The sequence below is a fragment of the Acomys russatus genome, chromosome 13 (genome assembly GCF_903995435.1).
Source record: "Acomys russatus chromosome 13, mAcoRus1.1, whole genome shotgun sequence".
NCBI classification, from domain to species: domain Eukaryota; kingdom Metazoa; phylum Chordata; class Mammalia; order Rodentia; family Muridae; genus Acomys; species Acomys russatus.
The window spans coordinates 40,996,030-42,061,029 of NC_067149.1; the positions used below are offsets into that span (position 1 = coordinate 40,996,030).

A 1,065,000-nucleotide genomic window follows, 5' to 3' on the forward strand; every position below is an offset into this window, starting at 1 on the left:
AGTTCAGGGTTAGCCTGGTCAACATGGTGAGTTCTAGGACTGCCAGGGATATGTAGAGAGACCCTGTATCTCTATAAAAAAGAAAGAAAGAAAGAAAGAAAGAAAGAAAGAAAGAAAGAAAGAAAGAAAAGAAAAAGAAAGGAAAGGAAAGAAGGAAGGAAGGAAGAACAAAAGAAAAGAAAAGAAAAGAAAAGAAAAGAAAAAAAGAGACTTGACAGGGGCTGGAGAGATGGCTCACAGTTAGAGCCCTGTTGCTTTGCAGAAGACCAGCACCCACACGGCAGTTCACAGCCATCTGTAATGCCAGTTCCAGTGGATCTGGTTCTGTCTTCTGGCCTCTTTGGCCACCAAGCACCCACATGGTGCACATACATATGTGCATGCAAAACACTTATAAAATAAACAAGTTATTTTAAAAAACCTTTTATTGATTCTGCGAATTTCACATCATGCACCCCAGTCCCCCTCATCTCCCCTTCACCCTTGCAACCTTCCCCCAAAATAGAACACACACACACACACAAACAAACAACAACAAAAACAAAAACAAAGCATAGAAAACATCACATCATGGAAGCTGTAGTGTGTCACAGTGTGTCCCACAGTGTATCCCTCTGTCCGCATATCTTCATTTGCAAATGCTCTTTGCAATGAGTCATTGGTCTGGTTCAAGGTCTCTGGCTTTTGTGACACCATCAATATTGGGTCCACATTGGGAGCCCTCCTGGTCATCCCATTGTTTCCCTGTGTCATGGAGATGCTGCAGCTTCGGAACAGCAGAACCAGCCCATTCACGGTCCATCCCAACTGTTCACATACTCATAGATTTTGGGCTGGGCCAATTCAGAGCCCTGGATCTGGGCCTGGGTGGTAGGCAAGCTGATTAGCCCACAGGCTCTCCCTTATCCACACCACCAGGGTGAGTTATCCAGCACTGCTCTGCCTAGGCCACCCGGTGCCACCATTGACAGGAGGCAGAGTCAGCTCTCCTGCTCTCATATCCTCAGGGCCGCCTCACCTGCACCCACACCTCCAAAGCCAGCTCCACTGTGCTGCCCAGTCAAGGTTCGAGGCCCACTCTCCCAAGACCTGCACTGCAGCCTATATGAGGGGCTGGAACGGCTCTTTAGTTCTCACACTCTGGGGCTGGCTCTCCTCATGAGGGCCATAGCTCTACTGTATTTCTCAGGTGAGGCGCAGGGTCAGCTCTTCTGAGTTCTGCAGCTGGAAAACGACAAAGCCATCTCACCAGCTCTCCCCACTGCCTCAGGTGGCAAATGGTGAGGGGGATTAGGCCTCCCCCCCCCCCCCCCCGCAAGGCCACCTCAAGGCAGAGGAGTGGTGCCATCAGCTTTTCAATGCTCTTCTCCCCTGCCGGCTCACCCGCACCCCCTTCACCACCGCCAGCTCTACTTTCTGTGCTGCCCAGGTGAGGTACAGGGCTTGTTAGCCTGAGGGCTGCAGCCAGTGAGGGCTAGGGATAGCTCATCCGATCTCATGACCCCAGGGCCAGTTCTGCCAACTGTCTGCCAGGGGTGGTGAGGGTCTGGGGATTTGGGAGTCACCCCTGCACTCATGCCACCTCACAGCAGATGAGTGGCGGCAGCCAACTCTCCCTCACTCTGTCCTTGGGGCTGGCTCACTCACTTCCCCTCGACCCCGGCCAGCACTACTCAGCTGCCCAGGCAAGGTGCAGCATCTGTAGCTCATGAGCCTGTGGCAGCTCTCCTGACTCCTGACTTCAGGGCTGGCTCGCCCACACCCCTGCTACCAGGACCAGTTGCACTGTGCTGTCTAGGAGAGGAGCCAGCTCTCCAGAGCTCATCCAGTGAGGGGTGGGGCCAGTTATGCACAGCTCTGGTACATCCCCATTTTCTCTAGTGGTAATATGAGCCATGGACATGTACACCAACCCTGGCGCTTCACAGATATGGCCCTCAGTGGCAGCTCAGGCTGGAACCGCCCCATGGTCCCAGGTGGCAGGGCTGGCCAGTCACAACAGCCTACACCTCTCCACCCTCACGTCTCCAGTTCCTTCTCTCTTCTTAATACTCAAGCGCCCCACTCCTCTTTCTCTCCCATTTGACCACGTTGCGATAGCTCCTGCTGCAGGCTGGCCACTTGGTTGGCAGGCCCCTGGGTTGCATCCTCCATCCATGCTGCGTAGCATGGTGCCAACTCACTGTGTTGCCTAGGCATCGGCTTCCCAGGTGCTGTGAATGCAGGCATGCCCTACCATGCACAACCATTTGTGTGTCTTTTGAGACAGGGGTTTCGAGACAGGGTTTCTCTGTGTAGCTTTGGCTGTCCTGGACTCACTCTGTAGACCAGGCTGGCCTCGAACTCACATCAGCCCGTCTGCCTCCCGAGTGCTGGGATTAAAGGCGTGAGCCACCACCACCTGGCTGCCTTTAAAATTTTTAATTAAAAAAAAATTCTGTGGGCTGGAGAGCTGGCTCAGAGGTTAAGAACACTGGCTGTTCTTCCAAAGTCCTGAGTTCAATTTCCAGCAACCACATGGTGTGGCTCGTAACCATCTGTAATGGGATCTGATGCCCTCTTCTGGTATGCATGAAGACAGAGCACTCATGTACATAAAATACATGTCACAAGAATAAACACTTAGGGTTTGGAGAGATGGCTCTGATAGCTTAGCAGTTAAGAGCCCAGTAACATCCTATTTCCTCTTTCAGTCTCTTCGGGCACAAGAAACACTTGGTAAAAACATACATACATACATACATACGTACATACATACATACATACATACATACATACATACATACATACATACATGCACACACACACAGACAGTCGAACAGACATGAAAAGCATCCATACACTAAGAAGTACCCTTTAAAATGTTTTATAGTCAAATAAAATAAAAGTGCTAATTCTAGAATCGCTGTGAGTTTGAGGCTAGTTTGGGCCTGCAAAGCGTGACCAGGACAGCCAAGACTACACCGAGAAATCCTGTCTCGAAAAAACAAACAGACAAAGAAAAAGTGCTAATTCTAGGGACAGAGATAATTCTGCAATAGTCCGCTGGGAGTAGCAAGGCGGACCAGAAAGACCAAGAACGCATGCGCAGAGAAACCACCGAGTCGGTCCTTCTGGGATAGAGAGGCCGGAAGTTCTCCTAGAGCTGCACGCCAGGTGGTTGAATCCCTTTAGAGTCTGCAGGAAAGGGTTTCCGTGAGGGCTTGGCTGGGTGGGCGAGCCAGAGGGTCGGCGTTAGCGGCTTGGGGTTCGGTTCTGCACGATGGCATCTCGGGCAGGCCCCGCGAGCGGCTGGCACCGACGGTAGCGACTTTCAGCACCGGGAGCGCGTCGCCATGCACTACCAGATGAGGTACGAGATGAGCCAGGAGGCCTTCCCCAGGAGGAGCCTGCGGGTCCTGGGAAGCGATGCCAGCGGTCCTCGCGGTGTCGACCCCCAGACAGCTGTCGTGCGCTCCCCAGGCCCCCTCCTCCGGCGACTCGCCTTGTGCTTTGAGGGGATCCAGCCTACACAGGCACATGGATCGATGCTGGCCCCTCTGGGTGGCCTTGGGAAAGTCATTTTTCTTTTTCAAATCGAGGTCCCATAGTATAGAGTTCAGGTGGGCCTCCTCATGCACTTGGCCTGAAAACTACTACTTAACATTTTAAAAATTCAAGTGTGTGTGGGGGGGGGCGCGCGCGCGCGTATGCAGGTACGCGAGCAAGTACACACAGAATCTAGTAGAGGCTGTGTGTGTGCGCGCGCGCGCGCGTGTGTGTGTGTCAGCGTGCAGAAGCAGCAAGTGCTCTTAACCACTGAGCCACCTCTCCAGCCCCCAGGCAGGATGTTTCTAATTGGAGTATCAGTTCTCCCATCCTCAGTGGAAGAAAAAAAATCTCATACTTTTAGGGTTTGGTGAGGAATTAGCAAATCATTTATGTAAAGACTTAGCATAAGAACTACCACATGGCAGCTGCTAAATTTTGGGGCTGATTGGGTGAGGTGTTCCTGCCCTGAGTTTTAGGAATATATCCGTATAAGGAGATCTTTCTTTCTTTTTTTAAGATTTATTTATGGTATTTATCATGTATACCTGCAGGCCAGAAGAGGGCACCAGATCTCATTATAGATGCTTATTAGCCACCATGTGGTTGCTGGGAATTGAACTCAGGACCTCTTGTAAAGCAGACAATGCTCTTAACCATTGAGCCATCTCTCCAGCCCTCTTTCTTTTTTTTTTTTTTTAAGATTTATTTTTATTTATTACATACAGTATTCTGCCTGTATGTGTGCCTGCACACCAGACGAGGACACCAGATTTCATTATAGATGGTTGTGAGCCACTATGTGGTTGCTGGGAATTGAACTCATGACCTCTGGAAGAGCAGACGGTGCTCTTAACCACTGAGCCATCCTCCATCTTTCTACATTGCTTTATTTGTTTGATCAATCCTTACCGGCCATCTATCCATCCTGTGTTGTGTTAGGCACTGGGGATATAACAGCACAGACCTGGTATTTGTTCTAGAGTTTAAATCTTAAGCACTAGGGGAAACAGGAACGTCAAGCACACAGCGTTGTCTCTTCAGAGGGAGAGATGTATACAACCTGTTTCCTGGTAACCATTGCCATGTGTGGCTGAGACCATCTCATACCCTCCCCTAGATCCTTATCCTCAGTTTGTCATTCTGTAGACCCTTCTTCCTTCCTTTATTGGTTCTTCGGGGGGGGGGGGTATTCCGTGTAGCTCCTGGCTTTCCTGGAATTCACTCTGCAGGCCAGGCTGACCTAATACTCAGATTCACCTGCCTTTTCTTCTCACGTGCTGGGATTAAGGCGTGCGCCACCACCGCCTGTAGACCCTACCTTTGTGGAGGATGCCACCTGTACTTTACAGAGAGTTTCAGTGCAGTCATGTGCTAAGCTTGATTGTGCACCCCAGATTGAGAAAAGCATCACCAAACCGTGCTGTGCTTAAATGTGCCTCAAATAAACTACTTGGGGTCAGTCTCTTGAAGTTTGAGCCAGCACCAGGTACTGAGTTGTGTTGAACCAAACTACCTTCTTGACTCCTGCAGACACCCCCCACGCTCCCCAGACCCCCGCAGTGGCTCAGCTGGAGGGGTACTTGCTATTCTGGCAGATGGCCTAAACTCAGTTGCCAGCACCCACATCAGGAGGCTCACCATTAACGCCAGTTCCAGGCCTTCCGATGCCCTCCGATGGCACAGGCGTGCACGTGCGGCACACACAAATACATAAGATAAAATTTTAAAAGGAAAAAAGGAAAGACCAAACAGGGTCCTGCCTTCAAGGAGCTTGAATGCCAGAGTGATTTTTTTTTTTTTCTTACCTCCCACATCCCCTAAGATGAATTTATTGTTTCCTTAAATCCATTGAATTCTTCAGCTGGTTCTTTGCCTCTTTCTGTACAGAAGGAGGACAAACTGTTTGGACCCTTCTTTCTCAACTTCAGTGCCCTTCCTACTGGGGACCTCATACCCCAAGCTGTCCTTTTCACGTATACCTAGAGCAGGTACCTTGCTATGAAAAGGATACACTAGAGACCCGAGAGAATTCAGACTAAGAGAGACATGTTTCCTTCACATGAAAACTAGCTGGGGAAATATGGGGAGCCTTGGTGCTATGCCTTCCCCTCCTGGCCTTTGTTTCTGTGATGCTCAGAATTCTTGTCATGGCTTGGTGAGATGGTGTCTTGGTGTGTTGTCCGGGCCAACCTCCAATTTGGAATACTCCTGCCTCAGCCTCCCAGGTGCCGCTACGGTTCTTCAGTCTTGAAGTCTGCTCATCATAGTCTTCGCAGCCATCTGTTACTGCCTCTCCTGTGTGTCTTTGCCACTTGATTTCTTGAGACACAAATACATAAATTCTTATGCCTTTGTGCTTGCATGTTTTTGCCTCTGCATAGAATGCCCACTTCCACGCATCTTAGAACCCCAGCTGAAATAGCTCTCTCTTCTAGAGAGCCTTCTCGCGTTCCATCTCATACTCCTCCCTAGGATGTCTTGGATGTATATATATTGATTTAAGCTTTACACTTCATTTTCTTTCTTTCTTTCTTTTTTTTTTTAAGGTTTATTTATTTATTTATTTATTATGCACACAATGTTGTGTCTGCATGTAACACCTGCAGGCCAGTATAGGGCATCCGATCTCATTATAGATGGCTGTGAGGCACCGTGTGGTTGCTTGGGAATTGAACTCAGGACCTCTGGAAGAGCAACCAGTGCTCTAAACCTCTGAGCCATCTCTCCAGCCTCCTACGCTTTGCTTTCTAACGACCTTTTTTCTCCTCCATCCCTTGTACCCAAGCATCTGTCAGAGGCTGTGTCGTTTCACATTTGTATCCGTGTGTCCAGTGCACATGCCTGGAATATTAGTTGGTGGTCAGAGCAATTTGAATGCAAATCGGTTCTCCCTTTGCTCTGCCTTACAGCGTGACGCTCAAGTATGAAATCAAGAAGCTGATCTACGTGCATCTGGTCATATGGCTGTTGTTGGTTGCCAAGATGAGCGTGGGACACCTAAGGCTCTTGTCCCATGACCAGGTGGCCATGCCCTATCAGTGGGAATACCCGTATTTGTTGAGCATTGTGCCTTCCCTCTTGGGCCTTCTGTCCTTCCCTCGGAACAACATTAGCTACCTGGTGCTCTCCATGATCAGCATGGGGCTCTTCTCCATTGCTCCCCTCATTTATGGCAGCATGGAGATGTTCCCTGCAGCGCAGCAGCTCTACCGCCATGGCAAGGCCTACCGCTTCCTGTTTGGCTTTTCTGCCGTCTCCGTCATGTACCTGGTATTGGTTCTGGCAGTCCAAGTTCATGCCTGGCAGCTCTACTACAGCAAGAAACTCTTGGACTCCTGGTTCACCAGCACACAGGAGAAGAAACGGAAATGAAGCCTGCCCAGTGGGCTCTCTAAGAGGGTAAAACCTGAGTCCATAGACTGTGGCATCTGTGATGTTGAGTTCTCTGTTACCATCTGCGGAGGAGACAAACTAGTATTTAATTTATTCTGGACTAGCTACAACCGGGTGGCCAGTGGCTGTGGAACACTATAACTGGTTGAAATTGAGGCCCTGCCAGGCTTTGGCTTTTCCAGGCTGAGCTTTACCCTTGCCTTCTCTTGTTCATACTCCCTGTTTCTATTCATCACCTCTTCACCACCAATACTAAAAGAGATCTGGAACCAATCAGCACGTGAAATTCTACTCCGATCCATCCGTCCTGGAGCAGGCACATTTGGGAAGTGGCTCCCCCTACAGGCTGTTCTGGTTACTTCAAACCATTTTAATTAAACAACAACAAAGACTGTCTTGTGTCTTGTGTTTGAGATTTGATTGAATTTGAAAGAGGTACTATACATGAAAAGAATAGATGTTTCAGCTGGGCGGTGGTGGCAGGTGGATGTCTGTGAGTTCGAGGCCAGCCTGGTCTACAATGCGAGTCCAGGACAGCCAAGGCTACACAGAGAAACCCTGCCTCGAAAAACAAACAAACAAAAGAATAGATGTTTCCTGAGAGAATAGCACTGCCAGTGGAGAAGAGCGACAGTATGAGGCGTCTAAGTCAGCTGCAGCCCTCTAGTTCTTTAGGAAGAACTATCCTGGGGTGAGGAGTGCTAGAGGAGTAGATCAGGGCTTAGAGAGGAGCCAGGTTCAGCTCTCAACACAAACAGGGTAGCTCACAGCCATTTGTGACTGCTGCCCCAGCATTTGATGCCCTCTTGCCTCTGCAGGCCCTGGGTAGGCCGCTCACACACAGAAAGTAAGATTTTGTTTTAAGTCATAGTCTCTCATTGTAGGCTTGGCTGTCCTGGAATCACTCTGTAGACCAGGCTGGCTTTGAACTCAGAGATCCATCCACTTGCCTCTGCTTCCTCAGTGCTGGGATTAAAGGCATGCACCACTACTGCCTCTCTGCACCCCCCCCCCATAATACATATATGTATATATATACACACACACACAAAATGGGACAGACATGTAATCTCCATTCATAAAGCGGTTCATTTGTCTTGGGTTATTTGGTCATTTCTGTGTCTAAAACTATAAATTGTATCCAAAATAATTTTTAAGAATCTGCTTGTGCTGGGTGCGGTGGCACACACCTTTAATCTCAGCACTTGAGTTGCAGAGGCAAGTGGCTCTCTGTGAGTTCAGGGCTAGCCTAGTCTACAAGATGATTCCAGGGCAGCTAGCACGTTACACAGAGAAAACCTGTCTTGAAAAACCAAGGGGAAAAAAAATCTGCTTGTAGGACTATATCAGTTTCCCACTAACAGAGGACCCAAGGCAAAGCAAGAAGAAAGGAATTTCAGTCCTTTTTCTTGTAGCTTTCTGTTCATGGTTCCTTGGCCTCCTTTTTAGGGGCATGTGTAAAAGAAGCTGCTAACCCCATGGAAGCCAGAAAAGGAACGAGATGAGATCACAGTATCGACACTAGGGCCATACCACCAGCCACACAGCTGCCACACAGCCCCACCTAAAGCTTCCTCCACATCAGAAACGACACGGGCGGGCAGCCAGTACCCGGGCCTTTGGGAAAACAGCAAGGAGCGTCCAGTCTTGGGGGAATATGCAGTGAGCATAACACCTAATCGTGTGAGAGATCCACAACCATGATAAAATTAGCAGTCACACCTCGAAGGATAACAATAGTCAGGGCAGGAAAAGTGTGTGTCCCTGTGCACTGGACACTATTGTGCTCAGGTGTTGCTCACATCTGTAACTGCAGAGATCTGGCCTCTCCAGCTATAATTCTTCTGGAAATGTGTTGCTGTATGGTCTGCAGAACCTCTTCTTCCAGAAGTCCCGCTGATCTTGTTTGTTTTGTTTTTCCAGACACGGTTTCTCTGTGTCACCCCGGCTGCCCTGGGACTCTTATCGTCCTGCCTCTGGGACTAAAAGGCGTGTGCCACCATGGTCAGCTCCTGCTGACTGTTTTGAATGTACCTTAATGCTCTGCCTCAGGGCTATCACTGTTCCTAGGCCCTGGGTTGGCGTGAGCACAGCTAGAGATTATTACCTACTCCTCGAGCTTTCATGTCTTTCCGAGGTTTCCAGAGGGTTCAGATCCTTACTCCTCAGTGCTCTGTATACACACTGACCAACCAGTGACCCTTCTATGGACCCCCGGTAAGTGCCCTGTCTTCTCAGTTTGTTTTACTTAAAAATTTCTCTTTTTTGGGGTGGGGGTTGGGGTGAGGTGGGGTTCTCGGTGGTAGAGTATGGTAATAATATAACAGTAGAGTCCTGTCTAGCATGCACTAAGGTCCTAGGTTTGATTCCCAAGCACCAGAAAATAAAAGCAAACCTTTTCTACTCTTAAATTCCTTTGTTAATCTTTAGGGTACCACTTATATGACAGTTCTGGAGTCTAACCATTCCTCAATTCAAACAACAATTTATTGTGCCTTTTTTTTTTTTTTTTTTTTTTTGAGACAGGGTTTCTCTGTGTATAGCTCTGGCTGTCCTGGAACTTGCTTTGTAGACCAGGCTGGCCTCGAACTCATAGCGATCCACCTGCCTCTACCTCCTGAGTGCTGGGATTAAAGGCGAGCGCCACCACCACACCCTCAAACAACAATTTAATTTGGTTGTTTTTACTTTACTCCTTTATTATTTTTTAATGAGACAATGTCTAACATAGCCCAGAATGACCTTAAACTGTATAGCTGAGGATGACTTTGATCTCCTGATCCCCTGTCTCCACATCCTAAGTGCTGGGATTACAGGCATGTACCACCATGCCTGGCTTATATTGCTTTATTGACTAGTGACTAGTTTGCATGTCTTCCTTTCCCTTGCTCAGTAGTGTTCACTCTTGAGTTTATTGAGTGAGTTAACATGTCCTTTTACAGACTAGAGTCTGTTTCACAGAGCGCAGACTGCACTGAAGCACATTGGAGGCTGTGAGCTCAGCCGAGGCACACACTGCTAATTTTCAAACAACCGAGAGGTAAACACTTGTTAAAACTGGCATGCAAATTATTAGTCAAAGAGCTAAAAGCTATATTTGGTCATTAGAATGGTGTTTTACATACAGTCTTTGAATACCTTGAAAACTCATTATGAAACTTGCCAACAATTTAAAACTAGTTGTCATGGAAACATCAGTGTATGTTAGTTTTGTACTTGGTTTCCTGCTTTTCTAGCCTTTTTTCTGTCACCTTTTTTCCAGCCTTGTCATTTTGTTTGCTAATGAGACCTCTAGATTCTTGGCGTCTTGGCGCCGTGCTTAGCCTGGCTAGACCCCCTGTTTTTTCTGCTCTAGCTCTCACCGACTCACGTGCAGAGGTTGGCTCTGCACAGGACCACTGTCAGCAGACCCCATTGGATTAAAGAGGGAGATGAGACCAAGCAATTGCAGTCTGACAGCCTGTTGGGAGGGCCCAGTCCAAGTGCAGCTCCCTGGGCTGCAGACTTTGACCTTGACCAATTCATTTTTCCTTCTGCTTCCTTATTTCTCTCCTTATGAAATTAAACAAATCATTCTCACATACCTGCCTCACAAGGTGTTTAAAGGGATCAAATATTGGTGTTGCTTTGTGAACTGGAGGCAGATAAGCTACTTAGATGAAGGGTATTACATCTGCGTGAAGCACCTGCTTCCCAACACTCCCTGCTAGGCACTGGGGAAGAACAAGTGACTCTCTCATTCTCTTGTTAAGCTCTAGGATTGAGCCCAGTGCCTCGCAAACACTACCCAAGTGTTTTGCCACTGAGTTATCCCAGGCCTCCTCTTCCTTTTCAAAATGTTATTTTATAGCTGGCCACGTAGAGGCTGAGGCAGATGGGTCTCTGTGAGTTTGACACCAGCCTGGTCTGTGTTCCAGAGTCAGTTTCCAGAACAGCCAGAGATACATAGAGAGACCCTGTCTTGAAAAAATGTTTTATAATGATTTATATTTTGAAATTATGATTATAGCATCCTCCCCCTTTTCCTCTTTCCAACTCCTCCAATGCATCCCCGCCCTGCCCCCCCCCCCCATAGGATTTGTTTTTGTAGCCCTGGCTGTCCTGGGACTCACTCTGTAGACCAGGCTGGCCTTAAATTCACAGAGATTTGCCTGTCTGCTTCTGCCTCTCAAGAGCTGGGATTAAAGGTGTGTGCCAGCAGTGGGATCTTTTTATATAATTGTTACACACACATACACACGCGCACACACATACACACGCATGCACGCATGCACACATGCTCACACACACTTTGAGATAGGGTCTCATTAAGTTGCCTAAGCTGGTCTTGAACTTATTCTGGATCAGGCAAGCATTCAATATGTGATCCTGTTGCCTTAGCTTCTCAAGGGCCTGAGATCATAGGCCAGAGCCACCCCCTGGAGAGTTGGGTCTGTGGATAAGAGCATTTGCTCTTGCAGACAACTCTGGTTCTGATATAGCATCTACATGGTAGTTCACAAGAATCTATAACTCCAATTCCAGGGGATCTGACATGCTCTTCTGACCTCTGCAGGTACCAGGCACACACATAGTCCCTATGTACATGCAGGCGAAATGCTCATATACATAAACAAAATTGTTTTTATAAAAACTCCCAGGACAGCCAAGGCTACACAGAGAAACCCTGTCTCGAAAAATAAATAAATAAATAAATAAATAAATAAATAAATAAAACTCTGCTAGACATTAGAGTTTTTCTTCCTTTTTAAAATTTTTATTTATTTATTTATTTTATTTATTTATTTATTTATTTTTGAGGTAGGGTTTCGTGTATCCAAGGCTGGTCCAGAACACTTTGTGTAGTTGAGAATGACCTTGAACTTTACTTCCCTGGAGAACAAATTAAGGACTCCAGTACATGCCAGTCAAGCATTCTACAAACTGAACTACATTGTAAAATTATATTTGTCTATTTGCATGCATGACATGCATATTGAGGCCAGAGAATAACTCACTGGAGTTGGTTCTCTTCAACCACGTGGATCCTGGGGATCAAGCTCACTTACTTTCTCATTTTGCTTCTCTCCCACAGTCTTTAAATTTTGATGAGTGCAAAACCAAGAGGATACCTCTAGGGCCATCGGTAAATTGGACACTGCAGATACGGGCCATTTAGGAATGGCCACAGGGAAGGCCATGGTCCTGCCACTGAAGGGTGGTCCACACTGAGTCTCAGAGGCCTGAAATGTTGGGGCTGGGATGACGCGTCACTGGTAGAGTGCTCGCCTGGCATGACACCCTGGATTCAGTCTGCAGCACTGAAGACACTGGACATGGTGGGTCATGCAGTAACCTCAGCACTTGGGAAGTGGCGATCGGAGGATCGGGAGTTTAAGGACATCTTTGGGCTACATAGAGAGTTTGAGGCCAGTCGAGGATACACGAGAATGTTAATACTGGGACTGGATATGTGGCTCAGTCTGTAAAGTACTTGCTGTGTAAGCATGAGGACCTGAGCCCTGATCCCCAGCACCCACAGAATACCACCACAGCAGAATATACCTGCAGCTTGAGCATTGACAGAGGTGGATCCTAGGGGCTTGCTGGCCCACCAGTCTAGCTAAAACAGCAAGCTCCAGGTTCAGTGGGAGGTAGAAGACACCCTGTTGTCAGCCTCTGGCCACCACATGAGCCTTTGTGGACAACAGCACCTGCCCACTCATGCATACACCACACACACACACACACACCTATATTTTTAAAAAATTAATTTTAAAAACAGAGGCAAGCAGGCCAGTGATGGCACACACCTTTAACAGCACTCAGGAGGCAGGAGTGGGTCTCTTAGTTCAAAGCCAGCCTGGTCTACAGAGTGAGTTCCAGAACAGCCAGGGACCCTGTCTTGAAGAGAGAGAGAGACAGACAGAGAGACAGAGACAGAGACACTCAGAGAGAGACAGACACACAGAGAGACACACAGAGCAGAGACAGACAGAGACAAAGACAGAGATCAAGGTGCACTGACCCAGTGGACATGCCCCAAACTTTCCTTCCATCATGGGTGATGGTTGAAGCAGCTCACATGCTCCCCGGGTGAGAGGAAGCTGAGAGATGATGGGCAGGGTCCCCACAAAGCCTGGAGCCTTGTCAGCCTTTTTCCTGCACCGGAAACCACAGGAAACCAGGTCAGTGCGTGGGGCTGCTCCCTCTGCCCCAGAACTCAGCCGGCAGCTCTGGAGCTTCTGAACAAGCTGTGTTATTTATTTAGTTGGTCCTTGAAGCAGGAGACCACTTTGACTTGGAGTCAAGAGTTGGAAAGGGCTGGTGGGCACAGGAAGAAAGCTGGGCTTTAGTGAAAGTCAGCAAAGGTGGGGAGCCAGAGTGCATATGGGGGGCACAGGGCCTTATTTGAGTTCTATAATGTTTATTTCCTTTTGGCCCAACTTTAAACAATGCACCCATCACTTCTTTGTCTTCAGCATTCATGTAGACAAATGTAGTATAGCTGTTAGAAGCGTGTGTAACTGTCTATGGCAGATGCGAGTTTAGATCATACTGATAGCCATGCCAGATCTGCAGTATTTGAGGAGTAGGAAGGGTTAAAAGATGGGTGCACCTCGACAACAAGGTGCTGGTCCCTCTCCTGGTAACTCTGTGCCATACTAAGAGTACGTCCTCCCATCCCCCCATCCCTCCCACCCCCCTCTTCCCGTGACAAGAGGGCAGTAAAACCTTCTACCAGAACCAGCAAGCAAGCGTTCCTCAGTGCCTTGGCTCAGGAGAAGGAATGTGACCTAGCCTGCTGGTTAAGACTGAGGAGGAGCTTTGGGGCAGGGTGGATCTAGGGCAAGGTTTGGTGCAAGCTCTTGCTGGTACCAGCGTGCTTCTCACAGCTCCAGGCCCTGCTGCCCTCCTGCAGACAGCAAAGCCATGGTCTCTGTGCCCTGATCCTGTAGAAGCTCATGGGGAGCCCCAGCCTGGCAGCCTTGTTCCTGCCTCTCCTTCTACCGCTCACCAGCCCTGCTGTGTCTGCTCAGGTTGGCTGCCTCTACCTGCTACGCTGGACCAGCCACTGTCTACCGGCCTCACTTGTGGTAAGGTCCCGCTGCTAGGTGGAGGGACACTTGCTTGGCACAGACTAGAACTCCCCGTTCTCCTGCCTGCCCTTTCCTACCTCTGAAAGTCCTGTCTCTAGCCTAGTGGCAGCCTTGGGGTGTCTTCTATGTGGTCTTGAAGGAAATGTGATAAGGTTTTGGTGTGCTGAGGTCCCTGGTGGGGTGGAACTGAGGAAAAAAAAAAAAGGTAGCATGGATGGACAGTGAGCTGCGAGTCTCAGAACTGGATGATTTGACACAAAAAGCTCAGGAGGGAGAATGCACTTATGTGAGTCACCTCTAATGATGCTCCTCTCCTTTCTTTTCCCTGCTGGCCCAGTACCTTCAGGATAAGAGTTTCGCTGGTGAGTCTTATTTCCTGTGCTGCTTCTCCTCCCGGTGTTCCTCTGTGATCCAGGTCCCAGTGACGTATCCATGGCAACCTTGGTTCCCAACCTAGGGAGTAGTCTAGTATCAATGAGAAAGGCCAGGACTAGTCTGGCTTTGCATTGTAACTCTTCAACAGACTCTGTAAATGCTTAGGCAGAGTTTTTCACTCTTCCATCTGACCCTTGGCTTCTGAGCACAGGAGTGGAGGAGAAGAGCGTGTGACGAGGACGGGGTGAGGCTTCCAATCAATGGGAAGGATAAGATGCGCAGGGTGCCTAATCTCCAGCCACTCTGTACAAGTGGCTCCTCCTATCCCTGGCCCTTCACTCTATCAGGAACAGTAATCTTTTATAATGTGTCGTATAGTCTACTCTTCCAAGCTTTCCCCAATGCATTGTGTTACTGGGTCCAACAACTTACCCAATATTGTACTCACAAGATATGTAAAGCTCAACCTTAAATATAGTTGGGAGGAGGAAGAAGGGGCCTCCTTAGACCCTACCATTTTCCTTGTCTATCTTTTTGTTTTTAGACAAGGTCTCATTATATAATACCAAAGCCTCCATTAAAAAACAAAAACAAAAACAAAAACAAAAACCTCTATCTTTTAACCCTCCTGTCTCAGCCTCCCAAGCAATGAACTTATCGCCACGTGTCACGGTGCCAACTTTACTTTCTCTTACACAGGAAGTTCTGCTCAAACTCCCTGCCCTAACCTTCTAGCCACAAAGCCTTGGCACTGGCCCTGCTGTTTGTGCCTGCGTCTGCTGTCCCATCCTACAGGTAGGAAAAGCAGCCTTTGAGCCATTCTCAATGGAGGTGTGAATTAGACACAGCTGAAGAGTCACTCCCTAGGTTAATGCAGTGCCATTTGTCATACTGCAACAGATTTTTGTCTTGTTAACCTCAAAGAGGACTTAGAGCATCCTAAAACAGCACATCATGACAAACATCATGGGACAACTGTTTCTTTGCAGAGGTGTCTTCTTTTCATCTGGTACCGATCCCTAAAAGTGTGTGTTCGATGGACTTGCTATTGTTACTTTAAAGTGGGATCATCTTACTCTGCTGGTTTCATTGTTTCACTTGGTGCACACTGAACACACACTTTAAAACTAGCACTTATAATGGGATGGAGAGATGGCTCAGCAGTTAAGAGCACTCAGTGCTCTTGCAGAAAACCCAACTGCAATTCCCAGCACCCACATCAGGTAGCTTATAACTAGCTGTCACTCCAACTCCAGGAATCTGATGTTTCTGACCTCGTCAAGCACCTGCACTCATTTTCATGTAGATACACATACATACGCATGCAATTAAATATAAAATAAAATCACAAAAAGTTATTTTAAAGTTTTCATCGTAAGCCAGGTGTGGTGGCACACACCTGTAATCCTAGCACTCAGGGAGGCAGAGGCAGGAGGATGTGTGTGTATGTGACTTTTTTTCTCTACTTGAGAAATTCTTATTTATTTATTTTAGAATATCTTTTACTGGGGCTGGAGAGATGGTTCAATTGTGAACATTTGCCGCTCTTCCAGAGGGCCTGGATTCGATTCCCAGCACCCACATGGTGGCTGACAATTATTTGCAGTTCTATTTCTAGGGGATCCAGTGCCTTCTTCTGACCTCGGCAGGTACCAGCATGCACATGGTGCGCATACATATGTGCAGGCAGAACATTCAGACACGTAAAATAAAACAAATGAACCTAAAAATTTTAAAAGAAACAAAATAGCTTTTGTTTATTATTTGAAAATCTCCTATGTGCATACAATCCAAATCTATCTTGATCAAACCCGCCTACAATTCCTCCCTCCCACTCCCAATAACTCCCAATACATCTCTGTCCCTCATTCATGTCTTTTAAAAAAATATTTATTTTACATGTCTGTTTTCCTGAATGTATATATGTGTATCACTTCCATGTGGTGCCCATGGAAATGTCAGATATTCCAGCAGTGGAGGCAGGGATGGTTTCAAGTCACTATGTGGCTGCTACGAACCAATCCTGGGTTCTCTAGGAAACAGCAAGGGCTCTGAACTGCTCATTCATCTTTCTACATATACCCTTCCACTTTTTGTTTGTTTGTTTTTCAAAACAGGATTTCTCTGTGTAGCCTTGGCTGTCCTGGACTTGCTTTGTAGACCAGGCTGGCCTCAAACCCACAGAGATCTATCTGCCTGCCTCTGCCCCATTGTGTGCTGGAATTAAAGGTGTGTGCCACCACGCCCTGCTTACCCCCTCTGCTTTTTGAGACAGAGGCTCACTGGGTAGTCCTGGCTTACCTGGAACTTGCAAAGGAGACCAGACTGGCCTCAAAAATCAAGAGATCTGCCTTCAATACAAGTATAAAACCATGCCTTGCTCTATTTGTTTTGTAACTCACAGAGTCCACCTAGTAAGTCAGCCTGGTGGAATATCATTGACTGATCTTGCTGGCTTGATCTTATGCAGAGCTTGTGCAGGTGACCATAGCTGCAGTGAATTCATGAACACAACAGCCATGGGGTATCAAGAAGACTTCACAGTGCACTTCCTCATCTGGCTCTTACATTCTTTCTGCCCTCTATTCAGTGTTCTCTGAGCCTTAATTCTCTCTCTCTCTCTCTCTCTTTTTAAAAATATTTTTATTTAATTTTTTAAATTTATGTGCATTGGTGTGAGGGTGTCAGACCTTGGAGTTACAGACAGTTGTGAGCTGCCATGGGTCCTGGGAATTGAACTCGGGACCTTTGGAAGAGCAGATGGTGCTCTTAACCACTGAGCCAACTCTCCAGCCCCGCCTTAATTCTCTTTTAATGAGTCACAATTTTTGCCACCAAAGAGGCTTGATATCATTGCTGTCCTTGGTTTATAATGACTTTCTACCCAATGTTGGGTCGCATCTCCAGGTAGGACAGGGGCCATGGGTGCCCAGGTGAGAAGTGTGTCTCCTCCCTACAGGTCTTCAGTGGGGCTGGCTGCCTCTCTTGGCGAAGAAACCTAAAAGTCCTCGGAAGTTTAAATTCTACTGGATGCACAGGACACCAGCATCCTCCCAGGTACCCTGTCACTTACAGCTCTACCCTAGGCCCCACCCCAGCCCTTTTCTTTCTTGCCCCTTACTTTGTTCTCCAACTACAAGAAGGAGTTTGAAAAAGTGAAGTTTAAACAGCAAGGGAAACTAAAGCCAAAAGAACTTGAGCACTTTGCCTGTGGTCTCTCACATTCCAAGGCAGAAGTAGGCATAAGGCAGGCTTCCTGGCTCCTGGCTTAACACCGCTTTGTTCTCTGCTTGTAGAGGAAGCTTCTGGGCAGCCCTTCCCTGCCTCAGGAAAGCCATCAAACTTCCAACCTGTTTCCGGCCATCTCCCACAGAGGCCCACGCTCCAGAAGGACCCAGCCTCCAACCACAGAAGTAGACCCTCTCCCTGGAACAGGTTCACAAAAGCGTGGAGGTAGGGCATGGTGAGTGACCGCACATGGCTTCAGCCTCACCTGAGCCTGGGTCACCAAGTCGTCCTTCTCCCTAGGACCTGAGTTCTCCTTTGACTTGCTACCTGAAGCGCGGGCTATTCGGGTGGCCATTCCTCCAGGCCCAGAGGCTACTGTGCGTCTCTGTTACCAGTGGGCACTGGAATGCGAAGACATGACGAGTCCCTTAGATACCCAGGTACGGAGTGACATGACCTGTAAAGAGAGAGTTCACACAGTTTCTGAGCAAATGGGGGAAACTGAGGCCCAGACAGGGAAAGTAATTGTTCAAGACTTATAAAATAAGGTATGTAGGTAGCATTAAGACTTTCTTTTGGACTAGACGGAAAAGGGTGTGGGCTATGTTGCTTGAGAGGAGAGAGCAGAAAGAAATGAGTATGGTCTGTACTCCAAGGGAGAGGACCCTTGGAGGCCTTTGCTAGAGTTGGGCGTACAGCCCAGTTGGTAGATTGCTTGCCCAGCATGCCTGATCTCTGGCATTGCACAAACGGGGTGGAAGGCAGAAGCAGGAGGATCAGAAGTTCACGGTTATCCTTGGAGATATAATGAGTCTGAGGACATCTTGGAGTGCGTGAGCCCCTGCCTTAAGAAAAGCCACAGCAAAGCTTTGTTTTCACCCCAAGAGGTCATTCCCCTTGTAATTTAACAAAGTGGTCACGTGTGTCTACTCTTCCCTTTCACACCTTTTGTCTGGCCACTTCAACCTCCACTCATTGCAGATGCCACTGTCCATAGCTGGACACGTGCAGACACTGAGGCCATCTTCTGGAGTCCTTCAGCTCTCTCCATGTCTACAATGGCTACACCTCCTAACTTCATGGTGTTGCTAGCCTTTAGGAGAGTTGATGCTTCTAACACCCCATGCAGCATACAACTGGAGCTCAGGAACTTTGTATTCCCTTCCTGACCCCTACTTCTTATAAAGAACGTCAAGCAAGTAGCCAGCAAGGTCCCAGGAGAGGGAGCAATTAGTTTCAGAAAGTGAGAAAATAAGGTATATTGTCCAAGGTCTCAGCTTCCTTCTACCTTGTTCACAGTGTCCATGTTTTCTTAGGTGTCTCTTCTTCTCTCCCTTTGTGGTTTTATCAATAGAGAGTTGTGTCTGGAGGCCACACTGTCGACCTGCCTTATGAGTCGCTTTTGCCCTGCATGTGCATAGAGGTAAGCCCAGCGAAATGTGTGCTAGCCATGGCTCCTTGCCCCACCACAGCTCCAGTAAGTCAACATACAAAGGACTAAGGAGCCAGGCAGTGGTGTTGGGAGGCAGAGGCAGGTAGATCTCTGTAAGTTTGAGGCCAGCCTGGTCTACAAAGTGAGTCCAGAGCAGCCAAGGCTATACAGAGAAAACCTGTCTCCAAAAACCAAAACCCAAAAAAACCAAAACCAAAAACAAACAAACAAAAAAACCCCACACAAAACAACAACAACAACAAAAAACACCTAAAAAACAAAAAACCAAAGGGCTAAGGAAGGATGGAGAGACCATTTGGTGATAGGGCAAGCCCTGCAGTACTAACAGAGACTCCAAAAGGACCAGGAGCTCAGGAAACTGGTTCTGCCTTGGCTGTAAGCCATACACGTTCAGAGGTACAAGGGTCCCAGGCAAGTTCACCTGCCTCGATGTTCTTGTGAGCCAAGGTTGCATATTCCTTCAGAAGCCATGTCCTCTCTAGCCCTCCATCATCGTCCTCTATCTCTTCCTGCAAGTCTGAAGATAAAGATGATTTGGATATCTTTAGGTGGAACAGGGTACTGAGAGAAGGGTGTGGGCAGAGACCTGGGGAAACAAGAAACTGCCAGGGAAGACAACAGATGGATGCCAGGGAGTTCAGAGTGAGCAATCAAGCCAGGACACTGGGTACCTTGACAAAGCCCAGAATGGAGGTCAGGAAAGCCTGACATTGAGGGACGTGTCCCTCAGGATTCCTCTGTTGCTAGGAATAGTTCTCTTTGGAGACCAGAGGAGTTAGACCGTTTGCTGCCCTTGCCTATGCTCTGGAGCCCTGACCCTTGCCCTTACTCTACAGGGCTCCCTGACTAATGCCCTAAAGTCCAAGGTGCTTCATCATAGTAAGCCGGAGCCAGAATGAACCCTGGTGGAAAAGCCATTTCCTTGACTGGATGCTTCCCTGTCTCCCCAGGCCTTCTACCTGCAAGAGGATACTGTGAGGCGCAAAAAGTGTCCCTTTCAGAGCTGGCCTGAAGCCTGTGAGTGTTGAGTGTTGTTTATATTAATTGTGAAGAACTTTCTCGATGTCTCTGTCTTTGTTTCCCTCCCTCCCTCCCTCCCACCCTCCCTCTCTCCCTCCCCGTTGCTAGATGACATGAGTACATTTCTTTCAGGGCGGGAGTGGGGAGGGCCACAGTACCTACGTGTCAACTTGTAGATGAGCTTCCTGAGGACTGAGCATTATGTATGAAAGGGGGCGGGGTGGGGTCACCCACGGAGTCGGAGTCCCGTGACTAACTAGAGACTCAGGCTCACTTCCCAGCTGTGCTATGGATTATCCCCAGAGCTGTCTTTTCCTTCCTGTGCAAAATCACAAACTATGGAGCTTGAGTGAAATATTTCATGGGAAAGTGGCTGGTGCTGTCTGGAGTGCTGTATGCACAGCGCTGACCCTGAGGAGAGAAAGGGCACTCAGATACAAGTGACACAAAGCCTACATACACATGCAGGGGTACCGTCAAGGGCTGTCTGCAGGGCATCCACTCAGGAAAGGAGAAGCCCATGGACACTGTTGTGAGCAGAGAGGGCCTGGGGGAGCTGGCCTCTGAGCTGAGTGCATGAAATGGACAGGATTTAGAAAGAAAAGGCAGGGGAGGAGGCATTCAGATGTTAAGAGGACCCTGCACAGAATTTGAGTACGGAGTGCAGTAAGGGGTGTTCAGTGTGGTGGCCTGACATGGAAAGGTACAGGCGAGAAGGCTGAGTGGAAAGGTAGATAGGTAGAGTGGAGGAGTGCTCGCCAGCTGAGCACCTGTGAAAGCAAGAACTGTGCTGGAACTTTGGTATTTCCTCCTGGTGTCCTGGGGTGGGAAGATAGAGCTACAGCTGGGCTATGGCCTCATCCTTGGACCTGCCACCTGTCCAGATGGCTCGGACTTCTGGAAGTCAGTACGCTTCTCCGACTACAGCCAGCACAACCAGATGGTCATGGCTCTGACACTCCGCTGCCCATTGAAACTGGAGGCTTCCCTCTGCTGGAGGCAGGACCCACTCACGCCCTGTGAAACCCTCCCCAATGCCACTGCACAGGAGTCAGAAGGAGTAAGGACAGCCACCTGCCTCCAGGACTGTGGGGTGGGCAGGGTTGGGGCCCAGGGACCTTCTCCCTGACTAACGTCTGTCTCCCCAACAGTGGTATGTCCTGGAGAATGTTGACTTGCATCCCCAGCTCTGCTTTAAGGTACAGCCATGGACAGGAGGTTGGCAGTGGGAGGAAGGATGGGACTGAATCTTGCTGACCTGCCATTCTTGTGTCTCTCAGTTTACTTTAGAAAACAGCAGCCATATTGAATGTCCCCGCCAGAGTGGTGAGTCAATAAAGGAACCCTTTCTTCCACATCACTCCCTCACTCACCTGTGACCTCCAGGCCCAGCACAACCCAGCTCTGATCACCTCCCACAAACAGGCTCTCTCCCATCCTGGACTGTGAGCATGGATACCCAGGCCCAACAACTGACTCTTCACTTTTCCTCGAAGACACATGCTACCTTCAGTGCTGCCTGGAGTAACCCAGACTTGGGGATGGGTAGTTTGATGCCTCCTGTATATAGCATCAGCCAGGTATATGGTCTAACTAGGGTTTGGTTCCTACTGGGTTCTCTTGGCCAATGCGTACCCCCTACCTCCCCCACTGACTCAGTGAGGCAGTCCCTGGGTGGGTAAAGGCAAAAAAAGCCCTGGTTCTGTCATCTGTCATAAATTATTTACTTGATCAGCCTTGGATTACTATTGGTCCTCTGTCAATCTGTTCTTTATTGGGGGAATTCCTAAACCTTTTAGTGCCTCAGTTTATAGAGAGAATAGAGCCCAGAGGCTGGCACTCCCACCTTCACCTATTTTCTGGCCCATGAAAGCTGCTCCCGCATTTGTGTGTGTGATATGCATATGTATGTGGAGGTATGCGAGCCTGTGGGTGGGAGGGAAGAGACCAGAGGTCCTCCACTGCTTTCTACCTTATTCTTTTGTGACAAGGTCTCTCGCTGAGCCTGTTTTCTGATAGGTTGGCAGACCAGTGAGGTCTTGAGATTCACCTGTCTCTGACTCCCAATGCTGGGGTTGCACAAATATACAGCCATGCCTAGCTTCTCCCCCCCCCACACCCCAGACAAGATTTGTTTTGTTTTGTTTTTTTGAGACAGGGTTTCTCTGTGTAGCCTTGGCTGTCCTGGACTCATTTTGTAGACCAGGTTGGCCTCGAACTCACAGTGATCAGTTGCCTCTGAATCCCGAGTGTTGAGATTAAAGGTGTCTGCCACCACTGCCCCACTGTTTTTTGTTTTTGTTTTTGTTTTTGTTTTTTAAGTATGGATGCTTAGGATTTGAACTCAAGTGCTTATGCTTGCACAGAAAATGCACCTACTGAGTCATTTCCTCAACCCTACAATGGAAATTGATGCCACCTCTCACTTCAGCTGTCCTCTTCCAGGTCCCATGCCTCCACAAGGCACGAATGTAGACATTCACCAACCTCTCTCTCTCTCTCTCTCTCTCTCTCTCTCTCTCTCTCTTGAGTTTTCCAAGACAAGGTTTTTCTATGTTATCTTGGCTGTCCCGGACTCAATTTGTAGACCAGGCTGGCCTTGAACTCATAGAGATCCGCTTGCCTCTGCCCCCTAAATGCTGGGATTACAGGCATGTTCCACCATGCCTGACTTCATCAACTTTCAAAACGCCCCTAGAAGCCAAAGGGCTCCCAGTACAGTACTGCACTGGTGTAACGCCATCATGTGGACTAAGGATGGTTTGACTAGCTAAGTTTGTTCTGTGTATCTGATTTAAAAACCACAATCAGATATCCTTGCAAAACCACAGCACTAATCTTACCAAACATGCCGTGCTCTTAGAGTTCTTCCTCAAAGGCTCCTTTGCAGCTAATTATTGCTTTGAGCTCAAACAAACAGAAGGTAGCAAACACTTATGATATGAGGGGGTATCTACCTGCTTGACAGTTACCTTGAGAGTGGAATCAAGCAGGTGAGGGTACAGAGTCAAGGTAGGTAGTGATCCTAAAGGGTAGAGATGACTGGTCAACTCAGTAACTAACATATAGAGCAGAGTGGTGCCACATTTCATCTGTAGACAGACAGCCATCAGCTCTCTCAGGTTCAGTACAAATTTCCTGGGTGCCTGATCTGCCCACCTTGGATTATGTCCCAGGAGGTATAAGAAGAGCATACAGTACAAGCTTTGTTCTCTTTTCTTAGCCCAATAACACACACACACACACACACACACACACACACACACACACACACACGCACGCATGCACGCATGCACGCACATGCACATTAGTTTATTAAAGGCATCTATATGGATTTCCCCATTTAATGCTCCCAGTAACCCGCTAAAGATTATTGTCCCTCATATACAAATAAATAATCTGAGGGAGGAGATGTCATCCAAGCTCATGGAAACATCACAAATCTAGAAATAGAAAAGCAGTAGTCAGAAGCCGGGTCACTGAGGACTTAGGGGGGAAAAAAGAAAAATGTGCTGGTCAGGCGTAGTGGCACTGGCAGATTGCTGTGAGTTTGAGGCCAGCCTGGTCTACAAAGCGAGTCCAGGACAGCCAAGGCTACACAGAGAAGCCCTATCTCGAAAAACCAAAAACCAAAAACCAACCCCCCCTCCAAAAGCAGTAGTCAGGCCCCAACCTCGGCCTCCAGCCTCCACAGCTCACTCTTCTCAATGGACAAGACGCCTCCTTGGTTGTATAGTGTGTGTGTGGGGGGGGTGCTGCAGAACAAAGACAATGGCTGTGCCCACCTTATTCCTCATGGCAACACTTTGTGTGTGTGTGTGTGTGTGTATGTGTGTGTGTGTGTGTGTGTGTATGTGTGAGTGAGTGTATGTGTGATGTGTTAGCTCAGGCACAGCAGCTAATATCTGGGGATGATCAGTGGTGGCAGGGGTGGCTGGGGAAGTCCTCTGAAGGTGGCACTGGGCCCTTTACCTAGGGGGTTGGAGGTGGCTGAGACACTGTCAGATTTGCAGGTATGGGAAAGTTATTCTACTCTTTTGTCCCCATAGACCCAGGGCTCAGTCCCAGTGACTCTAGACCTCATGCTTCCCTTCCTGAGGCCGGGGAGCTGCATCCTGGTGAGAAACCCTACCTTCCTCCTCACAGATGCCCTAGCACAGAGTCCACAGAAGTGTTTGCTTTGGCCAAGTGTTTTAAACTGGAATTAGTAGTCACTATTTATATGTTATCTTAAAAGCAAAGCAAGCAACAAAACACTTGTGTTTTGCCTTCCCATAAAAAATGAGAAAACCTGGTTCTCCCTGCCCACAGTGAGGTGTGGTGACAAGGCCCAGCATTCATTGGTGGCTGCCTATGTCAGCTGGTCTGTGCACTCCAGCCCAGGTCAGCTGTGGGAGCTGCTGTGTTCTCACTGGCATTAACCATGTTGGCCTGTTCTGCGTCAGTCCACGGATTGTAATGAGAGCTGGGGGAATTCCTAAGCCAGTGGGGACTCCTTCCCTGGGAGGCAGGGGTGCTCTAGTTCATATGAGTGGGGGGTCTTGTGTTCTCAGGTATGGAGGTCAGATGTCCAGTTTGCCTGGAAGCACCTCTTGTGTCCTGATGGTGAGTCCTTGGGGGAGATGGGAGAGGGAACTTGGGTACTCAGAAGATGGCTTGTCTTTTTCATCTGCGTGATTCAGTCTCCCACAGACACCTGGGCCTCTTGATCCTGGCACTGCTGGGCCTCACCACTCTGCTGGGTGTAGTTCTGGTTCTTCTCTGCCGGTGCCTACTGCCAGGTAAGCTCACCTGTGGGCGCCAGAGATTCAGATGGTCCCATACCCCTTGACCAAGCTGGGGTGGGTGGTCAAAGCACAGACTGTTAGTCTTAGGCCCCCTACTGGTCAGAATTGGTTAAGGCAGGGTAAAGGGCTGTGGATGCAAGTTGTATCTTACCACCCAGCTGTAAAGTGGCTGTGTGTGTGTGTGCGTGTGTGTGTGCGTGTGTGCGTGTGTAGTATGTGTGTAGATATGGGCATGTGGGAGGGGTGTGGGAGTGTGGGGGAGTTGTTCACAATCAAGCCTGCTGTGCATTAGAAGCCTTAGTTTTCCTCATTAGCCTATAAGCAACGAATAGGCTCAGTAGTTTGGGAGACTGGATAAAGGATACAGGGTGCATGCTGAGTGCCCTAGAGGCCCCAAGGGCAGGGCTGGGATGTCTGTCTCCCTGCCCTGCCTCTCACCCTACTCAGCCTTTGCTCGGGTCTCCAGGCCCGAACCAAGCGCGGCCAGTTTTACTCCTGCACGCAGCGGATTCAGAAGCACAGCGGCGCCTGGTGGGAGCGTTGGCCGAACTATTGCGGACCGCGCTGGGCGGCAGGCGCGACGTGATCGTGGATCTCTGGGAGGGGACGCACATGGCACGCATTGGACCACTGCCATGGTTCTTGGCGGCCCGGGAGCGTGTGGCACGGGAGCAGGGCACGGTGCTGCTTCTGTGGAACTGTACCAGCCCCAGCCCGGCCTGCAGCGGCGACCCCCAAGCTGTGTCCCTTCGCACTTTGCTCTGCGCTGCTCCACGCCCGCTGCTGCTGGCTTACTTCAGTCGCCTCTGTGCCAAGGGCGACATCCCCAGGCCGCTGCGCGCTCTGCCGAGCTACCGCCTCTTTCATGACCTGCCGCGCCTGCTGAGGGCGTTGGATGCTGGGCCTGCCAGCCTAGCCACCAGCTGGAATCAACTTGGGGCTAAACAGTGCTTGCAAAGCCGCCTGGAACTGTGTCACCAGCTGGAACTCGATGCTGCCCAAGTTGACCACCAACGTTCAACCGATAGTCCCTGCGCTTCCAGTTGTCTCTAGCCGCCACTTGAGTAGCAAGGGCAGGAACTCCAGGACAAGGCCTCCAGCTTGTACTATTTGTGGGTGCTTCTTGCCTCCCAAACCTTAAGACTCACCCCAGGTCCCACACTTGTCCAACCTCCCTCTCACATTTGTTCCCTCCTCTGAGAGAAACTTGAGCTTTCCTGATAGGTCCACAGCCGTTTCTGAGAAGGAGGGGCGATTTTTCCATTTCTTTTCAAAACCTCAAAAAGGACAGTCTTTGGCATCGTGCACTCTAGTCCAGGCTGGAGAGTTGGGGCAGCAGGATTATCAGTCAAGGCTCAAGAGTTGAGAGAAACCCTCCTTGTAAGCCAGGGGTCCCCCACCCTTTCCCGAGGGGACCCTATCCAGAGGTAGTTTGGTTTATTTGTTTGTTTGAGACAGAGTCTCACTGTGTCAGCCTGAAATAAAGAGAGATCTACCTGTCTCTGCCTCCTGAGTGCTGGGATTTAGACTTGAGCCACCACAACTGGTGAGAGAGAGGGTTTTCTTTCCTGCAGAAAGATGAATAAAAGTGAACATAGATACATTAAGGAGCACAGCATGCTGCTCTTGTGTGCCTGGGCCTGTCGGAAGGCTGCCCTAGGCTTGTTCTAAGACACCTCACCAGCCCGAGTCCTCTCACTCACACTGTCATCCATGGCCTCATTCCCACAGCATTGCGTGTGAAAGGCAAGGGGGACCCAGGGCCTCCGGGGTCCTCTCCTCGGTATTCTTCCAACAGCAAAGGAAAAACCAAAGCTCATTAGGCAGCACACCCATCCCAGCTCCTCCTGTCCCAGCAACAGCACAACAGAACATCCGGGTCTCTCCCAGACCTGCCTGCCCCTCCATCCCCCTTGAACCTAGGCAAGGCAGTGGGGCACAGTTCAGTTTCTGGTGTCTTCTGGCGCCAGTCCACTGTCTTCAGAGCTCCTGTTTCACCAGTGTCACTGTCACTTGAGGCCCAGGGAAGTATATGAAGATCCTAGGCATCTAGTAAGAAGGGGTGCAGGGGATCAGAGTATCCCAGGGTTATACAGGAAATGGAAACACCCTGGGATGCCACAAGTCTGGGGTCTTCTCAACCATAGTCTTTATTTCCGGTGAGATACAGGGTTAAGAGTTCCCTTACCAGCGGCGCTGCCTTCCTGGGCTCCTCCCAGCCAGGTGTCAGCCATGGAGGAGGAGGAGAAGCCACCACCCTAGTCCAAAGCTGCTGGCTCCTAAGCCTGGAGTTGGTGGGAGGGACGGGACAGGGCGGGGCGGGAACAGCCACTGCCTGCTGGGAGCCAAACCGAAAGCACTCCAGCTGAAACTGGGCCGGGAGTCCCTGCTTACTAGAGTAGGAAAGCATGGCTGGAGAGGAATTCTAGCCCTTGCTCTCTCTGAGAGACGTGGGGGGGGGGGGGGCGCTGATTGGCAGTAGGGGTGGGCTGTCTGCCCCCCTTTGGGGGGGCAGGACAGGGCCTCAAGCCTGGGTGCTGTCTGGCACCTGGAAGATGCCTGTGTCCTGGTTCCTGCTGTCCTTGGCATTGGGCCGAAGCCCTGTGGTCGTTTCTCTGGAGAGACTTCTGGAACCTCACGACACTGCACGCTGCTCTCTAGTGAGTCTGGGCCACCTGGGAGGTTGGGAAGGCTCAGAGTTCAGTCTGTGCCACACCACAAGCCCTAATCTGCCTCTATCAGAACCGCCCTGTCTGGTCTGTCCGGTGCTGATGGGGGAAAGAAATGATGGAAAGGGGACAAGAATTCGCCTTGTCTTCAGGAAGGGCTTAGGATAGGGAGCCTCAGAAGGAAGTAGGCAGGGAAAGGGGTTGTCAAGCAAGGAAAGGTGCTTAGATTTGGGGGTGCGGACTGACTCTTCCTTCCTTCCCAGGGCCTCTCCTGCCACCTCTGGGGTAAGTATTGCTACTTTAAAAGAGAGAACTTCCAGGGCAGCTAAGCTGAAGGGAGAGCAACTGTTCACCCTCAGCCTGGAAAGGTCGGGCTCCTCTGCCCTCCGGAGGTATCAGAAAGCAAACCAGGTTCTGAACAGCTTCAGCTTCCACCCCACCCTTCACACCCAGACGGTGACGTGCTCTGCCTGCCTGGAAGCATCGAGTCCACCCTAGGCCCTGTGCTAGTGCCCACGCATCTGCAGACGGAGCTGGTACTGAGGTGCCCACAGGAGACCGACTGTGCCCTCTGTGTCCGTGTAGTTGTGGACTTGGCCGTGCATGGTGAGTGGAATCCCATGCCTGCGTACGCACACATGAGAGCGCCTGGGGAAGGCATGAGGATTGCAGACTCTGCGCATCTGTAATGGTTAAGATGCTGGCCCAGGCACCCCCTAGACCAGCCTGCTCTCCCTCGGCCTCTGCTTACTGGGCATGGCATTTCTGGAAGGGAATCTGAGCCTGAACCAGCCCAGAGCAGGTGCCTGACTTTTTTGGGCTTTGCTTTCTTCTCTGTTCCTTACAGGGCACTGGGAAGAGCCAGAGGAAGATAGGAAGTCTGAGTCAGAACTCCAGGAGCCTAGAAACGGTGAAGAGCCAGCTGGCCCAATTGATGCTTCTTGACAGGGTCTTTCCCCATGGCATAGCCTGGCTGACCCCTGCTTGTTGCCCACAGCCTCTCTCCAGGCCCACGTGATACTCTCCTTCCAGGCCTACCCCACTGCCCGCTGTGCCCTGCTGGAGGTTCAGGTGCCTGCTGTCCTGGTGAAGCCTGGCCAGTCTGTGGTAGGTGAAGGGCACCTCTTGGTGAGAGTGGCTACTTTCGGAAAACAAGGTTCCCAAGACAATCTCGTGCACTGTTTCTTTAAGTCTTGGGTCTGATCTGAGCAGTGAACCCTCTCAGCTTTTTGTGATGGTTTTTCTGTCTATAAAATTAAGGTAAGTGCTGGGCGGTGGTGGCAACACACCTTTAATCCCAGCACTTTGGAGGCAGAGGCAGGCGGATCTCTGAGTTCGAGGCTAGCCTGATCTACAAAGCGAGTCCAGCCAAGGCTATCATAGAGAAACCCTGTCTCAAAAAGCAAGCAAACAAACAAAAATTAAAATTTAGCCATTATGCTATATATGTCATGGTGGATTTTGTGTGTGCATATGTATGGTGGTAGTGTTAAAAATTACATTTGTTCATTTATTGTGTGTGTGTATGTATGTATGTTTGTATGTATGTATGTATGTATCCTAGGGAGTTCATATGTTCAAAGTACAGCTTTACTTTGTATATTCCTGGTGACTGACAAAGTCAGACACTTTCTATATGCTTATTGGCTATTTATAATTTCCTTTGTGAAATGTCCTTTAAAACTTTTGTTGGCTTTATAAAATAAGAATAAAGAGCCAGGAAGGTAGCTCAGTGGTAGAGTCCTTGTCTAACATGCTCAAGGCCCTGGGTTTGATTCCCAGCAACACACACACACACTCACACACACACTCACACACACACACACACTCACACACACACTCTCTCACACACACACTCACTCACACACACTCTCACACACACACTCTCTCACACACACACTCACACACACACACATACTCACACACACACACACACTCTCTCACACACATACTCACACACACACTCTCTCACACACACTCACACACACTCACACACACACACTCACACACACACACTCACATACACATACTCACACACACACACATTCTTTTTAAAAACTCTGCTTAGTTTACTTCACAAAGCAGCTATGAGCTCCACTGAGGCATGCGTGTAGGGGAGCTCTGTGCTCACACTGGAGTCTAATCAGCATCTTTCTGGCCAAGTGGTCTACGACAGCAAGTGTAAGCAGCAACTCAGCCTGGTTAGTCCCTGGCCCGCCAATAAAACAACAGAAGAACCGTTCAAAAGGAGGAAACTATAGCGATAGATTTCAAGCTAGATAGTATAAATGTGACCACTGGCTGGAAATGGGGCCAGTGGGTGAGCAGGGTGGTCCACCATCATGAGCCCAAGATCTTGGCATGCATTCTGAGCACGTCGTCTCCAGCCCTCCACTACCCTCTCCTCATAGGGCTCGGCAGTATTTGACTGTTTCGAGGCTGGTCTTGGGGCTGAGGTGCGAATCTGGTCCTACACGCAGCCCAGGTACCAGAAAGAACTTATCCTCACGCGGCAGCTGCCTGGTAAGTCTTCCCAAAGCCCTGGTCCCCTAGTCTGTGGTCCCTTGGGCCACTCGCTCTCTTCTTAGTCCGGTTACTTTCAGGCAGGGGTCTGAGCTGGCACCCTCCTTAGTTGGTTTCTCAAGCTTCTAGCCCGTGGGTTGGTGCTCTGAGTCCCATGTAAGCGTGGGTGGCCTTCAGGAGACAGGCAGCCCCTCTCAGTACCTCCCCACAGGTTGGACTGCCTCCCTTCTTTCCTTGGTCCCCAGCCCCACTGGAGGTTTTTCTGTGATCTCTCCCCAGACTGCAGGGGTCTCGAAGTCCGGGACAGCATCCAGAGCTGCTGGGGTAGGGGCTAGGGACAGTGGGCTGGGTGGAGGGAGGCGCAGGGTCTGGAGTTCACACAGTTGGATGTTTGTGGTTGACTTCAGCTCAGGGATGCGAGGTTCTAAAAGTCACAGGACATGTTCCACCATCATTCATTCATTCACTCCTTCCACGTGAACTGCAGTAGTTACTCCATCTGTGCCAGACATTGGAAATATAAAGACGAACCATTTCCTTAAAACAAGTGTTCACTAGTACTAGGAACATCTAATGTCCCAAAGCACTTTCAAGACTCTGGTGCCTTTCTTCACAAATCCAAGTGGCAATGTTATTAAATCTGAAATAGGAACCTAGAAAGTAAAGATTTTGATGTTACTTTTTTTGTTTGTTTTTCTTTTTTTGTTTTTGTTTTTGTTTTTTTTGTTTTTGTTTTTCAAGACAGGGTTTCTCTGTATAGTCTTGGATGTCTTGAACTCGCTTTGTAGACCAGGCGGGCCTCGAACTCACAGAGATCTGCCTGCCTCTGTCTCCCTGAGCTTTGTATTTTCTTTTTCTCTTTTTTTTAAACTATCATACACATATAGCAAATACAAAAAAGGCTGGAAGCCCAATGACTTGTTGTTGTTGTTGTTGTTGTTTTTTGTTTTGTTTTTGAGACAGGGTCTCACGGCTCTTGCTGCCCTGGAACTCACTATAAGGACCAGGTTGGTCTCATACTCACACAGACCCACCTGTCTCTGCCTTCCAAGTGCTGGGATTGAGCATGTGCCATCCTATCCAGCAAAACGCACTGGTTTTAATGTCCAGTTCAGTGAAGGGGTTGTGCAGTTAGGTTGTCTTTGCTTTGTTTTGTTGTTTTGGTTTTGACAGGATCTTGCTATGTTGTCTATACCGAGCATGAACTCGCTATCTTTCTGTTTCAGCTCCCCAAGTAGCCGGGGTCGCAGGTGTGCCTCCCCACATCTGGCCCAGTTGTGGCAGTGCTAACATAACTTCTACAGCTAGCACAAGGTGGAGGCGTAAATTTGGTGGCAGTTTTTAAACATCCCCGTTTCTTCTTTTCAACTCCATTGTCTTGTTGGCCTACCTCTTTGGCTCTCCATAATGTTCATGAGACACCAGAGCTTTGAAAACAGACATACACTGGGTATCTCATCCCGTCACTCAGTGGTGACTGCTTTCCTTATTCAGCAAAGATGGACCAGGCATAGTTATCAGCTGGAAATAAATAAGCAAACCTGATACAACTTCCTGTTCGAAGGAAGGAGATGGGAGTTGGGATCAGGGATGGAGAGATCAAATATACAGTCACTTGGATGGTGCCTGGAGTTATGGATCCTCCTTAGAGAAGGGGTTGGGAAGGATGGGAGTTACAGTAGTGAGGCGGCCTCACTGTAGTGAGGGATGTGAAGTGGGGAGAGACAGAGTTCTGCAGGAAGAGAACAGCCTATGCAAGGCTCTGGGGCAGGAGCAAGGTCAAGTGCACTTACAGAACATGAAGGAGCCTTGTGTGTTTGCAGCAAAGTATTCAAGACACAGGTACTAACAGACAAGCTTAAAGAGGCCTTGGAAACTGGACTGGTCAAAGCGGCTGTAAAGACTAGCTTTTACTGGGAATACCCAGTGGGGGCATAAGCGGAAGTGGTATTAAGGAGGGAGCAGGATTCTACTGGCTGCAGAGGAAGAAGAACTGTCCCAAGATGTAAGCTGAAGCCTCTATGGCCTTTAGCTCTGGGCTTGTGGCTGGGGACAAAGCCTGGTCTGAGATGGGGATATGTAGTCTGTCCTCCAAGGGTCTCCTAGGCTGAGGGTTTGATGGGATCTTCAGTGGGACGGTTGGTGAGTGTGACCCAGGCTTGGCTGTACAGAAGGGGTGAAGGGAGCCTGAACTTCCCTCCCTCTCTCTCTCTGCTTCTCCCATCCAGCCCTGCCCTGGCTCAGTGTGTCTGCAGATGGTGACAAGGTTCTCCTGGTGCTCGACGTCTCTGAGAAGCAGGACTTTGGCCTCTTATTGTACTGGGATAAGGTCAAGGGTAGTGGTACCTGGTGGTACAAAAACCTGGTGAGGCTTCTCCTTTGGGTCCACGTTCACCCTGTGCTGAGGTCCATACCCTGATGTGTGCACACTGTCAAAGGGGACCCACCCAAAACAGAGGGCCTTGGCAGGGAAGGGTCTGTGTGTCTGGTTCCCTGGACTTTGGACCTCCCTACTTCCCCTTCCTTATCTTCTCTCAAGTCACTTTCATCTGCTCATCCCACAGACTGGACCGCAGACCATTACTCTAAACCACACAGACCTGGTTCCCTGCCTCTGCATTCAGGTGAGAGCTGAGTCCAACTGCACATGGGAGACAGGGGCTATGGAGGTACAGAAGGGGTGGGCTCCAATCTTCTGAGGCCACCATTCTCCACACTCTGAAGTAGAGAACATGGCCCCTTTGGGTGGCTGTCTGTCTCTTTATTCTTGTTGTCCTGTGCCTTCTGCTTGTTATGTGTCCAGAACACTCTTCCTGGTACTTTATCCACAGGGACTTCTTATGGCTCATGGCCCACTCAGATGTCACCTTTTCCCTGCTCTCCTACTTCCCTCTTTGTGTTCCTGTGAAGGGTAGGACACTTGCTATATACTTCAGTGAGCTTTAATCCTTCTTGCCATTCCCTGCCTGTACGACCTTGGGTGAGCCACTACCCCTTGGAGCCTGGCTTGCTTCCTATCTACAGTCTGGATAAACTGTGCCATCATAGGGCTGTTGTAAAGAAGGGTGTCACAGCTAAGTTTAAATATGTTGACTGCAGCTGCTCTCTCTGATAGCACATTAAATTAGTCACCAAGTCCAATTCACTTGACCTTGGCATTCGTGTCCCTCATTCTTGTGTCTTCCTCACCATCTTCAGTTTCTTTTGGGCCTCTATAATCCCTCTTTTAGGCTGTCAATAACATCCACCTCCTGCCTCCCTTTCTGGTGCCTTTCTGTCTTCCTGCAGCTAGCCCTTCCCCAGTAGACTTTCCCCCAAATTCTCCTTTATGAGAAGTTTGTTGAATCTAGCAGAGCTGCTGACCATGACCCACCCATCTGCCTCGCTCAGGCCGTTTCCACCACATCTTCCATGGAACCAAATCTTCCCGGCTCATGTCACCTCTTGTCCAGTGTTCTGGCCTTTCCTCCTTCTAAATCCCTCTTGTCCTTCTGGCTTTTCCTGTCCACGGGTCACTTCCTTTAACGTTTGGGCTTCTGTCTAATTTCTTTTTGTATACCTAAGATGCTTGGTGAATATTTGGAAGTGGGTAAGTGACTAACATTCATGTCCTTCATCCTTACCATGAGTCTGTGACTTCCTTGAAGGCAAGCAAAGCATATTTCATTCAACTACAGTAACTTTGCCAGGGCCCTAGACAGAGCCTGGCATACAGTGGGTGCCAATTGTTGACTGGATAAATGGATAAACAAATCCTCATTGCCATACACAATGGTAAGACACATGGCAGATATTCAGGAAGTGTGCACTGTGATTTAACTTTCTGCATCACCATGTCCAATGCCCACTACTCTAAAACATTTGATAAATATATTACTATATTTTCTCACAGCATAGTTCTAAACACTTAGTAGGCCCTCTAAAAAACATATCGCAGTATTTAATACATAGCAGAGATTCACAAAGTGGCTGTGAAGTGAATCAAAATTAATAATCTAAGGCTCCTTGTGCATATCATAGTGCGAAGATACATAGTAGACACTCATTAAAAATTGAATGAAAAGCCAGGTATGACGGTGCATGCTTTCAATGCCAGCAGTGAGGAGGCAGAGGCAGGTGAATCCCTGTGAATTCTAGCCAAAGAGGGCTACATAGTGAGACCCTGTCTCCAAAAAAACCAAACCAAACCAAAAACCAAAACCCAACCAAAACCAATGCCGCAAAAGTTGAGAGAAGGAGCACACTGCGGTGTTTGCGGAGAGAATTCATATTCCTGTCTCTAGAGTTCTGGGAGTCATGAGAAACCTGGTGAGTGCTTGTGAAACTTGCCTCAGTGAATGTGTCCTAGTATCCAGAGTGTCTGGCACGTGCTCATGGATGCTTGGCTGGGCTAAGTTGACCTAGTAGAGCTCCTTTTCTTCTTCCCAGGTGTGGTCCCTGGAGCCAGACTCTGTTAGGACCAGATACTGCCCCTTTGAGGAAGGTGAGTAAATCTCCTAAGGCAGGGGGCAGTATGGGAAGGTGGGCGGTTTGTGTTTAGTCGCCCTGGCCCTCTGCTACAGATCCCCGTGCACACCAGAACTTTTGGCACACAGCCAAGCTGCAGCTACTGTCCCAGGAGACGTGGAAGCTAAATGCAGCATGCTCTCTGCCGGCCAAGGTAGCACTGTGCTGGCAGGTGGCAGACCGGGGTCCTTGCCAGCCACTCGTGCCACCCATGCTCCCAGAGAATGTCACTGTAAATGTAAGTAAGGTCAAAGGGTGGAGAGAGGAAGTGGGGCCCCAGGGTCTCCCCTTATGACCGCACTTGTTCCCTGCCTTCTACAGAAGTCACATGAGTTCCCGTCGGTGAGAGACCACCCCAACCTCTGTGTCCAGGTCAGAATGGTGACCAGAGCATTGAGCTGAGGGTGGGACCCTGCATTGGCTCTCCTCCCCTAGCTACAAAGTCTACATGCACTCCTTGGAATTCATGCACCCAAACAAGCACACATTAATAATAATAAAACATAGACATATTAATAATAAAAATTAAAATATTTTTAAATGTAAAAAAAAAGCATTTGTTTACATTTAGCTGGGCATAGTGGCTCCTATCTATACACCTAGCACTTGGGAGGTTGAGGCAGGAGGATGTGTGTGCTGCCCTGAGTTTGAGGCCACCCAGGTCTGAGCTATGTAGTGAATACCAGATCAACCTGGGACAGAATGAGAGTTTCCAAACAAAAACAAAATGAAGCGGATTTTTGACTATTTACTATGTGCCAGCCACTTTGAGATGGATCTGTCAGCAAACAAAAGCAACAAATATCCCTATTATCACAGAGCCTATTTCTCGTGAAGGAAGGCGAACAATATAACTGAAGGACATGTCAAAGTGAGACCAAATGCTGTGGTAAAAGGTGAAGAGATGAAGACTATGGTTTCCAGATGAAGGGTTTACAGGTGTTTTCAGTGCTTAAGACAGAAGGCGTTTGCCGGGCATGGTGGCGCATGCCTTTAATCCCAGCACTCGGGAGGCAGAGGCAGGCAATTGCTGTGAGTTTGAGGCCAGCCTGGTCTACAAAGCGAGTCTAGGACAACCGAGGCTAACACAGAGAAACCCTGTCTTGAAAAACCAAAAAAAGAAAACAAAACAAAAACAACGAACACAAAAACAAAAACACAGAAGGAGCTGTAAGGTGACAGGCTCCGCCAGCACAGGTGTTCTGTCCTGTCCTGGTCTGACAGAGATGGGTGACTCCTAACCTTGCAGCATGAACTCAGATCTGCCTAACCTCAGGTCCAGAGTTCAGAGCCGGCCTGGCGGGCTTCCTCTTGCCTGGACCTCCTTTTTGGACTTTCCGGCTCTTGCTTTTGCTAGTACTCCTAACTCTGGCTCCTTCCAAGCAGGTGAGCAGCTGGGAGAAGGTTCAGCTCCAAGAGTGCTTGTGGGCTGGTGAGTGGAGCTTGAGGGTAGCTGGGACAGGGCCACTGCGATGGATGGGGTAAACCATGGAGGAGCTAGCTCCTGGGGGTGAAGGTCAGAGCAAGGGAGGAAGGCTGGGAAGGTGCGTGGCAACCCCCAAGTGGATCTTAGGGAGCTCTCCCTCCTCCCAGACTCCTTGGGGCCCTTCAGGGATGATATGCTGTTAGTAGAGATGAGAACCAGCCTAAACAACACATCAGTCTGTGCCCTGGAACCTAGTGGCTGTACACCACTGCCCAGCATCATCTCCACGGTGAGGACCAGGGAACCTTCCTCTAGACACTTCCAACCCCATCTCAAGGGGATGGTGGCGTCATAGTCTTACTTCCACTCTCACTAACTCCATCCTACCTTGCCCTACACCAGCAATGCTCTGCCAGGTCCAGTTCTGTTCTTGGGGTGGGTAGGGATGCAGGGGGATGGGGGGTGCATACACACATGCTCTCACCCTTTCTCAGTGGCTTCTCAAGTCTCCCAGCTCCTTTGGACAACAACTCTGCTCCACTGTAGTACCTTGCATGCTGCCCCCAGGTGACAGCCTGCCCCCCCCCCCTTTTTTGACTTGGCAGAGAGCAGCTCGCCTTGGAGAGCAGTTGCTGGAAGACTTCCGGTCAGGCCAGTGTATGCAGGTGAGTCGGGTGACAGAACTTTCCCTAGTGCCCACATGTGACTGTTCGCTTTATGTCTAGCCCTGGGTAGGTTAAAGGTAGGAGCACCTTGTTCCTGTCCCTCAGGGGCTCACTTCTGGCTAGTGACCAGTTAAATGACACCCCCTCCCATCCCCACCCCACCCCCGTGTTAGGTTCTAGGAAGAGCATTGAGGAAGAATCTCTTCTAAGCCCTCTTTTGGCATAGAGGTCAGCTTGGGCACAGCTTGAGCAAAAGCCCAGGTGCTTGCAGGAGCCAGCTCTGGGCAGGGAAGTAGGCAGAGCTGAGGCTAGGAATTTCAACAAGCTGGCCAGCACACCAAGCAGGGGACTGTGTTGTGTCTTACAGCTGTGGACCGATGACGACCTGGGAGCACTATGGGCCTGCCCCATGGACAAGTGTGAGTATGACAGGCACCACAGTGAGGGGGCAACATATGTGATGCTTTGCTTGGCTCAAATAGATCACAGCAGCATCCCTTTAGTCATTCAAAAACCACAGAGAGAGGCAGAAAGATGATTCATCTATCTGCTAAAGGCACTTGCCACCAAATCTGACCACCTGAGTTCCCTGGGGACCCACATGAACTGACTCCCTTGAGTCACCTCCACACAACCTCTATGGCATTGGGGGCAGGGTGGGGGATGGTGCATGAGATGAAAACACACTTGCAGGGATCCTAGCCATCACTAAAAAGACAGTGCCCGCCCCCACCAACAGAAGTCTAAAAGGACATAGACAGTATGAGCTGTTGTGTGATCTTACAACAGCGCCAGCTACGGAAGCACTGAGCAGCTTAAGGGTTCAGTGCAATGAGTGAGCCTAGTGGGGGCTTGGCCTAGGTGGGATGAAGGGTTCAAGGAACAGGTCCCAGACACCGTGAAGTCTGAGCTGGTTGAGAGGAGTCAAGCTGCATTTTTTTTTTTTTTTTTTTTTTTTTTTTTTTTTTGAGACCGTCATAGTACATTTCTGACAGTTTCCAAGGCTGTCAGTGTGGTTGGAGGGGTCTTGGGAAGAAGATGGGAGGCCCAGTAGGGATGTAGGATTTTATGTCCCAGCAACACCAGCTTCCTCAAGGGCTTCTAAAACGATTTTAAACAGATCTTGGTGATACCCCATAGAGTGAGTGGACTGAAGGCAGAGGGATGGGGACCTCGTTAGGAGGTTACTGCAGTCATGCAAGACAAGGGTCTGTAACCCTAGGCTTAAGGGGCGCTGTCAGCTGACATCTGAACACTTACAATGCCTGGCATCGTTAAGTGCTTTACGTGCAACCCTATGCACTTGGTATCGCTATCCCAAATTTACAGGCATGAGAACTGAGGCAGCTCATACAGATATGAAGCTCTTTCAGTACATGGGCACTGCCACTGTGACTTTGGGGAGGACCCTTCATGCCCATAGGCCTCAGTTTTCTTCCTCTGTGAGGCGGAGTGAAAGATGTTAAGTTTTCTAACTAACCCATTATTCTTCCTTGTCTATCCCAGATATCCACAAGCGCTGGGTCTTAGTGTGGCTGACCTGCCTACTCTTGGCTGCGGGACTTTTCTTCCTCCTCCTCTTAAAAAAGAACCGCATGAAAGGTGAGTGCTTCCCTGTCCTGGTCCCAGGGACGCCCCAAAGGGTGACGCTGGGCTCCAGTGGATGGAGGGAAGGCAGGTGCGGGTTCGATCTCAATGGGCTCTGCTATTCCTACAGAGGCCCCTCGGGCTCGCACCGCCTTGCTTCTCCACTCCGCCGACGGAGCGGGCAATGAGCGCCTGGTGGGCGCGCTGGCATCAGCGTTGAGCCAGATGCCGCTGCGCGTGGTCGTGGACCTGTGGAGCCGCCGCGAGCTGAGCGCGCACGGGGCCCTGGCCTGGTTCCACGGGCAGCGGCGCCGGACCCTGCAGGAAGATGGAGTCGTGATCCTGCTTTTCTCGCCCGCGACCGTGGCGCAGTGCCAGCAGTGGCTCCAGCACCAGACGGTGGAGCCCGAGCCGCATGACGCCCGAGACGCCTGGCTCAGCTGCGTGCTGCCCGATTTCCTGCAAGGCCGGGCAGCAGGCCGCTACGTCGGGGTCTACTTCGACGGACTGCTGCACCCCGACGCCGTGCCCACCCTGTTCCGTGCCGTGCCGCTCTTCTCCCTGCCCTCGCAGATGCCGGGCTTCTTGGACGCGCTGCAGAGAGGTTGTACCCGGTGCCCCGGGCGGCCCGCGGACAAGGCGGAGAGAGTGAGCCAGGCCCTGCGATCTGTCCTGGACAGCTGCACTTCGCGCTCGGGAGCCCCGGGCTGCGACGAGGAATGGGACCAGGGACCCTGCCCTGTACTTGAATAAAGGCCGATGCAGTATTCGTAACCGAGTTGCCTTAGTACGTCTGTCCTGTGGAACCGCTAGCAGAGCCTCTAACCTCGCGGCCCTTTAAAGCAGGGACAGGTGCAGCCTGGAGTCGCTTCTGGTTGGTTGGAGTGGAGTGACGCAATGGCACATGGCCACCTCTGATTGGCTGGGAGGAGGCCCTGCCCTCTGGACTGCGGCGTTGGAGGCCTTTACGGAGGAAGTGGCCTTGAGAAGACTCGGCCCACAACGCCCGGGGCGGGGGCGGGCTTTTTCCCCCCCCTCCTACAGTCTAGCTCGATCTGGATCCTCCCGGGCCTGTTCCAGGCCTTGCCTCCATCTCCCAAAAAAGGCTCTGAACTTGACCCCTTCTCTTCATATCCGGATCCGGGCTCCTCCCCTAGGACCGCCCATCCGCCTTTCTCTCGGAATATCTTGGGGTCTAGCCCTCTCTCTCTAATTCTGTCCCCTAATAACTAAATGAGACCCTAAAACAATGGGCTGACGCTTATCATTTTGCCAGCGATCCCGGCCACCTCTCTCTACGGTAACGGAGAAACAATTTCTCTCCTGGAATTGCAGATTAGGCTCCTTTCCCCTCCCAGCGCCTTTGCCTCCAGTAACCCAATTCATCCTCGTTTGTAATTACGTAGATCTAGGGCTTTCAGCTCCAAGGCACTTCAGAACCGAACCCTCCCTTTCCTCCTTACAGCCCGGCTTCTCAAGTGAACCCGTCCCCTGCCCTCTATCTGCACGTCCCCAGCCTGGGAAAAGGATGGCCTCGCAGCCCCTGAGGGGCCTGGTCCTATCTCTGCTTTGGGGCCTGAGCCTGTTTCTGAGCTTCCCAGGACCTGTCTGGCTCCAGCCCTCTCCTCCCCATTCTTCCCGAGCTGAGCCCCATCCATGTCATACCTGCCGGGCACTGGTGGACAGCTTCAACAAGGTGGGTGCACTAATAGTCCCGAGGGAGGGGCCCATTAGCGGAGTGGGGAGCTCTCTGTGCCAATGGGGATGGTCTTTAGTCCCAATGTGGGTTGCTTGCTTTAACTGTGTGGCCTTTGGGCAAGGTGCTTCGCAGTGCCTCTGTTTCCTGATCAATAACATAAAATAGTGAAATGTTAGAATCCACGCCTTTAGTGCCAGCACTCAGAAGGCAGAAGCAGGTGGCTCTCTGAGTTTTGAGGCCAGCCTGCTCTACAGAGCAAATTCCAGAACAGCCAGGGCTACACAGAGAAACCTTGTCTCGAAGAACAAAAACAAACAAAAAGAATGTGTCAAGCTCTGTACTTAGGTATTCCTAATTTCTTCCATATCCAGGGCCTGGAGAGAACCATCCGGGACAACTTTGGTGGTGGAAACACTGCCTGGGAGGAAGAGAAGTTGTCCAAATACAAAGACAGGTAAGAGAGGGAGTGGGGTGAGAGGGGGCTGGTGTATACCCCAACTCTTGGTCTCTGTTGATTGATTGGAATAGACTCTTTGGGGAAGCATTTATTTCCCAGATACCGAACATTTGCAGAACAGCAGTAAATAAGGAAACCAAGCCCCATTGCTGTGAAACTCGCTTTTTAGTAGAATAGACAACGTACTACCGGTCAGGGGAAAAACAACAAGACTGTGGGTGGGTAGACCGCAGATGGGTGGGAGGTGTTCAGGATGGCCGGTTAACAGACACCTTAGGTGAAGTAGCAGGGCTGACCTTACATTTCTCTCAGAAGTGGCTGGAGTAAGGTGGGCAAAAGGCTACAGGAAGGAGTTTAGATTTTGTGCTAAATGTGAGTCCAGGAGAGGGCATCAGGATTCCGGGAACTGGAAGTTCCCGGTAGTTGAGAGCCCCGGTATTTACACTGGTAGTAGAACCCAGATGCTCAGCAAGAGCAGCCAATGCCCGTAACTGCTGAGCCACCTCTCTAGCCTCTGGTCTTAAGTAAAGAGAGCGCTCACACCCACAAAGTACGGGAAGCTCTGCGCTTGGAGGGAGTGGGCAGCCCAGTGAGGGGGCGCCTATCTTGGAGATCATCAGTTAACATCATGGGATCGGTATGGGGCATGAGAGAAAGTAATAGACACCTGGCAGTCGGGTGAACAGTGCAAGTGTTTTCTGAGGAAGACTGCAGAGAGGCTGTGGGCAGGAGGGGTGGGGTCAGGCCAGGCCTCTGAACATGTTGGAATGAGATGTCCCCTGGACACCCAGGTATCCTCCATCTCATTCCGGAGCTCCAGGGAGAGGTAGGACCAGAGACGGGGACTTGAGAGGCCCTCCAGCTTTTCAAAGTGACACTGAAGGAGGGGCCAGCAAAGAGTTTAGGCTGCTTGTCGGTGCTACTGTTTTCTCTTCTCACTGTTTCTCAGTGCTCCAGCTCCCGTGCCTGTTCCTTGGTACCATGGTAAAGGGTTAAATCATGGCTCCCTATTATGAATAAGGCTGCTATGAACATGGTTGAGCATATGTCCTTGTGTGGTAGAGCATTTTCTGGGTATATTCCAAGGAATGGAATAGCTGGGTCTTGAGGAAGCCCTATTCCCAGTTTTCTGAGAAAGTGCCAGATAGATTTCCGAAGTGGCTGTACTAGTTTGCATTCCCACCAGCAATGAAGGTGTGTTCCTCTTTCTCCACATCCTCGCCAGCATGTGGTGTCACTTGAGTTTTTGATCTTAGCCATTCTGATGGGTGAAAGATGGAATCTCAGAGTCGTTTTGATTTGCATTTCTCTGATGACTAAAGATATTGAGCATTTCTTTAAGTGTTTCTCAGCCATTCAATATTCCTCTGTTGAGAATTCTCTGTTTAGTTCTGAGCCCCATTTCTCAGTTGGGTTATTTGGTTTGGTGGTGGTTAATTTCTTGAGTTCTTTATATACTTTGGATATTAGACCTTTGTCAGATGTAGGCTTGGTGAAAATCTTTTCCCAGTCTGTATGTAGGCTGTTGCTTTGTTCTGTTGACAGTGTCCCCTGCCTTACAGAAGCTTCTCGGCCTCATGAGGTCCCATTTATTAATTGTTGACCTTAAGGCCTGGGCTGTTGGTGTTCTGTTCAGGAAGTTGTCTCCTGTGCCAATGTGTTCCAGGTTCTTCCCCACTTTTTCTTCTACTGGAAACAGTCTAAATGTCCCTCAGTTGAAGAATGGATAAAGAAACTGTGGTACATTTACACTGTGGAATACTACTCAGCTATTAAAAACAAGGAAATCCAGAAATTTGTGGACAAATGGATAGGACTCGAAATGATCATGAGTGAGTTAACCCAGAAGCAGAAAGACTTACATGGCATATACTCACTTATAAGTGGGCACTAGCCCAAAAGGCATGTCCCACAAAAGTCTTCACTTACCAGGAGATTGGGATAGATGTGAGGACATCCTACTGGGACTCTAGGTAAGAGAAATATCGGAGATGGGGAAGTAAAAGGACACAGAGGGTCCTAGAAACCTACAAGAAGAACATCATGATGGGTGGGTGGATCAGGGCCCGGGGGGTTCTGCTCAAACTATTGCACTAACCAAGGACAATACAAGTAGTAAACATCGAACCCCTACTCTGGTCTACCCAATGGACAGGACATTCTCCACAGTTATGTGGAGAGTGGGGACTGACTCTGACATGAACTCTGGTGCTCCATATTTGACCACCTCCCCTTGGTGAGGAGGCCTGGTGGCACTCAAAGAAAGAATAAGCAGGCTACCAAGATGAGACTTGATAGCCTATGACCATATAGTGGAGGAGGAGGTCCCCCTCGGTCTTAGACCTAGGAGAGGAGAATAGGGTGAAAGTGAGCGGGAGGGAGGAACGGGAGGATACAAGTGATGGGATAACAATTGAGTTGTAATCTGAATAAATTAATAAAATTAAAATTTTAAAAAAATCCTGGCTCCCACTAGGCAGGGAAGCTTGTTTTCTGTAATTCTGGCCGCTCCTTTCCCTAAGTTTCCTCACTTAGGAAAGCAGTATTACCAAGAGTACCTTTTGATGCATAATGGCTTCTGGGTTCTTTTTTTTTTTCTTTCTTAAAATTGTTTTATTCTGCCCGGCGGTGGTGGCACACGCCTTTAATCCCAGCACTCAGGAGGCAGAGGCAGGCAGGTCTCTGTGAGTTCGAGACCAGCCTGGTCTACAAAGTTAGTCCAGGACAGCCTGTCTCAAAAAAAAAAAAAAAAATAATAAAATAAATAAAAAAATTGTTTTATTCTATTTTTTTTTTTCATTTTTGATACAAGGTCTCATAATTTTGTCATGGCTGGTCTTGAACTCACAGAGGTCTGCCTTCTACACCTGGCTTAAAAAAATATTTTTTTATCATTTATTTATTGTGTGAGTGTGTGTGTGTGTGTGTGTGTGTGTGTGTGTGTGTGTGTGTGTGTACACATGTGCACAGCTTTCAGGAGTCAGTTCTTTCCTTCCACTACTTGGATCCTAGGGATGGAACGCAGGTTCTCAGTCTTGGTGGCAAGTACCTTTACCTCTTTAGCCATGTTAGTGATCCCCAATGTCTTCTTTCTTGTTTTGTGTTGCTAAATTACTTCCTCTAGTATTCCACTGTTTCAGGCTCTAAATACATGATATGATACATCATGCTTATTTATTTTTCATTCTTTTCTTTTTTGAGATGGCATTATAATTAAATTTATTTTTTTTAAGATTTATTTTATGTCTATGAGTACACTGTCTTCGTGTACACCAGAAGAGAGCATCAGATCCTATTACAGATGGTTGTGAGCCACCATGAGGTTGCTGGGAATTGAACTCAGGACCTTTGGAAGAGCAGTCAGTGCTCTTAACTGCTGAGCCATTTCTCCAGCCCAATTAAATTTATTTTTATATTATGTATTTATGTGTGCATGCGTGTTTATGTGTGTGCAGGGTCACATGCATCTAGGTGCTCACAGTATGTTGACTTCAAGTCCTCTTTCATCTTTTTTATTTTAATGAATTAATTTGTGAGGTAGAGTTTCTCTGTGTAGCCCTGACTGTCTTGGAACTCGCTTTGCAGACCAGGCTGGCCTCAAACTCAGAGATCCACCTGCCTCTGCCTCCCAAGTGCTGGAATTAAAGATATGAACCACCATCAAAAAATTTTAATTATCTTACTTTATGTATCTGACTATTTTGTTTTGCTGTACACTGCATGCATACAGTGTCCAAGGAAGCCAGAAGGTATCAGATCTCCTGGAACTGGAGTTATAAGTAGTTGTAGGTCACCATGAAGGTGCTAGGAAGTAAGCCCGGTCCTGTGGAAGACCTCAGTGCCCTTAACTGCTGATCTCTCTCTGTCACCTATCATCATCATCATTATTAATATTATTTCAAGACAGGGTTTCGCTGTGTAGGTCTGGAGGTCCTGGCGCTCCCTCTGTAGACCTGGCAGGCCTCTAATTCAAGAGATCAACTGCCCTTGCCTCCCAAGTGCTGGAACTACAGGTGTGCCCCACTATGCCCGGCTGTCCCACCTTATTTTTTGAAACAGGTTCTCTCTCTGAACCTGGAGCTCACTAACTAGACTGTTGGACTGGAGACAGGGATCTGCCTGAGTCTGACCCCGCCACATGACTCCTAGTGCTGGAGTTACAGACACCGTGGGACACTTGGCTTTTACATGGGTGCTGGGGTCTTCATGCTTTTACTCAGGAGTCACTTTACAGAGTGAGTCATCTCCCCAGCCCCCACCCCCATCATATTTCATGTAATAATAAAGATTCTGGGGGCTGGAGAGGTTAAGAGCACTGACTACTCCTCGAGAGGTCCTGAGTTCAGTTCCCACTGACCACATGGTGGCTCGCAACCATTTATAATGTGGTCTGATGCCCTCTTCTGGCCTGCAGGAGTACATGCAGACAGACCACTGTATACATAATAGTACATAAATAAATCTTAAAATTAAAAAAAAAAAAAATCTGGTTTTGAGATATGATCTCATGTAGACCAGGCAGCCGTCCGGCTTGCTGTAAAGTTGAGGATGACCTTGAACTCCTGATCGTCCTGTCTCCACTTCCAAAGTGATGGGATTACAGGTGTGAGCCACCACACCTTGTGTGTGGGGGTGTATTTTTTTTTTTTTTAAATTCTAAAATACACATAAAGGAATTTAACAGGCTGGAATGTAGCCAAGTTGTCAGAGTGCTTCTCTCACATGTACAGTACCCTGGGCTCCTTTCCTAGCACCTAATGAAACAGGGCATGGTGGTGCATGCCTGTAGTTCTAGCACTTTTGGAGGTGGAAGCAGGAGGGTAAAGTCCTACCCAGCTACATAGCATGTTCAAAGCCAGTCTAGGCTACATGGCCAAAAAAGAAAAAAAAGAAAAAAAGAAAAGAAAAGGAAAAATGTCACCAATAGGGACACTTAGTACATTTTCACAGCTATATAACTACCACTGTCTTCTTCCAGAACTTTCTCGCTTCTGTTTTTGTTTTGACACAGTTTCCCTATTATAATACAGCCTGGCTTTCAACTCACTGACTCTCCTGCAGTAGCCTCCAGAGTACTGGGATTATAGATGTATACCCCCACATTTGGCCAGAAAGAAATCTTACCCCCATTAAGCAGCTCTTCCTCATCTTTCCTTCCCTCAAGCTCCTGGCAATGGCTGATATGCTCTCATTAAGCAAAAACCCGTGTGGATCTTCTGATTCCTTTGACCCTCTATTTCATGTGGCCTTTTATGTCTGGCTTCTTTCACTTAGCATAATGTCTCCTCGCCTCATCTCTGTTGTATGATATGTGCGGCACATTACTTTAATTTCCCAGTGAATAGACATACTGCGTTTTTGTTCATTGGTTAATGGACAGTTGAGTTGTTGTCTACCTTTTATTCATCATGAATACTGCGGCTGTGAGCATTTGTGTACAAGTTTGTATTTGAACAGGTGTTTTCCATTCTTTTGGGAAAGTGCCCAGGAGAGGAATTGCTGAGTCACAGTGGTGGCTCCATTTAGCTGATTGCACCATCTTGCATTTCCACTTGCAGTGCAGAAGGGATTCGGGTTTTTTCTACATCCTTGCCAGTGCTTGGTAGACCATATATTTTCAGGAGGTGTGGGGGTCCTCTCTGTATTTCTGAGCAACCCATCCCGCCTCATCTGATTTCAGTCGTATCTCCCCAGCATGGCTATCCCACCCAGGTCAGATGCAGGAACTGAAGACTCAGGATTCACCTGCAGAGGTGTGACTGTTTGATAAAAAAACACAAGTGTGCCCAACATGGTGGTGCACAGTGGGATGTAGAGGCAGGGGAATTAAAACTGAGGGGACGGGCCAGAGGTGAGAAGTGAAAACAAGAATGGCTCAGTGACTTGCCCAAATAACATCTAGCTTCTGACAGAGGTCTGTCTGATGTTAGAGCCAGTAGCCCTTCTGTTATAGTGGTCCTTGGCCCCTGCCTTGATAATGTCACAGTATGAGGGAAGGTGGAGAGAGACCTGAGGAGCTGGGGTAGGGGTGGGGGCGGGGGTGGAGTATGCTTCTACCACCTATGTCCTATCTGGTCAGTGAAACCCGCCTGGTGGAGGTGCTGGAGGGCGTGTGCAGCAAGTCCGACTTTGAGTGCCATCGCCTGCTGGAGCTGAGTGAGGAGCTGGTAGAAGCCTGGTGGTTCCACAAGTGAGAGGCATGGGGGTCTTCCCTTGGGTGGGCCTGGGGGTTCCACAGGTGAGAGGCATGGGGGTCTTCCCTTGGGTGGGCCTGGGGGTTCCACAGGTGAGAGGCATGAGGGTCTTCCCTTGCGTGGGCCTGGGGGTTCCACAGGTGAGAGGCATGGGGGTCTTCCCTTGCGTGGGCCTGGGTGTTCCACAGGTGAGAGGCATGGGGGTCTTCCCTTGCGTGGGCCTGGGGGTTCCACAGGTGAGAGGCATGGGGGTCTTCCCTTGTGTGGGCCTGGGGTTCCACAGGTGAGAGGCATGGGAGTCTTCCTGTGGGTAGGCCTGGGGGTTTCACAGGTGAGAGGTTGGGGAGGAGGGCTTCCCTGTGAGCAGGATACAGACAGGCCCTGGTGATGTGGCCTTTATTTGTCCAAGAGACGGTTGCATGTCACCGTAGTTCGGAGCCTTCCAAACCTAGATCTGAGGACTTGATGTGGGTACCAGGCCCCCTCTGGGCCTATTTACCCCTCTGCCAAAAGAGCCTTGGTCAAGTGGTTTCTGGGACACATGCCCAAGTTGGGCTGAATTACAGATTCAGTAAGAGGTAGGAGTAGGCAGCCACTCCAACACTCTTCCAGCAACCTTTCCCTTTCACTGCATTCTGCCCCTGCCTCAGGCAGCGAGAAGCCCCAGACCTCTTCCAGTGGCTCTGTTCGGACTCCCTGAAGCTCTGCTGCCCCTCTGGCACTTTCGGGCCGTCCTGCCTTCGTGAGTCTTTCCTGGTCCTCTTTTGGGAGTGAGAAGGGACTACTGAGGCTGGGGAGCCAGGCTTGCCTGTATGAACGCATCTCCAGACCGCTGCTCTGGCCTGTCTCCCAGGCCTGAAGTGAGCAAATCAGTGGGCCACACTGGGGTGGGGGGGGAGCAGAGGGCTAGCCTGAGCCAGGTGCAGTGTGGCTGCTATCAGGTACTAAATAAACGTTGTCCCCAACCGCTGCCTCCTTAATTTGCATGTCTGGTCACACTAGACTGTACCTGGGAGAGGCGCAAGCACATGCTGAGAAGCCCCCATTGTAGTCTGTCCACCTCTACAGTCCCAAGGCCAGAGCAGAACTTGATACAGTCTTGTCTTAGTTAACCTATTTATTTAATAGCTTACTATTATTTATTTATTTATTTTTAGGTGGCAGGGTTTGACCTGTGAGCCCAGGCTTTGAACTTGTAATAATCCTCCTGGTTTAGCCTTCTGGGTGCTGGAATTTCAGGCACATGCCACCATGCCAGGTTTCCTAGTCCTCTTTAGAGCTATTTTTCAACCAGATACAGTGGCATATGCCTTTAATCTCAGTGTTCTGGGAGAGCAGGCAGAGGCAGGTGGATCTCTGCGAGTTCAAGGCCAGCCTGCCTGGTTTCCAAAGTGAGTCCAGGACAGCCAAGGCTACACAGAGAAAGCCTGTCTTAAAAAAGCAAAAAAACAATAAATAAATAAATAAATCCCTAGGTAGACAGACAGACAGACAGATAGATAAGTAAACAGAGCTATTTCACCTGTAAAGAAGGATTAGTTGCTGGAATGATCAACTCAGTATTTAGAAAAGCCTGCAGTGCTAGTACATAAGAGGCTGAGGCAGAGAAATGTGCAAAGTCTATTCAGAAAAATTCTCTGGCCTTCCTGAATATTCCATCTCAAATATAAACAATCAAAGAAATACTCAGTGTTTATGGTATGTGAAGACTTTGAGGCCAGTGTGGTCTGTATAGTGGTTCCAGACCAGCTAGAGCTACATAAGTGAGACCCTCTCTCAAAAAAGAAAAAAGAAAAATATAGGTAAGCAAAAATAAATGAAAAGTTTACCTAGTTGTTTTACAATGGGCTATTTCATATAGCTTATGGCAAAATATTAAAACTAATTTTCCTTTTCAAAAACATTGAGGGCCATGTAGAAAATAATCTATTGGATAAAGTTTTGTATAGGATCTCAACCAACTGATGTCTGCCCACAGCATGTCCTGGGGGCACAGAGAGGCCCTGCGGTGGCTACGGTCAGTGTGAAGGGGAAGGGACCCGAGGGGGCAGCGGGCACTGTGACTGCCAAGCCGGCTATGGGGGTGAGGCCTGCGGCCAGTGTGGCCTTGGCTACTTTGAGGCGGAGCGCAACAGCAGCCATCTGGTATGTTCGGGTAGGTAGCCAAAGGGGTGTGGCGTGGGGCAGGGTTAGCTGGGATACCCGCCTGCTCATCCTCACAGCTATTTGCTTTTTACCCAGCTTGTTTTGGTTCCTGTGCCCGCTGCACAGGACCTGAGGAGTCCCACTGTCTGCAGTGCAAGAAAGGCTGGGCCCTGCATCATCTTAAGTGTGTAGGTAAGTGGGGAAGGAGCTAGGGCCTGAGCTTTGCTCCCTGTGTCACATATGCCTGCCTACACCAACAAGTTCCCAGTCCCATGGAAGCCTCAGCCTGGCTGGGAAGGCAGTGAGCCAGGCATGTATGGTACAGAATGACCTGCATGCAGTGGAAGGCACGTGTCCTGACCCAGGGCAGTGACCGATGACACATGGCTTCTTAGAAGAGGTGCTACTTTGGCCAAGTTTTTGTTTTGTTTCATTTTGGGTTTCTTTGTTTGTTTGTTTTCTCAAGACAGGGTTTCCCTGTGTAGCCCTGGGTGTGCTGAAACTTGCTCTGTACCAGGCTGGCCTCAAACTCAAGAGATCTGCCTGCCCCTGCCTCCTAAGTGCTGAGATTAAAGGCATGCATCACCATGCCTAGCAAACCAAACCTTACAAAAACAAAACTCTGGAGTGGGATTTCAAATCTGGCAGTGAGATGACTCAGCAGTTAACAGGTGCTTGCTGTCAAGGCTGAACCCTGGAGCTTAGTCCCCAGGACACACATGCTGAAAAGAGAAAGCCAACCAACAAGTGGTGCTCTGATTTCAAAGCATGTGCCATGGCATGCGGGCACCCACACATATCCATACATGCATGTGCCATGGCATGCGTGCACCCACACATATCCATACATGCATGCAAATGATAAGTTTTCTTGTTTTTGTTTTTTTGAGACAGGGTTTCTCTTGTAGTCTTGGGCTGTCTTGAACTTGCTTTGTAGACGAGGCTGGCCTTGAACTCACAGAGCTCCTCCTACCTCTGCCTCTGCTGGGATTAGAGGCATGTGCCTTTTTTTTTTTTTTTTCTTAAGGAATGACAAGAATTTAAAGCCAGATATGGTAATTTATGTTTAGGATTTAGCACTGAGGTAGTGGAGGTCGGAAGATTAGGAGTTCAAGGTCATCCTTGGGGACATAGTTGCAGTCCAGCCTAGGCTGCAGGAGACCCTGTCTTACAAATTAAAAAAAATTTTTTCACACACACACACACACTTTTCCCACCTCATATAACAGTTCTGATGTGAGTGGTCCAGGCTGGCTGTGAAGCTGTGTCTTGTCGGTCACTCAGGGTCCCCTCTGCCTATGGTCATCTGTGGGATATAAGTTGTATGGACGATGCTGAGTCATAGCCACCACCCACTTCATGTCTCCGCACTCAGGAAGTAAGAGGGGCTAAATAAAGGTGGGGCCTGTCCCTCCCGTCTCCATCTGTATCCGAGGGCTGCAGGGCAGGCAGAGGCTTGAGTGTCTGGCTGGGCAGTGCCACTCCAGGTGCAGTTACTTCAGGGCTGGTCATTAGCTTGCAGTTCCCACCACACTCATGGCAGTCCTGCAAAGTGACACTTTCAACCTTTGCCCTGTCTCCAGATATCGATGAGTGCGGTACAGAGCAAGCCACCTGTGGAGCTGACCAGTTCTGTGTGAACACAGAAGGATCCTACGAGTGTCGAGGTCAGCGTCCATTGCTGGAGGGAGAGGCTGGGATGACGAAGCATTTCCTGTCCCTTCAAAGTCTACCTTCTCACTGGGTGTGGTGGTGCACACCTTTAATCCTGGCACTCTGGGAGGCAGAGACAGGTGGATCGCTCTGAGTTCGAGGCCAGCCGGGTCTACAAATCGAGTCCAGGACAGCTAGGGCTAGTACTCAGAGAAACTCTGTCTTCAAAAACCAAAAACCAAAAAAACCCAAAGTCTACCTTCTCAGGCTCCCGAGCCCTCAGCTCCCTGAGATTGCGGGACCCCTCACCCCTGCCCTCTCTTCTTCAGATTGTGCCAAGGCCTGCCTGGGCTGTATGGGAGCAGGGCCAGGCCGCTGCAAAAAATGCAGCCGTGGCTACCAGCAGGTGGGCTCCAAGTGCCTAGGTGAGTCTTCTGCCGATGGGGGAGACAAGGGAAGGAAGGGTGCCACACTGAGTCAGGGTGGGAGTGAAATGCAGGCTGGGGTGCTGTGTGGGGACCATGGCAGTCAGCACTCTCACCCCCTCCCCTTTCCTCCCAGATGTGGATGAGTGTGAGACAGTGGTGTGTCCGGGAGAGAATGAGCAGTGTGAGAACACGGAGGGTAGCTACCGCTGTGTCTGTGCTGAGGGCTACAGACAGGAGGAGGGCATCTGCATGAAGGAGCAGATCCCAGGTAAGCAGGGAGGGTGGGAGGCCCCACTCCACTGCCACCCCGCCCCCAAAGAGGCTGGCTACACTGAGACCTAGTCCTCACGTGTCTGTTATCGAGGTTGGCTTTTGGTGATCTCACCTCCCACATAGAATTGTATTTGGTACCAACCACCACCACCACCACCACCCCGCTGCCCCTCTAAGGCTGCTTTCTCTTGTCCAGTGGGACCAGAGTTCTGTGAAGCCTTGGGCAGCCCCGTCACCTCCCAGCTTCCTTCCAACTTAGGGTGGCAGGGTCTCAGCTGCCCCTGCAGAGATTTCCCAATAGTGAGTGATGCTGTGTGCTCGGCGAGCTAGGTGGGCTTGGCAGCTGTGATCAGGCGTGTGGGAGCTGCCGGCAGCTCCGGGAACTGCCACGAATGAGGCAGTGACACATCACACCTCTGCAGAGTCGGCGGGCTTCTTTGCGGAGATGACGGAGGATGAGCTGGTGGTCCTGCAGCAGATGTTCTTTGGTGTCATCATCTGTGCACTGGCCACACTTGCTGCTAAGGGTGACTTGGTATTCACTGCCATCTTCATAGGAGCCGTGGCAGCCATGACTGGGTACTGGTTGTCAGAGCGAAGTGACCGTGTGCTAGAGGGCTTCATCAAGGGTAGATAATCCCTGCCACCACTTACGGGATTTCCTCCCACCCAGAGGTCATTTCTCTTGCCTGCTGGACACCTGGGGCAGCATGGTTTCTCTTTGAGAATGGGGTAAACACCCTTTACCTGCCTTACTGATCAGCCCAGGACTCCGGTGGCCCCAGGGGTGAAAAAGAAGCCCAGACGCTGATGCCATGAGATGCTTGCCTAGGGGACTGGCAGACATTACAGTGTGTGACTTCCAAGACAGTTTCTCCCTAGGGAGGTTGCAGGTGGGCTGTGGCCCCTGCCCAGGATGAGAGGCGTTCTCCTCAGGTGGAGTGGGGTCACCATAGCCCTCCTGCCAGGTGCATGCTGCCAGCTCCTGCTGTGTATTCCCCTCCCCCACCCCAGCCATCAACTTATTTATTCATCTCAGGAAATAAAGGAAGGTCTTGGAAACTGAGAAAGCTTCAGTTGTCACAACCCGTCACTGCCACTTCAGTAAAGCTTTCCTCAACCCTGGGAAGTTGAGGGCTGACACGATAGAGAAGTGGTGGGAAGGGGCTGGGGCGATGGGTCAGTTGTTAGCAGTTTGCTGCCCTGGCAGAGGATCCAGGTTCAATTCCCCGTACCCACTCAGTGGGCTCACAATTGTCCATCCTCCGGTTCCGGGGAGCCAGCCTCGTTCTTCTGACCCCCGGGTACCAGGCACACATGGTGCATATATACACGGAAGCAAAACATTCATACGCAGAAAATGAATCTACAGGAAATGTTTTTAAATTAAACCAAAACAAAACAAAACCAGAAAGAAGTGGAAGGAGGAAGGAGAATGATGACGAGGAGCCAGGTTAGGAATTGGTCTTTCTGGTTTGAATACCAGCTGCTGTTGCAGAACCCAAATTAGCGTTCACCTCGGAATATCACTCTCATTTCTCAAGTGGGCAGGATGCTTTCCGATTAGGCCTAAAGTGGGGATTACAGGAAGTGGGCAGCCCACAGCAGACAAGTTTTTAATGAGATAGTGGCTTCCTACCAAAGGCTGAGGCAACATTCCTCTAGAAGGCTCTTGATTCCTGTGGGAAGGGCCTCCTGTCTCCTGTCAGGGTGTAGGATCCTGGCTCCACCAGAGGGAGGCATGAGCCTAATTGCAAGGGTTTATTTCTTTGGCACAAAGAGGACAGTCAATCTCCACTCTGGAGAGTCAGGGCTACTTGTTCCCTGTTCCTCATGATCAAATCCATGCACGTCCACCCTGTATTCCGTGCAACTCACGGCCTCTGTGCAAAATATCTGCTGAAAAAAATATAGATATTAAAAAAAAATCAGAACGAGTCAGGTGAATTGAAGCTCAACTGTCTGTACCCAGGAGCTGCAATCAGGTGGAGGCCCTAGAAGGCCAATTTTTTTTTTTTTTTCAAATGCTCAACTGTCTTGGCTCATCCACTTTATGCGGACTCTGAGGAGTGGGTCCAGGTCCTCCTAGTAGCTGCTCAAAGCTCTATAGTGTCACTGGAGGCGCTGCGGGACTCGCTGGGCTTGCTGCACGGTTGGCTCTCGCCTTGAGGCTCTCCAGCCCGCGCAGGAGTCGGGGCTGGGGTAGGTGGTGGCAGCAGCTGCACTGTGCTGGGCAGTTCATCTAGGGGTAGGCTATCCACGGACGACAGCCCGTGACGCCACGGGTTCCAGCTGATCTTGAGCGAGCCCTTGGAGAAACTGTCCAGGGAGCTGCCCGAAGTCCCCGCGGCCGCTGCGCCGACGGGCGGGTCTACCACGTGCTGCGGGAGCGGCGCGCGCAAGCACACCTCGCTGAGCGAGCGGCAGCGGCCTCGGAGCAGCGAGGCACCCGCGCCATCGAGCTCTGCGTCGGGCTGGCTGCCGCGGCGTGGCCGCAGGGCACCCCCTGGCGGCGAGGAGGCTAGGCCGCGGAGGCCGCAGCGGTGGAACACACTGTCTCGGACCAGGTGCTCCCTGAAGAGCGCGGCATCGATGCTGCGGCTCAAATTGATGGGCGATGGCGGCCGCAGATCCAGCTCGCTCAATGACGGTGCGGGCCCCACACTGCCCCGGGACATACCCGGGCCACTCGGGCGACCACGACCCAGAGATGCAGCTGAACCCCAGGGTCCAGAACCAGGTGTGGAGGGAAGCCCACCTTCTGCAGCGTTGCGGATGAGACTTTTGCTGATGTCCAGGCCGCCTGTGCCCAGGCTACTGGGCCCCGCATAGCAGTTATTCGGTCTCTCGGGCACTTCGCTCTTGCCAGTGGGCGCGGGGCATGCTAGGCGCAGCAGCTTAGCCCAGCAAGCGTGCTCCGTTGGGGGCCTGGGACGTGTGGCGGCCAGAGCAGCCAGAGCCAGTGCCAGTGCCCAGGTCAGCTCCAGCAGGCGCAGCCAGAAGTGCACGCCCCACCAAGCCCAAGAGAAGCGACCTTCTCGCCCAGGCCCTGGGTACAGCCAAAGCGAAGCCGCCAACTGCAGACCACTGGCCAGGAGCCCCAATGAGCCCGCCACAGCCAACAGCCGGGGCCCTGGACTGGCATCCCAGCCCCGAGGGCCTTCCAGCAGGCGGCGACGGCACAGGCAGAGTGTGCCCAGAGCCACAGACGCGCCCCAGGCACAAGATAAGCCTTGTGTCAGAAGGTTGAGCACAGGCCTGGTGGAGAACAGGTCTGTGGCCAGCAAACCTGCGCCATGTACAGGTGCTACAACTCCCAGCAGGAGCGGCTTCTGCAGAGGCTGTGGCAGACCTGCACCCAGGCCTAGCAGGGTGAGTGCTGCCAGTGCAGTGAGTAGCAAGGGGAAAGGCAAGTTGTATAGCACCAGGCCAGCTCGTACTCCCAGCCGTGCCTGAGAGCCGTAAGGATCAGTGAGCATGTAGACAGATCGCAGCCCTGAAGCCACCAACACCAGCAGGGCAGCCACTAGTGCCAGTCGGGGTCCTGCTAGGGCGGCTGCCAGTGTGACCAATGCCAATAATGCTGGAAGCAGGAAAAGCACGCCCACCCCATACACATGAAGCTCCCAGGAAAAACTGAGCACCCTCCTCAGGGGTCCCCAACGCAGAGGAGGTGCGGTGGCATTGGCTGGGGGGCTAGAAGCTAGGGCTGGAGCCATTGAGCTGGCTGAGGGCTCCGGAGGGAGTGGTTGGCCCAGGGCTTTCTGTGTGGTGACTCTAATGAGGCCACGACGAGATGTCGAGGGGGCCTGTACAGGGGGTGCTGGAGGGTGGCTTTGTGGGCGACCCGGCCATTCTTCGGCTTCATCTGCAACAATAACAATATTAAAAGGGTTCCTTGGGAAGCGTTGTTGACAGCGGGAAGTGGAGGTGCATGCATGTAACCGGAGGCAGGTGCAGGAGCATCAGCACTTTAAAGCCATCCTCAGCTACATAGTGAGTGCAAGGGCAGTCAGTCTAGGCCACTTGAGACCCCCATCTCAAGCAAGCAAACAAACAAGCAAGAAACAACACAACAACAGAACCCCAAACAAACACAAAGTGCTTTTGAGTTTTTCCATATTCAAAAATGTAGTGGGTAAATTAATATTCCAAGCATGTCTGTCAAATGGAGAAAATAACACTTGCCATAGTAGCTGGGTCATGTCAAGGGCACATGTCTAGCTTGGTTCCCACTAACCAGCATAGACAAAGACAAGACAGATATAAACTTCCTTCCTTCCTTCCTTCCTTTCTTTCCTTCCTTCCCTTTTAAAAAATTTATTTATTTATTTGGTGGTGCTGGGAATGGAACCCAGGGTTTTTCATGTGCCAGGCAATAGCTCTAACACTGTGTTGCATCGCCAGCCCTTTGTATTTTTGGGAACAGGGTCTCACTGAGCTACTGGGACCAGCCTTGAACTCAGTATGTAGTTCAGACAGATTTCAAACTTGTAATCCTCTTGTCCCAGCACCCAGAGTGCCGGGGTCCAGGAAGGAAGGAGAATAACTGCATAAGACATGTCTATGTTGCACAGAAGAACAATTCTAGCTCAAAAGAGCCAGTGTCTTGTCCTGGTGTCCCCGGTGAGCACTGGGTTATTTCTCAGCTACTCAGAGGAGGTTCTAGCTAATTCCTTTTAGCAGGTGCTTTTCTCCATTCAGCCCTGGCCCCTCGGACCCATCACCCCCTAGCCATGGCCTCACCTGGCTGCCGGGCCCTCACAGGGCTCTCTGTTCCATTTGCAGCTTGAGCAGAGTTTGGGAGTTCAGGGATGAAGGACTTGGGGGTTCCTGGAGCCTCCATCGCTCCTCTCACTCTCTGGGGAGAGATGGGGTCTACTCCATTCATCGAGGCTATTCCTGAAATGGCAAGAGTAGTCACCACTTTGTCTGACCCTCTAGTCCTCCCCAAAATCCAATCCCTCAGAAGGGTACCACCATCACCCAAATTTGTCAGAAGGAAGGAAATGACACCCCGAGTTATATCTAGCTGCCTTAGATCACTGATCCTTGAAGCTAGATCACTGATCCTCGAAGCCCCACTCAGGCCCCTTATGGTGGTACCTACCTGGCCTTAGTTGTCCATCAGAAGTGTCTGAGGCTGAGGGTGGTAAGGACTGGGGTGTTGCAGAATCTTGTCCACCAAGGAGGTCAGTCTGTTCAGGTGGGGGTCCCAGAGAGCTGACTTCCCAGCTATCCCCAGTTCCAGCTTTTTGAGGTGGTTCAGCTGGCAGCCCCTCAGGAAGAGGAAGGCTTCTGGCCAATGCTAGGTCTAGCTGGTCTCCAGGATCCTGAGTGGATGCCACCTCAGCTGGGGGTGTTGGGCTCACCTCAGGGACTACTGGATCCTGTAGGGTGAGTAAGGGGCCCTGGACAGCCTCCAGGAAGCCCCCCTCATGTCCATCCTGCCTCCCCAGCATCGGCGTCCTCACAGCACCTGTCTCGGGTACCAGAGTGTGGGGAGAACCCTGGTGGTCCCAGGGGGAAGCCTGTGTTATGTGGGTCTTACCTTTGGCCATTAGACCCTCATCCCTAGCTGGCTGCTGTCCTACTGGGCCTCCAGGCTTCTGTGGGGCAGTGGGAAGTATGGATACCCTGAGTTGAGGGCTGGGAGTTGTTGGGACGAAAGTGAGGTGAGGTGCTCCCATTGGATGGGGGTCTGGTGCTTCTGGCTCTAGAAGCTCCTGCGAATCTGGAGGTCCTGTCCAGCCTTGGGAGGTGAGTGTTTGGGCCAGCTGAAGGTCATCAGCCATTAGGAGTCTTTCACCCTGGACTCCAGGGGCTGCTTTGGGTCCAGGCAGGGCTGGTCCTAGGGGAGAGTCTGCAGGCCTCTCAGGGCCTTCAACAGGAGCCTGGGAGATGCCACTGGGCTGGAAACTCTCATTTCTCTGCTTCTCCCAGAAGAGGTCAAAGGTCTGTGGCTCTGGTGGGATCACATGAGGTTCTGAGTTCTCAAGTGGCCTGGGAAGGCCTCTGCCCAAGGCAGGGCCAGCCCCCAGGCATGGCAGCAGCAACAGCAGAAGGAGGCAAGATACACAGCCCTGTGGGCTGGAGGCCATGGTCTAATTCAATGCCTGAGTGTAGAGCCCTTGACTTCTAGGCTTCACTGGGTCACTCTACAAAAGCAGAGAGAGAAAGTAGAAATCAGAGAGAGATGATGTGTGAGGGTTGAGGGGTCCCATGACTTCCCTGAGGAGCTGGTGTGAGCAACAGCATCAAACCCTGCTTTAAGGTCCTTAAAAACTGGGTCTCAGCTCATGCCCCTTGCTTTGTGCTCGAAACTTCCTGTCTCAGGCAGTGGTGGTGCACGGCTTTAATGCCAGTACTCGTGGGTTCCAGGCCAGCCTGGTTTACAGAGTGAGTTCCAGGGCAGCCATGGCTACACAGAGAAACCTTGTCTCAAAAAACAAAAACAAAAGCAAAAGCAAACCAAACAACAACAACAACAAAAACCTTTCTGACTTCCCTTTGCTCTTGGGAGAGAATACAAGCTCTGCTCTGTTCTTGGCCTTCCAAAGTTATGGCCAAGCCAGGCAACTGAGCCACTGTCCAATACTCAGTGGCTATTCCGTGTGTGTGTGTGTGTGTGTGTGTGTGTGTGTGTGTGTGTGTGTGTGTGTTGGAGATAGTTGCCCATATTAAGTGCAGTGCCTGTGAAAACCAGAGGAGAGTGTCGGATGGCCTGGAGCTGACTTGGAAGCATCTGTAGCCCACCCCCCATCCTCAGTGCTGTGTCCTCTACTAGACCAGTACTACTCGTCTGACTGGCTAATCTCTCCAGTCCCTGAAAGCAGATTTTTAAGTTTTTAAAATTACATCTATGCATTTAATTAAGGGGAGGCTATCTGCCGCAGCGAGAGTGTGGCATGCAGGACAACTTGTGGGAGTCCGTTCTCTCCTTCCACGTGGGTCCCAGGGATCAAACTCAAGTCAGGCTTGGCAGCAAGCCTCTTTATCTGCTAAGCCTTCTTGCCTGCCCTCAAAATAGATTTATCAAGGCCCAACTCTCAGAAAAGAGAAAGAGTTACATGTCCCTGCTTGAGGAGGGACCTGAGCTGGCATCCAGCATCGTGTCTCCTGGGTGAGTTACTTTGCTTCTTGGCATCGTGGTGGCTTTCTCTCTTTCAAGAGCATCTACTTCAAGGGGATTCATATGAAGCATAAACAATGAGGGTCAGACCCACAGTAGGAACTTACAGTTGGACCCTATTTCTTTAGCATTCGTCTGGAAAACTTTCCTTCCCCAAGCCCCCTTCACTAGTTCAATGAATAAACTGAACAGACCATGGGGATAAAGTCTTGAACGAGTTTGAAGAAACTACCCTCTCCCCAATGTGGAGAGACCATTCTAGATATGATGGACAATAAGTGATTTTAAAGTTAAGGGCCAGTGAGATGGCTCAGTGGATAGAGGTGCTTGCTGCCAAGCCTGATGATCTGAGTTCAATCCTTGATCAGGACTCACATGGTGAAAAGAGAAAACTGATCCCTTTGGGTTGATCTCCACATATGCATGCATACACACACACACACACACACACACACACACACACACACACACACACACACGAGTACATACACTTTTTAAAAATGTTAAATTAAAGTTTAAATCCTGAGGCAAAGACAGGAGGATCTCTGTGAGTTCAAAGTCAGTCTGGTCTACATAGAAAGTTGCAGGTCAGTCAGAGCTGTATAGTGAGACTCTCTGAAATAATAAAGTTTAGCTTTGAAGAAAATAAGATGGGGCTAGATGATGGAGGCTAAGAGTCTCCACAGGGGCTCCATGAGAGCCTCTCTGAGGTGACACTGAGGTCAAGGTGAAACGGTAAGAGTGCAAGCATGACCATCTAAGGGGGAAGCATTTGGCAGAGGGAAGAGCAGAGTGAGATTAGGACATATCCTTCTGGGTGGGTTGGTGGTCAGCTGGCTGCAGCTGGACCATCACAAGACTGGGAAGCTTGGCAGTAATAAGGTCTGTGTAGCCATGTTTTTTTTTTTTTAAGGGAAAGAGGTCAGCGCTCTTGTCCAGGGAAGATTGGAAGGTAGGATGCATTGGCCCAGACACTCCCCACCAGGGGCGCTTTCTGTTCCTGGCTCTCCCTACCCCGAGGGCAATGCCCCCTTGTATACCATCTCCCGTCTGCCACAGGTCTGGGCTCCTGTCTCTTTTGTTTCACATCTTCAGCCCCTGTATATTCCTGGCCCAGGTAGATATCCTATGAGGTCTCTATTCTTAAATTCATCCTTAAATAGGCCAGGGAGGTAGGAGGGGCCAGCTGTGTTAGGGGCAGGTGTTATGCTCTTTTCTCTTGGCTACAGCCAGCCACCTTTGGTGGCTCAGACACCTGGAGAAGTAACTCCAAGTACCCTTCCTAGGAGCACTCTAGGCTCATCAGAGGTTGTGGGCAGTTTCAGGGGACCTCTTGGGTCCAGCTGCAGCTTTATTTCAGACTGCCTTTAAGCCTTGGTAAGGCCTTTCTCAAACATCTACCAAGCCCCAGGTTCTGCTCATAGCCCAGGATGGGGTCTGGGGACCCATAAGTCCTCAGTTCTGAGGCTGGGACTGAGGTGTGCTAAAAAAGGACCTGGGGCCCCTAAGATGGATACAGGTTGATAATAATACTGTCTTGAGCTGTTTGCTCAGTTAGGCAAACAGCTGTCCTAAGTCTTCCCATACAAGCAGGTGCAAGTACCCATCATACAGAAAAGAAAAGTGGGCAACCAAGAGTCAGAGAGGTTGAGCAACTTGCCCAAGGTCGCACTGCCAGATGAACACATGTACTAGAAATACTGAAGCCGATAGGGCTTATCGTGCACAGCTCTGTAAGCTTTGCAGAGGAAGAGATGGCTGAGCTGGGCCTTCAGTGAATAACATGCCATCTGCCTTCCACCCCCGTTGCGAGAGATGTGGGCACTTACAGTCCAGGCAGGAGCTCGCCGTGTTGGGGTCCCAAGGCTGGACAGGTCTGAGGGGAGGTGAGATCAATCAGTCTCAGAGACTAGGTGAGAAAGAAGAGGGGGAGGGGAAGCAGGGTGAGGGCCTCTGCAGGACAGCCTGCAGAAGCGGGTCCATCTCGGGTTACCTTTCTTCCTCCTCCTCGGGCTCCTCTCTCCCTGGCTCCACGCCTTCCCGCAGTGTCCCTGATGGGAGTAGGCACTATGCGGGCCTGGCCGCCTATGCCCACGAAGGGGGCTGTAAGCCTTGCTCCTTGCTTTCATGGGTCCCGCCATCGCCCCCTCCCTCGGCCAGCTCCTCACCTGCGCGCTGCACCCGCAGCCCTGCGTTCACCTTGCGCGCGTCCCTGCAGCCTCTCCCGGCACTGCATCCTCGAAGATGCTCAGGCTCGGCCAGCAGAGCCCAGCGCTGCCGATCTCATAGCCGAGCCCGCCCACAGGAGCGCGGGAGACTTAACCCTTTCCCTTGGCGAATGGACTCTGCCTGCTGCTCCTCACCAGCCCTCTCTCACACACAATGCAGCCAAGGTAGTGTTAGAGCCCCCATGGGAAACCCTGCAGCGTCCCTCCCTGCTGGGACCAACCTTTTTTGCTATCTCTCCAGACAGGGAGCTCACATCCTCTGGATTCAGAAAGGCATAGGTAGGTGGTACTTATAGCCTGGCAGATCTTCTAGGCCTTTTCCAGAGCACATAAATAAAAATGAGACTCTTCTTCTTCTTCTTCTTCTTCTTCTTCTTCTTCTTCTTCTTCTTCTTCTTCTTCTTCTTCTTCTTCTTCTTCTTCTTCTTCCTCTCTTCCTCCTCCTCATCATCATCAGGTTTTTTTTTTTTTTTTTTGAGACAGGGTTTCTCTGTGGAGCCTTGACTGTCCTGGACTCTATAAAGAGCAGGCTGGCCGAAAACTCACAATGATCCGCCTGCCTCTGCCTCCCGAGTTCTGGGATTAAAGGTGTGTGCCACCATGTCCGGCTGAGCCAACACTTTATTAATTGCTCTTATAACTTCCCTTCTCACTCATCTTTTTTGTTGTTGTTGTTGTTGTTGTTTTGGTTTTTTGTTTTTCAAGGCAGGTTTCTCTGCGTAACAGAGCCATGACCTGACTGTTGTGGACTCAATGTGTTGACTAGGCTGGCCTTGAATTCACAGAGAACTGCCTGCCTCTCCCTCCTGAGTGCTGGGATTAAAGGCATGTGTTGCCACACCCAGCTTCCCTTCTCAATTTTACAGTATATACTGACCCATTTACCAAGTAATTGTCCATGGATATTTCTTTTTAAAAAAATGTATATGTTTGTATGTGTGGAAGCTACTGCATACCACCTCACATCTGTGGAGTCAGTTTTCTCCTGCTATATGTATGCTGGGGATCAAACTCAGATCTTCAGGATTAGGGGCAAGCTTCTTTACCTGCTGAGCTAGCTTGTTGGCCCTAGATCTATGTCATTTTTGTCTTTGCTGTGGTGATTTTCAGCATGTGGTCAGCAGATCATGTAAATTTCTTCTGGCCATTGTGGTTGGATACTATACTGTCTTAGTCACTATTCTATTGCTGTGAAAAGACACCATGACCAAAGCAACTATTATAAAAGAAAGCATTTAATTGGGTGCTTGCTTTAGAGGGTTAGTCCATCATCATCATGGTGGGGAGCATCATAGCACATTGGCAGGCACTGGAGTGGTGGCTGAGAGCTGCATCCTGATTGGGTGGGGGAGTGGGGGGGACTGGGACTGGGTCTGGCATGGGCTTTTGAAACCTCAAAGCCCACCCCAGGTGACACACTTCCTCTGACAAGCCCACACCTCCTAATCCTTCTAATCCTTTAAAACAGGGCCACTCCCTGGTGACTAAGCATTCAAATATATGAGCCTAGAGGAGCCATTCTTATTCAAAACACACAAGTACTTTGTTTCTCTTCAGCCACCTTCACTAGTAGGAGAAATGGAGACGTCCCAGTCTTCCATCCCACATGGAGCAGATGGGTAATCTACAGAGGCATGGTTAGAACTGGGGCTCTGCATTTCCAGCTCTCAGAGACACTGTCGAGTGCTCCAAGTCCCTCTGAGCACAATTCCTAACACTCAGGAATGTTTTCTCTTTTTCTTCCCTCAATGCCGGGAATTGAACTCAGGGCCTCATGAATGTGAGTCAAGCAGTGCATCATTGACCTCCACCCTAGCCCTTCAGATGGCTGCCATTGCACTCAATTCACTCAGGGATAGCCACACAATGAATGCCTGTGGTCATCAGAAATGGTGAAGAGACATTTCCTGTGGATTGTTACTCACTAAGATGTTATATGAACTGTAAAAAAGTGTACTCATGGACTGATTGTCTACATTCAAGCAACAAAGAAACATTCCAAGAAGGGTTGTGTTGCACAGTGGCACAGGCCTGTAATCCTAGCACTCAGGGAGGCAGAGGCAGGCAGAGGTCTGAGTGAGTTCAAGGCCAGCTTGGTCTACAAAGCGAGTCCAGTACGGCCAAGGCTATACAGGGAAACCCTGTCTCAAAAAACTATACCCCCCTCAAAACAAACAAACAACCCCCCTCAAAAAAAAAAAAAAAAACAAAAAACAAAAAACAAAAACAAGAATGTTTGTCTTACCTGTGAGCTCTCTCCCCTGATTCATTCACCGTCTTTTGTGCCCAGCACTTGGGAGATCCAGGCAGAAGGATCAGGAGTTCAATCTCATCCTTGCTACATTGCCAGTTCAGGGCCGGCACACACACACACACACACACACACACACACACACACACACACACACAGCGCTCATATATGGTGAGGAGTGGTGGTGTACATTTGTAATCTCAGCATATAGGAAAAGGAAGCAGGAAGATAAGGTTAAGGTAGCCTGGGCAACATAGCAAGTTCAAGGCCAGCCTGGGATACAAAGAGACCCTTTCTCCAGTTTTTAAAGGAAATTTGTGGTGACCACCTTTAATCCCAGCACTTGGGAGGCAGAGTCAGATGGATCTCTGTGAGTTCCAGGCCAGCCTGGTCTATATAGTTCCAGGACAACCCAGGCTACATAGTAAGACCCTGTCTCAAACGAACAAAAATTATCATCTATCTACTATATGTGTGTGTATGTATGTATGTATGTATGTATGTATGTATCTATCTATCTATCTATCTATCTATCTATCTATCTACCTATCTATCTATATCTATCATCTGTCGATCATCTAAGGATGCACTTTAAAAGAATGGAATCACACTCTATATTCTATAGTGCTGTTTGTCCTGCAGTAGCTGTGCCGTTTTTTTCAATACACTCCCTGTGCACTTTATCCTCTTCTTCCTCCTAGTTGTCCAGCATTGCATGCTCTGGGCACACTGGTATTTATTCATTCGTTTATTTATTTATTCAGTCATTCTCCATTCCTCTGCTGACTGATAGGTAATGATGTGGCTTTGGAAACAGTACTGCAATGAACATGCAAACTCACGGAGGCTCTGAGTCCTCAAAAGTAGATCCTGGATGATCTAATTTGGGCCAGTATTCATCCATCCATCCTGTAGATACTGAATGGTGGTAAAGCGTATGACTCTTCATTTAATTTTGCTTTTCTATTTACCAATATTCCATACACTATGTACTTTTTTTGCAGTAATAAAAATAATGGATGTCACTTTTTAAAAGAAAAGCAAGTCCAGCCAGATGGCTGAGCACATAAAGGTGCTTGCCACCAAGACCGATGACCTTAGTTTGATCCTGAGGACCCACATGGTAGAAGAACCAAACCAGTTCCCATATCAGCATGCCCCCAATAAATTAAAAAAGTAATAAACATTTTTTTTTTAAGTTGTGAAAAAAATTAAGTAAAAGAGCTAGGGAGGCAGAGGTAGGTAGATCTCTATGAGTTCGAGGCCAGCCTGGTCTACATATCAAGTGTCGTGCCAGCCAGAGTTATATAGATCTTGTTTCAAAACACCAAAACAAAACAAAACAAAAACCCCAAACAACAACAACAAAATGCTTGGGGTAGGATGGGGGTTGGGGGTGTAGTTTAGTGGTAGAGTAGTTGCTTCAAGAAGCCACAGCTCTAGGATCCCAAGCTCAGAGGCCTCTCCAATCTTAGTGCCTGAGGGATCCATACTTGGTGACCAAAAAAACAAAAAATCAAAAAACAAAACAACAACAACCCACAACAAAACAAAAAACGAACAAACAAAACCAGCAAACAGTTCTTCCATGTGGTAAACTAAGGTCCCTCCTTGTGCTCTCCGACCTACAGCCATCACAGAAAAGGTCAGACCCTGCCGTGCCTGTAGCTTTTAAGGTGTTCAGTGCCGGTAGCTGGCTCCTGCCCTTGCACACAGTGTGTCTGGTTGAGAGGACCCCTTCTTTCCCCCAGGGCTGCTCGGAGCACCTGGGCTGTCGGCTGAGGCTTCTGCACACCTGGCCACACAGCTCTCCAGGATCTGCAGGACAGTGTCCTACTTTATCTCAGGCTGTCAGCTGCTCTCTCACCCTTGTTGTGTGAGCTCTGCAGAGCTGGATGGACAGGTAGCTCGCTTTCCTCTGCAGTCCTCTCTCTCTCTCCATTTCTTTCCATCATTTCCTAGAAAAGAGGATTCTGGGCTTTCGTTACAGTGACAACTCTCTTCTGTTAGTATCTTTATGGCTGATGATGTGCCCCTTACAGGGCGACTCTTGGAAAGGAGCCCGGTTGAGAAGAAAGCTGAAATTTCACCTGCCATATTCTAGACTCTACTTCTCCATGAATATATGAGTTAGAGCTGAAGGGTTTCTAAAGGCCTGTGCTAGAGGTTTGTTCATCAGCCTGGGGCACTGTGGGGAGATCGCCAAACCTTTCAGAAGTGGGGCCTAATAGAAGGAAGGCGTGTCATTGAGGCAGGCTATTAAGGGCCCAGATACTTCTCTTTCTCTTTGCTTCCTGGCCACTCTGAGGTGCTCAGCCATCCTCTGCCATGGGCTGCTGGATGACACACTGCACCACCACAGGCCCAAAGCATTGGGCTAAGTGATCGTGGCGTGTAACCCTGGCACACGAGCCCAACTAAAGCCTTCCTCTTTACAGTGTGATCCAAATCTTGGGGTGCTTTGTCTCAATAGCTGAAAGCTGACTCTGGGTTCACGCTGCACTGAAGTCCCTGGCTGCCACCTCTCCCTGACACGCAGTGTGGATCTCTTAGGTTTTCACAGGACTGCTGTATGTACTTATACAGATACACACGTGTGCACACACACATATGCAAACCATGTAGCGTCCTGCCTGCTTGTTGTCAGATGGAGACACAGCTGCCCTACTCTAGTCTCACAGGATACTATCTAGACCCTGAATCTTTATTTGGCCCATGATTGGCATTTAGGGGACCCTCCTTTCTTTGCCTCCTCCTAGTTTCCTTTAGGGGAACCCTGTGAGCAGTCTATGTAGGCAGGCAGCACTAAGGGTGTTGGGTAGCTGAGGGCTCCTGGTTTTTCTCTCACTGCTCAGTGAATCTCTGATGGGCAGTGTTGTGTGTGCATGTGCATGCATGCATGCATACGTGTACACGTGTACATATAAATGCCAGAGGTCAACCTCAGGTATTCACCTGGGTTTTATTTTTACTTATTTATTTAGTTTTACAAGACAGGATTTCTTTTTGTAGGCCTGGCTATCCTGGAACTCACTCTGTAGACCAGGCTGGCCTTGAACTCACAGATCTGCCTGCCTCTGCCACCTGAGTGCTGGGATTAAAGGGGTGCGCCACCACTGCCCCACTCTCCTTGTTTTTATTTTATTTTAAGTAGCTGTAGGAGTGTTTTGCCTGTGTGGACGTCTGTGTACCATATGCATGCCTGGTGCCCTCTGAGGCCAGAAGAGGGCATCAGATTCCCTGGAACTGGAATTACAGAGGATTGAGAGCTGCCCTATGAATACTGGGGTTTGAACCCAGGTTCTCTGCAGAGGCAGCCAATGCTTTAACTGCTGAGCCATCTCTCTAGTCCCAATGCCACCCTTTTTTTGAGACAGAATCTCTAACTGGCCTGAAACTTGCGGGTGTAGCAAGGCTGGGTAGGCAGTGAACCCCAGGAATCCACCTGCCTCTGCCTCCCCAGGGCTGGGATTGCAGGCAGACTGCTACCATGCCTGAATTTATTCATGGCTTCTACAGATCAAACTCAGTCCTTGCCCTTGTGTGGAATGCACTTTACAGAGTGAACTATCTTCCCAACTCTCTGGTGGGCCTGTTAAAATGTTACCAACCTTTGCGCAGACACAGCTTTCAGCGCTAGCCTGGCTCCCCTCCTCAGCGCATGCTCACTCTGCCCCCTCCACAGCACTGCTTACTGGCTGCCCTTTTTGGAGCGGGGCGTTTGGTCCCATGAGGCTTCTAAGCTTGAGACTCCAGACAAAGACAGGATGTTCTGATCCCTTTGGCCCAAGGCCAAGATGAAAGCTGACCGCTGGAGGGAAAGAGGAGACCCGAGGCACAGAAGTGGTGTCAGTGGGGGAACACTGGCTGTGCCAGGTGCACATTGGGAGGGTCTCAGTCCAGAAACTGTTCTTATCATCCTGGAGATCTTGGGGTGGGGGACACTGCCATTGCCAGGCATTTAGTCTGTGACAAGCGTGTCAAACACCTGCCTGTGCCATTCTTTCAGTCTCACAGCGGCTCGTTGTATTGCTGTGCTCTCCATCTGGAAGCTCATAAGCAGACGCTCAGAGAGGTAAAGGAACTTGTTAAAGGTCACACAGCAACTACCAAGTCACAAGGCTGACTTCAGAGCCAGGCTCTGAGTGGCAGCAACAGCGCCCTGCCCTCCGGAGGGGAAAAGAACCCAAAGAAGGTGGGTTCTTCCTGAGCCCTGCCTGGGGAAGGGCAGGGGCGGGGGCACATTAGTCCTTCCAACTGGGATATCTGTCGGGAGGGCTGCAGGCTGTCACCTATGGGAGCTGTGAGGAGCTGTGCATTGGAAGTTTCCAAAGTAAGCAAGTCGGAGAAGGCAGAGGAGGTGTGGCTGGCAGGCATGAAGCCTCCCAGAGCAGACAAGGCTGGGAACCATGGGCTGACATCTTCACTCTGCCTGGCCTTCTCCAGCAGGGCAACACAAACCACAGGCAGAACAGGTGGAAGCTGGGGCAGGCTGGGGCGCCTGCTCGGGGCCCTGCCAGCTGTCCTCAGCTCGAAGGGCAAGCTGCTCTCCATCAACCTGTCTGCAGCCTGGACTCCTTCTCAGGTTTCAGTTTTCCCTGCGGCACCAATTGAACAACCCTGATTCTTTAAGGAAGTCAGCTGTGAAGCCCGGCATTTCAAAACTCCCAGCTCTGTTCCTTCTCACTCCCAAGCCCCAGTCCCTAGACCCGGCCATTTTCAACTGTCTGCATTCCTGTTCTTCTTCTTGTTCTCTTTTTCTTTTTGGTTTTTCGAGACAAGGTTTTTCTGAGTAGCCTTGGCTGTCCTAGACTCACTTTGTAGACCAGGCTGGCCTCGAACTCACAGCGATCCTCCTGCCTCTGCCTCCCAAGTGCTGGGTTTAAAGGCGTGTGCCACCACACCCGGTGTTCTTTTTCTTTTTAAAAGATTTATTTATTATTTATACAGTATTCTGCTGGTATGTAGGTCTGCAGGCGGGATGTGGGAACCGGATCTCATTATAGATGGTTGTGAGCCACCATGTGGTTGCTGGGAATTGAACTCAGGACCTTTGGAAGAGCAGTCACTGCTCTTGACCACTGAGCCATCTCTCTAGCCCTTTTTTTTTTCCTTTGATATATTTCATATCTATTTTGTAAGTATAGCTGTTAGTTGCTTATGTAAGCTGTTTCAGTTTACTTTTGTTGTTGGTTGGTTGGCATTTTTGCGACAGTTTCTCTGTGAACTGTCCTGGAACTCACTCTGTAGACCAGGCAGGCTTCAAACTCAGAGATTCACCTGCCTCAGCCTCCTGAGAGCTGGGATTAAAGGCATGCATCACCCCTGCCTGACAATATCGCTCATTCTATTGTTTTTTGTTTCTTCAAGACGGTTTCTCTGTGTAGCCTTGGCTGTTCTGTACTTGCTTTATAGATCAGGCTGGCCTCGAACTCACAGAGATCTGCCTGCCTCTGCCTCCCTGAGTGCTGGGATTAAAGGCATGGGCCGCTGCGCCTAGTTATTACTTATTAAAATTTTGATTTTTCTTTTGTTGAAATGGTTTCTCTTATGTAGCCCAGGCTGGCTTCGACTATGTGCCTCTACTTCCCAAGTGCTGTGATTACAGGTATGTTCCGCCAATACTTAGCTATTATTCTTTGTATATTTATATTACTCTTTGAGGCAGAGTCTCATACAGCTTAGGCTGGCCTTGAGCCCCTCGTCTCCTGCCTGTGCCTCCTGGGTGCCGGAATTACAGACATTCGCTAGACATTACCCACTGATTATGTTGCAAACCATGTAGTATTTTGTTTTTCTTCTTGTTGCCATGATTTCCTGTCCTGATACTGTGGTGGTGACAGGTCTCGAAACTGATTCAGAAGTGACCAGTGATTACAATCTCTTCCCTGGACATTTGAGTTTTCCTGGAGAATCACGGTTTTCCCCTTTGCTTAATTGTCTGTGCAACTCTCACCACTTCATTCCAGTAAAAAAAAAAAAAAAAAAAAAAACCCACAAACAAACCCTAGTGGCTTACATCTACAACCGTAGCACTCAGGAGGCTAAGGCAGGATAATTGTGAGGGCCAGCCTGAGCTAGGGAGTAAGACTTTTGTCCCCCACCAACCAAAACACTATCCCAAAACTTGAAAGGAAGAAAGATGAGGGGGAGTTATGTGTAGTTTTGAAAGGGTCACAGAATTCTACAGAGAGTACAAATAACATGGTTAATTTATCTGCAGGCACCAGATACACACATTGTACACACACATATGTCCAGGCAAACACACACATGAAATAAAAAAAAAATGGTAAAACGAAGATAAGGGAACATCTGAACATATTCATGAATAGGCACACAGAGCCAGGTGTGGTGGCCCTCCCCTGTAATCCCAGCATTTAGAAGTAGAGGGAGAAATATCAAAGGCTTCGGGGAAGTCTTGGCTATGCAAGCCTGTCTCAAAACCCCAAAATAAACAAATATTCTTTACCTGTTAGAGATGTTTACAAGGATGTGTGTGAAACAACCCACCCAGGACCTATTTACTGTGCTATCACAGACTCAATCTAGAGCTTTGCACACACTAGGGAAATGCCCCACAACTGAGCTGTTGGGGGCTGTACAGGAGGGACAGCAAGATAGCCTTAGAACTCATGGCATGTGGCCCACTGGTCAGTACAAGCGCTATGGGTGTCCCTTGAAGAGGCAGATCCAGGGAGACTACGTGTTCTGAGGACCTCATGCTGTGCAGAGTTTTGCTCTGCTTGTTGCCTTCATGGTCATTATATCCCTCATGATCTATGAGTGGTGCTAGCCCTCACTGGGCAGTGCCATTGGCACTTACACTAACAGTGCTTCATCTTTTTCAAGCATTGCTGCTGAAGCAGATTAATGATTCATCCACCACCCTCAGAAAGGACTTAGACATGCAGATCGTTAGTAACGTTCACCACCCTTAGAAAGAATTTAGAGATGTAAATTGTTAGCAAAGTTAGGTCAAGATGTTTCTGCTAGTGGCTTTGATGCAGAAAAACCTTAGGGACCAATTCTACATTCAGAAAAGCACACTTTTTTTCTTTCTTTCTATTTTTTTTTTTTGTTTTTGTTTTTGGAGACAGGGTTTCTCTGTGTAGCCTTGGTTGTCCTGAAACTCACTCTGTAGTGTGTATGTATATATGTGTACACGCACACACACATATATAATACATAAATGGGGGATATGTTATATATACATATAAAGCATATACACATAATATATATTATACACATGCAACAGAAGGTGCAAGAATTCAGTAGTCCAGGAGGCTAGCTGTCTATGCTGGTCTTCCGTGTATGCCAGAATCCTCAAGAAGTAGGCTTTAATGTCAGTGAAGGAATGGACTTGCCAGCCAAAGTGAAAGCAGGTAGGCACAGGGAGCTTCTTTCTTCCACATCCTTTATTTAGGCTGTCAGCAGATGTGGCCCAGATGGCTCGTCCCTCCTCAAAAGAGCCAGATTGGAAGTGTCTTCCTACCTCAAAGATTCTGCTTAGAGTGGGTCTTCCCACTTCAGATGATTTAATTAAGAAAAATATCTCTCACAGATGAACCCAGACACTTGGGTTTTAGTTAACTCCAGATGTAGTCAGCTGGATGTGGTGGCACACACCTTTAATCCCAGCACTCGGGAGGCAGAGGCAGATGGATCTCTGTGAGTTCAAGGCCAGCCTGGTTTGTTTACAGAGAGACCCCAGGACAGCTAAGGCTACACAGAGAAACCCTGTCTTGAAAAACAAAAACAAAAAACAAAACAAAACAAACAAAAAACAGATGTAGTCACGTTGACAAGCAAGACTAGTCATCACGGGGCTGGAGAGATGGCTCAGTGGTTAAGAGCACTGACTGCTCTTCCAGAGGTCCTGAGTTCAATTCCCAGCAACCACATGGTAGCTCACAACTATCTATGATGTGATCTGATGTCCTCCTCTGGCCTGCAGGGGTATAAGCAGGCAGAACACTGTATACATAATAAACAAATAAATCTTTAAAAAAAAAAAAAGAATAGTCATCACAAGCCCCAAGTTGCTTTTGGGTCAGTGTATTAATCCAGCAACAGAAACCAAAGGACAACACCCAACCTTGGAGGAGAGCACGGTTTCCAGGCTTGCAGACTCTGGGAAGCAGAAGAGCTGAGAGGGAGCAGGAGGCAGCACTAGGTGGAACACGGCTAAAGCACAGGAGCTCAGGGACATTCTGCCTAAGCCCTGAGGCCTCTCTGCATGTAGGGTCACTTGTGTTTCCCTGATATTCTTTGTCTGAAATACCTAAAATGTCCTTCCATGGTCACAAGACCTTGATGCTAACTGCTGGGGGCTTGTGGTCCTTTCTCCATTTTTGTCGTTGCTTTGTTTTGTTTTTTGGAGACATGGTTTCTCTGTGTAGCCTTGGCTGTCCTGGATTCGATTTATAGACCACGCTCTGCCCCTTCTGCGTTTTTGACAGGTGTCTTAGTTAGAGCTATTATTGATGCGAAACACTATGACCAAAACCAACATGGGCAGGAAAGGGTTTATTTGGCTTAAATACCCTGAATCACAGTCCCCTGAAGGAAGCTAAGGCAAGAACTCAAGAGTGGGCAGAAACCTGGAGGCAGGAGCTGCTGCAGAAGCCATGGAGGAGTGCTGCTTACTGGCTTGCTTCCCCATGGCATGCTCTGTCTACTTTCTTACAGACCCTTAGGACCACCAGCTCAGGAGTGGACCAATCTGCAATAGGCCCTGCCTTCCCACATCAATCATTAATTAAGAAAATGCTCTACAGCTTGCCTACAGCTTGCCCTTATGCAGGCATTTTCTCTGAGGTTCCCTTCTCTCAGAGGATTACAGCTGTGTCAGAGTGACATAAAACGAGCCAGCACAGCAGGGTTGAGATCTCATCTATACACATCATTTACTCAGCTTGAGAGGGTCTCATGTAGCCCAGGTTGGCTTTGAACACAGTATGTAGCTAAGAATGACCTTGAACTTCTGATGACCCTTCCTTCCCTTGAATGCTAATACTGTAGGGTACACCATCATGCCCGTTTTAGGTAGTGCTAGGATTGAACTGGGGCCCTCCTGCATGTTAGGCAAGCACTTTATACAAACTGAGCTACACTGTAGCCCTAAGTTACCTAAGTGTGTCATGGGCAACTCTAGAAGTGTGCTGTGCATAGCCTGTTTTCAGGACCATCCCTGCGGCGGGGAACCATTATTCTTCCTGAATGGGATAAAGCCCCACACATCCTAGACAAGTCCACGCGGTGTGCCCCCAGCTCCTGTCACATCAAGCTTTGAACATTTTATCACCCGTTAGTTTGGATCTGGAGTTTTCCATAGGTCCATGTGTGGAAGGCTTAGTCCCCAGTTTGTGTCACTACTGTGAACCTTAGAACCTACAGAGCCCTGTGTAGCCTGTGAGGTGATGTAAGTTTTTGGATGAAGGGCCTTATTGGAGAAAACTAGGTCATCGGGGCATGCCCTTCAAAATGTTAAGACCCCATCCTGTACCCTGTGCTTCCTGGCTGCTGTTCTCTGAGCAGCTCTTCTGCAGCCCTTCCTGCCTCCTCACAGGTCCAGAAACCAGAGCCAGCCAACCAGAGCGAAACATCTGACACTGTGAGCCCAAATAAACCCTTTCTGTTTAAGTTGACTGTTTAAGAAATTTTTATCACAGTCATCTACACATTATCCTATGAGCAAAACTAGAACCCTTCAGTAATTTCCCATTCTCCTCCTCCCAAGCCCTGGAAACCACTAAATCTCCATTTATCTCTATGGATTTGCTAATTCTGGAGGTTGCATTAAATAATAGGAAGGGCTGGAAGTTGAGTGTGGTGGTGCATATATCTTTAATCCTAGCACTCAGGAGGCAGAGGCAGGTGGATCTCTGAATTCAAGGCCAGCCTGGTCTACAGAGTGAATTCTAAGCCAGATAGGGCTACACAATAAGGCTGGGTACACAGCTCAGTGGCAGAGCACTTGATCAGTGTACATGAGGTCCTGGGTTCTATCCTTAGCATACAAAAAAGTAGAGAGGACGATGATTTAGATTGGTTCTTTGTTTCAGAGGTCAGCTGTGCTGTAGTGCCGGTACTCTGTTCCTTTTTATTGCTTAGTATCCTATTATATGAACATACCACACTTCAGTTATTCAGTTAGGAGACAGCTGTGTGGCCTCCCACTTTGTGACTAAATGCTGCTGCTGTGACTATGTGGACATGCTGCACACAGGTCATTTTCTGTTCCCAATTCTCTACTGATATGTAGTCACCTCTTTCTCTGCCTTTCTGCAAAAGCATTTAACCTGCTGAGGACTTTAGACTTTTCCAGAGTGGCTGAACTAGCTCATCCCCTTTTGACCAAAGGAGACAGAGGCCCAGGAGAGGGAAGCGTCTTCTACAGAGGCAAGCAGAGGGCGCAGGACAGGAATTGACCGTGAACAGGAACTTCACGCCGCCCTTCCCACCCTCACCCAGCATTCGCCACAGCTGTTGCTCACTTCACTCCTACCCCAGCAGCAGCTCCTGTCCGTCAGCATCAAGTTTGCTTCTGAGGCAGCTTATAAGTCACCCTGTCTTTTGGCCCTCACATTCACTGAGGTTCTATGACCTCAAAATAGATCTTTTTGGGGATGCAGAGGCGTTGCAGTGGTTAAGAGCACTGGCTGTTGTTGTGGAGGCCCTGGGTTAGATTCCCAGCGCCCACACGATGGCTTACAACCAGCCATAACTCCAGTTCCAGGGAATTCACTGCTCTCTCTGGCCTCTGCAGGGCCCAGGCAGGAGCACATGTGGTGCACAGACCTAGATACAAGCCAAACACTCTTACAGATAAAAGAAAACAAACAGTTTTCTCTCTTCTGAGGTCTTTTGTGTGTGCTGGGGACAATGTATACTAACTGGCATACTACCTCTGAGCTCCCTCATGAGTTCTTTGAGGGCAAAGGCTCACATCTCTTTCACCTTAAGCCGCTCTAGCCCTGTTCTAAGACAGGCTCTTCTGTTGGTAGAAAGCTCTCAGAACCACAGAGGCAACACTTTCACAGGCAAAGAGAAAACAGGGCTGTTTAATTAGAGTCAAGAGTCGCTTGTTCTTGGCTACAGTGCTTTAACATGCAATCACACCCACCTCTTGGTACAGAAATGGCACCCTGTCACTTCCTGAGACAGAGGACTCCTGGGCACCTTGATCTACACATCTGCCAGAAGCTGCCCTCTCACCCCGACAGTGGTAAGTTCTCTCCTGCCCAGAGGAGCTGGGAAATGAGGTCACTCCCTCACAGGAGTAGCCATTTACAGTACAGCACCATTGACTGGCCAATGGAGTTGATATTTTCTCAAGTTCCAATCAAGAACTTGTATTATGTAACCTGTCTCTGATGAGCCCAAAGGCACTTGAGAGTCTGGCTGTGCCTCAGGGTCACCTGTTTTCACTGGACTAAATATGAAGAGATATGAAAAGTTTGCCGAGTCTGCCCTGGCCCTGGTTGGGCCCCACCAGCTCTCTGCATCATTCTGTAGGTTCAAGTGAACAGTGCAGGGAGCTCTATGCTGCTCAGCCAAGGTTTCTACATTTTGGTAGAGAAAATGCATATTACTTGTGTAAAGAAAGTTAAAAAATACAAACAAGAAACTAAAGGTAAAATGCAGGGTGTTTGGATCCTAAGAAAACAGGAGTTTACTGTGGCTGGAAGTCAGGCTGACCGAACATAGTAACTGGCCATAAATGATAATGCTCTTCCCAAACATGGAGTTTCTGCTAAGTTTTGAGATATTCTCAGTAGCTTGGAGTCTCCCCTTTCTCTGACATCCTTACTAGAGTCACCTGAAGGAACAATCACAAACTTTAAGACAGCAGTCACCCAGAACTCCTTTTCCTCTAGTTTCCAACAGAAAGGGGAACCCAGCTCAGACAAGAACGAGCCTCGCTGTGCACCCGCCAGCCCCTGCACCCTCCTTTTTATTCTCAGAGGCTCCAGCTCCACGGAAGTTACAAGGTTAAGCGCTACTGCAAGTTCCCGACACAGCTGACCCCACTCGTGGTTAGAATATGGACGTCTGCAGCTCCTTCTTGAACATGCCTTCAAAGTGGAGGTCTCTGGCCATGAGTTCTTCTTCCACGTCGTCGAGTGCCCACTGGTGATCTGTCAGCTCCAAAGCTTCCCACTCTGTCTGCACAGGAAGAGAACACAGGGCTGAGAGGAGGCTGGCCACTGAACTGACAGCTGCGGACAGCATGGAATGACCACTGAGCTGACAGCTGGGGATAGCATGGAGTGACCGAGTCTCTGACCAGGAGTTGAGCAAAGCTAAGGCAGATGCCCAGGCACCTCCCAGTTGTATGAACATTCATAAAGAAATCTTTAAAAGCTCACTAAGGCCAGGCATGGTGGAACATGCCTGCAATCCCAGCACTTAGGAGGCAGAGGCAGGAGACTCTCTCAAAAAGCCAAAACCATGGCGAGAGGACTCAACAGTTGAGACATACATACAGACATATACAAAATACCTATATACATACATTAAAAAAAAAAACCCTAAGACAAAACACTGTCCAATACAGGGTCACAAAGACATATGCCCATGCTTGAACTTTCTGTCCATGTGTTAGAATTTTGTTGTTGTTGTTTGAGGTGAGGTCTCCTGTAGTACAGACTGGCCTCAAACTCATAGTCCTCAAGCCTCAGCCTCTTAAGAGCAGGGGTTACAGGCGTGCATCACAGGCTTGCACCACCACACCTGGCCTTACAGGTGTGCACTATAGGCATGCACACCTAGCCCATCAATTTTCTTCTTCTTTTTTTTTTGACAAGGTCTCACTATGTAGCTCTGGCTGGTCTGGAAGCTGCTATGCACACCAGGCTGGCTTTGAATGCACAGTGAGCTGCCTGCCTCTGCCTCCTGAGTGCTGGGATTAAAGGTGTGCATTGCTAAGCCTGGGTGATTTCTAAGAGCTCTTTCTATATTCCTGTGAACTTGAGTGAGGAAATTCCCTTTTATTTTTTATCATGAAGATAATTGAGATTTGCTGTATAAAAATTATACAAAGGTGGCTGGAGTTGGCTGGAGCTAAGAGCACTTATGCTCTTGCAGAGCACCTGGGCTCAGTTCCTAGCACCCACACGGCAGCTTGTAACTGCCTATAACTCAAATTCCAGGGTATGCAATGTCTCTTCTGATCTTTGCAGGCTCCTGCATGCATGTGATGCACATACGTAATACATAAACTCAGACACACAAACATGCTCATAAAGTTAACATTTTTTTTTTTCAAAACTAGAACAAAAGTATACTGTATGGACAATAATGGGAATATGGTTTCACTCTCAACTGTCATGAGGCGGATAGCATATACAGTGTGGATACACTGAACAAATGATCGTTTATGTCCTGGACAGGATAGGGTGGGACAACATATTTCATCATACTGCTGCGCCTTTCGGATTGCACTTGAACAGAAGCAACACAGCAGAGAGCCCCACTGTGGTTAGGAGAGGACTGGGCAGGTGTGTGATATCCCTGCAGTTCGGAAAGTGAGTGGCGCTTACCTTGAAAGCTTTGTTGGTGTCTGCAGGCATGGCCATCGCTGCTCCTGTCATCTGCTCCTGCATCATTCGTGACTGGTCAGCAGCTGCAGCATAAGACAGCTCCAGTGAGTACCAGGGCCCCACACCCACCTAGCACCCTTGTGGAAGAAGAGTGTGACTTAGAGCTGCTTGGTGGTGGGTTTGAGAACTGGACAACTGACTGGCCCGGTCACCCCTGTAAGTAATTCTGGGAAAGTCCAGGAAAATGGGAGTGATTACAGCTGGAACAAAGACAAAAGTAAAGGCTGCTCTAAACTTCACTCTAGATGTCATCATGACCCTAGACACCAATTACTGAGCAACACTATGTGTCCGGGCATTTCACTGTTTTATCCTTTATCTGCTTTTAACCCCACAAGGTAAATTAAGACCCTACTCTATAGAAAAGCAAATGGTGGGTAGAGTATCTGACGTCCTCACTGCTGAACTAGAGTCCAGTTTAGCACTGGTGAGGAATCTGCTCAATAAATGAACTGATCTAGCCAGGCCCTTCTGGTTCACGGGCTTAAAAAGAGTGTGGGGTTCCTACAAAAAGGCATCAGACTCTGAGTAACCACTCACTGCTCAGTGATTGCTGGGACAAACACCCACGTTTAGCCTGAGCTTTGCAACTGCTAAGACTGTCCTCAGAAACCCAGGGACCAAAGCACTATGTGGGGCCATGCTAACCAACCGCGGAACCACGTGACTACCCCACCTTACAGGAAGCAGCTGCTCTAATGCTTCTTACCATTATCTTGACCCAGGATCAGAGAGTAAATGCTCCGGAGCCCAAACACATTGAGGAAGTACCAGGACGCAGAGCTCACCCTAGCAAAGCAACGGGGAGGGTGGGGTGGTTATTAGGGAGATGAACAGTTATCCCTGCACCACCCACAGAGGCTCATCGCATGTGAGAATCTAGACAGGCTCTAGACAGCCACAGAGGAAATGAACGCAGCAACACACACAGTACAGTGGTGACACTGAAAGAGGCTGTCCACTCTGAACACCCGCCCCCATGCAGATGATCTGTCTGCAACAGGTACCTGCAGCTCTACTGTACAAACTGCCTTGTCTCCCTTGTCCTTCCACGTATGTGACATACATACCTGTCCATATGCTGAGAAAAGATAAGCTTTTCTCCACCTATGGCATTTATGCTTAGCCCACTGAGTCTGGCAGGGAAAAGTTTTACGGAGTCACAAAGCTCATGTGTAGCATCTTCTCACACAGAGCAAGGCAAGCCAAGGCTCTCCTGCATCTGTTCTGCCCTGGGATCACACAGCCAGAGATGGTTCTGCTCAAGCCAGAGGAATCAAAATCGTTACCAGACCCTCCTCCCCTTCTTGTCTGAGTTTGTTTCAGGCCATTCCTTGAGAAGTCACAGAAAGAACAGTCTGGAAGGCTCAGATGAGTCTGTTACTGTACTTTGGGTACCAGACCAGTGTTTCCCAAGAGGGTTAGGTCCTGGCTTGATATTTTGCTATAAATCAGCGAAGTGGAAACAGATGCTAAGTCCTGAGTATGGAGCGATTGTGTGTGTGGTCTAACAGTAATTTGTGCACAGACCTCACAGGGTTGCTGTGAGGATAAAGTAAGATATGGAAAATACCTAGCATGGTGACCGGAACCAAGGAAAACGATAGTACAAACATTTCTATAATTTGGATCTGGAATGTCTTTTTTAAAAGCCCATGTGGGGCTGGAGAGATGGCCCAGCAGTTAAGAGCATTGGCTGCTCATCCAAAGGTCCTAAATTCAATTCCCAGAAACCACATGGTAGCTCACAACCATCTATCATGAGATCTGGTGCTATCTTCTGGCATGCAGGCAGAACACTATACATAAAAAATAAATAAATCTTTTAAAAAGAAAAAAGAAAAGCCCATATGGCCAGGCATGGGGCATGCCTTTAATCTCAGCACTTGGGAGGCAGAGGCAGGTAGATCTCTGTGAGTTCAAGCCTGGTCTACAGAGCTAACCCAGGACAGCCAGGACTATAAGAGAAACACTGTCTGAAAAAACAAAAACAAACAAAAAAGAAAAAAAAAAGCAAGTAAATAAACGTCCAAGTGTTAGCCAGATATATGGCACATGCCTTTAATTCCAGCACTTGGAAGGCAGAGGAGAGAAAGTTTACTGTGAGTTCGAGGCCAGCCTGGTCCACATAATGAGTTCCAAGACAGTCAGGACTATGTAGAGAGACCCAGTCTCACAAAAAGCAAAACAAACACACAAGCTCATATATTAAAGGCTTGGGGGAGCCTTTAGGAGATGGGAGGCCTAGTATGCAATTTGCGGTCACCGGGGGGCATGCTCTTGGAAAGAGATTGTGGGAGTCTGGATTTTTCATCCTTCTCTTTTGTGTTCTGATCCTAAGGTGAGCACTTCCCTTCACTACATGCCGCTGCCATGCTCTACTACATCACAGACCCACAGTAATGAGGCTAGAGGGTCATGAACTGAGCCTCCAAGACTGTGAGCCAAACACACTCTCCTCTCTACAAGATGATCCTCCCCGTATTTGTTACAGTAACAGAGAGCTGGCAAACACAACTCCATTCCCATAAGCTTCAGGGCACTGCTAAGAAGCTCTGCTTGGCCAGACTACTTTCAGTTTTTGGGGGGTGGGGGTGGGGAAATCAATGCCTTCACGCCTGCATTCCTAAGATCTAAGAAGAGAGGCTGACAAGCCTTTTTTGGTAAGACTCTTATAAAACTGTTTTAGTCTAGCAGTGGGATTTCAAATAGAGCTTTCATTTAAGAAGGAAGGAAGGAAGGAAAGAAGGAAAAGTCTCTCAAACTGAAACTACCTCATTCTAGTGAAAGGAACGCTGGAGTCTGTGAGGCCTGGGCTGTGGCCTCTTTAGAATACACACTTACCAGGAGGCGTCGAGTGTGAGCAGCTCTATTCCTTGCTGGAGCATAGGCTTGAAGCGAAGTGTCAGTGGAAACGGGACCTTGGCTGCAAGAAAAGAGAAAAATACTAGGTTTTGCTTCAAGAAAGTTCCTAGGCACCCGAGCCAGCCAAAGTGTGAACACACATATTCTTTCCCACAGGAGGTGGGAACTCTGTACCATCAGCTTCTGGAAAATGATTTCCACAAGGAAACCAGTGGCAGCCTCCAGAGAATAGAACAGAATAGCCAAAGTGTCACTCTGCTCTGATTTTCCTGACGGATTCCAGTTTCTAGACTGGGGAGGAAGCAGGTGCTCAGGATGAGCCATGGCCTGACATTTGGGAGAAGCGTGCCCTGTGCCTCAGTGGAAGATGCACATGACTAAGGCGAGTGTGAACAGACGCAGCTCCTCCCGTGCTGCCTGTAGTTATAAAAGCATCCACACTGGGAACTCGAGTCAGCTTGGACCTCAAAAATTTTGTTCAAAGAATATTGTTATTTTCACAAGAAGACACAAAACCCATGATGTGACATTAGGCTCTCAGTACCCCTGGGAAAGGGACACAGGCAAAGGAAGCAGGAGGTCTCCTAGACCTGAAACTTACTTGTCACAAAGCCTGAAAATGTCATGTTGATCCATCCGCCGATAAGAATCATTGGAAGGACGTTCGTGACGTTCCCTTTCATCATGTCTGTGAGCATGGTGGGGTCTGAGGGCAGAAGAAAACACCACGTTTCCCTTTGTTGGCAGAGACTCTTCCCAAATTCAAGTCACACACTGTTTGCTTTAAGATAGGCTCTTACTCTTAGCCCAGGTTGCTTTCTGATGCCTGGGAGGAAAGGCACAAAACCAGCCCAGCAGGCCAGCTGTCAGGTTTACTGTAGCAGTTCAAGTGCCTCTCCACCCAGTCCTTAGATCCTTTCACCTCTATGTGCATATATCCTCCTACCTTTCAATCGTCTTTGAAAATTATTAATTTTATGAAGAAAGGCTGAAGATGTAGCTTAGGAGCAGAACACTGCCTACCGTGCAGGAGGTTGCAGAGCAGTCCTCAATATAAGAAATAATGATAAAATTTTCTGATGACATTTCCACACTGTCATGGTACTAAAATCTCTCAATATATATGTGTGTGTGTTTTGTATATGTGTGCATGCTTGTGTGTGTGTGTGTGTGTGGGGGGGGGGTATCATATAAAGACTTTTTAAAAAATGCATATGGTTGTTTTGCCTGTATATATATATCCGTGTATTCATGACCTCTCATAAAGGCTAGAAGAAGGCATCAGATTCCCTGGAATTGGAGTTATAGACAGTTGTGACCTGCCACATTGGAGCTGGGAATTGAACCTGGGTCCTCTGCAAGAGCAGCCAGTGCTCTTAAGTGCTGAGTCACCTCTTCAGCCCTCAATATCTCTCAATATTTTCATTTTCAACCCTATCTGCCAGGAAATGCTGCTTCTACCTTCCTTGTAACAGGTAACAGATTCATCTGCTTGTTTATGTGTTTCTAAGGAGTTATTCTTTTTTTGAGACAGGGTTTCTCTGTGTAATCCTGGCTGACCTGGAACTAGCTCTGTAGACCAGGCTGGCCTGGAACTCAGATCCACCTGCCTCTGCCTTCCAAGTGCTGGGATTAAAGGTGTGCACCACCACAGCCCAGCTGGCTTTGGACACTCTTAATCTTTGGTTTAACACACTAAAAGAAGGGACTGGAGAAATGGCTCAGAGGTTAAGAGCACTGCCTGCTCTTCCAAAGGTCCTGAGTTCAATTCCCAGCAACCACATGATGGCTCACAACTATTTATAAGATCTGGTACCCTCTTCTGGTGTACATGCAGGTAAAACACTGTGTATATATGATAAATAAATCTTAAACAAAACAAAACTACACTAAAAGGACATCTTGCTTTGATTTGCATTTCCTGGACTAATTATCTTTTCATATGTATGCTGGCATGTTGTTGCTCCTAAGTGTTAGTGCTAATGTCTTCTGTATGGATCAAAAGAATTGGTTATCTCACCTACAATGAGACTGAAAAGAGAAGGACAGCACAGAACAACAGAACTGCTTTGATTCACTTTACACATCCACTTTTCACAAAATAAGGATGGTAGAGTCATAGATAGTTAGGTTATAAACTATATAGGTTGGTGTGGGCAATCAAGGAGCAACTGTTCTTTGGAGCTCATCATCCAGGCACAAGATGTGGGGTACCATCTTCCAGCAATGATCTAGACACTAGACGAGGAAGCACGGAACAGAGATCAGAGACATTGGCCCTGGCCTCCCCCAACATCAGCTGAGAACTTTGAAAATCCATTTGACAGACTAGGATTTGTGGATTTATTGGAAAAAGAGGGCCCCACTTTCAAGGACCCCTATATTGGGAGCTGGGGATGCAGCTGAGTGGGAGAGTATTTGTCCAGCATGTATGAGGCCTTGGATTCCATCCTAGACAATGCAAAAAACCTCAGAAAAGCAACTCTCCCCACCCCACAGCCCAGAGATACTTAGATGGTTTCTAAATCCTTTACATCATGCTGGCCTGTGACTCAATGTCTAAGTAAAGCCACCTATGCTGAATAAACATACCTGTCATAGGAGAAGGTGGTACAACCTTCCTTTTCGTTTTTTTGAAAAATCCATCCTCTGGGTTGTTGAAGTAATATTTTCGTGTTAGAAAAGACTAGTAGAAAAAAGAAAATCTTTTTAAATATGAGACTTGTGACATAGTAAATTGTCAAATTATCCCCCAGGGGACTGACTAAAGGCCCTTGGAATGAGCACACTTTTACACTCTGAGCTGTTAGCCTCCTTGGCAGCCACTCTTGACACTGTAGCTGAGTCACATTTAAAAACAATTTCCTAAGAAGGGTGAGGACACAGTGACAGCGAGCACCGCCAGGCTGCCACTTCATTATTGGGTGGCCACTTCTCTTTTCTTCCAGAGTCCTCTTCTAAAACATTTTAGGCTTCTTACTGCCCTTAGGGGTGAATGGTGGAGCTTTTAAATTAAAGATAAGTGAGTACCTGTTTCGGAATGTATTTCCCATTTTCCCTGAGGACTCTGCTTCGAATTAGGACTTGACTGAAAAACAAAAGACAAAGAAATGTTAAGACGTGAAACACTAGAAGAAAATGAGAGTAAAGTAGAAGACCCACTTCACCATAAGAATGGACCTGTTTGGCAAGAGCTGGGTGTGGAAACTTTCCAAAAACCCTAAAAATCAATGTAACATATTCAAGTTGCCACTCAGGTGTTCACAAAAGGAGTCTTCCAGGATGGCTGTGTTCTGAACAAATAAAGGCTCCGAGGAAGGCGATCTGGGACAGTGCACTTGGCCTTTCTGGATTTGACATGAGCCACAAAGGAACTTTCCTCGCAAGGAAAGAGGAGCTGGACAGTGCTTACTGCAGAGACTAGAAGGCAGGAGGCGGGAGGAAGGGGAGGGAATGAGGACAGGCCTCGAGAAGGCTGTTACCTGACAGACAATAAAGAGAAATTCCACCCAGAGCTCAGACCAACTTCTTTCTAACTCCTCAACAGTAAATGAATAAATACTGGTAATTTTTAGAGCTAATAATATGTGACAGAAGTAAAAATATAATCTTTTTTTCCTAGGTTTTCAAATGCTGTTTAATGGAGCAGTGAAAAAACTAAAGCTATAGGCAGAAATGCACACAAGAAAACAATGCTCAGTGTTCTTACTCCTGCTCAGCAGAAGCCACATGCTCCAAGCAGTCAGAGCCGGTGGGGTCGGCGTGCCACCTTCCACAACCCCAGCCACTTCGTGGATGCTCTGCTGCCAGCCTCCTTTGCCAGTTCTACCCCACCCACCTCAGCTCCTCCCCTGAGCTCATCTTCCACAAAAACAAAAACAAGAACAAAAACAAAAAAACTCTTCTCCAAGGTGGCACCTGGGGGAACTCCATCTGCTTTCCCTCCTCCTGGCCTTGTGACAGTCCACAGGCCTACAGAAGAGATGTGTGGTATGTTCTGTTCCCTAGGAGCTGGCTACAGATGCTCCAAGTATGGACTATGGACCAGTACTATTCTGTGAAAAGCTAAGTTCAGACAGAGAATAAGAATTTGGAGACTTGGGGCTGGAGAGACTGCTCGGTGGTTAAGAACTCTGACTGCTCTTCCAGACGGCCTGAGTTGAAGTCCTAGCACCCATATGGAAGCTCACAACTATGTCTAATTCTAGTTCCAGGGAATCCAATGCTCTTTTATGGACTCCTCGGGCACTGCATGCACACGGCCCACATATATGCAGGCAAAGCACCTGTACATATAAACCAATAATAAAAATGTTTAAAAACTTGCAGGCTTATAATAACTTGTCCTTATTCGAAGCCTGTCCCTGCTATTTTATACAGTCTCACTATGGACCCCTGGCTGGTCTCGAACTACAGAATCTGCCTGCTTCTGCCTCCCGAATGCTGGTAGTGAAGGTGTGTGCCACATGCCTGGCCTTCTGTGACTTATAAACTGTGATCTTGGGCAAGTCATGTCAACTTCCTGAACTGTAGCTTACCTTCCACACAAACACAGATGCAGACTTTTACTGCACACATATTTCTTAAACCTCTAACTGCCAGATACCATGTTAGTGCCATAAGCAATGATGAAAATGTAAATTTCCCATGATGTTTAAAGTCTATTAGGAGAGAAAGAGATTTCACAAACACAGTGTGATAGCACACCACTATAATCCCAGCCCTGTGGAGGGGGCAGAATCCTTTACTATATATCATGTTTGAGGACAGCTTGAGCTACATGAGATGTTACCTAAAAAAAAGAAAATATGAAATTGAACCATCATATGCTAGAGAGATAGGTGGCAATATGGGATATATGATAGAAGGAGCAGTGCAAGAGGAACCTCTACTAAGAATATAAGGTTAGGTAGGAATCTCTCTCTCTCTCCCTCTCTCTCTCTCCCTCCGTCCCTCCCTCTCCTTCCCTCCCTCCCCCTCCCCCTCCCACTCCTTCTCTCTCTCTCTCTCCCTTCAAGACAGGGTTTCTCTGTGTAGTCCTGGCTATCCTGGAACTCTCTTTGTAGAGCAGGCTGGCCTCCAACTCACAGCAATCCACCTACCTCTGCCTCCCAAGTGCTGGGATTAAAGGCGTACGCCCTCACACCCAGCCCAAGGTAGGAATCTTATTATTTTATTTTATGCATGTTTTGCCTAAATGTATGTCTGTGTACCACCTGGGTGCCTGGTGCCCTTGGAAGCCAGAAGAGGGTGTTGGGTCCCCTTGACTGGACATACATATGGTTGGGGTACTTGTTGTGTGACCATGTGGGTGCTGGGCATCGATCCTATGCAAGAACAGTAAGTGCTCTTAACCACTGAGCCATCTTGCCAGCCCCGTAAGTAGGAATCTTAAGGATGAGTGGGGATTACCTGTTGAAAGCACTGAGGACTGCCTGACTGAGGACCTCAGGACAGGCCATACACAAGAACTGAGCAAGAAGAGGGCTAGAGAGATGGCTCAGTGGTCAAGAGAACTTACTGCTCTTGTAGAGGACTCAGGTTTGGTTGTCAGAACCCACATGTTGGCTGACAACCATCTGTAACTCCAGTTCCAGTTCCAACCTCCTCTTCTGAACTCTGAGGGTATTAGGCACACAGGTGGTACACATTACATGCATGCAGGCAAAACACTCGAATTAGAAACCAGCCAACCAAAAAAAAAAAAAAAAAAGTTAAAAAAAAGAAACCAACCAACCAACCAATCAGACTATTCAAGGCAATGTGGGACCCACTATATAAGGCCATGATCTTAACAGAAGATGAAGGGATTTGAGCTAAGTCGGTCATACATCATCTGACTGGATTTACTTTTAACATTTGTGTATATGTGTGTGTGTGTATGTGCGTGTGCGCGCACCCTGCCTCACACATGCTGAGGTCAGAAGACAACTAGGAGGCATCAGGTCTCTCTTTCTACCAGGTAAGTACTAGGAATCAGGCTCAGGCCATCGGCCAGGCTTGGCAAGAAGAGCCTTTACCAGCTGAGCCATCTCACTGGTCCTGTCATCTCATTTGAAGTGGTTACTGTTGGACCAGGCACATCTTAGGTGCTGGGTTGGTGACATCTTTTATTTTTTCTTTTCCTGTTTTATCACTTGGACTGAAATTCTATGAGAGCAGAGGCTTGTTTTATACCTCCACAAAGTGTAGGGCACAGTGCTGGCCACCTGTGCAGGCTTCTTCACCGTATGGTAAGTCAGGGCCCTCCCAGTCACTCTGATGACAGAACCCCAGCTAAGCTCTTGTACTGAAACTACTGAGGAAGTCTGTAGAGTTAGGGCTGAGGGTGGTGGTCGAGGCAAGGCTGACTTAGCCTGTATATTTTCTCAATGCTCAAGTTCTGAAGCTGAGATCACTGTATTCTCCAGTGTAAAATTAACCCAAGAAAACAGTAGGTTTGCATTTTCATTTTTATTATTATCTAAAAATAAGTCCTTGTACTGGGAAGGCTTGATACTTAAAGAAAAGATATTTTCTTAGGATTAAAAAAAAAACCCAAAACACTATGTAGTGCTGGCTATTTTTTTTTTTTTTTTTATAAGCTGCTTGTTTTATTTAGGATTTTATCACTGTGAAGAGACACCAGGACCAATGCAACTCTTATAAAGGAAAACATTTAACTGGGGCTGGCTTACAATTTTAGAAGTTTAGTCCATTATCATCATGACGGGAAACATAGCAACATACAAGCAGACGTGGTACTGGAGAAGGAGTTGAGAGTTCTAGATCTTTTTAAAGAAATATTTTTTTTCCTGAGACAATGTTTCTTTGTGTAGACATGGATGCCTTGGACTTGCTTTATTAACTAGGCTGGCCTTGAACTCACAGAGATCTTCTTGCCTCTGCCTCCTCAAGTGCTGGGATTACAGGTGTGCCCACCCACCATGCCTGGGTCCCATCTAAGTTCTTAAGGAAACATTTTAATATAACCAATATCCTCTAAGAATATCCTCTAAGATACTTTATTTTGAATATAAATGCTGCAATATAAAGGCATCAATAATCTTCCTTCTGAAATATTAAAGAATGATTGTTAAGAAAAATTAAAATAATCAGATACTAAAAATACTATTAAATATGATAACTGTCAGTCCATAAAATGTAAACTTGAAAAGATTATATTTTCAAATGGAGCACTTTGATATAACTAAGTTATAATCAATATTTTCAAGGAAAAATAAGAGATTAGCCAGGTGTGGTGGCTCACACCTATAATCCTAGCACTTGGGGAGGCAGGTAGATCTCTGTGAGTCCAAGGCCAGCCTGATCTACAAATAGAGTCTAGGTAGCATCAGGAGACTGTGTGCCACATTGAGCTTGAGCATAGAAGACCTCCAAGCCTGCCCACACACAGACATACTTCCTCTAATAAGGCCACACCTGTGAACAGTGCCACTCTCTATGGACCAAGCATTCACACGCGAGTCCATGGGGACCCTTCCTATTCAAACCACCACACTGCTCTTGAATTTATGATCTTTATGCTTCAGTTTTCTGAATACTGGGGTTAAAGGCATATACCACTACATGTGGCAAAACTTTAGTTAAAAAAAAAAAAACACATACATATATTTGGGAGGGGGTGTTGCATACATCCTAGGCACTTTCGGGGGGTCAGAGGGCAGCCTGCAGTTGGTTCTCTAGGGATTGAACTCAGTGTGTCAGGCTTGGTGGCAAGCACTTACTGGCCAAGCCATCTCACTGCCCGCAGCTTTAGTTTTCAGTCAGTGTATTCGAAACTGAAACATCCAGTCCTCAAAAACCTGTTTTTTGTTTTCTTTTCTCTCTAAAGAATCAATATATTCTCTGAGTTTGAGAATCACTTTTTTTACACACACTATGTCTCCAGATATAGGCTAACACATTCTATTCACGTATATTTCTTTTTTGGTTTAATACATTTTACTAAAAAAAAAGGTCATAGTTAATATTTTGTTTCTAGGCAAGGCCCTGGCTGGCTTGGAACTCACTATTTAGATCTGGCTAGCTTCAAACTTAAGAGATGCACCTGTCTCTGTGCCCCAAGTGCTGGGATTAAAGACATGTGCCACCACATCTGATCCACAACTAAGTTTTGACACAGTAAAAGTTTAATAATATAAGACACCAAATGTACTGTTTTGTGACTATTCAGGCTAATGTCAATTCGTGCTGTTTTAAAAGAAATATTTTACAGCTGGGCACAGTGGCACACAAACATAATCCCAGCACTCATGAGGCAGAAGCAGGCAGATCTCTGTGAGTTTGAGACTAGCCTGGTTTACAAAGCAAGTCCAGGATATTCAAGGCTACACAGAGAAACCTTGTCTTTAAAAAAATTTTTTTTAATTATTTTATTTTTTATATGTCTGTGAATGCATGGTGTGTGTGTGTGTGTGTTTGTGTGTGTTTACTTGTGCTCTCAAAATTAGGAGTCAGAGTCTCTGGAGCTCAGGTTATTGGCAGTTATGAGCTGTCTAATACAGGTGCTAGGAACTGAACTCAGGTTCTCCAGCCCCCAAAACAGTTTTTGGTGGAGTACAGTTACACCGTGTCAGAGCAGGCATGATTCAAACCCCTCACTTAACAGAAGGGCCATTTATGGCTAGAGATGCTCCCTATAGCAATGATTCTCCACAGGGACAGACCACCCTCTAGAGGCCTTATGGAAATTTGTGCAACTTTTTTGTTTTGTTTTGTTTTGTTTTTGAGATTGTGTTTCACATAGCCCAGGCTGGCCTTGAAATCTCAATTCCCCTGCCTCATTCTCTCAAGTGCTGGGAGAGGGTAGGTGAGACACGGTCTTACTCTATTGTCCAGGCTGACCTCAAACTCACAGTGAGCCTACCTCAGCTTCCCACTCTCTAGGATTCTAGGCGTGAGCCACCCTGTCTGGCATATGTGGAACTTTTCTGATTGTCACTGATGACAGTGTGGAGAACTGGCATATACTGTCATTTGTCATAGATTCAGAGGTGTTATGATACCCTCAATGCTGGGTACAGTTATGTAACAGGAAGACTATGGCCTACACTGCCTCTGTATAGCTCAACAACTAGAACCGTTGTTCTAGCTACCTAAGGCACAAACCTAACTTCAGTGTGGAAGGAGCACAGACTTTACATTTACTAAGCTGGCAGACAGGCAAGCATCCAGTCAACAGGGAAAATTGAACTTGGTTCTGTGCAGACTTCTATGCCAAGTAGCATACAATTCAGACGGTGCTGCCTCTGTGACATGCATCTGCTCTAGCCCACAAGTGACCTGTCCCAGTTGTCATGTTTGCCTGTGACATCTTATAATACAGCTGTGCACAACTATGCACGTATGAAATGCAAATCATCTTACTAAAAATCTCTTTTCTTTATTTCTACTGATTATGACAACTAGGTCATTGTGTTTCTTTTTTAAAGTTCTTGAAAAAGAAATAAACCTTTTTATATATACATTGCACTAAGTATAAATTTTATCTGGAGAACAGAAAAAGAGCTGTGGGTTGGATGTCATTTAGAACCATCACTGTAAAAGTGTAAGTGTAAGGTGAACCGCAGCAGAAGATCTTCGCATCCAACTATGATCAATCTGGGGCAGTGTACATAGACAAGTTTTATTACCCTGATTACACTGGGAAGGCTGTTTAAGTTCTCTGGTTTTCTGTAAAAGTGGGTTTAGGATAACATGTTTCATTGTGAGGATAAAAGGAAAATTAGTTTATAGGCACCAGAAGATACTGAGTAAGAGATGGCTGGGTAGGGGTAACCCACTTGCTGGTCCTGCAGAAGAGCTTGGCTAAGTTCCTAGCTCCCACAGGGCCACTCACGATGAATTATCTGTAACTCCAGCTGCGGCGGATCCATCACCGGCTTCTGGCCTCCACAGGCGTTACACACAGTGCATAATAAACTACATGCAGGCAAACGCTCAAAATCACATACAACAAAACAAATAGAGAGTTTTGTTTTTTGTTTTTGGTTGTGGTAGGTTTTTTTTGTTTGTTTGTTTTTTGTTCTTGTTTTTTCAGACAAGGTCTCTCTAATATGTAGCTCTGGATGTCCTGGTGCTTGCTACATAGACCAGGTTGTCCTGTAACTCCCAAGTATCCACCTGCCTCTGCTTCCTGAGTGCTGGGATTACAGGCATGCACCATCGTGCCTGGCAAAAACAAACATTTTAGAAAACTAAATAAAATTTAAATGACCAAGTTTTCTCCATTTCCCATCTTTTTACAGCTTTCAAGTCTGTACTAAGCTAACTTGCTAAGGTTAGTTTCGGGGGGCTGTCTCCAGTCAGCGCTGAAACTAATACCATACAAAAATCAGCATAATGGCCGCTGCTGGGAATGAACTGAAAGAGCCTGGGCTTGGGAACCACAAGATTCGGCTTAAAGTCCCGACTGTCATCATATGTCACGATTACTGAACTTCATTAAAGTCTCAGTTTCTACAAAATGAGATGACAGTATCGACCACATTGTTGCTTTGGGTTTTAAATAAATTAATGAATGTAAGTGCTTAGCACTGTACCTGCTGTAGAATGTTTCATAATGCTGGCTTATTAGTATTATCCTCAGCAAAATAAGTAAAAAGGCAACTGGAAATGACAAAGCGGTATACTTTGGGGGACAAGCGCTCATGTACTGACCACGGGTAGCTTGCTCTTCTGATCTTCCTGTCTCCAGCTTTGAGTCCTGGAATTACAGGCTTGCACTGCTACGTCTGGCTTATGCCAGGGTGGGGAGTCAAACCCTGGGCTTCAAATACATCATGCAGGCACTGCTTGCATCACCATCTCACTGCTTAAGAAGTGTTTTTAACTTAAGGCAATCGTTAAATCACCAGCAAGCTGAAATCCAGTATTACTTGCTACAGAAGAAAGTAACTTTTAGGATTGGAGAGATGGCGTAGAGGTCAAGAAGCACCCGCTGATCTTCTTAAGGTCCCAAGTTCAATTCTCAGCACCCACCTGACAGCTCACAGTGGTCTGATGCCATCTTCTGGTGTGTAGATGTACATGCAGACAAAGTACCCATATACATTAAATATTAAATATTAAAAAAGAAAATAAGTTTAAAATACAATAGAGTAAGAGATTGTTTTCACTGTTCTCTCCCTAAACATCTAGCCTGACGCTCTCTTTTAAAGTAAGTGATTCCTAAGTGATCTGGACATGTCACAAAAAATAGCAGTACTTTCTTTGGATAGTCTCTGAAGATGATTAGAATAAGTGACTGAAATCTGCTACTTATTTTAATGCGGAGGGACATGTTTATACTTCCTGAAGTTATATTAAGTTCTGTCTCCATAGGAAAACACCAAGAAAGCATGCACGTGAAGAGAGAAGGCCTCCACCTTAGGAGGTAAGACGGTCATTACAACTTTTCACATCTCTTTGTAGCAGTCTTACAGCTTGCGAGGCACTTTATACCTTAGGATTTCCGCAGACCACTACAGTTGTTTGGTAGAATGTAGATTATGAAATCCGCTTGACTGGATGCTGGCAGGGCGAAAGGTAATAATAATACATCTGGCTTAAAGTCGGTACTCTTAACAAAGGGCAGGGTAGCTCATAGATAACCTTACAGACAGTTGGCCACTAGCCTAACAATATTAACAATGTCTACTTGAACACTTAGTACGTCCCAGGCCCTGTGCTAAAGCTTTTCAGATATCATCTAATATGATCCACATGCCTGTTCTACTAGTCAGTTAGGTACTGTTATTTTTCCCATTTTATAGACAAAAGTGAACCAGAGATAACCGCCAAGGTCAACCGACCAGTACGGGCGGGATGGAAACTCGGTTAAAGTGATAGAATCCCTGCACTTTCTTGACCAAGGTCACCCGGGAGTGAGGTCGGCAGAATAGGGGGAGGGTACTGACCTGTCAGACACTTGTTCCTGGGTAAGCTTCTTGTCGCTCTGCAGCAGGATTGACACGTAGTGGCGGATCATGCCCACGAAGAAAGTGATGATAACGATGGGCAGGACCACCCAGAGGCGGATGTTCGAGTCGAGCAGCAGCTCAGGGCCCGCCATCTTCGCTGAGAGTTGGCTGCGAGTTCCTCCCGGATTTCAGCTTTGGGCCTTCACCTGCCCCTCAGTCTGGCTGGTGTGGAATCTGGGGCAGCTTAGCTTTTTCCTCGCACGGTTTCCAGCTGGGCCGCTAGGCCTTCAACTTCCGGCGCGGTAGAATGACGTAACGCCGCGACGCGGCTTCGATGGCGTCTGAACGGCGTTCCGTCAAGCGGGAAAATCTAAAGTGAAGGGAGGCGAAAGGCGGCCTGCAGGTGAGTGGCGTATTAGGGTTTCAGGGAAACGAGATGGTGTCTCCTAAGCGAGCCGACCCTGACTTGCTCTAGTGTTTCCATATGAATGATGGCTGTCAATGCTTACATGTAGTAGGGAACGCATAATTAGAAACTTTTGAAATGTTTTTGGTAAGACATATAATGTTTATAATGTTTTGCCCTCCTGCGTACAGGAACCCGAGTGGCCACAGGATCTCCCGGAACTGGAGTAACAGGCAATTTTGAGCCGCTTGTATGGGTGGGAAATGAACCTTGGTCTTCTGCAAGAGTAGTAACTTCTGTTGTTTTTCCGAGACAGGGTTTCTCTGTAGCCTTGGCTGTCCTGGCTTTGTAGACCAGGCTGGCCTGGAACTCACAGAGATCCTCCTGCCTCTGCCTCCCAAGTGCTGGCATTAAAGGTGTGCGCCACCACGAAACTCTCTTACTTCCAGAGCTATCTCTCCAAACCTAGAACTCTTAATAGAAACCATTGTTATAATTAAGATAATTAATAATAATTTGGGTAGCAGGTGGTGGTAGTACATGCCTTTAGTCCCAGCACTTGGGAGGCAAAGGCAGAGGCAGAGGCAGGTGGATCTCTGAGTTTGAGGTCAGCCAGGTCCTCAGTGAGTTGCAGGACAGCCAGAGCTACATAGAGAAACCCTGTCTTGAAACAACAACAACAATAATAATGAGTTAAGAACTGATGACAGAAGCACAGGTGCTGGTTGAGTATTGTCAGTAATAGTAGTAATAGTAATAGTAATAATAGTAATAATAATAATAATAATAATAATAATAATAATAATAATAATAATGAGTTTAGAACTAATGACTGAAGCACAGGTGCTGGTTGGGTATTGTCCCCCATACCTATCGTCATAGCTTTCAGGAGGTGGAGGCAGGAGGATCAGTTGGTAGTCGCCATTAGCTATATATGAGTTTCAGACCAGCTACACTAGCAGTCGAAAAGAAATAAAGCAAAGAGCACAGATTCTGGCCTACATGAGGCTCTAAGAACTGTAAATAAATGAATAAATGAGTAAAACCAGAAATCAGATTCTGGAGCCAGACTTCCAGAGTTAGGCCCTAAGCCCTTCCCTGATTAGGAGACCAATAATGACCTCTGTCTCACGTTAGCATGTGAGATATGAGTGGATTATAATTAAAGCACTTAAGACGGGGATTGTTGTTTGTTTTTGAGACAGGGTCTCACTGTGTATCTGTAGCTGGCCTGGAATGTAGCTGGTCATTGTAGACCAGCCAGTCTGATGTACATGGTGAAGCCTTGTCTTAAAAATCAACAGGTGCTGGAGAAATAACTCAGTGGTTGAGAGCATTGGTGGCTCTGCAGAAGACCTGGATTTTTTTCCCCAGCACCCACAAGGTGGCTCACAGCCATCTGTAACTACACGTCAGGGGTCTACTGCTCTCTTCTGGCCTGGGTGGGCATCAAGTGTGCACATGGCCCACATACGTATGTACAGATAGTCATACATGTAAAATGTAAATATCTTAAGAATGAAATTTCTTCTGTCTGGCAGGACACTCTTACCTCAAGGCGATGGCATTGAGAAGGAAAACGTGTCCAAGGGAATTGTCCCTGTTTTTCTTCTCCACTCCACCTCTGGGTAGACTGCCTGTCCTCACAAGCCTTCAGAATGTCCCTGAGCGTTTCCTAGGCAGCAGCTACACAAATGTCGGCTCATACATTAAGACCTTGTTATATTGTACACTTGCCAAGAGTACGGATGAGGTCTGTCTTGTTCTCAGGGTTTGAGCTTAGCACTGTCCTTGACACAGTACTGAAGTGGCCAGTTAGAGAGCAGGCGGATGAGGCCGGGCGGTGCTCTTGAGTCTCAGGTGAAGAGGTATAGGTTTCCCCCTTGAGCAACAGAGAAGTAGCCTTGTGGAAGAAGCGACTAGGTCAATAAGCCTTGAAGAGATACTGGCCAGCTGTAGAGTTGAGCTGGGCTCAGCAATTTGGTTTAGACAGCATTAACGTGAAGACTCAAGCACTTTGCTTGAAGATAGAACAGTTTGCGGATGACTTCCTGTCTCTGATTTTGTTAATTCTTTTGATATTTGAGTGTACCACTCAGTGCACCACTGGGATAAATTTCCAACTCCTGGGTTGTTTTGTTTTTTTTTTTAAGGAAGTAATAGAAGTACAGAAGACATTGGTCAAAATGGTTTCCAAAAGAAGACGGTTAGACTCTAAGGATAACGAAACTCTGGCAGAAGATGCCTCCAGTAAGTATCTAGCCTTTCGTTGTTATACGTGTACCACAGATGCGTGAGACAGAAAAGATGCAACATTCCTACTTTTCAAGTGCTGACATCTCTCAAGGATTGGTGGAGAGAACCCGGAGATGTCGGTCTTTGTCCTCCTTTGCTTTATTTGCTGCTTTCTGTGGGTTCTTCTCTTAACTGCCTCCTAACAATATCTTCTCTGGCTCAGCTCAGCTTCTCCTGGCTCAGCTGTCACCAGTTGTTTTCGCTTCTCAGTCTACTAGCCTAATTCACGTTCAACTGTCTCCTGTTTTCACTATGCTCAGTCTCTTCTCTAGCTCTGCTCAGTCTTCCTGCAACAACTGTCTTCTCTAACCCTACTCCCTAACTCTACTCCAGGCCTACTCAATCTCTCTCAGCCTCTGCTGGCTTTGTTTATATCCTCTTTTTGTTCCCAGAAGTCCAAGAGCCAGCCACACTGAAGGGTATAAGGTCAACCAGGAATCCTTTAAAGGGCCAGGCACACAAAGTAAACTGCACTATACAGAGACTCTAGGAGATGAAGGATTGAGTTTCTACCGCAAATGCCACTGAGGACTTTTGGACAACTTCTGAGCCTCACTCTCCACCTTCATAAAAATAATTATTATAGAAGCTGGGTGGATGGCTCAGAAATCAAGGTGAGGATGTTGAGGTTGCTCAGCAGGTAGAGGCACTTGCTGTGCAGACTTGGCCGCCAAAGTTCAGGTAGGAAAGAACCTATCCAAAGTTGTCCTCTGACCTCACCCTCATACCATAGAATATGTGTATCTACACATGTTTTTAGAAACATGCATATATCTAAGTAATTAATGCAGATTTTTAAAAAATCAAGTTGGATGTCTCCTGAGGAACACTTGATTTTTTTTGGTTTTTTGAGACTGGGTTTCTCTGTGTGTAATGTATCCCTGGCTGTCCTGGACTCATTTTGTAGACCAGGCTGGCCTCAAACTCACAGGGATCCACCTACTTCTGCATCCTAAGTACTGGGATTAAAGGTGTGTGCCACCACGCCCGGCGGAACACTTGATGTTGTCCTCTGGTCTGCGTGCGTTTGTACATGTGCGTGTACACACACACTCACACACACACACACTCAAAGCAGTTCTGAGTTGCATTTTGCCTTTGTTTGGGAGCTTTCTTGGCTGGTTATTTTTTAGGTAGAGTCTCTCTTAGCCCATGGCCTCAAACTGGCTTCCTGAGTACTGGGATTACAGGCATGCCCCACTACACCTGTCTGCAACCTTCCAACTCAAGAGCCTGTGGAACAACATTCAGAATTATTCAAACTCAATGCTAAAACCCCTTTTCCTTCTTCAGCACTAGGGCTTGAACCTAGGGCCTCAGACCTGCTAGATAAGTGCTCTACCACTGACCTACTATCCTACTCCCCTTTTTGCTTTATACTTTTGCCACTAAATTGCCTACTCTGACCTTGAACTGAATCTTGTAGCCCAAACACCCTGAATTTTCTGATCTTTTTTCATAGCCTCTAGGATAGCTGTGATTACAGGCTTATATCAGAGACCAAGCAGGAAAAGCTTGATTTAGAAAAGGAAATTCTAAGTTTCTAGAAGTCTCTTAGTAAAAGGATCAGAGAATACCAAATTTTCATAGAAAAAATTTTATTTATTTATTTATTTATTTATTTTTTTGAGACAGGGTTTCTTTGTGTAGCCTTGGCTCTCCTGGACTCACTTCATAGACCAGGCTGGCCTCGAAACTCAGTGATCCACCTGCCTCTGCCTCCCTAATGCTGGTATTAAAGGCGTATGCCACCACGCCTGGCTCTGGTAGAAATTTTAAAACTGAAAAAAAGTAATTTAGAAAATGGGTAAACAAGCGTGATGGCGCACGCCTTTAATCCCAGCACTCAGGGAGGCAGAGGCAGGCAGATTGCTGTGAGTTCGAGGCCAGCGTGGTCTAAAAAGTGAGTCCAGGACAGCCAGGACTACACAAAGAAACCTTGTCTCCAAAAACAAAACAAAACAAACAAACAAAGGTAAACAAGCCAGGCATGGTTGCGCACGATTTTAATCTCAGCGTGCACTAAGCTGAGACTGGCCTATCTATTTGAGCTCCATCCAGGCCAGTGTGGTCTGTGTTGTAGTGAATTCTAGGGTTGCAGGCTACATAATGAAACCTTACCCTAAAAAGCACAAACACCAGAAAATAGGCACATAAAAAGCTCATCCTTTGGAAATACATTTCCAAAAGAGAGACAGCTCCTGATGTATTACAAGAAGCCGGAGATGTGGCTCAGTTGGTGGAGTGCTTGCCTGGTATACATGGCATATTATTTTTCAGATTCAGGTCCCTGTTTTGTTTGTTTTGTTGCTGTTTATTATGTGTTGAAACCCTTAGGATGAAAACAACCTGCGCTTTGTACTGAAAGATGTGGTGCAGAGGAGCCTGTTCTGTTCTGTCTGCTTTGGAGACAGATCATCAGTTCTCAAATTTGTCAGGAGTCAGTATTGTTTCCCTAAGAGTTTGTCAAAGCTTCAAACCCCAGGGACTATTGTCAGGGTGTCCTGTAGCTCTGGAGTGTGGTCCAGATTTAGCATGATAATAAGCTTTTCAGCCACTGCAGTGAACATCTAAGAGGCAGGCACTGCATTAGATTTTAGGTAGAAAGTGTTTCCATAGTTATTTTTGTTCAAGTGACACATTTTATATTCTTTATTGAAAACTCACTTGCTGAGTGATACTTTATTCGGTGGCTGCTTTGTTTGTCTGTGGTCGACGCTACTGTTGCTGATCACCACTGGAGATACTCCACTTCACTCAGAATCAGGTAGTGTGATCCTTCAGGAGCACATCAGATTTCCTCTCAGAACATTTAGTCCTGGGTTTTGATTTTGATCTTTGCTTTCTTCTTATTTTTATGGTCATATTCTTGAAGGTCTTGCATTTGTTTGATTTTACAGAAATTATGAAACAACCTCTTTCCAAGCTGGCAAAGAAGTCTCATGACTCTCATGAAGTTGAAGAAAATGGCAGTGTCTTTGTAAGGCTTCTTAAGATGTCAGGACTCACTCTTAGAACCGGAGAGAACCAAAATCAGCTAGGTAATATTCAGAATCTGTTTTTGAGTTCACTGACAGTGCTCGGGACTAGACCATGGATTTCCAGACTGGAGAGGCTGACGGAGGGTAGGAAAGGAAGGCTTCTGTCGTGAGGGAGGGGTGAGACTGCTTTTGGAGAATGTGCTTATGGTCACAAGCTTAATGTTCTAAGGCTTGGTAAATAACATGTTATGTTACTGCTAATTCTCTTTTAGAAAAATAACTTATATACTACTAATAGTCCTTTATGATACACATACATATGTGTGTGTGTGTGTGTGTGTGTAGGTGTAGATACTGAGGAAGCAAGTAGATCCATGTCAGAGGAAAATATGGCAAGCCATATAAGGTTAGAAACATGTTTCTAGGGCATAGATAGCTCTGTTTTACTAACTCTATGCTAGGTTACTTGTAGGACAGTTGGTGTCTAACATCTACCAGTTTAAGTCTTTTACTTTAGATTTAAAAGTTTTGGCTGAAAATATTGTTAGCAGGGATGGAGAGATGGCTCAGTGGTTAAGAGTATATATACACTGTTCCTCAAGAGGATCAAAGTTTGATTCCCAGCAGCTACATCAAGTGTCTATAACTCTCGCTCCTGGCCAGAGCCTCTGTCCATACTTTCACATAAGTAAAAATAAATAATTTAAATTTAAATTAAAAAAAAGAAGAAGAAAGAGAGAAGATATTTGTAGCGCATCGTCAGATGTAAAGCCTGTCTTAAGGAAGGAGTGGTAGACATTAAACAGCTGTCCTTCCTTCCTTCCTTCCTCCCTTGTAGGTGTGGACCAGATAATCTTCCAAAGGAAGCTCTTTCAGGCTTTGAGAAAGCATCCTTCTTATCCCAAAGTACGTACTTTCTGTGGTGCTTCTGCTTCTGCCAGAAGTGCATGGAATGAGCACTGTGAGACCGTGGCACACAGCTGAGTGGCTCATAACAAGTGTTCAGCCCCAGAGCTTACCTTCTCTTGTCTTGGTTGTACAATCTCCTTGTCTAGGTAATAGAAGAATTTGTCAATGGCCTGGAGTCCTACACCGAGGACTGCGACAATCTCAGAAACTGCCTGCTGTCTTGTGAGCGCCTGCAGGATGAGGAAGCCAGGTGTGGAGAAGAGGCTGCCTTCTAGAAGTTTAGTCTGGTAGCAATTGGGTTGGCACAAAAAATGCAGTTTTCTTTGTTTTACAATTTTATTTTTGATTTATAACTTTTTTTTTTAAAGATTTATTTATTTATTATTCTATATACAGTGCCCTGCCTGCATGTACACATGCAGGCCAGAAGAGGGCACCAGATCTTATTATAGATGGTGCGAGCCACCCTGTGGTTGCTGGGAATTGAACTTGGGACCTCTGGAAGAGCAGTCAGTGTGCTTAACCTCTGAGCCATTTCTCTAGCCACTATAACTTTTTTTTTACTCAGAGTTTAAGTGTAACCTTAAAATTATTTAATCCGAGGCTACATGGCAAAGAACTGGAATGCTTTATGAAACACATATGGATAAGATTTCACATATCTGTCTCCCTTACTAAGAGCTGTCTTATGTTCATATTTTATTTCTAATAAGACTATACAGTGGTGCATGCCTTTGATCCCAGCACTTGGGAGGCAGAGGCAGGTGGATCTCTGAGTTTGAGGCCAGCCTGGTCTACAAAGAGAGTTCCAGGATAGCCAGGGCTCTGTTACGCAGAGAAACCCTGCCTCAAAAGAAAAAAACAACTATATTTTTGTCTATTTATTTATGTATTTATTCCTGTATGTATATATGTATTTTGAAGCAGGGTCTCAATATACAGCCCTACCTGTACTGGAATTTCCTATGTAGACCAGGATACCCTCAAACTCATAGAAGTCTGCCTACTTTTTCCTCCTCTGAATGCAGGGACTAAAGGCTTCTGCTTTCAAGCCTGGCTTTGAGTATTATCTTGAAGGATTGCGTATTTAACTACTTTAGTGTGGAAAAGATAGTTAAAACAAAGTGAACAAAATTGGAGCCAAGTGCTTCTCTTTTCCAGCGTGGGCGCATCTTACTCCAAGAGCCTCATGAAGCTCCTTCTGGGGATTGACATTCTGCAGGTGAGAGTGCAGCACCGCCTGAGGCGCTGCTGCGTGTGACGTGGGGACTAGAGTAGGGTTAGCTGGTTGCCACCAGCTCTACACAGCACTGACTGAGCTTAGTCTGCAAGCCATGTCTGTGTCTGAATTGGTATTAGGCTGCTTGCTGTGGCAGTGCTTTTCGTTTCCTAAGTGTACGATTCTTGTTTATTTCACAAAATAGTTTAAATTGCTAGTGCACAAGTGTGCTGGTGTCAGTTTTCAACCACCAGATATGAGTCCTGGAACCCAAACTTGGGTCCTCTGCAAGAATAGTACACATTCTTACCAGCTGAGCCCTCGTGCCTGCCCCGCTTCCTCTTTCTTACAGCCACGTGCTGTGTGCTCTGAGGATTGTAATTATCGCTGTATTTTCTCTTCTGTACCATCACTTATGTAACTTCACTTTGCCCTTTATTTCCTCCTCTTCTACTTATTTATTTATTTATTTATTTATTTATTTATTTTTTAATTGGTGTATGCATGGCAGGAATGTGGGTACATGCTGTGAGTGCAGGTGGTGAAGGCGCCTGACTAGGCCAGAGGTGCTGGGTCTGAAGTACAAGGCAGCTGTGGACGGCAGGACACGGGTTCCTGGGATCCAGCTTGAGAACTCTGCAAGAGGAGGAAGGACACTTAGCCAAGGAGCCTTAGCTCTCCATAGTTTATAGAGTATCTAGTACACTGACATGCTTTAATGTTTCAAATTGAACAAAACTATGTGGTGAGCAATATCTTCCCACCCATCCTCCCTTTTCCTCTTCTTTAGTTTAATCTCTTCTTTTTCTTTTTTCTTTCTTTCTTTCTTTTTTTTTTTTTTTTTTTTGGTGTGGGTGGGTGGTGTTTGGTTCTTTGAGACAGGGTTTCTCTTTGTAGCTTTGGCTGTCCTGGACTCGCTTTGTAGATCAGACTGGCCTTGAACTCACAGAGATCCGCCTGCCTCTGCCTCCGGAGTGCTGAGATTAAAGGCATGTGCCACCATGCCTGGCCTATTTTAAGTTTTTAAACAATCATTCTTTAATATTTCATGTCTTTATATTGTAAATATATATTTTTAATATTGATGCCTTAATATTCAAAATACAGTATCTGTGTGGATCTCCTTGGAGGATATCTGTTATATTAAAATGTTTCCTCAAGAGCTCTGGTGGAAGAAACTTATGAATATACATCTTCTTTTAATGATTATTATTACAGATGTTAAAATAAGCCATCTACTGATCAACTAGTTCTCAGGGTTAACTAGTTTCATAAGAATGCATTGAGAACAGGTATATCCACAAAACTCAACTACATGGTTACCTCTTTGCTCACTTTACTTTTTCTTTTTCCCCAAATATGACAAACAGTTTGTCCACTTTGTATTTTGTCCAGTCCTCTCAGGCACAATCTAATGCTTCATGGTGAGGTGCAGTACTGTCTTAATTAGAAGCAGCTGTTGTCTCCATTAAACCCAGCTTACTGAACTCTTCAGTATAATGGTAGCATTTTAGAGTACCGTGTAGCCACTGGCCTGATGCTGCCCCAGCAGGCCTGCATGCCATTTTGACTTGATAACTAATGTATTTCTGTTGTATATTTTGAGACCATCTCCTGACTGCATGTCTTCTCTTTTAGCCTGCCATTATCAAAATGTTATTTGAAAAAGTGCCACAGTTTCTTTTTGAAAAGTAAGTGGAATTGTTCTGAAACACTGAGTGTACACTGATGCTTTTTGGACTCTGTAGAAAGTTTCTTCTGAAACATCCTATGGTCATGTTTAACATTCCAGGTTCCTAAGTGAGTGCTAACATTTCTTCTGTTACTTCATGAATACTACGATCATTAAAATAAGTAGCATGTGTGCTTGTAAATATGATGGTTCTTCTTAGAAGGGTACATAATACCCTGGCAGTAGTGGCCATTTCCTAGGAGGGAGCAAGTCGTCAGTCTTTGCCTGTGTGTATACTGCTTATATTTTAAAATTACTGTGGCAGGGCTGGAGAGATGGCTCAGTGGTTAAGAACACTGACTGCTTTTCCAGAAGACCTGGGTTCAGTTCCCAGCATGGTAACTCACACCTGTCTGTAACTCCAGGATCCAACACTCTCACACAGACATGCATGCAGATGGAACACCAAAAAACATAAAAATAAATTTAAAAATAAAATAAAATTACTATGTCAGAGGCTGGAGAGATGGCTTAGTGGTTAAGACCATAGGTTGCTATTGCAGAATGCTGGACTTGGATTCCCAGGACCCACACAGCCACTCACAGCCATTTCTGACTCCAGCTTTAGGGTATCTGACAGCCTCTTCTGGCCTCCAAGAGCATTCATGCATGTGGTGCTCAGACACCATGAAGGTGAAACACTCGTACACATAAAATAATAAATAAATATTTTTTAAAATAAATTTTTTTTTAAAGTGTCAGGAAGGAAAAAGACCAGCCTAACTTTAAAGAGACATAAATATAAAATCTCAAGTATAGGAACATCAAATATTTAAATGTCCAATTTAATTAACAAAGACAGAAATTTAAAATTAAAAAAATAGGGCCAGGTTTGGTAGCACTTGCCTTTAATCCCAGCACTTGGAAGGCAGAAGCATGTGGATCTCTGAGTTTGAGGCCAACCTGGTCTATAGCGCGAGTTTCATTTATTTTAAATTTTAAAATGCAGTGCAAGCTGGGAGTGTATAGCTCAGTTGGTAGACTCCTTGCCTAGCCTGAAGACCTGAGTTTGGTTTCCATGACCACATGAATTTCAGTATTCCAGCGATGAAGGCAGAAGGATCAGAAACTTAGACAGTCATCCTCAATTACACAGTGAGTTTGAGTCCAGCACAAGACACATAAGACCCTGCCTCCAAAAAGGAAGAAAGAAAGACAAAAAGATAAAATACTAGTGCATTTCCCCCACACTCATAGAGCCTTTGTTAACTATAACAGTTACTGGCATATGTTCTATGTGAACACAGATCATTCATCGTGAAAAGCAGGTAGGTTCTATGTCTCAAAACCTTAGATTTACATATGGTTGCTAGACATGATGGCTTGTGTTTATAATCCCAGCACTTGGGAAGAGGAGGCAGGAAGATGAAAACTCAGCATCACTCTCAGGTACATAGTGAGTTCCAGGCCAGTCTAGAACTCTGTTATGAGACCCTATCTCAAAGTCACAACAACAACAACTGCCCCCAAGTTCTGGGACTAAAGGTGTGTGCCACCACTGCCTGGCTAAGTTGTTTTTGTTTTATGTTATGTGTATGGTTGTTTTCCTTCATATATACTGTGCACTGTCTAAATGCCTGGTGGTCAAGGAAGCCAGGAGATGGCATTCCTTCCCCAGAAACTGGACGTGTAGTTGCTTGTGCGCCTCCATATAGGTGCTGGTAATAGACCCCAGGCCCTCTGGAAGATCAACAAGTGTTCTTAACCTGAGCCATACGCTCCAGCCTGTCACTCACTTTCAAGGGATAAGTATTATCCCTCTTTTCCATTCTTAGCCATAGCCAATACTGTATAGTCTTTTCCCCCATGACAAAGCACTATGACCAGGGCAACTTAAAGAAGAGTTTGTTTGTGGCTTACAGTTTCAGAGATAGTGATGAGTCCATAACCCTCATGGCAGGAGGATTGGCAGCTGGCAGGCAGGCAAGGTGTCAGAGCACAGACTTTTGAAATTTCAAAGCCCACCTGGGATACATCCTCCAACAACCCAAACCTTCCACCAACTGGGGACCAAGCATTCAAATCTATGAGCCTGTAGGGGCCGTTGTCATTCAAGCCTCTGTGCACACTGTTAACAGTATTCTAGTCATCTTCTTCATCATGTATAAGCATGTCTGGGTTCTTTATTCATTTATTTTATGTGTTTGGTTATTTTGCCGGCATGCATGTCTGAACCACATGCATGCTTGGTACCTGCAGAGGCCAGAAGAGGGTGCCGGTTCCCCTGGGACTGGAGTTACAGGTGGTATGAGCCACCATGTGGATTGCTAGGAATTGAACCTGGATCATGTGGAAGAGCAGCCAGTGCTCTTAACTGCCGAGCTGTCTTTCCGGCCCCTCTGTTGTTTTTAATAGTCACATTTGTGTTTTCTCTCGGTGCCCCATAACTAGTGGCTGTGTAGTAGTGTTAACTGACTGGCTGAAGTACTGTAGGTGACAGAGTTCAGTAGTGAAGTACCTGTTCAGTGAGGCCCTAGAACCAAGAAAGAAAGAAAAGAATATTGACATGTAGAGAGGGACAGAGGGTGGGGGAGAGACAGACAACTAAATCTCTTCTTATTCTGACATTTCAGCGAGAAAAGTGATGGAATCAACATGTCCCGACTCATTGTCAATCAGCTAAAATGGCTGGATAGAATTGTGGATAGCAAGGTAGGTTTGGGGGCTTTATTGTTTTAAGCAGTTTTTTTCAGCTGGGCAGAGTAGCGCAGGCCTATAATCCCAGTTCTCAGGAGGCAGAGACAGGCTGATCTCTGTGAGGTCAGGATAGCCTGTTCTACATAGTTCCAGGATAACCAGGGCTACATACTGAGAACTTGTCTGAAAACAAATAAAAGTTTTAGTCAGGGATGGTGGTAAATGCCAGTAATCTGAAATTTGGAGGGCAGAGGCAGGAAGGTCTAAGTGAACCAGCCTAGGCTACATAGTCAGACTCTGGCACAAAGAAAATGAACAAGTTTTTGTATGATTGGCCAAACCTTTCCAATTTTTAAGATTTTTTTTTCTTTTTAAGTGAAAATTTCATTTTCTTGTTAATGCATTATCTTTATCCAGCTTTTGTAATTTGAAAATCCTGAGTATTTGACTCTTTAAAAATTCCTTTCAGGCTAGAGAGATGACACAGAGGTTAAGAGTACTGGTTGCTCTTTCAAAGGTCCTGAGTTCATTCCCAGCAATCACATGATAGAATACATGCAGGCAGACCACTGTATGCATAATAAATCAATACATCTTTAAAGAAATTATTTCAAAAGAAGCTTAGGGTGCATGGGGTGGCGTGCGTCTGTAATCCCAGCAGTTAGGGGTGATGTGGGAAGACATAAAGTCTGAAGGAGAAGAGGGGCCATATAGAGAGACCCTCTTGTGATCTCTATGAGGACTAGTGAGGCTGCTCAGTGGGAAAAGTGCTTGCTGTGACAGTCTGAAGACCTGACTTCATCCCTGGAGCCCACATAAAAGTCAAAGCAAAGAACTGGCTCCACACAGCTGTCCTCTAGTGGGCACATGCCCCACAGACACAGAGCTCATGCATTGCTAAATAATTTTTAAAAGGCAGAAACTTCCTTAATTATAAAAGTTAAATATAGTTTGTTATATGTTAAATATTTGGAAAGGAACTAGAGCAGCAATTCTCAACCTGTGGGCTGTGACCCCTTTGGGAACTGAGTGACCCTTTCACAGGCCTTGCCTAGGACCATTGGAAATATCAGATGTTTACATTATGATTCATAACAGTGGCGAAATGGCAGTTATGAAGTAGCAATGAAGATAATTTATGGCTGGGGTCACCACAACATGAGGAGCTGTATTAAAGGGTCACAGCATTAGAAGGGTTGAGAGCCACTGGGCCGGAAAGATGGCTCAGAAGTTAAGAGCACTTGCTCTTGTAGAAGACCTCACTTAAGTTTCCAGCACCTACATGCTGGTTCACAACTATCTGTGACTTCAGTTCCAGGGGATCCAGCAAGCACACATGTGAAGCATTTATGTGTGTGTGTGTGTGTGTGTGTGTGTGTGTGTGTGTGTGTGTGTGTTGGAGGTCAGAGAACAACCTTGGTGTTATTCCTCGGGCAACATCCCTCCCTGCAAACGCAAACTTTTTTTTTTTTTTTTTTGGAAGCAGTCTTTCAGTGGCTTGGAACTTGCCAAAATAGCCTGATATGGGCTGGCTGGACAATGCACCCCAGGGGTATCCCTGCCTCTGCTTCCTCAGAACTGGGATTACAAATCCATGCCACTGTGGCCTGGCATCTTTTACCTACACTCTGGTACCCAGGTTCTGAACTCCTCATGCTTGTAAGGAGAGCACTTTATCATTGAGTACACTCTTTCCCCAGCGCCTATTTGCCTTTGATTTAAATTTTGAGCTTGAGTATATCATGCTCATGTTGTATACATGATAATTTCAGGTCTGAATTTCGTGAGTAAGTAGTGCTTATTTTGAGTAATGTGCTACAATTCTAATACTGTTCTCCCTGCAGGACCTCACAACCCAGATGATGCAGTTGATCAGTGTTGCTCCAGCCAACTTACAGCATGACTTCATCACTAGCCTTCCTGAGATCCTCGGGGATTCCCAGCATGCTAATGTGGGGAAAGAGCTCAGGTGGGTAAACGCTGGGACTGTCTCATGGAGCCTCCACCAGGGCACTTGTTCATTACAGTATGAACAGAGCTACATTTAGGGCTAATGTGGTAACTTGGGCGAAGGGTACTTGTCTATCATCTCTGATGACAAAAGCTTGATCCTGGAACCCACATAGTAGAAGAGAACTGACTCAAACACATTTTCTTCTGACTTCCATATAAGCTCTGTGGTACGCATTAGTATGCGTGCACATACACGTGCACGCACACACACACACACGTGCATTTGGGACATAAAGACTGGAACACAGATGTTTCAGTTCATCTTCAGTTGTGTAGCACATTCAAAGGCAGTCCAGGGTACATGAGACTCAAAACCACACATGGAAAGTGGTTGGGTATATAATACAGTTGATAGACTGCTTGCCTGACATGTACAAAATGTGTTAATTCCCTAATACTACATAACCCAGGTGTGGTGGCATAGGTAGAGGCAGGAAGGCCAGAAGTTCAAGGTCATCCTTGGCTACATTGCCTTTCAGGCCAGCCTGGGATACACTAAATCCTACCTCAAACTATAAAAATGATCTGGGCGTGGTGGCCCATGCCTTTAATCCCAGTACTTGGGAGGCATAGGCAGGCAGATCTCAAGCAGTTTCAGGCCAGCCTGGTCTCGGAAGTGAGTTCCAGGACAACAGGTGTGGGATGTGACCTGGTTTCTAGGAGGAGCATGTATTTGTGTAGTCCCATCGACTCTCTCCCTCCCCTTTTTAAGATGGAGTTTTATATAGTCCAGGTTGGCCTCAAGTTCACTCTGGAGCCAAGTATGACCCTGAGCTTCTGATCCTCTTTTTTTTTTCCTCAAGTCCTAGATCTGGAATTAAAGGTGTGTGCCACTATGTTTGCCTTCCACATATTTTCTTTCTTTATGTTTATCTTGTGTGTATGTGGCTGAGGTTGATGTATACATGTGCCTCTGTATGTGGAGGTCAGAGGACATTTTTCTTGAGTTGGTTTTTTTCTTCCACATTTTACATTCCCAGAATCAACCTTAGAGCTTTAGGCTTGACAGCAAATGCCCCTATCTGCTGAGCCACTTAGCTGGCCCTTATATGTTCATGTAATGGTGCACCTGTTAATAAGAAGTGCTGGCTCAGGGCTGGGCTGTAGAGAATATGACTGCAGTCTCTCCTTCATTTCCTCTAAGGGGTTCTTAAGCTTGGCTGCACATCAAAATCCCTTGTGGAGCCTAAATTACTACTACATGTTTGGATGCCTAGATGATCTATTCAGTGCACACTCATGCTGAGGAGGACCTATTGCTGAGATCCATTGCTGACTGCACTCATGCCTCTGCCTCCTGATGCTGGGATTAAAGGTGTGCGCCAGAATGCAACCATTTAATAGGAACTGGTGGGTTTCATTTTCAAGTTCAAGCACCTACAGATTAAAAATCTTCCAAAAAAGAAAAGTTGTACATCGTAGTTTTAAATGAAAATCCCAGATCATTCTGTTTTACCAATAAAGACTCAGGAGACAGATGCTGGGGTGAAAACATGCTAGCTCACAGATGCAGAAAGAAAAGCACTTAGCTGACCTTCCTACGCAGCTCATGGCCAAAGGCTCACTTACTCAGAACAGTCAGAAGGAAAAGACCAAAAAACCCAAGGCCAAAAGCTTCCTAGCTCAAAGCTTAAAAAGCCCCAAAAGCCAAAGACCAATGAGCTAACGAGCTCGAGAGCTAAAGAGCTCCTTGTACTCCCACAAGCCATCTTAAATACCCATCAGCTCTTTAATCCCTGCCAGCTGATTGCTTGCTCTGCCACTTGACCTAGGGCTAACTTTATTAAATCCTGTGTACTGAAAGCTCTTGGATTAAAGGTGTGTGCTAGGGCTGGCTAAATGACATCTGTTAATAAAAAACCCAAAAGTTCTTAAAGGTGTGTGTAGGTCTCAATAAACAAAAGACAGGCTTTTATAGTTCACAGTCTCAGGGATCGCAGCAGGGCCAGAGCTCCTCCAGCAGCACATGTACTTACATACAGACCTTTTCTGGTCATTATTCCGTAAGCAATAGAGTATGACAACTATTTGCCTAGCTTTTACGTTGCTTCAGGTATTGCAGGTATCCTAGCAGTGATTGACGTATGTGGGAAGATGAGCAGGCCAAGTGCTAATAATGCACTGTTTCATAGAAGGGACATAAGCAGCCAAGGATTTTGGTGCCATGGGGAACCTAGGAACCAACCACTGCAGGTACCCAGGGGTAACTGCGTATCTTGTCCTACCCACACTAGTGAGGTGGTATTCTGCCCGCTTCTGTTCAAACTGTTACCCAGCTTCTCCTTTATTATTAACAGTGAGCTGCTGATGCAGAATACTTCGCTGACTGTTCCAATTTTGGATGTCTTTTCCAGTCTTCGGCTTGACCCAAATTTCCTGTCTAAGGTAGGGAAGATCCTGCTTCACAGAAATAGGGAAAAAAATCATGTACAGTGAAAGAAAATCGTGCGTTGAAACCATACTCACAAACATGAACGCATCATGCTGCACACACACATCATCGTCAGCATCAGGGGGGTCAGAAACCAGCCCCACACCAACTCTTTTATAGTTCACATGGTCTGACCATGTAACCCTGACTGGCCTCAAACTTAAGCTCTTTCTGCCGAGCCTCCCAGTGCTGGGGTAGCTTCTGTGTATCCCCAGGTCTGGCCTGAGCCATGCAGTTTAGTTGGGTTTTGTTTTGCTTTCTACTGTACTGGTGATCAAACCCAGGGCTCCACAAATGCTAGGCAGACATTTCGTCATTGAATCACACTCTCATCTCTTAAGTGGTAAGTGTGTACGTGTGTGTGTGTGTACGTGTGTGTGTGTGTGTACGTGTGTGTGTGTGTGTGTGTGTGTGTGTCCCCATGTTGAACCCAGAGGACAGCCGCAGGTGTTCTGGCCACTTACCAGCAGCCTCAGTAGATCTGCTTGTCTCCAAAGCACCCATGCTGGGTTCTAAGCACTTACAGCCAGGCCAGGATTTTTGTTTGTTTGTTTGTTTGTTTTTGTTTTTTGAGACAGGGTCTCTCTGTGTAGCCTTGGCTGTCTGGGCTCTCTTTGTAGCCTTGAACTCACAGCGATCCAGCTGCCTCTGCTTCCCAAGTGCTGGGATTAAAGGTGTGTGCCACCACGCCCGGCAGGCCAGGATATTTTTATGTGAGTTTTGGGGACCAAACTCAGGACTGGTGCGATGGCTGGGCATATTGCTTACTTGATGCAGTGCTTGCCTAGGATGTGCAAAGCTGTGGTGCCAGCACCACGTAAACTTGGTGTCTTGGCATACACATAAAGAAAGGAGAGGCTGGAAGAGAGGTTAAAGGCTATCCTCGGCTACATAGCTCAAGGCTAGCCTGGGATGCTAAAACCCTCAAGGAAAACAACGTTTTTACTTCTTTTGTGACTTTTTAGATATAAGCATTCTGGAATTTAGCCGGGTTTTATATGGCAGTCTCTTAATCCAGCCTTAGTTATCTTCTAAGTAACAGAGAAGAATTATTCCAAAGGAGTTAGCTTCTCATCATTCTTTCTCTCTGAGTAACATCCAAAGACAGACCCTCTAGGGACAGGTCCATGAACTCTCTGGCAAGGGCAGCAGGGAGGGAGCTCTCCAGTTTTCAGTCGTGAACGCAGGCTCTGAAGTATTAAAAGCAATGCTGTTAGATATTTATCACTTGTCTGTGTTGGAATAGTCTTCAACGTTTATAATTGTGAAAGTTCGTTATTTGGGGAAAAAGAAGGTCTTTCTTCCTAAACTACAAGTAGTTTAGGAAAATCAAATGAGAGTTCTCCTGATACATCTACATTGGGCGAGGGAGTTCTACTGATAGGTCTACGTTGGGCGAGAGGTAAAGTGGTTTGTGCTTTTGGTCTTTAGATCCGCCAGCTGGTGATGGGCAAGCTGTCGTCTGTCCGTCTAGAGGATTTACCTGTGATAGTAAAGTTCATTCTTCATTCTGTAACAGACACTACTTCTCTTGAGGTACGAATCCTTCTCTACCAAGCCTGCATTAAGATGAATGGGTAAATTATTTAAGTAAGTAGTGCAAGATGCTGTTTCTGGCCCTAGACTAATTGATGATGTTGATTACTCCAGATAGCTGTTGGGAGAGAACACAGCCCAGTCTGGTTGACTCCTCAGCATAAGCTGCAGCAGGCTGACATTTGCTCTTTCTGTGTAGACATGCCTACATACTGTCCTCAGCTGTCCTCAGCCAGTCTACTCACATGCCTTTGTTACAGGTCAAGGGTTTTCCTCAGTATTTTGGGGTTGTTATGGTTCCAGTAGGAGATTGGACTGTGCCTGTCCATCAAGAGTGAACAGAATACATGGCTAATGCTGACTTTCCATAGGTGATTTCTGAGCTTCGGGAGAAGTTGAATGTGCAGCATTTTATTTTGCCAGCACAAGTTCAGGCTTCCCAAAGCAAGTTGAAAAGTAAAGGACAAGCAAGGTATGGAGTCATTTGCAATTGCCATTCTTTTCCTTGCATAATCATAGTTTCTTACTTTTATCTTGAAGACAGGATATTTATTGTCATATAAAGCACAAATACTGGTAATAAGGCTACATTTACATACAGCATAATGAGGTTTTCAGATGGTTAGTGTGTGTGCTGCCCTAGCCATCCAAATCCACATAGTCTATGGTGCAAGTTCTTCAGAATTTTACAGCTGAGGTTGGGACTTGCTCCAGAACCTATATGGTTAATAATCAGAAACTCAGATCCTCTAAGATCTTCGCTGGTAAGTGGAAGAAATAATGTTTCCTGCTTTGCTGTTTGTAGCTCTTCAGGAAATCAAGAAAACAGTGATAAGGACTGTGTTGTTCTCGTCTTTGATGTAATAAAGTCAGCCATTAGATACGAGAAAGCTATTTCTGAAGCCTGGATTAAGGTGAGTAAGATCCTTGCAACCTTGAGCATCAAGGTGGTCCATGAGTGTCAGTCAGTGACAGATGTGTAAGGCAGGATGAAATAAAAGTCTTAAAATTGTCATTCATGGGCTGGAGAGATGGCTCAGAGGTTAAGAGCACAATCTGCTCTTCGGAAGGTCCAGAGTTCAATTCCCAGCAACCACATGGTAGCTTACAACCACCTGTAATGAGATCTGGTGCCTTCTTGTGGTGGGCAGGCACACGTGTGGGCAGAATACTGTATAAATAATAAATAAATCTTTAAAGAAAAATATTTTTAAAAAAATTGTCATTCAGGTATAAACGATGATGGGCAGATGAGCAGGACATGTAGAATGAAGCATGTGTAACCTGCTCCACTGATATCTTTAATATTGTGGTCCTTGTTTTTCTAGGCAATTGAACGCATTGAGTCAGAGGCTGAACATAAGGTAATAGACATGTGCTTGAGGTTAAAGTAATTGCATGCCTATTGTGCTGTCCGACTTTCTTCCTGTCCTCCCTGCAGTTATGCTTCTGTAGCTACTCCTATAGTGTTGGATATGTGGAGAAGACAACCCGAGAGTGGTGACCTGCCTGTGCTCTTACTACTGATTCTGGAAATGAACTTGCCCTACAGTGCTCAGTAGGCAGTAGGAGGTTGTTCCACTCACATGAAGTTACAGCCAAGAAGCAGTTCCCCATGGGGCCGTGGGTCCCGGTCCTCAGCCTATGGCTGGCCTTCTTCCCACACGGGAGTTGTCAAGACAAGGGCATTCTCTGATTTTACCTTGCCATGAAGTTCTGGCCTGGATAGGTTAGTCTCTCCACTTTAAGGCAGGCAGTGGCACTGGACCTATCCCTCCTTCTCTCTCTCTCTGTCTCTCTCTCTTTCTCTTTCTCTCTGTCTCTGTCTCTGTCTCTGTCTCTCTCTGTCTCTCTGTCTCTCTCTCTCTCTCTCTCTCTCTCTCTCTCTCTCTCTCTCGTGTGTGTGTGTGTGTGTGTGTGTGTGTGTGTGTGTGTGTGTGTGTGTGTAAAGCACTCTACAATCCAGGGTGGATGTGTTAAACTCAGGATGATTCTCCTGCCTTAGCTTTTATGTGCTGGGATCACAAACAGGCGCCTCCATGTCCAGCTTGTTTGTCTTTCAGTCCTAGGACGTCTCTGAAGCAGCTGGATGTCAGTGCTTCTGTGCACTGATTGTTTCTTCTGAAGGTTTTGCTTTGGTTAGAATCGTTTGTCTTGTGGGATGTTTTTTAGTTGAGGGTCTTATCCAACCGCCTTCAACTCTCTAGCTGAAGTTGACCTTGAACTCCTGACCCTCCTCCCTCTACTGCCACTGCCACGCTCTGGAAAGATAGGCAATTGCCACCATGATTATCTTGAAAATGATCTTGGTGGGTCAGCTGATAATCCAATTGTTTGTTTTGTTGTTGTTGTTTTAAGATTTATTTCTTTATTATGTGTACAGTGTTCTTCCTGCATGCCAGAGCCAGAAGAGGACACCAGATCTCATTATAGATGGTTGTGAGCCACCATGTGGTTGCTGGGAATTGTACTCAGGACCTTTGGAAGAGCAGCCAGTGCTCTTAACCTCTGAACCATCTCTCCAGTCCCTATTTTGTTGTTTTTGTTTTTATACAAAAAGTAAATTCACATCCTTTACTGCCTTAATACCTATTTGTTTACAGATTTGCAAGCATGAGCATGCTATAAACACACATTTGAATTCTTTTGACGGTGTTTTGTTTGTTTGTCTGAAACTGTTTCTCTGTGTAACAACCCTGGCTGTCCTGGCCTCGCTCTGTAGACCAGGCTGGCCTCAAACTCATAGAGATCCTCGTGCCTCTGCCTCCTGAGTGCTAGAATTAAAGGCGTGCACCACCATGCCCTGCAAAAGCATATATTTAATTGTCAAGTTATTTCATTTATTTTTTTAAGCAAATGTAAACATGTTCAAAATTCTCTTAATATCCCGTTTCTCAATTCTTAATTCAGATACATTTTTAGGAAATACCAAAGGATAATAGTTGTTGCACCTGATTCTCTGAAAAGTATTTCTGTGTGGCTTTCTAATAATGTGTGAGCCCCATGGGTGTGTTTTAGTAGAAGACAGTCAAGCTCTGGTGTTGCTCCCTGACAGGCTTTAGATGTGGCGATGCTGCTCATCATCTACAGCACCAGCACACAGACAAAGAAGGGTGTAGAAAAATTACTGAGAAACAAAATTCAGTCGGGCTGCATTCAAGAACAGCTGCTTGACAGTACCTTCTCTACTCATTACTTGGTGAGTGGGCGAAGCAGGTGGTGGGTGATGCAGGCGGAAAGATGCTGGGAAGATAGTATTTCACCATCACCTTCCCCTAGGATTGCTCTTTGACAGGAGCTCAGCCTGTTGCAGAGCAGTAGAGTAAGTGCTCTGTTGGGTTGAGACAATGATATCACTGAGCCAGCGCAATATGGACTTTCACCCCTCAGGAAGACATTAAGAAAGTTAATTCATCTTGAATTTCTATGACTCAAATTCCAAGTTCTTTTGTCTTTTGGATTTTTTAAAAATTTATTTTTATATTTGCGTATGTGTTCATGTCCCTGTGTTTATTTGCCACATGTGTGCATGTGCTCTTGGAGGCCAGAAGAGGACACTGTATCCTCTGGACCTAGAGTTACAGGTGGCTGTGAGTTACCTGGAATAGTTGCTGGGAACCCAACCTGAGCTGTTGGAACAACAGCAAGCACTCTTAATTGCTGAGCTATCTCTCTAGCCTCAATATAATTTTTAAATGTTTTCATTTTTGTTTTTGTTTTGAGAGTCTCACTGTGTGGTTGGCCTAAAACTTGGTGTGTAGACCAGGCTGGTCTTGAACTCATAGAGATCCACCTGCTTCTGCCTCTGCAGTTCACTACTACCCCTGGGTTTTGGTTTTTTGACAATATCAGTAAAGAAGATGGAATTACTAACGTTGTTTGCTTTGGTCCCTCAATGTCTGTCTGTATTGCTTTTTGTGGTGCGGAGGGTTTAGGCAGGATTTTTCTATGTAACAGCTCTGCCTGTCCTGGACTTGCTCTGGAGACCAGGCTGGCCTCGAACCTGGGGAGGTAGCTCAGCTTGCCACACAATCTTGAAGAGCTGAATTCTGTTCCCAGCACCCACAAAAAAGCTGAGCTTGGTGACAGACATTCATGATCACAGTACTGGGGAGGTGGAAATACGCAGGTCCCTAGGGTTCACTGGTCCGCCAGTCTAGCATTTGTTGAGCCCCAGATCCAGTGAAAGCGCCTGTGTCAGAAAAAAAAAAATGGATAAACAACTCCTGAGGTTTACGTCTGTCCTCCACATGCACTGGCATGAATGGTCACCAGCACACATTTGGACCTGTACTCACATGAACACACACACACACACACACACACTTCAATTTGGGTAACATTAAATGTTGTAGACTGAGCGGGACAGAGCAGCCCACCCAGGGAGGCATATGACTGAGTGAAAAAACTGGAATCTATTCAGTCTAGTTTGTATTTGTAGACTAAAAAACAGTAATTGTATATTTAAGCTTATTATTTAATTTTTTTGAACTTCAAGCTTAGTTCTTATCTATTTATGGACTCCGACCCTGAGAGCAGAATCAGAATACTGAAGGTCTGTTTTGGGTCTAGTTAAGATGACGTCTTCTTGAAGTAGCTATATTTGGATAGTCACACTGTCATTCAGGATATGGAGCCAGAAGGGTCAGAGTGCAGGCTCATTTTGTGACGACAAAGTCTGAGTCCATCTAGAGTACAAAAAAAGTTTTGTTGTTTGAAGTGAAAGTGAGAGTTGGAGTTGGAGACCTAACTCAGTGGCAGAGTGTTTGTCTACCTTGTACCAGGCTCTGAGCTCAGTGCTTAGCACTGAAGAGGAAGAGCAGAGTGTGAGAGCAGGATGCTGTGTGTCAGGAGGAGGAGGCAGCAGCTCGGGCAGGTGCTTTTCCTTGGTGATAGTGGTGGATAATAGCACACTGGGCCCTATGACACTATTTTCCTTGTCTTTTCTTCTTCCAGGTTCTCAAGGATATTTGCCCATCCATTCTTTTACTAGCTCAGACTTTGTTTCACGCTCAGGACCAGAGGATAATTTTGTTTGGCAGTCTCCTGTACAAACACACTTTTAAGTTTTTTGATACTTACTGCCAGCAGGTATGTTGAAACATTTACTTGGGTAAGGAAGAAACAAGGATACAGAAAGGTATAATTTTAAACTGGATGTGCTCTAAGGTCTATTCTGGGTGAGTAGATGATGTGGAAGGGGAGATAACTTTGACCAACAACCTAGAAACTCAATTCTAAGCCAGCTGTAGTAACACACATCTGTAATCGGTTCTCAGGAAATAGAAACAGGACAGTAAACAAAAGTTTGAGGCCAGACTGGGCTACAGTGCAGAACCTTGTTTTATAAGCAAAGAAAATAATCATTTCTAGTCTCTGTCCTGAAGTGATAAGATTGGCTTGGAGGATCCAACTGTGAGAACTGAAATTTAGTTTAGAATCATGTGGTCCCTCAAACAACTGCTCTTAGATTTTATTTTATCTGTTTTTTATTTTTATTTTTTTCCGAGATAGTGTCTCTCTGTGTTAGGCTTGGCTGTCTCTGTGTTAGGCTTGGCTGTCTCTGTGTTAGGCTTGGCTGTCCTGGACTCGCTTTGTAGACCAGGCTGGCCTTGAACTCACAGCGATTAGCCTGCCTCTGCCTTTCTGAGTGCTGGGATTAAAGGCATGAGCCATCACACCAGTTTTTGTTTTTGTTTTTGTTTTTTTTATGCCTGTGTATGTGTGTGCTTGTACCTGAGTGCAGTTCCCTAGGAGGCCTTATTTTGAAGTCATGCCAGCCTGACCTCTGCTCTTATTCACAAAACCTGTAAGGCCTTTAGCTCCTTAGTACAGTCTTTTCAAGAAATTTCAACAACTAAGACAACCACAACTTTTGTTTTGTTTTGTTTTTTTGGTTTTTCTAGACAGGGTTTCTCTATATAACAGCCCTGGCTGTCCTAGACTCACTTTGTAGACCAGGCTGACCTAGAACTCACAAAGATCTACCTGCCTCTGCCTCCACCACGCCTAGCGATAATACAACTTAAGTATAGTTTAATTCATGGATAAAGATTCTGAGGACTACACCAAGGAGCCAAATCAGGAGGTTTTGATAGTGCTCACTGATACATTACTGAAAGCAGGTCAAGCCTGAGTGGTAATCTCTGTGACCCTACTACTTGAGACATAGGAGATTCACAAGTTTGAGGCCAGCATATAGGATAGTGAGTGAGGTCCAAAAAACCAGGATAACTGTGTGGTAGTGTAGTTGTCCTGGGGTGATTACAGGCCTCGTGAGGCCAGTGCTCATGGCAGTTAGGTAATAAAGAATAAGACAGAGGTTAGAAAGGCTGTGGGCAGCCAGGAGTGGTGGAGTACGCCTGTAGTCCCAGCACTCGGGAGGCAGAGGCAGACACATCTATGAGTTTGAGGCCAGCCTGGTCTACAAAGCGAGTCCAGCACAGCTAGGACTATAAGAGAAACCCTGTCTCAAAGAACAAACAAAACAAAAAGGCCGTGGCAATGAACCTTTTACAATGGGCATGTCATATTTCTGTCTCACACTGTCCTGCTGCTCTCCCTGTATAGGAAGTGGTTGGTGCCCTGGTGACCCATGTTTGCAGTGGGAACGAGGCTGAAGTTGACACTGCATTGGATGTCCTCCTTGAGCTGACTGTGCTAAGCCCCTCCGCTATGAGGCTGAATGCTGTGTTTGTTAAGGTATCGTCTGTACTGTCAAATGCTGACCCATTTTCTATTGCATGTATCTCAGTGTCACTGCTCCCCATAAGTTAGTGAAAACTTACTTCTTACTCTTTAGATACTGAGAGCTATAAATGTGGGAGGGATGTATAGACATGTACATATAGATGTAAAGGTGCATCATGATCCGAGTATTAGCTCATTCAGAAACACTTCTCTATACTTACGTGCCAAGCAGTGGTAAACTGCTGTGCTTAGGAAGGCTGGTCTTTTCCTTGGATTTTAAGAGTAAGAAGCATAAGCAAGTCATCTGTACATACATGGTTTTATGTAGCTACGTAACATCTAGGAATCACAATTGAGAGAAAACTTGCAGTATTTGTCAGATACCGACTTAACCCACTTAATATGATCATTTCCATGTATATTTATCTTCCTGCAAACAACTTTCTTCTTCCTTATGGCTGGAAATGTTCCATTATATGGGCACCACATTTCCCACTGTTGATGAGCACCTAGGTTGTTTACAAAACTTAGCTATTGTGTATGTGCTGCAATAAACATTGATGTGCAAATATCTCAGTGATGTGTCGGCTTGGCATCCTGGAGAAATACCAGTAGTGGAATAACTGAGTAATTGTTCTGTTTTAAATTGGGGTGGAGGCCTGGAGATAGCTCAGCGTTTAAAAACATGTTATGTTTGCAGTGGATCTGGGTTCGGTTCCCAGCATCAACATACTGGTTCACAACACCCCATAACTCTAGTTCTAGGGAATCTGATGCCCTTCTCTAACCTTCCTGGGCACCAGCCTTGCATGTATATACATGCAGGCAAAACACTCACATATAAGATGAATAAATCTAATTTAAAGAAGGCGGTGGGCAGTGGTAGCGCACAACTTAATTCCAGCACTCAGGAGGCAGAGACAAGGGGATTGGTAGGTTTGAGGCCAGCCTGGTCTACAGAGCGAGTTCTAGGACAGCCAGAGCTGTAAGGAGAAACCCTGTCTTGAAAAACCGAGGCAAGTAGGGAGAGAGGGGATAGCCGATGACCTCATTTTGGGCATTTTGTTTTCTTCATAGGGCATTTTAGATTATTTGGAGAATATGTCCCCTCAGCAAATACGAAAAATCTTCTGTATTCTCAGCACACTAGCATTTAGCCAGCAGTCTGGAACCAGCAACCATATTCAGGTAAGAGTCCATGTGTTGAGAAAGAATGTTTTAAACCTCTTTATTTGAAAATTGCCAGACTAAGCCTATGGAGTAGTAGAAACTACCTGGGCTACATAGCAAGTTCCAGAACAGCCACAGCTACAAAATAGAGAGACCCTGCTGTCTCAACATTAAAAAATAAATAAAACTAAAATGACTGTGCATGCCAAACCAGCCTGGGCTATATTACAAGTTCCAGGTCAGTTCCTAATGAGACCCTATCTAAATAATAAGAACCAACAACCAGGCACAGCCATTCATGTGTAATTCCAGCACTCAGGAAGGAGACAGGGTAGGTGGATCTCTGTGAGTTTCAGCCAGTCTGGTCTGCACAGCAAATCCCAGCCTGCCAGAGCCACATAGTGGATCTCAAAATAAAAACAGCAAAGAAATCTTAGACTATAGGAACAGAGATGGGTCTGAGCCTGTAGTGAGCCAACCATGAGACTAAAAGCCTTGCTTCCCACGTTCTGTATGGAGCACAGTGGAGTCGCCGAATGTTTAAGCTGAACTTCACCTAGGCTTGCTGTCCTCTGTAGTCACTAGTTGCCAAAGAAAACTAAGCAAAGGGAGTAAAAATATGCACAAAGCTTATTGGCTTGGGATCATAACTCACAGCTCTTGTAGTTGTGATGCCACCTTGTGGCACTAATTCTGGGCCGTGGCTTTGAACAACCAGTACCTTGTTTAAAACTTGTCTTAGCTAGGTGACACGCACACACACACACATGTACAGAATTCAGTGTACGGAGAGCTGCACAGCATCTGGCTTGCCTTCTTTGAGGCCATCGGTGTGGCTTCTGTAGAGGTCTGCGAGGGGCCCCTGAATATGTACAGCTCACCATTGCCTCTGTTCTGCTTTCCCTCTCTGCTGCTGTACCCGGTTTTCTCATTTAGCTGAGTATTTGGGAATTGTTACTTTATTATTTTGTTTTTGAATTGTGGCAAAATATATTCAAAATTTACCATTTTCATTATTTTTAAATATATCAGTAACATCGAATATTCACAATATGCAAGTATAATCACTTCATTTTCATAATTCTTTCATTATTCTGAACAGAAAGGTTCCAATGTGGCAATAATTCCTTGCCCTACATTCTCCTGGGGCCTGGTAGTCTCCATTCTGTTTTCCTTTTCTAGGTAAAGACATTTGTAGACTCATATAGTGTTTGTGTCTGTCTGCCTTTTTTCTCTCAGTGTTCTCAGTGTTACAGAACATGTCAGACCTCCATTTTTATTGTAGCTGAATAGTCTATTTTATGTATATTTGACTTTTGTTCTTTCATTTGTCCGAGGATGGACATAGGTTGCTTTTACCCTCAAGCTGCTGGAACAGTGCTGTGATAAGCAGTTGTGTGCAGGCCCTTATTTGAACCTCAGTTCCAGCTTATAGAGTATGTACCTAAAGATAGCATTGCTGAGTTACTTGGTGGCTCTATGTTCAACAATTTGAGAAGCCACCAAAATTTTTCAGACCAGCTGCACCATTTTACATTATGACTCTGAAAGTAAGACATTTCAGAGCTGGAGAGATGGCTCAGAAGTTAAGAGCACTGAGTACTCTCCCAGAGGTCCTGAGTTCAATTCCCAGTAATCACATGATGGCTCACAGCCATCTATAATGTGATATAATGCTGTCTGCATGGCCTGCAAGTGTACGTTCAGGCAGAGCTCTGTATACATAATAAATAAATCTTTTTTTTTTTTTTTTACCTTTTTTTTTTTTTTTTTTTTTTTTTTTTTTTTAAGGAAAGTAAGATATTTCCATTTCTGGAAAAAAAAAATGCTGGAACTTTGATGAGGATTCCATTAAATCCCTGAACAATGTTGTCATCTTTCAATATTTAATTATCCACCCTAAGAACATAGGACATCTTCTCATTGTTTAGTTCCTTTATTTCTTTCAGCAGTATTTTTCTGTATGTAACTGAGACGGGCCTCAAATTGTTTGTAGAATTATGCTCCATATCCAGCTAGCAATATTTTATAGATTTTTAACATGTAAATCTTTTGCTTCTTTGGTTAAATTTATTTCTAAATGATGTATTATGGTCTGCCAAGACTGTGTAGTGGGTAACTTGCTGTCAGGTGTGGAAACCTGAGTTTGATAGCACACCCTTCCTCGTGTTCAAATGAGAGAGCACCTGCTCCTAAAAATTGTCCTTGGACCTCTGTGCCTCTGCCCTGCACACGAGGCGACCCCCCCCCCCCCCCCCCCCCCCCGCACACACATAATCAGTATTTAAAAATAGCTTATTGTATGCCATTAGTTTAGCTGCACAACAATGCCACAATAATTCTCGTGTCCCAGAGTAGCTGCCATGGCAGTATCAACAGCTGATATTAAATGTGTGCCTCCTTCTAGAGCTTTGTATAGTTGGCCTCGATTTTTAAAACAACTCAGAGAATGGGATTTAGCTCCAGCAGTCATTTGTTCTTTGCTATGTCACTGTAGCATCTTCTTTCTCTGTCCTTATCACATTGCAGGATGACATGCACCTAGTGGTACGAAAGCAGCTCTCTAGTACTGTGTTCAAGTACAAGCTCATCGGGATCATCGGTGCAGTCACCATGGCCGGCGTCATGGCAGAAGACAGGTACTGGTTCAGAGCCTGGTTTCTGTGTCTTGATATCAGCTAGTCAAGGTGCTGCCTTATACACTTGATTTTTGCAACCATTGTTTTAATAGAGACATCAAAACTGTGAGAGGAAGTAAACATGTCTTGCTTCTTTTCCATGTTGTCCTCTAATATTTTTTAAGACTTGTTATTTTTAATTAGGTTTTTGTAGGCTGTTATATGCACATGAGTGCAGGTGTCTGTGGAGGCCAGAGGTGTCAGATCCTCTGGAGCTGTAGTTCCTGGTGGCTGTGAGCCGCCTGGTGAAGGTGCTGGGAAGTGAACTCAGGTCCTCTGCAGGAGCAACACACACTCTTCCTGCTGGGCCATTTCTCCAGCCCATTCTTTTCTAATCTTGACTGTATATCCCCTGTATAATTTTTCTAGAGTTACACCATAGTTATTAATCATAGTGTTGCCTAGAGGTATAGTACTGGAAATCTTTCTACAGATTTCCACAGAAATCTTGTTACTTTGGTCCTCCTGAAATTAAAGTTTTTGCAATCTGTTTCTGACCTAGGCTCTCTGTTACTGCATTAATCCTGTCTTGAGCTTTGTGTTTGGTAGAAATACAACTACTTTGTGGATTCTTCTCTTGCTCTTAGATGCCTCAATTATAGCATCTGAAAAAGTATCAGAGCTGGGGCTCCACGAGCAATCATTGTAAACTGAGGACAATTCAGTTGAAAAGGATTTGTTTGGAAGTTCTAAGAGCTCAGGAGACTTCCTTAGATTCAGCATAATAGCTAGAAGAAGGGGAGGGGAAGGGGAAAAAATATGAAGAGGCTGCTGTTTGCTGGTAATCCTAGAACTCAGGGAGGCAGAGACAGGTGGATCTCTATGAGTTCAAGGCCATCCTGGTCTAGAAAGCAATTCCAGGATAGCCCAGGCTATACAGAGAAACCCTATCTCAAAAAACAAAACAAAAACAAAAACAACCAAAGCAAAACAAAGAAACAAAAACAAAAACAAAAGAGGGTTTCTTCGCTGATCCATACTGCTTGTCTGGAGTCCAGTTCTGTCTTCATTATTAGCTAAGGGCCTTGGGTGAGTTACTCCATCTTTGTAGTTTAGTTTCACTACTGTGAAATGCTAATAGTATTTACTTTATAAAATTATTGTGAGTATTCAGAGGCCAGGACAATGCCCACAATATTCTACATACTGAAGAAATGTTTTCTTTAGCTAAGCACATGGAAGGAGGCTGGCTTGGGCAACACGGTCAGACCACTGTCTCCCCCAAAAAAGACATCATTACTAATTTAGTGCCCTTAAAAATACACATCAGCCAGGTGTGATGGTACACGCCTTTAATCCCAGCACTCGGGAGGCAGAGGCAGGCCGATCACTGTGAGTTTGAGGCCAGGCTGGTCCACAAAGTGAGTCCAGGACAGCCGAGGCTACACAGGGAAGCCCTGTCTCAAAAAATCAAAACAAAACAAAAAACTCATCAGTTGGTCTTACTAGTTTGCAGAATCCTCAGTCTTCCGAGGTGCTGGAGCAGAATGGTCACCGCACACAGGAGTTTGACATAAGCATGGCAATAGTGTGATCATATCTCAACAAAGGGGGTAGTCATGCTTCACTGTAATGTATACTTTATATGAACAAAGTAGGTATTCCTCCATACCCTCATGAAAGTTTATCTCTATTCCTGTCTGAAAAAAGGCAGGACTCTTAAACTTGCTGCCAATTACTATAAAATATTACAAAAGTGAAACTATAATTCCTTGTCCCTAGAAGTGTACCGTCTAATGCATCCCAGAGGAGAGCTGAGGTGAGCAGTGAGCTGTGTACACAGGTAAGTGTCTAAGACATAGTTAGCTTGCGTTTGCCAGTGCTCAGGGTTTGCTGGATTGTCGTTCAGCGTCTGGCAGGGGTTGCAGGTGGGTGGGAGATGTCCTTGGTCTCACGTCCTGCGGGCTGGTCCAGGCCCTGTTTGTAGATGACAAGACAGACCCTGGGATCAAAGGTCCCATGGGCCTGTTTTTCACTCAGGGGCAGCTAGGACACTTTGGGGTGAGGCCTGGGTGCTAGACCAGGTTCCCAGTCTCTCTGGGGGTCAGCACTCACTCAGCTATCAGTGGTGGAGTAGCCAGTTGCCAAGGCAGCTCTGCCTTAACTGCCTTAATTGGCAGTCAAGCCCCAGGCATTCAGTGGCAGTCCACCCCATACCCCCATAAATGGAGTCTCAGATGATAGTGATGGAGGAATGGCAAGCAAGAGCCCCTGCAGCAAGCCAGCCAGCCTTTATTTATATACCTTGGGCAGTGGGAGAGGTTTTGAAGGTGACCGTGTCTGATTCACTGGGGCTATGGCTGCTAGGATACTTAATCTACATGTGGTGGTACACTACCTCATTTACAGGCAGTAACATGGGGCCTATCACAAGAAGGAGAAAACAGTACTTAATTATCCTATGTGTGAGGGGATGACTTGTAGGTACAATTAAAGGACATTTGCTGGAGGCTAGGATCTCCTCAGCATAGGGTACAAACTTCCAGGAATTCCTTGTGCTTGTTGAAGAAGTTTCTTATCAGTCTAGAGAGATGGCTCAGAGGTTAAGAGCACTGACTGCTCTTCCAGAGGTCCTGAGTTCAATTCCCAGCAACCACATGGTGGCTCATAACCATCTATAATGTGATCTGATGCCCTCTTCTGGCCTGCAGGTATACATGCAGACAGGGCACTGTATACATAATAAATAAATACATACATACATAAATACATAAAATTTTTATCAGGAAAAAGTTAGGCCTGTAATCTTCCTTGAGGACCTTACAAAGTCTGGGGTTACCAGATCAGGTGGAGTAGGAACCCTGCTGAGAAAAGGGAGTCTGCCTTCATAGGCCTAGCATGAAATAGCTGTCTGGAGAAGTCAGACTTCAACCTTATCCCGCACAGTCCCACAGTATATGTTAAGCAAACACTACCACTGAGCTACATATGTGACTGGAATATTTTGTGTATCTTGTTTTAAAAATTCTTCAAGTAACTATTTATATATATTTAAAGATAAAGTCATGCTATATAGTCCCATGTCTGGCACTAACTATGTAGGCCAGGCTGGCCTGGAACCTGTTGGGATCTTCCTGTCTCTGCCTCCTCAGTGCTAGGATTACAGGCATGAGACACAATGCCCACACTGTCTTGGTAACTCTGCAGAAGCTTATCCTAGGACACAGGCCTGTTCTTCATTTTACCTGTGTCTCTTCTCCGTGCCCATGCTGACGTCTGCCATTCCAGCTCTGGGTTTGTTTTGGATGTGAGATGTACTGGAAAGAGACAGACTAGAGAAGAGGCGCAGGGATGCCTCGCTGAGTGCAAAGACAAATCTAGTTAGGGTTGGCAGCCCAAGTGTCACAGCTCTTTCTCTCCATTCGCTCCAGGTGACTTCTTTGCTGCAACTGGTTCATTCTTGCACTGAGCACTCTCCGTGGGCCTCTTCTCTTTATTATGATGAATTTGCCAACCTGATCCAAGGAAGAAAGTTGGCTCCAAAAACCTTGGTAAGAACAATGTCTTCTTTTTGGGGTGGCGGGTGAGAGCCAGTTCTTGAGACAGAGCCTCACTGTGTAGCCGTAGCTGACTAGAATGTTTATAAAGGTAAGGCTGTCTGTCCTTGAACTAGCTGCAGTCCTCCTGCCTCTTTGTCCCCAGTTTTGAGACGACTGGTGTGAGCTGCTAATTCCCCATTCCAAGTGTCTTTTATTTTCTTTTTTCTTTTTTTTCTGAGACATGGTTTCTCTGTGTAGCCTTGGCTGTCCTAGACTCACTTGTAGACCAGAATGGCTTCAAACTCACAGAGATCTGCCTGCCTCTGCTTTCCCAAGTACTGGGATTACAGGCATGCTTCTCCACACCCGGCTCCAAGTGTCTTTTCTTAAAGCAGTAAAGCATCAGAGCTTCTTTGGACACGTTAAGTGTTTCTCTCTGTTGCAATGTAAAAATAGACCATCCTGTGAGCCCTTGCATTCACTGGGAAGGCTGCTCCACCTCACCCAGTCTCTGTGCTGTGCTACGGCTCCTCTGCAGAATAGCGATGGCAAGAGTAAAGGAGCAAGAAGGTTGTCGGTGAGGGCACCATTGTGTGGCAGCCCTATTCTCTACCAGGCCCCGAGTGAGACGCTTTTTGTGCTTTATTGTTTTTCTTCACAGTACTGGAGGTCTCTGTTATGACTGCTTTTTTCAAAATGAGGAGCCTGAGCTTTAGAAAGTTAATGGCAGTTTACTTAGGGATATATACATACATATATATATCAAATATACCTCTCACTACACCGTTCTTGTTTGCACCCGGAAGGATTGGGTTGGGCAGACCATCTTTAATGATTTCCAAGATGCCTTTGTGGTGGACTTCTGTGCTGTTCCAGAAGGGTGAGTGCTGCTTACATTCTGGGTTGGCTGCTGGTGAGGAACTTGTGTCCGTCCAGTAGCTGACAGAAACTTCACCACTGCTTTTGTCCTCAGGTCATCTCTGCCCGCTATAGCTCACCCCCAGCCCTAACACCCTGTACCCTGCTGTTGAATTGCTTAAAATGTCCCCAACATCACTTGTTCTCTCTGTTTACGGCTTCTTCCTCTAATTGTTTTTGTTTGAAGTTGGTTTGTTGTAGTGATTTCCCACATAGCCTTGTTTTCCTCCCAGTTGGAACATCAGATTTTGGGTTTTCTTCACAGTGACTTTCCATTTCCTGTGAAAGCACTCTATGGACTGGAAGAATACAGCACTCAAGATGGCATTGTCATCAACCTCCTGCCACTGTACTTTCAGGAATTTGCAAAAGATGTCAGTCAGGTGACTTCCCAAGAATCAAGCCAAAAGTTAGTTGCTTTCCATCCATTGGTATTTTGAATGTTCATGGGGGATTCTATTGTTTAACAAAATACTCTGAATAGTAATGAATGAAATTTGTTTATTTATTTAATGTGTGTGTGTACCTAGAAGAATGTGTTGGTTCCTCTGGAACTAGAGTTATAGGTGGTTATGAGCTACCATGTAAGTTGTGGAAACTGGACCTGGGTTCTCTGCAGGAGCAGTAAGCACTCAGCTTCTGAGCCATCTCTCCAGCCCCATTTCATAGTTCTTTTAATGTGTGGGGTCCTTGCATCAAAGTGGTTTTTCCCAGGAAAGGTTGTATCTAGAGATACTATCGGGGATGCAGTCTGAGTCCTCTTCTTGGTCCCTGGGATTGCCACGAGAGTCGGCGCACACTACACTAGCCTACTTGCTGTCCTTGCCCTTTGCTTTCTTTTATGAACATTTTGGCTGCCTCTGCCTCTCTTACTCCCTGCTTCCTCCTTCTGCATACACTCTTGGCCTTCTTGTGCTTTAGGTCGTTGTTTGCTGAGCAGTCCTTGAGTTACTTTCATTACTAAAGTAAGCTCCTGTAGATTTGGGTTAATATGACTGTGGTACCATGTGTGGTTCCTAAGGTGGGCTTTTTTTCCCAGATCAATGTCTTCCGTGTGCCTGGCTTCCCATTTCCGTCTGCTGAGACTTTGTGTGGCAAGACAACACGATGGAAACTTGGATGAGATTGATGGTCTCTTAGGTACGGATTGCAGCTCTCAGATCCTTCCTTTGTGGTCTTTTGGTAAAAGTAGGCAAGGGCCAGGCCTGTACCTGACATATGTGAGGTGGAATTTTCTAATCTAAGATGAGAGTTGCAGCAGTAATGGAATTTTAGTCAAATGCGCGTCTGTGGAGTGAGGCATTCCCTTTGAAATTGTTCCTGTATGCTGCATGATGAATATAGCCTTTTCCCCTCTTTTCCTATTTGCATGTATTTACTTTTTATTGTTTAAATCTGGGGGGGTCACAGCATCATGGCACAAATTTTGTGACCAATGGCCTTTGCAGGAAGACTGAATAGGAATTTGGCATGAACCATGCCACTGTTGCCTGGGCCCAAGTTTCCTTTCCCAAAATTATTGTGGTTTTGTTTGGTTTGCCTCCAGGAGTCAGTGTATTGTTTTTTTGCTTTATATACTCACAAACATAGTAGGAATCAGTTTATCTTGGGCATAAACACCTTCAGTCTTATGAAGAGCCGTGTGCTCTCTTTGGTTCCAGAGACCCGTTACAGCCAGCAAAAATGGCCTTGCACCATAGCCTTTCAGACATATTTGCCTCTTAGAAGTCCTGTTTCCAGCAGGCTTCTATAGGTGCCAAGATAGGGTAAAGAGTGTGGATGTTGCTGGGCGCGGTACATGCCTGTTAACCTAGCACTCAGGGAGGCAAACACAGGTGGAACTCTGAGTTCGAGGCCAGCCTGGTCTACAAATGGAGTCTAGGACAGCCAAGGCTACACAGAGAAACCCTGTCTTGAAAAACTGAAAGAAAGAGTGTGGATGTATTCTTTTCTGTGTGTGTGTGTGTGGTTTTTTGTTGTTGTTTGGTTGGTTGGTTTTGGTTTTTTGAGACAGAGTTTCTCTGTGTAACAGCTCTAGCTGTCTTAGAACTTGCTCCGTAGACCAGGATAGCCTTGAACTCACAGAGATCAGCCTGCCTCTGCCTCCCAAGTGTTGGGATTAAAGGTGTGCACCACCAGCACCCGACCTTTAAATTTTACTTTTGTTTTCTTAGGTTTGTGTTTGTTTTTTTTTCGAGACAGGGTTTCTCTATGTATCCTTGGTTGTCCTGGAGTTGCTATGTAGACTAGGCTGGCCTTGAACTCACAGCGATCCCCCTGCCTCTGCCTCCCGAGTGCTAGGATTAAAGGCGTGCATAACTACGCCTGGCTCTAAAACCCAAAGACTTGCCTTGTGTTTGTTTGTTTGTTTGGTCGGTTTTTGGTTTTTCAAGACAGGGTTTCTCTGTGTAGCCTTGGCTGTCCTGTGCTTGCTTTGTAGACCAGGCCGGCCTTGAACTTACAGAGATCCGCCTGCCTCTGCCGCCAGAGTGCTAGGATTAAAGGCGTGTGCCACCACCCCTGTGGATATATTCTTTTGACACTAAAATGGAAGGATTTTTGTGACAAAACAAAGCTTGACCCTCAAATAGGAGCTTAAGGGGCAAGTAGGTAGCTGTGGGGGCCAGGCCCCATGTTGTTCTGCCTTGAGCTAAGGGAGGTGTGGCGTTTGTTCATTCTCAGATTGCCCTCTGTTCCTCCCTGACTTGGAACCTGGAGAGAAGCTGGAGTCCATGTCTGCTAAGGAGCGCTCCCTCATGTGCTCCCTCACACTGCTGACTTTCAACTGGTTCAGAGAGGTGAGCAGGGTTGCCGCAGCGTCCTACTCACTATCTAGTCTCTCTCAAAAGAAACTATTTTCCTGGCTCCCACAAAAGCCCTAACAATCCCCTGAGCCGCCAATGCCTAGGCTTCTCTGGGAGATGTCCCCTGCCACTGCTGATCATCTGTATCTCATAATGTCCCCAGTCAGAGGACCTGGGACTCTCAGTGCGTAGCTGCCTTTTCAGGCCACTGCACTGCCACTTCTCCACACAGTGGCCTCTTCTGTGCGGGACAGCCTGCTCTCTTGCTGCAGGCCTCTGCTCACTTTTTTGGCCTCAGGGGGGAATAGATATCGTTTCCTTCCTTCCGAATGTGTTCGAGGACATTGGTAATGACAGGGTTTCATTGCTGCCTCTCTACCTTTTGGTTGCATTCTGCTTTACATTTATAGAACAACTCCCACTTTACAGATAAAGAAATAAAAGCTTAGAAAGGTTACAGCCCCACCAAAGCACCATGGGAAATAAATAGCAGAATCAGACTTGGTTTGCTGTAGTGCATGTCTGATATTCCACTTAATTTGCATAACAAGTAAGTACAAGTAGGATTAAAAATCAAATTTCTTGCATTTTGTCAGAGGGAGAGCACTGCTACATTACAGACTGTATTAACTCCATCAGTGAGTCATAATTTCCAAACGGGATTGTAGAAAGGAGGGTTTTGCTGTCACTTTATCCTTGAAAATGTATGGGCCTGGAGAGGTAGCTCTTGAGCCAAGGTGGCTTTGCTGCTCTTCTGGACCATTGTTTGGTTCTTGCCATGGGGAGACTCTGCACACGCACAAGTGCACACACAAATAGGAATTTGAAAATCTTTTTTTTTTTTTTTTTTTGGTTTTTCGAGACAGGGTTTCTCTGTGTAGCTTTGGCCATCCTGGACTCACTTTGTAGACCAGGCTGGCCTCGAACTCACAGCGATCCGCCTGCCTCTGCCTCCTGAGTGCTGGGATTAAAGGCGTGCGCCACCACGCCCAGCTCGAAAATCTTTTTAAGAATAAGTTTTTCTTCATTAATTCAGATTTTTCTCCTAAACCTTGTCTTTCTGAATTTAGATCAACGTTTAAATATTTTCTAAACAAGTGCTCGAGGCTGGGTGGTGATGGCACATGCCTTAAATCCCAACAGAGGCAGGTGGGTCTCTGTGAGTTTGATGCCAGCCTGGTCTACAGAGCAAGTTCCAGGACAGCCAGTGCTACACAGAGAAACCCTGTCTCAAAAGACCAAAACTAAACAAACAAAATGACAAACAAAAACAAAAAAAAACCTCAAGTGTTCCAGGAAGAAATAATCTCCTTTCTACTAACAGAGGCACATCTCAGACCTCTTGCAGACTTCCTTGTTATTGCTTCTTGCCATTTCATTTACATATATTTATTATAATTTTTATTCATCTGTAACTTTTATTTTACAGAGAATGCTAGCACAGACAGCTGTGAACTGTCCGTTATATACTAAAGCATGAAGTTCTGGCTTCCATCCCTAGCACCACGTAACTGGGTGCAGTGACTCCTGCCTGTCTCCAGCTCCAGTGCTGGGAAGTTAAAACAGGAAGATCGCGGGGTTTGAAGTCATCCTCAACTACATACTGAGTTCAGAACCAGTCTGGTCTATGAGACTAGCACATTTATGATATACAATTTTATATATAGATAAATCTTCTTCACTGGATGTTTGCTGGTTTGAGACAGTCTCACTGACTGGCCAGCATATTTCTATGGAGACCAGACTGGCCTCAAATTCATGATGATGCTCCTGTCTCAGTGTCCCAGCTACTGAGATTATAGACATAAACACCATACCAAGCTTAATACTAAAAAATATATTTAGTATAGTCAAAGAATCTTTCATCCCTGAGGAAGTAAAATGAATGAGGTTAGTGTCCATGTGTGAATAGAATTTGTGCTTTGTAGGTTGTGAATGCCTTCTGCCAACAAGCATCTCCTGAGATGAAGGGCAAGCTGCTTAATCGGCTAAAGGACCTTGTGGAGCTTCAGGAAATCCTAGAGAAGTACTTGGCAGGTCAGAAGTGCCATGCCCCAACCCTCTGTTGTCAGTGCTGAGGAGATGAGCAGCGTACCTTTATTTATTTATTTATTTTTAAGATTTATTCATTTATTTGGTTTTTTTGAGACAGAATGTCTCTACGTAGCACTGACTGGCCTCTAACTCACAGAGATCTATGAGTCTCTTCCTCCAAGGTCAGGTGACTTTTGCTTCTTAAATGTAGTCATGAACCAGCAGCAACTAGCTATTAAGGTGACTGGTTGTTGTAAAATGCTAGCTTATAGGGCTCAAGAGGCTCACAACTGTCTGACTCCATTTCCACAGCATTCAGCATCATTTTCTGTTCTCTGAGGGTACCAGGCCTGCATGTGGAGCACAGATACACATGCAGGCAAAATGGTCATACACATTAATAAAAGAGATTGTAGTACTAGCTTAGAGCTGAGTGGAGTTTTACACAGTTTTCATCTCAACTCCCTGGAGGCAGAGCAGGTGGGTCTCTATGAGCTCATACTAGCCAGGGCTACACAGTGAGATCCTGTCCTAGGGAGGCAGACAGACAGTCACAAAAACAAAGACAAAATGCCAGATTAGTTTTATAGGGAGAATAAAATCCCTTCCTCAGGCCCTCATCTTAAATGATGTAATGTAAAATAAAACAATATGTGACCAAATGCTAAAATCTTTGGATTTTCAAGTGATTTATTTTTAGTATCTTTTTGTTTGGTTGGATATTTTATGTTGCAATTGAAAATGATTTTTTTGCTGTTGTTGTTCTGTTTTTAATTAATCACACTCCTCTAAGCTCTCCATTTTGCTGTGCCCAAACCACATGAACGACTGGGGTAGTTGCATGTTACAGGCATTCGTTGCTGCGGTGGTGATTTTGGAAGCCTGTTTCTAGGTCTTTGGGTACTTGGATCGCTGTGGTTGGTGTTCATTGCTCCTGTTCTGTTTCAGTCATCCCAGACTATGCTCCACCTTTTGCAAATGTTGACTTGGATACTTTAGATGTGATACCTTGGAGCAGTTCTGCTCCTTCAGCAAAAAACAGAAACAAAGCAAAGATGCGTGAGTATATTCCTTTCTTGTGCGTATCTGAGCCACACTGAACTAACCTCACATGTTATGTGTATTGTGGCATTCATATTTGAGAAGATCAGAGTGCCAGTGCCACAATTGGTTAGTGAGTGGTGCTTATAAGGAATTGGTAAGATCCTGCCATCAAACTTTTCCTTAGAAGGTGTGTAATGTTGTGTAGCTTGATTCATAAAATTTCCTCCTCCTTTCTTGAGTGGTTCTATTTGGCAAGATGTGCTTGTGGATTACTGAGTCATTTCTCTTTCTAACCTAGGAGGAAAGAAACAAAAAGCTGATAGCAGCAAAGCATCGTCCACTGACACACTTGTAACAGAGGACACTTCAGAGTGTGACCCAGTGCCATCTGGTAGAAGCCAGGTAGACAAGGTATTAGAATATGTGGCAAAAGTCTGTGATTGCTCAGTGAGAATACGGCCGGCCTTGTTCTTTGTGTGCTCTGAAGAGAAGAAAAGGGAAGAGAGGCAAAGGAAGTCCCCTGGGCCTCAGAGTGACCTGTTCTCTAAGTTTTTCCTTGTTGCTTCTGACTAGAAGCCATGCACAGTCCCTTGAGCAGAGGCAGCCTCAATTGACAGATTGCTCAGGTCAGACTGGCCTGTGGTTCTGTCTGTGAGGGATTGTCTTGATTGATGATTGACTGCCTGGGGGTAGGGAGGAGGCAGGGGATAAGTCCACTATGGGTGGCACCATCCCTAGGCAGGTGGGCTTGGCGTGTTTAAGGAAGCAAGCTAGAGAACAAGCAACCAGTGTTCCTCTGTGGCTTTCTGCTTTCGTTTCTGCCCTGACCTTTCTCAGTGATGGAGTATGACCTGGAAGAGTAAGCCCTTTCCTCCCCGAGTTACTTTGTTGGTCAGAGTGTTTTATCATAGCCACAGAAACTGAAGTAGAGCAGTCTTTTCTGCTGCTGCCCAGGTGGCTACTTTTTCTAATTATCCTCTGCATTAGAAAACACCACCCTGGCCGTAGGTTTTTCAGACAGAGTCTCACTAGGTAGCAGAAGCTGACCTCAAACTCATGATCCTTCTGCCTTAGTGTCTTTTGTGTTTTGCAGTCATGTGCTTCCATGTCCAGTGCAATATTCTTTTATGTATACTTCTTTTAACCTTTCTCCTTTATACCCCAGATCATAAACTTAGTGACCTGCATAAAGTGGTACATGCCTATAACCTCAGCATTTGGGAGGCTATGGCAGGAAGGTGATCATACATTTGAGGCTGGCTGAGCTACATGCAAAACCTTGTCTCAAAAAACTAAAAACAAAGGCCCAGCATGGTGGCACATGCCTTTAATCCCAGCACTTGGTAGGCAGAGGCAGATGGATCAATGTGAATTCGAGGCCAGTGAGGCCTACAAAGTGAGTCCAGGACAGCTGGGAATATAGGAGAAATCGTGTCTCAAAACAAACAAACAAAACCCCACAAAACAAAAAACAAAATATAGTTGACAAGATGTCTCAACCAGTAAAGACACCTACTGTCATACCTAATGACCTAAATTCAATTCCCAGAACTCACATGGTGGAAGAAGAAAACCAATTCCCATAAATTGTTCTTTGACTTCCACACATGTTCTGTGGGCATGCACACAAACCTAGAGAATAAATGTAGTAAAAATGTAAAGCCTCAAAAGGCATAATAAATGACTAAATAGACTGTGAATGGTTTTGAAATGCTTAAACTTGAAATGCTGAATATGGTTTGTGGTAGTTGATGAGCAGTAGTCTCCTGTCACATTTACAGGGTAAGTGTTATGTATTTGAGAAGTTTCCTGGACACATGGATGCCAATTTGTTTTATAGCTACCATGCATTTGCTTAATTTATTATGTATAACTTCTCTAATCTCCTAAAAGTCCAAGGCTATTGTTAATGTTAATATCTATATCTAATTCATCAGGCTATTGAAGAGGGGAAGTGAAAGGCTACTCAAAGACAGACAGTGTGCACTTGAGCTAAGACTGGAGACCAGATCATCCTGGTTTCCTGAACTCACAGCTCTTATTTACCTGATAGTTCATCCTTAAGTAGAAAACCAAAGATGCTGTGGCTTGGGGAATATTTAAAGAGCTTGGTGAAAAGAATGTGATGATGCAAGGAAATTAGAAATTTTCACCAAACATGAATGTGTATTGGGCTTTAGTATGTTAATTAAAGTTAGGTTTGAGGTGTAGGGGAAATGACCACTCAAAGGTTAAGAGTACTTACTGCTCTTCCAGAGCATAGGATTTCAGTTCCTAGCACCCACATTTGGGAACACATTACCACCCTGTAACCCATCATCACCTGTAACCCCAGCTTACATGGAATACAGTGCCTCTGCACTCAGAAGTGTGTACACACACACACACAATTTTAAAATAAAATTAGATTAAAAAATTTTTTTTAATTAGGCTAATATCTAAGACTTTAGCTCTTTTGAGTTGCTCTTTTGTCTGCCCCTCCTTTCCCCAGGAGTCCACAGGGAAGGAAGGGAAGTCACCTGCGTCACTGCAGAATTACCGCGGTTTTCTCCGAGAGCTGGACATTGAGGTCTTCTCTATCCTACATTCTGGACTTGTGACCAAGTTCATCTTAGACACTGAAATGCACACAGAAGTAAGTGGCAGTCTGGGGTCCCAGAACTTAACCTTTTAGAACATTCCTCGAGTCTGTTCATATTTCAAGAAGAACGCAGATATTTAAAGTGGTTGGGCTTGGTGCTGTGGCACACAACTTTAACCCTAGCACTTGGGGGACAGAAGCAGACAGATACTACAAGAGCAGCCTGGACTGCATAGTGAATTTCAGGAATGCCAGAGCTAACATTGAGACACTCTGTCTCAAACAGATAGCAAAAATGAAGTTGAAAGCTGGGAATAGTGTTCAGTGGCAGAGCACTTGCCTAGCGGTGTGAGCCCTCTGTCAGCGGGATGGCAGATGAGACGAAAGGGAAAGACAGGGAAGGGAAGGCTGGGTTCTGGCTTTAGAGGCTTCAGCATGAATGCAATAGTGAGCAATCATCCTTGTCACCCTGACTATTCACAGGTCCCAGGTTTTCTCAGTGTGTCAGAGGTTGTAAAACACGGTACTGGTGCATGATCCTTAGCTGCAGCTTACTAATTAGAAGCACTGAGTGCACTATAAAAGTGGAATACTATTGGGATTAAAGAAGTCAGTGCTGTTTTTCCATTTTCATAACATTTGTTCAGCGTCTAGAGGTCTTTTTGTTTGTTTGTTTGTTTGTTTGAGACAGGGTTTCTCGAAACCCTGTGTAGCCTTGACTATCCTAGACTTGCTTTGTAGACCAGGCTAGCCACAAACTCACATCGATCCGCCTGCCTCTGCCTCCCAAGTGCTGGGATTAAAGGCATGCGCCACCACACCTGGCTTAGAGGTTATTTTTTTTTTTTTTCTCTTTCTTTTTTTCAAGACAAGGTTTCTCTGTATAACCTTGACTGTCCTGGACTCACTTTGTAGACCAGGCTGGCCTTGAACTCACAGTGATCTGCCTGCCTCTGCCTCCCAAATGCTGGGATTAAAAGCACAGGCCACCACGCCCAGCTAGAGGTCATTTTTTTTTTTTTTTAAGTCTGTTTATTATTTATACAATACTCCATCTGCATGTGTGCCTGCAGGCCAGAAGAGGACAGCAAATCGCATTACAGATGGTTGTGAGCCACCGTGTGGTTGCTGGGAATTGAACTCAAGACCTTTGGAAGAACAGGCAGTGCTCTTAACCACTGAGCCATCTCTCCAGCCCTAGAGGTCATTTTTTATGTTGATGACTAACTAACCTAGACATACCAGTGGTATGTTAGCACAGTTTGCTGCTTGCCTTCAGTTGGTCACGTGTAATAGAGGAGGTAGAGACGATTGCTCCGCATCTATTAATATCTGAACGTCAATAAGAGTGTTCTTCCTAGTAAACTTGAGAGCAGAGACTATTTTCACAGAGAAGGTAACTTTTGATAAGGATTTTCACTGAAGAATAGAATTTCTTCAGACTAAAATATTTAAAATGGCATGGATTTTTACCTAATAGTTGTAAAATTGTAGGCACTTTCAGAATAGAACTGGTTGTGTATGCTTTTTTAAATTTTTAAGTTTTTCTTCGTTAATCTACTCATAGAAGATTCTCCAAAAATGTGTATTGAATAAACAGTCTAGGTGGGGCATTTAACCCATTCCATCTCTTGTCGTGTACTTATATGTAGAATGATTCACCACAGTGAATAGTTGTGAAAAAGTGGAAGGAAATATGGCTACTGAGGAACCTGGGGGGGATGACTCTTTGGGTAAAGAATTTGCCACCTTTTGCATAGGCACTGGGGATCTAAACTCCAGTCCTCCTGCTTGTGTGGCAAGTGGTGTGTGCACCAAGCCTTCCTTCTAGCCCTCTATTTCCTTTTTTTGTTTTGTTTTGTTTTTCAAGACAGGGTTTCTCTGTGTAGCCTTGGCTGTCTTGGACTTTGTAGACCAGGCTGGCCTCAAACTCACAAGTGATCCACGCGCCTCTGCCTCCTAAGTGCTGGGATTAAAGGCGTGCACTACCACTCTTAGTTGCTTTTTTTTTTTTTTTTTTAAAGTCAAATTCAGTCCTTCACACAATGGGGGCTGGGGGTGGTGGTAGTGGTGGTGGGGATGTCCGTGAAATCCACCTGAAGTGTCCTGCTTAGGGCATGACTGAGGTTATTTGTCATCTTCATCTTACAGGCTACAGAAGTTGTACAGCTAGGGCCTGCTGAGCTGCTTTTCTTGCTGGAAGATCTTTCCCAGAAGTTAGAGAATATACTGACTCCTGCCAAGAGAATCTGCTTTCTCAAGGTTAGTAGAGACTGGGCTTAGGAGACTTGGGAACAGGCAGGTTTTAGTGGTAAGGAACCTGCAGTTGTGTTTAGTTTACTAGATAACATGGTGGCATCCCTGATACCAGAGCATAACTGTCTTGCCCCACCCAGGCTAGGCTGTAGTGCAGCCTGACAGTGAAAGGCCCAGGCTGGGTCCCTCACACCGAGTGTGTATGTGTGGGGTGTTATTTGCTCATAACTAATTGTTATTTGCCCAAACTCATTAGTTATGATGGTCTGTATTTTTGACATTTTGGGACAGTTTCCCATATAGCCCAGGCTGGACTTGAGCTCACTGTGTAGCTGAAAATTGTCTTGAGATCCTGATCCTCTTGCCTCCATCTCACCATGCCTGATCAGAAGAGGGTGTCAGATAGATCCCTCTGGAACTAGAGGTACAGACAGTTGTGAGCCACTCTATGGTACTAGGGAAGAAACTAGGGTCCTTTTCAAGAGCAGTGAGTACTATTAACTGCTGATCCATCTCTCCGGCCATGCGTCTACACGTTTTCATGAAACCTTGTTCTAACTATACAAGATACAGTCTGTCAGATATTTAAAACTAAAGAGGGTTTTTTTTTTTCTGGTTCTATCATTCTATCCCTTTGTTATAATATTATCTTAGGCAGGTAAATTACCTCTTCTATCTACTCCTACCTGGAATTACAACTTTGGACTCTGAAATAGTTATTAATTGTAAGGAATGTATCTAGTTTTCCCCCTCATAACTCTGAGGTTTATTGTAGAATAAAGGAAGCCGGAATATTGGATTCTCACATCTTCATCAGAGACCTGTCCAGGACATTGTTCATTGTGTTGTTCAGCTGCTAACTCCCATGTGTAACCATCTGGAGAACATTCACAACTACTTCCAGGTCAGAAGACTGTCCTACTTGTAAGACGAGAAACCATAGACACACAGGCAGGCAAGGATGGTGTGGAGGTGGCTCTGGGAGGAGGGAGGAGGGAAGAGGAAGAGCGGGAGGGAGAGCTACAGGGCAGGAGAGCAGGCTGACTCCACAGCTGCACAGCTTGAGCATGGCCTCCAGAGATGGTGCGAGACTGTCCAGAAGACAGAGGCAGAAAAATTACGTTACAGGTAGGCTTAGCTTTGTGGGTCTGTAAGTAATTGCCAAGAGTTCCTTCTTAACTGGGAAAAACTGAAAAAGAAAGAAAGAAAAAAGAAAAGGAAAAAAAAAGAGGAATGAGAAAAATTGCTGGAGAAACTAGACTAAAATCTTTTCTTTTTAGTGCCTAGGTACTGAAAATCTCAGTGTAGATGACAAGCCAAGAGTGAAAGCTCAGGAGCACCACACCATGTCTTCCTGCTACCAGAAGCTGCTGCAAGTCTTTCATGCACTCTTTGCTTGGTGCGTGCGTGTAGGAAGTGTGGTAGGAGGGAATGAGTGTACTTGCTTTCACTTATGATTCCCTGAAAGAAGAGGGAAGGGAAGGGATACGGCCCTTACTGTGGTGTTTTCTTCTTTTTCATTCAATCTTGTAAAACCACTGAATCTTAAGGAGTCATTGTTATTAGTTTGACAAATTAGGTGACTTACAGATTATGTGATAAAAAGTGAGCACAGCGTGAGCTGGGATATTTGGGGGTCCCATGGACGCAGTGGCATTTGATGAGGCTTTTAAAAACAGGGTTCCACAGTTCTTGAACTTGCTCTGCAGCTGAAGCTTGTCTTTAACTTCTGATCATCCTTCCCCCACCTCCTGAATACCAGGCTTACAGACCTATGCCGCCATGCCTGGCTTTCATGTGGGCCTGGGGATGAAACCTAGGACTTCATGCATGGTAGGCAAGCACGCTGCCAACTGAGCTACAACCTCACCCTTGAAAGGCCTTTAAAGAATCAATGGTCTTTTTATTTTACTTTTTACATCTTGAAAATTATGTATACACGTGTCTATACCCTCCAAGGCCAGACGTGGGTTTTGGCTCTCCTGGAGTTGCAGTTCCAGGCGGTTGTGAACAGCCCGATGTGGGTGCTGGGAACCAAACTCAGGTTGTCTGCATGAACAGTTTATGCTCCTAGCCTCTGAGCCCTCTCCCCAGCCCCAGCTTTAAAAAAGAAGGATAGAAATATAGTATAACAATGTTTTTACATTTTAGTGTGTGTGTGTGTATATGTGTGTGTGCACTAATGTATACTCCTTTCACGTGGATCCAGGAGTCAAAGTCAGGCTTGGCAGCAAGGGCCTTTACCTGCTGAGCGTCCCACTGGTCCCAGGAGTTGGTTTTTAGGGAGGTAAAGAGTTGGAGAATAGCATGGATGAAAGTAGAAATAAAGGCATGCCTCTAAGTATTTCTGTTCCTTAGTCATGTCTTATCCCATCTGTCCTCTTTGAACAGGTTTTTCTGGAGAATTTACCCAAGCTTAAATGTTATGCTAAATGTTCTCTTCTGAGCCAAGGCAGGATTGTATCAACTGCCTACTCAACACCCCCTTGCATGTGTCATTGGCATCTCAGACTCATCACATCCACTTCGGTGCACATCATCACTGTTCCTCCAGTTTTGCCTCACTTGAAAATGCCATCATCAATCTTGTGTGCCAAAACCCAGGAGTTACACTTTTGCCTCCTCCTTCGTACTCTCTCCCACAATGTGACCCTAAATTCTATTGATTTTATCATCTAAATAGACATCTCCTGCTTCCAGCCTTCCATCATATAACCTAGTTTCACACTCAGCCTGCCTCAGTCTGTGCTTCACATCAGTCTTCCCAGACATGATATCTGATGGCCTTAGGCTCCCCCCTGCCCCCCCAACCCACCCCCACCCCCATTGTCTGGCTTCTGCTCTTACCCAGTGTCTCCCATTCAGCCTGCAGTAGACTGAATTCATTCAGCACCCTACTTAACTTTCACCTGAAGCCCTTCAAACACATTCACTCTTCTGTAGGACCCTTAGCCACTGCATCTGTACCCTCTTTATTTTTCCCCCCAGACAGGGTTTCTCTGTGCAGCCTTGTCTGTCCTTGATTTGCTTTGTAGACCAGGATGGCCTCGAACTCACAGGGATCCACCTGCCTCTGCCTCCCCGAGTGCTGGGATTTCAGGTATGCACCACCATGCCTGGCTCTGTACCCTCTTCTTACTGAATCTCTTCAGTTTCTGGAGAGAAATCAGTTATGTTTCTCCACCCTTATTAGGTAATCCTTCTCTAGCCCTCAGCTCCCTTCTTTCTAACATTCTGGCGTTCTCTTCTGGTAAAACTTGACACATTGTGTTAAAATTGTTTGCTTATTTTTCTTCCCTTTTAGACTGTAAGACTCTCCACAAGGGCAGATATCAGTCATTTTTATATTCTCAGTAATTAAACAGCAATGTCTAATGAAAGATTTGCATTGACAGTTCATCAAGGAAGTTTTTTTTTATAGTAAACACAAAAAAAGGGTATTCATTATTAAGGAAATACATGCAAATGCACCTGTGTGTACCTGCGAGACACACACACACACACACACACACACACACACACACACACACACACACACACGTATGAAAGGAAAAGGAAGATGTTGCTGGAGACGACATAGGGGTCAGATTATGTAGACTTCTGAAAGTCAGGCTGAAGATCTTAACTTTTAAAACTACTTTTTTTTTTTTTTACTATTTATTTTGTCCTCAGATAGCACCCTATTAATCCTCCTGAAACAAAACTGAACCACTTTTGTTGACTTTGCTTTAGGAAAGGATTTACTCACCATTCAAACCATCGCCTCCTGCGCTCAGCCCTAGAGGTCCTTTCGAGCCGGCTGAAGCAGACAGACAAGGAACAGCCCTTGGAGGAGCTGGTCAGGTGGGTCAGAATGTTCCAGTATGTTCTCAAGAAATCCTAGAACTAGACCGGCAGAATTTTTTTGGAAACATTCATTCTTTCAGTGTTGGACAAAATATATCTAGCTGTCACTCTCTCTTAACATATGTTTTTTTTTTTTTCCTTTTTCTTTTTTTCATGTTTTAAAGAGTTTTAAATTATTTATCTATTAGTTTTTGAGACTGGTTCTCATTATGTAACTCTGTTGGTGTGGAACTCATGATGTAGACCAGTCTGTCCTCAGACTCACAGCGATACACCTGCCTCTGCCTCCTGAATGCTGGAATTAATGGCACGCACTACCACCCAGCCCTATTTTTTTATACTTTATTTGTGTGTGTGTCTCTGTGTGTGTGTGTGTGTCCGTGTCCGTGTCCTCTGGAAGAACAGCAGGTGGTCTTAACTGCTCAGCTATCTCTCCAGGCCTTCATTTTGTTTTGTTTTGTTTGTTTGTTTAAGAAGGTCATGCTATACATCCTAGTCTGGCCTCAAACTCACTATTCTCCTGCCTCAGCCTCCTCTGTGTTGTGGTTACAGGCATGTGCCACCATGTTCTACTCTTAGCCAGCTCTGGATTATCTAAGGACCTACTCTGTCTTCTAACAGTGTTGAGGATGTAGGGAGCAACTAGTTGTACTAATTGCATTCCCACACTGTCCAGTCCCATTATTCCACATCTTCGTCGTGGTGAGTTCAAGGCCAGCCTGATCTTTGTGAGATCTTCCTCACTCCCACATAACATCCCAAAAGAGCAAATAAATTATCCAAGGTTTCATGTGGTATCTTAATGCTTGGGCTTCTTGGTGTACGTGACCCTCCCCACTTAAGGCAAGATTTGTTCCATGTAGCTTTTTTTTCTACCCAGCTTGCTTTGTAAAAGATACTTACCTGTTAAGATTCTTTAATGAAGGTGGGTGGTGGCAGTACATGCCTTTAATCCCAGCACTTAGGAAGCAGAGGCAGGTGGATCTCTGTGAGTTCGAGGCCAGCCTGGTCTACAAAGCGAGTCCAGACCAGCCAAGGCTACACAGAGAAACCCTGTCTCAAAAAACAAAACAAAAAACAAGGATTCTTGAATGAAACTTATTACTGTGCTAGCTATGATGGCACACATCTTTAATCACTGCCCTCAGCAGACAGAGACAGGTTGATCTCTAGTTTGAGGCCAGCTTAGTCTATAAAGTGAGTTCTAGACCTGTCAGAGCTACATGTGAAACCTTGTCTTAAAAAGAAAGAAAGAAAAAAAAGGAGAGGTATTAAAAGCACCTGAAAATGAGGTGAATTGTTTGTGCTATTAAATACTTATGTTTTGTGTGTACTTACATATTTCTGTGAGGCAGAGGACAGGTTATAGGAGCTAATCTTCTCCTTCTACCATTTAGTTTCCTGGGGCTGAACTCAGGTTTAGCAGGCTTGTCAGCAGGGCTCTACCTGCTGAGCCATATTGCTGCGCCCCAGCCTGGGCCCCCCCCCCCCCATTCCTCCCATCCCCTCCTGTACCGCATATAAACGGCTTGGAGATGACTTGGGCAACTTGTGTACATGTAAAGACATCTTAACTGCTTGTGATGCTATGTCTGTTCCTTTGTCTCTTGCTTTTTTACAGCCAGAGCTTCAATTACTTGCAAAATTTCCACCAGAGCATACCCAGTTTTCAGTGCGGTCTGTATCTTCTCAGACTTTTGATGGTCCTTCTGGAGAAATCTGCAAGGCCTGCCCAGAAGAAAGGAAAACTTGGTGAGAAGCCCAGATCCCGTTTTTGGGGGATGGGGAGATATGAATGGGATTGATATCTTACATTTGTAAATATGGTGTTTCCTAGAATTTTGAGTGTTTTTATATGTAAATCAACAAAATCATTGACATGCCCTCTTCCTTCACCTAAGAGACCATTTTCTCAGAAAGGGCTATGACACTGCTTAGTATAATTTTGGTTAGATTAACTGATTGTACTGTTTTTTTTTTATATATAAGATGTATTTTTAAATTTCATTTCATTTTATTTTTTGTATATCAGTGTTTTGCCTGCATGTATATTATATGTGTTTGAGACCAGAAGCAGGCATTGGATTCTCTGTGACTGGAGTTACACCTGTGATCTGCACAGTGGATGCTGGCTTTCTCTTTTTTTTTAAAAAAGATCTTATTTATTTAATGTATATAAGTGCTCTATCTGCATGTACCCCTGCATGCCAGAAGAGGGTATCAGGTCATAGTATAGATGGTTGTGAGCCACAGTGTAGTTGCTAGGAATTGAACTCAGGACCTCTGGAAGAGCAGACAGTGGTCTTAACCTCTGAGCCATCTCTCCAGCCCACACACAACCTTTCTCTTTAAGTCTCCTTCATCATGACTCTTGGAATACAAATCACTAATTATCTTTCCAACTTTTGGCACAATAGAAAGCATTATTAATATGTGAAAGAAATATTTTTTCCTATATTAATAGAATAGAGTAGGTTTTGTCTAAAATAGGAGGCTATGTTTTTAAGACAGGGTCAGTAAGTAGGGTATAGTCTTTTTTTTTTAAGACTTATTTATTTATTTAATGTATATGGGCACTTCATCTATGTTTACATGTGCACACCAGAAGGGTATAGCCTTAATAAATGGTTTCATTTATGGCAGTTGAGTTAATGGGATAGGAGCAAATGAGCTTTTTAAACAATTGCTTGCTAGGCCAGGGCTGGTGCTATCTGCTTATAATCGCAGTACCCAGGAGGCTGAAGGAGAACTGTGAGTTTGAGGTTGGCCTATGCAGACTTGCTGTGTCTGTGCTAAAGATGCCCCTAAAGTTCTGATCCGCCCAGCTCTATTCCCTAAGTTGCTGGTATTACAGGCATGTGCCACCATGCCTGGTTTACATGGTGCTGGGATAGAACTTAGAGCTTTCTGCATACTAGACAAGCACCCACACAACACGCTTGACCTAAAAACAAAGCTGCTTGTTATGCCAAAAACTTAAATTAAAAATAATATCTGGGGGCTGGAGAGATGGCTCAGTGGTTAAGAGCATTGCCTGCTCTTCCAAAGGACCAGGGTTCAATTCCTAGCACCCACATGGCAGCTCACAACTGTCTGTAACGTCAAGGTCTGACACTCTCACACCAATGCACATAAATTTTAAAAATTAAATAAAATATATTAAAAAAAAAGAAAAAAAATAATATCTGGGGCTGAGATGGCTCAGCAGTTAAAAAGGTTTACTGCTCTTACTGGAGACCTGAATTTAGTTCCCAGCATAGCTTCAGACAGCTCACAGCTGCATGCAGCTCCAGCTTCAGGGGTTCAAGGCCCTCTTCTGGCCTCTGTAGGCACCTGACTCAGATGCACAGACCCATACACAAATACTTGCATCTACACATAATTCTTAAAAACTGTTTAAAAATATACCTTAAAACTTTTGAAATTTTTATTTAAATCTTTTTTGTTTTGTTTTGTTTTTTGTTTTTTGTTTTTTGAGACAGGGTTTCTCTGTGTAGCCTTGGTTGTCCTGGACTTGCTCTGTAGACCAGGCTGACCTCGAACTCACAGTGATCCGCCTGCCTCTGCCTCCCAAATGCTGAGATTAAAGGCATGCACCACTATGCCCAGCTCTATTTTTTAATTTATGTTATTTAAAATTTTATTTTAAAAAGTAAAATAATTCTTTTGGTCAATAATCTTCCTCCAACATTGAAAAGGTAAGAATGTGCTTATCTGATCATTAAGCACTATACATAGGTGGACAGGTCCACTATACTCTATTAATACATGTAATTAGTCAGTGAGTTTGGAAGAGAGTGGTTAGCAATGTCTCCTGAAGCCCCAGCTGAATTGGAGCTCACTGTACTGGTCTCCAGTCAGTCTCCCAAGTGTTAGGAATGTAGGTGTGAACAACTACACTCAGCTAACAGTTGTGTTTTTAAATGGCTTCTAAAAGAATGAGGTCAGATTATCATGGATGAAATGGTTTTTGTTTTGTTTTCCAACAGCCTCCCTAGCCAAACAACTACTTTGTCGAGCATGGCCTCATGGGGAAAAAGAGAAGCCCAGCACTTTTAACGACCACCTGCATGATTTGCTCTGGTGAGGTGATTACTTTCTTCCAGGGAGCCAGATTGCATTTTCCCATTTTGCTATTGTTGAGATCTCTCATGTAGTTAGGGACTGAATCGTGACCTTTGTTAGGGGTCTTGAGAGCAAATGACAGTTTAAAATGAGCATATTTTAGAGTTTGGTTCCTAAGATGCTTTCCTTCTGCTGGCTGCTAATTCCTTACTGAAATCCCATCAGAGTAGTCTGCAGTAGTGTCCTCCCTGTTAACATCCATTACTTCCAGGGTATCTAAGCATGTTCCTTTTTTGTTTGTTTGCTTGTATTAGTATTTATTTTGGCTTATTGAGGTGTTCTCAGTGTGTAGCTAAGGATAGCCTTAAACTCGTTCTGTCTATACCTCCTGAGTGCTGGAGCTGCAGGTGTGCACCATCCGTCTGGCTCTTGTGTTTCCATTTTATTTTATGTGTATATGGGTGTTTTGCCTGCATGTGTGTGCACCATGTATATGCACTGCCCTCAGAGGTCAGAAGAGTCATCGTAACCTCTGGAACTGGAGCGTCAGACGGTTGTGAGCCATCAAGCTCTGAGAATTGAACACAAGTCTTATGGAAAAGCAGCCAGTGCTCTAACTGCTGAACCATCTCTCCAGCCCTTTTAACTGTGTTTCTAATTGAAACTTTACTCTTAGTTCTCGACAAACGTTTGGAATCTTTGTGATTTAAAGTGAATGTCATGGGCTGGAGAGATGGCTCAGAGGTTAAGAGCATTGTCTGCTCTTCCAGAGGTCCTGAGTTCAATTCCCAGCAACCACATGGTGGCTTACAACCATCTATAATGAAATCTGATGCCCTCTTCTGGTGTGAAGACATACATGCAGATAGAACATTGTATGCATAATAAATAAATAAATCTTTAAAAAGTGAATATCATGCCTGGCGGTGGTGGTGCAGGCCTTTAATCCCAGCATGCAGGAGGCAGAGGCAGGTGAATCTCTTGAGTTCGAGGCCAGCCTGGTCTACAGAGTGAGTTCCAGGACAGTCAAGACTACACAGATATTCACAAAGTGAATGTCAGCAGTACAACCAGAGCTGTATGGAGAGACCCTTTCTGAATTAAAAAAAAAAAAAAAAAAAAAAGAAAGGTCAACTTAACACATGGTAGCATCACATGAAAGAAATTTTTTTACTTTAGAAAAGTTTATTGTTGGGGCTGGAGAGATGGCTTAGCAGTTAAGAGCACTGGCTGTTCTTCCAGAGGACTTGGGTTCAATTCTCAGCAACCACATGGAGTTCACAACAGTCTGCGACTCCGGTTCCAGGGTGATCTGGAACCTTCACATATACATAAACATAGGCAAATCACCAATGCACACAAAATAAAAATAAACCTTTACAAAAAGGAAAAAGTTATTATTGTTGGCAATGTTATGGTGCTTACTAGTGCTTGTGACATTGCTGTGTCTGAGTTCCTGGAGCATATCTTAAATTTCCTTTTCCCTCCCTTCCTTGCTTCGTTTTCTCCTTCCTCCCTTCCTTCCTTCCTATCTTCCTTCCTTCCTTCCTTGTGTGAGAGAATGCATGCGTGCACGTGCGTGCGTGTTTGTGTGTGTGTGTGTGTGTAAGAGAGAAGGAGAGAAACTGGGGGTTTAGCCCTGCTGAAAATTATGTTACCACTAAGCTACAACCTCATCTTCTTTTTACCTTTTACTTTGAAATGGGCTTATAGCTGGGCAGTGGTGGTGCACGCCTTTAATCCCAGCACTTGGTGGATCCCTGTGAGTTTGAAGCCAGCCTGGTCTACAATGCGAGTCCAGGACAGCCAAGGCTACACAGAGAAACCCTGTCTCGAAACCCCCCCCCCCAAAAAAAAAGAAAGAAAGAAAAGAAAAGAAAAAAGAAATGGGCTTATTACTAAGTTGCCAAGGCTTACCTTGAACTCATTCTGTACCCCAAGCTGGCCTTGCATTTGTGATCCTCTTGTCTCCAAGTAATTAAGAGTACTTGCCTGTGCCGCCAGACTTGCTGCCAGGTCTTGAACTTTTGAAACTTTTTCGGGTATTTGCTGCAAATTGACCACTCACCATCTGGTCTGGTTCTCTCGCTGGATGCTTTTTTGCTCTTTCCTTCCCAAGTTTCCACAGGGTTCTTATAAGCACTGAATGTAGTTGCAGGTGGCCACTGTGTTAGTATGTTTCCACCACTCACAGGATTCCTGAGAAAATGAGCTGTAAAGAGGCGGGGGTTGTTCGGGCCCCTGGTCATTTGCCTCCATTGTCTGTGTGTCGTGGTGAGGAGAGGCAGGACCCAGGGATGGGGCTTGTGGCGAAGCAAACTTGCTCACATGGTAGCCAGGAAGCAGGGCAGATTTAGGCACTCCGTAATGTTTGTCCCTGTTCTTCTGACACTTTGTAAAGCATCTACTTGGAGCACACAGACAATGTTCTAAAGGCCATAGAGGAAATTGCTGGTGTTGGTGTCCCTGAAATGGTCAATGCTCCAAAAGATGCATCTTCCTCTACGTTCCCTACGTTGACCAGGTAAGGGAGTTCTTGCTCCATCTCATTTTGATTTGGAGGGTAAACTCACCCACTCCTTTGGCAGTATAAGTCTTACTGTGTATACCTTCTAAAATGCTCTCAATTTAGGTCTATTAGTTACTTAACTCATCACTCTGATAAAATATCTGACAGAAGCAGTCCGAGGGGAGAGGGACTTATTTTAAGTCACAGTTTCAGTCCACTGTGACAGCTAAGTATGGTGTCAGGAGCTGCTCCATGATCACTGGCAAGTTTGAGGCTGCAGCTTGTTCATAGGCTCAGAGCAGGAACTACATAAAACAGGCCGGAACCAGGGACAGGCGTTACCTTCAACAGCCTACCTACCCCACTAGCCGGGCCTACCTCCCAAAGCTTCACCCTTCACAATAGCGCTGTAAGCTAGCTAGGGGCATGCTCAGATCATGAGCCTGTGGGGGTATTTCAGACTCGAACGTGTCAGTAGATATGTAGAAGATTCTCACTGAGGAAGGTAGTGTCACTACTTACAGTTTTCACAGATAAGGAACTACTGTTTTCATACTTAGCATGTGTGAGGCCGGGATTCCACACCCAACACACCAAAATTAATAAAAATAAGGCTAACTTAAAGCTGTCTTTCTAATACTTTAACCACCTTGAAAAACAGTTAATTATTGTACCTAATGATTGTCTTGATGTTTTTGAGTCTTATAGTTATCCTTTGCTTGTATAGTCAGTCCAGTTTATAACACTTCAACGTCTTCATCTTGTTTGATTTTAATTCCCGTGAGGTAGAGGTATCATTACCAGTTTTACTGTTGAGGAAAATGAAGATTGAAAGAATCTCTCTGCTTGCAGTCAGTGAAGGGAACTCGGAACCACAGCTTAGCTTGGCTTCTCGTGCTACATCACTGCTGCTTCCATCATCGTGGTACTGCTCTTCCAAGCTAGCTCCACTGTCTCACATGGCATTTACCTTGCCTTGGGCTTGGCTTTCCATATTTGAGCTCTCTCAATAGGCTCTCATCTAGTCTGGGCTAGCCTCACTCCTTTTGCAGCTTAGGGTGACTTTAAACTTTCAATTCTCTTACCCCCACTTCCTCCTTCCTACTAGGATTGCAGGCATGCACCACAATGCCCACCTCATGTATGCTGCACACAGTGAGTGCTAGGCATACATTTTTAAATTCTTTCCATTCCCCTCTTTCAGTGGACCCTAGTTCAGAAAACACTCAGAGACAGAGGTGTAAGTGACTGTTGGTCTCCTGGCTTCTTCCTGCAGGGACCTTCCCAGAATAGTAAACAGTATATCATGTGGGCATTCATCTCCCCCTATAGGCACACCTTTGTCATTTTCTTCCGTGCGATGATGGCTGAACTGGAGAAGACAGTGAAAGGGCTTCAGGCTGGCACAGCAGCAGACTCACAGCAGGTGCTTCAGGCATTCCCCTCAAAAGCAGGTGGACTCTGATTAGTGGGCATGGGTCTTTTATCCTAAGTTTCTTTCAGTTGCCAAGACCTAAGAGTTCTTTTTAAAAGCTTCTGGCTTCATTTCTTTTTCCTCTAGCTGGAGGGGAGAATTGAGCAGTTTCCCCTTGTTTCCGCCCAGCTTGCCACTTCCCACCTGGCTTGAAGACCAAGCCTGTTTGAGATGCCCTAGGTCTTGGCAGCCTCCAGACAGGGCTGAGGTAGACCTAAGGTAGACAGGGGCTACCCAGAGAACCGGAAGCCACAGAGGAGTGATGCCAGTACAGGCTTCTACCTACTCGGAAGTAGCTGGTTTTCTGTAAGGTGCTCTCTGGTGGTATCCCAGTGTGTGTGACCCTGATGAGCATTCTGGCTGCCACGTCTTCTCGAAAGGGGTAATGACAAGCTGCGCTAGGGGAGGGCACTAGAAGCACTGGGCTGTGACTCAGAGGCCTGTGTTTGCCTGTCCCCAGGTTCATGAAGAGAAGCTTCTCTATTGGAACATGGCTGTTCGAGACTTCAGCATCCTTATCAATCTGATGAAAGTATGGGGGCCCCTCACCCGCTTCGCTGGCCAGTCTTGACCCTCTTTGCTCCTTCCTGCTCTTCCTGGACTTAATTTACCAGAGTTTCTTTATTCTGTAACTGACTTCCTGTTATACTACCAACATGTCTTCTTCATATTAGAATTTCCTGTCACTCAGAGCTCTGCTGTGTGCAGTGGGAAAGAGGCTGCGATGCTCAAAGGAACTGACCTCAGGTTTGCTTTCTTGTCTTTCTCCTGTCCAGGTATTCGACAGTTATCCTGTTCTGCATGTGTGTTTAAAGGTAAGAGATTCCCTTGGGCTGGAGAGATGGCCCAGAGGTTAAGAACACTGTCTGTTCTTCCAGAGGTCCTGAGTTTAATTCCCAGCAACCACATGGTGGCTCACAACCATCTATTATAATGTGATATGATGCCCTCTTCTGGCATGCAGGTGTACATGCAAGCAAAGCACTGTATACATAATAATAAATATTTTAAAAAAAGGTAAGAGATTCCCTAGGCTTTGGTCAATGTATTTTCTTCCTGTGTGTAATTTCAGAGGGTCCTCAGCTAAACAGAATTGCTTTATTCCTCATTTACATGCCAGAGTCTGTGCTAATAGGTTGTAGTTCAAGGAAGACAATGGCTAGCATTCGATACAGTAGTTTGAGGCAATTTTCTCATGAGATAAGAAATAGGTTGAAGCTGAGCGGGGTGGTGCACACCTTTAATCCCAGCACTTGGGAGGCAGAGGCAGGTGGATCACTGTGAGTTCAAAGCCAGCCTGATCTACAAAATGAGTCCAGGACAGCCAGGGCTACACAGAGAAACCCTGTCTCAAAAAACAAAACCACAAAAAAACCCAAACTAGGGAGAATACCTGTAGAGAACAGTGTTTATGGTAGGCATGATGATGCACACCTTTAAGTCTATAATTTAAGTGGATCTCTGTGAATTTAAGGCCAGCCTGGTCTACATAGAGTTCTAGGTCAGCCAGAGCTGCAAAATGAGACCCTGCCACAAACAAAGAGCAAGCCGGGCTTATCCTTGCCCTCCCCTTGCAGTATTTCCAAGCAGTGGAGGAGGAGTTATGGGTGGTTTCCCTTTTAAAAGTCTTACAAGGGCCAAGGCTTGGGATATTGCTCAGTGGTAGAGGACCTGCTTAGTGTGTGCAAGGCCCCAGCTTCGGTCTTTTGTTCCAAAAGAGAAATGAAAAGGTCCTTGGGGGTGCTTTGTGAATGTCAAATTGGTATTCTGACAGTTGCATAATCCTTCCCTTCTCCTCTGAAGATCTCCCTGTCTGGCCCTAGATTTGATGGTAACCCCGAACAGAACGTTATGGGGAGAATGCTTTTTCTCTCCTCTTGGTGTCTTCTCCCAAGTACCCCGTTCTTGGTATCTTGTGGCCTTCTCTCTTCACTCTACCCTGGTACAGTGTAGGAGATGAGCAGACTGGAGGAATAATTTAGCTAGAAATGGACTATGTGTTCCCTTGGTCCTGTTAACATTTCTTCTCTTGAGAATGAGTCATCTTTCGGGGGCTGGAGTGCAGCTGCCACTGTGTTCTCCAAGCTGAACAAGGGCTCTGGCTATTGCCTGTGTCTAGGTTTGTGAGTTTGCCTAGTTCTGGAGCTTATTTATATAGCAGGCCTGTTTACTTTTCAACTTAAGTTACATCCTCCAAATTAACATTTTGGACCACTCCTAATTTATTTGAATGTACACAGCGATGATATAAAACTCTTGGGGTAGGTGGCCTGTGCTACCTCCCCTGAGGATTTTTCAAGTGAAGGTCCTCAGCCAGGGCTCAGCACTGCGTCTCTCCCTTCAGTATGGACGTCGCTTTGTGGAAGCATTTCTGAAGCAGTGCATGCCGCTCCTCGACTTCAGCTTTAGAAAGCATCGGGTAAGAGCTGAGAACAGAGCCAGCTGCCAGGGGTGTCTGCAGGATTTCTGAGCTTGGGCTGGGGGTTCAGCAGCAGTCTGTTGCCTACATTCTGTGCAGCAGTTCTAAGTGACACCAGGCCAGCTGTAGCCAGAAGTGGCCAGGTAAGCTGAGCCTCTCAGATCACTCTGTTCAGACCCACCTCTACACTTTTCCCCAGTCTTTGGGCTTATTCCCTTTAACTTGTCCTTCATCGTGCACACCAGGCTGTCCTGCAGCACTGTCTCTACAAACACTTTAGAAGCCACTTGAGCTATAAAACAGGCCTATATACTTTTAGAGCCAAGTGGTACTTGGAGCTGGCATAGTGAGTATAAAAAAGGTTTTTGTGTGAACATCATATATGTTTGTCTGTAAAATGTAATTTCATCACACACATACCCCTTTGCCTTCTCATCTCTTTTCCTTTCCCACTGAACCACCTCTGAAACATAATTTCTTACACATATTTAGAAAGATGAACTTTATAAACTACTGGCAGTATTTAGTTATCCTTAGAGGTGGTATCTTATCCTAATTTACAGATGGGAAAATTGAGACATGGTTCACTACTTAAAACTACACCTAGGCACCAGGATAGTAGAAGATCAGAAAGAAGTTCAAGGTCATCTTCAACTAGAAAGTTTGAGGCTATTCTGGGCTACAGTAGACCCGCTCTCAATTGGGTGGGGGGGGGGGGGGCAACAAGCTAGTGGCTGAAAAGATAGCCCAGTGGTTAAAGGTTTGTATTACTCTTCCAGAAGACCCAAGTTTGAACATGTCCAGCAACATACATGCATGTGCTTAAAATAAATCTTAAACTAACTGCCTCCAGGCACGATGATGTATACCTGTAATTCTAGCACTCTGCTAGGGAGAGGCAGGCAAATATCTGAGTTTGATGCCAGCCTGGTCTACAGAGTGAGTTTCAGGACAGCCAGATCTACACAGATAAAACCTGTGTTGAAAAACCAAAACACAAAACCAATCTAGCTCTTAGTAGCAAGCAGATTGATAGATATTAGGGACAGAATTGAGGCTAAGAATCAATTGCTAGCTGGTCCAGTACTGTTATCTGAGGGTAGACTTGGGATCATTAGCACAGGCTGGAAACTGTAGAGTTTACCCTCCCCAAAGCCCTTGATGCAAAATCATCTTGCTTCTGAAATAACAGAATGTTAGACCAGGACATTTATGAATTCTGTTGTTTTAGGAAGATGTTCTGAGCTTGCTGGAAACCCTTCAATTGAACACAAGACTACTTCATCACCTTTGTGGGCATTCTAAGGTAAGAGGGGAGCAGGTCTCATGTTGAAGGACAACCAGCCATGGCCTGAAGCTCTGATGCTCAGTGTCCCTGTAAGATGATAGGCATGGGCCACCAGACATAGCTTCAACCCTGTGTCCAAAGGCAGTTTACAGTAAGCAAATCCTTTGTTTCTGCATGTGACTGGTAGTTACTGAAAGGGAAAGTTTTGTATTTGAATTCAAATTTTATAGCTGTGTTTCCTTGTTTCTGAGGACCCAAGTGTAGTTGTTCACATGTGTAACCCCAGCACTGAGAGGCTGGCTGGCCTAGCTACAGAGCAGGATACTGTCGCAGAACAAGCCAGAGTCCAGTTCTCAGAGGAAGAGAAATAGAGCACTCCTAGATGAGTTACTGTCACAAAGTGTCCTAGAGTTAGGGTTTCTGTTTCTGTGACGAAACGCCATGAGCAAAAGCAACTCAGGGACAAAAGAGCTTATTTAGCTTACATATCCTTTCAGAGAAGCCAAGGCAGGAACTCAAAGTGGGCAGGAACCTGGAAGCAGGAGCTGATGCAGAAGCCTTGGGGAGTGCTGTTCACTGGCTTGCTCATGCCTTGCTCAGCCTTCTTTCTTGGAGAACCCAATACTACCAGCCCTACAGGCTTACCTCCCACCCAGTCTTGCAGAGGCATTTTCTCAATTGAGGCTCCCTCCTTTCGCACGGCCCTACCTGTACCAAGTTGACATAAAGCTGTCCAGCACACAGAACTGTAATGGGATGACTGTTTGCAGGTGGTAACTGTTCAAACCTGGAAGTATTCCTAGCCAACCGTCTTAGAGCTTTTCAGCTACAGGACTTGGTTGTCTCTTGTGAGAATATTTATTAAAAGATGTCTCTTAGCCAAGCATTGTAGCCCATGCTTTTATTCCCAGTACTTGAGAGGCAGAAGCAGGTGGATCTCCGTGAGCTCAAGGCCAGCCTGGTCTATAGAGTGAGTTCCAGGACAGCCAAGGCTACATAATGAGGCCCTGTCTGGAGCAAGTGGGAGAGGGCACATCAAACAAACAAAACAACAACAACAACAACAACAAAAGTAACCCTCCAATTGGAGCTCTTGAACATTTATCTGAAGGAACATAGAAACAGTGGCTTCTGTGGTCCCTGGCAAACCAAGTGATATTTTGAACCATTTTTTGCCATTCATTTCTTCCCCAGTTCTGTTTAGAAAAAGCTGAGCTGGAATTTCTGGGGCTTAAAGCTGACAAGAGCTAATTTTTAGTTTCATATCATTAAGTATGACTTGGGGCATTCCATGATTAGTCAACAGAGCTTATAAGGGGCACCTAGAGGTGTTGGTGGTCTGTCTTCTAGTCTTTTTTTTTAAATTCACTTTACATCCTGATCATAGCCCCCTCCCCTCCTCTCCTCTTGATCCCTCCCTTCCTTCCTCTTCCCTCTATTCCCCACATCTTCTAGTCTTAAGTTTTTATCTGATATTCTTTCGGGATACTCATCAAACTGTTATTTTTTGATGGAGCACGTCTCTGGGCCATAGTCAAACATTTCTGTTTAAGAAATAGGAAACGACAATAAACCTGGATGATTTTTTTTCAGATTCACCAGGACACAAGACTCACCAAACATGTGCCTTTGCTCAAAAAGTCCCTGGAGCTGTTAGTTTGCAGAGTCAAAGCCATGCTTGTCCTCAACAACTGTAGAGAGGCTTTCTGGTTGGGCACTCTCAAAAACCGTGACTTACAGGTAAGCCTGAAGTTTATACCATCGGTTATGAGCTCCCAATCCTGCTCTTTGTAAGAGCTTCAGAAGAAATACGAGAGAGATTACCCAAGCCCTGATCTCCTACAGGACTCTTTTTAGCTAGCCTGGTGACACAGGCTTATAATCCCAACTGCTTGGGAGGATGACACAGGAGTATCACAAGTTCAAGGTTTGCCCTGCCTGGGCAGTTTAGCAAAGCTGTCACAAAACTGAAAGTAAATAGAGGGAGCTAGAGATACAGCTCAGGGGTAGAGTTCTTATCTGGGTAGAATGTGTAAGGAACTAGGTACAGTCCCCATTAGTGGGGAAAAGACTGTTGCTACCATGTGTGCAGTTGTTTAGGATTATAAGACTGGAGAGACAGCTCAGCAGTTAAGAGCACTAGCCACTCTTTCAGAGGGCTCAGGCTTGATTGCCAGGACTTACATGGTGGCTTGCAAAAGTAATCCCAGTTGATGGGATCCAACCCCCCTACAGGCCTCCATGGCTCCATGCATGAAGTACACAGACACACATGCAGGCAGAGCACTAATAGACGTAAAATAAAAATAAAAGTAAAAACTTTTTAAAATACTATTTAGCTGGGCAGTGGTAGCACAGGCCTTTAAGCCCAGCACTTAGGAGACAGAGCCAGCCTGGCCTACAGAGCAAGTTCTGGGACAGCCAGGGCTACACAGAGAGACTCTGCCTCAAAAAAGAAAAAGAAAAAAAAGATAAAGTTGGGGCACATTGCTCATTGTCCTGGCAACACCCCTCTCCCGGGCAGCAAAGGTACAAAACATTGTTGTCAACAGGGAACCAGCTTAGATAGCACATGCCTATAGTCCCAGCCCTAGGGAGGCAGAGATAGATCTTTGTGAGTTCGAGACCTGGTTTACAGAGCAAGTTCCAGGACAGCCAGGGCTACATAATGAAGCCCTGTCTCAAAAACAAACAAGCAGGATGAAGAGATTGCTCAGTAGTTAAGACCACTGGCTATTCTGTTGAGGACCTAGGCTCAACTCCCAGCACCCACACGGCAGCTCACAACTATCTGTAACTGCAGTTCCGGGGGATTCATGGCACCAGGCACGCACAAGGTGCACATATATGCATGCAGACAAAAATATCCATATACATAAAATAAATCTAATTTTAAAACAACAAGGAGCCAGCTCAGCACAGCCCTTTCCCTGTGCCAGGGGGACTCATAAACCCCACAGAGCAATTTATAACACTCTCATGTATGGACAAACTTTGAATTTTTTTCTTAGTCTTTCTAATACTGAAAATGCTCTCCAGTTTTAACAAATGGGCATGATTATCTGGAACCATTTGAATGTGACACTGCTGTGGAATTTCAGCATTACTCATTTTCAGGGGCCAAGACCTCCTCACGCGTACTTATACTAGCTGAGGGTTGTTTTAACTTTCTAAAACATGCTTGTATGTGTACTCCATGAGGTTCTGTGCAGCACGTGTACGCAAGATCTAGAGGAAGCCAGGAGAAAGTGTTAGGTTCCCTGGAACTGGAGTTACAGGCAGTTGTGAGGTACTGTAGGTACTGAGAGCTAAATCTGGCTCCCATGTAGGGGCAGCAAACATTCTTACCTACCGAGCTGTCTCTCCAGCGCCACCAGTTGAGTTTTATAATGGTATATATGAAAAGAATAGAACAGTGATGGTCTTTCCTCACATCAAACTTATGAAGTCAATTCTGTTGTTTTCTTGGAGAAAGCTGAAGCTCAGCTTTCACAGACCATTTAACAGTGAGTTAGTGGAGCCTGGGTTTGAGTTTAGACAATTCCTCAGACTGCTTGGCTATTTGTGGTTGGTGTATGGTACTTAGAAGCCTTAAGGTATTGAGAAATAATATTCTTGGCAACAGACTCTCACTATGTAGCCCACACTAGCCACAAACTTTGATTCTTTTTTAAGTTCCTATTACAACTTCAGCCCTTGGGACAATTTTATATCTATATTTAGTATTAACTGAGTCACCAATACAACATCTATTGTAAAATCTAATGTAACACATAAATGCAAAAATGGACCTTGTATAGAGTTATCACTTCCATGGGCATCTCAGATGCCTAGAATTGAAACGCATCTCTTTGAATGATAGAGCAGAGGTTGATATGTTTTGAATGGCTAGAATATTTCTTCTGTAATACCTAGAAACTCACCCTTCTCCAAAACCATAAATGTGCTTATTTCAGTACACCATTTGTTTTGCTTCTTCTATATTTAGGGTGAAGAAATTGTTTCCCAGCAGCCCTCTTCCTCAGAGAGCACCGCAGAGGACAGTGAGGATGGCGCAACATCCCACGTCTCCAAGAGCAGAGCAACAGAGGTATCTGCACAGGCTGGTCTGGCATTGGTGAAACATTTTACTTAGTATTCTTTGTTAGCAAAAAGTATAGGGTTTTCTCTGTATATATTTATTAAATACTTCTGTGCCCATCTCCATTCCCTACAAAAAAGCTTTTATAAATGCTGTGGGATTCATTCAATTACATTGTCTCAAGATATGTTGGAAATTTGTTTGCAACATGAGAGGAGTTATAGCTTCCTGGTAGAGCATGTACTTAGCATGTACATGTTTGTGCATTCAATACTCTGTACCAGAAACAGGCGGGTTTTTTTTCTTCCATTATATAGTATCGTGTTTTCCATGATCTTGTATGTAAAGGTATTCTAGAAGGGGGAAAAGACTAGCATATTCTGTGGTAAAATGAGTTGTCATTTCAACTTGTGTTTGTTTGGCAGTCCTCGCTGGCCTGGAACTTACTCTGTAGATCAGGCTAGCTTTGAATTCACTGAGGTCTGCCTGCCTATGCCTCCCAAGTACTGAGATGAAAAGCATTAACCACCAGGCCTGGCCATTTCAACTTTTTTTTTTTTTTAAATGTGTATGAGTATTTCTTTGTGCATGTTTTTCTGTGCACAGGTGCATGCAGTACCTGTGGCTGCCAGAAGAGAGTGTTGTACCCCCTAGGACTGGAGTTAAGAGTTGTAAGCCAACATGTGGATGCTGGGTGTTGAATTTGGGTCCTCTGGAAGAGCAGATAGTTCTTTTAATCACCTTGATCCATCTCTCCAGCCATGGCAGCTAACATGTTCTTTTTTACTTTTTTTGATAGTCATTTCTCCAGGAGGGTAGCAATATGAGACACACTTTTAGGACCCTGGTAGGACTGCTCAAACATCAGCTGAGTCTTACCTAACCCTTGAATAATGAGACTCATCTAAAGTGAGGGCCAAGGCAGCTGAGGCAAAACTCAAAAAAGAGCTTATTTACAAAGCTGTCGTCAAGTTAAAAATAAAGCCGTTTCAAAACTAGCCCAGGGCCAAATACAGCATTGTTGTATGTTACCATACAACATAGAAATGTGAAAACAGAAGCCTAGAGTCAAGCTGCCAGAACAGAGAAATAAAGTAATATAGGTCTTCATTCTTTTCTGTGGACAGTTGCTTTTGTGGATTTAAAGTAAGCTAAATAAAAATGTGTGCATCGAATGTTGCTCAGTTCATTTGAGTTCTGGATGGCAGGCTGTTCAGCTAGAAGCTGTGCACAGAAAGACTGCCCATTATGGAGTCTGTTCGCATGGCTCTATTTTAGTCCTATAATAAAACTCTCCTGCTTACTCTCATAAGGAATCTGAGGTAGTCAGTATGCTATGCTTCCACTACATAGATGAGTCCTAGTAGAGGAACAAGCCAGTTTCACACTGGACTCTTGTTGGCATATGCCAGTACTTGTAATAACCTTTGCTTCATACACTCATTCACTTATTTGCTACTTTGTTTATTCCTTTTGTTTGTGTATGAAGAATCTTGCTACATGGTCTTGGACTCAGAATCTCTGTCTTACATCCTGAATCTTGGGATTACAGAGTTGCACCATACTAGGCCTTGCTCTATATTGAATTAATGTGACTTTGTTTCTGTGTCTTATGCCTGAGGAACAACTGGAGAGCTTTGGCTTATTTAAAGATCATGCCGATTTGGTTCAGCTGTAAATAACTCGGCATAAAAAATGACCTCTTGGACTGAATGTGGTGGCTCACACCTTTAATTACAGTATGAGGGAGGCAGAGGCAGATAGATTTCTATGGGTTCAGGACCAGCCTGGTCTATGTAGTAGCAAGTTCTGAATCAGATAGAGTTACACAGTGAGACTTTGCCTCAACAAAACCAAACAGAACCTTTCTCTATAGTCTTGGCTTATATTCCATGGCAAGAATTATGGGGAAGCCAAGAGTAGTAGCACATGCCTTTAGTCCCAGCACTTGGAGGCAGAGGCAAGTTGATCTCCTGAGTTTGAGGCCAACCAAAGGCTCACCTCAAAGGAAATAAACAACTGGATTAAGCATGGTAGAACATGCCTGTAAGCCAGTACTTGGGAGGTGGAGGAAGCTCACAAAGTCCTGGTCATTCTTGGTGGCATATCTAGTTTGAGAGTTCTTGAGCCACCTGATAGCTTGTCTCAGAACAAAAAGAAAACAGGAGGGAGGCTTCTGCCTTAACTTACAAATGCTCTTATGTCTTCATTGCTTTTAAGAATAAAAATGGTATAGTGTTCACCTGTGAGAACTATGTTGCAAGAATTGGCCTAAAGTACTTTTTTTCTTCTTTGTCCCCTAGGATGGGGAAGATGAAGCAAGTGATGGACAAAAGGATCAAGACAGTGATGAAAGTGATGACAGCTCCGATTAGACGCAGGGACACCCCTGCCCCTTTCCATCTCTGGCGGCCTTTTACATTTTCTCTTTAGAGTTTGAAGTCTAGTCTCTGCCTTCTAACCAGAAGCATCCTGCTTGTCCTTCAAGAAGGGGTTTTAATTTAATTAACCAGTGGATTTCAGAGATTGTCTATCAACATCCAGGTCCCTGGCTCAGGAGTCAGTGGTTTGGATAAACACAGCTGTGCAGCACTGCAGAGTAAATGCTATAGCTGGGCCTTGGGGGCTAGTTTTGAAACGGCTTTATTTTTAACTTGACGACAGCTTTGTAAATAAGCTCTTTTCTGAGTTTTGCCTCAGCTGCCTTGGCCCTCCCTTTAGATGCGTCTCATTATTCAAGGGTTAGGTAAGACTGAGCTGATGTTTAAGCAGTCCTACCAGGGTCCTAAAAGTGTGTCTCATATTGCTACCCTCCTGGAGGGGAAAAAGGTAAAAAGAGAGTAAAAAGAACATGTTAGCCACCTTCTAATTGGATTTTTGCTTGTGTTGTTTGTAGCAGGGTCTCTCTTCATAGTCCTGGCTATGGTAGTATTAATATGCTGACCAGAAGGATCTTGAACACTACTTTTGAAAAATTTTTTTTCTGAGACATTGTTTGTCTGTGTAGCCTTGGCCGTCTTGGACTTGCTTTGTAGACCAGGCTGGCCTCAAATTCACAGATATCCACCTGCCTCTGCCTCCCGAGTGCTGGGGTTACAGGTGTGTGCCACTGAGCCCAGCTTACTTCTGAATTTTTGAACATTTATTTTTGTAAAAGTGTGTGTGGGCACATACATGCTGTGATGCATGTGTCAGGGTCAGAGGACAACTTATGAGATCAAACTCTTGTTATTAGTGTAGAACAAAGGAAGAAAAGACATCATTAAGGGCTGGAGAGATGGCTCAGAGGTTAAGAACACTGACTGCTCTTCCAGAGGTCCTGAGTTCAATTCCCAGCAACCACATGTTATCATCTATAAAGTGATCTGATGCCCTCTTCTGGCCCACAGGTGTACATGCAGGCAGAGCACTGTATACATAATAATAAATAAATAAATAAGTCTTTTTAAAAAAAGACATCATCAAATATCTGCTGGCTTTGTATGTATATATAGCATTTATTTCCACATCATTCTGAATTATGCCTAGAATCTATTTGTCAGAAGCATACAAAATAATTGCAGTTTATTAGAAATATCACATCAGAAGCTAAGGTAGGGGGATCCTCCTGTCTTCTGTGAGAAAGCTACTGTCAGGCTCTTCCTTGCCTTGTCACTAAGATTTAATATTTGTTATTATGTTTACCCATACAGGTATCAAAGTTGTATCTTGTTGGCGGTTTTTTTTGGGGGGGGGTTGTCCACATTTGTTTGAGGAGGGAATACTGTTTTTAAATTAGTCCTTAACCCACATACATTTTTGACCCCTTGACCCTCTGGTACCCAGAAATCCACCTATGTCTTTTCTTGGCGTCTCTTTCCTTTGGCATTTGAGTGTGCTCACATTAGGCTGGCTTATATAAGTTGATCATTATCTCATGTGCATGTCACTGTTCAGTTGACTTTTAAATGGCCATTCAGCTTTAGAGTGGAAATGCTCTTCCTTGCTCGGTGTCATAGGTCCTGTTTCTGAAAAAAAAGGGAGAAGGGGAACTCCTAAATTGTCACAGCATGACCAAAAGGCAAGATATCTGGCATGATATCACAATTTGATTTATGTGAATAGGTCTGTGTAAACTTTGGGTACATACCAGAGAGCATGGTGTGGAGCACAGGGGTCAGATGGGGACCCTTTACTTGGAGTGCTGCAAGGCAAAGGTGCACTTCTTGTAGGTCGCATACAGCAGGAGGATTGAGCGTAGCATCTGTTTGCACATAGTCACTGTCATCTGAATCTGAGGCTCCTTGAGTCCAGTGGGCCACTGGTGCTCCCTGCTGATAATTTTGCAGAAAGCTGACTTGTCTGAAACTCTGAAAGTGCCAGTCCATTTGGGTGGCTGGGCGGTGATGACCCTACCAAAAACAGAATCCACTCCATTGAGGCGGACTGGCTGGGGCTTCCTCACCAGTCCTTTCTTGTTATTCGAGGCTCGGAGCTCTGATGTGTGACAGGGTAGCTTGGGGCTCTCTCCAGGTTCCACAAGTGGGCTGTCTAGGACAACTGTAACTTCTTTAAAGCATAACTGTACTTCAAGGTCAGAAGGGGTTTGGGGAAGACAAGGAGAGGCCCTAAAAGGGTGTTTGGAGGAAGGGGTAGGTGTTGTGTGCCGCAGCCATTGGAAGCTCTCATCCAGTGGGGTCCATGGTGACCAGAGCTGGTAGCCTGCCATTGACAGTCCTAAAGGAAAGAAGTCAGACATGAAAATTCCCTGCTGTGCTTTGGGGGAGGGGAGAGGCATGGTTGTGTGCCTTTACAACTGTCTCATACTGACTTACAACTCACTGGATAGATGCCAGTACATGACACCGGTCAGTAAGTCTATAAAGGCCAACAAACAATGAATATGGCAACTGCTGTGCATGCTAAGACTGCATTAAACCTTTTCCAAGCCTTGTATCTACAGGTGATACAGATTGTGTGAAATGGAGTATCTCAATGAATGCCTTGGGGTAGGGGCAAAAATGGCTGGACTTCATGATGAGACCTTATTTGACGAGAAGAAACAGCCCCAAGTCTTACAAGCATTTGTAATTTGTAATTGATTCTTCATCAGTGCTGTCTCCTGAACTAGCAATTTTAACACCATTAGGGATTTGATGGGAATGCAAGCTCTTGGGGGCCCATCTCAGACCTACTGAGTGAAATGTGGCATAGGACCCAAATGTTTGCATGTAGACGAATCCTCCAATGATTCTCTTGCACCTTACAGTTTGTAGACTACTTACAGTGTGACTTTAAAGCAACCTCCAGTTTTCACTAGTCCTTATGGAGACATCCAAGAAAAAACAGTACACGGCTTGGTGGTATACACACACACACACATATATATATACAGTGTATGTGTGTGTATGTGTATATATACACACACACAGTGTTTCTCTGTGTAGCCTTGGCTATCCTGGATTCATTCTGTAGACCAGGCTGGCCTGAACTCACAGTCATCCACCTGCCTTTGTGTATGGGCATCACTGTGCGTCACGGTGCCCCACTGCCTACTATATTAACACTTGGGAGGCAGAAGCAGGTGATCTCTATGAGCTCAAGGCCAGGCTGGTATACAGAGTGAGTTCCAGGGCTACACAGAGAAGCCCTGTCTTGAAAAAACAAAACAAATAAACAAAAAACCCAAGGTGCTGGGAGGATATTTTAACTCCATTTATCCAAGTAGAATTTTGATTTTCTATCATTCTATTTCCAAATTGACTGTCTTCTGAATTCAGGAAGAGCTAGCTTCTCCCCCTGCCCCCTTCACTTTCTTATGTGAAGGGCCATTACAGCTCCACCTGCCTCTGCCTCCCAAGTGCTGGGATTGAAGGCGTACACCATCACTGCCCAGCCAGGTCCCATTTCTATATAAGTCCATGCATTATTAACCCATTGCACCATTGGGGCCGTTGCAGGTAGGTCCTTTTTGTTTTCAGCTGTGCCTAAGTCTTTGTCCCCTCCTCTTTCTGCCACAAAATACAGCGGCAATATCCTGCCCATCAAAAGGCTGACACCTTCACTGTAAGGTTCACTTAAAAAAAAAAAAAAAAAAAGCCGGGCTTGGTGATGCATGCCTTTAGTTCCAGGAAGGCAGAGAAAAGCAGATCTCTGTGAGTTCGAGGCCAGCCTGGTCTACAGAGTGAGTCCAGGACAACCAAAGCTACACAAGAGAAACCCTGATTTTAAAAAGAAGAAAGAAGAAGAAAGAAAGAATGCTGGTAACATTTCAAAATGAAAGTGCCCTTTGACGATGATTAGGATGAAGTTAATTGGCTGATTTCCTCCGATAGCATTTCTTGGTCTATGCAGTCGCCAAGTTTCCTATATCTGGGCTGCCTTAGGAAAAGAAACTGACACAGAAAGACAGCTACCTATTCCTAACTGCTTATGAAAAGCATCCAGTCCTGGATATCTTGAATTTAAGAGCACATTGCCAATGCTTATCATCTCAGCACTTGATAGGCTGAAGCAGGAGGATTGCTATGAGTTCAATAACAGCCTAAGCTGCATATGGTAAGATCTTGTCTGAAAATATAGAAAACATCCGAGAGGGAGCCTCTGGTACACTACCATGGCAAGGAGGATGGAGAGTATTAATGCCTCTAAACACTGGGTGGGACGGGGGAGGGGAGGGCATTGGGCTTAAGGTCTTTCCACTCCTTCAAACAAGGCTTAAATTCAAATGGTTCTACCCCAGTCCCTAGCATCTGAAGGAGTAACTATAGTCCATTCCAGGGGTGAGGGATGAACCTAGGGATTCTGCACAAGCTGCTGTACTAGCTCCACATAGGGAACACCTGGTTCCCCTGTCCAAAGAGGGTTTCTTTTTATTGGCTCCTACCTTCTATTTTAAATAAATAAATGCAAGCCCAGACCCTCTATTTCCCCACCTGGGAAAGGGGAAGGCAGTGCCAACGTGCAGGGGAAGTCCTCGTGAACTGTGAAAAGATCCTGAGCGGCTGCAGTGCTTGGAGAACAAGGCTGACTCCCTGGAAGTCCCTCCCAAGGAGCGGGAGCCACTCGGCCCTGGCCAAGGCCCGGGCAGCGGTGGGGGCCCGGCCCAGGCCCAACCATCACCTTCGGAGCCAGGAGCTCACCTACTGAACTCGCGGATTGCACGATCCAGGGTAGCTGCCTATTCTTTCTGACCTGGCGCCTGGCAACCGCCTTTGTGACTCAGTACAGCGGGGGCGGGGCGGGGCGGGGTGGGGCGGGGGCTGGAGGCGCCCTTCTTGGAGGCCTTAGGGGCAGGATAGCTCTAGAACCACTGTGTGTGTTTGATGGAGGCACAGAGAATAAACCCCTCATGGCAAAGGCTGTGGTCAAGTGTAGAAGTTCCAAGACCCAAAGTTAGTGTTAAAAGTTAACCTTGCGGGGCTGGAGAGATGGCTCAGCGGTTAAGAGCACTGACTGCTCTTCCAAAGGACCAGAGTTCAATTCCCAGCACCCACATGGATGCTCACAACTGTCTGTAACTCCAAGATCTGATACCCTCACACAGACAGACATGCGGGCAAAACATCAATGGACATAAAATGAAAATAAATAAAATTTTTTTAAAAAGTTAACCTTTTGCCCGGCGGTAGTGACGCACGCCTTTAATCCCAAGCACTCGGGAGGCAGAGGCAGGTGGATCCCTGTGAGTTTGAGGCCAGCCTGGTCTACAGTGCAAGTCCAGGACAGCCAAGGCTACACAGAGAAACCTTGTCTCGAAAAACCAAAAATAAATAAATAAATAAAAGTTAACCTTTCTTCATTATAGCCTAGCTCAGTGTGTTCCAGTGTTCAGAAAGGTTTTATTTACTGTAATGGGCTCCAGTGCAAGAAAACAATTATAAATGCTCACTTGGTAAGAAAAAAAATACAACTTTCTGACTGAAAATTTGTTGTCTTTACCTTCACAATATTAAGTTTATAAACGTAAACATAAAGCCTGTGTGGATGTATGTGTGTGTAGTATGCCTGTACAGGAGACCTTGGAGCCAGAAAAGGGCCATCAGAAACCGGGACCTATACAAGAGCATCAAGTACTCTCAACAGCTAAGCCATCTCTCCAGCCCCATACTTCCTTCTGTCTTCTGCTAAACCTCAAGATGCTTCTGTCTCATGTCGAACGCCAAGAAACCTCTTACCATAGAAAAGTCAATGCTCTGAGCACTTCTATTGTCATGCGTGACTGTGGGAAGCAGGAGTCTCCCCAACCCGCAATTATTTCAGTCTCATAGTCTGCAAGTGTCTGGAGGAAGGATTGAACAGATGAACTGACAACTTACCTGCTCTTAGACACAGAATTAGCCCTGCATCTCCTCTGCTCTAGAACTCATTTCATTATAAAAATTGAGGGACAGCTGGGCATTTTGATACAGGTTTGTAATCCCAGCCCTCAGGAGGTCTGGCCTGAGGCTAAGGCCAGCTGGAATACACAGCAAAGCACAATGGGAAAACACTTTAACCATAAAGACGGACTTGAGGTAATGTCTGCTGAGACAGAGGAGTAAAGAATTGGGGTCAGGCAGAGATCTGGGTTTGTCCAGTGCCCACTGTGTATACATATATGCCCCATTACAGAATGTGTAAACAAAAAAATTTTTGAATGGAACTCAGAAACCAGAGCAAGCAGGAAATGGTGAAGAGAGATGAGTGTTTTTGAATTGTGTTTTCTCAGTCTGCTTTTATCTTCCTCCTGGTTAAGAGACACCTGCTATTTAAAAGACAACTGAAACTGTGGTTACTGCACATTATTATTATTTTTTTTTAATATGAAAGTCCCCAAAGCCAAGATCAGATGATTAGAATTGTTGGATAAAGAGGTATTTGTACGGTTACAATGATCTGTACAAAGTCTTCTGTGCAGCATGCCCAGATAGATCTAAGGGACATATTCTGGGAGGTACCATTTGCTTTTACCACCACCGCTATCCAGCAAAGCCAGAGTCTCCTCACACTAATGAACTGCAGTGAAATAGCTGAGCCAGCTTTCTTAGAAAGAAGGATACACACACACACACACACACACACACACAGAGCAAAACAAAGCTCTGCCATTGGCCCTGGAAAATGGCAAGAATCTGTAGGGAGAAAGAAATCACATAGGGAGCAAGAAGCAGAAAGAAGGGCTGGGTGTGGTGGCACACACCATTAATCCAAGCACCTGGGAGGCAGAGGCAGGTGGATCGCTATGAGTTCAAGGCCAGCCTGGTCTACAAAGTGAGTCCAGGACAGCCAAGGCTAACACAGAGAAACCCTGTCTCAAAAAACAAAAACAAAACAAAACAAAAAATGTATTTTGCTCATTTTGTAAATGTAAGGTAGCCTATCATACCATGGTATTCAAAGTAATTTTAAGTATGAAGATTCAGAGTCGGTGGGATGTCTCGACAAATAAAGACACTTACCACCAAGCCTGATGACCCACAGGGTGGGTCTATCCCACAAGGTGAAAGGTGAGGAGCTCACTCCTGCAAGCTGTCCTCTGACTTTCACGCGCATGTTGTGCTACGGGAGGGGTGGGCGGGGGGGGGGGGAGTGACTCACACACACAAATAATATGAATAAAATAACTTTAGCCTAGCAGTGGTGGCACATGCCTTTAATCTCATCACTTCGGAGGCAGAGGCAGGTGGATCTCTGAATTCGAGTCCAGCCTGGTCTACAGAGTGAGTTCTAGGACAGCCAGGGCTACCCGGAGAGACCATGTCTCAAAAAACAAAACAAAACAAAACAAAACAAACATTTTAAAAAGAAAACAAAAATGAGCAGGGTTGTAACCCAACATGAAAAGCATTTTAAATTTACGGGATTCATGGACTCTGCCCATCTTTGCTGTCAAGGTGCCAAGAGAGCTCGGAGCTAGCCTGGGCGGAGACAGGGGCGTGTGAGCGCCCCATAACGACAAGAACCCCTAGTGATCAGCGTGGTCGTGAGGCTGGGGGCTGGGGAGCTCTCGGTCTGAACCTTGAGAGTGGAGGATTCTTGTTTTTCCCCAGCTTGGGAGCCAAGCTAGAGCAGGGCAAAGGGAGTTACTGTACGCATGCGCACCGCTAAGCCAGGCCATTATGGGGCTCGAACTCTCGGGTGCCGGCTGGCGGCGCAGGCGCTCTGGCGGCCTGTGGAGGTCGCAGCGCCTGCGCAGTCACTCTTCCTCCAGGCGGCCGCCATGGCGGGACAAGAGGATCCGGTGCAGCGAGAGATTCACCAGGACTGGGCGAACCGGGAGTATATTGAAATCATCACCAGCAGCATCAAGAAAATCTCGGACTTTCTCAACTCTTTCGGTCAGCGGGCGAACAGGGGAGGCTGGGAGGAGGGAGGCATTGGAGGCGGCGGGCCGCGCCGAGGAGAGGCGCGGCGTCCCGGCTGCTCGCTTCCTCTTCGCGCCCGGCCTGCCCCAGTCCCCTCACCCCGAGCCTCACTAGGCGGTCTCCGGGGGTCTACCCTGCCCATTGCCATGCCCCGCTTGCGCACTTCAGAACGCCCACTGCCCAGCCTCCTAGGCCCATCCATCACCCGTCCTGGTTTGCGCTGCGCTTCCATGCCAGTCTCCACTTAGCACGCAGTGCGCAGCCGGGTGACGGTCGCGCTTACTGTCAGGGACTCCTATAGTTCTCCCTCTCCTTCAGGGTCAAGCCCCTTAGTGCTGTGCCTTCTATTGCCCCCATTCCCCAGCCGTTCATTCCTCTCCGTCTCCCTTTGGTGACAGTGCTGAGGGTGGTAAGGGACGGTGTCAGAGGCAGGGCTGGGGTCCCCTCGGGCCTTGAAAATAACCTTTTGTAGCCCTGTATCGATTTCATGGTAGGTGTACTGGATGCTTCTGTCTGGTTCGTCGGATTTAACAGGGCAGATGCTTTCAGCAGAGTCCACTTTTCCAAAACTATTCCTAGATGTGGCCAGCTGGTGACAGTCCTCGTTTCTTTCTGCCGTTTGTGCCTAGCCTTCTGGGCAGAAAGCCTGTCACAGACTCCTTATGGTCTCTGGAAGGTTTCCCTCAGGGACTTTCCTCCACAACACAAGAAGTGCAGATGGCACCTGGTGATCTTTTTCAACTAGGGTACTTGGGCTTTACTAATTAGCAACTTTTGGCATCTTAGAGTAAATGGGAGAGAGTGCTGTATTCTGGAAAATTTTTAAATGAATCGATTGATTTCTGTCTAGAGAACGGATGAGTCTTAAGTACTATAATGGAAGGTGACAGAGCAACAGCTTCAATTATGGGGTACATCCCAGGGTTGGGCACCTGGGTAGCATGCACAAGACCCTGGCATCCCTCACTCCTTAAAAAGTTTTCTTCCTTCTGTTTGGGTCCTCAGGACCCACCAGGTGAAAGGGGAGAACCACCCCCACAGGTTGTCCTCTGACTAGACATTGGTGCCATGGCACATGCCTACACCCACCTTTGCATACAACATACATACACAGATAAACAAGAAATCTTAATCTATCCCTTCATCCCATGATCACTACCCATTTTGTCTTGTGTCTTGGTAAATTGCTGGTGCTCTTGATTTTCCTGCCTCAACTTCTTTTTTTTTTTCCCCCCGAGATAATTCATGTCTATCACTCTGTGCTGTCCTGAACTCTGCAGATCAGTATGGCCTCTAATTTGTGATGACCCTCTTGGCTCTGCCTCCCAAGTACTGGGATTAGAGGTGTGAACCACCACACCTGGCCAGAACCTTCATTGTTGTTGTTGTTAAAAATGCACTTACAGAGTGTATAGGGCTATATATAATCTTACATGGATATGTGCACTCAACAGGGAATGGAGGTTAATGTGTGTGTGAGTGGCACAGCGTCACACCTATAAGTTGCTGTGGAGTTGTACTAGTCAATAAAAGAGCGTCCATGTATCCCCCAAAAGAAGTCGATTTAGGGGATAGAAGGGAAGGGACTACGGTTCAGAGGGGAAGGCAGGTGGGTCTGCAGTTAGACCTGATGACATTAGATCCTTGTTTGTGGAGCAATCGTTTGCCCTGCTGCCGTAGTCTAGTTTGCCTGCAGAGGTTTTAGTTTCGGCTCCTTGTGACTGTTAGATGCCCTCTACCACTGCCGCTCTTTGAGTTGTTTGCTTCTCATCTGTGTAAACTGTTTCAGTGTCGGTTCACGTAGTTGATTTCTCCGAATTTGCTAGAGAACTGGAATATTGAACTTTTTTTTTTTTTTAATCAGCATTCCTCTCTGATTAATATTCCCTCACATAAGCATCAAATGAAAATATGTGGTAGCTTATGCCTGTAATCCTACCTGGCTGAGGCAAGAGAATTGCTGTAGGTTTAAGGCCAATCTAGCTAAAGAATGAGACCGTGTCTCAGAAAAACAAAGCAAAACAAACCCCCAAAGCCCAAAGTGTTCTGTGCTGGGGGCAGATTGGATTGTGTTAGGGTCACAGCTTTGAATCTTTGGCTTAGTCTGGAGAAGCAGTGGGAAGCAGTCTGAAAAGTCACTCAAGGGGAAAGTTTGTTGTTTTTCCAGACAGGCTTTCTCTGTCTAGCCTTGGCTGTTTTGGACTTGCTTTGTAGACCAGGCTGGCCTCAAACTCACAGAGATCTGCCTGCCTTGTCTCCTAGAGTGCTGGGATTACAGGCGTGCGCCAAAGGGGAATGTTTTAACAAACAAAATCATAAAATTATTTCTTTATTTATCTGGCAGAGTTAATATCAGAGGTGTGCATACAGTGTCTAACCAAAGTATTAATGTCTGTTCAAATTATTTCTTCATTTATCTGGCAGAGTTAATATCAGAGGTGTGCATACAGTGTCTAACCAAAGTATTAATGTCTGTTCAATCAGCAAAGCACCAAAATTCCCAAGTTAAATTGGAGCTGCTTTTCACAGTTTAAGAGTTACATAATAAGGTGGGCATGGGTTCATACCTTTAATCCCAGCACTCGGGAGGCAGAGGGTGGTGGATCCCTGTGACTTCGAGGCCAACCTGGTCTACAAAGTGAGTCCAGGACAGTCAAGGCTACACAGAGAAACCCTATCTCGAAAAACAAACAAAAGAGTGACATAATATCTCTGTTCCAAATCTGAGTCTTGGTAATGGCAACTCCATTCTAAATGAATTGCACCATTAAGCTGGTCCCTTCCTTAGATGGCTGCTTATCTGTCATGAAACAATCAAAATCTGAAGGCTTCTGGTTTTGTTTCTGTTTTTTGAGACAAGGACTTGCTGTGTTGCCTTGGCTGGCCTGGAATTCATACTGTGTAGACCAGGCTGACCTCAAACCCACAGAGATCTACCTCCCGAGTACTGGCAGTAAAGGTATGCAGCACCACACCCGCCTTTGTGTTGGTGCTAGGGATCCAGTTCATAAATGCTACTCCATCTGTGTTACCAGCCTGCACTAATAAACATTATTTTGGTTTTGACTTGGGATTTCAGCTTGCAACAAGTTGGTCTCTAACCCCTGGCCAGGCTTAAATCCTGCTTCATCTCTGTAACTGAGACTATAGGCTTGTGCCTCCATGCCTGGCTGCATTAAGCCTTAGTCTACATACATTTAACTTAACATGTACACCCCAAGAAAGTATGTCTTATTTCTGACACAGATTGTCAGACAGTGTCTCACTAAGTTTCCAGGATGGTCTAGAACTTTGAATCTTCCTCTGAGGGCTGGCATAATAGACGTCCACTACCACTGCTGGCCACAGTTGTAAATCTCTTTGGAATACTGTTCACTTTCTTTCTCCTCCTGCTCGTCTCTTTCCTTCTCCACTCTGTTCTCCTCTCCCTCCTTCATCTTCTCTGCTTGTTTGAAGTAGGGTGGCATGTATACCCATGCTGGCCAAGAGTGTCCCACATGGCCTCCAGCTTGTGGTCCCCTGCCTCAGCTTCCCTAAGTGACCCTGCTCTTTGTTCTTCTTTCCTTGGTTTGATATCTTCTTGTTAGGAGCTTGGGAGACAAGGCCTCCCTGTCTTTCCCTTCCTGTGGATGGTTACATAACTGCTGTGGAACACCCAGTCTGAAGGCTTCTGTTATTTTGTTGTTGCTGTTTATTTGAGACAAGGTTTTCTGCAAGATCTTTTGTTACAAGGTCTTGTATGGATTGCCTGGAGCTTGCTCTGTAGACTGGACTGGCCCTCTGCCGCCTGAGTTCTGGCATTGCGGCCCTACACCATCATGCCCTGTTCTTTTTTACTTTTTTTTTTTTTTCCTTTTTTGAGAAAAGGTCTAACCACGTTGCTTAAGGTTAAGTCTCCACCTTGTAGGCTCAAATGCTTCTTCCTTCGCAAGATTATTTACATATTTTTCACACAGTCTGACACAGCTGGGTTACAACATGCATGCTGTATTTGTTAACTAAGTATAAAAACAGATTATAAAATTAAGATTCACTGTTTTCCCCTTTGTACACATTAGCCTTAGAATCAGGGCAGATTCTAAAAATAAAGAACTATAGTCTGTGGTGATGTTTTTTAGAAACTTCACACAATCCAAAATACAGAGCAGTGTTAGGTGTGCCTGCGTCATCATCTCTGTGGCCTCAGATTCAGGTGGCTGTTTGACATCTGAAATGTAGCCATAGATTGTGACTTTCCTCACACAAGCTGGATTCCAAGAGTAAAGGTAGTTCAGACAGTCATTAGCCATCTAGAAAGAATAATTCATTCCCCTTTAGAGCTGATGGTTACTTACCCTATAAGGGTAAGGGTAGGGACTTGGGTTTGCTGTAATTTTCAAAGAACTCCAAATACCTCCTCAAACTAAACTATAGCATCTTTGTACCACCGAATTAGGTAATCATAAGTGGTACACGCCTCATCAATACATGAGGCATGAAGAGGGCGTACAATGGGACATGATATCCCATACAGTTCTTCTAAGTCATCTATGTCCCACCACCAGACTGGTTTATCTTTAGGACTCAGAGCTTCTCAGCCTAGTGACATCTCTGTAAACTCATGAGATTGTCAACCAGGAACTTGCCTAAAGGCTCAGCTAGTAGTTAAATTAACTTTTAAATGTGTATCATAATGAGTTTGTGCCTTCTAATTAGTTACTCCTTTCTTTAAAGTATTAACTTCAATAAATTTAAAAACCACCTACTAATGACTCTAGACATTGGGTCTTTAATATTTTCAGGGAAGATAACAGCCACATAGGCCATTTCTTGTTGCTCCTAAGAATAATGGAATCTTGCTCATTTCCCCAATCTAGGATGCAGCAGAAAGCCCCAAATCAATTTTCTTCTCTGCAAAACGAGACTCATATTCATTTGATAGAGATAGCTCACCAGAGATTTCCTCATTTTATGAAGCAGGAAAAGGGACATTTCTCTTTTGTAGATCTCAAATGCTTCACTTCCAAAACTCATCCAAGAACTAAAACTTAACTTCAAAAACAAGTCAAGAGCCAGGTATATTGGCACTCATCTGCAGTCCCAGAACTCAGACAGATGAGATAGGATTTCTAGTTCAAAGCTACCCTGGGCTACATAGTGAGTTCCAGGCTAGCCTATAGACTGCCCTGTTATTTTTATTTAAGGTAGTGGGTGTTGGATGGTCTTAAACATGTGAGGTGGACAGCACCCAGCCTATAAACCACACTCGTACTTAACTCCAGGCATATTCCACAGAGCCTGTGTCTGGAGCTGGGCATTGTCTTCCTCAACAGTGTTGATCCATATAGATCAGAGCAGTATTTGGGCTTCTGACTGACAGGTGGAGCAGCACAGCTCTCTAGGAAAGAGCCCTTCCTGGATCTCTCCTCCTATAATTTTTGTGTTTCTCTTTTTATGGAAAGTACAATTGTTAGAAACATTGTTTATTTGCTTTTGAGCTTCCAAACATCCTATTAGATGGAACTCTGGGCCTATTGGTTAGTCCTGACAGAAATGTCAGTGTTGAGTCAGTGAGATGGTTCAGTGGGTTAGGTACTTGCTGTTAAGCCTGACCACCTGAGCTCAGTCTCTGGGATCTATATGGTGGAAGAAAAGAACCACTCCCAAAATTTGTCCTTTGACTTCCACGTATGTGGAAGCGATGTGGCATGATAGAGCACACCTTTAATCCCAGTGCTCAGGGAGGCAGAGGCAAGCAGATCGCTGTGAGTTCAAGGCCTGCCTAGACAACCAAGGCTATACGGAGAGCCCTTGTCTTGAAAAACAAACAAAACAAAACCAACAACAACAAATTTAAAAAGAAGGGCCTAGCATTGTATTGCCCACCTGTAATCTTAGTAACACCTAGTAACCATCTTCAGCTACATAGTGAGGTGTAGGCCAATCTGAGCTACCTGAGACAAAATACAAAAGAAAGAGGGGCAGGGAGCCAAACATGGTGCCACGCTCTTCTAACCACAGACTTGGGAGGCAGAAGCCAGAGTATTGCTGTAAGTTTCAGGTAGTGAGCTTCAGGCCAGTGAGGGTTACCACACAGAAACACCTGTCTTGGCAGAAAAAAATAACAGAAAAGTTTGGAGACAGAGCTGAGTTGTAATTGTTTACAGTGGAGACGGGAGACTCATCTTGTACCACCAAAGGGAAGAAAGAAAGCAAAGTGCCCAGAATACACTGGTGTGTTGGCCTGGTAGTGGTTTCCACGGGCCATGGGGAAGCAGAGTGGGGAATAAAGCAAGTGCAAAGTTCCCCTTGGGGACAATGGGATTCCTGCAACTAGGTGATGGTAATGGTTGCCCAGCTCTGCCAGGGAGCTGCGAACCATGACACCTGTGCTTTGTGCAGGTAAATGTATGGCATGTGAACTACATGTCAGTGAAACTAAGTTTGAAAAGGATTGTGAAGAGTGGTAATGACACAGGTGAATGTGAGAAAGAGTGAGGAGGAAACCAAAGGGGGAAAATGCAAAGAATGTGAGAGATTGGGTGGTGAGCAAATACTGAGGAGTGAGGACATCTTTGATCCTATAGTCTCTGGGAGACCTGTACTCTTTCAAACCATTCCTCTTCATGTGGGGCATTTGTTTATGGTTTTAATACAGAAGTAAAGGAAATATACATCCTTATTTTTACACGTGCCCCATTTTTAATGTAGGTATGTGGTATAGGAATGTGTATGCTTTTGTGTGTGTGTGTGTGTGTGTGTGTGTGTACACCTTATGTACAAGGTACTGCCCTTCCACCTCTTCACCGAAGCAGGGTCTCTCTGTTGTAGTAAATGTAAAAATATCTAAGTTAGCCAATAATTATGGTGGTATTATCTAACCCGCTATCATAATCAAGAAAGACACAGGCACCTGTTATATTTTAAAATAGCCTCATTTTCCCTGGGACTGAGCAGATATGAAACACTCCTTATTACTTCCCAGCCCCCGTCCCAGGCCATCTGCTTTAATCATTCCCATCTGGGCCTCTTTCCAGCCATGTGCTTCTCTCCCTGCCAATATATGGAGACCTCTTCCTCCTTTCTCTTCCTCCTGTACCTGTCTCCTCTCTCCCTCCCTCCCTGACACCAGGCCTGCAAACCCCAAACTCTGCCTCTCTTTCTCCTGCCAAATCCCAAGTTTCAGCATTTTGTATTAACCTACCAACTTTAAATAGGTAGAGCAAGATTTACACAACAGACAGGGGTAAGGGAGAATGTGTGAGAAGGCCTGGCTTCTGCTGCTCTGGGCAGGAATTAGCATCAGAATACTCAGGACCAGACCAACCCCCACCATCTCTTAGTCAAACCCAGAGCTCACTGACAGGAAGGCTAGTCTTGCTAGCTCTTGCTCTGGGATCCCAGCTCAGCCTTCTGAGGCTGGAATTACAGGCAGGCTGCCATGCCCAGCTGGCATCTACATGGGTTATTTGGTATCTGAACTCCTACCCTCGTGCAGGTGGTTTAACCATTGAGGCATCTACTCAGCCCCCTCCCCTCCCAAGTAACTCAAGAATGAAAAGTTCGTCCTTAAGAATTTAGATACATTCTGAGTGGGGAAAAGGCTGTTTTTCTGGTAAGACCTCTCAGGCAAATTTCTAGCCAAGCCTTGGTGAAGACAATGATGAGATGAGATGAAAGTCGAGGCTGGATCAGTGTAGGAAGATTTGTCAGAGTGAATGCTAAAGTGCTTTTGCAGAACCAGCCGGAGGAGAGATGAAAAGGAAAATTGTTAGTTCCCTGTTGAAACTGTGTGGGAGTCTCATGTGGGAAACTGTTCAGAGCAATCTCAGTTATTTTAGACCTAAAAAAATAAAGGCAATTGAGATAGAGCTGTGCGTTGGAGGAGGTGGTAGCAAGTAGCCATCACGTTTGCCTTTCTCTCGTGTTGAGGACAGTTGAGAAGAAAGGGGACTTTTACCTACCCAGCACTCTGGGAGGCAAATGCAAGTCTGTTGTTTTGAGTTCGAGGCCAGCCTGGCCTACAACGTGAGTCCAGGATAGCCAAAGCGACACAGACAGATCCTGTCTGGAAAAACTGGGGGGGGGGGGGGGGGGGAGACAGAGAGAATGGGAGGGATGGGGGGGTGATTTTAGGGGAGTTTAGGTTACATTTTGGGATAGGTAGTGAAAGAAGATTGGAGGAAAAATGAGTCAAGGCTGCTTTTCACAGATGGAATCTTGGTTCCATCTAGTATTTGATACTGATTGAATAAGACCTAGCTAAACCACTCCTAGGCATATACCATAAAGATGCTCCACCATACAGCAAGGACATTTGCTCAACTATGTTCATAGCAGCTGTATTTGTAATAGCCACAATCTGGAAACAACCTAGATGTCCCTCAACCAAAGAATGGATAAAGAAACTGTGGTGCATTTACACAATGGAATATTTTTAAATATATTTTATTAATTTATTCATATTACATCCCATTCCTCCCTCCCTCCCTTTTTCCCCTTACTCCCCTCCACTATGACTGTGACTGAGGGGGATTTCCTCCCCCTGTATATGCTCATAGGGTATCAAGTCTCTTCTTGGTAGACACATGGAATATTACTCAGCTCTTAAAAACAAGGAAATCAGCCAGGCGTCGTGGCACACACCTTTAATACCACCACTCAGGAGGCAGAGGCAGGAGGATCACTGTAAGTTTGAGGCCAGCCTGGTTTACAGAGTGAGTCTAGGACAGCCCAGGCTACACAGAGAGACCCTGTCTTGAAAACAAAACAAAACCCAAGGAAATCTTGAAATTTGCAGACAAATCAATGGAACTAGAAACAATCATCCTAAGTGATGTATCCCAGACCCAGAAAAACATGCATGCTCATAAGTGGATATTAGCCCAACATAGATGTCCTCTGAGGGACTCCACCCAGTGGGGGGTTGGGACAGATACTGGGACTTGAAGCTGGACTCTAGGCAGAGCACTGAGAGTTTTAGGGAAGAGTTGGGGCATGGAAAGTCCAAGAGGGAGCCGGAGCTCCACAGGAAACCATCAAGGGCTGTGGATCTGGGTATAGGGGACCTGCATAAACTGATGCACCAGCCAAGGCATGCAGAGAACCAAGACCTCTGTTCAGATGTAGCCAATGGACTGCCAGTTCTCCACGTGGTGGGTAGGGGGAGCTGCTGCTGAACCTCTGACATGCACTTGGGTGCCGACGATTTGGTCACTACCCCTTAGCAAGGTGGCCTAGTGGGCACACAGTGGAAGGGTGCCGACTCATCAGGCTATCCTGATGGACCTAATAGGTTGTCACCAGATAGTTGGGATAGGAGGGCTCCCCCTATCAGAGGTCTAGGGGAAGGGAAAAGGCAGAAGAGGGAAGGAGGGTGGGAAAGGGAAGATAAGAGGGAGAGGATAACAATTGGGATGTAATGTGAATAAATTATAATAAATAAAATACACATTTTAAGAAAGATTAGAAAAGTAAAGCAAGTTAAAAAGACTTCTGTAGTTTAGAAGGGCCTATGTTGGTATTGTTCAAGCAGTTTCTTCCAGTGGTAGTAACTGCATAGCTTCAATTATTGTGACAAAATGCCATGGCCAAAGGAATTTATAAAAGCAGGCATGCCAGGGCTGGAGAAATGCCTAGTGGTTAAAAGCACTGTTTGCTTTTCCAGAGCTCCTGAGTTCAATTCCCAGCAATCATATGGTAGCTCACAACCATCTATAATGAGATCTGATGCCCTCTTCTGGCATGCAGGGGTACCTGCAGATAGAACACTCACAAATGTAAAATAAATAAATCTTTAAAAAGAAAAGAAAGCATTTCATTTGGAGCTCGTTTGGGGTTCATGGTCCCAGAGGATTAGAGTCCATGACTTATGGGGTGGGGTGGGGGGGCGGGCAGACAGGCATGGCATTGAGGCAGTATTTCTTTTTTTCTTTTGGTGTTTTGGGACAGGGCTTTTCTTTGTCGCTTTGGCTGTCCTAGACTCACTTTGTAGACCAGTCTGGCCTTGAACTCACAGCGATCTGCCTGCCTCTGCCTCCCGAGTTCTGGGATTAAAGGTGTGCGCCATCATGCCTGGCAAGGCCACACCTCTTAATCCTTCCCAAACAGTCCCATCAGCCAGGGACCAAGCATTCAAATATATGAGCCTATGGAGACCATGCCCATTCAAACCACCTTATCCCACTCCCTGACTCCTGGAGGCTTGTGGCCATATAATAATGCAAAAATGCATTTAGTTTAAAAGTCTTCATAGTCAGATGTGAGGGCTGTGACATCTGTCTCCCCAGATTGATTGCTGGAGTTGGTTTGGCTGATCTGGCTCATTAGGCAAGTGACCCCTTCCTCACCACTCCGTGTGCATCCCTCCCAAAGCTACAGGCTCAGTCAGAGAAGACAAGCTTCCCCAATAGAGGAGGGAAGGTCTTCAGCCAAGGGTATATGAGTAACTGCCCTCCACTGTTAGAACCTCCAAGAAAAGTCTCCATAGTCAGGTGTAATGGGACACGCCTTTAATCCCAACACTCAAGAGGCAGATCTCTGTGAGTTCAGGTTGAGCCTAGTCTACATAGAGTTCCAGGACAGCCATGCCTACCTACATAGATAGAAGCTGTTTCAGGAAGGAAGGAAGATAGGTAGGTGGGTCTCCATGGTCTCCATATACTTTAAATGTCTGGTCTCCTAATTGTAACCCCATAAAAAGCAAATTACATCCTTTGAGCATATGCATTCCAACAGGGAGGAATAGTGGCATAGTAAGGAAATGCTGTACTAGGCAGGGCAAACTCCCAATCTTGTATCTCTTTGACATCAGAAGGCCTCATATGTTCTTCCCTTACAGCTCTGCTGATTGTAACATAACAATTTCTACTTCCTCCCTAGCAGATATCCCACAGCTCTAGCACATCCTGGGATCACCAGTGCAATCTAGGCTTCCCTTTTGCCATGCACACAGTGGCAGCTCTCGGCTACCATGCAGGGACTCCTACCACACACCTGGCCTCAGCAGCTCTCAGTCATGGAGGAAGATTCCACAACCCATGTTCTCATGTATCCTTCATGATTCTATAGCCAGAACCACATGACCAGTGCAGCCAGGTTCTGCTGCCTGTTGGGAATGGAGCCTGGCCCCAAACTTTTATAAACTCTTGATTTGTTGTTGCCTTTTAGGAGCAGAAATTTCCTTACACCTTTTTCTTCCATAATTTACAGGATTAGCTTGGTAGGGTCTCGCCTTGAGGGTACCCATTCTCCTTATTCCATTTATCTCTTTCAGCACAAGCCATGGCTCCAACATTAAATTTCCTGATGATCGTTTCCTCAAACAGTATTTTGTTACTTTTGTTGGTTTTTTTTCTTGCCCTGCTTGTTCTTTTTCATTGTAGACCTGCAAAAGAGTAATGACTGATAACCACATGCAGAGTTGCTATAGGCTCTTTAAATCTTCTCTGCAAAAGAAGTTAGCTAAACCTTTTCAATTTAAACTCAAGCAGGTTGTTTGCTCCTGTCAAGATGGCCTGTTCAGACCTGCTCGCAGTGTTCAACCTCTTTTTTATCCTAAAGTCTTCTGTGTTCCTCTGAAAAGCAGTATGGTCAGGCCTGACACAGCAATAGACCACTCCCTGATACCAACTTGTATTTCTTCAGTTGCTATGACAAACACCGTGACCAGGGCAATTTGTAAAAGAATTTATTTTGGGGCTCACAGTTTCAGAGGTTGAGTTCATGACCATTGTGGCAGTAGGCAGGCAGGCATGGCTGGAGCAGTAGCCAAGAGCTTACAACTCGATCCATGAGCATGAAGCGTAGAGACAGACAGACAGACAGACACACGGAGAATGGGATGGGCTTTTGACACCCTCTCTGTTCCTCATCTCCTTCCTTACTCCCCTCTCTGGACCTCGTTTCCCTCCCTCTTTTACCTTAATTTCTGTTGTATCCCTCTGGCCTTGAACTCACTGCTGCAGTGCTGGGCATTGAACTTGGAGTGATCTAGGGCAAGCCAGCCTCTGTAACCCCAGCCTAAAACCATACTCAGGTTTTGAGTTTTGATCTCTTCCCATGCTTACAACATGTGTGGTGCTTGTGATGCCATGGAACAGGAACACAGCTCCACTCAGGCCTCTGGGCTCAAGAAACAGCTGGTGCTCTCCAGTGTGGGGCGTTTAGACCTTATCCCTAACTTAACTTTCAGGGGACTTAAGAGGGTAGACACTGCCTTAGATTGAAGAGCTTCTGGATTTCCTTTCTCATTAGGTCCCTTCTCTTGTTAGCTGCTTGACAAAGCCATCTGTACATCCATTGCATATTTCATAAATTTCATACTTTTCATAAATTTAGCAACCTTTTAAAGTGGTATAAATTTAGGTTGAGACAGATAACTAAGTTCAAGACCAGTGTTGGCTACAAGACAGAGATGGGTCTCCCTTGGTGGCTCTTCTTTGCCTACCGCCCTGAGCGTTCCACAGCATCTGAGTTGATCTGAAAATGTTTCTTGCCATATGCCCCGTCCCCATGTATACTTGGAATGATAAATTTCGTCTCCACCCCAGAGGGTTTGTGTGGGCGTGGGTGTTGAAGTGACATTAACCCTGAACATTAGTCTCCTTTTACCAGATATGTCTTGTCGTTCAAGACTCGCGACACTAAATGAGAAATTGACAGCCCTTGAGCGGAGAATAGAGTACATTGAAGCAAGGGTGAGTATGGTGACAGGCTACCCCAGAGGGGATATACATTTCTGCTTAGAAACAGAACAGGCTTCCAGAAGTTAAATGCTCTGCCTGGATTTAGGTGTCTGGGACTCTGAAGCTGCCTTTGCTACCATTTCTCACTGCAAAGGATCCAAAATAGGATTTTTCTAAAAATGGCTTTAGTCCCTTTGCATTTGATCTAAATGTCAGTTTTCCCTTCACAGGTGACAAAGGGTGAGACTCTCACCTAGAGCTGTGCCTGCTGCTGCTGGGAAGTTGCTGTACAGAACACTGGCTATGTGGGAAAGGCCCAGCAGCCTTCCGCTCCTCCTCTCCTCACAGAGCAACAGGGCTTTTCTTGTTTTTCTTTTTTCAAAAGTGGCCTTTGGGCTCTGCCGTGTGCACCTGGGTTGTGATGTGGCATGGGGAAGAAGTCCAGGGACCTCTTGGAAACAGCATTAGGCATTTTCCCTTTTCAGTAACATTGTTTGGAACTGCTTGTCAATGTTTTTGAGGTGTTGAGAGGCAAAGGCTGGGGCTCGTTAAGGTCCTCCGCACCTCTCAATCTTTCTCTCAGACCTTCCCTACAGCTCCAGTGGCCTCTGCACTGATTCTGTCAGCAGTTGGTCCTTCTCTCCGCCTGTGTGGAGGTGGGGCTGTCCTGGCTGAGACTCGTGCTCTGCAGTGTGCTTGCCAGAAAATGTTGTTGCTAACCCACCAGTTTCTTCTGGGAGATCGAAGCCAGGCTCCTGGTTGGCTGGAAGGGACATTTTCAATTTTCTCTCTGTCACTTGGGGTGTGGTGGCTCTCATGCTTTCCTAATAAACTCAACTTCATCTGACTGCTGTGGCTGTGGTGGGAGGAGCCGGAGGGATGGACTATTCACAGTATGTGATGTGTGGGAGTGCTCGCCAACAGAAACCTGCAGGCGCAGATGTAGCTGTTTGGTGCACAGCCTAGGCAGCTCTCCAGTCTGTGCTTGTGTCTGGACACTTGAACTAATTCATCCGGGAATTATCTGGTCATTCAGCAGATACTACCAAATGTTTTTACTAAATAGGTGTGTTAGACTCCAATAAAAGATACAGTACTGAATCAGACCTGATGATTATGATCTGGTAAAATCCTGGCATCTTCCCAGCCTAACTGAATTCAGGGTAGACTGCTAGTTTTCTAAGATCCAAGCTAAAGACAATTCCTGTGGAAACAAATACTGAGGTTTTGTGAGAAGGCTCACCACGTAGGGCGCTTACCTCCAAACCTGGGTTCTGTCTCTAGGACCAACATGGTGGAAGGAGAGAATCTACTCTTGGAGTTTGTCCTCTGATTTCCACATGCATGCTGTGGCATTCGTGTGCATGTGTGCACATGTACAAAATGTAAAAGCCAATTTTCTCAAGCAAGAACTGTAATTTAAACAGAAGAATCAAAGACTTCCTATGCTTATTTCTGAAGCTTCCTCTAAACTTATGCCAACCCCAGAGGGCCTCCCTGAGGAGGGTGGGCTTGTCATGCTCTGCACACTGATCCCTCCCTAGTCAAGCCCTATTTAACATTCACAGTCTGGCTTAGGTCAAAACTCCCATAGTTCTTTTAGACAAGCACATTCTGTACCGCCGTTTCTCAGGCTGCCTGGCTCACTGCCCTCACGCCAGAGCTCACCCTGGATTAACTGGGTCATTTTCAGAGTGCGTGCAGCCTAAGAGGTACCTGCTCTCCGTCCCTGGACTAACTCAGCTGGTTACCTTGAGAAAGGTGTATTGCTGTGGACACTGATGAACCAGATGAGGAGGGGCCAAGCTGTGTTGTATTCATGTGTTTTCAGAAAAGCTGCTTAGACCTTAGACATTTTAAAGATTTAGTGCTCTTAACCACTGAGCCACCTCTCCAGCCCCCGACCTTAGACATTTTAAATTGTACTGGCGGAGAAGCCTTCATTCAAAGTTCTCCAAAATCCAGCACTTTCTACATAGTGACAGTACAGGTGAGCCTTTCACACCTGACTTCTGTGGGTGCTACCTGAGCTACTGTGGTCAGAGCCTGGGCCTTGGCAGCCCCCACAAGTTAGGTGTTATCCTCAATAGGCCACCTGCATGCCTAGTGCCCATAACAGTGTCAGATTCCCCTGAGACTAAGTTCCACATGGTTGTGTGATGTCGTGCAGAGTCCTCTGCAAGAATGGCCAATGTTCTTAACTAAGGCGCCAACTCTCTGGCCCTGTTTTTATTTTTAAATCATGTACGTGTGTTTGTGTCTCAGGGAGGGGGCCATGCACATGTTTCTGGATTGGATCCTCCAGACCTGGAGTAGCAGGCAGTTGTGAGCCACTTGGTTTGGGTGCTGGGAACTGAATTCGAGTCCTCGGAACAGTACACACTGTTAACCACTAAGCCATTTCTCTGGCCAATAATAACGCATTTTCAACTGCCCAAGCCTCCAGAAGTGTGAGCAATACATTTCTATTGCTCCTGGTGATTTCTCAGTCAGTGGAGCCTCAATGGACTCCAGATACCCTGCTTGATCTCCCCCCCACCCCCCCCCCCCGTCCTGGCCCATTTAGTCATCTTTCCCGTTCTCTTACTGCCATCACACTGCTCCGTGTTATCTCATTTGCTCCCACACTAGGGCTTCTCTGTGTAGCCTTGGCTGTCCTGGAACTCAGATCGCTTGCCTCGGCTTCCCAAGAGCTGGGATTAAAGGGGTGTACCATCACCACCTGCACCTTTCAACATTCTTAATGCAGAAACTAGGTTTATAATAATAACATGGTATTTGTAAAATGCTCATTTTGTTCTGTCCAGTGCAGCTCAGACATACATAAAGCTCTGGGTTGATTTCTCAACGCTGAAAATAAAGAACCTAACTGAAAAACGGGGAATTAAAAACTCAGAGAAGCTCTGGTGATTATTACTGAAATAAGTAACCTGTTATGGAAATAAGTTATAATCAGTATTTATCTCTTCTCTGTTTTGTCACTGTTCTCCATGATTGTATAATTTGTATTGTTTGAAAGTATGTGTTCTATACAATTAAACTAACCTGCCTTAAGGGGAAAACAAAACAAAACTCAGAAGGGTGAGAAAACAAAACTGGAGAGATGGCTCAGTGGTTAAGTGCACTGTCTGCTCTTCCAAAGGACCTGGGTTCAATTCCCAGCACCCACATGGCAGTTTGGAGATCTGATACCCTCACACCAATGCACATGAAATTAAGTTATAATAATTAAAAACAAAAAGCCGGGCATGGTGGTCCATACCTTTAATCCCAGGTACTCAGGGAGGCAGAAGCAGGCAGATTGCTGTGAGTTCGAGGCCAGCCTGGTCTACAAGGTGAGTCTAGGACAGCCATGGCTACACAGAGAAACCTTGTCTCGAAAAAAAAAAAAAAAAAAAAAAAGCCTAATAAATGAGTGTTTATGTTAAGTGGTCGTGAACTTCCATTGCTAGTAGCTGTGTGCTAGTTCCTAGACCCCAGAATGGTGACACATCCCTAAAATGCCAGCACTTGGAAAGTGGAGGCAGAAGTGTCCCTAAATGAGCTCCAGGCAGTGGGAGATAATGCAATTAGTCTCTGTCTAAAAAGAGAAAGAAAATATTTTAAAATTCTATTCACATGCATAAGAACTTTTGAAAGGAACAAAAACTATAATACCGTTTTTTGGGAATTCAGATGTGAAAATGAGGGAAAGTTCTACTTTTTTTTCTTTTTTGGTTTTTTGAGACAGGGTTTCTCTGTGTACATTGGCTGTCCTGGACTTGCTTTGTAGACCAAACTGGTCTTGAACTCAGCGATCCACCTGCTTCTTGCCTCTTGAGTACTGGGATTAAAGGCATCCACCACCACGCCTGGCTAAAATTCTACTTTTTAACTCTGCTAGACATTTTTAGTTTTGTAGTCAAAAATAGAGAAAAACTTCTCAGTGAGAAAAACTTTAATAGCATAGTTGGACCGGGCAGTGGTCGTGTTTGCCTTTTATCCCAGCACTTGGAAGGCAGAGGCAGGCGAATCTCTGAATTCGAGGCCAGACTGGTCTACTGAGCGAATTCCAGGAATGCCAGGGCTACACAAGGAAACGCTATCTCGACCCCTCCTTCCTCCCCCCCAAAAAAGCATAGACGGAAGGGGAAATATGGCAAACCCGTGGTGACCTTAAGAGAAGAAATGAAATTTAAGTAAATTAAAACAAAAAACATGGAGAGGCCATGCGTCGTGGCTCATGCCTGTAATCCCAACACTGGAGACAGAGGCAGGAGGATTACTCTAAATTTGAAGTGGGCTTGGTCTGTACAGCAAATTTCAGACCAGCCAAGGCTAGGGAAATGCTGTCTAAAAACAAAGGAAACTTTTAAGCCGCTGTACCCAGGAGTCAGAGGCAGGGAGATCTTTGAGTTCAAGACACGCCGGGTATACATAGTGTGTCCCAGGCCTGCACTGTGAGACTCTGCTTTAAGAAAAAGCAAACTGAAGGAACAGACCCCTCCCCCCGGCCCCCCCCAAACCCAAGTCTGGGAAGTGGGATATTTGGAGACAACGCCAGCCGCCTCCATGGCCCCGCCCCGCTTCGTGCAGCCCCGCCCCCCCCCCCCCCCCCCCCCCCCCCCCAAGCTTGAAAGCTCTAGGCGGCCATTTCCGCGTTTCAGACTGAACAAAGTGCGTAGAGCCCACAGACCAGCCCCCGAAGCGCGTAAGCACGCACGCACGCACACACGCGTCGCCCACGTCCAGCTTGCGAATCCGGAGGCGAAGAGTTCCATTAATGCCCCGGAAGGCAGGTAGTCTAGAGGAGGTGGCCGGGGAGCCGAGCCCTGCGGAGATGGAGGCCGAGCGGCCGCGGCCGGTGCTGCGCTCGGTGAACTCGCGTGAGCCCTCTCAGGTCATCTTCTGCAACCGCAGCCCGCGCGTCGTGCTGCCCTTGTGGCTCAACTTCGACGGCGAGCCCCAGCCCTACCCGACGCTGCCACCGGGCACCGGCCGCCGCATCCACAGCTACCGAGGTAGGAGCCGCGCGCTAGGCCGCAGGTGCCGTAACAGGCCCGGCGGCGCGTTCCCTCCAACCCAGAGAGAGCACTTTGTCCCTACCCACTCCATCAACTCCGAGAAATGCTTTCGGACGCCATATACCCAGCTCCCTGTCTGGTTCTGCATCCGAAGCCTGGCTGGCTTCGTGGTGACATCCCCTGAGGGGCACAGACAAATGCATGAACAGACAAGAACCAGGTGGTGTCATAATCGCTGCGCCAGGAGCCAGGCTCAGAGGGGTGGTGAAACCATGGGCAGAGTCGGGGTGCGTTCAGGTAAGGAGCATGCTCCCCAGAAGAAAGGGTGTAGAATAAGAGTCAGCTGAGGGAGTTAACAGTTGCAGTTGGGGACTCCCTACACCGACTGGAGTCTTGGCCGAAAACAAGTGAGTATGCAATATTGGGGTGAATTCGCGCTCCTCCTGTCTCCACCGCTGAGTGCGAGGATTTCAGGTTTGTGTCAAGCCTGACCATGTAGTTTATAAACTGTACCACGGTCAGCGGAGGAAAGTTCTCTCAAGGTCCTGTCCAGATGGTTATGAAAGGCAAGGGAAGCAGCTCTCATGTGTAAAATCCCAGGACTCAGAAAACTGAGGCAAGAGGACTGGCCCAGGCTGTTGGTTTGTTTGTTGCCAAATAGTGGAAGAAAAAGTACAAAAGGGGTTTTAGCCCTAGAGAATTGGGGCTGTTTGACAGTGCCGTGTTTATATAATTGAAAAACATACCCAGATCTAGCCAGATGTGGTGGCGCACGCCTTTAATCCCAGCAATCGGGAGGCAGAGGCAGAGGCTGACGGATCGCTGTGAGTTGGAGGCCAGGCTGGTTTACAAAGTGAGTCCTGGATAGCCAAGGCTACACTCGGAAAAAAACCAGACCTGGATGTGGTGGCCCAGGACCTAGGAGGCCGAAACAGGAGGATTTCGGTGAGTTGGAGGCCAGCCTGGGATGTGTCTGAAACAAAAAGACAGCTGACTGGTGTGTGGAATTTGTAGATCAGGCTGGCCTCTCAGAGATCCTACTCCCTCTGCCTCCTGAGTACTGGAATTAAAGTAAAGGCCTTTGTCACCGAGCCGGGCTCATACGGCTCTTGCAGAGTTTGGTTCCCAGGACCTGTGTCAGGCAGATCACAAATTCCTTGTAACTCCAGCTCCTGGGATCCGATGTCCTGAAAGCCTGCACTCACTTGGAAACGCAAACTGTGCTGGCTTGAATAGGAATGGCTTCCATAGGCTCATCTATTTGAATGCTTACGGAAGGAGTGGCACTCTTTGAAAGGATTGGTAGGCGTGGCCTTGTTGGAGGAAGGATGTTACTGGGGGTGGGCTTCTAGGTTTCAGAAGCCCCTGTCAGGTCCAGCATCTCTCTTGCCTGCTGCGTGGGAGCTGCCATGCCGATAATGGGCTGAACCTCTGAAACTGTAAGCCAGCCCCAGTTAAATGCCTTCTTTTATAAGAGTTGTCATGGCCTTGATGTCTCGTCACGGCACTAGAACATTGACTAAGACACAAACAAACAAACAAACAAACAAACAAACTGGGGTAGTCCTCTTGCCTCAGCCTCCGGTGTCCCAGGATTATACATGTGAACAGACTCACTTTCCATAACCATTCAGGGAGGATCTTGATAGAACTTTTCTCCTGGTGGTACATTTGATGAGCTCGTTCTGCAGGTCAGGCATGGTGTTACACACTTGTTACACACTTGTACTAACTTGGAGAAAAGGATGGAGATATGATGCTCAGGAGTTCAGACCAGGCTGGGCCACATCATACTCTGACTTAATAAAAACAATAAGATGAAATAAACTAACGCTTCACAGATTATTATTTTTTTGATATAGAGAGGAGAACTGAACTGTCTTATGTTTTTGTGGCATTTCTTTCAGTGCTAGTGATGGAAGCCCAGGCTTTTTACATGCCAGGCAAGCAAATGCTCTGTCCCTGTCTTTTTTTCCCCCTGTGTGTAAGGGCGTTTTGCTTGAGGGTATATCTGTACCATATGTATGAAGTACCTATGGAGGCCAGATGAGGGGCTCTGATTGCTAGAAACTGCAATTACAAAGGGTTGTTAGAAACAAACTTGGGTTAGGCGGTGGTGGCACACGCCTTTAATCCCAGCACTCAGGAGGCAGAGGCAGGTGGATCCCTGTGAGTTCCAGGCTAGCCTGGTCTACAAAGTGAGTCCAGGACAGCCACTGCTATACAAAGAAACCCTGTGGGGGGGGGGGGGCGGGAGAAACAAACTTGGGCCCTCTTGAGAGCAAATGTTCTTAAGTGATGAGCCACTGTCTCTCTAGTTAATTTGTTTGCTTGCTTGCATGAAAGAAGGCCTCAGCATGCAGCAGTCTGGTTTTTGTTGTTGCTGTTGTTTTGTTTTTGTTTTTCTGCCGGCCTCTGTCTCCCCTAAACGCTGGGATTAAAGCCACTACTGCCTGGTTGCAGTCTGTCTTTTATACCAAACTTTTAATGTTTGATGAGGAAGAACACAGCAGAAGTCAAAATTTCTGTCGTTTACTAGAAACTTGTATCAATTTTGTATTCTCTAAGATTTATCTGTGCCTGATTTTTTACTTTTTAAAAATTTATTTGGGATTGGTGACTACTGGGAATTGAACCTAGGCCCTCACTCATGCGGGGCAAGCATTCCACTATTGTGCAGTATTTCTAGTCCTGTGCCTAGTTTTATATGTTAAAAGCATTAAGACAAGCATGGTGACACATGCCTATAATGCCAGTGTTTATTTATTTTGTTTGTTTGTTTGTTTTTGTTTTTTGTTTTTTTCAAGACAGAGTTTCTCTGTGTAGCCTTGGCTGTCCTAGACTCACTTTGTAGACCAGGCTGGCCTTGAACTCACAGTGATCTGCCTGCCTCTGCCTCCCGAGTGCTGGGATTAAAGGCATGAGACACCATGCCAGGCTAATGCCAGTATTTATGAGGCTGAGGTAGTCTCAAACCATGAGTTTGAGTCCAGCCTGAGCCTACATAGTAAGACCCTGTCCTAAAAGGTCTTTATCAGTTTTGAGCTGGGCTTCTAGTTAGAACTGTGGCACCTGCTAGTAGGTGGGAGGCCTGGGGTTCAGTCCCCAATATCACAAGACACCCACTAAGTCTTCAAGTAAGTTCATGTCCCATGAAAGGTTGCAGTATTCTGAGGTACTTTTCCCCAAAACTGTCTTATCTCTGGGGTTTGCCTCCTTTCCTTGACTGTCCTAGACTGACTTTGTAGACCAGGCTGGCCTTGAACTCACAGTGATTCGCCTGCCTCTGCCTGTGTTGGGATTAAAGGCGTACGCCACCATGCCCGGCTCTGTCCCCTCTTTTTTAAAATAAAGGTATAATCTTTAAGGCGCAGAGACCTCTGGGCTTTGAGGGTTTGGGGCAGTTGCAGCAATACCTGGGTGAAATTAAAGAGGAGAACTTTTCTGTTACCCCCACAAGGATCTTTCCTGCTCTTCTTACTCAGCCCCTTCCCACTTCCTGCCCTGCTTTCTCTGTCTAAGGGATCCTTTGTGAGGAGTGCTGTTGTCTGTTCCCCTTGTGGAAGGGCTTTCTTATGACAGCAAGCGGAGTGAGAGGCAAGTGTCTCCTGTGGCTTGAGGTAACAACAGGTGCCTTACCCAGACCTGTGTGGCTTCTTGACATCCTCTGTTTGCATTGACAGGTCATCTTTGGCTCTTCCGGGATGCGGGGACCCACGATGGACTTCTGGTTAACCAAACGGAACTGTTTGTGCCATCCCTCAACGTTGATGGACAGCCTATTTTTGCCAACATCACATTGCCAGGTTGATAACCAATCTTACATTTTTCCTTTTCCTTTGAAGTAGGATCTAGCTTTCTAACCCAGGTTGCCCTGGAACTGAGTAGCCCGCACTGACCTTGATGATTAGAGACGTCTTCCTGCCTCAGCTTCTCAAGCACTGAGACTATAGGCCGGAGGCACACACTGGCCCAGTCTTTGAACAAGATAATGAGTGTTAGCCTCTACCATAAATGAAATGGAAGTATCCATTTCTCTGTCCTGTGTTGAACAAACATGTGTCTCAAAAGCACTTCAGGCTTCTAAGAAGTTGGCTAAGCCAAGGCATCTCTTGCAGGACTTTGGTCTTGTAGCAGACTGGTGCCCAGGAATCCAAGAACAAAGGAGAGTAGGACAGCATGAAGCTGAGCCTGGTAGCTCAGCCCTGTGAGCCCAGTTACTCAGGAGGCTGGGGCAGGAGAATCACAAGGTCAAAACTAGACTACAGAGCAAATTTAAGGCCAGTCTGAGCAACTTTCTGAGACCCTGTCTCTAAATGGAAAGTAAAAAGAATGCTTCTGTTGGCCACGCCCTTAATCCCAGCACTTGGGAGGCAGAGGCAGGTGGACCTACAGGACAGCTACACAGTCTCTTCCCACCCCCATCGCTTTATCTTTTTTCCTGAGACACTATCTCACTGTGTAGCTGCAGCGGTCCTGGTACTTACTTCAAGAGATCTGCCTGTGTCTGCCCTCTGAGTGCTAAGATTAAAGGTTTGTGCTTGGTCTGTTTTGTTTTATTGAGAAAGATTTTGTTCTGCAGCTCTGGCAGAGCTAGAACTCGTGTGTAGACCAAACTCCAGCATTTTTTCCTGTCTCTGTCTCCTAAGTGCTAGGACTATACACTTACACCATTGTGCCTGATGTATTTTTTGTTGTTTATTTTAGTTTATTTGAGATAAAGTCTTACTTTGTTGCCCTGGTTCACCTGGAACTTGCTTATGTAGGGCCAGGCTATCCTTCACTTTAGAGGCCTTGCCTCAGCCTTCATAATGCTGTGGTTACATGGATAACCCACCATGCCCAGCTCTCAGGGAGTTCAAATAGCAGTGCTTACCCTCTGTCCAGGTGCACAGTGTTTTGGTTATCTGTTGCCTTGTGATACTCTCTCCCAAACAGACATTGCTGGGCTTCCTTAAGTTACCATCTGAAGGTGTGTTCACATTTGAAGTTGAAAAAATAGCCCAGGCCACTTTCATGAACCAGATATGAGCACAGTGAGACCTGCTGAAGTGACACTATCACATGTGCTCCACAGTGAGACCTGCTGAAGTGACACTATCACATGTGCCCCACAGTGAGACCTGCTGAAGTGACATTATCGCATGTGCCCCACAGTAAGACCTGCTGAAGTGCACTATCACATGTGCCCCACAGTGAGACCTGCTGAAGTGACATTATCGCATGTGCCCCACAGTGAGACCTGCTGAAGTGCACTATCACGTGTGCTCCACAGTGAGACCTGCTGAAGTGCACTATCACGTGTGCTCCACAGTGAGACCTGCTGAAGTGCACTATTGCGTGTGCCCCACAGTGAGACCTGCTGAAGTGCATTATCACGTGTGCTCCACAGTGAGACCTGCTGAAGTGCACTATTGCAGGCTCCACTTTTATCTTACCCTAAAGTGAGAATCCGCAGGTACTGTGATTATTGTTGGTGGTGGTGTCTGGCTCCGCATGTGACCGAGTCTGCCTCTGAGGGCTTCCTTTCCTTCTCCTGCAGTGTACACGCTGAAAGAGCGGTGCCTTCAGGTTGTGCGAAGCCTGGTCAAGCCTGAGAACTACAGGAGGCTGGACATTGTCAGGTCGCTCTATGAAGATTTGGAAGACCACCCAAATGTGCAGAAGGACATACGGCGGCTGACCCGAGAGCACCTTGAAAATCAGCCCCTGGGAGAGGAGCCTGAAGGAGTCCATTGAGATTAGCGGTCCTGAATTTCAGCCTTGATGGTTCTCAGTCTTGATTGACACATAGGACAGGTCACTTGCTTTCAGTTTTAAAATGTCTCACTCTTGGAGTAAAACATACTCCATTACATAAAAAGAAGGTTTAACTAATGTCACCGGGCTTTGTGGTGCTTAAGGATAAACATGCAAAGTGCCACCGAAGTTGCCCTTTCTAGAAGCGCTCATCCGAGGAAGGGTTTCAGTTTGCTTCCTGCTAAGTCTGGAAGTTCAGTGTAGGGTGTTTGTGTAAGCTCTTCAGTGGGGGTTGCAGTGTGTCCTTTAATTTGGAGAGTGCAGCAGCATTTGAACAGAGGGCGCCCGCCTCCCGCCTGGGAAGGCCCAAGGCTGGGCCAGCCGGCCTGCAGAGCCCAGTGCCTGATGCGTCAGGAGTCTTCAGTCTCCAGTGTGCTGGGTGGGAGAGCCTGAGGGTCTGCCTCTCTGTCTGAGGAAGCCTTAAGCGTGTGAGTAAAGAGACAGCCTAGTGCTCTGTGTTTAGAGAGAACTTTTTCTGATTTTCCATGTCTCAGCACTTTTTAATTTTTGTTTGTTTATTTTATACTATTTTTTATTTTTGAGACTGTTTCATGTAGCCCAGACTATCCTTAGTCACTTGAATTCCTGATCCTCCTGTGTCCCCTGCCCCAGTGTTGGGAGCACATGTGTGCCCCACAGCCTGCTCTGCTCTCGCTTTTCTTATTGTGACACAAGGTCACATACTGTATCCCTGCCTTGCCTGGAACTGGAGTTAGTGCAGCTTCCTGATCCACTCTGGCAGGACTCTTTTTGACATTTACAGACAGTAAAAAAGAGCAGTCCTCGTGTTTAATTTTGGGTTTGCAGAGCTCTTACCTTTGAGGAAGCTGTGGACAGGAGTGAGAATGTCTGTTCCTGTCAGCCTCTGGCATTCCACTTGGGCTCCGCCTTTTTTTCTTTTTCTTCTCTTTTCTTTTTTTTTGGTCAGGCCTGAGTACCCTTTGACTCGGGGTGGGGTGTTGAAGCTCCACTCAGCCACACACTACAAACAGTGGGTCACAGAACATTCCAGACATGTAGTAGTAGTTTTATGGATGGTCACAGCCTGTCTTACATAGTCAAATGTTCATATTCATTACTTCTGTCAGACATTTTGTAAACTGTTTGTTTGTTTGTTTGTTTGTTTTTAATTCCCCTAATAGAGAAAAATTAGAGGATCCTGGTATGGTAGCACACACCAGAAAAGACAGTCAACTGAAAGGCAGAAGAGAGGCTCTCGTGCACTCGACTTCGTGTAACCACTGTACCTGCTTGTTCTTTGTGGGGCATGCTTTGGTTGAAGCAGTTTGTGGTAGCTGAGATCTTGGGAACGTACAGTTTTGTATCAGGATTTTCATTGAACTTAATTGGCTTCCCCCCCCCTCTTTCTTGTTTTGGGGGAGAGCATGGTTTGAGACAGGGTTTGTCTGTGTAACCCTGGCTGTCCTGGAACTTGTTGTCTAGACCAGTTGGCCTCAGACTCAGAGACACTCCGGCCTCTGCCTCTAGAGTTTTGGAATTAAAGGCGTGCACCAGCATTGCCTGGTCTTCATCTAACTTTGTAACTTAACTTTCCTGTGTTACTATGAGCACTGCATAAATCCCAGTATGCTGTGCTCTGCTTTTGAGGGTGACTGCTGGGAGTGTTTGTCCACATCCTGGGCTCCTGGAGTGCAGCCTGGTGCTTCAAGATCAGCCAAACGACTGAACTAAATACTGACATTTCCCACCACCCTTTCAGGGCATTCCTTAGTCTGCAGCATTCCATGAGTGAAGTGACCACATGCCAGGGTAGAGGGTACCTGTGTGAGTGAGGGGAGTCCGCAGGTGCCCAAGTATTGCAACATTGGTTTTATTTCTTAAACTTATTTCTGTTTCAAAAAGATCTTATATTTGTCTAATTAAACTGGACATTTTAATACTGCTCTCTGTGCTGTCCAGAAAATGGAGACCTATGACATGAGTCCCGTGTGCACTCCCTTGGTTATCCTGTAAGTGTGTTCTTCAGACTTTGTTTTCTACTTTGAGTTTTCTGAAAAACCTTACCTTTAGTACAATAAATGGTGCTAAGTGAAAGAAACAGGTGTTTTGTGTTCCTTTTAACAGGGCTCTTCCTGTGGGAGTTTCAGTGTTTGCTCAGTGGTGTGGGATGGTGGGGCAGGAAACAAGGCCTCAGTTTCATTTTGCGGCCTTAGTTTTTTGGTCTTGTTGTCATTGTCGTTGTCGTTTTTGTTTTGTTTTGTTTTTTCTTTAATTTAAAATTGTTTCTTCAGCCAGACACAGTAGCACATACATCTGTAATCCCAGCACTTTGCGGGGTGAGAGGCAGGTGGATCTCTGAGTTTGGGGCCAGCCTGGTCTACAAAGCAAGTGCAGGATAGCCAAGGGTGCACAGAGAAACCCTGTATCGAAAAACAAAACAAAGCTTAAAATTATCTCTTCCAGCTTTGTTTTCCTTATAAAAATTGTGTCTGTAAAAGCATTTAAACACTAAGGAAAGTGGCGTTGAAATATTGAGGTAGGTGTGACCAGAACTCTGAAGTGGAGATATTTGGATCAGGAGGGACAGATCATCCTCCATGACATATTAAGTTCCAGGCCAACCTGAGCTATTAAAGACCTTGTCTCAGAGAACAACTGGGCTGCAGTGAAGACTCCGCAGATAAGAGCACTTGCTCTTTCAGGAGCCCCAAGTTTGGTTCTCAACACCCAAGTCAGTGGCTCACAGCCATCTGTAACTTTAGCTCCAGGTGATTTCATACGTCTCTGGCCTCCAAGGTCACCTGCAGTCTTAATGCACATACCACCCCCCCCCCCCACACACACACACATAATCTCATTTTTTATGGATTCTTTGTGCATTTCACATCACGCACCCTTCGTGTCTGCCCTCTGCCTTTTCAACCTTACCCCCCAAAAGAAAACAACAAAACTGTCTCGTGGCGTATGTAGTGTGTCACAGTGTGTGCCACTGTACACCCTTTCGTCCATACAGCTTTACTTGAAATGTTCATTGCAACGAGTCATTGGTCTGGCTCAAGACCTCTGGTCTCTGCCACACTATCAAAACTGGACCTCACCAGGACTCTTCAGATATCCTGTTGTTGCCCTGGGTTCTGTAAAGGACATCCTGCAGCTTTGGATCTGCAGGACTGGCCCCTTCATGTCCTTCAACAGTTCGTAGATGGAGCAGGTGTTGGGGTGGGCCAACTTAAAGCCCTGGATCTGGGCCTGGGTGGTACCTGAATTGATTAGCTCACCAGCTCTCCCACACCACCAGGGCTAGCCCTCCAGCACTGCCTGGGCCAGCTGACCCAGTACCACAGCCTGCAAGGGGCAAGATCAACTCTCTGGCTCTCATCCCCTCAGGGTCAGCTCACCTACACCCACTACACCAGAGCCAGCTCTTCTGTGCTGTCCAAGCAAGGTGTAGGGCCTGCTCTCCTAAGTGCTGCAGCTGCCCGGGGGCTGGACTAGCTCTCCTGTCCCCCGCAGGAAGGTGGGATGGATCTCCCTCACCCATACCATCTTGAGGCAGATGAGTGGTGGGTCCAGCTGTCCTGTGCTCACACTCTTGGAGCCAGCTCTACTTCTTGCCCAGGTGTGGTGCAGGGCCCACTCTGAGTGCCACAGCCAGTGAGGTGCAGGGACAGCTCTGTACAGCTGTGGGACGTCAACATAGTCCAGGTAGCAACCTAGACCAGGGGTGTCTGCGTGACCTTTGATGGTAATATGAGCCACAGACACTGACACAGACCATTGCTGCTGCTTGGCCACAGAGCCAGACATTGGCCCTCAGCAGCAGCACAGACAGGGATCTCACCATGGCCTCAGGTGGCAGGACAGGCTACTCCCACCAGGCTGTTCCTCTCACTCTCCTTTCATAGTGCTCAAACCAGTCCGCCTGGTCCACAGAGCAAGTTCTAGGACAGCCAGGGTGACACAGAGAAACCCTGTTTCGACAAAACAAAGAGAACAGATTTTTAACCCATGAAACAACCAAAAGGGAAAAAAAAGTAAGATAACACTGACAAAACGGCACTGTGTGTGCACGAGAGAGACATGAAAAAGGTGTGTGTCTCAGTGGGGGAGCACTTGTCTGTCATGTCAGAGGCCCTGGCTTTGATCCCCAGCAACACACACACACACACACACACACACACACACACACACACACACACACACACACACACACACACACACACACAGCTCCTCGGTCTATTTTAGTGCTGGTCCCTGGCCTGGCTAAAACTCTAGTGTTATCCCTGAACTGGCCTCCACTACTTGCCTGCCTCTGCCCTCACCACACACACCTGATAGTTTGTCAGGAGATAACGCTGGCTAGTGTTTTGGGTTTGTTTTGTTTTTGTTTTTGTCAACTTGACACAAAGGTAAGGTCATCTGGGAAAAAGGAGTCTTAGTTGAGAAAATGTCTGCAGGGCCTTTTTTTTTTTCCCCCTGAGACAGGGTTTCTCTGTGTAGCCTTGGCCATCCTGGACTCACTTTGTAGACCAGGCAGGCCTCGAACTCACAGCGATCCGCCCACCTCTGCCTCCCGAGTGCTGGGATTAAAGGCATGTGCCACCACGCCCGGCAATTTTTTTTTTTTTTTTTTTTTTTTGCTTGATGATTGATTTGAGAGGGCCATGCCCATCGTGGACAGTGCCAGCCAGCCCAGGGCCGCTGGTCCTCAGCACTGTAATGAAGCAGGCTGAGCACACTGGTAGCATCACTGCGCTGTGACCTGTGCTTCAGCCCCTGCCCTGTTTGAATCCCAGCACCCACACAGCAACTCACAACCACCCATAGCTGCCTTAGCTTCGGCTCCAAGGACTCTAATGCTCTCTTTAGATCTCCACGAGTAACAGGCATGCCAGGAAGTGCATAGACATATATGCAGGTGAAACATTTGTATGTATAACATAAATAAAACCTCTAAAAATTACATGCATTTAGTTGAGCATGGTGGCACACGCTTTTAATCTCTGTGACTTCAAGACCAGCTTGGTCTACTTAATTCCAGCAGCACAGTGAGACTGAGTCTCAATAAATAAATAACAAATGTTTATTATTTGTTCGTGTTTGTATGTGTGTGTGTGTGTGTGTGTGCACGTGCATCTGTGGGGGTGGAGGCATGCATGCCTGTGCCACAGTGTGCATGAGGTCAGAGGACAACATTTGGGAGTTGGGTTTCCTCCACCATGTGGGTCCTGGGCATGGAACTCCAGTCATCAGCTATGGCAGCAGTCCCCTTCACCTGCTGGGCCATGCCCCTTGTTCTTCTTTTTTTTTTTAATGCTTTTTCGAGACAGGGTTTCTCTGTGTAGCCTTGACTATCCTGGACTCGCTTTGTAGACCAGACTGGCCTCGAACTCAGAGGGATCCGCCTGCCTCTGCCTTCCAAGTGCTGGGATTAAAGGCATGCGCCACCACTGCCCAGCATGTCTCTGGTTCTTGAAGGTGGTTTTTAAAATGGTTTTTGTTACATTTACTTATTTGCAAGTCTGTGTGTGTGTGTGTGTGTGTGTGTGTGTGTGTGTGTGTGTGTGTGTGTGTGTGTCAGAGGGCGTGTAGAATCAGACGACTTTTAGGAGTTAACTCTGTCCTTCCACTATGTGAGTTCCAAGGATTGAGCTCAGGTGGTCAGGCTCTGAGGCAGGCATTTTTCTCTGCTAAACTACTGATAATGGGTGTTAAAAGAGAAGTCACACAGTGCGTGCGTGCGTGCGTATGTGTGTGTGCGTGTTGGTCTCGGTCATGTTAGGCAAGTGTTAACTTGACACATGCACTACAGTCTTAGCCCTATTTTACTTCATTTTGAGACATTGCCAAGTTTCCCAGACGGCCCCAAATTTTCAATCCTCCTGTCTCAGGATATGCACCTGGGGACTACTGGTGTGTTCCATCATGCATGCTGCTGATTCCAATTTTTATTCTTTTCAACTTTAAACATTGCCCAGTTTTTTTGAGTTTTGGGTTAACCTTTAAGTATCAGGGTTTGTTTTGTTTTTTGTTTCTGTTTTTCAAGACATGGTTTCTCAGTGTAGCCCTGGCTGTTCTGGAACTCCCTCTGTAGACCAGGCTCACCTATCTCTGCCTCAGGAGTGCTGGGATTAAAGGCATACACCACCAATGCCTGGCTTGTTTATTATTGTATTATTATTATTATTATTATTTTATTAACATTGGCATTCTGCCTCCATGTATGTCTGCGTGAAGATATCAGATTCCCTGGAACTGGGATTACAGACAGTTATGAGCTGCCACGTGGGTGCTAGGATTTGAACCTGGGTCCTTTGGAAGAGCAGCCAGTGCTCTTAGCTGCTGAGCCATCGCTCTAGCCCCGTGTTTTGCTTGTATAAACACTGGTGAGCTTGGGCTGGAGAGATGGCTCAGAGGTTAAGAACACTAGCTGTTCTTCCTAAAGGTCCTGAGTTCAGTTCCCAGCAACCACATGGTGGCCTATAGCCATCTGATGCCCTCTGCTCACATACAGGCTGAATACTGTATAAATAAATAAATATTTAAAACAAATAAATACTGGTGAGCTGTGAGCCCTGTGATCACAAGCCACATGTATACTGGTCCATAAACTTTTACCTGACTCAGGAAAGTAAAAACGTGCTGTGCTGAGCAGGCTGTGAAGAGGATCCAAGGTCATCGTGCCTGACAGACTGGAGAGCATGCAGACACGATCTTCCTGGAGGGTAGCAGGTTAGACCATCACACTGTTAGATAGGCTCACTTCTGCTCCACAAACTCCAGTCTTAGGAACCTAGGAAGATAAGCAGAGCAATAGAATGCTTGCCTAGCGTGCCGAGAGCGTGGCCTTGATTCCGGTCAAGGTAGAGCAATAAAGTTCAGAACAATGAGCTAAAGACTGAAATGGCGGCACGTGGCTTTCATCCCAGCACTGGGGAGGCAGAGGCAGATGGAGCTCTGAGAGTTCGAGGCCAGCCTGGTCTACAGAATGAGTTCCAGGATAGCCAGGGCTACACAGGGTAACTCTGTCTTGAAAAACAAAAACAAAACAAAAAAACAAAAAACAAATTAAAAGTTTAGTTTTTAAATTTTAAGTTTGTTTGTTTCAAGACAGCCACCACCACCCAGCTAACATTAACTTCTTTAAGTTTTATATTTATTTTATTTTGCGTGTAAAAGTGTTTTGACTACACATATGTCTATGTACCATGTGCAAGTCTGGTCGCCAAGGATGTCAGAAGAGGGCATCAGCCCCCTTGGAATTGGAAATAGGGATGATTGTGAGCTGCCATGTAGGTGCTAGGAACTGCTTTTCAAAAGCAGTAAGGGCTCTTAACCACTGAGCGACTTCTTCAGAGCCACCTTTTTGGGGGTGGGGGTGTTTCAAGATAGGGTTTCTCTGTGTAGCCCTGGCTGTCCTGGAACTCATTCTGTAGACCAGGCTGGCCTCCAATTCAGATCCTGGAGTGCTGAGATTAATAGTGTTCGCCACCACTGCCCACTTTACATCTTTCTTTCTTTCTTTTTATTTATTTATTTATTTATTTATTTTTTGAGACAGGATTTCTCGGTAGCCTTGGCTTTCCTGGAATCACTTTGTAGACCAGGCTGGCCTCCAACTGGAGATCCACTTGGAGAGAGAGAGAGAGAGAGAGAGAGAGAGAGAGAGAGAGAGAGAGAGAGAGAGAGAGAGAGAGAGAGAGAGAGACAGACAGAGAGACAGACAGAGAGAGACACAGAGAGACACAGAGAGAGAAAGAGAGACAGAGAGAGACACACACACACAGAGAGAGAGAGAGAGAGAGAGAGAGAGAGAGAGAGAGAGAGAGAGAGAGAGAGAGAGAGACTCACTTTGTAGTCCAATTGGCCTGCCCTGTGGCAGGTGCCCAGTGCGTGTAACCAGACTGGCTTCAAACTTTTGACAATCCTCCAGCCTCAGCCACCCGAGATGACCAGTGTGTGACAGCATGCCTAGCACACTTCTAAATTGTTTCCCATATTGTCTAATTCATTCCTTTTCCCCACACTGAAGGCAAAACCCCTAGGTTTTCTCCCCTTATGTCTCACCAACACCTGTTAGATGAATGCATTCCACGTGGCCGTGGAGTTCAAGTTAGCCAGCCTCAAGGACTGCCTTGGAACTCTGGGTAATAATGTGCCTCTTGCATGGCCTTGGAGTCCATTCCTGGCATTGGTCCAGGGGTTGGGTGGCATGTGCTACCGAATTCAACCACGAGGAGGCGGTGGCTTGCCCTCTCTCAGGCATGAGCTGGGTGAAGCGTGCTGCCGCGCTTGGCCGCTCGGGGGCGCTCGCTCGCTTGCCCAGTGTGGCCAAGCGCAGCACCGCCCCTCGCTAAGGAAGCCGCGGCCCTTTGCCTTCAGTTCACTCACCGAGCCGTCCCGCCATGGCTTGCTACATCTACCAGCTGCCGTCCTGGGTGCTGGACGACCTGTGCCGCAACATCGACACTCTCAGCGAGTGGGACTGGATGCAGTTCGGTGAGTGTGACACTGCCTACTCTCGGCCGGGTCCCGCGATCAGACGCGCCCACCCGTGTTACCTGAGGCCCGGGGTGAGGGTGGGTGGGTGGGGATGCCTTTGCTGCTTTGCTTTATTTTCTAGACTGACCTCGTTGCCTGTGAACTAACTTGTCCATAGCCTAGGCAAGCTAAGTGGAAGGGTGGGTGTTTGAACCCAGGCTCCTGGTCCACTCCCACTGGGGCCATTTGGGCTGTCTTGCTTGTGGAGCTGTGGCGTCTAAGGACAGGCTGCCTGCGCAGTTGCTCTCTTGCCCAAGCTGTGTTCCTGTCTCATCGCTCTCCTAACTTCCCTGAAACTTGGCTTAACTTGTAAACTGCAGGTGACAATTGTAGACTCTTTATACGGTTATAAAGATAAAAGTAGTGTCAGGAATGTCCCTTCCCTACCTTGTTGCCATTTTGTGGCTTATTTTCTATTCTTTCTTATTTTGAGGCAGGGTCACACTAGGTAGCTTTGGCTGCCCTGGAACTTGCTATGTAGGCCAGGCTGGCCTGGAACTCACAGAGATCCACCTGCTTCTGCCTTCCAAGTGCTGGGATTAAAGGTGTGCGCCACCGTTCGTGGCTGTTTCTCTTTTGCAGTGAGGGAACTGATCTTAGGTCCTTGCGCTTGCTAGGCAATCAATCACACTGAACCATATCCCAGGTGATTTTTTGGTCTTTTGGGACATGGTTTCCTCATGTAGCCTAGGTTGTATTGGAGTTTGTCATGTTCCTATCAGCCTGCTGCATGTGGGAGTGTAGATTTGAACCATAGTGCCTTAGTATCTTTTTTTTTCTTTTCTTTTCTTTCTTTTCTTTAGGGGGTGGTGGTAGTGGCAAGGACACCTGTAGCCCAGGCTAGCCTGGCGCTTGCTATGTAGCCAAGATGCCCTCACTTCCACTTTGGAATACTGGGATTACAGGCTTGGTGTATATAGTTCTGGGGAAGGAACCCAGTGAGCTGCAGCCGCACCCCCATCCTGTTGGTGATGTGCTCTGTTTCTGTTTTAACTGTTGTCGCTTCATATCTCTCTCTCTCTCTCTCTCTCTCTCTCTCTCTCTCTCTCTCTTCTTTCATCTTTTAAAACAGAGTTTCTCTGTGTAGCCCTGGCTGTCCTGGAACTCACTCTGTAGACCAGGCTGGCCTCAAACTCAGAGATCCACCTGCCTCCGCCTTCTAAGTGCTGGGATTAAAGGCCACCACTGCATGGCAATAATTTGTGTGTGCTTGTTATAGACTTTATTTTATTTTCGTGGTGCTGGAAATTGAACCGAAGGCCTTGTGCGTGGCAGGCAGTCATTCTGCCACTGAGTTATATCATTTCTTTCTTTGTCTTTTTTAGTTTTTTGAGACAGGGTTTCTCTGTGTTATCTTGGCTGTCCTGGATTTGCTTTGTAGACCAGGCTGGCCTCGAACTCACAGTGATCCACCTGCCTCAGCGCCCTACCCCCACTCCGAGTGCTGGGATTACAACTATATAATTTCTTAAATTAATACATGTGTATGTATGTTCCATTGTTGTTAATATTTTCTTTTCTTTTTTAGACAGGGGTCTCATGTAGTCCATGCTGGCCTCGAACTCATTACCTAGCTAAAAAAAAAAAATGATCTTGACTTTCTGGTCTTCCTATCGATGCCTCTTGAGTGCTGGTATTACAGGTGTATGCTACCATGCCTGACTTCAATAATGTATACATATTTAATTAAACTGTTTACATTCCTGGAGGCTGGCAAGATTGCTCAATGGGTAAAGGCACCCGAGTTCAATCCCTGGAGCCCATGTAAGGAAGAGAACCAACTGGACAAAGAGCCTGTTATGGTAGCACAGATGTGTAGTCCCAGAACTTAGGAAGTAGAGGTAGGAAGATCAGCACTGAGTTCCAGTCCAGCCTGGGCTACGTGAGGGTTGGTCTCAAGAAGCCAAGAACCAAGCAAGCAACTGATAAAACAAGCAAACAAACCCAGCATCAAGCATTGTATAATTCACACATTTAAAGAGCACCTCGGTGATCTAGAACATTCACAGCATTGTGAGTTTACTTTTATTACTCCAAAACGGACCCCGCAGTCTCCTCAGCACTCCGCCTTTGCCCCCTCACTCAGCGTTTTGTGGTGTAGCATTTTATGTGAGTGGGACTGTCCAGTGTGTGTGTCGCCCTGTACGATTGGCTTCATCCTTCAGCAAGTCTTAAAGAGTTCCTAGTCACCTTCCTTCTGTCCCCTCCCTCATGCCTCTCTTCCACCCCTCCCATTTCTCTCATTTACTCTCCTATCCTCTCCCACAACCCGCCTTCCCCCCAGTGCTGAAAATCCTCACATGCTGAGAATTTACACTAATAATGAGCCATACCCCTTGCCCCAGTTTTTTTCTTTTCTTCTTAGTGTTTTTGAGTCAGGGTTTCTCTGAGTAGTCTTCGATGTCCTGGAACTCACTCTGTAGACCAGGCTGGCCTCGAACTCAGAGATCCACCTGCCTCTGCCTCCCAAGTGCTGGGATTAAAGGTGTGCGCCACCACGGCCCAGCTGTCCCAGTTTCTTTTTATGCTCAAGTCATATACCCCATGGTATGGATTGCCCCATGTTTTGCTTTTCTGTTTTCCCATTGATGGGCATTTGGGGTCTTCTCATTCTTGGGCAGTCATGACAACACAGCAGGACATTCGTGTCCGAGCGTCAGTGTGGACGCATGCTTTCACTTGCCTTGAGTGTACACCTAAGCGTGGCAGAGAGTCCGGAACGCTCTCTGTACTGCACCGTTATAGGGTTACACTGCCAGTTGTTTTCCAGAGGGGCTGCCATGGCTCACAGCCCCAGCATCCGTACAGAAGGGCTGCTCTTTCTCCACCTTGTCTGTCTGCCTTGTCCCTCTTTTTTGGCTCTTGCTTATTGGCCATTTATCCACCCTTTTCTGAGAACTGTGAGTTTGCAAGTCCTGGAGATGGCAGAATTACCCACAGCCCTCTGTGGCTTCACTGTGACTGAGGATATCAGCTTTCTCAGCAGGCTGCCAGCTCTAGCCCTCTCACCTTGCTCTCCTTGCCTCGGCCTCACCAGCCTCCTCTGGACTCCCAGCCTTTGCATCTGCTGTTCCCCCTGCCTGAGGTGCTCTTCCCCCTGCCTGGCTTTGTAACCTGTGCCAGGCATATGTTACTATGCCTGTAGCTATACCATGTAGCTGAACCAAATAACCACAAACTGAGTGTCTGTTTCAAATAGCACAGACTTCTGACCCACATAGAGGGACCCTTGGCCTTTGGCCCCTCCCTCCATCTTCAAAGCTAGCAGCATAGAATCTTCAGACTTCTCTGACCTGTTTTTCTCTGCCTCCATGTTTTTTTTTTACTCTCTTCCTCCCGCTACAGGGTCTCAAAAGCCATTATACCCAGCTCTTTGCCCTCCTTTTAGAAGGACTCCAGTAATGACAGGGTTGATTTAGGCAGTTTGGGAAGGTCCCATTCCCTCTACATTTTTTTTCTCTCCCGAGACAGGGTTTCTCTGTGTAGCCTTAGCTGTCCTGGACTCACTTTGTAGACCAGGCTGGCCCCCAAATTACAGAGATCTGCCTGCCTCTGCCTCCTCAGTCCTGGGATTTCCCTGTACATTTTTAACTAGTCCCCTCGGGACAGTCTTTTTGGTCTCGTAGGACACCTTATTCAAGAGTCTTTGGATTTAGGGCACAGATACCTTTGGTACTGGTATATCTGCCCTAATTCTGCTTCTTGGAGGGACCAGTTCTTGCCTCCAACTTCTCGGTGCATCCCCTTAACACTCCCACCACGCCCTTGTTCTTGCACTAGTCCATCTTTCCCTGAGGCACCTATGTCCTGTGGGTGGGGACTGATCTGCCTCTTCCACTGTGTCTCTGGAGTCAAGGACGTTGTAGGCAGGTGCTCAGTGTCCACTCCAGAGAACGATGCATAGGGGTGGGAGGCTGCTCTGAGGCCAAGGCTGGCCCTCCTTTGAGGGTCAGAGCCCCTGGGCAGCTATGCAGTTGCCAGCTAGTCTTAGGACTCTGGTTTTTCAGGCCCCAAAGGAGGAAGAACTTGGATGATTGTCCCTCTACTCCTACATTTCTGCTGCTCAGTTATTCTAGAAACAGGTGATCTTGTGCTGTGGTCCTGGGAGAGAGGCTATGAGGGCTGTGGGAAGATCTAAAGCGATTTTAGAGAACCCACAGCTGCAAACATGCACACTTTTGCATCAGTTGGCAGACTTTCCACCTCTGTAGTCATAGCAGCACTCATTTGCTCCTGGGGGAAGAACTGTAGTATCAGCCAGGCTTGGTGGCCCATGCCTGTAATCTCAGCACTCTGGGCAGCAGAGGCAGGTGGATCTCTGTGAGTTCGAGGCCAGCCTGGTCTACAAAGTGAGTCCAGGACAGCCAAGGCTATGCTGAGAAACCCTGCCTCGAAAAACAAAAACAAGCAACAGTGACAACATCAAATTGTAGTATCTGTCTGAGTCTGTGTAAAAAGGGGGGAGCGGGGCGTTCCTTCAAGTTTCATCTACCTGGAAGTGTGCGGAGGGACCACTCTGCTTGCTCACTGGTGCACTCCAGCCTTTGTTCACTACCTAGCTGTGTGACTTCAGCCAAGTGACTGTGTGTCCCTGAGCCATTCATCTGTTAAGAGGCTGAGGGAACACAGTGGTTTCTCTTTCTCTCATGGAAGGAGTTTGTCAAGTCAGGAGAGGGGCCTATGACCATGAGGAGGGTCATTTCAAGAGGCTGGGCTGCTCCTGTTCTGGACGACTTGTAAGGATGGGTAGGTAGACTTTCCCTAGGATTCTGGAATCAGCGTAAACCAGTGGTTTCCCTGTGGATATAATTGCCAAGTGCTACCCCAAGTGCCCCAGTGTACAGAGTTCATCTAGTCCACGTAACCACCTCTGGGGTTGATGAGGAAAGTGAGGCTGTGAGAGAGGTGACAGACCTTCCCCAAATGCGCAGCAAGGAAGTGCGTGGGCCGATTTGAACCAGGACTGCTCATATGCTTGTCTGTCAGCTCTCAGGCACTGTGACAAATACCTATGAGAATCAGTCGCCTTAGAAAGAGGAAAGGTGGGCTCACAATGTTGAGAAATTTCAGTCTCTTGATTCTGCTCTGCGCTTGCGGCAATGTCTCATGGCACGGAGCTATGTCACCAGGCAAAGCCACGTCATGGAAGGTGCTGGACTCCCATAGCCCCCTCTGAGAGCAGCAGGTCTCTGAGTGCTTGGAAGACTCGCCCTGGATCTCATCTCTTAAAGTTCTCACCTCTCCAGGTAGCAAGCTGGGACCAAGCTTTTAGCATAAGGCCCTTTGATCTGAAGGGTAGCATTCACACATGTGTGAAAGTCTGGAGGGATGAGCTGCCTGGATGCAGCCAATGATTTCCTTGGGTCTCCCAGGTAGGACTTTGATTTTTCTCTCTTCCAAAATGACCAGATTAATAAGAGCCATGGCGAGGGTGGGGGTGGGGGTGGGGTGGGGTAGGGGAGGGCTTGACAATGATTGAGTTACTTCATCTCCCATCGCTGCCCCTGGGTGCTGCGCTGATGGATCAATAGTACCTTAGGAGACATCAGTTTCATGGAACTAAACTGTCCCTTTTCGGAGGCACCCTGGAGTTTACTTCCTGTTTCTCCTGGGAGGACACTGAAATTCATAGAGGGTCAATGCTGTGGCTGGCGGAGGTCCCTACCACCGGTGTCCTTGCTGGGCTAGCTTTGGCATGACATCACACCTTCCTCTTTGGTCCTTGTGAACAGTTGGAAGGGGACTCTGGGCCTGCTGAAATCACTTCCTCCTGGCAAGGAACCTGGTTTGGAGTTTCCAGTGACTAAAACTGCAACTCTGGAACTTTCCATTCCCACAGGGCACTTCTCCTGGAGGCTTTCTCTGTGGGAGAATGTTATGGCCCTTCCTTATTTTTCCAGAGAGGACTGACAGTGTAAAGTCCATTGTGCCTATTCTGGCTCTGATGTCTTCCATAGTCCTACAGATTTCTGAGCTTTGTCTCTGGCCTCCCTACCCCCCCTCCCCAAATCATGTTCCTGATAGAAAAGCTCCATGGAGTTTTGGGGTCACTGGCTCTCTCTAGGGCTTATCCTGGTCTTGTGTTCGACACTTAACGGCATTTTCCTTGGTGGTGCTGGGGTTGAAACCCAGAGCATGGGGGACAAGCACTCTATCGATTGAGTATACTCATAGGTTTGATTTTTAAATTCCTCATTTTTGTTTGGTTCTCTTTGCAGTGCTGGCAATGGGGCCTAGGGTCCCCTGCATGGTGCTCTTTCATCATGCCACACACCCCAGTTCATAGCACTCTCAGTTTTTTCTTAAGTGCTTCCTTTATGTCAATAAATTCAATGGCAGGGCTGGGCGTGGTGGTGCATACCTTTAATCCTAGCACATGGGAGGCAGAGGAAGACAGATCACTGTGAGTTCAAGGACATCCTGGTCTATATAATGAGACCCTGTCTCAAAAAAGAAAAATCAGTGGGATACTATATCATACTTAAAAATGACATTTAAGGGCTGGGAGTGCAGCTTAGCATGCATGAGGTCCTGGTTTTGAGCCCTAGTTCTGCAAAACACAAAAATCCATTCAACCAAACTAACAAACTCTTTATGGGCTGATGAGAAAAGCTCGGAGTGCAGTCATGTGCAACCAGCCTCAGGGTTCAATACCCAGCCAGCACCGTGCCAATAAAAACAACAATAATAAAATTATTGTCAATACAGTTCCTTCCAGTCCTTCCCAGCACTTCAGAGTTAGCAAAGGGCTGTGACAGTTCCACACGGATGGTGGCCATAAGTTCATTTGTTCATTCATCAACCATAGACATACTAATTTTTCCCACTGGGGTTGAGACTTAGTGAGTCAGATGCTTGGGGAACAACGTCAGAGGACACTTGCTGGGGTCCTGCAAGAACTGGACATCCCTAAGGCTGAGGGTCTTCCTACCTGGCTGCCTTCCACTTATCTGCATCCTTACCTGCTGCGCACGCAGAGCCAGACAGTTTCTCCATTTGGGGATGTGGTGGTAATGAAGGCAGACGAGACTCCCTGCCTGCAGGGGGCTTCTGTTCTGGGTGGAATGGGCACGTCTCTGCTCCTCACTGAGCCTTGTGCTGGGGAAGAGACTATCCCAAGCAAAGAAACCGGTGGTGCTTAAGGGCTCCCAAGCTCCCAAGCTCCTGTCCTGTGATCTTCAACCTGCTGGGGGGAGCAGGGGCCAGGCAGAGACTCTCCCTCGGAGCCAGTATCTCCAGCTCTAAGCAGACCCTCTTTGTTGCCTTCTAGCCTCCTATGTGATCACAGACCTGACCCAGCTGAGGAAGATCAAGTCCATGGAGAGGGTCCAGGGAGTGAGCATCACCCGGGAGCTGCTGTGGTGGTGGGCCATGCGGCAGGCCACCGTCCAGCAGCTGGTGGACCTCCTGTGTCACTTGGAACTCTACCGAGCTGCCCAGATTGTCCTGAGCTGTGAGTAACCATCTGTCCCCAAGGGAGTCTCAGCAAGGGCTGTGTGTCTGTCTGTCTGAAGATCCAGTCGATCTTTTTTTTTTTTTTCAATCAATGCAGGCAGTGGAAATGACTTAGGCCCGGTGAACTCGCTGCCATTAAGATGCATGACAGCCCTAGGACCCTTTTTTCCCCCCAGGTTAAAATTCACACACTGAGTCATTGATTTATCAGACATTATCTGCAGGCCTTCTGTGTGCTCTACTTGGCACTGGGTTTATCAGGAGAAACACCAAACTAGCAAGATATCTAAAACTTTTATTGCTGTAAACAAACAAAAAACAAAAGGGTTAGAGGCCAGGGAGGTGGATCAATAGGTAAGGGCACTTACCTATAATAAAAATAAATCAATAAAAGTTAGGAGCCAGTTAGGAGGCAGCAGGAGAGACGGGAGAATAAACAGACTAAGAGATGAGAGCGATGGGGTAGGAAAGCCTCCTAGGACTGTGGTCAAGGACGGCCAGTCCAAAGAGAGAACACTGGAAGAGTGGAAAGAAAATCGCCATGGGTCAGAAAGCCCAGGGAGGAGCCCGCAGGGGAAAGGGTGGTCTTAGGGCTGGGGATATAGCGCAGGGGTAACATGCTCACCTAGCAGGAGCAAGGCCCTGCAACTCTCTCCAGCCTGGCAAAAAAAGATGGGGCCTGGGAAGACCCCCATGTGGGCTTCGAAGTTGACCTATGTGGGGATGGAAAATGTCTGCTTGCTGTGCCACCAGACCCAGGGCATAGCCCTTGCCTGGAAGACCCTAAAGCCACCCTTTAAAAAAATATTTTATTTTATTTTTGGTTTTTCGAAATAGAGTTTCTCTGTGTAGCCTTGGCTGTCCTGGACTTGCTTTGTAGACCAGGCTGGCCTCAAACTCACAGCGATCCGCCTGCCTCTGCCTCCTGAGTGCTGGGATTAAAGGCGTGTACCTCCACACCCAGCTTCCTAAAGCCTTCTTTTAGAGCAGGGATAGGGGTTAGAGGGCTCCAGCCTCAGAGCTGCAGCATGTGTGGGCTTTCAGGGCCACCCTGGGACTGTCTTCATTCTTCAGGTACCAGGTAACCCTCTAGAGTTTAGTGTGTGTGGGAACCCAGGGTTTTCACACATCATGGCTTTTCCTTTGAGACCTAAATAGGAGATACCTGTTCCAGTAGGAGAGACCGCAGCCTGGCTTGCTTCTGCATTCTCAGAAATCGTCCCATAAACCAAGCCCCCGCCTGTTGAGCATGGCTTCTGCCTCTGTTCTGTTTGTACTTGCATACCCAGTCTCCTTCCAGGTCCACCTTCCTTAAGACTGCACAGGGTAGTCTGCTTGGCTCACAGCTCTTTAGAACCAGCTGGAACCCATCCTGTCCTGTTCTGAGGATGTGCCAGACCACCATTCCCCAGGGGCCAGCCAGAGGGGCTTTGGGCAAGATATGGTTGAGTGAGTCCAGGTTTGGCCCAGGGTACACAGCTCTGAGAGACTCTCCTTTCAAGGGCTTAGATCCCACCATTGTCCTGCGAATGGACCAGCCTTGATGCCAAGCAGAGGCCTCTCTGGGTTTCTTTGAGCCTGGATCCCCATGGTCATTTGATCATTGTTGACCAACCCTGGAGGATTATGACCTCAATTTTGGTTTCCCTGTCTTCTTAGAAACCTGAACTGTAGCCGATGCTGAGAAATGATAAATGCTAAACTGGTGCGGTGGCAAATAGCTGCCATCTGGGAGGTAGAGGCAGGAGGATCAGGAGTTCGGGGCTAGCTTGGGCTACATGAGCCCCTGCCTCAAAAGAAAAACTGTTTTTTGCATTTTGAAAGAATTAACCATAAACTCTTAATGACTCCAGAGGAGATGGGGGGCGGGGAAGCCCACAGAGGGTAGGGAAGAGCTGCCAGCTCATCTGTGGTCACAGTGTGGTTACAGTTGGTCCACTTTGGGGAGTCAGATAGGCAGGCCAGGCAAGGCAGTGGTGTCCCATCAGGATGTGTGATAGCAGAGGAAGAGCCCCAGAGCCTCCTGGCCACACTCCCTTTGACAGCTAGGCTCATTGACTAATCTGGGAAAAATCTTTACCATCAGAAGTCAACAAAGACTACTGTAGCTCCAGATTTAAAGAAACACACTGATGGCAGGCACAGTGGCACACACACTTTTAATTCCAGAACTTGGGAGACAGAGGCAGGCTGATCTCTATGAGTTCTGGGTTAGCCAGGCAGGGCTACCTAGAGAGAGACTCTGTCTCAAAAACAAACAGCCAAAGAATGGCTACATGGCTTGAAGTCCCAAGGTCCAAGGTCTGTCTGCCAGGTCTCATGTGGCTCCAGGGTCCAAAGTTGAGCTGGGCGGGTTGCCAGGAACAGTGGGCTCTCTGGCTTGGCAGGAAGCAGCACTCCTGGCTTTTTGTTGCTTAGACCCCCGTCTCAGCCCAGACCTCCTGTTCTGCCTTTTAGGCCCCTCCCCCTCCACCCCCCTCCTGACTCCAGTTCCCCAAACATATTCAGTTCTGCTCGCTGAACCACTACCCTATCCTCTGGCCGTCCTTGTGGAATTCTGGCTGTGTACTTGCCTCTGCATCAAGTCTTCAGGCATCACACTTCCCTTTTCTGACTCTTGCTGTTTTTTCAAGAGAGAGAGAAAAAAAAAAAAAAAAAAAGCCTGCCCATACTAGAGGTAAACACCCAGGGCGTGTGTGCAGGTACTCAAGCTCCTGTATTAGGAATGCTCAGAGCCCCCCTTTCTAACCAAGCTTTGTTTTGTTTTGTTTGCTTGTCTGTTTTTCCAGACAGGGTTTCTCTGTGTAATAGCCCTAGCTGTCCTGGAACTCTCTTTGTAGACCAGGCTGGCCTCAAACTCACAGAGATCCACCTGCCTCTGCTTCCTGAGAGCTGGGATTAAAGGCGTGTGCCACCTGGCTCCAAGCTATTTAATTTTATTTTGCATTTACCTGGTTACTATTAACTTGCCCAGCTGCAGTTAACTTAGAATTTTAACTTCTGCCCACCACTTCTTGTTGTTGTTCTAGAAATGGAACCTAGGACCTCATACATGCCAGACAATTGTTCTACCACTAAACTACACACTTAGCCACCCCCCCAATCGTGTATGTATGTGTACATTTGTATGTATGTGTGTATGCACACTCTGTGTGTAGTTACTCAGAAAGGCCAGGACCGGGCACTTAAACAAGACACTGCAAAAAGCCAAGGCAAGCCAGCCCAAGATTAGCAGGCCCCCTAAACAGGCCCCACAGTCTGGATGCTCATGTCTCCACTCAGAGCCTGGTAGCAAAAGCTGGTGTGGGATAAGGTGGTTCCAGAAGCTACCAGTAACCCTGCCCAGAGGGGCTGTCTGCAATGGGGTACCGCTAGCAGGGCCAGGCTGTAGTAACAGGACCAGGTGGTGCTTGTTGGCCTTGTCAAAGCTCCTTCCCATAGGCATCCAGAAATTGGGCGTCGTGTGCCCCATAGGAGGCCATACCCAAGGACCCCAGCTCTGGACAAGGCACCTAGTTGGTGGAAAGCAGCCCCTACCCGGACCATGGCTGTGGGTGGTCAAGGCAGTGGTTCTCAACCTTAAGGTTCCACCCCCTTCAAAGGGGTCACCTAAGACCATCAGAAAGCACAGATATTTACAATTTTTCACAGTAGCAGAATTACAGTTATGATGTGCATCATCAAAAATAATTTTATGGGGCTAGAGAGATGGTTGAGTGGTTAAGAACACTAACTGCTCTTCCAGAGTACCCAAGTTCAATTCCCAGCACCCACATGACAGCTCACAACTGTCTGTAACTCCTGTTCTAGGGGATCTGACACCCTCACACAGACATACATGCAGGCAAAACACCAATGTACATAACATAATAATAATAAATTATTAAAAGTAATACTTTTATGGTTGAGGGGTCACCACAACAGGAGGAACTGTATTAAAGGGGCACAGCATTAGGGTCACTGGTTTAAGAGAATAAGATAGAAAGTCTCTCTCTCTCTCTCTCTCTCTCTCTCTCTCTCTCTCTCTCACACACACACACACACACACACACACACACACACACACACACGTCTTTCCACGTGGCCACCCGGATATCTATATACAGCTGTCTTCCCACATGTGCCCTGCTGACAAGGGAAATAGGCCTGGCATCTACAGTCCCTTTCTTTAGATCAGTTCACCATCTGATGCAATCTGTCGCTCTTTCCTATCAGCTTCTGTTAACCCATAGGGCTTCAACCAGAGATTGTCTGCACCGCCTTCCTGCCAGTGCGCCCACAATTCATTGCTGGGATGGAACAGGAAGCCGCGATCCATGTACAAGCTGCTTGCCTCTAGCAGTCAATGATTCCACCGCCTGCTGGGATCGCGGTCCTGGCCAGTCTATAGGGCAGTCTCTGGTTCTTAGGGTGTCTTTGAATCTCAAGCTTCCTGGGCATCTGTTTCTCCTTGACAGAATAGCTTGGATGTGGCTTAGTGATAGAGGGTTTAAGTGCATGCGTAAGCCTAGGTCCCACAGTGCTTTTGTCTAGCGGGGTGCAGAGAGGGTAATGATATGAACACACATACACATAGCTCGGAGGAGCATGAATGGGTGGGAGGGGGGCTTCTAGAGACAGATGGGAAGGGCTGGTGGGTGGCTGGAAGGAGGGCCTGCGCAGTTATTTCTAGGCTGGAGGCACAACATGTTCACAGAACCTGTGGTGGGCAGGAGGCACTTTTGAAGACTATAAGAGGCCTTTGAATTGCCAATTCTCCTACCTCAACCTTTCAAATTCTGGGATTACAAGTGTGTACCACCACACACAGATAATAGAATGCTGCGGATCAACCCTAGGGCCCATTGCATGCTGGGCAAGCATCCTCCCCACTTGTGATTTGAAAAGAGGAACCTGCTGTTTGTTCTTGCATGTGTTCCTGGCTTCTTTAAGACTTCCTTGGCCCTGTGTGATGGCGCACACCTTTAATCCCAGCACTCGCACTCGGGAGGCAGAGGCAGGTGGATCGTTGTGAATTCAAGGCCAGCCTGGTCTACAAAAGTGAGTCCAGGACAGCCAAGGCTACACAGAGAAACCAAAGCAAACCAAACCAAAACAAAAAGACTTTCTCTGTTGCCAGGCATGGTGGTACATGCCTTTAACCTCAGCAGGCAGATCTCTATGAGTTCAAGGCCAACCTGGTCTACAAAAAGAGTTCCAGGACAACCAGAACTATTACATAGAGAAAACTTGTCTCAAAAAAACCAAAAAAAAAAAAAAAAAAAAAAGACTTTCTCTGTTAATAGAACAAACCTACTTTCCTAAGGCTTTGGAACACATCCTTCTGTTTATTTTTATTTTATAGCTATTTCATTGTTTATTACTATTACTATTATTGTTCTTGTTGTTACTATTATTTTTATTTTATTGGTTTTTCAAGAAAGGGTTTCTCTGTGTAATAGAGCTCTGGCTGGCCTGAAACTCCCTATATAGACCAGGTTGGCCTTGAAATCACAGAGATCCTGCCCCTACCTAGTGCTGGAATCAAAGGTGTGTGTGTGTGTGTGTGTGTGTGTGTGTGTGTGTGTGTGTGTGTGTGTTTTTACTGTTTTATTAGTAGTTTTTCTCAGTACGGTAACAAAACCCCAACAAAAGCAGTTGTAAGAAAGAAGGGCTGATTTGGTGGAGTTTGAGGGCATCCCTGTGAGAAGGTGTGCCACTGGGACCTAGGATGATGGTCACACTGCAGCCCCGTCAGGAGAACTGGTGCTCAGTTCCTTTGTATTCTGCCCAGGACCCCAGCCCACAGGACGGTTCTGCCCTCATGCTGGGTGAGTCTTTGCATCTCAGTTAACCTAAACCAGAAAACCCCTCACAGATGTGCTCAGAGAAAGGTTTCCTTCCATGGCGACCCTAACTCCCGTCAGGTTGACGAGGTCAACTTATCAAACATATCTTATGAAACTGTGCTGCTGCCATGTAGCTGTGTGGTTCTGCCTGTCAACTGAGTAGGGGGAGACCCTTGGGGGTCTGAAGGGATGTGGGAGGTTACTAAGCCTTTCCCATCGGCCACTGCTATCTTCCTGTGAGTTTCTCTTTTCCTTTTTCTGTGGGTGCTGGCCATGGGACCCTCACACATTAGGGAGGAGCTAGGCGGCCAAGTTTCTAACCCCAGCTGGGATCTTCTTGCTGCGTTATGTTGTTTCCTGGAAGCTGTGCTTGTGCAACTCCAGCCGTTCAGACTTTGGCTTTGGCACGTGGCCCCGAGTCACTTCCTTTCTGGCTTGGGGCTCTGTGGACAGGGGACTTTGGGCGGCTGTTGAGCAAAGTAGAGAAGTGTGTCCCTTCCTTTTCCACAGAGGCCAGGCTGCACAGAGGCGGCAGACAGGGCTTTCACATATCCTCTGAGACTCGCTGCGCTCGCCCTGTCTAAGGTTGTCACCGCCTGAGGGCACAACAAAATGTGGGTCAGGTTCATTCCTGGGACACCAGGGACATGGCCTTGGAGCTGGCACGATGTTGGGCTGAGACTTCAGTCCCAGCGTCAGGTGAATAACCGGACTTAGTACCTAGGCGTGTCCCAGCAAGCACCTCTCCTCATGACTTTAGTTACTCCCATTTTATAGATATGGAAATGGAGGCCCAGAAACTTGCCCTAAGTCATTTAATTTGTAAGTGGCCAAGATCCAACGGGAGATCAGCATGACCTTAATCTGTATTTGGGTAGCTTGTTCGGTCAAGTCTCAGTTTCCCCTTCAGAGAAATGGGCATCTTCAGGTGTGGTGGCACTTGAGAGGCAGAGGCAGGAGGAGCTGAAGGTCAAGGCCAGGCTTGGGCTTCATTGAAGCCATCCTGGGCTACAAGAGACCCTGTCGCAAACAATCAAATGGATACATGTATAAGCATGCCCCTGTTTGCTTTGCTTTTACAGCATAAAGCGTGAAGAGATGGCCACTCTATTTTTTTTTTTTTAATTAAGGTGCTGATGCCTAGTGTAGGGCAGGTTACCTGATTTCCTTCCCTGAAATGATTCTTCTTCAGCTGCTGTGGGTTTTGAAAGTGGTGAGAGAATGAATAGAGGGCCACGTGCAGCGCAAGTAAACTGGGGCACAATGAGGCTCATCTGTCAGTTTCTGACTGTGAACCATGCTGTGGTCACCAGGCTCCTGTGAGTGTGAGGTTCAGCTGGCCTCAGAGGATTTGTGAGTCAGTGTCAGCTGCGTCACACGGCATAACAGAAACCCTGAGATGAGCTCCAACCCCGGGAAAGGACGGCCTCTGTGTTCTTGAAGCTGGGTCCAAGGTCACTGTGACAGGGGAGGCAGTGGATGACACTCAGTAGCTTTTTGTTCCTGATTTGCCAGGACATGGCTTCAATCTAATAGCAAGGGAGTCTGGGATAGGAGAGGGGGCAAGTGGGTCACAGCTCTAGGTGACATCGGTTCAAGGGGATTTTGACAAGGTTCTGCCTAACCCTCCACAGCCCCACACAGTCTCACTCCTGTCCAGTTTTCTTTTCTTTCTTTCTTTCTTTTTTTTAGGTTTTTTGAGACAAGGTTTCTCTGTGTAGCCTTGGCTGTTCTGGACTCGCTTTGTAGACCAGATTGTCTCAAACTCACAGCCATCTTCCTGCCTCTGCCTCCTGAGTTCTGGGATTAAAGGCGTATGCCACCACGCCCAGCTTGTTCAGTTTTCTGACCTTACCTGTACTACCTGCCTCATCTTTCAGCTAGCCACTGGGTCTTCATTCATTTGATGAAACTTACCATAATGTTTTCTGCCTCAGGACCTTTGCACATGCTGTTCTCTGGAGCTCTGGTCTCTCTCACGCCTTCCTGTCATCTTCCAGAGTCCAGGCCTCATCGTCGGTTATCTTTTGGGCCTCTGCTTCAAGGGATTCTCCTCAGAAGCTTATGGGGTCCTTCGAGTTCTTGTGTGCATGAGACTTTCCACTTTGTAAACTGCTTGATCCCCCCACGACCCTGTGCTGGGAACTGACTCAGCCATTGCACTGAGTTTTGTCTCAGCAGAGACCCTGTCTCTGACATTTAAACGAGTGAGTCACAGTGAGTCTTTGAAACCATGGGTAGGTATGGACTCTCTGGGCATCCAGGGATGAAGCAGCTAGGAGGAGGAGCTTTACATTTTTTTTGTTTAGAGTCAGTCATGGTGGTACATGCCTTTAATCCTAGCACTTGAGAGGGCAGAATTTCCAGAATGTTTATAGACTGAGAACCTCGCTACCTCAGGAGTCCCCCTGCCACAGTGAGCAGTGCTGTGATTTTCACTGTGTTGTATAGGCAGGTTGATCTCTGAGTGTGAGGCCAGCCTGGTGTACAAAGATAGCTCCAGGACAGTCAGGGCTACATAGAGAAATCCTGTCTCAAAAAATATTTATTTAAAAAAAATATATTTATTTCATGTATGAGTGTTTTACCTGCACGTATGTGTACCATGTGTGTGCAGTGCCCACAGTGGCCAGAAGAGGGAGCAAGATTCACTGGAACTGTAGTTATAGATGATTGTGAGCCACTATGTGGTTGCTGAGAATTAAACCCAGATCCTCTGGAAGAGCAGTGAGTGCTCTTAACAGCTTGCTCATCTCTCCAGCCCCTGCCTATGTCTCTTTTGAATCTGGAGTTTTGTGCATGCTGTGAGTGAGTGTATGTGTGTGTGTGTGTGTGTGTGTGTGTGTGTGTGTGTGTGTGTGAGAGAGAGAGAGAGAGAGAGAGAGAGAGAGAGAGAGAGAGAGAGAGAGAACACATGTGGTGTTAAAACCACAGAGGCACAGAATAGGCCTGGGGATTAGTTGGGAAAGTAAAATCAAGGGCCTAGTGAACTGTTTGTCCCCAGGTGGGCGCCTGGCTCCAGGGTTCTTTAGTTTGTGGTTAATCACTTTAGATTGTTTAGAAAGGATCCATTCCAGCTAGAGGCCAACTTAAGAATTAAAATAAATACCTAATTATGGCATTATTGTTTGCTTTGGGTGGGTAAAGGGCAGGATTTCCAGAATGTGTTTGTTCATAGTGTGAGGACCTTGCTGGCACCCCCGGAGTCTCCTCTGCCCCAGGGAGCAGTGCTGGGATTTGCCACTGTGTTATTTGTCCCCAGACAACCAGGGGAGGAGGCCTAGACTTCCCTGGGGTCAGCCAAGGCTTCAGCACAGTGAACTGCCCTTTATCCTTTCCACTGAAGGAAGTGGAGCAGAAATAAATGACTCCAGAGAAAATGAGCATTTCAGGTTTCACTTTTTTCAAGTGGATGGTAGGGTTGCTGTTGGACCTGTGTGAGAGTATGAGGGGGCTATATTTGCTAGTGTGAGTGTGTGCATACCCCCGTGGGTGTCCATATGTGTGGGGTCCCCCCACCCCCCAGGTCAATGTCAGGTGACTTCCTGTCACTCTCCACTTGTATGCTTTGAGTCAGTGACTCTCACTTAACCTGGAGCTCAACATTTTGGCTCTTCTGGCTGAGTTTCAGGGATCCGCTTTCCCAGCCCCTCCAGTGCTTTTTGGGTTTTTGTTGTTGTTTGTTTGTTTTTGTTTTTGTGGGTTTTGTTTTTTTGGTTTTTCAAGACAGGGTTTCTCTGTGTAGCCTTGACTGTCCTGGAATCACTTTGTAGACCAGGCTGGCCTCAAACTCACAGTGATCTGTCTGCCTCTACCTCCCAAGTGCTGGGATTAAAGGTGTGTGCCACCATGTCCGACCCCTCCAGTGCTTTTATTACAGGAACATGCCCTGACCCCTGGCTTTTCACATGGGCTCTGGGGAATCTGAACTCAGGTCCAAATGCTTGCCCAGCAGACACTTTACCCACAGAGCCATCTCCTTAGCATCTTTGCTTTTTGAGGAAAGGTCTCACTGTGTAATCCATGCTGGCTTAGAGCTCATTGTATATTCCTGGCTGGTCTTAAACTCAAGATAACCTTCATTTACCATCCTGAGTGGTTAGGGTTGCAGGTGAGATACCTCTAACCATACAAGGCTGCTGTTGGACCTGTGTCCCAGAGCGTGAGTTAGATGCTCACATAGTGGGAGCCATCTGGTGACAGTGGGAAAGTGGGTAGTACCAACAGCTTACATCTCAAAACAAAACAAAGCAAAACCAAAAAAATAAGATTTATTTTAATGTGTGCTCATGTGCGCACACCCTGGAGAATGGAGATGTGGGGGTGGGGGTGAGGTATGATTCCTTGGAGTTATAGGCATTTGTGAGCCACCTGGTGCTGGTGCTGAGATCCAAATTCTCTGATGTTGGTACTGGATCTAAACTTGGGTCCTCCGGTTGAACAGTAAGCTCTTGACCACTAAGACATCTCTTCAGTCCCAGTGGCTTACATCTCTCAGTCCCCTTTTCCCTGGACCTGGCTTGTCAGTAAGCCCACTGCGAGCACTTAGCTGGTGGGATATTGGCCAGAGATTCTTGTCGCGGCTGGCTTCCAGTAAACGATTCTTGCTCCATTGAGACACCTACGCACTGTGACAGGATACAACAAAGTGAGAGAGAGAGAAAAAAAAGAACTACATTCTCTTTGTACACAAGCCTGGCAACCGCAATGGGGTTGGACAGAGTGCTGTGCCATTTTGTTGTCCAAGATGCTAACCTGGTCCTTTTGGGTTGGGCCCAGCTTGAGGAAAGTCCCAGGCTCTGAGAACCCACGCGTTACCAGAGCTGTAGATAAACGACACTAGTGCCCCTTTTGTTTCTGGGGTGGGGAGATTGCCAGGCCAGTGAACTCCATTTCTCCCACCATCCATCTCCTGTGCTCAAGGGGTTGTTCCTACCCACATTTACTTCCTGTGAGGGTTTAAAATATGCATATAGAAGCTGTCCGATGTAGTTCTGCCTCTCTAATGCTGGGATTAAAGGGTGTACCACTATGCCCGACCCATGATCAGGAGTTTTATGGTTACCCTTGGCTGCATAATGAGTCTCAGTCCAGTCCAGACTATATGAGACCCTGTCTCAAAAACAAAAAACAAAGTTGGGAATAGCTTTGTATTCCAAAGCCTCCATATAGACCCTCACTGGAGGTCAGAGGTTCTTTTGACTTTGTTTAGTCAGGTAATTTATTGTTTTGAACTTCTGGGTCTAATGAGCATCCTGCCTTGGCCTTTGAAGTTGCTTGGTGCAGGTGAGCTATACCTGGCCCAGAGGTCCTTTTTAAAAATAATGGGTTTCAGCCAGGCATGGTAGTGCATGCCTTTAATCCCAGCACTCGGGAGGACAGAGGCAGGCGGACTGCTGTGAGTTCGAGGCCAGCCTGGTCTACAAAGTGAGTTCAGGACAGCCAAGGCCACACAGAGAAACCCTGTCTCAAAAAACAAAATGAAAAAATAATGGGTTTCATTTTGACATTCATACATCTGTACCAGTATACTTAGCAGATATTTATGTATCACCCTGTCCCACTCTGCTGGTCCCTTTACTGTGCCCAAATCCCCCCCCCCTTTTTTTGCTTTCTCATATATACATGTATGTGTGTAATGTGTATATGTATGTATATGTACATATACACATATATGTATATATGAATATATATAAATATGGATTCTGCATATAGGAGAAAATAGCTATTTTGTCTCCCCCAATTTCCTGTCTTCCTCCCATCCCCATAGACGCCTTCCTTCCCCTTCATTGTCCCCTTTCTATCTTTCTGTCTAAATTTAGCTCTAGATTCTGCTTATGAGAGAAAGCACATGATGTTTGTCTTCCTGTGTGGCTCCTAGAGGTTTGTTGAGACTAGGTCTGTTAGTTACTCTTCTGTTGCTGTGATCAAACACTGTGACCAAGACAACTTAAAGAAGAAAGAGTCAGCCAGCTGTGGTGGCGCATGCCTTTTGTCCCAGCCCTCGCGAGGCAGAGGCAGGTGGATCTCTCTGTGAGTTCGAAGGCAGCACGGTCTGCAAAGAGAGTTCCAGAACAGCCAGGACTACTGCATAGTGAAACAATGTCTTGGAAAAACAACAACAGAAGGAGGAGAGTTTCTGCAGAGGAATGAAAATTGGGCATGGGGGTGGGGCACGGCGTCAGGCAGACATGATGCAGGAAGCCGAGAGCTTCCGTACTGAACCACTAACATGAAGCAGAGAGAACCAACTGCCAGGGGCATGAGTCTTTAAACTGTCAGAGCCAACCTTCAGTGATATACTTCCTTTAACAAGGCCCGGCCTCCTAAGCCTCTCCAAAAGTACCACCAACTGGGTACCACGTCTTTAATTGCTGGAGATTATTGGGGGTAGTTCTCATTCAGTCTGCCACGTGTGGTCTCACATGGTCCAGCCTGAGTTCTCAAGCGCACCGTGTAGCAGACGCAGCTTAGAACGCCAGAGCCTCCTGAGCTCAGGTCCAGGTTGTTGGGCCTGGGGCTGTGTGTTGTGTGGTGCATGGTTCCTGGCCAGCTGGGTCTCATTTCTGTCTCATCTTGCTAGGTCCTGCCGTGCTTTTGGAGCTCTGCAGTTAGGATTACTGTTACCTTCCTTGGAGGGTGCAGGAAGCCTCAAGGATTGAGACCCCATGCTGGCCTCCAGCTGACTGAGAAAGCTATGTCTGTTCATCCCAGATCTACACTTCTGGCCATACTCTGCCTTTGGATTTTTAAAAAGAGATTTATTTTATTTATTACATATACAGTGTTCTGCTGCATGCATCCTGCACCAGATCTCATTATAGATGGTTGTAAGAGCCACCATGTGGTTGCTGGGAACTGAACTCAGGACCTCTGGAAGAGCAGACAGTGCTCTTAACTGCTGAGCCATCTCTCCAGCACCCACTGCCTTTGGATTTTATGACTTTGAATCAGTACATGTGCCGGATGCCCTTGATAATGTAATCTCTAAGGGGAAAAAGAATAGTGGCCCCAGCAGTGGGAGGCTGTCCAGGGGAATTCTGTTACCAGCTTGCTCTGGGTGAGGTAAAGCTCTCACCCACCTGCTCTTAACCTCTGGGCTTGTGGTGTTCTATTTTCATCTCTCCAGTATCTTCCATCTTCCTGGTGGCTGAACGAGTGGGTGGGGTGGTTTGTAGACTGATCTGAGTTCCTGGGAACAGAAACAGAGAGGCCATGTTTTCTCCCGTTTGGTTTTCACAGTGGAAAAGAAAAAGACTGCTTGGCACAATCTAGTACCTTCTGAGTCATGTGGTGCAGGGGCCACCGGGCAGGACAAATTGGGGTGTTTAATGTTTTCCTCCCTCTCTCCCTTCCTTTCTGTCTTTCTTTAAATGTTTTATTTATTTACTTATTTTGATGTTGGGGTTGTGTGGCCTCTGAGATGTATCCTCAGCCCAGACGTCTGAACCTTACGAGCGCTATTTATCATTTGCATGTGTACAGCTTGATCTAACCCAAAGCTCACCCTGCTGGGGATTTCTCAGGAAGCTGATGGGGCCTGACGTAGTGGAGCCTGACCTTGGCCTGTCAGCTGACATCTGTGGCTGGGTGTGACCCTCCGAGTGTCACTAGGCATCTCTATATGGTTGCGGGAGTGTTAACCTCAAATGTACTGACAGGTTCCTTCCAGGTCTTTTCATGCTGCTCTTCCCAGTGTGTGTCCCCCCTTTCCACCCCAACCCTGAGCACTTCCATGTGACACATGGCCAGGTGCAGGCTATGGCGTGTCACTGTGGAAAGAACAGGAAAGAGAGAGAAAAGATGGACTCTCTGTGGAATGAAAACATAATGAAACTTTTGTGTACCTTATGGGTGGAGCTTGCAAAGGGCAGCCATGAGTGCTGGGACCCTTGATGTCCATACCAAATATACCTGCACAGGGAGACACAGATTTGTATTAAACAAACCAAAAATCCATAGGGACTGGGCTATGTGGCTCAGTGCCAAGCACTGTTTCCATTCCCAACAGCAGGGGAAAGAACAGCATCACCAGGAATAGGATGTGGAAGTTAAGTAAGGATGGGCTGACCCTTGGCCTCCATGTTACTGATGAAGAAACTGAAGCTGAGCCAGGCTGCAGTCAAGAAAATGCCTCAGCCAGGCTTGGTGACGCCCGCCTGTAATCCCAGCACTCTGAGAGGCAGAGGCAAATGGATCTCTGTGAGTCCAGGACAGCCAGGGTCTACAAAGAGAGTCCAGGACAGCCGGGGCTCTGTGTAACAGAGAAATCCTGTCTCAAAAGAAGAAGAAGAAGAAGAAGAAGAAGAAGAAGAAGAAGAAGAAGAAGAAGAAGAAGAAGAAGAAGAAGAAGAAGAAGAGGAGAAAATGCCTCTAGCTGAAGAGATGGTTCAGTGTACAGAAGCACTTCTTCAAAAGCCTGAGGACTTGAGCCTATGTAAAAGCCAGATACGGGCACCACTGTCTGGAGAAAGGAAAATTCTTGGAAGCCCTCAGGCTAGTTAGCCTGGTATACACAGTAGAAAAAAAACAGACGACCTCAAACTCTATACAAGCTTTATGATACATACTCATGTCCTTATTCTCTTTCTCTCCCCCCCCCCTTTCTCAAATGCTGGTGTGTGCACATTATGTACATACACATTAATAAATAAAAAATGTAAAAAAAAAAAATGGTTCTTGTGGGTGTTGGGCCCACAAGCAATGTGGGGGCAGGTGGGGTGTCATTTCCCCTGTTGTGGGCGTGGCTTCAACCTGAAGCCACGGTTGAGGGTTATTTACTGGCGACACACCATGGTCCTTCTGCTTCACACGCCTGTCTTGAGGTGCTGCTGGTATGCCCTCTGAGGACCACGGGACCTCCCCTCCAGCTGTCTGGGGAGAGAGGAACAACACAAGAGAGACAGCGTCCCTGGCAGGGAGTGAAGGCTGGGTAAGAGGTGTGTAAGAGGGCCTGCCTTCTGGGGACAGCTTAGTATCGGCTTCTGGTTACTCCCTGTTTGGGCAGTTTGGTGGCAGATGTGCTCATAAAAATCGGCAAATGGTTTTTATCGACATTTTCTTACAAACACTGTCTGTTCCCTTCCTGGCCTTCAAAGCCAGCTTAATCTACAAGGCACAGACTATGTGGTTTGGCTGCTGTGGGGAAGTGGCTGGTTTATAGACTGCATTCCAGGTGTCATGACCCAACAAGCGCCATTCCCTAAGCCCAGTACTTGTGAGTGGAGGCATAAGGATTGGGACTTTGCTCTCAGTCCACGGTTGGTTTGAGGCTAACCTAGGCTACAAGAGACCCTTTCTCAACAAACAAACAAAACAAAAACCAAAAACTCTAACCCAGATAACAACATAATAACCAAAACAAAACAAAACATGGGGACGAGAGATGGCTCAGTGGTTAAGAGCACTGACTGCGCTTCCAGAGGACTTGGGTTCAATTCCCAGCACCCACATGGTGGCTCACAGCTGTCTATCTGTAACTCCTGTTCCAGGGAATCTGACACCCTCACACAGACATACATGCAGGCAAAACACCAATGCACATAAGATAAAAATTAATTATTTTAAAACAAAAACAAAGCACATTTCCTAAATGACCAGAACAGGAAGGAACAGTGCTGGAGACATGGCCCAGGGGTTAAGAGTGCTTCCTGGAGGCCCTAAGTTCAGTTCCCAGCACCCACATTGGGTGTCTCACGGCTGACTGTAATTCCAGCTCCAGGGGCTCTGGCTCCCTCTTATGGTCCCTTTGGGTACTGTACATATGTGGCAGACATGCATACACATAAATAAAAATGAATCTAGGAAAAAGAAAGGCATGCAGAATCATGAGAAATTGAACAGCAATAGAAACTCCTCAGAGGGGGTGGCTTTCCAAGAGAGGAAAATGCTTTCAAACTTGCTTCTCTAGGGCCGGGCATGGTGGCGCACACCTTTAATCTCAGCAGAGGCAGAGGCTGGCAGATCACTGTGAGTTCGAGGCCAGCCTGATCTACAGAGCAAGTCCAGGACAGCCAAGGCTACACAGAGAGACCCTGTCTCCAAAAACTAAAAACCAAAACCAACCAACCAAATAAACAAAAAACTTGCTTCTCTAGAGGTTTTTATAGGGCCTTGGTGGGAACCAGACAAAGGCTGAGGTAATTGCTATGAGACTGGTTAGTTTTCTGGGCTATCATGGGTGGAGCCAGCAGATGGCCCCTCGCTGTGCTTGCTCCCTGGATGGATGGATGGATTGATGTTCTTGTTCCTCAGCCCACCCACCTTGGGTGTTTGAAAATCCTTTCTGCCCATCTCTGTCTCTGACTTTGTTAACTTTTTTTGTTTTTGTTTTTTGAGACAGGGTTTCTCTGTATAGCCTTGGCTGTCCTGGACTCACTTTGTAGACTAGGCTCTAACTCAGAGAGATCCGCTTGAGTGCTGGGATTAAAGGCGGCCACTACCGTGTCCAGCTTTGAGACAAGTTCTTGATATATAGCCCTGGCTGTCCTGGAACTTGCTCTGTAGACCAGGCTAGCCTTGAGCCCACAGAGATCCACCTGCCTCTGCGTCCCGAGTGCTGGGGTTAAAGGCATGCACCACTATGTCTAGTTAAGTCATGTGTGTGTGTGTGTGTGTGTGTGTGTGTGTATGTGTGTGTGTGTGTATTTAAAGATGTATTTATTATGTATACCACGTTCTGCCTGCATGTATGCCTGCATGCTAGAAGAGGACACCAGATCTTATTATAGATGGTTGTGAGCCACCATGTGGTTGGTGGGAATTGAACTCAGGACGTTTGGAAGAGCAGCCAGTGCTCTTAACCTCTGAGCCATTTCTCCAACCCCAAGTCATATATTTTAAAAATATTTTACATGCATTTATTTATCTAGTTAGAGAGAGAGAGAGAGAGAGAGAGAGAGAGAGAGAGAGAGAGAGAGAGAGAGAGAGAGTGTGTGTGTATGTGTGTACATGTGCACACATGCATGCATGTTTCATGGGATGCATGGGAAGGACAGAGAACAGCTTGCAGGAGTCTGTGTCACCTTTTATCATGTGGGCCCAGGGATCAAACTCAGGTTTGTTTTAGCTGCAGGTGTCTTTATCCACTGAGCCATCTTGCTGCCTGCAAGTCATCTATCTATTGGCTACCACAAAAATGTTAAAATGTTAAAAAGTTTTAAAGATGATTCAGAACAGAGTTCAGTAAACAATTAGGGCTTCTATCTTCCACTCCCTAGCTGGGAGCTGAGCAACCCATAGGATTTTGTTGTTGTTCAAGTCGGGGTCTCACTATGTAGCCCTTGCTGTCTTGGAACTCCTATGTAGACCAGGCTAGCTTTGAACTCACAGCGGTCCACCTGCCCTTGCCTCCTGAGTGCTGGCATTAAAGGTGTATGTCACCATGCCTGCAATTTCTCTTATTTGAGTGAAGCAGTTTGTTTACATTGTCTCTTTTCTCCTCGTATTCTTATTCTCATGTTCTCTCTCTCATCAATCCACCCCCACCCCGTGTTTGTGATTAAACCCAGGGCATCACACATGCTAGGCAGATACTACCCTGTTGCACTCTATCCCCCAACCTCTCAAGTCTCTTTTTCTCTCCCTCTCCCTCTCCATCCCTCTCCCTCTCCATTCCGCCCCCCCCCCATCTCCAGGGTCTAACTGTATAGCTCAGGCTAGCTTCAAACTTATTTTTATCCCCCTGCCCCTTGATGCTAGGACCATAGACCTGCCACACCACTATGGCAAGCTTTCTTCTTCCTCTGGGAAGTGGTCCAGAGTGATATCAGCTGGGAAGGGATGGAGCTGGTGCTTGCGTCTGCTTTCATAAGGCAGGCCTTTCATTTATTTTATTTTTTGCTTTTTGAGACTCTCTATGTAATCCTGGAACTTTCTGTTTAGACCAGACTGGCCTCACAGAAATCCTCCTGCCTCTGCCTCTTGAGTGCTGGGATTAAAGACGTGCACCACCATGCCAGGCCTAAGACAGGCTTATTTTAAAGAGGAATGTGGGCCCGTGAACTGACTCAGTGGGCTAGCGTGCTTGCCCCTAACCTAACAACCTAAATTTGGCCTCTGGAGCCGGCCCCTTTATTTTGAAACAAGCTTACTAAATTGCTCAGGCAGAGTTTAAACTCCGAATCTCTGAATTCAGCCTCCTGAGTGCTGGGAGTATAAATACGAGCCAACATGCTTGGCTTTTAGAGATGATTAAAGTGCAGTGGGAGAGTGCTGGGGTACACCTCAGTGACAGAGTGCTTGCCCAGCATATTTGAGGGCTTGATTGTCATCCTCAGCCCCATTGACAGATATTTTAAAAAGTAAATGCATGCATGCAAGCAATTCTATTAAATGCCAGGGAACTTGCTGTGGAAGTTAAGTATATCTACCAGATTTCATGGAAGCATAGTGCCAGGTGAATGTTCTCTGTTGCAGAAAAGCTTTGGCAGAGCTTGGGTTCGCAAAATGACTACCACAACGATGCTTTGTTCTGAGAGACTCCATTTATCACGTGGAACAAGTGCTGCTCGGATTCTTTCACTCCAGCTCAGCCTGGTGCTGCTGAGAAATGAAATAACTGAACATAGTGTGTGTGTGTGTGTGTGTGTGTGTGTATGTGTGTGTGTGTGTGTGTGTGTGTGTGTGTGTGTACGTACGGGTGCAGGTGCCTTCAGAAGCCAGAGATATTATATCCCCTGTATCTAGTTACACACAAATGCTGGTAACCTAATTTGGGTCCTCTGCAAGAGCAGTACACACCCCTACAGTGAACCATCTTTCCAGTGCACAGGATTTGTTCTGTGTGTGTGTGTGTTGTTTTGTTTTTGGGACAAGGTATCATTGTGTAATTCTGGCTGGCCTAGAACTTGTCCAGATCCTCTGCTTCCTCAGTGTTGGCGTTAAAGGCGAGTGCAGCCATTGCTGGTTCATTTTGGTGTTTTGCCCATGGCTGCATGTATGCACCAGCTGCACACAGTGCTGGAGAGAGATAGAAGAGCGTGTCAGATTCCCTATGGGCTTTCAGTCTTGTTGTTTCACACATGGGTCCACTCCAAACCAATGGAGAGCCAAGGACCTTGAGCTCAGGACTGTGGCCTTGGTTCTTTGCCCTCGCGCACACACTGGTTACTGCTCTAACACCTTTGAGTTACACCCACATCTCTTACAAGTTGGGTTTTTATCAGAAGCAGGAATATTGGAGAATCCAGACCAAGGAGTTTAGACCTTATCCAGGCACTGAGGAGCCATAGTGTTCCCCTTTGAGCAATAGGATGAGATGTGGCCAGGATGGAGCTATATAGTTCAGTCCCTTGCTGCCTGGTGACAAAGGAAGGGCAGGTGGGCTGGAGGTGGGAAGGGTAAGTCTGGGTGTTAGTGGAAGAGAGGAGAAAGATGTTTGACAGTACTGCTTTGGGATCTGAATGTGACCTGGCATGCAGGAGACCTCCCAACATCTTTGGGGTTCCCCAAACTCATGCTAAGCAGAAGTGAGGTCTCTTAGGGTAGGTGACTTCTGCTGCCAGCCCAATAACCCTGGCCTCTGTGATCCTCAGCGAATCCCCAAAGCTGTGTAGAGATGAGCTGTACAGTTGTGTGCATGCTGGGTGGGGCCTGTGTGAAGTGGAAAAGTGACTCTGCAGGACAGCCAGGACTTTGGTACCTGTGGCTCCTGGAGCCCAGGGTCTTTCTTATACATGCTGGGTAGGTGCTTTCACCCTGATCCACACTGAACTTCCAGATGGATGTCTTCAACTTGCCTATACATTGGGAAACTGTACTGCCTTTCCCAAAGCCCTTGCATACCTGGGTTCTCACTTCTCAGCTCCCAGCAGCCCTGGGAAGGAGACAAGCAGGCATTATCTTCATGGTCTCCATTTGCTTTTGAGTTATTTACTTTTAAAGATGTATTTATGTGTATTTTATGCATATGAGTGTTTTTTCTACATATATGTATGTGTGCCACCTGCATGCATGGTGCCTGCAGAGGCCAGAAGAGGGTGTTGGATCCCCTAGAACCACAGTTACAATTTGTGAACCACCATATGGATTGCCGGGAATCAAACCTGGGTCTTCTGGGAGATCACCAGTGGCTCTTAACCACTGAGCCATCTCTCTAGCCCTAATGGTCTCCATCTTGTAGGAGGTTCACAGATGGAAAGTGACTTTTCTGAAGCTACACAACTAGCCTAGTCAGAAACTGTGCGTGTGTGCATGCGTGTGTGTGTGTGTGTGTGTGTGTGTGTGTGTGTTTCAGAATGTTAGAACCATACCATGTGGCATTATCACAGCCCGTCACCCCAGTAGACAGATGGGCAGGCCATGACCCCGAGGAAAAAACTCATGAAGTGCAGTGAGAGTTTTTGTTGGGGCCAGGGTTGAACCCCAAGTCTCTGACTCCCAGACCTGCCTCTCCATGGCTTCCCTGGTCATGGAAGTAACAATGTCTTTTATGCCTTGTTCCAGGGAAGCTGGTTCCTGACAGTGCATCTCCCCTCCCATCCTTACCAGAGGCTGTGAGACCAGGGCCTGTGGCTACTTCTAGAAGAAACCTCAAGATTGAGCAGGAAAAGAAGCAGCCTGTGGAGCCGGCCTCCTTCCTGGATACAGGTGTTCTCCCTTCCCTTCCTCTTCCTCTTCTGAGTTTTCGATTTATTTATTTTTATTTTATGTGTATGGCTGTTTTGCTTGAATGCATGCATATAGACTGCGTGGAGGCAGAAGAGGGCATCAGGTCCCCTAAACTCACCTAGGGATGGTGGTGTACCACTATGTGGGTTCTGAGAACCAAATCCAGGTCCTCTGCAAGAATGGCCAGTGCTCTTAATTGTTGAGCCATCTTTTCAGCCCCATAGATTATTTTAAGTTATTTTTTTTCTTTTGAGGGTATGTGTGTGCATCAAAGCACACTGTACAGTGAATTAAAAAAAGGGAAAATATCTAGATGTGGTGGTGTATCCCTGGAATCCCAGATATCTGAGAATCTGAGGCAGGAGGATTGGGATTTCAACCCTATTCTGGGTTATATAACTGGGTGGCTGTAATTGGGCTTTGCTCAGAGGCTGAGGGCAGGTATCCCTGTGACCCATGGCAGAGCGTTAGCTTGGCAGGCACAGGGACTAGCTTCAGCGCTCAGCACCAAAATCCCCCAGTCCTTAAATATGTTAAGTTTATTAATACCGTTTTTGGAGGGGGAGGGGAGAACTGAAGATGAAACCTTGGGCTTTAGGCAGGCATGGTAAGTGCTCTACCACTGAACCATCCTGTCCCACCCCAATAATTTTCATCAAAAGAAAACAATAAGGATTTGCTCAAGGTGACTTAAATCATGGGACTTGAGCACTCCTACCACTCATAAAGCATATGCTGGTGTCCCAGGGCCTTTCAGGGTACATTCTATGTGTGCCCAGCCTCTGGTGCCCAGGCTACAGCTGTAGGACAGTCTGCCAGATTATTTATTTTAAGTGTTTCTTTTGTTTTTGTTTTTGTTTTTGTTTTGTTTTTTGAGACAGAATTTCTCTGTGTGGCCTTGGCTGTCCTAGACTCCCTTTGTATACCAGGCTGGCCTCGAACTCACAGCAATCCACCTGCCTCTGCCTCCCCAGTGCTGAGATTATAAGTGTTTCTTTTTTTTTAAAAATTATTTATTTATTTTTATTTTATGTGCAATGGTGTTTTGCCTGCATGCATGTCTGTGTGAGTTATAGACAGTTGTGAGCTGCCATGTGGGTGTTGGGAATTGAACCCAGGTCCTCTGGCAGAGCAGTCGTGCTCTTAACCTCTGAGCTATCTCTCCAGTTCCCCCCACCTTTTTGTTTTGTTTTGTTTTGTTTTTCGAGACAGGGTCTCTGTGTTATATTGGCTGTCCCAGACTCATTTTGTAGACCAGGCTGGCCTTGAATTCACAGTGATCTGCCTGCCTCTGCCTTCCCAGTCCTGGGATTAAAAGCATGCACCACCACCGCCTGGCTCAGTCTGCCAGATGACCTGAGGACAGCCAGCAAAGACTCCCTCCCCCAGGACTCTATTCTCCTCTCCTGTAGCCTGTGGCCTGCAAGCTCAAGATCCTAGACCCATGAAATGCAGCTCACTGAGGGGTCTGAAGCTAGCCAGCCCTGCATGGAGAAGCCATCCTTAGGGGCTTGGGTCTGAGGCTGACCCACCTGTGACTCACTCAGCTTCCTCATTGCTCAGTTCCTCCATCTGTAAATAGGGTAAGGCCAGAGCCCATTGCTTCCTGTTGCAGAGAATCAGGCACCTCAGCTGGGTGGAGCCAGAGGCAGGAGAGTGAATGCAATTTCCAGGCCAACCTGCTTTCTATGGGGGTCTCTGCCAAGTCCAGAGGTGGCAAGTAACAGTCTATGTGAGGCAAGAAAGAAGTCCAGTTCAAAACAACTCAGCAGCCAGTCTTACTCAAACTTCTAGAGTCTGAGCCTGGGCAGTTTTATTTTAGACATACTTTAAACACAGTGCAACTTTGGAAATTTCCTGGTGATAATTGTCACAATAAAGTTTAAGGTGGGAATATATTGAAACTCTTTTGCAAAGTACATGTGACCTGTTTGACAAGGCATCTGAATCCGCTGGGAGGAAACCAGAGAGTTAGGGCTCAATTAAAATTTAGATGAAATGAATCTATTCTTACTGCTAGCAGAAGGATACAGCCTTAGAGCCAAACAGCGTGCTGTGCGGAAGTGAGGTTCAGGTGAGGTTTTAACATCAGAAAGATGTGCATTACAGCTGTCCATGGAATCCAGCGCAAGGCCAGAAAATTGTTTTGTTTCCTCAGTTGTTTCTTATTTTTTTCCCATTTGCACGTCAATAGGCAGGCTGCACAGAAGCAGAGGCAGCTGTCTCTGCCTCATAGCCCATTGTCCTCTTATCTCACCTGCAGCCCATTACAATCTCCCAGGCATCCCAGGCCCTTAAGGGATGCCCTAGTTCATGGTGTCTTCAGTCATCCCAGGGGGCCTGTGTAAATTATCACTCAGGTCTGAGCATGACTGGGCTGGTGCAGACCACTCTGGGCAGAGATAAACACAGTGCCATCAGGTTAGGGCTGGCTGTCCTGTCCTGACAGATTCTTGCTGGGTGGTGGTGGCACACATGCGCCTTTCATCCCAGCACTTGGGAGGCAGAGGCTACTACTTCAAGGCCAGCCTGGTCTATGCAGTGAGTTCCAGGACAGCCAGAACTAAACAGAGAAACCAAGTCTCAAAACAAACAAACAAACAAACATAAACATAAAAAAAAAGAAGAAAAGAAAAGGATAAAATAATTAATATTATAGCTTAAGGGGTTAGGGAAGGATCTAGTGTGTTTTAGCTCACACTTGGAGTTAGACTGTGAGCCCAAGGTCCTTGTGCCTTCTGGAGTTTTTATATCCAGTTCCAGGCCAGGTTGTGTAGTAAGACCCTGTCTCAGAAAGGGAGAGACAGAGATAGAGAGACAGAGACAGGGAGAGAGACAGGGGGTGCTGGGGAGGCAGTTAGAGCTAGGCCAAGGACTATTTCCTGTTACTAAAGACACTGAAGAAAGGAGAAAAAACATGCTAAGCTGGGAATTCTAATTACTAACAGGTAACCGTGTCCTTAGAGCCATGTCACACTGCTGTTTCTTTGCTAAAGGGGGAAGACTGAGAGGGTGGGTGGTGGTGGTGGGAGAATGGGGAGTTCAGGGTGCCCCTCTCTGTACTTTCACCTCTGTCAGCTTTTGTATGGCTCACTTTCCTGGGTGGCCCTGGGAAGCAGGTGTGCCTAGTCACTGGGCTGTCCCTGCAGTCCCTCCCACAGAAGCGGAAGTTGCTCTTTTGTTTTCGTAGTTGAAACAAGAAGAGCCATTCTTTCCGACTCTTACTGAGGCCCTGTGAACCCCGGGAAAGCCCCGGATTCCAGGCCCGTGTGCTGTCCAGGGAAGCTGGGGTTTGTCTGAGGGATTTGTTTTGGAGACTTTTGTGTAGAGATGAACGGGCCCTATAGGGTGTCCCTGTCCTTTCATGAGCCTGTGTAACACTCAGCAGGCTGAAAGCCATACACTAGGCTCCTGTGAGCCAGCTGTGGTGACAGTGCATGCAGTGTGTGTAGTGTTTGTGGTGCACTGTGTGTGGGAGGTGTGGTGTGTGTGTGCATGTGGTATAGTGTGGATTGTGTATTTGCATGATGTGTGGAGTTTGGTGTGCTTTATAGGTGTGGTGTGTGTGTGATATGCCTTGGTGTGGTGTAGGTTGTGTGTGTGTGTGTGTGTGTGTGTGTGTGTATGGTATGGTGTGGGGGTGTGTGTGATGTATGGAGTTTGGTGTGGCTTATGGTATGTATGTGTGTGTTATGGTGTGTGGTATGTGTGTGCATGTGATGTTTCTTTTCACGAATCTGCGGTGTCTATACAATGAAAGCAGTGCATTGAAGGCTCTGTACTGTTGTCCAGGTGGCATATATAGCCCATGGCTACTTCATCTCCTGCGTTACTCTTCTTTGCCCCACCATCTGGGAAAGGCTTAGACAATTTTTTATTTATGTTTATATTTTGGTTTTTCTGAGACAGAGTATCTCTGTGTAACAGAGCCCTGGCTGTCCTGGACTCTCTTTGTAGACCAGGCAGGCTTCAAACTCACAGAGATCCGCCTGCCTCTGCCTTCCAAGTGCTGGGATTAAAGGCATGTGCCAAATAATTAAAAAAAAAAACAAGAACAAAAACAAAACAAAACAAAAAACCATTTAAAAATGGGAAACCCTGGTCGGGTGTTGGTGGCACAAACTTTAATCCCAGCTCTTGGGATACAGATCCAGCCTGATCTATAGAGTGAGTTACAGGACAGCCAGGGCTACACAGAGAAACCCAGTCTTGAAACACCAAATAAATAAAAAACAAAACAAAGCAAAGCAAAACAAAACAAAAAACAACCAATCAGCCAAAAACAAACAAGCAAACAACCCTGGACCCAAGCATAGAGTATTCGTGCTGCCATCTGCCAGCTTCAGTGATGATCAGACGTCTGATGACCCAATGGCCACCAAGGAGCTGTTTCCAGGACTCCTGAGGGTACCAGAGTCTGTGCATACTCAAGTCCCTGCTGCAAAGTGGCATGATATATGCATGTCCCCCTTGGTTACTGGTGCCCACAGGATGGAGGTGTTTGCTGAGTAACTGCGCCTAGGTTATATCCTGAGTGAGTGCTGGGCCTTTCCCTGCCCTTCCTCAGTACCCTTAACTTTCCCAGTCCTGCAGGACATCTCAGGTGGACGCTCCTTGTCGCCCAGCCTATGTGGCCCCTTATGCTCCTAGCCTTACTCTATTCCCCCATACCCCCCTTCCGCCCCCTACCTCCAGCTTCCCTGGGGAGTGGGTGGTGAATGGCACCTACTGTGCTGGCACCTACTGTGCTGCCACCGTGGAGGTTTCTCTGTGTCCTCAGCTGTTCTCTGCCAGGCAGCGGGACAGCACAGGGGCATCCCCTGGGTGCTCGCTGCATCTCCCACTTCCTGGTCCCCTCCTGTCCTTAGAGATGATGAGCTGCTTAAAGGAACTGACACCCAAGGAGCTTGTCGGCTGGCCCATGGTGTCAGGAGGTGACAGCACTGGTTGAGAGAGAAGTTTACTTTGGGGTGAGTCCCAGGCAGAGTGCTGACCCTGTCATCCTTTCCAGAGACCGCCATGGCTGGGGCCCAGCAGCAGGCCTCGAACCAGCTTCCACACAAGGAGGATGCCCCTTGTTCCTTGAAAACGGACCTACCTGACTCTTCCCAATCTAAGGTAAACCCACCCTTCACTTCTATCTCAGTTGTGTCCTGGCTTGTGGTCCTCTCAGAAACACAGATTCTTTATTCCCTGAGACTAGTGTCGGGGTAGGGAGGACAAGGAGGAGACTCCATGCTTCTGAGACTTGGGTTTTCAGAATGTGCTGTGACTTTACTCCTGTAGGTACTTTCAACCCTCATTCATTAATGCTCCCAGGCAGTGTGAGCTATCTTGGTGTAACTCTGTTGGTGGTGAGGTGATTATGATTCACACTGGGTTTGGAATGAAAGCATTGGGCTGGAGTGCAGCTCTGTGGTACAGCCCTGGCTTCTACCCCAGTCAAGGTGGCGGGGGTGGGGTGGGGTGGGGTCGGGGGGCGGGGGAGTTTTCTGCTCTTTTTGAGACAGGGTTCCATGTAGCCCAGGCAGGCTTCGAACTTGCTGTATAGCTGAGGATAATCTTGAGCTTTGGATTCTACTGCCTCCACCTCCCAAGTTATTGGATAGCAGGCATAGCACACACAGAGTTTATGTGTGTTACGGGTGGAACTCAAGGCTGTGCATGTCAGGCAAGCGCTCCACCAAATGAGCTGCATCTTTATTATTGAGACAAGTTCTCACTATGTCGCTCAGTCTGGATTTGTGAATCCGTCCACCTTTGTGTCCCAAACGCTGTGATCATGGGCATGTAGTACCATGCCCAGTTTTCCCTCTGATTTGAAAAGATAATTAAAGCCTGGAGCGGTGGCATAGGCCTTTAATGCCAGCACTTGGGAGACAGAGGTAGGCAGTTCTCTGTGACTTAGAGGCTAGTGTGGTGCACATAGTGAGTTCTAGGCCAACCAGATCAAAATAGTGAAACCCTGCTTGATTGTTTGATTTTGTTTTTGTTTTTGTTTTTTTTTAAGATAGGGCTTCTCTGTGTAGCCGTGGATGGCCTGGAACTTGCTCTGTAGACCAGACTGCCCTTGAATTCAGAGATCTGCCTGCCTCTCCCTCCCTGAGTGTTGGGATTAAAGGCTTGATCCATCATGCCTGGCTCAGTGAAACCCTGGTGTTTTGTTTGTTTTGTTTTTAAAATATTAAAAGTTTCTGTATTCTTGAAGAGTTTAGGGTTTGGGCTTGGTACCTGGGTGAGAAATCAGCAGTTCCTGGGACTGGTTAATACGTGTCTTTTGCAATGTTGTTAATCATTTCAGGGATGGTTGAGTCATTGAGAACCTTTAGTCCCAGCCCTTGGAGGAAAGGCAGGCGGGTCTCTAAACAAGGCAGCCTAGTCTACATAGTGTGTTTCAGGCTAGCCAGTGCTACATAGGGAAACTCTGCCTCAAAAAAAAAAAAAAAAAAAAAAAAAGTTTCCCTTAACATTTATTTTCTTTTCTTCTTTTTATTTTTTTGTGCATTATCTTTAAATTTTTATTCTACTTTTATTTAGTATGTATGTATGTATGTAGGTATGTATGTGAATGTGTGAGGGCATGTGCCTAGCATGCCTACATGTGGAGTTAGAGGACAACTTTCAGGAGTGAATCATTTGTGTCCTGGGGATTGAACTGAGGTCGCCAGGCTTCTCAAGTGCCTTTACCTGGTGAGCCATCTTGCTGGCCTATTCTCATTTTTTTGTTATTGTTTTTTGCTTTTTGTTTTCTGAGACAGGGTTTCTCTGTGTAGCCTTAATTGTCCTGGGCTTGCTTTGTAGACCAGGCTGACCTCGAACTCACAGTGATCCCCCTGCCTCTGCCTCCCCACCATTCTCATTTTTGATAAACAAATCCTACTGTATCTACCTGGCAGGACACACATTTGTCTCGAACTGCCCAGTTTTTCCTAGAACTGCTAATAAGGGTATATGTAACTTTGAAAATATACATTTCTGTGCACCTGTGTTTGAAAAGCGGCGTGCTAGGAGCCAGACTTCTGATTATGGTCTTCCCTATGTGCCAATCTCCAAAGCCCTGCTTAGAAACCTGTGTGGTTATTTGACTATACATGTTGCTTGCCAGAACTCTGGAGGCCTGGAGGGTGCAGGTGTAAGGGCAGGCCTGTGGTGTCTTTGTTACCACTTATAGCAAGATGAGAACACTCCTTAGTGTTCCAGGTCCCCCTGGGGAGCAGGGAAGGCCAACTCCCCTGGTTATGACCCACTCTTCTCTCTCAACCCCCAGTGTCTCAGCACCTCTACGTCAGTCCCCAAGCAGGAAAAGCTTTTGAGTTTGCCTGGAGACAGGCTTTTCTGGAGTGAGGCAGATGTCATCCAAGCAACTGAGGACTTTGACCAAAGCCACCGAGTCAGTGAGGGGACCTTCGCTGATGTCTACCGGGGGCAAAGGCATGGTGTGACCTTCGCCTTCAAGAAGCTCAGAGAGGTGAGCTGGGGGTGTCTGCAGGGAGGGCAGGGCCTGGGGCCTGAGGCTGGATGGATCTTCAGGGGTTGTGTATTTTCCCACAGATGGCTGGCTCCAGTCCAGGGTCCATGGATAGATTCCTGCAGGCAGAGATGCAGCTGTGCCTCAGGTAAGTTTCCTGAGTAGAGCTCCTGGCCTGATGATGACAGGGGACAGCACAGTACTTCCTGTGTGCCAGGCAGGTGGTTATCACTGCCATGATTACTTGGGGTCATCTTCTGTTGCACAAGTTTGCTAATTTCCTGGTTCTAGGGGTGGGAAGTCAGAGGGCATCCCGTGAGGCCTCCCTCAGAGTGGTACCACAGCAGTCAGCCCTAGCCCATGCCCTTACCTAACCCCAATTACTCCTAAGCATCTTGTCTCCAAATACCTCTGACTATAAGTTGAGGATTAAGTTTCCAACATGCTTCAGAACATGCTTAGGCCATAGCATAGACAAGCTCATTCCATCTTCATCAGAATGCTACAGCACAGATACCAAGGCCACACTTGTATAGGTGTATGAGTTGGGACCCAGAGAGGTTCAGTGTTTGGCCCAAGACCACATAGTAAGTGGCAGGGCCAGAATGAGTCTTTGTGGACTGTCTCCAGAGTCCCTGCTCTTCTTATTCTTGGGTTAGAATTCTCAAGAAGCCTTGGCTTGTTCTAGCTTCTTCCATGTATGAAGATAGGGACCCTTTCTATGCCATTTTGAAAGAGGCAAACTGGCTGGTGGTCTGATGGCAAATCTATCTTAACACTAGCTCTCTAGATATGTGGGGACCCACAGAACTAAATATACCTCTCTGTGTGTTCTATAGCCTGAGAGGTTTTTTGTTTTTTGTTTTCTTTTTGTGTTTCCCAAGACAAGGTTTCTCTGTGTAGCCTTGGCTGTCCTGGATTTGTTTTTGTAGACCAGATTATCCTTGAACTCACAGAAATCCGCCTGCCTCTGCTTCCTGAGTGCTGGGATTAAAGGCATGTGCCACTACAGTTGGCCCGGTTTTTATATTTTAAGAGGGTTGAAACAAATCAAAAGAATATCTCAGAGTCCACAAACATGAGATGTCGTAAAATAAAGTTTTATTGGTACATGGCTGTGTTTATCAGTGTCTGTGGCTCCTTCTGGGCAGAACACACAGTAGGGCAGTTGCTAGAGTCTACAGTCTGTGGAGAAAACGTGTTTACTAACTCACTCTTTACAAGTTGCCTGCGGGGCTGGAGAGGTAGCCAAGTATGCACAGGGCCCTGGCTTCCAGTCCCACCAGCCCCCTTCCAGCTCCCTACCTTACTGCCCCCCCCCCCAAAGATTACAGGTGTAAAGTAATAAAGCCTCCAAAAGTTACCTTCCAATTGGTTCACTTTGCTGGTGGCACCCTCTTGTCATCCCAGCACTTGAGGGGATGAGGCAGGAAGGCTGCATCCTCAAGGCTTCCCACCCCAGAGCTAGGAGGGGCTTGGAGAGAGGACAGTTGGGGGCTGAGATGTGCCCTGGCTTTGGTCATAGTTGACTGGTGACTTGAGAGATGTGCACTGACCACCTGTCATCGTGAGCTGCCACCGAGCATAGGAAGTTCCACAGACAAATAAAACTGTACTGTAGAGCATTTTGAGAAACACAAAAGGGTATGAGGGGTGATCCTCAAAGTGCCTACCTAGCCTAGCAGGTGTGCAGCCTCCCATTTGATCCCCAGCACTGCCCCACCCTGAAAAAAAAAAAAAGCTCAACAAAGTTATAAGAAAACTTGCACGAGATGTAGTGGCAGTTCGGACCTTTAATTCCAGCAGAGGCAGGCGGATCTCTGTGAGCTGTCACATTTACTGGTTTTTGTTTTTGTTTTTTTAAAGATTTATTTTTTATGTAAATGAGCGCTCTATCTACATGTACACCTGCAGGCCAGAAGAGGGCATCAGATCACAGTACAGATGGTTGTGAGCCACCACGTGGTTGCTGGGAATTGAACTCAGGACCTCTGGAAGAGCAGACAGTGCTCTTAACCACTGAGCCATGTCTCCAGCCCACATTTACTGGTTTTGTAATTTTTATTTTCTGTTGTTGTTTTGGGGTTTGGTGGCATGTGTTTCTCGTGGTCCTGAAGACTGAGCCTAGCTAGGGCTTTCCATATGCTCAGCAGCTTGAGCCCTGAGCTATATCCGCAGCCCTCCTTTATATTGGGTTAGGCTTTTACTAGTTGCTTAGTCTGGTTTAGAACTCGTAGTCCTTTGCTCAGCTTCCTGGGTCCTCCAGATTTGGTTTGTTCTTTCTTCCTTCTTTTTTAATTTTCTTTTTCTTTCTTTTCTTTTCTTTTTTGTTTAAGATTTATTTATTTATTATTATGTATACAGTGCTCTGCCTGCATGTATACCTGCAGGCCAGAAGAGGCCATCAGATCTCATTATAGATGGTTGTGAGCCACCATGTAGTTGCTGGGAATTGAACTTAGGACCTCAGGAGGAGCAGTCAGTGCTCTTAACCTCTGAGCTATCTCTCCAGTGCCCCCCGCCCTTTTTTTTAAAGACAGGATCTTGTTATATAGCTCTGGTTGTCCTGGAACTCACTCTATTTTTTTATTTTTATTTTTTGGTTTTTCAAGACAGGGTTTCTCTGTGTAGCCTTGGGTGTCTTGGACTCACTTTATAGACCAGGCTGGCCTTGAACTCACAGAGATCCTTTTGCCTCTGCCTCCTGAGTGCTAGGATTAAAGGTGTGCATGGCTTTAGTTTTGTTATTTCTTCTTTACCTGTGTGTGTGTGTGTGTGTGTGTGTGTGTTTGAGACAGGGTTTCTCTAGGTAGCTCTGGCTGTCCTGGAACTCACTTTGTAGACCAGGCTGTCCTCAAACTCTGAGATCTGCCTGCTTCTGCCTCCTGAGAGCTGGGATTAAAGACATGCATCATTATGTTTGGCTTAGTTTATTTCTTAATACTTTTTCTAGTCATGCATGTGAAAGAGCACACATGTGTGTAACCACGTATATACTCACTTAATGCAAACTAGACATGTAGTTATGCCCTTGCTTCAACTCTGTGCTCTCACCAGCTCGGTGGTCACTCCTTCATTCATTAGTAGCCCAGGCTACAGGGAGTGCTCTCTTGAAGCCAGCTAGCCTGCCCCCTATATCATGGTGCAGTACAGACAGGCATGCAGAATGAGACAGGCATGAAGAAGAGCACAGGAAGGCAGCAAGATCTGGCACAAAGCCATTTGTATATACCTAGGGAGGTTGGCTGGGCTGTGACCATGAGAAGGGCATGGGAAGCTGTGTGTGACCGTGCTCAGTGATTCCGGAGGCATGGGGTTTCTGGGAGGCAGGACAGAAGTGTCCTTTGCCCAGAGAGACATGTGGATGGTTCACATGTGGAGCATGAGATGTGGCCGGAGCCATGAGGAAAGCCAAGAGGAGGAAGGTGACTCAGACAGTGGGAGTCCCCAAGTTAAACCAACCTGAGGCGGGTGTGGTGGCCTCTAGCAGGTTCTTCATCCTTCAGCCTGTTCCCAGAAGTGGGGTGGGGGTGGTACCAGACTGCACAGCAGGGAAGTAGGGTGAGGCTATCAGGGTCCACAGCCTGTGGTGCTGGGAGGTGGCTGGTGGCCTGGACTGGGAAGGGAGGGTCTGCCTTTGGCGCTTGCTCTTTGATGCCTGACTGTACACTCCTGCTGGGTTCAGATGCTGCCACCCCAACATCCTACCGCTGCTGGGCTTCTGTACCGGACGGCAGTTCCACAGCCTCATCTACCCCTACATGGCCAATGGTTCTCTGCACGACAGACTTCAGGCTCAGGTAAGCCCCTGGGGTGTGAACTGTGGTCAGAGAACGGAGCAAATAGCTGCCTATGGGTCAAGTGAAGGCCTTAGAAGAACGCGAACTTTCTCGAAAGCTCAGGAAACCCTCAGTACAGATACCAGTGTATCCTTTCTTTCTCTTTTCTCCTCTTCTTCCTCCTCTTCCTCCTCCTCCTCCTCCTTCTTTTGAGACAGGAGTACCAATAGTCAGGCTAGCCCCAAACTTTCTATATGGTAGACAATGACCTTGAACTTTTAATCCTCCTGCCTTTACTTCCTGAGTGCTAGGAGTCCAAGTGTGTGCTAGCATGCCTGGTTTATGCAGTGTCTGGGAATAAAACCCAGGACCTCGTTGATGGCAGCAGACGGCTTATAACTGGATGACATCCCCTCGTCTCCCTCCTCTCTCCTTTTGCTGCTAAGATCAAAGCTAAGACTTTATACAGGGGATGCCCCCAGCCTTACATTGCCATTTCACACCCAAGGAAATGGAGGCTCCGAGGGCTTCAAGTCTCTTTCCCAAAGTCACACAGCCCATGTCTCTGAGGTTGGGTTTGCAAGTTGATATGTCTGCTATGAATACTATCGTTTCAAGCCAGTACGTCACACTGGCTGAGCCCCGTGACCAAGGACGGATTCAATGGAGTCCAAGAACAGGCCATGAAGACTTTAGAATGGTGCAGGAGTGATTCTTTCTGTTCCTTCCTTTTCTCTTAGGGTGACTCAGACCTGCTGCCCTGGCCCCAGCGTGCCAGCATCTGCTCAGGGCTCCTTTTAGCCGTGGAACACCTGCATAGCCTGGACATCATCCACAGCAATGTCAAGAGGTGAGAGGGCCGGATGAGCCGGGCCTGCTCTCCAGGCCTGGCTCTGAGAATGAGGCCAGCCTCTGTTCTTGCTCCCCGTCCCCAATCTCCTCTACCGCCCCTGCCTTGGGGACCTTAACTCTCTCCTTAGACTTTCAAAAACCCAGTATTTCTGAGATGTGCCCTCTGCTCACGGGCGGAATTCAGAGCTGTGTGTCACCATGTGTGTGGCCATTCTGAGTTAGTTTCCCCACAGGCCACAGGCCACAGGAGCCAGGGAGTCTGGGAACTGTGCCCAGCCTCAGGATTTGAGCTTCCCCTGTTTAAACATTTCTCAGTACCCACCTTGCCTGTGTCTGCTGAGGATAGGTCTTGTCAGGGAGGCTTCCTGTTCCCAGCATCTTAGCATCAGATGTCCAAGAGCAAGAGAACTGGTAGCATGGGAGTGATTCTAGAAGAGTCCAAAGCAGAAGCAGCTCCTCGGCTGGAGGTCTCGTGGTTCCTCAAAGTTCCCTCCCATGTGGCACATGTCAACTCAAAAGCTCTTTCCTCTCCTGAATTACACCTGATGGCACTTGTACCCATGCTGAGAAAGGAACAGAGGGAGAGAGCCAGCTGCTGACCCGCTGCCTAGCATAGTGGGTCTGCTGATTTCTGGGCTTTGTTTTGTTTTGTTTTTTAATTTTGTTTTTTCTTTTCCTTTTCTTTTTATGTATATAGGTCAGGGGATTGAACTCAGTATTGAGTGTGTCGGGTGAGCTCTGCCACCAAGCTGCACCCTCACACATTTTCAGTTTCTTGCTTTCCTCTCACATTAGCCCTTACCCCTAAGATGGTTTTCTGGCTTCCAGTTCCTCCTCTGCCTTTCCACCTTATTTGAGCATGGGAGCCATCTCCCCACGTTGCAAGGCATCGTGGTTTGCTGTGACTTCTTTGTCTTGCGGTGAAGTGGGTCGCCCACGTTTCTCTATATCCGTCTAATAGTAGATATTGGAGTTGCTGGCTATTATGAAAAGGATTTTTAAACTTTTTTTTTTTTCTGGTTTATTGAGATAAGGGTATGGCCCGTAACTTACAATGTAGCCCAGGCTGACCTAAGCTCACTATGTAGCCTAAGCTGGCCTTGAACTTCCAACAGTCCTCCTATCTCCATTTCCTGAGTGTTGGGATTCGATATGAGCTACTACTGGGTCTGGCCTGGCCTCTTCTTTTTCAAATACTGTTGGATGGGCCAGTGAGATGGCTCAGTGGGTAAAGATGCTTGCTGCCAAGCCCAATTACCTCAATTTGATCCTTTGAACCTAAATGATAGAAGAAGAGAGCCAGCCCCTGCAAATTGTCCTGAGCTCCCCTGGAGCACGCGTACTCCCCACAAATCAATTTCATAAAATACTGCTAAGGTTAGTCCTAAACACGAAGCTTAACTTTTTGTCCCTCAGGAATTTCTTTCTCTGCGCTAACTCCCTCCAATCAGGACCGGATCAAAGGCTATTTTAACCTCTCTTTTTGAAATTTAGAAAGTGTTCCCTTCCTGTGCAGCCTGAGCACATTGACCTAGAAAGGATGCCAGTGTTGGAATTTGCACCGGGAGGCCAGAGCTTGTAGTAGGAAGAGTCCAGGCCAGCACGAGCTCTGGGCTTGGCCTGCTGTGCTGGCCAGGGCTGACATCTGTGGGCAGTGGGAGTCTGCATCTCTGGCCACGTTCCTGGGGCAACTAGGCTAATGTTCAACTCCATTTCCATTTAGTCGAATGAATGGGCTTCCAAGGCCCTGCCCATTTAGGGGTGGCTATTTTATGTTGAGGGTCTTCTGTGACCACTCCCCCTAACACACACACAAACACACACACACACACACTCACAGGGCTGACATTGCCCATGGCTAAACTGTTTGGCCAAAGTGTCTCCATGGCAACCTTTTCTTCCCAGAGTTCAAAGGTTCTTGTCACTTGCTTTCCCACAGTGCCAACATTTTGCTGGACCAGCATCTCAATCCCAAGCTGGCCCATCCAGTCGCTCATCTGTGTCCTGCCAATAAAAAGACCAAATACACTGTAATGAAGACCCACCTGTTCCAAGTCTCAGTTGCATATCTGCCTGAAAACTTCATCAGAGTGGGGCAGCTGACCAAGCAAGTGGACACCTTCAGCTGTGGAATTGTAAGAAGTTCCTTCTCTGCCCCGAGGCTGTCTGTATGCATGGGGCTTGCGTGGAGGCACAACAGAAGCTGCCAGACTCTGGCCTACAGGCCAGATCTGAGACAAAGCCTATTGGGGAATTTTTTTACAATATTTTTATTTTATTTGTTTTTAGTTTGTGGGTGTGTGATGTGTGTTGGGTGGGGGATGGCGTGGCGGGGGTGTAAGTCAGGGGTCTTTTTATTTTGGCTTTTTTGAGACAGGGTTTCTCTGTGCAGCCTTGGTTGTCCTGGACTTGCTTTGTAGACCAAGCTGGCCTCGAACTCACAGTGATCTGCCTGCCTCTGCCTCTGGAGTGCTGGGATTAAAGGCGTGCACCACAACGCCCAGGCTTCAGTCCATCTTTTCAACACCCATTTATCATTCCCATCATAGTCACTCATCCAGTTAGTGTTCATCCACCTCTCCTACATACTCCCCGCCCATGAGCAGGTACCAGGTATGTAAAGTGTGGTATAGTCTGAGCCTGATGATCTGCGCAGTTTATCTTTGGGATACACTGACTCCTTTCAATGCCTACAGGACTGGTGTGTTAAAATGATCTGGGTGTGGTGGCACACACCTGTAATCTCAGCACTCAGGAGGCAGAGGCAGGAAGATCTCTTTGAGTTTGGGGCCAGCCTGGTCTACGAAGCAAGTCCAGGACAGCCAGGGCTACACAGAGAAACCCTGTCTCAAAAAAACACTTAAAAAAAAAGTGTGTGTGTGTGTGTGTGTGTGTGTGTGTGTGTGTGTGTGTGTGTGTGTACATGTGTATGCATGCGCTTGCTTAGAGGACAGATCGCTTTGGAAGACACTGTTGAACAAAGCCAAACAGATTTTCTATTATAGAGTTAATAGGATCCTGACTCTATGACCTAAACTCACCAGAGAATGCTATGCAGGCTTTCCCAACTTCACTTAATGGTGGAACCTTGTTTTCCTGATGTGTTTCTTGCCTGGCGTTCTACAGAACCTGCTTGGGAAACAGTCTGTTGCCTGCAGCCAAACTCAGAGGGCCGTACTCAGCCGTCTGCTCCTGTGCTCCTCCCAGTGTTGAGCTCTGAACTTCCTTCTCTCTGTGATCACAGTCTCCTGTCTGCTTATATCTGCCTCTGAAACCCTCACTGTCCTCAACTGAACCTCTGTGTTTCCTTCTGTTCAGTTTCCTTCTGCCCATTGGCTGGCCACTCTGCAGGTTCCCATGTCTCCCCTTCCCCTGCCCCACCCCGGTAAGTTCCCTGTGTGTGCTTCAGTGAGGCCAAGCACCCCTTCTCGGGGAACCAGTGGGGAGGCAGTGGGAGTTCCCCCAAGAACCTAGGCAATTTAGGAAGACGAACAAACAAAATAGAATAAAACAAAGGAAAACAAATAAACAAAAAACTAAAAAAAAAGTGAAAACAAACTAATAAAGCAGACCCTCTAGCCACATGGCAATATGGCCTAGTCCAGTACAGTCACTTCAGCCATGTAGTTAGAGACTCCATGTCTCTTGGCCTTAGTTTTGCCTTCTGTAAAATGGGGTTAGTGGTGCTTATAGACAGTAATGGGGCTGAGTGTGGTGGCACACACCTTTTTGTTTTGTTTCTTGAGACAGGGTTTCTCTCTGTAACCTTGGCTGTCCTGGACTCACTTTGTAGACCAGGCTGGCCTCCAACTCACAGAGATCCACTTGCGTCTGCCTCTCAGGGTGCTGGCATTGCAGGCTTGTGACAGCTGGTAGCACACATCTTTAATCGCAGCACTCAGCAGGCAGAGGCAGCTGATATTTGTGAGTTCACTTATGGACCAGCCTGGTCTACAAAGTGAGTTCCAGGACAGCCAGGGCTATGTAAAAAGACTTTTTCTCAAACAAACAAATATTTTACAAGAGACTAATGGGTGGCTGGGTGGTGGTTGTGCACACCTTTAATCCTAGCACTCAGGAGGCAGAGGTAAGTAGATCACTGAGTTCAAGTCCAGCCTGGTCTACAGAGCGAATTCAGGACAGCCAAGGCTACACAGAGAAACCCTGTCTTAAACCCCGCCCCCCAAATAAATAAAAAATAAACAAGAGAGTAATGAGATACTATATATGAATGGATATTGTGGGTATTAATATGTGTGTGTGTGTGTGTGTGTGTGTGTGAGCCCACGCACATGTGCTTGCCCGCTTGCATGCAGGTGCGCACATGTCATACTGCCTGGCGTGGAGGCCACAGAACAACTATCTGGAGTTGCTGTTTTTCTCCTGTCACCTAGTGGGATTGAACTCAAGTACTCTGGCCTGCATGCCAGTGCCTCATTTTGTCCCCTCTGTCTCTGTGTTTTTATGCCCGCTAAGTGGCCCCTGCCAGGGACCTGTTCATTCCAGAACCACATGGCTGAGACAGAGGAGACTTCTGTCTGAGGGTTTCTCTCTTCCTGCAAGGACCTGGTTGGCAGTCCCTTTTCAACTGGCTGCAATCCCTTTCTAGTGTGGTGCCCTATGCTGCCCCCTCCTGGCCCCTGCCAAGTGTGCTCCTTGTTCCCCTAAGAGCAGGGTCACCTCAGTGCCTGACCTGCTGTGAACTGCTCTAACCAGTTGCAGGAGGGTGTGGGGCAGACTTGACAGGAAAGATAGTTGTTTATCCGGCAGTACAGCTGCTCTACCACACGTGACTGATGCAGAGTCTGGGCCCAGGTTTCAGTTCCCAGCCCTGGGCTCACTTCTTGTGCAGGGTACCCACTTGCGCCTGCGTGTGTGTGTGTGTGTGTGTGTGTGTGTGTGTGTGTGTTTCCAAGGCAGGGTTTCTTTGTGTAGCTTTGGCTGTCTTAAAACCTGCTCTGTATAGCAGATTGGCCTCAAACTCAGAGGTGCACCTGTCCCTGCTTCCCAAGTGCTGGGATTAAAGGTGTGCGTCACCATCACCTGGCTCAGTCCTGTGTCTTTACACTGATGAGAATTCCATGAAAGGCAGGCTTGCCCTTCATACAGACACATACCATAGTTTTGGGTGTTGGCTTTCAGCTGCTCAGGCCTGCGCTTCTTTGTGAGTGAATGAAGTAGGCAAAACTGGTGGTGTGGCAGGAGAACCAGGAACTCACGGCCACTCTCAGCTACTGAGTAAATTCATGGCCAGCCTGGACTTCACTTAATGTCTCAAAAACAAAACGTAGGGCTATCAAGATGGCTCAGTGGATAAAGGCACTTGCTGCCAAGCCTGACAACCTGATTCCAGCCCTGGGACCCACCTAGTAGAAGGAGATCCACCTCCTATGGGTCACACTCTCACCTCTACACAGGTGGGGTGACACATGAATACCAACACACACACATACACAAATATACATACAAACACACACATATACAAACATACATACATACACATAAAACACATACACACACTCACACACATACAAAAACACATACACACAAACACACACACATACAAACACATATACACATTCACACACAAACACACACACACACAAACACATATACACATTCACACACATACAAACACACATACACATACAAACACATATGCTCATTCACACACATACAAACACACACACACACACACATACAAACACATATACACATTCACACACATACACACACACATACAGGCACAAACATACACACTCACTCAATAAATACATTAATAAGTAAATGTAATAATAATGATAATAACAAAACAGAAAAGACAACGCCTCTGCCATTGCCTACATCTTCACCTCACTGTGGGTATGTGTGGATCACGCTGACTCTGTGTTCTGTCTTATGCAGGTGTTAGCTGAGGCCCTCACTGGAATCCCTGCGATGGACAAGGACCGCAGTCCAGTTTACCTGGTAAGAGATCTAGTCACTTCTGGTCAGTTGGCTGGTATCCTTGGGCACATGTCCAAGGCAGGGAGAGTCTTTGAATTCTTGGTGATCCTCCTGCCTCAGCCTTCTCTTGAGTTCTGGGGTTATAGGTGTGTGCCACACATTCAGCGGTAGCCCACCGAGGGAGCCCCTTACTGCGTCTCAGTCTGCCTTCCTTTCCTTTGCTGAGTCCCCACATGCTCCAATAAAGTGCGTCATTCATCCCATGCAGACTGTCCTTTTGACATTTACTTATTATGTATACAATGTCTGCCTGCATGGGTGCCTGCCTGCCAGAAGAGGCGCCAGATCACATTACAGATGGTTGTGAGCCACCATGTGGTTGCTGGGAATTGAACTTAGGACCTCTGGAAGAGCAGCCAGTGCTGTTAACCTCTGAGCCATCTCTCCAGCTCAGGTTTGACTGATTTCATCCTGTGGTTTCACTCACTGGTTTTATTGGGTTTCCTTTGAACTTCCTGGGTCCTGGGAGTTGGCTCGAGACTTACCTAGGTTCATGATTGACGCTTCTGTCAAGAACGCTTTGTCCTAGCCTGTGTGCAGCCCTGGCAATGGAGTCACTGCTAGTCCCAGCTTCTCTCAGCACTGGCTACAGATAAGATCTCTCTTCCCTGTAGGGCCAAGAGGTGGGGCTCAGTGAACTGCTTCTGGATCCCTTCTCTCTGGTGGTAACTTGCCTCTCTTAAACCACTCATGTGCTTGACTGTTGCATGCTGATTTCCCCTTTCTTGAATGCTGTTGAGTTTACCCAAAGATGCATAGTTAAAAGGTCATGCTCACACAGGAACTGCCGGCATTAGTGGGTTTTTTTGCGGGTGTTGAATCCTTGATGGTGTCAGGCATGCTGTGTCCTCAGATCCTGAAACCACCTACTTTCTGGCTGGACAAACGGAGGCACAGTGGGGCTTACTTTTTTACTTTCTTTTCTTTCTTTCTTTCCTTTTTTTTTTTTTTTTTAAATTTATTTTTTTTATTTTTTATGACAGGGTTTCTCTACGTAGCCTTGGCAGTCCTGGACTTGCTTTGTATATCAGGGTGGCCTCCAACTCACGGCAATCCACCTGCCTCTGCCTCCCTGAATGCTGGGATTAAAGGAATGTCCCCCCATGCCCAGCTTGGGCTTATGTTTTTATTTTATTTTTTTTTCTCCTTCTGAGACAAAATATTGTTATATTGCCCAGCTAGCTTTGAACTGCTGGATTCAAGCAATGCTTTTTTGTTTGTTGTTTGCTTGGTTTGTTTGTTTTTTGAGACAAGGTTTCTCTGAATAACAGCCCTAGCTGTCCTAGACTCACATTGTAGACAAGGCTGCCCTTGAACTCACAGAGATCCACCTGCTTCTGCCTCCCAAGTGCTGGCAATAAAGGCATGCGCAAAGGCGTGCGCCACCATGCCTGGCCTAACTTTTTTTATTATTTATTTATTTTTGTTTTTTTGAGATGGGGTTTCTCTGTGTTAGCCTTGGCCATCCTGGACTCACTTTGTAGACTAGGCTGGCCTCGAACTCACAGCAATCCGCCTGCCTCTGTCTCCGGAGTGCTGGGATTAAAGGCGTGCGCCACCACGCCCGGCTATTATTTTTATTCTTCTCTCATACATTACACCCCAACCACAGTTCTTCCCCTCAATTCCTCCCAGCACCCCCCTTCCCTTTCTCCCAGATTCACTTCTCCTCAATTTCCCTTCAAAACAAAACAAACACACAACAACAAACCGCAACAGGCCTCCCAGGGATATTAACTGAACATGACATAACAAATTACAATAAGACTGGGCATGGGCTGGAGAGATGGCTCAGAGGTTAAGAGCACCACCTGCTCTTCCAGAGGTCCTGAGTTCAATTCCAAGCAACCACGTGGTGCCTCACAACCATCTATGATGAGATTTGGTGCCCTCTTCTGGCCTCCAGGTATAAAGCGGTCATATACATTAAATAAATAAATAAATAAATCTTAAAAAAAAAAAAAAAAAAAAAAAAAAAAAGACCGGGCGCAAACCCTCATATCAAGGCTGGATGAAGCAACCTAGTAGCAGGGAATGGGTCCCCAGAGCAGGTAACAGAATCAGAGACAGCTGCTGCGCCCACTGTTAGACCCACAGGGTCATAAGGTGTATCTGGAGGACCTAGCTCAAGCCCATACATGGTCCATGATTGTTGCTTCTTTCTTTGTGAGCCCCTATGAGCCCTATGAGTTTAGTTGATTCTGTGGGCTGTGTTCTCATGGGGTCCTCTCTGGCTCCCCTGGCTCTGCCTAGAGTTTGTCTGTGGTGTCTGCATCCGCTCTCATCAGTTGCTGGATGATGCCTCTCTGATGATAGCTGGGCTGGGCACTGGTCTATTAGAGCAGAGTGTCATTAGGAATCATCATTTCATTGGCTTTTTTTTTTTTTTTTTGCCAGTCATGTCTGGAGGCTGGAGAAGGCCTTGCAGAGGAAGGGATGGCTGAGTAAGTGACAAGAATGGACCGAGGGACAGAGTAGGAGTATGTTTTAGGCAGAGAAGACAAGCCTTACTATATAGCTCAGGCTCGCTTCGAATTTACAGACTTCACCTTCAGTCTCTATAGAGTGCTAGGGTTACAGGTGTATGTCACACATCTAGCTTTAAAATGCCACATGTCTTATAATATGTAGTTATAAATATGCACATGTGTAGCCGTGATTATAATATACACACACACTAACAATAAATAAGTATACAGTAATTTGATACAAAAAATGGAGGGGTTGGCTTTGAACCCATGATTCTCCTGCCTTCAAGAGAGGCACATATCGCCATTCCTCCTTATCTGGCTTTGTTCAAGCCACGTATGCATACAGCCTTTGCTCCGCATGGGCTTGCGTTCTTCCTCCTGCTTCATTTGCAGGGGATGTAATTCCTGGCATTCTCTGTTGTTAGTCCTCAGCAACAATCTCATGGAGGCTGTCTCTTTGCTTTTTATTTGTGTTTTTTTTTTTCCCCACATATTTCTTAGTAAGATGTTTCAAATAACCTTTTGAAAAAGGCACCTCTGAAGCTGGGCGTGGTGGCGCATGCCTGTAATCTCAGCACTTGGAGGTAGAGGCAGGCGGATTGCTGTGAGTTCGAGGGTATCCTAATCTACAGAGTGAGTCCAGTACAGCCAGGGCTACACAGAGAAACCCTGTCTCAAAAAACAAAAAACAAAAAAAACAAAAAAACAAAAAAAACCCCAACCCAACCAAACCAAAAAATAACAACAAAAAACCAAAACAACCACCCCCCCCCAAAAAAAAAGAGAAAAGAAAAAGGTACCTCTGAGTTTCTTATGGTCCTGCTTGTTCCTGTTGATGCTTACAACCCCTTCTCCTGGGTCCCCAGCCTCCTCCCCTCCCCTCACCCCATTTTAATTTTCTTGGGGAAGCTGCTTGCAATTGCAGTGCCCATGTGACTCCAATCTCCGTAGGGCGGGTGCAGTCAAGGGTGACCTTCAGGGCCTGCTGCTTCTTGTCCACTTTCACCCTGAGATTTATCCCAGGCACTACAGTACCAGGGGAAACAAAAAGGGCTGTGTATGTGTTAGTAAGATTAATCCAGGAGGCCGCAGTTAAGGCGCCTGCTGTTCTTTCAGAAGACCCGAGTTCAGATCCCAGCACCCATGTCAGGTAGCTCCCAACCTTCTGTAACTCTAGCTGCAGGAACCCTCACACATGGACAGACACACAGACACACACACAGACACACACACACACACACACACACACACACACACACACACAGATAAAAATAAATCTTAAAAGCCAGGCGTGGTGGTGCAGGCCTTTAATCCCAGCACTCAGGAGGCAGAGGCAGGTAGATCTCTGAGTTTGAAGCCAGCCTGATCTACAAAGGGAGTTCCAGGACAGCCAAGGCTATTACACAGAGAAACTCTATTTCAAAAAAACCAAAAATAAATAAATAAATCTTTAAGAAAATAAGACATGATTGGGGCTGGAGAGATGGCTTGGTGGCTAATAATGCACGTGCTGTTCTCGTAGAGAAGCTGAGTTTGGTTCCCAGAACGCGCACATCCGGTAGCTTACAACCTGTACTCTGTAACTCCAGCTCCAGAGGATCTGACACCCTCTTCTGGCCTCTGAGGGTGTCTGTACTCACACATGCATACCCACTCACAGACACACATGCCTACAAATAAATACATATTTTAAAACTATTTAATTGTTAGTGCCGGGCATATGGTAAGTGCTATACAAATGATGGTTATTATTATGCACTGGGCATAAATCTTGCAAATGGAAGACATATCGGAAATGGACTTTGGATATTTATTTCTGTCTGGTGTCATGCTTTATACTTTAGGTCTGTTATTGGATTTCTATTTGTGTTACACCCAGGAATAGGCATTTCATGTTCCCACTTTCTGATGGAGCCACTGAAGCCGGACAGGTTAGGCCGCTGCAGATGAGCTGTGCCTGTCCTAGGGAATGCCCTGTGCACAGAGCAAGTCCCATGATTCTCCAGTGCTTGGGTGCTGAACTTGTTTCTAGGACACCTGCCTTTCTTTTTAAGACATTTCGCCACATCCAGCACCTCACCTGGACTTCCTCATTCTTTTCCAATAGAAGGATTTGCTTCTTGGTGAGAGTCCTAGCAGTTCTTCTGCTCTCTGCTCCCAGAAGACAGGCATGGGAAAGGTGCTGGCCAAAGAGATCTGCCGGAAGCACGTGGAGAGGAGGGCAGGGCTGCTGCCCGAGGCCTGTGTGGAAGCGTGGGCCACCGCTGTATGTGTCTGCCTGCAGAGGCGCAATGCCAGCCTGGAGAAGGTGAGCTCTCTGCTGCCTGCTGCCTTATCTAGGGCGGCTCATATGCTGGTGATGTAATAAGGCATGTTTAGCCTGCTGGAGCCATGTCGACAGTCAGGGTTGCTATGTGGGTCATGGGGGCCCCTGAGGGTGGGTGTCTGGCTGGGGCCTCTCACGGGAGCCAAACTCTTCCTCTCTTCCCGAGGCTTGCTTTCTTTCCTGATCTGTTCCTGTGGCTTTTCTTCCAACTTCCTGGAGAAGATGGTTTTTTGTTTTTTGTTTTTGTTTTTGTTTTTGTTTTTGTTTTTGAGACAAGGTTTCTCTGTGTAACAGCCCTGGCTGTCTTGAAACTCTCTTTGTAGCCCAGGCTGGCCTCAAAAATCACAACAACCTGTCTGCCTCTGCATCCTGAGTGCTGGGATTAAAGGCGTGTGCCACCATGCCTTCTCATGTTTGAACTAGGAGCTCCTTAAATTGCCTCCAGGCCTTGAACTCACTTTGTAGCCCAAGCTGGCCTTAAACTTGTGGTTCAGTTGACCTGCACTACACTCACCATACATACCCTTAATAAGAAGTTTTCATCTGGGTGGTGGTGGTGGTGGCACATACCTTTAATCCTAGCACTCAGGAGGCAGAGACAGGTGGATCTCTGAGTTCAAGGCCAGCCTGGTCTGCAGAGCAAGTTCCAGGACAGCCGGAGCCACACTGAGAAATCCTGTTTGGGAAAAAAAAAATCATTTCCTCAGTGCCTTGCAAAAATTTCAGGGTGTAGACTGGTGAGATAGCTCAGTAGGTAAATGTACTTGCTGCCAAGACTAACAATCTGAGTTCAAACCCCAGGATCCATATGGTAGGAGGAGAGAAATAACTCCTGGAAGTTGTTCTTTGACCTTGATATCTGTGTCAAAGCATATGCACATGTACACACACACACACACACACACACACACACACACACACACACACACCTAATTTTAATTTGAAAATCCCATGTGAGGATCCAAGGACAGCCAAGGCTACACAGAGAAACCTTATCTCAAGAAGACAAGAGCTGGACGGTGGTGGGGCACACCTTTAATCCCAGCACTCAGGGGGCAGAGGCAGGGGCAGGGGCAGGGGAAGGAGCAGGAGCAGGAGTAGGGGCAGAGGCAGGGGCAGAGGCAGAAGCAGAGGTAGGCGTATCACTGTGAGTTTGAGGCCAGCCTCGTCTACAAAGTGAGTCCAGAACAGCCAAGGATACACAGAGAAACTCAACCTCAAGAAACAAACAAACAAACAAAAAAGATAAAAGAGCAGTTTGCCTAGCATGCATACCCAAGCCTCTGCATTCAACTCAGGGTCTTAGAGGCACACACAGACAGACACCTGGCCACAGCTGACCTGGTCATTTCTATCAGAAGAATGGGGTACTTTCATTGGACCCCGTGGGCTCACACAATCATCTGGGGCTCTGGGTGCTGGGGTCTATCTAGTTCAGATCTCTTTAAGGTAGAGTGCTCGTCATCTGACTGCAGCTGGCATTTGACTGTAACTCCCAGAAGACCAGGTGCAGGCCTTTGGCTTTTGTAAAGACCTGTATCAGCACAAGACATCCCAAGACCAAGTTCTTAGCACAAAGGCGATTTATTTCTCCAGAGGGACAATCAGGGGACGTGGAGGAGGCTGCAAAGGCAGCGGTTGGCAGCGGCAAGCAAGACTATCAAGAGAGCAAGGGAAGTAGGAGAGGGTGTTTGTGCAGGAGTAGGGTTTTAAGGGGAGAAGGAGGAGTCTGTGCTATGATGAGTTGGTAAGTCCTGATTGGACAGGTTAGCCAAAAGATGAATTTTGATGGTTGCACCTTGGTGTTTTGTCTCAGGGATGAGTCAGTGGCCAAATAAGGGACTAGACATTGGGGGCAGGCTTTAGGAATGTAAGTTTTTAGTGAGGGAGAGGAAAAGGGGTAAAAAGGGCAAAACCTGTCTGCAGTGTTTGCTGTACTTGGCCTAGAGGGCCCCTTCAGCCTTAAACGAAGTGCCTGACCAGCGTCTTGTCTGTCTCCTTCCCCAAGGCACGAGTCTCCATGGCTGAGGTGGAGAACCAACTCCGTGGTCAGCTGTCCTTCCCTTGGAGCAGGGTTTCAGAAGGCACAGGCTCATCATCCAATACTCCAGAGGAGACAGACGATGTTGACAATTCCAGCCTCAGTGTCCCTTCTTCTGTTATGGTGGCGTCGTGTGCAAGGGTTGCTTCCTCTCCACTCTCCATGGGAAATGGAACAGCACAATCATCTACCAGTGAGAGACAGGAGGCTGACTCCTCCTCAGAGGCCTGCCCATGTGCACAGCCACCCCAGGACGGTAAGCTTGGAGAGGTGTGGTACTCATGCACGCTCATCTCCTGTGACCCTTAGGCCATCCCTCCCTTCTGCTCCTAATTCATGGCTTTGTTCAGTTATTCAGGTGTTCACTGTTAAGTGTGTGCACAAAGAGGAAGCCCAGTTCACCATTTATTTCTGTCTGTTCCCTGTCTCTTAAGCCCTGCACACCTCTGTCTCTGTACTGAGCCCTGGTCACAATTACTGCCCATTTGCCAGGACAACTGTGTGACCTCCCTCAGCCTTGATCCACTCTTGCTCTGGCTCATTAGTTCTTCCTCCAGGATCCAGAGAATGATACTTATTTTTCTTTTCTTTTCTTTTCTTTTTCTTTCTTTCTTTCTTCTTTTTTTTTTTTTTGTTGTTGTTGTTTTTTTTTTGTTTGTTTGTTTGTTTTTTTCTGAGACAGGGTTTCTCTGTGTAGCCTTGGCTGTCCTGGACTTGCTTTGAAGACCAGGCTGGCCTCGAACTCACAGTGATCTGCCTGCCTCTGCCTCCTGAGTACTGGGATTAAAGGTGTGCACCACCACGCCTGGCCAAGAGTGCTTTATAACAGCACATTGTATGGCATGTAGCTGTTGTACTTAAAAACACTTCCCTGGGCTCAGCAACACCTTGTGTATGTGGTCCCCTCTTGACTGCCTCCTCTTCCATGTCAATCACTTCTAAAGACACCTTCCATCACTGGCACTTGAGTCCAAATATGCCAGGCTTCCTAGTGAAATGAAAGTTGAGGCCTTTTTGGTGAAGTGTCACCATGTCTCGTAAACGTGACCTGCTAGTAGTCTAGGCTCTCTGACCACTTCTTTAGGGAGGGAGAAGTTAAAACCGGTATCAGTATTGTTGATGCCACACTTCTCCCCTCTTTGTGGAGGAACACGAGAGCCTCTTCTTTGTGGAAAGAGTATATGTGTGTGGTGGGGAGTTGGGGGGTGGGGTTTGTCGGGCAGAGTGCAGACTTTCCTGCAAAGGCAGAAGCCATGATGTGCTGCTTGGGTTTGGGGCCAGATTCACAAACTTGGTGGGAAACTCTGATCGAGTCTGACGTAAAGGATTTTAATAGTAACACTTATTGAAGCTACTCTTTTTCTACTTTCCGTTGAACATCAGCTACAGAGAATTCATGGAAAATTGAGATCAATGAGGCCAAAAGGAAACTGATGGAGGATATCCTACTCTACAAAGAGGAGAAACTGGACAGCATTGAGCTTTTTGGACCCTGATGACCAGAGCACATCTGAGGACCCTTATCCTCAACTGGATAGACAGTGTCCAGTCAAGGAAGAGGTCTTTGGCAGCCTGAGGTCTGTTGAGACCCATACAAGCCAAATACTAGCCCGAACAGAAGGAAACTTGGTTTCATCAGAGTTGAGTTGCAGGGACAGGGGGCAGGGGGATCTCGACTTACACAGACACCAAACTCTAGGAAGAACTCTTCCTCTTTGAGGCAAGGGGCTTATGAAGCACAATGCCTGGTATGTGACCCAACGTGGTTTTGTGATTCCAAAGAGCTCATGTTGATTACCACCCTAAGGGACGCTGTTGCTCTTGCCCCAGAAGCTCCCACTCCTCCACAACTGACAGAGCCATCCTGCAGCACCCATGGTGTTTTCTAGAGTTCTCATCTGTCAGTCATATTTGAAGACAGCTTTCTGCAAAGGCCCACTTCTTAAAAGACCTTCAGCTGGTGTCTCAGTGCAATTCTTGACTTACCTCTTAAGGTCAAGATTCTAAAAGCAAAACACTTGGCAAAGGACTCAGTAGGCTTTCTCTTTCTTCAGCTGGTGATCTTGCAAGCCACTGGTATGTATGAACTGCCTGCTTCTCACATTCATCCTCCCATCACATCAATGTTCATTCTTTTATGGAGACTCTGAGATTGTGTGGTATTTATAGTCATGAGAACTAGTCTCATGTTTGATTCTGCTGCTAGTTAAGTTAATCACTCAATGTGTGGTAACTCAGTATTCTTGTAAGGTAACAACTCCTGCTCTAGTCTCCCTTCCTCAGCTCTTGGGAGGAAAGGTGCCGCGGCCATAGAAGCACTTTGAAAATGCATCTGTCCTGTTTTTATAAAATAAATAAAAGGTATTTAGCTCATGTTTCTGCCATGTAGAAAATGTTTATGCAGTGTGTGTGTGTGTGTGTGTGTGTATTTGAAAACTCATGTTGCAAACCTTTGTTGTGAAACAGAGCTATTTCTAATTCACTATTTAACATAATTCCACTCTAGTGACTTTCTTGTAAAATAAAAATGTTTGTAATCGAGCAGTTACAATTACTTTTGTGTCTGGGTGAATGTGTACAGAATATGTTTGACTCAAGGACTCTGCTTTTATTTCTGTATTTTCATTTACAATGTTTGTGCACATTTATGTGTGAATGTGGTGTGCATACCGCCATGTGCTTGTGGAGCTCAGGGGAATGACATCAGTTTTCAATCCTTCTTCCACAAGGTCTGTTATTTTTTTGCTTCTTACACAAGGCTAGCTGGCCCATCTCTGTCTATGTAGGAGCTCTGAGATTATATATAGCTTTATTACACACCCAGCTCTTTTGTGGGTTCTGGTATTTGAACTCAAGACCTCAAGGCCTCATGGTTGTGGCAAGTGACTTAGGACAATGTCTCTTTAGGGAGGGTTTCATCAGCAGTGCCACCACTGTAATGGGGGTGGGGGTGGGGCTTTTGTAGAACCCTTCATGGATATTAAAGTTGCTTACATTTTTATTGTTACAAATAGTGATAGTTACCAGGTGTAGTGGCGCATGCCTTTAATCCCAGCATTCAGGAGGCAGAGGCAGGTGGATCTCTATGAGTCTAAGGCCAGCCTGCTCTACAGAGCAAGTTCCAGAAAAGCCAAGGCTACACAGAGAAACTCAATATGGAGAAACCAAAAAACAAACCAACCAAGGAACCAAACCAACCAAAAACCCCAACAACAGAAACAATCAAAAAACTAATAGTGATGGCTTAGGAAGGTCAACCTTCACTGTCAACTTGGGTTAACCTAGGAGTAGAGATGCTCTGGTTGTGACTATGACGGTGTTTACAGAGAGAATTAACTGAGAACAGAAGACTCAGAATTCTGAGTATGGGAGGCACCATTTCATAAGATAGCATCTTGTATTGAATAAAAGAAACAAAACAACAAAAAAACAAGTGGAAGCCAGCTGAGTGCACTTTCTGCCTCAACAGCTGTGAGCTGGCCCTGGAATGATGGTCTGTACCTTAGTGAGTATGACAGCGTCTTCCTTGTCTTTCTTGTTTTGGTGCCTGCCTCTGCTTCCCAAGTGCTGGGAGTAAAGGCGAGCGCCACCACTGCCCAGCGTGGGGTGTCTTATGTATCCCAGGCTGGCCTGGAATTTCTGATCGTCCCCTCCAAAACTTCCTAGTGCTGGGATTTACAGGCTAGCATGACGCCTAGTTTATTCGGTGATGGGATCAAAATCTTGACTCCCCTTTAAGTATTCTGCTATTCAGCTAAACTATTAACCTTTTCTCAGTGGTGTGCGGAGGCTTGCGACAGGGTCTCAAGTAGTTGGAGGTGGCCTTGAACTCTGGATGCTCTGGCGCCCACCTTTCTAGGACAGCACTAGTATTTATTTCTAGAGGTAGTCTCAGTTGGCTAGGTTGACCCAGAACTCATTAGATATCCCAAAATGGCTTCCACTCAGTGGTTCTGCAGCCCCAGCGACCCAAATTGGAATTACAGATGTGAGCCACCGTGGCTGCTTCTGCTCCTCCCTTCCCTTTCCCGCGCCCCCTTCCGCCATTAAATTTTTTTAAATTTGTAGGCAGGGTCTAAATTGTCTAGGCTGACCTTGAATTTGGCAACCCTCCTGTCTGTTGTTCTTCCTGAGCAGCTGGGGTTACAGGCCTATCCACAGGCCTAGTTCTATTTTGTGTGTGGCTTTGTGCCTTCTAACCCCAATTCCGTCATTTGGTTTCACTGAACTACAGTTCCCCGCATTGTTAAAAAAAAAAAAAAAAAAAGGAGACAACGCCTGATAGTCATCCCCTGCTGGCTCGCGCGCGGCTCTGGGGCCACGTGAGAAGCTCCGCCCCACGTCACTGCCAACCAACCAACCAGAAAGCTTCATGAGGCGCAGGGGCACGCCCCAGGAGCCTGACCAATAGGCGCGCTCCGTCTTGCACGGAGTCACGCCCCTCTCCCGTTGGAGCAATGGGCGCTGTCCCTGGCACAGGCTCCGCCCCTGCCGCACGCCGGCCGCCAGCCGTAGGGCAGGTTCAGCCGGGCTGACGCCGAGGCTGCGGAGTAGGCAGCGGGGCGGAGGCCTTGGGTGAGGGCGCGGCGCGGCGCTGGGCCGGGTCTGTTGAGCGAGCTGAGGTGGCTTCCGGCGCGCGGCTCCGGAGGCTAGAGGTTCCCTTAGGCCCAGGGCGGGACGGGGCGGCGGGAGCCGAGGGGCCACCCCGCCCGCGGCCCGCCCTTGGCGTTCCGGGCCTGAGGGCGCGTGCAGCCCATAGGGCGGCTTCGCACGCGCTGGGACCCCCCCCCGCGAGGGGCCTCGGAAGGTTGACCGCCGCGCCGCGCCGCGCCGGAAGTCCCTCGACGTCTTGGGAGTGGCGCGGTGTTGACAGTAGCGCTTGGGGACCTCGGCAGCGCGTCGTGGGGGGCTCGGCCCGGAGGCTCGTCTCGGAGCGCTGTGGCGTCCCTGAAGCCCGCAGCACTGGGATGGGCAGACGACAGGAACGGGAAAGGTCAGTGGGGCCGCTCCCCGCGGTTGCCCCGGGTGGCTTCCCGGTGGCGTGGGGTGAGCAGCCGCGAAGGCCGGTGCTGCAATCCTTGTCTCTCTGTCCCTGGCAGGTGCCCATGGCGTCGGAGAGGCGCAAGGTCAAGTACCACTGGGGCAGCACGTCGGAAGGGTGTCCCAGCAAGCGCAGCCGCCCCCGGGAGCCCGGCAATGTGGCCCCCTCCAGCCGGCCAGGTCGCAGGTGTACGACGTCGCGTTCTCTAGGGGCCAGCAGCCCCCAGCGTCCAAAAGCCCGGCGGGGGGACGATGTGGCCCGCACCTCTTGGAGCTCAGGCCGCCGCCGTACCTCCTCTTCCTCTTCGTCGTCTTCTCTCTCTTCTGGCTCAGGTGCGGGCGGGGCCGGCTCCCCTGGCTTCCTGATTCCGAACCCTCGCAAGTTTTTTACGTCCAAGGGGTCCCCCCTGCGCCCCGCCCATTCCTCCCTAGAAGAAATGGCTTCTCTCCGGAAGGAGGCTTGCAGCATTAAGGTAGGTGGCGCCCACAATCTAGCAAATGGTGAGATTCCTTTCACGTGGCTTGAGAGGTGGGAGGTGAATAAAAAAGATCTTTTTGTGTATGTAAGGCCCTGTGTGTGTGTCTTGGGGGGGTGGATTGTCGGGGATGGAGCTCAGTGTAGAGGGAGTTTTCAAACTTGAGGACATCTGGAACTACTAGGAAAGCTTGACAACGCTTGTGGCCTGCTATCCCATTGAGAGTGATTAGAGAGGGCGGGGCGGGATCTCTGCAAACTTCAGGTGATTATAAGTGAACACTGGGGCTGGAGGATCACCACAGTGGAAGGTGGGATAGTGCCTAGGAAAGAGGATGTAGAGTTTGATCAGTTTAAAGAATTTGCCCTTGGTACTGGAGAGATGGCAGAGCTTGCTTTTGCAGGAGGACCAAAGTTCTGAGCCCAGGTCACGTGGCTCACAATCACCTGTAATTCCAGCTTCCAGGATCCCTTTCCTCTGGCCTCCATGGGCACCTACATGTGCATTTACCTGCATACATATACTATTAATTAAAAATAAAATTAAAAAAAATTTCTTTGTACTTAGAACTACTCTGTTTCTCAGCTCAGGAACTGGACTCATTGAGGCTTTTCACTAAAGCTGTGCATTCTGGCATGTCGACATTCTCTTTGGGTGGTTTGGTTACAGGGTTTTGGATTTTTGAGACAGGGTCTCTTTATGTAGACCAAGGTGTAGATACCTGCTTGTCTCTGCCTGGTTTAAAAGCATATGCCACTATAGCTCGTGCGTGGCTTCTTAGTTTCTTAGTAGTTATTGTTGGAGATCAACTCAAGTTTAGTTCCCCATGGTAAGCTTTTGAAGCAGACTGAAGAGTGCTTCTAAGAGCAGATCCATTTCAGGTTTTGAGTGGATTTATGGAGGGCTGCTTTGTGCCAGGCAGGGTGGGGTTCATCCGAAACTGTAACAAAGATCTAGTGGACATTTATTGTGCATGTAGAAGAGAGTGTAGAGAAAGTATCATTTTGGGGGAATGATGAGTTGCCCTTAGGGAGAACAATAAAGACAGTCTGTAAAGAAAAGGAGTTTAAAAATCTTTTCCTGATGGTTTCTTTTTGAGATAGGCTCACTTAGTCTAGGTTGAACTCCGTATATAGCCAAGGATGACCTTGAACTCCTAGTCCTCTGGTCTCCTGAGTGTTGGAGGTACAGGCATGTATCACTACATTTCACTTTTCATAAGTGAAGCTGAGTCTTGGCTTTTTAACTTAGCTCTTTGGATAAGTGTTTTCTTTTTTTAAAAAAAAATTTAGGGTCAGGCATGGTGGTGTACGCCTTTAATCCCAGCACTGGGGAGGCAGATCCCTTTGAGTTCGAGACCAGCCTGGTCTACAAAGTGAGTCTAGGACAGCCAAGGCTACACAGAGAAACACTGTCTAGAAAAACCAAAAAAATTTAAAATTAAAAATAAAAATTTAGCTGGGTGTGGTGGTGCATGCCTGTAATCCCAGCACTCTGGGAGGCAGAGACAAGGAGATCTTTGTGAGTTCTAGATCAGCCTGGTCTACAAAGTGAGTCTAAGACAGCCAAGGCTACACAGAGAAACCCTGTCTTGAATAACCAAAAACAGACAAACATAAAGTTTATTTATTTTTTATTTCATGTCCATCAGTCTTTTGCCTGCATGTGTGAGGGTGTCAGATCCCATGGAACCAGACTTACACACAGTTATGAGCTGCCATGTGGGTACTGGGAATTGAACCTGAGTCCTCTGAAAGAGCCACCAGTGCTGGTAACTGCTGAGCCATCTCTCCAGCCCCAACTGTTTGCTTTCTTTCCCTCCCTCCCTCCCTCCCTCCCTTCCTTCCTCCCTTCCTTTCTTCCTTTCTTCCTTTCTTTGGTTTTTCGGGACAAGGTTTCTCTGAGTAATAGCCCTGGCTGTCTTGGACCAGTTTGTAGACCAGGCTAGCCTTGAACTCACAGAGACCCTCCTGCGTCTGTCGTCTGTCTCCTGATGCGCCACCACACCTGGCAACTGTTTGTTTTCTAATCACATGCTCTACAGCTGAGTTAATCTTCAACCCATGTACCATGTTTTCTCAATATAGACTTTATAGCCTGAGCTCTGGAGAGCAAGTGGAGGTTTTCTAAGTTGGAATGTTGTCTTTGGCAGAGCAGTACTGACTATGGCTCAGATGTAAGTCAGGTAAACAGAGCCTTTGCTCATACAACTTAGTTCTGTTACTAGGCCATCCAGGTAGAGATGATTACATTAAGCATCACTAACACAGAGAACCCCAGTGTTAGGGGCAGGAATTTTCATTCTCAGGTTATGCTGCTGATTGCCGATTAATTGAAGGTATGACCTCTAATCTGAGTTGAATACTAGCCTGGCCCTATCTTTCATGAAGGCCACTGGGGTCTCCTTTGATACTTAACAATCAGTACTGGTATTGTATGCCTAGCATTCTTTTGGGTCACAGAGCCAGTTTCTAAGGCACTGTGTGATCAGAGGACTGGAGAGATGGTCCCATGACCTCAGGAAGTGTAGGCCTTTCTTCCTTGCTTACCAGATATGTGCGACTTTGTTTGAGTCTCAGGTGTTGTGAGCTGGCATAGCTGAGGAGCATTGTTGAAAACATTTTCCCAAGGCCGTCTCAGAACTTACTCTCTGTCCTTCCCAGCTCTGCCTGCTTTGACTTCCACAGGTGCACACTTGGCTTTGTGCACCCAACTTTCAGCTCAGAGCTCTCAGGATTGGGGCACAGAATGTTCAAAGGAAGATGTTCAAAAGGAACATTTTATTCTACTTACTCCTTGCTGGGATTGGCTCAGGACATCGATATGCTAGGCAAGTGCTCAGTCACTGAGTTACATTCCCAGCTCCTGGTTAATAGACAGTCTTGATGCCTACCTCACTTAGTCCTTTTGTTATTAAGTCTGAAGTTGACTCTTACTTTATTTATTTATTTATTGAGGGTCTTACAGCTGAATTTGGCCTTGAACTCCTGATTCTCCAATCTAATGTGCCCACCATACTTGGTGTCATCTTCTTCTTCCTCCTTCTTCAAGTGTTCCTTATAACATTTATTGGGCTTGAAGAGATGGTTCAGTGGTTAAGAACACTCACTGACTGCTCTTCCAGAGGTTCAATTCTCAGCACCCACATGGCAGTTAACATCTGTCTGTAACTTCAGTTTCAGGGAATCTGATTCCTTCTTCTGGCCTCCATGGAAGTGGTGTACAGACATGCATGGAGGCAAAACATTCATGTACATTAAGTAAATCTAAAAGAAAGTTGTTTAAAATGTTTATTTGTGTGTATGGGAAGCATTCATGTGGTGATAAGAGGACAACTTTTGTAAGTTGGTTCTCTGCCTGCCATGTCTGTCCTGGGCAATCAAACTTGTTTGCTTGGCAGTACTTAATCCAACTTGCTGGTTTCACGCTAGGCTAGGTAGCCAACAAACTAGGACTCCACTTGTCTCCACCTCCTTCTAAAATTAAATCATCTCCCAACCAGAAAGTTTATTTTAAATATTTATAAAGTTTTTCTTTTTACCTTGTTTGGAATGGAACATGGGATTTCACACAAGCCCTCTACCACTAAACTAACACCCGCTCTGCCCCTTAGATTCTCAGAACTGTAGAAAAATACTCTTGTTACTGTCCAGCTTGTTGTCCCTAAGAGTTTGCTTAGTACATCTATATTTATTTATTTATTTATTTATTTAATTTATTCTTGTTACATCTCAATGTTTATCCCATCCCTTGTATCCTCCCATTCTTCCCTCCCTCCCATTTTCCCATTATTCCCATTATTCCCCTCCCCATGACTGTTCCTGAGGGGGGATTTCCTCCCCCTGTATATGCTCATAGGGTATCAAGTCTCTTCTTGGTAACCCGCTATCCTTCCTCTGAGTACCACCAGGTCTTCCCCTCCAGGGGACATGGTCAAATATGAGGCCCCAGAGTTTGTGTGAAAGTCATATCCCACTCTCCACTCAACTGTGGAGAATGTTCGGACCATTGGCTAGATCTGCGTAGGGGTTTTATTTTTGTTTTTTGAGACAGGGTTTTTCTGTGTAGCCTTGGCTGTCCTAGACTCACTTTGTAGACTTGGCCTCGAACTCACAGGGATCCACCTGCCTCTGCTGGGATTAAAGGTTTGTGCCACCATGCCCGGTTCCATTTTTATTTTTTTAATTGTGTGTGTGTCCACCCCACAGTGTTTGGGTGGGAGTCAGAAGACAACTTTTAGGCTTTTAGGAGTTGGTTCTTGTAGAGAAATGTTAATTCAGAACATGGCTGTTCTTGTAAGAGATCACATCCAAAGACCTTCTAGGTCTATGTGATGGAGCTGGCAAGAGTTCACATCCAAAGACCTTCTAAGTCTGTGTGATCCAGCTAGAATGTAAACACACCTTTAATCCAGGAGACAGAGGCAAAGGGATCCGAGTTCAAGGCTATCCTGGTATAGAGCAAGTATCAGGTAAAGAAAAGGTTAGGTCCTGGTGTGGTGGTACATGCCTTTAATCCCAAACAAAGGTAAAGATAGTTAGTAGAAGGAAGCACTCATGTTTGAAAGTGATGTCTAATTGAGTGGCAGAAAGAGTAACAAATCAGAGAAGATTTGACAAAATAGGATACTTAAGGAGCAGTTTTACTGGGACAGTAATGGAGAGATCGGTTGCAGAGAGAGAACTCAGGAATGAGGAACAAACCAGAAAATGAGAAGAAGCCAGAAGATTAGAGCAGATTGCCGAGTTAGTTTGAGGCCAGGCAAGACAATTGTAGGCCGAAGGAGAAGCCAGATTAAATGAGTCAGCTGGGAGAAGCGGTTAAGCCAGAACAGCTGGGTTGAACCAGCCAGCCCAGAGCTCAGAAAGAACAAGTAAGGGTGAGTTCGTTAAGCAGTAAGTCTCAGGCTGAAAACATTCTAGGCCTAGGTTAGATTGTATGGAGGCTAGAAGCTTCCAGGACTAGGCCTAGGTTAGCAGGAGGCGGCAGAAAGCCTCCCAGACAACAATTGAGCCAGGAGAATAAAAGAAAGTAACCAGAAATTGATTAATAGTAGTACCTCTCTGTTAACACTAGTGGGCGTACCTTGCTTAACAGATCAAGGGTGTGTAGTGTTCTGGGTCCACAGCATGCTAAGGCCACTGACAGCAGGACTAGCCCCGTTGGCATTCTGTAAGCTAGCCAGCAGAGAGGAGAGTTACAGCTTCATTTCTTGATGTTCTGCAACCAGAGCATGTGGTGTATCCAGGAATATGTACATTTTTTTCTGAGCTTGCTTATTTGTTTATTTACTTATTTAAATTGCAGTTATTTTGTGTGTGTGCATGTGTATAGCACATTTGTGGAAGTCAAAGAACAACTTCTAGGAATTGGGCTCTCCTTCCACCATGTGGGTACTGGAAATTGAATTAATATCATTAGGCTTAGTGGGAAGTAACTTTAGGTTGGTGACTCATCTCACTGGTTCTGATTTTTATTTTGAGATTTTTTTTTTTTTTTTAAGTTTTTTGAGACAGGTTTCTTTGTGTAGCCTTGGCTGTCCTGGACTTGATTTATAGACCAGGATGGCCTCAAACTCACAGTGATTTGCCTGCCTCTGCCCTGCAGAGTGCTGGGACTATAGGTGTGTGCCACGAAGTCCAGCTTTTTAGATCAATTTTTAATATATAATCTAGACTTACATGGAAGTCAATATGTTATCCAGGATGTTTCAAGATTCACAGAGATCCTCCGGCCTTAGCCTAGTTCTGTGATTGTAGGTGTGTGACACTATGTCCTCAATGAGTATATTTACTTTGAGAGGGACTTAATATAAATATTCAAGTTGTAGTGAGCATAGAATGCCCTGGGTTCACGGATATTGTAGTTTACAGCTAGGGAAGTTTGTCCCATTGCCTACCATGCTAGGCTAAGGGTGGACCTGCGTGTTAACACAAACAAATCATAGTCTAGTTTATCCCCTGTGGACTCTTGGAGTGAGTGGATACAGAAATGAGAATGGGGTTGTCTTACCTATGTTTCTGGAACTGGGGAGTGGGAATGACTTGGTGCACCCTTATGTCATCTTTGGGAGAGTATCCTCTTAACAGCAGGGTTATACTTTGGGTAAAGAGTTAAAAGATTTGAAGGAAGATTAGGCTATAGGGGCAGAACTCACTTAGGACTGGGAGACTTGGGCTCCTTGGACCATTCCTTCCCCTTGTCAGGGTCTAAGGTTTCCTGATTTTTATAATGGGACCGGGCTAGTTCTAGTGAGAAAACATTAAACTGTTATTTTGTCTATTTTGAAGTGTGTCAGTGCTTCCCACCTCGCAGTGTAGTGCAACTGTACTGTTGTTTATCGTCCTCATGCTTCCTACCCAATATGGTAAGAGGATGGCCATGATGCACTTTGAAGTGAATTTGTTTGTTTGTTTTGAGACAGGATTTCTTTGTGTAATAGCCCTGGCTCTCCTGGAATCGCTTTGTAGGCTAGGCTGGCGTAGAACTCACAGCCATCTGCCTGCGTCTGCCTCCCAAGTGCTGGTATTAAAGATGTGCGCCACCACGCCCAGCCCTTTGGAGTGAATTTTAAGTCAGCCTTATTCTGTTAGCTTTCTCCAGTGGAGTGGAGAGAAACTCCTGATTGGGAGAGTCTTACCTTCCCTACATTCACTTTCCCTTGTGCTGACGGAACCATTCATGACTTGTAGTTGACTAAGTGCTGCAGATAGGAAATTGCTATTAGAACAAACCTTTGAAAGTTTCTTTTTAAATTCCAGGTTGATTCTAAGGATAATTCTTGTCACTCTACGAACTCTGAATTTGCAACTGAAGCTGAGGGTAAGAATGATGCTATGGAGGAACCCAACACGTTTCAGAAAAGGAAGAGGGACAGGCTTCGAGACCAGGGCTCAACAGTGATCTACCTGAAGGCCATCCAGAGTATCCTGGGGAAGTCGATGCCCAAGAGGAAGGGAGAGGCTACCACCACTCAGGGGAAGGCAAATCTGGGAGAATATCCCATCCAGGAAGGACCAATCAGGAAGGTGGAAGGACCAGCTAGGAGCAGGGAAGGACCCTTGGTCAAGAGTGGGGAAGGGTTGGCGAGGAGCATTGAAGGACCAGCCAGGAGCGAGGAAGGGCCGGCCAGAAGTGTGGACCGACCAGCCAGGAGCCGGGAAGAACTGGTGAAAAGTGTTGAAGGACCAGCTGGAAAGGTTACAGTCACTGTACCTCAAAAAGAGGAGTCACATATAAAGGTCAGAGTGGAGAAAGAGCAGTCTATACTGGACAGGAGCAGCTTCTGTGACAGAAGAGTGATTATAGATTCTGTGAAGAAAACTAATGAGGAGCTGCTTGGTGACCGAAGGACAGTCATTGACAAACCCTCTCCAGCCCTAGAATTTTTTGATAACTCTGACTCTCATGAAGATATTCAAAAGGTAATTGAGCACACACCAAATTTTTCATTTGGGTTTTGAGTTTTGAATTCTCATAGTTGCATATGTTTGGCATTTATTCTTTCTAGTTTCATCCTAAGGGATATAGATGGTACTATTCTTGGTATCATTCCCCGCTCCTGGCCTGTTTTACCACCATGATGAGATCAAACTCAGGGCTCTAGCAATACAGGCATGAACATTACCTGTTACCTCTAACACTAACTCCTAGCTCCTCAGAGGATAGTATTAAGAGCAATACTTTATTTAATATGGACTCCAGGGAATTAGTGCCTCTCTTCTGCCATTCCTTTCAGTTATTAATAAACTTCAGATTAGCTTTTTAACAAATACTTTGAAAATTCTATTAAATGTGGTAGGGGTGTAGGTTTGTTTGTATTGAAAAAGACTAACATAGCCAGATGTGGTGGTGCACACCTTTAGTCCTAGCACTCAGAGAGGCAGAGGCAGGTGGATCTCTTGAGTTTGAGGCCAGCCTGCTCTACAGTGACCAGGACAGCCAAGGCCACACAGAGAAATCCTGTCTTGGGGGAAAAGGGAAAAAGAAAGCAAATGAGAGAAAAGGAAATGTACATGCACATCTTTTCTCTTGAGAACTTGGTTCAAAAACTGTATGTGTTACGGGGCAGTGGTGGCGCGCGCCTTTAATCCCAGCACTCGGGAGGTGGAGGCAGGCGGATCACTGTGAGTTCGAGGCCAGCCTGGTCTACAGAGCGAGTCCAGGACAGCCAAGGCTGTTACACAGAGAAACCCTGTCTCGAAAAAACAAAACAAAAAGCCAAAAACCAAAACTGTATGTGTTGAATCCTCTCACACCTATTGAGAAGCATCTGGAAACCCAGTTAACATCTAGTTTTAAGAGAGTCCGGAGAAATTCTGCATTGAACCCCGAGTATCATCAGGTTCCGCATTGATGCTTTTTTCTGAATCTGATTGCGTTGCAAAGGCCTTGCCTCTAAATCACATGGTTAGGTTAAACTCACATTCTCTGGTGTAACTTCAGAATGGGAGTAAGGCCAGCGTGACTTCTGGAGGGGAGAGACCATTCTGGAGCCACAGCATAGGATGACGGAGGGCTTTCCATAGGAGGCTAACTTGTTTTTCTTCTCTGCAGCACACAGACAGAGAGGTGGTTATTGAGCATTCCTCTTCAGGGAGTGACTGGTCGGATGTGGATGAGCTGGCCACTGTGAAGTTCTCCCAAGAGGAACCTGTCTCACTGAAATACTCAACAGTTCCAGAATCTTCTTCCTTCCCCACTGACTATGTTATGTACCCTCCTCATTTGTATAGTAGCCCATGGTGTGACTATGCCAGCTACTGGACTAGCAGCCATAAGCCCCCTGGTTATCCATTGGTGGAATCCAGCAGCCATGACTCAGCACAGGCTGGGAAGAGCAGCCAGGATCTTCTGAGTGTTCACTCCTCTAAGTCCACAGTGAGCACCCAGAGCATCTCCAAAGGCCTGGACATTGCCCAGGAAGGTAGGTCCCAGAATTCCCACTCTCTCCAGTTCTCCAGAAGCACAGAGGAGAAGGAAGAGGTGAAGGGGAAAAGGACATTCCGAGAGGAGACACCACCTCGCCACACCAGAGAACACAAATCCGGCTCTTTGCCAAGGAGCCACCGGGAGCTGAGCCTGGAGGAGGGCTTCATTGATACTCACTGTCACCTGGACATGCTCTACTCCAAGCTTTCTTTCAAGGGAACCTTTACAAAGTTCAGAAAGATTTATAGTAGCTCCTTCCCTAAGGAATTTCAGGGCTGCATCTCTGACTTCTGTGATCCAAGGACACTGACGGATGGCCTTTGGGAGGAACTCCTGAAAGAAGATCTGGTTTGGGGAGCCTTTGGCTGTCACCCTCATTTTGCACGCTACTATAATGAGAGTCAAGAAAGGAAGCTTTTGCATGCCTTACGGCACCCCAAGGCTGTAGCATTTGGGGAGATGGGCCTGGACTACTCTCACAAGTGCACCACACCAGTTCCCGAGCAGCACCAGGTACTGCCTCTAGTCTGCTTTCCTTCAGCGTTCTCTTAGTGATTGAACTTCCCAGTAAGGCTGTTCTGGATGCCATTCTTCAACTGTTTTTCAAAACTTTGGTTTTTTTTTTTTTTTTCTCCCAGATAGGGTTTCTTGGTGTAGCCCTGCTCTGTAGACTAGGCTGGCCTTGAATTTAGAGGTCCAACTCCCTCTGCCTCCCAGGTGCTGGCGTTCAAGGCCTGTACCACCAGAGCCCTGTTTTTTTGTTTTTTGTTTTTTTAATGTGGGCCTTGAAATTGTCATTCTTTTGCCTCAGCCTCTACAGTGCTAGGATTATAAAACCCTTGCCACCATGCCTAATTTACAGACTATTATCTTTTAGTGTAGGGTTTGGTTTGCAAATTTACATTGTTAAAGATTAAATCCAGTATTTTTGCAAATGTTAGGAATGTGCTCTGCCACAGAGACACATACCATAGCATTTCCCTTTGTAATCCTAGCTAGCCTAGAACTCAGAGATCTCTTGCCTCTGCTCTAGTGATATGTTTAAAGGCATGTGCCACCACATCTGACTCCATTAGCAGTTTTACAAAAGTAAGATGGAGAAGAGACAGTTTGTTTATTCGGCTTTTTTGTTTTTGTTTTTAGAGTGCTTTGTTTTTTTGAGACAGAGTTTCTCTGTGTAGCCTTCGCTGTCTTGGAGTCACTTTGTAGACCAGGTTGGCCTCAAACTCACAGGGATCCGCCTGCCTCTGCCTCCCCAGTGCTGGGATTAAAGGCGTGTGCTACCACGCCTAGCTGGTTTTTGGTTTTTTTGACACAGGGTTGGTTTCTTTGTGTAGCCCTGGCAGTCCTGGAACTAGCTCTGTAGACCAGGCTGTCTTTGAATTCGGAGATTCACCTGCCTCTGCATCCCATGTGCTGGGATTAAAGATGTGTGCACCACTGCCTGTCCCATTTTGAGACTTTAAAAAAAATCACATTTATCTACATAGTTATATATGTGTGTTCATGTGCATGCACATGTGCCTTGGTGAGTGAAGGCTAGAGGAGTTGGTTTTCTCTTTCCACAGTGTGGGTCCTGGGGATTGAACTCAGTTGTCAGGTTTGGTGGCAAGTGCTTTTATTCACTGGTCCATCTTCCTGGCCCTTCTTGGAACAACTGTTTTTAAAGATCCATTTTAATTTTAGTGATGTGCATGTGTCCATATGTGGGTGGGTATGTGAAGGCCTGAAGAGGGTGTTAGAGCCCCTGGTGGAGTCCCAGGTATCTGTGAGCTGCTTGATACGGTTTCTGGGAGATGAACTCAGGTCCTTAGGAAGAATAGGACATTGACCTACCTGCTGAGCCACCTCTCCAGCTGCATGTTTTGAAACTACTACTTTTTGTTTTGTTTTCTGACACAGATGACCGTAACTTATGTCAAACTGACAAAACCCTAAGTGAGATAATCCCTGTGGCGCAGGTTAGGTGTTCCAAGGGAAGAGGTGTTCAGGGAGCTTCTCACTGGAATGTCACAGAGTTGTACAGTGGATGTTTACTGATACCTATTTGTTGCCAGGAATCCTGCTAAAAGGACTTGACAGTACCTAAATCCTTTGATTATGAGGGGGCTCAGATCACATCTAGAGTCTCAGGGTCGTTCTGCTTGAGCTGAGCTTGGCCACTGGTCTCCCGGCTGTTACTTGATTTACTGAGATGGGACTCAAGATGAAAGATGAGTCAGGAAGTAGATTGCTGGCTGGAGAAGGGCAGAACACACGCCTGCATGCACTTAGAGGCTTAGATTATTTCTTTCAACATGGAGGGTGCTAAGCTGGCAAGACGAAGTGACTGCTGTGTTTCTGACGTGAATCTTAAATTAGACACCTTGTAAAGTGAATAGTGACCAGTAAGCAACCTGCTTGCACTGGCTGAAAGTCTTACTTTGAGGGAAGGATTGTGTCTAGCAGTATTGGGAGGAGTCAGACCTTCCAGAGTGAGTGCTTAAGAACTTAGCATGGGCCATGCTTGGCTTCTGGATCTGATGCATAGTACACAGGAGGGGTGAGTAGCTGTTGGGAGCTGAAATGAGGCTTAGTTTTATCTGATATTTTTTGAAGGATTGAAACAATAGAGGAAAAAAATGAGTAGAGTAGTTCTCTTGTTTTTAATCTGTGTGGTCATAGATGTAACTATTTAACTTTAGCCAGGCATGGTGGCCCACGCCTTCAATCCCAGCAGTCTGGTGGCAGAGGCAGGCATATCTCTGAGTTTGAGGCCAGCCTGGTCTCAAGAGAGTTCCAAAGTAGCCAGGGCTATTATACAGAGAAACCCTGTCTCGAAAAACCAAAAACCAAAACAAAAAACTAACTTTTAGGATTAGGTCCTAGCTATTCATGAGTGCGTTGCACAGATGAACCATTAAGAGGATCAGGATCTTTCTTCATTCTTAGAAGAATGCAGTCTGTCCCCAACCAGCTCATTGAACCCTGGGCATCTGTGCCTCTTTTTGTGTTCACCTGGAATGAATTACTGAGTTAATAAGGATGCAAGAAAGGCCTGGCTCCCTTAGGAGAGTCAGGTTAAGTCTGCAATCCCTGAAATGACACCAGCTGATGATCAGAGCATTGGGAATTTTTACTCTTAGTGTTTTTAAAATTTGGATGTTTGCGTCCAGCTATTGTATATTTAATGTTAGATCTCTTGGTAAGTTTCAAGGCACAATTGGTGGCTTGTCTTAAAATTACCTGTCAAAGACTCAAGAAAATGTGTATACCTCCTCCCTCCTCCTGCAGTGGGCTAGAATCCAGGTCCTTGGGCAGATGTTCTGCAACAATTTTTTTTTTCCCTCTGCAACAATCTTAAGAAAAGAAAATAGGGCCGGTCGTGGTGGCACATGCCTTTAATCCCAGCACTCGGCAAGTAGAGGCAGGCGGATCACTGAGTTCGAGGCTAGCTTGGTCTACAAAGGGAGTTCAGGACAGCCAAGGCTACACAGAGAAACCTTGTCTCAAAAAAAACAAAACAAAAGAAAAAAAAACACCCAAAAAAACAAAAAAAGAAAATAGGCACCTGGCGTAGTGGCGCACACCTTTAATCCCAGCACTGGGAAGGTAGAGCCAGGCAGATCGCTTTGAGTTCGAGGCCAGCCTGGTCTACAGCCTGGTCTACAAAGTAAGTGTAGGACAGACATTCATGACTATACAGAGAAACCCTGGCCTCGAACTCACAGTCATCCACCTATCTCTGCCTCCCCAGTTCTCAGATTAAAGGCATGCTCTACCACACTCAACTAAGATGCAATAATTTTTTAAAATGTTAAAAGTGGGCTGGAGGAGATGGTTTAGCAGTGAACTGCACTGGATGCTCTTTCAGAGGACCTTGGTTCAATTCCCAGCACCCATATAGCAGCTTACAACTGTCTGTTGTTCTAGTTACAGGATCTGACACCCTTATACAGATGTGCTTGCAGGCAATACACCAATGCATATGAAATAAAAATAAATCGCTAAAAAAAAAGCTAAAAGCTACATCAGAATTGATTTTGGCCTGTCCCCTCATTTTGAGATGATTTGACATATGCTTTAGAATTGCAAATGTCATTCCTAAGTGGATATTATCAAAAGTGTGTTGTATTGATGTTGAAGATGCAAACATGAGCTGTGTTCCATGTTAAAAAACTGCTTATGGAAGTATTATGTGTTAGGCGAGGCAACTTGCTGGAAAAATTCTGGTGCTATTTATTCTAACTCTGGCCATGGTAGAGCAGAGGTGAGGTTTAGCTTTACTTGTTTGCTTGCATTATTAACTGCACATTTTACCAGTTTTACAGAATGAAGTAGATCCACAGGTACTTACTTAGAAGGACATTCAGGAACTGTGAACCCTCAGACTTAGACACTTTGTTGGAGAGTTGTGTGAGTGTACAACTCTTGCATAGAGAAACATCTAGAAGTTTACCTCCTGAAAGTATAGGTGAGGTGTTGAGCTGAAGGACAGCAACTTGGTATTATACATTTTAGATCTCTGCCTCTGCACCCTTGCACAATGTTCATTGCCAGATGTTCAGGGAAGCAAACTTGGGCACTGGTGTTCTCTAGCTCTGGGTTACTGCTGCCCATAGTATCTCAGGGAACCAGTGAGGATTGCAGGCTTTGAGGACTCTGCAGTGTAGGAAGGATTGGAAGGTGGTAGCTGAGTTCACACTTCTGTTGCATAGTTTAGAAGCAAAGAATTAGAGACAGCAGAAGTACCTAGAGGTGACAGAGGCCCACTAATCAGATGCTATCACTTTGTTTTCTCTCAGGTGTTTGAGAGGCAGCTGCAGCTGGCTGTGTCTCTGAAGAAGCCCTTGGTCATTCACTGCCGTGAAGCTGATGAAGATCTGTTGGACATCATGAAAAAATTTGTGCCCTCTGACTACAAGATCCATAGGTTAGGAGCTGCAGTTTCAGTGGGCACATGGCACTCCTGTACTAGCTGCAGATGAAACTCAAGGAAAGCAATTATTCTATTTGGGTGGTTTATGAGACCTTTTGTGATTTTAGCCCTTATTACATTTTTTAAAGTAACTTGAAGTTTTTTTTTTGTTTTGTTTTTAGATTTTCATCCTTTATTTACATTGTTTCTACCTCTTCCCACATAATACATTTAAGAAAAATTTGGAAGAAAAAAAAAAAGAAAAAAATTGGGAGCTATGAGACAGGGTCTTGAAACCCTATGTTAGCCTGGAAGTCAATAGATACCATCTCTTGCCTCAACCTCTAGAATTCTGGGCTTATAAGGTGTGCCACCACACCTGGCTTCCTAGTATATTTTTAAAGGGATCAAACACTAAGTAGAACCACTTGAAACTTGTGGTACTTGACTTTGTTCATACAGCAGTGACTTTTTTTGCAGGGGAGGGGGTTGAGACAAGGTTTCTCTGTGTAGCCTTGGCTGTACTGTCCTGGAGCTTGCTTTGTAGACCAAGCTGGCCTTAAACTCAGAGAGATCCACTTGCCTATGCCTCCCAAGTGCTGGGATTAAAGGCGTGTGCCACTACACCTGGCTTAGCAATGACCTTCTAACAGTTTAATGCCTTTTAATCACAAGTGAGCTGGAAAGGGCTTCTTGGTCTCAGATGTGGGAGAGGCTGCTGTAGGGTTCAGTAGCTCAGGATACAGAGAATCTTACATTTCTTTCCTTACTTGTTTTTGAAAGCTCTTTGTTTTGTGATAGGGTCTCATGTTAGCCCAGGCCAGACTTCAGATATATAGCCAAAGATTACCTTGAATTCTCGATCCTCTTGCTTCTGACCCCCATCTGCTGGGATTATAGGTAGGCACCACCACACCTGATTGAAAACTCCCATTTGTCCAGTTAAAGGTCCTGGTTGTGTTTTACCTCAGTGGCAACCACAATCTTAGTCTAGGAAGCTCCCATTTTTCCTACACTGTGTGTACCAAGCATGGCTCCTCCTCTGGATATGCCATTGAGGTGTCGTGAAAGATGGACAACGGCCACTATTGGCTTCAGTATGCAGAGTGCAGTGCAGAGGTGGACATACATATAGAGAGAACCCAGGTAGCTGCCCTGTAGCCTGACTAGAAATGGTCCGGAGATGTGCTTTAGCTGGCCAGAGGGATGAACAGAATTCAGGGTGGCTGGAACCAAATCTAGGTCTTGTCAGATAGCAGGAGGGCTGGGCTTTCAGCCATTATGCTGCCACCCACTGAAGCATTGGCTGAGATGCTGTTGGAGAAATGGTTAGTTGGGTTTTCAGGGCTTTAACAAGGGCTGTCTTTAAAGAGACAGCTGGATGAAAGCTAAGACAGCTTGATGGGGAGTTGTGGCTGCAGGAAGCCCTGAGTTGCAGATGAATTGACAGTATTTGTTGCCTAAGAACATGAACTATCACATTTAAGTAGAAAATTCTTAATCCTAGCATTTGAGAAGCAGAAACAGGTGGATCTCTGTGAGTTCAAGGCTGGTCTAGCCTGGTCTACATAGTGAGTTCCAGGACAGCCAGGGCTGTGTAGAGACCCTGTCTTTTAAAAAAAGAAAGAAAAAAGAAAAAAATTTTCTTTTTCCACCTGTGATACACTCCCCGTTATTTTCATTTGGCCATTTGTTTTTTAGTACATCTGACAACACAGGTAATAGGTTTTCTCCATTGATGAAATACACCAATTCAAGCTGAATTAAAAATATAAAAGCATTGAGATGTAATCTGAAAAATTAATTTAAAAAATATAAAAGCAGGTTTATTGGGGCCAGCTCTTAGGCATGTTTACTGGTCTCAGAGAACAAGACCAGGGAAATTGCCATGCAGACAGGAAGATAGAGGGGGAAAGAGAAAGACAGAGAGACAGAGAGAGGGAGGGAGGGAAGAGATGAAGGCGTGCAAGAGGAGAGGAATACAGGGAGAATGAGAGATCTGGGGTTGCTGGTGAGCCCTTTAATCTGCAGCACACATCTGGTGCACCTGGCAGTGGCAGGTAATAACAAACAGTTGCTAGGTCCCTGAGAGCAGGCCAGTGGAATTGCCTTTACACTAACAGGGCTAGGATAAGGGGTCCAGGGTTTGAAACCCAACATCCAGTCTTTTGTTGCTAATAAATGAATAAGGAGTGATGAATTGTCTATGACTACTTCCTGCTGATATTGAGACATCATTATTGGGAACCCAAAAAGCTGGATTGTTGTCCTGGTCCAGGAAGAACAGGCTGTGTCCAAGTTCTTCAGGACCATCTTGGGCTAGGGATGTGAAGACAGCAGTTGGAGCAGTTTGCAGTCTTTAACTGGTTGGAAATCTGCTAGGACAGATATATATTAGGAGCAGAAGGTTAAGTTAAGGAATTTGGGGGACATTTTTTTTCTGTGTACATTTGAGACTTTTAGGAACATGTTCTTTGTAATTGGGGTTGGGGGGAGTCCCATCCTCTGAAGTCGGCAGTAGTGAGGAGCCTTAGGATGCTTGACGGGTACTTACCTAGAGTCCATTTGACCCATGAGAGCCCATTCTCTTAAGCTTACAAGAATAATTTTAAGTTTACAAGAGATAAGTTTCAGACATGTTAGCATCACCATTGTCTGTAATCTGTATTGAAACCTACGTATAGAATGCAATAGACTTATACCTTTGTGTTTTAGTAGAAGCTTGGGAAACAGTTTTGCGTTAAAAGCATGCACACGTGAGCTCAGGGACAGCAAGCCTTTTGTGGAGCAGAAGGGGCAAAAGTTCACTTGATCTTGATTTTTAGTATGACTTCAAACCATGAAAGAGAGGCTTCTCTCTATTCAGAAGAATAGATGTGTATAAATTTAGCACAATGAGAAGCACTTTTTAAAGTCTATACTTATAAGACAACCAAAGGAAATATAAAATCCTAAGCTATGACTATGGTATTAGAACGCCCTTATTCAGTGTCAAAACTGTGAATTTTTTTTTTTTAAACTGTGAATTTTTGAATTCTTAATAAAATAGTAGCATAGCAAGGGAAAAGACTCTGAAGCATTTATCATTTCTTATATATCCTAAATCACTTTCTTATCATTTTTTAAGTTTTTATGTCTCCCAACCTTGCATTTATCCAAACCTTAAACCATCTTAGATCATAAAACACTTTCTTAGATCCTTACAACTTAAGCTTCTGAATTCTCAGACCTTACATAAACTTTACATCTTTTTGGTCCTAGTCATCATGAGACACAGGTGGTTGATTACTGGGAGCAGTCATTGTAAAACCAGTTTCTTTAAATGAGGGAATAGTAAAAAGTTACTTTGAAACCTGTTTCATGAGGTTGGAAACAAGGTAAACTGTCTGGACCTAGTAGTAGCAGCTCTAGGAGAGTGAGGCTTGTGGATGGAGTTTTACACATGAAGATGACCAAAAAGGCAGTTGAAATCTGGTTGCTGCTATTAAATTGATAAATCTTGTACTAGTCTAGTCTTTAAACCCATCAGAGACCGAGAAGGATAAATTTTACCTTAGTAAACAGGAAGGGCAGAGCAAGAAGTTTCTAAATCTATTAAAAATGACAGACTTATCTGCTAACTGGACAGAGTCACCCAAGGTTTCTCTGGTCAGTGGGGCATACATCTTCGGCTGCCAGGCCCAAAGACTTTCCTGTGATGCAGGAATTTTGGAGGGACTCTTCCACCTAGTCCAGGCAAAGTTAGGCAATCAGCTTCTCAGTATGCTGTCAGTTTGGACAGTGTGTTGTCAGTAGTTGAGGCAAAGGGCAATCTATATAGCCTAATAGCCAACTTTGCCACATTTAAAGCAAGCTCCAGGTGGAGATTCTTCTGTGCCCATCATCTTTGGAGGAGATAGGGGTGCTGCCAGGAGCTGATGTCTCTATCATGAAAAACTTAAAAAAAAAAAAAAAAAAAAAAAAAACCAAACCATTTTAAATGCCTTATTTTGCAGATCTCTGAAGTGTTTATGAGGACTGACTCTCTATCTAAAGTATATCTAAATAGACAAGCCTTACTTGTTTCTACTTTGAAAATGTAAAAGGCTTATTTCTGTAATTAGCGTCAGTTCTTAGCATGGCTACAAATATAATTCTGAACCTATTAAAGGGTTTGATCATTTATAATTATTTTGCATCTCTTAATTTAAGAATTAAATGAGAAGCCCAGCATGGTGGCCTACGCTTTTAATCTTAGACTCTGGAGGCAGAAGCAGGTGGATCTCTATGAGTTAGAGGCCAGCCTGCACTACTTAAGTGAGTCCAGGACAGTGAAAGATATACAGAGAAACCCTGTCTGCGGAGCGGGGGAAGGGTTTTTTTTTTTAAAAATTAAGAATTTTTAACTAAATTAAGAATTTACTTGGTATTTCTTAATTATCCTTAATGGCTAGTTAATAGCCTATATAAAAGATTAGGATTTTGCAGCTTTATCCCTGTTTAGTTTGAGCGGTAAAAATAGCAATCTTTACTTTTATTCTTTTACTCTCCCCTTCCTTCTTTCCCACAATAAACATTAAACATCGTTTATACCCTCCCCCAATCTTTGAATTGTAGCTCTTTTAGTATAGCATCAATTTTTTTTTTTTTTTTTTTTTTTTTTTTTTTTTGGGAGACAGAGTTTCTCTGTGTAGCCTTGGCTGTCCTGGAATTGCTTTGTAGACCAGGCTGGCCTCGAACTCACAGTGATCTGCCTGCAGATTAAAGGTGTGCACCACCACACCTAGCTCAAAATAAAACTTAGTCATAGATACAGTCCATAGAGACTGGCAACCTTACTGCTCCAGAAAATGGGCACAGTCAAAAAATACAAAATAGTCATTCATTGGGTGAAAATGGAGAAAGTTTATTCTAAATTGCCAAGGCTGTCTGAGAAAAGGGGGCTTGTGAGCTGGGGTAAGGCTTGTGAACAGGGACTGAGAGAGCCTAGTGGCCAGCATTGACCTTAACCTAGCATTTCTAGAACCAGGGAGCTTTCCCTTGGAGATAGGCTAATGGATTGTTATATTATGTTAATGGAAGGGTCACAAGTTCCTCCTGCCAGAGATAAAGAGAATGACTCCCATTTTAGCAAGTAGGAACATCAAACTCCTGAGGAAATTAGGGCTTTTGTCTAACAGTCCAACTTTGGGTAAAGGACTTTCCTTGGGGACCAGACACACTATTGTAGAGTATTGCAGTTTTGTTTTGTTTATGTGGTTTAGTTTATCCAAACAGCTAAGGGTTAAGAGACAAATAAGCAAAATAAACTGTGAAACTCACCAGACCTTAGGAGTTTATAGATCTTGACTATTAAACATACCTTGTACTTCAAACATACGTTGTTACCTAGATTTCTAGCAGCTTGGTGTTGAGCAGAGACACAGTAGTTAGACATACATCTTTAATTAGCTTTTGTTAATTTGAATAGATCTTTATAACCTTAAAATTTCATCATATATATTGTAAGTTAGACTTGAATCACATATATATTATGTTGTAGCAAATATAGCTGAATTTTTTATCATCATCACACAAAAGCCCATACTAATGTAAAATATTTGAGACTTGTTTTCTTAGTCTAAAAAGAGATACAGTAATGAACAGAGAGTTCATTAGGACTAAGAAGTTTTATAATTGTTGCTTTATACCATGTGTTCATCTTAAGATGGTAAAGTCATATGGCATGTTGCAAGCCATGTGGCCGATATGGTTGCTGTTTAAAAACATTCATTTTCCTAGTAAATCTATCTACTTTTAAAGAGTTGCATCCAAGTTACATGTACATAATACACATAGGGTTAACTCCAAGTTACATATACACACAGGAAGTTGAATCTGAGTTGTATACACACATATATGCCCTAAACAAGAGTTGAATTACACACACACACACATATATATGTATATATATACACACACACTCATATAGATTTATTATAAGTATTTTGTTTAAAGCCAAATATTGTTGCAGTTTATATAGATTTTTAAACCATACCTACCTAATGAGCAACTTATAAATCCTTAGATGAGTTTCTAGTGTAATCCTAAATTTTCTTCCTTCCTTCCTTTCTAGAGAGCCGAGTGCAAACAAATCAGAGATAAAAGATTTTTAAGAGTGGGAAAGTAGAATTTTAAGTGTAGCACAGAGCAAGTTTAAGATATAAGATATTTGGAAATCATTTGTCCGTAGCAGTGAATATTTAGAAGTCAGTGTGCCAATTTCTGGCTTTTGAATGGGGTCAAAGTGTTGTAATAAAATTTGAGTCCATGCCAGGTGTGGTGGTGCATGCCTTTAATCCCAGCACTCGGGAAGCAGAGGCTGGCTGATCGCTGTGAGTTTGAGGCCAGCCTGATCTACGAAGTGAGTCCAAAACAGCAAGGCTATACAGAGAGACCCCATCTCAAAAAAATCAAAAACAAAATTAAAAAATTGAATACATAAAGGAAGAGAGAGGGCACATTTAGCTTAGCACAGGACAGCTGTAGAAGGCCAATGACTTGGTCCATGTAGGTCGCTTGTGAGTGCCAGTGCAATGTAGGACACGGGCTAAAGAATTGGACTCTGTAATTTGGAATTGAATTTGTAGACAAGTGATCCATACATACCTCAGATGTAGTTGGATCATTTGAGCAGCTGCTGGGGTGGGAACAGATAAGTTTGTGTTTCAGTGCACCAGATAAAGGGTTTGGGATCCAAGTCCTTTGGAGGCAAGGGGTCTGCTGGTATGACTGTCCCTGCCAGTAGGACTTGAGCCTGAGCCTTAGAATGCTGGCTACAGAGTGGAGGGATGAGAGCACAGGTCCCCAAAAACTTAGACTCAGTGAGTTCAGACCAATTGCCTGCATACTTGCAGGAATTTTCAGGATCACCGAGGATGCCAAGTCCTAGAGTGCCCACTGGTGGCCATTTAAACTAGTTACTGAGGCTAGGACACAGAACAAAGGAAAATCAGGTGTTTTGGAGCACAAGGCCTGAGACAGTCCCAATTTGGAAAATTTCACAGCAGGCCACCCCCAGGGTGTCTGGCGACAGGGGTTCAGAACTTGTGGTGCCCATTTTCCCAACCTGTGCTGGAGACCAAAGACTTAGCACACAGCATCCTGTGAGGTATCCTGGGGTCATACATTGGGAGTGTTGGGGTAGCCTTGGGTCAGATGTCTCTGTGTTCAAAGTCTCCCCAGAACAAAGATCATCTTTATCAGAACAGGTTTGGCAAGGATCCTGTGGGATCTATACCCAGAAAAAAGTATGGCTGTGAAAGGATAAAGGATTACTCAACTAGTCCAAAGTTGATTGACTCAGGTGGAAAGAAAGATTGGGGGGAAAGGAATTTTTAGGCTCAACTCCTCCAAGATAATGGGTTTTCTTCGCCAATGAAATAAACCAATTCAGGCTCAGTTAAAAATAAAAAAGCAGGCTTATTGGTGGTGGGTTCACTGGTCTCGAAGTTGCCATACAGATGGTGAGAGGAGGGGATGGGTAAGCAGAGAGCGAAAATGCATGTGCAAAGGAGAGGAACTGCAGGGAGAGAAATCTGGGGTGGCTGGCAGGCTCTTTTTATCCTCTGCACACGCCTGGTGTAGCAGGTGATTATGTAAGCTGTTGCAGGGTCCCTGAGAAAGGCCAATGAAATTGCCTGTATACTAACAGGGTTAGAGTTAGAGGCCCCAGGTTTGAAACCCAACCAGCACAGGCATGATGGTTCCATATTGTAGTTGTAACTTGAGGGCTAGTCTTTATTTCTGCTAATCTCCTCTCCCACATGTTTCCAGCCTGTGCCATGGTTGTAGTCATGTTAGAGGCTGCCCAGATTTTGGGGTGAAGGTGGGATGGGTGGTGTTCAGTATTTGAATCTTATGCCAGCTGTGTTTCGACTGGCTTTTTCCTCAGCTTGCTCTGTAGTCTGCTTGGGTGCAACCTTTTCTTTTCTAGGTTCCACTAATGAGGGCTGCAGGCCTGGAGGCAGCTAGGGGTTGGTGCTGAGGCCTGGGAGCAAACCCTGAACCATGTTCTCCCACAGGCACTGCTTCACTGGCAGCTACTCAGTCATTGAGCCGTTGTTGAAGTACTTCCCTAACATGTCGGTGGGCTTCACAGCAGTGCTGACCTACTCCTCTGCCTGGGAGGCCCGGGATGCCCTTAGACAGATCCCATTGGAGAGGATCATTGTGGAAACAGATGCACCCTACTTCCTTCCTCGCCAGGTAGGACTGTCTTCAGACCAACCTGAGGCACTGAGTCATGTGGGTGGGAGGATGGCTGGGCCCGAGTCCCAGTGACCTCCTGGTCCACCCTGTTGTGCAATATAGGTGTCTCCCTGTTGTTACTCTGTAGAACCAAAAGTCCTGGGGGCTGAGAAGCTGAAGGGTAACCACTCTCTTCCAGGCAGTGCAAAGCCCTACCCTGTAGAGGGTAGTCCATGGAAGCGTGGGACCCTGCTCACCCAGAGCCCCCCATGACTAGGACTCTCCCTGCACCTGCAGGTAAAGGGGTCTCTACAGGGCAGCCCCAAAGAGGTCCTTGCTGGGGATGGGATGGGGGACATTCTATGTGACAGATAATGTTTAGAAGGCACAGCAATGATGTGAATGCTTGCTGTTTTCCAGGTGCCGAGAAGTCTTTGTCAGTACGCCCATCCAGGCCTGGCCTTGCACACAGTTCGAGAGATTGCCAGGGTCAAAGAAGAGTCACTTTCCCGAACTCTGTCGGTCCTCAGAGAGAACACCAGTCGCCTCTACAGTCTTTGAGCAGGGAGCATGAGCAGGCATCTTCTCACAAAGGTCATAAGAGCCCCATGTTTCTTAGCAGTCAGCCATGGGAGTCTTTGGCTGTTTTATGGTGTAAACTACTAATTGTCATGTCTAGTCCACAGCCTGTGGGCTGCATGTGGCCAAGGAAAGTTATCAGTACAGTTGAATAGAAGATCTTAAACTTAATTAAATGTTGAGATTTATATATTTTGTAAGGAGATTGCCTGCTTCTTACATGTGATCGTTTAGATTCACCTGATAGGGAAAGTAAATCATAGGCCAGTGAGATGGCTCAGTGGGTAAAAAGCACTTACTGTGCAAGCCTGCTGAACTGAGTTGATCCCTAGCATGTGAATAAAGGTGGAAAGAGAACCAATTCCACAGAATTTCTGTATGCCTTCTGCAGCATGCACATCTTCTCAAATATGCACAGTCCATAAGTTTAGGGTTGGTATTAAACCTGGTTTGTTGAGCTTCAACTTGGAACTTTCTTTTCTCTTTTAAACCCTCTAGGATGACCAGTGGCCTGATAGTATAGGACAGGTTCCATCTGCCTGTGTCCAGGGTGAAGGATGTGTTGGAGATCCTGTAAAACTCAGCAAACCAGGATGGGATGTTGCCTTGGAACCTCATCACAAGACTCACCTGCTAGTTGCTGGGTGGGTGGGTGCTGTGGAATGGATTTGGGGTGAGGGGTAGTTTTGCTTGCTGGCTACAAGGACCCAGGGTAGTGAGTGAACAAAACCATTTGTGACACAGAGTGCAGTGAGATGGCCAGTTCTGGATCCCTGGTCCTTGACCTGGGCTTCCCTGCAGTCTAAATAAAGTCACCTCTTTATCTGAGCACATGTGGATATGTAATCTGGTCCCTGCTTCTCTATCATGAAAGGAGTTTCCTGAGGGAGGTCTGGGCATTCTCTGCAGCCTTCGCTCAGGTGACACCTTACATTTCTTTTCTGTGGTTGCCACTGGTTCTGTGTCTCCAAGGTGCCTATCTTTGTTATCCCACGGATATGTTGTGGTGTGCCCTATGAGGACTAAAGAAAGAGGCCTTCTTAGAGTAGATGAACCCAACAGTAGGAAGTCTGCCCCTATGACAGCTGAGTATCTGGGGCCCTTTTGTGTCTTATTTCATAAAACACCAGACTAGGGATATTTTCGTCCTTTTACACTTCTCAGACTCCCTGTATCCCCACTCATGCTGCCATTCCCCAAAGCTCACTGGGGATTTTGGTCCTGTTGGATTGCAAATGCTGAGCAAGTACTCTAGAGTCTAGGTGAGATGACCTCTCTCTCCCTTGGCTGCTTTTTGTGTCCTGCTTGTATTTTAGGAGCCTCCATTTGTTTGAGTAGTGTATGATCTAAATTGGTAGCTTTGTTCTGGTCTCTGTGGTATACCTTGTAAAGGTGGAGTCACTTTCAGACCCTGGAGGTGGTGCTGGCCCAGGCTTTACTGTGAGGAGAACCCTATTCGTGGTCCAGAAGGATTAGGATGTGTAGTCCAGCACTTACCAGTGGGTTCTTTTAGGTGGCTTTCTCTTTGGAAGGTGTGCTTGAACCTTGTGTGATAAAATAGATGAACTGATTATTGCCTGTCTGGACTGTTCCATCTAACTCTGGGACTCTGTCAGGCCAGGGAAATAGCTTTCATCCTGTCCACCTCCCTTGGGTTAGCTACTTTTTGTCTATGCCTCACATTTTGTCACTGTGGGAAGAACAGGGGACTTGCCTCCTTTTTGAGAGACTTGGAGTCTGCTCAGTCTACCATAGTACTTCATTGTCACTCAAGCTGCACGAACGATCTTGACAGCAGGCCCTTGATACTTTGAGGCACTGCTAGTCTTACCATAGGGCATTACTGTTGACCAAATTGGAAGCCACTGCCTTGCTCAGATGCCCCATCACCTCTCCCAGACTTTGGCCTTCTTTCTAAAAATAAAGGGATGGGTTCTTAATCCACCTCCCCATTCCATGCTCATCTTGTGTATCTAGATAGTCTAAGTGATGCAGGGGCTAGTCTAGTCAGCTTGGTAACATGGTGGTCTATGCTGCTTTCTATTGCTATGATGAAACACCGACTTGGGAAGGAACAGATTTTTTTATCTGGCAGATTATATAATCCATCATCAATTGAGTCAGAGCAGGAACTCTGGTAGGAACTGAAGCAGAGTTCATGAAAGAACACTGCTTAATTGCTTCCCATGGCTTTTTAAGGATGTCTCCTTATACAACTTGGGACCCCTGCTCAGGTGTGGCACCGCCCTGTATGTGCTAGACCTTCCCACATCAGTTTTGAATCAAGAAAATACTGTAGGCTTGCCTACATGCTGATCTCATGGGAACGTTTTTTTCCGTTGAGATTCCCTCTTCCCAGGTGACTTTAGCTTGTGTCAAGTTGCCAAACTAACCAACATACTTGGGAATGTCTGAAAATACTGTCAAGCTACTGTAAGATTTAAGTGTCTATGAGAACACAGTCCTGGCTGCTGTCTTGGAATGAGATGTCCATGCTACTTTCCTAGATTTGGGTGTGCTATAGCTGCTTATCCTTTGGGCAGTACATAGTTCAGCAGAAGAAAGAGCAGTGTTGCACATGGTGTTGTTGATGAGCCAGATAATTACGGGGAATTGTTTCACTGTTTGCAGATAGGCATCTCTTTATACTGTAGTATTTAAACTTTTTTGTTTTGACTGCATGTATTCCTATGTACCACGTGTTTGCCTGGTGCCCATGAAGGCCAGAAGAGGGCATTGGATCCCCTGGAACTGGAGTTAAAGAGGGTTTGTCAGTCACCATGTTGGTGTTGGGAATTGAACCATGTCTTCTAGAAGCGCAGCTAGTACACTTAAACACTGTATTATATCTTCAACCTCTGTTAAGGTATTTTTTTAATAGGGCTTTTCGGTGTTTGTGGGGCTGGGGATTAATGCAGGGCCTTCTGTGCTTATGCTAATAATAATAAGCAAGTTCTCTACCACAGAGCAGCATTGTAGCCTTGGGCTAAGCTGTCCTTGACCTTAAGGTAGAAATGAAGATGTTATGTGAGATAAGCAGGCTCCCTTCCCACTGTGTCTGCACACATGGTCAGGTGGTTGTCATGGAGCATAGATCACGTTCCTTGGCTTTTCTTTCTGTTTGGTTCTGATGATTGTTCCCCTCCTCGGTTTGCAGTTCTTCTGGTGTTTCCCTCATTTTGCACTGGTTTAGGGACTTGATACTCAACCATTTACTTTCAGCATTTTCATGTGTTTTGTAAGGGCAATTGGCCACTAGCGTGGATCAGACAAATTGTTAGGGATGATAATCAGCATTGGCTGGCTCCACTTGGATTTAGAGAGGGAGAACATTGTGTGTGTTTGGCCTCTTTTTGTGCTTGTTAGAATCTTTAAGCATGCAGCTTTAAGTGTATAGTAAGTGATATACATGTGCTATTATGCTAATTATAAAACAGTTTTCACTTACAGAAGAATTTTCTTCCTCTTTAAAATACTTCGTTTCCTCTAGAGATATAGACTCCCTACTCCAGGGATTGTTAAGTTAGTAGAATTGTTAATTAGTGCATGATGGAATAGGCTTTAGGGACTTGGGTGCCATGATACATGCCTGCAGTCCCAGCATTTGGGAGTCAGAGGCAGGAAGGTTGGCAGTTTAAAGCCACCAGTCATGGATGACTTAACAAGGAAACAAAACAGCCATTAACAAGGAAAAGGAAGAAAATTGATGGGGGAACATGTTCAGAATGATGTATTTTCTTGGTACTGTGTCTCCTAAGCATGTGTTTGGATACATTTTATTTCTGCCAATTGTTACTTGAAAATTCCCCCTCATCATGTTCACTTGATAAGTTGTCAAGGAAAATGAGAAATAAAAGTAAGGGCATAACTAGAGTGCTTGTCTAGCATACCTAGGCCCTGGGTTCCATGCCCAGCACTAAAAGCCCCCCATGGAGTCCTGGGTCCTTGGCAGTTGGGCCAGGGAAGCACTGTTAAGATGGAAAAGCCACATGCCTCAAGTCTGAGGCTTTGGTTGTGAGTCTTCAGGTGTTTGTTGTATGACTTTGGGAGAGTTACTTCATTTTTCTGAATTCTCCCATAAGTAGAATTGCTGTAAAAATGAATAGAAACTAATTAAACTCATTTGCTTGAATGTACACAGTAGGATCACTGAGTGGTGGCTTTTAGGATAGATGTGTGCCTGTGCTCCAGGCACTCTGTGCCAGATCCTGAGTTCAGTTTTGGCAGTGATCTTGGCAGTGAGGAGCCAGGGAAGTGCAGAGTCTTGTTGTGGATTGTATAGCTGGTATTCACATTTATCCCATGCCCACATTAAACACCTGGTAGGTAGAGTCTGGCCACAGTGTACTTAGCATCAGCTTCTTGAAGGAATGACTACAGCGCACAGGCAAGAGAAAGAAATAAGTAATAATTTTTGGTGAGGGAAGCACCATGTGACCAACTTTTCCATTCAAGTTCTTCCCCTCCATTTGCTAAATCTCTTTTCCTTCACTTCTACTCTCTAGTGTGTTATAGTGGTTACATGTGTTGTTACCTGTGCTATTCTGTGGTCCAGAGACGGTAGAGCAGCAGGGCATTGGTGCTTTTGCATATCTTAGGGATGACTTAGTTGATACCAGCGAGTGTTGAAGCATAGGGGAGGGAAAAAGAGAAGCTGGATGTATTAGCTTTTCTATTGCTATGATAAAACACCTTGACCAAAAACAACCTGAGGAAAGAGAATGGTTTATCTCTGCTCACAAGTTAGTCAACCAGTGAGAGAAGCCAGGGTAGGAACTCAAGCAACAACCTAGAGGCAGGAACCCAAACAGAGACCCTGGAGGAATACTGCTTCTTGGCTTGCTTCCACCTTGGCTCAGCTTGCTTTTTTTTTTTTTTTTTTTTTTTTTTTACATTTTAATTCTATTAATTTATTCAGATTACAACTCAGTTGTTATCCAATCACTTGTATCCTCCCATTCCTCCCTCCCACTTTCACCCTATTCCCCTTCCCTAGGTGTAAGACCCAGGGGGACCTCCTCCCCCACCATATGGTCATGGGCTATCAAGTCTTATCTTGGTAGCCTGCTTATTCTTTCTTTGAGTGCCATCAGGACTCTCCACCAAGGGGAGGTGGTCAAATATGGAGCACCAGAGTTCATGTCAGAGTCAGTCCCTGCTCTAAATACCCTAACCACCTGTATAGGATTGGCCCTGCTCATAGTGGGCTGGGCCTGACCCCCCACCCCCCCAAATGCCCCCACAGACTTGCTTAAGAAATCTGAGACCGGGTAATGATGGCCTTTAATCCTAGCAAAGCAGGCCGATTTCTGTGAGTTTGAGGCCAGCCTGGTCTATAAAGTGAGTCCAGGACAGCTAAGTCTACAGTGAAATGCTGTCTCAAACCAAAAATCCAGAAAACCCTCCCAAGAAATTTGATGGAAGCATCTTTTCAGTTGAGGTCTTCCTTCCTAGATGATTATAGCTTATGTCAAGTTGATGAAAACTAAGCACAGTGGACTTTATGTCTCCTTGTTTCCAGGTTCGCCAAGACCCTACAGCCACCTGGTTCCATGTGCTGTGTTGTTTGAACAGGATCCTGTGACTTCTGAGCAAGTCATGGCTGAGGCTTTGTTACAGGGCTCTGTGGAGGAGGGCTGGGGTAGGGCCAAGCCTTCATTTGTAAGGAGTTCCCAGATGGTAATGGAGAGCAGCATTTCAATTCCTAGGCAGAGATGTGTTTAGATTTCAGAGTGCCTGCCAAGTGTGCCTTGCTTATCTCATGCCTTGGGTTCTGGGTGGCCAAGGCTTCGCTTGAGGAGGCATGTGGTTTCTACTGAGGTAGTGTTGCCTTAGGTGGGCAACACTGGGTGTCCTCTCTGTTTAGCTCACTGGGCTGCACAAGGAATTTGGAGAGCTTATCTCTGTGATCTTCTATCAGTTTTGGGTCCTATCTGGACTTTGGACATTGTCTAAAGATTTGCACTAAGGTGTGAGTAGTTAGTGTTGCAACTGGAATACAGCTATAAGACTTGGGAATCAAGGCTCATTAGCTGTGAGCTGGAGTTTGGGAAATATTTTAGGGCATTTACCTGGTGTCAGGCAGTGGCCAGCCATGAGCACATGGAACATCTGCTTTGCCAGACTTTTCCAGGAGTTGATGAGTGGAGAACATGGTTACCTAGCCCTGTGGGTATTGTCAAAAGCCATTGCCAGGCATCCATTCTGATCACCCAGACAGGTCTGGCTCTTTGGAAGTTCCTAGTGTAGCTTTAGTTCCTCATGTGGTGAACTTTGTGGCCTCCAACCCCCATTTTTAGAACCTTGTTATACAGTCCTGTCATTCTGCTAGAATGAGCAAGGTTTCCTTTCGTTTTCAAGCATGCTGACCTGCCTTGCTGTGGATTTTTTTTTCCTTTCTTTTCTCATGGGTCATAAACTTAAAGCATTGTTTCATTTCATTGTTCCAATAATTTTTAAGTAAAATGTGAATTTTACCATGTAGATGAAATAAATTGTTATATTGAACATTTGGTACACAGATTGAACATTTATTAAGGCAGTAGGAGAATCTGGGAGTTGCAGAGGAGGCTAAGACCGGATATGAGTTCTTAGGGGGAAAGCACAGTGGGCCAGTCCTGTCACTGGTCACTTGTCAGCTGGTACCTCTGAAAAGCAAGAGATAAGTCAGTTTTCAGTAGAGCCATCTTGCATGTGCCAGCAAAAGTGGCTTTTCTTACTATGGTATGCTGGAACCAAGCATGTGGTGATGGAGGTGGGGATGACTGGCCTTGCACTTGGAAGATGGCATTTGAGTGTGGACTATTCGCTCTTGGATAAGTGTCCTCATAATCTCCAAGTCTTGCTTTCCTCATCTGTGTGGTGTGGTATGTGTGACTGCCATGTGAGGAAGTGCTTAGGGAAAGGATGTAGCTTGTTCTCAAGATGTTTGCTTTTTCAGTCATGGAAAAGCTGGGTATCTTTTTCACAAAGTAACAGTATACTGAAAAGCTGGAGTACAACTCAGTGCTTGTGAAGTGTGCATGAGGCCTTGGTTTTTATCCTAGCACAAAAAAGTAAGATCTTTCTCTGTCTGCTGTGGCATTTTCAATGCCACTGTGACACGGATTCACTTTATGATGCTTCAAAGCCAGATAATTTGAAACAATGGAAATAGGCATCAGCACCATCTCACAGTTAAAAGAACAAGGCTCGGGTGGGGCCAAACAGCTAGCCAACACACTAGTCCCTGGAACACAAGGCTGGTGCTGAGCTGCTTACACGCACCAGCTCAGCACCGTTTCCCACAGGTAGTGAGGAAGATTAGAAACTGAGAAGTTGGGTTGGGGCGGGAAATTTGTGTCACTTTTAAATAGATTAAGTTCCATTTCGGATTGACTCACCTTTGACCTCTTCCCAGAGGATGTCCTGAAGAAACTTCCCCAGGGCCTGGCCATGTTGCTGGTACTGAGCTCCTGACAGCTTGATGCCAACGTCGAAGGGAGCATTGAACTAGAAGGTAGGGTTGGGAGGGCCTGAGGCCTCATCCTGCCTACCCTGCTCCAACCTGTCTTCCCATCAGGGAGGCCTGCCCATGTTTCCCCTCTAGATATCTGAGTGGTCTGTGAATGTAATCTTAAAGCCAGAAGAGATTGCTAACTGGTCTAGTACTCTCCCTGTCCTCATGGCAGAAGCCCAGAGAGGCTGGATAGCCTCCCTCTGTCACAAACAGAGGTGATAGCCAAGGATTTAGAAAGCAAGACTTTGAAATCTGCCCAGCCCCAAGTCCCTGCTCAGCATGGGCACAGGCTCTACCAGGCTGCTTGGCACCAGGTAGATTAGGCTTCTATAGCAGATGGTAGCCTGCTTGTTCCTTTGCAGTTTGTTTTGGCCTGCTGGAGATAAAATAGTGGCATGGATGTGGGGAGTGCTATGGTGTTTTTTAGGTACCTGGGGCTCTTCTAGCCTTTTCTTTAGCAAATGCTAACTTTTCTTCTCACACTCCATTGTCAGTGCAAGCTGGTCAGATCACCTAATCATGGAAGAAAACCACACACACATTAGGAGAGTTGCCTAGGACTGAACAGTGGGGGCATGTGAGAAGTGGCAGCATTCCAGGTTCTTACACAACCTGGTAAAGTCCCTTTCTTGGTTCAGGATCCATCTGTTTAGTGGGGTGCAGGTTGTTGGCTGTCTCTAGACCTGATTTTGGAGAAAAAAACCTTTGAAGAGGGATGGAGCCCCAGATGGGAGGGTAGGCAGTGGTCATATTCTTTGCCCATTGTGCTGCGGGCCTTCCCATCTGCTTGTGCCCAGGACTTGTTATGCAGGCCACATGTCTGGCTCCTGTTAAGAATCATAGGAACTAGGAAATGTTACTCCCAGGCCTGTGTATTTCCCTATGGGAACTAAGTACAGGGCTCTTGGGTCTGGGTGGCCACCTGCCCAGGGTGGACCTGGTTGTATTGTAAGACTGTGTCCATGCCATGTTAGTGAAGGAACCTTAACCAGAGAGGAAGATGGGGGAAGGAGTATAGCAAACCTTGACCTGATGGCCTTGGTCAAGCGAGTTCACCTTCCAACTTGTGTTTCTTATCTGCAAAGTTTAGTAAGTAATGCTAGTCTTGCTTAGTTCATAGGGTTTTGTAGAGAGTAAATGATTTATGATAAGAGTAGAACAGGGCCTGGGGTTGTGGTCCCTGGTAGAGTACATGCCTAGCAATTGTGAAGCCCTAGGTTTGTACCCCCTGCTGCCCAGTTAGTCATGGTTGCTGTGTTGAAGTTTGAAGTTGCTGCATGCAGACACACAGTACTGGGACTGGCGTTGTCAGGTGCTACTTCCAGTTCCCAGGGAAATCCTAGGTGAGCTGCTAAGCGACACCAATAGTCTCTTCCCTCAATCCTCCCAGCCAAAGCTGTTTGTGGTTTTTCTTTACTCCATGCAAGATTTTTCAGAGCAAAACTGAGTCCATTATGCCACAGGTGTAGGCTAGTCAGCCTGCACTAGCAGCCCTCTCACTTTTCCATCACATGGCAGGCCTGAAAGGCCATGGGACAAACAGAAGGGTTCCTTCTGTCTCTGTTTCTCTATCTGTGCTTCCTGACTCTTTGTGACCCCCTGGAATCTGCTGATGTCTTGTCTTTGCTCATGGCTGCTCCCTTGTCACCCTTGTAGCATAGTTACCTGTGGATATTTTACTCTTGGGGAAAAAACCCTAAGCCCCTTAAGGAGCTGTTGGTGCTGGGCTCCAGTCGTTGAGTAGCTTGAAAAGTGTATAGTTTAGCCTCTACCCCCAAACCTTTTCCTGCTACAAGAACATACTGATGCCTGGGTACCAACCCTGATTTCCAGCTCATCCTCTGCCCCTTCTGCCTGTCCTCTGCCCTCTGGGTGGAGCCAGCCTTCCAGAGCTCGTGGCTGTAGTTTAGCTGGTGGCTTCTTGGATTCCTTTTTCTGCTGGAAAGGAAAAGAGGGTCTCTTTATTTTTCTTAAAATTTAAAATTAGTTTTAGCCTTTTTGAGATGAGTCTCACTATGTGGCCCAGACTAGCCTTGAACTTGAGGCCCACTGGTCCTTATCTCCCCTTACTGGTGTGCACTACCAGGCTTGGCTAAGATTTTCTTTTTAAGCTCTTAAATCTGCATATCCGTCTAAAAGCAGAATTGGCTCATATCCAGAGGCCTCCTTTATGTTATGAAAAGGCGTGAAGCCCAGAGAGATGGAGCCACTGTTGCTGGTTATAGGCAAGAACAGACCCCAGGTCAGGATGATGTGAGGCTTGGGGAGATAGGCTTACCTGGGCTTTCTGGTGTTCTGGGCTCAGGAAGCTGGAGCCTGCCATGGCCACATCCACCCAGAAGATGCTGAGGAGTAGCAGACTGCAGATGGTCCCTGAAGACAGCATGGCCTTGGTGGTGGGGACAGATGGCCCTGGGGAGAGAGAGGGTCTTCTGGTATCATACCTCATCTGGATGATATGCCTCAGAATTTGCTCAGGTTGGATCCCAGCAAGTTTCTAGAAGTAAGGGTAGGACTGCTGGGTGGAAGCAAGGCTCTCTTGTCCCCATCTTACAAGGGTGGGAGAGCTGAAGGCTTGAATGCTGCCTTTTCTAAACTGTAGAGGCAGAACATGATGTGCTGGAGGGCTGTCCATTCAAGTGTGGCTTGTCCTTAGTCCTCAGGAGCCTGATAATGGAGCTAATTAGGCTGACCTAGGTTGTCCACTGTTCGTTTTGTTCAGTGAGCTCACTGACACTCAATGAAAATAAATGAGTGGCTAGTAGTAAGTAATTTAGAAGCACGTGAAAGCACGCATATTCATGCATACACACACACAGACACAGACAGACAAACACAGCAGAGAGAGAGCCTACCGGGAGTGCCTGGGGATGTGGTGCCTGCTGGCTGGCTGCTCCTTATATAGGAAGCCTTGTGTTTGTTCGGATCCGGTAGCCTTGGCTCTGAGGCTATGTAGTTTGCGTGGGCAATATTGCATTCCTTAGGAACTAAATACTCTTCTCCCCTGCATGTTAAAGAACAACAGTAGAGGTCAGGGCCCTGAGACGCATGCAGCTGGCTTCTAGTGGGGCATCATCTCCTAATGTCTCTGTGGAGCCCCTGTGGGTTTGGCCCTGGTGGAGGGGTGGCTTAGTTGTGGTATGACCTTGGCTTGCCCCCTTCCATGTGAGATGGTGTTGCCACCAGGAGAGCTCCAAGATTTTGACCAGCTTTTCCCTGCCACTGAGGCTATTGTGGCTTCCACACACTGACCACATTGAGACTTGCTTCTGGGGCATTCCCCAAGATAGGCTGACTGCCCTCCCTAAGAAGCAAATACTGGGGATCACTCACCTGGTGGCCATGCTGTATTGGTCTTTTGTGTCATGCTTGGTCTTACTGGTGATTTTATTTTTGTTTTTGTTTGCACTGTTGGGCATAGTTCCCCAGGGCCTTGTATTTGGTAGGCATTTTCCACTGAGCCATACCCCAACCCATTCTGGTGTTTGCTAGCCTGGCAGCTTGCCTCTCTTGTCTAGTAGTTATCAAGGCTCTAACACAAGGGTCCTCATTGTGGAGGAGCAGACGAAATGGACTTGGTGTAGGAGTCCTGCAGTATAGCTCTGATGGGACAATCATTGGAAACGTTTCCCACAAAGATCCCCTCCCCTTGCCTGCTAGCTCTTTGAGTACTGAGTGACAGTATAGGTGTGGGAGCACTTTATTTCTGATAATGTGGCCTGCAGGAGGCAGCTGTGTTAAATAGTGCCCATGGCTTGACACACATAAGCCAAGGTCTGTTGGCTCTAGGACTTGCTACTTCTGGAGGGCTTCATGTAGTTGGATACCTTTCTATGATGCACCTCAGAAAAATAGGGTGGGGCAGTGGTTTTTGCACACCTAAGGTAGAGGCAGGTGGATCTCTGTGTTTGAGGCAAGTCTGGTCTACAGAGTGAGTTTTAAGATATCCAGGGCTATAGAGAGAAACCCTGTCTCAAAAATAGAAATAAAAATAGGATGGCCTGAGGGCTGGGTCCTATCAGTGTCTACCTGGCGCAGTGCAGGCTCCTAACTCCTGGTGCACTGCTTTCTGTCGTGTCCTTGCTGCCACAGTGATTGTGCCAGTACAGCTACAGGGTCAGTCTGGATGGTTGTCCAGTTAGGGGGCCATTGATAGCAAACATATGATTCAGGACCCCATGATATCCTGACCAACTAGATAGTCTCGGGAGGAAATTGGGCCCTTATGTGGGAACTCTAGGTACAGGTAAGGCATGAGCTGGGTTGCAACTCCTCTGAGAAAAAAACCATCTGGCAAGGGTAGCTGAAATCCTATGTTTAGTCCTAGTCCTACATAATTATATTACCAGGCACCTTTATAGACCGGTCACCATGTGAATGAACTTAGAAACCTTTTGGCCCTGGGGCCCAGAGGGGCTGACGATGGAGGTGGTGTGGAAATACCTGCAGCCCTCCAGTCTGTGAGGACAGCACCCATGGTGACCAGGCATTGGCTGAGATATGAGGCTTGTCCACTCAGCCCCTGGAAGCCTCTGGAGGCAGGAGGTGCTGTGTTGATCTTAGATAAGGCCACAGGCGAGTAAACACACAAGTTGCTAGCTATCTAAGGATACCCTCTAGTCACATACCTTGCCATCCAGAGTGTAGGTTAGTGGGGAGGAAGGTCTGGTGATGGAAGAAGAATGGAGGGAGAAGGTATAAGAAAATAACCACCACAGAGGGCAGGGGGTGGGAAATGCACCTTTATCCTAGCAGTAGGGGCTTGGGGAAGACTGTATGACTCTAGGAAAGGATAAGTCAAGGATTTACTGATGTATATGGGTATTTTGTTCTGCATCTATGTCTGCGTACCAGAAGAGGGCATCAAATCACATGGGACTACAGTTTTGAGCTGAGAATTGAACTCAAGACCTTTAAGAACAGCCAGCACTCTTAACCACTGAGCCATCATTCTAGTCCTTTCTCTACTTTTTGATTGTGACCAAAACCAATGTTACACCTCCAAGAATGGGAGCCAGGCTGTTCTCTCCTGGCATCAGGTGCCCCAGTGGTCCCTGAATGCCCACTGTATTGATGGCCTCAATATGAGGACCAGAGGCTGTGGGATAGGGGGTTGGGGAACAAACATTTATTAGCTTGTCACTGACATCATTGATTAGTTGGCTCAACAACTATTTTGTATTTTTAAAAATTATTTATTTATTGTATATGGGAACTTTTTCTGCAGAAAAGGGCATCAGATCCCATTATAGATGGTTGTAAGCCACCATGTGGTGGCTGGGAATTGAACTCGGACTCTGGAAGAGCAGGCAGCGCTCTTAACCACTGAACTATCTCTTCAGCTCCTGTTTGTGTTTTTTAATGGCTTATTTATTTATTTATTATTATACAGTATTCTGTCTGCATGTGAGCCAGCACTCTAGAAGAAGGCACTAGATTTCTTTATAGATGGTTATGAGCCACCATGTGGTTGTTAGAGATTAAGGATTGAACTCAGGACCTTTGGAAGAGCAGCCAGTACTCTTAACCTCTCTCCAGCCCATGTTTTGTATTCTTAATCAATTTGGCTAAATCTTAGTCTCAGGCTGAATGGGGGCAGGGGGAGAAAAGTCAGACATGATGGCTCATGTCATATCTGTAATCTAGAGCTTGAGACAGGAAGGTTGACACATTTGATGGTAGCCTGGGTTACAATGTGAGTCAATGTGAGATCTAGTTTCAGTAAACAAAGGCAAGACCAAAATAGGTAGACTAAATTTTAAAGTATGTACTATTAGTCAGGAGGGTTCTTTAGAGAAACAAAATTGACAGAATGAACTTAGGTAAAGGAGATTTATTAGAGTGGTTTATAGGCTGTTGTCTGGCTAGTCTAACAATGGATCTACTGACAGGCCAAGAATCTGTTAGTTGTTTAGATATGATGTGGGATGTGTCAGCTGGTCTTTAATTTACTTTTGAATGGAGAAGTAGGCTCTAATGCCACGGAAGAATGTCACAGCAGCAGGATAGGTGAACTTGCCTCAGGGTGAGGGCCAACAGGCAAAAAGCAAAAGCTTCCTTTTTCTGTGTCCTTTTATAGGGGCTGCCACCAGACAGTGTGGCCCAGATTTAGAGTGAGTCTTCCCACCTCAAATTATCCAATCAAGAATAATCCCTTAGCTGGGCATGGTGGTGCAGGCTGTTAATCCCAGCATTTGGGAGGCAGAGGCAGGCGGATCGTTGTGAGTTTGAGGCCAGCCTGGTCTACAAAGTGAGTCTAGGACAGCCAAGGCTACACAGAGGAACCCTGTCTTGAAAAATGGAAGAAAGAAAGAAACAAACAAAAAACAATCCCTTCTAGGTGTAGCTGCTTGGGTTTTAGTTGACTCCAGATGTAATCAAGTTGATGACCAAATTATTTATTACACATACATGACTGTATTTAACTGTTATGTCCAAAATATTTTGTTTTATTGTGTGATTAATGACGAGTTGTTACTGAACTCTGACTTTTATCACCTTTGAATCCAGTGGATATTTTGTTTTTGATCCTGCTGCAGGTGCTTTGTAGTGTCCAGGCTTCTGGGCCTGCAGTGATGGCACTCTCTGGTGTCCTCTCAAAGCCCAGCATCTCCCACTGACTTTCTTGCCCTTCCACCAGCTTAGAACTGCAGCCCCAGCCAGTTGCAGTTTTTCTATCTTCAGATTCTATCCAACAGTGTTTGTCCTCAGCCTAATGCTGCCTCTCCAGCCCCCTTTTTGTGGTGTTTTAAGAACAAGATTTTCCTGTAGGCTTCAGAGGTATCACTGAACGTTATTCAAGATTCCCCAAGATCTTGTACTGAATGCTAGTAACTGCCACCATACATGCCTGCCTAGTCTGGACTCAGAAGCAGTTACTACCTTCTGAGAGCATTTGCAGTTACTGTATTACTTGGGTATGCTGTTTGCACAGAAAAGGTAAGATCACTACTTAGGTTTCTATTTCTTTACTCATTTTCAAAGTTAGGGTTGATTCTTGCTTTTCTTAACACAAAATCACAAATTACATGGTGGCTTTTCAGCTAATTTATTCATTCTGTCCAATGATTTTTCAACTGACTAGCTGATCCTGTGTGCTTTTGAAATGACCCCAATTTTAAATAACTTGCTGTTCCACTGAGATCCCTCAAGTACATAGTGTGCATTTCCTCTTCAGACCTGAAATCAAACATGTGCCTAAGAAGCATTGGTTTCCATTAGTGGGAACTGCATGTGTGCCTCTGTACATACACTTTTATATGCACTATGTACACATGATGGTGGTGATTAGACATTAGATGTCTTCCTCAATTGCTCTCTAGTTTATTTACTGAGGCAACCAGTCTGTCACTGAATTTAGAACTTGCAAATTGAGTTTGTCTAGGTGGCCAGCTTGTCAGTAATCCTCTGGCCGCACATCCTGACTATTAGGATTTCAGGTGAGCTGCCACCGTGCTCAGCTTCCTCCCCCCCCCCCCCAGCTTTTATGGAACTGTTAGGGATGCACACTAAGGTTCTCAGGCTTTTGTGGCAAGAGCCTTACCCACTAAACAATCTGCAGCCTGGGAACCAGTTTTGAGACTGTATTAAGTATATTGTAGTGGGGTTTCCATTCCTCAGCACTAAGATTAGAAATGAAAAATTTTTAAGTACATTTGGGTGTGTTTATTATGTATATGGGTATACATATGCCATAAGCAAGTGCCTTAACCTGCTGATCCACCTTGCTGCCCCCCCCCCTCCCACCCCAATGCCTACTTTTAAAAGGAAAAATATTAGGCTAGAGAGATGGCTCATGGTTAAGAGTATGTAATGCTCTTGCAGAGGACCTGAATTCAGTTCCCAGCATCTTTGTTGCATAGTTTGCAGCCACCTGTAACTCCAGCTCTAGGAAATCCAGTGACCTTTTCTGGCCTCTGCCAATACTTGTCATTCATGGACACACATTCAAACAGAGACACATACATGGCAGATCCAACACCAACCCTCTGAATTTAATTTTTATATGTTGATGTTTAAGGTCACAAGTTGTTTTGTTTGATGAGTATTGTAGGAGCAAATGAATGCATTGAAGTATTGCTGGATAGAATGTTTTATATGTGAGGTCAAGTACAAGGATGGTTTGTATGTTCTGTAAATGTTCTGAGTTCTGAGATCTCTTTCTTCTGTTGTTGGGTGAAGATTGAGATTTCAGGCTAAAATTGTAGATAGTTTCTGTGCAGTGTTCTGCTCCAAGTGTCTGGAAGCGCCTGTTCAGTGCAGACACATTTTAGATTATTATGTGTTCCCAAATTGACCATTTTATAATGTTCTGGTATCTCTGGCATTTCTCCTTCTAAAACCTTGTTTATTTGATAGAAACAGATACTTGATTCTTTCCTTTTGATGGCTGTCTAATACCTATTTCAGCATTATTATTATTTCTTCCCTTTGTGTTTAAGGTGGAGCTAATAAAGTCTGGCCTTATGAATTTAGAGTGTCATTACATAGCCTGGCAATCTTCCTGCCTTAAGTTGGGATTCTGGCATGTGCCACTGTTGGGCTGTTTCCGCCTCTTTTTCCTTCCTTCTTCTTTTCCTTTCTCTTTTCTTCTTGTATTGGGTGGGGAGACAGGAACAACTTGTTGCTGTGTTTTTAAGGCTAGTTTGAACTCCTGAACTCATTTGGCCCTCCTTAGGCCTCAGTCTTCTGAGTAGCTATGATTATTGATATACCCAGCTACTGTGGTTTAATATTGTGGGTATGTGCTGGTATGTATACAGGCCAGAGACTGGCATCAAATGTTTCCCTCATTTGCTTTCTACCTTTCCCCCTAATTTTATCTTTTATATGTATCTATGTATGTCTATATGTAACTTTGTTTACGTGTATGTGAGTACCTGTAGAGGCCAGAAGAGGGTATTGACTCCCCTGGTGCTGGAGTTACAGGAGTTATGAGCTGTTGGATGTGGGTACTTGGGAAGAGAACTCTGGTCCTCTGCAAGAGCACTGTGCACTCATAACCACTGAGCTATCTCTCTAGCCCCCTACCTCATTTTTTGACACTTAACCTGTAGCTTGCTAGTTTGGCTGGAGTGGCTGCCTAGCATGTCCTCAGAATACTCCTGTCTCCATCTTGCTAGTTTTTTATATAGAGTCTGTCTAGCATCTGCCTATTATTAAGATTATTATTATTATCTCACCAGCCTTGAACTTGCAATGTAGCTGAAACTGGCATTGACCCTTGATTCTCCTGCCTGTCTCCTGAGAGTGTTGGGTAAGTGCCACCATACCAAGCAGGTAAATGCTACTTGCCAGCCTGTACTCCTAGTGAGAGAATAATTGGAAGACCTGCTCTTTCTCTTTTTGCTTATCCCCGCCATGAGGTGAACAGGTTTCTTCCTTGGCCACAAGTACCCACCATTGTACATACAATAACTAATCCATAGGCCAAAGGAACAGACCCAACGAAACACGCATCAAAAACTGAAACTGTGAGCTAAGTTAATTATTTTTACTTAAGGCACTTTGTTACAGTAACAGAAAGCTAACAACTTTATTTTAAAGATATCTTTATTTTAGCAGATATTGAATTTTTTTTTTTTTTCATTAGAGATATTTTTTGCTTTGGGTGATTTCTGATGAGAAGTTAGCTGCCGTTCTTTTATGTATTCTCATGAATATAGTATGTCTCTAACTGCTGCTGTAACACTCTGAATGTGCCCAGTTGTTGTGGAGCATTAGGGTTTTAATTTTAAGTGTGGAAATATATTTAGCTGTCTCTTCAAATGTCATCCTTCTGTTCCTTTCCTTTCCCTCTTCCCCCATGGGACTTAAGCTATTCACAGGCTAGACCATGGTATTTCCCCACAAGCCATATCATTGGTTTAGTCTCTCAATCTCCTTTTCCTGTACTTGTTTGGTTCCTTCTGATAAGTGTTAAAATTCATATATCTTTCTAAAAAGTGTATTGTCCAATCTGCGTACTCCCATCCAGGGTATATTCTAGAAATTCCACTGCTGAGTTTTTAGATATTTTTCTGATTATGTTAATTTTCCTTTCCAGTCTTGAAAATACAGCTATTTTTAAAGTCTTTAGTTGCTAATTGCATGGTCTATTAAAAAAAATATTGCTGTGTATTCTAGGCTAGCCTGAAATTCCTGTCCTGCCTTAGACACACTCCCCACCCCATCTTTTTTTCCTGTATCTGAGTATGGAACCCAAGTACTCACAAATGCTGGGCAAGCGTTTACCATTGAGCCAAAAGCCTGGGCATGTATACTTTCCTCTCTTGGTTGAACCATATTGTTCTGTTTGCATACCTGCTAGATTTGACCTTGAAGCAGGAAATTGACCCCTTGGGGCAGTCACATACCAGATATTCCTGCATATCAGATATTTATATTATGATTCATAACAAAATTACAGTTGTAGCAATGAAAATAATTTTATGTTTGGGGGATCACCACAACATGAGGAAATGTATTAAAGGTCACAGCATTAGAAAGGTCACAAACCAGGCTGGAGAGATGGCTCGGAGGTTAAGAGCACTGTCTGTTCTTCCAAAGGTCCTGAGTTCAATTCCTAGCAACCACAAGGTGGCTCACAACCAACTATAATGAAATCTGGTGCTCTCTTCTGGCCTGCAGACACACCGAATACTGTATAAAAGGTCACAAAGCACTGATCTAAAGAGTGTTAGGCTTTCTCATAGTGAAACTAGTACAGATTACTTTGGCCTTGGTCATGACTGAAGCTGGTTATGGTGGCACATGCCTGTAATCCCAGTACTCACCAAGCCAGGTTCAAGGCCATCCTAGTCTACCTACCTATGCAGCTCCAGGACAGCCAGAACTGTACAGGGAGACCCTGTCTCAAAAGTAAGAAAAAAAAAAAAAAAAAAGCTAACCCTAAAGTTAATTGAGGGTGTCTTGGTAAGGTGTTTGATATAGGACTACAATATGTAGCTTTGCTTGCCCTGGAATTCACTATTGCAGACAAGGCTGGCCTTGAATTTGTGGCAATCCTCCTGCCTCTGACTGGCATTACAAATATGCCCACCATGTCTGACTATCATCTTTCTTGGAACTTTCCCCTGTGTAGTACTATGAAGTTGTTCCATTGACTACCCTCCTGGGTGGATTCCAGAGATTGTTTCAACTACTGCTTTCTGGCCACATACCTTCCTAACCCTTTCAGGGTTTTAGGGTCATAATTTCACTTACTGCAGCCCTGTATCATCTTAACTAATCCTGAGGGGTTTAAGTTATAAGGAACCCCTGGTATTGACAGCAGCAAGGAGCATAGGAAGCCAGGATTGTCCTTAGGCTGATAGACTTCCCTGCATTCTCTTTGAGCTGAGCAGCACAAGAAAGTTCTTTCCCAAACTTTTTTCCTCATGCACATTGTGGAAGAAATGAATCTGTGGGTTTCATGCAATTTCTGGAGGGTGTGGGTTCTGTGAAGTGACTTGGGAGACTGTGTGGGCAGGTCCTGTCATTTCATTTCAGTTCCATTCAACATGTTATGGCAAGACAAGTTTGGCTCATGAAAAGTAAATGGATAGATTGGGGGGGGGGGGTCTTCTGCAGTTCTCCTGAGGTAACTGGCTAGTATCTACGTGAAGGTTTGGTATGAGTAAGACCAGGTTTGGAGGTGGACTAACTTTAATCTTGGCTTTTTCCTTAGCAAGTTGGTAAGTCATCTCTCCTTATATACTTATCTGAAATATAATGTGAAGGTCTACTAAGTAAAATAGGCTTCAGTAGGTGGTAGCTGCTGTTGTGACTGCTGTCAGGTGAGGGTTCCAAAACCTCTGCTGGGGGCTAGTACCTGGCTCAAGGTCAGTTAGGACCAGAACTTTGGTTTCCCATCATAACAGTATGTTAGAATGCCCAGGGCAGGGTTAACAGTCCTTGCCTGACATTTGGTTGGTCACCTGTAGTATGTGTTTGCATCTCAGACTCATTATTTTAATATTTTTAGTTTTTTGAGACGGTTTCTGTGTGTAGCCTTGGCTGTTCTGGACTCACTTTGTAGACCAGCCTGGCCTCGAACTCACAGTGATCTGTCTGCCTCTGCCTCCCGAGTGCTGAGATTAAAGGTGTGCCCCACCATGCCTGGCTTTCAGAACCATTTTTTAGGGAGAAGTCATCAATCCCATCCTATGGAGTAAATATACAGAGGGGGCTACTACCTATTTGCAGAAGCTCCTGTTATATAGTGCTGGGTGGGGCCTGGAACATGGCTTACACAGGTGTGTACAGCAGCCCATTTTGGGCAGATGCAGTGTGTGGGATGACACAATAAAGTTACTATGCAATGTGATTTTTATTAGCTTGGAAACAGCCTGAACCAAAAAAGATAGTTAAAAATGGCCAAAAATATTTAAAAATAATAGTCATTTGTTTCTAACATGAATACTTTCAGCTGGACATTAAATTACTAAACACATGGATCCCAGTAAGGCAGGTAAGCACCCATGTTGCATCTGTGGGCACTCTTGGATGTGGAATCTTGGGAGCATTTGAACCCTCCTTCCCAGTTGTTTGGATGTTGTTCTAGAGCAGGCAGTCCTGGAAACAGGAAGACCAGGCTGCCTATGTTGTCACTGCTCATTCTGTTGACCCTCTGTGATGGAGGCTGACACGGAACCCTGGCCCTTGTTGACGTCACTGATGCACACCCACTGTCCGTCCACCGACTCTTTCCACAGGGTCACCTGCAAGTTAGTACACAAAGTTACAGGTCTACCCTGTTTGTGCTGCTCTTCAGCTTCATCCTCAGTGCAAACACAGAAGCCATGGGAAAATGCATTTACCTTTCACTATATTTACTCAAAACACATGTTACTGAGCACAGTAGAATAGCATACATGGAATGCTGCTTTAACTAGACTGACAGTGAGAGAAGATGCATGTGGCTCAGAGCAGGCCAGGAGTGGGCTATGTCACCACTATGTCAGCACAAGTTAGGATACAACTACTATATGTGGGATCACTGCAGAACAAATAGTTGAAAAGGTATGTTCCTGGAGAGAAATTGAGTGGTTGCTCTCTAACAACATTGTCCTGTGGCTCCTCAGAAGTGCATCGCCTTGTGCACTCACCTGCACCTGTCACACACAGGGTGAGGAGTGGCCTGAGAAGGCAGGCTGTAAAATGCCTCAGGAATTCTAATTTAAATACCAGGTCCTGACTCTGTTACAAACAAATGAAGGGATGACTTTGCTTTGAGATGGAGCCTGCAAGTCTGTGCTGGAACTACTGCAGAGCAAAAAGGCTACCTACAGAGGGTGTGAAGAGATGTTTGTTCATTCATCTCTTAGCAATGAACAAAGGTGTCTTATGTATTAGCTGTAAAAAGGGAAGCCATTTTGCTAAATGAAAAAGACAAAGTATAGTGGGTAGTGAAATGAGCTAGCTAGTGGATATTGAGTTTGTTTTACAAGCTTAAGAGTTCTGGAGGTCAGTTTTGTAGGTCAACACATAGCACTTAATCATTACAAAAGTTTTTTTAAAAAAAAGTACCTATTTTGCTAGTTCCAGAAAATAATGGAGGTGTTCCCTACTTTCCTTATTCCGTCCTGTGTTGGTCTTCCCAATGGGCACTTGGCTCATAGCAGAAGCAGGTGGTGGAGACATAGGAGATGGTAAAAGTCCCTTAGGAAAGAGCCTCATGATCTCCTTTCAGAGCCCAGGCTACATTTCAGCTATATAACCCTTCTTTTTTCTATGTAACAGGGGACACAGGACCTCAGAGGGTTGAGAGACTGAGATACAATCACAGATCCACCTCTGTGATTAGGTGGGACCCTTTACTGTACATGTAATCAAGTGAAAAAACATTAGGGACTTTATGCTTATCCCCCTGGTAATGGGACGTACCTTGTTGTCTCCACCCGACACGGCCAGGATGTTTGCTGTGATGGACCAGCTCACGTGCCACACAACATCATTGAACTTATGTAGGAGTTTGGGTGACCACATATTGCCTGAGGCATCATCGCAGGTCCAAATAAACACTCGACCATCCTAGGGAAAGACACACATGAGGAGATGGGGTACAAGCATTCTCCCCACGGAGTCATCTGTACCTGCAGAGAAAGGGCAGCCACACTAAAGAGTCTATTCCAGAGTACTGTTTCTGATGCTTTTATCCTGAACACATTCAGAGCCAGGGGCTCTGGATTCTGTGGTTTCAGGGACGAACAGGGAATTGCTATGGGTAGTCTTTTTCTTCCTGCTTGGCTAGTCTTTCTCATATGAATAGGGACTGCCATCTTTTAAACCAAGCTCAGAGACCAAACAGACAAATGAACAAACAAGATCAACTTCCAATAAAACACTAACAGACCCTCTGGAAGCCCTTTCCTCTTATCTCTCATCCCAGTGATGACAGGAAGTAAGAGATGGTAGTCTGGGAAGAGTGACTAATTTCTGGGTACCTCCATCCACCTACATGAGGGTCAAGAGGGACCTGCTTGGTGATAGTTTTAAAGCTACATTTCACTATACACTGGCCCTATAGGTTCCTCTTGTTCTCTGCCCAGGTCTATAAACATGTCTGCTGCCTGCCTTCCCCTTTCTGAAGACCTTTCCCTTTGGGCAGATTGGCAGGAACTCAGGGATGGGATGCTCTCACAGGGTGGGCTGACCTGAGAGCAGCTGGCAATGGTGCTGGTGGGCAGGCCAATGGAGGGGGCCCAGGCAACATCTCGAACCCAGTCACTGTGTGCCTCTAGCTTCTGCTCCTCCTTCCACTGGCCATCTTCCTCCTCCCTGCAGAAGAAACCAGAGCAGGGAATGCAGTGGCAAGCAGGCAGGCATTCCCATCCTGGCTGAAGAGTCCACCTTTCATGTTCTCTCCAATAAGAACAATGAGTGGAATTCTGCTTAGCTCACTAAGCTGTCCATAAAGACCCCAGGAAATGACCTTTCCTCCAAAGTTTGGGGAATACTGAAAGAGCTTAGAACAAGGTGTTTGAAGAAGGAAGTCCTAACAGATTGAAAACATACACTTACAGATAGAGGGAATGGTAACCTTGCTGCTTGTATACTCTGGCTGAACAATGACAGGCAGACTAGAAATGCCCTTTAGAAGAGATGCCCACACAGTTCACTGACCTCCACAGCTTGATAAGGTTATCACAGCCACCTGATGCAAACTTCTTGATGTAATTGGGTTTCTGCCCTGATGGTTGGTCTATAAGGCTTCCAGGAACAACAGCAGGGGCCCAACTGACAGCATTACAGCCAATCTGCAGAGGGACCATGTGGTGAGGCTGTGTTCTCACACAGCATGGAAAATTATCCCATGGATTCCTGGTGATTTCCCTCTAGTCAGGACTTTGGTTACAGCACACAGATAATGTGATGAACAAGAATTAGACACTGACATGTTCTTGTAATACCAGCATGGGAGGCAGGATTAGGGGACATGGGATAAGCAGATTGCTTAAGGCCACTGGCCAACCAGCCTAGCCAAATCCAGTAGGAGACCCTGTCTCAAAAAATGTGAAGGGCAACAAGGAAAGACACAGCTGCACACACCCATACTGCTAACGTGTGTGTGCGCGCGCGCGCACGCACGCACGCGCACACACACACACGAGAGAGAGAGAGAGAGAGAGAGAGAGAGAGAGAGAGAGAGAAGGGATTAGCCTTAAAGGCACACCAACAGATTTATAAAAACAAAACAAAAAAAAAAAAAAAACACACAAACAAAACCCAAAAACAAACAAACAAAAAAAAACCAAAAAACCCTAAAGGCCAGGAGGGCATAAAGTACTATGTTTCAAGTCCTGAAAGAAAATAGATTACAGTGCAGAATCAAAGAAATGAGTTTGTGGTAAGTGCATTAAGACTCAGCCATAAGACTAGCCTTGTCAGTGGTGGAGAGTCCTATGCCAGAGGGGAAGAAAGATTACTCTCAGAGCACATGGACAATAAACATGACTAGAAAAGTAGACATGTAAATAAGAAACAATACAGTGAGTCATCAAAACAGATGAGCTAGAGAAGGTGCTATCAAAGGGGACTCAAACTAGATAACTTTTCATAGTAACTCTGATCATGGTTTACTTAAGTTTTCTTTTTGGTGTTAGTATCTAGCTATGTAGTCTAGGCTGGGCTTTCTACCTTGGTTTCCCAGTGTAAATTATCTTAATTAAAAGACAGGCCAGAGTGGGGAAGATGGCTGAGTAAGTACTTAAAAAGAATGAAAACCTGAATGTGACTGTACTCTTACACTTTTATCCCCAACCTGGGAGCTTACTAGAGAACCCAGTGCCACCTCTGCCTTGGGCTGAGATGGCTGGTGCAGCTGCTGTCCTTCAGTGCAGAGGGTCCAGCATGTCTAACCTATGACTCCTCCCAGCCACCACTCAGCAGGAACAACCAGTCTCCTCCTGAGAGCACAGAGGACTTTAGCACAACAACTATGCTCTTCTCCATGCAAAAGTGAGGGGCTGGACTCACCGTGTGAGCATTGTTGATTTTCTTCACTTCCCACTGGCCTTCCCCTGTATAGGTCAGCAGGGAGATGGCCCCATCTGAGCTCCCACAGGCCAGGATCAGGCCGTAGTCATGAGGGGCCCAGCACACAGAGTTCACTGTGGAAAGGAGGCACAGTAAGCAGCTTTTATCCTACAGCTACTATTTTGCTAAATTCTTAGAAAAACCACAGAGATTGCCAGCAGCCAGTTGACATTTGGCCAAATAAGGACAAATTAACACTTAGCATTTCCTAACTCTGTCTTCACAAAATGAGAAAGAAGGGCACCCTGAGATTCAAGGCTGGGTCTTGGGAAGCCTCACTATTCTTATTAAACCTCTTCCTCTGGATTGGATTTGGGTCTTAGGGACTGACCTCAGCTGTGGCCACACTAGTGGAAAGCCAACAAATGTCCAAAAGGGGAGGGAGCCTGGGATGTGACCAGAGCAGGGGCCCTTCCTACTCACAGGACCCTCCAACGCACCTGCCAATTTTACATACCTGAGGAGTCATGTCCTGAATGCTCATGGGTCTTCTCCCAAGTGCCATTTTCTTCTTTCCAGATAATGACTTTCCGGTCATAGGAACAGGAAGCCAGGATATTGCCATACATAGGGTGAGCCCAGGCCACTTGCCATACTGGCCCCTCATGTCTGCAAGGGAGGAGATCAGAGGCTGCTCAGAGGGTCAGGAGACCCACAGTGCTACTTCCCTTTGGAGAGACAACAGAATATTCCCACTGTCTTAGTTTTTTGAGGCAGAGTCTCACACTATGTAGCTCAAGTTAGCCTTGAGTTTATCATCTTCCCAAATGCTAGGACAAAAGGTATGTGTCACCATACCTATTGGCCTATGTTCTACCAGGTTTAGAATGAGAACTCTGTATCTTGAAATGAGTTACTAAACATCAAATTGCCTCTTCACCAAAGCCCAGTAGTAAGTGGCAGGGTTAACCATCATAATGAGCACAATGATATTCTCAGACAGCTACATGTAAGACGGAAACATCTGACTTTTGGTGACAAAGTCAGGTCTATAGTCATTACTGGAGTTTCCAGCCTACATCCACAAAACAAACAAAAAACAAAGGAAATGGTAAAGTCAGAATCATACAAATAAATGTGATTGTTTTCCCATCCCAGTTCATCTGACCTTGGAGTCTCTTCACAGAATGCTTGTAGGCCCAGACAACCAGGTTAGGAACCCACACTATGTGAAAAGTGCTGCTGGAAAGCAGAACCATGACCATGAAAATGAGCCAAGACCTCAAGGGTCAGTGGAGGAGGGAAAAGTAAACATCTGCCATGGCAAAGAGGCAAACAACAGGATGTATGAAGTTTGTCTTATGGGTCCAGAGAAATGACCCAGTGGGTAAAGAAAGCACTTGGGTAAGTCTGAAGACCTGAGTTCAATCCCTAGAATCCATGGAAAGGGGGAAGGAGAGAACTCTGCAAAGTTGTCTTCTTACTGCCACATATGAGGCTGCTTGCGTGCCCCTCTCATGATCATATTTCCTAAATGACACTTCAGGTCAAAGGTCAAACATGTGCAGGATGGTAGTATATAACGTTCATTGCTTCTAACATGGCACTGGTTACTGAGGATGGGCCCTGAATAGAGTCAGGATTATCCTATCTGGGGTTAAGCAGAGGAGGGCTCCAAAGGGCAAAGTGCCTCACTTGCCCTGGTCTCCTGGTAGTAGAGCTAAGAATCATACCTGGATGCACCCTTACTTGCACCCCTGCTAAGGCCAGAGGCTCTAAGCATCCTCATTGCTGAATGCAGTCTGTGATTACTCTGGATTTGTACTTTGACCCTTCCTCCCATGCCTGAGAATCCAGCTATCTGAGACTATTTTTTTTTTCCTGCAGAGTTCTCATCAGTGATAGACTTTTATTTTATATAGTTACAACTGTAACCCACTGGCCTGGAAGAGACCTCAGCCATCAGCAGGTTAAGCTTTCCAGTACAGACCACAGGAGAGCCAAGGTCATCCAGCTGGTGTGGGGTAGGGACAGAAGCACCCTTTGTTGACCAGGGTCCTACCAAATGTTCTCTAACCCTGTCCCCCACAAAACAGAAAAACAAAACAGCGCATTAAAAAAACGCATCTCCTCGCCAGTCCACAGCTTAATATTTCTAAGGAACCAAAACCGGCCACCCCAACGTGCCGCGGAGAGGGGGCGAGGAAGGCCACCATCTTATTTCCTCCGGCAGGACTCTACCCATTTTCACACAACACGCCTACCCATATGGACGCACAAGGAAGGACCGTGAGCCACTGGTGACCCTGCCGGCCCAGAAGGTTCCAGCAATGAATTAAAAACCCAGAATCGAGATGCATAGAAAGAGGGCTACCCGGGCTGGACCTGCCACGCTGGGCGGGTCCTCCTTACCCCTAGGCGCGCCCACACCTGCGTCGATATAAGCGGCCAGGGGCCGCGACCCTCCACCCGCGTCCCGTCTCAAGCGCGTCCAGCCTCAGAAGAGCCGCTGGGCACGAGCTGTGAGTCCACAAAGACCACTGCCTGGGTTCCCGGTGTCCGCTATACCGACCGGGGGCTGCGCCACACGTGCCTTGGCAGGCAGGTGCCGCTGCTTGGCTTTGCAGCTTCTGGGGCCTATGCTTCGCCGCCTCCGTGCGCATGCTAGGGAGGGAGCGCTGGCTAGCTGCCAGCCCGGGGCCTGAGCCCAAGCCCGCCCCCGGCGCCGCCGCCACGATGGAGCCCATTCTGCCCCCAGATGGCCAGTTCCCCTGCGCGGCTGCTGAGGCTCTGAGACCATTTCTAAGCTTACCCTCTGAGGTCTGCGATGAGGATCTGCCCTCCATTTCGCACATCAAAGATTTTGACGGACCTGTCCGAGGAGCAGGTTGCTAGGCGGGTGCCATAATAGTCCATCTGTGCATCATGCTGTAAGAGGAGCACAACCGGGGAAGCCTGGAGGATGGTGGGTAGACACCTAGCCAGAGGCTAGGACACACCACACCCTACCCAAACTCAGTCTATCTGCATCGTGTTGCAAGGGGAAGGCAACTGAGGAAGCGGGTGAAGTAGTCAGGGCCTAGAATAGACCAGAATCTACCCAAACTGCTCTCAAAGACTCATCGCCCCTAGACAAGAAGCTAGAATGTTGATATTCTCACTTCAGTGCCAGGCAATGTCCTTCTGGAAGAGACTAAACAAGCCATACTGAGCTGGTTGTCCAGGCCCTTCATGCACCCCTTCCAATCCTGTTCTGTGAGAGGGCACAGGAGGAAAAACTGACTTCTGCCCTCTGTCGCCTTTCAGGCCCTGTCCTGATTGCAGGCTCCATGGGCTATTGGGCAAGATACCCTAAGGTTCAGCTTAGCCCCAGGCCCCAAGGCTAATAATGGAAAATAGGCCTTAGATTACTTCAGACTCCTCTCTGAGGCACTGTGGACCTGGACATAGGGTTCCACACAGATATGTGATCCTTTTATTGCACCAAAGTCCTGGATAGTCTGGGGACCTTCTTCCTAGCAATGTGCCCACTACCCCAGACTCCACACCCATGGGAAGCAATGCTTAAGTATCACTGCTCCCATGGAACCAACTTTGATACCTACTGGATACACAAGCTAAGGCTAGCTGCTGCCTCAGTTCTGGGCCTATTTCTGCAGTACATTGTATGGTCTCTTTCAACACTAATCCTATGCTGGCTGGCTCACCTATCCAAGTGCTTGCTGCTTTCCTATCTGTCCCATCCTGCAGGTTTCAGGAAATGTCAGCTATCAACTGGAACAGTTATAACTTTTCAAAGAAGGTGCTGTATGGAATGAAATTAACATGACAGTCCTTTGTCACCTCTGTACTCAAGTATAAGGATTCTTCTGGAAGGTTATCTTTCTACTGCGTCAGGCTTTGCTCTCCTGGTAACCCTTTTTAGCAGAGTACTATCATACTGGGGAAAAAGGTATAGTATCTAGGTTGGAGATTCTATCTCCTTAGCTTATATGTTGTACAACCTTTGAAAAATTAGCTTAGTTCTTTACCCTTCAGTTTTCTTACCGTTAGAAGGGGCTAACAAGCACACTGGCTGCAATGGTCCTTAAAGGCTTAAGGTACTGAATGGAAAGTACTTAGGTGTAATGGCAGATTTAGTAAGTGTGTAAATGTTTCTAACTGCATCATCTGGTCCCCAGGAGGAAACTAAGTTGGGGCACTGGCAAGGTGTTTAGATTGGGTCTTATTGCCCTTGAGCCCACACCAGCTCCATCCAGGTTGTTTCACAGCTAAACCAGCAACATGTACAGGTTTGCATTAGAAGCCCAGAGCAAGTGCCCGTAGTCAGGCTGGGAGGTCAGGGATCTCATTGGAAAGACTGAGGTCACCGGGCCTGGGCCCTGCTCAAAGGCTGCCGGCACTATTGGCTCCAGGAAGCGAGCTGAGTTTTCCAGTTGGAGACTTCAACCTCTGTACCTTCCCCAGTAGCTCTACACTGTGTCCTCTACTGGCCTCTCAAGAAACGCCCTGAGTAATGACTTGAGGCTCAAGGGCATGAGTGGCCTACTCTCTGGGGCAGAAGTCTATCAGCCTCCGCTGTAGGCTTTTTTCACTGTGGCTGCCAGACTTCCTACTCTCCTTCATTAGCTTCCTTTCAATGGAGCTAAGAAGACAGTGGGAAGATGACTGCCAAACCTCTACAGCCTTACTCTCAGAGCCGGGTACTGTGCTGGCCAAAGATTGATGGGCCTGAGATGCACAGCAGAACCAGGTTCTCATGGCAGAGACAAGCCACTGTCAAAACCCTGCCAACTCAGAAGTCATGTAGAAGAAAGAGTAAACCCTGGAGGCTATGGCCTGCTGGGAACTAATTCACAGTCCAAATTCCCACTGAAGGAAATGTTCATGTCCAGGCTTAGGAGAAGGGCTGAATGGATACTTACAATCATGTCCTCATGAGAGGTGTCCACGGTGTTAATTACTGACACCTAGAACAAAGACATCCTGTGAATTCACTGATAGCAGCCACAATAGTCAACTATCCCTAAGTTCTTAGGGGCATTCCTTCACTCATTCACTCATTTACTGATATGCTCATTTTATGACCTCTTCAATCATGAAACTCGCTCTCATTATGTAGTTCAGGCTGGCCTTGAACTCAGTATCCTCCTGCCTCAGCCTCCCAAATGCCAGGATATATGTGCATTTTTACTTGCAGCTAAGGACCTTCTTTGAGCACTGCATGAAGGACTGCACAGTTTGAAGTGGAATGGCAGTTCCTGCCTCAGAGAAGTTCAAGTGTAAACAACCTGCCAGTAGCCATACTGTGGTTTGTGTGGGCAGGAGGAGCCCAAGATGAGGAGTATACACAGCTGCCTTAAGTGATGAGAACTTTGTTGCTGAGGGAGAAGATAGAATCCAAGCATTAAAGGATTCCACAGGCACTGACAGTCTGAGAACGTGAGGCCAGTGAGCCTGGCAGCAGGCCAGGCAGCTCTCAGCGGTGAGGTGGAATCCGCAGGAGCAGAGTTCACATTCCTTTTCCACATGGCTCAGACAATTATGACCAACAGGTTATCACTCAAGATCAGGACTCGATTTCAATTGCTTCCCACACTACTCTCTGGCCTACTATGAACTGTGAAAGGGCTGCTTAGACTTTCACCTATCAAGACCCAGGTTTGATAGTTTGTTGAGGCAGAAAACAGCTGCGATGGCCAGCGATCTCACCACTCATTTTAAATCAATCTCCCTTGACCCAGCTAGCTAGAGTGTGATGCACACAAAAGCCCTGGACTGCTATGTTACTTCTATGCAGGAGAAGGTAGGCTCCCTTGAAGTATCTGTAGCTTTGACATAGTCTCGGTCTGTCTTATTACATAGTTCTGGCTGGCCAACAACTCACTGTGTAGAACAGGCTGGCCTCAAACTCCGAGATTCACCTGTCTCTGCTGGGATTAAGCTATCATATCCCTCAGCTTTGAACCTCTTTATTTAGCACAATGTTTTACAGATAGAAAGAACTCAGTAACTACCCACTGAATTAATAAGTAACATTTGGCTCAGAGAGAAAACTGGACTGAAAAGGTGGCTTCGATTTGAGATTGACATTTCTCACCATTTCACGTATGTCACCTTTTCCAGTGCAAACCTTATAGTTACGAAGCCTGCCTCTTCAAGACAGATGTGGTGATGCAGGTCCTTAACACTTTGGAATCTCAGGAGGGTGGGTCAAGAACTCTAGGCTAGCCTCGGCTACTTTCCAGAAAGGTAGGCCCTCCCTGGGAAAGTATGGCAGCAAGGCATTCAGAAGGCACACACTTCAGCAGTACAGGTTTTCTTGAGAATTCTAAATGCTCTAAAATGTGGGCTTGAAGGTCTTGCAAAGACTGGAAGAACAGCAATTGAACCTGCCTGCAGACAGTGACATTTTCCCTTGAACACTGAGAGGCAACAGAAAGACCAAGCAACCCAAGAAACCAGTGAAGAGAAAACTGAAGCTACACTGCCGCAAACAAATCTAGCTACCAACCCTCTAAAATCTAGCCCACAGTACAAGCTGCCATATTACTGCCCCCCGCCCCCAACCCCAAACACACACACAGCAATATAAGGCTGGGAGTGTGCTCAAGAATTCCCACCAGCCAGACTAGCTGAAGGAAAAGTAATTTGACATTGGTGACCCGAAGGATCTTTGAGAGCTGACATTTCTTTCTGACTACTCTCACCCAGCAGCCACGAGTTGTGATCCACACTTTGCGATGCTATGTGTTTTAAAGCTCTGACACTTATGTGGTTACTGAAACACGGTAAGAAACAGCACTCAAAACAATTTCAGCTCGTCAGAATCGCACCAGTTACAAATTTAGAAGAAACCAGCATAAGAGCCTCCCAATTAGCCGGAGGTAGCGGGGCACGCTTCTAATCCCAGCACTTGGGAGGCAGAGGTAGGCAGATCTTTGTGAGTTCAAGGCCAGCCTGGTCTACAAAATGAGTTCCAGGACAGCCAGGGCTGTTACACAGAGAAACCCTGTCTCGAAAACAAACAACAGCAACAGCAACAAAAAGTCCCCAACTCAGCAACATAACAGCCAAAAGTCAACAGAAGAGGGACCCAGCTCCCTGAACCGCTGTGCCGACCAGGGTCTAAACTAAGACTTGCAGCGGCTGGTTCTCAGTCAATTACTCAGCGACTCGGGGCAGTTAAGATACACCACAGATACCAAAGAAGTTCAAAAAGAAAAATAAAAAGCCGAGACGATGCCACTCAGCTAGGTCTCTCCTCAGTTTCCGGAAGGGTCCATCACACCTGGGAGCCTTGTGCCCAAGCAACTGATCCCCCGCACCACTTTTGCTGGGGTAGTAGGTGGCAGGAACGAATGATTAGGGTTTGGATCCTAGCTTGCCACTGCCAGAGCAAGTGTTGATGATAGCAGCGCCTGCTCCTCAGGCTACGCACAGGCAGGGGTTGTAAGAGATAGTGGGAACGTGCTAAGTCTAGTTAGACAGCAGCTCCTACGATAGCGTAGGATTTTTTCTTCTCCCAATTACACAGGACAAGACACGAGATGAGCAGGAGGTGGCACAACACTCCAGGCCTCTGAGTTCCGGAAGGCCTAGCAACCTTGCCATAAGCTCCCGCTCAGAGACCCACAGTTGGCAGGACATGCAAACCTTGAGGAGCTGAGGGTGGATGGCCCGAAGGCCGCGGCTATCGCCCGGACCGCAACACTCACCATCGCGGCGGCAGCGGCGACTCACGGCCCAGGACGTGGCAGCTCAGAACGCTTCACTTCCTGCGCCGGCCCGCAGCCCGCAGACCGTCACCCAGGAGCTTCCGGTCAGCAACACACTCGACTCACACAAAGGTTCCGCGTCTTCTAGAATCCGCGTCCGGCCCTCCCGCGGTTCCGCCATTACCTTGACCAAGTGTGGGGCTCTAGGTGCTATGGCAACACATATCGCGGGATTTTATAACTTGAAGCTGTCACTAGCACATTTTCTATCTAGATCAAGCTTTTCTGCTTCCCGAGATGCATACATAAAATGACTAGTGATTACAGCTTCGCCCTTTTCTGCTGATTCTGTGTCCCGCTGGTATATCACGAACGTTGTAGAGGTTAATTTCGTTAGTGGACTAGGCTAATGCTTTATTGGGTCTTTGGCAGGACAGCTCTGCTATAGGGCCGATGTCCTCAGAGATCCCAGACTTCCAGAGGGATCCTCTGGGATTCTGGAAGTCCTGTATAGAGATCAGAACCCAACCTTCCCCCCCTCCCCCCACCAGTGTCTCCGATCTGCAGCTTTTTAAAAGGCAAGGCAGTCTCTAATCCCAGGGACTCTTGACTGTTCCAAGGGAGGGCAACTGGAGACCCCGACTCCTTGCCCCTAGCTTTTGGTTTTCCACACAAGGAATGTAAGGGCGTGTGTGTGGTGGTGGTGGAGGAGGAGAAGCTGCACAGCAGCTAGCTCCTCAGATGCACAGCAGCTCCTCAGATGCACATGGCCCCATCCTCCACCCACTTCAGACACTTAGAAGCCAAGTGGTCCAGAGTGGAACCTGCACTCTGCCACCAGTTAAGTAAAAATCGTTTCTGGTCCTATGTTGAAACTGGGATTAAAAACCTTGACTGGAGATATCTACCAACAAGATGTCTAAACTTGAGCAATATAAAGGGTTTTGAGGAAGGGCCAGGAGAGTGGCGGCTTTATATCCACCCCTCACCTCACTGCAGCACCTTTGAGATTTTTTTTTTTTTCTCCAGTGGGGAAGTATTGCAGGGATGTGAAGAGGTGGTACTTAGGGTAAAACAGAAAATAAACTTGAGGGAGCTCCTTAGCCTTTTATTCTGCAAGGCCCAGGCCCCTCTGTAGATGTACCACCAATCCTTCAACTGATTGGGCCAAGTTTCTTTTCTCAGAGCTTTACTCTTCAGTGAAAAGTGGTGACAGTGGGCATCTTACATGTAAATATAATACATTAGGTGTCATTGCTATTGAGGAAATTTCCTGCTATAAATCCTGAAGCAGAAGACTTTGAGGATCTGGGATAATCTTCAGCAATTTAGGATATTTGTAGGTAGATTGAAAGGCATGGTTATAAAGCTTTAGAGTGCTGACTCTGGCTGAAGATGTAAGTTATCAGAACCTCATCTTCTATTTCTGAGGGCTTATTCTTTTTGCCTCTTTGAGTGGCTGTCTCCTTCTGTGTTATGTGAGAAGCATAGCACAGGTAAAGTATCTTTTATCTGAAGTACTTGAGACCAGCAGTGTTTTATTTTGGTTTTGTGAATATTTGTATATTCATGAGATATTCTGGGATGGGATCCAAGTCTGATTACAAAGTTCATATGTTTTATATACTCTTACACACATAATTGGAATTCACATATATTTAATAATTGTGTGTCCAAAGCAGAGTTTGGTGGTGTGGGGTTTCCTGCGTGTGGTATCATGTTGGCACTCAGAAAGTTCCAGATTTTCAAATTCAGGATGCTCACCTGTAATACCCACTCTCAAAATTGATGTTGGTTTAAATAAACCTGGGTCCTAAAACTGTGTTTGGGAATCAGATGGAGCCACTGATCTGGGGACCAGTTCAACTTGTGAAGAGCTGGGATTTTGTGTATATAACTTAAGTTTGTTACTCAGTCTGGCACATTTCCTTTTGTGTGAGAGGTTTGCCACATTCAAATTACTTGGTGTGTTGGTTAGTTTTATTTTTTTGTTTGGTTAGGTTTGGTTTTGCCAACTTGACACAAGCCAGGGTCATCTGAGAAAAAGGAATTTCACTGAGTATTTTCATCAATCCAATTGGCTCATAGGCTAATCTGTTGGGGTATTTTCTTTTTTTAAAATTAGTGACTGATGTGGGAGAGCCCAGCCCACTGTGGTTGGTGACACCCCTAGGTAGGTGGTTCTTGGCAGTAATAAAATACCAGGCCACGAAGACCAGGCCAGTAAGCACCAGTCCTCCACAATCTGTGCTTTGGTTCTTGTGTCCAGTTCCTGCCCTGCTTGAGCTCTTGCCTTGACTTCAGTGATAACCGTGATTAGGATACGCAAGCCAGACACGCCCTTTCAACCTCAAGTTTCTTTTGGCCATTGTGTTTTATCACAGCAATAGAATGCAAGCTAAAACACTAGGGTACCAGGTTCCTCTTTGTTTTCTTCCTCCTCCGTAAGCAGTGCCACCTTTAATTTGTATCCACATTTTCTGCCCTTTACCTCTGGTTTATGTCCGACCACAGTCAGGCTACTCACAGTTTCCTCCAGGTGCCTCCTTCCTCCTCTCTGCCACTTTGCCTCTCAGTAACTCTTTTCTTCCTGAGACCTTTCCTCCAAAGTCTCTCTGAGGTGACTCCTGGGAGGTCCCTCAAAGGTCTGATCTAGAGCAAAATGTCTTTCCCAACCAGAGACTCAACTTTCCCAAGTTCAAATCAATAGAGAGTGGGGACCCAGCTGTCCTTCGGAAAAAGGCTTTGGGATGGTTACCATGCCTGCATTTTCACGTGTGCATTTATTGTTATTGCTTAGTATAGTGTTGAAAAGGCAGACAAATCCTGTTAGTTACAAAGAGCACAAGCCAGAGATACAGAGAAATAAAGAGTGTACAATAAGAGCACAGTCACTTCCCAGCCCCGATTGTCCCAGAGCCCCCCAGAGCCCAGGCAGCTTATGGAAGCTGGAGGCGGCACCATTCCCTCGCTACTCTGTTAGAAAAGATGTGCACACAAGAGTTAGCAAAGTGTGGTGACCCCCGAGAGGAAGGGCCCTGGAGGGAGAGCACCACAGACATTACAAAGCAGACCAAGGGCCTGGAAGGGCCCAAGCAGCCTCAGACTTTTTGTTTTGGGGGGAGTGGATGATAGCAGCTACCCAAGGCCTGGGGTCCAAAGCCTTGGGTGGGTCAGATCTCTATATTAAACCAGAGGGCTCCATTTGGATCTTGGAAAAATACCTGGGGACTCTTAGGGACTGTTTGGGGCCTTGGTACTTCAAGAAGTACCCTCACTGCTAGGGTTCTTCAAGAGTGGGACTTCAGATACTAGAAAGGGAGAGAGTTGGGTAGAAGCTTGTCAGTGTGTGGTTCAGTTGGCAGCTTCCTGTAGGTACAGCAAAGGTGCTAAGACATCCAGGCAAGACATTTTTGTATCCCAGAGGTGCTAAAACTCTGAATTAATAAAAGGTGACCCCCCCGCCAACCCCCCCAAAATAACCAAAACCCAGTTTAGAAAAGGTAGCCTGGAAGTGTCCCCTGCCAGGTAGTTCTGATGAGGCGGAGTGCTCTCCCTCAGTACTGGGTCTGGGAGAGGTCCTTCTATCCATCCAGACAAGGGCCACATGGGAACCTGCTCTGGAACAACTATAGGAAATGAGTTCGTTGTTGGGTGGGGCTTGGTGGCCTCTCCTGAAAATTCCAGGGCTTAGGGGACAAGTAAGTTGATGGTTTCCCAGAATTCAGGATGTCTGTCTTGACAGGACATTCTGCACGTGGAGACTCTGAATGGACAGTGATTACAGTGGGGGGTGGAGGTGGCACATGCAGTGACAGGGCCCAGAGTATGGGGTAAGATGAGGGCAGAGGATCTGGTAAAAAAATTTTTTTTAAACATTTCTTCAGACGAACAGATGTCAGGGGAAATCTTGTGAACAGGGAGGGGGAACTGACTCTCCCTCCACTACATATTAACACATTTGAGAGGGACAATACTTAAAACATGTGACTGTTGCCAGGTAAAGGGATAAAAGAGGAATCCTAAAATTGGGCTTAAGTCCATGTAAGAAATCAGGAGGTGGCAAAGGCAGCTATTCAACAGGCATGGGGGATACCGTGGCTCTTAATAAAGCAGGACCCCTCCCTCCAGTCAGCGCTGCGCTGCCGTGCTGTGGTTGGGGTGAGCAGAGGATTGGGGGGGGGTGGAGACAGGGGAGGAAGCTCCTGAATCCTGGAAACACTGTGAGCAGCCAGGTGAGCCTTCCTCCCCTCCTGCACAGGTAGGTGACTGAAGTACCCAGAGCCAAAGGGCAGCTTCCCTGTTGGGTGCTCTCCTGTTGTCCCTCACTTATCTGAGGGCTTGGGGAGTTGATGCACTTACAGAGCACAGAGGACAGGAAAGAAGGGGACGGGTCCATCCACGATAGAAAAGAGGAGAGATTACCTATGTTCTACTTGACTTTTTTTTTTTTTTTTTTTTTAAATACCATAGACACACCAGAAACACCTGCGTGAGTCAGAAGAGCCAGCCATGGAAAGCATAACCATTGCATAGTATTAAATGAGCAGAGACGGTGAATTCTTTATTTACAATTATTGTCTAGATAAAAAAATTCATAAAAACAGATGAATGGTCATAAATTATTGACCCCCTAATGGGGTAAACTGCCAAACGTACCCCATGCTGCTAGATATAGAACGCGGAAGTGCAAGCTTTGTGTACTACAGTGAGTTCTGACAAACCAACCATCTCCTGTGTAGGTTTGTGCATGTATAGAAGGGTGCGGATATAAGAGAGTGAGGGCTTGGGGCATAGGCTATCCCTCATTCCTGACGCTGGGAAGCCAACACTAGTGTCAGGCCTCCACACTAGTTTCCTCTGCTCCCTTGCCTGAGAAGCTGGCTCTGCTTGGAAACCCCTTCCGGTTTGCCCTTGAGGCCTGGCTCCAAAGCCCAAGGACCCTGGCTTATAAGCACAACGACCCTGGTGGCATGGAATGAGGCCATAAGATGCATGATTGAATGAAGAAGGGCAGGATGAAAAAATGTGACAAAGGACCCCCTCCCTCAAAAAAAGCAAAAACAAAAACCCAAACCAACCAACAGCAATGAAAAACCCCAAACCAAAAACCTATCCTGTTCCAAGGCTGCCCCAGGTTTTCTTTCCTTTCTTGGAGGGGTGCTGTGGGCTGGCTTTGGTGGCATTTGTACCTGCATCCAGTGAGTACATTTAGGCTGGTCCACCACTGCTGGAGTGGCAGCTCTCTCTCCTGGATTCAGAATCCTTCAAGATATTCTTCCTTACAGAAAGATTGTGGCCAGGTGGGATGGGCAGACTTTGAACCCCAAACCAAAACTCAAGTTTGTTTTTTTTTTTCACAGCCATCCAGACGTGGGCCCTCCCAGCTGACTATGGCTCTTTTCCCAAGTGGCTGTCATCTTATTTAGTGAAAAGGTCTCTGGGCCTGGAGGAGGGCTGGGGGCCAGGCTGAAGAGCGAGGACCGGTTGTGGAAAGGGTGGGTGGGGGTGAAGGATGGAGTTCACAAGTGAGGTGGGAAGTGTTTGGTTTTCCTCGAAGCACGGGACGTCATCGATCATGGTATTCAAAATGTCTTTTGCACTGTACAAGTTTATGGAAAAAGATTGTATGCTGAAAAGTCTCAAAGCAAACTTTGTATTAAATACAAAAGTTCTTTTATGAAAAAAAGCTGAGACCCACAAAGTGCTTAGCAGTTAAGAGGCCAACAGACAAGCTCTTATTGAGTGGGGTTACTAGTGCTGTTATCGTCGGGGGAAGGGATAGCCACCTTTTCTCACTTGTGACATGGGAAGATATCAGAATGGCTTTCTGTCTGGGAAAGCAGGACTTGCTGTTAAAAGGCTACAGTATATATTGTGACTACAGGAAGACAATTTGGTTTAAAAATCACACTGAATACATCTCAATGTACACATCATAAGGTTCATTCGGATCTAAATAGTGCAGAGAAAAAAGGCTATTCTTCTTGAAAAAGAAAAACAAAAGCAGCAAGCCGTACCAACCCTCATCCAATATGCCGGCAGTGCCTATGCTGCCGTATATAAGGAAAGGAACGTCTAAATTACTAATTAAAAAAAAATCAACACAATAGCATTTGTAATATCTGAACACTACCTCGACTCACAGACAGTGCCAAAGACAACTCAGTTCTGAAATGCTCTCTGTAAACTCAAGCGAGTTTCATTGAGAGAAAAGCCTTCTACGGGTGCACTACAGATGTCATGGGACTTGGACAGTCACTCTTGTTGCAAACCCGGGAAACCCTCTCTCCTCTTCTCCCTTGTCTACGGTGGAGCGCGTTGCTAAGCTCCTCTGGGTGGATCCTTGGGAGCCACTGGCTTCCTGCCTGAGCTTCCCACAGTAGTGCCATTATTGAACGGAAAATAGCAGGCAAAAATCAGAGCATGGCTATCGTAAAACTTCAAGGATGCAATCCAGGGGATGTGTCTGTTGGGCCGAGCTGCTCATAAGCATCTTGGCCACCAGTGTCCTTAAACCACACAAATAGCCAAAGACATTATCTGCAGGTTTGTAAACAAATTACATTCTTCTTTTTAGGACATAAGTTAAAATAGAGCAATTTAAGCAGAAACAAGGCAACATGCCGGCAAAGGAACTTTATATATCCATGTATATATATGTATATATATAATATCTACTTATCTATATACACGTATACAATCTCCAAGTATACGTTGATATAGATACAAAGAAACGGATATAACCTCATGAGTGTCTGTGGAGTTCTTGGGTTCCATTGGTGCAAACCTATTCTGTGATTTCAAAAAGTTATTAAATTAATCTAGACATCTGAGACCATGCTGGGCAAGCATTTGAAACCTCATAGACCAGTGGACTGAATGAACAGCAGTCTGTTCCGCAGTTCCTGTTTGCAGTTCCCGCCCTAAGAAAACGAAAAACTCCCCTCCCCAGCCCTCCGAGAACCAAACGAGGGAGGGGGTTAAAAGTGTCCAGGTACATTCATGCTGGGGACGCAGTGGCCGGCGGGTGCATTGCTGGTCCGTGTCTGGGCTGGAGCCTGAAAAGGCTCTTTTTTTAAAATTAATTTATTATTATTATTTTTTATTTTTTTGGAAAAAAAAATCCACGCCACTCTCTTGCTCCAGATGACCCCAGGGCAACCGCGCCCGTGGCGGCCTAGGAGTGAAAAAGAGTTCCAACAGCTTGGCAGCCAGAGAAAGGGTCTGTGTGTGGAAACGGGTTCTCTCTCTGCTGTGTAGATTCTGCCCAGTGCTCCTTGCTGCGTCGGGGAGTCGGTGCCTGGAAGGGTGTGCGCCCGGAGGCGGGTGGCAGCGGGTCCATGAGGGTGGCCAGGCGACAGGGGCCTCAGCTAAAGCGACGTCTCCAGGCTGTGGATGGGGCTCCCTGGACTTGAAGAGGTAGCTGATTTGCTCGTGTCGGTCGTCAGGTTGATCCCGCTGTCGATGGCGCTATTGTTCTTGTTGAGCGAGGACGGCGGGCTCGAGTTCTGCTTGAGCGCGGCATCTTCTTCCAAGTCGGTGTCATCGATGAGGGGGATGTGGGGCTGGGAATCTTCGATCCGGAATTCAGGATGAGCCATGAAGTTATGGATGGAGGTTCGAGACTCGGGTTTTTCTAACCCTTCATAGAGAGAGCTACGGAACGCCTTCACGACGCGGATCTGCAAGGAAAACACATTGGTCAGGAGTGGGCTGGCTTCTTGGCGGTACTTGGAGGAGGGTTGGGGGAGGGGAGGGCACGCAGGCGGCTGGGATCCACAGTCGCTGGTGTTATGAGCATCGATGGGGACAGATGGCAGAGGGCTTGGGGGGGGGCATCCATGAGTTGGTTTTTAAGTGGCTTTGGTTTAGGTCAGAACTTTGGTATTAGTGGGGACTGTAAAGCACCGCCACAGAGATGCTTTGGGCAGTTGTAATCAGGAGCATGGTCCACTCTGGAGGGCACCCGACCTAGTGAGAGACAGAGCCTTGTTAACGTCACAGCAGAGTTTGACCATGCGGGGGGGTGGGGTGGGGGGACGGGTTGGGGCTTGGGGGGTGGGTAAGTAGGAAAGAGTCTATTTGTTAAAAAAGGAGAATCTTCAAAAACCACACACAGTTAAGAAACCAAACCACATGGAACAGGTTACAGGTCACACAGAGAAGGAACAGGAAGGAGAGACAGTTGGATGAGGTGGGATGAGAGGACACACGAGGGCCAAACATCGAAGGGGACATCAAGCCGAGGCAGCAGAGCAGAGCAAAGCCAGGGAAGGCTTTCTGAGGTGCAGGGCTGCAGCAGCCGGGAAGCACAGAGGAGCCGCACACAGGACACGAGGGGCAGGGAGCATGCCACAGGGGTCAGGGGCCACACACACACACACACACACCGACACACAGCTACACTTGGAAGCCTGCACAATGTGAACGAAGTTGTTTGTGCCCAGCGCCTCTTTCCTTCATGCATTTGGGAGGTAAACACTCGAGTATGGGTTCAAAGCCCTGGCCAGCCATTGCAGCTTGCTAAGGGGCTCCCTTGTTTCCTGGAGTTTGGGGTTTATTGTTCTGTTTGTGTTCTGAAAACACAAAACCAAAACCAAAACCAAAACAAAACAAAACAAAAAAGACAGAGGCCGGAAGTGGACAGCCAACCCCCAGATCCCTTCTAGGCTTTGGGAAGAGGGGTAGGGTAGCGAGGGTTTGGCACTGCGCCACAGTGAATAAGCCAGGAACTTTGGGTCCTCAGGCCTTTATTCTCTCCCCTGAAGAATAGGAGGAGGCTGGCCTCTGATCTCCCAGGCTGGTGCACAGAGCCCTGGATTTGGAAAAGGAAGGGCCGGGTTGAAGTCCTGGCTTGGCCATCCCTAATGCCTTGGCTGTAGAGAGGTATACCACGGATGTGGTTGTGTTCTAAACTGCCTACAGGGTGCAGAGGAACAGGAACATGGCTTATGTCTTAAGGGACCCCATGGGACTTGGAATAAAGGTGTCTCTTGCTCTCTTCCCAATGCTGGCTCAGAGTAGGGAAAAAAAGAAAACACCAGATGGCCCAATGCCACCAACAGCTGAGGGTCACATGGTCTTAGCCACGGGGGTGGGGGGCAGGAAGCCTGCCAGAGACAGTTGTGGGGAGGTCCTTGGAGTCCCAGATTAGAGCTTTGCTAAACCAGGGAGGTCCTCTGTGGGCCATGGTTAGGGAGATCCCTGTTCCCAGGAGAAGCTTCTAGATGGCTCTGACTGCTGAGCCTGTGTCACAGCTGAGAGATGGCTTTCTGTTCCTAAGCTAAGTCAGACTGCAGAGCTGAGAATTCGACTTGGCATTGGTTAGCTGCCCTGCTTGGGCTGTGCTGCCTGGCTCTCTTTTCCCAGTCAAGTCCTCCTTGGCCACCAGCGTGCTCTCAGCTACGATGTCTGTTTACCTCCTGAAGAACACCCTGTCCCTTTTCCTCCCTATCACTAGTGATCCCAGAGAACTCTGCTCACCGGAATCCAGGCAGGCTATCAAGCCGGGGCCAGTGGAGCCAGACAGACTAAATGCTGCTACTTTGTGAGGCTTTTGAATTATCTTTGTCTCTGGATTCCCTATGCAGCTTCAGTGGATGGTTTATTTTCTGATCTGATAAATGCGCTATCAAACCCTTGGAAATAAAAAATAAGTTTTTTAAAGGTATAGCCTTAGTTTGCTGATCTTTGTTTTCTTTGTTGTTTGCTTGCTTTAAGGGAAGGTCTCATATAACCCAGGCTGGGACTGGGGATCTACTCCCAGGCCTTCTGCATCGTAGGCAAGCACTCAGCAAACACTAGGCAAAGCCCAGCTGCTGGTCTCCTCATCTGCAAAGTGGGCGTGCGAATGCCCCATCCCTACATCTGTAGCCGGTGCTTGGCCTTCTGAGGCTGAGTTGCCATAAGATGGACGACATTAGCTGGCTGGCTGGAATGCCTAGCATATGAAGGAAGTTAAGGGACAGTGGCAGGCCCTTGTCATATGACTGACAACGCAGAGGGGACAACACACAATGAGATGAAGCCCCTCCCCCCTCCCCTTGGCATGGAGACGACAGAAAGAATGAACTGCCCTGGACAAGACTGTGGGGACAAGACTTTTCGGGACACCCGCCATGGCCATCTCAAGACTCCACTTCGGTTCTCTCTGCAGCTGAAATGGAAAAATTAAAAAAAATAGGGGAAGAAAAAAAAAAAAAAACAACAACAACAAAAACCCAAAAGCAAAAATCTCTTCCATCTCCCCTGCCTGCCTGCTCTAAAGTTGGGTTTCAGGGAGTATGGGGACAGGGAACAAGGAGGGATCAGTGGATGGAATTGTAGATATTTGCTTTCAACAGCCTGAGGGACCTGGAGCTCTTGGCCACTGGGGTCTCTGGAGAGGCAGAAGCCTTGCTCTGAGGTGGGCTCCGCATACTCGAATGTTTACCCGGCTTCAAGGAAGCCAAGAGTCTGGGATTGATTCACATTCATTTCAGGCTCAAGGGTAAAGACTCACAACCTCTTTTAATTTCACTCTCTCTTGCTGAACTCTGTGTCCAGGGTTCTCTAGCCCTCTAGGAAACAAAGACATGGAATATTCAGACAGTCGGAGAGCTCAAGGGTCCCCCCAACAGCAAGCCACTTCCTTCCAACCCAAGCTTGCACCAAACCAGGTACCAGAATGCTAAGGAGAAACCCAGCTTGCCTCTTTGCCACTGTCTGCATTGCTCCGCACACACTGGCAGTTCTTGAAACCCAAGTCTAAAGGTGACATGGGGGTCCTTGGGGCTGTATATGTGTGTGTGTGTCTCTCTCTCTCTGTGTGTGTGTGTGTGTGTACCCATGTGCGTGCACGCACGCATGTAGAGTCTTGCTCTGGCATAGTGGGGCTGAAGCAACATTCAGTGTGGAGTCTCTTCAGACTTGCAAAGGACAGAGATGGCTTGAGACAAGTGAGGAAGCTGAGGAGGATGGGAGGAGGAGGCTGGCCTGGTTGATCAGTGGAGGTACTTCCATGCCTCTGCGGGCTAAAAGAACACCAGTGGTTACACCCTCCCTACTCTCCACCCCTTGAGCGAAAGAATGGGTGCTCCTCCTCCTCTGGAAGGCTGTGGCTCCCAGATCTAATGCCACCCTTTGTGCTATCAAGTCAAGCCTGGTTGGAAAGTGGTGTAGAGTGGACTGTGAAGGGCCTCAGGACCCATTTCCTATCATTCCCCTTGTTGCGCCATCTTGGCCAAGTGCTGTCTCTGGCTACCCCGAGGAAGTCTCTTGTCCACATGGTGAGATGCATGTGAAGTCAAAGAAGTGGACGTGTTGAATATGGCATTAGTGGTGTGCCCTTGGCCCTCTGGGTGGAAAACCAAATTCAGTTTTGAGTCGAAATGAGAAAAGCTTGCAACCTCCCTGAGTCCTCTCCCTAATGCTCTGGTTCCATCCCAAATGGACCATGTCTCTCCCCCCAACCCCCATAAACTGTCTGCCTGGAGCTGCCATCTAACAATTGTGCTGTGGAGGGGTGCACATTGGCTTTCCCAATAGATCTTTCCTATTCTTCCCCTTTGTGATCAACTCCTAATGACACAAAGAAAAACGATTCCTTCTGTGGTACACAGACTCCAGGCATTTGCCTCAGCAGGTGTGCAGCCAGTCCTCTGCTGGAGAGATCTGGCGCAGAGAACCTGGTGGCCCAGCCCACCCACCCCTCTGCTTCCATTTGCCTATCAGATCTTCCTATGGGAATAAAGTGTTTTAATTTTAATGTTTTAGTTTTAGTTTTTCAAGACAGGGTCTCTCTGTATGGTCCTAGTTGACCTGGAACTTGAGGCTGGCCTCAAACTCACAGAGATTTGCCTGCTTCTACCTCCCTAATGCTGAGATTAAAGGCATGTGCCACTACCCCTGGTGGAAGAAAGCATTTTGACCTCTAAAGGGACCTTGCCTGATATCTAGAGGGTCCGAAGAGTCCCAAGAAAGTAGAAGACAGAAATTATACATGCAGAGGACGAGGTGATACCTATTTGACATCTGAATTGTGACTTGATGATCAAAATGCCTCTTTAAACCACACAGGTGCCAGTCCTCCTAGGAGGCAGTGTACTTGGCAGAGGGGTGGTCCAGTTATTTTTTGAAACCTCACACCCAGCAAAGGGCCCAAAGACACTAGGAATTACAAACTGGAGTTTAGAGCAGATGGTTCAAGTGGGAGACTGTTAAGGAGGCTGAGGAGGTGACACAGTGGAGGATGATGGGTAAGGGAGATGAGCTTGCCCACTCTCTCTCTCAGCCCAGAGAGGGAATGAAGGATCATGGGCCAAGATGGTAGATAAGTTTTGGTACAACCCCAGCTAGGCTTTCTTCCTACGACTGCTCCAAAGTTAGAGTTACATGGAATGAAGGAGGGATTAGTCTGTGTGGGGACTGGAGAGTGGGGCACACAGGCATGTCTATGGAAATGTGTCAGGGACAGCCTCCTTGATGGCTCCATGGTAATGCAGACAGAAGGGTGAGAAAGAAGCTGCTGAGACAAGAGGGCAGGTTTTTAATTCTAGAATGTGAGTGCTAAGCTGAGGGCCTGGCTCCAGGGTGACCTTAGAGGAGTGTGGGTGCTCGGGAATGCCACATAAAAGAGGTGAACCAGGATGAATAAAGAATTGAGCTTGTGTCCTGGAGCCAGCTCCCTAGCGGTCAGAACTCAGGGCAACACAAGGCATCACCAACAAGGGTAGTTCCATGGAAACACCTGGTGACTGCGCTTCAAGATGGGAGGTGCCAAGCAAGGCCAGGGTTGGGCTGATGGAACAAAGAAGAAGGAAAAGCCAGCTGACCATGGGTCACTCATAAAGGAGGGCCATCTGCTCTGAAGGGAAATCCTGGCCATGACTTCCCAGTGACTCAGACACCATCAGCTTAGGTGTGCCTCTGCCTCATGTGGGCTCACTCTGTGCCAGTGGGAGAACATTATTGGGCCTCCTGGTTACCCCGTATGGCAGGGGTGTGTGTGTGGTGTGTCTGTGTTAAGAGGCCAGAACTGAGGCTCTGTGTACTTTGATAAGGTTTGCATGGAGGCAGATAGAAAATATAGATGGACTCTTTTGGTTCCTGAGGCCATGGAGAGGTCCATCAAAGACCTAGACAGAGCCAGAGACCAGATGCTTTAGGTCAGAGGCAATGGTATGGGCAGACGTGCTTGGCAGAAGGAAGATAAGGGGATTTAGCTTAGTGGTCTTTGGTCTTCAGTTCTGGTGTTGAGGGTGGGGTGGGGATGAGAAAAGAAAAAGAAAACCAACCCAACCAAGCAACCCAAACACCCAAGGCAACTGGCAGAAGGATGATGAAGAGGAGGTCAGAGTCCCAGGCTACCTCTCAGATAAGACAAGGACACTAAGGTTAGACCAGCTCTTTTGGGACTAGCTGGCACCCAGGCAAGATGTGTGTGTCCTGCTATTTTCTACTTGAGATCAGCTGGACAGAACAGGAACCTTGTCTCTTCCAGGAAGGAGTCAGGACTTTGCATGCTCCCCCCTCTGTGGGGGAAGGGCTTGTGAGGCAGCTGATATGCTCAATGCACAAGGGAGGGACACAGGTGACCATGAAGTGCTGTGGTTTCCTCGGTACTCTGCCATTCCGGCCTGTGACATCTGACTTGCAGTGACTGCCTGGCTCACATGACCCCTCTTGTGTTCAGCCCCCACTGTGATTGACTCCTGAGAGGCTTCTATACTTTGACCCACAAAATAACCCTTTGACTGACCACAAGACCTTAGTCATTGAACTTTGACCCTTTCCCACATGGGCCAAGCTTTTCCTGAAAAGGTAAGAGACTAGAGTGAGGGCTACTACTGTACCTCTCTTGGTGATGGCCTCTCTCTGGCCTCAGGTGCTGAGGGGGACTGGGACCCTTTGGATTCTAGAACCTTTTTGACTATGGTGTGACCCTTTGATGGACTCAGACCTATTGAATGCTTATAATCCTAATGACCCCCTGACCCCCAACTAACCCCAAGACTGCCTGAGAACTCTTGACCAATGGCACTGCCTCCAGTGTCTGTGGTCCTTCAGCCCCTGGGCCTCACAGTGACCCCTGTCCCCCCATGTTCTCTGGAACCCCGGCCCCTGCCCGCCTGCCCGCCCAGGAGCTGGCGTTGGCAGTGCCAGAGGAGGCGGTAAGGAGTCACACTCACGCCCAGCTGCAGCAGGAGGAAGGCTGGTCGGAGAGGAAAGAGCATTGGATAACGACACGCGACTAGGGCTAGAGAGACTGGCTACGTCCTGGCTCTGGCTGGTGACGGAGGACTGTCTCCGCAGGGCCCCCTGGAAGGAGGCCCCGCTCTTGAAAGTATTGACTACTTCAATCTGCAACGGAGGAGAGAACGAGACAAGTTGCGAGAAGAAACGAACACCACAGCTACACAACTGACGAGTGCAACATCACACAACAGCCGCAGCCATGGCGACAAGGACAACACCACTTAAAACAAAAATACCAGACACACTTCAAGGTTCGGAAAGATGTCTGCTCAGCTCTGGGCCCATCTGTAGGCCCCCTGGGATCCCAAACAGGGGTGGGAGGTAGGGGGAGTGGGGTGTGACCTCTTCCCTCAGTAGCGGCTCAGGGGCTGGGGTGAAGGTGGCATCAGAATGTTAGAGTGGCTTCAGGCATAGAGCCAGAGTGATGTGGTGAGACCTTGGAATGGATAGATCTTGGGCCAAGGTCTAGTTTTTCTTATTTATTAGCTAGGTGATCTTCCTTGGGAAAGTCTTGTTTCTTTGCCTTAAGGAAGGGCTATGCTGTCCATGCAGCGGAGGTGTAAGTGGCATAGTACTGGGCCCACAACAGTGTTCAGAGAAGGCAGGCTTAGAGTCACCCACACCTGCCCAGGATTATTTATAATCATCAGGGGACCACAGCCCCCTCTTCCTCCTTAGATGCGAGACCAGTGTGGGCAATGCCACCTATCCCAGTCCTCATAGGAAACAGGGGTTGCCAAGGTCCTGGTCACAGCAAGAGAGGCCAGGCCTATGTGAGGCAGCTGTGAGTCTCAAACCCATTCCCCTAAACGCCACTGGGGAGAACAGGGGCGTCATACCTTCTCTCAGGGGCCGTACAAGTCAATGAGTCCCCGTGAGATGTAAGGAACTCCAAAGGAGCTGTTTGCTGCAGACCATGGGGATGAAGTGGTTGGGTTGTGCATCACTTGCCCGGAGGAATCTGAGGGCGATGCTCCGTAGGTGTCTTTCTGGGCAAGAGATCTCTTTCTCTGTTTCCTACAGCACCTTCATAAACTATACCTGCCCCAGGCATGTGGGTTTTGGGACAGCATGGAATCTGCATGTGTGTGGCCTTCTTGCACCGTCATGTACTACACACGGTGGCCACATAATGTCTGTTCTAGGGAAGAAGCCTGCTTCTGGCTGGGTAGGCACTGTGCACTGTGGTATCCTTATGTGTAAGCTTGACCTGCACGCATACCTCTGTATATGGGGATTTTTTTTTTTTTTTGGGTATATGGGGATTTTAACCTTTGTTCCGCATCTAGGCAGAGTCAAGGACAGTGCCTGGAGACCCTCACAGAGGCAGAGAGAGTGTGTGCTGTCTATAAAGGTGGCTGCTGCTTCTCGGCTGACTGTTTTCCTCCACTATTGTCTGCCCCTCTTAGTATTTACTCCAGCTGCAATAGAACCCTCACTCACCTAAGCCCTCATAGCCATCCCCGTCCTTTCAGGGGATCCCTCTGGAAAACCATGGTGGGTGAGACTCATGCCATGCCCCTGGCTGGGCTGAGAAGGTAACGATCTTCCTGAGGCCACACTCTGTTTCTGTAGCAGAAGTGTGTGTGTGTGTGTGTGTGTGTGTGTGTGTGTGTGTGTGTGTACATGTGCGCGCACACACACATGGCTGGAGGGACAGTGAGGGCCCTTTTGAGACCATACGATGGGCATGGGGTTCATTAACTCCAGGCTCCTATGGCCACACATCAGAGTGTGAGGGTGCACTGGAACACACTGGCCCCACCTCCAAGTCTGGCCTAGCCCTAGGAGCTTCCCATACCTGTGTTTGGATCCGATTCAGGCCCCGGAACCACAGGATCTGGCCACGTCGAAGCTCCCGTTCCGCGTGATCGATCTCCTCCACGTCCTCATTTAGCTCCTCCTCAGGGATCTCCTCCTTCTGCGTGAGCCGGCCTGCCTCCTTCAGGAACTTGAGCCTGCTCGTAGGGATGGTGGCGATGACCTGCAAGGGATGGACCCAGCCAAGGTCAGGACCAAGGACTCTCCTCCCAGTCCCTGAGTCCCTCCTTTTCTGCCTGTTTCCCTAGTCACACGAAAAGCTCCATTTTTAACCTTCTACCAGTTCCAACTCAACTGTTGTGCTTTTGTGTGTGTGTGTGTGGGGGGGGTTTGGTCTTAGTTTTTTGAGACAGGGTTTCCCTGTGTAGCCTTGGCTGTCTTAGACTTGCTTTGTAGACCAGGCTGGCCTCGAACACAGTGATCTGCCTGCCTCTGCCTCCTGAGTGCTGGGATTAAAGGTGTGCACCACCATGCCCGGCTCAACTGTTATTTCTTATTAATGGCCTTTTTACTCCACCCACTTATTGGACACAAAGGACAGAGTGGACCAACTTGGCCTTGAGGAACTGGTCACTGTGACTTGGAATACCCCAGGCTGTGTTGGTCATGTGATCCAGGACAAGTCATGTGGTCCTGCTGAGCACTGGGCTCCTGTGGATAAGGCTGAGGTAGCTTAGGAGTTGTGAGGACATGGGCAGGTACTGTGTACATGATGTACAGAGCCTCCTGTGGGCGGCCATCAGTCTTGGACCTGGAGGCCATATGTGTGTGGGATGCACTCATTCTTCTTCTTCCCTGGAGGGCTGTTCCCAAGACTAAAGCCTGAGAGTCAGGCACCAGGGGCCCCTTACATGTGGGAGGACAGGCAAGGGCTGGGCTGTATGCTCGGGCCCCCTGGGAGTTCACAGTCAGTACTGGCTACTCATGAGTTTGTTCCCCTGGATGCTGAGGGACCCCTCAGGATGCAGGACCTAAGGTGCCCAAGAAATAGGGAAAGGGTCCTAATCTGACTTAGTTCTTAATGCTCCAAAGAAGTGCCAAAGGCCATTTGGATGGATCTGAACTTTATCTTTGAGCTAACAGTTGCCTCTGCAATCTCTAAACATAATCTTAGCCAAAGGTTGGGAAGTGATTCCATTTTAATCTCCGTCTCTGGATTTTTGAGACAGGGTCTTAGTATATAGTTCAGGCTGGCCTCAAACTAGTGGGGAGCCTCCTGCCTTGGCCTCCCAGGTGCTGGGGTTACAGGCGATAATCACGAGACCTAGCTGCCATTGTAACAGCACCTTCTCTGCCATCTCCTCTTCCTCTTCATTTTAGTTTTTATTCCTTGTGACAGGGTCTGGATATGTGCCCTACGCTGCCTTCAAATATGCTATTCTCCTGTCTCAACCGTCCGAGTGCTGGGATTGAAAATACGTGACACCATACCTGGCTTACCGGTGTGGTTCCTTATACTAGCCTGGGGACAACCCGAAGAAGAGAATCATCTTAGGCTTTTGATGAGTCCACTCACTGCCTAGATGCCTGGCCACCTTGGGACTAGTCCTTTAGCTCAGTTGAATGACAAAGACACATCTCCTGTGTAGTTTCCTGAGTCAGAAGACGGAAATTTTAAGCTATCAGCAGTGCGGTGGCGGGCACGTGTGTGAGTGTTTGAGTGTGTGTGTGTGTGTGTGTGTGTGTGTGTGTGTGTGTGTGTGCTTGTGTGTATGTGCATGCACATGTGCATGTATGCCTAGAACTTGGGTAGATGTAGAGAACGAAGCAGGTGGGAGAATGCTGTAGGGTCAGAGATGGAGTTGGCTAGCAGAGAGCACCTTCAAGTTAGGAGATCCCTAGGTAGTCACAGGCCCGCCTCAAGTCACGCTGTAATATGGCAGGATGTGTGTCCCTGCTTGGTGCCATCAGGTCACTACCCTCAGGAAGCCACTAGATGATGCACTTTTAGCATGTTGGCATCAGGTTCTGGGCTGTAGCAGGCTTGAGCACCTGGGTACCCTTTGATAGCATCATGATCCTTACAGTAAGTTTTTTTTTTTTTTTCCATAAGCTTCTACTTTTGGCAAGTTGTGCCAGTGATTAACAGCATTGCCTTTGGGCATAAATTTAAGTTAAAACAAACTGCCGCAATTTAAAAAAGAAAACACCACCAGCAGAGAAATACAGATAAAAGAGTGTTGGTTGGTACTCATGTGGCCTGCGTTTGGAGCCTTGGACCAACTCCAGCACTCTGGTGCCCAGTGTTGGCGATGGCCTCTCCTGACATGCACAGTAGGAATGTTACATCCAGGGCCAATCCTGTTGTTCTTCTCTTCCCTGACTTCAACAGTCCCCCTTCCCTGCCACACACCTGGCCCCAGACGAGCTCTCCCAGGCCGATGAAGATGCACCACATCCACTGGTCCAGCTGGAGTGGGGAGCAGCTGAAAGGCTTCCCGCCAAACTGCACGATCACTATCTGCAGGTCAGAGATTGGAGGGACAGACACGGAGATGGCACAAGGGCTGGGGAGCCACCGCCTTGCCCAGCCCAGATTACGTGGGGGCTGGGTACCTGGATGGCAAAAGTGCCAAGAACGATGGTGCAGAAGATGGGGTTCCGGAAGATTCCGTCAAAGACGTTGCGCTCGCCGTGGATCTTACGGGCGTTGATCTCGTTGAAAAGCTGCATCATGACGAAGGTGTTGAAGATGATGGTGTAGTGCTCTGAGGGCGGTGAGTGCAGCGGTGCGTTCCTCCCACTGTCGATCTGGAACATCTTCTCACCTGCCAAGCCAGAGGGCGGGACCAGGCTGAGGTGGGGGAATGGGGCAGAGTCTGGCCCGTGGTTCCTGTTCAGTGACCAATCCTTTCTCTAGAGCAGCGGTTCTCAGCCTGTGGGTTGTGACCCTTGGGGTGATTATTGAGCGACCTTTTTTTTTTTAACAGGGGTTGCAAATCAGATAATTTGCATATTAGTTATCTCCATGACGATTCATAACACTAGCAAAACTACAGTTATGAAGTAGCAACAAAAATAACTTCCTGGTTGGTGGGTCACCACAACATGAGGAACTGCATTAAGGGGGTCACAGTGTTAGAGAGTTTGAGAAGCACTGGGCTAGAGGATAAATGGCTTGGTACCTGTCACCTTTTCTGTGGCTATCTGAGAAAGGTGGCATGCCAGCGACATTACAGACTGACATTCCTTATAAAGGGAAAACACAAATCCTTGAGGCAAGCCACTATAGCTTAAGCAAACGTGGCCTGGAGACCCATGAATTTGAGGCCTGGTGCCCAGACCATGGTGCTGTGGGAAGGTAGTGGAGCATGCGTCTCATGTACCCCAAGCTGCCCTTGAACTCACTATGTAACCAAGGATGACCTTGAACTCCTGCTCCTCCTGCCTTTGCTTCCTGAGTGCTAGGATTACAGGCAGGTACCACCATACCCTGTTTATATGGTGCTTAGAATAGAACCAAGGACTTGAGGCACACTGAACAATGGTGCTACCACATTCCTAGCCCTAAGGGAGGTGGCGGAGCCAGTAAGGAGTGGGAGCCTGGTGGGAGGTTTCAGGCCATTAAGGGTATTCCCTTAAAGGGAGCTGTGGTGCCTATGTGCACACCTTTCTCTGCATCCTGGCCTTGAGGTGAGCAGTTTTTCTTTACCGTGTGCCCCTGCCTTGTCACTGGCCCCAGCTTAGTCATCTGAATATGACCTCCCAGGTGAAGAGTCCAAATGAACCCTTCTTCTAAGTTAATTATCTCAGGGACTTTATGTTAATGAAGGAACACTGACTAAGGCCCAGGCAGAGGCACTTAGCTCTGAGTGGCTGGGGAGCTAGCCCTCAGTGGAGGAGCTGGGAAAAGAGCTCAACAGTCCAACAAGGAAGTCTAAATTCCTCATAAAGACATCTTCTTGGGGCAAGGAGAAGTTGCCAGAAGGCATCAGGGAAGGGGCACGTTGCTCGGCCCGGAGCCTTGGCTCTCAGAGCTCATCAGTTCTGGAGGCTGTTGCCTTGAGTGGTGTATGTTAACACTACAGCTGGCTTTAAGGCCAGGCAGCCTGGGACAGGGCATGCCTGCTTCTGGCTCCCTGTGTGCGGTAATCTACATTTTCCTCCTGTGCCTCAGTTTCCTCAGGAGCAAAACAGGATGGCATGTGTAAAGCCAGATTTTGGATGTGGGCCATGGTGTGCCCAAAAGTTGGTGACCTGGCCACAGAGGGGTGAGTACTGGGGTGCTCACCCACGAAGAGTAGGGTGAAGATGAGGGTGAGCTGGTAGACGGCATGGCCCAGGATGTTCTTCATCATGGTCCGTGAGATGAGAGGCTTGTTGCGGCCGTAAGGTTTCCTCAGGAGCAGAGTCTCGGTGGGTGGCTCTGTGGCCAGTGCCAGGGAGGCAAACGTGTCCATGATGAGGTTCACCCAAAGCATCTGCACAGCCTTGAGAGGGGAGTCCTACGACAGTGGCAGGGAGAGGACTGTCACAGAGTATGGGATGGATGGGCACATTGCAGGTTCCCACTACAGGATGCAGGTTGCCCAGGTTTTGGTGCCTTGAGCATGTATGTGCCAGGTTCTTGAAGCTTCTATGGAGAACAGTATAAACTGTTCACCTCAGTCCTGGACCCACAGGCTCAGTGGCCACAAATCCCTGATTTCTGGTAGACTCAGCCATATCCTTGCCTACACCCACCCTCTTAACTCCCTGCTGCCTCTGCCCCTCAGTCTCAGCGGTTCAAGGCTCTCCTGTCTTGGAGACAACGTCCCTGACCTCTGTTCTCAATTCCACTCGACTTCTCATCATCTTATAGCTCAAAGGATTTTATAACTACGACTCCAGGAGAGATGCTCTACCGCGACAGCAAGTCTGTCAATAGGCAAAACGGGGAGTTAATAGAGAGGTTATCACCATCCCCAGGCCAGTGTGGATGCCTTTGGATTCGCTCTCTGGGGTCCAGGCTGGAGAGAGCATGCCCTGTGTACACTAATCGAAGGAGCCAATTCGTGTATCCTTCACTTCTCACAGGGGCAGGCCTTACCCACCCCAGCAGGAGGTGGCCTCACCCAGCACCCTCTGCCCCTCACTATTGGCTTTACCCTTGGTCATCTTGTGGCCCATGGAACACCTCTCCAAGGAAGCCCACCTACTCTGAAAGCTTAAGGGCTTCCTGTCTGTCTGCCTTCCCTGTGCTTCCGTGGCTGCTCCTGCCATTTCACTCCTGCCTGTAGGACTGAGGCTCTGGGATTTCTCCTGCCATTACACCTTATCTGATTTCAGGAACCTCAGGCTCAGGTGTGCAATTTTCCCACCAAAGTCTGCATGGCCCTGCTCAGTCACGGATGTTGGGCCAACTGATCCTTGTCTCTGAACCTGTTTTTTTTTTTTTTTTTTTTTACTGGCATCCATCCAGTCTCTCAGAAGCTGTCGTGGCAATGTCTCTAAGTTACCACTAGAGGGAGCTTTTCACCCACAGTCCAGGTGAGAGGCCCCCTAAGCAGACAGGGAACCCCCAATCCACTTCTCATGGCTTGGGTGGCACAAAGTTAATACTGTAGCTGCCATGGGCATCACTGTGATGGCGGTCACAGCAGAGGGGAGCAGTGTCCTGTGGGCCATGTGGCTCTTGGCAATGGCTGCACATTGGACTCTGGGTTTCCTTGTGGGTAGGGGATTGTAAGCAGGTGGTGACTGGGGGCAGTCAGCCCTCTCAGATTCCCTTAGAACTGAAGCCACTCTCCTTCTCCAGACCAGAAAGCAGACTGGGAGATGTGGTCTGGCTATTGTGTCAGGAGACATCAGGAGCGGAGTGGTTGCCTGCCTGTTCTCTCCTCCGAGCCTGCCTCTGCCTCTGTGAAATGGTACTTTCTCCACCTAGCTCTGCCTGCCTCAGCGAGCAGACCTCACTGTCTCCTCTCTTCCACTCCACCTCTCCTAATCCACTCCACTCCAGAGCGAAGGGCCTACGGAGCTTGGCTGGCTCTGGGTCCTCAGCTGACCAACTGATCTCCCTTGGACCTGCACTGCCTCTGCCCCAGCTTCTTCTGCCAGCCTCTGGAGCAAGGGTCAAGCTGGTGCAGGTGGCGAGACGGGCATGAGATGGGCATGAGGTCTCTGATACCCTTCATTTCTGGGGTCACCTGAGTCACACTACCTGTCTAGGCCCGATTTCTCAACTGCATCGGGCTGGTGGCTACATGAAGGACTGACAGAGTCCTGTTCTTGGGAGGCGTGCCATGACGTGCATCCATCCTCAGTGTGGTGATCCCAACAACATAGGATGTCCTGGAGGCTGGAGACTGCCCTTTCCCAACCTTCGGTATGACTCTCCCAGGACCCACCTGTGTAATGCAGGCACCTGTGAAGGCCACGATCACAGCCACCACGTTGACAGTCAGCTGGAACTGCAGGAATTTGGATATGCTGTCGTAGACATTACGGCCCCACATCACTGCCTTGACGATGCTGCTGAAGTTGTCGTCCGTCAGGATGATGTCTGAGGCCTCCTTGGCCACATCCGTGCCTGCGATGCCCTGTGGGGACAGGGACAGGAGCCTGGTGGGGCAGCCAGAGAGGTGAGTAGCTCCATCTGGCCATCCTTACCTCTACACACACAGCCATAGTCCTGCGTACCTCACCCCTGATCCAAAGAAACCAGCACAGTCAGACTGTACACACACACACATGCACGCACATGTATATGCATACAAACATGTACACATATACAGGTATGCATGTGCACACACAGCCACCCCTCTGAGGCCAACTTTCTCCCTGGGAAGCCTGGCCTTGCCCCATTCCTCCTTGACTTGTAAGCGCCTAGCAGGAGAGGGCTGACTCTAGCAGGACATTGCCTGACCTCTCCAGGAAGACCTCTGAGGCTAGGCTAGGGCTCAAAAGCTTTGCTTGCATGGAAGGAGGACAGGATGGGGGCGGGGGTGCAGGACGGCTAATGTTAAGTGTACATAGGGAATCCCACAACCCAGTTTGAAGCTGCCATCCTCTCCTTTGAGACCCAATCAGACACCACCTGAAGCCCTCTTCGAGATACTCTTACCATTGCGAAGCCCACATCTGCCTTCTTGAGAGCAGGCCCGTCGTTGGTCCCGTCCCCTGTCACAGCCACCACCTGCCGCTGCTCAGTGTGTGTGCTGTCGATGATGCCTAGTGGGTAAGAGGGTGTGCTCAGGGCCCCAGAGCCAAGAAACAGTCCCCTAGCTGTTCGTCCCAGATGCAGGAAGAGTTCTCTGCATCTACGGGAACTCAACATCTGCTTTTCTAGTACCTTCTACCTGGGAACTCCAGTCACACATAGGGAGGCCATGGCTGTGCCATTTGCTAGGGATCCTGCCCCAATGGCCTTGACCTTTCTCTGTACACACACAGTCAGCCTGTACTGTAATTGGTGAAAACCAGGTGGAACACAACCACACCTGCCCCTCATGTCATCACTGTGGCTGTTGGTCTCTTTGTCCAGGTGTAGGAATTACGCTGTCTGTGTCAGGCACACAGCAACAGCTTGTGGGGGCAGGGGACAAGTTCCCAGATTTGGGGCACCATTTCTTCTAACTACCCCGCATAAAGCACAGTTTCCATGCCTGGCTCCTCAGGAGTTCTCCTGGCTTGTCTCACTGGCAGGCAGCCAGTCCACATGCTACTGTCCCAGGCTCTGCCTGCTTGGACTTCTGCCCCTGGAGTTGGCAGGCCAGTCTTTGACTCTTTTGGTTCCTTGACCAGCACTGGGCACTCACAAGGCAAGGAACTACACTGTGTAGTTCCCTGAGGGCCTCCCTGTGGTCACATCTCCATCCTGTCTCTCCTGGCCTCTCAGCAGCTGGCCTCACAGTGGACCACTGTGTGGGCTTCCCTCCCGTCTTCCTGTGTACCTCTCACCCCTGGGATGCTTCTCCCCCACCTATCTCCTTGGCCTCTAATGGTCTTACTTCTGCCTTCATTCATGTAGGTGCCCTGGGTTCTGGGAGCTTCCCTGCATCCCCCCATATGTCCATCACCCCACAGGTTTTTAGCTGAGGCCCCCATTTTCTTGACAGTGGCTGTCTGTGGCAGATGGTCGTACTGGAACATCAGAGCTACATTGAAGATCAGCATCTTACCAGATCTGTCACACCTGACACCCCGGTGAGGGGGTTGGGCCTGTAGCAAGGTTTGTACAGGAGGGCTCTATGGGATTCCCTGCTGTTTCTCTCCACACCACATCCACACACAACCTACTTGGACACATCTACCCACACACAGAGCGCCACCCATCCATTCTGCAGCTGTCGCATTTGGAAGATCCCAGTGACCCCTCTGCCTTCAGGTCACACTCCCAAAGCATGATCAGTATCCTAAATTACATTCTTCCTCTCCTGGCCCTCCATTGTATGCTCCCCCCTCCCCAACCCTTTTTTTTTTTTGACAGTGCCCCTGATTCACCGGGGCCAAGGTCAATCTCCCCCGGGCTCCTCTAGTCCCCTCCTTGATGACACCAGGGGCTCTCTGCACAGTGTAGTTCCCTGTGTCTGGAACACAGATCTTTCTCCCACCCCCCACCCCTGGGCTTCACATCCACCCCAGCCTGAGCAAGAGTCCAGTGGCTGGAGCAGAACAGCCTCTTGCACTGTGCAGGGATACGACTTGGTGCCTGTGCTGTGGAGCCTTTGCTGTCCACAGTAAAGGACCAGCTAGAGCACACAGTGGGTCCTGGCACACAGTAGGTCCTCCATAAATGCTCAGTGACAGAGTCAGAGACTGAACTGATAAGTCAGGGAGGAGGGAGGGTGAGCCAGGGCCCTCTGAGGTAGTGTCTGCAGTCCCGGGGCTCCACGTTTTTTTATCCACAGGCCACGCCTGTCCCCAGCTTTAAGACACATGATTCTAAGGTACCTAGGGGTGATCCCAGGCAGAAGAAAGAACTCCCACCTTTTAGGCACTTTACAGACAGGGGAAACTGAGACCCAGAGTGGATGGGTCTGCCAAGGCCTCAGAGAGGGTAGTAGGACCACCAGGGTGTGAGCCAGGCCTGTGACTACAGAAATGAATACTGACAAGTGTTGCTGACCCCTCTCATGGTGGGGTCGGGGATGAAGGTTCTAGCCTTCTGCTGTTGCCAGGACTTCTCAAATACTGCCAAGCCGTGAAGAAGCTGGTAAGATGCCTGAAGGTGGGCAAAGGCTTTATGCACCTGGACTAGAAAGAGCACCGCTAGCCCAGCTGCCCAGCCTTCTGTCAGGTGGTCTGAGACCCCAGGCCTAGGCCCACTGCTACCTAGAGGAAGTTGGAAGATCAGAATAGAGTCTCAGTCTCCCAAAGTCCCCTTTCTCCGAGAGGCCTCTGCAGGCCTCCCAAGGCTGAAAAGTAACAAGTCAGAAGGTCCCCAGATGAGGAGAATCCCTGCTGTGCCCTTTTCCCTTCTGGGGGAAGCTACAACGCCATGCAAATTAGGCATGGTTTAGGCCGGATTGGTCCTGGGCTAAAAAACCACCCCAGTCTTACCTTTGACCAGGGTGTGCTTATCCGTGGGCGAGGACCGAGCCAGCACCCTCAGCTTTGGCCAGATCTTGTCAATCCGCTCCTGCTCGATCTGGAGAGGGGTGTGGCATGTCGGTGGGGGTCACAGAGAAAAATTGGGCCCCATGCAAAGTCACTGGGCTCTTCAGGGCACACCAGATGGCTTCTGTTCAAACATGCAGCGCCCACGCCTCCCGGCCCCCTCTCGAGCTTGGCCCACAGTGGAGCCTTTGCGGTGGCCGCATGCGCGCATGCGCGTACCTCCCCCTTCTCATTGCGGATCCTCCGGTTGAATTCTTTGCCTTCTAGGCACAGGAAGTCCTCCCCAGGGTGGATAATGCCACACTTGATGGCGATGGCCCGGGCTGTGTTGATATTGTCACCGGTGACCATGCGGACTGTGATACCTGCCCGCTGGCACTTGCGGATGGCTTCTGGGACCTACAGGAGAGGGTAAGGGACGAGTGGGAGGGCGCCACTAACCAGGCGAGGATGGTGGTGCCAATGACCTCCTTTTTATGGCTGTGACAGGCATTACCAATTGTTCACAACATCCTCTGGTTAAATCTGTTAGAGTCTCAGAATTCTCAGCCCTAAGAGTCCCATGCAGCCAGTACCTACTGACCATGAGTACCTCTATCCTGAGGTGATACCTGTAGTTTCTGACCTGGACAAAAGGCATTGGAAAGACCCATAAAAAACACCCCTCATGTTTGGCCTTGGACAGGAGTGCAGAGTAGTGGACTAAGTGCATTGAATTTGTCCAGGTTTCATCTACAAACTCTATGATCAGCTCCTTTGTGTATTTTCAATGTTTGTGGGGAGAGTCACGTGTATTTGAGGTCACTTTATTTACACTGATTTAGAATAAATGCAAATGGCGCTTCTTCATGTTAAACAGGACCGAGAGGGACAAAGCACTGGGCCTTTGCTGGCTAAAATGACACACCAACATCTGGGCCAATCTAGTCAGCCAGTCAGAAGGTGGCAAGGCCCACTCTTCTCAGCAGCTTCCTCCTTAGAGTGGTTAGGATGCAGAGCATGGCCCAGAGGCAATGCAGTGTTCATGCATGACACAGATAACCCGAATGAGTGACTGTGACCCAAAGCCACGGCGGACACATAGTTGGGGGCATCTGCTATGAAGCATCTTTGTCAACATGCCACAGTATACAAGACCCAGAGCATGCTAGAATCTTGGGCCTGTCAGGCAAGCCTGAGACCCAACTCTTCTTGCACAAGTGGACCTGAGCACTCATGCCTACCTGCTCCCTGCCAACTCCAGGGTCCTTTGAGCTGCTCTCTCTGTGACAAGACCTTATTGGCAGAAAGTACCTTTGGGGGTAGTCAACATGAGATGAGGTCACAATTGGCATCCTTATGGAGGGGGAGATGAGGAGACAGAGATGTACACTCGAAGGGGTGCTCATGATGGCCATGCTGGCTAAGTGTCTACAACCCGAGATGGTACCAAACACAAGGGTCTTGGTCTGTATGCAAACTGCCCCCAGGCTCTTATGCTTGAGCATCTGGTCTCCAGCTGGGCTGCGGGGCTATGAACCTTCAGGAAGTGGCGCTGGTTGCTAGGGGAAGGTCTTTGAGGGTTACAGCCTGGCCCTGGCTTCAGACCCACTGTGTGCATCCTGTCATACGCTCTTCCCACTGTCAAACTAAAACCCCTCTGAACAGTGAGCGCAGACAAACTCTTCTCTCTTAAGTTGCTTCTGTTTTGTCATAGTGGTCAGGAAAGAACCTTCTAGAGCTAGCAGCTCCCAAGAGGCTATGAGGCAGGCCTAGAGCAGACTTTCCCTTCCTCTCATGGTCTTGGGGTCAAGTAGGTGCTACCCTGCACAGTGTCAACAGTGTGCTATGTTTTATTTCTCTGGCCCATATTAGAGTCAGAGTCAGTCTCCAGGCATGGTTTTCATGGGCATGCTTTGCTTTTGTGTCTTTATGAAGTCAGAAGGTCTGAAATGGACTCATCCTAACTCAGGGAACATCAGTGCTTTGTTTGGGCAGGGCTAGCAGAAGTCTTACATGGACAATTATTGCCTTCAGCCCCTTCTCAGCCTCGGAACTGTAAGAAAGGAAGTGGGCCTTGGAATGCCCTTTCTGGGTCGGCCCCACTGTACCCTGCCACTTGCAGGTACGGGATCAGGCTTATATAATTTAGTATGCCCTCAAGACTGTGTGTGTGTGTGTGTGTGTGTGTGTGTGTGTGTGTGTGTGTGTGTGTGACTCTGTGTATGTGACTATATGCATATATGCACATATTTATATGCATGTGTGTTTATATGTATGTGTGATGTATGTGTGTATATGTGACTATGTATGCATGTGTGTATATGATATGTGTGTGTGTGTGTGTGTGTGTGTGTGTGTGTGTGTGTGTATGTAGGCAACATACTTGCCTTCAGCCCCAGAGCTGCTGTTCTTCTAGAAACCTGCACCTTGTCTGGCTTTGGTCCCTAGGAATGGATTCAAGTGTTTAAAAGGTCCCAGCGTGGGAAGGGGCTTGGCATCATCTGACTCCTTGCCTCTGCTCGTTGCCTAGATCTTCCCCAGACATCCCCAGCAGACGGTTGGCCCAGTCTCTGCTTACACACCCCTGGTGATGGGATGCTCCCTCCTCTGAGGTCTACTGTTCCACAGTAAAGCTAGTTTAGCTTGTTCTTTGAAAGAACCTTTATTTTTTGTTTCCAGATGGAGCGTTACTCTGCCATACTTGAACTCTCTTACAGAGATGGGGGTCTTTAGGAGACATGGTCTTTAGTGCAGGTAGAGACTGAGGGCCCTGGAAAGCACAGGGGACGGTGTATGGAGGAGAAACCACGGAGAGCTTCCTGGCGGAAGGGGTGTTTGAGCCAGTTCTATTTTGTCAAAAGCAACTCCAGGTGCAGTTGGACTCAAGCGATGCAGACAGCACAAGAAAGCCATCCTGCCCACAGCGTTAATCTCAAGGTATAAAGACAGAGAGCGCTCTAGGTGTGAGGGGCTAGGGGCTGTGCTGTAGGCCACGAGGAGGGGCTGAAGCTGGGAGGTGTGGGAGGAGGGCTGGTAGCTGTGAAGCTTCTGAGGAACCCGAGGTCAGACACTGAGGTGTGAGTGTGTGTGTGTGTGTCTCAGTCTCTCTCTGTGTATGTGTGTGTGTGTGGTCTCTCTCTCTCTCTCTCTCTCTCTCTCTCTCTCTCTCCTCTCTCTCCTCTCTCTCTCTCTCTCTCTCTCTCTGTGTGTGTGTGTGTGTGTGTGTATACAAGGGCACACATGGGGTGGGGGGTGGGAAGCTTGCTTCTGTGGAAAGCCCTCCACTGGGGGCATGGTAGTCTGTAGTGTAGTTTGGGACTCATGCCTTGTTTGTTTTGTTTTAGACAGAGTCTCACTGTATAGCCCTGGCTGTCCTGGAAACTGTCATAGACCAGGCTAGCCTTGAACTCACAGAGATCCTCCTGTCTCTGCCTCTTGAGTGCTGGGATTAAAGGTGTGAGCCACCACACCACCACATCAGGCCCAGGCCTCACACAGTTTTTAGACTGCCTCACAGGACAAAGCTGACCACACTCTAGGCTTTGTAAAACAAACAAACAAACAAACAAACAAACAAACACCAAAACCTAAACCTAAACCAAACCAAACCAAACCAAACAACAACAGCAACAGTTCTGGGAGAAGAACAAGGCTCCACGCCCCTTTCTAGGCTTTCGTTTCATAAATGCAATAGGAGTTCTTACAAGAGCCAGATATGCAGCCTATCTGTGGCAGTTCAGGTCTGGAATGTTCCCTAAAGGCCTGTATATTGAAGTGAGGTCCTCAGGGTGGTGCTGTGAGGAGCTGCTAGAGCCTTTAAGAGGTGGGTTGTGCATGTAATATGTCTTGGGAGGGGACTCTGGGGCCCCAGCTTCTCCTTCTGTCTCTTGCCTCTCAGCTCTGACACGAATTGTATGCATGGCTCTGCCATGTGCTCTCACTAGCATGTGCTGTCTCGCCACAGACCCCAAAGTAGTGGGACCCACTGACTATGACACCTCTGAAATTGTGAGGCCCATTGGACCTTTCCTTCCCTTTTTATAAGCAGATATGTCTGTTTGTTGCACTATTTGTTACAGTAATGAAAAGCTATCTTTTACCATTTCCTTTTCTTTCTTCGCCCTCTCTGCCCTGCTGCCTGGGATACCCTTTTCCCTCAGCCCTTATATGCCAGCGTTTACTTGCCTTCTACGCTCAGTGCTCTCTACTCAGGAAGCATCTAGATCCCGCCAACCCCAGAGGGACACTTCCTTGAACTTTTCTGAGGATTTTCTTTCACTATTCACTCAACAAACAGCAGTGGTGTTATTCAATTGTTCTGAGCTCTGAGTACTGAGATGATTAAGACTCAAATCTCAGGGGCATGGGTCTGGCTTGAAATATGCTTTCCAAATAAATAAAACCAGTGTTAACTATTTTAAAAAGTGGCTTCCTCTGCTAAAATTATCCTAGATCTTCTCACTGAGGAAAAGCAGGAAATGGGCGCTTCCTGTTGTCATTACATAAAGGGCTTTAAACATCTGTTGTTTTGGGTGACAGCCGGTGTCTGTTGACTCCAAGGGCTCCGAACACCCCCAGGGTAACCCCCAGCATGTCCCAGAACGATGTTCTCCTGACAGCTTCCTCCATACCAGCTTCTCTTAGCTTTGGATTGTCTTGAGTAGAGACTTCGGTGAATGTTTGATGCTGCTCTGGCCTGTAGTGCGCCTGAAGGAGGAAGGCAGTGTGGCAGTCGGGAAAACTGAGGTAAGCGAAGAGTGCACCTGGGAAAGCGTGGGAAGCCATCACAAAGCCCCTCTGTCTGGGCCTCACATTGCTGGAATCCAGTACAAGGTGTCTATTACATGACTCCAGGAACCATTTGATGGGTAAAGGGACAAAGGTCAGACTGGAAAAGCTGCATGAGATGGCTGACATAGGTGGGAACATTTTGGGAAAAGTCACCCACAAAAATGGGTGATAAGGCTGCCAGTGAGGTGGGCCAGGGGCTTGGGTATAGTGGGGGCTCACTGTGAGGTGAGAACTGGGCCCTGGGTGTGGTGGGGGTTCACTGTGAGGTGAGAACTGGGGCCTGGGTGTGGGGGGGTTCACTGTGAGGTGAGAACTGGGCCCTGGGTGTGGTGGGGGTTCACTGTGAGGTGAGAACTGGGGCCTGAGTGTGGTGGGGTTTCACTGTGAGGTGAGAACTGGGCCCTGAGTGTGGTGGGGGCTCATTGTTAGGTGGAACTGGGGCTTGGCAGTGGTGGGGGTTCACTGTGAGGTGAGAACCGGGGCCTGGGTACAGTGGGGGTTCACTGTGACATGAGAACCGGGGCCCTGGGGGTGGTGGGGGTTCACTGTGAGGTGAGAACCGGGGCCTGGGTGTGGTGGGGGTTCACTGTGAGGTGAGAACCGGGGCCTGGGTGTGGTGGGGGTTCACTGTGAGGTGAGAACTGGGGCCTGGGTGTGGTGGGGGTTCACTGTGAGGTGAGAACTGGGGCCTGGGTGTGGTGGGGGTTCAGAGGTGAGAACTGGGCCCTGGGGGTAGTGGGGTTTCACTGTGAGGTGATAACTGGTCCCTGGGTGTGATGGGGACTCACTGTGAGGTGAGAACTGGGCCCTGGATGTGGTGGGGACTTACTGTGAGGTGAGAACCGGGGCCTGGGTGTGGTGGGGGCTCACTGTGAGGTGAGAAGTGTGTCCTGGGTATTGTGGGGGCTCATTGTGAGGTGGAACTGGGGCCTGGGTGTGGTGGGGGCTCACTGTGAAGTGAGAACTGGGCCATGGGGGTGGTGGGGGCTCACTGTGAGGTTAGAACTGGGACCTGGGTGTGATGGGGCTCACTGTGAGGTGAGAATTCGGCCTTGGGTATGATGGGGGTTCACTGTGAGGTGAGAACTGGGCCCTGGGTGTGATGGGGACCCACTGTGAGGTGAGAACTGGTCCCTGGATGTGGTGGGGACCCACTGTGAGGTGAGAACTGGTCCCTGGATGTGGTAGGGACTCACTGTGAGGTGAGAACTGGGCCCTGGATGTGGTGGGGACTCACTGTGAGGTGAGAACTGGCCTCTGGATGTGGTGGGGACTCACTGTGAGGTGAGAACTGGGCCCTGGGTGTGATGGGGACTCACTGTGAGGTGAGAACTGAGCCCTGGGTGTGGTGGGAGCTCACTGTGAGGTGAGAACTGGTCCCTGGATGTGGTGGGGACTCACTGTGAGGTGAGAACTGGGCCCTGGATATGGTGGGGACTCACTGTGAGGTGAGAACTGGTCCCTGGATGTGGTGGGGACTCACTGTGAGGTGAGAGCTGGGCCCTGGATGTGGTGGGGGTTTACTGTGAGGTAAGACCTGGGACCTCGGTGTGATGGGACTCACTGTGAGGTCAGAACTGGGCCCTGGGTGTGGTGGGGGCTCACTGTGAGGTGAGAATTGGGCCCTGGGTGTGATGTGGGCTCACTGTGAAGTGAGAACTGGGCCCTGGTTGTGATTTGGGCTCACTATGAGGTGAGAACTGGGACCTGGGTGTGATAGGGGCTCACTATGAGGTGAGAACTGGGCCCCGGATGCGATGGGGGTTCACTGTGAGGTGAGAACTGGGCCTGGATGTGGTGGGGACTTACTGTGAGGTGAGAACTGGGGCCTGGGTGTGGTGGGAGCTCACTGTGAGGTGAGAACTGGGCCCTGGGTGTGGCAGGGGCTCACTATGAGGTTAGAACTTGGCCCTGGGTGCGATGGGGGTTCACTGTGAGGTGAGAACTGGGCCTGGATGTGGTAAGGGCTCACTGTGAGGTGAGAACTGGGCCTGGGTGTGGTGGGGACTCACTGTGAGGTGAGAACTGGGCCTGGGTGTGGTGGGGGCTCATTGTGAGGTGAGAACTGAGCCCTGAGTGTGGTGGGGGCTCATTGTGAGGTGAGAACTGGGACCTTGCCAGAATGAGGCTCTCAGTTCAAGTCTCAACAGGAGAAAGAACCCCCACCCCACTCCACCCCACAGCTCTGTTGGTTATACTTTGAGATTCATACAATCCCACCTTTTCATTCCCAGACAGGAAAATGGGAGCCTTGGAGCAGATGTTACTTAAAGCCACTTGTGATGTTTTATATTGGTTGCACTGACAGCATCTGCAGTCATCTTGAGGACAAATCTTTGGCCATGTATGTGAGGGATTTTCCAGGTTATGTTAACTGAAGTAGGAAAATCCATCCTAAAGGTGGGTAGTATCTTTCCATGGGCCGAGGTCCTGGACTGAATAACGAGGAGAAATGAGCTGAGCACCAGCACTCATCTCTAGGGTTCCTGACCACAGATGCAATGTGACCATTGCTTCACATTCCTGCCACCATGCCTTCCCCTCCAGAACAGGGCTCAGGTAAACCTTCCTCCCTTAGGGCACTTTGACCAGGTAGTTTGTTTCACTGATGAGAAAAGGAACTGATGCATCACCCATCAGAGAGTATCAGGACATGTTAAAGCTAGTGTCCTGACCCTATGCTGTCACTCGAGGAAGCTACAGCCCCCACTACTTTCAATTCTTTAAGGAGGGAGGGAGGAGAGAGAGAGAGAGAGAGAGAGAGAGGAGAGGAGAGAGAGGAGAGAGGAGAGGAGAGACGAGAGGAGAGAGAGGAGAGAGCCGGAGGGAGAGAGAGAGAGAGAGACAGAGACAGAGACAGAGAGACAGAGAGACAGAGACGCCAAAGAATTAAAATCCATATCTATCTCAGGGTCACAGTGACTAGGTACAGAGAGAGAGAGAGAGAGAGAGAGAGAGGAGAGGGAAGAGGAGAGAGAGGAGAGGGAGAGGAGAGAGAGAGGAGATTGAGGGAGAGAGGGAGAGAGAGAGAGAGAGAGAGAGAGAGAGAGAGAGACAGACAGACAGACAGACAGACAGACAGACAGACAGACAGAGGCGCCAAAGAATTAAAATCCATATCTATCTCAGGGTCACAGTGACTAGGTACACACACACACACACACACACACACACACACACACACACACACAGAGAGAGAGAGAGAGAGAGAGAGAGAAAGAGAGAGAAAGACTATGATTTTTATATGACACAGTTCATGTGTAGAGGTCAGAGGACAGCTTTGTGGACTTAGCTCTCTCTACCTTTACCAGAGTCCTAGGGATTAAACTTAAGTTGTCGGCTTGCATGGTAAACACTCTCACCCACCCACCCAAGCCGTCTTGTTAGCATCATAGCATGAGTTTCTGAATACACAGCCTAGTGGGCTGGATGATTGAAGATGGATGGGCAGGATGGTGGACTGATGGAAGCCTGGCAGGTGTGGGTGTGAGGCTTCTACAGCTGCCTCTGGTCTGTAGATGTCAGTCTGGAAGGAAAGGTCACCCCCTCCCCCAGCTGACCCACATTCTATAGGTAGAAGATAAAGGTCCCAGGCAAGCAGGTGGCTTGTTGGGGGCAAAGCTTGGGCTTCTGTCCAACTGCTCCTTGCCAGATCTGTGTTGGAATCAAGAACTCTAGATGACAATGCTGTCATCAAAAAGTACCAGGGGCTCAACCCTGCTCCAAAGTCCTGGGTATGGAGCCTCCCTCTCTGTAGCTTCTCTGTCTTGTTTCTTTCTACGGCACCTCAGTCAAGGTCCAGAACACCAGGTCTACTCTGGATCTGTCTAGCCACTTACAGGGAGACTTTGGGACCATTCCAGTCTCTCAGGGGCCAGTGTACTTGTCTATAAACTGATGAGTGGAAAAATGGCCTGAGTGAGACTAACTTTTAACCCTCCACTCATCGCAGTGATTGTGAAGTCAACGACCAGCAACCAAAACAGAAGAGGGCAGAAGACACTTCTGGCATTTTTGACTTTATGGGACGTGCGGTTGGTTAAGTGTGTTACTGACTCTCAAAGGCGGGTCACAGCTTTCTCAGCACCTCATACTGGCATCCTCTATAAGGATGTTTCCAAGGTTGGTGAGGGCCTGGGTCAGTCTGGAGTTGGAGGAGGCTGCACAGAAGGGAGCGCCTGGAAGAGGCTGGGGGGAGGTGGGGTTCAGTGACTTCCAGTGAGGTGATAATAGATAACTCATCTCTGGGAGGCCTGAGCCCACTAACTGCTGGTGACAAGCAGCTGTCCTTGGAGTCTGAAAACCATCTTTGGGACGAGGAGTTAGACAGATCCCCAGCAGGCAGATGGATAGGAAGAGGGGTTACAAGTGGATGAGAGAGAGAGAGAGAGAGAGAGAGAGAGAGAGAGAGAGAGAGAGAGAGAGAGAGAGAGAGAGAGAAGAGAAACGCAGAACCGTGCTGGAGAGTTGGGTTCAAATTCATTCGTTCGTTCATTCATTCATGCATCTTCTGAAGGCCAGGTTGTTTGCCAATACAGGACCCTGAGAAATGACTCAGCTCGGGAGGCCATTAGGCATCCTCATTCTTGAGCTGCTGGCCTATATGCTGGTCTCGGGGCTCATATGTATGTAGTCTGCTCCCTTACACTATCTCATGGTCACATGTGGGCATGGGAGGATATTGTCATGCCCAGGCTACCAATATGGCCCAGAGAGGCTATGTAATTGGCTCAGTGTCACACAGCCTAGCCACTCTAGCACATGTGGGTTCAGGTCTGTCTGGTGTCTGTGCTCACACTCTGATGCCTCTCATAGCTGCCTGGATGTAAAAATCCATGTCTGTGACCTGGTTTCACTTGTTCTTTGGAAGACAGAATCCTACAGCACCAAGCAGAAACCTGGAAGACAGCCTGACACCTATCTCCACTTTTAAAAAGGGACCACTGGGGCTCTGAAAGGGCAGGGAGTAGGCAGAGGTCCAAAGAGAATACTACAGGGAAGGGCAGGATGCTGGATCCACCATTGTTGGAGGAAGGTTAGGGTATGCCTCTGGGTATGAGCACCACATCTCACAGGCCTTCATGGACCCATGGGAACCCAGAGGAGAAGAGGAGCCAGCTCCTGTGTCTGTCTGCTTCAGACCCTGTGCTTTCTTGGCACCCTGTGTGAGGTGAATGCTTGGCCTGCCCATAGCACTAACATCTTCTCATGATGTCTGCATTGGCACACACGGACCACATAACTCTTCTTCTGTGACCATGATAGGTCTGGAGCTGGACACTCCACATATCACTTTTATCTTCATCATGCAGGTGACGTCACCTGTCTCTTCTGCTGAGAATATGACCTGCCAGTAGCTTTGAGTCTTGTCTCCCAGATACCTGCTAAAGGCTTAGGAGCATGGACATCGGGTCTTACTGCTAAGCCACCTCTGGGCAGACAGAGACTGCATCACTATTAGAAGGCTATGCCCTGGGTTCTCCTGGAGGGATGCCCTGAGTATCCAGCTGTAATGGAGGCTTGGGATGCAGATCATGACAATAGCTATATCTCACAAGGTGAGAGGCTTCTGGAACCAGGCAGGCCCTACACCTGTTCCCTAGGCAGACAGGAGAGAAACACCATTGGTGACTTGGGGGAACAGTGTGAATACTATTCTCGCTCAGAGCAGCACATGGCTTGCTTGGGGGCTCTTCCCAGTCCTTCTGAGTGGAAAGTTGCTAAGTATGGCTACACTGGTTTTAGAGTGGAAATGTTTGTGAGGAGAAGGATCCTGATCCCGTTGCCTGGGGACCTGAAGCTCAGAGAGCTGAGCAGACAGAGCTCTCAGGTTACTCACGGGCCTGGCTCTAGCCCTGCCCTGTTCTGGGCTCACTGGCATCAGGGGCCTACCTCAGGTCGCACTGGGTCTTCAATGCCCACCACACAGATGCATGTGAGTTCATTGAGAATGTCGTTCTCATTGTCCCAGTCAGGCTCAGGGCTGCTGGGGAAGTCACGGTAGGCCACACAGATGGTACGGAGCCCATCACAGGCCATGGGTTCGATCACCTTCTTAACCATCTCATCTCTGTCGCGGGGCCGGAAGACACGGGGTTCCCCTGTCCCGCTGAGGATTTTGCAGCACCTGGGGAGGGAAGGGAAGGAAATGAACGAAGCCCACCTAGGTTGCCTGTTGAATGCCCACCTGATCGTCCTCTCACAATGCCCCCAGTGTGTGCAGCAGGCCAGGGAAGCACAGGTAGGAGTGGAGCCAGGTAGCCTTTTTGCAATATTTGCCTTTGGTCCCTCGGCTGTCTGCAGTTTGCAGTGTTTGGGAGGTTCCGATTGGGGCCAGGGGAAGCAGTACCACAGGTGCAATGGTTTGGGAAGCCCTAAACCCAGGCTGGTGATTTTCTGCCTTGCTCAGGTACCAGGAGCATCTAGTAAAATGCCTGAGAAGCATCTAGTAAAATGAAGGTATAGGCTAGCCTTCATGGTTCCAATTTGAGTGACCTGGGGGAATCAATGGTCTGTCTGTCTTTCTTTCTTCCCTTTAATCCTTCTTGTTTTCTCTTTGATAGAGGGTCTCAGTGTAGACAAGTCTGGCCTCTTAACTCAGAGGTCCTCCTGCCTCTGCCTCCTGAGTGCTGGGATTAAAGGTGTGTATCACTGTGCCTAACTTCTTTCCTTCTCTTTTAATTGAGGTGTCTCTAATGTACTATACAAGTCAGGGTTGAGAATCTCTGGGCTTGACCAGTGTACAAATAGGGAAAGTGAGGTGCAGGGCCAAAGTAACTTGCTTAGGTCCAGCCTGGGTAGGGATGGTGATGCGTGACCCGGATATACCCACAGCTGTGCTGGGTGGCTTACTTTTTGAGCACGATCTCCGAGGCACCCTTGCTGTACATGCGGAAGCTCTCGTCCGGCATCTTGATGACGGTGCTCATGGACTTGCGCACGGAGTTGAAGGTGTACACCTTATACAGCTTCTCCTCTGGCATCTGGCTGCGCACCGGCTCGTAGTCCTGCCTCAAGTCCAGCACAAAGCCCAGCAGGCCACACTCTGTCTTGTTGCCCACCTGCCGGGGCAGGGCACCCTCCTTTTCTGGGGGCTGTGGAGAAAGGCAGGGTGTATGCAGGGTGGGACTCATCACAGAGGAGTCTCTGCCCTGGCTATCATTTTGACCCTGAGGCTGCTGCATGGCTGAGCCTCCAGAAGTCCAGGGCGGGTAGGACGTGGGGCTATGAGACATCGCAGGGCACTTCTGGTTCTTGGGCTGCTCATTAAGAATTTGCTTTTAAAAAATTATGAATGATTTCTTTTCTACTTTATCTTGTGATTTAAAAAAAATACTATGACTAAAAGCAACTTGAGGAGGAAATGGTATGTTCCATCTTATGTGCCCTGATCATAGTCCATCATTAAGAGAAGCCAGGACAGGAACCCGGAGGCAGGAACCCAAGGCAGGAACCCGGAGGCAGGAACCCAAGGCAGGAACCCGGAGGCAGGAACCTGGAGGCAGGAACCCAAGGCAGGAACCTGGAGGCAGGAACCCAAGGCAGGAACCTGGAGGCAGGAACCCAAGGCAGGAACCTGGAGGCAGGAACCGAAGCAGAAGCCATGGAGGAACACTGCTTGTTGACTTGCTCCTCATGGCTTGCTTGGCCTGCTTTCTCAGACAGTGCAGTATGCCTGCCTGCTCAGTTGTGACACTGCCCACAGTGGGCTCTCCCACATTAGTCAATTAATCGAGAAAATGCCCCACAAGCTTGTCCATAGGACACTCTGATGGAGGCACTTTCTCAGTTGGAGATGGAGGCACAGTCTTTACCTAGATGACTCTAGCTGGTATCACATTAACAAACACCAACCAGCACAATACTCAGCATAAAAAAAAGACAATGATGTAAGACATAGTCAGATAACTACATAAATGCTTCAAACTTTTTTTTGTTGTTGTTTCAAACTCTTCATGTTTGCTTGTTTTGACACTGGGTCTGTCTCATATAGCTCAGGTGGAATTTGAACTTGCTGCACAGCCAAACATATTCTGAAACTGTTGATTGTCCTGCCTCTAGCTCCCAAGTGCTGGGGTTATAAGTATATACCATATCTGGCCAGATTTTTCTTTTGGGGTTGTTTTGAGACAGAGTCTCTCTGTGTAGCATTGGCTGTCCTGGATTCACTTTGTAGACCAGGCTGACCTCAAACGCACAGTGATCCACCTGCCTCTGCCTCTCAAGTGCTGGGATTAAAGGTGTGCACCACCACGACTGGCCAAATTTACCTTTCTTTCTTTCTTTCTTTCTTCCTTCCTTCCTTCCTTCCTTCCTTCCTTCCTTTCTTTCAAGTAAAATGTGAGGCTGAAGAGATTGCTCAGAGGTTAAGAGCACTGGCTGCTCTTCCAGAGGTCCTGAGTTCAATTTCCAGCTCACAACCATCTAGAATATGATCTGATGCCCTCTTCTGGCCTGCAGGTGTACATGCAGGCAGAGCACTGTTTACATAATAATAAATGAATAAATCTTAAAAAAAAAGTAAAACATGGGTTAAAGTTGAACCCCGCTGAATATTTCTCATCTTCAGAACTCACCATTTGACCCTGAATTGGTCTCAACCTTCAATTTGTTTTTAATCATCACTGGATGTGTATGATGGCATTTTATTTTAAGATAACTACTGATGAAAACTAACACAGGCGGTTCTCCGATACTCTCCTCACAGCTTCTCCCAGCGTTAACCTCTCGCATCACCCCTCACATCACCAAAGCAACAATATCACAACAAGGCAGGGACACAGATACAGTTGAAGCAACCTCACTCAGACTCACATGCATACGTGTGTATTTGGTTCTTCATCAAGGCATGACATCAATACCTGGAAACATTACGAGAATTTAACACGTGACCTTGTCTCATTCTTTGATAGCCATAGTCTGCCCTCTCTCTGCCTTTAGTGACCAGTTTCCACCCCTCTGCATTCCTCATTTTTTGTTTTCTTTTGGTGCAGTGATAGAAATCAATTCCAGATCTTTGTACGTGCTAAGAAAGTGCTTTACCATTGTGTTACATCCCCAGCCCATATCAGTCATGTCAAGCATGGTACATACATGAAATTATACAGGATACTATTGATGGAGATTGGCTTTTTCACTCAGCATAAGCCCCTTGAGACCAGGTGTCCCATGTATCTCATACCTTTCAGTGGGTAGACCATCCTCCTAGTTTGATTTAGGTTAGAACAGACAGAACAGCTATTACATAAAAACATTTGGCCAAACGGGGTGGAGAGATGGCTTAGCTATACAGTGCCTGCCATCTCAGCACCACATGAAAAGCACTTGCAATCTAAGTGCTGGGAAGGACAATCTCTGGAGCTTGCTGGCCTGACAGCCAAGCAAAATTGGTGAGCCCAGCTTCTATGAGAGACTCTGTCTCAAAAAGTAAGGTGGAGCCAGGCATGGTGGTGCATACCTTTAATCTCAGCATTGGAGGCAGGGGCAGGTTGATCTCTGTAAGTTCAAGGCCAGCCAGGGCTATATAGTGTGACCCTGTCTTAATAAATAAATCAGTGGAGAGTGACTGAGGAAGATGTCTGATATTGACCTTGCCTCCCCCACCCCCAGAGCGTCCTTTGTGAGAGGTCTAGCCCAGTGTCTGAGTGGGCATGTAGCTCTGTCTTGCTGGTTGAAAGCTTCCTATCAGGAGGCTGAACCCCTGCTGCCACCCAGCCACTCCACAGCCCATTTGTGAGGCTGCTCTGGGTTTGCCGCTCCAGAGCGTTCCTTTTAAACCACTCTACAAATAAACGCAATTGACTCATCCTTTTTCCTGCTTCCTTTCTCTTTTCCTTCTCTCCCATTGCTTATTTGACACCCCTTTGGCACCTGCTGATCCTCTGGCAGCATTTCCTGTCCCAGAGATTTAGGAAAACATGGGTTGCTCCTGAAGAATCTCCTACCCTTCCCTGGTGGGCAAAGTTCTTCTCTTCTTTAAGGACATACTCAAATATCTCCTGGACTTGAGTCCATCTCTTGTGTTCTAATTCCCTCCAAGTTCCCAGGGCAAGCATGGAGCCCACTGCACTTTATAGGTGCTTACTTACTATTTGCTGATGGCTCAAGGTAGACTAGTTGCCTGCAAAAGATATAGGACAGTAGGTCACTACAAGATGCTTGCAAATGAGCACTAGGAATGGGGTTAAGAAGTGGCTGTTGGGGGTGAAGCTCTGCAAATGCACATTCTGTCTCCTGCACCCTCTACCCCCAGCCATGCACCCACTCATCTCACTAAGAATTACTGTGTAAACTACTTGGGCAGTGGGCCTTCGGGAGCAGTTAACGGCTGCTAGAGATAACCCTAGGCTTGGCGAGATTTTGAAGAGGGACAAATAGCAATGGTCATATCTGTGTCTCCTCCACCTCAGAAGTGGCTTTGCCTGGTCTTAGACCAGTCCTACAAAAGGGCTTTCTGAATCCCCATCCTCACTCTCCTTGAAATTGCCAAGGAGAGCATTTGGGGCAAGAACAAGGTGGATTCAAGATGGAGAGATAAGCTCAGCAGTTAACTACAAATGCTTGCTATTCAATCATGAGGCCAGAGTTTGGACCACAGAGCCCATCCTGGGTAGCTCACAAATGTCTATGACATCATCTCCAAGAGATCTCATACCTTCTTCTGGCCCCTGTATACACCTATATAGACACACATACATAGCCACCCAAAGATGCCCAAAGGTAAAACACAAGAAAACTTAATTTAAAAAAAGATGCCAGCCTTTACCAGTGACTCTGGACTGGGGTCACCCCTCCATCACCAATAGGATGGCTTGCTCTCCACTCTTGAAGGCCTGGCTCAGGCCTGGGGAGCAGACTAGAGTCATGTGGGGATATTGACATTGACAGAATGGTGGCCCCAAGACCCAGGGATGCCAAGAAGGAAAGAACATTTCAAACTGCTTCTCCATCTGTGAAACGAAGGGATTGGAGCAGAGGAGAAACACCAGCCATTTCCACACCAGTAGAACATGGTAAGGGATGCTGGCGTAGGATGGAGCGGCAGGTTCCTCAGTGGGTGATCCAGCGTCTAGAACAAGAATGAGGCTCAGACCATCTCCTGGCTCCCTCAGCCTGGCTAGCCTGAGACTCAGCATCAAGTGCCTTGGAAGACGTCCCATGTCCAGGTCATGGTGAAGCAGACGCATCTTAAACTTCGCATAGAAAATAAATTCCCATCGATAATAAATTCCAAGAACTTCCCTTTGGCTCACTAAAATGTGGTTATATTGTACTTTAAAACCTAATTTTCTAACTAACTTTCTTGAGATTTCAGAGTTTTATGTGTTTTCCACAACAGCCTTTCACCCCTCCGCTAATGAAAGAAAATGACGACACGGAGGCCTTAAATAAAAATACCTAATTACTTATTTGCCCAAGAGAGCTGAGCAGTCATGCTTGCCAAGCACCCAGCATTTTATTACCCTCTGTGAAATATTTTAATTTTCCTCTAAAAGGATTTCAAACAATCCAGTGTTGCAAATGGCAGAGCTGCCTCCTCCGTAATTCAATTTGTTTCTCTGAACTTGAGCTCTGAAATCGCCTACGTACATTATTCAGAAAGCGGTTGCCCTCCCCTCTTTGCTCTTGACTTTTTTTCATCCTGACAAACTCTGAGGTTTTGCTCCTGTGTTCTAGCTGTAGGAGGTGTCTGCTCTACGGGGCTTCTGTTCTGTGGTTGGGACTGTGCCTGCTTGAAGGGGGGTGGGGGTGGGGGTTCAGCTCCCCTCCCCCATCCCCAGAGTAGGGGAAGAAATAAGCTGCTGAAGCCAGACCTGGGGCTGTTGCAAGTATCCAGATTCTATTCCAGATCCCCCCACCCCCAACCTTGGGTATCAAGCCCTTGAGCAGCACAGGGTACAGACATGGGCCTATTGTATCTGGGCCAATCTTTCGGTGCTGGGGAGTGAATGCAGTGAAAAGCAATACATGCTGACCTGAAGAGCCACAAACAATAAATACTGTTAGAAAGAAAAATGGGATTAAGGACTGATGAGATGGCTCAGCGGGCAAAGGCCCTGCTGCCAAGCCTGAAGACCTGAGTTCAAGTCCTGGAAGCCACACGGTTGAAGAAGAGAGCTGACTTCACAAAGATGCCTTCTTACTTCCACAAGTGTGCCATGGCTGGGAGGCCCTATACTCAACACCCACACAGCCACAGATATATAAAATTAAAACCCAATACCCAGCATGCATCACCTCACACCCATTTTGATGCTACTATTAAATAACAGAAGCTTCAAGAAGTAACCCATGTTGGGAAGGATGTGAAGTGCCTGGAGCTCCCGTGTGTGTTGTTCGTAGGAGCAAGAGATGATGTAGATCCTACAGAAAGCTGGAGTCCCCTGAAACACTTGATGTAAAAAACAAAACTGAAAAACCAAAAACCAAAAACCAAACAAAACAACAACAACAAAAAAACCAACAACAACAACAACAACAAAAACCAACCCACCCACCCAAACAAACAAACAAAAAAACTATGTTACACAGCAAAGCACACTTCTGGGTATCTTCTTAAAACAATTGCTAACAGGGGACTCAAAGAGACCTTAGCACTCACATTCATAGCCTCAAAGCGGTGGAATCAACTGATGGCTGTGGTTTCAACACACAATGGAATGTTACGAGTCTTAAAGAGGAAAGAAATTCTGACGTCTGCTATTACATGAAGTTGAGGACATTATGCTAAGGGAAATAAGGCAGACATCAGTGGTCTGATCTTAAGAGGTGTCAACTCATCGAGATGGAGAGCTGAGCGGCTGCTGCCCAGAGCTCAAGGAAGGGCATTGGAAGTTGGTGTTAATGTAGCCAGAGGTTCAATTTTGCAAGGTGACAAGTGTATGGATGGGTCACAGCCATGAGAGTACATGTAATCCTACTAACTCATGTGTTTAAAGATGGTTGAAAGGGTCAAGATGGTTAAAATGGTCAGATTTCATGGTACATGACAATGAAGAAAAACACCCAAACAAACTCCATGGTAACCACTAATTTGAATAGTAAGTATTCTCCAAGGGTCAAAGCTCCCAGTCATCTTAGAGACTGACACCATCAGGAGGTGCAGAGTGGGAGTCTTAGAGTCAGTGTCCCCTAAAGGAGAGCATTCTGGAACTCCAGTCTCCTCCTCTTGCTTTCGTTGGCTTCTTGGCACCGTGGTGACTGGCTTTCTCTGACACATGCATCCACTCCGATATGTGGCTTCACCGTAGGCCCAAAGCAAAGGCCCAGCTGATGACAGACAGAAACCAACCAAAATGACCTAGCCCTTGTTTGAAGCTGGTTTCTCTTGGGTATCTGTTACATAGACACCAAGGTTGATAAAGGGCAGTTTGGCAATAGTCCACATGATGGGCTTTATGGGACTAAACACCACCCTTAAGGACAGACATAGGCAACGAAAGTCCCCACATGCCTGGATTAGTCACCAGACATGGCTGTTTCTCTCCAAGTGCTCTACTTGGACAGTTGCTCACATGTCCCTCAGGCTGCATCCTCACGGCTCCCAGGAGGTGGGGCGGCTGTTCCCAGCTTACAGCTGTGTGCTCTGAGGCTCCAGGGGGAGGGGTGGCATTGCTCAGACGCAGCTGAGCCAGCACCTGTTTCTGATCTGCACTCCTGGCGACTGTTGATAGCTCCTGTCTCTCTCTGGAATACTGCAGACCCTTCCTTTATAGTTCACTGAGAGTGGTGCAGTCAGGAGGTGTGTGCTGGTATGAGACTGTGGAGCGATGTGATGTGTGTGATGGTGTGAAAGTGTGTACTGGTGTGAGAATGTGTACTGATGAGAGATGTGTGCTGGTGTGAGGTGTGAGCTGGTGTAAGGTGTGTGCTAGTGTGAGTGTGTGCTGGTATGAGAGTATATGTGCTAGTGTGAGAGTGTGTGCTGGTTGAAGAGTGTGCCTGTGTGAGTGTGAGCTGGTGTGAGGCTGTGTACTGATGTGCGGCATGTGCCTGTGTGAGTGTGAGCTGGTGTGAGGCTGTGTACTGAAGTGAGGTGTGTGCCTGTGTGAGTGTGAGCTGGTGCGAGGCTGTGTACTGAAGTGAGGTGTGTGCCTGTGTGAGTGTGAGCTGGTGTGAGGCTGTGTACTGAAGTGAGGTGTGTGCCTGTGTGAGTGTGAGCTGGTGTGCCAGGAGTGCAGGTGGAGTGTGGGTCACAGGCTGAGGGGTAGAGGGTGCTGGGATTAAGATCTCTATCAGGACTAAGATGCCCATCTGGGTCCCTTACTCTTGACATCTTTCCCCAGAAAGCCTATTTGTAAAAGGTGAAAACCAGGCTTGCTGCTGAGTTTAACATGGTGGACCCTGTCATCTCCCCCACCCCCAAGCCCCCACCTGCTTCATGCCTGCAAAGCCCCTTCTGGTGCCTGGGGATGTGGCTCAGCGGTTATGGACATTGCTTGTTCTAGTAGAGAACCAGAGAACCGGAGTTCGATTCCTAGCATCCGCATGGCTCCTCACGAGTGTCTGTAACCCTGGTTTCAGTGGATGCAAACTCTCAGAAATCCAGGCAGAAAACCCCCCACCAATGGTCAGAAAAGGAACAACAACAACAACAGCTGGGTGGCGGTGGTGGCGCACGCCTTTAATCCCAGCACTCGGGAGGCAGAGGCAGGCGGATCTCTGTGAGTTCGAGGCCAGCCTGGTCTACAAAGCAGTTCAAGACAGCCAAGGCTAACACAGAGAAACCCTGTCGTGAAAAACCAACCCCTGCCAAAAGCCCCTTTTGGGTTTCTCCACACTCTTTGGTGTCCTTGCCTTGGCCAGAATCCAGCTTCAGAGTGCGGTCTGACTAAGAGCCCTTGAGACTCACTGGAGCTAGGCTAGATCCTGGGTCAGGAGCCAGACGCTGGCTCAAGGGCATCTCTACATCCCAAAGCCATTTCATTCTCCCTCAGCCTCCCCATCATCAGCCTGGCCCCAGGACTCACAGTGATACAATCTTCATATCTTTTCTACCATATGGGCATTCCCCAGGCTCCCTGGTCAGGTGGCACCCTGGGAACCTCGGGCTTTTAACAAGGCACAACTGGGCTCATCTGTTCAGAAACTTCCTTGCCAGGGTCATGTTCCTTCTGTTCCAGGTTGGGCTCCAGGGAGGTCCATGAATACATAGTTCATGCTTTCAGGATCATGTTCTCAGTGGGCTCTCACATGGCTTCGGCCCTTCACACAGCCACCCTCTGTCTAACACTCAAATGTTAAGTGCCAGGCCTGCCTGCTTTGAAGAGCCCACGTCTGCTCAGGAGCATCCGCGATGCAAGAGTGAATGTGGGCGGAAGAGCCTGTCTTTCCAAGAAGGCTGAGAGCCGTTTGACTTGGAGGAAAGTCATTTCCATTGAACACTTGGCAGCGGCTCTGAGAAGGGCAAGGTGACAAGAAGCCAGAGAAGTCTTGCGGCTCAAAAGAGCTGGAGACTACAAAGGCAAAGGCGTGTGGGTAAAGAGCTTTCGATAGGATTTCGGAGGCAGGGAAGCAGTTTGTGACAAAAAGATGACTCATGCAGCTTTCCTTGGAGGTCAAGTCTAGTTCGTAACCATGCACAGTGGGAGTGGAAAGAAAACACCCCCATTCTCTGAAGGGTGCTTGAGCTTGAAGCTGGCCTGCAGGACTTCTCCCAGTCCCCCTGCCTGCCACCTCGGCCCTTCCATCTGTGCTTTGGTGGGTCTCCTGAGGCCTGGGGGCTGGGTGTGGCGGGGGGGTTGGCTATCCGAGGTTTTATACATGGTCTAAAACTTCTTAGCTCCCAAGTTTCATCTCCCATCCTCCTGTTTCCAGAGGAACTTCTGATCCTCGTCTTACCACCTGCTGGAGTCCTGGGACCACAGCTGTGAGCATCACACTTTGTTCATGCAATGCTGATGATCACACACAGGGCTCCGTGAGTGCTTGGCGAGCTCTCTCCCAACTAAGACATACCCCCAGCTCTGCTAGTTCAGCCTCTAAGGAATAAAAGCTACAAGCAAATCAAGGGGTCTCTGGATCACTGAACACAGCCTTCATAAGCAAAGGCAGTTTTAAGAGTGCAGTTCAAGCTGGGCGTGGTGGCCTACACCTTTAATTCCAGCACTCCAGAGGCAGAGGCAGGTGGATCGCTGTGTGTTTGAGGCCAGCCTGGTCTACAAAGTGATTCTAGGACAGCCAAGGCTACGCAGAGAAACCCTGTCTCGAAAAAACAAAACAAAACAAACAAACAAACAACAACAAAAGAAGAGTGCAGTTCAATAGTCTGGAGGCAGCAACTGCTGCCATAGTCTGGATCTGAGGTCCATGTCTACATCTTGCTGCCATGGGAAGAGGTATATGGATGCTCCTGAGACTCTTACTAACTTATTCTCATTCACTCACTGGCCAGTGTAGCCATCCTCCTACCAACATCTACACACCCATTCTTCCGCCTGCCTACATCCATCCATTCACCCACCCATGCTCATCCACCCAACCAGGGGTTTACATTCACTCATCCTCATCCATCCACCTAACCACCCATCCTCCCACCAGCCGCTCACATCCATATATCCATCTACCCTTATCCATCCATTGGCTCACCTACACAATCCATCTACTTACCTCACCACCCACATCCATTCAACTACCTATGCGCACAGAGCAACTGATATCCATCTATCCATCATCCATCCACCCATCTATCCATCTATCCATCATCCATCTATCCAACAGTCCATCCATCTAACCACCATATTCATCCATTCATCCTCCACTCATATTCATCACCCCACCCACTTCCATCAAAACCCGCCCCTCCCTCATCTGTCCACTCATAGCCTTTCATTCTATCCAGTTACTCATGGCACCACTCTCTCACTCCTTCCTACCTCTCTCCTTCATCCCAATGACAGTACATTTATTTACCTATAAAGTAACCTCTCCCCCATCTACTGTTTCTCAGAAGGCTATTCTAGTGGACCAGATGTGACTCAATTGCTGTTCACTGTCAAAGAGCATACAGCCTTCAGGAGACACCAAGAATACAGAGAAATAGCTTTTCACATGGAGGCTTAAACAGGATGTAGGAGTCATGCACTGGCCAAGCTTCTGTCCTGACTCCAGGAGAAAGACACTGCATCTTTCCTGCCACCTCCCCTTGTGTGTTTCAGTCTGTCTTTCAGTTTGGAGCATCAACCTTGGCTTGAAGGATATATGGATGTACTGGTTAGTTTTAACTTGACATGCACAGATGTTATTTGGGAAGAGAAACTTTTCTTGTCTTTGTTTGTTTGCTTGCTTTTTTTTTTTTTTTTTTTTTTTTTTTTGAGACAAGGTTTCTCGAGCCCTGGCTGTCCTGGACTTGATTTGTAGACCAGGCTGACCTCGAACTTCCAGAGATCCAGCTGCCTCTGCCTCCCGAGTGCTGGGATTAAAGGTGTATGCCACCATGCCTGGCCTTGTCTTTGTTTTGCTTGTGTTTTTATTTTCCCAAGACAGGATTTTTCAGTGTAGCCGTGGCTGGCCTGGGATTCACTCTGTAGAACAGGCTGGCCTTGATCTCAGAGATCTGTTTGCCTTTGCCTCCTGAGGGCTGCATTTAAAGGTATGTGTCACCACACCTGGCTTGAGAAGAGGCAATTTGCATTGAAAAAAGGCCTTCATAAGTTGGCATACAGACAAATATGTAGTGCATTTTCTTAACGATTGAGGGGGGAACGACCGGCACATGGTAAGTGGTGCTACCCTTGGGGTGGTGGCCCTGGGTAGTATATGAAAGCAAGATGAACAAGCCAGGAGTGAGCAAGCCAGTAAGCAGAACCCCTTCATGGCCTTCTGCATCAGTACCTGCCTCCAGGTTCCTGCCCTGACGGACTGGTACCTGGATGTTTAAGTTGAATAAACCCTTTGCTCCCCAAGTTCTTTGGTCATGGTGTTTTTTTTTTTTTTTTTTTTTTTTTTTTTTTTTTTTTTACCACAGCAACCAAAGAAGACAATGGACTTCTATCTCTTCTTAGGATTCACCTGGACTAGGAAAGGAACCCCCAAGACACCCTTAGCCTTATATAGATGGAAGGGCCTGGGTGTGAGGCTGACCCTCTGGACTTCCCCTAGTCCAGCACAGGAGGGTGTGCTGGTTGGTTCTGAAAGCCAGAACCCAATTTGGGCTTTCTGATGGACCAGGCATCTTCAGCGTGTGGCTTTGCTTCTAGCTGCCTATCAGGCACTGGGAAAGAGCCCTTTCCTGTCCAGAGCAATGCCCCATTGTCTGATTGTTTCCCAGCCTCTGCTTTGTTACCAGTAGAGTCCGTTCAGCAGGCTGATTCACCGATGAATAGGGCAGCAGTTCTACCCCACACCAACCACACACCAGGCCTTGTGCTGACACTTGCCACTCACAAACTTACTGCACCCTTACCACAACCTAACTTCTTCCCTTGAGAAACTGAGGAACATAGAAGTTGAGTAACTTTCTTCATTTACACAGTTTGGGGAGAGTTTGAAGCCAGGCCAGAGTAGGCGCTTTAACCACTACCCACTTATACCACTAACTCCTATGCTAATGGATGTTAGCCCACAGCAAAGAGAACTGTATGCATTTTTGGAAAGACTCAGAAAGACAGGCACAGGGGTCCTAAAGTGACAAGATTTGCAACATAGTCAAGGAACCTGTTGCCTGAGAGCTAAGTACCCCAGTCCCTGAATGAAGCTCTTCTCCTTCTTCTTCTTCTTCTCCTTCTCCTTCTCCTTCTCCTTCTTCTTCTTCTTCTTCTTCTCCTTCTCCTCCTTCTCCTTCTTCTCCTTTTGATTGATATAGTGTTTGCCTGCATTGTGAGCTTGTATGCAAGAAGAGGGCACCAGATCTCAGTATAGGTGGTTGTGAGCCACCATGTGGTTGCTGGGAATTGAACTCAGGACAGGGCTCTTAACCACTGAGCCATCTCTCCAGCCCTGAATGAAACTATTCTAAAGCAGTGGTTCTCAACCTTCCTAATGTTGTAACACTTTAATACAGTTCTTTATGTTGCAGTGACCCCAACCATAAAATTATTTTCGTTGCTACCTCATAACTGCAAGTTTGCTACTGTTACAAAGAATAATGTAAATATCTGATATGCAGAATATCTGATATACAACCCTTGTGAAAGTCCTTCAATCCCCAAAGGGGCTCTCAGTCCATAGATTGAGAACCGTTATTCTAAAGAGACACATGTGACCCTCCCTTTCAATCAGACTATTGAAACAACAGATGCCAAGAAACTGGGAAATTTCCCAAGAACTTTAGACGGTAAAAAGGAACAAGGCCAACGCCTGGCTGTAGCCAGAGGAGGGACTAGTCTCCTACAAGAGATCTCATGTAGTTCTGACTCTTGAAGGAGAAACTGGAGGCCAGACAGTGATGGGTCGGTGATGGCCCCCTGACCAGGGTTGCTCGGCTATGAATACCTCTTGCCTTTTATGTAAACAAATTTGTTTCAGGACTTGGGGGAGGAGTGGGTCTCAAGAGCTTTCTGTTCCTCTTCCCAATGTGGCCACATTGAAGAAACCTTTCCTTTCCTGCTCTCTGTTAATTTGTCTTTAATTGGACTGTTAAGGATGAGTGGTCGAACCTGGCTTGTAAGGAGCTTGTTGATGCTCAGACTCTAACTCTAGTTAACACAGTTCCCTACCCTCTCCCCCACGCACCCTGGAAGACTGTTGACCTCTGACCTTGATGGCACCTAGACACAGCTTCAGCCCATCGTATCTGAAGGCCAGAGTGTCCCATCAGCCTCCGTAGCGCTGTTCCACAGAGACTCGCCACTCTGCAGCCAGAAGCGTTCCTGTAGCTCTCTAGACAGATTCCAAGAACTTTCTCTGGCTGTAACTGATTCACAGGCATCTCAAGCCAAGCCCATGGCACGGGCTGTGCCCACATGGCCACCCCCACCACCCTGCTCTGGGAACTGCCTACTCCTCTCTGCCAAATCTGCAGGACAAAAATCATTAACAGTGTCTAGGTTATTTTCGGAAAGCTCGGGGAACAGAATAAAGCGCCGCTGATCTCTCTTGCTTCCAAACTGGGGGAAAGGAGATAAGAATGCCATCATTTCTCGCATAACCACCCCCGCGCCCCTCTGGTGCTCTATCATATGTGCTCTTCGACCTACTTTCCCCCTTTGTCACTTTGCTTTCCTTAGCCTGTAGCTCCAGGGTAGCAGGGATGGCTGCTCAGCTAGTGGAAGATGAAGAAGCTGTCTCCTCCTTCCCTCACTAGCGCTGGTCCACTGCGGCTGACTCAAGGCTCTTCAACAACACAGCACATCTAGTGGCTCCTACAGTCGCACGTGGATTGGAGGGTTATGGTAGGCTCAGGGACAGGAGGGGAGGCCAGGGTTCCAGCATATTTGAAAAGGTTGTTCAGCTGCCCAGGATGGAGAAACATCCTACAAGTGGGCAACATGGAGCATCTGGATAGGAGAAGTTTGGCTAATTAACAAGAGGCCATCAGTGCTTCTCAACCACACAGAGAGCATAGGCCAGTTAGCTAAGACACGGAGTTAGGTCTCATCCGGGGCTGCGGAGGGGGTGTGCTTCTGTAACCAGTAACAACAACATCCTCCAAGAGGGTGAAAATGGTCACCCTGACTCCCGGCTCCAAACCCAGGCTTTTCCTAGAATTTCCCTATGAGGGGGGCGTTGGCCATCCCTCTCAGATGAATCCTCTAACTTGCATATGTTGACCAATACCATGAAATGACATAGTGGCAGTTCCTAGCCCTCCAGAGTCCCTGCACGACCTCCGTGTCTCTCAGAACCCTGTTGTCTTTCTGTGGTCAGGCCCCGACTAGCCTGGCAGAGGAGGTGACAGAAATCAGACTGGAGCTGAACCAGCCTGGACGTAGTGTTACACACTGTCTACACTGCTATACACTGCTAGCACAGCTGTCCACCTGAGTGAGAGGTATGAGGAAGGCCCGGAGAGGATTAGCTCGAATGCTCAGTGTCCACCTGCAGGGCCCTGGTCACGGTCTCCCACTGACGCTCACAGGTGCTCAAGTCCCTCCGATAAAATGGTGTAGCAGAACCCATGCAAACCCCACTTCAATTCACCTCTTGACAACTTAGACCCAGTGGAATGGAAAGGCTAAGAAATGGCTGTTTTTTTTCTGCGTTGTAAGGCCAAGAAATTAAGCCTGTGGATCTTCAGTGTCTGTGCAACTCAGCGCAGGGCTGTTTACTTATGTCCAACCCTCTAAACATAAGCCTCATGTCAGGACCCTGAAGGTGGACTTATGGTGAAGTTTCTAGAACTCTTTGCTCTTCCTAATGTGGCCACATTGAATAAACCTCCCCCCACCTTTCCACTTTTCTATTAATTTTTTTTTCAACTGGACTACTGGGGAAGAGAGGCCAAACTTGGCTTGTAGGGAGGCTGTCAGGGCTGGTGCATGTAGTTATGTATTTGTGTACTGGCTTGCTTGTGTGTGTGTGTGTGTGTGTGTGTGTGTGTGTGTGTGTGTGTGTGTGTGAGAATCCATGTGGGCAGGCAGATGTGAACACACAGTGACAGTGGAGGACGTCAGGTGTTTTCCTCAGGAGCCCTCCAGCATGATTTTTGTGATGGAATCACTTGCTAACCTGGAGCTTGATAAGCAGGCGAGGCTGGCCCCCCCTGAATCCCGGGGAATCCACCTACCTGTACCTCTCTAGTGATGGGATTATAAGTGAACTTGCCCACACCTACCCTGTGTTGGCTGGGTGTGGCAACAAGCTCCTTTACCTCAGTGACCCACCTCACTGGCCCATGTACCTGGCTGTTTAAAAGTGCATCTGAGTACTGAACCTCACTCAGTGTTTGCAAGGCAATTGTTCCACCTGCACCATACCCCCAACCCCTGGCCCCAAATCCTCTCCTGCATACTTGTGAGCCAGCATTGACAGATTTAATGGGGCCTGGAGTCTGTTCACATAGAATGCCTACTGTATACAGCTGTTCTGAGCTCTGATTGGGAGGAGTTTGACATATGACAAAAACTAACCAAACGTGGCTGGACGCGGTTGTGCACATCTTTAATCCTAGCACTCAGGAGGCAATGGGGTCCTAAGCCAGGGCTACATAGTTAAACCTTTTCTCAAAAAAGCACATTTACTTATTTTGTAAAGTGTGTGTGTGTGTTATGGGGGTCAATGGTAGGATTTTAAAATAAAATATCTAAACCACAGCATTCATCAGTAATAGTGAACCATGGCAGTTTCTTTTGGGTCCACAGACATTGCAGCCAAGTTAGCAGAAGGTAGAGAGCTGAGCTGCCTATTTTGTGAGCCTCTCAGAATCAGCAGCTCAATCAGGCCCTCTGCTATGGAGGATGCTCCCATGCCTGCTTACCAGGATCTTGGTGGTGTAGGCGCTGTTGATGGCGATGGCATTGACCAGCAGCTCCATGGTCTTGGCATTGATGGAGCTGGGATCCGGGATTTCCTTGTAGTGGACGTCGCCGACATAGGCCTGTACCACGGTCATGCGGTTGGTAGTCAGTGTGCCTGTCTTGTCTGAGCAGATGGCTGTGGCATTGCCCATGGTCTCACAGGCATCCAGATGGCGTACTAGGTTGTTGTCCTTCATCATTTTCTAGAGAATGGGTAAGTGAGAGGGAAACTGTGAGGAAGAGAGAGAGTGAGACGGCTTCCTGGGCGTTAGCCTCCCCTTGACCTGCATGTACAGATGAGCTCTGGGAAATCATTTGGACTATTTAAATTCTGATAGTTGAATTGAATTTTCTGTAACCTGCTTAACCTATTTAAACTCTATAGCCCTTCTGTTGAGACCTACTTTAGTTCCTAGCACGACTGTGGCTCCTCTGATAACACCTGCTGTTGCCTTCAGCATACCAGAAGCCATTTTGCCTCCAAGTCTCCATTTTGATCATAAAGTGAGATTACGTTCAGCTGCTCAGGCCCTGCCTGGCTGGGAGCTTGATTAGCCTTTTACAATTCAAATTCAATACTTGTTGAACATTCTGCTTGAATTAATGGTTTCTGTCTTACTTAAATAAAACCACAATACCCTGCTGTTCCTTTCTCTCTGAACTGAAAAGTCCCCAAGCCCATATCCTAGCCAATCAGCTTAAAATGCTTTGTCTAGCTACCTGAACATTGTGCTCAGAACAAAATCGCTTCTTCATGTGTTTAGCTAAACAAAATGACGTAATGCTGCCCTCCCCCTTGCTTCCTACCAGGTTACCTGGTTACAGTTTTTCTTATAAAAAGCCTGCCTTAGAAGCAGACCAACATCACAGTTTGGTTCCTGAGTCCACTGTGTCCCTGGCCATGGTCAGTCTTGGGGTGTGGTGTTCTAATAAACCATCAATATCTCACTGAGACTGGTACTCCAGTGGTTCGTGTGGCAGTTCTTGTATTATGACAGAATTACGAATTCATTAATTTTCACCACAGAAGTCATTCTCTTTCTGTTTAGGGAACAAGGTCTCATGTAACACGGGCTGGCCTGGAACTAGCAACCCAGCCAAAGACGACCTTGAACTCATGACCATCCCATCTCCACCTCTCAAGTGCTGGGATTACAGGTGTGCTCAACCACATTCTCAGAAAGCATTTAAAAAAAAAGATTTTATTTAGTTTATGTGTATGAGTGTTTTGCCTCCATGAATGTATGTGCCCCATGTGTGCGCCTGATACCCACAGAGGTCAGAAGAGGACACCCCAGAACCCCTGGGGCTGGAGGTACAGATAATTACCATGTAGGTGCTGAAACTGAGCCTGGGTCCTTTGGAAGAGCAACAAGGGCTTCTAACCTCTCTGAGCCACCTCTCCAGCCTCCTCACATACATTATTTATAGAAAAAATTAGTAGTAGAAAAGACTTAAAAAATTGAGGCTTGGCCAGTAACTGCTCCTCATTTGGCTCTGGCTTTCTCAAATGCTGGTGCTGGTGAAAGACCCATCAGTTTCACTCTAAGTAGATACATTTAGGATGCATATGTGCTTACAGATACAGGAAAATGCCTGTAAGACTATGAAAACAATAATGCCATTTAACTAGGTGATTGAACTGAAAGTCTTACTGACTTTTTCAAGTCTGTATATCATCTTTTCTGTAATGAACATTTATTATGGCATGCATAATAAATATCATGTGTGCGTGCCCATGTTTGGGTGTGTACACGTGTTTATGTGTGAGACAGTCAAAGGAGCATGTTGAGTGTCCACTCCGGCTCTCTGCTTTATCCACTTGAGACAGAGTCTCTCACTAAACCTGGAGCACTCTGCTTTTGGCCTTGACTGACTGGCCACCGAGCCCCACCCATCTTCCCTTCTCTGCCTGCCAAAAGCGCTGAGGCACAGGCACACACAGCCACACATGGCTGTTTTTAATGGTCCCTGTATCTGCACTCAGGTCCTCGGGCTCATTCAGCAAACACTCTTATCCACTAAGTCATTGCCCTAGGTACAAATTAAAAAAAACACACACACACAGAAAAAGGAAAATAAAGGCTAGTAAGATGACCCAGCAGGAACCACTTGCTGGCACCGAGATGGTGGAAGGAAAAAACTGACTCTCCATGGTACTCTCTGACTCCCAAAGTGCACTGTGGTGAATGCATGTACACACACACACACACACACACACACACACACACACACACACACACAGTAATACAAAAGAAAGTACACCTAAGTTACTACCTATAACATATACGTCTCATTTATCAATATCTTTCCTTTTTAACTTTATAGTGCCATCCTGCTGGACCTATTTGTATTTATTTCCCTCTGTGCACCTTTCTTTCTGATCCAGTTCTATACTTGTAACTTCTCCTAGATTCCTCCACAAGTAATGAAATTGATATAATCCCCAGGCATGCCCTGCTGACATGCTGACCCCATGTGGCAAGGAGTTTGTGAAATGTCCCTAGAGGCAAAGTCAAATGGAGCCTGTGCCTAGGGAGCTGATCTCCTTTATTCTTGTTCCCCACAGTAATTCTTTATTACTAGGTTAAAAAGAGTGCAATCGGATGATTTAAATAGATATTTATGTTACTAAAAATGAGTATTGGTAGGATAAAAGTCTATTGTCTGACCAATGGCAATCTGAGTTTGCAACATGCTTTATGGTCTCTTTTCTGCTGGTGTTCTGTAAGGACCCCGTGAGACCTGGGAGGAGCCTGGAAACCGACTTTGCAATGGACAAATTCCGGGCAACATGAGCTGAGAAAAATGACATGTGTGGTGAGAGGGAAGCCTGGAGTTTGAGCCCCCCCTTCCCCCTCCTCATAACTTCCCAGCTTGCCTAAGCTGGCAGTCTGGCTCTTTCCATCATCACATGCCAGCCTACCTGCCCTCACTGAAGGAGCCCTGGCTCTTTAAGAACCTCTTTTTGGAAACCAGATATGGTGGCACATTCCAGCCTTGAGAGATAGAGGCAGGAGGATTACTGTAAGTTTGAGGCCAGTCTGGGCTGCACGGTGAACCTCTCTGACAAACAAAACAAAATCCAAAACAAAATGCACAAAAGTCTCTCATCAGGACTGTCCAACACCGTAGCTGCTGGAGGATGATAGACACTTGAAGTGTGGCCCAAAGTGTATAAAGGATGCTGGGCTTTAAAGATATGATGAAAACAGGTACCCAAAGGAAACAGCTCTTGTGTGATTACATGCTGGATTGCTGATAAATGGACACAACTCTGGTAAATTTGTGCTATTAAGGTTAATGCTACCTCACTTTTGTTTGTTTGTTTGTTTTTCGTTTTCTGAGGAGAGTCCCATGTATCTCAGGCTGACCTAGGACTTGCTATTGTAGATGAAGATGACCTTGAACTTCTGGTCTTCTTGCTTTACCTCACAAATGTTGGGGGGTGCGGGGCCACAGTTTTTTTCTGTGCCTGGTTTATGTGATGCTGGGAATGAAACCCAGAGCCATGTGTATGCTAGGCAAAGTGTTCTACCACTGAGCTATATGCCCGGTCACATCGTGCACCCCCTCATATGTATGGGTATATTTGCCCATACAGGTGCCCTTGGAGGCTAGAGATTGACATCAGTGGGTTTTGAGACAGGGGCCCTCACTGAACCTAGAGCTTGCCATGTCAGGGTCCCTCTAGTGCTGGGGCCGCAGGTTCATGCTACCAGGTCTGACCTTTATGTGGGTGTTGGGATCTGACCTTAGGTTTTTATACTTGCACAACAAGCACTTTCTACACACACACACACACACACACACACACACACACACACACACACACAGAGAGAGAGAGAGAGAGAGAGAGAGAGAGAGAGAGAGAGAGAGAGAGAGAGAGAGAGAGAGAGAGAGAGAGGAGTTCCCTAGCCCCATTGGAAAAAAAAAAGGCAGTTTACTGGGATATTTAAAATGATGCGCCTCGCTCTGGATCGCACGAAGAGCTGAAGTGCGCGCCGCTGTGTTCTTGTGATAGTGGCCCCCAGAGCAAGCTCAAAGAAGAAGCGTTGGCCTCACTGTTTATCGTGTGGTTTTGCCAGTCACATGACCCAAGTTGACCCAAACTGCAGAAGATGCTCAGGCTTAAATCTGTCTGCTCATAATGTCCCCAGACTGGCGTTGCCAAGGTTCCCAGAGACCCTGAGCTCAGTGGTGTGGCAATGGGGACCTACTCACTGCATGCAAGAGTTAAGCCTTGCCGGGCTCTGGGCCCTTGAGTGGCACACTGTGTTGTGACCTGTTTGGGCTTTGGTTTGTGAGAGAGGGTTTCTTTGGGACCTGTTGCAGAGGGAGCTGATAAGGGCTGTATCCTTTACATAGAACGGCCACTCGCTGGCACCTGCAGGGAGATCACTCTCTATATGAAATTACATCGCAGAGCGCAGCCCAAATTCTGCCTTGGAAACTGACGCTCGCTTTACCCCTCTGGCTGAGCCATCAGTGTCTCAGAGCGAAAGTCTTCTCAGTGAAATCTTGGTGTTGGGATCCTGGGAAACAGGAATCCATGTCCCTGCTGCCAAGGATGGGAAATCTCAAGGAAGGAAGAAGAAGGTGAGCAGGCAGGATGATCTGGTAGTGGTCCATGGGTGGGATTTGTAGCATGTGAGCTCTCTGATGGCCACTGCTTCGGCAGGTACATGGTGCTTAGGGAAGGCCCTAGTTCCCACTCAGCCAGCAGACACCCAGATGGAACATCATTTAGCTGCTTGCAACCTCCCTCCCCCGACCCTGTGTTTTCAGCATCCCTCACCCGATGTGAGGGAGGGGTAAGGGCTTCCTGTGTTTGGTTTTCCTCACCTCTTCCACACCTTAGGGCATGGCCTGTGGGTTTGGTGGGATGGAGTGTATTCTGGCTCGCACGGTGATGTCTGCATTTGACAGTTGGCAGTGCTGTGGCCTTGGGTTTGCCAACTGATCGATTTGTCTGAGCCAGCCCCCAGTCCCATTTTATTTTCCAAGTCTGAGTCGATAGCCAATACGGATCTGGATGGTTTATATTAAATATAGACTTTTTGGCTCATTTTTGAGAAAACTTCTGAAGGTCTGGCCAGCCAGGTTGCATCCCCATAAAGCCATGCTTGGCTGGGGTGACTAAGTGGGCTCCTGTGGCCAGGGCCTAGCTCTGAGTTTGCTTCTGGAGGTGTCTGAATTTGGGGTACTTGCTCAAATACTCTCTCCAAGTCCTTGTTACAACAGTGGCACACTTCTTAGCCCATCTCCAAGTTCTAGTACCATGCCCTCCCTGGTTCCCCAACAGAACCCTAGCTGGGTCTGTTCCAGCCGCCCAATACTGCTCTTTTCTTCTCTTACCTTCACAGAATAGGCCAGTGAGATGGTGACAGCCAGGGGGAGGCCTTCGGGCACAGCAACCACCAGCACCGTCACACCAATGATGAAGAACTTGACAAAGTACTGTACGTAGACGGGTGTGCACTCCGTCAGCCACGGCTTCTTATTGACCACGAAGGTGTCCACGGTGAAGTAGAGCACCAGGATGATTACCGTGATGGCTGACATCACCAGGCCTGCGACATGGGGACACCTGTTCAGAGGGCTCCAGGGGAGCGGGGGCTGAGGTGTTCACTAAACCCCTTCTGGAGGCCTCTTGGGGAGACCTCAGCTCATCTCCTAGCTGCACTTTGTTGTTTTGTGGTCAGGAGCCTTGCTTTGGTCCTCAGGGGCCTCAGGTGCCTCTTCTGTATAGTGAGGCACAGGGGGCAGATTTCCTTCTGAGGGTTCTGTTAATGCTTATGTGGAAATGCAGATAAAGTGCTTGGCATGGTGCCTGCCCATGTGGCACTCAGCCACACTAAAATGTGTGGCCAGAGAACACATGGGTACAGCAAGAGGCACCTGTATACACAATAAAGAGGTAAGGTTTGGATCTTTTAACTCATTCACTCAACAAACAGCTTTGATATGCCAGGTGCATGGAACTTCTTCATCTAGGACACAGAGATCAGACAATACCAAAGACGGACACCCTGCCCAGGCAGAGGTAGGTACGAATCTGGTAAAATAAGTACATGCCAAGATGTTGGCATTATAGGTGTGTGTGTGTATGTGTGTGTGTGTGTGTGTGTGTGTGTGTGCATGCGCCACCATGCATGGCTATAGTAAGATTATAGATGTGGACTGATGCTGTGAGGAAAAATGCCAGGAAGATGTGGGTGCTACAGAGTGGCTGCGGCAGCTAGGAAGACCAGGGGTGGTGTCTTGGAGGAGGTGGTAATTGAAGAAACATCAGGAATATGTGTTGGTCTTGGCAAGAGTGGCCCAGGTGGAGGGAACAAATTGTTTGGATAAGGGAACAGAGGCTCAAATAGGGGAAGTGACTAGCTGATGGACACAGGCTCAGATAACGCTGCAGCTGAAGAGATATACTTGGGTCTTAGGGTCCCTCCTGCCAGATCAGTGTACTTATCCCTGACCTGCAGTGGGTGCCCACACAGGTGCTGTGGGGACTGTCCTACTCCCTTTCTCTAATGGAGGAGGGGTGATGATAAGGGCCTGTGGGTGCAACCATCCCAAACAGATGCCCACAATCCCCTGGCTGACGTATGGGTCTCAAAGCCCAGGCAACTCTGCATGATGGGTGTGCCCTGACACGTAGCTTCTGCTCTAAGGGGTCCCATGAGGTGAAGCAAAGACTAGGATTTCTCCACAAATGTAAAAATCTGGCATTCCACCCTCCCTCTCTGATATGTATTTCTTGCTTAGCAGACTCAGCTTGGAGTGCCCATCCATAAATTCCTGGCCACCAGGGTTCAGCCGTAGAGGGAGGGAGCAGGAGGCTGGGAGCCCAGGGAGCTTGACTGTGAACTTTATCATTGGCAGGGTGGAGTGGGAGCAAGGGCTGAGGTCTTCAGAAGCCAAGAGGTTGTCATCATTTAGTTTCTTGGTCCCTTGGTGCCACAGGCTACTGTGGAGTCACCTGCCTGTGACAGCAATGGCAGCGAAGGAGGAAATCCCTGAGCCCGTATCTCCCCACCCCAGCTCCAGCTGCGGAGCATCAGAGCCTGGCTCTACCCCTGCCTGCCTGACAGCCGCAGGGGCGGGAAGCCAAGCTCCCGGCAGCCGGCAGCCAGAGAGAGCTGTCACCGGGTTTAAATATAGACCGCTGAGCCTATAATTTGCAGCTGTCCCCTGCTGCGCTGTCTATAATTAGAAATGGAGACAGCCACAGAGGCCTTGGTAGCCAGGTGGGAGGCCTTGTCCTTCATACATTCTCAGTGCAAGGGGAGGTCAAGGCTGTGCCGGAGGGCTGGGCTCACCTTGCAGCTGGACTTGGCTTCCGGGGGGGGGGGGGCCAGAAGACTGCCACAACTATCACCTGCAGCTAACATCTCAGTTGGGGGAGCCTGGGTCGCTCGCTGGGGCTCAGACAAGTCCTTCTGCATGGACTCCTGGCTCTGTACTCAACCCCTTCAGTCTTCCTTCTCCGCTATAGCTAGGGTGGTCTTTACCTAGTCCAAATCCATGGGGGCTTTCTTGCTGTTACATCTTCCATATTTCCCACTGTCCTCAGGATAAAAACGTCTTTGTTGTCTGAAACTCTAGGCCCACACTACTATATAAGCCACAGGCTAGGTCCCTCCATCTACACAGTCACCTTTAATTCCCTAAGCAATCAGCCATACTGTGACAAGAATTGTCCCCCTTCACAGAGGAGTAGGCAGGTCCTCAGAGCTGGGGAAGCCACCAGCCCAAATCCTCAAAGCTGTGGCTGGGGAGGTCTGTCTGCAGGGCCGGCTTTGTATATCTGGAGGAGGGCAGACCTCGAGGACCATCGAGGACCATTGCAGTCAAGATTCTTCTTTTACAGGTGAGGAGATAGAGGGCAGAGTCGGGCAGGGCTAGTCAGGGCGGTCCCTGCTGTGAACTCACCCGCCTTGCCGATCTGCACAGCCAGCTTGGTGAGCTTGCCCTGAAGCACCGACTTCTCTTTCTTGTGCATGTTGGCTTTCTTCTTGTCATCCGCATCGCCACCCTCTGCGCTCTTCAGGGGCTGCATCTCCATAGCGGCTGCCCCATCCTGCTGCTTGGCTGTAGGGGCAGAGCATGCATGTGCACACAGACACATACATGCAGGTCAGCCTATAGGCCGGGGATGCTTAGCACCCACCCTGCCTGCCCAGTAGAAATACTGAGTGCCCCATCTGGACCTTGCGCGGCTGCTAAAGAAGCCTCGATGGGACCTGCCCCTTCCAGCTGCAGTCTCTGGGGCCCAGTGGTACCTGGATCCTGGGACCAGAGACACGTTTGGGATTTTATAGGACTAAATGGGCCCTTGGCCCTCTTACAGTCACATAGAAAGAGAAGGGCTCCCCTGGGTGTTCTTGAGGCCAAGCCGTTGAGTTGCTAGGAGCTAGCAATAGGAAGGACACAAAGCATGGCTTATAAAGAAAGTAAGGTGCCCCAGGCACAAGTATCAAGCCCTCATCTCCAGTCAAGGGGGTCCTTGCTAGTGTGGGAAGGACAGAAGGACCTGTGGCTCTTTTGAGTGGAGGCCAGCCAACCTTCCACTTGTGATAGTGGAGCCAACTTCCAGACCCAGCTGATGGGTAGGCACTCTGGTGCACCCCCTCACTTCACTATGACACCTCTTTATCTTACCCAGTATCATCATGAGAATCACGACTGTGCCCCCAAAGATGCCAGGGCTCCCCGTAGGTGTGGGTGTGTCTGCCCCTGGCCCCAGTGAGCCCCTATCTTTGTGTGACTCGAGCCCCATGGCTGCAGTTACCTTTGCTCTGGCTGCTGTCGGCACTGCCATCCTGCATTTTACCTACACAACAGAGAATTTCAACAAACAACAGGCAGCACAGGTCATCACGAGGACGCAACAGGCCACAGACACTCATGTCACAGACAGGAAAGGCTAAGCTGCTCGGGGGTGTTGAGGAGAATTGGAATCAAGGCCAGCCCGGCCATCATGTTAGCCACGGGGGCCGTGGGGCCAGAAGGCTCTGGATTCTCTTTGGGGCTGGATGGGGGAGGGTGTTTCTGTTGGAATAACCTCGGCCTCGAGTGTTTTATAGATGGAAAGAATGAGTTGGAAGCAGAGGGAGGCTCCCAGATGCCCAAACTGAACCTGGCATGATGCTCATGGCTGAAAGAGAAACTTTCAAAATTTTCCTTCCTCCCTCTCTCTGTTCCTTCTTTCCTCCCTCCCATCTCTTTGCAGTAATGAGGATTCGAACCTAGGGCTTTGTGTATACTAAGCAGGCACTCTACCCAGCCCCTCTATGTTTTATGTTTTACTTTTGAGACAAGGTCTTGCTCATGATCCTCCTGGTTCACCCTTTAGCTACATAATCTTTATTTTAGAGTGAGAGAGCGAGAGAGAGCGAGAGCGAGAGCGAGAGAGAGAGAGAGAGAGAGAGAGAGAGAGAGAGAGAGAGAGAGAGAGAGAGAGAATGCGATCAATGATCAAATTTCTAGAATGGAGAGAAACGAAGGTCAACATATCTCTTTGTCCCTTGTTTTGGGCTGGGTGGGGAAACGATTCTTTCTCTTTATCCCTCTGAAGGCTATGATGCTAAGACACTAAGGACGCCCCTGTCTAAAGTCCTGTAGAGTGTACAGGGCAGAGAGTGAGCAAGGGGTCCACAGCAATGGCCACTGAAGGTCTATGGGAATGCCCTGGTCCTGGGAGGAAGCCCCTGGCCCCTGGAGAAGAGGTCGTAAGCAGTAGCTCCAGATTCACAGGCAGGATAAGAACCAGTGGCTACACTGGATGCTACCGACCATGCCAGGGCCTGATGCTGCCAGATGTGGGGGAAGGGCTGGGTGTGGGGCTTGCTACTGGACGTCAGTGCCGCCCCAGGAACCTCTGCCCCAACCTGGCCACTGTGGGTGGACATGGAGGCTTCTGTTTCTTGCCTGAGACTCACTAGGCTTGTGCCACCCACTAAAACTGTTCCTATAGCTTTGATCCCTCAGGAGAGGTGGGTGAAGGCAGTTTACCCATGACATCTTCTGCCAGGCTCTGGGTTTACATGGCCTCCACACTTTCATCTAGTGCAGTGGTTCTCAACATTTCTAATGCTGCAATCCTTTCTTTTGTTGCTACCTCATAACTGCACTTTTGCTACTGTTATGAACCATAGTGTAAATATTTGATATGCAGAATATCTGATATGGGACCCCCTAAGGGGGTGGTGACCCACAGGTTGAGAATCACTGATTTAGTTCTTGTCACTGTTTTCTTCTGAGAAAGATGCTCATGTTGGACCCCACCCCCCACCCCTTCTATAGAGGAGAAACTGAGAGACTGAGAGGGAGGTGGGCTGCGTCGGCAGAGAGCTTGCCTTGGGGTGTGAATGTTTCCATTCTGCTGTTCCTTCTGCCAAGACTCCTCTGAGGCCAGGGCACGGGGCTTGGGGTGGTACTGTGGGGGGGGGGGTTCCTGAGAACCTTGTCTCGACACCAAGCAGCTGTGTGGCTCTGCCTCTCCTAGCCTGTTCCCACCTCGGCACCACTGTGGGCTGATGTATGTAAACCCTGGGAGCACCTGGGGGTTTCCATTTGTAACAACCACTTCCAGAGTCCAGCCATCATCTGGCTGAGGATAGTTCTGCAAGTGTCCTCTCTTGTCTTGTCAGGCCACGCAAGGTCACGTGGGAGGGACCATGAGCTTCATCATTTTATAGATGAGAAAACTGAGGCTGACGGATGCCCAGAGGCAGCTTGTCTTCACAGGACACTTCCAGAACAACCCCGGGGCATTGTGGTTAGCCTGCTACCATCACTGTGGACACCTGATGGGTGACTTAGACAGACCCGGCTCTCTAATTGTCATCTATTAACTCCCAGCCGAGGGCCAGTGTCCTACCTGGGGTTTGAGGATAAAGATCCATCTTCTAGTGTAAAATGTTTTCTTTTGGATTAGAAACAATACGAGAGAAAAGTCTTTCTTAAAAAGAAAAGAATAATGGGCAGCAATTATTCTGTTTCTTATAATAATTTCACTAACGAGGCTAAGGGGTGCCGAGGGACTGCACTCCCAGAGGCACCCTTGGAATGCTGGAAGGGCTTGTTTTGCCTTATATTAACAGATGTCCTAGCCGCTGTGCGTACCCGTTAAACCCAGCAATTCTCTTTTATTGCCATAGCGATTACACGGCCAGACAAATAATCACCAGTGCACACGCTGGAGAAAGGGAGCCGTCTCTGGGAGCACTTTGCTGCAGATGGCCTTGTTTTGTCAGAAGCAAAGGACTTATCTGAGGCTCTTAGAAAACTGGTGCCCACCAGGCCCTGCATTGTACTGTGGCAGCCGGTCCTGTCACCGTGTGGAACCTGGAAGCCCTGAGGGTGAGCAAGAGGATAGGAGGCGAGTGGGATCTCAGAGGCTCTGCTCTGCATATATTTTAGATGGAGCCGTCTGGAACCGGGAAGATCCCTGGACAGGTAATGATAATCAAACTTGGGTGGTGGCAGGCTAGGAGACCTTAGGAAGCCCACTTCTCTTCCCTTCTTTGTGAAATGGGCCCACAGCAACCAAAGGGATACTTAGGAAAAGCACCTGCTGCGAACTGAGAAGAGGCCAGGGAGTCACAGGGACGCATTGTCTGTCTTGATGGACAGTGATATGCACATGAGCGTAAATGAAAATAATGAAATAAAAATAGTGATGGTGATGCCTCCGGGATGTGTGAGTGTTTTGCCTGTATGTATGACTATGGACGCAAGTATGGCTGGTGCCTGTGGAGGTCAGGAGAGGGTGCTGGGTCTTCTGTTACTGGTGCTACAGGCAGCTGTGAGCATCCTCATGGGCTAGAAGCTAGTGCTATTTTGTTGTTGTTGAGACGAGGTCTTTCTATGTAGCCCAGGCTGTCCTGTAACTCACTTTGTAGATCAGGCTGGTCTTGGGGCTCACAGTGATCCACCTGCCTCTGCTTCCTGAGAGCTGGGAGTAGAGGAGTATGCTACTATGCTGGGGTTGGGCTAGGGTCTTAATTTCCTTGAGTGTCAGTCTCTTCATATTTGGACAATGACACCTGTGTTGCAGGGCCTTTACGAGGGTGAAAGAGATGGAGAACTTGAAACGCTCACAGCAGTGTCAGTCCAGAAACTAAAGCTCCTCCTCTCTGTGAGTTCTGGCTGCAGCCTGTAAGTGAAACTCCCGTTCTCTTGTGGAACTGGCTGTTGTGGTGGATGATGCCTGTGTGCTGATCTCCTAGGCAAAGTGGGTTCCTGGTTCCTTCTCCCTCAGCTGTGGGTTTGGCCATGCTGGCTCTTTCTGTCACCTCTAAGCTACCCCTCCCTGTTGTTTGACACCACCCACAGCCCCAGCTGCCTTCCTTCCTCCTCCTGGGCTTGAAATAGACCCACACTAGAATTAGCAACTGCTTGTAGAGGTGCCTTGTGAAGCCCCTGACATCTCCTGGGTGGGTGTGTTGGTTGCTTTGAAGGCAGGTAGGTTGGCTAGAGGTGTCAGGTGTAGGGTGAGAAGATGGGGTGGGACAGGGTCTCCACATTCTGCAAGAGGGCTGGGAAGTTAATAGATAAGAAATATGTTCCGCACTCAGTGATGTTTCTGTCCCATTTTTTACAGTCAAACCCTAATGCCCCAAGCATCCAGGTGCAGCCTTGGTGGCTACCATAGGACCTAATTGGGAAAAGGAGGTTATCTGAAGATTGTAGACAGCAGAGACCCCTAGCATAAGTGGTTACAATCCTCTATGTTTGTGTGTGAGGAGAAGATGATGAAGATCCAGGAACATAGGCAGCCACACCCGCCAGCCACCCATGGAGAAGCAAGAATATAGAGATCCATAGACACTCCAGCCCAGGCACCAGCGAGACACACCAGTTCACACTAGAAAGACAGACTAGGTCCAAGTCCCACAAGCCTCAACACCTGCTGGCTTGGCAAGAGAGAAGAGAAAGAGATAGAAGAAGACATGTCTACCTGTGGCTCAGCCATGCTAGGTGGGGTTAAGGGGCTAGACTCCAGCCTGAGTCTCCACCTTTGAGGAGTTTTAGAGGAGGCTTGGAGCTTTTGCTAGGGACTCAGATGCTGGCTTCTGTTTAGTTCCTGACCCCAGGTTACCTTCCTAAAAACCAGAGCCAGAGTTGTGCTTACGGGTGAGCCACACCAGGTGGCATGCTGCTTTGCATAGGGCTAGATCTAAAGCCAAGTCACGTGGAGCTGACTTCTTGTGTCATGGTTCTGCTTTTAGGTGCCTGTCCCAAATTGGGGAGAGTGTTCTGGGTTGGCCATGCATGTCAGAGGTCTGTGGGACCCAGGATAGGTAAAGCCTCAAGTAGGGGGTAAGAGAAGAAGACACCCAGCAACCCAGCCCGAGAGCTCGCCGTGGAGACGTACCATTGACTAGGCTGGCATTTGCGCTACCTGCAGCGTTTGCAGGTGCTGCGCCGTCGGCCGCTGTGGGGGTGGGAGGGATGGAAAATGCAATGTCACAATGGAGAAGGCGACGACAGAGATATGAACCCACTGAGGGATAATCACACGGCCTATTCTTAAAAACAAACAAACAAAACAAAAAAAGAAACCTCTGCTGGAAAGTGAGGAACTCAAATCGGGGGTGGGGTGAAATGCTCCTATGGATGTCACAGGGAGGGTGGGTACGGGGACTCAGGCACAGAAGGCCTGTGAAGGATAGCATGGAGTGTGGTCAGATGGTCAGGTGGATGGCACTTTATTATTTATTTTTGAGACAGGGTCTCACTGTGCAGCCCTGGCTGGCCTGGGGCTGGCTCTGTAGGCCAGGCTGCCCTTGAACTCACAGAGATCCACCTGCCTCTGCCTTCTGAGTGCTGGAATTAAAGACATGTGCCACACATCCAGCTGGGATGGCAGTTCTATGGTGACCTCTGGACTTTGTTGGCTCAGCTAGTCAGGCAGGAACCCCATGGAATAAGAAAAGTCCAATCCAGGGACCCATGACCAGAAGTCAATTAAAAATGCTCAGTGATGCTGTGTAGCCTAGAAACTTATAAGAGGCCTTCCCCGTGACTACAGTGGTGGTGACATAGGATCAGGCCACGGCTCACCACTAGCTTCTGCTTCCCTGATCAGCTCACTGATGATCTCTGTAGTATCCCCCATGCGAGGTATCTCACCAGAAAGGGGCTTCTAGATGTCTCCTTTTTTATCAGGGAGATATTTTTTGTTTTTTGTTTTTTTTGAGACAGGGTCTCTCTGTGTTAGCTTTGGCTGTCCTGGACTCACTTTGTAGACCAGGCTGGCCTCAAACTCAGTGATCCACCTGCCTCTGCCTCCCAAGTGCTGGGATTAAAGGTGTGCACCACCACGCCCAGCTATCAGGGAGATCTTAACTTAGAAATTAACAATTGTATGGTACCACCAAGTTCGGCCCTATGGAGTTCTTTCTTGGTGGGGGGGGGGATATAGTTATATAGGAAGCAAGAGGAAGGGGCACTAATGAGTGAGGTGGACACACTGTGTGCTTGGAGACAGGGGCTGAGGCAGCTCAGTAGGGGTACTAATTGGTTGTGGGGGGCAGGAGTGCTATGATAAGAGAGGTACTGCATGCTAGAGTGTGAGGCTTCAAAGGAGGTGCCATTTGGCCTGGGACATAAGGACAAGAGGGCAGAGTGAGTTTTTTTTTTTTTTTTTTTTCCTTGTCCTTCTGGGCTGGAATATAGGAGATCACAGAGGAATGTCTAGAGGGGATAATCTCCAGTAGGGATGAGGTCTCCTCCAACTGTGTGCTCCTGACCTGGGGACAAGGCCTAAGGGCCCAGAGCTGCAGCTATTTCTAAAAGCCCATCTTCCCTGAGGGTTGTCTTACTGTACCTGGTAGCTGAAGGCCATCCCCCTTCTTCACACCTGTGTGATGATTTTTGAGACATGTTAATGAAGGAGAATCACATACAGCCTCATGTATACACCATGCCAGACCACACACACACACACACACACACACACACACACACACACACACACACACACACTCCTGCACACGAGATCATCCTGGACTCTGAGCTGTGTCTCAGGCTGACATGATGGGACGGGAAGACCAAATGTTCCGGTTCTGGTGCTTCTGCCACAAGCCCTCATACTCCACTCCCTAATCAGAAGTGAATCTTGTGCCTCTCTGTATGCTGGTTCAGATTCAGCAAAGGACCTCAGATGATACCCAAGGGGTCACTGAGGCCTGTCTTCCTCATGGCATTGTCAGATGTAGGACTGGCCTTCATGAGCTTCTGGGTATCTGTCCCTCAGCCCAGCCCCGCAGAGATTGGAACATGGGTACAAACTACTGTAATCCACCAGCTTCTTAGATCTGCCTCACTGCATACACTCTATTGACCCAGATTACAGGACCCCACTCATACATGAGATCCTGTCCCAATACCTGCTGGGACTCCGAGCCAGCACCGTGTGCCAGTTTGAACTCAGTCCTACTTTGTTCTCTCCAGCTTCTTGATTTCCCAGCTAACAGCTCATCTTCACTATTCATGCAGGATGTTGAAGGGATAGCTGTGACCCTAGCAGGGATACATTGAAAAGGAGTTCTTCCCTCAGGTACCAGCTGCCTTCATTCCTGATGCAGGTTTTGTATTCTGGTACCCTCTGGCCACAGGTAGCATATGTGTCTGAATTTGGGGAGGGCCATCTTCTCTCTTATTAACCTTCCCCAAATTTCCAAAGTTCAGTTGTGGGAGCTGCCCTAGAGCTTAGGAAAGATGACAAAAGACTGAGAGTCTGAAGGGGGACTTTGCTTGAGACTGAGTGTGGATTCCAGGTAAGGAGGTGGCTGTTTTGGGCTTTGGGCTCAGGGTGTTGTGTGAGCATCTCTCTTCTGTTCTGAAAGATATTTGTATCGTAGACTGCTACTCATTGCACTGAGGGACACCAGGTGAGATGTACTCTTACTTTGAAAGGGGAAGGGGGATCTGGACATGGGCAATGTGTCAGCCCCCAGGGAATCAGAGCAGTAAGCGTGGGACCAATTCCCCACCTCCATAACAGTCTTCTCTGCCCATGCCCGGCACTCGTCTATGCTGGATGGAATGGCATCCTTGCTGGTAGAATTGACAATGTCAGAAGGAACATCTCTGGGTGAGGATTTATACTCAATACTAAGGTGAGGAGGAGCCAGCTCTTGCTGGTTGTTTCTACTGCTGGAGCTTGGCAATTGAATGACATGCCCAGCATCCTGAGCCTGGCCTTGAGGGAAAGGAGGGATCTCTGTGACATGACTAGACAAGACAGAGACTAGGGATGATGCAACATACAGGACCCACCCAACTCCAGCAGGCCCCGAGGACAAAGGAGGTAGCTGTTGGCACAGGGGATGGCATAGTAGGCATTCTGTGATGTGGAGTGAACAGATAAATGGAAAATGTGGCCTTAAAAGCTCCTTGCCTGGTTTTTGGAGTGTGTGCTTATGGGAGGCTTACCTTTTTTGTCTTTCTTTTCTTCCTCTTCACCACCAGCTCCCAGCAGGGTAAATATGATGCCAGTCTGAGAGTTCACACCCACAGCAGTCACCACCATTCGTCCTGAGCCCTCCATCACATGGGTCCCTGGGGAAGGAAGGTATAAGCCCTATTAGTATCACATTGCCCAAGACTCCTCCACAAACGAACAGAAGTAACAGGTGTCCATCAGCTTCTAGCAATTTTCCCACTGAGATCATGGGGTGGTACCTTCAGGTAGGGGCCACATCATGGGCATGGTGTGGACTTTGTAGATGATACTACTTCAGGGGAGGCTGAGATGGGCTTGTGACAGTATTACAAGATTGCTGTTGCTTCTCAGTTTTCTGTTCCACAGAAGATCCGTGCTCAGAACCTCCTATTCTAGCCTGGACACTTACTCCTTGCTTGTCTTTTTCTCCCACTTCTTCTTCCACCATTATAGGCCAACCAGAGAACAATTCTTATAGATAGTATTTAGAATCAGACCTTATTCATTCTGCAGACAGGAAGAAATGGGAACTAAAGCTTAGAGAGTACTACTGAGAACTGGCCCACCTTCCCCCTAATGGAGAATTCAGGGATCTGTGAACAGAGATGAACCTCAAATCATATATATATGTTTTCACAAATCTCAAAGTGAAATTCAGTGTTTACCCTCACCCCCCATTATTAGTATACATAAAAAAAAATAGAGCCCAGCATCAATAACATAACACACAGTTGTAGATACCTTATAAAGACTCCAGGTTATTTTCATATGATTTGCAGCTGTGGCAGATGTTGAGTATCATCCCTCTGACAGTTTACCAGTAAATTATCTTCCTGCTGGATCCTGTTTTTTACGCTAATCTAGAAACACAGACCTTACTGTGCGACACACTTTAGAACTACTTTACTTCAGTATAACTGTTTTCTGTAAGTCATCCTGTGCATTGTGTTTTATGGCCTTTCAAGTTTCATGCTGAGGAGGTGGGTATACAGTGACATCAGAGTCCCCGGGGCATCTATGCTACAAAAGAAAATTTCAGGCCTTCTCCCTAGAAAGTTACTACTACTGCTATTATTATTGTCATGGTTATTATTTGAGGTACTAGGGATTAAATCCAGGCCTTGCACAATTGAGGTTAATGCTCTATTTTAGAGTATTCTCCCCAGGCAGTTTTGAGACAGGTTTTTATGTATCCCAGCCTGGCCTTGAACTTGCTGTGCTGTTGGGGTTGACCTTAAACTACGGATCCCCAAGCCTCTGTCTTCCCAGTGCTGGTTTGCAGACATACTCCACCATGCCTAGTTTATATGGTGCTAGGGATGGAACCACTACATGCTAGGCAAGTACTCTGCCAGTTACATCTTAGCCTTTGGGCATTTTTGAATTTTCAGACACTGTCTCATTAAATTGCCTAAGCTGGTCTTGAACTCATTTGAGCCGACGCAGGTCTTGAACTGTGATCCCCCTGCCTCAGTCACCGGAGTAGCTGTGATTGTTTGTGATTGTAGGCCTGTATTACATTCAGATACTTTTTTAGAATCTTAAGTTTCTCAATATGAGTTCCAGAAATCCCTAGAATTCTTATGGGTCTTGAGAGGCGCTATTGAGTGAAGTGTTTCTACATTTATACATCATTATTTTTCAAAGACTTTTTATGTTTATACATGTTTTGCCCATATGTCTCTCTGTATCACATGATTGCAGTACCAAACAAGGTCAGAAGAGGGCACTGGGTCCCCCAGAACTGGAGTTCCAGAAGGTTCTGAGCCACCTTGTGGATGCTGGGCATTGAACTTGGGTCCTTTGCAAGAGCAGCAAGTACTATTAACTGCTGATCTGTGTCTCCAGCCGGCATCTTTGGGGCTTCTGAATAGGCAAGTCTTGTTTTTTGGAAGGTAGGCCTCTATGTGCAGGCTCAGAGAGTGGGTGTCTTAGACACCATGGAGAACTTGTGGGAGAGGGAGAAAGATGACATGTTTGCCATCCCTGTACTTGGGAGGCAGGAGAGGTGGGAGGATCAGAGTTCAAGGTCATCCTCAGTTAAGGTCAGCCTTAGCTATATAGCAAGTTTGAGGACAGCCTGGGCTACATGAAACCCTGTTTTAAGAAACAATGAAACAAAACAAAGGCAGGAAAAGGTGTTCTCTCTACCTCTCTTGCACACTAGACTGTCAACCTTCAGGAGATGGCAGTGCCCTCACCCCCAGAGACATGATGAACCCTGGGGACACTAAGCTAACTGGAATCCTAAGCCATAAGTTGCACAAGCTTCCAAATCAAGAGATAGGAAGTAGAGTGGGGTTGCCAGGGTCTACCAGGGTCTGCCAGGGGAGGGTACCTGGGAAGCTGGAGTTTCATGAGGCCAGGCTGAGCTTTGGCTGAGGGGAGCATGGGAAGTCTCTGGAGGTGGAGTGTGTCTCTGCTACAGGAAGATGCTAAACACCACTGGATCTAACTGCCTGGGAAGCAGATAGCAGCCATGTTCACCAACCAGTCTATCCACAGGGAAATGCAGGGTGGCCTCTGTCCTCTGATCCTCAGCTAGCTCTGGCGCATCGGTAGCCATGCCTGGTCTGTGTGATTGTCTATCAGTGTTAAGCAGACCCACCACTCCCAGGGCTCTGGGTATCGACTCAGCTCGTGTGCTATCTCATGAGACAGATGAGGAAACTGAAGGCCCAGGAAAGCTTAGGAACACCTACTGTGTGCACAAAGGAAATATCTGGAACTTCAACTGTGTGCTGGCACCGTGTTGACCCCCACCCTACAAGCAGTAATCTTAGCTCTCACATCGGGGTTGGGGTTGGGGGGGGGGAACGCAGGCTGGAAGGGTGAGGTAGGCCTGCCCCAGGCCCCACACAGCCTAAGATCTTAGCCACAGCCCACTTCTCCCCAAGGGAAAGGCCCCAATAGCTAGCCCTAAAATCCAAGCGAGAGGAGGCTAGTCAGGAGATGGCTGTGCTGGTCCTTGGGTCCGGAGGCCACAGGAAGGCTGTTTTCCACCTGCCTAGCAGAGAAGGGATGGAAAAAGGTGTGGGGGCCAATTTCCACCCAAGATAAGCAGGCCTCAAATCACCTGCTAATCTAATCACTCCCATCACCACCCGGGGGCTGGCAGCTCCTGTAACCTGTGCAACTAGTAGATAGGGGACAGAGAACAGGGGGTGGGGTGGGGGCGTGGAAGACAAGGAGTTCACCAGATCTGGGAATTCCCCCCCCCCCCACCAGGGGCTCCTCGGGCCTACCAAGGGATAGAAGCAGGGGTGGGGTGGGGTGGGGGGAGGGGCAGACACAGCTCCTGTCCTCCAAAGGGCACTCTGACAATGTGTGCAGATTCCTCCCCAGGCAGCGGTTCTCAACCTTCCTGGCGCTTCCAAAGTGTGACCCTTTAATACAGCTCCTCCTGTTGCAGTGCCTCCCAAGCAGAAAACTCTTTCCGTGCTACTCCATAACTGTAATTTTGCTACGTAATGTAGCATGCATCGTAATGTAGATATCTGATATGCAACACCCATGAGCTGGTCATTTGATTCCCAAGGGGTAGAGACCTAAGGGTTAAGAACCACTGTCCCAAGGGCTGGGCTGGCTCCCTGAGGCCCCAGTGATGCAATCAGAGCCCGGGATAAGATCCCAGTCATCTTGTGCTGCTTGTCCTTTGACCTCTGGCACTTGACTGCTCACCCTGGGGGAGGTGAAGCCTTTTATTGAAAGTTTGAGAGGGTCTTAAAGTGAAGCAAACTGACCCAGGCTAGTGTTCATATTCCAGAGTCTATCCAATCACCCGCCTCTCAGGTACCTATGAAATGCCGGCATTTCTGACCTATGTGTAAACATTGAAATACGGTTTGGTTTGAACTTCCAGATTTCCAGCTGCTGCACAAGGATTGCTGGGTGAGTGCTGTGGCTGGTGCCTCTCCAGGTGACAATAGAGCAACTGCAGCCTTGTCCTGGTGTTTGGGACCCCTAGGGCCACAGACTTGGGCTTCTGGGATTTCTCAGCCCTTCTCTCTGCCCATTCTGATGTATTACGGATTGGTGTTTGTCCACCTGCCTACCCTGGGGTCAGGTGTGTGGATGTCCACAACCTGGCCTGAATATGAGTTCTTTCTAGATTCTTCCCCTCGATTCTGGGGATGAACTTGGGGTTCGGTGAATGCTAAGGCAGGACTCATTTTCTCTCTCTCTCCTCATTTTTGCTGTGCTGGAAAGTAAGTGCAGGACTGTGGTCCCCACTAAAGACTACAAGAACTCCTCACCGAAGATGTGGACACAAGCTCCTAGAGGCTCAGGGTCCTTCTAGGACCACAGCTGAGCACGGCTAGGACAAACAACTAGAACTTGACTTTTCTTTGCCTTCTTTGATGTCAGATGTGTCATGTGCCAGCAGGGGGTTTTAAAAATGGGGCTTGGGGAAGGTCCATAGATACCCCCAAGCTAGTGCCTATATATCCCTAAAGGTCAGCAGACAGGAAGGCTGGCAAGGCCTCCTGACAGGGGTAGAGAATTCAAGGCATCTAATCATGGCAGCAACCCCAGAAGCTCCACCCAGAAGAGCTGGGTGGGAAAGGGGCAGCTCTGAGAGGTGGAAGGGGCGGGGCAGGACACAGAGATGAAGGAAAGTTCCTTGCTTCTACATACTCCTATGAGCTGGGACAACCAACCCAGTTTATACACGAGCAAATAGAGGCTGAGGGAAGATTAAAGAGATTGTCTGGGGTCCCCAGTCAAAGAGTATTAGAACACAGCCTTGTCTCTACCAGCCATAAGGAAGGACATCCATAGGAGCCCTCGGTGTGTTCTATTGACCCTGTGCCAGTGCTCCCCCTTTGAGACACCCCTAACATGCTATGGGACTTATAGGTAAACTGAGGCCACACAGCAGTTGCATTCCAGAGCTCAGGTTCCACTCATCTGCGTTGCCTGCTCTTTCTACCTTCTGCACCATCTCTCCCTTCTCCCTCTGCAGGGCTCAGGGCTACAGCTGGGCACAGTCTCCCGATGGCAGCGGCCTCAGGCTCAGAGCTCCCTCTACCCTGGACATGATTTGCTGGAGAATTGGTTCAGAAGTCTGTCTGCTGTGGCCAGGGCCCCTCAGTGAGAGACCAGTTAGATTAGGTCTGGTGGGAACGTCAGTTCTGCTCTTGACTTTTGATGGTTTGTACAGTGTAGACCTCACCAACGTTGCAAAGCAGTATCCAGAGTGCTAATAGGGGTGGCTGTGGAGGGCACCAGTGGTCATGGGGACCTTCCTAGTGAGGCGGGTCCTGAGCAGATAGATGGTAGCAGCTAAATAGGCAAAGAGGAGGAAAGATGGGTATTGGGAGGAGGGTCTATCTGTCCCCAATGGCTGGAGGAAACAAATCCTATGGGTCTGTAGTGAGGTCCAGTGGGTGGTGGGTGAAACAGGTCAGAGTTGAGAGGACATCAGATGTAATGCCCTCCCAGCAGGTCACTCTGGTCGGTCCAGGCTCTGCTCATGCAGCCAGCATGGGGACGCACTATCTGCCTATTCTCTTTGTGTCTGTTCTGTTTTATGCTCTGCCATCGTGCCTCTGGCCACCCAGCTGGGTGTCTGTGTGCGGCTGGCTTCTTCCTCATCCACCTAGCTGTCTTTGTGGTTCTCAACTCCAGCTCTCCTTTTTCTACCCTCCCTATGAGCAGGCCCTTTCAAGCCGAGAAGAATGGTTTTCATCGCTTCTCACCAGTCCCTGCCCCTCCCCCTGCCCCCCAACCCCAACCCCCACCCCCTGAGCCAAGGTCATTACAACCTATGGGAATCTTTGATCCAGCCATCTTTCTATATCTTGCCCTTAAGGATTTCCCTTGGACCTTGATATCTAGAGGGTAAAGCAAATCCACTTCTCTGACTCCACATAGCCTTGCGAACCTGTGGTGGCTTTTATAGATCTCCCTGCCTTGTCTTGGTCCTCACATGCCACCTGCTCCAGACCTGACCACCAGCCTATGCTTCAAGGACCCATTTGAATCATGACGAGACCTAGAGTGTCCTCTCTGTCCCCAGCTCCATCTTAGCTCATCTGGGGTATACTTCCTATCTCATCTCCTAGGACCCAGGACTTCATCTTCTTCTGGTTCTAGCACTTCTAGCCCCTGAGATGTCCCCAGCTCTACCTTTCTCCTTAAGAGAAGGAAGGAACAGGAACCACAAAAGCCCTATCTGTGCTCCCCAGACTCCTCCGCGTGGCTCCCTTCCTGCCTCCTCCTTGGAACAACATCCTGTCTTCTCCTGGGCGTCCTTTGTGAGGGACCCAAGACCCTGTGAGTCTTCCTAAACCGGTGATGGCCAGATTCCCAAGCAACTCTGTCTTTCTGGGATCTCTCTGCGCCCTGGAGTCCTCCTTGGTTGGCTTGTGACACTGTTAGCTAGTGACTCTGGATGCCATCTCCACCAGGCTTCTGCCAGCATCTTTCTCCATGCTGTCTGGAGACTTATTGCCATCTACGCAGGCCCTGGCCTCCCATTGAAACCATTGCACTCTTTCCCTCAAAGTTGGTTGCCCACCTGTCAACTCCTGCAGCTCAGAGGCCAGAACCAGGGCCAATGGGACTGGGACTACCTTCTGACCTATCACATGGCCCTGTGCTCTCAGAGGGCATTCGAGACCCTCCACGACCCCTCATGAAGACGTCAGGGCCTTTGCACTTGCTATTTCTCTGCCCAGAATGCAGTTCTCAGTGTTCTGATTTTAGCTCTAAAGCAGCAGCTCTCAATTTGCGGGTCATGACCTCCTTGGCAAACTTCTATCTCCAAAATATTTACATTGTGATTCATAACAATGGCAAAATTACAGTTATAAAGTTGCAGTGAAAATAATTTTATGGCTGGGGATCATCGCAACATGAGGAACTGTAATAAAGGGCCACAGCATTAGGAAGGTTGAGAACCACTGATCTAATGTAACCTCGTAAGTCAGGTGGTCCCTGACTTGCTGAGAGTTTTCCCGGCCTCAGGGCCACTTCTCACTGCAGTCTTGTGTCTTTGATGTACTGTCCTGGAGATCACCTTGCTATTTGCTTGTGTGTTCATTCCTGGACTGCCACCCTCACCAACACAGACCTGTCTGTCCCATTAGCCACTGGAATACAGTAGATGTAGGGGTGTACTGGCTAGTTTTATGTCAACTTGACACAGTCTGGAGTCAGCTGAGAGGAAGGAATCCCGGTTAAGAAAATGACATCATGAGCTTGGGCTGTAGGCAAGCTTGGAGGGCATTTCTTAATTAGTGATTGATGCGGGAGGGCCCAGCCTGTTGTAGGTGGTATCATCCCTGGGCAGGTGGTCCAGAGTTCTATAGGAAAACAGGTTAAGCAAACCATGGGAAGGAAGCTAGGAAGCAGTACCCATCCATGGCCTCTGTAAGGAAGGGTTTCACAGAGCTGGTTTCCCCCACAGCCTTTCTAGCCCATATCTTGTCCCCATGGCAGACAGAAAAACTTAAAAAAAAAAAAAAATGCCAGTCATTAGGAGACACCATCTGAGGAATCCCATCCTACTCAGAATAAGGTCCAGATTCCTGGCTACCAGGATCCATACATCTACCTCCTTCTATCCCTGGCTCCAGAGTGGTCCTGCCTCTTGCCCTTTGCACTTGCTTTCCTTCCTGCTCTGTCAGCTCGTCCCCAGGAGTGGCAAGGCTGGCTCCCTTTCACAGCCTCCCCATCAAAGAGCCTGGTGCAGCATGGGTGTCCAGAAATACTATTGCTTTGTTGGAAACCAAGTCAGTAGAAGCTATGTTGCAGGGGTAGGACACCCTATGATGTTTGTTGAGGTAGTGCCAGGCATGGCCATGGTTCATGCATGGCAGGTGTAATATGAGCTTGCTTGGAAAAGGGTGGAGCACTCACAGGGGGGCTGTCAGTGACCCCCGAGCCAGGAACCACACCAGCCTCCCCATGGCCAGTGGGAAATGGCCTCAGGGGCACTGTAGGCTTCAGCTTACCTGACAGAAGCATGGGGTCCTTATCCACAGACTTGCGCACCTGGTCAGACTCCCCTGTGAGCGAGCTTTCATCGATCTTGAGGTCATTGCCCTGGATGAAGAGGCCGTCGGCAGGAAGGAGGTCACCTGGTTGGAGGAAGTCAAGCAGAGTCAGGTGGCCAGAGAAGCTGGGGCATCCATGTGGGCTGTACCTAGTAGGCCCCAGCGTGCAGAACCAAGACGGTGCCTGCAGATCAGTGGGCAGCTAAAGTGACAATCCTGGGGCCTGACACAGAGCCACCCTACCCCATGCCGGTATGTCCTTCATATTGTATACCTTTGACCTGCATGTGTCTCTGGGCCCAGCATGCTCTGCAGGTTTTTTTTTTTTTTTTTTTTTTTTTTTGGTTTTTTTTTGGTTTTTTTTTAGTCTTTTTATGGCTTGGAGAAGGTCTTTAATGACAGAGAAGGATATTTTGGGTAGGCTGAGGACACACCAACCAAGTGAGCCTCTAGGACTGAGTGAGGAGGCCCACTCCAATCTTCCCATTCTGTGTCTACTGACCCAGGACATACCTTATCCAACCCCCCACCCCCCTTTGGAGCCAACCTACCTGCTTTCTCAATAGCAATTGAAATAGAAATTGACTGGCCTGGCATCCTCACCCACTTACTTGTACTCCTGCTAACTTCCATCAGCCTGGACACATCTCTCTGAAGTCAGTTCATGGATGAGAAATGGATTGTGTCTCATAAACCCACCCTGAGTATTAGTGACGCTGTGCTGGGGAAGCCTTCTGAGGTTGTTTTCAGACTATGAGCCTACTACAGGAAAATCAGCTTTGAGGTTCCCCTGCCCCATTCCCTGGGTTAGGCTCTCTGTATCTGCCTGTCCTGTCCCACCTCTACCCAGACTCCAGCTCAAGAACGATGGACAGGACACTTGCCATATTTGATCTGGGCGATGTCCCCGACCACGATCTCAGCCACAGGGATCTGGACCACCTGGCCGGCCCGGACTACGGTGAACTTCTGCTCCTGCTCAATGCGGCTCTGCAGGCCCCGGAACTGTTTCTCTTTACTCCAGTCATTGAAGGCTGTGACCAGGACCACACAGATGACTGACAGCAGGATTGCAGCCCCCTCAATCCAGCCTGCTTCTGCCTCACCTTCATCCTCTGCCCCACCCTGGGCTGTGGCACACCCTGTAGAGAGACAAGGAAGCAGTGGGTTCCCAGGCCACCTGACAAGAGCTGCTGGTACATAGCTTAGCTATGTTAAGTAATCACGCAATCAGGTGACAGTGACACATTTGGTCAGGTGCCTCTGTGTGCCATGCTCCAGGCACAGGGCTTCTCCTAGTCACCTTATAGGGTGTTTGCTCTATGTCTTCCACAGATGGGGATGTTAAGGATTCTCAGAGAGGTCTACTAACTAGGAAGGGCAAGTAGAAAGTGAGAGTGCCACCCCAGGCAGCCTGGCTTCAAAGCCACCATCAGACTGCCCCCACCTCTGTCCCAGATGTTAGAACTCAAATGAATGACTCTTTCTCCGAGCTTCAGTTTTCTCATGAGACAGGATTTCATGTAGCCCAGCCTGGCCTCAAATTGCCTATGTAGTTGAGATGATCTTGGGATCCTGACCCCTCTGCCTCCACTTCTCAGTGTTGAGATTACGCTATGCCTGCCTGTACGCAATACCATGGAAGTGGTGGAGGGGCATTGCTGAGGCCTAGGGGCAGGAAAATGGCAACTCCTGGGCACACCTAGCACATAGCAGGTTCTCCCCAACTCAAGCCACAGCAAGGACAATGGGACTCAAGACAACAGGCTGCCACTTGACCCAAAGGAACCCTGTACCCCATTCTTGGCACGAGAGAGTCCCCAGTATGGGCCTATGACTCTCAAGGTTGGCCAGTCCTACGGGGCAGTGAGAAAAAGAAAAATACCAATATTCCAACATAGAAGCTCAGACCTTCTACCCAAAGTGTGACTGGAGCAGAAGTGAGATGAGGCAGGGGCAGAGCCAGGCCAACTGGGGCCACACTCCAGCCACAAAGCCGTGATCACTGGGTCTTGGGTTTATGTATACCATAGATGTTCATGGCAGCAGCCATCTGCCTGGAGCCATGGGTTCTCTCTTGGTATACCTCAGGATCTCTGTCATGTTCTACCTTGGCTTCTGCCAGCTGCTCTCATCTTACCCTATTCAGTAGGGCCATAGGAGGCCAATGATATGGTGACTCAGCCCCAGCCCTGCCTGTGGAGCTGGTTTTTTTTTTTTTTGTCAGAGTCACAGAGTTTCAGCCCCTTGGTGGGTGACCTGGGCACATCCTCCATGGCTCGGGGGACCATATGAATAGCATCTAACTTCTCCTAGGTCTATCCTGATAAATGGAGCATTTACTCCTTGTCAATGATGACTTCCCTTTGCAACAGATGGAGACCATTACAGAAAACCACAGCCAATCAAATTGCAGAGTAGTGGAGCCCAGTCCCAATGGATTATTGACAAAATATCCTCACACCTGAGGGTCAGGGAACATTTAGGAAGAAGTGGCAGAAAGACTGTAAGATCCAGAGGATCAGGAATTTTGCTATGGGTTTGTGTAGCATCACTACGGTGTGTAGCATCACTGTAGTGCAGCTTTATGAGGGAGACTCATAATGTCTCATTAACGTGACCACCCAAAGGTGAGCTGAACAAGGGTGACACCAGTGAACATGCTAAACTGCCAAGAGGAAAAGCCGATGAGACCCCTCAACCTTACACAAAGCACTATGGACAACTGAGTACAACCGGGAGCAGGAGAGGAGGGCCTCACCAGAGGAGAGCACCCCAATTGGTTTTCCAGTGCCAAATAGTCAGTCCTGAAAATATGCATACAATTAACATTATATGGGCTCAATAGGTTATATTTAGAAATATATATGCATGTATACATACATATATGCATGCAGTAACAGTTGATGAAAAGAGAGACCATGAATTTGAAGGGAAGCTGGGAGGGGTGTGTGAAAGGATTTGGAGGGAAGAAAAAGAAAGGAGAAATATAATTAAATTACAGTCTCAAAAATCAAATAAACACACACACACACACACACATACACACACACACACACTCACACACACACACCTGTCTACAGAGTTACTGTGTGGACTAAGTGAGGAGGCAATGGGCTTTTGCCACAACAGCTCCCAACTTGGGGTAGCTATGGAAACTGTAGGGCATATATCAGTCTTAACGCCTGCTGAAACCATAAGAAAGGCTGTCCACAGTACATCCCCCTTACTACCCTATGGAAATGTCCATCCTAGTGTCTATTGTCAGAAAATTTCACCTTCCTTCTTGTTGATAACTTGGCCTCTGAAAATCATCCATCGTCCCTTTGTGCCCTGGCTGCTAGGAAGCTCAAGTCACGCTTAAATCTGAGTCATAGTCGCAATGATAACTGGTTTATTTGCTTCCACTGTTTCTGCCTGACATTTTTACTTGCCTTCCCTCCTATCCTCTATGGAAAGATATCATGTGAAAAAAAAAAAAAGAAGAAGAAGATTGGGCCTGATAGATGGCTCCATGGTTAAAGCTGATGACCTGAATTCAGTCCTAAGAACCCACACGGTGGAAAAAGAGAACTGACTCCTACTCCCATGGTCAGGTGACAGAAAGAAATGCCCTCGGAAAGAGCCTGGAAGCATGCTGTAACGTGCTCCACAGCCAAGCCTGAGGCTTCTCTCCTGGGTGGACACTGTGGTCCCATGATGGACATTTAACCCACAGGTTCCAATATAGGTCTTTGGGGATGGGGCCTTGGGGAGGCAACATAGATTAGATGAAGTCACAGGGTGGGCCCAACCTGGGACAAGGAAAGAGCTGAGCCAGCATAAATGCCTAGCTTTACTATGTAACGCCCCCATCACACCATAGTGCAACTCAAGCCCCAAACTTGTTGCCGGGCTTGAGAGTCTCCAGAACAGTAGACACGCCTCTTTACAAATCATGTAATCTGTGATATTTTGTGAGAATAAAAGAAGAATGAACTTAGGTACTGGGTGCCCAGAGCAGCTTAACTGCCTCACTATACCCATTTTCTCATCTTTAAAGTAGGTATAAGTCCAGAGCTGGGCATACTGGAAGTGCCTAATAAGTGCTTACCTTAGCTATTACTACTGTTGGCCTAGCCTTGCACTTATGGGTTGACTGGGGTCTTGGGCATGTATTGGTCTCTGTGTCTTGGGCCCCAGCAAGCTCGCTCCCTCTGTGTAGTGCTGTGGGCGCTGCACACACATGTACCCTTCTATGTGCTGTGTGCTGTCGGGCACCCTACCTTCATTGCTTTCTCCGGGTGGGTGGTAGAAGGACAGTCCCAGGGAGATGATGGCCGCGATCTCCAGGATGATGAGCGTCACGTCCTGCAGTGCTTCCCACACCAGCTGCAGGAAGGTTTTTGGTTTCTTTGGAGGTATGAAGTTTTGCCCAAAAATCTGTTTCCTCTTTTCCAGGTCTGGAGCGGTGCCCGGCAAACCTGTGGACAGAGGGCAGATGAGTTGGGTTGGGGTCAGGAGAGATGCACGCCTAATGCTGGGAGCTGAGGAGGGAGTGTGCAGACACTGTAGGAACTTTGCAGGCATTTGCCTAGGAGCCCGGGGTTCCAAGAGATCCATGCTGAGTGGGGGCTAAAGGAATAGAGGAACCTAGAGGCTGGTTCCAGATTCATGGTGGTACCCATCCTATGAACACACATGCCAAAGAACATCTCACCCACCTGACTCCAAACATCCCAGCCCCACCCAAACTGCTAGAGCTCAGCAGAGTCATACTACGCAAGGCCTCCTTTATACTAAGGTGTTAACCATCTGCTATAATTTATTGGGTATGAACTGAAGGTGACCACCAAGCTGGCTGTTTGGGTATGCTGTTACCCAGTGACAAGGTTGAAAATTCTTAGCCAGGCCTTTAAAAGTCGCAGCACCTGTGACTATCCAAGCCTAATTCCCAGGACTTGGCCAGTGACCTGCCTTGGGGAAACACTCTCCTGAAATGTGAGATAAGACCAGAGCATCTTGGATTATCCAGGTGTCCCTCTGTCCAGAATAAGTGTCTTCTTGGGTGATGCTGACCCAGGCAGGTAGACAGTCGCACAAGAGGATGGGTAGGGAGATCTGAGTGACAGAGCTATGACAGAGCTACAGACAAGGACCTCACAGAGTCACCAGGAGCTGAAGGAAGCTGTGAATGACCTCTCCCGATGGGCCTAGGGCAGAGTCCAGCCAACACTCCTGCTTTGTTTGGACTTGGGCCTCCAGAGCCATGAGAGAAGCCATTCCTGTCTCAGGGTGACGCCAGTAGGAGATAGTCTGCTTCAGTGAGCGTGGAGGTAACCATGCAGCCAGTGCTTTCCCTAACTCTGAGTTTCCACACACCTCATGTCACCAGGCTTGGTGGCAAGAGCCTTTACCCACAGGGCCAGCTGGACCGCCCCTAGAAGGTAATGTAACCTGGCTTTTGGGTTGTGTCTTAGTCCTCTGTAGAACCATCCACTCATTCATCAGTCCATAGTTTCTGAGCCTCAAAGGAGCCCTGGTGTACAGGCAGCAGGTGTGAGGCTCATGGCTGTAAGTACTTAGGGACTTGTAATCCGGGCCTGGGCTTCATAGGAAGCAGGGAGAAAGGTCACAATGAGACCATTCTCAAGGCCCAGACGGAGAGGGAGCATCCTTACTTGATACCCAGGGATCCTGCAGTGATCTCTCTGAGAGGCAAGGGATGCCCTGGGCAGCCCAGATCCCATCTGTGTAGTAAAAATGTGGAGTCAGGGTCCAGCTGTGCCATTTACTTTATGGAGGATGGGGCTTCCCTGAGGCCCTGTGAGCCCTGTGGTCCATATATGGAAGTGCTGTCCTCATTGTCCTATGCTGGGCTTTCCACCTGGGATGGTCACACACAGAGAAAACAAACCCAGCCAGCCTAGCCTGCTCCTGGGAACCTCAGAGGTCTTGAGGCTTCCTTTCTGCTTTGCATCCCAGCTTTTCTGGGCTTTATTCTTTTAACCAAATCCCGTTTTCCAACTCCCCGGAGGGAGATGCACCCCTTATTTGGGTACAAGTGCAGATGAGTTTTAGGCCCTGTCTTAATCCTAACGCTATATGCCCAATTTCTTTACTCATGCACCAGGTTGCAAGAAGGCACACGTGTAAAAACAGAACCCCAATTCCACTGCTCAGGAACCCCCCAGGGCCGCCTGGGAACCCCATCTTTGTGAAGACCTCAGTGGTTGTTAGATGGGAGAACAGGAGCTCAGAACAGGGACTGCGGACATTGCAGCCGTGAGATGACAAGTTTAGTGGCGAGTGAAGGAGACAGGAAGGAGGAGGGAGGCAATCAGGAGTGGTGACCAAGGCAAAAAGCATATTGGCCCTTGGAAGGGTAGATGGGGGTCACAGAGGAGAGATCTTCCAAGTGTTTTATAAAGCAGAAGGCTGAAATTTGATATGAGATCTCCCTGTTGGTGATGTTTTGGGGCCAAATTCAACTTACCTATGGGCTGAGTTCGGCCTCCAGTTGCCAATGTGAGCCATCTAAGGCCATGTGACATTAACAACTGGGGGCTGCAAAATGTCACATTACCACAGCCACCACTGATGACCACGAACAACCACACTCTCACCACTTCCACTGACTGCCATGTGCCCACTGTCATCACTCCTATTGCTGTCCTGGAATGTTGGTCACTTTTTTTTCTCGCCATGCTAGAAACCCAACACCTTGCGTATGTTGTGAGAATTGCTTCTACTTGGAGCTACACCCCAGCCCAGGCCCTGTGTGCAGCTATCTTAGGTGTCAGAACCCCACCGGGTATCAGCACTCCTCTGGGTCAGGAGACGTGGCTGGGACCTATCTTTCCTTGCCGTTCAACCCTGAGTAGATTTTACACTCTCTTTGGCTGGCCTTGGGCAGCTGTGTTGAAGGCCCCTGGGAACCAAGACTCTGGCAGAGCTTTGTACATAGTCAAGTGCCTGGGCCATGTTGTACAGACCTGCACACTGAAGCCTAGGGGCTACCGGGCCCCCTCCCTAGCCTGATGTGGTCAGGGTTGTGGCGGGGGGCAGACTAAGCAAGCTTCTACCAGCCCATAGTGCCTGCATCTGATAATGGGTCCACAGCAGCCTGGACCCCCCAACCTCCAGGTGTCTAGAGAATTGAAACCATGTAGGCAGATTCAGGGCCCTGCTACTTAATTCAATAAAACAACAGTGGTTCAAACTAGACAGCGTCCAAGAGGCTTCAGATGCTAGCTGTGGGACCTAGCACAAGCAGAGGACTATGGGTGCCTGCACGTGTGCCCAAGGGTGTGGTTGGGTCAGGACCCCGTTTGTACCTTGGTGGTGGTTCAGTGATAACATCAGCTCTAGCAGCTGTGCTGGTGTGCAGGGTGGGCATTGACGGTCTCATGGTGCAGCTGCCTGTGGGAGTCCACTGGCTCTATCCCTTGCCAGAGGCTAGCCCAATGGGCAGCTCCCAGGAGCCCACTACTAGGGACTTGCAACAATTGGCTAAAATGATGAAATAGGATAAGACACCTGGACTGTTCCTAGTTCTGTGCCCTTGAGCAGGTGGCCTCCCTTTTCTGGGCCTCATTCTCCTTATGCCAGACATTTGAATGGTAATTAACACCTGCCTTTCCTGTGCAAAGGGCCCAGTGGCTGCTGGTACTGTCATTGTGAGCCACCGACATAATAACCACCTGCAGGTGCAGGGTCCCAACCTGGCGTCACACTATAGCCACTGGGACCCTTAAAGTGTATTCATGCCTGGGCCCCAACGCCAGTTTATAACTGAACTGGGCAGGGCCATGTCTCGGTGTGGAAAGAACTCCCTGGGGATCTTGCCATGCTGCTGGGGTATGGTGGTCCTCAGACAGGAGCCTATCCCAAGAACTGGGGGAGGGTGGGGGTGGGGAAGTGGGAATGCAAGGTTTTCAGATGCTACCTGGACCTGTTGCATAGGTCGCTGGGTGGGCTTGCTATCCTGTGTTGTTACCAGCTTCCTCAGGAGAGGGGAGTGCAGGTTCTGTTGGCCTGTAGAAGCAGGACAAAAGGAACATGGCTGCTAGGCGACCTTGGGCCCATGAGTCCTATAGGCCTTGGGTCACTGGCCGGCCTGATGAGAACAGCAACTGGTCCAGATCAGAGTCAGCTCTGTGCTCACTCTGCACAGTTCCCAGCTTCCGTGGGACCTGTCTGACTTCTTGGGGTTTCCAAGCAGCTTTCAGCTTCATAGCCTCCAGGAGGCCACTGTCAGTGCAGAAGGTGCATCTGGCTGAGAACACAACAGAGCTGCACTTGGGGCTAAGGAAGACTGGAGGAGGAAGCCAAAACTCCGGCAGGGAGAGAAAGGGGCCGGGGAGAGGAGGTGAGGGCGGTAGGCAGTCAGGCGCTCACCCTCACATTCTGCTCTGAACATGTGCCCAATCCCTTTACAACCTCCCTGTTCCTGGGTTACTGTGGCCTCTCTGAGGTTGTTCCAAGGCCTCCTTCTGCCTCAAGGCATCACATTTACTGCCCTCTCTACCAGGCCCCAAGCCTTGCTCAACCCTGCCATTGCTCTCTCAGTCTTGGCTCATTGGCTCTTACCCAGAACCCCCTCTCCTGACCTTTTCCCTCTGTTGACTGTCATGTTTAGTCTCCAGAGACCCTGGTGGAAGTTTACCACCTCCTCCTGGGAGCCTTTCTTGATTTACACAGCAAGAACAACCTAGGCTTCTCACTGTTCCCTAAAATCCCCCATCATCACCTCCTACCTTCAGTCATATACATTGCTAGCCCAGGCTAGCCCCTGGGCCACACTCTGGCCTTGAATGTTGAACTCTGATTGAGACCTGACCTTGCAGCTACCATCTTTTGGACACTGTGGCATCCTGAGGGGGCCTCTGAGAAGCCATCCATCCTCCTGTCTCTTTATGGATCAGGGATGGGGATGTGGGTACCTAGGCTGGTCAGAGACACTGGAACACAGTAGAAAGAAAGCCTGTACTTCATGGAAGCCATGTGAGCATAGCTTGGCCTCTGTGGGAAAATTGTAAACATGTGGACCTTCCCTGTGGCCTGGGTCTGACAGGGCCATGCTAGGTAGCAGGGTTAGCTGCTACCCAGTGTGCATGTCAGGTATGTGTACAGCCTGTGATCACATCCTGGTTCTTGATGGGGAGGGCAGGAAAGCATGCCCTCTTGCTACTTGGCAGTCCTACATGGGGTACCCCGTGGATCCAGAGTCTGTAGTGATTATAAATACTCACAGGGCAGTGAGCATGTTTACTGGTTATATGCTGGTGTGCAGACCTGGTATATATGTACACACATGCAGACACATGCATGTGCACACACACACACTTGGGCATGTACACACATATGCACACACACTCGTACACGCACACACATGCATATGCGCACACACACACCTGCCTGTGAACTCAGGGTTCACAGCAGACATGACACTGCATGGCCACAACACAGACAGGCTTCTCTGCAAGCCGAGTCCTCTAGTGTAGTGCACACACAGGGACATGGTGGGGTACATGGACTTCTAACCTGTTCTAGGCACAGACATGTGGTTCACTGGTTCAAAACCCTTACTGTCTTTGATCCGAGTTACAAGCTGAGTTACTGCTGCTCTTCCATGGTGGGACTGCTGTGGTGAGCATCTCAGTTCATGGTTCCAGAATGTTCTATGTGAGCAGGGAAGGGGGCTCATGGGTAGGGTGCATGTGGGGCTGGCTGGTGGGAATCTCCAGATGCTGTGAAAATGTCAATTATTTGTACCAAGAAAGAGTTAGATGCCGGAGTTCCCAGATGAGACAGGGAGCCAGCCTCTTGGCATTTAGGATAAATAGCAAACAAGTTCTCTAGTGTGAGCGATGTCCTGTATGATATTTGGGACGTACAAGTAGCAAATTAATCACTTGCTGTTCACCTGAAACACAAGTCACACTGATCTGCCCAGCATGTTCCCAGAGTTCCTCCAGGCCTCCCTCGGATCTACCTTGCTGTAGCAGCATGGCTCCATGGTGACTCAGTGGGGAGGAAACTGAGGCACTGACACATGGAAGGGACTTGGCCTTTCAGCAAAGTGATTTGGCTGCAGAAGAAGCCTGGGCTGCCTTCCACCGTGACGTGGAGATGTAAGGAGGTGTGACTTACTGGGTGCCTATCTCCCTCAGACTAAGCCTTGTTGTGCATACACAAACTCCGTTTCATACTCGGTCAACCTTATAGAAGACACTTTATTCAGCCTGGTGGCTGGCCCATGCCCCTTGGAAAAGTAGAGACCCCCCCCCCCCGCAAAGCTGAATTCACTGCCCATCTGACCCCCACAGGTGGGGTGCTCCCAAACCTGGCTAGCAGCACTTCCTCACCTCTCCAGGAGGGGGCGCCCTGCACAATGGACAGTGGGCACGTGGGTGCCTCTCTCTGAGCCTCTCTGTTCTCTAAAAGTGGGGCCTAGGGACAACTTAGTTTTACTTGTTGGAGAGAAAAAAGGGCTACTAAGGCATGTTTTAGGTATAAAATGGGTGTCTAGAACCCCCGGACAGGGCATCCTTTCCCCTCTTTGAGCTCTGACCACACTGAATTGGCAGCAGGGTTGCCTGCCTTCTGATGGCCCTGACAAATAGCGAAAGCCTGTCTCATGGAGGCTCCATGGCTGCTCTTTCCGTGTGAACTAGCTGCCTGCATCAGAACCCAGTGCCCTGCCTCTCTCATGCTGCTCTGGGGACAGGCTTGTACTCTATACAGTCTTGGTTGAGGATGAGAGCTAGCTCCGAGGCACCTGAAAGGGATTTGGACAATGTAGTCACCGAGCTGGGTGTTGCTAAATATTTGTGCTGTCAGTGTGATGTGGGTTCTTCCATTAGCATAAATAAAAGCCTTATATTTTGAGGGGGAAAAACTCTACAAGCCCTTTTAGTGCTACATTTATAGAAAAATGAGCCTCTGTCTTTGGAAACTGAGTGGGCTAAACTGCAGTGCATCTAGCCCACAATATACTATATGGCAGTTATTTAAAAATGTGCTCAGTTTATGTTCACTAACATAGAAGTCTCCAAGGGAAACTGGTGAGTGAAAACAAGCATTAGAACAACATGCGCAGTTCAACTCCATTTGTGTAAAGCAGAAAATGCCACATTTCGTTGCCTGCACACACACGAGTACATGGTGAGAGGTGTGCAAGGATCTGTGCCAAACTCATGAAGGAGGAACTGACTCCTGGAAGAGGCAGTGGGATTGGTTGTGGTGGTGGGCTCTGATTGGAATCCGTGAATGGAACATGGAATATGTGAATGAATGAATAATCAAAACAGGAGAGTATGTTTTATCTGAATAACTAAAGTTTAATTTTTTTTAAAAATCAACATGGAAGAAAACAAAGGTTTTTTTTTCCCCCCATGTCACTGTTAGGTGAAATGGACCTGACAATAACATTCCTGGGTTAATATTTTAGCCATATTTGTGATCTGTGTGTTTCTGACTGAATCATTTCAGCACCTCCGTGTCAGAGGTAGGATGGTGCCTACTTCACAGCCTAGTCATGAAGATGAAGACAGGGCACGGCAAGCCAGGCATTCGCCAGGTGCTCGTGGATGGCCCCATCACCTGTCCTTCCCCCTTGTATCTTGTTTACACCTCTCCTTTTGGTTCATTACCACCTCTTTTCTTTTTTTTTAGGGGCAGTGGGGGGCAGGGTCTCACTGTGTAGACCAGGCTGACCTTGAACCCTCAGAGATCTGCCTGCTTCTGCCTCCTGAGTGCCGGGATTAAAGGTGTGTGCCATCACCACCCTAGGGTACACCTGATGCACATACTTTGCAAAACTCTGTGCAAAGAAAAACCTCATCTCTGGCCATACTATTCCTGCCTGACTCCCACAGCCAGTGAGGTCACCATCATTGCTGCCCTGGATAAGTGCTGCCTCTGCTCCCACACTCAGTCTGTGTTTTCACAGCGGGCAGTGCACTGCGTTAAACCATTATCTACTGCACTCCAGTGGCTCCCATCACATCCAGCTAAAAGTCACAATCCTTATCCAAGACCCAGTGCCCGGTCCCTGCCATTCTCTGCTGTCTCACTGCCCCATCTCCACCCTTATGCTCCAGTGACACCAGCCTCCTTCCTGAGCCTCCGACTCAGTACAGTCCTGCCACAGGGCCTCTGCACGTGCTGTTTCCTCTGCTGGGAATGCTCTCCTCTTTTCCGAGCCTCTCTTGGTGAGGGTGGACTCCATTTCCAATACTCTTCTCATCGCCCAAATCCCTTTCATTCACATCATTAATAACACAAGTAGTTTTTTTTTTTCCTTATACTTGGCTCCCTTACCAACTGTCACCTCTGTGAGGGCAGGGGCAATGTGGCCTGTTTTGTTCTGAACTACAGGAGTAAACAGATGGCCTTTCCTAGACACACATGCCTAGGAAGATGAGAGGGGGAGGGGACACTACTTGAATCTATAAAGTGACGTCTTCTCCAAGATAGGTGTCTTTGTGAAAGGGACTGAAGTTTGGAGGGACATTTGGGGTCTCCTCTGGCCATCCCTCTGTGCTTGAGCTTACTCTCAGTGGCTTTGTGTTCTTGCTGACAAGTAGGGTAGGAGAGGCTCCAGGTACAGCTCCAGGGTCATGGGGACCAGGGGTGGGCTTGCTGCACAGATGCCCATTGGAGGCCTGAGCCTTAACATAGATGCCTGCGGCCTCCAGATGTTAACTCCCCAGAAAACTCTAGAGCCACTAGGTCCTTCTTGTTTTTACAAATGATGACTTAAGGACCAGGCCACGAGGCACACTATGGAAATGGATGCTCTCTCACAAATGAAAGAATTCTGAGCGCTCTAGGGGGGGTGAGTGGGAGATACAGGGAGCCAGGTGTGAGGTAACTCACTGCAGCCAGCCGAGAGTGAGTCCCCATGGAGGAGGCTGGTGTAGAAGCTGCTTTGGTTCCTAGTCTCCTGAGGGGCCTCCCAGGTCCACAGTACTCACGGGGCCATTGTGGGTGAGGCAGGTAGAAGAGTCAGCTCTGGCCCATATCTGGCCCACACTGTGGCAATGGTCACAGTTTCCTTGTCTTATACTCTGTGTGTACTGCACAATTTACTGCTTATGGCTTCTCTGTGACCTCACTTGTGAACTGTTTTTTAGATGGAGAAACTGAGGCATGGAGCTGTATAAAGTCACCTCCTTTGGGTTTCCACTGGGTCTGCCTGCATTTGAAATCCAGGATCTAATGCCTGGAATCATGGCCCCTACCGGTGAGCATGAATTTAGGTCCTTATGGCTGGATAAAATTTCATGAGGGAGGTTGTGAAAGCATGGGGTTATTTCACATTCTGAGTGAAGAAACTGAGTCACAGAAGAAAGGGGAAAGCAGACTCACACCTGCAAATGCCAGCACTTGGCAAGCCAAGGCAAGAGGCCTGCTAAATGAGTTTTAAGCTAGCCTGGGCTACACAGTGAGTTCAAGGACAGCGTGAATTAAATAGAAAAAATAAGAGAGAGAGAGCGAGAGTGAGAGAGAGAGAGAGAGAGAGAGAGAGAGAGAGAGAGAGAGAGAGAGAGAGAGAGAGAGAGTCATGAAGGCAACTCACTGATGTGCCTGGATGGACAGCCTAGATTGTTCAAGGCAGCAAAATGTGTGTGTGTGTGTGTGTGTGTGTGTGTGTGTGTGTGTGTGTGTGAGAGAGAGAGAGAGAGAGAGAGAGAGACAGACAGACAGACAGACAGACAGACAGACAGACAGACAGAGACAGAGCATACTATCACCTTTGTTGTTTCATTTTGTTTTCCTGGAGACAGGGTTTCATGTAGCCCAGGCTAGCCTTGGACATGATAAGTAGCTGAGGATGACCTTGAACTTCTGATTCTCTTGCCTCCATCTCCCAAGTGCTGAGATTATAAGTGTGCACCACCACAGCCTGTTTATCTTGTATTGGGGATTGAACTCAGGGCTTTGTGCCTGCCAGGCAAGTACTTTACCAATGGAGCCACGTCCCAAGATCTCTAATGTTACTGTTTTAAGAGGCAACTTCTTTGAACCCTGTATGCCCCCTTTTTACCACTGCTATAGGCTCTGGAGGGCCCTGAGGTAGAACTTGGGCTCTGTCATCTTCTGGTTGTATGACCACCGACAAATTGCATTGGTTTCCTTGTGTGTAAAGTACTGACTTCCTAAGCTGAAGCTGGTGCACCAAGAGAGTGTGCAGAATGCCCTTACAGGGTACTGTCTTCCCGTGACCACCTCTTCACTTTTCCACTTACCAAGCTGTGACTGCTCTTTGTTGTAAGGGGTCACATACCAGTGAGCAGAAGCACCAGGAGCCATTTCCCTTGGTTTTCTGCACTTACTTGGAAGCCAGGTGAGATGCCACTATGACCATAGCCTGGGTGAAAATCTTATGGGAGCAGCTGGGGCACGCACAGGGAAAACATAGCATCCCTTTTTTGTCCTCAGGCCTTTGAATGGCATGTCACAGCATCCAATGACCGTCCTTTCTACTTTCTAGCTGTGTGGTGTGAGGGACAGTCATCTACCTTCTCTGGGCCTCCCAGGCTATAAAGCAAGCGGCTTCTTCAGGCTCTAGAGGGCTTTATGAGGCAATGTGGAACAGCCAGTGCTCCGCACAGGATGACATTTGGTGAACAGTAGTACCTCGTGTCTCTAAAGGGTAGAGACCCTGATTCAACTGCAGAGGTCACACTCCACAGAGCTCAGGTGGCTGCTAAATTCTCCATGGTCATGCAGCTCTGCATTGCTGCGTGTTAGACTCTGTTCGGCATGGGTCAGTGTTTACAAGGCATGCCTGGTGATACTTCACTATGCTTCACTGGAATTCTGTCAGCAACCAAAATGTCCAGTGCATTTCCCCAATGGACCCTCCCAGGGCTTCCCTCTTCACTTTGGGTGCCAGGGTCTGTGGTTCAGTGTGGCAGAAAACAAGAAACTTCCTTTCCTTGTGGGATCAGTGAAGGGCTGGGCTGTGCAAATACAATAGCCATAGTGACTGAGGGGAAAGAACATCTGGGTAGAGCTGGGCCCATCATCACCAAGTCTGCCTTCTCAAAATGACAAAATGCTAAGCCTCTGTGGGGAACCAGCCACAGTCTCGTCATGCGATTTACTAGCCTGTGTGATGTGATGATGGGTGCCTCTTTCTGCACTCAGTTCTACTGCTTGGCTCCATTGAAGCATCACTCTGGGATCAGAACACCAGGGCCCTGGATGGCCACTGAGCCACAAGCCTCTGGGTACATCTTGATAATATTCCTGCTGGAGATGAGTGGCCTCCTTCGGCAGAGAAGGGGCTTTGGGTTGACTATGTCTGTGTCCTTCTGGGTTATAAGACAGGGCTTGGGGTTTTGGCTGCAAGGAGACCTAGATCACAAGCTCCGACAAGAGATTGCCTGGGTCTAGATCCCAGGGCAGGAGAATCACAGGACCTGCTATTAGTGTTGAGCTGTGATGGGATCTGAGCACCAGGATTGATTAGTGATGTCTGCAATTTCTGTGGGTTAAGAAAGGGAAGACTTGAAATATCTTTCAATCTCTCTGTCTCTATTTTGTTTTCAATACCAGGGACAGAATTTCATAGTGCCCACAAGGAGAGCCTTTTATTGTGGTTTTGGACATGCCTGTCAGCCAAACTTACTGTTTCTTGCACATTTGCTCCTTCTCTGGCTGGCTATATAGATCAGCCTCCTTGGTGTTTTTGGATTTGTCCTTTCTTTGCTCTTGAGGTCACACTTAAATTCAGACTCTAAACCGTTCTCTCTTGTCTATTTCTACAATGGACCCTCAGTGAGGAGCCTTCCTCCCGTCCCACTGCTGACTCACTGTGTAGTCAGGGCTCACCTCCCCAAGGGATCACAACCGACTTCCACTTCCCCACTCCTTCCTTCCTCCCATTCCACCTTTCCATTCTTCTTTGATCACATATTCAAGTAAACATTTTATAGCTGCTGTATCCAGAGCTGTATCCAGAGGCTGTGATGCCTCGCCCTGCTGTGCACAGGCTGTGCATACTAACATCCACAATGCCTTATTCTTCATATCTATAAAGTAGGGGTTGAACAGTACCACCCCCACAGGGCTATAGTGGGGAAAAGATGCACCCATCACATATGTGAACCTTCTGGGAACAGTGTTTGGTTCCTGGTCAAAAACATTGACCACTATGATGGCCACGAAGGGCTTTTCTTATTATTTTTAGAGGAGACCCTTGGGGAAGAAGCCATTTGATTTGAAGTATTCACCTTTTCTGCTTGCATCTATTTTGCCTGGCGGGGGGGTGGGGCGGGATGGGTTCCCTTGCTTGTCTAGGAGGGGTTGTATCTTGAGGCACATAGGCAAAGAAGGGTGGGTGCCTGGGATGAGTCATCCCCCCCATCTCCAACCCCCCTGCACCGGATTGCACCTGGCTGCCTAGTAACCAAGAATGTAACTACTTGCAATTATATGGGAGACAGGATGTTCTGAACGAACCCTCAAATCGCATTCCACCAAGTTATGTTCCGCCTGAGGCTCAGCCAGGAAGACAAAAATGACAGAACAGCACACCTAGACGCTCAGGTATAGAGCATGATGCTAGAAGCCAGGGACATCCTCAGGTTGAGCAGACCACAGTGGGTAGGCAGTGTGGGTAACTTTAGGTTTGTGCTAAAATAGTGACTTTGTCACATCTCACTGGGCAAGCCACTTCTCCCCTTAGGCCTCAGCTGTTCCCTCCCTGGAAGACTGATGCAGGCTTTTGGCCAAAATTAAACAAGAATATGCAGCCCCTCCAATACCTCACATTTAGAGGATAGCCCCTAGTCCTTCTGTGGCCTCCATTCCATGTCTACTGCCCCCCAAGCCCCTGGTCCCACCCCCTAGAAGCTACCTCTCAGCCTTTGCCACCCTCTCTGGTCCACACTCCAGCCCCTACTGCCTCCACATTCTGGTGCCCATGCATCCGGCTCTGCCGTTTCCCAATGTAGTTTCTTGCTCTCAACCCCTAAGAGCCTCCAGAACCCTGGGTAAGCTCCCACACTGCTCTGTTCCTTGGCTTTTCCTTGCCGCCCATGCTCGCATGCAAGCCCCGTGAACTCAGGCACATTGATGACTTATTAATTGCTGTTTATATCTCTGGGCCTGGAGTGTGCTCGACACACAATAGGTGCTCAAGACACCATAGGTGAACTAAAGGTCATTTGTAGATATGTACACATTTAGCCAGGGCATTGCCTTTGGCACTAAAGCTAGTTTCCCAATACCTGGGGCTTAATAGGTTTCCATTGGCCTCAGCTTCCTTGGTTACATCTTGAGTTTGCTTGTTTGTTTGTTTGTTTGTTTTCCCCCCACAAAGGAGCCAGGCCAATGCCCTTAAACCTTATGCTCATTGGCTCAATATCTACTGGAGGCAATTCTTTTTCAGACACTTACAGCATTATTAAACCATCCACGACTGGAAAGCATGTTAACAGAAGGTGACCATGCCTGGCAAATTCAGGGACAGAGCTGAAACTCCAGGACTGAGGCGGCATGTTTTCCTAGAGTTCTTGAGGAGCCATACGAACTGGAGAGCTGGAACCAACCTGAGGGCTGAGCGAACAGAGCTGGAGGCAGCAGGCTTAGGCTCCTGTCTAACTTCTGCCACTTGCTAGAGTATGACCTGCCACACAGTGCCTTGGTCCCTTCATCTGAAAGGTGCTGACAATACAGACAGCAGCTGCTGCACTAAAGGGCTTCTCCTCCCTTCTCCCAGCTGTTCTGGCTCAACCAGGTGAGGCCTCTATCTGGCTCCACACAGCTGCATGTTTTTTATTAGCGACCTGAAGCCTGGCTTCTCCCACGGTGCTTGTTAGCACACTTTGGACAAGGCTGGGTGGGGGTGGAACAGTAGAGAAGCTCAAAGTCTGGGGTCGAAGAGCCATCAGACCCAGAATAGGAACGCAAGAGAGACAAATTTGCATCCTGGTCCTGCAGCATCCAAGCACCACTCCCTTGCTTTGTCCTCTGTCTGGATACTTGGAATTCCCGTCTTCCTGTTCAAGAGGAAGCCTTCCACCTCCCACAAGAGCCAAGCCCAGATCTTGGCCAGCCTCCCTCTGTGACCCAAGGCTAACGAGGGAGGAGCTGGGGTGCACCTCTGCCAGCTCAGGCCAGCTGAGAGGCTCTCTGTGCTTAGGGATCTCCCCTAGGACTTGAGGGTCAGTGCGGTCAAAGGGACAGAGCTTTCTTTCCTCATCAGGGATAGGGAGGCCCCTTAGGGATGTGAATGAGGAGGGTGTGGGGGAGGAGATGGCTGAAGTGGGACTAGGCTGTGGTTACTGGCAAGATTGGGTAGAAGGGAGCCCTCAGCTTGCATGTGTGTGTGTGCACACACACACACACTTTCTAGGTGTTGTATTTCAGAGGAAATGAAATCTCCCTTGCCTTCAAGAGGTGGGAAACCCCATACCTAGGGCCATGTCTCTGCTCAAGAGATGCCTTCTGCTGCCTCTCTCTATGGAATGGGAGACACGTGGGCCTTCATAACTTGAGAGGAAGTTTGAGAACATTAAAGCCATGCATGGTGCTTAGCAGCACACCTCTGCAGGGTCATTTCTTTTCTGCCGCAAGCCATACCCAGCACACTCCTCCAGGCCTCTTCCCTGGGCACAGGCCATAGTACTGGCTACCTTTTGGCTTTAGCATCAAGAGGCTTCTCTTTTGGCCACTGTGAATTCTCCAAATGCCTCCCAACAAGAAGGGTGGTGAGGAAAAACCAGAGGGCCAGCAAGGGCAGGACCCCTGAACAAAAGCCCAGGATTACCCACTGGTCCAGGGCCAGTCTCTCCCAGAGAATCCATTTCTTTTCAATAAAATAGGAGGCTAATGAGCTTATTCTCCAGAACTTCTGTGATGTTCAAAGACCACGAAGATTATTTGGCTCATAGAAGGACTAGCAGACCCAAGAAGTAGATACAGGGATCTGAAAACAGTTTCATGCAACTTCAGTATCCACAGATGGCTCTTTTAGGCATCTAGCACATTGGGTGTGGTTCAGGTAAATGACACCTCAGTCTCATGGGCAGATCACATACCTGGCATCCCACCTACTCACTCATATCTGGTGTGTTTAGGAGAAAGTGAAAGGTGTCAGGTTCCTGAGCTGGACTACCACGCCTCCAAGGCAGGCAGAGTCCTGTGGATGCCCTCTCTCATCTTCCGTGATGGATGGTCAAGATCACAGGTTCTCAGGTTACCCAGGACTAGTTTTTTTTGTCTTTTTTCTTACCTTTTTTATTTATTAATTCATTCATATTACATCTCAATTGTTATCCCATCCCTTCTATCCTCCCATTCCTCCCTCCCACTTTCACCCTATTTCCCTCCCCTATGACTGTGACTGAGGGGGACTTCCTCCCCCTGTATATGATCATAGGGTATAAAGTCTCTTCTTGGTAGCCTGCTATCCTTCCCATGAGTGCTACCAGGCCTCCCCATCAAGGGGATGTGGTCAAATATGGGGCACCAGAGTTCATGTGAAAGTCAGTCCCCACTCTCTACTCATCTGTGAAGAATGCCCTGTCCATCGGCTAGATCTGGGTAGGGGTTCAATGTTTACTGCACATATTGTCCTTGCTTGGTGCCATAGTTTGAGCAGAACCCCTGGGCCCAGATCTGACCATCATAATGTTCTTCTTGTAGGTTGCTAGGACCCTCTGGATTCTTCTATTTCCCCATTCTCCCATTCTTCTCTTACCTAGAATCCCAGTAGGATGTCCTCACATCTATCCTACTTTCCTGGTAGGTGAAGACTTTCATGGGACATGCCCCTTGGGCTAGTGTCCAGGACTAGTTTTTCTTCCAAAAACCACGTGACTTGGGCAAGTTAGCCAATCTCTTTTGCCTCAGTTTCCTCATCCGCCAAATGGGGTAAGTGGAGGTGTCTCCCTCCTACAGGTATGCACTACTGGTAAAAGGCTAGTATCTTCTTGGTTATTTCTGGAGGAGGGGCAGTGTCCTCTCCCTACAGGCTCCCTTCCTATCCAGGTCCCCGAATAGCCTTCCGTCTACCACATGGTCTCAAGTAAGAGACAGTAGAGGTTTGCAGTTGGACTCCTGCCTCTGGCATATCAGCGGGCTCTTGGTTATGTCATGATGAGGCAGGCCCAGCACAGCCACCTGCCTGTGTGTTGAGAAAGGGCCAAAATCCAAAGAACAACTATTCCAGTTTTTAGCCACCAAAGAGCCTCCGGTATCCCTTTACCTCTGCTATCCTCATTGGGTCTGCTTCAGTTTGCTTGTCACCTTGGGTGTCTATAGTCTAGGGAGGTTTCCAGAAGAAGACATCCAGACAGGGACAGGTATTGAGGAGACATATTTATCTCAGTTATTTCTGCCCCTGGAGAAGACGAGGGATGGGTGGGGCCAAGCACGGCTACGCAGAGTCCCTGTGCTCTTTCTGATTGCCCTTCTCAAGGTTACACCTGGAACCCTTAAAAACTCCCTGGGAGTTTGTGCATTTGTGAGTCAGAAAGGAAATAAAGGAGGGGGAGGGGGAGGAAGGGGAGGGGAGGGGAAGGAAGGAAGGAGAGGAGAGATGAAAGAGAAGGGAACAAAAGGGGACAGTGGGAAGGAAAGAGAAGGAAATGGAAGTAAAGGTGAAAGGCAAAAAAACAAAAACAAAAACAAAAACAAAAACAACAAAAAAACAAAACAAAACAAAAAAACAAAAACAGAAGGAAAGAGAAAATATAATTGGAAAACATATCTTAAAGAAATGACGAAGAAGCAGACAAAATGCACTCCACATTTGGCTTGTATAAAGCTCTTTCCTGCAGGACATAAGGACTTGCCAACATGGAAGAGCTGTCAATCAAGATACACCACCGTCCTGGCCTGGGGGTGAGCACATGAACAGATGCCGCCAATAACCTTCTAGAGGAGATGCTCTTTCCTGGCTGGGATGGCTCCTTCAAGCTGTTGTTAAACGGCCATTAGAACTCTGTGGTATAAGTGCATCAACTTCCACTTAAAAGGCAGCTGGGATGTTGAAGTGGTGGTGCAACGGTCAAGAGCACAGGCTGCCCTTCCAGAGGACCTGGGTTTGATTCCCAGCATCCACAGGGTGACTTAGAACTGTTTGAAACTCCAGTCCCAGGGAATCTGGCACCCTCTTCAGGCCTCCATGGGCACTGCACACACCGTGTTCACAGACATACATACAGGGACAGCACCCGCTTGAAAATTATTTAGAAGGCATAGATACTCCAAGGTCATCACTTTCTTCCTCCTTGAACACGCCTCTCTAGGTGCCTCTCCTGGGCGACTGTGTGGTGTGGACACAATGCAGCCCATATCTTCCCAGCCCCTTGTTTACTATGTCCCTACACCAGGGCAGTAGCGGTATTTATACCATGGGAAGTGACGCACACTACAAAGGAGACTCCTGCTACGGAGAGCTAGGTGCCGCACACTTCCCACCACAGTTTGGCTAAGAATCAGTCCTCAGTGATGTGAGGAGTTGATTGTTCCTAACCCCCATGGCCCCCCACACACCCCAAGCTCTCCAAAAGACAGTTGTTCTGTCAGACCTGCCACTGAGCAGTACACATCTCAGTTTTAAACCTTCTGCAACACTTGGCTAGGATTCCTGGGGTTCCTTTTCTGAGAGCCTACAGCCACTATACCCCTGCTATTTTATGTCACTAGGTCCCTTCTGTGGCTCGCAACCTGCAACCATAGCGGACAACACTCTTGGAACTCTTGGAACATGACCAAGAGAAGAAAGAGCCATCCCAATACAGGCCCATTCTAGATGCTTCTTTCAGCCCTTTCCTCTTGCACTTGTTTGCATGGAGTCATTGCCTTTGTTGGCATGCACAAGGCAAACCCCACATTTTTCTCTCTGTGTTTGTATGTGTTCATAAGTGTGTATGCCTCTCTCTTCTCTCTCTCTCTCTCTCTCTCTCTCTCTCTCTCTCTCTCTCTCTCTCTCTCTCTCTCTCTCTCTCTCTCTCTCTCTCTCTCTCTGTGTGTGTGTGTGTGTGTGTGCAAGCCAGAGAATGATGTGTATCTTCCTCTTCACCTTATATTTTAGGCAGGATCTTTCACTGGTTCAGCTGAACTGGCTAGCCAGCAAGCCCCAGGGATCCCCCTGTCTCCATTTCTCTGGTGCTTTGTATGTGTGTGCCGGGATCCAAAAATCAGGTCCTCATGTCTGTGTGCTAAGCACTTTACCAGCTAAGCTATCTCCTCAGCCCCTAGCGTCTCTTCTTCCTTTAAAACGCTATTTTGCCAGGCTCATCCTTGTTGTCTTATGTTCTCTTTAACTATCATATCATTTGTCAGAATGTTCCAAGTAGCTACTCGGAGAAGCAGGGGGGAAAAAAAGACATTGCTGCTGTCCTCATGTTGGCATTAAAGAACCACCTGTCATCCCCAGATCCCAACATCACACAAGGAAGAACTGAGCCCCCAGGGGTGCCTGGCTGTCACTTGGATTTCTGCCAGATGCCCAATCTTTTTACCCTAAGTTTTTTGTTTGTTTGTTTGTTTTTTGAGACAAGGTTTCTCTGTGTAGCTTTCGCTGTCCTGGAACTCACTTTGTAGACCAGGCTGGCCTTGAACTCACAGAGATCTGCCTACCTCTGCCACCACCACCCAAGTTTCTCATTTCAATATCCATATCTTTTTGTATTTTTATCAAACCATTTAAAATGTATTTTACTTTTTTTGTGTGTGTGCACATATGCATGTGTGTGAATACATGTGTGTTACAGCATGTGTAAGGAGATTTGAGGACACCTTGTAGGGGTCAGTTTCTCTTTTCTACCATTTGGGTCCTGGGGATTGAACTCAGGTCATCTGGCTTCTCAGCAAGCGCCTTTACCTGATGAGCCATCTTGTCCCTCCTCTGACTGGGTTCTAGCCCACCGTGAGCCTCCATTCCTCTCTGTACATTATCCGTGTGACCTCAGGCAGGCGATTTAACTTCCCTGTGCCTCAGTTTCCCTGTTTTCAAGTATGGGATGCTTGCACTTATTTGTATGGGTTACTGTGAGGATTCAATGGGACAGAGATTTCTCAGGGTCTCAGAAGGTTGCATGAAACACCTTGCTTACTTGCTTACTCTGAATGACTACAACTTCCCTCTCCAATTTCTGTCCCAAACCCATTCCATAGTCCTTTTCTTCCTCATCTCTGCGACTCTGTCTATGCTGGAGCACCTTTTCCTACTGCAACTGTTTACGTTTCAAAACAGTCTTGTTCAGACAGTGCCTCTTCCATGCAAGCCAGAAATGCCAGTTCTTGCCTCTTAACCCTACGAAGAATTGTCCAAAGCTGTCTTACAGAGGGGACAGCCCTTCTCTCCACCAACCTTGCGGGGCTAATTGGGTAGACCACAGGGATTTGTGGAGAGCTTTCTTTAAGATGGAAGCTAATGTTGTCATCTGGGTACTAGGCAGCCACGGGCCTGGGGTGCTCATTTCCATGGGCTATAAATAACTGTCTGAAACCATGGCAGGGGCCAGGACTACACTAGGTGGAGTAAGGTAACCACTGGGAGGGCCTGTGTAGGTAACTCATCTGCTCTGCCTAGGCTTCTCAGGTGACAGGCACCTGTAAAGAGAGGCAGTTTCAGCTGTCCTGAGCCACACCTGGCCCCATGGGACCCAGGCTGGTCTTAAGAGCTGAAGCTCCATAAATGTTAGAGCTGGTCCAAACACTAAGCAATATTTCTCTTCCCTTAGCCCATTTGACAGATGGGGAAACTGAGACCCAGGGAGGGGAAGTAACTGAAAATTGAGGATCAGGCCTTTGAACTTTCAGAAACCAAGGATCTCTTATCAGGGGATACCCATGTGCCGGCTCACTACGAAGCCAGACGGCCAGGCCAGGGGCATGCTCTGGCTTGAATTCTTAATATGTCCCCTGTTGGAGGCCCAGAATTGCACATAGCAGTGACCTTTGAAAGGTGAAGAGGTCATATGAGCTCTTCCCTCATGAACAGATCATTAGTTGCGGTGGGACAGGGTTAGTAACTATGAGTGCGACTAGTTAGTGAAGGAGCGAGTTCTGAGGAAAGGACAGGCCAAGATGTTTTCCTTCTCCCTCTGTCCTTTTCTCTGGCTCTCATCCCTTCTGCCTTATCTCTGGAACACTGGACCTCACCAACCGTGGCTCCCTGACGCTGACCTTTAACCTCCAGAACTATTGGAAATACATTTTATAAGATGTCACTCAACAGATATCACCACATGAGATGGATAAGGATGCTGGGGGTTTGGGTCTACAGTGGAGTGGGAGGCCCAGGCACTTGATACCCTCCTGTTCTCTAGAACTTCCATGGAACATTGGAGCACCAGGTAACCTGCTATGAGAACCATTTCCCCGAGTTCTCACTTCTTTGGCTCATCTGGCCCGTGCAGATGGGCTTGCCAAGACTCCACCCTTAGGGAGCTTGAGGTCCTTTTCAGACTGGGCTGACCAGTAAGTACCACTTCAGGTAATGGTCTAAACATGCGGCACAAACAAGCTAACTGCATTCATTCCTTTTTCTTTTTTTTTTTTTTAATTTTTTTTCTTTTTTTATTAATTTATTCTTGTTACATCTCAATGTTTATCCCATCCCTTGTATCCTCCCATTCCTCCCCCCCCCCATTTTCCCATTATTCCCCTCCCCTATGACTGTTCCTGAGGGGGATTACGTCCCCCTGTATATTCTCATAGGGTATCAACCCCGGCACAAGCAATTTAAGGGAGAAGGGGTTTGTTTTGACTTACAGTTTGAGGAGGATGCAGGGTATCATGGAGGAGAACAGGGAGTCTCAATAGGAAAATTTGCCACATTAATCCACAGTCAAGAAGCAGAACGAAGGCCTGTGCTTGGGTCACTTTCTCTTTTTTATATAGCCTGGGATCTCAGCCCAGGGAATGATGTCACCCATAGTGGGCAGGTGTTCTTTAATAAACAAGATAACTCTCCCACAGGCATGCCCAGAAGTCTGACTCCTAGGTACTTCTGGACTTTATTAAGTTGACAATTCAGACTCACATCACATTCACATCAGCTAATCCCAGACTATAAAAACAAAAACAAACAAACAAAAACAAACCCCATCTACAACTGGTGGCTGGAGGCCTCTGCTCTTGGAAAGCTGCCCTAGGAACTGCTCATGTCTCACACTCACCCTGGCCCTCACACCAGGGTCTTTATTCTTGCTGTTCCCCAATGAAATCATACTTTCTTCCCATGGCTGGGCTTTTAAGGCCTCCCTGCCCTTTGAGCTCAGAGGAAGCCTCTACCAATTTTAACCCTCCCTAGGCAGGACCAGTGCTCCTCTGACTTCTGGCACTTTCCCTCTCATTGCAGTTTCTTCTGTCTGTCACATTCACAGCCAAGTAGCCTCAGAGAAACATGCTAATTGAGAGGCTCTGAGCCTTGATTTCCTCCAGTGTCAGCTGGAATGGAAACAATTCCTGGTTCTCAAGGATGATGGGAAGACGATGGGACACAAAGCCATGAAGGTTGGCACTCTGTGGGTAAGCATGCTCTAACTAGTCCGCAGTGTCACAGCTGTGGTTGGTTCCCTGCTGTAAATAGAACTGCTCCTAGACCACAGAGTGATTCCCTTTGGGATCTTTAGGAGGTTGAGGGAAAGGCTGTCTGAGAAAGATTCTATCTCCCCTGCATCCTTCCCATTGGCTGGACTGAACCCCTGGCTGCCCGTGGATTCCAGATTGCCTACAAACTATTACACTAATTTCTGGCTCGATTAACCTGACCTTGGACCAAAAGTGGGTATCTGTAAAGGTTGCCTGGTCCTCAGCATCCCAGGTATAGTCACGTGGCACAAACACTGTTCCCTAGGAAACATTTGGAAGATAGCTCATCTCTTTACAGAAGAGATGTGGTCCAAACCTGCACATTGTAGATATGCAATTTATAATAAGGCTCAAAGGAGTGACTGGTTCAAGGGCCTCCATGAGAGAGTCAGGGCGCAAAGCCACGTTCTTCTCATTCTTCCTCCTTTTTTGAGTACATAGTAGGTGTTTAGTGCATATCTGTTGTGTAAAACAATGATGACTTTGTTTTGAGAACCAGGCGACCTTCCCTTTCCACACTTCTGTTTTCTGTTGAGGCTGCCAGGAGCCTGTGCTGAAAGCACTTGAATGGAACTCTTGTGCCCACAGTCAGTGACAGCGACCTAGCAGCTTTCAGCTTTGGCATTGACCCTCAGTGGGTCTGCCTAAAGCAAGGCCCCCTGCTGCAAACACTGTGACCTTGCTGTGTGCATGGCTGTGCAGAGCACTGCTGAATGGCCATTAGGGCCTCCTCATCCTGCTGAGATCACCCAGGAGCCTTCTGGCCAGCTGCAGGGTGGTCCTTTCTTGAACTTCTCTCTGCTCTCCCCTGTACCCCTGCAGAGCCATATACTGGAGACAATCCCCAGCATGTACCGATGGGCTCCTGGATTTATTCTATTGATGATTCAGATGCTGTGTGGGCGCCACTCTGGAGAGCTGCTCCACTGACTCACAGGCGTCCAGATCAACCCGCTTTTAAAGGGTTTTTCTCCATGGCAAGGGTGTCTCAGGGAGGGTGTGTATGCACTCCAAAGCAAATAGCAGGCTATTAAAAAAACCTCATAGACTCCTATGCATTGTACAAGCTCACTCACTTGCCAGGATTAGGTGATGGTCCTTTACCACTAACTCAAGCCTAACACGTTCCCTAAAGTCATGTGGAAATCACCATAGAAGAATGACAATAGCTAATGCTGAGGCCACAGTCACCACGTGTCAGGCGCACACCACACTGTGTGGATTTCTTTACTCCACACAGCAATGTCGCGAAAGCAACACAGTCTCATGCCACCTTACAGATGAGGAAACTGAGGCCCAAGACCCACACCTAGACAGGAAGAGGAAGCAAGACTTGGTCATGACCCCAGCCAGTCTCCCCACTGCTGCCACACTTGTCATAGGCTGGAACATGCCAGCTACCTTGGCATCTCCCTGGTGTGATTATTAAGGAGTGGAGTTGGGCTGCTGCCTGGAGTTGGGGTATAACTGATGTAACCCTCCATGCCCCTTAGCTGCCTCCTCTGCCTTTTCTTCCTGCACAGGCTGAGCATTCCTCAGGAGCATGGTGTCTACTTTTTGTTTCCCTGGTCATGTGTGCAGTTGTCCTAGAAGTCCCTGTGGTTCTGTCTCTAGTCCCCTCTTTAACCTCTATTGGTCTTGGGGAGACAGATTCCATTGGTTTGAGGATGGTCATGTGACTACAAGTGGCCCAGTGAGAATCTCTTCTGGGGTTTAAATGGGTGAGTTATGAGGAAAGCGATGCCTTTCACTTCTGGGGAGACTGGTACGGGAGGGCCTCAGTCTGAGTCTACAAGAGTCTCCAGTGCCCATCTGTGAAATAAGCCAACACAGGGACAGTAGACATTAGGCAGAGCAGGAGGGATGGGCTGTCAACCAGATAGCACCAGAAGCCCTGGAGCCTGCCATGCCTGTGACTGACCTGTCTGTGTGTAGACAGGAAATCCCTTCTAAATGGCAGAAACCTATGTGGAACAATTGCCAGTCAGCAGCAACTCAGTGAGTACTACAAGGAGATTGTATTTCTTTTCCATTAAGATGTTGTCTCTTGTAGCGCAGGCTGGCCTTGAACTCCCTATGTAGCTAAGAACGACTTTGAACTTCTGATTCTCCTGTTTCTGCCTACTGAGTGCAGCATTATGGGTGTGCACCACCATGCCTGGTCTATGTGGTGTTGGGAATGGAACTCAGGGCTTGTGTAAGTCAGGCGAGCACTCTGCCCACTGAGCCACATCCCCAGCCCCAAATGATGATTTTCAAGGCTGCTTTCAGTCACTGTCTTCTTGAGGCAGAGGAAAGGGGACCCAAACAGCTTTTCACAGAAGAAAACAAATCCACAAACTCTCAAGCCCCCTTAGCAGGCGGGCTGAGGTGAGGGCTGCCCTCCAGTCCTTTCTTCTTGCTCCTCATTTTGTGTGAGAAGGTGGCTAGACCTCTCAGCCTTAGAAGTACCCATGTGAGTCCTACTTTTCTGGGCCTTACACCATATAGGGTTAAAAGCCCTACAATGAAGCATAAACTCTTCTAGAAAAACTTCTGGGGCACAGGGAGGACGTGTCACCTGTCTCCAGTCTGTGGAGGTGTCCCCATGTGGAATCTGCATTCCGGCACCCCCTTTTCACCTTGCCTGTCACACTGATATATCTCTGGCTGCCTTGGTTTCCCAGTTGACCCTTTATGGGTCCAGTGTCCCATGGGAAGACATAGGACATGAGGACAGAAAGATAGAAGGCTCCACTCACTACCCGATCTATTCTGGGTCCCCAGGCTATGGCAGCTCCATGGATGGTTCTAGTTCTAAAACACAAGAGCCATTTTCCATCACACCTCCTCTGCACAAGGCATATACTCCATCTCTCACACCCTGTTCCCCATCCCTTGCCTCTTGCCCCAAGGTAGAGGCTGGCTTGGGAGTCATCTAAAATTAACCACAGGCTCCCCTTTACAACGCCCAGCATGGTATCAAGTTCCCAGTGCTGTCCTGGCCCTGTTGTCTCCTATTGTCTCCTTTGCTCTCCTCACCATGAGACACTCGGTGATAACCACCTGACAGGGACCTGTCGCAGGCATCCTTCCTGTGGGGTCATGGAGGGAAGGGTGATGCCACAGAGCCCCATGTGGCTCAGGGTCATGCTGGGCACGGGGAAACCAGAGCTACCTGTCTCATGGGTGACACAAAGTGTTCCATGTCCTTCCCCAGGCTCCAGCTCCATCCCTTGCAGGGAGAGCCACCAGGCATGCTTGTCTCTCCCTCACCCCCTTTCCTCTCTGTGGATGCTCCTTCAGTCCCTGTATGGGTACACCCCAGGAAACAATGCAAGATTCTGTTCCAGGTCTGGGCCCCCAACACTGATCCCCCATTTCTATTGCCTCAGAGAGCTCATATACTCTTCACTGGGGACTACTGTATCTGCCCCCCTAACTTGTTCACAGGGCCAGGGCTATGTGTACTGCTTCTAAAAGCACTCCTCCATATGCTGGTAGCGAAGGTGACCTGCACCACCTTGGCTGCACCAGTGACTTACGGAATCAAATGGCCACCAGGTGCTGCTGTTTTCCCTATCCCTAGACTAGGCATCAGAGGCCCTAGAAGTTTCACTGAAAGCCGTGCAGGATTGAAACCCTAGCATCCCAGGCTGGAAGAGTGTGGAAGAAGAAGACTCAGCAGTGAGCAGGGAAGGGCGTTGCCCAGCAGTGGACACAGAAAGGAACTGAGTGTAGAGAGGAACAGGGTGCACTGGCCTCATGGTATGTCTCTAAAGTCAGACCTCTGTGTTGACAACCCAGTGCTGCTGACCACAGGAGCCCTTGGGTGCAGAAAGCAGTGTTTCAGGCAGAGTCACACTGCTGGAAGCCTCAGATGCCATCTATCACTCAGAGACCTTTCTCCCTAAATTTAGCTGGATGAGGAGGAGACTGCCGCAAACAAGGCTGGAGCAGTTTCCTGCACCAGCTCTCTGATCTCCATAGCCCATGAATGGCAGGGGGTGTTAGAACAGCCAGTATGAGTCTCCATCTGGAGTATGCGCAGCCCAGACTATGTGGCTGGGGCTCTTTAAACCATAAGGTCAAATACAACAGGGTAGATGCTGAACCTGAGACAGCAGGGAGAAAAGTGTTATGGGACTTCAGCCATGTTTATGCCTGGTCTACCAGGGGATGCCCCTGGGTGTGACATTTTACCCATCTGAGTGGTAGTGGTAGCCTCCACATGTCTGCAGAACACCAGCTGTTGACCCAAATGCTCATACGTCACTGTTGGGAGAGCACGACTGCTTCTTCCCTAATTCCAAGAACAGCAAAAGCCATCGCTGCTGGGTACCTAGACTTTGGGTACTTGGTTTAAATCAAGTGTGCACAGCCAACTGTATTCAGCAGAAAGTGGCAGTGTTCTGTCTTGGGACTGACTGGATTGTCAGTCTGAGCTGCTTCATGTTACCCCCATCACAAGCCTAGACGGTCACTACAATCATTAGCTCCACAGAGACAAGGAAACAGGTACAGAGTGATTGAATAACATGCCCTGAGTCCCACAGCAGGTAAGTGGCAGAGCTGGGAATTGAACCCAGGTCTGCCACACCTGGAGATCTGCAGCAGTCTTCCCCTTTGGCCCTCTCCATATTTCCATCTCTACCTGCCACCCTGAAAGAACTTTCTAGAAACCAGTGTAGCAGGATTGATTAATCCAATGGTGGCTTTCTCCCCTCAGAGCTCCTAGGTCCAGTGAAGCAAAGCAAAGCCCAGAGAGGCCAAAGACCCAGAGGCATGGGACTGGCTGAACAACAGACAGAGGAAAAAAACCATTCATTTACACCTTGCATCTAACTTCTCAACATGTCCTGTGTCTGGACTTTTGCAAGAAGCAGCATTCTGTGGCATGATCCACACGCTCCTGTCTCTTATCTCCATAGCCAAGCCCAAACATCTATCTCCTTCAGGAAGCTTTCCAGGTTTCCCCCTCTCCACCTGCCTCACCACTCCTGGAAACATTATCTATCCCTGTACTCACTTCCAGTTACCTGCTGCGTGGACACCCAGCTGTTGAGAGGGCTCCCTGTGAGGCAGGGACTCAGTGGATACATCTCAGAGTGTCCCTGGACAGCTATTTAGCCTTCTTTGGTGGCAGGCACATAGAAAGGAGACCAAGTTCCTACCCTCTGGTTCATACCTGCTTCACCCACCCAGTTCCAGCAGTACAGAGCAGGCAACTATCTGAAATGGTTCTGTTTAGTGTTAGAGTTTGGTCATGCATAGCCCCACACTCTGGAATTCAGAGAGCTTGGTTAGTGGAAGTGGGGCTGTTAATCTGGGGCCCACACTTGTGTGAGACCCCAAAGCAGTGAGCCACATATAGCCACATCTGTTTTCAACAGTCTGCTCTTTGCCTGTGGAGATGGTCACAGCTTCCATCAGCTTCTCCCTAGAACTAGGGCCCAGTGGCATCTAAAGCAACATTGGTCCCCCATTCAAAGGCAAAGGCCATTCAGGTATCTCTGCCTCCTGGTAGGCTAGGTACCAGCTGGATGGCAGGTGGACATGGTCCCTTGTTCCAAAAATTGACTGGTAGGAATGTGGGGGTACAATGCAGGATCCCCCAAGCTGAGTCTCTACCCTTTTTAGGGCCTCCATGGCTGTTTTCAAGTCTAGAGCCAGACTAGACGTTTCCTCTGTGCCTCCTCTCCCCACCGAATAATGCTTTCAGACTCCTGGCTCAGCCTAAGGGCAAGGTATCAGTGAGAGCAGGCAGAATGAAAAGAGGAAACCTTCTTCAGCTTCACCTTCTGGCCCAAGAAGGAAAACTACAGACATCAATAGACACTGAGGAATGGCAGGGTACTAACATGTGACCATCAGTCAACCTGGCTGGGCCTGAAGGGCCTCATGAGCTCCACAAAGCAATTCCTGCACCAATGGCCCAGGGATTGTGCCTAGTCGTGCCCAGCTATTAGCACAGGACATGGGTGGGGGTAGGGGTGGGACGGACAGCTTTCTCCAAACCTAGTTGCCACCCATATCCCAGACTGAAATCTTTACTTGAGGGAGTAACTGCTGTCTACTAGGAAAAACCACACTTGCCACTTATTGAGTGCCTACTGCATGCCCAAGTTGGCACAAAAGCTCTTACATGGGAAGCACTGGTTTCATATTCCAGAGAAAGAGACCCAAGCTCAGGGCAGCCATTGTTCTAGGTCACAGGTCTGGGAGACTTGGGGTAGAGCCCCCTGTCTGTGCCCCTGGTTTTGTGTAAGGAAGGTTTCCCCCACATGGCCACAGGGGGTAACTACTAGCAGATAGAGTAGAAATGGAGGCCCAGCAGGGCTGGGTTCTCTCTACTCTGTCTCTTGGAAAATGCCCCATCTCTGGCTGTCTCTGGGAAGGCAGCAGGAGAGTGCTGCTCACAACAACTCTGTGAAGTTGTAAAACATTCCCCCGACTCCTACGTTTCAGGGAAGACCCTACCTGCGAGGACACCCATCAATCTTGTCCATTATAGCCCGTAATTGGCTCCCCAGCCCATTCCCCTCCAGGGTCCCAGTGATCTTCATTCAGAATCTGGATTTGGGGCACACAAGTGCCACTGTGTGTGGAGCACGCTGTGACGACTGGAATTGGCTGCCAGTCTGCAGTGCAGGGTCGGGGGGTCCATGCCCAAGCCCAAGCCTGCCATCAGGAGGGCTTGGGCATGGTAGACAGACGTGGGCTGGAGGTTGGACTCTGAGCTACAACCACAGTGTGGAACTCATGCACTGTTTGGACACAGGCGAGCAGGACATGGCTTCTTTTTGAGTCCCTTCCAGTCATTCAACTTCCCCACCTCAAAGACAGATGCTTCTTGGTTCTCACAGAGGTGACAGTGACCACCCCACCCCTCACTACCCCGCCCCAGGCTGACTTGTCACCTTCTTTCCAGAGTACAGCCCTCACCCAACTGTTTTACTGACATTTTCTCTACAAGGGGCATGACCTGTGATGAGGTTCGACCTCCTTGATAGAACACAGCTGGGATCTGAAGTGTTTCCGCCCACTTTAGAGACATCCCCACTGTCAGACTTCATGGACACAGGCCCTTGGAGCTAACTCCACAGCAGCCAAGGTATAAGCCTCCCTCACCTACCTTCAACAGGTGAGGTTTTGAGGCGCCGGCAGATGGCTTCGGTGTCCCCATATGTCTCCTTGATCTTGACCACAGCCTCGGTGCCCCGCAGCTCCATGAGGGAACGCAGCTCCTCCATGGTGCACCCGAACTCGCCCCCATGGCTTGACTCATTTCTTTGGTTTTTGGAGTAAAAGTCGCTGTTGGTCATATCACCCATGTTTGCTGAAGTCTCTGCTCAGGCTGGGCCTGAGGGTCAGCACTGGAAAAGGGGCTTCTGGGTGATGGCTGTGTGTGGCTGTCCTCAGTATACTCTCACCAGAGGGTAGTAGCTTGAGGTGGCTGACTCCAAGTCCCAGGAGGAGGTGATGGCTGAGGTGGACTGGCAACAGCACTGGAGAGCTCTGAGGAGTGTCCCCTGGAGTGGGGTGAAGTCCAGGGGCCGGAGAGGCTCAGGGCTGCTGACCCAGGAGTCTCCATTCAGTAGGGTCCATGCTGATCCCTGGGGTTGGCATCTACATGGTCGGGACAGCTCCTGTGGAGACAATCACAGAGTGAGTGATGAGTACCAGAAATTGAGGTCCCGTGGGATAGGTGCTTAGGAGGATCAAGGAACAGGCGTCAACACGCCATCTTCAGGAATCATTGTCTACATACCTATGGAGTCTACCACACATATCTGTCTCAACATCTCCTCAACACACTGGCATGCTGCCAGTCCATTGGCTACCGTGCTGTTCAGGTCTTAAGGCATAACCTGGGACTACTTCAGGACATGCCTTAACCCACATGACACTCTGACTTCCCACACATACTCTGGGGGGCAAATGCCCTCTTTTCAAATACAACCAAAATGCAACGCAACACACCAACTGCTCTCTTTGTACTCATTCCATTGTCACGTGCATACCAGCACAGGACTCCATTTTATGGCACCCTGACGGGGACACCTTCCGTACACGCAGCCCCACAGTCGCATCTCTAGGCATATAACTGAATGTCCCCTCGTAGACACACAGCAGACCCCGTCTCCTTTCTCTGACTGGTCCTATGTGTTTACACATGTTGTTTGTACACACAGTCTGGGACACAACTCCTCTCCCCACAAGTCCCTGACAGCTCCTCCACAACACCCTCTCTTGCAGGCCCCACGAGTCCCCGACACCTCCCCTACAACACTCCCTCTTACAAGCCCCGTGTCTACCCACAGCTCCCCACCACAGTCCTCCAGGAACTCAGACCGGTGACACAGGAGTCACCACACGTCTTCACGAGGCTGTCCTTGAGCCCAGAGCTTTGGTTCCCAGCAAGAGCTGGCATCCATGGAGCCCTCACCTGGAGCCCTCACTGGTCAGCACCAAGGACAGCATACAGCAGCCCACAAGTCCCTCTTGAAAGCCAGGGGGAAGGAGTCACTTCTCCCTGCTGTCCAGGCTACCTGTTCAGGAGTGTAGTGTCTGTGGGCTGCCAGGAAGAGAATTCAATCTGCCAGGACACCCAACACCAGAAGCCGAGGCCCCGGCAAGAGTTGGGTGACAAAGGGCCCCTGCTGAGCTCAGTTGAGCCTGGCACGGGGATCAGTCTCTCCCATCAGTCACAGCCAGCTGGCCATCCTGAGTGGGCAGTGAAGAGCAGTAGATAGAAAGAGGAAGAAAGGAGCAAGCAGCACTCCACCCTGCACCTCTCTGACCATTCTCTCCACAGGCCTTTCCTCCACATTTTAGAGGCACCGGTATCAGGTTGATTTGTTCTATTTTCTCAGTGAGGAACCCCAGAGAGGGAAGGGAGCTTGATCAGAGCCCAGTGGGGATGATGTCCCTCTGGCTGGGTGGGGATGGACTGTGCAGATGAACACTGACAGGAAAGCCATGTCAGAGTTAATTAGGGGCTCTGCTGCATCCTGGCTGAGTTATCCCATGTCGTCCACTAGGAGATACTCCTACTTGCAGAGATTGGAAGCATATCATGGCTTATACACATTGAGACCAATAGGTATCCCACAGAGCAGAGCGTGGTGTTCACATGAGCCTCCAAGAGGAGACCTGGGCACCAGAAACAATGTGTGCCTGAAACTTTTTTCCAATGCAGCCGTGGCCTGCAATGGCACTGTCCCCAGAACTCATGAGGTCTGCCTCACCTTATGGCATCAGGTGATGTGAAGGCCACAACTGTACATGAATAGAAACACTAATCCTTCTCACTCATTTCTCTTCGAGACAAAATAGAGTCAGACTTGCTATGTAGCTGAGGATGACCTTGACCTTGAACTCAGGCTCTTCCTGCCTTCACCTCCCAAGGACTGGGGTTACATGTAGGTACTATCACACATGGCCTTTCTCCTCTATTTCTTAAATAAGTACCACACATCAGATGACATGCTAAAAGGTCTCTGAATATGTAATACTACATATGCATGCCATGCATGCAGGTAAGCAGTACAGTGCTTATGTCACATGCTGGGACCCATCCCTAGTAATATAGACACACAGGACACACACACACACACACACACACACACACACACACACACACACACACGCCATATAGTATCATCTTTTAAGAGCTGTGTTCCAAGGATGCAGGCAGTGCATTTCATGTGTTGCCCTGGCTAAATGATATCTTAGTATTTATCCTGTAAATAACTATGGATGGATGAATGAAATAAAAAGAAGGCAATGTATCATTGAGGGGTTTCCCCCCCCTTTTGAGGCGGTATCTCTTGTAGGCTGTCATGCAATGACCTTGAACTCCTGATCCTCTGGTCTCTCATTTCCCAGATGCTAGCAACACAGGCAAGCCCCACCATGCCCAGCTTCCCATTGGGTCTTTACAACCCCACCAGGTGGATATGATAATTAAGCGCATTTTACTGACAAAAAGAATGAGCCCCGTGGGCCTGAAGAAATGTATCCAAGGTAACACAGCAGGGGAGATGTTAGGGAATTTTTAAATTTTGGACTGTGGCCCACCACCCCATAGGAAGGGCCTGCCTGTAGCCTGTTCTAAGGGTCAAAGGGAAGTGCTGGCACCTGATACCCAGGCTCACTATTTTATTCCCATGGCTACAAGAAACTGCAAGTCCTCCATAGGATCCTGCACCCAGCATACATCAGCTGTTAAGAGGTGTGGGGAGCTCTCTCTGAGCCCTAGGTTAGAGGAGGCCTGGGACCCACACAGAAGGGACACAGGGGCTTGTGTGATGAGCAGTGCACTTCCTTCTGCAGACTGTGTTTTGGGGAAGTCCAAGAAAATAAGAAACACCGCACAGCTGGAGAGGACAATGACAGAATAAGGAACCCAGAGAGACAGAGAGACTTGTGAGCAAGATGAAGATCCAATGAGGTGGAGCATCTTGGACCCTTGTTGATGGCTTTGGGTCTGAGCTTAGGGTAGGTGGACCTATGGCTGGAGGGAGGGGCTGGCTAGAAACCTTCTAGAGCAGGTTTTGTTTTCTCAAGGATAAGAGGTGAGTTTTTATTTGCAACCTGGGAGGCCTCTTGGTCCTCAGGCCCAGACAACAGTGTGCATAGAAGGCAGAGGCAGGGGCAGGGGCAGGGGCAGAGGCAGGGCAGAGGCAGGGCAGGGGAAGGGGCAGGGGCAGGGGCAGGGCAGGAGAAGGGGCAGGTGCAGGGACAGGGGCAGGGACAGATGCAGGGGCAGGGGAAGGGGCAAGGAAAGGGGAAGGGGCAGGGGTAGGGGAAGGGGCAGGGAAAGGGGAAGGGGCAGGGGCAGGGGCAGAGCCAGGGCCAGGGGCAGGGGCAGGGCCAGGCCCAGGGCCAGGGGCAGGGCCAGGGCCAGGGGCAGAGGCAGGGGCAAGGGCAGGGGCAGAGGCAGGGGCAAGGGCAGGGGCAGAGGCAGGGGCAGGGGCAGGGGCAAGGGCAGGGGCAGAGGCAGGGGCAGAGGTAGAGGAGGCCCCTGGCCCAGTGCTTAGTGGCAAAAAGAACACCATGGGCCTGAGTGCTGCTGTGGTTTGCATGTGATACACACCACTGGCATATGGAAAGATATTTACTGACCATTCAATAGGTGCTAGGCACCGTAGTATGTTACAGGAGCATCATTTCAGAGATAACGTGAAGTCTAAAGAGCAGTGGCTCTGGAAATTTCCATGCATTGGCTTAAATGGTGGCTTTTCCACCTCCTACTGGAATGGAAAGCAAACTAACTTTAATTTCATCATCTTACAAAGATAGAGCATCTCTCTCACAGGTACTGCTTTGCCTTGGTGAGTTATTGCATCTGACATGCTGAAGATCAAGCCCAGGAAGCACAAGGAAGTGATTATTAATCAGTACAACCACCAAAGCCCTGGATATCATCACAGAACATATGTGAAACTCAGGCTGAGGAATGTCGCTAAGCTACCCAGGCTCATGTGGGCTGGCAGCAATGACTCTGGAATTTGAGCCTGGGCAGCATGGGTACAGAGACTCACTTATTCTGGGAGCTTCCAGGGCCTTTGCCTTGTGATGCTCCCTCAAGGACTTTCCACGAGGCCTAAACCAGGCACCATATGGGAAGCAAAGTGGCTTGCAAACCACAAGGGGCTTTTAAACCTAAGGTGCTGTTTTCTCTCCATCCCTTGATACCTGTGGCATGGCTTACAGGCACTGATAATTACTTCTGTGACAGCACAAGCCAGGAGAAGTGCTAGCAGCAATTATCTCTATGATCACAATAGCAGGCGTGAGCTAATGGGCTTCTATTGACATCAAGGACTATGGGTTAGGATGAACAGATTTTGAACCCTATCCACCTGATCACTCACCCATCTGCCCACTCACCATCTATCTTACTTTCTTCCCTTTACCTACCTGCACATTAACCACCCATCCACCCACCTACACACACACACACACACACACACACACACACACCATCTCTTTTTCTTTGCTTCCCTCCACTTATCTATCCATGTACTCATCTGTCCACCCACCCACACATCCCTATATCCATCATCTTTTTACCCACCTACCAATCAATCCATATATCCATCTACCCATCCACCCATACACCATCCAACCTACCCATACATCCATCTGTCTGTCATCCTTCTACTGCCTCTCAGTTAATCCATCCATGGCCCATCCACCCATCCTTTCTTCCCTCCCTCTCTTCCTCCCTTCCCTCCCTTCCTCCCTCCCTCCTCCCTTCCATCTTCCTTTTACCCATTTATCAGTCTACACTCTGGGCATCTATCTTCCTACTCAACCCACCCAGCTTTTCAATGAGAGTTTTGTGGGAGCCCATTTGGTGCCAGGCAGTGAATAGTCAAGACTTGGCCCTGCCATCTAAGAACTGACAGACAGGATGACAATGAAAATCACAACTTCCATGATTTGATGTGCTTGCCACCATGGAGAGTCCTGGGTGCTGCAGACCCCTTGAGTAGGTAAATAGGAATTTGGAGTAGGTAAATATTTGCATCTAGCATGTAAATAGGAAGCTGTCCCAGAAAGAAATAGAAATGCATAACTGGTTGTCAGTAAAGGTGGGAAGGACAGGGCGAGAAAGTACAGAGAGATGAAAGTCTGGGGTAACCAAATGAGCTACAACTTGAGGTGACTCTTCTCTTCTTCTGATGCCGCTCATACCCCCATCTCCACATCTCACAGGTACCTGCACAAGGTCATCCTGTTCTGGGTACCTTTTAAAAATTTTAAGTTGCACAGATTACTTTGGGACTTCTTTTGCCTGGGAGAGTAATCAATTCAAAATCATGGGGTTCATAGCCACAGAAGTTCGTGGTAGAACCCCAGTGATCTCAGGGAGACAGAAGGAGCCAATGACTCGAAAGTGTGTGCTAACCCTATCAGCCATCTGATGCCAATAGCCCTGCAGTGGTCACATTTGTAACACTTGTCTCCACCCAGGCATTGGCCTTCCTAGCAGCTGCTGTCGTTTTTGGCTTCAGTGTCCTTCTCTCAGAAGTGTCTCTGGCCATCCAGCCTAAATATGTGCCCCTGGCTCTATGTACAAATCACATTTTATTGTTCAGCCCTGGTGAACTGTCCCCTTTTCATGAGGGCTGGAGAGCCACACATGGGCAAGAGCCATGCTTCCTATGGAGACAGCATAGTACTGGCATCAACGTGTGTTCCATTCATATTTAGTGAATGAATGAAGCTAGGTCAGTCTTCCGGCTGCTGTCTGTGAGATGTGTGTGTACATTGATAGGTGGGTGGAAGGATGTCTTACACACACACACATGTATGTATGTATGTATGTATGTATGTATGTATGTAGATAGATGGGTGGATAGGTGTGTGGATGGAATGGAAGGAGGGAGGAAGGTAAGTTGCATAATAGAGCAGGTCACACTATGAGCCCTCCTCCCCCCATACCCAGTTTCTGTGGTGTGACCTTGATCAAACATTGTCTCTGTGCATCAGTTTCCTGTGTGAAAAGTGAAGAGAGTGGACTAGCCTTCTCCAGAGTCCCTTCAGGTTCTGAAGTCCCAAGCCATTCAGAAACCAGAACATTATGGCAATATTGGATTTCTGAATTTTGGTTTCATCTTAGCATTTAAATGAGTCAAATCAGTGATTCAAGAATAGGTTAGGGTGCTTCAGAAAAAGTCTTCACCAGGAGATACAGTGAGACAGTGACAGGGGAAGGGGAATATATATATTAATTTATATATTATATATAAGTCCATATTATATATATACATATATATATGTGTATATATATATGCTAACTTAACAAAGAGGGAATCTATATTTCAAAGGAAAGATTAAAAAAAAAAAAAAAACCAACCCCTAGCTCAAACCAACAGCTTTTCTGATCTGAGCTAAGGCATGCCTGGTAGCTGGGATGGTTGCAAATGAACTGTCTGCTAAAAATAACCCCTGGATGCCAAATCCTTCTGTTTTAAGAGGTGCTGAATTTAAATGCCACCTGAATATGTATTTTTAAAGTCACCACTTTCTTTGAATCATCTCTAGCAGCAAGAACTGATATGAGGACACAAGAGTGGAGGTCCCAGGCCACCCAGGTCTGGCTCTGCTGCTTCTATGGCTCTGGCAGGACTCTAACCTCTGTGTCTTAGTGTCCCATCTTCCCTTGATAGAGAGCATACTATCTGGCTGGATTTTGTAAGGGTTAAGTGAGGCAGAGCATGGTACAGCCCTTGGCAATAAGGAAGTGTTTGTTACTTGGTGAATGGTCATTTCATTCACCTTCTGCTTCTAACATGCTAAACTGGCCTGTCCCCTGAGTGCTGCCTTTAAAGCAAGCCAAAGTGGGCTTTGCTGTCCAGCTCAGCACATAGGTGTTGTCTCCTTTGCTCTGGTATAAATGAACTAATTATCTGCCCTTGGGACAAGGCATTTTCTTTTCTCTCCTAGCTACAAATTCTGGAGGTACAGGGGAGCTGGGTATGAGGCCAGAGAAGCAGCAAGCTCAGCCCAACAGGCAGAGATACAGGGGAGGTTCTTGTACATCTCTTTTGGGAGGAGGTAATTTTCTCTGCACACGTGTGTTGAAAAGGAAAGAGGCTGATGGTCTTGGGTGAGCATAGGTGAAGCTGTGCAGGTGAGTATGGGGCGTGGCTCAGCAGGTATGCATTATGCATAGCATGTCAAATGTGTGCTTGGTGTGAAGGTCCCCAAAGAATGAGGAACCACACAGGCCACTGGATAGGTCCATGGGAGTGTGGAACCATGACTGAGCGAGAGAGATCTGGGCTACTCCTATCGAAACGTTCAAGTCCTGCAGTGCATGAGGGCTCGTCAAAGCGGGTGCTGACAACCTCAGCCCTGTATCCTCACAGCTGAGGAATGAGAACAGGGTAAGAGGAGCTGAAAGTGAATACCTCAGAATCAAAGTTACTGCTATTTTTAGGCAACTGTTATTCTGTTAACCAGAAAAGGAAACTCTAAAAAAGAAAAAGGGGGGGGGGGGGGGGGGGGAGGAAAGAAAGGGAAAAAATTCCCACAGAGAGAGCCTTGAAAGCCTTGCAGACACAGATGGCAGAAGCAGGGTGGGTAGTTAGGGACCTGGGGCTTCTCCACAGCGTCCCCTCTAGTGTCAACTTCCTCCATTGTCACTGGTCTCCAGAGGAGCTGCCAATGGTAGGTGGAAGGAACAAACATTCATCTCTGGTTCTCCAGGCCCCTCATGCACATATCCATGTATCAATTACCTACCTACCTGCTCATTATTCACCCGCCTAACCATCCACCCACTCAACTAACCATCTGTCAATGAACCCACGTACCCATCTACTCAGCCATCTATACACCCACCTACCACCTAACATCCATCTACCACCCACCTAACCATATACCCACACACGCACTTAAGCATCTTCTAGTGTATCCATCCATCCACCTATTTATCCATCCATATACTCATCTACTGTGCAACCAGCCATCTACTCATCTCCCTACCCACGTACCCACCTATCAAACAATCCATCCAGTTATATATTCATCCACCTAACCAATCACCCACCTGTCTATCCATCCACAGCCCACCCACCTAAATATTTATCAATATACGTATCCATGCACATAATCACCCATACACCCAAATATCCACACATCAATTATCTACCATCTTCCCACCCAGCCATTTACACAACCATCCATTCATCACTCAGTACCTGGCCATCCATCCACCTAACCATTCATCTAGTCACCACCTACCCACAACTACCAAACAATCCATCTTCCCATCACCCACCATCTAGCCATCCATCACTTACCCATTCATTCATCTACCTACCATGACCTAACCATCCATTCACCCATCCATCCACCCACCTAATCACACATCCAACAAAGAACATCTCAGGTCCTATGCAGGACTCTTGGCTCATAGGGAGGGAAGCAAAGTTCTCAGATATTTCTTCCTCTGTACAGGATCTGCTCATCACGCCACACAGCCCTCACATGACCCGCAGGTCAGGATCTGGAGCTTGAATTGGAAAATTCACACCAAAATTTGGTTTAGTGTTTTTTTTTTTAAAGAATATAAACAAAACATCCCTTGCCTGGGCATCATGTCCTCTGGGTCTCAGCTTTGGCTTAAACTATTGCCAATGGCAACCACATGGCAAGTGTCCTCCATGTTCTCTCTAATTTCCAGGCAAGGAGGCTAGAGATCCAAGACGTAGCAATGGTCAAGGTCATAGGGTGGAATTTCAAACACCTGAAACAGGTCTGCTACGGCCCCAAGCCTTTGTTTATCTGTGCAGCACAACCCTTTGCCAAGCATATCATTGGACAGTGCCTCCTCCCTCCTGCCCCTTGACGCTTGTTTCTTAGGAACACAATTTCCTGGGCTTTCTTTTTTTGCTACTGGTCTCTAGAAAGGACTATCCCAGCTGCAGGGCAAGTCTTGTTTGGATAGAGGCAAAAGGAAGAGGAAACACCCTGTAATTAGATGCACGTGCTGGTTATAATTCTCCTTCTGTCTGTGATGTTCACAGCTTCCCGCTGAGGCATCTGTACAGCAGTGTCTGACTTACAGTGTGCTTGCTTTGTGTGCTTCTGGCTCAATGACCTTCCCATAGAAGAAATCTATGAGTGTCTTGGCCAAGCTAAAACAGTCAAGTCACTAGCAGATGGACATGAGAAGGTTTTAATGCCACAAAGCACTGGGAAGGTGCAGGAGAGGGATACATGGCAAGAAGGCTGGGCTGAGTGGTGGACCCAGGATGGGATGGGTGATTTTGATGTTATCCCTGAGTCCAGCCATATGCCTCAACCACCTCTCAGATTCATTTCCTGTGCCACCACAGCACAGAACTTCATTAGGTTCTCTCTGCCGTCTCAAAAGCTCACAGCTCCGAGATACCACAGTGACTCTGTCCCTTTCAGGCATCGCTCTCTCTCTGCTCTCCCCAGTTTCCTGCTCTGTCCTCACAGGCTACAAGCAGAGCCTTGGGAAAAAAGGAAGAATAATCACATTGGGGCTGCCCTGCATGCTGAGGGCTATGACATGTAATCTCAACAATGCTGGCATCTTCTCTCCAGCAGCTCAGGATCCTTACCCTTCTCTTTGGTCTCAGTAAATCAAGCCTCTTGTGGACAGAATACTATCCCAGGTAGCCCTCCAGATGGTTGATGTGTCCACAGTCACTTTTGACTGTGGAAGGCTGGGGCCCAGGGAGTTGCCTCTGTGGAGGAAGTGTTGATAGATGATTGGGAAGGTGCTGAGAGCCCCAGGGTGTCAGGGAACTTGATAACATCAGCCCTGTGCCACCCCCTGCAAGCTGACCGCAGACCTTGGCATATGAGCTGTCCACATGGTCTCTATGCTGATATAGGCTCTTGTGTCCAATCCAGCACCCCAAGAAGACACCAGAGCAACAGACTCCACTCGGAGCTGTCCTCATGGCCCAGGTGCTGATCCAGAGGGAGGGTGGAATTGAAGAAGGGCCTGGCAGGGAGCTGTCCGCAGGCTCTAGTTCTGATAAGACAAAGTATTGCAAATGTTCCCCAGGACAGTAAGGCTAGCTGTCAGGCAGAGGGGTTTGAGAAGGTCAGAGTTAAAGTGTCTGTGGATCTGGGATGCAATATGTGGGTGCTGGGAAGGGCACAGGGAAGTTGTACCTCACATTTAACAGTGATGCTCAAAGGGTGTTTCTCAGAAAATAGGGGCTGTTGCAGTGGACACAACCAGGCAGAAAGATGGCATCCTGCAAAATACCACTCATTGCCACTTGGGTACATGGGTGTAACCCATCAGTATTTCACTGTCACTTGCCCCAACTCCAGAAGTGCTAGTAACCAGTGGTTTATTCTTTGTTTCGGAGCACAGTCCTTGGGCCCTGGCTCCTACAGTCTTGGGTTTTTGGGAAGCCTCTCACTGAACTTACTAAGTTCTTTTCTCCATGAGGAAGGGAGGAAAATCTATATCCAGAAGTGCCTATGTTGGGACATTGTTTACAATAGTTCAATGAGTCTCTTGGGATCTAAACTAGAGAGGCAGAGAAAAATGCTTCTGTGCAGCTTCTATGCAGTTTGTAGAAGTCTGTGGAACTATTGGTGATAAAAAAGACAAAGTAGGATTCTTGGGTCACAGGAGTGGAGTAGTCAGAGTGATCCTGTGTCATGTGGCTCCTTTCAGCATAGGCCATCCACTGCGCACGCTCTCTCTTTATGCTTCAGATAACACACACACCGCACATGTATTATACACACATACACAATAAATACACCAGAACCACATACTACCCCCACATCTATACACCACACCATACACTTAACACACGTACACACCTACACATACACACATCATTCCCACACATTAGAAACCCATTCCAGATCCACACACACACATATGCCATACTATATGCATACCCACAAACCCATGCCACATATTACCACAGACACACTTCACACCACTCCACACACACCACCCCACACATATATCACACACACAACATACACCACATATCCTGCCACACACACACACACCACACATACACATATTCCACATACATCCTACCATTTTATTTCACATTCTACCATACACATACACCATATGTCCAGACTAACACCACGTACATACATGATACATACAACCAAACATACCTCACACACCATACACCACATCACAAACACACATACACACACCATAAATATATACCATACACATACACACACCACACATACCACATACACACACAAAACCCATGCCAGCACATATGCTACACACACACACACACACACACACACACACACACACACACACACACACACATCACATACCACTCCACAACACCACACACATATACCACACACACACCACTACACACACACACACACACACACACACACACACACACACACACACACAATACCCGCAATACCCACAATACACTGCACGCCCACTCTTACATCGTTCCTCTGACCCTGCACACTAAAAGCCTTCAATAGCTCCCTAGTGGCTGTTTTTAAGAAACCTATTCAGGGCCTGGGCTTTAGGATCCTGCCCAGCTGGCTCCCTGCCAGCCCCTGGAGCTCTGGTCTGATGGCCACATCTGCCATTTCTGATCTAATTCATGCTCCTGCCCCCTCCCCCCACCTTTGCATACGTGCCCTCATCCAGAATGCCCAGTCACCCAGTCTCTGTTAACCACAACCTTACCACTAAGACAAGCCCTAATGCCAACTTCTCTGTAAAATTCTCTATATCCTGTCCCACTCCAAAGTCCCACGCCCCTGCTGCCAGCATCTACACAGGTTCACCCCTCAACACCAAAGCCCCAGCTGGTGTCTGTCTGCTCACACCCATCCCTTACAAGTGTGAGCACTCTGAGAAGGCAGTCCTCAGCCAGGCTGTACTCCACCACTGCTGGCTGTGCCTTTAATTGATGGAAGGGACCCAGGACAAAGGTCTCATGGAAAGGTCTGTACTTCACAACTGAAGCTGGTAGCCTTCCTGGGGTTGCCAAGAGTCCCTGTGGAGGGGCTCCAAGCCCCCAGGCTTCCGGAGATGCCCTTGCCATTCTGGGAGTCCTCTGCTCTGGACAAGCTCTGCCCAGGGCTCTCTCACCAAGGGCAATTACTGCACCTTGCATGTAGGCATGGCCTCTGCAAGCCTAGATCCAGCCCTGTGGCACAGCAGCTACCAGGACCTGGCTTCCTATATGAGGAAGCAGAGACTTGGCCAGCTGAGGAAGTTGTCTGGGGGTCACCTGCTGTTGGGATCTGAACTCCAGAAGCCTGTTGTCTAGGCCACTGCTCCAAATTACCAGTGGGACATAATGGCTGCCCTGGTGCTGGGACACACAGCTGAGAGTCAAGTGGAAAAGTGTCCCAGCTCTTCTGTTCTAATGGCGTCAGCCACAAGTATTCACCATACCCAGTGTTAGGTCCTGTAGGGGTAATTACAGACTGTCTCCCAGCATTTTCTTTAGTCTCTCCCATGGTCACCTCAATCCTGGAGGTCAGAACCAAGACACCCAGAATCTACAAGGATATATCCAGGCCATGTAAGGAGTGTGGGGGCCTATGATACCTCCCTAGGGTTGTCCTTCGTGTCATTTGTTGGTTTCTGGCACCCCCAGAATCACATGTCCTTCAGACCTCAGGCTGGTAGGCTGGTCAGTGACAATCTCAGCTAGAAGCAACAGAGGAGGGCTCAGCTCACTCTGCAACCCTCCCCTGACTTGGCACGGCTGTCCCCCGGCCATTGCGGAGACACACAGAATCCACTTGGTACGTTGAACAGATGGTGCCACCTCTAAAAATAACTATGCTGTACCACACTCCCAGGCACAGCCGAGGCCTGCGACAGAAGGGGGTCCGGGTAGGGGTGGGGGCTGCTAGATGCTCTCACCAGCCATCTGTGAGAGGACAGATGTGAATGCAGCCTCCTGGGGAACAAGGGCCCAGAGGACCCTAGCCTTGTTAAAGCTATGCGGAGCCATGGGCTTCATGCCCAGGCTCCAAGATGAATGGCTCTCTTCTGGACTCCTCCTTCTGTGACCCTCAAGCAATCTTACCCCAGTGGCCCACATAGAGCTCTGAGATCACACCTGCAGTGTCGTCACCCCCACCCCCACCCCTGCACCTGTCACCTTCCACCTCATTGCTGGTCTCTAAGGCCCACAGTTTCCAGTAATGGCTCTTCTAGACAACTTCTCTAGCCCCAGGGCATCTCACTCTGTGGACCTTTTAAGCATGGGCCATTTCCTTTGCAAGTGACGAGGGCTGGAGTTCTGTTGCTCAGTGCATGTGGCTGGACAGGCCTCAGTCAGGCTCCTCTCTGTTTCTCCTGAGTCACCATGGTACAGCTGGGTCTCCTATCCTTCCTCTCCATTGTGGGGTTGGGAGGTCAGTGATAGCTCACCCTGACCTGGAATAACAGATTTCTAGAAGAGAAGTGGAAGGTGTTGGCTCAGAGCCACAGAGGAGCTGTTGGTGGAGCTGGACATGTGCCCAAGGCCTGTCAGAGGCGTCATCCTCCTGAGCCACCAACCTCATTTCACTTCCCAATGCACCAGTGGTGCATCCACCTTCATCCTGGGCATGGTTCTCTTTGAGTGTCATCCCCTCCCCTCTGAGCCAGGCCTGGCAGGCTTGAAGGAGCCTGAGTGCCCTGTCCTTACTTCTTGCCCAGAACTAGCCTAAAGCTCCAGAATCCCCTTATAGGTTCAAACCTCAAATCCCGAGGGTGCCACCCTCTACCTTTCAGCTCTGTTCTCCCTGCCTGGAAGCTCCCTTCTCTGTAGTTCTGTGTCTGAGGAGGGCTTTCACCTGGTCCCAGAGCCTCGAGCCCTGCCATGTTGTCTACTACAGTCCCTTCCAATGCCTGGCTCAGATCCTGCTTCTAGAATATGACTGTGGAGTTCAGGGCTGGGGCTCAAATGCAGGTCGCCAAGCTGTGGTCCCTCTGAGTGTGAACTCCAGATTACAAGAAATGGGCAAGGTCAGGGTGCCACCTCAGTCTCTCTCCAGGGTTGAGAATGATGCAACTGTGTCTTTAGTAGTGGACCCTTTAGGCTCAGCTGTGTCTTTAATAGTGGACCCTCATTTCCTGCCTAGGGGGCAACTAGAAAGGCCACTTCCAGAACAGTGCTGGCTCCAGAGTCCACATGCTCACAAGGCTCAGAAGTGACCCCAAGTCTCCAAGTTCACTTGAATATAGAGTTGGGGGTAGAGCTTGGAGGTGGAAGTGCATGTGGTACCCGGTTCCCTCGACAGGGGGTTCACTTCATGCCCACGGCAGTCTGTGCCAATGCACTGGTTCCAGAGTCCTCTGGGATAAGTGGGGTCTCCTATTACTAACCATCTGTAATTGTTATCTAGGTCCCTAGTGTGTCTTCTTAACACGGCATAGGCCATCAACACTTTTCCTCCACCACACAGGTGCATCCCCCAGGAAAAATATGTACAGTTGTGCAAGCAGGTGCACACACAGAGAGACTGAAACTATGTGTTAGAGCAGGATGAAATGCAAATGCGTGTGTGGATGTTCACATGTGTGTGTGTCTGGGTGTGTCAAGCAGGGCCAAATAGTTGCCTTTGAGTTTGTGTGAGTGGGATGGGTTCTGAGATGGGAAGACAGTGTAGAAGACTGCAGGCTCTGTATGTATATGTGTGTCTGTGCGCTTGCATATATGCACATAAGTGTGCCCATGTATGTGCATACACATGTGTTCATGTGATTTTGTGTACGTATGCATATATATACATACATGTATACATGTGTGTGGACATGCATGCATGTGTATATGTTAGTGCATGCATACGTGCACGTGCGTGTGCGTTAGGAGGTATGATAAAACCAGGAAAGATGACAGAGCCTCCCAGGTCTGGAGTAGGGTTTTGATCCTCCAAGGTTGGGAAGCAGGTGGGTAGGGCTCAGGGCCAGAAAGAAGGCTGTTTCACAACTGAACCTTGTCACTCTCTCTGTGATCGCCACCACAGGTGGTCCTGAACCCTTAAGCCCCAGGGCTCCCAAACCATGCCCGCTGGCAACTAGTTTCCAGGGAAATCTGCCATTAAGGTTGCCTATGAACAAAGCCTGCGACAGCACCAGCATCTGAAGCGAGTGCTCATTGATGGCTTTTCGTTTGATTTTTCAGAGGATCCACTTGTAATTTCCATTTCACAGGTGGGGAAATTGAAGCTGAGAGGATACATGGTTCTGTGGTGGGTGTCACAGGCAGTAACACCTGCAGGTGTGACCTCAAGGCTCACGGCCATGCATAGACTACACACTTCCATGGCTCCCCTGAAAACCGTGTCAAGGAGACCCACAGTTAGCCATCCCTGCTCCATCAAATCTTCTCTTTGGGCTTCAGTTCCCCCAACTTTCTCACAGGGAAGTCAAGCTAGATTGCTGTAATAGTTTCACACTGACTGCCACCAGGACTTTGACACAGAGAAGTGGGCTCCCTGACTCACACACTCTATGCTTTGCCCCAGTGGGCACGTCAGAACCCTGAATAATTATCATTATAAATGCGTGGAGAGCTTCTCATTTAATAAAACCATAGAAATCAACTCTGAGATGTTTTGTGGATTGTCCACTAAGCCTAAGCATATGCGGTTCCATCGCTTGTGCTAGTGAGCCTGGTACATTCCTATTCACCCTCCAGAGCCCAACTCAGCAAATGCTTCCTCGGTAAGCCATATGCTGACTCCACTCTCCAGGCACAGTGAACTGAGCCATCCATAAGACTTCGCCATTTGTGCCCCCTCAGGGCTCATATACCTCCATGTCTCCTGTATAGCCACAACACAGCAAGTGTAGGCACACAGAAAAGCACCCTCAGGAATTCAAGCCTTGCCCCAAGAAACTGTCTCAGACCCCAACACTTGTGTTAAAACACAAAGGCTGGGTGAGCGCTGAGCACCTGCTGTACACCTAGTCCTGATCCCAGGGAGGGTCAGAACTGAGGTAGACACAGAGATCAGGAGGGTCACTTTTCTGGCAAGGAGCTGGCCAGATGGATAATGCCATCTGAGAGAGCAGTAAATTTACCAGGAATCTCCATGTGTTGTCTTGCCAGGATTGCTTCCTGTAGTTTCCCTTTCTCTGTGCATGTCTTAAGGATGCACACAGAGGCCCAGATGGATTTCCTGATTTCCTTCATTTTAAAAACGAAGAAACTGAGGTTCACTGAGGTGGGTGACCAGCCAAGGTCACACAGCTGGGTGCAGCCAGACCATCAAGCCTGTACTTTGGCCTTGGTGACACTAGAGTTGGACTTGGGGCATGTACAGTTGCCTTGTGGAGTGCAAGATGGAGTTCTGATGAAGAGGAAAGATCAAGGCCGCCCTCTCTTTCCTCCCAACCAGAGGGAGGCATGCAGGGACTGAAGCCTCTCGCTCTCTAGCACTGTAAGGAACCCCTGAGGGGAATCTCTTTCCCCGACTCTGTGGACAGGTGTGAGGCCAGCCCTATAGCAGGAACAGGTGAGGGGCTCTGGCTGACCTGAGTTGGGTAGGAGGAGGCGGTAAACAGATGGCAGCCCCTTACTGTGCTCAGAGAAGTCAAATGGGGGGGGCATGGTAGCTGCCAGCCTGGCTCTGGGTCAGAGGGCTGGCAGCCTCCCAGTATGGATTTGCTGACGAATGGCAGGCCCTGGGGAGGCTCAGCCACCAGCCTGGCCCCGTTCCATGGCTGCTCCGTTACCTCATTATAAATAGGGGCTGTCACTTGAAGGGACACTACAGTCTAACCTCCTGGGTCTGTAACCATGGAGCTTGGAGGAAAGTGGCCACTGCACAGATGCGGAGACTGAGGGTCCTGGCGGGACAGTGATGTGCTTGACAAGGTCACTCAGGTGCTGTGCTGGGATCAGAGTGGGGCCTGGAGGCCATGGAGGCACCAAGGGCGGGACGTGCAAGGAGACACTGCTGGTGCTTGGGTTCTCTATGGTGCCAGCTCCTGCTCCATTACCATCTGTCTGCTGGGCTATTTCCATCTGCCTGAAGCACCCAGGGGCCTGTTCCTGCCCCACCCAGCCCAGAGCAGAGAGCAAGGCCTATGTGGAGATTGTAAGTGCTCTTTGGGTCCCTTTGTGAGCGACACAGCTTCAGGAGGGCCGAGCGATACTGGAGTAATTCCATAAATGATGCTAATGGGACCTTTTTTTTTTTTTTTTTGGTGCTTGGTTCCCAGAGTAATGGCTAGTGTCAGGGGCTATGCTCATTTCCACACATTTGATGAACTCTTCCAGGGGGGCTTCCCATAGGCAGCCTGTGGCCTGAGGAGGATTTAATTGTTCTTAAACAGTTGGGTGTGGTTCCCTTCCTGCTAGGCACAGGGCATACGTACTGCAGCAGTTTAGTAAGACTAGAGGGAGGGAATTGCCAGGGAATGGTTTTTCTATATGCCAAGCTCCATGTTCACCACTCCATAGGAGTCAGCACCCTCTAGCTATGAGGCCAGCCTTCTTGCTGTCTGACTTCACAGATAAGAAAACCAAGGCGAAGAAGAAGAAGAAGAAGAAGAAGAAGAAGAAGAAGAAGAAGAAGAAGAAGAAGAAGAAGAAGAAGAAGAAGAAGAAAGAAGAAGAAGAAGAAGAAGAAGAAGAAGAAGAAGAAGAAGAAGAAGAAGGAGAAGGAGGAGGAGGAGGAGAAATGAAGGAAGGAAGGAAGGAAGGAAGGAAGGAAGGAAGGAAGGAAGGAAGGAAGGAAATCGGTGACCTGCCAAGGCTACTTGGGTGGAGCACAGAGCTGTGGGTGCTGGTAGAAGAAACAAGAATGAAAGAGATCCCGAGGGGAGGCTGAAGCTATGAAGGTTGTGTGGGGTTATGTGTGGCACCCTGGGAGTTGGCACCAGGCTTTCAAAAGGGGGCAAGGGGGTGGGGGAGGTAAAAAAGTCCTTTACCTTTGAGGCATACTTGGTTGGGAGCTTCCAGGGAGAGGGTAGTGGTGACAGCCAGTAAGTCAACTGGCAGCCAGAGGGGGTGCAAGTCTCTCTGAGCCCAGCCATGTATTCCACCTATGAAACGACCCAGAGCCAAGGACTTCCCTGCAGGCAGACTTGGGCAGCCATGGGAAGCAAGGAAGGGTATCCCTTTGAGATTGGCTCAGGCAAGGGTGCCTCCTGGAAGGGTGCTGCCACCACTGAACACCCTGACACTCAAGCCTCCCTGGCTCACACCTCTGTTGCTAGGTAACCAGGTATGCCATCCCTCACCTTTAGCAAGCTTGAATTTCCTGAGGCAGGCTCCTGGGTGTGACATCATAGCAACTGCCTAAGGCAGTTTCTGTAGGGGTGGTGCTAACATCTCAGAGCTGAGCATTTGTCCTCTGGTCACTGCGTGGATGCAGGGGGTGGGAGGGGGGACCTAGACCCAGGAACAAAAGTAAGTAACCTGAAATGACCCAGGAAGTTAGTGAGGACCATGAAGGCCATCTCCAACCTGGAGGCTGAGGCAGAAATCACAGCCTACAAAGTGACAAATACCTCCTCATTTGGGGGAGGGGTGACTACATCGATTCTCTATGGTGGCCCATCTCACCTACAAAGCCACCTAATAGGGGACAGACAATGCCTCATGCCCACTTCACAGATGGAGAGACTGAGGGTTGAAAAAGCTGCATTACCTCTCTAAGGCCACCAGGTCGGTGAACAATGAAGGCCTGACAGATCCAAGCCAAGGCAAGGTGACTGAAGCAAGGTTCCCAAGGGCCCGGGGTCCTGGGTGGGGGGCACTGTCTGCCAGCTGGCTGAAGCAAGGATGAAGGGTTTTAACTCATGCTTGAAGGCTTGAGCCTGGCTCACCGTACCCAGCCCACCAGTAGAGTCTCCTGCCAGGCCCAGGGGCCTCCTAGCCTCAGGGATACCAGTCCCATTCTCCCCAAGCTCCAGGAAAAAAAATACCACAAACTCCAGCCCTGAACAAAGCTAGCACTCCTTAATGGGTGACCCTTGATTCCAGAGACTCAGACCTGTTCCCCCGCTCTCCTTGACCCTCACCTCCTGAAACCCGAGCCTGGGCTAGAAAGAGACACACCTGCTACCATGGCAGCAGCACACTGGATACTGACCTGGGGACCCACTGGTGTGCAAAGGATAGCAGGCTTTACCCCAGAGGGATGGCTGGAGTGGTAGAGAACAGCGGCCTCAAGCCTCAGAATAGGTTGCTTGCTCTCTGTCAACACTTCACAGAAGCTGCTATTTCTGAGTCTACTGAACACCCAGTGACCCGCTGTGCAGGCCCACCTGCCCTGGATACTCAGTTACTGCCCCCATGAGGAGAATGAACTCAGAAACACCTTCTCCCCAGCACAGTGCCTTCTGTACCCATCTCTGTACCCAACTGGCCTCATCTCTGAGTCCCGGGACTCAGGGAAATGGGAGCTTGGCCTCTAGTCTTAAAGAGGGTTCAGCTAGACTGTGTGATCATGAGTGTGTGCACATGTGTGTAAGTTTTCTAGGAATTTTTTTTAACTAGACAGAGGAAAGGAATAGAGGGAAGGTGGGAAAGCGAAAGGTGAGATGGAAGTTGAGAGGTTGGGTGGGACAAGGAGGAAGAGAGGCAAGAAACAGAAACATTTTAGAGGCTCAGAGAGAGGGAGGGAGGCAGATCTGTGGAACATGAACCAGAAACTCTGAGACCAAGCTGGAGGGGTGTTCCAGAGGAACCCTGGTGGCCAAGGCCCTGCCTGGCCAGATAGAAGGGAAAACACCATAGGGGTCAGTAGGAGAGAGGGTCTGCACCCTGCTTCTAGTATTTAACATGGGCCAGTTTTGTCCCTGACACCATTCCTCTGTCCCACCTGCCTGGGAAAACAGGACAAGGATTGTTCCAAGGTCACCAGAAGCTACTGGGAGCTCTCAGCTTCCGTGGCTTGCTGGGTTGTCCGCCCTCAGATCTGAGTTATTTTGGGAACTGCGCATCCAGAACACACTCCCCCTCCCTCCTCAGGGGCCAGTGGTTGCTGACGATGACATTCTCTCAAGGAATAGTCTCCCTGATGTCCCTGCTTCTGGGAACCTCCTCCAACCGTCTCAGAGCAAGTTCTGTCTGGGCCGTGCCTTCTGTACTGTGGGCGTTTGGTCTGGGGAGCTCTGACCAGAGGCCGGTCTGCCTTCCCCCACCTTCATCAACTGTGCGTTTCCCAGTGTCAGGGGCGGTTCAAGTTCCTGGACATCTTTCACGTTATGGGAGGCAAGCACTGAGGATGGCCCAACATGCCGCTTCCCTGAGCACCTGGGGGGCCAGTTGTGTGAGCCTCATCAGCACCCCATGTGTTCTGATGACGTTGTAGGGTGGAAATCATTGAACCAGGATCCCACCCAAGGCAACATGATTTCAGAGCCCACTCAATCATCAGACAGATAGTCCTTTCTCTCATTGCCACATCCATGTCTCTGCTCAAGAGCCTCCTTTGGGCCCCTAGAGTCTCCTAAGATCAAAACCCAAGATTCTTTCTGGTGCTGGTGCTTTCCTCTATTCATTTTATCCTTTCAGGTGTCAGTCTCTCTCCCTTTGATCTACCTCTAGCCCCATGTACTTAGCGATTTGTATACCCAAATGTGATTAAATAAGCGCCTACTGTGTAGGCTTCTCTTCAGGTGGGCAGACCGCAAAACTGCTATGGGGGAAGCTGCAGAGCGGATGTCAAAGAGCCAGGCAGTGTGGCCAGGTGGAGGGGGCCAGCCATGGGTGAGAAGGGGCCGAGTTGCTTTTAATAACCCACGGAAGCCAAAGAGGTCATGGTCAGCATCAGACCTATGCCTAGAGCCTGGGTTCCCTCCCGTTCCAGAGGGACAGCTCTGACGACTCCTTGGTGGGAGAGTAAATTGTGTTTTTTTAAAGACCTGCCACCTCTGTCAGGAGTGTGATCAAGAGCAGAGGAAGCGAGGAGGCTCCTGCGTCAGCGGCGAGCGGTGACATGGTGGTGGCAGAGGAGGAGGTGGAAGTGGAGTCCACAGGATGGGGCTGGAGAGGAGGAGACTGGAAGAGGGGGGGAGTGGGGGGATGAGTGGGGAGGCTCCGGTGAACACAGCCAAGTGTCTGGTTTGGGATTTGGTGACATTGAGAGGTTTGCGAGACGTCGAGGGAGACGTCGGGCAGTTCAGAGGACAGCCCTAACTGCAGACAGAAAAGTGGGCATCAGCAGCTCATGGCGGGGGCTCACAGGCTGGGACATGGTGAGATCATCACAGGAGAGAGCTTGGACAGCTGGGAGGAGGCTAAAGGCTGAGGCCTGGCTTTGAAGGTTGAGAAGAGGACAAAGAGCCACATGCCATGCTGGCAGGCCCCATAGGTATCTCCCTGCTCAGAAGCCATCCATGGTTCCCTACTGTCCCCAGAACAAGGTTTAAAATCCTTAGGTAAACACGTGGTTCTGCTCTGTCTATATAGGCTGATACCCTTCTGCTTCCAGCCTGGGCTGCTTGCAGGAGGGTCAAGAGTAGGAAGTGGCAAAGAGTACCAGATGTGACAAGCACGCAGAGTGGGTGCTGCCTCCTGCCTGCCACAGAAATGGGAGAAGGGGAAACATGGGAAAGAGGAGGAAAAATCCCCAAACCCAAAAACCCAGCAATCAAGTTCATCCTTTCATTACTGCCCTGAGCTCAGGACAAGAGATTTTATTATGCAGGAAACAGTGCACAGGGTGTCAAGGGCCTTGTCATAGGGCAAACTCAAAATCCCTTGTCCCTGGCTGCTGCTCTGTTACCTGTTCCATGTCACCACCAACAAAGGCTGGCAGAAGCTGTCCAGCAAAGTGTGCCTAGGAGGGAGGAGGGCAGGTAGTGCATTTAACAAACATTTGCCATGTTGCACCTCAGGGCAGCACGCAGCTGGGCTAGCTGATCTGGGCCCTGATCTTGGCTCCCAGGACCAAGTGACTGCCATGCTTCATCTTCAAGATGGGGTTATTTACACTTAGCTACCATGAACAGGGGCCCTGGAAGGGGCTTCTCAAGATGGGTCTGTGGAGGTTAGGGGACCTCCAGGTCGGAAGAAGTTGCCAGTGAGACACAGCTGCTTCCTGCTTTCTAATGAGTCCCAGGCATCTTTCTAATGAGTCCCAGAGCCATTGAAAGCACAGAACAGCAGGGGCCTGGGACAGTGAGGGGCATGGTTCAAGACTGGGCTAACCTAGAGTCCAGGACCGTACTGAGACTATCAAGGGTGGGGTAGGGTGGGGTGGGGTGGGGTGGGGTGAGGTGAGTGGGATGGGGTGAGGTGGGTGGGGCCTCCATAGCTTCTCTAGACCCAGTGATCAGCATTGACTGTGACTGCATGGCCGTTGGGACCAGCCAGCCAGGTTTCTCAAGCACAGTCTGTGGTCTCCTTTGGCCTCCTGCTGACCTCACACATGGGTCCATCCATTCCCTGGTCCTCATTTCAGAGAACAATAGGAAGTTATAGGAGGTGGATCTGGGTGAACAGAGTGGGTGCTTGGGTATGCGTGGCTTTGAGTGTGCCTCCGTCCTGTGCTTTTCATGCTCACCTCTGCCTCCTGACCACTCTGAGATGAGCAGTTCTGGCACCCTCCCTCCGCAAGGCCTAGACACAAGGCTTAGTCACCGGGGCTGGAAGCCCCTGCAAGCCTGCGCCCAAGTACAACTTTCTCCCTTGGGTCGATTTTCTTAGGCATTTTGCCACAACAACACAAAACAGTAACACAAGACACAAAGTGCAGCCTCATAGCTCGAAACATCACTTGGTCACAGACGTCCTGCAGCCCAGGTTACTCCACAGGTGACTAATACTGCATCCCGCTATCCTTTCTACCTGGATGTCTTCTCAGTACACACCCAACAGCTCTCAAGCCCACTGTATCCATTTTCCCCTTTCACTATGTCTTCTGTCTTTCTGAGGTGTTATCTCTTCTTCCCAGCTGGCGAAGATGTTCTATTTTCTTCTAGAAGGTTCATAGTGGTACTTTTCTAGTTAGGCCCACAAGCCCTTTGATGTATCCCTTTCATCTAATTTCCTTTTTTTTTTTTTTTTACACTGTGGTTAAATTTACATGGGACAAATCCACCATTTTAACCAGTTTTACTGCTCTGCTCCTGGGTGGTAAGCCCATTCATGTCATACAGCTGCTGGTGCCATTTTATTTTATTTTATTTTATTTTTTAAAGAAGTGTATCCCAGGCTGGCCTTGAACTCCCTATGAACACAAACTTCTGCTCCTCCGGCCTCTACCTCTGCAGCACTGGGATCAGGGGTGTGCATAACTGTGCCTAGCTCATGTGGCACTGGGAACTGAGCCCAGTCTGCCTTCCCCAGATACATTGCAACTCCCCCAGATGAATCTCTGTCTCCATCAACGCTAACCCCGTATTATCCCTCTTCCCAATGCTGTCTTTGGCTTCACGCTGTCTATGGACTTGGCCACTCTAGGAACCTCACGTGAGTGAAATCATATGGTCTTTTTCCTTCCACGCCCGATTTATTTTAACTAGGCTGTCCACAGGTTCCACCACGTGGTAGCACGCACCAGAGTATCCGTAGGTTGTATTCCATCCCAAGCTTTTGGTTTACTCACTCATCCACAGACAGATATTCAGGCTGTTGCCATCTTTTAGCTACCGTAAACAATCTGTATGCTGTAAGCAATCACACAAATATGTCTGTTTGAGTCCCTGCTTTCAGTTCTGTGTGTGTCCCACGATGGAGCTGCAGATCCTGTGGTAGTTGTGTGTTTAACTGTTTTGAGGACCTGTCACACTCTTCTCCAAAGGCCCCTGTCTCATTTTACTCTCCCACCAGCAGTGCACAGGGTGTGAGTTTCCCCACCCACTTCCAATGCTTTTTCGTGGTATCTGACACAGGGTATGCAGTGGTGTCTCCGTGAGGCTTGGCTTCACTTTGCTTCTCTGAGGACTAGTGTGCTGAGACTCTCTTCCTGTGTGACAAGATCTTCTTTACAGAAACACCTATTTCAGTCCTTTTTTGTTGTTGTTATTGAGCAGTGGTTGTTCTTTATATATTGTGGTTACTAATCCCCACTTAGGCACATGGCTTGCAAGCATTTTCTCCTGTCCTCTGGCTTTACTTCTTCTTCTTTTTTTTTAGTGGGAGTATCTTTCCTTCCATAGACCAGGCTGGTCTTGAACTCAGAGATCCCCTGCCTTTGCCTCCTGAGTGCTAGGACTAAAGGCACACACCACCACTGCCTGGCTTTGGGAACATCTTTTGATGTATAAAACACTTCAATTTTGATGAAGTACAACTTAACTATATATTTTTTTTCATTTGCTATCTGTACCTTTGGCGCCATATCTAGGAAATCACTGTTAAATCTAGTGTCATGAAGCAGCCCCATGCCCTCTTCCATCTTGGCTTAGTTCTCCGTGTAGTGTGAGGTGGAGATTCCGAGTCTGCCCATCTGAAATGGTAACCTCCAAGCTTGCCTTCTGAGCTCACGCTTCTGGGGATCACAGTGACCACCAGGGGCTTCATCTTCTTTTCATGTCACCACTCAGGCACCAAGAGCGGCCTTTGCCACTCTCTTCCATCATCGGATTCCCAGGGTTCTACTTGTCTGCTTTATTTCCTCCAAGTTACATCTCCCAGCCCCAGTGTCATCAAATTTCTTATCCTTGCTCAGAAGACTACGATGGTTCTTAAGTGGCCTCCCCACATCTTTGGTCACACAGCAACCTCGACTGCTCATCTTGCTCTTAGGCTAAAGACAATGCCTTAGTGTGATTCTGAGTGCCTTGGGGCCACTGCTCCTTGTGAGCCCCACACTACTTCTCCTTTCTGTATCACCTTTGTTCTGCCCCTTTTGACTGGAATGCTTTCCTTTCCTGTCATCCCCCTGCTCTCAGCTTAACTCCACCTCCTCCAGAAGGCCCCCACTGATGTACCTATGCCAGGTCGCACTGCCACACGTACCACAGCTGTGTTTTCTGTGTATTCGTGTGACTACTGGGTTAATGTTTGACTCTGGACCACTGAGAGCAAGGCCTGTGTCTTGTTTGATCATCACTCATAGCATATCGATGGGCCTCAGTTCCTAATTCAAGAGAGAAGGAAGGAGAGAGACGCAAGGGGGTGGGAGGATGGTGAGAGTGGGACGTGGCAGTCACACAGAGCTAGACAGATTTTCTTTCTGCAGCAGGCACACTCAGGTCCCCCCACAGCTAAGCACTTGGCCTCAGGGGCGACAGGAGGGGTGATATTAACTTTCTATGAATTTGGGAACCATGTGATAAATGTCACCCAGGCCCTTTCTCGGACTCAGTTTCCTCCTCTGTAAGGTAGACATAACACTGCCACCTTGCAGGGTTATGGTGTTAGAAAAATGTGTGTGAAAGTACCAGGTCCCCAAAAAGCACCATAAATGATCTTGAGTGAAGGTAGATCTGTCAATGCCAGAGTCTCCCTTGGCCCCTGTGCCTCAGGCTCCTTTTCTCAGTTGCCACACTGGGGCCCGGGCATGGCCCAGAACAGAGAAAGGAAACTCAGTCCTCTTCTAAAGCAAGCTTGGAGATGCTCCGGATGCCTACCTCAGACCCCTTAACCTCACTGTAAACCAGACACAGCCACGCCTGATTGCCACCTGGAGCAGAGCTGTGGAAAACGGAAGCATCCCATCTGTTTGTGTATCCACAACCCGGTGGGTTTCAGTGGGGGAGGGGAGCTGTCTAGTCCAGCTCAATGGGTCACGGGTGGGCTGTCCTGTAGTGGGTCTGTTGTCTAAGAGCAAATTCTTTTCTTGCAGGTGGCTCTGGCATATGCTACAGGAGGCTCTCTGGGGACAGGGAGCTCCTTTGCCTGTCCCCAGTAGTTGGTTCTCAGTTGAAGGGATGCTGGGAAGCACTGGGACCAGTCAGGAACCTGCATTTAGAAATTAGGGCCTGCCCTGGACCCAAGACTAGAAGAAATGAGGCAAGAGGCACCTTCTACTCTGCTGTCCACCTCTGCTCCCCAGAGCAGGGATCTAGGCTCAGGGCCAAACCTTCCACTACCCAGGAGTCAGTGAAGGGCTCCCAGGCCTTCAGGGCTTCCAACATGTCTGTGACTTACAGCTCCCTCCCATCCATTTTTTTCCTAACTGAGACCTTGCCGAATTCTCATCAGCACCCCACCCGGACCCAGGTTCAGCCAGAATTTCCCTTAGGTTCATCACACACTCAGGCCCTTTATTCCATCTCTCCGTTATCTGAGCATCCCTGCCAGCCAACTGAACCAGCTTCTCACCAAAGTCCCTGCTGCCGTTTCAGCCCTGTCGCCCTTCACCCAGCAGCCAGAGGACATAAGCCAATGGTGTCATCTTCCTGCTTACACCCTCCCAGCAGGGCTGGGGATGTAGTTAAATGGTAGAGACCATGCCTAGTGTGCCCGAGACCTAGGTTCAACCTCCAGGACTGGGGAAAAAAAAGCCAGTCCAACCAACTAAACAAAATATCCCAACACTTTGCAGGGGCTCCCAGCATGTGCAGAGCTATGCTTAGCAGCTCCTTCACTGACTCTGCAAGGCTTTTGGGGTCCCTGGCCCTATCTGGCTTCCACTATTTCATTTCACTTACTGCTCAACCACACTAGACTCTGATTTGTTACACCTGTCATACTTGGACCTCAGGACAGAGTGACTGACTGTGTGCTCGTATATAGACAGGTGTGAGCTGGGCCTGGTGGGGGTGGATGGTCCTGAGAACAAAGACAACCTACATACAGCAAAGCAGAGACAGGAAGACTCTTTCAAGCACAGCCTGAAGCCACGCCCCTCTGACCGTCCCCTACAACATCCATTTTCCTTGGGGTATCCGGAACTGGTATAGACACCACTTGCCTCTCGAGGGAGTCCCAAGGAACTCAGTTGGCCAGCCCTGCTCACCACAGGCTCCCTTGCTCCCTCCAGCAGGCCAGTGCCTCTCCACAGCTGGCTTTGTGGGTGTTGTTTCCTCTGCCTAGATGTCCACGCATCTTCTCCGCCGGCCCCCCTACCCTGCATGATGTCCCTGTTCATCTGTCACCTCCTTGCAGAGGTTTGTCCTGACATCTCCATGGAGAAGAATAGGCTTCTGCCTCTACTAGCTGACTTTTTTTTTTTTTTTTTTTTTTTAGCAGAATTGTAGCTTTTGTGTATGTGACATTTACTTGTCTGTCTCTTGCCTAGAGGGAAGAGAGCGTGCCAGAGTGCCCACTGCCCAGGTTTGTTTGAGACTAGGAGCTTTTTGGCAAATGGGGATTCCTGAGTTAAAAGTGGGAATGCCTTGGGCAAATGGCATGTGGATCCTTACACACTGCTCTGTGTACTACTGCTGGCACATCACAGGTGCCTAGTACACAGGGGAGCAGGTGGCTAAGGGTAGGCTCTAGCCAGGCGGACCAGCCTGAGCTACATCATCCCCACATCTAGCCTGTAGGGGGCACTCTTGCTGCCCCACTTTACAAAATGAGGCTGGCCTGGCCACACAGGAAGGTCAGGACAGAACTAGCTCTCCCATACCCAAGGCCAGATCTTAGCTGCTTCGTAGACCATGACTCTCTGCCTTCACCATCACTAGCTCTTGTCCTGTTACCCGCAGTCACCCATGGGCCAAAGGCAACCTACAGCTAACCACACGCTGCAAGGTGCATGGGAACTGATAGAAGGCAGTTTGTCTGTGACCAGGTAGTTATTTGGGGGAGAGTAGCAGAGGGCATGCAGGGATGGATCCCTGAGTGTGGTGGCCACACCTTTACCCATGTCCTACAGGCACCTCTGACCTCTGTCAGTTCCCCCAAAGGCTTCTTAGCCATCCTAGCCCTGTCACTGCCCCTGGGCCTGCTGTACATACTTGGTCTTGTAGCCCTGCCCTCTAGGTCAGATATGGAGACTCACAAGAAGAGAGAGAAGTAACTTCTCTTCTCCCTATTTTGAGGAGGGAACTGAGACCCAGAGAGGTAAGGTCTCTCAGTTAAGGCAATATGGCTCATGTAAGGCAAAGCTAGAGTTTTAATGGGGGAGGGGTGGGGGAGGGTTCAGGTTTGTCTCCTGAGCTTGTCTGACATTTGTCCCAACATGTATCTTTGGAAAGGTGATGTTGGGGTGACAAAATCTATAGCCATCCCAATCCTTTCCCTCCCTTTCTTCCTCTATCCCTCCTTCTTTTTCCCACCTCCCTGGATCGTATGTGGCCCAGACAAGCCTCGAGCTAGCTATGTAGCTAAGGATAACATTGAACTTCGTGTCCCCTGCCTCTACTTCTGGGAGCACGCGCAGGCACCACCACACCCGGGCCTTCGTGGAAGCTAGGCAAGCACCCTACCAACTGAGCCACATTCTTCATGTCAGAGCCCCTGGTTTGGTGGGTATAACGGTCCTCATTTTTCAGAGGAGCTGTCTGGCACAACATCCATTCCCCCCCCCCCCCCCCCCCCGCCAACTTCAGGTGCTCTTCCCAGTATGCCCTGCCCCCACCAATGCCTCTTGTAATCTACCTACTTCTTTGTCAACTAACCAACATATTTTCCAGTATCAATGACATCAGTGGTGTGTGAGGTTGGCTGTGTCCACTCTGCCCCTGCACTATAACAAGAGAGACCCCACAGCTGCCCTGGTTCCCTTCCTGCCAGGCACCAGCTTGCAGCCCAAGCTCCCCCACCTGCCACCCCTGGGCCTGATTAGCCATATACCCTGGAGCAGCTCACAGGGAATTCTCAGTAGGTTTAACTGTGGGATCTCAGCTGCTCTGTCCCCTGCCAGGCCACCAAGGAGGTGTTTTTCATAACAACGCAGGCGGAAGAAGGGCCCTGCGAGCTTGTCAAGGTTCCATTGTTGGGAATTTCCATGGTGGTGGAAAAGGCCTGCTGGCCAGCCTCCAGCTGCCTCCTGAAGAAAACCTTCCAAAATGGAACTCAATTGCCTGATGAGCCCACTGCAGCCTGGTGACTGGAGACGCCCTTGGGAGGGCCAGGCCCTGAATATAGACAGCCTTTTCCTCCCCATGCTCCAATACCACACAGAGGTTGACAGCTGAGGTCATGGGTCAAGCATGGGACCTCTTTCTCTCCCAAGGAAATCGGGAAAGAAAAAAGATGGATACTACCCAGGGGATATCAGCCTGGACTCTCTATTGCTGTTCTGTCTGCTCTGTGCCCTTGAAGGCTACTGGGCCTCTCTGAGCATAACCTCTGCCTGGGATTGTATGTGGTTGGCTGTGTTGTCTGACCTTAGGTCTCCTGAGTTCCTGAGCCTGAGTCCAAGAGGACTGTAGGGGAAACGAAGCCATTGGAGCTTTGAAGGCACCTGTAGGGCAGAGGCTCCTGAGAGGAGAAGGGTCTGAACACACCCTGCAGCAGGACTCAGAGGGTCTTAATTTGGGGAGCAGGTGGTCCCTCAGTGTGACTTGGGAGGGCATGGGGCTTACCCAGATCACCACAGGGACAGGCTGAGTATCTTCAGGATGGTGAGGCTCTTGGAGAGACCCTCCAGACTCCCTCTTCCCTCATCCTGGCCACAATCCTAGATTCTACCATAATCTACCAGTCTTTCATCCCACCAGCATTCTCTTCTTTCTATATGCCAGGCCTGCCCCCTGCCCCAGTGACCCTGCATGTGGCAGGTAACAAACTGACTGTAGTAGGCAGAGCTGGGGGTCTCACCCCTTGCCCTGCTCCAAGCTCTCTACACCTAGTGGGAAGGTACCCCCCATATATAGAGCCTTGAGGAACCAACATCCAAGGTATGGCCCCTGCAGGAGGGAGAGGAAACCCTGTGAAAACCTGCATCTGAGCCCTGGACACTGAGAAGGGATTCCTCTACTTTGCTAAGCCCTGTGCTCTGGGCCATGATGTGGGCATAAGGCCACATCCTCACACTGTGGGTTAGGATCCCTAAAGGCTAAGATAGAAGCCCCTGGGCACAAAGCCTGGCCAGGGCCACAGCCTGGAAGAGCTGATGCAGGCCCTTTCAGTAAAGGGCTGGATGAGGGCTCTGACTCAAGTCTGCTGTCACTTCCGTGGGACAGGTAGGAAGGGTGTGACAACAGAGATTGGCTGGGAGGGAATTTTCTGAAGGCTGGTCAGAATAAAAAAATGCATTTATCACTGGCATAAAAATGTATTTGGTCTTGATTTCTGGGGGTGGAACCTAGGGCCTGTGCATGTACGGTCAGCATGGGACCCAGGGTCTTGCACATGGTAGGCTAGCATTTCCTCCTGAACTACACCCAAAACCCTTACATTTTTAAAAAAATTTAGAAATATGATCTTACTAAATTTCCTGGGCATAGTTAGACCTTGCAATCCTGTACAAGGTGCAGAGGGAAGGCATTCTAGCTTGATTGCCATTGCTCTATCAAAAACACTCTGCTGAAAAGCAACTTGGGAAGGAAAATGTTTACTCGGCTTATACTTCCAGGTCACAGGTCATCACTGAGGGATGATGTCAGGTCAGGAGTTCAAGCAGAAGCTGGAAGCAGAAACATGGAGGAAGGCTGCTTTCTGGCTCTCGCAGCCTTATGCTTAGCTAGATTTCTTATACATTCAGGACCACCTGCCTAGGGTAGGCACCACCCGCAGTGGGCTGGACCCTCTTCCATCAAATAAAAAGACACCCCCCCCCCACACACACACATAGACATACCCACGGGGCAATCTGATCTAGGCAATTCCTCCACTGAGGCTTTTCTCTCAGATGACTCTAGGCTGTGCCAAGTTGACAGTTAAAGCTAACTAGGACAGCAAGGTTCCGGAAGCTTCCTCTCTCAAGCCTGGCCTCCTCATTTCATAGCCATGGAGAGGTGAAGCTCTTCAGTTGAATATCGCAGGGCAAGGGTCTTTGTCCCTGAGCTCTGGGCTGGGTAAAGGCACAAGTGGGTAGAGAATGACTGGACCCATACCCTGGTGGGGGATGAAGGGCACTCCCTGGCATGGCTTGTTTTAGCCAGGCATACGGGGCAGGCTGCCCACCTACATCTATTTCCTCTGCTTTGGGTCATTCCTCCTGCAGCTCCACAGCAGACCATGGAGACCCCAGCAGTTGAACCCTATCTGTGCTGTCTATCTTGAGGTGGGGAGCCTGGTGCAAGGCACCTGCTCCTTTCTGCATGAATCACACCCTACAACCTGTAGCTGAGATCAGGCTTCCTGGGAGTAGCCGCCCTGAGAGGATGCCAGGTGTCAACAGCAAGGGAGTGTTCTGCAGAAGTTTCTGGAACAGTCCTGTGAGATCCACACTCCCTGCACTCACCTCACAATGGCCCAGAGCCAGTGTTGTGCCAGGACACTAGGGACACAACTGGAAGCTGAGGGGCAGGAGGCTATGGGCCATGTACAGAGGTGGTCAGTGGGAGGGGTGGGAGTGAGTGGACATGGCCCTACCTGGCAGCATTCGCCATCTGCACTCTCATGTCACTTGCTAGCTGGGAGCCTGTTGAGGTGTCACTGGTCAAGCTGGGACATGGCTACACTGATCTTGTTATGCTACTTGCTAGCTATCAGGTTCAGTTTCCCTGTCTGTAGAATGGGGGTGTCACCATCCACTGACCAGCATGAGGGTCAAGTAAGGGGGGACAAGGCTTTCTACATGGCAGGCACATGGGGTGTGTATACCCTTGGATGAAGATCTTCCAATGTCAAGATAAAAGCTGAGCTCTGTACTATCACCTACAAAATCTCACATGGTCTGGGCTCTTCCCCCGCCCCCATTTCTCCGCCTTTTGCCCTTTCCTGGGCCACAATGGCTTGGGATCTTTGCTTGTTCTCACCACAGGGCCTTTGCACAGGCTCCTTTGTTGGGACAGCTGTTCCCCAGATGGTGGCAAGGCCAGGGTTTCCCCATCCTCTTCAGTATCACCTCCTCAGTGAGGAGTCTCCTGATTGTCCTACCTAAACTATCCTGGCTAGTTGTCCTTATAGCAATCACCAATGGATGAAATTATGTACTTTTATTGATGACACTGCCTATGTTTGTCAACACTGTGTCCCCACTGCCACAGCATGATGACTCAGAGCAGGGTCTCAAGAGTATTAGTTAAATAAACAGATAAATATACACGGAACACAGAACACAGTGGGCATGAAGTGCACATCAGCAGAGCTGCCTTCTCACTCCATACACAGATGGAGAAACATACACACACACACTCACACACATACATACACGCGCACGCACACACACATGCACATACACATATACATGTGTGCACATGCACACATACACAAAAATATACACACTTGAACATGCACACACGGGCATGCACACACACACACACACACACACACACACACACACACACACACACACATGAACATGAACATATTGCAAATCTACAGGTAAATCAAGAGCCCCTTTTCCCACTTGTATAAGCAAACCCTGCCATCAAGGCAATGCTGGAGTCTTAAGGTCAAGGCCAGCTGCCAGGAATCTCTGGCTTACCTGGCACCTCTGTGGGGGCAGTAGGAAACTAAGGTCCCTGGAAAGTGCAGAGTAACCTGACACTTCTTGGTACAAACCTGGTGAGCCTTAAATCTCTGGTTCTGTGACCCTGCCAGTGACTGGAGAATGTGCCCTGTGATCAGGAACTGTGCCTGGTTTATTCACACATGTCCCCAATGCTCCCCAATCCTCAGCTCAGGCTAAGTACTGCCCCCAAACCTATTAATCAATGAGTGAGGTGATGGTCAGGCAGTGGGAAAGAGAGAGGACTGTTGGCCAGTACTCATGGGGTACCATAGCTTGGGACATGTGCCAGGAGCCATCCAATGCTTCTGTAGCTCCAACAGTGTCTTTCTTGTCACACCACTACTCAAGAACATGCAGGGCTCCCACTGATTCTTAGTCTGGTAGCCATAGTATGCTTGCTTTATCTTCTCCCTGCTTTCTGTCTTTTTTCCCCTCTATCCATCTGTCTATTTACTCACTTTCCCATTCACCCATATACCTGCCCATCCCATCCACCCATCCATCCACCCGTCCACCCATCCACCCATCCATCCACTCATTCACCAACCTACCCACCCCATCCATCCACCCATCTATCTACCCACCCACCCACATACCCATCAATTATTCCAGTCATCCTCCCCTTTTCATGTCTATCCATCCATTAATTCATTTACTTATTTACCAACCCACCCATACACGCATCTACCCAGTTATTCATCTACTCATCCACCCATCCACCCCACTCATCCATTCACCCACTCATTTATCTATCCACCAACTACCAATTCATTCATCCACCTACCCACCCATCCACCCACCCATGCATCTAACCATATATATACACTCACCCACCCATGTGTCCATCTGTCGGTCTGCCTATCTATCTATCTATCTATCTATCTATCTATCTATCTATCATCTATCATCTAAACTTCCCTATCCATCCTTTCTCCCACTGTTATTGAGTACCTCCCATCTTCTGAACAATACCTTCAGTTCAGTTCCATAACTACAGTATCATCAAGTGTCGCCCATGAATGCCCGCATTGTTCTCAGACACTGTCTGAATGTGAGTATATCTTACGACCTCCATGTCTAGCCTGATCCACATCCCTGCCGCGTCTCACCAGCTACAGAGGACCCCTGGTTCCTGTTTTCCTCCCAGGCCATTCTTCATACATTAGAGCCACAACAAAGCTCTCTTCCACTTCAGCCACTCCTGTTATCTCCTGCTACCTTCTCAGGAAACCACAAAGTCCTATGGAGGCTTGTAGGTCACTGTGTGATCCTGACCACTCCGAGACTCTCTGAGTTCATTTGGCCCTGCCTTCCTTACTCTGCTCCATAGCCCAGCCCCTTCACTGTTCCTCGGACCCACCGGGTAAGGCCTTAATATTGCCCAAAACTTATCCCCAGATGGCCACATAGCAACTTTAAGTTCCTGGCAAAAAATGCCACCTCCTCAGGGAAGCATTCACTGATTCCTCCCTCAGCTTTAGTCTCCATGTCCCTGGGGTTCCTAGGCAGGCTTGCATCCTGGGCTGTCATCTATCTCCACTTACTCAAACAGATGTGTGCAAATAGTTAACAGCCTGTTTTACCCATTCTGGTGTCTCCCGGGCACTGGCATACAGTGGGATGTTAACTCATGTTTGTGGAATGAATGCATGCTCCCACCCTTTCAGCTATGGGTGGTCACCCATAGCTGCGCATTCCTCTGCCTGTGGCCCTTAGAGGTCTCTGGATGACAAGCCTGAAGCCCTTCTCAGGATGGAATGCATGGCTCCTCCAGTCTGTTTCTCTGCTCATGGTCTGGGACTTCTAAATAAACAGCAGGACTATGGCCAAGGTCCATGGTGGCTGTGTGGTCCCAAGCCTGGCTGGTCCATCTCTCTTCTAATATGAGGGACCTGCTAGCACTCTTTCTCTAGCTACCCATTTGTACAGAGGGTCTCCAGCTCCCTCTTGCCTATTTATCCACATGGGGAGCCTTGGGATCACCTTAAACGGATGCAATGGAACTCAGTGACATCATTTCCAGCTGGGAGTGGGCCTGTAGGTAGCTCAGAACCTGAGCTGGCAGCAGTAGGGCAAGATTAAAAACAAGCCTCAGTTTCCTCTAATGAAACATGTAGAACTTACAGAGCAGGGCCAGGACACAGCAGCTGGTATTGCATACAAACTGCAGCCCACAGGCGCACAGCTGCCCAGCTGCCCAGCTGCCCAGGCCTCTCATACCCAGCGGGTCATGGGGGCATAGTATATCACCTTGTCCTTTTTGTGATTTCCTCCTTATTAAGATGCCTCTATTTTTTTTTTTTTGTTGGTATTTTAAAAACACAACTTGTTTGCTTTGGGGTGAGGGGACAGTCTTTGCACCCATGCTTTCTGCCATTCAGTTTTCTTCTTTGACCTTTGAGCTGTGCTCTGATGTTGCCTCCTGCTCCTGTTTGTGCTTTTAGCTGGCTTCTGGCATGAGCTCAGTGTCCCTGCTGTGGCCCAGGGTATCATGGAGGACTGGCTGTGGTGGAAATAGTGACATGTTCCATGATGGCATAGTGGTAAGTGCTGAACCTGAGCATCGTGGCCCCATGTGTCTTTGCTTCTAATCTGGTCACTGGGTGCAGAGTGGATGCACACACTGGTCAGTGCATAACAGCATGGGGCCTTCAGACTCCTGTCTTTATGCTTGCCTCTACAGCTTCTGGTTCAAAGCCTGCAAAGCCCCAGAATGCATAACACCACATACAACAAAGTGACCAACAACCACGGCTACAAATAAAGTGAACACCGTTGCAAAGGAGGACAGGGAGACAGTGCAGTTTGCAAAGTGCTTGCAGTACAACATTAGGATATGGGTCCATAGACAGGTGTGGTGAGACACAGTTATAACCCCAGTGCTGGGTAGGTAAAGACAGGCAAGATCCCTGAGGCTTGGTGGCCAGCCAGTCTGGCCTAATCAAGGGACCCTGTCCCCTCACACGCAATGCAGATGACTCCCGAGATTGACCTCATACATATGTGTGCCCCTGAGCACACCTGTGTGCCTGCGCACACACAAACATGAACACATACTTATACATGCCCACGTCTCCATGATAAAATATAATAATAATAATAAATAAAAGAAACAAAACCTGTGTCTGCTAGTATGTGAAAGGACAAGCAGATGGGGATGTAGCCTGTGGCCTCATTACCACTTGGAGGCTGGATTTTAAGAGCCGCCTTGGTGTCATATCCCATTGAGAGAGAAGGGCTTCCTATACACCTGGGAAGCTGTAGAGTTTTGTCACCCCCGGCATTCCACCCCCCTTTTCACAAGCTTTCTTTCTTAAAGTCTAATGGCTGTGGCTTTAAAAAGGAAAGTAGGATTTCCAGATGTTTCTACAGGCTCTTTGTTGGCCACTGTATGGGTTGGGGACTATGTATGGGGTAACCTTTGCAGGCGGAGAAGGCTGGAAATGCAGAAGGCAGGTAAGTGTCTGGTGACCGATACTAGGCTCTTTCTGTGTGGGTTTCATCAGCAGAAATGTCCATACCCACCATTAAGGGCTCCTTTGAGTCCAAAAGTCCAGTGTGGTGCTACAGACAATGGGACAACACACAAACTGGCCAAAGAACAGGATGCAGAGAGCTCTTCACTAGGGCTATCTAACCGGTTTTGAGCCTCAACAGCACCCCTCCACACACACCTAGACCCCACCAAGTGCTTGTCTCTGCAGCATCCTCACCAGTTCACTCCCCACACACTCAGTGGCTGAAGCCTCCACACCCTCTACCCTTCCTTCCTCTCCTCTCTTTCAGGGGTTTCCCAGGAGGCAAGTGGCTTCTCTGTCTCCTTCTGTCTTGGATGTGTGTACTGGACTGTGACACTGAGGAAACTTGCTCTTTTCACAGCCACACAGGAGTCACCAGTCAGAACTTAAGCTTGGCAGAGACCACAGCACAGAACAGTTCTTGGAGGACATTTTCTGGAATGGTCCAGAATTTTCCCAAGAGAAGAGACATCAGTGTCCTGGGGCCATTTGGTGACAACCCTGTGGCTCATTCAACAGTGTTCTGGTGGATTCTCATGAATTAATGAATGAATTAGTTAATTAATTCCACACATGCTCACACAGACCTCCCTCCTCAGACACAGGAGTGAATAAAACACCATCTTTACCTCAAGTGCTTGCTCATCAGGCAGCAAACAAGGGAATTCATATAGAAACAGATGCTCATCATGACACACACTAGTGACAAAGTCCAGTGGCAGAGCATGCCAGCAGGGATGGGGGTCGCTCTTTCACACAGACCAAGGATTTGGTCTTAAGTAGGAGATACCACTTAGCGTCCTAAGAACAAACACATCATATACAGTGAAGGGGAAACCATGCTTTCCATGGGGAAGCAGCACATGCAAAGGGCCTGAGGCAGCAAAGAGCCAAGTGAGTTTGAGGAAAGGAAAGGATGACAGTAAGAGAGGGGAGTGGCGAGTGGGTCGAGTGAGGACCAAACCCAGAAGAGACTCTAGGCTGTGAAGAGGAGTCTGGGCTTGAGTCTGTGCATCAGGATTGTAGGGAGGACTGTGGGGAGGACTGTGGGGAGGATTGCAGGGAGCCTTGAGGGAAGGACTACAGGGCAGGACAACCTGATTTCTATTGTTGATGGGGTATCTGGATGGTGTGAGGAAGGGAGAATGGGGACCACAAAGGAAGCATGTCCCTTCCCAGTGTGTGCTCATTCAAGAGTGTTCTGGTGAATCCTCTAAACATCAACAGAAGCAACCAGAGTATGGGGCTGGAGGCTAGTACTAGAGGCCCTGGGACTGCCTCCTTGGGAGGCTGACTGAGGAAAGGAGCACTCAGCAAGGGGTTGGAGATGGGTGAGGGGCACAGTGATAGCAAAGGCTCGGGGGGGGGGGTGGGGGGAGGGCAGGGGGAAGGTTGGTGTGAATAGACACTGCCCTCTGCCCTTGCTCTGATGGCTGAACTCTTGACTAACTAACTGAGCAGTCAATAAATGGAGCACAAAGGTGAGGTGTGGAGTAGGGGGCTGGGAAGGTGGCTAGGGGATATGGCATCTCATATGCACAGATATAAGAAAGAATCCTAGTCTTCCCTTGTCTGTTAGGTAGAGGAGGGTTACTGAAGACCAAACAAAAGTGATAAGCCAGATGGACGCTGAGTGATGCTTGCCCTAATGGCATGGAGGCTGTCAAAGAGGCTGGGGAGAGACTCAGGGAGGGACTTAGGGCCTCATTTCCCCCTAGCATTCTGACCCCTCATTAACAAGCACAGTGATAGCTATGACTTTGTGGAGGACACTCTCTGCCGGGGATTATCCTAGACTGCTTCCTGTACGAGGAAATCAGTACTTTTATTTACCTCCGTTCTTCCCACAGTGAGGAGGTTGAGGCATAGGGTCACCTGCTCAAGGTTACATAGCAAGGAAGTATTGGAGAATCCAGTCTAGGCCCTTGGGCTAAGAGTGTGCTTGTCTTAGGCTGGCTCCTTCATATATACTGGCAGAGAAAGCCTTCTAACAGTGTACAGCTGCCCTCTGAAACCTCATAAGCAGCACAACGTGGTCCATAGAGCACCATATCTGACCAGCACCCACCTATGTTCCACCTCCTCTCTGCCCCATGATGCGGACAAGTCCTGAAACCTTTCTGGGAATCCGTGAAGCAAGGACACATACTGCTAGCCATGGTGACAGCCTAGGAGCTGTAAAAAGCACTGGGCAGGGTTGGGCACAGCCACCTTCTCACTCTCAGATAATTCTCTACAGTCATGGAACACTCAACCTGTCTATGGTGACACTGGAATTACCTCAGCTGTGGCTTGCTGATGCTTACACAATAAAGCACCCATCTCCAAAGCTGGACTCTGATCTTTGGTGGGGAAAGGACAAAGGTCAGGGCTGCCCTTAGTTCTCAGGTGTACTCAGCCTCAAGGACACCACGACCTTATGTGTTGTGGAGAAGGAATCATCTATCGCCGTCTCTCTTCTGTCTGTTAGGGCTGGGGCCCTGAGTCCAGCAACTGGTACCATGGACAGAGCCCAGCCTTCTGAGCCTCTGCTCTGGGCGTGAATTCCTCTGCTTCTGTTTTGGGAGGGCGAGTAGAACAGGGGTCTATGTCTCCCTTCTACCAGACTATGCCTGCATATGAGTCCAGTCACCAAGACCTCTCTTGGAAGACATTTTCATGGTTAGAGTATATGTTTTTTTTTTAAGGCTTGAGGGGATAAGGGGAGGTGACCATGCCTGCAGTTCTCCCTTCAGAGAATGGAGGAGCCCCAGGGACAAGGATGCCAGCTTTTTCATTCAGCTTAGAATCCCCTTCCTCTGAAGCTATCAGAGACCTAGGTCTCCCAGGGAACAAAGGCACATAAGCAGCTGTGGACCCCAGTGCCTAGCCACAGTCCACACCACTCCTGGTGCTGAAACACAAGAGCAGTCTAGGTTGTGGACTCTGCACTAACCTGGCCCATTGTACAGATGGAGAAATGGAGGCCCTGGAAGACCCAACCAATCAGCCAGGCTAAATCTGGGTCCTATAAGGTGCTCAGGGCCAGTGTGTCCCATCTGGACAACTGCTATCAGCGACCGCCTGACATAGCCAGTCCCCAGCCAGAGTGTTGGCACCCCCAAGTGCTCAGCCCATGTTTGTTTCCAGCTCTGTAGTCCCTCCCTTCTCCAAGATGCTGCAAGCTCAGAAGCCAGGGCTGGGGCGGCATGAGAAGGGACTCATTTCCATCTGAAGTGAGTCACTGAAGTTGATAAATTTAGAAGTGGCCTAAAGAGCTCTTAATATCCTGCCTTCAGACACTCGCGGGGAGACTGTGACACGGCAGCCTGGGCTCCAGATACACATGGGAGAGCGGGCAGAGTGGGATCCCAGCAGGCCCCCTTTGCCAGCTTGGGCTTCTCTGCCAAGGCCCCTGACCCACAGGAATCCCACTTGCTTTCCCTATGCATAGAGATGCCTGAACTAGGACAAGACGGCCACTCCAGTGGCTGCTCGCACTTCACAGCTTGATGCTCAGAGGGCAGACACAGCTGCCAACTGTTCCCAGTCAGGGCACCAAGGGTCACTGCACTTGCCACAATTCAGGAGATGTCCTGGGGTACAGGCTATGGCTCAGAGTCCCCAAAAAATGAGGCCGAGGCTCAAGCCGGAGGCACGCACTGTTGCAATCATAGCTTCTTCCCTGTCCTGCCCCACCTCCTCCCGAGTGATGTCTCCAGCTAAGTCCCACGAAAGAGACATAGTGACGGATATGCCCTCCCTGCACAGATACAAGCTCCTTTCCTCTCACCTGCCCCCTCCTATGACCTTGACTCTCAGAAACTCCGAGCAACTTTGAGCTTGAGAATTTTGAAGTCATCTGGGGCCAAGTCTTTGTTCCAGAGACGAGATACTAATATCTAGATAAGAGCTTGTCCAACGTTAGCCAGAGTGTCTGTCAATGCCAGGCCATTCCATTCCCAGGTCTCTGCAGCTCCCCGCCTCCCACCAGCCATTTGGTGGCTCATCCCTGCCTGGCACCTAAATAGGCTGCCCCAGGGCTTCTGGTCTCTCTAGGAGAGAGTTCTGCCTGTCACTTTGCAGCAGCTGCTGGCAGCCTCCACGAGGTCAGGAGCTGGCTGGGAAAGGGCAGGGTGGTCAGCAGGCTCTGCTGGTGTGCAACCCAGATCTGTCGCTTCCTCTGGTATGGGGGACAGGCAGGGAAACCCTGTCTGATGAGAGTCCTCCTTCTCCAGAGTAATCTGGATCAACAATGCCGCTTCCCTCTCACCAAACTCCTTCCTCAGTAAGAATCACAGAACCCCAGACCCACATGACAAAGAGTCCACACTGGCCAGCTCCTGGCCAGCTACACAACCACAGCAAACCAACATATTAGCCCTTAGGGATTCCTGGTGGCTGTTACTTTGTTAGCAGCATTTTGCTATTATTTATGGGATCAGAAGGAACACACGAGATGCTCATGACGGAACAGTTGCTGGCACTTAGATTTAAGTACTTTTTTTTATTTGATTAATATATATATATATATATATATATATATATATATATATATATATATATATATATATATATATTTGAGTTTGAGGCTTCTGGTATCCTTATTTCAAAGGCAGGAGGGTTGAGGCACAGAAAAGTTAAGGAACTTACAGTAGATCACACAGAAGAGAAACAGAAGGAACAGGCACTGGAATCTCACAACGCATCTCATAGTGCAGGTCCTCTCTGCACTGCGGTGTTTACTGTTTTGAGCTGGCATTTATTAAGCACCAACTGCACACAGGCACCGTGATAGCAGCTCTGAGGGGTGAGTACTCTCAAGCTTTAGGGGGAGTCAGAGGCTCCTGGGAATGTGGGAGATAGAGGTTCCTTTACTCCACCCCCCGCCACCTGGTGACCCCTGCTAAACCTTTCATTTTGCTCCCTGGATTTTGTTCACTTTAAGCTATATCAGTACTAAGATGCACAGATGCTTAAGAAAGCTAAAGTGGTTAAGTGAACATACCCCATGGTGGAGGGGTGAATATGCCAAAATGTCAGAGTGACATCTTAGAGACCATCTGTCTGTATGGACATGCCTTGGCATGGTGGGCACTTACTGCCCAGGTCACAGTTGTAAGAGCTCAGATACAGAAATGAACGCTGCACAACTCATGTGGTCAAGCCCAGACTTGACCCCAAACAGCCTGGGCCTAGCTTTTGTCTCTAACCACTGTGACACCTATCAGGCCATGAGGATTGTACCCTGCCTGAAAGCTCGAGAAGGCCCCAGAAGGCTGATGTCCCCCAATATCGTTAGTAGATCCCACAGTCCTGCACAGCTCAATGGCTCAGCTTCCCAGGTCACCCTTGAGCTCTGGCCCAATGGAGGCAGGTGTCCCTCAGAGCCAGGTGGGGCAGCCAGGCAGCTCCTAGAGTGGTCCCTAATAGGGGGACAAGCCTTCCTATAAACCCCGCCTCCTAATGTGGCACAGGGCACACCTGCTTCCTTCTTCAGAGATTTGTGCTGCTTAGAACCAAAATGGGGTCATTCACTTGTGGCTCCTCCTATAGGCTCTGCCACAGCACCAAAAAGACAGGAGGGGGAGCCTTGGAATGTTCCTAAACTTTCCTCCTTGGCCTAGGGTTGCCCTTCTGGAGTCACCTTTAGCATACCCTAGCATGAGCAGGACCCCATTCAGATGCGTTCCTTGCTGATATCTGAAGTCAACCCTTCTTTCAGAGATTAGAATGCCGAGCCCAGAGAAGCCAAGCTCCTGGCCTAAGGTCACACAGCAGTCACACTCGGTTGGGGTTTATATTCAAGGCTCTCTGATGGCATGGAAACCCACCAGAGTGCTTGCTTCCCATGAAACACCTCACTACACCCTCACACAGCAAAGGAGGAACCATGCAGCCTTGGAAATGTTAGATGCTGGGCCACAGAAACCCCCTGCAAACCCACAGTTCCCAGAGTCTCTGGTCTTCCCACAGCGCCACTGCATCTGCATGTAATTTACAAGCATTCTCTCAGAGATCTTTTTTTGATTGTGGTCAAGACAGGGTCACATATAGCTCAGGCTGTGCATCCAAGGATGATCTTAAACTCCCAATCCTTTTGTCTCCACCTTTTCAGTGCTGGGATTACATGGTGTGTATCACCATGTTTGGTTTTTACCTTTCCATAAACTCAATACCATGTCTAGGTGACTAATAATGTCCAGCCCCACACAGACAGTTCCTATACTGCGTTATTTTGGGGGAAAGATAATAAAAATGCCTGGGACGTTCGGCACAGATGTAAAATTTTCCTTGAGTATTTTGTGTGCGTATATGTCACACGTGTGCACGCGCATGTGCACGCACATATGGAAGCTGGATGCCAACACTGAGAGTCTTCCACTCTCATTATTTACTTTAGTTGTTGACACTGGGACTCTCACTGAACCCGAAGTCACCGATTTGCTAGCCTGGCCAGGCAGCAAGCCCCTAAGATATGTCTGTTTGTGCTTTCCTGGGGACTAAGAGAGCAGCTGCGACCAACCATGGGCAGTTTTGTATGGGGATGGTAGGGATACGAACTCAGGTCCTCATGCTTGCACGGCAGGCATTTTACTGACTGAGCTCTCTCCCCCAAGCCCACCAGGTATTTCTTAGGCTGCTGTTGTGAATCCACAGAAGGGGAACGCATGTTCCTAGAGAGCCAACTGCTACAAGGAAACCATGTTTGACGTGACAACATGACAGACTCGTTTGACAGCTAAGGAATGCATTAAGGCTCCACCTGGACTGTGCCAAGGTGAGTATTTGATTCCCCTTGCCCCTCACAGTCTTCCCCCACCACAAGGATGATGAGCACTAGTGTCATGCCCACTTTATGGAGGTACAAACTGAGGTTGAGCCACTAGTGTCACTACATGCAGCTGAGCGGTGGAGCCAGCTCCCCAAGATGCAACTTGCAAGAAGCAATCCCCTCCCACGCAGCAAACAGAAGAAACATTTACCAAACACTGAGGATACAGCTACTCACAAGGGGACCAACCAGTGTATTGGTATGTGACTGTGATTCCACAGGGACGAGGACACGGGGGCAGGTGGGGTTTCTTAGGAGGGGACTGTGGCTCTCGACCCACTACTGCATGCTGGCATCCCACAGGTAAGGTAGGTCCTTCTTCCCTCTGTGTGCAGCACCCCTCTCCGGGGCCCAGGAGCCCCCCGCCACTTGGAATCCTGGCTATGGCCCCCAGCAGAGCTCTGGAAATATAGAAAAGATGTGGGCTTACAACCCAGCTCTCTCACTTGCTGTGTGATTTGGGGATCATATTAACCTCCCCGTACCTTGCTTCCTTTAGCTGTAAAATGGGTGTGAGTGATGGAGAAGCCAGTTCTTAGCTGTAAACGTTAAGTAAATACCCAGGCCCAGTACCCTCAGAACGTAACAGGGTCTCTACGTAATGTTTGCTACAACTCTTTGGCCCTAAGCCCAGGGCAAGCATCTTCATAGGAGACACTGGGCACAGAGAAGAAAGGGCCTGAAGACAGAGGCAGGGATCAGCCACACGCTCCAAGCCAAGGGATGCTTGAGACTAGAACTACTGCCAGTAGCTAGGGGATAAGTAGGGACAGATTCTCCCAGCCCTGCCCCTCCAGGAGGCACCAACTGGGCATACCCGACACTAGACCTCTGCCCTCCAAACCATCAGTAAAACTTTTCTGCTGTTTAAGCCACACAGCTTGAAGGAATTTGTGGCAGCAGCTGAAGAAAGAGCCACAGCTGTGGCAGCTGTTGTGGCCTCCACCATCAGTCCTGCAGACCACCTGCAGGTACCCTGGTGGCCTCTCACAAGTGATAAGCTCAAGACCGCCAGTGAGTTGCTCTGTCTCCCAGACCAAGGCTTCCTCTTTGTCTCAGGGGACTTCTGTCCTATCTATGCCTTTCCATCTTGCCTCCCCACTCCCACCACCACGCTCCCTGGCCATGTCTGCAGCTCTCTATCCCAGTAGGGGTTCCCAGCTCACGTGTGATACCCTTGATGTCTTAAAACTCTGCAAGCCTCCTTACTGGACACCAAGGGTGGCCTCAGCATTCTTGCCAGGGCAGATCTTGCTATATACAGGGTCCTCCATTCTTACCATGATCACACAGCCGTTCTGGGCAGTGCACAGGTTTGCCCAACTCCCACTGACATAAAACTGCTAGCCCAGGGCAACTCCTGAGTGGCGGTAATCAGCAGTGGTAGGTCCTCTTACCCACACTCTGTGATTCCACCTTTATCCATTCCCATGGTGCCTTGGCAGTATGGCACTGCCACCCAGCTCCGTGCAGTCCTTGAGTCTCCCTCACGTTAGCCCGATAAGTGGGTACTGTTATTCTTCTGTTGTCACCTAGGGACCTGGGGCTGTGTCCTCCTTTCCGCAACCTGGCAGTGCCTTGCTGACTCCCCTGCCTGCTATCAGCTCTCCATAAGGGACATAACATACTCTTAGCTGTCCCTGTCCTTTCTCCCTAACCACTTTCTTATCTGAGGATCTCACCGGGAAGAAAAAGAAATGGATCTCTACAGGGTCAAGGTTCTGGTCTGCAGGAAGAGCAGGGTGGGCCAGGTACCCAGATTCTAAGCTGGAGAGGCATCCTACCTCCTACACTGAGCTGGATGTTCCAGGTAAAGATAGGAGAATTTGATCCCCCATGACATGTGTGTATGTGACACTAAGCTGGGTGCTGGTAATGCTGGGGGTAGAGGATGATAGGAGCCTCATTCTATATTTTTGGGTTCCCAAGCTTGACCCTATATATCCTATAGGCTGGCCACACAGCAGTTAGAATTTCCCCCATAGTTTACTTTAATCCCCTCAATTATAGAGAAACAAGAATTAAGACAGGAGGGGCCATTTTCTAAAGGCATTTTTTCCAGCATGACATCCAAGCCCACCTAGCTTCCCCAAGTCCTCTTCCAGCTCCCTTGAGCTCCTGGGGTGCAGGTAAAAGGGGGAGACTGGGGAGCACTTGGAATGATAGCCCAGACCTCCCAAAGCACAGAAGAAAGGGGCCAGACGTGGGACTTCCTGACAACTCTGTGACCTCTGGCCACCAAGGGAAGAGACCCTTCAGCTCCTACACTCCCTTTCTCTCCTTTTTTCCTTCGTCTGACCTTGGACTTGGCCCTTAGTATGCCTGCAGATCCAGATGCTGGTTCTTTGCCCACAGCCCATGACAGTGTCCCAGCTCTCAGACAACTGCAAGATGAGGTGAGGGCAGGAAACCTGGCTACAGGTGATGAGACTCAGAGGCAGAGAGCTATAGTGTGCAACCAAGGTCACACAGGTGGCCAGGAGCAGAGCTTGGGTGCTCTTCTTTTAGGTCTGGAGGTAACACATTGGGACACTCAGGGTCGCTTCTTTCGTGGGATCTGAAAGAGCCCATCGGGACCGCCCATGCTCTTGACGCAGAGCCCAGAGACAGAAAGCCACCCCTGTTGGGGACAGCATGCCTTAGCACCTCTCAGTTTCTGCCTTGGGTCTGACCTCATACCGGGGGTGGGGGGCTAGATCACTCACAAGGAGGTATCAGTAGTTCCAGCTGTGTGACCTTGGCTGGTGGTGTCTTGTTTCTCACCTGAGACATGGGAACACTAGGGTAATTGCACAAAAGCAATGTGTACAGGGAAAAGAGCTCTGCGGATGCTAGCTGTTGTGGCATTTGCTAGGACTCCCACTAAGGCTGGGTGAGGGAGTGGAGAGCAGGCTGATGAGGGGTGGGTTTCTCAGGCTTTGCACCCTATATCATAGGCAGCTTTTCTGCCTTCAACTCAAGAGGACTTGGAGGCTACTCAAGGAATTCTGGGGGACCTGGCTTTTCAGATGCCACATACCAGTAGGCTGGCTTCCTGGTTCCAGAAAGGGCTGGTGGGCTTTCTGGGCTGCAGGTGGTCTGACCAATAGGCAGCAGCTGCACCTACCCCCCTCCTCTGTCTCCTTTCCTAGTCCAGGCAGCCTTCCCTGTAGACCATCAATCACCACAGATGGCCTCAGTCAGTCCAATCACAGCTCTCCCGGAACATGGGCTGACCCGCCCCTCAGGCCTTCAGGAAGCTGAGGTGGCCACTCAGGATCCAGTGTCCTTCTGGCCTCACAGTCAATTCCCCAGGGGGCCTCTCCCCAGAGCTCACAGGGCTACCTTTGCTTCTTGAAGCTGAGAGGGCAACACACTGTCTGCAGAGGTGCAGCAGCTATGCCCCATTGCTGTTTTACATGTGGCATTCACCTGTGGTCACATTCCAGGGTGCTGTGTTGACAGCCATTTGGGTGTTGTACACTTGTCACCTGCACTCCTCGGGCAGCCCTCACATGGGTACCATAGCACACTATGGTAGCTGCTGCAGATCCTTGTGTGTGCAGAAGGCTGCATGCATGTAGGGGCAGGCTACACTCATTGGGTTATGTACAGTGCATTCAGCACAGGGTCCTAAGAAGCCAGGGATGTGTGCTGTGTGTGCAGGGAATACGGTGCATCTGTTGGTACAGAGATTGCGTATTTTACATGTATGATCTGAACATGTATGGAGCACTACTTGTGGGTTCTATATTGGCCCGCGTAAGCTGGAATGAACCTATGCATATGCACGCACCCTCATGCAAACGGACTGGGTTGTGAGGGTGAATAAATGGGAGGCCGTCGGTATCCCTCCCCTAGTCCTCCTCCCCCTGCGGGACTCCCCAGACCGCAGCCCCTCCTTGTCATTGCTCCTTCAAGGAAGTTATCAGGCGGAAGCCCCAAGCTCAGAGGCCTGTGCTCCAAAGCCCCCTCCTACTGCACACGTCAAAAGAGAATTTCTCCGGATGGCAACCGCCGCTCTGGGAAATGCCCCAAACGTCAGCTCTGCCTCCTCCTAGCGCTGTGGAGAGTGCTGCCCAGTGGAGGGGAGCCCCTTCCACACTGCTGGGGCTCAGCATCACAATGAGACCCTCTACTCTCAGCTTTGCTGGTGGCTGGCCTACTCACTTACCCTTCTGAAGGTCGAGCCAGGCTCAGCCTCTGAGGGGCCCTCCCCTGATGGGGGTCTGCCAGCTGCAGGGTCCCCTCCCCACTTAGTGTGTGGAGCAGAGGTCAGCTACTTGGTTTAAAGAGGGTGGCTGCCAGCACCTGACCACAAAAGGAGGTCCAGACCCTGCAAGGAGGCAGGGAGGAGCCCCAGGTGCCTCAGTGCTCAGAGGGACCAGTTAGGCTAGCAGGCTAGTGAGGAGCTGGGCTTCCGGGATGAAAGTGCCAACTCCACCATCCATCCAGCATGACTGCTGCAAAATGGCCTGGCCACCCACTCCTGCTCCTTCCTTCCGTGGAAGGGACTTGGGACTCATCCCTGCCACCACCTGCCTGGCTCTCCGCATCCAGTGGATCCCTGCACTCAGCAACCCACCATCAAAGGGACCCTCCATAGGGGCCTTTCCTTGTCTCTTTCTCGGGACACCTTCCAGGACTCTGTGCCTCCCAGGGACTAGGCTCAAGAGGAGACTAGTGTCCCTGCTGACCGGCTGCCACCACTAGCCCTTGCATAACATCCTGGGGGCATGTGCAGTCTGGAGGCCACCAGCATCCACCTGAGACCCTGCATCCTCTCCTGCAGGGCTCCTTGCTCCTGTCCCCAGCCCCTACGCTAGCCCCTCACTATGGAGTGTCCCTCAGCCCGGGATCCCAAGCATCCTGGCTGCCTCCAGATAAACAAGCCAAGCTCCTACCACCCCCCTCCTCCCACCGCCACCATCAGCACTAAGGGAAAAGAAAACGGCAAATGCAACCAAATCAAATAAAATAGGTGAGGGAGAAAGGGGAGAGCGGGACCGGGCGCTTTTTATTTTTTATTTTCTCATGCTTGGATGAGGGGAGAGATGCCGGTTACTTACTTGGCTAAGGCAATCGCCAGCGATCGGCTCGGGTTCCAGGCGGGCAGCCCGTAATCGCGGTGCGGCAGCTGGCGCCGCGCGGAGCCCAGCCCGCGCGCCCGGTCCCTGCGCAGACTGTACCATCGCGCCTGAGGCTGGGGGGGCGCGGCCGCCGGGGGAGGGGCGCGAGCGCGGACTGAACCACCCCGCGCCCGGGAGCTCAGCGCTGGGCATAGCTCCCGCGGGACGCATAGGTGGCCGCCCGCAGAGCCCCAGGGAGAGGCCCGCTCCCCTCGCGCAGGAGGCTGTGTCAAGGGCACGCGCGGGGGTGGGGGTGGAGGTGGGGGGTCAGGATCCAGCCCCGGACGAGCAGGTGGGGGGCAGTGAGAGCAACGGAGGACGCATTGCTTTCATATGCCTTCCTTAAGTCTTTGCTCCCAGATATAGAGGCGTCCTGTCCTTATCCAAGGGAGGCTGGAACCCCAACCCTATCTAACAAAGTAGGAAGTGACTTAAGGAAGGCATATGAAAGCAATGCGTCCTCTTCAAGGCCTATGGTGACAGGGTCTATGGAACAGACGCCCCAGTTAGCTGCAGGCTGCAACTACCAACACCCCTCTGCAGCCCCATATGCTGCCTGGGTGTGACCACTTGCCCAGGGTGGGGACTAGCCTAGTCAGGAGAAACCTTGAAGAGGCCATTTCTCTTCTGGAGTATTGGCACATTCCCACTATTTGCCAGGGTATCTGGGAGGAGTTGGGGAGTGAGGGCACTGAAGACTAACCATGTCTGGGGACTCCAAGTGATTCCATTTTAGAGTCTGCAGGAATGGACTCCCCCCTCCACCCGCTCACTTCCTCCTCCCTCCCCTCCTCACAGGACAAACCTGTGGACTCTAATTCCAGACAGGTGGGATCAGGGCCCTATCAGTCAGGTGAGGGGCTTCATTGAACGAGGTGTCTTCTCATTTCCCACACTGGCTGAGGCACCCCTCACCCCAGTGGCCATGCCTCCCCACACCTCAGGAGGGGCATCCTGCCTGGAAGCGGGCATGGCCTATAGAAGGACCTTCAAGGCCAATGTCTTGGAACACCTGTCAGCCTGAGTGGGTGCAGGAGGGGCAGGGCAAGGGTGTATGTGTGGCCCCTAGAGCCAGTTCCAGACAGAGGCTGCCTTTTCCCCCACCCCCACCTCTGCCCACCTAGGAGCCACCCGCCTTTCTGAGCGGTCTGTTGCTGCTCCATCCCTGGCTGGCACGGAATATCAATTTGTCTCGTTAAGCTGAAAGTCTGCACTGCACCAAAATCAGAACCCGCCACGCAGAGGGGCAGAGGAGGGAGCGAGCCAGAGGGGAGCCCAAGGCAGAGCAGGACCACACCACCATCACCAACACTACTCTTCACCCCCCATACTGCTCAGAGGGTCCCGTCTCCCCCAGCCAAGCAGAACCCCCCTCTCTCTACCCCCTCTCTCCCCCCCTCTCCTCTCCACTGTCTTTGTCTCTGTGTCTCTGTCTCTCTCTGTCTCTCTTTCTCTCTCTCTCTCTCTCCAGGGGTGGGGTGCCAAGACTGTAAGGATGCCCAGGTCTCATGGAACAAGAATGTGACTCAGGGATGACTCCTTTTGAGGGTTCCCATTGAGCAGCCCTGGGCCCCCATCAGAGGGAATCTTGTCAGGGCTGGGGCCTCTCAAAATGGCCTCTGCTTCCCCTCGAAGCTGTAGGTAGAATATCACCCTTATTGGAGTCTTCTACTGGTCACACCTTGGATTAAATTCCAAGTCAGTACTGTCCCTATGCATCCCCATCCCAGGACCAAGGGCCAAGCTAAGAGGCTAGAGGTTACCTTGTCTTCACCATGGACTAGAGAAGACATTGGGCCTTGGTTCAGGGAGGTACGCCCAGAGGTTAGCAAATGAGAGGCCTCTGCAGCTCACTGTGTGTGCAGGAGTCTGCCACCATGCCTCCCTGTCTCTGGGGCAAGCTATTTTCCCTGGTGAACAGAGAGCCTGGGGTGGGGGATGCTGGTTGGGAGCCGTCATTTCCACATTATGGCCTTTCCTACATCAGGTACAGAGCCACCTGCAGATCAGGAAACCACAGGTCCTTGCTCCCCGGGGGCTACTGTGAACACTTAGAGGAGAGAGCTGGGTGTGGCTGTCAGGGCAAAGCTACACAGCCATCTGGATAAACTGCCCCAGTGACTGAGCTTGTTAGTCCCAAGCCCAGGCTGCCTACAGGTAGAAGGTAGTGGGGTGCCTGGCAGGCGCCCTAGCACTCATCTATTTTGAAGAACTGAGCGCAGCCTGGCCAGTCCCCTCCGTGGAGACATGCTGGGGTCACTCACAGACACCAAGAGTTCCAGTTCTCAATCAGTCACGCATTTTGCTTCTTAGAGTCTAAGACCAGCAGCAAACAGAAATGGGCCCAAATACCCATCTCCTTGGCAAGCCAGACTCCCTGCCCTTCCATCTCTTAGTCTACATCCCAGTGGCTTCCAGGCCCAAGTGCTTCTGCCCATCCTGCGAAGCCATACTCAGCTGCTTCTTTGCCAGATAGCCCTATGTAATGCCACATGCTCAGTTCATGTCTCCGTCCCATCCCTGACCACACCACGCTGTGACAGTCTACAGGTCTGTGCCTCTCACTGGGCTGTGTCTACATCAGATGGGTCCCTAGGGCCCCATATGCTGGGTGCCAGCATGTTCTAGATGAAATAAAGGCCAGAATGAATCACTGCTGTGTAGTTTTGACCCACCAAGCACCAGACCAAGCAAGACCCTTGGGAACTGGATCTTGCACAGTACAGTGGCACAGGCTGAGACTTCAAGGGAAGAGCTATAAATCCTTTGCCTAATGATGTCCTTGAGGATGGGAGGTAGCCACAGACACCTGTCTGCCCTGCCTTGGACCTTGGCTCACCTCTACTGGTTGTGGCTACTTCTAGGCCACTGTGTTGCCCTTCCATGATGTGCTGGGGGTTAGAGTCTGGGCAAGCTGGGGCATTAGGCAATCAGACAAACAAGGCATTTATGTTGCAATCCTGGGGAGGTTGGACGTGACGGATCAGGGCTACCCGTAGGGAATAGGGCACACAGATAGGTAGCCAGCAGAGAGTGTCACCAACAGCTTTTCATCCAGCCTGAATTGGCTCATGGTGGACCTGGTCTGAGGGTCAGGGACAGGGCAGAGGTAAGAAATAGAAAGAACGGGCAAGCAGCTGATGACTGCTGGGCTTGGTTAGCTATACTGGGTAGGGATCTAGGGCCAGGGCAAGGGGTGAATAGGGGAGATCTACTTTGCCAAGATCAATCTGCTGGAGTCAGAGGCCAGTGGACTCTCCATGGAGAGATAGGAGGTGCCCTTGAGGCCCCTGGGTAGGATCCTACAGCAGTTCTGGTAACATGGCCACTGCCACCAAGAGCATCTGTATCCTAGGGGAGATGTTCCTTCCCAAGGCACCTTCCATATCTGTCACTGACCTACACAACTATGTGTGGGCTCCTTCTTATTTTACAGAAGAGAAAATGGAGCCCTGAGAATATGGGGGCCCAGTAAGAAGTAGAGGCAGAAGGGGGAGCCAAGCTGGAACCCACATGTATCCCACTGCCGTCCTAGGCTTTGCCCTCTGATGCTACTATAGGCCTCTTAAGTCTAAGGCAGCAGCCAAGGACTCTGCAGTTGATGCCTTTGGTGGGTCAGAATGTGTATCCAGGAGCTCATTAGGCCTGGGTCTTCTGAGAGCTCTTCAGCTGCGCCAGGGTCCACACCTACTCTACACTCCCACCACTTGCTTCAAAGCCTTGCATCCAGCTGGCTCTGGAGCTGGGCTTCATGTCCTTCAGATCTGAAAACTGGCTCACCCCTTCACCTTTGAGGTGACCTTGGGCAAGCTACTCAACCTCTCTGGGTCTCAGCTGACCCATCGCCACAGTCGGGAACAATGCGAGTTACTGGGCAGTGGTGTCAGTCAAGGGAGACTGGCAGGAATAATAGAGTAAACACAGGACTTGGAGGCCCCTGAGAAACACCCCATGGAAATATGAGATTCTGGGTCTTTTCCATCCCCTTTCCCTGGTAGAAGACATTCCTAGATACCTCTCTAGAGGGGAAGATGGCATCCCACCCAAGCCCCCAGTTCCTGGCTTTTGCTTTTAGGTTCCTCCATGGGAGGGAGGATGTGGGTGGTCTCCAGTGACTGCCACACACTGACAACCTATTCCTCATCAATCCTTTGTCACAACACCCTCATTGTGAAACCCTGGGAGGTGGGCCCTTGCTGCAGCCCCATTTTACAGATAGGAAAACTATAGCGGAGTAAGCTGGAGCAATGGGCCAAAGACCCAGAGATTGTGGATACTGGTACCCAAAAAGTACAGCCCTGGTGAACTCAGCCTGGAGACCTCACAAAGATGGGTATGGGAAGGGAACTGGATTTTTCCCCTCTAGTCAGAGGGCAGAAGCTGTCATCTCTGCCTCCCAAGCCAGTGGGCAGATATGTGCTTTGACCCGCTTGACCTCTGAGAGGGGAAGCCAAGACCTCCTGGGCTTTGAGCTCGCAAAGCAATGGGGCCAAAGAGGTTACAGAAGTGAGTACTGCAGAGCTGGGCATGGTGGCCACTGAGGACTACATGGATGAAGCATCTCAGGCCAGAAATCATCTCCTTTGTGCTCCCCCTTCAGGCCGGCTCAACCTTGTCACTGTGCATGGCCATTTCTCAGCCGTCCACCCTGCCTTATGACTTTGATGCCCTTGGTCTCTGCCTGTTCTCCTGACAACTCTGTACCTGCCTACCCTCTGCAGCCCTGCTCTGATACCCCCTATCCCCCCTGACTCCACACCCAGCCTCTCTGCTCCCCAAACACACTCCCTGCCCAGAGAGCTCCTACTCAGCCTCCAGGAGTCCTCTCTGGCAGTCTCTCCTTGAAGAGGACTTATTGGATTTCCTTCTTTCCATGGGCTGGTCTTCCTAGCTGGTCACATGTATTTATCATGCTAATGCCTTCCTGGGGACAGGAACCTGGGTCTCATTTGCTTGTAGCATTCCTGGCAATGAACACAAAGCCTCAACATATATTGATTGGATTAGTGAGCACAAGTTTGTTGAATGGAAATGCAATCCCTGGGACAGGTCCCCCTGATGTTTGCCTTTCTTGGTAGCTCTGGAAATGTTCTTTGAACTGAGGCTTCTAGGGCAGGAAACTTGCCAATGAGTGGGGTTCCCTCTGCATGCCAACTTTGGAGAGGATAGAGGGAAACCCCCAAGGGCACTCAGGGCCCCCTGTCTACAGATGCCTTAACTAGCACAGGAAGCTGGAGCTCTTTTCTCTTAAAGTCCCATCAGCCACAGGTCACAGGGTCATTTCTCTCAGTGCTCCAGCCAATCAAGCCTTCAGCTATCATTGCATGGGAGGCTCTATGCCGGGGTCTCTGCTTACTCAAGTGTGTGTGACTGGCTTCCTGACAGAATAAGAGTGGGAAGGTGGTAATAGACAGGCTGGAGGCAATGAATCCTGGGATGGCAGAAGGAGGAAGGGAACCAGGCACTTGTCAGGCCCCTCCCTGTTTGCTTGCAGCACATGAGTTGTCATTTACTGCTCATCGCTGTTTCAGGAGTACTTACTATTGTCAGTCCTCAACCTGGAGGTGAGGAGACAAGCCAAGACAGGGTGTGTGGCTTGCCCAGAGGCACACAGCTGTGTGGCAGATTGGAACACAGCCTGTCTTGTCTGGGATCTCTCTGCTCTCCCCCACTGTGGAGGCTGTGGGACCTGGGAGAGACTGGGGTTTCCCAGAGAGTGAGGCAGATGGGTAGCAGGGGAGATGGGTAGAACCAACTGCCGAGTGTTGGGGACCCACAGGTAAGAAATTAGGATGGAGGGATGTCTGTGTCACATGGTGACCTCTCTCTGGTGCTTTCCTGAGTCCTAACGTGCGTGCTTCCACAAATACAACAAATATATCTACGCACATGTGCTTACACACACACACATGTGCGCGCATGCACGCGCGCACACACACACACAGACACGCACACGCACATGCACACACGCACTCACACCAGCCCCAATGTATGAAGTACTGCCTTATTGTACTGCTCGGGAAGCAGGGTGGAGTGTGGGCGCCCCTAGCCCAGGGTTCCATAGACAGAACAAGAACCAGAAATTAAGACTCTTCTGGAAGGCTTCCATCTTATAGCTGGGTGGCTCACTCTTGCCCAGATTTCTGGGGCTGCATCCAGCTACTGCAGCCCTTCTCTGCCATTCAGACCTTCTGGGGACTTTCAGTGGCTCCGTTGTCTCTCAGACTTCCACAGTACCCTCAGATGACCAGGAAGCCCAAGTGGGTGCTAGGAGCACAGGGCTGGAGCTGCCCTGGCCCAGAGCCCACGGAGGAGGTGGACAAGTCCTTCACCTCTCTGGCCTCTCTTTCCAAATGACAAGTACAGTTCCACACAGTTCCCACTCCTCCACTGGCTCACGGACTCAGTATCCAACACATCTACTTCCTGGCTGCTGGGAATTTGTCAGGCATGGAGAGAACACAGGAGGCTGGAATACACTCACAGGAGATGGAGACAGGAAGTAGATTGTTGACACACATCTGATGCCTTGGTGAGGGCAAGACTCAGTGACTTCCTTGCAGGCCTATGACTAAGCAGGATCTGGAGGCTGAGCAGGGCAATAGGAGCAGCCTGTGCAAAGGCCCTGAGGCTAGAAAAGCACCATGCAACTTTTAGGAACGGGGAAAGGAGGCTGAAGAATTCGAGGGGAGAGGAGTGGGACCACTCTACAGATGCCCATCCTTATCTTGGGAAGGGACATTAGAGAAAGGTTTCCAAAGAAAAACAAGGCTGGGGTCTATCTGCTGTGGGTAACCTGCTGTTTTCCCCGGCAACCCCCTCATGTCCAATAGCCAACCCTGTTAGTGAGTGAAAGGGGCCTGTGGAGAACATTAGAAACATCAGTGGCCATGCCCAGAGTGTGGAGGAGGCGGTAGTGGGAACTGGGTTGTGAATAGGGCTCTCCGGTCAGGGCACAATGTCTCCCAACAGGGTCTTGGACTGGCCACTACGGTGGCCCTGCTGACACCAGCCTCAGGGCAGCCAGGATAGTTGCTTAGTGATACTGAGAGATGAGCTGGTTGGACACATCACTGTACACCCAGCTTCCCCTAGGACTTCCTCACATGAGAATGCATTGAAAGTCTCTCTGCATCCTTCAAGGTAGTGTGAGGTGCAACCCCATTTCAAAGATGACCACACAGAGGATCAGAGATGTCGGGCTCAAGTGTAGTTGGGATGTGGGCTGAGTGAGTAAGGAGTCCCACCCACACTTGTCTTCCTGCTATATGTCTGGGGGAGGTTTGGCTGCTGCTGGGGGCTTCTGCAGGAGGCCGTGGGAGGAACAGCGAGGCAGGGGATGTGGAGGGGGCAGAGCTGGGCCTCAGGAACTGGCTGTCCATTAGAGCTGAGCTGGCTGATACTGACGGAGCCTAGCTGGTTTCTTTAAGCAGTCCCTACCAGGTCTTAAGCACTCTTCCCAGAGACTGCTGAGAATTCCTTTTGAGAGCTGTCTTGACCTGGTCCAGCCTCCCCTCCTTCCCCCTGACTCAGCCCAATGTTTCCCTCTTACAGCTCAGGGTTTGCTTCCTCTGAGACATGTACCACAAAGCCAAGGATGGGATGGGTCTTCTCCATGAGGGACCCCAGCTACCCCGTGAGGCCACCTTGCTTGGAGCCCATCTTTACTATCCACAGCTCTCCAAGGAGAGCTGCATCAGCGAGGTCAGGACAGTCTGTCTGAGTACAGGCCATCAGCCAACAGCAGGTAGCCCGGGAGGCAGGAAAGAACACTGGGCCAGCAGTCAGCAGGATGGGAGAGACTCGTGGATGTCTAGGACATTCTGACTTCATCCCCTAGCCCCCATGAGCTGTCATCCATGTGACAAAGGCCAATGTAAGGAGGATGTGGAAGGGTCTCCCCAGTAGGAACAGCTGCATCAAGGTACTTAAGGGGGCACAAGTGAGCAGAGCAGGGCTCTGGGTCAAGGGGACTGGGGCTGAACCTCACCTCTGCTATTTAGGTCTGGGTGCCTGAGAGCTGGTTACTGAGTTGGTTTGAACCTCAATTCTTACATCAGCCAAGTGGGAACAATTCTTGAGGTTATGGGAGCACCAGGAGGTATGACTATGTCATGTATATACATGTGGTATATAATAGCTGCTCAGAAAAACTCAGCAGTTGAAGACATAGCTGGCCTTTGACTTCAAATGAGATTGAATCTGAAGTTGGCACCAGCTTTGTGTCTCAACATTAAGTAAGCAGCCCCCTCCCCACACACTATTTGCCAAATGGTATAGAGACTGTCTTCTAGGGCTTATGGGTGACTTGGTTACAAAAAGGGGAAGGAGAGAGGGAGTCTGGAATTCTGGGGGAGGGGCTGAGGGGTGCCTCGGTCCTGGAATAGGTAGACTCTCTCTTTCCTCTCCTGGGGTACCTCAAGCACCCTAGAGACTACCATGTATCTGGAAACCATCTTTTCCATGGCTTGGCATGCCTCCCCATAGAAGATCCCACACTTCAGCCCCTAAGGACCATCTAGCCCCAACCCAATTCCAAAAACAGTGCTGGCTGGAGGCTGACAGGTGTAATGAGAGAATCCATATTGGTGTGTGTGAAGCGAAGCTCAAATCTGAACTCTGCCATGCATTGGCTGTGTGGCTCTGGGCAAGTCGCTCTACCTTTCTGAGCCCTATTTTTTTTTTTTTAAATCAGTTAGTGGCCAGCAGCGTCCATCTTAGAGTATATCCTGGGAATGAATGGAGACAAGGCCTAGATTATTGTCCCTCTTAGGTGTGGCATGCACAACCTTCTTTGAGAAATTACCTTCCACCCCATTCTCTGGGACACAAGCACCAGCACCTTGCATGGTGTGTCTAGGAGGCAGTCTTGCCCAGTGGGCCCTGGAGTTGCTAGTACAGATCCCAAGAGCCAGCAGTGCTTGCCTATGATTTTACCGGCAGCTTAGGTCCCATCCACGTGGGAGCAAACCCCACAAGGATGACACCTGCTTTCCCAAGAGCCACCTGTGCATAGGTACCAGCAGTGTTGGCAGTTGGGGTTGGCCTCCATATTCTTGACTGGTCCATTCCATTTGCTCTGGCCTTGGGCTCTGATGGCAGTTGAAAGACCTGCCACCATGCCTGATGGTTGCTTTTTTGCCCAAGGGTTCCAGGCAACAACGGTGAAGGACCGCCCTAGGTTGGCCAGTGAAGGCCTCTCTCCTTCCTCTCTTTCCTTTGCCTGCTTTGTTCCTGGACCCAAAGCCTCTGCCACTGCCCTCTCCTTTTGCCTCTGGAGCACTGAGAGTCCCTTCTTTAAATTCCCTAGTGTCCCCACTACATGAGATACTCACTATCTTGGCCTCTTCTTGCCATGGACACTTTGCTATGCTCTACAAGCCCGCTGACCCTGGAATGAGTTCTAATCCAGAGCTTGTGTATCTGGCACTGGCTAAGAGGGCTGCCTCTCAGAGCAGGGGCGTAATAGGGACAGGGCGCTATCTCTGGGGCAGTGGTGTAACGGGGGGGTGGTGGTGGTGGCAATACCCACAGAGCAGGGGTGTAACAGGGAGATGGTGCTATCCACGAGCTCTTGTGAGTCCTGTGTACTGACCTCAGCTCTACTGACCGCTGCCTTTCCCTGTTTTATCATCTACAAATGGAGACACGAGGGGCGGCTGAGATGGTTGAGTGGTAAAGAAAGGCACTTGCTGCTAAACATGATAAATTAAGTTTAATCCATGGGAACCACATCGTGGAAGGATGGAACCTATTTCTGCAAGTTGTCTTTGCTGTACACACACACACACACACACACACACACACACACACACACACACACACTATAAAAATACATAGATGTAATAACAACATTTAAAATGTGGGTGAGGCGTCCATTCACACAGATCCCCTTGAGAGATCTGCCAGCTGGGCTTGGGATGGAGAGCACTCCGGAGAGCTGCTAGGCTACTGTGAAGGACAAGGCTGGATTCTACAAGCAATTTAAGATGTGTTTTTGGGGAAAAAAAAACCACAACCCACCACAGGAATGTCATTTGTAGTCAGCTCCCATGTAGGATTCTGTTGATCCTTGCTTGCTCCGCTAAAAATAGCAATTGACAAAGGGCACGTCTATTCCGCCTACCTGAGGCAGCTACAGGGGCCAGGATTGTGTCTCCTTCTATGAAGTCAGACCTCCCACCCAGCTGCTTCACATGGCCCATAGCCTTGACTGTGGCCATAGGCATGGGGGAATTGAGGAAGGCTAGGGAGAAGCTTGACCTGCTCCCCTGGGGCTTACACTATGAGTGTCCCTTGGACCCTGGAAATGACAGTGGTGTGGATGAAGGTGACACTCAGAGCCACTAACTATCTGTGGAGTGCTGACAGCACGGAGTCCTCAAGACCAGCAAAAGAAGGAAGATTGCTGCTCATCTGATAGACAGGGATGCTGAGCCTTCTGGCTCCAGAGTATAGACAGGGAGCCCCCCTACCCCCGCCATCCCATAGCCTCTTTTTGGCTCCAAGGAGGGCCCACTGGACAGGGCACAGAAGGTCCTAAGGCTTGCTTTGTGAAGTGACAGTTGGGTGGGGGCAGAGGGTCAGGTCACTATTATGGCTAGGCTGTGGCTCAGTGACAGAGTGCTGGTAAGATGCCCAGGGCTCCAGGTTCTATCTCCAGCTTTCTTTTGCTGATTGACAGCATCAAAAACCAAGACCAAACCCACTGACTAAACAAAGCCCTGCAGTGGATGGCGATCTCATGGGACTTTGCCTACTGGAAGAGGGGAAAGCATGATCAGCAGCAAGGACAGAAGAAAGGGATGTGGGCCTGGAGTGGCACTCACAGAAGGCACCTAGAGAGGGTACCACTCCGCGGCAGAACCCCCAAACATCAGTGGTGAGGTCTTGCAGCCTACAGGTTATCAGTCTTGTGACAGTCTGTACGCTCAAGTGTTTGGTTTCCAGAGTGCCATTACTGTAAGATGGCAGACTACTTAGAGCTGTGGTTCTCAACCTTCCTAATGTTGTGACCTTCATGTTGTGTTGACCCCCAGTCATAAAACTGTTTTCATTGCTACTCCCAAACTGTAATTTTTCTACTGTTATGAATTGTAATGCAAATATATGACATGCAGGATGTCTGATATGTGACCCCTGTGAAAGGGCTGTTGGACTTAGAAGGTAGTATGGGAGGTCTTTTAGGGCACACGCTTGGAGGGGATATGTCCTTCCCCAATTCCTTTGCTTGGCTGGCAGTTAAGTGAAGGTTTTGCTTAGCTTTCATAGGCTCTCACTCTGCAATGCACCATCTCACCACAGGCCCAAAACAAATGGCCACTCCATCACAGGCTGAAACCTCCAAAACCACGGACCCCAAGTTTTGTTGCCATATAAGATGATTGTATTAAGCATTTTGTTATAGTGACAGAAATCTGATTAACACACAGAGTGTGATTTAACCTGTCTTTGAAACAATTCCCTTATCAAAACTAAGTGTGGCTGGCCTTCTGTATCCTTGGATCCCCACACCTCAGATTCAACCAAATGTGATTGGAAATAGCTTCAGAGATGCATCCGCGCTGGGAATTATTTACACGCCAGATGGACGTCTTAGGTGTTATAAGTCATGTGGAGAGGCTTCTACCACCTGCCACATTTTTCGCTGTGGCTTCAGCAGCCTTGGGGGTCCCAGAGCCCATTCCTCTCAGATCCCAGCGGATAACTATCTTATTGTAAGCTGTGCTCGCCTAGTATGGTACAGTAAGCACACTGCTATTAAAGCAGGACAGACACACTGTTGGTGGAGGGGATGACATCCTGTCTGTCCCTTGGGAACCTTGGCTTAGACCCCACTGGGAGATTAGGTTTTCTGGAGCTGATCTAGGCTGTGGAGAGAATTTTCAGAGGCTAGAAGGTATAGGAGGCTCTCTAAGGGGCTACCTGTGTAGGGAGGATGGCTCTGGTCAGGAGGGCATTGTGGGGTCACCCTGGCAGAGTCCTCCTCCCCAGCCTCGGGTCTTGGCTACCTCAGCACCCAGGGAGAGCAGCTCCCTTAGAAGCCTTTTCTAACCAAGCGCAGCCACGGCGTCCTGACCTCAATGACTAACACACATTCTTGGCCTAGTTAGAAAGCCCCTCGCCTCTCATATTTATAGCACCTCCCCATACCACTTATGCCTCAGAGGGAGGCCCAGCCCTGCTTAGGTACCCGTCCCTCTCAGACAGGGTCTTGCTGTGTGGCCCAAGCCGGCCCTGAACTCATACTCCTCTTGTTTCAACCAAGTACCAGGACCACAGGTGTGCTAGGACCACAGGTGTGCTAGGACCACAGGTGTGCTAGGACCACAGGTGTGCTAGGACCACAGGTGTGCTAGGACCACAGGTGTGCTAGGACCACAGGTATGCTCCACCACAACCGGCCAAGGACATCTTCCCATTATGCCTCCCTTCCCTGAGCCACTCTTTCATGAAGGTGTGTTACTAGACCCTCCTCGTTGGGGACAGAAGTGGAGCAGGGATGTCACTTTGTGAGATGGACAAGCGACACCCTCATCCTCAAGTTGCAGTGGTTGAGATTTGAGATCACCAAGTGTACCCTGGGTCTGGTTCTAAGAACTTGCCCATGTGAGCTCATCTGTTTCTTGCAATGACCCATTAGGAGGAAGCACAGAAAGGCTAAGCAGCTTGCTTGATGACACAGCGTCTTAATTCCCTGGTTCTGGGCTGAACATGGCACACAGACCAGCTCCTCAGCTGAGCAGACTTCCCCTATTAATTTCCGGCCTTTCGGAACTTGTACCACCTATAATAGAGTGGGCAAGGATGGGAATAGACAATGGTGGCTACCCATGGTCCCAGCCTGCTGGGCACGTGAGTTCTCATTGTCAGATGAGCTTCTGAGAGGAGGAGCCGCTGGTTTGTGTAACAGAATGACATCTTAAAGAGGAGGGTCTAATTCCTAATGCCTAGACCCCTCAGGGAAGTTCCCCGGTATGTGGCTGATATGGGAGCAGAACAGGGACAGGTGTGTGTCACAGCTGGGGCACATTGGGCCGGCACTCTCTTTACACAGGGGACATAGAAGCCCAGGAAATGGCATTATCTACTGTCTATAGGTGAGTGACAGTGGGTGGAGCCACATTGTTGGGTGGGGGGTACTTAGCCCCTTGCTCCACCTAAGCGGTGTCAATCTCTGCTTGCTCTCATACAAAATATTTCTTTTCTCTTTCTTAAAACTTCTTTTACATTTATTTTAATGTGTACAAATGTTTGCCTCTTATTTCTGCACCACATGCATGCAGTGTCCATGGAGGCCTGAAGGGGGCATCATACCCTCAGAAAATCTAGTTACAAATGGTAATGGGTACTGGTATTTTAAGTGCTGGGAACTGAACTGAACCGGGGTCCTCAGCCAGTGTTCTTTGCCACTGAGCCATCTCTCTCCACACACTTCAATATACGTCTTCAAGTACTGGTTTGAGAACTTTAAGCTCCCTGCCCCATGATCACTTCCAGTTCCAAAGCATGGCAAGAGGGACACCGTTCTACTATTGCCTGGGTTTTGTTCTGTTTTAGCCTGTGTCACGGATGGTACAGTTGTTTGTTCATTGTACAACTGTAGGCTTGTCACCTGTTCCATCCCAGCCAACAGCAGCCTCTTTGTAAGAGGCGGCCTTGGCCTGGAGCATTCTGCGTGAGCATAAAAGGGTTGGTACTAAATGCAGGGCTCTATGTTCACCCTATGCCAGCAGAATGTGGGGGCATCCTAATTGGCATTTGTCACCCGACTTTCTCTCTTTGTACACAATCCTTGTCTACACATATCCAGTCACAGCCCCATGTTTGGGACTCACATCTACATTGGCACCCTGACATGGTGTATAAGAGCAGTTTGTTTGTTTTTTAATTAATTTATTCAGATTACAACTCAATTGTTATCCCATCACTTGTATCCTCCCACTCCTCCCTCCCTTCAGCTTTCACCCTTTTCCCCTCCCCTAGGTCTAAGACCAAGGGGGACCTCCCCCCCCCACTATATGATCATGGGCTATCAAGTCTCATCTTGGTAGCCTGCTTAATCTTTCTTTGAGTACCATCAGGCCTCCCACCAAGGGGAGGTGGTCAAATATTGGGCACTAGAGTTCATGTCAGAGTCAGTCCCCGCTCTCCACATAACTGTGGAGAATGTCCTGTCCATTGGGTAGATCAGAGAATTCTCAACAGAGGACTATCGAATGGCTGAGAAACACTTAAAGAAATGCTCAACGTCTTTAGTCATCAGAGAAATGCAAATCAAAACGACTCTGAGATTCCATCTTACACTCATCAGAATGACTAAGATGAAAAATTCAAGTGACACCACATGCTGGTGAGGATGTGGAGAAAGAGGAACGCTCCTTCATTGCTGGTGGGAATGCAAACTTGTACAACCACGTTGGAAATCTATCCTGGTGCTTTTTCAGAAAACTGGGAATAGGGCTTTCTCAAGACCCAGCTATACCCAGAAAATGCTACAAGACCAGTTTGAACATTGTCTTGTCTTATTGTGCTTTCTAACTAAACCCTGGGAACTAAATCCCTACTGCAATCTCAGAGGAAGCTGCAGGCCAGCCGCTTTTGGCATGCCAGAGTGAGGAAGAGAGGTGTCAGGCTGCGGGCTGTGTGTTTTTAGCCAGGAAATTGATGGGCGACCCCAATTTAATTAGCTTTTCTTTTCGATGATTTGGAGAAGGATGTAATTAGCTTGGGGGCCCAGAGGGAGAGGTCTGGGTGGTGGATCTAGGGAGGAGCAGGTGGCAAAGGAGGGTGTGAGCTAGATTCAAGATCAGACCCCTGTTTTTCTAGGCAACACAGGCCAAAGAACCTGGCTACTTAGCGGAAGTGAGTCTCTCGCAGGCGGACCTGGCTGGGGAGGCTGTGGGCTCTCGGCTGGCCTTTGTGGTTCTTGTTGTTGTTACTGCTGTTCACACTGGATCAAGTTACATATGTCTGTGGCCTCCCCAGGTCACACAGCACGGGGGTGGCCTTTAGGCTATGCTTTGGTAGATAAACGGTTGGAGGCCCTGGTAGGCAGCTGAGGACATTCCCCCATGACACCAAGCTAATAAAAAGGGGATTCCATTTCCAGTTTGGAGGAGGAACCTCCCAGAGCAAGCTTTGTACTGCATGTCGGGTTGGTGAACATTAGCTAGACACTGGCTAAGGCTTTGCCCAAGACCCTAGCCAGTGTGAACCTGCAAGGTGGAGTCCAGGTGGGTGGAGCTGCAGTTTGAAGACGTCTTGTTCTTGTTCCTGGGGAGGGCTGGTTCACTTAATGTGGCAAGTGGGGGCCTAATGGGAAGCATTTGGTCACAGGAGTGGGGGTCCCAGAGTAAACCTCAGTGCCAAGGTGGTCCACCATGGTGCTGGCACTGTGTCACTTGAGAGTAAACTTCAGTGCCAAGGTGGTCCACCATGGTGCTGGCACTGTGTCACCTGAGGGCTAGAGTCAACTTGAGTGCCAGCTCTAGAAAACCAACCTTGCATGCCACATCAATATTTGCTCTGCATCTTCCAGATTCCCACTATATGTCAGGCCATTTGCCACTCTGCCTCCCCCAGCAGCCCCATGGGAAGCAGCGCTGTTCCTCCCATTCATAGAAGAAGAAACTGAGGGTCAGAGAGGAGGAGCCCAAGACACTAGCTAGGGCAGGCTGGCTGGATTTGAACCCAAGTGCTGTGGTAGTAGACACCCTGTTCTTCCACACTTCTCTGGCGGTGAAAGATGAGGAGGGCAGAATCAGAACAGGGAAGTGGAGGCTTAATCCAGCTTGGTGGATATAGGCTGTGTGGCTGCTGCGAGCCCGGCTCCCCATATACAGAGGCCTTGCCTGCCCCTAGTCATGTATGTTCCAGGCATGGATCTTCTGTGGGTCTCCCTAATCAGCTCTCTCTTCCTGGGTTCCTCAGCTAAGCTGCTCCCCGGAGTCCCTAACTAGGCTTCTACTGTGTGTGCATCTGCCTGCTTCCGGATCCACAGCCCCAGGCTTGGACCTGGCCCTCTTCTCACAGATGCAATGCACATCCAGATTTCACTTCTCAACTGCTTATCCCTCTCGTCCTAACAACCCTCTCTGAGAGGCTCACAGAGGTTCCATAGTTGGCTCAAGGTCACACAGTTAGGACGTAAAAGACCCAGAATTTATCTGGCATCTCTTAAATCTCCAGCCTGAGGTCCTCCCTGAGATTCTGCCACCCTGTGACTGTCATGTCTACGAACGTCCCTTTTGTTTCATGGTCATTGTGCTGCAGGCCCTTGCTTTGTGACAGCCCCGGCTGAAGCCAGCACTGCATTTATAGGCTTCGGGGAAGAGATCATTCTGGAAACTGTCCAAGAGCTCTACAGCTCTTGCTTGCAAAACACACTGAACCCCAAACAGAAGTGAGTCTGAGAAGGTCTCAACTCAACACTGCCTGCTGATCAAGTCACAGCCCAACGGCACCATATAGCAGCCTGGGCACGCTTCCTTCAACAGAGAGGTTAATGTCGGAGTCTCATCTGGGGTAACTTCAGCTATATCTGACCAATCCTTTCTAGACTCTCTGTCTATTCATCTGCAAAGCTGCTGCTACTGGCTTTCAAGGCTTGCTCTGAGTACGAGGACAATGTGGAAAAGTCTCACATAGGACCTGACATGTGAGAGGTGTTCCCCGGATGGGAGACAAACCCAAGTTTTCTAAAGGTCACAAACATGCACAAGGGGAGGGGTAGAAAGGGCAGCATGGAGAGTCTCAAAAGGGCTGGCGCAGTGGCAGCTGCTGGTGACCACACAGGGTGATTCCATCATCTTGTCCCCTGCCTATGTTGTGCTGTATTACCCTCATCCCAAGACAAGGACTTTTTCAGTGTCCTTTTCACAGGTGAGAAAATGGAAGTGCTATCAGATTAAACGGGAACCAAGTGGTAAGCTTTCAATGCAAGGAAAAAGCAACTGGAGTGTTGCCTAGGGCCCACCTGTCAATTAGCTGGCTCCCTAACTTCTGCCTCTCCTTCTTGTCTCCTTAGCCAAACTTGACAGTTTCTCCTTGGCAGGCTACCTTGGCCAGCATTTATTATGGCATATGGTGAGACCCAGGGGCCCCTGAGTTCTGGTTACAAACCTGCCACACCTAGCAATCTCTGCTAGGATTCTAGAAGGGGGTGGATGTTCCTCCTCTTCATCCAGCACCCCATACCTGTTGCATCTGTCACTGGGTGAAGTGACATCATACTTCAAAACTCTGGGCCAAGGGGAAAATTCCATTGGATCCTCTCCTTCTTGGCTGGTTTGGTTATGGGGAAGCTTGTGTGACCTAGGATGGCTGGATGGGGCGGGGATGGGGTGAGGACCATATCTACTGGCTCCATGAGTTGTCACACACAGTGAGGTGCAGACATTTTTCTCCGAGCCTCAGTTTCCTTTCTCTCCCCGCCACAGCATAAAATGAAAGAAAGCAAATTGGCAGGGCCAGGCTGGAGTAGAAACCACAAATGGCCCATTTGCAAGAGCAGCTTAAAATACATTTGTTTGTTTTGCTTGGAGCTTAAAATAAAATTGAATTAAATGCCAATGTTGAAAAATTGGAGGACTGTGCCTAGGAATTCAGAGTTCTGGCTTCTCCCAGGATGCCGAAGCTATTCACCCTGGAAGCTGGCTGGAGGGAGGAGGAGGTCACAGGGATGGATGACTGGTCTCCTGGGTCCCCTCCAGCCTTGCTACCTGGACTTGAGATATGGGGAGATGACACTGCCTGGACCTGTCTCTCCTGATCATGGATGCCCCTTCCCATGTGCACAACAAACACTCACCCCAACAAGAGATTGTCCTAGAAGCAGCAGGCAGAAAACTAAGCTCTGTGCACTATGGGATTTCCTGCACCCTTGTGAAGTGAGCACTCTAAATAGCACCTAAGTTCATAAATGGGAATACTGAGACACATACAGGCTAATCCACTTCCCAAGGTCACATGATTAATAAGTTGGAGGATTGGGATGTGGACACCAGCAGCCTGCCTCCTTCAAAAATATGTCACACCAAAGAACAGCAGTCCCCTTTTCTGGGGTGGGCACTCCCATGGCTCTGCTCAAGTTTTTAACTCTCTGTGGCATGCAATAATCACTGTCCCTTTCTCTCCTTCTCTCTTCAGCTATGTTACTTCCCTCCCTCACACACCCATTAACTCTTGATGGGTTCTCAGCAACCAAGGAAGGTGCAGGTACCACTACCCCCATCTGAAGGTGAGCAAACAGAGGCACAGAGAGGTTTGAAGCAACTTGTCCATGTTATGTGGCCAGAGCAGCAGAGCCAGGGTGTGACCTTGGGTCCCTAAGCTTTGGAGACTGCTTTTGGCAGTCTGGAATGCCTGTGTGCCCTCAGCCAGGCAGGTGGCATCCTCCCTCACCCACCCATCCAACACTCATGGGCTCCCTGACTGGCCACTCTGCAATGGACATGGTGACGTAGAGACACCTCTAGTGGTCACTGGCTGCAACTACACAGAGCCTAGCTGGAGTCAAAGGTGATACAGTCCTCCCATGTTTTGTGGGTCTGGGGCCATTGAGAGATCTTCAAGCCATTGTTCTGGGGGCCCAGAAGGCTGAAGCTGAAGGAAGCAAGTGTGCTTAGCCATTTGTTTCAGTGTGATCATGGAAGGCACATGCGGATCAGGAGACCCCGTCTCATTCTTTCCTCTGCAATCACAGCAAGGACCAGCTTTGTGGCCTGAAGTCTCGAACAAGTGCTCCCTCTGCCTGTGCATTAGTTTCCCTCTCTATAAAAAAGGGGCAACATGAGCAAAAGATGCAAACTGGCAGTCTCAATGCCCCATTCAGACTCAGTCACAGTTACTTATTGGGAGGATATATTTATATTTAATTTTGTGTGTGTGTGTGTGTGTGTGTGTGTGTATGAGAGAGAGAGAGAGAGGGAGAGAGAGAAACACACACACACACACACACACACAGAGAGAGAGAGAGAGAGAGAGAGAGAGAGAGAGAGAGAGAGAGAGAGAGAGAGAGAGAGAGAGAGAGTGCTTGTAGAGGCCAGAAGAGGGTGCTAAATTCCCCTAGAACTGGAATTAGAGGACAATGTGAGTTGTCAGGTAGGTTCTGGGAACTGAACCTGGGTCCTCTAGAAAAGCAACCAGCGCTCTTAACCACTGAGCCATCTCCCCAGCCCCCTGCAGGCCGTATTTCTACATAGACCTTGGTTGTTGTTGTAGAACAATGTTAAGTTTGTCCAAAAGCTGTGAAGATGAGATGGAGGTACTGCCCCCACCCACCCCCACTTTCCCTCATTATGTGTCTCACAGGAGCAAGGCAAACATCTCACGAGGAACCGGTGTCCAAGAGCTAATATCCAGGGGACTCCACGCGCCATCTAAATTGCTTTCTTTTACCTGCCAATGCCCAGCTCTGCTTTCCACTGCACTATATTTAGTTTCTTCAGATTCTTAGGCTCCTCAGAGATGTGGCAGTTGTGTAGGAAATTTAAAAATTAAATTAAGATACTTCAGAGGAGGAAGCGCCAGCTACCGGAAGCGGGCTGGCTTCCATGCTGGTTTCACAGGCAGTAACCAAGTGCCTGTCAGAGGTCAGCATCCTCACTCACTGAGCACATATATTCATGTCACACCTCTGAAGAGCTCAATGACCCGATGACATCAGTTGCCCACCACCCCCAGAGCTCCTTATTGCCTCGTCCCAGCCTCTCGCATCATCCTGTATCAGTGCTTGGCACCTGTAGTCTCCCTGCTGCAGACACACAGGCCTTTTCTAGTTTATTCATCTATGAGATGGATGTCATAGGACCTTCTACCAGGTCAGCTGAGGTTGAAGTGAACTGAGATATACACAGTAAGCAGGTTCTTAACAGGGTTCTGGGGCCATTCAAGCCAAGGGCCCATCTTCTCATTGCTGGTGTTATGAGCATGTGTGCCATGTCCCCTGTCCTTAAAGCAAACCCAGCCCTCCTTTCTTGCCTCCTTTGCCTGCTCTGTGTCCCTGTCTTTGTCCCTGTCTGCCAGGGGAGGCCAGTATGATAGAGGCATTGACAAGCTTGCTGAGGTAGGTCCTACCTATCAATAAAGCAGAACCACAGATCCCTAAGGAAGACCTCAGACCTGGTGTCAAACTCAGGAGTGTGTTGGTAGAATTTGGGGCTCAAGCTGTCCTTTGAGATATAAGATGCCCTGTGGTACTCAGACACCTCCCCTCAGCTACACCCATTTCTCAGAGACTCTGGCTGGCTGGGACTCCTTGGGGAGAGTGCTGCAGAGTTCTTGGTTGCCATGGATACCATGGGGACAAGGCAAAACCCCAACTTAGGCTCTGTAGGTTCAGCTTCTTGGGGGAATGCCATCTTCTTCTGCAACTGGAACCCAGAAACAAGGAGACGAGAGATGTCTCCAAGGGTTTGCCAAACCTCTTGCAAGGGTTACACCAAGCATTTTAGCAGGGACTAACAGCCACCTGAAACAGGAGCGCAGGGAGGGGACAAGGCCAGCAAGGGCTCTGAGATGATAAGGGGAACATGGCCTGGGGCGGGGCTGTGTCCTGTCCCTGTCTGCTTCCTGGCTGTATGACCCTGGGCAAGCCCCTGCCTCTCTCTTTAGTTTCCCTTTCCCCATAACAATAACAAGGGCCAGCAGTGACAAGAGTGATAGTAGTGATGGCAAAAGGAGCTGGCATGCAAGGAGCAGGAGCAGCCCTTTATGCACATGGCCCACTCCATCTTTACAGGCAGCAGTGAGACAGTCCTGTCCCAATGCCCATTTCACATATGAGATAGATAGCATTGGAGGCTGGAAAACAATCCAAGGCATACTAGCTAGAAGTTTCAAACTCCACCGTGCCTGATTTGGGGTGTGAGACTGTACCCTAGGCCTCTTCTGCAGCCACCCACGAAGGCACAGGAGCCATTACAGATGTCTGAACCAGCTTCCACTGTGGACTTACCGCCCCTGTGGCTGAAGCTGCGTGTGCAGTGGGAACACATCTGCTGGCAAATACCTGTGCTGAGGGGACACACCTGTTGTATCGCTTGAGCCTCACAGTAGTCATGTCACTTAGGTACCCACTATTATGCCTTCCTCTTTCCAGTTTACAGGGCAGGAAACGGAGGCACAGAGGCCTGAAATAAGTGTTGTAACTGACTCAAGGGTGTCAGCCTGGCTCTCTGCCAATTCTCACATACTTTCCCAGCCTTCTGGAGGGCCAGCTGTGGTAAGTCAGGGACTGTCCCCTGGGTCCCTTCTTAGCATCCATTAGGCTTTCCCATCCCTCCAGCTTCCCTCTGGCCTGAGACTCCAACTTCCCAGTTGTCTCCCCTAACACAGTATTTCTAGCTGGCCAACTGCCTTCCCCAGAGACCTAGGCTCCCTGGCATACTGGCGGCCCATGAGCCCAGCCTCTCATACCTGATCTGGAGATGATGAGGAATCCTGCTTGGAGTCCCTTCTGAGCTCCAGGCCCCCAACACAAACTCCCACTCTGACCTCTTGGTATCAGAGCCGGCAATCCAGTTGTCTGTAGCCTGTGGCTATACCCTGTGAAGAAGCCCCCAGCAGGTGAAGCAGGTACCTAGCTACTTCTCTTTCTGGTCTAGGAACTGGCAAGGAGGGGGAAGCCAGGCTGGCAAGGGGCGGGGAGCATGCCTGGGCACCAGTGGTTGGGGACTGGCTTCTTCCATTCCCTGACAAAACAGGAGACTCTGCCAAAAGCAGTGAGGGTGGTAGACATGGCTGGGTTTCCTCCATGGCCCCCTGATCCTATCGGTAACAGCCTGGCTGAAGGCCAGCTACCTGGAAGTTCCTTTCTTCTGAGGACAGCCTGTACAACTGGCTGACGAAGAACTGCGTTGGGAGCCGGAAGGAGGCTGGCCAGGAGGACTACAGGTGCCCTACCCGAGGAGGCTCCTGACTTATGGCCATGTGACTGTGAGAGGCTAGTAGAGGTCAGCCCATGAGCAGGCCTGGGTCAAGAAGCCAGAATGTGCCTCCTCCAGGAAGGCTCTCTGGGCTTAGGGGGAAAAAGGTACCGGGGCATGGCTGCCATCCATCTCTTGGCCAGGACACTCCTTGCTTGTTCCCTGAGACCACACCTGGCCACTCTGGTCTATCAAGAACAAAAAGAAAACACTCATTGTTCTCCAGGGAGTGTCTTGCCCAACTTTCCAGCATCCCAAGGAAGCAACCCCTTTCCACATGAGTGAGTGCCCAGGTGGCTGTCAACTCCTGCTCTGCTTGGATGCCATTTTAAGCATTTTGAGTATCAGGAACTCACCCTCGGTGATTTTTATTTCTCATTCTCCCTTTACTTCCTAGACCTTAGTTAAAATGATGGTTGAAGCTGAGACTCTATGAACTCTGTCTGGATGAAAGCTGCCCATTTAGGGACCGTGAGCCATGGCGCTCCCAGTGACGATTCGAGGCTCTGCAGTGCTTAGGGGGCAGGTGTGACTTGCTCTCCTCTCACAGTGACCCAACTGAGTGCTTTCAGTTAAGTATGGGGTGGGGGTATATCTCGACTTTTGCCCTGGAAACACCTTGTGCAACTATCACATAATTTAATGCACCCAACAGCCTCTCGATTTTGTAAAATTACACTTTTTAAGTTTAGGTGCATGTGGATGTGTGTGTGTGTGTGTGTGTGTGTGTGTGTGTGTGTGTGTGTGTGTGTGTGTGAAGCATGCACACTATAGAGTGAGCATGGAAGTTAGAGTACAACTTGCGGAAGTCAGTTCTCTCTTTTCACCATGTGGGTCCCAGGGTGTTCTAGCTTGTTTTCTGTTGCTGGGATACACACCTTGACCAAAAGGGAAGGAAAGGGTTTGTAAAGGGAAGGAAAGGGTTTGTTTCAGTTTACACCTTACAGTGGGGTCCATTATGAAGAGAAGTCAGGGCAAACACTCAAGGAGGCAACCTGGAGGTAGGAACTGAAGAGGCCATGGATGAGTGCTACTTGCTGGCTCGTCCTTTATGACTTGCTCAACTTTCTTTCTTTCTTTAAATATTTATTTATTATTATGTCTACAGTGCTCTGCCTGCAGGTACACCTGCAGGCCAGAAGAGGACATTAGATCACATTATAGATGGTTGTCAGCCACCATGTGGTTGCTGGGAATTGAACTCAGGACCTCTGGAAGAGCAGTCAGTGCTCCCAACCTCCGAGCCATCTCTCCAGCCCTCAACTTGCTTTCTTATACGGCCCTAAACCACCTGCCCAAAGGGTGGCACCACCCACAGTGGGATGGGCCCTCCCACACCAACCATTAGTCAAAAAGATACCTCCACAGATTTGCCTACAGGTCAATCTGATGGGGGCATTTTATCATTTGAGCTTCCTTCTTCCCAGATAGCCCGCAGCTGTGTCAAGTTGACAACAAACTAACCAGCACACAGGGATTGAGCTCAGTCCTCAGGTTTGGCAGCAAACACCTTTACCTGCCGAGCCATTTCACCAGCACCACCCCACCCCGCAACAGCCTCTTGATGTTCTCTTTTCTCAGCAAGTACAAGCACCTGCTGTGGCTCGGGAACTGTGGTTATAGAGACAAGTGAACCTGGGGATTTGCACTCAGGCCTGGACTCATTCTTCTGGGTCACTCAACCCAAAGCCTGAGGCAGCACCACTGAATGCTGAGCACCAGCTTTCACTGCACCATTTCTTGACTCTTCATGCAGCAGGGACCAACGGGCCCCTATGCTCCAGACACTGTGAAGTCCCCACCGTGATGAACTGTGCCCAGAAATTATGAGTCCGAACAAATGTTTTCTCCATTAAGTCTCCTTTGTCGGGCATTTTGTCAGCCCAGGGCCAGTGCTGTGTTTTCTCTGGCAAACTCTGTACATACTGCTCAGCACTCAGCAGCTCAGGGTGTAGAGGGTGCTGTGCCCAGGCTGCAGAGGGGTAAAGTGAGGCCCTGAGAGGGCTCCACAGCCAGTATCTGTGCCACACCACCTCTCTACAGCTCCCAGGACCCACCAAAGATACATGAGCAGCAGGGAAGAGGCCAGGTGACCCCTTCCATGGTATCTTAAGGTTGGGTGTCTGGTCAGGCTGCTTGCATGATGCCAGGGGCCGAGTGAGGGGGCAGGGCCTGATGTATGGTGGCCATGGTAAGACGGCAGCAGTAGGCTGGGGAAGGTACATGGGCTGTGTGGTCTGTACGTCAACCTGTGATGCTGTCCATGGCCAGTGGCGCAGGCACCCAGCAGAGCCAGATTTCAGCTTCACACTATGCTTTCTCTATTACCTGGCATGCCCACTCTACTTCCTGTGTGTTTTCCTGTTTCCACCTCTTTCTGGCTCAGAATATTGGTGAGATGGTGGTAAGGCAAGAACAGCCTTGAGCTTGGGCCTTACCTATGACAAAAATGGCAGAGGAAGAGGGTTCTTAGGGGAGGCAGCGAGACTTTCCTCCCACCAAGACTGTCCTTTGTAAACAGAAGGGCCCTGAACTCTCAGAACCAAGGGGCCAGTGGAATGAGAAGCTGGTGTTGGAGGTGCCTGGTGAGGCACAAGGTCTGCATGGCTGGCCGCTGGGCTAGAGGCTATGGGCATTTCTTCACAGTCTGGGAAATGGAGCAGGTACCACTCCAGCAAGCTCAACATGGCACAGCCCTGCTTCAGCCTCTTTGAGTGGTAGATAGAGATATCGGACTCCCCAGAGGCTGTCCCCAGGAGACAGGCGTAGTTGGCTGGACCCGTCTATATCAGTTTCCTTGTTAGCCAGGAAGAGACTAAAGACCAGAGAGCAGAGAGGCTCTACAGAATGCAGAGGCCTGCTCAAGGCTTTTCATAGACACCCCTTATTGGGAGATAGGAAAGCAGGTTTACTTGGCTGTTGGCCATTGAGAAACAGAGGCTGAAGAAATGGCAAGATTTACCAGGACTTTCGGGATTGGATTTGAACTCAGAACCTTGGACTACTTCTGCCTTGGTCTGATGCATCTGACCAGTTCACAGGATCAGTGACTCCTAGTAGTGGCATCAGATTGGAATACAGACAGACAGCTTTCAGCTGGGCACAGAGGAGCAACTAGTATTGGGATTAGGATAACTTATTTCACCTGTCCTGACCCCTGAGAGACCAGGAGAGGTCAAACAGAAAGGAATTAAAAAGAACACAGCGTCAACCACCCATTCCAGCTCAACTGGGCAATGGTTCTGGATCTCTGGGTAACTTCAACTTCCTGTGGGCATACTCAGTACACACAGACACCAGGGCCAAGTTGAGTCCTCAGGGCTCTCAGAGCACCTAGAAAGAGCATGTCCTCTTCAGAAGATCAAGACAGGAAGTGACTCTCTCACTCCATGAAGGCCACTTCTGGGAAAGGGCTCCAGTGGAATGGTATTCCACCCACATTCTGACGTATGACTGCCTCACAGATGGAGACCCTGGCTTGTCATGCCATCTTGGTGTCCAGAGGCCAGTTGTGCTGGGAAAGAACAGCCTGAAATCCTCCTACTCTTCACAGGAGAATTCGACCAGGGAGCCTGGATAGATTTCATGAGGCCAGGAGCTAGCAGGACAGCCTCTGGAGCCAAAGGGGCAGATGTTTTGAGGGGAACATTGTCATCTGATGTAAATGTTCTTTGAATCTTTGAGATTCCTGCAGTCATAAGTGAATTCATGGCCACTGGAGATCAAGTGCACACAGTTACAATGCAATTAGGGGCTGAATTGTGTCTATCCTAATGTCCACACTGGAGTCCCAATACTCAGGGTCTATGCATGTGGCCTCATTTAGAAATATGGTCTTAACAGAGTTGGTGGAGTTAATATGAGGCCACAAGGTGGCCCTGACCCGACGTGACTTAGCATTCTCATAAGATGGGATCTTTGGACACAGAGACAGGTGCACAGAGGGAAGGAGAGGTGACAGTAAGGGGTGGGAGACAGAGACAGCTGGCACGAGCTAGCAGGAGCTAGGAGGAAGGCTCAGAATGAACAGGCTCCAGTTTTGGAGGGATGTCTTGGTCTTATGCTTCTGGCCTCCTCCAAGTGGAACAGTGAATTTTGGTGACTTTAAACTACTCAGTTTGCAGTTCTGTGTCACAGAAATCCTTGAAATCTAATCACAGACAGCAAACTACACAGCCTCATAGGGTAGGGTCCTATAACTCAAGGCCACTAAGGAATCAGAGCTACCATGTAGGTACCAAGCTGGGTACCTCATAACTTTTCTCCTACTTCCTCCCAAGCATCCTCAGACAGTAGACTTTTTACTCCCATTCAAAAGAAAATGCAACCAAATCAGAGGAGTGACAATAACTTGCCCAGGGCAGTACAAGCAGGACCCATACTTGTGGGAGAGGTATGTATTGGTGGCACAGGGACACCAACCTAGCATGGCATGCTATTGCTCTTGGCATCCACACATTGATTCCAGGCTTTCTCAGTCACTCAATTAATCAGGAAATAGTAACTAAATATTATTATTATTATTATTATTATTACTATTATTGTGTGCATGTGGGCCTGAGTGTGTGGAAGTGTGCATTGGCATAACCTCTGAGATCTATCTGTCCCTTGTGATTTGGACTTGTAGGCAGTGTGGCTATGGAGAGGCTCCCAAGGAAACCCAGACTGTGTGAAATACTCAAGCTCCCTCTTTGGACACACTGCTAGAATCTTCTGGTGTTATTACAGCCTTGCTCAGGCAAGTCTACTTTGCTTGCAAAGCTCCTTACAGGCCACAGCCCAGCACCAGACTCGCCTGGCATTATAACCGGTGCCCACAACTGTGGATTCCACACCCACAGAGTTAACCAAGGCTTGAAAGCATTACATTGTTTTATAATATGGTCATGATGGTGCACACTTTTAATCCCAGCACTTGGGAGGCAGAGCCAGGTAGACTTCTGTGAGTTTCATAGTGAATTCTAGGATAGCTGGGGCTATATACTGAGATAATGAAATAAAATAATAAAAATCAATCAATCCAATTAATAGTAATCATCATCATCATCATTGTTATTGTGGGGGGTGCACATGTGCCATAGCCTGAGTGTGTGGAACTCAGAGGACTTTGTGGAGTCATTTCTTTCTACCATGTGGATTCTGGGGATTGAACTCAGGTCACCAAGGTTGCATCCTAAGCATTTTACCTGCTGAGCCATCTTGCTGGCCCCAGCATTTTTTTGTTTTAAGATGGCTCCTCTACTGAACAGATACAGGCATTCTGCTTGTTATTCCCTGAATTGTGCAATGCTTATTAAATGGTGCCAGTGTTGCATTAGGCTTTGAAAGTCAGAGGGGAATGGCTTAAGTGTGTGGGAGACGCCGCTGGACTAAGGCCCAATGTGCACCATGTTACAATAGGGGCTGGAGCGTCCACTGGTCCCTCATGGATACCGAGGGACAGTATATCGTCGCTATTTTAAGAACTGAGTTGTTTTTGTTTGATTGTTGACACAAGGTAGCCCAGGCTGGCCTCCTGAGTATCAGGATTCCAGCCTCAGGCTTCCACACCTGGCTAATGTGTGCTTGAATCTGGTTTTGATTACTCATGGTTGTCGTTTTGTTTTGGGGTCACCACATGCATCCCTGGTTTCTGCTCCTGCGTTTCTGCTGATTTTGGGGGTTATTGCATTTTTAAGAATCGTTCCATATGATCAGCTTAATATATGGTTTGGATGTGGAAGACCTGTCAATTAAATGCTTTGTGTGGAAGGAGACACCTGTGGTTCCCACCAGGCTCAGTTGTGGTGGCTCAGGTGATATTCCTACATAGGCACGGATGCGTCCCCCCCCCCTCTGGAAGAGGGGACACTGCTCTCCTCAGGCAGCTCTAGTGTAGGTTCTTCCCGGGCTGCTGGAAGGCCTGCCTTTGGGAGGTACCTCTGCTCTGGTCCTGAGCAGTGAGGTAGTGGGAGGCTATATCAGCCTCATCCCCGGCTCCCAGGGATCCTGAGGTGGGGAGATCTGGCACCTCCTGGAACACAATTCTGAGGGTTCAGGCCATGCCTGGCCCAGGGCACGGTGAGAACACTGGCTGGACTGGTGAAGGTCGTGACCCAGATTTAGATGGTGCTAGGCAGACCCCTAGTCCCCAAACTCCACTCCAAACCTAGATTCCCTTTGACTACCAGGGTTTGAATCTTACCTGGGGCATGTGATTTCACACTGTGCTTCAACTTTGCATTTTGTAAAATGTGGTCACAGTCCCGCCTACCTCACAGGATCATTGTAAAGACTAAATGGTAAATTATTTGCAAACACAGACTATGCCTCTGTTGACACTATCCATAATGAACTGGGCCCTCCCACATCAATCACTAATTAGGACAATGCACCACAGGCCAATCCAATGGGGATATTTTCTCAGTTGAGGCTCCCTCTAGCCTGGGTCAAGTTGATGTAACAGTAGCTAGTCATGCTTAGCGGCACCTAGGTGCTATTAGCGGTGTTGGTGTGAGCATGGTTCCTACTGGCTATCAGACCCAGCCTGGCACAGTGCCCAGAGGGGGAAAAAAAATAAGGTCACTTTGGGTGGCCTCTAAGGTGTGGGATCACCTTGGATCAGTGTGTTTCTGAGGCTGGAAGGCAGTGAAAGGGCCACATAGTCCCTTCTATGGGCTCCTTGATTCTTGGCTAGCTCTGGGCCCTGGGTCTAGAGCTAACATGGTCCCTTCCACACATCCCCTGCTCCTCCTGCCCCAGCTCTCATGGTGTTCCTCATCTACCACCAGGCCTCAGAACTCACAGCTCCCCTACTGCATTCATGCTCCTTTTAGAAACCCCTGGGGTCTGCCTGACCATCTATCCATAGATGCTCCTCTGTCCACGAAGCTTGCCTTGGACCTGCACACTCTTGCCTAGCTGTCTTGCCTCTCCTTACTGTTCCTCTGAACCCAGCCTCATGTGCTCCCAGAAGCCTTCACATCTTCTCCAGTGCTCTCCTGGGCCTCAGGCCTACATTGCCGCCGCTTCCACTACTGAGACCTCTTCTCAGAAGTCCACTCTTCTCTGACAGCTTGCCACCTCTCAGCTAATTACCCTGTTCTGCTTCCTTCAAAAAGCTCATTGTATTTGGAAGCCATTTTTACACTTGGTTTTCACTGTCTGCTGTAGAGCCAGCACTAAGAGGACAGGGTCCTATTTGCTCCATTCTTGAGGGTAGCCAGGCCATGTGACCAGACACAGAAAAGGCTCAGTGAAAATGGCAAATGAACAAACAGGTGGCCAAGCCCTGGCTTTGAGTATACTTTACATGAGAGAAGGTAATGTGTCTTCATTGCATAACGAGACACACACATGCTGAGGAAATTCTACCATGTGGTTGCTAGCTACAGGCATGGGAAATCTTGGGGCACACTGGGGTCCATGTCACCTCCTCCCTCTCTGGATGGTCCATCAATGGTTGTCTGACCTCTTTCCTCATCCATGCCAACATGAAACTGCTGGGGTTAGATGCTTATGTATCTGTTCTGAGTTATCCATTGCCTGGTATTTAAGAGATGACATTAAGCAGATATATGAGCAATTACAGAATATATTTGGAAGTAATCTGGTTAGTCCCCAAGTGTTTGGATGAGAAACCACTTTTCATGAGGATGATGCCAAGGGACAGGATAGAGGCTCACAACTGATGCCCGTTCTGATGCAAACTCGGGGGTGGTGACTGGGCTTGGCAGAGGATCCTCTCATAGCACAGAAGTTGGGTCTGAGGCTGGAGGATGAATAGCGTCAGCTCTGGGTGCACAGGGCATGAACCCCAAGGCTTAGACATTACATATGGGCACAGAAAAGCAAAAACAGGGTGCAGAGGAAGGCCTACAGAGGCATGGTGCCTCCCAGGGGACCCTCAAAGAGTTTCCATCCATGTTGGCTTTGCCTGGGGGCATCCTGATCCCAGAGAGTGGGCTGTTTCTCCAATGACATAGATTAGACACCTGGCATGACCATTCATTCAACACGTGTCAACTGAGCACCTGGTGTGATCCTATCACTCTGCTGGGCACTTTATAGGAGCACCTTTGCATGACTGTTGCAAGATGCCCCCATTGTCCCTGCATTACAAATGAAGGAACTGAGACTGAGAGGGGCAAACCAACTGAGAGTTGCCCAACCAATGCTCTGAGCCCAGACCTGAGTCCAGGCCCCACATATGCCATCGCCACCTGGCTGGATGGCACTGTCCCCTCTCAACTCTCAGCACACGTCACAGCAAGCCAGTCTGAGCCCCACCTCTAAGGCTCCATGTTAGCCCAACTGGTAGAAAAGGAGCCAAGGGCAGCTGTCTGTCTGTCCTCCCAAGGCAGAAGCAGCACTAGATCTGCATGGATCACCAACATCAGGAAAGGAAAAAACAGACGCAGGACTGAGACCAGGTCAGCCAGGTGATGGACATAAAGAAGTTGATCTGCTCTCTCTACTGTACTGATTCAATGCCAAAGAGATCTGGGAATTTTGCAAGCCCACCAAGTGCTAAATAACTGTTATAGGTGTCCCCAACAGGGTGGCAGAGGAAGGTGGTTGTTTTCAAACATACTTCATTCCTGCTCCATGGTCCTTCCACCAGAACTCTTTACCTATGCAAGTGCACACATACATAGTAGCTTTCTTCTCACACTTTGACCCTCTCCCCTGAAAAGACCCCAGCCTTCAACTCACCCCTCCACATCTTCTGGTCACATCAGAGACATCAGGAGTGGCACAATGGGACCCATGACTTGCTGGCTCTGGGGACTACGTGACCAAGTTCAACTCTGGACAGGGGGAGAAAATGGTCATGGTTAGAGCTGGGTGAGCAGTATTGGGTGGAGATGGAGGTGAAGTCCTGAGAAGCAGGCTGCTCCTCCCTCATTGGCTGGCCCAGACACATAGGAATCAGGCCTTGTGGGCCTCTCCCCTGTCAAGGTCTAAGCTCAGCTCAGGAAAGTGTACAGTTGGCAGTGATTGAGGGGATGTGGTGGAGGGGTCACAGTGTGTGCTCTGGAGAGAGAGAGAGAGAGAGAGAGAGAGAGAGAGAGAGAGAGAGAGAGAGAGAGAGAGAGAGAGAGAGAGAGAGAGAGAGAGAGAAAAGAGAGACCTTCCCTGCACAAGAACCCAATCTTTCCCCAGTTCCTGCTTCTCCATCACCACCCACTCATCCTCCCACACACCCATCATCTATCCATCCATTTATTTTGCCATTTTTTATTCTGAGGTAGTCATCACTTCAGAGGAGGTTGCAAAGAAATACATGGGGAGGCCCTGTGCCCCATCCCTTCACCACAACTGAGGTTCACATCTTGTGTAACCACAGTTTATCATCAAAACTAGGCAAGTGACCGCGGATGCTTCTTAATGCTCATCCTCATGGCAGCAGTGGTGCCTGTGCGCATGCTCCCATGAGTGAATCCACAGCACCAGTGCCACAGTCAAGACACAAACCGTCCCACAGCACAAAGGCTCCCTGGGCTTGGCCTTTACAGTCACCCTATTCCATCCCCACCTCATCCTGACCCCGGGTTGCAGAATATTGTTCATCAGTGACGCGAGAGACATAAAACCAGGGCCTAGATGAACTTTCTGAAAGTAGGTTTTTTGTTTTCCTTGGGATGATTTTCTAGAGACTGATATTTTATTTATGTGGGGGGAGAGAGAAGGAGAGAGAGAGAAAGAGAGAGAGAGAGAGAGAGAGAGAGAGAGAGAGAGAGAGAGAGAGAGACAGAGACAGAGACAGAGACAGAGACAGAGACAGAGACAGAGACAGAGAGGGACAGGCAGAGACAGACAGAGACAGACAGAGACAGAGACAGAGAGAGACAGAGAGAGAAAGTGTGCACAGAGGTCAGAGGAAGATGTCAGGCTTGATCATTTTTTACTTTAATTCCCTGAGACAGAGTCTTTCACTGAACCCCGAGCTAGGCTGGCAGCCTCAGCATTCATCCTGTCTCAGGGCTGAGGCTACAGGTGTGCATGTTACCATGCTCATTTTTAAAAAATACAGATGCAGAGGATTTGAACTCAGGTCCTTATGCTTGCACAATAACCACTGAGCCAGCCGCCTCTCCTTGCCCTGTGGTTCAGGCTATACATGGTTCAGTGGTCAACTATGCATAATGTACAGTGGTATAAGCATTTGCTGATAAGACTATGTGGGTAGTCATTCCATATTGGAGAGGTTGTTATTAATAACACATTGGCATAAACAGTTGTGTAAGGCATTGTCTTGTGTGTGGGTCAAAACCAGTTTCCATTTATTTGTAACAAATGCCCCAAAGTATGATCAGTATGGTCAGATGCTAGAGGCACAGTTTTGGATATAACCCTTACACCATCCTACAGAGTGGCTGTCTTTTGTTACATTTCTGAGTGGACATCTGAGTGACCTAGTCTTTTGGTGTTCTCATCAGTGCCTGCTGGTGTCATCACTTTCCAAGTCAGCCATTCTGATGGAGTGTGCTGCCGTTAGCTGCGGTTTTCATCTGCATTTCTCTAGTGGCCAGCTGTCCTGGGCACCTTCGCAGGTGTACTTTGCTGACTGTACACCACCTTCAGAGCAGAGCCTCCATGCATTCTGTTCAGTATCTAACTGTCGTATTTATTTTTAAAAATTGCTACATTTATTTTGTGTGTTGAGTTCCATGCAGAGGTCATAGGGCATGGAAAGAGGCAATTGGACCCTAGAGATCCAAATCGGGGCCTTCAGGCTTGGCACCTTTCCCTGCTGAGCCATCTCACTGACCCTGATGTTTTAAAAACTAAATTTCAGTGTATATGCCAGGTATTAATACTCTGTCACCCTACTACTGGATACCATTTCTCTTTTACTTCTTCCACTATTTTCTAAATTTCATCTTTAGTTTTGAGTAGTTTATTTGCTGCTTAGAGTAGATTATTTTGGGTTCATACTGCTCAGGAATTGTTGAGCTTCTTGGCTTTTCAGAGGTGTGTGTGTGTGTGTGTGTGTGTGTGTGTGTGTGTGTACACCAATTTGGGGGTCATTTTCAGCCATTATTTATTTAAACACTAGCTTTTCAGCCTCCTCTTTGCCTTCCTGCAGAAGTCTAGTACCAAAAGCCTTGTTTATAATTCCACAAATTCCTAAGGATTTGTTGACATATTTTTCCCCTGCTATTTTCTCTTTATTTTTTATTAATTTATTCTTGTTACATCTCAATGGTTATCCCATCCCTTGTATCCTCCCATTCTTCCCTCCCTCCCATTTTCCCTTTATTCCCCTCCCCTATGACTATTCCTGAGGGGGATTACCTCCTCCTGTATATGCTCATAGGGTATCAAGTCTCTTCTTGGTAACCTGCTATCCTTCCTCTGAGTGCCACCAGGTCTCCCCCTCCAGGGGACATGGTCAAATGTGAAGCACCAGAGTACGTGTGAAAGTTTTACCTCACTCTCCACTCAACTGTGGAGAATGTTCTGCCCATTGGCTAGATCTGGGTAGGGGTTTAAAGTTTACGGCCTGTATTATCCTTGGCTGGTGCCTTAGTTTGAGCGGGACCCCTGGGCCCAAATCTGCCTATCATAACGTTCTACTTGTAGGTTTCTAGGACCCTCTGGATCCTTCTACTTTGCTATTCTCCCATGCTTCTCTCATCTAGAGTTCCAATAGGATGTCCTCACCTCTGTCCCAGTTTCCTGGTAAGTGAAGGCTTTCATGGGACATGCCCCTTGGGCTAGTATGCAGATATAAGTGAGTATATACCATTTGAGTCTTTCTGCTTCTGGGTTAACTCACTCATGATGATCATTTCTAGCTCAATCCATTTGTCCACAAATTTCGGGAATTCCTTGTTTTTAATAGCTGAGTAGTATTCCATAATGTATATGTACCACAGTTTATTTAAAGATCTTCACCAACCCTACATCTGACAAAGGTCTAATATCCAAAATATATAAAGAACTCAAGAAATTAAACACCACCAAACCAAATAACCCAATTGAGAAATGGGGCTTGGAACTAAACAGAGAATTCTCAACAGAGGAATATCAAATGGCTGAGAAACACTTAAAGAAATGCTCAACCTCCTTAGTCATCAGGGAAATGCAAATCAAAACAACTCTGAGATTCCATCTTACACCCATCAGAATGGCTAAGATCAAAAATTCAAGGGACACCACATGCTGGCGAGGATGTGGAGAGAGAGGAACACTCCTTCGTTGCTGGTGGGCATGCAAACTAGTACAGCCACTTTGGAAATCTATCTGGTGCTATCTCAGAAAACTGGGAATAGGGCTTCCTCAAGACACAGCTATTCCAGTCCTTGGAATATACCCAGAAGATGCTCCAGCACACAACAAGAAAATTTGCCCAACCATGTTCATAGCAGCCTTATTCATAATAGCCAGAACATGAAAACAGCCTAAGTGTCCATCAGTAGAAGAGTGGATAAAGAAACTGTGGTACATATACACCATGGAATACTACTCTTTATTTTTTAGATCAGATAATTTCCATCACCCTATATTCCAGTTTAATGATTTTTTCTTCAACCCTCTCTATTCTGCTCTCAAGCGCATCTACTGAGTGTGTGTCTTTTTTTTTTTTTTTTTTTAATTTTCAGGAGTACTTTGATTTCTATTTTTTCTGATTTTTTAAAAAAGTCTGATTCCAGTGTGATCAGAGCAGTTCCCTGAAGTATGTTTACAATGGGCACTGTGAGATCTCTGTTAGCTGGTTCTGGTATCTCTGCCATCTGGGTTGGCATTTGTCAATGGCCTTTTTCCACTGAGCCAGACTTCTTCCTGGTGCTTCCGACGAGTCAATTTCCCTGGAAACCTATCAATTTCCCTGGAAACCTATCACATCACGAGACTCGTTCACACATTCCCTTTCCTCTGCCCTACTTCAGCAGCTGCAGGGGAGTGCCTGCTTGCTAATTTCCCACAAGGGCCCACACCCACATTTTCAGGTCAGCCTTTACTGGTGTGTGTGCGTGTGTGTGCATGTGTGTGTGTGCATATGTATGTGTATATCTGTGTGTGTGTGTGTGTGTGTGTGTGTGTGTGTGTTCCTTGCTGTTGCTGAGTGGGGACAGGGATCCCTCTAGTTGGAGGGTCTGGAGTTCTTACAGCTTCCCATGAGCTTTCCTCAGGTGCCATGGGAAATGAAGACATGTCTTGTGTCACCCCCCTACCCCCACACCATGGAGCTAATACTCCTGATGCTTGCCTTCTCTCACACCATCCCAAATATGTGTGTGTGTGTGTGTGTGTGTGTGTGTGTGTGTGTGTGTGTTTGTATGTGTAGGAGGGTGGTGTTGGCCTTCCTCATTATAGTCTGGTGATGGTGGAGGTCCCACTGCCCCATTCCATGTTTCTCGGTGATTGGCTGGGAAAGAGCAGCCAGCCAGCGTCTGGAGTATGTGCTTAGGCTCTGCATCCTCCTGGCCTGAGGTTTTACCTCCCCGATGCTGCGGCCGTGCATGTAACGCAGTTCCTCATGTGGTGGTGACCCCCAACAGAGAATTATTTTCGTTGCTTCTTCATCATTGTAACTTTGCTACTGTTATGAGTTGTAATCTAAATATCTGTTTTTTCATGGTCTTAGGGGGCCCCTGTGAAAGGGTTGTTTGAACCCCAAAGGGGTCATGGCCCACAGGTTGAGAACTGCTGCTCTAGGGCGAAAGAGTTGTTGTGGGTAGCTGCTGCCAAGGCCTCAGTTCTAGTTTCTTTAGTTTTGACTCTGGGATAAATTTGGCCGTGGAAAGACTCAGAATTTTCACTGTGGGATCTTGGGGCCTCGTTCTACCCCTGGCCAGCCTGTGTCCCCAATTCACCTGTCAGTTTTCTAGTTATTCTGAGTATGTCAGGGGCTTTCCGCTGTTCTTAGTGAGAAGATTCTGGATAGTAACCCGACTCTAGCCTGGAGGCAGAAGCCTCTAAACTCATGCTTGCACCTACCTGAGGTTTTCCTGAATTTTCTTCATGTTCTCTGTCTCTGTCTGTCTGTCTGTCTCTCTCTGTCTTTGTCTGTCTCTGTCTATCTTTGTCTGTCTTTCTCTGTCTCTATCTCTGTCTCTCTGTCTCTGTTTCTGTCTCTCTGTGTGTCTCTGTCTGTCTGTCTGTCTCTCTCTCTCTCTCTCTCTCTGTTCCCCCCTCTAGCCTTGGCTGCCCCAAAACTCTCTATGTAGCAGAGGCTGGCCTAGAACTCATGGGATCCAGGTGCCTGAGTTTTCCCAGTGCTGAGATTACAGGCATCTGCCATCATACTTCAGCTCACCTTAACACTATTAATCAAATCTTGCTTTCAGGAACGCCATTTTCAAAGGCTCCTAGCTTGTCACCCAACTCAGTCAGGAGACAAGGAAAACTGGAGCATCAGAGGCATTTCCATTTAGAGCTGTTAAGGTGATGCTTATGGTGGTTTGGAGCAAACCCATGGAGTTGCAGACTTGGTGCATATTAGAAACCCATATTGAAATTGTTTTCAGGGTCTCAAGTCCCAGCCCTGCTAGGTCTGTGTAGGGAACATGGGAATCTGGGCAGTGCTGACCTCACCAATGGTATGAATCAAGATGTGAACGCTCCCAGCTTCTGCTCCCAGCTTCTGCTCCCAGCTTCTGCTCCCAGCTTCTGCTCCCAGCTTCTGCTCCTGCAGCTGATGACTCAGTTGAGCATGCCCCTTCAGCATAGGCCCTCATGCCTGCTTACCTCCCTTCCACTTCTCTGAGCAGCAGAAGCACCCGACATTTATTTTTTTTACCCATCACCAATGGTCTGCCAACAGTTCCCACGCTAGCATCTGGATGCTCAAAGTAGCATTGCTGGGAGGTAGTGGGACCTTTAGGAAATGAGGCCTACAGGGAGGTGGGCAGGTTCCTGGGGAATGCTGCCCTCAAAGGAACAGAGAGATTTGTGGGAATCTAGCTACTCCAATTAGAATGAGGCATTAGTGGGGCAAGATGGTCTCTCTTGTCTGGCTTCCTGGTCGGTCATAAGGGGCCCTCCCCCCACACCTTGTACAGTGAGGCCGCTCATTATGAGAGCCCTCACAGGAACCCAGCCACTGCTGTGCCCTGAGCCTCAAAACTGTGAGCGGAACAAACCCTTCTTTATACTGTACCAACTCTAACAGAACACTGACCCCAGCCCTAGGCCAGGCAGTTTCTTACCGGCCACATGCAGACCATGTGACTTCAGCCCTACACATTCCTAGGGTTCTGCACCTAAGATCTGCTCCACGTTTCCTCTGTGTTTTTTTTCCTAAGTCCATGTGATAGTTAACTTTCGCTGTCCACTTGACTAGACTTCGAACCACCCAGGAACACAATTCTGGGGTTGTCTGTAGGGCCTTCTCATAAAGGCTTAACAGAAGAAAAAGCAAGACTCACTGAATGTGGATGGCACCATCCCATGGCCTGGGGTCCCAAGCTGAATACACAAAGGAAGCAAGCTGAGGACCAGCGTCCATCTCTCTGCTTCCTGACTTTGGGTGCAACATGACCAGCTGCCTCACAAGCCTGCCACCGTGGTCTCCCCATCATGATGGACTGTCCTCTAAACTGTGACCCCAAATATAAACTTCCTTCTTTAGTTGCCTTTGTCTGGTACTTTGTCACAGCAACAGAAAGGTAACTGGTGTGGTTGGTGACTGGTGTGCCTTGTGTCCTGGGAGAGCTTCCAAGGCCTTTTGGAGGTCTCAGACAAAACAAATCCCAGAGCGACACAAACACATTACATGCCATTTTCACTGACAACAGTTGGACATCAATGTTGAATGGAGACCCTGGAGGTTCAGCACAAGGCCAGGGTGGGCTGTCACTATATTCTCCACCATCATGTGCTTGTGGTTGCACCAATCACACACATGTTGAGTATCCTAGACACAGTGGTGAGAATGGTTTATTTTTTATTTATTTATTTTTTTAATTTTATGAACTTTCCACATGCGAACTCAGAGGGTGGAACATAGCACTCGCCTATGGGAGCAGAAGGAGGAAGAGCGTGCATTCAGTCCTTCATATTGCTGGCTGATGTAGCCTCTGTTTTCACGGAAGGCCATTCGAATACAAACAATTGGTAAGAAGTGATAGCTATTTAAATTGGGTGCGAGGCAGACAGTTTCTCCAAAATATACCCAGGGTGCCCTTCTCTCCAAGGAAAGCAATGGACAGCGCTTAGAACCAAAGGTAAGAGTCTGAGCTTTCAAAGTGAAAAACTTGAGGAAAACTGGCGCCTGCCACTGTAAGGTTGAGGGCTCCCCAGTTCTTAAAATGTTTTTCTTAGGAGGTTAGTGGTCAGGCAACCAGCATGGTTTCTTAAAATTAAAACTATATGAGAAAATGTGCAAACACCTGTGTGTACAACTCAGTGAACAAGGTGTGATGCTACAAAACTGAGCATGGGCAGAGGAGTTATCAGGTAATGGTGAGTCATCTTGTGAGATGGCTCAGTAGGAAAAGATACTTGGCACTGAGTCTGGTGACCTGGGTTTGATCCCTGGAACCTATGTAAAGGTGGAAGGCAGGAACCAATTTCACAAAGTCTTCCTTTAATTCCCAAATGTATGCAGTGACTCACATGCCTACATACCACACTCATATAGGACGTGTGTTCGTTAGCACACCCTAAAACAAAGGATTCATCAAGAGGTAAGATAAATGGGTGGCTCACAGTCTAGGTAACTCCAGTTCTAGGGGATCTGATGCCCTCTTTTGGCCTCTGTGGGTACTTCACTCATGGGTATAAACTCCGACACAGATACACATAATTAAAAGTAAAAAAGAAATCTTTAAAGCCAGTATAAAACTTGAAACACAAAATGCTATCAAAGTGGAAACAATGATTATGTTTGCCCCCAAACTTTTGGATTTTGAGTTTCTGATGGATACACTGAGGTGCTTAGCCAGTAAAGGCTATGTGTATTCCCAAAGCAGGAAAACTCTGACCTTGGAATATGTCTGGCCCAAGCCTTTGGAGAAAGGGTGCTCAGTGTGTGTGATGGCCTCAGCTCCTTCCCTATGGCTCTCTTTGATGATGATGTCTCTTGGGGTAGGGTGGGGGTGAATCACATCCCTCCTTTCCCACAGTGTCTTTGTCAGAGTCTCCTTTGTTTCAGCTGTTGTGCTGCATACCTGAGCATCTAGCCTGTTATCCTGTCCTTACATCCCACCTCATCATAGGAAAGGGGAACCCCAGGTGCATACCAGTGACTCTTACACTCAGGCATTGACCTCAGATGCACACCAGTGATTCTCACACTCAGGCATTGACCTCAGGTGTACATCAGTGATTCTCACACTCCAAGCATTGACTTCAGGCACACACCAGTGATTTTTACACTTTGGGCATCAGCTTCAGATAGTCAGCCTTGTGTGAGTAGCATACCTGCCAAGCTATTTCTCTTCCCCCTGGTTTGATATCTGAGCCAGGGTCTGACTATGTAGCTAAGGCTATCCTCGAACCCACTATCTTCCTACTTCAAGTTGCTGCAATTACAGGTTATGTGCAAGCAGTGGGTGCAACAGTGCTCTTAAAGGGACAACTAAATAAGATGAAAGGCAAGCTAACTGGTGCCTTTATGAGATGGGTATTGGTTAAATAAGTTATTCAGCAGCAAATTATTATGCATCTACCAAAACACAGTGTTTTCAAATAAATTTAACAACCCAGCCAAATATCTGAAACTCAAGCAAAAAATGCAGAAATGAAACTAAATAGGATTTCATTTTGTATGGCTCCAACTAGATTCTTACTGTGTCCAGTGTCTAGAAAGAAGGCATTATGCTAAAAGGACATGGGGTCCCTCCAAATGCCAACACTGACAAGGCAAAGGTTTTGGTTCTTCTACAATATGCCTCTAACTCCTTATATTCTGTAGTAAACACGACATGTAGGAAAACTCATTTGCACACAGTATTTGTGATGGGAAACCAGATATACAGCCCTTGGCCTGTAAATGGGGCTCTCCTTCATGCCCTTATCCTATTCACAATAAAGTGCCTGGTAGCTGAGGTTCAGTGTCCAGCAGGGGTGGGAGTTCCACCCCTACATCCTGTCCCAGATCATGTTCTCCTGGGGCCTTCCCCTCCCAGTTCATTTGTCCTGGCTGAGACCTCAGGTGGAAGCAAAGAGCTGGCTGGGTCTCAGGCTCCAGCTAGTGCCTCTTACCCACCAGCCTCACCACCTGCCGGGCCCACATGAGCACAGAAACTTGTGTACCTTGGACAGCTCCATTCCACAGGCCCTAGGACCTTCCTGGTTTAGAAAATGAGGCTCTCTCAAAACCCCACCACACCTGCCTCTTCTCCCTGGGGTCCATTTGTCCAGGTTGATAATACTGAAGCTCTATCAATGGCCTCCCTGCCCTAGTCTATGAGTGGGGAGACTGAGGCTCTCCAGATTCCACAGTGTACAGGACTGAGACCCAAGCCAGGACAGGAGCTGAAGCTATGGGGCTCCTCCACCAGGCAATGGATGCTGGCCTGAGTCCCAAACCCGCTGCCCCCATCTGTGAGCGCTATCCTCTTGTGAAATGTCCTCTCTTGAGTTGAAAATAGCCACTGAGCCATCTGCTGCACACACAGTCAGAGGCGGAAGTGACGCCTGCAGTGGGGATTGAACACCCCAGCACTCTGCATGGCTGGGGATGGTGTGGGGAGAGGAGAAAAGCTGGGATCAGGGGTGAGGGCCGAGGAGCCTGGGCACAGCTCCCATAGAGGATGCTAGAAAACAGCAGACATTGGGAACCCACACCCTTGGGTTCTAGAACTGGCTGCTGCTGAGCATCTTGGCCTTGGGAAAGACCTTGTTTCTTTCTCATAATAAGATGTAGACACCTTAGATCTGCTGAGGTTGCAATGTATGGCTGTGTGTCATGGGGGTGGAGAGCTGTCTGAACATTCCTAGGAACTTCAGGGATTGACAACAACTCATGGGAAGAAAAAAGTCAGAAACTCAGAAACTCAGAAACTCAGAAACTGGCTGGGATGGGGTCACCCCACGCCCCCACCCCTGAACACTAAGGAGAACACCATTCCATTATCCATGAGACCTGGAAAGTCACACCTTCCTAAGCATTCTTGTGCCTGCTATTACCCAGCAGCTCCCATTTTACAGATAAGGAAATTGACTCAGAGAGGGAATGGATATGGCCTGAGGCCACACAGCTGGCCTAGGCCTGTGCTCTCCTCAATCAACTGTTCCATGGAACTTCTGAGTGCTTGTTCTCAAGGAAATGATAGACATGGACTTTGCACATGCCTCCCAAGGAAGCTAAAGCCCCTGTAAGGCAAAATCATCTTGTGCCAAAGCTGGACAGGTATCAACCCAGGAAATACATTCAGGTGAGGCATTGGCAGAGCATGCTCTCGCCACTATGAAATGAACTCTGAGCACCCAGCAGGAAGGCTAGGAAAGCTAGTGTCCTCCATGTGTCTGATTTCTGCTTTGAAGGGAGGCCAGTCTCAGAGCTACCCTGCAGCCATGTGTCCTAGGACCAACACTCCTTTTTATATAAAGTGATGGGGTTGAACAAGGCGGCCTCCGGCATCCTCAGTGCTCCAGCCTTGCCCCATGCGCCTAGAGGGACCATGCAGGCTGGGTGTCCAGGACCCAACTTTTTAGGTTCCCTGTTGTATCCCAGCTCCTGGAACTCTCTAGGGCCATGTTATCCTGTAGATGGTGAGGGGGTTCCCATGGAACCCATTCTGTATCATGCATGTGGTGCTGGGCAAAGATTCCATAGGGCACGGAACATCAAGTGCTTAATCTACATCAAGGATAGCTCTCTAAGACTCCCAGCATGGGGAGATGGCCCAGTCTATAAACTGCTGGGAGCCAGGCAAGCATGAGGACTGGAGTCTGCTCCCCACCACACACATTTTAAAAAAGGCCTGGCATGGCAGTGTGTACCTGTAATGTTAGTGCTGAGGATGCAGAGACAGGAGAATCCTGAGACTTGCTGGCCAGTTAGTCTACATGAGTCAGCAAGTTCCAGACTCCACAGGAGGCTCTGCCTCAAAAACAAAGATGGAGAGTGATTGAGAAAAATACCTGATATCAACACCTGGCTCTATGTATGTACGTACATATGTGTACACACACATGTGCACACACACACATTCACACACACACACATGCATACACTTAATCCTCATATCAGCATGGAGTTGCGACAGAAACCAGAGGTGTATGTGACAATAGAGGGGCAGGCAGGGTCCACTGCACACCCACATCTCTGTCTCTCCTAGCAGGTATCACACCCCTGCTCAGCCCCTCACCAGTGGTGGGTGGTGTTGGGAGCTGGTACATAAATGGTTCCGCTTCCTTGTCTTGGTTGGGAACACTGTGAGCTAAGGGCTTATTCTAGCTCCCACTGTCCCCAGTGTGCCAAGTACCAACTGCCCACAGAGGTAAGGAATTGCTTGGCGACACCTCTGTCCCTGACTGGCCTCACTTACTCTCCTTTTCCAGCCTTCCTTTGTCTTGCCCATGAGTCCTAATGTCAAGAGTGGTTTCCATTAAAAAAAAAAAAAAAATACACTGAAGGCAAGACAAAGGCTGGTTTCTGAGAGAGACAAGGAGACCTTCAAACTAATCAGTGGCTAACGATCAGAAGGCTAGATTTGAATCCAGTCCCAGAGAATTTGTTTCAGTCCTTATACATAATAAAGTAATAGCAAAGAACAAATGGGAGGGTTTAGGAGCAAATGATTATGGAGGAATACTAATCACTCCACCCATCCTCTCCTCCCTCCCTCCCTCCCTCCCTCCCTTCCTTCCTTCCTTCCTTCCTTCCTTCCTTCCTCACTCAGTCAAAGGATTTATGTGCATTTAAGTACAGGTACCCATGGGGGCCAGAAAAGTGTGTCTAGACTTCTCCTGTGGACCATGATCTGTCACCTAAGTGGAGGATTAGATAATGCCTTCTGAGAAGCCTTTGGGGACAATAGGCAGACTCACAAGTGCATATGGTGCAGAACCTGTGTGACCTACACCATGTCCAGTGCAGGGCTGCATATGGGAATATGATTCAGCATGTCATATTACTTAGGCCAGAGGGACATGACTATGGGGAGCAGAGCAATTAAATTCTACATTCCATTTTCCCTCCCTCTCTTTTTCCCCTTCGTTCTTGCCTCTCCACCTCCCCTTCTTGCTAGATCCTGTGCAGGGCTCTTAGGACATACAGGTGACATATATTCTGCTCTTGGAGCCTGGGAATGACAGATAAGTGAAAAGCACAGGAACCAATTCCAGCTCACTGGTAAGGGCCCACAACAGCAACAGCTGATCCTGGTCAATGACCTGAAGTTCAGAAAGCGAGACATGTGGCTCCAACAGGGGAAGTCATCAGCTCAAGGCACAGCCTGGCTTTTCCCAGCTTGAGTCAAGTAAGCCAAGTAAGAAAATGGTCTGGCTGCAAATTCCATACGTGTTTCCAATATCCTGCTGTAGTATCACAGTGTTAACAGCGTCCAGACCTTGATGACTATCACTTACACCCTAAGTCTTGGGAAGTCAGCATCAGGTAGTCTTATGACTGGCTAGTCACAGAGAACAGAGGCTCTGAAGACTGTGGACAGAGAGACCAGAGAGCAGAGAATAATAAAAGGCGAAAGTTGTCCTACACAATAGGAGGTCAGGAGACACACATCTGAGCATGCACTAAGCCCCAGAGCAGACATGTGGGCGCACACCTTGCTGGGGAGTCAGGACTATCCTGGAACATAAGCTATTTCACTTCACTGTGAAATATATGTTTTCCATGCTCCTTGAGGAGAAATTAACTGTTTTCTTCTTCTTTTTTCCTGCTCAACACTAAAATAAACAGGAACCTCATTTTCCCTTTCAGAAAGTGCATTTTTCTCCACACAATACTTTATGGAAAAAAAAAGAAAAAGAAAGAAAAAAAGAACCCAGTGTGACCTGTGGCACGCAGGCCTCTTATCTTTTGATGATAAACACTTGCCCCATCCGGAACAGTTTTTCCATTCCTGTGGAATGTTAACAAGAGCACGGTTCTGAGAAAGTCCAGCTTCACAGAACACACGTCCAGACTTGGCATGTCCCTTCCTGGTTCCTTGACTGCCTGGCTGTTAGAATCATGTGCTCGTGTGGTCACAGCAAGAGGCATGCCACTCCCAGATCTACAGAGTCAGGTGTAGAAGGTTTCAACAGCAGGCAGCCATGCTGGTGAGGTCCCTGTGCCTTCTCAGGCGACCATTCGCAGCTCTTTAGGAGACACAGACACTGCAAGGCTCAGTCAGCAAGGCCTAGCAGACGCCCCTGTTAGGTAGGCTGCCTTGTTGACAGGACATGGCAGGCTCCCTGTTCCAGTGACTGACAAGTGCAGCTGTTAAGACAGGACAGGGGTGTGGGGGCTGCCTCACACTGTACCCAAACGACTGTAGGGCTTTGCCATTCCCTGTATGCAGCCACTCTGGACCGTGATCCTTGAGCCAGGGATTGGGTGAGAATACCTGCTGAGGAGCAGTGAGTGACCAGGGGAAAGACAGACCCATCACCAAAGCAGGAGACATGGTTTCTAGTGTGGCTAGTCATTGGTGCAGACCGGTGACAGCTCTGGCACACATGGTGGCTGTAGTAGAGAAGTGAGACAGAGGTGTCAGGCTTAGCATCAGCCTTGCTGAAGAGTGCCTTCCGCTGCAGCTCCTCCCCCCACCCCCGACTCTGAGTTCCAGGCCTTCATGCCATACAGCCCCTGAGAGCAATTTAGTTTTGTGTAAAGACACTTTCCCAGGGCGGCAAGATAGCTCAGCTACTAAAGGTACCTGCTGCCAAGGCTGAAAACCCGGGATGCACATGGCGGAAGGAGAGAACTGATTCCTGCAAGTTGTCCTCCAAATGCACACAGTGGCATGTGAACACCCCACTCTTCTGAATGTGTACACACACACACACACACACACACACACACACACACACACACACACACACACACACACCCCACTAAATCAATCAATCAATCAATCAAATAACAGGCTTTGCAATAAGCACACTTTTCTGCTCTACACCAATAGTCTGATAACCTTTCCTTTTTTAAAAAGTTCTTTTTTATTATTAGTGTGCATGTGCCATGGTGCACACATGCAGGTCAGAGGACAACTTGCAGAAGTCAGTTCTTCCTCCCACTGTGTAAGTTCTGGAGGTCAAGCTCAGGTCATCAAGCTTGGTGGCACACACCTTTAGTCACCGAGCCATCTCCTTAGCCCACTTTTCGGTTTCAGAAAACAGAGTTCAGACCTCCTACAGGTCATTAGCTGAGAGCTGCTCATGATTATTTTATTTTGAGAAGAATCAAATGTAACAAATTTACCTGTTCTGTTTCTTTTCAATTCCCAACAGTGTCTGGGCTGGCCAATGGAGGGGGGGGGGCGAGGGTAACAGAGCTGCCGCTGGGGTGTCTGGGCTATGCCACCCCAAACTTGTCTTATTTTTCTCACCAGTTTAAAGCTGACTCTAGCTGCTGTTGGAGCTGCTGGGGGCAGAACAGGAAGGAGGTCTGGCCGGGCCAGATGTCTGAGGCCCTGGGCAAATGGAAATTGTGAACACCCATTGCTTTTTAACAATGGTAAAGGTTACATAAGAAAGCGTTAGCTTTGCCTATTGCAGCCTGGGTCCCAGCTTTTCTGTAGAAGTGATTTTGAACAATGTCAGAAGTTGCATAAGGCCCCTCCCGGCACCTGCCACGGGCTGGGTTCTGGCTTTCGAGAGCTTGCCTGCAGCGGCAGCGGCTCTGCAGCAGAGGAAGGAACACCCTTCCCACAGTCCGCCTCGGTGCCAGTGCCGAGTGACTCAGCTTGTGGCAGGGGTGTGGGTGGGAAATCACTTAAGTGGCACCAGAGAACCTGACAGCTTTGCTCCCGTAGAGTTTAGTAAAGAAAGGGTGTGTGTGTGGGGGGGGTCTAGCTCCCCACTGTATGGTGAGGTGGGCTTGGGAAAACAGTTGCATCAGCTGAACTCTTCGATGCCAAGCTCGGGGAAGGTGGCTGTCCTAGTTTGCTTTCTATTACTGTAATAAACATCATGACCAAAAGCAACGTGGGGAGACGAGGGTTCGTATCATTTAATAATTCACAGTCCATCCATCATGAAGGGAACTCAGGGCAGGGTTTTGAGGCAAGAGTTGAAGCAGAGACCATAGTGGAATATGTCTCACAGGCCTGATTAGTTTGGCTCTGCTTTTTTCTAACGTCACCAGGACCATCTGCCAGAAGCAGTACCACCCAGGGTGGGATGGTCGTTATCACAACCAATCATTTATCAAGAAAATGCTTGGGCTGGAGAGATGGCTCAGCAGTTAAGAGCCCAGACTGCTCTTCCAGAAGACCCAGGTTTAATCCCCAAACACCTACAGGACAGCTCACAACTGTCTGCAACCCCAAGATCTGCCATTCTCACACAGACATACAGGCAGGCAAAACACCAATGCACATAAAATAAAAATAAAAATAAATTATTCAAAAAATAGAAAATGCTGCACAACTTGCATCCAGGCCAATATAATAGAATCACCTTCTCAAATTCAGGTTTCCCTCTTCCTAGATGACTCCAGCTTGTGTCGAGTTGGAAAACAAAACAATACAAAACAAAAATAAAAAACCCTAAGCAGCGCAGTAGCCTTGCTGGGCTTTTCACTAAAGTGGGCTCTGCCCAGACTGAGGGCGTCTCCTGCCTATTCCTTTCCACAGCCAGGTCCCAATGCTAATATTCTATAGAGCCTCTTCCCTGACCCCAGGCAGGCCTGCTGTCTGTGTGCAGACTATAAAACAGGGCTCCATGTATGTCAGGCTGGCCCCGAATTCCATATACTGTCAAGGATGATCTTGAACCTCTGATCCCCCTGCTTCTGCCCAAATAACCCTACACACTTGGAACAACATTCTAATTGGTGTGGTGCTGGGAATCACCAGCACGCTAGACAAATACTCTACCAACTAAACCACACTCCCAGCCCAGCCCAGTCTAGCCCAGTACACTGTTGTTGTTGTCTTGTTTCATTCCATTCCATCCTCAGAACAACAGGACTTAGACCCATTTTACAGATGGATAAGATGAGGCAGGAGGTTGCCAAGGCTACACAGCAGAACTGGGATTTCAGCCGAGAGATGTTTCCTGGATCCTAAAATGGGACAGGAAGACCTTCTGTGAGGTCTGCGGACACATCTGAATGTGCACACTCAGGAGGTTGCTGGGGTTGCTCACAGCTTGGGTCTGAAGTGTTCATGGTGGACAACTGCCATCACTTTTATGGAGGTTTTGAGTGCCACCTGTCTCCTTTGCAGATGGTCTTGTGAAGCAGCCCACAGGAGAGGAAGGAGGAAGTGGAAACAGAGCTCTCCAGGCCCTGTGACCTTCAGCTCCCGTCTGTGCAATGGGGACATATTAGACTCTCACTCTCAGATGACGTCAGGGTTAAATGAGGTAACACAAGGGAAGTGTTTTAGAGACTGCAAAATGCCACCAGCATACTGAGGAGTATTATTACGGACTAAAATAGCTTGGTGGGGACAAGCAGGGGAGGCCCTGGATTCCATCCTAGATGTCTGCAAAGTGCTTAGATACTTTCTCCCCAGAACTCGAAACTTCAGAAAGCAAGAGCCAGGTCTGGTCTGCCTCAGTTTCCCCAGTGCCTATCTCCATGTATGACCTAAGGAAGCCTCTTCCCCAATAGTTGGCTAGATTATTTTAGTTTAATTCAGAACCAAGGAAGATGATGGAGGGACAATAATGGGACCAAGGGCTGACCGGGGCCTCACGGGTGGGTGACTTTTCCTCACTGAGGAGACTTGAGAATGGCAAGGACAGTTTTAAGGGTACCGATAACTGGGGGCATACAGTCACGCTGTTTAGTGCTCTTTATGTCTGACACCCATTGAGTGGGTGAAACTGAGGCCTGGAGAGGTGTTCAGAGCTGGGATGAGCCTTGGGTTTCTTGTCCTGTGTAGCTTGCTCAGGAAAGGGGGGCTGCCACTCTCTGGGTGTGGCTTCTTGCAAGTGCCCTGGAGAAGGAATTGGGCATTTACCAAGATAAGAGAAACTTTCCAACCGGGTAAATATTAACACTTCTGGGACTGTTACTAAGGGCTTGAGCGGTTGCTAGGCTGCCAGCTGACCTCATGAAGGGCCATTGTTTGGTGCTCAATAAGCAGCCTTGAGTGACATTCCCCAGTTCCCAAATCCCAGGGGCCCCTGGGGTTCTGTGAAAAGAAGCAAGAGATTATAATTTAGCAGAGTGGTTGACAAACCATGCTCATTCATGGGGTGGGGGCTGTGGGGGGGCATAGCTTTTCAGAGCAAAGTACATAAAGATTTGAGTGTCAGTGAGACATGAGCACAAAGAATTCACCTCAAGTCCAGCACCTGGCCTTTTGTAAGACTCTGGGACCCATGTCACCTCACCACTTTCAAAATTGCCAGAGAAGGTGATGATGACGACAACGACCTTCTCACTTCACAGTGTAGGATGCTGAGGTCCTCAGGGACCAGCTTGCCTAAGCCCTCAAACCATTCTCGACTTCTGGGTGTAGCATGCAGCAGTGAAGCCACTCCAAGATGCCCATAGGCAAATCTCACAACCAGGAACCCACTAGGCCCAATCTGAGGTGACTTCCAATGGCAGGCTGATGGATATGTTCATGGAGCCTGCACAAGTGGAAATGGGGAGAGAGATGCTCAGGTAGGTCTTGAGTGGCCCAAGCCCATGTGTAGAGGATTGGTCCCTGTGGGGGGCACTACTGGGTAGTGATGAGAACTTTAAGAGGTGGGGCTGATTTGAGAGGCCTGAGGTCAATGGGAGTGAAAACTTGAGGGGGGCATAGGACCCTCGTCTTTTCCTCTCTTTGCTTCTGGCTGGGAGTTGAGAGCTGTTTTTCTCTACCATATGGCCCCAACAAGATGCCCTTGAACCCACCACCACCACTATCACAGGGCGGGGGGTGTCCCAAGGAAATGAGATAACTTGGTTATGCTGGACCATCTGGGAATGTGAGCCAAAGCAACCCATTTTTCTCCCAGGTGTTTGACTAGTGGATTTTGGTGAGCATGCTCTGAGGAGTGCAGGGGCCCTGGGAGCTGGAAATGGCTCTGTCCTGATGGTAGCTTGCAATAACTTCTGACCTGGACCCACTGAGGCCACTTGACTTTTGTCGCCTTCTTCAGCTACCACAGGAAATAGACGTGCAATGGTCAGAAGTGTGTAAACCACCATCTTTCAGCTCCTAGAACTAAAGGAACAGGAGTCTGGGGGACAAAGCCCATGTCTCGAGGCCTTAAAGCAAGTGACACAAACTGGAAAAGACTTTTGGGGTTGGGGTTCAAGAGAGGTGGCCATTGCATCAGACTGCTAAGATGACCTGTCTGTCTGCAAAGGGGGGAGGGATCCTATGAGGTCACTTCTCTGTCCAGCCTTCTTCATCCAGCTTCATCACTCCCAGGCCCTGACCTGGCTTCTCTCATGAGCAATGACTGGTAGAGGCCCATTGTACGGCAAGCAGGAGGGTCTTCTGTGCTTCACCACCAAACAGCCCTGGGCCCATGGCCTTGGACTTGCTTTCTCTGTGGAGTGGTAAACACAGTATAGAGGAACATACAAGGTACACCAACCCTATCCCTCAATTTCTCTAAGCCAGGCCAGCTTCCTCTGCTTCCAAAAGGGCTTTGTGTCTAGAAGGGCCTTGCCATGTGGAAGGTGCATGGCAAGTGCCTGTTGAGGGGGCCCAGACCTGATTCTATCTCTTTTAGGCAGTATCAAGAGGACTGTGCAGGGTATGGCGGACAAATGTGGAACAACTTACACATCAGATAAGAGCATTAGGAGGGCGATTTCTCTAGGTTTGCTGTGATGTTAATATTGACTGTCAACTTGGTAGGATCTAGAATGATCTAGAAGACACACCTCTTGGCAAGCCTGTGAGGCATTTTCAGAGAGGTTTAACTGAGGAAGGGAAGACTCACCCTGAGGTGTGGGTTGGCACCATTCCATGGGCTGAGGAAAAAGGGTGCCACAGACCAGCATTCACCCTCTCTGCTTTCTGACTACAGATGCAACGTGACCAGTCTCCCCGTGCTCCTGCCGCCACACCTTCCTGCCATGGCGGACTGTATCCTGGAACCATGAGCTATGATAAACCCGTTCCTAAGTTGCTCTCTCATTGGGTATTTTTACCACAGCAATGAGACAAGAGACTATTACAGGCATGGGTGACAGAGCTGAATGGGAGCAGCCGGCACAGATTCTGTGTTAGAAGGGCTGGGACAGTGGTTCTGAGCCTGGCTTTTCAGCACAGACTTGAGTAGATCTTACGAGATCAAGAAAGAGGGTTTCAGGGCCAAAAGCAGCGAGAGTAAACCCTTCAGGCTGCACCGTGCCCGGGCATGATCAAGAGGCCACAGGGGACATGTAGTAGGTTGCTCAGAAAATTATGACGAGCTGAAATGTTATATCCTGTTATTTATATTCACTTCATAAAATATATGTTGTCCTTACTGATTTATTCATTTCTATTTTACTAATAAGAATTTCTCACACTGAACCTTCCCCACAGAGGAGGCTCCGTATATTTACAGTGACTCTTCCGGGGAGAGTACAGTTGTTCCACCGCCATTGCAGAGGAACAAAACTGAGGCCCAAAGAGGAGAAGTGCTTTGTTTGTGGCCGCACAGCTGGAGGGGGCACGATCTGGATGAAGAACTAGGCAACATTTTTAGGCCTTGCTTTTTCTACCTTGCTTTTTCTAGGCTGCCGAGTTGCTCATGTGCCCAACTTGACTCTTGTTGTCACGAATCATGGTTGGCCCTCAGGAGTGACTGGCTCTCTCCAGCCCCGGCTCTAGGTCTGTGTTCTGAGGAGCTGGGTGAGTGTGTGAGTTGAGCTCAGGCTGGTTGCTGCGGGCTCTGTAAACAGCTCCAACAGGCCCGAGTACAGAGAGCATGGGTCTGGCAGGTCTTGCCCTCTTCCATTCCCTCTGCCTTGCTAAACCACTACATTACCTTCCTTTCTAAAAAAAATTATTTTTAATTTATATATTCACTTTATATCCCAGTACTAGCCCCTCCCTACCTCCTTTCCTCCTTGTCCCTGCCTTCCACCCTCTTCTCCCTATCCCCCTTAGACTACACTTCTCCATCTAGCCACCAAGGTCTATTCCCCTATTGGGCAACTTCCTCCTCCTGAGGATGACCACCAAGGTCCAGCTATCAAAGTATTGAAATCCAGCAACCCAAAGCCCCCTTTTGGCTACCTTAATAAACCCATCCAATAAAAATTAAACACCTCATCCTAACAGAGGGTTTCACCCTTTCCTTTCAGAAACTGATCGGCCTATGGGCCAAGTCTGTCTCCTCTCTACGCAGAGGCAGTACTTTGTGCCTCTGGGGCAAATATCCCTTCTCCTCTCTCCTTTATTCCTTTTCCCTTCCCCTTCAGCCTCTGTCTCCTGTCTTTGTCTCTTATTCCCTGCCCCTCGTCTCTCTGGAGCAAATAAATATCCTTTGTGCTAGAACTTGGTCTTAGGTATCCTGTGTAGACTCCAATCCTTTCACTTTGGAAGACACAGTATTAGGGGTGCAGAGATGCCACCTACATAGGAGGTAGACAGAGATGCTGCAGGGCTGGTGACTCAGAAGGCTGGACTCCTGCAGACTTGGAAAAGGAACTCCCAGGAAAGCCAACCAGGGCTGCTCTGCTGAGCTTTCTCAACCCTCACAACTCTGAGCTACCAGGGGTAGAGTTGGGCTCCCAGAGAAAGGCCAGGAGAAGGGATGGTTACTATGGGGTACACAAACAGAGGACCTGGGTATCTGGCAGTATAGAGCAGGGGGACATAGAATTATTGGGCTGCTTTCAGGAGAGGGAATGTGGCAGGACTAGAGGAAGGGCGTATGTCACAGAGGAATATCTAGACTGTAACATCTGTTGTTTTGTTCATCTTAGGATGAGGCATATTAGGACTGGAACCCCGAGCAGAGTGAGTCTTCTCTCTTTGTTGTTCTTGTGTGGTGAGTGGGCCATTTTGGGGGGAGGCAGAGGGTGTGGAGGAGAGACCAGCTAGTTAGGGTGCTGGTGGTGAGTCACCTCTCGGCTGCAGACAGCAATAACTGAGAGATACTGGTTACAAATGAGACAGTGTTAGGAAGGACACTGTCAAAGAGATGGGGCACTGTGGGCTCATGTGGGTGCCTGTGGGGCCCCAACCAGCCTCTGGGCAGGGCACTCTGACTGCATGTCTCTGATGAGCTGATCCCAGTTGGGACTCCTAGGATAAAACTGAGACTCTCACTATGACCAAATGGGACTTAGCAATCCCAAACCAGTGGCCAATTTGTGGATGGGCACATGGCCTGTGAGTCACAGTGGCTGGGACCCCTGCTGGAGCCACAGGGAGCTGAGTGCTTGCCTTTCTCTTCTGGCTGGTGCAGCTGCAGTAGGGAAAGAGAACCCTGGGGTTGTAAGAGGCACCTTTGCCCACCTGCACAGCGGATGCGAGTGAGAAAAGGAGTAGCTGTTGATGACGTTGCTCTACCCCTGGATCCAGCCATGCCTGAAGTCCACTCAGGCCAATCAATTCCCATTTGTGTTTAAGCCACACAGAGTTACTTAGACAGAAAGAGCCCTGGCTTGAGGAACTGGGAGCCTTCATGGGCCAACCAACAGAAATGGGAATAGAACTTAGGGAGGATGAGGGAAAATGTCTGCTAAGGGGCAAGGGTAGAGGAACAGGAAAGAAAGCTGGAAGAAGGAAGGGGAGAGGCGGGAGAGAAGGGCACAGAATATGGTGACTAAGGAGAGTGGCAGAAGGTGGCCCTGCACATTGCAGGAGTGAGGCCAGCTGCTCCTGTCACCTCCTCTGCTATTTATAAACCCGGGGCTCTCAGCCCAGCGTCACACCTGTTAATCTCTGCCCTTCAAACACAGATTTGTTTCCCAACGCGTACCGGATGAGATACTCTTCCTTGCTGAGAAGCGCTACCTGCTCCCCTGGCGTCCCTAAGTATGTCGTGCGAGTCCCAGGGTGAATAATGTTAACTAGGGTGGGTGCGATGTGTTCCTAGATATAGCAGAAACAGCTGACACTATGTACATTATCAGAGAACCCAGGAAGATGTGTGGCAGAAGACAGGGGAGGACCTTCAGCATTAGTCTGTGTAGGTAGGTAGCTACAGCACAGAGAGATGCTCAAGGTTGCAAAGCCTGTGGTTCTGGGTTTACATCAACTCCCTGCGAGGGGGTTGAAGTACTTGGAGAAGATCCACAGAGCCCACAGGTGCCTTGCAATTCCTCTTGGCTTGATGGTTAAGGAATGCCTAGGGCTGGGGCATGTGGCTCATTGGTAGAGTCCTCGCCTCGCATTCAGGAAGCCCTAGGTTCAATCCCAGAACCACAGAAAGCAGTTGTGATGGCATACGCTTGTGACATCTGACTTAGGAGTCAGAGGCAGGGGGGCCAGAGATTGAAGGCCATAGAGAATTTGAGACCAGCTTGGGCTAGAGAATCTGTCTTCTGGTTCTTAAAATAAAAAGAATAAAGGGAATGTTCAAGGGACCTGAAATCCATGCAGGAGTTGGGGCTGGGCACCCACATCTTCACAGGGAACTAGGCCTGCACCCCGAGTGTTCACGTCCCAGGGAGTTCCGTTTAGGTCTGCAGCAGGCAGCTCTCACTCCTGAGCTGCACAACAAGCATCCTTTCAAGTTTCCGCACGGAGCAATTTGGTTTCCATTTTGGGAGGAGTCAAGTGGTTCCAGTGTTCAGGCGAACCACGCTGGCCGCATGCAGTCTTTGATCAGGGTGCGTTTAACTCCAACTCCCCAAACCTGAGTAGCTGGCTGAGACCCTTTCAAACACAGAAGGCAATTAAATTTTCACAAAAAGAAGTAGGAACTCCTGGGATAATGAGATGGGAGCGGCTCAAAGGCAGCCGCTGAGCTGTAGAGAAGCCAGCGAGAACCAGAGAGCCACAGGGTAGTGGACACCTCCAATAATGAGGCGTTGCTGCCACTCACGATGGAGCCCTTGGGAGCCAGGGCTCTGCAGAGGCAATATATGTCTGCAGATTCTTAGAATGGCTGAGAAGAGATGCCCAGGACTGGACTCAGGGGTGGGAGGGACAGAGCTGGGCAGGTGGTTGAGAAAGGCATGTATGTCACCTGGGTCAGCTCAGTGTGGTTCTGATGTAACCAGAAAGCCAAAGAACATTCCAAGGGTTTCCATTCTTTTATCCCTTGGTCCCTGCTGGACCCACTACCTAGACAGAACCTCTTTGTTTTTTTTTCATCATGAATGTGGCTCCTACAGCCTAGAGCCTGTGGGTGCCTCCCTTCACTCGATGCTGTAGTCTGTCAGGGCATATTATGGGCCACTGTCCCATGTCCTAGCTCATCATCACACACCCAGATTCATCACCACACACTGCTTCCCATTGCCCGCTGGCAGGTCCTGTGGCTGACTCACTTGACACTAACCCTGTCTCTTCTCATTCTCATGAGTGTGCGTGCATCCGCACATGTGCGCACATGTGCGCACGTGCGCGCACGCACATGCGCGCATGAGTGCGCGCGCGCGCGCACACACACACACACACACACACACACACACACACACACACACACACGTACATATGTTAGTATCCCCATTGCCAGACATGAGCATAGCCACATGGAGAGATTAGAGGAAGCCTTCTGAAGGTGGATCCTCCCAGGACAAAGCAGTCTGTCCTGAGGACTGCGGTCAAGGGGCAAGGATGGAGGATCAGGAAAGAAAGCTAGAGGAAGGGAGTGGGAAAAGGGGGAGGGAGAAGAGCACAGCATGCGGTGACTAAGACAAGTAGAAGGTGGTCCTGTCTTCAGTGAGGATGCCATTCTAAATGCGTGTCTCCTGCCGTCTCCACTGCCCTCTCCACAGTACTACCTCCTGTGTCGTGACGTATGGGACTCGGCTAGGCACACAATCCTTTCCTACTCTGGGGCCTTTGCAAATACAGTTCCTTCTGCCTGCAAAGCTTGTGTCCTGCTAAATCCCTCTGATCACCAGGTCACTGCTGCAGGAAGACCTTCCCCGACTCGCAGGGAACTGTCCTATGATGCTTGCACTGGGAGCTGCCACGTACCTGTGTGGCAGTTTAATTCCCATCTCCACACTGGCCCCGGAGCTCCTAGGGGCAGAGCTTTCTGTGGGCGGCCTAGTGCTGCACCACCTCACAGATAGGAAGCGCTCAAATGACTCAGTGAACGACAAGGAGAAAGGCGATGTAGGAATGCCCGGTCAGGAGTGCACTCAAGTTCTAACGGTAGCATCGTAGGTTAGCACAGCCCATGATTCCCTGGCACCCCAACATTCACCGGCGGGTCCTGACACACGGGTGTCAGTCTCTCTTTAGAGATGAAGAAACAGCCTCAGAGAAGTGAACTGGTTTACTTAAGACCTCACCACTTCAAGCAGCAGAGTTAAGCTTTGAACCTTGTCCAGGGCTAAATTACTACATTAGAGCAACTGCTACGTTGCAAGCAGCCTGAATGTCAACCAGCAGGAACTAAGTTATAGTCTCCATTCACATATTATATGAAAAAAATGATGTAGCAAGTCTCTCTCAACCATGCCTGTGTTTGATCACTTTGGTTTCCTTCTTTGCTTTGGCAGCTAGGAAACCTACACCAAACTTAAAGCAGCCGTGCTGTGATGCGGCTTCCGCACTGTGTCTTCTTCAGGTCTCCCAATGCCTTCTGATTTCTTGCTTCATTTCTTTTGATGTCATCATATTGACTGTAAAGAGCTTCCGCTGCCAGGCTTCCATCAGGGGCCCAGCCAGGCACTGGCAGTTTGGGGTCAGCCTTGTACAATCTAGAAACCAGCCTCCTTGCATCTGGCCATCCAGAAGCTGAAAACCTAGGCCCTGCCCACCCTTATATCAGCTGCAGTGTTAGATTCAGATAGGGAGGGACTGGGGCCACTGCTCTTGAGCTCTCAGTATCACCCAGGCCAGACTTCCCTAAAAGGACACAAAGTAAACCAGGCCACTATGTCAAACCATCTTGCTTAGATAATGAGCATGGAACCCCTGCAAACAACTCTCCAAGGGCATCCTCCTTTTGCAAAAGAGGAAAGTGGACCTCAGGGAGGCTAAGCCACTTATCCAAGGACACACAGCTCTTAAGTAGCAAAGCTAGGTTTAAAAGCAAGTTGGTTCCTGCCTTAACCTCCTGTGGGGCCCAGATCTACCCATCATGGTCTCAGCAGGAAGTCATGGGAGACACAACCTCCTTAGGGGTTGAAATGGACCCAGTCTGGTGCCAGTACCTTGAAGGTACACAGGGCAAGAGTGGGTGGCTGGTGGGTTCATGCTGAGCATCATCAAAGGAACAATTGCTGTGTAGGGCTAATGACAAAGACTGGGGCAGGGTGATGGAGCAGAGGGACATTCTGTCATCCAGGGCCAGGGTTGGCTCTATGCCTCAGGAAGTAAGGACAATGGCAGGCAGATGGGAGCTTCCCTGTGTTCTGCCTCATGTGCTCACTGACCCAACGACTGTGCACCCGTGAGGGTTTCCCACTCCTCCGCATCTGCAGGATTGATAGAAGGGGTGCCCACAGAACAGATACCTGCACACCCAAACTTCCAGGACAGAAGAGGCTCTTTCCAGGAGACTTCACAGAAAACTTTATGTCCCCAACACACAGGAGGACTGGGGCACTTAGGAGTAGGAGCTAAAGAGGGACCTCAGATCCCATACCTCAGGTCTAATGACTGAATATTTGGGGCTCCTTTTAAGAGTCTGTTGTTGGAGCTGTGGCCTTGTTTGGTTTGGCAAGCATGGGGCACTTCCCTGATAAGACCAGTCACCCCGTCTGTACATACAATGGCTCCCCCGATTTGCTGCTTGCCATTCCTGTGTGCCCTGCCTCGGCTTGCAGACCGTTGTTCTGGTTATTAAAAAGCCTCACTTTTCCACTTTCCACCTGGCTTTTGTTTGAACCAAAGGTAGAAAAATTCAAACCTTCCCACTGCTATCAACTGGAAAACAAACAAACAAAAAATGTCATCTCAACAGAACCTCTGGCTAACTCAGATGCAGGCTTGCCCTGCCTTCTCTTACAGGTGAGGAAGTAGAGCTTTTGGGAGGAGACATACAAAAGCGACATCAGAACTATGTACCAGCATCTCATGTATCCTCGAGGTACATCCCACTCTAGTAGCAGTAATAAAACAGATAGCCAGGAAAGAAAGTGCCACTGTGTAGCAAGCGCCCACATTGCTTTGGTGACAAATTGGAATCCTCACCTCAAACTTTTTGTTTCAGGTCCCATCCTAAGGATCTGGTAGAAAGGGGATGTTGTGAAGCCATCTCTCTCCTGTCAGAGTGTGCTAGTGCTCCTGAGCAGCACCATATTTTTAAGGAATTATCAGTTACAGATTATTTTTATGAAACACCACACAAACTTGAGCTCACAGAGGGTGCCCCTAGGACAAAACTGCAGATGGTGTTCAGGCAGGGAGGCCAAGGAGGAACACGGAGCGTTTATAACTGGAGCCTTCCAGAGTGCTGGAATCAGAAAGGGACCGAGTTCAATACAGAAAGGGTGCTGGTGGAGGGGCTGGGCACCCAGAAGTGCAGTGACCTGCCAGGGCAGCAGGGGCTCTAAGGCTGACTGATACAGGGCCACGGGAGGTAGTTATGGTCCCATCTGCCTGTGTCTGTGGGTGCTACTTTCCAAACACAGCGCTGGATGTCTGGGAAGCCAGAGGACTTGGGAGAGCTTCTAGGAGTGGGAAGAAAGGAGCAAAACGGGGTGCTAAGCTGGGCTACTTTAATGGTGGACAGAGGACTCTGTCCCTCTTGTGACTTCCCTCCCTGGGACATGGCACAGGAGCTGGTGGGTTCCAGGCAGTGATTTAGAACAATTGGTTTTCTCCAGGATCCTTCTACCATGAAGGCTGAGGCCTCGAGTGTGGGTAAGCAGCCCGTAGCTTGGCGCCCAACCCGTGTTCAGAGTTCCTCCATGGCCTGGCAGGCTTTTCTGTAATTCTAGGATTCCAGCTTATTGTTCCTCTAAGAACACTCTCTAGAAGTGGTCAGAGTTTAGCCTCTCCCCAGAAGAGAAGGATGAGAGGACCTACATGGATTCCACCTGCTCTGGCTGCCACTCCAGCTGTGCCTGCTACCCGGTCAACTGTGTACCACAGACTTGGAGGCTGACAGCTCTGGAAGCTCAGCACAGGCCTCACTGGGCCGAAGTTGCTTATCAGAGGGATCACAGACTCTTAGAGCTCTAGAAGAACCCGCTTGTGGACCTTTTCCACACTGTCTGCCCTCCTGGCTTATGTCCCCTCCTCCCTGTCTGCAGAGCTAGCGATGCCAACACCTCCCTGACCCCCTTGCTATGGTCCCAGCTCCCGACCACAGTCGAGGAAGCTTCTGCACGCCAAAGATGCAGCTTTAGTCAGCGTTTTTTCTCACGTCAGCTTCCTCGACCTTCATCATCCTGTGAAATCCCCTTTGTCACCTAGGTTCACGGGTTCCCAGGATGAGAGTGCTGACGTCTTTGGGAGCTGGTAGTCTACATCCTCCTCTATGCTTCCTCTGCCCCTGTTTTCTTTTCTATGAAACGGGGACACACAGGTCCCTCCCTCCAAGTCTTGGAGAGAGAACTGACTTGGGGCATTTATCACAAACCCATCGTATTTACTTACTTTTCCTGTGATGAAACACCGTGACCAACAAAATTGATAGAATGGTTTATTTGGGCTTATGTTTCTAGGGGATTAGAGCCCATGATGGTGGGGGTGAACGACATGGTGGCAGAAGCGGGAAGCTCCGCTCTGACATCTTGAACTGCAAGTGTGAAGTACAGAGTGGACACTGGGGATGGTGGGAAACTTTGAAACCTCAAAGGCCAGCTCCAGGGATGTACTTCCTCCAGTATGGCCACACCCCCTAAATCTACCCAAACAGTACTGCCAACTAGAAACCAAGGGTTCAAATGCCTGAGACTCTGGGGAGGGACGGTCTCACCCAGCCCGTCACACACAGGGTTTCGGGTCATGCCCATGTGTAAGGAAATCCCCAGGAGATAAAGGTGTACAGGGCAGATTGAGACCCGTCGGGGATGAGGACCCTATCTGGGATCGAGAAGCTAACCATTTGGACTCTCATCCCAACTCTGCCACATCTCACCGCAGAGCCAGAGCTGCCCAGGCACTTTCTGACCTGAGAGCTGATGTGATAATGGGGATAACCAGCATTTCCAAGTCACATGACAGAGGACTCCACACTCCCATGGCCATAATGAATGCCTGGCCCATTGGTTCTGCTTTTAAAAACCATACCCACAGCGGGCTGGGCTGGGCCATCATCACAGGACTGATTTGTTGCTCCTGAGACAATTATGAATGCCTTTACTGATTTCCCACAATTAAGGGTGGGTCTAGAACAAAGACTCCTCAATTTCTTTAGCTGAAGGAGCTGAACATGCAGTTTGCTTCTTAGCAGGAAGAGTGGCATGGAGACCCCCTGGAGTGTTGGCAATGAGCTGGGTTGAGCAGGTCCCTGCAAGAGCCTGGAGTCAGGAGCTCCTGGCTCTGGCCCTGGCTCTGGCTCTGGCTCTGGCTGACCCACCTTAAACACAGCCTCAGCCCCTCCAGTGACATTGTGTCCCAAGTTCAAATGGTCTTGCTCTCCACCATGGAGAGAAACACCTTGTCCCCGAGCCCTGCTGCCCAACCCATTGCCAAGACAAATTCTGCCCAAACTAGAGCTTGTACAGAGGGCTTGGCTTAACTCCACCTTCTGTACCAGTGAGTTGGTCATCTTCACCTCCACACGCCCCACCCCAACTCCCAATGTCCGCAATGAAAAAAGGGAAACCTCTCCACATATTTGTTCTTCTAAAAGCCCACACTGGACTCGGGTGCTGAGGCGGAGATGGTGTTCTAGAAGTTTCCTTGTGCTATGGTCATCTCAGTATATGTTTTCTATATGGATGTGCTATCTATAGGCCAGTGACACTGCTTGGGTCTCTAGCTCCCTGAGGTTGGGAGAAGTTGGAGATTGCCTTTGCCTGATGATGTCTGGGATGGGTCCTTTAGCAGGAATTCTGGGGCCTGGGAGAGCACAGTGTGTGGAGCCCTGGGGCATTGTGCCTTGCCTAGTCTACAGTGGCAGATGGCTTGGAATAGGGTCTTCTGCTCTGAGTGCAGATGGCTGAGAGGTGGTGGGAGCAAGGTGTAGGGACAGAATGTAGGGCAGACAGGTTGGTAAGAGCCCATCCTCATCAGGGAAGGCACCCAGAGCAGCTCAGAGCCTCAGCAGCATGTAATGCCAAGCTGAGGTTCTGGAGAGTTCTACTGTGTAAGAACGGTGGATCCCACTGCTTTGGGAAATTTTGGTCTTTCTTAAGCTTGCAGCCCAGATAGGATGCACTTCCTCACAAAGGAAGCTAGCATGGCTAGGATCCTCAGTATATGCTGGTATCTTATGACTTCTCAAAGCACCCCAGCTAATGCTTTCAAATGGTCTTTTGAGGCTGGGATTACTGATGCCCTAAAATGAAGTTCTAGAAGACTGTAAAACTGACACATATTCTGGCACTTTCCCAGAGACCACCTGTGAGGTGACTGCAGCTGTTCCCTTCTCTTGCTTTGTGACTTGCTTTTCCTAACAGAATGAGAGTCACAGCTAGAATCTAGACCTCAGCTGGTCAGGCAGGTCAGGGTCCATCTGCCTTTGTGCTTAGGCCTCACTGTGCGAACAGCTCCACAGTGAGCCTGCCAACCCTAGGCAGTGGCTTGGAGACGAAGGAGGCAAGCCTGGATCGGTCAATCCCATCCATCTGCTGACTTGTCAGCAAAGGACTGCTGAAGAAGTTGGGGGTGGTGGCTCACACCTGTCATCTAGCACTTGAAGAGGGGCATTTGCGTTATGATTAACTCTCCTAATAAACCTCGAATCCCAAGTGACAATCTGCCTCAGTATCCCCCTTGAACCTCAAACCCAAGCACTGACTTTCATACTTAGAAACAGCCTAAGTGTGAAGTTTTAAGTTATGTACTTTTAACCATAATAATAATAAAATCTCACTCATCACAGAGAGCTTGGTAAGTGTTAGCAGTGACCAGGCAGTGAGCAGTGTAGGGCACCCCATATGTTCTACTACAAGGAGCTACTATTTATGAGTAAAAGGGAGGGCTGTGCTGCCTGCTCTGCCCACTCCTTAGAAGAAGGGGTGCTTGTTCACACTTGTGGGCAGCAGGGCAGGGTCACTGTGGTTGGAGAATTATATCTGAGTTAGAGGCTTTTAGAAAGTGTCTAGCTCCAATCCCCTCACCATGGGAAACTGAGGCTCAAAGAGGCAACCCAAGATTACACAGTGACATGGAAGCTGATTTAAAAAGTGGAATGTGGACCCTTGATCCTGACTGTATGCACTTTCTAATCTATCACAGACAGGCACACCATATTTCATTCAATCACGGATGGTGGAGGCTAGACCCCAGCAGGCATAGGGAGATGGCTCTGGGGACTCTGAGCACATTTCAAGCCATGTCATTATGACATCAACCAGTACACACACACACACACACACACACACACACACACACACACACACACACACACACAGAGAGAGAGAGAGAGAGAGAGAGAGAGAGAGAGAGAGAGAGAGACAGACAGACAGACAGACAGACAGACAGACAGACAGACAGACACACATCAGTCCCTGCCGGTGGGTTTCTTTGACACAGTGATAATGAGAATTCAACTCTCACCCTCCTTCTCCTTTTTAAAAAATAAGTCAAATACATTGCTGTGTGGAATCTTTAGTTTGGGGTAGGGTTAATTAAAAGAAAAAAATACATATTAAAAGGCCAATTTGATTACTGCTGCACATCAGTGAGGCCATGAATAATAGATTGAACATCTATGTTAATTGCTTCCTGAATTCGTGATTTTGCTGCTGAATATCGAAGAGCGATTTTGCAATTTTGAAGTTAGTAATGATTTCCCTGCACCTGCATGGCCCAGCCTGGCTTACTCCTCTAAGAATACCGTCCCATGGGGTTCAAAGCCACCTCTGCCCCCTGCCTACACCCCTGACAGCTGGCTCCCTTTCCCCTCGGACAGGGTCTCTCAGGGTGTTCTGTTAAATTCCCCCCAGAGCTTACTGGAATACATGCTCCTTTCTCTTACCCAGACTCTAGTCTGGCAGGTCGGGGTACCCGGCTCCATACTCCAAGGTCAATGCCTCCTATGGGTTCCCATCCTAGGCAGACTATTCCTTTGAGCTGTTCTGGAGCACAAGTCACCTAAAGGAACCCATTGATTTCCTCTGTACACATTGCCAGGCCAGCAAAGGTGGCCTTGGCCTGGCCCTCTGCTCAAAGCCACTCCTCCCTCAAAAGCTAACAAGAGCCACATTTGCCAGCTCTAATTCTGAACTCTACCAAGGGTCCTTTCTGTGACTTTCAAATGTTTCTTTCCAAGAGCTCTTTGCGTCCTCACAAGGGGCCTCTTACTGCTCTGCTGTTTCCTGGATGGAGCAGCGCTCTGAGATATTAGCTAATTACTCTGGCATTTAGAACTTATCTTTTGCATCTTGCATGGACTCTATTTTCCTCCCAGTTTCTTTCTTTTTTTCTTTTCTTTTTTCTTGTTCTTGTTCTTTTCTTTCTTTCTTTCTTTTTTTTCTTTTTTCTTTTTTTTTTTTTTTTTTGGTCTGTTTTTGTCCCCTTGTCCCTCAGGCAAGGGCACAGCCATCTCCTAAGCCTGCAGGTCACCTGGCTTAGAGCTTTGGCTGCTAGGCTCTCATTGAACAGATTGCAGCTCTACCCTGGGTGACCCTGGCATTGACCATGGGTGTTTCTTTGGGCCTTCCTATGGATCTTCCTGATCCGCACCCCGTGCCCTCACCCAGAGAACACTGGGCAAGGTTACCTCAGGATGACCTCTCTTGACCTCTCACCACCTCAGTATGCCTGCTTTGAATAATGTGAAGCTTCTAGTTCATTTAAAAGTAAACAGGAATTAGCAGGAAAAATGGATCACCAGAGATCAGAGAGGATCAGTCTGTGGGGAGGAGTCTCAGGAGGAATGGGGCTCAGGTGGTGTCAGGTAGGGAGAGCTTTGGGCACTGGGCTGGTGTGCCATACTGTGCCTACTGTCTCTAGAGAAGCTAGGCACACAGGGCTGCCCTGGCTCCATGCATCAGCACGTTTTCAAGTCCTGTCTAAATCTAGAGCCTTTTGGGAGAACCTGAAGGTGAGCTGAGAACTCTAGGGAGAAGCTGTCCAGTCTAGAGTCTGGGTCTTGGAAGCACACACGCTGAATTCCAGACAAGTCTGAGAATGTGACATCACCCTACATGGGGGCGGGGGGCCGGCGGAGGTGTTACCCCTAATAAGCAGGGGGCATGCTTTCTGCACATTGCGTTTTCATTTTACCGCTGAAGTGGAGGCTTCAACCAGCCTTACTTCTTCTCCCCCGCTGCTGGGGGAGAACCAAGCCTCAGATCTGGGCCTGTGGGCTGCATCTGCGCCCTAACTTAAGCCTGCTGGCCATGTCCAGGCCTTAAGCCCAAATCTGCAGATCATGTCTAGGCCTCGCCTTGCTCTACCCTCCTGGTGTCAGACAGTGGAGGGATGACAGGTTAGGGAAATGGCCAGCCTAGATTCTTCTTCCGGGTTCTGACTTCCCAGGGGCTGGACTGAGGGGGACACTGTTTGGAAGGCTGAGGAACCTTTAGGAGATAGGGTCATGCTGGTGGACGTGGGTTCCTGGGGGTGCGTCTTTGTGGTTACATCCACTACTGGTCCCATTCTTGTTTCTTCTGCTTCCTTCCTGCAGCTATGTGAACCAGCTATGCCTCTTGTTCCTGCCACTGGAGCTATGGCCTACCACTTGCAGTCCCTTCCTTGGGAGAATGACAGCCCCTAACCCTGTGAGCCCCAAAATACCTTCTTCACTTCGCATGTGAATGTGTTCTTGGTGTACACACACGTGAGCTGTCTCCCCAGCTCCCCTCCCTACTTTGCCAATTCTTTTTCCTTTGTTCATTCCTGTGACAGGAGGTAGCCCAGGTTGGCCTTGAACTCACCATGTAGCCTAGGAAGACCTTGAACTCACTTCCTCCTGAGCGCTGGGATTACAAGCATGTGCCACCACACCAAGTGAGCCAGCATCTTTTCTCCCTCACCTTCTTTCAGGCGTTGGCCAGGATAATACAAACATGGGTGCTGCTCATACGAGAGGGAGCTCTGGGAACTGGGCACCTTGTATGACTAGAGGTCAGCAGCATCCATGTCTTCTGGGAACCTTATTGGAATCTGGGACTCCAGACACTGGCCCCAAGGCTGGTGTTTCTAGGAAAGACCCATATGAGAATCACATGGAGCTATGCATAGGAGAACAGTGGGTGTGGTGGCTAGGATGGGGAGGGTAGGTGGGTGGGGTAGCAGCCCCACTGTCATGCCACAGAAAATTCAAGAGATGCCCAGGGGCCCCAGACAGCAGCTTGCTTCTTCTTTCTGGGTCATGGGTAGTGACCAGGCTATGCGGGGTTGGGAGCCAGAGGGATGCTCTTAATGTAACACTGGGGCACAGTGGAGAGAAAGTCTCAGATATTGATTTCTGGTGTCTCCTGTCCCAGCTTAAATCCCCTGGGCACAGCTAAAGAGTCCAGGCCCAGAAAAGCCTCAGGCTGGGCCATAGCGAGGCATGTATCCTCAGAGTGCTGGTGCCACTTTACTTCTCTGACCCCAGAACAGGCTGTTTCTCTGGGGAACTTTCTCAGGCTTGGCCAATCAGGAAGGAGGGTCTTGGTTATGCAGTGTCTGTTCTGAGACCACACAAAAGAATAGCTAGTTCTGGCAGGCCCAAGGACATATGTTGCCAGGGAAGGACAGGGCCGACCTGGGAGCCTGGGCCTCCCTTGGGATACTGAATGGCTAAACTGAAACCGATCCATGGTGCCAAGTCTGATGAGGATATGGGGCTATAAATGGCCCAGGAATCCCACCACAGAAAAAAGATCAAGGAAAAATATGCCTACATCAAGGCTTGCACACAGGAAGACGTTGAAAACCCACAAAGTGCTTCCCTGACAGGTGCCCAGGTTACTGTCAGCCCCTCTGCTTTTGATCAGGCTCCCCTAGGTAATGGGATCTGTGCTTGAGTCCTATGACCCCAGCAGGACATGGCACACTGCATACCATAGGAAAGGAATCACTGATTCTGTGCAGAGTTCAGGGTCATTAAGGGAAGGGTTTTCTGATGGGTGCTTCTTCTTAGGTCACCTTCCACTGACTCCTGTCTTCTTATCCTGAGCCCAGCACCCATAGCTACGCCTCCTCAGCCTCTCTCTGTCCCTCTCTCCATGGCCTCTGCCCTCTCTCTCCCTGGCTCCACTTCCCACCCCCATCTCCTTGTTCCCTGTCCCTCTGCTATCTCTGTCTGTGCCCCCCTCCCTTCCTCTAGTCCTTTGCTCCATGTTGAGGGCCAGAAAGGCTAGCAGGAGAACTTTCTCTTTTCTAATCTTTCTTAGCATTTCAAAGAGGCTAAAACTCCAGGCTGCTCCACAGCACACACATAAGGCCTAAATGAAGTTTGCAAGGTTGCAATGCACGTGCTCTTTCCATGGGCTTTTGTGCTCCTGTATCCAGCATTGATCTAAAACACTCAGCATCCTGACCTTTCACAGGAAAAGCTTCCCGACCTCTGTCTCACACTGAGTGTGAACTGAGAGCCCCCAGCTTCCTGTGGAGAACCTTACAGGAGCTCTCCAAGTGCCGCCACCACCACACTCATGTCATCAACATGGGCCAGAGGCTCTGAGGTGCTGGGGTTGCCCAAAGTCATGTTACCAGAAGCCAGCACCAGGCCTTGTGGCCCAGAGCCAACTCCAGCTGCAAACCAAAGGTGAACACAGCAGTGCAGCTGGCAGTATTGACAGCACAGGGACATCTTGGGGGAGGGTAAATGGGGCTCCTGGGCCAGGTGGAATCTGAGCTGAGCCCCTGAGGAACAGCCAGCCCATTCAGTGGACAGGGACTACAGAGTTGGTATGATGGTGCCTGTGGGCAAAGGAGGAGTGAGAGCCAGCTGTGATGACTGCTCACAACTGAGGACCCAGAAACTGCAGATGCATACTCTGAAAATGACATTTGTGGGTCACAAAAGGCTACCAAGGAGGGCAGGCATGGGAGATTTTTCTTTGGCATTGCCAGGAATAAAAAAATTTCCACCAAGGACCCATGTTCCTCATTAGGTGGGGGAAATGTGGGCACCAAAATGCCACTAAGACTTCCCTTTAAGGGCACCAGTCATCAGAATTTGGCCAAGCCACTGAACTCTTGGCCCTAGACTTCCTGAAGGTTTTGATATTTGCGGAGCCGGGCACGGAGCAGTTCTGGGGAGGGGTTTGCTGGGTAAATACCGAAGGACCTCAGCAAATATCAGCTCCCAACTTTTTCACCCCGAATGATTCACACATTGCTCGGAATTCGCTGGGCGCACGATGTGGTTAATTTAAACACTGTGGCGGCATGCGAACCTGAACGGCATCTCAATGCGCACAGACCTTATTTTTAACAAGACATACTTTGGCACTTGCAAGAACATTTAAAAATACCTACTCCATTCTGAGGCATCAGTGTGCCGTCCAGGGGGAGGAATCCTCAGTTTGAGGTCACTGCTTTCCCTGGCACCTGGACTCGGAGTGTGCTGACCAGGGCTGTTGCAGATGCTACTGCAAGCTTCCAGAGCCAGGAAGGAGACAGGTTGCAGGTACAGACCCAGAACCAGGATTGGCAGCCAGCATTCTGTCTGATTCTCTTCAAAGAGGGGTCTCAGGGAGGGGTTGGGCATCTCTGTCAGCCACCACATAGGGGCACCTGTTTCTGGCCTGTGCTGTGAGCACAGGGTGAGCATGATGGAAGGAGGACCATTGTTCCCGGGGTACATGTCCCAGCAGGGAGACAATGTACATGGAGATGAATAAGCTAGCTGCTTACTCTGAGACACCTGCTCGGGTTTTATGCACTCTGCAGAAAATAATACAAGTGGGACAGAGGACCGTGGATCTGAGGTGGACAGGGAAGAAGCAACCTTTGATTTGACAGAGTAATGGGGTACATGAACCAGTCATACAAATTTTGGGGAACATGTTGGTGATGGGAGGAATGGTAATTGCAAAGTTTTAGAAGGAGGTGGAGCCTGGTGACTCAGGGAAAGGAAGACCAGTCTGAGATGCAGTGAGAGAAAGAGGCAGGGACAACCCTACAAGCTAGACCCATTTGGAGGTTCTGGGTGGCCTTTGTGGTGCATTGGGGGGTGGGCAGAGATAGGAAGAACAGAGGGGACGCTACGTGGCATAGGTGAGCTGACACTATCCATACAGCATTCCATGGGAATGGTGTTCCTCAGGAGCTGCTGTCCAGCACTGGAGCTGTGCTCAGTTTGCAGCAGGTACTTAGTAAGTGTTTAATGATTATATACAATGCCCAGCAGCTGCACCTTCTTTTAGCAGACATCTGGAGACCCTGGCGACAGCTGGAGCTACAGGGGTGGGCAGAGTCAAGGGTCCTCCTTCCCTATGCTGCACCCAGAAAGCTCACTTCTTCATAAAGCAAGGCATGAGCTTCTGGCACCTTCCTTCCTTTTCATCGCCCTCTTGCATTTACTCTCAAAACCCAGTTGGCTGGACACTGGGCTGAAGAGAACACAGTGTGACGAGAATCAAGGCCCTTCCAAGAAGGCCCTGTCTCAACATAGCTAGGGGTGGGGGTAGCATTTGGGGCCATGCTTAGAGTACGGGGGGTTGCATTTGAAGTCATGCTTAGAGTAGCAGTGGCTGATGGCTGAGCATTAAAGAAAAGATAATAAAAGAACATCCTCTAATGAAGGGTTTCTCTTGGAACTCTCCATAGCATTCAGGCAAGTGCCTGAGGAGCCCTTGACCCTTGACCTTCCTAGCAATAGATCCAAATGGTACAAAGAAAAGCCAAAACCTGTCCCCTCTACCCCTAAGTCCTGCTTCCTCAGGCCCAGCCCAGTTGTTCATGGTAAGAATATTGGTATTGGGGTACCCTATCTACACCCCACATTTCACCCTGGCATTTGACATCCCAAGTGGCTGACTCCACTTGACAGCAGCAGTTTAAGCCTGTGCTTTAGTGCTTAAGGTGCTTCCTTATACCCACATGATGGGAGAAGAAACAAGGCCTGATTAGTAGACAAGGAAAGTGAGGCCTGGGGCAGTTTAGAGAGGGGACAACTTAAAGGAAAAAGTATAGAGTTATATGGGACTAGAGGAGGCTGGACAGGGCAGGGACCCAGATTACCAGCAAGGCCTTGACAGACACAGGCTGGAGACCACAGTGCCACCTTGCTCAAAGACAATCCCACAGGATGTTCAAGTCTGCCACTGCTGGCTGTGTGCCTGTTGCCTGCTGGGCTCTGGAACACTGTGGCAGGACAGACAGATGCAGTTACTGTCCTCTGCAAGAGGTAATGTGAGCAGGTAGTGGCTATGAAGCCAGGCAGTGAGCTCTCAGCTGGGACTACCATGCAAAGCTGTGTCTGTACAGAGGGAGACTGGAAGGGGACAAGAAGGCCCAGGCAACTGCAGAAGGCAAAGGATCTAGGGGAGAGATGCCAGCCATCTGTGGGGGTAGGATGAGGAGAGGCAGGGGGTACATTTGTTCACTGCTGTCTGATGAGAGGAGTGAGTGTGTGGAGCTCAGGCCATCCCTGGACTGTGAGGTTGGAACTTGGTGCTTTCTTGTTACTTCTGTGATCACACAGGCATTTGAGCCTGAGAGCTGCCGATCTCTCCAGGTGCTTCCTAACACTCAAAGGCCTGTGACACAGGGGGCCACCCACATGGGCTAGAGAAGGGCAGGGTGTGCTTCGTGTCATTGTGAAGAACCAGACTGGCCACTGTCTAGACAAGGGGCATTTGCTGGAAGCTGAGACTCACAGATCTGTCACTCCCACATCTCTGCTGAGCCTTTGCACAGCTTGTTTTCCTGCCTTACCTCTCTTTATTCATGCCTTGCTGTGACCCAACCAGATATCTAGCAGACTTCCCAAAAGTGACAGGATTCCCCCATCTCCACCTATGCAAATGGCTACCACCCTGCACAGGAAGTCTCTCAGCCTCTGCTAGCTCCCTCAGCCTCTGCATCCAAGCTGCCAGGGAGTCTTGTTGGTGTTGTCCCCAAACAGATTTTGAATCCAAACCCTAGGAAGTTTAGATGCCAATGTCTCCCATTCTCCGGGGCCCCCAGTGGAGCCACTCTCTGGCCCGGAATGCTCATGGCTGGCCTTCAGCAGCCTCCCTATTGACAGTAGCTGCCTTCTTTCCGTGCCATGAGCAGGCAGCCTCACTCCTACCACAGGGTCTTTGTACCTGCCACTCTCCCACCCAGAACTATGTATCCAGGCCTCGTCCCACCTCACACTAATGCCATTATTTCCCCCTCACCTTTTATCCCAGTCTCTGCCTTATTCCTTTGAGACACGTTCTCTTATTGAGCCTGGAGTTAGGCTGGGGGCCAGCAAGCCACACTGATCTTTCAGTCTCTTCCCTTCACAGTGCTCCACTATATCTGGCTTTTTATGTGGGTGCTGGGATCAGAACACAGGTCTTCATGCTTGCACAATGACCCCTTTCACCCACTGAACCATCTCGCCACCTCCCTTTCTTTCTTCTCTCTCCTGCCCTGTCTGTGTCTCTCGCTGTTACATGTCTCCAATTAGCTAGTATCATAGTTGGTGCACGGGCAAGCAACCAGTCAACACTGGTGAGGTGAGTGAATACCGTGTCATGCATAAGCACAAGGATACTTTCAGTGTACATTTTTGTACATGTTGTGATCTGCTTCCCATAGTTAAAGGCTTTGCTTTATAACAGCAGGATATTTAGAAGACTGTACTTATTTTATGTGTATGGGTGCTTGCCTGAATATGCGTATGTGTAGTGTACTATGTGCTGCAATGTACCAGAGGACAGTGTCAGGCCCCCTGGAACTGGAGCTACAGACCAGTGTGAGCTGCCATTGTGAGTGCTGAGACTCAAAACCCTGGTCCTCAGGGAGAGCAGCCTGTGTTCCTCACCATGGGGTCAACTCTTCAGCCTCAACAGCAGGGCATTTAAAAACAGCACTATTGGCATGAGCAAAGGAGACTAGGAGCTACATCAACCCTGCGGTGCCAAGTGTGCACCGAGACCCAATCCTTCCAGACTTCACTTATCCATGGATTCAAATGTACCTGTCAGTTATTCACTGGACTACCACTAGGCACACGTTCACTGCCTTCCAGCTGCTGTGCTTAGCACAGGTCCTTACTGAGACGCTAGGCTAGAGTAGGTTTCAGGAATGTGTTTATGGTGAGAAAGCTCATTGATAGGGGCAGCCCCATGCACGGTGTCCTAGTTTGCTCTCTCTTACTGTGATAAAACACTGATGAAAAGTGATGTGGGGGGGAAAAGGGCAGGTAGAACTGCTCTGGTCACCATGATTGGCAACTTCGTTAACAGTACCCAGTGTCCTCAGGGATGGGAAGTGGAGCTTGCCCTGTGAAACCCTGGTCTAAAAGAGAAAGCAGATGTTTAAAAAGGACTCCACAGCTCATTATCTCAAGTGCCTAATTCTTGCTCCTTGCCTTCCATGACCTGCATGGATGAGGGGTTGATCTAACTGGGGTAATGTGGAGTAAAGGATCAGCAGACACATACATAGAAAAGCTAGGACCAAGTCCAGTGGACCCCGAACATGGATAGAGATGCCCCAGAAGCAGTCCTGAAATTCAGCTCATTTATTTTGTATGCCTGAATCAGGGAAGGCAGGTGTATTTTATACAGCTGAAGGAGGAGGCATGCTTAGACTATCTGAGTAGTCGGCCTCTGTAGACGAGCTGTCTCAGGTTGTGGTCATTCAGGAGGCATAAGCTGCCGTGGCCATTCTCTGCACACACTGTCAATACCTGCACATGGACTACGGGAGCCCAGGGCTTCCTCTGTTCCCCACACTCTCCTATCACACCCCAGACACATTCTGATGCTCTCCAGCAACTGCAGTGGTCTCACAGCTAGACACTGAGGCAGTGGACACAACTCATTTGAAGCCAGTCCACAGGAAAGCTGATAAATAATTCCCTCTGCCCACCTCTATGCCAGCTTTGCTCGGCCTGAACCCCAGCATCATTATGAACTCTAGAGTGGAAGATTCAGCCATGTCCTCCCCTCCCCCATACAGAGCTTCCCGGGTAGGGGTGGGGAGCTCCCTCGTTATGGGAATGGCAGGCCTCATTGCACTGAATCTCACTGTGATCTCAATGGGGGAGGGGCTGTCTTGTCTCCATTGTGACCAGGCAACATGAAGGGTGACGGAATTATTCATACCTTAGTCAGGGACATGGTCACACTCATAGGCACTTGTAAAAACTCTCAGAACTGTACACTAAAAAAAAATAAAAGCTGAATTCTACCACATGATAAAAAGTAGAGGGCTGGAGAGATGGCATAGTGGTTAAGAGCACTGGCTGCTCTTCCAGAGGACGTAAGTTTGATTTTCAGCATCTACATGGAAGCTCACAAACAAACATCTGTAAACTCTAGCTCTAGGGCATTCAGTAGCCTTCTTCTGGCCCATGTGGGCACCAGGCATGCACGTAGTACATAAACACACATGTAAGCAAAACACTCATACACATAAAAAGAAAATAAACCTGAAAAAAAGTAAAGAAATATAATGATTTGTAGACAATGCTTTCTGGTGCATATGGGGCTGGCTGAGGGCTGCGAACCTATCATCCCCTGCAGCACTGGCTGTCCAGGACAGCAGGCTTTGCTTTTCTGCATGGCCAAGGAGAAGAGGGTAAAATGGCTCTTAGAGACTCTCAGCGCCTTGTTTGTGTGGGGAATTCCTAGTGGCTACCAGGGCCATGGGTACCCCAAGTTTGTGAGTTCTCCTGCTCATAGCCCCCAGGCACTTCTCCTCCATAGCCACGGGTAAGGAAGTGACTGACTTGATACTGGTGAGGAGACTGAAGCTCTTGCTCTTCATCTGTCTTTCAGGCTCAGAGGTGGGGAACAACTTCCCAAAACCAGCTAGCTCCTGGGGTCCCTGGCTTCCTGGTCCTACCACACAAGCCATAGAGTAGTGATCCCAGGCAACAAGGCTATTCTGTGGATGGGTGATAGTGTCTGAATGTTCAACACAGGGAGGTGATGTGGGAGGCGTCAAGACGTGAGCCTTATGGTCACTCATCCAAAGGCTGGGCACCTATACCTGTGGCCAGCCTAGTGCGACCTTCGGTTGGCCCCTCATTGTACTTGAAAACACTTAAGAGACAATCTTGAGAGGTTCAGGAGATGGATTAGGGAAGCACTAGCTATGCAAGCACAAGGATCTGAGGTTGACCTACAGAACCCATGTGAAAAGAGTCAGGCATGGTGGCACATGCTTGCAACCCCATTACCAGGGATGTTGAGGCACTTGCATCCTTGGGGTCCACTGGCTAGCTAGCCTAGTTAACTTCATGAGTTCCAGGTCAGTGAGAGACCCTGCCTCAAAAACCAGAATGTACATCAATTGAAAAATGACAACTGAGAGGTTTCCTCTGGTATGTATGTATGTATGTATGTATGTATGTATGTATGTATATATCACACACACACACACACACACACACACACACACACACACACACACAGCCCAAGACATTGGTGCTGAGTACCATCAGGAACAAAATGCTCCCTGATGTAAGCACACATGAATCTGAGGCACATGAGAAAAAGGGGTCCACAAGCTATTTGACACAGAGATACTATTTTGAGTGTGGTTGGTTGGCCTGAGATACTGACCTTAGCATACACAGAGGCTCACTCACTCATTCTGTGCTATTCTGATGAAATCTTCGAGGTATCCAAAGGCCCATGGCTCCATTCCTTTCCCTTCTACATATAAAAATGAGAGGAGCAAATGTCTCTGGTCTTTCTCCTGCCACACTCTAGGGCCTCAGCCCTTCTGAGAATATCTGTCTGGCTGGACTTATGACTATGACCTTGGATACTGAAGCCCATGAGCATCAGCCTTGTAAAGAGCATGTACATGCGACGGCCACTGCATTAGCTCCTCTGGTGCTTATTAATCCACACAGGTGGAAAATGAGATTGCCATCCCCACATATAGGTAAGTAGACGGAGGCTTTGGGGACAAGATCTTAAACGATTAAATGATCTGGGTTGTTTTAGGTGCCATGCCCTTCCAGCTGTGGTGACCACAGTCAGTTCTTCAGCCGTGGTTCTGAGCCACATGGCTCCTGTACTCTCTCTGCTCCAAGAATCTGGGCTGGTCAGGACCCTGGAGAGCTCTAGGCTGCTAAATATTGATTGGCTCTAGGATGCTGACCTTGGCGCTCTCTGAGCAGGGTTTTCCAACTGCAGCTGGAAGAGCTGGCACCTTCTGCTAACCTGGCCCGTTAGCTGCCTGCCATTGCTAAGTATCTGGGCATCTTCTTGGAAAAGGGGTGAGCTGGAGACCCTCAAGCCGAGAGGCAGAGTGTTGGATACTAAAACAGAAGCCGAGGCACTTCAACAGTGGCTTTCTGGGGCTGGAAGGATGGCTCAGAGGCTAAGAGCATTGGTTGTTCTTACAGAGAACCCTGGTTCAATTCCCAGCATTCACATGGTGGCTGTCAACTGTAACTCCAGTTGTAGGGGATCTGATGCCCTCTTGCAGCCACTGCCTGAACATGGTGTACATGTGTAGGCAAAATAAACAAACAAAAACACCCAAATGCATAAAACAAAATTTAAACAATGACTCCATTTAACTTATTTATTTATTTAGTTTACGTATGTGTGTGCATGTGGATGCATGATTGTGGTGTGAGTGTGTGTGTGTGTGTGTGTGTGTATGTGTGTGTATGTGTGTGTAGAGGCCACCTAGTCATTCTTCAGGAGATATCCACTTTGTTTTCTGAGTGGTCTCTCTCTGGGATCTGAAGGCTGCCACACAGGCTGGGCTGGTTTGCCGGTGAGCCTGCAGGATCCACTGTCTCTCCCTCCCCAGTGTTGGGATTACAACATGGTTGTTGCATGGTTCCTGTAGATCAAACTCAGGTGCCCCTGCTTGTGTGGCGAGCACTTTATCAACTGAGCCATCTCCCAGCTGGCCTGCCTGTCTCCCTCCCTCATCTCCCCTTTCCTCCTTCTCTCTCTGCCTCCTTCTCTTTCTTCCTCCCTTCCCTCCCTTCTCCTTTCTAATAATTGTCCCTGGGCCTCTCTTCCCTGGGTGTGATGGAAGTTCTTATTAGCAGCACGTGCCTTGGTAGAGAGTTCTCACCAGAGTCACCTGGGCTCATGGCTGACACAGATTGTCTGAATACACATTGTCTTATTGTGACTTTATCTTGCTCCAACATCACATGATCTTGAGTGCAGATAAAGAAAGGACTCAAAAGGAATAGGGGTCAATAAATGACTTAAAAGGTCCTCCAAAGGTCACACAGGTAAGGCATCTCAGAGCTAAAACTTGAACCCATCATCACATCAAGTTTCTACGATGCATTTGAAGAGACCCCATCACTTTCCGTAAGGGTACCACACTTAGTAAAACTGTCTACCTGGTGTGTATGGATTTTCCTTTGGGAGAAAAGCATTGAACACAACCATAATGTATCCTGCATCCCTATGCCAACTGTTGGTCACCAAGACAACAGTTTGTTTAGCAAAATAAGAGTCTATGTCTGCCCAGGGTTGGGGAGGCTCCCTGTAAATGGGCCACTGCCTTAGCCCCCTCTGCTGTCCCTTTTGAGGACAAATCTCAGGACAATGTCTGGGAGCTGGGTTTGTTACTTAAGCTCATTAGAGTAGGCTTATTGTCTTTTCCAGCTCTTCCTCCATCCTGGTCCCCCCTGAGGCTCCCCTCACACCTCAGTGATTTCCTCAGCTCTCCACCCTTTCCTCTTAACTGTGGTCTCTTCTTCCCCAGGAAGACTCTGGCTCACCCTCCCCAGTGATGCATTCATGTTAAGGATCTCTGCTCCATGCCTGAGCCCCCTCAGGCCTCCATGGCAGCTGGGTCTCACTGAGCTGTAGTTTCATGTCTATCCTCCTGGGGATTAGGGGTCTGACATTCTGGTGTCACCCCTGAGTCCTCAGTGTTACCCAGTTTGGGGGCCTGCATAGCCAAGTGTCACCCAGGGAGGCTCGAGAGACTGGGCAAGCTCTCAAATCAGAATAAGCATGGCATGAAGTTTGTTTGTTCCTCCCTGGTGCTGAGAGTGGAACTTAGGCATTTGTTTCCTGTTAGGCATGTACTATACCATTGAGACATGCCTCCAACCAGGTCACATTTTAGGTGGATTCTCTCACCTCCAATCAGGTCACATTTTAGGTGGACTCTCTGTAACCAGATACTATAAGAGTTTTTATCCCATCACATCTGGGGACATGACCTTTGCCAAGCAAAGATGAATAAGGAAGATGGAGTCTGTGTCCTCGAGTGATGTATGTCACACCTAGAGGGCGGGCGGTCTGTAAGAGTCCAGATAATTACAGGTGATCATTTTTAGAGCAGTGTGCATGGTACAGTATTGGGGGGTGGGGAGGTATAGGCATCTCAAAGCCACAGACTCCAGTGCAGAGTGAGACAGGTAAGGAGGGTATTGGCCTCTGAAATCTGTCTGCTCTGCTTGGCTAAGTGGTGTTTGCATTCAGGACAGGGAAGCAGGGAGTGGCTGGCAAAGAAGATGGTCCAAGAGAGCAGAGGGGCCAGGGCTGTGGGACTCCACAGATGCCTGGCTTGGGAGTGAGCAGAGAAGCCATCTCCGCCATTGCAGCCACTGGAGTCTCTGTTGGGTAGGTGAAGTGTCAGAAGAAATATCTTCCTCTTGCCCGAAGGCCCCTCCTCTCTGCCCCCAGGTGTAACTTCCCAGGCTCTGGGCGATCTCATGCTCTATGGGGGCCTGACACAGTCTTTCAGACTCTTCAAGTCAGAAGGCCCTGGTGGCATGACCAGCCCAAGCACAGCAGAGTCAATTAAAATGGAATCAAAGCAGGCACACCAGATCAGAGGTAAAACAAAAGGCCCTTTCACAGTGGGAGCTGGCTCCCTTACAGCCTTGCGGTGGATTTATTCTCAAGCTTTTGGTTTCAAACTCCCAGTGGGTCCAGGGAAGATTGGGTTCCCCATCAGGCAGCTCTGTTGCTGTCCCCTTCCTCCTGCCCTGGCCTCAACAGCTCTGGCTTATATGAAACCCCATCTTCTGTCTCTCTGTTCAAGGAAACAGGTTAGGGTTGGAGCTGGAATAAGAAGCTGGGGTGCCCATGGGGTGCAGAGTTAGGTGAGATGACTGACATGTGCCTGGCTGAGAAGTCCCAGGAGAGTGGTGGGAACTGTAGTGTGTCTCACTTTGCAGCTAAGGATCCCAGACCTCCACCCTGCACTCAAGCAATCCCTCCAGAATCCAGTCCTACAAAGGCCCAGAGATGCTCGGAAGGAGGAGGTACCAATCCCATAGGGAAGCAGTCAGTGCAAGTCCCCTCGTGGGCACCATGTACCCACTGTGTACCAGGCAGATGCTGAGAAACCCCTCCCTACTGGGCTGATCATTAGCACAGGCTCTGATGCTAAGGTTGCCACTGAACAAGAACTCTGAGAGGAGGCCTGACGGGGGAGGGGACCTGAGAGCTCTTGCCCCCCCACCCACAGCTGTGAGACCCTCCTCTCACCCTGTTGATTGGAGATCACTTGCAGCCCTGGCTAAGAATGGCATTGAACCAGAGGTCTTCAAGAGCCTTTCAATAAAATGTCTACTTTGTCATTCAGAATAAACCTGGCCACTTAAACAGCTCCCCTTTATGGCCACGGCCCATCAAAACCCAGTGAGAAGGTCCTCTCACAGGCAAGGAGGGCCATCTGCAGGCTGCATCTGCCTGAACAGTTCATAAAGGACAATAGGGAAGCCCACAACTGTCTGGTCCTCTGACCCTGGGAGCTAAGCAGGAGGGTAGGGGGGTGGGGTGGGGAGGAAACACTCCAGCTCCCTCCAGCCACACCTTCATCTTGGAGAGGCAGGAACTGCTGCATTTCTCCCCAGCTAAGCCTGCTCATGGGCACATAACTCATTAATATGGGATTAAAGAGATTCCAGGCCCAAGCGCTGCTCCTTAAAGTGGCCAGAGCTAACCTGAGGTCAAGTTCTACAGGCAGGCTGAGGGGCACTGGGGTGAAGGAGTCCTCTGACACCCCTTTCTTCCCCCGCCACCACCTCTATTGGCCTGGGTCTGCCTCTTGCTCTCACCAAGGGGAGCATCAGAGGCACTCTCAATTCTCGGGGCCTGAAGGAAACTTGTCCTAGAATCCAGCCCACCGCTGTCCTTCCTCCTCTGGTGGACTTACAAGGCTGCTGCTGGCTAGGCTTCCATCAGAGCTTGATCTTGCACTAAGGGTGCTGAGACGTGACTTGGGGGAGGGTGCTCTTGTATCTCTGCAACCGCATTTACAAAACCCTCCAACAGGCTTCTTGTTCCATGGCACATAGAAGCCTCACTGAGATACCAAGCCATAGTGTTGGACCTGATTCTAGGAGGGGAAAGGGCTCCAGGAACAGGTACCTACTGAACCTCCTGCACTGATTGGCCAGCCTCTGGATGCCAGAGGCAGAGTAGGCAGTGGGTGGAGCTGCCTCTCAGCATTCTCCTTTCTTCCTTAGCCTTGGTCTTGTTGTGGAGCTTCTACTTGTGATAAGCAATATTATGTACTCTATTAAGAAGCATCATGAGGGGTTAAGGACATGCCAGGCATGGTAGCTCATGCCAGCACTTGGGAGGATTACCATGAGTGAGTTTGGGTCCAGCCTGGACCCTGCCTCAAAAGACCAACAATTAAAAAAAAACCCAACAGATTAAAAAAATTAATAGAATCCCATAAAATGGAAAACTTACAAAAAACAAAAAACATCAGGCTGTGTTGGCTGTGCAGCTCAGCAATAATGTACCGAGGACAATGTGTGAGGCCTTGGGTTCACCCTCAGTACCGCAAAAGTAAAAACATGAATGGCCAACTGGGGCCCAGTGTGGGAGGTCTGCAGACATGGGGAAAAACAACAGTTTCTGGCACTTGGGGGGAACTGGTGCCTTCTGTGACTGAGTCAGCAAGGATGTCACCTAGAAACTGGTGGCAAAGCTAGGAGCTGACCCAGGTCATGCCCAGCAGGCACCACCCCACTGCACTGCCCTCCTCCTCTCCTCTGTAGACTGTAGGGCTGGCCTTCTCTCTGATTTAATTTTCATTGTCCACACCTCTCAACTCTCTTTTCCCCATCTCCCCTCAGCTCCTTGTGTCATAATACAAGGTCAAGGGGTGGAGATCCACCTTAGTGAGGCCCACCATAAGATATGTTGCAGAGAGCTGTGCTGGGCAGCCACCAGGGTCTCTGCCCTCTTGCTGAGTGGCCCTCCACAGCATCTTCCCTTCTCTGGATCCATGTCTTTCTTCTGTAACAAAGTGGCAGGAGGTTGGGATGTGGACCAATCTGCAGAACGATTGCCTAGCATGCACAAAGCCCTGGGGCCCATCCTCAGAACTTTATAAATGGCACAAGGTGGTATGCCTCCAAAAGCTGGACATCAGGGCACCTTGAGCAACATTAGCACAGACTCCTGTTTCTAATGGAAGAGTCCTGAATCCAGTCTCTGTCACTCTCCAGCCTCAACTTCTCCTTCCACAAAACTGGGGGTTGATGACCTATTCCCACAGTGAATGCTGTGTGAAAGAGAAATAATGAAACCCCCAGCTCGTGTTTAACATTCTGTGGTAATGACTTGTGGAGCCCTGAGCACACACTTGGACACACGTGCACATGAACCCTCTGCTCTCCCATCAGGCTCTGTTTGAGCAAACAATTCATAAATGTTATACTATGTCCAATGTCTGCTATACAATGCCCCCCCTCTTCCCATATGTGACCCTGGCCTTGTTGTCTGTGGAAGAGAGAAGACCAGACTCCTGGACAGAGACGGATGTAGTCATACTCTGGCTATGTGCCTCTGGTTGCCTGTGTGAACACTGAATAGACCGGTAGGCGAGAAGCCAACAGAATTCCACAAACAGGTGGAGGCATTTGTTTGCTTCATATCACTAGGGGTCCCCACAAAGCTGGAAACTTAGACCTTAATACTGCAATCCCAACCCTAGGTCTTTTTCAAGTAGAACCCCTGACATTCTAGCTAGACCAGCCAGGCGTAGGTAAGTCTCCTTCCCACCTGTTACCTTGCTGGGGTCTCTGGTACCTGTTGGGACTCAAGACCGCCCTCACTGGGAGATGTCTGACATAGGCTCTATGCTGTCAGCATGCCACAGCTTGCTTGCTTGCTCACCACTTGGAGATGCCTGCCACTGGAACATGGCGCCCATGTCCACATTTGTTCCTCTACCTTTCATGCCCTAGCAGTGATGTGGGGTACCATCTTACTGTGGCTGTGGCTAATACCACCCATGTGGCAAGTATGTGGGGATACACTAGGGATCTGGAGGCAGGCAGCTGACAGCCTTATATTGACTCAGCAAACCCAGGGGTTTGCCATGGAGTCCATGAAGATAAGGTACCATGGCATCTTTCAACATGCTGCCTTTGAGGCTATTCCCAGTGTCCTCACCTACACACCCCAACCTGTTTCTCCTTGTAGGCCCCTAATATTCTGAAGAAGTCCCTCACCAACTAGAGACCAGCAGACTCTTCCCATCCATTCAAGCAGGGCAGAGATGCCTGTCCCTTCACCTCCTCACCCTGCTGCTCCAACTCCTCATGAAGGTGGAGTTGCAGGTTTCCCTCCCTCTTCTTTATCCCCTTCCATAGCAGTTTCTACTACCCACAGACTAAGCACGCAAACTGATTGCTGTAAACTCTGCCTGAGCGCCCACTAACACGGAGCCCAGACATATGGCATCAGAGACCCTTTGTGATAGAGCCTTGTCAGTCACTCTGAAGCCTGCTTAGGTCTGCCCAGCCTGTCTCCAAACACTGTCACATTCTGTATGTCCAAGTATTTTTATGTTACATCCACAATGTCTTGGCTTCCTACTGTTTCCCCGCTAACAGACTTCTCCTCCTTCACCACTCAACTGAAATGGCCCCTCCTCTGTAAATCCCAAGCACTCTGAAACCTAACTTGCCTCTCTGCAGTCCCTCTTCTAACACACTTCACACACAGCACTATAGCTATTTTAAGCAGCTGTTCTCCTGGAAAGATCAGGGGGCTGCTCTGGGCACAGGCTACATGCCGGACTTTCTTGAGTCCCCTGATACATTGCAGAAAGCCTGGCATTTCTTAGCACCTCAGGACACACGTGGCAAAGAGTGAGGGAAGGAACACAGGACTTTCAGGGAAGCCCTATAATGGCCTCACTTTGGGCACAAGCCAAGAACGACCTTCCTTCCCCAGAACTCGGGCACCTTCTGAGTGGATAGAGCCAAATCCTGGGCTGCTTCGCAGAATCCCCAGGAACAGAGTTTTCCCCCTTTCAGTTCCAATAGCACAAGTGCTCACCACAACAGCCTTATCAGTGATTTCTCAGGAAGTCTTAGAGCCTATGAGGCCTCCACGTCACTCACTTACCCTTCACAGTGTGCCCCAGGTGAGGTGTGCCAGGCCAGTCAGCAACCCCTGTCTGTGGCTCCCGCCCGGGGGTCTGCAGGGCCTGGAGCTGTGAGCTCTGGCTGCTGGTGGCAGAGGCACTCAGAGCCGCTGCAGAGCCTACAGTCACCCCCACCTGGGACTGCGGCTGTGGCAGCAGCCAGGAGCCTCCCCTCCCTTCCTGCATCCTTGAGTCTGGCTTGGTCCAGCCTCCTGCAGCCTCCGTGGTGGCCAGACTTCCAAGGTGCTTTCAGAGTGCATGAGAAGGAAAAGCTAAGAAAGGCCCTCAAAGAGACCACACATCACCACAAACCAAAGTGCCAGTAGAGGGGGGTGGTACAGTGGTGGATGGCATCCCCCAGAGGCAGCTTCTCTACCAAGCAGGACATGGGTTTTGCTCTTATGGGGTGGCACATCTTGCCATGGCTTAGGTGTCTTTAGGTGGGTGCCTCAGGGCTCTAAGAGGCTGGAAGGCTCTGTAGCAGCTTCCACTGATTTGCAGGTGACTAGACGTTTAGTCTGACATGAAAGGATCCCATCCTGTGATGTCTCAACCCTCATCACGATGGACCACCTCTGATGTCACCTCACGGTCTGAACATCCATCATTGACTTGACAGACATGGTTCTTGAAAAACAGAGAGCTCAGACAGCCTATCTGACTCAGTCTTTCCGCACCTATGTTTTCTTCCTAGGACTCTTACACATAACAGTAATGGAAATATATAGACTGTGTGTGTGTGCGTGTGTGCATGTGTTTATCTGTGTGTGTGTGCACATGTGTGCATGTGAGCATGTGTGTATCTCTGTGAGTGTTCATGTGCACATGTGAGCATATGTATCTGTGTGTGAGTGTGTATCTGTGTGTATTTCTGTGTGTGTGTATGTGTGTGTGTGAGCGCACGTGTGTACATGTCCATTTCCCCCACCCCACTTCAGCACTGGGCACTATTTGTCAATCATGCTCCCTGAGCCTTCAGTTCTGACACTGGCACCCCCAAAGCCTCCATTTGTTTGGCTCATTTGGGGGCCATTTTCAGGAACTCTGGAACATTTTCTGTGTTTGGAGTCAAGGGATTCCCAAAGCAAGGCAAACACATTGTGCTCTGGATGGACACCCAGACCTAATTTCTTCTTACTGCATGACTCTGGCTTTTAAAGAATTTCCTCTGTAGCTGTCAGGTGAAGACGGCAAAAGGGGGTTCGTGTCCCCTGTCTTCCGAGCTCCCTGCTTACAGTCCACAAGCATTGCCAGACTCAGCACAAAATTTGAACCTCTCAAAGCATGTGGGCACAGAAGTGGCTAAACTATTGTGCTCTGGTCCTACTAGATTCTTCTCGTCCATAGCCTGACTCCTGATCTGTGACTGGAGCACTGCATGTTCACTGTGTGAGGAGAGGGAAACAGTTGGTCATAAACTTCCAGGTACAGCAACTGGCTTAACACGTTCCCCCACTGAGAATGCCCCAGGCCTTGTTCACTCTGAACATTTTGTGGAGCTAGAATTCTTAACAGGCTTCCTAAGGAAAGGCTAGCTTCTGTTCTTCCAAATCCCCATTGCCTCTTCTAATATTTTCCTACCTTCTTTCACTGTCTGTTCTAGTTAGCTTTAATTGTCTACTATAAGAAGAGACTCTCAATTGGGAAATTGCCTAGGCTGGTTGATGGGTATGTCTTGGGGGATTATCTTAATTGTTAACTGACATAGGAGGGCCCAGCCCACTGTGGGTGTTACCCATCTCTAGGCAGGTGGTCTGGGCTAGAAAGCTGGCTGAGCATGAGCCAGTGAGCAACCAGCAAGCATCATTCCTCCATGGCTTTAACTTCATGTTCCTGCCTTGACTTCCCTGAATGATAAACTATGATCTGGAAGCGTGAGATCCAGATCCAGAGATCCAGAGATCCAGAAGAAATTAATCTTTCTTTCCTAAGTTGCTTTTGATCAGAGTATTGTGTCTGTCACAGCAACAGAAAGTGAACTAGAATGTTCCTTCCCTTGACTCCTCCTTCTTTGCTTTCATGGTGTAGGAAAATATTTGGAAAAGAAATGCATAAGGGCTGCTAGGAGGAACCTTGGGCTGATCTCCCTCTCTGGGACTTAGTTTATCTTCTGTGAACCGGGTGTCATTGGGGCTTGGTAGGCTGGCCATGGCACGTCTGTGCTTGGCCTAGCTGACTGTGTATCTCATTGATCAGGCCTTGGTACCCATTAACCAGTAGGGTACTCTTTGCAACCACCAGACTGGCCACAACAGCATCCACCTGAATCCCGTTGAGGACACAGTCCCACTGGGGTTCCTATTCTCTGTCTCTGCTTCACCAACCATTCTTACCTTGGTCCCTTCTCCTTTTCCAAAGCTGCTCTGTTCAAGGTTATTATGGCCCCATCTGGCCATGGCCAGTAGCCACTGCTTGGCCCTTCGTTGTAGTACTTGCTTGAAGATCTCTCCAGTTGCCCATTCCCCGCCCACCCAACCACTTGCTCTTGGGTACCCCAAGCACGGCCATCTGCTCCTTTCTCTCTGCAGTCACCCCCAGAGGCATGGCTCTGGTCTTGGTTTCTCCCTGGGCTCCAGCTTCCATCCACATGTTCCAGCCCCATCCCCTGCCCATATGTAATGTCTCACCAGAGCCCAGAAGTTCCTATGCCCCTGACCTATCCTTCCACCTTCACCTGCCAAACTCAGACCCTTCCTTCGAGGCTCCTGTGGCTCTTAGAGAATGCCTGAGGCACCCACCCTGCCACCCAGAAAGAAAACAAAATGGTTTCTGTCCCTTGAGGTACTGAATTTTTTGCAAGGGAGGAGAATGTCCTTGCTGTCACAAGCCTTATAGATAACAGGTGGGTTTATGCTGAGAGATGTGGGACTTATGATACAAACTGAGTACAGAAGACACATGTGTGCCTGAGTACAGAAGAGGCACGGGCAGAAGGTGTGCATTTAGAATTGGCCAGTGTCACAGGGAGGGCCAGTGATAGAGTGCCATCTCGGGGCTTATGGTTTGTGACACTTCGTTGCAAACTAAGAACAGGAGGACTCAGCATGGTCCTGGCTACATAGCACATCCATGTCCCGGGATGGGGAGGTGCCCTACTCCATGGGCATGGGCCATGACTTCAGCACACACTTAGAACTCACCCTGTATGTGGTCAGCACCTGAGTGGCTTGAGTTGTCATAGACAACTACACCACAGTATGATGACAACTACACCCCTGTGTCCTGTGAGATACTCAACCAAATTATCTTGCCAAAAGGGTATGGGACTCCAAATTCATCTTAAGTGCAATACTCTGGGGACTCCACTTATGAGTGGTACCTGAGTGGAGTCAGTCTCACCGGGGACTTAGTAAACTTTGAACTTGGGAGATCGCCATTAGTTCCTGGTGGACAGTCCTAGAAGGGAGTGCAGGATGTCAGTTGGTATTAGAGTACCCAAGTCACCCTTGTCTTCCTGGTTCCCTCTTTTCTTACACCAACGATCACAGCATGTCTCATCAATTCAACCTTCCCAGAGGCTCAAAACATGGTCATTTTCCCTGCCCTGGTCCTGCCACCATCATTCCTCATAGGTTTGTCAGAAACACCCCCATTTCCTGGTCTCCTGCTTCTACTGGAGCCTACAATATACTCTATCAATAGCCCTGGGGGGATGTCTCCCCCAGAGCCCCTTGTAGCCTATCCTGGGTCCTCATGATGCTTCATTTTGGCCCCAAAGGCAAGGAAGCTTACCTGACCCCCTTATATAAAACAGTCCTTTCCCCTATCCTGCCCCCCCATCATATCCTCTCACTGCCTGCATACTTCAGGATGGTCCCTGGCATCTGACACATATGGATCCATTTGCTCATGGTCTGTCTCCCTCCAATAGAAAGCCTGCTTCCTGAGGGAATGGCCAAGCAATGACTACTCCAGCTTGAGACTCATGGCATGAAAGGGAGCCCACCCCTGACACGTTGATGATATTCTGCTATACTTTCAGACAGGAGCTAGCATATCTGTCGTCAAAGAGCCTTCACCCAACAACTGATAAAAACAGATGCAGAAACCCATAACCAAACATTAGGTGGAGCCTGGTGAACCCTGTGGTAGAGGGTGAGGAAGGATTGTAGGAGCCAGAGGGGTCAAGGGCACTGCAAGAAAACTTAACAGAATCAACTCACCTGGGTCCACAGGGGCTGGTAGAGACTGAACCACCAACCAGAGAGCATGTATGGGACTGACCTAGGCTCTCTGCCCATATGTAACAATTGTATAGCTTGGTCATCATGTGGAACTCCTAATAGTGGGAGCAGGGGCCTGTGTCTGACTCTGTTGCCTGATTTTGGGACCCTTTCCCCTAAGTGGTCTGCCTCATCTAGCCTCAATAGAAGATGCATCTAGTCTTACTGCAACTCTATATTGCCAAGGCTAGTTGATATCCATAGGAGGCCTGTCCTTTTCTGAAGAGAAAGGGAGAAATAGCTAGAGGGACAGGGGAGGGGGAGGACTGGGAGGAGAGGGGGAAGGGGAAGCTGCAGTTAGGATGTAACACACCTGTGGACCCCCGCCAATGCAATCTCTAAACATTTTGAATCTTTTGACTTTCTTTGTTCTATAAGTAATAAAACAGCATCATACAACAACAACAACAACAACAACAACAACAACAACCCCTCTTCCCTGAGGGCCCAGCTGCCTCATCACCTCTGTGCTTCTCACGAGGCACGGGCTGTCAAGGTTAAAAATAAATGCCTTTCCTAGATGCAGCTAGCAAAGGTGACTCACGGACGACCTGCTACTCAGAAACACAGTAAGCACAGCACTTTACTTTCTAACCACCTTAAATGAAGATTTATTCACAGAGACGTGGAAGGAATCACGGAAGGGCTGGGCAGTTTCTAGCAGTCTGTGCTAAAGCAAAGAATACTTTGTGAGTAGATGACACACCAAAGCTGGGACAGTGCACCACGAAGGTCAGGATGAAAAAGCCACAGAGGGACTCAGGGTGAAATCAGTCAACTGCCACCCCCACCCCAACTGACTGCAGGATCAAAAGGTCTCTATTAATGGGAGGACTTGAACATGTCCTTTTTCTTTATAAAGTATACAGCCTTAGATATGTTGTTACAGCAACAGAGAGTGACTGATACAACTGGTCTGTTCTTTCTTTCTGCCATTGGTTTTATAAATCAAAATTACTTTTGAGTTGACATGGAGAAAAATTACTTTTTAAGGTCTGGTTTTTAACGTTTAGACCACAACTGTAAGTGTTTAATGTTTTTTTTTTTTTAATATATATATCAGTGTTTCTTACCTCAAAGGCTTCAGGATTTCATAACAGAATGAATGTGTAAGCAGTGAGTGATTTTACTATGTCTTTCGGGTGGCCACCTCTACTGATGGGCTTAGTTGGGGATAGTTGGTCACATTGCTGCATCTGGTCTTGCTGGATAGGTTGAGGTCAGTCATGTGCACAGGATTAGCTGGGGGTCACGCCATTCCTCCCACGAGTTTCTCGGAGTGGACAATGAACCACCTCCCCATCCACACTCACCTCCCTCCTGCCCTCTCTCCAAACTTAGGGTGGCTTTGTCAACTAAGTGGCTAAAGTCACTTGGACAGGGCACCTCTGCTATGGACTGACCACTTCTCTTGTCTTACTTGTTGAAGCTCCAAGTCTCTTCTCCCCAGAGCTTGCCTATGTGTGTGCAGGAGGTCTCTTACCTAAGATGAAAATTAAATTAGATTTTTCTCTTTACTATGCTTCTCGCATGTTTCTCAGCTACCCCAGGATGGCATAGTCTCTGGTAATGCTTGCCATGCACTTGGTCACAGCACCCTGTGATCAGTGTGGGGACCATGGCCCTCTGAGAATGTATGCTGTGCTGCCAACTATGATGCTAAGTGCATGAGGTGTGCTAGTGATTTCTCAGTATCCATGTCTCCATTAGGGGAGTCAATCAGGAGGGAACCCCACTGTAAATCATCCTAATCAGAGGCAGAGGGATATGAATTAAAATGAAGTTGTGAGTGTGGACCCCCATCCCATCCAAGTGGTCCTTACAAGAAGAAAACAAAACACCAACATCACCAAGGAAGACCATGGGGAGGACAGCAGTACACAGTCCTCAAAAGGAACTAAACTTGCCACACCTTGAACTTGGACTCCCAGTCTCTGGAATTACAAGAGAATAAACCTCTACTGCTTACGCTGTACCCTCTCCGGCACTGGGCAGCACAGTCACACTCTCCAAGCCAGTGCCCTCAGAGTCACAGCTCCAGGGGTGGCATGGAGACCAGCTGCTCTTCCAGAGGACCTGAGCTCTGTTCCCATCACCCACAGTAGCTCGCAACTGTCTGTAACTCTAGTTTTAGGGTATCTGATGTCCTCCTCTGGTTTCTGAGGGAATTCCACAGACATGGTTCACATATACACACACAGGCAAAACACTCATATACGTAAAATACAAATAAACACATCTTTTATAAAAAGGTTTTGAGAAAGAAACACTTTAGAAGGAAAAGTATCAGACTACATTTACTTCATACAACAGATTGTAAAATGCCCACTGGATCCTATAGGTGGGGCAGACATGTGGCTGAGTGGTAACTGTTCTGTGAATATGTACATGCTGGATAAATCACCACGGGAAACTGAGAGATCACAGAAAAAGAACAACAAAGAAAATGAACTCCTCATGCCCCCTGCAAAGTTGTATATGGTTTTCTTCAGTTCCCTCATCCCTCTTTTCCTCACCCTCCCTTCTCCCTCCCTCCCTCCTCCTTGGTTCTTTTTTCTAACCTGTGTTCTTTCCCATATTTTTACAGAAACATAATTTTGGCAAAAACTGCATTTTCCCTTAACTCTGAAATACGACGGTGTTCCCTACATTATTAAAGGTTTTTCTCAAGCAGTTTTCAATGGCTGCCTTCCAGAATCTTCCATATCTGCAGGTGGCTCAGTAGAGTCTGCAATCTGCCCCACTTGGGCATGCACTTCTTTCTATTTTTAACTAACATAAAAACGCCCTGATAAACATCCTCCTGAGTGCGTCTTTGTGCACATCTCAGGCAGCTTCCTCGGGGCGGGCTTCCTGGAAGGGGGATTACTAGTTAGGAATTACTGACGCTATGAAAGAGGAAGTGCTAACACTTTCTAGTCATTAAGGCACATTGCAGGGCAAGGGTGTGACAATTTCCTAGGGTCTGTGGCATAATTATAAACATTTCCCAAAGATAAAAGGGAAAAGGAAGAGAAACCTGGGTCCATTGTCATCACAAGAAAGTGGCTCCCAATCACTGGCTGAAATGAAGGTGCCCTTTAAATAAGAACTCCAGGAAGCGAGACAGGAGAAGGCAAGAGGCAATGGGGCATAAGGAAAAGGGGTGGCCTGGATGCTTTTCTGACACTGTGGAGTAGGGAGCCATTTTGTAGATGGAAAGGGAGAAGTCTGAGTGTCTGCTACTTCCCTCTACATGACAGGAAAGACCAGGGGCTCACACATTACCCACAATGCCGAGGCAGTATCCATATGTACTGGTCTCTGCTCCAGCCCGGGGAGCTGATAGGACACTCTCAGACCGTCATGGCACCTTCTTACAAGCATGACAAGGCTCTAGTATGCCAGGCCGGAGAATGGGGGCTGCCCATATCTGTGGAGGTTGAGCCAGAGAGGCTCACATGCTAAAGACTTGTGATGGCCAACATGCCATTTGCTCTTCTGGGTTACAAACACTCATGACTACGTTAACTCCATTACCATGGGGACAGTTGAGTGACAGCTAGAGGAGGATGCACTGATTGGACATGACTCACAGACAAGGCAGGGGGGAAAAACACCCCTCAGCATTCTCCTGGAGAGAAGTGGGTGAAGCTGGGAGGCACATTCTATCTCCAGGAAGGGTGATGATATGTGGACCTGGGGTCCAATCCTTCTTCCTTGCTGTGGCCTGACCTCAGGTCTCTCCATCTGTCTCCTCCCACCTTGTCCTCTGGTTGAGCTGATGAGAGACTCTTTTTTGCACCCTCATGAGTTTCCTTTGATGCATGCCTTGTCCTCAGACCAAAGCCTAAGTGCCAAACCAGGTCCTTGCAGTATCCAGAGAACAACCATGACCTGCTCAGGTGACCACCAAATCTCACTTGCCAGAACTACAGAGGCCAGCCCCACTCTCACCTGCTAGAGCTGCAAGGGCCCAGATGCCAAGACCCGGGGGGCCCCTGCTTGGGCCAATCCAGTCAGACCATTTCTACAGCAAATGGGGCCTGTTTTGTAGACCAGTGCAGATGGCGTTTGACTAGAAACGGGAGCTTCATGCATGCCATTTACATGGATCATGGCACACAGAAGCCATCCTTGTCGATAGCACCATAGTCATACCTAACAATTGTCACAGCTACCCCATGGGTGATCGGATGGAAGTTTCTAGGCTTCTTTCCCCATTTCCAACAGAGAGTGCCATGGAAACCCAATTGAGGGCCCACTAGTCAGCCAGGCGGCAGGGGAAGGTTATCCTCCTGCCACACACCCTCCAGCTACCACCCTTTCCTTCTGGGAGGAGTGCCAGCTTCACACACATCCACCAGGCAAGACAGAGGCCACTGCCTGCCCAAGGCGGCCCCTAGGCATAGGCACCATGTTGATAAACCTTTGTTTGTAAACAAGTATCTTGGAGCCTTAGACACCTTTCATGAGGGTAAATGGTCCAGGCTAGTCCACAGAGCTCTCGTCCTGCAGAGGACAGAGGCCAAAAAATAGCTAGCCCAGAGCAGTCAGTGGGTTCCAGGGAATTTCCTTGGCAGGCTCCCAAGTCCTTATAGAGCACGCTCCATGCTTAGTGTTTTGCTTTCTCAAGGTCTTGACACCCCCTCCCCCAACCCCGCTTTTAAAAAGCCTCTTGGCCTCAATGTGATGATAATGAGATGAATCTGATGTAATGAAAAGATACTATGGCTGAATGGCTGATAAGATGGCCACATATCCACACAAGCATATTGGTTTTTGAGAGGCACTTTCCAGGGCCCATAGAACCCCAGCCAAAGTGGAGAGCCAGAAAACCAGTTCAAACTATAGCTTTCACGAGCATCACCCACAGGCCGGGCCCTCCCCCTGCCCCTCCCCCATCCCTCCTTCTCAGGAGCAGGGTATCTAGGTAGTAGGACACACACACACACACACACACACACACACACACACACACACACACACACACACACACACGGGTTTGCAATTCTCAATCAAGGCCTTCAAGCAGAGTTGGCATATGCGCACAGGGGCAAGCGGCTCACACTCACCTGTCTCCTCCACTGCTGTGAGCTCCGTACTCCGAGGGTGGCAAACCCTGCAGGAAGACAAAAGCAAAAAGGTGCATCAGGCGGCTTGGCTGCCAGGGGTTCAGATCTTAATTTTTAAATTTAAATTGAAAAACGTTAACATAATTTTTTGTGTACGTATAATTGTTTTAGTTATGGTTCCTGTTACTGTATAAGAAGTCATGACCAAAAGCAACTTGGGGAGACATCTCTCGGGTCACACTTTATCACTGAGGGAAGTCAGGGCAGGAGCTCAAGGTCGGAGCCTGGACGCAAAGCAGAGGCTGCAGAGCCGCATTGCTGACCAGCTTCTTCCTCCTGGCTTGTTCAGCCTGCTAATGCAGCCCAGGCCCACCTGCCCAGAGGTAAGCACCACCCACAATGGGCTGGGCCCACCCATGTCAATCATTACTAAATAACACACAAATCTGGCAGAGGTATTTTCTCAATTGAGGTTCCTTTTTCCAGATGACTCTAGCTGGGTCAAATTGTGAAATAACCAGCCAGGACAATGATGTCTATGTGTGGGATCACACATGCCACCATGAACAATTAGAGGTCAGAAGCTAGCTTGTGGGGCTTGGAATTGAGAGGACTGGACCTGTTCTTTGGAAGGTGAAGGGTGAGAAGAACCAGTGCAAATAGAAAGGCATGATGTGTATAGCCTACTCTAGGGGCCAATCAGGGACGTGAGGCTACCATGTCCTCTAGGAATGGCACAGGTGTAGGCAGGGGGCCCCTCAGCAGCAGCACAGGTTGGGGATTCCTGTCCTGGTGTCTCTGCTTTGGATGGGGTGGGAGTAGGGTTCCATACCGAGGCCCAGGGAGGGTGGTAGGAACAGACACCTGCTGTCACACAAACACCAGTTTCCAGGTGATCCCAAGAGAAGGAGAAGACTATACACTTTATAGTGTCTCTCCACCCACACCTTTACTCTAATCTTTCTAGAGCTTTCCATCAGCTGGGTGTAACAGGAAGACAACAGTGAAACAGTCTACCCAGGACACTTCCAGGCATGTGACAAGACTGAAAGATGGCAAGGAGCAGATCCTGGTGGGCAAACACCGGATAGCTGGCCTTGTGCCCCTGTGTCCCTGCACCTTTATTCTATACTCATCACAGAGCCCACTCTCTCCACACCCTTCAGGTCACAAGCCTCCAGTAACTAAACGCTATGGTCCCCGAAGCTGGCTTCTACATTATGACTATGTATCAGCACTGGGCACGTTGACCCTCTTGGCTCTGTTTGGTGGCCTCAGCCTATACTGTGGGCCTCTGTTTTTTTACCTTACCCCCAACCCAGAGTCCTGCCCTTTAGTCTTCCCTGCTACTGCACTGTTTGTTCCCTGCCATGGTGCCCTTCTTGTTCTTCTCAGACCTGAGCCAGGCTGTCCCTTTCCTGGAAAAGCCACCTGGCCTGAGTTCACAGAGAGCTAGGTGTGGAGTCACAGGAACATAAGGTGGGTAGGGTAGTCACGGGCCAGAGCAGGCAGTCCAAACATCCTCCTTAGAGCTCTTCTGGGCAAAAGATGAGCAGACAAGCAGTAACCTCCTGCCAGGCCTCCAGAACCCAACACCAGAGGAAAGCCAAGTGTTTCTCAAACACTTGACTTTCACAGCTGGGGAAACCGAGGACAAGGGCAAAGGTTGCAGTGGCCAGAAAGTGGCAGAACCTAGGGTCTGTTTGCCTGTGGGCTGTCCCTCCCTCCTGGTTGCAGCCACTGTGGACTGACTTTCATTGTTCCATCAAGGCTGCCCTCAACCACTAGGCTGAGGCTGAGCCTCTCTCCCTCCCTCTCTCTCAAAAGTGATTCGTTTCTCATACAATATGTCTCCATTGCAGTTTTCCCTCCCTCTGTCTCTCCCAGGTCTTCCTTTCTTCCCCTCTCACCCAGATCCATTCCTTTTTGATTCCCATTAAAGAAGAACAGGCTTCTAAGAGAGGAAACAACTAAATAAGACAAAATGAAAAATAAGATAGAACAGAGGCAATCACACTGAAATTGGACAAGGCAAACCATCAGAAGGAAAAGAGCCCAAGAAAAGGCACAGGAGTCAGAGACCCACTCTTCCACATATTCAAGAGCCCCATAGAAATGGTAAACTGAAAGCCATAATATATCTATACTATATACCCAGAGAACCTCATGAAATGCCAATCTTTCTTAAGGATTAGAGCCAGCCTCACCACAACAGATTATAGCTATAAAATAAATCTGGCCAGTAGAAAGATTAAAATGAAAAGATAATTTAAGTCCTCCAAACACAAAACAGTTCACAGAGAACAAATAGTTGTAAATACATAGGAATCAGAGTCGATCTAGTAAATTTTGTTTGTTTAAAGTGCCCATTATCCTCATCTGTACCTTCACTCTGTCTACTGAGATAATGTTCTGGGTTGTTTTAATTTTAGGTATATTACTATTAATATTGCTGATCTCGTAATACAGAGGAGGAGTCCCAGAGAAGCTGTGGAGAATGTGCAGAGAGGGCAGGTTAGCCCTAGGACAACACAGACACAGCATAGTCAGTTGGCAGCTGGTGGTGCCAAGCCTGCCCTGCACGGGGGTCCTCACATGTGGTGCCCAGTTGAGATTCACACACAGGTGTGCTACCCACACAACCATTGTGATGCTTCTTGACACTTCCTCTCCACAGACAGGCTGTACAGATTCATAGGGTGCGGGGTGGCACTTCAACATGTGAATATCACGTGTGTTGATCTGGTGGGGTCACTGCCATGCCCATCAGCTTAAGCACTCATCATTTCTGTGTTAAGAACACGCACCATCCCCTCTGCTAGTTACATCAAAATAGATACTGTATGGCTGACAGTCAGCTTTCTGTAGCCATTGGGAGATGCTCCTACCCAGCGGTACCCTGTGCCCATCAAGGTCCTGTATCTTTCCCCCATCCTCCCCAGGCTCTGGTAACTACCATTCTATTCTATTCTGCTGGATCAACTTTTCAACACTAAGAACAAACAGTATTTGTCTCTCTGCATGTGATTTATTTCACTCAACCCCAGGTTCTCCTGTTGCATTCACCTGACCATCAGTGATGGGAATCTCATTCTTTTTTTTTTTTTTTTTAATGGCTGACTAATATTCTATCCACATATTCCTTTTCTGGCCCTCTCCTATAGCAAGCAGAAAGCACAGAATTGGCCACTTGTCATGCCTAGTGCCCTTTCTGGGAAGCCCCAAGGCTGTATAATCACCCAAGAGCCTGAGCTCATGGGGATGGGGGTGTTGTCCCCAGGCTGTAGGCAGCCAGTTCTGGTTCACTGTGGTGTCCCATCTCCCCCAGCAAGGACTGGGATGAAAGATTGATGAGTTATCTGCCTTGGCTGGTGAATTTTTTATTATGAAGGAAAGGAGACCCCGTCTCTCAGTCCAGGAGGGAAGTTCTTGGGTGTCATCTCAGCTAAGGTTTTGTCCTCACTGATCATGGCTACAAACCTGTAACCATATTTTTCTGTTTATGAATAATGACAAAGGCTGGGAGGGGAGCTTCTGTTGGGACCCATTCCCCCACCTTCTAGCATAGAAGATTCTGGAGAGACCTGAGGATGGAGTTAGGTCTCAGGATGGGGAAGTAGGAATGAAGCCAGAGCTTGTCACAAGTGTCAGTCAGCTCATACTCCATGACCTTTTGAACTGCAGGTGACTCCCTATCACCCTGATCTCCTTCCAGTCAGCCAGTTGAGGGGGGGACAGAATCCTTAGAGCACAGTTGCAGCCCAGGCCTTGACACAAGCCCATGGGGACCAGGCCTCAGGGCAGTGGAGTAGTGCTGCTGCAGAGAAGCACGGCCCTGTGGTATCAGGCAGAACTCAGGGGACCCTGATGTCACATGTGACCAGGAAGAGAAAACAGGGCAGGGCTGGGGGCCTTGTTCCTAAGAGAGCTTTCTTTCCTCAGCCACAGTCCTGTCCTCTGTGCACTGGGACAGAGGTGGCATTGCTAAGTCTGAGGGAGTGGCAGGCCAGAGGCTACAAGGAAGGCACTGATGACCTGTGTGTGAAGTTTAACCCTTTCCACTCTGCAGCAGCTACAAGGGGGTCCCACAGGGGCCAAACAAAAAGCCTACAGGGAAGAGTGGGGTAAAGGCCAAAATCACCGGAGAGCAGTCACCTGGATTCCTGGGTAAGTGAAGTAGGAAGGCAGTATGGTGCCAATCAGGAGGCTTCTTGGAATAGGGTGCCTGGGGATACACTTAAAGCATTATCACTCTTTGCAAGTCCATAGGGACTAAACTTAGGGGAACCCTGAGGTCCCCTCTGGGCATATAGGGAGGCAATGAGGTTCCAGCATGCACCTGGTTTTCTTCTGGCTGGCCCATCAAATCATGGGGTACTGGCTCATGTTCACTGGATCTTTAGCAGGACTCCTGCCTTCTCCAGGATTGCGTCAGCCCATGTGAATCCGACTTTTTCACATGCTAGTAGCTTCCAAGACCCAGCCTATATACTCCCCTACCAAAGCCTGTTTCCAGGAGTCCTAGGTTCTTATCTCAGGGCTTCTGGTAGGATGCTGGGAAAATGGCAGCCTGTCTTGGGCTTGAGTGTCCCTGTTTGTGGGCTGGGGTTTGGGCTACATTTAAGTCACAAGAATGAGCTTTGGGGAACACTAATCTTCAGCATTCTCCAAATCTGACGCCACAAGTGGAATATGTGAAGGACTGTCTCATGCCGGACACCTGAGCCTCTTTGTTAATTTCACAAGAGAACAAATACATCAAAGGTCTGACAAGTCCTGTCTGATGGATGCCAACTTCGGTTGGCCTGACCCAGCCTTTCCCATCCCTACTTGATGTCAGTCAGGATCTCTTCTGGAATCACCTAGCATTCCGCAGGGTGTGCCCTGAGGAGAGGCGGCTCCACTGATGTCTCAGGCATCTTGCCCACTCTGCCAATAAGAATCTGGGGTGTGGAATTTCACCCTCTCTCTCTTCATAATGTTTCTGTTTCATTTCTGGCCAAGATGTGTGGATGCCCCCTCCCGCTCCCACTCTCTCCATCCCCTAAATCTCTGCATTGCACTAGAAGGCCTGTTTTCTTGACAGCAGCAGGCCATGTGCTCCTGAGGAGGAAACTACTGGGGGACACTACTTCAACATGAATAGAAAGTGTGACCAAGGCCACGGTGGCCTTGGCAAGCGCTGATCTCTAGGCAGCTCACAGGGCTCTCCTGGGCTCGAGTGTCAAACATCAGCCCTGAATGGATGGAAAGATGGAGGATGGATTGAAGTATGTGCCCTGTTTCACTGGCTAGCCCTTGGCAGTCTTCCCTGCCTTCCCTAGCTGGGTTGTTCTGATTGGGGTAGGGACAGGGCAGGGACAACCCTCCTCTTGGCTGGCACTTGGCAGGAGCCAAGGCCAAAGGAGAAAGTGGGCCTCTTTGTGTCTGAATAGAGCCAGTGGCAGTTCTCAGATCCCAAATACCCTTCTGAAATCTGAGCCCATCGTGGGGTATTTTTTTTTTCAGATAAGGGACACAATTGATACTACCTCTGCTGCTCCAGAGAAGGGTGAGGGGACATGGAGGAGTGCTGGAGCCCAGCCCAGGCCAGACTTGGGACCTCTGGTTCCTCAGACACATGTTATCAGAGGAGGAACGGTCTGCATGGGTCACTGGGCAGAGGCAGGGCTGAGCAAGGTGTATCTGCTTAAACTTGACCATACTGTGAGGCTTTCAAAAGGCCACATCTGGGGGCCTGGTACATGGGCTTTGGGGATTAGGGGTGTCATGGCCAGGGTCAAGTTCTTTGGGAAGGAGGGCTATACCTGACACTCACAAGGCTTTGGTTCTGCTGTCTGTATTGGTTTTCCTCAGAGGTCAGGGTCTGATGCACCCCCATCAGGTTGGGTTACAGAATCCATTCCACTTCCTGACCTCAGTCTCCTGGAGGTCTCAATGGGGTCAGCTCAAGGGTATCCACAGGGCGGCACTCAGAGCTCCCTCTAGAGTAGGAGTGACCCCATGTCACTCAGGGACCTTCAGTGGTGACCCATCTCTGTTGTCCCCTAGTGACAGGTGGTGCACTGTGGGAACTTGAGGAGAAGGTGTCAGTTCAGTGTGGGTCATTGATCCACTCGCCAGCTCCCTGGGGATCATTCAGAAGTAGGGAGTGTGGCCTCTTACAGACAGGAAGTGTTCTCCACCCAGAACTTAAGGACCCTAGCTGCTAGCCTTCTCCAATTGTTTGTTTTTAAGTCGAGGCCTCATGTAGCCCAGGATGACCTCTAACTCACTTTGTAGCAGAGTAACTTTTAACTCTTGATCCTCCTGCCTCTACCTCCCAAATTCTGGGCTTTCAGGTTCTTCTTCAAATTTCCTAGTTGCTATTTTCTATTTATGATTGCTGGTTTGTCCATTTATGGTAGCAATGAAGCTTCATTCTAAAATAAGACTATTTTGGTAACAATGACAGCAGCAACAACAATAAACTAGCTTATCTGAATAAAGTCAGGCAGGGGTTTCAGTGTAGGCACTCTTATTGGCACCTCTAGAGGGCGGGCTGTGAAGGACTGGGCTCTAGAAATCTGCCATAGCTCACACAGGTACACTAAATGCCCATACACGAGTCAGGACCCTTGACAGGCTCAGCAGCCAGTGTTTACAACAAGAGCTGAGACAAAGCTCCCAGGGATGGTGACTGCACATTTCTTCTGTTTGGCTGTCTCTTTGTGAGGCCAAGAGTAGATCCCTCTGTTAATACAACCATCTCAACACAGGGGAAATGAAGCTTCTGGTCCTGTGCTGTCAGGGTTCTTCAAGCTCTGAGGAAGTGGCAGATGAGCCTGCTCATCTCCCAGGAAGCCAGTCACAGAGTCAGCAGCACTCAGTGACAATCACAAAATGGCATGGTTAAATGCCTGGATAGAAGACCGATATACAACAGAGAGAAAAGGGGGCAAGTGGGTGGATGGATGAATGGGTGAGTGAAGGAGATACAGACAAGGAAAGAGATAGATGGGTAGATGAATGAATGGATGGAGAAAGAAGGGAATGAGTAAATGGATGGGGTGAGTAGATGGAGACAGATGATGGGTAGATACTTGGATGATGGGTGAATGGGTGAAATGATGAGTGGATTGGTGCATGGATAATGGATCGATGTAGAATGGGTGAGTGGACGGATTGTCATGTGATGAGTGGCTGAGTGGATGGAAGGACAGAGAGGTGGTAGATGGATGATTAGATTAGAAGGATGGATGGTAGCTGGAGACACAGATAGAGAGAGAGAAGGGGATGGACAGATGGTAAATGGATGAGTGGATACATGAGTGAATAACCACAGCATCTCTGATCACTTACGATCACCTGTCCCACTTCACCTATCCATGGATGTTTCCATTCTGTACAGAACTTGAAGAAAGTCCTCTGAGACCAGAGAATGTGTGGTGACATTTCTTATCCCATGGGAGACAGGTAGACACAGCATCTTCCCATACCCCATTCACTAGGGAGCCAGGAGGCCAGGATGGATGTCGTAGCCAGAGAGTCTAGAGCTTTACTTTTCCTTTTTGCTTTTGATACCCATTCTGTGACTCAGGGACGGGCCTCAGTTTCCCCATGTCAAACACAGGAGTGTGGGTCAAGTTAATTTCACTCTCAGTGTTGTATGGCTGAGAGATGCTAAGGCTACCCTTGCAGGGATGCTGGGCAGGTAGACTGGCTGCTCCATGCAGAGAGCCCCTTTTGTAGGGGTGTGTAAAGGCCCTGAACATGGTCCAGCCTGGGCCCCTACTTCCTCTTCTTTTGGACCCGGCTCCTATAAAGGGAAATAGGCAGGGAGAGTGATGAAGCCAGATGCTAAGGCCCCCAGCTACAGCATCCTCTTACTGCAAACAGCACTGTGGAATTGACAGACAGACAGAATGAGAGCACAAGGCAGAGGCAGCAGGGAGGGGCTGGAGCCCAGGCTCTGGGTCAGTCAAGTCAGGCTTCTAGTTCAGCCCCAACCCTCACTGACTATGTGCTCTAACTGTTCCTCCAAGCCCCTTAGCTTCCAACAGGTGAAGCTTCACTTTTGTGACAACCTACAAGGTTATATGACAGGGTCAGTAGATCTGTCCTGTCTATTAACTGCATGGGAAGGGTAGGGCATTCCTCATTAGGATCCCCCCCAGGGTACAGCAGTGGCAAGTGTTTCCTGAACTGTGAAGTGTTTGGTGAGTGCCTCCAATGTGCTGGGCCCACCTTGTGCTTTGGGGACACAGTGGTGTTATATGGCCCCAGAGTCTGGCCTTACAGGGCTTTTTAAAAAAAAATCATCTGGTGACCACTTAGCATATACTCATACAAATAAATGAGAGAGGTCTCCAGACACAGGCTATGGAAGGAGGAGGCAAATTAAGAGCTACATTTGGAGCCCACTTCTTCTTAGAGCCAGTAACATTGGGGAAGTGACAAAGTGGGGCTCAAGTATGGACAGATGAAACAGGAAAAAGTGTTGGGACAAGATGAGTGGGTATGGGCATAGGGGCAGCTTGTCATGTGCAAAGGACATGTGAAACAGACAGGGTACATACAGTATGTTGGAGGGCCTGAGTGATCATCATGCAGTTAAATCCAAGAATAAGGGGTCATGTGGGATCTGTCAAAAATAGAGATGTGGGCAGGGACCTGCACCCAGGGCTGCACAGGGTGAACCTTGGGTTTTATCCTGAGAAAGATGGGGATCCACGAGAGGGAGGAAGGTAGAAAAGGGGGGGCCTGGCTACAGCACTGTGGAGGAGAGTAAACACATGAAACCAGTGTGAAGTGACCGTGCCACTGAACAACAGGACATGACAGTGGCCACAGACGGAGAGTAGCTAGGAGTGGCTAACATCCAGGTGGCCACTTTGAAGAACTGAGGCCTGGGAGCCATCTAGCACTCACCCTAGTCCTAGTCCTTTATCTACACTATGAACTCTTGGACTGTGACAGCTGTGGAGGGGGACATTCATGGAACAAGGTGATGACATTGACAGTGTCAGGCACAGATTTAATAGGCTCCATCCTGCCTTTATGGCCTTTGTGAAAGTATTCAACAATCACAGTAACTGTCAAAATGTGAGAATCCCAACTCTACTCTTTTCTGAAACTCCACACCCCAACCAGGGTCTTATGTAGTCAGGACTGGCCTCAAACTCACTAGGTAATAGCGAATGGCCTTAGAGTCCTGATCCTCATGCCTCCACCTCCCAAGTGCGGGGAGCCAATCCTCTAACTAATTTTTCTTTTGTTTTTTATTTAACTCATTTTAGAGACATGGAAATATTTAAGGCCAGAATGGTGATGTAGACAGCCAGCCTAGTCTACAATAGTGCGTTTCAGACCAGCCAAAGCTATAGAGTGTAGGAGTGTTTTTTTAAAATCTATTTTACTGGGTTCCTATACATCTACCTCCCTTCCAACCCTTATTCCACCCTAATGTCTTTCAAACACCCAACACTAGGTAGGAGAGAAAAGTTAGAGAGGAAGGAGGGTGTAGACCTCTATGGATTACTTCCTGCTAATTAGGGATGTAGAGTTCTTTGAGGCAAGTCCAGTCTTTGTCTGTCAGAATCTCCAGCAAACCAGTAAACCAGTAATCCAGCAATAGCAAACACAATAGCAGATGCAGCAGCAGGAGAAACCAGCACGGGGGGGGGGGGGGGGGGGGGGGCAGCAGCATGGAGAACAGCAGCCACCACAAGTGCTCCCAGGGCTCTCCCATTTATACTCTCTTCAGAGTCTCCAGAATTAAACTATCTGCTGCTGGCAAAGATCACACCTTGCTAGTGCATGAGGTAAAGCATAATCACCTACTTTGAAGCGGCCTCTTATCCCACACCTGGGAATAAAGCAAAAACAAAACAAAACATATTCACATAACATAACTAGGTTTTTAAAGAAACCAAACTCTTACCGCAATAGAGTGAAACCCCCATCACAAAACCAAAAGAAAAGCAACCAAGCCAAACTGTTCCAAAAAAAAAAAAAAAAAAAAAAAAAAAAAAAAAAAGGAACAGTAACCATAGAAACTCTCCTGGTACTCTGAGTTCTCTGATTCAAGTAAGCTCTGTCACCTCAAGTCACTGGGAACAGAAGCAGAGAGTTTGGCTCATCCTTAATCTTCTCTTTCATGGCTTACCTGCTATGAGGTAAACAGCCCTCTTCTGTCCCTTGCCCCCTCCCTCTCTAACCATGATGCTATGATGTTGAGCTGCCACAGGCATAAAGCAGACACTGAAACATCTGAAGGTATGAGCTAAAGCAAACACTTTGTTGTTGTTGTTTTGAGACAAGGTTCCTTATATATCTCTGGATAAGCCTTGAACTCACAGATATCTGCCTGCCTCTGGGAATGTAAGAGTGTGCCACCACACTTAGCCAACATTTTGTGAATTTCTTTTTTTTTTCTCCTCAATTTTTATTTATCTGTATGTGTGTATTAGCACTTTTCACATGAGTGCAGAGCCCTTGGAGGCCGGAAAAGAGTGCCAGGTCCCCTGGATCTGGATTTACAGGGGTTCCGAGCTACACAGGTCTCCTGCAAGAGCAATGAGCATTCTTAACTGCTAAGCCATCTCTCCAATTTAAAGTAAACCCTTTGTAGTAGTTACTTTTCTGTTGCTGTAATAAAAATGCCACAACCAAAACAACTCAAGGAACAGATTATTTTGCCTTACAGTGCCAGTGATGTAGGTGTCCACAGTGGTGAGTAAGGGATGCTGGCACAAGCAGGAAGCTCGAGCACTCACATCTTGACCACATACAGGAAGCCCAGAGCTCAAACTGCAAGTGAGACAAGGCTATAGACTCAAAGCCCTCCCTGAGTCGTGCACTTCTTCTGCAAGTCTGCCCTCCCAAAACTTCTGTCACCTCTTCAAAATTATTCCACTAACCAAAGACCAAGTGTTCAAACACATCTTTTCATTCAAACCTCCACACCTTTCGGGATGTCTCAGGCATTTTATTACAGGTATAGGGAATGTATTCATTGGCTTTGAAGTCACAGCAGCAAGCACTGTACCATGTGCCATGTGTGGAAACATCCCACTTCCCCAAAACTTTTTCCGTTTCTTTTTTTTTTTTTTTAAACCAAGGTATTCCCCGCACTTCAGGTGGCAGGCCATTGTAAACAGCCATACCATCACCATGAATGAAGCACAGAATGAGAGAACTGTGGACTTGGGTACACCACCAGAACACTGTTAACAACATGAGAGCTGACCCCAGAAGAGAGTGACTCTGTTCAGCTTCAGGTGGAAACATGCTTCCACTTTGCCTTTATCTATGAATGGCTAGGAGAGCACTATGACACTGGGCTGGGATTGCAAACCACACACACCAAGTAGACGAGTTTGCCAATTCATAATCTGGGTAACTGTCCTAGCAGGCATGTGTACACATGGCCCTTTTTCATAATGAGCTTTCTATAGGGCACGTACAGTTCAGGGCTGGGATCGCTACAGATGTTCTTTGAGTGTCTTTTGAGCCTATAGGACACCCTGCCTCCACCATGTGCCCATGTCACTTTCCCAGTCCCTTTGATGAGTTATTTTCAGAGAGTTGGTTGCAGTTTGAGGACCCTACAGCTGAGAAGAGGTCAAGCAAGGACAGAACCCAGGATACTTCCGGGAATTCTGGACTCACCCCCCCCCCCTCCAGCCTTATCTGCGCATGCTCCTTCTAAAAGCTGTTACCACACACATCAACTTTCTTCAAGCTCTGTTTATTTTCCACCTCCTGCCAAGCAGGCAGCTCAGCTCCCGAACTCTATTAATCCCTGGCTTCGATTCATTGAAACACAATGTTGCCAAGCAGCAATCCTTTTACAACCCACATGGGTGGGGCGGGATGCACAGAGGGTGCTCAGCTCAGTGCCTCACTGTAAACACACCCATGTCAGCTTGCCAAGACTATTGGCCAGGTCCAAGAGAATGCTACTGGATGCCACCGGGTGCCCGGTGAATCCCCACCCCCGGGACAAAACAGGCATTCTTTGCTACGTGTGAGGGACGCTGCTCTGTGCTGGTTTGAGCCAGTCTCTTGAATGCTCATTGGCAACACTTGAGGGCCTTAATGGTAATGGCTTCTCAATCCTTACTACTGGACTTCCAAGGCCCTGTTTCCTCAGCTCAAGGAACATTGTTGCTGTGAAGATTGTGGTTTGTTTAGAACTTTAAAGCACCGCCACACTTCTTATGGACTCCACTTTGCTGTCATTGTTGGCAGGTGGGAGGTCAGCCCACCGCAGAGGTGAAGTAAGGGGCGGGGCACGGGGGGGACGGCGACTGAACCTAATGCCTTCCTCATCTCCTCTTCCTCTGGGTGCCTGGGATCCAAACTGACCTGGTGCTTCAGAGTAAATGGAGCAGAAAAGAAAGGCAAGGGTGGTTCTGATCCTTTTATTGTATTTTATATGTATGAGTGCTTTGCCTACATATATGTTTGTGCACCATGTATGTGCCTATTGTCTACAGAGGTCAAAAGAGGGCTTTGAATTCCTTGGAACTGGAGTTATAGGTCACTGTGAGCAGCCATATGGAGCAGCCATTGGGAACTGAATCCAGGACCTGTGGGAGAGTTGTCAGTGCTCTTACCCACTAAGCCACTTCTCTACCTTCTAGTTTCCTTTCTGGCAGTTGAAGGGGTCAGAAGGACTGTCATGCCAGGAGGGATGCCCTAGGATTCTGTCATAACGTAAGAAGAGAGGGAACCCAGAGCTGAATGGGTTAGGAGGAGTGGGCAGAGCCAGCAGCAGTCAGGTGCCAGGCCTGGCATGGCCTTTATCTGCTCAGCAGGCTCTGGGAAGTTCACTGGACCTCAGGGCCAGTAGGTGGGCCCCAGAGGGCAATCTAATGTGCACATGTGTTTCTTGTTAGCTTGAAGAGTTGTGTGTGTGTGTGTGTGTGTGTGTGTGTGTGTGTATACATACATATATACACATGTATACATATATACACATATACATTTTTCTAGGCCTTAAAATTGCTCTGTAATCCCCAGGCAATCTTTGACCTTACAATCCTCCTGTCTCAGCCTCTTGAGTCACTGAGCCCGCAAGGCTTCTGCCACAAGGATGGCAGTGAGCAACTTTGTCTTCCCCATAGTACTCAGGTGTAACCTCTGTGTTACATAAGGCCACTGGTCTGGACAGGAATGGTCTCCAATGGCTCATGTGTTCAAGACTCAGGCCCCAGCTGCTGGGTCCAGTTACAGAGGCAATGGGATCAAAAGGGTTCTGCCCTATCAATGGACTAAGATTAAGCCACTGCCGGAGCCTTAATCCAGTGGCGTTTCCTGGGAAACGCAGAATGTGTGGAGGGGCCTGGTTGGAGGAACTAAGCCAATGGGGTGCATTGTGGGGGCTACAAATGTCCTGGATTCTTCTCTGTGCTCTCTCTGTTTTCTGGCTACCACAAAGTGTTCATTGGTGCCCTCTCTGCTATGTGACACTACCTCATAGGCCCACAGCATTGGAGCCAGCTGAACACAGATGGAGACCCCTGAAACAGGAGCCAAAAGAAAGTTTTCCTTCTTCTAAAGGAGCTCCCTCAGGGCAGGAGCTCTTGCTGTTCCTGTAAAGGACCTGTGATTGGTTCCCAGCACCCATGTCTAATCTGCTTGTAATTCCAGTGCCAGAGGATCCTTTGCCTCTGGCTTCCATGAGCACCTGCACTCCTGTGCACACACATATACACACATACCACATACATTCACATAAATAAAGGCTATAAAAATAAATCTTTTAAAATAACAGATGCTCCCTCAGGCATTTGCACAGTCATAAGAAGCTAACCTACATAGCCACTCAGACCACGTGACCAGTTTTCAGCCAAGTCTTCACTGGTTGGTGGTAGCTGTCCAATGAGACATTGATTCCTAGGATCCCAACATCTGTCACAGCACACAGCATCTCAAGGTGATCCCACCCACTTCAGCCTGGGTGTCATCCAAGAGGTGGCCAAGGAACTCTTGCCCTCAAAATATGGCGCCCAAGGCCTCTCACAGGCATCCCAAAGCCATTTACAACACATGAAGAAGAGCAATCTTCCGATATGATACAAAGACAAGGCCAGGATCTTTCCTAGCCTAATGGGAACATGGATCTTGGGGTAGGGGTCACTGGACAGGGAGCCCAGTACAGGCCATCTATGTCTCTACTGCTTCCATATGGTGACTTGTTCCCTCCAAAGAAGAGAATACAGAGGCTATCTGTCGTGATAGTATGTCTCATTGTTGGATAGCATGCCCTTCAGTCTATGACTCTATCCACTGCTAGCACACCAGCCACTCTGGTCTCCCTGACAACCTGGGAATGATATTCTGGGATTAGGGAAGTGCGGGTGAGGGGACATATTAGTGCAGAAGCCCCAACCCATGTATACCCGAGGCTTTATGTGCTGAGGGCCAAACACTTTTGAGGTACATTAGTACGGCATCATGTACACCATGTGGTTTTGGGCACTGCAGTGAAAATCAGAAAGGGTTAGTCCCATCGGAGGATATATAGCATTTTGCAGCACTCACAAGTCTCAAAGATGATGCCCTTGTAATCTTGATGGCAGCAGGAGTCAGGCCGGTGGCTGGAGTGACAGGTCCTGTCATGTCTATGCAGAGGTTGTAGGGAGTGGTCAGTGGGGACTGTGAGGACATTGTAAGTACCTGGTCAACTTAGGCCATCTGGCTTCTGCGTCTCATGAGAGAGGGAAACCCTGTGGCCTGTGCCATATTCCTACCGACAAAGGATGGTACTTGCTCTGGTTTTAAGCCTTAGATAGAAACTCCCTGCTACAAAACAAGCTTGAAGACTCCCAGAAAGACTCCAGAATCATTGCATTCAGAATCACATCAGCATGAACCCATACGTATCCACCTCATGCCACTGCGAAAAGCCTGAGGACACCCAGGCTCTATGACTGCCTAGCTCACAGGTCACTGCAGGGGGAGGGGGCTTCTTCATCTTGCCAGGAGCTAAGGCTCTGCTGTGTACCCTGTGCTGAGGACCAGGACCCAGGGGGCAGAGGAAGTGGTCTAGAATGCTCTGCCAAATATGGTCTGGCCTTGGTGAACTTCTCTGGTAGCAACCTCATCAGTGGGCTAATTTATTGTTGGGTTCAGAGCTCATGGGCCGCTGGGAAGTGGGACCTGGGTAGCAGAAGGTCATGGAAGGTGTGCCTTTGAAGGGCAGTACCTCTAGATGTTTTCTGGCTGCCAGAGGCAAGCAGCTTTCTTCCCTATCCCTTGACGCCCTCCAACATGAAGTTCCCACTTCACCATAGGCCTAAAAGCAGTGAAGCCATCTGACCACAGACAGTCAGCCTTTGGCTCTGTGAGCCAAAATAAACCTTTCCACCATTAAAGTAGAAATGCCTGGAGCATTTTATTACAACAAGGGGAAGTTGAATGACACAGTAAAATAGTGTAAAAGCTTTGTGACTAGCTGTTAGTTACTCTATTGCTTACGGAATAGTAGTAAACACACAGCAGGAGTTCAACATAGATAGGAGAACTTAAAAATGATATCTGTGGTTGGCTGAATCCTTGAGTATGAGGGCTGGATGTACTGGGTGTGGGTCCTGCCTCCACAGTGGGCCACATTTAGTGTCAGCTAAGGACTTCTCTGGTCCTAGCAAATATCAGAAGTGCCTACATGGAGTACATGGCTTCCAAGCAACTTGATAGTGACCCAAACAAAGCACAGGAATATTTATAAGAATGTAAATTATCTTATAACATTAAATCATATATATATACATATATTATATATATTAATCTTACAGGTCCTTTGTGTACGTATTATGGTTTCTAGGTTTGGGTTTTTATGGGATTCCTGTGTGTGGAAATGTGTGTTTCTGCACCTATACACCTTTTTCTTTTGTTCTTCTTTCTTGTTTGGTTGTGTTGCCATATTCCAAGATTGGTTTTTTTAAAATCTTGTTACGTTTTATTTTTACTCCTTAGATGCCCGTTTGTCTTCTAATGAGAGACAGAGGGTGTGAATCTGAGTGGCAGGGGAAATGGGGAGAAACTGGGTGGCATATGGGGAGCTATGGTGGTGTGAGTAAGAATGACTCCCATAGGCTTGTATATTTGAATGCCTAGTCAACAAGGAGTGGCTATATTTCAAAGGATTGGGAGGTGTGTTCTTGTTGGAGGAAGTATGCTAGTGGGGGTGGGTTTTGAGGGTCCAAAAGCCCAAGCCAGGTCTCAGGATCTCTCTATTCCAGCTGCCTGTAGATCCAGATGGAGAACCCTCAGCTACTTCACCAGCTCCATGTCTGCCTGCCCAAATTAAATGCTCTCGTTTATAAGAGTTGCTGTAGTCATGGTGTCTCTTCACAGCAATAGAACACTGGATAAGACAGGAGGGGGAACTGTACTCAGAATATATTGTATGAAGAAAACTATCTTGGCTGGAGGGATGGATCAGCAGTTACGAGACCTGGATACTCTTGCAGAGGACTCTGTTTCACTTCCCAGCACCTACATGGAGGCCCACAACCATCTGTAACTCTAGTTCCAGGGAATCTGAACCCCTTTCTGGACTCTATGTTCACTGCATGCAGATAGTGCACATACATACAAGCAGGAAAAACAAACATATAAACATTAAAATAAAATTTAGAAATTATTTAAGAGTGCCGTGGAGATGGCACCTAAGCCAAACCTTGATTACAAGGAAATATGGTATTTAAAGTTGATGGAAAAATAGGGCTAGATTTATGGTTCAGTGGTAAAGAACACTTTTTACTCTTCCAGAAGACCTAAGTTTGATTCCTACCACCTACACCATCTTCTGGATGTCATGGACACTGTACACATATAGTTTAAAGACATACAGACAAAATAACCAAACACATAAAGTAAAACCAAGTAAATCTTGAAAAAAACTGGAAAAATGAAATAGAGTACATTATGGCTCAAAGGTCAAAAAGGGAAAAACAGACTTGCAATGCTGCAGAGCACACCCTGCATGTGAAGTAGGAAAATATCCCCTGAAAATAGACCATAGTAAGTGAGAGCTACAGATCCTAAAAATACAACTAATATAAGAGAAAAAAAATCTAGAGCTAATATGCTGGCAAAATACAAAAAGAGAATCAAAAAAGGTACTCAGCTAGAGGGTAGAAAAGCAGCTCAGTCACTAAGAGCACATACGGCTCTTGCAGAGGATCTGAGTTCAGTTACTAAAACCCATGTCAGGTAGCTCACAATTCCTGTGACTCTGGCTTTAGAGAATACAACACTCCCTTCTGGGCTCTGTAAGGCACTGTACTCATATCTCACACAGACACAGACACACACACACACACACACACACACACACACACACACACACACACACACACACACACACACACACCTTTTAAAACAACTAATAAACGTGTATTCAATTAATCCAAAAGCTAACAGAAAACGAGGAAAATGGAGAGGATAGATGACACAAAGTAGTAAAATCTGACAAATCTAGATGGAGTTAGAAAGATACTTAAAGCTAACTATACCCACGATGGCAATACATGTGATTAGTTTAAACTTCAACTAAAAGGCAGAGACCACCAGACTGAGTTAATAATTAAGGTACATGTTGTATAAGAAATGTATTTCAAGTATAAAGAGAAAAGATATATAGATGTACAAAATACAACTGTGTTATGCAAGAAATCTATTTAAAATATTAAGAGATGTATAAATAGCTATAAACAACAAAATGGCAGAAAAATATACTCTATGCTACATAGTCAAAAGCTACAGGACTACACTCACTATCAATGATAAGGACAGTCAACTTTCAATAATAAAAGAGATGATTCTCCATTTAAAAAACATAAACATCACAGTGTCTAAGAACCATAAAGAGCATAAAACTCACATAACAGGGCCAAGGAGATAGCCCAGTGGTAAAGTGCTTACTATGCAAGCATGAATACCAAATTTGTGTCTCTATAACCCATCAGATGGACACTGTGAATTGACTGTAGCCCCAGCACTTGAGAAGAGGAGACAGGAAATCCTGCAGTACGTTGGTTATCCTGACTAGTCAAAACAGCAAGTTTAGGTACAGTGGTTTGAATGAGAATGATCCCCATAGGCTCTTATATATGAATGCTTAGTCACAAGGGAGCAGAACTATTTAGTTCCACTAAGAGTTAGGATTAGGAGGTGCGGCCATGTTGGAAGAAGTGCATCACTGGGGGTGGGCTTTGAGGTTTCAAAAGCTAATACCAGGCCCAGGCTCTTGCTCTTTCCCTGTCCATACATCAGAAAACAGCTACTCTCAACTATTTCTCCAGTACTATGCCTTCCATGCCTGTGGCCATGCTCCCCGCTATGATGATTATGGACTAAGCTTCTGAGACTGTAAGCCAGCATCAATTGAATGTTTTCCTTGTATAAGAGTTGCTTTGGTCATGGTGTCTCTTCACAGAAACAGGACAGTGGCTAAGACAGAAGTTGGTACCAGGTAACTGGGCATTGCTGTGCCAGGCCTGACCATGCTGTTTATTGGCAGAATGTGGACTTTGGTTTAGGAAAGCAATGAACACTTTAAGTGGGGCCTAATGAGCCATCCTAGTAGGAACATGGAGGACAATGGTGCTGAGAGCAATGCATGTCCATCTCATGAAGGTTCGAGGAAGCGGGGAATAACAAATAGTAAGTGTCCTAGAGACACTCCTTGTGATATTTTGGCAAAGAATGTGGTTGCTTTTTTTGCCCTTGTAAAAATTCGCTGGAGAGCAAATTGAAACATTTGTTTTAATGGCATTAGCAGAGGAGATTTCAAGACAACCTAGTATTGACTGTGTCACATGGCTTTTTATAAATCACTCTTGTGCAAATCTATAATGAAAAGGAGCAAGCTGGGCAAGAAAAAGTGCATAATGTGCAGTTTGAGGAGAAAAATAGCTCCAGGAAATGTTTTGTTGGAGCCAAGTCCTGTGTTCAAGGAGATAAAATGTTTAAAGAAAAGCCTGATGCTAAATGGGATAAAGGGAGTGAGTGGTGACCTCAGGGCAAGACATCACCCAGCTAAGTGTCCAACTGGCAAAGAGGAATCAAAGGGAAGATTCAGTGAAGGAAACAAGCAGCAGCAGAAAGCTGATACAGCCCCAGCAAGCAGAACTTGGTAGCTTCAGCCATGTGGCTTTATCAAGGAACAGTCTAGAAAGGGATCCTGCTGCCGTGCCCAGTTTCTTCCTCTTTGGTTAGCTCCAGCCAGCTGCAAGAGCCCTTTTGTCTTGAACATATCCAAGCTCTTTGTGTGATGGAAATGCAGTGTGGGATGGGTGTGATGGGATGGAGGTTTCCCCTTGCTGCTGTTTGTGATGTCATGGTACTCACAGCACAGTTCATGTGTTTCCCAGGATCATATGTGACCCTTGGCAGGAAACTTGCTAAAGTTATATGAAACACAGAACTCAGCTAGGTTGGCAGAAGTGTCTCTCAGAACTCATGGGGGACTGCTTCCATGACCTCCTGACGATCCCAAACATGAGGATGCTGAAGCACCTTACACGAAATTGTGCAGTCCTTCAACAGAGCCTGCACAGTCCTGTCACAGACACTACTGCTGTTAGTATTAGTGTGTGTACATGATCATATATGTTTTTATGTGTGTGTATAGGCACATGCAGAAGTGAATACACAGGCACATGGAGGACAGAGGTCAAATGGGTGTCTCCCTTCGTTGCTTTCTATACTAGTTTTTGAGATAGGGTCTTTCTCTGAATCTGGAGCTCACTGACTTAGCTAGACTATCTAGACAGCAAGCCCCATGACTGTCCTGCCTCCTCCTTCCCAGTGCTAGGATTATGGATAGATACTGCCACACCTGGCTTTTTATGTGGCTACTGAAGATCCAAACTCAGGTGCCCTTTGTGCAGCAAGCAGGCCATCTCCTTGGCCTCCTACCATGTACTTTAAATAATCTCTGACTTTCTTACAATTTTTATAAGTATAAGGACCATTTATAATTTGCAAATACTATGCAAATGCTGTGTAAATAGTGGTAATACTTAGGGAGGCATGACAAGAGGGAAATCTCTTGGGCTGTGAAGATGAATCAGTGGGTAAAGGAGCTTGCCACCAAGCCTGAAGAACTGAGTTCAATTCCCAGGACCCATGTGGAGTAAGGGGAAGACTGGTGCACACCAGTTTTTCCTGACCTTCACACACACACACACACACACACACACACACACACACACACACACACGAACTATTACAACCTGTTCGAATAGGTTGGACCATCAGATTCAGGATGATGCAACCCACACCTTCTTCATGGGTGACCAGGAGCCTCAGCAGATGGCCTTTCCTACAGACAATACCAAATCCCATCTCTTTGCTGTTCTGGCTTTAGTAACAAGAAGGGAGCAGAGCAGCTGGTATCTGAGAGAACTGACACTTAGGATCTGGGCAAATTGCTTAAGTAGGGACAATGACAACCCAGATAAACCAATAGGCTTCTGAAGATCATGGTGGCTTTGAACCTTTCCCTCTGTACTGGGGTTACCCAAGAAAACACAGAGGTTTCAGTGCTTCTGGCATCTGAGTTGCTTTGCTCCTTAAATGCTTCCCACCTTAAACTCCTTTGTTTCTTCTTATTTCATCCCCAATCCATCATCCTGGAGGCCTACTTGAAGTCCTTTCACTCTTCAAGGTCAGCCTCCATGCCTGGAGCTACAAGGCACCCTACATCTACAGCGTCCTGTCACATTGGCAAGATCTTATATGTCATCACTCATGCAATGCCACATGTCTTGATCATTTTCTGAGCAAGCAGGGCCCTAGGAGGGGGGTCCCTCTGCATCCCCAATGTACCACCCACCGAGCGGACTCAGTGCGCTGGCTGACTCAGTCGAAGGAAGCAGATGAGGTGGATAATGAGAGCAAGCTGAAGAAAGGTTTCCTGACAACATAATAAAAGATGAGCTGGAGAAAAACCAGCAACCACCTCATCCATCATCACTCCAGGATCAAGCTCCTCATGTGTACAGATCCCTGCTCAGGGCCGGTGAGGCACCCTGCCTACTCCCCACTCCTGTACTAATCGGTAAGACAACATGCGCCTTGCACAGTAGTGCCAGACACGAAGCAACCTCCTGCACAACATCAGAGGCACACGGCAGGATGTGGTTAATTGCCAGGTGAGGGGAAGCACTAACTACAGAGGATAATGATTCCACGCCACAATGCAGGAAAGCGTGGGGGTCTAGGTGAGGAAGGAGCCTTCTGAGAGCAAGGATGCAGGAAGGAAAAGGATGTGGTATATCTGGCCCGAGGGAAGGATGGAACCTAACTTACTGAGAGCAAGGGTGCAGGGTATAGAAAGGCTTCCCCAGGCAGACAAGGGAGAGAGCCTTGGCAGCATGGGAAGTGGACTCAGGTGTGCTCAGAGACTTTGGCAGGTGAGTGTGGGAGAAGACACAGAAGTGTGGGGATGGCAAGTGAGGTGGCAAACGGGAGCTCTGATTTCTTATGTTTTTTTTCTCTCTCCCCTGATCGTCTAATTCAAAACTTGCCATTTTCTGAAGCCGAGGCTCATAGTCCAGAAAGCAAAGGATGGATGGCACTGTCCCCTTCTCTGCCATGTTACATCAGCAACTATGAGGCAGCAGGGAAGATGGATGTGAAGAGGGCACCAGGTTGTCCCTAGAAGAGATGTGGGCTCAGCTAAAGTTTTAAGGAAAGAGCAAGGAGCAGGCAGGAATGTAGAGGCCTCCTGTGGAGTGGCCAGATGGGAAGGGTTAGGAGAGGGCATGATGGGCCAAGATAGTCAAGGTGACGTCGTCTCCTCATCTCTGACAGAAGATGACAGAAAGTCATTAAGCTGAATAGAAAGGGGACAGATGAAAAAAATAGAACTCTAGGGGACAAAAAGGGCAGAAGAGAAGGAAAGATGACTGCCACAGTGAGGGTGGGAAGCTTCTGTCCTGGTGCTAGGATAAAGGGCATCTCCTGTTTCAGGATGCTCAGGCTTGGCTATCTAATGCACCCTGAAAGATGTGTGCACGGAAACATGAAGGTGGGAGAAGAGCGGAGTACGTATTTGGGAGCATGTGGAAATGCAAATTACAAGGAGAGAGCTGAAAGCAGCCTGGAGATCAGCCTGGGACTGGTAGCTCAGTGGAGTTTGAGAGGCCAGTCTGGTATCTGGGTGAGTAAGGGGTATCCTGGCACTTTTCCCTTCAGGTCTGGACCAGTTGAGGAAGGAATGTAGGTGTATGTGGCAGGCACTCTTGCATGGAATTTCATGGTTCATGTCTCGCTGGCCTGTCCATCTGTCTTACCATTCCTGTTGCTGTGATAAAACACTGACAAAAACAAGTTAAGAAAGAAAGGATTTATTTTTGCTCACAGTTTGAGGATACAGTCCGCCGTGGTGATAAAGCCACAGCTGTGAAACCCTGAAGTGGCTGGTTTTTCTTGTTTTTACACAGCCCAAGATCCCAGGCTAGGGAATGGTCACTCCCACAATGGGCAGGTCTTTCCCCCTCAATGAACAGAATGAAGATCATTCCACGGGCATGTCTCTTTGGTGATTCTAAATCTCACCAATTAACAATTAAGATTAGCCCTCTCATCATCCTCAAGCAGAAAAAAAAATCACCTGTCTGTTCTTAAATATGAGTTTGAAAGCCCTATGAGAGGCTCCATCTGCCCATGAAGTCCATGTCATCCCAGGAAACTGTGATGCATCACTAGGTCCACATAACCACTGAGAAGCCACCATGCAAATCATGAGCCCATCTTGGGGGAAGGTTGGCTGGTCCAGGGGTTAGCATCTGACACACCTGTTACCCCTGCTGGGGACATTTTGTCTGAAATGCACAAGGCCTTGTCTTTACTAGCTGTGGCATAAGAGTATAAAAGTATCTTTACTCCATGTGATAGAGACGGTGTCGGAAGGGGAGGGAGGGTGTCTCAGCCTGACCATGGGGGTTAGGAACAGGGAAGGGCTAGGATGTAGTTAGTCACACTCCTAGTGTGGCTTGTTCATCTGCCTTCCAGACTGTTCCCAAGGAAATTTCCAGAATGCCTTGCCAAGACCAGGACCTAAGTAAGTTCTTGGCAGGCTCCCCAGCAGTTAGTAACAACTCCTGAACTTGCCCCTAGCTTAGTTTTGATGTGTGGTGCTTTCTATCTGGTCCTCTGTCCCCACAAGGCAGCTATGGAGGAAACTGAGGCTTGGCAGGTATTCTGACTTTGAGTAGTCTCCACTTGTTGCCTTCTCAGTGCATCCCAAAGGCATCATTCCCTCCCTTGCTTCAGACCTGTGCCTAGGCTGTTCCCATTGCCTACCATGTCCTCCTTATCCTTTCTCTGCACAAGTACTTTCTTGGCTTGAGCATCCATTTGTGGTACTTACCTTGCCCTCGGTTGGGGCAGGGGCTTCCAGGGTGCTTTGAGTGAGACAGGAGCCTCTCCTCTCCTAGGGTTTCTCCACAGTATCCACCCTGCCTCCCTTGATACCTCCATGCTGGATCCTGGAATGAACTATACATACTGGTCCCTTATTCATCTCTCTCACCAACCCACAGGGCCAGCACTAGTACCAGCCCCAGTTTATGAATGAAAGTACTGGAACACAGAGAGGTGAGAAACATCCTACCTAAGGACACACAGATATTGAGGTTGGCCTAGGATTTAGATCCTAGCAGCCAGTGCCACCAAGTGCCAAAAGTGCCACCAAGAGTTTTTAATGATGGTGTCTGTCAGTCTGTCTCCCTCACTGTGTTGAGTGTCTCTGGGGATGGTGTGGTGTCTGTCTGATAACTCAGTATCTAATTAGGAGCACACCTATAAGAGGTGTGATTATTAATTTTAATTGTCAACTTGAGATCTAGAATTGCCTGCAAGGCAGGCAGTCCTCTGGGTATGCCCATAGGGCATGATTTGATTAAGCTGAGATGAGAGGACAACCCACACACACTGTGGGTGATGCCATCCCCTGGGTTGGGGTCCTGGACTGCATGAAAAAGAGAAAGCAAGCTGAGCCCAGGCATTAATTTCTCTCTGCTTCTGGACTGTGGATATAAAGTGACACTAGCCTCACGTTCCTGCTGCTGTGATTTCATCACTTTGACCTCTATGTAACCTTGAGCTGTGAATGGTAAACTACTTCTTGTTACTTTTGTTAAGAGGAATTTTTTTTTTACAGCAACATATAAGTAACTAATAGAAAGTTCTTGGTAACTATTTTCTCAGTGACCGAGTGACTTGAGCAGAGGTGACAATGCCATTTGAGGATCTTGCAAAGAAACACAAGGCTTCAGAGGAGACAGGACAAACCCCACAGGGGAAAGATGGTCAGGAGGCTGCTTGCAGAAGACAGGTCCTAAAAGAAGGGTCCCAGTGGGGTACTACTAGGGTGAGAACAAGGAAGATATTCCCAAGAGAACAGGGGCTCAGAGGAGATCCACATCCTCTGTTTCCCACAGTGCATATTTATCTTATGCCATCTGGGGCAGAAGTTCTAGAAGGAAAGTAGTGAATAGTGCCAGGAATCTTGCAGCAGGGTTCCATAGTCTCTGTGGCATATTAGAATCCCCTGGGAAGCTGGTTAAAAACTAAACAAAACAAACCAACTAACCAAACAAACAAAAAACAGACTCTGCCATTCCCTGGAGACCTGGGGCTGGGCAAAGGAACCTGCATCTCACAGCTTGGAACAGGGCCTGACAAAGCCATGAAGACAGTTAGAGAAATGTGGCCACAGAGGCTGTGGCATAGTCCCCATTTATACAAAGGAGTGTAATCCACAGGGAGAGAAGTTCCAGAATGATCCAAGACTGGGTTCGTGCCACATGAACACACATCAATCCCCTTTGTGGTCAGGAGCAGCAAGGGAGGAATGGCACATACATTTAGGATGGAGAGTCCACTTATATGGCCCTTGATATGCAGAGCACCCAGCCATGTTTCCCTCTCTCTTTCCCTCCCCTCCTTGCAACAGTTGGAGATGATGACCTTAACCAATAACTTCCTCTTTGCTCAAAGGACGAGGTCTAAATGCCTGATCCTGGAATTCAAGGCCTCTTTCCACCTAGCTCCTACCCAGTCTCTTATCCTTCCACACATGCCTGGACAAGGACAGTCATTTTCATAAGAGCAGGTACCGTCGCCAGGCACCGCGAAAGGTACCCAGGATAGAGGGGAGGGGGACAAAGTTCCTACCCTCAGGCTAAGCACATTACAGAGAAAGTGAGGCCAAGAGAACAAGGAATATGTGTGACAGGAGTTGTTACAAGGGTTTGAAAGAAACTATCAGGGTCATGTCCTGTGTATAACTTTTAGGACACACGACATCAACTGAGACCCCAAGGACAAGATGTTAGCATTGAGGATATGGAGGCACCACAGTGAGTGCAATGGTCCTGGGATAAGCTCTTCAGAGACTATTTGGTCAGAACAAGTGAAGGGAACAGGACAGATGTGGGCAGAAGCTGGCTGGGCCAGGTGCCCTGGGTTGGGTGAACATAGAAGAGTATTTAGATTTTTTTCCCCCCGAGTGAGAGAGGAAATAATAGAAGAGATGGCTTTGGCTGTTCCTACAATGTAGGACAGAGCTGGGCTTTTAAGGCCAGCCATGCTGGATGCAAGGCTCAGCTCAGGTCAGTGGGTCTCCCAGTGGGTTGCTCTAGAGAGTGGCTAGAAGTGGGGAGACCATCTTCTATAGTTCCCATAGGCCTGCTGGGCTTTGACCTCTGTGGGAGCTCTGCCTGGGGAGGTTAGGCAAAGGGAAGAAAGAGGTCATGACTTGGGACAAAGCCCTTCTCAGAATTTCCCATCACAGCCTAGGGTCCCTGGGGAAGGAATCCCTGCAGGGGCCTACCTTCTGCTTACCCAGTGAAGGCCACTCTGCACAGTGCAGGAGAGAAGAGCAGTCTCCATCTTTGTGTACTTCTTATACTGTCCATGAAAGGCCATGGACAAATGAAGGAAAGCCTTTGCTTGATTTGGGGTGCTGTCAACTCATTCCAAAGTTCATAAACTTGAGGAGAGCCACAGCATCCTACATCAAGTCTGTGAACCTTCTCATGGGGTCCTTGGGGGGTCAGACACTCTTTCCCATTTCACAGATGGGAAGATGAGCACAAGGCCAGGGGTGAGGCAACTATTCAAACCCAGCATGGCTCTGCCCTCTCTTCCCCCATGAGGATATCACATTGCTTTTCCTATGAGAGAACATAACTTATTTCCAACATAGCTGCTATGGGGTCCCCACAGAACCCCCCTCACAAACATTTTGTCCATCAGTGCAAAGCCCCCCTCCCTGGCCAAGTCTGGGCCACTGATCTAGTCCCACAGATCAAGTTCCGTTGTCCCAGTAACACCAGGCACTGGCCAGCACTTCCATCCCCAGACTCCTTGATCATGGGACTCAGCTGACAGGCAGGTTAAACTCTGCCCATCACAGAAGCTTTGCTGGAACTTAAGCACTAATCCTGGTCACCAAAAAACACGTGAGCCTCGAGTCCAGTGCTGGGTCTTAATAGGCTTGTTCTCAGAGAGGCAATCAGACTGAACAAAATACATGCACGGCTGCATGGGCCTCCCATAGAAGGAGGAAGCAACAGGGACTCTCAAGTGGTGTAGGAAAGATGTCGGTCTCTTTCTTCTACAAACCTCCTGATCCTTTTTGCTCTCTCCCATCTCAGGAGTTGGCATGCACATGCATGCAGATGAGGGAACCAGGACCCTGGAGATGTCTAGACTGTCCATCTGCCCATTCTGCATCATCAGCACCCAAGCTGCCCTCGCTCTCGGCCCCTTCTTTCTCCCCTGTTCTGGCTGCCCACCCCCTACCTCAGCCATTGGCACCTCTCTCCTGGGCTTGGCATACAATCTTTGAGAACACAAATCCATCACCTCCTACACCTGCCCCTCAAACCTCCCTTTGCGGTGGAGAGTGAAAAAAGAAGCCCTAAATCCGGTTCCCACCCACTCTACTCCATGTCCTGACCACACTGCTGGGCTGGGCTTCTGTCCTCACTGTCAGAGAAACCCAGAGAGGTGTCCTCAGGATGGAAGGGACTACCAGAGCTGTTTGAAAGGTCCCCTCAATCCCATTTCAAGGAGAAAGAAAGCAAAATTTATAAAGACTTGCTTTATGTTTTTAAAAGTCCAGTTGGTAGTTGCTTACAGATTTTCTGCTGAACACAGCAGTCCTGAGTCCTTGGGTACTGAATCTCCAAAGTCATTTACAGTTGTCCCACATACTGATGGCATGGTATATAAGCCAAGCATATACAATGTGCCACCTGTGTACTTTATATCTACCTAATACTATGTAAAGGGCCTGTGGGTTGCTGGACTCTAAGAATAGCAAGGAAAAAGCCTGTTCGTGTTGGGTGCAGACCTCTTTTGGTTTTTATTATATTTTGCCTAAACTTGGTTAGATCTGTGGGTACAGAACCTGAATATGTGAAGGAGGAATGTAGCTGGTGCTGAGGGGCTGGAGGTGGGGGTTCAGGTGTTCCCTAACCCCTGTACCCTCCCCTAGCTGGTTCTAAAAGCAGAACCCCTGGGCGAGACAGATAGAGGCCTGTAGCTATCATTGGGAGGAGAGCCTGAGGTCTTCACTGAACTCCCCACCCCGCAACCCAGTGCCTCTTACAGGTGATCCACCCCGCACCCCAGTGCCTGTTACAGGTGACCCACCCTGCATTCCAGTGCCTGTTACAGGTGACCCACCCCGCACCCCAGTGCCTGTTACAGGTGACCCACCCTGCACCCCAGTGCCTACCACAGACCTCTTTTTACTCTTCCTGACAAGCTTTCCAAGCTTTGTCTGGTGCACTCCTTTTATGTAGGCTTGATGCCATTTCCTGAGGGAACCCAGAGTGCTTATTCCTCAGACCCCTGACACTTCCCTGGCCTGGGTAACCTTAGGTTAGCTAGCCGCCCAGAGGAGAAGCTGAGATGCTGCTCTGATGGAAAATCCCTGTCCGACTGTGAGAGTTCTGGGCTGGGGTTCACCCTGAGCTTATGGACCAGGTTGCCAGAAAGTCTGTCATGTGGACAACCGATGGTAGAGAATCTCGCTTCCTTCCCTGTGAGTATAGATGTCTTGGTGACTTGCAGAGTCCCCCTCCAAGTAAGAGGCTGGCAAAATGTGCAGTCTTAGTGAATGGGACCTCAGGACTTTGGTGGTCTTTGAGGACTCCCTAAATCTGTGACTACACATTTCGACAAATAGGGTCAGAAGGCAGAGAGGGCTGGAGGGTCTTCATGACACGGGGGCAATTTCTGTGGCCTAACAGTCGAGTGTGCACCTGAGAAGGAGTTAGGGGCCTACAGTGGGTCTGGCTGTCACCTGAGACACCACACCTTCTTAGAAGATTAAAATCATAGGCTCTGGCTGGGGAGATGAGTCGGTCCATAAAGTACCTGCCATACAAGCATGAAGACTAGAGTTTGACCCTCCAGAGGCCAAGAAAGAGCCAGGAGTGATGATGCCCCATGCTATAATCCTAGGGCTGGGGAGTGGTGGGCAGGGACAGATTGGAGCTTTCTGGCCAGCCAGGCTAGATTACTTGGTGAATTACAGGCCAGTAAGAGACACTGTCTTAAAAACAAACAAACAAACAAAATACATGGTGAGTAGTGCCTGAGGAATGACACCCTGGGTTGGCCTCTGGCCTCCCTACACCCCTGTATTAACCCCCACCCATCACACACAATAAAGTAAATAAAAATCAGAGCCTCTTTTTCCCACAAGAGACCTGGGCCAGACGTGATCTGGAGGCCCTGATCCACTTGGCTTCTTTGCTTCCTGCTTTCATCCCAGAGGCAGTGGTGGGTACACCCACTGGTCCAGCAGAGTCCCTGGCCCAGGTCCCAGCTGGGGGCTCCCCTCACTGCCTGGATAGGTGTGAAAGTTAGGAAGTCTCCCTGGGCTTGTGGCTAGGATGCCCCGCCAGCAGCCTGCCTCATGGGCCCAACTCCTCCTCCTCCTCCAGCAGCCAGCAGCAGAGGGCAGTTTAGATTAGTCATTACCAGGTCATTGACATCCCTGGGAGCCACCCCTGGCGAGGACCCAGGTTGCTGTCCCCAGGCGGCAAAGGCCAGCAGATGACCGGCTGGTGAGTGGTAATCTGAGCGGGGTGTGCAGAACAAGATTATTAGGGTCATACATTTTTATTAAAGGCCACTAACAGATTTACAGAGAGTGCTGTAAAACGACACTTGTTTTTATTAGCGCAAATCCTCCCACTTGACAGAAGTCCCCCCAGTTGGAGCAGAATTCCTAGGCTTCCTTGGACAAACAGAGCAGCCTTTGAGCACAGTTCTTACAACCTGGGGGGTCTGCGCCTGGGTTCTCAGGCTTCTCAGGAACCTTGAGACCCCAGAGGTCTGAAGATGGAGGCACGGCCACCTGCTGCTGGGTGACCTCAGGGCCCTTTCACTTCCAAGAGCCTCAATTTTCTCCTCTGAAAGCTGGCATGGGGAAGGCTGGCATCCCTGAGGACTCTGTGAAGGTCTAGATGTGAGTGGGGCTAGGAGAAGCTGCAACACAAGGGAAGTCTCTGCCAATTCTGTTACCGGGCTTTCCTTCCTGCAAGGATGTGTCAGCTATGGGACAGCTCTGGTTGGGCACATGGGAAAGGGTTAGCCTGAGCTCAGGTATCTCTGGCACTTTTGTAAGTTTGCAGATGGTGTGTTGCCAGATGGCCGAGGGGTCTTCAGGGGGCCTCACAAGAACATTTAGTTTCAATATTCTGAGAAGAAATGGGGGAGAGACAGAGGAGATACAGGAAGGGGGGAGAGACAGATATTTGTAGGTAAGAAAGAACGTATAAAAATGAAGGTGTCTTATGGAGGTCAGGAATTCTTTTTCCTCTTTTTTTTTCTTTCTTTCCTTGCAGAAGTCCTATCATAGGAAAAGGCCAATTTTGGCAGCCTAGATTCAAATCCCCTCAGAGCTCTCCTCCTCTCCTCAGAAGGCCTTAGATGGGCTGCACTGCTCTGAGTTCCGGCAATACCAAGGGGATAATAAGGCCATGGGCTTCTTGGTCACATCCCGGTGCAGGGCAAGCTTCCAGCATCTGCTTGCCCTCCTCTGGGGATTCTTCCTTCTGACTGGTTGGCCCTGAGAAGCATCTAAAACCCAGGAGAAGAGCATGAACCAGAGAGAGTGGGGCCGAGAAACACAGCAGAGAAAAATGGGTCACCTATTTTGGTCCTAGATCAAGCCTGACCCGAAGCTTGTTTTTATGGGTTGTTTCAATATGTTGGCCCAAAAGTTATCCATAAGATGGCTACTTCCATTATTTGGCTGGAATTTTTAATTGTTTATAAAACCTTAACTAACTTAGAAGATTATCATGACATATATTAATTATCTAATATGACAAAGTCATAACACGACAGGTGATTTTTAAATTTAAAATAGAGAGTATGCTTTTTTTCCTTTCTCAATTTTTTATCATGAAAACTTTCAATCCTATAGGTTTCCAAGGATTCGATGGATGCTCATAAACTACACGCTCTAGGTGAGCATGGTGGCACATGCCTGAAATCCCAGCACTCAGGGAGGGAGAGGCAGGTGGATCTCTGTGAGTTCGAGGTCAGCCTGGTCTACAAAGTGAGTCCAGGACAGCCAGGGCTACACAGAAAAACCCTGTCTCGAAAAACTAAAAAAATGATGACGACAAAGATGATGATGACGACGACGACGACGACGACGACAACAACAACAACAAAGCCCTACACACTTTTCAGCTGCAGTCACTGGTTGTTAACATTTATCTACCAGGTTCTCTTCTCTTTCTCCTCTCCATTCCTCTTCCTTCCTTTCCTTTCCTCTCCTCTCCTCTCCCCTTCCCTCTTTACCCTCCCCTCTCATCTCCTGTCCTCTCCTCTCCCTTCCTCTACCTGCCCCTCTTCCATTACCTCCCCTCTTGTCCTCTTCTCTCCCCTCCCCTCTCCTCCTCTTCCCCACCTCTCCAAACCCCTCCTTTGCTGCTCTTGAATCACCTGAGACAATAGTCCATTTACCCTTACAATTGACCCTTCACATTCATGCATCCTCCATCTGTGAATTCTACAAATTGTAGTTAAAATATTTGGGGTGAAACCCATCATCTGTACAGGCTGTATAGATGTCTTGTCACCATGTTTTTGTTTTTGTTTTTTGGTCAGTGCAGTAGAGAGCCAGTGCTGACAAGGCATTAGGTGGGTGTCAAATAAGGATGTGTGCATGTCCCAGGTCAAGCCCACACTATTTCATACAAGTGACTTATACAGTTGTGGGGTTTGGTCTCCAATTATTCATGATGGCAAGTGAAGTATAGATGAGGAGTGGTGGCATGAAGAACCTCTGGCTCGGGGGACAGCACTGACGCTGTGGACAGAGATGCTGATGGGAACATTCACTGCGCTCTGTCATGGCTGAGAGGCGGCGGAAGGGATGAGCACCCGCTCCTGTGTTTGCACCACACCACAGCCATTGTACAGCCAGCCGGAGCCTCCCAGGGCTGTGTGAGAGCATCCTCAAACAGCAGCAAGTCCTGGAAGACGCACAGATGCATGGCATAGGGAACTCTAACTGCACATGTACCAGATGGGCGGGAACAGCATGTCCAGGTGGAGAAAGAAGCAATGAAATAGGAGGAAGATTCAATGATTTCAATTCCTTGTTGTCTTGGTTTTTTTTTGAGACTGTGTCTTATGTAGCCCAGACTCACCTCAAACTCTATTAGTTGAGGAAGACCTTGAACTTCTGATTCTCCTGCGTCCACTTCCTAAGTGCTGGGATGACAGGCATACACCACCCTACCTAGTTATATGGTGCTGTACAGGAATCCAGGGCTGCTGCATGCTGACAAGCATTCTACCAACAGAGCCATATCCCCAGCCAGGAATATGAGAATGTTAACAGTGCACTAAGCCCCCATGAGAGTTTTCTTTAGCTCATTACTGCAACTCTAGAATATTTTTTCCTTTAAAAAGCCTGGTAAATAGTTGGTACTCAATAAACATTACTCGAGTGGATGGTGTTGGTGCTGTCATCCTCTGCAAAACCCTGACATGAGGAAGAATGCAGGGACCCCAGTCTTCTGGTCACGAATGGCACAAAAGTAAGACTATCAATATTCCGTCATGGTTGGGGGAAGGGATCATGAGGCCCCACCCTCTCTGAGGAGTGACAGGCAGTCACGGTTCATGGATGCTGTGTGTGCATGTGTGTGTGAGCCATATATTCTTCAGTGGTGTAGGCACTAGTAGGTTTCTCTTGCTCAAATTCATAATCCTCTGCCCAGGTTAGTGAAAAAAAAAGTTTAACTAAATGCTTTGGACCACAAAAACAAAAATATTGTAGAAGGGGGGATTTCATGGTAAAAAGGGGTTTGTTGAGGTTGGGAGGAAGATGAGAAGATAATAGGGGAAATATGATCAAGGCACATTTTATGTGCATACATATTTAATATTCTGGAAAAAAACATTCTCACATCACTTAAAAAGAAAATCTCAAAGATCTCGTCACTGTGGTGTTCTAGCCCCAGCCCCCAATGTGCTCCAGACCCTGGGGAAGGAAGCGCCTAATGTTCTCAGTACTTTCACTTTCGCATCTGAAAAGTGTTTTTGGAGCAGGGGTGCAATGCTGACCTGTTTCCTCCTGCTTGAGAGTCTGTAGATCTGCAGTATTCTAGAAGCCCTGGGAACTGTCAGGTAAGACTGTGGGATAGGCACAGAGTGTCACAAATGATGTTCTCTGTTGAGCCTCACAGGACCTCCTCACAGGGCTGCCTCTGCACTAAGCATGGTGGTGTGTGCCAGGGTGGCACCCAGGGGCAGGTTACTTACCTCTCGATGCCTTGCTGCTATTGGGCAGAAAATGAGGGCTGTCACTCATCTTCAACACACCAGACAGGGGCTGTGACCTTGTGGCATCAGGTCTCCTTGCATGTTACCCACATCCAAAGACAAGAGAAGGGTACTCGGTCTTCCCTCTCTGACAGGCACACTGTAGAAGCTGGCAGATTCACAGGTGTCTAGGGACAGGACAGCTTTCAGGGTCTTCTTCCCTGAGCTAGCCTCCAGTAGGCTGCAGATCCCTTTGGCAGATTCCCACGCCTTACCAACCCTCTATGCCCTCCCTGAATGGCCACATCCCCTACAGCCTCATGCTGGGGTCCTGGAAGCCTGGCTCCAGGCCACTGTCACTAGAGGGAAAAAAAGATTGTGATCTCTCCACGGTGTGCTGGCCACTTCTGGGTTTCTAAGGCACGGCACGTTCCATGTACCCCATTAATCATCACAGCAAGCTGGGAAGCAGATGAATTGTGTGCCCACTGCACATATGAGGAGGTTTGTGTGTTCACATACACGCCAACAGGCATGTCAGGCATTGCACGTAAGGTGCAGTCGTGAAAAGCAGGGCTTGGCACTGCCAGGGACATGTGCTAAGCACAAGCTACCTGGCAAGCTTGTTGGATGCTTGCCACATTGTGACCAGTAACTCCTGTACTCGGCACAAAGAGGCCCGTTTATCAACCCCTCCATCTGTCTCCAGAGCCTGAAAACTGAACTCTTCTGCTCACCTTAGCTGTGGCTTTGGGAATCTGCAGTTTGATAAACAGAATTGATGATGATGTCCAAGCACACAGGGACACCCTAAAGAGGCTAGTAGATGAAGAGATGCCGGGCAGTGGAGGCAGTGGGAGATGTCTGAGGCAGTCAGGTATGGCTCCTTTGAGAACTGAACACAAGAACTGGGCCATGACAGATGAATAGGAGTTTGCCAGACAAATAGGTACCTAAGCCAGGACTCCACATCCTGATGTCCCATCAACAAGCCATAGAGACCTCACAGTGGTCACAGGCTGAGGGAGAGGCCCTCAAGGGCACATCTGCTTCCTGGGACAGCTTTTCCATCTGTTTCCCTATCAGCTGTGGGATGCTTTGGCCTGTACCTCACGGCAGATTTGGGCCAGCCTTGAGGTACTGCGCCACTCATGGGAGTTTCCAAGAGAAACGTGGTATCTCATTATTCAGACTGTCCCATCTGCTTCTGCCCTCCCGCTGTACACATGAGCACACGGGTCCCATGGAGCCAGCAGAGGTCTTCTTTAGTTATTACTGCCCAGGCCTTCCTGTATGAAAGGAAGCTTTCCCACACATTTCCCTCCCATTTCCTCCCATGCTCGTCACTCTCATCCAGCCCGGGGACACAAGCACAGCCCTGAGTCCTATAGATCCTGGCTTCCATCACTAGCTCTGTCCTTACGTTTGCAAATCCTGTTTTCCATCTGCAAAAAATGGAACTAATACTAACTGGCACCTCTCGGGTGGAGGGACTATGAAGGTATGAAAAGGGACTGGGTACAGGTGCACAGCAACCGCACAATATAGCCCATGGAGTTATTGCTAAGGACTGCACATACTGTGGTCATCGTCTCAGAAGCTGTGCAGAGAGGGCGGGCATATGCATAGTATTCTAGCATCTACAGTATGGAGATGTCCATCAAGGTCCTCCCTCCCCACTGTGCTGCCCACTCCTTCTGCTGTGCCTCTGAAAATACCACTGCAAAGCCCATTTGCAAGATTAGTGCCAAAGCATTCTAGAAGATATGTCTTTGTGTCTTATTTATCTCATTTAACCTAAAACTTTATTACTTGAAAATACAATCCTTTAAATTTTTAAAAAACGTGTCTGTGTGCATGTGCTCATGCATGGGCAGGTGCCCGAAGAGGCCAGAAGACAATGTCAAATCTCCTGGATCTGGAATTAAAGATGCTGTTGAGCTATCTAACACAGGTGCTGAGAACTGAGCTCAGCAAGAGCACCAAGTGCTTTTAACCACTAAGCCATCTCTCAGCCCTACTGTGCTGCAATCTTGAGTTGCCAGAGTGTCCGGCAGATTTCCTGTCCTTTCCAGAAGCCTCACCCACCCTGACAGTGTACACCACTACCAGAGATAACAAGCAGCCCATATCCCAGTGCATGGGGGAAGCTATCAATCAGACCTTCCTGTCTTCAGGGCTGGAGCTGGAAAGTGATGCCCACCGGGAAACCATGGAAATCCATCCCTCTTTCCTCAGTGACTGACGGAAGATGAGGGCACGTGGGCTCACCTGGATCAACCCCAGTCCCTCCTCCAACAATACGGACAGGGAAAGAGAAAACTGACTTTCGCCTGAGTTGAGCCAGTTGTAAGAACCAAGAGGAAGGAATATCTAAGGACAAGGCCAATACTAGAGAACAGGGCCTAGTGGGTGACTCAAGCCTCTGGATTCACCTGGGTAACTCCTCACACCCCCACATATTGCTTTCCACTAGTGTGAGCCAACATAGACATGTTTGCTTAAGCTACTTTGTGCATGATCCAGTCTCAGGGACAGAAATTGCTCCATTAAATAGGACCCTTAAAGGACTTACCAGCAACTGGACAACTGGCCCATCTAACCGTCGGCTATCTAGTCTCTTTGTGGGCATGACCCTGATAAGCTACAGCTTTATGGAAGATATCAGGCAGGATTATCATTTGCTGAAGTCTTTGGGGCAAGGAGACAGCCATGGCATCTGAAGACCATTTCTAAACAGAGAGAGCCCAGCCTCCAGGAACACATTTGAAGGGAATGTTGGGAGCAAGATACAATCAAGACAACATTTGGGCCTTGGTTGTGTGCTCTCATAAAGGACAGCTAGTGAGAACCAGTTTTATGGTTTCCATTTGGACTACCGCCCAAAGGCTCGTGTTTCAAACTCTTGGTCTCTAAGTGTGAGGTATGACTCTGATGGCTGTGGAGTGTTGAGGAGGTGGGACCTGGGCCACTAGAGGCTGCCTTTGAGGGTAATACCCTCCGCTGGTTTTGTTCAGCTCCCTCTGTGTCCTGGTCAATGCCATGTGAATAAGTGGCCACTTCACACTCTCACCACCATGGATGGAGCCTCTTCACTCTGCCTTCTCCACTGCTGGAATCATGAGACATGAGACAGCTCATGCTTGCCAGGGTCAGGTGACAGAGCCCACAGCCAGACCCTTTCCCTGAGCTCTGCACCACTGAGGGCCCACTTTCCCAGGGGACATACTAAGGCCTCCCTGTCAGGATGCTTGGAGGAGGTCAGGTTTGTTTTCTAGCACAAGCAGGGATCTGACTGGAAGAAATCACTCTCCAGAGTCAATGCAACAAGTGAGCTCCCAGGGAGCAGATGGGTCGTGAAGAGGCCCAGAACAAAACAGATTATCTTCAAGATGGCACTGAGCAAGCAGAGTGAAGCTGTGGGTTTTGCAGAAAGGACTCTTAGAAAGTAAATGCTGCCTGTATCCTGTGGGCCTCAGACTGCAGCTCCACCTGTGAGGAGCCAGAGCTCAGAGCTCTGCTTGCAGCCTGAGAGAAGAATGTGCATTCTGTGTGTGTGTGTGTGTGTGTGTGTGTGTTTTGCACACAGCCCTGCAGGGCCAGAATGCCAAAGGACTCACAGCTGACCCTTTCACTTCCCAGAGTGCATTGGGGCCACTTCTGTCCAGAGTGGTGTTTTTGTGCTAATGTGCTCCCAGCATGTCCTATGGTCCAGCTTTGGGCATGCATGCACATCTAGTCCCCCAATGTCACATGACCCCATGCATGTGAAGCAGCAGTGGCGATTGAGGTGACAACCTGTAAGACTGATCTCTGGTGAGCCGAACTTTCAAGTCCTTCACTGATCCTTTCTTTAAGCCCCAATAAGAAGCTTCCCATTTCTAAAATCCAATTGCTTTTTAGATGCCACTTGGAGGAGCTGCCTTCAAAGGAACTCACTTGGAGCAGGATGCCTTTTAGTGAACTATCAATTCTCCCCACGGCCCTTGTCTTCCTCCCCTCCATCCTGATCCCACCTTCAGGGCAAAGAGCAGAGGACTTTGGGATGTCTAATGTCTCTTGGATTAAAGGCAGAGTCCTGCTTCTCCTGTGCCCACAGGAAATCTCCGTAGAGATTCCAGTGAGACAGCAAAGCTCGTAGATGAGGGATAGTGCCTTGGCAACCCCAATGGGGATCTAGAACAAGTGTCTCTATAGGATGACACCATTTGGTTTCATGAAGAGTGGTTCCTAGTCACTCTGATCAGGGCACTGTGCTTGGGAGTGGATGTCCCTCTCCTCCCTGTTTCACAGATGGGTAAACTGAGGTAGCCAGCATTTCTGTCCCTCTTGATAAATGCAGCCAAAAACATGTGAAGTGGGGCCCACTTCAGGGAAGCAACTAGTTCTGAGACACTGGGGTGAAGATGTGCTGTAGAGCCACCTGTTATGGCTTGCTTCATATATAAAGAGCACTCCCAGAATCCTTCTGTGTTGAGGCTAGGTCTCCAATGCAATGCTGTCATATGGGGCTTGGGAAGTGACCATCTCTTGGGACTCCGCCCTCATCTACTGATGGACTCAGGGTTCAGTGGGCCTTTGGGTGAGGTAGGGCCTGACTGGAGGAGTAGATTTAAGGAGAACATGTTTCTGAGGGTGTATTTTGGCCATGGCCTCTTCCTGTCTGCCCTTCTTCTTCCTGGCTGCCATGAAGTGAGCGACCTCATCCCTCACATCCTCCCTCTGCCATGACACTGAGTCCCACAGCCCAGAGATGCGTGTAGAGAATCCTAGTCCTTTTATCTCAGGGACGAAAAGGAGCACATCTGGAACCAGTCCTCCTCTTACTGCTGTTGTGGGAGGGGCACACCTGGTTTTTCTGCACCCTAGATCTCCCCCATAGAAAAGTGGACCACCTTTCTCAAAGTGTTGCTCTGAAGGTTAGGTGAGTGACTCTTCATAGATGCTGAGAACAGATAGAGAAATTTGGTGATAAAACAGAATTTAAAAGAGCCACTGGGGCTTATAGAGGCCTCCAGACATCTCCTGGGTGTCATTACGAATAATCACAGGCAGTAGCTAACATTTAGTGAATGCCTCCCACAAACCAAATACTTATTTTGATTATATATACGTATATATATATGTTACATTAAATAGTAATGAATAATAAGTACCTTACATATTCATTACATTATATTAAACATTGACAATATTTAATACATTCATTTTATAATTAAAATATTTCACTGACTAATTAATATTATATGGATTCATATATGTATTCATTAAATTCTCACCATGACTCCTGAGGAGTAGGTATTAAATGTCATTTCTATTTTGTGGGTAAGGGACCTAGGGTTTTGCTTCAGTTCATCACCTTCCTGTCTCTAGCTTCAGTTTTTTCCAGTTGTGAGTGAGACTGACTGACTTAGTGGGTTCAGGAAATGCCCAGAAGACGATGCATGAAGACGATGTATGTGGACTTGCCCCTCAACAGACAGTGCCCAAGTGGGTAGATACTGCCATTCCCAGGAGAGGTCTGGTTCCTAAGGAGTCTACCAACAGCCTGCAGTTTTTCTCAAGCCACACACAACATAGAGGGCACATCTTCCTCATATCCCTTTATCTCAGAATCCCATCATTCAAACGGCAGGGTGAATGGAGCTAGGGATGTAGCTCATTTGGTGGGGTCTTTGCCCAGTATGCGCAAAGCTCTGAGTTTGATTTCTTCATAACTCCAGGGTGATCAGTCAAGATCATCTCTTGGCTACATAAGGAATTTAAAGCAAGCCTAGAATACATGAAACTCTATGTAAAAAAAATTAAAAAAAGGAAAGAAAGGGCTCATCTATGGTAGTTAAAGGTCTGTCTCTGTGGGTTTGTGCCAAAAGACCCACAGGTGCCAGAGACAGAGAACTCACTCTCAGAGATCTTAACACTAACAGCCCTTCACAATGGCTGTCTTGTCCCTCAACAAGTTGCTTTTGGCTACCTGGTCCCAGTAATCATTACACAAAGCCCCCAACTACCAACATACTAAGACTGGGCTGTGAACCTCCCCTGACAGCAGACTGTCCAGACAGACTCCAAGATGCCATGGTCTTTTACATCACCGTGTTGATGTGAGAACCAACAGGGTCATGATTACGTTGCTGGCTGTGGATCTGGGGAGAGCAGGTCATGACCCACAAGGGTGAAGTGTGACCCATGGGAGGGCTTCCTACCAATAACTAAAGGGTCTTGGGTCTTCCTGTGAAACAGACCCTTGGGCTGATGGGGCATAGCCTAGTGTGTTTTGGACGTTTCCCTCCATAGGCCACCCAGAACCTCTGTCAGAAGCCTGAGGCTAAGGCAGACAAGGATTTAGGCCTGATTTAGAAAAGAAGTTCGAGACCCACCTTTGCTTCTGTGGAGATTTATTCCACCCGTCCCCCAACCCCCAGGGAGGGTGTATCGACATTCTGTCAGCACTCAGTTATCTCAGCTGTGTGGTGGGAATGATAATGTTTATTTCATGGAACCACTGATCCAATTAAATAAATAACCATTTCCTCCAAAGTATAGTAACTTCATTTTCCCCCACACTTAGAGAAGTGCAGGTTCAGTAAAATTAAAATAAAACAAGCAGAAGAAAACATTGGGTGAGTCAAACTAACACTGTCAAATAGAAATGTATTTTTTTAAAGAAATGGAGCTTCTAGCCTCATTATCATAGAAGGATGCTTTAACACAGACGGAGCAGGAAGGAGGAGACACAGGAGAAGAAGGGCTCCAGATCTCAGCTTTGTGGAACAGTCCCTACCACTCCCATCTTCTCTTCCTCTGCGTGGACCAGTTCTCCAGCCACGGGCCAGCCCCTCACTGGCCTGGCTTGGTTGCTGAGCAACTGCTAAGATGCTGTTTTGACACATGGAGAGCCTTGTGGATGTTGATCTGTTACCCTGCATGCTTCGGCACACACTTTCCCAGCCGTGGGCTTTGTGGGCAGAACCCACAGCAGGTGTTCAATGAGGGAACAAGGCAGAGGAGGAAGAATATTCAAGGCGAAATGAAGCCAGCTTTGCAGAGATGAAAATCCTTCCCACCCCCTAACCCTCAGAAAATTCTGTAGCTAAACGGCAGGGCAGACATGATGGCTGGGGTTGGGCACTTACACACCAACAATAATATTGACATCAAAATAATACTATGCCCCTGGCAACCACAAAGAGGCATCAAAGGGATCCTAGTCCCAGTGACTTGGTTCATAATCTGAGATGGACACACTAGATCCTCAAAAAGAGGTCTCTACGATAAAAAAAAAAATGCAGTATGCAACCCACAGCATGCCCCCATCTGTTGCATCCTCAGCATATGCACCTGCGGGAATGGCCTGAGTGACTGAGAGGCAGATGGAGAAAGCAGATGCAGGCATGACTCTTCATGTCTCCGTCATGCTCTGCAAAAGCAGCTACCCATTCCACAGAAGAGCAAACTGAGCCTTCTGCACATTACATTGTCTTTGCCCTGGTCACTCACTCACAGAAGCTTTAAGGTGCCTTTGCGCGCTCTCTCTTGTCTGATGATTAAAGGGTGTGAAGTTGGTGCCCATTGGAGATAAAACTGGCCTTGGCAGGTGCCTAGTCTACCCGATTGACCAAGTACTCGACAGAGGAACAAGGAAGGGAGGAAAACTTGGCCCCTAGAGGAAAAGTATTCACCTACAGCCAGGACATGTTGCCTGGTGGTGTAATCCAAAAACAAGCAAGCAAACTAACAAATCCAAACTCCAAAGTGCCCTTGGGCACCCAAATGATGTTCAAAAGGTTTGGATTTCAGAGCATTTTGGATTTGGGGTTTGGGGATTAGGCATGCATAAACAATAACATCTATGCAAACATATCCAAATTAAAAAATAAAAAAGCCCACACAGCAGTTGTCACACATTTTTGGATAAGGAATTCTCAAGCTGTACAAGGTTCCCAAACTTTTTTCTTTTCTTTTTAATTTAATTAATTTATTCAGATTACAACTCAATTGTTATCCCATCACTTGAATCCTCCCATTCCTCCCTCCCTACTGCTTTCACCCTATTCCACTCCCCTAGGTCTATGACTAAGGGGGACCTCCTCCCCCACTATATGGTCATAGGCTATCAAGTCTCATCTTGGTAGCCTGCTTATTCCTTCTTTGAGCGCCATCAGGCCTCCCCACCAAGGGGAGGTAACCTTTTTTCAAAGAGCCTCTGAACTGTGTGTTTAAAACTCAAACCCATAACTACCTGTTCAGCCACTCCTGTGTTCACTGTACCCTCAAATACCGAGGTGGGAGCCTGGGATGCAGAAGGCTCTCTAGTGTCTGCTGAGCCTTGACTGAGCTGTTTGCCCACGTGTAAGGCACTCCGTGAAGGCATGATCAACACAGGCTAAGAGACAGAGAGAGAGAGACAGAGAGAGAGAGAGAGAGAGAGAGAGAGAGAGAGAGAGAGAGAGAGAGAGGGAGGGAGGGAGGGAGGGAGGGAGGGAGGGAGGGAGGGAGGGAGGGAAGGAGGGAGGGAGGGAGGGAGAATTCCCTTTTTAAAATGTGTATGCCTTGGTAGGGGTTCTCCTTGGCTGGTGCCTTAGTTTGAGGAGGACCCCAGGACTCAGATCTGCCTGTCATAAAGTTCTTCTTGTAGGTTTCCAGGACCCTGTGGGTCCTACTATTTCCCCTTTCTTCCATGCTACTCTTGCCTAAAGTCTCAATCGGATATCCTCTCCTCTGAGCCACTTTCTTGGTAAGTAAAGATTTTCATGGTACGTATCCCTTGGACTAGTGTTTTGATATAAGTAAGTATATACCGTTTGTCTCTTTTTGCTTCTGGGTGAACTCACTCATTATGATAATTTCTAGATCAATCCATTTGTCCACAAATTTTGGGAATTCCTCGTTTTTAATAGCTGAGTAGTATTCCATCGTGTAAATATACCACAGTTTCTTAGTCCATTCTTCTACTGTGGGACACTTAGGCTGTTTCCACGTTCTGGCTATTATGTATAAAGCAGCTATGAACATGGTTGAGCATATGTCCCTGTTGTGTGGTAGGGCATTTTCTGGGTTATATTCCAAGGAGTGGGATAGCTGGGTCTTGAGGAAGTCCTATTCCCATTTTTCTGAGAAAGCACCAGATAGCTTTCCAAAGTGGTTGTACTAGTTTGCATTCCCACCAGCAATGGAGTGTTCCTCTCTCTCCACATCCTCGCTGACGAACAGGATATTCTCCATCGTTGAGTGGAGAGTGAGATCTGACTCTCACATGAACTCTGGTGCCCCTTTTCTGACCATGTCCCCTGGATGGGGAGACCTGGTGGCACTCAGAGGAAGGATAGCAAGTTACCAAGAAGAGACTTGATATTCTAAGAGCATATATAGGGGCAAGAGGTCTCCCTCAGTCACAGACATAGGGGAGGGGAGAAGGGGAGAAATGGGAGGGAGGGAAGAATGGGAGGAAACAGGGGAAGGGCTAACAATCAAGATGTAATATGAATAAATTAATAAAATTAAAGAATGCATGTGTAGCATGCATTCTTAAAAATGTATGTTCAAGTATGAGGGTGAATGTTGTGGGGACACATGGTAAATGTGCAGGTAGGCGGACTCACGTGTATGTGGGATGCTGTGAGTGTGTGCATGCATGTGCACATGCCCATGCATGTGGGAGCCCGAGGCTGGTATCGTGTCTTCCTTCACAGTTCTCCACTTTACTAAGGAGCAGGGTCTCTCGACAAGCCCAGAACTTGCTGATTCAGCTACTCTAGCTGGCCAGCTTGTTTCAGAGATCCCCCCACTTCTGATGATCATCACTGATTACAGGTGGCTGCCACACCCACTTGGCTTTTATGTCGGTGCTAGATTATGAACTCAAGCCCTCACATTAGTGCAGCAAACACTTTATCCACTGAGCCATCTCCCCAGGCCCTGTTCTGCTGGCCTGGGAACTGCAGCAATCCTTCTGCCTGTGCAGGCCTGCACCACCGATACCCAGCTGGAATGCATCTTTTAGAACACAAATGTCAATGCAGGCCCTGGGGAAACCCTGACCCAGCCATTTCCCAGTTGGGTGGCTTTTGGGAGTTTTTCAGTGTTCTAGAACCCTGGGGGGGGGGTCTCATTTGCAATATGGAGTGAGGGAAATTCTACCTCTCCTGTTTACAGAGTGGTGGTCATAATCACTACACAGAGGGTCATGTCATAGAAGAAGGGTTCCAGGTCCCATGTCCCATATAGTGAGTCCCCAGGACTACCACATTAGGCTCCCCTTTTTGCTGGTTTCTGACAGTGTGACCCAGTAGCTAGGGCAGGGGACTAAAACAAGAAGCCTGTGTAGACACACAGGAGAGGACCTGAGGCCTGCAGCTGTTCCAGCTGTGGTCCTCAATACCTACCAGCTCCACTGTAGTACCCAAAGGGTCTCCCTCAGCCTGCTTTGTTATCACCCATGAATGACACTTCTGTCCCCACACAAGCTCCACTGTTTCCACAGCACCCTAAGGAGAGGTGAAGCTCAGGTTGCCCACAACCCATTTGGTTGCTTTCTAGACATATTGAAAAATCAAACATGGGCCATGGTTCACACCACTTGGGCTCAGGCTTGAGGGCCTACAGAAGCCCCTAGGGTCATGTATGTTTGCAGTTGGGACCTTCCAGGAGAAACCGATAGCTAGAGAACATCTTGTTTCTGTTCCTCTGCTCCAGACTGAGTCAGAGGGTGGGGATTTCCTCCACGCACACTTTAAACCAGTGGGCCAGGGCGGGAAAAATGTTCAGGATCATCCAGTAACTCACCCTGGATCCTCTGTGCTTGGACACCGCTCAAAAAATAAGAGAGACTGTTAGTGTGGTGCATGTGTGAGTGCATGTGTTAGCATGTGTTAGCATGTGTGCTTGCTGCATAGATAGAGTGTAACATCAACTGGGGGGTGGGTGGGACATTTATACACAGACCCCTTCTTTTTTGTTGTTGTTGGTTTTTTTGTTTGTTTGGTTTTTTGTTTTGTTTTGTTTGGTTGGTTTTTTGAGACAGGGTTTCTCTGTGTAGCCCTGGCTGTCCTGGATTCCCTGTGTAGACCAGGCTGGCCTGGAACTCACAGAGATCCACCTGCCTCTGCCTCCTTGAGTGTTGGGATTACAGGTGTGTGCCTCTGCGCCTAGCTCACAGACCCCTTCTTAACCTAAAACTGCTACCATCCAATCCTTGCTTTACAGCTGAAAAAGCTGAAGCCCAGAGATAAAGTTAATAGTTAGCCAACAGAGAGAAGATATGAACCCTGTTCATCCAGCCTTATTCTAGGTCACTGGAGTGAGACATAGACAGATCCTATTTTGAGAAATGGATGGCACTGATCTCTGTTTTTATTAACTGAAAATATACATAATTTTATAAGACACAAAGTCTCAAGTTGGCAAGCCAACAAAACCTGGGCCAGCCAACGTGATTCTCCTTTCTGCTCAAAGTGTGGACAGAGTCACCTCGCAGAGGCTGGTGTTGGGTGCTGCCTTGGCAGAGAGCTCACAATAGCTGCTGTCTTAGTCCCTGACTCTTTCCCAGGTGTCATTCATTAGTTTCTTCTCCATGAGTGTTGGGGCTCGCCTGCTGCAGAGAAATCATCTGGCCCTGCAGGCTTTTCTGTAGCAGAGTAAAAGATGTTCACAAGGACCAAGTGAGAAACAGATGGTGGGGCATGCCAAGGTCATGATCATAGCTACTGGCCATGTTCTCCCTGGGGAGGGAGCAGAGGTCCTTGGGTATGCAGTGATTCTCTTCACAACCCCCAGGACATCTTCCAGTATCATCATCTCAGCTGGCTTGTATGATTCCTGGGATGCAAGTTCTGGGGCCTCTGAGACCACATTGGGAAAACTGCTCTCCTTACCCACCTGCAGGCTCAGGAGAATCAAATCCTCAGGACCAGCCATAGGCATGATTATTGAATGAATGAATAAATGAATGAGCTATGTTTTTAAAAACTATTTACTTTTACATTTATGGTGTTCTGTCTGTGTACCATATACATGCCTAGCACATGCAGAGGCCAGAAGAGGGCCCTGGATGCCTGGAACTGGAGTTACAGATGCTTATTAACTACCATGTGGGTGCTGGAAACTGAACCCAGGTCCTCTGCAAGAGAAGTCAGCGCTCTTAACTGCTGAGCCATCTCTTCAGCCCCAGAATTTATGAGAAAAGGGTCTTCAAGGCAGCTCAGTAGGCAAAGATCTGAGGACTCGAGTTTCTCCCTGGAACCTACATGCTAGGAGAACTGATCCTTCCCAAGTTATCCTCTGACCTCTACATGCGTGCGCACCACAAACAAAATAAAAAATTAAACAAGCATAGTATAATTAAAAGATATTATTATCAACTCTTAGATCTTTTATTCTGCTCTGCCTTCCCTGGTCCCAAACAGGAGGAGTAGGAGTAAGAGGGTGTGCTTAAGGGAAAGTAAGACACCCCTGAAAGCAGAGGCGTGACTTTCAAAGCACATGTACTAAGCTGTTGTCTTAATGTCCTCACCGGTTAAGTTTTTTAATCAACCCTACAAAGAAAATAAACTCATGGTGGTTTAATAGAGATGATCACACTCACTCCTCCTAGCTCCAATGCCAAGTGCTATACACGTGTTCTTAGAGAAGCCAACACTTGTCTTCACTCACACACACACACACACACACACACACACACACACACACACACACACACACACAAAAAACCAATCAAACCAATGCTCTGCTCGTATTGACTCGGCAATGGTTCTGAGGATCTGTCCTGGGCTGTGATGATCGTGTGGGTGTTAGACACCACAGAAAGTGGCAGAAGCCACCCTCACCCGAGGACAAGACACGCAGAAGAGGAGAACGGGTTCAGCAGAGGCGGAGAGAAATGAAGTCACCTACCAGCCTCCAAAAGCTTTCTTGGCGCACCTGGGAACTTTTCCAAGGGTGGCTGAGTGGCCACCTCTAACTAACTGGTCCTTGCTTGTGACCCTGTGACCCCCAAACAGACTCTGGCTTCAAGGCATCTATCAGCACGTGGCTGCAGACTTCTAGGAGGGGCTAGGCAGGAAACTGAACACCAGTCTTCTTTAATAACTTAGCACTCTTAATGTCTAGGCTCAGACATTGCTTTTCAGATCCGGGGTGCGAAGTATGTTCCTGGAGACAAAGTTGATGGACATGGTATCTGGTACCCTCACAGACTTGAGCACTCAATCCCTGTTTCACAGCCCTTTATACTGGCAAACCATGATGTCCCCGCAAAGGACCACATGCCGATATATAAACTGGGTTGGTGCACCCTACTCCAGCAGACATGTGACCATCTCCCATGTGCCTGGCTTGCTTCCAATGTGAGGGTACAGAGGGAAAGAATGGATGGTGCTCCTCCCACGGGACTTCAGTTCTAATGAGGAAAACTAACTTAATGGCTGGCCAGGTACACGACAAAGCTTGGTCTCTCATACTTCACCCTGTTCCTTTGTTTTTTGTTGTTGTTGTTTGTTTGTTTGTTTTTTGATTTTTCGAGACAGGGTTTCTCTGTGTAGCCTTGGCTGTCCTGGACTTGATTTGTAGACCAGGCTGGCCTCGAACTCACAGCGATCCGCCTGCCTCTGCCTCCCGAGTGCTGGGATTAAAGGCGTGCGCCACCACGCCCGGCTCCCCTTTGTTCGTTTTTTAAGCAAATCATGTCCTAGATGCCAGCTTTGGCTTCTTGCCCTTTCTACATGGGAAAGAGACCTTCAGGTGAAACCATGTTAGTGGTGAGACATAGGCTGCCTCAAGTTTCTCTAGCCTGAGGAATTTCTCGGGACAGGGGCTGCTGGATAGAACCAGCTCCTTCTTGTGGGTCAGTCATTAGCACGCAAATACTACGAGGCCGGGGATGTGCTGTCTGCTGCTCACAGATGTACCTCCAGAGCCTGGCACAGCAGCTGGCACACAGTAGGTACTCAGCAAGTGCTCATTAGGTGAATGAATGTGTTCAGGTTGTTCTCAGTGCTGCTGGAAGGCCACCTGCGTGAGACTCCCAGTTCTCTGCTGCAGACACTACCCAGTGCACCTGCTGGGCCAGAGCATGTGTGTGTTTATTTTTGACTTCCTGTTTGGCAATAATTACAGGTTCACAGGGGCTGCAAGGAAATGAAGAGAGAAGACCATGCATTCTCCCCTGGCCTCTTCCAAAGTTATCGTTATCATCTTGCTAAGAGTGATGCATCAAAGTAAAAAAAAAAGAAAGAAAGAAAGAAAGAAAGAAACGGGCGCGGTCATAAGGTGATGTCACTGTTGCCCGGGCTCCTGCCTTGTATCTGTTGGAGCACATGTTCACATATCTTGCTCTAATGTTATCATGCTGCCTGTGCATAATCGCCTTCAAGGCCCCACACTATTCCACAAGATTCTTCCCTGGCTCCTTAGAGCCAAATGCCCCTCTCCCCAGCCCCCAGTAGCCAGCCCCGGCAACCACCAAATCCATTCTCACACCATCTGGCCAGCACTAACAAAAATGAAACTTTGCAGTAGGAAATGATTTGTGGTGTTTTTACTCTTTGAGATTCACCCAGGTGGTTGCATATAGCAGTAGTCTGTTCCTTTTCATTACTGGGTAGTATTCTATTAAGTAGGCATGCCACTGTTGCTTAATTCACACTTGGAGTTAATCCAAGTAGATACTGCCTAATCGCCCCTGTATAATGATTCTTAGTGTGGAAACTGCTCAGCAGAGTACACAGTCAGTGCCCAATTTTTTTCTCATTCTTCCCCCCCCAAACACACACACACACACACACACACACACACACACACACACACACAGAGAGAGAGACAGAGAGAGAGAGAGAGAGAGAGAGAGAGAGAGAGAGAGAGAGAGAGAGAGAGAGAGAGAGAGCACACGCAAAAACCAAAATCCCAAACACCTTCCAGCCAAATGAGGAAAGTTGTCTTCTTTTAGATTCTTCTGGAGAACTCTGCATAGCCAGAGACCTGTGGGCACAGCCAAGACTTTAAGGACGTGGCTTCCACTAACATCACTTGGGCACAGGGACAATGTTGACTGTTGTGGGGCTGAAGGCACCCATAGCCCTCCATATTCCCACCCTGTGCAGGTGGCGCTTTGGGACTTCTCTTGGATGTTTGGATAATGTGGCTTACTGGTGGTGAACTAAGACTTGCTCTGGTGCTACTTCTGACTATCTTCTCAACTGTCCTAAACTGTTCACTCCTACTTCTGCCACTGCTACACAGGTGACTTCGGGCTCATTAAGGGATGAGACTGCATGGAACAAAGCGGTCTCTGCTGAGGACACCATAGCCTGGCCTGGAGCCAGCACATTGTCACCACACAGGAAATCACCAGGCTCTGCAGAAGGTCTTCACAGCCTCAGCAGACTGTAAACAGTGAGGGAGCCAGCCATCCAAGACCCAGGATGCCCTCCGCTATGTGCTGACCTATAGACCACAAATTCAAAAGTAACAGACGGGTAAACAGGCTGGTCTGGTGCATGCTGATGGCTGATCTGTCTTGCTGAGGCAGGAGGGAACACCCAGGGAGGCTCTCAGGACTGATCTGCAGACGTGTTCCCTGGTTCTGCCTCTGACGCTCCTACCCACTCTGATCGAGGAGCTCCTGCAACTTCTGTCAAAGACAGTTTGCATCTTAACACAACAGTGGGTGAGATGCTCAGGGCGGGAAGCAGCCTCCTCCTGGCCTCAGCCTCTGTGGCTTCGTGTTTGCAGATAAAAATACCCTCTCCTCCTCTCCGCTGTGGAAGCTGTCCAGGGTCAGCCACCCACACACTTCCACACGATTTCTGACTCTGGTTATAAAACCTTGGCCCCAGATATAGAACACAAGGGGAATTCATAGGCATATACTCAAGCACAGCCTCTGCCATTCCTGAAAAACTTCTGGGAAATTCACTTTCAGGCTTTGAACACAGTCTTCAAAGTCCTACCTACCCTAGGTATCAAACAACCATGGGGGGCCATGATGTTTCTCTCTCTCTCTCTCTCTCTCTCTCTCTCTCTCTCTCTCTCTCTCTCTCTCTCTCTCTCTCTCACACACACACACACACACACACACACACACACACACACACATTAGATGCTGCTGCTCTCTAGCCTTGCTAATGTGTTTGGTTCCTGTTGGTCACCTCTGGAACCCCCTGGCTTTACCAGCCCAGGTCATCACCACTTAGTCTTTCCCAAAGCTTGGCCTGCTCTGTCTCCGGTCTATTCTTCCATCTTCCCTTGTCCCTTACACTTAGTTCTTCCAACAATGACACACATTCCATTCTGAGCCCCTCACTCGTGGCAGCCTCTTTTTTCTAGCAGACACAGCATGATTCCAGAACAGACACCCCCCGTTAGTCAACAGTACGACTGACATTCCTATCATAGGTAGAGATACTGGGAAGTCAGCCTGGAAGGAATGGACCCAACATGGTGCTAACCAAGGCTGAAAGGGAGGCCCAGGCCCCAACGCACAGGGTTCCCATTGCCTCGGATGATGACAACAAGAATTCTGTTTATTAAATCTGCAGAACGTGCTGGGCCCTGAGCACATGTTTAATCATGATCCTTCTACAGATGATGAAACTGGGGCACAGAGAAGGGAAGGATCCAGTCCAGGGTCACACAGCTAATTGGTACACAAAGAGTTTGAAGTGATGTTCAGGGCCAACGGCCACAGCTCCCCAAGCCTACCTTGGACCCTGCTGTAGGTGCCTCTCCCATCAAATCTTTTCTAGGCCCTCCTGACAGTTTCCAGGCTCCCCTTTGCCCACTCACAGTCCATCACCCACTGGTCTTGAGTGGGCCCACCATGCTCATCACTTCCCATAACTTTCTAGAACAGAGTCATATTCCAATCCAGAACTTGCCTCTTCCTGGCTCTCGATGAAGGCCAAGCCACTCCACTCTCTGAGCGTCAGCTTCCTCATCTACAAGCTGAGAGTGGAAGATGCCAACTGCACAGACATTGGAAAGCTGAGTGGAGCAGCAGGATTGCCATGGTGCCCTGAACACTGTAATCCCTCAAGAACAGTAGAGCTTCCTTCTGGCTCTGTCACCCTCACAGCTTCTTGTTGACCTTGTCCACACACAGCCCTGCTGCTGTACCTGTGGGCCACCTCCAATGTCTTTGGCACCTATGGATGTAGCTTCTTCCCAGGAGAACCTGTCTACTTTAAAGTCAAGCCCAGAGGCATGTCCTATAGAGGCTTTGTATTGCGACATCTCAGTGGTAAACACTGTCACTACAATCTCTGCAAACTCTGCACTACCCTTCCTGGTTGGCTGAGCATTAGTGTTCCTGATGTCCAGAGACTCCTGAAAATCAACCAGCTATCCAACCAACCAACCAACTAATCAGCATCCACAGTTTACTGTGCTGATCTCTGAAGACCACAAGAATCCCTCTCCCCACAGCATTCCTGACCAGGTGAGTGGACAGTGAACAGTTTCTGGGTACTGCCCCACCCCAGAAGCTGTTCCCTGTACTCTTCTGACTGGTAGAACCCTAACTGTTTAGTGTGTGGTCCTGTGGCTACTGACTGAAACATTGGGCCTGGTTTGTTTATGTCTTGGCAGTCCATTCTCTGGCGAGTGTTGACTGGTTTATGCATGGCCATGTGACCCAGTGTCTGTCAATGAGATACAAGAAGGAATTGGCTTGATAGTGGAGGAGAATTTTATAAAAGAAGGAGGCACCCTCTGTCCTTTGTCTTTCCAGAGTAGTAGAAAGGCTCAAAAGAGGTCGCATATGATAAAGTCTGCATGATTGCCTTTTGCCCAGAGAGTAAAACTACCACCACATCCACCTTTGCCTGCGGAATGTCTCATCTGAAACATACCAGAAGTCTGGGCCTTCCTACTCTCTACTGTCTATAACCAGCCATGATCTCCCTTCATCTGCCTTCCTATAGATCTTCATGAATGGTCCCTAAGGCCCCTTCTCTACCCAGTCATTGTGTGTCTTTCTTCTCTTCCTTTGCTACAGCCACTTCTGGGAGATTCGCTGGCTTCACCTCTCTGAGTGCACCCTTAGAATACCTGGATACCGTCACGGTGTTACTTCTGATAGCAAATCCTGAATGTAACCTAGGTGCCCACCAGGAAGAGATGCACTAAACAAATGGCGGCTGGGCCAATCATAAAAGAGGAGGTAGAGAAGTATCTATTGATATCCAAGATGTTCAAGCTCTGTTACTGTGTCACCGAAAGGCACAAAAAATCCATCTACATACTTATCAGCCACAGAGAACCTTCTGGAAGGACAGTTGACAGAATGTTAGCAGGAGCAAGCTCTGTTTCACTACATTTCATCTGAGCTTTACTTTCTTCTTTATACTTTTTGATACCATTTGAATTTTACATAATCATTACATAACATCTCCATAGCCAGGGGGAGACAGAACTACTTTTATTTTGAAAAGAGGAAAAAATACATATAGAATTGCAGCCAGGATCCACCTTCTTTGGGCATGATTCCCTAGTCATGTGAGACAGGATTTGGGGTTTACTGTACTCTTTCCGGCCAGGATCCCCACCCCCATGCCTCTGCCTCTGACTACAGCTCTCTAGTTTGGTAAACTCAGAAGCATTGAGGAAACTAGAGGCCAAATATCTGAAGGTTAAACACAGGGCTGGTGTGGGGAGCTCGGACTGAGAGGCCTGTAAGACTATGTAGATGGACCCCAGAGAGAGCAGAAGGCCCTGGCTACGGAGACATAGGCAAAGTCACAGTGAAGCAACACCGACTATGGCTTTACATGCAGAAGAAACACCCATAGACACCTTCTATGTACACTGCTCACTGATATGACTCACTTCCTGACAGAATGACATAAAGACAGCACAGCATGGAAATAGATGTACATGGATGTCCACTTCTGTGCATGCCCAGAGACATGCTAACCTGACATGCTGAGTCTTGGCCACGTTCAGCCATTTCTAAAGTTATTTTTATCAAGCTGAGTCTACTACGAAGGATGTTCGTTTCTTAAGTGCCATATTTTTCTTGCGTGTGCGTGTGCATGTGCGTGTGCGTGTGTGTGTGTGTGTGTGTGCTCCCATGTGTGCACATGTGGAAAACAGCAGTTAACATAACATGGGCTGTTTTCTTCTATTGCTCTCTGCACCTTAGGGTTTGAGATAGTCTCTTCACTGAACCTGAGCTAGACTGGCTGACAGCAAAGGGCATGACATCTACCGGTCTTTGCTCCCCAGCACTGGGGCTACAGATGTGTACCACCATGCTGACTTTTATGTGGGTGCTGGGGTCCGAACTCAGGCCCTTGGACTTGTATTGCAAGCACTTTACATATGGAACCACTTTCCTAGGTCCCTTGGGCTCCATTTTTGACTTCTGAATAAAGAAGTGGGTGAGTCTCTGGAACTCCGCCTCAGTGACAGGCTACAGCAATTGTAACACCTGGACTAGGGCTGCAGCAAGGCGGGAAGGGCCCTTTTTGGTGCCCGCCCCCCCTTCATTATGTCTTTCATCTGCTTCCTGTTTCTTGAGCCAAGGACCCTCTGAGACTCTGAGGGAAGCTATGGGCATCCTATCCTTACACGTCACAAGATGCCTAGCCCAGCTTGGTACTGTGTTTGAGCTAAAGAAGGGAATTCACGGGTGACCAAGAACACACCTGCTCTTTGGTTACTTCCCAGCGACCCTTCTTTGTAAAGAGACTTGGCAGCTCCCTTTGACCTTCCCCGCCCCTTTCCTAGGTCCACCCTATGGAGGCAGTCATCTCAGGAGGGACAGAATCTGTCTCAGAAAGCTCATCCTGGGCTCCCCTTTGCCTGTCCCAGCCCTGCCCTCTAACTCCACCTCTATGCCATCAAGAAAAAAAATTACATGGTTGTCCTTTAGTACCAGGACAGTTCGCCGTGTGAAAATCTACCGATGCCCAAGGCCGTTATATAACACTGTGTAGTGTTTGCATAGCCCCCCAACCCCCACCCCACACACTCTGCTGTTCCCTTCAGGCTTCTCCTCCTGTAATATCTCCCAGTATGCAAATAATATGTAAATAGTTGCCATTCGGTATTGTCTAGGGAATAATGACAAGGTGAAAAACCTGTACAAGTTCAGTACAGATGTAAGTTTTTTTTTTTCATGAGTATTTCTCATCTGAGGCTGGCTGAATCCAGGAATGTTAACCTATAGATCTGGAGTGTGTGTTGGGGCAGTTAGGAGACTCTATTTCTGTTGTCTGCCAATCCCCCAAACCCTTCTAAGAGTGGGGAAGAACAATGGTATTTATGAGGGCTCAACACCTGCCACTCCCCAGAGCCCTGGAACCCAGCAAGCCTTCCACCCAGCACACCTTTGGAGGGATCTGGGCGTTGACTGAAATCTTCTTAGTCTCACTTTCCACATCTGTCACTGTGGATTCTAATAGCTCCCGCTGCCCCCCCCCCCCATATTTTATGTTTCTACCTCTCTGGGCCCTGTTGAATCTGGAAAGAGTCCCTGCCAGGGGTGACCAGTTCCTGGAGACAGCATCCAGGCAGTTCAGCATGGATGCCCAGCCACCTCCTTCATAGAACTCTGCTCTCAGGACCAGGATTCCCTTGCCCTAGTCAGCTGGGGCCAGGTGCCAGGGGACTTAGGAACAGCCCTAATACCCCTAAGTCTACCGAAATGGCCCTAATCTGACCATCCCTAAGGCCACCTTGCCTTCCCAGGCAGACCACACCAAAGCTCTGGCCTGTTCCTCACTGGCATGCTCTACTTCCTAGCCAATGATGCTTCTCTAGGTGGTCCTGGCCAGCACAGGGCTCCCATCTCTTGGAACCTTGAGTTACAAACTCTACTTTCACGAACAGCCTTCTCCTTACCTGTTAGCTTACCACACCTGAACAGGGTTCAGCCTGGGCTAGCATTACCTGCTCCATAGGATCACTGAGAAGATATAACAGATATGCGGGAGAAAATGTCTCACACAGCTATGGGCACCTGGCAGGAGCTTTATTTTTAAATTTGAGGTGTGTGTGTGTGTGTGTGTGTGTGTGTGTGTGTGTTGTGGGAATCCAGCATCTCATATATGCTAAGCACATGTTCTACCACTGAGCTACCTCCTCTGTTCTACCACTGCTTTAAACGCTTTCCTTCTTTTCTTTTTCCTGTTGTCTTTCCCCTTCTTTCTACCTCCCATTTTCCCCCAACCCTGCCCAGGATCAGTGACTTAATTTTTGGATCCAATTCAAAATCAAACAATGGGCCTCTGCAGCTGATAAGAACTGTAGAGCTGGGTGTGGTGGTGCATGCCTTTAGTCCCAGCACTCGGGAGGCAGAGGCAGGTGGATCTCTGTGAGTTCGACACCAGCCTGGTCTACAAAGCGAGTACATGTCAGCCAGGGCTACCCATAGAAACTCCGTCTCAAAACACACACACACACACACACACACACACACACACACACACACACACACACCTCTGCCCTCTCTTCCTTTATATAAAATTCTCTTCTGCTTCCCAAATCTTTTTATTCTGATTTTCTAACCCTAAATTCCCAGTGAACCCCAACCCTCTGCGTGGTTCTTGATGACCATATTTACTTAGCTGGAGAGCAAGGGCCAGAGGCAAACCAGAAGAGCCCAGGAAATAAGTTATTACTAAAATGCATTTTATTAGTCTCAGATTCATATGGCAACTGAGGTTAACAGAAAGTAGGGGAGTAAGGGGGTGTTAAAGTGGCTTGTATGGGATTTAACAAATGGGCAATACTTAATTTATACTGCTCATATTTCTCATTTCCAAAGTACATTGCTAAAAGCCTTGGCCTCTGCTAGGTTAGTATTTCTCTTCTTGGCGGTCAGTTGGCTTCAGGGAAGCCCCTGCGCTGCTACAAGATATGGGCCCTTTTCTTCTGCAGTGATCCTATGTCATCCACTGACTGCATGACCTTGCAGGCAGGCCACAGGATCGATCTAGCGAAAGAAAAGCCCTGTTGGATGGAAACTCCATTGAATGCCAATTTTCTCTCTCTGCACCCCCAATACAGCATCACCCCAAATCCCATCTCTGTTTCCCAAATACAGTATGATGGGACCTGTGCAAGTCCTTCTGAACTTCAGAACACATCACAAGCCATTGCACACCCTGCTGAGACGGAACTTCAAAAGGTTGTTCCAGATCTGAGTCTTGTCCTGGACCTACTTTGAGAGTGCTGTCTCCAAACAGTCCGCATACCCCACATTTTCTGCTTAGCAATCTGGGTCTGAAACACCTCCTCCACAACTCCCCAATGACTTCCACAGTCTATCAAGCTCCTAACTCACCCATCGAGGTCCAGATCAAAGGTTTCCTCCTCCAGGAAGTGGCCTCTGATTTCTCTATGCAGAAGCTGTGTACCATGCCTCACCCCCCACCCAACCCCAGGTCAGCTTGCTTTTACTTTTACATATCTACCACACAGCCTTTGTGCTGCTGGCTGGCAGCCACCTGCTGGTGTCTTTGAGAGGAGTGCAAGCACCCCAGGCTCTCTCTGGTGTCCCTCATGTCTGGGACATAACAGTCAAAGAATTAAAGGGTCCCAGTTCCATTTCTAACTAGCTGCATATATATGGTGATACCAGCCTTGTGGGTTTGTGAAGGATAAATCGGATGCTGGCCTAAAGTCTTCAGCACAGAGCCTAGCAAAAAGCAAGTGCTAAGAAAAATATTAACAGCTCTCTCCCCCTGCCTCCCTCCCTCCCTCTCTCTCTCTCTCTCTCCCCCCTGCCCCCCCCACTGGCATGTGAACACCCCAGGTTGGATAGCACATATCCCAGTGGGGCTGGTCCTTCCTGGTTTATGCCTGCCTTGGTGCTGTTATGACTTTACTCTCAAGTGTCTCCGCTTAGATGACTGGGGCCAGCTCTATGTTATTTACCAACATGCCCCTGGCACACTCAGGAGTGCTTAGCATGTAGTTAATAAAATCAAATGAATGGATGTGTCTCCAGGCTTGAGACATGCTTGGCATCTGTCAGGAATTGCCTTGCTGGGAGCTGTGCGTGACTTCCGATATTTCTCAGGCAGGGATCAAGACTGTACACATGAGTGAGTGAGTGAGTGAGTGAGTGAGTGAGTGAGTATGAGCGAGCTAGCCCTAGTCCTTGCTGCCAGTACCACTGGGGACGGAGGAATGGCCTCTCTCTCACTGAAGTAAGAAAGACTAATCAGGTGGAGGAGTGAGCCTGTGCCCACCAGAGGGGAGCAGGGGGTCTGTTACCCCCTTCCCAAGTAGCACCCAACTTCCTGTCCCAGTTGAGAATCAGTATTGATTTCCCCCTTGGACACAGCCCTGTTAAGCTAGCCAGTGGATGCAGCAGGCACCTGAGGTTGCTGGGTCTTCATTTCTACTGAACAGGATACATAAAGACACAGGTCAGCGGACACCATGCCTACCCATCTATGGTGGCACAGGGCAGAGCCCACCTCATCCTTGAAGCATAAAGAAGGAAGCAGCCTGGTTCTGGGCACAGAAAGGAACCATACCAAGGATGGGTCGGTTGGTTGGTTTGTCACAGACCATGTACTAAGCATTGTGGCAAAAGCAAAGAATATTGGCTCCGTTAGTTGTCAAAATAATCCGAATGAGGTAGCTACTACCATTTTACATATAAGGAAACTGAGCTGGGCACAGAGAGAGAGAGAGAGAGGCAATGATTTATAGAGAGTCTTAGGGCTAATAAGGAGCAGAGCATCCTAGATCCAGAACTTTCTCTCATAGGAACCAAATAAATCTTGACAAGAAAGCCCAGTTCATCTTCTCCTGGCTGTGTGACCTTGAAGCTGGCTCACCCTCTCTGGGCCTTACCTCCCTTTTCCAAGGGTAATGATCTAAGAGGCTGTGTTTCTAGAGCAAGGGCACCCCCTATGGCCAAAATATCCTTTTCTCTGGAGTGACCAAGCTCTCTAGGGTGACCAGGCCCGGGGTGAACCCAGGTGTCCAGAAACACAGTGGTCCACCATGAGGGCCTGAGGCAAACCTGTCTAGGGCTTTCATAGATAGCTTGTGCACTGGGGCTGAACACCCATACTGCGGCTCTAGTGACAAATGGCTGGGGCTTCCGAGCTTTGGAGCTCTCCTCTCACCAGGTGGGGGACCCATGAGAGCTTGGGGAAGGACTGTAGGCAGATGCAGGGCATCCAGAAAAGGTGAGGCCCGAGATGCACAGAGCACAGGACAGAGAACCCTCTCGAACACCGGGAAGCCACTTTTTGGGAGAGAAGTCCCCAGCCCTGGTCCCTGTCAGAAGCATCCCGGCGCAGAGGGACCGGAATGCCCAAGCACACCCTCGCCCCCAAGTCCCCTGATAGTGAGAAGCCAGGTGCAGGAGTCCGGGGATATCTGGGGAGCAGGCTGATGGGGGTCCCCGCGCTCTAAACGACCCCAGCTCCGGAAAGTTTGCGCTCCCCTTCCCCGCGCTGCGCCCGCCGGCGAGTGCCCGCTCAAGGTCACCGCCGATGCCGCGGACACGGGGGTGGGGTGGGGGTGGGGGGCCGGCCGCGCTCCTGCTGCAGCCGAGGCCGCTGAGTCCCCGGGCGACAGGAAAGAAGCCGCGGGAAAGGAAGCAGAACCCACGCGGGCAGCGGGGAAGAGAGGCCCCGGCCCGGTCCCGCCGACCCTCACCTGCGCCCGCTCCGGGGCGACGATGCCGCCGCCGCCGCTGCCGTTGCCGCTGCCGCCGCCCCTGCTGCGCGCCCAGCCCGGCCCGGCCCTGCGTCCCCGCCGCCGCCGCCGCCTCTGCGCCCCGCGCCCGCCCGAGCTCCCGCCGCCGCCGCCGCTGCACTGCGCTCCGCCCGCCGCTCCCTCCTCCCGCTCCCTCCTCCCCCGCTCCCCTCGGGCCCTCCCCGAACTCGGCTCGGACAGCGGCTCCCCCCACCCCCGCCCTCGCGCTCTGGGCCACTCAAGCGGGTGGGCCATGAAGACGCGTCTCCCTCCGGGGTACCAGCTCCATCTCTGTCTGCTGGTCGCAGCCCCTTCCCCCGGGACAGCCCTCACTGAGAGGCCCTAAACACTTCCCTTTCCCCTCCTCTGCCCGCGGGTCAGAAAGCCCCCCCCCCCACACACACACGAAGGAAACACATGGGTGACATGGGTGGCACTGGGTCTGCAGAGAGGCCAGCTTTGGAGGGGATTGTCGGATCGACCTTGGGAGTTTTAGTCCTGAGATCTCTGACTCTCGTAGAAAGGACAATGGTTGGCCCTCAGCCTCCTTTATGGTCCCATTAGGGCCTGGAGGAATACAGGACAAGGGGCCCAGCCCAAGAAGCAAGTTGAAAAGCCCAAGCACCCCAGGAAACAACCTCCCCACTTAGGCTTCCCCTCCTTGGCACAGGCCCCAAGTTGCAGAAAAGCTGAGTTCCTGCAGAAGCCAGGCCACTGACTCGGAGCCCAGCGCCTGGGTCCTCGCCATGCCATCAATTAATCATGCCCACTTGTTTATTTATTTATTGGCTTTATAAAAAGCCAAATGCACTTCTCACAGGAGGCAGGCGAAGAGAAGATGGGCCCCTACCGGATGGACCCAGCAGGGTAACTGACCTCCCCTTGCTGGCTTCCCTGGGTGAGGGAGGGTCACTGAGAGGAGACCCTGCAGTCCTCCTCTTGTCTGGACACTTGTTTCCAGGGGACACTCTGGACCTTGACACCATCTGTGGGCCCAAATCCACCAGGCCTGAGTTCTACAGCTCTGGGATAGAGCATTGGTTACTTCCGTGTAGGGCTTAAGCTGGAAGGGAAGGGAGAGGGGGCTGTGAGCCAGCCACCTGGTGGAGATCCCTTTAGGTGTGACAGAAGGTTTCCTCAAGCTGGGCTTGGCTCAGGGCTGGGTTCTCACTGATCCACACTCAGCTTGGCAGGTGACACCTACCTGTATCTTCCACACCATCCTTGGGTGCCCAGAGGTCATCCCTTCACCAATGCCACATTCATGCGTATCTCTTCCTGAGTCCCCCCCCCCCATCCCAGCTGAAGACACTGCAGACCTACTAAGCAACTCAGATGTTCCCACTTGCCAGTCAGCAGAGCCTTCTGGAGCAGCCCCAGATTCTGCTCTTAGCTCTTGCAGGTCCTCACGATGGCTTCGACCTCTGTGCTATTACTTGAAGCCAGACACTGATCATGCTGTTCCTGCCAAAGCCTTGCATGGCTCCCTAGGACTCCTATGTGGTGGATGGTTTTGTCAACTTCATACAAACTAGAGTCATCAGAGAGGAGAGCCTCTCTCTCTCTCCTCCCCCCCCCCCTCAGTTTTTTGATTTTTTGAGACAAAGTTTCTCTGTCTAGCCTTGACTATCCTGGACTTGCTTTGTAGACCAAGCTAGCCTCGAAGTCACAATAATCCGCCTGCCTCTGACTCCCAAGTTCTGGGATTAAAGGCGTGCACCACCACAGCCCGGCTGGAGAGGAGGGAGTCTCAATTGAGGAAAAGTCTCTATAAGATCCAGCTGTGGGCATGCCTGTAGGGCATTTTCTCTATTAGTGATTGATGGGGGAGGGCCTAGCGCATTGTGCGTGGTGTGGTCCCTGGGCTGATGGTCCTGGGCTCTATAAGAAAGCAGGCTGAGCAAGCCATGGGGAGCAATCCAGTAAGCATCACCCTTCTATGGCTTCTGCATCAGCTCCTGCCTCCAGGTTCCTGCCCTACTTGAGTTCCTGTCCTCACTTCCTTCCATGATGAACAGTGAAATGGAAGTGTAAGCAAATAAACCCTTTCCTCCCCAAGTTGCTTTTGATCGTGGTGTTTATTCACAGCAATAGTAACCCTAACTAAGACAGCCTAGAAGCCCCACAGTCTCAGGATTCCATCCAATGCCTTCCTACACTCTTCTGTTAGGTCTCAATGCCCCTCTCCACATATGTCCAGTTCTGTGCCATGCTGTCCTTTCCTCTCTTGAGCAGTCTCCCCCTAGTCAGAGTGTCGTAGCCCTGGCTTAGCAACTCTCTTGTACAATCTTCAGGAATCAGCAGGCGAGTTGGAAAGAGGCAAAAAGTGAATTCACACCTGTGATCTCAGCACTTGGAAGGCTGAGGCAGAAGGACTGCTCTGAATTTCATGCTAGCCTCGGCTAGATAATGGTACTCTGTCCCAAGAAACAAAAGTTAGGAAGCGAGAGTCAGTTCCATGTGGACTGGGGCAAGCCTCTGAATCCACTGGTTCTTCTGTTAAAAGAATGACACGTTCCATGGCCACACCTAAGGTTCATTCAGGCATGGCTCTTCCTGAGTACCAACTGTGTATTAAGGTGCTGGGATTTTCCACAATGATCTGTTAGGTACAATGGAAACAGGGAGGGCAGCCTCAAATGCCTGTGAGGACCAGGTGATTCCCAGGTGGGTGAGCTCGCTGGGGTTTACTCCTCTCTGTTCTGGACTCTACCTATGAGAGAAAGCAATGCTGCCTTCACGGTGACCAACAGCATCAGGTGCTGGCTGCAGGGAGGCCATCAGGCACACCAAAGACTGTGGCATCTGGGGATGGGTACCACGTGGCTCCACTTGACTGAGGCCAAGCATAGATAGGAACCCAGACAGTGTGGGGTTTTTTTGTGTTTACAAGAGAAGCTGGACATTTGAATTTTTTATATGAGCATTCTGGATTTTTAAATGCCATCAACGAATTTTTAACACTTAGCTGTGCCAAGTGTTGGGACCTCAGGCTAGCAGCTTACAGCCCTGGTTAGGGGGCATATCAGTGCTGAGTACTAACATCCTGCCCATTTCAGAGGCATAAGGGCTCATATGAGTATCAGGAGGGAAACACCTCACTCCTTTGATAGATGACAACCGGCTGAGGGGCTGGGATGAGACTCTGGGTGGGCAGGCCTGGTTCCTTCCCCATTGCATGTGGAACTGGACTCAAAGTAGCCAATGGCCCTCACTGAGCCTCAGTTTTCTCATTTGGGAGTGGACTGGTGCTGGGCAGGGAGTGCACACAGAACTGTCAAGGTCACATGAGGTGACCAGAGTGGGAACTGAGGACTCAGGAGGCTCCATGGTTGCCGCAGCCCATCTGGTAAAGAGGAAGTGCGCCAATCTGGACACCCCGCAGAAGTCTCACTCCACTAAAAATAGGGCCCTGACAGACTCCTGAAAGTTGGAGCCTTCTTGGGAGATGGAACTGGAAGGCAGGAGGGAAATGGCTGCTCCTGTCTGCAGGACCGGGAAGAAGAGAAAGGAGTAAGCACACTCAGGGTGAGCTGAAGTGTCCAGCATCCCTGACTTCCTAAGGAGGAGAGGAAGCTGGTCCTGATGCTTGTGTGCTGGAGAGAAACCTGCTGGCAGCAGGGAAAGCTCTTCCTTGTGTTTCTCTTATGCCAGAATTAAAGCTGGCCCTCAATGCCCGTGTGTTAAACTGCTTTAGTCACAAGAGATTAGTAACTGCATAGGCACAAAACAATCCCACTACTGTGGGCCTGAGGAGAAAGTTCAATGGGTAAAGCACTTGCCATGCAAACACAAGAACCTGAGTTCAAATCCTTAGAACTCATTTAAAGCCAGAGGCTGTAATCCTAGGGGGAGTCTCAGATGCCAGGTAGCCTGGGAAAGGCAGATAACTGTGAGAAAACAAGAGCCAAGATAGATAGATAGATAGATAGATAGATAGATAGATAGATAGATAGATAGACAGACAGATAGACAGATGATAGACAGATAGACTCAACAAGGTGGAAGGTAAAGAAAGACACCTGAGATTGTTCTGACTTCCAGACTTGTACATATGCACACGCACACATACAAACACACAAACATGAACACATACATATGCACATGCACACACATGCATACACACTCAAAAATAATCCCACTAAGCAAAACACAGGAGATACCCTAATGAATATATGTCCGATACTCGGTGGGTGGAGCTCACCTTTCACAGCACACTCCAAGTGTGTTTTCACCTCACTTACCTAGGGAACTTGCCACCAGGCCACTCTGGTAACGAAAGTTGTAGGCTTGTGCCTGGGCTCCTGACTGGGACTCTGCGGGTGCAGTGGGAGAGGCTGGAAGAGTGCTTCCCACATCTCACCCTATCTTGCAGAACTCAAGACTATCTGCCTCGTAGGCTAAATGGGCATTTCTTGAGTGAGGGGTAAATGAATTTACAAAACAGGCCATGACCTTTAAGGGATTTTGAGAGCAGGAAAACAAAGTCACTCAACTATAAGGCAGGATGACATATTCACAGTACCAAATGCCACCAGCAAAGATAGGACAGAGGGAGGGTCATTCCACCATGCACATTTCAGAGCTGGGAGGATTTTTTTTTTTATGAGTGTGATATTTGCTTGGTTCCCGTGTGTGTGTGTGTGTGTGTGTGTGTGTGTGTGTGTGTGTGTGTGTGTGTGTGTGTGTGTGTTTAGAATACACATGGAGGACAACAACAACAACAACACATACCCCAAGTGATGAGGAAGCCAATTAATTCTGAAGAGCAGTTAATAACACTGAAGAAGATGTCAAGTGGACTAGTAGTTGGGCTTTCAAGAAAGACTCGCAACCTTTTCTGTTCTTATATAAACACCACAACCAAGGCAGCTTGTAGAAGAAACGAGTTATCAGCTTCTGCTTCCAGAAGGCTAACAGTCCACGATGGCAGAGTGAAGGCATGGCGACAAACGGCACTCATGGTGGCAGGACCTGGAAATTGAAAGCACAGCAGAGAAAGAAACCTTTCACTCTTTGTGCCCAGGCCAAGTGATGTGCTTCCTCCAACAAGATTGCACCTATTAGTCTCCCCTAACAGCACTACCAACTGGAGACAAGAGTTCAAGTACCTGAGACAACGGGACATTTCTCATTTGGTCCACCATAGGACCCTCAGCATTGTTTTCTTCAGAACTCTAGGGGCCTCAAACCTGGCAGGCAAGCACTGCACCACCAAGCTATATCCCTAGCCCTGTCCTTAGTATTTAAACACATGGATTGGTCTCATCCGCCCAGCAATTCGACAAGGCAGGTTCCACCTGCCTTCTATCCACTAGGCAGTCTCCCCAAGACCTGGATCTGGCTTCTCTCACCTGCACCCTTTGCAGAGGACCTTGGCTTTAGAAGAATGAGCAGGTGGCAATAAACTGAAGGTTTTACTTCCTAGTCAGTGCACACCACCATATCAGGCTGTACCAACCTTCTACTCCACTCTCCAAAGAGCTCCTTTCCCCAATGAATTTCACTGGAGAATACTCCCCCTCCCCCATGAAATTCATATACAAGAGGGGACAGAATAAAGCAGGAGAAAGTCTTTGCCAGTTATTCATCTAACAGGGGATTAGTAGCCACAATATAGAAAGAACTCAATGTCTTAACAGGATTCTTCTAATAATCTGAACAGTAAGTAGGCAGATACACTGAACAGCTACAGTTCAAACCAAAAGGTAAAAATGATCAAAAATTCCATGAAAACATATTCAGTATCCTTAAGCCATCAGAGAAAATCAAATCAAAATGGCACTGAAATTTTATCTCATCCAATGAGAAAATTTATAATAAAAGAGACAAGTAACAAATGCTATGAGTGTGTGGAGAATGTGAACCCTTACACATTATTGGTGGAGATGTAAATTACCATAGCTGCCATGGAAGTCAGTAGGGAGCTTCCGAAAAAAAAAAAAAAAAAAAAAGCCAACTAAAAATAGAACTACCATATGACATAGCCATGCCACTCCCGGGAATATAACTGAAGGAAATGAGGTCAGAATACAAAGAAGGCATCTGTACATGCATGTTCATTATAGTTCGATTCACAACAGCCTACATATTGGGTGAGCCTAGGTGTCCACCTACAGATGGATAGGAAAACTCTGTGTGTGTGTGTGTGTGTGTGTGTGTGTGTGTGTGTGTGTGTGTGTGTGATGGTTTATTGGGTCATAAAGAATATTGGCATTCTGTCCTCTGCAGTAAAGTGGATACAACGAAAGTCATCATAATCAGCAAAACAAGACAGATGCAGAAAGACAGAATCATGTGTTTTCTCTCATATGTGGAGAATTTAAAAAACTGAAACAATGAAGGTCTGGCATGCAGAATGTGTCTCTGATCCCAGCACTTGAGATGCAGAGATAGGGAGACTACCTGTGAGCTCTAGTCTGGCCTGGGATACCTGCTGAGATCAAGGCCAGCTTGAGCTGTGTAATGTCACATTTTATACTGTGAGACCCTGTTTCATTTATTTTTTTAAAGAGTTGAAAATGAAGAAGACGAGAAGGGGGAGAAAGAGAAAGGAAGCGAGGAGGAGGGAGAGGGGAGGGAGAAGAAGAGGAGGAAAGGGAGAGTAGAAAATAGAAAGAACAAAGTGAGCATAGAAGAGGAAATGTCACGCCTGGGAAAGGGCTGGTGTAGGAGGGGATAGAGAGGCCGAGATCATGGAGGCCAAGCATGATCAAAACATGTGATAGACACATATGGATATGCTACTTTGGAACTTGTTAATTTTTGTAATATGTTAATTCTTATAATAATTAAAATAAAACAGTTCCTAAACTAGACATTGCTTCTAGAGAGCCAAATGACCAGTCATCACTCACGCCCACTTTGCAGTTTTATAGACAATGTCTCTGCATGTGGGGCTCTGCTGGAGAGGTCAAAGTCTGGCATATCTGGATAGCCAACTGAGCTTGGTCTATTATGACAGACGTTCTTTCTCAGTGGCGTTCTCTCTTCCCTGATCTAGGGAACCCTCAGCTTCCTAAGGAGCATCACATAGCCCCCAGGGAAGACTACAGGCCCAACCTTCTCCTGATAGAACCTGTTCAGTAAGCACCTGGGGATTCCTGGAATACCCCCACCCTATGCTAAGGAATGCTAGCTAGCCTTAAGCAAATGACCTTTAATTCTACCTAGAAGTTCTCCCCCCACCCCCCACCCAGCCATAGGATCATTAAGTTCTGTGTTTTCCTTCTTGTGATAGGGCCCCATGCCACTGCATGTAGTTGAGATACTGTACTGTTGCATGTAGACTAAATACCCTCACACCCTGAGCCCCACCAAATCAGATATATTCACCCACAAACCTCTCCCTGCTGGCCAAGGTTTAAAAATAAAGGCTGTCTGGCTTGTGCTCATGGATGTTCATGCCATTCCTCCACCATAACTGTCTGAGACTCCATTTGTTCTGAGGAAGAACCACTGCTGGATGCCTGGGGCTTGACTGCTGCCAAGGCATTGATGGCAGAGCTGCCTTGGCAGTCAATGAAATCTGTTCCGTTATGGCAAGGGTGGTGCTGACTGCTGATGAAGCTCCACAGGGCCACATCTCACCTGACTTGTTAGCCGGCCGGTTTCATACACCCACCTGCTTCCTCACACTCTGACAAAGGGCTGTAAGACTTTTAGTATCAACATGGCCTTGTGGAGCTCCTGAGTCTCTACGGCCATCTGATCCCAGCAATTTTATTCCAAAAGAGCTAAATGGTAACGCCCAGTGGTAAATAATTTCCATCCCTCCCAGTGAGATCAGGAACCTTGCCTAGCACATGGGCCATGCTCTAAAGCACTCTAGCCATTCCTGAGAGGAAGGGGACCTTTGGCCTTGAGGTCCATCCATTCTTGTCCTGAAGCAAGCAGAACCTGGGCCACTGCCAGCCCACCAGACACTGAACAACATCTGTACTAAACTAGGTGGTCACAGCTGAGGGATCCAGGCTGAGGATTCGCCCATCTGTTTGCTTTCCATGTGCGCATGCCCAACGTAGTGAGTGGTCCCGTGCATGTGGATAGGACTCAAAGATGTGTAGGCTTAGTATGGTTTCCTCAAGCTGGGACTCAGAAGGGGGACAATAAGGGGACAGAACCATATGGCTCAGGGTTGTACCAAAGCCAAATGCTTAGGTTGGCAGGCCTGGGCCATTGTAGCAAGAGGGTCCACATAAGAGGACGTGGAAAAAGGAAGGCAAAAGTGTGCACCACACATCAAGCATAGCTCTCTACAAGGGAGAGTTACCTAGACACTGAATGTACACTGGCAGTCTGTGGAAGAATGATTCCAGGCTTCAAAGACCCCTTCCTTAGAGAGGCTGTGTGCATGGAGGTAAGAGTACAAGGCCACCTTGTACTAATTCCAATGGTACAAGTTCCTCAGGTTTAGATGGGGACAATCTCATGTAGATCAAGAGCCGTACCCTTGTCAGGGAATGCTGGGGATTCAGGCTGTGGCTCTACTAGCCAGGCCGGCAGTAGAAACAGTGGATACAACTGTAGGCAGGGAATACTATCACTTTAGGGACTACAGAAAAAGCTGGGCACAGAGGACAGTTTCTAAGTCATTAAGGGACCAGCTGTGACTGGAGGGGGCAAGAAGAAGTTGAATGGGGCCACCCAAGATCAACCTGCACCCCTAAGAACATGGGCCTCGTCAAGGCTTTACCCTACTCAGTGACTGCTGGCTGAGAAGGTGAGGACCAAGCTCTGAATTGAGAAGTATAAGGATGAGGGAGGATGATTTTGGGTGAGTTGATGAGAGGATAGGTAGTGACACCTATATCCCCTGTTGAGTGAGGAGGATGGCTGTGCAGCTCACTGTGGCTATGGCCAAGCAGGGATAGAAGCCCAGACTGTCAATCTTTTTTATGTTGTCAGGAGAAGTTGGACATTTGGAGTTTTAATGTGACTACTTTGATGTCTAAATGTCATCAACTAGTTTAAAATTTTCACACTTGGAGAACACTAAACCCAGTAGAGCTGTGCTAAGCCTGGGCCAGGCCAGATCTAGCATGTGGCTTAAGCTGAGCCTTGAAGAATCTCAAGTATCAAGAAGTGCGAGGAGATGGGTGGGGTGTGGAGGTGGAGGGCTGCCAAGAGGAAAAGGTTTCTCTGTAGTATGTATATGGCCTTTAAATGTCATCTTGGTGAAGAGGCAGTGGCTTTTGGGAGTGCGACTGTGTAGCATCCCAAAACAGCACTGCCAGGTTCCCTCTGTGTCCTCTTGGCAGAAAGCACAACAGCTCTTTACTGGAGGCCTTTTGTCTGGGCATGGCTCATCCCCAAGCTAATGCTGATGGCAGGGCAAGGCAGTCCTGTGGGGAGTTGATGCCCCATGAGCGATCCTCATGGTGACTTGCAGAGCAGGTGTCTGCACTCTGTAACATTTTCCTCCCATAGTAACACTGAGGCAGTGTTATCCATTGGTTCCCATTGGAGACCCACAGTGCTGGCCTGTCTTAATTCCCCCTCTCCTGTGGAATCTCCTGTAATCATCCACAAAACAAACTCCTTGCATCTCATCTCAGGTCTGTTTCTGGGAAAATCCAAGAAACTAATCAGCTCAGTTAAGAGCTCAGACTTAGGGGTGGAAGGCCTAGGTTCAAGGCCTGGATCCATCCCTAGCCTTGGCTCAGTGTCTTCCACTTTCAGTTTCCTTTGACTATGGCTTACACCTGTACTATTTCTGAGGACTATACACTGCAGACTTGGTCCTAGGCTGTGGTGCTACTTGGAAGTAGCAGGGCTCTTAGGAGGTGGGGCCTCCTAAGAAGAGGTTTGGCCATTAGGGAAACAAAAAGATACTATAGACAGGAAGAGGTAAGCAGGGATAGATCATTCCAGGTCTTTATTGTTTATTGAAGGCCAAGTGTAGAGCATCCCAGGGCATTCTTTTTTGTTGTTGTTGAGTGTCAGTCATATGCCCTTCTTCTTTTTTAGCACCTTGTAAATCTTCAGCTCTTCTTTCTCTGCTCCTCAACTTGTCTAGGTCATACATGTTCCCATAGGACTTGAAGGTAAGACTCTATTGCTCAAGACACCATGCATTCAGAAAAAGGATTTGGAGGAATCAAGCTGGAACTGGCCTGGAAGCCTCCCTCCTGGGCACTGGCTCTCATAGTATCTGAAGGAGCCATGTAAGCTGCCAAAGTTGAAAAGCAATTGAAAGTCCTACCCAGATGTAAAACCTGTGGACCATACCAGTGAGCAGCATGGCAAGATGCCCCCAAGGATGCAACAGTGGTGCTCACATCTTGGGGGCAACCAACGGCATGTAATTGAACTTAAGGCCTACTCACTAGGGGGGAAATCATACTATAAACCCAGCCAACGATCTGTGGCTAGTGAGGTCATGGGTCTCAGAGGAGAACCTACTGCTGTCACTTTCCTAAACCAACACAATCTCTAACTGTGCCCTTCTAACCACAGATAAATGTATCTTTCAGGCCTCACCAAAGAAGCTTCACTGTGCAGCCAACAGTGCAGAAAGTTACAGCTGGTCAAAATGCGGAGAACAAATGACCATAAGGTGTCACACACCAAATGGAACATCTGCAACACAACTCCTACACAAGGTTCAGAGAACACTGGGAAGACTACGGAGAAAGACTGTGAGCCAGCACATCCGCTGCAAGATTTTATCTTTAATATATGGCACAAGTTGCTCAATGGGATTTCAGCAATATGGTCACCCAAAGGAGACGAGAACAATGGCAACAACAGTTAGCAATCCAGTGTGGATGCGGAAATTGCACAAGGCTCCGCCCATAGATGAAGAGCTACAGGCAATTAATGGCTGCTGAGGGAGAGGGGGGAATCAGTCTCTCCTAGGGATGATCCCCCTGATAGGTTATCCGGTCTGAAGTGATCAACCCTAAACACATGTACATATGAGCAACACTGAATAGACTCAGAGGCTGTATTTACACACATTTACTGTGCTGGCTAGTTTTATGTCAAGTCGACACAAGCTAGAATCACTGGAAAGAGGCTTCAATTGAGAAAAATGCCTCTAATAAGATCAGGCTATAAGCAAGCCTGTAGAGCATTGTCTTAATTAGTGATTGATAGAGGAGGGCTCAGCCCATGTGTAAGTGTCACCCCTGGGATGGTGGTCTTAGGTTCTATAAGAAAGTAGGGTGAGCAAACCATAGGGATCAACCTAGTAAATAACACTCCCCCACACCTTCTGCATCGGTTCCTGCTTCCAGGTTCCTGCCTGGTTTGAATCCCTGCCCTCATTGCTTTTGATGAACTGTGATGGTGAACTGCAAGTAAAATGCCTTTTCTTTCCTAATTAGCTTTTGGTCATAGTGTTTATCACAGTAATAGTAACCCTAACTAAGACACATACATACATACATACATACACACATACATACACACATACATACACACATACATACACACATATATACATACATACATACATACATACTTAACATAATTAAAGGAGAGATCAATAGTTTAAGAGAGAGAGGGGGAATGGGAGGAATTGCAGGGGATGAGGGAGAGTAGAAATGATGTAAACACATTACTCATTTAGGACATTCTCAAGTAAATTTTTTTTTTTTTAAGTCACATAGCAGCTATTCTGACCTTACATCTTTCTTGTGATAATTCTTCTATTTATATGTTTCTTTCTCTAACTGCTGAGCACTGATGATGTTTCAGGCATTGGTATCCTTCCTAGAGACAGGGAAGGGCAGAAGATAAGAGTTCTGAGTTCCTGCATTTACATGAAGGAGGGAATCGGACATAAAATGAACATATAAAATCAGTCAGGGATGAAAAGCTGAAAAGAAATAGAAAGCTGGATAAAGAAGGACTTCGGCAGGTTAAATGAGATAGTACATACCTGGGGTACATAATAAGTGCTCAATAAATGTTTACCTATCGATAGTTACCACTGGCCTTAATTGCTCCCTTTCTCTCCACCTTCTTCTTGGTCATTTGCTCAGTAATTTGCCAACAAGTACTTACTTCTCTTCTCAAGACCGAGCCCCTTACCAGGTTCTAGGAAAACTTTGATGAGCAAACAAATGCTCTTTTATTTTTATGGACTCACAGTCTGTGGAGGCAAGAGTCAAGATATGGCTTAGTTAGATGTTCCTGCCCTGAAATGACTCTCCATGAAAGAAAACTAAACGCACAGCACTATGAGATGAAATTCCTACAGGTCCATGTACAGCTAACAGAGGCTTCTCTGCTAAAGGAGACAAAGAAATGTGTGGGCTGAAGACCAAAGAGTAAATAGAGGTGACAAGGTTTGGGGATAAGAAGCTCCCAGGAAAATGGTGCAGATGAACATCATGTGCAAAGGTTCTGGGGTGAGGGGGACCTACAGGGAAAAACTGGGGAAAGAGTCAGTGTGACTTGTGCAGAGACACAGGGAAGGGCAGGCAAGGGCTAGACCATCCAGGTCTTTATTATTCATTGAGTGTCAAGGCTAGACCATTACAAGTCATTATTATTTATTGAATGCTACTCATATGTAAGTTTCTTTTTTGAGAACTTTGCATTATCTTATATAAGCTTCAAATAACTCTTCAAGGGAAATGCCTTCATTTACATTTTACACCCAAAGAAATTGGAGCTCTGAAAAGCAATATAAGTTGCCAAATTCCTTGAGCTGTAGTCAAGATTTGAACCTGGATCTCTGGATCCAAGTTAGAAAGGTACTACAATCCTCTATCTCAAAAGTGACAGAGAAAGCTGGGCGTGGTGGTGCACGCCTTTAATCCCAGCATTTGGGAGGCAGAGGCAGGTGGATCTCTGTGAGTTTGAGGCCAGCCTGGTCTAATAAGTGAGTCTAGGACAGCCAAACAATGCTGCCATTTGGGGAAAGAGGGTAAAAAGTACGCATGGCTCCTACACAGTGCTTACTACATAGTTCTTTCAGAACTAAAGCTTGCAGTGTTAATAAAAGAGCAGCGGGGATTCTCTGAGTGTTGCAGTGACCCTTGGGCTTTCCTGAGGACCAGATGGGGCAGTGGAATTATACAGGGGAGAGAAGATGCTGGTCTGGGCTCTGGGAACTCCAGTACCAAGGGAACTGGTGACAGATGGGCCTTTAGTAGAAGGGGCAGGAGATGACAGGTAGGCTGGTAGGAGGCCCAGGCACCAGCCCCCAAGCTCAGAGGTTGGCCTCCCTGGGGCCTTGAGTACCTTGACCTCCTAAGAGTCAGTATGGCAGCTGAGAAAATGGACAGAAGGGGGTTGACTCGCCAGGCTAAGGTCACCCTGCTGGAGAGTGCCACAGGGCACCACTCGCTGCCTAAGAAGAACAGGGGCCTAGCAAGGCCTGGAAATGATACCCCATGGTATGAACTACCACAGTGTGGGGTTTTTAATTTTATCCAAATACTCCACAGTAGAATGGTGTGTGCTCCAGGAGCAGGTCAGAGACATCTTGGTGTCATGTGCTAAAGGGGACAGACTTAGAGGACAAGCACTTGCGGTGCACCCCTTTAAGCAGCATTGTGTAGTTTAAATGAAATGGTAGCCACAGTCTGCCAAGATGTTCCAAGATCTTCAGTGAGGCATGGCCATCTGCGGCAGAACTGGACACCCTTGTCACAGTGATAGGAGAAAGAGGAAGCCAACTCCAGCCTCATTTCCTGCAGAGCAAAGCAGGCAGAACCAGATGGGCTGCCTCTGTGGGGTTTTAGGCTCTTCGAGAACACAGGAACAATGGCCCCTGTAGACTCTTGAGGGTCCTGTGTCTCAGGAGTACCCCCAGCATTGGTAAAATGCTGAAGTTCCCTAGAGAGACACCTTCAGGTCTGAGCCCTATCAGATGCTGAGACTGAAGGAGGAAGGCCACATGTCTAGGGAATGAGAGATGGACAGCCTTCCACCTAGCGATATCCAGAAAGGTTTCACTGTAAATTCTAACTAACAAAAACAGCTGCTATCAGAGAGAAGTATGTGGATGGGCACACAGAGGCAGGCAGGCAGAAATGGGTTCTTTTTTTTTTTTTTTTTTTTTTTTTTTTTAAGAAATTGTATTTATCAATAATTCCATTTTCTCCATCTGCCACTCCAAGATCTAATTCCCCTGAGAGGGTCCCTAAGAAACAATTTGAGAAGTACTAGTAACACACCCTCCCCCTGTCGCCCAAAATCAAATAAAACTCACAGGCACGGAACGAATGATAAGAAAGGTCACAAAGTGTAAGCCAGTTAATCTCAGCACCAGGCGGGGATGAGACAGGACAGATTGACTCTCCAAGTCCCTGGCTAGCTTGGGCTACAGAGTGAGACCTTGTTTCAGAAAACAAAACCAAAAGGAAAAGAACCCAGGAGAAAAAAAATGGTTGTTCTGGTGTATATACAGGCCTGTAGTCAGCCCTTGGGAAGTAGAGGCAAGAAGATCAGGGCCATCTGCTGCTACATATTGAGTTGATAACTAGCCTGGGATACAGTTGACCTCTGGAGAGGGTGTTGGTGTTAAAATAATTGGAACCATAACCTTCAGCCTGTAGGGTGGCCCTGCAGAGTCTATGTGAAGCCCTGGTTGGAGACTCAGCTTGATTTTTCATCCAGTGCCATCCATCTGTCTTGGCACCCAGGTGCTGAAGCATTGACCCTAAGCCTCAGAATAGTACACAGCATTTTGGTGAGTTTGGTGCAGCCAGAAGCTGGAAAGGGCGGTCGTGCTACGTGTTGGAGTGGCCTCATTGGGCAATGAGAATCAGAAATTGTGTTCACAGCTGGGTGAGGCTCAGTGGCCAGCAGCAGCAGCCTCTGTGGGAAGCACAAGAAGAGGCATTGTCCCCGGTGGACTGCTGCAGCCCGGCAAAGGGAGGGTCAACTTATTCCTTCTTCAAGTTGAGTCTGGCGGTCAGGACCTTTCAGGCCTCGAGGTCAGGGTACAGCTCCACCTTGAGGTGTTTCTCCACCTCCTAAAGCTGTACCCAACTGTTCTCCTGGTCAAGGGGGGCCCAGGGTATAGGCCCAGTTCAGGTGTGTTCGAAGGTATGGTCTGAGAACCGAGGATTAAATACCACCTCCATCCTGGGCCCACCCAGCTGAGACCCTGCTACCTCCAGCCCCTCCCACACAGCCTCCATCTCTCTCCAGACATGGGTTCTACTTCACAGAAAGTTGGCATAAGATAAAGGCAAGGCCTCAGATCAGTGGATCCCCAAAAGACTTGTTAATGAGCAGTGCTGAGCTGGAGAGATGGCTCACATGTTATGAGAACTAGCTACTCTCTTTCTTTTTCTTTCTTTCTTTCTTTTTTTTTTTCAAGACAGGGTCTCTCTGCATGCAGCTTTGCCTGTCCTGAACTCACTTTGTAGATGAGGCTGGCCTCGAACTCACAGCGATCCACCTGCCTCTGCCTCTCAAGTGCTGGGATTAATGGCCTGCGCCACCACGCCTGGCTACACTAGCTGCTCTTACAGAATATCCAGATGCATGTCCCAGCACCCACATGATGGCTCAAAACCGTATCTCCAGTTCCAGGGGATCAGACACCCTCTTCTGACACAGGCACACATGTGGTGCACACACATACATTCATGCAAAACAAACATACACATAAAGATAAGTAAATCTAACATTTTCAAATGTACAGTACTGAGAGAAGGTGGGGGGTGGGCGGGTCGGCCCCTGAGATAAAAAGTGGACTCTAAGGGTTCCAGTTTTAATCTAAAGGTAAAAACACAAATTTACAAAGCACAGGGAATCTCCTTTTGGCCTTTGCATTGAGTGAGGTCTTTTTCTCACCAGAAATATAAAAGCCAGATTGAAAAAAAAAAAAGATGGATGAATTCAGTACAATGAAAGAAAACCTCTTAACATTCTATGTGGTGATCAAAACAAAAGAGAACATCATAAACAAAGTTGGCAAAGACATTTCAAACTGGGGTGACAAAGGTTTGAACCTTGGGGTATAGATGTTGTTCTAGAAGACTAGATGGAAAAAGATGAGCTGCCTAACAGAAAGTGGGCAAAGGATGCAGCACACAGATCCCCAAATACAAATCCACATGGCAGCTACTGCACCTCACTGGTAATAGAGGCAGGTTCAAATCCTGTCTTTGTTTTAGTTTATTAAGTTTATTAATGAAGGGTCTTTCTATGCATCCTAGGACAGCTTTAAGCTTGCAGCAATCCTCCTGCCTCAGCTTCCCAAGTTTTGGAATCACAGTGTGCATTGCCATGATCAGCTGAGAGAAGCATATTTAAAGCCACAGTAATACACCAATGAGGCCTGGGAAGTGCACTCCCACACGCTGCTGTGGGAGCATGGAAGCCAGCACAGCCTATGGAGCAAGCTTCATGGTGCCAGTTAGAAGAAGCCACAGGAGCCGGGCGGTGGTGGCGCACGCCTTTAATCCCAACACTTGGGAGGCAGAGGCAGGCGGATCACTGTGAGTTTGAGGCCAGCCTCGTCTACAAAGTGAGTCCAGGATAGTCAAGGCTTCACAGAGAAACCCTGTCTTGAAAAACAAAAACAAAAGAGAAAGAAAAAGAAGAAGAAGAAGTCACAGGACCATTTCTCTGACCCAGCAGTGGCACCTGGAGAGTTCTATGCTAAGATACTGCAGCAGCCAAGGGCTGGAAATCATCTCCGAGTGTCTGTTGACAGGAGATAGAGTACATCACGGCTGGTGAATTCACCTTATGGAATGTTCTGAAGCTGTAGAAAGAATGAGGACTCTGGAGCAGTGATTAGAAAAGAGCAGCAAGCTAGACCATGAAATGCAAGAATACAGAGTGACGTGGTGCCTCTATCTTTTTTTTTTTTTCTTTCCCACACATCATTTCAAGAGTGTGTTTATTTATTCCCCACCCTCCCACATGCCCGAGGTTGATGTCAGTCACTCTCCACCTTATACACTGAGGCAGGGTCTCTCAGTCAAATCCAAATCTTGCCATATGGCTAGTCTTCCTAGCCAGCTTGCTCTGAGGAGCCCTGCCTCTGTCCTTTGAGGGTGGAATCATGGGTAGGTCACCATGCCAACCTGGCATTTACAGAGACTCCTGGATAAGGATCCAAACTCCATTCCTCATGCTTGTGGGACAAACAAAACAAAAACAGAAACAAAAAATAAAAAATAAAAAAAACCCAACCAAACAAAAACTTTAATGGCTGAGCCATTTGCCTGGCCCGGCTGCCTTGCGTTTTAATGAGTTTACTGAAACATACTTTATGTTAGTAATATAACATTGACCTAGTTTGAGTGAGTGACAAATCAAAGATTTTGGGGCACTTAGAGTTATAACCATAACCTAATCTTACAATATTCTCACTCTGCCCAAAGAAAGCTTGGTTGTAAGGAAGGGCACCATGCTACATGGAGGCATACATATGGGCTCACACAGGCACACACACAGGAGCATGTCCATATGTGCACATGTTGATGTAAGAGGCTATGAGGGAATGTTAGACACATGGTAGGATTGCCAGGTGTGTATAGCAGCCAGAACTGAGTGTACAAAGGAAGGACTGGTGGTAAGTGAGCCAGGATAGGCCAGGTGAGCCCAGACCACTTGAGGCCTTACATACCTGGCTAAGGAGTTTAGATTTACCCCCACAAAGCCCTAACTTGTCCAGTGAAACTTCCATGGCAAAAGAATATTCTGTACCAGTGTTGTCCCGTAGGGTAGCTTGAGCCACAAGTGTCTACTGAGACCACTAACTGTGGCTCACGTGGGCTGAGTAGCTGCATTTTAAATCTTAATCAGCTTGCTACTCAATCTGTCTTTAGGTAGCCAGGCACGGAGGGCGCAACACCCACTGGCTATAGGGAGCTACGGAATGTTTCAGCGGAGAGGGTGACACAGCCAGGTTTTAGTTTAAGGAGCTTTGTGGTGGTGGTGGTGGTGGTGGTGGGGGAAATGATGAGACAACTGGAGCGGTGACAGCAGCAATGTCACCCAGGGGCACTGGCTTCAGTGAGAGGCGCCAGGCTGCCAAGAACGGGCTGGAGAACATTTAGAAAGGGAATGAGGATAATACGATGTACAGAGGAAGCGGGCAGCGCGGAGGGTGACTCAGCAGCTCTAGCTTGAAAAGCTTGGAGTTTGGGCAGAACACGGGCGGGGGGGGGGCTGTGGGAGGGTGAGGGGGGTGGGGGAAGGGGTCCATGGGCAAGGTGGAGAAGTTGGATGCTAATCAGCCCCTGGTGTGTGAGGACAAGCCCTCAGGGTGTCTACATTTAGGGCATGGCTGGGAGTCCTCACAGGGACGAGCAAGCGCAGAGGCCCCGTTCTCATCCCTTACCTCCCCAGCCCTTCCAGCTCTAGCCCCTAATTCACCAAGCTTGCTCGGGCCTCGGGACCTTTGCACTTGCATGGACTGCCCTTCCCTGGTCCCTGCGTGCCTGATCTCATCTTTTTATTGGGAGCTAAGCTCAAATCTCATCTTCTCAGAGCAGCCACCCCACCTGCCTTTTCTGAAGCCTCCTTCCATCTTACCCACCTTATTTTTTCAGTACTCTGCCTCTCGCTGGGTATTGATTGGATTGTTCTCAGCCCTTGTGGTGGTTTCTATTGTCAAAGTGACAGAATCTAGAATCACCTTGAGAAACTGCCTGGGCACACATGTGAGCAGTTCTGTGTGTGTATGTGTGTGCACATGCATGTATATTTGCATACATGTGAGTACATACATGAATATGTTACATAGTTGCATGTACCTGTACACTTGTGTATCTGTTTGTACATATGTGCATGCATGTGCTATTATGTGTGTGTTTGTGTACACATGCTCCTGTTTGCTGGTGGATGTTTGTGCACATGTGTAAGTATGCATGTGTGTTCCTCTGTGCTTGAGTACATTTGCATGTACGTGTCTGTCTGAAGGTTCATGCACACATCTATTTGTGATTGTGTCCATAAGAGAAGACGTGTGTGCATACATGCATGTTTGTGTTTATGTATGAGTGCAGGCATGTGTTTGTGTATGAATGCATGATTTCAGGTGTTTACATGTGTGTGAATGTGTTTGTTTGTTTATGTGCACTCACATATGTGTGTGCATGTATCTTTTGTATGTGTTTCCATGTGCTTGCATGCGCACACTTGTAGGAAGCACATGTGAGTTGATATGTCTCAGTCCACGGCAGATGCAAGAACAAAACATTACAGTCCAGGCAGCTTAAGAAGAAAAGAGATTTGCTGCCTACAGTTCTGGGGGCTGGAGGTCCAAGGGCATCTGCAGACTCAGTATCTGGATGCTCCACTTCCTGGTCCATAATTATCATTTTTGCTGCTTTCTCACCACGGGACCCTCTGCCGCTTTTTCCCTAAGGGCACTGATCCCATTTGTAAGGCCTCCTCTTGCATGACTTGTCACCTCCCCAGAGGTCCACATCCCAAAACCTTTATCTTTGGGCATGAGGATTTTATTAAGGAATCTGTGGACATTACCGTCTGTCCTATAGTCCTGTAGTACTGTGTGTGGAGAAGCATGCATGTGTGCCTGGAGAATAGAGTGGGAGGGAAGGGGAGCCTGGCGGCAGACACAGAGAAGCAAGTGCAGTGAGGTGGGGAGGGAGGAGCCAGGAAGGGGCCAGAGGCACTGCTGCTTTTTGAGCATGATGCATATGCAGAATGAGCCAGAGAGGCCAGAACACCACAGGCTTTGGAGTCCACACGGTGTCTGGGTCCATCAGGCAGGTGATGGGAAGCCATGGGTGTGCTCTGAGTAATCAGAGTGGCAGAGATGGCTTCCTGGTAGAGCTGGGGCATTGCTCAGGGCCTTGCAGCCCTACAGGGCTAAAGTCCTGTCCTTTAGGTTCCCACACTCCCCCTCCCGCCCCCAGGCTCCCTGAGGTGGCTGCCACCTGCAACCTGATGCAGTAGTCTTGACACTCAGCGCTCCAGGTTCTGTGAGACAAATCTGTGACCTACTTTTCATGTGCTGAGTGGGAAATGTGATCAAACAAGTGCCCCTGTGGATTGTCCCGGGGAAGGGAAATGGGGCAGAATTAGGGCAAAGGGGGGCCGGGGGCCAGGCAGGCAGCCATGAAGTGTGCGTAGAAGTGAGTGTGCTGATGTCTCTCTTTGACCCCTCAATCTAGGCACACTCTTCTACAGCCCCTATGAAGGCTAGCTGTTTCCCCAAAGGCCGCTGTCCAGTCCTTACCTGTTTGCTGGTTCATTTGTTGACATCCTGTTTTTTTGTTTGTTTGTTTTTTGTTTTGTTTGTTTGTTTGTTTTTAGAGACAGGGTTTCTCTGTGTGGCCTTGGCTATCCTGGAACTCACTCTGTAGACCAGGCTGGCCTTGAACTCAGAGATCCACCTGCCTCTGCTTCTGGAGTGCTGGGATTAAAGGCGTGCGCCACCACCACCCTTGGCTTGGCAGCATGTTTTTACCTCTTTCTTTCTACTTGGCTCCTGACTGTATGTACATATTTATTATCCCCTCTAGGATTCAACTGTACTAAAAAAGAAGATGATGGGAGAAAAAAGAGCCCTGAATAATGAGTTCTCCACAGGGTGGAGAGAATGTTCGCTTCAAAAATAACCTGAGAACTTAGGGGAAAAACGTCCTCATCTTGCCAAGGGGAGGAGAAGCCCAAGTGGCTTGACGGAGGGTCCAGGAGCTTGTGCAGCGAGTAGCCAACAGATCAAACCATGATGTGTACATGTGCACACATGTTTGTAGTATATATGTACACGCACATGTATGGAGGTTTGTATGTTTGTATTTTCACTGCCGGGGATGAACCCAGGGCCTGGCATGTTATAAACACACATTCACCTCTGATTACCTCAGGGGTGGTTTCTCCCAGCACAGTGATTCCTTGTTTTGGAGATGGCAGACATGGGGCTTCTTCTGGTACTGCCAGCCCGTGTGACCCCTTCCCTGTTCTGTCCCTACCCTAGTTTCTCTGCACCATGTAGGCCCAACCACTTCCCTGATAAAAGCTCTCTGGAGCTCTGTGGGAGCCTGGGGGAGCTCTGTGGGAGCCTGGAAAGAGAAAACAAGCTTTCTCCTCAGGTTTGCCTTTGTTGGCCCTGTGAACTTAGGCAAGGGGTCATCCACACCGAGCCTCGGTTCACTTGTTCTTAGAGATGCTATTTATTTTCTTATTAATGTCTATGTGTATATTTGTATATGCATGAAAGCGTACAAGTGTGAGCCTGTTGTGGGGGTGGGAGGTCAGGCTTTATCCTCAGAAACACTGTCCACCTCACCTGAGACAGGCTCTCTCACCAATCAGACTAGACTGCCTGACCAAGGAGCTCCACGGATCCTCCTGTCTGCCTCCCCAGGGCTGGGGTTCTACGACCTCACCACCATGCCTGGCATGTTCTTGTGTGTAATGAGAATCAAACTCAGGTCCTCTGCTCATGAGGCAAGCACCTTCCTGACTAGACCTTCTTCCTAGTCCCAGAATGACTATTTCTACTTCCCTGGAATGCTGGGAGAAGATACACAAGGGAATGCTGGGAAGTCCTCAGGCATTGCCTGACCCACAGGGATGCTGGGTGGGTCCCAACGGACCTGTCTCCTAGACTAGTCCTAGCCAAAGGATGCTCTTAGGGAGCTACATGTGGCTCTCTCTGTGTCTAGCCTCAAGTTAGTCATCTGACTAGAGCTGGCCTGCAGACTGTGGGTCAAGGGTGTGTGTATATCATTTCCAAGCCAACATGCCACCTCCATTGAGTGAAGATGGCAGAATCAGAAATTGCCTGAGTCAACAAACAGAAGAGACTTTGTAAAAACCAAGAAAGGCACCTTTTTGCAAACACAGCAATGAGCTTCTAAGCTCATTCTTCCCCATTAATGAATACACTGTGTTTAACCAAGCCACAGGCATGTATGGAGCTGCTGCTGCACAGGCAGTCACGCCTCGCTAATCACTGGGGCATCTCCTGTCACATGCCTCATCAGGCAATTCTCCCATGGTGCGAAGCATCACTGAGAGTTTATTTACACAGTCCTAGATGATCCAGTTATCAGTTAGTCAGTTAAGGTTAGCCAGTAAAGTGCTTGCCTCACGTGTGTGTATGTGCACACAAGAACACTTTCTATTGCTATTCTTAGGGCACTGATGCACCAAACAGTCCCAGATTAAATAGAGCACAAGAAAAAGTACCCAAGACAGGTAAACACAGGATGTGTGAGGCAGTAGAGCACAGCACACTCCAGTCACCTTCCGTAATCAGGAGGAAATGCTGAAATCACAATGTACATAAACCCACAGTATGGTCACCCATCACCCACAGTGCCTGACGTCACTGCACATGCCCCGATGTCACACAACTGGCATGAATTTATGAGCCTAGTATCACTGAAGATGCGTTGGTCACATGCTGTCATGAGGCCATGGCAGCTAAGATGTCACTAGGAAATGCCAACTTCTCATCTCTGTTATAACCCTACAGGACCATCACATGAGGGTCATGATGTGGACATGTAGCTTAGGGATGCCAGACTCTGTCCTGGGTGCCAAGGACCTAGCACTGACACAGACTGATACCCTGTGCTGTAGGGGGAGACAGGCTCTGAGATGGGTAGCTGAGGTAAAAAAAAACAGGAGACGGTCAGATCTCTCCTTGAAAACTGTATGTGCTGCAGAGGCTTGGTGAGCAGGGCATTCTGGGTATTACCTTTGGGCCCATCCAGGTCTGGCAATGAGGCGAATAGAGAGAAAAGTCTTCGGGTTGACATGCGTATTCCTAATGGCAGAGAAAGGTCCAGGGCTTTTAACTGGTGTGTGTTCTAACATGAAGGCATCACAGGCTTGGCTTCCATAACAGGTTTCTATGCAGCTGCAACTAGGGTGAGACAACTCAGAAGTTGGCACCTAAACATGTCATCAGGGAGATAAGATTGCTGACCCTTGTCCCAGCATGACGGCTACCAGTAGGCAAAATAGGACATAGGGGATGTTTCACTCCAGTTCACCCTCCTTGTGGGGCTGTCTGGCTGACCTGGTCTTCACTATCTAGAGGTGGCCTCATGTCCCCAGCAAGCACTTTTCCGAGAGCTTCCCAGGGTGCTAAGAGATGACGTCTGATGATGGTGACGGAGATGACAGACACCTTGGCCCACAGCATTTCCTAAAGTGACTACAGATGTCCTGTAACGTTTCTTCAGACTACAGAGCCCAGTGGCAGAACCATAGCTTCAAACTGCCTTGCCTTTGAGATTTCTGTCTGTGTCTTATGAGTGGGAAGGGGGGAAGACAGAGGTGCCACCAGCAGTGTGAGGGAATGCCATGGGTCAAACACATATCTCACTCCCAACCCAGCCTTGCTTGCTTTCTACTAAGAGGGTAGCAAAGCTCCAGAGCCAAGAGAAGAGAGCGGCGAGCTCTGCCCTGCCCCTGAAGTGCCCTGCTCCATCTACGAGTGGCTAGACCTAACTTTAGCCTACAGGACCCCATCTTGCCTCAGCGCTGTAGTCCAGAGTGCTAAGGAAGCCTTATGCTTCCTCAGGGATCCCAAGACACTGGAGCCTAAGGTACTATTTGTAACCTGACACATGAATCATTTAGAGCTAAAGAGCCAGTTTGCAGAGTGGCTGGGCATCCACTCATCCATCCTCAAAAAGCACACTCTAGATTGGTACCCGCCTCAGAGCCAAAATGGGAAACACAGCCAGTCTCGTGGGGCAGGCCATTACGTGGAGCGGCAGAAAGGGAAAGATTCTGAGATGGCAGGCTCTGCCCCAGGAATGGCCCTCAGGATGGCGATGCCTATAATAGACTCTAGTGTCCTGTATGCACGATAGCCGTGATGCTCCTTCAAGCCCCTTACCTGCAGGGAGTCATCCTGGAGCCTTTGGAGGTGAGGACCCCATTAGCCTCATTTGAAGGTTCAAAGAGTCTGGAGTCCAGCCACAGAGCAGTGACAGGTAAGCATGTAGCTCCCACTAGCTGCCCCTGCCTCTGATCTATGTTTCTGAGGCCTCTGAGTTGATCTTCCTTGCACCTGTGGTCCCTTCAGCTCTTACCCATGCTCAGCTGCAGAACTGAGGTTTTCCTGCCCTCTAATCTGGGTGGGGGGGTGGGGGGCAGTGAGTGATGATGCTTGGGACAGGGTGGTCCTACCAGCCCATCTTGGGAAGTCTCTCCTGGCCATGTGAGACTGGATCAGATGGGGCAAGACTGAAGGCAACAGATAAGGGGGGGGCAATGAGAGGTGGGCAGTGGACTAATGGCATGGTTGGAATATGGAGGGTCACATGGGGCTAGAGGCAGTGACTAGAGGAAACATTGGAACGGGGGTGGCTCTGAGGGTGCCTGGGATTGACTGTGATGAAGAAGCTGTGTACTGTGCCATACTCAGTCCCAGCAAGAGGTGAGGAGAAACCATGTTAACAAAACCTCGTTTCCTACGGCACACATTTATTAAGCATCTACTCTGTGTCGGCCCCAGTGCTTCTGACCCTAAAGCATGAGACTAAAGATCAAGCCCGTCATCATACAGATAACTGAGTCCAGAGAGGGGTCATGCTCAACCCGGAATCATATGCAGAGCTCCAGACTTGGCCCAAAGCCCTCTGGTAGAACCCAAGCATGGATTTCTGGAGGCATAGCACCCACCACAAAGGGCTTGCTCTTACCAGCTAAGCAAGGATCCCATGTTCACAGCCCAGGTCACTCAGCGTCCTGGTACAGAGAAGTTCTGCAAGGGACTTTCCAGAGGATGATTCCCTCACAGCAGACACTAGACTCTGGGCCTTGTTGGTTCCCTTGGACACCTTGCCTACAACCTGTTCTGACTGTTCATGTTCTTCTCTCGGGGTTGGGATTACACTGACTCGTCAGCTCACGGACTATATCCACAGGCCTTTCTTGTGAATCAGTGACTCAGTGAAAGGAAGGAAGGAAGGAAGGAAGGAAGGAAGGAAGGAAGAAAGAAAGAAAGAAAGAAAGAAAGAAAGGCAGGAGTGGGGGAGGGGTGGGGGGCAGCTAACCAGTCTAGGTCCTTTCTCAACCCAGCAAGTTGAGCTCAACCAAATCACAGCCCCCAAGAAATACCCCAATTTAGTGAAATAATATACCCCTCCCCACCAGTGAATGGCTTTTAAACACACACACACACACACATTGACAACCCAGTTTTACACACATTTATGGTGCAGTGTGACAGAGGCCTCATTTGCCAGGATCTGCCTTATCTACTGACCAGTCCCCAACACTAATTAACTTCTAGGTGCAGAAAACAGCTGCTTGGTAGAAGGATGGGTGGGTGGATGGTTAGATGAGTGGGGTGTGTGTGTGTGTGTGTGTGTGTGTGTGTGTGTGTGTGTGTGTGTATGTGTGTGTGCTTTCATTAGTGGATGAGTGGGTGAGTAGGTACATAAATGGCTGCAGGAGTGACTAGATGGCTAAGTGAGCGGGCAGATTGGTGTGGGAGTGGATAGGTGGGTGGGTGGATGGGTAGACAGGTCCATGGATGGGCAGGTATATGGATGAATGGATAAATGGATGCAGAGACAGATGATTGAGTAGATGGGTAAATAAATGGACACGTGGATGGGTAGTGCATGAACGAACGGATAGGTGGATGGGAAGATGTGCAGCTAGACAGATGAGTGGATGGATGGGGTGGATTTATAGATGGTAGGTGAATAGGGGGACAGGTAAATGGGTAGATGGGTGGGTGGGAGTGGGTAGATGAATGCATGAAGGCATGTATGAAGTGATTTGTCTAGTAATACGGATAAAATGTGGCTCAGCCAGACCTTGCACTGGGGTCTGCCTGGAAGTCTACATTCTTTCTACATCACCACATGGGGCCTTTGATTCTGTACCAGATGGCATTCTCCAGCAAAGCTCTGGTTCCCCGAGAGGCCATCTGAAGCCTGCTTCAGGCCTAAGTGCATTTCTTGGCTTAGCGTGGCTAAATCCTCAGCAAAGCCTATGGGAATGGGGCTGATTCTACATTACTTTAGGAAACCGAACCACAGGTGCTGATTTGAGCAGGTCATGTGGCTGGGAGATAGTGCAGATGTCCCCATTGGTAGGAAGCTTTTCAAAGTCCACTATCCTACCAAGGCTGTTGAGAGCAGAGCCAACACCCATTACCTCAGCCCAGAGTGCAGGCAAAGTGAGCTGGAATGTGTTTCTCAAAAGCACGGCCCATATAGAAACAGACAGAAAGCAAATCTGCTCATCTTGTCCCTGGTACCAGGTGATGAGAAGAGAAATAGCCCCTAAGAGCTCAGACTAACACGGTCCCCAGACCACATGTGCAGAATGAAATTAACAAAGCCCAGGCTTGGCACCACTCCACCAGACTGAAGAAGCAAACACTTCTATTCTGGAAGGATCTGGCTCTATTGAAGACTTCAAAGAGTGAGCAAAAACAAAGTTATAAGGAAAACAGACACTTCAGAGTAAAAATCACAAACTATAACAGAAACCAACTATCACAGGCAAGAGCTAAAAAAACTAAGAGGTCTCACACACACACACACACACACACACACACACACACACACACTCATTCCATATATATAGATACCACATACATATACACATACGCACATATAAACACATGCATACACATAAACACACATAGCACATACATATACACATACACACACATAAACATACACATACCACATACACATATGAGGAGCTGAGTTCAGTCCCCAGCACCAGCAGGTCATGTGGTTGGAAGACAGCACAGATGCCCCATTGGTAGGAAGCTGTCTAAAGTCCACCTACACTTGTAATCCCAGAGCTGGGAAGGTAGAGACAGATCTCTAGGGCTCACTAGCCAGAGTCTATCCTAGTCAATGGGCCCTAGGCTAGTGACAGACTCTGTCTTAAAAGATAAATGATAGACCTGAGGAACTGCATCCAAGATACACACACACACACACACACACACACACACACACACACACACACACACACACACACACCTTGAGAAATCAGATTCATCAGGAACAGTACAAATGCTGTTCGCAGAAATGAAAAACAACAACAACAAGATAAAAATAGCCAACCAGAACTTTCAGAAAGTAAACTTATGGATTTTTGAAAAACTTGTACTTGACGTAATTACTTGCTTATAGAAAAATACAATGATCTGTGCACACATCTCAACATTTCAGTTAATGGTAACACATTACACATGCTTCTGCATGCTGCTGACACTTGGGAGAAAAGAAGAGAATTATCACGGTGTCCCACCTGGTGGGAAATCATGATCGTGTGTGTGTGTGTGTGTGTGTGTGTGTGTGTGTGTGTGTGTTTAAGCTATACAGAATTCTTCCAGATGGAAAATAATTAACTTCAATTAAGTTTGGTGTCAGTAAATACCATGATGACAACAGGGTGGGAAAGACCTCATATGTAGAAGGAAAAGACCCTGAGATGCCCTGATGCCCACAAGCTATGTCAAATGTGTGATGGTGGCGACCTCCTTAATCCTTCCCCTGACTAACAAATTTTATCTCTCTTACTCCTGATCCACAAGCTTCACTGTATCCAGTCCTCCTGGCCTGGACCACCTCAGCCTCTGTAGTTGTACATTATCACATTACTCTATAGATTCCTTTGGTACAATCAAAATTGTCCTGAGCATGTCTCCTAAGCTTGCAGTGGCAGGCCAGTTTGCAAAGACGGACACAAGAAAGCCCCTCACCCCACATGCTCCTCCTTTGTTTGACATGTATATGGTGTATGGTCATGTGTCTGTGTGTTCACATATGTGTGTGCATACCTGAGGGAGTGCATGTGCATGCAGAAGCCAGAGGCTGACATCCAGTGCCTTTCTTGACCGCTTTCCACTTCATTACAACAGCCAGGGTCTCTCATTGCATACAGGGCTTGCTTGCTGATTTGGCTTCTGTAGGGACCCACTGTCTTCACCTAAGTGCTGAGACTGCAAGTGAGCCACCATGTCTGCTTTACTCTGAAATTTAAAAAAATCTTGTGGTATATGTGCATAATTGAAGGGGGATGGTTTACATGACATGGAACATGTGTAGAGGTCAAAGGACACCTTTGTGGAGTTGGTTCTCCCATCTTTAATAGGCTTGGGAGATCAAATTCAGGTTACAGGCCTCACACCTCAAATGCCTTCACCTGCTGAGCCATCTCACTGGCCCCCACCCAGTTCTTATGATGGTGCTGGGATTAGACATCAGTCTTCATTCCTGCGTGTGGGCATTTTATCTGCTGATCCAACACCCCAGCCCCCTCCACGTGCTGCTAATATGACTGTATTTTCCTTCTATCCCTCCCAGACTAGGTGGGCTTTCCTGTTTGCACCTACAGAGACCAGCAGCAGTGACATGATTTGACTTCTACAGCTAGGTCATAAGAGGCAATTTCATCTCCCCTGGGGGTCTGTAGACTTTCTCCTTCAGAGTTCTATGCCACCGTGGAAGGCAGAGTTCAGGCTGCTGGGCTGTGAGAAATCCCAAAGATGTCCCTGCAGGCCTGGGGACCTGTGAAGACACAGGAAGTCCTGCCAGTCCCAGCCTGTACCCTGCTCAGCTTCTGGTGTACTCTGCAACAGAGTCATGCAGCCGAGGCTTCTGTGAGGCCCCTGACCCACTGAAATCACGAGAGGTTAAAACTACTATTTTAAGTCACTAAAATTTGAGAGCAATTAATTTCTTTTCTGTCTTTAGCAGTTGCAAAGAAAGCTCTAGTGGCAGCTGCCCCCAAGCCACACACAGGGTAGTAACTGAATTTCCAGGCAATATATTCACAGCTAAGAATATATTTTATTACTTTATATTTTGGGTTTTTTGTGTGGTGTGTGTATATGTCCACATTGTGTGTGTGTGTGTGTGTGCATGCATGCACGCACAAAGGTCAATGTGGGGGTCTTCTGTCTTACCTTTAGAGGGTCTCTCACTGACTCTGGAGCTTACAGATTGGGGATGGTTAGCTGGTCCATGAGACCCAGAGACCCTTCTGTCTCTGAACTTGCCACTCCCAGCTTTGGGATTATAAGCCACCATGCCTAGCTTGGGGATTTGAATTCAGGTCACTCACATTTGCATGGCAGTCACTTTACCTACCTAGATATCTCTCCCGCTCTTACATTTTTATTTAAGAGAAAAAACAAATTAAAAACCAACAAAACACAGGCTCAAGTCCGGGAAGTAGCTCATTCTTGAGCGCTGGCTCCTCTTCTCATGGATGCAGATTGGACTCCCAGAGGCCACAGCTCACAATTACCCCTAACTCTAGTTCCAGGCAATTTGAGTCCCTCTTCTGGCCTGTGTGGACACCAGGCACACACATGGTGCAAAGATACACATGTGAGCAAAATATCTATGCACACAAAAATGAAATAAAATTTAAAAGTCCAAAAACTCTTAGGAGTGGAAAGATGGATTAGAGATAAAGTGCTTGTCAGACAAGCATAAACATCGGAGTTCAGATCTCCAGAGCTCATGTAAAGCTAAGTGTGGCCCCACACCACAGCTCTGGAGGATGTGAGGACAGGCAGATTCCCCAGGCTTGCTGGCCAGCCACTGAAGTGAATCCATGGGCTTTAGGTCAACCAATAAGAAACTCTATCTCCATTCCATTTACTGAGGGGCCTTTGGCATCTCTTGTCTTTTTCCTGGCCCTGCCCTGTCAGTGTCTAGCTGGGGGTGCTCTTACTGTGAATCCAGTATTTACATTTACCATGACTTCCTTGGCACCAATCGGGCACTTCACTGTTTGCACCATTTTGTATTTCAATAAAAATGTAAGCACAAACGAAACCAAACCAAACCAAACCAAACCAAACCAAACCAAACCAACCAACCAAACACTGTCTCAAAAAGTTGGACAGTGATGGTGAAAGACACCCAAGACACCCAGTTAAGCTGCTTGGCTTCTGCAGATGCATGTGTGGGTGAGCACACCTGCACACATACACACACACACACACACACACACACACACACACACACACACACATCCTCCCACAAACACGCATTAAAAAAAAACAAGTGCTTAGTTCCAACTTAGCAAGTTTAATAGAGACTAAAGGTTGCAATGTAGTTGCTTCACTTTGGGAGGCTGGAGATAACCCAGGCATCCCCCCCGCAGAAGCCCCCCAGAAGCCCCCTTAAGGCAGATTTCTCCTATGCACAAGATCAGATGCTGCTCATTCTATTTCAGAAACATTTTGTGAGTTGCTTTATTGATCACACTGACTTGAGAGAGCTCAGGAAAGCGAAGCAGATGATAAACTGCACAGAAATCCTTCTGGAGAAAAAGGGAAGCCCTGCTCACTGCTTTCATTCTGAGCAGAGAAGAGAAACCACTTTTGATCCTGTGTGAAGAAACTCAGCCATTGGGTCAGGGGGGTAGCTCAGTGGGTAGAAGTTCTTGCCGGGCAATCTTGACAGCCTGAGTTAGATCCCACCGTGGAGGAGAGAACAGATTTCTGAAAGTTGTCCACTGACCTCTACTTGGGCACCTTGAGACATCAGATTCCTTCCCCCCCCCACACACACACACACAAATGAAAATACAAAATTTAAAAAGAAACTCAGCCATAGGTTTGAAGTCTGTACTCCATGCAATACAATCACCTATGCATCCATCCATCCATCCATCCATCCATCCAACATACATACATCCATATAACACTTATCCATTCATCTACCCACCCACTCACGTATTCACCCATCCATCCATCCATCCATCCATCCATCCATCTATACAACCACTTATCCATTCATCTACCCACCCACTCACATATTCATCCATCCATCCATCCATCCATCCATCCATCCATCCATCCATCTATACAACCACTTATCCATTCATCTACCCACCCACTCACATATTCACCCATCCATCCATCCATCCATCTATCCATCCATCTATACAACCACTTATCCATTTATCTACTCACCCACCCACTCATGCACCTACCCAGCCATGCATCCATCCATCCACCTACCCACCCATCCATTCATCAAGCATTAAGAGCTGTTCCAAGACAGTCTCTGTGTTGGAAGTATGGGAATTCCTAACAAGAAGAGATACAACCTGTAGAGCCTTTGTTCTTGGGGACTTTAATGAGTTGGTGGCATGATGGTAAGGTCAAGACAAGGTTAATAGAGCTGGTGGCACTATTGTTGCAGGTTGGTAGAAATATCAGAGGTATACCTCACTGGGGAACAGGATCAATCCCTAGGGTGTCACTTTGAATGATATATCTGCCCACTGCTTCCTGAATACCATGATTCTCTGTTTCACCAAAGCCCAGAAAAATGGAATTAGAAGGACATATTCTGAAACCATGGCCTAAAGAAAAATTTCCTTACATAAGATACCACCACCACCACCACCAACAGTACTACCAACCTCCACCCCAACACCGCCAGCACCACTGTCACCCCTGCCACCACCAACAGCACCACCATAGCCAGTGCCCATAACCATCAACAGCAACAACAACACTCCATCACCAACACCAGCACTACCACCAGCACTACCACCACCAACCAAGAAGAGAAGACTAAACTACATTAAATTACATGAAATACTGGTGCTTGTCTCTGAGGGAGTAGGACCATGGCATAGTGATCCTGAGGGAACAAGGGAACCCTTGAGACCAGGCTTCCTTTACGGTAGAACTTTCCTGGCCACAGAAAATGAAGATTGGTAGATCTGTCTCCTGAGCTGAGGAGGAAAAAGAGAAACTCTTCAGGGCTCAAAGATGCTAGTGCCTGAAGGCAGAAAACAAGAGGACCAGACAGTTGCTGGTTAGCACAGCATGTGAGGCAACTTCCCAGGACTTAGGGAGGGACCTCTGGAAAGGGGTAGATGGCAGAGTTCCCCATCCTCAGAGCCTGCAATGGTTGATAGCATACCAGCCCTAGAGGAGGGACCTTCACACACACACACACACACACACACACACACACACACACACACACACACACCATTGAATAGCAGCAGCCATTGCTTCCTCAGGGATCAGATCAGATCCACATTTCCAGTAAGTGAACAAAACGTAATGTTCTGTGCTTAAGTGTATGGTCTCCAGGCTGGCCTTGAACTCATAATCATCTCGTTTTTGTGATTTTTTTTTTTTTTTTTGAAAAAGCATGCTAGCCAAATCTACTAAGGCAGAAATAGGAGTGTTCTATACAATATGTGACCTGTAGTCTTAAGAAGAGCAGCTCTCTTGAGAACGGAGGTGTTCCAGAGTGAAGGACCCTTGAGTGAGTGAGTGAATGAATGAATGAATGAATGAACAGATGAATGAATGCAAGAGAGAACGAAGCCTTGTACAAATTGGCTGGTTCAAGGAAAGTATATTTGGGCCTGGGGATTTGCCTCTGTCCTGGAAACATTTGGCTGCACCAAACTGCACATTCCTGTGAGCAAAAGAGCTAAATGTCCTGTGTGGACCAGGACAGGGTGCCTGGCCCTGAGGTCATCACTGGAGAAGCTGCTGAAATGGGGACAGGCTCTGGGGGTTACATAATTACATCCCAGCACGAGAGCTTACGCTATGCACTGAGCCTCCTGCTTTTGTAAGAAATATATATGAGGGCTGGAATGATGCCCCAGTGGTTAGGAGCACTTGCTGTTCCTGAAGAGGACCCTGGTTCAGTTCCTAGCGCCTGTGTCTGGTGGGTCACAACTGCCCGTAACTCTATCTCTAAAGAATCTGATGCTCTCTTTGGCTTCTGTAGGAACCCACACATGTGGTGCTCACACACAGAAACATACACACAAATAAAACACACAAACACACAAACACACACACACACACACACACACACTCGAGATGGGAAGGGGCAATGGGGCGGCATGTTAAGTTCTCAAGTGGTTCAGCAGCTGCAGCCCTCTGCAAATTTGGAGTGCTTTAAAAAAAAAAAAAAGGGCGGGGGGGGGCGAATGGCCTCAAAATGGGGAAGGTGGGTCTTATTTGGCTAAGCTTTCCCAGCTATCACGTGCTGTAGCAGAAGGGAGGAGGGCCCCAAAGCTTCACTTTCCCTTTCCAGCAGTGGCTGCCGGGACCCTGAGGGCTGCTCTCACTACAGAGAGATAATTTTGCTGCTCGAAGCACAGGCATCTCAGGAAAGGGCCTGGGTGTGTTCCTGAGCTCAGCACTGCTGCTGTGAGCTACTGTCATCTCCTTCAAGCTCTAAGGATAACTTAGAGCCAAGGGCAACAGGCCTGTATGCCTGAAGAACCAGGCCTTTTCTTCAATCACTGCATGCAGAGCTTTATGGTGGTAGCGCCACCTTGTGTCCAAATGGAAGATGCAGTTTGGGTGCTGTCAAGAGGCTTCTAGGGTCTAGGGTACCTTGTCTCCAAAGCCAGCTTATTTCTTCTTGGACCAACCAATGAATCAACGAATTGACTCTCATTCATTCATTTAGGCATCCCTTCTTTTTTAATCAGGCATTTCTTCATTTAAATACCTGCTACACACCCTGAATTTGACCCCAAATGTGTAAGGATGGAGCATTCCCTGAGTTTGACCCCAAAAGTGTAAAGCATTCCCAGGTGTCAGCATCCAGGGCCATTCACTCTGACAGAGGGACAGGCTATCAGAACACAGTCAGGACTTGTGGCCCCTAAAGTTAGTGCAAGGAGACTTCATAAAAACCCAGGAAGGCTTCTGGGAAGAGGCGACTATAACTCATCTCCTTTCTGCCCCTGCTTTGCTACTCTTGGGTTATGGCTGATGCCCTGTCCCCTCCTGCTTCTCTCCTGTGTACAGGTCACATCAGAGGGCCCTGCAGCAGATGACCCAGGCATCACCACTCAGGGCATTCTTCAGGCAGTCCTGAGACATTGGTCTCTGTCCACAAGTGTCAAGGATGATGGTGACAACCATAACAGCAGCAACCATTTAGTGATAGCTCAGCTTCTTCCAGATACTGTGCTAAGAGCCACACATTCCAGGGGCTGGAGAGATGGCTCAGTTAGTGAAGTGCTCCCTGTGAAAGCACGGGGACCCCAAGTTTGAATCCTAGGCTCCACGTAAAAAGCCAGCTGTGGTGGCACGTAGGTGTAACTCCAGACCCGGGGAAACAGAGAGAAGGATCCCTAGGGCTCACTGAGCAGCAATTCTAGCCTGTCAGCAAACTCCTGGCTTAGTGGCTGAACCTGTCTCAAAGCAAAGGTGGAAAGTGATTGGGGGAAGATGTCGGACATCAATATTCCATGTACACACGCACAAGAACCCCACCTGACCCTTACATCTGTCCCCAGACATGGATGGCTCTCCCACCCATTGTACAGGGGAGAAAGCCAAGGCTTGGTGAAGTAAGAACTGAAAGAATGTGGCCAGTCACTCCATCTATGGCTCCTAGTGATCCATTCCAAATTCACAGCCTCCCACTGTTCAACTACGCTTCTACCAGAGGTCAACTCTGGACCCTATCACCTGCCTTGTTCCAGATCCCATAAATGTTTCCTACAGTGGACATTGGCACAGTCTACTTTTGTAACAGAACACCGTAGACTAGGTAATGTATAAACAGTAAAGGTCTGTCTGGCTCATGGTTTTTGGAGGCTGAGAAGCCCACAAGCATGGTGCAGGCATCTGGTGAGAGTTCTGTGCTGGATCATCTCATGGGAGAAGGCAAAGACAAGTGAGGGTGTGAAGCAATGAGGCTATCAAGTCACACCTGCAGTCTCACCTGTAGTCACACCGTCAATCTATTCACAGATGGCCCTCAGAAGCCATCACTTCTTAATGGTCCTGCCCTACCTCGTGATCCTGCCCCTATGGCAATTGATTTTTAAAATGGGTTTGGGGATGGACATTCATACCAGAGCTGCCATCCCACTTGCCTTCAGAGGAGGCAGCTGTGTTTGGGAGCCAGGGTTTCCTTAGGCCATGAAGTTGTTAAATGTAGACCTGGTTGTGTCCCAAGGATAAGGATCATCCCATTACTCTCGTCCCCCAGGGGCCCTGTCCTTAGTTCATGCTCAGATGACATATATCGCCTCCTTTTCCAATACCTGAGCCAATAATTGTCTCCAGCTGCCATTCTACACTTATTTTGGTTTTGATGTACAGCTAGGATCTTCCTGTTACACCAAGGGACACTGAACTGTCCCTGGAGTCAGTGGTGGGCATTATCTTGGCGGGAGCAGGAGGACCCCATCTGGCCTAGAGAAGCAGAGTCCACTGGCTCTCCCATTCCACGTCCCCCACACCAGCTGATCACTGGCTTCTCCAGTCTTGGATGCTGTCCTTGCCATTTTCTCTGAGCTGGCTCCTTCTCTGACCACCTTCACTTCCTTCATCAGCGCAAGGCTCCTGTATCCCTGTATCCTGCAAGCACACATCCTTCCTAAGGGCAGGGACGCTGTTGCCCATGTTCCCAGTGTCCAGAACAGAATCTGGGCTGGAGAGATGGCTCAGTGGTTAAGAGCACTTGTTGTTCTTGCGGAGGACCTAAATTTCTCAGCATCAACTTAGCTCACAACTGGAGGCTCATATATAATCTTCTGGTCTTAGAGGGCACCTACACGCACATGTGCAAACATAGACATATATACATAAATATAAATTTAATCTAATTTAAAAATAGACTAGAACAGAGACTGACTTGAGAGTGGGTCATTTGTCAAAAAATAAAACAAAACAACCCCCTATTACTTGGTAGTTTTTGAGGCTAAGGTGCCTAAGAAAAGGAGCTGCAAGTGACAGGGGCCTTCTGTAAGGTCCAGAGGTGACAGAGCACTGCATGGTGAGACAGCAAGCATGCCCAACAGGGCTTACTCTCATAACAAAGTCATCCCTGTATGACTCACAAGCTTATTATTACTCCATGGGGGCTGAGCCCTCAAGACCTATTTGTCTCTGAGAGGCCTCACCTCCAAACACCATGAATATGTGACCTACCAAGGTATGTATCTAGGGCCGAACATTCAGGTCACATAATAGGAGCTTCGCAAATGTTTGCCGAGTGAATTATCTCACCCTCTGGCCCTGACCACTCACCTTATTCTGTCTCTTTCCCATCTCTCCTCACCCTGCTAGGAGCTGTCACACGTGCTGTGTCTGTGGTCCTGAGATATGCAACAATTGTCACCTAGAGCTCCACAGCTCCTAAAGGGAGCCCCTTCGCGACAGAAGCCCTGTCAGAGTGGCACCCTTACTCTCTACTGCTGCCTTCTGTGGAGCATGGCTTTCACATACATCAGACTTGATCATGGGTGGAGTGCATGCGAAAACATATAGGACTGGGTTGCATGCCCAGTGCCTCTGGGGAAGGAGGCCAAGAATGGGGATTTCTAGAATGTTCCTAGGGCAGGCTACCTCTGTCAGCCTCACAGCCACAAGAACTACTGACCTAGAAAAAATACATAGCAGAGGCATGAAGAGAACTTAGTGTGTTGTCCCAGGAGTTTGCTGACCTCTTGGCAGGCTTGGGGGATGGGCGAGACAGTCACCTCAGAAAGGATTCAATTGAAAACAGCCCATGCTGAGGGCAGCGCTAGGCAGTGGGCTCTATCCAGGGGGAGGCTCTTGAGGCCTCATTCACATTAGCTTTGCAAATTCACCTCTTCCTGATAAAGTTACTTATCTGACCTTGAAGCATCCGTGGCTGACACTCCATGGAATGGCTTCTGCTTGTCTTACGACGTACATGATAAATAGAGGCCCAGAGCGATTTCTCTGGGAGGTTTTGTGTCCGTATTTTAATAATCGTTGAGCAGTGCCACGGGAGCCAATTACAAAACTAGGACATTTTTTTCCCTCTGAACCACTCAGTTCCAAACTCTGAAAAGTTGTGGGCGGCTAATACTGACAGGTCCGGAAGGGCTCTGACACAGTTTCCCCCAAGCAGGAGCAATGTGAACAATTTGAAACTTTGTTCCAACCAGGCAGAGGCGGTGATGCCCCTGAATCCTGCCGTCCCCTTTAACCAGGTTCCCTGGATAAACTGAGTTACTCCAGGAATCTGAGCACGGCAACAGAAGGAGCCCAGCACTGGTAACTTCCACTCTGGACATCATGACATCATTCCTGCTCTCTCTGCAGGTCCAGGGTGGCATGTGTGCTGTCCTGCTTGGGTGCAGGGCATGGGGCCTGAGGTCAAAGCCTGGGAAAGAGCTCCACATATGAACTTCTCAGGGATGGTCTCAGCTTCTGGCTTTCCCTCTCCACAATGTAAAGGCTCGATTCCAAATGCCTGCACACCACCCCCTCCTCCCCACACACAGAGGCCTGTATCCTGCTGAAATCAAGATGTGGCATCTCTGGTAGGCAGAGAGAGCCACCATTGACCTTTAAAACTATGGATCAGTAGGTGTTCGTTCTGAAGTGCTGGCTGTACATGTGAATGATCTCAAATGGCCTCTCTCAGGAAGGCTGGTCCAGCCTTGCACTTTGCCAACCATTATGTGTCCAGGGCTAGGCTCAAAGAACATGCTCAATATGCAATGAATGAATGAGTGAATGAATGTCCCCCTTTATGGCAGAGACAGTGTTTACTAGCTGGGAACGTTGGTGCCTATCCTCCTGCCCCCTGTAGCACAGGGGCTATTAGCCAGTTTTCTAATGAGATGACTCACCTGGGATGAGAGTACCTTGTTCAAGGCCACAGAGTGGTAGGGTCTGGGCCAGAGGTCTGTATGAGTCCAGGTCTATGGGGGAAGGTCATCTGCTGACAGCTCAGACCAAGGTCTCTGCAGAGAGCAAGATGCTGGGAAGAAATGATTTATGGTGATGGAGTATGCTAGGCAGTTTGGACTTGGGGGTCAGGCAATATAGGATGTCTATTGAAAGAGACCTCAATATCCCTAGAGGGAGATAACGGGTCTGGGCAATGATCCTAGATCCTAGGCTGACCTTGAGGAAGAGGTAGGAGAAAATGTTTACTTTCCAGAGTTAACAGGGTGAAGGGCTAAGAGACTGTGGATAGAGTTGGCCACGAAGGGCAATCTTCAATGACCCCACCACCACCAGGATTTATGGGGCTGGTGGCTGCCTTGGTCCTGCTGCTGGGGCAGGCTGATCAGGGCTGATACAAGAAGAGACTAGAGAAGTGTGGGCTAGAGTGTAGGCCTACTGCGTAGCTAGTGTCTGGTCAGGGCAAGAGCAGCTGTGGCAGGACCCCAGGGGGCAAAATGCATCTGAACATTCTGAAAAGCCGTGGGCAGCCTAGTAGGCCCCAAGGATTGGGAGAAAGGGTAGGTGGCAGATCTGCATTCCAGACTGACTGGGGTCACTCTAGGACAGTGCCTCCTGTGGGAGGATGCAGGCACTGGGCCAGCAGTGCCTCCTCCACACTGCAGGGACTCGGTGTCCTTAAAACCAGGACAAGCCTGCCACCCAGTGCTGTCCTGGATCATCACAGCAGCCTGCAGTGTGGCTGCCACCTTGTGCCTGGCCTGGGAGTGGGGCCATGCACTGATGAAGACTCTGTGATGACCTAGGGGTGCCAGCCACTCCCCTGCCCAAAGCATGTCCACACCCAAGTTCACCATTCTAACAACCCAGAGCTGTACTAAGGGAGAAGACATTCAACCTGGTCCCGCCACCGCTGGAGGCAGGTGACATTTGCATTAGGTGGGCTGTGGCTGACCATGCTTTAAGGTGGTTGCTCTTATGGTTACTGTATGTTCCAGAATGTTGTATATATAGCATAGATTTTGTTAAAGTCTCTTTCCTTTATTGTTTTGTTTTTGTTGTAGAGACAGGAAAATAACCTGGGCTGGCCTTAAACTAACAATCCTGTTTTAGCTTCCCACATGTGGGATTATATGTATACATTCATATATTATGCATGTTATTCTATAGTCATAGCTAATCATAAAATATGATAAACATGGTTGTGTCTTGAATGATGACCACATATGTGGCAGCACCTCCATGACATTGCATCTCCACCTAATGACATCATACACATTTTAGTTTTGCACACATATATTCTAGGATGATTTCATAATGCATATCTTAAAGTGTATTCATTACCATCACTAAGCCATGTGACTAGGATTAAGACAAAATCTTCACACAGCCCATGCCCATGGCATCTTTGAGACATGGAGAGGTGTCATCCCTGGTCCCGGGGCAGAGCTGGACCAGTCAGAGCTGAGATTTGCATTTAGGTCCCAGGCAGACAGGAGTCATGGGCTCAGCTCCCAAGCTGCTCCATTGTAAATACACCCTGTCGACCAACAGAAGGCCTCTGAATGAGTCCTAAGAAAGGAGACAAGCCCCATGCTTGCTCCCTGTAGATACACTTTCGAAGAGACTTCGTATTTAAAAACAGGGGTGAGCTCTCATCTCCACCGTGGCCAGTTCACAGGGAGTCTGTGACTCTTACCTTCAAAGTTTTTTTTTAATGGTGTGTGTGTGTGTGTGTGTGTGTGTGTGTGTGTGTGTCAGTGTGCACCATGTTTGTGTCAGTGTATGCCATGCATGTTCAGGTGCTTGCAGAGACCAGAAGAGCATGTCAGATCTCCTGGGATCCAGAATCACAGTTGATTGTGAGTCACTAAATATGTGTTCTGAGATTGGACCCATGTCCTCTGCAAGAGCAACAAGAACTCTTAGACAAGACCCCCCCCTTCTCTCTTTCCTTTTTCTTTCTTTCTTTCTTTTCTTTTCTTTCTTTCTTTCTTTCTTTTTTTTTTTTTTTTTTGAGACAGGGTTTCTCTGTGTCGCTTTGGATGTCCTGGACTCACTTTGTAGACTAGGCTGGCCTCAAACTTACAGAATTTGCCTGACTCTGCCTCCTGGAGTGCTGGGATTAATGGTGTGTGCTCAACACACACACACACACACACACACACACACACACACACACACACACTGAAACGCCTCCAGTCCCCTTGACTCTCCCATCTTTAAACCTCTGCTATCCTCTCGCTCCCTCACAGCATCCTCTTCTCATTGGATCTGCAGTTTCCCCAGAGGCCTGTGTGTTAAAGGCCTGGTTCCCCGTATGGGCCTACTGGAAGGAGGTGGGACCCTTAACAAGTGGGGGCTAACAGGAAAACAGACCATTGAATACATACGTGGGAAGGGGACTGGGGGACCCTGAGTCCTCTGCCCCTTTTACTTCCTAATCATGGCATGAACTATTTAACTTCCTATACACTCCCATCATAGCCATCTAGAGTCCTCAAATGAGGGCTGAGAGTCACAGAAATGCCTGGCACAGGCGGGGACCCCCACAACCATGGGCCAAAGTCAGTATCTCAGTCCCTGTCATGGTGAGTGAGAACCCAGTGCACCCATCCTTGCTGTGGCTCCCAGATTTCTAAAGCTCCCTCTCCTAGAAAGGATGAGAGGATCTTGTCGGTGGATCTAAAAGTGCTTCAGGCACCAATGCTTGGTTGGTAAGATTGCAGGCAGGTGGGCCAAGCCAAGAGGCAGGAGGGGTGAGTGGAAAGAAGAGCACAGGGAGGTGGCAAGGGACAGGGAGGGAGGAAGAAGGGGGAGAGGGAAGGGAAGGGGAGAGGAGGGAGCTGGTACTTATGCAGTACTTGCCTGTAGCTGGATACTGTTTCCCTGACTTGAAGCATGAGGCGACAGAGACTCAACCTGCACCAACCAGCTAGAAAGTGACATAGCCAAGATTTGGAGGGAGTTCAGACCCTGGATTCCCTGTGTGGAGTCCACTGTGTCCCCTCAATCCCTGGAGGAGGCCAGATGAATATGCCCAGATCCTGACCTCAAGTCCACTGAGTCCCATGTAACTAGACTCCTGGCTCAGCCTGGACCAAGCCTGACATCTGGACTGTAAGACTATTACAAAGCCACTGACTGAGGGGTTGGGGTCCACAAAGAACTTTCTTTTGAAAAGTGAGACTTGGTATTTGTGGCGACTCTGCCCCTGCTCAGCTGTGTGACCTCAGGTCTGTGGCTAAATCTCTCTGGGCTTTAGCTTTCCCATCTGTGAAACAGGCTAGTATCTTGCAAGGCTCCAGCAGGATGCAGAATGCCCTGAGGCATGGGCAACAGCCAACAGCCTCTGAACAATGATCTAAGGCAAGCAAGGCTAAGCGCTCCATCACTGGATGTGACAATCAAACCCAGCTCTGACCACAGCTGACTTTCCTGGAAACCCAGAAACAGAGAAAAGGATATACACCTCCACATTTGTCCCCTAATCACCATCACTAAAATAGCAATACTTGGCTGTGGGGATGGCTAAGTCAGTAAACTCAGGCCCTGAGCTCAATCCTTGGCACCCATGTTAAAGTCAGGCATAGGGAAGGGGAGAGAGTTAGGCAATCCCAGGGCCTGGCTGTGCAACCAGCGTAGCCCACAGCAAGTTCTAGGCCATTGAGAGACCCTGACTCCAAAAAATGAGGTGGACAGCATTCCTGGGGAATAACCCAAGATTGTCATCTGCATATGTACATACATTTGGACTAGCACACACACACACACACACACACACACACACACACACACACACCATACCAGCTTTCACAGAAGCTGAATATGTTCAAGGCCTTGGTTTATAAGTTACAGGGTCTGGGTTCACCAGATTCTGTCACCTTCTATACCTGTCCCTTCCCCCTACTAATGGGGGACAAAAGGTGAGGCTGTGACTTGGCATTAAAAAAAAAACATCAGCTCAGGAATCTAGGACCCTGATCCTGAGGAGCAAAGACCTCATTAACACAGTCAGACTCCCAAGAAAAGTTAATTGAAGTGAACAAAATCTCAGAGAATTTAGCTCTCCATTTGAGAGACTATTTTTGGCTAAACTAAGACAGAAAGACAAAGAAAGCACATCCAACTAAAGAGAAACTAATTTGGAAGTCGTAATGGAGGACAAGCGTCTAGATTTCCTCAGAACCCTGGAGACACGATTAGTTAAGAAATAATTAGGCGCTCACTGTCCTAGGGGGAACAGAAGCTAAAAACAAAGAGGAGAGACATTGAAAGCCATTGGAAAGGTCACTGGTTGCTCTCATTAATGTTTCCTTTCCAGATTTGAAGATTCAAGGATTATTTTGCAGAAGACCCATAAAGGCCCTAGCAACTAGTCAGAAGACCTTGGAGTGGGAGGAGCTGTGGGGCTCACTCTTGTGTTCTAGAGGTATCCTCTGGGAAAATCCAGGGTAAAGCCAGGTCTTGGATCTTCAGAGGGTGGGTAGTCCCTCTCTCTGATGGCAAGAGTTGTGCCCTCTGCCAAGAGGAGAGCATCTTTGTCGTTGAGCCTGGTTGAGTGATTTCTGCCCATGCTTGAAGGGTGCACGGTCTCTGCCCCAACTACTCTTTCCTATTGCTTTGGGGTGACAGACAGTCTGTAAATGAGGGGTTGCAGTCCTGCACAAATACAACTTTATACAAACAAGGATGCTATGGCTTCCTCCATTGTCCTAAAACACCCCCTTGGCTCCTATCTGAGATTCCCACTTGCAGCCACGCCCTGCAAGGAGCTGCTCTTAGGAGAATCTGAGAAAGCTGAGGAATGAGGCACAAACATGATTTTAGACAGCGCTGCCTAAAAAATTCACTGAAAGAAAGACAGCCTCTTCAGCCAACTGTGCTGGGGAAAGTGGGTGTTCATGGGCAGAAGAACTAAACTAGATCCCTATCTCTCACTTTGTACCCAATTCAATTCAAATGATCAAAGGCCTGAATGTGAGACCTAAGCTCTGAAACTGCTAGTGGGAAGCATGGTAAAGACACTGCAAGAGGAATGCAGAGCAAGGACCTTCTGAAGATTCTAAGAGTCCAGGAAATAAAAGCAATAATTGACAGTAGGATTGCATGAGACCAAACACAAAGGAAAACAGCACAGTACACCACCAAGTGATGACAGAGCCTGCAAAATGGAGGAAGACTCTGCTAGCTGTGTACCCAAAGGGATTAGTATGTAGAATACATAAAGAACTCAAAAGACCAAATACCAAGAATGAGTCAGTCCAACAAAAGAATTAATGAAACAAGCAGATAGTGCTCAAAGATGGAGAACAAATGGCCAAGAAATGTACAAACAGTATTTAAGGTCGGTAGGTATCAATGGAGTGCAAATTAAAACCACAGTGGGATTTCATCTCTCCCAGTGAGAGTGGCTGACACCAAGAGAATGTGGGAGAAAGGACCTTGCTCTCTGCTGGGGGGGGGGTGTAAACTGGTACAGACAACATGGAATTTCAGAGGGAGGCTCCTCCCCCAAATGAAAATGAAACTATGATACAACCTGTCCTGGACACCCTGGGAAGACTCTAAGTCCACACCCCACGGAGACACTTGCATGCCCATATTTACTTCAGCCTCAGTAGAAACAACCAGGTCACGGCATCAGCCTGGGTGTTCATCAACACAGGAACAGATAAAATGTGGTACATGCACAACACACAGTCAGTTCAGCAACAAAGAATGATTTCTGCCATTTTTCAGGAAAATTAATGGAGTGAAAATTATGACATTGAGTATAATAAGCCAGATGGACAGATAGCACATTTTCTCTCATTTGTAGATCTTAGAGTATGCAGATAGATAAAAACATGTATGCACATGCTTATGAGTATATGTGTGAGTGCATATGTTTATGTATATGGAAATATGTGTACATATGCATGCTCATATATGTATGTGTGTATAATGTATAAATAAATATATGTGCACATATGTGTATGTGTGTGTCTATGTGCCTGTTTATATATGTGTGTATGTGTGCATTTGTGTATCATCTGTGTATCTATGTATGTGTGTACAATTAGGAATGTATGTATAAGTATGTGTATCAGTGTGTATATGAATGTATGTATGTGCATTTATGTGTGTATTTGTATGTATATGTCTGTGTGTGTATAAATGTATGGGTGTGTACATACATATGTGCATGAGTGTATGGGTATCTGTGTGAATGTGTGTGTGAGCACATGCATGTATTTGTGTATATACGCATGTATGTGTGTCCATATGTAGGTATGTGAGTATTTGTGTGTATGAACGTGTTATATATGTGCCCATGTGTATGTGTATATGTATGTAGTTGTGTATATGTGTGAATGTATTGTGTCTATGCATCTGCATCCTTGTGTGTGTATTTGTGTGCACATTTGTGTGTGGATGTGTGGATGTGTGTCTGCATATCCTTGCATAACATTTGTGTGAGTACATGCATTTGTCTGTGCATGTGTGCTTCTGTTTGTGTCCACAATATACACATGCCATGAAAGCAGAAGGAGTAGCTGGAGAGGAAAGGAGCCTGATGGGAGGAGGGGAGAGGAAGAAGTAGACATGGAGGAACATGGTGCACATAACAGAGGCGCCTTTATGAATCCCATCATAGTCAAGTGCAGTGGTGCACACTTTTAATCCCAGCACTTCGGGAGGCAGAGGCAGGTGGATCTCTGTGAGTTTGAGGCCAGCCTGGTCTACAAAGTGAGTCCAAGACAGCCAAGGCTACACAGAAAAACCAAAAACCAAAACAAACAAAAACAAAAACCAAAAAAAAAGGAAAGAAAATAAAAAGAAAGGAAGAAACCCATCATTGTGGACAACGCAGACACCCAAAAGAGAATTTTTTTTGTTTGGTTCGTTTTTGGTTTTTTGAGACAGGGTTTCCCTGTGTAGCCCTGGCTGTCCTAGTATGATTAGCCTACAAGACTGGACTGACTGTGTAGACTAAGTTTGGCGTGATGGTGCATCCCTGTAATCCCAGCCCTGGGGATATTCATGTAGGAGTTCAAAGCTAGCCTGGGCTACATAGTGAGACCCTGTCTCAAATAATCAAAGTCTGAGTATAGACAACCTCTCTTCCAGGCACATTTTTCTGGATTCAACTTGAGAGCAACTGCTTTGCTTAAACCTAGATTCGCCAATGCTAAGACCATTCCCAACCCCACATCTCCCAGAGTGAGAGCTGAACTTGGGCTGGGTATCTGGCCTTTCATGCTCCTTTAAGCAGCAGCCCCTTACCTAGTGAGTAACAGTGTGCCCAATGACAATGTGTCAGATCCTTGTTCCCCTGTAAAAAGGTAGGTCTGAGATTTCTCACCATGGATACAGGAACCTCACAGGGTGATAGATGGCTGTGCTGACAGCTCAACTATGGTGACCTTTTCACAGCCTTCATGTATTATGCCATCATGTTGTTCACCTAAATACAAATTCTTTTAGTTGTCAAGTGTACACCAATAAATCTGGGACAAAGAGAGGACTGCAGTCTGGGTGTGTTTCTCTTGGGTGCAGAGCCATCCATCATCCATCGTCAACTATCTATCCACCTGCTGTTTTGTCCACCTATTCCTCCCCCTATCCTTCATCCATCTTTCCATCAATTCATCCATCCACTCATTCATCCTTTATCTATCTATCCATTCATTGTTTCATATATTCATCAATCCATCATCTATCCACCCATCTATCCATCGTCAATCCTGCAATTATCAGAAGTCACAAATGTGTGCGATCAGCTGAGATCCAGACATGACAGAAAATCAAATCCAACTACAGCAGTGGGATGAAATTGACGCTCGCCAGACTCTGTCTCAGCTCCTCTCCACCTTCCCTTTTCTCCTTGAGAGCTCCAAACTGCAGCCCCAAAACTCAAATGTATTTTCTGAACAACATATGGACCATCCCTGTGAAGGCCCTTATGCTGGTCACTTTCAGAAACTATAACACATTCTACAATTGTGTTGACTCATAGAGGAAAAAAATGTTATGTGCAGCCACCATCTGGAGCATCTACATGGTCACTTAGGCCTGTTATTGACCCTGTGGTTAACCATGACTCATAAAAGAGCAAAACCAGGTACACCATGATGGAAAATAAGAAAGAAGAAGATGAAGGTCCAGGGTTCCACAGTCCCCTTTGACCTCCCATCAGGCCCCACCTCCCAATAGCTCTACTACTTCCCAGGAATGTCATTCTGTGACCAAGTGTCTTACACACAGACTCCTGGGCACACTCCATCCCATAGAGATTCTGAAGAGGCAAGGGGAAGACAGACTTCAAGGCATGCTGGCATAATCCTGCCTGGTTCTAGCTCTGCATAACCTCAGCTAAACCACTGCTGTTCCCTGCTTCTGAGTTTGTATCTATGAGAGCAACTGCCGTGTGGGCTTCCAAGATGTATAATTCTCTGGGCCTCATATTAATAATTCTGATGACAAGTTACTATGTCATAATTTAATACTTCCACCCCCACACAATCCTACTAAAGGGCATTTCTGTGGCCCCTGCTGTCTCCACCCCTCTGTTGCTCCTTTTCTAGTTTTACATGATCTCACAGGCTACAGAACTGAGACCCTGTGTTGCATTTTGAGCCTCCACTGCTGACGCCCTCAACAAGAGTTGCCAGGGCCCAGAGCAGCACACACTTCCTGGGAGTCATCTTGAAGATGGGAAGGAATAGTAGCATGGAAACACAACACCCTTTGTATTCACACTAAGCGCCCAGGGACTTTGAGTGTATGTGTGAATGGAAGGGGAAGACAAGATCTCTCTCCGGTTGAGCATTTGGCTTAGCACTCTACCCTGGGATGCTCCAGTGACCATGGCTGTTCTTAATGGAGGGCTTTGCCTCTGATGGAATCACACTGTCAGCTCCAGTATGAGTGTGTCAGCTCCCTGCACCAGGGTCTTGGTTCTCTTATTCACAGTTGCTCATCACCTCAGGTGTTTGTTATAGTAACAGTAGTGGGAATCTGACTGACACAAGGAAATGGCTTCAAGTTAAACTTTCTGCTTCAACACACAAGAAAGAAGTGGCCACAGTGTGGAAGTTGTAGACAAAGACTTTTCTACCCTAGAGGACAGCAGGACCACTCCAGCGCAAATTTAGAACGTGAATAAGGTGAAGCCAATGAGAATCATTGCTTCCAAAAATAATTAGGACAGGTAACTTTCATCCCCTGGAGGGAGAAGGGACAGAAACAGAGGAAGAGGGAGATACAAATAGAGAAGGGAAAGAGGAAAGAAAAGAGTGGGATGAAAGGGAGAGAAGAAAGATGAGGGAGGACACATGGCCTGAGGGATCAAAACAGTTACAGAATGAGAGAAAATTTCTACATGTGTTTGAAGCCATTTGTTCAATAAATCATTTACAACAAGAGTGTATGTGGGGTAAGGTAGCTTCAAAGTGTACTGAAAATAGATTTCTAGGTGTTTTCGAGGGCAATGTATCCTCGAAGCTGTCCTGATCCCTAGATGCTCCCTGTGTGCCCCCCCCCCAGAGGATGCTGCTCAGAAACTGGCTCTGGGAAAGGCAGGCCTGGGACCAGGGTGGGGCCCCTGGAGACAGAGAGAAGCCAGGAGAGGTTCAGCACCCTGGAGAGTTCCCAGACAGCTGGGCTTGCCAACCTGGCCAGGCAACCGCTCCTTTCCTGACTTTTGGAGGATCAAAGCTTGAGGTTTTACCCTAAAGTCGTTCTAACAAGCATGAAAGTGTGGGTGATGGTCAGCAAGCAGCCCCTTGACAGAACAGTGAAGTCAGAAACCTCAGCCTTGCTGGGTTGCTTTTGATTAGGGCCGTCCTCTCTGTGTCCTCGTTAGGAATCCCAAAGCTGGAGATTCTGTAGGTCATTACCAGCTGTTCCTGGGGATAGGGTTTATACAGGTCCCTCCTGTCATGGCCTCACACCCAGCGCCTCCTCTAACTGTTCTCAGCCCCTTCTTCTAGTGCTATTGAAGTATGGAGTAATTGTCTGGCAGAGTGGTTCTTGTCTTCCCTTCAGCTGCATATTAGAAAGGGGTGGGTCCTAAATACTGAAGTGCCAAGGTCAAATCCCAGACCATTGCATCTCACTGGGATCTCAGAGATAGGCAGGACTTAACAGTTTCTACTGCTCTCCAGATGATGCTACTGTTCAGGTAGGAAGTCGCAGACCCACTGGCAAACAGAGACTGTCCTCTGAACCTGTGTTCTGTTCACAGGAAGCTGCCCCTGGAAGAAGGGCACTGCTGACCAGTCTCAAGTTTACTGTAGCAAAGAGACAAAGGTGTGAACAGCACAAACCTGGGGATGTTCGTGATGAGTCCCGAGAGGCAAGAGCTAAGAAACCTCATATCTATGCATGTGATACCAGGACGCAGAAGCACAAAATAAAATACAGTGGGGTTCCTGACACCTGCTGGCCATGTAGGCACACTTGGTTCACAGTCAGCTCCCAAGGCGGAGTCCTCAAGTGTCTCAATGACCCAGGTGGAGGTTCTCAGACTCACCATCATCTCTACAGAAGGCTGATGGGTAGATACAAGCCAGCCAAAGCCTGCCTGAGAACATGGCTATCAGAGACAAGCACTCCCTGCCTTGATGGGGTATTCGTGTATGCATGTGTTCAAGCACGCATGTATATTTGCATATACCTGCACTTGTGTGTGCATGAATATGAATGTGCATGTCAGTGTGTATGTATGCATAGTGTGGTTTCATCTATGACTTCAGCAAATGGCCTGGCCTGGTGACAGACCCTCAGAATACCTTCAGGGTTGCTGCAATCTACTTCTATTCCTGGATACTTGAACCCATGCCATAGGAGGGTTGGGGAGGGAAGGAGTCCTTGGAGCTTTAGAAACTCCAGGCTTGAAGTGGAACTATAGAGATAAAGCCAGCATTTCAGTAATGCATGAACTCAGAAAACCACATACACACTCAAAGCATGTGGTGTCCTGGCTTAAAGTAACCATTTGTGTGCCAGTTTCCCTCCCCACATCATATTTGGCCTGTGCAGTCAGATCTGCCCAAGAAGAAAAATCTTCCCATTGGAGCCCTGGCCTTCAAGCCTACAAGGTCACCTTATGGAAGTTGGTCTATAGCCAGGTTCCCATCAATGGAGGTTCAAAACCACATAAGACAATGGGACCCTGAGCCCCCTGAGTCACTAGGGGATCAAACAGACATGCCCATTACTGTCTCTCTGCTTCCAACCAACACAGGAGGTCAGATCTGTGTCTGGCACCATCTCGAGAGGAGTCAGTGTGAAAGACTCATTGGTGCTCAGAACACTAGCACCCACCTGCAGCAGCTGTCCTCCTGCTGGTACCGATTCAGACACCTGCTGTGTCTGCCATGAGCACAGCCCTCTAGCCAGGACTCAGATTCAGGGATCAGACTTAAAGATTCCATGCTCTGCTCTCACTCTGCTCCTCTGAGGGAGCTGGCTTCTCTGAACACACTTGGCTCTCAGAGAGACTCATACACTCATAGTCAGAGAGGCCACACATTGTTCATAGACAAATATTCGTGTGTGCATAACACCCCTCAAAGGTGAGAGGTACTGTCATTCCCTTTGCCATATGGAAGTGAGGCTAAGAGATGGGGGGGGGTGACTTTCCACAGCATCACACAGCCATGCCTCGCAGAATATAAAAAGGCCATCTATTAGCTATCCCAATGTGTCTCGGTGACCTGGGGACCTAGAGGGCCCAAGGAGCACTTTCCTCAGCCTCCATTTCAGAATGAGGATCATGTCCTTGTTGCCAAACCCAGAGTTTCCAGTTTTCTGTGTAACTTGGATGCTCCTATTCTGTTTCCTCACCTGAGAATCACACCCTCCACCTGCAGGCTCTCTTTGATGATCACAGAGTAACCAGCAACAGGGACTATTCACGCTAGTCACTTCCCCTGCATCTCAAGGCAGCTGTGGGGCTGAGAGGATGCCCCACATCATACAGACAGTGTTAGCTAACATAGAGAAGGAATAATTTTAAATGCAACCAACCTCTCTTACATAACAGACAGCATGAAGCCTCCAATCCCAGGCCACAGGACCCAGCTCAGTGTATGGTATCTGAGCTCATACCAATAGTGCAATGCTAGTGTTGGCCACCTGAGGGCAGTACACACCCACATATCACTTGGTTTTATGTTTTAGCCACAGGCCACCCTTAGCATGGTTGTGTAGTTACTGCTTTCTCTGTCTATCCAGCCTGCTTCCTGGTACACCCCCTCGGTAAGCAGTGGGCTTTCCTCCGGCTCTGTCCCATGTCATCACCTGCAGGTCAGGATTTATTTCCAAAGTAAAACTGACCTTCTATGAAAGCCACAGCTCTTAAGCCAGCCACCAAATGCGTTTTAACAAACACCGTGCTACAAGATAAAAAAATATTATTAACTGTCTGAATAGTTCAGGAACCTAAGGCTGACTTATCTAATGTGGTTTGCTCCCAGACATTTTGTTTTTTAATTTTTAATAATAAAGTTGTTGAGTAAATGAATATATGCAGATATCTGGAGCACAGTAGATGCAAGGGTCACATAGACAGCCTAAGTAACGTTCTCACTACCCATTCCTGTGCCCTAAACAGACATTAATAATGGATCTCCAAGCCAACAGTGTGGCTGTTGGACAGTTGCTTGGCTCCTCTGTGTTTGTTTCCCCTCTTGGATGTAGTTGTAAATAATACTTTTTACCCATGGTCTTAACCCTGACTGGCCTCGGTAATCGCTTGAGGAGCTTTGGAAGCTTCCCTGGCATTTCCGGGATGGGGAACGTGTAAATAGACTTTCTGATTGGGGAATGACAGGGACTAGAAGAGGTGGGCCCCTGCAAGGATGCAGAAGACTGAGCACATGCTGAAGATGATGCAGCCTTAGTGGATTGGATGCAGCTCAGGGCAGAACACTTGCCTGTCACGTGTGCAACCTGAGAGTTCCATTGCCATGATTGGAAAACATAAACAAAGCAACAGCAAAACTTTGAAAAAAGAGGCCACCGACGCTCTCAGGACGCCACAGCTGGCGCTTGTGAAGTGCAAGTGGCTGCAGGGTAAGAATCCCGAGCTCCACCCTGGCACTATTTAGGGACTCTGAGGTCAGACAGGACCTTCCAGATCTTAATTTGACATAATCCATCCTTTCCAAAAGGGGAAACAAAGCACAATGAAGCAAGCATTGGAAGAACTGGCCCTCGTCTGTGGTACCTCAGAGCCACGTTGTGGGGTGAACCTCATGAGGCTCCTCCCTCTATCTCCTCAGCTGCTTCCACACATGCCAGTCTCTTTCTCAGCTTGTCTTTTTACATAATTAAGAACTTACTATAAACACTACATTTTCTACTATGTAGAGACCAATAGAATTCATGTCACGTGCACCTTCACTGCCCATTCCTGTGCCCTACGCAGACATTAATAGTGGACTGTTGAGCTTTTCTCGTTGAAGTCATGGCTGTGTTAGTTGGCTGACTCGGCCTGAGGCTAAACAGACCTTCTGAGCTCAGTTTCCTCATCTATGAAAAAAAATGGTAGGCTGCTTCTCTTAGATGCACAGAGGTTCCTTGAGTCTGTGCACGTAGGGAGCCAGACAGTGTTTGACCAACAGCAGGTGCTCACAACTTCCTGTGTGACATTAGCACACTTACTGTGTAGGAACAATGTGAACCAGATCTGTGAAATAGTGTCAGAGCTTCTCACTGGTGCCTAATCCTGGATGAGAGTCATGTGAGTTGGATACAGTGGGTGCAAAGTACGTTCTTGTTAGTCTGCAGCGTCTAATACAGGTGTTGGTTACTGCAGAGGGGAGTTTTCTGGGACAGAGATGGACTGATAAATGCTTGGCTGGCTTTTTGTCTGGAGAGCAAATAGTACCTGGGAAGGCAGGAGGAAATACCTGGCCAGGTACTGTAGGGCAGTGCCTGTCTGTGGGTGATGGGGAGGAAGGTGAGCCCAGCTAGTGGGATTGGCTGCAACTGATGCAGGCTCTGACAAGTGTAGGGGTGTCAGAAATCCACTATTAATGTTTTTAGGGTACCAGTGGGGTGCAAGGAAGACCCATTGGTATGAGGAACACATCTGTTTGAACGTAGGGTCCAGGCATGGTCAGGCAGGTTGGTAGTGGGACTGTTGGTACTTATTGATGGTACAAGTATGACAGGGATTCCAGGTTTGGGGTTAGCAAAAGATGAGAGAGAGAGAGAGAGAGAGAGAGAGAGAGAGAGAGAGAGAGAGAGAGAGAGAGAGATGTATCTAGAAGAGGTCTGAGTCTGATGATTAGCAGCCAAGGAAAATGCAAGGTCAGAGAGCTGGGTCAGCTGTGCCCTGGAACTCAAAATCATCTGGAGGGGCATGCACCCTCCTGTGCTGCCCTACTGGCTCTCTTGGTACAGTGGCTCACCAGGCTCTCCTGCAGTCCCCCTCTGCCCGACAGGGCTGAATGAACATCACTGGCCTCTCCTTGTCAGCAGCTGTCAGGGCGCATTTGTGACAGCAGCATTCATTCATGCTTCAGGAAGCCACAGGGGAAGCTGGGAGCTGGGGTGGGATGGCTAGATTTGGCACAGCCTGATGTCTGCAGATGACATGGGGGGGGGGGCGGCTCTCTCCTTCAGTCAGGAAGCAGAAAATAGTAGTGGAAGAAAACAAAACAGAAGGAGGGATGCGCCCAGAGGCCAGCACTTGGTCCACAGGGGGGACTTCTGGCCTTTGCCTCCTTCTTGCTGGTATTAAGTGGCTGAGGGTGATGGGATTTGATGTTAGCCTCTCACTTTTACAATCAAGATGGTCACATCTGGCCTGGCCAATAGAGTGAACATGAGGCTCCGATGAGAGCTGGCTTTAGAAATCATAAAGGCAAGGCTGGGTGTGCTGGGTGCAGAGTCTTCTTAGATGCTGGCCCTGCTCGATGATGTCTGCCTCATCCATTGAGGGCTCTGATGTCAGAGGAGTTTGTATGCTAACTAGCTGTGGTTATGAAGATGTAGGACTTATGGTGCCTCACACTGATTGTTGGCCATTTATGTTCTAAAAGGTTCTAAGTTGTTATTCCTGCTGCTGATGCATCTTTAGCCATGCCCCCGCCTCCAATTTTATTCTAGGGCTTTGCTGTGAGTCTCAGTCATCTTTTCTTCCCTTCATCAACCCATCCAAAAAAAATTTTATTTTCTTTTCTAGGTGCTGCAACCAGGTGAGGTGGACTCAGGACAGATTGCAGAATCAGAATTTACAATGGTCGGCCTTGAAGGGTGGGAGAAACCTGGAGTTGAGGTACAGAGGACAACAATCTGAGGCGTCAAGGCAGCACATAGATGTGCAGCTGTGGGCACAAGCCCTTTGGGGACGCGTGGCTTTAGTGCAGTATCTGCCAGGCCTCCACTCAGCATTGCACGCTTTAGGACCCAGTGCCCGTAGCGGTTCCTCCGGGAAGCTTCCCTGACGCTTTCTCTTCCAGTGTAGGAAGCACAGCTCGGGGCAAGCATCGGAGAAACCAGGATTGGCAATCACACAGGCCTATTTTCTTCAAAGGAGGGAAATGAATGACACCTGGTCACTTGAAATGCCGGAGGGAAAGTGGTCCAACAACCTGGTGGTCCTTTGCTATTTTATTAGGAGCCAGCCTCCACCGGAATCCTCTCCTTCTCCACAGTCTGAGTGTTGTTTAGGTCCCGATCCTAACCTTAGTCTCTCTCTCTATGAAAGCGGTTCCATGTACTTTGCATCCTCCACCAATAGAATCCACCCTTACACTTATCACAGGCCCATCCTCTAGGCTCTAGTCCTGGGCTCTGTTCATCAGCCAATAGAACTCATCCTTATTGCAAAGGCCACAGGCACTTGGCTACTTTGCATGGGAGTTTCAAAGTAGCTATGCCTAAAGCTGTTGTGGTAATTGTCACATGGAAACCCCTTTCCGAAGTTTTACTCTACTTAAATGTGTAAGAAGAGTAAAACCACGTGGTCAGTTTCTGGAAGCTTTTGCAAAGATGGTGTCAACTTCAGTTTTATTCTTCACCTTGCCCGGGATTGTCTCCCCACTGACTGTAAGGCTTGTGGGGGTATCAAACACTCCAGGAGTACATTTTGGAAAACTATGAGAATAAAATTTATGTGAGCAAGCTGAGAGGGCATGATACACGCGTCCGTAAACCAGCACATTTTAGGTGTTAGCTAATGTGGCCAAATTTTTGGCTTTTGGAATTCAGGCAGAGCATTTCCCCCAGGGTCCCCAGCCATGAGGTAGAGGCTCTAGGCAGCTTCTGCCTCCATGATGCTCGGCCTGTGTTGGGGGTGTGGCCACAGGGGGCCGTGGTCACAGGGGAGCCAACCAAGAGCACCAAGGCCGCCCATTGCCATGGAGACAGGCCCATGGGCCAACCAGGCCCAGGCTGGTCAGTGAATGAATAACCGTGGCCCATTTTTCCGCCTTTGTCCTGAGGCTCCCCGCGGCTTCCTGCTGTCAGCCCCAGCTGTGGGGAAGGCGGAATGTGCCTGACTGATATCGCCCGGCCGCCGCCGGGCAGCGCCAAGCCTGGCCTGGCTGCCCCACGCCAAGATTCATGCCCGGCAAACAAGCCACACTTTGTTCCTGTGGGAAAGTCCGGCCTCTCAGGAAAGAGCTTCTCTTGCCTGGGCCCTGGGCTGGGGACGCGCAAGTTGAACAAAGCCTCATCCGCTGGCCACGATTCATGGGCCCAAGGTCCACCTCCGCCCCGGAGAGGAGAGGACGGACGGACGGGTCTGTCCAAGGGGGTGGAACTCTGGGCCATCCCTTTGTCCCCCTCCTCCAGAAGTCCCTGCTGGAAGGTCTCCCTCACCTGCCCTTTGCTGGTTCCTCTCCTGCCTCTGACTGAAAAGGGGGAGCTGTGTAGTAAACAGGTGGTCCTGGGCTGGATAACAGCGTGAGCAGAACATAGCAGGGACACTGAGGACCCACAGGAATGGCAGCTCCTGCTCCCTGCAGCTAAGGCCCAGGATACTAGCCTCCGGTCACACCTACACCTAATGCTGTGCCAGTCCTAACTATGCCACTCAGAAGGGGGCCTGGTCTCACGCTGGCTTCCCTGCCAACCTCCCAGATGCTGACTCCACTGCTTTGGGTGGGGGGAGCAGATAGCATCAGCATCAACAATGAGTGGCTGCTGAGCTCTGGTCACACGCAAAAGGCTCCCCGGCAGGGCCCTCCTGTGGGTCACGTCATGGAACAGTCCTCAAAGGATTCCTGAGCACAAGTGTCCATAGGGAGGGATAGATGGTGACCACGCCCCAGCTGGAAGGACTCTGGATATTTACTCTGTAATTTTAAGTGTTATAGGGACACTATGCATTCCTTTCTGGGATAAATGGCATCGAATCCATAACAAATTACTTAAAGACTGTTTGGAAATTGGATGGTAGCAATGCACACCTTTAATCCCAGCACTCAGGTAGCAGAGACAGGTGGATTTCTGTGAGTTCGAGGTTAGCTTGGTCTACAGAGCAAGTTCCAGGACAGGCAGGTCTACGTAGAAAAACCCTGTCTTGAAAAACCAAACCAAACCCAAAACCAAAGAAAAAGACTAATGACTGTAAAATGCCCATGTACAGACAACACCTCAGTTATCCCCCCAAGCCTGTAGCAACCTGTCTGTAGCAACATGCCTGTGACCCGAGCAACATCAGATGAGAAAACGCAGACTTTCAGGGCCAAAACACCTATCCAAATTCACCACCCATTGCTGGACTTGGGCCCTCCCCAGAAGCAAAGGCTGAAACAAGGGTTCAAGGACAAGCAGCAGCAGAGAGATGGGAAGTAAGCCAAGGAAGAGAGCCATGCTACAGCATAGTGGCCAGAGGACTCGATGCAGTGGACAGACACCCAGAAGAGAGATGCAGGAAAAAGTGTCCCTTAAGGGCATCCACTCTTGTCATCATGGAGGCTGAGAAGTCCCACCAGAGATTGCCTGAATGCTGGGGAGCCTAGGGTGCTAGCCCACGGGCCCAGTGTAAGCCCTGAGCCCTAGCATCTCTGTACAAGGTAGAACGCCTGAGAACCCCAGGATATAGCACTGGTATAAGCACTGAAGTCCAAAGGCAGAAAACATGGAGCGATGATGTCTGTAAGCAGGAGAGAACCTGCTCTGGGAGAGCGTTCTGCCTACTTCCCCGGCACAGTCTCTTCTACTCAAGGCCTCAGTTGATTGATTGGTGCTGTCTGTCCCCTACCCATGTGTTCGCATGTCATTCTCCCCAAGTATCATGCTCACAGAGCACCCAGAAATGTCTTTAGCAACTGTGTGGATATCCTGACTGAATCCAGTTGGGCTGACATCTACATTTAAATATCACATCTCACAAGGAGCTCCTTCACGCAATTGCAACTGCATCCTTTTGGGGACACTGGGGAGCCCAGGCCAGTTCTGCCTGATTGTGCCTCAGCAGCCCCCATTGCCTTGTAGCTCCCAAGTGAAATATCCCAGCATAGCATTGGAGGTCTATACTAGGCTGTTTATGGATGGCTCCAGCAATCCCGACACAGGTGGTCTAGAGGCAAAAGCCTTGGAGAGAGAGAGAGAGAGAGAGAGAACAGGCTCTATGTCAGGCCTCCCAAGGTGCTGCCACATGTGCACTCTTTCTTCCCTGTCTTTGTCCTTGCCTGTCCCTTGGGTCATAGCTCCCTCAAACTCGGAGGAAAAACTGGCCCCAGGAAGGCAAGGTTTATAGGAAAGTCATTACCGCAATTTCAGACATGGGATTTTTAGAAACTGACCAAATTGAAGGCTTCTGAAATTACTCACTTATTTCTTCTTGGCCTCAAGATGGCATCTTATGAATTGAGATAACAGAAATGTTTCTCCCTCTGTGAGGCATAAAGGAAACCAATTCTGTTTTGTAATTCAAAAGGCAAGTTTTAATTTTCTCTTACTGCAGCAGCCACAGTAAAGCGGAAACTCATTATGCCCGTGCCATGTTCCCCCCAGTCCCATCTTGGGTGTTACGGGAGCCTAAAGTCTGCCTTGCTTCCACACTCCGGCAAATAGGATGGGCAGCTGAAGCCTGGAGGCTACCAGGGTTGGCTGTGACCAGGGACATGGCTGTATTCTGCCCCATGATGTGAAGAACCCACTGCAGCAGTGAATCACAGGGATGCCCAGGTGAGGGAGCACTAGCCCCCAGCTTTTGGGGGGACAGATGGAGCTATAGATTGTTCTCTCCCCTATGGTAAGTGGGGACAACAGGTGCAGCTATGACTCTGCCTGTTGTTCCCAGTGACACAGTCATCAGGTTCTCCTCTTCTAGGGAACCAGTTAGGGACCCTGTCCCTCATTCCTCTAGGGAACCAGTCAGGAGCCCTGTCACCATTTCTCCAAGGAACCAGCCAGGAGGAGCTCCCTCCCCATTCCTCTAGGGAACCAGTCAGAAACTCTCCTCTATTCCTTTAAAACTCCGATCAAAGATCCTGAAGAGAAAAGCCTGAGAATGTCTGTGCTCTGAGAGGCTACAGGGACATTCAAATGTGCTATGGAGACATCTATCAAAATCTTGAAGTTATTTCACGCTTAGCACTCTGCTGTGTGACAAAAGTATCTCTGGCTACAGCAGGGGGCAGTGAAATGTGTCCTCAGACCAGAGCCATGGTCTTACCTAGTGCCAGTCTCTCTCTTACTTGATGTTGGGTGAAGAACACCTCATTAAGTAAGATCCTTGGCTCGTGGGAGTTCTGAGCACAGAGCCTGCAGAACTGTGGATTTGGAAAAGAGAGTCTGTTTGAGGAGGCAAAAGGATCTAAGGAACAGCTATCCTAGACGCTTAGGGAAAAGTCCAAGGTATAAGGAACCTGAGATCCAGCACCTTCCTCAAGGGCCCCAGAAAGATGCAGAAGGAACAACACACATCCTAGTCTTAGCAAAGGAGTGCAAGTTTTGTCAGAGCAAAGGTGACAGAAACGGGCTTCTGTGTTTTTGCATTAAGTGCACAGGGCACATCCATGGTCCGGCTCAGGCCTCTGGCTCTTCCCAAGTCCTCACAAAGACACAGCATCGTTGTGTTAGCATCTCAGGGTTCCACTGGCACCAGAACCTTGACTCCTCCCATACTCTGGGGTGGACATGCTCCCCAGCCCAGCAACTTGGCATTCTATTGGCATCTTGCTTGCTACCTGAACAGAGATGGGAAAAGACTGCTAACTGACCCTAGCCTTTTTCTGAGTGTCATTGTTATAATCCAGGAGCAAAACAATCCAGATTTACCAGCCCCCAGGAGTGGTCCCCAAACCTGGTTACTTGTTAGAACATGCAGATGAAGTACAGAAAACACCCGCGCTGAGTCTTACCCTCAAGGATGCTCGAGGATTAGCCTAGTAGCCTGGGAATCAGAATATTTTTTTTAACAGTCCCTTGGTGACTCTAATGCTTGGCTAAAATTATGAGTACTGACCTAGAAGCTCAAGGAAGCAGCCCAGATAGCCCTTTCTTTTTGCATGTGTGTGGCACACATGCATACGTGTTTATCAGTGTGAAGGTACACATGTGGGTGTGGCTGCATGGGTACATGTACGCAAGTGTTTATGAAGGTCAAAAGTTGGCATTGGGTGTTTTCCTCAATTAGTAGCCATTTACCTCAGTGTGTTTGTTGATCGGGTACATGTGTGCCGTGGCATACAGAGCATGGCTTGTAAGAGTTGGTTCCCTCCTTCTACCATGTGTGTCCCTGGCACCAAACTCAAGTTATCAGGCTTTGCAGCAAGTGCCACTGAGCCATCTAACTGGCCTGTTTTCTTTTTAGCACTGGACAGCAACGTTCCACATGCCTGCCCTGTTGCCTGGATCCCAGAGAGAAGCAACGTGACAAGGAGAGGCTCACAAACGGCAGACAAATAAGACTTGAGTGAGAAATAATCTGTGTGGTTGCAAGGCATTGGGATGGAGGGGCTGCTTGTTACCTCAGCACAACGAGGCTTGTGGCTGGCGCTGCTGGTGGTCACGCTCGGGCCACAAATTGCTAAGCTTCACATCCAGGTTGTGTTTGGACTTGAGCTATCCGTTTGTTTTTGGATTTTTCCTCTTGTATTTCACTTTTCTTTTCAGCAGTATTTTAGGCATGTTTTAAGTCTGACCTTTTCGCATGAGCTCTCCGTTCCGCTCTGGCTGGCAGGACCCATCGGAAGCTGTAAGCGCATCCATTTTTGCTCAGGCAAGACAACAAGCTGCCTTTCCTGGAGGAGACACCTAACCTTTAAACCATCTTCTCAGAACTTGGATGCACAACGGAAATGCTCCAGGGGATGTGACTCGAACATCCGTGCATGTTATTTTTGGTCTGAGCCCAACACACACATGCTCTGGGTCACCCACCTGGAGGCAAATGAGCACGGTCGAAATGTCAAAGTGATAGCTTCCACAAGATCTTTCTAGCCCCACTCTGGGGGACAACTAGGCAGCAGAGTCATGTATGTCCAGCCTCAGGAGAGATGTTCAGTAATGACTGGAGATCATCTTCAGCCATGTGTGTTCCTGAAAGCCATCTGGACTTCCTGTTTTGACCCCTGATGAAAAACATCTTCTATCAGCCATCACCATGCCTGTGAACCCACCACAGAACTTGCCTCCTGGAGCCCTCTGCCACACCCTCCCCCAAGGTGCTAAGATGACACTGTACCAAGAGGGATCCATGAGGCCTGCTGCCTTGGAAACAGAAATGTGAGGTTGACCTTGGGTTTGAGGGTGTAAAGGGTGGTATTATGGGATGAAAGTGAGCCCAGAAAGTCTGCAAGCATGGTTCCTCTGGACTCGGGTGAGGATGAGGATATAACTGAATGGGTGGGCACTGCAGACTTGCTCAGGGCTGTGCACAGGCGTGGCTGGCCTTCAGGACACTGACACCTGCATCAACAACAGTGTGGTGCCAGTTCCTTGGGGGAGGATCACAGCTTTCCTGGGGAAACTTGGGGCACAGTGACAGGTGTGTGACATTCCTAGCTACACTTTGGGTTCCGACTCTGACCTCATTCTCCCAAGACTCCCCTCTATCCAGAAGCCATAGAGAATGGAACCCTGGGCTCAACAAGTAACTTAAAAGTGACTTTAAAATAAATCAGCTGTAAGCAAGGACCTTAGGAATAGAACACAGGCAGGGGAGGGAGTCTAAAGTGACAATGGGTGGTAACAGGGCCAGGGACAAATTGTTACACCTTCTCTGTGACAGAAGAAGCCAAGCACACTCTCACTGCGATTAAGAACATGGGGGTTCTTTTGAGTTTTTCATGTGCTCATATGCAGTGGGCTTCCATCAGGTCTGGGGCTCCCAAAGTACTCAAGGTGATCTGCCTGAGTGAGTGGTGTGGGGCCTTCAAAAATACCTTACGCACAGTGCCCACCGTATCCAAGGAGATCTACACACCAGCAAAAGGAGAGGTGGCCCAATAGGTGCCTGGGTAATAGGGCTAGCAGGTGCTTCATGGAGACACTGTCTCCATGACCATTAGATCTCTTCAGGGAGGTTTAACTTCACTACAGGACAGGGCAAGGCCTGTCCACAAACCCAACAAAGGGCAAAAGCCAGACTCAGAACATACGCTGTAGGACACATTCGTTTCTAGATAGTTCACATCACATTCAGGTTGCTGGAGACTTTCCTTCCCCTGCTGTAACCAGCTCCAGATGCCTGGGACCTCCTGACTCCCTTTCTCCTCCTGTTCTCCATAAAGGCTGTGCCACTCTGCTGTGTAAACCTGTTTCCCTCTGAACCTCACTGGTATCATCGAGAAGATAGAAAGTTCTGTCTAGAAAAGCTTCAGCGTCCCATGGGTGTTCATACTCAAAATTTCTCAGATGCCACTGGGAGCCACGGGGCCACTGGGAGCCAGAGGCCCCTCCCTCTGAAGCAGGGTGGGGCTGAGTCTTCTTTGGGTCTCAGAGGGATTCCTGAGGTGGACCCTTCTTACAGACTTCAATCAAAAGTGTCTCAGTGGGTGTCTCTGTGGGCATTTTCTGAATTTCTAGTGTTTTTCTCTGGCTTATGAGAACCATACATGTCTATGAAATGATGCGGTGCACTGAGATTCTTGGAGAGATTGCTTTTGTCACACCAGGGTTTTGGGCTTGACCACTGTACATGCGTACAACCAGAAAGGAGGCTTTAGAGTGGCAATCGGGGAGCTGGGGATCATGGCTCAGGCAGCAATCTGCCTGTTGCACAGGCATGAGGATCTAGTCCTGGTTCACCTGCACCCACTGTAAACATCTAGGCATGGCAGCACATGCCTACAATCCCAGTGCAGGGAAGGCAGAGACAAGAGGGTACCCAGGTCTTACCAGCCACCACCCCAGCCAAAACAGCGAGCTCCAGTTCAGTGAGATACCCTGTCTCACGAAGTAAGGGAAGGATTGACCGAGGATGACCTCAGGCATGGACTGCTGACACATGTACACACTCACACAAATATGTACACACAACACAGAGGTGGGGAGAGAGAAAAGAGAGAGAAAGGAGGCAAACAGTCCTTTTAGACACCGCCTAGGAGAAGCTGATGTATCGAGGTATGACGTATCCTGCTGAGGTCATTTCTGCCCACCCATGCTCCATAAAGGTTACCCAGTCTGTCAATTGGAACAAGTTTCCATTTCTTTATACTTGAAGTGCAAATCATGGCTTCAGTTTACCTCTGGAGCCTAAGGCAGAGCGCTCAATCCCAGGCTTTCTAGGGACGATTCCAGGTCCTGTGGCTCCTGAACAAGCCAGGGACAGGAGCACGCCAGCCCAGCCCACCTTATAAATCACAGGCCAGGAAATGCAGGGTGGGTGCCCCTGAGCTGATGTGTACTGCATTAGCTGCTTCATTGGTGCCCCACAAGTGAGCTTTGTACAGCACAGTGCAGGGGAGAGGGTGGGCAGTAACCAGAAGGCAAGCTTGGGCCAGCATGCCCCCAGGGTCTATAGCTCCCCAAGTCTCCTCACGCAGGGGACCAGAAACACAGCGGGGTTTTTTTTTCTTCAGAAGGTGGGGGTCATTTGGCTCTGAATTTAAGGGCACACAAAAGGCTCTCAAAAGAGAAACAGAAATCTATCACCCACTTGGCCAGAAATTGCCCTGGGGGAAGTTGGGCTGGAGCCAAGGGCAGAGAAGCCACCCCAGGGGGACCTCAGGGAGGCCTCTTCAAGGGGGCAGAGTGGGCAGGCTTCAGGAAAGTGTCACGAGGGATGTGTTGCTGTCAGGAATACTCAGGATAGTGAGTTCCACTTCAGGTTCCGATAGTAGGGGGACCAGAGGATGAACGGACGGTGATGAGAATGGAGTACCCATATCAGTAATCAGGTGTGTGGGCTATAAACCACATGAAGGGCTCAGGTAAGATACACCCACCAGAGAGGGTGCCCTTGCTCACCCATCTGCAAGAAGGGTACTACTCCCTGCTACCTCAAGTAAAGGCTCTTAGAGGGAGCAGGAAGCCCTGGCCAATACGCCAGTAGTAGCTCTGCCCCAGGGGAGAAACAAGGAGGATGAACGAAGGTTCAGACCAGGAAGGGAGCTTAACAGCATTCGCTCTCTTCTTGTCATTTTGTGCTTGGGGAGATGGGAAGCAGTGGCCAGGCTGCTTCTGCATTCTATCGTTGATGGACTTAGCGACTGGGCAATCCTGGGAGGTGGTGGTGCAGCAGCTAAGGGTTATATATACTATCGGAAGGAGCCCAGAAATGTGTTCTAAGATGGGAGGGGCCTGAAGAGCCCAGCCGCCCCTTGATGCCTGCCATCAAAACTCATCTACGCTGCTGCCTCTGAGTCTCGGTGTGATCCTCATCTCTGTCCACACTGCCTCCCTCCTGCCTCAACTCAGCAGCCATCAGGAAAGGTGAGCAGAGCAGCCAGGTGTCCAGCCTGGCTCCTTTCAAGGCAAGCAGGGGCCCTCAAATAGCTCTTCCCTCCTTTTCCCTCCTGTTCTGTGGTGGATTCAGCCAGAACAAATGCTCAATTAAATACATTTAAAGGCAATGAAGTGTAATCTCTCCTCCAGAAATAACTAGGGAGCAGAGCCTTACTTCCAGCAGCTTTCAGGGTCCCAGATTTGTGACCAGAGAATTTTGCAGAGCTAGTCAGAGTGGGAGAAGATAGTGGGCATGGGCCTGGCACAAACATACCCAGAAAGTTCCTACAGAGTATAAGGGATATTCTACAGGCAGGAAGTACAGGCTGATACCCAGCAGTGGCAGAATTGAAGCCCCATAGCCTGCCTAGAATGGCTAAGAGGAAAAGTACACTGGGCTAGAGGCTCAGCTTGGAAAGCTGCAGGAAAGTGTCACAAGGGGATGTGTTCCCGTCAGGAAATTCTGAAGAGAGACTGAGCTCTGGACCAGATGTGACAAGGCAAATCCCTCGTTTATTGCTCACAAGTTGCCTGGCATTGACCAAAGGGTTGGCTTCCTCAACCTCAGTTTCCCCATCTGTAAGAGAGTGGTGGCTTGGTGCCTGCTTCTCAGGTGGGCAGAAGACCACACAAGAGAGATGCTACAGAGAACACTTGAAGCATAGTGGACACTCACCCTATCAGTGACAAAGAAGACAGATGGCGTGGTTTAAAACCCACCCAGGCCACAGTACCAACAGCATGCATATGCTGCAAAGAGTTCCCCAATCTTTTGCTCATTTACTTAAGAGGTGTCTGGGGCCACAGGATAGTGGACACTTGACAACCTATTCAACAACACGGCTGGGGGTGGCGTTTCAACAGGGGACAACAGTCAGGATGCACTAGGCTTATGGTGTGACGAGCATCCATGTCCAAGGAGGGCAAGTGCTGTGTCTGAGAAGCAGGACAAGGTCAAGGTGGTACCTGGGATTCTAACAGGCAGGGAACATGGCGGGACGAGGTTATTGGACACATGGCTTGAATGCTGCCTTTGTTTTCGGCTTTGCTGTTGTTTCCATCCTTTATTTCTGTCTGACACACCCAGCCATCACAGCATGTCCCTCCTAGATGTCCCCAAGTCCTCCTCAATAAGAGTTGCCAGTGAAGCTAAGTCAAAATGCTGCCTTTGTACCAACCACATGATGGGTAGGTAAAGATGGGAGCCTTCACCTGAGAGTGCAATGTGGAAGCAGAGAGGGAAAAACACAGGCCTTAGCCCAAGGGCTACCTCCATATTCCAGTGAGGGTCAACACACCCAATCATGTGTTTCCCAATGTGCCAATACTGACCGCTAAAGGCTGAGTTTGCCCACTTGGAACTTGAACTAAACAGTCTTACTCTCCCAAAGGCAACACAGCCAGCCCTGATGCAACGATTTGTGACAAAAAGTTTATAGGTGAGCGAGTATGGGCCCCAAGGTGCTTCACTTGCCAAGAACCAAGAGTCAGCTCCGTTAGGTCCCTGTGGCAGTTCTGAGCCCCCACCTCATACCACACCCTCCAGCCTCCTCCAAGATCTAATATTTATTTTAGATGTTTCTGGGTTCCATCATTCAATTAACAAGCCAGCAGGTGCTTCCACCTCCCACCACCACCAGCAAGATGCAGGGAGAACCAGAAACTTCCACAGATGGGCACTACTGCTTTGCTGCTTTGCTGCTTTCTGCCCTCACCTGGTGTCGCCACATGGGTCATTTGTGTTTTACTCCTATCTCTCACTTGAGCCTCCTCAGTGCAGAAGGTGGGGGTGGGGTGGGGTAGGGTGAGAGGGTGCAATGCCATGACAGCCCTGGGGCTTTTCTGCATTCCGGAGTACGTTTTGTAGGTCTTGTGTGTTGCCATCTTCCTATGGACTGGTCAGTGAGTGAGGGTTAGAGTAGTAAAGAAGGTGTATTTCGGGTGTACTGTGGTAAAGCTGGAAGAAGACAGCAGGGTAGAGGAGAGGGGTTGGCAGGACGCATCTATAGAAAACGGAGAGGATAGAGATCAAGGTCGGGGGGCACATAGATGCTCAGCAGAGGCACATGTAGGGTAGTTAGGACCAGTAGTCACCTGCTAAGGCAAGGCTGGGCTCTGCACTGACAGCCCAGAGCAGCCAACGCTCACCATGGACCTCTTGACAACGAGATGCTTACGCAGGTGTTCTGAGAGCAAAACCCACTCCTAGCAAAGTAAATCAGGTCACACGGCCTGCCGTGTTGTAATCTCTTCCTGCGCAGATTTCCATTTCTGTGCTAGACTGTGAGGTGAGGGCATAGGGCTAGCACAGAGGAAGGTGAGGGTTAATGGTGACCCTAGAGATAGATGACTGCATTTGAGTCCCAGCCTTACTAGTAATGGTTGTACCAAACCTCAGTGCATCCCTTGGGTTTGCAAGCACTGCCGCTGTTATGACTAAAAGAGATTGTTTATATGCCAGAAGGTACCGGATACACAGACCAGACCACTGTGCAGTCTTATTAACTGGTGCATGTTTACTGCCTGCCTACTCCCATTGCTCCCTCCCTTCCTTCCCCCCTCTTTCTTCCTTCTGATGTTCTCCCTCTCTGTTTCTACAGTACTGGGGATTGAACCTGGGACCTCCTTCCCACACATGCTCTGCCACTGAGCTTCTTGAATGAATGAATGATCTGCAGCATTGGGGGCTCAGGGGAATGGTAAGTATTCTCAACCTCTAGGTAAATTTTTTTTCAGTGTAAAAACAAAATTCAGGAAGTAGGAAGTGAATGGTGGCCTTGCATGCTTAGCTCTAACCTTCTTCCAAGACTCCCTGTGTCTTTCCACAGTGTACAAGCCGGCCTGCCTCTGTGTTCTTGCTCAACAGTAACATCCGTCTGAGTACGCCTGTGCATCTCTTTCCAATCCCTGCCCTGCCCTGCTCCTTTAGCACAGGAAGAGACTGAGTTACAACCCCATCACCGACCAGGTGGGTGGCCTTGGCTACCTTCCCAAAACAAACCACTCAGTTATACAGCCATCGTGAGGATATATGTGTCAGACATGTCCTCTGTCAGCTCTGTATCCTGCAGCATTAAGTACCTGGGATGCCTGGCAAACCTCCTGTCACTGAAGACAGATGCAGAGAGTGCAGGTGTAGTGGGGCAACCCGTTTCTCATCCTATCACAAATGGCAATGCAGATGTTAAACAAAGTCACAAAGTCACTCCTTCTCAATCAGCATCTCAAAATACCAGTTTCAGAGGGAGACCAAGGGACTGATAGAGAAATGTGTGAGCCAACACCAGGAAAACTAATCAATATAGAGTAGCAGAAGAGACAGGAGAGTCACAGCAGAGAATACACAACAGAGTAATGACAGTCTAGAGATGACTCCAGGTTGGGGGAGTCTAGTTGGAGCGTTCTCTCTGATGTCCCGAATTCCACATGTCATTTAACTGACTCTCAGGCAACACTGCCTAGTTGTGGGATTGAAATGACTAACACTAGAAATGGGTAGTTAATGGACTCTCCTCCCCAAAATACATGCACCAATGACAAGACAGATTCAGTGACAGTCTTGGGTATGTGGGTGGCATAAGATTTCAACCACAGGGGCTAGAAAAGTGGCTCAGTAGTTAAGAGAACTGGCTGCTCTTCTAGAAAACCTGGATTGGTTTCTAGCATCCACATGGTTGCTCACAACAAACTGTAACTCCAGTTCTTGGCAATCTGATGCCCTCTTCTGGCCTTTGAAGGCCCCAAGGAGAAACTTGGTGCACAGACCCACACAGGCACACATCTATACACTTAAATAATAAATATAAAACAATTTTTATTTTAAAAAAAATCAGCTGTTTCCTTTGCCTGAGATGAGGGGACACCTCGCTGAGTGTGGAAGGTCTGGGCCCTCTTCCCTCAAGTCCTATATACACAAACTCCACTTTATTACAGCTTTCACACTGGGGTGAAAGTATGTTGATATGGTCATTGCTTTTCACCACCATGGTATAAAGTGCCCAACTCTCCAGTGTTTACTTTAGAATAGGCTTGGCCAGACCATCTCACCCAGCAGCAGTGCTGTCAGTGATCTGAGAATGCTGAAGGTAGCTGGGCTGAGCTGGCCTGTCTGGCAGGTTAGTTATATTAAACACATCTAGTACTTAGATGTTTTCAGTTTATGATGAACTTACATGGATGAAGCTCCAACATAATCAAGGATCGTGTGTGTGTGTGTGTGTGTGTGTGTGTGTGTGTGTGTGTGTCTGGTGGGGGATATCTAGGTGGTTCTGGGTGTCTGAGTTGACTTCAGGTAAGAAGCACAGGTGTGCATTGGGGCCCAAGTGGAATGAAGATTGACGTGTGGTAGGGACGCTAACAAAGGCAGTGCCACATTGAGCATCAAAGAAGTGAGATGCCATCAGAATAATTACACAGAGAGGGGGGGGGGGGAGAGAGAGAGAGAGAGAGAGAGAGAGAGAGAGAGAGAGAGAGAGAGAGAGAGAGAGAGAGAGAGAGAGAATAAATAAACCTTCTAAAAAGTGAATTCAGCCATTCTGCTTCTTTAAGTTCAAGCTGACTGGATGACGGGGTCACACGAGAGCTGAAACCTCTTTACAGTTCTCACGGCTTGCACTCTAAAAAGAAGAAGACAGGTGGTCCACAGGCCACTCTGGATACTCAGGACCTTGTAAAAGGAACTGGTAATGGAGTTCAAGGAGGTGTCTTCGTCACTGTCCTCTTGCTGTTAAGAGACACCATGACCAAGGCGACTCTTACTTTTAAAAAAGCACTGGATTGGGGGCTGGCTTCTAGTTTCAGAGGGTCAGTCCATGATCACCATGGTGGAAGCAGGCAGGCCTGGCACTGGAGCAGTAGCTGAGAGCTTAACATCCTGATCCACAGGAAGCAGACAGAGAGACACTGGGCCTAATTATAGGCCCAGTACCCACAATGACACACCTCCTCCAACAAGGCCACACCCCCCAATTCTTCCCAACAGTGTTCCAGCTGATGACTAAGCACTCATATGTATATGTAAAATCATATATTCATATATATGAATGGTGATATATATACATGCATACATATATATAGACACACACACACATATATATACACATATACATATATATATGGGTCATTCTCATTCAAACAAGCACAGGGGGCAACAAAGAGGTTCAGAATTAGTGGAAGGCACAGCCATCCTGGCTTGGTGGGTCAGGAGAGGAAGTGATGTCCTTCAACCCCAAGAGAGCATGGAGATCCAGCTCTGCTAGTCTGGTTTTGCTGGGGCCTCCATTGTCCAAACGCCGGCATGGTTCCTGCAGCTACAATCAGTCTACAGGGTCAGCGTTCTGGACCCAGAGCAAATCAGAGGAGGGTGGTGGAAGATCTAGGAAGACCAGTGCCTTCCTGGCCCCATAGTGACCTCTCAGATAGCTGAAAGAAGCGACAAATCGATGTTTATACACACAGACACATGCACACAAGAAGGCGGCATTCTGATGCTGTACCCTGTCACTTCAAGTTCCCTCAAATTAAACCCTCTTTCTACATGCAAACTGCCCAACGTCTGGCTGGGATGCCAGAATACTGTTTCCTCCTCTAAGACCTGGTTCAAATGACACCTCAGCTGGGGAGCTATCCTTCACTCCTCAACAAATACAGTCACTCTGTTCCCAAGGCCTGTGTTTCCTGGGCCTGATTCTGGTTTCCTGTAGACTTCTGCACATATTCCCAGTTTGGATCACATGTTAGTTACCTGGTAAAAAATGAACTAGTGAGCTAATTAAAAGTGACAGAACAGAATTCTGAACTGTGACCATCCCTGGTTTTTGGGTTGGTAGCAATGGATGTTCTGTCACTTGCAAAGAATGATGTGAGTTTTTATACCCACTGGTACTTAAAGTCAGATGCGGTACCTTACAGACTCAAAATCTAAAACTGATTTAATTTTGCTGAAGCATTATAGAAAAAATTATCAATGTAAAAGGCCCTCAATCCAGATCAAAGCAAAGTCCTATGAGGAGGAACTTCCATCAAGGGAGTCTCTACTGTGGCAGTGTGGGTGCCAGCTTGCAGTTCCTGCCTTGGCATCTTGGGCATCTTAAACTGATGCCATTGAAAGACAATGTTTGGAAGCAAAGTTTACAGTCCACTCACCAGTGGAGAGGCATTTGTGGACATGGGCTGTGAAACTTGTTTTCATTTTGATGGTTTGCGAAATCTAATTTCCATGCAAATAGGAACGGGAGCATCTCAGAGTGCAGACACGGAGGGCTGTTCAGGCATCAGCTGCATGACTAACATTTGGAAGGCTGGACAGTGTCCAAGGACACTTAAGGAATTTCGGTATCACAAAGGAAGCCCAATGTGCTGTGATGAGACAATTTGGTGTCCAGACAAACAAACAAGCTGGCTCAGAGGAAGAGCTGGTCTGAGCTGCCCAGTGGCTTTGCAACAACTCTGTTCCCAGAGATCTGCAGTCGTTGGAGAAGACTTGCTATTGACTCATCTGTTAAAAATCTCATCTGGCCAAGTGCTCTTAACATTTTAACTATTCAGAGGGAAAATGCAAATTTTTAAGCCTAAAGCATAAGATCTTGGTAGTAGGATTTAAAAAAATATTCTTCCTTGTTAGGTGCGTCTGTATATGACGTTTGTAAGTACAAGTGTGTGGGAATTAGGGAGTAACTCAGAACTTAGTGGTCTTCTCCTTTGGTGGGCTACAGTCATGAAATTTAGGTCATCAAGTTCATGGGCAAGTATCTTTGCTTAATGAGCCATCTCATCAGCTCTTTAATCAAGTTTTTCTTTTACTATTTATTTTTATTTGATATGTATAAGCATTTTGCCTGTATGTGTTTAAGTGTGTATTGTCCTGGTGTCCGTGTAGGTCAGAAGAGGGCATCAGAGTCCCTGGAATTGGAATTAAAGATGGTTTTAAACTAATATGTGGGTGCTAGGAACTGAACCCAGATCCTTTGCAAGAGATATAAGTGCTTTTAACAATGAGGCATCTCTCCACCTTCTTTGATAATAAAAATTTTAATGGGTGATTCAATCTGCCTCTATGCAGTAAGTAAGTAACACCAACTGTGAGCCTGAAGTTTAAAACTAGTAAAGGAAGAAGGGGGCATTCTGATGGCTGGAGAAAAGCTATAGAAATGAAACAGTTGAGACAGTAGCACAGGCCTTTAATCCCAGCACTTTAGATGCAGAGGAATGATTATCTCTGTGAGTTCGAGGCCAGCCTGGTCTACGTAATGAGCTCCAGGCCAGCCAGGGCTACTGGAAAAAGGACATCTATATCACACCCCTGTTAAGGATATTTTTCATAAAACTGTTTGTTTCCCAATTTCTCTCTTAAGCCAGCTATCACATGAATAATTGAGACATTTATATTTGTTTAATAGTAAGCTTCACAACACAATAACTGAGTAGTTATTACTCTATTCTTAACCCTCTAAACTAATCTGATTTCCTCCCAGTATATATCCCATAGATACTTGCACTTTGTAGCTTTCCTACTCCTCTCCAGTCCCTTCTCCTGATGCCTCTTGGATTTCTCCCATGGATGAACCTTCTAACTCCTCCTCCCCTGGCTGGCAGGAATTCCAACCTTATTCTCTCCCTGGCCCAGTGATTGGCTATAATTATTGGCTTATCAGGGCACAGACCATTGGAGAGCAGTGTTTACACAACATTGAGGTAGGAGAGTCTCAGAACAAGGATTGCAACCAGACATCAGGGTACAGCAGCCAGCATTTGAATTACAAAATAACCTTATGCCTACACACTCCACCCCAAGACTTAGAAATCATCACAGGAGAGCGGGTGGAGAGACCATGAGAGGCAGAGGATTGGCAGGACCTGTCTTCTGGATGTGACAGGATGCACAGCAGCTGTGGCTGCCCGTGAAAAATCAAGCCAGTTGGCATTCCAACACAGAGTGAAAGGGGATCACGAGCCCCCACCCCTGACTGAGGACCTGTGGCAGAGATAAGGTTGGGTTTTGGTAGGTTGACCATGCTTCCGTGCATAGCCCCAGACCTAAAAGTACATGGAAAGCATACTTGGAGTCAATGGGATATTAAAAAATAAAGATGACATGAAGTTGGGGAGGCCAGCGAGGTAGGAGTGTGTACTGGGAAAGTGAAGAAGGGAAACTGGGCCTGAGTACTGAGAATGAGAACTCCATGGGAGGAGCTGTGTCCGAAGAGACTGATTGAAACTGCAGTACTGTGGAGAGACTGGAATGTTGCACATCCAACAGCAAGTTCCCTTATCTTGGGCTTGTTCTAGCCCTCAGAAGCAGCCATTGCTTGCCCTTCTCTGTGTCTGAACTACCTTTATGTGACTAATAGATAGAAATATGTTAACTTAGCAGATGACAAGCTTCTACCAACTTCCAAACAAAGAGCATCATCAGGTAAGATCTTAGGACTAGAGAAAAGCTTGTCCATCTCACTGTAATGGGTAATGGCCCCCATGATGTACCCACCAATGTATTTTAAACTTACCTTTATTTATGACTTTCTCTGTTATGTAAAACTATGAAACTACTTCCATGTTGGACCATGGCGTTTGGAGTAACCCACATTTGTACTCCTAGTCCATGGTCACTCAAAACGACTGCAGAAGAGACCATGTATTTTTTCCCCTCAAGATTGGAGGTATGGTTTTTTGCATAAACAATGTCATCAAAATATAGTGTGCTAAAGGCTCAAGGAATTAATACAAGTATTTTCTTTAAAGTTGTGCCAGTAAGATAGCTCATTGAGTAAAGGCACTTGCCACCAAGCAGACAAGCTCATGCATACACGGAAGCCAGAGGTCAACTTAGGTGTCACTCCTCACCTTTTAAAAATTACACTTTATTTATTTGTCTCTGTGTATATGAGTGGACATATGTGTGCTGCAGAGTAGGTGTGTTGGTCATAGGACAAGCTGTAGGAGTTGGTCCTCTCTTTCCATGCACATAGGTAGGCACACACACACGTACACACACACACACACACACACACACACACTGTTTTGAAGACAGTGTCTGTATCTCCAGCTGGATCATAATCCTCTTTCTTGAGGGCTGGGGGCCCAGGCCTGTGCCTCCATAGTACAGCTCAGGGTCTTGTATTTGGAAGGGAGGGAAATGGGGGGGGGGGGAAGAAGTTGTTAGGACGGGAAGTTGCTAAATCTAAGTGGCCTAAAAGGGGTATTTAGCTATTTCATGGTGTCTGCTAACAGCCAACGAGTGGAAAGATCCCAAAGTAACCAGTTTGAAGTCCCTGCTTGAAGAAGGAGCCCAGGAGGCTCTGAAGGCAACGTTTCTTTCTACGTCACCAGAGAAATAAGCCTGTTGTGTGACACAGAGCCCAGCAAAATATTAATCTGAGGGAAGATGTAAGGTTGGCTGGGAGCCCCATTTTTCTACTGTGAATCTGGAGGTAAGGGTTTGATTTTGGAATAGCTGAATGATGATATTGCTTTAGTGACATGCTTCCAAAAGGAAAATGTCTTTCTATCATCTCTCTCTCTCTCTCTCTCTCTCTCTCTCTCTCTCTCTCTCTCTCTCTCTCTCTCTCTCTCCCTCTCCCTCTCTCTGTCCGTCTATTTATCTATCTAGTCATACACACACACACACACACACACACACACACACACACACACACACACACACACACATTGTTTTTGTTTTTAGCTAGCCTTAATGCACGGCTTCCCCCAGTGGCCATCTGTGGATCTGCAGGCATAGATCGCCCTTGGCAAAGGTATCTGGTAACTTTACTGAGCGTGAAGGCAATTTCAGGCTTTTCCTGCTTAAGCTCCATGGACACAGACCCCCAGTGATTTCTTCCAAGATTAGAAGGGCTGCCTGTATCTGAAGGGTCTGGTTTGGCATCTACCGATCTAAATCTGCTTCATATCCGTGCCTGCTTCCAGAAATCAGGATTCGCATTTCTGTGGCTGTTTTACCCCAGTATCCTGGCAACCTCCTCCAAGGTTGTGCTGTCTGACAAGAAAGGAAACTAGAGGAGTTGGTGGGGCGGGGGGGGGGGGGTGGTCTGGAGCTGCTGGGGAGCAGACGGGCATGAGTGAGCGAGAGTACAGAAGACAGTTGGAGGGAGGAGAAGGAGGAATAAAAGAGAGAATGGGGAAGGGTAATGGGAAAAAAGAACAGAGGAGGCTGTAATAGAGAGAGGAAGGAATAAGAGAGTGTAGGTGTCAGATGAGTGGAGAAATAGCAGGTAGGAAAGACATGGTCTATGTCCTTCGGGCTAGGAGTCACTCATAGAACCCAACACTTTGGTAGTGACCCAAGACCAGCAAGAGTCTAGACTTAATGCCCACATTTGCCCTACCCTAGCCAGAGGTGACTCACCTACTGACCTGTGTAGCTAGGGCTGCTCTGGCTGGCGTCCTAGTGCAAGAGCCAGCCAGGGTGCTGCTCAGAGCACAGTATATCCTCGCGTAGGACATGGCTTTAGCTCAGAGAATCAGGGCCTGGCCTTTCTTATGTCTGATTTTGAGGTTGCTAGTCTAGATTTGTGAGAAGTCCTCTGCATTCTGAACCATGCTCTAATTTTACCATCCCCAGCTTCCAGAAAGTTCTTGGCCTGAGTCCTTTGGGAGATCACAGTTCTTTCCAAGGAAATATCTTAACTGCAGGTCAGTCCCAGCACTCTGGATCGAGTAGTGACAGTATGCATGGCAGCTTCCCCTGGCTGTTGGGAGATGTGGGGCAAACTTCATTCCATCCCAATTTAACCCAAAGGTGGAATTTCAGCCAAAGAATGAGGCAGGCAAGCACTCTATCACACTCCCCATCTCACACACACCCAGCAGCGTCAACAGAACACACACACACATAGCAAGTAAAAGGTCAACACGAGATTTGCAATATTTCCCCCTACACTATTGAGATGGCTTTTTGGCCTTGCCTCATGGCCACAGTGAGGATTTTGATGGGATAAAACAAGCCTGGCTCAGGAGGTTCAGCATTGTAGCTGCCAGGTACTGTCATTCTGAATGGGGAATTTGGGTTCCACCATTCCTATAAAAACTCAACTCAACAAAACCAAAGGAAAGTGAAATAGAAAACCCAGGCAGTCCTATAGTATTTAAAGAGGGAAAAAAGGCAATGAAATCCTACAAATCAGAAAAAAGCCATATGATCCAATTACCCTACTTCTGGGTAATTATCCAGAGGAACCAAAACCAACATTTCAAAGGGACATCTGAGTTCCAAGCTCCCTGCACCACTACTCACAGCATCCAAGATTAGGACCCAAATTCATCCCTACCAATAGATGAATTACTATTAAAAAGATTCATGTATATATGAATATATATATATATATATTGTTCAGCCACAACAGAGAAGGAAATGAGTCATTCCTGAAAACATGGATGGCCTGGAGAATATTGTGCTAAGTGAAATCTACTTGGCATGGAAAGACAAATGCCACTATTCTCACATATGTGTTTTCTCACAGAGCTTAGCAGTGATTCTCAGCCTTCCTAATGCTGGACCCTTTAATACAGTCCCTCATGTTGTAGTGACCCCTGACCATAAAATTATTTTTGTTTCTACTGTATAACTATCAATTTGCTACTGTTATAAATCATAATGTAAATGTCTGATATGCAAGATATCTGATTTAAGACTCCTGTGAAGGGGTCGTTTGACCAAAGGGGTCATGATCTACAGGTTGAGAACAATGCACTGGGTTAGAGGGATGGTTAGTAGAAGTTGGAGAGAGGGTGAAGGTAAGGGGGAGGGAGTTGAGAATTGTCACTTAAAGGATACAAAGTTTTGGACAGACTACATCTGAGCATCTGCTGGACCACTGGGTGACAACACACAGCAACCCAGGTGTTAACACCTTTCAAAGCAACTGAGTTAATTTGCAGTGTTACATTAGGAAAAGGGCTGGGGAGCCATGAGCTACAAAGTAACATGTATAACCAGCTTGACTCAACCCTCTACATTGTGTAAATCTAGCAAATACCTCTCATTACTTCACCAATGCATACAGCTATAATTTGTTGGTTTGTAGATATTTGAAAGAGATGCTCCCTGTTTGTGGTGAGAACAGTGGAACCCCAAACTGCAAGCTGACATGAATGTTACAAGCAAGGAACAGGAACAACTAATGACACAGACACAAAAATCCTGAATAAAATGTTAGAGGACCAGTTGAACAAAACAAAACAAAACAAAAGATAATTGACTATGCTAACAGAAAAAAGCCCTTCAGTATGAATAGAGAAAAACATTCAATAAACCGATACTTAGTTATAATTTTTAAAATCAGAGTTGAGACTAGGAGGAACTTCTTGGGGCGGCAGGTGTGGCTCAGTTGGTAGAGAGCTTGCCTCGCATGCATGAGGAAGCCCTGGGTTCCATTCCCAGAGCTGCATAAAATCACACATGGTGGTAGATACTTATAATATCAGCATTGTGGAGGTGGGTATAGGAGGATCACTGTGAGTTCAAGGCTCTCCTGGTCCACATAGCAAGTTCGAGGGCATTCAAAATTGCATAGTGAGACCCTGTCTTAATTTCACCTCCTCCAAACCAAAACCAAAATACTATAAGGAACTTCTTTAAGCAGACAGTTGTTAAGAACCCATAGCAGACAGCACAGATCATGGTGAAATGACACTCTAGCCCTGTGGTTTAGAACAAGACAGAGTGCTCACAGCTTTGCTTCCAACCTAAGAGTCAAAGCAAACAATGAAAATAAATACAAGAGAGTCAAGTCACTCATTACAGAAGCAGCACCAACTGCAGTCAAAAAATGTAAACACACTGAAGTAATATAAACTTTGTCCTTAAATTACAATCAGACTAAATTAGAGGTTAACCAAAGTGAGATGTTTGGGAACTCTCAAATATTAATTAGGAGAAGAAAGAGTCTATAGTTAACCTGTGGATCAAAGAAGAGATCATAAAGGTTAACCCCCCCCAAAAACAAATATGGACTGAATGGAAATGAAAATACAGCGTGTCAGAATTCATGAGCAGCAGCTGTGCTAGCCTTTGCACAAGAGCAAAAAGATGACTGATTAAAAAGCTGACATTAGAGAAAAAAATAAAGTGTCTGTGAGATGGCTCAAAGGCTAAGAACATTGCTGTTCTTCTAGAGGACTCAAGTTCAATCCCCAGCTTCCCCATCAGATGGCTAACAAATCACCTGTAACTCCAGCTTTGGGGGATCTGACACCCTCTTCTCTACTCCACAGGTATCTGCATGGGACATACATTCCCATACGCATCCACGGATACACATAAATAAAATTAAATATTCAAAAGGGTGCCCTGAGACATGAAGGGGGGCATAAGCCACACAGTTCTGAAAGGAAACCTCCTCTGCGGAGACATTGCAACTCCTGGGGAGGGTTAACCTGAGGAAAAGAAAGAGTCTATATTTAAACTGTGGATCAAAGAAGAGATTATGAAGGTAAAAAACAAATATGAACTGCTATGTCTAGCCCTTGAGCAGTGGGCACGCTGCCAGCCCCTTCATCCTGCCTCAGTACTGCCAACCCCTCCTTCCCACCTCAAGGCTGTCAGCCCTTCCTTCCCACCCTGGCCCTGTGGAGATGGGAGATACAGTGGTGGCTCCTGTTGGCTCCTCAGGGGGAGCTAGCTGTCCATGATAACTATTCCTACATCAGCCTACTGCTATGAGAGCCAACAACTTTCCTGCCTCAGAATGCCTACTGCCACCATGGAAGCTGTCCAAGATGATGACAACTTTTCCTGCTTCTGCCTGCTGCCTTCACAGTGGGCTCTTTGTAAATTTTGGGCTCTTTGTATACTTTGTAACCACTCAAGGTAGAAAAGTGGCCAGGCCCCTGCCAGAGGAAGTTCCTCCCTCAGACCTCTGTAACTGTCATCGCCAGTTCCTCAGGAGGACTCATCCCAGATTATGCTAATTTGAGGTGAAAAGTCTTGACAAAAACCCACTAACCCCTGAGCAAGAGGACTGACCAATCCCTGAGCTTCCTACTAAAACCCACCAATCCCTGAGCAAGAGAACCTATCAATCTCTGTACAGGAAAGCCCACCAATCCCTGAACTCCCCAAACTCGGGATTTATAATCCCACCAATCACACTCTGGAAATTCCTGCCCTAGAAAACCCCACCCCCTAAGAAATCCTATATAAAAGCTTTGTCTGCCCAGTTCCCTGCTGCTTTCTCTTGGGAGCAGAGGTAGCTACTCCTGGATTCATCCCTCCAATAAATCTCTTTTAAGAGATTTACTACTTGGTGTGACTCTCTCAGGAAGAAGAGAAGAAGAAAACAAAAAACAAACAAAACAAGAGAGAGAGAGAGAGAGAGAGAGAGAGAGAGAGAGAGAGAGAGAGAGAGAGAGAGAGAGATGCTAGAGAAGGAGCAGAGCTTAGCCTCCTCAGCTCCCCAGCTCCTCAAGGGCTGGGATAACCCTCCCCTGGGAGCTGCAACGTCTCTACAGAGGAGGCCTCCTCTCAGAGTTGGGTGATTTCTGTGCTCTCTATGCCTCAGGATACCCATGGGACACTGTCCCATCCCAGAGCTGTGTGCTTCCTGGGTTCCCGTGTCCTAGATTTCCTTTACTCAGAGCTGAGATACCTTCCCAGGCCTTGGAGTTGTGGGTTTCCTGGTCACCTTCTCACCTGATCAGGAAGGCAGGCCAAGCCAACCTCAACCCCAAACAACAACAACAGTTATGTGACTCGGTGGGGAAAGGTGCTTTGCCAATGATCCTGACAACCTGAGTTTGATTCCCCCTAGAAAAAGAACAGAAAACTTAAACAAATAATAATAAACAGAAAAATCAGTAAGAAAATAAAAGAGTAAAAATGATGAAGACTTCATGCTGGATCTTGAAAGTTGATCAATAAATCAACAACTTCAAGCCAGAATAATTTAAAAAACAAACAAACAAACAAGACTTAAATTATCAACATGGATATGAAAATGACTGGCAGACAGTCTATATGCAGCAAATAGCCAACAAGGAATAATAATGAAATGATAAATTCAACACAGGGGTAATAAAAATATTCTTTGCAAGACATAAATTATCAAAGATTATGCAACAATGAATTTGTGGCCATAAGAGTCATAAAAGAAGTACATTGAATTTTTAGTCAAAATCTTCCCCATGAACAAGACCCTAAGCTCAGATGCTTTTACTGGAAAATCCGATAACAAGTTAAGAAAGATAATACCAATTTTATACAATATTCAGAAACCTGAAGAAGAGCAAGTACAAGACAAGCATTAACCTGAGAGCAAAATCAAAGGTATTTTGAAAAACAACAATAACATAAGCATTGATATAAAAATACAACATTTTAGTAACAGCTACCTCACATTGGGATCAGGAGCTGGATAGATGGCTCAGCAATTAAGAGCAATGTCTGCTCTTCTAGAGGTCCTGAGTTCAATTCCTAGCAACCACATGGTGGCTCATAACAATCTATAATGAGATCTGGTGCCCTCTCGTGGTGTGCAGGCCTACATGTAGGCAGAACACTGTATATGTAATAAATAAATAAATAAATAAATAAATAAATAAATAAATAAATCTTTACTTTTAAAAATTGGGATCAGGTGGAACCTGTTCTAGAAATACAAGATCAGTTCTACATCTAAAAAAAATCATTAAACTCACTATATCTGTAGATCAAAAAGAGTAAACACACATGATCCCATCAAACACATACTGAGCTAAAAGAAGCATTTGTGGCAGAAACTGTAGGCAAGCTAGAAATAGGAGTGTCTTCAATTGGCTAAGCACCTGTGAAGGCCCCACAGTCATCATGGCAGTCAAGGAAGAAAGACTGAATTGCTTTCCCCCTAAGATAAAGCCAGGAAAAGAAAGAAGAGACAGACAGCTTGAAAGGGAGCACAGGATTCAAGAACTGATTTTACTAGCAGACAACATTAGTCTACATAGAAAATTCTTAAAATAGTTACTACCAAGTGTGTGTGTGCGTGTGTGTGTGTGCGTGTGTGTGTGTGTGTGTGTGTGTGTGTGTGTGTGTGTGCAGAGGCAGGCAGATCCCTGGAGCTCACTGTCTGACCTCCTAACTTGCTCCTTGTGCTCCTGACCACTTCTCCTGAGGAAACAAGACTCAAGTTTTTCCTCTGACCTCTATATGTATGCATGAACACACACACACACACACACACACACACACACACACACACACACACATTCACACATATACATACACATTCACATGTACATACACACACACACATACACACCAATAATGAAGATGTCTCATAAGACATTTTGCCCCAAAATATATCACAACAAAGATATTTTTATGCCATTACTAATTTTTTTCATTTATTTTTTGCTGGTCTATAAAATATAATTATTCTTAATTAACTCTTTTATTTTAAATTATGTATATGTGTCTATGTGTGGGTATGTGCATGAGTATGCAGGTGCCAATGGAGGCCAGAAGAGGGCATCAGATCCCCTGGATCTGGAGTTACAGATGGTTAGGAGCCTCCTAATGTAGACCCTGGGGTCCAAACTCAGACCCTCTCTAAGAGCAGCAAGCACTCTTAAATGATGAGCCATTTCCCTGCTCCCTAGTATTTTTGTATATTAACTTTGTATCCTGTAAACTTTCTGTATTCACTTATTAATTTCTCTCTCTCTCTCTCTCTCTCTCTCTCTCTCTCTCTCTCTCTCTCTCTCTCTCTCTGTGTGTGTGTGTGTGTGTGTGTGTGTGTGTGTGTGTGTGTGTTTTCATGCATACATATAAGAGGTCAGAGGAAAAGCTTGAGTCTTGTTTCCTCAGGAGAAGTGGCCAGGAGCACAAAGAGCAAGTTAGGAGGTCGGACAGTGAGCTCCAGGGATCTGCCTGCCTCTGCCTCCTCAGTGCCGGGATTACACATTGGCACCACCACAGTGGGCTTTTTAATATAAATTCTAGGACTTGAACCCAGGTCTTTGTGCTTGCACAGAAAGCCTTTTCACCATCTGAGCTATGACCCCATCCCCAAGGATAACACATTAAAGACCCTTAACCCTTAGCACCTGGAGCCAGGCTACTTTCAGTTTTATCTTACCCACTGGTTCTGTGTGATCCTGGGGGCTTTTCCTTAGCTTCTCTGGGCTTCTTGCTCCTCCTATGGAGTGTGAAGATAAAGCCACGTCCATATCACAGGAGTGTGGCAACTGTCACCGTGGATCTGCTGAGCAGAAGTCCACTCCTCACTCATTTTGCCACTCCCACCATGCCACGCTAGCACCTTCACTAAGGACCCTTGAGGGCACTTATCTTAGCCCAATTCCTTCTAGATCTTGTAGTGTGTAGGAAAAGTTCTGGGGAAGGACATAATCAAGAGTAACTTTCTTCTCTGTGTGAACGATAAGCAATACTGAGAGACAAGTACATTGTGGATAAAGCTATATCCAGTTTATGCCCCAGAGTGGGTATAGCCTAGTGGGGAAAGTAGACTGACCCATAAGCCAGTCTCTGGGGCAAAGGGTTACATGTGGGGGATAATTTGCATCCTACCAGAGAGCCCTGCAGTGCAGTAAAGGAAACCACTGGCAAATGGAAAAATCAACCCATGAAACAGAAATAAATTACAGGTCTCCTGTGCCCCTGTCTAATAAAAGTGTTTCTATTCAAGATATACAAGGTAGGACAAGCCTGGAATTCCAAGAGCTGAAAAACAGATGCTAGCCTGGTCTACACAGCAAGTTTAAGACCAGCCAGGGCTCTGCAGAGAGGCCTTGTCTCAAAACAAAAGACCCTGTCTCAAAAATCTCCTACAACTTAGCTGTCAAAACCAAACTAACCCAAGCTCTAGCTTTCAAAAAAAAAAATAAACAGAGGAACATTCATTTATCCAAAGAAACCAACAGACACGGAGTAGCTCACTGTGTCTAATCTGTGAGGAAATACAAAGCAAGCCCAATTAAGGTAATCGTTAGCAAAGAGTGATGTGTGTTGGCGAGGATGTAGAAGCAGAGACATGAATGCAGTGTATGGGGACGGGAACTGGATCCCTCTCTAGAAAACAAAACAAGAGCATCTCTAAAACTACAACTACCATATCATCTGGCAATCTTACTTTGGATTAGAGCCAAGGAACTGAAACCAGGATCTTGATAAGTTATCTACACTCCTGCCACAGCATTGGTCATGGCAGCGGAGACATAAAAAGAAAGCACATATCTATCAGTGAACACATGGATAAAGAAAATGTGGTTATAACCATGCGGACTATCACCCAACCCCAGAGAGAGAGAGAGAGAGAGAGAGAGAGAGAGAGAAGAGAAGAGAAGAAAGGAAGGAAAAAAGAAACAAAGAAAGAAAGAAAAGAAAGAAAGACGTCCTTTGTGACAACATGAATGAACCTGGGGAACATTATGTGAAATGAAATAGACCAGACACATGGGGGCAAATATGAAATGATATGTATGTTAAGAACCTAAACACAATTAAACTCACAGAAACAGATAAGAGTGTAGGATAGGGTGGAAGAAACAGCAGGCAGTCAAGCTGGAACAGGAAATGTACCTCCTGTCGGTGAACACCTGGTTCCCAGCTGGCAATGCTTTGGAAGACTGAAACCATCAGGGCAGGAGGCATCGCTTGTGAAACTGTTGGGGAGACATTCAGGGTCACAGCCCGACCCCACGTCTAAACCAAACTCTGCTTCCTTTCACTGTCAAATGAGAAACCTCCCTAACATTCTGTCACATGGAGCTACGTTACCAGGACATTCCTACCATGCTATCCCCACCAGGCCTTCCCCTGATGGGCCAACCTCACCCTGCCTCCCTGCCGTGCCATCCCACCATGTCACTCCCATAGGGCCTTTCCCACCGTGATACCTGCACCAGGATATCCATGTTGTGCCTTCCTTTCCTTGCCAGGCCCATCAAGCTTTCCCTGCAATAACAGACTCAACTTCTGGAACCAGGACCAAAATAAGTCCTTCTTCTGCCACATTGCTTCTGCCTTGTATTTTGTCACAGTATTGAGGCAGGTGTCAGTCAAAGATGTACTCTTGGATCTGCAGGACGCACAGCACAGAGCACGCCGCCAGCACCGCTGCACTCTGCGTTGGATCACAAGACTCCGAAATCTGCTAAGATGGTGAATGACCCCAATCACCACTGCCATCATCCCTGCCAGCACCATCATCATCACCACTATCCTTACCACTGTTGTCATCACCCTCATCATCACCATCATCAGGCAAGTGGTGGCGTGTTTGTAGTGAGGACTCATAGGTGGACCCTATTCTCTAAACTCATCGATAGAAGTATAGATTGATTGTCTGTCAATACCCCAGTGAGGAAGCTTTAAAAGTGAGTGAGAGAGAGGTTTCCCAAAGGACACAGGGAAGATGAGAAACAGGGAAGGGACAGCACACTCGTCAGACCCTGCCACCCATGGCAGCCTACCATGGAGCCCAAAGCAATTCGTTTTTAGAAAAATCAATAAAGCAATTACTTTCTCAGTGAGAAGAAAACCTCAAGGTCAGGGGAAGGTGTGGAACCTCTGTTTTCTCATCTGTCTCCCTGGCTACACCAAACCTTCTCCGTGACAGAAGTGAGGAGTTCGTCAGGTTTATATGCTTAGCACTTAGCAGAGCCCGGGGAAGGGCAGCTTCTCACATCAGGATTTTGGCTGAATAAACCCACGGTAATCTTTGGTCTTCTGAAATGTTAGCTTGTGCCTGAAATCCCTGAGCATTTCAAAATGCAGGTCCTGCCCAAGCAAGGCTAGGATGGGTCCCCAGATTCTACATTTCTAACAAGCCCTTTGTTGCTAGTGGTTTTGTGGGCCCCGTTTCAACAAGTAACCTGTGGGCGCCTGCCTATGCAAAGAGGTGACACGTGTCACCGAGGAGCTGGTGAACACAGAGAGGTTTCTGTCGCTCTTGAGCTCTGATGCCAGCTGCTGAGGTCATGATCCTTTCTTAGTGTGTGAGCCGCAGCAGCAAGAGTGGCAGGGGCGGTGGGGGGGGGGGGGGGGGGGGGACAGCATCAAAGGCCAGCATGCGCATCACAGCCTCAGATAAGCTTGAGGACTTTATACATGAAAATGAAGAAAGACTTAAGTAAGGCCCAGGCTCAACATCTGTCACCCGAGTGCTGACCTCAAATTTTATATTTACTCCTATTTGGTGAATTCTGTAATGCAACACACTGATAGCTTTCATTGCTCTAAGATGGTGTCTTGGGTGTCTTGGGGTTTCCACTGCTGGGATCAAACACCATGACATAAATGACTTGGGGAGGAAAGTGTTTGTTTTAGCTTACAGCTGCAGTTGACAACCCCAGGAAGTCAGGGCAGGAACTGAAACAGGAACCTGGAGGCCTAAAGCAGAAGCCTTGGAGAAGGGATGCCCACTGGCTTGACACTCACCGCTTGCTTGGCCTGCTTTCTTACACCACTCAGGACCACATGCCCGGGGATAACACACTCACAGTGGGTTGGACGCCCTCACCTCACATCAATCATTAATCAAGAAAATGTCCTATAGATACCTAAGGACACCCTTAGGAGGCATTTTCTCAGTTAAGGTTTCCCCTTCCCAGATAGGTTTGTGTCAACTTGATAAAGAATAGCATAGATGTTTGTTTCCAACCAGCCGGATCCCCCTTCTTCCCAACTCCCCCACAGTTGGAGAATGTAAGCCAGGGCCTCCTGCTCCCCCTGAACTAAACCCAACTGCACCCTTCCTTTAATAAGGATTCTCTTGATCTCTCTTTGTACCTGGTTTTCTCCAAAGACAGGCCAATTGAAGGCAAGCTCACGCTTGTATGTGTTTGTCACAAATAACAACACGACAGCTTGCCACTTATTAAGCACCATCTGCGTGCCACACATTGTTAAAACCCTTGTATGGATTAGACTGCTGTCTTCTAAAACACAGGAAACATCAATCAGGCCATGCAGCACACAGACAGGTGTTACCGTAACACAGTCTGCAACGCCTGCTGCTGGGAGTATTTCAGGTTTGCGTGCGTGTGCGCGTGCGCACGTGCTCGCACGTGTGTGTGATAGAGCTGCTATTGCTGTGATGAAATATCATGACCAAAAGAAACCTGAGGAAGAAAAGGTTTATTCGCATTACTCTTTCATATCGCAGCTGATCATCAAAGGAAGAAAGGACAGGAACTCAAGCAGGAACCTGGAGGCAGGATGTGATGCAGAGGCCGTGAAGGAGTACTGCGTACTGGCTTGCTCCCCATGGCTTGCCCAGTCTGCTTACTTATTGAATCGAGGACCACTAGCCCAGGGATGGAGCCACCTACAATGGGTTTGCCCCTCCTTGATCAACCACTAATTAAAAATATACCTACAGGCTTGGCTTGCCTACAGCCCCATCTTATGGAAGCGTTTTTCTTGATTGAGATTACCTTCTCTCAGATGACTTTAGCTTGTGTCAAGTTGACAAAAATTATCCAGCACATTCTCTCTCTCTCTCTCTCTCTCTGTGTGTGTGTGTGTGTGTGTGTGTGTGTGTGTGTGTGTGTGTGTGTGTGACAATTTGTATGGAGAATGACATGTGGTATGTAAAAATGACTCAGACAATAAAGTACTTGGATGTGTAGGCATGAAAACTTGTATTTGATTCTCAGAACCCATGTAAACCGTCAGGCATGGAGGCACATACTTGTAATGCCAGTGCTGGGAGAGGCTGAGACAGACTGTGTAGCCTAGTTTGTGAGCTCCAGGCTAATGAGAGACTCTAACTCACAGATCCTGAAGGACACCTGAGGTTGACCTTTGGTTTTCTCTCTCTCTCTCTCTCTCTCTCTCTCTCTCTCTCTCTCTCTCTCTCTCTCTCTCTCTCTCTCTCTCTCTCACACACACACACACTGACATACACTCACACTGAGGATATATAGTGAGCTCTCTGGGCATGGCCCCATACTGGCACACCATATCAACTCCTGACAAGTTTTGGATTAGGGACAACTGTGGGTTCTAAACCCTTAGATCATAGGTGGCTAACTGTGCTTCCGTTATGTGCAGACTGCTTTCTATCACAGCAAGCAGTCTTTGTTGAAGGCCATGCAGGAGGAACAGCGAAAGGCTCCAGAACTCACGGCATGTGGCCCACTGGTTAGCATGACCACGATGGGTGCTTCTCAGAGAGGCAGGGTCCCGAGAACTATGTGTCCTGAGGACTTCATGCTGTTATGGAGCATGGTTCTGCTTGTTGCCCATGTGGCCACGACATCCCTCATAATACATGAGTTGTGTAAGCACTGTAAGGGGGCTTCCAGCTTCTCACTGGGCAGTATCACTGGCACTCACAGTAACAATGCTTGCTCTCTTTCAGGCATAGCTGCTGGAGCAGATTACTGATTCAACCAGCTCAGATCAGAAAAGAGAAGGTGTCGATTGCTAGCAATGACCACTACCATTAAAACGAATTTGGAAAAATAGATTGTTTATCAAAGTTAGTAAAGATGTTTTTGCTTTTGGCTGTGATGCAGAAAAATCTTAGGGAATAATTTGAAACTAAGAAGAAGTACACCCAGTAGTAAAGCTTGGGACTTTGTAAGGTTGTAGAGCAAGAACAGCAGCCCAGAGTAGCACTGGCTGATGTGACACTCTCAAGGTGGGCTGGTGACTGACATGATGATTAATTTCCTTATACCTATTTTTTTTTTTTTGCCTCAGCTTCCTGATAGGATTTAATAAAAAATTATTAATGAGTAGATGCTCACCTTAAAGATTTAAAGTAGAAATGGCTGGTTGTTTTTTTTACATAAAAGTTTAGATTTGTGATTCTTTTAATGTTTTTTATAAGATTACCTTTTAAAATAATTCTCTCTTTGTAACCACAAACTGCAGCCTGCCAGTAAAGAAAAAAGCTGGCTGAGAATTTACCTTGCTTGCTCACTCTTTGTTAACCTATAACAGGTTGCTTAGTTACAGATGTATGTGTGTTCTTGAAAATAATGCTTTTATCCACTTGTAATATGTAAAATGTTTTTTACTAAGAATATTGGGAGAACATATTGTTTGTTTATGATCACTTACTAAAAGAAAAATAGAATGTAACCACATTGTGATTTTTGTACTGCTTGATGGACCTTGCTGGGATATATAAGCTATGGGAGAAATAATATATTTTGTTGGAACTCACCCTTCAGAGTTTGTTCCATTCATTAAATGTATATATGTACAAATGTGTATAAGTATAGTAGCTGGGAAGGTTGGGGTCTTTTCTACCCACAAAGATGTGTATATGTTACAGTAGCTGCAGAGGTTGGAATCTATTCCATTTTCTTCAAAGATGTGTATATGTGTATATATAAGGTTGGGTTGGAACTTGCCCTTTGAATTTTGTTCCATCCACTAAATGTATATATGTATATATGTGCATATGTATGTGTGTAAGGCTGGGTTGGAACTTAATCTTTGGAGTTTGCTCCATCCATGCAGGTGTGAATGTGTGTGTGTGTGTGTGTGTGTGTGTGTGTGTGTGTGTGTTCTTTCTCTTACCTTCTTTCTTTTCCACCAGTGGAAAGCCCACACTAGAGCCAACAGCTCTAGCCCACACTTACCATAATAAGTGTAAGCCCACACCAAAAAGCTACAAGCACTGGCCTGATGCCAGCAGTTTAATTCTGGCCCCTCAGCTTGCCACTATCAGTGGAAACTGCAGTCTGTAACAATCAGTTCCAGCCTGGAAGTTGCCTTCGGAGAAAGTCTTTTGGGTGACCAGTCAGCTGTCAGTTTACACCCTGACTCAGTTTACCCTGTGGTGTTGAAGTGGACGTTCATGTTATAAGGCAAAGTCTCCTTTCAAAATAAATAAGAACTAGGCAAGGTGGTGTACATCTGTAATCCCAGTACTTGCAAGACAGATACAGGAGATCGTGAAGTTTGAGGCCAGCCTGGCTACATAGCAAGCTTTAGGTCAGCATGAGCTACAAAGCAGAGCTCTGCCTCAAAAATTGTTCCTATAAAACGAGGAAGGAGAAAGGAGACCAAAGCCACAGTTAACCACTCTGTGCCAATGAGGATGTTATCTTTTCTTTTCTTTTCTTAATCACAGATGCTAACAAATGTTGGCCAGGATGTGCTGCAGATGGAACCTCCATGCACAGCTGGCGGACAGGTCCAACAGTTCAGCTGCTTCAGGAAAAAAAGGGCTAGCAGTACCCCCCAAATGCTAAACAAGCAATTATCTATGACCTAGCACTTCTCTCCCAAGGCTATACCCAAGAGAAGTGAGAACAGATGTCCATGCAAAAGGATTTGTGCGGGAATGAACTAACAGACCCATCCTTCAGGGAACTCAACTTCCCACCAATGAATAAATAAAATCTGGTGGAGCATTATGCAGCCAAGGAAAGGATAACTGAATCTGCAGCAGACAAATCTCAAAAGGACTGTTCTGGGAAAGGTATGGGTGGGAAAGGCTGCATGCTTTACAGCTCTAGTCATGCAAAAGCTCAGAATAAGTGAAACCACAAAGACAGATGAGAGAATAGTCTAGGGCTGGACGGACACATGGGAAGTGACAGCTCAAAGGACACCGTTCCTTTATGAGGGGGGAACAGAAGTTGGGGTGTTTGGGAAGCACTTATGCTCATGGTTGGCCATCTATGTCATCCACTTTAAATGGACGGGCTGCAAAGCATGTGGAATACAGATCAGCAAAACTGCCATAAAATTCACGCAGAAAATACTAGACATGACTACAGTTGGTACATGAATATTAAAAAAATATATATTCAAGGAGCCAGATAGGATAAATTTGTAAAACACTAGATCAGCAATGAGTCTAAGGGCCCCTAGGGAGTGTTAACATTTTCGTGCTCTCAGAGGAATTAGCCTCCAGGAATAAGCTGCGCCAAGGGCAGAGGATTATTAAGTGTTTTTAACCTCAGGCAGCTGGCTGCAAAACCATGGCTCCAGTGAGACCTGCTACACTGCTGAGGAGGATGCTGCCCCCAGATCTTGCACTTTGCACGGGGTTGATCCAGCCTCTGGCTGTACTTTTTACTCAGTGGCATCCCACAGAGGTCTGGGGAAGATCTGACCTTCGCCAAACAGCATCACCTACTGCTGATTTATAGGGAAGCAAAGACAGGAGAGAGCTGCACCAGAGGGGGACTATGGTGGGGCAGGTGGGGTGGGGGTGGGAGGCAGGAGTGAGGTCCGGACTACACAGGTAGTCAGCAACACCACTTAGATTCCTAGAGGGAGCCAGCGCTGTGGCCATCAAACATGGGTCCTTGCCCTTGGGAAGAGCTTCCTATGAAGGACTGCAATGGTGAAATGCTTGCCCACCCATGACTTGTGTGCCCAATTCCCTTGTAATATGGCGCAGGTGAGCCCAACAGAGGGCTCGCATCTGAGTTTACTGCCTCTCATTGCAAACCAGAGAATGACAGCTTGAGGCCACGTGACACTGAACTGTCATTCCCTTCTTGATCCACATTGCCCTCTAAGAAATACTTGAGCACCTGGGTATCCAGGGCCTCTGCTATCTGTCCAGTTACTTTCCACTATTTCAGTTACCTCTGATGATATTAAATGGAAAAATCCCAGAAATAAGTTCTAAATTTTATCTATGTATTTATTGAGATAGGGCTCACTGTGTAAACTAGGCTGTGGCCTTGAGCTCACAGAGACCCATCTGCCTCTGCCTCCTTAGTTCTAGGATTAAAGGAGTGCACTACCATGCCTGGGCTTTTAAATTCTAAGTTTTAAATACTTTTTATTTGATTTTATTATTTGATTTTTGTTATTTTATTATTGTTCATCTCTTCCTGGTCCTACTTTATAAGTTAAACTTTATTTGAGGCTTGAAAAGTACTATGTGTTGATTTCAGAGCTGCCTGTGGTTCAGACACTGAATGGAGCATAGCTACAAGGCACTGTGTATCTGGGGCCACAGGACACGTCATCAGCAGGAAGTAAATGAACAAATTTGACAAGAGCGAACATGGCATTTTATGAACCAAGCCCTGGGGTCACATGTGACCTGTCCGAAGGGGCCCAGAGTCGTCCTGTTGTGTAACTTCAGGGGGCACTGCAGAGGGACAGTACATGCGTGGTGACGGATGCTATGTCCTCAGAAGACTTACTTGAGGTAAACACAAATGTTCCCAATGTGCTACTCACTGAAGAGCACAGGTGCAAACTGGAAACTTCTCAGTCCAGAAGGAACCATGTGTGCTTACACACACACACACACACACACACACACACACACACACACACACACACACACACACACACGCTGGCCAGCTCTAGAAAGCTTGCACTCACAGACAAGGGTATCAGACTTGGAATTTAAACACCATGCATCCAGACAAAGAGTCCATATGGGGGTTCCTCCAAGTATGAGGTTCCATCCAGGACGCAATGGCTGAACTCTGAGTAATGTGAACAGGTTTGCTCCCCTCAGATGAGGAAGACATGAACAACCTCTTTTGCACCCAACCATTTCCATTTGTAGTAACGAGCTTACATGGCTAGAGTCTCTCCCGAGACTATCGCTGAGGCCAGACTTCATATTTAAAGCACGGGTCAGAGAGGTGAGTCGAGTGATTTGAGAATGTCATTTGACCTCTCTGAGTCACAGCGTCTTCGCCCATAGAAAATATCGCCATGCTGATGAGCCCTTAGTGGAGGGTGTGCAACAGCGCAGAGGCATATGTGACGCCATGTACAGCCTGCTATGCATTAGCCATCTTTTGCTGTGTGACACTGGTACATGACAGTGAGCACAGTCCATCATCTTGTAACTCAGTTGGCTTGGACAGCTTTGAGCTTGAGGGTTGGCTCAGGTGTGTCTGCTCCGTGACCTCCTTCTGGAACTCAAGTTGACTAAAGCCCCCCCCCCAAAAAAAAGGGTCAGAGAAGTGTGCCTGCCATGGGGCCACAGCAAGCGCAAGGATGGAGAGCAAGAGTAGGGTGAGGTGAAGAGGAGGCAGGGCCACCAACTCAACTCACTATGGTACAAAAACAGAATCATCACCCACACCTAGCCATTCATCTAATCATTGGAAATCCAGGTCATTTTTTTTTTAGCATATCAGGCAAGCATGTGTAATAAAAATTAGATTACCAAGGGGCAGGGGAAGAAGGCATTACCAGGAAAGCCTGCCCATCCTTCCATCTTTATTCTGGTCCAGTTGTAAGGATGCCTCACTGTGCCAGAACAGACAGCATCAAAGCAACAAATGTTTCCCTAGTTGCCCAGCTGGGTTACTCCCACAATGTGATGTACAAAGTCTCCAGAGCACTGAAAGGTGCCCTGAGTTCTGAGAGTGCACCAAGTACTTTATGATACATGAAGAAGTTGAACTAGGCTTACAATAATGACTTGTTATTTTATGGACAAAGGGGGGCATCTGAGAAGTTCATGGCTAAGCTAATACTTGCTGGCTCAGAGCAGCTCATTGACTATTCTAGAGTTGTAAGTAATGCAACTGGAAGGTAGTAGATTGGGTGGCTGCTGGTAGGGATCTGAGCTGGGCTTGATTGTAGGCTTGGGGTGCTAGTAGGATGGGCCCTCTCTTAGGTCTGGGTTTGTCAGGGACATCTCAGCTAGATGAGGTACCCAGAGTTCTGCCATTGCATCCTGGATGGAACCCCATACTTGGAAGAACCCCCATATGGACTCTTTGTCTGGATGCATGGTGTTTAAATTCCAAGTCTGTGTACCCTTTTCTGTGAGTGCATGCTTTCTAGAGCTGGCCAGCGTGTGTGTGTGTGTGTGTGTGTGTGTGTGAGTGTGTGTGTGAGTGTGTGTGTGTAAGCACACATGGTTCCTTCTGGACTGAGAAGGAACTTGTTTTCCTCCTGAGTTGTCTGACAGAAGAAGCTAGGTCTCACAGCACTGACAGAAACAGAAGGCAGTGAAGCTTGGAGCCAGGGCCAAAGCAAGCCCATGGTAGAACCCTTCTGCTGTGAGGCCTCTGCAAAGTCATCTAGAAAATCCCATGGGTACAGGAAAGGGAGAGAAACTGGGGTTTGTAATGCAAATCTACCATAGCAGTGTCTTGCAGAAAACTGCTTGGGAAATTCAATCTGGACTCTCATGGATAAGAAGTTGTCTCAGGGGATCTCTTGTGCCATTGATGACAGCCCCAGAGTCCACGTTTGCATCTCCTGATGCAGGTTATCCTGCCAGTGAGTGTAGGAAAGTCACCCTGGTTTTAGATTCTCTGCTGCCAGGTCTCTTTCATCCTGATTCTGTAGCTCTTGATTTCACAGCTGGGCACACAATTAACTCCTGTTCACAACCCAGGGATTCTGGATTCTGGATTCATGTAGCCCAGATGGGATACAGGGGTACATGAACACTGAGGTACCTGACATTACCTCGTGCCTCCTCCTAGGTCAAGCCCTTGTGGAAGGGCCTCTTTCATTATCACTCCCCGTTGCCTTCCCCACTCTACATTAAGCTACCAACCATCTGACTAAATCCAGTAATTTAGATAGCCCATTATTGCCCCCCCCCACCCCATCCTCTCTTCCCTCTGTGTTAACAGTGATGTTTTTACCATGCAGATTCACTCTCTTGTCACCCACTGCTGAAAATGCATACCAGGGCCACACTGGCCAACTTGACAGGGTCTAGAAGCATCTAGGAGATGAGCCTCTGGGCCTCCCAGTCTAGGGTGGGAGGGCCTTCCTGTCTGTGGGTCCTGAGGGGTGACTTCCGTTGCCCTGTAAGCAGTTGCCATCATGATGTCCCCACCATGGAGGATTCTATTTTCAAAATCTGAGCCCAAATAAATTGCTTTGGTCAGATATTTTGTGACAGTGAGGAGAAAAGGACTGTCTCAGAGAGTCAGTCCCTGGAGCTAGCCCTCCACAGGAAGTGAAGAGTCTTAATTCTTTAGCCTTTAAGGTGCTTTCCCTAGGCCTCTAGGGTAACAAGCTCAGCCTCTATCATGAAGACTCAGGAATAAATCTCTAACCTTTGATGCTGTTGTTCAGAGAACAGATTGAGTCCTAGTAACCATGTGCTGCTGGGTGCAAGGGCTCTTGACTTGAATGTCTGCCTTGATTGTTGCTTTCTATAAAGTACTAGTGATTACCAGGGAAAAAAAGAAAATATTGGTCTTAGCATGTGAGGAAAATTAGCTTTGATTTAGAAGGGATCAGAAGGCAAAAGAACTTGATGTCAAGGTCAACAGTTTAGTTTTTTTCTGGTAGGGGGAAAAAGAGCCATCGAAGGCTTTCAGCAAGAGAAAGACATTGTGGCTGCTGTCCTCTTCCTCCTCTTCTTCCTCTTCCTTCCCACATTACATGTCTCAGAAACAAACCAAGGCCTGTCATCCTCAGGTCATCCTGGGGTGATGAGTAACACAAACTCATTTGATGGACAGAACCTGAAGCAATGAGGTGACAATTCAAAGGCACAGAACTTTTGTCTTCGTTTTGGCTCCTTTGCGATGATAAACACCACAACTAAGTGCAACTTGGGGAGGAAAGGGGGCATTCTTCTTACAGCTCACAGCCCTTCACTGAGAGAAGCCAGGGAGGGACACAGGGCAGGAATCTGGAGGCAGGAACTGAATCAGAAGCCACAGCGAAGCCACAGCGCTCACTGGCTTGCTCCGTATGGCTTGCTCAGCCTGCTTTCTCATCCAACTCAGGACCATCAGCCCAGGGGTGACACTGCCCAATAGTGGGCTGGATCTTCCCACATCAATCATAAATGAAGAAAACATACCACAGGCTTGCCCACAGGGCGTTCTGCTGCAGATATCGTCTCCACGGAAGCTCCCTCTTTCCCAAATGAGTCTGACTTGTACCCAGTTGACAAAAATTACAGCCAGCAGAGATCGGTGTGAAGCTAGCCCTTCCCCTGAGCAACCTGCCATAACTTAGCTTTCTAGCATCTGGACAGAGGGATAGGGAACCACCAGCATTTAGTTGGGTGGCTCAAGGCCTGGGAAAGAGCAGACCAAGACAAGCAACTGGGACTGGGTGGGGGGTGGGGGGCCTGTGGATGGATGAGCCTAAGGGCCAGGAAAATCCAGGCTGTGGATTTGCAGCCTGGTCCTCAGAGGGTAACCCAGCACCCCGCTTATTCTCTCAAGAAATGCTGGGAACCAGGAAGAAGGGCATTTAGGTTGTGTCTAAGGGCCACAGGGCAGGGTACTCTGGAACCCTGGGACCAGAGGGACCCGGGATAACAGAAGGAGTCTGCTCTGTGGGCTGTGCAAGAAGCGCAGCAGACCCCGTGGTAACAACCTCTCCTTTCTCCTCCTGTCAGTCAGTCAGCTTCTCAGTGCTGTTACAAAAAGCTCATAAAGCCAGTTTACAAGATGGATTGGACACTGGCTTCTAGAGGCCCCTGCACTTTGGACTTGTGCTGAACTGTGTCGTAGGAGCAGCAAAGGTTTGCCTTGGGATGGCAGGAGAGACAAACTTGAGGGTGGTGGACTCCCACATTACCTGCAAACACACGTCCCACAATAACCTGACGACTTTCCTCTAAGGCCCCACCTCTTAAAGGCTCCACCATCAGGGACACCACAGGCAAGGGACCAGATGTCAACTCACAAGCGTCATCCAAACCAGAGCAATTCCAATTCTAACCACTTACCCGTAGTTCAGCTTGGTTGTGGGGGCGAAATTCATGGTTTGGCACATGCTAAGCAAGCACTGTTTTACTGTGCTATATGCCTGGCCTTCTATCTACAAATATTTCCTAAGTACGTATTGTGTAATATGTATGCTAAGTTCTCTGTCCTTAACATAAGCTGCTGTCTGTACAACCAATTGGAGGGACAGATTGAACAAGATGTACACATGTGTGTCTGCATACTGCACGGTGACAATAACGGTTAATGGTCATTGACAATTTTAGGGGAACTTTCATTAACCTTTCACCAAAACAAAATATGCGTAAAAAGGCAATGTCGAAAGCATCCTTTGCAGACCAGTAAACTGAGAAACAGAGATACCAGAACACTGGTCAAAGTCGCACAACTCATATAGGTGAGGCATGTCATTCAACTGAGATTTGTCTGTCTGCTCCTGTCTCTGGATATCTGTACTCAGTGCCACACTGTTGTGACTCACCTGTGTGTAGAGCAGGGACCAAGGGTGGAAGGAGACCTCCAGGGTACAGGTATGCCAATGTGGGTGGGGGCGGGGGAGTTAAAGCCTGGCGCTATCAGCATCACCTGGGAGCTTCAACCGCTCTTTCCATCTCACGCCCACACCCCTAACCCACCAGGCCCCTGCAATGGAACCAGACCCACACAGCTGCTAGCTCTTTGTAAGTTAGAGCTGCCCTCTGAGTAGAGATAGGAAAACCGAGGCCCAGGCTTTGAAAGCCACCGAGAGGGGCAGAACTTGAGTGGGGTGGAAGAGCAAACCCTGTGCCCTCAGTAAAGCAGATTCCTGCAAGGTCAGGGGCTGAGTGTGTGCAGAGTGCTGGGAGCACAAGGTCAAGGTACTGAGAGAGGTGCTGGGTGCATAAGGTGAAGTCACTGGACTTGCAGCACCTCTATCCCTGCAAGTGGCCTGTGCACCGCATCCCCTGTCCCGTGCGGCCTGGCCCGGCGGCTCCCTCGGCTCCACCCCCGGCTCCCCCGCCCGCCGCTCCAGCCTCTCAAAAGCCCGGGCGCCCGGGGCGGCGGCGCAGAGCCGGGGCCGGCGCACGAGGCGGCAGGGCGGCCATGACTGCGGAGCAGGCGCTGCCCCTGGGCAACGGGAAGGCGGCTGAGGAGGCGCGGGGGTCCGAGGCGCTGGGCGGCGGCGGCGGGGGCACGGCGGGGATGCGCGAGGCGCGCGACAAGGCGGTCCACGAACGCGGTCACTGGAACAACAAGGTGGAGTTCGTGCTGAGCGTAGCAGGCGAGATCATTGGGCTTGGCAACGTGTGGCGCTTTCCCTACCTGTGCTACAAGAACGGCGGAGGTGAGCGCGGTGGGGATGGCGGGGACGCAGGGCGACACCTCGGCGGGGGTGAGGGGAGACACCTCTTGTGCAGGACCCTGATCCCTCCTCCCAATCCCTGGGAGCTGAGGGACTGAGCGGGGCCCACCTGTTCCTCTGCGCCTGCGTGCACGAAGCCGCTTCGCACCTGAGCGCGCCACCACCTGCCACCTGCCACGGGCCCAGAGCAGCGTCTGTCACCTGCGTGAGAGACAGACCTGGCCCAGAAGCTCTGCTTTCAGGCAACTCTCTTGGCATTTTTAGGCAGAAACCCGGAGGCTCAGCTGTACTCACTGGAAAAGACTGATCTGAGCAGTCTTTTGGAGAGGCCACTGGAGTGCCAGGAGCAGGAGCACCCAGTGTTAGCTGTGTTTTGGTAATTTTTTTTTTTTCTTCACAGACGCCTTGGAAAGCAGTGTTTTTACGAATCTCAAAGATCATGAGGTTAGGGGTCCAAGAAAGTCTCTGTTTTACTACTACTGCTGAGAGTGGGATTCTGTCACCAAAGGCCTCATTTTTTTGTGCAGGTTTGAACTGACCCCCCCCCCTCCTCCGCGGAGAACTTTTGGACAGGCTTTGCTGCGTGCTCTCCTCTGTAGTCTTTAAAATGTGCTCTTCAGGCCCTTTCTAGGGAAAGTATTTTAGGCCTCTCTGGAGGAAAAACTGGCAGCAAGCAGTTTCTTTTACTGGGCTCAGACTCACCCACAACAACTGCAACCACGCTGATTTGGTGTGTGTGAGAGAAAGAGATGCTTAGATATCGAGGAAGAAGACCAGAATCCCTTCCAGAGACAGCATCTCAGAGTGCCATTGGGAAGAATGAAAACTACGGGCCTCAGCTCTCCCAGCCCAGAGCAGGATCCAGATCCAGTCCCCACACCCCACCCCCACCCCAATGTCTCAGTAGGACAGCAGAGAAGGAAGGAATCCCATTAAAAGCTGTGGTGACACAGTTCCTCCCCGAAAAGGCCTATCTTGGCATTTCCTCTCTTCTTTGTGGTACCCCTGATCTTCAAGAAGATCTTCCAACTCTAAAAAGGTGGCAAAGAAGTTGGCTGGCACGGGCCCTGCGAACTGCACTGCCTAGCTCAGGATCTTTCTTTGGGGACATTCACCCTGAAGGCACAGGCTGCTCTGGGCCTGCCCTGCACTGGTAATGAAGTGGCCAGTGGTGTTCGTGGCTTGGCAAGAGGAGACAGCCAGCCGGGACTTGGAGACCCAAAATGTGCCCTGTGCTCTCAGGCAGGGCCTGCTTCACTGTGCAGACTGAGCCTCTGGAAGACACCGTGTGCACTTAGGGATAGTTGTAGGAGCCCTTTAGGACAGTTTGGGGGGCAGAAACTATTTTAATGTCTTTATTCATCTAGGAAATGTTAGGCCTAAAGAAGAAAGTGGAGATAATTGTGTTAGCCACAAATTCTGCTACAAATTGTTGTTAAGGTTGTAGTGAGTAAAGTAGAAACATGACTCACTGTTGGTTTTGTTCTCTTTTCTCTTTGATTTGCCAAAAAGCCTTCATCCGTGCAGACACCCTGGTTTGGTTGTGTTGGTTATTTTAAGAATTACAGTACTAGCTTTGTGAGTACACAGGCCAGCTGGCTCTTACCCAGTGTCATCTATTGGGTTCTTGAAGGCTCATACAGGTGAACTACAGGCTCTTAAGGGAACCACTTCAGCTTTTTAATAAAAGGAATTTGAATTCAGGCCTCAGAGGCCATTTCCTTCCCCTGTCACACACAAGTCCTGTTTTCAAACTAGCAGGCCTGTGGCTTCCTTTAGATATAATTGTGTCTACAGTAACTGAAAATATCTCGTTCATGGGGCAAAATCTTGCATTAGTCCCTTGTCCAGAAAAGGTTAAGACCCGTTCAAAGCCTGGTAGACAGGGCCACACTATCAGGATTAATCAAGATTGTTGCTAGTAATCCAGTGGTTACAGAGGCTTCATTTAGCAAAAGCAATTTCAGGTAAAGCCTCCATTTGTAACATCGGATGAAGAATGCTGTGCTGCCATTCATTGTTACTAAACAGGAGAAAGAAAATAAGGGATTTAGTGGGGGTGTCCCAGCTGTGCCCAGGAACCCATGCTCACTTCGTTTATTTCATTTATTTTGCAGAAAGACGCGAGCCATGGATATAGTGTTTAGGGTGGTCCTTACCCTAAAGCAGCTTGGGGGTAGGGGGTCTTATGCTCCATAGCTTGATCACATGTGCAGGGGTGTTTAACCCTTCGGAGCCTGGTGCTTCTCACTGTATGATTCCCTGAAAAGATTTGTTGTTGTTGGTTTTCTTTATGAAGGAAATCTTTTTAGGGGGGATTCTACAAGAAAATAAAGAGGGGGGTAGTCTCCTTCTCTCACCCTCTTGAGATTAGAACTAAGGTGGGAACAACACATAGGGTGTGAATGGGTGTAATCCATGCTGGGAATAGAATGGGGGGCTGGAGAGCTGGCTCAGCTGGTAAAGCACTTTGTCTTCATGCATGAAGATTTTTCAGCACCCACATAAAAAGTGTGGTAGTGCACGCCTGTCATTCTAGCTCTGGGGAAGTGGGGATGGGAGGATGCCTGGAGCTCAGGGGCCAGGCAGTCTAGCTGAATCAGTAAGCCCTGGCTTCAGTGAGCATCCCTGTATCATAAACAGGGTCAAGATTATAGAGGAAGACACTTGGCATTGTCCGTTGGCCTCCACATACATGTGCACAAATGTATATACACACACTAACAGAAAGCAAATCACACATATAAAAAATAAAGAATTGATCAACAGAACATATTTTGAACATCCCCATTTTCATCATATAGCCATCCTTGGAAGTTATCAGTGGCAGATATTGATTATTAAAGTCCATTTTACACCTGGGGAAGTTAAGGTTCAGAGATGTGATGGAGAGTCTCTTAAGGTAAAAGGTGGCAGAGGGCACGAAAGCTGCTTCCATGTTTTCTGGCTCCGGCCCTCCCAGCCAAACAGGAATTCCAGCTGGAAGAGGACCTCGTGCTGTGCTGTGGTAGATGCTCACTGAAGAGGGCTGGTACTGATGGAGAAACAGCAGGGCGGTTCCCATAGCATCCCTCTACATCCCCACAGGGGCATTTCTGATTCCTTACGTGGTGTTCTTCATCTGCTGTGGGATTCCTGTCTTCTTCCTGGAAACGGCTCTGGGGCAGTTCACAAGTGAAGGTGGCATCACGTGCTGGAGGAGAGTCTGCCCTTTATTTGAAGGTATGTGTTGATTTCCTGAGCAAAGAAAAATTTGCCTCATTGACACCAAGTTGCCAGGAGCCACTGAAGGCTATTTTAAAGGACAAAGATGCCATCTTCTCTTTCCCGTTGGTCCTCACAGGCATTGGCTATGCAACACAGGTGATTGAGGCGCACCTCAATGTTTACTACATCATCATCCTGGCGTGGGCCATCTTCTACCTAAGCAATTGCTTCACCACCGAGCTCCCCTGGGCCACCTGTGGGCACGAGTGGAACACAGGTATGGTCTCTAGGCTGGCTCTTTCCTGGTCCTGTGGAGGGAACTGGGGTTGGTGGTACACCCTGAGCTCTTGTCATACTTCTGTTTCCTGGGAGTGGCCTCTGGAACAGTGGTCACCTGGCCAGAGTATATTCAGCAGTTCCAGGTGAAGCTGAGCCCTGGGGACAGCGTTAGAGTGTGACCAAGCTCTAGCCTTCAACTTGAGGATCAGGAGTCCTCCCTAGCCCTTCCCCTCTGAGTGGTCCATCTTTTTCCATAAGATTCAGGAGTTAGACTAAATTGAGGGCCATTAAGATGAGCGTACTTATAGTAATTAACACAAACTAGAAAACGCCTTTGGTCGCCAGAATTTGAAAGTCAGGAGACATCGTGTGGAAAGCCCGATTTCCAGCTTCTTTTAAAAGATTTAGTTATTTTTATTTTATGTGTATGAGTGTCGTCTGCTTGCATGTATATGACTATATTCATGCAGTGCCTATGGAGGCCATAGAGGATGTCAGATCCCCTGAGACTGGGATCACAAATGGTTATGAATCACCATGTAGGTGCTGGGACTCAAACCCAGGTGCTCTGGAAGAGCAGCCAGTGTTCCTAACTGCTGAGCCAACTTTTCAGCCCTCTAACTTCTTTTCAAAAATTAAATCTCTGGCAACTTCCCTACTTGATAACAGCAGCCACAAACATGACTGGGAAACAGCTGATTCCTATGGATCAGTTGCCACCACCACACCCAAGTTACTTGGCTTGCTTTATTTGTTCAAACAAGCTAAACAGCTGAAGGCAGCAACCCCCCCCACACACACACACACAGTGGGGAGTCTTAAAGGTCACCTTTGGCTTAGATTCATGGTTTGCTTTTAATCTGTCATCCTATCAGGACTTCTTTGGCAATCTAAAGGAGGAGAGTACCTATCCAACCCCTTTCTGAGATTGCTATGCTAATGCAGACATCACTAATGGATTATCGCACTCATTCTTTCTGAGACAAGTCTTGGCCTCAGAGCCCTTCTCAGTGCTGCTGCCTTTAGATTAGAATTGGCACACATACCTATCCATCTATGTTAACATTTATGCTTAGATTATGTCTGAGGGAGACCTATCACCCTGAAAACTGAGATACAGTGTGGCCTACATATTGTACAGGTCACCAAGAAAAGCAGCAGTAAGGATTAGGTCTAAGAAAGCACTACAGTCTATTTTCTAGACCTCTGTGACTATGGTTTACCTGGGTTCCAGTCACTTCTGTGGTAGCTGATGTCAACTCTCTTCAGGCCCAGGTCCCTTTGGCAAGGGACCTCATGGAGATGTTTATCAAACCAAAGTTCAGGGATGCATTCTTGGATTCCTGATAATTAGTGTGTTAAGGAAACTACTAACCTGCACATGCCCTGATTCCCCACCTCAGCCACTGCTGTTGAGGGCCCTCAAGAGATTCAGTTGCTTGAATCTGTGTTTATAATTTCTCAAGACTTAATTTTTAGATCATGTGTGGGCAAGACATGTGGCTCAGTGGCTCAAAAATTGACCAGCATCACAGGGCTCTGGGTTCCATCCCCAGCATTGAGAAAGAAAAGGAAGGAAGGAAGGGAGGAAGGAAGGGAGGAAGTTAGGAAGGGAGGGAGAGAGGAAGATAGGAAGGACATGTTGGTATGAGCTGAGGCTGAGGCACGCTGTGAGGTGGAAGGTCTTGCAGAAGGGCGAGCTGGGGAAATAATGGAGGAATATACAGCCTAGTTCCACAGACCCTGCCTCTGCACTGTCGGGTTTGCTTTTCTACTGGGAAAGCAGCTTATTATCACCAAATGGAATTATTCAGCACATCCGGGGAGGGTGTGACATTGCTTTGCATTGGGCCAGTTCCCCAGTTTGGTTGGTATTTCATTCATTACTTCATTAATCCATCTTTACGATGGACTCTCATGTAGCCCAGGATGGACCTGGAGTTCTTGGTCCTCTTGCCTCCACTGCCCAGGTACTAGCAGTACAAGTGTGCACAGGGCAGCTTTAACTTGTGTTTCGCTTGATCTTAGCTCAAAGATCTCAGACAAAGACTGAGAAGCTATTGACTTACTACAATTTAAATTTGCTTATCTATCTGTGAGAATAGTCACGCGGGGTTATAACCATTGTTTATTTGTATGTAATCAATTTTAAGGCAAATGACACATCTGAGGGTGTATGTGTGTCTGTCTGTCTGTCTGCTTTGTTTTATTCTGCTCGGGTTTAGTTGTTTAGTATTGACAGGGACTTGCTCTGGGACCCAGGCTGGCCTCAATCTCAAGTGATCCCTCTCATCCTCCCAAGTGCTGGGACCTTGGGTGTGACCACCACACCTGGTAGAGTTTCTTTTTACTCTTAGGGAAAATATGAAGCAGTGCCATCTTAGAGTGATGAAAGCCAAGGATGCTATTGTTGCAGAAACAGGCCTGGGCATATCCAGTCCATTTGCTGACAGTGTCGGGTTCTAGACTCCACTGGAGACACTCGGGCACTCAGACCCACCTGCTCTCAGCAGACACTAGCACTAGCCAGGAAGAATGAGGATGATACAGACAGCCTGGCCATTTATCCCCAGTGGAGCACATGCCTCCATAGCCTGTGACATGAACACTTGCTGTGCCTAAGATGCTGCTACCCAAACGGCAGGTGTAATGGGGGTTTGTCTGTGTGAGAAGGCACTGCCAGGTGTAGCAGCACCCATCCCTCCCTGGACTCTGAGCCAGATAAATGCCTAGGTCATCAGGGAGCTGGTGCAGTAAGCTCTGCCCCAGGGAGCCTGCAGCCCAGTGGCTCAGGCAGCTGGGTCTGTGGCAGCTGAATGGAGCCCTCAGTTCTGTCTCTAGCAGGATGTGGGCTTTACAGAGGAGGGCGAAGATGTATGTGGGGGCCTCACCTCAGCTATTCTTTAGCCTTGGATTCTTTCTCTTCATAAGCAAGAGTCAGAGAAGGTGGTTTCTTGGAGGGTCTTAGGGTTCTCACTTACTTAGAATTCAGGAGCTGGAGGTCAGGGAAGGCTTCCTGGAGGAGGAGGTGGCTTAGGTTTGCTCCGAACCTTGACACTAGGATGTTTCTGCTGCAGAGTCCCTTGGTGCTTAACTTTTTGAGAAGAGTCGTTCAATTACTTACTTCTTGACTCATGGGAGTGAGTGAGGGGGTGTAGAAACCAAGGACCTCCTGGTCCTGCTAGTTTGTCCAGCCCCGCCCAGCTCTTCACAAGGCTGCTACAGTAGTCATCCCTTTCTGTGTGAATGGGAACCCCAGCCCTGTCAGAATGCCTGGGGATGCCTGGCCTGTTCTTTTCTTTCCAGGGAGGGCACTGGGCAGTAGAGACCAATGCCATGGACAGGGCTAAGCAGAGAAGAAGAAGTAGACGGTGGTATGGGGGGTGATGAGGCATGGGGCAGCCCATGGTAAGATTCTGGACAGGAACAGAGCAAGGCTGTGCTCTTCTTAGAACCAGACCAGGCCACCAGGGAAACTGTCATCAAAGCATGGATTTGCCTCCGTGCTCTGACCCCTGTTTGCCAACACCACCTGGCTGTGCCATCAGTTCTGTGAGGTCCTCAGGTTCAGCCCCGTGAAGGTTAATTTCCTGTGTGTTTTGTCTTGTTTCCACCCAGAGAAATGTGTGGAGTTCCAGAAGCTGAACTTTAGCAACTACAGTCACGTGTCCCTGCAGAATGCCACCTCCCCGGTCATGGAGTTCTGGGAGTAAGTGAAGGATCAGCTGGCCTTGTCCTCATCCATGTCTCCCCATCTTCTCCCATCCCCACCCCCTCCTGGAAGCAGCTAGCCTGACTCCCCGCACCCCACGCTTCTTGGCTCCTGTGGCCATCAAACTGCTGTAGAAGCAAGCATGTGTGTGGGTTCTTCTGGGGTGTCCCATAGGAGCGGCTGAGAGCAACGCATTCTGGTTCTTTGAAACATGTCAGCAGGCCTAGTGCTTACTAGAGCGGGAAGGGCTTGGTAAAAAGACAGTTTAAAAATTCATTCTGAGCAGCAGAGAAGCCAGAACATGCTGCTGTAAGTGAAGCCAGGAGTATATTTAGCCTTAGAAAGCAGAAGTCTCTGGGAGTGGGGGCTAGCTTGCTCTCAGTACCTGAAGTCATGTGTGAAAAAGTAGATCTATTTTAATGGAGGGAGAGTGCGGAGAGGCAGTTTTCAACTATATTCAAGAAAGATATGTGATCAAAAGGACCCCAGAAGGTTGTGAGCACCCTTGTCCTGGAAATGGGTACAATTTTAACTGAGTTCTAAGGCACTGTGATCCTCACAGGGCTGAGGCCCACAGTTATTTAACCTGTGTACTGCATAACCCAGGGAACATCATTCTGAGGTGCCTTGTAAAATGAGCACTGTAGAAGTGTGTGGTGCATGACCTGCAGAAGTAGTCAGTGGCCCCGACTCCTACCACAGGGGAGTCCCTCTGCACTGGTATACACAGGTGGTTTCTATAAGCAGCAAAGACTAGACCAAACGCTCCCTGAGGTTTCTCAGTCTGCATAGACCTGACTTCATTGACAAAGTCTCCCCTACTTTGTGTCTAATTAGTAATAGTAACATATGAAGCTGAATGGTGGGTTTCTGGGTGATTTTAATTTGTTTTCCAGATACTATTTGTTTCCTTCCCTCTAGAAGTCTGGCTGAATTTAGAGTCATCATTCTCCTGTCGTCTTTACATTTGTTCTGCTTGCATGTGTGCCTGGAATAGACCAGATGCTGCCTTACACATTGTAAACTTTTCCAGGACTAGTATCCAATCCTAACATCTTTTTTCACTATGTTTCTTTTCTCAGAAGTGGTTTTTAGGATGAGCCTAGGTTGATACAAGGATTCTGACTTCTTCACAAAGACCCCCTTATAGTGTTCCACTATGTGAATGGTTACTTTGTACTTACAAGTCTTCCTGGTAGGTTAGACTCATCCATCCCCACCCAGACTGAACTAGATGAGCTTTCTTGAAGGTTTCTAGTCTGTAAACGCCTCTTAGTCTATTGTACGCTACTGTAAAAATATCTAAGACTGGGTGATTTATAAAGAACAGAGATGTGTCTCCTATACCCGTACAGTTTGGGAAGTCCAGGGTGGAGAGAAGTGGTGCCTGGCAAGAGTCTGCTCCTGCACCATCATCCCACAGGAAAGCAGCACGGCGGGAGAGGAACAAGGGCTCCAAATTCAGATTTTCCTTAGGAAATCCCTGTTAGTCCCATGGTAACAATTCAAATCAGTTTCTATAATCCACTTTCCAATATTGCTATGTTGGGGTTTCACTCTTCAACTCATAATGTAAGGGGACACATCCAAACCATGACAAGGTGTACCTGCTGGGTCATGGGCCACACACATTATCCATTCTATCAGATGTAGAAATTGCTCTATTGTGCAATCTAAATATCAACTTGAATGAATTTCTGCTGCTCTGCCTTTTCTTCCTTCCTTCCTTTCTTTTCTTTCTTTCTTTCCTTTTTTCTTCCTTCCTTTTTTCTTTTGTTCTTTCTTTCCTTCTTTTATTTCTTTTTCTTCTTGATGTGATTATTTTATTTTGTGTGTCTGTACAGTACATACATGCAGTATCTATAGAGGCCAGAAGAGGGTGTCAGATCCCCTGAGGCTGGAGTTACATTTCATTGTGACCTGCCATGTGGCTGCTGGCAATCAAACCCAGGTCCTCTCCAGAAACAAGTGAATGCTTCACTTTTTGTGCAGCACTTCCTCCGAGCAAATGGTTTTTGTTTGTTTCATCTTGTTTTCTCCAGACAGGGCCTTGCTGTGTAACCCTGGTTGACCTGAAACTTGTTGTGTAGACAACAGTGTCCTTGAACTTCCAGCAATCCCCCTGCCTCTGCCTCTCAAGTGCTGGTATTACAGGCCTTTGCCACTCACTCTAGTCAGGTTTTATTTCTCCTGAGGATGAAATGATATTTCACTATTTTGAACTTATTTTTCCCTGATTGCTGGTGAAGTGAGCATCTTTTTGTGATTTTGATACCTCTATCTTTCTCTGAGTTGTGTTTTCTTACTGACAAACATTCTTTCTTTCTTTCTTTCTTTTAGATATGATTTTCTTTGCTGTAGGATATTTCTGAGTGTGTGGCTTTTCTTTCTTTCTTATGGTATACAGGATTTTCCATTTTACTGCCTTTGTATGTGCCAGTTTCTCCTTTGTGGCTGGTACAGTTGGCCTCTTATTTAGGATGGCTTTCCTCCCCCAAAGTTGTACGAACAGTTTTTGTATTTTCTCCTAAGGGTATTAAAGGTTTGGTTTTCTCACATTCAGGAATGGGGTGTGTGTGTGTGTGTGTGTGTGTGTGTGTGTGTGTGTGTGTGTGTGTGTGTGTGTCAAGATGGGATTATAGCTTTTTCTTCTTATGTGGGTCCTGGATTTCTCCAGTCACATTTACCCATCTCACCCCTTCTCAGAAGATCTGCAGTGCCTTCTCATCTAGATGCGATTTTCCTAAAAGCACAGGTCTGTTTTAGCATTCTTCGCCCTTCTACTTGATCTTTTTGTCTCTGTATTGCTGTCTCCCCTGTGTTGTTGTTATGGCCCTTGGCCTGGTCATGCTTTATTCACCTCTAAAATGATCATACTTTTCCAAATGAATTTTAGAATCAGCTTGTTTAGCCTAAGCAACACAAAATAAGTGAATAACTTTTGAGGGATTTGGGGTGGAAGTCTGTTGGCCCATTAGTTTAGCTTGAAGAAAGTTGTCTCTCCTGTATTAGCTTCCAGTCTGTGAGTGGTTCAGCTGACTCTTCATTTAGTAGGGCCTCTTGAATGCCTTTCAAGTGTGGCCTTTGGAGCAGTTAGCGTCCGAACCAATGGCATATATCTAGTCAGGCACAATCTCAAAAGGAGCTTTTTAAAGGTATGTGCTAGGGAGGCAGCCTCAGTTCTGGGCAGGGCAGCAGGGTTTTACCCAAACATACTGGGTTGGGATTTCCTGGAGAAGTGTACGGGGGTGGGGGGGGGCTTATTTTGGACACAATTAAAGGTCTATGAAAAAAATTTTTAAGATTTTTTTTTCAATAAGGAACCCAACCTAGACTGACTTTCACACACACACTGGTGCGCCATATTTGGCTATGTCCCCTTGATGGGGAGACCCAGTGGCACTCGGAGGAAGGATAGCAGACTACAAGAAGAGACTTGATACCTTAGCATCATATTCAAGGGGAGGAGGTCCCCTTTAGTCACAGTCATAGGGAAGGGGAATGGGGTGAAAGCAGGAGAGAGGGAGGAATGGGAGAATGGGATAGCAATTGAGATGTAATATGAATGATTTTATTTTTCAATAAAAAATAGTATCATAAAATAAATAAATAAAAAATAAGGAACCCAACCTAAAACAAGGTCTATATAAGGCCCTGTGTGTTCTCTCCCCGCTCCCCGCCCCAACACATACCATTCATTCCTTTTGAGACTTATGTGCAAATCTTTAGTGGTTTTGTTTTCTTTTTATTCTTTTTAAAAGAGGTTATATACATGCCACAGTATACTGTGAGGGTCAGAGGGCAACTTCTTGGAATTGGTTCTCTCTGTCCACCATGTGGGGGTCTTGGAGACTGAACTCATGTCTTCAGGCTCAGTGGCAGGTGCCTTTACCTATGGAGCCGCCTTGCCAACCCAAGTCACTGTGTATGCAATGTACTTGCCCACAGCCTGTGTTTCTCAGTTGGTTGACCACTGCCAGGCTTGGGAAGGTTCTCAGTAAATACTGATAGAATGAACAGACAGAGGAAGAAGGCAGGCAAGTGGTACAATAGAAAACCCTACATGAGAAGGGGGAAGGAGGTCCTGGCAGAAACCCATCTTCACCAAGTTTCCCATCAGCACCCAGCATGCCCAGCACCCCTGTGCAGTGTCTTTACTAGACACCAGAACACCAACCTTTTCCAGCTGCCTGATCACTCCAGATGAATGGCCATGGGAGACATCATCTCTTCAATGTGTCTGTATCATCTACATGACCCTGATTGTTGTGTACTGACAGTACTATCTCCGGTGCCTTTTGTTAGACCCTACCAATCCACCTTCTCAGAGACCGTGCAGGGATTCACATCATCCTGTGAAGATTGGAGAAAAGCCAAGAAATTTGAGGAGAACTGGTGGCTGTACCATTTGATTGAACCATGTGTGTACCTTTGATTAACCCAGATTCCCGATCATCTTTAAAAAAAAAAAAAAAAAAAAAAAAAGTATGAAGATTTCATTTTATGCATGTGTATAGTATTCTGCCTGCATGTACACCTGCAGGCCAGAAGAGGGCAGCAGATCTCCTTATAGATGGTTGTGAGCCACCATGTGATTGCTGGGAACTGAACTCAGGACCTCTGGAAGAGCAGCCAGTGCTCTTAACCTCTGAGCCATCTCTCCAGTCCTTCCCCTGCGCCCAGCCATCTTATATTCACTGGAATCCTTTAGACTCACCTCTCCATAGTGCCCTGGACACTATGAATATTCCACCAAACCCACAGTAGAGAATGCTTTGCTAAGACGTAGTTCTTTCTTGCTTTGGGCTAATCATTGATCCTGGGGCTTTGGGAAAAATGTTCTAGTTCTCCTCCCAGCAGCCCTTGGATACTGGGTCAGTCTCCCCAGAGCTTTCCCTCTACCATAATTCCTGGTCTCTCTCATTTGTGGCCTGTTCAGTTCCCCACCTGTATTCAAGTCCCCACTGTGTCCCTGTTCTCTAAACCAGGGCCACCATGCTTGGTTAAAGCACAGGCTTTGACTGCCTGCTGGTTTGTTCCTTCTACAAATGCCTGCTTCTTGGTGTATGTAAGAAAGACGCTGTGTCTGAGGGATGCAGAGATGACAGGTGCCAGTCTCTAATATGCTAATATTAGCACCTCACTCTAATAGGTGAAACAAACTCACAGGTGACTCTAAAATCCATATGGCAAGTAGCTGCTTCCCTGCCCACAGTTGGTCTGGCTCTCAGGCCAAGCCACATCGGACCCATTTTACAATTTCATTTTCCTTTTCAGGATGTATTTTAAATGAGTCACTCAGCCAACAAGACAAGCCAGGCCCTGCATCTGTCCTGGTTCTGACTCTGGCAGGGGCTTATAGGGTGGGACAGCTTGTCTTTCTAATGTCACATTTCAAAATCGGGCCACGGTTTCCCTTAGTAACCATTATGCACCAAGTCCATGTGCGTATCTAAATGTGTCTGCATTTCTAAATCCCGAGCCTGCATCCACTGGTGGTATTGAGCTTGGCAGCGTTAGACGGACCTTGTGCTCACTGTCCTTTCTCAGTCCCCTCACTCTTCCCGGTGTCCCCGGGTTTCATGAGCAGCCCCAGGTTCCTGATGTGTACAGTTATAATCACCCTGCACAGGAGCCCATGTGAGAAACATGTTGTGGTACACACCGTGTGTTGGGCTGCAGTTAGGCTCTGAGGGTTTCAGCTCCGTTTCTTTATTTGGGAGCCAGCCTTGTCTTTCTGGATTAGCTTTACTGCAGATTTATTTGTTGCTTTTGTACTTTTAAACTCCCCCCCCCCCCAAGATAGATATCTTAATTCATCATCTTTGGGTAGAAATTGGGACTCAGAGGAACAAATCTGTTTTGACTGTGAGACTGGGCATCCCCCTTGCTGCCTCTGCCCCTCCCTCTGTTATTTTCCTCCTCCTCGTCCTCCTCGTCCTCCTTGTCCTCCTAGTCTTCCTAGTCTTGCTAGTCTTCCTAGTCCTCCTTGTCCTCATCCTCATCCCTTCTCTTTCTTTCTCCTCTGCCCTCCTCCTTCTTGCTGGTCTCCCTCCCCTCCCTCTTTTTTCTTTTTACCTCCTTTCTTCCCCCTCATCCTCTTCCTCCCAACTCACTGCCCTCCCTCCCTCCCTCCCTCCCTCCCTCCCTTCCTCTATTATCCTCCTCCTGTTCTTCCCCTTGCTGGCTTTTGTCTTGCCCCATACATGCCCAGGCCTGCACCAGGGTCTCTCTCCTGGCCTTTGCCCCCCTTTGCCTGTGTCTGGCTCTGTGTTTTCACTGACTCTTAATTCAGATGTCAACACCCTTCCGGGTGGCACAGTGGGGTGAGGTGCCAACTCCCCCAGCCTTCTCTCTGCACAGCTCTTTTCTGAAATCCTGAGCCTATCAACTGGCTCCTTCCCCTTCATCTTCAGTGTAGTTTACAATCTGTGTTAGCACAGCCTGTATCCTTTGCTCACTGTTGTTTGCCAGCATGTTTGAGGTGCTTAGAAAATACCATCAAAAAATCAATGAATGGAATAGTGAGTGAATGAATGAGTGCACGTTACATGGCCCCTCCCATTTCAGCTGGAAGTTGAAAGTGGATAATTCTACTTGCTAATACAAGTGCAATGACACCTCCCCTGCACTGAGCTGTGTGGATAGGTCTGCTTCCCGGGTAGAATATTTGTGAGTGGCTCTTTCACCTTTGAAATGGGGACTTGTTGCTAGTCAGTGTTCCTTGTTGTGGGAAAAAAAAAACACCCCAAATAAAGAGTTTCAAGGAGGAGAAGGGTCCATTTTTGCTCATGGCATCACACGTTTCAGCCTTTGCTCACTTAGTTCTGTTTGGGTCCATGGTGACTGAGTGCATCATGGTGGGAGCAAGTGATGCAGGTGGGGGCCTTCATCTCATGGTGACTGGGAAATGGACAGAGACAGGAAGGGGGCTGGGTTAGGGTGTAATCTTCACAGGCACACAGTGTTCTAACCTCCTCCTCCTAAGGTCACCCTCCTAAGGGTCCCATGGCCTCCCCATGGTGCCATTACTGGGTGTTACTGACTTGTCTGGGTAGCTGTGTGCATGCTTGAGCAGTGTGATGTGTGACACACATACCTCACCTAGGTGGGCTGTAAGCAGATACACAGGTTAGCTCCTGTACCCTATCCTAGTGAGAGCTACTATTGCTATGGTGAGACCCCTTGATTAAAAGCAAGTTGGGGGTACATTATTTGGCTTACACCTCCCATCGTAGTCCATTATTGAAAGAAGTCAGGGCAGGAACTGAAGCAGGGCAGGGACCTGGAGGAAAGAGCTGATGCAGAGGCCATGGAGGGTGCTGCTTACTGGCTTCTTCTACATGGCTTGCTCAGCCTGCCTTCTTATAGAACCCAGGACCACTAGCCTCAGGGTGGCACCACCCACAGTGCACTGGACCCTCCCACATCAATTACTAATTAAGAAAATGTCCCACAAGCTTGCCTGCAGCCCTATCTTATGGAGATATTTTCTCAGCTGAGGTTCCCATCTTGAGAATGACCAGCACACTGAGCCACAGTGTCCCTTCTGGTCACCTCTGCTGAGGCTGAGTAGCGGCTGGGCCTGAGCTGTTGTGGCCTGTGCAGTCATCCCGTGACCTGAAGAAGCCCCAGACCACTTGCCTAGTTTAAAAACACTGAGGTACCATCTACTTCCTGACCCTGGTCCACGCCCACCCATTGTCCTGTCTGTATGTGGCTGCAGTGTAGATCTCAGTGGGTAGGCACTGTGGCCCAGCTGGAGTCCCCCTTTTCTTTTTCCCATGAAGGGTGTGCCCCTGGGCAACTTGTGTGGCCTCTGGAAGTCTGTGTGCACTCCTCTGAATGTAGCTGGGTGTGTCACGTTAGCATCAAATGAGACGGTGGTGTTTGCAGGGCACCTAGCACATGGTATGTGCTGAACAAACAGTTTTAACATGTTCCAACCCTTCTCCTGGGTGTGCTCACCACATCTGCACCTAGAGAGATGTGGGAAGCACCTGTCCTCGTGGAGGAAGCCCGGAAGAAAGAGGGATTGGGGTTTCTGAAGTAATGACAATAAATCTATGAGATGCTTGCACAGAGCCAAGAAGAGGGGAGATTGCCCATCTAGCTGTGGGATGGGCTTCATGAAGATGCTGGACCTAAGCTGGGCTTTGAAGGATGAATAGGAGTCCACATGGTTGACTGTGGAGCTAGGAGAAGGGACTAACAGACTGGAGCATAGATACCGAGGTCACACTTAGGGGCTCGTGGACTTCACGTGCAATGCTATAGTGTGTGTGGAGAGAGGCTGGGGTGGCGGGTGGGCGGGCGGGCAGGTCAGAGCATCTGTTCACATCCAGTAGTCTGCTCCTTACCTGTGGTCAGCTTATCAAAAATAGTAAATGAGAAATTCCAAAAACAAATTAATTGGTGTCCCTGTGTTTTAAATTTTCACACTGTCCTGAATAGTAAGATGACATCTTGTACTGCTTTTTCCGGATAAAATGTCATTTGCCCTGGAATGGGGCTGAGAGAGAGAGAGGGACGGATTTAGGGAAGGAGAGGGGGAGTTGGGGAAGGAGAGGGAGGGAGGGAGGGAGAGAGAGAGAGAGAGAGAGAGAGAGAGAGAGAGAGAGAGAGAGGAAGGGAGAGAGGAGAGAGGAGAGCAGATTGCCAGGTTCCAAGGCACCTTCCTTCCCTATAACCTCTCCTATTTTTTCTCTCCCTCTCTCTCTGGTGTATGAGCTCCCTGTCTGCTTTCTGCCTGCCAGTCACTTGTGGCATCTTGGTCAGATGCTGTGGTGGTATCAAGCTGCTTGCATTCAGGTGACCTTTATGTCATTTAATAATGGCTCAAGTGCACAAGAGTGGTGCTGAAATTTCAGATATGCCCAAGAGGAGTCAGCAAATGATTTAAAGAAAAAAAATAAATAAATCACTCTATCTATTCCTTCCTTCCCTCCCTCCCCTTTCCCTCCCTCCCTCCCTCTACCCTCCACCCCAAGAGTACTGGCCCCAACTTTCTTTTTGGTTGGGATGTATTGAATTTCAATGAATCACTTGGAATTCTCAATCCTTTTTGATCTCCGAAAGGACAAACTATATACTCAGGTGGGTGATGCCTTTATAGTTTCTCCCTGTGCCTTCTTTGTACATTAGACTTTAGTGAGCATTTAGATATATAGGGAAAGCATGGTGTATATTAGGGACTCACTACTTTGTGGTGTCAGGCAGCCACTAGGGACCTTGACATATCTGTTCTCTGGTTAGGGGAGAGCCACATGCATGTCTTCTCTAGATAAGGAAGAGCTACATGCATGTTTTCTCTGGTCAGGGGGAGACACCATGCATGTTCTCTCTGGTTAGGGGGAGCTGCCATGCATGTCTTCCAAGAGAGCTAGCTCTATTCTGGTATCTTGGAGGTCCTGGGGTACATCAAGAACAAAACCAAGTAAGAGAATGCTCCTGTAAGTCAAGGGAAATCCTCTAAGGAAAACTCCAACAGGCTGACAGAATTGAGAGTGTCGGGGTCAGAGTGGGCCTCTTTGAGGGGATGGCATTTGAGCAGGCACTAAGAGGACAAGTTTTAAGGCCAAAGGAACAGTGCAGGATGTGATCCCACCCTAGAAGATGTGTGCATTCTGAGACTCACATGTGAGGTGGACCTTTCCTGATGGACACGCGAGAGAGGCCCCATCTTACTCTACTTTCCATTGCTATAATAAAGAGCATGACTAAAAGCAGCCTGGGGAGGGCAGGGTTTGTTTAGATGACCTGTCTTGACCACAGTCCTTCAGAGCAGTCGGGACAGGCACTCAAGCAGGAAGAGAGGCCACCGGAACCATGGAGGAGTGAGGCTTACTGGCTTGTTCTTATGGCTTGCTCAACTCCCCCTGCTTTTCATACAGCCCAGGACCACCTGCCTACCCATGGTGAGCTGGGCCCTCCTACACCATTCATTAATCAAGAAAATGCTCCCTTAGACTTGCCTACAGGCCAATCTGATGGGGGGTATTTTCTCAGTTGAGAGTCCCTCCTCCCAGATGACTCTAGCTTGTGTAACGTTGACAAAATTCCTACCCAGCACAGGCCCTAAGTTAATCTGGACCTAGTGCCTTTATGAATGGTTGAAAATGATTCTTTAGACTTTCCTGAAAGGGCACCCCTGTGGCTCTGGGAATAAGACAGAGCTCCACCCTCCACCCGAGAGTTCTGGGTGTAGGCTGGATGCAAGAAGCAGGTTTCTGACTGGGCAGAGGGAGGCTAGGGCATGATTGTCCTCAACTATTAGGAAAGCATCTATGAAAGAGATCTTGGGGTGTGGTGGTTCATCCTGCTCAGCCATGCTGCTCCCTGATGCAAAGGACATACCTGACTTACTAAGGCCCCACCAATGTCACCTCTTGCTGTAAGGTGCCTTCTGGCCTCACATCACATCCTGGGTGGGCCTTTCCCAATAGAGTCTCATGGGAGGCTCCAAATTGGCAAGGACTCAAGGTCTGTTTCTTTTGTTTGTTTGATAGCAACAGGAGCCAGGTCTTCTAGGTATCAGCTTTTGGGACGCTTGTATGCTTTGTCCCATTTCTGAAAGCTTTTTCTGGGGTGTGACCACACTAGTTAGACACAGCCCGAGCATGCCCATGGAAGAGCCATTTGTGATGGGGAAGAAAAAAGAGAGAGAAACAAAAACAAAAAAACCAAAAGACAACAAAACCACATATGAAATGTCCTGTGAGTGAAATTATGCAGTGACTACAAAAAAGAGCAAGGCAGAAAATTTGTTGGCCCAGAGAGGAGGTGCTATTGGGGTGAGGAAGGGGTGAGGTGTGGAGAAAGGCATGTGTAGGCTGAGTTGCAGGCATCTGAAGTGGCCCTTTCTTCCTTGGCTTCTGGAATCTCTGCATAACTATAGTGAACGATGATGGGGCCAGAGTCTCTACATGCAGTTGTTTATCATGAAGGAATATATAGTACACCCAACCTAAAGCTGGTTTTATGTCACTGTTTTGGGTGCTGGAATTTCAATTGCAACTGGTGACGTGAGGTCTACTGTGGAATGCTACTGCTCAGAAAGCTTCATATGGGCCTTGGGAGATGGCTCTGTGCATAACATGCTTAGGACCTCAGCTCAGAGGTATATAAAAGATGAGTGGGCACGCCAGCCCACCTATAATCTCATATATAATCTTCTAAACTTGAGAAGATGAGGGCATTCCTGGGCAAGAAGGGTAGCTACACCCAATTAGTGAGCTCTGGGTTCACCCAGAGACGCTGCTGCCTCAGTAAGTAAAATGGAGAATGATCGAGGAAGACAGCTGACATCAACCTATGGCCTCCACACACATGCAAACACACATTCATGAGTACCTGCACACACATATGCCCACACACATGGGCACTGCATATACACATGTGCTCATGTACACACACACACACACACATACACACACGAAGAAAGAGGGAGCATTTATGATTTTAGAGCACTTCAGATTTTAAGTTTTCAGATTAGAGGGTGCTCCGCCTGTATTTATGTATGCTTGAAGATACACATACCCTCATCTCTATAGACATGCCTAGTAGGGTACATGGGCTGTCATTTACCAGCAGACCACGCAGCAGTAGAACATGGGGGAAGGGAGTAGGTAGTTTTGCTTCCCTGCTCTATGCTCTCTCATAGTATTTGAACTTTAAAGCTACAACTAGTGGCATGGTTCTCTTTATAATAAAAGCAGGCCTCTTGGCCTTGGGAAGTGAACTGTCAGTCATGATGACTCCCTTTGCTTGTGGGACAGTCCCACTTTGCTCCAGCCCCATCGTGCTAATCTTTACTTATTAGCTCCTCCTTATTAATATTAATGCATTTAACTCTGCAGTCATCCCCAAGAGGCAGGCAGAAGACAGATCTCTATCTTCCCTTTAACCAACATAGGGGCATCGCCCCAACTCATGGACCTGAATCTCAAAGCCAGTCCATCATCAGCTTCCACCCCTGGGCACCTGTTCTCTGCTGCTACAGGTAGCATATATGCAGAGACCCTTGAATACAGCTAAGGAGAACAGGGAAGGAGTCAAGACACTTGCCAATGTAAACATTTGCAGTTCTTTGCTGTCCCAGCAAGATCGTCACCTCTTGATTCCAACTATTGGATATTTAACTGGTTATAACAATAACAAGTGGAGTTTTTAGCAACAAAAATACAGAAGACCTTTGTTTCTATAGTAGATTATAAGCTGTGTATTGCCTCCCCGACAGGCCCTAAGAGATCACACCACTAACAATTCACTCTTTTCCTGCCTCTGGGTTCCTGTGTTACTGAAGCCAGGAGAGCCTTGTCAAAATCTACTGTTCTGGCTTCACCATACCCAACAGAACCTCCCTGTGGTCCCCACAAAGCTTCGAGTGGAGGTAGCCCTCTCTCCATTCTACTTCCAGTATCATGTGAGTGGCCGAGAAGAGGCCCGGAATGGGGCATGGGGGTAGGGTGGGCGGCTGACCTTGTTTGCTCTTGTGCACCCTATGAAGCTATCTGCCCTAAGCCATCTACACCAGGGTTTTTTCCTGGCCCAGAGCCTCATCTCAGGAAGGGTCAGTCTGTGTTCTGACATGATCTGGTCCCCACACTGAAAGCCCCACTGAGGGTCAGGCATTACTTGTAAGGCAGTTGCAAAAAGCTGTTAATGTCATGGTGTGACTTGGGGAGCCAGAGACTTGGGCCTCGGGGGGGGGGGGGCAGTAGCAGCAAGAATCATTGTGCAGTTGCCTTGGGCTTGCTACTTATATCTGCTGTCCCAGCCTTTGTGTAGCAGCAGGAGAAACTGGCCTTCGTAAAATTCTGCGTCGTTGGGGGCCTACTCTTGCTGTACACTTGTGACCATTCAAGCAAAAATACTCATGCCCGAAATTAGCCAGGAGGGCACTAGAAGTTTCAACTGACACCTTACACTATGTAATAGGGAAAAGCCAATTGGCTGCATGTGTCACCTTTTATATCCTGATGGCTACAGTAGGGAAAGGAAGGTCACTTTCATATCGCCCCTAATGTGAACCCTGCCACCATACAGAGATACTTAGGCTTGCTTCTTCCTTCTACTCACCTCTCAAAGATAGATGGCAAGGCTGACTACCTGCCCTGTCCTACACATCACAGGGTATCAGGAGGTCAGAGGTTAAGGGGCTTACCTGCAGTACCTCCCAGGGTGAGCCAGCCACCTGCGTTCTCCTGCGATTGCTTACTCTTCTCTCCTGCCTCTGAAACATTGCCAGATTCCCACTGTATCTCAGGGACAGCATCCTACTGGCACATGCCTCCCACGTAGAGTTCTGACAGCAGCCCTGTGCCCGAAGCCCTGTGCCAGCAGCCCAGCCATGGGAGATTGTCACTATACAGGGCATGTTTCTGATAGAAGGGAGGGAGGCTGGAGGAAACACAGAAGGCTACGGCATCTGTACTGAACAAACACACCTGGTGCTTGTGGCTCTTTCTTGGATTCTAGGAAACTCATTTAGGATGTGGCTTGAGGCTTGTTTTAGAAAGAGTGCTCCATGTTGGGCTGGGCTGGATGCTGAGTGTGAGATGGGTCCTGACTGCTACCTGCTGGGAGGATGGGAGCTGGTGAATTGGTGCTGACTCTGTCATGCTCTCTGTGGCCCTTTCATTGGTGGCAGGAAGCACCATTGGACAAATGATTTTAATTCAGGGACAGGAGCAGAGTGGCTTAGAAATGACTGTTTCATCACGCCTTCAGATTGTTTTTAACAGAGTTATAAGATCATCCTAATACTGTCCAGATTTGCACACATGAAATTAAAACACAACACACACACACGTAAACAACATCCAGGATAGGAAGAGGTCTCCAGAGCTGGGGCAACCCAAGGCTCCTTCATTAACATAAAGGAAAGTAACTCAGATTCTCAGCCCGTCTCTCAGTAGCATGGTGTCTGTGTAGATACCCCTGCCTTCACGATTGTTTCCCTTACCATGTTCACCTTTATAGGGTGTGAAAATGGTAAGCACTAATAAACGGGGCTTTGATTTGGGGGTTACGTTTGTTTCCTGCTTAGAGATGCATGGTCTATCCTGTCTGTACATGGGGCAAGGACAGGAAGCTATAGCTTGAAGTGGGCCTGCAATCTCGGGGTAAAGGACCAACACTCAGTGTGCTGTGTTACAGCTCCCGGATGCTCAGTTAACTGTGTCCAGCACTTCTTAGACGCTGGATGTTTCCTATTGCCAGTGGGCTTATCAGCCGAGGCCCAAGGTCCATGGAACAGTTTCTAAACCTTACTTTGAGCTGCAGTGGGTATGTGGTGATGGGTGGATAGGATGCTATCTCTGATCCATAATGGCTCCTCTTGGTGCACGTGCTCCTGTCACTTCCGGCAGCCTTCCCACACTCGTTTTCTGTTTAGAGCTCAAAGGCATGAAGGAGCAGGACAGAGGTGGCCTCTGGCAGACTCCACTCTTCATTGTCATTGTCTGTGTGTTGTGTGGAAGGATTATAGGCATGATCCCAGGTGAAGGCAGTCTTGGCAGGTTTTGCACTGAGATGGACATTGCTGTAGATTGGGAGGAACCATCCTGGATCTAGAATTCAGGAAGCGAATGGGGTGGGGGCTGGGGAGGACTCCAGCCAGGCTATAGTGTTTCTAATCAAACTTTGATGGGAGGAGGGAACCCAGAGGAGGAAAGAGAGATTGCTGCAGGTTCAGAGGACACACACGTGGATGGGGAGAGGACCAGTGTGCAGGCCAGAGACACCTAAAGGTCCATCCCATAAAACTGACACCAGAAGGTTTATTCTTGTTTCTCTTTAACCTTTTTTCCCTCTTGTATAGGATAGTTGGGTTGTATAATAAAGTCTAATTGTTAAGAAACAGAGCCAAAAGGGGCCACAGCTGTGGCTCTCAGCTAGCCTCTATGTAATGCCCCACTACCATAGGTAAGTGAGGCACAGGGGACTGAGTGTCCCTGGGCTTACAACTTCTCACTAGTGCAGAGCAATTATGGGGACAGTGCCTTTGGGCTCCCCAAGTCCTGCTGAAGAGGTGAGAAGGCAGGATCCTGGTTCCAGACAATCAAACCTGATGTCCCATTCATGAGGACAGACTGTGTTGTGAAGCTATGCAGCCCTCTGCTGCTCCACCTTCCCTGGGTGCACTTGTCTCCAGCCTGTTGAACTGTTTACTCCTCCCAAGGAGGAGCAGGCTTTGCGGGGGGGGGGGGGGGCAGGGGGGGGGAGAGGGTCTGTGTCTTTGCTGTCTCAGATGTGTCCACTTCTAGACTCACTGTCCCCATCTCCTTTCCTCCTGCTCCTCTGGTCGCATGGCACAGCTATAGCAGGTGGGGCAGAAGAGGAATTTATTTAACTAGAGTTCAAAGCCAGGCTGTGCCGCCCATTGGTTTTGTGACAGGGACTAGTGTATTAGTTACTTTCCTATTGCTATGATAAAACTCCTTGACCAAGGCAACTTACAGCAGGAAGAGTTCACTGGGGCTTACGAATCTAGAAGGTAAGAGTTCACCAGGGAGTGGAGACACTTCAGCAAGTGGCATGGTGACTAGAGCTAGAAGCTGAGAGCTTACATCTCGAACATGAGCAGGAAGCAGAGAGCATACTGGGAATGGTGTGGGCTTTTTAAACCTCAAAGCCCCTTCCTAAGCTTCCCCAAATATTTCACCAACTGCACCAATGAGTCAGTACTGGACCAAGTATTCAAACACATGAGCCTGTGGGTAAAATTCTCATTCAAACCACTACAGCAAGTTAAACCTGTGTGTGGTGCGTACACTTCCTCTTAATAATGATGGTTGTAAAACAAAATGACAAGTTTCTGGGGTTCTGTATATGTCATGTACACTTATAGAAGTGCGGTAGCCATCTTATTCTTGGGGAATATGTTCTAAACCACAGAGTTCTAGATATCACAGGAAATTTCAGCCCTACAGATTCCTACACATATACACATATGATAAAGTTTAATTGGTACATTTGTACCAGTAGTTAACAGCAATAACTAATAGTAACATCAAATAATAACGCTGTGACAAAGTTACCAAATCCCATTCTAGCACTTTGTGGTCCTCATTAAGTAAAATAAAAGTAACTTTTAAGGTAGGTAGCATATAGACTGTGGATATGTTGGTCAAAGGGGCAATTCATCCTTGGACAGGATGTAGCAGCACAGTGAGAGATTTTATTATGCCACTCAGAACAATATACTCTTTAAGACTCAAAAATTGTTTGTTTCTGGTACATCCCATTTGTTATTTTCAGAATATGGCAGATTATCAGTAACTGAATACTCAATAGTTGGGGACAACCATGTGCCTTGGAAAACTAGAAACATGCTGGGAGGGCATTGCTCCTGAACAGCTTTTCAGTAGATTTATTGAGGTACAATTTACATGCTATAAGATGAGACCATCTTAAGCACACAGTTCAATTGCCTTCAATACGTTTACAGAGGGCAACATCAGAACATAGGCTTAGCTGACTCCTATCTCCCAAAATAGTCACTGCTCCTACCTCCAAGCCACTTCTCATCTGCTTTGTCTCCGTGGACTTGTCTCATCTAGACAGAGCATACAAACGGTATTGGGTCTTTGGTAATTGGCTTCTTTCATGTAATGGTTTCAAGGGTCATTCGTGAAACTACAGCAAAACTCAGTTTGGCGGGGATGTGGAGGGTAGGGGGGGAACGGAGGTGGTGATCTGCAGTGCCTAGGCCAGAGTGTTTCAGACTTTCAATTCTTTCCTAGCTTCTGGGATATTTACACGTTTAAACACAAAAATCACTTATGTTTCTTGCACAGCTCATACAGCAGAGTGAAGGGTAACTTTACACAGTGTTCCCAGTGTGACCTGTTTCTGTAAGGTCAGATGTGGAGTTTTCTACTGATGGCATCAAATTGCCACACAAACATTTCTGATTTGGGAACACTTTGAGTTTGAGGTTGGAAATCCTCACCCTGCACTTCATTTTTTTTTTTTTTTCAAATAATAAAATCTAGGTCATGTGGACACTGCCCATTTTGTTGATATTCAAATGGCGATGGGTGTCTTCTCCTTTGGGCTGTGAGGACTATGCTGTTGGGAACACTCCTGTGTGGGTTTGGGTTTGAACCACCTGTGTTTGCTACTCCTGGGGTAGCTGGATTCTTTTTTCTTATTATTAGTGTGTGCATGAGAGAGAGATTATGAGAGAGAGAGAGAGAGAGAGAGAGAGAGAGAGAGAGAGAGAGAGAGAGAGAGAGAGAGAAAGAGAGAGAATAAGAGAGAATGTGTAGAGGTCAAAGAACAGCTTTCAAAAGTCGCTTCTCTCCCCCGACACTGCAAGTTCCAAAGATCAAACTCAGGACGTCAGGCTTACATGGCAAGTACTTTTACCTACCTTGTCAGCCTGAATTGTTAGGGTTTTTTGTTTTTATTTTAATTTTTGTTGTTGTTGGTTTGTGTGTGTGTGTGTGTGTCTAACTTTTTGCAAAAATGCCAACCTGCTCCCCAGGCCTGCTGCCCTATTATGCTATACATCTCTATGGTTTATCAGACTCTATTGTTTCTGATGCTGTTTGTTACTTTCTGCCTTTTGCATTGCAGTCATCCTAGTGGCTGGGGAGTGAGGGAGTGGGCGCTATTGTGCATTTGCTCTGCATCTTCTTGAAGGATGCCTTTAAAGGCAGTTAGGGAGCACTAGGTCAGACAGAGCTACCGAGGTGTTTATTTCAGGCCTTCTAAGAGAATCTCTTGGGAAGTCTGGAGTGGACAGTGTTTTCTTGATTGAGATTCCACCATGGGCCGGGAACTCAAAAGTGTCGCGAAGAAGTCACAGGGGTCAGCAAACTACTGGCCATATCCTCGCTTCTGTAAATAAAGTTTTATCGGAAGACAATCGCCCTTGCTCATTTGCAGATTGCCCCTGCCTTTGCTCACACTGCAGGGGCAGAGCTGAGGTCTGGGCTGGGGATGGATGCCTTGCAAAGCCTCAGGCGTCTGCTCGCTGATCCTCCATAGTGCAGCTTGCACAGCTCTGGCCTCAGAGATCCTGGTGCACAATGAGGTGGGGACACCATGTGTGGGTGACCCTGCTTTGGGGATGGGAGCAAAAAGGCATGCGGTGGTCTGTACTGTCTGAACTGGAACATATGAGGGGGATAAAGCTTTGTGGGCTTGGGGGAATTGAGAAGAAGTTTCCCTGAAGAGGAAACAGGAGAGTGGAGACACACATGGGCTGATGGGAGACTTGTTTAGCTATCTGGAGGGTTCTACAGAGACAAGAGCCCCAGAAACTTCACACCAAGTTTTTCCCCCAATTATGCACCTTTCTTGGATTCTTGGGGTTCTAACTCTTACCTAAAACACGCACATCTGATCTGGCTGCCCCCTCAAGACAAGGCATTCACATGAAGGAGAGGTCTCACCCTCCATCCCAGTTTGGTTGGGGGTGGGAAGAGGCTGAGCCCCTCAGGCATGGGAAGAGTTCAAGAGCTGAGTTCCTTCCCAGAACCTGGGCAGAAGAATCCAGAGGCCGCCCTGGCTCCACTGGAGCGGCCAGGAAAGCACACTTGTTTTGGTGATGGGCCTTTTTTTGTTGTTGGAGTTGGTTGCTTTGGGAGACCAGCACAGCTATTTATAGTCTAGCCCCCCCCCCCCCCCCGCGCCAGCTTTTAGGGCGGTCTCCACGTTCCTGCCAGCACTTTCCCACATGGCAGGTTAAAGAAAGGTGATCTGTTTACAGGCTCCGTGCAGGACATACAAATGAGGTATTCCAGGGGAGGGTGGGAGCTATTCTTTGCGTGGCCTCTCTCAGGTTTTAATGGAGAAAGGGACGGACGCAGAGAAAGGAGAGGCAGTGCTGGCCTCCAACTCCGTAGCGTCTGGTTGGAGGCACCTCACTCTGAGAGGTAATTGTCTTCTGCCCAGAGCACAGCCATCACATTGGGTAGGTGAGCCATCTAGAGGGAGAGGAGAGAAGGTTGGAAGAACCTACCGGGAGTTCCAGATGCTTCCTTTAGGCTTTCAGAGACAGAAGTTCAAAGCCCAAAACATCCTCCCCTTTGTAGGGCTCCACCAGGCAGCTGGTGTCAGCCAACGAACTTGGCTCCAATGCCACAATCCCACCCTGGACAATTGCTTCACCAGCCCGGACCTCAGTTTCCCCATTTTTGAATGGATAGTCAGTAACTCCATATCTGGGTTCTGAATCTCAGCTTGTAACTAAGCACAGACCGAAGATACTCAGAGGAAAAGGGATTGCATCTGTCCTGAACATATTGGATTTTCTCCTGCTCATTTGTCCCCAAGCAGATCAGCTGTTTGAAGAGTGCCCAAGCATTCGAACTACTTAGGAGGTGATTTAGAACATGCGGCAGGCTGCCCTGGATCCTGTGAGAATATTTCACCATGCTACATAGAAGGGCCTGGATCTGCAGTGTCAAGAATCAATGCCCCATTGGCATAGAGGATGATGGAACTAGCTCCTCCACAGCAGCTGTCCGCTATAAGGCTGGAATAAAGTGAGCTGGGTACCCCTCCCTTTGCAGCTGACACAGCCCCCTCCACCACCAGCTTCTTCTGTTCACGGCCTCTCAGCCTTCTCATAGGGAGGCACGTTGTGGGCTCTGTGCTTGTTTCTACCAGCTCTGCTTTCTTTGTGGAGGGGTCCTTCCCACCCCTCCCCTTACACCATCATCCCCCTGTGTCTGAAACTCTTCCCTCCTTCCCTCCCTCCCTCCCTTCTTGGCCTTTTGTCCTGACCTGTCCCTTTAACCTTCTCACTCCTCTAACCCAAGAGCTTCACTTCCTTAAAAAGGCACTTCTCTGAGGTCTCACCTCCCATCCACTCCCCATAGGTCTTCCCAATTTTCTCCTGCAGAGTAAAGCTCTCTGCCTTGAGGGCAGGTGGATCACTCACTTGTTCTCACTTTCCCTCTTCTTTTCCTTGGGGTACCCTTTTCCCATACTGCTCTTGGGGTATCCTTCTCCCATGCTGCCCTGCCTCTCTGCCCTATCTTTGGCCCCTTAAGGTTTTCTCCGTTCTTTCTGTGCCTTGGACTCAGGGTTCTGGGGGCTAGGTGCAGACCGTCCCACTTTTCCAGCTCTCTCAGAAAGTGCCAGTACCAGATTTAGATCTGGCCCTTTACCCTATGTCTGTTTTCTAAGCTTTGGATCCTGAGACCCTGGAGTGGCCTCTGGGCTTTTCAATCACTGTGTCTCGCCATGAGCCACCTGAGGTTTTTTTTGTTTTTGTTTTTGTTTTTTTTTTTTATCATCTGGCCTGTATGAAATTCCCATGGGACATCTTCTTGACTGATGATTAATATGAGAGGGCCCAGTTCATTGTTGAGTGGTGCCACCCCTGGGTAGGTGGTCCTGCATGGTATAAGAAAGCAGGCTGAACAAGCCATGAGGAGCAAGCCAGGAAGCAGTATTTCTCTGTGGCCTCTGCTTCAGTTCCTGCCTTGAGGTTCAGCAGCTTCCCTTCTCCCACCCCCCCCCCACTTCCCTCCTAAGCTAAAGGTTTGGATGAAATAACCCTTTCCTCCCCAACTTGCTTTTGGGCATAGTGTTTTATCTCAGAAACAGAAAGCAAAGTAGGAATGACACCATCTTGTCTTCCTTAACGGTGGCCACCCGCCACTTTCTCCCCTACCTCCCTGCTGTTCTTTTGGATCTCCCCATCGTCATCTGAGGGGTCCATTGCTCTCCTCTTTCAGGCTCACCTTCTGCCCCAGCCACTTTCAAACTCATCTCTCCCTTTACCACTGTCACTTCCCTGCCTGATTCCTAACCTTCCCCGTTCACTGCCCTAAGGCAAAGTCTTCTGCACCGCGCACCCCACATTGCCCCAGCTTTACCAACCCATGCTTCCGGATACAGGTGAAGCTGGATTTCCAGAAATACCTGTCTGACCTGACAAGGTATCTCCCTTCTTTAGACTTCTCGGCTTCCGCCACCTTTGTGAGATACAGCCCCCCACACTGCAAGGCTCACATTCTGCTTTTCCTGCACCTCTGCTTCTGCACTGGCTGTACATGCTCCACTGTGCAATTTCTAGCTTCCAGCTTTCGCTCTGGGCTCACTTTCTGCACCCAAGGTGTCTTTCTCTCTGCCCCCCCCCCACTTTTTTTTTTTCTTCTAATTTTCTTCCTATCCTTTGGCATTCCCGTCAACTTCCACATTCTGATAGTGGTGTTGACCCTGGTGACAATATCCCACTGTGCCTTGAGGATCTATTGACCTTGTCTCTCCACGACTGGCAGTTTCCTTGTCTCCTTTTCCACTGGGTCCTGAGTTCTTATGGGACCTCTTACTTGGTACAGCACCCATGATTTGGATGGTGCTCGGCAAGCTCTTAAATATAGCAATCCACACAGTAGTGATAGGTACTTGGTACTCCTTTTATCCACTGTGCAGAGGTGTGTGAGACAGCTCTGGGCTGTAGTTAGTAAAGCTGGAAGGAATACGGTAGTGATATTAGGGTTCTGGGAGACCCAGTGAAGGTTTCTGCATTCCGACCTAAGCTCCATCACTTGCTGATATGACTCTAGCCAACTTCCTTAACCTGGCTGTACCTCAGTTTTCCCATCCTTGAAGCAATAATCATAAATGTCCTTGCCTCACCGCTCCTGGGATAGATGCTCTTATGCCTGGGCAGACTTGGGGGGAGGTGCCATTAATTTCTTTTTGCACATGAGGAAGCTAGGATCCAGAGAGATCTCTCCCCAACCATGGTGGAACACCTGGCAGGAAACAGCTGGGCTTGAGCCCAGCTGTTTGGTATGTGCCAAGGGCTGGAGACACCTGGCCGTATTCCCCCAGGCTGAAATCAGCCTCCAGGGGGAAGTCTCCAGAAATATGCTAAAAGGTACTGTCTGGATCTGCTCCAGTGCCGGGCGCAGAATGCTCAGTAAGCGTGACTTGCATACGCTTATCTCCCAAGGCTCTCTGGCTAGTCCTGAGTGTTGAGTGTGTCCGCTCCGCTCTGGGCACAGTGTCCAGAGGTCCGGTCCTGGGTCCTTGCCGGCCAGCATGTTGGCAGCAAGCTCTTCCTCATTCAGACGCCTCTTGTGCTCCAGTGCTTTATCGGGGAGGGTCATTAAGAAAGCTTTTTCCCAGGAAGAGTCTCTGCTGTGGAGGGCCCAGCCCCCACATTCTCAAAAAACTGCCCTTGTGGGTCTCAAAACAGCCCCCACAGCCCAGCAAGCTGAGAATCCCATCCACTGAGCCCAGCTTTTCTCCAGAACCTTCTGAGTGAGAAGCAGCATCTGTTCAATGTAAAGAAAATAGTTTGAAGGTGTTTTCAAATAGAGTCTGATGGAACAAAAGAGCAGCTCATCCGCTGTGGCTTTTTTGTGTGCTGCTTCCTAACTAGAGATTGTTGGGTTAAGTGAGGGGGCACCAGGGAGGGCTGTTCAAGGCTCTGAGGTTTGCAGCTTCCACAGTGCGAAGAGGGGAGTGCAGCCAGCTCACTCCTGGCAGGCCTGCTCTCTCCTTCCTCTCTGTCCCTGCCTGTATATTTTCAGACTTCAGATCCACAGTTCAACAAACAAGTTCACCAATATGAACATACACTCTCGGGTGCAAGCGCACACACACACACACACACACACACACACACACACACACACACACACACGAACATGCACACAACTTCGAGCTGGGTAACCTGTGTGGTTTTCCATGAGTTGTCCCAAACCTAGAATAGACAGATACAGAGCATGCCATGTGATGTCTATGCAAAGGACCATAGGTCTTGTTTAGATTCTTTCTTCTTGCCAACCAATGGACAAGGAGGGCACTTTGGAGTGTTTGGAATAGCAACTTATAAGACAATAGATGCACATCTGCTACTGGGTTCCTAATATATGGACAGGATAGGAAGTGGGCACCCTGAAATTCCCTGTACAATTTAGGGAGTTATATTTCTAGGGAGAAATTCTATCCCTGAAATAATTGTTCAAAGGACCCAGTGTACGCAAGCAAGAAAAGAATGTTGTTGCTGTCCACCTTTCAGATAGATCTTTGGAGGGAATGGTTGTTACTATGGCAAGACTCAACCTGTCCTGACTGCTACAGTGTGTGTGTGTGTGTGTGTGTGTGTGTGTGTGTGTAAAAATCTTCCTGTAAGAAACTAAAGGTGGACACGCTTTGAAGAGTGAGAGGAACTGAGCCAGCAGAGGAAGGTAGAGGGGATTCCATTCCCCAATTCCTGTCAAGAAAAAGGCAAAGTTAAAAATGACTCAAGTGGCAATTGTCAGTTTCTTTTCCATTACTGGAGTTCTGCTTCTGTTGAATCCAAATGTTTTCTTTGGTAAGAAATCCACGTAAGACATGGCCCAGTGCGCCCAGGGTTCTGCTTCGCAAAGATGTGTCTTGGCTTCCACACTAGACGTTCTGTAAGGTTTTTAAAGACTCATCAGGTTTTTATGAGGCGTGAGAGCTTCAGATGACTTCAAGCTGAGGGCTACTAAAGCACTCGAAGCAAGAACCATGGTCATTGTTGGGTCTAGCCAGCCAACTCCTTTCTTCTCACTTAACTTGTACCCCTCTTACATCCAGCTTAGCTTAGTTGAACATCCTGACCTTCTATTCTTGGAACCTTAGTGCCCAGCACGTAGTAGGTCCCCAGAAGATGTGTACTGAGGGTGGTTGCTCCCATTTCCTCCAGCCATGATCTGGTTTCTAGTAACCCTGTGGCTGCCCACAGTGTGATTTTGTTTGGGGGCCTGCCTGATTTCTCCAGCAGGGGCTGGGGCTACAGGGAGCCCGCTGACCAGTGCTAATTGGTGTCATTGAGTAATTAATGCAGAATCAGGCCCGAGCTGATTCCCAGGGAGACAGACACTGAGGGTGGCTTTCATGCTTGGTGGGATGGGAGTTCCTTTCTCCGGGGACATTCTCAGAGCACTAAAGGCAACTGGCACCGTCTGGTAGGGGTGGCTTGGCAGCCAGAATGGGGTTCATGGAGCAAGTGTGGAGGGGGTTTGTGCTGGTGCCACGGTTGGACACAATATGGAGCGTGGCGAGTTTGACTTTAAAGAAACACAACCCCAGGGTGGGCTCTGGGAGCCAGGCATGCGTTGACTCTGAAGAATTGCTGGTCTCTCGGGGAAGGCCGTGGGGGAGGCATTTACAGCATACCTGCTATCCTTGATGCTCTATGGCCTGGGTACACTTGGTATCTTCCCTTTAGCATGAGTCCTCCTCTTCCTCCTTGGCATGGATCCCTCCTCTGTCTACTCCTCCTACCGTCCATCTGCCCTCTGTGCCCCATGCCTCTGTCCCCCAAATGTGCTCTGTCTCTAGAAGTTTTACTAGGCCTTCCTTCAGGGTACAGATCCTGTATCCCTTCTACCAGGAAGCTTCCAGGGGCTCCCTGCAACAGTGAAGATGGCTTGAGTTATGTGGCAGTTAACAAGCACTGCAGAGATCTGAGTGATGCAAACTGCAGTTTCCTCTTTATTACTTGCATCGTGTCTTGGATAATCCTTGAGGAATGGAGCTTCTAGAAGCCTCACCTTCGCAGTCTTCTATAGTTGCAGCAAAAGGAGGAAAAGGGAGCTAGAGACCCACGATCCCCAGCTCTAGAAGCTTCTCTCTGATTTGACACATATTCCATAATCCTTTCGCCACCCATGAGTTTGGCAGGGCAGCGATGTATAGTCTCCTTGTAAACACACAGACTGTTTACACAGCAGTGCAGTCTCCTGGATCCAGCAGACTTTATGGGGGTGATTTCTAAGCCCATTGTGCTGCATGCTTTTACTTTCCTCCAGCGTGTGGTTCCACAAAGACACAGGCTGGGTCTTGTCCTTCTCAGAGGCCCCTTGTCCAGCCCAGGGTTTCACAGTTGATGAATGATGGAGGATGGGGGCATTGGAAGGTAGCCCGTCCTTGCTCCTCTATTGCCTAGGCTTTGCCACAGGTAGGGGCACAATGGGCCATCTTCGGTCCAGTGACTCTCCCACCTTCTCTCCACAGACGCCGAGTCTTGGCTATATCCGATGGTATCGAGCACATTGGGAACCTCCGGTGGGAGTTGGCACTGTGTCTCCTGGCGGCCTGGACCATCTGCTATTTCTGCATCTGGAAGGGTACTAAGTCAACTGGAAAGGTAAGAGGTTAACTGTTGAGCAGTTAGCTGTCAGCAGCTGATGGTTTCTGCAGAAGCTAACAAGTGACCTATAGACCAGCAAGAAGCTCTAAGTTGATAGGAGGAACACTGGATAAAGAGTCCACCTGGGAGCACGGGGTTAGCTCCTCCACAGAGCTGCCACACCCTTTGGAGCTATTCTACTCTGCTTTTTTTTTTTTGTTTGTTTGTTTTTTTGTTTTTTGTTTTTCGAGACAGGGTTTCTCTGTGTAGCCTTGGCCATCCTGGACTCACTTTGTAGACCAGGCTGGCCTCAAATTCACAGCGATCCACCTGCCTCTGCCTCCCGAGTGCTGGGATTAAAGGTGTGCACCACCACGCCCGGTTTATTCTACTCTGCTTTAAGCTTTGGTATTCTCTGTGGAATAAAGCCTTAGCTCGCCTTTCTGGGTGAGCCAACAGTCACATGGGTAAGGTAGGATAAGATGTATTAAAAACTGAACTATGCCGAACAGATAGGGCTATTATAATTCTTATGCCACTGAGCCTGACTCCAGGTACATACCAGGGAAGACAGTGCTGGCCTCCCACTGACCTCCCTAGATGTCCCTATGTCTCACATTCCTACACTGTGGACTTCTGTCTTGCAGCCTTGCTGTGCCAGCAATACCAGCTGACCTCCAGGGTGACAAGGGAGGAGAATGGGGAGATGGTGGCCAACTCTGAGCTGCCTGGAAGTTGTGTGTGTCTCTTCTACTCACAGGCTGCTGGTTAGAACCTGGCCATGGGCCAGGTTCTAGGAGCTGGGAAGTTCAAGGGGTCTTTGGTCATAGCACAACGTGGACTGTGCCACTGAAAGAGCGATAGAGGATCAGCCATGTGATATTTGTGGGCATGTCTATCTCACTTGAGTGGTTTACAAGAAGAAATGAATTAAAGGAGAAGAGTTAATTCATTGGCAAAGTTTAGAAATCAGGTGTTCTGGTTGGCCACCGTCTCCCACTGTCCCCTGAGGCTGAGTATCAAGGCCAGTAGTCTCCTGTCTGGAACTCATTTTGTTTTCTTGTGGGAAATAGGAAATGAAACATTTCTTGTACCTCGGTGCTTGGGAGGCTGGGTGGGAGAACTGAGTTCAAAGTCGGGATCTAGGCTGTGTAGCAAGACCCTATTTAGAGGAAGAAAAGGAGGAGGAAGAACAAGAAGAGAAGGGAAACAAAAAGGACAAAAATATTAAAGGTGGTTTGTGAGTCCTGCTGTAGACTAGCATGATTTAGTGGGTTTCACATTTTTATTAAGCTAGTATGTGTTTGGGGAGCGGGACCACAGAAGACAGCTTACTGGAGTCAGCTGAGGGAATCAAACTCATGTTGTCAGGCTTGGCAGCGAGTGGTTTTCCCTGCTGAGCTATCTTACTAACCCTCAACAGGTTTCTACAAGTGAGGAAAGTGCATTCTGTACCCTTCCCCAGTAGGTCGGTGGAAATGCCTGAGGAACCTGGAGGGGAAAGGCCAGGTTCGGCTAGTACAGCCCCGAGTACTGTCTCTTGAGGGTTGTTTCTAGTTTGGTGGGCTTGGCAACAGTGGCGTGTAGTCTAGGGAGAGCTGATCCATCTGCGGTTTATGTACAGGAGTTGCCCATAAGAGTTCAACATGTGGCCACAGCAAGATGCATTTGCACTCAACTCTTACGTGAACTACATGTCATTGTCTGGGGTGGTGGATAGCCCATGTGTTTGGAGAACTCCTGTTGGGGAACTGGGCTCTAAGAAGGGTAGGTGCAGTCTAAGGGATTTCAGATGAAGCTGCCAAGGAAGAGGAGAAGTAAGCATAACTTCAGCCATGCCTTCTCTCCCAGCCCTTCACTTGGGGTGGAGGTGATACATCTGTCTTGGACATTTCATCCCCCCATTGTGGGGAGTTAGTGTTCTGTTTCACAGGGAGAAATCCAGAGTCTGAGTGATCAACCAGCCTGGTATCTTGTGACTGTGCCTCTACCTCAACTCAGAAATTTGCCCTCTGCCTTTCTTTGACTCTTGTTTTGTTGTGTTTTTGTGGCTTTAAACTTGCTGTGTAGCTGAAGATGACCTTAAGCCCCAATCCTCCTGACTCCACCTTCTGAGTGTTGGGGTATGCCACCACACCCGTTGGCATGTACCTGGCTAACATGGAGATTGCTGTAGTGTCATGAGGGGCACACCTTCCTTGGCTCCCTTTGTTACATCTTTGGTAGAAGTGGCAACACAACTGCTATCATAACCAGAGTTCTCGGCGCTACATTGCCATCCTCTGTACTGGGTCTGGTGGATGCTCCCCTCAGGCCTTGGGGCAACCCTGCAAGGTGGGGGCTCAGTAGCCCTGTTTGCAGAGGCAGCAGATTGAGAAACTAACCCAAGCAGGCAGCAGTAGGTGGGGCTGAAATCTAAGCACTGGGGACTGCACAGGCCATATTCTGTGTAAGGTCACCATCGTACCAAACCTGTGGTACCCTGAGGACAGTGATGGCTCCTGTGACCTAATTAGGAGGAGGTTAAGGGGACTCCTTAGGTACTCAGGAGTTGCTGCGTATGTCTGAGCAAAGGCTTTTCAAGGCAGTACTGATGCTGTATCTGGTGAGCTGATGGACCTTACTCTTATAGGCTGGCTTTCATAGGATGCTCCTTGTGTCCCCAACACCACAGTGACATGCAGGGTGAGAGCTATTTGTCCAGAACTAAAACTCCTTAAGCCATCAAGGCCACACCACCCCAACTTTATGTATGAAGAAACTGAGGCATGGAGACAAAAAGGCACTTGTCCAGTGTTGCAGAGCAAGTGTGTTAGGTCAAGCCTAAGTTTTTTTTATAAATGGTGGGGTTCCAAGGTTACATCCAGAAACTTATGGAGGTACAGTTGGTTTGGAGGTATGGTCTATGGCATAGGTTAGCTTCTGTTTGTTTGTTTGTTTGTTTGTTTTTTACCTACTGCATCTTAGAGATGAGTCTGGAACCCAGAAGGATTTTTTAATGCTATACAAAAGCACCCGAAAATGACACATTGGGTTATCTGGGATGTCATGTGTGGGTAGTGACTCCCTCTGGTCCCAGAATGCAGGCCCTGGCCAGAGTCATTTGCATGGCATTCCTCAAAGAAGTAGGTACCCACCTTCCCTTCTCTGGACTGCCTACGTCTGGATGGGTTGGTATCTCCTTTTCATCTCCTTCCTGAAGATCCAACATGCTTCCCAAAGTCAGAGATCAGCAGACACGTTCATTAATGTCAGAAAAGTTCCTGGTCTCTCCTATCTCCAACGTGAAAACTGCTCCCGACTTCAGCACAATTTGCTCAATTCTTCCCTTGGTCAGAGAGGCAGACACTGCTGGCCTGGCCTCACAATCAGTGGATTTGGGAACAGATTAACAACATACAGATTCCAGAGGAATCTGTGACATGCCACAAGTAAAGTCCCCATAGTGTTGTCCGGTGGGGATATGTCTAAGATGGATGGCCATGATGGGCCACATTGATATCTTTTTTATCATTGATATCTCCTTCAGAAGATGTCAGACATCACAGAGGACATCACAAAGTATCTTCTGGGGTCCAGTGAACAAACCTAACCTCAATAGATGCTTCTCCAAGTTGGAAGGGATGCAGGAAAGGGCCCCGCCATGTATCTGTTGCTTCATAAACCTGGTAGAGAGCACAGATCCTACCCTGTGCCAGTGAAGACAGTGTATAGTGTGGTCCTCCATGAGCATGCAGTGTGCAGCTCTTAAGGATGGGTAGGCAAGCATGCAGCCTGTAAGAGTAGGCATGCTCAGATAAGCAGCTGCCATTGAGTGCCCACACACTGGTCCTCAGTAATGCAACAACTGAGCAAGTCAGATCCTAAGACTGTCCAGGGTTTCTCGAATGTTAGAATCCAGTGTGTTCAACACTGGGGGCATCTTTGTTTTTTAAGGTAAAACTCTCTTATGAGTCATGAAAGACTATAAAGTTGGCCCAAGGCTGCCCATTGGCCAGGAGCCTTGCTAGCATCAAATTTAGGTCTTCTCCTGTTCTGTGTCCTCAGCAAGGAACAAATTCAAGGACAAGATGGTGGTCATAGTTTCAAGCACACAGGAGCTGCTCATTCATCTCTTTATTTCCCTGCCCCAGAAACACAGCTGAGGTTTCAGTGCCATTCCTTCTCTCTACAGCAGTGGTTCTCAACCTTCCTAACGCCGCGGCCCTTTAACACAATTCCTTATATTGTGGTAACTCCAACCATAAAATTATTGTTGTTGCTACTTCATAGCTGTAATTTTGCTACTGTTATGAATCATAGTGTAAATATCTGATACACAGGATATTTGGTGTGCAACTCCCAACGGGGTCACGGCCCACAGGTTGAGAATCACTGCTCTAGAGACTATGGATGCTCCAAAAGTATCCTATGAAAAAAGGAAACCAAATGTTTGTTAATTGTATTGTAAGTCCTGAGTGAACAAGGCTGAATCAGGACTCGTTACTTCCCACGTGATAAAGTGTCACTGTGGAAGACAAACACCAGAGGCCCTGATCATTGAGGCAACCTTGGGATTTTCTTGTGTCCGTGTTTTATACATCTACCAATTCATCATGCCTGCCTCTGCCCTGAGCTTCCTTTCTTGGTCCCAGGGGCACAAGAGCACTAAATTATTTTGACCAGCTCATCTAACCTGTCATCCAGTTGTCAGCCAAGTTTGCTGACGACCTTTGTAGAGACAAAACCACTTTTGTACATAGACCAACATACTCAGGTGCCGTGTGTCAGACGAAGCACAATTGCAGGTGAATTTGCAGGGCCCGTCTTTCACCTCATCCGATCAGAACACTGATGTGAGTCAGTGCTGTGGCTGGGCTATGGCAGCTGATCTGCTGCTGCTTGAAGCTCTGCATATTTGGAAGCTTTTTGTCTGTATTCTCCTGTGATGACTTTGCTCGACCTTCATCTAACTCAGTGTTTGGCCAGCCATGGGCAGTTTCAGCAGACCTTACCCACTGCCTGCATCTTTAAGCTATACCTGTTCACACGAGTGTTGCCACAAATGGCGGCACTGACGCACTACAAGGGGCCGTGTGGCCCACAAGACCTCTCTGGTAGGTCGGGCATCCCTTATCAAAAAACCCAAAAGCCAAAGCTTTCCGGGAACTGGTATGACACCTGAAGGAGTTGCAGATTGTATAATTCTGTTTCATGTACAAGTCGACTAAAATATATAAAACTACCTTTAGGCCACGCATTTAAGATACGTAAGAGCATAGCTGAATTTAATGTTTAGACTTGGTCCCATATCTAAGCTATCTCAATGTGTACAGTATTTATATAAACATCCCAAATATTGGGATCACAACAGTGCTAGTTGCACACATTGAAGGTAAGGTTAGATACTCTGCCTGTGCTCATGAGCTGACCCTTGACAGAATGCTTAGTAGCTCAATAGGCTCAGCCAATCTTCTCAAGTGCCTATGTGACCCATTTCCCTTTTAATAAGAAACGACTGAAAACTGCTGCCGCCTAATGTATGAGCTGTTTCAACCACTGAGAAACAACAGTACTGTTTGTGAAAGGTCCTTCACACATGAATACACACACACCACATGAAAAAACATATACATATATATCATACATATATACATACGTATACATACTGAAATTTGTTCTCCCCCCTCTCTCTCTCACACATACACACACACACACACACACACACACACACACACACACACACACGCAGGTGAGCACATATATATGCACATAGATACATGCACATACATACATAGTACACATATAGACCCATACTCATGCATGTACATATATACACATAAATAAACACATATATACATATGTGCACACACATACATATAGACACACCTACATACACATGTCCACATATACATCGACACATACCCACACGTGTACGCATAGATACACACAATCACACATACACACACATGTGCATGCACATGCACATGCATGCATATACATGCGCACAAACATGTATACAAATGTATATTGCACAAACACATTTATATACACATGTACATATACTCACAGACACATGTACACACACATACATAGATACATACATACACACACACACACACACACACACACACACACACACATGTGCCCACACAGGCAATCACAAACACATACTGCTTATTCTGCCTCCACCTATAGTATCTCCCATGTCTGATCTCTTCCATGTGTTTGAGATTTAGTCTGTTATTTTGGGAGTGCTGGAGGTGCAACTCAGAGCCTTGGGCATGGTAGGCAAACAGCTCTACCACAGAACTCTTAGCCCAGCCCAGAACTCATTTTCTAGGGAGCCTGATCCTTCCAGTCACACTTTCACCCATCCAGTGAGTGTTGGCTGTGCACCCACTGTGCCCTGCACATGAGGCAGAGGCTCTAGTCAGTGGCAAGTGCCACGAGCCATGGAGCTTCTAATTTCCTGTGAGGGAGGGAAATAAATAACAGAAATGCCGTTTGCAGAATGATGGAGTTTAGCAGAAGGGGCTCCCCAAAGACAGCATGGGACAGACAGTCTAGGGTCAGTTCCCCAGTGGGGAGGCCATGATGAAGTCAGGAGCACTGCAGAGCCAGGGCAAGAGCCGGTGGTGATTGACAGACTGGGAAATGAGCAGAGACTTGAATCAGACCTCCTACCCTGTGCAAGGGCATGTGTGTGTGGGGGGGGGCGGATTTACTCTATGGACGAGGAGACTTTGGGGAAGAGGATCATGGCTGACTTTCTGCCTGCTCGCAGATGACCGGAAAAGCAGTGGCAGAGGCCTGGGGCAGAGCGGTTACACCCAAACCCCCTTTGGGGTGGCATTGCTCTGCACGCATAGACACTGAGCCCTTGCTGTCTTCCACCTTTTGAGCAGGGGTGGCCAGCCCAGCTTCTGGCTTGGACACTTGGCTTTTGGTAGACAGCTGTCCTATCCAGCAGACAGAATAAACCCTCAGGCTGTCCCGATGCCTCCTCTTCGGCTGGCACCCTGTCTTTCTCTGTCCCTTCAGTCCTTCACCGTGGATGATTTATGGATTTTTCCCCCTCGTTTCCTGGTCTCCAGGAGCAGTGGTTGGGAGGGGAGGACCTATAAAAACAAGTTTGGTCCCTTCCCCCTCCCCCTGCTGCCCCTTCAGAGGAAGCTGCAGGATTAGCCGGGATTTGAAGAAGAATCCTGTCTTTTCACTGCTCTAGGACTCTGTTGTTCTTTTCAAAGCCCCAGGACACCAAGGCAGGGGGAAAAAGTTAAAAAAAAAAAAAAGCCACACACACACACACACACACACACACACACACAGAGAGAGAGAGAGAGAGAGAGAGAGAGAGAGAGAGAGAGAGAGAGACCCTCATCCAGAAACAGCTGCAAACAGCCTTGAATTGAGTTTGTTTTCTTTCCCTTCCCTCATTCACCCAGAAGGTCAGGAACTGGAGGTGACACAAAGACTCCTAAACAGACCGACCATGTCATCTGGTCTGGATGTTAGAAGTAGCGAGGCAGATGACTGAGGAGCCTCCTTCACCCAGACTCTTAACTCACTCTGTCCTGGAGGATGCTGTCAGAGTCCATGGGTTCTGGGAGGAGCAGGTGTATGGAGGCCCACGGGTGCAGGCTTTGTAGCTGGAGCTGAAGATGGAGACAACCAAGGGGAGGAAGGCTCGGGAGACTCTGCGATCGCTCCCACCATTGAAGCATAGCCGCCAGCAAAGACAGGGGGTCCTGCATGGGTGATCTGTACATCAGGAGTACCCTGTAAAGTACCTACTGGGTTTAGTGAGGCATGGAGGAAGAGTGAAGGGGGTAGGGGAGTTAAGGAGAGCAGAGGACAGGCCCAGAAACAGAGCTGGATAGCCCTGCCTCCCAGCCCTTAAGCAGCCTTGGTGGTGGGGCTGGCCCAGTGGTGCTGATGTCTGCTTTCAGAAAGGAAACTGGAGCGATCATGAGAGGCATGCAGAGCACCCCAGCAGCCGCCATGCAAAGATCCCAGCCAGGAGTCCCCAAACGCGAAGCCACAGTGCGGTGTCAGGGTGCTACTCTTAGTGCGGCAGTTTGGGAGCCCGGTAGATTGTGACACTGAGTCAAAAGAGTCCAGCATCCAATTCAGCCCTTTCTCTGGTATTGAATGGCTGAGTTTCACCTTTAGCAGAACGCTGGCAGCAAGGGGACTTGGAAGGGAGGAAGCTTTGCCACTCAGTAATACCGTCTTTATTAAAGCACAAAGGCCCCCCAAAGTCCGAGTGATTGCTGGGGGATGGGGGCTGTTCTGTAGGCCCAGCCAGCTCTGGAGAAAGCCTGCAGGAGCTCAAATGGGGCCTGGGGGAAGGAAGTCACTATTAACCCTTTTCAGCCCTTCCCTGGCATCTGGTACTGTGTAGAGCCCCAACCCTGTGTGGGTTGGTGGGTCTCCCAGGGACACGGGGCATCATCGCCCTGCAAGATAGACAGAATAACTAAAGAGGCTCTCCTCCCATCAGAGACAGACACTGTGCTGTTGGGAAACCAAGCCAGAAACAAGGGGAGCTTTTGTTCTGCCCCCAGAAGATGTTAGTACTGTCAGAGGCCCAGGTGATGAGAGGTGACAGTCTACAGGTAGCAAGCAGGTACCGTTTCTCTTTCAACAGTGCTGTTAGTGCAGCCTCAGTTTCCTTTTACATCAAAGGGTGTTTAACAAGGGGCAGAGCTGCAGAAGGCATTCTCTAGTGTGTAGTACAGGGAAGGAAGGCACTGCGTGTCACCATGTGTGCATGGCTCAGGATAGGGGGACTTACAATGTAAGCCAGCTCTGTGCATGTGGCAGAACCATAGTGAACAAATGTCCTGGGGCACTAAGGGTGAGTCATATTCCCTAGGGTGTTAGTACATGGGTGGCTAAGTCATAGCTGTCACATTATAGGTGTCCCCACACACCATCACCTGCAGACCAATGGCCAGTTTGCTCTGTGGTGGATGGGACCTGCTCCATTCTCTCAGGGTCCTGATTCAGGCCCCGTTTCAGCATCACTATTGCCACCATACTTAACCCATGCCCGCTCAGAGAACAGTTGTGTGCCAAACAATGATATTTTAGTCAACAAGGGACCACACAACTGTGGTGCTGAAGAGTAACAGTGAACTGGAAAGTTCCTGTCGGTTACACCAGAGGCACTGTAATGTCACAGCACAGTGATATTATTCAGCACATTCTTCCGTGCTGGTGCTAACACCAGTGGGACACAGTGGTTGCCCTATCTATATAAAGTATAGTAGGCAACTACTCTCTGTGCACTTACGATGAGGAGGTACACAGCTGTTTTATGTGTTTCCTATACTGAACTTTTGATAACAACTTAGGGATGATATGTATGTGGAACCAGGGTACCTATAAATCAGTCTTTCTCCTCTTTCCTTCCACCTTGTAGCCAGTGAACACGGTCAACTCCATGCAGGTCAGGGATGCTGAGAGCAGCAATGACTTTGTCCCCAAAGGAAGTCACACAGATACGCCAAATGATGACCTAAATGGCTGAGTGGTCCAATAAGCATGTGATGCCCAGTGTGTGAAAAGACCTGCTGGATCGGCAAGCCACAGCATCTTCTGGGCAGTCACACGCTTGATGCTTCTCCCGCCACATCTCCTGTACCCTCAGTGGCTCAGGGAACAGTGGTGGGAAATGCTGTCTTGGGGGAGAAGATGAACATTGACACTGAGTGGGTAAAAAATGTTTGTGACTCAGAGTAAAGCTCGGCCCTGGAGCACGAGCTTTAAGTGACTTTGACCACCATTGAGGGGGAAGCACTGGAAAAATGCCATACCAGCCATCTGACAGCAGTCAGACAGGGGCAGATTCCAGGTCCAGGCTCTTCCCACTGAGCTGAGGAGCAGCATTTTCGAGACACCTACTGTGTTCCTGACATGGAATCTTGGTGTTCTGCTCTCATCGTGGGATTCAGCCTTTACAGCAGGTGTTCACCTGAGTGTAGGCAAACCCACTTCAGGAATGGCACTAAGGTCCAGAGAGGTAAGTGATGTACAGAGTCACACACACACAGCAGGTGAGCCAGGGTGCAACCCGTCTGTCACAGTGCATCACAAACCCTTCCTCATCAGCACACAGAGGAAAAGCAGAGACCACCGCATCCTGCCTCCGGCCCCTGGCAGATGTGGGTTTGACCGTAGCTCTGCCCTCCAGGGTGACCACTGACCTTTCTTTGCCTCTTGAGATGTAAGGAAACCTACCTTGTGTGTAACAGACGCCATGGCTAGCTTTGCTGGGACTTTGAGTTCTCTCTGCCTTGCTGAGCTCATTCTCTGGTTCCAAGTAGGTGGGTAAGCTTGAGCCCCTCGTCTGCAGGGATTCACAGTGACTCTTCAGCAAACAATAGCTGTCCAGTCACTGCTGTTTGGATCAGCATGCTGCCATGGTATTGGGAGGGCTGGGAAAACTTCTTGGTGGAGAAGCTGGCGCCGGGCCTACTTTGGAGGAAAGGTGAGGGAGTTGGAGCTGAGGGTGGCCATAAAGGTTGGGAGGTGAGAGAGTGGGCCACCTAAGGTCTCATGAGCAGTGGGGAGCCATTGATGATGGTTCTTAAGCAGAGGTGTATTTTTGGAAAATGGAGGTTGGCACGGACAGGCCTCACACTGTGCTCTATACTGTGACAACAGCTGTCTCCTTCCTTTTTGACAACCTCACGTGTGTAACGAACAAGAACCCCCAGTGAGAACATTGGGGCAGACTGTATTTCACTCTTGCAGAAGCCAGCAAAGTCTTTATCCCAATAAATTAGTTGTGTTTGGCTCAGTGTGTTGGTCACAGCCCCAGGAAGCACCTGCTCCATGCCAGGCCTGCTGGTCCAGATGCTTAGGGCTTCTTCAGCCACTCACATCTGCAGGGCCTCCTGCTTACAGCCTGAGATGGCAGTCATACAGTCAGCTTGTTCAAATGGATTCCAGAAAACCTTGCTGAGTTACAGAAAAGGCCAAAGACATCAGTTTCTACATACAGCACTGTAGGCTCAATTTTCTTAACCAATATATTTTATTACAACTTATTAGCCAAGCATACAGCACTTAGAACCCGACTAACCAAAACAATAGGAAAAGAGGATTAAAGAACACAATGACAAAACTGTAAGGATATTAGTTCTGAGGAATGATTCTGCTGGAACATGTAATAACCAGAACCTGGAACTTCAACAGGAGCCGGGTCCCCGAAACCTTCCCTCGAGTGGTTCTCTCTAGGAGCATCTTGAAGTGGAGCGATGATGAACAGCCAGAACTATCCCAAGTCTCCAAAAGCCCCGCCTCCAGTTCTGGGCTTATTTATATATCTCCTCCCAGAGTCTGTTCACAGGATCTTTTCAGCTGGCAACCAATCAAGCTCCCGCATGAGGTGGTTGGTCTTCTAGTGGATTAACCTCACCTGTTCTCTCACAAGACCATTCTGCTCCCACTCATGGGATCACAGCACATCTGTAAATTCTCTAGCTGGTGAGCCAACACAAGTAGATCCACTAGCAGTGATTCTAACTGTGAAGAGCACATGTGGACATGAGGCAAGATGGCAGCCCAATCAGGACCACTGCTCTGGGTTTTCCATCTTAAAATAAGAGCTTCAAGTAAGCACAGGTTATTAGTTCAAAGTCCCCACAATTGCAATGGTCATAAACATGGCTTACAGGAATGGTGCCTTGGGCAGGAGGGTTGTGTGGGTGTTGGCATAGCAACACGATTGATCTGAAAGAGGGAATCACCTTGAGCAGTGATTGCATTTATAGAAACCTTATTGTTTAATTAAGAGGAGAAAGAAAGGAGAAAAAACAAAACAAAAAGCTTGGCTATGTAAGGACCTGGAATCAATACTTAACAGCTCCAAATAAAGCCTTTCAGTTCCATATACACCAGACTTTAAGCTCAGTAGTTAGACTTCCCTGCCTGCAGAGTTGCCTGGCCATTTGGAAGCCTCGGGTGCACTGTAGGGTTCTTAGATTTCCTAGTCCTTTGTTTTTTAGTTCTGTGCTTTGGTCTCTGTGATATCAGGACTGATGTTACTTTTTTTTTTTTTTTTTTCAATGGCCAACTTTATTCAGAGCATCAGACAATTTGTACTCTGAGGATTAAAAAGAATCACATGAGTGAAGCTTAGAATCACAAGGACAAGCCATGTTTGGTTAAAAACATGCTTTTCCATCGAGGCATATAAACAAATAACACTACCCAGTTGTAATGAATAACTAAATCAAACTCACTCCCATCTGAGATGGGCACAAAAGCACATTCCAAGTATAATTCTGTGTTTTTAAAGAAACTGAGATCACAAGACCCTTCTCTTATTTTCTTGGAGTTTTATCACAAGCACTAAGAATTCCCCTTGCATTGCTCCATTTTTGGACCATATCCCAACACATAAATGCTTGCCAATAAATATAAATAGTTTGCATGTTTTGTTTTTTACATATGAAGTAGATGTTGCATGCTGCATTTTAAAAAGCAGAGCACAAGAAGTGGAAGTTTTGTTGTGAGACGGAGCTGTTTGTAGACCTGTAGTTTAAATAATTTTTAAATGTAATTTAACTTTCTTTTTTATTAATTTATTTGCTCACTTTACATCCCAGTTGTAGCCCCTCCCTCTTCTCCTTCTATTCCCACCCTCCTTCCCTCTTCTCCCCTCTCCTTCCCCTATTCCTCAGAAAAGGGGAGCCTACCCTCCCCACCCACCCCAGCTCATCAAGTCACATCAGGACTGAGCATGTCCTCTTCCCCGTGGCCTGGCAAGATAGTCTCGCCAGGAGGAAGTGATCAAAAAAGCACACAACAGAGTCCCTGTCAGAGACAGCCCCTGCTCCCCTTTCTAGAGGACCCACACGAAGTCTGAGCTGCCCATTGGCTGCATCTATGTAGAGGGCCTAGGTCCAGTCCATGCATGGTCCTTGGTTGGTACTTCAGTCTTCATGGCACATTCTGGATCCTGGTTAGTTAGCTCTGTTGGTTTTCTTGTGGCGCTCCTGTCACGCTAGATCCTTTTATCCTTCCCCCTACTTTTCCACTAAACTCTTTATGCTTCACCCAATGTTTGGCTGTTAGTCTCAGCATCTGTTTCGAACAGCTGCTGGGAGGAGCCTCTCAGAGGACAACCCTGCTAGGTTCCTATCTGCAAGCATAGCAGAGTGCCATTAATAGTGTCAAAGGTTGGCTCTCTCAATGGGGTGGGTCTTGGGTTAGACTGGGCGTTGGTTGGACATTCCCTCAATCTCTGCTCTATCTGTTCTATCTTTATCCCTGCACATCTTGTATGCAGGGTAAATTTTTGGTCAAAGTTTTTATGGGTGGGTTGGTGTTCTCCTCCCTCCACTAGGAGTCTTGTCTAGTTAGAGGGTGTCCTCCTCAATCTCCGTGCTAGAAGTCTCAGCAATGTTACTTAACTACCAGCTTGCACTGCACAACTTAACCTTCCTAAGAATTCTATAGCATTTATAGATGAGATGCCAGCAGGAAGACCTGTTTCAGGTCACATGGTAGAAATGAAGCATATGATATCACTCCATTGTGTTATGCAGCCAAGCGTCTTGAAGCAGAGCCAATCAGTAAGTGTTAAACACCTGTTTAGACCTTGAGACAATACATGGATGGGAAAGCCTCGAGAATGCAGCTGGTCACTGAAAAGGCCTTCCGACATTGTGACACGATGCTGTCATCCACAAATATGCTGGGCTATATTCATAGCTATCCTGGGACCTGTGTGGTCCAGAGAACACAGCTTGGACATGTCCGCAAGCCAAGCAGTAGCATGGTCTGACTTCTTTCCAGTGCTGCCTCTAGAGTGACGGCGTGTGAGCAGGTGTAAGCAGTCATGGAGGGAGTGCAGGTCAGAGGCAGTGGGTGCCTTGAGGTGGAGAGAAGAGCACAGGGCTAGGAAGTGCCCCAGAGTGTGAACCCGCCCATCTGTTTGTGGTGGGTTTGAGAAGCAGAGAGATTGATGATGAGACCCAGGCTGCAAGCTAGATGGCCAGGTCAGGCATAGTGCCACTGGAGAAAAGGAATGAACTGGGGGTGGAGCTACAGTTGCTATGGAGACTGCAGTTGCCCCTGAGGATACATGGGGAGATGTCTGGGATGCCACTGAGATGTCTGGGCTCAGAAGAGAGGCATGTGAAGTGGGATCACATCATACATGTTAAGATTCTTTCTTCAGGGCCTGAAGAGGTATCAGGGCTCCCATGAACCCCTAGGAATTCTATTAAAAAAATCATAGGATTATTTGGGTAGGTACACCTTTCTACATTCCAGGTCCATCAATTACATCTGATTTTTTATTTTGTGCCCTGCTCCTAAAAGGAGAAATGGTTGGCTGATGTATTTTACCTGAACTAAATCGTGTCATTATTTTATGCACTAACAAGTGCACTGTGCCTCTCATTAAGGACAGACGTCAAGAAGGTGGCGCAACTTGGTTGGCACTATGCCCTGTGCTGGTCTTTGTGGCACAGCAACATGGACACTTGCTGCTGTAAAGGTTCTCCCACAGGATTCTCAGCATCTCTGGCCTCAGATTGCTAGTCAGGGCATTATCAGGCAATGTGTGTGTTTAGGCCACACTAACAGAACATGATACGGCCTCCTCCTGCATGTGCTTTCTTCTTTTGTTGGATCTGTGAAGTACGGGGTTGCCTCAAGAAAATATGGAATATTTTTAAAAAGTGGAATCAAGATCATATTTCTGACATCTGCTTTTCAGGATCAAACTCCACCAACCTATTTTAATACATTTCTGTGATGAAGAAAAAAACTTAGTTCCATCTTTTTAAAACATTATAAATACATTATCAAAAATTTAGCATGTGATGTGCCATGGCTTGTATGCAGAGGTCAGAGAACAATTTAAGGGAATCCATTCTTTTTCCACCAGTGGCTTCTGGGGATTGAACCCAGATCCTCAGGCTTGGCAGCCAGTGCCTTTATCCACCGAGCCATCTCAATGGCTACAGATATTCTAAATGTTAACAGGTGACCTCAATTATCTTAAGATAGTGTAACCAGAGACTGGACAGATGGTTCAGTGATGATGAGCATAGGCTGCTCATCCCGAGGACTTAGGTTGGATTCCAAGCGCCCATAAGTAACTGTTGTTCAAGAGTTTGCCCTCCTTTGGCCTCCGTAGCCACCAGGCATGCACATGGTACACAGATATACATGTAGGAAAAACACTGATATACATAAAAATTATAGTTTAAATTTTTAGCTATTTTAACCAATAAGGTCTTTGGTTTGTCTATAGGATGGTGACAGCCTTGGTGCCTTGCATTCTAGCAGTTTGGTAGTGGACTCTCACTCCCCCCCCCCCCCACCACACACACACCCTACCATGATGTCCTGAGATGTTGTCCAGGGCTGAGCTGAATCAGGTGTTATTGTACTTGTATCTCCTGAACTGCTACCTAAATAAGCCTCTTTTCTCTGTGAAGTTAGCTGTCTCTGGTATTTGATGATAGTATCAGAAAATGGACAAATGCAGCAATTCGAACGTGTGTGTGTGTTATAGGGCAGATAGGATTGAAGCTATGTGAGGCAAGGCTTGTTCAGGAAGAGAACACAGGAGGGCGTGGTGGGTGATGGTGAGAGCACAACATTGGCGAGATTTGGAAGAGAAGGAGAGTGATGCCCAGAAGACTGAGGTGGAGGTGTGCACTGAGGCTGGCCAGCCCAGTAAGAGCAAACACAGGAGAGTAGCGAGCTGGAGCCTCTGGAAGGAGCTTAATCTCCAGAGTTTAATTCAAACTGAGGGGTGGAAGAGGAAGTTGCAGTGAAAAGGGACACATGGGGCCAGAGGCACGATAGACCAAGGAGAAGGTAGAAGGAGGTGCAGGTTTGGGGGAGAATGTGAGGACTATGGGTTTGAACACATGAACTTGCAGGTCTCCATGCAGAGTTGTGGAAAATCCAGTCAGACGTAATCATAAAGGACTTGAAAATGTGGGCACCTTAAACTCTGGGGCTCCACCAGTTTGTGAGTGGGATTGGGAGGCACCAGCCCCATCTGTACGTAGCCTCTGAGACCGTAGGAGGCAAAAGAGCTGGGATGTGATTCAGGGGAAGAGGGCTTGCCTGATGTGAGCAAGACCTTGGTTCAGTTCTAAAACACACACACACACACACACACACACACACACACACACAGAGAGAGAGAGAGAGAGAGAGAGAGAGAGAGAGAGAGAGAGAGAGAGAGAGAGAGAGAGAGAGAGAGACTGGGTTTAGTGGTGCACACTTTTAATCCCAGAAATCCTGAGGCATATGCAGGTGGATCTCTAAGTTAGGCCAGCATGGTCTACATAGAGTTCCAGTCTCTCCAGGGCTCCCAGGAAGGGACAAAGGGAGAATGAAAAGTCTTAGTCTGTCTTTCATTACTGTAATTAAATGCTCGAGGCTGTAATTTATGTTATTTGTTTATTTCTACTTATTGGGGAGGATGTTCATGTGTGCGCTGCGCGTGTGTGTAGACACCAGAAGTCAGCTTCGTGTGTTTCTCCTCAGGAGCCAATCTCCTTTCTGAGTCGGGGTCTCTAAGTGGCCTGATGCTTCCTGTTTTGTGGCTGGGATGGCAGCAGGCCTCAGTGATCTGCTCTTGGGTTAAAAGGACACACCAGTCTGCCCAGCTCTTTCCTTTGGTTCTGGGGATCAAACACAGGTCCTCATGTTTGCACATAAGCAATTTGCTGACTGAACCATCTCCCCAGGCCAGAGATTTTACAAAGACTTTGCTCATCAGATTTGGTTGATTGATCCATTGGTTGTTTAGTTAACTAAAGGAATACATTACAAAACAAACTGGGGTAAGGGGCTTTTCAGAGGGAAGGGGGAAGGAGAAACAGAAGTGTAAAGAAGGGTTTTAAGTCTGTCAGGACAGATCAACACCAAGAAATTGTTAGACTGGCCTTTATATATATATATTTAATTAATTTATTCAGATTACAACTCAATTGTTATCCCATCACTTGTATCCTCCCAATCCTCCCTCCCTCCTGATTTCACCCTATTTTCCTCTCCTAGGCCTAAGACCGAGGGGGACCTCCTCCCCCACTATATGCTCATAGGCTACCAAGTCTCATCTTGGTAGCCTGCCTATTTTTTCTTTGAGTGACATCAGGCCTCCCCACCAAGGGGAGGTGGTCAAATATGAGGCACCAGAGTTCATGTCAGAGTCAGTGTCTGCTCTCCACATAACTGTGGAGAATGTCCTGTCTATTGGGTAGATCAGAGTAGGGGTTGGATGTTTACTACTTGTATTGTCCTTGGTTAGTGCAATCGTTTGAGCAGACCTTCCCCTCCCCACACCACACACACCCGAGCCTGATCCACCTGTCACGATGTTCTTCTTGTAGGTTTCTAGGACCCTCTGGGTCCTCCTATTTCCCTATCTCCTATATTTCTCTTACCTAGAGTCCCAGTAGGATGTCCTCACATCTATCCCAATCTCCTGGTAAGTGAAGACTTTCGTGGGACATGCCTTTTTGGCTAGTGCCCACTTATAAGTGAGTATATACTATGTGAGTCTTTTTGTTTCTGAGTTAACTCACTCAGTATGATCATTTCTAGTTCCATCCATTTGCCGACAAATTTCAGGATGTCCTTGTTTTTAATAGTTGAGTAGTATTCCATAGTGTGAATGTACCACAGTTTCTTTATCCATTCTTCAACTGAGGGACATTTAGGCTGTTTCCAGGTTCTGGCTATTATGACTAAGGCTGCTATGAACACGGTTGAGCATATGTCCTAGTTGTGTGGTGGAGCATTTTCTGGGCATATTTCAAGGAGTGGAATAGCTGGGTCTTGAGGAATCCCTATTTCCAGTTTTCTGAGAAAGCACCAGATAGATTTCCAAAATGGTTGTACAAGTTTGCATTCCCACCAGCAATGAAGGAGTGTTCCTCCTTCTCCACATCCTCACCAGCATGTGGTGTCACTTGAATTTTTGATCTTATAGGCTGGCCTTTTAAAGATGATCCTGGTGTCTTCTGAGCTGCAGTGGGACAGAAGAGTGACAGTAACATGAGAGGGAGGGGACAGGATTCTTCTCTGCCATGGCTCAGGAGCCTGGCAGTGGCTATGTTCCCTGCCTGAGCCTTTGCTGTTCTCCACATTTCCATCCTTATAAGTGTGCTCAAGAGAGCCAGGACACACACACACACACACACAAATCTACTTTAGGGAATGTGTGCCTTCTTCATGTGCTTGGTTGCTATGGTGACAGAAGCCTTCTAGTCCAAGAAGATGGATAAGGCTTAAATCATTATTAGCCAAGGTATTAGGCATTTTTTTAAAGGCAGTAAGCAATAGCTCTTCATACCAGAGTAAGCCTGGCTGGGCACAGCATGGAATATTTATGTTGCTCGGGCTTGTTTTGAGATTGTTTCCATTTCTGTGGTCTTTATGGAGGGGATGAAAATATCAATAGCATTGACTCCCTGGCTAATCTTAATCCACCATGAAATAGGCTTAAACCCTTGCCTCCCGAATCTGGTCATCTTTCGATACCCTGTGGACAAGGATTTCAATTGGACTCAGCCATCCTAATGAGCATGCAAACTTGCCCGCTGCGTCAGGACCGTGTCACCCAGCATGCAGAGCTCGCCTCTGTCCCGGGAGGTGACTTTTCCTCAGGCTGACACATTCTGCCTTGCAGGGATTTCCTCTCACAGCAGGTTCTAGATCAGGACTGGAGCCATGGGGGACTCACTGTGCCCCTCACAGCCCACCTCCAGGAGCCCTGAACCCTGCCTGCCACAGTGCTCGCTCTGTTGTAGTCTCTCAAGGATGGGCTCCTATTCATTCATCAGCTTCAGCCTGCTCTCAAAACCAAGTGCAGGGCCTGGTCACAGTGTGCTCAGCAAATCTGCCTCTCTGCCGATGGAATAAAGTAGAAAGACCTCAAGCAGTCAAACAGAGCAACCTCGGTCCCACACCAAAGGCCCATCATAGACATATGTGGTGATGTGTGTGGTGTTCACCTGTCCTTAGCGAGGATCTGAATTTCATATCAGTCTAGTGTTTACAGTGTGCAAGGGACTTAGTAAGAAAATCTTCAAAGCCTGCGAGGATACATACAGCCCTTAGCCTTTGAGTAAAGCCACAGCCAGCTGTATCGGGAGCTGCTACAGTTTAAACCTTAAATGGTCCCCCAAAGACCTGTGTGTTAAAGGCCCAGTTATTAGTTCTGGCAATGCAGAGGATATGACGGAACTTTTAGTAAGTGGGGCCTAGTAGAAGGAAGTTAGGTCATTGGGGGTGTGTCTTTGAAAATGATGTTGGAATCCAGACTCCTCCTCTTCCTCTCTCTGCATCCCACTTCATCTTCCCTCTCTTCTCTTTCTCCTCTTTCTCACTCCTCCTCTTTCCTGTCACTCTTTCTTCTTTCCTGACCATGATGATGAGGTCAACGGATCTCTCCTACCTCATATCTCCACCATGATGTCTCTGCAGACCCAAAATAAGTAGACCAAGCCACCACAGACCAAACCTTCTGAACCCGTGAGTCAAGATAAGCCTTCCCGCCTCTTAAGCTGTCTGCTTGGTATGAGACCACGGAGGTGGGAAGCTGACTCCTACATCAGCTAACCGCGTTATGAAGCAAGATAAAGCAGAGCTGAATAAAAGGAAGAAGGTTGCTATTTACTAAAGGCTGATGTGCCAAGATGTAGAACTGATGTTGTGTGAACACTGGCTTGGTTATCTCCCAGAGTTAGCGTAGAGGTAAGCACTGTCATGGCAAGAGCCTGAGGCTCAAAGGACACATCTAATGAGCCGTGTTGCTGTTCTCACTGTAAAGAAAAGAGAATCCAAACCCAGAAAGACAGTGACTGGCAGCAGTCCATTGAATGCATGGAAGAGTCAAGAGGCTGGATTTGTGTCTGTATGGTGTTACTGTGCTGAGTGTTGTGTGTCGTATAGCCTAGGTGGAGGTGGTCATGATTAAGGAGGCGGTAAGAAAGGGTAGGATATAAGCAAAGGCCTCTGGCAGGGAAATGGGTAAATACTGGGGTAAAATGATTACAGAGGAAAAGACTCCACACTGGTCCATGCGGTGGTCAGGGTGTAGGCTTTGGAGTCACGTGGTTCTGACCTATATTCCTGTACTTTCCTGGCCATGCAAGCATGTGTTTCTTCTGAGGATGGTCATAGTATGTTTATAAGTGGTCTTTACCATTCCTAATGCTGTGACCCTTTAACAGTTCCTCACATTGTGGTAACCCCCAACCATAAAATTATTCCCGTTGCTACTTCTTAACTGCAATTTTGCCACTGTTATGCATGCTTCTTTGCAAGGCCTGTCAGCAACCCCACCACATGCACACACATTCTAAAGAGAGGTTTAGTTACTGCAGAAGAGGAAATAGATATAAGGGGCCCCTCATGGAACTCACAGTGAGTTCCAAGTTCTGCTCACTACACTCGGCTGGGCTCCTCTCTTTGCAAAGTCTAGGAATTATAGCTGTGCATGCATCTCTATGCTGTGGGTCATCTCACCTGACCCTTTGTCCTCAGGTTTCCCCAACCAGTGAATTTGCCCCTCTTAACAGCAGCCTTCCAATTCCATCATGTCTCCAGTCAGTATCATACCTGCTAGTGAGGTGATTTCCTATGTATTTTTAAGAATCACCCCTCTGACCCTCTCACAGCTGTGATGGGACTGACGGAGCCTCTTGTCTGAAGTCTAGAACCCATGTTATATTTTCCCCTACCCACAAAGGTTAGGGTGAGAGGCCACCTCAGCCTTTCTCTCATGACTGAGTGATGGTGACCTCAGATTTACCTTCATCATTTGTGTGGGAATTGACTTCTCTTCACAAACTAGGAAGATATAAGCTTGGGGAACCATGTACACACCATGTGCAAGGCCATGTAGCCTAAGTGCTGGTCCCCATCAACACTGCGCTTGAACTATGGCAGGCAATCCTGAAGCTTTCATTTTTACAACAGAGTCCTTCCTATTTGTTGATATTCCTGTTTGACTTCAGAGGTAGCAGATGGTCACTCTCCATGACCTATTTCTGGGGTCCTCCAGTCATCTTTAACATCTCTGTGTGTCTTGTCCTTTTAGCAACAAAAGACCCAGACCTGGAGTAGAACAGCAGCACCTACCCAAGGTCAGAGCAGCAGCTGGTGGCCAGTATTTAGACTCTCTGTTGGACTAAGGCTTGTTCCTTCCCTCTCGCCTGAGAGGTCAGACTCAGCCCTCTGTTCTCACTTCTGGCTATCTTTAGGGAATTTCCAACAGTTTCCTAACCTAAAGGATCTTGTCTTTATTTCAGCAATATGGGAGAGTAGGATCTAGTCCTAGTGGTACCTAGCACCTTCATTTGTGTGTGATTGGCCAGCTGTCATCACATGACCATCTAGCTGTGCCGAAGGTTGAAATTAGGCAGCATGGCTTCCGTTAAAAATCAGGAGTTATGGAGCTGAAGATATGGCTCAGCTGTTAGAGCACCTGCTGGTCTTCCAAAGGACCTAGGTTCAATTCCCGGGACCCACCTGACAACATACCACTGTCGGTAACTCCAGGGGATCTGACACCATCACACATATAAGCAGGCAGAATACCAATGTTCATAAAATTTAAAAATAAGTAATCTCACAGTTGCCTGCTTTTTGATCACTTCCCCCTGGTTGGGCTGCTTACCAGATCACATCAAGAGTGAGTATATTTTCTTCCCCTGTGGCCTGGCAAGGATAGGGGGCTCCCTTTTTCTGAGGAATAGGAAAGGGGACATGGGTAAAGAGGAAGGGAGGGCAGGACCACAAGGAAAGGAGGGAGGGCACCATTCAGCATGTAAAGTGAATAAACAAGCAAACAAAAAAAACCAAATAAATTTATTTTAAAAATGAGGAGTCCTGGGCTAGGGAGATATTTTCAGTCAATAAAGAATTTAGATTCCAGTACCCACATAAATGTCTTGGCATGGCAATGTATGCTTCAACCCTTGTATCAGAAAGGCAGGAAAAGGGTGCCTGAGGCTCACTGGCCAGCCGGTCTGGCCAAATCACTAATCTCCATAGTGAGTAGTGACACTATCTTAAAAAAATAGAGAGTGATTGAGGAAGACACCTGTCAATGACCCCACCACACACACTCCAAAGAGAGGTTTAGCTACTACAGAAGAGGAAGTCCTTCATGGTATTACAGCGAGCTCCAAGTTCTGCTCACTACACTCAGCTGGGCCCCTCTCTGAAGCTGTCTCACAGCACGCTGCTCTCCTCCTCCTTAGCCCAGTGTGAAATGGGCATCCTGAAGTGGCCCAGTGTTTGGTGACAGTCACTTAGTCTCTGCTGTTATTAAAACACCACTAGTTGGTTGTTGCTTAACAACTATCTCTTCAGCAGCCTGAAGAAATATCACTGTCTTGTTAAGATACCATTGCCTCTGTGAGGAGATACTCTTTATTATTGTCTTGAGAAAAACCTGACACTACCCATTTCAGATTCAGTTACTTAGAATAATTTTTCTTCAACATATTCATAAGTATTAAACATAAGTAGTAAAGAAAAATGTGGGACACCAATTATGTTGGTGGCAGCTTTCACTCTTCAGATTTCGTCTTCTTCAATTCTGTAATGCAACAAGTCCTTAGTGGGGGCGTATACCTGGATATTTGGTTATGGTTAGAATATTCTTCCCTGGGAATTCTTGGAGTGGTCCCTAGAAATCTGGGTGGTGGGAGTAACAGGGATCTGTTAATAGTCAAAAGGATGTTTGTCTAATGGCTGGGTGTTTAGTGCTGTGCTTTCTAGCCTAGGAGGCAGGTAGATGTGCTGGAATGGTGAGCTGGAAAGGGAAAAGGGCAGGGCGGTTACATGGCATGGCCCCGGCTGAGGTAGTGGGTAAGGATGAGTGTCTGTTGAAATCTAGTCAAGCCGGGGGCTTTAGGTTAAGGATAGTTACAGGAAGCATGCAAACGCTGCAGTGTGAAGAGAACAGACTTCTGAGTGCTTTCAGTGGTGCTCCAGGACAGCCCATCCTGAGGGTTTCAGTCTGCAAAGTATAGAGAGAAACCCACATAATTGGTGTTGAAGGCAGGTTAGAGATAACTGTGTGAGCCGCCTTTGGCACCCAGGTGCTCAGTTAATGGAGGCATGGTCCAAGGCTCTGGGCAGTGAGCAAACCGGAGCCAGTGTCAGGACCCTGGAGAGCACCACAGAGTCCTAGTCTCTTAGAAACAGACCTGGGGAGGACCTCAGATAGCATCTGTGATCTTTTACTACAGAACGATGGTTGCTTCCTTGTCAGAGCCCAGGGAAGAGCTGAGTTAAGCTTAATGTCTCTCAACCTGGTTTCTCTTTCTTTCTTTTTTTTTTTTCTCCTTTTAAAAATTAATTTATTCAGATTACATCTTAATTTTTATCCCCTTGCTTGTCTCTTCCCGTTCCTCCCTTCCTCCCTCCCTCCCTCTTTCACCCTGTTCCTGTCCCCTATGTCTGTGACAGAAGGGGACCTCCTCCCACACCATATGGTTACAGCCTATCAAGTCTCATCTTGGTAGTCTTCCTATTCTTTCTCTGAGTGCCACCAGGCCTCCCCAACAAAGGGAAGTGGTCAAATATGGGGCACCAGCGTTCATGTCAGAGTCAATCTCCACTCTCCACATGACTGTGGATAATGTCCTGTCCCTTGGCTAGATCTGAGTAGGGGTTCAATATTTACTGCATGTATTGTCTTTGGTTGGTGCAGTAGCTTGAGCAGACACCCCTGGGTCCAGAGTTGACCATCATGATGTTCCTCCTGTAGACTTCTAGAGCCCTCTGGGTCCTTCTATTTCCCTATTCTCCTGTAATTCTCTCACCTAGAGTCCCAGTAGGATGTCCTCACATCTATCCCAATCTCTTGGTAACTGAAGACTTTTAGGGGACATTCCTGTTGGGCTATAGTGTCCAGTTATAGGTGAGTATATACCATGTGATTCTTTCTGAGTCTGAGTTAACTCACTCAATATGATCATTTCTAGTTCCATCCATTTGCCCACAAATTTCAAGATTTTCTTGTCTTTAATAGCTGAGTAGTATTCCATAGTGTAAATTACCACAGTTTCTTTTAAAAATATATATATTTATTAATTTATTCATATTACATCTCAATTGTTATCCCATCCCTTGTATCCTCCCATTCCTCCTTCTCTCTCATTTGCCCTTACTCCCCTCCCCTAAGACTGTGACTGAGGGAGACCTCCTCCCCCTGTATATGCTCATAGGGTATCAAGTCTCTTCTTGGTAGCCTGCTATCTTTCCTCTGAGTGCCACCAGGCCTCCCCATCCAGGGGACGATACCACAGTTTCTTTATCCGTTCTTTGACTGAAGGGCATTTGGGTTGTTTCCAGGTTCTGGCTATTACGAATAAGGCTGCTATGAACATGGTTGAGCATGTGTCCTTGTTGTGTGGTGGAGCACCTTCTGGTCAACAATTAATAAGTGGGACCTCATGAGGCTGAGAACTCTCTGTAAGGCAGAAGACACTGTCAACAGAACAAAGTGACAGCCTACAGACTGGGAAAAGATCTTCACCAATCCTACATCTGACAAAGGTCTAGTATCCAAAATATATAAAGAGCTCAAGAAATTAAACACCACCAAACCAAATAACCTAATCAAGAAATGGGGCTCAGAACTAAACAGAGAATTCTCAACAGGGGAATATCGAATGGCTGAGAAACACTTAAAGAAATGCTCAACGTCCTTAGCCATCAGAGAAATGCAAATCAAAATGACCCTGAGATTCCATCTTACACCTACCCGAATGGTCAAGATAAAAAACTCAAGTGACAGCACATGCTGGCAAGGATGTGGAGAAAGGGGAACACTCCTCCATTGCTGGTGGGAGTGCAAACTGATACAACCATGTTGGAAATCAATCTGGCACTTTCTCAGAATACTGGGAATAGGGCTACCTCAAGACCCAACTATACCATTTTGGCTTCTTTTTCTTTAGACACAGACAGAGCACCCCCAGTACAGTCAGCCTTGGGGCCAGAATTCACTCTTATCCTACCACATTTAATTCTGCAATTACTGTCCCATTGGGTTCAGAGATGGTTTGCTGTCTGTGGCAGCAGATCACATTACCCTTGTTGTATTTGGTAACATAAAAGGCACGCTGACTTTTAGAAGATCCAGGTAGATGACAAAGACCAGCTCACACAAGTGAGTTCGGTTGTGGAACACAGTGCGGGAGCGACTGAAGCTTGAATTAGCCTGTCTGTCCCAGTCTTCCCTTTATCATACTTTCTCACTCAGTGTAGAGCGGGATCTGCTTGAACAGCCTAGCGTTCGGGATCTGCTGACCCTGTGGACCTGGGCCTCTGTCCCCACATCAATTCACTTACCAAATGCCTTTCGAACAGCACTCCACTTTATAACTTGCCCCATTGTCCTGAGCAGCTCAGGGAGGGGAGGCCTTTCTGCAAAATAGTGACCAGACAGTCTCCCTGCTATGAAATAAATAGCTGTGTCCTGGAAGTAGGGGGAAAAGCACCCCGGGATTCCAGTATTGGGATGCAAATGAGCAATTAGAGTCAATTAAGACAGGCTACAGTATAATTACCACAATTATACGACCTTTCTGAGCAAAACGAGGTGACCTGATGCAAGGGGATTAAACAATAGTGAAACTCTCCATTAACCTAGGGGTGTGCTTGGGGCAGGGAGGCCTCACAGCCTGGGCTTAAGGAGGCTGACAAATGGAACCCTCCTTTCCCCACGCCTATCGCCCTGGATCTGAGCTACTGCCGGCAACAGCAAGGAACAGCCTGGCTGGGTGCTACCTTGTCAATGAACTTATTGTGCCTGTCACAGACACCCCATCATCTAGCACAGGCCCAAATGCTGTGAGCACCTCCTTCCTCTTTCAGATATATCCTGGATATGCAAATGTCTTCTAAGGGACCCTGGTCCTTGCCAGGGATTATGAGATCTCTGACTCTCAGTGTCTGACCTGGGCTCTGGGGTGGGGGGGTGGTGGGGGGGTGGTGATCTGTTGTTACAAGGAAACCCCTCGTGATGACTTCCCTGTAAACACACCTCCTAAAATCCAATATTCGCCAAACCCCAGTTCACATGGCTCCAGTGTTTCACATGGACCATATTCTAAATGAGTAGCATTCTAGCCTAAGTTTGTGTTTCTGCTCTTCCACCCAACGAATAGTGGCTGTGCCCATCTCACACACTGTCTGTGCCCCAGGACCTGTGGGTGCAACAGAAGAAGGCAAACATGGATGCTCATTCTTCCACTTTAGAAGTCATGAGTTAGTAAGGCAAGGTCAGCATCGTATTTGGTACTAGAGAGATCTGGGGTGGCTCAAGTGATGGGTGATGGGCATTGAGTAGGAGTCAGGACATGCCAGTCCTTATAATCACATCTGGGCTGACAGCTTTGTGTGTGGGGTAAGAAATCATTGCTGAGGTGAGCAAGGGATATTTCAAGGCAACCACTGTGAGCCTTTGCTCCTAGAGCTGTGAGATGGGACAAGGACATCCTAGTAGAAGGTAGAATGTGTGACCTGGAGGAAGCTCAGCCAGCTGTGTGGGGACTCAGACACACAGAGAGTGAACACTGTGGGTGGCCTTGAGCTGGCGATGGACTCCATGGACAAAGGAAGGCTGGGAAAAGGCAAGGGGACTTGGAGGAGCCTGGCATACTCCCTAGCAGTGAGGAACTGGCGGTGGGGATGGGTGGACCCTGCCAAGTCACACAGCAGGAAGCAGGGTTGGATGCTAGCACTCACCACCAAGGCTCAACCTTTTCTCTGCACCCCACCTTAGGTGTGAGACTTGTGGGACAGAAATGAGCCAGATCTTTGTCTCTGAACCTGGGCAGCAGTGTGGACAGTACAGGACTGTCACAGTGACCCAGAAGGAAGGGAGTGAGGGACCTTGCTGTGAGCTCAGAATACAGTGAGTGAGCCAAATTGTAGCAATTGACTGTAATGGCATGTGGGGACAGCTGAGGAAAGAGGCCAACCTCCTCATCACCCCAGTGACCACTTGGAAGCTTCTAGATGTTCAGAAGGCATATTCTGTGCCTATCCACATCCTTGGCCTCTGCCTCTCCCACTTACCCTGGGATGCCCAGCTCCAACCCACTTTTACAGATCTATCTCAGAAACGTAGAAATTGCTGTCTCAGCAGCCTTCTTTTCCTGTTCTACCCTGTGGTGCAGTATCGTGACCCTGGGGGCTCAAGCATGCATGCACATGTCTTTCCTTAAGGACTAAACCTGGTCTTATATATCCATGGTCCTGCAGGAAACTAGGAAAATATATGTGAAATATGTATTAGACCAGGAGTGACACATGAGTTGCATCACAGCTGGAGTATGCATAGAGGCTCTGAGGCTACAGCAGGCTCAGCTGCAAGGAATGCTGTGATTGATTGGTAGTGTCTGATGAGAGCACGAGAGAAGTGGGTGCCAGCACATGTCATTGTGGGCAATCTCTTGACAGCCAGATCTATATGGTAATAGTCCACAAGTGCTCTCAGGGGGGAAATCAAAGCTAATACAAATACCTGGAGTATTTGTGCAATAGAAACATACCAGAAAGGGTTACATTTTCAACTTTGATGCCACCCATCCCTTGTGTGTATTATGTAGCAATGCCTCAAACCACCCTTTGAATCCATATCGATGCTCTCACACTTCGGCTTAGTGGTGAATCTTGGGTAAGGTGTCAGCTTGTGGTTTCATTCTGGTAGTAAATTTGCCTACTGTATGGCCTGGGGGCAACTCATTGGCACATTCTTTCCAATTTTGGTTTTATTAGAAGTGTAAACATGAAAGTACGAACACCAATTGGGGGGCATGGCTGCCACAGTGTAATACAGAAGCAGAGCACCCACCAGGAGCTCATTCTGTGTATCGCCTCAGAACCGTCAGCTGTTTAGTGGATTGCACCACCATCATGATGAGGCTCAGTGTGCCATCCACAGGCGTGAGCAGTGTGGGCATGCATGGTCAGGTCTTAAATGGCTCCCTGAAGGACACCCCAGGGACACCCCCCATCCACTTTGTAGGGGCAACAGAGGAAAACTGCAAATACAGCCTCATAAAGTGGCTTTGCAGGCTGAGGATAAATTCCTGTGAGTGCGGGGTCATCCTTATGTCTTATGTTCAACTGTGGGAGCAAGGGCTCACGGAAGCTAAGCTAGAGAAAGAAATATGGGGAGCCTGGGACATGGCAGCTCCTGGCCACTGCATCTGATTGGTATGTGGATGTTTCTAAATGAATGCAGCTAGATTGTTACCCTCCACCTGACATAGATTTGAGCTGACTGAGTAGTACCCAAAAGAATCGAGTGTGTATCTACAGGGGCCAGTGAGATTGTTCTGACAGTACAGCTGCCAACCTTAAGGAGAGAGCTAATCCTGTAGATTGTCCTCTGACTTACACTCCCCAACACACATCCCTCTACACACTCACACCCATACTAAATAAATGAATCAATCAACATTTTGAAATATTTAATTTTTCTTATGTTTTAAATTATGCATAGATGTGGGCAGGTGTGTATGTGTATCTGTGTATGCGTGTACAGCCACGAACATGTGGGAACATGCATATGAGTGCTGGTGCCCTCAGAGGACACATGTGTCGGGTCCCTAGGAGCTGGAGTCATATACAGTAGTTGTAAGCCACCTGATGTGAGCGCTGGGGACCAGACTTGGGTCACCTGGAGGAGCAGCAAGTGAAAGTGATCTTAATCACTGAACCATCGCTACAGCCCTAACAAATATTTCTTAGAGACCATCTATGCAATGCTGAATATGTGTCATAGATAAGGTCTAGAAAGCTATGTGGAAGAGGAGATTTTTATGGCAGTCAGCTTGCCACTCCAATTGTGTGTCTGACTTGCATACTCTTTTTTTTTTTTTTTTTTTTTTTTTTGGATTACAATATGTGGCACTGTATATGACAGTAAGAGAATGCACTGGTCACATGACATGCCAGAGAGCCCATGATTCCTTTGGTAGCCGCAATACAGCCATTGGTGGCTGGGGGCTGAGTGAGCTACAGGCAGCACTATGGTTGAAGACCAGAGAGAGCACCCATATAAAGTGATCCAGCCTTCTAGGTGTAGCCATAAGAGGCTTGTCACCACCGCTGCTCATCCTCATGTGCTCTTGTTTGAGAACTGTGTTTAAGCCTATGCTTTGTGTTAACCAAATGACTGGATTTCTCTCAAATAGGAGAATTATAGTGTATTTTTATGAACGTTGTCATGATCTCATGAGTTGTGGGATGTTCAAATAGGTGACCTTGGGAGCAAACGGACCTTGGTATGAATCCATACCTGGCCATGGTTCATTAGCTAAGTGACTTTGAACAGGCTACTGAGTTCTCTGTCCTTCTTCATATATGAAAGAGGATTAACTCTCTTACCCAGAGCATCCTCTGCACTCAATCAGTGTGCTGACATGTGGAATGAGCAAAGCCAGTACCGTGTGTGTGTGTATACAACGCGTCTGTATGTGCAGTGCATGTGTGCATGTAGTCACAAGTATGGGTACATGTGTATACATGTATGTGCAGCTACGTGCACATGTATGTGCATGTTTGTGCATTTGCATATGTGTATGCACATGTGTGTGCCTGCATGCATGTGTATCCTTTGCATGTACATACCCTGCATACATGGCATGTAGCAGACATTTCATTTCCCTCCATCCCCGATTTCCATGTCTTGAGCTCCTATTTCTTTAAAATCCAATATCTGGATCACCTTCTTGGAAAAGTGTATCCTGACTGCCTTTGTGGTGGTCTACTGCCACTCTGTGCCCACCACTGAATATATTATCTATTTCTCTGTCTGTCTTTTCAACCAGTTTGAAGCTTCTTAGGGCAGAAAGGCCCATTGGATGAGTCTTCCTTACCCAGGCATAGTCAGTACTGACTGCACAGGGCACAGGCTGTGGTACCCGAGTCCCAGCCATCAGCTGACCTGTGCCTGCATTTGTACACACTGAGGGCTGTGCAGAGCCAAACCTAAATCTAAGAATGTCCCTGGACCTTGAATGGTGATAAACTTTCTTCCACACAGGAGTGAGAAGGTCCCAACAAGGGACAGTGCAAGTGGTTAGAGAAAAGAAAATGACAAAGAAGAAAGAGCCAAATCTGACAGGACTCCTGCAGGGTCCTCCAGTGGGAGAAATGGCTGGCACCTATGTGGGGACTGAGGACTGGGATTCAGAGCACGTGGAGGGTTGGCCAGCTCTACCTGAGCAGTATTCAGGACAGGGGGCTCCAGGAGAGCTATGTGTCCTTGAGTACACTGTCTGTCTACTGGCTCAGCCTCTCTCAGCTTCTCTGGGCCCAAGCATCTACCCCTAAGCCGACCATGCCCAGTGACTTCCAGTGCTGGATCTTCACCTCCCTCCCTCTGGCTACACCTCCCTCTCCTTTCCCAGCCCTGTGTCGCAGCCTATCTTTTTGGTTATAAACATTTTTTGTTTTTTTTTTTATTGAGAAGTGCTCTTTTTTACAATTGTAGGTCTTGGACCATTAATGAATCGTGAAATGGATTTAAAGAGTCCTGGCCATGTTTTAAAAGAAATAAAATAGAGGACCAGCAAGATGACTCAGTTAGGAAAAGCGCTTGCTGCCAAGCCTGACAACTGTAGTTCGTTCCCTGGGACCCACATAGTGGAAGGAGAGCACTGACTCCTGAAAGGTTTCCTGTGACCTCCAGGCATGTGCCATGTCATGCATACATCCCCCACACAGTAAATAAATAAATTTTAAACTGAGCAGAGTTTGATAGACAACATTAGCAAGTGTTCCACATGGAAGCAACTATGTAAACTTCCTTTCCGGGGTTCCATGTATGGGGTTGTGATTTCTATTTCTTTCTGTGAATTTGTCACCCACTGATGTCAATCTCCTCATATGCCCTCAGTACACACTCCCCTGAGGAGTAGGCAGAGTAAGACAAACAGGGGTACATATGGGCCAGGGGCCCCTCTCCCCTTGGGCTCCTAGTGAGGCACACCATGGTCAGTTTTTCATTTTCTAATTCTACTTATTACAGTAAGAATCTTAACATGAAATCTCCCCTCTCAGTAATGTTTACATTCAGGACACATTGTTGCTGGCCATGTACAACCTTGGAAGATGCATCTCCTGCTCATGTTCCTCTTGATTGACAGGAATGTCACACCCAACATGACAAGGATGACAAGGGAGGCATCATCAGCCCACTCTTTGCTTCTTTGACTTTAGTTTAGGAATTTCCTGTCAGCACTGTCACACAGAAGCCACATCTGTGAATTCAAAGAAACTCAGAAATAGTGAATAGATGTTTGCATCTGAACTGAATTGTAGACTTTTTCCCTTGTCATTGTCCCATAGATAATGCAGGGTGCTGATTGCATGGTGCTTCCATTGTATTGGATGTTGTCAGCCATCAAGAGATGATTTGCTATGCACAGAGGATTGTGGAGCTCTCTGTAAACACTGTCATTTGATGCAAGAGGCATGAACATCCATAGCTACTGGCAGCTATGGAAACAAGACCCTAAGTATATTCAGAGTCATCTGCCATTCTGAGACTGGGATGCATTGGTGGATACAGAGAGGATGGTCCATGCATCTAATCAAATTCAGGGCAGCCTTCATAGAGGATGGTCTACAGCATGCAGCAGCATGGAGAGGGGGCTGTGCTGAGTGAAATACCACCACCAACAACAACAACACCATCACCTCACCACCACCGCCACCACCACCACCATCACCACCACCATCACCTCACCACCGCTGCCACCACCACCACCATCACCACCACCATCACTACCATCACCACCACCACCACCATCACTACCACCACCACCATCACCACCATCACTACCACCAACACCAACAACAACACCATCACCACCACCACCATCACCACCACCACCAACACCAACACCATCACCTCACCACTGCCACCACCACCACTGCCACCACCACCACCATCACCTCTGCCTAACTCTCGTCTCTCTTCTCCCAAACAGGTCGTCTATGTCACTGCAACCTTCCCTTACATCATGCTGCTGATCCTCCTCATCCGAGGCATCACACTGCCAGGCGCCTCTGAAGGCATCAAGTTCTATCTGTACCCTGACCTCTCCAGGCTCTCTGACCCACAGGTAAGGGCTGCAGCTGAAAGCACAGTGTTACCCACCAGCCACCCGGGCCAGTGTACTTCACCCCCAGGTAAGTAAGTAGAAGCCCGTGGCCTCCTCAGGGTAGTAATTATTAATGCATAAATTAAACACACAGGAAAGCAAGAGTGTTAAAATACAACTGGAGATCACGTAAAGGTAACTATGTGGCCTGGTGTCATGGACACTTCTTGGTGAGTGCTTTCAACCTATGATCCCATGCAGGCCTGGGAGATGCAAGCTGAGTCACCTTTACCTGGAATGCTTGGACTCAAACATTTCAGATTTAGGAATTTTTCTGAATTTTAGAATAGTCGCATATATCCGATGAGCATCTTGGAGGTGGTGCCCAGTTACAAGCATGAAACTTATTTGTGTTAGGAATTTCTTGTTTATGGACTTTCAGTTGTTTTGTATGTGAAACAAAGTCTCTTGCCGTGATCTTTTCTACTTGTGATATGTTGACATTTTGGAAGTTTCAGATTTTGGTTTTTTGGGATCAGGGATGTTTGGGGCTTGAGGACTCACATGATCATCCAGGATCATGATTTTAAAGCAGCATTCATCATGGACGCTGTATTTTTATTTATGTTTTTAATTTTAATTAATTGGTTTACTTTAATGATGTGTATGCATGTATTGAACACATGAATACATATGTCACATATGTGTAGGTGCTGGAGAAGGGTACAGGTGTCAGATCACCCGAAACTAGAGTTACAGGTGGTTTGGGCTGCCTGACGTAGGTGCAGGGAACTGAATTCGAGTCCTCTGGAAGAGTAATATATGCTTTTAACCACTAAACCATCTGTCTCTCCAGCCTTCCCCATAAATATTTTAGCTAGCCATACCATCATATCTGAGCTTTCCTTCATGAGAGGTCTGTAGTTTGTGGACAGCACTCATGGTCACAAGTGAAGGCCATGCTAAATTCCAGTTAGGAATTGGTTAAAATTACAAACTTTTTTTCCCCTGACTGATGTCACAAACTTGCTATGGGGTATCTTGGTGAGAAGATGGGTCCTTACTTACTGGGATTTGCTTTTTTTGTGGACTAGTTCACACTCAAGCCCCGCCCGAGCCCACCTCCACACAAGAACTGGAGAAATTGGCTCACCTTTAGTCAGGCCTGGATTATTCTAATCATGAGTAACAAGTGTCTATGCCTGAGCCTCCCTGAGTGCGCTTATAGCGAAGTGCCTGGGAGTGTGTAAAACAGAGACGACCCCCCCCCCTCCTCAGCCGAGCCCTCAACCTCCACTCCGTGCCAGAAGCCTTCAGGGAGCTTCCCAGTCACTAACCCAGACCTCTCTGAGCTATTCCCAGATCCACAGTAATTCCAGCATATGAAGCTACATGCTCAGAGTTGGCTGTGCCCACCGGGAAGTGCCCACTTTATATAAAAACAGACACAGTGACATGCATGGAATTGGTGGCTCACTTCCAGTCAGAATCTGAGAGCTTTCAAGCCTGTGACCTTTGGCTCCCTCTGACTGGGCAGTGTGGCTGGCGGGATTTGCAGAGCATGGGTTCTTTAGTGTAGCTCCGAGGTGTCTGTGGTAATGATAATGAGGCCTGAGGAGTGGGACGTGTCCTCATCGTTGCTGGTTTGTTAAGCCTCCCACTGCTATTGCCACTGAATCATAATCCAAATCCCAGGAAGGATCCCCAGTAGGAAAGGAATTGGCTCCTGACTGCTGGCCTGGCTGATTCCAACTCTGACAGCTGGGGCTCTACTGAAGTTGCAGTTTGGGGTATGCACACCTCATCATGGGTCCATCTTCTCTCGTTAAGTCTACAGGTCCTGTATCAATACAAGGCAAGTTCCCCCTGTCTCCCCTAATCACCCCCTTTTCCTCCCTGGGCATTAAGGTCCATCAGAGAGACCATGAACATCCTCTGTGATCTCTAGACCTTGACAATCACCAGGATGCCTGGAGCTGTTAAAGATGCAGGCTCCCAGGGGGTCACTTTCAGTGGTTCTGGACAGTTAAGTAGATAAGGGGTTTCAGAGGTTATGCTGACATTATGAAAAGGTTGGGGACATCAAATTGCCACTTCCTCAGAGCCCTATACTCATACATAGACATATGCAGGTACACACATCCAGAGACACACAGACATACATACACATACAAACACAGACATACAGACAGAAAGGGAGAGAAATACAAATAAATACTCAAGCACACAGATAAACATGCTCATGACAACACATGTGACCATACAGATACACAAATGCACACACATGCACACAAAAGAAACAAATGCACCTGTACATAGATGCACACATGCACATATATGTACACACAGAAACACATGCAAGTGCACACACACATGTCTGTACACAGATGGACATGTACACATACATGCAAATAGATGAACACACATGGGACACACAATCTGAGAACACAGATGAACTGAAACCTAACAATTCATTCTGCTCCTCTCTGACCATCTCAGGTTCCCACTGTCTTCCCAGGTTTTCTTCTAAGCCTCAGTTTCCCCGTCAATAGCCTGAAAAGGTTGAATTCAGCTGGTGACTTTTCTGGGTAGATTCCACGAGTACAGCCTGGCAAACCCTGGCTTCTGGTTCAGCTCCATCCCTCTGCCTGTTTTTACAGTGTTACTGGAGTGGGCCTGTATCTGAGTAATTGACACACTGTATGGACCTCTGGATTGGGGGTCCCACAACCATTCACACACCCAGGGTCTCACTGAAGAACCCTAGGCTCAGAGGCTGTTATACTCACAGATACACTTTGTTCCTGTCACATGAAGCTGGCACATCATTAGACACATAGAGAACATCCTAGAAGCTGAGTGTCAGTCACCAGCCACATCTGTACTTGGCCCACCGTATGACATCAGCTTGCAGAGCACATATATTTACCTTTTAGCCCTTTCCTGACCTCGGCCCCAGAGCACCCTGGGAACACCCAATGCTTCACCGCTCACCAGAGCTCACTGAGTCTTTTCTGTTCTCCATGTCGGCTGCCCCTGGCTTAGTGCAGTCTGCTGCTGTCTCCACACGAAAGCAGGATTGGCCCCTCTGTGGTTTTCAGAAGTGACACCTGACTCCTCCAGGCCACCCCGTGCCTGGCAGCATGAACATCTGTTGGAAATGAAACTATGGTTGGCAGCTCTTTGCTTAAATCCTTGTTTGGGTGCTCATGGTCACTTGGATAATTCCAAATGATGGGGTCCCCAAGAGTTCTGGGAGCTGCATCCATGCTGTTCTTTCCATCTCTGCCTGCTTTCCAGCTCTCAGTCCGTCCTGAATAAGAGCCTCTTTTCTATGCCTCAACCACTATCTTTTCTGTCTCCACAGACAACTTCTTGTTTGTCCCTAACTCCTTCTTGCCCTAACCTTGACTCACCTCTAGACTCAGGAAGGTCTTTGCCATCTGCCATCATGAACCACCCCTGTGTCTCATGCCTGGTTTCCAGAGCACCCATGTCGACCATGGAATATTTATATAATCATACATGCGTGTACAAGAGGTGTGATTTTTAAAAATCTGTGTCGTGTCCATTTCTTTCATCAGCAACTGAGCCTGTAGTTAGATAAAGGGGCTGTGAAATAGATTGAAAAGGCAGACTCTAGAATCCAAGAGATGATGTCAGGTGCTGGGCAGACAGTGTGGTGGAAAAAGCAAAGATGCTGGGTTAGGGTGGGGTGGGTAGTGGCTGCTGCAACAAGACAGCTTAGGAGCAAGGTCCCCATCAGCCTTGCCCACACTCTCCCCAGACCCAGGCTACATGCTAGGAATACAGTAGGAGCTCAGCAAATGCTAGGTATACAGTAAGAGCTCAGCAAATGCTTGCTCTCTGGATGTAAGAACCAGGACTCTTCTGATGTTTGGAAAGTTACAGCTGGTCTATCAAATGTAGTAGCACCTCCTTTCAGTAAGCCTGGGCTTTTCTCTGCTGGGTTAAAGAATGATCCTGGCTTAGTTTTCCATTTGCCCCTCAAGTTGTGCTACAAAGAAAAGTTCCCAGAAGCCATCATTGGGCCAAGCATTTGGCTGGAGGAGAGAGGGCCCTTTATTTCTTTAAGATGGTCTTGAAGCCACAGCGTTGGAGCCTCCTGTAGCCATGAGCCAATGAAAGGTTACTCCGTAGCTATCCACATCTCTTCTAAGAACCAGAGGGAGGGCAGAGAGAGCCTAGAGCTCCCAGGCTCCAGGCCAGGGCATCGCCTCAGCCCCAAGCTGTTTGTCCAGACATGGGGAGGCTGGGAAATTGGGGTGAAGTAATGGAGATGTCTTTCCTGGCTAGGAATCATAACAGTCCCATGAGCTGTTCATCTGTCTCCAAAGTCCTACAGACTGGCTGCTGAGAGTTCTTTTGGAGAGGCTGCAGACCTGTGCCCAGCTATGCACAGAACACTCAATCCTGGTCCCTGGAATCCTCAGGCTCAGGTGGAGGACAATCAGGCCACTCCCCCTACCCAGGTCTACCTCTGAGAAGAAGAAAGCAAACGGGCTAGGGTGAGATCGGTGGTTCATGTCCCTCCATAAGGCCTACCATCTGCAGCAGAGATCCACCACCAGGCAGTCAGGTCTGGAGGGATCTCAGCCAGGCGGCTCACCTCTTTCATTTCCAGTGCCAAAGCCCGTATGCACTGTGCCCTACCCTCGCCGGCCCTCACCTGTCTTCTCAGGCCTCCCCTATCCCTTCTGGAGCTCCATAGTGGGTCCTTCTGCTCCCACTGTGTACAGTGGGCACGTGGGGTGGGGGTCGGGTAGCACTACTCTGTACCCCTTCTTTAGAATCTGAGACCATTTCAGTTTCATCATTAGTAAAATGGGGTTAGTTCCTTCTTTGTGGCCAGGAAAAAAAAAGATAGTTGTGGAAAATGTTTTAAAATTCTAATGGTGTGCATGTAGTTATTGGAGTCACCTGGGGGACGCCTGAATTTAAGACTCTACCATGTTCTCCGCAACCCCCATATCTCCTGTCAGCTTTCAGGCTCCTTTTCCACCATTGCTGACAAAAGCTGCCAGGTTGGGGCTTCACTTCTTCACTCTAATGTAGTCTCTGTAATGCGAGGAATGTACCTGTTCTATTCAGTGTTTGATCAATCGCCAGCCCTTGGCACAGCCTGCAGTGAGGCAAACTGATCCACTGACTATGTCTTCAAAAGAAGACAGCTGATTCTTGGAATGCTCACTGCCTGTGTCGTGGTGGCCCAAACTTTCAGCACTTATGAGCAAGTACTTCAAGAAGCAGTGGCTTTGGAATACTCGGTCAGACCATTGCTGCTGCATGGCTGAGTGGTGTCCTCCCTGTGCCGTTCCCCCTCTGGGAATCCCAGTTCTCACCTAGGGGCCACTAGGGTAAGAATGTTAGTCGGCCATGCAGGGTTGCTCCAAGGCACAGATGCACACACATACCCAAGCCTTGCATTTCTCACATCTGCCACCCAGCCTCAGGCCTGGAGCACAGTAGGACCCTGGCCTGTGTCTGGCTATCAGTAGGACAAGTCAGAGCCCCACAGGCCAAGAGGAGGGTGGCTTTGAACTAGGAACTGAGGCTTTGGTTGTGGATCCAATAAATTAAACTCCCCGTGAAGAGCTGAAGAGATGCTGCAGCTCCGCCTGTGATTTGCATTCGGTGGTCAGAACTTTCTAAGCATCTGTTTGTCTTCACTGTCAGCCCTGTGTTTTCTCTGAAGGGTGAAGTGCTCCAACTCCATTTTCATCCCCTCAGATTTTCACTTTCTGTCTTTTCAGTCTTTGGAGAGCCAAGGGGATCTTGCAAGAAATCACATTGTCCCTGCCCCAGATTTCTTTTGCTCTCTCTTGTCATTGTGTTTCAAGTGTGTGTTTTCAGGGCGAGAACAGAAAGGCTTGTCACGGATCCAACTCTTGGGTCTGTTTTCCCAGGCAGAACACTGCTACACCACTTCCCTGCGCTGCCTCCTGCACGGAGGGAACAGAATCTGAGGATGAGATGCCCAAATGTTGGACCTCAGGATGGGACCTTCCCGGCCTCCCCACCCCACAGGAGGACAAACTAGACCACCCAAGAAAAGACCCTGGTTTGAAACCTTCTGAACCCTGAGGAAGACACCATGAAATTACTGCCACCTGGTGGCAACGTATTCTGGTTCCAAACCAGGACCCAAAATTTAAAAAATGGCCTCTCGGCTAAAACACTTTCAACCCAAAGTATCTGCATCTCCACTGACTTAGAGATAGCAGATAATTATATTTTTAAAATATAATGGTAAAGCATATCTGGTATGGCGGACACTCCCTGAGACTAGAATTTCCTTAAAGTTTTCTTTGACTACATTTGGTTTGGTATTAAGTGATTTCTCTAGCACCATGGGTTTGTTGTCTGCTTTTCAGGCCTTGCCATCCCATCACAAATAGCTCTTATATTCACGGAGGCTCCTGTCTCTTGGGAAGACATGGTTAGGCCAGTAATAATGTTGGGGACAATCCTGGGATTGGAACTGGTCTACAGGAATCTTACCTAACCTTATGCCCAAGGACAGCAAATCTTCCGATTTTCTTGGCTCACGGAATCAGAATTACTGGGCTCCTTGTTGGGGGTCTGTGTACCACAGAGATGCTGCCAACAAATTGAAGCTGCCAGACTCAGAGTGAAGTTCTCTGTTCTCTTAGCTGTTTTCACAGTGTTGCGGGTAAGAGAGCTGCTGGCATGGCCACCAATGTAGTGATACCGGAGGCTGGATCATGGCCCAATCACTTAGCATACACTTAGCTTGCCACCTAAAATGTAACTACTGATGGTTGTCTCCTGAAGGCTTACACCCTACTGGTCACCACAACCGTCTTGTCTCTTCAGTTCACTCAGCCACCAAATTGCTACTGAAAACCATTGTGCTCTGCATGTGGGGGCTAGGTGCTTTTTATAAGACAAGTTCTCACAAGATGTAAGTTTAAAGCCTGACTTTACAAAGCTGAGACTTGAAGGCTAAAGATCACACAGCCATCCCTGAGCCCAGTGGCGTGTGACCCAGCTGAGCAAAGGGCACAAGGCCGAAGCCATTGAGTCTGACCATCTGGCTTCTCTGGCTTCCCAGTCCCAGTCTTCCTTCTTGATCATGAAGTCACTGCACTGTTCGTTGCTAGGAACATAGATGCTTTGCATCAGGTGGGTTCCCATCCCAACTCAGGTACCACTCTGACTATCCCATCCTGTGCCAGAAATTCAAACTTTATCTGTCTGTCTGCCTGTCAACTGATCTACATATGTATGTATGTATGTATGTATGTATGTATGTATGTATGTATGTATCTATCTATCTATCTATCTATCTATCTACCACCTCTCTCCCTCCATCCCATTCTCTTTCAGCTTTGCTGTTCTGGTTTGTCAGTGTCCCACTTTGAGGGTTTCCACTGAGTGGATTTAAGTTCAACCTAAACAGTGGAGGCAAGGCCGTCTCAACAGTGGGCTCCAGCTTCTTATGACTCACCACTTTTCCCTCACTGGTTCTGCTGCTTTCCTGGAGCACTCCACCTCCATGACATCTACACTAAAGGAATGCGTCCTTTAGTTCTCTGAATGTATCTAGGGACACTGAAGTCTACTTACTGCAAAGCCCTTGGTCTAGAGTAAAACCTGTAGCTTCTTGTCTGTTTGTGCTGCTTGTAGTTTTGGCTACTCTGTGTTACAGAATTGGTGTAGACACTAGATTCTGTTATCCTCCTTGGAAGAGTGCTAGCTTTTGTCTTAATGTTCATTTTGTTCCAGCCATTGACAGTCAGCTGGACCTTGTGTAGGCTAAGCACATGGTGAGGGTTCACCCTTATATTTTCTCAGTCCAAATCTACGGAAGCCCCATAAGGCTGACCTCAAAGGACTTGGTAGGTGGTGGTGGGCTTGTGAATTGTGGTTCCCCCATGGGCCCCTTCAAGGCTTGTCTTTAATCTTAAAGAGATGAATGTGGATGATTCCTAGAGCAGTGCTGCTTTGCTGGGGAAGTTCTGACTCTCAGGAGACATTTTGCAGTATCTGCAAATATGTTCACTCGCTACAGTTAGGCCTGGTCCCATCTCACACGTCCCTCATTCCCAAGTAACAATGGACCTAGCCCTAGCTGCCAGGGCCTCATCATCCCAGATTCTGTCTCAGTTTTTTTTTTTTTTATATATATAATATCATAGCTGGCTCTCTCACATGCTGCTGGTCCCCACTCAACCCATGACTTGAATAAAACCCTGTTTTTTTTTTGTTGTTGTTGTTGTTTTGTTTTTTTTTAATTCATGGAGCCGGTCACTGCCTGACATAACCTCATGTTTATTAATCAATATATTCATGGTTAGTAGCATCAGTTAGAATTTCATCTCTGCATAAACAAAAAAAAAATGCTTGTGTGTTATCTACTGTGGATTACCTGGTACCTAAGACAGAGCCCAGGACATAAGAATAGCCTAGTAACTACGAGATGAATGGGTAGATGGGCAGATGTATAGATGGACAAACAGGTGGATGGATAAATGGCTGAGTGGATGGATGGTATATAGTGGGTGGTAGGTGACTTTATGGATGGTTAGTGATGGAGAAGATGGATGAAAGAGTGGTAGATGAGTGGGAAGCTGGATAATGAGTAGTTGAGTAGATGGACGGGCTGATGGATGTGGAGGGGTCAGTTAGATGGATGGTAGATAGGTATAGGGGTCACATGGATGAATGGTGGATGGATGGATAGGTGGTTGAGTTGTTAGGTGGATAGGCAAGTAGATAGATGAATAAGGAGATTAATGGATGGTGGGTACATGTGTGGTTGAGTGGATGGTGTTTGGGTAGACAGAGAAATAGATGTATGACTAGGTAAGTAGATAGTAGCAGGGCGAGCAGATGGATGGATGGGTGGGCAGGCAGATGAGTCAATTGATGGATGGGTAGATTGATGGATGGGTAGATTGATGGATGGATGGATAGATGGATGGATAGATGGATGGGCAGTTTGGGGGCAGATGGGAGGGTGAGTAGTAGAAGTAGATAATTAGACGCCAAATCGTAGTTTATCTTAAGAAACACCGAGAGTCAGAGATGAACAAAAAAAAATTCTTTCTGGATGCCTGTCCTAGAGACCTTGGGGAGCTTTGATTTCTGTCTGAAGGAAGAGGGAAGGAAGGAAGGTGGTTTGGAAACAAGCATAGATCAAAATAATGAATGTCTGAATACATACAGGAAGTGGTCAGAGTGACATGATTATAGGCAAGAGTTGGTGATCAGCAACCATATATAATGTGGCTTTAAAGAAAGAAAGGTCATGTTACCCTCTCCAGCCATGGCTGTCAAGCCAAGAAATCCAGGCTTCTTTGGTGGTCTGTGGGTGGTTGTGGAATGTTCCTGAGTGAGAGGTTGATTGGCATAAAGAAAGCTGTAATTTCAGAAGGCTGCCTAGCTCAGGACAGACTGAGCAAAGCCAGGCAGTATGTTAGGGAGTCGGCTGTTTTTGAATCTGCTCTGCTCTTTGCTTTCCTATGTCGCTATGGCTTGGAAGCTTTCTCTCTCTCTCTCTCTCTCTCTCTCTCTCTCTCTCTCTCTCTCTCTCTCTCTCTCTCTCTCTCTCTCTCTCTCTCTCTCTCTCTCTCTCTCTCTCTCTCTCTCTCTCTCTCTCTCTCTCTCTCACCTTCAGACTGTCCCCTTACGTGCTTCTAGAGGGGAGAAACACACTTCTACTTGTTTCCTGTCCCCATGTGGATGTGGCCAGGCTGGATGAGGCTGCTAGTGTTGGCCTCTTCAGGGGTCTAGAAAGGACAGCAGAACAGTGAGGAGGGAAAGACGGAGAAGTGGAGCCTCATATCCAGTGAGTTACTGGGGCTTTAGCAAAGCAGGTGTCTACATGCTGAGGATGGATGGGGGACTTACAGTGCTGTAGGGTCATGAAAAGGCATCACACCTATGATGTTATAGGTGGCTGAGGCTGACGCTCAGAAGGCTGGACAGAAAAGAGGTAGCAGGGCCACTTCCAGGAAACACCCAAAGTCCCTCATGATATGTGCTCAGTGCTGTAGGTGACAAGCTGACCTGGAACAAGAGAAATACATCTGTCTAATGACCCCAGACTGGCCCTTTGAGCTGATGTGCCCAGAACATATTTATGTAGTATAGTCCCTGGTTTTCAAATTCCAAGTATCCACTCCTGCTAGCCACTGCGGGAGTGGATCGGGGAGCAAGTGGGTAGATATAGTTTATGTTTTTTAGGAAAGAGGTTTTTAATTGAGGAGGCCCTTTCATTAATATGTTTTACTTTTTTGGGGTGTTTTACGCTTAGAGGAATAGAAAGCAGAAAATCCAGGGACTTTTGTTTCCCCAGTACCCCAGGTTTCTGTCATTGTTAGGGTAGTCCATTCCCCCATATTACAGAGCCATTATTGATGTCATATATTTACTGAAAGCTATAGTTTTATATTTATTTTAAACTTTGTTTATTTGTGTCTACACACATGCACCATAGCACACTTACGGAAGTCAGAGGGCTACCCAAGGGGGTTAGTTCTCCCTTTTCACCACGTAGGCCCTGAGATCAAACCCAGACCCATCACGCTTAGCATAGCAGAAGATTCCTGTGCCCTCTGTGTTGGGCATTTTGCAGACATTCTGTCGATTTGGCCAGCCATGTAATGACATGTAAGCAACATTACAGTATCATACAAAGTAAGATCTCTGCCACTGCTGTAAAATTCTTGTATTCTACCTGTTCACACTCACTCTCCTGACATTTTCCCTGTTTTCACAGTTTTGTATTCTTCCAGAATGATCTCTAGTTGGAATGGTGCAAATGTAGGCTTTTCATCCTGGCTTCTTTTGTTCACACCTTACTACACAAGCTGCTCTCAGGCCAGCCACACTGTCTCCAGGAGCTTGTCAGAAATGTTGACACTCTGGCTCCATCATAAACCTGCTCCATCAGAGACTGCACTTCAGCAGTGCCCTCAGGTGACTGATGGAAGTTTGAAACATTCTGATTGAAGAGAACATTCCAGGCAGGTGAGACTTGTCAGATAAATCAGTAAGGGCTCATATCTGAAAAGGTGGTGGTCCTTGGGACATGTACTGCAAGCAAGAATTTTTTGAGCTTGGGACTTCCTTATGCCTTCCTGTCTATTCTAGGGTGGAATATGTAGAGGAACACCCCAGGCTTCCTGGACGTGGAATACAGTGGGCCCCTTGGAGGACTACACCGCTAGACTGTGCTGTCCAGTAAAGTAGCCACAAGTCATGTCTGTTTAAATCTACTGAAACTAAATTGCATTTATAGTTCAGTGCCTCATTTCTCTAGGCAAGTTTAAGATCCTCAATAGCCATGTATGACCAGTACTCATTACAGTGAGAAGTCAGAGGTCTCTAGAGCGGTGGTTCTCAGCCTTCCTAATACTTCACCCCTTTAATACAGTTTCTCATGTTGTGGTGACCCCCAACCATACGATTATTTTTATTGCTACTTCATAAATCTTAACTTTGCTAGTGTTATGAATTGTAATGTAGTGTTTTCCAATGGTCCTAGGCAACCCCTGTGAAAGGGTCATTTGACACCCCCACCACAGGGTTCGCAGCCCACAGTTTGAGAACTGTTTCTGTAGATCAATGAATTGAAAGAAGGAATATATGTTGAAATGGGACTTATTAGATTGGTTTGCAGGATGCAGTCAGAGTAATCCAACAATAGCTGGTTCACACTGGAGAGGCCACCAGCCTGATAGTTGTTCAGTTCATGATGCTGGATGTCTCCGAGGAGGTTCTAATCTGGTGCTGATGACCCAGAAGAGTCCTGAGGAGCTTCTGGCCTTTGGTCTGTTATCAACAAAGCAACCAGCAGTAGTGAAAGTATGAAGACAGATAGACTTGCCAGTAAGCACGAAGGCATGTAGGAAAATGCAAAGCTTCTTTCTATTTTTTTTTTTTTTTTTCATCTGTGCTTCCACCAGAACACACTGCCCACATCTAGGATGGGTCTTCCTGTTTCAAATAATCTGATGGAGAATATTCCATATATGGGTGCCCAGTGGCTTGACTCTTAATTCATTCTGGATCCAGGCAATTTGATGACCATGATTAGCTATCACAGAAAGCATGTTCATGGAAGGATTTTACCTTTATAGAGATGTCTGTTGGGCCAGTAACAATGTTTAGGGCTGAAGATCCCAAAGCAGGAGAGTCTATAGAAACTGACACACAAGTTTCCTGGGGGCCTAAACATGGAACTGTCACCTTGTCTTCCTGATGGCATGATGTCCACTCTTGTGGCTGTCCTTCTTCTGGCTTCAGGAGCCCACCGCTCTCTAGCAGAGTTCTGAGGATGCCACTGAAGATCAGAACTGTTTATCTGGACAGCAAAAACCACTATGAAGGGTCACGTGTGAGTTGTGCAGGAGACTGTGAGGGCACCCATGTGGGGAGAAAGGGTCTTTCCTGAGCCCAAGGGAGAATGTGGAAGGTGTGGATGTTGACTCAGCTAGTGTGGCTGTCGCCAGCCCCATCCTCTGTATGAACAATACATGGCAGATCAGACAGACCTCTCTAAATACCACTCATCAGCTCAGTTATTGCTGTCGATATTTAAGTTCTGCCTTATTATGTTTTAGGATTCAATAGTTGGATTTTTATGACATGATTTAAGTGGTTTCTTTGCTCCCTATTGTTTTCATTCCTTTCTATAGGATTGCATTTCTTTCTTGCTAAAATCCATCCTTTACTACTTCTTCTCACAGAGGTTTTAGAAGAACTAAACTCTCTAGGCTTATGTATCTAAAAGGCATTTATTTATTTCACTCTTTCTCTTGAGTGATAGTTTGGCTGGGTACAGAATTCCAGGATGGTAACTTCTCAATTTCATGTTAGACTTGAGTGTCTATATTGATGAAAACAGCATGTAATTATGCATATATCTGGTACTTCCATGTTGCATCCTATGCTGAAAAATAATTTTGTAACTTCTTACTCACTACAAGAAGTTCACTTTTTTGCTTTTAGTTCTTCACAGTAATTCACCTTAACTTCTAGTCATGCCAAGAGCTCAAAATTATAACTCTATCCTCAGGAATGTATTTAAATTCTAGTTTCTTGGGCTTCTGTTCATATGTCATCATAGGTTTCTGGTTTTTTTTTTTTTTTTTTTTTTTTTTTTTTTTTTTTTTTTTCTCCTTTCATCATTGACTTCTTTCATTTCTTCTGTCAATGGGGAGACATTTCTATCTTCCTCCAAGCCAGACTATTAGTCTAAAATGCCAACTATGTATCATGCTTGTGTGTTCTCTGTACCTCCCATGACAATAACCTTGACCATCAGTATTTGTCTCTCTTTATCTACTGGTCTTAAGGCCAGAATACTAATTCTTTGAGCAGCAAATGAGTATCCAGTGAAGTGTCACCTCATCATTCTTAATTCAAATATGAACAAGAACAAGGCATATTTCTTGGTTGATGATTTTCTGAAGACCATATTTTGACTGTCAATTTGCTTCTTGTACAGAGTGCAGTTATGTTTATTAAGGTGTGTGCTAATGAATGCAATGCAATTAATTTCTTTCCTATGTTAACAAACTGGGGAAATAGTATCTGGGACCAACTGCTTCCTTGATGAGGAGTACCTGAGTACCAGAGAGAGGGTGTGGCTTATCCAAGGCCACAGTTGGTGGAGAACTGGATTGGGACATAGGACCCCAAATGAAACATCTGTCACTTTTTCCAGATTTCTGAATCTGCCTCTTCACTTGTGAAATAATGACTCTAGGTTGACATGGACTAGAGTCCTAACTCACTAGCTTTGTAAAGGGGTTTGACCTCTATGGACATCCATCTTAACTGACCCTGTCCTTTCTACTTCTGTTGGTGGTGGGGAGCATCGGGTATATCGACATGGAGGAAAGTGCCCTGAGATTTGCAGAGGCCATAGAGAGGGAGGTGGAGGAAGCTCCCATCAGCCCCACACTTGCACCACAGTTCCAATGAGCACCTCACTGGAACACAGCGGCTTCTGATGATTTCTGATCCAGCACAGCTTTGTGAGAGAGTGAGGACTCTTTTGCCCGCGAGCAGCAAGATGATGGGCCGTTGATAGCTCTTGGGTGACTGGGATTGTGACAGTTGATGTCCTTCTCTGTGCAGACTCATTCGTGTGTGAATCTCCTGTCCCATTTCTTTCACTTCTCATACGCAAGCTGAGCACTGGAGCACCCACAGGGCAAGCACCGCCCTGCTTGGCTCACAAAGAGCTCAAGCCTGGCTCCACTCCTTGATTAGAACCTTAGTGACATTTCACCGGGAACAGGCAAGGGGATACAGCTCCTCCTCCTCCAACCCTACAGATGCTTAGGTCATTGTCTTGCATACCTTGGGAGGAGGCTATGCTGCATGATGGGAACCTCCCCCACTCTGAAGATCCAGCACTATCACTAACCTTAAACAAGCCACTGTCTCTCCCTGTACCAAAGCTCCCCTCAGCTACAAGAGAAGGTTATTGAGTAAAATTACTGGCTTTTTATCTTATTACCATCAATAGCCCTTCAATTTTCCACTTTTGATTCTCCCACTTGGGATGCCTCTTCTTTGGGGGAGGTGGCTGGTGACCTGTGCTTTGGGCTGGGTGAAGGATCTCTGCCCCCAGTGTACTTTCTTTCAGGGGAGACATGTACACTATATACTCAGAGAGTGTCACTGCCCACCAGTAGAACAATCTTAGTCTGTCTCTTGTACTGTTTTATCACTTATGTCTTCTGCAAGCTTTTTCTCAGGCTTTAAAAACATCAGGTGCCATCAGTGAAGTAGTTAGCTCTCAGAGTTACATGCACCCCTGCCCCTGGGAAAACTAGCTTGATATAAATTTTGCCACTGTCACCTTTGAATGACTCAGACATACCCCTCTGTTTGCTCTTCTGTCGTCTCCTCTTGGTTGCTTTAGCACTTTGTAAAGCCAGTTTACATGTTTTCTAAACCCCAGATGCTCCAGTACCTCTTCTGAAGCTCATAAAGATCACTTCACCATGTGGCCACAAAGCCACTGAAGCCCCACAATTGTCTCAAGGTCCCTGCTGCAGGAGCCTCTCTCCTAGCTCCTCTGTAAACACAGTCCTAACAGGCTGAGGAGCTGGGCATCAAGCACTGCCTCACCTATTCTCTCAGTAACGTCTGTCCTTCTTCTGTTATCTTTCAGCCCCTGATATTCTTGGGCAACTTAGCTGACGATGGCCAAATGTCACTTATGGCTCTATGAGGCAGTGCACCCAGAACTGGGTTCCTTTGGGTTGTGTCAGATTCTGCAACCTTTGTCTCAGGGAAGGATGGGCAGTTAGGTTACACAGTTGCTCCATTTCCACAGTGCTCAGACTGAGCCAGTATTCTCACACCTTACAACCTCACGTGCCAGACCATGAGAGCTCTTCCGGTTCTTGTCTCAAAGTCTTTCCCAATCCAGATGATTCAGATGAGTGTTTCCTGACTATCTGTTCCCTGTACTGAGCCGTTGTTGGGGGGTTTTCTTTTCCTCAAAGTTAAAGATGAGACCTGCAGGATTTCTCTGTTCTATCATGTCTGCCTCCTTCCCTCCCCATACACAATCTGATTCTTTTTTGAGGGCCAAATGTCTGTGTCTCAGTAAAGAATCTTTAGCACATATTTAACTGTGCTGTCTTTTTCCTGTACCCTACCAGCTATAAGAAATGGCAAACCAGCATCTCCACCTCCTTTATCCTCACACACATACACACACAGACACACACACAGTCACACACTTTTCCTGCCAATTAAGGCAATAATGTAGAAGAATAACACGCACGTGTCTCTTTATTGTTAGTCCTCCTACTCAGACAGGTTCTTTCTGGACAGACAGTTCAGCCTCCATTGTGTGTCTTATGGTCCACAGCAAAGGTCACTTAACACTGCCACAACCTGTGCGTGATTCCAGCCTGGAATGCTGCACTTGGGGTTGGCACTTGGGGTTGTGTCCTTCTGACACGAGTGTGTCCTCATGGTCCTGCAGTGGATGTCACTCCTCGAGGAGGCACATGGCACATGCCCTAAGATGTCTGAGATATTCCTTGTCAACTTAGAGGGATCTGGAATCTTATAGGAGACCACACACACACACACACACACACACACACACACACACACACACACACACTTCTAGAAGTATTTGGCCTCTGGGTATGCCTAGAAGAGATTAGCTTGATAAGCTAATTGTTGTGGGAAGCCCCACCTTATCTTGTCAGTGGGTTGGACCAACCCCACCCCCACTGGCTTGTGTCAGGAGCAGGGAGCTCAGGACACCCAAGTCTAAATGATAAATCAGTGAGTTCAGGAACAGCTGCATCAACAAAATGCTCCCCCCACCCCACCCCCAGCACAAGTGACCCTCAGGAAAGCTGCCTTGTTGGAGCTCCTCTGTGGAGCCTCCTCTCACTTGTTACCTCTGCTGCCTGTGTAGCCTTGGGTATGGCCCCTGTGAGTCTTGTAACATTTCAGGCTTCCAGAATCTTTACAGCCTCCCTCCTCCTCCTCTTCTTCTTCTTCCTCCTCCTCCTCTTCCTCCTCCTCCTCCTTCTTAGGAGCCCATGTTTCCACTCAGAGGGATGGCTACACAGCAGCATGGCTGAACAGGAATCCTATCTCATCTCCAGAGTATCCTGGGGAGTGTCTCCCCTTCCTTTCTCTTCTAGGGCATGTCCCCTCTGCCTTCAGTACAGGCAGCCTCCCCTGCACCCTCACCCCCAGATTCAATCACTGACATTCACTGTGTTTGTTGCAGACTGAAGCTGTCCATCTCTCCTCCATCCGATTTATCCCCTGTGCATTTTAAAGTATGCTGTAGACACATGTGTCCTTCACCAGGACATGTCAGCCTTCGTCTCTTGATTTATCACCTTAATGATCATTCTTAGTTTTGCTGTTCGAGATATAGCCCTGGGACGTCACCTAGGGAGGCATGAGTAGTGAGGACCTTGGCTCACTCTCTGTGTGCCTTTGCCCCAAGGTGTGGGACACTGTGTGGCAGAGAATGCTTTGGGAGGATGCATCGCCATAGCTGCCACACCTCCTATTTGTCCTCCTGAAGAAGCCAGTTCTCCTACATGCTGGCCTGCAGACCTTGCTGTGGTTGGAAGCAAGGCTCCTCCTCAGGGATCTGGAGGTGACAGCATCCAGCTGTGATGTCACTCCCCAGCCACCCAAAGGTTAAATCCTCAGCCTTTTGCATGCCACCATGGACTGCCATGCCAATCAAACTTCCAGGTACCCAGAACTTTTAAAAGCTGTCACTTCTTCTTTTCAGATGAGCTGAGGACAGACCATGTGAATGGGTGGCAAGGTGCCCTTTCAGGTTGGCCAGGTATCTGGGAGCTGAGAGTACCTTGAGAGGAGGTGGGTGGGTTGGTGAAGGCTGAACTTCAAGATACATGAGAACACTGAGTTTTAGAGAGCAGAGGCTAGGGACAGATGTATAGCCCATTTGTGAACTCTGGACCTGCTCTGGGTAGGGAACACAGTGATTCCCTGGAGTATTAAAGGTATCAGAGAAGGTGCCAGAGGGTGAGTAGAGCTTATTGCTGTGTGGAAACTGAAGAGGTCAGGCTCAAAGAAAGCAGGAGCCTGCAAGTTGAACCAATCTCGGTTCAATAAACAAAACCGCATCTTCGGTGACCATGAAGGGCCACCTTCATCACTGTTCTCCCCTAAATAATATACAACAACTCTCCCATGGGATTCAGGTGGAGTAGGTGTTGCCAGTCACCATGGACAAGATAATGTGTAGGAGATGTGCAGAGCGTGGCACAGACACTGCACTGTTTTAATTAAGGACTGCATGCCCTGACATTTTGGTAAAGGGGGAAGGTCCTGGTACTAGTTCCCAGTAAAATCAAAGGGATGGCACACTTGAAAATCACTGAGAGGGTAGATTAAAGTGTTCTCACCTCACACCACACTGTGTGAGAGAATGTGTATGTTAGTTAGTTTTGATTTGGCCATTTGCTCTCCTAAGAGTACCTGCTGCCTGAGAGACCTGGCTCCAGGGAGACCCAGGGACCCTGAGGGAAAGCCTTAGAAGTCAACTCTCTGGGAAGTGTCCACTGCCCTTGGGAGCAGAAACGTTGGTCCTCAAAGAGAGCTGGGCAAGGGCGATTATTGGGGGTGGGGTGGTTCCAAGCCAGGAGGAAGCTAGGCCTCCTCCCCTGACTGAAGCTGCACAAGCAGGTCTGGGGTGGAGACCGTGAGCAGTTCCCTGAGGGCGTAGAACAAACTTTCCTCTGTCTCCCTAGCTCAAGCTCCACACAGCTTCAAAAATCTTCTAGATATGCACAAGAGTGTTCTTTTCTGGCCACTTAGTGCTGCCAGTGAGCCCTTTACATGAGCTGTGACAGTTCACTGCTGTGCCCTCACAGCCAGAGAGAAACTGAGGCTCCAAGAATTGACCTCTCCAAGGTCTCCCCGAAGAGCTGGGGTTCCACCCAGTCTAACTGACCCTGCGTCCTCCAGGCCAGCTGCTTGTATGGGATCCTTTCCACTTGGACTCCTAGGTTACAGGCTCCTAAGTAGAGGGTCATGGGCATCTGACCACTTCTGAACTCTCATATCGGGGAGCTGTGTACATAGTGGTCAGAAACAGTCTCTGCAACCGGTCAGCTTCTTAGCTGCAGGAAAGCTCAGCAGTTTCTGCCCAGACCTAAAGTGCAGTTCAGAGCCCATTAAGCGCCTGCTTCCTCATCATCCCCGGTCACAGGGGACTCATCCTGACATGGACCCTCAGCTCCGGAGGAAGTGGAGGAAGCTCATTGACTCCTGTGGTTATCTGAAGTCCCCAAGCAACGCAGGTCCCCTCGAGGAGGCTCCTTAGGGACTCAAGTGTGCTTCCATTCAGCATCTGAAATCTGTTCATCACAGGATCGAGTAGTCTCTTCCTGCAGCCTCCCCATGAGTCCCACAGACACATTTCTGCTTGAGAACTTTGAATCACTTCCAACCAAAGATGCATCGATAAATTAGTACCGGCTCCATGGACTCCACAAGCCTCTGGGATGCCCCTCATCCTACACTTGGCCCCTTTGACCTCTGGGCCTTTGTTTGCATCTTTGCTATCCTGATTTCTTCCAGCCTCCCAGGCTAACACATGCACCAGTGACCTACAAAAATGTGTGTATTTCCTTTAGGGTACCACTATTTCTATAATGGGCTCAACTAATCCTGAAGTCTGTCGATGACTTCCTTGCCTGAGTTGTCAGGGCTAGATGATTATCTCCCAGGTGTTGCTCCATTGCCAGGTCTGGCTGGTAGCAGACCCTTCTCACCATTGCTGGACTGAGGACAGAAGAGGGTGTGATTGATCAGTAATGCCTGCCAGGGGCAGCAGTAAGAGTAGGGTATGCACATCACATACTGGCCATCTTCATTTCTGTCTAGTTTCTGTCTTTTATGTATTAGGAGACCAAGGCTAAGAGAAAAAGAAAGGGATTTAGGAGAATACTCATGAACTTCAGGGACTATCTGCAACAAAACCCAGGTCCCCTGCTTTTTCAGTCCACCATGTTCCTCACCTGGTCTGACTGTTAGAATTCTGCATGGACCTCAAGGCCTGTGTTCCTGTGCTCTGAGTCTCAAGCAGTGGTGGCCACTGTTCTTGGGAACTTGCCAGGCAGGGGACAAAGGACTGGGTGTTCTCACTGAGCCTCATCCTTGCTAAAGCAGACAGGCAATGCTCAGGGAAACAAGGGCATGCTGGGAGGTCTCAGTTATGTGTGCAGGGAGACACAGTAAAGTGGGCACTCTTCTACTGGATAGCTGTATTCTGTCTCTCCACCAACCCTTTTCTCTAGACTAGACTCCATACTACCCATGGCCCTCAGAGAACACAAAGTATCCCTGACTTTGAACCAATTCCACAGTTATTAGAGGAAAGAATGTGGCCATAGGGGGAGGGGCTAAGGCTTCATCCCAGGGCCAACTTGGCTGACACAAGAGAGTATGCCAGCTCAGGGTTGGACTTGGGAGCTAGTTTGGCTTGGTCCAGGGCACACTGGCCTGGTGCTGTCTGTGGGTGAGGGCTACTGCTGCCAGCCCAGACCCCTGCCAAGGCAAGACTGGCCCTCTGATCCAGGTCATTTAGAATGAGATGGTCATCAGCTCGGTGTTCACAATGAGGGTGGGACACCTGTAGCTCTTAGCAGGAGCCAGTGGGGTTTATGTGTGCATACCAAGTCCTGCATGGGAAATGTGTCATCTATAATGCCAGGGATAATCCCCTGAAGAAGTCCTAATCTTGGCTTAACTGGACCCCTGAGTCCGTGGACAAACCTTGAGGAAGATCCAATTTGAGAAGGAGTCTTGGCTCTGAACCTCCCCTACTGAGCCCTTGGAAAATGGGGCTCAGCGCCTCTTGTGATAAGTTGGGACAGGTATGCATATCCCCCAGGATTTTATTACATAAGGCATCAAAGGTCACTGCCACGTACCCATCCATTCCTTCTGCTTTCTGTGTCTTGGACACAACCTCTCGGCATCCTGGGCAAAAGTCCAGCTACACTGACCCCTGCTCACCACTGCACACACAGGGGCCACCAGGGTCAGCCTACACACCCAAACTCCCCACACAGCCAGCCAGCCAGCGCCTCACTACCCACAGCTCAGCCCTTCAGCCTGCTGACACTTTACTGGCAGGTCCGGGGGTGGCCAAGGCCAGCTGCCTAGGGAAGGGCTTGGCACCCACTCGAGAAGCAACAGAACATGTTTCCAGTGGGGCTTCTAAGCCAAGATCCCGGCCCCTTCCCACCACCACCACCCTGCTGGCCCTGCCGACCCAGGACATTAGCATTTAAATATATCCGAAGTCAGCTCCCCAAACCCTCTTCCCCATCGAAGCCACCAGTGAGGAGCATTTGAATCCTTCTCCTGGACTCCAGGCCCCTCATAATGGCCATACTGTATTCACTTGCTTCTGTATGTGGCATTAGCCGGGAGAAGGAGCGAGGGTGCCTAGCAACCGGGAGGAGGCTGAGAAAGAGGTGGGAAGGAAGTGATTCTCATGTAATTATTCACTTCCACAAAAGCCGTTGTCAGGTACACACTGGAAACACAGCTGTTTCATTCTTCTCTTAACCTACTTTTAATCCTTTCAGAAGCCTTCCCAATAGAAAAGGTAGAAAGAAAGACCTTGATTCAGTCAGCCCTTTTCTGCCAGGCTATATCGGTATGTTTTTGCTTCAAATGAGGACTCCACTTAAAAAAAAAAAGGTGTGTGTGTGTGTGTGTGTGTGTGTGTGTGTGTGTCTGTCTGTCTGTCTGTCTGTCTGTCTGTCTGAAAGGAAAATGTACAAGAAAAGGCTGGGAGTCACCAAGCCCTGTCCTGGCTCCAAAAGTCAAAGGCTGCAAGCACTGTTGGGTCTGGCAGTTTTCACATTTCATCTTCTTCACTGGGCATTCGGAAGGCAGGGAGCCTAGGAACAGAGAAATACTGCCTCTTTCTACCCATCACTGGTTCTTGCACTCATGGCCAGAGGGGGCAGGTGTGTCTGTGCCGTGTAGATGATTCTCCGAAACCTGATTGGTGTGGACACAGGTTGTATATTGGAAAATACATGAGAGTTTGTTTCCCTAGTATTCAAAGCATCCCAGTAAGGGGCAGGTGCCCAGGCACCACATTGCAGTTTATGCATACCTTGAATTCTATTGCGTTTTGTGTTCCGTTCTACCCCATACCTTCTATTCATCCGTTGTTCATCAATGGCAGACCTGAGGCTCAGAGAGATGAGGCAATCCACCTAGGGTAACACAGAAGTATAGCAGAAGAGTGAGACCCCAGCCCGCATCTGCCCACCCAAAGCTTTTGCCCTGTTCACAAATCCCTGTGAGGCTCAGACCAAAGCACTGGACAGAAACTCTCCACCAATGTTTTTCTAACTCCTCCCTGTCCCCTGAAGCATTTGTTCCCAAGCCAAGAATGACTACTACTATACCTATGTGGGGGTCCATCGCCCTCAAACTGAGTGGGTCGAGCTCCCCTCTCCAGCTGCTTGCTGCCTTGTCTAAGTAAAGGACAAAAGAGCACCAACTACGACAGTGAGGCTAAAGGACAGCTGAGATGCACCATGCGACTTGCCCAGCCCTTGGTATCCCCAGGCTCTGATACAGCTGTTTGGAGCCACTGTGGTAACCAGGGTTACTGCTGGCATACACCTGTTCTTACTGGTGCCTTCATAAAGCCCACCCTGAGACACAGCCTTTGGCTCTGACCAGCGGCAGGCTCTTCACAGACCTGAAGGCACATCCCAGCTGAGGTTTCTCTATGGCGACCCACACCATCTGGGATGCCTTCAAAGAGCCCATTTCTTCCAGCTCACTCTTGGTCCCCTCACCTTCCTCTCTCTGCCAAATGTTGTTCCTTCTTCATCTTTGTCTCTACTGGGATGAGCTGAGTGAATTGGTTCTTACTGTCAGAGATCAGCCAGTGCATCTGTGTTACAAGGGAAGAGATAAAACAACAGTTCCTATACCAACCCCTGTCTCTATCTACTCTGGATATTTGGACAGGGCCTATACTGAGGAAGGGTGAAGTTCACTAAGTCCCTTGGCTCATTTAACACTGTGACTGGGCTGCTGAGTCCCCTGTGGGTGCCATTCCCGGCTCTCCCAGGAATGAACTCTCATTCCATCCCATCCTTTGTGTATGAGCAGAAAAAAGAAAGACATGGTCCCTACCCAAGTGCCCTGGGTTAATCACCCCTCTCTGAGAAGCACTAAAAAGACATAAAGCTTTCTTCCCCACATGTGGATAATATGAAACATTCTACAGGTAGGCTTAAGGGCAGGGCTACAGAGATAAGGTGAGCCAAGTATCTACATAACAATACCTCTAACTTTGATATAGATGGCAGTTCTGGAGTGGATGCAAATAGTATAAACCATAGCATGTTATCCCTGCTAACTGAGCCACCCATTGTGGCAGTCTAGGCTCTGAGTATGGAGAGAGAGAGAGAGAGGATTTGTCCTTGTGCCTTCAGCTGTCCTTCCTGAGTCCTGAGGGTCCTACTGGGTAGTCAAGTAGCACCCTGACCCATGTTCTGGGGCTCCTTAGAACCAGTTGTCCTAAAAACCATGAAGGGGCTTTTCCTGTTCCCACACAAATCTGCCCTAAAATCTCTGAATGTGGACCGCCCTTGCAGCGAGGCCAGCACGCCCCCCATTCATCCTGCAGAACATGGGGAGGATCCACTCCTCCACTGACCCGGCTTCCTTAGAGTTTGTTTAGTGAGACTGTTTTTCCTTCGCATTGTGTAGGGGGCAGGGATAGAAGCCACTTCTCCCAGGAGTCTCCACCTCTGCATCTCCTGGGAGATGCAAGCCGAGGGGCTGAGGTGTGTGAGCCCCATTTACCAACATAGGGTCATTTGTTTTCTGGAACTCGGGGGGTGCTAGGTGCATGCTGAAAACCAGGGGACTCTCCTGCCTTTCTCTGAAACATAGGCTCATGTGTGGTCCAGCTGTCCTCACATGGAAACTGCAGCAGATAACTGATTGAACTCATTAGCTCCTGTCTACACCAAGTGGCCAGGCTGGCATGCAGGAACAATAGTGTCTTCATGCCACAGACATAGCTACTGTACCCATTTATTGAGGGGAGGAAACTTCCAGGATCCATGTACAGACATTTCATGGCTCTTCACGGAACATTCACAAGAAACCAAGCCTGGAATATTCTCAGGCTCTGCTCTGCCAAATATACACACATCTTTAGCAGAAAAGTTGATACCAAGGCTGTTGAGATGGCTCTAACAGTTCAGAGCACTGGCTGGTCCCACAGAGAACCTAGATTGAGTTTCCAGCATTCATATCAAGTGGCTCACATCCATCTGTAACTATAGTTCCAGGAGGTCCAGCACCCTCTTCTTGCCTACTTGAGCAGAGCAAGCAGATACACACACATCACATAAATAAAAAAGAAACTTAAGCATTAAATTAAAACATTTTAAATTTTTTAGAAAGGATGGTATCAATATGAGTTTTCTAAGGTGGGAGGTGGGAAGACCAATGGGGGGCATTTTAGAATTCAGGATCGAGAGTGTTAAGTTACTGCAAAAACCCCGGGGACTTTTCATCTCTACACCTTCGGCTCAGATTTTTGTGTTTAGCTTCAGACTTTACAACTGTCTCCTGAGCATCTCTTGATGTCACAAGCTTGCTTCTCCAAATGAAGGCTTTACTCGTCACTCCAAGAAACCCCACCTCCCTTAAAAAGGAGCCATGTTGACCTTTGGTGTTGTACTGTTTCTGCTGTCTGCTCAAATCTGTGTACTCTTCCCCAGGCTCCACTTTCAAATAGCAATATAGCAATAGAAAATGAAACACATTTTAATTTCCTGGTGTACCCTAACCCCAACAGAGAAGTAAGGAAAGTAAAGAGAAATTTATTGGCAGCACCTTTGGGGTGGTAAGGTGACTCCATAAGCCACAACAGGAAAAGCATGGCGGGGGGTGGGGGTCTGTGAGCTGGGGTAGAGATGAAAGGCAAGCTGAACACCAGGAAGTCCAGGAAACTCTCATGTGCTTACCCTGAGGAAAGGACTCTGGTATGGCAGACGCTTGATGGCCTCTCCAAGGATATCAGACCAACCCAAGAGGGACCATGCAGGATGCAGGTCCCTTGTAATCAGGGAAGGGAAGGCTGAGGCCCTGTGGCAAGAGAACTGACCTTAAACAGAACCCAGTCTGAGCAGACAGAGACAAGGACAACGAAAATACAAAGGCATTTTGGAGAAGAGGGGAAGGATAGGGGCTAGGAATAAGGAACGGTGGCTTCAGAAAACATCGATGGCATAGCCACCATTTTAAAGATTCTGAAAGTCACTAAGGAGGGACCCCTAGAACTCCAAAGGCTGGAAACTATACCCTGGGTCATCGCCATCCCTCTGCACAGCAACATCCCCTCTTGTCTACAGCAGAGCAGCAGAAGAGGACGGTGGTCCGATCCCACATGTGGCTGTCTTAAGAAAACTGTGGGAATAGATAGGGTTCCCATAGGTGAAGAATGTATTGTAGACAGAACCACAAGACAGCCCAACCCTGCGGTATCCCAGAGCCAGCTGAGAGAGACAGATGCATTAGTGAGTAGTTAGGAAGAAAGAAAGAAAGAAAGAAAGAAAGAGAGAGAGAGAGAGAAAGACAATTCTGGAAGAGCTACCAGGAAGGGCCACTTGCTCACAAAAGGAAAATAACTAAAATAAATAAATTTTAAAAAACTGGGTATGGCCATGGAGAGCATCATGAGGTAAAGAGAGACTAGCAACAACAACAAAAAATAGAGACCAAGTCATAGATACAAGAGATACTTTAAAATGCAAGAAAGGTCTGGCAAGACGCCTTAGTAAGGAAAGGTACTTGCCACCAAACCCAACAACCCGAGTTCAATGCCCAGAACCCACGTGGAGAGAAGACTATAGACTCTCACAGTTGTTTCCTAACCATAGGCACACAGTTGCACATATGCATCCTCGCACATGCATACACAACAACAAATAATACATAAGCCAACAAACAAGTTGTTTTTTTAATGTGAGAAAAATAAGTTAAGTACAAATAATATGTAAAGAAGGCCCAACCCAAGTACAAGTCCCTAGAGAGACTCACTAAAGCAGCAATGAAGAGGCTGTCTTCCTCCTGGAAGGTGAGAGCTTACATCTTGTTAAATTTGTTTTCTTACCTGAAACTTGCAATGCGGCTCACCTGGGAGAGTGCTTGCCTAACAGGCATAAAGGGTTTGATTCCAGTTCTGGAAGATGGAAGCAGGAGGATCCTGGGTTTGAAGTTATCCTCTGCCAGATAAGAGTTCAAGGCCAGCCTGGGCTACATGAGACCCTATCTCAAAAATGAAACAAAATGAGTTTTGTTTTTTTTTTTGAACTGGTACATAAAATGCAAACATTGAGTTTACTGAGGGGGTATTATATTATACATGGGATATTATATATTTCAATGTATATATAAATTACATAATGTTTAAATCAGGTCAAACATCTCCATCTCCTCAAATATATTTATCATTTTGTGTGATAGAAACTTTCAAATTCCTTTCTTCTGCATTTGTTTTGTTTTGTTTTTGCAGCAGTGCAGGGGATTGAACCCGGAGCCTTGTGCTTTCTGGGCAAGCTTTGCACTATTGAGGGCAGCCTTCCTTTCTTCCAGTGCAGATCTGGCCTCTCCTTAATAGTTCTAATCTCACAGTCACAGCCTCTCTTCCAGCACAAGCCTTGTATGTCACATCAAGCTTGCCAGGGTCCTTTTCTTCTCCATACTATACATTTTATAGTTTTTGTTTTTGTTTTTTGGGGTCTTTTGGGGGCACTTGCCCCACTGGCTCTTTTTCACTGCAACCTGCTAATTACTAATGACCCCATGACAGAGTCCATATTAAACTGTCTTTAAATCTCTTCCTTCAAGAAAATTAGCCTGTTGCTTTCAAATTTAGCCACAGGTAAGTTTTTAGGACAAGGGCAGAGAGCAAAACAAATTTTTGCCAAAATATCATAAAATGGTCTGTAGCCAGATGCTAATATTGTCCCCCCAAGAAAGCTCTTGCGCTGGGCCTCCACAGTCCACATTCTCTCTTCCAAGTGCCTCCAAGGATGGCCCATTAAGCTCTGATGGCAGCATTCACCTGCCTTTCAAGTCCATAAACTTAAAGTCTTCTACATTTGTGAAGAAACTAGCATGGTCAGGCTTGTGATATGGCTCAGCCTAAGTTGGGGGAGGAGTACGTATCCCAAAGAGAATCTGAGGTCCCACTACTCAAAAGGAAGAGATGGGTGCTGAACTTCCAGGAAAACTGTCTGCAAATGAAACTCCGTGCATGGGTTTGGGGATGCACATCTTTGGGGTGTGTGGACAGGGGCTCTGTGATCTTTTCTAACCCGGGTTAAGGACTGCAATGGTGGGGCTCTGTTGAACATGGTTGAACAGGCGCCTGGAGGCTTCACCAACTCTGGCCTATGGGAAGCTGAGCTTGCAGGACCATTAGCTACAGGTGTGAGTGACAAGTCACCAGTGACCAGTCAGCCACCAAGCATCTCACAGGGGAGCCACCAGGAACGGGCGTTCTGTTCCTGAGTGAGCAGCTGGCTGGATTCTGATGCTCCCTGTTGGTCTGCTTGCTTTTTTGGGTAGAAAGAGGAATGCTCAGGGAGAGCCTGGCACATGGGGAGACTGAGACAGGATGCAGCATTTGACAGCATTTGGCTCTCTCCTCTGTCTGCTGCAATTTTTACTTCACTGGACCCTTCCTGCGAACATGTAGGCACTCTCAAGTTCCTGCCTCTTTGGAAATCCCTCCTTGAGTTTTGATTTTCCTTTTCACTGCTACCCTCTCTGACTCTCCAGACACACAACAGTGATTCTTGAGCTTTGCAGCAGTTTTTTTTTTTAATCACTTTGAATATGCTATTTTTATTCTTTGAGAACTTCATACAATGTGTTTTAATCATGTTCACCCCCCCTCCTCCCCCAGGCACCATTTTGTGTTTTGTGTTTTAGAAGACACTATCTCACAGCAAAGGCCCTGGTCCTCTGGCCCCTACAATCTTTCCACACCTTCTTCCAAGAGACTCCCTGAGCCTTAGGTGTAGGGCTGTGTTGTAGAAATATCCACTGGGGCTGGGTGCCCATGGTCAGTTGTTCTCTGCATTCTGACCAGTCGTGGCTTTCTGCAATAGGCTCTGCAAAAAGAAGCCTCCCTGGTGGCGGGTGAGAGCCGCACCCATCTCTGGGTGTAAGGGGAAGTATTTTGAAGGCCGTTGGAACAGTACCACTGTAGTAGATTGTCCTCTAGGGTCCCATGGCCCCAACAGCCCTGGATAGCTGCCTAGTTTTACAGTGTCGGCCACGAATTCCCTCCTGCAGAGCAGGCCTTAAGTTTGATCAGACAGCCTTTGGTTATCCCAGGCTATATAAGTCGTTTCTGCATCTTTTAGAAGCTCTTGCCATTCTGGTCGTTGCTTGGGTTCATGGGTGTTACAGCTAGGTAGGGCTATTGATTGCTTTCCCCTTAGCCACTTGCCTGGCTCATTCTGATACTCTGAGAGCTGGTCCTCAGGGAGGAGGCGTCCAGGTCAGATCCAGATGTATTTCTCCTGGGTCCAAATTACATGGTGTCCTTAGTAATGAGGTCTTATCTTCTTTTTCCAGAAGGCGCCAAGGGCTATGGCAAAGCTTATATAATTTGGGCAGTTTCTTGGGCTCTTCTTACCAACAGTGCAAAAGGGGGTTTCTCATGCCTGGCACTGGGGGTTTTGTTGGATAGTTTATGGTTATTGAGAGGTTACCCCAAAACTTCAATTAAACACTGTATGCATATGTGTAAAATTTTAAGTAAACACAAAATAATATAGTTCCTATGGCTTTTTTTCCCCAAACATTCTTGTGTTTTCTCTTTTCCCAATGCCCATGTCTCAGTACACTTTGATCAGTTAGCAACACACACACACACACACACACACAAACACACACACCATGATGAGGGTAGGAGAGGTTAGCAGATACTCTGTCAGGGTCAGAAGCACTTCTCACACATTACCATCTGATGGTTTCACAAATGTGAGCAGACCCAGGCAGGATAGCCTCTTTCATGTAAGCAGATCCAGGAGAAGTGATGATGTCTGGACTGGGGATGCTTGGGGGGCTACGAGGCTGTGGAGAAGAACTGCCATATGCAAGAGAAAGTTCTAGTCTGGGAGATGCGGAATCAAACCAGGAAAGTTCTCACTTTAGGAAATGACTTACGTGTTAGAGGTGTCTAAAGATGAAAGATACATGGCACCTCTGTTACCAACAGCAACCAGACAGAAGGACTTAGCAGAGTCTGTCCTGAGGCAGGATGCATCACTAGGATTCAGGGGCTGCTTTCGAATCTGCATGAGGCTGGTTTCTCTGTATCTCTGCTCGATATGTCTCTGCTCGATGTGTCTCCAGAAGTGGGTCTGCATGTGTTTCTACCTGGCATGTCTCAGCTGTGTGGTCTTGGGCGGGTTACTTGCCCTCTTTGTTCCCTGGCTATAGGAGGAGGCTATGAGCAACCAACCCTCGCACCCTGCCCAGGACTGCTGACACCCAAGGGCAGTCTTGTGCAGAGGCTCAGCAAGGTGCCTCACATACCAAAAGTGTCAAATAAAGGCTACTGTGCTACTTCCTGTGTTCGGTGCCGAATCTCGTCTCCAGGTGGCGCTGGATGTTCAGCCCAAATCCCAGCTTGAGTGTCAGCTGTGGCTTTCCTTAGAGACTTCTAAGTGCTGAGTTTAGCGCCTGGAGGAGGGAGGGTACTGGAAAAGTCAGTGTGATTACCACGGTGTAGGTCACGCTGTCCACAGGAGTTTTAATCAGCGGGAATGTTAGTGACTAAGAAGATGCTGGCTGGCTGCACCCCAGGGAGGCTGACATTAGGGAATCTGTTTTGTAAGCTAGTAGACCCAAACATATGCACATAAGTATGAATTTGTGCATGCACATGCGTGCGCGCGCGCGCACGCGCGCGCACACACACACACACACACACACACACACCTTCTCTGGACTTGGGGCAGCTATATTAACACTTTCTCTGCAGTCATGAGATACTGTCCTCATGGTTATCTCACTTGCCAAGAAAAGGGAGTGTTCTTTTGGACTTAAGGTCCAAAAGATCAGGTCCACACTCATGATCCACTCACCCTCACAGCAGGCCTGACAAGGTCCTTAATTTCCTATTTTGTGGATGAGGAAACTAAGCCTTGGAGATGTTATTTTCCAAAGCCATATAGCTGGAGCCAAGGACCTTAATATCCACATAGCATTTTGTTTGATTGGCTTGGTTTTTTGTTTATTGTGGGTTTTTTGTTTGTTTGTTTTGTTTTGTTTTTTGAGATAGGATCTCACTATGAAGCCCTGGCTGTCCTAAAACTCACTATATAGACCAGGCTGGCCTTGGACTCATGGAGACCTGCCTGCCTCCGCCTCCCAAGTGCTGGGATTAAAGGCGTGCACCACTGTGCCTGGTTTTATTTACTTATTTTATTTATTTTTTGCAGACAAGGTCTTGCTGTGTAGCTCTGGCCAGGCTAGTCAGTAAGTCTATAGGCTGGCCTTGAACTTGCAGAGATTCTTCTTCCTCATCCTCCTTAGTGTTGGCTTTACAGGCTTGTGCCTGCAGACCCAGCTCAAAGTCCAAATTCTTGTTATATAACAGATTCTTATTTACAACCTCTGGAAAAATTTAGAATGCATTAAGGAAATTTCTTTTTAATGATGTGGTCCCAGGAATATAAATATTTTAATAGGGATTCTCAAGAAGTTGGGAGGTTAGATGTCCCTGTCCTAGAGTGTCTTTGGGGGTAGGGGGTGGTGTCCAGTGAGTAAGCTCCCTCCTCCCCGCTGGACTCTCCCTCCTCCCACATCTGACTCTCTTCAATGCCCACATTTCTGTGCCCTCCTCCAGGTGTGGGTGGACGCTGGAACGCAGATCTTTTTCTCCTACGCCATCTGCCTGGGCTGCCTGACCGCTCTGGGAAGTTACAACAACTATAACAACAACTGCTACAGGTGAGCCCAGCTGATGGAGGGACAGCCACAGCTTCCAAACCCTCAGCTCAGTCCACAGTGCAGGGCTGATGGAGGGACAGCCACAGCTTCCAAACCCTCACCTCAGTCCACAGTGCAGGGCTGATGGAGGGACAGCCACAGCTTCCAAACCCTCACCTCAGTCCACAGTGCAGGGCTGATGGAGGGACAGCCACGCTTCCAAACCCTCACCTCAGTCCACAGTGCAGGGCTGATGGAGGGACAGCCACAGCTTCCCAACCCTCCGCTCAGTCCACAGTGCAGGCTGATGGAGGGACAGACCACAGCTTCCAAACCCTCAGCTCATCGTCCACAGTGCAGGGCTGATGGAGGGACAGCCACAGCTTCCAAACCCTCACCTCAGTCCACAGTGCAGGGCTGATGGAGGGACAGCCACAGCTTCCAAACCCTCACCTCAGTCCACAGTGCAGGGCCCAAACCACAGAGAGCTGCCTGCCCATCCTGCCCTTCCCCCAGGACCACAGGAACAGAGCAGGGTAATTGCTGCATGCCAGCGGCTTCACCTCAGTCAGGACCCAGTGCCACCGTGTGCAGCATAGGTACATATGCAATAAGTTGCCAATGGGCCTTGTTTCTGCCTCCTGTTGCTTCTCACAGGCCCAGTGGGTCCTCTCCTGACCCACCTGGAGTGGCGGGTCCCTCCTTGGCCCACTCTCCTCTTGATCTCCTACAGCTAGCCTCCATGCAGAACCTCAAGGAGTCCAGGCAGAGAGGTGACTAAGGCTGTGGATCAGCCTTGCAGACCTGCAGCCTGAGTGCCACCAATGAGGCTGAGGACCCCAGAGGGCCAGGGCCAGTCAGCAGGGGTGAGTGGGGTGATAAACTCACTCCGGTGTCCCTGACTGCAATGGCAGTGTTTGTTGAAGTCCTCACACCTAAGAGCCCAGCACCTGATACACAAGAGGTGGGATAGTCACTAGTGGTGAGGGTGGGGATGGGGGTGGTGGTGGACAGAGCATCGCACTGTGAGAGCCTGGGAGCTCCTTCTGTAGGAAGAAAACTCTGGGGACGTGATGGGGTGCCACAACGAGAACAGATCAATTGAGAAAGGACACCACACCTGTGTCCATCTTATAAACCAGTTAGCCACAAAGGGGAGCTATCCTAAAGTAAGGGATTAAATGCTAATTAGGAGATGTGAGAAGCTGATAGAAAACTAAAACTGAGTCCATAGAGAAAGGGGGAGTAATTGGTAGGTCCACATGAAAATATACACCACCTCAAGCTTCTGGGAGAAAAGAGAAAACTATTAAAATATTACATCAGGAAGCTGGGCCTGATTTTTCCCTCTCTTGATTCCTGTACATTGAAGATATTTATTTACTCTGAGTTTATGCTGCTTTTATGATGAAGAAAAAAAAAAAAAAAAAAAAAAAGAGCCAGGAGAGCCAGGCATATTAGCACACAACACTAGCATGCAGGAGGCTGAAAGAGGATTGCTGAATTTGAGGCTAGCCTAGGCTACATAATGAGTTCTAGGGTAGCCTAAGATACAGTGAGACCCCATCTTAGCCCTTCCCCAGGCCCATCCCAGCAAGGAAAATCAAATTAGTATCGATATCATCTGTGTATCATTTAACTCTAAATCAGATATACAAATTATTCATTAAATGAGAGGGCACAATAGTGATATGTAGTGTGTTTGGGGGCTTAGACCATAACATGTAAAGTTAAATGTGAATGATTTTCTTTACCAGCAACCCAGCAGCCAATCTGAAAGTGAGCGGCATGTGTGGATCTAGAGGGGCTGATCTCAATCCACAGCTGGTAGGAACTCAGCAGGCAGGATTTTCCCCCCTCTCTCTGTTGCTCAGTGGAACAAAGCAGATGCCTGCAGAAATCTGTTTCCAGATTGTTCTGCAAACAGGTCTGCCCAGCAGTCAATTAATCCCTTTTCCTGACAGCTTAGTTGCCTCTGGAGCTCCTGGGAGCCCAGCTCAGCTCCTGCTGGCTTCAAAGCCCTGGTTACATAAGCCTTCCCCAGAGATTGCGGGGAGCTGTAGGGGAAGATGACCGCCCCAGCCTGGCAGGGCCCAACCTCACGTGGCTGAGTGTGTTCACAGGTGAGACTGGCATCCAGAAACAGTGCTGAGGGGCCCCAGAGGTCCCTAAGAACTCAAATACAAGAAAGTGACCTGCGAGGCCTATAGGAGAGATGGGATCTGCAGATAGGGACATTTGCCTTCCCCAGCCTTTCGGTAGCTGAAGGTAACTGCCCACAGTCAGATCTTTGCCTTTTTTTTTTTTTTCTTCCCTTTTTTGTTTGTTTGTTTTGTTTTGTTTTTCAAGACAAGGTTTCTATGTGTAACCTTGACTGTCCTGGACTCACTTTGTAGACCAGGCTGGCCTTGAACTCATAGCGATCCACCTGCCTCTGCCTCCCAAGTGCTGGGATTAAAGGAATGTGCCACCACTACCAGGCTCCACAGTCAGATCTTGAAAACCTTGATTCTTAGGAAGTGTCGTGTAGCCCCAGAAAGGGCCTCTGAGTGGACTGGATTTCCAGCTACAGTTTTGCTGATAACTGACGATGGGGCCTCACTTTAGCACACGATAGCTCCTTAAATGTGACAGGAGAATTCTGGAAGATAGCAATCATGGAGTAAGGCCCTCCTCTCCAGATCCTCCCCACTTACACATCTGGATAAGTCAGGGCTGTTTGGCTTTAGACCTGAGGAGAACGTGCAAAGGGCAGCTCTGACTGGATTTTAGACATAAGGCTGCCTCAGGAATAGTGTGGTCCTCTCCTGGAGCTGACTGAGTTTCTTCCAGAGTCCAGGCAAATCGGGCTTTAATAGTATAGTCAGCCAGCTGGCATTCACTGTCAAGGGAGGTCTTCAAAGGGACCTATATGGGTCATCCACGCCAGGGTAACATTCATGAAAAATAGCCTTGGCCCCAGGGGCTGAGCGTTTGTGTTCATATTCCTGGGGAATATGTCCCTGGAAACTGTTCTGGCTATGAGTGGCTGGGTTTGGCTTCAGGCCAAGCTCAAAGCTGCTCTTTATGTGTGCACCCTGGGGTCCTGGCTGAAGGGACAGTCACTCCCCTAGGGAGTTCTTCCCATGGGAGGGGAGGGGAGAAAAGAAAACCTACAAAAACATAGAAGACAAGTCCGGTTAAGAAGATAAAAGTAAGATGTCTGTGTCATGTCAGCTAACGTCTTACTGTAGGTCACATGGCTAAGCTCAAACCAATGGACCTGGGGGGAGGGGTGGGGCTAGGAACAACCCATGAGGCCCTGCTACCAAAGGCTTTATCATGGGTAGGTCAGTCCCAAAGGAAAGACATTGCAGGGAGAGTCAGCGCCAGGCTCCTGGCTCCTTGTCCTTTGTTCTCTCTCCACTGTGCCCCCATTACCAGGGTCATTGTTGGTTTTGTCACCAACATTAGTGTTACCTTTGGTTCTATTACAAAAAGCACAGTGCAAGAAGAGACACATGTGCACATGCCAGCTGCAGAAGTCCTGGGCAAGCCAGAGTGCCCTACAGATAGGGGACAGGAGAGATGAGTGGAAAGAGAACCTGGTTGTTAACTGAGAGAACACAAGGCTGAAGAGCTGTGAGACTCAACCTCCAGACCACCCCCAGCCTCAAGCCCCACCCCACAAGCCTGCTGGTGCCTAAGGCAGATTTCCTCTGTGTAGTTGAAGGCAGCAAGCTCTAGCTCCTGGGCCAGAAGCGAAGGCCACTCCACTCTGGGACGCTATTGGTCAAGATCACCCAAGTACACTTCCTGTACAAGTACAAGGCCCTGATTTGCATCCTGATCTGAGCTGTGAGCCCGCACTACAGAGGCTGCATTCTAGAGCCCGTGGTAGGATGACGGGCCAGGACTCTGGGCCACCATCCTCATCTTGATAGTACCTCCATCACTTGTCTGGTTTCCTGCAGGTCGGGGCTTTATGTTGGTGCTTCCCAGCTGGCAAATCCTTGTCAAGAGTTGGTCAAAGAAACTGCTCTAATCAGCTTCTTCCATGAGCTGGCCCAACGAGCAGAGCCTGCATAGAGCAGAGTGCAGGCCTTTGCTTGGTAATGAGTTCAGCCTCTCCCCTGCTCCACCAGGACAGGTGTCACCACAAAACATCTCCCCTGGAAGCTGCTGGAGCTGCCTAAGGTCCTTAGTCACCCACCTGGCTTCCTGCATGGAGGCTTCTCTCATCCTCTGAGCTTTGTGCCTTGGGATCATGGTCCTCTCTGCTATCTCTGGCTTTCTCCCCTCAGGAATCAGAGCTATGTTTGTCTCCCCAGTCTTCCCTCTCTTGATCTATGAAGCCAGGCTTCCTCCCCTCAGTAACATCTCTCTCCCTGCTACCAACCTTGTCTTCAGGCAATGCAGGGAACACTGTGTGACTGTGGACCAGCTGCCCACCCTCTCTGAACTACAAATATTTCATCTAGAAAACAGAAGGCTTTCAGTGTCTATGAATCTCTGTTGGCCCCTCAAAGTGCCCTGGTCTCAGACGGAGAAGGTTCCAGCAGGTGCCTATTCTGCTCATACTGACCCAGGCACCTCTCATTGCTTCCCAACAGGGACTGTATTATGCTCTGCTGTCTGAACAGTGGCACCAGCTTTGTGGCTGGGTTCGCCATCTTCTCAGTCCTGGGCTTCATGGCTTATGAGCAGGGAGTTCCTATTGCTGAGGTGGCAGAGTCAGGTAAGTCTACAGAGGTGGCCTGTAGAAAGCCAAAGGTTATGGGGGAAGCCAAGGGGTGGAGGATAATGTGACCACTGTAGTCTCCCTGTCCTCACTGTGTTTTTAAAGATGTGGCCACATTCTTCATCCACAGCCCACCACCTGCGGGAGAAACCCTGACAGTCCTCACTGGGGAAGTCAAAACCATTTACTTCCCAAGCTGCCCTGTGTCCTATCCCCAATCTCCACTCACCTTGGACTTGCTCCTTTCTTTACTCAACCCCAAGGTGTGTTTACAAAATGGCCTCCAAGCATAGCCTGCACAGCCCTGGACTGCCAGAGTCATCCCGCCCACTTCACTACCACTGGCCCCACTACACAACTTCAGTAGTCTGTCACACTTCTGCACCATACTCCATCACAGACCCTTTACACACAATGCTCCTGTGCTTGGGGAACCTCCCTCCCCTTCCCCCCCCTCCCCTCCCCCACCTCACTCTACGTATAGAATCCTCACAGCCTGAAGTGTAGTTGGTATGTTTGTATCATATGTTGACACGCTTGTATATTATGAGCAGAGTGAGGGCTCACCGTGATGACAACTCCTTCTTAACTTACATGGTAATTGGGTTCTAGAAACATAGACTGTAATGAAAATGTATTGTGGACCCTACGTGTTGAAGATAGAGGTGGTCCTCAAGGAGGTTGGGTGAGAGCCAAAGTAGGTGACATCAGAGGTATACGCTGCCTCATAGTGTGCTTAGTTCCTCTGTCCATTGAAGGTTCATCATATAGCTTTGCACCAAATGACCTCAGGGGAGAATTCTCTTCAAGTAAACATGTAATGTTTGCCAGAACAGGCTGCACATTGAGACATTCAAGATAAGTAGGACCAGAGAAATAATGCAGAGAATTCATACAATTAATAGAGAACATTTTAAAAGCCTAACAACTCTATCAGGAAAGATGAACAAAAGGCATAATTCCTAAGCAAGGAAAAAAAAGAAAAGAAAATAGAAGTTGCTAGTGTATTAGTGGTTTTTCGGTTGCTGCTACAAAATTGTCATAACTAAAGCAACCCTCAGAAGAGTTTCCTTGGCCTACAATTTCAGGGGATAGAAAGTCCATCATGGCAGGAATACGTGGTATGGTATCAGGAGCAGGGAGCTGAGATATCACATTTCAGCCACATTCAAAAAGCAGAGAAAGCCAGCAGGAAGTGGGGCAAGGCTATAAACTCTCAGATCCCGCCCCCAGTGATGCACTTCCTCCAGCAAGGCTGCCCCTCCTAAAGGTTTTAAAACCTCCCCAAATAGCGCTGCCAACTGCGAACCAACTGTCCAATGTATGAGCTCCTGGGGGACATTTCTCATTCAAACCACCACAACTAATAATATTAACAATGAAAGAGGGCCAGCAAGATGGAGCAATAAATAAAAGCACTTCTCACACAAGCCTGAGGACCTGAGTTTGATCCCCAAACCCCACATAAAAGTGGGAGAGAACTGCCTCTACAAAGATGTCCTCTGTCCCCTACACATGTTCTCACACACATAACATGCACATGCGCACAAGCAATAATTTATTTTTAAAGTTTTAATTTTGTTTGAACAATAAAATAAGACACAGGTCTACAGACCCCACAGACATTAGAACGAAAGTAAGGAATCAAAGTGAGTAACATTACCCTGTACTTGACCACATACGTGATATGGTTAAATGTATTTTAAAAGGCAGTGTGCCCAGACTGACACAGGAAAACTGAATGGCTCTGTATCTTTTAAGGAAGTAATTACTTTATTTAAAGCCTCATGGGCTAGCTCAGTCAGTAAAGCACACTTGCCATCTAAGCACAAGGACCTGAGTTTGGATCCCCAGAACCCACGGCAAACAGTCGAGTGTAAAGGTGCTCACCTAAAACTCCAGTCTCGAATGGAGAAAGGAGAAGACAAGCAGACCCACGAAGCCCCCTGGCTGGGCGGCCTAGCCTAACCAATGGGTTTCAGGTTCAGTAAGCAGCCCTATCTTGAAAATAAAGAGGAAGGGGAAAGACAGCCCTGGAGGGGTGCTGCTTACTGGCTTGCTTCCCATGGCTTGTTCAGCCTGCTTTTAAAAAAAAAAATTTTATTTATTTTTATTTTATGTGCATTGGTGGTTTGCCTGCATGTATATCTGTACGAGGGTGTCAGATCTTGGAGTTATAGACAGTTCTAAGCTGCCATGTGGGTGCTGGGAATTGAACCTCGTTCTAAGCTGCCATGTGGGTGCTGGGAATTGAACCTCGGTCTTTTGGAAGAGCAGTCAGTGCTCTCAACCACTGAGCCATCTCTCCAGCCCCAGCCTGCTTTCTTATAGACATCAGGCCACCAGCCCACGGATGACACCACCTTCAACAGGCTGGGCCCTCCCCCATTGATCAGTAAAGAAGAAAATGCCCTACAGCTGGATCTAATGGAGCCATTTTCTGAATCGGGGCTCCTCCCTTTCTGATGACTCTAATTTGTATCAACGTGACATAAAACCAGTCAGTACAGTGAGTTTGAGGCTAGCCTGGGCTACACAGTGAGACTTTGCCCTCCCCCCAAAAAGGTATATACTTAAAAGTTGAATAAATATTAGTGCTCATCTATATCCCTCGTGAAGAAATAACAGAAATACGAGAAAATATGTGTGGTCAACTGTTCAAAAAAGAAACAGAAAGTGCTAGAAAGCAGAGAGAATGGTTAATGTCCTGAAGGGCCGAAAGGGTTGGAGGGATGGACAAGGGTGAGGCGGGAGGGGGGGGGAAGGGCAGTTCTTCCCAGAGTGTCTTCCTTGTTATCCTTGACCCTGGGTGATGTCTCATACCCCATCTAAGGTGGGGTGGGACCCTAAATGAAATACAAGCTAGTAACAGGGACCTGGCTGTGTTATAGAATGACAGTGAGTCCTGTAGTCACACTGGGCATCAAGGGACACAGAAGTAACAGAACAAGCATGGGTGTTGAGTGGGTACTGGAGCTAAAGATAAAAAACGTAGCTGGAGTGAATCTGAACTGGAGATTCTGCCGAGCAGAATGTGCATTTCAGGGTGGACTAACTGGCAGATGTACATCCCAAGGCCCCCCGTTTTCTTCTGAGGGGCAGGTACTAGAATATACTGTACTGGACATCAAGGGATTTGTATGCTTGAGCTCCTGGCTTCAGTGTGAGGATAGAAACATGTGGACATGCACAAGATGGGCGAATGTGCTAAGGGAGCCCAGGCCTGGGTTTCTAAACATCACCACCTAAAGCTAGAGCTGCTGGAAGAGGAAATCCAGTGCAGAACTGGGCCAGGACACCATGAAACCAGAAGATAAGGCTGTGTGTTCCAGAGAAGCCTGGGGACACATTGGAAGGATGGAGGATTTACCTGAAGGAGCCCCTGGTGGCTTGAGCAGCAAAGTAAATAACAATCACTACTGGATCATGACCCAGAGAAAAGACCTGAGCACTAAGGAGCAAGTTCACACAGGCATAAGCACATCACCCTGTGAAGACCAGGACAGTTCATCCTTGCAGAATCCTGTTGAATAGACATAAAAGGACAGAAGAAGATGGCCATTCTCAGGCTAGCACCATCATAACAATGGCTGTAGAAGCAAAAGCTACAGTGGAATCTGAGATCCCAGCAGAGACTTGAGAGAAGCAGGGTCCTGTGTAATCTCAAAGTGCCCCTCCCCTGGAAGAGGAAAGCCATTGCTTCAACACGGAAATGATGTAGATGGGGCCAAGAAACAGGATCACCATCAGCAGCCTACCCTAGTGTTTCTCTGAGAAGGACACACAATACTTCTGTGGAATTTTTGTTTCTCATGAGAACTGTTAGATTTACTTAGATCAAGCATAAGAGATTATAAAGACAAATAAATACCTCAGTTTTTATATACTAGCAACATACAGTTGAGGAAAATTAAATACTTCCTCAAAAATTTAAAGACCAAAGGGGGCTCAGGAAGTGGTTCAATGGTTAAGAGCATTGGCTACTCTTCCAGAGGACACAAGTTCAATTCCGAGCACCCACATGGTTGATCACAACCTTCTGTTAACTCCATTTCTAAAGAATTCATTTGCCTCTATCAGCACTGCACACACACACACACACACACACACACACACACACACACACACACACACACACACCTTTAAGATAATCTTTTAAATGAAAAATCTACCAGTGGTTGGCTAGGATGCTGATAGGGGTGGATGTGGAAGTGGGGAGCAGCAAGCAGCTAGAGGAAACAGGAATATTGTGTACCTTGATGGTGGTTGTGGTGTGGACATGTTTCCAGAATCCACTGGGATGCACACTTATCCTGTTCTCTTATGGTATATTGGTTATACTATAAAAACCTTTCTGCCATGTACTCCCTGCTTGGTGGCATCTCACTATTCTAAGAACCACTTTTAGGTAGACTGTTCTGCTCATGCTTAGACTCAGCTGCTATCTGGTCCTGGTAAGAATATTTGAATAGGCTCCTCCCTGCAATGTGAAAGCAGATGGCAGGTAGATGCAGAGGAAGATCTGTGGGCCAGACCCTCCTGGCTTGAGCCCTGACCCTTCCAGGCCGTCTCTACGGTAGGCCCATATTAGCACCATCAGCACAGTGAGTGGCCTCCAACACTACACACCTGCCAGGGGGAAACACTGAACTCTCTCCTTCGCCTCCCAGGTCCTGGACTGGCTTTTATCGCCTACCCCAAGGCTGTCACCATGATGCCTCTCTCCCCATTGTGGGCCACCTTGTTCTTCATGATGCTCATTTTCCTGGGCCTGGACAGTCAGGTGAGGGTGGGAAGACAGAAGGCGATGGTGCGGGAGGGGAGGGGAAGAGCCAGGTCGGGGAACCAGTGAGGGAGGGGAGGAGAAGAAAAGGGACTAGGCAGGCCAAGTGCTCCTCTTAAGAACAGCTTCTAGACCCCAGAACCCTCTCCTGACCTTGGACATCAGGCCAACAAGAAGCCCTTCCCCCCCAATCACAGACGTGTGTATTTAGTGTTCCTCCATACCTTCTTGTTTTCTTCACCCAAAATTTCCAATTTAAGTGTTTTTTAAAGCTTTGTTTTGTTTTAATCTATTGCTTTTATTTATTTATTCTGTCTGTGTGTGTGTGTATATGTGCATGTATATGTCTGTGTGTGTGTGTGTGTGTGTGTGTGTGTGTGTGCGCGCGTGGACACACACCTGCTACAGTACACGTGCAGAAATCAGATGACAACTTGTGGGGGTCAGTTCTCTTTTCCTGCCATGGGTGTCAGGGGTCGGACTCGGGTCCTCAGACTTGGCAGAGAGTTCCTTCACCCCACCACCCCTGACTGTAGCTCAGTTTTTAGGACGATGCTCCATGTCCTTCCACCCTAGTGAACGATTCCTACCCAGAGCTTCCTGGAAAAGCAGAAACAAGTCCTGATAAGGTGGGCTGTGGCTAATATGCTAATGATGATAATGTCACCAAGGGTCCTGTGTCCCCTGTCCCTACCAAGTCACAGAGCACATGGGACATAATAGGCCAATTCCTTCCTTTGGCCCTACAACCAGGTCTCCAAGACCTGTTTCTGGCATCCTCTTGGTACCTCTGCACCTTCACCCAGCAGCTGCCCACCAGTCCCCATGGGCCTCTGTCCATCCATCCTTCCCTTACTCCTCAGAGCAGGTACATGGTCAGCTCCAGAAGTGAACTGCTCACCCCTCCCTACCCCTACCCCTCTACACAGCTGGCCGTCCCTTTCTCTTCTCTCCTGCCCACTCTCTTCCCCATGACCTCCGAGCTTGAAGCCTATGGCCTCTCTTTGCCCTACAGGCCCAGAATATAGCCTCCACCTGCTGCTGAGCACAGATGGATATCTCGAGCCCAGAGGACTGCTTCCAGCCATGCTGGGGGCTCTCAATAATGCCCGGCAAGTCCATGCTATGCAGAGGAGAAGCTCTGCTTGACAAGGCTAGCTGCCCTGACCCTCCTGCATTAGGGGGAAGGCTAGTGCCCAAGTTAGCCTGAGGAGCACTTCTCCCACCCAGGACCTTGCAAGAATCACGGAACACACAAGCGCTGGCCTGTGTGTCTGTCCATCCCAGCCACATTCAGTGTCTCTCCGGAGCCGGAATCCTTCCCCAGAAGCTGCTAAGCTGCGCTGCAGAAGCGCTGGGTGTTTCTGCTGAAAGCTTTCCCCTCCATTGTTGTTAGCAAAGCCTTTCAGAAACCAGCACTCTGCAGCTGGTGTGTGACAGGCAGAGAGAGGGTTTTGCCTGGCAGAGGAGATGGGACTGAGGCATGGATTCTGCTCAGAACTCACTTAGCCGAGCTCACTGGCTCTTCTGCCCTGTGCCCGGGGCCATATTCCCAGCCCACCCTCTGATAGTCACTGGAGCTGAGGACCCTGGTTCATTGTCTGGGTCTGAAAGCAAAAGCCGAGGCTTAGAGGTACTGAGTGACTTGCTAGGACAGATGTCAGGGTCTGCGTGCCTCTCATCTGTACACATCCACACACCATGCCCCCAGTAGCTCCTGGGTAAGCAGCCATCTTTGAATTTCATCTGCGTCCCACAAGACCCTGGGAAAAGGCTGGTGGTACCAGTCCTTGTTGTGGAGGCAGAGCAGAGGGACCAGGGTTCTCAATAACTCCCAGCCATGTGACTTTGAAAGACTCACCATTCTTCTCTGTGCCCCCATCTCTTTCTATATAATGGGAAATCTTGCCTAGGAAGACAGATATGAACTGAACGATTGGGGGTGCAGAGTCTCCCAACATGGTGACTAGCAAACGCTTATACCATCGAAGCACAGGGGTGGGAAACCGCCTCAGAAGTAGGGTAGTTCACGCCTGGGCTCTGCTACTAAGCACCTGGACAGTGTGCCTTTCCACCTATCATAGGGCAGGGGACTGTCACAGTTCTAGAAGCCAAAAACAATGGCCAGAGCCTGCAGTCAGCTGATCACCAAACTCCCAGGACAGTTCTGAGACTCCTGCCTTGCCTCGAGGGCAGAGGCTGGGTCTCCTGTAACTCAGAAAACCACGAACAGAGAGTGACAGACAGCATGACCCTGGGAAGTACGTCCCGTTCTCTCAGCATCTTCGTCCTGGTCCACTCAGTGGGCACACGGGAGCTAGTTGGTGCTGTGGGATGCAGTGTGGAGGTGGAGGGCAGGCCAGTGAGAAGGAAGCCCCCTGGTACATGGACCTAGGGTACCAGGACTGGCCTTTTCCTGGGCTTCACACGTTGTCTCTCTCCCTCCAGTTCGTGTGTGTGGAAAGCCTTGTGACTGCTGTGGTAGACATGTATCCCAAGGTCTTCCGGCGAGGTTACCGGCGAGAGCTGCTCATCCTGGCTCTGTCCATCATCTCCTATTTCCTAGGCCTGGTGATGTTGACAGAGGTAAGTGACTGTCAAGCAGTGCTCCTACAAACCCCAGCTCCAAGGCCTCAGACCCTGTGGGCGGATCCAGCGCTGCCTCTGCTACTCGGGTACCTGTTCTTCCTTTTGGTACATCATGAGAGTAAACACAGACCCTCAGCAAGCTCTGAGTACAAGGTCGCCCCTGCGTCAGTGCTAAAGGTGGCTGTTGCTAGACAGGCTAACACACATGGGGACTTGTTAGGTCATCCTGGTGATTCCCTGGTCATCCCTTGCGTGACCCTCTGGGAAAGAGAGCAGTGTCAGCTCTCAGGCCCAGCACTGGCTTCTTGTCATGACCTTAAGCTCAATACTGAAACTTCCCCCCAGAACAGGCACCTGGGATAGCCTTTGCTGTGTGTTCCAGCCTCAGCCCCCTGTGTGTTCCTCCTCCTTGTCCATGCAGGTGAGGTGGGCTTCTCCTTGACCTTGAGTTTTGAGGTTATCTTCTAAACCATGAGCTCACCCCACCCTGCTGCAGCTATCCTGTTCCTGTTCTGTATCAGGTACCGGTATCTCTGGAAGGTGAGATGAGGTGTCTTTCTCCTCATAAAGCACAAAGATAACTAATGCAAGGAAAGGGGGAGGGCGGACGACGATCTGTTGCCGAGAGACACAAAGAGGTTGTGTGAGAAACAAGAAGGAGAGGGGAACTAGAATCCATCAGGCAGCCCGGGGTGAAACAGAGGCCAGCCAGCCTTAGAGGCCCCCCTTCCCCATGCCCCTCCCAGCCAGGCTACAGCCTCAGGGAAGCTCCCCTGCCTCCCTTTCCACCAGGCTTACACACACACATACACACACACCACTGTGTTCCCAGCTCACTCCCTGGTTCTCTGGCTGTTATAAAGCTCCCAGACCAGCCTTTCACCTGTTGCCTCGCCCCCCACCAGGCCCAGCTTGAGCACTCCCAGTCCATCCAGGGGCGCCTGTAAGTGCCAGGGTTCTTGTTGTTGTTACTCACTGTCCCATTAATGAAAGTGACAGGTCACTATTTGAGCAAATGAATGGGGTGAGGGCCCCAATTCCTGCTCTCTCTGTAGAATTTCTACTTTGTGTTTCTCTATGTAGGGAGGCCAGGCTACAGTGCGTAGGGCCCCATTACGCACTGGTTAATTACACAGAATGGAGTGATTTGTCATATACAAATTGAGGGGTTAGCCTGATGCCTTGAAGAAGCTAATGGGAAGGTGTTGGTGTGGGTGTCGCGGACTCCTAGCACAACCCGCCCTGAGTTGCCCCCCAGTGCAGAGAGCCTCTCCCTAGGGGCCGTCAGGGAGCCAGCGCTCCAGCCAACCAAGACGATTAATCAGCAGGCATTTGATCGTCACATGCTAGCTCTCCACCCCGACAGAGGAGTATCTTCAAGCCATTGTGCTGAAGAGGCTCACAGTAGACCCAGGGAGCCATGTAAGCCTCAGTCATCCTGGTAATTGCCTGCCAGAGCCTCTCTCGTTTCTGCATGGTTAAAGCTCCGGTCTAAGGAACATACAGGCTACCCATTTCCTATCTTCCACCACAGCCGTGTGACTGGAGGTTAAGACTGTGAGCCCTGCCATTCAGTTCTCAGCCACCCCCGCAACTCAACCCCATGACGTTGTGCTGCAAGTAGCCTTGCCTCTTGGTGCCTCAGTTTCCCTGCAGGGACATTGGATGGTACTAGTCATGTCTGGCATCACATTGTTGGAGGAGGGGGAAACCACAAAGTGCATTAAGATATGGAAAAGTTAAAGCCAATCTTGCCATTGATGCCTTCATGGGCTGTGTTGTGAGGAATAATATGTCACCAAGCGATGGCATGTGGCCATCAGAGCAGGAGTTCTTAAGCATTGCTATACATGGTCCTTTTTCACCCAAGAAATTTGCATGTGAGCCGGGTGTGTAGGAATATAAAATAGATATATGGGGTCAGGATAGATGGCCCAGTGAATAAGAGCACAGGCTGCTCTTGCAGAGGACCTGGGTTTGATTCCTAGGCCAAACTAATTGCCTGAAACCCATGCCTAAAGCTGGCAGACTCTAATGTTCACTGTTGCTTCATATCAGCTTCACATCAGTCAGGGGCTGGGGATTATTTAGTTAACCCTTCTTGTGTTTTTCAAAACAAGAAGACATGATCAATAATTTTAAAAAGAGAATTCTTTCCTGTAAAAATTCTGACTTCTGGTACATTCTAGAAAATCTGCACACAAGGCCTCACACCCATGCCTCCCTAACCACCATTGACCACAACTGTATCCAGATGGCATATGGGCTCTACAGTTGACCAAAGTCCCCACCATGCCCTGCACACTGAACCCACTCTTGACACTGGCATTACCTGTGTGGCCCTGTCTTTGTTATGATGTTGCCTTGATCTTTGGAGGAGACAAATGAGCAAACATGTGGTTTCAACCTATGGGATACACATGAGAGAAGACAACCCAAGGGACCTGACTTGGGAGAATTCTTGTTCCATGTGAGTCCGCTTGGCAAACACAGGAGGCCCTGAGCTGCTAGCTGGCTTTCTAGCCCACTGCCCCAACTCACTCCACCCATCCCTTCCAAGTTTTTTCAGGCTGATTTCCCTGTGCCCTTCAGTGATCCTTAGTGAAGAGCTACACTGCACTGTTTAAGGGACATGGCAAGGCATCTGTCAAGGTTCTCTAGGGGAACAGAGTTTAAAAGAGGTTCACTAGGATGTCTTTCATGGTCAGGGCAGCTTCCTGGAGAGCAGAACCTGCTAGCTGCTCAGCCCATGAAACTGGACATCTCAGTGGCTGTAACTTGGGGCTGGAGGCCCAGGAAGGTCACTAGAGAGGCACTAGCACTGTGTCTGTGTTGGAAGGCTAGAAAGGCTGGGCTCCGTGGATGGTGCTGGAGGCTACAATAGAAGCACACACTCAGCAATAGGCGAAGACATACTTTTCCTCAAATCTTTCTTTATCTGGGACCCTGTTGGGAGGTGCTGCCCACCCTGAGGCCAGGTTTTCTCGCTTTGATCAGTTTATTTTTTTTCTGGAAGCATTCCCACAGACATGCCCAGAGGCGAGTCTCTCAGGTTGATCCTGATTCTGGTTAGCTTGACAATAAGGCCAACCATCAAGGGGCCAACCGTGTGTTACAAAAATAAGCTGTGCACCTACTGTGTATCCATTTCCAAACAAGCCAGCTAGTACCGCACCACAGACCCCATGCTCCAGACGATTCTACATTCATCTTTTAAGGGACCTACTGTGCACTGGGCCCTGTATTGAGAGCTGGAGGCACAATAAGGACCAACGTGTGGAGGTTTCCTAGGCAGAGCTCATAGCTCTCAGCTGTTGCCAGGGCACTTTAAGGATTAAATTGTGAGTTCATACAATGTGGTCTAGAGGCCTGAGCTTTAAAAGAACGTAACCAAAGGGGGCTGGAGAGATGGCTCAGAGGTTAAGAGAACTGGCTGTTCTTTCAGAGGTCCTGAGTTCAAGTCCCAGTAACCACATGGTGCCTCACAACCATCTATATTGAGATCTGGTGCCGTCTTCTGGATCATTGGCTCACATGCAGACAGAATACTGTATAAATAATAAGTAAATAAGTCTTTGGGGGGCTTTTCTAAGAACTTAATCAAAAGCAGAGTGAGGCCACTTTGCTGAGAATGGGTGGTGGGATGGGTTGAAGGGAGCCATGGGTAATGTTAAGCCTCTAAGACCAGCAGCAATAAGACTGCTGGAGCTGTCCATCTGGGCAGAGGTGTTGAGGCGCTCTGCCCTCCACTCTGGTATCACTGGAGCCTTCGATGCCCCAGACCGCCTACAACCCTGACAAACCAGGACAGGGCCTTTGGGACACCCAGCTGCACTCAGATGCAGCACTCAGGCTAGAGATGAGCAAACTACTGGCTGGCAGCTGCTAGCCCAGAGAAAAGACCCCAGGGAGGCTGGCTCCTGACCCTAGTCTCCACCGTGTCTGTCTGTGTGTCCATCCTCCTCCCCACAGGGAGGCATGTACATCTTCCAGCTCTTTGACTCCTATGCAGCCAGTGGCATGTGCTTGCTCTTCGTGGCCATCTTTGAGTGTGTCTGCATCGGTTGGGTGTATGGTAAGTGGAGGATGGGACCTTGGGGCTTGGTAAGTTGTATTTGTCTGGCCACTTTCCCTGGGGTCCCTTCCTACTGTCACAAGACCTCTCTATTTTCAGGGCGGCATAGGATGTTCAGGATCCAGACACCCTGGCTACTGGCCAGTTGTATCCTGAGGCTCAGCCTTCCCCTTTTGTGGAATTTGTATCCCAGAGGGAGACATCAGGCTGAGGCACTGGCATGAGCCACACCCTCATTCATTTCACCTTCTGGTCCTCACACAAACTAGGATGAGAGCTGAGGTCTCCAGGGCAAGTGGCATGCAGCTTTGGAATAATTGACCACTGTTCACTCGTAGCCCAGACGGGCCTTACCTCCAGAGCCCAATTCACTGTGAATCATCATGTCCTCGCTTTACCTTGCCCATTGTGTTCATTGGTTTTGCATCACTGCAAAGAAATGCCTGTCACGGGCTGCTTAAGAAGTAGAAGGTTAGCAGAACTCATAGTTCTGGAGTTCAAGTCCAAGACTGGGTGGTACTATTGCTTCTAGTCCTGGTGAAGGCCTCTTATGGTGGGACTATGTATTGGAAAAAGCCATCACATCTCTTGCCAGGAACAGAGAGAGGCAACTTCCCCATTGACCAGAGGACCTCTGTAGAGCTCCACGTCCCAGAGCACAGTAGGACCACCTAATAATGCCACCAAGGGACTGAGCTTTACAAGCAGGCACTCGGCACTCAAGCCCAAGCACCCTTTGTCCCATGTTGGGGGAAGGTAGGCCTACCTTACCTCTTCTCTGAGACACATATGTCTGTCTGCTTTCCTCCCGACAGGAAGCAACCGGTTCTATGACAATATCGAGGACATGATTGGCTACCGGCCACTGTCACTCATCAAGTGGTGCTGGAAAGTCGTGACCCCTGGGATCTGTGCGGTAAGGCTGGCAGAAAGCCATCTCTAGGCCCTCTGCTTGCTCACTAGCCACTCTTCAGCTCCAGCCAGCTCAACTGAGGCTGGCCCTGAGGAAGGGGGCATGTCCCCCAGGGCCCTACCACCTGTCACTGTGTGGAGCCGATGTCTCAGGTCAGACTCTGGACGTGCCAAGGCAGGACATCACCCAAGTTTCTACCTCTGTGTTGAGCAACCCTGAACGAGTTGCTGGCCTGTCAGTGTAAACCAGACTGACAGTGCTCCACTTCCCTGGGGAGTGAGGAGATTTGCTACTGAGAAGGTGGCAGACAAAGGTGAGAATGTCGAGGTTTATGCTCTGTCCCTGGAACCAGGCCATTGTCCGGCCTTGGTGAGAGGAGCCGCGTTATTCTTTGTCCTGTCTTTGATTCTGGAGGCATCTAAACTTATCTTCCCAATTGAAGGGGTCAGAACTGACTGCAGGTTTGAGATAGCCTTAAGTCAAAAACAGTGGGCAGAAGCTGGTACAGAGGATCCTGGGAGAACAAATATCAGAGCCCTGGAGAGGCCCCAAGGCCCCAGTCCCTGGGTCCCAGCAGCTGGGCTGGCTTCCTCCCGTGAGTCTGCATCAGGTTCAGCTGTGGACAGTTGAGGTGTCTGGGCCCTTGGGGGTAGGGTAGGGCTGAGGGGCAACACCAAGACCCTCCACCTGCCTCTCCCCGCAGGGCATCTTCATCTTCTTTCTGGTCAAGTACAAGCCGCTCAAGTACAACAACGTGTACACGTACCCAGCTTGGGGCTACGGCATCGGCTGGCTCATGGCCCTGTCCTCCATGCTGTGCATCCCACTCTGGATCTTCATCAAGCTGTGGAAGTCAGAGGGCACACTGCCTGAGGTGAGCAGTTGGTAGAGGAAAGCTAGGGAGGCTGGGAAACAGTGGCAGGCTCCTCTCTGGCAGGGTTTCATCCTTAAACCATGCCAGTAGCACCTCTGTGAGATTTCTGGGTTAAGCCAGATTCTGTGACTCCTGCCTCAGCCTCCCCACCCACCAGACAGGTTGGCATCACCCCTTAATCGATAAAGGGCATAAGAGGTCGGTGGGGGGGGGTGGTCCTCCTACAGGGAAAGCATTTGAATCGGGATCTGAATGGAGGTGTAACCAAATGCCAGCTCTGACTTGGCTCTGTCAGGCCACAGGGAGACATAGGTGCCATGTAACATGCTTCCTCCAGCTCCCTGCTCGTGGGGACCCCTGGGCTCCAGCAGGGGCCAATGGATGGGGAAGGTCCCGTCTGTCACTTTCAGGAGCTGTTGGTCGAGGGCAGCTGGTTAATTCAGATTGAGACCAAACTGTCCAGAGGGGAGCACTGACCTGGGACTTTAAACCCTCAGCCTCAGGACACCCTACTCAGCCCTCCAGCAGCCTCTTGGTACTTCCAGGGCCTTTTCTGGCTTCTTCCTGTCATGCTAGCTCACACTCTACCCAGCCAGCCAGGAGGGCTTGTTATAGAGTGAGCTCTCTGATCTGGCCAGCCTCTGGCCTGCCTGCTTTGAGACCTGCACCCATCCATTCACTCCTGAGCCTGAGGCCCACATGGCTTCTGTCAGAGACAGGAAGGATCTACAGGGAAGCCGGGGTACAGCGAGGGACCTTCCCAGAAGAACACAACAGAGTGAAGATCATGTTTGAGCTGTGGTCGGTCCATTGGCCTGAGCCTCGCAGTAATTCTGGGCAGCAGCTGAAGAATCGGAAGCATCAAGGTTGCATCTTACCTGTGGAGCTGGTGAAGCAGGGAAGCGAACCCAGGCTCCTGCCTCCAGAGGCTCTTCTCTAGACCTTGGACCAAGTCAAGAGCGTAGTATAGGGCCTGGCACACAGGAGGCACAGTTTATCAGCTCCCATGAGTCTGAGTATTAATCTTAATAATATAGACAGTGTGGCTTCCACCCCAAAGAGGAGAGTCAATCAACCTTGTCCTTGAGCACTAAGCCACCCCAAGTCCTTGTTATTTAGGGAAGGGCCCCTGTGCAGGAGGGCTTCCTGAATCCTGATGCTGAGGTGGGACCGGCACCTGAGACGCATTCTGAGAGGTCTGGGAGGCTGAATTAGGGGCAGCCCCAGCCTCTTAAACTTAGCTTGAGGAGCTCGGTACAGAACTTCTCTCCCCCCCCCCCCCCCCCCGCACTGCAGTGGTGTGGTGACAAATGCAGGGCAGAGCAGGGCTCTGCATAACCAAAATTTACACCAGTAGCCCTGGGTGTCCCTTTCCCACTGGTCAGTGCCTGCCGTCCTAGCCTATAGACTAGGGATGCAGTCAGGAGACTGGCTGGCACAACCATCAAAGCCACTTCAAAGCCCAGCCCTCCCCCCCCCCCCCCCCCCGCTGCCGAGGAAGGAAGGGGCGGCGGGTTCTGATTCTGACCCTAGTCCTGGTTGTCTTCTACACCCATGCTGCAGAAGCTAAATGCCTCCGCCCCTTACTTCTCACCCACTGCCAGGAGCAGGGATCCCAGCCACCCCTGTTTCTGGCGGTGGAAACTCACAGAGGAAACACCTCACCCTGAACAGAGAAGTAAGGCAGAGCCAGGGCCTGCTGGCCCAGTCTGATGACTCTGAGGAACATCTGTACAGCCAGGGAGGCGGAAGTGGGCAGACCCCGAGCCCTAGCAGCCTTGCTCACACATCTTTCTCCTCCTCTCCGACCATCTAGAAATTACAGAAGTTGACAGTCCCCAGCGCTGATCTGAAAATGCGGGGCAAGCTTGGGGCCAGCCCACGGACGGTGACCGTTAATGACTGTGAGGCCAAGGTCAAGGGCGACGGCACCATCTCTGCCATCACAGAGAAGGAGACGCACTTCTGAGTCCCAACCAGCCACTTGGGATGCATCTCCCGCTTTTCTTCCCTGCCTGTAAATGAATCCCGAACCTCGTACTTCACCTAATGTTAGGGCCTTGCTTGTCTGCACAGGACTTATTAACAAGTTAACTCCCAGCTGGCCACTGTGTGCCCTGCACCCTCTCCTCACCCCTGTGATCATGGGTGTATCCACCTTACCAAGATAATTCTGTACAGTGACTAGCAGATCCTAGCCTGGGGTAGTTCAACCCGTGTTTTCTAGAGTCCTTGTATTATACTGTCAACTTTTACGCTGTGGGCGCGTGGAGTGAGGGAGCGGTGACCATCCATCCGCCTCTGGTTTTCAATCATTCCCAATTTTGTCTCTGAACTTCCCTGGCCACCCTCCTCTGTACCCTAGAAACAGCTGGTTTTATTTTTAGTTTTTTGGGTTTTGTTTTGTTTTGGTTTTGGGGTTTTGGTTTTTGGTGGGTTTTTTTTTTTTTTTTTTTTTTGCTTTTTGCTTTTGGTCTTCCCTTTTCCTACTGACAGGACCTTCCACATGTTAAGGTTGCAAGACAGAGAAGAAAACATCCTGCCGTCCTCAGGACTCCCGAGTCATCAGAAGTTGATGACTGTCCCATCCAGGCTACTTCCTTCTCGCCCTGAGCCTCCCGTTTCCCCATCTCCTGGATTGAGGGAGGGGATAGAGTAGGGTCCTCCCTTTGAAGCAGGGAAGACTACCTGCCTCGCTGCCTTGCAGGCTGCTTTGACCTGCAGACTTTTAGGCTTTCTCTCTCCACTGTTTACCTTTGCTATTACCTAACTGCCCCCCTGCCCCGTTCCCACCACCACTGAGCTTATGTTAAGTCAACCCTATCCCAAATGATGTAGGGAAACGTGTTTCTGTTTCCCTAACCGCTGGAGTTTTAGCTAAACCCTGATCCGTGGAGACCAGCCCCTGTGGCAGGGGCTCCCGCCATCCATCCAGCCTTCTTGGCCACCAGTTCTGTCCCTCCTCCCTAGGTAGGGATAGTCAGAAGGTAACCATCTCTTCTTGCAGCTGCCTGGCCAGGATCTGTGACTTAGGATCTATGGCCACCCCTGCAGGGGAGCTACAGTTTGGCCTGGGGTTGGATTCCTTGCTTGTGCACCCCTATCTCCTTCTCCTCCCCTGCTCTCTTCTCTGCCTTCCTGCAGATCCTGAGGGCAGACATCTTATTTTGGAGCCATTCCTCCTGCTTGTCACCTGGGTCTGAGGAGCCTTCACTTCTACTTGCCAGAGGGAAGAACTGGGCATCCATCCCTCAGGATCTTCCTTGGAAATGGGGTGTGGATGTGGTCCCCAGGGGGAGCCCTCCTGCCTGGCTCAGACCTCTTGGACTGATATCTCTCTCTCTTTCTCCCTCATCCGCTGGGTTTCTCAGCTGCTTTGTCTGCCCAGCTACTAGGAGATGGGAAGTGGAGGGAGGGGCACCTTTTCCCTCTTCCTGTAGTTTCCTGTGGAAAGGTGAGATTTTTTCACACTAAGGCTCCTGTGTCCTGTCAGAGACCTGAATGCTCTATTGACACAAAGCTTCCAGAGGCTTAGCTGCTCTGCCCAGCCCCATCCCTTCTACCTAAAGCCTGAGCTGGCTGAGCCAAATGCTCAAACCTGCCCTCCACCCCGCCCCCACCCCCGCCATCTAATTGACCACTTGTCCAGGGCACACCATCCCCCGAGCTGCTCACACACAGGCTGTGTATTCCTTCTGGGAAGGCCAGCATCACCCTAAAGATGACCCGTGGGGTTGGTCCTCGATTGCTGTTCCCCCACCATCCCTGAGGAAGGAGGCTTGCCCATTGCTGCTATTGCTCCTCACCACCAACTCCCTCATGGACAGATAAGACAGACAGATCCCTGATGTCTGTCATCGTAGACACACGTGTTGTACATGCGGCCCTTAACACTTGACACTTAACACTACTCATGGGGCAGGGTAGAGGGAGGCTTGTGGTTGGGGGTTGTATGTTTGTTCATTTGTTTTTGTAATTTCATACTAGTATTTGGATAACTGTAGGGAGGAGGGGAGGGTAAGAGGGACCAAGGGGACATGTCATTGTGACAACTTTTTGATATTCATTAGAAACGAAACAATGCAATATATATCCTTTCTGAGATATTTACAGTATTATTAAAAAATGAAAAGGGTTGGGCTGTTTTGCATAACAAACTTTTTATTGGCAACCCAAAGAGCACAAGATTGTCTCTGCTCGTTTTTAAAAATTAAAAGCTGTGGATCAAATCCCAAGTGGCTGTTCCCAGCAGGTGGTCTTTATTGGGTTTTCCTCCCATCTCTGAGTATCCTCAGGGTACATCTTCCTAACTATCTTGGTTCTGTAATTAAAGGCTGAGATCTCCACTTGGCATTACAGACCAGGCAACATGGGAGCAGTGGTATTTTGGGGCCCCGCCTCCTTCGATGTCTTTGATACACAGAGACTTCATGTGAGCCAAATGTTCAGCAGCCCCCTCCTCCTGCTCTCTCTTTAATTCTCACAACCACTCACCCATTTTACAGATAGAGAAAACCAAGGCACAGAGACATCAAGCAATTTGCCTCTCATAATCACACAGCTTATAAAATGCAGAACCTGCCCCCTATCCCTCTCCTTGCTGAGTCAGACAGGACACTGAGCAGAGGGCTCTCCTGCCTGATGACAGCTTGAATATTGACTTTATCATTCGTCAGCAGCAAGGCAATAAGAGGCCACCATGAAAATGTGTGTCTCCTTCCTTCCCAGGAAACTTGAGCTGCACATCTTTGAACTTACAGGATTTAAGAAATAATTTGCCTGGTCCATCAGCAAGCAGCTGTGTGTGCTAGCGACCCCTTCTGGTCAAATGTAGCTCTGCAGCCCAGCTCCGTAAAATCTTTCCAACAACCAGAGTCTGGGAAAGGAGAGCTGAAAGTGAAGTCAAAGACCCAGTCGGTTCCAAGAAGTTTCATGTGGGTGGTGGAGGGGATCAAACATCAAATAGCGAGTGATTTGCTGAGGCCTTGAAACATCAGATCCTTCCATGTACTCAGTGGGCTATCTCTAAGTACCAGTTTCCACTCTAGGACCTCAGAGTAGGATATAAGAGCAGCCCTTTTCTCAAATGTTCATGATCTTTGTCAAAAGGAGCAGTGTCTACAGGCTTCTGTATGGGGATTGTCTAGGGATGAGCTCCTCTCTGGCCTCTCCAGCAGGACTGTGGTGGGCACTGTGAGAGTCCGCCTACTTTCCTGGGCCTCCCCTCAGTTATCTGTAAAGATGTAGCAGTGAGAGCCAGAAAGGGCATGCAGCCAGACCGTGCTTTCCCAGGAGTCCCATGTAGACCTTACAGCCCCCAGACCAAGTGTGGCTGTCAGGAGGCAGGCGAGCCATCAGCTCAGCCACTCAGAGTTGTGGTCTCTGAGCCTAACTCAGAGAATGGGGCATCTTTCTGCCTCTCTGTTCAAGAGAGGGGCTGCTCTTTAGGGTACACTGAGGGATCCACAGAACACCTGCCGTCTGTGAGCTGGAGACCCAGAGAATCTGTGGGGGTAGCCCCATCCCAATAGGAACGCCTGAGAAAAAGTCTATCTGAACCCCAGCAGAGAGCGAGCCGGTCCACACCTCCTCTGCCTGTCTCTTCTCTCCAGGCCCTTTACAGAGGACATGGCGCCCACCCGCTGGGGTGAGGACTGTCTGCTTTACTCGGTCTGCTAATTCACACACTAGCCTTTTCCTACACCACCCTCACAAACACCCACAAGAAAGCAGTGTTTTACCAGCAACCTGGGCATCTCCTTAGCCCAGTCAAGTTCACATGTGAAATTGACCTTTGGGAGCTCCAACCACAGCTATCCCCATCACCAGGTCACCCAAAAGCATGCTGAAATTACAGATGGTGGAGGCTGTGTGAGGAAAGCCTCAAAACCCACCCAGAAAACGTGATGCATCTCTCAAAGGCTCCGCATTCCCCCAAATGATGGGAGGACTCACTATAACTCACTGGGAAGGATGGGGACATTGGAGGCTTCCAAGAGCCATTGAAGGTGGGAGACACCACTGGGGCATCCACTCTCCCTATGCCCCCCCCCCCATCCCTGCCACAGCCCAAAGACCTAAAAAGGGACATCAAAATTTCCTGGTGGATGCTGGAATAGTTGAGCTATCAGGGAACGAGGGAGCATTGGGAGTTAGGAGGTACAAATGACAGGAGCCTGTGCAGGGCCAGGGTTTGGACATTACTAGAGAGTGTTGCAGTCACCCACAGACCTACTGGAGGACATTGCAGGATGTGGCTTTAAGGAAGGTGAGGAATGTGGAGGCCCCTCCCCTTAATGCTAACTCCAGGTTGTGGAGGTGGGACTTGGAGCTGGGGCCTGAGCTGGAGGGGACTGGGATGGAGTGGGGTGGGGGGTGGGATTGGTAGTTCCAAGGTCTTATCTAGGTTCTCAGCTGAAGATACAGAAAGGCTGGCCTTGATGTGTGTGGGGATGGGGGGGGGCATATAATTCATCCTCCTGCTCCACCCCCACCCTAAGAGCAGCCACCTCCTCCACTGACTTGTGTGGCCTTGGGCAAGTGACTTCACTGGTCTGGTTCAGTTTCCTCAACAATGCAAAAGGACTGAGTGCAGGCATCTGACCCACCTCAAGGCCTTCTATTTAGTTGTCTTCAAAAGAACCTAGTTGCCGTCACAGACCTGGCTTTCTCATTCCAAATTTGCTGTGCCTTGGACAAAGTCGAGTTGCCCCTCTGAACAAAGCTGATGCAGGCCTTAGCTATCTGGTGCTTGTTTTATAAGGCTCCATATTGAGAAGATTCTGACTAAAATAAATAAATAAATAAATACATACATACATAAATAAAATTTAAAAAAAATTGAGGATGTTTTGGGGCAACACCTATTCAGTGTTGACTAGCCCAAAGAGCCCACTGTGGCCCATGGTTCTGTTCCCATGGCACCGCACACTCTCCTGGCTTCACACCTGCTACCTGGCCCTACTCCATCAGCCACAGCGGATGATGAGAGTTTCTGGGAAGAAGATTTAGGCCAAGTTCTCTTTTTTTTTTTTCTTTTCCATACCATCTAATTATTTTCTTTTTCTAAACAAAGCACATCTATTGCTTTTTTATTCCAAAACACAAAATCAATGATGCTATTTTTAAAAATCCTCCCTTGGCCACTGAGAAGTTGGTTACAAACGCACGTTCTGAGAAAAAGAAAAAAATGACAGACATGTGGTTGGAAGAGATGGCAAGAGAAAGGGGGGGGAGGGGAGAGGAAGAGAGAGAGAGAGAGAGAGAGAGAGAGAGAGAGAGAGAGAGAGAGAGAGAGAATACACCAGGAAAGTGGCTGCCCACCCTCACCAAACTCATCAGTCCAGGAGTTCAGCTGTGCCCTGAGGTGCTGTGGAACCTGCAACTAAGCAGGACCTGTCCTTTGTGCCACAGGCCGGATCCCTGCTGTGGTGACAGCACTATGGGCATCGTAGCTGTTTCTAGACTGTGGGTTCTCACAGCCATTGGAGGAGAATGAGAAGAAGCCACCATTGGCTGGCCCAGCCCTGGTGGCCTTCCTGTGTCATCTATGAACAAAGCCAACATGCCTCTCCCTGGTACCCACTGAGAGAATAGACAGGGAAACTGAGGTTTGGGCTTGCACTGCCGACTGCCCTGCAGTCCTGTTCTCTTCTTCATTTCTCAGGTGAATTCAACCCTGCAGCCTTCATTCCCACTTTGCGATCTGTTCCCCTCCATCTCTGGTCCTTCATTCAGCTGCTACCCACATCCAGAAAATGCCAGTTTTGTGCCCTCTGTGTCACACAGCTTTATTCTGGTAGACGAAGGTGAGACCATGAGCGTCACACAAAGTCAAGAAAAGAGAGGGGGCAGGAGTGAGTGATCTGCAAAAGAATCAAATGGGGAAGAGGTATAAGGGGGGCAGGGATTGTGAGAGAGAGAGAGAGAGACAGAGAGAGAGAGAGAGAGAGAGAGAGACTGTGTGTATATGTCTGTATCTGTGTCTGTGTGTCTGTGTGTGTATATCTGTGTGTGTGTGTGTGTGTGTGTGTGTGTGTGTGTGTATGTGTCTGAGTGTCTGGAGATGGGGAATTTGAATCTAAATTTGCCATTCACAGAGGGTCTCCCGGAGAGGGTGATAGAGAGAGCACCATGGCTGTGTAGGAAAGAGCATTACTGGAAGAGAGAATAGCACATGCAAAGGCCCTGTTGGGGGAGCTTGTACATACTATTCCCAGGACTGCAAGGAGGCCAGAGCAGCCAAAACAAAGTGATGAGGGGAAAGTGGTGAATGGCAAGCTGAGAGAGGTGGCAGGTAGAGAGGGAACCATGGGAAAATTGAGTAGAAATGGTACAAGCTCTGATTTCTGTTTGTGGTATGTATGTATGTACGTACGTACATACGTATGTATTTATTTTATTTATGTATTTGCTTTTACATGTGTATGATGAAGCAGGGGTGGGCAGCACATATGTGCCCCAGTGTGTGTGTGTGTGGGGGGGGGGGTTAAAGGGCAACGTGCAGGAGTTGGTTCTCTCTTTCCATCATATAGGTTCCAAGGATCAATTCAGGCCTTCATACTTGGTGGCAGATGCCTTTACCAACTGAGCTGTCTCACAGGCGCTGGTTTGTGTTTGAATGAGACCTTCCAGCTGCTGTGAGGGGCTCAGGTAAGGTGGCTGCTAGAACCAGAAGGGTAAGGAAAGATGTAGCCAGCTACAGGAGCTGTTAAGGGGCCATGCAGATTCTGGGTGTGCTCTGAAAGTAGGCTAAGATTTCTTGGTGCTCTGGAAGTGAGGCATCTAAGATGATGGACGGCTTGGAGGTAGGAACAGTTGAGCAGATCTCAGGCCCCGAAGCTCACAGGTAGAAAGTCTTCTCAATGGCAGGAGCTAGACCTTAGGGGGTCGGTGCTTGATGACTTCACATGCAGCACCTGGAATCAGACTCGGGAAAATCCCCTCTCATCTGGGGGCCTCACTTGGCCTCATCTGCAAGCTGGAAACAGTTGTTGTTGGGCCTTGGAGTTTTGTGAGGCCTGGGTGTCCTGTTAACATGGTGGTTTATGCTAGCTGAGGCCAATGACTCCTAGAGCTGATGGGTCCTAGTTCAGGTGATGGACAGACGGGATCCTGCCCTAGCTAAATGACCTTGGACCAAACAGCCACCTCTTCCATCTCCGTCGGCAAAAAGAGAACCCACTTCGCACAAACCAAGCAGCTGTCCGTGTTCCCAGCACACAGTAGGACCTCTACCAACATGCAGAAGGAGAACGTCGGCTCCGCCCTGGTGCAGCTGGACCCATGTTCTCATACCCACTCCTGGCCGGAGCAGCTGCAGCCCCAATGGGGCGTTTTTTTGAGCTCCAAGATTGCAGCGGGCTCCACAGCAGCACTGTGGCTCGGCTGAGTCCCTGCGTGTGTGGGCAAAGCTGCTGTTCCCGAGGATCTAAAATTGCCTCCCTCTGATTGCTGCTATACAAACCGAGGCGCTGTTCACTTCCCCCATCCAGTTTGGTCTATTTCAAGAATGCATTGATGAGCGCTGATTGAGCCTTGATTACCATGCGAGGAGCAAGCAAGCTAACACTTGGGCCAGCCCCCTCCCTAGCCTCTGTGAGAGGTGCTCACTCCCACTTTGCCAGCATGGCCCACTGCCACTCAAGGGCCACCCGAAGACATGGAGAAGAGACACAGCACATGGGACAGGCCATCTCACCCACCTTCTAAGATACTTTGTTGAATCCCTTTTCTCCAGAGCCACTCTCCCTGCTGCCAGCCCCTCTGGATTTCGGAGCAGAGGCATGAGGGGACACAGTGAGAGATTTGCATGTTGGATTTTTAAAATTCACTGAGCGGTTAGCCAGAGGGAAAGGATCTTCCATGCACCGTCCCTGTTGTGCTAATATGCAGCCACACTCACCCATGCACATGGTTGGCTGTGCATGAGGCCACTTGGCTCATTGGGCTGGACCTTAAACACCTCTCCTTTTTTTTACCCCCCCCCCCTCCCCCCCCCCCCGCTGAACAATGGTGCAGGCTCCAAGCACATGATCACATGCAAACCCCATGCTCACTTTTGTATGTGCTCGTGTTCCTGTGTTGCATGGGGGAATGTGAGTACATGCATGTATGTATGGAAGCTACAGATCAACCTTGTGTGTCTTCTTCTGTTGTTCTCCAGTTAGTCTTTGTGTTTGTTTGTTTGTTTATTTGTTGAGACAGGGTTTCTCTTTACAGCCCCAGCTGTCCTGGGACTTACTCTGTAGACCAAGCTGGCTTCAAACTCACAGAGAGCCACCTGCCTCTGGTTCCAGGGGCTGGGATTAAAGGCGTGCACCACCACCACCACCACCCTCCCACCAACTTTCACCTAATCTTTGAGCCAGGTCTTTCACTAGGACCTGCAACCCACCTGTTTCCACCTCCCACTGTTGGATATCCACCTACACTATCATGGTCACTTCGCTTTCCCATGGACTCTGGTGACTCAGGTCTGAGCTCCTCCTGCTCCTCCCTCCCCCGCCGCCCCCCCCCCCACCAAATGCTTTCTGACTGAGAAGCCTCACCCCCAGTAGTAAGTTTTGCAGATACATTTGTGCCCACTTTGTCAGTGAGGACACTGAGGCTGGTGGATCTGGTTTGGGGTTTCCCTGAACCCTAGCTCTTTGGTGAGAATGCCAGTCCTTGGCAAACCCTTGGCTATGTTTTTAGAAGCACATCTGGCTCTTCTCTTAGAAATTTGGTGTCATCAGGTCTTGGCTGGGGCCGGGTCTTCACTGTAAGGTACTATCTGGGTAAGAGAGTGGGGAGGTGGAGCAATTGCTATTCCCCCTTTTTGCTTGGCAGAGCCTGTGGCTCATGGCGTATGCAGGTACCTTCCCTCTACCCCTGCTGCTCTGTTACCCCTGTGTCCCTAGCACCCATCCCTCTCCTCGCCCCTTCCTCTGCCACCTTCCTTTCCTAGTCAGCTGTTCACATCCCTCCCTGTCCCCTCTCTTTCTCTCTCTTCCCCCCTCCTCTACCCACTTCCCATAGTCCCTCCCACCTCATCCAACCGTCTTCCTCTGGGCAGCCACTGTTCCCTTCCATCCGCTTGCCAGACCCAAGAGGGTTGCAAAGGCAGACCCTGTGAGGATTGCTACAAACAGCCTTCAAGATAGCTCTACCTGGGGGCAGGATACACACCACTACCCAGGCATTTCAGAACCCCCAACACCCTTTGAGGAAGGAGAATGGTCATCAAGGAACTCTCCCCTAATATCCTGAAACAGATCATAGTGGGCAAGGCAAAGGGCCCTGGGGAACCTCATCATCCTGACCCCTTCCTTCCTACTATGTAACCACCATGTTGTCCTTCTTCCTCCTGCCACAGCAAGGGCCCCACGTGTAGCACCTTGCTGTTCCTCTGAGCTACAACCACTGCTGTCAAATTTCCATCCCAGGCATAGAATTGCTGACTTTCTATGTCTGGCATCAGGGTATGCTTACACACACATATGCTGTCTCACCCATGCATACATGAATGCACGCACACACATACATATGCACACATAAGGACACACATGCATGCACATGCATGTCCAAACATGCACGTGTGTGCATGCACACACACAAATTCTCGAGTGCGAACCTGGGGGAGGAATCTGGGAGAGGTGTTGTGAAGTTCAGGGTTTGGAGTTGCTGTGTGATGCTGGGCAGGTCACCTAACCTCTCTGGGTCTCAGTCCCTTCTTCCCAGGTTGTAGTGAGTATTTGAGTAGCCGAGGCTTACAAAGTGCTTAATTTCCAACCGAAACCCCTGTTTTCATGTCAGGACCTAGCCTTGTTTCACTCTGGGGGTGAACTCACATCTGGGGGGTAGAGTGGACTTCAGAACACATTCCCTTTGTTTCTAGGTGGGCCCCTGGTGGGAGGAGGGTCTCCAAGGTCAAGGCTCAGGTACCTTTTGACCCATTATCCTCACAGCCTCAGTTCCTAAGCCTGGCAAGATGGCACAATGCCTTGCTACAGACAGAAGAAACCAATAATCAGAAGCCAGGCCTGGCCTTACAGCACCTCAGCAAGACCAGGCAGGACTCTCTCCATTACCTGGCATTGAGCCTCAGGTCTGAGGCTGACACAGTGTCTCCAAAGCCCACTCCTGGGATGTGGGATTCAGGCAGGTTTATGCAGACCCTGGGATTCTGCAGACCCTGGGATTCTGCAGGCCCCTACCCCCTACTTCCGTTGCTAGGCAACAGCTGCTCATTGCTGAGGGTACCAGCGGAGAATGAGCTGAGTGAGGCTACATCAGCTGGCTCTGTTCTTCACTAAAAAGCTGTCCCCAAGTCAAACACAGTGAGAGTCAGAGTCCCTATAGTAAACAGGAACTTCCCAAGATCACTACTAGTGCAGTAAGTGAACACATCCTAACTCTGCAGGGCCAAAGCTCACAGACTCCTGGGAGAACCTTGTTAGGACCCTTAACGATCCCTGGTAGGATTCCTAAGCCCAGGGAGACATTACTACAGGGACAGTGGAGCAGAGCATATACCGCTGTGTGGTTGCAAGCCCTTCACCTCTTTCAGCCTAGTTCCACTTGAATAGAAATGGTTTGGTGTCAGCATGCCCTCCCTGGTGTGTGTGTGTGTGTGTGTGTGTGTGTGTGTGTGTGTGTGTGTGTGTGTGTGTGTGTGTGTGTAGGCACTCCTAGACACCAGGCACAGAGTGGCCAGTGGCTCCACGGTTTTTATCTGTGAGGGGACAGCGTGTTGTCAGATGCAGATTTCACAGTGCTCTTGGTAGGATAAAGAAGAAAAAGGGAAACGTGGTGGCCCGAAGGGTGGGATCAAGCTAGAGGATAAATAGTTGCCTAGCAACAGCTGGGGTCTGCTGATGCTGGCAGTAGGGATGGTTAGAGTCAGCAGTCTTCTCTTCCTCTCAACTTCCTTCCCTTTCGTTTCCCTTACTCAGGCCCAAATCTGCCCCAGCAGAACTAGCAAAGACTCCTCCTGCATACACACTCCCCATTAGCAAGTGTTGAATCAGCCCCACAAAACAGGGAGAGCCAGTGGCCCAGAGCCAGGACTTACCTGGCCCGCAGGTACCCTGTGCAGTGTAGCTGAAGTGTCATCTTACCTCTAACTCTAGCTGCTGTCCCTGCAGGCTTCCCCTCCCTGGCTACGTTTATCCCAGAAGGTGGGGCCCAGCATCAGTACCCACAGAAATCCAGGTCTCTCTAGAGGCAGGACCTCAGCTTGGAGACTCTGCCCAGTCGAAAGGTGCTCCCCCAAAGTGCCAGAGCTAGTCCCGAGGGAACCGCTGTGAGCCTGCGTATATGGATGGCAGAAAGGAATGGGTACACCATAGCCTGGTTCTGTGTGGCTTTCCTAAAGGTGCCCTGTGGACACTCAGGAATGGACTTAGAGGCTGAGTTCCACCTAAGGAGCTTGAGAAGCCCTGGCTGTTATCATCTCCAACCTGTTTTCTTATTTCTCAAGTTGGGCCCTGGGAGCAGGGCCTCACTTTGTGGTTGTGAACATGATCTGGCTTCCCCAAGAATGAGCATGGAAGCTCCTGATGTGGGCATGGGGACAGAGACAGCTCCAAGCCTCTTGGGTTCCACTGAAGGCTATGCTTTGCTAGAAACAGGCCCTGTGCCTAGGTCAGGAGGACGCTGTGGCATTGTTAGACCTGTGTCGTGGGAGATGAGTGTGGAGGAGCTGGCAGGAGGAGATGGTGTGAGAGAACTCACTTCGGACCCTACCTGAAGAGGAAGTGGGGATGTGGGATATGTGCGAGAGCTGGCATGTGTGTACCTGTTAGATGTATGTATACACATGCATAGGCATGCATGCACACACACCACAACACACAGGCTTTCTTTTTTAATTGTTTTTATTTAATTAATTTATTCAGATTACAACTCAGTTGTTATCCCATCACTTGTATCCTCCTATTCCTCCCTCTCTCGCTCTTTCACCCTATTCCCCTCCCCTAGGTCTATGACCGAGGGGGACCTCCTCTCCCACTATATGGTCATAGGCTATCCAGTCTCATCTTGGTAGCCTGCTTATTCTTTCTTCGAGTGCCACCAGGCCTCCCCACCAAGGGGAGGTCGTCAAATATGGGGCACCAGAATTCATGTCAGAGTCCTCGCGCTCCACCTAACTGTGGAGGCTGTCCTGTCCATTGGCTAGATCAGAGTAGGGGATTTGATGTTTACTACTTATATTGTCCTTAGTTAGTATAATAGTTTGAGCAGACCCTCCTGGACCCTGATCCATCCATCACGATGTTCCTCTTGTAGGCTTCTAGGACCCTCTGGATCCTTCTATTTCCCCTTCTCCTCTCTTTCTCTTACCTAGAGTCCCAGGGGGATATCCTCACATCTATCCCAATCTCCTCCTGGTAAGAGAAGATTTTCATGGGACGTACCTTTTGGGCTAGTATCCAATTATAAGTGAGTATATACCCCACACAGGTTTTCTTGTACAACCTTTGGGCTATTCTGGCCACGAAATGTTTCTGTTGGCTTGGTTTTCCCACAGGAAATGTTGCCATTCCCTGGCCAGCTAAGAAATGCAAGTGTTTCGTAGTGAACCTGGGAGGCAGGCCTCTGAGGGGGACTAGAGAGACAGTGAAAGTACCCAGGAGTGGCAGCAGCTGGGAGCTGGAGCAGATGGCAGGTTCCAGCCATTGGTGATTAACTAGGGCCAGGGCTTCAGCAAGCTTGTCCAGGTCTGGTCTACAAGGAGGGTCTATAGCTTTGCCCTTTGCACCAGGGGCCTCATGGTCTGACCTTGGGCAGCTCTTTCCCCAGCTTTTCCCTCTGGATTCTTGGACAAAGGCATTCCAGCATCGCCCCACCTCCCGTCTCCCCCGTCTCCTCTCTCTCTCTCTCTCTCTCTCTCTCTCTCTCTCTCTCTCTCTCTCCTCCGCTCCTCTCTCTCCGATCTCATCTCTCCTCACCCTCCCGCCTCCTCCTCTCTCTTCTCTCAATCTCTCTCTCTCTCTCTCTCTCTCTCTCTTTCTCTCTCTCTCTCTCTGTGTGTGTGTGTGTGTGTGTGTGTGTGTATGTCTGTGTATGTATGTGAGTGTCTGTGTGTCTATGTGTGTGTGTGTCTAGCTGTGGCTAGGGGCTGTCACCAGGACCGCTATCTGCCATTTGTCTACATTCTATTCAAGCTTTTGTCATTAGGTTGTCTGTCCCTTTCCACAGTCCACTTCAAAGGCCCCATCAGTGGTAGTGTGCCAGTGTGATGACCCAGCAGGAAGCACAGGTTTGAGCTCATTTCAAACTCTCCAGCAACTCACTGAACACAGTCTCATGAAAGGCCCATTTACTCAGCTACCACACTACACAGCAGCCTCTTGGCCTGTGGGGAACAAGTACACAGAGCAGCAAGGCAGACATTAGCCATTGATGTGTGCAGGGAGCCATGACAGGGAGCTGTCCTGGGACTGAAGTGGTGCCAAGGCTAGAGTGGTGCTCCCAGCAGGTGGCCACAGCTGCTGAGCCCCGCCTTCCCTGAGGAGGGGCAGAGGCAAAGAGGACCCTGCTGGGGTACAGTAAGGTGATGGGGAGGGAGGGTTAGGTATGAGGATGAGGGAGACAGACACTCGGGACCTGAGCAGGATAGATGGGGAAGGGATGTCGAGGAGAAGCAGTCTTGGAGAAGCTGATTTCTGCCTTGGGCAACAGCAACACAGCCCACACTCAGGCTGCAGCCAACTGGGGTTGTCACCAAGTTCCTGGGAGGTCAGTGAGACCAGAAACCCTGACCCCAGAGCTGCATCTTCCAGACAGCTGTAGGAGTGCCTCTGCTTCCTCTTGAAGCAGGTGGAAGGATGTCAGCCAGGATGTCATCTGAGGCCACCTGGGGGATTGAGTCTAGAGCATTTTTAATATGCCAGGGATCGACACAACCATTCCCTTGGGTTTCAGGATGTCTACCATTCTGTCCTCAGCCTGGGAAATACATCACCATCACCTCTGAGAGGGACAGAAAGACAACTAGCCCCATTACTAAGGGCCCCTCCCCCTAGAACCCACCTTTACCTTCAGAGTGTGGATTCCTCCTTAAAATAAAGCTCCCACCAGAAATCTAAAAAAAAAAAAAAAATTCCTGGCTGACCTGACACTGTTTCAGATCTCCCCCGAACCCTTCATCTCTAAGCAGCTTCTTTAGGCTAGGCACCATTACTTCATTGCATTGAGCCTTTCTCTAAGACAAAGCAAGAAACTAGGACCCTAGAAGCAGAAATTTCTAGATCTAGAGCCCATCAGACCCTTGAACAAGTGACCTTTGAGTTCTCTGAACCTCATATTTTATGGGGAAATTAAATGTAACTCCAATACTTCTGGCCACTGCGAGAGAACTTAACAAACAATACCAGGTTCCAGATGCATAGCAAGTATTTAACCAATGGCAGGTGCGCTGTCATTGTCTTGGAGGTATGTCCCTCTGAGTGTTTTACACACACACGCACACACACACACACACACACACACACACACTGGTTTATCATTGGTTCCTAGTCATCCGGGTGGCTGGCAGAATGGCCCCTTGTCCCTGCTCAGATAGGCATGCTGGAATCTCTCAGGCAGGTCTCCCTGGCACAGCTGAGGAGACCAAGCACGTGCTTCCCCACTAACAGAGGCAGAGAGAGAGAGAGAGAGAGAGAGAGAGAGAGAGAGAGAGAGAGAGAGAGAGAGAGAGAGAGAGAGAGAGAGAGTGTCAGGGCTGCTACTGTCCCCAGCTCCTTTGTGAGAGGGGGATGGGACATACAAGCCCCCTCACCAGGTCCATGTGAGAAGTGAGAGGGCCCTGAGGAAGACTCACACAGGGAAGGAGCAAGCGAGCCCCAAAGTGGGTCATCACTGCCCTGGATGCCAACCCACTTCCAGTCCCTCCTGCCCACAGGCCTGGAGCCACAGGCCGTCATCTCGAATTCTCTCCACCCCTGCTTGCCCTGCCCCACTCCCCTCTGCCCAGGTCTCTTGCCAGTGTGGGCTGAGGGAGGTTGGTGAGGCCTGTGGGGCTGCAGAGAAACCCTTTGCCACTGCTCTGAGCAGGATTATCCCCCACCCCCACTCTGACTGGAGACATAGTGCTGTGAGTGAAATAAAAAGCAGGTTTCAGGGAAGCAGGGTGTTTTCCTCCACTCTGGGCTGTGCGGCTTCTGGAACTGGTTTCATTTCTTCTGGGCCTGTTTCCTTGTTCACAACATAGGCTATTTACAAAGGCTGATTTGAGGTAACCTTCTTCTGTGCTCGCTGAGGGCCTCTAGAAACTGGGTAATTGCTTCAGAATCAGGCAGACCCCACTAGAACCCTGGCTCTGGCCCTTCTGGCTGTGTGATGGAGGAACAAGTGACTAAACTTCCCATCTATGAGAGAGAGAGAGAGAGAGAGAGAGAGAGAGAGAGAGAGAGAGACTTGCCTTTTGTGTCTATTGGACCTCAGCACCTATGGATTTATCCAAGAAGCCTCAAGGAAGAGCTCTCAGATGGTGACACCCATCAGGATGACATGGGACATCATCCACTGAGCGTCAGCTGAGCGCTTGAGTGACCGTGGGCACTGGGAGCTGGTAAGGAAGAAGCCACATGGACTCTAGACCCCAGAAGAACTTACCAACGGGGCGGGGGTTGGGGGAGGGGAGGAGGCAGATGACTCCATGCATAGAGACAGCTACCTCAGTCCAGTCATTCTGTCCTGGAGAGGTCTAAAGGTGGGTCCTAGACCCAAGTACCCCAAGCTGGGGAGGATGTGTTCTCAGCTGCTCACCCCTGGCACCTGCCAGCATTCCTAGCCTTGATACCAACCTTGAGGGAGTACATGTATTTATGTGTAGTTGCCTATGCACGTGTACGGAGGCCAGAGGCTGGCAATGGCTGCCTTCCCCACTGCTCTCCACCTTGTATACCTTACGATGCAGAGTCTCTCGTTTGAAGCAAAGCCTTGCTGATTCTTGTAGTCTAGCTAGCTGCCTTGCTCTGAAGATCCCCGGCCGTTGCCATGCCCACCCACCATTTACATGGGTGCTTGGAATTCAAACTCTGATCCTTACCTTTGCACAGCAAGTGCTTTACCGCCAAGCCATCTCCCTGGACCCACTTTGCAGACAAGGCAGAGGAGTGGGCAAACCGTCTCTGAAGCTCAAGGCCCAGGTCTGTTACCCACAAACTAGGGAAAGGATCTCCACATCTTGGCCTCATCACCTCCAAAATAGAATAGTGATTTCCCCCTCAGAGGGACTCTCCAGGTGTCAGGGGACAATGCAAGCCGAATGCTTTCAGCCAAGTCCTCAGCATAGGGAGCCTGGTTCCAAACAAGGTAGAGCTAGCTGTGACTGAGATGGGGGTGGGCAGAAACACAGGGCCAGACCCCCACCTTCCCTCATTGCTGTCCTTCAGGTTGTAGCAATCAGCTCCTGCACTTAGCTCTGTGAGGTGGAAGGCAGCCTTCCCAGGGGCATCCCCCACATCTGCTCCACATGTACCCCCACTCAGTAGAGAATGGAGGAAGGCCCCTCCCAGCCTCTCAAAGACAGAAATAGAAGGTATGCCTGTCAGTTCTAGGCATGTGAACTCCCTCTGTGGGTTATTAACACCACATGCATAACCATTTGGTGACAGTATGAAAAGGGAAAGATGTTTATCAAGACTTAAGATCATTTGTCAGCCATGGTTGTGCACGCCTGTAATCTCAGCACTCGGGAGACAGAGGCAGGGAGATCATGAGTTCTAGGCCGGCCTGGGCCACCTTATCTCAGAAGGAAGTAGAACATAGAGGTGGAGAGAGGGGTGTTTACATCTAACAGGACAGAACTACTCTATAATAGCGGAGAGACTTAGAAGCCTTAAGAACCCAGGAACCAAAAAAAAAAAAAGCGGAAAAGATGGATTCCAGGCATGCTACACTACAGGACTGTGGGAAGCAATGTGGGTAGAGAAGTGAGCTTTGGCCTAGGTCCCGACTCTACCTGGGGTCTAAGAGAGAGTGCCATAATCTGATCTAAGATTGCATGTCTCCTGCCACCCTGGCCCTTTGATTTCCAGGGCAGCAGTGACAGCTGCTCCTCCCTCCTGTGACCTCCTGCTCCAACTATAGCAGCCAGAGCCAGTGGTGCACCTCCGGCTCCTCCAGTGATCTCTGCTCACAGGGGAGATTGCTAAGGCCCCTGTCTCTGTCACCTCTTGTCCCCACACAGCAAAGTGTTAGGACACAGGCTGAAGACAGTAATTGTCTTTCTGGAGCAATCCAGGTGACTAATAGCACTGTGATACTGGCAGCTGTGACTGCTAATGATGTTAGAAACTGTCAAACTGAAGGTAATGATTGTCTCCTTTAAACAACAACAAAAAAGCTTAGCTAATTAGCATAATCAGAAAGTAAATAGGCCAATATTTCTACCCCCAAGTGGGGGTGAATATCAACTGTGATATAGAGCTGGAAGGTTGGGGTCACCAGGTCAGAGGAGGGGGAGGGCTGAAGTGTGTGTCTGGAGTGATCCTGTTGTGAGGACACAGGGCATGTTATTCTGTGTAAAACGCACTACTGGCATTTTTCCAATGTAGCCCTTTGATGTGTGTTTACTGAGCACCTGCTGGGAAGACAGCCAGAAAGTCAGTCAATCTTGGCAAAAGGAAGGAGGTTGATCTTGAAGTTCTCAGAGAGTGCCCCTCCCCCCTAGCTCTCCCACCCTTCTTCCCACTCCCAAAGAGGTTGGCTGCATGGATTGTCAAAGTAAGATTAGAACTTAATTCTAAGTCACATGTACCTGGCAGGTTCCCAGAGAGCTCCGAAAATTGATAAGAATCTTCTGTCACACCTCTCATGTCACCACTCAGATCCAAGCAGGCAAAGGCTGTCACACCCGTGTTCCTATGAGATGCATACAAAGGTAGACATTCACACTGAAGAAATCCTTGCCTCAGATTATCTAAGAGGGAGAGTTCTGGTCAATGAAGCCACAATGAAAGGCTAGGAGTGAGCCGCAAGTGAGGAGGCTCTGGGCTGAGTCCTGAGATTCTTAGGAACCAAAATCTCATCCCTATAACCAAGGACACAGGAGTGGAAACATAAAACCATCCTGGCTTTGGAGCAAGAGTTTCATTATCCCAGGTTCAAATCCTGCCTTCACCATGTGACGGGGTTGCGGCAATGACAAAAGTCTTGGTTTCCCTGAAAATTGTCCCTAAAACAAAGACTCAAGGCTCAACAGTATTTTTTGGAAGCAACTCCAGGAAACACGGCAGTGGAGTCAATTTATTACCTTCTGTACAACAAATTACCCCTACCACTTATCAACCCATTAACTAATCATTTCTGAGGACCAGGAGCCAGTAAGTGGCTTGGCTGGGGGCCGCTGCTCAGGATGTCTCTTAATGTTGTCAGGGAGTTCCAAGAGCAGGAACATGCCCCACAGCCATGCCACTCAATGATCTGAGAAGCCTGGGAGATTGCCCAGCTGATCCCTGGCTGTGGGTGGAGGGCCGGCTGCTCACAGAGGCATTAACTCTAGGCTTCTCAACTGCCGTTTCCCCTCTTAGCCGGTCTGCTGGTCTGTATGCTAGACTGCTAGACTGACTTAATGACAGAGTAATTGCAGCTTGTCTCTTCTAGCACACGGTGAGTGCTCAATGGAGCGTGTGAGAGTGTGGCTTCGGGGGGGGGGGTGGATCACTATGATAGATGGTCTTGGGATAAGCTGACAGGAGCCACCATCCTTGGCAGATCTCCACGGCCAGGCTCTCCTTAATGCATTCCAATCCAGAGCACACCACAGTCATGCTCAGACCAACTAAGGAAGGGGACAGATGGTGTCAAACATCCTTACCCACTCAAGGCTTGGGGAGCACAATGCGGGATCAATCCTTTGGACAAAGCCCAACATGGAGCATAGCTGGAGCCAGCCTCCTCACCTGTTGGCCCTGCTCCTGTCATTCTTAGATGTGTTGAGTCTGTCTTATTTGTCAATGATATGACAAAAATGGGATCCCCCAGTGGCAATGGGCAGAGCTGTGCCCAGGTGTAAGAGCCATTGGTGAGATGCCTGAAGCCCTGCTGCACCCCTCGGCTTCCTCATCTGTGTCTTGGAAGCCAGCCAGCCCCGAGGGTGTGTGACAATCAATCTCTGTATTTTGTCTTGAAATTATTAATAGTTTTTGACAAAAGGCTATCTTTCATGTTTTCTCTGGACCATTAAGTCCAGCCCTTTAGATCATGATGGGGTCGAGAGGGCACTTTTTACTTCCCAAAGTCCTCCACTGATAACTGAGTGGCTCAGGAGGCTGGTAAGAGCCATACCTTTAGGCTCCCTTATCCTTTCATACATACAAGTGGGCTTGGCTAATGGAGCCTGGCAAGAGTCAGGAAGTCGGGACAAGAACAAATGCCCAAGTCCAAAGCTGTCTTACTGCAATCCCTATCCCAGGGACCTGAACACCTGAGTGTGGACCTCTCGCTCTGCTGGGATTGACATCGGGCTTTCCTGTTTCTAGGCTTGCACCTGTTTCCACACTATTCTGGTAGGGCCATCTCCTTCCCCAGGTCCAGACAGGCTCACAGTTGTTCATCTCAGGTACCCTTTGTTGTCTGTACCCTTTGTTGATTTTTCCAACCATATGTTTAAATGTGCCTGCATCTCCCTTCCCGAGCGCCTTTCTTTCCCATCAGGACCTGCCTGACCTGACTTCTCACAGAATTCTAGGGAAAAATCACACAAAAATCCCAGAAGTAACTCACTCTTGGAGCACAGTGGGTTTCCAGCCAAAGCCTGTTACCCTGGCTTATCTGCATCCAAATAAGGCTCTTAGGTACGGCCCAGTGCCACACGACAAGCTTCACTTGCTGCCACAGAGACAACCAGACCAACTGTAGCTAGGAGCTTCTGGCTTTGAGAGTGAAACCTAGAATTTAAATCGTCCCTAAAGACCTCTTGTTTCCAACTCAAGGACTCTGAACTGCTCCCTGATTCTCATCGTGGGAATTTATCTCCCTCTCCATCTCTCTCTCCATCTGGTTTATTCCTTCTCCTATATGGTCTCCAGCCAACTGGCTCAGAGGCTACCCTGTCCTCTAAGGCTTAGGTTCATCGGCCTTGACCCTCCTCTGGAGACAGAGGTTCTCCATGACAAGACACAGATCCACACATGGCCTCTCTCAACTCAGGGTGACTGGAAGACCAGAGAGTCTAAAAAGACTCCTCTATAATGTGACCCAGACAGCACTGCCACCAAACAAAGGTAATTGTGCCAATGCGGACTCCACTTGGAGTAGTGCTACGGGCTCTCAGAGAAAGCAAATCAGAGGCTCCCAACCCCACAGAGCCCTGATTCCCAAGACTGCTTTAGCCCATGGATGGCCTTAATGCCCCAAAGCCACATTTCTGCCATTTGCCACTGTGCTTGTGAATACCTTGTGATACAATGGTGAGGCCTCTTAAAGTATTCTGAATGGAGGAGTAAACATTCATGTCTGGAAGCTACTGTAGGGGCTGGCAGGATTCTTCCTGAACCCCTATTTTAAGGCACCCTAACCCTGGGTTCTAGGCAAGACCCATTGGAAATATGCAGCCGTGTCTCCTCAAGGCAATTTGGCTGATGTAATTCACACCCCGATGTAGTACAATTCTATTTGAAAGGCATCAAAGCACCACTTCTTTAATTAATTCTTCTCCCGCCCTGTCCCAGGTGGTAGAATGTGGTAGAAGTGGAATTTTAAAGGAACACTCTGAGGACACTGCTAAGAGGACTGGAGGGAGGGTTGCTGCTAGGGAAAGGCATGGCTGGATTGGGAAAGATGAGTGGTGATAGGCTACACTCCAAAAATCCATGGCCAAGTGTGTAAGTTGCACTGCTGGCATGTAGAGCTCCCTGGACAGCCTTCAAGAGAACCCCAGGAGGTTGTGCACTTTACAGACTGGGACACCAAGAACCAGAGATTATGGAACATTCCTGGGGTTGACACGTGGTCAGGCATGGCACACACCTTTGATTGTAGCACTCAGGAGGCAGAGTCTCTCCATGAGTTCAAGGCCAGCCTGGCCTACAGGGCGAGTTCCAAGCCAGCCAGGGCTATCCAGTGAGACCTTTTCTTTAAAATAAAGGATAATACATGATGCAGTGGAAAATAAAGGCAGACAAGGTGCTGGGAAGGTGAAGGGGCATGGCTCAGCAGGGGTCAGAAAAGGAGGCCAGGTTTGGCAGCATTTATGTCTAGACTTAGAGGAGAAGAGACAGGAAGGACCTGTGTGGCCTGGGAGAAATGAATTCTATCTGGAAGATGAGGAGAAAGTAATGTGTGTTTGAATGAAAGAAGGGATGAGTGAGTGGAAGAATGGATGGATGGATCGATGGGTGGGTGGATGGAAGAATGGATGGATGGATTGATGGGTGGATGGATGGGTGGATGGATGGATGGATCGATGGGTGGATGGAGGGATGGATGAAATGTATGAATGAGGAAGAATGTGAAGAAATGAATGATGAGGGAATGGTGGATGAGAGAAGGAATTAATATAAACTAATGTGGCATGAATGAGTGAATGAGAAAATTGAAGAATGAGGGAGTGGATGGATGGATGGATGGATGGATGGATGGATGGATGGATGGACGAGCCTCTTTCTTGTCTTTATAGGTAAGTCTTAACCATTTACATTCATAGGGATGTCAGGAGGCAGAAGATGGGAACAGGCTGTCAGGGACTCAGCACAAAGACAGCTGCGCCTGATGGGAAAGTAAAGGTCTCATCCACCTTCCTGCCCCCACCTCATGCTTTCAGCACAAGCCAGCACAGCCCAGGAGACATGTGAAATCACAAACTTGAAAGGCCAGCCAGGTGGGGAGTCCGGTTAGGGTCAGTGACATCTGCTTTTGCAGAGTACAGCTTCAAGAGGCCAGGGCACCACAGAGACCGTCTCATCTTCCTCCAGCCCACAGCAGTGGGCCAGCCTCCTGCTCTGAGCCAGCAGGAGAGAGAGCAAGATGCTGAAACAATGACATGCTGTGAGGGAGCCCTCCCCCCAGCTCCAAACGGGGACCAGAACCCACGGGGCGCTGCAGAACGTGTCTGACACACTTGAAAAAAAACATTTGCTCCCTGACCCAGACAGAACAGCACACATGCTCCCAAGAGAAAAGAGGAGAGAAGGAACACAGAATGGAAGGGGGAGGGTAGAACAGATGTGGCTTGGACCAGTGTCTGGGGTGAGGCCAGTTGATGACTCACCTAACTATACCTTCCCGTTGCCCTACAAGTGGACCCTATCAATAGCCCCTCTTTGAAGACACAAAAGTAAAATTCACAGAGAGTCTGTCACTTGGTAAATATGGCCTTCAGGAAGCTCTCAGCCAGACTTGAGGTGGATGGGACTGTCCCCAGTAGACCTAGAAAAGGCGATAAACACTTGGAGGAAACATTTTCAGAATTGAGTGGAATGCAAACAGGGCTGGTTAGAGAACTTGGAGTGGACATCAGGCTGGGCTTTGAAGCATAATTAGGAGTTTGTTCCAACTGAGAAGAGAGACCAAACATTCCTGGAAAGGGAATCCCAGGAGAGGAGATGTCTGTGTCAGGGGAGGTGCTGAGAGCCCAGGGCAGGAGGAACAGGCAGGGTATGCCTGAGTCTCTGTCTCTCTTCTTGCTCTGTGGTCTCAAGCCTGCCCTGATACCAGGCCAATGCCACTCTGCCCTCAGCTTGCAGCTCTCGAGCAGTAATTTGCCCACAGTGTTCCCACTGGGGAATTTGATCCCAGGCTTCTCCCTAAAACAAACATGAGTTGTCTGAACTGAGTTATCCCCCTCCATTGAAGAAGGGAGTACAAGGAGAGGCCATCTATCAGTCCAGCTGCAGAATGTTCTGGCAAGTGATAAGACTAGACAAGGGAAAAGGGCGTCAGGGATCAGTTGTATCCCAGGAAAAGAAGCAGAGCCCAGGCTTGGCTGCTGGGTCCACAAATGGGACATTGGGTGCATTTAGTAGGCCTAGGCCCAATGACAAGCCAATGGTCACCTCTGGGTCCCTCAGGAAGAGCAGAATCATCAGCAGAGGCTGAATCCTTGTCAATAGGGTGTGTCACTCTAGATCAGTGCCCATTCATGCTTCATGCCGATGGGCAGCAACCCCTAAGGCAGAATCTCATCCTCACGGTGACTCCAAATGATCGAGCCCATTTCACAGATGAGTAAACCAAGGCCCAGCCAGGTTAAATCCTGCACCCTAGATGCCATAGACAGAAAATAAAGCAGTTAGGACTTGAATCTGGTTATTCCCACATCAAAGACAATGACCTCAGCAATACATAACCCCACTTCAAAAGGTCACACACAACTGAGGTGATCACTTACCCCTGGCATCCCCATGATCCCAAAAGCCCTCTTGACCTGGGTTCTTGAAAAAGCACTATGGTGTTTCCTACACCCACACCCACCCAGCACAGGCTTTCACGCCAGAAAGGGCCGCACCGGCTTCTGCTGAGGAGACCTTAGACGGCATGCGTCATAAACACTTGTTGTGAACAGACACTCAGTATGGACGTACCACCAGCACTGTTCCCAAGCCATGGTCTTTCAATGGTCCTCCATATGTGACCAGTCAGCCTTCCAGAATTCAAAGCCATCCCCATCCCCAGACAGATGGAGGAATGTCACACAGCCATAGGAAGCCTGAGACTAAGCTTCCTGACTCTGAATGCAACCAGTCCCCTTAGCCTCAGAGCCTGCCTGCCCAGCCAAGGCTGAACGCTGAGGTCTTGATAAATGAACAGTTGCCATGAAACCATCCCATTGTAGCACCATGGAGTGAACACAGCTGTGTCCCTACCACCAAGGTCCTTATCAAAAGAGCCCCACCAATCACACCAGCATAGTGTTGTCCTTCAGTGAGTATGCATAGCTGAGTGGGCGGGGTAAAGGTTTCAAAGAGACTGGTATATGTAGGGTGTGAGCTGATCTGGTGGTAACTGTTCTGTATCTGTCAGTTACGGCTGGGTTCTGCTGCAGTAACAAACAGCCCTCTGCTCAGAGATGCTCAGCAGCTGAGACTAAATCCTTGGTGTCCACCCGGGACTATACAAGTCTCCTAAGACTCTACTTCCTGCAGAATACCTCTTGGGGCCCAGAGGCAATAAGTGAGCCCTTCTGAAGGTCACCACAGTAGAGAGTAAAGAACACACGGTAGAACAGGCTCTTAAAGCTCCAGCCAGAAGAGATATACAGCTCTCCTGGGGCCATCACCTGCAGATGGGGAAGTGAGGTCCCTCCTGGGGATCTGGAGGAGGGCTGTGAACAAGTGCACCACCCAGCTAACGGTAGGTCAGACGCCAATCCAACATGAGCATCTCCCTGGAAGAAAGCCGGGCTCCCTGTCTGTTGCTGCAAGAGGAACTTTTGCCCAGGGAATGGGAGCATGTCTTCTGTGTGTGCGAAAGTGTGGGAGAGCCTGAGGACACAGACTTGAGTGCAGGTGTGACAAGAAGCGGGCAGGCAGAGGGTTCCTGTGAAAGTGTGTGCGTGCAGTCGCCAAGTGTGCATGATTGTTCCAGCACAGCCTGGCCCAACCACACAGGCCCTTCCACAGGGAAGAAGAGGCCTCACAGATGGGAAGCGGGACACTCACTCCCAGAGGGCCACTTAGCAGCTTCATTTGCCCTTCATTTGGGGCCATCTGTCTCCTTCCACACTGCTCTGGCTCCACCTGGCCTTGAGCTACGGCTGTGGGGCCTTATGTCTTTGGCTGATGACTCCAGTGTGGGCCCTGTCTAGGCCTCAGAAATGACCCTGTGGGAGATCCTCGGAGGGAGGAGGCTCTAACGGGTAGAAGGCAGGTCCATTTCAGAGAAAATGTGGGCATTCTCCAGACACTCTGGACTCCCCTAAACCACAGCAGCTTTTCCCTCCTCTTGGTCTTTGTCTCTTTGATACATCCGTGTCTCACTGAATCACTATCAAACCCATGAGGCAGTTTTCCCTGACAACAGGTAAGAAGACTATAGACTGCTTACATAGGAGGGGCCTCAGGCTGAGACCAGGCCATGTAGGTGCCCTATTCTGAGAAACCTCTCAACACACAGCCTGGAAGGGCCAGGCCTGGCACTCCAGCCAAGGACCCCCTAGCTTCTCGGGGAGGGACCTGCCTAGAACAGGGCTCTCCGTGCCTTTACCTTCTGATTCTAACACATCTCCAAAACTGGCCATCCAAGCAATTGGTTGTCATACACACACACACATGCACACTTGCACACTATTCGAGAGGTTCCCTTGTCCCAGTGCTTTCTCCTCTCCACACCCCTCCTCAGTTTCCTGGCATCCATCACTCACACTTCTCTTTAGACCCTTTAAGTAAGCTAAGTTCCCTACCAGAATCCCTTCCCGTCTCACTTTCCCTGGCTCACTCCTGGCCACCTGACTTCCTCCTCTGGAAAGCCTCCCCACCTCAAGCCCACCTTTATGCCGCAGGGATCCTTATCTTTCCTACGGAACTATAGTCCCCGCTAAAGCCAGAACGCCGTTTTATAAAAAGTAAATCAGAGAAAGCCAGGGACAAGGGTGCTGAGATTTGAACAATAGGCTAGGATCTGTTAGACTCGGGGGGAGGGGGCTGCCCATGCAAAGGCCCTGAGGTAGGAACAGGTTGGTCATATCCAGGGCATGCCTAGGACCTGAAGTAAGAAAGTTGGGAGAGGGAATCCATGAAACAGCAAAGAAGGATTTACAGGCATTTATTTCACCTTGGACCCCCCACCCCTACCTCTTCCTCTGACACCTGCTGCTTCAGAGATGGGGGTCTTTTCCTGGTCTCAGGACTGAGCTCCCACGTAGGAGTCCCTCAACAGTCTCTCCTGTTTCAGCCCCTCTCTGCCCCCTTGGAGAAATCTCCAAGCCCTTCTCTGTCTTCCTCAGAGATGAGAGTAAGCATTTCGCAGCTGGGCCTCCCTCCAGTGCCTGATTCGGTGGCCAGCGGCCATCTGTGGGGTTTGGCCAGAGTCCCGGGCTGGACACTTGTCTCCATATCAGCTCTGGCTCCAGCTCTGCTTAGCAGGCCCTGGGGGAGCTCAGGCTGGACTGGCTGTCTGGTATTCACAGATTTCAATTTCCCTGGAGCTTCATGGTGAGAGCTCAGCAAAGACTTGTCCAGAGCTCATGAGAAGCAACTGCAGGCAGATCGAGCATCCTGGAAGTCAGTTGCAGGGGCACTTCAAGCCAGGGTCTGAGGGAAGGAGAAATGACCCTAGGCATGTCCGATATTTCCAGAGGGGATTAACTAAAGTGGGGCAATCATATCATCCATGGATTGAGGGCCAGAAAGGAGTAATGGAGGAAGGAGGAGGAAACTCAACTGCAGCACCCCCCCTTCAATCTCTCTCTCTCTCTCTCTCTCTCTCTCTCTCTCTCTCTCTCTCTCTCTCTCTCTCTCTCTCTCTCTCCTTCCTGGTCACAAGGATGCAAGTTGTTCTATCACACCCTCCCCCCACTTGACAGTCTGAAACTTCTGGAACTGTGAACCAAAATAAGGTTTCCTATGTTGGTGACTTTCCTTAGTGCTGAGACAGCATAGCCTACAAATGGGATTTAAGGGCTGGGGTTTGCTTTGGCTTGTCATCTGAGGGGCCAGCAAGCATGGTGGGAAGGCACAGCAGCATGAATGTGAAGCAGCTGGTCACGTTGCATCCACAGCCCGGACGGCGTGAGAGATGAACGCTGGTGCTCAGAAAACGGTTTTCCCTTTTATTTAATAGGTCAGCCCAGCTCATGGGATGGTGTAAACTATATGGATCCAGGGTGGATTTTTTTCCTCCTTAGATAAACCTCTCTGGAAATCTCCTCATAGAAGGTCCCTGACTCCTAGGTGACCCCCAGTCCAGTCAAGATGACAAAGGAAAAAAAACTATCTCATTTCCATTAAGTTGGAACCTTCCCTCATATTTTCTAAGAATATAGAAATGTATTCTAATGAAAAGAACATTCTAGAAGGGCCTGCAGTGAGCTGTTCCTGGTGGGTTTCTGTGGGAAGAGAGGAGGAGGACAAAGAATTAAGTGTAACAATCAAAAGGAATGCTTAGGGCCACAGGGAGACCAGACAGTAGGAAAAGTGCCACTGAGCAAGTGTGGGGACCTGAGTTCATATCCCCAGCACCTACATAAAAGCTGGGTATGGTGGCATGAGTCTGTTACTCTGGTGCTAGGTGGAGGCAGAGACAGGAGGATCCTCAGAGCTCACTGACCAGCCAGTGAGCTCCAGGTTCTCTGAGAGACCCTGGATAAATAGATAGATAGATAGATAGATAGATAGATAGATAGATAGATAGATAGAGTGGAAAGCAGCAGAAGAAGACACTGCATAGCAACCTCTGTCATCCACATGTGCACACATCTGCATGCGCACACTTATACCCCACACAATACACAGAAAAGCAACACCTGTGTCTTAGATATTGGACTCCTATTTAAGAAATAAATAAGTGAGAAATCTAAAGAGGGGAGATGAAGGAAAAAGGGAAAGGAAAGGGAAGTTTAAGAGCTCTGGAGAGGGAGCAGGGGTGGGGGTGGGGAGACAAGCAGCCGGCAGTATAGGGGACAAATAGGTTCAAGGCTCCCCCAGGGCTTCTGCTCTCCCCACCTCCATCTGCCAACACCTCTCCAGCCCCATCCCTTCAGAATCTGGGGTGCTTCTCCCCCACAAACATGCTTGCTCCTCTCCTGGTGCCGCCCCAGCCCCAACCCTTTATCCCCCTATCAGAAGGCCCATGTGTTGATTGCTCATTGTCTCTCAAGGACTCATTAACCGTGGGCTTTCCCTCTCAGGAGCTATTCTAAGACTGTCAATAGCTTCCGTTGAGAAGAAATATGCTGAATGCATGGTTTATCTCATAAATAAGGAGGCTGTGATTAGCTGTCACTCTAATGGCTAATGAAAGCGGGAAGTGCTGGCTGCCTCTGGACTTCCTGAGATACAGGAGTTATGGCCCACAGCCCTGGTTGCCATCTGCTTCATGCCAGGTTTCCACCTGCCACCACCTCACCTGGCCAGTCATGACCATGTCTGTGTTCACAGAGGGAGGAGTGCAGCACCCCCCATGACCGCCCCCACCCCCCGCAGCCCCAAGAAAGCCCTGGAACAAAACTGACTCCCAGGTCAGAATTCTCTCCCCAGTGTGCCATAGTCTGATACTCCAGAAAGGCAGAGATTGTAGAAAAGGAACAATGCTGAGGTGTCTCAGGCAGAGCCCCATTCGCTCCTCAGCTGCCTTTGTGCTCATGGTGACGACAGTGGCAGTGGTGGTGTTTTGTCGTCGTCGTCTTCTTCTTCTTCCTCTTCTTCTTCTTCTTCTTCTTCTTCTTCTTCTTCTTCTTCTTCTTCTTCTTCATTCATCTTCTCGCCTCTCTCTCTTTCTCTCTTCCTTTCTGTCTCCCCCTCTTCTTCCCTTCCTCTCTCTTTCCTTCTTCCCCTTCCCCTCCCTCTCCCTTCCCTTCCGTTCTTTTCCCTTCCCTTCCCTCCCTCTCTCCTCCTATCTCTTCTCTCTCTGTTCTCCTCCCTACTGTCCTGAGATGAGCAGCTTTACCCTGCAGCACATAATGAACTGCCTCACCAAAGCTCTGAAAGCAAGTGACCATAGCTTGAATCCATGAGGCAGAGTAACTCTTTCCTTCTTGGAAACTGCCATCTCAGGTGCTAAAACACTGACTTCTGAGGAGCACACAGCCTTGACATCACCACTGGCAAAGACAGAATATGTCATTCATAACCTAGGCTGGATGTGTTCAAGTGTTTTGGTCTGCCTAGCCCAACCTTTACTGTCATCTGGACATCTAGGAGTATTACTGTGACCCCCAAAGGCTACAGTCCTTGGCCACCATCCATGGGAGTGGCTACACAAACACCCCATTGCCTCTTGGGACCTGCCTATCTATGCCTCCCAATACAACCAGACTCCTTTTTGTTGTTTGTTTTTGCTTGGGTGTTGGGGATTCAAACTCAGGACCTCATGCTTACAGAGCAAACAACGTTGCCACTGAGCCATCTCTCCAGCCAGAATGTTTGATGTTTTAAAACTGCATTTGAGTTGCTGACTTGAGTTTCATAAAAATCTGGTTCAGTGACTTTGGGCTTGAGACAGAATTTCCAATGATTTCAGAAATGACTTGAAATACACTTCTGCCTTTTAAACTGTTTTTCTGCTACAGCAGTCTCAGCAGTTTCATTATTCAGCCAAGATTTAATCTTTATAAAAAAAATAAATAAACAGGGCCATCTCGTTTACTATGCAGATTTAATTTCACCTTAGTGACCATAAGCTTATATGTACAACAAAGAACTGTTCTAATGCAAATTTCTTTATGATTTGTTAGTCAATGTTTGATTTGCATACCTATTTTATATACCTTGGCCTGCAGAGAGAGAGAGTTTAAGAAGCCTACTGTACTTAATGGCAGTAAGGGCACCTCACACTCAGTCCTGTATGGGTTGATAGTTTTTGTACCCACAGGGGATTGGGTACGATCCTGGGCCCTCAATTCAGGTGGGTGGGTTGTGGTGGCTAACACTGACTATCAGCTTGTCAGGATCCAGGATAAAAAAGAAACAACAAGCCTCTAGCACAGCTGGGAGATAACCTAGGTTAACAGAACATGACTGTATCATTCCCCAGGCAGGGGTCTACAATGTGACTGCCTGCTTTACATTCCAGCCACCTTGTGACAGACTGCAAGCTAAAATAAACCTTTTCTGCTCTGAATTGTTTTTATCACAACAACAAAGGTAATACAGTGGCCTACACTCCAATTCCATGGAGAGGGTGCCTGCAATGGAGCTTGGAATGAACCATGTGATTCTCACCTCTATTGGTCCACTCTACACACACACACACACACACACACACACACACACACACACACACGCATGCATATGCATGCTCGTGTGCACGATCCTCTCATACATCTTCTGTCTAGGCATGACACGGAAAGGCACATTCTCAGGATGCATTAGCACAATGGTCAGGCACCCACACTCAGCTCCCACACTTCAGCTGTGCACCTGGCTAAAGCACCTGCCCCCTCTGTGCCTCAGATAAAATAAGAACAGGAATCATTCGTACCCTCCCACCCCTACTCCGGCTTGTTGGAAATCAAGCACAACCTGCAAAGGCCTGTCAGTGTGGCTACTAGTGTCCCCTCAGAGAGTTCTCCATAATGCCTGCTCTCTGTGATTCAGCAGGAGCCAGTGCGTGCCAGCCTTGCCTAGGGTGCACTCTCCTGCAGCCTTCCTCAGTCCTGTGGCCAGAGGCTCCATCTCATTCCTATTTCACAGTCCATGAGACAGAAGCGCTAAGAAGTGACTGAGATTTCCAAACAGTGGTTTTTCTAGAGAGCGGCTGGCTAACAAAGGGTCAAGGGGAACATGTGGACCATGTGACTTTGGTGGGCAGGTCACCTTTTCTCTTAGCTTGATCTGTAAAGGGACTTACATGCTTGGTTGACACTGAGGGTTCTAAGTGCCCAGTTAGTACTTTCTATGGTTATTCAGTATAGATGGGGCTTTCTTCTGGCTGTGTGGCTCCTGGGTGGTCTACTGGGCTAAGAATCCAGTTCTTCCACCTTGTCAGCCCTGTTCTGTGCCAGAACTCAGCATCAAGTGGGAGTGAGATGGGGCTGAACCTGGTGCATCCAGCTAGACCCTACAGGAAAGCCCCGTGGGAGGGCACAACGCAGGCACAGGGTCTTCAGCAGAGGAACCACGCATGCAAGAGCCTGGAGGTGTCTTTGGAAGGATCCTGAAAATAATGTCATAGACCAGATGCAGGTGGTATATATGTGAAAGAATCCAAGTGTCCCAACTACCTTGTCCAGGAAGGGACATAGGGTCAACAGTATTGGTCTCACTGTGTACAGGCTCCAAGAAACCACTGCCCCTTTACCCACCAAGAGGAGAGTAATGAATACTAAAGAAAACAGGAAGGAGCTGTGTCTGGGAATCCTAGCAGAAATGGAACCGTGTGCAGTTGGGGATAAATCAAGCAGGCTTCTTGGAAGCAGTTGCACTTCAGGCCGACCTTGGAGCACCTTGGGAAGGCAGAGCTCACCAGAAGAGTGGTAAATAGAGGTCAACCATGTGCCACGTATGAGGACATTCTCCGGATCCCTCCTGGAGGGTTTGTGAGAAAAATCCTAGTCTCATTCCCATTCCACACATGAGAAAACTGAGGCCCAGAAAGGTTAGTCCCTTTGCCTAAGGTTGGCCAGCTTCACAGCCAGCAGAGAAGCCCAAAGCTTTGTGCTGGGAGATGTGTTTATCTGGCCACATCCTGGGATGCTACCCAACCCATCCTTGTGGAATTGCTCCTGTGGTCACCTTGGCATGCTCTGGTGTTCATCTACTGATCCCTACAGGTAAGAAAAATCTCAAATATGAATGTTCTGCTGTGGGGACACAGCCAGTGGTGATATGCCTCAGTGTGACTTGGGGACAGGATAGCAAGATGACCACATGTCCTAGTACCTTGCTTCTCAGTTCCTGAGCTGTCAGTGACTCCTCTGTACCCTCAGGACCAAGTCTCAGTTCTCTAAAGTGGTGGATGAGTCATCCATTCATACCCTGGACTCTTAAATGAGGTATCCCCAACTCTACTGTCTCATGCCTTCAAGTAACGATACCCATAACTGTAGGGACTCACCTGTGGGGAAATCCTGGGTCCAGAATTGGGGTGTGAGTAAGGTGTTCCCAGCCCTTCTGGGAATCAAACACAACCAGCGAAGGCCTGTTTGCACACAGCAGGGATTTTATTGGGTTGAAGGGGATTTCTCCATCTTACAACACTTTCAGCAAGCTTGGAAGATAGAACTGGAGGTTGTCATGGAGACAGAGTCAGCTTGAGCAGCAGATAGGGGTCCTGAGCAACAAGCCTGTCTGAAGGTGAGGACAGCAGACCCCAAAGCATAGCATCCATACACAGCAACCTGTTTACAGAGGAGAAAATGGGCTCAGAGAGGGGAAGGCACTTGTCCAAGCTCACACAGCAGGCTAGTGACAGCTCTAGCTATTCTGACTCCCCACATCAGGTCTTATTTCATAGAGATGCCATGCTTTGATGAGCGGCTGTCAAGGATTACAAGAAAATCCAGGGACAAGATGAAGAGTTACTGGCCCCAGGGGAAGGCAGGCCTGAAGTGGGATCCCAGCCCTGCAACTTTCCTGCTGTGTGTCCGTGAGCCAAGCACTCAGCATCCCTGTGCTCTATGTGCCCACGCATCAGTGGTGAGCAGGGGTGAGTGTCTTCCTGGATTTGCCACTAGATAGCTAGGTGTCTTATGACAAGCCACTGTCCTTTCTTGGGGCCCCAGCTAATCCATCAAAATGTCTAACTAACTAATATTCATTAATTGCTTCCAGTTTTATGACCCATGCATTCTAAGACTCAACAAGTTCTCCAAGTTAAGGAGGGGAGGGGTTTTTAATAATAGGAACAGCAGTAGTTCCAGCCGTTTACTGGGTGCCTACTGTGTGCTGGGAATTCAGCTAGGTACCAGCCCTTCCACCCTCACATCTATCACAAAGCTGCCTCCCCCCACTCCCCCATGAGGTGCTGGCTTCCGGTCTCCTGCTCTCCCTTACTTCATCCTGTATAAGGGCCGGTCTCTGCTTTCTTACACTCCTATTACAGCTCCAGGTCAACAACTGGCTCCCCAGCTCTCTCAGGGTCAAGTCTCAGTTCTGGTTTTTTTTAAGTGTGAGTGTGTGGGCGAGTCGCCCACTCAGGCCCCTGAGTCCTAAATGGAATCTCACCAAATCTGGTGTCTCTCTGTTTAGTCTTCCCCTAGTCTCACACCCAGTAGGTGTTCAATAAATATTTGTTGAGTGAATGAATACACAGATGAAGCATTTCTCTAAATTAGGCCACACAAACTGAAGTTATTTGCAAACCAGCTACAAGAGCTGGGCAAAAATTCTGTGTGCCATGTCTATTTTTATTTACTTAAATATTTCCTTTTTTTAGATTAAATAAGAGTATCTCAAAAGGAAACTTTACATCATATTGTAACCAAAAGACCAATATTGCTTGCCAGAAATAGGTCTCCCTGAAAATGAACACAAGGTCAAAGTAGAAAGACATCCAACGTGTTCTACACCCTGCTGTCCACCACAACTGAGGGTACAGGGCTTTCATGAATGCTTACCCACGCTCCTGACAGATATTAAGCTCTGCCCTGCACCAACCTGAGGCTCATCCTGTTCCATGAAAATTCCCTGACCACCGCTAGGGCCAGGCAGCAGACATTTTGGAAACAAGGTGCTACAGGGACTGCCTCCAGGTCCTAAAATGCCTCTGAGTTACCAGACAAATCTTCACAAGGATCTGGGGGTTCCTCCTGTGCCTACCTTGCCTGTACCTATAACACACACACACACACACACACACACACACACACACACACACACCTGCCCCATGCTTCAGAGACAGCCCTCAAAACCCTGCCATGTTACAATTGCGATTCAACACCATCTGCTTAGTGAGTGTGCCTTGAGGAACACAGGTAGGTGGGAGGCACAGGGGTGAGGAGGTGGGAGCACTGTGAAGAAAGTTTTAATATCCAACAGGTAAGCCTAAGAAGCTGTCTTGACAGCCAGGAGCAGCTTTCAGTGAGAAGTCAAACAGATGCAGAGATATGGAAAGATGGAAATAAAAAGCAGATCAAGAATGTGAGGGGGAGGGGCTGGAGAGATGTCTCTGTGGTTAAGGAGTACTGGCTATGCTCCCAGAAGACCTAGGTTTGATTCCCAGCACCCATATAGTGGTTCACAATCGCCTGTAACTCCAAGTCCAGGAAGTGCAAGATTTTCTTTGGAAATCTACAGGCACCAGGCACACACAAATGAGCATACCCACAGACAAACACATAAAATTAAAATGCATTAATCTTTAAAAACGTAACGTGATATTTCAGAGAATCATTCTGCCTTCAGGCATGGCTAGATCAGACCCATCTGCCTTATTTCTGCCTTCCTATATGTCCTCTTTTGCTCAGCTATGTATGGCAGCCCCAGATTTAGAAACCTGTTGGTGATGAACACTTTTGGTTAAAGTTTCAGGTGGGGGTGCCATTGGACTAACATCTGTCACATGCCCGTGCTTTGAGATGATACACCCTGACTGGCATGCTCTGACCACATCTCCAGTTGTGGAACAGAGTTTTGTACCCAATCACATAATTGTGAGAACTGGGGAGAAGGCCCTTCAGTAAAAACCGAAGTCCCAGGACTGGAAGACATTGAAATGATCATGATGCAATTGAAAGCAACCCTTCTCCTTGCTCCCCTAATCTTGCTCGAAGCCACACCCACATTTCCCCTGACAGCTTTGGGCACTCATACGCACAGCAGCTCACACTCCAGTGGCACTTTCATAAATGGACCTAACTGTCCTCCCAACCTGGCCTGGGACCCTCATGGGTGGCCCTGGCAGAACTTGTCATTCTGGACTTGCAAATGTTTATTTCAAGAAAGCCCGTTTCTCTCACTTGTCCCATAAGAGGAGCTGTGGCCTGTGTCTACTATTACCCAGACAAGTGCATGGTTCACAAGAGTTCCAGAAAAATTTGTCTGAAGTGCACATAACACCTGGTAACCACTCAGTGGGTTTCAGAGGGCACTAAGCCTCAACACTTGTGGAAGTTAAATGTGGAAAAAGAGGCAGAACTCAGGTTGCCATTGGAGGCTGGAGACCCCAGGATGGATGAAAGTAGAGGGTGGGAGGTCAGATACTGAATGCCAGACTCAGGGACAGAAGTGGGGAGGTCATTGAAACTGGAGAGAATGAATTCATTCTGAGTCTTTGGGGACCGGTGGAAAAGGCAGGCATCGCCTTTCCCCCAAAGCCTCTATGGAAGAAGCCAGAAGGTCTGGGCTTGGGAGGAGAGGCAGCTAGAGCTGGCCAGGGGCAAAGATGTTCTAGTCAAGCCCTCATACCTCAAGAACTGGAAGCAGAGCACCTAGGGACCTTAGCCAACCCTGGAGGTTTACAGATTGTGGTTTGCTGCACACACACACACACACACACACACACACACACACACACACACACACACACACACACACTCATGCAAGCATGCACGCACGCACACACACACACACACACACACACACACACACACACACACACACACACGCAGGCACACGTCTCCATACGATCCTGCAGTGGCAGTCTTTCCTAGCCTGGTAGCTCCAGGTAGAAACTTTGTTTCCCACCGAAGGTAGCAGCAGACCGGAGAGGTAGGGAAGGGCAATAGTCCTGCCCATTCCCACAGTGCCTCCAAGAAAGAAGGTGTGACAGAGCCAGAGAAACCAATAGATCAATTAAGGTAGACCTTTGAGGCCAGAAGACTGAAGGAGGATGGAGGCCAAAAGAGGGAGAGGGAGGAGGGCTGGAGAGAGGAAACCAGACAGAGAAGAGAGGAGAGAGCAAAGGAGCAGGCAGAGAGAAGAGAGGGGCAGCGACAAGGAAGGAGGGAAGCAGGGCACAGGGAAAGAGGGTGCTGGTAGAGGGAGGAGGGGAGCCAGGCAGAGGGAGGAGGGGGTAGGCGGACGTAGAAGGAGGCAGGCAGAGGAAGGAGGGGAGCAGAGCAGAAGGAAGAGTAGAGAGGGAGCAGGGGCAGAAAAGGTGGGAAAGAAGATATGGAGGCTGCAGGGTAGGGGCGGGCAAGACGGCGCGGACAAGCCCCGCCCAGTGGGCGTGTCCCGACAGCCCCGCCCCCTCTGCCCGCCCTCGGAGCCCTAGCGAGCTGAGAGGTTGCAGGCGAGCTGAGCGAGCCCAGGAGCCGAGGTGCCCGCGTCCTTGCGCGGCCGAGCCCGGAGCGGCCCGTGCAGCCCCGGCTGCAGGTAGGAGGGGAGGCTGGCGTCGGTGAGCTGGGTGGAGGGCGGGCCCCTAGGCTGCAGCGTCCCGCGTCCTCGCCCCCGACGTGCCCCAGCTGCAGCCCAGGGATGCTCTGGAGACCGGAGAGTCGCTGGAGGCCAGATGCCTTCGACGTCCTGGTTCATTCCCCAGCCGACGTCAGGGGTGCCCAGGAGGGTCCAGACTAACATGCGCCACGTTCCCAGTCTGCGTGCCTCATTCACTAAGAGCAGAGGGATGGAGGGACTGGGGACCACCTGAGGATGGGGACATTTCCTTACCATCCCGGGGCACTTCAAGCTCTCAGGAAACCTTAGCTCCAAGAAAGTGCATAGCAGCTGGGGCTGAGCGCGCGCGCAAGCTGGCGCTGCTGCCCTGCTCATCCGAAAGATGCCTGGTGCAAGAGGCTGGTTGGGCCAGGACTTCCCGTGGTTCTCTTTCCCCAGGTGTCTACTCCTTCCTTTCTGTGGCAATGACCAAAGCTTCTCTATGTCTCTCTGTAGCCACCCACCCAGTCCCCATGGGTAACACCCACAGATGTCCTGTTCTGTGTTTGCTTTTGGGTTTCCAACAACAGACTCAGAATGGACAGCTCTTTAAGGAGCCAGTGTTCCTCTCGGGAAACAGACCTAAGTCTCAAGGAGAAACTCGGATTTTTGAAAGCCAATTGATAAGACCAAGTTACCTGAGGTCCACCGGCCGGACCTCCTGTCAGCGAAGATCAGGAGTGAAAGGGATTGTAGCCACATCAAGGAAGGGACTATGTCCAACTGAGTGGAACTAGATGCTAGCCCCAGTTTTTCTATGGCATTCAGGGTGTGTGTTGGACAAGAGGGAGGGGGAAAAAACCGATATGCTGGATCTTGCCTATGTTCTCTGTTGTTGTGAACTTTGCTGGAAATAGTGGAGCCTGCATATCCCAACTTTCAAATTACAAAACAAAAGAGATCTATGGAAATTCAAAGTGCCGTGCAGTCTTCCCCCACCCTAGGTCTGGGAAGGATGAACCAGCCCCAGCAGCTCCTTAGTCAAAGCATCCTCAGACCCCTTTTCAAGCAAAGGAAGGAAAGAGAGAGTGGCCTTTGGAGGTGTGAGCCCCTGCTGAGAGAAGGAAGGAGGGAGCTTTCCCCCAGAGCAGGAGGGCAAAATGGCTGAGCCTCCCTTGCGCCTCAGAAAGGAATTGCCAGGCAGGCGGCAAACAAAGAAAGCGCTCTGTCTCCAGCCAAGTGCTGGCTTGGTGGCCAGTGACTAGAGGACAAACAGTGAGTCCCAGGCAGTGAGACACAGGCCAGCCTGTCTCCAGAGCCTCTGTGGAGTGGGGTTCCCTGAAGAAGGCAGAGAAGGCAGGCAGCCACCACTGAAGGAGAAAACGGTAGTGGTCAGTGCCTAGTCCTTATTCCTGGGACCCACGTTTGTTGAGAAGTAAGGTCTCCTGAGTAAGGATCTAACGAGGGGTCCAGAAGCTAAGGCATAAAAGCTAAGAGGGTAAAGGCAAGGCTAAGAAAAGATACACAGTAACTCCACACTTGTGTCATCCCAGTATTTGACATCCCTGGCAATCCAGGAGAAAGGGCTGTGAATTTGTTTACCCATGGCCCAGCATCTAGCAGGAACTCAATATGTGTTCCAGCATAAAAACCCGCCTGTGTGGCAGGTGTTGGCCTAACGGTGCAGCTAGCTGGGACCTGTGTTGGTGAGGCAGGAAGGCAATAAAATGCTTCCTTCAAATCCACACCCAGGAATGAATGAAAGTGTCCTGGGCTGGGTACTGCTATTTCTTGGCCAGGTGACCTTGGCCACATTCTAGTCGCCCTTGGAAAGAAGAGATCGGGTGTTGAAACCTTTTGGTGTGCCAAACTTGTAATTCCTACCCTAACCCCGTGCAAAAGAAACCACTCTAACCCTACTTCAGAAGTGAGGAGAGGATGAGACAAAGCGGGAAAGTGACTTGCCCACAGCAAGGAGGAGGCAAGGCAAAGATCTGACCCGTGTTCTTCTGATTCCCAAGCCTGGGCAGCCATGTTGTGTTTCTCTGGAGCTCAGTCTTTACCTCTGTAAAGTGGGACAGTCAGGCGAAGGGCTCTGACAGTGGGATTCCAGAGTGGCCAGTGAGTCAGCCCCTATGGACCTACTGACAGAGAAATGACTACTTCTCTTCCTTCCCAGCAAGCGGTATAACCCAGAACAACATTAACTAAATTGTCTCCCACACAATATCATCTCTAGGATTGGCTGTGAGAGCTCTCAGGTCACTTGGAATTCAGGGCTGTCTTTCCCTCTCTGTCTCTTGCTTATGTTGGCCATAGCAAAGCCAGCCTTGGCCACCATTCGCAGCCCTCTGCATCCTGAAGGTTCCCCATGACCTTGAGAGTAGGAAGCATGCCCATGCCTTTTCCTGTTGCCTGTTCCATGGCATGCCAGGTAGCCCCTAGATCCCAACCTGTGTGGACTCAGCTCCATTCTCCCTCAACTGCATTCCTGAAGCCAAACCCAATGAGAGAGAGCCCCCTTTGCAGCCTTGCCTGGTCCTAAAATGAAAATGTGGCAAGGGATCTGGCTTGTCTTTGCCCAAATAGAATCTGTCCCTCCGCTCAGTTGTGCAATGTCACCAATTCTTTACTTTGAGAATAGTGGTCAGCCCTTGAAGAGATGGAAATAACCTTAAAATGACTTCAGATGACCTTGAAATGACTTCAACTGCGAAGAGTAGCTCCTCCCCCCAGCTAATGAGAGCAGCCCCTCCTCCAGCTGATGAGGTCACCAAGCATCCACTGCTCTAGGATTTGGTAGCTTCTCTCTCTCTCTCCCTCTCTCCCTCTCCCTCCCCCCCCCCCCCCTCTCTCCAGCTTTGCCCTATTCTCTGAAAGCCATTGTGAGATAGTAGAAGAAAGCTTGGCCCCTGAGAGGGAAGAGACTGGGTGGCCAGACTGGAATCTCAAAATAGGGCTTCCTGGGGGAGGTGTCATTGTAAACTGTTAGACACCCAGCACTGTCTACTCCTGACAGAACCTAAGCCCTTGGAGGTGGAAGAAGAGCAAAGCCCACTTAGGGCAAAGCCCTGTTTCCTGGCACAGGCAGTAAGTGTGAACACAAGCTGGAATTCGGATGTAAATGGAGGAACCATTTTCAAAATCCCTTACCCCCTCCCCCCCCACCCCGTGCCAGTATGGCAGCCACAGTGATGGCTGTCTTCATCTGTGTACTGACAATACAGAGAATGTGCCCGTGCTGCACTTTTGTGGCAGCATTTAATTTTCACAAGCTCCTGTGAGGTGTGTATAACTGGCCCTGTGCAGACGGAGTAATAGAGGAGGACACTAAATGGAGTTGAATTCAAACTCAGCCATAAAGTCCCCTGCAGGAGATCCCTATCACAGTGTCTCTTGCATCCCCAGCGCCCGAGCCTAAGTATAGGTCCAGAAAGCCAGGCCTCAGAGAGTGCCTCTTGACTTAGGGGGAAGCTGAAGTTTGGAGAACTCTGCTGCCATCATGCAGAACTGAGATTCTAGCTGAGATCTCCATCCCCTTCCAACAGATCTGTGGCCCTCACTTCATTTAAAGCTGGTCTCGGTGGCCTGCACCCAGCCACCACCTTTCCCAAACTCCCGGATAGCTCTTCATTCGCCCCCACTACCTCCCTGCGCAGAAGCCATTGAGAGCAGCCCAAGGAAGCCATCGGTTCCGTTTAGCGTGATCTGACATGACACAAAAAGTGGCATCCGATCTGATGTGAGCTGCCTGTAGCGAATAGCCTTCTATTTTTATATATCTCACAAATTGGAAATTACAAGGAGACCAGGTCTTGGAGAATGATTGGCGGTGGCACTCTGGAGGTGGGGGAGATGTGCAGCTGGCTGGAATGGAGCACATTAGGATGTTAGGCCCCCTCGGCTGGCAAAGGGGCCCTGGGCTTCTGGGGCTGGGTGTGTGTAATCCCGGCACAAAAGCAAGGAAGGGAAGGCAGGAATTGGTGGCTGCTTGAGATGGTGTCCTGCCACTCTGCCCACCTGTCTGCAAGACCAGCATCTTGTGCCAACTCTTCAGATAGCTGAGCCCTAGACAGAGGGATATTCAAGGTCAAGGATGCCCTGGAAGGCATTGGCAGCAGGTTGCCTCCCTGGCCTTATTGCTTGAGAAGAGCAGAGAGCGCGAGGTATGGTGCGCACGCAGCTGCCACAAGGAGATGAGTGGAGACATTCAGAATCAGTGTTCTGGTTGACTGCAAACTGGTGCTGACCACACAACACCCTGGTTATCAGCAAAGCACTTTACAGTTTGTAAACCATGCCTTTGCTGGTGGGATGGGGAAGTGATCCAGGGGAAGAAAGTAGAGTCCTAGAGAAGACTCTTCCATCAACCAAAGAGAGTCTAGATTCAAGCTAGGTTTCTTATAAACCTAAATCCGACCATCCGACCTTGACCTAGATGAGCTCTCTTTGCACGAGGGAGAGAGCATGCGCTCATCTAATACGTAGAATTCCAATTTTCAAAGCAGTTTCTTAGTTGAGCCAAGTGCTCCAAACAAAGATTAAACTGTCTTTACTATCCTGTCTTTTGAAGACACTGAGGTGCAGAGAGCTCTGAGCCCTCACCTGTCCCCTGGCTTCCTGACCAATGTCGCTCCCCTTTCCTGTGCCCTTCTTCCTGAGAAAGAGCCCGGGGAAGCACCATGCTGGCAGGAAAGGGACCTACAACACCTGGGGCATGGGTGGGCTCAGCCAAGAAGCTGCAGAGTCAAGAGCCCTTCCTGTATTTGTTTGAGCTTTACCTGGGCTGTGGCCAGAACTTGTCACAGTCTAGGCCATGTCCAGAGTTTAGGATTCAAAAGTGTGATCTTTTGGCCGCTGCCTTAGCCAAATGTGGGAGAGGGAGAGATGTGTGTTCTCAAACAGGCCTGGATGACACAGGCTTGCTCATCTGGAGGAACTGGGGTGACATGAACATTCCCCCCAGCCTTTGTGAGGTTCTACAGAGGGACCTGTGGTCTCAGGAGCCAGGAAGGATGTGGAGCAATGTGCCTATGAATGCCAAGCCACCTGAAGCCCACAGTTGGAGCCTCATGTAGCTGCCAGAGGGCACAGAGGGTTGGGAGGCAAGATTCAGGATGGGAACATCTGGTCAGGATCACCTCTGAACACTTGCCCTGCTGATGGTTTTGGTATCTTACAGGTTTGGGCCACTTACCTCTGGGGTGCAGTAGGCAAGATAGGAGACCAGTTGGGCAGGGTATCTCCAATCCCCTAGTTGTGAGGGGTCTAAAAGTCATGGCTATACATCTGACCACTGCGTAAGTGTCCCACGTCCAGCCCTTAGACAAGGCTGGGTCCCTCACTCCACCCACTCCAAGCCTGGTGCTGCAGCCAACGCTCTCAGGTTCCGGGCAGGGGAGCACGTGTCCTTCTTGTCAGCTATGTTTGGATGGTGTTTTGCTAATACCAAACCTGGTGCTTTTCCATGTTGTTCATGTCTTTGAAAATCACCCGAGCAGAGATAAGAGTGAGGAGGCGACATGGGGAGATGGGGCTCATTCTTTGTCACTGCCACTGTTTCCAGAGCTTGAAATCAAGAGCTCATCTGCAATTGCAAAAGAAAGAAAAAAAGGAAAGGAAAAGAAAAATAGCCCCCCAAAACACCCAGCATCCACGGAAAAGGGTGAGAAGTGGTCTTACTGTGTGTGCATGTTTGTGAAGATGGGGTTTAAAGACATGTGCGTGCCACAGGGACATTTGATAGATTTCTTCCGGAAGGATGAACACATGAGGTTTTTCCAGATACCAAGCCAACCACTGTACCAATGTCCTTTGTAGGAAACAGGGGCACCAGAGTTGAAGAGTTGTCCCAGGTTAGTTCACAGACATGTGACAGAGCTGAGACTCCATCAAGCCTGGGCTAGCATACCTAAGAAAAAGGAAAGCTACCTCCTTCCTGGCTTTAGGCTTCAAGGACCATAGGTAGGTCCCTTCCTTCTTTATACTGCTGAACAGGATAGTCATCAGTTTGCTGTTGCCTGTTCTTGATGCTTGGGGCAGGGTTGGGTGAGAGACACTGCCCACCCCACTTCCTCTTCGCCCCTTTGAGTTTCTCCACGACACCCTCCTGAGACTAATGGCTGGGTAAGATAAGCGCTTTCTCCAAATGGCAGTGATTGGCAGTAATGACAGAGCAGATGTGGTACCGCTCATTTGCTAGGGCATTCAATGGAAATGCCAACCCAGGGGAGTTCAATAGCGGTGCAGGGCTGCCAACAGCCTGCTCAAAAGCGGTGCCATTGTCCTGGACTAAGGCAGAACACCACCTCCCCACCCATGAAGACTGACTAGATCCCAGAGGCAGCTGAGTGTCCTTCCCAGGCTTGAGACCCTCAGGTTAACCCATGGCAGCTTTGGGAGACTTTCCTAGAGACTTTTGAGGAAGGACCTAAACAAATTAACTACCGGGACAGGTGTGGGTAACCAGCTGTACCACATAGAATGTTGCACAACTACTGTGTGCCAGCCTCTATGAAAGAAGAACTGTTCATTGTGGAAACTGCATCCTTTCAGGGATGCAGACCATCCTTCCTCCTTCCTCTCCATCATCTGTATGGTTCCTTAAGGGATAGCTAGAAGCCATGCAGCTGAGAGCCATAGCAATAGGAGCTAAGGGTTAAGTGGATGTAGGGACAGGTAGCAGACAGGCCATTCTCCATGTCCCGTTGACTCAGCCTTCCTGGATAGTTGTGTCATTGTGTTCTGAGGATGATCTGGGCCTTCCCCAGAATGATAATTGTTTTTGCCTCAGTTTTCCCATCCATAGAATAGGGCTATGATAGCTGCTGTATGCTCCAACCAGCCCCAGCCCTAATGCTGGGGAACTGGGGAGATGGTTCAATGTCTGGAGGTAACATGTTAGAATTGGTTCAACAGAAGAGAGTACCATCACCCAAGACAGCTTCCATCCAGTTCACTCTTAGGCCTAAAATGTCATTCTAACCTCCCACATTGGTCCCCATGGTGGCTCCCTAGACTTAGAAGGCTACTTCTCATGATTTTGAAGATAAAACCACAAACTTTGTTACAGATGGGTAAACTGAGGTCTAGACAGTTGTCCTAGGCACAACAGGTGCTAGGACCCAGAAGTTCTCACCCAGTTCTACTGCTCTTTTCCCTGCCCCAAGCCAGCCCAGCTTGACTGTTGAGAAATTATTAAATAGAGTTGGAGGAAGGACTCGGGTTGCCGTGACAACGGAGCATGTGTCCTCGGGAGATAATGGCGTTGCACAAGGAGAGTTATGTGTGTGGAATGCTGATTTGGGAGCTTCTGGAGTGAGAGAGCCAGCAAGAGAGCTGAGGGGACTATGTCTAGGCATTAGGCTCCCCAACAGGATACATGGGAGAAGCTTTGGGGTGGGAGCAGCTTTGGGGTGGAGCACTGGGATGGGATCCCTGCAAGGATGCTTGAGTTTCTTCCCAGCCTACTCAGAAAGGGACACTTTACTTCACTGTCATACAGACTTAGGTAGAGGGGAGGCAACTCTAAGGCTTGGGTCATACCATCAAGAGGCAAAGCTAGCTCTTGGCCTCTCCCAGCTCCAGGGAAAGCCTGGCACAGGAGATAGGAACTGATTGCTTGAGTCTTGGGTGGGGGTAAGGGGGGGGGGGTGGGTGTTAGTGTCAGGTCCCTGTAGAGCTCTGTTTTCCCCTAAGTGACAAGGGCAATGAATGTGAAGATCCTGCTGGACAGCCGGGAACATAATCGGGCAAGAGAAAGGAAACTACACACCACCCCAGCTAGAGGCGTCAGTTTTAAAATCAAAGCCAAATTCTCCATCATTTCTTTAGCTTCATGGGCTTAGTCAGGTCATGTGTCTTTGGGCGTTAGGATCCTCAGCTGGAAAATGGAGAGAATGCCATTTCCCATCCCACAGGAAAGCACAAGATGATGCACACCACGGCAGGTGAAGCCACCAGCTAGTCCCAAGTGGCTCCCTTGCTAGCCGCCACCATCTGTCATTAGCCCAAGGAGAAAGGCCAGGAGCAGGGGTCGCTATAGCCATCTGTGAAGTTGCAAGGATGAAAGTCACTGAAGCCAGTGCAGGTGCACAAGATGCTAGGCTAGAGCATCAGTGGAAAATACAGACACCTCGGTCCTTGGAATCAGACATGTTGCGTGCACTGTGTCCCTAAAGATCCATGAGCATGCCATGCTGGGGGGGATGGGTTCTTTCCACCAGCTGTGTAAATGACCATAGGCTGCAGGTCCTTTTGGAAAATATTTTCACCCACACCATTTGTAGCGCTCTCCCAACCAGGTGGTAAAACGTATTTCCCTCTGGATTGATCAGGGGAGCAAAGAGTATGAGGGTAACACCTTGAGGAACCCCAGAGTGCATCCTCTGCATGCTGATAGTGATATGAGCTGGCTGTCACCCCATTCCTTCTTGGAAGTGGAAAGAGAGAGTGCTGGACTCTGGCAAGTAGCCATTTCAGAGGCAGAGGGAGAGCAGCAATCGCCAATAGTGATGAAAGCCAGCAGCCATTTTGTTCATGCTCATGTACCTGTCTGAGTAGACACCTCCCTCAAGATAAGATTGAATCCTGTTTGCGGGTCCCCTACAGTTGTTGCCTGACACGAAGCCAGATTCAGGTTCCCCACACCTATCCCTGCAGTCAGAAGAAGGTTGGGGACTCACTTGGCGGCAAATGAGTGCTGCTCAGGTTCAGTCGGGGGTTTTGGCAACATTCTAATTATTGAGGAGTTCACTGGAAGAGTTTGCAGTGATCAACCTCTCCTTGGATCTTCCCCAGCTCCTGTAGCACAGAACTCCTACCATCCTTCCTCTTCCTGTTTCCCTACCATTATCTCAAAACATAAACAATGTCATCAGGTGATCATTTCCTGTGGCCCTGGTACTCCTCTTACCCTCCAAGTACGAGTCCTGAAATGAGGTATTCTGTTTCCCTGGAGAACATATGTGACTAACCTTGGCCCCATAGCATTCATCTTGGTCTGTGACTCAAATAAAAAAGGTTTTCTTGCTCCACATGCCTGGGTCCTGCTCTGCTCTTCCCATCATAGTTTGTGACAAATATCTAATCACCCTTTGGCCCTAAGCCACGTTTGCGTTGACTTCTCAGGATCTGAGGAGTTTGTTAGGACTGTCTGCCATCTTCTGCAGTTCTTGCTGTCAGGACTTTCGCTTTATAGGAGAGAGTGGGGGCACATAGTGTGAAATCTCTCTGGAAAGCTGAGGGAAAGGGTCAAAAGCAGGTGTGCTGGTCAAAGTGAACCTCTGGGTAGAGTCAGAACCAATGGATTGCGACCCCTTTTGGGGGGGGTGCCAAATAATCTTTTCACAAGGATCATCTGAGACTATTGGAAAACACAGAGATTTACATTATGATTTGTTTTTTTGTTTTGTTTTGTCTTGTTTTAGATTTATTTATTTATTGCTTATACAATTTTCTGCCTGCATGTACACCTGCAGACCAGAAGAGGACACCAGATCTCATTATAGATGGTTGTGAGCCACCATGTGGTTGCTGGGAATTGAACTCAGGACCTTTGGAAGAGCAGTCAGTGCTCTTAACCTCTGAGCCATTTCTCCAGGCCCCTACATTATGATTTATAACAGTAACAAAATTAAGAGCTGGGCGTGGTGGCGCACGCCTTTAATCCCAGTACTCGGGAGGCAGAGGCAGGCAGATCGCTGTGAGTTCGAGGCCAGCCTGGTCTACAAAGTGAGTCCAGGATGGCCAAGGCTACACAGAGAAACCCTGTCTCGAAGAACAAAAAAAAAAAAAAAAAAGAAAAAGAAAGAAAGAACAATGAAAATAATTTTATGATTGGAGGTCACCACAACATGAGGAACTGTATTAAAGGGCCGCAGCGTTAGGAAAGTTGAGAACCATTCTCTAGGCACTTTTGCTTGTTTGTTTGTTTTGTTTTGTTTGTTTTGTTACCCTGACTGAGATCTTACAAAAAGAGAAATAGATTGTTTTGTTTTCTAAATAGAAAGCAGAATACCTCACATAGTTTTCTGAACTACATCACCTTGAGACACTGACACCTCCTAAAAGGGCACTCTCTCTCTCTCCTCCTCCATTGCCCCCCCCCCCCACCCCCCCACCCCCCCCCCGCCTCTTGATTTTTTTTTGACAAGGTTGTCCTGGACTTCCTTTGTAGACCAGGCCAGCCTCGAACTCACAGAGGTCCTCCTGCCTCTGCCTCCCTGAGTGCTAGAATTAGAGGTGTGCGCCACCAAACCTGGCTAGAAAGGGCTATCTCTACCCTCACCCTTCTACTACCTCCCAGAGAAGCACTCTGCTGAGGGACCAGAATGGCATTTTGTACCTTAGGACTGCAAATCAAAGGCCACTTAGGACCGAGTAGTTACACACATGAGTAAGGGAATTGGGGACAAAGTGACAGTAATGGCAGAGCTTAGCCCTCTTTCAAGTCTGAACATTCTAAGTAGATATCGTATAATGCAAACTTATTTACCCCAAAGATCACTCATTTGGGAGTGACCTTGGGTGACCTTGTTGCTGACAGTATGCCTTCTGGAAAGACTGAATAAAGCCTGTGGCATTTGGGAGGGGGCACCCCCAGTGTAGATGCTTGACCAGAAACCTTAAAGCTGTCCCTGGTTACCTTCACTGCTGAGCCATTTTGTGCCACCCAGTTGGGCCTCCTCCTGGCCTCACTTCTACATGTCACTTACTAGAGATGTGTTTAGTTCAACTAGCCCTGGCAAGGTTTTTTTGGTTTTTTTTTTTTTTTTTTTTTAATTTCCCCCAAATTTGCATTCTGCTAACTCCCGTGGGAGTCTCCAGCATTCTGAAAGAGGCAGAATGGCTATTTAACCCCATGGGCTCTCACAGTGTGTTTTACAAGGCAGAGAGCCATGTGAATGAATGCCAAGTAGTCGCCCTGTCATTCATTTCCTGATCCCAGTTAATCCTTCCGGTGGGTTGAGCTCAGGGCCTTTGCAGAGGCAGTCTTGGAACTGAGGTCCTCCAGAGAACCAGCCTGTGCCACCACAGGAGGCCAGGAAAGGAGGTGGGATAGCACCCCTGGCTGGCGCTGTGAGGTTGCCTTGTGTCCCAGTGCAGGGCTTGGGTGGGCAGGCAGCTGCCTGCATAGAAGTCCTTCTGAGAAGTGAGGTTCACTTAGCAACCCCAACCTAGTTAGGATCCACAGAAGACTTCAGTGGCCCATGCCCTGAGGCCAAGTCTGAATTCAGATCATTTCCCCTGAGTGACCTTGGCTTCTTCCAAGCCTCTCAGGTTGCCTCTGGTGAATGTGTGCTGCGTCCTTCCCTGGGTACAGGAATCTGTACAGCCTGGATCTGCAGGACAAGAGACCTCCCTGCCACCCACCTCTTCCTCCTCTCCCTCTTTCCAACCCTCACCCTCTCCACTCCTTCCTCCTTCACATCCACCCCACCCCCCATGCTTCCCTTCCTTTTCTTAGGTGGATGGGGAGAGTAGCTGGCACTCTTCAGGTCTACAGAGCATGCTCAGAGCCAGTGAGGGGATGTGGTCCAGGCCTTCCTTTATAGGAAGCATCAGAGGGCTCCAGGTCACTGGGTGGTGGATAAGAAACAGCATCTGGAAACAAAAAAAAAAAAAGCACTCTGGAGCTGGAGGCAGCCCTGCAGCCCTGCCACCTCTGTGAGTTCTTTCCCTGCCACCCAACCAGCACTTTGCCAGGTTTCCTGAGAGCCCCTTGTTAAACACTTGCCAGCACAGCGCTGCTTGAGGGACACATGTTGTCCTTAGACCGTAAAGATGGCTCTCAGAAGAGCACACATGCTGTGTGTGGTGCTGTAAGGGGCACCAAGTCCCATTTGTACAGAGCTGTCACCTCCCTCACAGGGACCAGGCAGTGGTGCCAAATCCCCTCAGGTCAGTTTCCCTGTGTGCTGGTGGCCCTGTATCCCCACAGAGATCCATGCTTTGGAGCTTGGGCATCCAGTCTGACTACCCTCTCCTGGACTTTTTGGCAGGCTTTCCTTACTAGAGCCTCAGTTTCCACCTCTGTGTGAAGGGGATGTGGTGAGGGGCAAATGACATGGTACATGAGATACACAGAACATATTACACATACTGGGAGCTTTAATGGGCTGGATTTACAGCCCCACTGTGGATAAACACCCTTTCTGTACACAAGGCCCTGTACAGCAAATGGCTATGCCCAGGGAGAAATCCACGGTGCTGGTCCATCTGCGTTCATCTCTCAAACACCCTGGGAACCTTGTAAGAGACTACAGACTTCATCTCAAGTCTCATCCCCCAGCACCCAGCATGAGGCTTGGCTTACTCAACGCTGGGCAGATTAGATTGAAAATTGCCTCAAGAAAATGAGGTGCACCACCAGACACTGTAGATAATTAGGCATCAGAACAGGGTTTGGCAGGATGCCGATGGATAGTGTGATGGAGAGAGAAAGAGGATGAGACTGAATAAGGAAACTAGGGTCACTGGGAAGCAGAGCCCTGCTCCTCTGCTTGCACACAGAAGGAAACCAAGGCACAGAGAGGGCAAGGCACTGGCTCAGGGCTACACAGCTGCTAAGATGTGAGCTCAGTGCTCCCCATGGCTGGCAAGGTTGTGTCTAAAGTGAGCTGAGAGCCAGAGTCTCTAGGAGGAGACTCATGGTCTAATAAGGGATTCTGGCCAGACACCTCTAAGTAGCTCCTAGGGCAGCCCTACCCCAACTGTCCTCTGTGCAACTCATCCAACATTCACAGGGAGATGCAGCCTTCTTGAAGCCAGACACAGGGGCTCTAGGGTCTGTGGCCTTTCAGGTTCCCTCAGAGAGCAGCAGGACATGTCCTTGGGGTTTAGTCCTGGAGGGAGCCGCCTGCACATACAAAAGGTAGAATTGGAAGGACCCTCTAGAGCCAGAAAAATAGAGCAGTTGGCATATACACCCAACAGCCCAGCTGGCTGCTCAAATCTTGACATCTAGTTCCTGGTTAGGAGGCCTTGGCAAGTCACTTTGCTTCTCTGTGCCTCAGTTTACCCTTCTGTGAAATAGAGCTGTTGATAATTAATAGCTCGATAGTTATTCAGGGCAGCCACAACTGCTTATGTATTTGGTGTTGTTCTTACCTGGGGTCTGGCAGGGCCAGAGCCTCAGTTTCCTCTTCCTTTTGCTCAGGAAGCTTCATTTCCCAGCAGCCTCAGCTCTCCCACTGTGGCCATACCAACTAGGATGGACTCTGGGCCCAGGGAGCGTAAAGCCTCAGTGAATTTACCCAGGCCTGATCCCAGGATGCACAAGGTGAGGCAGGTGCTAGGCCAGGCTCTGACTCCATGGCCCAGGTTAAGCTCTGGGTGATCTGAGGCAGGTTGTTTGGCCCCTTTGAGCTATGGCATCGTGTACGAGAGATGGGGCTATGGACCCTGTAGCTTTGGTGTGTTTTATGCTTCCCTGGTCTAGGCATGGAGCTTGAGCAAAAACACTGTGAGAGTTCTGTTGAGCCCCGAGAAGGGAACTAACTTACTGGACCACCTCAGTGGGATGCTAGGAAAGCCTAGCATCTAGTACTTTCTAATGAGAACCAAAGCTAGGGCTGCTGCTGACCTCGGGGTATGTTGAGGCATCAAGAGGTTTGCAGGTCTTGGATGAGTGTGAAGAGAATTGAAAGACTGGAAAGATAAATTCACTCTTGTGCTGTGTGACCCTAAGTTCATACCAGGCTTCTCTGAGCCTTGTGCAGATATATACGTGGGGTATTAAACCAGTCTGCACCAGGAATGGGCCTTCCTTGGCCCCCTTACATGTCAGCCAAGGCTTCAAGAATGGAGTCTGTTCTCAAAGTTCAGCTGGGCATGCCCACCAATCTGGCCCAAAGCAGCCCTTTTTCCAAGAACGCCTGCTGACTTCTGGGACTCCACCTCCCTTTGGCTTCTCTTCCCTGGGCTAGCTAGCTATCCTTGTGAGTTGATCTCTATGACAGAGTGCGTACATGGCTGATCATCTCTTTGAGTGACAGCTAGAACGGCCCTTTACTGGCACATCCCGTGTATCCTGGCTTTGATTCTCACCACATTCATGATGCCTGAGATTAGCCCAAGCCAAATATCCCAACTAAGCACTCTCCAAGGATCAGACAGAAAGTCACCCCCCATAAAATCTGAGGTTCCTACCTCACAGCCTCAAGACCCAGCACACCTGTATCACACACCTGATCCCAGTGGACATTGCTGTTAGCAGAACTGCACTGTACACAGCAAGGCTGGAGCTGCAAAGCCCTCTGGGACACCACCGCCCCACCTCCTGCTACCCCTACTCCACGGCAGCCTCAGTTTTCTTCTCTATCTGGGGAATATAGTAACTCTCAGCTTATGTACCTGCAATAAGTCTGGACACGTGATATGCCAGGAATGCAGTAGGTGCCCAATATATGCAGCGCCTCTGTGAAAGGATTCATGCATGGGGACTTGGGTACACAGCAGATGTCCCAAGGGTGGGCCAAGCATTTCCCTCTCAATCAGATAATAAAATGCATTGTTTCCTTTTGGCAGGAATCCAAACCCAATATTAATTCCTTTCTTGAGCCATCACAGTTCTGAAAGAGATAAAAGCAAGTGGGGCTATTACAGCTGCTACAAGCCTCTGACATTCCAGTAATTACTGAGCAGAGGGGAGGGAGCAAGAAGGAGGGAGGGAGAATGGGAGGGTGCAGGAGGGAATGCAAGGGGGGGGCAGTTAGAGAAGGAAGAAGGAAGGGGGAAGGGGAGAGGAGAGAGGGGAAGTAGGAAGTCAGATTTGGGAAAGAGGCAGGCAGGAGCAGAATTCAGGCCAAGCCTGTTGTTCTGCCTCCTCCTCCTTCTCCTCCTCCTCCTCCTCCTCCTCCTCCTCCTCCTCCTCCTCCTCCTCCCCCCCCCGACCCACAAGGCATGGCTGGGACAATGGCATTCCTGACTCTCAAGCCCTGGCTTCTCAGCCTGCTTTCCACCCACATGACCACATGCACGCATGGGGCCTTCTAAAGCCATGAGACAGAGGGAGATTGTCCCTCGGGGGTTCCCCTGCACTCCCCTCTTTCATAGCTGGCCACTGGTTCAGTGCTGGGCTGCCCATCTCTAGGCCACCAGCAGGCTTCCAGGCCTTGCTCCAGGGTGGAGCCCTAGTGCCCTAGTGGCCAAGACCAAGTCCCATATCTCTTTTGGACTCAGTCTCCCAAGAGCCTCTCTGCCTCTGCTCTTGACCCTTTGAAACATTTGTCACAGCTAGGGTGAGATCCAGAAGCATGAGATAGCACTGCCCATTTAGGATACAAAAAATAATAATAGTGTGAACCCCTGGCTCTGGCCTCTGAGACACTGTGTGATGTGAGCCCTGTCACTGCTCCACCTGGATCTGTTCCCTTTTTGGCCTCTCTGCAGTCTTTTCCAACACCAAGGGTTCCTTCCTGCCTTGGAGGTCTTTGCACTGCTTTCCTGGTGCTTAAAACACTGTGTCCTCGAGTGTCACATTTCCAACTTCTAATTCAAATTGAGTTTTGCTGTTGTGGCCAAATAAAACAAGCCCAAGGGCTGCTTCTGACCCATTTGCCATGTCTGATCTAGAGCCTTCCTTGTAAAGTGTCTCCAGTTGAGGGCCATGCAGAGCTCTCTGTGTTTGCTTTAGCTGTATTTTTTGTCAGTGGCTTTAGGATTTGGTCACAGAAGCACACGGAGGAGGGATAGGCCATCACTGAGACACTCACCACTCTTTTCTTTCTGGTTTCTTCCATTAACATCACCCTCTCGGAGACCCCTGGGTGAGACTCGTGTTTTCCTGATCATATTATCATTCTTGTGAGCAATCTCTACATCCAACTCCCCTCTCACCCTCCAATGGGGATGAGCTGGACCTCTTCCTCTTTGGGCTGAGGTAAGGACCCACAGCATACCTGGTGTGCCCCATTAAGAGTGACAGAAAGTCTTGGGGTACCAGGCCCTCCATCCCCATAATACCCCTGCTGGTATATTCCTACTCAGCTACAGCCAGGAGTAATGCTGGGTGCAAATATGAGTCCACACACAATGGTGAACATCCATGTAGTGTCTGAGATTTCCTGAGCCCCTGTGAGCCAGTGCCAGAGTTACTGTGCATACCCACATGCCTGGCCTTATTGGTCTCATCCCCCCAGTTATCCAGTTAGAGGTCAGAGAGGCAAGGCAGCTCACCCTGTATTAGAAGGTGCCAGAGGGAGCTGAGGTGCGACTCGGTACCTAAGTGGCCTCAGTACCAGGCGAGTCCCAGTCTCTGCAGCCTGGATGCACCCTGGGGCATCAGTTCTATCACACCAGCCTCCTCTGTCTATGTTCAGACGTAGACATGAAATCACAGCTCCTGTTTGGCTCTGCAGCTCTTTCTCGGATGCTGCAGGTGTTTGGCTGAATCCAGATATGCATTTCCGGAAAACAGAAATCACAGCCTGGCTCCCTCAGGGCCAGCTTTACCAAGTAGCCCTGACTGGGACCCCTGGGTTGGACTTAAGGACTTGTGGATTGCCTTTCCTGAGGACCCAAGGGGCCAAGGAGTCTTAGAGCCACATGTGACCATGGGGACCATCTTTGCCCATCAGTACTGCTGTCATAGAATGCCACAGGCCAGTTTGGGATACTGCCTGGAGGCTCATGGTTCTGGAAGCTGAGAGTCTATGGCAAATTAGAGGCGTCAGAAAGGCCTTCTTGTTGAATCTTCCTGAAATATGGCAGGACAGAGACTGAGAAGGTGGGACTTGTTTTTGTAACAACCTACTGCAGTGACAATGACATTGGTGGGCATCAAGCCTTACCACCAGCCTGACCTCTGGTGTGTCTCATCCAAGCCATAGTAAAGGACAATTTGTGGCATCCCAGAGCAGAGTAGCTTGGCTAAAGAAAGCCTGGAAATGCAAGCTAGAACATCAGCAAGATATCCCCTTCTTCCTCAGCAGCCAGCTCCCTCTGCCATCCTAAGCACTGGGTGGGCAGTCCCCAAGTCTCTCTTTCCTCACACCAAAACCCCAGGGAAGGAATCTGATTGGCTATCTTAGGCCACATGGTCAGACCTGGCCTGAGGTAACTGGATCATCCCGAATAAATATGGCAGCTGGAGCCTACTGGAGTAGATAGTGGGACAACAGAGCACATTTGTCTGTCTCGCCTGAATCTGCAGTGTGCTGAAGCAGGTTCCGTCCTCCACCTCCTGATCTCTCCATCCTGGAGGGTTCAGGCTGCCTCTACCTGAGGCCATAGTTCTCCCTGATGTGGCTAGGCACGGCGGCAAGAATGGAGCTAGACATTCAGGACAAGCCTACCACTGTCTGGCCACCTTGAGGAGGAGGACAACGGTGCCGGGTAACAGGCTGCATGCAAGGGGCTGGATGCCGCGCACTGCACATGGGGGCAACTGGGGCAGATCCCAGGCATCACACCCAGGTCGTCCATGGCTTTTGCTCATCTCCTAAGTGGGAGCCACAGAGCAGCACTTCCTCTCTGTGTTCCAGTTTGTTCCAAGGGTTCCATAAGTTTGGTCTGTGTCCTCTTATTAAACAGCTTCTATAGAATGTTCTAGAAAAGAAAGGTTAACACACAAGAGGGAAATAAATTCCGTGAATGTCTGTTGATGTGTTTAGGGGGCAGAACCTTAAATAGGACACTTGAAGAAGACTTTCCCAAACTCCGCCTTCCGTGCTATAAAATATAGGGATCTTCGGGGTGCTCTGGTATCATTCTTAGAACATCTCTGCAAGTTTAAATGGAAGATGGAGAGAAAAAATATCCACTAGAATAAACTTTAATTTTGTATACTTAAAAAAAGAAAGGAAAATATCAACTCAGTTCCTGAAGCCAACATGCCCTGAGCATTTGTCCTACACCTGGCTCCTCTTTTCCCATTGATAAAATTATGGAACGCCCTGCCCATCATTACAGCCGCCCCAACACAGCCCATCCTGCATGTCTCTGCATCCACAGGCCAGCCCCATGCTGCATGGGCTCACTGCAGTCACCCTGGCTTGGGATGCTCTGCAGTCACAGGCACAGCCTGCCCGCCCCCCAGCTGCTTCCCCTGCCTGTTGCCCTCGTGCTGACAGCCCAGCCCCATCTGGTGTAGCCTGCCCCCTCACCTCCCTGCCCTTCTCCCCTTCTGTTCTGCAGGCTCTGTGGAGGGAGCCTTTAGGAGAGGACTTACAGCAGACAACCATCAGGTAAGACAAGCAGCTGTGTGAGGCATCCTGCCAGCCAAGTACTGGCAAATAACACACCCTGGCAGACCCGAAAGTTGAATATGCCACAACTGACAAGCCAGAGGAGACTGGCTCCATTGTATAGATGAGAAGACTGGAGTTCAGAGCAATCATGGGCATGGCTCAGTCAATATAGCACTTGAACACAGTGACAACATGAGGCCCTGAGTTCGAGTCCCAGCACCAATGTAAGAGTCCAGGCATAGCCACATGGGCCTGTAACCCCAGCACTAGGAGGAGAGAAGATAAAAGGATTGCTGGAGGTTGCTGGCCGCTGATGCAGCTAAAAGAATCCTGATCTCTAGGTTCAATGAGAGATATCTCAAGGGAATACGAAAGGGGGTGATGGAGACAGACGCCTAACACTCTCCTTTGGCATTAGATGTGCTTGTGTTTCCCACACTCAGCCAGGCATGGGGGTGCACACTTGTAATCTCAGCACTTGGGAGGCAGAGACAGGAGGATCCCCAGGACTTGCTGGCCAGGCAGCCTAGCCTACTCTGAGAGTTCCAGGCCAGCGAAAGACACTGTCTCAGAAATAATGGACAGTGGCTGAGGAATGGCACCCAAGATTGACCTTATACACACACACACATGCATATATGTAACACACACACACACACACACACACACAAAAGACAGAATCAGCAGGAATGTTAAGTCATAGTACTAAGTACAAGTACTCAGCTGGTGAAAAACAGAGTGATCGGAGGGCAGTTTCTTATCCATGCTACCTCTTTAAGTCTAACCCACTCTGTCCCCCCGACAATGACCCCAGGTTGCAAAGCTGCTGTCCACGTGGACCGGAGCTGATATCACACGCCCACCCACCAGGACCCCCGCTGCCAAGTTTGTGCTCCGAGACATGGCGACTGACAACAGCAAGGTGGCCGATGGGCAGATCTCTACTGAGGTCAGCGAGGCCCCAGTGGCCAGCGACAAGCCTAAAACCCTGGTAGTCAAGGTACAGAAGAAGGCTGGGGACCTCCCTGACCGGGACACATGGAAAGGCCGCTTCGACTTCCTCATGTCCTGTGTGGGCTACGCCATCGGCCTGGGCAATGTGTGGAGGTTCCCTTACCTCTGCGGCAAAAATGGTGGTGGTAGGTGGTCACCTGATATCCTCGGGGCCAGGTCTTTGCATCTTCTTGGTCTGCCTGGAGGGAAGGGGGGAATCTCTCAGAGCAGGCCCTACTTGTTGTGCGTCCCCAGTGATAGTTGTCTGTGGCGGGGATATCAGAACTGCAATACCTTTTGCAAGAGCTTGTGTGCATTTTAAATGAAGGATTCCTTTGGGTCTGGGCCTGGCCCTGGATACTGCTTTCCAGGCAGGACATGTGGGAATAGCGGGTGGAACCCCAAAGCTGCTGGGGAGACTCGAGGGGCAGGCTATGAGTGTGTTTCTCCTCTCCAGGGGCCTTCCTGATCCCATATTTCCTGACGCTCATTTTTGCGGGTGTACCTCTCTTCCTTCTGGAGTGCTCTCTAGGCCAGTACACCTCCATTGGGGGGCTGGGCGTGTGGAAGCTGGCCCCCATGTTCAAGGGTGAGTGGGGAGCTTGGGCATGTGGAGGGGCCTTACCCCAGGTCCTCGGGGAAGAGGAAGCCTTGGACCCGTATCAGAACGTGCCTGAGCAAGGCCTGCACGTGTTCCACCCCAGGTGTGGGCCTCGCAGCGGCTGTGCTATCCTTCTGGCTGAACATCTACTACATTGTCATCATCTCCTGGGCCATCTACTACCTGTACAACTCCTTCACCCCGGTGAGTGGCTGCCAGCCAGGGCCTACAAGCACTGTGGGAAACCCCAGTTGTGGTCACTGGGTCAGTCCTTGACTGGGAGGTATAGTTTGTCCCCTATAGGATCTTCCTGACCTGCCATACTGAGAGCCTCAATCTAGTGCCCCAGGCATTCCATGACTGAATCCAATAGCCCATGTCCGATGGACTCAGATGGCATGGAACCAGCTTTAACCATTCTGACACCTCACTGTTCTCATTTATAAACGTGACCCAGCAATTCTGGTTCCAAAGAAGCAAAAGCAGGGTCTCGGGAACACTGGGATCGATGCCTATGTGTTCACAGCATCATGTTTCATAAGAGCCAACTTCAGAAGTAACCCTGAGTCCCCAGGGAACATGTGTGACTAAATGTACATGTGTGTAGTGGAATATTGCTCAGCTTTAATGCAGGAAGACCCATGCACCATGGGCATGAAACTTGAAGATGATAAGGCCATCACTGGGAGCAGATGCTGTGGGATTCTACCTGCATGTGCTCCTTAAAGTGGTCCAAGAGACAGAAGACATCATGGGTGATCCTGGAGGATGAGGATGCAGGGAGTGAAGGAGACAAGGTTTCTAGAAAGTGCTGTTGTGCAACAATACTGTGTGTGTGTTCCATGCTACTGAGCTGTATACAGAACAGTGGTGAATTTTACACGACCTGTATTTAATCAGGAAGGAAGGAAACAAAAACTAAAACTCACCCCATAAGTCACATGTAAAGAGCCTAGAGCCAGGCCAGACATGAGACAGACCCTGTCTGCCATGTGGACACAGGGTGGACACACTGTAGCTTGGAAGCTAGTTCTTGGAGGCACAGGGATTCACACTTGGACAGTGTGATCTTGTCTAGCTGTCTCTGAGAACTGCTGAAAGGGAGGGATAGAAAAATGTCTGTGAGCAGGTGCATGGGGTGATGAGGGTGGGCAGGGTGAGTGGGCTCCTCTCTAGCCAGCACCAGGGGCTTAGTAGGATCTGTCTGTGACTCTTCCCTTGCAGACTCTGCCATGGAAACAGTGTGACAACCCCTGGAACACTGACCGTTGCTTCTCCAACTATAGCCTGGTCAATACCACCAACATGACCAGCGCCGTGGTGGAGTTCTGGGAGTGAGTGGAGACTGGGCAGGGGCTGGGGAGGGTGTGCCAACTGGGTGGCAGCAGGTAATGTGGTTTTTCCTTCAGCCATTCACCCCTGGATGTTTCTTGAACAACTACTGTGCGATGAGGGTAATCAGAGATCTGGGTATGCCAACAGACAATGACAGCAGCAGGTGACTTCTCCTGGCAGGAGGATGCATAAGGCAGGAGAGGTGGCCTGGATCAGCGAGTGTGTGTGTGTGTGTGTGTGTGTGTGTGTGTGTGTGTGTGTAGGCACAGTGAGGGGTGGGGGCAGATACAGGGGATACCTGCTGAGAGACCATGCTGAGAAGCAAAGTCCAGCTGTGGGCCTTAGAGAACAGCCATTCTGTTCTCCATACTAGACAAGAGGGTCCCAGGCACTACAAGGTCTCCGGCAGGAGAGTGGCCTTATGGTCTTACCTAGGACTTAGGAGGATCCCATGGGGCTGGTAGGACAGAGCAGAGGTAGGTGAAGGCTCAGTAGGCCAGGATTTGCAGTTGACACGGACTCCTACTGTGCACTCTTCAGGTGAGTGTCATGGCCCCACAGTCCCTGTCCAAATCACAAGGTCACAGTGTCACCAGGACACCCAGGAAGGACATGGTCTGTGTCAGAGCCCTGGTCACTGCTGGCCTTACGTGACTCTTTCCTCTTTCCTCTGTCCCCAGGCGCAACATGCACCAGATGACGGATGGGCTGGATAAGCCAGGACAGATCCGCTGGCCGCTAGCCATCACACTGGCCATTGCCTGGGTGCTTGTGTATTTCTGCATCTGGAAGGGTGTTGGTTGGACTGGAAAGGTAGGAGTATGTATACATAATGGAGACACACAGGAGAGAAGGAAGGTCTATAGGAGGAGGTGTGTCCTGGGCCAGGGCCTATGACTCCCACAGGCTCCATCTAACTTTCAGCTCTCTGGGTTCACTCTTGTGAAAAGAGATGAGCCAGGCTCACAGGCACCACTGGGCTTGACAGAGCCGTAGCCAGATGATGGGTGTTGTTCCAGGACCACTGAACCCGCTTCCCCTGGCACGGTTGCCCAGCACAGGGTCCCAGAGATGCCATCTTCTGTCCTGACCCACAGATAAAGGGACAGACGGTACCCGTACACATCCCCAAGCTCAGATCCCTGCATGATAAGCTGGCTCTGTGACCGTAGGCATGTCACCCTGTCTCCCTGAAACTTGTTTTCTTCCTGTGAGATAACACTTACCCAGTGGGTCACTGGAACCTGTCAGAATCTCCAACATCAGGGAGGAGACTTGTCATTCACATCTCACTTACACAAGAGCAGATGGGGGACAAGCTGGGGTATCGGCTGGAGACATCTGGGCACTGACCCAGGACGGCATCCGGCCACACATCCTGTTGAAGAGTTTGGGGACAGAGTTAGCTGACAGACTCACGGGCTGCCATCTGAAGAGAGCAGAGATGGTGCTCTCCTGGTGCAGCCTGGTAGACCCCAGGACCTTTTAGGCCTCAGACCCAGTGCAGGAGTCAAGAGACCCCCTCATCTGTCCCTAGGACCGGGGGGGGGGAGCAGAGGTGGCTACAAGGGCCCTCCCAGGCCAATTTCAGGAACCAGAAGGGTGGGCGCTTTGTTCATGGCCTCACAGGAGAGTTAGAACCTCAGCTCCTCCAGGGAATAGCTGTGTGTACTTGGCCAAGTCACAAGACCCCGCTGAGCCCCAGTCCCCTCATCCATTAGTGGGTCATCACAGGCAGAGAGACAATCTATACACAATGCTGGCCAACATCCTCCACTTGGAAACTCGGTGTTTAATGCCAGTTATAACCATTAGTGGTAATGGGGTGCCCAGCATTCTGGCTGCATTCATAGAGAGTAGGAGGGGCCCCTCACTGCATCATCGGCGGGTGTTGCTCCATCCAGTCAGCATTGCTGTCCTTCAGCAAGTTTCTATTGAACACCTTCTGTGTGCTCAGCCTCCTCCTGAGCACAGAGAGAACAGGGAAGTACAGACAAGAGCTGTGTGTTAGGCATGGCCTGCATGGCCTCATACAGCAGCCACTGGGCTCATAGGGGTTAGAAGTCATATCCATTCGCTAGATGAGCAAAAATAAGGCCCAGAGAAGGTAAGAAATTACCCAAAGAAATTACCCATCATCATACTGATGATTGAGTCCTCTTTTTTGAATTGGTTTCCTCATGGTTTGTGGGTGATTTTCCTAAGACTGAGGATCTCAGAGTCCGATTCCGAGAGTCCACTGAATGTCATAGGCTGTTGGAGAAGTGAGGTGTCAGCCAAGAGTGACCTGTCCCTCCTGTAACCACTATGAGCTGTCTATGGGGCCTTGTGTGCATGTTTATGTGTACTTTAAACCTTTCTTGTTAACATATGTGTTATTTGGATAATGTTACCCACCAATGTGGGGGTTACATTAGTGATAGGGGCAGTCAGGGGCACAAAGACATGCACTGCACAGACCAGTTCCTTAGTGATAGGTCTGACAGAAGACAAAGTTTTTTTTGTTTTGTTTTGTTTTTTTGTTTTTTGTTTTTTGTTCTTTGTTTTTGTGTTTTTTTGTTTTGTTTTGGTTTTTGGTTTTTCAAGACAGGGTTTCTCTATGTATCCTTGACTATCCTGGATTCACTTTGTAGACCAGGCTGGCCTCGAACTCACAGTGATCCACCTGCCTCTCAAGTGCTGGGATTAAAGGCGTGTGGCATCACCACCCAGCTCAGAAGACAAAGTTTAAACATACTCCTTCTCAACACAGAGGCACTATGCTATGCCCTGACAGCAGCAGTTCCATTTCCAGAAGGTTCTTAAACAACATAGGTCATAAGCTAGGAGAGGTTGATGTTTTAGATTCAGTAATTGCTCAGCTGGAAGTTTCCCCAGCGTAGAATAACTCCTTTTCAGATAAAGATTTATTTAGAGATGGATTCAACTTTGTGTTTAGATTGCCATATAGCTGGAAAGCCATAGGGGGAGCTGATAACTCCCAAAGGACCTTCTGTAATTAAAGATAATTTTCTTCCTGTGATAGCAAAACAGGGTGTAGGAAGCAGCCTAGCCTGTGTGTTTTAGCACATCTGTTAAAGAGGCGACTCGGTTGTTCGAGCCCTTTTGCAAGGACATATGGTCAGCCACACAGGAATAGTGAGAACCAAAATGGTATGTGATTATCAGACATCTACTGAGAGTCCACTGAACGCCATGGACTGCTGGAGAATAAAGATGTCAGCCACGAGTGACCTGCCCCTCCTGTAACCACTAGGCGCTGTCCATGGGGTCTTGTGTGCATGTCCACCTATACTTTAAACTTCCCCTGTTATCATATGTGCTACTTGGATAATGTAGGAAAAAAAGGTGGGGGCTGGACATGGTGGCACACATCTCTAATGTCAGCACTCCAGAGGCAGAGGCAGGAGGATCATTGTGAGTTTCAGACCAGCCAGGACCCCATAATAAGACCTGGTCTCAAACAAAACAAACAAAACAAAACCCAAAAACAAACAAAACCCCCAAATCAACAACAAAGCTTAGAGCTCACTTCCATAACCCAAACACTCAGAAGGATGAGGCAGGGGGATCACTGTAAGTTGGAGGCCAGCCCTGAGCTTCACAGAGAATTCCAAGCATAGGGTGTGATCTCTGGTTGAAGGGGGTGTCTCCCTTCCCAGAAGGGTCAGTCTTCTTCCTTGCTTGACTACATAACAGGCACTAGCTAACTAGCCTCAAACATCTGGGCGGAAAAGGAACAAGAATGGGAGGGGGGAGGTTGCAGGGGAAGGGGTTTGAGGGGGCACGCACTGAGCCAGCGGTGGAGACTTCATGGAGGGGCTTCAGAAAGGTGAGCACGCGTGCCTTGCAGTCTAGAAATCTGGGAATGGGGTAGCTGGAGGAGGAGGAGGAGGAAGAGGAGGAGGAAGAACAGAGCTGGCGCTGCAGAGAAGTGCAGCCCTGTGGTCCTTGCTCCTAGGTGGTCTACTTCTCAGCCACTTACCCTTATGTCATGCTCATCATTCTGTTCTTCCGCGGAGTGACGCTGCCTGGGGCCAAGGAGGGGATCCTCTTCTACATCACGCCCAACTTCCGCAAGCTGTCAGATTCTGAGGTGAGCTGCTAGCCCCTTCCCACCCCACCTCATCCTCACTGACAGGAGCACGCTGCAGCCATTAGGTACCTGAGCAAGTCAAGAGGAGCGGAGGACGCCTGAGGACTTCCGGGTGGGTGCCAAGGCTGCGATAGTGATTCAGTATTCATTGGTTCTGAGGTTCTCATCCTCTGCCTGCAGGTGTGGCTCGATGCAGCCACGCAGATCTTCTTCTCCTACGGGCTGGGCCTGGGGTCCCTGATTGCTCTCGGAAGCTACAACTCTTTCCACAACAATGTGTACAGGTGCGAGGGGCGGGTCCTGAGGCTTCTCTCCTGGCCACACCCCTGACCATGACTTCCTGGTAGAGGCACATTGAGGCTACACGCCAGTAATGCGTGCCAACCCCTCTGCCTCCTTGCCTACCCCAGTAATGAACACCTGTTTCTGGCACTTCCCTCTCGTCACACAGTGGAAGTCTTCTCACTACATCCCTCTTGGAACCTCAATCCCCAAGGCCTCTGTAGTAGGTACACCTACCCTGGCTGTTTACATATCAGGTCCCTCTTTACCCACGCAGGTAACCCCTTCTTTCCTGCTGAACTCTGCCTGGTTTGCTCTGGGCCTCCTTTGAGGGCCATCTGTAGTTCCTCTTCTAGAGCCTTCTTCCCTTCCCTCAGAGGTCACTGCCCTCTGGTTCCACTGTCCCGTAGTTGTCCCCTCTCACCTCACTGGCCCTCCTGCTCTTCAGGGACTCCATCATTGTTTGCTGCATCAACTCCTGCACCAGCATGTTTGCCGGCTTTGTCATCTTCTCCATCGTGGGCTTCATGGCTCATGTCACCAAGCGGTCCATCGCTGATGTGGCAGCCTCAGGTCAGCAACTTTGCCTGGGGAAGGCAGGCCTTGTGGTGACGGGTCTGTGTGGTCATGGAGGAATGTGAGTGCGGAGCCAGCTGGAACGTGGTCACCGCAAAAGTCCAGGCTAGACTTTTTGCCATAACTCCAAAAACACAGTCACTGGGTAAACTGTGCCCACTCTGCTCCCATGGTCACAGTGCCACAAGCTTTTCCCTTTTGGCCAGAGCAAGCCATAGCAGGAGGGACTGTGTGCCTGGCAGAGGCCCCTGAGGTTCAGGAAAGTGATGTGGCTTGTCCTTGGAAAACTGTGTTGGTCATGTCAGAAGGCATGCTCTCTGCTGAGGTTTCAGCTCCACCCACAGGGGAACCCCTCTTTCTTTTAGAACTATCCAGCCTCTCCCATCCCCACACCCAGGCCCCAGACAGGCATCCCACATCTATTCCACCCTGTAACTTCCCACCTCATAATGTGACGGGCTCAGCTGCTCAAGGCCCAGCAGGAGCCTCAACCCCCTCCCACTCCCTCCTTTCATGTCTCCAGGAACCCTCCAGTTCTAGCATCTGTCCTCCACCTAGCTCCTTCATGTTCCTCCATCCAGCCTCTCCACTGTCCCTGCCATGGGCCAGGGCCCCATGGTCCCTCACTGTACGGTGGCCATAGCTCTGTACCACCTGTCTGCCTCCCCTCTGGACTCTCATTGCTTCCTAAAGGATGACAACACACACACACACACACACACACACAGTTACCCAAAGGATGAGCTGAGACCAAAATAGGGAAGTGACAGTGTGGGCATCGGGGGTGGGGGGCCGTGCTGGGTGTGTGTGCTGAGTGTGCTGGTGGCATGCGCTCTCTTTCTCCTTTCCTCTGTTTTGCCCTCCACACCAGGCCCTGGGCTGGCATTCTTGGCATACCCTGAGGCTGTGACACAGCTGCCTATCTCTCCTCTCTGGGCTATCCTCTTCTTCTCCATGCTGCTGATGTTGGGCATCGACAGCCAGGTGAGCCCTCCTCCCCCCACCCACCCTCGCACCATGAGGACCCTTATCGGAACCAGCCTAGAGGACCTGACCCCAGACTATCCTGGCCCTCCTGTCTGGCTACAAGGTCTCTTGTCTTCCCTTACAAGGCCAGACTGTGGGTGAGTGGGTGGGTGGAGGCTGGCTGCAGCAGGTGGCTGACCCCCATCCTTCCCCCCCTCCCCAAAAGTTCTGTACTGTGGAGGGCTTCATCACCGCCCTGGTGGATGAGTACCCCAGGCTCCTCCGAAATCGCCGTGAGCTCTTCATTGCTGCCGTGTGCATCGTGTCCTACCTGATTGGCCTCTCCAACATCACCCAGGTAGGCTGATCAGCATCTGACATGGCTCAGATTTCCCCCCAGGGCTTGACACATTTTTATCATGCTAGGAAACATGTTCGCCCTCAAGGCCCAAAGCCTCCTTGGGTCTCCTTTCCTCGGGGCTAGCCTATGCTACCATCTTTCAGCACCATCATGCCAAACCTCAGCACACCACTGTGAGATCCATGGAGTCCCCAAACTGGTGGGAGAGGCAGACTTTGCACCCATCCCAGCCATAAGCATCTGCTTCCTACAGGAGGGGTGATGAAGGGATAGGAGTCATACAGGGATCTCGGGGATTGCGGGGATTGTGGGGATTGTGGGGGTGAAAGGGAGGAGGAGACTGAAGGAAGGAGGAAGCAGAGGGGATGAGCAAGATGAGGAATGGGGGTGATTGGGGGAGGGAGAGTGGGCTTGCAAATGAGCCAGAGTCAAGTCAGGAGAGGGGCCCTTGACCCTGTCTCTTGCCAAGTCCCTTCTGTTCATTTCAGAGAGAAATGCTGTGGGAGGGAATGACCCTGGGATTCAGCAGTCATCTTGATGGGCACTGCCATGTTGGCTTTGAGAGAGAGTCTCTTTTAGGGGTCAAAACTAATGCTCGTATTAGCTTCCTTCGGAAAGGAAATGGCAGCAGGGAAGTGGCTAGTAGGACGGAGAATGACCCACAGGGGCAGAAGAGGCTCTACTTCTCTAAGCAGGTGGCCATTGCTCTGAGACTTAAGAGATGAGGCAGAGTGGGTGCTGAGGTGAGGTGGGAGGGAAGAGTGGTGGTGGTGGTGGGGATCTTAGGGAAGCAAGCAGAGCAGGTTCAAAGGCCCTGCAGTTGGATTGCATCCAGGGAGCTGGAGGGACAAGAGGGGGCCAGTGTGGAAGAAGAGAGCAGGAAGACGGATGGGGATTTAAACCAGACCCTTGCGGGCCTTGCAGTTAGTTCTGACTGAAAACAATAGCTCTGGCTGCTGTTGTGTGTGAGTCAGGAGAGGGTTTAAGCGGGAAAGAAGAATCACTAACATGTGTTGGCAATGGTTCAGGGGCTGTCCAGTCCTAACGAAAGGATCTCTAATGGGGACTCTCTCCCCAACCATCTAGACACCGTCCCGGCCCCAAGACAGTGACCCTAAGTGCTTCTTTCTTCTGCCCTCAAGTTTTCCTGCTGCAGAGTATCCCCACCCACTCCCAAGCCTCCTCAGGCTCCTGGAGCTGGGGGAGTGTGCAGGGATGGAGCTATGTCTGCACTTTAACCCTTTGTCTCTTTCAGGGCGGCATTTATGTCTTCAAACTTTTCGATTATTACTCTGCCAGTGGCATGAGCCTGCTGTTCCTGGTTTTCTTTGAGTGTGTCTCCATTTCCTGGTTTTATGGTAAGAACCAGCCCTCCTTCCTCATTAATCCCTTCACCCTCCCATCCACCCATCCAGCCAATCATAGCTCACTAGCAATTTCTTGAACACAAAACCTTTATTTTACCTATATCACACTCCCGAAGGCTTAGTTAACACAGGGGCTGCCCTGTTGAGAAAGTGTGACCGGGACAGTTGCACACATTCATTTAAAATGCAACCCAGGGACTGCAGAGATGGAGCAGAGGTTAAGAGCACTTGCTGCCCCTGCAGAGGACCCAGGTTCAGTTCCCAGCACCTGTATGGAGACTCGAAACCTCCTGTTCCAAGGGGCCTAATTTCTTCTTTTGGCTTGTGCAGACGCTGCATGAACACAGTGCAGACAATCACTTATACACATAAAATAAAAGGAAATAAATCTTTAAAAACTAAAGTGCAAGCCATCATGACTTCATAAATATGAGGATAAAAAGACTGGTGTGAAATCCTATTAGGGGGCTGTTGAGAAGCCTGCAAGCACTCCCCACCTAGTCTGGCAAGCTGAATTCTATCCCCAGAGCTGACCCATGGGAGCAGATACGCGGCTCCTACAAGTTGTCCTCTGACTTCCGCATGTGCCTCCCCCAACACACAAAATAAGTAAATGTGAAAAAGAAAACATTTTTACCTTCAAAGGGGGAACCCTAAACTATACGCTTTTCGAAGTCACATGATTACTGACTTCACGACTCTGTATGATTATAGGCATGAACTATTCTAGAACAAGTCACAAAGGCAAATCCTATTTTATTTGTTTCTTGTGGGGTCAAAGTTTCCCAAATGACTGCCTGGGAGTCCAAAGACCTAAGAATGTCCTTCCCAAATGCCAGATATCTCAGCAGGATATGCCTTCTGAAAGAGCCTGGCATTGTGCCCCTGCCCCATGCTCCACCTGTACCCCATCACCCTCCTCCCACCACTGTCCCCTCCACCCTCCTAATGGGGCCTCCTGCTCTGAAGCCACCCTGAGGACTTCAGGTATTTCTTTTATCATCATCATTGGTTTATTGAATTTGGATTTTTTTTAAAAAACAATCTACCATCAGTTTCTCACAGTAAAACTACCACAGGGACATGTGCCTTCCAATGAAGGTGCGGCTGGGACAGATGTCTGTGGGAGAGGCGCCAGGCAGTTGTGTCTTTACATATCCTCTGTCTTCATGTTATGGTGTCATAGCAATTGATTAAAGCCAAAGCACATGTCCCCTCTAAGAGACAAGGGCACTGGGGTCCACCAAAGTGAGGGGACTCACTTAGGGCTGCACTGAGAAGTGGTAGAATTGGGTCCTAGACCGATGTCCTGGAATCTCCCCCTGCCTTCTGCTCTCACTCCCATGTCACAGGTGTCAACCGTTTCTATGACAACATCCAGGAGATGGTTGGCTCCAGGCCCTGCATCTGGTGGAAGCTATGCTGGTCCTTCTTCACACCCATCATTGTGGCGGTAAGGATGGGGCCTGACCAGCCACTAGGATGAAGCAGGCTGGGGCATAGACAGCTCAGCTCCCTGGAGCAAAACTTTTGGGATTGAGGGTGGGGCTAAGATCTCCAGGTCTTCTGCCCTCATCACATAACATTCCCCAATACTGTTTGCTGAGCATCCATGTCAAGCCCTGTTGAGACCCTATCATGGGTAGGGAAGCCTCGGCAACCAGACTGTTGTCCTGAGTCTCTCCCCAGCTCAGCCTAATCCAGGAGCCCAGGTTCCTGACATTCAGAGGCTTCTCTTCCATGGCAGGTCTCATTCCCTTCTTGAGGGCTACTGGGGTCCTGTGAGCCCCGTCAGGGGCACCTCAGGTCCTTGAGGTGGGAACTGGACTGCTGAAGAGGCCATCCAGCCCACTGTACTGGTTAGCCTGCAGGCAGGGGGCCACCTCTCCAGGTCTTTTCCAGAAAGGGGTTTCTGCTTTAGTGCTTTACCTGCAGAGTGCCAGGATAGCAGGCCAAGAAAGTTAGCTGCAGTGGAGGTAAGGCCTTGCTTGGTCTAGCCCCTGGGGCTGACTGTCATGCCCTTTCTCATCCATAGGGTGTGTTTCTCTTCAGCGCTGTGCAGATGACACCACTCACCATGGGGAGCTATGTTTTCCCCAAGTGGGGCCAGGGTGTGGGCTGGCTCATGGCCCTGTCCTCCATGGTGCTCATCCCTGGGTACATGGCCTACATGTTCCTCACCCTAAAGGGCTCTCTGAAACAGGTAAGGCCTTGTGCATCGGGGAGCTCAGGGTCTAGTTGGGAAGGCCCGGGTGGGCAAGCCAGTGCTGTTTAGTGACAGAGCATACCTCGGAGGCACTGAGAACCTGCCCGGGGTGGAGGAGGATAAGGGTGGCCTCCTGGAAGCCTGCAGACAAGCCAGACTGAGTAGTAGAAGAAGAAAGAATGGTCTTAAGAGGGAAGGATTGGAAGCTTGTACAAGGTCCAGGGGTCAAAACACCATGACATAAGGTGCCAGGAGGTCAGTGTGACTGGAGAGTGGATGGAGGAAGGGCGCAGTCAGGGTAAACTGTGGAAGCACCTGAAAGGAAGGCTGAGGAACAGCATCTGGGCATCTGTGAAGGGCCCAGAGGAACATGCCTGGAGTATTTGAAGAGGAGAGGAGGTCAGTGTGGCTCTGAGTGGCTAAGTGAGGAGGGGAGAAGAGGAGATGGAGGACACCGGGGTCTGAGAGGTGGCAGTGGCCAGGTTGTGGAAGGCCTAGTAGGGTCTGGTTTTTATGCTGGATGAAATGGGAGTCTGTTGGGTCCTGAAACATAGAGGGGGCCATTCTGACCAGCTTCCTGCTACCATGCGGAGAATGGAAACGAGGTGATGTCAAGAAAGGCATCAGAGGACTAGCCAAGAAAGGCATCAGAGGACTAGCCAGGAGCCTCTGGGTCATGCAGATGAGAACAGGTGTGTTTTGACCAGGTAGCTTCCACCACATGGGACATTTAGCTTACCAGTGAGGAGACTGGAGCTGGGTTTGGTGGAGGAAGGGGGATGGGAGGGGCCTTATCACACCCCCCACCCACCCACAGCGCCTGCAGGTCATGATTCAGCCCAGTGAAGATATCGTGCGCCCTGAGAACGGCCCTGAGCAGCCGCAGGCTGGCAGCTCAACCAGCAAGGAGGCCTACATCTAGAGGTGCATCCCCCTCATCACCCCAACACTGGCATCCTGGCCTGGCTGTCCCACACCCCTTGAAGACTGAAGATGTTCTCTGTCTCCACCTACCTCAAGGGGCGGGTCCAGACACCATCACCATGCAGAGTGGGGAGGTGGGGGACAGTCTGACCCTGGGGGGTCCTGAATGGGCAGCCACTCCTGAGGGGCTTTCACAGAGGCCTGGTGACTTTTCCCTCAGGCCCCTTAGCATGAGCAGGTGGGTGGCCTTTGTAACTGCCACCCTAGCTCATTTTTATGCTGCCAGGGAGGGTGATAGCTGAGGCCACACACTCCTGGCTTTTAGTCTTACTCAGACTGTTGTCCTGTGCCCCAACTGTAGACTGTTATCCAGACTTTTCTTGGCTCTGAACCAGTCATGGACCAGGGCTACAGCACCTTATTCATGGCCACCAGGAGCCAGCAGGCTCTGCCTCTTCCCTCTTAATTTCTCCTTCCTGAGGCAGCTTCACAGAGCCACCCCCAGACACCTCTATGACTGTTCACAGAGCATTACGGAGAGGGTCCTCTGTCCCTGTGACCCTGTGACCCCGGGCAGCTCAGTGACCCCTCCCCACCTCCCCAGGTGGCATCAATAGCAGCAGCCCATCCAGAAAGGACCTGTGTGCTAAGAAGGAAAAAAAAAAAAAGCCACAAGCACAATAGCATTTTTTCTTGGTCATCCTTCCAGGACTTTCCCCAAGTGGGAGCTGTGGTCCCTCTGAGCTGCCCAGTTTTGCACAAACAATGGCCAAGGAAACCAAGGTGAAGGTTCTGTCTAAATCAGGACCAATCCAGATTACCCTGATTTCCCTTATAGACAGTCACTGCCACTCTGTTCTGCTGCCCCCTCCCCGCAGCACTAATGGAGGAGGGATAATGCAGAGGCTCCGCCCACCCGACCCTGGCATTGAGCTTCCCTGGCTAACTTGCTCCAGTGGGAAGTGTCACTTGTCCCTTCTGGCCTTGGGCTCTGTGCTGGTAAAGCCAGTGGAGACGGTTTCTGGAAAGTTCCAGCAGCTCCGTCTCTCTCCTCTGCCGAGAGGTTGGGCTCCCATGTAGCAAAGCGTATGTCTTGTCCCGTAGCTCCTTAGCTTGATAGCTCACAAACTGTGTTTATGACTAATCCTTAATAACTATGGTGAATAACTGTGACCGTGGGTTTTTTTTTAAATCTCTCCATTCTCATCCAAAAGTGACCAGCACACCAGTTCTTGCAATAAGCTATTTCCCTCGGAGCATTAAGCACACTGTAGAGAGTACAAACACGTATGCACATAGAAATGCACACACATGCACACCCATCCTCACATGTGGCATTTAGCGTCCCGTGTGATATTGTGTAGGCAATCTACCGAGGCCACTTGTAACAAGGGTCCTGTGGCTGAGGCATCTGCCTGCGTGGTGGAGACTCTACGGCCAGCTTGCACAGGTGCCTGTCGCCAGAGTCCCCAGTGTAGAATGCAAGGACCCTTCACTGTGTCTCGTGGCCCCGCCCCTTCCGGCCTGTGTAGGAAGCCCTTTAGGATGAGGGCAGGAGGCTTTTTTCTTGCTGCTCATTGTTCCTCGATGTGAAACTGAGAACAAGTCTTTCTGAGATAAGTACAGTATATTTCATGTTTGTAAGCACCTCTGAGATGTTGGGCAAGAAATCCCCTGATTTCCACCCAAACTTACCTTATAGAGCACAACATTAAGGGTCGTAAATTACTGTGAGAACTGTGAATATGTGTAACTTTTCTTTTTTTTTTTTAGTTTTTGCCCAGAGGGAAGAAGATAACTGTATTATCTTATATGCTTTTTTTTTTTTTTTTTTTTTTTTTTTTTGGCAATAAGGATTTATTCTCAGAACACCAAGTAAATTTATCTCTATATAAAAAGTATATGTAATATATGCCTATTCAGACTATATACAGAGCCTGTTTTAAAAAAAAATTACAGTATTATTTAGTAAAAGTATCTGTTCTATGGACCAAATGTAAAATATTTATACATGAAGATGTGTTTTAAATGTCTATAAATGATATCACAACTAGAGCACGGGCGTTATGTAAGTTTCTAAGAATTTAGAGGAAAAATAATAAAGGTTCTATGATATGCAGTGTATTAGTTACTTTTCTGTTGCTGTGACAAAATGCCATGATCAAGACAGATTACAGGAGAAGAAGGTTATTTGGGGCTTGTGTCCAGCACGGCAGGTGAGCAGCAGGCATGGTGGCAGGAGCAGGCAGCTGAGGGCTGACATCTTAAACCACAAGCACAAAACAGAGAGAGCAAACTGCAAATCGGTGAGGCTATCTGCTTACTCCCAAAGCCCATCCCTGGGTGACATACGTCCTCCAGGAAGTCTGTACCACCTAAACCCTCCACAAACAGTGCTACCAGCGGGGCACCACGGGTTCGGATGCCTGAGAAGTGGGGGAATGTTGTCTTTTCAGGCCACCACACACACTGCAGACCTTCAATACACAAAAGTCTCTTGCCTTGAAATGACACAATACAGATACAAACGAATTCAGTCCCAAACTAAGAGAGACTTGCAGTAAAGCTGGGACTTTACTCAACCAATGAACAACATAAGGAGGAAATTACTCGGAGCTACCTGCGGGAGGCACTCTCAGGCGTGTGAACCAAATAAAGGTCTAAGGCGGACGAAGCACATTTGGTGGCGTTGACTTGATTGATGCATTGTTCAGAATTTTAATTTTTAAATCATATTTAGGAAAGCTTGGCTTTGGCAGAGGTGTTGCAGGAATGGCTAAGCTGACCTCCTATCTTTGCTTCAACAGAGTCCACTGGTTGTAGGCATGCTGTGTTCTCTGCCTTCTGCCTCCCTGATCCCAACCCCCGACTTCCTCCTTCTCTTCCTCTGTCAATCAAACCAGTCTGGGAAGAGAAACTGCTATGAATACCATGGGACAAGAGATTTATTAGGGGATATATTTGTTAGAGAATTATGAGAAGGGTTGGGAACTAAGAGCCTCAAAGGGAGACTTGAGTGACCTGAGTGACTGTTCGCCACAGTCCTTGCCACTTCTTTGGCATATGCCTCTAACTGCCCCACCAGCATAGAGCACCCACTGCCCTCCATGTGTGGGTGCTGAGTAAGACTCAAACCCCGTACAAGGTAGGAAAGTGCACCCATGACTCCATCATCCTGGCCTCTGAGAGCCCTGAAGTATCACTCTCCACTGGAACCAAGAACTTAACTTTAAACCCTAAAAGAAGACCCTCAAAGAAACATTAGTGACCCAGGATCTGGGCTGATGAGATAAGGTGGTCAATTTCCAAACTCCACATGATGGAAGGAGAGAACCAACTCCTTCAAAGTGGCCTCTGACCCCACCCACCCTGACCTCGAATCTGTGCATCACCTCACTTGCCTATCATCTCCCTTTGACTGTGGAGCCCTCCTCTCCCTCTTTCTCTCTCTCCTTCCCTCCTTTTCTCCCTCTATAGCCCTTCTCCCTCTACAACCCTACCCCTGCCTATCTTATTCCAGGCCACCCTGAGGTGAGGGGCTTTCACTGGCCACCATGATGCACCCTTACCACAGTAAGAAATGGTGCTTATCTCTCACCTACAGAGGCTGGGTCCTTGTGGTGCCGGGGGTCCCAAAGAGCCTCTCCTCTTTGTTCTTGGATGTGGCTTCAGGGGGGGTCTCAGACAGTCCACACCAGCATGAAGAGCTGGAGAGCTGGCCCACACAAAAAGGCCCAGCCTCCTGGCACTCACAAACACCAGGCAGAGTTGCCCGGTGCTGCTGGGAGCCTAAGCTGTCATACGCCAAGGGAAGAGGAGGTGACAGGCAAGGGGCTCAGACTACTGCCTGGTGTCCTCTAGAGCATGGGCGGATACCACTCTGCAGAGGCATTCTGGGAAGGTCAGCCCCAGATCACTAAGCCATTTGGGAATGATATGCTGACATTTGGGTTCCCTCCTAAAACCATCTTGAGTCTTCTAACGAGCAAGGGCATCCAGGGAACATCACAGCTCCATAATGCGGCTGTCTAACCCCTAGTTCACACCCGGTTTTCCTGGCTGTCCCTAAGGCTTTCAGGATCCAGTGTAGGGATACACCTCTGCCAAGCAGGGGTGAGGCTGGGGGATGCCTAAACCCACAGAGCACTGACTGGACAACTCCGCTCGCTCTCCCCATCTCTATGAAGTGCATCAAGGCTTCTTCTGCTATGCTTAGCTCTTCTCTGAAGAGAAGCAATCCTTACAGGCATTTCTAAAGACAATGGAATTTCCTTCTTGAAGAGCAAACAAGCCATCTCCTGGGTAAAGGCTTTCCCTCCTCATCCTCAGGCATGTCTGCTGCTGGCTGCAGCCTTCCCGATTTCCCTCTAGTTGCAGTGCTTACTGCTCAGACCTCAGCGGAAACCAGCCTCATCCTATAAACGGGACCATAGTGACTTCCCTTAGCTGGGTCTACTCTGAGCAAAGCACGCTGAGTAGGCTCCCTGCCAGCTTCTCTCCTTTTTAGCTTTTCAGGAGGAAGTTGGAAAGAGGTCAGAGGGCTCAGGGCTGGGAAGACTCTTCAAAGGCTCCTAAGTCCTATTAGAAGCTCTGATTGTTTTCAGGTGAATGTGCGGTGTGCATTGATGTCCCCTGGGGGAGCATGGCTGCTGCAGAGTATAGTTCACGAGGCTTGGGATGTGGTCTGAATGACAGTAACCGGGTACTGCTGATGGCCCTTTACTTGCCCCATTAAATATGAGCATAAAAATATGGAGGAAAGCAGCTGGTCCTTCTTCTGAAATGTTCATAGGACGTTTACAACCTGCTTAGAAAACTGACAGAATCTTTCATTCAAACTGTCTAAAGTGTAAGAGACTTTGTTGACTAAACGTTCCAGAGGAACTGGCCTCAGCATAGCCAGATTTAACCTTGGGTTGTCCATATGCTTAATGGTGGAAGAGGGCCTCTTGAGCAGCTTCTGGTTTACACAGTAGGGCGAACAGTGTGTCATGTTCCTGATATATGTGTCTCAGGCCTGGGGCATACGTCAATCTGAGCTAGCACCTGCTGAGTGTGACCAAGAGGACAGACTCTTTAGAATGGTCAGATCTGGTCACTTGGCCACCTCCTAATCAATGGAACTGATCAGTGGTGTCCAAGTACATGAGCTGAGATTCAGAAGAGAGCCCAGTTCCTAGAGAAGTTAGAACATGGGTGCTGGTGTGACAAGACAAGACAGAGGATCCTCCATCTTGTACACTTGATGAGGTCATTTCAGGTTTTAACTAGAATTTAATCTCCTTGATGGAGAATTCTATGGAAAATTAACCCAACTCTGTTCTAGGAACCTGAGGTCAAAATATGCTGGCTAACTTATCTTAGCTTCTGTTAAACTGCTTGCTGTGCAAATCTCCCCCTTCAACTAACCGCCTATCTTAGCTTCTGTTAAGCTGCTTTCTTGCACAAAACCTCCTCCTGCAGCTGCTGAGCAAGACACCAGGATGTGGTTTTTGCCTTTTAAAACTCCTTACTCTAAACACCTGGTGCTACACTTGGATGCCAAATACTTGAGTGTAGTCCCAGCCAGCTAGAATAAAAACTTTTAATTGGCTATAAACTGGGTCTGGACATCTCTAGTGGGTTCCCCACAACATTAGGGCAGGCAAACAGCAAAGCCCCACAGATCAGGCCACTTGCTTATCAAGTAACCTTGGAGTCCTTCCTTACATGTGTCTTCTCATGGTTGTGCCTAGTTGTCCCATTTCCAGTATAAATTCTTCGTGGGGGGCCAGAGGCAGATGGAAAGGTACTGATTGTATGAGATGGGCTGAAACCATCTAAGGCAGGTCTATTTGGTTTTCACAGGGGCGGAAGTCAAGAACACCACCTCAATATGGCCCAGACATCCATGATTGCACCTCAGGACCCAGACTTCCTGGCTTACAACCTCTCTCTAGGTTTACCCACAGTCTTAGTTACTGTTCTATTACCGTGAAAAAAAAAAATCATGACCAAGGCAACTTTTAAAAGGAAGCATTTAATTGAAAATTTTCTTGCATTTTTAGAGGGTTAGTCCGCGATCATCATGGTGGGGGCCGGGGCATAGGACAGGCAGGAAGTTGTGACACTGTAGCTGTAACTGAGAGCTCAAATCTAATCTAGAAGTTTCATACAGAGAACGAGAGACTGGGCCTGGTGTGGGCTTTTGAAACCTTAAAGCCCACCCCTCCATAACACAATTCCTTGAACAAGGGCATATCTACTTCAACAAGGCCACATCTTTTAATCCTTCCCAAGCAATTCCACCGGGGGCCAAGCATTCAAACTAATTAGTCTATGGAGGCCATTTTCATTCAAAACACCGCACCCTGCATGGACCACATGCAACAGCACCAGAGCAAGCTTAAAATACAGACTGGCTCATGTTGAGCCCCTGCTCCAGCCTCCAAATGGCTTCTCAAACCATATCTAGAACACAATTCCATTTCTCTCCCCTGTCCCAAATCTGATCTGACTTCTGTCCTTCTCAATTCCATGGAAATCATTTATGCCAATGTTCCTGTGACTTTGCCAAAAGAAGTCATCTCTCTCTGTCCCGTTAGCCTTCCAAACCCTTACACTCAGGGTTCTTTATGCTTGGAGAACGCAGGGTAGCCAAGAAGGCCTCAGTTTAGCCAGAAAAGTCAGAGTGTCTTAGAGAACTAACCACCCAATCTGGGAATCAGGGAACAATTTAGCCACAGAAAAACTATGGTGCCACCCCTACCCAAACTGAAGGATGGTGAAGAATTGGCAAGAAAGTCAGAGGGGATCGGACAGACTCACAGGGGCAGGAAGACATCTGCTGCTCACATTGGGGTGGGGGGTGGCCTTTATACTTGCTGATTCTCCTGATCTGCTCTCCCCCCACAGAAACTATCTGCAGCTGTCAAAACCACACCTCTGCTACAGCACGAGGCAAATCATAGTCAGCTGCTGTGGACAATCTGAAGCAGCCAACACCTGCGATTAAAGTGAAAACACATTCTTATGTTTCTGTAGTTTTTTTTTTTTTTTGTAAAGAAACCAAAACTCTCATTACATTCTAGTTTTTGCTCAAAGACATCCTATTCACAGATGCCTTCCCCGATCACTTCCTGAATTGCTTTAGCTCTCACTCTCTCTCTCTCTCTTTTCCCTATTTTGTTGTTGTTGCTGTTGAAGTTTGTTGGAATAGGTTCTTACCACGTAGGCAGAGCTGGCCTCAAACACAAAGCCCTCCTGCTTCAGCTGTCCAAGTTACAGATATGTGCCTGCACATCTGGCCCTCCTTATTTTTTCTGTTATTCTTGCGTTGTTAATTGTGTTTGTGTTTATTTGTTTATTTGACGAGTATGATCAGAGGTCATAGGGTACCTTGCAGGAATCAGTTTTCCTCTTCCACCATGTGGGACCTGGGGATAGAATTCATGTTATCAGGTTGGTGGCAAATGTCTTTATCCATTAAGCCACCCCTCACCCCCTTTTATTTTTCCTCTTCTAATATACTTGTTTTGTAATTATCCATCTCTCTTGTGATAAATGTATAGATAGTGGTTTGGCAGTGTACGGGTGGTAGATGGATGGATGGATGGATAGGTAATGTATAGTAGATGGATAGATAGGTGGTAGATAGGAAGATTTGTGGCAGATGGATGGATGGTAGTAGATGGATAGATGAGTGGTAGGTGGATGGATGGTGAGTGAATCGATGGGAAGCAGATAGATGGATGGGTGTTGAGTGGATGGATGGATGGTAGATAGGTAGATAGATAGATATTGGATGGATAAATAGTAGATGAATGGATAGGTTGAATAATTGTGACAAGCTTATGGCTGGATGTAAACAGGTGGTGTGTGGATGAAAGATAACTTGCTGGTAGATGGGTAAACGGTAAATGGATGGGTGGAAGGATGGTGCATGGACCAATAGGCAAATACACTGATATGTTGGTGAAAAGGTGGGCGAGCAAGAAGATAGTGAGTAAGTGGCTATCTGGGGAACAGCAGGGTGAACACTATCAAGGCTCCTGGCTCTGGGAGTCATCAGCCCTCTGATGAGGTCTTTCTGTGCTGCACACTTTGCATACCACTCCATACACGCTTGTGGCCTGGTTTCCTCATAAAATTACAGGTGAAGTGCAGTGAATTAAACCCAGAAAAGCACAAAGCATATGCCTGGCCCCAAGTGAGCACTCCAAAAACCGCAGATGTTCATATAGGGGCCATTCCTGAGATGTTCCTCTTCAGTCAGAGCCCATCCCCCACCGGAGCCCTGCGGTTTGAAGTTTTGTGTCTGGCACACTGTCACTTCATAATTGAGCTGTTTCTCTCCCTGCTTTTATTAATCAGATGTGGTTGCTAATTAGAGCTTCTGGTTAGCATGGGGTAACCAGGGTGACATCACTGAGCTGTTATCATTCCAGGCAAAGGCGAGGAAATATGGCATTTTGGGTCCCCAGCTTATCCTGAAGATGGATAACTGGAATCTCCCCTCAGGCTCTCTAATGTGGAAAGAGCTTAAAGATTCCCCAGTCAGCAGCTCTCCAGGGACTCTTGCAGTTCTCGAGCCTCAGGTGGGGCCTGTGGCTACATCATTTCACAAAATGTTTAGCTGAAGGCTTAATATTTTTCCTCTTTAAAAATCAAAGTGGTACAGATTGCTGTGAGGGACAACCATTCCCAGGCTTGGAAAGAAGGGCTCTTTACCTTAAGTGCTAAGTTTTGTGCACATCTGTATCTCCCCAGATGTGCCCACAGCAGAACTGTCAAATCCAAAGGTTTGTGCATTTTCAGGACCACTAGCCCTTACTGATAAGCTGTCCCCAGGAAGTTGGGTCTATTATTATCCCTGTCAGAAGTGTTTGGTAGCAGTCTCTCCCCATGTCCTTTCTAAACTGGGTCTTGTTATTATGTCATTGTCAGTTTAACGGCTAAGATACCTTAAATGTGAGCTTACATTCTCTGACTTATTTCTATATTATGTGAGGGAGTGTTTTGTCTGGATGTATGTTATGTAGTGTACCCACAGACCCCAGAAGAGGGTGTCAGATCCCTCAGTTCTGGAGTTACAGATGGTTGTGAACCACCATGTCGGTGGTGGGAACTGAGCCCGGGTCCTCTGGAAGAGTAACCGGTGTTCTCAATCTCTGAGCCACCTCTCAGATGGGCTTTTGAAGCCTTGAAGCTCACCCCCAAAGACACACCTCCTCCAACAAGGCCACACCTCCTAACCCTTCCCTGATAGCTCTTTAACTGAAGACCAAGCATCCAACTTTATGAGTCTATGTGGGCCAAGCTCATGCAAACCACCACATGTGTCTACTAAGATACCTTTTTCCAGTGAGTCAGCCTTCTACTGTCTAGGCCCTGGCCCCTTGACTCCAAGCCCTTGCCAGTTTGACATGGATTTTGAACACAAAGTTACAAAACCATTTGAGTCCCCTTTTTTTTTTTTTTTTTTTTTTTTTTTTTTTTTTCCCCTAGCCTTTCTCTTTTGGAGTAGATGAGGGTCTCTGTCACCTTCTACTGTGCCTTGCCAAAGGCTTGAGGATTGGTGGCTCCCCAAGCATAAAGTTTTCAGAGAGGGCCTTGAACACAGTGAGTACTCAAATGGGGCCATACTGACAACTTCCTGTGATGTCACAGTCGTGACAATCTTTCTTTTCTCTCTTATAAACCAGCCTGCTCCTGACTCTCAGGGGATCTTTCTTGGGCCGTTGTTCAGGGTCACAGAGTCATTTCAGGTCTGATCTTCACAGAGGCCCGGTCTCTGTGCTACACCACAGTGACCTCCATAGGCAGAGAAGGCACAGGGCACATGAGCAAAAAGGCTGAGACTAGGCAGGGTTAAGGCAGGATGATGGTCCAGAAAGCTCATAGCATTGAAGAGGCCAATGCTAGAGTAACGGTAGCAGCAACCACAGTGGTAGTGTTCAGGGCCTGTACCAGCCACCTCCCAACCCATGGAATACAGATGACCCTCATGCTAACACTCCAGCCATATTCCCTCTGGTTTTTTGTTTGTTTTTGTTTTTTCATTTGTGTACATAGTAGTTTCCCATGAAGCCAGCACTTTGTGTCCCAGACATGGATGTTATTTTTATAATGAGAAATACATCATAAACTATATTTTTGAAAAATATAGCCCTGTTTTGGAGGAGGACAATTTACTGACAAGGACATTTCATTATGACGCACATCAATTAAGTAAGGCCTGTGCATATTTTGCTCTTGATAGCTTTCTTGTGCTAACAAATGCTAATGGGACATAAACAGAAAGCCTAGTCTTGATGGACACATCTATTAATATCTAACACTGTCTCTGGAGAAATCAAAGGGGAGTGAGATTGTCCCCTAGATATTCCTCATCAGTAGAATGTCTTGGTGTTCTTCTCAAGGCTGCCATCACATCAGGTTCGGTAGGAAGCGGAAGAAAGAGGTGACGGTGCAGTATACTGATGGGCTAGATGCTTTTCAGAGGCAATAAGGACACCAGGCAAGAGTGGACAGGAAGGTACTCTGCCTGGGAAAGGAGGCTGAGCCGGGGGAGAGTGCTGACTAGCAAGGACCCTGGGCAAAGGTATCATTAGAAGAAGCCATGCTTGTCCCTCTGTTCTGCTTCTTGACTGAGTGGCAGGACCGTGTGGACCGGCTCAGACCCTGGTGATCCCAGGGTGCTGATGTCAAGGCCTCCCTCTGGCCAGTGAATTCAGGACAGAAGGAGTAAGGAAAGGAATCGTGTTTCCCGAAGGCTTGCTACACACCCAGCCCTGTCTTCTGGAATGCCTCTCAGCTTCCTGTTTCCACTAGTTGGGGGAGAATCCTCAGGCCCACAGAGGTAAAGCTGTACCCTCAAGGGCACACAGCTGCAACCTGGGACTGAGCACCATAGTAACTCCCTTAGGCAGAGAAGGAACAGGGCACAAGAACAAAAATCTGAGACTAGGCAGGGTTAAGACAGATGATGGTCCAGAAAGCTCATCATATGGTGTACCTAGCATTTTCACAGGAACCTCTAGAGTCAGCTCTTTCCCTCTGCCTGCCCCTCTGGAGGTGCATCTTCACTGACTTAGTGGGCTACAGAGTAGGGGGCATCAGAGGAGAGCTGTGGAACTCAATCAGACTATGCTGGGAAACACCAACCCAAAGCCAGAGCGTGGAAGAACCACAAATGCTGGCACCAGAAGCCTGTGAGCCTGCCCACAGTGCACATGAAGGGCGGAGTTCCCTATGCATGGCAGAGCCCCAGGCCTCACACCCATTCAGACACAGGAAGCCTCAGCTGACAACCAGAAGTCGCACACTAAAGAACTTCAAAAGCCTTCCAGAATGCTCTTTAAAACAATCCGGGAGGGTCTGGAGAAACGGCTTAGTGGGTAAAGGCACTTGTCATCAAGCTTGACAACTTAGGTTCAAGGTCAGGAACTTAAGCGGTGGAAGAACAGAACTGACTCCTGTAAGTTGTCCTCTTACTTCAGCACATATGGACAGAGAGAGAGAGAGAGATTTTTTCATATTTATGAGACACACCAATGAATGCAACATATTCTTGGCTAGTCTCCCTGAACAAAAAACAAACAAAAAAATTGTAGTTAATATTTATTGTCAGGCCAGGCGTGGTGGCGCACACCTTTAATCCTAGCACTCGGGAGGCAGAGGCAGGCGCATTGCTGTGAGTTCAAGGCCAGCCTGGTCTACAAAGTGAGTCCAGGACAGCCAAGGCTACACAGAGAAACCTTGCCCCCAAAAACAAACAAACAAACAAAATGTATTGTCAACTTGATTGGATTTAGAGTCATCTAGGAGACAGAACTTTGGAAGTATCTATTAAGGAACTTCCAGAGAGGTGAGACCAAAGAGGGAAGACCCTCCCTGAATGTTCCATGGCCTGAGGCCCTAAATAGAACAAAAAGGAAATAAACAGGATGTGAACTGAGCACCAGCATGTATTACTCTATGCTTCATGACGATGGATGTAATATGACCAACTGCCTCATATTTCTATTACCATGCCTTTCTGTGATGGACTGTATCCCCTCAAACTGTGAGCCAAAGTTGATCCTTAAGTTGCTTTCGTTAGGTATTTCATCACAGCAACGAGAAAAAGTAACTAATACGGGAGACTGGTACTGTGAAGTGGAGCCATTGCGATGACTTTATGAATTTGGAATTAATTTATGGGAAGAGTGTGAATGTGAGTGTTTCCCACCACGGGCTACAGAAGCACTAGAATGCTTTAAGCAGAATTTGATGGGCCACTCAGGCGAGCGTTTGGAAAACCCACAATCTAAATGAGCATTATAAAGACTGCACTCCTGAGGTTTTAGAGAGGAATAGGACTCTTATTGGGAATTGGGCTGAAGGCCACTTGTGTTGGACCCTGGCAAACCATCCCCTGTGTTTTTGCTCATGTTCTGAGAGCTTGAGTGAGGCCACATTTAGAAGCAATGGACCTCTATTTGGCAGGAAAATTTTCAATATGGCCTAACGTTTAGGTTATGATTATGGTGTGATTATTGCTGTTCTGTTTAGTGAGGTTTGTAATGAGACTTCAAACCAGAAGGGTAGAGAAAATGGGTAATTTGTCCAGGAAGGAACACGAGCAAAATCAAAGTTGAGGTGAGGTGAGTGTGCAGAAAGCAGCTACAAATTATTACAGAAATTGCACCTTTCAGGAGAAATCTTGTTCTCTGTGCTGGAACAATAGGAAAGATACCCTAGAGGCAAGACTGGAACAGGCCCCCAGACCTCAGCACAACTGACATCATGGCAGAAGTACTATTTAGGTCATAGAACTCGGCATGTAGACAATGTCACCTGATAAATAGAAAACAAAGACCTAATCCATCAAAGTCCATAGTTCTTGAAAACCTGTAGCTGTACTAACCTTGTCTTTTGGCTTCTGTAGTTCTGTTTCTAGCTGACTGTTCTTGTTAACTGAAGTATGTCAATCCAGGATACTGTTTTGTGTGTGTGTGTGTGTGCGCGCGCGCGCGCGCACGTGCGTGCGTTAGAAGCTCACCCTGAGAAAGGCTGGGGGGCTAACTGGCATCTGGAACAGCCAGTGGATCACCAGCCAGCTAATAAAGACTTTCTATTGGTTTGAATCCATATCCAAGAAGTCTTCTCTGGTGGATACCCCACAACAAGACACCACCCATTGAAGGCACCAACTTGTGGAACACAAATGCATTAGAAAGGAAGGAACTTTGTAGGCTTCGACCTTTTCCAAACCTACTTTATTTGAGGTTCTTTAATTTTTACACCTCTCTTCCAACCCACCTGCCCTAGATAGGAGAGAGAAGAGGTTAATGGGAACAGGAGAAGTAGACCTTTCGGGACTCAGTTCCTGGGAGCGATTCCCCTGGTCTAGTCGGCAGGATTTCAGCAGACCAGCAAGCAATTCCACTGCTGGAACCTGGAACAGCAGCTGAAACCCAGAGCCCCGAAGCATTCTCTGGAGTGGGTCTCTCTAGGGGTGTCTCAAAGTGGAGCAATGAACAGCCAAACAATACCAAGACCCAAAAAGCCCTGCCTCTTGTTTGAGGCTCATATATATATCTCCCCTCTCAGAGTCTGTACTAAGATGTGTTTCAGCTGACAAAAAAGCAAATCCTTGCACGAGGTGGTTGTCTTCTTCTAGTGGATAAACATCTCACAAGTCTGTTCCCCATCCCACGCCCAGGATCAAAACAAAAACATGTTTACATTGGCTACAGAACTTGATCTGAGGATGCTCTGAAGACTTTCTCCATTTGACAACAGAGAGGCCATTGCATGAACCTAAGAAGGTAAAGCCTAAGAGGCAATGGAGCCCCCAGGATGCTGAGATGACAAGACACTGGGGCAGCCACAAAAAAGTGAAGCTTGCCGAAGAGAGACGGTGTGTGTGCTGGAAACCGTAGGACTCACTGTAGCGTAGGCTGCCAAGTCCTGCAGCACTCAGATGAGACCACCAAAGAGCTCCAGGTGTCAGGGTTTGTCCTTTCAAATCTTGCTTGTCATAGAAATTGAGTCATCTTTCCTTGCTATGCCCGAGTTCCTCTCCTTTGAAGGAGGAAAGTTTACTCTGCCATTGACCAATGAGAGAGTTTCATATTGATCAGAAAGGTCTCAAACTCGCCACACAACCAAAGATTGTCTTAAACACCAGAATGCTAGGATTATAGGCGGGGCATGTGGCTTTCAAGCAATGTTAGAAACGTTATGATTTGGGAGACTTTTAGAGATGAACTAAACACACTGTGAGATGGCCAAGACTCTTTGAGGGCCAAGGTTGCACAGCATTATGAGCTAACAGTTGACAAGGAATGGGTTTTAGTGATTGATCTTCACTGTCAACCTAACTGGGTTAGGAATCACCTAGGAGACACAGCTCTGCCTATGGAAGCAGGGGTGTTTCCAGAAAGGCTACCCTAAATAGAGATGTCACCTTCCCATGGGCTGGATATAAAAGGTATAAAGAGAGAGCTGAGAAGCAGCGTTCATTTTTTTTTTTCCTCCCTGGCTGTGAGTGCAGCCTGCTTAGCCATCTCACACTGCAGCTGCCTTCTTGCCGCGATGAACCACATCTCCCCAGATGGAAGCAAAATAAGCCCTTAGGCTGCTTTTGTAAAATAACACATTTTTCTTTTATTCTAAAGGGCTTTCTTTGGTGGATCCATGGCTGGAATTTAAATACACTATGTAGTGAGATAAAATATACCGTATCTGTGTTAATCCCTTGATCCTGAGCATGTGGTCATGTAAGAGAATTGTCCTTGTGCTTAGTTAGGAGACGCAATTTAACCCCAAGTAAACTCAGAAACATGTGACATGCATGTGCAGTGTGTGTGGAGAGAAGATGACAAAGGCAGGGAAATGATGTGATGCTTCAGACAAATGGAGGGGTTGCTTTAATAAGGACTGAGTTGCTGAAGAATGAATGTGGAGTGGATGTGGGAAGGAAATCCCGGGGCCTAGGACTCATCAAAGGTATGTGAGGGGCGAGAGGCTCTGATGGCCAGGCCTGTCCAAACATAGAACAAACTGCCCTGGTCATTAGGAAGCGAGTCCACCATCCCTGGAGGCATGTAAGCAGAGCAGGAAGAGGCTACACACATGCCAGGGGCTAACTCTGTGCCTCTACTGGCAGCCATGGGGTTCTGAGTGGCTCCAGTGGAAGAAGGGCCTTGAGATAAGTTTTTTTTTTTTCTTTTTTCCTCAACCCTACCACACTGGGAGAATAACATTACCTAGGGGTCATGTTGCTAAATCCTGATCATTAAAATATTAATTTTAAACTGGCCTTTTAGCTTATGAGTGTTTTTAAGCTGAAGCTCTGTAACAAATTAATGGCCTCGTGGGACTTCATTAGAAGTAAGGGAGCCGACCTCGAACAGGTTCGGGATCTTGTGGGGCTCACAGCTGGACTTCACTTGAGCTGAGCGAGCCAAGCTGGGGGTCAGAATCACCTCTCCTCAGCCTTGCTAGACCATTGTGATGATGTGAGGTTAGAGTCTCCCCTGGGGTGTCTCCCCGACCCCAATGTCTCAACTCTATCCTGTCCTCTCCCCACCTCCTATGAGGGCCACAGTCATGTGTGGCCACTTGACCATTGCTGTGCCCCCTTTCTATTCTGCCAACCTCCAACTCTTTCTCTACCCTCAGCTAGAGTGCATGCTCTAAGGTAGCAGTTCTCAACCTGTGGGTCGTGACCCCTTAGGGGTCACCTAAGATGATGGGAAAACACAGACATTTACACTGATTCGTAACAGTAGCAAAATTACAGTTAAGAAGTGGCAACAAAAATAACCTTATGGTTGGGGGGGGTCACCACGACATGAGGAACTGTACTTAAGGGGCACAGCATTAGGAAGGTTGAGAGCCACTGCTCTAAGCCAGGAAACTGAGAGTCCCTTCCATATCCAGAGATCCATACTCAAATCCCAGAGGTCCCTGCAAGCCCCTGCCCTGCTGGAGTTTAACGTTCATCCCTCTTCCCCTGACCCCAAGTCTCTCCATTTTCTCCACTCTCAGCTTGGGAAGTCCTCACACTTGTAGGTCCCCCGCCCCCCCTCAGAGTGGCTGGAGTTTGCGAGAACCGTACCTAGCATCAGCTCCTGCCCTCACCTGAGTTCTGGGGACTCCTGGACCTACCCAGGTGAGCACACGGTGTCATCACGGTGCCTTCTTTGCATCCGTATCCCCCAGCCACACAGCCGTCCCCCTGGAAACAGGGACTTTTCCTCTCCAGTGCCTGCCATGCCACAAACGCTGCCATTCCACTTACCCAATTGTACTCTCTGCAGTTTTTATTACAGCTAATTTGAAGATACTACATGGAAAATTCCAGAAATAAGCAATTCATTTGTTTTAAGTTGTGTGCCATCCTGGGGACCACGAGGAAGGCTCACATCATCCTGCTTCATCCCACACAGGATGTGAGTCACGCCACTGTCCAGCATGTCCACGCTGTGTATACTGCTCACCATCTAGTCACCTAGTAGCTGGCTCGGTCACCAGACAGTAGGGACAGCCACAGTGCCACAGTGCTTGTGTTCAACAGACCATTGATGTCACCGCCCAACCCTGCCACGATAGTTACACTGCGCGCCTCTCCGCATCTCATCATGCAGGCATGACGTCAGCACGCATCGCAGAACGGTGAGTACATCAGAATGGGATGCTCCAAGAGGCCGTGTTCATTGAACTTTTAGGGGAGGACTGTTCATGTTATCAACGTAAACAGCTGTGGATTTCTTTCTGTACCTAATCTATACTCAAAACTGCCATACATATGCATGGGTAGGAGGAAACATAGCCTGAGCAAGCTTGGTAGAATTTGTGGGTTCAGACATCCACTGAGATCTTAGAGTACATCCTCCTGGAGCAGCAGAAAATGCTGTGACTGTGTGGATTGAAATAGGTGGCCAGGTGAACAAGTGAGAAAGCCAGACAGCAGATTAAATAGAGTTTCCTTAAGAAACCAACAAGCAAATGAATGGATAGCTGACCACACCAGGGTCCATAGGTAGCTAAGGGGCAGGAGCTTCTCCCAAACTCTGAAAGTGCTAGCTCCCAAACCTGGCTACAGGTTCAAGTCCCTACCCCTACCTCAGATCCACTCACTGGGCATCTTTAGATGTAGGGTGAGACTCCTCGTTTTAAACTCCCTGGTGCCTCAGGTGCAGCTGAGCTGGCTATCTCGGAATGTGGGTCCCAGACCCGAGCTCACTGCCTAAGTTGACATCTGTGCTCTTTAAGTTGTGTCATGCTCGCCTGTTGGAAGGGGCTGGTGTGGGCCTGCTCATTTGCATGTCTGATAAACTTCCCATGCTCGGCTGCTGGCTGTGGTCAATTGAGGCCGTGTTTGTCTCAGGATCTTTACAGAGAGATGGTGGGGGCGAAGTGGAAGGTGCTGCCTGCTGGCCTGGAGCGAGAAGCCTCAAGAGTAGGGTAGATTTCTCTTATCAAATATTGTTCTCTTTCCTTTCTCATCTCTGTAGATGATGCAGCTGAGGACTGGGGAGGGGTGGCAATTTGCCCAAAGTCTGACATCAATCTTAGGAAAAAAGAGTTTATTGAGTACTGGTGTGTGCCTCAGGCACACGTGTTTGAGGTCTGGTGCTCAAGGAAGGCCCCTTAGCTAGCCTTCCCTCGTGCTAGTTTACAGCAACTGTCTCGGGGCTATCTCTAGAGATGAGAGGGTGCTGGGACATAGGGCGGGGATCAGTTTTATATCCAGGATTGTGAAAGAAGGCAAGAGCTCCCTGCATCCCACACTCTAAAGGGAGAAGCTGAGATCTGCTGGGACTTCTGCTCTGCTCTGCTCTGCTCTGGGAAAGTGAAATGAACACTGAGGCAAGGTAAGGGGAGTATTGGCTCCTAGTTTTTAGACAGGAGGGTCTCCCCTGAGGTCCTCAAGTTTCACACAGCTCATCCCCCTGTCTGTTGTGTGCGCTCTGGAGATGGCGTTAGAGGCATTAGGCCAGAAACCAGCGGTCACTTCCTTCCTTTCCTCCTCCACACCAAGCTCTCAGGCTGTAGGTGAACGTGCCTCTGACCCAGCTGGTTGGTGAATCTGAGCTGGTCTATTCTAGTCACGTGGTCCTTTATCCTGGGTAGTTGTTGGTGGGAATCTGGGCATAGAAGTAATCCTAGCCAATGAGATATAGCGGGCAGACTTGAAGCATGGTCAGGATAGGTTTGTGTGATTGTTATTTGAGGCAGGGTTTCTTTACATCCCTGGCTTTCCTAGAACTCAATATGTAGACTGGGCTGATCTCCAACTCACAGCATTCCCTCTGCGGGTGCCTCCTGAGTGTTGGGATCAAAGACATGTGCCATACCCAGCAGTTTAGGGTCTTATACGGTGGGGAAAAAGGTGAATAGATGGCTTGTGGGAGTCATGATCAGCAGGTATAGTGTTGGCATGCTTGCTGGGACAGAAAGGTATCCTGGGACTCAGGAGCCACATAGCTCTGAGGTGGGACAGTGTCCCAATGGGAGGGTATCCTGAGACACTGGAGCGCAGGAACCACACAGATCTGAGAGGAGGCCTCCTCAGCAAAGGCTTTGCAGCCCTGAGGGAGGGTCTCCCTGGCTGAGCTGTAGTCCTACAATGTATCAGCTCCTCGTCTTCAGTGTCACTGCTCCCAGGGGAGGGTATGCCCAGCTGACTGTGGAGCTCAGGAGCCTGAGCCCTCGTCCACTTCTTTGCTTCTTCCCATGAGAGAGTCACACCAGGCAGCAAATCTCATAAAAAGAGATTTATTGGGAGGAACAGATCCAGGGGTGGCTGCCTCTGCTCCAGGGAGAAGACAGCAGGGAATTATATAGGATTTCTTAGGTGGGGGCAGGGTGTGTGTGTGTGTGTGTGTGTGTGTGTGTGTGTGTGTGCGCGCGCGCGCGCGCGCGCGAGTGCATTGTGTGGAGATTTCCAGGGCAGAGATTATCAGGGTGAAAATCCTGAAGTTGGGGGAGCTCAGGAATTGGTGGGATTTTTCTTGTAACATGGGGTCTGGGCACTCTCCCACCTTTGGGCTGGGAATGACAGTTACAGCCCTTAGAAAATTACCTTTAGGGATGTTAGGGAAGGGAGGAGGTGCCTGAAGCTCCTTAGGTAGGGGGTAGGGTGGGGTGGGGTGTCCTGGCCACTCTCCTGCCTTGAGGGTTTACAAAGGGAGTCCACAATGGGGAAGGCTTTCCCTGCTGCCTGAGTCAGCGTGAATAGCCAACATAGGGAACAGTATTAAAGCTAGAATCAAGGTGGTGGGCATTCAGGGGGTCAGTATACTAGTAATTTAACTTCCATATGTTTAGAAATTTACATCATAAAAAAAATACTGAAACGCAATGCCATGTGTTTAATGAAGCCAGTGTGTGCATGCCCTAGGACCCAGTAATTCTCTTCCTAGGGGTTTGCCTAACAGAGTCAGGCTTAGTGTTTGTCCCAACTTCCCAAAATGACAATTTGGGCTCGGCTCAGGCTGGACTCTGACCCATAAACACTAAGTATTCATCAGAAACCTTATGAAATGGGTTTGTTTGCCAGGAAAAGGCATTTCTTTTCTTACCTGCTCCTACAGCCCCACCCCCGCCCCACCTCGGGAGAGGGCATGCAGTTCTCCATTATCTCAAACATGACTCCAGCAGACCAGAGCTCCATGCTAGTTCCCAGGCTGTTTCAGCTAATCTTCCCTCTTCCCAGACACCCAATCTCTTTAAAAAAAAAACATCTAGAATTTTTCTCCTGGTCCCACTTCTCTCTGTTTTCCCAAGAGATACCCTTGGCCACTTGGAATAAACTTGCTTTCCCACCCACAGAGCAGCCATCTCGGTAGTGTCTTTCCTGTGCCCTCGAATATAGTGTTTACCAAAAGATAGTGCAAGAGCATTCACGGCAGCATTTTAACAGCCCTTCACTGGAGGCCACAATGCTAACCAACAGGAGACTGTGAGATTTTCAAATGGAAATAGGATGAACAAGCAAGTCAGAGAGCTCCATGGGGCAGATGAGATTTCATCAAAACAACGCTGGGCAAAGGACACTGAGAATACTGTGCGTGGCAGCATAAATGAATGAAAAGCTCACTGATAGGCCAGGCTGAGCTGCAGTGGGAATTTCTGGGCATTGCTTACTTAGGTTGGGTACAATGACCAGACTGGGCACAGAGGGGTCTTAGGGGCATGATGACCTGGTACTGGCTGCAGGCATTTAATGGAACCTCACACTTACTTTCGTCTTTATTTTGTGCCTTGGTTATGAGTTGTAAATGCATATCCTTGTAGAAAGCACCTGTACCCTGACTCTCTGCTAGGTAGGGATCCTTAGCATTTCTTCTGCCATCTTTTGGCCAGGTGCAGAAAAGCCAGTCTTCTAAGATGGCACACCAGAAGGATGAAACCTGGCCTCCTGACAGTGTCTTTGGCAACCTTGACTCTGACCTGCCTCCTGGCTTCCGTTTGGCATGGCAGATGCCTTCTCTGGCTGAGTCCTTTGCTGGAGTTGGCGCAGTAAACCTAACAGAAAAGGCCAGAGGCAAGCTCTGGTCCTGCAGGAACAGAATCATGGCAGCTTTCCCCAGGGAAAGAGCGTTGTTTTTACTACTGGGGAAACTGAGGCACAGAAAAGCAAGGGCAGACAGCTTGACACAAAGCAGGGTGATCATGGAGCAAGGGCTCTCGCACCTTTATCTTGTATCCCAGGACAGTATAAGTGATGTGACAGGCTGCTCCTCTCTGCCCTGCTTCTGCACCCACTTCTCCCAAGCTGTTAGCTCCCCTCAGTCCTTGATGCTAGGCTGGGGTCTCTTGACGGCTAGGCCACTGGGGCAGATTCTGATGAACAGGAACAAGTGGCAGCTGGTGTAAGAGCTGCTCACCCACCAGCCACCTTCCCCTCCTTTGCTGGTAAAACAAAAACACCTAGGCCAGGTGGTGGTGGCACACACCTTTAATCCCAGCACTCAGGAGGCAGAGACAGGTGGATTGCTGTGAGTTCAAGGCCAGCCTGGTCTACAGAGCAAGTTCTAGGACATCAAGGACTACATAGAGAAATGCTATCTTGAAAAACAAAAACAACAAAGCAAAACAAAACCAACAAATAGAAACCAACAGCAGCAGCAACAAACAAAACACTGAGCACTGGGCCCAGTCCCTAGGCCAGTTTCCCTGAGCCCAGATCACTTTTCTCCTTCCACCTCCGTATGTGCTCTTTGCTCTGCCCAGAGCGGGGAGAAGATGCCCTCCTTTCCCCAGGCTGGTCACTCCAGGTGCTTTCTCAAGCCCCACCCTTCTCCAAGAAGACTTCCTGGACTCTGCCACTTCTATTTGGAATTGTTAAGCCCCAAGATGCCACATCTTTGCTCTGTTTTAGAAACTAACCTTACTAGGGCAGTGAGGGAATAAAGAAAAGGTATACACACACACACACACACACACACACGCACACATGTACATGCATGCACACAGGAAAGCTGGGTGAACTGGTCCCTCTGATAGGGAAACCTCATGTGCGTATAATAAATTTGAGCCGGGAGGCGGGTCATTGCGTAGAGCTGACCAAGGAAGTGTGGTTATTATGTATAGATAAAGAAGGAGGCAGGGTCAGCTGAATCAAGGAGACAGGCTTAGTTCATCTCAGCAGAAGTGTCTGTAGGGGGCAATTTTCAAACTGTAAATACGGGAGGAGGGAGCTATGGTGGACAAACACATCAACATCGGAATATGGACCAGAGGAAGCCTTGGGGGAAAGGTTTTGCCATTTTTTCCATAGTCTTGAGGCTATGTGGTCCTTGACGTGGCTGCGCTCATGTCACAGCACACACTCATAGGGACTTTGCTCCCTCAGAGATTCCAGGAAGCCAGAAAAGAGGCAGCCATGGAGCTCTGGAGAGGCACATCCTCAACCAGCTATTTAACAGCTTTCTGAGGTAGCAGCACAGGCCTTTCCAGCCCTGCTGACAGACTGAGGAACCGAGAACCAGTCCGGACAAGAGACTTATGTCAAATGACAGTGTGCTTCCCCTCAGAAGACCTGCATAGTCTGTGCAACTGCCCAGCCCAGCAGGAAACAGCCCTGGGTGTGGCTGCCAGGACCAGGACAGATCCAAAAGCTTGGTGCAGTGTGATTCATATAGTCCACCACAGCTCTGCAAGACAGATGCCACCATTAGCCCCCCAGCTCACAGAGGGGAAACCAGCAAGAAAAAGCAATTTGCTCTGCCAACCTGCTCTTCACCAACATGCTTAGTTTATTCACTTGGTAACTAAAGTAGCCACAGAGAGCTTCTTTAATGATCAAATAAACCTACAGACACATTGGAAAGCATAGTGGGCAGTGCCATCAGGGTCAGAGAGGAACACACACAGTAAATGGTGAGCACATCCAGAAATAGAGCTTTGAAAAGTCACTCTGTGTAGCCAGCCGGTGGTGGCACACACCTTTAATCCCAGCACTTGGGAGGCAGAGGCAGACGATCTCTGTGAGTTCGAGGCCAGCGTGGTCTACAGAGCAAATTCCAGGACAGCCACAGCTACACAGAGAAACCTGGTCTTGAAAAACAAAATCAAACCAACAGAAAAACACAAGAAAAGTCACTCTGCACATGGTTTGGTAAGACAATCAGAATGTGTGCTCCTTTGGTTTATCTTCCCACTTCCAGACTCACTTTCTTAGGCACTCCTCAAAGACGCAACCAGTGTTTCTCCTCAGAAATGTCACCATGGCATGACATGTGACAACAGCCATAGAGGAAAGAGCTCAATGGAAGCTTCATGGCAAGCTTTTCAGGATAGATGTCAGGCCGCCCCCCCCCCTCCCCCAGCAAACATCCCCCAGCCATTCAAAGTGATACTAGGAAAAAAAAAACAGCAAATGTCACTTTGTTTCAAGGAGCCACAATTTAGTTTGGTGATGAGTTAAAATGGGATTCAAGGTTCCACATTCAGACAGCCACTGACTCTCGAGGACCAGATTTTTTTTTTTTTTTTTTTTTTTTTTTTTTTTTTTTTTTTTAAGCAGGGCTGCCATCTGAAAGTGACAGGCATTTGGCAGAAACCATACCTCAAGTCTTCTATTTTGAACTTTAATCTTTCCTGGGCTGGTAATGTTTAGTGTAACAGTATGTTGCCGTGCAGAGTGGGAAATGGAGCTACTTCTCCTTAGCCACAAGATGAGATGAGCCCCCTGCCACTCTGCAGCTGCTCCGGGATGAAGCTAGGATGTAGGACAGAGCAAGCGTTTCCTGGGCCTCTCAACTTCTGGTAGTCTCATAATGTACATTTTATTGGGGTGTAACCCCAGCTTCACACAGTGCCACGCAGACCCTCTTGTGTGTTGCTCCTTGGTTGGAAGGACATCCTGGGAGCTGGAGTAAGAAACTCTGTCTCAAAAAATCAAATAACAAAGGAAACCAACAACAATAAATAACTACCTAGCTCAGCAACCTTCCAAGATGGCTACTGCTGCAAAATAGCTATTGTTGCAAGATTAATCATGATTAATCAAGTACCAGCTATGTTTGCTGCAAAGGTAGGCATGATACTTGAAGCCATTCCTGCTCTTGGCAACTGTCTTAGCTTAGGTTTACTATTGCTTGACAAAAGTAAGTTGTGGAGGAAATGGTTTATTTGGCTTATGCTTCCATGTCACTGTTCATCTTCAAAGGAAGCCAGGACAGGAACTCAAAACAGGGAAGGAACCCAGAGGCAGGAGCTGATGCAGAGACCATGGAGGGGTACAGTCTATTGGCTTACTCGGCCTGCTTAAAGAACCCAGGACCACCAGCCCAGGGTTGGCACCTCCCACAATGGACTGAGCCCTTCCCCATCTATCACTAACTAAGAAAAAGCCCTCCAGACTTGTCTACAGCCCAATCCAATGGAGGTATTTTCTCAGTGGAGTTTCCCTCCTCTCAGATGACTTTGGCTTGTGTCAAGTTGACATAAAACTAACCATTACAGCAGAGCCAGGCATGGTAGTCCATGCCTTTGATCCCAGCTCTCAGGAGGCAGAGGTGGGCAGATCTCTGCATTCAAGGCCAGCCTGGTCTACAGAGTTAGTTCCAAGATAGCCAGGGCTACACAGAGGCACCCTGTCTCAAAAAAAAAAAAAAAAAAAAAATCAAATAACAAACCAAACAAACAAACAACAATAAACCCAGCACAGCAATCTTCCAAGATAGCTACTATTGCAAGATGGCTTCTCTGTGTCCTCAGATGGGACAGAGATACAGGAAATGAGATTCCCAGTTGCTGTAGCTTGGATCTGGAACTGAAAGGCTAGAGCTCATGTGGTCTGTCATCATAAACAGCCATGGGCAGAGACAAGAACTGAACCCTTCCGTTATGCTTTATTCAGAGGGTGAGCACTGTAAGAAGGAGGTGAGCTCATACTCTAGGGAAAATAAACCATCAGCCATGCTTAGGTGGTTGCCTCGCCCCTGAGTGTTGTGGTACCAGAGTCCTGCACGTCCTCCCTCTCGGCTGCTTCTCTGTACCTCCAGGTCCAGAGGCACTCTGGGCTGTTCACAAGGTGCACATACAGGCATCTAAGGAGCGGCAGAAAAACCTGCTCCTATAATACAAGATACAAAGTGCTCAGTGTCTGTCTCTGGGTTCCACTAAAGGTCCACTGGCCCTGTAAAGGGGAGGGTGGATGCTTTAGGAGGCTGAGCCTAGTGGGAAGTCTTAGGTCATTAGGGACAGGCCCCTGAAGGGGGAAAGAGACTCTGTCCCCTTCATCAATCATCTTTTGTCTGCCACATTCCCTCACCAGAAGCCTAAAGGTAATAGATGCCTTGATCTCAGAGTGGAAAGATCTTAGAGAAAGAACAAGCGCCCTTCTCTTACATGCTGATCACCCCAGGCGGTTATCTGTCACAGTACTTGAACTTTAGGGCCCACACCCTGGCCCTCCCCTGCCCCTGCCCTGTACTTCTCTCACACAGCTGTGGGGATGATGTTGCCTGTGGATGGCTCAAATGCACAGCTTTTACTTCCAATGGTCATCAATCACTTTTATAATCAAGGTAGCGAGAAGGCAATAAAAATCACTGGGTCATGCAAAGTGTCTAGAAAGTTCTCGAAGACTGTCATCCCCCAGGTGTTAGCAATGATTGTTTCCAGATGGTGGGAGGATGGTGGCGTTCAGGACTCTTTTACGTTGTTTTGTCGGGTTTTTTTCCCAGTGGAAATGGAGCTCATGAGTTATTTAGAATTCTAGCATGGTGTCTCCTGAGGCTTCCACAGGGGTCTGCCATAGCTGGGATGATCCCGTATGGTGGGCATAGCCACTCCTCCCCAACACACACTGGAAAAAGCTTGGAGCCAGTGCCAGCTTGTGTCTCTCTTCGTCCCCTCCCGGGGGAGCCATGTCCTCGCTCATCTGTAACTTTCAATTAACCAGGCACCAGGCTTCAGCTCAGAGGCCGAACAAATGTTCCAGCGAGGGGAAGAAAATCCAGCCCCAAAGCACTTGGAGGACATTTCCTTTTAATTAAAGTGAGAATTAAGGCGGCTCTGAAACCCATTCTGGTGCGACCAGAAGGTGGTCCGGGAGGGGAGGTTGCCAGGGAGGGAGGTGGGAGGCGGGGTGCAGGGTGTAGGGAGGGAGCCATCCTTCCCTGTATTTCTCATTAGGCCCCCGCAGGTTTGGGTCTGCTAATACAGAATGATAGTGGCTGGCATCAGATGGTCCCGGTAATTAGAACCCATGACCCCCAGGGCCGCCTTACTGGGACAGGATTATTGCTGAGACTGGCTGTTGGGGTACATGGGGGGGGGGAAGCACTTGAGCAGATGGAGTTTAGAACAGGGCCCTGGGCCTGCAGGCTCCCTACGTGTTCTTCCTGAGCCAACCTCCTCCCAGAGGCCCTCAGCCCAGAGAAGAGAAGGTCCCAGCCTTTGTGTCTGGCTCTATGTCTATCTGGCATGGGGAGGGGGTAAGGGGAAGGCAGCAGGATGGTGGTGTCACATGGTGGTGACTCACAGTTGCTGAGTGTCACCACTGCTCCTGAGATGAGTCTATACCTGGCCTTGGGAGTGGTGGCTTTGTGGGTTTGGTTCCACCTCTGGTTCCCCCAGCCCCCTTCCCCCATGCCACTTAGGACAGCTTAATTGTCCTTGTGAGCTTCAGCTTCCCCATCTGTAAATTAGAGGTGACAATGACACTTGTGTTGAAGGCTTGGCCTTCAGAGGCTGGATCTCCAACCCATTGTGCCAATCAAAGAGCTGAGAATAGCTCAAGGCAATGTCATCAGGGTGGCTATGCTGAGAAGAGGAGCAAAGGGCTTTGGTGACCCAGGTTTGTCATCGTCATCTTCACTGACATGAGGTAGAGTTGGGGTGTGGTCACAGGGAGGACTGGTTGGTTATTGACTTAGTTCTCATTTACAAGGCAGTTCAAAAACCTTATTGCTTGAGGAGACAATCCAGTTTCAATGAGATGGATACAATCTCTGTTTGGGGTGTGTGTGTGGTGTCTTTATTGGAATGGTCTTTCCATGAGTCTCTGTGGCCCCACTTCTTCAGGATGGTCACTAGAGGCCTTCGGATGCCCTTTGAAAGTCTAGGAAGGACCCTGGTAGCTGAGTAGAAAGAGGCTAAAAAGATGCCTCTGTTACTCATCTGTGGGCCTTTATTCTTGCAAAGATGTGAGATAGGCCTGGTGCCATCCATATTCAGATAGGCTTGAGGTGAATGATTCGCACGCCTTCATGCAGAGGTCAGCAGGTGACTCCCTGTGAACACGCAGATGTCAAGAAGCCATCTTGCTTACATGGATCTTTTTTAAAAATTATTTTTTTAATTTATTCTTGTTACATCTCAATGTTTATCCCATCCCTTGTATCCTCCCATTCTTCCCTCCCTCCCATTTTCCCCTTATTCCCCTCCCCTATGACTGTTCCTGAGGGGGATTACCTCCCCCTATATATGCTCATAGGGTGTCAAGTCTCTTCTTGGCAACCTGCTGTTCTTCCTCTGAGTGCCACCTGGTCTCCCCATTAATAAATGGGACCTCATGAGACTGAAAAGCTTCTGCAGGGCAGGAGACACTGTCAAGAGAACAAAGCGACAGCCTACAGACTGGGAAAAGATCTTCACCAACCCTACATCTGACAAAGGTCTAATATCCAAAATATATAAAGAACTCAAGAAATTAAACACCACCAAACCGAATAACCCAATTGAGAAATGGGGCTTGGAACTAAACAGAGAATTCTCAACAGAGGAGTATCAAATGGCTGAGAAACACTTAAAGAAATGCTCAACCTCCTTAGTCATCAGGGAAATGCAAATCAAAACAACTCTGAGATTCCATCTTACACCCATCAGAATGGCTAAGATCAAAAATTCAAGTGACACCACATGCTGGTGAGGATGTGGAGAGAGAGGAACACTCCTTCATTGCTGGTGGGAATGCAAACTAGTACAACCACTTTGGAAATCTATCTGGTGCTATCTCAGAAAACTGGGAATAGGGCTTCCTCAAGACCCAGCTATTCCACTCCTTGGAATATACCCAGAAGATGCTCCAGCACACAACAAGAAAATTTGCTCAACCATGTTCATAGCAGCCTTATTCATAATAGCCAGAACATGGAAACAGCTTACATGGATCTTGAAGGCCCACATGAGGAGTCATTGCTTGCTTTTCAGCACAAGGCATTCCTAAGTTAGTCTCAGTCTCTCTCTCTCTCTCTCTCTCCATCCTTCCCTCCCTCCCTCTCTACCTCTCTCTTCCCCCATTTGATGGGCTGCCAATCATGCCCTTGAACCTCCCAAACTGTGAGCCAAAAAGAAACCTGACCACTTAGTCCATAAGCCCATGTCAGGTGTTTTGCTTTAATGGTGAAAGCTACCGGATACTCTTGCTTCCTGGGATGCATTGAGGACTCTCAAATTAAGCACTGGGTGAGAATAGTGTCAGCTGTGTGGCCTACACTCATGAAGTGCCAGCTGTTATTCCACTTCAGAGTCACTTCGCATTAAATAAATGAACCCAATATCTCATGTCCTAGCCCCTTGGGTTATCTCTTTAGGTAGGTTCACTAAGAGGCACAGAGAGGCTGACTTACTTGCAAAAGGTCACACAGCACTTAGCAGGGAGTGAGCCATGATTCCCCCCCAGGTCTTGTGACCCCATTGCCCACCTGCTCAGCCATCCTTTCATCCAGCTTCTGGCATGGGGTGTAGATATGAAAATAGTAGGCACTGAACTTTGCAGTGATCATTTTAAAGAATGTGACTACAAAGGGTGTGGCCATCAGAGTCAGATGAGTCGGGTCCTGGCTAAGACAGAGGAGCTCAAGCTTAAGTCTGCTGCCTTCTTGGCCAGTAAGAGGAGAGTGGAACCCCCTCCCATTGCTTTCTTGAGCAGCAGAACCAAAGACGGTGTGTAGGACAGAGTGCGTGGGGAGGGACGGTGGCAGGCCCCAGAAGAAGGGTTTCTAGACTAGACATGCTGCCTTCCCCTCATCTATGCCATCCCAGAGCCCATGGGGCAGCCAGTACTTTATGGGAAGTGAGGGGCAGGGTGCCCTGGGCATCAGATCCTAGCAGGGCCCAGCAGGCTTAGGCTTGGCTTCAAGGCAGAGAAACTGGCCCCCTTCCTAAGAGTTAGAGGTGGATAGAGTGAGAACACACATTGCTAGACCAGCTTAGCCCTGTAGGACATGCAGGGGAGGGGGGAGGGAGGGAAGGAGGAGGGAGGGATAGGGGAGGGGTGTCTCTCTCTCCTGGCCTCCTACCCCACCAACCTCCTCACTCCCCAAGAAGAATTGACCTGAAATGCAGACCTGACCATGTTTTCTTTCTTTCTTTCTTTCTTTCTTTTCTTTCTTTCTTTCTTTCTTTTCTTTCTTTCTTTTTTTTTTTTTTTTTTTTTTTTTTTTGTTTTTTTTTGTTTTGTTTTGTTTTGTTTGTTTGTTTGTTTTTAGAGACAGGATTTCTCTGTGTGGCCTTGGCTGTCCTGGACTTGATTTGTAGACCAGGCTGGCCTTGAACTCACAGCAATCCTCCTGTCTCTGCCTCCCAAGTGCTGGGATTAAAGGCATGCACCACGACGCCTGGCTACCATGTTGCTTTCAGAACTAAAATTCTCCCATGGTCCCCATCAGGTCCCCACCAAGTCCATGCTGTTGTGGGCACAGCGTGATCCCTACACACGCCCAGCTTCAACTACTCTGCTGCTTTGTGCTTTGGGTACTCTGCTGCCTGAGCTTTTGTTTTGTTTTGGGTAGTGGTGGGGTGTTGGGGGTGGTGTGCTTGCCAGTGCATACACACATAGAGGTCAGAGGCTGGCTTTGAACATCTGCCACTGCAGTTCTTTCTCCACATTATCTTTTTTGAGGCAAGGTCTCTTACTGAACCCAGAGCCAGCAAGCTCCAGAGATCTACCCACCTCCATTTCCTCAGCACCATGGCACCCATCATTTACATGGGTGCTGCGGATATGAAATCAGGGCTGTCTCTCTAGCCCTCACCTGAGCTTTTGACCATGGGGTCCCTCTCCATGGGAGTCCTTCCTTCTCCTCCTCCACCTGAAGCCACTAGGCTTGGCTTCAGGTAACCTTTCTGTCTGAATTAACCATTTCTTATCTGAGGAAACCTGATACTCCCTCAACACCTGGACCAGTGAGAGCCCTGCTAATGTCCCCAGCCCCCTAAGTGCTCCTGGGCTATAATTACCTAAGAAAGAGCCAGTCTCCTCTGGACATAGGATTCCTGCAACATGGAGCCTGAGTTGGGGTAAGAAGGGGATAAAGAATGGATGGCCTGCTGGGCGTGGTGGCACACGCCTTTAATCCCAGCACTCGGGAGGCAGAGGCAGGCGGATCGCTGTGAGTTCGAGGCCAGCCTGGTCTACAAAGTGAGTCCAGGACAGCCAAGGCTACACAGAGAAACCCTGTCTCGAAAAACAAAACAAACAAAGAGAATGGATGGGCGAGTGGATGGAATGGTATGTAGATGAATATGGAGAGAGAGTGGATGGATGGACGGACAGATGGACGGACAGATGGATGGACGGACAGATGGATGGATGGATGGATGCATGGATGCATGGATGCATGGATGCATGGATGCATGGATGCATGGTATTCTAGTTTGCCCTCTCTTACTATGATAAACGCCATGACCCAAAGCGACCTGGGAATGAAAGGGATTATTTTCAGCTTATATTTAATGCAGGAACCTAGAGGCAGAAGCTTAAAGCAGAGATCATGGAGGAATGCCGCTTGCTTGCTTACTCCCTGGAGTGTTCATAGTCCCATGCTTAGCTGCCTTTTCTATATGGCCTAGTACCACCTGCTTATAGATGGTGCTGCTCAGGGTACGCAGGCCCTCCTGCATCAATTAGCAAATTTGCATAAAAATTCCCCGCAGACACAAGTCAGACTGATCTAGCCAGTTCTTTGAATTGAGGCCTTCCTCTCAGATGACTCCGGACTGTGTCAAGTTGACAGTTAATGTTAGCTAGCACAGATGGGTATCTGGACAGATAGATGTGTGGGTGAGTGAGCGGGTGGACGGATGAGTCAGTGAACGGGTAGGTGGGTGGCCCAGTAAATGGAGGATGTGTAGATGAATAGATGAGTGGATGGATAAGTGGATGAATGGGTTAGGAGGCAGGTGGATGAGTGGACAGGAGAGGGTAGGTGGTAGGTGAGTGGGACAGATAGACTGGGGAGTGTGTGGGCTGATGCACTGGTGAATGGGGGAGAAGGAAAGTTAGCAGTTAACTGTGGGAAGCTGAGCAGAGGAGGGAATTAGTAAACGGGCGCAGGAACAGGTGGGTGCTGCTCCTTGCTCTACTGCTAGAAGAAAAACAACAAGAAAGCACCTTAATCCTTGGGTAGCAATGTTGGAAGCCACTGTTCCTGGCCTCGTTCTTTATTGAGGTCTCAGTGGCAAGGGCATCCTTTAATCAGACTTACTTCTTCTAAATCAGTTGAAACTCACATCACAAAATCAAGGGTTTGAAAGTGGAGCCCTTCAGCAGCACTTGGTCTAGTCCCAGCTGCCTACAGCCCACTACCTCAGCCTGCACAGCACTGTCATCACTGAGAGGAAACGCAAAGGCCTCCTATCCCCTTCCTGGCAGCCACTGCCCCCTGGATTCACCCCTTCTTGATATGTCATCTGAATGTAATAGAGCAGCCTGTGGCCTTTTTGTGTCTGGCTTCTTGTCTTACTTAAGCCTCTGTTTCTCTGATAAACAGCAGAACCAAAAGCGAGTTGAAGGAGAAAAGGGTTTATTTCAGCGTACAGCAGTGGCCTCTCATGTCAGGGCAGGAACTACAGCAGAGATGATGGAAGCATGTAGCTTACTGGCTCAGCTTGTTTTCTTATGCAGCCCTGGACAGGACAAATCACAAGTGGGTTGGACCCTCCCACATCTCTCATTGGTCAAGATGCTGCCCCACAGGCTAGCCTGATGAGCGCATTTGAGGTTCCTTCTTCCTACGTCATTCTAGCTTGTGTCAAGTTCCCTCCCCCCCTCACACATACACACAAAACTCTAACTAACACACTTCTTAAATGTCTGTACTCAATAAAAACTGATTTCTGAAGCCAGGGAGGACTCTGAAAAAAAAATGAGGACGGTCACTACACCAGCCTAAACACCTCTGTTTAGAAGACGAAGGAGCTCTAGGAAGCAGCTGGCACTGAGAGGCAGGTGGCAGAAGGCTCCAGAGATGGGCATGGGGAGTGCAGAATTCATGCTAACCATTGGCATTTGCCAGGCACTACAGAGGCCCATGAGATCACAATAAGCAGGGGCTGGGGTGGTCTTTCCTGATCTCACAGTGGTGACTGCAGTGGGATGCCACCCCTCCTCTGTGGTGTCAGTGAAGACAGAAGGCTCACCGAGTGCCTGAAGCTTTAGTGTGCCTTTGGCTTACTCTCCCTGTGGCTCTGCAGAGGATCCATTATACAGATGTAAATGTGGTGGTTCAGAAGGGTGAAATGACGCTCATAAAACGCCACAGAGCAAAGCTGTGCATATCCATCCACAGCTTCCGTGGTCCTGGTTCCTTTCCTCTTCCATCAGGTCTCAAAGTCCAGACAGACTTGGAGCCGTGAAAGACCTGGGCTCCACTGATCTGCTCCCAAGAGCCTTCTCAAAAATCCTCTCCTGCTACCACTGAAGCTCCAAAGTCCTAGTCACTCCCTGTAGTCTGGTAGTCTTCAGGCTCCCTCTGCCGGGTGCAGCAAAGAATGCTTTCGTGGCACAGGGCTGCCACCTGGTGTCCACGAAGTGTATAGCAACCCCAGAGACAATGAGGCCAGGAACTGACCTGTTCAGGGTCCTCTGTGAATATGCTGGTTCATACCCGCGTTGATCTCATCCAACCCTCATGTGGCACTACAGAACCTACTTCCTTTGTATGTAAAAAAGATTTCAAGAAAAGCAGACTCCCGTTACAGGAGGTCTCTCGAGGAGTCAGCTTCATAGAGACCAGATGAGCAGTGGGTTCGTTAAGAGGTGGAAGGACAGAGTTGGGGGAGGCGGCGGGGGGGGGGGGGTCGGGACAGAGATAGACCTTCATTTTTTTCTGGACTCATCTGGTTTTATTTATACATTTGCACATACTTACACTTAAAAGGAAGAAATTGAAAGAAAAGAATTTGGGAAGGGCAGGCGTGGTGGCGCAGACCTTTAATCCCAGCACTTGGGAGGCAGTTTTAATTAACATATATAAAACAAATCATTTGTTCATTTTATATCCCAATTGCAACTCCACTCCCTCCTCTCCTCCCAGTCCTACCCTCCTAACCACTTCCCACATATCACCTCCCCTCCTGGGGTACGAAGCCACCACGGCATTGAACACCCGGTTCCATCAGGACTAAGCACTTCCTCTTTCACTGAAGCAAGACAAAGCAGCCCTGCTAGGGAAACAGGATCCCTCGGGGGAAACAGAGTCCAAGTCAAAGATAATTTTTATGGGGGGGGGGGGCGGCCCACTTGAGGACCAAGCAGCCCATCAGCTTCATATGTGTAGGGGGCCTAGGACCAGTCCATGCATGTTCTTTAGAGGTAAGCCTCCATGGGTCCAGGTTAGCTGGAAACCCACCCACAAAACCTTTGACCCAAAGTTTGTCCTGCCTATGAGATGTGCAGGGATAAAAGATGGAGCAGAGATTGAGGGAATGGCCAACCAATGGGTCAACTTGAGACCCGCCCTATGGGAGAGAACCAAGCCCTGACACTATTAATGATACTCTGCTATTCTCGTAGACAGGAACCTAGCATAACTGTCCTCTGAGAGGCTTCGTCCAGCAGATAATGGAAACCCACAGCCAAACACTAGGCAGAACTCAGGGAGTCTTGTGGAAGAGTTAAGGGAAGGACAGAGGAAGCCGGAGGAGTCAAGGACACCACAAGAAGTCCTTCATTTTTGTCGGAAGAAAACAGGCTAGAGAAAGTGCTGGTTGTGGCTGCACAGGGCTGTCAGTCACTTCCCGTTGCTGTGATTAAAAAAAAAAAAAAAAAAAGACCCTGACAAAAGCAACTTAAGGAAGGGTTATTTGCATCACAGTTCAAAGGTCACAGCTCAAAGGTGCTCAGTGGCAGGAGCATGACATGGCTGGTCACATCCCATCTGCTGTCAAGAAGCAGAGAGAGGTGGACGGTGGCATTCAGCTCTCTTTCTGCTTCTTATTCAAGCCGGGATTCCCAGCCCCAGTGCTGCCCACATGCAGGATGTCTAAGTTATGTTAATTACCTCAATTAACATAACCTAGAATCTTCCAAACACGCCCAGAGCTGTGTCTCTGGTGATTCTAGGCCCTGTCAAGGTGACAGTGACCCGCTGACATCCTTAGAATGGGAGATTTCCTATTGTGTGACTTATCACCATATTACTCTGACTCAGTTAAGAGATGAGGAAAAAAAAAAAAAAACCTAAAGACAAGAGAACATGTGAGTGCACGGCAAGTGCAGCAGCATGTGGAGCACTTAGTGTGTGCCTGTTGTTAGTGTTGTGTTTGGCAGATGTGTGTTTGCTCAGGCCCTGCTCCGTGGCGGGCACTGCCAAGGCTCGTCGTGGTACAGTGAACAAAACCTGTCCCGTGATGGAGCTGGTGTTTTGTGGAAGAGATGGGAAGAACTGTTGAAATGTCTGGGGTAGGGTATGTGCTACAAAGAAACAATAAGACAAGATGAAAGGGTAGTTAGTGGATGGCCTAGTGGGAGGTGGGAGAGCAACCTGGGAGGGCTTGGCTTCCCCAGGAGGTGACATTGGAGAGTCACTTATCCCCGCTGTCATTTTTTGTTACAGATGAGCCACCCATCTGAACACAGATGCTTGGTGGGTATCACATAACTAGGGAGTGACCTGGGCAGAAACTGGACCTTGGGCCAACACTGGAGCCCCTATTTCTGCCCTTCAGCTCTTCCTGGGTCTCAAGGCTAAGCTGAGCTTCTACCAATTTCCCTGTGAGTCAGCCATGTGCCAGCAGGGGGCACTGTGGCCCGAGAACAGACACTGCTGACCATCCTCCAGCATTAGCTGAAGACTGACTATGCCAGGCAGGGAAAAGAATACAGAGGTCTCAGAGGACAGTGATAAACCTCCTGGCAGGAAGACCAGCTTTACTGCAGCAACCTCCTGGTTGTATCCAGCAGCTGTGTGACTCTGGGCCAGATGTTTTCTGTCTCCTACTCCTAGGATGAGCCCGCAGGTATAGGCAGAGGCTTGGGGGCTTAAGCTCTGGGCTCACTCCACGGTGTTTGTTGTGACCCTTCTGTGCTGAGTGTACGAACCCTGGGACTTGGGAAGAAAGAGTACAAAGATGCCTGTCCCAGAAGCTCTCTCTGGTACCCCGCACATGAGAGACCTGGAACATGTGTCCTGTTGGGGGGATTTCCTGAAGCAGGGAAGCCAGGTATTTAAGGGGGAGCCAAGTATTTGAGGGGAGCACTTAAAGCTAGCTACAGAGAATCACCTCATTGCAAAGGTCATATCTGAGCCAGAGTGGTGTGTAGGGAAACCACAGGGATTCACAGAGGAATGGTATTTGTGGCAGAAGCATGAAAGCAAGGGGCCTCTCAGGATGGCATGGCCAAAGCAGAGTAAGCCAGGACCAATATGGCAGGGGGCAGAGTAATCACATCACAGAGGACCTTGTGGGTTGCAACACAAGGGAGAGAGCTCGGAGGCCGTAGCAGGGAACAATCTGGACTGTGGTGTGACATGACTGGCTTCCATGTTCATAGTCCATCCAGTCTGTGTGGTACCCTGTGTGTCTACCTCAGCCACAAACAGTCAGCAAGCAGCCTTGGAGTTCCAGACCATAGAGGAAATGGACTTCACTTCTTTTCTCATTTAAACGTCTCGTTTAAATGTCTCATTGTAGGCCAGGCTGACTTTCAACTCACTGTAGCTGGGTCTGAATATCCCCTTGGCGTCATCTTGGTAGAGGGACTGGGCTCTGCTGGCCTTGCATAGATAAGCTCTGTGCAAGCACTGTATCACTTCATAAAGAGGACCTGCACCCATAGATTCAGGGTGTCTGTCAGGGTCCTCGAAATGACCCCCCTCGAGAGCTAGAGGTGGGTACTGGCCCCTGGCCCCATGCCCCAGACCATACTGTGTTACTATACACATACTATTTCTCTTACAGTCAACTGTTTCCCTAAGAATAAATTGCCAATCTACCCATGGGTGGCTTCTTCTCCTCCTTCTCCTCCTCCTCCTTCTCCTCCTCCTCCTTCTTCATCTTCTTCCTCAACAGTTAGAAAACCCCACCCTGGAACCCCCTGTAAGGCAGCAGGGGCTATGCCTTAATGATCTCCCTGTCTCTGAGAGCTCAGGCAGTAATGAATGTTTGCTCAGAGCAGCGAGTAAATAGAGGAAGGCATGGTTATTTAAATGTGAACGGGAGAGTCTGTAATTGAATGGATAAGCAAACACATCTGTGAGTAAGTGAAGGCATGAGTCAGCGGATGAAGTGACAGGTTACAGACCCAGCAGGATCTGTGATTGGGTCATTCCAGCTCCTGTACCCTCAGACACCTGCAAGATTTCTGTGGGTGTAGTTGCAGGGATGCCCCTATTCTTTAGTCTCCTGAGGGGAGACTTGAAACTGTGCAGGCATTGTCCCCCTCCCACCTCAGACCTGATTCCACTTTCTCAGCGAGGCTCTGGAATCTGCATCAGCTAAGGCTGCCCTGAGTAGACTATCCTTGTATCCCTGAGATGCTACTGAAGAGCAGTGGGAGGAGCAGGGTGGCTACCACAATGACAGGGACCAACCTCTCACATCCTCAGAAGAAGGGGGACTTCTGGTGAGTCCATTCCTCCTCCTCACCTCAACCCCACAGGGAGGGGGCGACAGGGCCATGAGCAGGAGGCAGTTGCCATGACAACACACTAAGAGACTTGAAGCTGCTTTCAGTTTTCAGTTTCAGCTTCTGGAAAGGGGTCAAGCATGTGGGGCAGAGAGCAGAGTCAGGAGGAGGAAATCACTGCCACCCCCACTCAGTCTTCACAATTAACCACATCCTAGTGCATTGGATACTCCAAGGCCTTCCATGTGGTGTGTCACTTCCTGGCACACTCTTAAGGAACGTGGGGAGTGGTGTTTCCATTTCATAGGTCAGAAATCTGGGGCTGGGGTCACCTGCCTAGCCAGCTGGTGGCAGAGCTGGTTCTTGGTTCTGATTTCAAAGCCTGTATCCTTGTTTCTGTAACAGTTGCCTATTTGGCTAAACAGACCCAAAGACCCCCCAGAATACCATTGGCTCAGGGAATACATGTATTGGTCCATTAAGCCAGATGCCTACTCAGGAAGGCTCAGGCCTACAGACACTCAAACAAAAGAGCTTCTAGAACTTGCTCATACAAACAATGGAGCATGTGTATACACACAGCAGCCATATATGCATGTGCACACATTCATGTCTATGCACACTCGTGCTCACACACAGACACAGCTGCAATCACACAAGCAGGCACATACCTGCATGTCCATGGAAACAAATGGCTTCTTTTGACATGTGGCTTTGGAGTCTCTCTCCTCTTAAGATGTCACTCTGTTTCCTTAGCCACTGAACCTGGCCTTGGCTGTGTGATCATGTTCTGGCCCACACAGAATTAGCAAGCACAGGGCTAGGGAAATGGGTGAGACTGTAAAGCTTTTGCTTCGCAAGTGTGGCGCCCGAGCTCAGATCCACAGAACCCTCATAAAACACTGGGCATGGTGGCTTGTGCTTAGAATCCCAAATTCCAATGATGGCGAGATGGGAGGCAGAGACAAGTGGATCCCTGGAGCTCCCAGGAAGATAGCCTAGCCTACTGGGGAAAATTCTAGGCCTGGGAGAGACCCTGTATCAAACAAAGGTGGAAGGCTCCAGAGGAATGACACTCAAGGTTAGCCTCTAGCCTCTGCATATAGGCACACACACATGCTTGCACTCACCTTCATGTGTGCACATGCACACACACAGTGCAAGGATAACCTTGGGAAAGTGTATTTCCACTGCATATGTTTATTTTCTCTCTCTTTTGTTCACTGCCTTCTCTATGAAAACATACCCATGATGCTAGAGGCGAGCTCATTAAGTACAGAACCAAATCATCTCCTTTGTCCCAGCTGAGATCACCCAAACCTTTACTGCTCCATGGACAAACAAACCATTAAAAGTGAGACTAACTGAAATCAGAGCTACCAATCAAAGTCCAAGACTCATGCGCCAAATACCTACTTAGTGTAGCAGTGTAGCGCTGAGGTTTTGTGCTTGGCTTGTTACACAGCATTGCCACCGATGCATAACTGATGCACATGCGCTGAGGTTTTGTGCTTGGCTTGTAACACAGCATTGCCACCGATGCATAACTGATGCACATATGCGTTAAAGAGGAATATGTGCCATGAGGAGGGATCCAAGCAACGTGTTTATCTGGTTCTCTTTTTAAATGACATTTCTATTGAGAAGCTATTCGTGTAAGAATCATCCTTTTACATTGTCTTGGGTTTGGGTTACACCATGACCAAAAGCAACTTGGGGAGCCAACTGTTTCTTTCATCTTATAACTCTTAGGTTATGCTATATGAAAAAGGGAAGTCAGAGCAGGCACTCAAGGGAGGAACCTCGAGGTAGGAACTGAAGCAGAGGCCATAGAGGAGCGCTGCTTAATGGCTTGCTCCTCATGGCTTTCTCATAGTAGCCAGGACCACTAGACCTGGAGTGGCAGGGGCGGCAGCACCCACAGCGAGCTAGGCCCACCACACCAAGCATGAAAACACACCACAGGCTTTCCCACAGGCCAATCTCATGGAAACCTTTTCTCAATTAAGGTTCCCTTTTCCAAAATGACTCTAGCTTGTGTCAAAATATAAAACTAGCCAATACACACACACACACACACACAGAGAGAGAGAGAGAGAGAGAGAGAGAGAGAGAGAGAGAGAGAGGAGAGAGAGAGAGAGAGAGAGAGCAGTAATTTTTTAAAAATCATATTCACAGTCATAAAACCAGCACAGTCCTCTGATTCCAGAATTCTCCTATCTCAGAGAGGTGTTCATCACTCCCATTTACAGCCAGAGCCTCATAGCCTTTGTACCTAGGCATCTTCAGCATCTTCACCTGCACAGTGCTTTGGGGCTCCATCCTTGTGTCCACTTGTGTCAGTACTGGATAATAACGTGGGCAGAACACAGTCCATGAGTTCTTTGGATGACAGACATCTGGGGACAGTAATGCATTCCGGCTACAACCAGGATGACAGCTCTGCCTGCTTGTACCTCTCTTCTGATGCTCTTACCCTGCAACAGGGGGCCTATGGGGAAAGATGGCTTGGGGACATTGTTTGAGCCCAGTGTGATATACAGTTGTAGCTCATTGTCCCTTCCTTGTGCTGCTACCCACCCAGGCCTACTGGCGGCTTCCAGGAATAGCTTTATTGCCCTGCTAACTTGCCTCATCACGGCCCTAAACAAGCACAGCCTGGGGTGTGATGAAGCATTTCAGTGTGTATCCTGGTATTGGGGACCAGAAATGTGTGGGTCATAGAGTACAAACAAAATCGGAAGTGGACAGAGACTGATATCTTGAGATTAGACAAGGAAATCAATCCTCAGACACAGTATTATAGTTTATTCTCACCACTATAAGTCAAAATTATTTTCCAGTTGCAGAGGCGGAAATCCCCATTAACACATCACTAACCAGTATTCATACATTATAGATTATCTTTTGTGATGGAAAAATACAAAATAGAGTTTACTGAAACTTCTTAGCCACGGATGTGTGTGAAGTCACGTGTTCTATACACTTTAACACAGTACAAAGCACATGTCAGCCAGTAGCATGGCAAGAAAAGGTGGCCTAGCGGTCTTTTACCTATGTAGAAAATATCAAAATAGGATGAAAACCAGTAGAATCAAGAACGTATAAGAAAAGGACATGGGCTGGGGAGATGCAAGCCTGAGGACTGAGTTTGATCCCCAGAACCCCCACAAAAAAGCTAGACAGAACATTTGTCTGTAGTACCAGCTCTAGGTAGCACACTCCTAGGGCTTGGTAGCTAGCTAGTCTAGCTGAACCAACAAACACCAGGCTCAGTGAGAGACCCTGCCTCAAAGAAGACGTCAGAGAATAGTTGAGAAAAAAATATGTACTCCACATGTGTCTATGCAGCTGCACACACAAACACATACATACACACAAAGGTAGGAAGGTGTGAGGAACTTAATGAACATACATTACTTATTTGGCTTTGTGCTATTTATAGTCTTTGCCATTTTTGTTTTAAATATCAAAACATTTTGAATTTTTAAAAATTCTAAATATTCATTATGTGCACCTATTTTTTTATAATGTTGAAATCTTTTTCTTTTTTTTTTATTCTTGAATCCTTTCTCTTTATTAATTTATTCTTGTTACATCTCAATGTTTATCCCATCCCTTGTATCCTCCCATTCCCCCTCCCCCATTTTCCCATTATTCCCCTCCCCTATGACTGTTCCTGAGGGGGATTACCTCCCCCTATATATTCTCATAGGGTATCAAGTCTCTTCTTGGCTACCTGCTGTCCTTCCTCTGAGTGCCACCAGGTCTCCCCCTCCAGGGGACATGGTCAAATGTGAGGCACCATAGTACATGAGAAAGTCATATCACACTCTCCACTCAACTGTGGAGAATATTCTGACCATTGGCTAGATCTGGGAAGGGGTTTAAAGTTTACCTCCTGTATTGTCCTTGGCTGGTGCCTTAGTTTGAGTGGGACCCCTGGGCCCAAATCTGCCTATCATATTGTTCTACTTGTAGGTTTCTAGGACCCTCTGTATCCTTTTATTTTGCTATTCTCCCATGCATCTCTCATTTAGAGTCCCAATAGGATGCCTTCCCCTCTGTCCCAGTTTCCTGGTAAGTGGAGGCTTTCGTGGGACATGTCCCTTGGGCTAGTATGCAGATATAAGTGAGTATATACCATTTGAGTCTTTCTGCTTCTGGGTTAACTCACTCATTATGATCATTTCTAGCTCAATCCATTTATCCACAAATTTCGGGAATTCCTTGTTTTTAATAGCTGAGTAGTATTCCATAGTGTATATGTACCACATGAAATCTTTTTCTTAAATGGGATGCCCCATATTGTATGTGTTTTATCACTCACTTCTCCCTCTCTATAAAATACAAATGGATAGGGCCATTCTGGTCATTACAACATAAAATGACTACAGAGAGAGACAGACAGACAGAGAGAGAGAGAGAGAGAGAGAGAGAGAGAGACAGACAGACAGACAGACAGACAGGAGAGAGACAGAGAGAGAGAGAGACAGAGAGAAAGAGAGACAGAGAGAAAGACACAGAGAGACAGAAAGACACACACACACAGGGGGGGGGGGGTACACGCCAAGATCAGATACTACCCAAGTCTAGAATGGGAGAAGAAACCCCAGCTTGACTCCTGGTGAGGGACACCTTTGGTCCTAAGTGTGGTCTTACTCTTCAGACGCCCCAGGCGAGCTATGAGAAGAACCCCAGCCCAGTTTCTCAACCACCACAGCCGCTTCTGCTAACACATATGCCTCTTTCAGATACTTTTCACCCATTAAGGACCAGCCTCTCTGCTCCCTGCTCCCTGCTTCCGGCTTCTAGGTCTCTCCTGCCCTGTTGTTTATCTCCTTTGAGGTCAAGGGAGTGAAGTGAACAGGAATTAAGCTTCCCACGGAGAGACTTGAAAACAGGCCTTCTCCGGAAGGACTGAACCATTAACTGTGGGATTTTTGTCATGGTGAAAGATAACAAATGTAAATATTTGTGGGAACTGAGGCATCGTAATCCTTTTTCTGTTACTATATTTGAACACTACAGCTGGACAATTTATATAGGAAAGAAATTTATTCCTTACAGCTCTGAAAGCTGAAAAAGTCCAAGGTCAAGAGGAAATCCCTAGTTTGGGCTTTCTGACTGGTGACTCCAGACTCAGATCACAGCCACACACAGTGAGACCCGTCTGTCCTGGCTCAGGTCTCTCTTCCTCTTCTTAGAAAGCCATAGTTCTGCTGGACTAGGGACCAGTCTAGATGACCTCACACAACCTTACCTATGTCCCGAAGATTGGCCCACAAAGGTTGTCACTGGATTAAGCTATCACCCTCCTAAACACTTCACCGTGGGAACTGAATTTCAATATGAGGGCATTCAAACCACAGAAACAGCCTTCAGTTTATTATTTTTTAAAAGAGATTCAAGAGGCTGGGGAAATGGCTCCATGGTTAGGATCACTGGCTGCTCTTTTAGAGGCCCTGGGTTCAATTCCCAGCACTCACATGGCAGCTCACAACTGTATGTAACTCTAGTTCCATGGCACCAGGCATGCATGTGGTGCACATATATACAGGCAAAATACCCACACACATAAAATAAGTAAACCTTAAGAAATAAAAAAGAACAATAAATGCATTTAGAAAAAGGAGTTTGAGGAGTCCCTCCCCTTCCCAAGAAAAAAGGGTTGGAGGATTCCCTCCCCTGCTGCCACCACCGCCTATAAAGTGTATACTTTGATCTCTCACTCATCTTCTGCTTTTTCTCCTAGCTATCCATTTTCTCACCATGGGCAACAAGATTTTGCTATAAAGGCAGTTGTGTTGGCATTTCAGGTTTTATGGGCCACATACACTCTTGAGGCAGTGTCCAGAGACCACCTGTGTTCCAGGACAGCTTGAGCACAAGTAGCATAGGACATGGGCAAGAATGTGAGGCCCCTTCTGGACTCACAGGTCCCCAAGAGAGGGGGCTGAGCTCCTACTAGCCCTGGATTTCCAAGCCTTAGTAATGCCTGGCATGGATGGGTTCAGGGCTCAGCTATGGCCGTGAGCTGTGATTCCCTGTGTCTCTCTGTCTTCCCTTTGCTTTGCTTCTACTCTGTCCACAAAACCTAAAAAGGCTCAGCTCTTCAGAAACATAGCTCCTTCCCCTTCCATTCTTAGACCAAGGGAGAAGTCTGTGAGGCCTCACAGCTAAGTGGGGTTCATCATCATGGGTCTCACAGGCCTCAGGCAGGTGACAGGAAACCCACACTTGACTCAGCTTCTCTGGAAAGACACAGAACTACCTGGAAGGATCAAAGAGCCAAGAGGCTCTGGCAGGACCAGGGCTGGCTTCCAGGCAGCAGTCCGGAGGAGGCACCTACCTCCCTTCCTGACAACCATATCTTTTCTCTTCTGAACAGCAATGGTGATGGAAGGTTCGTTTGTGTCACTATTTTGTCCCTCAAGTGGAGGTTCAGTAGAGTCAGTGCCCCCCCCCATCTGCAGAACCACAGATTCAATAAACATGGATCAGAGATAGTCTGGGGCCGGGGGGGGGGGGTGGTGGGGGTGGGGGTGGTAAAGGTTGTGTTTCCTAAACAGTGAAAAGCGAAGATTTACACAGCATCCACATTCTAAAAGTATTATTATCCAGAGGTAACGCAATGTATGTAGCAGGTCTGTGCTGCCTTTATGCAAATACCACAGTATTTTATGTAAGGGACTTGAGCATCTGCAGATGTTGCTATTTGTGACACTAGATGATTGAATTTACCGAGTGCTGAACCCTGGGGGATGAAGCTTGAGGTCTTAGCAGATAGACAGAAAATGAACACTAACGAAGTGTTTCATATACATAAAATACAGAAACGAGTACTGGACAAATGGATGACTTGTTGAACCGAGAATGTCTGATTGATTGTACAATCATGCATGTTTTAGGACTGTGTGGGGTCAAAGGCAGATACTACCATTGGAGAAAGTGACCAATATCCACAGAGAGCTCAGGGCAGCCTTGGCCTGGCTTCTTGTCCAGAGCAGGAGACTTCAGCATGGCTGTAGAGTGCCCTTCATTATGCTAGCAAGGTTGCTGGTCAAAAGGCATCAAGTATGATGTCAGAAGTAAACTTACCAATCCCTTGGAAGAAAGAAAAATATATAGTGTGACATGCTCCAGGGCAGGCAGCTGCTTGGAGCTGATGGTCCCCAAAGTGCACCCCATCCTCCCCTCCATGACGCCCCTCCCCCACCACAGAAGCCACCACAACAAGGGGTCCGTTTATCTTCATGGGGGATCAACAGCAGAGGCTTTGCTGATTAGCATAATGACTGTTAAAAATAAACGAGTTTCCAGAGGTGAAATCCGTGGCTTGTTAGGCAGCTTAATGGATGCTAGAAGCAAGCTCTTGATGAGATGAGTGGAACTCAGAATACAGAGGGTGGCTACAGCATTTTAGAGGCTCTCTCTCCTGGCATGAACAAAGTGTAAGGAACCAGTCAGCCCCAGGAAGGCACTTCTGCATGTCCCTAATAGGCTGTGTCCAGCCATCAGCTGAGGATGACTTGGGGTAGCCTGTAGCAGTCATAGACTATGACCAGGATATTCTGTCGGCCTTGCATTTAATCACACTTGGGCCTAGCTACTCAGTCAGTGTCCACAAGGGGGCAGAATTCTGCCCATTCCAAGGCAGAACTTGAGCGCACAACAGCTTGATAGCAAGATCGCCTTCGTTATTCTCATATCGCTGCGACAAAAATACCTGGCGGAAACAAGTCAAGGTGGAGGACATTTCTTTTGGTCATGGTTTCATGTGCATGAGCTCTTCGGTGCATAATGATAAGGAAGGTGTGGAGCTCAGCTTGTGGCATGTGTGGTAGGGGTTGCTCATATCATGGCGAATGAAGAAGTGGACCCAAGTCACAGTCCAGGGGCAGACAGACCCTTCAAGACCCACCCCAGTGACCTGCTTCTACCATTAAGGCCTTTACCTCCTGAGAACTCAGTAGCTTCTAAATAAAGCACTCCATCATGGAAATATTGTGTGTGTGTGTGTGTGTGCGCGCGTGCGCATATACATATTTGTATGCATGTGTGCTCATGTGTGGGCATGCATGTGGAGGCCTAAGGTCGATGTTGGTTGGTTTCCTCTATCACTGCACTCTCCACTTTATTTACTACAGCAGCGTCTCTCGCAAACATGGAGCTAACTGATTGGCTAGCTTTGCTGGCCAACAAGCCAGGAATCTTTCTGTCTCTACCCTCATAGCACTGGGGTTCCAGACATGTTGCCATGCCCAGCTTTTCACATGGGCATTGGGGACCCCAACTCAGGCCAGCGTGCTTCTACAGGAGGTCCTTTTACTAACTGAGCCATGTCTCCAGCCTCGTGTGGGAAGCATTTGAGATTCCACTTAAATGAGAACTGTGTGTGCGCAGCAACTTCCCCACTTGCTCCTAACTGCGCTGCCTCCGAGCACAAGCCTGGAATTGCATGTTCCAGGTCTCTTTGCAGTAGCAGCTCAAGGACTCATGGGTGGGACTGGAGCTAGATCTCCTAACTCCCAGGCCACCAGCACCCACATTAGATAGGAGAGGCAAGGGGTATCTTCCTCCCAGGGCTCCCCCATGACACCCTGGCCAAAAGTATTAACCTAGCAAAATGGGCTGTCAGGAGGCCAGGCCAGAGTGGACAAGGCTCTCTGAATCGCAGTGTATCTTCCTGTGCTGTGTATTCTTCACCTTTGGGTTTCTGGAGCCACTGAAGCTCTTTCCATGACTGCCCCTCCACAGCCTCTACCCCAGACATAGGCCATTTTTGTCTTTCATGGTCATTGTCTTAGTTAGGGTTCTTGTTGCTGTGAAGAGACTCCAGCCTCATGACTAAGACAACTCTTATAAAATAAAATATTTAATTGAGGCTGGTTTATAGCTTCAGAGGTTTAGTCCTTTATTGTCATGGTAGGAAGCATGGCAGCATCTAAGCAGACATGGTGTGGGAGAAGGAGCTGAGAGCTCTACATCTTGGCCTATAGGCAGTAGAAAGAGACTGTGTGTCACACTGGACAGAGCTTGAGCATGTATGAGACCTCAAAGCCCACCTCCGCAGTGACACACTTCCTCCAACAAGGCCACACCTCCAATAATACCACTCCCTATGGGCCAACCATTTAAACACATGAGTCTATGGGGGCCACTCCTATTCAAACCATTGCAGTCTGGCTGGATAGTTTCCGCCTTGAAAAGCTTATGAGCATCCAGGAAGCAGGAGGGGAAGGAACAAATCTAGTTCCTTCCACCACAGCCCTGACTACCACCATTGGACCACTAGAGGAAGCAGGAGGCACCGACAGGCCTCTGGCGCTCAGCGCTCTGCAGTGTGGACTGATGAACCCGCACAGGAAGATGGGCTTTCCTGGGAAATGAATGCTTATCCATGAAGACTCTTCAGGGCTGACATTAGTGCTGGGGACCAGGCTGTGGCAGACAGCTGTGCCTCTAGCAGGCTGATACGTCTGGATCTGTCCTCCTACCTAGAGCATCCTCTAGAGGTCCTCACACTTCAAGGACAGTGTAATCCGTCATAGCCTTCCCGTCTAGGTCTGAATTCTGGCCCGGCTGGGTTTGCTTGGATGGCTGCCTTCTGCTCCATCAGTGGGAGGCACCACAGGGGAGCTGGCTAGCCTTCCCACAAGGAGTGATGCTATACCCTTTTCAGGTGGACATCACTGTAATCCCTGGGTCCCCTCTTCAGGTGGTGACCCCACAGTAGTGACCTTGCCAACAGGCTTCTTACCTCTATATCCTAGTCCTGGTCCCACCCAGAACCCTCCCAATGCCCCATCATACTCAGATTCCTGTTACAGTTGTGTCCACAGTGAGCTCAAGCTAAGACCTCCTGGGAGAGGCCAGTCAATCTGTTCTACAACTTGGCATTTCTCTTTCACTGCAATTGTTATATTCTTTCTCTCTCTCTCTCTCTCTCTCTCTCTCTCTCTCTCTCTCTCTCTCTCTCTCCATACATTATATTTGTATGCATGTATTCATATGTGTGGGCATGCATGTGGATGTCTGAGGTCAATGTTGGGTGTCTTCCTCTATCACTGCACTCTCCACTTTATTCTCTAAGGCAGGGTTTATCACAAACACGGACCAACTGATTGACTAGCCTTGCTGGCCAGTAAGCCAGGGGTCTTTTTGGTGGTGTGGTGTTCCCCAGGGTTTTGTATTTAGAGACTTGGTTATAAGCATGGTGATAGGCGAAGCAGTAGAACCTTTAGAGGTGGGCTTTGTGTAAAGCCATTAAGTCACTGGGGTGCTGCCCTCTTATGGGATTCCTCCCCCCTCTGTCTCTCTCTCTCTCCCTGTCTCTCTCTCTCTGTGTCTGTCTCTCTCTCTGTCTCTTTGTCTGTCTGTCTGTCTGTCTCTGTCTCTCTCTGTCTTTCTCTCTTTCTCTGTCTTTCTCTGTCTCTCTCTGTCTCTTTCTCTGTCTCTGTCTCGCTGTCTTTCTCTGTCTCTCTGTCTCTCTGTCTCTCTTTGTCTGTTTCTCTCTGTCTCTCTGTCTGTCTCTCTCTGTTCTCTCTCTGTTGTCTCTGTCTCTCTGTCTTTGTCTCTCTCTCTCTGTCTCTCTCTCTGTCTCTGTCTGTCTGTCTGTCTCTGTCTGTCTGTCTGTCTCTCTCTCTCTCTCTCTCTCTCTCTCTCTCTCTCTGCATTGTTTGTTCCCTTAAGAGTTGTTATGAGCCTGCACGCCTTTAATCCCAGCACTCGGGAGGCAGAGGCAGGCAGATTGCTATGAGTTCGAGGCCAGCTTGGTCTCCAAAGGGAACCCAGGACAGCTAAGGCTACACAGAGAAACCCTGTCTCGAAAAACTAACAAATAAACAAAAAACAAAAACAAAAAAAGTTAGTTGTTATGAATAAGCTTTGTGTCTCACTGAATGATCTATTCTGCACACACTCCCACCATTATGAGCTAAACAGAGGTTAATCCCATGCCCTTGAACTTACGACTGTGAGTTAAATAAAACTCTTCATTATGAATTACCCAGACTCAACAGGCATGGTGGCGCACGCCTTTAATCCCAGCACTGGAGAGGCAGAGGCAGGTGGATCACTGTGAGTTTGAGGCCAGCCTGGTCTACAGAGTGAGTCCAGGACAACCAAGGCTACACAGAGAAACCCTGTCTCAAAAACCAGAAAAAAAAAAAAAGTTATCCAGCCTTGATCCTTTTGTTTTAGTCACTGTATGAGTTACTTTTCTTGGGCTGTGACCCAATACCTGACAAGATGCTTTTTGGGAGAGAAAGTGTTTATTCTGGTTGGTGGTTGCGAGAGATACAGCCAGCTGTGGCTGGCAAGGGCAACAGGAAGTGGCTGGTCACATGGTCTCTGCAGTGGGGAAACAGAGAGTAGTAGTTACTGGTGCTCAGCTTGATTTCTTCTTTCTGTGGGCTCCGGCACCCCTCTGCCCGCATGAAATGCTGCTGCCTCCCTCAATTGACCTAGTATTGATAACCCTTCACAGATGAGCTCAGAGACTCTTTTTTTTTTTTTTTTCAGGGACTCCTGATTCTATTAAGTGACAATCAAAATTAGCCAAAAAGCAATGAATACAGCCTTTTTGGTGGTGGTGTGGTGGTGGCGGTGGCGGCAGCAGCAGAGGTGGTGTGTGTGTGTATGTTTGTTGTACTATGCTTTCTTTTGAGACAGGACCTCACTACATAGCGCTGGGTGGTCTGGAATTGGCTCTGTAGGCCAGGCTGGCCTTAAGTAGTTGGTCTCACAGAGATCCTCCTGCCTTTGCCTCCTGAGTGCTGGGATTATTGGTGTGTGCCACTGTATTAAGTGCTCTTTGTTCTAGCTACCCCCAAACAGACTAAGACAGCACTTACCACTTTGGGTGTCATTATTTATGTCAGTCTTCCAACTAGACCAGAGCCTTCTAAGGCTGGGATGAGTCTGTACATTTTATAACTATGCACAAAGCATATCGAAGATGCTCAGCAGACATTTGTGCAATGAATGACCAGTGGTCATCTCATTCTAGCCCTGTTCATCATGCACAAAGCTAAGATCCATTTGAGGAAGGGACCACTGTTAAGTATAGTCCCCAAATGGGAGGCTGGTGGTCAGAGAGATGAAGTCCCCCACACACACACATACACACACACACACACACACACACACACACACACACACACACACGTCTAAGTAGCCCAGCCTGAGGCACCAAAAACCAAAATTCTGCTTTACTCTTGAGCAAGCTAGATTGCTACCACCAGAGGAGGGCAGAGGAGCCAGGAATCTGGGCTGAGTTACATAACAAGCTGAAAACACTGACCACTCCTGAGCCAAAGCTTTGCTCCTTTGGAAGCTTTTGAGCCAGGAAGCTTCAGACTTCGAGAAGCTGGCCCTAGGCCAAAGAGAGCTTGGCTGGGCCTTTAGCCCCCCAGAGTCCCATCACATCTACAGGGGCCCAGCAGCGATGCCATAATTATTCCCATTCCGTAAAGGAGGAAGGTGCTCTGTGGAGAGGAAGTGACTTGTCCATGGTCACATGGCTTGTGTGTGACTCAGAATTCCATGTTTGGTCTCAGTCCACACTCTTTTCAATTACTATGTCCCCTTCTAGAAAGAGAACACTTTTTAAGATAAAGAGCCTGCTGTGGTCTAACTAAAATCCAATTATGTTTCTCTAACTGATTAAGGTCCAATTTTGTGGCAGTGACAGGCAGACAGAAAAGTTAAAGGACATGGAGTCCCACGCCCCAGAGGAGGCCACATCCTACCACATAGCTCTGGTTGACTGCCAGCCATTGTGATCTTTCCTGTCTGTTGCCTCTGTGTTACTGAAACACCCTCTGCAGTGGGTATGGCTAAGCCCTCCCTTTACAGGTGGAGAAACTGAGGCCCAAAGCCTGAGCGATTTCCTAACTTAACACATTTGGAAAATCCTGGAGATGGAATCCAAGCCCCACTTGAGCCCAGAACCCATTCTTTGAGCCAGTGCGCTGGACTGGACTCTGTGTTCAATGCTTTGCAACTGCTGTGCCATTTAAGCCTCTGGCCCGTGTGATCCTGTTTTATAACTGAAACAGCGAGAACTCAGAGCATGGCACTCAGCAAACAGTCCCTGTGAACCAGAGATCCCCTGAAGGCAGCCGCAGCTTCCCTGAAGCCACATGTCCTGCCGAGGACCTCATGGGAGGGCCTCAGGAACTTACCAGGTCCATGGGGTGCAATGATATGAAGATATCAGTCATTTGGTAGACAGTAGGAGAAAGGTCTGGCTCCCATCCTCCTATGCTTGCCTCAGAGGACCCTCCCAATGCTTCCAGTAGGAGTGGCCCTCCTCATTTGCAGAGGAAGGGACGGAGGCTCACAGAGAAACTCCAACTCATATAGGCGCCCACAACACATCTCCAGGAACAGGGATCCCTACCCAGGCCTGTCCAGAGCCTCCTTCTGCTCCACCCCTAGCCCCCACCTTCAAATCTCAAAGCCTCTTTCTTGATGTCACCTGAGGGCCTGGAGAGTCAAATGCTGTCACCCATAGGCTGGTGTATTTGAACACCTGGTCCCCAGATGGGAGCAGTTTGGTGGCGGGGGGAGGGGGTGCTGCTATGGAACCCTGGAAGGTGCAGCCTTGCTCAAAGAAATACATGATTGAGGGTAGCCTTTGGGAGTTCATAGCCCCACCCCACTTCCAGTTCACTCTCTGCTTCATGCCTGTAGATCTCTCAGCTTCCCGCTGCTATGTCTTCCCCCGCCGTTACAGATCCCCTCTCTGGAACTGCAGGCCCAAATAAACTCTTCTCTAAGTTGCCTTGGCCGTAGTATTTCATTACAGCAGCAGAAAATAGGCCTGCCTAGGACCCCAGGGGAAGAGGCCCCACTCTAGTCTGGTGAGCTGAACAAGCATGGGGAATAGCCCAGCAACCTGGGACTCCACTCAACTGGGCCATGCACACCCTTCTGACTTGGAAAACCTAGACCTTCATGCATATAATGTACACACCTCTCTACTGAACAATGTACCTGGTAGTCTAGGACTCCTTTCTGCATGGAGCGACACGCACAGCTCTCTCTACATAATGGAATCCATTCCTTTTCCATTTCTAGTCAAAGATATTCCCGGTATAGACCCAGTATGAGGGAGAGTCGGTCTGTGTTGAACTAATCTGGGCATAAACTGTGTCTTATAAGTGAACTTTGAGGGAGAATATTCTATTTACCATCTTGTGCCTATGCACAGCTGTATATATGATTAAAATCAGATGCCTAACGGGAAGGGGCGTGCTCAGTAGACTGAGGCTTACATAATGCAGACCTGTCGATCAAAACAGAGAACTTCCTTGCTATGCCCTTTAGCAGCCAAATTCCTTGTTCTCTTGACCCCACCCCATCTAAAATAAAGCTCTAAACAATAGCCAGAGACCTTGAGCAGCCTTGTCCACGTGGCTTCTGTCACTCTTGGCAGCACATCTCCTTCTGAGCTGTATTCCGTTGGATTGAATAAAATCATCTTGCCCCTTTTGTGATCTGGGTGACTCTTTATTTCAATTCCTTAAATAAGGGCCCAAGAACCTGGAAACATCAGACTAGACCCCAACTACCAGTAACACTGAAGGCTAAACTTCACAAGCCTGGCCCTTTCCTGGACTCTGCTCCTGAGATGAGAGAGCAGATAAACAGAGCCAGGCGCCAGAGACTTGAAAGGCACACAGTCCTTGCCAAGGAAAATGACAGAAATTATAGGGAAAATATGGTTTCTACATACCACAGGCTAGACTCCTATTTCCTTGACTCTGCTCTACCAGACACACCTCATCTCTGCAAGGGACTCTGGGTCCAAATTCATGCTAAGAGGATGCATTGAGTATCTACTTTGTGCCTGAAATGATGCCCCTAGCACTTTGGCAGGACGGTTGATATTATCCGTGCCACTATCCGCACTATGGAAATTCACCTTAGTACTCACCTTATGTGGTAACTGTGCCAGCTAATTTTATGTCAACTTCACACTAGCTAGAGCCACTTTGGAAAAGATAACCTCAAATGGGAAAATGCCTCCACTAGATTGGCCTATGGGCAAGCCTATGGAGCGTTTTCTTCATTGACGACTGATGTGGGTGGGCCTAGCTCACTGAGGGTGGTATGGCCCCTAGGCTGGTGGTCCTGGGAACTATAAGAAAGCCCGGCTATGAGAAGCAAGCCAGTAAGCAGTATTCCCTAGTGGCTTCTGCTTCGGGTCCTGCTTCCAGGTTTCTGCCAAGAGTGCCTGTTCAACTTCCCTGGATGATAGGATACAAGCTGCAAAATGAAATAAGCTTTTTCCTCCCCACGTTGCTTTTGGTCACAGCAATAGAAAGCTAAGAAGACAGTAACAAAGCTGCAGAAACCGAGAGCATAATGTGAACCCTGGTCTATCTGACTTATAATTTTCCTATTGCCGTAAAAGGTAGAAAAAAACAGCGAGATCACACCTGGCACACAGGTGAGCAGCCAGACCCCATTCAGCCTTGTGCACAGCAAGCTGAGAAGTGTTTCTCTTGTTTGGGGTTTTCCCCCAACCCCACCCCCGACATGAACTCTGATACAAACAGCCTGTCTCTTATGAATCACTGAGTGCCTCTTTTTCTCTTTTATGAACATTTATAAATCCATCTTACTTCATAGCAGACACATGTTTGACACCTCAGAAATAAATTTTATCATATGTTCCCAGGGGAGCATATTGTGTGTACAGTAAAACTAGCAGCCCTTTTAGGATATAAAGGATTGCTTCTCTGAATCTATTTAAGAAATTAAGTGAGGTGAGGAGAGAGGGGGCAGGGGAGAAAGAATAGGACATGATGTGATAGGCTAGGACAGGACAGGACAGGATAGGGTAGGATAAAGGCAGCGGCTAAAGAGATGGCTCAGAAGTCAAGAGCTCTTGCTGCTCTTCCAGAGGACTCACATTTGGTTCTCAGAAGCCATTTTAGGTGATTAACAATTTCCTGTAACTCCATCTTCAAAGGTTCTAAACACTCATCTGGTCTCTGCATACACACACACACACACACACACACACACACACACACACCACATACATACACAGAGAGACAGAGAAAGAGACAGAGAGACAGAGACAGAGAGACACAGAGAGAGACACAGAAAGACAAAGAGAGGAAGAGGTAACTTGAATACACATAAATGAATAAACAGCTTTAAAAACAAGTTCCAGGTGGGAGGGGTGGCACATACTTTTAATGCCAGCATTCAGAAGGCAGAGGCAGGCAGATTGAGGCCAGCCTGGTCTACAGAATAAGTTCCAGGACATCCAGGACTACTCAGAGAAAGCCTGTCTCAAAAACACAAAAACAACAAACAAACAAACAAACAAACAAAGCTTGTTCCAACTGCCCTGAGAAGTAGATTTGGCTTAGCTTCACAAAGCTGTGTGAGCTTCGGCTTGGATCAGTCACTTCCCTTCTCCAAACCTCACCTATAAATTGAGGCTACTGAGCATCATCTCTAAATGTCCTCCCATTCAACTCTAAATCCCCTTTTTTATGTTTGTTTATTCATTTATTTATTTTGGGTGTGTTTGGGTGTGCATGTGCACATGTAGAAGTCAGAGGAGAGCTTGTGGGGGCCAATTTCTCTTTCTACTGTATGGGTTCTAGGGACCAGACTCAGGCCACCAGGCTTGGCTGTGAGCGCCTTCACACTGCAAATTCTTTTGACATCCTCACTTCTACACCTCGTAACTTAGCAAGCTCCATGCCTATTCTGCTTAAAACAATCAGCTTTTGTTAGTCCCCTGGAAGCCATTTAACAAGTTGTGGTCATCGGTAGAGAAGAGTGGCAATAGATGATGCAATGTGTATGGACCATTGGTGTTAGCTGGGTGGGACTGCAACCCATATGATCTCATTATATGATGTTTAAAACTGGGCCAAACCTAGCTGTGGTGGCAACTGTGGGTAGTGGCTGTCTCGTAGGCATAAGGTGGGTTTAGGCTATTGACTGAAACGTCCCAGGGAGCTTTTGGGTATGGTGAAAATGGTCTATCCCTTGATTTAGGTAGGGCTTACAGTGTTACAAACAGGGATACTTTAATTAAGCTGGAGACTAGTGAGATGGGTTACTGGCTAAGAGCACCAGCTGCTGTTCCAGAGGACTTGAATTTGATTCCTAGCACCCACATGATAGCTCACAACCATCTTTATCTACAGTTCTAGGGAATCCAGTACCTTCTTCTGGCTTCTGAGGCCACAAGGTACACATACATGCAGGCAAAACATACATAAAATTAAAAAGTAAACATTTTTAAATTTAAAAATTAAACTAAATAGCCTACACCAGTCCTTTTCCATGTTCACATTAGAGCCCATCACACAGTAAATCCTAACACATAAATGTATGCATGCATGTGCATGCATATCGCGTCTTAAACTGTGAATAGTAGACACCATGAGGAAGCTGCTAACACCAAGTTCTTATGAAACAATTAGCCAGTCCACCCTTGGGAGTAATCAAGCTCAGAGAGGAAGAAAAATGACCGGATCCGGCTTGATAAGCAGCATTCTCTGTGTGGCCATGCTTTGGAAAACAGCATCATTTCCAGGATGAGGGCTGAGGAAATCTGTTTGGATCGCGGGGAACCAGACAGTACCATGAGTGGAAATGAGGAACGGGTGGCTGACAGCCCCCGACAGCTGTGAGAATTGTTATCTGTTGCCTTCAGCCCTGCCTTTCTTGGCGCAGTAGGAATCCTTAAGGGAATGGGCGGTGCTGGGCCTGCTGTCTGATGTGTCTGGTCTCAGGCCTTACCCAGCCTGTGGCCCCTGGGAGCCATCTGGCCTCATCTGCCCATCACTCTCGGACTAAGCCCCACCTTCTTTCCAGAATTAGTCTCTTTGAAGTCCCCACCGGTGATGGCGATCCCGGTAGACCCCCCCCCCCCCATCAACTTCTCTGGGCTGTGAACAAAGGACCAGTTCCTGGTAAAGGCTCGGCTTAATGAAACCATTCTTCTGTGGAAAGGATGACCAGGTGCCTGTGAGAGCATGAGGTTTCTAAAAGACAACAAACAATGGAGCCTTTGAAGGGCAGTGGCTGGAACAGGAAACAGAGGCCAGAAGGGCAAGGACCCCAACCCAGAACTGAAGAGAATCTCCAAGGACAGGCAGACAGGCTAAGGGGCCTGGTGCCATGGTGAACCCTTGCAAGCTGCCCCCCTGGGGTGGAAGGTCTCTTTGAGGAGAGAGGGAGGGGGTATGCTTGCAGGGATGTGCCTACTGTGTACTGCAAGACACAACATGTGAGAAAGCTCTTACCCCTCCTGATACCCATTCTGAACAGAGGCACTAAGGGTGTACGTTTTATGGAAGAGGACTCTGGGAGAGATAACGCAGCAATTAATAGCACTTGCTGCTCTTGCAGAGAACCTGGGTTTGGTTCTCAGCACCCACATAGCAGCTCACAACTGTCTATAATTTCAGTTCCAAGGGATCTTCTGGCCTCCACAGAGACTGAACATATATGATGTATGTACAAAAATGCATGCAAAACACTCATACACATAAAATAAAATAAAGTCTTTATTTAAAAAAAAAAAGGAGAGCTGGGTGGTGGTGGTGCACACCTTTAATTCCAACACTCAGGAGACAAAGGCAGGTGGATCTCTGAGTTTGAGGCCAGCCTGATCTACCTGCCAGAGCTGCACAGGGAAAACTTGTCTTGAAAAAAATAATAATAATAATAAAGAAAATGCCCCACAGACTCGCCTATAGGCAATCTGATGGAAGCAACCCCTCAACTGAGAGTCCCCCTTTCCCAGATGACTCTAGCTTGTGTCAAGCTGACAAAAACTGACCAGCACAAAAGTCTACTTTCTTTCCTTCCACAAGGATGCAAATGTCCTAGGTAGGGCACTAACTCGCCATTTCTAAAAAGCTGTCAGCTGAGGTCTGGGTTGAACAGGTCCTGTCATGTCAGGGTCAGCACTAAGGTTTCTAAACGGCCATGACAAAGATTGGAGCGAGGAAGGAGTGGACACATGTGACCGGTGGCCCTTTGAGACACAAGACTGGCTCAGGGTCAGTGTGCAGAAACAGATGCTTGGACCAGCTCTCCAGGGTCCAAGATCCTAAAGGGCCCTCCCCACCTCTCTAGCCCCTTCCTAGGCAAGCTCAGCCTTCTCGTGTAAGCACTGAGGCAGGGCCTCTGCCAGCATCTGGCTGTTGAAGATTTCAACTGTGGCTCTTGACTAGCAACCCCTCCACTCTACAATAGGTGGGGTGCATTGACCTCTGGAATGGGGTATCTTTCCTTATGCAGCTAAAATACTTAATGCTTCCTTATGACCTCTTACATGTAACAAATCTGCAGCTGTGGGCATTTCCCACTCAGAATAAGCCAGGTGCCCACCCTCCAACTATGTGTTCATTGGCTCCTGAGAATTCACAAATGCCTACTCCACCACCACCACCACCCCCCTTTTCTGGAGAATTGTTCAGAAAAGAAGCCTCTAGACTCCAAAGCCCCCAGACTCCAGGGCCAATGGTTGACATGGGTGTAGGGAACACTGGATAATCTCTGCTGAGGCAGGAGCCCTTCTGTGTTGTTTGATCAAAGCTGCAGCTCCTGAGGGATCAGGCTAAGACCGGATTTATCCCCAGACTATTCCCTGTCTCGATCAGCCACTCCCTAGTTTGCCAATTCACCATGGCTTCTGTAAGGAATGTGACCTGATGTCCCCAAATAACCCCAATGTCATTTTTCAGAAGAGTTTACTGGGCATAAGTTGGATGCCTTTGGTTTGGTCTGTCCCCCCAAATTCAGATCTTTATGTCCCTTCATCCTGCCTCCACTGGCCGTAGCCTCAGCTTCCCTTGGCTCTGTCCCCACAGTGAGTCATTGTCCTTGCTAGTCCTTTATTCTATGGTAAGAAATCTTGGAGCAGCCACAGGCAGGCCGACACTTGAAATGAGATTTCCCAGAAGTCCCATTTGTTCTCCCTGGGCAGTCAGGGGTCCATAGTGGGAGGAGCTTCCCCCATACTCCTGGCACCCAGGGGCTGGAACAGTGGGGACCAAGGTGCCCACCCCCAGAGTAGCCTTTCCTCAGGGAGACATGATCCAGGGGATTCAAGAGGGGGGCTGGGGAGAAAGCTCAGATACTGGTAGTGCGCTGACTCAGCCTCCAAAGCACACAGCACACAGCAGAGCCACTGGGGCCAGAGGCAAAAACAAAGACAGGGCCAGAGTCTCATGCCTAAACCGACTCAACATCTTGCCCTAGAAATTAATAGATTTATTCACTTCGGGTATGTGGGTGTTGTGCCTGCACAATATATGTGCATAGATATGTGTGCACCACATGTCTAGGAGGTTAGAAGAGGGTGTCACATCCTCTAGAAGTGGAGTTAGAAGAGGTTGTGAGCCACTATATGGGTGCTAGAGCCTGAACCTAGGTTCTCTGCAAGAGCAGCCAGTGTTCCTAACCATCAAGCCATCTCTCCAGCCTTCGGAACATAGACTTTCTAACCCTAAATGCCTGGCTCTTCTGTGCACATACTCTAGTGCCCTCTAGTCATCTCATCCATGCCTCTCAAATCAAAGCAACACTGACCTGCAAGGGGGGAGTGGTCCTGGGTGTACACATTATGTGTGTGTCCTTCTGCTGCATGTTGACGGAACTGCACACGCTGCATCTATAGCAGCCGGGTTTTTACTGGAGTGCTATTTCACTGTACAGATCTGTCACAGTGTGTCAGCCCATTCTAGGCTGATGGACACCTGAGTTGTTGCCAATCTTGCCTGCTGTAAGCTTGATATGAGCTTTTCTCTTCTTTCTCTCTTCCTTCCTTTCTTCCTTCCTTCTTTTCCTGCTTGCTTCCTTCCTTCCTTTTTTGACAGGTTCTCCCCATGTTACCTTGGCTGGCCCGGAACACCCAGAGATCTAGGCCAGCAGTGTACCACCCACATACACTTTACTCAGCCTCTATTTTTATTTTTTTAATTAAAAAAAATTTTTTACTAATCATTTTTTCCATTTGAAAAGTACTGTAATATTCTACAGACTGCCTTTCTCTTAAAAGTGAATTGACTAAGAGCAGGAGAGATGGTGCTAAGGCTAAGTGTTCACTGCTCTTCTGGAGGACCTATTTCTGCCTCAGCACCCACATCAAGCAGCTCACAGCCTCCTTTAACTCCAGCTCCAGAGGACCTGATGCCCTCTTCGGGCCTCCACGGGAATTCAGACACATGGAACAGAGAGAGAGAAAGAGAGGGAGAGAGAGAGAGAGAGAGAGAGAGAGAGAGAGAGAGAGAGAGAGAGAGAGAGAGAAAGAAATTGAACTTTGAAAACCCAGGCACAGCTGACTGGGAATTAACTCTTGTTCACTGCTGGCAAGACAGTGGGGCTCTGAAGTAGGAGTCCCCCCTGTTGCTCAGCCAACACCTCCAGCCAGCAGGTGCCTGCTACAAGAGGCTGCATCCTCTCCAGAAGTTCTGTGGCCATGGAGATAGCAGTCACAAGGCATTCCATGTAGTAACATTCCAGCTTAAATTTCCCCTGTCCATGTACGTCTTTCTCATCATTCATATCGGAAAATCACATACATAAAACATTTGACCAGTTGGATTCTCTTGTAGTTTCATCCTTGTACCCAGCACCCATGCCTTGCTAGCCCTCGCTAAAAGTACACTAAAGGTTTTAATTTTCATTACAGTCCAATGTATTCATTTTTCTTTTGTTGACTATGTTTTTGGCGTCACATCTAAGAGACAAATAGGTTGTGATCTAATTTGTAATTGGCCCTTGATTCATTTGGACTGAGATTTTGACTGTAGCGCGAAGCAGGATGATTGACGGGCATACAAATCCAGTCTTCCCCAGCTCCTTTGGGTGAAAACTCTTTTCAGTTGAACATCTTGGCATCTGTCGAAGATCAGCTGGTTAAGAATAGAGGAGCTCCACACTTCCCACTCTCCCGGTTTACATCTCCCCTGGGTGTGTATGCGGCTCCCCTGGGTGTGTGTGCATCTCCCCTGGTCTTCAGCACGGAAACTTTGAAGCAAATGTTGAATCTGAGAAATGTGACTTCCTTGGATTCTTTTTGTTGTTGTTTTCTATCCTGGGTCTTTTGAATTTCCATATGAGTTTTAAAATGAGCTTCTTGATTCTTAAAAAAAAAAAAAAAAGGCAGCTCTAACTCTGGGAGGAAGGGCACTGAATCTGTGAGCAGATTGTGGTGGCACAGACTCCTTAACTTTTGCTAGGTTTTCCAAGTCTTGCAGACTCTGAGTGCAGGCATCTTTTCTTTATGTAGACTTTCTTTGATTGCTTTCAAGGATGCTACATAGTTTCTAATGTGTAAATCTTTTAAAAATATTTTAAAGTTACATTTATTTATTGAGCATAGGGCACAAATCGTGTGTGTGTGTGTGTGTGTGTGTGTGTGTGTGTGTGTGTGTGTGTGTGTGTAGGTCAGAGGACAACTTGAAGAAGTTGGTTCTCAGCTGCCATCATGTGGGTCCTAGGAATCAAACTCAGGTTGCCAGATTTGGTGGCCGGTGCCTTTACCTGTGACAGGTCTCAAAGAAGCACAGGGGAAATGGTTAACTGTGGTGCCTATTTAACATCCCAAAGTGCACACAGCCTGGGTTGCTCAGGACCCGTGGCCCCTCTGCTCTCCTCTGCTCTGCTCTGCCTCCTACCCTAAACCTCTCCAGCCCAGGGGCTTTGTTTCCCTTTCCCCAGCTACTGATTGCTAGGTAATCCTCTCTTAGCTCCTCTCTTGGTCCACCTGCCTTCTCCGCTCTCTTGCCCCTCTCTCTTCTCTTCATCTCCTGCTCCCTACACCTCTCCTCTCATGACCTGGTCTATTTGCTTGGCGTACTCAGCCTGCCATGCTCTCCCTCTGCTCTGAACCCTTCCAGATCCCTCTAGCTGTCTTTTCCCTCATATTTACAATAAAACCTTTCCTGGACCGTGTCTTGCAGTGTTTTTATTCAACCTTCTGAGCCATCTCACCACCAGCCCATAGTATACATGTAGTTTGCCTCTTGATTTATTCCAGTTATTTTTGAACCTTTCATTATAAATGAAACCGGGCTATCATTTTATTTGTGGGGTTTTCTTTGCTAGTGTACATAGGCAGCATTGGTTTCTACATGGTGACCTACTTTATGTCCTGCCCAGACTCGCTCATTACTCTATTCTCTCTTTCTTTCATGCATTAGTTCAGATTTTTCATCTGCAAGGTCATGCACAAACAGAGATGGTTTTCTTTCTTTCTGGTCTGGATACATAATCAAACTCCCTCTCTCTCTCTCTCTCTCTCTCTCTCTCTCTCTCTCTCTCACACACACACACACACACACACACACCTTTAGGGGGTCACTCCCCATATTAACCACAGCAAATGTCTGCTATTGATCAAGGTAGACAGACTCCCTAACTCCCTACTTTTCTGGAGTTGCTTTGTGGCCTCCACTATCCAGTCTTTCTCAGAAGCACCCTAATTCCCTTCATTTCTTTTTAGTCCAGAAACTTCTGGTAAGTATAAAAATAGACAGAATATGTGACTGGTATAATCATTACCAACTTGGTTTTGCTTTATCCCCCACCCACCTCTGCCCTCAGAAGTTATTTGGAAGCAAGTTGCAATTTTCACATTATTTTGGCATGCCTTCATAAATATTTTAGCACATGCTTCTAAAAGATAATGACTTTTTAAAAACAGCCACAGTGCCATATCACAGTAAATACCAATTATTCGTGGGCACCATGAAATATTCAGTGTTCAGGTTTCTACTTGTTAGCATACAGGCAATCCACTAGCCTGCTCTCAGGGACCTAGCAGCTGCTTACATCATGACCTGTTCTAGGCAGTTCCTCTCTTCTCTGAGCATGCGCCCTCTCTCTCCCTCTATGCCTTCATGGCTCTGCTCCTATCTGTCTGTCTGTCTACATGTCCACTTGTCTGCCTCTATGCCTTCCCCAGGTCCCCACACCTCTCTCCTCCCCTAATAACCCTCTTTTGCATCAGATCTGTTGCGTGGCATAATTTCTCAGAGGTATACTTTGCCTTGGGCCCATCAAAGATACCCCCTCAGTGCATTATATTTCATAACACTACTTCTTTCATAAATATCATAAAAGGTCTTTTAGGTAGCTTGTTTCAACCAAGAACCAAACTAAGGCTACAGCCCCTGGCTGCATGGCAAGTGTCAGAAGACTCCAGTGGTTTTAAATGTTTTCTCTGTTATTTTTCTCCTTTATAATGTGCTTTACTTTTTAAAGCTAACATTTTGTGTGTGTGTGTGTGTGTGTGTGTGTGTGTGTGTGTGTGTGTGTGTGTGTCTTCACATGCCTCGGTGCACAGGTGTCCCTAAGAGTACAATTTGTAGAAATTGGTTCATGCCTTCCACCATGCAAGCCTCAAGAAGTCAACTCAGGCTATAAAGCTTGGTAGCAGGTTCCATCTACCCAAAGAACTGTCCCACTGGCTCTATAATAGATTTCAATTTCTTTTCTTTTTATTCTATGTGTATTTTGCCTACATATTTGCCTGTATACAATGTTCATGCAGTACCTATAGATGCCAGAAGAGGGTGCTGTATTCTGGGAACTGGAGTTACAGACAGTTGTGAGCTGCTATGTGGGAGCTGGGAATAGAAGCCAGGTCCTCTGCAAGAGCACTCAGAAATCTTAACCACTGAGCCACCTCCCCAGCCCCTACCTTACATTATATGTCTTTCAGGGAAAAATGCTGGTCATCTTTCTGTATCATGTCCCACAGTCTGGATTTTGCTGGTTGGACCACTGTAGTGTGTGGTCTAATGTTTCTCTCCATCTTTTGAGTCACTTGGAGACTGACAGCTGGTCCCCAGGCATGCTGTCCAGAACAGTGGTCATCAGTTTCATGGGAGCCTGTGGGTGGCTAGTCCTGACTGAGTTGTGCTTCAAATGCTAAAGACAGGCCAGAGTTCAAAGACTTCATAAAAACTGGACATGATTTCATCCATGCTTATCTCAGTCACATACTTGGTTGACAATAGTTTGGGCATGTTGGGTTTAGTAAAAGATATTAAAATAGGGGCTGGAGAGATGGCTCAGAGGTTAAGAGTACTGGCTGCTCTTCCAAAGGTCCTGAGTTCAATCCCCAACAACTCCATGGTGACCCACAACCATCTATGATGAGATCTGGTGCCCTCTTCCGGTGTACAGGTACACACGCAGGCAAGAACACTGTATACATAATAAATAAATCTTTTAAAAAGATATTAAGATAGAAATGTCAAATTGCACATGCAACAAGTCACCTGCATCTTAAGTTAGTTGGGCCAGAGCTGGAGCACACTTGTTCTGTGTCTATGTGTGTGCGTGCATACACACACACACACACACACACACACACACACACGCACACACGCACGCATGCGCGCACGCACCTAATAAGATGCACATCTGCATGCATGTAGGGAGATCAGAGGACAACTTCGAGTATTGTTCCTCAAGAGCCATCCCTTTTACACAAGGGATAAACTGACCAGAAAGCCCCAGGACTCCCTCCTCTTCTCCCCACCAGCACAGGGGTCACAAGCACATGCCACTGCTCCTGGCTCTGGGAATCAAATTCAGCTTCTCCCCCTTACCTGAGGATTATCTACTGAGCCATCTCCTCAAACCCAGATTTACCTTTAATTTTCTAAAGACTCTTTGATACATTGTGATCATTCCCCCAGAAAGCACACAGGGTCTTTCTTTCCTCTCTGTGGGTTTACAATTCTCAGTTCCCCAAACCTGTATCTACATTGCCAATGGGGCTAGAAAATTATAATATTCTCCTGTTAGGCCATCATTATCTATTAGCCCGGAATTGATAAAGAAAAGCTTGCTATCTTAGGGAAATGAGTCATTTCATCAGAAAGGACTTCCCTGGTGTTACGGAAACCAAAAGCCTGAAGCTGGGTAAAAATAAAGAAAGGATGCTTGCTTCACTCATCATTGTGTGGCTGGAAGTCCAGGAGTAGGTAGTCATAGATCCTGTTTCTGGTGTGAACTTGTACAGTTCCCCCCATGGTGGCAAAACAGAAGGACCAGCAGGCAGCTTGTGTGCCAGAGACCAAGAAGAGAAGGTGCCAGGCTCCCCATGCAAGGACCTCCTCTATAACCTATGCCCACAAATACCAGCCCTCCATCTCAGAGAAAGACACAAGTCTATCCATGACAGTGGTGCCCTGTGATCTCATGAATGCTATTGCGTTGACAACCACTTCTCAGTATGAAGCAGAACGCATCCAAACCATGCTTCCTGTGTGAGGCAGCCCACGGTCATCCTCGGCATTGCACAGTGTGCCACCCTTGTGATCTTTCCACACTCTGCTGTCACCCATTTATTTGCTCGCTGGTCATTTCAATGGGGGTATCCTCCATTGCAGAACCAGCCCGTTGGAGGAAGGGCTCCCTCCAGCTTAGTCATCCATGAAGCCTTGGCCTCTTAACCCTGTGCGATGGAGATCAGCTTATAGTATGGATAAAGGTGTTTTGAGGCAGGCAGCCTTAGGCCAGAATGCAAGAAAGCCAAGCCACCAAGAAACTCCAGATCAGTCCCCACCTCCATGGGACTCAGTTTCTCCAGGGGAGCAAGCAGATGGGCAGTAGGGCCACTGGGGCATGAGACTTCCGCTCTGAGAGGCTTGTCCTTGGCCCACTGGCCCTAGGCCAGTTCCTGCTACTGGAGCAGGGGGGAAGGTGGCCAATGATTAAGGAGACACCCCACAGCTAAGAAGTCCAGAAGCTAATTAACCCCAACCCAGCTGGCCTGACAGGAGCCAGCCAGGCCGTGCAGTGATGGTAGGTAGCATTAATACCTAATGGCTCCTCTCATCACAGTCCTTTCTGAAGTCCCTCCTGCTTCCCACAGCACTTTCAATCAAGCAAAAAGCATCCACGGGTGCCTCTGGGACCTAGCCCCTGGAGAGAGGAGGGCATGGCACAGAAAGCCACCCGCCAAGAGATAGCAAGTGAGCTGGCCAGACTGGATGGAACATCTGATGAGAACAAAGGAGCCACACAGGGCAGGGCGAGGGAGCTGTTGCACCAGCTCACAAGGCCATTGGGAAAATTTAGGGAAGTCTGGACATGAAGGAGCTACCTGTTTTGCCTGCTGCATCCTGAGACCCCACATCTAGTGCTGGCTTTCACGAGTCCTCGGGGCCAATGTGATGAACAGGATCATCCCTGCCTCCCCTTTGGGGAACCCATCTCAGGATCAAGGCTAACTTGTCCTGGCTTATATATATAGTGTGATGGGAGCGTGGAAACGGAAAGGCAATTCATTTGGACCTATCTGCTCACTCGAATTTATATCGTGGACACATCCTGGGCCAGACTGCTCTCCAGGCTCACAGCTTAATACCTGCTAATGAGTGGGAACCAGGGGCACACATGACTTCTGATGCTGGAGGATGCCATCAGCCTGGGCCCACAATGGCACCACTGAGTGGGTCCTATCTGGCATGTCAGACAGGACTCCTCATGCCAGGTGCTCTCACATGGATAGGTCAGGGCTTAGCACGGAGAGGCACACAGACAGCAACCACACCATTGGGTACCCAATGAGATACAGATGCTATTACTACGATCAAAGACCACAGCCAAAAGCAAACTGGGGAGGAAGGGTTTATTCGGCTTACATTTCCAAATCACTGTTCCTCATCAAAGAAAGCCAGGATGGGAACTCAGACAGGACAGGAACCAGGAGCAGGAGATGATGCAGAGGCCATAAAGAGGTGCTGTTTACTGCCTTGCTCGCCATGGCTCACTCCTCATGGCTTGCTCAGCCTGTTGTCTTACAGAACCCAGGACCACTAGCCCAAGGATTGCACCACTCACAATGGGCTGGTCCCTTCCATTGGGCCCTACAGGCTTGCCTACAGCCCCATCTTATGGAAGCATTTTTCTCAGTTAAGGTTCCCTCCGTTCAGAGTGGTCCAGCTTGTGTCAAGCTGACAAAACTGGCCACCACACTGCTCTCAAGGACTTTACTAAGAGCTCTAGATATCTCTGAGTCAGGGTCCTCTTTTCTTCGGAAGCAAAAGAGATCGATAGTCCTTAAGGAAAATATTTTTGAGAACCGGAGTGAGCATTTTGAAGCATTTGGTGGGGGCGGGGGGGGACAGCAGGGAAAAGAAATGGCTTTCACTCCCTTGAGTGTCCAGGCCACTGCTGTACCACACCAAGAATCAGTCACCTTTGCTATGTCCCATCACAGCAATGGAGACCTCTGGGGCTGTAAGATACACAGCTTGGGACAGGACTGCCCCAGGTAGAGGACACAAACGGCAAGTAACACTGGGAAATGTGTTGTGTACCACACAAAAGGGTGATAAATGATGAGGAGAAAGAAACAGGGAATGTAGAAAGAGCATAAACACAGAGAGAGTGGCCAGGGAGAGCTGAGAAGCAAGGTTAGAGCAGGGGTCAACCTCCTAGCAGGGAGCAGGTCACCGAGGAAGAGTTTGCAGAGTTGACATAGGGACTGTGGCCAGAGGGAGGCTGCAGCTGGCCATGGCTCCCTTGGGGAGCAGGGAACAGGACTCTGGCCTCACTCTCTCTTCATCAGTCCTACAGGGTGCCCTCATGGGCCCAGCCCATGGTAACCATCAGTTTTGTGCCTATTGTCCATCAACACTGGGGACATTGAGCGAAGTACCAAGCGGATGCAGAGCGGGGGGGGGGGGGGGAGATATAAGATGTGGTGGGCTCTGTGTCCCTGGTCTCCACATCCCCAGGTCCAACCTACCTCAGGTAGAAACCGTTCTGAAAATTAAAAACCCCATCTGCACTGAGCTGGCCTCTTCCCCTTGAGCTGCCGTGAAATAAGTATTTGCAGAGGATTTACACTGTATAGGCACAGGCAGTCATCTGGAGACTCTTTAGAGTATAGGAGAGGCCCCAGCACCAAGCCCCTCGACTCTCTCCACCCTCACAGGCCTAGCTCTCATAGTATGGGCATCCACCTTCCCTGGGAAGTCTAGCTCCTACCCCTCATTAAATAAGCTTCTCATTGAAGTAGGTGGAGACCATCACAGAGAGCCACTGCTGGTCAAAATGCAGAGAAGAGACCATGGGGAGCCCAACATCTACAGCTTACTCCCACACCTGGAAACATCACAGAAGGCAGGGTAGAAAGGCTGTAAGAGCCACAGGACCAGTGTATCTGCTCCTAGACAATGTTTTCTATATATGGCAGGGATGCCGCAGCCATGAAACTTCAACAGTATGATCACCTAAATAAGATTACGACAATAACACCAATTAATATATCCATGTGTGTGTAGTGTGTGTGTGAGGTGGGGTGGGGGGAACCTCATACTATCCCATCCCTAAGTGAAGACCTACAGACAATAAGGGCTGCTGAAAAAGGAAGAATCAGTCTTCACCAGATAATAGCTCCCTGGTAGGTTTTCCAATTCCAAATGGTCAGTCCTAAACATATGCACATACTAGCAACACTAACTGGACTCAGTAGGCTATATGGGTACATGTGTGTGTAACAATAATAATTTAAAAAGAAGTCATGAATTTGAGAAGGGGTGGGGAGGACACAGGAGTAGCTGTGAGGGAAAGGAAAGGGTCAAAATGATGTAAATACAATACAAAAAAAGAGATCTCCAAAGAAATTAAATACAAATATATATGAGAGGGTATGTATGGCTCTAAGAATGCTATACCATATTATATATGGGACATGAGAATTTGAGAGCATTTGAAGAATTCAAGAAGATTCTGGGACCAATCCCCCATGCATACCAAGGTATACTATTTCCACCCACAATATCTTAGCCTTGACAAGGAGGAGAAAGCCAATAGATCATGTGACATCTGAAGATGAGCTTCCCAGACAGAGGGACCAGGCTGCCAAAGGCCAGAAAGCAGGATGGCACCTGGATGTCCCCAGTGTGGAAGAAAAAGGAATCAGAAGATAATCACTATGTGGGAGGGCCCCTGGTGGGCTTTTGAATGAATGAAGTCTAAAAGATAAGGGGTTCCTGCTGCATCCAGACAGAGGGAGCAGGTTGGAGGCTGCTGCAGACATTCAGGTGGGAGACTCCAGAGGCTGACACAAGAGCAAGATGAATGAACCTCCTCACTACAGGCCCAGAAACAATGGAGCCTGCTTCCAGTAGATAGAAGCCTCTGCATGTGGGAGCCACAATAGACCCTGCTGCCCTTAAGTTGACCTTCTCAGCTATTTGGTTATAACCAACAGGGAGTGGCTGCAAGGAGACTCTGGGAGGCAAAGGGACAGGGCTTTCTATTTACTTATTTATTTGTTGTTTGTTTTTTTATCTATTGAGAGCATTTCAATGATTTGTCTACATATATGCATTGCATATGTGTGTGCCTAGTGGCCTTAGAAATCAGAATAAGGCATCCTCAGAATCTGGAGTTGAGGATGGTCATGAACCACTGTGTGGGTGCTGGGAAGCAAACCTAGGTTCTATGCAAGAACAGAAAGTGCCATCTCTCCAGACTCAAGAGGACTTTTGATGGGTTGTCTGTAGGGCATGAAATTATGCCTTTTGTCCACCACATCTAGTGGTTGTGTTGTGCTGTGTGGCATGTCACCCTTGGTAGGAAATGGCTTCAGAGTATAGCGGTGCTCTGTGGTATTCTTGAAAGTCACTACATGGAATCAAGAATCCTCTTCAAAGTCAAAAAAAAAAAAAAAAAAAAAAAGATCCCATGATGGCTATTCTTGGTTGTCAACTTGACTGTATTTGGAATTAACTAAAACCCAGAAAATGGTTGGGCACACACACCCATAAAGGATTTTTGCTTAGTTAGATCATTTGAAGTTGGAAGATCTACTTCTGATCCAGAGCTTTGAGGTGGGAAGCCATAACTCTACTCTGGGTCGTGCCTTCTGCTGGAAGCTATCTCAAACCCTGGAAGAAGGGCGCTCTTGCTCTGTGCCTGCTTGTTCTCACCTCACTAGGCAATTCGACCCCTTTGTTGGCATTCAAGCCAACTTCTCCGGAATCCCAACATACACTGAAGACCAGCTGGGATATTTCACCTCATAGACTGAACAACTACTGGATTCTTAGACCTTCAGTTCATAGGTAATCATTGTTGGATTGACTGGACCATAGCCTGTAAGTCATTCCAATAAGTTCTTCCTCCCTCCATCCATCCCTCCATCTATCCATCTATCTATCTATCTATCTATCTATCTATCTGTCTGTCTATCTATTCACTCCATAAGTTATGTTACTCTAGAGATCCCTACAAATACAGATCCCTACAAAAGGTAAAATTGCTCAACAGTTGCTAACAGAGGTGTGAAAGAAATAGGCTCCTGCATATGGTTGGTGGGACTGTCAACTGGTGCCTCTATCATAGGAATCAACACAGCCCTCCTTCCTGGGCAAAGCTCAGCGGACCCATTTCATGATTCATGATTTGGCAGACATGCTGTGAATTTAAACCCACCTGAAAACAGGTGTTGAGGTTTGGCTCTGAAGCGTCCCCCAAAAGGACACTTTAAAGACATGGTGGTTCAACTGAGAGACAATTGCATCATGAGGTTGCTAACTGCATCAATAGATTCTTCCATTCGCATGGCCTATTGTTAGTAAGTAGGGCGCAGTTGGAGAAAGTAGGTCACTTGTCCCCATACTTGTCCCCACACACCCATTTCTATTTGCTACCTGGACCCTATAAAGTCAGTAACTGCACTGCCATGCCCCACTACTGTGATATCCTGAACATTCTCACCATGGGTTCAGAAACAATGGAGACTGCTGTCCATGTGGCTGGGAGCCACAGCAAACCTTTCCTCCTTTGGGTTGACTTCTTGGGTATTTGGTTACAGGCATGGGAAAGAAAACAGAGCAGAGACTTGAACAGCTATTATGCTCCTGTTCACAGCAACATTGTGCACAACAGCTACAGATGGAAGCAACCCAGGTGACTCTGGATAGATGCATGAATGGATGGACGGACGGAAGGATGGGTGGATGGAAGGAAGGAATGTGCTGTTAGTCACACATTGGAATGCTATTCAGCCTTGAAAAAGAAAGAGATGCAAGCTACAACATGGATGGAGATGCTTGCTTTCCTAAATAATACCGTTACAAGAGGACAGTCATTGAATGATTCCATTGATACAAGGTCCTTAGAGCAACCAAATTCAGCATGGTAGGTGTGAGGGCCCATAGAAAAAAGAGAAGGGATTGGTGTTTAATGTGGACAGTTTCTGTTTGGGAAGATGAAATATTCTGAGATTGATGGTGATGATGCTACAGCACTTAATGCCAGGGAACTCTATGCCTAGAAATGGTTAATTTTATATTATGTATGTTTATCATAGTAAGATCAGGGTGAAACAGATGCATCAAACCTCAGAAAAAGATAGTGACAGCGGGTTAGGGTGAGAAGGCACCGGGTCCCCAGCTTCTGCTCTGAGCAGCATGACAGGAGCAGGAGAGATTCGAGCAGATGTGCCAGCTGACCCGTGCTTCCAGTTGACACCTTGAAAAGAATTCCAGGCAGAGCTGTCAGACAAGGGTGACATTCCCCATGAGGGATTACTATGACACTGAAAAATCAGCCATCCAATGACCCACCAATATTACAATGACAGCCATCCAGGGGGAGGTATACAGGCTGACAATGTACAAAGTTAATCTAAGAAGCTAGTCAACTCCTACACATTTGTTAAGTCTTAGCTCAAATGTCCCTTCCTTGAGGGAGCCTGCCTTGATTTCAGGAGGAGCTGGTGCCTCTCTGTGCCAGGGTCCCTGTGTGCCCTCTTGGTCCAGGACAGCCCCAGTGAGTGCTAATTAGTTGTGCTGTGAATGATGCTCACTTTCACTCCCCAAAGGAGTCTGGTTTGGATATTAAGTCACATCTAGACTCACTTCCTGGAGACTCTCCTGGAAGCTCACAACTGAAACTGAGGCACACAAGATGTGTCATGTCTGTCCCAGTTCCTGGAGGCCTGGGGCATGCCTGCTTTATTCTCTTCTCTGGCCGGGGCTCACTGTGAGCTCAGTCATTGGCTAAGCATTCTGGTTACCAAGCTGCCCCTGTTGAATGCTCTGCTGGGCGTGGAGTAAAGTGTCCAGATGTTGTTTCATGGTCCACCACTCTAGACTCCTCAGGCAGGAGAGAACCAGGCCTCTTGCTCCTTGCGAGGCCCCTCTAGCCCGTGCTATGGGGCTCCCTTCTGCATGGCTGGGATTTAGCCTGACTCAGCAGTTTTAGGCTATTCCTAACAGGCCCCTCCCTGCTCTCTCCTGTTCAGGTGACAACTATCACTAGTATGTAATCAGAGGTTCCCACAGGCGCTGGCTCTGCCTTTCATTGGTCCACAGGGGCTGGACCATTAATTCCTGTTGTGTAGTACTGCCTCCATCCTTAGCTGGCCCTGGAGGATGAGGGTGGAGTCTGGTTCTCTTGCCCTCTCTGTTAGGAGCAGCCCCTGCCCAGCCACTCCTCTCTGCTTCACAGCAAGACAATACGGTCTTATCTCATTCTTGGCCATTTTCTTTTATATCTTCTCTTGCCCAGTTCATTTAGGGAAACATCATGTGATTTCTTCCCCCACCCCACCCCCCCTCCCCAAGCCTCAGCTCCTCCCTTTGGGTCTCAGCCTTTGAGGCATTTTTCAATCTGTCTCTTATCTCTCTTTTTTTCTTTTTTTTTTTTTTTTCCCTCCCGATTTTGCTCTCTTCTCCGAAACCCAGCCTTATGAACATGACTTGTGCCGGTGACATCGGCTAAATTGAAAACAAGCCAGGCCAAGACAACAGGAGAGATGGGACTTGTGAAACCCTTGGACGTGTCCAGACCTTGTCAACCACCCACCCAAAAATGTTCCGCCTCCTCTAATTAAATCTTCTCTTCTGCAGCTGCGATGTTCATGATCGATGCGACTGATAAGGGCAATGATGAAACGTCTCTAGCCAGCTGCACACTAGAATCGCCTAGAAGCTTATTAGAAACAGCAATGTCATGTCACAGCCTTGGAGGCTCAGTGGACCCTTAAGATGAGGCCAAAAACAATGTGGTCAAGTCTGTCACAGCAGCAGCCCATTCTCTGGCACCGATTTCTGTCTTAGGGTTTCTACTCCGGTGATAATAACCAACCGTTATCAAAAGCAACTTGGGTAGGAAAGAATTTGTTTCTGGCTTACAACTCCCAGGTCACACTCAATCACTGAGGAATGTTAAGGTGTGAGTTTAAGGCAGGAATCTGGAGGCAGGAACTGGAGCAGAGGTTCTGGCTGGCTGGCTGGCTGGCTGGCTTTCTCACCCACAGAGGGCTAGGCTGTCCCACTGTCCCACCCTCCCACCCCCCAGCCAATCATCAATCAGTAAAATGCCTCATAGATTTGCCTGTAGGCCATTCTGATAGAGGTAATTCCTCAATTGACAGTCCCTCTGCCTAGATGATTCTAGCTTGTATCCAGTTGACAAAAACAAAAACAACAAAACAAAACCCAGCACAGCACAACCAGGAAGACAGTGAGGGCTGTGAGAACTCAAGGGAAGGAAGGCTCCAGGCTGCAGATGTGACTATGGCAACTACTTAACATCTGGGCTCAGTTCTGAGATGCACATTATGGCTGATTTCACCCTAGATGGCCTGCGTCACTCCCTGGATGTGGTCTCCTGAAGCAATCAAGAGGGATAGTAAACAAGATGTTTAAGGCTACTGCCATCACCACGTGGCTTCAGCTTTATAGTCAACTTTCATTATAAAGTCAAGGGACTTAGCCTGCTATATCCGGTACAGTTGGTGCATAACCTTCCAAGCTAATTATTGTTGATTCCAAGAGCCAGGCACCACACATACATGTCTGTGCAGCCCATGCAGCAGGTCTGTTTATACTAGTATAATAGCAAACATACGAAAAATTCATGACATTGTCATGGCCACAATGACACCAAATGGTAAGAGATTCTTAGCTCAATGACAGTCTTCTGGTACCACTCGTATGTGGGTCATCTGAGAGGAGAGAACCTCAGTTGAGAAAATGCCTCCATCAGATTGGCCTGTAGGCATGTCTGTAAGGCATTTTCTTGATTGATGATTGATGTGGGCCCAGCCACCCCTATGAGTTTGTCCTCCTGGGATGCATAAGAAATCAGGCTAAGCAAGCCATGGGGAGCACACCAGGGAGCAGTGTTTCTCTATGGCAGCAGTTTGTTCCTGCCTCCAGGTTCCTGCCTGGGGTCTCTGCCCAGACTTCCTTCAGTGATAGCTGTGACCTGGAATGTGTAGACGGAGCAAACCTTTTCTTCTCCAGCTACTTTTTGTCACTGTGTTTATCATAGCAACAGAAAGTAGACTAGGACATTGACCAAATATGTTTTGCAGTACAAGGCTGTGAGTGGTGAGATTGGCTAAGAGAAGAAGAGCAGGAAGGGTTGAGCATTGGGTCACCCCAACACTGAGAGGTCAGGGAGAGGAGGGAGCAAGAAAATTCATTGGGGAATGTTGGGCTGTCGAGATGGGAGGAGAAGGAGGATACCTGGGTCCTGAAGAGGGACCAGCAAAGATGGAGCAGTATAAACAGATCTACTGTACGGGCTGGGCAATTATGTGTTGAACTCAGCAGTGCAAAGACTGAGAACCTGCTATGGGTCTTTGTCATGTGGTAGCTACTGGTAATCTCAAAAGAGAGCATCACTGTTCTAAGGGGATGTAGATACCTAACTGGCACGAGTTTAAGAGGAATGGAAGAAAGTGAGGATGATGGTTTTCTGGAGGCATTCTGCTGCAAGAGGGCAGTAGGGTAATGGGACATTAGGTGACCATGACAAATCTCACCTCTGTGGCATTCTAGCAATATTGCAGTCCCTTGCCATTAAATCGGGGCCATACCTGTGTTTGGTTTTCACCATGAAACAACAATGCTGGTTCAAAGTTAAACCTTAAGGAGATCTAGCAGCAGACACAGTCTTGAACAAAGGCACCACACTGTAAGCAGGACATGCCATCTGAAGAGGGACATAGGAAGCCTCAGGTCAACAACCCCAGATGAACTCCAGCCACCAGCCAGTGCCAGCCTGACCCAGTCGAGCCCCCAGAAATCCATACCCCACTGATACCACAGAAATCAGAACAGCCACACAGCCAAGCCCCATCAGGCCACCCACACTGGAGGCACATTAAAGGGACTGCTATTTTAAAGCCAAGGTTACAGGTTCACAACTGCACAAAGGTAAAATGACCCCAGACAGACATGTGAAAGGGCAGCTGGGAAAGGCTTTGTCAAAAGGATTTTCATTGGTGTGACGGTTCAGAGCTTGGAGAAATGGCAGCATGGTTGTATGCTGGCTAAGGATGATAAAGGGGGCTTTAAAAAATGCTGTAGGAGGGAGAGAGGGAAGGAGCGAGGGAAGGAAAGAAGGAGAAAGGGAGGAAAGGTGAGGGAGGGAATATTGGAGAGATGTCCCTGAGCAGATGAGAGGGATGAGGGGAGAGGATAATTGTAAAGCCTGGCACAGACACACAAACCCATGGTCAGTTCACCTTTAGCAATGGGTAGGAGGCAGAGTATGTCATAAGACAAGGGGTCTTTCTCTGTCATCTGTTGTTGCTGTGACTGAACATCCAATGTTATGCAACTTATAAAAAATAGTTTATTTGGGACATGGTTTTGGAGATTGGAAACCCAATATCAAAGTGCCAGCATGTTGTAAAGTCCCAGAACCTGGTGAAACTATCTCAAGTCTTTCTAACAAAGTTACTGATGACATCATGGGGGCCTTACCTATGTGACCCCCATCTCAAGTGCCTCTCAAAGGCCCCACTTCCAAATTCCTTATGTCTGTTTCTGAGAACTATTTTCTTTTTATTTATTATATTTCTTTTTTACATATACATTTATATTACTACATATAAATAAAATAAACTACATACAGCAAGAACTACCATGAAACAATCAGGAATTATATTAATGTTACATTCATAGCGTTTCGGCTATTTGTATTTGGCAAACTTGCAGAAAGTATCTTTCCTATCTTGGTAAGTCTAAAATTCTGAATGTAAATCAGTATCTATCATATCTCATCTCTAGCAACTTAAAACATCTATCTAGACCTAAAAAATCTTAACCCCTAAACAACTAAGCTTAATTGTAAAACTAAACTATCTGGTCTTCAACCCCATCAGAGACTTTAGAAGGAATAAAAATTACCTGAGTTGATAGGAAGTGCAGATTAGCATCTTCCACAATGAGAAAATGACAGAGGCAGTTTGCTGCCTGAACAGTCGCTCAAGACTCTTTATAACATTGGAGCATCCTCTTCAGCCTTCTGTCCGAGTATATCTGACAGTCATATTTGTGAAAGCTCTGGGTGTCTAAGTGGCTAGCGCGCACCCACATGAACACTACACGCCTGGCTGGATAACTGTTTTCTTAATTTTGGAACTCGGGAGGACACATTGAAGGCAGAGTGGCAAGTATACCTTGGAGTCCAGGGACATTCTGCTTCCATTTCCTGGAAGCCGGAAGTGGTGGGCGAGATCTAGAAAGGCAGCATTCAGGTTGCAGCAGGCAGGGGGAGACACGCCAGAGCTGGAGAAGTACAGTGGGGGATTCTTGAAACGTTCAAGGTCATGAATCATAAGTGAGCCCAGGTGGTTTTGAGAAAGCTAATGGGGAAAAAAAGATAAACAAAGCAAAACAAAAACAAAAACATGGCTTATTTTAGCTATAAGCAATTATGGAGGGTGGGGGTGGGGACAGGGACAAGGTTATGAAAGAGAGGTGTGACCAGATATGTGGTTTTACCAAGCAAGTATGCAAGCAGAAATGAGAAGTGAAGAGGTAAAGATCCAAGAAAAATGTAACCTTGATTAAAAGCTTAAGATGGCGGTAGGAGGGGAAGAGAGAGGAAAAAGAAAGGAAGGAAGGAAACAGCCATGGTTTAAACCAATGTTGTTTGGCAATGGCCCTTCAGCAAGGAGATGCTTCAGATAGTAGTGGGCGGGGCACCAGGAGGAGCAGGAGATGACAGCTGGAGCACCCATCACATCAGGGACCACCTGACTCATGTTGTAATTTGATCTCAGTTCTGCCCATCTCTCTCTGTCTCTTCCTTGCTGCCCCAACCTCTCCTTTCTCCAAGAGGCCAGCAAGCTGCCCCTTTGTCCAAGCTCCAGGTCAAGAGGTCCTTCTTTCTAGAACCTTCTTAGCAGCCAAGTCAAACCCACAGTGGCCAGAAGGGCTTGCTCCCAGCACTTTGGCAGCAAAAAAGCCAAGCTTTGGCTCCCAGACAGGGAAAACATGGAGTGGCCACACACAGTCTGCATCACAGTGACCTTGTGACATGAGGTGTGCCTGAGAGCCTGCTTCCCCACACCCACCTCCCAACAGTGTCACTTGGGGCAGGCTGAAGCCAACTTCCCTGATTATTCTAAACTTCTCTGTTCTCTTGCTTTCTTTCATCTTTTTGAGACAGTCTTGTGCTCTCAGGCTGGCCTTGAACTTGCTTTGTACACGAAGATGACTTAACTCCTCCTGCCTCCGCTACACAACTTCCAGGATCACAGCCATCCACTCCCATACCTAACAGTCCTTTCCAGGGTTTGGAGTTGAAGATCCCATGACCATCCAGGCAGATCATCTCAATTTGCTTCTAGCCCTCAGGGGGTGACTCAGGTTCTCATCCTGGGAGCCTGTCCTGTCAACACCTTCTGAGGCTCCCTCCTCTGTCATCCTCAATCAAAGTCCCCCTACACACCCCAAGCACCTGCCTGTCTACTTGATGCTAAGCCTGTCACTGGCCTGTGGTTCTAGACAGCCATCTCTTTACTCTCATTCGGAGTCTTAGATGTCTGTTCGGCTTGAAGGCAGGGGCAGCGGGGAAGGCGAAAGAAGGTCCAGCCGGGAAGGTATATCGGTCCCAGGACTGTGCTCAAGACCACAACCATGACCAAAACTAACTTGGGAAGGAAAGGGGTTGTTTCGGTTTACAGTGCTAGCCCATCATGAAGAGAAGTCAGGCCAGGAAACTCAAGGCACGGGACCTGGAGGTAGGAACTGAAGCAGAGGCCATTGAAGAATGCTGCTGATTGGCCTGTTCCCCATGGCTTGCTCTGCCAGCTTTCTTAGAGCACCTGTGACCATCAGCCCAGGGGTGGCCCCGCCCACAATGGGCTGGGCTCTTCCACATCAATTATCCATCAAGAAAATGCCCCATGGACTTTCCCACAGGCCATTCCGAAGGAGGTATTTTTCTCAGTTGAGGTCCCCCTCTTCTCAGATGACTCTAGCTTGTGCCAACTCAACAAAAACCTAATCAACACAGCATTCATGGAACTTTTTTTTTCCTCTTCTTAACACGCCTGTGAAATTGTCAGTCTCTCTGTGATAGGATGCTCGTTTCAGAAAAGTCCACGTTGTTTTGAAGAGGGAGGAGAAGACAGTGGAAAGCAGCTTGGCGACAGCCACAACCAATGATCTGATCCAAGTAGGAGGTGGCAGGAGGGGAGAGGGAAGGAGAGGTGCTTGCCCACAGCAGTGATTGGACGGCGGGCATGTTGAGGGAGGAATGGCTTCAGCACCTATCTGAATAATAACTGGTGTCATTCAGGAGGACCAGAAGGGCCCCATTATCTTCAGAGTCTCACTCCTGGGCTTGGCAACAGAGTCCCATCTATAAAGAATCCGAGGGACTAAACTGAGCTCTGGGATGAGACCCCTGAGAGTTTTTCTGCTTCCATGGCTGGAGAATATCCAGTATACCGCGTTAAGATTCCCCCAACATCCCAAAGTTGCTGTGCAGGCTGTTTCTAGCTCCCTGGTGTGCAGTCCTCCTATTTGCACCTCTAGCAGCCAGCACTACTTTTTTGTTGTTATTTTCTTTCGTTTTGTTTTCTGAGACAGGGTTTCTCTGTGTAGCCTTGGCAGTCCTAGCCTTACTTTGTAGACCAGGCTGGCCTCAAACTCACAGCAACCCGCCTGACTCTGCCTCCCGAGTACTGGGATTAAAGGCGTGTGCCACCATGCCCAGCTGCAGTCAGCACTTCTAAAGAACCTGTTTAATTCAGATTTCAAAAGACAGTAGCTGGTGAGCATACGGAAGTACCCAAGATCATTAACTATTAGGAAAAAGCAATTCAAAACCACAATGAGCCATCACTCCACACCTGTGAGAAGTCTAAATGAGGAAGATGGATGTGTTTAGCCACTGTTCTATCTCTGTAAAGAGACACCATGACCACAGCTACTCTTTAAAGAAAGCATTTAATTGGGGGGTTGCTTACAGTTTCAGAGGTCTAGTCCATTATCATCATGGCAGCAAGCATGGCATGGTACTGGAGACACAGCTGAGAGCTACACTGTGATCCACAGACTAAGAAAGGAATGGGCCTGGCAAAGGCTTTTTGGGACCTCAAAGCCCACCCCAATGACACACTTCCTCCAACAAGGCTTCACCTACCCCAACAAGGCCACACCTCCTAATAATTCTAATCCTTATGAAAGAGTGCCACTCTCTGATGACTAAGCATTCACAAAGATGAGCCTATGAGGGCTATTTTTATTCAAACTGCCATAATAGACAAGAACAGATGTTGACAAAGTGTAGAGACAAGGGTACCTTAAGTACTGCTTGTGTGGAATGGACAACAGACAAAATAGTTCCCTTGGAAGAGAAACTAGTGATTCAGAAAATTAACCAGAATTACAAGATGATCAGAGCCCTCTCCATCCTGAACTCTACACACAAAAGAAGGGAGTATAAGTTCACCCAAAAGCTTGCCCCTATGTCCATAACATCCCCATTCGTAGCAACCAGAAGGCCATCCGCCAATGGGTGCATTTGCAAAATGTTGAACATCTATACAGTAGAATGGCAGCACCGACTCATGATATAGTGGGGGGGGGGGGACCCACTTAAAAATACTATGTTAAATAAAAGAAGCAGCCATGAAACACCACAAACCAGAGGACGCTATCCACACATGAGTGGAGAAAAATGAGATCTGCCCCAACCAGGCAGACCTATGGATGTCTAGACACAGGGCCAGGGGCATTAAGAGTTATAGAATTGTTTGGGGGCTGGGATGATGAATTTATTCTACAAATTGAGAGTGGTGACAGTTGCTCAGCAGTGTGACTTCACCAAAGCCATTGAATTTTATGCTTGAAGGTATTTTCAATCAGATTTTCAGTACTCTGAATTTTTGCTCATAAAACTTTATTTTTTTTCTAAGTAATAAAGGAAAAAAAAAAAAATCAGCCATCCCTCTGAGAGGTGCAGCTTTTGCAGACATGTGGTTAAGAGACAAAGGGCAAGCTGGGGTTTAGCCCCTTTGGCCTGGTGCCTGTGCACAGCGAACAGCTTGGGTGAAATCCATCTGTCCCCCAGAGAGAAGTGAATAGCAGGACAGTTAATACTCAACAAGAAAACTAAGTGCCGTCTTCCTGCTCTCTGCACGGCACTGACTTTGGGCCAGGGCCCAAAGTTCTCTTCTGCACACACCCTGCAGCTGCACTTTCAGCAACCCTTGGGGTCTCTAGCCACACCTCTGCCACACACCCAGTTTATTCATTCCTCCTACGCCAGTACTGTTCACCCTCGGTGCCTCAGCAAGTCCTGGGAACCCCAGCAACTTCCTCTGTCCCTTCAGACCCTTTCCTGATCATGTTCTCCAAGTCTCCTACAATTCAAAACTGCACTCCTCACTCGCTTCTTCCTGCACCCCTCCCTGACTTGGAGGAACCCCATCTTCTTCCTCTCTATCCTGAACTATTTGTAAAAAAAAAAAAAAAAAAAAAAAAAGTATGACTTTTACTGGGTGATGTATTTACAGGCTGCATAGCTCTGTCTGAGGCCTTTCCAGCCTCAGTTTCCCCTTCACACAACACAAGAAAACTCTTGTTGTGTGACAGACTTTTCCTGGGGATGATACAACATACATATGTCTACTTACCCCCAAATGGGGAGCCCCACAACAGAGCAAAGTAATGATTTCATCCAAGTCCAGCTTGGTAAACCAATAAGTTTTATTGGGGTTACTTACAGGAGCAGAAATGTCTCAAAGGCAGCCATATCACCAAAGCTCACCCCAGCATGGGTGACAGACAGCTTACACAGCTGGGAACTCGGAGCACATTGCACAGCCTGCAGGCAGCTTAACAGGGTGCAGAGTGAGCTTTCCGCGCACTTTAGTTGACCTGAGCCTTTCCCAGGCAGCTCTTCAGGTCTTTGTAGTTTCTAGGCAGTTGGGCTGGACTCCGCTTCTTCCAAGCATCTGGGCTTATCCTGAGACATTGAGCAGGCTTTACCATTTATATAATCCTGGGGAGAGAGGGGCCTAGTGAATCAGTTTCAGGAACTTCCTAAAGCTGCTTCCTGCCTTAAGGAGTTTCCCATCGTTTTACCTCCCCTTAGAGCAGTGGTTCTTAACCTTCCTAATGCTGGGACCCTTTATTACGGTTCCTAGTACTATTCCTCATATGTTGTGGTGATTCCCCCGCCCCAACAACCATAAAATGATTTTTGTTGCCACTTCATAACTATAACTTTGATACTGAGCAGTGTCTCAGTTCCTAAGACCATAGGAGACGTGTTTTTCTGATGGTCATACCCCACAGGTTAAGAACGCCCTCCTGTTTCACCTTTCTGTTTTTAAGAAGTTTCTCTCTGCCCGAGCATGATGGCCTTTAATTCCAGCACTCAGGAGGCAGAGGTGGGCAGATCTTTGTGAGTTCAAGGCCAGCCTGGTCTACAAAGGGAGTCCAGGACAGCCAAGGCAACATGGAGAAACCCTGTCTCAAAAAACAAAACAACAAACAAACAAACAAAAAAGAAGTTTCCCTCCAAGACGGAAGCTGTGATCTGGGAGGAAACTGTTGTTAAGATTTCTACTGAGTGCCGTATTTCTTGATCTCATGGCATGCCACACAGCTAAGGGTGTATGAGACTTCCTAAGGGCAAAGTACCTTGTTGTTTGGAAAGGATTTGCTATTGTATAGGCTAGCCTGTTTCTCCGCAGGAAAATAGGCATGCATATTCCAAAGCAAGTAGCTCCTCAGGATTGGTCAGGGGCTCTGAGGTAAGAGAGATGTCTGTGGTCCCTAAGACATTCTCTCTCACCCCAGGCTATGAAACCAATCACTAGAGCCAGACTCCAAAATTCCTCTCTCCCTCTTGGACTCCTAGAGTCTCAGGCCTGGCTACAAAGGCCTCAAGCCAGGGTCTCTGCAGGGGGAGACTATGTTACTCCAACCCACAGCAGCCCTTGTGTGTGGAACGGGGGTGGCGAATCCTTCTGAGAGGTTAGCGGAGAAGCTACAGAGAAAGCTCTTGGCAAATGCCATGATGGAGAGAAGGCTCCTTGTCGCCTTGGCTGCTTAGTGGATCACCACAATACATAGTGGCTCCCAGCAGTAACTGTAATGTCTGACCTTGCGGAGGAATGTTAATTCAGAACATAGCTGTTCTGGCAAGAGATCGCACCCAAAGACCTTCTAGGTCTATGTGATCTGGCTGGAATGCAAATACACCTTTAATCCAGGAGACAGAGGTGAACAGATCTGAGTTCAACGCCAGCCTGGTATAAAGCAAGTAACAAGTAATGAAAGGCTTAGGTCCAGGTGTGGTGGTACATGCCTTTAATCCCAAATGAAGGTAAAGTTAGTTTGTAGAAGGAAGCACCCATGTCTCAAAGTGATGTCCTATTGAGTGACAGAAAAAGTGACAAATCAGAGAAGATTTGACAGAATAAGATCCACCCAACTCTCACATGAAGAGAGCAGAAAGGGAAGCTACTTAAAGAGGCAGTTTTTCAGAGAGGAGGTAGTTTTACCAAGACAGAGAGAGCTTAGGTAAAGACAGAAAAAACCAGAAGATTAGAGAACATTACTGAGTTAGTTTGAAGCCAGGAAGAGCAATTCCAGGCCAAGGGAGAAGCCAGATTAAATAAGTCAGCTGGGAGAGGAGTTTGAGCCAGAACAGCTGAGTTGAACCAGCCAGCCCAGAGCTCAGAAAGAATAACTAAGGGTGAGATTATTAAGCAGTAAGTTTCTGAGGCTGAAAACATTCTATGCCTAGGTTAGATTGTATAGAGGCTAGAAGCTTCCAGGACTAGGCCTAGGCTAGCAGAAGGAGGCAGTTAGCCTCCAAGACAACAATTGAGGCAGGAGAATAAAACACTTTGGCATGACCTCCCATAGTTTGGGTAGTTGTTAGTTCAGGAGCAGCCCTATTGGGCTTCTAGCATAGCGTCTCCTGCTTTTGCCTTCTGGTTTCTGAAGGCTTAAGTGACTAAAGGGACCTGTTGCTATGGCTCACTCACCTGCCCCTAGCTGAACGTTGGTAGGAGGCCTGGGTTCATTTCACAGTGGCCCTTTCCATGGAGCGCCTGAGAGTCTCTTGTTCTGACCTAGAATGTAAACATCACATACTGTCGCTCCTAAGTGTTCTGTTGCTACATGGGCCATCCCTATGCACCATGGGATCCACAAGCACATAAGAAGTAGAAGAGAAGTAAAGGACACTGCACCATCCTGGACAAGGGCTGACTCAGACAAGGCCGGTTTCTTTCATTGCCTGAGGCCAGACAGAGAGCCGCTGACCACTAGCATGGCAAAATTTGAAGTTAGGTCACCTGGCCCAGACTCTGAACTCAAAACCTTATGTGGTATCCACCATCTTCAAACAAACAATTGTTTACTCGTCCACTGAGCAGTATCAGGAGGAATCCAGTGGCTACAGGCACAGGGTGGCAGAGCTCCAGCTGCTTCCATCTCTTTTGGCTGCTAGTTCATTGTTCTTTCCATCCTAGAGAGAAAAACTACCATGAATGAGTCTGGCAAATCCTTTCGCAGAAAAATGTGGGAGGAATTACAGAAAACTAAATGGCCTTAGAGCTCGGACCAGATCCTGGCATTGACCTCAGGCTCCGTCCTTTCCCTTTTCTGGTCCTAACTTCCCAGATGTCTCTGAAGACCCTGTATGTGCAAACTGTTCCTCCCGTTGTCATTTGTTAGGCACCTGCTATGGATACAGACAGAGCCCCTGCCCAAGAGGCACCCACACTCAGATGGACTAAGATACTCAGGGACTATAGTCAGCCAGGAGAACCTGGAAGGCAAAGTGGCAGGTGTAGGGGGATCTACCTACCCACAAAGTGCCAGGTGAGGAGAGGTTAATATTGGCCAGGTGTTTTGGGCATGGCTGAGGCCTGAGGTTCCTTGGCAGACAGAAGAGATGGCAGGGAACCCCCAAGGCAACATAGAGGCTGGAAAAGTCTTCAGGGCAGCTGAGGAGCTAGGGTGCCGCGAGGCGGTGAGCCAGCAAAGATGGGGTTGAGAGAAAAGGACCGAGCAGGCACAAGGAGCCGATGACATGGGACCTAGCAGCCCTTGGGAATGTGTGGGCTTGCCTCTAGGGTTTACATGAACACAGTCAGCTGTGTAGCTATGGGGTCCTTGTTCTACTGTGTGGGGGAATGGGCTACAGAGGGCAAGGTTATGGTACTGTTAGCTTATTTTTGGCCCAGATTGCCAGATGTCCCAGTGTGGGGAGGCGGTATGACTTAGGAGAGAGGAGGAAGGGACATCACCAGGCTGTATCCTGGAACCATCTGCCAGTCTCTGAGCTCACATCCATCCAGCTCTGTAGGAGCCTCGGATGACACTGTCGCCAAAAGGTACAACGGCTGGCACTCTGGCCTCCCTTCTGGACTCTTCCTCACTCTCCTTGCCTGATGCGGTCACCCTGGTCCCTCACATTCCCTCAGCATCTCTCTTCTTTTCCTGACTGTATGGCTTCCCTCTACCTGAAATCCAGTTTTCCCATGCCCACCCAGGCTTTTGTCTGGTGACTTTAGAATGCCACCTAAGAATTATGTCTCCACAAAGCCCTTTCATGGGTCCTCTAGCTTGTTTCTCTTACATTTGTCATAAAAGCTTTTAAAGGATGTGTTTTGAATTGTGGGCAAGAACTAACCATTTTAACTGTATGCTTTACAGAATAAGCACAGCCTGGTGTTGCACCGCCATCACCTGCTGTCCACTTCCAGAATGTTCCATTCTCCCAAGCAGAGACCTTTTTGATGGGGTCTGTATTAATTAGCATGCTCTCAGTAAGAGAGAAAACCCCAGTCTAAACAGGATCATTCTAAGATGATGTGCCACTGCATGAGAGGTCCGTGTTGGTTCCAGGCATGGCTGGATCTAGGCTCAAAACAGGAACACATTGCATATGCTCTTCCATCCTTTGATTTCTGCTTGTTTGAGTGCTGGCATCTTTAGGCTGGCTCACTCTGCTCTGATGGCCAAGCGGCCATTGGCAGCTCCAGCATCTGATCAAACCCTCAGAGAAGACAGACTTCATTACCAAGAACACTGGCATTTCCCAGGACTCTTAGAGTGGGTTGTGTGCCAGCTCTTGAACCAATCCTTGGGACCAGAGAGCTGGAACATGCTGATTGGGCCAGATCAGAGTCACATGTCCTACAGCTCAATGGCTATATAACCTGAGGAAAGAGCAGAGTGGCTCTCTAGAGCACAAACTGAGCTCTTCCTCAGGGATAAGGGGGACAGGAATGAGAATGGGCAGACAGGGACAGACTGCTCACCACTCTGACACTTGCAAATGTCCCTCCCCCTAGTCTTTTCTTAGTAAGTGGCTCCATGTTGGCAGGACTCTCCTTAGCTGTCCCCTCCCCTGCAGCTTAACACTGCCAATTCCCAAAGCCTTTCTGCCAGGCTTCTCATACCAGTCCTCATTTGTTCCTTCTCTGACCCCACATGCCCCACCCCCACCCCCAGGGCTATTAAAGGCCCAGTGACCACCCCTTTACCATCTCCAGGGTCACCTATTCCAAGTTCCAAACTGAACAGCTCTCTCCAGAGCCTCCTAGGCTTGTGAGGCTCTGCTATACAGCACTCTGGCTTTCAATGTGAGGCCTCCCTTGCTGTCTGGCCTCTCAGGCATGATCTGAATTTGGGGAGAGATTTCAGCTCCCTTAGACTTGTCTCAGTAAAACAGGATGCAGAGAACAGTGCCCCTCTCCTCAGGCAGGGGCCTGTGGATACACAGAGAAGACTCTGCCTCAGAGCTGAACACAGTTTCCCTGGGGAACTTGCAAAGCATCCTTGAGACTGGAGAGAGGGGCATGAGGGAAAGAGAAGAAGAAAGAGAGGGGGAGAGAGGGAGGGGGGAGGACAATGGACAAGTTAACAGTGACCCATGTGGATGGGAACAAAGATGTCCCCACAGATACCAGTGTGGATACAGACAGCCCCAGGTTACTTCCCAGGTTCAGGGCTCCCCAATGAACCTCTGGAATTAACCGCCTGGTATCGGTCTCTGCAAGCCTGAGAGTACTTCCCCTACACTAAGATGCTGAGTTTTGCTCACCGCAGGCTTTACTGTGGGTAGGCTGTGAGTGGACTCAGACTGTCCATGGAGTCAGCGCCTTCTGCCCCAGCAGAGTAGGGTTTGGGAAGACTATTATATAGCAATGGAAGGGCCCTGAGAGAGGCAGAGAAAGGCAAGAGAGTGACACAGGTGAGCACCCACATGTGTAAAGTCCTGTGTTGTATGGTGCACAGTGACCACCCAAGGACACCGCACATGCATATGTATCCTACCTTCTAAGTAGCCACGCAATAGCCTGTGTTCACAGAGCCCTCACCTTGTGCAAGGCCATTCATTTTGTCTCACAGAACTCACTCACAGAACTTTCTCTCCCCCGGGTCCTGCCGGGATGTGGATGCAGGCAGCTCAATTCCATTGCCTATGTCTCGCTTCCCAGCTCTGTGCCCTGCTCCCTGGTGACCTCCTCTGCATGAAACCCCCTCCTTTATCACCTGTCACAGAGTATACACCAAAGCTATGCACTTAAGAGAAAGAGAGGGGAGAGGCCTAGTCATCCCGATGCAGCATCTGCCATTCATGTCCAGGGACCTGGTTTATCCCTAGCACCGTCAAATAGATAGATAGTATTTTCTCAGGATGCCAAAGACCAAGTTCTCAGCGCAAAGGAGGTTTTTTTGTTTTGTTTCTGTTGTTTTTGTTTTTTTGTTTGCTTGGTTGGTTTTGCCCCCAGAAAGACAAAGGGCAAGGAATAAGAGACAGAGACAGGAGACAGAGGATGGGGGAGATGGAGAAGAGAACTAGGGAGATGGGCACGGGGTGTTAGTTCTGGATGCAGGAGTGGGGGACTGCAGAGGACTGCCTCTGGACAGTGAGGAGACAGATGTGGCCCACAGGCACATCTGTTTATGAAGGCGAAAAAGAAGCCTTGTGTTAGGATGAGGTGTGTAATTTTAATCGGGCATGTTAATTAGGTGAGCCCAAAGGGGGTTTTTGCCTGCTGAACTTTAATACTTTGATAGCTGGACCCTGATAGTCAGCCTCAGGAGGAGGAATAGATAGATAAATAGGTAGACAGACAGACAGATAAATAGATAGATAGATAGATAGATAGACAGACAGACAGACAGACAGACTTCACACCATGTATCTAGCCAACTGAGAAAATCAACTTTTGTGATGAAAAGAGGGTTGTTTTGATTCATGGCTTCTGACTCTGACATTTGCTCCATTATTTTGGGATTCAACTGAGGCAGAAGCTCATGTTAAGAGAAGCTCAAGGAGAGGGGGAGGGGTTGTGAAGAGGCTGCTTATATCATGGTGGCCAGGAAGCAAAGAGCAAAGAGGATGGAGCAGGGGATAAACTACAACCATCAGATCACATTCCAAGTGGTCTGCTTCCTCTCACTAGGCCCCAGCTTCTAAAGCCCATCCCCCAATAGTGTCACCAGCTGGGGACCAAGGCTTGAACAGATGAGCCTTTGAGCATGCATTTTTCTCTCTCAAATCAAGCAGGAAAGAACTTGAGCAAAGAGCCATCTTGTCTAATCTGGGCAGCTTCATAAAAAACAACCTTGGGGATCTCTCAGCACCCAGAGTGTTGTCCCCTGAGGAACTGGCTGCTTAAGCTCTAATGGGTAGGGAGCTGATTGGGCACTCTGCCCAGAACTGCCCGTTGTCTACAGCTTGTAGCATGACTCGAGAGCCCAACATAAGAGGCCCTTACTTCCTCTGTGCCCGGGAGGCTTTGAGAGTTTCCAGTCTCGTCTATGCCGGGCAGGCAGCTCCCTCCTCATCAGTAAGGGACTTCAAGTTGTCAGCTGACACTTCCAGTGGGGTTTGTTCCCCAGTCGGGCATGGTTCTATGACTGATGAGCTGGAGCACCTTGGACAGGTCCCTTCTCTTCTGTAGATCTTCCTCAGTGTCCCTAAGAACAGAAGAAGTTGGCTTGGATTTGGTGAGCCGCAGTTCCTGTTTTCCAGAAGAGGAAGGAAGGGAGGAGACTCAATTACTGAGCACCCACCAGAGCCAAGTGCTGTCGTGGCCTACACCACACACACACACACACACACACACACACACACACCACCACCACCACCACCACCACCACCACCACCAATGCTCTGGAGGCAGGGGACACCTGCAACCTCCAGATCCAACTCCACATTCTGCCCATCATAGCTGAGTCTGTGGCACCATCCCTTGCCTTCTTTTGGACCCCAGTGGCTGACTCTTCCACTAGATCATCCAGCAGCACGTGACTTGGGCTTGGCCAATTGTGGTTTCAGAGGCAGGTACGCGGCCCAGGCCAGGACAACAAGAGTTAGTCTTGGGATGTTTGCTGAAGGATTGAGAAGAAGTGATCTCTTTGTCAGTTGGTCATCCTAGCTTCCCCAAGCTTGTCAATAAAGAGGTCACAAACCGGTGCGGACTTGGGGCAGGCTCGTAGTGATGTTCTTGAGCCTCTGAAATGGGCTGTGTCAAAACTAGACTCATATGCTAAGCTTTGATGTTCAAAAACCCTGGCTAGTACTGGTTTCTGTTGCTTGCAGCAAAAAGAATGATCACCCAAATTCTGGGTATGATCTGGAAATTATTCTCATTGTACCTGCAGTTAAAGAAACTGAGGCTCCAAGACACAAATGCAGAGGCGGCAAGTGGCACAGCAGGGACACTAAATGGGCTCTTCCTTCCTTCCCTCTGACCCTACTCCGGGACTCAGTTACCCTTCTGTCACCCAGGTTCCAGGTCTGCTTTAGGACTTCCTCTCTGGTCCTGGAATGACTTAATAGCTGACTGCTCTTTAAAAAAAAAAAAAAAAAAAACCAACAACAACAACATGATCTCAGCTGGGTGTGGTGGTGCACGTCTTTAATCCCAGCACTCACTTGGGAGGCAGAGGCAGTTGGATCTCTGTGAGTTTGAGGCCAGAGCCTGATCTACAAAGCGAGTCTAGGACAGCCAAGGCTAACTCAGAAACCCTGTCTCAGGGGAAAACAAACAAACAAATAATAAAAACAAGATCTCACTGTGTGATCTAGATTGCCTTGAACTCAAAATCCTCCTGCTTCTACCTCCCAAGTGCTGTGATTGCTGGTGTGTGTCAGCACACTCAGCCTTTTTATTTGCAAACTAGATGAAGATGGAGCCTTTTCCTAGAGCTGCTGCTAGAAGCAGCATGGTGCACTGACTCATGTAAAGCTCTCAGGGCAGAGGGGGGGGGGGCTAGCCTTCTTTTTTTTCACAGGGTACCTGCCTCTTGCTAGTTGGTTAACCCCAGATAGACATGGTCCAAGTTACAGTAAGCTGTCAGTCACAAATGTCACAGCAAAAATTACCCCCCAAAAAAATTTTTTTTAATCACCAGAGGCCTCAAATAATGTCTGATACATTGTTTCTAAAATGCTGATTTTTCTAAAAATCCCCTCGGGCAGAGCAGGACCTAAAGAGGCCCTAGGAAGTGAAACCTCTTCAAGTACAACCCAAGTTATCATGCCTTTGTTGACTTTCAGGAAGCAGAGAGAGATGAGAGAGACCCCATCACTTCCCAGGCGCTCTGCCACACCCCCACTCCTCCACGCCCCACAGCTGCGGAGAGGAAAAATCTTGCATTACAGTTTATAGCAGGTGCAACCCTAGACACTCACTCAGTTCCAGAGGGTCCATTAGTCCCCCCAAAGTGTAAATACTGAGGCCCTAGAATGGCTACCGGAAGTGGGAGGAACTTGCTGGATTCCTGTGCTCCTGGGTCCCCTTAGGTACAGGTCAGAGAGCGTCAGGGTCAGGCAGAGGTGGTACCCAGGCCTATCAGCAGTCCTGAATTCAGTGGTCTCTGGACCACTTTCTAATCTGGCCCTTTCTAATCTGGAGTCCCACCTTGCAGACAGGCACAGACAGGGTCAGGGGCTACAGTGGGGCTTCAACCAAGTAACCCCTTGGTGTAGGTGACATCATGAACTTGCCAAGAGCCCCCCCCAACCCTCCAAGCCCCCCCCCCGCCCCCGCTAAGTTGAAGACTTCGGCCCTTGGGCTGATGTTAGGTAGGGTAGAAGTGCTTTTTTCTCTGTGACAATGAAGAAGCTATACACAGGGATGATGACTGGTCTTGTTCTCTCTCCTGTGGTGTGATTTAAATAAGGGCACCCCAGTAGCGCTGGGAACTGTAGAGGCGGACCCTGAGGACTGAAAGGGGACTAAGGCCTCCACACAAGTCTGTGAAAATGAGCCCCATGGGGCTGGACCTGCGTTCCCAGACTACTCTCCAGTGCAGGAGCATGAACCCCTTCTAGGAGGCAGGCTGTCTTAGCTAGGAGGTGGGGCCACTTCCCTTTCTCAGGTGCCTTCCTCTCCCTGAGTGTTGCCACCTGAAGCCGCAATTGTACATTAAAAGGGTTTTCCCCTGTACCAAAGAAGAAAGGAGAACCGCCCTCTCCTAGTCATTGAAATGAATGAGCTCCTTAAGAAAACGAAAACAAGCCCTTAGCCTCCCCCGCTCCCCGCCCCCACTGGGAGCTCTCCCCCACCCCCTTCGATAGCTCAGGTTTCAGGTTTCTAAGTGAAAGGGTACAGTAAAGTTGAATTCACTGAGGATACCCTAGCGCAAGGCTCTGGTTCCAGCTCTGCACTTTCGGGATGAGGAGAAAGGAGGGAGGGAGGGGGGGAGGGAGGGAGGATGAGAATTCATTCATTCTTCAGGGCCTAGAGAGAAGCAGAAGGGTGTGCAGTTCTAAACCTCGGGAGTCTCAGTGATTCCCGTGTGTCAGTAGTGTCTCTTGGTCTATTTTTTACTGGTCCCTCTCGGATCTTCCTCCATCCACCTGTGGTTGAATTTGCGAAGCATCCTGTCTGCTCCTCCTTATACTGAGATCTGGTCTGTGGCTCTGCGTGGCCCCGGGTGAGCATGCGGTGGCAGTGGAGGAGAGCTGCCGCCAGGTTTCCGACCTGTCCTTGGACTCTTGCCCAGCGCAGGGTTCCACCACCGATGCGGGGTGCGGCGGTGGTGGAAGCTGGGCGGGGGAAGGTGCCCTGGGGCGGGTGGTGGGCGGGCCCCTCAGCGGCTCCTCCCCCGCGCCCGCCTCTGCTTGCTCCCGCCACCCCCGCGGCAGCAGCCACCGCACCGAGCAGCCTGGCCGCCGCCGCCAAACTTTCCCCGGAGCTGGCGCGGGTGAGTCGGAGCGCGGCGCGGGCGAGTCGGAGCGCGGCGCGGGCAGGGGCGGGAACCGGGTGGTGGGCGGCAGGCGAAGATACGCTCAGGCCGGGCTCTGAGCTCTTCGCCCCCACAGGGCAGCTGGAACACCCCGCAGGTGGCTGCACAACGTGGGAACGCTGGATGCCCTGGCGACGCGGGCGGCGTGAATAGGGTAACGGAGCTGTGGCTGCAGCTCCAGGACGCGCAAACACCTGTGGCTTCCCAGAACTTGGGCCAGGCGCACCCGTCAGAGGGGGCCTCTCGAGTCCTGGGTCAGGGAGCCGCCTCCGGGGTTCGCTGAGCTTCCTCCTGGTCTGGCTTTAATGCTGACCGTGGACCCAGCCCCTGGATGGAGGTGAGATCTCCGTGCCAAGCTCCGGGAATCCACTATCTTTCAAATCCTTCTGAATCTCCAGGACCCAGGTACTACTAATATACCCACTTTACAGAGGAGGAAGCTGAGGCTAGGTTAGGGAAAGTTATCCCACAGAGAAGAGCCTTTTGCCTGAATTGGATGAATCCAAGCTACTTAGCTAGGTGGAGCCCAAAACAGGTGTCTGGGTTTGAGAAACATCTGAACCAACGCCCCCTCCTTTCCCAGTTGTCTGTATCATCTAATTCTGGCTGTACAAGATGGGTAGATGTTGTGGCCAGGATGTGGATTCTGATGGCAGAGGTCCGTGAGGTCTGCCCTTTCTGGGCAAGTGTTAAGGGAAACCAAATTCTGGAATTTACACTGAATTACTCTGGAAGTTAGACTGTTGAACCAGAGCACAGCGGCTCTCTATAGAAGCCACCTTTGAGGTTCTTGCTAGCCGGGCAGATGGAGGTGCAGGGATGCTGCAGGCGGGGTCGCTGTCCTCCGGCAGGGGGCTCCCACCTCAGACTGAATTGAGCAGAGGGAACCAGCAGTATCCCGCTAGAAGATACCCAGGCTGGGGCGCTTGGAGAGCGCATTCCGTTATTGGGGTGTGAGGAGAGGGAAGAGGGCAGGAACGTGAGCCTGGGTGAAGTGTGTCGCTGGAGCATGAAGGAGAGGATAGGTGGAGATCTGACAGGGAGGGCTTGAGTGCCCCACTCTTGGCTTTATTCCTGGAGGCAACCAGCAACCCTTAGAGACGAGGAAGAGGCCACAGAGATGGTTATGGATTAGCGTAGTTTATACAGCAGCCATGCAAGGCACCATTACTGAGCAATAGGCGGAGACTCAGAGAGGTTAAATAGATTGCCTAGAGTTAGCCAGCTGGACCGTGGTGGAGTGGGGATTGAGTACCAGTCTTGCCTGTATCTTAGACTATCGGTAACACTCAGGTGGCAGATGGAACTTCGGGTCCTTCTGTGCTGGGCTGGCAGCGGTGGAGATAAACAATAGATGGATGCTAGGCAACCGGGTCCTCAGCACCCCTGCTTCTGCCTCCAATAAGTCTCTTTGGGTGGGTCGCTGCCATTGAGTAGCTTCCTGCAGGAATCTCTGCTCACCCCATGTTGATTTCCTGCTGTTACTCGGGACTTGCTGGACCTTCCATCCCCAGCCACCTAGCTGCCCCCTCCCAAACATTGCCCTTGATGGATGGGCAGTCCTATTCCAGAAGGGGTCCCCAGCCTTGAGCTGAGTGTGGTGGGAAGGTATTTGTATGTCAACTTCTCCCCTGAACATTTTCATTTCTATAGTCAAGAAGTGCCTGGAAGAAACACAGAGAGATTCTGGGGCCAGTCACTGTACTGTCCCTTATGCTCTGTCACAAGCTGCTTCACCTATTTGTTTCCCCATGTTTTGAATAGAGGTGTTTATGGTTCCTTCTTCTCTGCGCTCGTGAGAGAATTAACACAGACAAAGCACTGCAAAGGTACCTTGTAATTCACCAAAGTACTATGTAAGTACAGCAGTTGTCACGGCCACACTGACAGACTCAGCTAGGCGAGCCTGTGAGCTCCTGGCCACTGTGCACCCCTTGCTGCTTTGGTTGTGTTTTTGTGATGCTGGGAATCCAGCCGGGAGCCTGGACCACTGAACTACATCTCCAGCCCCAAGGCCCCTGGCTTTTTCACCTTTAAAGTGGGGGCAGATCTGGTTGGATGTTGGCATATGGCAGAAGTCTTCGTGTAGCCTCTAATTTTAATAGAAGACTCCTCATCCACCCTGGCCCTGTGCCAGGTCCCAGGGAAGCTCCAGGCATTGCCACCATTGTCATTGCTACCCAGACCTGTCCCTTCACCTGACAGATTCAACTTTGTGCTCTTGTGTGGTTTGGATCTCAAGCAGTTGTCAAACACATGTTTCCTAAAAGGAAGTGGTCAAGCTAGGAGGGACTTGGGGAGTCTTGGGTTTGAAGGCAGAAGTTGTTTCCTGTCTCTCAGCTTGGACTTGAACTGTGTGGTCATTACTTGGGTTCCTCAAGGAGAGGCAAGAATCTCTTGACAGTGATGGGGTTTAAGGGCATGTGTGAGGTCTATTTCACAAGATCTGTCCATAGCTGTCCCAACAGAGGACAGCAGCCACCGCCTCTGAGAGTGCGCAGTTGGCTATGGCGATGCCACGTGCTTTCTGAGCAAGGAAGAGTGCATTCAGAGTTCTGCAAGCTCTCTCCCAGGGACGCACACTCAAGGTTGAAACCCACTTGTGTCCCTTAGAACTGAATGGCTGTGGACTCCAGTACCCTCATCTATGAGATGGCCATACATCGTCCTTGCCAATGTCTGCTTCTCGGGATTAACTCAGAGATAGACAGGCAAAGAAAAGAAGAAGAGAAGGGCAGAAAGGGGGAAAAAAAAAAACAGCTGAGTATATAAATGGCAAAGAATTACATGCAATTGTAAATAAATCTCATTAGCATTCAGGCTGGGCATTAGCTGTAATTGCTCCTGATCCAAGATGCTTTATCTGAAAGCCATACCTGGCAGAGGATCATTCAAGCCTCAGTCACCCGCTGCCCTCTCTTTCACAGTGATGCGGAGCATTGCTGAATCTCGGGATGTAATTACAACAAAGCTCTGTGTCTTACTTATAAGTGACTCACTTCTGCCATTAATGGTGGCAGAGGACTCAGCCGCACACTCTCAGAGGAACAATGCTGCTGATGCTGCCCAGGGTCGGGCGGGGGGTGGGGGTGGGGGGGGGGGTGGGTCTGCCTCACCTCTTTTATGCATTCATCAACCCCATGGCAATTCTCTGACGATCCTGCAGGAGGATCACATGGACTGGAGCTAACAGTTCTCAGTTGCCTGCATGGCGAAGGGCCACTGCACCTTGCTGCTGCTAGAAGAATGTGTGTTAGCAACCACTGTATCACAAAAAGGGATGGAGTGGGCGATGGAGATGAAGGCACCTCCAGGGAGGAGGTGAAAGTGTAGCCACTGGTGTCAACTGTCCACTAGTTTGGATATAGGGTCTGCCAGTTTGTCAGTGAGGCTTAGGTGGGTTCCCAACTAGAATTTGTAGAGCAGGAGTTGTGTCTGTCTTTTTAAGAACCCCTGTTACATGAAAGGCACTTATGCATGCCCAATGGAGAATTGGACCTTGGCTTTTTCATCTGTAGAATGGAGCCAGATAGTGCGCACATCCCCTAGGGCTTACTATGAGAACTAACTGAAGAAATGCTATAATCAGAGTATGGATCCAAGGATGCGTTTGATACCAAGTATATGGGCAGAAGGAAGGACGCTGTCATCTGGTCTAGGATATAGAATGTTAGTCTATTACTCCCAGACTACAAAAAAGCAACAGTAGTAGCCAGAAGAATGTTCTATATTTAGACAACACTTTACGAGAGTGTTTTTACATTCATTCCCCCCTCACACCGAGGCAGGAATCTCTGTTCTTACCTTAGAGGCGAAGAAACTGAGGTTCAGAAGGGTTGATGGAACAGTGCAAATGCTCTTGGCTGTTTCTACAAACAAGATAAATAAATACCCACCAAAGCCAGAGTCTAAATGCAACACACAGCAGAACCTCAGGTCCTTCTGTGCTAGGCTGGCAGTGGCGGAGATAAACAGTAGAGGGATGCTGGGCAAGCAGGTCCTCAGCACCCCTGCTTCTGCCTCCAATAGGTCTCTTTGGGAGGGCCCGTTGCCATTGAGTAGCTTCCTGCAGGAATCCCTGCTCATCCCATGTTGTTATCCTGCTGTGACTCTGGGCTTGCTGGACCTTCCATCCAAGGTTCCCCAGCTTCCCCTAGAGCATTGTATCTGATGGAAGAGGACAGGTACCTCTGAGTTTCAAGTTCCACTCGTTACTGTCAAGCTCTCTGTTGCCCTCTAGAGGGTGGAAGGTGTAGTTCTTAATCTTCCATGAATATTGTACCTCTTTTCAATGTAGGGTTTCCATAACCATTTTTAGCAGCTCATAGCATGAATTCCCTTCCACCTCCCCCTCCTTCCATCCTTCCTTCCTTCCCTCCCCCTCTGGTTTTTTTGAGACAGAGTTTCTCTGTGTAGCTCTGCTTATCCTGCTGTCCTGGGACTCATTCTGTAGACCAGTCAGTCATCTTGTTTCTAACTCAGCGATCCGCCTGCCTCTGCCTCCAGAGAAAGTAACCCAAAGGTGTGTGTCACCACCAGCCAGCTCTTCATTTTCTCTTGATGGTTCAATACATCTTTTGTTAGACATATTCCTAGATACTTGGTAGCTTGAGGCTGTTGTGTCTGTTAGGCATTTATATATTTCAAATTAAACTTCCGTTGGTTTCTTGTTAGGGAAATACGTTCTCATTTTGCAAATTGATTTTGCGACCAGAAATATTGGCCAAACCTCTTACTAATTAAAAACTGTCCTAGCAGGTTCTTTAGAAAGCAATGCATATGCAATAATAGGAGCTACAATGAGCAATTTCGTCTCTTTCTTTCTAATTCTCTTGTTCCTCCTAAGACCTCAGTATGGTGAATTAAAGTGTCCTATGGGCACTGTGCCTTTTGCCAGGCCTGAGTAAGCGCTGTTTTAATTTGAAGATTAAATATAGTTTGACTCTAGGTTTGTAGTAAATCACTCTGTCAGGTTGAAGAAGTCCCTTGCCTTCCCAGTGTCCAGTTTTCTGGGGTTTTCTTTTCTTCTTAGTCATTCTTGGAAATAGACATTGAACAGATGCTTTTCCTACCCAGCCTGGATGATCATGTAATCTTTGCCCCTACCATTTTAATTTGATAAATGACCTTGGTTTTGCCTTCTTTGGCATAAACCCACCTTGCGTCATCCTGAAGCATCCCTATTTTAGCATAGGGTTGTAAAGCAAGTTCATGAGTGAAGTTCCTGATTGTTTACATATTCAAGCATGTTTATCAGATACTGGCGGTTTTACCTCCTTCTGTGCTGGAAGCAGTTGCTGGAGCAGGGAGCAGCTCCTCCTCGGGTGTTTGCTGGAGGTCACCAGCGAGGCCACAGTGGGTGGACACACAAGTGGAGGGCGAGGAAGAAAATCAGCTCAGCCATGTCCCAGAGGAATTTTCCAGCACTGACCGAGAGGCTCCAACTGCCTAGGGGCAGAAATGGACAGAGACCTCCAACCATCCATCCTGAGTGGCATGGGGAGAGCCCAGCTATGCACATTGTGTGAGGTGTCTGCCAACCCAGGACTCCAGAGGGAGGAGACTCAGCCTCAAGTGAAACCAGATGTTTGTGGGCCACAGTTGAGCCTCCCCCAGAGCTTGCTGCTGCTGTGGGCTGGGAGCTGGTGAATCATCATTCTCTGGTGGCCAGAGACTGAGGAACTTGACTTCCTCCTGCATCTATCCTCTTCCAGCTTGGGCTCTTCTCCCAGCATGTTAGTTTTTGTAGGACCCCCACCTTATGACCTAATACTGTCTCTCCTGACTTCACTCCCACCCCCTCTCCTACTCTACTGGGTAGCTAGATTTGGCTGGGTTTCTCAGCTAGAATCTTTCCTCAGTCCTCCTTGCTAGATGTGCCAGGCTCTGTACTAATTTGGATCATCTTTCTTAGTCACTGTAACAACACTATGGGTGGTCACTACCTACTTCTCCCAGATGAAGAGAGGCGAGAGCTCTAGTTGATTATATTCAATGGGTTCATTGTTCACAGTAAAATGATTTGCTTTTTGCCTCCTTAACCAACAGTTTCCTTTAGGTTCCCTGGTCTGGCTCCCGAATCTTCCTTTCTCCCTTGTCGCTTCCCTTTCTGGCTTCCTGTGTCAGTACTGAGTCACTTTGTGGAGACAGAGCCACACGTGGAATGCCACACAGCCCCAGGGGACACCGCTAGCATGGGCTACATCTGACACCGGCTGCAGGCTTCTGTCTGGGCTGTGGTGGGTCTGCTTCGTCTCACTGGCTTGAGTAGTCGGCAGAGACAGGAAACAAAATAGCTGCAAAGAGCTTGACCAAGGGCGAGCTTGACCAAGGCACTGTTGTCTCAGGCATCAGGGAAAGGAGGTGAAGGCTTGTCCGGCCTTTACGTGTGATGGGTGACAGAAAGGTGTGGAGTTTGTTTTTGTTTTTGTTTAAGGACCTAACGCAGCTACCCTCACCACCCTTAGGGACAAAGTAGGGAAGGAGTCAGCCAAGAAACACCCATTATACTCTCTCTAGCAAGCCCAATGTCCACTGCTGGCTGGAAACAGGCAGCCAGGTGGACTAACAGATAGCAAGCGAACCTTCTGAAGGCCTCTGCAGACACAGAGAGGGTACAGATGAGTGCGGACTAAGCCACGCGTTTGAGGGCTATTTGTATAGTGTGTATTTTATAGCTATCAAATGTATTTTATAGCTACCAAATGCCTACCCAGATGCATTTTATAGCTGCCAAATGTATTTTAAGCTACCAGATGCCCGCCTTTCTAGGCAATTTCAATGTGGTTTCTTCATTTAGCTGGGCTTCTCGCATTTGCTCGCGGGCTTTTCTCTGTTCTTGATGAGAATCACTGATCTTCACTAAGTAAATGCACACTTCTGTCCCTTGCCCGGAGCCCATGTGATGCAGAGTCATGGCTTGGTCACACATATGGCTTCAAGGGCTTGAATGAGACTTGCCCTCAGGGGTCTCACTCACAGTGGGTTTTGCAGTTCTGAGGACCTCTCTCTGGGTAACTTGGCACCAGCCTCCCTGGAGGGCTGCAGACAGCCCTGCTCTTTCTAGTGTTTCCCAAGGCTCCCTGCCTGAATCTGGGGGAAGGATGATCTTGCATTTAAATCAGGCCATTCTTATTCCTCCCTGAGAACAAGCACATTTGAGGCAGAAAGGCCCAGAGAGACTGTCGCGTGCACAGATTCAGCTGTTCAGTGCCATTTGTCAATCCAGCCAAGGGGGACACAGGGCTCTGTGTTGGTCCCACCACTTTCCCGGCTATGTCCTGGTCAAATGCCCTGACTTATCTGTACCTCGGTACCCCCTCTGTATGGTCAGCTGTTCAGTCTTGTGCCATTTGAGGCAAAGATGGATTGAGGGTAGATCACTGTTTTCATAAATGTACAAGGAGGCAGAACAGGCATTGTCATTACAGGAGGTGACCGTTGTATGTGTGTTACTTCCATAAGACCTTCCAGTGGGACAGATATGATGGTAGAACTCAAGGGCTCAGTTAATGTATGTGTTTATGCCTTAAGTTCTACAATATGTTTAAAAAGTTTAATAATAACAATAACAACAACAACAACAACAACAATAATAATAATAATAATAATAATAATAATAATAATAGTGATAAAGCCCAGGTATGATGCCTGGGACAACAGCAGCTGGAGGTAGGAACCAGGAGTTCATGGTCATAGTGAGTTTGAGGCTAGCTTGGGAGACAGGAGGCTCTGCCTCAAAAAACAAAACAACCCCCCATAACACACACACACACACACACACACACACACACACGCACACACACGGCTAAGAAAATGGCTCAGCAGTTAATAGCATTGGCTGCTCTTGTGGAAGACCTGTTCAATGGGATCGGATGCTCTCTTCTGGTCCCCATGGTCACTAGGCAAGAACATGGTACACAGACTACATGCCAGGCACACCCATATACATAAGATAAATCAGTTTAAAACATTATAACCAGTTCTACAGAGGCTGCATGTACAATGTTCCTGAAGTCTGTGGCACTGAATAGAACTCTACCTTGGCTCTGCAGTTGAAGAATGAAAGAGCAGCTTCTGCCCTGTAGGACCCGCCCACTCTAAGAGCAGGAACAGGTGACCCGTTTTCCATCCCATTTCACATAGAATGTTAGCCACGCCTTTTTTTATCTTGATGTTTCTTTTCATTTATTTATGTATGGTTAATTTTTTTCCTTAAAGTTTCCACATCTTTTGAAGTTTTGCCTGTATGCCCGTGCATACATGCATATAGTACTAGAGGCCAGAAGAAATCATCAGATGCCCTGGGACTGGAGTTGCTAATGGTTGTAAGCTGTGCAGCGAGTGCTGGGAGTTGAACCCAGGACTTGCCCTGCAAGAGCAACCGATGCTCTTAGCTGCTGAGCCACCAATCCAGCCCCTATTTATGATTTAAAAAAAAAAAAGATAAGAGTCTCACTCTGTAGCCTAGGATAGTCTGCAACTTGTGTGTAGCTCAGGATGGCCACCTGCCTCAGTTTCCCAAGTGCTAGGATTCCAGGTGTGCAGCCACATCCACTTAGACATGGCTAGATGTGCAAATGCTTACTGTGTGCCACTGTCACCTGCAGTGTTTGGAACACCCACAGGCTGCAGTGCCTTGTAGCCAGGGGGGATGGTCCGTGCTGCATGGGTTGCAGTCTCAGCACTCTGGTGTGTTCTGGCAGCAGCGATGGAATGCCCTTACGACACATGCCTCGTAATGAATCCTATCACATTCCTGTCGCTCAGTGACGCCCGGCAATTTACTGCCAGGATCATTTATGAGTATTAAATGAGTCATGAAGCTTGAGAGAATTAATGTTTGGAAAGCATCTACAACAGGGGCATAAGTGTATTAAATAAGCTGATTAATCAACAGCCTTATGGAATGCCTACCTACCCGCCCCCCGCCCCCCAGGAAGTCAGCCATCATTTCTCTGGATTTTTAATTTGCAGTGGTATAGTCCTGTCCCAGAATGTCAGAGCCTGTGGGCCCTTTCTGAACGGCATTAGTATTTCCTGTGGGGAAGCAACTCAGAGACTATAAGCTGCCGGGGAGGGTGCTACTGGCTGCTTTGCCAAGGCTCCCCAGGGGCAGGTGGGGGTTAGAGCCTAGGAACAGGTGGGTTTGGTGGTCTTCAGTGGAGCTTCTGAGTCTCATCCTGGACATGTTCAGCTGCCTGCTGCTGCACACAGAGACCAGGCAGAAAGCGTCGAATCCCCTGGCACTGAACGGCTATGAGCTTACAAATGGGTGCCGGGAATCCTCTGGAAGAGCGTCACATGCTCTTAACCACCAAGACATCTCTCCAGGCTCCTGGACTCCAATCTTTGGCTTCCAAGGAAGCATTTTAAATCTCCCTGGCCCCTGTTTCCTCATCTCGAAAAGGGACACACAATGCTACTCATCTGGCAGCATTCTTGAGAGCCTAGTGTCCCAGATCCCGGAAAGGCCTGGACTTTCACTTCCCAGCTGTCTCCTTCTCCTCAGGGAGGCCTGCCCTGCTCCACCCTATGATCTGACCAATTATCTCTTTGGTTGTCTGTGCAGCCCCTGGGGACAGTATCTGCTGGCATCCCTTCACCTGCAGTGACTTTGTGAAGAACTGGCACCTAGTAGGTGCAGAATACAAACCTGTCGAATGCAAGCTAAAAGGTAGCAGGCAGCCATGCAGCCCACCACAGTGTCTCTGCTTAATGCAGGGCTGGCACGGGGCCACTCAGACTGTGGGGCTGAATGGCTGGTAGTAGGAAACCCTGGACAGAGACAAGCTGTCTCCACTATTGCTCGGGAGCTCGATAAATATTTGTTGGTAATTTATCGATTGATTCTCACAACACCTGGCACTGGGCTTGACTGAGGCCTTCCATTAGCAAGTCAGGAATATGAGACACACACACACACACAGAGAGAGAGAGAGAGAGAGAGAGAGAGAGAGAGAGAGAGAGATGGTGTTTCCTCCTCTTCTCTCTCCTGTAGGGGGCTGGGCGAATAGTAGGCCTTGCCCAGCTCCAGCTCTGTCCAACTGAATGAAGATAAAAGGCAAGGCAGCTGGAGAACAAAATGTCACTGTGATTGCCAATCAGCACGGCTCAAGAGCGAGTGTGGCTGGAAGGCAGAGCTGGCTGCGTTCCTGCCCAGGTGGGGCGGTTCTGGAAGCTGGCTAGGCAGCCCCTCCTTTCTGGGGGAGAGCCTGGCAACATATAGGCTGTCTACCAGGCTAGCTCTGACTGGGTCTGTTTGCACATTACCTTTTCGATCCGTGTGTGTGTGTGTGTGTGTGTGTGTGTGTGTGTGTGTGTGTGTGTGTGTGTGTGTCTACAGTTGTATAAAAAGAGGTGGAAAAGACAGGCTCAGCTAGGATAGGGAAGTGTGGCAGTCCAAGGCGTTGGGTGCTGGGCTATTACCTGTGTAAACAGAGGATGGAAGAAACGGGGGTCACCGGTCTTTTGGGGGCTCCCATTCCACTGACACGCAAGGAGCTGTGCTCTGGCCACTTCCCTTCCTTAGGTCATCCTGTTTGCTCAGCCATTTGGGAAGGTGAGTGTTAGTGCATCCACTGGGGCTGGAGGTGCTGGCTGACACACCAGAGGGACTAGCAGGTGCCAGAAACGTGTTTCAGAGGTCCAGGCAAGAGGAGAGGGCTGTGGGAGAAGGAGGCAGGGAGGCTGTTAGGAGTCAGTGAACGAACTCTGGGCAGGTGGCATGGTGATGTAAGGGTGACCGGCCATTGTGGGAGGTAGTTCTGAAGTCATGTTCTTGGATAGATCACTGTGTTTATCCTTTTCTTCATTGTGAGGACTCAGTTAAGGGGGTCAGTGGAGTAGGGTAGACTTGGCAGGACCCTCTGCAGGGGATTCAGGGTTCTGCAGGCACTGTGCTACTTGCCCACTTGGGGGAGCTAGGAGTGGTGCTCTCTCACTCTGCTGTAGCATATGCTGGAGTGTGCTTAGTGAGTGGACTCTGCAGGTTTGCTGGAGTGTGCTTAGTGAGTGGACTCTGCAGGTTTGCTGGAGTGTGCTTAGTGAGTGGACTCTGCAGGTTTGCTGGAGTGTGCTTAGTGAGTGGACTCTGCAGGTTTGCTGTGGGATCTGGACGAACAGGGATGGCTGGGGCCCCTAAGAGGTATGGTGGGCATCCTGAGACATCCTTCCTTGCATTTCATCTCCCATAGATGCCAGGTGGCTGCAGCCCACCGGTACCCAAGCCCACTTCTTGCACCTCCCTGCATAGCTTCAGCATGCATCCCCCCCCCCTTCTCTGGACCCCAGTACCTGCCCAGATGCCTCTCAACACCTATCGTTATCACCTGAGATGGTTCCAGGATGGAGTGTGACCATGTCACCTCCTGTTCCAAACCCAGCGATGACATACAGAGATGTCACCTAGAGCCCTTACAAGGAATGAGCCTCAGGTTGATTTGAGAATGCACTGGCCGATGAGGAGAGTAAATGGCAGAATCACATGGGCAGCATGCACAGCGTCCTGAGTAGATTTGTTTTTGTTTTGTTTTGTTTGTTTTGTTTTTGTCAACTTGATACAAGCCAGGGGCTCCCAGGAAGAGGGAATGCCAATTGAGAAAAATGTGTCCATCAGTTAGCCTGTAAGCAAGTCTGTAGGACGTTTTCTTAGTTGATAATTGGTGATTGATGCTAGAGGGCCCAGCCTAATGTAGGCGATGCCACCCTGGCTGGGTGGTTTGGGGTATTTAAGAAAGCGAGCTGAGCAAGGCGTGGGGAGCAAGGCAGTAAGCAGTGTCCCTTTATGGCATCTGCTTCAGTTTCCATCTCTAGGTCCCCACCTTGAGTTCTTGGCCTGGTTTCCCTCAGTGATGGACTACAAGCTGTAAGCTGCAATAAGCTCTCTGTCCCCAAACAAGTTGCTTATGTGACAGTGTTTTATCACAGCAGTAGAAACTTAACTAGGACAGAGATCATAGACAGCAGAGCTTCCTGGTCACAGCTAAGGCTCCAGGCCCACTCTGAACAGGTCTCTAGGTCGCTGCACACAAGAGAAAGTACATAACCTGTCTCTGCTGGTTCCCCTCACCCCTGCCCACATCAGTCATCAATTAAGAAAATGTCCTACAGACTTGCTCACAGGCAAACTGATGAAGGCATTTTCTGTAAAACCAACCAGAAAGTCTGCACCCCATGGTGTGGCAGGTGTTCTGCCATCTACACTGCCAGTCTGTGCTGGAGACAAGTAGCACACGTGTTAGCTCTTCGCCGGCCACATGATTATATGTGCTCACATAGACACAGACACATCTCTTCCACTTTCCAGCTCTAGGATTCAGGGAAGGTGTGTCCTCCTCTAGGAAGCCCACCTGGATCATCCACAGCCTAGGTTAGAGTCTTCCTTGGCCTCACAGCACCCCTGGACCTACATCTGCCACACACATCCTCCCCCCTTCCTCCCTCCCTCCCTCCTTTCCTCCCTCCCTCTTTTCTCTATTTCTTTCTTTCTTTTTTTATGAGACAAGGTTTCTCTGTGTAGCCTTGGCTGTCCTGAACTCGCTTTGTAGACCAGGCTGGCCTCGAATTCACAGAGATCTGCCTGCCTCTGCCTCTCTGAGTGATGGGATTACAGGCTTGCACCATGGCACCCGGCCACACACATTATTTCTTACTGTGGCCATCAGTCTTCCTCCGGTATGAGCTGCCCGAGGACACAGGACTGTGACTGGCCCCTTGCTATGTTTCTACATCCATCACAGTGCAGGAAACATAAGGATACTTAGGAGATTACTGAATGAACGGATGAGTGAGTGAATGACTGAATGAGTGAGAGTGAGCAGGGCCTTTGCCACACGAGACTTCTGTGGGCAGAGCTGAGGTGATGGGACGCTCTAAGCAGTGCTGTCTACGGCTGAGAGTTTGGAAACTTGCACCCTAGGAAGGGTGTGTGACCAGGTGCCCTCAGAGGGGTGACCTGGAACCTTAACAGGAAGTAATGAAAGGGAACATGGTGGGAAAACCCAGGACTCTTTGTGTAGAGAAAAGGAGTGTGGCTGTGATGGAGCGGTCATAATAGAGGGTGGGGGAGGGGCCGAGGGAGGATTCTTTTACTTCTACCTGATCCCACGGACCTTGCTAAATGCCTCTGTTACGCCATAGATTCCTTATGAGGTCACGGGAGCAGCTAGCCAGACTCTTTCCACAGCCAGACTGTAGTGTTTCAGAGGTGGAACATAGAGGCACCATTGTTTAGTCGGTTTTCTCCTTAAAATCTTCTTATGTACAGAGACGTGCTGTTTGCCCCTTCCCTTACACTTTTCCTCTCCACAGAGGGCTGCGGGCCTGGGGTGTGCGATGCATGCTAATGTGGAGTCCTAGAAGTTGTCACTCGGTTCCTTCAGGAGTAAACCTTATATAGCTTCCCACTCAGATGGACTCTCTCCCTCCACCTGCTTCCTCTAGGGAGACCTAGGCCTTTGGATGGGCACCTGCACATGAGACTTCCCTCTGAAAACCTTGGGACCAAACAGAATCCTATTTGTCTAAAAGCACTAGGAAAGACAGTACCTGGGCCAGCAGCTGAGGCCCATGTAGGCTAAATAGGAGTTGGAGGTTGTTTGTAGATATCATAAAACTATGTGTATAAGCACCTTTTAAAACTTTTTTTGATTTGCAGTTCTTTAATGTCTCTATTTCCTTTCCAACCCCTGACCCTAGGTAGGAGAGAAAGAAGATCAGAAGGGACAGGGGACATAAACCTCTTTAGACTTGGTTCTGGCTAGTTAGGTTCATCAGATTCTTTGGAAAAATACCAATCTCAGTTGTCAGGATATTCAGCAGTCTCCTCAAAGCATCCTTCCTCTCTCTGGGCTCTGATATTTATACCTTGTCAGAGTCCTCAGAATTAAACTAACTGCACCTGACAAGGACCACACCCCCTCAAGCTGCATGAGGTTGTTATCAGCTGTGGATAAACTAAAAGTGTCTCCAGATCTCACACATGGGATTAAAAGAAAAACCTATTTATATAACCTAACTGAGTTTTTAAAGAAACCAAATTTCCACTATACTGCACTGAGGACACTATACAGCCGTGGCCTGCTATCCTGATGGGTGGCAAGGTGGATGACTAACAAGGACACAGGGAAGGGACAATGCAAAGAGAGACTCAGAGAGACTAAGTGACTCAGCAGCATATAGCTAATGTGTAGCCAAGCCAGAGTTTGAACTGGGATCTTGCCGCTCCCGGCCACTGTGTCACAAAGCCACTTGGAGTGTGATGCCACCTGCCTGGTACAGGCTTAGGAATGGCCACATTTAACCAGTCTTTACAGATCTTCATGGGGGAGATCAGGCTGCTGTCATCTAGTTAACTCTTTCCTAACACTGAAAAGTGGATGCTTGCAGGAGCTATGTGTGTGTGCCCCATCCCCTGAGCTCCAGGCTGGATACATAATTCTGGGGAGCCTGAGGTTAGTTGTTTGCTGATATTGCTGTTAGAGGCAACTAGGGGAAAAGTCCTGCACAGACAAGAAAAGCCAAATACTGAGCACTGGATGGAAGTGTAGCCTTGGGGTGAGCCACAGACACAGACAACGGGTTCGGGACTGACACTGGGCTGGCTTGCTCTCTGTTGGTGTCAAGAGCTAAGGGTGACCTCAGTGGCTAGTCCCATGGTTCTCTGTGGTTGGTTTGAGGAGAAATCCCTGCAGAAGTGAGCTTTTCAGTTGAATATGCCCTGTCCCTTTTATCTCAGATACAGAGCTATGTGTTGGACTCTAAATGCCACTCTGAGAACACTTGTTTTCAAGTTGAGCATCTCCACATTTGTGCTTCCTGGGGAAATTGCCCTCATCAGTCTCCATCACCTGACCCAAGGCGGGGTGATAATGGTGTGTGTGTGCGCCGAGCATCTGCTGGGAGTTGGGCATGATGCTGAGCATTTGAGTGTCGCTTCCGAGCAACTCTGGGAGGCTGGGATTGCTGTTATCTGCATCTTTGAGGTGAGCTGGGAGCTGAAAGAGTTGCACCATCAGTATGTGTCACCTCAAAGGCTCATGTGTTAAGACCTGGTCCAGCCTGCGCTGCTGTTGGGAGCCATAGAGTCTTTGGGAGTTTGGGCCTGATAAGAGGATGTTAGGGCCATCAAAGAACATGTCCTTGCAGAGATCCCTTCCTTTTCCCCAACCCCTGCTTTCGGCTGCCATGAGGTGAACAGATGGTGACCCTGAGGTGACAGTATGTGCTGCTGTCATAATATAGCAGTGTAAACACAGGCACAAAGCAGCAGAGCCATGTGACCGTAGTGGGGGGTGGGGGGTGAGAAACCTATGTGAATCAAAATATCTTTTCCCTTTAAGTTGCTTGTCTCTGCTATTTTGTCCCAGTAGTGGAAAGCTGGCTAACAGAGAGAGTAGTTTCTCTAGACAGTAGCATCTGTTGGTGACAGTGCTGACTCTGGAGCCCAGGTCTGCTGACCTCTAAGGCCACTCTTGCATTTTCTCTCCCATGTGTGCCAAGTAAAGTTCGGGGCTGTGAAGGCTGGCCTGGCACCATTTACTTGCTTGCCTGGTCCACAATGGAAAGCCAGCTCTTCCCCCACTTATGGCTGGGCTCCATCCTTAGCTCCGTGTCACCACTGCCTGCATGGCTTCCCACCTTCTCTTCCCCGTTCATCCCATGTTCCCACAGCACTGCATGCTTCAAACAGTGATTCTTTCAAGTAATTCATTGTGAAAAACTTCATAGAAAATGGGTGAATGCTTTCAAATGGCCCGCACCTATACTTCTAGTGCTCAGGGTGCCGAAGCAGGATCATGAGTTCGAGGCCAGCCTATGGTATAATAACACAGTGACCCTCCCCTGCCAAAAGAATGGTAAATGTTATGGGAGTGTGATTTATATCTCACCAAAGCTTCTTTAAAACCAATGAAAAGCACACAGAAAGATTCTTGCCAGGTGTCCCCTGCCAAGGCCTTCCAGCAGGCTGATTCTTCTTGCTGGGGTTGGGAATAGCCACAACCATGCATTTGGCTTGGATAATGGCTGGTGGCCCAGATGTAGGGACAAGAGTAAGACCACAGTGTTATCACACATGGCAGACCCTATAGGGAGCTAAGGGTCCGTTTACAGCCAGACTGCCCACCCCCAAGACCTCTTGTCCTGATGCCCCTCTGTAGCAAGTCATTATTTCCCTCTCCTGTGCCAGGTCAGGGACAAGATGACCATTGGCTGCCCAGCCCTCTGCTCCTGTCGTGTGTTCTCATCACTATACACATTTGCACTGTCCCTATACACATTGAGTCCCTCCCTCGGCCTGTCTTCTACTTCCGCTCTGGCTCCTAGGCTTCCTGCCAGAGATGGGAAGGCTCTGCCCAAACCAGATTCTAACCTGATGTCATTGCTGCTCTGTGACTTGTCTTAGCCCATGGTTCCTGTTGTCCTCTCACTTCTACAGGCCTGCGACATTTTTACTCCTTTCCCTCATTGGCCCTTGATATCCATTCTCCTCTCCTCTGCTGGCTCATGACATTTTTCATCTTGGACCTGTGCTGGCTGTGATGTCTCTTGTTCGTGGTCTCTTGCCCTGGGGCTCTGCAGCTCCATGACTTTGTATCTCTGCTTTGTTTTTTCTACCTGTTCAGTTTTGTTAGCCAGGAATCACTTGGACACACAGTTTACCCCAGCCACACCATATAGAGCCAATTGATGGTTGTCTATGACTGGTCCTGTTCCCAGTGACTAGGATGACAGAGCCACATGCTCAGCTGTTCTGCAGGGGCTCACACGCCTCATTTATTCATGCAACACATTTCATCAGTAGGGACTATTTCACTGCCTTGGTGTTGGGGACCAAAGTTCTGGAGGATGAGATACAAGAATGGACTAGAAAAGAGGTCTGTCCAGGGCTTTGTTCCTGTGTGTATGTGTGCATGTGTGTGTGGAGTGGTAAGAAGGAGGTTGTTAGCATCTACAACAGTACTCAGGAGAGCGAGCAGTAGAGGGTCCCTGCACATGACTAGATGAACAGACAGGGGCTGTGAAGTACAGCGCACCCAGGTCTTAGGTCCCGGTCCTTAGAAATGACCATCTCACAGAGAGTACCAGAGAGCCCCTCCCCAGCTCTTGCCCAAATAGCCTTTCTCTAGACACTGTTCAATAAGAAACAAGAGTTTTCCTCTAGAGAGTCACTGAGAAAGACAAGTTCTTATGTCCCACTTAATCTTGCAAGAGATGAACAGGTACCACCAAGGACCCTGGGAGATAATAAAGGATTAGAGTTCCTTTAGAAGCAGCCAGAGAAGGCTGGGGAGGTGCCCTCCTCATCCTCTGAGTCCAGTCCCATCTGCCTATTCAGGGTCCTGTGCTGCCTGAAGAGCAGAGTCAGTTCTGTGGGGCCAGAAATATGGAGATTGATGTCAAAATGGCAGATGTGAGGGCAGGAAGGTCTCTTTACCCAAAGAATGAGAGGTAGGCATTTGGATTGAGTGAAGCCTGGAGGTACACTCCTGAAGAAGAATATTCTGGAAAGAGACATTAGAAAGGCCTTGGGGTGCAAGTAGTTTGGAAGTTCTAGAGCGAAGTAAGAAGACCTGAGTGAAGGGACATAGTGAATAAAGGTGAATGTGGGAGAGATCAGGCATGCAATGGAGGACATTCCTGGCCCTTGTGATGTCTTGTTTTGTTCAGAAGACCCTGAGAGCCACTGGGGGATACGGGTCCACCAGCAGCAGGACCAAAGGTACTGTGACAAGTGTTGCCCTGGCTCCATTCACCTGGAACAATGAAAGAAGAAAGCAGGGAGTGGCAGAATGAGTCTGGCACACTAGTTCTGTTCCCCGAAGCCAGGCAGTCAGGACAAAGACCAAAGTGTGACCAGAGGTGGTGAGGTCTGGTGGGCTCCTGACATGTCCTGTAGGCAGAACTTGGTAGCATGAATGCCTTTCTGTGATGGTGACCATAAACTCTCAGGTAGCACCCATACCGTGAGTGTCCAGCAGGCTAGACCACCCTCCCTTCTACAGCTTGTGCCTCCACTCCTTTGTGCCATCCTTGACAGCATTCTGAAGTAGACATCTCGTTGCCAGATGCTGTCATGGAAACGAAGAGATGGGGAAACAGGAGAGGCCCAGAGGAGGGATGGGGGTGGGAGGGACGTCATTCTCTTGCTCATCCTGTGGCCAGCTCATTATACCAAGTGACAGCTCTGAGGAATCAAGTTGGGGCAGGCAGATGGAGTGATGGAGAAGACAAAGGTGGCTTCATGAACTGGGGAGTATAGGGGACAGGGCAAACTCCCATGAGGCCAGGCATAGCTTTGTCATAGGCTCCCCAGGACTCATGTAGACTAGTGCCAGAGTGTGACTCATCTTGTGACCCTTGCCCATCTGCCATTGCTCCTGTGCTCAGCAAGAGCCTGTGCAGTCACTTCCCTTGGACACCTTCAACATGTCATCAAGTCAAAGTTTCTGACTCTTCTGGGCTCTTGTCACAGTGTGGAGACAGGAGCTGTTCTGTGATGTTGCCTGGTCCCCTCAGCCAAGTGACCTTCCGTACCTTATCCTTTCCTGGCACCTCATTCTAGGGAAAAGTGTTCCCCCCTTCTCTACACCAAGCCATCACACACAGCTTTTGTTGCATCCTTCCTGTGTGTGTCCATTGTTTGGCTCTTCCCCCAACCCCCCCAACCTCCACCCCTACCCCCCACCCCCCACCCCGCTACCTCACCTCCCACCCAAGTCCCATTTAAGAAGCCAGCTTCAAGCTTCCGGAGCTCTGGAGCTCTGGAGCTCAGCAGGACACCTGGGCTCTAAGTCTTCCAAGGCCATGTGGGAACCTTGAGCTGTGGGACAGCTGTGGGAACCTTCATCTGTTCTGATTGGTTCTTGAACCAGCCTGGTAGGAATCAACAGGGTTTCCCAGGTGCAGCCCTGTGCCATAGTTACTTGCTGTGTGTGTGGTTATTTTCCTCATTATTGAGATGCAAATTTCTGACAAACGCCATTAAAGGAAAGAAGGAAGGCAGGAAGGAAGAAAGGTAGATGGGTAGGTTTGTGCTGGCTCATAGTTCAGAGGGATATAGTCCACCAGAGGCATAGTAGCAGGAGTGTGGGATGGCTGGTCACATCCTGTCCGCAGCCAGTGTGATATTAATTTCCTACTTTGCAGGACCTGGAATGTCTGATAGGAAGTCTCAGAAAGAGGCTGTGTAGATTAAGTTAGCCTATGGCTATGTCTGTGAGAGATTCTCTCTCTCTCTCTCTTTTTTTTTTTTCTTTTTGTTGGTTTTTTCTTTTGTTGGTCTTTCTATCTGTCTGTCTGTATGTATGTCTTAATTAGCTTTAATTGTCAGCTCTACACATCCTAGAGTCATCTGAGTGGGAAGCCTCAGTTGAAGAAACGTCTAGGTCAGATTGGCCCATGGGTGGGTCTATGGGTGAGCATCTTGATCGCTAGAAGAGCAGGAGAACCCAGCCCCTGTGGGTGGAAACGTCCCTGGACTATGTAGGCGAGCTAGCTGAGAGTGAGCCTGAGTGAGCCAGCAAGCATCCTCCTCCCCCATAGTTCCCGCCTTGGGTTGCTGCCCTGACCAACCGTGACCTGGAAGTGGAAGAGAAACAAACTCCTTTCCCCCTAAGTCGCTTTTAGTCAGAGTTTTGTCACATTAGCAGAAAGGAAACTAACCCCAACCCGGCCACCGCGTGTACCGTGATATGCATGTGGAAGTTGAGGACAAGTTGTGGGAGTTCGTTCTCTTTTGTGATCTGCTCTCACGAGTTTGAACTTCGGTCTTCGGGCTTGGCAGGAAGCGCCTTTACTGGTTGAATCATCTCAGCAGCCCTGTGGGATTTTCTTAACTGCAAGTGGCATTGCTGCAGGCCAGGTCCTGGACTCAGTGACCAGAGGCCTGGGCAGCAGCTTCACATGCTTTCTGCTTCTGAGTATGATCTGATGTGGCTGGCTGCCGCCCCGCTCCGCCTGCTGCCTTGACTCCCAGACCTTGGATTGGGAACTGAAATAGACTCTCTCTTCACTGAGTTGTATTTGTCAGAGAGACAGACAAGGAGAGCAAGTCACCCCAAGAAAAAGTTTCACTGTCCGTCATTTTCCTCCCTTTTTATTCAGAGCTGCTCTCATTCAATGGGATGGTGCCACCCATGTTACCAACCTCAACCAAAGCTCTCTGGAAGCATCTCACAGACATTCTCGGAGGAGTGTCTCCTAGGCAACCCTAAATCCATCCGGTTTGACAGTCAAGATCACCATCACACTCACCTTTCTCACACTCACCTTTCAAATTTTTTCAACAATGATGGAAGTAGGGGAGGGGAGCTCCACCACAGGCGTTGTTTATGAATCGATCATTTCTCTGTGAGGTAGAACGAATCTTATAAATGTGCCCTCTCCTGCTTCTGGGGCAGTGTTGCCTGCCTTGTATCAAATTGTCAAACATCCTTCTTTCTAAGCATGGGGGGACAGAAGGAACATGTGTGATTCACACTTCTGCATTTGCTGCTTGGTGGGATAGACAAATCTGACATGCAACATCTCTGTGTTCTTCTCAGGCAACATTTGTGCTATGGTCCAGAGAAACACAAAGCTGTAGGTACACAGAGTCTGGGGGCTTGTAGCTCAGCCTAAGGAACCTGGGCATACTTCCTGGAGAATTGCAGGGTATTGCAAAAGGTGAGAGGCTGGAAGTAGCGTGATATGTCCAAGACATCAGAAGAAATGAGGCTGGAGTCAAGGTTGAGGGCAGAGGATGCAGGAGAGCAAACCTGGAGAGAGCTGGGACCTGCTGCCGTTGGGTTCAGAATTAAGGTTGTACTGTCTCCTCTTCCTGGTCTAGCCTACACTCTGTTCATTTCAGTGAGCCATCTACTGCTAGGCTTTGGGTAAGGGTCCTTCCCCAAGGCCAGTGTGTTGAAGACTTGGGGTGCAAACTGTGATACCCTTGGAAAGCGGCTGGACCTTTTAAGAGGTAGAGCCTAGTGTAAGATCTGTAGCCCATTTGGAAGCTATCCCTGGAAGGGGATTGAGGGACCTTGGCAGCCCCCCTTTTTTCTGTTTTGCTTCCCAGGCAAGGGTGAGTGTCTTTATGCTGCCACTTGCGCCAGCCTTCAGCAGCACATCAGGGCCAAAGCAATAGTGCCAGCCGGTTCTGATTGGAACTTCAAAGCTGTGAGCCCAAATCCACCTTCCTCTGTGTTGGTGGGTGGTCAGTTCCTGCTCAAGTGGGGAAAAAGAAAGAGAAGCATGGCCCTGAGTGGCTTTCGGAGTCTTCTAGAAGTAATCTGGAGCAGTGTTTCCATAGCTGCTGCAGGAGCATGCGTGGGAAAGGGTTCCCCATTCAATAGCCTGGAAACACTGCACTCAGGGTCCCCCAATTCCCATTAAAGGGTGAGACCTGGTTGGACAGAATCTGGCTTCTCTCTCGGCCCCAGAATTGTTCTCCTCGACCTCAAACTAACTCCATCAATCTGCCCTAATCTCCTGGCTCCTTCTCATTTTCTGGCTCATTCGGTCTTCACTTGCCCCCCTCCCTCTTGCCCCCCCCTCTCTCTCTCTCTCTCTCTCTCTCTCTCTCTCTCTCTCTCTCTCTCTCTCTCTCTCTCTCTCTCTCTCTCTCTCCAACCTGTCTCTCTATTACTGCCCCAGTAAAACTGCTTCCTCTCTCTTCATTGCCCATTAAGTAGCTTACCTTTCCTCTCTCTTCTCCTGAGAGTTGAGTGTATCCTATTCTGTAAAATCTTCTCTGATTGTCGCTTTGTTTTTCTGCCACTCAATCAGACATCACTTTCAAACAGGGGTGTGTCCTTCTACACATTGTTTGGAACTAAAGGCATGTACCACTACCCCTGGACCTAAGCTTTTCTTTATCTACTGTTTGCTCTATACGAGGCTGGCCTTGAACTCAGATCTGCTTGCCTCTGCCTCCCACATTAAAGGCACATTTGTATTTCAGCTGGATCACACAGACCTAGAAGGTCTTTGGATGTGATCGCTTGCCAGAGCAGCCGTGTTCTGAAGTAAAATTCTTGTACAGTAACCCTTAAGTGCAGCAATTCAGAATAGCTCTTGTGACCATTTACAGATCCTCAAGGAAAGTGTGGAACTCCACACCCTTGAGGTCCATTCTGAGTAGCAGAGGGAGGAGCAAGCAGTGATGGCTTGTCTACAGCTGTGCTTCCCCTCCCCACACCCCATGCCCCTCACCCCCCCCCTCCACACCCCTCACCCTACCCATCCACACCCCTCACCCCACCCCCCCACACCCTCTCCCTACCCCCATGCCCCTCACCCCACCCCCCTACCCCACACCCCTCACCCCAACCCACACCCCACACCCCTCATCCCACCCCCCACCCCACGCCCCTGACCTCACGCCCCTCACCCCACCCCCACCCCCACCTCACACCCCTCACCCCACCCCACACCCCTCATCCCACCCCCCACCCCCACCCCACACCCCTCACCCCACCCCCAGCTGAAGGCACTGTTGTTTCAGGTTCTCTTGGGACTGACTGGGAAGGGAATAGAGGTCTGAGTGTCTGCCTGCCCCTGGGCCCAAGGCCATGCTGCAGTAATATCTCAATTCCTGCAGGGCCAGCTGACTTGAAAGGCTCTTAGCTAGATATGGTAGCTCATGCCCAGCATGCTAACACTTTAAGGGACTCAAGTAGGAGGCTCGCTATGAGTTAGAGGCCAGCCAATGAGACAGGAGCCAATGCAACAGGACCTGCCCCGTCATCCTGAGCAATAATTAAGGGTCTTAACCCTGGTCCTACTGTGGAATGCTTAGTTCCTCGCTCTTGCTGGCAAACTCCTCTGTATCCCTCAACACCCAACTTAAATGGCATGTATGGTTCCCCAGCGTCCCTAGGCTCCTTCTGTGTGTGCCCTTTAGAGAATCACACGGCCGGGCATTAGCCTGGGGAACCGTGAGTCCAGACTTCATTACAAATGCAATCTCTGTCCTTAGGAACCGTCTGTGCTCTGTAGAACTCTTTCTACTCAGCAAGTGTTTTAAGGTGGAGTTCACATGCCCGGCTACTTGCCCATGTGAAGCGTGTGATGTGGTTTTCAGTTTGTTCACAGTGATATGTAACCTTAAACACAGTCCAATCTAGGACATTTTCATCACCTCCTAAGAAACTTCCCACCCACTACAGCTACCCCTACCTCCTGCACCACCCCGCCCTGTGTGTGTCCACTGCCTACCTGTACCCACCATCAAGACAGGTCTGCCTGCACCGAACATCTTGCATGAGCAAAGTCACACAGCACGAAGTGCTTCATGTCACTTGGGCCCTTCTGCCTTCAGTCACTTGACCCAGCGTTCTGTTTTGTTTTTTATTTTTAACTCATATCCATATTTTTTAATTTTCTCTCAGTTCCACGTATTGTAGAACTGTGTACTTTGTTCATTTCCTCCCACTATCTCTCTTCTGCTGAACCCCTTCTTCCTCCAGTCCCCGCTCCCCCTTACCCCTTACTCCACATCTGTTTTTTGTTTCCAATGCACTTAGTTAGAGTTGCTTGCATGAGCCTGGTGGGGAGGTGGGGTCATTTACTTAAGCAAGGGCAATCTACCTGTGCCTACACCACCAGGGATATGACACTCCAGCTCAGGCAACCATTAGCTGCCAGTCTGTTCTCAGGGAGGGTGGGGCCTAATGAGCCCCACCTCCATCCATGATGGATGGTTGACGGATTCAGTTTTGTGCAGGTCTCAGCATCATTTTCTTGAGGCCCAGCCATTATAGCAGTGGTTCTCAACCTGTGGGTCATGACCCCTTTGGGCGTCCCATATCAGATATTTATATTATGATTTGTCGACAGTGCCTTCCTGCAATCTGTCTTCTCTGCTGCCACCCCCTGTGTCTGAGGACACATTCAGACTTGGGACATCCCAGCAAAGCGCCTTTCTCTCTCATGTCCTCCCGATGCTCAGCGTTGCTTTGATTAGAAATTCTGGTAACTGAAGAAGATGGAAGACCTGCCCCCACCCCCACCCTGCATGTTCCCATCCCAAGACACTGTCTCCATCCAATCAGAAAGCTCTGGTGCCATCACACCCAGCCCAGCCCACCTCTGCAAAGTGCTGAGGGCAGGCGTGGAGGGTGAGCAGGTCAGAGGACCCTTTGGGTCTGTGGCAGAAGTTATAGAGATCAGTGTCTGCACTTTATTGATGGGGCTGCGGAGGGCTGGCCTGATTCCAAAATGATCTTAAGGCTGAAGTCTCTCTCTGTGTCTCTGTCTATCTCTCTGTCTCTGTCTCTCTCTCTCTCTCTCTCTCTCTCTCTCTCTCTCTCTGTGTGTGTGTGTGTGTGTGTGTGTGTGTGTTGAGAGGCTGCCCCAGGTTACAGGAAATGGTGCTCCTGACCCTAGTGCACTCAGATTAAGGGTTTCTGTGCTTCCTGCTCTGCCCAGGGCCTTCCCCTGGAACTAGAATTCCAGGCACACAGGGAGAGAGACCTAGGCTAGACCAACCCAAGGATGTGTGTATACACACACAGACACACAGACACACAGACACACACACACACACACACACACACACACACACACACACACATAGAGACGCACACATGCGCTCCTTCTTAACCTGACTCACAGAGCCCCAGGTACTCTGCTCCCCTCCTTGTCCTGGGCTAGAGGTTTCAAAGATCTTCTGATGAAGGGAACACACCCACTCTGCAGCTCAGAGAGGCCAGGAGGCACCATGGCTCTTGCCTTTTCCCAGAGCTAAGGCGTCTCTGGACAGTCTTAGGTAGGTGCCAGGGCCTCACAGTGAGGGTGCAGCCCCTCTCCTGGCCAGAAGCCGAATGAGCAGATTCTTGACTCCCACTAGATTAGAACCTGGAGGGCTTGAGTTCAGAGCTTGGAACATGGAGAGCTCAGGTGTGGCTCAGTGATGGAGGGATCGCCTAGCAGCCTGTGTTCCACCCCAGCACAAGGATGATACGTAAATTAGTCGGCTAATTAAGATAAAATCCAATAGTCCTGGCCACAGCCGCCACCCGCCAGCTTCCACTGTAACTCACACACTGCTAGGATGGGGAGCGGTCCCACCAAGCATGTTTTCTGACCAGCACAAGTGCTGTATTTGCACGCGTGGATGCCACAATCCCCACAACAACCCACACAGCAGATGCTGTTATGACATCCTTCGTACAGGTGTAGAAACTGAGCCACAGAGAGACTGAGTAACTTCTTCCAAGTCACGCAGCTCAGAAGTGACACCTAGTTCCCTCCGAACACGGACTGTTCAGTCCTGCTGAGTGTCACCCACTTTTCCTAAACAGGCAGGTGAAGTGCTTCCTGCCCTACCTGAGTCCGAAGTCAGCTTTTTCCAGATGGGCACACGTGGTTCCCAGAACAACAGCCCTTCTCCATGGGGACAGGCATGAGTAATAAGAGGGAGGACGTGTCCCTGTGAGCCCAGACCACAGTCCCCACTTGGACTCAGTGAGACAGACCAACCGGCATGGGACTTCTCCCAGGGATTTCTGGCATTGCTTTTCTGTTGCGTCGAGTTTTTATCCAAGGAAACAGTGCTCACTAAAGAACCAAATAAGACAACACTTGCAACAGCTGGCCATTGGCCAGTGTTCCCTAAATACTCACCTCAGACTGCTATCCTGGGGGTCAAGAAAACAGTCTAGTGCCTGGGACCCACAGCTGTTACAGACATCCCAGAGTCTTAGCAGAGAGCCAGTCCAGGAGCCTGGACACAATGCTGGGATGTGCAGTGGGGAGTCTCTATGGATCACTGGCCCTGGCAGTATCAATCAGCGTCTGCCTCACCAGACACCTCCTCCAGGAAGCTTTCCCTGGTTCTTCAAACAAACTAATGGCTCCTCCTCCAACTTCCCTCACACTGGGCACTGCAGACTGTTTGTGTATTGGGACCTTCAGAGCAAACACTGTCTAATCTGCTTCTCTGTCCCTAGCACCTGCTGTGAAACTGCTGGCTGGGAAGGTGGTATCCCGAGAGTGTTCACTGAACACTAATAGATGGGCACTAACTCTGGCTCCCACCCAGTGTCCCTACTGGTGTGGGCTTTGATCTGCTCTGTGCAATGGAACAGGCTGGAGCTCTGCCTACCTCCTGCCACCCTCTGGCATTTCCTTCTCTACCCAGTTTACCCGCAGCTTTCAGGACTGCACAGCCTGGGTCCTGGCCCCTCCCAAGCAAGACCTAGCCCTATTTTTAAGGCCTTTTTTACCCCAGGGCTCTGAGATCTAGCAGGCCTTGGGAGAGTTCCACCCTTTCCTTCTCCTGCCACAGGAGATATGTGCACTTGGGGTGTGGCAACTAGAACTTGAGATTTATTAGGGCTGTCAAAGAAATGGATAGCTTATTTCCTGCCAAGTGTAGCTGGAGGGATAGACATTATTTGCCTTAGCATGAGGAAGGGCGGCAGGGTCACCATGCCAGCACCCTCAGACATTTGTAACTGGGGCTTACCATCACCCCTGCCCAGCGTCTAATGACTAAGCATTTGGGACTTGGCAGTATCGCTACCATCATCATTTCATAGTTGGAGAAACTGAGGCACTAAGGTGAGCTGAGTTAGCCAAGTGCAAAGCCTTGGGTCCAGCTCAAAGCGGGCTGTTCCACTCCCTGACTCTGAGTGAAGGAGGAAGGACCTGGGTCAACTGCTTGCAAATGGTGGCTCTCCCTGGCCTGAGGGGAGCAGGAAGATGCCTCTCCCATCTCTCACCCCGAACTAGGAGCCCATCGCGACATTTATGAGTGTTCTGGTCTCTCCTGAGTCACAGGCTTGTTGCAGGTTAAAATGGTCAGGGTGAAGGTGCCTGTCTCTGAGCTTGAGAGGCAGAAAGAGATGCACATGTAGGTGAGGTGTTCTGTGAGGGGACAGGAGCTACTTCCAGGCCTCCTGACAATTAAAGCTCTTCAGTGAACTATAGAGTTTGAACAGGATGATAAAACCATAGGTTTTCAGGTGTAGATTTACACAGTAGCCTGGAAGGAGCAAGAGTGTGTAAGGATGTTACCATGGTCAGGTCCGAGAGGCTGTTTTCTAGGTTCTTGGCCAGGGCTTACTCAGATTTGCAAAAGAAGCGAGATAACATTATTTAATAGTACGGATTAGAGATACACTGTCATAATTGGTGAGACCAAGAGCGAGGGGACTCCAGGACCCCAATTATTATGTAGGACTTCCTTTGATTGCATGCAAGAGGAGGATTTGGTTACTAAGGGCCGCAGTGAGAGTGGTTCTCTCTTTTGATAATTGATAGGGCTATGTATTTATTTTCCCTACTGTGCATGGCTCAGTAGGGAGATGGCTTAGTTGGTAAAGTGGTTGCCGCTCAAGCCTGAGGACCAGCGTTCAATCCCCACACCTTTGTAAAAACCTTGATGTAGCAGCCCAATCCCAGTGCTAAGAAGATGGAGGCAAGAGGACCCTGGGGCTGGCTGACCAGTCAGTTCATCCATATCAGTGAATCCCCCCTTTAGTGCATCTGATTGTAATCGTATGTATGCATAGACATCAGATGGTAAGTAGGGGATTCTCCCTAAAAGTTCACCTGAGGACAGATTTTTGCTTTAGTGCACAGGTACCAGTTCAGGCAGGATTGGCACTTCTATTATTTATACCTGGGTGTACTGGGGATACATTTGAAGAGAAACTTTCTAAATCTGATTGTTGCTAGAAATAGGGATGTTTATGCTATTGTTCAGAAGTGGAGGTGTGTGCAGCCCGCTGTAGCTGTGAGGGAGGGTCAGGGCTTCTGAGGATGCTTAAGAGCGTTGCTTGGAGAGGGGTGTGTAAGCACAGTGCCTGCAGGTGAGGGGACTAAGCCACCAAGTGCTCTACTATAAGCGAAGAGTAGTTGCAAAAGCCAGATAGAGTCCCAGGCTAAAACATCCCCCGTGCTTGCCTGCTTTGAGTATAACATAAAATCCAAAACACAAGCATTTATATAAACTACAAAACTTAACCCTGAATTGTCTTCATCATGTACTATTGGCAGAGTCAAAAGATAGATGAGTCACTTGGAGAAAAGAATCATAAGCTAGATTTCTTTTTTTTCCTTTTTTCTTTTTCTTCTTCTTCTTTCTTTCTTTTTTTTTTTTTTTTTTTTTTTTGAGACAGGATTTCTCTGTTAGCCTTGACTGTCCTGGACTCTCTTTGTAGACCAGGCTGGCCTCGAACTCACAGTGATCAACCTGCCTCTGCCTCCCGAGTGTTGGGGTTAAAGGCGTGCGCCACCACGCCCGGCTCGAGCTACATATCTTAATATATAAAGAGCCCCTGCCAACCAATAACAGAAAGACTGGGACAGAAAAGGACATGAAGGGTGTCCTATGTGGAAGGATGATCCTCCCTTGTTGTAAGAAGCAGGAGCTGGAGAAAAGTGCGACACGATTCTAAACCTCCAGGGGTTGAGAGAGATCAGAAAGTTAGAGGAGACATTCAGATTTTGAGGTTGTCTATAAATGCTGTTATAAATGCCAGCGCTGCAAAAATAGTACAGCCCTGTTCATAGAGGGCACCAGAACTCACACAGCCTTAAAAATACAAAACCTATGACCCAGAAACTCCCTACCCCTGCAGGTCTGCCTGTCCCACAGATAACCTGTGAGTGTGTGAGGCGGTGATGGTGTGTGGGAGACACCAGAAGTAAGTACGCCCTGAGGGTTCTTAAGCAAAGGCTCGTTTATCTTTGTGAACTTCACTGTGCAGCTGCGGAAGAGGATAAAGACAATGAGCATGAACAAGTGCGGGAGGAAAACGCCTTCTGGGAAGGGAAGGAGAAGGAGAAAGGCGAAAGGGAAGAGAAAACAGAGCAGGTGTTTAAAAAAAAAAAAAAAGAGGAAACAGCCGGGAGGGAAGGACTTGGAGCCTGTCAGTGTTCAGGTACTTGGGTGTGGGGAGCAATGGCTAGGCTGTGGTCACAGCATCCAGGAATCAGACCCTTCCTCCCCACTGTGAGATCTTTCTCTCTCACCCTGCTGTGCCTCGGTTGAAGGGTTGAACGGATGAAAGAACAAGGCAGACACATGGGCTAAGCTTACTGGGTCGATTCTCTCCTCCCTTTGCTAGCCTCAGTTTCTCCCTTGGCGTGCTCAATCCTGAGCCTGCCCTCCTCTCCAGGTCACAGTGAGGACCAAGGGCGGCCATTAGAGAAGAACATGTGCTGATGGGGCCTGATGTCTCCCTGCGGCAGGGTCCCGTAGCCCATTAATTCCAGGTTTTAGAACCACCCCCCCCAGCTTCAGGAATATTTGCTTATCTGCTATGATCTCCATAATGCCAGGAGACATCCTCCAGACCCAGCCTCTCGTCCTAATAACAGAATTTTCCTCTGCTTGGGCCTCAGTTTGTCATCTGTAAAGTGGGCCTTCTGGGCCTAGTGTTGGGTGACTCCTGAGTCTGCTATTTCCTTCAGTGGCTCTCCCTACCCTCCCCAGTCTTCTGGGAACCCTCAGGACTACAGTTTTCTGCCAGGTTTATCTAACTCCAGGCCTCTTTTCTTCCCAGACTTTGGGGCAGGGCAAAGGGCACCCCAAGGCCGGAAGTAGTCCAGCCTTAGGTCTCCCCACTGATGACCTAGACACCCTTTCCCCCTCCTGGGCAGAACTGCTTGAGAAGATGAAGTCTTTTGTCTTCTTGGATGTTTTTGTAGAGGATGAGGGGAGGTGGTCCTAAGACACCGGGATGCTCCCTGGAAAACATGCCCTTTGAGTATCTGTTAACAGCAAAGGCTGTAGAATAGAGTTGAAAACATCCTGGGAGAAAGAAAGGGAGCAGAGGAAGCACCTGCCACATCTCCAGCAAACACAGAAACATGGGGAACACTTAGTCTCCTGCCACGGTTCCGCTGAGCACCTCTCCTGAGTTTGTTCTCAGCACTTGGGAGGCTGAGGGGGAAACCCTGAGTTTCAGGCCAGCGTGGGCTACATAGAGACCCCGTTTCAATAATGATGATGATGATCATCATCATCAACAGCAACAATAAAAACCAATACCTTTACAAGCTCAATAGTGATGCAATGTTTTTGTAAACTATAGTAAATATACATGGTGGCATTTTGATCTAGCTATGCAGAAAAATGGGATTTTGCAGAAATTGCTCTGAGGTGGGGAAAAGCTCATAGTGCCTTTGAATGGAAAGCAGAGGTTATAAAATCCAGAGCGTCAAAGCCATGCTGGCAGGTGCTGTTTAGATAGCTGCACACACAGAAACTGCGATTTCTATAATAAACATAGAGAAGATGCCAGAAGGAAGCACCAAAGATGTCTGCTTCAGGAAATAGCGTTACTATTTTAAGGCTACTTTATTTTCTTATTTATGCCTTTTCCCTCCTTTCCATAACAAAACTTATATTCGAGTAAAGCAATTCATGTTTTAAAAGCCTGGCTATATTTTCAAATAACCCAATTTGTCAGACCAAATACTACTGTGTGTTTGTTTGTTTGTTTGTTTATCAACTTCTGATGCCTTATTGTGGATTCTCATGAGGCGTTGAAAATGGGCACTCCATGGCTTAAAGGAATTGGATAGGTGAACTTGGCTTGGCTGCTGAAATTTCAGAGATTTTCTTTCTTACTCTCGAAAATGCGCACACAGAACAGTGGTTTCCAGCAGTGGGTGCTCATCCTTCGGCACACTTGGCAGTGCTGGGAGGCAGCTGCCCCGCTGGTTGCCATGGTCCCGCAGCTGACCGTTCCCACTGTCCCCATTGTCTGCATGCAGCCAGCTGGCATAAGAGTGCAGAGCAAGCTTCTGAAGATGCCAGCCCCCACCCCACCCCGCCAAATCCGGAACATCGTGGTCCTTATGATGCCATCAGTGCAAAGCTCCATGCCTGACCTTGTGTCACAGTCCCAGCCCTGTTGTGGATGCACCAAGAATGAGGTACAGAATTAATTACCCTTGGCCTGTGAGTAAACACTGCATAGGAATCACAACTGAGCTTTGTGTTTAGACTTGGGTTCCATTCCAAAGGATTCTTCTGCGTATATAAAATTCCCTAATCCAGAGACATTGGGAACTGAAGCACTCACCCCGAGGACTTCAGATCCCTCAAGCTGGACCTGGGATCCCTACCCTCCCCTGTGTCTCAGAGCCAAGTTCAGGGATGCTCCCCTGCACAGGTAGACACTAGGTGCTTGTCGCGCAGTTGAAGGCTGAGTAAAGTCCACAGGAGGTGCTGGGATGTGGCACAGTGGCAAAGGCCAGGCCAGAGCACATCTGTAAGCTCTTAGGAGCATGTGGACACAGGCGTTGCCTCTGCCTGGACCTTTGCTTGCCACACCCAGGGCTCAAGGGATTATCGGAAGTTCTCTGAGGCAGATGTACAAGATATGTAGTGCCTCCCAGGACGTTTTCTTTAAATGGGTAAAGAGGGAGAAGTGTGGGTGGAATGCCAGGATCCAGGCAAGTGGAAGTATACAAAGGATGCTGTCCCTTCTTCACTGGTCCTCAAGCTGCCACATGCTCCCTTCCCTTGACATCCACAGCCATGAGCCACCCAGCAGCATCCTGTATCAAAGTGTCACGGCATTAGGAAGGTTGGGAGTCACTGAACTGGATGAACATGGTGTTTCTTCCTCTTTACTTTCTACCTTATTGTATTTATTTATTTATTTGTTTATCTATTTTTTGAGATAAGGATTTTTTTTTTCTGCCAACCCAAAACTCACTGTTTTGGCTAGTATAGTTAGCATCAAGCCCCAGGGACCCTCATGTCTCTACCTGACTCTCCCCTGACCTAACAGGGCTGGCATGCTTGGCACACACCACCTGGGTTGTAAGAGGGTGGGCGGATCCTAATTCAGTTCCTCTGGCTTGAGTGGCAAGGACTTTAGCCCCTGGGCTGTCCCTGGTGCTTTGTGTGGCTCAGAGGACTTGTAAGGAATAGAAAGGTGGATATGTGTGGAATGTGCTCACTAGGATTATTATTTTTAACTTAGTGGGAACGTCCTAAGCTCCAAGTCCATGGAAGGCTAGGGAGTGGGGGAAGCTGCGAGAAGGTCATCACGTGTCACAGGCGAGCAACATCAGTCTCCAACACACAGGATGGCTGCCTCTCTGCCCCTTCCCAAAATACTTCAGAAGCAGATCGTGGTCTGCGGGTTGGAGTGGAAGTCTGAAAAGGGGCTGGTTTGCGAAATGTGCCTGGGTGTGAGACTCCTTCACCTGAGGGAGCCCCAGAGGCCTGGGGATTGGTGGCATCACCCAGCTGTACAGAGCCACAAATGATCCCCAGGTGCCCCCTACAGGGTAGGCATTGAGTACAGTGCTAACCTGTTCCTACAGGGAAAAGAGCCCGGCTTAGCAGTGTCAGTGAACAAAGATGGAGTGTTCAGACCTTCCTGTGTCCTCACATGCCATCTTATCTGTCTCCACCCGAACCTCTGTTAGATGCAGTGAGCTTCCTGTTCATGGGTCTTCAATCACAACAGTGACACTCTTTATTGAACTGTGATACACAGAAAGGCATCCATCTGCAGGCCGAGTGTACCGCTAGATGAGTTTTAACAAGTGAGGCACACTGTAGAGCTAGCTGGCATCCAGAAGGAGAAGGAGAATACTGCTAGTTCTGGGGGAGTGGGGGCCCCTTCCTGTCCCTCTCCAGGGTGGCCACGGCCATTGTATAATACCATGCTTTTGCTCAGTCTGCTGTTCTAAGGTTTACCTCTTTCAGCTCCATCCGTCCTTGTACTGTTTGTCTGTGTAGCTGTTGTCACTGTCTGCAGTTGATGATGGCAGTGTAACTGAACTGTGCTGCTCCGGTTTCTGAGGTAGGAGGTGGCGTACAGTTTGGGGCAGTGGTCAGTGGAACTACCGGAACAATCTGGATCTTTAGGTGAGGGTATATACATGTCTTTGTTGGGTGGTGAGCTCTTGCTTTTGTGTATTTTTTGGAAAAAAATTACAGTGGTCCACTCAGGTCTCCATACATTGACTGAGTGGTAAGATGGCATCCCAGGAGATGGCCTGCTCTGCAAGAGACAGTATTCTGGTCCTCTGTCCCCATCCACATATCATGTGGGTCTTGCTGGCTGTGTTCTTCTCTCCAATGGCTGTGAGAGGTAGGAGCAAATTTTCATTAGCTTGGTTCCTTCTTAAACCTGCCAGAGAAGCCATGGTCTGTTATTATTTGCTGTTTGTGTTACCAGTGGTGCTTTGTATCCTGCCATGAAGAGGAAGTAGAGCAAGGTATTTCTTGATTGGTCTGACTAATATGGTTTTTCCTAACTTACACATTGAGGGCTGAGAAGATCTACATGTAAACACAAATGTTTATATGACCCACAACTTACCCTTCCTGAGGGCAAACTAATCACAGCAAAGTCCTTTTAGAAGCTTCCTGTATCTTAGGTAATGTGTTTTTTCCCCCCTCTCCTGGGTGAGTATGGTTGCAGATTATTTCATTTTATTCATTCATTTAATTATTAGACAGTGTTTTCCTATGGATCCCTGGCTGGCCTGCTCTGTAGACCAGGCTGGCCTCGAACTCACAGCGATCTGCCTGCTTCTGCCTCCAAAGTGCTGGGATTAAAGGCGTGTGCCACCACGCCCAGCATGCAAAGAGAATTTTAAACTTCCTGCTTTGCATGCCAATGATGCTGGTAGCAGGTTGCAAGCTCCTGATATTCTACTCAAAGATTCCTGCAATGTGTCTAGAGTTCTATACCTTTTTAGTAGGTTTATTAATCCGTTCAGGCTGGTATCACAAAGCACTGTACGCTTGGTGGTTTTTAAAAACGAGAGGTTTCTTTGCCACACTTGTAGAGAGGGTGAGAAGTCTGCGGTCACGGTGGTGGTATGCTTGGTGTTGACAAAGGGTTCTGTCTTCCTGTGTCCCTGCTTCGCAGAAAGGATGAGGCAGCTTTCCTTGAACCTCTTCACAAGGGTACTTTATTAGTTACTTCTCTATTGCTGTGCTGAAGCACCAGACCAAGGCAAACGTATAGGAGGAAAGGTTTATTTGAGCTTACGGTTCCAGAGGGCTGAGAGCTCATCACCATCACGGCGGGGGAGGTATGGCAGCGGATAGGCATGGTGGTTAGAGCATCTAGGTACAAGCTTATACTAAACCCTAAGCATGAAACAGAGGGTATGGGAGAGGGGGAGGGAAGGAGTGTGAGAGTGCCAGGGCGTACTCACTCATAGGAATGGCACAAGGCTTTGACACCACCTCAGGCACTAATCTTATTCCCGAGAGCTTCATCCTTCTTCACCGAAGGTCCCATCTTTTGCAGGGGGATTTAAACATAGAATGTAGGGGGCAGAAATATTCAGGCTATTCTAGAGGGGTGGGAGCAAGGTGGAGAGGCTCAGGGCAGCCTCTTCAGGTGGCCACAGTGGTGAGCTTTCCACTTAGCAGATACATCCTTTCTCATCACATGAGGAAGCGTGTACAACACTTCTGGTCTTGGACGTTTGGTTTGGTGATTGGCTGTCCATGTACACGTGTGCATACATAGTACACTCACTGGGATAAAATGTCTTTGCCAAAGAGGAGGTGTCCTCTTAAGGGTGCCAGGTGAAGGACATTTTTCTAGAGGAGGAGGGGTGATTCGTGTTGAGGAAAACATGGTGCACTTAGGGAATCCAAAGGCCAAAGGGAAACAGACCTAAGTTCAAATTCCAGTTTAACCTTTCTGCTGATTCTGTGCATTTGGGCAAGTTTTTCTCACCTTTATCTCTCTTCCCGTCCCCTCCCTCCTCCTTCTGTCTGTCCATCTGTCCATTTCTGTCTCTGTCTCTCTCTGTGTCTCTGTCTCTTTGTGTCTCTGTTGCCCCTTCTTTCTCCCTGCCTGCCTCCCTCCCTCCTTTCCTGCATGGGTGTTTTAGTATATGCATTTATGTACGTTGTCTGAGTGTCTTCCTCTCTCAGTCCCAGCCTTATTGCTTTGAGACCGGGTCACTCACGGATGCTCACTGTTTTGACTAGGCTGGCTGGCAAGCCCCAGAATCCACCTGCCTCTACTCTCTCAACTTTCTGGTTACAGGCACACACAGCCGTGCCTGCCTCACATGGGTGCTGAGGGTATACTTTTGCTTTTGCTTTTGTTTATTTGTCTTAGCTTTAATATAGCAATGGTAGTTCCTTCCCATCTTACTGGAAGAATTAAAGACGAAGAGGCATGTATTAAATGGTGGCCATTACATCAAGCTCTGACTGTGCTACGCTCTGCCAGATGTCCTCTGTATAAGCCAGTATTCCATCAGGTACTGAAGATCTGAGTTAACCAGCTCACGAGGAGAAAGGGGTTATTTGGGCTCACAGCTTTGGAGCTTTTTGTTCATGGTCCATCAGTTTGTTTACAGCTGTGGGGTGGCAGGGCACCATAGTGGCGTGTGCAAGCGCAACATTGCTCACCTTGTGATAAGGAAGCAAATGAGTGCGAGAGAGACCGGAGTCCCATATCCCCTTCCGTGCCCCATGAAGACCTCACTTGAGGCCCCACCTTTTAAAGGTTCCACTGTACCCACATCCTCTGACAGTACCAAGCTGGGGACACAGAGCTTAGCATGGAGCCCTCACAGGATACCCAGGTCCAAGCTATAGGACTTAATCCCAAGTTTCACAGCGTCTCATTTAACTCTCACCACACTGTGACTTACACTTTCCAAGCAAAACTCTCCCTTCTTTAGGGCTCATGCTGGGCACTAGGAGCTGCGGAATTACTAGTTTGATATACTTATTTTGGCTTTTTATAAAGACAAGGTTTCACAGTGAAATGTGTGTGTTGGGGGGCGTGTTTCTCACTCTATTTTGGTAATAAGTCTTGAATCACTGTATTCCTCTAACATAACGTAACGTCTATATTAGAAAAGCTGCTGTGATTCCTTGTGTCACCTCCGTGCCCATCCCCCAATGAGCAGCCCCACGCAGGGGTACCCTGCTACTCCAAAGCATCAGCAGTGGGTTTTCCCCCTGCGCCCCCCCTCCGCCAACACTGCACATCTAGCTGGCACCTCAGTGAGGTCACCTTGACATTCTCTGAGGCAATTTCGTTTAAAGAAAAGTCTTTTGGTTTCGGAATCCTCGCCGTGCCTGTATCCAAAATGAGGAAACCATTATCACAGGGGCTTCCCAGGAACAAGCCGCTTCTGGGGGTGGGTGGGTGGAGGGGATGTTTGCATGTTCTTTTATTGAAATGTTTTGTGTGTTTAGTGTGTGTTCAGATGTGTGCCACTGCATGGGTGTGGAGGTCAGAGGACAGCTTTGGGGAGTCAGTTATCTCCTTCCACTGTACAGGCTTGAAGAGGAGGGACTTCGCCTGCTCTGATTCATCTCTCCTGTCCAGCTTTTCTCTCTGGGGAGAGTCTCATTTGCCTGAGCTGCTCATAGATCAAATCCAAGGCCTGCCTTTCCATGAGGCTTGTGCATTACCAGACAATCAAAGTGGCCGCAGGTAGGCTTGCCTGCTGTGCGCTCTCCCCAACCATCTCTGTCCACTCACCCACCCTGCTCAGGCTAGAAATCCCACCCGAGGCAAAGACAGCAACCTAACATGCTCTGGCTTGGCTTCTCAGAACCAAGTGACCGCTGTGGAGATGGGTCACAAACCAGGGTATCCTGAGGCTCTGACCTTGTTCCTGCAGCTTGCCTTTCTAGAACTGTTGTATCGTGACAGCAGCAGTTTAGGGTACCGAAGAGTTCCCCAGGGGTCTCCGAGCTATAAGAAACTACCTTATCCGAAACACTCCTCATGGATGGAGAGGCATTGCAAGGAAACCAAGACAGCCGTGAAGAGCACCAGGCAGGGCTGGAACCAGAGGCAGCTTTCTGATGCAGGTCAACCAGGACCTCTCGCATGCTCGGTGAGCCCTCTGGGCTGTTACCTGGCTGCATTTCCAGCCCCTAGTGACTTCTTGAGTGTCAGCTCTCAAACCATATGCCCCAGCTTCCAGTGACCTGTGTCACAAAGTGGTCAAATGGCTTTCAAATCTTCTGTCTCCAGGAAATTGAAATGCTCTTTAGCAAGCCCACACCCCCAAGCCCAGGAAAGGGCCTGGTTACCCTGACCCTCCCTGTGCTTCTTTACCTTGCAGCTTGGCCATCTCTGCATAGTGCAGAAGTAGGGGTGGGGAGGCAGGAATAGGTGGTCTCTGTGACTTCAAGGCCCACCTGCTCTACAAGGAGAGTTGGTTTCGTGGTTCACCCCTGACCTGCTCTTCACCTAGACTCCGGCTCACTGGCCCACTGTTTACTATACCTGCCTCCCAGCAAAATGGCGCACACCTGCATCCTTGCTCAAGCCTGACTCTGGCTAGAGGCTGGGCCAGGCCCCTATCACTGTCCAAGCTACACCTCCTCCTCCTGGGAACCAAGAGCTGCTCTTCCCAAGCACTGACTTCTCTATCTCACTTGTGTTTCTAGATCCTTCTGCTACCTTTTCTAGTTCAAGTTGCTGTCACCTCTTAGCTGGTCAATGAGCCTAGGCTTTATGTCCCAGTGACTTTCTGCTCCGCCCATGTGTGCCAACCCCGGCCAGTATTTACCACCTCCTGACAGCTGCCCCCAACCCTGGGGTGGCCTTTGGCTTGGTCTCTTCCTGGCCACCTGTGCTGGCAATGGGTCTCCCACCTTCGGCACACACTTCTAACCCTGGGGTGGCCATTCAAGTGTTCTCTGTAGCCACCATCCCACCTTTGCTTTGGAAGCTTCTCCTTCATCCATCTGAGTCTCTGTTCTCATTTCTCTGCTTTAGTCATGGCTTTAGTGTTCCCATGGGAACACTAGGATTCTTTTCCAATTCATCTGCCCCTCCTGCCTCTGGGCTCAGCCCACCGTTGCTTTCTGTTTTGCTGAAGAGCCCGAGATGACCGTCAGATCATCCAGTCCTCCCACTGAACCCTTCGCTGGCTGCTGTGTTCCGTAGCTTTCAATTCTAGGCTCTCCCAAACCCACAACTCAAGCCACACTCCATGCATGCTCCATCTTGCCTTGGGCCCCGGATGTTAGAGTGGGCTTAGGACTGGGGCATCTCCTGCAGAAACGTGCTCACTCTTGACTTTTATACGTTGCTAGAGATGGGACGCCAGAGCCTCAGGTATGCTAGGCAAGTGCTCACTCACGGAACCACAGCCCCTGTCCCTAGGTCAGCCTTTGTGCCTCGAAGATCTCACTGTCCTCTTCTGTTTCAGAGACCAGCCCTGCCGCCCACGCGCAAGTCCAATATAAGGCCCCCAAACAGTTGCTCAAAAATAGCGGTAATTATTTGCACAATGAGAGATGGGCCTCTTGGCCATTTCCATGCTCTTCCCCTTTTGTTCCTTCAGTAAAGGAAAATTCTGGCAGTGGGGCCTTGGGGAGATGGCAATTGGAGAGTGAAGGGGAAAAAAAATGTTTGGAGCCTGGGTAAGTGGGCTGGAACTGAAAGCTGGCTGGGCTGTGTGTAAGGGAAAGGAAAGCATACGAGAGCGCCATCGGGCAAACCTGTGGGTCTGAGTGGAAGGTGTGCAAGTGTAAGCAGTGTGAAGGCTGAGAGTGGACTGGCTGCAGGTGTCATTGTCGAGGGCCTCTGGTGAAGCCTGACCTGGGGCCTCTAGATCTCTATACTACAAGGGTAAAACAAAACAAAACTACGCGGAGGAGGGGAGTGGCTGAGGGTACAAGGGCCAGAGGGGCCACAGGTCACTGGATACCTCAGCTAGGTGGTGGGGTAAGCACCTCATTTCCTTGTGAAGGGAAGAGAGCAGAGCGGACAGACACATGACAGTCACCAGCTGGTACAAGGCTCCAAATGTCCCACAGCCCCCACTGTGGGAGTCTGTCCCAAGCATACCAGTGTCTCCCCAAATGTCTGCCTAACACCATGCCCAGAGTAAGGGCCTTTCCAGCCACAGAGCTGTCAACAGTGAGTTTCCCAGCAAGCCCCCAGGTGACTGCTGCGCTGTCAGGAAGGCACCCAGGCACGGGAGCCCATGATGGGCTGTCTCCCTTCTCCGTAAGGCGATTCTGTGATGTATTTCGTAACCCCCAGTACAAACATATACTGTAAGGCTCTTACGGGTGGTCTTCAGGCCATGTTTACAGTGACCTCCAGCCAAGAGCTGTGAAGTCACATCTCCAGAAAGGCTTCTAAGTTGGGCTGCATCTGTTTACTTATTTTTATTGTGTCTATACATGACCACAGTAAACGTCCAAACCAGTGCTGAGGTCATATGTTTGTTTCTTCTGGAGCTGGAGCTGGAACCAGGGCCCCACACACACAGGACAGATGTTCTCCTACTGAGCGATGACCCCCCCCCACCTTGTAAAATTTAATTAAACAAATTAATAAGTGTGTTTGTGGTGACTTAGTTCATGCCCATTTGCAATGTGCGTTTCTGTGGGTACAGAGTCCTGGGCACAGCTTCCAGGGAGGGTGCTGTTCACTAGCCTCTCATAGAGCTGGGGTCAAGTTAGTTAGTGGCTAGGTTGGGCTCCCCTGAGCAATGAAGGGCTTGCTTCTAAAGGCACGGCTGGTCAGCTGTTCGGAGGATATCGTTCCCAGTGGATTATTAAATAAGGAGGGCTTCTATGGAGATTAGCAAGGATGGTCCTGAGGTCCTGGTCATGTGGAGCGCTCTGCCATAGCTACCATCATCAAAGCCATGAAGGGAAAGATACATATGTGATATAATCGTATGCATGACATTCTGCTGCCTTTGTAATGTCTCCGTTAGCAGAAGATAGTCATGTGTCTGGCTCACACTAACAGAAGGGCCCCAGGAGGGAGGGGCACTCAGACTGTGTTAACAGTGCCACAATTAAATGAGCCTTCAATCTCGGCATCACCCTCTCGCATGTCCCATGCTCCACCACATTCCCTGAGGACTTCTAAAGAGGCCCCTAGAAGGTTGACCTTCTGGATTGTGTCTTCATCCTGCTTCCAAAGCTTTTCACATTGTTCCCTTCTGTACAGCCAATGCCACTTTCTTTCTTTCTTTTTCTTTTTTTTGTAAGTTTATTTATTATTATGTATACAGTGCTCTGCCTGCATGTACATCCACAGGCCAGAAGAGGCCATCAGATTCCATTACAGATGGTTGTGAGCCACCATGTGGTTGCTGGGAATTGAACTCAGGACCTCTGGAGGAGCAGCTAGTGCTCTTAACCTCTGAGCCATCTCTCCAGCCCCAGCCAATGCCACTTTCAATAGCAATGCTTCCTGTTTTGTGGGCTTGATGTGTTATGAAAGACAGGGTTGACCCTCTCCAGGGGGATAATTTTAGAGAAAAATAAACCTTTGCCTTTATATGACAGATGTTGAAGTTCCAGGGTTGGGGAGTACGTCCCAGCCCCCAGCCTTCAGGAAGCTTGCAGCCAATGGGAAGTGCCCCACACTAAAGATGCAGGCACAAGTGGGAAGAAGCCAGGGGGCGGGGGGCTGGTACAGGAGCTTCCGGAAGGCGGTGCTGGTCTGCAGCTCGACTGGGGCTAACATCTATACACCCCTTGGGCAGAGTCCAGGAGAGGCGGTTTGTGCTCGGGCCTGGGTGCTCCTTTTCTAAGGATCCAAGGTGATGCTGGTCTATGGGTCATGGTCAGAGCGTGCACTTGTGTGTGGTAGCCACTGTTCCCAGCAAGCTAGAGGCCAAGTACATATGGAGCCAGCATACGTTACCTCAAAGGCAGCAGTCCTGGCCTCTTATATGGGTTTGTGAGTCTCTGGGAGGCCACCCTATAAAAGGCCTCAGCGCTGGCTCTGCCATCACTGAGGGACACCTACTCTGCACCAGGTATTTAAACAACCATGTCCCTGCCCCCATAGGTGCAGCTTCTGGAGGGTGTGGATAGTGAAACCCAAAGACATGTGCTTGTGCCAAGGTACCACAGAGCTCTGGGAAAGAGGGGCCCTGTACCTTTGCACCATGCAGAGATGGCCAGGCTGCAGGGCAAAGAACACCCTGGGGGCCTAAGGGTTACAACCCCTTTCCTGGGCTTGTTGGTATGGACTTGCTAAGAGAGCATTTCAGTCTCTTTAGGGCAGAAGACTTGAAAGCCATTGACCACTTTGGGACACAAGGTTACCAGAAACTGGGACATATGGTCTGAGAGCAGAGAGGGAGTCAGACACTCAGGAAGCCATTGGGTCCCCAAGGGGCTGATGTCATTGACTGGGTAGCTGGGCCATAGTATGCTGCTGACCAAAGCTGGGTGAATATTCTTCCTCAGGCATTAACGTCCCTGAGCTCCAGGCCTATGGCCCACCCTGGTCTCAGGAGGCCCTGCATGCGCTACCATCACTCTGAGAAGGAGCTGTGTCTTCATGTCCATGTTCATTCATCCAGTCACATCACGCCCTAGTCTCCTGCTGAGCTGACTGCTGAGCCATTTCTTCAGGACCCAGGTCAGAGCCACAGGCCCATCATCTAGTGTGTCTGCATTCCTCTCTTCCCCCTGTACCCCCCCACAAACACTTCTGTTCATGGCACTACTTGACATTAATGCTGTGAGGTGGGGTTCACTCAGCAGAGAGGAGGCTGGGGCTAGGAGCAGGAGGGTCATCTGAGGGCAAGATGCAGACTGAAAGCAGACAGCCAAGGGTCAGGCAGCCTCTGAAGAAGGAGGGGGAAGGACTAAAGCAGGGCAGGTCATCAGCCCTGGTGCCTCAGTTACTCTCTGCATTGTTTTATATTTTTGTGACCAAAGTACCCAACAAAACAACCAAAGAGAGGAACATTTGTTGTTGTTGTTCCACAGTGGAGGACATTTTGGTCTATCAGATTGAAGACAAAATGGCTCCATTGGGGGCAGGGCGGGGGAGGGGGAGTCATGGCAGAGTCCATAGTGGCAGGAGCATATGGCAGTTTCCTCGCACCATGGCAGGCCAGGAAGCAGAGAGGTCTGAGGAATCAGGGGCTAGTGGTAACCTTTAAAGATCCATTGCCATTTTTCTATTTCTTCCACCAAGGCCTTTTCCTCTCAGTGTCCACAGCCTCCTCCTAGGGGTAGCACTTCCAAATAATGGGAAGAAAGCAGTCCAGACCTGAGCTGATGGTGTCATTTCAGAGTCAAGCTGTCACAATCCACTCTGGACACCCAGAGACTCAGGGCCATCCTATCATGCAGAATTCATTCAGTTCAACCTTGAGTCCCCCGGATCTCAACCCTGTTCAATTTGTCAAAATTCAGGCACCTGGAGAGGTTACTCAGTGGTGCCCTTGCTGCTCTTCCAGAGGACCTGGATTTGACTTCCAGCACCCACATTGCAGCTCACAGCTGCCTGTAACAAGTTCCAGGGGAGCCAATGACTTCTTTTGGCCTCCGTGGGTGTGAATGCCTAAGGTTTACATACACACCTGTAGGCAGAACACCTTCATACACAAAATGAAAAGAAACAAATCTTTAAAAAAGTAAAAATCTTTCCTGAGACTTGAGGCCTGCCATAGAGTCCTTCTTCCCATCTGGAACCTTCTGAGCACACTGCCTACCATCCAGCTTTTCTGTTTGCACTCTGGGATCTCACAGATGTCATCCCAGAGTTGACAGCATTCTGGGGCCTCTCTATCCCACACCAAACTCTTCCTCATTTCTCCTGAAAAACCAGTTAAGTTCAGAGCCCTAAGAACGACATAATGAAGTTTAGTTGTAGCAACAACCCCTCTCCTGAGAGCAGTTTTCTGCAGTGCTCACTTTTGTATGGCTTTAACAAGGACACCCCATAGAAGCTACTTAAAGGAGCCGGGGCTTATTTTTGCTCACAGTTTCAGCAGCTTTTAGTCTACACTGGATGGAAAGTACGAGAAGAGCAACTCCTTCTTCAATGCCGTGTTGAGTCTTCTGGAGATTCCTCTCCTCATAGACACCTCAGGGGCAGCTTGTATAAATTCACACCGCAGTTTGTTATCATTTTGACTGGAGTTCCATTACCTCTATAGATTGTATTGGGGAACAACTGGTATTCTAAGGCAACTGTGACTTCTCGCTCTGAACATGGAGCTGCATTAGCTAGAATCAGAGTTGCCTTTCTGACCGGCTAAGCTCCCATTTCCAACTCTCCTTATGAAAAAGGAAAGGGAAAGTGGGGAGGCTGTCAAGAGTCTGCTATGCACCCCAAATCAAGTGGTTCTTATGTATGTAGTACCTGGAGGCAAAGTAATAATTCCTGTCAGGTGTTCTCAGGGCTCTGTTAAGCCCAAAGCCAGGAGGGAGCTCCGCTGGTGCTATAGCAGTGCTGTTTCCCACGCTGCTCCCAGAGCTTACAGTGCAGGAGGCAGAGGACCACTAATGACATTGCCCTCAGGAGGAGGATGTGAGGTCTTTGGGCTGGGGCCTGGGAGGCTGCCTGTAGGTGGCGCCGCTGAGGTGTGATGGGTTGATAGAGATGGGCCAGGGGCTCCAAGCAGAGCTCTTGGGACTGGGAGGCACTCAGAGCTTTTCAAGGACTCAGGGGTGTATGTGGCCAGAGCATGGGAGGGAGGGTGGACAAGATGAGGTCATTGGATCTCTGAGGGAGGATGTGGACTTGGCTCTACATGGCCTTGTGGGACGGAGGACATAGATTGAAGGCATGGAGAACGAGGACAAAGTATGTGCTAGATCTTTCATGGGATGCTGGTGCACACGATTTCAGCACTCCTCATCGCTGCCCAATGGTGACTACCATACCAGTTGCCATCTAACCCACAAGAAGATAGAGGCTCAGAGATGCTCAGAGACAGCAGAACCAGGCTTCCTTCCTGCACCTGGTCAAAGCCACAGCACCACCTGCAGTCCCTATTGCTGCCCCTCCCAAGCCCTCCCTTCCCAGGTGTGAGGTGGCCGGCAAGTGGGGCCAGCCCAGCGGAGCTTCCTCCAGCCCATTCTTTTGGCCTCTGGCCTGTCTCTGCGGCATCCTTGCTTAGGATCCCAAAGGGAAGTGTGGGGTCTGGTAATTGGATTCCATTAAGCCTAATTAAGATGCAGATTCGTACATGTGAATGAAGGAAGCAATTTGGAGGCAATTTGGCCAGGCCAGGTCTCTCATCAGCGTCTCTTCTCCATGGGGAGGTTGGGAGATGAGTGCACAGCCACACACAGGCCACATCTGGCCCATCTCTAGGGAGGAACTCTTCACATGGGAGGAGGATGCAGAGTGCAGAAACAGCCTGTTCACATCATGCCCAGGGTGAGGCTCACCCTAGTTCTGGCCTCTTCATACTCACCCTAGTCCTGAATCCCAGCCTCACCACATTCCAGCTGTGCTTCTTCAGGCAAGTTTATAAACCTCTCGGGGCCTCAGTTTTCTTCTCTGTTTAATGGGAGAACAGTAGCACATCCCTAGATGATTGCCATGGAGATGAAATGTGATTATGTGTGTAAAACACTTAGCTGTGACCCGATGTGTACGTAGGGGTCCCTTAATGTGGGCCTTGGCCATGCCTCAGGCTACAGTCGGTCAGTCAGTCACTTCCCAGTATCATATTCCACTAAAGCAGAGTGTGGCATAGAAAGGAGTGAGCAAGAGGAAAGTGTAGCACGGGAGAGGCAGAAAAGTAACAGCAATTCACACATTGGATGATGGTTTGTGCCCGAAACGTATAGAGAAGCTTACAGCACCGTAGCAGAGCCGGGCACAGTGGTGCACACCTTTAATCCTAGGACTCAGGACACAGAGCAGGCAGATCTCTATGAGTTTGAGGCCAGCCTGGTCTACATAGCAAGGTCCAGAATACTGAGGGCTGCATAGATAGACCTGGCTCAAGAAAGGGAAAAAAATAGACGAAGGGTCTTGGCATAAATTTCTCCAAAGGAGATGTGTCGCAGCTGACAGGCTTGTGGGAAAACATTCAATGCCACTCATCAATGGAGAGCACGAATTAAAGATGTTGCCTCCTGTCAGTAAAATGGCTCTTACCCAAAAGTTAGGAGACAACAATTCCACAAACGTTGGGAACAGTGTGGGGGAAGGTTTAAGAAGTAAATGGGTACAACCATTATGGAAAACATGCAATTTCAAACAAAACCAGGCAGGGTGACACTCATCTATAGTCTTAGCTACTGGAGGCAACAGGCCAAGGGGGCTCAATTGAGCCCGTGAGTCAAGGTCATCCTGAGCAACAGAGGACACCTCACCTCTTATAAACAATATAATAAAGCCAGGCATGGTGGTGTACACCTTTAGTCCCAGCACTGGGGAGGCAGAGGCAGGTGGATTTTTGTGAGTTCAAAGCCAGCCTGGTCTACAAAAGTGTGCTTCAAGACAGCAAGGACTTAGAGAGACCTTGTCACAAAACAAAACATACATTACAGCTACTCTGTGGTGTTGATAATTCTCCTTGAGGACTGAGAACCAAAGGGGGAAAGATGGCCATCTTAGAAAGATGCCTATCCTCCGTGCTCACTGCACCGCCATCACAGCCAAGCCATGAGAACAGTCTAAGGACAGATGAATGAATGAGTGAATGAATGAATGAATGAATGAAAGAAATGAGAACTCTGTTGGCATCTGTTCATAAATGTACATGCCTCTCTCACTTTCCCAAAAGGAGGGTATCCTCCTTTTGAAATAAGCCAAGCACAGACAGACAGACAGACAGACAGACACTGCATGGTCTCACTTGTACATGAAATTAAAAGCTACACCATAGAGATGAGGACAGGAATGCACAGAGGCAATGAAGGATTTTTGCTTACAACAGGTGGTGGGTGGGAGAGCAGAGGACACAAACAGTGGGCACACTGGGGCTAGTAGGGCCAGAGTCCTTCTCTGTAGTGTGGCATAAAGGTGCCATGGACTAGGGACTTCTGTTCTGTAAGTAGAGTTTAGCTGCTCTTGTCAGAGTAAGATGTAACTATGAGACGATGAATATATTAATCTTTGTCACTATAGTAACCACATTACTGTCTACCCTCATCCTGTGAGGTTATGCTGTAAATCCAAATGCGCGCGCGCGCGCACACACACACACACACACACACACACACACACACACACACACAAAATCCACTTACAAGGTAAGGGGGCCCAAGGCAGGAAGATCAGGGGTTCAAGGCCATCCTGAACTACATGGTGAGTTTGAGGCTGCCTTGGGGAGCTAGAGTGTTGGGTCAATTAAGAGTGTGTCCTGTGCTTGCAGAAGATGTGAGTCTGGTTCCTAGAAGCCATGCCTGCCGGGCAGCTCACCTGTATTTCCGGCTCTAGGACATCTAATGCTGCCTTTTGGCATCTGCAGACACTGCATCCCGTAGCATGGCTGCATGTGCGTGTGCTCTCTCTCCCTCCCCCCACCATCTCTATCTGTCTCTCTCTCTCTGTTTCTCTGTCTCTCTCTCTGTCTCTGTCTCTGTCTGTCTGTCTCTCTCTCTCTCTTTCTCTTTCTCTCGCTCAAAAAATAAAATCTAAAAACACTACAAAAAGAAGCATGGTCAGCCAGACTTGGTGACACGGCCTACTCCCAGCACTCAGGGATGCAGAGGCAGAGGCAGATCGCTATGAGTTCAAGGCCAGCCTGATCTACAAAGCAAGTCCAGAACAGCCAAGGCTGCACAGAGAAACCCTGTCTCAAAAATCCCTAAATAAATAAATAAATAAATAAATGAAGCATGGTCATCCCCACGGCCCATGTGGCGCAAGTCTTGGTAGCTTTCAGGAAGGGTGGGTGTCATGGGTCATCCAGAGCTGTCCCATGGTAAAGGAGATGTTTTCTCACTGAGGTAGGTGTGTTCCCACTCTGCAGAATATTTGTGAGAGCAGGAGAAATAGTTGAAAGTTATGTCCGACAAACTTGTCCTGGTTTTGGCACATCTTTTCCTGTCTGTTCTACTACTCCGTTAATCTTTTCCTTTAAGTCAATCTTAAATTGACTTCTTCCTTCCTTCCTTCTTATCCTCCTTCCTTCCTTCCTTTCTTTCTTTTTTCTGGTTTTTCAAGACACAATCTCCCTGTGTAGCCCTGGCTGTCTTACACTCTCTTTGTGACCAGGCTGGCCTCGAACTCAGAGAGATCCGCCTGCCTCTGCCTCCCGAGTGCTGGGATTATAGGTGTGCACCACCATTCCCGGCTTGCTTCATTTTCTTGCTTAGCTTTTTTCCCTCTAAACAACATATTTATTGAAAGTTTTGGGGGGGAAAGCACTTGAAATACTTTCACCAAAGCAAAGCCACTATGACTATCATAGGGGACATTTTGCAGGCTTTCTGCAAGCAGGCACACTCATGCAAGCACACAGAAATATGTGTGCCAGTTGTCTTCCTCCTGTGAGAAAATGCCTGACGGGAGCAGTGCGAGGGAGGGCTTTTTGGCTTACAGTTCCCACTGCGCATCATGGACATGCCATGGCAGCAGAGGCCTGCTTGGTTCCTGGCCAGGAAGCAGGAAGAGATGGATGCTGAGCTGATGCTCCCACTCACTTCCTCCATTATATTCAGGTTGAGGACCTCGGTCCATACCATGGTGCCACCCACATCCAGAATGAGTCCTCCTACCTCACCCTATCCTGAGTAACCCTCGCAGGACTGTCTCCTGGTTCCTGTCAGGTTGATAGTAACACTGTCACAAGCACCTTCCCTTGTCACCACAGAAGCCATTCATAGTTTTGTACTGTCCCCATGCCGCTGTGCATCCAGTCCCATGGCAGCTGCTGTCTGCATTGCTTCTGATGGTCCGAAGCACTCCAAACCATGATGAACCTTCTCTCAAAAGCTAGGACCCTATTCTCAGGTCACAGTAATGACGTTGGCCCGCATTGTATAAAACCATCTTCTGCCTACAAGAACAGTGCATGGGAGACATATGTCAGTCCCTGCCTGCAGGCATAGTGCATGGGAGACACATGTTAATCTCACATTTACACCTGGGTCCCATCCCCAAGATATCTCATTATACACATAGTCTCAACCTGACACTCTGGTGAATATCTTTTGGTGCTATGCAGCATGAGGTGTTCTCAAAGATGGCTTGCTGGGCCAAAGGATGGACACATTTTATATTTTGAGCTAAAAAAAAAAAAATCACTATCACCCTTCAAGGAGTAGTGGAAACTGACTGTGTCGCCCACCCCCACCCCACTGCCTCATGTTGCTCGTGCAAATGCTAAAATTTAAAACACCCAGTTCAGAAATAATTACTAAGAGAGGGATTTGGAAGTAATTGGTTATGGTGGTATTTTTTAATTGCCTGCAGAGTCTTCTCCCCCTTGTCTTTGTGTGCTTGTCAATGAAGCCTGCTCCCCAGGATAGAACTGGGGGCATCTGGCTGCCGCCGAACAGCTCTCAGACTTTCTTCCACCTCCATCATTTGGGCTGCTGTGACAAAGTGCCTTCACTGGGGCAGCTTAGCAGACATCTGCCACGCTTCTGGAAGCTGGAAGTTCATGGTCAGGTGCCAATGTAATTGACGTCTAGACAGGGCCTCTTCAGTGGCCTCCTTCCTGCTGCACCCCGGCCAGGGGAGGAAGCTCTAATAAGGACCCTAATCTCGGGATGGGACTGTCTCTTTAAGTGTGGGCCCACTAGTTTACAGGCCCCCTTCTCACCATAGCCAAGCCTAACTAGCTCCAATTTTACAGAAGAGCACAGGAGCTTAGCTGGAGGGAAGGGAGCTCAGCCTCAGGGGTTCACTCTTGCTCCTTGTTCAGTTCTACCGCCCAGGAAGACTGTGCGTTTCTGGGAGCTGGAACCTTGGCCTGATCCCATAAATCCCACTCCAGTGTCAGTACAAGGCAGTCACACCAAATCCCTTAGAGGGCTGACCTTAGCACGGAGGAGCTAACTTCAGTCTTAGCTCTGTCTCTTTCTGGATGTCTTTATCTCTGCTCTTTTCCTCTGTCTCTCTCTCTCTCTCTCCCTCTCAGATTTATTTTTTTTAATATTTTATTTTATGTGTATTGGTATTTGCCTGAATGTATGTCTATGCACCACACACATGCAGTCCCCACAGAGGCCAGAAGAGGGTATTGGATCCCCTGGGAATAGAGTCACAGGCAGCTATGAACTGTCACAACGATACCAAGAACTTAACCCAGTTCTGCTGAAAGAGCCACTGAGCCATCTCTCCAGCCCTTCAGATTTATTTTTATTGCTTTTAATTCTGTGAAGGTGAAAGTGTCTGTCTGCATGTAGACGTACGCATGTGAATGCAACGGTTGTGGAAGCCAGAGACTTTAGATCCCCTGGAGCTAGAGTTACAGACAACTGAGAACCTTCTGACATGGGCCATGACGAGCAACCTCAGGTCTTCTGCAAGAACAGCAAGTGCTCTCCTGTCCCCACCTCCTTTTTAAAGATTTATTTTAAGTGTGTGTGTGTTTTACCTGCATGCATGTTTGGGTACCCTATGTGTACCCTATATGTACACAGTGCCTACAGATGCCAGAATAGGGTAGTGGATCCCTCGATATTAGAGTTACAGATAGCTGTGAGCCGACATGTGTGTGCTGGGAACCGAACCCAGGTTTCTGCAAAAACAGCCAGCATTCTTAGCAGCTGAGCCATCTCTCCAGCCCCCTTCTCCTTGTCTTCTTCAACGGGGCTAATCTCTACCTCACTGAGCTGCATTCAGGACAAACCCAAGATAACGAGATAATGTTGCTTGTACGTATTAAGCAGTAAATTAAAGCACCTGCCATTATTCTCGGCCCATCCATTAGAGGGCAAAGATCTGTGGATCCAGTGATCAGGGTACCATAGAGACAGATGTGCCTCTGCACCCTCAGAGCATGTGACTCACCCCCAGTCGGTAAATATTAGCTGAGGGCCTGCTCAGTGTGACACATCTAGCCAGTTCAGCAGAAGCTAAGAAACCTAAACCCAAAGCATGTGGAATACCGAATGCTCCCAACATCCCACTTCTGGGACTATCAGGACTTGGGAAGTGTTCCTCAGACAACCTGAGACTGCTTAAGAAACAAGCATTGCTGAGCTGAGTTAGCTCAGAGGTGTGTGAGCCCTTGGTTCCATCCACAACATAAAAAAAAAAAAAAAAAACCAAAACAAACAAACAAACAAAAAAAAAAACGTAAAAGGCAGCAGGCTGTGGGGATAGCCTGATGGTAAAGTGTTTGCCAGGCAAGCACGAGGACCTGGGTTCAAACCCTAGCACCTACATAAAAGCTGAGGGTGAGCCCAGCATTGTGGGGGTGTGTGGGGGGGGAGACAGGAGGATCTCAGGCTTGCCAGCCAGTCACTCTAGCTTCCAGGTTGGCAACCTCTAGGTCCTAGGAGAGACCCTCTGTCAAAACATGAGGTTGAGAGGGATTGAAGACTACCTGGGTAGCGTGTGTGCCCACCCACACACTGAGCCTTCACTGACCTCCTGACTGATGGCCGCCTCAGTGGGTTCTGGCACACCTACAAACTTTGAGAAGAGCTGGGTCAAGTGGACAGAGGAGTCTGTTGTGGGGACGAATGCCAGGGTGTGCTTGCTGCCATCAAACGGCACTTCACCGTGAGCCTGGTGGCAGCCACAGACCCTTAGTTATATTTTTGTCTCAGAGAGATTTGCTACAGGAGTCTCAGAAGTCAGCTTCCTCCCGCTGTGCAGCAGTTGTCTGCAGGGCTCTGCCTTCCTTCAAACAGAGAGGAAAAAGAAAAGGCTTCCTATCTGTTCTGAGGCAAATGTGTCACTTTCAAATGGATTCTTTCCCAGCTTGGACGCAGTTTCTCATCCCCCTCTGGTGAGTCACCGCAGATGTTGCCTTTTCTCGATGCCTTTCGTTAGCAAAGGGCAGATTTCACAGAGCACGTCCCAGGGACAGTCCTGAGGAATTGGTTCTCTAAAGGCCACAGCAGAACCATACCTACCCCCGTGGGAAGGGCTGTGGAGACTTCCTACAGCCAGGCAAAGGGTCCTTGTCACCATAGTGACTTGCTGCCCTTGCTTGCTCAGATCCAGCTTCTATGGAGTTGTGTTCAGCCTTCTGGTTTTGATGAGAAGGGGCCCCAGGTTCTGTAGCCCAGCTTCTGGTTACTTTATTGGGTTATTTTTCTTACCTCCCTATACCACTCCTATCCCTTACACACACACACACACACACACACACACACACACACACACACACACACACACACACACACCAACATTAGGTAGTAGAGAAAGAAGGCTAGAGGGGAAAGGGGGCAATACTATCGTTAGACTACTTGCTGCTGATTAGGGCTGTCAAGTTCCTTGGGAAATTTTGATCTTCCTTGAGAAGATATCTCCAATCTCCAACCAGCAACCAGCAATCCAGAAAGCAGCAAGCAGCAGCAGGAGGAGGAAGAGAAGCAGCATTCACCTTCCCTCTTGAGGCTCTGGCATATATGTACCTTCTGAAGAATTCCCAGAATTCCAAATGTAGACTATCTTCAGCTGGCAAAATCACAGCCCTCCCAAAGCACGAGGCAAATCATAGCCAGGTCAGCTGCTGTGGGTAAGACGAAGCAGCCCCATATCCCATACCAGGGATTAAAATGAACATAACAAATATAACATTTCTACATTCTAAAGAAACCAAAATCCTTACCACAAGGTTTCTTCTGATCATGCATATCGTCAGTCAGTAGCAGGCCATAGCAACCAAGGGTGTGGGTGGGTGCTGGAAATTATCCTCCAGGGCTCCTCGCCTCCCTCACAGAGTTCTTACCCTCTCCACCCCATTCACTGTCATCTCCAGCCACACCCAATTCCTTGCTGTCTGTCTTAAACGCCAGGGCATGTCTACTCCAGGGCCTTTGCCCTGAGTGTATCTTCTTCTGGGATGTTCTTTCCCAAAGGTGTAAACATCATTGAGTCCTTCATTTTTCAAATCCCTGCTCGATGGCCACCATCTCATCTTGACCACTTTAATCCATCCATAACACCCCCATAGCATCTCTCACCTACTGATGCATTATTTATTTACTTAGGTTTTTCTTTGTGCCCCATGTCTCCCACTAAATAAGAGCACTTATAAATAGGACCTCTCTTATTTTCACATATGTATGATGTACTGGAGTGCCATAAAGGTTGCTTGGCTGACTGGATTTCTGAGTGAATGCTCTGGCTTTGTTTTTTTACTAGCTGTGTGACTAAGGGCTCATTATCATCTCTGATCCTCAGTCTGTGCATCCATAAAATGGGTCTGCGTGGTTGCAGAGGTCTGTGTGCTAGACAAGACAGTTTATCTATCTCTAGTCTTTTTACTTGTACCGCTGTCACAAAACGCCCAAGACTAGGTAATTTATAAAGAACAGAAATTTACTTCTCACAGTGTGGAGCTGGCAAGCCCACGATTAAGGTATCGGCAAGGACCTATCTGGTGAGGGTCCCTTCCTCAGAGATGACACTGACTGCCCATATGTGGCACAGGCAATGAAAGAATCGAGGCGCTTTCTGGAGCCTTGACTGTAAAGACTGATCCTGTCCAGGGAGGATCTCCCAGGGTCTCATTGCCTCCTAAAGGTGCCAATGTCTTCTCACCATTTATTGTTAATTGGCACTGGTGCTCGAACCCAGGGCCTCAGACACACCAAGCATGTGCTCTGTCACTGAGACGTACTCCAGCCTCGATCCACTTCTTAAATGCCATTGCCTTGGGGCTCATGTTCTAGCTGGGCTGCCTGGAGGGACACAGACATTCAAACCGTAGCTGCACACACATTCCAGTGATCTGCACGGCGCCCAGTTTGTTCAGTCCCTGGAAATGCTGCCATTAGATCTTTACCAAGACCAGCAAAATGAGATAGACCATGTAAGGAAGATGAAAGAGGCTTTCAAAGGACTGTCACGTCAAGAGATGGCAGAGGTCTGGCTGTGTGGCTCAAATGCAGAGGCTTCTCTGGGCAGGTGTGGTATTTGTACTGGGCCCCTGGGCATGTGGGATGGTGGTGTGAACCAGGAGGTTTAGAAGGGGGAGTGTGCTGTGGGGCTGGGCAGAAATACTTCCAGAATGTGAGGAACAGGGAGAGCAGAACAGGAAGGGAGGAGAGAGGTGCCCGGTGTCGTCTGGGAGAGGCATAGTCAATGGGACTCAAAGGGGACAGAGTGGTTCCGAGCCAAGTCAGAACAGAAGGCTGTGCAGCAGGAAATCGGGGGCCTGGGCATCCCACTGCTGCTGTCACAGCCCCACTGGAGGGTGGCAGAAAATATTACAGGCTTGTTATCCTGACACCAGGGTCAACCTGCAAGTAGCCCTGAATATGAGAAACCAGTTGTCGGTGGGTTTCCTGGGCTTGGCGCTGTTCTGTAGAGTGGGAGACGGGTCCACAAAGGGATCAAGAAGAATAAAGGCCCTCTCTGTGTTTGCCATCCATCCACTCATCCCTTCATTTATCCACTCAACAAACACTGTGTCCAAAACAGTTCAGGTGGGCAGCCCAGGCTCAGCACTCTCCCCTCAGTGTCTGTGTTTCATTTTCTACTTGGAGGGAAAATTCTGTAGCGGAAGAGACGTGGAAGAGACGGTTTCTGGTAGGTTCTAGTATGTTAGCTCTGGTTGTTTTTGTCATACCACCCAGAGGAGGTTTCTAAGCCCACAATGCAGACTCAGAAGGAAGGAAGCTGGTGCTGGGTTAGAGATGGCTGTGTTGTCACTAGGAGGTAGGACAGGGAGATAGCAGTGAGCTGGCCTCTGCCTGCACTAGGCTGCCCCCCTGCTGGGGAATATAGCACACAGAATTTCCTAACTCCACACAGTTGGCATGTGTGATGAGGCTAATAATTCACTGTAGAGAGCTGTGAAAATTCAGAACAATAAAAGAATGGATGTCTCAGAGTGAGAACTCAGTAAGCAAGGTCCCTTTGAAGAAGCCCTGTCCCCCAGGCTTTTATAGTTGTCTCTCTCTTCTCCTCCACTTGTTTATTGCTTATCCCCAGCATTCAGCCTCCCTCTCATGACCTCCAGACAAATTTCAGTTTGTCTTTGTCTATAGTTATTGATTTTGCTGCTGTTTGGGGCTTTTTGAGGCAGGGTCTTTGCTGGTAGCCCCTGTTTGGCCTTGACTTTGAGAGTGTCCTGTCTCAGCCTCCAGAGTGCTAGGATTACAGGCGTAATAAGATAGGGCTTCTCAGCCCGTAAGTGGAAGGAAACCCTGCCACAGACTGCAAAAATCAACCTGTCGCAAGCCAGTGGCGATGGATCAGCAGGTAAAGACTGCCGAGCCCGACAGCCTGAGTTCAATCCCTGGGACTTACATGGTAGAAGGACAGAACTGACTCTGGAAAGTTATCCTATGGTATCCCATACTTACCATGGCACAGGATCACACACACACACGAACACACTTTCGCACGCACGCACAAAGACACACGCTAAATGTAGAGTAAGATGGTAATAATAATAAATTATAATAAAACCAGTGTGTTGTAACAGGACCAAGATTGGATGACTCCATATCCATGAGGTAATCAGGTTCATAGAGATGGGAAGTAGGGTGGGGCTGCCGGAGCTGGGAGTGGGTGGGGAGTTATTTAATAAATGTGGAATGTCATGTGCTCAGGGTGGAGGGTTCTGGAAGCTGGCTGCACAATATGAATATATAACATCTCTGAACCGAGTGTTTGCAGGGTAGAGAGGGCGTGTTTGATATAGAGCACTTTACAGTTTTTTTTAAGGGTTTTAAGGAAACGAAAGAACAACTGTGTGAGGTGCCAGCCACTTCGAAGAGCATGAGAATAGAAGACAACCAGGCCTCCTGCGCCTCCTAGAGAGGACAAAGTCCTACCTAAGGGGTCAGACCTGAGTCTAAGCCAGCACCTAGATCTGACCTGCAGAACACACAGGGGGTGGGACAGTGTGCGACAGTGAGCCCAGGCGTGCAGCCTGCATACCAGACCCCATTGTTTCCCACCCAGAAAGAGGAACACACAAATTAAAACAGACTGAAAAGGGGCTGGTGAGGGGGCCCATGGGTAAGGCCACTTGCCGCTCTTCCAGAGAACCCAAGTCCAATTCCCAGCAACCATGTGGCAGCTCAGAAGTATATGTAACTCCAATTCCAGGGTTATGACGCCCTCTTCTGGTCTCCAAGGGCAGTGAACACATGTGGTGCACATACATACAGGGAAACACTCATACACATAAAATAAAGGGTTGATTTTTTTTTTTTAAAGTCTGACTTAAAGGTCAGAGGCTGAGGTAGTTTAGCAGGGGAGGGACTTGCTTTGCCATCACGAGCATCCCAAAGATTAAAAAAGGCTTATCAAGTCTTATAAGTGGGCAAGAATATAAAGTCTTGGGGTACCCTCCCTCCATCTTTCCTTCCTTCCTTCTCTCATGTGTGGGGGTACATGGTTATGTATGTGCATGCATATGCTTGTGTGGAGGCCAGAGGTTGAGGTCAGATGCCTTCCCCTCTTTCTCTCCACCTTATTTGTTTGTTTGTTTGTTTGTTTGCTTGTTATTTTTGAGGCAGGATTTCTTGCTGAGCTTGGAGCTCACCAACCAACTAGACTGGCTAGCCAGGCAGCCCCAGGCATCCACCTGCCTCCACCTTCCCAGCACTAGGGTGACAGGTACATTCCACCAGAGCTGGCGTCCCAGCATTGGAATCACAGATGCATGCCGCCACATTGTGGAATGCTGGGGTCCCTGTGTCTGCTCAACGAGCTCTTTACGGATCGAGCCATCTCTCCAGTTCTCTGGATGCAGTTTGACAAACACTAAGAGTCCTTAGAATCAAAGTGACTGCCACTTGCGGAAGCCATAGGTGGGAGGTAATGGGTGCCAAAGATTTCTTTCCAGGTATTTATCTTATAATAATCCATGAGTTCACATGTTGCCATTTGTGCGGTTCATGTTTTGCTAAGACAAAACAAAGCAAAACAACCTTTGGCGGAAGGAAGGCAGTGTTGGATGCAAACAGCTATCACCAGGGCTTGGATCCAAATCCGAATTTGGCCTCTCATGCGCTCCGTGACCTTCAGCAAACTGTTTAACCTCTCCACACCTTGCTTTCCTGTCTGGAAGAGTAATTACGACAGTAATTACCTCTTGGCATTGTGGCGGGAACTTAATAAGACAATGCGGAGAAGTCTTAGGGCTCCATGTCTGACCCTAGGCAAGCGCTGCTGATTAGGGAGCACAGAGAGGATGTGGCTATGAGGTCACCAACGACACTTTAGCTCCAGCCTGACCTGTGACACACTAGGTACTCCTGGCAGAGTGGCCTCTGGCTGATGTCACTTGCCCTGTATTGATATGTTCCCCCCACCCGTCATGAACAGAGACACTGGATTCGAATGACCTGTTCACTTCAGCAGAAGCATGTAGGGATAAGCCTTGGACTTGTGGTCACCCTGGGAGGCAGTGACAAGCAAGAGGTGTGGCCTCCCACAGACACCTGCGGGTGAAAATACGTGTTCAACACACAGCCGAGGCAGTAAATTGGTGTCTGTCACCCTGTGTGTCAGAGTCAAGCTGGCTTTTCCCCTCCTAATCTTAAACTGTAAACCATGCCCCTTCTCCCACAGCCTGAGCCAAGACCCCAAAGAAAAGATGAGTTCAAGGTCACTATAGTTAGCTCAGAACAGCCAGTTCAAGGTCACTATAGCAACTTGGGAATGGCTGCCTGCTGCTCCCATTCCCGTACCCCGTCTCCCTTCCCCTGCCTCTGCCCCCGCCCCCCCCCCCCAGTTTCTGTTTCCTGACTGTGTGCATTTTTTGCTGTCTGTCCTTTCCAGGCATAGAACCTGGGACCTCATGGGTGTAAGGCAAGTCCTTTGCCATGAAGCCACACCACAGCCTCCTGTGCCATAGTTTTCAAGAGGGCTCCATGTCAGTTATTAAACAAAACATAACAAAAACATTCATGTTTTACACTGGGGTTTCATTCAGAATGCTCCTTCTCTCAAGGAGATGGTTTCCCGGTCCTTGAGTCCTAGATACAGAGGAAAGATGAGGTGTACATGGGAGGGTTGGGGCGGGTACAGTGTCTGCAGCATACAGGGAGGGTGACTTCATGTCTATGCCCCCAGGGTATACTGGATCCTCTTGCGTTCCTGGCACTCTGCTACCCTGGATTCTAGAAATTTTCCTCACCTTGATGAGCTCATCGGTAGGGGGCCCCATTCCAGTGCTGCCAGGCCTCTCCTAACTCTACAGTTGTGGTTCAGTGTGAGTAACTCAAAACTTAGGGTTCTAAGCACTACAGCAAGTGGTTCAATGACACCAGTCGTGTGCACGTGCAACCGACTCCCCAGTCATCTTTAGGATGCTTTTGCCCTCCCACTCTTGAACTCTGTCCCCTTCAGTACTAGTTCCTCATCGCCCCACCCCATTTCCAATCAGGGCATTAAACCCAAGGCCTTCTGCATCCACCCTTCTTTCTCTTTGAGAATACTTCAGTATACAAGAGTGGACTCAGGTCTGGGGAGATGGCTCAGTGGTCAAGAGTAGTTGCTGCTCTTACAGAGACCCTGGGTTCTCCTCCCAGCACCCACATGATGGCTCATAACCTTCTGTAACTCCAGTTCCAGTGGATATAGCACCCTCATCTGGCCTCTGCATCCATGCAGACACACACATAAAATTTAAATTAAAAAAATTTAAGGTGGAATTTGTGTGTGTGTGTGTGTGTGTGTGTGTGTGTGTGTGTGTGTGTGTGTGTGTTAAATGCAAGGAATAAACCTCAGGACCTTGCATGTGGGGAAGATGTACTCTGCCACTGAGCTATTTATGAGACTGGCCCTGCACGGTGTGATCCAGTGCAGCATTTGGCAGAAGAGCTTTCCCCTTGTAAGACCAAGTGAGAGTCCACTGTGGATGAGGTTTTCTGTGACCCACGACCCAACAAAATCAGCTCAAGGAAAGGGGCTTTACTTTCTGTTTAGTTTTTTGAGACAGGGTCTCTCCGTGTAGCCTTGGCTGTCCTGGACTCACTTTCTAGACCAGGCTGACTCAAACTCACAGCAATCCACCTGCCTCTGTGCCTCCCTGAGTGCTGGGATTAAAGTTACCTGCCATCATTCCCGGCTGGGAGGCTTAACTTTTGGCTGACTTTGAGGATACAGTGTATTATGACAGTGACAATGCAGTGACAGGAGCATGGAACAGCTGGCCACATTGCATCTGCTGTCAGAAAGTGGAGAGAGAGGAGTGCTGGTACTCAGCCACCTTTCTCCTTTTTATCCAGCCTGGGGCTGCAGCCCATAGGATGGTGACACACGTAGTTAGGGTGAGGCTTCCTACGTCTAATAGCCTAACACAGAAGCTCCCTGTCGGGTGTGCCCAGATATTTGCCTCCTAAGAGTCTCTGTGTCTTGTGAAGTGGCAGTCAGTGCTGACCATCACATCCTGTATGCTGGAAGCACACTGTGACCACTCTTGTCTGCTGTGGGTTCCGTGCACACCACAGAAAATCATCCTGTTAATTTTATGTAACCAGATGCTCCCGGGAAGCATCTCAAATAGGTGCTGCATGCAGGCAGCTGGCGGCTTCTCCAAGCCCCGCCCCTGGTTCAGAGACTAGAAAGTTCCAAGATAGCTGGAGGCAGGGCCTGTGTGAGGGCAGCAGGGCAGGGCTGGCTCAAGGGGTCATAAAAGGCTAGATATTTGAAGTGGTAACCTCCCTCCACTGGGAAGCTCTCCCGGGAGCCATTGGTGGAAAGAATGATTACTTTCCACTTCCCTAAGAAGCACAACAGTTGCTGTGTGGTTGGACAGCACATTGTCCTGTTAAGTTTTAACTAAAACATCCAAATATGGGCTGTTGGCCTATTAAGCATCTGCGTAATTATTACTCTCTCCCAGGGAGTTCACTGTGTGGTTCAAACCGCTGCCTGAGTTCTGGAAAGCAGAAGGCGGGGGGCGGGGGGGGGAAATACAATGGAGAAATATTGGGAAGCCTGTTTCAAAAGCTACAGGCAAGAAGGTGTAGTGACCCAGGTTGCTGACTGCAGCGTGCTCTGTAGCCAGATGCCTCTGGAGGAGAGGACAGGACACATGGTCGCTTGCCCAGTGTGGTCTGAAGGCACTGGGGGACATCCTCCCTCCATCCTGAATTGGCCCAGCCTCTTGTTCTCAGCAAGCTGCCTTGCCTGCCTCCCTTCAAACACTTCAAAGCTTGGTCAGTGTTGTCCAAATATGTCTAGAAGAACTACCATTTCCAGGCTGCCCACTGGAGTGCAGATGCTCTTGGGGACCCGCCCTCTGGGCTGAGGGCTGTTGAAGGCCCCCATCAGTGTTACTAAGCTGCTCTGAGTGGTCTCTGGGGAGCAGAGAGCAAGGGAGTTGGGGAACAGCCAGAACACAGGGCTCTGAACCTTGCCGCCCGGGGCACGGCAGTTCTAGTTCATCTGTTTTAGATAAGTATCAACATGGACCGGCAGTAGCACCAGACAAAGGGGAGTGGGGGAGCGGGGAGGCCTGCTTCCCAAGTGGTCCTGAGCAGTCAGGAAGAAAAGCAGCTTCCAGGCAGGAAAGGCGGAAGTCGGACCATTCCCATACCGCATCTGATCCTGTCCGTCACTCCGAGGAATCTGTGGGACCCTGCTGCCTCTAACAAACTGAGCTCTGGGGTCCTGGCCTCGGGGTGGCCCCCAAAGCCCTCCGAGGGCACAGATCTGACTCTGACATAGTTCGACAACAATGTCAAGTGCTGCGTCTGTAGCCTTGTTTGGCAAAGAAGTTAGAAGGAGGAGATAAAATTATATGACGAGACCTCCGCAGCCATGAGGGTGGGAGCAGTGGAGCGGGGAGGGCATGAGGCTCTGTGAGCAACGACTGAGAAGTAGCACCCCCCACTGCCCCCGGCCCACACATACCTTTAATTATTTTTTCCTCGCCCAAAATATAAGTTGAGGCAAAAGGAAGCAGATGTGCCCCTCTGCCATCTGGTTTCCTCTTTTCTGAGCCTCTGTAGCGTGAGGCTGTTTAGTGCTGGGCCCATTAGCTGAGCAAGGCCAGTGTAGTTAAGCTAGTAAAAATTGGTACCTTCTGTGGTAGGGGGCCTGATCACTGGCTGTCCTGCAGTTTAGGTCAGGGAGAAAGGAAACATTTCATCCAGGAGGAATAATAGGCTCAGCACCTTTCTGGTCTAGTTTGTAGGTTAAGGATGTGTCAGAGGCAGCAGTATAGAGGTGTCTTCAGCCCCTGCTGTAGTTCACAGAGGCTCCACCTGTAACTGTGAGCAGTGACAAGAGGTGGCACCTCCTCTGAAAATGTGCCTGAGGGTTAATTAAGTAAGAGATATTGCAGAGCTGGGGATGAGGGTTCAGAGGCAGGCCACTCAACCTCCCAGGCAGGAGACCACCCCCCTCCAGATCCATCCTCAACACCAACGGAAGCTAGAGAGAATGGTGGTCCGACTCTGCCTCTTAGAGGTGACTGTTTGCTCGACACTTTGAGATAAGGTGAGGATGGAGTGGAAGGGCCCCTTGGCTGCTGGTGTTCGGAGCTACATGGAGGACGCAGCACTTGAAGTACTGTCAAGATATGCCAGAGTCGCAGCTGTGTCGCCAAGGCCTGTGGGGGCCACCCCAAGGCCAGGACCCCAGTGCTCACTTGGTTAGAGGTAGCAGGGTCCCACGGGTTCCTTGGAGTCATGGACAGGCTCAGGTGCCATGTGAGGATGGTCTGACTTCCATCTTTCCTGCCTGGAACCTGCCTTTCTTCTTGGGGGGGTGCAGACTTGCTCAGGACCACTTGAGGGAGCAGGCCTGCAGGGGACCAGGGCCGAGACAGGACTCTCCGAAGGACAAGCAGGGAAGAGATAACAGGGACACCCTTGCAGCCTCTGAAGCCTCTGAATACCCCAGGGACAGCTTCCTGGGATGCTGACACCAATGACCCAGACATGACTCAGCCCTCCAGTCAACACCCACAGTCTGAGCAAGTCTGCTCGGCAATTAAGCAATTACAGCTCAGCTTGACAAGGCTTAGAACCGAAGTGTACAGAACTGAGAAAACCCCAGAGAAGGAAGTAGGTGAACCTGGCCTGTGAAGTCAAGGACTACCCCCCCACAGGAAGTGATGTCAGAGCTGGGAGGTAGGAGCCAAGGGAAAGCCTTGGTGTTCCTGGCGTAGAGAACAGCATAGACACAGGTAAGTGGCGAGGTGTACTCGGCGGGACTGGGTGTGGAAGCTTAGGTGTCCTGAGGAGTTTGTGTGGAAGCAGCCTCTCTCTGGGCCCTTGAGCCCTGTACAGAGCAGAGCCCATGTACTTGTCTTTCGGGCTTGCTGTCTCTAATGGGAGTACGGAACCCGGGAAGAGACTCTTGGGGAAAGCCAAGATGACTATTCTCACCAACAACTTGGTGTCCTTCCAAGAATCAGAATGACTGAAGTGTGGAAGGGAAGAGGAAGACAAGAAAAAGAACACACTGGGGCAGGCTGGAGGTTTTAAGAGAAGGGAGGGAGGCTTGAGGGCAAGGAGATGACAGAGCGAGTGGCACTGTGGAGAGGTCCCCTGTAGAACACTAACTCTTTTTTAAAAATAGCTTATTTAATTTTAATTTGTGTACATTGGTGTGGGGGTGTCAGATCGTGGAGTTACAGACAGTTGTGAGCTGCCATGTGGGTGCTGGGAATCGAACCTGGGTCCTTTGGAAGAGCAGGCAGTGCTCTTAACCACTGAGGCATCTCTCCAGCCCCAGAACACTAACTCTTTAAGAGTCCCCAGTAGGGTTTTTTAAATAGGTTTTAGGTTTATGCTTTTGTTTTAATTATATGTGTATGTGTGAGTCTGTATGGGGAGGATGTGCACCTGTGGGTGCAGGTGCTTGCCAAGGGCAAAAGATGGCACTAGATCCTCCGGAGCTGGACTTACAGGTAGATACTCCTAACTGCCAAGCGTCTCTCTAGCCCCTAGAGCAGAGAGTTTAGTGACTTCAAGTATATGCATCTATATCTGTATACACAAGTACAAACATGCGTCCCTCTGTGTGTGCATATTTACAACTTGATGTTGGACTTAAACGTCTCTTGACTGTGATTCCATGGCTAGGAAGTTGATGCAGCCCATCGTCTCACCTTTGTTTCTATGTAGCTAGGTCTCCGTTATAACCTGGCAAGGAAAAGCCAGAAGAGCTTGGAGCAGGGGACAGAGGTGACTGGAGCCATGGCTGTAAGGACGTTAGGTGGCTTCTGTGTGGAGGATGGAGGAAGAGTGGGCAGCCCAGCAATGAAGCAGATGAGGACCTGAGGGGAGGTTTCAGTCTCAGGCGGCAGCGAGGGCCAGCGCCTGCCTCTCTGTTCTCTAGTTTATGGTTAGGTTTTGGTTTTCGAGGCCAGGTCGCCTCCCTATGGAGCCCAGACTGGTTTGAAACTTGAAATGTACCTGGTTCCACCTTCTTCCTGCATTCTGGGATCAGGGGTGTGTGCTGCACCCAGCTTATGTGTAGAGTTTCCAGGTAAGGCTGACAGCACCACACAGCAGCTGCTAGAAGTGCTCTCCAGCTGGGGCTTTTGCTGGGGCCTTTGCATTTCTTTGTGTAAACCCACACCCAGAGAGGGGTGTATGTTGGTTGCATGGGCTGCAGCAGGGCGCCTGACTCACCTGACTTACTGCCGTTGCAGAGCCATCTAGGCAAGGCCACTCTGTACTTGGTCCAGCATTCAGGAACTTCCTGTCTCCTTAAGAGAGTATGATCTGTCCTCATGTAACCTTTGCTACAGCGAATAGCCCAAAGTGAGCGAGGTCAGCTGCTTGCAGCCAGGGAAGTGATGGCTGGTGAGGTTGGCCAATTAACCAATGGGACAGAAAGTTCTTGGATGAGCTGGGTGGCACAGGGCCCCCACCCTCCCTAACACTCAAGGGACCAGGGAGAGAGGTGGGCGTCTTGTTTCTGGCCCCGTCTTCCAGCAGCTCAGCAAGCTTAGCACCTGCTATTAAGTTTAATATACTGCTTAATTAACAGTTCCTGAATATATTAATGAATTAGCATAACATGCAACCCTTCGATGGATGGCTTCGAGTCTGAGCTGGATGAGTCAATAGTGGGAGGTTCACTGTTGGGCCTCTCTGCCTGGGTATTGGTTAGGGTGTCCAATCATACTCTTGGACTGCATTGGAGCCACCTGGAGGGTTTTCAAGTCTCTACCCTGGGCCAGTTAAGTCAGAATTGTATCCCAGGTGGGATTCGTGCCATAGTCTTTCTTTAAAGCTCCCTATGTGACGTCAAGAGCGGCCAAGTCCAAGAGACACTGAGCCAGGTGCTGGAGATGCATATAAATGTCTCATTTCCCCGACTCCTGTGAGGACAGACGTCCATGTGACTCCATCCATCCATCCATCCATCTGTCCGTTCATCCATTCATCCATTCATTTATTAGAGCAGAGTGTTGGAAGCCTGAATAGAGAATTGCACCTCCATCCCAGAATGGTTAGCGCTCAGGACTCCGACTTGAGTTTCATAGCTTACTTCTGTCACCTTCTGGCCCTGCTTCAGAGCCTGATTAAGGATACAGGAAAGCTTGAGGAGAAATGGACTTTGACGATGGGTTTTGTGTGGGGACCATCAAGCAGATAAAGGCACTTGCTACCAGGCCTGACAACTTAGGTTCAATCTCCGGGACCCATGGCCAAAGGAAAGAACTTATGCACACATGTGCTCTCACCACACATGTCCTATTTCACCACATTCACCAAATAAATGCATGGAGAAAAAAATTTAAGATGGGCTTTGTAGGATAAATAGAAGCCCGTTACTATTTTCTCTGTGTCTCGCTCTTCCTTCTTTTCCTGCCATCTTATCCCTCCAGCATTGGAGAATAGGGTCTTGCACATGCTTGGAAAACATTCTCCTAGGGAGCTATTCCTGAACCCCCTTATTATTAATAATGTTTTTATTATTATTGTTCTGTGAGCAGTAAATGGGTATGTGTGAACCTGCGTGAGTATCCTCATGTGTGCAGGTGAGCTCACACATGTACACCTGTGCTGAGGCTGAAAGAGGATGCCAGGCATCTCACTCATAACTCTCCACCTTGGCCCCTTAAGATGGCCTATCACTGAACTTGGAGCTCACTCCTCTCCCCGACCCACTGCTAGGCTAGCTGGCCAGTAAGCCACAGCAATCCTTCTGTCTCCGCTTGCCCACACTCTCAGTACTAGGGTTGCACAGTCACACCTGGCTTTTAAGCATGGGAGTTTGGGATCTGAACTCAGTTCCTTTCACTTCAGCAGCAAGTACTCTCCCCTCCCCTTCCCCTGCCTCCCCTCCCCTCCTCTCTCTTCCCTTCCCCCTTTCTTTCTCTCCTTTCCTTTCAGTACTGGGGTTCAAACCTAGGGCTTCACGCATACTGCAAAAGTGCTACCAACTCAATGGTTAAGAGCACTGGCTGCTCCTGCAGAAAACCTGGGTTCGATTCCCAGTACCCACAAAGCTGCTCACAGCCAACTTGAAGTCTAATTTCAAGGGATCTGATACCCTCTTCTGGCCTCTGTAGGTACTGCATGCACACTGTGCCCAAACACCCACATAGGCAAAAAACACTCAATCTAAAGTGAATCTTTATCTTTTTTTTTTTTTTTTTTTTTTGAGACTCTACCTTACCACTTTGACGTTGAGATCTTCCCGCCTCAGCCTCCCAAGTGCTGCAGTTATGGATGCGCTTCACTTGGACTGCCTTGTGGTGGTCAGAGGAACCTAAACCTCTCCCTTCACGGATGATGAGATTTCAGATGTCTCCACAGCCGGTGGCATCTGGGCTGACCAAGACACACAGACGTGGCGGTGATTAATATTGTCTCAGCTTTGTGTTGTACCTCAGCCCCCCTTACTTCCAGGAACATCTAAATATAGCTCTCGAATGGCGCGCGGGGGGGGGGGGGGGGGATCGGCTCTAACATCCATCTTACACAAGCTTATCTTTCCTTCCTCAAGACAGAGCCTTTGTCACAGTTGCTAGCTAGAACTCAGTCACACTCTCCTGTTGTCACCATGTTCAGGCCTATGGAAGGCTTCCACGGGAGACAAAAGCCACAATCTTTGCATGATCATTTTTCTAGTTGGCATCTAATAATGTGCTTATTAGGGTAGATCTAATAATGTGCTTATTAGGGCAGAAAGTGGCGTTTGGTTGTGCTAAGTAGCACATTTGCCAGCTTGTCAGTTTCAGAACCCTTCTGAGGTTGTCAGCATTGAGAATCTTCTCATCCAGCTGTCCAGGCTATTCCACAGAACCTCATTAAGCACAGCTGACCCACTGTGCACAGAGATCTCCGCTTGATGAGAGGCTGCGCCTGGTGGCCAGCCCCCTCCACTCCTGTCCTTCCTCCCCAGCCTCCAAGAGCCTCCTCTCTCCTCCCTGCCTCTGTTGGTAATGTCTTCAGATGCCACACAGGAGTGATGTCATAGACGTTTTGCATTTCTGTAGCTTTCTGTTAGTGAAATGAATGGAAGTGCTTTAAAAAACTAGGCTCTTTACAAAATACATAAAGTAAATTATGGGTTAGGAAACACACAGATCCAGTAAGAAAAATGGATGGAGAGAAGTGATAGAAGGATAGATAGATACAGATTTAGAGAAATTGCTTTTTATTTTACTATTTCTTTTTATAGGTATGGGTGTTTCCCTTACACGTATCTCTGTACAACATGTGCATGCAATGCTCACACAAGCCAGAAGAGGGCAGCAGATCTCCCCCAGAACTGTAGTCAACAGATGGTTGTGAGCTGTCCAGTGGATAGATGCCAGAAATAGAACTCAGCTCCTCTGCAAGAGTAGCCAGCGCTCTTAAGCACCGAAACATCTCTTCCTGCCCCCAAGAAGTAAACATTTTTTGATTGATGAAATTGTGGGGCTGGCAGATGTGAGATAAGAAGCAGGCCAGTGTGCTGGAGATCTTTGCCGTGGCCTGAGTGAGTGAACTTGCATTTGAGTCTGAGCCTGAACCCATCAGCCTTCCTGCGGGAGAAAGAGTGGCCAGCACGCAGGCATTTCCAGGAGACCTAGAGCAGGTCCCCAGGAGGCGACCCTGGCAGGAGCCATGGATAGGTCCATCAGAGGACACTGGTCTCAGTGCCCTGTCCTGGTGCTTAGACAAGGAAATCACTGGGAATGAAGACAAGAAGTCATGGCCTCAGTTATTGCCCTGGGGCCACAAGGAGCTTGTTCCCAGGGGAATTGGGGATCAAGAGGCACCTGAGTGCTTGGCTCCAAGCCTGCCATTATAATTATTAGGGGCAAGGATTAAAAACTAGAAATCCTAAACTCCAGGCTAGAAACTTCTGGGCTCTTCCCCAGAATTGGGCCCAGTGTGGTTTTTTTGTTTGGTTTGGTTTGGTTTGGTTCATAGTGGTCCTGGTAATTCTTTTCTCTCTATTGATTACCATCTTTTAAAATGAGGGTTTATTTATTTTTATTATCATTTCACTTGTACATATCCATGGAATGGAGAGTAGCAAAGGGATTCACATTTATAATATGTCTCAATTGAGTCAGGGAAGTAAGCACTCCCATCTCTCTAAACAAGTTCTAGGCCTTTCCAGTTAGCATGCAATATACATACACACACACACACACACACACACGCACGCACGCACACACGGCACAACATGACATTCACCACTAGTATATATGACATGTCGTCACTGTTTCCTCCGTCTTTCTTTGGCTGTACTTAGAGCCTTCAGGTTGCTCTCTGTAGTAACTTTTTTTTTCTGAGACAGGGTTTCTCTGTGTAGCCCTGGCTGTCCTGGGCTCACTTTGTAGACCAGGCTGACCTTGAACTCACTGAGATCCATCTGCTTCTGCCTCCCTGAGTACTGGGATTACAGGCGTGCGCCACCACGCCCGGCTCTGTAGTGACTCTTAAAGTAGAGAGCACCAGTCTTTGTGAGCCAGTCTACTCTCTAGGCTGTTCTGGCCTCGCACCCAGTGTGCAACCTCCTTGTCCCCCTCCCTCCCACCCTCCCAGAGCAATCCCTCCACCATTCAGATTGCTGTTTTTAGCACATGCTAGGTAGCATGCAGCATTGGTCTTTCTTGTGTCTAGGTCATTTCCCTCAGGTGCTATCCCCCAGCGCCCCCCATTACAACAAACCACAGGGTATTGTTCTTTTCAGGGCAGAATAGTATTTCACTATGCGTATTACATCTTCTCGTTTCATCTTTCCATCCATTGATGTCCCCCCTGCAATTCTTATGATCTCAGTTTAAATGTAAGCGTTGTGCAGAAGCTCTGGCTGCAAGGTGAGCCAGCAGCACGGGTGTCAGCAGGGAGCCTGTCACAAATGCAGCAACCCAGATACTGCCTCAGACTTAGAGAGGCATCTTAAGCTGAGCCCCAGAAAGTATATGTGTGTAATAGGCTATCCAATGCACTAGCTTAAGCCAGGCTGCCAATGCACGCCTGTCCTTCCACACTTAGGAGGTGGAGACAGGAGGATCAGAAGGTCAAAGGTCATCCTCTACTACATAAAGAATTTGAGGGCAGGCTGGGCTACATGAGATCAATCAATCTATCTATCTATCCATCAATCAATACAGAGCAAAGAAAGCATGTAGAATGACCCCATATCTCTTGCCTCGGTTTCCTTCCAAGGGAGCAGCCTGCAAAACTCTTGTCCAGCATCACAGCCAACACGGTGACATCACTGCATCAGTGTGCAGCATGCCAGGGTCCCTTGCCTCTGGAGACCACTCATCTGTTGTCTACATCTCTACTTTGATACCGTCAAGGGTGCTGAATAAACAGAATCACATAGGAAGCAGCCTTCTGAGATTGGCTTCTCTCGTCAGGATGCTCTGGGCATCAATCACATTGCTGTGTCTGTTGGCAGCCTGTCGTCTTGTGCTGCGGATTGGAAGCCAGGGCTTCTAGAAGGCTAAACGCAAGACTTGCCACTGAGCTACACCAGAGCCCGCGGCTCGCCCCCATTTCATTGCTGAGTGGTGTGCTACATTTGGGGGTTATCAGCAATAGAGCCAGCGGGTAATCCATGAGTGGGTTTTTGTGTGAACACCACTTTCCTTTCTCTGGGACAGGCGATGAGGGGTGCACTGCTGAGCTGTAAGGAGCCATGCGTTTAGGACTCTTAAGTCACAGCTGTACTCTCTTCTATGTGCGGTTTCCTGTTCCTGTGGGAGTAGGAGATGAGTGTGACGCACTCTCGCCGCGCGCTCCTCAGCGTTTGCCTCACTGGCTCTTTATTTCAACCATTCAACAGGTGTGTGGCGGTGTAGCCCATGGTTTCTCTTTGCGTTTCCCTTGTGGCCAGTGTGGTGTGTGTGTGTGTGTGTGTGTGTGTGTGTGTGTGTGTGTGTGTGTGTGTGTGTGTGAGAGAGAGAGAGAGAGAGAGAGAGAGAGAGAGAGAGAGAGAGAGAGAGAGAGAGAGATGTCTCTTCATGGCATTTCCCTGCCCCTGATTGGATTGTTTGGTCTTCACTGATTGAGTTTTGAGAGTTTGTTTTGTTTTGCTGTTGATTTGGTTTGGTTTGTGAGGCAGGATACCCTGTAACCTAGACTGACTTCAAACTCACAAGGACCTTGAACTTCAGATCTAGCGGGTGCAGTGGCACAGGCCTGTAATCTTAGCACGCAGGGAGGCAGAAGCAGGCGGATCTCTGTGATTTTGAGGCCAGCCTGGTCTACAAATCAAGTACAGGACAGCCGAGGCTACACAGAGAAACCCTGTCTTGGGAAAAAAAACCTCCCCCCTCCCCCCCTGCCAAAAAAAAAAAAAACCTTCCCCAGTGCTGGGCCTGAAGGCATGAGCCACAGTGCTGTGCAAGAGCTCTTTGTGTGTACTAAATGTTAGCCCTTGCACATACATGGCTTGCACGTATGTTCTTCTTGGCTGGCTTTCTTTTAGCAAGGTCTTTTGCAAAGTTTAGCATTTTGATGAAATCCACTTTGCCATTTTTTTTTTTCTCCTTTTGTGCCCTGCTTTTGGCCTCAAGTCCCAGATGTCCCAGCCTAGTGCTGGAGCTTGGGGGTTTGTGAAAGTTTCATGGTGTTAAAGTTCACAGTTTAGCGTGTAACCGGCACAAGGCTTGGGTCAGAGTTTGTGCTCTTTCTCCTGAGGGTTCAGGGATGCTTCAGTACCCTGAGGTAAGAGCCTTTCTGCTCTTTCTTAAAGTACCTTCACACCTCTGCCATGTCTGGGAATTGATTACAGGAAGCTTTTCTGCTCTGTTGTTCATAGGAGCCACCACGCCCACACCACACCCCACACCCCACCCCAGTGCCAGAGTTGTGAGTTCTCTGCCCATGTGACATTTCAATACTGGGTGAGCCGGCTTCTTTTTTATTTTACTTTTTCATAACGTTTCATTTAATCTCGGTGTGCTGGCACATAGTCCTGTAATCCTAGCACTTGGCAGGTGGATGTTGAGGAATTCAAGGTCAAGCCTAGGCTACATAGTGAGTTCAAGGCCAGCTTCGGCTACATGAGACTCCGTCTCAAAATCAAACTGGGCTAGTGAGATGGCTCACTGTGTAAAGACAACTGATGCCAAGAGTGACCATCTGAGTTCACACACATGTTGTGGTATACCCATGCTCCCATATACAAAAGTTCAATAGTGTAATCAAATTTTTTATTATTCTAGTTCTTTTGTGTTTCTATATACGTGTCATAATAATCTTTATATTCTATTTTAACTTTGAGAGAGAGAGAGAGAAAGAGAGAGAGAGAGAGAGAGAGAGAGAGAGAGAGAGAGAGAGAGAGAGAGAGAGATACATGAGTGCAATGCCTGCTGAAGCCAGAAGAGGGCATCAGACCTCCTGGAGGTGGAGTCACAGGCGGCTGTGAGCTGCCTGACCTGGGTGCTGGTAGCCAAATTCTCATTCTCTGTAAGAGCAATGTGCGCTCTTAGCCACGGAGCCATTTCTCCAGCCATACACGAATCTTATCCGTATGTATAAGGCATCTTTCTGTAAACTGAAGGCAGCTACATTCAATCTACACCTCACTGTGCGGAACCTAGTGATCTGTGAGTTCTGGGTGTCTCTGTTCACTTACAGCTTTTTATTTTTTCATCACTGTGTGGTTGTTTCCAGCATGAAAGTCTTGTTTAAGTTCTTTACCTGAGGCCATGTTGGTTTCCTTCACTCTCTAAGATTCTGGGCTTGTTGCATTCTGTCCATCTCTGAGCGGCACCGCCCACTCTCTTCTCTGCCCGTGTTTTCTGTTGAGAAGTAATGGTCTCATTGTAGTAAGATGTTGTTTCCTTGAGCTGCTTTCCAGGGTTTTGGTTTTTTATTTTGTTTTGTTTTTTTATTTTTTGGTTTTTTTGGGGGGAGGGGTTGGTTGGGGTGTTTTTTGTTTTGGTTTGTTTTGGTTTTCTGTTTTGGTTTTTGTTTGTTTGGTTGGTTGGTTGGTTTTTGTCCTTAGTTTGCCAGTGATTTAATCATCATGTGTCTCAGGGAGGAGTCACCAGATTTGTATCTGGTCTAAACTTTGTTCATTTCTGGATTTGCTGGGCACAGTGTATGCCGTGTGAATTTGAAGTGTCCCTCACAGGCTCATAAAATAAAAATGTCTTCTATGCTTGTCCCCTAGTTGCAGTGCTGGAACCCTTAGGCAATGGAGCCTGATGGGGGGTGGGGTGGGGGGCTGGGGGGCAGCTGAGGGGGAGTGACCACTGGTCCATCACCATGTGAATGAGTCTGTGTGATTCCCACCTGGGGAGCTGCCCCACCAGACTCACCTCCTCTGCTCCAATGCACTGAACCCATGAGAATAATAAGCCTTTGGTCCATTAGTCATCGTCTCTGTCAGGCATCAGGTAACAGCAACAATGAAAGGACTGAGTTCTGCATCTTCTGTCCACTTTAGGGAAATCTAGCAGTTTCCCCTCCTAGTGTGTTATCTTTGAGGTCTCTATCCTTTCAATGCTATCACATGAATATTAAACCTGTTTTATTAGTCCCGTAGCTTCTTGGAGCTTGCTTTATTATTTTAAACTTAGACTATTCCCTCTGGTGTTGAAACTGAGTGATTTCTACTAATTAATCTTCCAGTTGACTCACTCTTTTTTCGTTTGTTTGTTTTGGGTTTCATTCACTGTGGCAGATTAAACTGGTCCTGAACTTACAGCAATCCTCCTGCCTCTGCTTCTTAAGTGCTGGGTTTATAGACTTAGCTACCCAGCCAGTTTACTTGACTTCATTCTGCCCTTGACCTCATTTATGAAGCTTTCATTTTAATTATTATTTTTATTTTTGCCCTAAAATTTCCATTCAGCTCTTCCTTATACTTTCTGTTTTTCCTAAGACTTTTGATTTTTCCTTTATTTATCTCAAGTATGTTCACATTTGAACACTGAAACACTTTATGACAATTCTTTAAAAATTTCTTTTCAGACTATTGGGAGATCTTTGTATCTTACCACTGTTTTTGTTTGTTTGTTTATTTATTGTCTCTTTAATTTTTTAAGTGTGTGTGTGTGTGTGTGTGTGTGTGTGTGTGTGTGTGTGTGTGTACATGAATACAGGTTCCTGAAAGAGACTTGGAGCTGGAAGAGAGTGTCAGCTTCTTTGGAATTGGGGTTATAGGTTATTGTGACCTGCCCCACCTGAGTGCTAGGAAAGGAACTCAGGTGCTCTGGAAGTATAGCAAGCATCTTAGCCAGTGAGCCATCCCTCTTGCCTCCATTTTTGTATGTTTGTTTTTGAGACAGAGTCTCTTATATTCCAGGCTGGCCTTGAATAGGCCAAGGATGACCTTGAAATCCAAACTTATTATCCTGGATCCCCCTCTGGAAAGCTGGGGTTACAGGCCTGTACCTGTAGCCAGACTTTTGCTACTTTGTGGGTTCTTCCCCCTCCCCCCCCTTTATCCGCCTGGTTTCACCCCTGCTACTAGATAGGAGAGAAGGAAGGATAGAAAGGTGAGAGACGGCGATCTCAGAATCTAATTTTTTTTCTTCTTGGAGCACAACTAATAACAAACCACAACCAATCCCCCCTGAATGACTGACAGCCACTGACTCCGCCTGTGGGGCTCTAGCCTTTATACATCCTCTGAAAAATTCCAAGAATTCCAAAGGTCACAGAAACTATCTGCAGCTGGCAAAACCACACTTCCGTGAGAACATGAGGCAAATCATAGTCAGCTGCTGGGAAGCAGGCCCTTATCCCCACACCTGGGATTAAAATGAAAGCATATTCTTAGAATATGTGTGTGTGTGTGTGTGTGTGTGTGTGTGTGTGTGTGTGTGTGTGTTAAAGAAACCAAAATTTCAGAATTCTCACTACATGCACCACACTGAATACATTATAAATGGCTGTAATTCCAGTTCCAGGGCATCTGATGTAATATATTCAGTGTGGGTCCTGGAAAGCAAACCATGCTTCTCTGCCAGAGCAGCAAGTAGTCTTAACCACCTAAGCTCTCTCTCCAACTCCAGCCCTGTCTTTTACATTTTTATCTGCAGTCTTCCCCATATATAGCACCAGTGACTTCCGATGGAAATGTAGGAACTTTTCCAGTCTATGTTAGGGGACCCTGGGTCACATTTCAGGCTTCTGTTGTACCTGGTCTCATATGGACCCTACTAGGGAAAAAGACGGAGCCATCATGGGGAGATGTGTGGCACCATTAGCTCCAGGTGGGAGTGAAATCAAGACACCCTGCTCAGCTACTGCTGGCAGTAGAAGAGATTGGCTCACCAGGTGCTGTCACTGTGAGAGTAAAGGAGATGAGTGATCTGCTCTCAAGAGGTGTCAGTGGGCGTCTTAGTCAGTATCCTGTTGCTGTGACGAGACACCATGACCACAGCAACTCTTCTAAAGGAAAGGACTTAATTGGGGCTGGCTTACAGTTTCTGAGCTTTAGTGGTTGGCAGCAGGCAGACAGACATGTGCTGGAGAAGTAGCTGAGTGGTCTATGCCCAGATCCACAGGCGGCAGGAAGAGGGGGTAGGGGGTGGGAAGGGGGGAGGGGAGAGACTGTGGGCCTGGCTTGAGCTTTTGAAATTTCTAAACCCACTGGCAGCAAAACCCTTCCTCCAACAAGGCCACACCTCCCAAACCCTCCCAAGTAGTGACACTCCCTGATGACTAAGCATTCAAATATATGAGCCAGTGGGGGGTGGGGGAGTGCTTTATTATTCAAACCACTGCAGTAGAGAGCCACGCGGAAGGACTAAGTTGTGTTCCTGCGTCCTGAGCAGGACTGCATCTTTGCTGACAAGAACCAGCATGTGCTTCAGGGGTTTCTGCGGGGTTTGGTTGGAGTAGAGCCGTTTATGACAGAAAGGTTTCCATTTCCCCAGGCTGCCCCTTTCTAGGGCCTTTGACAAGACACACCAGGCTTTGCTTGCGAATTCTCATCCTGTCTGCATTCCTGGTTCCTGACTGGACCTCCCGCTTTTATTCATGTGGCCAAGCAAGAGTCCAGGAAATGCATTTTCACGTCATTCTTGGGCTTCCAAGTGTCTCAGTTACTGGCCTCTGCATCTCCAAGGCCTGTCAGCCTTGTACTTACCTGAAGAACAATGCCAGCTCTGGGTGGACTGTGCACACCTTTAGTCCTAGCAGTTGGGAGGCAGAGGCAGGCAGCTCTTTGTGAGTCCAAGGATAGCCTGAACTACGTGGTAAGTTCAAGGACAGCCAGGGCAGCGCAATGAGACCCTGTCTTGGAAAACAAAATACAAAAACAAAATGCAAACAGTGCCTTGGACCTGGAGAGGTGGCTCAGTGGCTAAGGATGAGAACTGCTCTTGCAGAGGGCCCAAGTTCAGTTCCTAGCACCTACATCCGACAACTCACAACCACATGCAACCCCTGCTCCAGGTGTCCAGTGCCCCCTTCAGGCCTCCCTGAGCAACTGCACTTAGGTATGCATATCCCCACATACACATAATTAAGAATAAAGATATAAAGTAATTTCTGTGGATTGGTTTGTTTGCTTATTTGCTTTTGAAATGGAGTCTCATGATGTTGCCCAAACTGGTCTCTCACTATTGGGCTCAAGTGACACCCCTGCCCCCCCATCTCAGCATTTCATGTATCCTGGACTACAGGAACATTGTAAACATGTCCAGGGGTTCTAGTTGTGTTTAGTAAAGAACACCCTCCCACCAGGAAGTAGAAGGTTCAGAATGCAGTGATGCAATCTGGGGGAGGCAGGGGTGAGAGCTCTGCAGGACAGCGGGAACTAGGTTTACTTTTTGGGTATCATTCTATGTTTTCATAAGGAGAATTTCCTTCAGTAAAGATTTTGTGAGTGAATGAATGAATGAATGAATGAATGAAGGCAGAATGAGTGGACAGATGGATAAATGCAAAACTGAGTGAGTGACCGTCAGATGGCATCCACAGTCACACTGGTTCCCACGTGTCGAGGATTCCCGAGTGTGGGAGCAAGGTGACAGCCTGATGGGCCCCAGCTTTCTTGGCTGAAGAAGACAGACATGAGGGAGTGCCCAACTCCAGGCCCTCTCATAAGCACCACACCTGCCTCATTTCTTTTCTGTTCACTCCAGTTTCATAAGTCTTTTTTTTCTCTCTCTCTCTCTTCTTCCTTCTGAAGCAGAGAACATCCTGGGTAACTTTGGTTTTTTGAAAGTGTCTTTCTCAAAGTTGAATCTTCAGGGATTTGAGGGAAAAAAAAAAACTCATTCTGCATATCCTGAAATGACACTCACGCGCTGGATTGGGTTTTACATTCAGTGGTTCTGTCTAACCTTAGCACAGATGTTCATATTTTCCATTTCCTGACATTTTTTATTTAAAGCATTCATGTCCTTCCCTCTCCTCCAAAGGAAAGGAAGCCTGGGAGTGAAGGTTGCCGGAAGGTCTGGGAAGACAGGTGTGCTGCAGTGTGGCCTTAAAGGGAAACTTACTCTCATGGCTGCTGGACTTTGGTGTTTATGAAGCCCAAGACTGGAACCCAGGGCCCCCCATACTCGGCAAGTACTCTGTCACTGAGTCACATCCCGGCCCCTTGTCTCCCCACCTTGCATGTCTTAGCGTTGGCGTCGAGCTCTATAACCTTCAGTTCTACATCGCTGATCTAGGGGAGGCCACTAGTGTGCAGTGTAAGGCTGGAGAGACCAGGCCTTTCCCAGCCTCATGGGTCCATAACCTTCTCATCGCTGGTGTCCAAAGCCAGAGGAAAAGATAGCTGAGTTGAGCTTTCCAAGCATTCCTTTTGTGGGGTCATGCATCCCTAAGGAACCCCTCTCCTGCATTTAGCTGTCACTGTGGGAGTGTACCAATCAAATAGCTGTGATCACCTAAACCAGTGGTTCTCAACCTGTGGGACCCCTTTGGGGGCCGAACAAACCTTTCTCCTGGTCCCATGTTGGATATTTACATTATGACGCAAAGCAGTGGCAAAATCACAGTTAGGGAGTAGCAACAAAAACAGTTTTATGGTTGGAGGTCACCACAGCAGGAGGAACTGTATTAAAGGGTAGCAGCATTGGGAAGGTTGAGAACCACTCAGACATGGGGAGATTCTGATGACATGGAAGTTCTGATGGCAGCTCACTATGTCCCCTTACCAAGAAGCTATGAGATTAATAAGGGATGTGTGTGTGTGTGTGTGTGTACGTGTGTGTACGTGCGCGCGCATGTGCGATCTGTTTGATTGAACCCAGAGCCTCACACATGCCAGGCACGTGCTTTTACCACTACTCATGAAACAGTTAGGTCTTGGTATTGGCTGAAGCTATCACTGTGTTAACCAACTGGTTTGCTGTCATTTAAATGGCGCTGAGAGGCTGGAGAGATGGCTCAGAAGTTTAGAGCACTGTCTGATCTTCCAGGCTATCTGGCTCTGGTTCTCAGCACTCACGTGGTGGCTCACAGCTATTTGTAACTCCAGGGGATCCAACATCCTTTCCTGACCTTCCCAGGCCCCACACACTCACGGTACAAAACACAGTCACAGGCACTCACACACACACAAAATCCAAATTTAAAAATTTAAGAAGAGAAATAAATTAATGCCCCCTAAGAACCTTGGAATCCATCTTGTTTCCCATATTAGTACAGAGAAGATGATTTTTAGAGATGCAGATATCCAGAGCCTCAGGGAGTCATGGCCCTGCACCTGATTCTGTAGCCTCTTTTTTTTTTTTTTTTTTTTTTTTTTTTTTTATTTGAGACAGGGTTTCTTTGTCCTGGAACTCACTCTGTAGACCAGGCTGGCCTCGAACTCACAGATTCTCCTGCTTCTGCCTGCCTCCTGAGTGCTGGGATTAAAGGCATGCACCACCACCTCCCAGCTGCAGCCTCTTTCTTAAGCACTGAAATTTCAATGTATTTCTCTGGTTTGGTTTTGATTTTGAGGTAGGATCTTACTACATAGCCCAAGTTGACCTTGAGCTTATAATCCTTCTACTTTGGAGAAATTTAAGAAATTTTACTTCAATAACTTTATTAAGGTATATTTTATATACTATAAACTTCAGTCATTCATATGGTGAGTCATACAATTCAAATACTAGGGCCTGGAGAGCTGGCCCCGTGGTTAAGAGTACTGGCTGATCTAGTAGAGGACCCAGGCTCAGATCCTAACACCTACATGATAGCTCATAACCATCCGTAAATCTACTTGGAGAGGATCTGATGTGCTTTCTGACCATCCTAGGCACCAGGCTCATACACACTAAACATATATACACTCAGGCAAAACACTCATACACAGAAAATTAATCTAAAAATGAAAATTCAGTTACTAAAGTTTCAATTACTCATCAGCAAAGTCAGTTGCAACACATTCCGCCATCCCCCAAATTCAGTCCTGTTCCAGAACCATTCCTAGGCATTATAAACTCTCTCTGTCTCTGTCTCTATCTCTGTGTCTCTCTATCTGTTTTTCTGTGTGTGTGTCTATCTGCATGTCTGCCTTTCTGTTCTCTCTCTCTCTCTCTCTCTCTCTCTCTCTCTCTCTCTCTCTGTCTCTCTCTCTCTCTCTCTCTCTCTCTCTCTCTCTCTCTCTCTCTCTCTCTCATTTTCTGGTTTTGGATAATCACTGCCTTTGTGTTTCACAGTGTTGAGTTTTTTGTTGCTGTTTTGTCTTGTTTTTAGACTAGGTCTCTGGAACTCGTTGTGTAGGATCAGGCTGTCCTCAAACTCACAAACAAATCTGCCTGCTTCTGCCATACAAGTGTTAGGACTAAAGGCACACACCACCTTGCTTGGTCAGTACTTTGTTCCTTCTCACTGACTGGCACACAGTGACCCTTTTAGTAATTGTGTAGCTAGGGCACAGTCACCAGCTGCTGGTCTTGGGTTTCTCTGGGCCATTGTAATACAGCAGTTTGCATTCGTGTTTCCTGTGGACACATTCTTGGTTTTGTGGGGTGCACCTAGCTTCTAGGCATGTGATGTCAGCTCCAAAGGTGACCATATTTAGTTATCTGAGGAAGCTGAGCTGCCTCCCACAGCACCTATGCCACTTCATATTTTCCCTGCAGCCCTCAGGACTAACACGTCTACATTCAGCATGTGCTACTGTCCTTCCTTAGTCACTGTTGAGCCCAGTAGACATGAAGTGGTCTGTCACGGTGGTTAGCTTTGCATTTCCCTAGAGACTCGCATTATTGCAAATATTTTCATGTGGTTGTAAGACATTTACTATCTTTTTTGGTAAAAGGTCTGCTCAGATCCTTTCCTGGTTTTTTAAATAGGATTGTTTCTCATCTCCTCATGGTTGTGGGGAAAGAGTTCTTATTGTACTTACATGTCCCTTCGTGGTGATGTTAGGTCCTAGAAAGGCTTGAAGGGGCGGTTTCATTCATATGAGCATGGTATGTTTACCCAGAGTGGTCATTGCCACCACTTGTCCACACACGTATGCATGAACACAGTCACAGGTGCAGTGCATTGTGGGTGTATCCTAGATACATCACATACAGATCAAAGACAGACAGAAGTGTCCTCTCCCTTCCCTCCTGCAGCCTTACACTTTCTTTTGAAACACAAGTTTCCCATGGCTGTTTGAGACAAGATCTCCTTATGTTTCCAGGCCTGCCCTGGCACTCACTGTGTAGCCCAGGCTGACCCTGAACTCATGTTCATCCTCCTGCCTCAGCCTCGGGAGTGCTGAATTACACCACACACCAATGCTGGTGTTCGTGTTGGGCTCTAAGTGTGGTTTACCAATTTCTCTCTTCAGGCTTGAGCCTTCAGTGCCATAGCTAAGAAGTGTTGTGTTTTGTTTTAAGGTGTATTTATTTTAACTTTATGTGTACAGTTGTTTTGCCTTCATGTATGCATGTGCATCGTGTGGGAGTCTGGGGCTGTCAGAGGTAGAAAAGGGCATTGGATCCTCTGGAACTGGAGTTACAGATGGTTTTGAGTTGCCCTGTGGGTTCTGAGAACTGAACCAAAGTCTTCTGATGGAGCATTAAACACTCTTAGCCATGGAGCCATTTCTCCAGCCCCCAGACACCAGCATGTACACCTGCACCCTCTGAAGATCCCGAGGGCCTCTGCCCAAGCCCAGGGTCACTTGCTAACTGCCTCTTCCACTGGGGCTGAGCCCCTGCAGCGGATCTCTAACGATCTCTCTCTGTGTACACAGGAAGTGGCACTGCCAAGCTTGGAGCTTCGTGGAAATTGTGCTCTCCCAAACTTGATGGGGCTATGTTGTCCTTGGCACAGCCTTGCCTGCGGTGCTTTTTACTTTGAATAGGAGCCAAGAAATTAATGTTTTTACTTACTCAACTAGAAGTGTCCTATGCAAATGAAGAGAGCAGGCTTGAATAGGGAAGCGGTTCAGAATGTGCCCAAATGGAATCCTTTTGAATTTTCATTCCTTGTAGTGAAAATAAACCTGTAAAGAAAAAACATTGTCAGCTAGGAGGCAGAGGCAGGTGGATCTCCATGAATTTGAAGCCATCCTGGTCTACAGAGCAAGTGTAGGTCAGCCAAGGCTACATAGAGAAACCCCCTGTCTGGAAAAACCAAACCAACCAAACACAACAAAACAAAATAAAACCCATTGTTTTATTATGTTTAAATGAGATTTATTTTATTGTGTTTTTAAAAGCAAATGTGGTTGATAAGCTCTTATTTGTCCTACTATTAAATTAAAACAAATCTCATCCTTGACACCTTGGGAAATATCAAAGATAACTTTTCCCACAGCCCAGAGAAACCTATGAGTAGAGCACAGGTCAGCCCTCTCTGAGCCTTCTGATCAGGAGAATTGGCAGCAACCTGTATAAACAACACCTTGAAGGTTTGATTTTGTCCTAAGATTTTCCTGCCTTGTCTCAAGTGCTCTAAGATTGGGTTTCAGTGACGATATGATAATGTCTTCTATAGTGACCTCCACTCTCTGTTACTGTAACAAAATGCTCAATGCAAGGTAACTATAAAGGAAAACAGATGGATGCAGCTCAGAACTCAGGTGACCAAAAGCCATAAGGTTGGGCGGTTCCAGTGCGGTGGCTTTGGAGCACATTCAGAAGGCGAAGGCCACACCATGTGAATCAGGAATCCAGAAAGAGCCTGGAGTCAGGTTCAGGTTTCAGAACCAACCTGTTCTTCCAAGATTTGAAGGTCCCAGGATAGTTATCTTGATTCCTAATATGAGCAGTTCCTCCAGAGTTGGGGGGAGAGGTGATGGAGGCCCCACTAGGCTCCTCCCATGTTGGCGACTAGGAACTTTTCCAGGAAGCTCTGCATCCACATACAAACCACACAGCCATGGACCAGTCTTTTTGGAGATTAACACAGCAGAGATCTGTTTGTTTGTTTGTTTGTTTGTTTGTTTTGCTTTGAATATTTTTTTAGATCATTTAATAGCCAACGGTGACCTTTAACCCCCATTTCTGTCTCTATCTTGAAGATGTTTAGATACCCACCTTGGGCCTACATCTTTGTTCATGGTTTTGATTATGAAGGAATATATTTCCAGGGAAGGCTAGACAAGTTGTGTAAACAGCATGAACAATATTCATTGGTAAGATAAATCATATCTAAAATTCAAGTTGTGTTAGTACATGCCTTTAATCCCAACACTTGGAGGACAGAGGCTGGTGGATCCTTGTGAGTTTAAGGCCAGACTGGTGTACACAGTAAGGCCTGTCTTTGAAAACAAAAACAAACAAATGCAAGCCAAAGCAATAAGAAGAGAAGGTAGTCCCTTTAGCTAGATTGGGGCAGCCATGGCTGCTGGGAATATGGTTGTTTTAATAATTCAACACTTCCCGTATGCCAGGCACAGTACTAGGTGCTTTGAATGCTACATCTGAAGCCACCGTCTTCAGGCTTTACTTAGGTCACTAACTGTGAGGAAGACAGATGGCTTTTCATTTCTGATCAGATGGAAGCCTGCGCTTGTCATGTGTTTCCCATGGAGGGGGATCTTAGACTTCTCAAGGTAACTTCCAGCTTTGAGAAGGACCATCTTGGGATAGGGGATGTGGCTCAGCTGGCAGCATTCTAGAAATCACCCAGCATTCAGGAAGAAGTCCTGGGTTCTGTCCCCAGGACTGCATAAAACTGGGCATGATGGCACAGCCTCATTATCCCAGCACTCAGCAGATGGAGCTAAGAGAAGTTCAGGGTCATCTTCAGCTATTTAGGGAGACTAAATTGGAGGCTAGACTGGGTTACATGAATGCCTGTGTCAAAAAACAAACAAGAACTGAAGATATGGCTCAGTGTCAAAGTGCATGAAGTACTCTTTTTTTTTTTTATTTTATTAATTTATTCTTGTTACATCTCAATGGTTATCCCATCCTTTGTATCCTCCCATTCCTCCCTCCCTCCAATTTTCCCCTTACTCCCCTGCCCTATGGCTGTTCCTGAGGGGGATTACCTCCCCCTGTATATGCTCATAGGGTATCAAGTCTCTTCTTGGTAACCTGCTGTCCTTCTTCTGAGTGCCACCAGGTCTCCCCATCCAGGGGATATGGTCAAATATAAGGCACCAGAGTACATGTGAAAGTCATACCCCACTCTCCACTCAACTGTGGAGAATGTCCTGTCCATTGGCTAGATCTGGGTAGAGGTTTGAAGTTTACAGCCTGTATTGAATAACCCAATTGAGAAATGGGGCTTGGAACTAAACAGAGAATTCTCAACAGAAGAATATCAAATGGCTGAGAAACACTTAAAGAAATGCTCAACCTCCTTAGTCATCAGGGAAATGCAAATCAAAACAACTCTGAGATTCCATCTTACACCCATCAGAATGGCTAAGATCAAAAATTCAAGCGAAACCATATGCTGGCGAGGATGTGGGGAGAGAGGAACACTCCTTCATTGCTGGTGGGAATGCAAACTAATACAGCCACTTTGGAAATCTATCTGGTGCTATCTCAGAAAAATGGGAATAGGGCTTCCTCAAGACCCAGCTATTCCACTCCTTGGAATATACCCAGAAGATGCTCCAGCACACAACAACAAAATTTGTTCAACCATGTTCATAGCAGCCTTATTCATGATAGCCAGATCATGGAAACAGCCTAAGTGTCCCTCAGTAGAAGAATGGATAAAGAAACTGTGGTACATATACACTGTGGAATACTACTCAGCTATTAAAAACAAGGAATTTCCGAAATTTGTGGACAAATGGATTGAGCTAAAAATGATCATAATGAGTGAGTTAACCCAGAAGCAGAAAGAGTCAAATGGTATACACTCACTTATATCTGCATACTAGCCCAAGGGGTATTTCCCATCAAAGTCTTCACTTACCAAGAAACTGAGACAGAGGGGAGGATATCCTATTGGGACTCTAGATGAGAGAAGCATGGGAAAATAGCAAAGTAGAAGGATCCAGTACTCTTGCAGAGGAGCCCAGCACCCAAGTCCACCACTCTACAACTACCTGCCAGCTCTGTGGGATCCAGTGCTCTCTTCTAGCCTCTGAGAGTACACAACACACACACACACACACACACACACACACACACACACACACACAAATCTCCTTACTGTAAGATACATGCTCTAGGCTAGACAAATGTGCCAATATTCTGGGCACATTTTCTTCTGTCCTCCATGGAATATCTGACATCAGATATTCCCAGTTGTCACACTGGGAGGTATCTGCTCCTAGTGTCCCATGCTGGGGATGTATATACAGACCAGGCACCAGGGCAGCTCCCACCACAGAGTGACAAGTCCCCCAAGAGCCAGTGGTACTCAGGGGAGAAAGGAGCAGATCTACTACAGTCTCAGAAAAAAAAAAAACAAACTCTCTAGCTGTGTGGCTTTGAATAGGTTGCTTGGCCTCTCTGAGCTTGGGCTGCTCAGATTAATATAAGTGATGTGTGAGAGATGCCCAGGGCTTGGCTTTGTACTGTCTGTGGTCCAAAGTGTGGAAGGAACATTGACCTTGGGCTTGTTTTGTGGTATTTGAATTTGATTGGATTTTATTATTTGTTGTCACTAGTTAACAAGCTTGCTGCTGTTGGCTTTGGTCCATATCCACCGCTATAATTTAGAAGGCTGTTGGCATCCTAGCATAGAGAGAGGGAGGGAGAGAGGGAGGGCGGCATCTTTTCTGCATTTGATATAAGGATGCCTTGCAACACTCTAGGCTTCTCAGTCTCCTGGAGACTAGGGAGGTGTATAAGGCTGGAGGGATCCATGTCCGCTCCCCATTATCTCTGCAGCTCCCTATGGGCCATGAGGCCCAATGGGCCTGTCTCTGCATGGTCTCTCACTTTCTCTTCAGTCCCCTGTGGGATACGAGGCCAGATGGGGGTCCCTGTCTCTGTGTCCCCCACTGTCTTCACAGTCTCTTTGAGATGTAAGGCTGAATGGGGTCATGTCCTTCAACTTCTCTGTAGTCTTTCTGGGCTGTGAGGCCAGATGGGGGTGCCTGTGTTTGCATGTCTTCCCTTCTTGCCATAAGAGTCTGTCCCTCTTTTAGAAACTGTTACAAATCTACTCTTCAAAGTGCTGAACCAAAAGGAGGGAAGAGCACGCTGGTTTGTTATCTCATGGCTAGATCCTATCTAAGGGTTGGATAGAGCTCAGATACTTCCCAGCCACTGTGACCCTGAAACCCCGCAGCTGCCCAGAGGCTCTCACACTCAGAAGGGACCCCAGGTGCTGGCACACTCTGTATCTCATGACACCAAATTCCTGATGATTTGGACATTTTTATTTAAAGCTACAAGGCTTGGTGGCAGAGCTCTTATCTGGGGAAGGTAAAGATCTAGGTTTGATGCCCAATATTGAAAAAAACAATTTTCTTTTGTTGTCTTTCATTTTATTGGTACTTTGTTTTAGAACTTATTTGTACTAGTACTAGTATTTTGCTTTCTTTCATTTTAAAGTAGCTGGCCCTGAGTGGGGGGCACGGGGTGAAGAAACACTCTCCCTCATGGACCCTCTACAGCCCTCCTTCTGTGACCATAGGCTTCTAGGCCTAGGTCCCTGAGTCATCTCTTTTTCTTGGGAAGTCCCCAGCAACCCTCAAGCCTATCCCTAAAGCACCCCCTCCTTTCTTGGAATTGCAGCAGCCTTTCTCAGGCCAGTGCTGCTTGCTGTGTCCCCGTGTGGCCATTCTTTCTGGGCTCACAGCCGGCTCACATAGTTTCCTAAGGCTTTTCCACTTCCATGGAACTGCAGGCATTCCTCAGGCCTCACAGTGTGAGCTGAGCACAGGGCTTTCACTGCAAGTGTTTCCCAACAGCACCACCTCAATAGTCACCCCCAAAACTCATCCCAGTAGTTCCCCCAAAGCTCTCCACAATGGTTTTCCCACAACAGCTCCCCTCCCAACAGCTCTCCCCTTCCAACAACAGTTCTCCCTGGACAGTGGCTTAAGCAAAGAAAACCGTTAGCTACCATACTAGCCAAGGTTGCATAGTGGCTTCAGCAGCTGCCTGACGACGCAATCCTCTGAGGTTTTCTTGGCATCCCTCTGACTGCCTCCAAACTGCCATCATACCCCTAACATCCCTTTCTCACTTCCTTTCAGGAAAAGGGTAGAGGGCAGAGGGTGACTTCCATACCTTGGCATCTTTGTCACAAAGGGAGAATGGTTTGTGAGGCCAGCTGGCCTCTTTCTGGCCAGTTTTGTCTCAGGACCAGCAACCAGCAAAGAGATGAGGAGACAAAGCTCAGGCCAGTCAGGACAAGTTCCAAATAAGACTTGTATAAAGTACTGATCACCCTGTTCTGGTTAAGCTCTGGCATCCAAACTCTTCACGAAATCAGTTTGTCCACTGCGGTATCTCTGATATCTAGAATAATGCCAGGAATCCAACAACTAGCCCCTGACGGAATGTGAGGACAGAAGGAATGCATGAATGAACACACGGGTCCTGATGGTGGGGTGGGTGTCCACTGCCCCCGGCAGCTTCCACTTCCAGTCTAACCAGCATGGTGCTTATAGGTGACTTGACCTCTGACCTTGATCTGTGTCTTTTCTCCCAGGGAGGGAGCCACTACTGGAGGCTGTCCTTGTGCCAATGAGCCTTCCCAACACCTCCTCTGCTTTTGAAGACAAGATGTGTGAGGGGAACAGGACGGCCTTGGCCAGCCCTCAGCTGCTGCCCCTGGTGGTGTTTCTCAGTAGCATCTCCCTGATCACCGTGGGCCTCAACCTGCTGGTGCTGTACGCTGTGCGCAGTGAGCGCAAG

General features: G+C 48.4%; 18 protein-coding genes, 1 long non-coding RNA gene and 1 pseudogene across 28 annotated transcripts in view; 12 read left to right on the forward strand and 8 right to left on the reverse strand.

Annotated features, from left to right (window-relative positions):
* Positions 1 to 3,247: 3,247 nt before the first annotated feature.
* On the forward strand, positions 3,248 to 7,343 carry Jagn1 (jagunal homolog 1). The gene is given in 3 exon segments (XM_051155080.1): positions 3,248 to 3,280; positions 3,282 to 3,352; positions 6,441 to 7,343. Coding segments are annotated over 3 exon segments (552 nt in total). The 5' UTR covers positions 3,248 to 3,262; the 3' UTR covers positions 6,904 to 7,343.
* Positions 7,344 to 13,686: 6,343 nt separating this feature from the next.
* On the forward strand, positions 13,687 to 25,919 carry Il17re (interleukin 17 receptor E). The gene is made up of 15 exons (XM_051154597.1): positions 13,687 to 14,000; positions 14,350 to 14,365; positions 17,338 to 17,435; positions 17,675 to 17,831; positions 17,907 to 18,046; positions 18,961 to 19,029; positions 20,010 to 20,076; positions 20,964 to 21,139; positions 21,231 to 21,278; positions 21,360 to 21,405; positions 21,505 to 21,659; positions 24,129 to 24,197; positions 24,633 to 24,684; positions 24,762 to 24,860; positions 25,333 to 25,919. The coding sequence occupies exons 1-15, from the start codon at positions 13,869 to 13,871 to the stop codon at positions 25,917 to 25,919; spliced, it is 1,911 nt and encodes a 636-aa protein (XP_051010554.1). The 5' UTR covers positions 13,687 to 13,868.
* Positions 25,920 to 27,334: 1,415 nt separating this feature from the next.
* On the forward strand, positions 27,335 to 39,264 carry Il17rc (interleukin 17 receptor C). Of its 3 annotated transcripts, none has more exons than XM_051155082.1 (18): positions 27,335 to 27,526; positions 27,799 to 27,820; positions 27,989 to 28,141; positions 28,383 to 28,445; positions 28,533 to 28,642; positions 29,947 to 30,058; positions 30,338 to 30,382; positions 32,287 to 32,423; positions 32,623 to 32,682; positions 34,487 to 34,541; positions 34,621 to 34,802; positions 34,886 to 34,936; positions 35,951 to 35,996; positions 36,158 to 36,279; positions 36,596 to 36,655; positions 37,023 to 37,074; positions 38,162 to 38,257; positions 38,334 to 39,264. In XM_051155082.1, exons 1-18 carry the CDS (start codon positions 27,422 to 27,424, stop codon positions 38,993 to 38,995), a joined length of 2,133 nt encoding a protein of 710 aa, XP_051011039.1. In that variant the 5' UTR covers positions 27,335 to 27,421; the 3' UTR covers positions 38,996 to 39,264. The 3 variants fall into 3 exon arrangements, with proteins under 3 accessions (XP_051011039.1, XP_051011038.1, XP_051011040.1); XM_051155081.1 differs by having other exon boundaries at positions 38,373 to 39,264; XM_051155083.1 differs by lacking the exon at positions 30,338 to 30,382.
* An 18-nt stretch (positions 39,265 to 39,282) lies between these two features.
* On the forward strand, positions 39,283 to 51,934 carry Creld1 (cysteine rich with EGF like domains 1). 2 transcript variants are annotated; one of them, XM_051155084.1, is made up of 11 exons: positions 39,283 to 39,542; positions 39,708 to 39,938; positions 40,313 to 40,395; positions 46,478 to 46,588; positions 47,243 to 47,334; positions 48,571 to 48,747; positions 48,834 to 48,929; positions 50,321 to 50,404; positions 50,720 to 50,815; positions 50,952 to 51,086; positions 51,514 to 51,933. In XM_051155084.1, exons 2-11 carry the CDS (start codon positions 39,771 to 39,773, stop codon positions 51,726 to 51,728), a joined length of 1,257 nt encoding a protein of 418 aa, XP_051011041.1. In that variant the 5' UTR covers positions 39,283 to 39,542; positions 39,708 to 39,770; the 3' UTR covers positions 51,729 to 51,933. The 2 variants fall into 2 exon arrangements, with proteins under 2 accessions (XP_051011041.1, XP_051011042.1); XM_051155085.1 differs by lacking the exon at positions 39,283 to 39,542 and having other exon boundaries at positions 39,549 to 39,938; positions 51,514 to 51,934.
* Positions 51,935 to 53,110: 1,176 nt separating this feature from the next.
* Positions 53,111 to 60,578, reverse strand: Prrt3 (proline rich transmembrane protein 3). 2 transcript variants are annotated; one of them, XM_051155086.1, is made up of 4 exons: positions 60,392 to 60,578; positions 56,202 to 57,249; positions 55,838 to 55,993; positions 53,111 to 54,959 (listed from the first exon to the last, which is right to left on the reverse strand). In XM_051155086.1, exons 2-4 carry the CDS (start codon positions 57,190 to 57,192, stop codon positions 53,188 to 53,190), a joined length of 2,919 nt encoding a protein of 972 aa, XP_051011043.1. In that variant the 5' UTR covers positions 57,193 to 57,249; positions 60,392 to 60,578; the 3' UTR covers positions 53,111 to 53,187. The 2 variants fall into 2 exon arrangements, with proteins under 2 accessions (XP_051011043.1, XP_051011044.1); XM_051155087.1 differs by lacking the exon at positions 60,392 to 60,578 and adding an exon at positions 60,053 to 60,154.
* Positions 60,579 to 73,614: 13,036 nt separating this feature from the next.
* Emc3 (ER membrane protein complex subunit 3) lies at positions 73,615 to 91,249 on the reverse strand. Its single transcript, XM_051155088.1, has 8 exons — positions 91,075 to 91,249; positions 82,205 to 82,262; positions 81,767 to 81,860; positions 79,776 to 79,880; positions 79,154 to 79,235; positions 77,019 to 77,098; positions 76,250 to 76,332; positions 73,615 to 74,873 (listed from the first exon to the last, which is right to left on the reverse strand). The coding sequence occupies exons 1-8, from the start codon at positions 91,227 to 91,229 to the stop codon at positions 74,745 to 74,747; spliced, it is 786 nt and encodes a 261-aa protein (XP_051011045.1). The 5' UTR covers positions 91,230 to 91,249; the 3' UTR covers positions 73,615 to 74,744.
* A 2,419-nt stretch (positions 91,250 to 93,668) lies between these two features.
* Positions 93,669 to 157,243, forward strand: Fancd2 (FA complementation group D2). Its single transcript, XM_051155089.1, has 43 exons — positions 93,669 to 93,733; positions 96,679 to 96,819; positions 97,598 to 97,665; positions 97,815 to 97,918; positions 98,830 to 98,890; positions 100,526 to 100,578; positions 103,193 to 103,271; positions 105,101 to 105,225; positions 107,567 to 107,654; positions 109,132 to 109,236; positions 109,608 to 109,708; positions 110,042 to 110,150; positions 110,565 to 110,600; positions 112,292 to 112,435; positions 114,193 to 114,327; positions 115,807 to 115,938; positions 117,004 to 117,114; positions 119,626 to 119,735; positions 121,497 to 121,557; positions 123,146 to 123,265; positions 124,060 to 124,133; positions 124,437 to 124,580; positions 125,211 to 125,311; positions 126,854 to 126,969; positions 128,904 to 129,012; positions 129,958 to 130,068; positions 130,352 to 130,464; positions 132,545 to 132,688; positions 134,786 to 134,896; positions 135,666 to 135,794; positions 136,171 to 136,289; positions 138,623 to 138,733; positions 140,358 to 140,488; positions 142,726 to 142,819; positions 145,203 to 145,325; positions 146,643 to 146,736; positions 147,245 to 147,316; positions 147,561 to 147,599; positions 149,129 to 149,203; positions 150,435 to 150,509; positions 152,085 to 152,231; positions 154,480 to 154,581; positions 156,876 to 157,243. The coding sequence occupies exons 1-43, from the start codon at positions 93,670 to 93,672 to the stop codon at positions 156,945 to 156,947; spliced, it is 4,353 nt and encodes a 1,450-aa protein (XP_051011046.1). The 5' UTR covers position 93,669; the 3' UTR covers positions 156,948 to 157,243.
* A 1,361-nt stretch (positions 157,244 to 158,604) lies between these two features.
* On the reverse strand, positions 158,605 to 165,679 carry Fancd2os (FANCD2 opposite strand). Its single transcript, XM_051155090.1, has 2 exons — positions 165,361 to 165,679; positions 158,605 to 159,288 (listed from the first exon to the last, which is right to left on the reverse strand). The coding sequence occupies exon 2, from the start codon at positions 159,278 to 159,280 to the stop codon at positions 158,744 to 158,746; it is 537 nt and encodes a 178-aa protein (XP_051011047.1). The 5' UTR covers positions 159,281 to 159,288; positions 165,361 to 165,679; the 3' UTR covers positions 158,605 to 158,743.
* Brk1 (BRICK1 subunit of SCAR/WAVE actin nucleating complex) lies at positions 164,704 to 178,409 on the forward strand. The gene is made up of 3 exons (XM_051155091.1): positions 164,704 to 164,870; positions 177,492 to 177,574; positions 177,793 to 178,409. The coding sequence occupies exons 1-3, from the start codon at positions 164,753 to 164,755 to the stop codon at positions 177,817 to 177,819; spliced, it is 228 nt and encodes a 75-aa protein (XP_051011048.1). The 5' UTR covers positions 164,704 to 164,752; the 3' UTR covers positions 177,820 to 178,409.
* A 3,867-nt stretch (positions 178,410 to 182,276) lies between these two features.
* Vhl (von Hippel-Lindau tumor suppressor) lies at positions 182,277 to 188,654 on the forward strand. Its single transcript, XM_051155092.1, has 3 exons — positions 182,277 to 182,562; positions 186,249 to 186,371; positions 188,108 to 188,654. Exons 1-3 carry the CDS (start codon positions 182,325 to 182,327, stop codon positions 188,302 to 188,304), a joined length of 558 nt encoding a protein of 185 aa, XP_051011049.1. The 5' UTR covers positions 182,277 to 182,324; the 3' UTR covers positions 188,305 to 188,654.
* LOC127197288 (uncharacterized) lies at positions 187,460 to 188,018 on the reverse strand. Its single transcript, XR_007831641.1, has 3 exons — positions 187,925 to 188,018; positions 187,808 to 187,885; positions 187,460 to 187,608 (listed from the first exon to the last, which is right to left on the reverse strand). It is a non-coding gene; the product is annotated as an uncharacterized LOC127197288 (long non-coding RNA).
* Positions 188,655 to 196,674: 8,020 nt separating the features above from the next.
* Irak2 (interleukin 1 receptor associated kinase 2) lies at positions 196,675 to 251,457 on the forward strand. Its single transcript, XM_051155093.1, has 13 exons — positions 196,675 to 196,824; positions 204,137 to 204,319; positions 224,595 to 224,740; positions 229,773 to 229,877; positions 232,027 to 232,227; positions 232,311 to 232,375; positions 235,913 to 236,027; positions 236,747 to 236,856; positions 238,798 to 238,993; positions 242,763 to 242,825; positions 247,443 to 247,643; positions 249,670 to 249,958; positions 251,086 to 251,457. The coding sequence occupies exons 1-13, from the start codon at positions 196,731 to 196,733 to the stop codon at positions 251,196 to 251,198; spliced, it is 1,881 nt and encodes a 626-aa protein (XP_051011050.1). The 5' UTR covers positions 196,675 to 196,730; the 3' UTR covers positions 251,199 to 251,457.
* LOC127196911 (transmembrane protein 256-like) lies at positions 204,763 to 207,867 on the reverse strand (annotated as a pseudogene).
* Positions 251,458 to 254,531: 3,074 nt separating the features above from the next.
* Tatdn2 (TatD DNase domain containing 2) lies at positions 254,532 to 278,912 on the forward strand. 2 transcript variants are annotated; one of them, XR_007831642.1, is made up of 8 exons: positions 254,532 to 254,695; positions 254,802 to 255,215; positions 261,980 to 262,642; positions 263,775 to 264,662; positions 268,934 to 269,061; positions 277,089 to 277,272; positions 277,454 to 277,551; positions 277,675 to 277,823. XR_007831642.1 is itself a non-coding variant. In XM_051155094.1 (8 exons), the coding sequence occupies exons 2-7, from the start codon at positions 254,808 to 254,810 to the stop codon at positions 277,813 to 277,815; spliced, it is 2,412 nt and encodes an 803-aa protein (XP_051011051.1). In that variant the 5' UTR covers positions 254,532 to 254,695; positions 254,802 to 254,807; the 3' UTR covers positions 277,816 to 277,848; positions 278,332 to 278,912. The 2 variants fall into 2 exon arrangements, 1 of the variants encoding a protein (XP_051011051.1); XM_051155094.1 differs by lacking the exon at positions 277,454 to 277,551 and adding an exon at positions 278,332 to 278,912 and having other exon boundaries at positions 277,675 to 277,848.
* A 5,451-nt stretch (positions 278,913 to 284,363) lies between these two features.
* On the reverse strand, positions 284,364 to 287,741 carry Ghrl (ghrelin and obestatin prepropeptide). Its single transcript, XM_051155095.1, has 4 exons — positions 287,610 to 287,741; positions 287,153 to 287,269; positions 285,216 to 285,324; positions 284,364 to 284,480 (listed from the first exon to the last, which is right to left on the reverse strand). The coding sequence occupies exons 1-4, from the start codon at positions 287,715 to 287,717 to the stop codon at positions 284,461 to 284,463; spliced, it is 354 nt and encodes a 117-aa protein (XP_051011052.1). The 5' UTR covers positions 287,718 to 287,741; the 3' UTR covers positions 284,364 to 284,460.
* Positions 287,742 to 297,622: 9,881 nt separating this feature from the next.
* Positions 297,623 to 309,621, reverse strand: Sec13 (SEC13 homolog, nuclear pore and COPII coat complex component). 2 transcript variants are annotated; one of them, XM_051155096.1, is made up of 9 exons: positions 309,508 to 309,621; positions 306,715 to 306,759; positions 304,602 to 304,717; positions 302,307 to 302,458; positions 301,790 to 301,923; positions 300,437 to 300,570; positions 299,968 to 300,091; positions 299,198 to 299,344; positions 297,623 to 298,032 (listed from the first exon to the last, which is right to left on the reverse strand). In XM_051155096.1, the coding sequence occupies exons 1-9, from the start codon at positions 309,508 to 309,510 to the stop codon at positions 297,919 to 297,921; spliced, it is 969 nt and encodes a 322-aa protein (XP_051011053.1). In that variant the 5' UTR covers positions 309,511 to 309,621; the 3' UTR covers positions 297,623 to 297,918. The 2 variants fall into 2 exon arrangements, with proteins under 2 accessions (XP_051011053.1, XP_051011054.1); XM_051155097.1 differs by lacking the exon at positions 309,508 to 309,621 and adding an exon at positions 309,446 to 309,464.
* Positions 309,622 to 314,792: 5,171 nt separating this feature from the next.
* Atp2b2 (ATPase plasma membrane Ca2+ transporting 2) lies at positions 314,793 to 614,953 on the reverse strand. 2 transcript variants are annotated; one of them, XM_051155098.1, is made up of 26 exons: positions 614,881 to 614,953; positions 557,440 to 557,486; positions 498,232 to 498,326; positions 419,401 to 419,914; positions 391,001 to 391,198; positions 387,620 to 387,877; positions 386,694 to 386,819; positions 378,723 to 378,848; positions 377,113 to 377,145; positions 375,658 to 375,717; positions 371,068 to 371,109; positions 370,209 to 370,367; positions 367,632 to 367,846; positions 362,234 to 362,476; positions 346,732 to 346,973; positions 345,772 to 346,006; positions 335,326 to 335,505; positions 335,050 to 335,137; positions 332,612 to 332,718; positions 331,896 to 332,087; positions 329,798 to 330,011; positions 328,123 to 328,334; positions 327,920 to 328,027; positions 325,547 to 325,729; positions 323,764 to 323,850; positions 314,793 to 317,192 (listed from the first exon to the last, which is right to left on the reverse strand). In XM_051155098.1, exons 4-26 carry the CDS (start codon positions 419,597 to 419,599, stop codon positions 316,881 to 316,883), a joined length of 3,819 nt encoding a protein of 1,272 aa, XP_051011055.1. In that variant the 5' UTR covers positions 419,600 to 419,914; positions 498,232 to 498,326; positions 557,440 to 557,486; positions 614,881 to 614,953; the 3' UTR covers positions 314,793 to 316,880. The 2 variants fall into 2 exon arrangements, with proteins under 2 accessions (XP_051011055.1, XP_051011056.1); XM_051155099.1 differs by lacking the exons at positions 323,764 to 323,850; positions 371,068 to 371,109; positions 375,658 to 375,717; ... (2 more) ...; positions 557,440 to 557,486; positions 614,881 to 614,953 and having other exon boundaries at positions 419,401 to 419,629.
* A 94,008-nt stretch (positions 614,954 to 708,961) lies between these two features.
* On the forward strand, positions 708,962 to 824,506 carry Slc6a11 (solute carrier family 6 member 11). Its single transcript, XM_051155100.1, has 14 exons — positions 708,962 to 709,202; positions 712,308 to 712,442; positions 712,564 to 712,704; positions 716,325 to 716,415; positions 741,388 to 741,520; positions 773,512 to 773,646; positions 804,092 to 804,195; positions 808,767 to 808,891; positions 813,565 to 813,677; positions 816,126 to 816,263; positions 820,239 to 820,341; positions 821,157 to 821,257; positions 821,958 to 822,128; positions 823,945 to 824,506. Exons 1-14 carry the CDS (start codon positions 708,962 to 708,964, stop codon positions 824,095 to 824,097), a joined length of 1,884 nt encoding a protein of 627 aa, XP_051011057.1. The 3' UTR covers positions 824,098 to 824,506.
* A 35,326-nt stretch (positions 824,507 to 859,832) lies between these two features.
* Positions 859,833 to 892,242, forward strand: Slc6a1 (solute carrier family 6 member 1). Of its 2 annotated transcripts, none has more exons than XM_051155101.1 (16): positions 859,833 to 859,969; positions 878,108 to 878,157; positions 878,975 to 879,299; positions 879,611 to 879,742; positions 879,858 to 879,958; positions 880,979 to 881,088; positions 881,770 to 881,902; positions 885,051 to 885,185; positions 885,366 to 885,469; positions 885,916 to 886,040; positions 886,915 to 887,027; positions 887,236 to 887,367; positions 888,626 to 888,728; positions 890,090 to 890,190; positions 890,773 to 890,940; positions 891,761 to 892,242. In XM_051155101.1, exons 3-16 carry the CDS (start codon positions 879,062 to 879,064, stop codon positions 891,863 to 891,865), a joined length of 1,800 nt encoding a protein of 599 aa, XP_051011058.1. In that variant the 5' UTR covers positions 859,833 to 859,969; positions 878,108 to 878,157; positions 878,975 to 879,061; the 3' UTR covers positions 891,866 to 892,242. The 2 variants fall into 2 exon arrangements, with proteins under 2 accessions (XP_051011058.1, XP_051011059.1); XM_051155102.1 differs by lacking the exon at positions 859,833 to 859,969 and adding an exon at positions 875,834 to 875,852.
* Positions 892,243 to 980,593: 88,351 nt separating this feature from the next.
* Positions 980,594 to 1,065,000, forward strand: part of Hrh1 (histamine receptor H1) — an 86,562-nt gene continuing 2,155 nt past the window's right edge. The window contains exons 1-2 of one of the 2 annotated variants that reach the window (XM_051155104.1): positions 980,594 to 980,649; positions 1,064,795 to 1,065,000. The exon at positions 1,064,795 to 1,065,000 is cut by the window's right edge and continues 2,155 nt beyond it. In XM_051155104.1, the coding sequence (XP_051011061.1) occupies positions 1,064,830 to 1,065,000 (171 nt within the window). In that variant the 5' untranslated portion in view covers positions 980,594 to 980,649; positions 1,064,795 to 1,064,829. Of the gene's footprint in view, positions 980,650 to 980,799; positions 981,585 to 1,064,794 lie in introns of those variants that run through there. The other variant, XM_051155103.1, reaches the window with a different exon arrangement.

Coding starts and splice junctions, on each gene's coding strand:
- Il17re (XM_051154597.1), top strand. CDS start 13,869: ATGGGGAGCCCCAGCCTGGCAGCCTTGTTCCTGCCTCTCCTTCTACCG. Junction 21,140..21,230: donor CTGCACAGGAGTCAGAAGGA/GTAAGGACAGCC, acceptor TCTCCCCAACAG/TGGTATGTCCTGGAGAATGT. Junction 24,685..24,761: donor GCACCTCTTGTGTCCTGATG/GTGAGTCCTTGG, acceptor TGCGTGATTCAG/TCTCCCACAGACACCTGGGC.
- Il17rc (XM_051155082.1), top strand. CDS start 27,422: ATGCCTGTGTCCTGGTTCCTGCTGTCCTTGGCATTGGGCCGAAGCCCT. Junction 28,643..29,946: donor TGAAGCCTGGCCAGTCTGTG/GTAGGTGAAGGG, acceptor CTCTCCTCATAG/GGCTCGGCAGTATTTGACTG. Junction 36,656..37,022: donor GGTCAGGCCAGTGTATGCAG/GTGAGTCGGGTG, acceptor TGTGTCTTACAG/CTGTGGACCGATGACGACCT.
- Creld1 (XM_051155084.1), top strand. CDS start 39,771: ATGGCCTCGCAGCCCCTGAGGGGCCTGGTCCTATCTCTGCTTTGGGGC. Junction 46,589..47,242: donor GAAGCCTGGTGGTTCCACAA/GTGAGAGGCATG, acceptor CCCCTGCCTCAG/GCAGCGAGAAGCCCCAGACC. Junction 50,405..50,719: donor AGGATCCTACGAGTGTCGAG/GTCAGCGTCCAT, acceptor TCTCTTCTTCAG/ATTGTGCCAAGGCCTGCCTG.
- Prrt3 (XM_051155086.1), bottom strand. CDS start 57,192: ATGGCCTCCAGCCCACAGGGCTGTGTATCTTGCCTCCTTCTGCTGTTG. Junction 55,994..56,201: donor TGATGGACAACTAAGGCCAG/GTAGGTACCACC, acceptor TTGCCATTTCAG/GAATAGCCTCGATGAATGGA. Junction 54,960..55,837: donor TGTGAGGGCCCGGCAGCCAG/GTGAGGCCATGG, acceptor TTATTGTTGCAG/ATGAAGCCGAAGAATGGCCG.
- Emc3 (XM_051155088.1), bottom strand. CDS start 91,229: ATGGCGGGCCCTGAGCTGCTGCTCGACTCGAACATCCGCCTCTGGGTG. Junction 81,861..82,204: donor GGAAATACATTCCGAAACAG/GTACTCACTTAT, acceptor TTTTTCTACTAG/TCTTTTCTAACACGAAAATA. Junction 77,099..79,153: donor CTCACACTCGACGCCTCCTG/GTAAGTGTGTAT, acceptor TTGCTTTGCTAG/GGTGAGCTCTGCGTCCTGGT.
- Fancd2 (XM_051155089.1), top strand. CDS start 93,670: ATGGTTTCCAAAAGAAGACGGTTAGACTCTAAGGATAACGAAACTCTG. Junction 117,115..119,625: donor GAACCAGCAACCATATTCAG/GTAAGAGTCCAT, acceptor ATCACATTGCAG/GATGACATGCACCTAGTGGT. Junction 124,581..125,210: donor TCCCAAGAATCAAGCCAAAA/GTTAGTTGCTTT, acceptor TTTTTTTCCCAG/ATCAATGTCTTCCGTGTGCC.
- Fancd2os (XM_051155090.1), bottom strand. CDS start 159,280: ATGGCAGGCTACCAGCTCTGGTCACCATGGACCCCACTGGATGAGAGC.
- Brk1 (XM_051155091.1), top strand. CDS start 164,753: ATGGCGGGACAAGAGGATCCGGTGCAGCGAGAGATTCACCAGGACTGG. Junction 164,871..177,491: donor GGACTTTCTCAACTCTTTCG/GTCAGCGGGCGA, acceptor TCCTTTTACCAG/ATATGTCTTGTCGTTCAAGA. Junction 177,575..177,792: donor TAGAGTACATTGAAGCAAGG/GTGAGTATGGTG, acceptor TTCCCTTCACAG/GTGACAAAGGGTGAGACTCT.
- Vhl (XM_051155092.1), top strand. CDS start 182,325: ATGCCCCGGAAGGCAGGTAGTCTAGAGGAGGTGGCCGGGGAGCCGAGC. Junction 182,563..186,248: donor CCGCATCCACAGCTACCGAG/GTAGGAGCCGCG, acceptor TTGCATTGACAG/GTCATCTTTGGCTCTTCCGG. Junction 186,372..188,107: donor TGCCAACATCACATTGCCAG/GTTGATAACCAA, acceptor CTTCTCCTGCAG/TGTACACGCTGAAAGAGCGG.
- Irak2 (XM_051155093.1), top strand. CDS start 196,731: ATGGCTTGCTACATCTACCAGCTGCCGTCCTGGGTGCTGGACGACCTG. Junction 196,825..204,136: donor GTGGGACTGGATGCAGTTCG/GTGAGTGTGACA, acceptor GTTGCCTTCTAG/CCTCCTATGTGATCACAGAC. Junction 204,320..224,594: donor TGCCCAGATTGTCCTGAGCT/GTGAGTAACCAT, acceptor GCCTTGTTCCAG/GGAAGCTGGTTCCTGACAGT.
- Tatdn2 (XM_051155094.1), top strand. CDS start 254,808: ATGGCGTCGGAGAGGCGCAAGGTCAAGTACCACTGGGGCAGCACGTCG. Junction 264,663..268,933: donor CAGTTCCCGAGCAGCACCAG/GTACTGCCTCTA, acceptor GTTTTCTCTCAG/GTGTTTGAGAGGCAGCTGCA. Junction 269,062..277,088: donor TCTGACTACAAGATCCATAG/GTTAGGAGCTGC, acceptor GTTCTCCCACAG/GCACTGCTTCACTGGCAGCT.
- Ghrl (XM_051155095.1), bottom strand. CDS start 287,717: ATGCTGTCTTCAGGGACCATCTGCAGTCTGCTACTCCTCAGCATCTTC. Junction 285,325..287,152: donor AGGATGAGCTGGAAATCAGG/GTTGGTACCCAG, acceptor CCTACCTTCTAG/TTCAATGCTCCCTTCGACGT. Junction 284,481..285,215: donor CCTCTGGGAAGAGGTCAAAG/GTGAGTCAATCC, acceptor CTTGCTTTTCAG/AGGTACCAGCTGACAAGTGA.
- Sec13 (XM_051155096.1), bottom strand. Junction 304,718..306,714: donor CCTCTCATGAGGACATGATT/GTAAGTATCCAT, acceptor CTCCTCTTACAG/CATGATGCACAGATGGACTA. Junction 302,459..304,601: donor CTCATCGCAGACCTCAGAGG/GTAAGCTTAGAA, acceptor CCTCCCTTGCAG/ACATGAGGGGCCAGTATGGC.
- Atp2b2 (XM_051155098.1), bottom strand. CDS start 419,599: ATGGGTGATATGACCAACAGCGACTTTTACTCCAAAAACCAAAGAAAT. Junction 335,506..345,771: donor AAGACCCAGTGCGACCTGAG/GTAGGCCCCTGA, acceptor CCTCTCCTGTAG/GTCCCAGAAGCCATCCGCAA. Junction 328,028..328,122: donor TTGGCACTTTTGCCATCCAG/GTACCCAGCCCC, acceptor TCTGACCTGCAG/ATAGTGATCGTGCAGTTTGG.
- Slc6a11 (XM_051155100.1), top strand. CDS start 708,962: ATGACTGCGGAGCAGGCGCTGCCCCTGGGCAACGGGAAGGCGGCTGAG. Junction 712,443..712,563: donor AGTCTGCCCTTTATTTGAAG/GTATGTGTTGAT, acceptor TGGTCCTCACAG/GCATTGGCTATGCAACACAG. Junction 821,258..821,957: donor TGACCCCTGGGATCTGTGCG/GTAAGGCTGGCA, acceptor CTCTCCCCGCAG/GGCATCTTCATCTTCTTTCT.
- Slc6a1 (XM_051155101.1), top strand. CDS start 879,062: ATGGCGACTGACAACAGCAAGGTGGCCGATGGGCAGATCTCTACTGAG. Junction 881,903..885,050: donor GTGTTGGTTGGACTGGAAAG/GTAGGAGTATGT, acceptor CCTTGCTCCTAG/GTGGTCTACTTCTCAGCCAC. Junction 885,186..885,365: donor GCAAGCTGTCAGATTCTGAG/GTGAGCTGCTAG, acceptor CTCTGCCTGCAG/GTGTGGCTCGATGCAGCCAC.